Genomic DNA, 1,153,433 nt, shown 5'->3' with positions numbered 1-1,153,433 from the left:
AATTAGATTGTTTCTATGTTAATCAGAGATTTGGAAGTCAAAGTATGTCCCTTGGACTCTGCGGGAGGTAGGAGAAAAAGGAGAGTCTGTGAGATATGTAGGGAAAACACCACTGCAGAAAAAAAATATGAGGGGGAGCACGCGGGAGGAAAATACCTACTGAGCTTGAAGCAGTGAGAGAAAGTGGCATGTACAGGGAACAGAAGGGAGAGAAGACAAATCATGAAAAATAACTGGAAATGGATACAGAGGGCAAGTGTATGAATCAGGCAGAGATGCAGAAAAAAATGCTTGAGATATGAGCAGAGAGAGAGAATTTTATTTTACATGTTCATCCATGTGCAATGGATGGGAGGTGAGTTATTTTATTAAAAATTCGAAGAGGAAGCGAAGGAAAAAGTTTTATTTTTGTTTGAAACCTAGGTCTTGGACTAGTAGTGATGAATTTGAACACTTGGGTTTGGAAATAGAAAGCCATAGCAGAGTTTTAAAAAAAAACATTTATTCACCATAATTAAAATGTATTTAAACTTCAATCTTGTTCTTACAATGGTTGCCTGTAATTTCTGGGTATGATGAACATCTGATATCAGCCCAGATGTTGCCTTCCTGATTCAGTACAGGTGCAGCGTCCAAAATGTGGAGTTCTGGAATATTCCGGACGGTTTGTGGAAGGCTCGTCCGGAATCGGTAAAATGTTCTGGAATCTGGACCCTGGCGACCTCGAGGTACCGCCATGGCCCGATCTCGGGCCTCACCTCGCTGCTGCTGCCCAACCTCGGGTCCTCCTCACTGGCCCGCCCGACCAGCTCTTCTTCGGTGAGGCCCTGCCCGACCAGCTCTTCGGCAAGCACCACCACCCCCCCCCCACCTTTCTGACGTTCCGAAATCGGGAAATACCCGAACCTGGGCCTCGGGTGCTTCCGGATTCGTGACGTCAGAGACGTTCCAAAGTCCGACAAAATGCCTCGGTCCTGAGGGTTCTGGCTGCACCTGTATCACATTTCCTGCCTCTCTTTTCTCCCACTTCCCCTTTCCGACCTCCACTTCCATTACAAGAGAATCTGACTCTTCTATATTTTGAGATATGCTTGATGACAATTGGGCATTGAGAGTACTGGGCTTATTGCATAAGCAAATGTGAAATTTCATTAGTTTAAAGTGCCTTTCAGCCCTGAATTTAGCTTATTCTAGCTTGCTCTCTTCATCAATAATATACATGGTCTTATACATTGATTTGGTAAGCAACATATTTGCACTGTCAGGACTTAACTGCTTTGCTAGGGCAAGATGCCTTTCCCAACAGAGTGTCTGTCAATTCTATAAGCTTCTGTCATCTTCAGCAGGGCAGCTATAGATTCTTACTTTGTACATCTTTTTTGTCAGACTGTCTGTTGTCTTGTGTAGTTTTAGTATTTATAGTTTTGTTTGTTGCTGAGTAGGATTTATTTGTGATGTGAACCATCATTAAAGGTACTTTGGCAGATTTTAGTGTCTTGCTTCTTTAGTTAATTAGCTCATCAATTTTCTCTATCTTAAAGTTGCACTTGGTGCTCGAGATTTCTGCTTCAAAGAAAACAAATTCAACCTCAACTATTCCTAGAAATTGCCTAATTCTTAAGAGATCATAACATTTCTTTTTAAGGAGGTTGTGATTCAGTTGGTCGGTTGCTCTGAGGAAATAATATTTACTGACAGTGGATGGATGGCTGAAATGTCACTTGAGATACCCATTGCCACCATGCCGTATAACCTAGACATCGCATCTGCCAGATGTTGGGAAAAGCTTGTTTTAATCTTGGGATGCCATCTTCCAGTGCACGCACAGTGAGTTATTCTATTTCTCATGTCAACCATTCTTATCTGAGCAAGAAAAAGAAAATAATTTTTAACAACAGGTTCATAGATGGACACTAGGCACTTGCCATCTCACGATCATTTAAACCTATCTCCCTCCAGAAACAGCCCACTTATATTGTTCACTTCAACGGAGTTCCCTGGTCGTCGTCGTCATAGGCAGTCCCTCAAAATCAAGGAAGACCTAAGTGAGTTCCCAGGTGACTGTACAGTCCAATACAGTCACAGGTGGGACAGACAGACAGTTGTTGGAGGAAAGGGTGGGTGGGGAGTCTGGTTTGCTGCATGCTTCTTCTGATGCCTGTGCTTGCTTTCTGCATGCTCTTGGCGACGAGACTCGAGGTGCTCCGCGTCCTTCCGGATGTTCTTCCTCCACTTAGGGCAGTCTTGGGCCAGGGATTCCCAGGTGCCGGTGGGGATGTTGCACCTTATCAAGGAAGCTTTGAGGATGTCCTTGAAACGTTTCCTCTGCCCATCTGGGGCTTGCTTGCCGTATAGGAGTTCAAAGTAGAGCACTTGCTTTGGGAGTCTTGTGTGGGGCTTATGGACAATGTGGTCCGCCCAACGGAGCTGGTCAAGTGTGGTCAGTGCTTCGATGCTGGGGATGTTGGCTTGATCGAGAACACTGACGTTGGTGCGTCTATCCTCCTAGTGAATTTGCAGGATCTTGCAGAGGTAGCGCTGGTGGTATTTCTCTAGTGCTTTGAGGTGTCTACTGTATATGGTCCATATCTCTGAGCCATATAGGAGGGCAGGTATCACTACTGCCCTGTAGATCATAAGCTTGGTGCCAGATTTGAGGTCCTGGTCTTCAAAACACTCTTCCTCAGGTGACCGAAGGCTGTGCTGGCACACTGGAGGTGGTGTTGGACCTCATCGTCGATGTCTGCCATTCCCTGGTAATTTATTCCACAGTCCTAAAAGTCCCTTCTTTCTCCTAACTTGCCAACCTGTTTTAAAACTTGTGGAACTGTTCAATAGGGCTCTCTGGTTTGATTAACATGTTGAGATTTGGGACTTGATCATGTTGCATTTTCTCTGATGATTCCAGACATTCCTAGAGATATGGAGGACCGGGGAATCTTTACCAGAGACTGATGTGCCTCTCCGATTATCAGTGCCTTGAGATAGAGATTGCAGCAATGTGCGCTATTGTAGTGAATGTGTTTGCTGGCTGTCTTCAGTTTCTTTTTCATGATGACAGAACATTTCCAGAGCTGTCATCACTTCCCTTTGGAAAGGGAGACAGATGTAACCATTAAAATCATTTAAATTGTTGCAACTCCTGTAGATTGATATCAGATCCCCTCTCCACCCCACACCCCTCTACATCCCTGCCTTTTCACAGGGCATGCATACATCCATGAAACTTTAGAATGCTCTGAAGACTCACTGTCAGTTAAATCAAATGAGCATGTTGACAAAATTTCCTCACGTTATCTTGATGTAAATTATTTCCAGATCTCCTTGTATTCAATATTTTGTCTATATTGCCTACTATTTGTGAATGAAACTATTAAACAGTTTGAACATGTTAGATAATACATGACAGTTTTCATATCATTTGAAATTTCACAAGATTTGATGAAACGTGACATCCTGTCCAGTGGTGACACTCCCAACAAAAGGAAGGATTGTCTTCTGGCCAACAAACCTCACCAAAAAAGCAGATTATCAGGTCATTATCTCATTGCTGTTTGTGAGCTTTGCTGTGTGCAAATTAGCTGCTGCAGTTCCGACATTGCAACTGTGACTACATTTTAAAAGTACATTGGCTGTGAAGCATTGGGATGTCATGTAGGTGCTATATAAATGCAAATTCTTTCTAAAAATTATTGTCCTGCAATGTGCAGTGTTCCACATGATGAAGTTTTACATCATGGGGTGGGGGCTGCCTAGTTCTGCAAGAAAGACAAGTCATAATGCATTGATTATTCAAAAAAAAAATTCCATGGAATTTGTGTTGCATACCTGTACATGCTTGACACTATCATGATTATTGAAATGTTCAGATATAATAATTTCAGCTATATGTAATTAATGCTAAGCATATAGAATTAAAAATGCAGTTATGTCTCGAAAGTAAGAAGGATCTCATCATTTTCTGATGGTGAATTGAATTCAGTTTCAACAGGATGCACAAGCATCGTCAGTTTGACAAAGAGCAGTGCATGGCTATTAGACTGCATACAGCTTAAACACTGCACATTTCATAGGAGTTTTTGATAATTGTCAAAAGTGAGGAGGGCTTTTGCAACAGCTCTGAGAATAGTGGTGTGGTTGAACATCAATTGAAGGTAAACTTGGTTAATCCAGAGTGTCCTGTTCCTTGAAGAAAGTAAATGGCATTGAGTACTCTGAGCTATCAGTGTTTCTGAAATATTTAGTGAAGTTTATTATCGAAAGGACAGAGACTGATCCCAAATCACTTCAAACCCATGAAGTGTTGTTTCAAAGTGAAATACAAGAAAAGTCTACACCATTTTTTCCCACCAATTTTCTCCTCTTAGAATCCAAGGGCCCGAATTCGGTTGAAGCCAAGGACCGCCGAGAGACTGGGCGGTACTTTGCCTGGAAGATTCCTCTAAAAGAGGTGGCAGTACCGTCCGGCAGCCAAACAACGGCTTATGCTGTCAATCTGGGCAGCAGCGGGCAGGAGCTCTCCATGTCGGTGGCAAATGTGTTTGCCGCCCAGTGCCGTCGAGGATGGAGTCGGGCCCAGGGAGGGTTGAAGAACTGCAAATAAAAAAACACCGCAACACCTTCAGGGTCCCCATCCAGGTAAGTCGGTGTAAAAAAAATATGTATTTTTAATTATGTTCACTAACCTTTTTTTCCGTTCTTTTACTTACCATCCGGGTTAGACCTGTCTCCACGCAATGGTCCTTCCCCCTGCCGGCACCGACTCCCGCCTACACCAATCTGGCAGCTCGGTGGGCGGGAGACCACTTATGCTGTTTGGCCGCCGGAGGTAGTCAGCGGGCGGTTCCCGGCGGTACTGCCCTCCCGCCCACTCCAGCCCAAATGGAAAATGGCAAAGAGGGGAGACCAGCAGTAAAATTTGACAACAGCTGGCGACAGCAGGCAGCAATGGGTGGTTAGGCCACCAATATCGGGGCCATAGAATCATACAGCACAGAAGGAGGTAACTTGTGCTGGTGGCGGCATTTTGAAAGAGCTGTCCCAATTATTCCCATTCCTTTGATCTTTCCTCATAGCCCTGCACTGTTTCAGCAGTGCATTCTAACATTCTTGAAGACAGTAACCCCGTCCTAGGACATATGTGTTCAATAAGTGCTGGGCATTGTTGCTTAGCTCAGTCTTCAACCCAACTGACATCCCAATATAACACGGGATGCTGGATCACAATGGTGGATGAGACCCTGGCCTCTTTTCCTTATCTCTGACCAAGGGGCAGTGACAGCAATTTTAGGCTCCAATGCTGCCCCAGCTGAGATCCGTTAATTCAGTATACTCTGGGGAGTGAACCTGATACTCTGGTTTACTTGCTTCAGTTACTTCATGGGTAAACTCCAGAGACACTGGATAAGCTCATTGTCACATTTATAAACCAGGATGAGGGACTTCAGTTATGTGGAAAGACTGGAGAAGCTGGGATTGTTCTCCTTGGAGCAGAGAAGGCTAAGAAGAGATTTGATTTAGATGTGTTCAAAATTCTTCATGATTTTGAACACAAGTAAATGGGGAGAAACTGTTTCCAGTGGCAGAAGGGTCAGTAACCAGAGGGCACAGATTTCAGGTGATTGGCAAAAGAACCAGAAACGACATGAGGAAACTTTTTTTTTTAAATACAGTGAGTTGTTGTGAACTGGATGGTGGAAGCAGATTCGATGGTAGCTTTCTAAAGAGAATTGGACAAATACTTGAAGGAAAATAAATTACAGGGAAGTGGGATTAATTAGATAGCTGTGGCTCAGTAGGTAGCACGCTCGCCTGAGTCAGAAGATTGTGAGTTCAAGTTCCATTCCAGGGACTTGTGCACACAAATCTAGGCTGACATTCCAGTGCAGTACTGAGGGAGTGCTGCACTGTCTTTCGGATGAGGCGTTAAACCAAGGCCTCGTCTGCTCTCTCAGATGCACGTAAAAGATCCCATGGCAGTATTTTGAAGAAGAGCTGGGGTATTATCCCCGGTGCTCTCACCAATATTTAAATAAGTTGCACACTGCTGTTCTTGCCAACTATAAATAACTCTCCTTTTGATGCTGACAGCTCCGCTACCTAGGCTCTTGACGTGATATTTCCTAAGGCACGTGTGCTTCAACTTTCTTGATTGTGTTTCAAATCCCCCAAAGTATTCCTTTTTCACAGTTGATTTGCATGTTCAAATCCTGGAATGGCTAAGCTCCACAAGCGGCAGAACTACATCTTCAACCTCACTAACCACCATTATTACCTAATGAATGCTTGTGGGGTAACACAAGTCTGAACTATTGTGAAAGTGTTTTATAGACCTTGCAAATTTACTGATTTTTGTCTCAAAAGGATTGTGTCCACAGTTCTGACTGAAGTTGTCGTCGTCGTCATCATCATAGGCAGTCCCTCGGCATCGAGGAAGACTTGCTTTCACTCTTGGCATGAGTTCTTAGCTGGCTGTACAGTCCAATACGAGAACCACAGTCTCTGTCGCAGGTGGGATAGAGTCGTTGAGGGAAAGGGTGGGCAAGGAGCCTAGTTTGCCGCACACTCCTTCCGCTGCCTGCGATTTCTTCATGCTCTCGGCGACGATACTCGAGGAGCTTTGCGCACTCCCGAATGCATTTCCTCCACTTAGGGCGGTCTATGGCCAGGGACTCCAGGTGTCAGTGGGGATGTTGCACTTTATCAGGGAGGTTTTGAGGGTGTCCTTGTAATGTTCCCTCTGCCCACCTTTGGCTCGTTTGCCATGGATGAGTTCCGAGTAGAGCGCTTGTTTTGGGAGTCTCGTGTCTGGCATGCAAACTGAAGTACTGAGGTCTGGACTGACCAAACAGATCCTTATTTAAGCTAGTTTTGCTGGCCCAGGTGCATCTGCCTGCCATGAACCAAATTGAAATAATGTTTTATTTGGAAATAATTGGTTTTAGTCTCTGTCTCTTTTTTGGCTTTTGTTTTATCTTGTTGCATGTTAATGAAGTTAATCATCCTTGAACTACAATGTGTTTCCGTGGGAAAAATCATTTGCACTTCAACATGGTCTGCTTCTTTCAACTTAAACAATGTCTGGACTTGGGTTTGAGGGAGAAACTTATTGCAGTGAGAACTTATGAATAACGAAACATAACTATTCCCTGTTGGCCACAATTTTTGTTATCTACAGAACTTGATTATCGCAGAATGTGTCACATATTTAACTACTGGGTAAGCTGGGCAAATGAGTCGTTTCCTGTTGTGGTGCTCGGATGAAAGGGAGGAATGTGGGATGCGGAATGCAGCTGCAAGATATCGGGTGTTGAGTGCTGCAACACTGAGGAGTGTTTAGTCGTAAAAGGTTGGAACTATTTGATCTTCTGAATTTGTGCTTCAAACCATTGCAGGGCTGTGCTCAAAAAGGCCATTTTAGCTGAGATTATCTTTTAGTTCAGTCTTGAGCTTTACCTGAGCCCCTTGCCCCCACCAAAAAAAAAATGCTGATAGCTAAAAAGCAACCCTGAATGCAAGCCTTTGATGAAGAGCTAAAGTGAGCATGCAGTGGGGAACGGATTTGACATCACTTAAGCTACAAATGCACCCAACATTAAATAATTTCTATTGTAGAGAGGGGAAGATGGTAAAGTGTGAAGTGTATGGAAGTGTAAATTATAGGAGTGTTGAAATTATTAATTACTAATAGAATGCAGTGCTAGACATGATTTATTTTGTGTGGTCATGAGGGCACACATCTATTAACACTGAACATAAATATATTTTAATTGAGCGTTCTCTGGCATGTTGGAGCTCACTATAATCTCGCTTTTCAAGCCAAAAATATGTTCTCCTCTAAGTTTTTTTTAAATAAAGAAAAGAGTAGTTGTACTTTAACCAGGTCTAGTTCCTTTCACTGGAAATCGAATGTCTGATAAATCATATTAACTTGTTAATCCACACCTGCAATAATCTTAACCTGCAATTGCAGCTCACTATCACTTCTATTGCTATCCTGGACTCATTGCAGCCAAAAGGCAGGTTGGAGATTACCTGCATTGAGGGTGTGCTGATTTAACTAATGCAATATTTCAAAAGTAGTTTCAAGAGGGGTGAAAATATCATGCAAACTAAACCTTAAAAACTAAGTTTCGATGAAGGCTTACAACATGGATTTTTGTTTAATCTGTTGTGCATTTAAAACATTTTCCGTTTTCGAAACTTTGAGTTAAGTTATAATAGCTAGTGAGTGATTGATTAACATTTTCATGTGAATTATTCCTCTTTCTGTATTGAGCAAAAGTGTCGACCATTTAACTCTTCCCTTTAAAATCACTGACTAAGCAATGTCAAAGATGAGGAGAAACAACTTCACCCAGAGAGTGGTGAACCTGTGGAATTCTTTACCACAGAAAGTTGTTGAGGCCAATTCACTAAATATATTCAAAAAGGAGTTAGATGTAGTCCTTACTACTCGGGGGATCAAGGGGTATGGCGAGAAAGCAGGAATAATGGTGGTGCAGGCTCGAAGGGTCGAATGGCCTACTCCTGCAGCTATTTTCTATGTTTCGATGTTTCTATGTTAAGCACACTGTCCCCAGCAATAAAGCCTGTAGTTTATTTTCTTATGCTGCAAATAAAAATCACTGCGCATACTATAATTTTAACAAAAAAAAACACAAGGCAGGAAAATAGGATTTCGAGAAATGGGCACACCTGACTGACTCCAGTTTGTGCTTTGCAATCCAGCATTGTCTTCCTGATTTGTCATTCCTCACATTTCTCCATAGATGTTGCCTGCTCTAATAGGCACTCTTCCCAGTCATCATCATAGGCAGTCCCTCGGAATCGAGGAAAACTTGCTTCCACTCTTAACATGAGTTCTTAGGTGGTTGTACAGTCCAATACGAGAACCTCAGTCTCTGTCACAGGTGGGACAGATAGTTGTTGAGGGAAGGGGTGGGTGGGACTGGTTTGTCGCTTGATTTCTGCATGCTCTCAGCGTTGAAACTCGAGGTGCTCTGAGCCTTCCCGGATGCACTTCCTCCACTTAGGGTGGTCTTTGGCCAGGGACTCCCAGGTGTCAATGGGGATGTTGCACTTTATCAGAGAGGCTTTGAGGGTGTCCTTTGTAACGTTTCCGCTGCCCACCTTTGGTTCGTTTGCTGTGAAGGAGTTCCGAGTAGAGCGCTTGCTTTGGGAGACTCGTGTCTGGCATGCGAACGATGTGGCCTGCTGATCACGTGGTCAAGTGCTTCAATGCTGGGGATGTTGGCCTGGACGAGGACGTTAACGTCGGTGTGTCTGTCCTAGGGCATTTGTAGGATCTTGCGGAGACATTGGTGGTATTTCTCCAGCGATTTGAGGTGTCAACTGTACATGGTACAGTAACTGCATAGTAACAGTGGGATCATCATTACAAATGTGTAAACAAATTGAGAACAGCTTTCAAAGTTACACAACATAACTGGGTACTGCATTCATCTATAAAAAGGACCAGTAATGTGCATCAGACATCCCAGGATTGTTCTGAAGTAAAATCCTAAATATAGGACTCTTAACTAAAACTCACCTTCAATCCAATTCCATTCTCTTTATTTCCAAGCCAACAATTTCACAAGTGGAACATTGAAGCTAAGTCAATTAATAAACGGCACCAGGAAACCTCCTGTATCAAAAAAAAGTCGCTGCAACTATCCTTTAAGGAAATTTTCAGGAAAATGGGAAGCTGTATTTTAGCAGCTTACTTGCTATATATAACTTGTTTCGAGACAAATTTACCATATGATTTATAATCACAAACAGTCAGTTTATCTTAACTGACTCTTGCCTCACATTTATGGTCAATCCATGTGATTGGTTCAGACAGTCTACCTTCTCGGCCCCAAACTCTGGAATTCCCTCCCTAAACACCTCTGCCTCTCGATCCTCCTTCATGACGCTATTTAAAACCTGCCTCTTTCCTGTCATAATGTCTCCTCCTTTGTCTTAGTGGCAATTGTTGTCTGATAGCGCTCCTGTGAAGCATCTTGGGACGTTTTACTTCATTAAAAGTGGTCTATAAATAAATGCAAGTTGTTCATCTAATGTGCCGGGTTGATCCTGATCTTCACTCTCAGTGGCTGGAAAAGACTGATGTAGCTTGTGAAATGCTAACAAGCTGATGCATGGTTTCCATATACATATTTTTATGAAAGATGATTAGTTTCAAAGTTCACGTCTTGTCTTATCAAAGCATGTCTGTTCTTAATGCCATGCTTTAAAGATCTACCAGAATTTTCTGTGTACAGGTTTCTCCTTGTGTGATTTGGTATATTCATTATATTGAGCTCTACGTTTACTTGAATTTACAGAATCTCTGAAGTGAAAGCGACAGTTTCTTACACAACTATTCAAATTCTGGCACAATTGCACTGCATTTTTTGTCTGAGGATTTTTTTTTTGTTCATGCTCCATTCCCACTGATGTAATTTCTCATTTCAAGATACCTGCTCAGGCTGAACAAAAGCTTACACAACTAACAGTGTCGTATTTGATCCTGAGCTGAGTTTAAAAAAAATTATTTTTGGGATGTGGGCGATGCTGGAAAGGTCACATTTTCTGCCCATCCCTAGCTGGCCTGAAAAGGTGATGGTGGGTCTTTTCCTTGAACCACTGCAGTCTATGTGGTGGTCCCACACTGGTGTTAGATAGCAGTTGGATTAAAATCCTAGAACTCTCTATGAAAGAACAGTGATGTATGTTCAAATCAGAATGGTGTGAAACTTTGTGGATTATGCATAAAATATTACAGCACCAAATTGGCCTATTTGATCTGTGCTAGCTATCTTAGTGCCATTCCCTTGCACCTTGCCCATAGCTTTCCTTTTTCCTTTATATATTTGTTCACTGCCCATTTTAAAAAGCTAGTATAGATTCCGTGATTCTATTTACGCAGTGAGTTATGATGATCTGGAATGCACTGCCCGAAGGGGTGGTGCAGGCAGATTCAGTAATAACATTCAAAAGAGAATTGGATAAACACTTGAAAAGGAAACATTTGCTTGCAGGGCTCTGGGGAAAGAGCAGAGGAGCTAAACTATCATCTTTGAGGTCCAGTCTACCTTTAAGAAGAAAAGCAATTGCAAATTAAGGGGCAATTTCAGCCAAGGTTCCGAGAGAGAGAGAACTCTAATCCACTATCTTTACTCGAAGAACATATTTCATCTACACTTCACTATATGTTCATCTTCCTTCTCCCATCTGTGTTGAAATGAACACTTATTTCGCTGTCTCCTATGTTAATTCCTTTTTTCCCCAAGACCTCAAAACTGAAACAGTTCTGACCTACTTCCATCTAACCCCACCTAAAATCTTGAGTTTAGAGTCACGTATTCATTGCTTCTGGAGTTATCTTGTTTTCATTCCAGACAGTGTTCCACACCTTGGGCTTTTCACCTGGCACTTTCTCACCCCGCCCCAAAGAAGTCTACACTTTAAAACTAGCTTCCATGTTTCAGGCATATCCCATGCCATGCGCAGATTTTCCTTTTCAATAGCCTTGTTCTACCTCAGTGGCTGCTGCTGATCGAAATTTGTGTCTAACTGCAATCGTTTTTATTGTTGAAGCTTGAGACTTTAGTCGGTTTTTGTGTGCTGTTGCAATGAAAGCTGGTTAAATAATTACAGTAGTAAGAGACTGATGAGTGTGCTTTGAGATTGAGCATTTTAATTAAACCCCTGCTATTTTGCATCTGTTCCAATTTTACTGCTGGTAATTCCCCTCCCCCCCCAGTAGTGTAGGACAATGTGTGTGTGGGACAGATTAAAGTATTGGCAGTCTAATAAGATGGTTTTGCCACATAAAATTGAGAGGAAAATACATTAATGCTGCTAGTGAGGTAGTGGATGAGTGTTGCTTTTCATTATTTATTGCCTGAATATTTCTTTATATTCTGTCTTAATTATTAAAATTAGATTTCCATTTAAAATGTTTTACTGCATTTTTTGTGTGTAACTTTTATAAGCCTCAAGTTCAATAGAAAACAAAACCTGCACAGTTCCATTTTGCAGTGCATTCACTACCACTGTTGGGTTGATGTGAAGCAGTTTTGCTTTGCATCGATGCCGCAATTCGGTGCCAATCTGAGGGTCCTTGGGAAAAATTACTTCAAGCCTTCACACCCAAGTTTAGCATCCATGCAAAGCGGTATTGGTACACATTGTTAATTGTGGCTGAAATACAAAGCTGTATCTGCAAAGATAAGTTAGCCAGTTGGATTTGAAAAATCTTCACACAATTGATGTAACTCATGTCCCATTGAAGTTCTGATAAATGCTGCTATTTCCTCCCTGCCCTAAAGGTGTTGACTCTTGCTGTGCCACAATTCTGTGGGTGACTGCAGTTTTCTAGTGTGTCACCAAATGGCACCGCTTCATGTGTCAATCTAAATAGTGACTGTCAGCAGGATTTTTCCCTGTAGGTGTTGCAACAGCTGTGGATGCTGATGTTTATGGGGCATGGGAGGAGATTTCTTGTGTTCCAGACTTTAGTTCTTTGAACTAACTGGAGTTATCCTGTGCAATACCTGTGTCACTATGGTTGGCTACAGGAACAGATGCAATTTTTTTTTTCAAATATTGGCTGAGCAGCTCGGGGGGAATGGGGTAAATTCATTTGAGTGGGAGTGGTGGGTGGTGGGGGTGCTGGTATCTGAAGTATCTGCTCAAAGGTTTTGGCTCACCTTGTGGTTTTGCATTCCTCTTGTCTTTCTAAATATTGTTGTTTCCTATAATTAGAGTATCTGTGGTGTAGACATGTTTACTCTGACTGCATTTGTTAATGCTTTTCTTCTTGTATTGTAATTCTGTTATTGGGTGACTGGCCTCTGACAGCAGCCTGTTCACAATCGGAGATTAAAAACTATTTACTGCTTGTTGAATCAACAAAAAGCAAATGGAAGTTGCCGACCTTTTGTTCGCCCTTTCAAACCAATCTAGTTACTACTGTGCAAACTGGGTACAGCTAGGGCAATCTGAGGTAATGGCCCAAATCTAATATCAAAAACCAGTTCAAGTGTTCAGACAGGTGTATCAATCAATAGAATGGCAAATTTATTTACCAAGGTGAATGTTAACTGAATATTCCAAAATGTGCCCGCTGATATTTTTCTCCATTTTTTTTTTTTTGTGCCTTAGTCAGTTAAAAAGGGACAAGTTTTCTACTGAACGGGCACATTTATTTTGTAACCATATGTGCCCCAGAAGAGGAGTTTCACCTGTTGATGATGATGCCAAAATGCAATACAGAGAGAACCTGCACAGTTACTGGCATCTTTGTCACCTCTTGCTTTTTAATCCCACTTGAGGATTTAGAATGAAGAGACTGCCTGGCAGATGATATTTTGTGCAGAAGTCCCTGTACTGTGACATGAGTTCAGTTCCAGTGACATAATTGGATTGGCAGCTGCACTCTTTGGCCCCAAGTTTCCACATGATTTACTCCTGATTTTTAGGAGCAACTGGTGTAGAACGGAGTATCTTAGAAATCGGAATTCTCCCCATTTAGTTTGCTCCAGTTCGAGTCAAGTAGAACAGTTTCACTTTGGAACAGAATTTTTTTTTCAAAAGGGGGCGTGTCCGGCCACTTATGCCTGATTTCAAAGTTTCGTGAGTGAAAACTTACTCCACACTAACTTCGAATGGAGTAAGTGAAGATTTTTGTACGCTCGAAAAAACCTTGTCTACACTTTAGAAAATCAGGCGTAGGTTACAAATTAGGTGTAGGGAACGAGGGGGGGTGAAGGGATGTCATTAAATTCTACAATCAATCCTTAGTTATACTTATACAAATATTATACAAATAAATCCAACCTGAATAAAAATTTATAAGCAAAGAAAAGATTAAATAAACCATGTTCCTACCTGTGTGAAAGTGCTTCAGGCAGGCCTTTCATGTTGGAGACAGGCAGCGGTGTGGCGTCAGTGTCTCGATGGCAGCGGCAGCAAGCTTCGAGCTGAGCTGCAGTGCTTGAGGCAGGCCTTCATTCTCTTCGTGGCTGGCCGCGAAGAAGCAGCACCAGACGGACCCGAGGCAATTCGGCCATGAGAAATCAGCAGCGTCAGTGGCTGGCCGGCAGCCGAAGAATCAGCAGCGGACCGACGTGAGGCCATTCGTCCATAGGATATCAGCGGCGTCAGTGGCTGGCCGGCAGCCGAAGAATCAGCAGCGGACCGATGTGAGGCCATTCGACCATGAGATATCAGCGGCGTCAGTGGCTGGCCGGCAGCCGAAGAATCAACGCAGGACTCACGCAGCTCATTAAGGTTCTTGAGGCCATTCGGCCACGCTTTAGGGGTGGCGTCAGTGGCTGGCCGGCAGCCAAAGAATCAGCAGCGGACGGACGTGAGGCCATTCGGCCATAGGATATCAGCGGCGTCAGTGGCTGGCCGGCAGCCAAAGATACAGCAGCAGCCTTCGAGCTGTGAGGGGGACTGAGGTCATTTGGACAGAGAGAGGCAGCCACATCGACAGTTTTATATTTAAATTTGCAGAATGGGTGCTGCATTGTCAACACCACGTATTATTGCAAAGTTGAATTGGCACTCTTATTTCTCCAAACACACAGTCCTTAATTTGCATGCACCAATGCAGCACCGGTTCTGCAAGTTTAGCAGTGAAAAGCTGAACTCACTGATTTCAGCAGGTGATTTATTCAGCAGTGCTGCTAAAAGCACTCCCTCACACACAGAAATATCAAAAAAAATTAAATTACAAGCCTTTGCAGGGGTCCAAGAAACAAATCTTCACTTTTTCTGCAGTATTTTTAAAAATGGCCAAGTGCCAATGTTTGTGTGAGACTGCGCGCACGCTCCAACACGCACGCGCAGGGTTGCCGGCACCACGAAGGCTAATTTAAATTGTACCTGCCCCCTGCTACTTAGAAAATCGGCACGAGTGTTAGGCTCCGCCCCCTGCTGCGAAGAGAGCGCCGCGCCAAGCAGGCATCGAGCTCCAAGGACCTCGAGAATATCGGACTTTTTTTTTAGGCGCAGTTTTCGGCGCGAAAAACAGGCGCCCAGCTCGGAGGTGCGCCGTTTTCGCCGCGGGACGAAACTTGGGGCCTATATATTCAAAATATCTCATGCCAGGCTGTCTGTAACCACTTTAAAACATAAGCAAAATGTGCAAATATGAAGTGACTTAAACGCCAGTCAGTGCACAGATTTATCAATCAAGTCGATGGTACTTTCTCTATAAAAAGCTGCAGTTTCCCAAAAGGATATGTTCTCATTTTTCTGGTTGCTGTACTTGTGATTGCCTCTTGTACAATTTTCTGGGCATTATGTCACTGAATTTGTAATGCTTATACAAAAGAAGACTTTCCTGAAAACAAAATGGGGGGGGGGGAAAGAAGAGGAGGAGGAGGAGGGAAAAGCAGCAGCATCTATCCCTTGGTGTTTGACAGCCATGCTGATGGAAGTGATTGCAATTGTTTTGTTTAATTGTAGAGGCTCTTGACAACAAGCTGAGCTTTGAATTCTGCCAGTGTTTAACTTGAGCAAATATTTTACTATTGGAGATGTTGGTGATGCTGAGAGTGTAAGAATGAAGCCTGTTTTATATTCTGAGCTAACTCAAAGTTGTGAAGAAGATTCACAATTCAGGATTGTTGCCTCCAATTGGAAAATCATGATCTCTACCTGAAAGGAGCAAAGTAAAAACCCAATTGAGGTGGAAGTTCTTGCAATGTATTACAGCACATAAATTTGAGATAAAAACACAAAATGCTAGAAATACTCAGCAGACCAGGCAGCATCTGTGGAGTGAGAAACAGAGTTAATGTTTCAGGTCAATGACCTTTCATCAGAATTTGAGTCTGTGTTACCAGAGCTAGTTGGGATAAATGCAACTATACAAGTTGACATTAGCAAATGAAGACCAGGGAACAAGGCTTGCTGAAGTTGCTTTATGAAACACTAGCACTGTTCTTTTTGGATGAGGTAAACAGAGAGGGTGAATGAGGGCAATGCAGTTGATGTGTATATAGACTTTCAAAAGGCATTTGATAAAGTATCACATAATACAATTGCTGGCAAAATTGAAATATGGATACAAAATTGGCTAAGGGATAGGAAACAGATATATGGTGAATGGCTGTTTTTTGGATTTGGAAATGTAGCAGTAAACAGTGAGGAAGATACTAACAGACTTCAAGAGGACATAGACAGGCTGGTAGAATGGGTGGACACGTGCAATTCAACGCAGAGAAGTGTGACGTGATGCATTTTGGTAGGAAGAATGAGGAGAGACCATACATACTAAGTGGTACAATTTTAAAGGGGGTGCAAGAGCAGAGGGACCTTGGGGTGTTTCTGCACACATCTTTGAAGGTGGCATGATAGTTTAACAAAGCAGTTAATAAAGCATATGGCATCCTGGGCTTTATAAATAGAGGCATAAAGTATGTATGTTAAAACTATTTTTTTTTAAACTAGTATGGACCCAGCTTGTGTATTGTGTCCAATTCTGGGCACCACACTTTTTAGGAAGGATGTGATGGCTTTGGAGAGGGTACAGAAGAGATTTACTGGAATGGTTCCAGGGATGAGGGGTGACAGTTGCGTGGATGGACTGGAGAAGCTGGGGTTGTTCTCCTTGGAGCATAGAAGGCTAAGTGGAGATTTGGTTGAGGTATTTAAAACTATGAAGGGTTTAGATAGAGTAAATAAAGAGAAATTGTTTCCAATGTCTGAAAGGTAGATAATGAAGGCACAGATTTAAGGTGATTGGCAAATGCACCAGAAGCGACATGAGGAAAAACCTTTTAAAGCAATGAGTGGTTAAGATCTGGAATGCATTGCCTGATGGGCTGGTGGACACAGATTCAATAGAAGCCTTCAAAACGGAATTAGATAAATACTTGAAGGAGAGAAAACTGCAGGGCAGTGGGAAAAGAGCGGGGGAATAGGATTAACTGGATTGCTCTTCGAAAGAGCCGGTGCAGACTCAATGGGCTGAATAGCCTCCTTCGGTGCAATAATAGTCTATGCTATAATTCTATATCCATCTTGGGGTTATGGAGGTTGGGTGTAACTTATTAGCAATGCTACATTTGGTGGCTTAATTGGTGGACGTGTCAACCGATGTGGTCCCTGCTGAAAGAACCTGGAGATGGCTGTTGGGTGACAGTTTGAGGCTTATCCATGATGGTCCATATTGCTAAATAGGTATTTGGGTCAAAAATTAAGAGTGGTCCTCTGGTTGAGATACTGGATAGTGCCATACCCAATGTGATTAGGTACTTTCAGGACAAGGGGAGGGGAAAAAATACTACATTTGTAGGTCATATTGTTGTAATGATAGACCATGAGCCCTTGAAGTACTTCTCGGTTTATTTGGCCATTGGTGCCAATTGTTTTTCAAAAGCTGCAAATTTGCCTTTTTTATTTGAATCAATAAATAACTTCAAATGGTGAGCATGGACAAGGAGTGGTAGAAATGAGCTTGATGTAGAGCAATTACTGAATTCTGCTCTGTGAAGGGAGCATGCTCAACAGGAGCGGTCAAAGTTGAAGCATCTGAGTAGTTGATTCTGCTCTGTTCACATTAGCTCCTTCACTATCGCATGGAGTTTCCACTTGGTGCGCAATCGGCAAATTACATCCAGAATGCGCTCGACACTACACTAATTTTTACGCAATAAACTTATGACCAAGTTTCTGTGAAAACCCATTAGCAAAAGCCCGAACGTTAAATTTTCCCATGAATCAGCGCAATTGAGCAACATAATCAAAAATAATTGATTTGTGACTGGAACAGTGCCAATTGGGCCTCAAGGTGCTAGGGTGGGATGGTATAAAAGGTTAGAGAAAAAAATCCCTTCAGATTGAGGCTGGAGACCACCAGGTAAACAGCACTTCTCTGTCTTGATGATTTCTTCAACAGGGCAGAGCTATGGCTTCAATTTACTGCTCTTGTCTTCAACTTTGTAAATAAATTGATATTTCTGCAGCAGCAAAGCAGAACTATCACTTCAATTGACTGCAGGTCAGGTGATTGATGCTAGTTGAATGTGACTGGGAGATCCCGTCCGAACTGACTCCCGTCCGGACGGAATTCCTCATTGGCACCAAGCCCCGAAACCTCCCTCGGGAGCCGGCGCCTCACAACTTGAGTCTCCTTGGGGAAGTCCCCTCGGTGCCTTTCAGTTCTGCGCGGAGAGGTTTCCTGTATGGGCTGCTCCTGTACACTCCACTCTGCCATCCGGACACGCCATGGCGCACCATCTTGCCATCCGGAGGAGGCGGGGGTCCCCAATGGAGTGCACTCTACATGGGAGTCCTCCCTCTATTTATTGGGGACTTGGCCTGGAGGGTGGTGCACGGAGCAGTCCTGTACAATAAGTTTTTAAGTCGGTTTACGGGCTCCCAGGCCGCCTGCAATTTCTGCAGTCTGGAAGAGACCGTTTTCCATGTTTTTATCGAATGTGCAAGGTTGCAGCCCCTGTTTCCTTTCTTTGAAGGGGCTGCTCCTGAAATTCTGGTTGCACTTCAGTCCCACACTCCTGATCTTTGGGCACCCTGTGCGGAAGGGAGCGGGCAGGTCGGAAGGCCTCCTTGTCGGACTGCTCCTGGGCAAGGCCAAGAGGGCCATCAGCTGGTCCAGGCAGCGGGCGGTCGAGGGGGTCGTTCAGCCCGACTGCCTTCCTCTCTTCTGCGGTTACATCCGAGCCAGGGTGTCCCTGGAGATGGAGCATGTGGTGTTCACCGGTACGCTCGCGGTCTTCCGTGAGCGGTGGGCGCCGGCGGGACTGGCGTGCATCATCACCCCCGGCAACCAAATTTTAATTTGATAATTTAAGTTTAAATTTAATTTGTTTAATTTGCAGGTTTTAGTGCTCCCCACCTCCCCTTTTTAGCCAGGGTGCACTTGTATAATTTGTGTGTTGGTGCCCTCAAAAAAAAAAAAAATCCCAAAAAAGGGACACTGCAAAAAAAAAAATGTATTTTGGAATGTGACCTCCCTTGCAGGGGGCATTTGTTTAAAGTGCACAACTAAAATAATTGAATGTGACTGTGATGCCTGTGAGCCTGAGAATCTGGGTGTAATGTGATGTGCCCCACCCCACCAACGGTGGTGTGGCTGGGGTCTGGTTTGGATGAAGGGACTGTTGAACTCACATGAAAGATTGCGGATACTTGAGTATAAAGTAGTTATGTGCGCAACTTACTTGTGCTTAAAATTCCGAAATCTTTTGAGCTATTTGATTTTATTCCAACCAGTTTAATCTGTTATCTGGACCCAAATCATGTGGAAAATCCAGGAATACATTTTAGTTAAATGGGTAGATTACAAGAATGCTGCTGTTGCCTTTGGTTCCTGACTCTCCCAGTCATTTTCTGCCTGTATTCATATTTTATTTGATTTCTACTTGAACACATTCATGAGATTGCTAAAACGGTTTTGTTTTTCTGTTGAACTTCAAAGATATCTGAATTATTTCTAAGATGAACACATATACTGAAGCACAGAGGGGTATATTATGGACACCAGGGAGATGTGATAAATATCTTCACAGGCAAGGCTGACTGAATAACTTGTGGATGAAGTCTCATGTGAGTTATATTCAATATCAAAAGTGGTGATATCTTATCTTGCTGCTGACAATGACTCATTGTGTTCCTAGACAGAGAATGCTTTTACTGTAGTTTCATTTTATTTTTGGTGTTTGTTTTAAGGTGGACTGATGAGGTTGGGGACCTGTTTGGTTGATGTTGTGTATTGGGTGAGTTGCTGTTCACACCTCTCCAGAGATACATGACTATCAATATTAAAAGTGCATTTAAATGGATGTGGAAGCTAACCGGTCCAAAAAAAGTGTACAGTCTGCTGATATATATATATCAAGTTGCCTTTTTGCATTAAAAACATTGAATTATTCAGTAACTTGAATTCAGCAGCAAGTGGGGAATGTAGTACTTAAAAAGAATGAATCATCAGATAATTTGAATTAAGTGACTTTTTGCATTTAAAGGAATCGGACTATTATGTGGCCAGGGACTTATCTAAATTTCTAGCTTGTTGGCTTGCAACACATAAATATTTAGCAGAACTAGTAGTCCTTCATGGTGTAGTGCTCAGTAAGTTGAAGGACATGTTATACGAGCAGGAACATTTTACTATGTAATAATCTGCTGCTTAAATGCAGCTGTTTGTAACCTGGCCTATTCCTTTAAAGCCACATGATCTAATTGCTGTAACTGGGTCAATCAAAGGTGAGGACTAGCTGAGGTTAATGAAGAGAATAATTGTTTTTATCCCTAAACTGGCAATTTTCTTTGTTATTTTTGTGTATTTTTATATAAAAGTGTGACACAGAAATTTGCATGGTTCACGAAGCACGATGCCTGAAGAGTGAAACGAGCATTTCAAGACTATGTAAACACATGGGGCTGAATTGCTCCTATTTTTTTGGAGCATCTTAGAAATTGCAATTCTCAGCATTCAGTTTGCTCCAGTTCTAGTGAGTTAGAATAGTTTCATTTTAGAACAGATTTTTTTTTTCAAAAGGGGGCATGTCCCAGCCACTTGCGCATGTTTTGCAAGTTTAGGCAGTGAAAACTTACTCCAAACTAACTTAGAATGGAGTAAGTGTAGATTTTTGTACGCTCAGAAAAACCTTGTCTACATTTATAAATCAGGCGCAGGGAATGAGAGATTGGGGGGGGGGGGCGCTTTACAAACATTAAACACTTCACTTTTACAAATAAAGAGCCATCATCAATAATAAGTGAGAAATAGATCAATAAATCAACCAATAAATCAATCAAAAAATAAAAAATAATAAAAAAGCAATCCATAAATAAAAAAATTAAGTTTCTACTCACCTACTGCAGCACTGGGAGCCTTCCAACAGCCTGCTGGGACGGGGCCCCCTCAGTGTTTCTCTCTCTGCCTCTCTGTGTGTCTCTCTCTCTGCCACGACGATGTGGAGGGAGGGGGGAGGAGGGGAATGGCTGAATGGGAGAGGGAGGCTGAACGGGGGAGGGGGGGGAGCGGGAGTTGAGCGGGAGGGAGGCCCGAATTTCGATCATCGCCTGGGGAGCCCATTCGGCCACGGTTAGGGCCGGCGTGCTTCGGGCCCCTCCCACGCAGCCTCGGGGCGAGGAGCTACTGCACATGCGCGCACACTCTAGCGAGCATGTGCAGAGGTCCCGGCACTGTTTTCAGCGCCGGGACCTGGCTCCGCCCCCGACCCCTTGTGCTGCGCCACGCCGAGCACGAAGACGTCTTGAGGGACTCGCAGAATCACAAGGTAAGTTTTCGCCGCCCTTTTTATTCCAGAAATTCGGCGCACCTTATGGAGGTGCGCTGTTTTTACAGAGGGCAGAAACTTAGGCCCATAGGGGTTGGGCTCAAGCTTCGGCTCGAGTTGCTCCTATTTTTTTTGGAGCAACTAGTTTAGTATGGAGTATCTTAGAAATCGCATTTCTCGGCATTTAGTTTGCTCCTGTTCTAGTTAGTTAGAATAGTTTCATTTTAGTAGTTTTTTTTTCAAAAGAGGGCGTTACCAGCCACTTAGGCTTTTTTGCAAGTTTAGGCAGCGAAAACTTACTCCAAACTAACTTAGATCGGAATAAGTGTAGACTTTTGTACACTCAGAAAAACCTTGCCTACACTTTATAAATTAAGCGCAGGTAGTGAGAGATGGGGGGGAGGGGGGGGGGCGGAAAGGGAAGTTATGGAATTTTACAAAGCGTTAAACACTTCACTTTTACCAATAAAGAGCCATCATCAATAATAAATGATAAATAAATCAATAAATCAATCGATAAATAAAAAATTAAAAGTTTCTACTCAACTACCGCAGCGCCGCGAGCCCTCCAACAGCCTGCTGAAGAGCTCGGGCGGGCCCTGCTGCTGACTAGATGCTCGGGTAGGGCCCGCTGTCGATGAGGTGCTGCTCGGGCGGGGCCCACCACCAAGGAGTTCGGGCGGGGCCGCCACCGAAGAGCTGCTGGTCAGGCAGGCCCTGCCGCCGAGGAGGTAAGGGCAGGCAGGCCACTCGGCCCGGGATAGGGGCGATGTCCCTTTGGCCAGGGATAGGGTCGCCCGGAGAGAGGACGTGCTGGGTGGGCCAGGAGCTACTGCGCACGCGCGCAGTCTCCAATGTGCACTCGCACAGCTGCTGACACTCTTTTTGGTGCAGAGCTGTAGTTCCGCCCCCAGCAGCTCCTGCTGCGCCATGCTGAGCTGCAAACAGGCCGAAAGATATCGGAGAATCGTGAGGTAAGTATTTGACGCTTTTTCAGTTCTAGAAGTTAGGTGAGCCTCTCTGAGGTGCGCCGTTCAACTGGGGATCCGAAACTTGGGCCCAAAGTGACAGAGCAATGCCACAGTACTGCCTGTTGCTGTTTCCTATTCAGCAGCTCTGGGAGATCTGTGAGCCAAGCATATATGCAATTGTTTGTACTAGCATATCGCTCATGGCATTGCTCATGGTAAGTCAGTTTTGCTGTTGCGAGGCGGGAGAGGGCTGCACATCTTAAGTGAGATCTCAGACAGTGCAATCAGCGTTTGGTTGCTGAAAAATAATGCTTTCCGTACTAATTGCAAGAAGGTATATCAATAAATACCACAATTACTTAAAGAAATGTATGCAGTTCTTTACCTTTTGCTGCCTGTCCTGTTTAGGATGGGTTTTTCTAGCAAAAGTTAAATATATACAACTTAAAGGAGTGAACCTATTTGCATTTCTCCTTTACCAAACAACTCTCTAACTTGTATTGCTAAAAGATTTTACTTAAGTATGCATGTTTAAATCAGGACTTGTATCCAGAACCTACCTTTTGGCCACCTGTTCTAATATCTCCTTATTTGGCTCAGAGTCACATTCTCTATTAATGAACCTGAGAAGCGCCTTGTGATGTTTTATTGTTTTAAAAGTGCTAGATAAGTGCAAGTTGGTGGTGCAGCACCTTCACCACGTGGGCTGCAAGAAGGTCCACCACCACCTTGGTAAATGCCAGCCCTGTCCCACCCCAGCTGTAACCTTGTTGGCCCTACCTCCAGATCTGTGCCCTTCAAATTCTGGCCTTGTGTCCTTCCACTGCTCCTGTGTTGGAGACAGTGCTATCAGTTATTCTGTGTATTAAAAGGTAACCATTTGTAAATACTGTTACTATCCTCTTTGGGATTCCCATCCTCCACTTTTTCTGCTCTCAGAAACAACAACCACCACAACATTGGAGGGAGCAGCGAGATCTTGGAAGGTTGTAGGGCTGGAGGAGGTTACAAAGATAGGGAGGGATGGAGATCATGGAAGGAACTAAACAGGAGAATGAGAATTTTAAATTTGAGGCATTGCTGGATCGGGAGCTGACTGAACACAGGAGTGATGGATGATTGGGACTTGGTGCGAGTTAGGATACGGGCAGTAGAGTTTTGAATAAGCTGAAGTTTACGGAGGCTGCAAGGAGGGAGGCCGGCAAAGAGAGCATTGGAATAGTCGAGTCTAAAGGTAAGACATGGACGAAGGTTTCTGCAGCAGATGAGCTGAGGCAGGGACAGAAATGGATCTGTATCTTAACTCTATCTGCTTGCCATGGTTCTGTAACCTTTAATACCCTTGCATATCAAATTCCTAACAAATCTATCCATCTCTGTTTTGAAATTTTCATTTGCCCCCAGCCTCAACAGCTTTTTTGGGGAAAAGAGTTCCAGATTTGTGTGAAGAAGAGTTTCCTGGCATCACCCTTGAACTGCCTAGTTCTAATTTTAAGGTTGTACTCTTTTGCTCTGGACTCCTCACCAGAGGAAATAGTTGCTCTCTATCTACTGCAGCAACTCCTTTTATTCATCTTACACACCTCACTTAGATCACCCTTCAGCTTTCTATAATCGAGGGAATATGTGTAGTTTATGCAACCTGTCTTCATAATTTAGCCCCTTTTTCCATCCAACTCCCTTTCTCATTTCATTCTTCTCTATCTCTTTGTCCCTTTCATTATGTTAAGTAAGTAACCATTTGGAAATTGTTTTATTGGGGTAAAACAAAATTGGCTCAAGGAGTTCCATGCTTTACCTTGTTTTGAAGTCTTTTTAAAACAAATATTGTTGCAGCTTGTTTATACGCTTTGTGTACTGCAGAAAATAATGATTTGTAGCGCTTTAATTTTTGGTTGTTTTCATTCCTGCTTGCTATTTGTTTGGCTGATTCACTTGCACTGTTCACTTGCAATTTTGTTGCTAATGTTTAAATATGAAATTTAAGCAACTTTGACATGAAAATTTGCATGCAAGAAAGTGCTTTGTGGCAAGCTCAAATTTTGAGAAAGAAGTTAGATAATGCTATAGAACATAGAAATTTACAGCGCAGAAGGAGGCCATTTCAGCCCATCGTGTTAGCACCGGCCGACAAAGGGCCACACAACTCTCTGTCAGCAGCCCTGAAGGTTACATATAAACCAATGAACAATGGCAGAAAGGTAAAGAGCACCCAGTACCAACCAGTCCGCCCCACACAACTGCGACACCTCTTACACTGAAATATTCTACACTTTATGGTTGACTGTACAGATCTGGAGCAGAAAGTGCTATTCATTTATATTTCTATTGCTCATTCTTGGGAATGTAGGCATCGCAGGCAAGGCCAGCATTTATTGGCTGTCCCTAGTGCAATAGGCCCAATTTTGGCCAACCCGTTTTTTTTGGCGTACTTACCCTTTATGTGCTGTTTTTGTGTGCTGCAAATGGCGCCGGAAAAAAAACAGCCCCATCTTGGCCGTTCTGAAGAGTCTGCAGTACCCTGGCGTGGCACAGATTAAACAGTGGGGGGGCGGAGCTACAGCCCTGCGCCGAAATCAGTGCCGGCAGTGTCGTGCATGCGCAGTGGCGTCAGGTCTGGTGTTCGCGCATGCGTAGTAGCACCGAAACTTGCAGCAGTGTCCTGTCTGTGTTACTGTTTGTATGCAAATTAAGATGCTGCGTTAGGTCATCCCCCCCTCTTTCTCCCCCCCCCCCCCCCGCCGGATATGAAGGCCAGCCAGTGGCTCGCTCTCTCGCTCTTTTTTTTTCTCTCTTTTTTTTCTCTCTTTCTTTTTTTCTCTTTCTTTTTTCTCTTTTTTTTCTCTCTTTCTCCCTCCCCACCCACCCATGCCGCGATCGGTCGCTGTGGTTCCCGCCCCCCCCAGCCCTGGCCGAAGGACTTGCCGGTGTGTGCTGAGCCCAGGCGCTCTGCCCCCTCCCTTCCTTCAGCCTCCCGATGCATCTTTGCCGGCCACCACTTTCCTAGGCCAAAAGGCCCACTGCCTGCCCCGGCCAAGTTCAAGTCAAGGTAGGATTTACTACAATTCTTTCTTTCTTCAATTATTTACCTGAGTTCTTTATTTATGATGAGTTATTTAAACTTTTATTTGCAATGTTTGGTACTTACCTGCGCCGATTTCTTAATTGCCCGTTCAGTTTAAGGTAGGATTTGTTGCAATACTTTTATTCGTTACTTTAATTATTTACTTCACTTTTATTTTTTATTGAATTGTTATTACTGCTTATGCTTTGTTTGGTGCTTGAAATGTTGTTTAGGTGCAGAGTTCCTTCTGGTTTTTTTTATTGATTGATTGCTTATTACTTTGGTCTTGTTGCTTTAGGTGCAGGGTTGTTTCTATTTTATTAGTTAATTAATTGCTTATTCATTTTTGTGTTGTGTTTGGTGGTACTTGCGCCGATTCCTTAACTGTAAGTAAGGTCGTTCTGTGCGGACAAAAGTGGACATATACGCTGCCCTAAGTTAGTTTAGTACAATGTTTTTCTGGCCAAATTGGTGTAAGTGGTTCGGAACACCCCTTTTGGGGAAAAAAAACTGACCTAAACAAAAAACCTAACTAACTCATTTGCACTGGCACGAAATTAAATGGCCATATTTGCAACTTTTATGATGCACCAGAAAAATCAATTTACACTTTTAAAAAAAAACGGTGCAACTCATGGGGAATTTTGGGCCCAATAAGTGGCTTGCTAGGCCACTTCAAAGGGAAATTAAGTGTCAACCACGTGGCGTGGGACTGCCACATATAGGCCACACCAGGCAAGGACAGCAAGTTTCCTTCCTTAAGTGCATTGTCAAAGCAGTTGGGTTTCCACAGAAGTCAACAGCTTCATGGTCTCTTTCTGCAAAAGGACATAGACAGGCTAAGTGAGTGGGCAAAAATTTGGCAGATGGAGTATAATGTTGGAAAGTGTGAGGTCATGCACTTTGGCAGAAAAAAAAATCAAAGAGCAAGTTGTTATTTTAAATGGCGAGAGATTGCAAAGTGCTGCAGAACAGTGGGACCTGGGGGTACTTGTGTATGAAACACAAAAGGATAGTATGCAGGTGCAGCAAGTGATCAGGAAGGCCAATGGAATCTTGGCCTTTATTGCAAAGGGAATGGAGTATAAAAGAAGGGAAGTCTTGCTACAGCTATACCAGGGTATTGGTGAGGCCACACCTGGAATACTGCATGCAGTTTTGGTTTCCATATTTATGAAAAAAAATATACTTGCTTTGGAGGCAGTTCAGAGAAGGTTCACTAGGTTGATTCTGGAGATGAGGGGGGTTGATTTATGAGGAAAGGTTGAGTAGGTTGGGCCTCTACTCATTGGAATTCAGAAGAATGAGAGATGATATCAAAACGTATAAGATTATGAGGGGGCTTGACAAGATGGATGCAGAGAGGATGTTTCCACCGATGGAGGAGACTAGAATAAGGGGTCGCCCATTTAAAACTGAGATGAGAAATTTCTTTGCTGAGGGTTGTAAATCTATGAAATTCGCTGCCTCAGAGTTGTGGAAGCTGGGACATTGAATAAATTTAAGACAGAAATAGACAGTTTCTTAAACGATAAGGGTTATGGGGAGTGGGCAGGGAAGTGGAGCTGAGTCCATGATCTTATTGAATGGCAGAGCGGGCCCAAGAGGCCATATGGTCTACTCCTGTTATGTTCTTGTGTTCTTATGTACTGATACCAGCTTTTTAATCCCAATTTATTTATTTTATTTTGGTAACTCAATTTAAATTCTCAAATTGTAATGATGGGATTTGAACTTGTGTTCTCTGGATCATTATCCCAGGCCTCTGGATTACTAGTCCAGTAACTGAGGCTAAATCCTGCTCTACTCACCTGCCCTATTGATGGCGCCTCGAAGTTGGATTAACCTTACAGTAAATTACGGCATATGATTGATTGGGGCGGGAAGCAAAGGCCCAGATAATGGCATCTGTTGCCAAACACGGTGTTGCAGAATATCCTGAGCACTTGCAACACTCAAGTCCTTTGTCTTTTTGAAAGTGTATTGCTTTGATTTTAGATTATTGTACTGTATCTGCAATTTAAAGTTTAGCAAATGTTTCAATATTTGGGGAGTGAGAGGGTTTTCATAAACCATTACAAATGATGCAACAGTAGCATTTTGTTTGTAAAAAAAATTACTTTTGGGAGCCTTCAAATTGGAATAGCAAGTTTCTTGAAGTGAGTTGCTGAGTAATATGGACCAGATCGGTACCAGGTTCTGTCATTCCAATAGCTGATCTCAACTGGGATGGTGGTTGTGCTGCATAAGATTTGCATCAGTTCCTCTGTTAGCGAGGATAACAGTTAAGCAAGGTTCCTGCTTCTACTCTACCCCTTTTGAAGGGTATGTACGTCAGTATTTGCTTAGGATGGATTGGGTGGTTTTGTGATGCACCCAATAACCAATTAACATGCCAATACTTGCCGTCGGGCCTTTGCAAGAATAATGGCCATTTTGGCAATTTCTAAAGAGCACTCAGCACTTGAACCATATGCCAGCAAGGATTCCCTGACCGGGAGAGGATGGCAAGATGAAGACTTGATGAGATTTTTTTTTAAGTTACGATAAATACATAGGGTGTTTCTTTAAGAAAGAGGGTATTCATGGATTCCTTGTCGTTCATTCAATGTGTTGCTGAATTTTTGCCTGGGAGTCATCATCATAGGCAGTCCCTCGAACGAGAATGACTTGCTTCCACACCTAAAGGGTGGAGTTCACACATGTTTCAATGAAGGACCCGATATTCCAGTCCTGTACTCCAGCCTTGCTGCCCCTAGTCCCTCTGCTCTTCTGGGCCCGTACCCTCATTTGCCGCTCCTCCACCACGATCTCTCATCACTCCTCCACCACGATCTCTCATCACTCCTCCACCACGATCTCTCATCACTCCTCCACCACGATCTCTCACCGCACCTCGGAGTGCAGTCCTTTTAAAACCATTTTGCATTGTTCAGCCTCAGGTTTAAAAGCATGGGACTATGGGACTTTAGCAACTGATGTCCAGCAGTGTACATTCCCATGGTTCCCAGAATTTGGAGCAGATAGTTTTGAAAATACTTGCACCCAAAACTTTCAGTGCAACTTTCTCGTGTGGTCGATGAAACTGGCTCGATTGGCTGTAACACTTGTACATTGTGCCGTGGGGTTGCGTCTTTGGGTCTTTCCTACCCCATTACTCTGGATTTTTTGACACATCTTTGAGATAATTTTATCTTCTAGGCCTTTGCGACTGTCTTCACTGGTCTTACTGTCAGGTAAAATGTTCAGTAGTCAGGACAACAACTGTCTGGTTTGTCTTTTATTTGTAATCTACAGGCATTAGCCTGTACCTTCACAGGACAAAACAAGAGCTCACCATCTATACACTAAACTGTCCCTTTTTAATATAGAGCTTTTCTATACATGGCCAACAGAATCTATCAAAATCTATTTGTTTCTTTGTTCATTTCTGCCCTGCGCAGAGGGTTGTGCTCAGTTTGCTCCTTTTCATAGCTCTCCATTTGTTGCCAAGGCTTGATTCAAAATTCTTAACCGTCCACCTCCTGCAAAAAAATAAATAGGCTTTCATATTCACAACTGAACTAATCACGAACACTGTACATATCTGACAGTCATGTATTCGACTCTTTCCTAAGCCTGTTACCAGAGAGACCGTAACAAATAAATTGTGCCGCATATGTGATGATATCAGCTGGGGCAGCACAGATGTTAAGTTGTCAGTTACAGTGCTTGATTCGACGGGATAGCTACCAGACCAAAACAAGACCGAACTCCTTGATTATCACAAGGGAAACTCCTCAAACTAAACACTAATTTGAGGGATATGTTTGAATGCATTCAATGGTTTTCTATTAATTTCAGATAAGAAAAATTGTCGTTTTGGAGTAATGCGTGGGCAAGGGAATTTGTTACATGCAATTTAACCTGAAATTGTGACTTTGGGGTTATTGAACTGATCAGTCAGCATATCTGTTGCTGGAAATTGATTTTTCCACAGTTCAACTCAATAATCTGATCATCAAGATATTTCAATATAGACGACCTCTGCTTATTTGAATTACAGCTGATTTTATTGCTTTTGTTTGAACTGCCAAGATTGACTACATTTTCTCAGTTGGTGTGAAATTTGGAAACATTATCTGTGAAGTGTTTTAATCGGTACATCCAGAATGCTAAAATTCTCACGTATAACAGGGAGCCTGGATAATTGAATTTCCAATCTAGTACTATTAGCAATGAGGCTCTGAAAGGTGTAAATGTGTGATCATCTGGTTTGTACCGTCATACATTTTATGATTTAGATTCGATGTGACCATAATGTACAAGTGGATAATGCTGCATCTGTGAACATGAGATCCAAACGGATGTGTCCTTACACACTGTGCATAAGTGTTTTGTAGTATATGTGATGAGAACTCTGTACATATTGTGAGTGTTCTTTCACACTCGAGGTCCATCTGCTCTTGTAACAGAGCTTGGAGAGCTAAGAGGTCCACAAGAACACTGACAGATGCTGCACACACATTTGTCTTAAGCATGGATTAGATGCAGACACTTTGCAACAAATGTATAGTGATATGGGTTGTGATGTGCAGAAGGTTCGCTGCAGGGCACAGGTCTGATATGTTGACGTGGTCTCCTGAGTACTCGTGGGATCCATATCCGAGTGGGCTTGCCTTCTAATATTTGATATTTCAACATGCGGACTGCATGGATTGGTATTTGGCATCCTGTTCTTGGCAATGGGAAGAATGGATAAATGGCTCTCTGCACTGCAGACCAGTGGTGACTACAGAGATGCAGGGTATACCCACAACAGCAAGAGCGCCTCTCATAGAACATTTGCACGTTGGGGGCACAGAATGCAATAAGCAGTCAGGAATGCTTCAACAGTCTTGCAGAACTCTAGGAGTCAACAATTGGGAAGCAAATGGATGCCCACAGTTCTGCACTTGGGCAGCTCAGTGGGTATGACCAGGAGGAATGATCAGGAGGTCCAAGAGCTAATGGATTGCAAGCGCAGGCCATTTCTGAGCCTAAAAAACAACAACCCAACTCGGGAGCACCAAAGCAGATGGCTCAAGGCTGAGGTCCAACAAAAAACCCGGGATCTAAAGAACAAGTGGTGGATGGAGAAAGCACAGGAGATATAGCAGCTGGCTGACTGCCATGATGTGCGAGGATTCTTCATCGCAGTCAAGGCCACCTACAGTCCAAACACCGAATGCCCCACCCACTGCTGGTCAAGCATGGGGAAACACTCATCAAGGACACCGAGGCAGTCAGGGCCCGCTGGAAGGAGCACTTAGAAGATCTCCTCAATCGAGACTCTGCCTTTGACTTGCGTGTTCTCGACTCCATCCCGCAGCGTGCTACCCGCCACCACCTCAGTAAAACCCCAGCACCGCACGAGGTAGAAAATGCCATAAGTCAGCTTAAGAACAACAAGGCTACGGGAGTGGATGGAATCCCCGCTGAGGCACTGAAGTATGGCAGAGAGGCACTGTTGGCATGAAGACATGACATCATCTCTCTCATCTGGAGGGAGGAGAGCATGCCGGGAGATCTTAGCGAGGCAGTGATCATGAACAGCTTTAAAAAGGGGACAAGTCTGACTGCGGCAACTACAGAGGAATCTCCCGGTTATCAGCCACTGGGGAAAGTTGTCGCTAGAGCCCTCCTCTCTGTGACTGAGGAGCTCCTCCCAGAGTCACAGTGCAGATTTTATCCCCTACGGGGCACAACGGGCATGATTTTTGCAGTGCGACAGCTGCAGGAAAAATGCAGGGAACATCACCAGCCCTTATACATGGCCTTCGACCGTACAAAGGCCTTTGACACTATCAAGCGCGAGGGTATATGGAGTGTCGTCCTCCGTTTCGGATGCCTCCAAAAGTTCATCACCATCCTCCGCCTGCTCCATGACGACATGCAGGCTGTGATCCTTACCAACGGATCCATTACAGACCCAATCCACGTCTGGATCGGGGTCAAACAGGGCTGCATCATCGCCACAACCCTCTTCTCAATCTTCCTCGCTGCCATGCTCCATCTCAGTCAACAAGCTCCCCACTAGAGTGGAACTAAACTACAGAACCAGTGGGAACCTGTCCAAACTTCGTCGTCTCCAGGCCAGGTCCAAGACCACCCCAGTCTCGGTCGTCGAGCTACAGTACACGGACGATGCCTGCATCTGCGCACACAGGCTGAACTCCAGGACATAGTTGACGTATTTACTGAGGCATACAAAAGAATGGGCCTTACGTTAAACATCCGTAAGACAAAGGTCCTCCACCAGCCTGCCCTCGCTGCACAGCACTACACCCCCAGTCATCAAGATCTGCGGTAAGGCCCTGGACAAAGTGGACCATTTCCCATACCTCGGGAGCCTCTTATCAACAAGAGCAGCCATTGACGACGAGATTCAACACCGCCTCCAGTGCGCCAGTGCGGCCTTCGGCCTCCTGAGGAAAAGTGTGTTTGAATACCAGGGTCTCAAATCTGCCACCAAGCTCATGGTCTACAGGGCTGTAGTAATACCCGCCATCCTGTAAGGCTCAGAGACATGGACCATATACAGTAGACACCTCAAGTCGCCGGCGAAATACCATCAACGATGTCTCCAAGATCCTACAAATCCCCTGGGAAGACAGACACACCAACATTAACGTCCTCAACCAGGCCAACGTCCCCAGCATTGAAGCACTGACCACACTCGATCAGCTCTGCTGGGCAGGCCACATTGTTCGCATGCCAGACACGAGACTTCCTAAGCAAGTGCTCTACTCTGAATTCCTTCACGGCAAATGAGCCAAAGGTTGGCAGAGGAAACATTACAAGGGCACCCTCAAAACCTCCCGGTTAAAGTGCAACATTCCCATTGACACCTGGGAGCCCCTGGCCAAAGTCCGCCCTAAATAGAGGACGTGCATCTGGGAGGGTGCTGAGCACCTCGAGTCTCATTGCTGAGAGCATGCAGAAATCAAGCGCAGGCAGCGGAAAGAGCGTGCGGCAAACCAGTCCCACCCTCCCTTACCCTCGACGACTATCTGTCCCACCTGTGACTGGGATTGTGGTTCTCGTATTGGACTGTTCAGCCACCTAAGGACTCATTTTAAGAGTTAGAAGCGAGTCTTCCGCGATTCCTAGGGACTGCCTATGATGATGATGGACTCCAGCAATGCTATTCATGGGGCAGCACACACATTGCTGGATGACAGTCTTGTCAGTGGAGAATTCTCTGCTACCAGGTAGCCCAGTGCTCGTTGGTTGAAGACACTGCCTCAGAAAGCAATCTTCAGCAAGAGATACTCTTGACACTGATGCTGGTACATCATAGGCCAGCCTCAGGCAGCTCGACATCCTGTATCAGTCAGCTCACCAAGTTGGCTCGAGCTGCTCCATCCATCATTTCTACTCCCACAGCTGGGAAAGCACTTCGAATTAGAGCACAGACACCGTACTTGTATAGCATTTTACAAATCATCATTATACAACATATCCAAGTCTTGTATTGCATGTTCTAAAACACCACATGAACTCTGTCCTTTTTAATATATTTTCTCTCATGCATTTATTGTGCAAGCAGTAAACCTTATTGGGCCAGATCATGTGGAGCGGCCATTTCGTGGTGTACACTCTTAGTTAGACTTTTTCCTGCACCCTTCACCTCTTGTGTCCCTACTGAGGCACTGAACCTCTGTTGCACTAATTTCACTGTGTTTGTGGCGGTGAATACATTTTTGGGATATATGTGAATTGTGCACCTGCCATGCATTCCTAGGCCTCCAACTCTTCGAGCACTCTGACAATCTGGAATTGCTGCTGCACACTCACTGTAGAGTTCACGGACGTTCTCTCTCTGCTGTTGTGATGTTTTGAAACCTTGTTCTTTGCTGCTGTTAAATTCCAGGTCTCAAATGGAATTTAGCCTTGTCTATTTTGTATCCCCCACCTATCTGCTTAATTCTGCATACAAAGTCCTAACAGCCCTTTAACAAAAAAAATCTACCGATAATTCCTTCTGATGCATTTTTGGCTAGAAGCAATGCTCAGTAGCAGTAGAAACTGTTGCAAGCTCTGTTGCTATTCTCCTGTTTATTTGGGTCTGTTTCTGATTTAAATTTAATGCGGAGATGAAAATATGCCCCCCTTTGAACAACTGAAGATCTAATTTATTAAAAAGCAACCACACGGATAAGTAGGGAGCGAGTTTGGGGCATGTTATGTATTTGCAAACGACAGCTTGCATTTATAAAGCATCCTAAACATAGAAACACATCCCCAGGCACTTCATAGAGGGGTAAGGATGATATGGGTGTCCAGCCAAAGAAAGAGACTGACCAAGCTTTTCAACACCTCCCATACAGGTTGGTTTTAAGGAGGGATATAAAGGAGCAGAGTGGAGGGGTTGAGGGAATTCCAGAGCCTTGGGCTTTGGTGGCTGAAGGCACAGCTACCGATGGTGGAGGGGAGGTGCATTGTGGCTGGAGTGAGGAACAGAGAGTTTGGGGGTAGTTGTCGTGCTGGAGCTGGAGAGAATAGGGAGGGATGAGGCCATGAAGGGGCTTAAATACAAGGTTGCGAATCTTGAATTTTAGGCATTGAGGCACTGGAAGCCCATGCTGATCAGCAAGGACAGGAGAGAGAGTGGTCAGAGAAAGGAAACAGAGTTTTGGAAGAACTGAAGTTGCAGAGGTTGAGGGATTGTGACACATTGAAAGATTTGTTTCCTGTAGCCTGCTTGTGTCACTAGCTTGGATCCTGTGCTCAACTTCTCTTCCAATTCTGCTCCATAATGAGAAATTGAAGTCATGGGAAAAATGCCCAGTGTTAAATTTGCTTTTCATGGAATATTGTACATATCATATTCCAGTTCAAAAAATAAAACTGGGACCGCAGAAGTTTTGGAGTAACTTCTACCCTTGTTTTCAACTGTAATTGTTTTATTAAAAAAAAATTAGCAGTGCTGGCTATATTTAAATATATATGAAGACTATTCTTCTTAAGGTAACTAAGGATGAGTTTAAAATTAATTACTCTTATTTTTATCCAGCTGGTGTCAAAGTACATGTTCCCAGAGTCTGCATGGTTAATGGGCAACAGGCCATGCAGCTGCAAAGTCCACACAGCTGGAGCTGTGCAGAGGGTGAGACCTGCAGTGAGAAGCCTGCCTCCATTAAAGTTGCTGTGACAGTATGATGAAGTTTGGCATCAAGTTAGATTACATAAAACTCTGCTTCTTCCGCTCCAACACCAATCATTGGCTGTTGCACAAGCTGCTCTTTTTTTTAAAGTGAAGACTGCACAGGATGAAGTCTTTGGGGAACATTGAGTGAATTTAAAAATGCAAAGGAAGAGTACATTTGTTTTCACTTTTATTTTTGTAGAAATACTAAATTAGCTCAGTGATATTTTCTCAAGTCATGGAGAACCTGTTGGGAAATGTACTCTTCTATGCAACTGAGTGTTCTTTGATTTGAAGGAAGTAATGTTGACTTCATTGTGATGGTGCAGTGTATTTTCATGTATTTCTGTTATACTTCACTCTGTGCTACAATTTCTTTTCCTTTTTCAAACACAGTTTTTGAAAATTGCAAAGGGTAATGCAATTTAACTCAGCTGGCCTCTATCCCTTAATACTGGCTCTGGGGTAGCTCCAGTTGAGTGATATTATAGACCTATTGAGGCTGTCCCTGTGCAGCATGCTCTCCTCTCTAACACACTGCTTGTAGTGCTGTGGAATCGGTGTACTTTGCATTTTCCAGCAGTCTTCACTGCATGCATGACAGCAGTCATATGACTGTCCCCATGCACACTTGTTTAACGTGGTTTACGACTTGCACTTCTGATTGTATTTGTTCCTCGGTAGCTGGGAAAGTCTCTGCAGGCCAGCATGTGGAAAAAAATATTTCTCGACCTACATGCAGGTGTTCCACAGGGTGTTTATATTTACTGCCACTTCTATGGGAGCCAAGGGAAACGACCTGTTGAGGAAGTTCTCAGCTCTCCACAGAGTGCAGCTCAGCATAATTTATATAAATTGTAATGTAAATGGGCCATCAGTTTGACCACATGAAAAATTGTGTCTCTGGTAGATCAGGAAGGGTGTTCCATTGTGTTTTGGACATATTTTTGATGTACATTTTGGTACTCATCAGACAAGAAGTGCTGGTGCTACAGATTGGCAACATTTCGGACACCCAGTAGCAGCAGCATGTACTCCTAGGTTAAGTATAGCATAGCCAGATGCAATGTAAAGCTCGCTTTACTTTGCCCCCACAACCTCTGCTTCAACCTCCAAAGATCACTCCCAACTGAATCAGCACAACATTCTTTTTCATTTTCCATCCTGTGGCTTCTGAGCCAGATTTCTACTTCGTCCTGAATTCGGGACTCTTCTCTAATGTATGCCAAGTCCACAAGGAACTGGACTGAGGCTCGCAAACTTACTTCATGTAAAACTCTCGTAGCCACAGAGGGAGAGGAGTGAATCATTCCATTTGACTCGGCTGGATTTGCACCCAGGTCGGAAATGTCTTGCCCATCACGCCAAATTCCCAGTTCCTCTATCTATCTTTTTACTTTCGATCAGATCTCCAATATGATCCTACCACAGGCACATATGCCAAGTGTACCTCTTCTTGCTATCTGTATTGGTAATGGAAACAGTGAATTTGATAAACTGTTTTTCCAATAAATAACAGCAAGGATTTAGTATGTCGATCAGTACTAATGTTGAACGTGGAGCATTAGTTGTTGCTGTGGTTTGACTCTGCTGGAGTTCCTTTCTGCCAGTATGGGCTGAAAGTACTTGATTATCATTTCCCACATGTTTTTTAAAAATCTTTCTCTGAACCGGCTATGTGCTATGTGCATAGGTCCTTTTATACGTGAAGCACATTGCCTATTGGAATCACATTCACTTGGAAGGTTGACATTTATACTGGACAGAATTAATTCTTAATTTAAGTTGCATGCTGGTCGAGTCTTTGATTTGCTATATTCGCTGTGTTTTGCAACTTGAATACATGATTCATTTATGGTGCATTTATTTTTTTTTAAAGGTAGAAGGACCATTCTGAGGATTCAAAGGAAGAGTGTTTTCCAACTGAATTAGTCTAAGCTCTTGCCCACTGACTGAGATTAATGTCATTAAGGAGAAGTGTTTGATCTGCTGTTTGTACTGTAGAAGGACTGTGGCAATGATACTCCCCGGAATCCTTATTGCGTATATCACACAAGGACGGGGGGCAGCTTCCTTGTCACAGCGCACAGCTGCTTCACTACTTCCTCTGGTGCATTTCATTTTTTTTTCAAACCCTTCAGCAGAGATAGTTAGAGATGAAGGTCCTGACATTCCTCAGGGGTTCTGCAGGCCTCCTGCCGTCAAACCTACGGAACTCTCCAGAAAACGCCACAGGCATGTTGCGCTGGGTCTCTGCTGTTTCCAGAAGTTTCTTGTTGGCTATGTAAAGGTCAAAATCTCCATCTACCCGTGTCAAGGCAAATGATGGCAAGTTAACCAGGCTAGTAATAAGGAGTTCCACAGGACTGGCACAGTCCTGAGGCTCAATTTTGTTTGTGTGGAGGCTGGTCTGCTGATTTGAGGTGGTGTACTGGTCTCCACAAGGGTGGATGTGGGCCCCACCAGTGGCGTCCAGGCCAAGCGAGTGGTGTGGACCCCTGAAGAGGTTTTTTTAAAAAAAAAATAACTTTGACAGATTCTTTGCCAAAGGAACCAAGAGGACCATGGCTGGTGACGGGGGAGCGGTGTCCTGGGCAGCCCCAATCCCACAGGTGCAGAGACGCTGGTGGTGTTTCTGGCAGGTATTGAAGATTCAAGTAAAGTGGTGCTTATGTCCACCTGTCCTATGGCAATAGGATGCTCTCCCACTGACCCTGCAAACTCTGGTGGCACCACTGCTCGCAGCCAAAGGCTGGCGGAATCATGGCCGAGGCACCAGAGTCGTGACTCGCTGGATTTTTGGCCCTGTGATTTTTCTTCACCTCATACCTTCACAAATTGTATTGATCTGAGAGCCTATTTCAGATGGTTAATGTTGCACAAGTTTAAAATTGTAGCATTGTTCAGATCATTTGTGATTTTTTTTTTAATGATGTTTAAACATGTATGTTTAATTCTCTGAGTGAATTTTGTTTTCACTGGTCACAAATAATAGTGCTGAAGTATTTTAGCCCCTGTTTTGATTCCCCAGTTGGAGAGAGCAAAGCCAGATATAGGGCCCAAGTTTCCACATGATTTGCGCCTGATTTTTAGGAGCAACTGGTGGAGAACGGACTATCTTAGAAATCGCAATTCTCCACTTTTTTTTCTGCCGTTCTAGTCAGGTAGAACAGTTCCACTTTGGAACAGAATTTTTTCTTCAAAAGGGGGCGTGTCCGGCCACTGACGCCTGATTTCAAAGTTTCCATAGTGAAAACGTACTCCAAACTAACTTAGAATGGAGCAAGTGAAGATTTTTGTAGAACTGAAAAAACCTGTTCTACACATTAAAAAAAATCAGGTGCAGGTTACAAATTAGGCGCCCAGAACGAGGTGGGGGTGGGGGGGGGGGGAGGGAAGTCATTAAATTCTATAATAAATTCTTATTTATGCTTATACAAATATTATACAAATAAATCCAACCTGAATAAACATTTATAAGCAAAGAAAAGATTAAATAAACCATCTTCCTACCTGTGTGAAAGTGCTTCAGGCAGGCCTTTCGGGACCGAAGGCTGAACGGGCCGGCCCGAGACTTCGGGCAGGGCCCGTCCCCAGCACCAGATTTACAGGTAGGTGGCGTTGGGTCGGGTCGGGGAGGGGAGGTTCGGGTCGGGAGAGAGAGAGAGAGAGAGAGAGAGAGAGGAAGAGAGAGGGAGAGAGGAAGATCGGTCGGATCCAGTCCGGGAGCGGAGTGGGAGTCGGGTCAGGTCCAGTCGGGGGAGGGGCGGGTCGGGTCCAGTCGGGGGGGCGGGGGGCGGAGCGGGGGTCGGATCGGGTCCAGTCGCGGGGCGGGGGGGGGGGAAGCGGGAGCAGGAGCGCGGGTTGAGGAGGGGGGGGAGGGAAGAGAGTGGGAGTCAGGTCGGGTCCGGTCCGGGGGGAGGGGAGGTGGAATCGGGTCGGGTGGGGGAGCGGGAGCGGGGGTCGGGTCCAGGAGGTGCGGGGGGGGGGGGTGAGGAGCGGGAGTCGGGTCGGGTCCGCGGGGTGGGGGGGGGGAGCGGGAATCGGGTCAGGTCCATTCCGGGGGGGGTGGGAGCTGGAGCGGGTGTCGGGTCCGGTCCGGAAGCAGGGGGGGGGAAGCGGGTGTCGGGTCTGGTCGGGGAGGAAGCAGGAGCTGGACGTGGGAGGAGCCTTATTCACACAGCCCCAGTGAGGCCATTCGGCCAGGGCTAGGGGCTGCGTGCTTTGGGCCCCTCCCACACAGTTTCGGGTGCCTGGAGCTACTGCATTTGCGTGCCCACTGTAGCGCGCATGTGCAGAGGTCCCGGCACTGTTTTCAGCACAGGGACCTGGCTCCGCCCCCCCACAGCTCGTGCTGCGCTGCGCCGAGGGCCAGAGGACCTGCAGGGAGGTGGAGAATACGGAGGATTTTTTTAGGCGCACTTTGTGGCGCGAAAAACGGGTGTCCAGGTCGGGACTGCGCCGTTCTAGGCGCGTGTGGAAACTTGGGTCCATAATGTGGATCATTGTATGCCAACTATGTGCCTGAACCCATGTGTATGGCTTTTTTCTTCTATGGACTAAGCTATCCTTATTGGCCACTGAGTTCAGAAGTGAGTTCCGAACATCACCCTCCGACCTCAGTCCACATAAGACTCTGGTCCCAGAGTTGATGGCCTTGTGTCTAATCCTTTACACCATTCAGATTTACCCCTTCATGTCACCGTTTTAAAAGTATTACAACTTGTGAATTAATTTGTTATAAATGTTACATTTAATGGTGTCAGGAAATCTTACTAGTCACATGACATGTTCTGGTACAGATGAATGTAAATCTGTGATCTAGGTTTGGTAAAGCTGCTGCTTGGGTAGATTGTACTTTTTCATTTTTGTAGGAACTTTTAGCATAAGCAGTTATCCTAATTGGGAAAACTTACTTCCAGCATCAATCTATAAGTTGTATTATGCAGTCCAATTCATTTTATGAATGCGGCAATGTAATATTTGCTTAATTAAAAATCGGTTGTGGCAACAGGATCCGGCTTTAGTTCCTTAGCCACAGAGGAGCATAGGAATTACCAAACAAAAAAAGACCTAGGTCCATTTAGTTTGCCTTCTACCACCCTGGTTGTGGCGTGATGCAACGATAATTGTTGATGATCAATCCCTCTCAATTAGTCTGCAACAGATCCAGACATGAAGTGAAGAAAACTCTACTCGTGGAAAGCTATGGGAACCATAGGTCCACATTCCTCCCAAGCCTGCTACACTTGCCATAATTCTCAATTTCTGTGCTGCTATCAAGGGCCAGGTGCTTACGCTCGAAGAAACCAGTGAGAGAATCATTGCCAGGGCACACATTCAGTTGGTGGTACCTATATCTTTAGTGATGTTAGTGGACACCGGGAAAAAAGTCACTTGACTGCAGCTACTGTGGCTGAGGAATAGGGAGTGGACACAAGTCATTTGCCCATGGATGACTGAAGGTTACCATTAAGCATTAAGATTTTAATTAATCAGTGCTTTATTTAATCAGTGCTCCCCTCACCGTGATCTTTCTGCTTGTGTGTCAGTAATTCCTGTCTACATATCTGATGCTAAGAGAAATGCAGACACAATAAAGCTGGTTTCACACTCCGTGCTCATTCATGGGCAAACAGGAATATTTTTAATCTAAGGGTATAATATATTTATAACCTGTTGTTTATTCATGACCTCTGGGCTACTCCTTGCTAGTTGCCTTTTTTTGCTGTTTTGCCCACTCTTTTTCCACAGCAAGTGGAGGCTGGGATATGTCTGCCTTCCATTCTAGATGCATTCTTTTAATTGACCACCTTCCCTGTTTTGTGAACATAGGATCAAACTTACTTAAATACAGGAGGTCTCCAAGGGACAGGAGCAGTATTATAAGAGGCTTTCATTTATATTATGTATCGCAGTGCCATCAATCCAAGTAAGCAGTAATAAATGGCTTCAGTTGTTCCACTGATTAATGGCAAAAATATTGGAGTGGAACCTGTAACCACACACTCTTCTCTCCAACTCAGAATTGTGTGGCTGTAGTCATGGAATTTACTGCAAAACTTAGCACAGGATTTGATCTTTTCTGAATTGAAGATTGAAAATGTGTTCTATCATGGTTTATGCAAGGAGATCTGTTGTTCACCAGACATGGTCCTTCTCTTTTTTGTGTGGTCTGGACAGTGTGTACATAAAAAAATGTAATAGTCTCATATTAATCTCACTGGAAAAGTTTGTAGTAAGGAGTAAAGTCTGAGATTAAATAAATCAGTTTATTGTTTTGTTCTGCAGATAGTCTGCTGTATATTTTACATTAATGGGCCCAAGTTTCCGCCCTCTGTAAAAACGGCACACCTCCATAAGGTGCGCCAACTTTCTGGAATAAAAAGGGCGCCGAAAACTTACCTTGTAATTCTGCAAGCTCCTCAGGATGTCGGGGGCAGAGCTCGGACCCAGCGCTGAAAACAGTGCTGGGACCGCTGCACATGCGCGCTAGAGTGTGCGCGCATGTGCAGTAGCTACTCGCAGCCCGAATCTGTGCAGGCTGCGTGGGAGGGGCCCGAAGAACGCCGTCCCTAGCCCTGGCCGAATAGGCTCCCCGGGCATTGAAGATCGGGACTCTGGCTTCCTTCCCGTTCAGCTCGCTTCCCCCCCCTCTTTCCCCCACCCCCACCTCCTCCTCTCTCCCCCACCCCTCCTCTTTTTCTCTTTTTCTCTTTCTCTTTTTCTCTTTCTCTTTCTCTTTTCCTCTTTCTCCTTCTTCTCCTTCTCCTTCTCCTTCTTCTCCTTCTCCTTCTCCTTCTCCTCCTTCTCCTTCTCCTTCTTCTCCTTCTCCTTCTCCTTCTCTCACTCCTTCTCTCACTCCTTCTCTCACTCCTTCTCTCACTCCTTCTCTCACTCCTTCTCTCACTCCTTCTCTCACTCCTTCTCTCACTCCTTCTCTCACTCCTTCTCTCACTCCTTCTCTCACTCCTTCTCTCACTCCTTCTCTCACTCCTTCTCTCACTCCTTCTCTCACTCCTTCTCTCACTCCTTCTCTCACTCCTTCTCTCACTCCTTCTCTCACTCCTTCTCTCATTCCTTCTCTCACTCCTTCTCCCCCCCACCCCCCCCCCCTCTCTCTTCCTGCACCTAAACTGCAGTGTAAATATTATTTGTAGCAGCCACTATTTCTGAGGCTGAGGACCGTACAGGCCAACCATTGAGTTCCTCACTTGGTAACGAGACATGACTTCAGGACACTTGTGCATGTGCAAGCCTTTGCTATTGGGCTGTCCAGTAGGCTAAAGCTGTTAGCACCAGGAGCCAAGCTGAGGTGGTTATGTAAGATCCACACACAAGGGGATGAAGGAGGAAAGGAACATCGTTCAACAGGAATTACGTGAGAACAAGGCTCATGAACTAAGCTTGTGAGACTCCGATCCTAATCAGAGAACTTTTATGTAGTTTCTAATTGGGTTCAGTTCCTAGTCTATCTGACTAGACACTGAATTAGCCTTTCCTTTTAATCAATCTTAGTAAACTGTAAACGGGCCTACTGCCAGGTCCCTGTTTGAAGTGCATCTGTGCAGGTTGAACTTTCCACATGCCCAGGAGCACACAACTCAGCAAATAAGCATGCGTGTCTATGCAAAATCTCCTGATGAGCGACCGTTGGTGAAAATCTGGGAGAAATCTGTATGTAGGGAATGGTGTACTTATTGGAGACCCACCTGACAGGGGAAATGTCTAATTTGTATTCCTTTTTCCCTCCATTAACTTCCCTTGGACTACCATCTTGTATATGCAATTGAAATCTTGGAAAAGGAGTCATGTTAGTAAGCTGATGTCTGCCTGTGTTTCTTGTTCATTTTCCAGTCCACTGATGAAACCGCTTTAGAAGTGACTTCGATGAACTCTCTCTCTCTCTCTCTCTCTCTCTCTCTCTTCTCTCTCTCCTCTCTCTTAGTTCAGTGCTCATGTGAGTTGTCTCCTCAGAGTATCTTAGGAGCATGAATCTTCACGTTCTATGTCAAATAGTTTTGTCATTCGAAAATCAATAGAAGAAAAAATAATTGCTTTCGGCCCAAAAAGAAAGGTCACTCCAGTAAATGCTTGCTATCTATCCCAATAAATTAAACACATGTTTTTGTGCTATGACCAATTCAGTTCGTGGTTGATTTAAAAAAAAATATATATGTATGTTCTGGCCCGCCCTGGGTGGTTGATTGTTAATTAACAACAACTTGGGGAACCAACTGTCATTTACAATGCAGTGCACGAAGAAGATCCTTGACTTGCAGGTGATTTGACTTATTGGCCATGTGCTACAGACTGGAATACTACAGGGGTAAATGTATGACCCATTTCAGGTAAAGATGATCAGATCGGAGGAATGTTCATGGCAGGAGAATGGATTATGCATGGTTCTTGCACACCGCCTCTCAGTAACTGTTCTGACACCGTGGAATGATTGGTTGGAGTTAGGTGAATGAGACCTAACTGAGAGAACAATTATTGCACGTGTGTGTGTGTGTGTGTGTGTGTGTGTGTGTATCCCCTGTTTACATACTTTCTTAAACTTCTGCATGATATGATTCTCGTTCTCTCTCATCTACCATCATTTTATTTGACAACCCTGTCTCTCACTCTTCTGCCTGCTACCATTTGTTCCTTAATGTCCGTTCCCTACTCGTCTGTTCTCTCCAATCAATGTTTGCTGACTTTCCAAAGCTCCCTGCTGCACACTACTTCAAGCGGGCACGCCCAGGGACCATTGCGTGCACTCCTGTGCACTCTGGCTTCAAACCAAGACCTGCTCTCAAAATGTCCCCACCCCCAAAAATGAAATGATTTGCTTCAGATTTCTCAAATGAATTTTCAGTTCAGGTTGAACCTCCCTTATCAGGAACCCTCGGGACCTGGTCTGATCTGGATAAAGGATTTTTCTGGACAAGGGGCGGTCATGTTAAATTGGATGGTACAGGTACTGAGCAAGGGGACATCAGGGCAGGCTGGCTTGGGTTGGGAATGCGGCAGAGAGATCATGGGTGGGGCGGGGGGGTAGTAGATCATGGGGTCAGGTCAGCGATTGCGGGAGTCAGCAACGAGGAAGGACTTCAATTTGATCATGTTAGAGTTCTGTGCATGCACCACTCGATGGCCGGGAATGGTTCCGGACGAGAGGTGGTTCTGGATAAGGGAGTTCTGGATAAGGGATGTTCAACCTGTACCACATAGATGTGGTATGAACAGAATGTAGACCAGGAGTGGTCCTGCTGGCCCTGTGGACTCTACAATCACATGGCGGTTCATTTTTCATTAAGCACAGCCCCATCATGCATCCTGCGTTTCTTCATCATAGGCAGTCCTTTAAATTGAGGAAGACTTGCTTCCACTCTAAAAGCGAGTTCTCGAGTGACTGTACAGTCCAATACGGGAATTTCAGTTTCTAACAGGTGGGCCAGGCAGTCGTTGAAGGAAAGGGTTGGTGGGACTGGTTTGCTGCCTGCTTTTGTCTTCTGCATGCTCTCAGCGAGGCGACGAGACTCTAGGTGCTCAGCACCCTCCCGGAAGCTCTTCCTCCACTGAGGGTGGTCTTTGGCCAGGGGCTCCCAAGTGTAGGTGGGGATGTTGCACTTTATCAAGGAGGCTTTGAGGGTATCCTTGAAACGTTTCCTCTGCCCATCTGGGGATCGCCTGCCATGTAGGAGTTCGGAGTAGAGCACTTACTTTGGGAGTCTTGTGTCGGGCATGCGGACAATGTGACCCGCCCAACGGAGCTGGTCAAGTGTGGTCAGTGCTTTGATGCTGAGGATGTTGGCTTGATCGAGAACACTGACTTTGGTGTGTCTATCCTCCCATGCCTCCTGTAAGGCTCAGAGATGTGGACCATATACAATAGACACCTCAAATCGCTGGAGAACTACCACCAATGATGTCTCCTCTGCAAGATCCTGCATTTATAGTAACATCGGGCAGCAGATTGTGCAGAAATACCAATTGTTTCTGACACTGCTGTATCGGATAAACCACATTGTAACATGCTTAATTGTGTAAAGAAGCATCTACTTTTATAACTCCTGGTTCTCGTGTTTGAATTGCAGTATGCAGTTTTCCTAGGTGGTTTTCATCTGATGTAAGTTTCAACAAAACATTTTTTGTTCTGGCAGATTTTAATTTAAAAAAAAAGTGATATACAGCTAGCTAGAATGAAGGCTAGCCATGCAGAAAATTACAGAGCCATCTCTGGGCAGCAGCATAAATCTGAAGCTGTGTACAGGAATTCTCCAGAGTACTTTGCTGATGCAATATTGGTGATTAAATTGTGCTTGAATAAGTATGTGATGAGATGGAAAAAGCTTCATCTAAAACACAGATTTAATTGCGGATAAAACCTTCGAATAGTATATTGGTGACCAGCATTGAAGCATTGATGAGCAATGAATTGCTGACAGGAAACAGACAATTTCCCTCCTTTGCCATTCTGGCTCCATTCAATATTGCGACGGTCCAGTCAGCACTGTGTCCAATGTTGCCAAAAAGATCCCAAATTTTATTTCCTTTTATATCCTTTTTAAAGAGGCAACTTTGCATTTTAACTGTGTGGTTTCGATTGTTAAATATGTGAAAATTTAGCTGAAGTCACCTTCAGGAGTGTAAACCATTTAGCACCTGATCCCAGATTTTCCTCTTTGGGAAGGGGCTGGGCGACCACGCTCTAATTTCATCCAGATTTCATTGTTTTACCTTCACATCTCCAAGTGTATTCTCTCTTCAACCTGCATGCATGTGCTTTTAGAGTACAATGTCTGCTGTTTTACCCAATCTTGGTCACTACAGCTAGCATTGCTGAGGATCGCGGGCTTTTTGCAAGCCAAATATTAAGCACCATCAGTGGCCAGTTCAAAGGAATTGATGCTAATGTAACTGTTCGGTACCTATCCCGATAACCTTTCTTCCCAAGCAAATATCAACATTTGATCCGCCGCCTTTTCGAAGGAGTTAATCAGTCATGTTTCAGCAGCTTTAGGCAATCTGTTCCATAGATCCACTGTTCTCAAAGGGGTTCCTGTGAAAAGTTTGCTGCTGTTGTTGTACTGTCTGTTCTCCTACGTTTTGTGTGGATCTGCAATTGAAAAGAATTTGGTCATTATGCCCTGATGAATTTCCCCCCAAATCTTGCGATCTAGTTATTTTTTCTGTATATGATTTACATATCTTGCGCTCACACTTCAGCTGTCCTAGCACACTTGCACCTGATTTGGCTGAAAATTCATTGAAACGGCATAAATTGCAACCGAACAGGAAAGGAAATTGCCAATTAGAAGCAAGTGCACAAGCTTCCAATGGAAACCTACTAATGACGTATGAAATCAACCAGGAGAAATTAGTAAAAGCTATCAATTAAAAAGGATAATAAATTGAAATCGATATGTTTTGAAAATGATTTTGGCTGCCATGTTGAACTGTCACCAGCCAAGAAGCTTGGCACTGGAAATAAGATTTGTAGCAGGCTGGACATAGATTTACAGTTTTATCTTAAAAATTTTAACTTTATTGAAACTATACCTCTTTTGATATTTTAAAATCTGTAACAATGTGTTTTTTATGCATGTTTGAGAAGCCATGGTCTCAAATTCATGGATTTCTCCGTGCCAACTAAAGGCAGCAGGTTACAACTTCCAAAAATGTTTCATGATGGACACCAAGATTGCCCATTCAGAGTGTTCCAGTTCCAGCTGTCTAAGCCTCACTTGCCTTCTCTGCCCTGTGTATTAATGTAAAGTATAGAAATGTCCCATTGTAGGAGTAGTAAAATTAACCATAATTTAAAAAAATAAGATAAAGCATGAGGTTATTTCCATCTCTGGAACATCGCCTGTCTCCGCCCTTGCTTCCACTCATCTGCTGCTGAAACCCTCATCCATGCCTTTGTTATCTCTAGACTTAACTATTACAACACACTTCTGGCCAGCCACCCACATTCTACCTTTTGTAAACTTGAGGTCATCCAAAAGTGCCCGTGACCTAACTCGCACCAAGTCCTGTTCACTCATCACTCCTGTGCTCGCTGACCTACATTTGCTCCTGGTTAAGCAACGTCTCGATTTTAAAATTCTCCTCCTTGTTTTCAAATTGCTCCATGCCCTTGCCCCTCTTTATCTCTGTAATCTCTTCCTGCCCCACAACCCTCCGAGATCTCTGTGCTTCTCGAATTCCTTGATCTTGGCATTGCTTAATCTTTATATTTTGTAACTTCTTCTGAATGATTGCACCAGCTACAATTCTATTTAAGAACTCCAAAGCAAAATTATTAAACAGTGGATATTCTTGAAAGACTGCATCATTATTCAAGTTTGTAGGGAGGTCCTAAATAAATGTCCTGATTTTTTTTTTAAACATTTACTCAAGTGGAATTTTGGGAGACCACTTGGTGCCCCTTGCTTTACAAACTCGTACTTTAAACAGCAAAGATCTGTGTTCCGTAAAGGGATTGATGCATTTTATATTTCTGTTGTTCGTTTGTGTTCTCACTTATTTGTCTCCTGGGTTTGGAAAGCACTTTATTTACCAGGAGCTAATCAAATTGCACTGTCCCTGAGGAGAGGAGATTATTTAGAAACTAAAAAATTTTTCCAGCAAAGTTGACCCTGTTGGTTTCTTCTCAACTCCACACAATTTGCATAAGAGCAATTATCTTCTAATTGACTTGAGGAAGGCACAGCAATTATACCCTTAAAGGGATGCAACAGGTTACATTGTGCTGCAGCGGAACACTATAATGACCATCAAATGGTATAATGCTCCTCTCCTTGTACATTGAACAATGCCATAGGTGATCAGCTAGTTTATTACAATTCTGTCACTCTGGTCATCAGGACTGCTGTTAAATCAAATCACAAAAGAATTTGGATTTTTTTTCAACCAACTTGTCGATGACCTCCATCAGGGGAAACTGGCTTGAAGTTAATGAGCATGACTCAGAAGAGAGCTGAATTAATATTGATAGAGTCATTAACCCAGGATGATTGAGATTCAAGTGCATGTTCTTCATCCTCACACGATCAGACCGAGATACTGCTCCAAATCAATACCCCGCCTGTCATTACTGCTCGGTTTTAAACAAAAATATTCAGGAAAGAACAAAAGGATGTTGAAGTTAATCACAATTCTTAAGAATAATTTGATTTTCAAAAAAGGTCCTCTGCTTGAGAGACTGCATCTAAGTAACCATAGGTGTAGCTTGTATCTTATCAAATTCAGGAGCGGTTGGCTGACTGTGTGCTCTTGCTGCTTGATTCAATCACATTTTTCACAAGACTGCTGTTCATTTGATTCATTGCTATCTATAGCCTATGGTCAAATCTAGTGATATTTCACAACCATTCTGTCTTCATGGAATGTCCACTATTCTCCGGGTACTTTCTAGGCACTGATTATTCAGGGTTTGAGATGTAATTGAATTACATTCCTAAATGAACTAATCTGTGCCTGTTCAATCTGGTCCTTGAAAAAATATATACATTATTAAATTGGCCTTGAGATTAACATGGATCAATAAAAACACTCACAGGTTCAACACTGTGAAATTGCTGGTACACTCAGAATATAAACTGAACTATTCTGGGCTTCCCTGATTTATCCAGCATGTAATTGAGCCATGCAGATCAGAAAAGGCCTAGGTTTGATTCGCTGTGGATTTCAGCTCATTTACCAGTCGATATTGGATGCTGATTGTTATCCTGTAGAAATCCTCACTGGAAATGTCCACTTATGTATGTCAGTGAGAGGTTTTGGCTGGCTATTTAAACTTAAAGGGCATCACAACCAAATCTGATCTGGTCGTGATGCTGTGAGTTTGAATAGCTGGATGAAACTCAATGTCACGGCTCATGCATGATTAATATTGTACTAAAAGTGTCAGCTTAGATTTTGTGCTCCAGTCCTGCTATAAAACTTGAATCCACACTGTTCTGACTCAGTTGAGGCAAGCATGCCGCCACTGAGCCAAGGCTGATGGTGAACTTCAGGCAGGATGTTCCAGAGCCAGGCTTGCCACCCAAAACCAGTGAAAATTGACCTTTTGTGCATGGTACTTTCAAATGCTTGAGGTAAGATACAAAATGGAAATAAAAAAGTGAATTGCTATAAAGTTCCTAATATAAGGTGGCCACTTTCACCATTTAAGGCACAGATATAGACCACATACACAGAAACATGAGCAATAGATGGTAAATAGAGAAGTCTGGTTAACTCTTAGTCTGAAGCAATGCTCTGCTCAACTCTTTGCTGCTTCATTAACTGACATTTGCTTTGAAATCATTTTTGCATGTAGTGGTCTTTGTTCTCATTGGAAATAAACTTTCCCTCCTTTTGACACCCCTCTTAGCCTCCGGTTTGAATTTCTCTCATTAGTTCTAGTTCTGCCTTTAATCTGGTTGCTTTGTTCAGTGCCTGTCCAGTTATCCAGCTTGAAGGCTTGTCTTCACATGTTGCTCACGTCAACTATTTCTAAGAAATGAGCTCATGTTCAGCTTCTGTTACAAAATTGTTGGTCATTTTAGAATGAGCACGGCTTGCAAGCCAGTACTCTGAAAAATGGTGGGGCGGAGTGCAGATTCAAATATTGTTTGTTCTCGACAGCGGACTTGACTGTACGGCTGTATATTTGAAGTGCATGAATGCAGCACTCATCTGCTGGCAAGGGAAGAAAGCTGTATGACAGTATTTGACATTGCCATTTGCAGTACAGATACATCTTTTAACAATGTACCCTACATATACAGTTTAAATGACAAACCATTTTATCCAATTTGCACATTATTTTAATCTTGTGTGGTACTTGGCTGTATTTACTTTGAGACACTTGATTTATACTACCCTGAAGTGCTCAGTAGAGAGTGCAAAAAAAGCCCCCACAGTAATTGATTTGCCCTTCATTTATGAGCTCCCCAGATGAGTGCAGGGAGGTCTTACTGCAGTTGTACAGGACCTTGGTGAGGTCTCACCTGGAATATTGTGTTCAGTTTTGGTCTCCGAATCTGAGGAAGGACGTTCTTGCTATTGAGGGAGTGCAGCAAAGGTTCACTAGGCTGATTGATTCCCGGGATGGCATGACTGACATATGAGGAGAGACTGGATCGATTGGGCCTTTATACATTGGAGTTTAGAAGGATGAGAGGGGATCTCATAGAAACATATAAAATTCTGATGGTTTGGACAGGTTAGATGCAGGAAGAATGTTCCCGATGTTGGGGAAGTCCAGAACCAGGGGACACAGTCTAAGGATAAGGGGTAAGCCATTTAGGACTGAGATGAGGAGAAACTTCTTCACTCAGAGTTGTTAACCTGTGGAATTCCCGACCGCAGAGAGTTGTTGATGCCAGTTCATTGGATATATTCAAGAGGGAGTTGTATATGGCCCTTACGGCTAAAGGGATCAAGGGGTATGGAGAGAAAGCAGGAAAGGGGTACTGAGGTGAATGATCAGCCATGATCTTATTGAATGATGGTGCAGGCTCGAAGGGTCTATTTTCTATGTTTCTATGTTTAGCTGAGGTGGGGGAGTGAGTGATACTGATTTGTATGTGGTGCTGAAACGGGTGCAAATGCAATTTGCTAACTGTTTATAGGATGTTTCTCTTGCCCTCTGTTCTAAATAGCTTGCATTTAATCTTGTATATATGGCCCCTCATTCTGCACCCTTCAACTTCTGCTTCTATCAACTGTGTCCAATGCTTTCATAATTGAAACATTTCTATTATATCGTCCTGTAATCTGCATTGTCCTAACGAACAAAAGACCCAATTTTTCAAGTATCTCTTAGTATTTGTATTTCTTCATACCAGGGAACAATCCAGTGAATCTGTGTTGTACCTTGTATAAAGCTTCAATATCCTTCCTATATGCTGAGGCCAATATGTCTCGCTGTACTCCAATTGAGGCCTTAAGGTTTTATATAGACTCATTATTACCACTTGGCTTTTATATTATATATCTCGAGATAAAACCTAGAATTCCATTAGCTTTTTTGACAACCTTATGAACATAGTGTGTCACCTTTGCACAGGAACAGATGTAGGCCATCAAGTCTGTGGGGCCAAAATTGCCCTCCGCCACGTTTGGTGCGGATAATTTGAATTAACTGGTGGATTACCACCAGTACTGATGGGGCGGGTGTTAGAGGGAAATTGCCCACATTTGTCTTTAAAAATCAATGGGGTGATGGGGGTGGCGGCAGAGGGGCGGAAGTGAGTCAGGAGAGGGGCGGAAGGCGGACGGTGTTATCAGCGCAATGCTGATAGTACGACGTGGATATGCCACGTCGTGCTGACGCCCACTGGGTCACCAAGGCGCCAATGGTCCAAGAAGGGCAGCCCGGCCGAACCCGTGCCACCATTGTAGGGCCGACTGCAGAGTCAGCCGACAATTAAAATAAAATGGCGGCCGTGGCGGTACGCCCTCTCCTTTTTAAGGGCAGGCCAGCCGCCCAGCCACTGGCAGTTTCCACCCACGCAAGGCTGTTGGGGGCACTGACCGATGGAGGCCGCGCTCCCGCGGGGCAATTTCCCTCACGGGATGGAAAGGGGGTCGGCGCATGTCCGACAACTGGTCGGAGCACGGGTGGGGCGAAAATATGGGGCGTGGCAAAAACCCTTTTCCCCTGACCTGGGGGCAATTCCACATGGGTTGGATTATCCGCCTGCCCCCGGTGGGAAAGGCCTTACCGCCCCATACGTCACAGGCCTTGCAGAAGGGGACAATTTCCCTCCCTGTATCTCTACTTCAGTAACCCACCGTGGTTCCATATCACTTGACATCCTTAACTAATTAAATCTTTCGACCTCAGTCTTGAAAATTTCAATTGATCTAGCATTCATGGTCTTTTTTTGGTGTGGTGGGGGCGGGGGTTGGGGTTGGAGGGGAAGCAGAATTCCAGATTTCTACTCCCCTTCGTGTAAAAGTGATTCCTGATTTCACTCCTAAATGGCCTAGCTCAAATTTAAGTGTGCCCCCTTCTGGATTCCCCCACCAGAGGAAATCATTTCTCTGAATCAACTTTATTGAATCCCTTTCATTTAAACACCTCAATTTGATCACCCTCTCCACTTTCTAAATTTAAGAGAAAATAAGTTTATGCAACTTTTCTTTATAATTCAAACCTGGTATCATTCTGGTGAATCTGCGCTGTACCCCCGCCAAGGCCAATATAACCTCCGAGGTGCGGTGCCCAAAACTTAAAGCAGCACATCAAAGGGGGTCTGACTAAAGCTCCACATGAAGCATAACGTTGTCCCCTTGAGTTATAGATCAACATTAACCTTTTTGAAAACATTTGATACCTGTGCAAAGGACGCCTTGCCCGCACTTGCCGTGCCTTTTTTCGGATCCTGCGTTCCGACGCTCCTAAAAAAAACTACGGTCTGCGCGGCCGCCCTGGCCTGCGAGCACCATCAGAGCAGGCCGGGGAGCGGAAGGAGCAGTATGGCAGGCTATCACTCCAGGGAGCAGCACGTGCTGGAGCAGGAGAGCAAGAGCAGCGAAAAGGGACGTCATCAAGGTCCAGGTGGGTGATTGGAGCATGAGCAGGAACGGTGAGGCCGGGGCGAGAGACTGTAGAGGGACGTGATCGGGGCCCAGGAGAGGCGTGAGTTCGGGGCCCAGAAGAGGCGAGGGCCCAGGGGCAGCACAGGCCAGCCCACACTGCGATATGTGAGCGCGCTCGGTTTGTGCAGCAGAGCTGGTCTCCAGTCGTCTTGGTTAATCCTTGCTACTGGGCCAAGACCAAGCTCTGTCAAACCCGTGTGGTGGCTGGTGTGCAACGGTCACCACACGTTAAAAAAATCCAAGCATAGGCATCTTCCACCCTCCAAGATGTAGTTCAGATCTGGAATTTTAGGTTCTTCATTGAAACACCTGTGAACTTTTTGACGTGGAAGCAAGTCATCCTCGATTCGAGGGACTGCCGATGATGACTAGATTTAATGATTTGTGACATGGACATCGAAATTTCATTGCTCCCCCTCAGTTCCTAGTCTTTTGTCATATAGGAAATTGGATGACCTCAGACTGTACTTGGCTTTTGTCTGTTTCCCCTGTTTAATAATTTGTATCTAATATTTGATGGGTGAAAGGATAAATGTAAAATTGTTTAGGAAGTGGTTAAAACAGTGAAATTATTAAATGCAATTTGCATTGCTAGTATAAACGAAGCCATTCAGCCTATTCTTCCTGTACCCATTCAAATTATCATTGGAAGTATCTTTACATGATAAAGTAAAATGCAGATAAGAGAGCAGTCTGCTTTTGTTTGAGAAATCTGTTTTGCAGCTAATGTAGCAACAGGGCCAGGGGTGGATGGGAGCACACCTGTTATTCAAGTGTCTGTTTCTCTCTACACTATTTATTTATGAACTGGGTTAGCTGTCTAGTCTGTTGGAACTGGAACTAAGACCCATCAGCATTTCCACACATAAATAGAGACTTCTATGTATCGAGATTATGTGAACATAACTTGACGATTTGAAGAGATATCAAATTAAACTGATGGCAGTTGCTGAATAGTTATACAATTTGAATAGCTTTGAAGCCACAAGTAGGGATTATAACAATCTGATCAATATCTCGCCAACTGAAATTTACATTTGTGTGAATTTGTCATTCTAAAGCTTCATTACCTAAACAGAGTAATTAGATTGCCATGCTATTTTAAAATGTATATAGATCCAGGATAATGCCATATCAATTTTAAACTTTAGGTGGTTAAAAGGGGCATCTTTTCACCACGCGTACCCCTTTCAAATTAACCCCCGCGATCTCTTTAATGGGGGGAAAATTATGATTTAAAGATAAAAGCTCTGGTTTCAATTTGTGATGTCAAAGAGCTTTTGTTGAAGTGACAGTGCAGTGTGGAACTGATCAGGAAGGTATTTGGTTGTTCAGATCGCAGATGTTGTTCAGTGCTGTGGTTCAGGTACTTGGATTGACCCGGTTATCATTCATTGCTTTGTAAGTGTTGGTGGAGAATAGCAATAGTAAGTGTACATGCCAACCAAAGAGGTCAAAATGTAGTGCAAATTTCAAACTTCATTCCAACAAAGTGAGGGAGACCGAAGGGATATGAAAAGGAGGGTGTTGGCGGAGGAGTGACTGGAATCTGTATTGGCAGGGTGGAAAAGATAGCATAGCCACTGGGAGAGAAGAATTGATCCCTTTCTCTGTTGCCAGGGTGAGATTTATTTCGGGAAAACTGACTTGCATAGCTGAACTGTTCAAATGAATACGGCTATTTATTTTTTTTATACAGTAAAATGCACAAAGACTGCAGTTTATTACAATGAATAGTGACTGTCCGAGAAATTAAGTGAACCGTGATGGGCCTGTTATATCATAAAATAGACTTTTAAACGATGCCACAGTCAGGCACTTGTGTTCATTTTATTGTCAATGGCAGCTCATTTAAAGAGAAGCAAAACAGAATTGACTGGCAGATTAATGAGCAGCAGACCTATCCGAGATGTGGGATTGCTCATTACTCAAGCCCATATTCACAGTTTTATATAGATGCAGTTCTCTAGAAAAGTTCCGTGTGACCATTTGTTGGAACGCAGGAAATCTTGAAATTTCATTTTTTGCAGGTCTTTAGGAAGTTTCCGTGGCTCCCTGGTCAGTTCTGGCATAGCTTGCGCTGGCCAGATCTGGCTGTATGCCATTTTGTTTTTGTTTTCTCTCCATTCTCAATTGTTGCTGCTCAATGGGTTTGATGATCTTGCATTCAAACGAGAGGTTTTAAAAATGTGCCACATTTGAATGTAGAACAACAGAGCAGAATATAACCTTGCCTCATTTTGCTAGCTAATTCAGTGTCTACATTTCTGTCAGCAGTTTTGGGTGCTTTCTCTTCGATTTTGTCTGCAACAGATGGAGGTAATGTGAGAAGGACATTCAATACCCAATCTTTGCTAAATTAGTTGACATCAGCCAGGACAGTGATAGGGGTATTGCCCTCGGTTACCTTGGTGTAAGAAATGGAAAATCAGCCAGGGTTCCCATTCCTCATCCAGCAACCCCGATTAAAAATTGTGTATACGTGAATGTTGAAGAATGGCTGTGATACCTTCTGCAGTTAAGTAGCTTGTGTCCAGAATGGTGAAGCAATTAATGATGCTCTTGGAATGGTATTCCAGCATCAGTTGACCCTTTCAGGAAAGGAAGGAAAACAAACAAGTTAAAACTCAGTTGAAAAGCAACATTTTTGCCTTCCTATCAATTGACTGCAGTTAAGCTTATCCTTAGTGCAAAATGCACAGAAATGAAAATCATGAGAACTCGACTTTTCTCAGAGTTTAAATCAAAATCATACAATATGTGGACCATTGTTTTCACAGAATTGTAGAGATGGCTTGTCTTCCCACCCCGCACCTTTAACTGCCACATTCTCCAAGGATCTGTCCTTAGTCCCCTCCAGTCATTAGGGATTGTACAGCAGTCAAAGTGGAAAATCATGGCGTGATAACAGCTGCGCACACAAGCTTGTTTTTATGTTGCATTAGAAACCTCTTAGGCACATCTGCATAATTACCAGAGGCGGCGTTAGCTGCTTGTGAACTGTGTGCAGTGTGCTTGGGGACACCAGTGTAGTGTGTTTTGTGTTTTTGTGTCTCTCTTTTTGTCAACTTTTTCTATGTCAATTCTTATGTAAACATACCACTGTGTAACTGCAAAATGAGTTTTAACCAAACATTTTTAAAACTGACTTGTCTTTTAATGTCTTCATGAAGGTTTTTACTTGAAGGCCTCATCTTTCCCAAAAGTCTGGACTTGAAGTTGATAATTTTGAGTATTGAATTTTGAAAGCAAAAATACCTCCTGAAGGAATTGGATAAGAAGGAAAGGTGGGACGGGGACAGGGAAACTGGTTGAGGGTGAGAGGATCTCTGGTGTAGGGGAAGTGGATGGAGACTTGAGTGACAGTGGATCAAGGAGGAGGGAAGGGGAATTAAGAACATAAGTACATAAGAAATAGGAGCAGGAGTAGGCCATTTGGCCCCTCGAACCTGCTCCGCCATTTAATAAGATCATGGCTGATCTGATCATGGACTCGGCTCCACTTCCCTGCCTGCTCCCCATAACCCTTTACTCATCGCTCAAAAATCTGTCTATCTCTGCCTTAAATATATTCAATGATCCAACCTCCACAGCTCTCTGGGGCAGAAAATTCCATAGACTTACAACCCTCTGAGAAGAAATTCTTCCTCATTTCAGTTTTAACTGGGTGGCCCCTTATTCTGAGACCATCCTTTCTGCATCCACCTTGTCATGCCCGCTCATTTATCTTATGTTTCAATAAGATCACTTCTCATTCTTCTGAACTCCAATGATTAGAGGCTCAACCTATCTTCATAAGTCAACCCCCTCATCTTCGAAATCAACCTAGTGAACCTTCTCTGAACAGCCTCCCATGTGTATATCCTTCCTTAAATAAGGAGACCAAAACTGTACACAGTACTCCAGGTGTGGCCTCGCCAATACCCTATAGCAGGACTTCTTCTCTGCTTTTATACCCCACCCCTTTGCAATAAAGGCCAAGATTCCAATTGTCTTCCTGATGACTTGCAGTACCTGCATACTAACCTTTTGTGTTTCATGCACAAGTACCCCCAGGTCCCACTGTACTGCAGCACTTTGCAATCTTTCTCCATTTAAATAATATCTGCTCTTTGATTTTTTTCTGCCAAAGTGCATGAATTGTTCAATGCATAGCTTGAAGGGAAAGACTTGAGAGTAGAGATAGGAGTAAAGATGTAGTAGGAAGGGGAATGGGTAGTGGGAAGGTCAAGGGATAGGTTGGAGGGGATGCTTAAGTGATTGGGGAGAGTGTGGGCAAGTATCCCTTAGGGTTACCCTGCAACACCCAGCACAAATACAACCTACAGCGATAATTGGACAAAGGCATGCAGATGTAATTAATTCTCTGTTTTAAAGTGGTGAGAATAGGGCAGTGGCTGAAATGGCAGTACTGCCCCGTTTCTGGTAAGGCTGCCGCCATTTTCTGTCGCTCCTTTCACTGCCGCACCACGTCATGCCACCCACCATCTCCACCCCAAAACGATAGAAGAAAAAGAGAAGCAGATGGAAGTTAAAGGGAAAGACAGAGCCAGAGCAGATGAGACCAAGATAGGTACAGCAGCAAGACAACAGGAACCATCTGCTGTCTGCAGTGCCATGGGATTAATATAACCAACTCTTCAGTCAGTGTGCACTTGCTGACACTTTGGGATGACACACTCCCACCAGTGGTGATGCTGCAAGGTCTCCATTGGTGGAAGGGTCCAATCACAGAGGTGACGAGTTTATATTGACAATTTCAATTATAAATCTGGATATAGGAATTTAAAATAGAAATACAGGTACAGCGTCAAGAATCTGGAAATCTGGAATGTTCTGGAATCTGGACTCCGGGACGATCAGTGGCAGGGTCATCCAGCATCTGTAAAATGTTCTGGAATCTGGACCTGCCGACCTCTGGCCTCGCCACCGCTGCCTTTACCTCGGGACCTCCTCGCCGGCCCGCCCGACCACCTTCTCGGCGGGCCACCGACCACCTACTCAATGGGGCCGCCCAATGACTTTCTTGGCGGGGCCCAACCTGCCTGACGACCACCTCGGTGGGACCGGACGGCCCAAACAGCTCCTCTGTGAAGACCCCGCTGAGTAAGTGGTCGGGCGGCTCCGCCAAGTAGGTGGTAAAAAGAAAAGAAGATGGGATAGAAATGGTAGATTGTAGCGCATTATGGTGGTGGTCCAATTTCTTTTGCAGATCTCGATTGGTTTGAATGCTTTCCTCAAGCTGTTGCCATAGCAACTGAATGGCTGTCAGCTCCATCTGCAAGGTTTGGATGCTGCTGTACAGAAATATAGTAAAGAAGCAGCCTCATGGAAAACAAAATGAACGAGAACTAAACTGAGCTCCTCATACAGGTGCAGTGTGTCTCTTTCTCTCCCCTCCCCGACGTTCCAAAATCCAGAAATACCCGAACCTGGGCTCGGGTGTTTCCGAATTTGTGACATCAGAAAGCAAGTCGATTGTCCGGAACGGGCTCGGTCCCGAGGGTTTCAAATTTTGGGCGCTGCACCTGGGTCGATTTTCACCTGAGCAGTGCTTGCCTTGTGACCCAAGCTATTTTGACAGTCCGATCTCAGTTGGTTACTTTCAGTGGGCTGTGCGCATTGCTCTTCAGGGCTCGATAAATAGCACTTTTTTAAACAAAGATTTACCTGGGTTGTTTTCTGAGTGGCCTGCAGTGGTCCCTGTAAGGACTCACTTAGCATATTATAAATAAGCTCCTGGCAGAAACAGGTGGTCATCCAGGCCACCCTTGCGAAAGTTGCAATGAAAATGGTGGCAGCCATACTGGGGATGGGGCAGTAAGTGGCACAATGCTGACCGTCAATCTGAATGTAATATATTATGTTCAGTGTCTAAAGTTATTTAAGAATGTTGATTATCAATGAATTGAGTGAGTCATTCGATGTTCAAAGTAGTTAATTCCCAAAACTAATTCGGGGTAAAATTCTAAGCCCTGCTTTGAGAAGCACTTCCTGAAGCAGTTGTGGAAGATAAACCTAACGTAGATTTCTGTTCCCGCTTGGCCTAAAACTGAAAGTGACTTGGATCAGGGTCTACACTGGCACAGAGGCATTACTTTGATTACTTTTCAGTGGTTTGAAAGATTGCCTATTGTTTGCAAATATCGTGGAATTGCCCACCGCACGAAACAAGTTGCACCTACCGCTCTTGGTGCCCTGGCTGCCCCAATGCATGGGGTGGCCAAACTGGATAAATTCAGCATCTGGTGATGCTTTTTTTTGAAGTGGGGTGAAAGTGGGGACGGGGCGGAGTGGCTGATGTTGCAAGTCATTAGCGCTGCACTGATGACGTCATCACGCTGGCGCATCACAAGATCCCTGCCCATCAGTTAAAGGGAAGAGCCGCTGCGAACTCTGCAGCAACTTTAGTGGCAAACACGGGCCACCAGGGAGGGTTTCAGCCCAGGGGTGTCACGGCGGGAAAACGGGCGGAGCGTCCCCTGCACCGCTCCAAAACAGAAGAAGGGCAATTAAAAAAATGGCGGCCCCTCTGCGGAGACTCGACGGCTAGTCCGCACCGATCCGTGGCCATCATTTTCAGGCGGCCACGGGCCTTATAGAAAGGGGGAATTTCAGCCCCTTGAGGTATCCTGTAACTTCAACTTCTTTGTATAACATGCAGTGCTTCCTGGCTTTTGTGCTTTTCACCCATAGTAATTTTATTTCTGCAAAATGTTTCTCCACTTATTTTCTCAGCATCTGTCTTAGTGCTCTCATGTGGTTGACTGCTGCCTGTTTCAAGAGTACCGCCATTGTGTGAATTGAGCATGGTCTGTTGGACAAGGAATGCACAGCAGGTATTTCCACACATCCTGGCCCAGTTTGGTGTTTTTCTTTATGGTTATTGAGACCCCAGCTGCTTGGCAAAATGTGACAATGGCACTGATCCATATGCTTGAATCAGCTTGCAGTGCATGAAAGCTCTACATGAAATAAGCGGACAGTTAGAAACTCAGTGACAGCAATTGTGCCTTCAGATTGTAGCCATTCATCTGAAAGGTGCAATTCTGTTATAGTTTGAAATGCAGGTTGAGAGTTTGAGATATGCTGAGTAGAGTAGAGCCTAAGTAGAAGCTGTGCAAGGTGGGAAGGAGAGGAAATAAATAATTTTTTCTCCCCGGAGTACTATTTTTGCATTGGTAAATTGTTGCTGGTTGTAGCTCTAGATTGGAAAAGAAAGACTTGCATTTATATAGCATCTTTCATGACTTCAGAACGTCAGAAATAGCTTTACTGCCAATGAAGTACTTTGGAAATGTAGTCTCAACAGGTGACAATGATTGTGAGGTGATGCTTGTTGTGACTGAGAGAGAGTTCACCACTATAGGATGTGGTTTCAGTCTATCTGTAACCCCAAAGTAGCTTCCCTTTGGAGACGTGTGTGTTGTTTTACTTGGTGCTGGCAGACTGCATGGCAAAACGTTCAAACCTGCCCTCTTGTACAGACCAGCAAAGTCGTTGTGGCTGTTGTCCCACGTGTTTCTTTTCCATGGCCGTCGATGAACGAAGAGGTCCCTAGTCAACAATTGGGGGCTGAAATTGCACAGTTTTATCCGAGCTGTGACCGCCTCAATTAGATAGCCACGTGTTGGTAAGGACTCGCCACTCTGTCAGCGCGGAGAGGCCGTCATTTTGTAAATTGCCCTTCTTTTGTAGCGGTGTACAGGACCGCTCCGCCCGTTTTCCCGCCGTGTCGGGCAAGCGTGCTGACCCATTACTGACTGGTGGCGACCCGCTTTCTGACCATCTCTGGCTGGGCGATGCGTCCGTCCTTAAAATCGAGGTCGCGCTGCCGGAATTTTATTTTTTCTTGTCAGCCGACTGCCAGGTCGGGCCAATATTTATGCTCACAGGTTCAGCCGGGCCATCAGGCAGTCTGGCACCCCCTCTTGGCTGCCAGGCTACTGGGCCAGCCAAAACCCTCCCTGGTGGCCCAGTGTTTGCCACTAAAGTGGCTGCAGAGTTCACAGCGGCCCTCCCCTTTAACTGAAGGGAATGGACATTATGACGTCATCAGCACGGCACTGATGACTTGGAGCAACGGCCACTCCGATCCACCCCCACTTCGACCCCGCTGATGACTGCTGCTCTAACCCGCCAGCACTTCTGCCCCTCTCCCATGCATTGGGGTGGACGGAACACTTAAAAAATCGGTAGGTGTGCCCCGTTTCAGGCGAAGGGCAATTTTGGCCCCTTGATGTTTTGTAACTTTTTGAAGTGACTGTGCATGTGAACGTTGACGGATCTGATTGGTGCAGAATATAAATGGAGCTGTTTCTTTCAGGAATGGGAGCTGTAGCCAGGGAAGAACTGGTGATTAGTTGCTTCTGCAGTATAAACGCAGCAGAATTGGAGACTATCTTTTGAAAGGGATGTTGTGAAGTAGACCCACGTTAGCTACCTAATGTGCATGGTGTTTAGTACCCTTCCTTTTAAAAAGAATCCTGTTGATGTGGAAAATGGTATCAGTGGACTGATAAATTCCACTGTTTCTCATCTTCTGAGATTTTATGCCTGGCTATTGCTGAGGTCCACTGCTAGATAATGGAAGGGGATAATGCCTCCTTTCAGTTTGACATCTTTAATTTTATCAGTGGTTTTAAAAGAAGCTTGAGTAGCGAGAAAATGAAATACGGTGTAGCAGTGATGAGCAGGAAATGCTGCTGGCAGGTAACTCATTCATTACAATCCATCGGCCTTAGCAGAATGGTGCCAGTGCTGATATTGACCCCTGTGGCAAATTAAGCCTAGATTAACAAGTGTTGCGTGTGTACATTTAAGCTGTTCGACACCCTTCTGCGTGTGTGCCTTATTTCACAGAAGAAAGCACAACATGTTGAGATTAGGGGAATGATTTCATTTTGAAAGGATGGTCCTTTTTGTCAGATTTAGAACTTGGTAGTGACAAATGATCTGTTTTATATGTGTAAATGCATCAAAGATGATTATTTAAATAAATCCAAGATTCGCTTCAGAGAAATATCACAAAAACAGGAGTTTGGAAAAGTAACATTTCATAACAGCTGCCATAAGATTTTAATTGTATGATGAATACTGTGCTGATACGTTTTTTCTTCAGGATTTAAAAAAATTACCAGGTTAGGCCAATGCTGGAGTGAAGGAAAGTGCCGTCTCCTGAACTGGAACTCAATTTTGTGAAATTGATATTTTCAATTGAATTTAATAAACCACTGGAATGCAATTTGCACTTCTATTCAGATTGAGTGTTTTTTCAGGTTAGTCTTGCATGTAAATACCAATGCATCGTGAATGGAGGTTGCATTCATTCACTAATGTCCTTCCCCTTGTCTGGGCATTGAAAATATCATAAAATGCCATACAGTTGTGCACTTGGGAACTTATTAGCATTCAGATATTTACTGTACACACGTTTGGCCATAGAAAGTTGTATGAAACAGCAATCGTATTTTTGGAGGTGTATTCTTTAAGTTACTTAATGGCCAGTCAGCCCCTCGAGCCTGTTCTGCCATTCAATGAGATCATAGCTGATCTGTATCTTAATTCCATCTACCCGCCTTGGTTCCATCAATCTCTCTGTTTTGAAGTTTTCATTTGACCCCCCAGCCTCAACAGCTTTTCGAAGGAAGTGAGCTCCAGATTTCCACCACCCTTTGTGAAGAAGTGCTTTCTGGCATCACCCTTGAACGGTCTAGTTCTAGTTTTAAGGCTATGCCCCCTTGTTCTGGACTTCCCCACCAGAGGAAATAGTTTCTCTCTATCTACCCTATTAACTCCTTTGATCATCTTAAACACATCAATTAGTTTACACCTTAATCTTCTATATTCAAGGGAATACAAGTCTAGTCTGTGCAATATGTCCTCACAATCTAACCCTTTTAGCCCCAGTGTAATTCTGGTGATTCTGTATTGCATCCCCTACACAGAGGCTGAATAGACTGCCAAGTGTCACATTGAGCTGCACTGACCAGAAAAGTCCCAGATTTGATCCCCAGGTTGTGTTGAGTTAGTTGTTCTCAGTTGGGACAACAGTTGAGCAATACAATTAAACTTTATAGTTAGAGAGGAAAGTCAACCAGCATCCCCACAATCATCCAGCGAGCCCTGCTGTGAAAGGCCCACTGAGTGAGGACAGGATCATACTCTCCTGTCTTGATCTCACTGATTGAATAGTTTGCTGACATGGTTTAGGCTCACATGAGATAGCAGCTTTGCTGGCACTGTAGAACTGCAACCAACATAAGTCAACGTCTTCAAGGGAGTGCAGGAGAAAATTAGAGGTGAAACATAAAAATAACACTCTTGTAACTGCAACAATAATTCGGTTTATACGAGAATTCTTTCCATTTGAAAGTGCTTTTGGCCTGCAACTGTCCTTTGGTTTATCGAAAGATACGCTTGCATGTTTTCCTATTTGTACTTTAGTTGCGAGCCAGTAGAGCGCCAACTATACACCGACTCCCCGGGTTTATCTTGCTAAGTCATGTCGCTTATGTCGGTGGCCAAATCATAGACTCAAAAATATACAGTTGTGCTGTTGAGATAAAGGAGCCAGTTTTAATCAAGTAAACATAGGCATTGGTGCACAGATGTAACTTGTCTCATTCCCAAGCTACATAGACGGCAAATATAAAAGTGCCTTCAATGTGGCATCACTTCAGATTATTTTTATTACCTCAAAGGAACGTGTTGTGACTACCTTGATGCCAATATTTCTGTCTGTCTGAATACATGAAGCTGATTTTGTGTGCACAGTCGTTTCTGGCAATGTCACCATTCGTTGCACACATGACATTGGCAGATATAAAGTGCTGCTTTCTGAGCTGATGTCAACTGGGTGCTATGCAAATGTCTTGCCATGATTTGTGTGGATATGGATTCATTTAAATAAAGTTTGCAAAGTGAAAATTTCAGTTGTCTAAACATAGTTTATCAGTCATGGTCTGTAAAAAGTTATCAAAACATTACAGACCTCAGAGGTCAGAGCAAAGACATAATTTTTTTTTGTGGAATAAGAATTCTAGGCTTGTTAATCTTGTATGAGCAATTAATTTTAAAAGACTTTGAAGCAAGGTCAAAAACACAATGGAGAGAATGCAGTTTTGTGTCCAAAGCTGTGTTCATGCCTCTCCTTCTCCATAGTGAAGGGGATGGGAACTAGTAGGACCGCTGCTACGATGCCCCCCCAAGGTCAAGCAGCTTGCCAAGCTAATTCTAGAAATAAGCACAGATCTCTCCTAAGCTCTCAAAAAAAAAAGTAGACACTTGAGTGAGATACTGCTGCCTACTGCGTCATCGGCTTTAAGAATTGAGGCAAGAAAATTGAAGGGAGGAAATTAATATTTGAAGAAAAGTATTTTATTATTAACAATGAGTGGTTGAAAACATGGGTGTTCAGTGCATATTCTGAAGCAGCCCATTCTTACATTTAACTAATGTATTCAAAGAAATGATTGAATAGTATAATTTGGATAGTCTATGACTATCAGTGCTATGTTTTTATAGGCTCCCTATTTAGAGCATGTGATGCCACCTTAGTTAAGCGGAAAGCACAGATTGGCAAAACAGGATTGAAGGCAAGACAACGCGTGGAAATTGGTGAGTCGGGCATTTGTGGAGTTATGAAAGAAATCACAGAGCAACCACAAAGAATTTGCATGGGAGAAGGGGATTGTGAGGTAATTAGAGACTAATAGAGAAAACTGTGGATGGAAGGAGTAGTAGAGAGGTGGACAGGGGATATAGGAATAGGACGAGAGATGGGCAGACAGGTCTTGCTGACGCTTAGTTGTGCTCAATCTTACTAAATGTAGCTCCAAGCGAGAGCAATTGGTATTAGTGGAAGGACCTGTGGGAATTTTTTATTGTTTTACAAAGCTTTGTCTTTTTTGATTTTTGTACTGTAGGGCTGAGTATCTTTTCAGTTGATGCATCATAATATGTGGAGGAGCGCTCTGAGAACCAAACTTGTTGTTCTATACCACGACCATTTTGTGAAAGATCAAGTCGAGATACACGAGGAATTTTTCCATTTATTTGATCTGTTCTGAGAGTCTAGGGTTAATTTTTTACTTTCGGGAATAGTGTAAAGCAGCTGCAGTTGATTCAAGCTAAATGAATATTGGGAGAGAGGCATAATCGGCTGAATCGATATTGTCTGTTTCACACCATCACCTGAAGTCAAAATGATCCCCGTTGTGTACAGGTGGTATTCCATAGTTCTCTTGCGGAGGGTGGGGGCGGTTGTGGTGGATTCTTAGTAAACTTTCATTTTTCAGCCCTGTGCATCCCTTTTGGCTGTAATGTTGTATTTTGCCTTTCGAATACCTTGGGCTCCTGATGCTGAGGAATCTGATCTCTTTGCATTGCAGGCCACATACCATAGCATTGAAGCAAGGGATCGATGTCTGCAAATGTGTAATGGTGCAATTGTTTCAGTCACAATTGTTGACTTCATGTCTAGCTGCTGTTTTTTGTTCTCAATGGCCATGGAAGGTTTGTATCAGGGCAGTAACAGCAAAATGATATTCCTGGGGTACTGGTAGGGGCGGGGTGTATTATTTGAAACCAACATTTGTATTGCTTTGAGGCCTGCAAAAGCACCAGAGAACCCCACCTCTTCAGATCCACAGACAAATTTCACTGACTCCATATAAAGCAGACAACCTGGCACTAGTGCTGAGTGCCAGAAATGACACAGATAAATGGCTACAACTGATGACACTTGAGAGCTGGGCCTGAACTCTGGTCTTTGCAGGTCTTCTCTTTACGACCAGTTCATGATGGGATATCGGTCACAATTTCAGCTGATGAAGATGTTTTAAATCCTCCATGCTTGATTAGCTAGCATTGCAGTTCCTCCGTAGTTGACGCATTAATTTATGCTGTTATATTCGGCTTTGTATTTTTATTTGTACCTGTGCTGTTGCCTATTTATTTGCAGAGGCTCAGCTTTTGCCACTCGTGGCTTGACTTTGAAACTGTCCTTTGTGCTCCTTGAAGTGTTACTGGTAGAAGAAATAATTCACAGGCTGATGTGTTGAGGTAATGTGTGGATAGACAATGGCATTTTGCATGGAACATTTTGAGAGATATATATCTCTTTATTTTTGGATAACATACATGAAAACGATGCAGTGAAGCAGTGCAAGTGTCCCAGTGTCAGAGAAATGCTGAACAAAGATTTACGGACCCATAGAAAATGTATATTTTTTTGAAATTGCAAAATTATTTGATCTTGTGCTTAAGGACATGAAGGAGAAAGGGAACACAGTCGAAGACTGAGCTGCTGCAGTGTGTTTGTTTTTCCAAATGCTTTCTGACTCTTCTTGAATGACATTGATGATGCATTTGCACTCCAGGAAATCTGCCCTCGCTTGTCTGCCATTTTCCCCCTATTAATTTTAGGGGCAGGAAAAGTGTGGGCTGGCTAGTTTCACAATGGAAAACCCAGCCCACATGTTTGTTGTCTATGTGAAGCTGAAAACGCGGCTGTCATAATTTCAGTGTGCCTCCTCTCATGATACAAACATTTCACAAAGGTATGAGTTTTGGTTGTTTCAGCACGAATTGTAACATGTTAATATTGGAGACTTTTGTTGGAGGGAATGGCTGTGGAGCATAACGTTCAAATATTTATGCATCATAAATTCTGTATCCCATGTGTTGGGTCTTTATTTTTAGCTAAGTGTCAACATTTAGTTGAAGAAAAACAAATGCAAACAGAGGATATTGTAAAGTATTCGTGGCTGTGTGACTTCAGTTACTTAGAATCACATTCCTCAATAATACAAAGTTGATTTTGTGTTGTCAGACAAGTTTCTGTTATTTGAATAGTTTACTAACCCACAACTTGTGATCCAGTAGATGCAGGTTTGTGATGCAATAAAACTCTGTCTGGCAGTAACCAGAAGTATTTCGAAATGTGATGCATTGTCCTATTCCTATCTGAAATTCTGGTATTACTCTGAGGATTTGCCATTGTTAGAATGACGAGTGAGAATTGCATGGGCCAGTTAACCACTCACCAAGGATTTAGTCCCTCAGGCTGACCAATCCAATCGAGTCACGTGGAAATTCAAAGCTTTGGATTGTAATCCTTCAGAGGCTGAAAAAGCCAACAGTGACAAAGTGGCACTGATCTACAGTCTGCCTTTTGCTTTGTTGCGACTGGTCATGGGGAATCCAATTGATATTCGGCTTGACTTGATGCAAAAACTCACTTAGCTTTGCATTTTGCCATTCACGTCAGTGGGGTTTGTTCCAAATTCTGCTTGCCTTTGCAATCTCTTTACAAGACAGGCACACTGAGAGAAACGAATGGATTTTGCAGTGTAGTTAACACGTTTTTATTCTGCAGTCTTTAGATGGTGTCTTAAATACTAATTTGAGCTCTCTGGCTCATTGACTAAATGCAATCTAGGGACCAGGATGTTCCTGGTTTGATTCCAGTCTGCTGAGTTAGCTGATCTTGGCCAAGGTGACATTAGGGTCGCTGTAGTTTTGCCTCAGTGCTCCTCTGTTAGCAGAAAATCAGTTAATTTCTTCGAGACGACTTCATCTGAAAAAGCGTGCCTGAATGTCAGCCAAGCCCAAACCTGTCCTCGTCTATTACGTCCTTCTTGTTAAATAACCTGCCAACACTCAGTTTCTGCTCTCTTAATGAGAATGGGCAAAGAATTGGAGGGTTGCTGGCACCCAGTAAGAATTGGCACCTCCAGCAGAAAGGGAAGAAGTTAACAAAGCACAAGATTAATGGATAAATTATCTGTAACCTCCAAAAGCCTTGCTGCCCTTTGATCCTTTTGCTTTGGCATTTTGCACATTTGTCCTTTCCCTTTGCCCGACCAATGCTGGCCAAGTTTCCAGCTGCCTCATCCTTCCTTGGTTGGACTCCCTTCCTAACTCTGTCGCCTCTCCACCTACTCAAATATCACCTTTTCGACCGAGCTTTCCATCGTCCCTCCCAATCACTCCCTCCATGACTCAGCATCTGTTTCCCTATCTATCCAGAGAGTGGCTAGAATGTGGAACTTTCATGGAATAGTTGAGGCGAATAGCATTCAAGAGTATCTAGATAAGTACAGGAGGAAGAAAGGAATAGAAGGTTATGCTGCACTCGCCTGTTTCCATTCTTGTCTATCTACCTGAAGCCAGAGAATCATCTGCAACGACTTCTCTTCCCCTTCCCGCATCGTTACCTCTGGGGTGTCCCCCAAGGATCTATCCTTGGCCCCCTCCTATTTCTCATCCACATGCTGCCCCTTGACGGCGACATCAAAAATTTCAGTTTTCGCATGTACACTGATGATATGACGAAGGATGGGGCGACCTTGGATCTAGTCTGGAGGCGACATAGGTTCCCATTGGTTCTATAGGTTAGTTTCACTCCAGCGGGGAGCTTGTTGATGGTGAAATGGAGTATTGCATCAAGGAAGATCAAGAAGAGCAATGGTGCGATGACGCAGCCCTACTTGACCCCAGTCCGGATGTGGATTGGGTCTGTAGTGGATCCATTGGTCAGGATCATGGCTTGCATGTCGTCGTGGAGCAGGCGGAGGATGGTGACAAACTTTTGGGGGCAGCCGAAACGGAGGAAGCTGCTCCAATAGCCCCTCGCAACACGAGACTCCCGAAGCAAGTGCTCTACTCGGAACTCCTACACAGCAAGCGAGCCTCAGGCGGGCAGAGGAAACACTTCAAGGACCCCCTCAAAGCCTCTCTGATTGATTAAAGTGCAACATCCCCACTAGCACCTGGAATCTCTAGCTCAAGACCGCCCAAAGTGGAGGAAGAGCATCTGTGAGGGCACTGAGCAGCTCTAGTCTCGTCGCCGAGAGCATGCAAAAACCAAGCGAGACAGCGGAAGGAGCGTGCGGCAAACTAGGCTCCCCAACCACCCTTTCCTTGAACCACTGTCTGCCCCACCTGTTACAGGGACTGTAATTCCCACATTGGACTGTACAGCCACCTGAGAACTCACTTTTAGAGTGGAAGCAAGTCTTAATTTCGAGGGACTGCCCATGATGATGATGATACCCAGCTCTATCTCGCTTCCACCTCTCTCATCCCCTCCACTGTCGCTAATTTGTCATAGAAACATAGAAAATAGGTGCAAGAGTAGGCCATTCGGCCCTTCGAGCCTGCACCACCATTCAATAAGATCATGGCTGATCATTCACCTCAGTATCCCTTTCCTGCTTTCTCTCCATACCCCTTGATCTCTTTAGCCCTAAGGGCCATATCTAACTCTCTCTCGAATATATCCAATGAACTGGCATCAACAACTCTCTGCAGTAGAGAATTCCACAGGTTAACAACTCTGAGTGAAGAAGTTTCTCCTCATCTCGGTCCTAAAATGGTTTACCCCTTATCCTTAAACTATGACTCCTAGTTTTGGACTTCCTCAGTAACGGGAAAATTTTTTCTGCCTCAAACTGTCTGAATTTTATGTTTCTATGAGATCCCCTCTCATTCTTCTAAACTCCAGTGAATACAGGCCCAGTCAATCCAGTCTCTCCTCATATGTCAGTCCAGCCATCCCGGGAATCAGTCTGGTGAATCTTTGCTGCATTCCCTCATTAGCAAGAACGCCCTTCCTCAGATTAGGAGACCAGATCTGAACACAATATTCCAGGCGAGGCCTCACCAAGGCCCTGTACAACTGCAGTAAGACCTCCCTGCTCCTATACTCTAATCTCCTAGCGATAAAGGCCAATATGCCATTTGCCACCTTCACCGCCTGCTGTACTTGCATGCCAACTTTCAATGACTGATGTACCATGACACCCACGTCTCGTTGCATCTCCCCTTTTCCTAATATGCCGCCATTCAGATATTCTGCCTTCATGTTTTTGCCACCAAAGTGGATAACCTCACATTTATGCACATTATATTGCATCTGCCAAGCATTTGCCCACTCACCTAACCTGTCCAAGTCACCCTGCAGCCTCGTGCATCCTCCTCACAGCTCACACCGCCACCCAGCTTAGTGTCATCTGCAAACTTGTAGATATTACACTCAATTCCTTCATCTAAATCATTGATGCATATTGTAAATAGCTGGGGTCCCAGCATTGAGCCCTGCGGCACCCCACTAGTCACTGCCTGCCATTCTGAAAAGGATCCATTTATCCCAACTCTCTGCTTCCTGTCTGCCAACCAGTTCTCGCTCCACGCCAATACATTACCCCCAATACCATGTGCTTTAATTTTGCACATCAATCTCTTGTGTGGGACCTTGTCAAAAGCCTTTTGAAAGTCCAAATACATCACATTCACTGGTTCTCCCTTGTCCACTCTACTAGTTACGTCCTCAAAAAAAATTCCAGAAGATTTGTCGCGCATGATTTCCCTTTCACAAATCCATGCTGACTTGGACTGATCCGGTCACTGCTTTCCAAATGCGCTGCTATTTCATCTTTAATAATTGATTCCAACATTTTCCCCACTACCAATGGCAGGCTAACCGATCTATAATTACCCATTTACACTCTCCTTTTTTTTTAAAGTGGTGTTACATTAGCTACCCTCCAGTCCATAGGAACTGATCCAGAGTCGATAGTATTGAAAAATGATCACCAATGCATCCACTATTTCTAGGACCACTTCCGAGATTGTCAGATTGCTTGTCCGATACCCAGTACTGGATGAGCAGAAATTTCCTCCAACTAAATATTGGGAAGACCAAAGGTATTGTCTTGCTTCCCCACCACAAACTCAGTCCCTAGCTGCCGACTCCATTCCTCTCCCTGGCATCTGCCTGAGGCTGAACCAGACTGTTTGCAAGTGTTATATTTGACTCCGAAATGAGCATCTGACCACATATCCAAGCCGTAACTAAGACTGCCTATTTCCGCCTCTTTAACATCGTCATCAGCTCATCTGCTAAAACCCTCATCTGTGCCTTTGTTACCTCTAGACTTGACTATTCCAATGCATTCCTGGCTGGATCCCACATTCTACCCTACATAAACTTGAGGTGATCCAAAACTCAACTGCCCATGTCCTAACTCGCACCAAGTCCCATTAACTCATCGCCTCTGTGCTAACTGACCTACCTTGGCTCCCAGTTAAGCAATGCCTCAATTTTAAAATTCTCATGGTTGTTTTCAAAACCCTCCATGGTCTCACCCCTCCCTATCTCTGTAATCTCCTCAGTCCCACAACTCCCAAGATATCTGCGCTCCTCTAATTTGGGCTCTTAGTCATCTGCCTTAATCTCCTTGCATGGCTTGCGGTCAAGTTTCATTTTATAACACTCCTGTGAAGTACCTTGCAACGTTTTACTATGTTAAAGGCACTATATTAGTAGTAGTAGTATAGGGGGCTCTTGTGGAGCATAACACCGGCACAGTTGGACCGAATTACCTGTTTCTGTGTTATAAAATTTTATGTAATTGTGAAGCACCTTGGAATGTTTTTGATGTTTAAAAGTGCTATGTAATTTGTGTGGGACGCAGGAGAGGATTTAAAGCAGCTGTCAGCTGTGGCTCAGTGGGTAGCATTCTCACTTCTGAGTCAGAAGGTTCTGGGTTCAAGTCCCACTTGAGAATTGAGCACAAAATCTAGGCTGATGGTCTACTGCAGTACCGAGGGAGTGCTGCACTGTTGGAGGTGCCGTCTTTTGGATGCAACGTTAAATCGAGGCCCAGTCTGCTCTCAGTTGAATGTAAAAGATCCCACGGCACTATTTCGAAGAAGAGCAGGTGAGTTATCCCCTGGCCAATGTTTATCCTTCGGTCAACATCGGTAAAACAGATTATCTGGTCATTATCACATTGATGTTTGTGGGAGCTCGCTGTCTGCAAATTGGCTGCCGCATTTTCTATATTATAGTAGTGACTACACGTCAAAAGTATTGTCCGTAAAGCCTTTTGGGACATCTGGTGGTTGTGAAAGACGTTATAGAAATGCAAGTCTTTAAAATCATTAGTTGTAGCGTTTTCAGTTTTTGCAGACAAGTAATTTGTATGTTTGTCAATTCTGTAAAACTTTTACTGTAATGAAAATGACTGGACTGGTGTTTACTTGATGTGGTGTATGCTTGATGTAATGCCAGTGTATGTGTACACTGGAAGTAATGGAGTAAAACCGAAATAAATTTCTGGTTCAGCACTTCCACTGAATGAGAATTCGGTGTGTTCCAATTGTCCATTTATTCACTTGGTATGTTCAGTTGTGTTCTGGATCATCCTGACGTTGCAAACTGATGCTGTACGCACTTGTGGAGACAGTGATTTTACACTTGAAGGGAATCTGGAATTTGTACAATAGCGGGGGTTAAATTGGACAAAAATTCTCTTCATTTACTGTGATATTCGGCAAAATCAGTGATGTAGGTGACAGTTTATTTGGTAGTTTTGGTTAACATTTGAGTGGAGTTGTAAAACTTATCTGCAGCTTGCCTGGCATTGGCAGTTTTGGGGTAGTAGTGTAATGATTATGTTACTGAGCTATAATAACAACAACTTGTATTTATAGAGTACACTGATGTCCTTCAGGGAAGGAAACTTGCTGTCCTTATTCAATCTAGCCTATATGTGACTCTTAACTGCTAGAGGGTGAAAACAAAGAAATGTTGCTCTGAATAACTACAGTACTACATAACGCCACTGAAGGCAAACATTTAGCATGTTGCATGCCACATAGGTTGTGCAGCACCGTAGTGTGTACTGTAAATGGTGGAAACCGAGAGAATGAGTGTCACCTGTGTGGTTAAGGTGGGAATGGAGTACTTAACTCGTACTGTTACCCTCCTAATGGGAGAATGTGACGAGGGTCACTACAGCACTGAATTCCTGGATGGAGTGCACTGATTTATTTATTGCTATTTGGTAGCTGTTGAAAGATCACAGTTTGGACTTGCCATGGGAGCAGCTTTCAAATGAGTCGGATAACTAGCTTCTTTCAACTTGCAATTAGTCAGCTGATTGCGAGTGGGGTAAAATGCTGCAGTGCCTGGGAAATCTTTGAAAGGTTTCCTCTGACCCCATGGCTTGGGCACCAGAGCTGGGCCTGTATAACCATGATTGATACACTCGTTGAGTTAATGTGCTGCAAGACTTTAATGCTCGTCATTGTATCGTGAAGCATCATGTTCACTAGGGACGCTACATGCATTTGATAGAATCTTTCCAACTGCTTCGCTCGCTGATGGTAAACGGTCTGGTTTACCAGCCATGTAGAAATGTAGTGGTCACCACTGTGTTGTACACCCTGTAGCTGTGTGATCCACTGAATGTATAAATAGTAAACTAATAAAGCGGCACACATGTTGGCATGTGTGGTGTGAACTGAACTGAGCAGACTGGCTGTGAACGTGCCCTGCTGAGAGACAGCAATGGGGCAGCTCCACTCAAGTAGAGTCTCACGATATTGAAGCATTGGGGCTCTGAGCAACAGGCTGAATTTTGCTCTCTGATTCCCTGCTACCTTAATTAGAAAATTGGACTAGTGGCTTGCCGCAAATTTAGATTTCTTATTGTGCTACCTGTTTACATAGGTCATCAAAAAGGTGACTGCCTTCCTTTCTGTAAGAATATAATAGCTCCAATCTTCCTCCTCCTACATGTCTGATGTGGTGAACAATGCCCGCTGAAAGCCAGCCATGTTATGTGGAACAATTGCTATTGTTTACTTTGTGATGGTAATTTTGGTCATGTTGGGATCTGGACTATACAGCTGCATAGCTGGTTATTATTCTTTCATGGCAATGGATTGAAGGAGAGAGACGCTCTCTACAATTTTTGGAAACCAAACTGCTGCCTTTCTGAGAAGTAATTTGTTAAACATGACTTTTGAATGAATAAACAAAGGTTGTTTATTTCCCTATAGAACTGTTTCTACACCACCGCTAAACCAATTGATATTTGTTTTTCACACCTGTCTCCAGAATCTGCCTATGTATGTGTCTGTTTTTATTTGTTCTTGGCAATGTAAACAGGGAGTAAACTTATGTGCACAACATTGCACCTTTTCCGACAGGGCATTATATAACACAGCACAAGATAGTACAGCTCTAATAAACTTGTTAAAACTTCCTGCAATTGAGAATGGATGACTGATGAAATGCTGCATTTTTCTTGTGGCCAGATTTTCACATTCCCTGTTGGTGGTTTGCTTTTTGGTGTGGCCAAGTTAGCTGCAAATGGTAAACTGAATTGTGTTTGAGCTATGTTTGTCGCCTTGTTTTTGGTGTTGGAGCCACTGATTCAAAAAGTGGCCGTGTCCAAAATGAAGTTTTTTTTTGTCTAGTTTGAGTATAATTGTTGCCACCTTTTAAATCCAGTTATGGTACCAGAGTTGAAAACCAACTGCTTTCTTATAAATCTTCTCCTCCACCTAAATCCTCCATCATGTTATGTGGCACTACCACTGTGCTAAATGGGATAGATTCAGAATAGATCTAGCAGCTTAAAACGGGGCATCCATGAGGCACTGTGGGCCATCAGCAGCCGCAGAATTGTATTCCATCACAATCTGTGACCTCATGGCCCAGTACATCCCTCAATCTATCATTACCATCAAAACAGGGGACCAACCCTGATTCAATGAGGAGTGCAGAGGAGCATGCCAGGAGCAGCACCAGATGAGCCTAAAAATGAGGTGCCACCTAGGAAAGCTGCAACACAGACCGACATGCATGCTAAACAGTGGAAGCAACATGCTATAAACAGAGCTAAGTGATCCCACAATCAACGGATCCGAACAATTCTCTGCAGTCCTGCCAGATCCAGTCGTGAATGGTGGTGCACAATTAAATAACAAGTGAGAGACGGCGCTCCATGAATATCCCCATCCTCGATGACTGAGCCCAGCACGCAATTGCAAAAGACAAGCGTTTGCAAGCATCTTCAGCCAGAAGGGAAATCATGCTTGACAAATCTTCTGGAATTTTTTTGAGGATGTTTCCAGTAAAGTGGACAAGGGAGAACCAGTTGATGTGGTATATTTGGACTTTCAGAAGGCTTTCGACAAGGTCCAACACAAGAGATTAATGTGCAAAGTTAAAGCACATGGGATTGGGGGTAGTGTGCTGACGTGGATTGAGAACTGGTTGTCAGACAGGAAGCAAAGAGTAGGAGTAAATGCGTACTTTTCAGAATGGCAGGCAGTGACTAGTGGGGTACCGCAAGGTTCTGTGCTGGGGCCCCAGCTGTTTACATTGTACATTAATGATTTAGACGAGGGGATTAAATGTAGTATCTCCAAATTTGCGGATGACACTAAGTTGGGTGGCAGTGTGAGCTGCGAGAAGGATGCTATGAGGCTGGCGAGTGACTTGGATAGGTTAGGTGAGTGGGCAAATGCATGGCAGATGAAGTATAATGTGGATAAATGTGAGGTTATCCACTTTGGTGGTAAAAACAGAGAGACAGACTATTATCTGAATGGTGACAGATTAGGAAAAGGGAAGGTGCAACGAGACCTGGGTGTCATGGTACATCAGTCATTGAAGGTTGGCAGGTGGTTAAGAAAGCAAATGGCATGTTGGCCTTCATAGCGAGGGGATTTGAGTACAGGTGCAGGGAGGTGTTGCTACAGTTGTCCAGGGCCTTGGTGAGGCCACACCTGGAGTATTGTGTACAGTTTTGGTCTCCTAACTTGAGGAAGGACATTCTTGCTATTGAGGGAGTGCAGCGAAGATTCACCAGACTGATTCCCGGGATGGTGGGACTGACCTATCAAGAAAGACTGGATCAACTGGGCTTGTATTCACTGGAGTTCAGAAGAATGAGAGGGGACCTCATAGAAACGTTTAAAATTCTGACGGGTTTAGACAGGTTAGATGCAGGAAGAATGTTCCCGATGTTGGGGAAGTCCAGAACCAGGGGTCACAGTCTGAGGATAAGGGGTAAGCCATTTAGGACCGAGATGAGGAGAGACTTCTTCACCCAGAGAGTGGTGAACCTGTGGAATTCTCTACCACAGAGAGTAGTTGAGGCCAATTCACTAAATATATTCAAAAGGGAGTTAGATGAAGTCCTTACTACTAGGGGGATCAAGGGGTATGGCGAGAAAGCAGGAAGGGGGTACTGAAGTTTCATGTTCAGCCATGAACTCATTAAATGGCGGTGCAGGCTAGAAGGGCTGAATGGCTCCTGCACCTAGTTTCTATGTTTCTATGTTTCTAAGTGCCGAGTGGTTGATCCATATCGGCCTCCTCGTGATGTCTCCACCATCACAGAAGCCAGTCTCAAACCAATTCGATTCACTCCACATGATATTACGAAATGGCTGAGCGCATTGAATACAGCAAAGGCTATGGGCCCCGACAAAACCCCAGCTGTCATGCTGATGACGTGTTCCAGGACTAGCCACGCCTCTAACCAAGCTGTTCCAGTACAGCTACAACACTGGCATCTACCTGGCAATGTGGAAAACTGCCCAGGTATGTCCTGTCCACAAAGCAGGACAAATCTAATCTGGTTAATTATCGCCCCATCAGTCTACTCTCAATCATCAGTAAAGTGATGAACGGTGTCATCAAGCGACACTTACTCACCAATAACCTGCTCACCGATGCTCAGTTTGGGTTTCACCAGGACCACTCTGCTCCAGACCTCATTACAGCCTTGGTCCAAACATAGACAAAGAACTGAATTCCTGAGGCGAGGTGAGAGTGACCACCCTTGACAGCATTTGACTGAGGGTGGCATCAAGGAGCCCTAGTAAAATTGAAGTCAATGAGAATTGTGGGGGGTGGGGGGAGAAACTCTCCAGTGTGTGGAGTCATATCTAGCCCAAAGGAAAATGATTGACCTCCAACAATTACAATCACTTCAGCCCCAGGTTATTGCTGCAGGAGTTCTTCAGGCCTAACCATCTTCAGCTGCTTTATCAATGACCTTTCCTCCAGCATAAGTTCAGAAGTGGGGATGTTCGCTGATTGCAATGTTCAGTTCCATTCGCGACTCCTCAGATAATGAAGCAGTCCGTGCCCGCATACAACAAGAGCTGGATGATATTCAGGCTTGGGTTGACAGTGGCAAGTAACATTCATGCCACAGAAGTGCCGCAAGTGAGAGTCTAACCACTGTTTCTTGACATTCAACAGGATTACCATTGCCGAATCCCCCACCATCAACATCCTGGGGGTCACCATTGACCAGAAATTTAACTGGACCAGCTGCATAAATACTGTGCCAACAAGAGCAGGTCAGAGGCTGGGTATTATGAGGCGAGTGTCTCACCTCCTGACTCCCCAAAGCCTTTCCACCAAGTCAGGAGTGTAATGGAATACTCTCCATATGCCTGGATGAGTGCAGCTCCAACAACACTCTAGAAGCTCGACATCATCCAGGACAAAGCAGCCCGCTTGATTGGCACCTGATCTACCATCTTAAACATTCACTTGCTCCACCACCAGTGCACCATGTCTGCAGTGTGTACTATCTACAAGATGCACTGCAGCAACTCACCAAGGCTGCTTCAGCAGCACTTCAAAAACCCGTGACCTCCACCACCTAGAAGGTCAAGGGCAGCTGGCGCATGGGAACGCCACCACCTCCACACTCCCTTCAAAGTCACACACCATTCTGACTTGGAAATATATCAGGCGTTCCTTCATAGTTGCTGGGTCAAAATCCTGGAACTTCCACCCTAGCAACACTGTGGGAATACCTTCATCACACTGATTGTAGTGGTTCAATAAGGCGGCTCACCACCACCTTCTCCAAGGGCAATTGGGGATGGGCAATAAATATTGGCCTTGCCAGTGATGCCCAGATCCCATGAACTATTTAAAAAAAAATGCATATGAAGTTTGCAAGCACTACTTATCAATTATCTCCAGGCTGTTGAAGGGTAAGAGCCAAACCACAACATTCAAATGAAAGCAGAATGTGTAATTTGTTCAGTCATATGTCTGGCAGCTTTGCTGGCATTGGTTGATATTTAATCAAGCCTACAAATACCAGTCGTTGTTTTTGGAGTTTTCATATGAACTGGAGGAGGTTTAGATTTACCAGTTCAGAGCCTGGGATAAGTTGTCGCATTACCACCCCCTTTTGCCTTGCCCCATCATCCCTTTTGTCAGGATTGTGCCCTCCATCCTATCTTGGACCTAACCCCTTTGTTCTTTCCCCTCTCCTCTCTCTCTCTCTCTCCCCCCAGCCCCCACCTTTTGCCCTGGCATTCAGCTTGCTTAGATATGGTTAAATCTCTAATTTCGTCCAATTCTGATGAAAGGTTATCAACATGAAACATTAGCTCTGTTTCTCCCTCCACAGATGCTGCCTGACCTGCGTGTTTCTAGCATTTTCTGTTTTGATTTTAGAGAAACTCCTACACTATAACCAAATCTACTTCTCTGTTTCTCAAATTGCTGTAAGATTTCCTATTTAACTATAAAAATTCAAGATATTATATAAAAGTAAAGGCAGAATGGGGACTGAATCATAGTTGCATACCCTGATCCAATTATCCCCCACCTTGTACCCTGCTACACATGACTTAATTTGCTCCTGCCTCTGTGTTGATCAGTGGTAGATCGACTAGTTTGATATTAAAAAAAGATATGCCGTATGACATGTGCTTGCTGTCCACAAACCTTGCTTCCTATTGCCACAATTTTTTTTCAAACTGTGTTGACGTTTACCATTGTGAATTGTTAAGTTAACATTTTCCATTTATGCTTCTTATGTAAACTTTCAGTATGTAGTTCTAAACTCTGGCCACAATGTTGCTTTTTGGAGAGTTCTTGTAAAGATTTCCTCACGACTCTGTTGCCAGTTTTTTATAAATCCATGGTGACAGCATGAATAATTAGATATAAATAAGGACATTATGGCTCAGAATTTGCGGTCGGGATGATGGTGAGCTGGTAACGTTTGGCGTCATTCCGCCTTTTGACACTGACCACAACCTCAGGATTTGAGGCAAACGCGTGTGGAAATCCTGAAGTTGTGGTCAGTCATTGACAGCTCTGACACTGGCTGTGCTGTGCCCCCCACAGGAACCGGCAACCTGTGTAATCACCCAAATCAGAGAAACTGACGAAAACCTTGGCTCTTCTGCAGCAAGTATACTAGTAAATTCCCCATTAAAAGTTAGACCTGAAGGGATTAGGTGTCTGGGGTTTTGACGGTGTTGTTACTGTTAAACAAATGTTAAGGGCCTGGAAAACTAATTTAAAGTTTTTGTAATAGTCAACATATTTACTGAGGCATACGAAAGGATGGGCCTTACGCTAAACATCCGTAAGACAAAGGTCCTCCATCAGCCTGTCCTCACCACACAGCACTCCTCTCTTTCCCCCCCTACCCCCCAGTCATCAAGATCCATGGCTTGGCCCTGGACAATGTGGACTATTTCCCATACCTCAGGAGCCTCTTGTCAACAAGAGCAGACATTGACGACAAGATTCAACACCGCCTCCAGTGCGCCAGTGCAGCCTTTGGCCGCCTGAGGAAAAGAGTGTTTGAAGACCAGGCGCTCAAATCTGCCACCAAGTTCATGGTCTACAGGGCTGTACTAATACCCGCCCTCCTGTATGGCTCAGAGACATGGACCATGTACAGTAGACACCTTAAGTCGCTGGAGAAATACCACCAATGATGTTTCCGCAAGATCCTACTCATCTCCTGGGAGATGAGTTAGCGTCCTCGACCAGGTCAACATCCCCGGCATTGAAGCACTGACCACACTTGATCAGCTCCGCTGGGCAGGCCACATCGTTCGCATGCCAGACACCAGGCTCCCAAAGCCAGCGCTCTACTCGGAACTCCATCACGGCAAGCGAGCCAAAGGTGGGCGGAGAAAACATTACAAGGTCACCCTCAAAGCCTCTCTGATAAATTGTAACATTCCCACTGACACCTGGGAGTCACTGGCCAAAGGCCGCTCTAAGTGGAGGAAATGCATCCGGGAGGGCGCTGAGCACCTCGAGTCTCATCACCGAGAGCATGCAGAAATCAAGCGCAGGCAGCAGAAAGAGCATGCGGCAAACCAGTTCCACCCACCCGTTCCCTCGACGACTCTCTGTCCCATCTGTGACGGGGATTCTGGTTCTCGTATTGGACTGTTCAGCCACCTCAGGACTCATTTTTAGAGTGGAAGCAAGTCGTCCTCGATTCCGAGGGACTGCCAATGAGTGAGTACTGTTAAACAAATGTTAAGGGCCTGAAAAACTAATTTTAATTTTTTGTGTTGAAATTTGTCCATTTAATAAAAAATGAAATTAATAAACTTTTCAAAAAATATTTTATCCAATTTTTATTAAGTTTGCCCAGCTTAATTTTGGGTTTGCCTTTTCCCCATGTGCGTGCTCCAATCTTTCTTTTGCTCTCTAGCTATTTTAAGAAGATAGAATTCTAAGAGCTTACTCATTTCCTTGTTTGCTGTCTGAGAATTCTGCCTTTTGATTGGCTGCTAAGACAGCATGTTGACATCACAGCAGGTTGCACAAGAGGATCCCCACTTCATCCGTTGAATTGAACACAAGAACATAAGTATTGGGAGCAGGAGTAGGCCAAACGGCCCCTCGAGCCTGCTCCGCCATTTAATAAGATCATGGTTGATCTGATCATGGACTCAGCTCTACTTTCCTGCCCGCTCCCCATTATCCCTTGAAGGTCGGAAAACTCGAAGTTCTCAGCACTGGGACTGCAAGATCCTGGTGTGACCGCAAATTCCAGACCAAAGTATCACATGAAGCCTGATGAGCCCTACTCTCTAATTCCACTTCACATGAAGACTGTACTTGGTCTTGTCTTGCTCTCTCGCGCTCTCGTTTTCTCTGAATTCTCATGGTTTATTGATTAGTATATGATTTAGGTGCTTGTTTCTCCGTTGTGCAATTAATTAATTTGGCAGTTAAAACCGAAAACAAGTTCTGGTGTTGTGGTACTTCTCAAAGATGTGGGGAGGATGTTGTAGTGGTGCAGGATAGATCCACCAGCTAAAGTAACCCAAACCTCTGCTTATTATCCTGGGCACAGTATCAAAATTGTCCAGATGTTAGGGCGACTGCAACAACACTTGAAGAGATAGGGAGAGAGGCTCATTATGAGATCAGTACAAGATGGCAAAGGTCAAAAATAAATTGAATTAAATAAAATGTCAGGCACAAATGCAAAATGGTGCCCTTGTGCAGATCTGAGTGAAAACTCTTGCTGGCAAAACTTGAGCTCGAGTCCACTGACTATTGAGAATGTGAAAGCCAAGATTTAAGAAAAGGAAGGAATGCAAGCAACTGAAAAATTAGTACACTCTGCCTGACTGCAGATGGTAATTTGTCTGAGAGGTGAACTCATTGAGGACTCCCTGCTTCAGTTTGCTCAAAAATGCAACTGTGACAACATATTCTGTTCTAAGCATTGTGTTCTGCCTCACCCTTCTGCAATAAACTGCTGCAAGAACAAAAATATGAAAACAAATAATTGAGAAACCAAGGTAAAGGGTTGAATCCAATAGTGTAGGATACCACCAAGGTTCAAAAGGGCACAAGAGAAAACTTGATAAATTAGGAAATCGTATTTTTAGGAAGTGGTTGTAAGATACCGAGAAGGATTAAACGAACACAATCAGCTCTGACCGCCACCTCGGGGCATTGCATGTCTTTATGGGACAGGAGTGTCTGAGGGCCCAAGTTTCGGGCTATGCCTAGAATGGCGCAGCCCAGACCTGGACGCCCGTTCTTCGCGCCACAAAGTGCGCCTAAAAAAAACTCACCTATTCTCCGGCTCCCTGCAGGTTCTCGGGAGATGGGCGCGGCGCAGCATGAGCTGTGGGGGGCGGAGCCAGGTCCCTGCGCTGAAAACAGTGCCGGGACCTCTGCACATACGCCCTACAGTGGGCGCGCATGTGCAGTAGCTCCAGGCGCCCAAAACTGTGTGGGAGGGGCCCGAAGCACGCAGCCCCTAGCCCTGGCCGAATGGGCTCACTGGAGCTGTGTGGATAAGGCTCACCTCCCACGCCCAGCTCCAGCTCCAGCTTCCTCCCGACCCGACTTGACTGACTCCCGCCCCCCCCCCCGCCAAACCCCGGACCAGACCCCGCTCCCTTGGACCTGACCCGCCGCCCCGACCTCCGCTCGCCCCGCCCCGGCGACCCGACCTTCGCGACCCCCCCTCCCCGGACACCGCTCCCCCCTGGATCCGGGACCTGACGCCACCTACCTGTAAATCTGGTGCTGAAGTCTTGTCAATCCAGCCCAAAGTCTTGGGCCTGACCCGTTCAGCCTCCTTCTCCCTTCTCTCCCTCCCTCCCTCCCTCCCCTCTCCTTGTCCCTTCTCTCCTTCTCCCCCTCCCCTCGCTGTCAGAAACACAGACACTGACAGACAGAGAGTGAGAGACACACACAGACAGACAGAGAGATAGAGACACACTGGGGGGGCCGTCCCAGCACGCTGTTGGAGGGCTCCCGGTGCTGCAGTCGGTAAGTAGAAAATGTTTTATTTATTGATTTTTTAATTTTTTTTAATTAATTTTTTTTTGGATTGATTTATTGGTTGATTTATTGATGTATTTATCATTTATTATTGATGATGGCTCTTTATTTGTAAAACTGAAGTGTTTAATATTTGTAAACTTCCCTTTAAACCCCCCTGCACCCCCCCCATTCCCTGCGCCTGATTTGTAACCTACGCCTGATTTTCTAAGGTTAGACAAGGTTTTTCTGAGCGTACAAAAATCTACACTTACTCCATTCTAAATTAGTTTGGAGTATGTTTTCACTGCCCAAACTTTCAAAATGAGCGTAAGTGGCCGGACATGCCCCCTTTTATGAAAAAAAAATCTGTTCCAAACTGAAACTGTTCTAACTGACTAGAACTGGAGCAAACTAAATGCCGAGAATTGCAATTTCTAAGATACTCCATTCTAAACCAGTTGCTCCAAAAAAACAGGAGCAACTCAGGCTGAAACTTGGCCCCTCAGAGGTGTCGGTTGTTGTGGGAACATGTAAATAGCCAGTTCTCCAAGAAAAAGTTGAAAGAAGTGGCATGTTGGACTTGAGTGCAAAAATATAAGTATAGTACAGAAAAAAATTCTTCCATGTAGTTGAGTTTGCAAGGAATAATGGACGAAGATTTTTTTTAAAAAAAAGAGGTCTCTGTAGATTACTAGAAATCTGATTACAAAATACTTGCAGCTCTACAGAGCAGGAAAGGTTTTGCACTGTTTAAATCCGTTTTTTCACCAAGATGTTACTTGGTGGTTAATTTTCCAATGATGCTTCCTTTAGGATGCTGATGATCACATTCTGTGGCAGGATGGAGTTGAGTACTGTAAGTTTTATACTAAAAATAATGTCCTTTCTCCAGGGCTTATGTACAGTCCACATTTCACTTGAAAAAGTTATAATAAAAGCTCATAACTTCCATGTTGTCACCAAAAATGGCCACTGTAAATGTCACCTGTTTTTTTTTTTTACTTTGATTAAAAACATGAAACAAATAATTACTCTTGGAATGTGGGCGTTACTGGCAAAGCCAGCATTTATTGCTTTCTAGGTCACTTAAGAGCCAACCACACTGGTGTGGCGACTGGAATCGCATATAAGCGAGACTGGTAAGGACGGCAGGTCATTAGTGAACCATTTGGATTTTTAAAACTTCATGATCACTTTTATATCCAGAATTTTATAAACTGAATTCAAGTTCTCAAACTGCCATGGAGGGATTTGAACTCGCATTCTCTGTATTATCAATGCCGGCCTCAAGACCAGTAACATAACCACGACACTGCTGTACCTGCAATGTTTAGCATCCTGCATGAAGAACACATTGCCTGTTCAGTCCAAGGGTTCATGACTGTATAATGGAGAGTTTGCTTTCCTGTGCAGACAGATGATGTGTTTTACAGTTCTGTAATACTGGCTGCCAGTTTCAGAGCTGTTGTTCGATTTTTGCCCTGTTAATGCTGGTGAGATGGTTTCAATGGCACTTTAGAACTGCAGGTGACTGTTATAAAAGAATGTGGTCCTGCATTTCCAGAGGATGTTCTCAATTTTCTGCCATCACTTTGTGGGACATTGGTGGAACACTTGGAAAGAAACTGTAATGGCCAGTTACACCGATTCTCTGAAGGCCCCTCCCATCTCCCTCTGGACAAATCCTGTGGGAAATTCCAGGTGAATAGTTTCAACTATAAGTAGTGGCAGCAACTTCCCCAATCCCAGGGTTGAAAAAGGTCCGTGTAGGCCAGTGATTGCAAAAGCAGTTTGCTGGCCTTTTAAGAAGCATGTGTGATTGCATCAACTACTCGATGTGCTTTCAGTGAGCTGTTTCATGCTTGGGTTGCTGTCTTGAGAGTAGTGGCTTCTAAATGTGTGTAACAGCTGGGGAGATTCCACCCAATATACGCACCATCTCATGAAAATGAAGTGACAAGACCATATGATGAACATTAAAGTCCTGTAAAGCCTCATCAAAGCTGGCATCAAAGATACAATTCTATAGACATGGATTGGGAGAGGCATACACGCCTGCGTGTCAAATTAATGGCTTTCTAAAACCATATTTTACATGTAGCTGACCACAAGGATTGTAGTGTTGGTGTTCAGAGAAAATGGTTCACGCCTCAATAAATATGGCATTCCAACTGGAAACATGAAAAATTTATACCAATAGTGAAGTTGCGCACTTTAAAGTGAACAAATGTGAAGGTGATAAACAAATCATTGTTGCAGGAAAGTTGATCAGCAGCAATTTGCAAATACATGTGGAGATTGTCCCCCTCCTGACTCCTCCTTCTCCTCAGAGGTTGGTTGCCCAAAAGTTAAAATAGACTCCATTCTTTGGTTTTGACAGCTGTGGTATATTTCAAAACTGTGTTTGAAGCGGGCAATTAATGAGATGTTTGGTATTTAAAAAAAATGATTCTTGTTCCATAAAGAGATTCTTCCTATTTTTCCCACTCTCTTCCCAGCCCTCTCCCATCCCCCTACCCAAATCGAGCCAGCCAAGCCACACTCTGCTCTCTCTCCGTTTTTGCCCCACGTGCCAGGAAGCACGTTGCATTGACTTAGCAGACTCTCTCTGGTTTTGTCGGCCCCCACTGGCTGAGTTCCTCATCTCCATACATCACTGTAGGATATCACACCAATCTCTCCAAACTGGAACTATGAATTGGTGCTCAGATCCATTAAATCATCAGGCGACTCTGATTTTATAAGAAACTAATTGTGGTAATCGTTCACCTGAATCTGTACTCCTAAACTTATAAAGCTTCAATTGTCTGTTCGAGTTGGCCTCAGTGCTCCATTCCAGGGAATGGGATCCTGTGTTCTGGATTGATATTTAAGTGACACCCACTACAAAGTGCATTGTTGCTGGGTGAAGACAGGATCCGAACTGGCTGTCACGTTGCCTCTCTCAAGGAGTTGAATAACCTGCTATTTTGCCTCTAAAACTCCAAGTAGTGATTGGGATGTAACTGCCAAGGTTGCACCTGACCATATCATGTGGCACATACCCCACCGCAGTTTGCGGGGTCAGTGGGAGGGCACTTCATCATTATCATGCGATAGGTGCATCATTTATATATATTTTTTAAATTGCAGGTCTTTAGCGATGGGTACACATCCCTTCACTGCACTAGTCTCGACACAAACATCATCAGGTTGGGGAGCACAGCAGCAGCTCCTCGCTTGGGGAGCACCTCCCCCTGCAGACCCCTCTCCCACCCCCCCAGCTCACCATAAGGGTGGATTGAATAACATCCTTCTCTGCTATTTCTCTTGGGTGGATCACTTGTGTCTCACTAAAGGTGCAGTGTGCAGCTAGCAGAATCTCAGCAAAAGTTCAGCCCCTTTTTGTTTAGGTTGTCGCATGAAGAATGGTCACTTAGGCAAAGTACTGGATAACTGCTGGTGTCCGTGATTGAGTCACAACTTGCAGGAGAGGAAGGGAACAAATTGTTTCGGAGAAGTGAACTTTAATTGCCACCTATATCCTAAATGACGACTAAAGGGAAGGAATTGAAGTTGATGTATTATTGACTTGTTTGTCTTTGAGATTGGAGCTGTCGACAGTGGAAATGCAGGGCGTGTGCGAAACCTTCGCTTCAGAGGTCAAGTAACATCAGCATGCTGTTAAAAAGTAATGGCATTCCATTTATTTCATGTTATTTACTTAATTTATCTTGCTGACGTACAAGGTGGTAAACCTAATTGAATGGTTGATTGTTGCTTCTCTTTGACCTTGCATGTTAAAGACTTTGCTGCAGGAGTTGGTGTGTTGCCCCATAGTTGAAGGTGGGACATAAGAACATAAGAAATAGGAGTAGGCCATTTGGCCCCTCAAGCCTGCTCTGCCATTTAATCAGAACATGGCTGATCTGATCATGGACTCGGCTCCACTTCCCTGCCCACTCCCCATAACCCTTTATTCCCTTTTCGCTGAAAAATCTGTCTCCCTCCACCTTAAATATATTCAATGACCCAGCCTCCACAGCTCTCTGGGGCAGAGAAATCCACAGATTTACAACCCTCTGAGAGAAGAAATCCCTCCTCATAGTTTTAAAAGAGCAGCCCCTTATTCTGAGACTATGCCCCCTACTTTTAGTTTCCCCTATGAGTGGAACTATCCTCTCTGCATCCACCTTGTTGAGCTCCCTCATTATCTTGTATGTTTCGATAAGATCACCTCTCATTCTTCATATCCAATAAGTATAGGCACAACCGACTCAACTTATCTTCATGTCAACCCCCTCTTCTCTGGAATCAACCTAGTGAACCTTCTCTGAAGAGCCTCCAATGCAAGTATATCCTTCCTTAAATATGGAGACCAAAACTGTGTGCAGTACTCTAGGTGTGGCCTCACCAATACCCTGTACAGTTGTAGCAGGATTTCTCTGCTTTTATACTCTACCCCCCTTGCAATAAAGGCCAACATTCCATTTGCCTTCCTGATTACTTGCTGTACCTGCATATTAATTTTTTGTGTTTCATGCACAAGGAACCCCAGGTCTCTCTGTACTGCAACATTTGCAATTTCCTCCCCCCCGCCCTTCTCAGCTGGAAAATGGTGAACCCCAACACTGCTGCAAGAGATATATAAGCCCAAATCCAGCTACTGAGTAATAACTGCAGACACCACTTAAAAGAAGTACTGTAGTTTTGACACATGCTGCCTCATTTAGCATTCAGCTGCTACAGATGTTGTGAACGCCCAGATGCATCTTGCAAGATCAAGAGCTGAGATGAGGTCTGTTCACTGTTTGATCCAGACTTGATGCGTTTTGCAAAAGGAATCTTCAACAGTGTAATTTTTTTTTGTAAGAGATGGTTTTAAGGTATGTTTCACCAGAGCTGTGGGTACCCCTTCATATAATGGATTCCCTCACCTTTATTCTCCTTGTGTGGCAACGGTGCATTATTTAATGGCACCGTAGCTTAGTTTGAAATTTCTGCCTGCAACAAGATTTAGCAGTGCATCACCATATTGCACCAAAATAGAGGTTGGGGGGAGCAGGGGGGGTGGGGGACGGGAGAGAGGGAAAGAGAAAGAAACATGCTCACCATTTGTCAGTGTCACTCTTGCTGACCATGTTTGTTGCTGCTACTGTTTCGCCTTTCGTTGACAGTATGTGAGTGAGGAATGGCAGGTTTGCATCCATGGCCTATCATTCTCTGCTGCCTGTCGTTGAAATGAATTCACGTGACAGACTTCATTTCAGTCCAGCATGTTGCATCTCTGGCTTGAATAAGGAGTGTACCATTACTGTTAAAGAACATGCACGTCTGTCGAGGCAGATTACTGGTCTTATTTTTCATATGACCCAATTTCATGATAATTTGTGCTACCAACAGTGAGCCTCACCCACCAGCCATGCATATCGGAGAAATTAAAGCACGCTGTCCACAATTTCTTGATCGTACATGGCTGGTGGACAAGGCTTGCCCCCTGAGCAGGGCAAACTTGGAAAATTGGCCTTTATAACTTCGTGCCAGTATTTTTATTACAATTCTCTCATTTGCAAGTGAAGTGAAATGTTTAACACACTCTTTACAAATAAAAATGTTTGCCAAACATTTTAGAGATGGTGCTCATTTTAACACTGAGCAGGTACTGAGGCTGCCAATTGTGACCACATTTTCTGTAACTGATTTGGCACTCGCAAGCATGGAGAAAATAATCGCTTTTTCTGCACTCAGCTTATTAAAGTGGGTGTGTTTCAATCTCCCCATCAAAACAAATGGAGCTCAGCTTGTAAAATTGTCTTTTGGCTGAATGTTTCAAAAAGTAGCAACTCGAGTTGATGTCCTTTCTGTTGCGCAAGCCATGCAGAAAACTACTCCCCCCACCCCCCCAAAAAAAAGTATTACGTTTTTCTATCAGGAAACTGAGTGATCTGTTAACCCTTTGTGGATTTTGCTGCTGGACTTCAGTTCCATGTTTGCTGCAGATCTTTCTTTTGGATGTGGTACTTCATTGGGCCCCAGTTTGCTCCCAAGGTTAGAACAGCGCATCTCGGTGAGGTGCGCCGACTTTTTAGAACAGAAACATTGCCTATTATTTACCTTAGTATTCTCCCCTCCGTCCGGTCGATCCAGGCCCTTGGCGCAGCGCAGTCGAACACGTGGAGGGCGGAGCTGAAAACAGTGCCGGGACCTCTGCACATGCGTGCTAGTGTGCAGTAGCTCCTCGCCCCCGAGGCTGTGTGGAAGGAGCCCGAAGCACGCCGCCCCTAGCCCTGGCCGAATAGGCTCACCGGGTGAAGATTGGACGGGGGGCGGGCTCTCTCCTGTTCAGCTCCAGCCCCCACCCACTCTCTCCCCCCACGTCCTCGGCGGGGCCCGCCCGCTCGGCATCTTGCTGGGGGCGGGCTCCGCCCGAAGTCTAAGGCAGTGGCCCGGCTTCCTCTCTGTGGGGCCTGTTCAACCTCCCCCTCTCCTCTCCCCGCTCCTCTTCCTCCCCCCCCCCCCCTCTCCTCTTCCTCCCCCCCCTCTCCTCTTCCTCCCCCCCCTCTCCTCTTCCTCCCCCCCCTCTCCTCTTCCTCCCCCCCCTCTCCTCTTCCTCCCCCCCCTCTCCTCTTCCTCCCCCCCCTCTCCTCTTCCTCCCCCCTCTCCTCTTCTTCCTCCCCCTCTCCTCTTCTTCCTCTCCCCGCTTCTCTACCTCCCACTCCCCCTCCCCCACTCCTCTTCCTCCCCCTCTCCTCTTCCTCCCCCTCCCCCTCTCCTCTTCCTCCGCCTCCCTCCCACTCTCCTCTTCCTCCCTTCTCCTCTTCCGCCCCCTCTCCCTCTCCTCTTCCGCCCCCTCTCCCTCTCCTCTTCCGCCCCCTCCCCCTCTCCTCTTCCGCCCCCTCCCCCTCTCCTCTTCCGCCCCCTCCCCCTCTCCTCTTCCGCCCCCTCCCCCCTCCTCTTCCGCCCCCTCCCCCTCTCCTCTTCCGCCCCCTCCCCCTCCCCTCTTCCGCCCCCTCCCCCTCCCCTCTTCCGCCCCCTCCCCCTCCCCTCTTCCGCCCCCTCCCCCTCTCCTCTTCCGCCCCCTCCCCCTCCCCTCTTCCGCCCCCTCCCCCTCCCCTCTTCCGCCCCCTCCCCCTCTCCTCTTCCGCCCCCTCCCCCTCTCCTCTTCCGCCCCTCCCCCTCTCCTCTTCCGCCCCCTCCCCCTCTCCTCTTCCACCCCCTCCCCCTCTTCGCTTCCCCCCCCACTCCTCTCGTTTCCCCCCCACTCCTCTCGCTTCCCCCCCACTCCTCTCGCTTCCCCCCCACTCCTCTCGCTTCCCCCCCAACTCCTCTCGCTTCCCCCCCCACTCCTCTCGCTTCCCCCCCCACTCCTCTCGCTTCCCCCCCCACTCCTCTCGCTTCCCCCCCCACTCCTCTCGCTTCCCCCCCCACTCCTCTCGCTTCCCCCCCCACTCCTCTCGCTTCCCCCCCACTCCTCTCGCTTCCCCCCCCACTCCTCTCGCTTCCCCCCCACTCCTCTCGCTTCCCCCCCACTCCTCTCGCTTCCCCCCCACTCCTCTCGCTTCCCCCCCACTCCTCTCGCTTCCCCCCCACTCCTCTCGCTTCCCCCCCACTCCTCTCGCTTCCCCCCCACTCCTCTCGCTTCCCCCCCACTCCTCTCGCTTCCCCCCCACTCCTCTCGCTTCCCCCCACTCCTCTCGCTTCCCCCCCACTCCTCTCGCTTCCCCCCCACTCCTCTCGCTTCCCCCCCACTCCTCTCGCTTCCCCCCCACTCCTCTCGCTTCCCCCCCACTCCTCTCGCTTCCCCCCCACTCCTCTCGCTTCCCCCCCACTCCTCTCGCTTCCCCCCCACTCCTCTCGCTTCCCCCCCACTCCTCTCGCTTCCCCCCCACTCCTCTCGCTTCCCCCCCACTCCTCTCGCTTCCCCCCCACTCCTCTCGCTTCCCCCCCACTCCTCTCGCTTCCCCCCCACTCCTCTCGCTTCCCCCCCACTCCTCTCGCTCTCTCCCCCCCACTCCTCTCGCTCTCTCCCCCCCACTCCTCTCGCTCTCTCCCCCCCACTCCTCTCGCTCTCTCCCCCCCACTCCTCTCGCTCTCTCCCCCCCACCCCTCTTTCTCTCCCCACCCCTCTTTCTCTCCCCCCCACCCCTCTTTCTCTCCCCCCCCACCCCTCTTTCTCTCCCCCCCCACCCCTCTTTCTCTCCCCCCCACCCCTCTTTCTCTCCCCCCCCACCCCTCTTTCTCTCCCCCCCCCACCCCTCTTTCTCTCCCCCCACCCCTCTTTCTCTCCCCCCCCACCCCTCTTTCTCTCCCCCCCACCCCTCTTTCTCTCCCCCCCACCCCTCTTTCTCTCCCCCCCACCCCTCTTTCTCTCCCCCCCACCCCTCTTTCTCTCCCCCCCCACCCCTCTTTCTCTCCCCCCCACCCCTCTTTCTCTCCCCCCCACCCCTCTTTCTCTCCCCCCCACCCCTCTTTCTCTCCCCCCCCACCCCTCTTTCTCTCCCCCCCCACCCCTCTTTCTCTCCCCCCCCACCCCTCTCTCTCTCTTCCCCCGCCCCCCCCACCCCTCTCTCTCTCTTCCCCCCCCACCCCTCTCTCTCTCTTCCCCCCCCACCCCTCTCTCTCTCCTCCCCCTCTGCTCTCCTACCTCTTTTCCTCTCCCCCCCCCCCCCCCCCCCAGTCAGAGAGAGAGAGAGAGACAGAGACACTGGGGGGCGGCGTCCCAGCCCGAAGTTGGAGGGCTCCCGGTGCTACACTTAGTGAGTAGAAACTTAATGTTTTATTTATTGATTTTTTAAAATTTTTTAATTTTTTTTGGATTAATTTATTGATTGATTTTTTGATTTATCATTTATTATTGAAGATGGCTCTTGTAAAAATGAAGTGTTTAATGTTTGTAAACTTCCCTCTCCCTCCCTTCCATCTCTCATTCCCTACGCCTGATTTATAAGTGTGGGCAAGGTTTTGTTGAGCGTACAGAAATGTACACTTAGAATGGAGTAAGTGCCTAAACTTGCAAAACAGGCCTAAGTGGCTGGACATGCTCCCATTTGGGGGGGAAAAATATGTTCTAAAATGGAACTATTCTAACTCATTAGAATTGGAGCAAACTAATTGCTGAGAATTGCAATTTCTAAGATGCTCCATTCTAAACTAGTTGCTCAAAAAAAAATAGGAGCAACTTGGGCTGAAACTTGAGCCCATTGAAGGCACTGTATCCTGTGTACTTGCTACCTGATTCATCCACGGTAAAGACAGCATCAGTGCATTTGTAGCCCTGATTGAATGAACAATATTATTTTGCTTGTGAGGCAGCATCTGTGGAGAGAGAAGCAGTTAACATTTCAGGTTAATAGCCTTCCATCACATTTCCAGCATCCACAGTATTTTGCTTTTTTATATTTTGCCGTTTGTCTGTAAAATAGGCACTCATTCTCCTCTAGACACTGGTACAGGGTGAGGTTGTATTGTGTAAGTAGAGAGGAGATTCAGTAGTCAGCAACTTTAATGTAATGGGGATCAAACGGAGGCATTCAGACCGTCCTGATTTCGCTGAGTGCTTCAACTTTGATTTTAGCCCTTCGTTAAAATTAGGGAGGCAGCATTCATCTGGATAATGTGCTTGTATGCATCATTGTGCATGTTTGGTGCAGACATCAAAGCAAAGTACGACAGGCTTTCAAAGCCTATGTGCCTTGGACTAAAATCTGTCAAGGGAAGCGTATGCTTAACTTGGCAGTTGTGAAACACACACAAATCTTGTCTCTGACTAATTGGTTGAATACTGTAATCTAAGCTATCCCAGGATCGTTGCACAGCTTTGGTTGAGTTAAGTTGTTCAAGGCTACAATTCAAGCTAACAGGAGTTTCAGTCTAAATGAACTTTGTGCTTTCTCCACCCTTCAGTGACTGCTGTCTGTTAAAGCTGTAAACAAGTCTGTGTTTTACTAAGGTGCAGCCAACATTAATTAACTCATAATGTGTATTGGTAACCAACTACTCTAAAATGGCAGACAACATGACTAAACCGAGGAACATTAATCTGAATTAAAAACTGCACATCAAGAGAAAATAAGATTTACTCATTTATTTTCTGTGTTGGGGGTAGGGAGTGTTTGTTTGCATTTGAAGCAGCTTATGTTCCGATGCATTTTTTTGATTGAATGGGAGTTTAAATGTTGCCCCCATTTTATACTGACAGAAAAGTCAAAGTGAAAGCTTTCATGGAGAAATGCTTTTTTTCATAAATATCCTCAACTATTTTTTTCAGAATTTAATCAAGGCAATCTCTGCAAAAGAGCTTGTAATACAGAAGTAAATAGGTCACTTTTTAATTAGAAATAATGGCTGGCTCTGCTGCAGTGATGCATCATTTCATCAATATATTGATCTTTGGCTAAGTTAGAAAATGTTCTTAATACCCTCATGAAAGATAGTTATAATATGACACTTCATCTTTCAATAAGTCCAACAGTAGTTGTAGAAATTTCCCCCCAATGAATCTGTAGATGATGTTTGTAAAGAAATGGGCGATTAAAAGTTCAGAATTAAGGTGGCCTGATGTGCCATGGACAAAACCAATAAAATAAATATCTGGGAGCAGGGTATCCAGGCCCATGTTTGATACAGGTAGCTTGAAAGGTGATATTCCATTTCACACAAAAGACAGATGAGATGGCTGGTACAAACAATAAAACTCGCCCGATGACTCATTGGGCCTTCCTGGTCTGATGGCAATGATTAATTGCTGGTCTGAGTTCATGGATCTCCGACAAGATGGTGATGAGGAAATTGTATTTGGCCTTCGTGCCCTGGCCTAATGTTGGGTGAAGATGGGATTCAGGCATGATTCATTCCAAAGTACAGAAGCTCCACGAACTACACAGCTTGTTCCAAGAAGAATAGCAGCTTAGCCAAGATGTCAGGAAGGAAGGACATCTGCCAGTCTCAGTGTGATCATAAAACTTGTATAAAAGGGAGGGAGAAACTTAAAACAATCACTATCACAAAAGAAGTAGTACTCGGTAAAATAATGGGAATAAAGGCGAACAAGTCCCCTGGACCCGATGGCTTGCATTCTAGGATTTTAAAAGAAGTGGCTGCAGAGATGGTGGATACATTGGTTGTAATCTACCAAAATTTCCTGGATTCTGGGGAGGTCTCAGCGGATTGGAAAACCGCAAATGTAACACCCCTATTTTTAAAAAAAAGGAGGGAGACAGAAAGCAGGACCAGTTAGCCTAATGCCTGTCATTGGGAAAATGCTGGAGTCCATTATTAAGGAAGCAGTAGCAGGACATTTGGAAAAGCATAATTCAATCAAGCAGAGATGGTTTTATGAAAGGGAAATCGTGTTTGGCAAACTTGCTGGAGTTCTTTGAGGATGTAACGAGCAGGGTGGATAAGGGGGAACCAGTAGGTGTGTATTTAGATTTCCAGAAGGCATTTGATAACGTACCACATAAAAGATTACTGCACAAGTTAAAAGTTCATGGGGTTAGGGTAATATATTCACATGGATAGAGGATTGGCTAAGTAACAGAAAATAGAGAGTCAAGATAAATGGGATATTTTCCGGTTAGCAAACAGTAACTAGAGTCGTGCCGCAGGGCTCGGTGCTGGGGCCTCAACTATTTGCAATTTATATGCAAATGACTTGGATGAAGGGACCAAGTGTAATGTAGCCAAGTTTGCTGATGATACAAAGATGGGTGGGTGGGTAAATTGAGGAGTACACAAGAAATCTGCAAAGGGATATAGATGGGCTGAGTGGGTAAAAATTTAGCAGATTGCGTATAATGTGGGAAAATGTGAGGTTATCCACTTTGGCAGAAAAAATTGAAAAGCAAATTATAATTTAAATGGAGAAATATTGCAGAAGTACAGAGGGACCTGGGGGTCCTTGTGCATGAAACACACAGTTAGTATGCAGGTACAGCAAGTAATCAAGAAGGCAAATGGAATGTTGGCATTTATTGCAAGGGGGATGGAGTAAAAAGCCGAGAACTCCTACTACAACTGTACAGGGTATTGGTGAGGCCACACCTTGAGTACTGCGTACAGTTTGGGTCTTCGTATTTAAGGAAGGATATACTTGCATTGGAGGATGTTCAGAGAAGGTTCACTGGAGATGAGGGGGTTGCCTTATGAAAGGTTGAGTAGGTTGGGGCTATACTCATTGGAGTTCAGAAGTGTGAGGAGAGGTGATCTTATCGAAACATATAAGATAATGAGAGGGCTCGACAAGGTGGATGCAGAGAGGATATTTCCACTCATAGGGGAAACTAAAACTAAGGGGCATAGTCTCAGAATAAGGGGCTGCCTATTTAAAACTGAGATGAGGAGGAATTTCTTCTATCAGAGCATTGTAAATCTGTGTAATTCTCTACTCCACAGAGCTGTGGAGGCTGGGCAATTGAATATATTTAAGGCGGAGAGAGACAGAATTTTGAGCTATAAGGGAATAAAGGATTATGGGGAGCGGGCAGATAAGTGGAGCTGAGCCCGATTAGATCAGCCATGATCTTATTAAATGTCGGAGCAGGCTTGAGGGGCCAAAAGGCCTACTTCTGCTCCTATTTCTATGTTCTTATGTTTGAGGAGAATCAGAAAATGTTTCCCCTTTTTTTTAAGAAAACAGCAATATAATGTTGAGAGGTGCTGTCTTTCACTCTCTACTGATGATTTAGTTTGAACCCAGTCTGGGGGAGGCAAGGGTCATCATAGGCAGTCCCTCAAAATTGAGGAAGCCTTGCTTCCACTCTAAAAGCAAGTTCTCAGGTGGCTGTACAGTCTGGGGGAGGCAAGGGTAGGGGCGCGATGAAATCTGAGGATCAGATAGTTTCAGCAGCTGTAATCCAATCTGAAGTATGACATCCAACATGTAGATTGACTGCGTCAGAGTGCTGAGAAGATAAAAATATACTGTCGGGGAAATTAAGAGATTGGTGTCTAGAATAAGTAGGGTAGCCAGGGCACTAAGATTCTGGGCAGTATAGTTGACCCGTGCAGAACCTGAAGTTGAAATACTTCATCTCATTACAAATGCAAAGTGGATGCCGTTTAAGAAAATTCATGAATATACAAGTGTGTGATAACTGTAAAAACAGTTCACTGCAAGAGTGATTTGCAGTCTTTGGATGGACAGACTGTGAAGGAGATGCACAGTAGGCTTGTCGGCATCTGCTTTTAGTTCAGAGTTCTAACATTTGGGATGCATTCATATCTTAATCAGGTTAATGTTTGCACATAATATCTATGCAGTGACCTCATCCAGCCACCTGCATTGGTACCTGTTTGGTACAAAGTTTAATGTTGACAAGCGGTTGTTCTGTCAGAAAACCTCTCCTGTTAAGTTTTTTTAGTTTTAATCAATGACATTTTTGACCATTGAAATTTAGATATAACTTTGAAAGTGATGTGTGTTGGCAACATTTGAGTGAAAATCTAGCTAATTTGTTCCCTGTTCTGAAAGGAAATACGTGATTGGCCAAATGTTTTACCATAGCTCTAATACAATTAATTAATGAGATGCACATCGCACAATCCAACTTTTGAAGTGCTAGCTGTGATCCTGGATTGAAGTCGTCCTTTGATGAGGAGAGACAGAGATGTATGGAGACTCTTCAGAGGAGCTTAGTCAACAAATATTCTCTAATGTAGCAACATGAGCGCTGTTGATGCTGTTATAGTGGTTTAAAGAATCGTGAGCTGATGAAACCACATGAATTTCTCAAGTTGAAAACTTTCATCTGTCTCTCTGGGGGATCAATGAGAAAATTACTGGTTTCTATTGTCCCGCCTCCCCCACCCTTAAAACTAGAGGGGGATGAAAGTTGGCCAACTGAAGATACATAGAAACATAAAAAATAGGTGCAGGAGTCGGCCATTCGGCCCGTCAAGCCTGCACCACCATTCAATAAGATCATGATTGATCATTCCTTCAGTCCCCCTTTCCTGCTTTCTCTCCATACCTCTTGATCCATTTAGCCATAAGGGCCATATCTAACTCCCTCTTGAATATATCCAATGAACTGGCATCAACAACTCTCTGTGGCAGGGAATTCCACAAGTTAACAACTCTCTGAGTGAAGAAATTTCTCCTCATCTCAGTCCTAAATGGCCTACCTCTTATCCTAAGACTGTGTCCCCTGGTTTTGAACTTCCCCAACATCGGGAGCATTCTTCCCGCATCTAACCTGTCCAGTCCCATCAGAATTTTATGTTTCTATGAGATCCCCTCTCATCCTTCTAAACTCCAGTGTATAAAGGCCCAGTTGGTCCAGTCTCTCCTTAAGATGACTGGTTGCTATCTGTAGATCTCTGGCTTTCTGAAAGCTTTATCACAGTTTCTAAAGTTTGTGAAGATTTTAATTTATGTTCCACTCATATTTACTCTTATGGAGTGGAGAGATAGTAATGCAGCAAAATATTTTGCTTCTGAGGTGCCTTGTTTGCTTTGAGAAATTCATCTGAGAATCATTGAGCCCTTCCTTTGCAGCAGAAACGTTCCCCGGCTTTTGCACATCATCTGACAGTTGATGCATCTCGATAAGATTGTCCTAGCTTTTTGTCAGTGTTTTATCCCTCCAGCATGCTAAACCGCTTCTTTATTGCTCTCATTTCTCACTTAGCTTGGTTCTTTCACCATATACTGCTGAAGGCAGACACAAAGGTCTGTCATTATTTAATGGTTAACCATTCACACAATAGAAAATCATTTTAGTTGTACTTCGCTTTTTTAAAAAGTCTTATTTCAGTTGTTGAAATGAATATTTGTTTTTGCTCCAATCAACGAATGTGGAGAAAATAAGATGTTCTGCTAACCTTCTGCAAGCATTAATGGAATGCAAGCAGAATCCCACATTGAATCAGTTTTACTTCACTTTAAACAAAAGTGTTCTGATGTCTAGTGTTATGGAAATTCACGTCTTCATATTACATGTAGCTGCAAAGAATGATTGTGTTTAAATGCAGGCGTTGTGAAAAGACACTTAGGCCACCAACCTTCCCACTTATACCGACACAGATGCCCCCTTCAATTCTGGTGGACTACAGTATAGTTTGTGCTTTAATGTGATTATTTATTGAATGCATTTTTCTGTGTATTACCAGTTTAGAATTAATAGCCAGATGGTAATTTCTAAATCAAAAATTTGAATCACAGCTTCCAAATTCTCTTATTGGAGCTTTAAAAAAAAATGCTGTTTTTATGTCCTCCAATAAAAGGGTATTGGAATTTTACTGCTCGTGGAATTTACTTCAGTTACAAAAGTTCAGTGTACAGTAGCAACTCCTTGACGTTTTTTCAATATTTTAAGATCAAAATAGGCCACTTTCTAAATAAACTTTTACATTTCAAGCACATCTCATTACACACCAAAAATGTACTTGAGATAATTAAATTCTACACCTCCATGTTTTTCAGGCATTCTTCATTTGATCCCAGAACAATTTTGTTTCGTTTGCTAAGGAATTGATTTGGCGATTTGGTGATGACCTTTCTGCTTGGTCACTAGTTTCAATCAATCGAGATTGAGGTCAGTATTGCTTGTTTATATAATACACCAGAGGAATTGTTGAGTGCAGAAAACCCTTCTGAAATTGATGTTAGAAATAAGAAGGTCGATTGTTTTTAATATTGAATCGGGAAAAATAGAAATTGTGGCTGCAGGGATTCTGCAGATTTTAAACACCCCATAAACCCGTACATATAAATCAACCAAGCAAGGCTAATTGTAGTTGCTCTTTTTTTATGGTCGCGGGGCAGTTGGGAGAAGTTGTTTTCTGTTGTTCTCGCAGACTAATGCGTTGCTACATGGCACTAGAATTTGGTCTCTGCAAGTTGCAGGGGTTTTTCTTTGAGGTGCAAATGTTTAACCATTTTTATTTTGGTCTTTGTAAACTTAAATCCTTCATGCAAGCACTAACTTGTACAATTCCGATTTAGATAATGAGTTCACTGTTGAAATGCAGCTATCTTCCTACATTATTCTGCTGAATTTCTCATTCAAAGTTCACAGTTGAGATTCAACCTAGAACTGCAGGCAACTTTGCCAGCAGGAAACATTACATAATGGACAAAATGTGACAAGTAGAAACATACATAGAAACATAGAAAATAGGTACAGGAGTAGGCCATTCGGCCCTTCGAGCCTGCACCACCATTCAATAAGATAATGGCTAATCATTCACCTCAGTACCCCTTTCCTGCTTTCTCTCCATACCCCTTGATCCCTTTAGTCGTAAGGGCCATATCGAACTCCCTTTTGAATATATCCAATGAAATGGCATCAACAACTCTCTGTTGTAGAGAATTCCACAGGTTAACAACTCTGAGTGAAGAAGCTTCTCCTCATCTCAGTCCTAAATGGCTTACCCCTTATCCTTAGACTGTGTCCCCTGGTTCTGGACTTCCCCATTATCGGGAAAATATTTACCACATCTAACCTGTCCAGTCCTGTCAGAATCTTGCAAGTTTCTATAATACCCCCTCTCATCCTTCTAAACTCCAGTGTATAAAGGCCCAATTGATCCAGTCTCTCCTCATGTTAGTCCCGCCATCCCGGGAATCAGTCTGGTGAACCTTCGCTGCACTCCCTCAATAGCAAGAACGTTCTTCCTCAGATTAGGAGACTAAAACTAACACAATATTCCAGGTGAGGCCTCACTAAGGCCCTGTACAACTGCAGTAAGACGTCCCTGCTCCTGTACTCAAATCCCCGAGCTATGAAGGCCAACATACCATTGGCCGCCTTCACCGCCTGCTGTACCTGCATGCCAACTTTCAATGACTGATGAACCATGACACCCAGGTCTCATTGCACCTCCCCCTTTCCTAATCTGCCGCCTTTCAGATAATATTCTGCCTTTGTGATTTTGCCCCCAAAGTGGATAACCTCACATTTATGCACATTCTACTGCATTTGCCATGCATTTGCCCACTCACCTAACCTGTCCAAGTCACCCTGCAGCCTTTTAGCGTCCTCCTCACAGTTCACACCACCACCCAGTTTAGTGTCATCTGCAAACTTGGAGATATTACACTCAATTCCTTCATCTAAATCATTAATGTATATTGTAAAGAGCTGGGGTCCCAGCACTGAGCCCTGCGGTACTCCACTTGTCACTGCCTGTCATTCTGGAAAGGACCCGTTTATCGCGACTCTCTGCTTCTTGTCTGCTAACCAGTTTTCTATCCATGTCAGTATATTATCCCCAATACCATGTGCTTTGATTTTGCACATCAATCTCTCATGTGGGACCTTGTCAAAAGCCTTTTGAAAGTCAAAATACACTTCATTCACTGGTTCTCCCTTGTCCACTCCACTAGTTACATCCTCAAAAAATTCCAGAAGATTTGTCAAGCGTGATTGCCCCTTCATAAATCCATGCTGACTTGGACCGATCCTGTCACAGCTTTCCAAATGCGCTGCTATTTCATCTTTAATAATTGATTCCAACATTTTCCCCACTACTGATGTCAGGCTAACTGGTCTATAATTACATGTTTTCTCTCTCCCTCCTTTTTTAAACAGTGGTGTTATATTAGCTCCCTTCCAGTCTAAAGGAACTGATCCAGAGTCGATCGACTGTTGGAAAATGATCACCAATGCATTCACTATTTCTATGGCCACTTCCTTAAGTACTCTGGGATGCAGACTATCAGGGCCTGGGGATTTATCGGCCTTCAATCCCATCAATTTCCCTAACACAATTTCCCGCTTTATAAAGATATCCTTCAGTTCCTCCTTCTAACTAGACCCTCGGTCCCCTAGTATTTCCGGAAGGTTATTTGTGTCTTCCTTCGTGAAAACAGAACCAAAGTATTTGTTTAAATGGTCCACCATTTCTTTGTTCCCCATTATAAATTCACCTGAATCTGACTGCAAGGGATCTATGTTTGTTTTCACTAATCTTTTTCTCTTCACATATCTAGAAGCTTTTGCAGTCAATTTTTATGTTCTCAGCAAGCTTCCTCTCCTACTCTATTTTCCTCCTCCTAATTAAACCCTATGTCCTCCTCTGCTGTATTACAAAATTCTCCCAGTCCTCAGGTTTGCTGCTTTTTCTGGCCAATTTATATGCCTCTTCCTTGGATTTAAAGCTATCCTTAATTTCCCTTGTTAGCCACGGTTGAGCCACCTTCCCTGTTTTATTTTTACTCCAGACAGGGATGTACAATTGTTGAAGATCATCCATGTGATCTTTCAATGTTTGCCATTGCCTATCCACTGTCAATCCTTTAAGTATCACTCGCCAGTCTATTCTAGCCAGTTCACGTCTCATACCATCGAAGTTACCTTTCCCCAAGTTCAGGACCCTAGTCTCTGAATTAACTGTGTCACTCTCCATCTTAATAAAGAATTCTACCATATTATGGTCACTCATCCCCAAGGGGCCTCGCACAACGAGATTGTTAATTAGTCCTTTCTCATTACACATCATCCAGTCTAGGATGGCCAGCCCTCTAGTTGGTTCCTCGACATATTGGTCATTGGTCTAGAAAACCATCCCTAATACACTCCAGGAAATCCTCCTCCACCGCATTGCTACCAGTTTGGTTAGCCCAGTCAATATATAGATTAAAGTCACCCATGATAACTGCTGTACCTTTATTGCACGCATCCCTAATTTCTTGTTTGATGCTATCCCCATCCTCATTACTACTGTTTGGTAGTCTGTACACAACTCCCACTAGCGTTTTCTGCCCTTTGGTATTCCGTAGCTCCAGATTCCATATCATCCAAGCCAATGTCCTTCCTTACTATTGCATTAATTTCCTCTTCAATCAGCAACACCACTCCACCTCCTTTTCCTTTCTGTCTATCCTTTCTAAATGTTGAATACCCCTGGATGTTGAGTTCCAAGCCTTGGTCACCCTGGAGCCATGTCTCTGTGATGCCAATTACATCATATCCATTAACTGCTGTCTGCGCAGTTACTTCGTTCACCTTATTCCGAATACTCCTCGCATTGAGGAACAGAGCCTTCAGGTTTGTCTTTTTAACACCCTTTGCCCCTTCAGGATTTTGCTGTAATGTGGCCCTTTTTGCTTTTTGCCTAGTTGTTTATTAAAATCACTGAACAGGGGATCAATCACCACCCCCCCCCCCCCCCAAATATTGAAGAGTTGATTGAAGACTTGTTTTTCAGGAGAATGGGGGCAATATGTTGAATTGCCTTTCCTCCACTACCTTTCCAGTACTAATAGCATTAAGATGGCCAGCACTCGAACTGAGTGCACCCGTTATTGCTGGAATAGGATCTGGAATGTTCCAATATACATAGAGAAGGATAATATTTTATGCGGCTAATAAATGTTACATTTTCAGTAAAGCTTCTGCATTATAGATATTGCCCTATGTTCAGTTTTGAAGAATCAGTTGATGTGTAATAGTACAGAATCTACTGTTTCTTTTAGGGTCATTCTCCCATCCGGGTCGGAAGGAAGGAATATTCAAATCTTGATCTTTGTATGAACCTTCCACATATTTTGGCTTCTAAAACACTGATCTGACCTTTTTATGATGAGCTGCATCTGTTCCTCAGCAATTCTTTTGACCACAGAATGTAGCAACAATAAAGTAATTTGGTACATTTAACTTCTTTCTCCCAGATTTATCTGGACCATTTTCAGCTTCTTTCTTTGGTAGGGTGGGGTTAAAGATTTGTGTTCCTTTTTAAATTTTCAACAGGCCCAACCATTGCTTCTCTATTACTCCCGTCAAATTGTTTGGCTCTCAGATTTTACTGGATTCATCATTCAAGATGACAATGTATTGTGGCCAAATGGATATTAATTGTAGCTGAAATCCAAAAGCAGGGTGGGGCAAGGAGAGAAATATTAGTCCATTCAGATGAAATATTCCATCCGAAACATCAACCTGAATTTTTTTTGATGGGATGACTGACCTGATGTGTGTCTTCCCTGAGACTGCTGTCTTGATTAATTCTTGAATTCTGTTTATCAACATGTCATGGGGTCACCTATTTGACGCTTCATGTTTCACGTGTGATCACAGCAATGAAGATAAATTCTTGAGTGAGCATAATATGCAATGAAGATCCTTGCACTGAAGATTAGGATGTTTGTAAATTAGGCAATACTAGTAATTTCCTTCACCAAACAGTGAGCAATTGATCCCTTTCTAACTTTTATTTTCTTCCTTGTCCTCTTCGAGCTTATGTCTTGGTTTGGTTTTTTTTAACCACTAAGGCATTATTGTCTTCAGTGATTAATTCTGACCACTGGTTGCCAGTTTTTAATAGAAGTCATTGGAAATTCTATCCACAAATGCCCTCTTAGAATTCGTCTTCAAATTCCAATGGTTATGAAATACAGAGACTCTTTTTAATCTCTGTAGTTAATAAACATGGAGTTGACTGAGTGACCTTTTTGGTAAAGAAAAGAGTCTGAGAGAAGGCAAAGGTTCTATAACAATAGTATTGCTTATGAATATTATGGATGTGGTGAATACTTTATCCAAGAATGAGATCTATGGAATGTTAATTAATCTTTCATTTTGTAGCAAAATGAGATGTGGAGCAACATTTATGACAAGCTTAGTTTCTCCTTTTGCAAGCTGCTCATTGCAGCTGTTTTCCATTGGGCAGGGTGATGGGGGCTGCAGATTCTTCATGCTTGTGGTGGACAAGATTTAAGCAGTACAAATCAGTGCATTTGTCTGTGTTCTTCCCTAGCTAATACAGCTGTCCCAGATTTATTGGGATTCCTGTATTTAACAGAATCCTTAAATATGAAACGGCTGCTGGTAGAAGCATAGTAAATCTTACTCATCTACTGGTTAGCAGTTTCCCATCCTTTTTAAAACATCACTGAACTTCAAACTTAGTTTTATTTTCTTTTCCCCCTTTTCTCTTTGTCACAGCCACCTGCTTATTTCACATTAATACTGCCAGGGAGACAGGTTGTGCTTCTACAACCCATTAGCCTTACCAGGCTCACGCTCTCGCATAGTGACTGAGAAAATGGGATGCTGGATGCACTGATATGGGAGGTAGAGAGTCAAAAGTGTGCAGAACTTGAACAGGACAGGAAGGTATGAGAGTGGAACTGAGGACAGGGAGGGAATAGAGGAAGAATTGAGACCACAAATTTATTTCTTACATAGAAACACAGAAAATAGGTGTAGGAGTAGGCCATTCGATTCTTCGAGCCTGCACCAGCATTCAATAAGATCATGGCTGATCATTCACCTCAGTACCCATTTCCTGCTTTCTCTCCATACATCTTGATCCCTTTAGCCATGAGGACCACATCTAACTCCCTCTTTAATATATCCAACGAACTGGCATCAACAACTCTCTGCAGTAGAGAATTCTACAGGTTAACAACTCTGAGTGAAGAAGTTTCTCCTCATCTCAGTCCTAAATGGCTTACCCCTTATCCTTGGACTATGTCTCCTGGTTCTGGACATCCCCAACATCGGGAAAATTCTTCCTGCATCTAACCTGTCCAGTCCCGGCAGAATTTTATATGTTTCTATGAAATCCCCTCTCATCCTTCTAAACTCCAGTGAATACAGGCCCAGTTGATCCAATCTCTCCTCATGTCAGTCCAGCCATCCCGGGAATCAGTCTGGTGAACCTTTGCTGCACTCCCTCAATAGCAAGAACGTCCTTCCTCAGATTAGGAGACCAAAACTGAACACAATATTCCAGGTGATGCCTCACTAAGGCCCAGTATAACTGCAGTAGGACCTCCCTGCTCCTATACTCAAATTCCTGAGTTATGAAGGCCAACATACCATTTGCATGCTGTACCTGCATGCCAACTTTCAATGACTGATGTACCATGACACATAGGTCTCGTTGCCCCTCCCCTTTTCCTAATCTGCTGCCATTCAGATAATCTGCCTTCGTGTTTTTGCCACCAAAGTGGATAACCTCACATTTATCCACATTATACTGCATCTGCCATGCATTTGCCCACATGCTTAATCTGTCCAAATCACCCTGCAGCCTCTTAGCGTCCTCCTCACAGCTCACACCGCCACCCAGCTTAGTGTCATCTGCAAACTTGGAGATATTACACTCAATTCCTTCATCCAAATTATTCACGTAAATTGTAAATAACTGGGGTCCCAGCACTGAGCCCTGCGGCACCCCACTCGTCACTGCCTGCCATTCTGAAAAGGACCCATTTATCCCGACTCTCTGTTTCCTGTCTGCCAACCAGTTCTCTATCCACGTCAGTACATTACCCCAATACCACGTGCCTTAATTTTGCACATCAGTCTCTTGTGTGAGATCCTGTCAAAAGTCTTTTGAAAGTCCAAGTACACCAAATTCACTGGTTCTCCCTTGTCCAGTCTACTAGTTACATCCTCAAAGAATTCTAGAAGATATGTCAAGCATGATTTCTCTTTCATAAATCCATGCTGACTTGGACTGATCCTGTCACTGCTTTCCAAATGCGCTGCTATTTCATCTTTAATAATTGATTCCAACATTTTCCCCACTACTGATGTCAGGCTAACTGGTCTATAATTACCCATTTTCTCTCCTTCCTTTTTTAAAAAAGTGGTGTTACATTAGCTACCTTCCAATCTAAAGGAACTGATCCAGAGTCGATAGACTGTTGGAAAATGATCACCAATGCATCCATTATTTCTAGGGCCACTTCCTTAAGTACTCTGGGATGCACACAATCAGGCCCCGGGGATCAATCCCATCAATTTCCCTAACACAATTTCCCGCCTAATAAGAATTTCCTTCAGATCCTCCTTCTTGTCCCATTACCACTCCCTTTTGCTCGCATCATCATCCCTTTTGTCACTTAATCTCTCCTGCCTTCCATCTTATCACAGATCTTTACTTTCCCCTATCAGTGCCTCTCTACTTGCTTAAAACCTGTTGCATCTTCTAATGAAATTTCAAAGATCTGAAACATTAACTCTCTTTCTCTCTTGGAGGGTGAACTTGGTCTTTGATGATGGCACAAAATGAACAATCCGTTTTACACCCCGCCTGTTTTTCTTGCGTATGGAAGTCTGGAAAAGAAAATCGGGCAGTGTGTAAAATGGGCTACCAATTTTTTATCACCCATTTTGTACTATTGTCGACGGCCAATTTTACCCCTTCATTTCCTTTCTGATGTGTTGTTGATCTGAACAGCGTGTTTTGTAGTCTCATTTCCTCGCGCAGGAAGCAGTCAATAAGCTGCTAACTGCTGCTCTCGATTTTTCCTTCCTCCCTCCCCAACCCATACATAATAAATAGCCACTTGGATGAGTAGCAGAGGTCTGTGCACAAGTTGAAGCTTTACTCTATTGTGCCAGTGCCTTCAGGGGAGAAGGATGGAGAAGAAAAGTATTCTGGAGTTTTCCTTGATTACCTTTGTGGGCAGGGGAATATTTACACAGCACTTTCCCTCTTGAGATTAAATAGGTGGGATATCTAATAGGATTGATTGTGCATGGTCTGTGGCAGCAGTGAGCTTTTTTGGTGCCTTTTAACCTCCACCCCCTGCTCAAATATCCATATTAATGAATGCAAGTTAACAAGAAAAAATAAACAACTATACATGGGAAATCTGAAATAATGGCACAAAATGCTGCAATATGCAACAGATCTGTCCACATCTGACAATAGAAAAGATAAGTTAATGTTTTGGGTATAAATCCTTCTGTCAGAAATTGCTAAATAAACAAGCTCCTTTAGCAAATTGAAGAAAATGAGGGTGTGGAGGAAAGAAAGAACAACAGGTACAAGAGTTGAAGAGTGCAGACTTTACTCGGAGATGTTTCCTGGGATTGAATGCTTCCTCTCCTCGTTGGTGAGTTCTCTGAGAGGCTCACTTCTTCTTTCTGACCAAAGTTTTACAACATCATAATCTACATTTTCTCTGAAAGTTGATTGATGTGCGATATACTTGCAGCATTTCTGTTTTTGCTTTGAACGAACATAACTTTTTGATTTAGTTGTTTACTTTGCCGAGTCCTGTCACCAGCTACATCTTCTGTCCATTCTGCACAGCTGGAGTCAGAATGCAGGCTGGTGGTTTCCTGAGATCAGGAGGTACAATTAGAATTCTGTCTCGAGTAGTGAATGAGTAAACTTCAAAACAGCTGCGTGAGGTAATTGTACAAGCTGATTTTTCACTGGCAGTACCACAGCTTACCCGGATAAAGAACTGTAAAATGCATGTATTTTTTAAGAACTGCAGTACAATGTAGATCAAACAGCAGAGAATGGGTAATTTCAAATACTTAATTGTGCAGCACCATCTGCTGCCTCCAGGGAATACACAACATGTGACCGTAACCTGGCAGGTTCCATATTGAAGCTCGGGGATGTCGAGGGACGCCCTAGTAAAAGTCACTTTCACTGAAGTGAAACTGCAATGCAGATGTAACCTTAAAAGAAAACCCACTTCCCAGTTCAGGGTCACCAGCTTTGTGATTTGAGACAAGGAGGAGACTAACTGTCTGAAGCATGATTGTGAAATGGAAATGTATTGAGGCCCCCTCTGTTCATTGTTATTCACAATGAGAGTCTGTTGGCACGCTGACGATCTCCACTGTAAATTATGCACAATTTACATGGGAAGCTCATTAATTCCCTGACACCAGACTTAGTTGGTTTAATTTGTAATGGTGTCATGTGTTTTAGACCATTTTGAATGCATTTATTTCCTCTCTGTTTAGTTGCAGACACTGACATATTGAAAGAAAAATATGTAGGTGTCATTCTTTGTTACAGATTAACTCTTGGAGAAGGGGTAAGGTGACTGTTGTTTTGTACCTCAGATGCCTTTCATCTAATTACTTTTACGGGAAACTGCTTGAGGAAGGTGTTAGAAACATAGAAACATAGAAAATAGGTGCTGGAATAGGCCATTCGGCCCTTCTAGCCTGCACCGCCATTCAATGAGTTCATGGCTGAACATGCAACTTCAGTACCCCATTCCTGCTTTCTCACCATACCCCTTGATTCCCCTAGCAGTAAGGACTTCATCTAACTCCTTTTTGAATATATTCAGTGCACTGGCCTCAACAACTTTCTGTGGTAGAGAATTCCACAGGTTCACCACTCTCTGGGTGAAGAAATTCCTCCTCATCTCGGTCCTAAATGGCTTACCCCATATCCTTAGACTGTGTCCCCTGGTTCTGGACATCCCCAACATTGGGAACATTCTTCCTGCATCTAACCTGTCTAACCCCATCAGAATTTTAAACGTTTCTATGAGGTCCCCTCTCATTCTTCTGAACTCCAGTGAATACAAGCCCAGTTGATCCAGTCTTTCTTGATAGGTCAGTCCCGCCATCCCGGGAATCAGTCTGGTGAACCTTCGCTGCACTCCCTCAATAGCAAGAATGTCCTTCCTCAGGTTAGGAGACCAAAACTGTACACAATACTCCAGGTGTGGCCTCACCAAGGCCCTGGACAACTGTAGCAACACCTCCCTGCCCCTGTACTCAAATCCCCTCGCTATGAAGGCCAACATGCTATTTGCTTTCTTAACCGCCTGCTGTACCTGCATGCCAACCTTCAATGACTGATGTACCATAACACCCAGGTCTCTTTGCACCTCCCCTTTTCCTAATCTGTCACCATTCAGATAATAGTCTGTTTCTCTGTTTTTACCACCAAAGTGGATAACCTGACATTTATCCACATTATACTTCATCTGCCATGCATTTGCCCACTCACCTAACCTATCCAAGTCGCTCTGCAGCCTCATAGCATCCTCCTCGCAGCTCACACTGCCACCCAACTTAGTGTCATCCGCAAATTTGGAGATACTACATTTAATCCCCTCGTCTAAATCATTAATGTACAGTGTAAACAGCTGGGGCCCCAGCACAGAACCTTGCGGTACCCCACTAGTCACTGCCTGCCATTCTGAAAAGTCCCCATTTACTCCTACTCTTTGCTTCCTGTCTGACAACCAGTTCTCAATCCATGTCAGCACACTACCCCCAATCCCATGTGCTTTAACTTTGCACATTAATCTCTTGTGTTGGACCTTGTCGAAAGCCTTCTGAAAGTCCAAATATACCACATCAACTGGTTCTCCCTTGTCCACTCTACTGGAAACATCCTCAAAAAATTCCAGAAGATTTGTCAAGCATGATTTCCCTTTCACAAATCCATGCTGACTTGGACTTATCATATCACCTCTTTCCAAATGCACTGCTATGACATCCTTAAAAATTGATTCCATCATTTTACCCACTACCGATGTCAGGCTGACCGGTCTATAATTCCCTGTTTTCTCTCTCCCTCCTTTTTTAAAAAGTGGGGTTACATTGACTACCCTCCACTCCATAGGAACTGATCCAGAGTCAATGGAATGTTGGAAAATGACTGTCAATGCATTATTGATGGATTAAATGGCATTTTTGCTGCCCTGTGAACACAGGCTCATTATAAACTTAGTCTCCCTTCCACTCCAGATTACTCAACTACCTTTGGATTTGACCTTTCCCCAAGAGAATTGGCCAAGAGCCTGACCTTTAGTTTGGAAAATTTATAGATTGCTGAACTCAACGTCAGCTAGAGTGACTTTTCAATGAGCTCCCCACCTTTTCTCCCATCCTCTGCTGTTTGTTTGCAGCCTTGAATATATACTGAAGCCAATTCTTTTTCTGCACATCTATACTAGGGAGTAAATCATTTCAAATTGGATGTGTTTAGGGAGTGTTAGGTAGATTAGATTATTGTTTTGAGGTCATTTTCTCTGATTCTTCCAGTGTGGAACTGAGCTGATTTATGTTGAAGTGGAGGGTTTTCTAATTATGACACCTTTCCTAAGTTAAATATTATATGTTATACAAGCAGCAGGTGTTGTAATCATGTGGATGGAGATGTGTATACTCTTGCCTGACCCTTTTGCAATCTTGATCTGGCATCAGTGTTGTAAAACATTTCTTCTTCTCTGTATCAAACAGAAGTTCACACAAATGTGCAACAGCCATATGATGATTGGTTCATACCAGAAATGAGCGAGAACCCTGAAAGGAGGAAAACTTTGAAAAGATGGACTTTTTTGAGGTTTTGCTTATCCAGTTTGACATCATTCAGATATCGCAAGTGTTTCACTTGCCTGCTTCTCCAGTCCCCAGCACACCTCTCTTTATTCTGTACAATACATACTGTATTAAGGTTAATGGAACAGCGCAACAATGAGGGAAGAACTGAGCGAGCATTGTGTGAGCGCGCATGTGTGCTGACATACATAAAATTCTGCAATTGGGATCGTCGGGCAGTAATAATTATATGTGGCTTATTGGAGTTAGCTTGATGGATTAAATGGCATTTTTGCTGCCCTGTGAACACAGGCTCATTATAAACTTAGTCTCCTTTCCACTCCAGATTACTCAACTACCCTACCTGGCTACCATGGCAGCTTTCCTTTCCTCCTGCCCCATCCTGCTCCCTTTTAAAAGTGCTATTGCCTGTCGCCTACTCAAAAAAAAAGCCCACCATCAATCGAGCTGTTCTCTCTAGTTGTTGCCCTCACCTCTAATCTCCTTTTCCTCTAAAGTGCTCGAGTACTTTATCGTCTCTCAGCTCTGTACCCATCTCTCCTGCAATTTCCTGTTTGAATCTCCAGTCTGCCTTCAGTTCATTGCGTAGCTTCAAAACTGCCTTAGCCAAAGTCACGAATCGTCTGACTGTGACCATTGTGTGTCGTTGTCCTTCTCAACCTCTCCACACTGTTTTGACACTGTTGACCATGCTAATCTCCTTCACCGCCTCCCTCTCTGCGGCATCGCTTGTTGGATAGTGCTATGTCCCTCCAGCATTGTCTTCTGTTCCCTCACTGCACTGTCCTCTGCCCTCACAACACTGTCCCTGCCAGAATTCCCCCAAAGATTTATCATTGGTCCACTCCTTTTTCATAGCTGTATCCTGCTCTTTAGTGTCATCAATTGCGGGCACACACTCAATTCCCGTACATATGCTGATGGCCATCTCTGTGTCCACCATCTTTCTGGACCCCATGAGCACTTGCATGCTGGCAGACTGTCTCTCTGACAAAGCTCTGGGACAAAATACAACTGCCTTTTGCTGAACGGCGAGAAGACCAAAACCATTGTTTTCGGTGTCTACCATAAATTGTGTTGCCACTGAGTCTGTACCTGACCACTTGCTCAGGATGAACAAAAGCTTTGGCATTGCTTGCCCTGATCTGAATTTTGCAGTTGAAGAGGTTTTGTCGGGTCATTAGATGAGCCACTCATTGCAGGCTGTTGACGGTGGAGGAGTTGATGATGTAAGTGCTGTTGAAGGTCCACGGGGGTGGTTAAATCTTTTGGTCATTGCCAGCCACTTATGTGACACGAATGTTAGCAACCCAAGCTTGAATAAGGATTTCATCCTTCCTTCGACAGTGGCAGTCTTATTATCGGGGCGTTCTGAATGGAGCTGAACACCAGAATCATACACTAACACCCCAAATCCTCACCATACGATAAAATAAATGTCATTAATGAAGCCGCTGAAGATGGTTAGGTAGAAGACACTGCCGTGAGGAATTCCTGCAGTGATGTCTTAAGACTGTCGTGATTTGTAACTCATTCTCTCAAATTACTAAGGTTGTTTATTTTTACCGCAGTAACATTTCCTGCCTCTGGGCCTACCTCCACCCAGATGCCGTTTAATTATAAATCATTCCATAGCCTTCTCCCTGCCGCCCTCTGGTTTTAGCGCACAACAGTTGTGCTTTTGAATCTGGAGTACTGTACTACTTGCCCATCCAATGTCTCCACTGCATTATCATCATCCATCATCATCATCAACAGTCCAAGTCCTCTGCATTTTCCTTCATCCCACTTGTTTGATCTCATACTCCACTTTTTTTAAAGCATCCTCAAAACCTACCTCTTCAGCCATGCCTCTGGCCACCTCCCCTAATCTCCCCCCCCCCCCCCTCCCCGCCGTGTCTCAGTTGTCTTCTTTTATGACGTTCATAGTAAAACATCACAATGTTCAAAAAGGTTATACAAGTGCCTATTGTTTTTGTTGCAGGGTTGATACTCATGTGATCTTGTACATAATGTGTGTGTAATCTACTGTGTCTGAATGCACATGGCACCACCTATACATGCGTATGTTCTCCGATTGCACACTTGAATGTAGCTGATTTCCTTTGCCTCCAGCATGCTTGGAGCGTGGGTTTCAAGCAACAAGCAGGGCTGTTCCACCATCCACATACTCTCATTAGTCTCTTAGCCCTGTTGGTTAGCAACTGGTTTTCAAGTGTGAGGAAAATTAGAGAAGTTCTGCCGAGCAATAGTGTCATTTGCATGTTCTCCTCCCTTGCCTGCTTGGGGGAGGGGGAGAGCAGGAAGGTGAGCAATTTTACTGAAGGAAGTGGAAAAGATGGAGGTGTGGAAGACGGATGGAGAAAATGGGAAGGAAAGGCAAGAAAATATTACTTCTTGGGGGCATAGGTTAAAGTAATTGATGAACGATTAGAGGAGAGTTGAGCAGAACACTTTTCACCCATAAGGTGGTGGGAGTCTGGAATTCACTGCCTGATAGAGACAGAAACCCTCATTACATTTAAAAATGCTTGGATATGCACTTGAAGTTCTGTAATCTACAAGACTGCGGACCAAGAGCTGGAAAGTGGGATTAGGTTGGATAGCTCTTTTTGGCCGGTACAGACACAGAGGGCTGAATGGCCTCCTTCTGTGCTGTAAATGTCTGATTCTATGTGCTACATGGGGGATGGGTTATGCAGGCACTCACTAATGTTGATCTCATGAGTAAGTTTCCTGTTTCACTTTGCTTTTAACTACATGAACAAACATGAAGGTCTACTCCTTTTTATAAAGACATTGGAGAATGCTAATGTTGATAAGTGCGTATATGTGCATGATACTATCAGTAAAAGGCAGTCATTCTTCTGTTGGTGCAGCCCGCTCTGAAAATGTTAATTATTATATCTTTTTATCGATGGTAGCATGAAGCTTTCACTAACAGCTGCTAAATCAAATGCACAATATACGTTTACTTCCACAACCCATTTATGAAGTGCTGGTGACAAGAATTAATGAAAAAATGAGTGCAAGAAATTGAGGTAAACAACAAGCTTGGAAAGGGCACATATTTGGAGTAAGGATGCAGAAAGGATAACAAAAACATAAATGTTTTTTGAGTAGGGGCGGGGGGTGCAGATTATGAAGGCAAAATGTTTAAGGATTGAATTACAAAGGGCAAGGTGGCCAGTGACTGAATAATTGGCCTCTAATGAAGAAGTAGAACAATTAGGGAGTGAGCAGCATTCCCAAATAGTCGAAGTTGGACAAGGTTTCTCTGATTAGATGGCTGAGCCATAGAGAAATATAAAAAGACAATCTTAAAGTTGATTTGGGCCTTGGGGAATTACATAAAAATTACAGCATAGAAACATGGGCCATTAAGGCTATTCGGCCTGTGTTGGTATTTATCCTCCACAGGAGTAATAGTCCTCATTCCACATCCCTTTATTCCCCTTTCCCCATGAGGTGTGGGGTGGGTTTGATGGACCAGCTGGTCTTTTCCTACCCATCTCAGACCGACGTGGTGGCGGTGTGGCTCTCATCACCAAATCACACCTTGGTCCGCCCCCTACTCCTCCAGCACTTTCTCCTCCTTTGAGCATCTTGGCCTATTCCACACCTCTCGCCTCATTTAAAATTCTCCAACAATAAGTGTGAGGAGCTCATGGACTTCTTAGTCGCTAAGATTATGACTGTTATGTCTTTAGATGCTCTGATAATGACTCCACGAGGCAATGCGTTGTACTTGAACTGTAATGACCGTCGTCCTTTATTGATAACTCCAGAGTGAGGATCACACCTGGTGGCCTGCCTTTTATACTAGGCCTAGCACACCTGTACAGGTAACCAACAAATCTCCCACAGTGGTGCCCTCTGGTGGCACACCTTGTAATAGTACAAGCAGTAACCATGTAAGGTACATGGAGACCATCCGTTCGGCCGTCTCTGTCAGTTCCCTTCCTTCCCCGAGCCCACTAGGCAAAACTTCCTCTCAGTATCCCCCTACCCTAGCCCTGACCTCGCATCTTTCACCATTTAATATTTCGGCACTACTTTCCTCCCTCTGCTTCGAAACCGAACGGCTTCTCATCCTTGGTAATTTTAACCTCCATCTCCATTCATCTGCTCTCTCTCCTGAGTTCATTAGCCTCTTATCCTCTCTCATCTCTCCCTCCATGTAAACTCCCCAACCCATATTCACAGCCAGCCCCTCGACCTTGCCCATCTCTCGTGGCCTCGCTACTCCCATCGTGTCAATTGCAGACAAGGCCATCTGACCACTTCCTCGTATCACTCTTCACCGCCCCCCCTCCCCAACCCCAACCCTACCTCCTTCTGTGTCCATCCCTGGAAATAACTCTCCCGACTCTCTTACAACTGCCATTACGAACTCCCAACTGTCCAGTCTTTAACCCTCCATTAACCATGACATTTCTGCAGCTACCGATCTGCTCAATCACACTCTCACCACCACCTTTGTTGCTCTAGTCCCTGTCAAAACAATTACTCTCTCTCAAGGCCATTCCCCCTTGTACAGCCCTGATCTTCATTTCCTTAAGTCCAAGGGACGCAGACTTAAACGGATATGGCGGACAACTGGTTTAACCATTCACCGCCAGATCTTGCTGGATCTCACAAAGCACTATTGGATCCTACTCTTGTCTGCCAAAGTTGCTCACTTTTCCAGAAGCATTCTGGAATGTAAAGATAAATCTTGGCTTCTATTCTCCATTGCTAACCGTCTTTTTAAACTCCTCTCCCCTGTCTCCACCCTCATCTCCAACAATAAGTGTGAGGAGCTCATGGACTTCTTAGTCGCTAAGATTATGACTGTTATGTCTTTAGATGCTCTGATAATGACTCCACGAGGCAATGCGTTGTACTTGAACTGTAATAACCGCAGTCCTTTATTGATAACTCCAGAGTGAGGATCACACCTGGTGGCCTGCCTTTTATACTAGGCCTGGCACACCTGTACAGGTAACCAACAAATCTCCCACAGTGGTGCCCTCTGGTGGCACACCTTGTAATAGTACAAGCAGTAACCATGTAGGGTACATGGAGACCATCCGTTCGGCCGTCTCTGTCAGTTCCCTTCCTTCCCCGAGCCCACTAGGCAAAGCTTCCTCTCAGTATCCCCCTACCCTAGCCCTGACCTCGCATCTTTCACCATTTTCTCTCCGATCTCCCCCGATGACCTTTCCAACCTCATCCTGTCCATGAGACCCACTTCCTGTTCTCTTGACCCTATTCCCACCAAACATTTGGCTCCCATGTTAGCTGACATTGTTAACGGTTCGCTCTCCTCAGGTACTGTCCCCCTCTCCTCTTAAAAACCAACCCTTGACACCTCTGTCCTTGCAAACTACTGCCCCATCGCCACCCTCCCTTTCCTCTCAAGTCCTTGAACATGTTGTCGCCTCCCAAATCCGTGCCCATCTTTCCTGCAATTCCCTCCAATCCGGATTCTGCGCCTGTCACAGTACCAAAATGGCGCTCGTCAAAGTCACATGACATCCTTTGTGACTGTGACAAAGACAAACTATCACTCCTCGTCCTTCTTGACTTGTCTGCAGCCTTTGACATTGTTGACCACTCTATCCTTCTCCAACGCTTCTCCACCGATGTCCAACTGGGTGGGACTGCACTCACCTGGTTCCATTCTTATCTATCTCATCATAGGCAGAGGATCACCTGCAACAACTTCTCTTCCCACCCCTGAATCGTTATCTCTGTTGTCCTCCAAGGTTCTATCTTTGGCCCCCTCCTATTTCTCATTTATATGCTGCCCCTTGGCGACATCATCTGAAAACACAGCGTCAGTTTCCACATGTGCGCTGATGATAGCCAGCTCTACCTCACTATCACTTTTCTCGACTCGTCCATGGTCTCTAAATTGTCAAACTGCTTGTCCGACATCCAGTTCTGGATGATCAGAAACTTTCTTCAACTGATATTGGGAAGACTGAAGCCATTGTTTTCCGTCCCCACCACAAACTCTGTTCCCTAGCCTCTGACTCCATCCCCCTCTCCAACTTCTGTCTGAGGCTGAACCAGACTATTCGCAACCTTGGTGTCATATTTGACTCTGAAATGAGCGTTTGACCACATATCTGCAGCATAACTAAGACCGCCTATTTCCACCTCTCTAACATCGCATGTCTCTGCCCTTGCCTCAGCTCATCTGCTGCTGAAGCCCTCATCCATGCCTTTGTTACCTCTCGACTTGACTATTCCAACGCATCCCTGGCTGGTCTCCCGTATTCTACCCAACCTAAACTAGAAGTGATCCAAAACTCGGTTGCCCATGTCCAAGCTTGCACCAAGTCTCACTCAACTATCACCCCTGTGCTCGCTGACCTACATTGGCTTCCAGTTAAGTAACGCCTCAATTTCAAAATTCTCATTTTCAAATCCTTCCATGGCCTTGCCCCTCCCTATTTCTGTAATCTCCTCCAGCCCCACAACCGCTTAAGATGTCTGCGCTCCTCTAATTCTACCCTCTTGAGCATCCCTAATAATCTCTCAATCATTGGTGGCCATGCATCCTGTCGTCTAGGCCCTGCCTAAACTATTCTGCCCCTCTCTTCCTTCAAGACACTCCTTAAACCTACCTCCTTTTGACCAAGCTTTTGGTCATCTGCTCTAATTTCTACTTTTGCGGTTCGGTATCAATTTTTTAAATCTTGTAATACTCCTGTGAAGCACCTTGGGGCGTTTCACTACGTTAATAGCGCTATATAAATACAAGTTGTTGTTGTTTCCTTCAGCCGCCTATCTAACCTATTCTTAAATGTTCAATAGTCTCTGCTGCAATCACTGACTGCAGTAGTACAATCCGCAGTGCAGCAACCTTCTGGTGTATTAAAAAAATAAATTTCCTGTCCTCGGTCCTAAAATCTCTTGCACGTAATCGTATGGCAATATTCCCTTGTTCTAGATGCTTCACTCACTGGGATCAGTTTGTTTCTATCTAATCTTGCCTCTATCCTTTGTTGAAAGGGGGCTAGAAGCATCATGGGTGCAGCTGGGAGTTGAAATCGATGGTTTTGGTTTTGCCAGTGTTGCCTAAAAAGGCATTGTGACTTGTGGAGTCTGATAGCCAATTGGAAAATATTGCAACGATCTCTAGTTGGTTGTGGAGAGCTGGGTTTCATTGGTGCATGTCTGGAAGCGGATACTGTTTGTGGATGATGTTCCCTCGAACTAGCAGTTTTATGGTAGATTTAAAAGAAATCTTTGACAGTTTTGCATTTGCTTACTCCTTCTTGCAAACAGTTTAAAATGTTCTCTAATAGTTTCAGTGAGAGTACATCTTTAAAAATCCTTTCATTTCTTTAGATGTTGATATAGAAAGTTGTATTTACAGCAATCACTTTTTTGTATCAGCTCACATTCAGCCTGTCGGTTATATAGGGCCCAAGTTTGCCCCCACAGCCCCCCCCCCCCCCTCCGGGTTAAAACGGCGCATCTCCATGAGGTGCGGCGACTTTCTACACTAAAAACAGCGCTGAAAACTTACCTAGATATTCTCCCCGCTCTGCTGTGTGTCCCGGGTCCTGGCACTCCTCGTGGAGTGGGTGTGGAGCTACAACCCTGCGCCGAAAACACTGCCAGCAGCTGTGCATGTGCACAGTAGCTACACCCATGATTGTGATGATGATGCCTATAGAACGCGTCCCGCCTCGATCCCAGGCCGAATGGCCTGCCGCACAAGCCAGCCGCTGAGGGCTGCAAGAAACAGGTTGGTGCGGGAGACTGAGTTTTGATCGGGGTGGGGAGGAGTATTATGAATGGTAATTTTTATGTGTAGGAAGAGAAGGAGAAATCACATTAATTTCAAGTGATGAATCAGGAAATTTGAAGTTGCAAGCCTGTGTGTTCTTTTAATGACTATCATGTCAATATATGCTTGTATTTTAAAATAACTATTTTAATATTAAGGTAGTTAAAGCAGCTGTATATTAACACTTAAATAATTTGAACAACCTGTCGATTTCCCCCCCCCCCCCCCACTGCTTTTCTCCTTCACCGTCCGTCCCCCCCCCCTCCAAAGCGGGACACCTTCAACCGCAGGCCCGGTAAGGTGGCCGAATCCAACCTCATTGGACTTCCAGAAACCGGGATTTTTGATTCTCCCGGCTTCGGTCGGCCTCAACCTTCAGCCCTGGTCGCCTCTCTCTCTCCAGCGACTTCTGGCTAATGATTTATCCAGCCTGGCACTTAGTTTCTCCAGCGACCAAATCTCGACTTTTGGTTAATGATTTGACCCACCCCCAACCTCTCCCAGGGCTGAACTCTGGCATGTCGGCTGATCTCCGAAGATCTTTCGGGGCTAAATGGAGTTGTCTACGGTCCCACATGCAAGGGAGCCAAATCCCCGTTCCTCTGTCAGGTTTCAGGCTGCCATTTTTAAAGCCCGATCAAAAACTTGAAAAATGGGCAAAAAGGGAAAAGGCTCCCGCCCGAAAAGGGTTGAAAGTTGGTGGGGCGGCAACCCTGGTTGGTCTCTGCAGACCTTAGTTTCTGCTTCTCTTTCATAAGGAAAGAAGAGGGAACAATGTTTAAACTTATCGCTAACAAATTTCTCAGTTGGTGCTTTAGTTGCCGGGTTCCTTCTATTTTTTTATTAATTAATTGCTTATTACTTTTTGTGCTTTGTTTCGGGCTTTGTAAGTCTTGGTGCTTTCCTTGTATTTTTTATTTGTTATTGCATACTTATTTTTGTGCATTGTTTAGTGCTTGGTGCTTTAAATATACTTACCTGCGCTGATTTCTCAGCTCACCGCAAGCTTTTTCTGTGCGGCCACAAGTGGCCATATACGCTGGTCTAAGTTAGTTTGGAGTAACTTTTAGCTGTCTAAACTTGCTCAATGGCCAAAACAGGCATAAGTGGCTGTTAATGCCCCCTTTGGAAAAAAAAACTAAACTTTAAATAAAAAACCTAACTCACTTACACTGGATCAAATTAAATGGGCAGAATTGCGATTGTTAAGATACTCCAAAAAAAAGTCTAGTTGCTCCAAAAAAAACAGAGCAAGCTTGGGCCCATAGACCTGATGTTTTGACCCAGCATTTGAAAGTTGGATGGAGAATCAGAGGGCAAATTTAGCAAGGCTGAGCTCTCGGAACAGAACCTCACTAAAGTGGAATGCCGGCCTGAGATCCAGCTGTAAGACTATAGCCTCAATTCTCTGACCCAAGCTCCCATCTAGAAAGGTCCCATTCTGAGAGCCCAGCCTTGGTGAACATAGAAACATAGAAAATAGTGCAGGAGTAGGCCATTCGGCCCTTCGAGCCTGCACCACCATTCAGTAAGATCGTGGCTGATCATTCACCTCAGTACCCCTTTTCTGCTTTCTCTCCATACCCCTTGATCCCTTGAGCAGTAAGGGTCATATCTAACTCCCTCTTGAATATATCCAATGAACTGACATCAACAACTCTCTGCGGTAGGGAATTCAACAGGTTAACCACTCTCTGAGTGAAGAAGTTTCTCCTCATCTCAGTCCTAAATGTCTTGCCCCTTATCCTAAGACTGTGTCCCCTGGTTCTGGACTTCCCCAACATCAGGAACATTTTTCCTGCATCTAACCTGTCCAGTCCCGTCAGAATTTTAATTGTTTTTATGAGATCCCCTCTCATCCTTCTAAACTCCAGTGAATAAAGGCCCAGTCGATCCAATCTCTCCTCATATGTCAGTCCTGCCATCCCGGGAATCAGTCTGGTGAACCTTCGCTGCACTCCCTCAATAGCAAGAACATCCTTCCTCAGACTGGGAGACCAAAACTGAACACACTATTCCAGCGGAGGCCTCACCAAGAACCTGTACAACTGCAGTAAGACCTCCCTGCTCCTATACTCAAATCTCCTAGCAATGAAGGCCAACATACCATTTGATGCCTTCACCGCCTGTCATACCTGCATGCCAACTTTCAGTGACTGATGTACCATGACACCCAGGTCTTGTTGCACATCCCCTTTACCGAATCTACCGCCATTCAGATAATATTCTGCCTCCGTGTTTTTGCAACCAAAGTGGATAACCTCACATTTATCCACATTATACTGCATCTGCCATGCATTTGCCCTCTCACCTAACCTATCCAAGTCACCCTGCAGCCTCTTGGCATCCTCCTCACAGCTCTCACTGCCACCCAGCTTAGTGTCATCTGCAAACTTGGAGATATTACACTCAATTCCTTCATTCAAATCATTGATGTATATTGTAAATAGCTGGGGTCCCAGCACTGAGCCCTGCGGCACTCCACTAGTCACTGCCTGCCATTCTGAAAAGGACCTGTTTATCCCGACTCTCTGCTTCCTGTCTGCCAACCAGTTCTCTATCCACGTCAGTACATTACCCCCAATAGCATGTGCTTTAATTTTGCACAGTAATCTCTTGTGTGGGACCTTGTCAAAAGCCTTTTGAAAGTTCAAATACACCACATCCACTGGTTCTCCCTTGTCCACTCTACTAGTTACATCCTCAAAAAATTCTAGACAAATAGCACAAGTCATGATTGTAAGTTTATATGTTCCAAATTTCTTCTGTGATTGCTTTTGGGAGAGCTTTTGTGTGGAATAAACCAAAGTGCTATTGTAATCTTTTTCAAATGATTTCTTTCGCCTTGTGGAATATTGAATTGATGATTAAGTTGTGAAGTTTTTGAACATTTCCAAAGCTTTGAGGGATGCTGTGTGCTTCATTTGAATAAAAAGTGCCAGAAGCTATAACATAACTTGTAGAACAGTAACTAGAAAAATAAATCACTTGTAAAGGATTCTCTTCCTGCATTGCCTATGGATCAGTGATTGGAAAATTCCAAAATATAGCTTAAAAATTTAGCAGCAGCCTTTTTTTTTAAAGTCAATGCCACTGTTGTGTTTTGTATGATTGTTCCAAAGATTATGGATTATGTTGTAATTGGGAAAACAAAAGTGATTTAAAATGTGCTGTCATTTTAGATTATTTAGCTACAAACTCTGATGCTGGGAAAATTCAGAATGCAAACCATTATTTAAAAAAAAGAAATATGTGATGTTAAACACAAGCGAGATTCCAGGAATGTGAACGAGGACATAACTCATGACTGACTGACAGTAAATTATAGACATCTCTGAGAAGTGAGATGTTAGCTGTATTGTTTTCTTCTGTGGAATGATTCTTTGATTTATTTGGTGATTTCTTCAGTTGTCTTTCCCCCCAGCCCCAGCCACCCCCGATTGCAATATGAAGCTTCCAAATTCAGTGACTTTCACAAGCCCCTCCAGCATTGTGGGTGAGATTTTGGTATGGCACAATGGATTCTTGTGCTATGAACACCAGAAGTGTGAAGAGGAAAGAACCCAACTGCACAATTCTAGATTTAGTCTTCCTTACATTTTGATTGCCTGGAGAGTACTTTGACCCTTGAACTGCAAGTGCAGACTATTTATGGGTACCAAACTGTCGCTGGGGTTACCAACTCTGGTTGAACGTATTCCTGAAGGCTTCTTCACATGACCCAACATTTCCAGTATCACTGCCAAGTCAAACAGCCTTTTTTCCCCAACTCCAACATTTTTTATAACAAATTTAAGTGTTCAAGGAAAATGAAAAAGAAACCCTTTTTTTGTTACTGCCTCTGATCTTTCTCCTGGGCTGCTCACAGCAGTGTCCAGGAGATTAATCTTTAATTCCTGGAGACGCGAGGACAATCCTGGAGGTTTGATAACCCTATCTGTTGCAGGTAGAATCGTGGTTTAAATTTAGGTGGTGAATTAAGAATATGACAGAAACGTAAAGCATTTTGGCATCATATGGATTTCTGTTCCTTCTCTCTCTTTCCCTCCCCCAACCCCCATAAACCTATTGTTGCCAGCATGTTAAAATAGGCTGAGTGCCATGTTACAGAATTGGACAAAACTTTTGTATGGCTCTCCGCATTTAGACAATTAATTTAGTTGTAGTTTACAAATTGCTTCAAGGTTTTACACACCAGAATTGGTGAGTAATTCCACAAGGCTGAGAGTTCCAGGCCTCAAATCTGAGGTTACTGAAACTCGGTGGGCAGTTCAGTCGAAGCTTGCCAAGTCTGAGCTCTGGAAGGACGAAGGCCTGATTTATTATATTTTCTCCCCAGTGGAGACTTTGAGCTGAGCCACAGAACACAATATTCCAGGTGAGGCCTCACCAAGGCCCTGTACAACTGCAGTAAGACCTCCCTGCTCCTATACTCAAATCCCCTAGCTATGAAGGCCAACATACCATTTGCTGCCTTCACCGCCTGCTGTACCTGCATGCCCACTTTCAGTGACTGATGAACCATGACACCCAGGTCTTGTTGCACCTCCCCTTTTCCTAATCTACCGCCATCCAGATAATATTCGGCCTTTGTGTTTTTGGCCCCAAAATGGATAACCTCACATTTATCCACATTATAATGCATCTGCCATGCATTTGCCCACTCACCCTGCAGCCTCTTAGCGTCCTCCTCACAGCTCACACCGCCACCTAGTTTAGTGTCATCCGCAAACTTGGAGATATTACACTCAATTCCTTCATCCAAATTATTAATTTATATTGTAAATAGCTGGGGTCCCAGCACTGAGCCCTGCGGCACTCCACTCGTCACTGCCTGCCATTCTGAAAAGGACCCGTTAATCCCGACTCTCTGCTTCCTGTCTGCCAACCAGTTCTCTCTCCACGTCAGTACATTACCCCCAATACCATGCGCTTTGATTTTGCACACCAATCTCTTGTGCGGGACCTTGTCAAAAGCCTTTTGAAAGTCCAAATACACCACATCCACTGGTTCCCCTTGTCCACTCTGCTAGTTACATCCTCAAAAAATTCCAGAAGATTCGTCAAGCATGATTTCCCCTTCATAAATCCATGCTGACTTGGTCCAGTCCTGTCATGGCTTTCCAAATGCGCTGCTATTTCATCCTTAATTATTGATTCCAACATTTTCCCCACCGCTGATGTCAGACTAACCAGTCTATAATTAGCCGTTTTCTCTCTCCATCCATTTTTAAAAAGTGGTGTTACATTAGCTACCCTCCAGTCCATAGGAACTGATCCAGAGTCGATAGACTGTTGGAAAATGATCACCAATGCATCCACTATTTCTAGGGCCACTTCCTTAAGTACTCTGGGATGCAGACTATCAGGCCTCGGGGATTTATCGGCCTTCAACCCCATCAATTTCCCTAACACAATTTCCCGCCTGATAAGGCTATTCTTCAGTTCCTCCTTCTCACGAGACACTCAGTCCCCTAGTACATTCGGGAGGTTATTTGTGTCTTCCTTCGTGAAGTCAGAACCGGAGTATTTGTTCAATTGGTCTGCCATTTCTTTGTTCCCCATTATAAATTCACCTGAATCTGACAGTAAGGGACCTACGTTTGTCTTGACTAATCTTTTTATCTTCACATTTATAGAAGCTTTTGCAGTCAGTTTTTATGTTCCCTGCAAGCTTCCTTTCGTACTCTATTTACCCCCTCCTAATTAAACCCTTAATCTTCCTCTCTTGAATTCGAAATTTCTCCCAGTCCTCAGGTTTGTTTCTTTTTCTGGCCAAATTATATGCCTCTTCCTTGGCTTTAACACTATCCTTAATTTCCCTTGTTAGCCATGTTTGATCCACCTTCCCCGTTTTATTTTTACTCCAGACAGGGATGTACAATTGCTGAAGTTCATCCATGTGATCTTTAAATGTTTGCCATTGCTTATCCACCGTCAACCCTTTAAGTATACTTTGCCAGTCTATTCTAGCCAATTCATGCCTCATACCGTCGAAGTTACCTTTCGGGATCCTAGTTTCCGAATTAACTGTGTCACTCTCCATCTTGATAAACAATTCTACCATATTATGGTCACTCTTCCCCAAGGGGCTTCGCACAACAAGATTGCTAATTAGTCCCTTCTCATTACACATCACCCAGTCTAGGATGGCCAGCTCTCTACTTGGTTCCTCGACCTATTGATCTAGAAGACCATCCCTAATGCACTCCAGGAAATCCTCCTCCACCGCATTGCTACCAGTTTGGTTAGCCTAGTCAATATGTAGATTAAAGTCGCCCATGATAACTGCAGTACATTTTATTGCACACATCCCTTATTTCTTTTTTGATGCTGTCCCCAACCTCACTACTACTGTTTGGTCTGTACACAATTCCCACTAGCGTTCTCTGTCCTTTGGAATTCCGCAGCTCCACCCATACCGATTCCACATCATCCAGGCTAATGTCCCTCCTTACTATTGCATTAATTTCCTCTTTAACCAGCAACGCCACCCCACCTCCTTTTCCTTTATGTCTATCCTTCCTAAATACTGAATACCCTAGGATGTTGAGTTCCGAGCCTTGGTCACCCTGGAGCCATGTCTCTGTGATGCCAATTATATCACACCCGTTAACTGCTATCTGCGCACTTCATTCGTCCACCTTATTCCGAATACTCCTCACATTGAGGCACAGAGCCTTCAGGCTTGACTTTTTAACACACTTTGCCCCTTTAGAATTTTGCTATAATGTGGCCCTTTTTGTTTTTTGCCTTGGGTTTCTCTGCCCTCCACCTTTACTATTCTCCTTTCTATCTTTTGCTTCTGACTCCATTTTATTTCCCTCTGTCTCCCTGCATAGGTTCCCATCCCCCTGCCACATTAGTTTAACTCCTCCCCAATAGCACAAGCAAACACTCCCCCGAGGACATTAGTTCCGGTCCTGCCCAGGTGCAGACTGTCCGGTTTGTACTGGTCCCACCTCCCCCAGAACTGGTTCCAATGTCCCAGGAATTTGAATCCCTCCCTTCTGCACCACTGCTCAAGCCATGTATTCATCTGAGCTATCCTGCGATTCCTACTCTGACTACCACGTGGCACTGGTAGCAATCCTGAGATTACTACTTTTGAGGTCCTACTTTTTAATTTAAGTCCTAGCTCCCTAAATTCGACTCATAGGACCTCATCGTGTTTTTTTACCTATATCATTGGTACCTATATGCACCACGACAACTGGCTGTTCACCCTTCCTTTTCAGAATGCCCTGCACCCGCTCTGAGACATCCTTGACCCTTGCACCAGGGAGGTCACATACCATCCTGGAGTCTCGGTTGCGGCCGCAGAAACACCTATCTATTCCCCTTACAATTGAATCCCCTATCACTATCACTCTCCCACTCTTTTTCCTGCCCTTCTGTGCAGCAGAACCAGTCACGGTGCCATGAACTTGGCTGCTGCTGCTCCCCTCTCATGAGTCATCCCCCTCAACAGTACTCAAAGCGGTGTATCTATTTTGCAAGGGGATGACCACAGGGGATCCCTGCACTACCTTCCTTGCACGACTCTTCCTGTTGGTCTTCCATTCCCTATCTGGCTGTGGACCCTTTTCCTGCAGTAAGACCAACTCTCTAAACGTGCTATTCACATCATTCTCAGCATCGTGCATGCTCCAGAGTGAATCCACCCGTAGCTCCAGTTCCGCAATGCGGTCCGTCAGGAGCTGGAGGCAGATACACTTCCCCCACACGTAGTCATCAGGGACACCGGAGGCGTCCCTGACTTCCCACATAGTACAGGAGGAGCATAACACGTGACCGAGCTCTCCTGCCATGACTTAATCCTTAGATACACTTAAATTGGCAACAACAAGGCTAAATGTTACTTACTGATAAAGAAAAGAAAAAGAAAAACTACTTACCAATCACTTGCCCCTTTGGCTGTGATGTCACCTTTCGATTTCTTTCTACTTTTTTGCCTCGCTGCTGCAGCTGCACAAGTACGCCTCGCCACGGACTCCCTGCTGTGCCTTTTTGTCGGCCTCAGCAACGAACTCCCGACTGCCGCTCCGTCTACGACGAAATAAAACCAGACCATCAAGTGAACACCGAATAAATTATTAGAAATTAAAATCACATTCTTTCTTTTGTACCTACACCTGTCAGCCTTCATGATTTTGTTCGCTAACGCTCCTGTGAAGTGCTTTTGGGCGTTTTACTACATTAATGGTACTATATAGGCAAGTTGTTGTTGAATGGATAAATATACCCTGAATGTTCCTGTTGAGGGAATGTGATAGAAATGTATTAATTGAGCTGGTCTGGTATAGAATAAATGTAGAATTTAATAAGCAAAGCCACTGAAATTGGTAGTGTGGGAAGTGACTGGCATCTGAGCAAATTTCACTTTTGAATGAATGTCTCCAACAAAGCTATGGTGCCCGATGCATTTATTGACAGAAGTCATTTTTTTCTGTTTGCTTGTGCTATTGGCTCTGTGATGCTGCCTAAAATTGGCGGAAACATTACCTAGTAACCACTTGTCTGGGCATTCCGAATTTAATAGACCGTTTTTCTCCTCCTGTTGATGTGCCAAGATATAATGTTGAAGCCCTTATCTGCACAGCTTAACTGTACAGGTGGCAATTTTCTATTTGTTGTATATTCCGTGCTTGATATGAAGGAGCCACTTAAAAAATGCTTACTCCATAAATGATGAGTTATAATGTTTAATGCAAGTGGTGATGCTTGTCTATAAACTGAGCAGTTTCAAGATACCACAGTTGCATATCCATGAGATAAAGTTGTGTAAGTGCCCTCGGTGTTGGAGATCAAATGAAATTTAATATGCTTTTAAAAACCCTTTTTTCTCTAACAATAATACAAAAGCCAACTTAAACTGAACACTTGTGTAGTGCCCAGTTTTATTTTGGCAAGGATCAGCTGCCCAACTTGCTTTGAATAGGTTGTAATGGGTTTATCCTGTTGGGTAAAGGTGCAAACAAAAAACACTCTTTGAATGCTGGAAACTAGGAATAAAAAAGCAAAGTGCAGGAAATACACAGCTGGCTTGTCAACATTTGTAAAATGTCAGGCCTCCCCTTCACTGCCACCCAATTCCCCCTCTTTGCATAACTCTCCATTTCTCCCCATTCTATACTTGCCCATCCCCTTATCATGTATTCTTCCCCTTCCTTCTCTATATTCTCACCTCCATTTCTCCCTAACTACTCCTACACAGGTCTGATGACATACACTATACAGGCCCTACTCTCCCTCTTTGTGTGCTTTCAGTGCTGGTGACCTGGATTGACAGCTCTGTATATTGGAAAATGGACCTCCCTTTGTTCTGCGTATAGAGGTGACAATCTGGGCCATACCGCCCACCCATCAAGGCATCCAAATTTTACATGATTTCAGCGTTTTCATCTTTATCCTACGTGGAAATAGAATTCAATGGGGCCGAAATTCAGGTGCGCCATGATTTTTAGAGTGGTACTTACCGCTGGGAGCTCCGATGCGGTCGGAAAAGCCATTTTCAGGACTTTGAAATTTTTTCAAAGTCCCACAGGAAATGACTCACTGGGTGCAGGCCATAGACTTAAAGCCAGGCTGAGTGGCTGAAAATCGGTCGGAAAGGATCTCCGCCGCTGTCAATAAGCAGTGGAGTAGTGGTGACGTCACAGCATGTGTGCATCACCACGGGCTCTCCCCTCCGTTAAAGGGGAGACATTCTGTTGTTTTAAATTTTTGGCCACTGTGCCACCAGGGATGGTTTTGGCTGGACTAGCAGCCTGGCACCCAAGAGGGGGTGCCAGGCTGCCTGTTGGCGGCCCGGCCGAACCCGGGGACATGGGAGTGGTGCCATTATTTTGTCGACCGATCGGGAAGTTGGACGCCAAAAACGTTTACATTGTGGGCGTGGCAGTGGGCCCTCCCCTTTAAGGGCCGCTGTGCTGCTGGGCTGCACTCACTCTGCAGAGGGTGCACCGGCAGAAAAACCTGTCGGGGGCACTGCAGCGGGGGATCGATGGATGGAGCTAAATATCGGAAGGTAGATATTTTTGTGTAATAAAATTGGTGGTGCAACCCCTGATGACTCGCTTTCGTCAGTCATCAGAATTGGGCGGGATCGGGTCTGGGCTGAAAAATCCCTGACCTGAATTTAGGTCGGGTTGGCCAGTTGACCCTTAAGCAGCGGCCAATCGATTTTTAAGAATGGCCGCCGCAAATTAGCATTAACAGGTCTCTGAGAACCTGAATTTCAGCCCCAAGGTGTTGATCACTTTACAAAGAACTTGGTGACATCAGTCCTAAATTTGCCATTACCAGTCCCTGTAATTCACTTTCAGGAACAATGTTCTGTATCTTTTGTACTGGAGAGTACAAGTTCTTTGACTTGGGCATTGCACTCGACAGTGAAGTCTACAGAGTAATGCTGCCTTTATACTGCACCTTTTGACACCAGTGCACTCCTGCCATTTTAGTCTGCTGCTGCCCAAAAGGCAATATAAAGGTAACTGTGTAACCTGGTAACAGTGCAACGTGCAAAGTTCAGTTCCACTGTCTGTATGGAAGCCGGCTGGTAATCTGTACTTGGCAGAAGCATTTGGAGTGTGAGTGTGAGCACCTTTACCAATCTCTTGAGCTGTACAATGATGTGAGTAGACATTGCCCTCCCAGTCACGCTAAAGTTGAAGGGCTACTGACCGTCTGATGCTAGATTCAGCATGGGAACAAATTCACTTTTCTTTGGGATTTTTGCAAATAATTAAACATTTGTTTGAATCGTGTTTGATATTTTAATTGTCGCACGCTGTTGAGCTGTGTTCAATGGAACTACACTTATTTGTAATTGGGACAGATTGGTAATTTGAATCCATTAATTAATTTTACTCTGTATTTCTAAGTACAGTTTTTGTGTTACATGTAATTTTATTTTACCTTAATGCACTCTGAAGTAACCTTGATTAGCTAATCTTCAATTGTGTAGGCAGAATAGGGGGAAAAAAAAAACAGATTTAATTAGTTTTTTATGTGAGTCGCTGGTTTTCTGAAATGCTCTTAACGTAATTGAATCTTTTTAAGGTTATTCACTTGATGGGAATTGACCCATTTGAAGTGATCGCTCCACAGAATTGTGAATTGCCACTAGTCTGCAGTGGATACAAAGAAATGGAGAATGATCACCATTGTAGAGAATAACATTGGAAATTAACTTCCAATTCATATTGCATTGGTATCTACCTGAGGAGTATTTGTAATGTCATTTGTAACATCAGGAGACACAACAGTTAAGATGGTATGCAGCTTATTTGTGTACCAATGGAATATATGGCCTGGTACATTCACTAAGAGGCATAAGTATGGAGGAGGTTAATTCATAATAACAGTGTGACGATGATGGTAATTCATGTTTATTGTGAAGGTGATTGGAGGCTATAAATTCATTGTACCTCTACCAATTGTTTAAAATGACCATGTGGAACAGAGGCACCTTGATGATACAATGGTAACCAGCGCATGGAAACTTGTGCTGTATAGTGGGAGATTTTTTTTTGTTCATGGGAGATAATTAGCGACTTGAGTGTATTTAACAAACAAATGTTCCATGGAGGAAGGTAATTAAAGCTCCATGGACCAAGTGATGCTGCAGACAAAGGTTGCTTTTAGTAGGGACACATGGCTGCCTAATGTCATTTAGGGAAGTGTTATTTCAAGGGTATCTGTAGTGGTGGTGAATTATGTTGCTGCGTTCATGGTCCACTTATGCAATGGCACAAATCCTACATCTTTGTGATGGTTGATGTGGGCTTGATTAATATAAACCGCAGGTGTTCATGCTACAGTGTGACAATGACAGATTATTAAAGGAGATGTATGTTGGGATCAGAAGGTGGAATACTAACTGCCTGAGGGACTGAAACAACACCTCGGTTAATGGTTCTTTTGTAATCAGTACTTTTGATTACATGAATTAGTAACTCGTGAATATTTTGTGTCCATTTCTTTGCTTTTTGGAGGCATGCTTTGTGAACTCGCTCTTGCCATAAGGTGGTTCTCACACTGGAGATGATGGGGAGTGTGTGAAAATCATGCTGAATGGGTAAAGTAAGCTTTTGCTGTCCTTGTATTTTTCTCTCTCCAAATTTCCCCTCCTTAAACATTCAAGCTAAGGTATATAAACATGAATTAAATTAAGGCAAATTATATTCAATGGATTGTGGCAGTATGGATAGGAAACTGGGTAAAGGGAGGTTTATACAGATTGAAGAAAGGTAAGAAACAACCTAGATTAGAACATAAGAAATAGGAGCAGATGCAGGCGACACGGCCCTTCGAGCCAGCCTCGCCATTCAATAAGATTATGGCTGATCTTCAATCTTGACTCCACCTTCCTGTGCTATCCCCATATCCCTTGATTTCCACGGTATTCAAAAATCTATCAATCTCTGTCTTGAATATACTCATCCCAGGGATCAATCTAGTGAACCGTCGTTACATCGCCTGTATGTCCTTTCTCAGATAAGGAGACTAAAACTGTACATTACTCCAGGTGTGGTCTCACCAAGGCACTATATAATTGCAGAAAGATTATTTTACTCTTTTTTTTTTAATACTCTAAACCCTTTATAATAATGGCTAACATACCATTTGCTTTCCTAATTGTTCTCTGTATCTGCATGTTAACTTTGTGATTTGCGTGCAAGGACACCCAGGCCATATGTCACTATCAGGTGTGCAAGTAGACAAATCTTGCTTCTAGGCTTCTGTCATTGTTTCTACTAGGCGGCCACTATGAGGTCTGCAAGAGTGGCTTGCCATTTGATTGTTTTTCCCCTTTTTCTTTTGGATGAAGTGCCTGGCTGAGAATTGAGTGCAAATCTACTCCACTTAGCCACTTGACTCGGTTTGATTTTTTTAAATTAAGGTATATAATATTTCAATTGATGTTCAACAAAATCATATCATTACTGATGAAATAACCTGCAATGCCTGGATGTGATTAGTGTATTTCCATTGAATAGGTCTGGGATTTTTAAATTATGCGATTATAGCAGTAATATTTGAAGCTTTGTGACTGAGATAGTCATGTGAAAGTCTTTATCTTAAGAATGTCACTTTCCAAAGAGACTGTTGATGTAAAATAGATCGAATACCTTATTTTGACCTATGCCACAATAGCAGATGCTCGACATTTAGCAAGTTCTGTGTATTTTCTTCTCCATGGCTACTATAACTCCCACTATAATTACAGGAGGGCATTGGACTAATGTTCTCGTTCTGCTTTTAGAAGCAATGGGTGAGTGGTACCCGGTGACCAGGAAAGTTACAATCAGATTCAATCCTCTGAGGCGGTGAACCTTGCGGAAAAATATTAAGTGGCTTGAATCCAAGATATTTTTTAAAGAAATGTCATCGCCATATTGCTTTAACACACTGGCAGTCCAAAGATAAAGATGGCCCTTAAGAGATTGAGATATATATTTATGGCTGAGAAAGAAGCAGGTGCAAAAATGTTTTTGTATCCTAGCAGTGAGAGGAGGAAGAATGATTGGGAAGATCCAGTATCTCTCTGCTGGAGTGTTCACATAATGATTATAAAGAAGCAAGAATGTCATGTAAAATTAGCCTTACGAAGATTTAAAATGTATTTTGCAGAAGCCTCTTCACGCTTTAATATTTAAAAAATCGATAAAATGTAACCTAATCTCTTGACAGGAAGTCTCCTCAATAATATATTTGAAAAAAACCATAGAACTGAACAGAAGTATCCTCTTTTTCGCTGCATGTCTGATTAGTTCTTTTTCCTCAAAAATATCTATGTAAATAGCAATTAGTGATGACTTCATCAGAGAAACAAACCTGTGTGGATTATTGAACATGAATGTGTGACGGTGCTAGAGCTGAATTAACATTAATGGATTATCATTAACCCAAGATTCTAAAGAGCTACTGTCATTTCAACTTTGTAAGTTGATGTCGCTCCTTTCCACCTTGAGCAAGAGAACTCCCTTTGAGCCTGTTCGTCCAATGTTATAAGCAATCATTCGTAAAATATTTTTTTACCTTTTCAGAGCATTAAACAGCTAAAGGATGATTATTACCATTTGCAACTGTTTACTTTTGGAAAAAGTTGTTGGATTGATGAAATTATTAACACTCCAATATCCTTTGAGATGTTTGCAATTAAAACTACAGAACATTCAAATTTATAGCCAGATTTCCTCTTCATATGCTTTTAATCTTCCTGTTGCGCTGGCGACCTGATATAGCACGTTTCAACACTGCAAAAACTGATGGTGAGTTCCAAGCTTAGTGACCTGGGAGGAATTAAAGTTTGGCATCCATTTAAAAATAGAGTGGTGGAAGATTCCTTAAGCTATTGTTGTTGATAAAAAATCAAGAAACTTTAAATGTTTTTAAAACTGGAAACCGTTCTGCCAAGTTTGTAATCTTCCCTTTCGAAGCATGGCATTGTTGTAACTGTGCCACAGTGTTCAAAGATAGGTGTGCATATATTTCCCACAGGATAAGTTACTAACCCAATGGTACTACTGATTGAAAGGCCAGATTGAAGAGGGAGTTCCATTTGCAACATCTCCTAATTTCATTAGCGGATTACCTGACCTTTTAACAGAGATTCTTTTGACATTGGAGACCATGCAAGAACAAGGGAGGGGACATCCTACATGTTAATTTATGGGACAAAATGGCTCGGAATTTGCAGTCGGCGGTGAAGCAAAGGCATTCACCGTTGTCCCCGCAGGAAGTTGTCCACAGAGATCTTGTGATCTCTGGTGAGAAGTTTGCCTTTTTTGATGTGCAAATTATTTCAGTGCAATATAATGGGGATCTCCTGGAGTGACCTCCTGTGACATCAACAAGCTGTCTGAGCAGCCAACCACATTGCAGAATTCTCAGACAAGGAACCAGGAAATAAGAACCTGCTTTTATCCGGACTTTAAAAAAATGTTAGAGCAAAACAAAGATTTGGGCTCTCGCATGTAGATAAGGTAGAACCTGAAATAAATATGAATAAACTTTAAAAAAAAATTAGGTTTCTTGAGTGGAATATTTAAACATAATGGGGAAATTTGACACTCCACAAAATAAAAATTAGTTTTTCATAACATTTGTTTAACAGTCAACACTTTGTTTAACAACCCCAATTACACCTAATCCAACAAGCCCTAGCTTTTAATAGGGTGTTTAACAGTGATATTACCGCAGATAAGCCCAAATTTTCATCCGATTCACTGATTGACGGATATGGGGGGGTTTCACAACGCATCCAGTGTCTGAGCAGTGAATGACTAACCGCAGCTTCAGGACTTCCGTGTTCAGATGCGTAAACGCTACATCCTGAAGTTGTGGTCCATTTCAAAGGGGTAATGACAGCGAACGCTTGTCTTGTGCAATAACAGAGAAGTGTGTTGTTTGGAAATAAGATGACTGATATGAGAAAATAAACTCTGGCTTAAAAGTATTGCAGTTGCATTTCACAATGATTGGTGAGGATATGTTCACCAGTGTACAGGCATTATGGTTGGTCCCATGGTCCCATCCCAAGTTGTGGAAGGAAACTTAACACACTCCAGAGTCACATCCATCAATCATCCAATGTGAATCTCGGAAGCCATAATGCTGTGAAATTCTCTGCCTGCCTTCCTCCCACACGCTTGTACAGTAATCCTTGACCTGACTGTCTCCCATGAAATCTACAGAACTTACTCAGAGTCTTGAAAGATAACTGCATTAGCAACAACACAAACCTTGCATTGAAATGCTTCCTTTAGTGGCCAACACTGCAAAGGTTAGTCCACAGACTGCAACATGAATTACCATTCCAGTCATTTCTAATGAAATGTGAAATAATTAAGCTTCGAGTGTTTCAGTCTAGTTTAAATTGGTGGCTTAAATTAATGGCAAAACTATTTGGCACTTCAATACCCGGTTTCCATAATGGCTAGCAAATAAGTCAACTTTGGTTTTGGAAGTAGCCATGGTGTTTAATTTCTTCGCAGTAATATCTAAGTTATTCGAGCAAACCATTCTCTTCTTGGCTTCTTCATGTCAGCTATAAACCGGATTAGCTCAATATTTTGAATTTTGTTGAGGCAAGTTGACCTGAAACACTAATTTGTAGAATCTTGTGGTATTTATAAACCTGCCTGGGGGCTCTGCCACGCGCATCTTCTCATTCCATATATCTTGCATTTTTCAGGAAATAGAAACCTCCTGTTAAGAATTACTTGCCCAACAAGGGTCACAGAGAAGCGATTGATAGCACTGGGGAGATAGTAACTGTTAGTTTCCAGTTTTAAGTGAGGAGAGGGAGGGGAGAAGGAACGGAATAGAAATAAGAATTGATATCATCCAATGAAGGAGAAAGAAATCATCAGCAACATTGTCTTAAAATTTCAAGTCAGATTGGTTGGATGGAACAAGTGATAGACATCTGATTTTTTTTTTGTGGACTCTCATAGGCAGTCCCTCGAAATTGAGGAAAACTTGCTTCCACTCTAAAAGTGAGTTCTTACGTGACTGAACAGTCCAATATGAGAATTACAGTCTCTGTCACAAGTGGGGACAGACAGTTGTTGAAGGAGAGGGTGGGTAGGGAGTCTGGATTGACGCACGCTCCTTCTGTTGCCTGCGCTTGTTTTCTGCTTGCTCTCGGCGATGAGACTGGAGGTGCTCAGCGCCCTCCTGGAAGAACTTCCTCCACTTGGGGCAGTCTTTGTCTAGGGACTCCCAGGTGTCAGTGGGGATGTTGCATTTTATCAAGGAGGCTTTGAGGGTGTCCCTGAAACGTTTCTTCTGCCCACCTTGGGCTTGCCTGCTGTGTAGGAGCTCTGAGTAGGGCACTTGCTCTGGGTGTCTGTTTGCATGCCTGCCACAAATGTGACTCATGTACAGCGCTATGATTAAATAGTCAACACGTCCCTAAATTACCACCATTTCTCCATCTGCTCACAAACTCTCTAGCTCGTACAACCGCATGTGTGAGTTAGCAGGACGACTTGTCTGCTATCGACCTACAAAACTCCAGTTTTAGGAGCAGGAGTCAAGCAATGAAAAATTACAATCACCAACGCCTGCAGGGATGTGATTTTTATTTTTTACTTGCTTGGGGATTTCACTTTGAAAGGAGAGGCGTTGATGACCATGTGAGAATCTCTAATTGCTAAACATCTTTTTGGAGGAGTTATTTTTATCCTAGAAGTGGAGGAATAATGACCTGAAAGTTGCAGCCTCTTTGTCTTCAAATAATATAAAGAAACCAGGTATTTTATGAAGATTTTTAATTTGTTGTAACCTCCATTCAGTCTTGAAGACATGTTTGGAGTGATACCCATGCACCATCGCCTCCAGAGTCCCCCCTCCCCCAGAATCCATCCTTAGCCTCCCAGCTCCTCTTCATTCAAGTGCTACCTCTCAGTGACTCCATCCGCACGCATGGAGTCAGCTTCCATCTGAATGTTGATGGAGTGCAACTCTACCTCTTGTTCCTAGGACTACCTCTGTGCTGTCATGCTGCTTATTCAGCATCATGCCATGATTGAGTTACAACTTCAACCAATTTCATAGATCAATGTCATCATTTCTATTTCCTACTATCTGCTCCCTTGCTAATGACTTCATTTCTCTCCCTGGCCATTTGCTCAGAATGAATCAGACAACATGAAAGTTTGGTGCACTGTTGGATCAAGAGTTGAGCTTCAACTACCACACCATGTCCCCTGACTTGCGTTCACCTCTATCGTTGAAACCCTCACCCTTGTTTTCATCACTTCTGAACTCAGTTGTTTCAGTGCCATTGTCTGCACTCCATAAAGTCTAACTAGTGAAAACTCAGCTGCCTGAATCCTGCCCTACACTTGACCATCACTCCAATCCTTGTCGATCTAAACTGGCTCAATACCTTAAATTCTCTTCACTATGGTCTCGCCCCATTCCATCTCTGCACCCACTTCTGGCCATGTACCTTTGGCAGCAGTGAAATTATGTAAACTTGGAGGTTGCTTAGCCAGCAAAAATACTGACCTAGTATTTATTGCAGTGAATCTGATCATGTTGGTATCAGTTGCCCTGAAAAATGTTTTAGAATTACTGGTATATTCCCGAGTTTGAATGCAAATTAACTGGTGGTCTACTTGCAAATAAAGATGAATAAAGGCGATCAGTATTTCTTGTCATTTTAAAACGAGTGATCTTTGAGCTTGCACTTCTGTTAGGGGGCTCTCTGTTAATGTTAATGTTGACGGTCATGACATAGAGACTATCCATCTTATAAGCACAACTGGTTGTGGAAAAAGTTCAAATGATCTATGTCAGTCAATCCAAGTACGTCATTCCAAAGCTAGTTAAAATTAACTATAACGTGGCCTCTTGGTAAATGTTACTAGAAACAGTACAATTAATTTTGTCTCCTATCCTTTGACTAGACAGGATGTCCTTTGTGAGGATGGTTTGCTGGCTCTTTGAGCTGTGAAAAATGCTGCTAAGGTTCAAAATGAGAACCAATCGTGTTACCTTTGCTGTCACAGGATAGGGGGTTAGAGATAGTTGCTGAGCAAAGGTCACGTCCTTCCTCAAGAATATGCTTAACAAATGTGTCAGTTGCCATAGAACAAGAGACATGTGTTGGCAAGTACTGAGAAACTAGCATTTTCACTGTCTCCAAAAGCTTCGAGCAATCGGACGGAGTGTGTGGGTATTCATATGCTGAGTGTAGAAATGTGTCAATCACATGTCCTGACCATAGTCCACACTTGTGGGCTTCTAACATTTGGTTGAACGATGAAATCAGTATGGAGACTTTGGAGTGGTTCTCCAAACTGTTGTTTTAGAAGAGTTCAGGGGGGGTTCAGTATGGAGATAAAAAAATGTTCAATAAAAGAAATGTAACAGGTGCATTAAGACTGATCATGTTATGTACTTCGGTTTTCAAAACTAGAAATGAATTCTGTAGTTTACACATCAGTTGATGAAACACATTTTTCCAGTTTATGCAGGTTGAATTAAAGCTATATTGAGCTACAGACCAAATGCTAATATTTTACATCTAATTCTAATAAAATCCTTATAAATTGTTATTTTGAAACGAGGATGCCCGCAGTTGGTACTGATGGAAAATATTCTTTCCCTGTCAGCTTGCTGAGGGCATTGTATGAGAACCCTTGCACTACCATTATTAAAAATGAAGGAAACATTAAATACCAAAGTTTTAGTAAAATCATAGGATTTTTGGTGCAGAATGGTTGAGTTTTAACCTGTCCGGAATACACAACTGATGAGGATAGCAGGAAAAAAATTGTCTGAGTAAATATAGACAATCCACAGAAGTACCCTTGCACTCTGTCTGAATACCACTTCACTTCAATATCTGCTAGCACACTAGAGTAGTCACCCGGCACATCCCAGCAAGAACATGGAGCCAATTTCACATTGGGGGAAAAAATGTTTGGTTATAAAATTATGCCAGCAGATGAGAGAATTTCTGTTCATTACACATGAGGTGTGAATTGAGGGGAGGATTACAGTCTGGTGTTCTAAATTAAAATGATTTTGATGATTTTTGTAAACTTTATATTACAGTGCCATTAAAGAAATGTTTCTGACTCCTCAGCATAAAGATGTTTATCCCTTGAGCTGGAGGAGAAATTTGTTGAACATTAGGAACACTTCAGGAATGAGTAATTCTGTTTTTTGTAAGCCCTAAAATCTAGCTGAATTTATGTATATAATAAATTCCTTCAAATGTTCAACCTTCTTGACCTTACCACTTGGGAGTTCTGTACATTCCTCATATGGCTTTAATCAGCTGTTTGATGTGTAATATATACATTCCAGTGGACTTTATTTCCACAATACTGTGGAGATTATTTAAAGTGAATTGGAAATCAAATTCATTATAGACTTGGACTCAGATTGCTTATAAGAGCTTACAACCTAATGTCCAGGCCTCCGCTCTGAACTGCTACAGATTCTGTAATGCTTGTCGTACTGTACTGTATATCTTTGGCTATGGAAAGAAAATTTTTTTGTGGCCCTGATGCACTGCGTTTTATTTTCCTTCACCCCTCCCAGCCGTCTACCGCAATTCAATCAGTCACTCAAAATAGTGCAGTTGTATCTTTACGCTGTGTTGCATGCTACTTTGGCATTTGAATAATTTGCTCCATGTAAAGTCCAACCCTCTGTGTATCGTCATGTTTGCTGATGTCTACTTCACTTGATACAGTTAAAGGTTTTGCCTTGCAGAAATGTGTGCATGTATTAACTGGCAAGAAAAATTTATATTGATCAGTTGTTTCATGGTACCTGAGAGAATGTATAGTTGATGTACATTAAGGAGCTTCAGCCATCTTCAGAAGTTGTGAGTAGATTTTCCTTTTTTTTGTGTTGCTCAAGGAGAAAGATTGCAAAGTGCTGCAGTACAGAGGGACCTGGGAGTACTTGTGCATGAAACACAAACTGTTAGTATGAAGGTACAGCAATTGATCAGGAAGGCCAATGGAATCTTGGCCTTTATTGCAAAGGGGATGAAGCATATCAGCAGGGAAATCTTGCTACAGTTATACAAGGTATTGGTGAGACCACACCTGGAATGCTGCGTGCAGTTTTGGTTTCCATGTTTATGAAAAGATATACTTGCTTTGGAGGCAGTTCAGAGAAGGTTCACTAGGTTGATTCCAGAGATGAGGGGGTTGAACAATGAGGAAAGCTTGAGTCGGTTGGGCCTCCACCTATTGGAATTCAGAAGATTGAGGGGTGATCGTATCGAAACGTATAAGATTATGAGGGGGCTTGACAAGGTGGATGCAGAGAGAATGTTTCCACTGATGGGGGAGATTAGAACTAGGGGGCATAATCTTAGAATAAGGGGCTGCCCATTTAAAACTGTGATGAGGAGGAATTTCTTCTGAGGGTTGTAAATCTGTGGAATTTGCTGCCTCAGAGCTGTGAAAGCTGGAACATTGAATAAATTTAAGACAGAGATGGACAGTTTCTTAACCGATAAGGGGTTATGGGGAGTGGGCAGGGAAGTGGACCTGAGTCCATGATCGGATCAGCCAAGATCATGTAAAATAGTGGAGCAGGCTCGAGGGGCTGTATGGCCTACTCCTGCTCCTATTTCTTATGTTCTTAGAAAAAGTGAAATTTTAAAAAGAACCTTCTTTACTTAATCAGAGATGGTGAAACTAATGAGATATTGTTGAGAGCGTCCATTTTCCCATAACTTTGAAAAAAACTGGTATGACACAGTCCCTTACAGTTCACAAACGACATGCTTTAAATTATCCAAACTTTTGGTCCTGTTTATAAAAAAAAAACTAAACTGGTTAAAATAATACTTTAAACATATGGCATAAAGAGGACATGTCATATGTTGTACCTTTTTTAAATAGTGAGACATCAGGTCAGCATTGCTTCTCGAGACGCTCACACTGCGGTTTATTGATAATAATGCATCCTCTGTTCTACCTAATGCATGAATATGGTTGGAGTGAGGCACAACTATTATCAGAAAATGCACTCTGGACTGTGAGCCATAGAATACTACAAATGATCAGTCAAATAGAGTGTTGGCTTGTTCTTAAATAGAAAGGTGAAGTTTCTCAATTGAGCTTAAATCTAAGAGTTTAACTTATGAACTGTAGCCTTAGAGTTGCAATTTATTATCTCCCTCACCACTCCCAATTCACAAGTTTCCAACCATACCCGAAGACTCTAACTTCATCCTTGAGAGTCAATTTTGCAGGGGATATTGCTTCTCCTGGGACATTGGAACCAGTTCTGGGGGAAGTGGGACCTGTACAAAAGGGACGGTCTGCACTTGGGCAGGACTGGAACTGATGTCTTACGGGTAACATTTGCGAATGCAGTTCGGGAGTGTTTAAACTAATATGGCAGGGTGATGGGAACCTATGCAGCGAGGTAGGGCGAAGTAATATGGAGTCAGAAACAGATGGTAGAAAGGTAAAAAGCAATAGTGGAAGGCCGAGTAAACAAAGGCAAGAAACAAAAAGGGCCATACTACTTCATAATTCTAAAAGGACAAAGGGTGTTAAAAAAACAAGCCTGAAGGCTTTGTGTCTTAATGCAAGGAGTATCTGTAATAAGGTGGATGAATTAACTGTGCAAATAGATGTTAACGGATATGATGTGATTGGGATTACGGAGACGTGGCTCCAGGATGATAAGGGTTGGGAACTCAACATCCATGGGTATTCAACATTCAGGAAGGAAAGAATAAAAGGAAAAGGAGGTGGGGTAGCATTGCTGGTTAAAGAGGAGATTAATGTAATAGTTAGGAAGAACATTAGCTTGGATGATGTGGAATCTACACGGGTAGAGCTGCAGAACACCAAAGGGCAAAAAACGTTAGTGGGAGTTGTGTACAGACCTCCAAACAGTAGTAGTGATGTTGGGGAGGGCATCAAACAGGAAATTAGGGGTGCATGCAATAAAGGTGCAGCAGTTATCATGGGTGACTTTAATATGCATACAGATTGGGCTAACCAAACTGGAAGCAATACAGTGGAGGAGGATTTCCTGGAGTGCATAAGGGATGGTTTTCTAGACCAATATAGAAACATAGAAACATAGAAAATAGGTGCAGGAGTAGGCCATTCGGCGCTTCAAGCCTGCACCGCCATTCAATGAGTTCATGGCTGAACATGCAACTTCAGTACCCCATTCCTGCTTTCTCACCATACCCCTTGATCCCCCTAGTAGTAAGGACTTCATCTAACTCCTTTTTGAATATATTTAGTGAATTGGCCTCAACAACTTTCTGTGGTAGAGAATTGCACAGGTTCACCACTCTCTGGGTGAAGAAGTTTCTCCTCATCTCGGTCCTAAATGGCTTACCCCTTATCCTTAGATTGTGTCCCCGGGTTCTGGACTTCCCCAACATTGGGAACGTTCTTCCTGCATCTAACCTGTCTAAACCCCATCAGAATTTTAAACGTTTCTATGAGATCCCCTCTCATTCTTCTGAACTCCAGTGAATACAAGCCCAGTTGATCCCGTCTTTCTTGATAGGTCAGTCCCGCCATCCCGGGAATCAGTCTGGTGAACCTTCGCTGCACTCCCTCAATAGCAAGAATGTCCTTCCTCAGGTTAGGAGACCAAAACTGTACACAATACTCCAGGTGTGGCCTCACCAAGGCCCTGTACAACTGCAGCAACACCTCCCTGCCCCTGTACTCAAATCCCCTCGCTATGAAGGCCAACATGCCATTTGCTTTCTTAACCGCCTGCTGTACCTGCATGCCAACCTTCAATGACTGATGTACCATGACACCCAGGTCTCTTTGCACCTCCCCTTTTCCTAATCTGTCACCATTCAGATAATAGTCTGTCTCTCTGTTTTTACCACCAAAGTGGATAACCTCACATTTATCCACATTATACTTCATCTGCCATGCATTTGCCCACTCACCTAACCTATCCAAGTCGCTCTGCAGCCTCATAGCATCCTCTTCGCAGCTCACACTGCCACCCAACTTAGTGTCATCCGCAAATTTGGAGATACTACATTTACTCCCCTCGTCTAAATCATTAATGTACAGTGTAAACAGCTGGGGCCCCAGCACAGAACCTTGCGGTACCCCACTAGTCACTGCCTGCCATTCTGAAAAGTCCCCATTTACTCCTACTCTTTGCTTCCTGTCTGACAACCAGTTCTCAATCCATATCAGCACACTAACCCCAATCCCATGTGCTTTAACTTTGCACATTAATCTCTTGTGTGGGACCTTGTCGAAAGCCTTCTGAAAGTCCAAATATACCACATCAACTGGTTCTCCCTTGTCCACTCTACTGGAAACATCCTCAAAAAATTCCAGAAGATTTGTCAAGCATGAGTTCCCTTTCACAAATCCATGCTGACTTGGACCTATCCTGTCACCTCTTTCCAAATGCACTGCTATGACATCCTTAATAATTGATTCCATCATTTTACCCACTACCGATGTCAGGCTGACCGGTCTATAATTCCCTGCTATCTCTCTCCCTCCCTTCTTAAAAAGTGGGGTTACATTGGCTACCCTCCACTCCAGAGGAACTGATCCAGAGTCAATGGAATGTTGGAAAATGACTTCAATGCATCCACTATTTCCAAGGCTACCTCCTTAAGTACTCTGGGATGCAGTCCATCAGGCCCTGGGGATTTATCGGCCTTCAATCCCATCAATTTCCCCAACACAATTTCCCGACTAATAAGGATTTCCCTCAGTTCCTCCTCCTTACTAGACCCTCCGACCCCTTTTATATCCGGAAGGTTGTTTGTGTCCTCCTTAGTGAATACCGAACCAAAGTACTTGTTCAATTGGTCCGCCATTTATTTGTTCCCCGTTATGACTTCCCCTGATTCTGACTGCAGGGGACCTACGTTTGTCTTTACTAACCTTTTTCTCTTTACATATCTATAGAAACTTTTGCAATCCGCCTTAATGTTCCCTGCAAGCTTCTTCTCGTACTCCATTTTCCCTGCCCTAATCAAACCCTTTGTCCTCCTCTGCTGAGTTCTAAATTTCTCCCAGTCCCCGGGTTCGCTGCTATTTCTGGCCAATTTGTATGCCACTTCCTTGGCTTTAATACGATCCCTGATTTCCCTTGATAGCCATGGTTGAGCCACCTTCGCTTTTTTACTTTTACGCCAGACAGGAATGTACAATTGTTGTAGTTCATCCATGAGGTCTCTAAATGTCTGCCATTGCCCATCCACAGTCAACCCCTTCAGTATCATTCGCCAATCTATCCTAGCCAATTCACGCCTCATACCTTCAAAGTTACCCTTCTTTAAGTTCTGGACCATGGTCTCTGAATTAACTGTTTCATTCTCCATCCTAATGCAGAATTCCACCATATTATGGTCACTCTTCCCCAAGGGGCCTCGCACAACGAGATTGCTAATTAATCCTCTCTCATTGCACAACACCCAGTCTAAGATGGCCTCCCCCCTAGTTGGTTCATCGACATATTGGTCTAAAAAACCATCCCTTATGCACTCCAGGAAATCCTCCTCCACTGTATTGCTTCCAGTTTGGTTAGCCCAATCTATGTGCATATTAAAGTCACCCATTCTAACTGCTGCACCTTTATTGCACGCACCCCTAATTTCATGTTTGATGCCCTCCCCAACATCACTACTACTGTTTGGAGGTCTGTACACAACTCCCACTAACGTTTTTTGCCCTTTGATGTTCTGCAGCTCTACCCATATAGATTCCACATCATCCAAGCTAATGTCCTTCTGAACTATTGCCTTAATTTCCTCTTTAACCAGCAATGCTACCCCACCTCCTTTTCCTTTTATTCTATCTTTCCTGAATGTTGAATACCCCTGGATGTTGAGTTCCCAGCCCTGATCATCCTGGAGCCACGTCTCCGTAATTCCAATCACATCATATTTGTTAACATCTATTTGCACAGTTAATTCATCCACCTTGTTGTCGAGGAACCAACTAGGGGGGAGGCCATCTTAGACTAGGTGTTGTGTAATGAGAGAGGATTAATTAGCGATCTCGTTGTGCGAGGCCCCTTGGGGAAGAGTGACCATAATATGGTGGAATTCTACATTAGGATGGAGAATGAAACAGTTAATTCAGAGACCATGGTCCAGAACTTAAAGGGTAACTTTGAAGGTATGAGGCGTGAATTGGCTAGGATAGATTGGCGAATGATACTTAAGGGGTTGACTGTGGATGGGCAATGGCAGACATTTAGAGACCGCATGAATGAACGATAACAATTGTACATCCCTGTCTGGCGTAACAATAAAAAAGGGAAGGTGGCTCAACCGTGGCTATCAAGGGAAATCAGGGATAGTATTAAAGCCAAGGAAGTGGCGTACAAATTGGCCAGAAATAGCAGTGAACCTGGGGACTGGGAGAAATGTAGAACTCAGCAGAGGAGGACAAAGGGTTTGATTAGGGCAGGGAAAATAGAGTACGAGAGGAAGCTTGCAGGGAACATTAAGACGGATAGCAAAAGTTTCGACAGATATGTAAAGAGAAAAAGGTTAGTAAAGACAAACGTAGGTCCCCTGCAGTCAGAATCAGGGGAAGTCATAATGGGGAACAAAGAAATGGCGGACCAATTGAACAATTACTTTGGTTCGCTATTCACTAAGGAGGACACAAACAACCTTCCGGATATAAAAGGGGTCAGATGGTCTCGTAAGAAGGAGGAACTGAGGGAAATCCTTATTAGTCGGGAAATTGTGTTGGGGAAATTAATGGGATTGAAGGCCAATAAATCCCCAGGACCTGATGGACTGCATCCCAGAGTACTTAAGGAGGTGGCCTTGGAAATAGCGGATGCATTGACAGTCATTTTCCAACATTCCATTGACTCTGGGTCAGTTCCTCTGGAGTGGAGGGTAGCCAATGTAACCCCACTTTTTTAAAAAGGAGGGAGAGAGAAAACACGGAATTATCGACCGGTCAGCCTGACATCAGTAGTGGGTAAAATGATGGAATCAATTATTAAGGATGTCATAGCAGCGCATTTGGAAAGAGGTGACATGATAGGTCCAAGTCAGCATGGATTTGTGAAAGGGAAATCATGCTTGACAAATCTTCTGAAATTTTTTGAGGATGTTTCCAGTAGAGTGGACAAGGGAGAACCAGTTGATGTGGTATATTTGGACTTTCAGAAGGCTTTCGACAAGGTCCCACACAAGAGATTAATGTGCAAAGTTAAAGCACATGGGATTGGGGTTAGTGTGCTGACATGGATTGAGAACTGGTTGTCAGACAGGAAGCAAAGAGTAGGAGTAAATGGGGACTTTTCAGAATGGCAGGCAGTGACTAGTGGGGTACCGCAAGGTTCTGTGCTGGGGCCCCAGCAGTTTACATTGTACATTAATGATTTGGACGAGGGGATTAAATGTAGTATCTCCAAATTTGCGGATGACACTAAGTTGGGTGGCAGTGTGAGCTGCGAGGAGGATGCTATGAGGCTGCAGAGTGACTTGGATAGGTTAGGTGAGTGGGCAAATGCATGGCAGATGAAGTATAATGTGGATAAATGTGAGGTTGTCCACTTTGGTGGTAAAAACAGAGAGACAGACTATTATCTGAATGGTGACAGATTAGGAAAAGGGGAGGTGCAAAGAGACCTGGGTGTCATGGTACATCAGTCATTGAAATTGGCATGCAGGTACAGCAGGCGGTTATGAAAGCAAATGGCATGTTGGCCTTCATAGCAAGGGGATTTGAGTACAGGGGCAGGGAGGTGTTGCTACAGTTGTCCAGGGCCTTGGTGAGGCCACACCTGGAGTATTATGTACAGTTTTGGTCTCCAAACTTGAGGAAGGACATTCTTGCTATTGAGGGAGTGCAGCGAAGGTTCACCAGTCTGATTCCCGGGATGGCAGGACTGACATATCAAGAAAGACTGGATCAACTGGGCTTGTATTCACTGGAGTTCAGAAGAATGAGAGGGGATCTCATAGAAATGTTTAAAATTCTGATGGGTTTAGATAGGTTAGATGCAGGAAGAATGTTCCCAATGTTGGGGAAGTCCAGAACCAGGGGTCAGAGTCTAAGGATAAGGGGTAAGCCATTTAGGACCGAGATGAGGAGAAACTTCTTCACCCAGAGAGTGGTGAACCTGTGGAATTCTCTACCACAGAAAGTTGTTGAGGCCAATTCACTAAATATATTCAAAAAGGAGTTAGATGTCGTCCTTACTACTCGGGGGATCAAGGGGTATGGCGAGAAAGCAGGAATGGGGTACTGAAATTGCATGTTCAGCCATGAACTCATTGAATGGCGGTGCAGGCTCGAAGGGCCGAATGTTCTACGCCTGCACCTATTTTCTATGTTTCTATGGCCCCAAGTTTCCACATGATTTGCTCCTGATTTTTAGGAGCAACTGGTGTAGAACGGAGTATCTTCGAAATCGGAATTCTCCACATTTAGTTTGCTCCAGTTCGAGTCAGGTAGAACAGTTTCACTTTGGAACAGAATTTTTTTTTCAAAAGGGTGCGTGTCCGGCCACTTACGCCTGATTTCAAAGTTTCGTCAGTGAAAACTTACTCCAAACTAACTTCGAATGGAGTAAGTGAAGATTTTTGTACGCTTGAAAAAACCTTGTCTACACTTTAGAAAATCAGGCGTAGGTTACAAATTAGGCATAGGGAACGAGGTAGGGGGGGAGCGGGGGAAGGGAAGTCATTAAATTCTACAATAAATCCTTAGTTATACTTATACAAATATTAAACAAATAAATCCAACCTGAATAAACATTTATAAGCAAAGAAAAGATTAAATAAACCATGTTCCTACCTGTGTGAAAGTGCTTCAGGCAGGCCTTTCATGTTGGAGACAGGCAGCGGTGTGGCGTCAGTGTCTCAACGGCAGCGGCAGCAAGCTTCGAGCTGAGCTGCAGTGCTTGAGGCAGGCCTTCATTCTCTTCGTGGCTGGCCGCGAAGAAGCAGCACCGGATGGACCCGAGGCCATTCGGCCTTGAGATATCAGTGGCGTCAGTGGCTGGCCGGCAGCCGAAGAATCAGCGGACCGATGTGAGGCCATTCGGCCATGAGATAGCAGCGGCGTCAGTGGCTGGCCGGCAGCCGAAGAATCAACGCAGGACACACGCAGCTCATTAAGGTTCTTGAGGCCATTCGGCCACGCTTTAGGGGCGGCGGCACTGGCTGGCCGGCAGCCAAAGATACAGCAGCAGCCTTTGAGCTGTGAGGGGGACTGAGGCCATTTGGACAGGGAGAGGCAGCCACATCGACAGTTTTATGTTTAAATTTGCAGAATGGGTACTGCATTGTCAACACCACATATTATGCAATGGTTTGCCATCAATTCACTGCATAGAAGAGAATTGATTGGAGCTCACCGCACTAGGAACGTCGTAGCCCGTAGGTTGATGGGCAGGAGACCTTACCCACGTCGACAATATCGAACCAGGCGCTCGTACCTGGACATGAGCGAGGCTGATTGTGTGAAAAGGCTGCGTTTTCGCAGAGAAGTTGTCACTGAGATCTGTGATATGGTGAGAGCAGATTTGCAGCCCAGAAGCAGAAGGACAACTGCCTTGTCTGTTGAAGTGAAGGTAACAGCTGCACTTTCTTTCTATGCCTCGGGATCGTTTCAGGCTACAACTGGAGATGTGTGTGCCATCTCGCAACGTGCAATACGTGCCTGCATTCACCAGGTCACGGCTGCACTTTATTCGCGAAGGAATGACTTCATCAATTTCCCAATGACGGCACAAGCGATGCATGAGAGGGCTGTGGGCTTCTTCAGGATTGCCGGCTTCCCAAAGGTACAGGGCTGCATTGATTGTACCCACAAAGCCTTGCAAGCACCTGTGGAGGAATCTGAGCAGTACTGAAATAGGAAAGGTTTCCACTCTATCAATGTGTGTGTGATGACAAGCAGCGCATCATGTCAGTCGATGCGAGTTACCCTGGCAGCACCCACGATGTGTTCATCCTGCGCGACAGCGTTATATCTGACATGTTTGAGCAGCAGCCAGAAGGGCAGAGCTGGCTACTGGGAGACAAAGGGTATGGCCTGACCACCTAGCTCATGACGCCCCTACGCGTAACACGGACAGAAACTGACCGTCAATACAACATGGCGCACATTGCGATGCGCAGCATCATTGAGAGGGCCATTGGCATATTGAAACAGCGATTCCGATGCCTGGACCATTCCGGAGGACAGTTGCAATACTCTCCTGAGATGGTCGGTCACTTCACTGTTGTGTGCTGCATGCTTCTTAACTTAGCCATCATGAGGCAGCAGGAGCTGGTAGTGGAACCCAAAAACCGACGTGAGGGTCCAGTGCATGATAGTATTACGGAAGACCAGGATGTGGATGATGACGACAATCAGGAAAGCATGCAAGTGCCTGATGCCGGAGCACGAGGTCGGAGGAGTGCCGTCCATCGTGCCCCTTTAACGATTGCTCGAGACTTGCTTTTGCAGCGCATCCGTGAACGCTTCAACTACTGATGCCTGAGGGCTCTGCGACCACTTTTGCGCATGGACATGTTTATTCTTTGCAGTTGTTCCTGCGTTGTATTGTGTTAATGGAACATGAAACAGTTTTAATGAAAAAATATTTTATTGAAAAGTTAACGTCACTCTAATAAAATATTTGTTGTATCAAACTATACTTTTTAATATGACTCTTGAAGATCACTTAAAAACTTCAAGATCACTTTTTAGATGCAAAATTAAATAATTTACAGAATGTGAGAGCATTTACACTATAAGATCACTTGAAAACCCTGAGATCACTTATATGTTGTAAAGTTACAAAACTTACAAAACAGTTTCAATTTGAAAAACACTACTACAGCTACATCAAGAACAAAAACAAAAGCAGCAAAGAAAGGCTGCAACCATGTCTCATCCATATCTCAGTGAATGTTCACTTCCTCATGGGGGTGTCATTTGATTGGCTGGGCTGTGTGCCCTTATTGCAGCAGCTACCTCAACCAGGCCCTCCCTGACGGCCTGTGCCGACACTTGCATGCTCTCCCTGACGGCCTGTGCCGTAATTTGCATGCCCTCCCTGATGGCCTGTGCCGTCGATTGCACTCCCTCGGACATTCTCTCCCGAAGTTCCCGTGTCATTACTGCTATTTCTCCCGTCCGGACTGTCAACTCTTCACCTACTGCATTGACGCCACCGACGAGTGATCGGGTAAGCTCATTGGTCTCCATAGCCAATGCCACAACCTGAGCCGCATCTGTTGCACGCTGCATCTCAGGAGAGCGTGTCTCCAATCTCCTTCTCCTCTGCCTGGGTCTGTCTCGTGGCACCACTACACTGGGATGCTCGGTGTTGCAAACGGCACCACTACACAGAGAGGCGCAGGCTGGGACTGTGGGACGCTCTGTGTTCCAGACGGCTGAACTGGAGGGAGAGGCTCGGGCTGGAATGGTGGGATGCTCTGTGTTGCAGATGGCAGAACTAGAGGGAGAGGCTCGGGCTGGAACGGTAGGACGCTCGGTGTTCCAGACGACAGCACTCGAGTGCGAGCCGTGGGCTGGGATGTTGGACGAATGGGTGTAAACTGCTCAATGATATCAGCAGCAGCACTGGGACCCGAAGTGTCGAAATCAAAACCATAGTAGGTGGAACCAGAACCGATGCGAGAGGGAGGCGTAGGCTGGGACGGTAGTGCACTGACTGTAGAATGCTGCATTATACCAGCAGCACCACTGGGACCTCATAGAAACGTTTAAAATTCTGATGGGTTTAGACAGGTTAGATGCAGGAAGAATGTTCCCGATGTTGGGGAAGTCCAGAACCAGGGGACACAGTCTAAGGATAAGGGGTAAGCCATTTAGGACCGAGATGGGGAGGAACTTCTTCACCCAGAGAGTGGTGAATCTGTAAAATTCTCTACCACAGAAAGTTGTTGAGGCCAATTCACTAAATATATTCAAAAAATAGTTGGATGTAGTCCTTACTACTAAGGGGATCAAGGGGTATGGTGAGAAAGCAGGAATGGGGTACTGAAGTTGCATGTTCAGCCATGAACTCATTGAATGGCGGTGCAGGCTAGAAGGGCCGAATGGCCTACTCCTGCACCTATTTTCTATGTATCTGACCCGCAACATTGGAAGCGGAACCATGGAAGGTGGAACCAAGACCTATGCTAGGGGTTGAAACTCTGATGCCCCTTGATGGGGGCTCATAAACATTAAATTGGAAGCTCTCCTCTGCAGACATTTCAGTCATCGCTGCCATCATCCAGTCTGGATCGTCCGCAGCTGGTTGTACTGGTTCTTGTTCTGTACCCTCAGGATCCTCAGGGTTGGCAGGAGCAGCATCGTCATCGTCATCATCATCATCATCATCATGTTCTGCAAAATACATCAGAACAGTCAAGTGCTTAACAGCAAGGGAGGGGGCCGGATGGGTGGCATGAGTACTCTCACACATAGCAGGCCAGGCAGCAGGTTGATTTAAAGGGCCATGATGCATTTTCAGGACTTACCCTCTTCCTCTCGTGCGGGCCCAGCTTGTGCTGTACCGATTGCTTTCCTCGATGTCCGACTCATCATAGCAGCTACCCTCTGTTCCAAGGGTGTCAGTGGATGCAGATTGGGCATGCCTCCTCCTGTCCGAGTTGCCTCCCTTTTGTTGTGGGCCAATTTCTTCTGCAAAGAGTAAAATATAACTTTTTACAGAGTGTGTCAGTCTGCAAGATGGGACATACAGATAGCCAGGTTACAATTACGATTAAATTAAAAATGGGAAATATTACTTACACCAACTACTTGACCAAGGTCGTGCCATTTCTTTTTACACTGATTTCCAGATCTCATGGTATGCACCACTGCGCAGTAATCTTCTGCAACTTGGTTCCAGCGTTTCTTCATTTCTTTTGGTGGCACTTTTATGCGACCTCTGTTGCTGGTATCTAGCTCTTGCCATCTCTGCTCAATTACGTTGACTAATATCTCCACTTCCTCATGCAAGAAATTCTTTGTTCTTGGTGGACGTTGATCCATTGCAAAGTTGAATTGGCACTCTTATTTCTCCAAACACACAGTCCTTAATTTGGATGCAAGTTTAGCAGTGAAAAGCTGAACTCACTGATTTCAGCAGGTGATTTATTCAGCAGTGCTGCTAAAAGCACTTCCTCACGCACAGAAATATCAAAAAAAATTAAATTACAAGCCTTTGCAGGGGTCCAAGAAACAAATCTTCACTTTTTCTGCAGTATTTTAAAAAATGGCCGAGTGCCAATGTTTGTGTGAGACTGCGCCTGCGCGCACGCTCCAACGTGCATGCGCAGGGTTGCCGGCACCACGAAGGCTAATTTAAATTGTACCCGACCCCTGCTGCTTAGAAAATCGGCGCGAGTGTTAGGCTCCGCCCCCTGCTGCGAAGAGCGCGCCGCGCCAAGCAGACATCGAGCTCCAAGGAGCTCGAGAATATCGGATTTTTTTTTAGGCGTAGTTTTCGGTGTGAAAAACAGGCGCCCAGCTCGGAGGTGTGCCGTTTTTGCCGCGGGACGAAACTTGGGGCCTATGTTTCTCCTCTGCAACCCTGAAAATACAGTGACAATTATTGCTCGACCACTCTATTTCTTTTCTTCCTTTTCCCGCCTCACCATCAAGGAAAATTTGAAGTTGAGTTTGACGTAGAAGTGGAAAATCTCCTTGTTCTGACAGTAGATTAACAGCATGGATTACAAGAGCTGTGGTGATTATTTTAAATTTTGTTTTGCTTTGAGGCGCCCATTATTGGCATGGCAGATGCTTGACTCAGTGTCTTAACTTGTTTGGCACAGTAGAGGCAGGCAGCGTAGTTACTATAGCAAATCCAAAAGCTTGAGGATGTTTCCCTGGCTGATAATACAAAATGGCTTCATAAATTTTTCGCTGTGCAAGCTGTGTGTCTGGCATATGTCAAATATATTCATATTGCACAATTTGTACATTTTCTTTGCAGAGTTGGGATCTTTGCCTTTATCTGTGCAGTTACCATGTCTATTAGGTTAAAAACTGAGCAAACTGACGTTTATTCAACATTGTTATTCCTTGATGTGTGGAATTAACTGGGTATTTTACTATGGCTTCCATCGTTTTTTTAAAATAAAATAATTGCTTCCAGCGCAGATACTAGTTATATGCCCCTCTCGGCAATTAAGAAATGGCGATAGTCTCAAAAGAAAAATGATGTGTAAATCCTTTTTGTTTTAAATAGAATACTATTTCTAAATTGATTTCAATGAAAATGGCAGTGCTGTGAACCAAGATTATCCATGGAGCATGTGCCCATAATGCAACCATCAGGAAAACATTGAACAGGTTATTTTCTCTGGAGAAGAGGAGACCTGATCATGGTCATCCAAATTAGGAAGTGGTTTTATGGAATGCATGTGGAGCAAGTGTTTCTACTTGTGGGTGAATCCAGAACAAGGGGACATAAATATAAGATAGCCACAAGTAGATGAAATAAAGAATTTAGGAGAATTATTATATATTTTTTTTTTGCAGAGAATGCTGAGAATGTGGAACTCACTATCATGTGAAGTGTTTGAAGCAGATAGCATACAGGCATTTAAGGGGGGACTGGATGGATATTTGAGGGAATAGTGGGGTGAAAAGAGGAAATCGGAGTGGGAGGAAGCTCTCGGAGTATAAACACCAGCATATACCAGGTGGGGTAAATGGCCAGTTTCTGTGTAATAATCTGGCTATATCGTCAAAAATAAAGCTTATTTTTATAATGTTGAACTTAACATTTAAAATCTGACTTGTAAGTAATATCTTAACAAGGAATATGCAGCTTTGACCTGGAGCTTATTGAAAAGACAGAATCCATCTGGATAAATATATACATATCTAAAAATATGTACATATCCATCAATGTTTCCATTAAGCTGCGCGGTCGCATAGGGGTCCCGCGCAGCTGGCTTTTAAATAGAAAAACTGCTTATGCGCGGTATTTTGAATGGGCTGCGCGGCCCGCCAAAGATTACAGGGAACATTGATCTCCATATATATGTGTTTTATATATTTTATTATCTATTTTGACATATTTAAGCAAGAAAGGAGAACCAACTTGCTTATGTTTATGTTGTAAGGATGTCCTAAAGCATTTCTTGTCCAATGGATGACTTTTGTCGATCAAGTCGGTCAATATCCCACAAGTATCAAAGGAGGTGAATGAAAAATTAATTTTTTTTTAGTGTTGATTGAAGGAGGAATGTTGGTCAGGGCACACACTCCTTCAAATAGTGCCATAGGGTGTACCACTGGAATAAATAGACAAGACCTTGGTTTAATGTATCATCCAAAAGATAGGTCATCCAGCAATGTAGCACTCAGTTCAGCAATGTGCTGAACTATCAGCCGAGATTATTTGCTTGGGTCGAAGAATGGGAACTAAATCAACATCCTTCTGACTCCAATATATGAGTGTTACCAACTGAGCCAAACTGGTGGTCAGTGATTCATTTTTACTCTCGGATTAACAATAGAAACACTGGCCCCAAGTTTCGACATGATTTGCTCCTGATTTTTAGGAGCAACTGGTGTAGAACGGAGTATCTTAGAAATCGGAATTCTCGCCATTTAGTTTGCTCCAGTTCTAGTCAGTTAGAACAGTTTCACTTTGGAACAGAATTTTTTTTTCAAAAGGGGGCGTGTCCGGCCACTTTCGCCTGTTTTCAAAGTTTCGTCAGTGAAAACTTACTCCAAACTAACTTAGAATGGAGTAAGTGAAGATTTTTGTGCGCTCGAAAAAATCTTGTCTACACTTTAGAAAATCAGGCGTAGGTTACAAATCAGGCGTAGGGAATGGGGGGTTTTAAAGGGAAGTTTACAAACATTAAACACCACAGTTTTACAAATAGAGCCATCATCAACAATAAATGATAAATAAATCAATAAATCAACCAATAAATCAATCAAAAAAAATTAGTAAGAAAAATTTTTTTTTTAAAGTCAATAAATAAAACATTTTCTACTTACCGATTGCAGCACCGGGAGCCCTCCAACAGCGTTCTGGGATGCCCCCCCCCCCCCCCCCCCAGTGTGTCTCTGTCAGTGTCTCTATCTCTCTATCTCTCTATCTCTCTCTCTGTCTCTCTGTCTCTCTGTCTGTGTGTGTCTCTCTTTCTCTGTCTGTCAGTGTCTGTGTTTCTGGGAGAGAGGGAGGGGAAGGGGGAGGGGGGGGCAAAAGGAGAAGGGGGAGGGAGGCTGAACGGGCCGGGCCCGAGACTTCGGGCAGGGCCCGTCCCCAGCACCAGATTTACAGGTAGGTGGCGTTGGGTTGGGTCGGGGGGAGCGGTGGTGGGAGGGAGGTCGGTTTGGTTCGGGTCAGGGGGAGAGAGGGAGGTCGGTTTGGTTCGGGTCGGGGGGAGAGAGGGAGGTCAGGTCGGGGGGAGGGAGGTCAGGTCGGGTCCAGTCGGGGTGGGGGGGGAGCGCGGGTCGGTGTCGGGTCCAGTCCGGAGGCGGGGGGGAAGTGGGAGTCTGGCCGGGTCCGGTCCGGGGGCGGGGCGGGGGGGGTGAAGCGGGAGTCGGGTCGGTGTCTGGTCCGGTCCGGGGGCGGGGGTGAAGCGGGAGTCGGGTCGGTGTCGGGTCCGGTCCGGAAGCGGGAATCGAGTCTGGTCGGGAGGAAGCAGGAGCTGGCCGTAGGAGGAGCCAGGGCTAGGGGCTGCGTGCTTCGGGCCCCTCCCACATAGTTTTGGGCGCCTGGAGCTACTGCACATGCGCGCCCACTGTAGCGCGCATGCCCAGCTGCAAACGACCTGCAGGGAGCTGGAGAATCTGGAAGTTTTTTTTAGGCGCACTTTGTGGCGCAAAAAATGGGCGTCCAGGTCGGGACTGCGCCGTTCTAGGCGCAGCTCGAAACTTGGGCCCACTGTTCCTAATGTAGGACAGTTGATTTATAGATGAGAAATGTACCACAAGTTCTGGAAATCTGAAATAACAGAAAAGACTGGAACTGCACAGGAGGTCAGTTAGCATCTGGAAAAAGGATGAGCAGCTCACGTTTCTGTTATGATTCTTCAGCGGAACTGTACCACCAAAATCAACAACACTTTGTATTTATATCGCACCTTTAACGTAGAAACATAAGGCGCTTCACAGGAGCGTTATCAAAAAAAATTTGACACCAAGCTCCATAGAGATATTAGGACAAAGGTAGGTTTTAAGGAGCGTCTTAAAGGAGGAAAAAGGGGTAAATAAAGCGGAGAGATTTGGGGAGGGAATTCCATAGCTTCGGAACTAGGCAGCTGAAGGTATGGCCGCCAATGGTGGAGCGATTAAAATCGAGGATGCTTAAGAGGCCAGAATTGCAGGAGTGCCGATATCTTGGCGGGTTATAGTAGGGCTGGAGGAGATTACAGATATAGAGAGGGGCAAAGCCATGGCGGGATTTGAAATCGAGGATGAGAATTTTAAAATCGTGTCATTGCTTAACCGGGATCAATGTCGATCAGTGAGCACAGGTGATGCGTGAATGGAACTTGGTGCAAGTTAGGGTGCGGGTAGCGGAGCTTTGGATGACAAGTTTACAGAGGGTAGAAAGTGGGAGGTTGACCAGGAGTGTGTTGGAATAGTTAAGACTAGCGATAACAAAGGAATAGGTTTCAGCAGCAGATGAGTTTAGGCAGGTCGGGAAATATTACGGAGGTGGAAATAGGCGGTCTTAGTAATAGTGCAAATATGTGGTTGGGAGCTCGTCTCGGGGTCAAAATTACAACAAGGTTGTCTAGTTCAGCGTCCGACTGTTGCCAGCGAGAGGGATGGAGTTGGTGGATGGGGAACGGAGTTTGTGGCGGGGACAAAACACAATGGCTTCGGTCTACCCAATATTTAGTTGGAGGAAATTCACTCATATTTATGCTGTTTATTGAAGCCTTTTCAGACTATATTGTTTGACCTGTGAATGTTCAGTGAAAACTTAGCTTTTGTGAATCAACAGCCCCATGTTGCATGCCGATGGTCCTGTTATGTATTTAACCCTTTGTAACCTGCATGACACCTGACCAGCAGAGGGCCCACCTGTTGGAGTCCCAAGGGATCCCAGCATCTCTTGGGAGCACAGTATATAAGCAGGTCACCCATGAGGTACCTGCACTCTGGAATCTTATTAAAGGAGCTAAGGTCACACTTGCTCATTACACACAGTACTCAGTTTCACCCTTTCTTATGAATGTATGAGGTCCGAGACCTCGAATCATTCAGTGAATCGCTGTGGCATCTGAAGGGTAATCCGATAATAAATTATCTTATTGTCGGCAGTGGCCTAAGATTAACGGAACCTACATTGGAGCTGAGGAAAAAAGTTGAAAAATGAGTGTAAATATCCAAGTAGATTGAGCGAGTGAATGATTGAACTAAGCAACTTGCCGGGCAGCAGCAGGACTGGGTTCGACATCAATTGTTACCAAAAGCTTCTGCTGCAAAATGTGAACGGGTGAAAGAAAAACCTGCAGAGAGTAGATGAGGCAGAAAATCAGCATCATTTATCATCGTCCATGTTTGTTGGCTGATGTCCAGACACCCAGAGGTCCAGATCCTGCAGAAATATTAGATGAACTTCTAATTGTGAAAAATACTTTTATGAGTGAACTGAAGGGTTGGAAATTTCAAGGTTAATTTGTTATTGTAGCTCATGCAAGATAATGTGCATTGCAATTCTCCGAATAAATGGTGCATCAGATAATTTAAAGTTCAAATAAGCTTTGTGATGGCCTCACCAGTCTGTGAAAATGAGTGTTTCATTTAAAAAGGATTTGAAATTCTCAACTACAAAGTAGAACATGTTAGCTACATAAACTGGAATTAGAAGGACAAATGGGCGTGGAAGCTGATGGTATTCTTGTTTCACAATGAATTACCACTCCTCGAGTTGTTTACTTTTCTTGGTTAGAATTCCGCCCCAAACATCCCCCCCTCATCACCACCTTTCAGTTATCTCTTGATCCATTGTTGACTGGGACATAAAGAGATAAACCATATATAAGCTCGAGCATTAAGCAAATACAATAAAATGAACAGCATCACATCAAGTCCAATATTATCCCTGCCTAATGTCTATGTGGACATGTTTTAAAGTTGATCATAACTGAAGTGATCGAGATGGGACCCCTGCCTGACTCTCTCTCAGGATGGTGTGTGATTTGCTGGGGAACTTGCAGGTGATGGTGCTCCCATTATATTGCTGCTCTTAGCCTTTTTTGGCAGTATCGGTCACTGGAGTTTAAGATCTTGGTCACTGGGTGTGATCTTAAGATCTTGCAACTGCCTCAGTCGCAGCTGGCCCAGGAGTTGCCATGCGGACTGTGAGTGGCTGGAGTTCTATTAAGAATCATGCACGATCAATAGATGCTGCTCGATTTGTAGCACTTTTTAATGACACTGAGAAATGTTGATGTGCAGATAACTTTATTTTAAATTCAGGTGCTGTATATTCCCTTGTCTTGTAGCTGAGGAAGGGCATGAGCTGAACCTTTAGCTGGCAGATACCTACACCTCTGATCTCACCACCATTTGCCCCTCATACAGTCCATCTTACTCAAATTACTTTCTAAATCCCCACAGTGGATATCACTTACTTTGGAAGGAGTGTGTGATGCAAGGTGCAATGTTTTGCTGAATTCATAAGCAACAATGAGATCTGTGGTTTAGTTCTTGGAGTTCACCTGTACAAAAGAAATAGGAGCATATGCTGGAATGCAATCTGCGATTCATCTTTTCAAATAGAGTTTGCAAATCTAGTTATGTGTGTCATGCTGGTTTGCTAGAATATGTTCATCTAAGTGAGTAAAATGGAAAAGTATAACAGAAATAGAGTGGCACTAACCTTAATTTGGGGACATCCAGTTTCAGTTTGGCCTACTCTCTCATTCTCAGGCTTCGGGACATTGAACATGGCCTCTTCAAATTGACTGGCCTGCAATTAGGGACCTATTCTCTGTATTCTTCCACCTGTCGTGTAGATACATTGGCCCTGAAATTCTGGCCTCCCCGGGTCCGTACGGAGTGTGTATGGACCCGGGAAGGCATCGGAAAAGCAGGTTTTCGGCGTGCAATGCGCATGCGCTGAAAACCGGCTTTTCCGATCTGTCAAGTTTTTGGCTGACAGATGGCCGCATCTCGGGAGCGAGGATATTCCGACGGCAGAGATTGGGCTAATTTGCCCATCTCTTGCCCAGCAAATGTCCTTAAAACTCTTGTGCCTGGTAAAAGCAGGCGCATAACCTACTTTTACCAGCATAAGAGTTTAAAAACATACCCCAAAATATATTAAAATTAAATTTTAAAATACATATTTGTTTAAAAAAAAAGCCCTGCACACTCAGGTAATTTTATTTAAAACCATCATTAAAACTTTTTTAAAAATCAGCAAATATTTTTTTTTTCAAAAACATTTTTATCAATTTTAATTTCTATAATATATTTATGTGAGGTGTTGTTTTATGTCGTGTTTAGGGGTGTTTCTCATTCATAGTAATAGGATTTCCGAAACCCCTATTACTAAGAATGAGAAAATACTTTACCGTGATTGGGTATCCAGGCCCACGTGATTCCTATGGAGGTCCCGATGTGTACACGCTCCATTGCGCAAGAAGAGGAGGCCTCGAGTCCGGGATCTCTGGCGAGCGTTCGACCAAAAGGTAAGTGCGCATCATTTCTCCTACTTTTAATTGAACGCCTTGCGGGAAAAATAAACCGGGATTACAGGGCCATTGTGTTGAAGTTTCTTTGTGGTCTTGTCTTTCCAAATGGTAGTGAGAACAATAATTTCAGCTTGAAGTGGTAGTACAGGGGCAACACCCCGAATCCAGAACTCCGAAAACCGGAATTGTCTGAAAACCGGACATTTTGCGCATGGAGTTGTCCTGAATCCGGAGTTATTGTCCAAAAACCGGACATTTTGAGGCAAAACCCAAAATCCAGCACGGATTCGGTCGAGGATTTCGGATTTCAGACAAGAAAATAAAGTCTGGAATCCTTAAGCGAAACTGCGCTGGATTTTGGGTTTTGCCGGATTTCAGACTTAGCTGCTCAAAACTCGGCACGGATGCATTCGAGGATTCCGGATTTCAGACTACTAATTTTCTTGTCTGAAATCTGGAAAAATTGGAACAGACTCAGTCCCAAGGAATCTGGATTTCGGACATTGCACCTGTAGTAACAAGAGAGAAAACAGGGAATTATAGATCGGTTAACCTGACATCGGTAGCGGGTAAAATGATGGAATCAATTATTAAGAATGTCATAGCAGAGCATTTGGAAAGAGGTGACATGATAGGTCCAAGTCAGCATGGATTTGTGAAAGGGAAATCATGCTTGACAAATCTTCTTGAATTTTTTGAGGATGTTTCCAGTAAAGTGGACAAGGGAGAACCAGTTGATGTTGTGTATTCGGACTTTCAGAAGGCTTTCGACAAGGTCCCACACAAGAGATTAATGCGCAAAATTAAAGCACATGGGATTGGGGGTAGTGTGCTGACGTGAATTGAGAACTGGTTGGCAGACAGGAAGCAAAGAGTAGGAGTAAATGGGTACTTTTCAGAATGGCAGGCAGTGACTAGTGGGGTACCGCAAGGTTCTGTGCTGGGGCCCCAGCTGTTTACATTGTACATTAATGATTTGGACGAGGGGATTAAATGTAGTATCTCCAAATTTGCGGATGACACTAAGTTGGGTGGCAGTGTGAGCTGCGAGGAGGATGCTATGAGGCTGCAGACTGAATTGGATAGGTTAGGTGAGTGGGCAAATGCATGGCAGATGAAGTATAATGTGGATAAATGTGAGGTTATCCACTTTGGTGGTAAAAACAGAGACAGACTATTATCTGAATGGTGACAGATTAGGAAAAGGGGAGGTGCAACGAGACCTGGGTGTCATGGTACATCAGTCATTGGGGGTTGGCATGCAGGTACATCAGGCGGTTAAGAAAGCAAATGGCATGTTGGCCTTCATAGCGAGGGGATTTGAGCACAGGGGCAGGGAGGTGTTACTACAGTTGTGAGGCCACACCTGGAGTATTGTGTACAGTTTTGGTCTCCTAACTTGAGGAAGGACATTCTTGCTATTGAGGGAGTGCAGCGAAGGTTCACCAGACTGATTCCCGGGATGACGGGACTGACATATCAAGAAAGACTGGATCAACTGGGCTTGTATTCACTGGAGTTCAGAAGAATGAGAGGGGATCTCATAGAAACATTTAAAATTCTGACGGGTTTAGAGAGGTTAGATGCAGGAAGAATGTTCCCAATGTTGGGGAAATCCAGAAACAGGGGTCAGAGTCTAAGGATAATGGGTAAGCCATTTAGGACCGAGATTGGAGAAACTTCTTCACCCAGAGAGTGGTGAACCTGTGGAATTCTCTACCACAGAAAGTCGTTGAGGCCAATTCACTAAATATATTCAAAAGGGAGTTAGATGTCGTCCTTACTACTAGGGGGATGAAGGGGTATGTCGAGAAAGCAGGAATGGGGTACTGAAGTTGCATGTTCAGCCATGAACTCATTGAATGGCGATGCAGGCTCGAAGGGCCGAATGGCCTACTCCTGCACCTATTTCCTATGTTTCTATGTATCTATGTTCCCTGCTACAGCTTGGGGATACAGGTACTTGTGAATCTTGGAAAGAGCTGTTTTCTGAGAGCTTGGTATGCATCCTCATTTGGGGTTTTAAAAGTGAGAGGAACGTGTACACAATTTGCCCATCTACTTGTCAAATGCTGGCTAGCTTTACTTTGCCAGACTTCCTGAATCTGTTAACCTTTTTTTATCATTTGTATCCAAATTCTTTGGCTATTTGATACAGCAGTTACTCCAGCTGCTACCTCCTGCCAGCAGAATGTGTACTTCTCCTTTGGGATTCTAGCGCTACCTTCTCAAAGAGCACAACCCTCCTTTGCTGCATATTTTAAGTATCACATTGACTCGGTTAGTAGCACAAACACTTTTGAATCCGAAGATTGTGGGTTCAAGTCCCGCTACGGGACTACGAGATGTTAAGCAACGGTCTTGCCTGTCTGCTCAGGCAGCTGTAAAAGATCCCATGGAATTGTATCGAAGAGCAGGGAGTTCTCTTTGTCCTGGCCAACATGAATTCATTTGTTGGTTGCACGACCTTGCTATGCACCAGTTGACTTCCATATTTATGCACATAACGGCAGTGGCACTTCAAAAAGCACTTTGGGACATCCCGAGGCACTGTAGAAAAATAGGCCCCAAGTTTCCACATGATTTGCTCCTGATTTTTAGGAGCAACTGGTGTAGAACGGAGTATCTTAGAAATCGGAATTCTCCACATTTAGTTTGCTCCAGTTCTAGTCAGGTAGAACAGTTTCACTTTGGAACAGAATTTTTTTTTCAAAAGGGGGCGTGTCCGGCCACTTACGCCTGATTTCAAAGTTTCGTGAGTGTAAACTTACTCCACACTAACTTCGAATGGAGTAAGTGAAGATTTTTGTGCGCTCAAAAAACCTTGTCTACACTTTAGAAAATCAGGCGTAGGTTACAAATTAGGCGTAGAGAATGAGGTGGGGGGGGAGGGTGGGAAGGGAAGTCATTAAATTCTACAATAAATCCTTAGTTATACTTATACAAATATTATACAAATAAATCCAACCTGAATAAACATTTATAAGCAAAGAAAAGATTAAATAAACCATGTTCCTACCTGTGTGAAAGTGCTTCAGGCAGGCCTTTCATGTTGGAGACAGGCAGCGGTGTGGCGTCAGTGTCTCGACAGCAGCGGCAGCAAGCTTCGAGCTGAGCTGCAGTGCTTGAGGCAGGCCTTCATTCTCTTCGTGGCTGGCCGCGAAGAAGCAGCACCGGATGGACCCGAGGCCATTCGGCCATGAGATATCAGTGGCATCAGTGGCTGGCCTGGCCGGCAGCCGAAGAATCAGCGGACCGATGTGAGGCCATTCGGCCATGAGATAGCAGCGGCGTCAGTGGCTGGCCGGCAGCCGAAGAATCAACGCAGGACACACGCAGCTCATTAAGGTTCTTGAGGCCATTCGGCCACGCTTTAGGGGCGGCGGCACTGGCTGGCCGGCAGCCAAAGAATCAGCAGCGGACGGACGTGAGGCCATTCGGCCATAGGATATCAGCGGCGACAGTGGCTGGCCGGCAGTCGAAGATACAGCAGCAGCCTTCGAGCTGTGAGGGGGACTGAGGCCATTTGGACAGAGAGAGGCAGCCACATAGACAGTTTTATATTTAAATTTGCATTGTCAACACCACGTATTATTGCAAAGTTGAATTGGCACTCTTATTTCTCCAAACACACAGTCTTTAATTTGCATGCACCAATGCAGCACCGGTTCTGCAAGTTTAGCAGTGAAAAGCTGAACTCACTGATTTCAGCAGGTGATTTATTCAGCAGTGCTGCTAAAAGCACTCCCTCACACACAGAAATATCAAAAAAAAAATTAAATTACAAGCCTTTGCAGGGGTCCAAGAAACAAATCTTCACTTTTTCTGCAGTATTTTAAAAAATGGCCGAGTGCCAATGTTTATGTGAGACTGCGCGCACGCTCCAACGCGCACGCGCAGGGATGCCAGCACGACGAAGGCTAATTTAAATTGTACTCGCCCCCTGCTACTTAGAAAATCGACGCGAGTGTTAGGCTCCGCCCCCTGCTGCGAAGAGCGCGCCGCGCCAAGCAGACAGAATATCGGATTTTCTTTCAGGCGCAGTTTTCGACGCGAAAAACAGGCGCCCAGCTCGGAGGTGCGCCGTTTTCGCCGCGGCACGAAACTTGGGGCCATAGTTTCTTTGTTTACTTTTCGTCTCTCTTAAATTCAAAAGCAGCATCTGAAAATGGAGGTACTTTGGCTAACAGCAGGTTTCTGCCCAGCAATGATGAAGCAGCCCCCTTAAGTAGGTATTGCAGTCTTTAAGAGCTGAGCACTAGGATGTTGGTTGGATGCAATCAATGGAAGCTGAGACATTGGCCTTCAGATGCTGCATCATGGTTGGCACCGCAGCATTGTTCCGATGAGCTGCGCGGTTGACTTTTTCAATGTTAAGTTTCGCGCATTCGTAGAACTGTGCATGGGCCGCCCAGCCCCTTAAAGGGGCCGCACAATCCCCCAAAATAAAAGGGAACATTGCTCTAGAGGTGTGTTGATGGAAGTGGCCACCTGTTCCATGTTGGAAAGGATGGGCTCCAAGCTCTCTGCAAAGCTGTGTGCCAAGTTGGTGCCGGACTCCTCCAAACACAGGTTTTCCAGTGCACCAAGCATATTTGGGTGTGTACACCCATCCACCGCCTTCTGCAACCTAACCCATCAAAGTCCTCATCGGAGTCCTCTGTAGCAAAACTAGTGTCGGGCCTTGCCTCTGGCGAGCTGGCACCTGTGCTCTCCTTTCCCCTGCCTGGCTGAAGCACACTTGTGCCCTGTGTCTCACCACATGCAGATCCCGCTTCTATCCTATACTCTCAATTACCCGCAGTGTCAGTATCTGAGCTGGTGGCTTCGACTCTGCAGTGGAGTGACAGTGCGTTGTCATCTTTGCTGTCTTCTTGCTCTTCCTTCACTGCCTGGGCAGGTTACAGTTCTTGGGTATCTGAAAGGAAAATGGGACAGGGTTAAGGTGAGGGGAGAGGAAAAGGTAAGAAGTGCACACTTGCACCATCAGCAGCTTCTCCGTCAGAACAGACTGACTGCAGTGATTCAAGAAGTCAGCTCACCACCACCTTCTTGAGGGCAATTACATGAGCAATAAATGCTGGCCTTGCCAGCGATGCCTACATCCCATGAACAAATTTTTAAAAAAGACTCTGGGAATAAGAGAAATGGTATGAGAGAAGGAGGATTAGGTGTGCGGATAACCCTCATCTTCAATAGCTTCAGCCCCACCAGTGGCCACAGCCTTGGCAATGGCCCTTCCTACAATGGCGAGCACTGTCCTCTCCCTGGGGGTTAGAACATGTAGGTGAGGCTTTCCATCTCTAGTTAGTTCCTGCTGCCTCTGGTTGTGTGTCACCTCCTGCGAGAGAGAGAGAGAGAGAGAGAGAGAGAAGAGTGTCAGTGAGTGTTGTACAATCTGTTTCGGTGATGTGGCTGTCATGGTTGAATATCTGCCAATATGTGCAAGCTGTGAGTGCTAAGTGTGTGAGGGTGAGGTGAAGCACATGAATGGTAGGGTTGAGTCCTGATTGATGGAAATTATTGTTTTGTGAGTGATGGGGGTATGGTGCATGGGGTGGTTGCTGAGGCTAGTAGTTGGTGGGATGTGGCATTTGAAGATGTATTCACTGACATTGACCGCTTATGTGAGGTCATTAATCTTCTCCCACACTGCATTCAGATCCCTGCGGCTGCACTCCTCGCATTGACTCCGCAGCTATCTGTTCCCACTCCCTTTTTCATCATGTCTCCCTCTGGGTACAGGACATCTCTTTCCTCCTTTTCACCATCTCCATCAAGACCTCCATTGCAGTGTCCATAAACCGGGGGGCCCGCTCTCTCCCATGGTCAGCCATTGATCTCTCTTTCCCAGGTCGGATTCAGTTGCAGAATGACTCCCAGTACCTGCTGCAGTCACAATGCCCGCTCCTTTTAAATAGTGCAGGCTAGCTTTAAGAGGTGCAAGTTACTGACTGTTAGTCCCCTGCTGATGTGTGCAGCCAACGAAATAGCGCAGGAAGTGCTGGCTGCATGCAGAAATCATGATAATTAGCTGGCAGCACAAAGCTGAGGTGCAGTCTGCACTCCACTCAACGGGGGGTTAATCACGCATCACGATACCTGCGCCCATTTACGGGGCTAACCATTTATAGCCATGTTCTTTTATGCATCGTCTGTTGCAGTAGTGTCGGTGGTGGTGGGGGTGGGCTGTAATTGTGTGCCACCCCTCGCCCGCCCAACTTCACTACTGAAGCTAGAGTTGATTTAAAACACAACCACCATTAGATAAACTATGATGACTTTGAATATGTGTCCTGAAACATCAATGGTTTAACATGACTGACTGAAGTATAATACACATTATCAAAATCCTGGAGAATGAGGTTGAAGAGGAGGCGGCTGAGCAACGTGATGTGCGGTAGAGAACTTCATTGTACAGCTGTCCCTCAATCCAATCAATGAGAATCATCTATCTAACTTTAAACAATGAAAGTTCTATATCCACACATAATAAAGTTGAACTGGACTTGATATTAAAACAAAAGCAAAATACTGCGGACGCTGGAATCGCGAATAAAAACAGAAAATGCTGGAAATCTCAGCAGGTCAGGCAGCAATGGTGGAGAGAAAGCAGAGTTAACATTTCGGGTCAATGACCCTTTGTCAGAACTGGAGAGTGTTCGGAAACAACAGATTCTTAACAAGCACTGAAAGGGGCAGGGGAAGAAAGAACAAAAGAGAAGGTCTGTGATAGGGTGGAAGACGAGAGATTAGAGAGACAAAAGGGACGATGGGCCAAATTGAAATGGTAATGGCAGGAGTTAGAAAAACATTAGTCAAGATAGGGTGTGAATGGCGGGATAATGACCGGCTGCCATTACAGACAAGGAGAAAAAAATAAATGGGCTCAGGAGGGGGAGGGAGCCAAAGATTGGCAACGCTTACGCTCTGAAATTGTTGAACTTGATGTTGAGTCACTTGCATTGAGCTTTGTTGGAACAGTGTAGGAGACTGAGGACTGAGAGGTCAGAGTAGGAATGGCGCTGAGAATTAAATTGACAGGCGACCAGAATCTCCGGGTCACACTAGCGCACTGAATAGAGGTGCTCCGCAAAGCGGTCACCCCAGTCTACGCTTGGTCTCCCCAATGTAGAGGAGACCACATCATGAGCAGCAAATACAGTATACTAAATTTAAAAAAACTACAAGTAAATCGCTGTTTCACTGGAAGGAATATTTGGGGCCCTGGATAGTGGGAAGGGAAGAGGTAAAAGGGCAAGTGTTGAATCTCCTGCGCTTGCACGCAAAGGTGCCATGTGCTGGGGGTGACTGCAGAATGGACCCAGGGTGTCGCAGAGAGAGTGGTCCCTTCGGAATGCTGAGAGGAGGAGAAGATGTGATTGGTGGTGGGATCATGCTGGAGGTGGTGGAAATGGCGGAGGATGATCCGTTGAACGTGGAGGTTGATGGGGTGAAAGGTGAGGACAAGGGGAACCCTGTTGTGGTTCTGAGAGGGAGGGGAAGGGGTGAGATCAGAGGTGCGGGAAATAGAATGGACACGGTTGAGGGCCATGTTAACCACGGCGGCGGGGAATCCTCTCTCGAGGAAAAAGGAAGACATGTCCGAGGCACTAGTGTGAAAGGTGGCGTCGTAAGAGCAGATGCGAGGGAGATGGGGAAACTGGGAGAATAGAGTGAAGTCCTTACAGGGTGCAGGGTGGGAGGAAGTGTAGTCCAGGTAGCTGTGGGAGTCAGTGGGCCTATAGCGGAATATTGATATTAAAAGCTCATTGGCTGGTAAATTTGACTTGCAAAGCAATTTTTTCACACAGTATCACAACCTCAACCATTAAGTGAAATGAATGTCCACTGTCTGCCTCGATGTTTGAAGGTCGAATGGTGGCTAGGATATGGAGAGAACTCCTGCTTTTTGGTGGCATACAATCTTTTACGCCAAGGCTGATGGGGTCTTGTTTTGACAGCTCAACTGAACGACAACACTTCTGAGCATGCAGCAAACCCTTAGTACTGCCCTAGTCAGCCTAGATTATGTAGTCCAACTGGAGTGGAGCTTGAACCCACATTCTTCCAAGTCAGAGGTGAGAGTGCGCTAAACTGAGCCAGGCTAACATACGCCAATAAGGAGAGACCAACCTGACTGGCTTAATTGCACCATATCATCACTGCTTCAGTCTGCTGCTAAAATGACTTTTGTTTGACGCCAATTTGCTACTGCAGAAAACAACCATATCAAAGTTTGTCACTAACGATGGAACACACAAGTATCTCCTTGGTGGCCAATGTGCTAGTGCTGTAGTGGAGAATTCAAGTTACTTTGTTTCTGTTCTTGGATACAAAGTACAACCGAGTTTTTCATGTCCTCTTCCTTTCTCCCTTCCACTGAGCTGGATTGAAATCTATTTTCTGCTATTCTGGGCTGAACCTGGTGCACATCCTTTTTTTTTGCACCCCATTAACCGTTGGAATTTATTGACGTGACAATTTTGCATGTATTGTAAGTGTAATACTAGCTGGCATATATTATTAAAAACTCGTATTTGTGTAGTGTATTGCTACATAAAAGGGTCTCACTTATCCAATAACATGCACATTAAAAGATCAGGTTTGTTGCTAATGGAGATGCTTTGTGGTCTTGAATCATTTGATTGCTCAGTTTAAGTGTTTGTACTGCAATACAATTTTTTTCAGATAGCTAAGGCTCATCATTGATTATCTAGATGAGAAACAGATTTATATTTGTTTGCATTTCATGTGAAGAAAGCAGAAGTTATGCAAAAACAATGAACAACCATGCTAGTTGTGGATGATGCACAGGTATTACTTTAAATGTGTGCATACTAATCGATGGGATCTTTTTCGGAGATGAGTCACAACTTCCTTCAATTGAACTTTGGGAGGACCGAAGCTATCGCTTTTGGCCCGCATCCTATATCCCACTCTCACTTCAAATCAACACTCTCATCATAGATTTGACCCCCCCTCCCTGGTCAGTCACTCGGGCTCGACCACACACCATTGCAAAACCGTGCTGTCCTGTTCGAATCCAAACTGAACTTCAAACCTTTGTATCCTCTCTATCACCAAGACCTCTTAATTTCACCTTCACAATATTGCTGGCCATCGTCCCTGCCTCAACCCCATCACAGCTGATGCCCTTATCTTTTTATCGATCCGAAACTGGATTACTCCAATGGCCTCTGATTGTTCATGATCCATAAACTCTAACTTGACCAAAACCCTGCCATTTTATTCTGTTCCACGCCAAGGCTCCAGCGAACCTTTTGCTGCTAAAAGCTCAGTCCAAAGATTCCCCAGTGTTGGGGCGTCGGCACCTACTACCAGCGCCAGAATGTTTGGTGCTGGTGTACCTTTAAAAGAAGGTTCTGCGCCAGTTCTTTACATAAGGCCAACTTTCCCCACCAACAAAATGTTTAAAACCGGCGCAGAGACCCTAGAAGCACCATAGGAAAAACCCTTACCTGCAGTTAGAGAATCTGTGCTGGCCCAGTCCTATCCCCGGCCAAAGGGGCTTCCATTTATTTTGCAATTAAACTTTAAGGTAATTTTAAAAACCATGCATGGGCACAATTTTGGCCATGACTTGCTCCAAATTTTTTGGAGTAAGTTAGTTTTTCTGGCGTAAGTTTAAAAAAAAAACACAATTTTCCCCAATAAACTTGCTCCAGAGTAACTCAGTTAGGTACGATTTTTTTTTGTTGAGTTTTTTTTTCAAAAGGGGATATTCCCAGCCATTTATGCTAGTTTTGGCCATTTATGCACTTTGGCCAGCTAACACTTTCTCCAAATTGACTTATGTCAGCGTATGTGGCCAGCTGTGGAAAACATTGCGGGCAGTTAAGAATTCGGCGCAGCTTAGTATATTTAAAGCACCACAGTTCCGAACTTCATACCATTTATTCTGATCTATCTTTCTTGGGTCCAAAGTGGATAATCTCAGCCAGGGGAAACGACCTTTCAACATCTATTTAATCAACTTAGCTTATAGTTTTTTAACTCATTACTTGATCTAGTTTAAGTTATAGGTAGATGATATGAAATATTTAAATATGTAACATGAGCCACTACAAGTGTTGAAGTCAAAAAACAGAACCTCCTTCCCCTCTCTCCACCAAATTCCCATTTACCAAATTCCCAACTTTTGCACTCCATTTCTGACAAATCTGAGCGACCCTGAATAAATACTTCAGGATATTCCTCACTCACCAGGCGCACATCGGGGCATCCCTTCGGCCGGGATAGGGTGCGGCGAACATCGGGGCTTCCCTTCGGCCAGGGATAGGGGCTGCGAGCATCGGGTCCTGCTCACAGCCTGCAGGACACGCTGGGAGGGCGAGAAGCATGCGCGCAGACTCCACTGCGTATGCGGACAGCTGCCGGCAGTGTTTTCTGCGCTGGGCTGTTGTTCCGCCCCCCACTTCACTATCTATGCTACGCTGGGACATGGGAGACTTGGCAGAGCGGGCAGGATGGGGCCACTTTTTTCTGGCGCCATTTCCAGCATGCAAAGTCGGCGCATTTAGAGTAAATGCGCTGAAAAAAGCGGTTGAAGAAAATTGGGCCCTATATTTTAACTATAAGCAGGTATAAAATAAAAAATAAATATAAACTTATCCGTACTGATGCTCCTTCGAAGAAAAAAGAATGATGGCAAAAAAATAAAAAATATTCATCTTTTTCCATCGATGTCCTCACGGCCCAAAATACTCCCAATAGTTCAGGGAAAACATTTTAAAGTTCCAAATATGAAGAATCAGCATACATTATTCTTCTGGCATCCAGTACAGCCTTCTCCCCCCCACTCCACGCCCAGGGCGAATGGAGCCGCTGCTAGCCCAGGCTGAAGGTCTGCACACAAGACAGTGCAAAACACTCCAGGCTCAAAGGGAAACAGCAGTCTCTAATAAAGATGGAACATTACATTGAAAAAAAATAATCCCACCACAAATCTTTTAGGTTTTTAATGGAGTATTGGTGTGTTGGAGAGCTTAGATGGACAATAAGACTAAGTTGTTCATGGATCCAGACTGGGTGAGGGTCACTGATATATGCAATAATCAGTGACCCAGAACAAGGCAGGATCCAGGAACACCTTCGTATTAGAACCTGCCCCTGCATCATTTAAACCAATAGGTTGCAAGGGGTGAGGCCATTTTACATGCTGAGTCCGCTTATCCTGTAGTACTTATTAGTGCAGCATTAAAAAATGAAGTGCAGGAGTCAGATTAAAAGTCCAAAATTAAAATGTTTATTAAACATTTGTACAGCATAGTTGTAATTAGCTTGATTATTTATGTTTAAACCTTCATAACTTTAAAAACCTTATTCAAAACTGTGACAAACTTTACAAAGAATAATCCACTAAAATAACCAAAAAACAAACAAGCCATCTATCCTCCTCCTTGGCACTGTGCGCCAATCCTGCCCCAGTAGATGCTGCTATCCCTGTGCGTGCCTGTATTTGCAGACTTCTGCTTCCTTGCCCCCCCGTACCCCCAGGTGGAATCCGTTTCTTTTCCGGCGCGGTGTTTCTTGATGTTGGGCTACAACAGGGACAGAGCCAACATTTGTCATAGTGGAATGCCCGGGTTCCTCTTCGTAGTCAACCTCATCCTCAGGATCAACTCTTGAATTTGGTGTAGAGTGGAAAGCGCTCCTCGCGTTAAGGACAGCCTGGGTGAGCCCCCCTATTGCCGACACTACCTCGTTCAACCATCCCGAAAGTCTTTCAACCTGTAATGACAGACCCCCAACTCTGCCCTCACCCCACCAAAGGCTTCCAAGAGCAATTGAGATTGTTGGTTGTTCTCCCCGCTCATCCCCACAAGATGTCCTATGCTCTGAGTCCAGTGTTTCTGATCAGGTCTGGAGTTTACCCTCCTACGACGTTTCGCAGGTGTGGCTTGCTGCGACACACTTGTACCCGCTGCCTCAGACGTTACACCAAGAAAAGTTCTCTTGCTTGATTCACTCATGAAAGGGCTTGGGATTCAGCACCTCCAAATCCAAAGTAACCATCTCATCATCTCTGACTTCTTGCTGCCCATCATTGTCCTTAGTTGGAATATCTGGCTTGGCGTTTTCTTGAACATTCATTCCTTCAACCTCAGGTGCACCTTCTGTCTCCTGATGCTCAACCTCTGTGAAACAAAAGATAGATGCTTGGTTAGCAGCATTGAGGAAGGAGAAGTGTAGGAAGCACACACCATGTAACATTTAGCCAATCCAGACTGCAATTTGCAGGGCTTGCCCTCTAATGGAAACTGGGTCCAGCTTCCGCATTGATTGTTGATCTTCTCCTGTGGCATTTAATCATTGACGCTATCCTCTGTTCCATGGCTGGCTGTTAATTGCAGCCTAATTGGCAGACCTCCTCCAGTTTGTGACCGTTCTCTGTTTATCTGTGACACCAACTTCTGCAAAGATGCAAATAGAACTTTTTAAAGAGAGGGTCCTTCTGGATGCGCGCACGTGCACACTGATTGCATTTACAGATGTTATTGCCGTGCATAAATATACATATATTTTAAATCCCAAATAAATATAAGTTTAACGTATTACTCACAGTCACTGCTTGTCCGAGATCCTGCCACTTTTTCAGCTGCGCACCGATTCTCGGGGTCATGGACATTCCATTAAACTCGACTGCGACCTGGCCCCAAACTTGCGAGTGCAGACGGTTTAAGCTTATTTTTACCGAAGCTCCCCTTATTCTCAAGAACTCCCCATCTACTCTTGATTAAGTCTACCAGGGGCTCAATTTCTTCCGCGCGAAATCTCTGCACCCTTAACGTTTCCCCTTCTCTGTCCCTGGCCCTTTCTCCTTCCCTGCGCCCTTCCATTGCAGCCATCTCGTGAACTAAGCTGTACTTCCTACCTGAAAATCTACCTCTGCCACCAATGTATGCTCAATACTCCACACAGTCCCCACACGTGCTGTTTTTTCAAATACTTTCCAATGTGCATGTGCAAATGGGTCTTTTTTTTTTTGTGTGCATATGCAATGCGCATTTGCAGTGGGATTACGAAAAAAAGTTTTTTTTTCATCACATGCTCTGCAGTATTAGCGCACTTTGGAGGCTCCGTCCTGTCGAGTTGGATCGGGTAGCGCCAGCGCCAGAAGGTGCGCATATGGTGAGGAAACTATCAATTTTTTTTTGGCTCTGTTAATGCCATTTTTCTTCTTTAGGGAAACTTGAGGCCTAAATCTCTCTTTCATCGTCCCCATTCTTGCTGGCCTCTACTAGCTCGCATACTCACAATGCATTAATTTAAAATCCTCACCTTAACACCCCTCGACAGCTGTGTTCCAAGTTATCTCATCAACCTCATGCACTCTTTGGTCCTTGGACTCTAGCCTTACATGCATCCTGCCCTTCAACCCACCATTGGTAACATAGCATTTAGCCGTCTCGATCACTGATGGCTCCTTGAACCTTTGCACTTATCTCTCCACCTTTTTCAAACCTCTTCTGAGCTCACATTTTTGATTTTAAGCATTCCCTCCATGCCTTGGTGTCCGTTTCCCGCATCTCCATTTGTAAAGCACCTTGAGCTGTTTCTTTACATTAAAGGTGCTATGTAAATGCTTAACCCATTATTTTCACGTGCTTTTCCTTCTCAATGTTTTAAGTTATTGCCCATCTTAATACTGCACCTAAAGTGATAAAGATTAAAGTCGTAAGGAGCCACTGTGACTGCTGAATGTGATATGAAATAAATGAGGCCTTTCTAATCTGGTTACATTCTTGGTTATGGTACAATCACCAAGTACTTTCCAAGCACATTACTTTGCTCTCTATTCCAGATCATTCAGACTGTCGAATGGTGATAATATTTGGATATTTAATATAGCAGAATCACTATAGGTCGGAATACCCATTACTAGCTCTCGGGCATTACTGCCACTTCGACTCATTAGAGATGGTAGTCATCACCTTGTGGCCCGATATGACCATAATGGCCAAACTAGATAATGAGCCAATTATCCATCCATCCATTTGACCTTTTTTTTATTATTCAAGACATGTGTGTGTATATATATTCTGAACTTGATTGTTGCTTTGTAACAATTTATAAAATGGTGTATGTGCTTTGATGCTATTGCCCAGAACTTCCTGCTGCTTTGCTGTTGAATTACCATCCCTTGTTGCAAATGCCCAGAATCTTGGCCTCCGTGATCTTTATTATCTCAGGACAGGAATCATTGTATGCGTGTGAGTATTTTTCTTAGTGTCATTTGAAAATGCTGTGGATTTGTTTGTGACAACATTCTTGCACTTCAGTCAGTTGAGAACTTGGTTTAAATATCTCAATTCACATGTTGCAAACTCCTATGCTCCCACCAGCTCTCTGCTTCTGAAATTGCCCCAAGTCTTGCAACATAACTATAAATAATGTAATGCCAGAGTAATATACAAACATGAAGAGAAATGTATGATTTAAACTGACAGTGCACGAATCCAATTTTCCTTCCGTCCCGAATCCAGCTTCACCTGAAGACTGTGGGTGATTTTGAAATCCATAAGCAATGCCACAGGAGATCAATTAGTATTAATCCGAATCTCGAGGGGAAATTTTAACTCCTGGACGGGACGTGCGGGCCACATATCATTGAGAGGCCAGATGTATTTTAACGAGCGGCCCTCGTGAATATATCGTTGGCCAGCTGCCTGCCAGAACCAGGTGTCCAGAGCCAGCTTGCTGGCTTTGGGCCTACGATGATTGGGAACCCTGGATGCTGTCAGTCTGAGTGTCAGCTTAGTTGCAGTGGGGTGGGTGAGGATGGTTTGCTGGTTGGAGGATGGGTGCTTGAGGCAGCAGTGGCCCAAACTTACTTTGTGAGGCCTTGAGCACTCCAATCTATGTGATAGGCCCCCATTTTACATATATTTGAGGCTCTCGCCTGAGTCAGGTGGATGGTTCAGCCACCTAAGAAAAGAGTTGCATTAAAATAGTCAGGTTACAGGAAATACGCGGTAAGTGTGCCACTTTATTTTTATCTCCCGTTGCACCTGGTTTCAGCTGCGCAAAGGGAGTTAACATTGTCCCTTAAAGGTCTGTGTGTGCTTATCCACAAACCTTACTTCCTGTTGGCTCTTTTTATATCGATATTTGACGTTGAAAATCCTTATGTCAACATTTATAATGGGAACGCCTTTAGATAAGGCTTTTCATGTTTCCTGTGCAATCACTGTCCATGAGCCAGTTAAATCACTCACAGTGCTTCTTTGTAAATAAAATTGGCTGTTGGAGAGCACTTTCTCCACAAGTACAGCATTAATCATGAAGGCAAATGGAATGTTGGCCTTTATTGCAAGGGGGATAGAGTATTTAAAAGCAGACAAGTCCTGCTACAACTGTACAAGGTATTGGTGAGGCCACACCTGGAGTAGTGTGTGCAGTTTTGGTCTCCGTATTTAAGGAAGGATATACTTGCATTGGGGGCTGTTCACAGAAGGTTCACGGGGCTGATTCCGGAGATATGTAAAGAGAAAAAGGTTAGTAAAGACAAACGTAGGTCCCCTGCAGTCAGAATCAGGGGAAGTCATAACGGGGAACAAAGAAATGGCGGACCAATTGAACAAGTACTTTGGTTCGGTATTCACGAAGGAGGACACGAACAACCTTCCGGTTATAAATGGGGTCGGGGGGTCTAGTAAGGAGGAGGAACTGAGGGAAATCCTTATTAGCCGGGAAATTGTGTTGGGGAAATTGATCGGATTGAAGGCCGATAAATCCCCAGGGCCTGATGGACTGCATCCCAGAGTACTTAAGGAGGTGGCCTTGGAAATAGTGGATGCGTTGACAGTCATTTTCCAACATTTCATTGACTCTGGATCAGTTCCTATCGAGTGGAGGGTAGCCAGTGTAACCCCACTTTTTAAAAAAGGAGGGAGAGAGAAAACAGGGAATTATAGACCGGTCAGCCTGACATCGGTAGTGGGTAAAATAATGGCATCAATTATTAAGGATGCCATAGCAGTGCATTTGGAAAGAGGTGACATGATAGGTCCAAGTCAGCATGGATTTGTGAAAGGGAAATCATGCTTGACAAATCTTCTGGAATTTTTTGAGGAAGTTTCCAGTAGAGTGGACAAGGGAGAACCAGTTGATGTGGTATATTTGGACTTTCAGAAGGCGTTCGACAAGGTCCCACACAAGAGATTGATGTGCAAAGTTAGAGCACATGGGATTGGGGGTAGTGTGCTGACATGGATTGAGAACTGGTTGTCAGACAGGAAGCAAAGAGTAGGAGTAAATGGGTACTTTTCAGAATGGCAGGCAGTGACTAGTGGGGTACCGCAAGGTTCTGTGCTGGGGCCCCAGCTGTTTACACTGTACATTAATGATTTAGACGAGGGGATTAAATGTAGTATCTCCAAATTTGCGGATGACACTAAGTTGGGTGGCAGTGTGAGCTGCGAGGAGGATGCTGTGAGGCTGCAGAGCGACTTGGATAGGTTAGGTGAGTGGGCAAATGCATGGCAGATGAAGTATAATGTGGATAAATGTGAGGTTATCCACTTTGGTGGTAAAAACAGAGACAGACTATTATCTGAATGGTGACAGATTAGGAAAAGGGGAGGTGCAAAGAGACCTGGGTGTCGTGGTACATCAGTCATTGAAGGTTGGCATGCAGGTGCAGCAGGCGATTAAGAAAGCAAATGGCATGTTGGCCTTCATAGCAAGGGGATTTGAGTACAGGGGCAGGGAGGTGTTGCTACAGTTGTACAGGGCATTGGTGAGGCCACACCTGGAGTATTGTGTACAGTTTTGGTCTCCTAACCTGAGGAAGGACATTCTTGCTATTGAGGGAGTGCAGCGAAGGTTCACCAGACTGATTCCCGGGATGGCGGGACTGACCTATCAAAAAAGACTGGATCAACTGGGCTTGTATTCACTGGAGTTCAGAAGAATGAGAGGGGACCTCATAGAAACATTTAAAATTCTGACGGGGTTAGACAGGTTAGATGCAGGAAGAATGTTCCCAATGTTGGGGAAGTCCAGAACCAGTGGTCACAGTCTAAGGATAAGGGGTAAGTCATTTAGGACCGAGATGCGGAGGAACTTCTTCACCCAGAGAGTGGTGAACCTGTGGAATTCTCTACCACAGAAAGTTGTTGAGGCCAATTCACTAAATATATTCAAAAAGGAGTTAGATGAGGTCCTTACTACTAGGGGGATCAAGGGGTATGGCAAGAAAGCAGGAATGGGGTACTGAAGTTGAATGTTCAGCCATGAACTCATTGAATGGTGGTGCAGGGTAGAAGGGCCGAATGGCCTACTCCTGCACCTATTTTCTATGTTTCTATGAGGGGGTTGACTTATGAAGGTAATTTGTGCCTATACTCATTGGAGTTCAGAATAATGAGATGTGATCTTATTGAAACATATCTAAGATAATGAGGGGGCTCGACAAGGTGGATACAGAGGAGATATTTCCACTCATAGGGGAAACTAAAACTAGGGGACCTGGTCTCAGAATAAGGGGCTGCTCACTTAAAATTGAGATGAGGAGGAATTTCTTCTGAGTGTTGTAAATCTATGGAATTCTCTGCCCCAGAGAGCTGTGGAGGCTTGGTCATTGAATATATTTACGGCAGAGTGTCATGTATGTAAATTCTGTTTGTAGCTACCAGATGGCGTCATTGTTGGAGGCCACTGAGCGGCACGCACATGGTGCTGCTCCGGTATAAAAGGCCAGCCATTTTGAGAGTCAGGCACTTTGTGTCAGAATAAAGCAGAGCCAAGGTTGTACCTTGCTTAGTTTAAAAAGTACTCAGTTTGAACCTTTATTGCATATGTAACATTTGGCGACGAGAATATACGAACCTTTGTTTGCAAAATGAGCACAATTGGATTTTTAGAGCAATTCATGTAGGGAGAAGCTTGGGCAGACTTTGTGAGCCATTTGAACCAGTATTTCGTGGTCAACAAAATGAAGGGGGTCGACGATGCAGATCGGTGCCAGGCCGTGATGCTCACTGTGTGTGGTTCAAAGATCTACGGTCTGATAAAGAATCTACTCATGCCTAGTGATCCAACAGAGAAAACGTACGAGGAGTTGTGTACATTGGTACGGGAGCACCTCAAGCCAGATGACAGCATCATCATCATCTCAAGGTACAGGTTTTATACACACGTTCGATCGGAGGGCCAGAGCGTGGTGGAATTCGTTGCCGACCTGAGACGTCAAGCGGGACCGTGCAAGTTCGGGACGGTGTTGGCCGACATGCTGCGGGACTTCTTTGTTATCTGTATCAACCACGAGGTGATCCTGCTCAAACTTCTGGCGGTGGAGGAGTTGGATTTAAAAAGGGCCATCCAGATTGCTCCATCATGTATGACAACGGACAGGAGTCTAAAACAAATAGCGGTGAAGAACCGAACCTCGGCAAGTACTGTAAATGCGATTGATTCGGCTTTCGGCAGAGCGGCACATGGCAGGGCCTATCCGGCTGCGTTCGCGAAACCTGTGGCTGCCCAAAGTCCGCCAGTGGGAATGTATCCGACTTCTCCGTGTTGGCGTTGAGGGAAATCATCGGCACCAGCAGTGCCGATTTAAGCAATATAGTTGCAAAGGCTGTCTGAGAGAGGGGCACCTCCAACGCAAGTGTCTGCTGATGAGCAGGCGAGCTGCGACACACCACATGGAGGATGAGAGTCAGACTAGCGCGGATCCGGAAACGCAATTCGAGATGCCAGAGGAGGAAGTGTATGGACTGTACTCCTTCATAGAAACATAGAAAATAGGTGCAAGAGTAGGCCATTCGGCCCTTCGAGCCTGCACCACTATTCAATATGATCATGGCTGATCATGCAACTTAAGTACCCCATTCCTGCTTTCTCTCCATACCTCTTGATCCCTTTAGCCATAACTGCCACATCTAACTCCCTTTTGAATATATCCAACGAACTGGCCTCAACAACTTTCTGTGGTAGAGAATTCCGCAGGTTCACAATTCTGAGTGAAGAAGTTTCTCCTCATATCGATCCTAAATGGCTTACCCCTTATCCTTTGACTGTGACCCCTGGTTCTGGACTTCCCCAACATCGGGAACATTCTTCCTGCATCTAACCTGTCCAATCCCGTCATAATTTTATGTTTCTATGAGATCCCCTCTCATTCATCTAAATTCCAGTGAATATAAGCCTAATCGATCCAGTCTTTCTTCATATGACAGTCCTGTCATCCCGGGAATCAGTCTGGTGAACCTTCCCTGCACTCCCTCAATAGCAAGAATGTCCTTCAGATTAGGAGACCAAAACTGTACACAATATTCAAGGTGTGGCCTCACCAAGTCCCTGTACAACTGCAGTAAGACCTCCCTGCTTCGATACTCAAATCCTCTTAATGTGAAGGCCAACATGCCATTTGCCGCCTTCACCGCCTGCTGTATCTGCATGACAACTTTCAATGACTGATGTACCATGACATCCAGGTCTCGTTGCACCTCCCCTTTTCCTAATCTGTCACCATTCAGATAATCTGCCTTCCTTTTTTTGCCACCAAAGTGGATAACCTCACATTTGTCTACATTATACTGCATCTGCCATGCATTTACCCACTCACCTAATCTGTCCAATTCAACCTGCAGCCTCTTGGCATCTTCCTCACAGCTCACACTGCCACCCAGGTTAGTGCCATCTGCAAACTTGGAGAGATTACATTCAATTCCTTCGTCTAAATCATTAATGTATATTGTAAATAGCTGGGGTCCCAGCACTGAACCTTGCGGTACCCCACTAGTCAATGCCTGTCATTATGCAAAGGACCCGTTTTTGCTTCCTGTCTGCCAAACAGTTCTCTATCCACATCAATACATTACCCCCAATACCATGTGCTTTAATTTTGCACACTGATCTCCTGTGTGGGACCTTGTCAAAAGCCTTTTGAAAGTCCAAATGCACCACAACCACTGGTTCTCCCTTGTCCACTCTACTAGTTACATCCTCAAAAAATTCTAGAGGATTTGTCAAGCATGATTTCCCTTTCAAAAATCCATGCTGACTTGGACCGATCCTTTCACTGCTTTCTAAATGCGCTGCTATTACATCTTTAATAATTGATTCCAACATTTTCCCCACTACCGATATCAGGCTAACCAGTCTATAATTCTCTGTTTTCTCTCTCCCTCCTTTTTTAAAAAGTGGGGTTACATTAGCTACCCTCCAGTCCATAGGAACTGATCCAGAGTCTATAGAATGTTGGAAAATGACCACCAATGCATCCACTATTTCTAGGGCCACTTACTTAACTACTCTGGGATGCAGACTATCAGGCCCTGGAGATCTATGGGCCTTCAATCCCATCAATTTCCCTAACACAATTTCCTGACTAAGGATTTCCTTCAGTTCCTCTTTCTCGCTAGACCCTCGGTCCCCTAGTATTTCTGGAAGGTTATTTGTGTCTTCCTTAGTGAAGACAGAACCAAAGTATTTATTCAATTGTTATGCCATTTTATAACGAAGAGTAAACCAATTTTGATTAACGTGAAGTTTAACGGGATACCGGTATCTATGTAACTGGACATGGGCGAGTCAATCGAGAGTGAACGAGACGGCATTTTATTAGCTGTGGGATACTAAGACTGTGAGGCCCAGACTGAATCCTGTTAACGCCAAGCTGCGCACATACACCAAAGAACTGACAAAGGTGATTGGCAGTGCACAAATTAACGTGTCATATAACGGTGCGGTTTGCGAGTTACCACTGTGGATTGTTCCAGGCAATGGCCCAATGCTGCTCGGAGAAAATCAGATGCGACTGGAACAACATGAAGGCATTGTCATCGGAGGAAGATGCATGTGCCCAAGTATTGAGCAAGTTTCCCTCGTTCGAACTGGGTATCGGCAACTTCATGGGAGCCAAGGTGCAGATCCACGTGGACTCAGATGCAAGGCCCATCCATCATAAAGCTCAGGCAGTGCCATATATGATGAGGGAGAAGGTCAAAATTGAACTGGACATACTCCAGTGAGAAGGGATCATATCACTGGTCGAATTTAATGAATGGGCCAGCCCCATTTTTCCTGTGCTGAAAAGTGATGGCACAGTCAGAATCTGTGGAGACTACAAGGCTACGATCAACAGGGTTTCGAAACAAGGTCGGTCAGTACACGTTACTGAAGGCTGATGATTTGTTTGATGCTAGCCGGAGGGAAGTCGTTCACAAAACTGGACTTGACGCGGCCTATATGACACAGGAGTTCGTCGAGATGTCGAAGAGACTTACGTGCATTAACACGCACAAAGGACTGTTTATTTACCACAGGTGCCCTTTTGGAATTTGCTCGGCTGCAGCAATATTCCAGAGGAATATGGAAAGTCTACTGAAGTCCGTTCCCAGAACCGTCGTGTTCCAACCGTCGTGTGTCATATAGGCCCACATCCTGATCACCGGTCGTGACTCCAAGGAACATCTGAACAACCTGCGTTTGGATAGAGTGGGACTCGGACTGAAACGCTCGAAGTGCGTCTTCATGGCACTGGAGGTCGAATTCCTCTGGAGGAAAATCGCCGCTGATGGCCTTGGTTTTCACGTCAGCAGGTCTGATGCCATCAAGAATGCACCCAAGCTGCAGAATGTGACAGCGCTGCGTTCGTTCCTGGATCTACTCAACTACTTTGGTAACTTCATACCTAAATTGAGCACCTTACTAGAACCACTGAGCATGCTATTGAGAAAAGGTGACAACTAGATGTGGGGCCATTGCAAGACAGAGCTTTCAAGAAAGCCACCAATCTGCTTTGCTCAAACAAGCTGCTGGTACATTATGACCCATGTAAATGTTTAGTTTTGGCCTGTGACGCATCATCATATGGAATTGATTGCGTACTCCAACAAGCCAATGAGTCGGGGAAACTTCAACCTGTCGCGTATGCATCCAAAAGTTTGTCTAAAGTGGGAAGGGCCTACAGTATGGCAGAAAAAGAAGCTTTAGCATGTGTGCATGGTGTTAAAAAGATGCATCAATACCTGTTCGGTCTGAAGTTTGAATTAGAGACTGATCACAAGCCGCTCATTTCATTGTTTTCCGAGAGCAAAGATATCAATACCAACGCTTCATCCCGCATCCAAAGGTGGGCGCTGACATTATCTGCCTATGATTGTCATTTGCCACAGACCTGGCACAGAGAATTGTGCTGATGCTTTGAGCCGGTTGCCGTTGCCCAACCGGAGGTGGAAACACCATAACCGGTGAATCTAATGTTAGTCATGGATGCTTTTGAAAGTGAAGGAACCCTTGTCACGGCTCAACAAGTTAAGACCTGCACCAGCCAGGACCCGATTTTATCAATGATAAAGGGTTGTATCCTCAAAGGGGATTGGTTTGCCACACCTAAGCAAATGTGCAAGGAGGCCAAACCGTACATTCGTCGCAAGGCTGAACTGTCTATTCAAGCAGATTGCATATTGTGAGGCAATCGAGTTGTAATACCGAAGAACGGGAGAGTGAAGTTTGTGCGTGAGTTACACAGCACACATCCTGGTATAGTGATGAAGGCGGCCATCGCCAGGTCCCATGTATGGTGGCCAGGAATTGATTCTGAGCTGGAAGCATGCGTGCATCAGTGCAACACTTTCTTGCAGCTCAGCAAAGCACCAGCGGAATCGCTGCTGAGTCTGTGGTCATGGCCATCCAAACCTTGGTCCAGGATCCATGTTGATTTTGCAGGTCCCTTCCTGGGCAAGATGTTTTTAGTGGTGGTGGAAGCTTATTCGAAGTGGACAGAATGCATAATCATGTCATCCAGCATGTCCACGGCAACCATAGAGAATCGCAGTGTCATGTTCGCGACACATGGTCTGCCTGACACAGTTTTGAGCGACAATGGGTCGTGCTTCACCAGTCAGTGAAATTCAATGACATAAGACATGTAAAGTCAGCACCGTTCAAGCCTGCATCCAACGGACAAGCAGAACGTGCAGTACAAATTATTAAGCAAAGCATGAGGAGAGTAACCCAAGAGTCACTGCAGACCCGCTTGTCCTGTATACTGCTGAGTTACAGTACAAGACCCCACACACTCTCGGACGTTTCGCCTGCTGAACTCATGAAGATGAGGTCTTTGAGACCAAGTTATCTCTTGTGCACCCGGATTGAAAAAATCATGTTGAATACAGAAGTCTAAGTCAACAAGGGTACCACGATCGCATAACTGTGTCATGCGAGATCTCTGTTAATGATCCTGTATATGTGTTGAACTATGGTCAGGGTCCCAAATGGATTGCCATGGCCAAGGAGGGCAACAGACTATTTGTTAAGCACAAGAATGGGCAAACTTGCAGAAAACACATGGATCAGACAAAGCTGAGGCACACAGACGAGCCAGAACAGTCGGACGAAGAAACCATCGACGACCAACCAACCTACCAGAAGTTTTCAGAGGACTCGAGGGTCATCAGTGAACCCGGAATTTCCATCATGGACCTGTTCAATAAAAATGGACTTGTAATTCCTACCATGGCCACTGCCACCCCCAACAAGTCAGTCATCCAGCCATCAGCCACAACAGACCCCGCACACTCACCCAAGGCTGGAATTGAACTGAGACGGTCAACCCGGGAGCGCAAAGCACCAGACCATCTCAACCTGTGAAAGCCTGTGATAAGATCTCAGAGGGGGGTATTGTAATGTATGTACATTTTGTTTGTAGCTACCAGATGGCGTCATTGTTGGAGGCCACTGAGCAGCACGCACTTGTTGCTCTGGTATAAAAGACCTGTCATTTTATGAGTCCGGCACTTTGGGCCTAAATAAAGTAGAGCCAAGGTTGTAGCTTGCTTAGCTAAACAGTACTCAGTTTGAACCTTTATTGCATACATAACACAGAGATAGACAGATTTTTGGGCAAGAAGGGAATAAAGGGTTATGGGGAGCAGGCAGGGAAGTGGAACTGAGTCCATGATCAGATCAGCCATGATCGTATTAAATGGCGGAACAGGCTCGAGGGGCCAAATGCCTCCTCCTGCTCCTATTTCTTGTGTTCAGCCACATTCTAAGCATATGCAGTTTTCAGAATTCCCATTTTCTCCATCTATATGAGGTTGAAGGGTGCAGCCACTTGTCCTGTAAGGGTCTGAGAGTTTCCCTTTTCCAAAAGATTTTTGAAAGGAACTGGTGATCGAATTCTCAAAGCTTTACTTCAGGCATTTATTGACGCTCATTAAGAAATTGTGTGTTCTTTGATTAACTTGCTCAGCCAGATATCTGTCCATTGCAAAACTTATGATCATTGTTCATTTGATGGTTGGGAAATAATGCAGATTGTTTGTAAGATAATGGATTGCTGTCTATTCCTGTTGAAAAATCTCAACTATTTTTGAGACATAACAAAGTTGTGTAATATATTTAAAAACTTGAAATTACACAAATGAACTTTTGAGGTAATTTTTGTTCATGGAAATTTATGTTAAACATTGAGTTGGCAATTTCACTAATAGTGCAGCAAAGGGCGAATTATTTAATCTTTGCTCTCCCAGTCCCTGACTTTCTATTGTACATTTTCTGCTTCCTAAAATTTATGTTTAAATTCCTTTTTAGGCAGGAACATAAACACTGTAGCTGGCTGCTGGGGAAAATAGTGGTGGGGTATCTGAGGGCACAAAAGGTGTGACAGGCTGGAAGATGAGATTGATTGAAGGGAACACTGTGGGGGCTTGGAGCAGGATGGTCCCAGAGAGTTTCTCCGTCTCAGGAGTTGCACCCTGCTCTGCCTGCCTCCAAAAAAAACCCCCACTAATACTGCAGGGTCTGCCACCCCTCTCCTCCAGTTGCTCCAAAGACCTTTCCCCAGTGCTGTTGGATCTTATATGCCCCTCCCATCCCTGGTAGACTTCCTCACTTTCAGATACTGCAACACCGTCTCTATGGTATCAAACTCCTCGACCATGTTCCTTGCACTCCCAGACTATCCCCTATTGCTGTTGGGCCCCAAGGCCTCCCTCCTTACTACTACAAAATCTCAGGACTGCTTCAATGCTGATTCATCAGTCTTCTGAGTAACACACCCCTGCCCTGATAAAGGGGTACAACGGACATGATTTTTACAGCGCGGCAGCTGAAAGAAAAATGCAGGGAGCAGCACCAGACCTTGTACATAGCCTTCTTTGATCTTATAAAGGCCTTTGACAGTGTCAATCGCGAGGGTGCATGGAGCGTCTCCCTCCATTTCGGCTGCCCCCAAAAGTTCGTCACCATCCTCTTCCTGCTCCACAACGACATGCAGGCATTGATCCTTACCAACGGATCCATTACAGACCCAATCCATGTCTGGAGCAGGGTCAAACAGGGCTGCGTCATCGCGCCAACCCTCTTCTCAATCTTCCTCGATGCCGTGCTCCACCTCACTCAACAAGCTTGCCGTTGGAGTAGAACTAAACTACAGAACGAGTGGGGACCTCTTCAACCTTCATTTCCAGGCCAGATTCAAGACCACCCCAACCTCTGTCATCGAGCTACAATATGCGGACGATGCCTGCATCTGCGCACATACAGAGCCTGAACTCGGTCACTGTCAACATATTCACTGAGGTGTCCGAAAGCATGGGCCTTACATTAAACATCCGTAAGACAAAGGTCCTCCACCAACCTGTCCCCGCCGCACAGCACTGTCCCCCAGTCATCAAGATCCACGGTGTGGCCTTTGACAACATGAACCATTTCCTATACCTCGGGAGCCTCTTATCAACACGGGAAGACATTGACGACGAGATTCAACACCGCCTCCAGTGCACCAATGCAGCCTTCGGCTGCCTGAGGAGAAGAGTGTTTGAAGACCAGGTCCTCAAATCTGCCACCAAGCTCATGGTTTACAGGGCTGTAGTAATACCCACCCTCCTGTATGGATCAGAGATGTAGACCATGTACAGCAGACATCTCAAATCGCTGGAGAAATACCACCAACGATGTTTCCGCAAGATCCTACAAATCTCCTGCGAGGACAGATGCACCAACATTAGTGTCCTCGACCAGGCCAACATCCCGAGCATTGAAGCACTGACCACACTCGATCAGCTCTGCTGGGCAGGCCACATTGTTCGCATGCCTGACACGAGACTCCCAAAACAAGCGCTCTACTCGGAACTCCTTCACGGCAAATGAGCCAAATGTGGGCAGAGTAAAAATTTCAAGGACACCCTCAAAGCCTCCCCACCGACACCTGGGAGACCCTGGCCAAAGACCGCCCTAAGTAGAGGAAGTGCATCCGGGAGGGCGCTGAGCACCTCGAGTCTCATCGCCAAGAGCATGCAGAAGCCAAGCGCAGGCAGCGGAAAGAGCGTGCGACAAACCAGTCCCACCCACCCTTTCCCTCAATGTCCCACCTGTAACAGGGACTGTGGTTCAGTCACCTAAGAACTCATTTTTGGAGTGGAAGCAAGTCTTCCTCAACTCCGAGTGACTGCCTATGATGATAATGCCTCCAGCTCATTTGAGGAATGTTGCAAGAGAATTGCTCTTATTTATAAAACCGACCCTACATTCTCCATTAAAGAGGATGTACAATTGCCTTGGTCTTAGTCAAGGTGGGATTGCTGGTGGGAAGATCATCATCGTGCCTCCTTGTGTAACGTTATGTGCACAAGTGCCCACCACATCCTCTCAGAATTTCTTGCTCATCTTTTTTAATGTCTTAACGAATAAACAGGAAAATGGTTTCAGAGAGAAAGCTGGGAAGAATCAACAAAAAAATTATGTACTTGTATCTTTAGCCAAGATTGTGAAAACCACTATGGGCGACAAAGCGAAAAAAATGTAAATATTTTAATGGTTTTGCAGACGAAACAACAAAATTACTCCGATCTTGCTTTGTAAATGGTTGGGGAAACACTCATAGCTAGGATGTCGATGAGGGCTGTATTCCATAAAGCAGGCCCAAGTGTTTCTGCTTCGGATGTAATCTGCAATCCAGGTGCAAATTGCACTCAAAGTTGCACTCGTTTTAAAAAATTTTTTTGCTTAAGTTTTCGTTCAATCTCATTTGCATATTGCTGAATGCAAAATCTTCCAGGAACCAGCGTAATCAGGCAGTGTTTTAGAATGTAGCCGTTAAAATATATTTGAGTTGTAACTGTATGCAATTTTATTAATACAGCTGAAAATAGGTTTAATCACAAAAATAAACATTTTTAATCAGTGTCTAGACCACCGCCTGTGAGCTACCTGATTTTAATCAACTGAAATGACTTTATAAAACAATTTACTAGTTACATTGGGGTCAAGTTTCGGCCTGAGTTGCTCCTATTTTTTTGGAGCAACTGGTTTAGAATGGAGTATCTTAGAAATTGCAATTCTCAGCATTTAGTTTGCTCCAGTTCTAGTCAGTTAGAACAGTTTCATTTTGGAACAGATTTTTTTTTCAAAACTGGGCGTGTCCGGCCACTTCCACCTGTTTTGAAAGTTTAGGCAGCGAAAACTTCCTCCAAACTAAATTAGAATGGAGTAAGTGCAGATTTTTGTACTCTCAGAAAAATCTTGCCTACACTTTACACATCAGGCGTTTTGGGTGGGGGGGTGGGGGGTGGCGGGGAAGGGAAGTAATTAAATTCTACAAGCATTCAAAAGTCTTCTTTATACAAATAAAGAGCCATCCTGAATAAAAAATTATAAACAAAGCAAAGACAAAATATTGAATATTCCTACCTGTGTGAAACAGCAACAGCCTTCGAGCTGCAGTGCTTCAGGCAGGCCTTCCTTCCATGGAGGAGACTGGGGCTGCGTCAGCGGCTCGACGGCAGCCCAACAACAACGGCAGCAAGCAGCCTTCGAGCTGCAGTGCTTCAGGCACGCCTTCCTTCCATGGAGGAGACGGGCGGCGTCAGTGGCTCGACGGCAGCCGAAAACACAGCAAGCAGCCTTCGAGCTGTGAGGGAGACGGAGGCCATTCGGACAGGGAGAGGCAGCCAGCTAGCCAGTTTGAAACTTAAATTTGCAGAATGGGTGCTGCATTGTCAACACCACGTATTATGTAATGGTTCGCCAGCAATTCACTGCATAGGAGAGAATTGATTAGAGCTCACCGCACCAGGACCGTCATAGCCCATAGGCTGATGGGCAGGAGACCTTACCCACATTGGCAATATCGAGGCAGGCGCTCGTACCTGGACATGAGCGAGGTTGATTGTGTCAAAAGGTTGCGTTTCCGCAGAGTAGTTGTCGCTGAGATCTGTGATCTGCTGAGAGCAGATTTACAGCCCAGAAGCAGAACGCCAAATGCCTTGTCTGTTGAAGTGAAGGTAACAGCTGCACTTGCCTTCTATGCCTCGGGATCGTTTCAGGCTACAAATGGAGATGTGTGCGCCATCTCTCTCCGTGCAATACATGCCTGCGTTTACCAGGTCACGGCTGCACTGTGTGCACGGAGGAATGATTATCAATTTCCCAATGACCGCACAAGCGATCCATGAGAGGGCTGTGGGCTTCTTCAGGATTGCCGGCTTCCCAAAGGTACAGGGCTGCATTGATTGTACCCACATTGCCTTGCGAGCACCTGTGGAGGATTCCGAGCAGTACAGGAATAGAAAAGGTTTCCACTCCATGAATGTGCAGCTCGTGTGTGACGACAAGTAGTGCATCATGTCAGTTGATGCGAGATACACTGGCAGCACCCATGATGCATTCATCCTACGCGACAGCATTATATCTGACATGTTTGAGCAGCAGCCAGAAGGGCAGAGCTGGCTACTGGAAGACAAAGGGTACGGCCTGACCACCTGGCTCATGACGCCCCTACACGTGACACGGACAGATCTGACCGTCAATACAACATGTCGCTCATTGCGACACGCAGCATCATTGAGAGGACCATTGGCATATTGAAACAGCGTTTCCGATGCCTGGACCATTCCGGAGGCCACTTGTAATACTCTCCTCAGATTGTCGGTCACTTCACTGTTGTGTGCTGCATGCTCCATAACTTAGCCATCATGAGGCAGCAGGAGCTGGTAGTGGAACTAGAAGACCCACGTGAGGGTCCAGTGCATGATGATAGTATTACGGAAGAGCAGGATGAGGATGATGACGATCAGGAAAGCATGCAAGTGACTGATGCCGGAGCACAAGGTCGGAGGAAGGTGGTCCATTGTGCTCCTTTAACGATTGCTCGAGCCCTGCGCCAGCAGCTCATCTGTGAACGCTTCAACTACTGATGCCTGAGGGCTCTGCGACCACTGTTGAGCATGGACATGTTTATTCTTTGCAGTTGTTCCTACGTTGTGTTGTGTTCATGGAAGATGAATCAGTTTTAATTAAAAATTATTTTATTGAAAAGTTAACGTCACTGTAGTAAAATATTTGTTGTATCAAACTTTACTTTTTAATATGACTCTTAAAGATCACTTAAAAACTTTAAGATCACTTTTATAAACTTGTAAATTTACAAAAGTTAGAAAAAAATTTCAAATTGAAAAATCTTACACTCGTAAGATCACTTAAACTTCAAGATCACTTTTTAGGTGCAAAATTAACTAAGATACAAAATGAGAGAGCATTTACACTATAAGATCACTTAAAAATCCTAAGATCACTTAAGTTGTAAACTTACAAAATAATTTCAATTTGAAAAACACTACTACAGCCACATCGAGAACAAGAACAAAAGCAGCAAAGAAAGGCTGCAACCATGTCTCATCCTCATCTCAGTGAATGTTCACTTCTTCATGGGGGTGTCATTTGATTGGCGGGGCTGTGTGCCCTTATCGCAGCAGCTACCTTCATGATGGCCTGTGCCGTCGGTTGCACTCCCTCTGACATTCCCTCCCTAAGTTCCCGTGTCCTTGCTGCTATTTCTCCCGTCAGGACCGTCAACTCTTCACCCACTGCACTGACGCCACCGACGAGTGATCGGGTAAGCTCAGTGGTCTCCATAGCCAATGCCACAACCTGAGCCGCATCTGTTGCACGCTGCATCTCAGGAGAGCGTGTCTCCAATCTCCTTCTCCTCTGCCTGGGTCTGCCTCGTGGCACCACTGCACTGGGAGGCACGGGCTGGGACGGTGGGACGCTCGGTGGTTCCAAACGGCAGTTCTAGAGAGAGAGGTGCGGGCTGGGACGGTGGGACGCTCTGTGTTGCTGACAACAGCACTCGAGTGCGAGCAGTGGGCTGGGATGGTGGGTGAATGGGTGTAAACTGCTCCATTATATCACCAGCACCACTGGGACCCGCAACATCGGGATCAAAACCATGGAAGGTGGAACCAGAACCTATGCAAGGGGTTGAAACTCTGATGCCCCTTAATGTGGGCTCATAAACATTACTTTGGAAGGTTCCCCTGTAAACATTTCAGTCATCGCCGCCATCATCCAGTCTGGATCATCCGCATCTGGTTGTATTGGTTCTTGTTCTGGATCTTCAGGATCCTCAGGGTTGGCAGCAGCAGCAGCATCATGTTCTGCAAAATACATCAGAACAGTCAATTATTTAACAGCAAGGGAGGGGGCAGGATGGGTGGCATGAGTACTCTCACACATAGCAGGTCAGGCAGCAGGTTGATTTGAAGGGCCACGATGCATTTTCAGGACTTGCCCTCTTCCTCGCATGTGCTGTACTTGTGCTGTACTGAATGCTTTTCTCCATGTACGACTCATCATAGCAGCTACCCTCTGTTCCAAGGGTGTCAGTGGATGCAGATTGGGCATGCCTCCTCCTGTTAGAGTTGCTTCCCTTTTGTTGTGGGCCAATTTCTTCAGCAAAGAGTAAAATATAACTGTTTACAGAGTGCATCTTTCTGTAGGGTGGGACATACAGATAGTCACATTACAATTCCGATTACATTAAAAATTGAAAATATTACTTACATTAACTATTTGACCAAGGTCGTGCCATTTCTTTTTGTACTGGCTTCCAGATCTCGTGGTATGCACCACTGCGCAGTAATCTTCTGCAATTTGGTTCCAGCGTTTCTTCTTTTCTTTAGGTGGCACTTTTATGCGATCTCTGTTGCTGGCATCTAGCTCCTGCCATCTCTGCTCAATTACTTTGACTAATATCTCTACGTCCTCATGCAAGAAATTCTTTGTTCTTGGACATTGTTCCATTGCTGTATTGAATTGACACTCTTATTTTTCAAAACACACAGTCCTTAATTTGCATGCACCTATGCAGCCCCGTTCTGGAAGTTTAGCAGTGAAACGCAGCACTCACTGATGTCAGCAGGTGATTTTTTTCAACAGTGCTGCTAAAAGCACTCCTTCAGACATACAAAAATCACCAAAATTCAATCCCAAGCCTTTCCAGAGGTCCACGAGACAAATCAGCACTTTTCTTTAAGTTCCTTTAAAAATGGCCAAGTGCCAATGTTTCTGGGCTACTGCGTGTGCTCACGCTCCAACGCGCACGCGCAGGGCTGCCGGCACAACGTTGTCTCATATAACTTAGCCTCCCCCCCCCCCTCCACTTGCAGAATCGGCGCGACTCTCTTGCTCCGCCCCCCGCTGCTGTGTGTGCGCCGCGCCGAGTTCCTAAGGACCAGCAAGGAGCCGGAGAATTAAGAGATATTTTTCTGTCGCACTTTTAGGCGTGAAAAACGGACGCCCAGGTCGGGGCTGCGCCGTTCTAGGCGCGGCCCGAAACTTGACCCCATTGATATGGTAATCAGTTTGTTATTAATTTAAAAAAATTTAAAGCTTTTGAAACCAGCACAAAAGTTTGTGGAAACTCGATTTGCACCTGAAATTCCTCGATCCCCTGCACTGGTTTGGCCGATTTCAGGCGAATTGTGCTGAACAAAATGGCGCAACCGAGCGGAAACTAAGGTGTCTAATGGATTCACGGCTCTTATCAGGTGACCCAATATTTGAAAATTTGCTGTGTCACAGGGATGAACAAAAGCAGCTCAATTAACATCGGCAAACAAACTCCAGTTCTCTGTTTACTTATGAGCAATGCCTTGGGAAATGTAAAAATATGTTTTAATATCTGAGGTTTTGAGGTATATCTTAGTTCAAAACCTGCGGACCATGAAAATATCAGATTCTCAACATTTCTGTGCCTCGCACCAACAGCCTGTGCACTAATTCCTGACTCATCCACTGTGATAAAGACCATTACAGTATTACAGGTGTTCCTTTTTGCCCTACCCACCCCCCACCTCCACTGTGCAAATAGTTTTCTTTTGGGATTTTGGCAGGTGCTGTCTTGTTAATTGGCTTTGTTTAAAATTAACGCGTAGAATTATTTCAATCCGAACAGGGTAACAAGGTGCAGTGCCTCCTCCATCTTTGAATCGACTCGGTCCATCCCTGACAGAAGCTTGTCCCATCTGCCTGTTTAGCCATTCAACTCACATTAAGGATCTTTTAGCATGAGTCAAAAATGATCGGGGAGTCTTGTGAATATTGGAGACCAAAAGCAGCTTAATTGATCATTCAAGCCATTGCTGTTTGTGAGACATGGCTGTGCACAAAATGCCTGCTGTGTTTGCCAAGATAGTATTCACTGCACTGAAGTAATACATTATATATGAAATGCTTGGTGTTTTTGAGAGACAAAGATGTCATGTAGATGCAGGTGTTACTTTAATAATGCTCTGTAACTGGCTGCTCGTCAGCATGTAAAAAGAAACTTGAAATTATTTATCAAGTGTGTCATGTCTCTTAGGAATCTCAAGGTGGGATTTTTCATTCCCACCTGAACCTCGGGCACAAAGATGTTGGTTTAGCATCTGAACAAAGGAAAGTACCTTTGACAATGCAGCGCTCCCTCGGTATTACACTGAAGTGTCAAACTCGTGCTGAAGTCAGATTTGAACCCAAACCCTTCTGTCTTAAGAGGCATGAGCCAAAGTGACACCTGATGAGCAGCATAAATGCATTCAGGTTCTCCAGCAGCAGTTTTGGGGAAAGCAAAATTGCTGCTCGTACATATTGCGCAGAGGCCCAGCTAAGATTAGAAATTTAGGGCCTGAGTTTGGTGAAAGCTAAGTTCCGCCCAAGTACCGTCCAAAGGACCGCTAAGATCCTGATGGTACTTTGGGCAGAAGTTTCATGAAAAAATGTGGGAAAGACCCCCCTGCGTCAAATGGGCCTTGCACGCCGATTCAGGTTGGCAAATGCGATCCTCGGCAAAGTACCGCCAAGGATAGAGTCAGGCCCAGGAAGTGGGGAACTGATAAAATAAAGTTTTCAAAACAATAAAAAAAAACACCAGAAATCCTTCAGGGGACCCCATCCATCTAAATCCCTGCAAAATAAAAGAAGTGCACTAACCTTTTTTTTTGCATATTTACTGTTCAGGTAATACCTGCCTCCACGTGGCGATCTTTTACCCTGCCGGAGTGGAGGACCGCCCGGAGCAAACTGGGAACACAGTGGATGGGAGAAATCTTGTGGGCGTTGCACGCTGGCGCACACCAGCGGACGATCCCCAGCGGTCTTCCCTCCCCGCCGGCGCGAGGACCTGACGAAACTCGCTTGGAGGGGAGAGCGCCCAAAAACCATCGAGACCGCTGATAAAACTCGGAAATTGTGATCTGAATCTGTGTTATGCGAGTCCTTGGTGGGGTACAGTGATGTAGCAATCTGTTTGGTCTTGAGTATGTTCAGGAGATCAAATATTTTCTCAAGCATTGCTAAGTGAGGTTTGTAGTTTGGGCAATTGAATTACAAGTGTCTTTTTTAATGATATATTTATTCTTGGGATGTGGGTGATGCTAGCAAAGCAGTATTTATTGCCATCCCGAGTTGCTTAGGAGTCCCAATCATGTTGAGTGGGTCTGGACTTGTATGCAGTCAACACTGGGCCGGGGTCACTGGTTCTCTTCCCTGAAGGATGTGTGTAAACCAGTTGGGTTTTTATGACCATCCAAAGTGTGTGGTTGTCTGTTGAATGTTTGCTGTGTACTGCAACATCATAGATGCCTTGTGGAATTGCTTGCAATTGTGGATTTGATATGAGGAAATCTAATATTGTGAAAGCAGCTGGAAGTTTCAGTCAAGCATTGAAAATAACAAAAATAGAGTTGTTTGAATGACTGGGTGGTGCACTTGTTTAGGACATTATTCTTTCACCTTGGGGATTTGTATTCGAATTTACCCAGACATTTTCTCTCTGCCAGCAATAAAGTTCTACGTGAAATAAGCTGGGAAGTTTCAAACCAGTTTGCAGAGAGCTTCAGTCTACAACAAAATTGTTCCATATTAGGTTCAAGGTTCCACTAAATTAAATTCTTAAACCCAAATATTGCTGGTGTGGGAAATGAAAAAAAAATTACACTGATATGGTGTAGAAATGAGGTTTAAGCACATTATTAGAGAGAATGGAGAGAATTTTATTCAACATCTGGGAGTGCTTGATACTGAGTGCCCAAATGGACATGTATCCCATTCTTTGGCACATCCTTGTGTACAAAATTCAACCCACACTTTGATAAAGTGCCACATAATAGGCTTGCCAGCAAAGTTGGAGCCCATGGAATAAAAGGGACAGTGGCAGAATGGGTACAAAATTGACAAAGTGACAGGAAACTGAGTAGTGGCGAACAGTTGTTTTTCGGATTGGAGGAAGGTATATAGTGGTGTTCCCCAGGGGTCGGTACTAGGACCACTGTTTTTCTTGATATATCTGATTGACTTGGACTTGGGTGTACAGGGCACAATTTCAAAATTTGCAGATGACAAAACTTGGAAGTATAGTGAACAGTGAGGAGGATAGTGATAGACTTCAAGAGGACATAGACAGGCTGGTGGAATGGGCGGACACGTGGCAGATGAAATTTAACGCAGAAAAGCGCAAAGTGATATATTTTGGTAGGAAGATGAGGGGAGGCAATATAAACTAAAGGGTACAATTCTAAAGGGGCTACATGAACAGAGAGATCTAGGGGTATATATGCACAAATAGTTGAAGGTGGCATGGCAGGTTGAGAAAGTGGTTAAAAGACCATATGGGATCCTGGGCTTCATAAATAGAGGGATAGAGTAAAAAAAGCAAAGAATGATGAACCTTTATAAAACACTGGTTCGGCCTCAACTGGAGTATTGTGTCCAATTGTAGACACTGCACTTTAGGAAGGACGTGAAGGCCTTAGAGAAGGTGCAGAAAAGATTTACAAGAATGGTTCCAGGGATGAGGGACTTCAGTCACATGGATAGGCTGGAGGAGTTGGGGTTTTTAACCTCGTAGCATAGAAGGTTGAGTGGAGATTTATTAGAGGTGTTCAAAATCATGAGCGGTCCAAACACAGTAGATAGAGAAACAGTTCCCATTGGCAGATGGGTCGATAACCAAAGAACACAGATTTGAGGTGATTGGGGGAAGAGCCAAAGGCGACACACACAACTTTTTTACGCAGCGAGTGTTTAGGTTCTGGAATGAACGGCCTGAGAGGGTGGTGGAGGCAGACTCAGTCGCGGCTTTAAAAAGGGAATTGGATAAGTACCTGAAGGGAAAAAAATTGCAAGGCTACAGGGAAAGGGCAAGAGAGTGGGCCTAGCTGACGTGTTCTTGCAGAGAACTGGCACTGCCTCGACGGGCCGAATAGCCTCCTTTTGTGCTGCAACCATCCTCTGATTCTATGATTCTAATGCTATGCTATAATTCTTTGCTGCACTTAACCATCATGAGGCAGCAGCAGCAGCTGGTAGTAGAAGACCAACCTGAGGTGAGAGTGGTTGATAATGATGAGGAAGGTGCAGATGACGAGGAGGAGGAGGAGGAGGAGGAAGCCTGACGTGAATGTTGTTACTTCTCCCGACAGTCCCGCGACCTCCACACCCATCCCACTGATGGTGTCCAGGAGTGATTGGGTAAGGTCAATGCTCTCTGCATTCATTGCCATCATGTGAACTACATCTGTTAGATCCTGCATCTCAGGATAGCGCTGTTGAGCTCTCCTTCCCCTGCTTACTCTGGGTATGGTTCGCTGCACCCCAGTGGGACCCACAGCATCAGACGGTGGCGGGGGGCCATGGGTGCACCTCGCTGCATCCCACTGGGACCCGCAGCCCGGGACAGTGGGGCCCTGGGTGTGGCTTGCTGCACTCCACTGGAATCCCCAGCCTCGGATGGTGGGAATCCATGGAATATCCCACCAACACTCAAACCACTACTCAGGGAAGGGGCTAGCACCTCAATAGGCAGCATCTGCATCTCCTCCAAAGTAAGTACAACAGTGGGGGCTTCATCCATCCCCTCCCCTTCACCCCATGCTCTTGGTCTGGAAGGTGGGATTGGAAGATGTTCTCCTCTTCAGGCTGGTCCACGTCTGAATCTTCTGCATTATCGGGGTTGGCCTCAAGTTCTGCAAAATATAACAGATCAGACAAATGGTTAGCTGCAGAGTAGGGGGCAGGTTGGGTGGTATGAGTAAGCTCACACAGCGCAGGTAGCAGGCTCATTTGAAGGACCACGATGAAAAGCGCATTGCATCAACCGAAGCGTAGCTGAGGGAGACATTCCCATGAACCGAAGCATGGCTAGCCCGTGCAGTACTTAACATTTAGGAAAGCCAGACTGTGGAATTTGCAGGACTTACTCTCTCCCTCGTGTGGCTCCAGCTTGTGCAGTACTGATTGCTTTTCTCTAGACAGGACCCATCAAAACACTCTCTTCCAAGTGTGTCAGTGGGTGCAGATTTGCCGGGCCTCTTCCTGTTCGAGTTCTTTCTCATTTGTTGCATGCCACGTTCCTCAGCAAAGATGAAAATATAACTTTTCGAGAGTGTGCCTTTCTGCTAGGTGGGACATATACAGCTGGTCACATTTATAATTGCAATTCCATTGAGAAATGAAAAGATTACTTACACTAACTATTTGGCCAAGGTCCTGCCACTTTTTGCACTGGCCTCCAGACCTCTGGGTGGTCACCATTGCACAGTAATCTTGTGCAAGTTGATTCCAGCGTTTCTTCATTTCTTTGGGTGGAATTTTTATGTGACCTCTGCTGGTGTACAGCTCGTGCCATCTGGTCTTAATTACAGTAACTATTGCCTCCACTTCATCCTGTAAGAAATATTTGGTCCTTGCGCCACGTTGCTTCTTGTTTTGCGGCTCCGATTTTTCTAATGATTAAAGTTCTCACACACAACTGGCTCTTTAAAAGTGGCCGATTTCAGACCGGGAGCTATACTGGGCATGCGCGCCTATAGCAATCACGTCAAAAAGTCCTTTTTCTTTGTGTGTGTGCGCAGAAGGGGGCGGCATCGTTTTTTCACCACAGACATTAGGCGAAAGGACAGGCTGCACGGCGCCAATTAAAAAAAATAGAACGGGGAAAATTGGCACATTTATTTAAAATATTTGTGGCCTAGAAAAATGGGCGTAACGCTGGCAATATGCTTTTTTAAAAAAAACTGCTTTGGGGAAAATTGAGCCCAATAAAAGTACCATACTTTGTTTAACATTTGTTTTTTGATTGTAATTTTTAAATTGATTGTGGAGTCAATCTCTTTGGAGCCTTTCTGGTGAACTTTTAGTCTCAAAGCTTAATTCAAGGGGACGCTATGAAATGGTGCAAGGAGAATGAGCTGTAAAGGACAGAGGGATTGCTATTTTGCGAATGTATTGCCTGTAATCTAAAAGAGAGAGCAATCCTCCTATGATAGTTTATTTATTTGCTTCACCTTTAGTAAATATGCACACTTGCACCAATACATTTTTTCTGTCGACATTAAGTTTTCAGTAGTGACTGTGATGTTGGTTTTATATTGATTTCATAAGTTTTTCTCAGTTACAATGGGCTCAATTTTAGCCATGACTTGCTCCAATTTTTTTGGAGTAAGTTGGTTTTTCTGACATAAGTTTAAAAACTGCCATTTTCCCCAATAAACTTGCTCCAGAGTAACTCATTTAGTGTCATGTATCTCACATTACTGTATATAACTATCTTACCATGCTATACATGACTATAACTGGATATGGCCTCAAACAATAAGCATATCTTACCACCAGGGGTGCACTTGCAGGAGACACTCCATACCTGTCCCACTGCGGTATATAAAGGGGGGTCTCGGGCAAGTGCACCACTGGAGAGCTGATATTAAAGGTGCAGGTCCTGAGTGACCTTGACTTCAGCATGTGTCTCGTGAAAGTCAGTACATTAGAGTCAGGACTTAACAGTGGCGACGAGTTACGGGATCACAGAATGGCTACCAACAGCTCAGATGAGAAATACAATGCTGGAGACAATTGGGATGACTTTATAGAAAGGCTCCAGCAAAGCTTTGTGACCAAAGACCGGCTGGGCGATGATAAAGCAGCCAAGAGAAGAGCCCATCTCTTGACCAGCTGTGGCTCGAAAACATACGCTTTAATGAAAAACCTGCTGGCACCCGAGAAATCAGCAAGCAAGTCGTTTGAGGAGTTGAGTACACTAGTGAGAGACCACCTGAAGCCAGCGAGCAGCCTACACATGGCCAGACACAGGTTCTACAACTACAGACGCTGTGTGGGCCAAAGCATACCCGACTTCGTGGCGGAACTTCGGAGGCTCGCTAGTTCATGTGAGTTCTCCGATGAACTAAGGAGAGAAGTACTGATAGACTTTTTTATTGAAGGCCACGCAGGCATATTCCAAAGCTTATAGAGACGAAGAACTTGACTCTAGAGGTAGCAGCACTGGTCGCACAGATGTTCTTCACAGGCGAAGAAGAAACGAGGCTGATCTATACTCCGGGTACGACAGCCAACGAGGCATCGGAACAAGGGGTTCACATTGTGAAACAAACCGTTACTCCCACACACAGTCAAAGGCAAGAGAACAGGCCTCCAATAGCAGACAGTGGCGCCAGAAGCCATCAAAATCAAGGGCCACGTGAACGGCCGATCACACCTCATCAACCCACAATGCGAGCAATCAACAACAGATTGAGAGAAGCTCAAGGGAGATCAGCCAGATGCAGCTCATCCTTCGGAAACAATGGAAACGGTCTGTGTTGGAGATGTGGGGGAAGGCACTCAACCAGGGTGTGTCGATTTCAGCATGCCGTTTGCAGACAGGGCATCTGGCTCGCATGTGCAGAAAAACAGCAGCTCGGCTGGTATACGAATCGGAAGGGTCGGAAAGCGGACCAGAAGACGGTTGGAACAGTGCACAGGACGCCGAGGTACAGCGGGTTAACACGATCAATGTCCACTGTTCTTACACCAAGACGCCTCCAATTATGATGAGGGTTCTACTCAATGGGATACCCGTCAACATGGAACTGGACACGAGGGCCAGTCAATCCCTCAGGAGCGTTCAACAATTTGAACAGCTGTGGCCGCACAAAAGCAACAGACCAAAACTCACAAAGATCGACACCAAACTAAGGACCTCTACTAAAGAAATCGTCCCAGTCCTTGGCAGCGCCATGCTCTCAGTCACACACAAAGGGAAAGGGATGGTGCACCGACTTTCCCTGTGGATTGTCCCCGGGGATCTCCCAGCCCTGTTGGGGAGAAGCTGGCTAGCAGAACCAAATTGGAAATGGGATGATGTTCACGCCATGTCGTCAGAGGAACGGTCCTCCTGCTCAACAGTTCTAAGTCGTTTTGAACATCTCTTTCATCCAGGTTGTGGGCACCTTCAAAGGGGCTAAAGTTAGAATCTACATCACACACAATGCCAGACCGGTCCATCACAAGTCCAGAGCTGTGCCTTATGTGATGAGGGAAAAGATTAAAAACGAACTGGACCGGCTTCTGCGGGGAGGCATAATTTCTCCCGTGGAATTCAGCGACTGGGCAAGCCCCATTGTCCCCGTCTTGAAGCCTGATGGATCCGTGCGAATCTGTGGAGATTACAAGTCTACCATAAACAGAGTCCCCCTACAGGACCAATACCCGCTGCCCAGAGCGGAGGACTTATTTGCCACGTTGGCTGGAGGGAAACTTTTCTCGAAACTTGACCTCACAGCTGCGTATATGATGCAAGAACTGACAGAGTCGAAGCTACTCACCACCATCAACACACATCGAGGCCTTTTGTGTACAATCGATGTCCATTCGGCATCAGGTTGGCAGCTGCTATATTCCAGCGCAACATGGAGAGTCTGCTCAAGTCCATCCTGGGGACGGTTGTGTTTCAAGATGACATACTCATACTCAACACGGGCAGGGACACCGACTCTCCTCTCCGCAATCTCGAGGAAATACTAAGTCGATTGAATCGGGTAGGCCTAAGAGTTAAGAAATCCAAATGTCTGTTTCTCACGCCTGAGGTTGAATTTTTGGGCAGAAGGATTGCCGCTGATGGAATCAGCCCAACCGAATCCAAAACCAAAGTGATTCACCTGGCACACAGGCCCTGGAATGTCTCGGAACTGCGCACCTTTCTCGGGCTACTCAGTTACTTTGGGAACTTTATGCAGAACTTGAGCACGCTGCTGGAGACTCTCCACGTGCTACTCAAAGGGGTGCGATTGGTTTTAGAGGGACGCCCAAGAACGCGCCTTCAATAAGGCACGCGACCTTCTATGTTCCAAGAGTGTTTCAGCCTTTTTTGACCCAGATAAAAAGTTAGTCCTTACGTGTGATGCGTCAGTGTACGGGGTCGGGTGCGTTTTACAGCACGTCAATGATGCGGGTAAATTGCAGCCCGTTACTTATATCTCCAGGTCACTTTCGCGGGCGGAGCGCGGGTACGGTATGGTTGAGAAGGAGGCGCTCGCGTACGTGTACGGTGTCAAAAAGATGCACCAATACCTTTTCGGGGCCAAGTTTGCGTTAGAAACTGACCACAAACCCCTCACGTCCCTACTATCCGAGTGCAAGGCAATCAACCCCAACGCCTCGGCGTGCATTCAGCGGTGGGTACTCATGCTGGCGGCTTACGACTACACGATAAGGCACAGACCAGGCACAGACAACTGTGCCGACGTGCTTAGCAGGCTACCCCTGGTGACCACAGAAGGGTCCGACGAACAGGACTGTGAGATAGTCATGGCAATCCATGCCTTTGAATCCACAGGTTCGCCCATGACGGCTCACCAAATCAGAGCCTGGACGACCAGCGACCCCACGTTATCTCTAGTTAAAAGATGCGTTTTAACCGGTGATTGGGCAGAGGCTCGCGATGCCTTCCCCGAGGAGGTCAAACCCTTCCATCGGCGCATGCATGAACTCTCACTACAGGCAGACTGCCTGATGTGGGGCAGCCGAGTAGTTATGCCCTTACGAGACAGGGAGGCGTTTGTCCAGGAGCTCCATCGCGAGCAGCCATGGATCGTCCTTATGAAGACCACAGCCAGATCTCATGTCTGGTGGCCTGGCATTGACGCGGACTTGAAGCTCTGCGTCCGTCGGTGCACCATTTGTGCCCAACTCAGTAATGACCCCAGGGAGGCCCCCCTAAGCCTCTGGCCCTGGCTCACCAAACCGTGGTCGCGGGTGCATATAGACTATGCGGGCCCATTCATGGGCAAAATGTTCCTTGTAGTCGTCGATGCATTTTAAAAGTGGATCGAATGCACCATTTTAAACTCGAGCACCACCTCCACCACTGTGGAGAGCCTTAGAACCATGTTTGCAACGCACGGCATTCCTGACACATTGGTCAGTGATAATGGTCCGTGCTTCACCAGCGCAGAATTTCACAATTTTATCGTTGACCACGGTATAAATCACGTTAAGATGGCACCTTTCAAGCCGGCCTTCAATGGCCAGGCGGAGTGAGCAATGCAGATCATTAAACAAGGCATGCTCAGAATCCAAGGTCCCACGCTGCAGAGCCGCCTGTTGCGACTGCTGCTGGCGTACAGATCTTGTTCGCATTCGTTGACTGGGGTTCCCCCCCCCCCCCCCGGCGCAACTATTGATGAAACGAACCTTAAAGACTAGGCTCTCGTTAATCCTCCCAGACATGCATGAAATTGTTGAGGCTAAGCGTCAAAAGCTAACTGAGTACCATGACCGAAATTCGAGGGGGAGGTGGAATGAGATAGGGGACAAAGTGTTTGTGCTAAACTATGGCCGGGTTCCCAAATGGCTTGCAGGGACAGTAACGGACAAAGAGGGAAACGGGCTACTGGTTGTACAAATGGACAATGGCTAAACCTGCCGGAGGCATGTAGACCAAGTAAAAAGTAGATTCACTGATAACACTGAAGAACCAGAGGCAGACTACAATGTGGAACTCTCACCACACCTGTTGGACAGACAGGTGGAACAACCTGAGGAAAGGGCAGTCTCAACAGACAGCCCAGGCGAGGTACCAGCAATCACACCGAACGAAAAACAGGCACCAAGGCAAACAACTGAACCACAACTAAGACGCTCCACGCGAGAGTGCAGACCACCTGAGAGACTGAATCTATAAAGACAATAAGACCTTGGGGGAGGGTGATGTCATGTATCTCACACTACTGTATATAACTATCTTACCATGCTATACATGACTAACTGGATATGACCTGTAACAATAAGCATAACTTACCACCAGGGGTGCACTTGCAGGAGACACTCCATACCTGTCCCACTGAGGTATAAAAGGGAGGTCTCAGGCAAGTGCAGCACTGGAGAGCTGGAATTAAAGGTGCAGGTCCTGAGTGACCTTGACTTCAGCATGTGTCTCGTGTAAGTCAGTACATTGGAGTCAGGACTTAACAGTTAGGTACGATTTTTTTGTCGTTGAGTTTTTTTTCCAAAAGGTGATGTTCCCAGCCACTTATACCAGTTTGGACCAGCTAAAACTTAGTCCAAATCGACTTAGGTCAGCATATGTGGCCAGCTATGAAAAACATTTTGGGCAGTTAAGAATTTGGCGCAGGTTAGTACATTTAAAGCACCAAGACTTACGAAGCACTAAACAAAGCACAAAAATAAGCATTCAATAACAAATAAAAAAAATACAAGGAAGCTGAGAGGACCTGCACCAAGACTTACTTTTTGGCCTTTGATTGCTTATTACAAAGCACTAAACAATCAGTAACAAATAAAAAAAAATAGAAGTCCTATCTTTATGCCAGAAACAAGTTTTTTTTGAAGTTTCCCCCCCACCCACCCATCAAAACACTTCCCCCCCCCCCGCCCCCCCCTTTCAAAACTCCCCTCCTTCCTTCTGAACCCCAGCCCCCGGCCAAATCAAAACTCTCCTCACTAAACAAAGCACAACCATCAATAAATAAAAAATAAAACTCAAATCCTACCTCGGCCCGGGAAGTCAGCGGGCCGGCCGGTGCGGGAGGCCACTCGGCCGGGGATAGGGTGAGGCGAACATCGGAGCGTCCCTTCGGCCAGGGATAGGGGCTGTGAGCATCGGGTCCTGCTCACAGCCTGCAGGACATGCTGGGATTGCGAGGAGCATGCACGCAGACTTCACTGTGCATGCGCGCTGCTGCTGGCAGTGTTTTCTGCGCTGGGCTGTTGCACCGCCCCCCACTTCACTGTCTACACCACGCTGGAACACCGGAGACTCAGCAGAGCGGGTAGGATGGGGCCACTTTTTTTCGCCGCCGTTTCCAGTGCGCAAAGTTGCCGCATTTAAGGTAAGTGCACCGGAAAAAGGGGTTGGGGAAAATTGGGCTCATTATCTTAATTTACTCATGCCAAAAAAAGCATATTGCGAGGGTAGATTACAGTTTTATGAAGTAAGCACCTGACACTAATTAACAAAATTACCCGTCCCAGCTTCATTTATTTTAATGGGCTCAGTTTGAGAGACCGAGAGAGCTAGAATCTGGCTTGGGGACCAAATTAGTCTGCTTGCAGCATGAGGAACAAAATGGTGATAAATTCCATTTAAAGAGCATCCTTTTGTCCTGTTGAACCTTGTTCCTCGAGTGGTTAACTCAAAGACTACCTTCCAGCTGTATTTTGAACCTCCTAATGTTTCCAACTCTACAGCCTTCTCTTGAAGATTATTCTAAAAGTTTACCTTGTTTTGTGTAAAGATTTTTTTTTTCAATTTGCTTTTTAAATTTACTTTTCACCCATTTAAATTTGTCTTCCAATCTGACTTACCTTGAGGTTATATTCAGGATTCACCTTCTTGTATCATGCTATTTTGTAAACCTTGTAGTCCTGCCTTAACCTTCTTTCTGGCTGTAGTGTTTGAGCTTCTCTAACCTACCTTCACCATTCCCCGTTTTACATTTAGAATCATTCACATTGCTGCTCTTGCACCCTGTCCAATGCACGAATGTCCCGTTTCGAATCCTGGTGATGGAATTACACAGAATTCTGAGTAAGATCTGACCAGTGTATTATAAAGCCTCGGCACAATCTCTGTAGACTTGGACTCTATTGTTCTGCCATGTATTCCAACATCCCAACACTTTTTTAAACTGCTTTGCTATACTGCCTCAATGTTAGTTTTCTTTCTAAGCCTCCTTATGCTGTTCATGTATCACGTATTGTGGCTCAGTGGATAGCACACTCGCCTCTTAGTCTGGTTGTGGGTTCAAGTCCCACTCCAGGAACATAAATCTAGGCTGACATTCCAGTGCAATGCCGAGGGAGTGCTGCACTGTCAGAGTTGCCATCTTTCAGATGGGACGTTAAACAGAGGACCTGGTTGACTTAGGTTAACATAAAAGGTCCCATGGCACAATTTCGAGGAAGAGTAGGGGAGGTATCGTGCTATCCTGGTTAATGTTAATCCCTCAAATCAACATAACTAAAACAGTTTATCTGGTCATTATCACATTGCTATTTGTGGGAACTTGCTGTATGCAAATTGGCTGCCATGTTTCCCCATTGCAACAGTGACTACACTTCAAAAATAAAGTCCTTCATTGGCTGTAAAGTAATTTGAGATGACTGGTGGTCATGAAAGGCGCTATATCAATGCAAGTCTTTCTAACACGTTTGCATTTGGATTGGCTTCGGCTACTGACAATGGGTCTTGGCTGCTCGAGGTGAAATTTCATTAGGTTAAAGTTTATGAAATAAAATTGAGCTGGTTAGCACCCAGAGCTAGTTAGGCGTTGTTTCGGCACAGGCAAGAAGGGAGGATAGGAAAGCAAGAAAACCAGGGAGCTTTTAGTTTATTTGTGTCACTCATGCCTCCGAGGAGCCTGTTATTGATTTACCTTGGTACTCTGAAGCAGGTTGCCTTGAATAATCTGTGAGGCATCAATGCAGAGATGTATTAAAACGAAGTATTATAGGCAATTTCATGGAATTTTAGCTCCTTCACATATAACTTTATCATAGCACTTTGAATTCTGTCTGCACTGCAAGTGTGGCCAAATGACTCCCTTAAGCATTGTTTACCTGCCAAGTAGTTCTGTGTGATGCGGAGGCTGCAGACACCACTGATAACATGAGAGAACTACCTTGGGCTGCTGTAATGTTTTAAATTTAGTTTTATCCCTTATTTACTGTAATAATTTTATTAAACCTTCTCCTGAGACCTAGCACCCCCTATTGGCTTAATTTTAAATGCGCCATCTCAAGATTTGACTGCTGACATAATCCCTGGTTACGAAGTAATAGAATGCAGTGCATTCTTGATAGTGAAATGTATTTTGTTGTTGGGAGTGTGTGCGTCTAGTGTATAGGGTTCAGGTGTTTTGGAAGATGCATCTTCCATCAGAAGCCATAGTTGGTTGGAGGAGGAAGATAACCTCTTTTTAAGATGGTGGTTGCATCGTCCCACTGAAGAGTTGATTCCTCATCCTCCTCTCTTCCTTACAGGGTAGATGCAGGATTGTGAGGGGAGTACGAAGTACTGCAATTGGGGAGCATGCTGCAGCGCACTGTGACACAGAACTGGTTGGGTGATGGAGCTGGAACATGGATATTGGAACAAAAGCTGGCCATAGACCTCTGGGAATGGGTTTCAGGTGCTGTAATTTAGATTTATTGTGCCTCGATGAATTGTATCAGCACATCCAATAATACTACAGCATGTCTGTTTCAATGTTCTGTTTGGACTGTGGTGCACAGATATCAGTCTTGGCTCAGTGGTAGCTCTTGCCCCTTAATTAGAAGCTTGTGGGTTCAAGTCCACTTCAGTGACTTGAACACACACAATTTTCTGGAGACTGGAATGTCTCATCTACAGGGTTGGTTTGCTTTCCAACACAAAACAATGAGGAAATTATGGCGTAAGTGAGTTTTACCACTATTCACGCTTACAGGTGCAGCGTCGAAAATTCGAATGTTCCGGAAGCCGGACTCTGGACCGATCGGTGACAGGGTCGTCCCAAATCCGGAACCTGCCGACCTCAGCGCCCCACCACTGCCCGACATCAGGCCTCGCCTCGCCGCCGCTGCCCTTACCTCGAGGCCTCCTCGCTGACTTGTCCAAACAGCTCCACCGCGGCGGGGCCATTGCCCGAACAGCTCCAACACGGCGGGGTCCGCCTGATGACTTCATCAACAAAGACAAGCCTGAAGGCTCTGTGCCTCAATGCGAGGAGTATTCGGAATAAGGTGGAAGAATTAACTGCGCAGATAGCAGTTAACGGGTATGATGTAATTGGCATCATGGAGACATTTAGGAAGGATAGACAGAAAGGAAAAGGAGGTGGGGTGGCTTTGCTGGTTAAAGAGGAAATTAATGCAATAATAAGGAAGGACATTAGCTTGGATGATGTGGAATCGGTATGGGTGGAGCTATGGAATACCAAAGGGCAGAAAACGCTAGTGAGAGTTATGTACAGACCACCAAACAGTAGTAGTTGGGGACAGCATCAAACAAGAAATTGGGGATGCGTGCAATAAAGGTACAGCAGTTATCATGGGTGACTTTAATCTACATATTGATTGGGCTAACTAAACTGGTAGCAATGCGGTGGTGGAGGATTTCCTGGAGTACATTAGGGATGGTTTTCTGGACCAATATATTGAGGAACCAACTAGAGGGCTGGCCATCCTAGATTGGATGATGTGTAATGAGAAAGGGCCAAGTAGCAATATTGTTGTGCGAGGTCCCTTGGGGATGAGTAATCATAATATGATAGAATTCTTTATTAAGATGGAGAGTGACACAGTTAATTCAGAGACTGGGTTCCTGAACTTAAGGAAAGGTAACTTCGATGATTTGAGACGTGAATTGGCTAGAATAGACTGGCGAGTGATACTTAAAGGGTTGACGGTGGATAGGCAATGGCAAACATTTAAAGATCACATGGATGAACTTCAACAATTGTACATCCCTGTCTGGAGTAAAAATAAAACGAGGAAGGATAGTGTGAAATCCAAGGAAGAGGCATATAAATTGGCCAGAAAAAGCAGTCAACCTGAGGACTGGGATAATTTTATAATACAGCAGAGGAGGACAAAGGGTTTAATTTGGAGGGGGGAAATAGAGTATGAGAGGAAGCTTGCTGGGAACATAAAAGCTGACTGCAAAAGCTTCTATAGATATGTGAAGATAAAAAGATTAGTGCAAACAAATATAGGTCCCTTGCAGTCAGATTCAGGTGAATTTATAATGAGGAACAAAAAAATGGCAGACCAGTTAAACAAATACTTTGGTTCTGTCTTCACGAAGGAAGACACAAATAACCTTCTGGAAATATTAGGGGACCGAGGGTCTAGTGAGAAGGAGGAACTGAAGGAAATCCTTATTCGGCGGGAAATTGTTTTAGGGAAATTAATGGAATGGAAGGCCGATAAATCCCCAGGGCCTGATGGTCTGCATTCCAGAGTACTTGAGGAAGTAGCCCTAGAAATAGTGGATGCATTGGTGATCATTTTCCAACACTATCGACTCTGGATCAGTTCTTATGGACTGGAGGGTAGCTTAATGTAACACCACTTTTTAAGAAAGGAGGGAGAGAGAAAATGGGTAATTATAGACCGGTTAGTCTGACATCGGTAGTGGGGAAAATGTTGGAATTAATTATTAAAGATGAAATAGCAGCACATTTGGAAAGCAGTGATGGGATCGGTCCAAGTCAGCGTGGATTTATGAAAGGGAAATCCTTCTAGAACTTTTTGAGGATGTAACTGGTAGAATGGACAAGGGAGAACCAGTGGATGTGTTGTATTTGGACTTTCAAAAGGCTTTTGACAAGGTCCCACACACTGGATTCGTGTGAAAAATTAAAACACATGCTATTGGGCATTGTGTACTGATCTGGATAGAGAACTGGTTGGCAGATGGGAAGCAGAGAAACGGGATAAATGGGTCCTTTTCAGCATGGCAGGCAGTGACAAGTGGAATGCCACATGGCTCAGCGCTGGGACCCCAGCTATTTACAATATACATTAATGATTTAGATGAAGGAATTGAGTGTAGTATCTCCAAGTTTGCAGATGACACTAAGCTGGGTGGCGGTGTGAGCTGTGAGGAGAATGCCACAAGACTTCAGGGTGAATTGGACAGGTTAGGTGAGTGGGCAAATGCGTGGCAGATGCAGTATAATGTGGATAAATGTGAGGTTATCCACTTTGGTAGCAAAAATGCGAAGGCAGAATATTGTCTGAATTGCAGCAGATTAGGAAAAGGGGCGGTGCAATGAGACCTGGGTGTCATGGTACATCAGTCATTGAAAGTTGGCATGCAGGTACAGCAGGTGGTGAGGAAGGCAAATGGTATGTTGGCCTTCATAGCTAGGGGATATGAGTTTAGGAGCAGGGAGGTTTTACTGCAGTTGTACAGGACCTTGGTGGAGCCTCACCTGAAATATTGTGTTCAGTTTTGGTCTCCTAATCTGAGGAAGGACGTTCTTGCTATTGAGGGAGTGCAGCGAAGGTTCACCAAATTGATTCCCGGGATGGCAGCACTGACATATGAGGAGAGACTGGATCGACTGGGCCTGTATTCACTGGAGTTTAGAAGGATGAGTGGGGATCTCATAGAGACATAAAATTCTGACGGGACTGGACAGGTTAGATGCAGGAAGAATGTTCCCGATGTTGGGGAAATCCAGAACCAGGGGACATAATCTAAGGATAAGGGGTAAGCCATTTAGGACTGAGATGAGCAGAAACTTCTTCACTCGGAGAGTTGTTAACCTGTGGAATTCCCTGCCGCAGAGAGTTGTTGCCAGTTCATTGGATATATTCAAGAGTGAGTTTGAAATGGCTCTTACGGCTAAAGGGATCAAGGGGTATGGAGAGAAAGCGGGAAAGGTGAGGTGAATGATCCGCCATGAATGGTGGTGCAGGCTCGAAGGGCCGAATGGCCTACTCCTGCACCTATTTTCTATTTTTCTATCGGGGCTAGTGGCCTGAACAGCTCCTTGGTGCCCCCCTTTTTAACATTCCGAAATCCGGAAATATCCAGACCTGGGCTTGATTCTTGACGCTGCACCTGTACTGTGTTTCTGGGGACTCTTGCACCACTCCATTAAAACTCTCGACGATATCTTTGTTGATCATCACAGCCATGCACCCGGCGTTGAGGTCGATGGTGATTTAAGCTTTCATGGCTATTTGCTCATTTTCTTGCCGCAGTCAATTGGACTTGAAAGTAATGGCTCTTGCATGACTCTCGGTGTGCGAGGCCTGTATGAGTCTTAGTGTGGGAGGTTCACAAGATCAGTGGAGCTTCATCTCTGCAGTTTGGAATCGTGTGAATAGAGTTTTATGTATATATAATAAAAATAAGCCTTGACATTTCACCATCAAAAATATGTTTTTATGAGCTGCAGAGCTAGTCAATGTAAAAACAGAAAATGTTGTAAATCTCAGCGGGTCAAGGAAAATCTGTGGAGAGAAACCTAATTGACGTTTCAGGTTGATTGGGTGACCGCTTTATGGAACACCTCCATTCAGTCTGTGAGTGTGACCCCAAGTTTCCGGTCGCCTGTCGCCTACTCCACTTCCACTCTGACCTCTCCGTCCTCTGCCTCCTTCACTGTTCCAATGAAGCTCAATGCAAGCTCGAGGAACAGTACCTTTTAGGCACTTTGCAGCCTTCTGTACTCAACATAGAGTTCAACAATTTCAGACCATAATCTCTCGCCATATTTTGCTCCCTTTCATGTTTTTTACAAATCCTCCACCCCCCATCTTATGTATTTTTCTTTCTTCTGTTTCCTATGGCAGCTGGTAATTATTCCACCATTCACACCTTATCTGGACTCCCCTTTCTCTAACTTCTGCCATTATCATCTCAAGTCGGCCCATCATCCCTTTTGTGTCTTAAATCTCTCCTGTCTTCACCCCAACACAGACCTTCCCTTTTGTTCTTTCCTACCCGCCCCCTTTCAGTGCCCCTTAAGAATTTTGTACATTTCGAACATTCACCAGTTCTGATGAAGGGCTATCGACCTGAAACATTAACTCTGTGTCTCTCCACAGATGCTGCCTGACTCAGAGATTGCCAGCATTTTCTGTTTTTATTTCAAATTCCAGCATCCACAGTATTTTGCTTTTGTATTCGAGATGGTGGATGCATTGGTTATTATGTATGCAATACCTTGTAAACCAGCATTCTACCGCCACCAGAGGGCGCATCTGTTGGAGTCTCAAGGGATCCCAGCATATAAGCAGGCCTCCCATGCTCTGGAGTCAGAATAAAGAGACGAAGGTCACACTTAGTCAAGTCTACGGTACTCAGTCATATTGCTTTATTTGAGATATAACAACTGGCGACGAATAATAGATAACGAACCATCACAAGAAAATGCAGAGAACTGTTGGTATCCTGGAGAAATTCTCAGAAGATGACAATTGGGAAGCCTTCGTGGAGCGACTCGACCAGTACCTCGTGGCCAACGAGCGAGAAGGGAATGAGAAAGCTGCCAAACTAAGGACGATCCTCCTCACCGTCTATGGGGCAACAACCTATGGCTTCATGAAGAATCTTCTTGCTCCGGTGAAACCAACAACCAAATCGTATGAAGAACTGTGTACGTTGGTCGAAGAGCATCTAAATCCGAAGGAGACCGTTCTGATGGCAAGGTATTGATATTATACATGCCAACGGTCTGAAGGCCAGGAAGTGGTGAGCTACCTCGCCGAACGAAGGCGCCTTGCAGGACATTGCGAATTTGTGGATTCCTGGAGTAAATGCTACGAGACATTTTTTGTGCTTGGCATTGGCCATGAGGTTATCCTTCGCAAACTATTGACTGTTGAAACACCGAACCTGAGCAAAGCCATAACGATAGTCCAGGCATTTATGTCCACCAGCGTTAAAACCAAACAAATTTTGCAGCACAAAGATGCATTGGTAAGTACTGTAGACAAAGTAATGTTGTTTTCAGGCAGGAATGCATATGGCAGAACGTACACGCCTGCAGTTGCACAACCTGAGATGACTCCGAGTCTGCCATCAAGAGTGAATGCAAGGCAATTAACACCTTGTTGGTGCTGCGGAGGTGATCATTGAGCCCATCAATGCCACTTCAAACACGATGCATGCAAAGGCTATGGAACAATAGGACACCTCCAGCGAATGTGCAGACAAGCTACAAACCACCATGTCGCAAAGGAAGACCAATCCATGGTGGATCAAATTGAACTAGAGACTCGAACCGAGGAGGCAGAAGTGTACGGGGTACACACCTTCACCACGAAATGTCCACCGATCATGTTAAAAGGTGAACTGAACAGAATTCCAGTATCCATGGAATTGGACATGTGTGCGAGTCAGTCTATCATGAGCAAAAAGGCCTTCGACAGGCTGTGGTGCAACAAGGCACAAAGGCCCAAGCTTGAGCCCTATTCATACCAAGCTGAGAACTTGCACTAAAGAGCTGATTCCTGTAATCGGCAGTGCAGCAGTAAAAGTCTCCTATGATGGAGCGGTGCACGAACTCCCACTATGGATTGTACCAGGAGATGGCCCCACACTGTTCGGCAGAAGCTGGCTGGGAAAAATCCGCTGGAACTGGGACGACATCCGAGAGCTTTCATCCGTCAACGACGCCTCATGTGCCCAGGTTTTGAGCAAGTTCCCATCGTTGTTTGAGCCAGGCATCGGAAAATTCTTCTGGGGTGAAGTTGCAGATCCACTTGGTTCCCGGTATACGACTCATCCACCACAAGGCATGTGCGGTGCCATACATGATGTGAGAGAAAATGGAGATTGAGCTGGACAGGCTGCAACGAGAGGGCATCATTGTGCCGGTTGAATTCAACGAGTGGGCCAGTCCGATTGTTCCGGTTCTGATTGGCAATGGCATGGTCAGAATTTGTGGGGACTATAAAGTAACGATTTTCGCTGCAGCACCAGAACCCACTACCCAAGGCGGACGACCTATTTGCGACCCTTGCAGGAGGAAAGGCATTCACCAAGTTGAATCTGACCTTGGCCTACATGATGCTGGAGCTGGCGGAATCTTCGAAAGGCCTCAGCTGCATCAACACGCAAAAAGACCTATTCTACAATAGATGCCCGTTTGGGATTCGATCGGCCATGGCTATTTTTCAAAGGAACCTGGAGATTCTGCTAAAGTCGGTTCCGCGCACTGTGGTTTTCCAGGACGACATACTGGTTACAGGTCGGGACACCATCAAACACTTGCAGAACCTAGAAGAGATTCTAATTCAGCTAGATCGTGTGGGACTCAGTTTGAAATGCTCGAAGTGTGTTTTCCTGGTGCCAGAGGTCGAGTTCTTGGGGAGAAGAATCGCGGCAGACGGCATCGGACCCACCGACGCCAAGACAGAGGTCATCAAGAACGTGCCGAGACCACAGAACGTGATAGAGCTGTGGTCGTTCCTGGGACTCCTCAATTATTTTGGTAATTTCCTAACTGGGTTAAGCACCTTGCTATAGAACCTCTACATATGTTGCTACGCAAGGGAGATAACTGGGTATGAGGGAAATCACGAGACTGCTTTTGAGAAAACCAGAAATCTATTATTTTCCAACAAACTGCTTATTCTGTATGACCCACTTAAACATTTAGTGCTAGCTTGTGATGCATCTTCGTACGGGGTCAGGTGCGTGTTACAACAAGGCAAACGAATCAGGAACATTGCAACCGGTCGCTTATGCGTCCAGGAGTTTGTCCAAAGCCGAAAGGGCCTGCAGCATGATTGAAAAAGAAGCTCTGGCATGTGTTTACGGGGTGAAAAAAATGCACCAGTATCTGGGCTTAAGTTCGAGTTAGAAACTGACCATAAGCTGCTCATATCGCTATTCTGAGAGCATAGGTATTAATACCAATGCCTCTGCTCGCATCCAAAGATGGGCGTTCACGCTGTCTGCCTATAACTATGTAATTCGCCACAGGCCAGGCACAGAGAACTGTGCTGATGCTCTGCCGGCTACCATTGCCCACCACCGGGGTGGGAATGGCACAGATTGCAGACTTGCTCTTCTTGGTGATGGATGCATTTGAAAACGAAATGTCACCCATTATGGCCTGCCAGATTAGGACCTGTACCAGCCAGGATCCATTACTGTCCATTGTAAAAATAAACTGTGTCCTCCATGGGAGCTGGTCCAGCGTCCCAGCAGAGATGCATGAAGAGATCAAGCCATTCCAGCGGCGCAAAGGCAAAATGTCCATACAGGCAGACTGTCTTTTGTGGGGTATTCACATGGTTTTGCCGAAGAAAGGCAGGGAAACGTTTATACGCGACCTACACAGTACCCACCCAGGCATAGTAATGATGAAAGCTTATAGCCAGATCCTATGTGTGATGGCCCGGCATCGACTCTGATTTGGAGTCTTGCGTGCACCAATGCAACACTTGCTCTCAACTGAGCAATGCCAGGGAGGCACCGCTAAGTTTGTGGTCATGGCCCTCCAAACCGTGGTCCAGGATCCACATTGACTTTGCTGGTCCGTTTCTAGGCAAAATGTTCTTGTTGTGGATGCTTAGTCAAAATGGATTGAGTGTGTAATAATGTCTGTAAGCACGTCCACTTCCACCGTCGAAAGCCTACGAGCCACGTTTGCCATGCACGGCCTGCCTAATGGGCCATGCTTCACCTGCGCTGAATTCAAGGAATTCATGACACGCAATAGGATCAAGCATGTCACATCTGCCCCTTTCAAGCCTACATCTAATGGCCAGGCAGAATGGGCAGTCCAAACCATCAAGCAAAGCTCGAAATGCATGTTAGAAGGCTCCCTGCAGACCCGCCTGTCCCGAGTCCTGCTCAGCTACCGCACAAAACCCCACTCGCTCATTGGGGTTCCCCCTGCTGAATTGCTCATGACAAGGCTCTCTCCAGTCCACCCTGATCTCCATGATCATGTCACGGGCAGGCGGCATCAACAAAGCATGATGGCGCAAATTTGTCATGCGATATTGAAGTCAATGACCCTGTAATGGTACTCAACTATGGACATGGTCCCAAATGGCTTGCTGGCACTGTCGTAGCCAAAGAAGGGAGTAGGATGTTTGAGGTCAAACTTGCAAATGGACTAACTTGCAGAAAGCATTTGGACCAAACCAAACTCCGATTCACACTCAGCCACGAGCAATCTGAAGAGGACACCACCAACTTCAACCTTCCTATACACACACAAGTGGCAACCGACATCACGGTCGACCACAAAGCTGAACTCATCGTCCCCAGCAGTCCAGCAAGACCAACCAGCTGTGCAGCATCCCAGCGAAGGCTCAACCATCTCACCTGCACCTGGGTTTGTACCGAGACGATCGACCAGGGAGCAGAAAGCCCCAGATCGTCTCGCCCTGTAAATAAGTATACTATTGACTTTGGTGGGGAGTGATGTTATGTTTGCAACACCTTGTAACCAGCCTTCTACCACCACCAGAGGGCGCATCTGTTGGAGTCCCAAGGGAGTTCAGTATCCCTTAGGAGCACTTTATATAAGCAGGCCTCCCATGCTGTGCTGTCACTCTGGAGTCAGAATAAAGAGACGAAGGTCACACTTAATCAAATCTACAGTACTCAGTCACATTGCTTAATTTGAGAATAATAGTTCTGATCTTTCAAAATTTCCTAGATTCTAGAGCGGTCCCAGTGGATTGGAAGGTAGCAAATGTAACCCCAGTATTTAAGAAAGGAGGGAGAGAGCAAACTGGGAACGAAAAATAAATCTGTAAATGAGCCTGTGATATTTTATTTTACTGCCTTCTCACCCTTCCTCAGCAGCTTTGAATGAAGCTGGCAGATGTTTCTTGAGTTTCAATGTGCCAAGCATGGTGATGTCATGCAACCTGCTCTCCTCCAGCTGCTGCCCTCTGAGTGGCAGTGATCAAGGAGTTATGTGAGCAGGCTGGAGTGGGAGGGGATCGTTTTCAATACAATTGCATTCACATCCTTGAGTCAGCTGGCCAACTCCTCAAAACTAAATCAGAACTTGTCTGTGTGGAAAGTTATTTCATTCTTTAAAAAAAATTATTGTAAATTCCAAATATTTTGCATACGATGGAACTCCTGAAGCAGAATCTAAAGGAACTGATGAATTCATCAGGGCGAAAAGAGAAGCTATTGCTTATGGAGTTTGATGATTAACAAGCATTCGGAAGAGTTTTTTTTAAATGTATGCCACAGAAAATGGATTGAGTTGTGAGCAGATCAGTGTTGGTGCTGATGGTGGTAATGTAGCCCAAAGGTCAAGAGAGACTTGACGTAAATTGATGTGATTTATGTTGTGGCTCAGAAATGCAGCCTCTAAAGGTCAATTATAACTTTTAATTTCCTCATATTGGCCATGCAACTAGTAGAGTGATGGATGGACTGTTTTAGTATTGAACGACTTGTAATAATGGCCTGTAATTTGCGGTCAGCGGCGGTGCGATAGCGATTGGCGCAGACCTCAAAAAAAGCTGCTCAGAGATGACCTCTGTGGCGAAAACTTTAGATTTCTTGGCGTGTAATTGATTGTAGCGCTGTGAATAAGGAATTCTTAGCGTAGTGCAACAGTGACGCCATCAAGCTGTTTAGGCAGCCAAACTCAATGATGTACATTGAAGAATTCTCAGACACCAAACCAGGAAATGAAAAGCACTGATTATCTGTACTTTTAAAAAATGTTCGAGAGTGAAATAAAGTTTGGAACATACACAGGGTTAAGGTATAAGCTGAAATATCACGAACAAACTTAAAACGTTTTTTCAACTAACTTTTATCATAATGGAGAAAATTGACATTGCACAAATATAAAAGTTAGTTTCTCAGGGCTAGCTTGGTTGTTTAGCAGTCAATACGCTGTTAAAATCCAGTGTCAGAGCAGTGAATGACTGACCACAACTCCACAATTTTCACATTTAGATATGCATGCACTAAATCCTGAGCTTATGGTCAGTTTCAGGGGAGTAATGACGACAACGCTAACAGTTTGCTGTCATTAACCCGGCAAAATCCAGGCCGTTGTTTCTTGTTTAGGAGGCGATGGTTTGTTTGAGATGCAAAGGCAGATTGTTTATTTTGAGTCAAGGGGAAAGTTAGAGCATCATACAATCTTACAGCATAGAAGGAGGCCATTCGGCCTGTCATGCCTGTGACAGCTCTTTGAAAAAGCTGTCCAAATTAATCCCTCACCCCAGCTTTTGCCCCATAACACTGCAAATTTCTGTTTCTGTTTCTTTGGCCCTTTATAGTTCAATTGGAAATGTAATGTTGCAGTGACAATGCTTGTATCTACATTATTAAAATGTACTAGATTTCAGGTTTCTATGTCGTGAGTATAATTGTAATTTATTACACCTTTTTGGACCAAATCAGTAAATCTAATTGGCTGAAGAGCTATTGCGGGTGACGAATTTAGTTTAGTTTTTGCCCAATAATGGGCCTTAGCTGGTAGTAGTGAGAGACATCGGCAGAGCTAGACTGTTGCCTACTCGTGACCAAGCTCTTGGCCTGCTCTATATGTTTCCTGCTCTTAAAATGTTTGGAGCTTAAGAGAGTAACAAAAGATGTACTGAGCATCCTTCCAATTACATAATTTATCCCATTTATATTTCAGACCAACGCATGGTAAATATGAGCTGGTTCCTAGGGTACTGAATATATGCTATTTTAAATTCATGGGACAGATTTGGCTACATCGTAGGAGTTGCACAAGGGGAAAAAGTCACTGGTGGGCGTAGTCTATTGGCCCCCTAACAGTAGCAACTCTGTTGGTTGGAGCATAAACCAGGAAATAGTAGGGGCTTATAAAAAGGGAACAGCAATAATCATGGGTGATTTTAACCTCCATATTGATTGGACAAAACAAATTGGCCAGGGTATCCTTGAGGACGAGTTCACTGGATATATTCAAGAAGGAGTTAGATGTGGCCTTTACGGCTAAAGGGATCAAGGGGTATGGAGAGAAAGCGGGAAAGGGGTACTGAGGTGAATGATCAGCCATGACCATATTGAATGGTGGTGCAGGCTTGAAGGGCTGAATGGCCTACTCCTGCACCTATTTTCTATGTTTCTATAAGGGACAGGTTCCTTGAGCAGTATGTAATGGAACCAACCAGGGGGCAGGCTATCTTAGATGTGGTCCTGCATAATGAGACAGGATTAATAAACACTCTCCAAGTAAAGGATCTCCTTGGAAAGAGTGATCATAGCATCATTGAATTTCAAACTCAGATGAAGGGTGAGAAAGTTTGATCTCTAACCAGTGTACTAAGGTTAAATAAAGGAGACTATGAAGGTATGAGGGCAGAGTTGGCTAAAGTGGACTGGGAAAATAGATTGAAGTGTAGGATGATTGATGAACAGTGGTGTACATTTAAGGAGATATTTCACAACTCTCAAGAAAAATATATTCCAGTGAGGAGGAAAGGGTGTAAGAGAAAAGATAGCCATCCGTGGCTAACTAAAGAAATAAAGGACGGTATCCAATTAAAAACAAGGGCATACAAAGTGGCCAAAACTAGTGGGAGGACAGAAGACTGGAAAGCTTTTAAAAGCCAGCAAAGAATGACTAAAAAAAATGATTAAGAAAGGGAAGATAGACTATGAAAGTAAACTAGCACAAAATATAGAACAGCAAGAGTTTCTATAGGTATATAAAAAGGAAAAGAGTGGCTAAAGTAAATGTTGGTCCCTTAGAGGACGAGACCAGGGAATTCGTAATGGGGAGCATGGAGATGTCAGAAACTCTGAACAATATTTTGTATCAGTCTTTACGGTAGAGGACACTAATAATATTCCAACAGTGGATAGTCAAGGGGGGGGGAGGAACGACAATCACAATCACTAAGGAGGTGGTACTCAGTAAAATAATGGGACAAAAGGCAGATAAATCCCCTGGACCTGATGGCTTGCATCCTCGGGTCTTAGAAGTAGCGGCAGGGATTGTGGATGCATTGGTTGTAATTTACCAAAATTCCCTGAATTCTGGGGAGGTCCCAGCAGATTGGAAAACTGCAAATGTAACGACCCTATTTTTTTTTTTAAAAAGGAGGCAGACAAAAAGCAGGAAACTGTAGACCAGTTAGCCGAACATCTGTGGTTGAGAAAATGTTGGAGTCCATTATTAAAGAAGCAGTAGCATTTGGAAAAGCAAAATTCAGTCAGGCAGAATCAGCAGGGATTTATGATGGGGAAGTCATGTTTGACAAATTTGCTGGAATTCTTTGAGGATATAACGAACAAGGTGGATAAAGGGGAACCAGTGGATGTGGTGTATTTGGACTTCCAGAAGGCATTTGACAAGGTGCCATATAAAAGGTTACTGCACAAGATAAAAGTTCACTGTTGGAGGTAATATATTAGCTTGGATAGAGGATTGGCTAACTAACACAAAACAGAGAGTTGGGATAAATGGTTCATTCTCTGGTTGGCAACCAGTAACTAGTGGGGTGCCGCAGGGATCAGTGCTGGGACTCCAACTATTTACTATCTGTATTAACGACTTGGAAGAAGGGACTGAGTGTAACATAGCCAACGCTGACGATACAAAGATGGGAGGAAAAGCAATGTGTGAGGAGGACACACAAAATCTGCAAAAGAACATAGACAGGCTAAGTGAGTGGGCAAAAATTTGGCAGTTGGAGTATAAATTTGGAAAGTGTGAGGTCATGCACTTTGGCAGAAAAAAAAATTAAAAAGCAAGTTATTATTTAAATGGAGAAAGATTGCAGTGTGCTGCAGTACAGTGTGACCTGGGGGTACTTGTGCATGAAACACAAAAAATTAGTGTGCAGGTACAGCAAGTGATCAGGAAGGCCAATGGAATCTTGGCCTTTATTGCAAAGCGGATGGAGTATAAAAGCAGGGAAGTCTTGTTACAGCTATACAGAGTATTGGTGAGGCCACACCTGGAATACTGCATGCAGTATTGGTTTCCATATTTATGAAAGGATATACTTGCTTTGGAGGCAGTTCAGAGAAGGTTCACTAGGTTGATTCCGGAGATGAGGGGTTTGACTTATGAGGAAAGGTTGAGGAGGTTGGGTCTCTTCTCATTGGAATTCAGAAGAATGAGAGGTGATCTTATCGAAATGTATAAAATTATGAGGGGGCTTGACCAGTTGGATGCAGAGAGGATGTTTCCACTGATGGGGGAGACTAGAACTAGAGGGCATAATCTTAGAATAAGGGGCCGCCCATTTAAAACTGAGATGAGGAGAAATTTCTTCAGAAATAGATAGTTTCTTAAACGATAAGGGGTTATGGGGAGCGGGCAGGGAAGTGGACCTGAGTCCATGATCAGATCAGCCACAATCTTATTGAATGGCGGAGCAGACTCGAGGGGCCGTATGGTCTACTCCTATTCCTATTTCTGATGCTCTTATGTTCCCCTTGTGAATATATCGCGAACAGCCTTTGATGTTGAGGAATAGGGATTTTAAATACTTTTTTCTTCAGTTATTTTTTTTTTTTAAAGTGAACTTGCTCAGGTTTAAAAAGTCACAGACTACAGCAGTGAGACTGCATTGGAGCTGTCTCACCGTGACTGGGGACAACAAATATTCACACCTGGCAGCATCTGTGGAGAGAAACAGAGTTAATATTTCAGGTTCGATGACCCTTTCTCAGAGTCATCGACCTGAAATATTAACTCTGTTTCTCTCCACAGATGCTGCCTGACCCGCTGAGATTGCCAGCATTTTCTGTTTTTATTTCAGATTCCAGCATCTGCAGTATATTCCTTTTGTATAACTACTTACGCCCATTGAGTTCACATGGGCACAGCATGGGAGGGGGTCGAGTGGGGGAGTCCATTTAGTTGACATGCCTGCTGGTGAATACCTTCAAGGGTATGATGTCAGAGACATTGGCCCTACTCTTCCTGGGGTCAGAATTGACATAAAGAAAGGGGGATAAAACTATTTTCACAGGCCAATCAGCAAGATTTAAAAACAAGGGACAGCAAGTTACAGACCTTGGGCCCGGAGCTGGAAGCTCAAATGTAGGTGGCTATTTTTTTGCTTTGAAGATGTTTAGAGAAAGAAAATTAACACTGTAAACAATTAAATCAGTCCACAAATGGGACAAGACATAGGATATACAGCACAGAAACAGGCCATTCAGCTCAACTAGTCCATGCTCTACTCGAGTTTCCTCATCTAACTATCAGCATAACCCTCTGTTCCCTTCTCCTTCATATGCTTATCTTGCCTCCCCTTAAATGCATCTATACTATTCACTTCAACCAATCCCTGTGGTAGTAAGTTCCACATTCTCACCATTCTCTGGGTAAAGAAGTTTCTAATGAATTCCCTATTTCTTGGTGACTATCTTATATCGATGTCCTCTAGTTTTGCTCTTCCCCACAAGTGGAAACACTCTTTATGCATCTACTCTATCAAAATGCTTTATAATTCACACATGATTTATAATTTTCTCAATTTTTTAAGGAGAGAAGAGAGATTGAGTGAAGTGGAATTTGCATGATTACTAGCTGTAAAATTAAGTAGCTTAACATTTGTAGCTGGCCATGTCTCCATCCGTCTCTTTAAAGATTGGAGAAGCACGTGAGCGCACGTGTGAAAGAAATGACATGCAGTTCATTTTCACAAGGGGCCTTCTGTTGGGCTCCTACGTAGAAATGCCAAAATGACCATTCTATTTGGCATTTTCGCTTGTGAGGCTCTAATGCAACGTCAAGTTTTATTTTTACCTCAATATAAAATTTAGTTGGAATCTTGTTCAAGTTCATCTCGTCACTTTTTTATAATAATAAAATTTTGTTCTTTCATTCCTGCAGCCAGTCAATGCAGATTCTAAATTGCTGGAAGAATGTCAACTGGGAGCAATTTCTGTGCCTCGCCTCAAAATATTTGTTTCACTTTTACAACCGGATTTCATACAATGACCATGTGGACCCCATGGTTCCTGACGATACTTGTCGGTACAGCGGCAGTAACTGGTAAGTTGTTAGATTACAAAAATAACACACACCTTTAGAGTTAAAATGAGATATTTTTGTAGTGTTTGTTTTGAAGTCAAGGCGAAAATGATACTGAATGTGATTCTGTACAGCAGGAGTGTCCAAGCTTTTTGTCTTTTTGGGCTACCTAGGATTTATGGGCTACCTAGGATTTAACCATCAATGGGGCAAGCAGCATGAAAAACGACCCTATTCAAATGTTCAGGCCCATGATATTCTAACACAACAAAACAGAGAAGAAATGTTAGCACAAATAAAAATTCAGTCTTCTGGGTTTTGAGGACTTGGTTGCCAGTGCTCAAGGACTTTGTACAACCCACGGGTCATTGTTTGGATACCTCTGTTCTTTACTGTGTATAATTTTCTAATGATGAATGACTGACTGACGAGTTTTTAGATAATGATTTGGTTGATAAAGGCAGTATTGGCTAAGTTCTACAGACCCGAGGGTGGCAGGTTTGATTCCCGGTTAATTTTGAGTTAGCTGAACTGGGGGGGTGGGGGGGGACACTTGGGAGTGCGACAGTGGGCTATGGAAGGGAATTTGCTTTGGTTCTTGCTCCTGAAGGCTGTCCAATTGACACCTTCTGGAAGTGTGCATGGATAGACATTGGGTGAATCTTGACTGTGATCACCCATTGGACTAAATAGCCTGCCAATACTCACTTTTTAGAATCATAGAAACATAGAAAATAGGTGCAGGAGTAGGCCATTAGGCCGTTCGAGCCTGCATCACCATTCAATAAGATCATGGCTGATCATTCACCTCAGTGCCCCTTTCCTGCTTTCTCTCCATACCTCTTGATCCCTTTAGCCGTAAGGGCCATATCTAATTCCCTCTTAAATATATCCAATGAACTGGCATCAACAACTCTCTGCGGTAGGGAATTCTACAGGTTAACAATTCTGAGTGAAGCAGTTTCTCCTCATCTCAGTCCTAAATGGCTTACCCCTTATCCTTAAGACTGTGTCCCCTGATTCTGGACTTCCCAACATCGGGAACATTCTTCCTGCATCTAACCTGTCCAGTCCCGTTAGAATTTTATATGTTTCTATGAGGTCCCCTCTCATCCTTCTAAACTCCAGTGAATAAAAGTCCAGTCGATCCAGTCTCACCTCGTATGTCAGTCCAGTTATCCCGGGAGTCAGTCTGGTGAACCTTCGTTGCACTCCCTCAATAGCAAGAATGTCCTTCTTCCTCAGATTAGGAGACCAAAACTGAACGCAATATTCCAGGTGAGGCCTCACCAAGGCCCTGTGCAACTGCAGTGAGACCTCCCTGCTCCTATACTCAAAACCCCTAGCAATGAAGGCCAACATACCATTTGCCACCTTCACCGCTTGCTGTACCTGCATGCCAACTTTCAATGACTGATGTACCATGACACCCAGATCTCCTTGCACCTCCCCCTTTCCAAATCTGCTGCCATTCAGATAATATTCTACCTTCGTGTTTTTGCCCCCAATTTGGATAACCTCACATTTATCCACATTATACTGCATCTGCCATGTATTTGCCCACTCACCTAACCTGTCCAAGTCACCCTGCAGCCTCTTTGTGTTCTCCTCACAGCTCTCACCGCCACCCAGTTTAGTGTCATCTGCAAACTTGGAGATATTACACTCAATTCCTTCATCCAAATCATTAATGTATATTGTAAATAGCTGGGGTCCCAGCACTGAACCCTGCGGCACCCTACTAGTCACTGCCTGCCATTCTGAAAAGGACCTGTTTATCCCAACTCTCTGCTTCCTGTCTGCCAACCAGTTCTCTATTCACGTCAGTACATTACCCCCAATACCATGTGCTTTAATTTTGCACATCAGTCTCTTGTGTGGGACCTTGTCAAAAGCCTTTTGAAAGTCCAAATACACCACATCCACTGGTTCTCCCTTGTCCACTCTACTCGTTACATCCTCAAAAAATTCCAGAAGATTTATCAAGCATGATTTCCCTTTCATAAATCCATGTTGACTTGGACCGATCCCGTCACTGCTTTCCAAATGCGTTGTTATTTCATCTTTAATAATTGATTCCAACATTTCCCCCACTACTGATGTCAGGCTAACTGGTCTATAAATTACATGTTTTCTCTCCCACCTTTTTTAAAAAGTAGTGTTACATTAGCTACCCTCCAGTCCATAGGAACCGATCCAGAATCGATAGACTGTTGGAAAATGATCCCCAATGCATCCACTATTTCTAGGGCCACTTCCTTAAGTACTCTGGATGCAGACTATCAGGCCCCAGGGATTCAGTCCCATCAATTTCCCGAACACAATTTCCTGCCTAATAAGGATATCCTTCAGTTCCTCCTTCTCACTAGACCCTCGGTCCCCTAGTATTTCCGGAAGGTTATTTGTGTCTTCCTTCGTGAAGACAGAACCAAAGTATTTGTTCAACTGGTCTGCCATTTCTTTGTTCCTCATTATAAATTCACCTGAATCTGACTGCAAGGAACCTACGTTTGTCTTCACTAATCTTTTCTTCACATATCTATAGAAGCTTTTGCAGTCAGTTTTTATCACACAAGAATGGCTAATTGGTAAGGTGTCTGAAGGCTGTGCCATGTGGGGTATAGCAGACAAGCTTCACACCACAGATGTTCACTCACTGAGGGTGAATTTCGACCCTCTATTGACTGACTTTTAACTTGATAAAATTTGTCTGTATGGCACAGTTTATTCGTCGAAAACAGTAGAGCTTGGATTGACCCTCGTTTTATATTGTATTCACATTCTGCAATATTTGAGGCCCATGCTCTTGGCTTCCTTTCCATGAGTGAAATTATTATAAACTTTCCTCTCTTGAATGCCTGCTATGATGAAACAGTTGTGTGGTTCAAAGTCAGCCTTGGAAAAATGAAAATTCCTTCCATCTGCATTCAAAAATTGAATATGAAACTTGTGACCTCGCAGTTGGAGATTTACAGTAGTTCTCTACTTGTAGATAATTACATGGATGTGTAAAGCCACCCCAGTAAATGATATTGCCAATGGCTCTCGAACTTTACAATAATGCACCACATAAAACTGTGGTGAAAGAACCCCCCTGATGCCATAAAGATTAAAGCTGAAGAGTCTTGCAGCAACATTTTATTTAAAAGGAGGCTATGATCAATTATTTGCATTCCTGGTGAAATTTGCTGCTACTAATGTGCACCTTGACTTTAATAAATAAGTAAATATGTTTTTTGCAGATATTCTTAGAACTGGGAGGATGTAATTAATGTCCTCAAGGATACCATACCTATTTATAACACCAAAAATAACTTGCATTTATATAGCGCCTTTAATTTCGTAAAACATCCCAAGGCGCGAGTGATACAAGACAAAGACCGAGACACACAAGCAGAAATGAGGTCAGATGACCAAAAGCTTGGTCAATGTGGTAGGTTTTAAGGAGCAACTTGAAGGAGGAGAGAGAGATGGGAGAGGTTGAGAGGGAATTCCAGAGCTTGAGGGCCTTGGCAGCTGAAGGCACAGCCGCCAATGGTGGAGTGATTAAAATCAGTGATGCCCAAGAGGCTAGAATTAGAGGAGCGCAGATATTGTTCGGGTTGGGGGGAGGGGCTGAAGGAGATTAGAGATAGGGAGGGGCAAGGCCATCGAGGGATTTGAAAACACGGATAATTTTAAAATCAAGACATTGCTTAACCGGGACCCAATGTAGGTCAGCGAGCACATGAGTGATGGGTGAACGGGACTTGGTGAGAATTAAGACACGGGCAGCTGAGTTTTTGATGACCAAATTTATGTAGGGCAGAATGTGGGAGATCAGCCAGGAGTGCGTTGGAATAGTCAAATTTAGAGGTAACAAAGGCATGGACGAGGGTCTCAACAGCAGATAAGCTGAGTCAAGGAGATGGGCGATGTTAGAGAGGTGGAAATGGGCGGACTTAGTTATGCCACGGATATGTGGTCAGAAGTTCATTTCAGGGTTAAATATGACACCAAGGTTGCGAACAGTCTAGTTCAGCCTCACAGATTTTAGGGAGAGGGATGGAGACTGTGGTTAGGGAATGGGGAACAAAGAAAATGGCTTTTGTCTTCCCAGTAGTTAATTAGAGAAAATGTCTGCTCATCCAGTACTAAGATGAGAAATCTGACAATTTAGGCTTCATAGAGGGGTGGAGAGAAGTGGTGGGGAGGTAGAGCTGGTTGTCATCAGCGTACATGTGGAAACTGATGCTGAGTTTTCAGATAATGTCGCCGAGGGACAGCATGCAGATGAGAAATAGGAGGGGACCACAGAGAGATCCTTGGGGAAAACCAGAGATAACGATGCGGAAGCAGGAAGAAAACCCAGTGCAGGTGATTCTCTGGCTACGATTAGATAAATAAGAATGGAACCAGGCGAGTGCAGTCCCACCCAGCTGGACAATGGTTGGAGGAGGATGGAGTGGTCAGCTGTGTCAAAGGCTGCAGACAGGTCAAGAAGGATGGGGAGGGATTGTGTCATCATCGGAATTGAGGAAGACTTGCTTCCACTCCGAAAGTGAGCCCTGTCGTGTATCCTACATGGCTACTATTGGTACTATCACAAGGTATGCCACCAGAGGCACATCGCAGTGGGAGACTCCTCGGTTACCTGTGTAGGTGTGCCTTGCCTAGTATAAAAGGCAGGCCACCAGGTGTGATCCTCACTCTGGAGTTAACTAATAAAGGACTCGGGTCACTACAGTTCAAGTACAACACATTGTCTCGTGGAATCATTACTAGAGCATCGATGGACACCAAGCCCTTTGGTGGCTGAACAGTCCAATACGAGAGCCACAAACCCTGTCACAGGTGGGACAGACATTCGTCGGGGGAAGGGGGGGTGGGACTGATTTGCCGCACACTCCTTCCACTGCCTGCGCCTGACCTCTTCACGCTCGCGGCGTTGAGATTCGAAGAGCTCAACGCACTCCCGGATACACTTTCTCCACCTCGGGTGGTCTTTTGCCAGGGACTCCCAGGTGTCAGTGGTGATGTCGCACTTTACCAAGGAGGCTTTGAGGGTGTGCTTGTAACTTTTCCGCTGCCCACCTTTGGCTCGTTTGCCGTGAAGGAGCTCCACATAGAGCAATTGCTTAAGGAATCTCTTGTCTGGCATGCAAACTGTGGCCTGCCCAGCGAAGCTGATTGAGTGTGGTGTAAGATTTCCATATGTCTCTGGGCTTACATTTGACAGTGAGGCGATTCTTTCAAAACAATTGGCACAGTTTATTAAAAACACACACATGCATTTAACAGCAGTCGTCAAATATCCGACAGATCTACCTGAGATACAATGAGGTTATAATAAAGAGTGCTATACGTTGCGTCCCTTTGGCTGGCTGGTTTGAACACATGGTTTGGCTGGTCTTCAACAGGAGGTCTTTTGCCGTGCGCCCAGCAGGGAGCGAAGAGAGGAAATAAAAGTTTCTGGCTTGCGTTTTTTATATTCCACAAGGCCATTGTCCTCAGAAAGCCTCCCGATTGGACTTTGGTTCCAGGGCAGCTTCTTATTGGCTCTCCTCACACATGTGGCTGTCTGGTCTGGCCCAGCCATCTCTGATTAGTTTAAATGGCTTTCCAATACACGAAAGCCTTGCGGCAGCTCTGGGGCTTTCATTTTGTTTCTTATAAAACTTAGCCCATGCTGGCAATCTGTGGGCTTCCATTTTACCTCAACACAAACAGGCCTTTCTGTATAATCTACACTTTTAACATTTATGCATACACAGAATCAATTAATAAACACTTTTATTCTTAGTGGTCAGTGCTTCAATGCTGGGGATGTTAGCCTGGGCGAGGACACTGATGTTGGTGCGCCTGTCCTCCCAGGGGATTTGCAGGATCTTGCGGAGACATCGTTGGTGATACACCTCCAGCGACTTAAGGTGCCTTCTATACATCGTCCATTCCTCTGATCCATACAGGAGGGCGGGTATTACTACAGCCCTGTAGACCATGAGCTTTGTGGTAGATTTGAGGGCCTGGTCTTCGAACACACTTTTCCTCAGGCGGCTAAAGGCTGCACTGGCACACTGGAGGTAATGTTGAATCTCCACATCAATGTCTGCCTTTGTTGATAAAAGGCTCCCGAGGTATGGGAAGTGGTTCACATTGTCGAGCGCCACGCCGTGAATTTTGATGACTGAGGGAGCAGTGCTGTGCGGCGAGGACAGACTGGTGGAGAACCTTTGTCTTACGGATGTTAAGCGTAAGGCCCATGCTTTCATATTCCTCGGTGAATACATTGACTATATCCTGGAGGTCAGCCTCAGAATGTGCGCAGACGCAGACGTCGTCCGCGTACTGCAGCTCAACGACAGAGTTTGGGTTGATCTTGGACCTGGCCTGGGGGCGGCGAAGGTTAAACAGCTTCCCACTGGTTCTGTAGTTTAGTTCCACTCCAGCGGGGAGCTTGTTGACTGTGAGGTGGAGCATGGCAGCGAGGAAGATTGAGAAGAGGGTTGGGAGCAGCCTTGTTTGATCCCAGTCCGGACGTGGATTCGGTCTGTAATGGAACCACAGGATAACGATCATGGCCTGCATGTCGTCATGAAGCAGGTAAAGGATGTTGCCAAACTTTTGGGGGCATCCAAAACGGAGGAGGATGCTCCATAAGCCCACACAGTTGACTGACAAAGGCCTTTGTAAGATCGAAAAAGGCCATGTATAAGAGCTGTCGCGCTGCAAAGATCATGTCCGTTGTGCCCCGTAGGGGACAAAATCCGCATTGTGACTCCGGGAGGAGCTCCTCGGCCACAGGGAGAAGACGGTTGAGGAGAACTCCAGCGACAACCTTCAGTGGCTGATAGCAAGGAGATTCCCCTGTAGTTGCTGCAGTCGGACTTGTCCCCCTTTTTAAAGATGGTCATGATCACTGCATCTCTGAGATCTCCCAGCATGCTCTCCTCCCTCCAAATGAGAAAGTTGAGGTCATGTATCCGCGCCAACAGCACATCTCCGCCATACTTTAGCACCTCAATAGGAATTCCATCCGCACCCATGGCCTTATTGTTCTTGAGCTGTTTTATGGCTTTTCCTACCTCGTGCAGCGTTGGGGTTTCACTGAGGTGGTGGTGGGTCGCATGCTGCGGGATGGAGTTGAGAACACTCGAGTCAAAGGCAGAGTCTCGATTGAGATCTTCAAAGTGCTCCTTCCAGCGGGCCCTGACGGCCTCGGTGTCTTTGATGAGTGTTTTCCCGTTCTTGGCCAGGATTGGGGTGGGGCCTTGGAAGTTTGGACCGTAGGTGGCCTTGATTGCAGTGAAGAATCCTCGCATATCATGGCTGTCGGCCAGTTGTTGTATCTCCTGTGCTTTCTCCATCCACCACCTGTTCTTTAGATCCCAGGCCTTTTGTTGGACCTCAGCCTTGAGCTGTCTGTGACGCTGCTTTGCAGCTCCCGAGTTGGGTTGTTGCTTGAGGCTCAGAAATGCTCTGCGCTTATGATCTATTAGTTCTTGGATCTCCTGATCATTTTCATCAAACCAGTCCTGGTGTGTTCTGGTTGAGTGACCAAGTGTGTCTTCACAGACACTGGTTATGGAGACCTGGAGGGCAGACCAAGCGCTGTGGGCATTCAACATATCAGGGTCATCAAGGCACGCCAGATTAGCTGTGAGCTGGCTGTATAGGGCTCTCTTAGCTGGGTCTTGAAGTGCCCCGGCATTAACTTTTTTGCGGCACTGATTCTGCTGTCCCCTCTGCTTTGGGGCTATGTTTATATTGATGATGGATTGGATTAGGCGGTGGTCTGTCCTGCAGTCGTCAGCTCCTGTCATGGCATGGGTGATGCGCACATCCTTGCGATCCCTGGCTCGGATGATGACATAATCGAGCAGGTGCCAGTGTTTGGAGCGAGGGTGTTGCCATGATGCCTTGTATTTGTCCCTCTGGCGGAACGGTGTTGGTGATGAGGAGTTCATGTTCTAGACATTTTGTCAGCCGTAGGGTAACGCTGGAATTGGCTTTCCCTACCCCCTCTCTGCTAATCGCACCTCCCCAGAGGGCTTTGTCTTTGCCGATCCTGGCATTAAAGTCACCGAGGAGGATCAATTTGTCGCCCATGGGGATGCGGGACAGGGATGTCTCGAGGTTGGAATAAAAGCCCTCTTTAGCCTCATCTGTTGCATCGAGTGTTGGGGCGTACGCACTGATGACTGTGGCACATTGGTTCTGGGATAGGGTAAGGCGAAGACTCATGAGGCGTTCGTTAACCCCGCAGGGGGAGTCTTTGAGGCAGTCGACCAGTTCATTTTTGACGGTGAAGCTGACTCCATGAAGGTGGTGTTCTTCCTCTGGTTTTCTTTTCCAAAATAAGGTATAACCTCCACTATGTTCCTTGAGCTGGCCTTCCCCTGCCCACCGGGTCTCGCATAGGGCGGCGATGTCGATGTCTAAACGTCTAAGGTCCCGGGCAACTATGGCGGTGTCGACCTGTTGTTGTTGGAATTGTCTGAGGGTCCTGACGTTCCAGGTCCCGAACTTCATATTAGCAAAGTGGAAGATGCCTGTGCGTGAGTTCTTTTAACGTGGGGTGGCCACTGCACACCGGCAACCACACGGGCTTAGCTGAGTAAGGTCTTGGTCCAGTGGCAAGGGGGTCCAAGACGACTGGAGACCAGGCACAGCTGTATAAGTCTAATTGCCTACGGCGAGGTGTTGGCCGCAAGTTCGGCACCGATTAGCGCCATTGATGGTAGGCGGCCCGAGGTGGTTGGGGGGAGGCATTGGGAAGGTCAGCTGTCCACTCGAGTTCCGAGGGATGTTTTGGAAAGTTTCTTCCAAGGTTAAAAATTTCCCCAGAGGTTTCCAAGTTGTTTTAAAAGTTTGAGTTGAAAAGTATTTCCAAATTATTTTTTTAAAGTTATACAGGTTGATTGAAGGTTTAATAAATAGATTAAGAGTTGGTTAAAAGTTGATGAAGTCTAAAATGTAAATCAAGTTGTTTAGAAGTTAGTGTTCACCGCGAGCGACCGAAGGCAGGTACAGCCGTCGTTGGAGTGTCAGGCTGGTTGGCCGAAGGGACCCGGAGTGCGTCGTTGGGCCGGGATGGCTGGCCGAAGGGACCCGGAGTGTGTCGTTGGGCGGGCCAGCCAGCTGGCCAAAGGGACCCGGAGTGCTGAATATACTCCCATGATGTACAAAGCCCTGGCTAGACCACACCTGGAGCACTGCGGGGAAGTAGAGGCCCAGTCGTCTGCGAAGGGGGTTCAAACGCCTGGTCGCCGCCGGAGAGAGGTCTGGACGCTGCCAGGGGCCCGAAAACCTTGGCCCGCTGCAATCCCGGGCCGAATGGCTTCCCCGCACCTGGCCTGCTGCAGAAATAGGAGGGGGACCACCGATATATCCTCGGGGGGACACCAGAGATAACGATGCGGAAGTAGGAAGAAAACCCATTGCAGTGATTCTCTGGCTACGATTAGAGAGATAAGAATGGAACCAGGCGAGTCCAGTCCCACCCAGCTGGACGACGGTTGGAGGAGGATAGAGTGGTCAGCTGTGTCAAAGGCTGCAGACATGTTCAGAAGGATGAGCAGGGATTGTGTACCTTTGTCACAGTCACAAAGGATGTCATTTGTGACTTTGAGAACCGTTTTGGTACTGTGACGGGGCGGAAACCTGATCGAAGGGATTCAAACATGGAGTTCTGGGAAAGGAGGCACGGATTTGGGAGGCAACAGCATGTTCAAGGATATTGAAGAGCAAAGGGAGGTTGGAGTTGGGGGCATAGCTTGCAAGGACGGAGGAGTCGAGGTTCTTTTGAGGAGAGGGGGATGACTGCAGATTTGAAAAAGAGGGGACAGTACCTGAGGAGCGAGAACCATTAACCATGTCGAATAACATGTATCCAAAAAAGGAAGTTGAGTATTCAGCAGTTTAGTGGGAATAGGGTTGAGGGAGCAGGAAGTGGGTCTCATCGACAAGGTGAGCACGGAGATGGCATGAGGGGAAATCGGAGAGAAACTGGAGAAAGATGAGAGTTCAGGGCTAGGACAGGGGAAACCTTGGAGAAAGTTTGGCCTGGTGGGCAAGGGGAAGGAAGGGAAGTGGCAGAGGCAGCTGATCGGATGGTCTCAATCTTGGAGACAAACGTCCATGAGCTCCTCGCACTTGTTGTTGGAGGCAAGGTTGCAGGGGACAGTGGAGAGTGGTTTAAGAAGATGGTTAGCAGTTGAGAATAGAAGCCAGGGGTTATCTTTGCATTCCAGAATGATCCTGGAATGGTGGGTAGTTTTGGCAGATGAGAGCAGGACCCGATAATGCTTTGTGGTCAGCCAGATCTGACGTTGAATGGCTAAATCAGTTGCCCACCCTATCCATTCAATGCTGTGTCCCTGGGAATTAAGGAAACAAAGATGAAAGCTTTACCAGGGGGAACTACCATTGTGAGCGAGAATAATGGTTTTAATAGCGACTAGGGCATCAAAGGCAGTGGTGATGGTGAGGGTGTGATTCAGCAGATAGGTAACTGCAGAAATGTCAGTGAATGGAGGGCCAAAGGCTGGGCAGTTGGGATTTCGCAAATACAGTTGACTTTTTTTCCAGAGGCGGACACAGAAGAAAGTAGGGTTGGAGGAGGAGGGGCGAGGGGTGGAGGGGGCAGGCAATGGGAGGAGGATGTGGGTGGAGAGAGTTACAGCGAAGTGGTCAGAGATGGCCTTATCTGCGATTGATGTGATGGGAGTGGCGAGGCCATAAGAGGTGGTAAGATCGAAGGATGGCCGTGAATATGGGTTGGGGGGTTCACATGGAGGAAGAGATTAAGGGAGTAGAGGAGGGTGTCATGAACTCAAGGCGAGAGAGCATGAGGAATTTAGATTGAGGTTGAAATCAGCGAGGATGAGAAGTCGCTCGATGCAGAGGCTGAGAGGAAAGCAGGGAAGATGATATGGTATTTTTATGGCACTTGGGTGGGCGGTAGAGAACGATAATTTTAAATGAGAGGTGAGAGGGGTGGAACAAGGTGAGATGGTCAAAGAAGGAGAGTGTGCCAGAGGAGTAGGGGGCAGACCAAGGTTCCATCAGAGGCAGGATGTCGATGCAATTATCTACAATAAGCTCATGGATGGCAAGGGCCTTGTTCACAAGTGAACAGACATTCTGGTGGGAGATGCCGAATGTTTATTATATCTGGGTTTGGGCATAGAGGCACAATATCAAAATTCAGTGACTATCAAATCCCTCCATGGCCTCGCCCCTCCCTATCTCTGCAACTCGCTCCAGCCCTACATCCCTCTGATATATCTGCGCTCCTCCAATTCTGATCTCTTGAACATCCCTGATTTTAATAGCTCCACCATTGGCGAGCATGCCTTCAGCCTCCAAGCCCTAAGTTCTGGAATTCTTTCCCTAAACCTCTCCGCCTCTCTTTCCTCCCTTCAGACGCTCCTTAAAACCAACTCTTTCACCAAGCTTTTGATCATCTGCCCTAATATCCTTATGTGGCTTAGTGTCAAATTTTGTCTGATAACACTCCTATGAAGCACGTTGGGACATTTTACTGCATTAAAGTTGCTATATAAATACAAGCTGTTAGAGTGTGCTTAACTGAAGAAAACTGTAAGTGACTTCAGGAGAAGATAGACTCATCAGATTAGGTAAATATTAGGTGAAATCTAATGCGGAGAAATGCATGTTGATACATTTTTAGTCAAAGAATAAGGAGAGGCCATATAATGGTAAAACTTGAAAAGGACTGGAGGAGCAAAGATAATTCATGGTTCAGATACACAAATCTCGCCAAGTGACAAGTTAACGAAGCTGTGGAAGGAAAAGCACGTAGCATGCTAGGTGTTCTAAATACACGTGTGGAGTACACACGTGTGGAGTACAATACCAAAGTGGTAATGCTAAACTGGACAAATCACTGGTTAGGCTGCAGTTAGAATATTGTGCCCACATTTGGTCACCTTGCTTGAAAAATGTCAAGCCTGCTGAGATTCGGTAAGATGCGGGCATAATTAAGAAGTTTGCAGATGATACAAAAATTGGCCTTGTGGTTGATGGTGACGAAGAAAGCTGTAGTCTGCAGGAAGGTATCAATGGACTGGTCAAGTGGGTAGAAAAGTGGCACATGGAATTCAATCGAGAAATATGAGGTGAGCATTTGGGGAGGGTTAACAAGGCAAGGGAATACAAAATTAATGGTAGGATAATGAGAAGTGCAGAGGGACCTTGGAGCGCATGGCCATAGATAACTGAAGGAAAGATAGATAAGGTGATTAAGAAGGCTTTCTGTTGTGTATCTGTAAAGCATGCACACTCATGTTCCGCCACCAGGAAGCGCATCCCCTTAAGTACCAAGGGATCCCAGTATCCCTTGGGAGCACTGTATATAAGCCGGCCCCAAAGGCCTGTTCCTCACTCTGGAGTGTCTTATTAAAGACTGAGGTCACTGTTACTTTAACCTCCCTGTGTGCAGTCTCATCTGTGTTAGGAACACAATAACTGGCAACGAGTATACGAATCCAACGCAAAGATGCAGCAAACTGTGGGCATCCTGGAGAAGTTCTCGGAGGGTGAGGACTGGGAAGCCTATGTCGAATGGCTAGACCAGTACTTTGTAGCCAACGAGCTGGACGGAGAAGGAAGCGCTGCAAAAAGGAGAGCGGTCCTCCTCACGGTCTGCGGGGCACCGACCTACAGCCTCATGAAGAATCTTCTGGCTCCGGTGAAACCCATAGATAAGTCGTATGAGGAGCTGTGTACACTGGTTCAGGAGCATCTTAATCCGAGGGAGAGCGTGCTGATGGCGAGGTGTCGGTTCTACACGTGCCAGCGATCTGAAGGTCAGGAAGTGGCGAGCTACGTCGCCGAGCTAAGGTGACTTGCAGGACAATGTGAGTTTGATGGCTACCTGGAGCAGATACTCAGAGACTTTTTGTACTGGGCATTGGCCACGAGACCATCCTATGAAAATTTTTGACTGCAGAGACACCGACCCTCAGTAAGGTCATTGCGATAGCACAGGCGTTTATGTCCACCAGTGATAACACCAAACAAATCTCTCGGCACACAAGTGCTAGCAATGTTCATAAAATAACCGGAACTGTGTTTGCGAGCAGAAAAGTACAGGGCAGAAACCACGAGTTTGCAACTGCCAGCAGGCCTCAGGTGACCCAGATGACTGAGTCCCCAACAAAAGATGAATGCAAGGCAATTCACACCTTGTTGGCGTTGTGGAGGCTTCCATTCAGCCTATTCATGCCGCTTCAAAGAGTATGTTTGCAAGAGCTGTGGAACAATGGGGCACCTCCAACGAGCTTGCAGACAAGCTGCAAGCTCTGCAAAACCTGCTAACCACCACATGGCAGAGGAAGATCGGTCCATGGTGGATCAAAGCAATTTCGAGCCTCAGAGAGGAGGCAGATGGTGAAGTACACTGGGTGCACACATTTTCGACGAAATCGCCACCTATAATGTTAAATGTAAAATTGAATGGCTTACCCATAGCCATGGAACTGGACACTGGTGCTAGCCAATCCATCATGAGTAAAAAGATGTTTGAGAGACTGTGGTGCAACAAGGCACTCAGCCCCAGCCATACGAAACTGAGAACGTACACCAAAGAGCTCACCACTGCCCTGGGCAGCGCCATGGTCAAGGTCATCTACGAGGGCACGGTGCACGAACTGCCACTCTGGATTGTCCCGGGTGATGGCCCCACACTGCTTGGAAGGAGCTGGCTGGGCAAAATCCGCTGGAACTGGGATGAAATCCGAGCGCTATCACATGTCGATGAGGCCTCATATACCCAGGTTCTTATTAAATTTCCTTCCCTTTTTGAGCCAGGCATTGGAAACTTTTCCGGGGCGAAGGTGCGGATCCACTTGGTCCCAGAGGCACGACCCATTCAGCACAAGGCGCGAGCGGTACCTCACATGATGAGGGAGAGAGTGGAAATCGAGCTGGACAGGCTGCAACGTGAGGGAATCATCTCCACAGTGGAATTCAGCACGTATGCCAGCCCGATTGTTCCAGTACTCAAAAGTGATGGCACGGTCAGGATTTGCAGCGATTATAAAGTAACTATTAATCGTTGCTTGCTACAGGACCAATACCCGCTACCTATGGCAGACGACCTATTTGCAACACTGGCAGGAGGCAAGACGTTCACCAAGCTCGACCTGACTTCGGCCTACATGATGCAGGAGCTGGAGGAGTCTTCGAAGGGCCTCAACTGCATCAAGACGCACAAGAAACTGTTCATCTACAACAGATGCCCATTTGGAATTCCGTCGGCTGCTGCGATCTCCCAGAGAAACATGGAGAGCCTACTCAAGTTGGTACCACGCACGGTGGTTTTTCAGGACGACATATTGGTCATGGGTTGGGACACTGTCGAACACCGACAAAACCTGGAGGAGGTCCTCCAGCGACTGGATCACGTTGTGCTGCAGCTGAAGAGGTCGAAATGCGTCATCATGGCAACAGAAGTGGAGTTTTTGGGGAGAAAGATCATGGCGGACGACATTCGGCCCACAGACACCAAGCCAGAGGCTATCAGGAACGCGTCCAGGCCACAGGACGTCATGGAGCTGGGACTCCAACTATTTTGGTAACTTCCAACCAGGGTTAACACCCTCTTAGAGCCCCTACATGTGTTATTGCGTAAAGATGAGAACTGGGTATGGGGAAAAAAATCAAGTAATTGCTTTTGAGAAAGCCAGAAACATTTTATGCTCCAACAAGCTGCTTGTATTGTAAAAGACTTGTGTTAGCATGTGATGTGTCGTCGTACGGAGTCCGGTGTGTATTTCAACAAGCTAACATTGCGGGGATGTTGTAACCTGTCGCCTGTGCCTCCAGGAGCTTGTCTAAGGCCGAGAGGGCCTACAGCATGATTGAGAAAGAGACATTAGCGTGTGTGTTCGGGGTAAAGCAGATGCATCAGTACCTGTTTGGCCTCAAATTTGAGCTGGACACTGATCACAAGCCACTCATATCCCTGTTCGCTGAAAACAAGGGGATAAATACTAATGCCTCAGCCTGTATACAAAGGTGGGCACTCGCGCTATCAGCGTATAACTATACTATCCGCCACAGGCCAGGCACCGAGAACTGTGCGGATGCTCTCAGTCGGCTACCATTGCCTACCACGGGGGTGGAAATGGCGCAAACTTGTTGATGGTGGCGCAGCCCGCAGACTTGTTGATGGTCATGGAAGCGTTTGAAAATGATAACTCACCTGTCACGGCCCGTCAGATTAGGACATGGACCAGCCAAGATCCTCTGCTGTCCCTCGTAAAAAAAACTGTGTACTGCATGGGAGCTGGGCCAGCATCCCCATTGAAATGCAAGAGCTAATCAAGCCGTTCCAGCGGTGAAAGGACGAGCTGTCCATTCAGGCAGACTGCCTGTTGTGGGGTAACCGCGTAGTGCTACCCAAAAAGGGCAGGGAGATGTTCATCTCGAATCTCCACAGCACACACCCGGGTATAGTAATGATGAAAGCGATAGCCAGATCCCATGTGTGGTGGCCCGGTAATGACTCTGACTTAGAGTCCTGTGTATGGCAATGCCGCGTGTGTGCTCAGTTGAGCAATGTGCCCAGAGAGGCACCACTAAGTTTGTGGCCCTGGCCCTCCAGACCATGGTCGAGGATCCATGTCGACTATGCGGGCCCGTTTCTCAGTAAAATGTTCCTGGTGGTGGTGGATGCTTTTTCAAAATGGATTGAATGTGAAATAATGTCGGGAAGCACCGCCGCCACCACCATTGAAAGCCTGAGGGCCATGTTTGCCACCCACGGCCTGCCTGACATACTGGTCAGTGACAACGGGCCATGTTTCACCAGTGCCGAATTTAAAGAATTCATGACCCGCAATGGGATCAAACATGTCACCTCAGCCCCATTTAAACCAGCCTCCAATGGGCAGGCAGAGCGGGCAGTAGAAACAATCAAGTCACAGAAGGCTCACTCCAAACCCGCCTGTCCCGAGTACTGCTCAGCTACCGCACAAAACCCCACTCGCTCACAGGGGTGTCCCCGGCTGAGCTACTCATGAAAAGGACACTTAAAACCAGACTCTTGCTGGTCCACACCAACCTGCATGATCAGGTAGAGAGCAGGCAACAGCAACAAAATGTAAACAATGGTCGCGCCACTGTGTCATGAAAAATTGATCTGAATGACCCTGTTTGTGCTAAACTATGGACATGGTCCCAAGTGGATCGCGGGCACGGTGATAGCTAAAGAAGGGAGTAGGGTGTTTGTAGTCAAACTAGACAATGGACAAATTTGCAGTAAGCACCTGGACCAAACGAGGCTGCGGTTCACAGACTGCCCTGAACAACCCACAGCAGACACCACCTTTTTCGAGCCCACAACACACACCCAAAGGATCAACGACACCATCCCGGACCAGAAATTGAACCCATCATGCCCAATAGCCCAGCAAGGCCAGGCTCACCCAGCAGCCCTGCTGGGCCAACAACACGCCAGCCCAGCGAGGGCACAGCCAACACACCAGAACAGACATTTGTACCGAGGTGGTCCACCAGGGAAAGAAAGGCTCCCGACTGCCTCACCTTGTAAATAGTTTTCACTTTGACTTTGGGGGGGGGGGGAGTGATGTTGTGGATCTGTAAAGCATGCACTGCCATATTCCGCCACCAGGGAGCTCACCCCCTGAAGTCCCAAGAGATCCCAGCATCCCTTGGGAGCACAGTATATAAGCCGGCCCCTAAGGCCTGTTCCTCACTCTGGAGTGTCTTAATAAAGACTGAGGTCACTGTTACTTTAACCTCCCTGTGTGCAGTCTCATCTGTGTTAGGAACACATTACTTTCCTTTATTAGCTAAGGCTTTATTAGATGAGGCATAGAATACAAGAGCAAGGAGGTGATGCTTGAATTGTGTAAAACATTGTTTGACCACAGCTAGAGTACTGGTTACAGTCTCTGGTCACCACATTACAGGAAAGTTGTGAATGCCCTAGAGAGGGTGCAGAGGAGATTTACAAGGATGTTGCCAGGCCTGGTGAATTTTAGCTATGAGGCAAGATTGAATAGGCTGGGGGATGTTTTCTTTTAAACAGAGGAGAATGAGGGGAGACTTGTGCATAAAATTGAGGGGCCTAGATAGAGTGAACAGGAAGGACCTACTTCCCTTAGCTGAGAGGTCAATATCCAGGAACATAGATTTCAACTAATTGGTAGAAGGATTAGAGGAGAGTTGAGGAGAACTTTTTTCACCCAGAGGGTGGTTGGGGTCTGGAACTCACTGCCAGAAAGGGTGATAGAGGCAGAGACCCACATGACATTAAAAGAGTACTTGGATATGCACTTAACATGCCGTAACCTCATCATCATCATCGGCAGACACTTGGAGTCGAGGATGACTTGCTTCCACTCTACGGGCCCAAGTTTCCACACGTGCCGAGAACGGCACAGTCCCGACCTAGACGTCCGTTTTTCACGCCACAAAGTGCGCCTAAAAAAATCCTCTGTATTCTCCACCTCCCTGCAGGTCCTCTGGCCCTCGGCGCAGCGCAGCACGAGCTGTGGGGGGGGCGGAGCCAGATCCCTGCGCTGAAAACAGTGCCGGGACCTCTGCACATGCGCGCTACAGTGGGCACGCAAGTGCAGTAGCTCCAGGCGCCCGAAACTGTGTGGGAGGGGCCCAAAGCACGCAGCACCTAGCCCTGGCCCAATGGCCTCACTGGGGCTGCGTGCATAAGGCTCCTCCCACGGCCAGCTCCTGCTCCCCCCCCACCCCGACCAGACCTGACACCCGCTCCCCCCCCCCCCCCCCGGACTGGACCAGACCCGATTCCCGCTCCCGCTCCCCCGGACCCGACCCGACTCCCGCTCCCGCTCCCGCTCCGCCCCCCCCCCCCCCCCAACTGGACCCGACCCGACCCGCGCTCCTGCCTCCCCCCCCCCCCCCCCCCCCCCGACTACTCCCGCTCCCCACCCCCGGACTGGATCCGACCTGACCTCCCCCTCCCCGACCTGACCTCCCCCTCTCTCCCTCTCTCTCCCTCCCCCCCCCCCAATCCCTCTCTCCCTCTCTTCTCTCCCCCCCTCTCTCCCTCTCTCTCCCTCTCTCCCTCCCCCCCTCTCTCTCCCTCCCCCCTCTCTCTCTCTCCCTCCCCCCTCTCTCTCCCTCCCCCCCTCTCTCTCTCTCTCTCTCCCCCCTCTCTCTCTCTCTCCCCCCCTCTCTCTCCCTCCCTCCCCCCGACCCGAACCGACGCCACCTACCTGTAAATCTGGTGCTGGGGATGGGCCCTGCCCGAAGTCTCGGGCCGGCCCATTCAGCCTTCGGTCCCGAAAGGCCTGCCTGAAGCACTTTCACACAGGTAGGAAGATGGTTTATTTAATCTTTTCTTTGCTTATAAATGTTTATTCAGGTTAGATTTATTTGTATAATATTTGTATAAATAAGGATTTATTATAGAATTTAATGACTTCCCTTCCCCCCCCCCACCTCGTTCTGGACGCCTAATTTGTAACCTGCGCCTGATTTTTTTCATGTGTAGAACAGGTTTTTTCAGTTCTACAAAAATCTTCACTTGCTCCATTCTACTTTAGTTTGGAGTACGTTTTCACTGTGGAAACTTTGAAAACAGGCGTCAGTGGCCGGACACGCCCCCTTTTGAAGAAAAAATTCTGTTCCAAAGTGGAACTGTTCTACCTGACAAGAACTGCAGAAAAAAAAGTGGAGAATTGCGATTTCTAAGATAGTCCGTTCTCCACCAGTTGCTCCTAAATAATCAGGTGCAAATCATGTGGAAACTTGAGCCCTACAAGTGAGTTCTCAGATGACTGAGGAGTCCAATGCGAGACTTACAGTCCCTGTCGCAGGTGGGGCAGACAGTGGTTGAAGCAAAGGATGGGTGGGGAGCCTGGGTTTACGCACGCGCCTTCCACTCTCTACGCTTGGTTTTTACTTGCTCTCGGTGATGGGACTCGAGGTGCTCAGCGCCCTCCCGGGTGCTCTTCCTCCACTTTGGGTGGCCGTGGGCCAGGGATTCCCAGGTGTCGGTGGGGATGTTGCACTTTCTCAAGGAGGCTTTTCCTCTGCCCACCTGGGGCTCGCTTGCCGTGTCGAAGCTCCGCGTAGAGCGCCTGCTTTGGGAATCTCGTGTCGGGCATGCGGACGACATGGCCCGCCCAACGGAGCTGATCGAGCATGGTCAATACTTTGATGCTGGGGATGTTGGCCTGAGCGAGAACACTGACTTTAGTGCGTCTGACCTGCCAATAGATTTGGAGGATCTTGCGGAGGCAGCGCTGGTGATACTTCTCCAGCGTTTTGAGGTGTCTGCTGTATATAGTCCACATCTCTGAGCCATATAGGAGGGCTTCAGATCAAGTGCTAGAAAGTGGGATTAGGCTGGATAGCTCTTTTTCAGCCGGCACTGACACAATGGCCTCCTGTGCCGTAAATTTCTCTGATTCTATGAAACCAGGGATGATAATGTTAAAAGGAGAGACTAAAGACAGTGGGGTGCTTTTCAATAGGGGATGTGATCAAACATTTCAAAATTATCAAGGTTTTTCTATGAGGTAAATCGGGACAAATTACTTCCACTGCCTGGTGTATTGGTAACTAGCTTAACCTTAAGACCATCATTAAAAGAATGAATGGAGAGATAAGCAAGAGCTTTTTTTTACGCAGAGGGTTGTTAGGATATGGAATGTCCTAACAGAAACAGCGGTGAACAAAGAATCCATAATAGCTTTTAAAAGGAAATGAATACATGTAAAAGGCTGTGGGAGAAGGGCAGGGGAATGGGACTGTGATAGCTCTGTCAGAGAGCGAGCAGACATGCAATGGTATAGATGGCTTCCTTCTGTATTGTAAAATTATGATTTTATGTCGCATCTAAACCAGTGTAATTTAATCTAATCTAATCTAATGCAGGAATCACTGTGGCGCAAAGGTGCTGTGATGGCTGCTGTAGCAAATGTATTTTTTGGAGCAGGCATTTGGAGGAAAGGAGCCTACATAAAAAACCGTCATGAGCCAAAAACACAAGAATTGAAATCCACTGCTAACGCCAGAGTTAATTGGTAACTGAATCAAGTGGGATACAAAACTGTGTTAAGGGGATGTGAACCAATTTAATTGAATTCCAGTATATGACAGTACCTCAAAACAGTGTTTGAGAATGCAGCAGTATTATTGGCTAAATATTGCATGTTGAAACCTAATTAAAGATCCCCATAAAAGATACCCTGACACATCGTCGGTTAATGGGCAATCACTGTCTTCTGTGTCGGTGGCAGTGCAGAGTTCTGTCCTCATGTTTCAGGCACAGTCAGCAGCTTTATTGATTTGATTGATCTGAAAGCTGCAAAGCACCAGAAAAACCAAGTAACTGAATCTGTGGCTCGATGGTAATAATAGGCTCTGCTCGTGGTGTCCCAGGGAATTGAGGATAGCGGGCTGAGTTGAAGGACGTGACCAGCAGTCTGTCTCATCTTTCAGATCAACCTGTCTGTCTCGGTGTTCAAGTGTCGTGCAGGCAGTCAGTCGTCTATTGCCACGTCACTGTAGGGATTTGAGGTCCTGATAGCCGAAGCATTACAAGGCATCAGGATAATAATTAAGGAAGTTGCCACAAAGAAAGAACGTAGATGATTTACTTTCAATGGCACTTGATAACAGAGGAGTATGACGTTCAATAGTGAGGAGTGAATGGAAGGACTATTATAGCCACTTCCTCCAGATGTTTATAACCTTTGTCGATCATTATTCTAAACAAAACATATATTAACATCACTTTGGAGAATATTTGGATCGGTTTAGTTCTTGAAAATTAAAAGGCAAGGAATAGCCTTTGAAAATATAAATATGACTCTGCCATCTTGGTTTCTATGGAATCGTACTCATGCAATAGAGTTAACACGTGCTACAATTCATATTGCTGACTTTATTTTCGATAACTATATTTTATGTCATGATCCACTTCTGTATTTACTAACCTACTAGATAACCTTACAGGGTACTTTTCCCCCTGACCGTGCCCTTTACTACACAAGTGCCACATCAATGGCTTTAACCGATTCCTTCCAGCAGAGGAGGCATTTCACAGAATCGTACTATACAGGATCCATTTTTAAAATTATCTTTCTAATGTCATCCAGCAAACAGTAAAAAAGCCTTTATTGACTGTGTCTGTAGTATTGGCAATATGCTATTCAGGAAATTGTTGGATTCCAAATGTTGACAAGAATGCATTGTTACACAGTTGGGAGATTATTCGGAGAAAGGAGCACTTGGATGGCTTTGTTTTTAGATAACCTAGCAGACCTTTCCCCAATACATTTTGTTTTTATTGCTCTATCCTTCAATAGCAATCGCTTTTATGTTACCTTCTTAAGAGTAAAATTTTGCCCTTAGGAAATATTACAAATGCTGGCAATCCAAAGTAAAAATCAGAACAAAATACAGTAGGTCAAATGCTATTGACCAGTTGTTTGAGGGAAATGTAGCATGCAGTACTGCATTGATTTATATCGACAACAAAAGGTCCGAGATTGATTGTCTGGTCTCTAACTCAGCTGGTCCTAATTGGGTCAGTGGTGGTAGAAGTACCACTTTTAGCATTTCTGGATGAGTTCGGGCAAAACAATGCAAATTGATGGCTTTCTCCTTTCAAATGTCTGTTTAGGGTCTGTACATTATCTTGAATGAACATTCTGTCTAATCTTTCAGAAAGATTTTTACACTTAATGGCGGTGTATTGATCGATCAAGCTGTATTGGACATATTGGGGTAGAAATCCGCCGGAAACAGGGTGCACCTACCGCAGCCTATCTGGCGAAATTTAGCTCCTCTGGGTTTTTTTTCCAGCGGGGTGGAAGTAGATCATCATGGGGGTGGAAGTGGGAGCGCTCCGCAGTGGTCGTCACTCGCGAGGGGTGGAGTGTCCGCCGCTGTCAGTCATCAGCGCCGGTCTAGTGACGTCATTGCGCTGGCGCGTCACAATGTGTCTCCCCTTCAGTTAAAGGGGAGAGCCGTTGCGAACTCTGCAGATATATTAGTTGGGTCCACTGGTCACCAGGGAAGGTTTTGGTTGGGCCAGCGGCCGGGTACCCAAGAGGGTGTGCCCAGGCTGCTTGTTGGCAGCCTGGCCGAACCTGCGAGCATAATTGTCGGGTCGACCTGACAGTCGGCCGACAAAAATAAATAACATGGCTTCCGCGGCAGTGTGCCCTCCCCTTTGAGTGCGGCCGTGCCGCCATTTCCTAGAGTGCAAAAGTTGTCGGGGCACCGGTGGGACCTCTCCCGTGGGACAGTTTTGGTTAAGGGGCAAGTTCGAGTAAGGGACAATTCCGCGAGGGGGTCCCCGCCAGTCGGTAAGGGGTCGGCGCTTGCATGCCGCGGCGGGAAAACTAGCAGAGCGGTCCCGGACATCGCACCGCTCCTGAGGTAGTGCAATTTATAAAATGGCGACTCCTCCATGGAGTGTCGGCAGCCATTCCGCGCCGCCCCATGGCCTCCACTTTCTGGCAGCCAGTGGCTTTATTGGGAGGGACAATTTCAGCCCCATTATTTTTAAAGGTATATAAAACTGGGCTTCCTGATGCCTCTATTTGGCACGTTCATCCCTTCAATGGAACAATTAAGATTGGAAAGGTATAGTGGCCGCCTGCCCCACCATATATATCATCTTTCAAATGTGCAGTTTTATTTCAGTCAGCCCTTAGTAAAATACTCGGCAGTTCATGAGAGAAGTGGATAGAAAAGTCAATATTAATCCCTTCACAATGGGTGGGGAAGGTCAAAAATAGAAAAATTGGGCAACGTGCCGTCAACCCGCCGCATACGAGCCTGCTGCAATTTTTACGGTGGCAGGTTGTGAGGTGTGCGTGTGTTTTGTCTCGGAAAGGTGGAACATTGTATTAACATATTTAAATCCGTATCAGTGCTGGCTGGATTTCTGAGGGCTTGGAGGCAAGAACTGCCGGCTCCAGTGGGTAAGTCCTTTCTATAGCACTCCTTGTAGGCCAGGATTTGCTGGAATGTCCCCACAGGCCTCTCAAGAAAGCCTTTGGCCCCTCCTCGCTGCTGCAATCACCGATCCTACTTTCTTTTCCCCCGGCCCCAACAAGGTCCTCATTCCCTCCGTCGCCGTTGCTGGGCTCTTAGGCTGGCTGCTGTCCTGGAAGCAGAAGGAAGATTATTATAATGAGGTCCAGCTGTTAAATTCGGCGGGACCTCCGTACCCCCAGCCTCTCCAGTTTCTCCACCGTTCCCGCACTTTCCCCACATTCTGCTCGCCTCCCCATTATTATTCGGGCCAGTGTTTTTTAAATGGTAATGCAAATATTATCAAGATATTTGATGGGCAATTGTTCAACGACCTGAAGGAATTAAAACATACAAAATGTGGCGAGATATAACCGAGTTCCTCCTTTTACCTGAGTCCTCTCTCTCAGCCTTGGAGCTTTGGGCGAAGCTCAATGAGTTTGGCAAGAATAAGATGATGTAGCAAAGGTGACACTTGGAAGGGAGGGGAGGGAAGGGAAGGGAAGAGACTTGTTGGGCAAAGGAGAAAGTAGAACAAATTTAAGAGCTATTGGAAGAGACAAAGTGGCACAGTCAAGCTCATTGTGACTGGGTGAAGATAGATTGAGTAATTGAGGAAGGGGTGGTGGCAGAGAAGAGCAAAGATATCAGAGACCTTTAAATGGAAATTAAATGTTGATATCTGAAAGTTAGACACTTCACAAAGGATTTGGAGATTTTTTGAAAACCCTTTTTGTCATTTGGAACACCAAATTGTGAAATTGTGGAAGAACGTGTGAAAATCAAAATGGTCACAAAAGAATCGCAACAGTTGGAAAGTGCGTCTCTGTGGTAACCTTTCTTCCTTCCATTATCTGTTTTGTTGATTTTTAAACCTTATTCAAACCAGATTGTGATATAAAAGATGAGGGATTTATTTTTGTAAATTCCTTCGAGTCCAACATATATATGACGTTCACACAGTCACTGTTTGCTGCAGTTGTACTGGAAGGAGAATGCTATAATTTTATTTAATCAAGTTCATGGATGGGCAGATCACAGTAAGTGAGTTCAATTGCATGATTTTGGTTACAGGGGCCAATGTGCAGCACATTTTCACACCGTATAGTTCGATCATCATACAATTGGAGCTCTATTTTATTGCACTTTAGAGCTATAGTGTAGGTGTTTGTGTTGGACTCAACAGCATGAGGTGTGAGACAGGGAAACCTGTATTCACTACTTCATTGAAGAAAATTGTAACTCTTAACATTGCATGTTCTACATTTTAGAGCCAATTTCATGAACACATGTAACTGGTGGGGAGCCTCATCTCTGGCAGCGACATCGGGAAATAGTGCGTGTGGCAACGCTGATTATCCATTCGAGCGGCTAAAGGAGGAGGAGAAAGCTCCCTTCCAGTAGCAAGCATTTGTAAAGTAGACCTCATTGCGCGAGGTCTCACGAAGGTCAGCTGCTGTGCTGGGGAGGCATGAGTCCGTCAAAGGGATGACTGTACTTTTGTTCTTGAGGAAGACCAGTTCAATTCTTGCTTCTATGCATACACCTCAGCACAGTATCAGTGTCTGTTTGGCAAAGCTTTTGATCATTTAGAATTTCTGTTAATGAATTTGCCAATGGGGGTCTACATAAAGCAGCCTGTACCCACAATCCCAGACCTGGTAAAATAGCTCTAAGCCGAAGGATTTTTGTGCACTGCTCTTTGACCTATATATAAATCCATCCCATGTTGACTGGATGGAAATGCTCTGTTTTGTGGTATGTTAGGATCCTACATGAAATGAGCTTGGGTAACCTCAATCCAATTCCAAGTGATTATGTTCCCACAACACACAGCTACATGGAATGTAACACCAATTGGCATTAAATGGGTAATCTCAGCTGGACCATAAAGCCAGCTGGTGTGTAAAGTGGAAAAGTTCACATTGATGCTCTTGAGCTTGGAATTAAGACCCACTGGTGCAAGATTGCCTCAGTTTACAATGTGTAATGAATTCATGAATAAGTTCTTACAACAATAACAGCTTGTATTCATATAGCACCTTTAAAGTAGTAAAATATCCCAAGGCTCCTCCCTCTCCGCCCTCCCCGCTCCCCGCCGTCCTCTCTCTTCACCCCCCCCGCCCCTTTATCTGACCTGTGTTTGCTTGATTTTAACAGCGGATAAGAACACTGGGAAACGTGTTCAATTCCCCAATACTAACACACAATAGCTTGAGCGCTTTAATGAAACTGAGCAAAAAAAAGTGAGAGAGAGGTGGAATAGCATCGCCATGTAACACAACAGCAAAAGTGGCGTTAATGTTGATTTTTAAAAAAAACTCACTTGCCAACTTTGGACTATTCTGCTCACGGGCTGCAGTGGTTTTAGTGAATAACTGTGAAATGTGGAGAACTTGATCAAAGAGGACTCTGCAGCATTGTTGTTGGCAGCAACCTGAGCTGCTCACAGAATTGGCTCCTTCATTCCCATGCCCAGTGAGGTGGTACAGGCTTTTATTTTTGATCAATCCATAGGTGCGGCATTGCAATTATCTTTTCCAATTTAGTGCGGTCAGTTCAGAATCCCATGAGGCTGCTGTTTCAGGTATGAAGTGTATGGATACCAGATGTTCACTTCAGTTTGCACATGGCTTTTTTATTTTAAAATAATTAAATAAAATGTGTTCCACATGAAGTGAAAAATGCAAAATTGTATGGATTGTTTATTTTTGAATTCCGATATTTGTGTTTATGGCCTGAATACTAATTTCTTTGACTGGTTTCATGTATGGCTCCTTCACAGTGTGTACTGCCTCAGTTCATGTACTGCTGAAACGCTCATCCATGTCTTTGTTACCTTTTAGACTCAACCAATTCAATGCACTCTTGGTTGGACTCCCATCTTCCACTCTACATAAACTTGAGCTCATCATAATGGCCCGTATCCTAACTCTCACCAAGTCCCATTCACTCATCAACCCATGCTTACTGACCTACAATTGCTCCTGATCTGGCAACGCCTGGATTCTAAAATTCTCTTGCATGTTTTCAAATCTCTCCATGGTCTCGCCCCTCCCTGTCTCTATAACCTCCTCCAGCGCAACAACCCTGTACGATCTCTGCGCTCCTTCAATTCTGGCCTCTTCTGCAACCCCGATTTTAATCGCTCCACTATTGGCGGCTGTGCCTTCAGCTGCTTTGGCTGTAATTCCCTCCTTAAAGTTCTTTAAAACCTATCCATTTGACCCTGTCCTTTGAGCCTGTCCTAATACGTCTGAGGCTCGGTGTCAAATTTTGTTTGATAACACTCCTGCAAAGCACCTTGGGACTTTTTTACTACGTTAAAGGCACTATATAAATGCAATAATTTGTTGTTTATGGTAAATATCCCAGGAAAGCAGATTGGCCTAATTTACATTCTGCTAGATCGTTTTTCAATGTGTATTTCATAGATTTTAAACTGCTGGTATTTAACGCATTAAGTGGCATAAAGGGTGCAGCTGAAAGTAACTCTAAGAGGAACGGATGCCCCAGGAAATTGAACCGTATGCTGCTGACTGCTGAAAGAATTTGAGATGCTGTACTGGGATGCCAAAAAGTCACTGGCTCCCCAATCTCCCAGTTTGCAAAGTTATCGAAACCTTTATCACACTGCAGTGCTGTACCACATCCCTAAGCTGCCTTTTATTGGTTAAGGGCTGAGATCCGAATTTCCTGCTGTAAAAAGAACACTGGCTTTAAAAATGGGTTAATATGCTGTATAAAACTGACCTCCTGTTGCTCGACTGCCATTTGCTCAGACAGAGACATTTTTCAGCTGCGAATTCTGCTTGTGGCTCAGTTTTATTGGGTCAAAACACTGACATTCCTAGTTATTGTTATGAGGATAAATGACCTTGTGTTTTGAAGGGACTATGGGCCCAAGTTTCGGGCCGCACCTAAAATGGACGCCCGTTTTTCGCGCCACAAATTGCGCCTAAAAACAACTCACCTATTCTCCGGCTCCCTGCAGGTCCTCTGGAGCTGGGCGCGGCGCAGCATGAGCTGTGGGAGGCAGAGCCAGGTCCCTGCGCTGAAAACAGTGCTGGGACCTCTGCACAGGCACGCTACAGTGCAGTAGCTCCGGGCGCCCAAAACTGTGGGAGGGGCCCGAAGCACGCAGCCCCTAGCCCTGGCCGAATGGCCTCACTGGGGCTGCATGTATAAGGCCCACCTCCCACCTGACTTGACTCCCGCTCCCCGGACCGGAACCCAGACTCCACCCCCCCCCACCCCCCCCGACCTCCGCAACTCCCCCACTGACCTCCGCGACTCCCCCTCGACGACCCCCCCCCCGCCCCTTCCCAGGACCCGAAACCCGACGCCACCTACCTGTAAATCCAGCCCGAAGTGTCGGGCCTGGCATTTTAGCCTCCTTCTCTCCCTATCTCTCCTTCCCCTCTCCTCTCCTTCCCCTCTCCTCTCCTTCCCCTCTCCTCTTCTTTCCTCCTTCCCTCCTCGCCTCCTTCCCTCCTTCCTTCCTCCCCTCCTCTCCTTCACTCCCCTCTCCTTCACTCCTTCCCTCCTCCCTTCTCCTCCCCTTCCTCCTCTCCCCTTCCCCCCCCCCTTCCCCTCCCTTCCCCTCCCTTCCCCTCCCTTCCCCCCCCCCACCCCCCTCTACCTCCCTCCTCCTCCCTCCCCTTCTCCTCTCCCACCCCCCTCCCCTCGCTGTCAGAAACACTGACACTGACAGACAAGAGAGTGAGAGACACACACAGACACACTGGGAGGGGCCGTCCCAGCACGCTGTTGGAGGACTCCCGGTGCTGCAGTCGGTAAGTCGAAAATGTTTTATTTATAGATTTTTTTTTAATTTTTTTAATTTTTTATTACACTTTTTAGATTGATTTATTGGTTGATTTATTGATGTATTTATCATTTATTATTGATGATGACTCTTTATTTGTAAAACTTAAGTGTTTAGTGTTTGTAAACTTCCCTTTAAACCCCCCCCCCCCACATTCCCTATGCCTGATTTGTAACCTACGCCTGACAAGGTTTTTCTGAGCATACAAAAATCTACACTTACTCCATTCTAAGTTAGTTTGGAGTATGTTTTCACTGCCTAAACTTTCAAAACGGGCGTAAGTGGCCGAACACGCCCCCTTTTTGAAAAATAAAATCTGTTCCAAACTGAAACATTTCTAACTGACTAGAACTGGAGCAAACTAAATGCCGAGAATTGCAATTTCTAAGATACTCCATTCTAAACCAGTTGCTCCAAGAAAACAGGAGCAACTCAGGCCGAAACTTGGCCCCTATACGCTGGCAAAATTGTGTTTCTTCCCCCCCCCAGTATTTTGCAGTTAAAGGTTCCCTCTCGGGGCCATGCAGACAGCACTTGGCTATTCAGATGTATAACTGGTTGCGATGAGTGAACTTTTCTGCTGGGAGAGGAGAGGAGACGAGGAGTTACTGTTGACGAATAGGAAGTGTTGAGAGAATCAGTCATGGCTACCTGTGATCACATACATTATTAGCCCACACGTAGGTGCACAGGTTGTGTCTGCAACAACTCCAGTCACTCCATTTAGTGAAAATTAGCAAATTACAGGCAAGACTTTGAACTGCAGAGGCTGGATCAAGGGTTGTTATGAATGTTGGAAATGTTATGTTGGGGGCTGAAGAGAGGTGGACCAGAGTCCTATTATCTCTGAAAATAACTACGAAAATGTTATGGAGCCAAAATTGAGCCCCACCCCAAATGGAGCGCACTTACCATTTTTAGAAGACTCCGCCGCAGTTCAATACTTTGGATTTTTTTTTGGATGGGACGGAAGAGCCCTTGCAGCGGGTCGGCCGTCCCAACCTGTCATCGGTGCCGCTGATGTGTCACAACATCCCTCCCTTTCTGTTAAAGGGGAAGGCCGCAATGAACTCTGCAAAGTTTTTACTTGGGTCCACTGGGCCACCAGGAGGGTTTCGGCCAGGCCAGCGGCCTGGCACCCAAGAGAGGCTACCAGGCTGCCTGTTGGTGCCCTGGCTGAACCCTTGGGCATAATTGTTGGCCCGACCTGGCAGTTGGCCGAAAATAAAAAATAATATAGTTGTCTGGGGTATGACCTCCCATTTAAGGGTGGATGTGCTGCCCAGCCCCACACAGCTTCCTGCTAGGGAAAGCTGTCAGTGGCACCGACTGGCGACGGCACATGGGATTCGAAAAGGGGGTCGCCATTGGTCGGAAAGGGGTTGGCGCGTGCCCGACGCGGCGGGAAAATAGGCGAGGCGGAAACCCATTCCCGTTGCTGCCGGCTGAGGGGCAACTTTGGACGGGTCAGCCCATCCGTCTGTTCCCTGTCAGTAACACCTCTCTGCTCCATTCATGCCTCTTAGAGGTGGTAATGGAGCTTATAGAGGGGAGCAATTTTGGCCTTATCCATGAAGAAAAACGTTTTTGATACTGTAAATAATCACTTGTATATTTGACCTTGATTACCTAAGTGCTTTAGCTGCAATTTAAACCCCATTATCACTGGCTGCACGTTGAATCTCATAAATGGGATACTTACACTGCAACAAAAATGTCTAGGAAAAAGTAATTTATTGCAGGGTTAAGTAATGTGCATAACATTGAGGAGCGCATTTCTACAATAAGTGAATTGATGGAGAATTAATTATCGTGTTACTTTTTAAAGAGCTTAGTTTGCTTTTCAAACAGGTTGATAGTACCAGAACAATTTGAACAGTCGTGCTGTTTGTTCCCCCTTAGTTACAGGCAAGATTTTCAAACCGAGATAATTCTTGACATGAGAAATATTACTATTTAGACTATTTAGTATTGATCCAAAATACTTTATTAAACCTTATTCCTGAAATATAAGCCACGGCATAAAATATAGGCGCTGCTAGTTCTGAAGCAGAAGTCTTCAGCACGACAGCCGGGATGTTGTCTGGGCCCATTGCCTTTGCTGTACCCAGTGTGCTCAGCCGTTTCTTGATATCACGTGGAGTGAATTGAATTGGCTGAAGACTGGCTTCTGTGATGGTGGGGACCTCAGGAGGAGCTGAGATTGCGCAAACTTGGTTTGTATTTGAGTTTAAATTGTTGTGGTGTGATCTAATCAAGATCTTTAAAGTGTTGACAGATTCAATAGGGTAGATGCAGAGAAACTATTTCATGTGGTGGGGAATCCAGAACAACAGAGCAAGAGCTTAAAATTAGAGCCATTTTAGGAATGATATCAAGCAGCACTTAAAAGAACAACTTGCATTTTTTAGCACCTTTCAGGACTTCCGAACACTCCAACTCAATGAAGTACTTTTGAAGTGCAGTCGCTGTTGTAATATAGGATGCAAGGATGGTAGAAATCTGGAGCGCTCTTCTCTTTCCCCTCCCCCACCCCCCGGCAGAAGGTTATTCATGCTGGGTCAGTTGACATTTTCAAGGTCGATAGATTTTGGTTCGACAAGGATATTAAAGGAAAGGGAACCAAGTCGGGCATGAACTGATGGAATGGCAGAACAAGTTCGAGGGGCTGAATGGCCTACTCCTGTTCCTATGTTGTGATTGATGTAACTATTTACCCACAGTGAAACGTCCAAGAACATAAAGCTCTATGAAATTTCTCCCTGACCCTCGAAGAGATTTGAGCTAAATTTCAAGATGGCAATTTAATATCACAGCCAATGTTTTTCAGCCCTCGTTAACTGCAGTTGACAGAGAATTTTTCTTTGGTTGTAATAGCACAGGAGCTGCCACTTTCTGCATTTGATCATCTAGATTTAAATTTATCCCTGTAACCTTCAGACTGTTCTTAGCCAGACATTTATTCAGTTTTTTTTTAAAGTATCTAGAGTTAGTCAAACTAGCCGTAAATGCTTCTGGCAGGAGTCTCTTCCACCTGGAGAGAGGTGGGAGATTGCTTTAGGCTGATTAATTTGTGGCATCCTTTTGATCAAGTTCGCGCCAGGATAACACCATGGCATTAAAGATTTAGAGCTAGTCAGCCCTCCGTTGCATACTTGGTAATCTGATGAGTCTGCACCACTCACAATGCTTGACCAGCTAGCCTGGCTCATTAATTGGACTTTGGAGGTGTAGACCTGTTACTTGAGGAGTGGGGTGGAGTCTGGAATTCTTCCCTCTTCTGTCCAGATAATCCTGTAAACCAATTCCCTGAATGGTAATTACCTTGGATGGACATGCAACAGGAAGCTTGCCAGTGCTCTGTGATGGTAAATACGTGGTTGTAGCTGGTTCATCTCCAGCAGTACTGCTGCACACACTGATGAGATCCTTAATCCTTAGCTCTTGCTAAGTTAGTTTTAAACTTGGGCAAATGGAATGCTTCGCTGTGGGGAGAGGGTGCGTATTGCACAGGGAGAGGGTGCTTGTGTAACTGTGTAGCAACATTGTATATGTATTCAAAAAGAATATGAATCATCACGTGTAGCGACTTTTCCCATCATTTGGAACAAACAGAAACTCCACCTATGTGGATTTTGCAGTTTGAGTTTGGGGACACTTACGCGTGGTGAACAGTTTCCACCTGTGTCTGAAAAACATTCACCCCAAAAATAGAACTGCTCAATTTCTGAGATCCAAGTTAAATCATTTGTATCCTTCGACACAATCCTTGCCCCTCAACGTTTCAATCACATTCCCCCGTTGACCTCCTTTCTCCAGTGAAAGCAAGTTTTGTTTTCAAGTGTACCTCTTCCTAACCTAAATGCAAGAATCATCTCTCTCAAAAGTTATCAAACCTCTTGAATGTTAGAAACACAAAATTGCACAGAAAGTATACTAAATGTAGCCGCAATAATAAGTTAAATGGCTTTTAATAACCTGTATTCTTTGTTCCAGTTCTACACAGGTCCCCTCCCTCATCTCTCTTTTCAGTACATTGATGACTGTATCAGTGCCACTTCCTGCTCTCGCTCTGAGCTGTAAATGTCATCAACTTTGCATCCGATTTCCATCCCTTCCTTGCCTTCATATGGTCCATCTCCGACTCTTCCCATTTCCGCCACCTCCAGCACGATGCCAGTCCCAAAACACAGCTTCCCCTCCCCTCCCTTTTCAACATCGCGATGCCCTGGTCCACTCTTCCAACAGTCCCTCCCCTTCCCATGCAAGCACAGGAAATGCAACACCTGACCTTTCACCACCTCCCTTCTCACTGTACAGGGCTTCAAACACTCCTTTCAGGTGAAACAGCGATTTGCTTGTACCACCTTCAATTTAATATACTATATTTGCTGCTCACGACCTGGTCTCTTCTACATTGGAGGATTATTTTGCTGAAAACCTCCGTTCAGTCCGTTAACGTGACTCTGAGCTTCTGGTTCTTGTTACTTTAATTCTCTGCCTCATTCCCACTCTGACCTCTTTGTTCTCAGTATGCTACACCGTTCCAGCGAAGCTCGAGGAACAGCACCTCATCTTTTGACTCGCACTTTACAATCTTCTGGACTCAACATTGAGTCAACAATTTCAGATCATAAACCATTGCATTCATTTTTTTCGTACAGCAGTTTCTGGTAATGTTTTTGCTGTTGTCATTTACTGTTCCTCTAGACCCATATTTTCTTAAATTATCTCATTACCACCCTTTTTTGCCTTGCACCACCATCCCATTTGTCATTTAATCTCTCCTGCCTTCCAGCGCATCACAGACTTTTGTTCCTTCCTCCCCAACCCCTCTTTCCCTGACTCTTTACTTGCTTAAAAAGGGTTACACCTCTCTCTTCTACCAGTTCTGATGAAAGGTCATTGACCTGAAATGTTAAAGCTGTTTCTCTCCACAGATGCTGCCTGATCTGCCGTGTATTTCCAGCATGTTCTGTTTTTATTTCAGATTTCCAGCATCTGCAGTACTTTGCTTTTGTTCTGTTTGTATAACCTTGGTGAAAGATCTCAAGTCACCTCTCCCAGGGCAAATGAACGTGGAGCAGTCGTAGGAGATGGATGAAATGAAAATGGCTGAGGGTGGGGTACACCAGGTTTTGAAGAGGTTTTTCAAGATGGGAATAGAACTGCACATGGTGAAATTTAAGGAGAGAATTCCAAATCAGAGTTCCACAAATTGTGCCTGTAGCAACTCCACCACCAAAAGTGTTAGGAATTGTACCAACTTTCCACTATTTAATTGTCTTACAAAGAACTGAGACTTTTCTGCTTCTCTCCCATTGCTAAAGTCACGAGAATGAGTCCCACCACAGCCAGTAATGTTTTTTTTCTACTGTACACTGGCTACGTCATTTGGTTCAACCAGACACAGGTCTGACCTGCTTTCGTTTAGATATCCAACTTTCTTTTTCAATCATATTTTGCGGCTGTTGAAGCAGGGCCTCTGCTCCTAGTAATGTGGTTTGGAGTTAGATAAATATATTCATGACCTATTTCTTTGTTTGAGCGTTATATAAATTGAACTGATATCCTGTTCACCTGAGCTGTTTTGAAGGGAATGGCTATTGCCGTGCAGAAAGTCTACTCAACACCCATGAGCGTCATCACGGAAAACTGTGATGGAATGTTACAAGTGGTGAAATACAAATATAGGTCCACAACCAACAAGTTCTGATTCGTATGGAGCGCAAAGTATTTTAGCAATTGGAATAAAACTCTGCGTAAGGTAGCAGAGGCAAAAATCTTGGAGTCTGTTAAGAAACAGTTGGTGGTTGTCATGGGGGAGGTACTTCTTCTGGATTGGATGATTTAGCATGTGCTAAATGGTCATCTTCATCCACATCTGCCCTGTTATTTTTAATTACTGAGGGGGAAAATGTTAATTTTGGATGGAAGCTGATATACAGCCACAAAAATGAGCATAAATCCACTGGCGCCAATATATTTGGTGTAGTATAAATCTGATGCTGAATTAATTCCATTTCTGATGCAGATTTGGCAACAACTTCATAATAATTCATTGCGCAACATAGTTAAATCTAAAATGAGTACACCAAGGCTGCCATGATGTGCATAGAAATTGATCTAACGATTGATGGAGTGGGCCCAGCTAAATCTCTCTCCCTTCTTTTTCCCCTGCCCACTAAGATATACTGCATTAATCAGATTAAATGCATGTGCAGCCAGGTTGAATCTGAGTTTTCCAATGTTCAGCGTACAACTGTGCATGAGTATTAAACAAGATAAAGAAATATTGCTTAGGTAGGGCTAAGCCTGAGTTTGTAGAAGGGAAGGGGTTCTGAGAGAAGTAACAATTTCCACAGTCCGTTAAAGGTATACAAGTTCTCCTTGGAAAAGTTTATAATACTGTAGGTAACTTCAGAGAAACTCCTCTCCAGAGCTCTCTGATTAATTACTTAGCCAGTACTTCAGTTTCATTGCGCATGGAGTCTTGTAACTATTACTATTGAGATGAAGCAAACTCCTTCTGAATTAACATTACATGTAAAATAATTGATTTTTGAGCAGGAAACTGCAAGTTTATAATTTAGTTCGGAGGTTCTCACGATGTCCTAAAAAGTTAGAATGGTACATGGATGTCGGTTGAGTCCCAACTGAGTTTGTACTTCGATTTTTCGTCCCTGAATTTGTTCTTTATTATATTTGGAACTACATAATAGGTTGTTCTTATTTCAGAATTGGGGTAAATTGCTGATTTGGGGTGTTATAGATTAAGTTCGCAATGATCAAACACTGTGCTTAGTCATCTTGTAGGATTGCTCAAAGGGCATAATTTGGATGTGCTCTGTGTTAGTTTGATGTACTGTATGCCACAGAATGTAGGGCTCAATTTTGGCCGAGCCCATTTTTCAGCGTACTTGCCTGAGTTGCGCCGCTTACGTACGTTCGGAGATGCGCCGGGAATTTTTTTTGCAACTTTGACCGTTGTCTGGCTTCTTCACTGCAGCCGCGCAGCGTGGCCAGTCAACTCTGGGGGTGGGGGTGGAGCCTGCGTTCTGTGCTGGAAAATATGCCGGGATTTTTGCACATGCGCAGTGGAGAATGTTGATGTCCGCTCATGCGCAGTAGTGCTGCGAGTTGGCAATCGGCCATTACAGATTGCGCACTGTTCAGAAAACAATAGCCAGTTTCTCCCATGAGGAAGGTGACTGAGGCACAGCACTGAACAGAAACAGATAAAGACTTTTTAATAAGGAGAGGTCGGATGAAATGAGTTTTGTCTTTCCGCAGCAATTCTTCCGCTGCCAAATGATATAAAGATAAAATACATTATACAGCGTTGTCAATAGGAACCTCTAAGTTTTACCTGACATTTTATTACTAAGAAATAAATTATTTTCTGGAACTAAAACCTTTTATTCTAAAAGTAAGATGACGGGGATCTTGGGAGATTTGAAATTCAAATGCAATCTCGGAGTAATTACAAGTCAGGCCCAATGGAGTGGGTTTAAGTGCTTCCTATTTGTACTTCCAATCGCTCCCACCCCTAGCCCAGTTCGAGTGGCCTCCCTGTTCGTTCTCCTGCCCCTAGCCCAGGTCGAGTAGCCTCCCGGTGCGATCTGAGTTCTCCTGCCTGCCGGTGAGCTCTGAGAGTTCTGCATGCGTTCTGAGAGTCCCGGGCTGAGTACAGAAAGGTGAATTGCAGTTTGACGCTGAAGGTAGGACTTTCATTTTTTATTTCTTATTTTAATTGTAAGGATGGTTTTGCAATCTGTTCCCTAAGGCTTGATTGGTTCAGGTCCAAGTCCTCTCCGCTTCCCGCCCCTATCCCAGGCCGAATGGCCTCCGATGTACTTACCTGCGCCGGTTTCTTTAACTCTCTGCAAGGGTTTTCTCAAGTGGCCACATACGCTGGCCTAAGTAGAAATGGAGTAACTATTAGCTGGCCAAAGTTGCCTAAATGGCCAGAACTGGCGTAGGTGGCTGGTAACGCCCCCTATTGAGAAAAAAGACGAACCTTAAAAAAAAAAACATAACAAGTGATTTACGCTGGTGCAACTTGATTGGGGAAACTGGGGATTTTTAAGTTAGGCCAGAAAAAACAGCCTGCTGCAAAGAAAACGGAGCAACTCCTGGGGAAAATTGAGGCCAAAATGTGGATAGCATAAAATAGTGTCGAGTGGTTCAAGGAAGCATGGCACAGCCAGCATAAAGGTAAGCAGGAGCATTTACCTCTGTCAAATGTGCACTTGTGTGTCTAGGTTTTCCAGTTTGTCTGGAGAGGTGTAAATCCTCTTGAGCCTCTCAGGGATGCCTTTGGGGAAAAGTCAGGGATTGAAATGTTGCACAACATGCAGTTGCCTTGGAGAAGCAGTAGCTTTGTAGTCTATAATGTTTCTTAAAACAAATTAAATTTTATTATGATGGCTTGCAAAAAGTGGTTATTTTATGGAATATTCTTCAGTGAGACGGAAGCAAATTATGGGGAATGTAGCTTTAATTGTCTGTAAAATAGCAAATATTGTGCTGATTATGATACAACGGATCAGAACATATTGCTGTGCTCTTCAACAAATACCCTGTGATTAGAAGGTACCTTCTGGTGGTCATTATATTGACTAGCTCTTGCGGATTTGAACTGAAAGCCAATTAGATTTATGAGCGTACTAAAACATCCATCTGCAACGTAATAAAATGCTTCTGCTATAATTTGTGATCTCTGTAATAACACATACCACCCAATTAGTATTTACTGATCCATGCACCATGTTGTAAACTGTTTATTTAGTAAACTATGTGCAATTGTCTGCCTTTTGAGATCAGCTGATTGACTGCACACGGTCATTGTGTTGTCACTTGCACTCCCACATCCACTGGGCCCAGCTGCAGTAATGTTGCTGTCTGACATTTTCCCTGAACTGTGGACTGCAGTGGGAATGATGCCAGTTTGTTTTTAATAAAGGATTAGTTAATAAATCTGAGCCAGCTGTTCCATAATTGTTGACATTTTAATGTTTGCCTTTTGTATAGTTCTCAGCAAGATGGTGTCATGAGGATAATTTTGTTCCTTTGGGTTCATACTGATCAAATATCCTTCACAGCCCCATCTCCTGAAAGTACTTTATACTTGTAAGGGTCTTTCATTCACAAAATTGTCAGTGTATATTGTTCCGAGAGTGATCCACAGTTAAATAGGCATCTATAAACTAATCTGGAACTCCTGGGGCTGGGCGATACAGCGAGTTAGCACAGTGCTTTTTCGCCTCTAAGGATGGAGTATCAATCCAGCCGAGACGGACGCTTGACAATCTCCTCATTCCTAACATGATTTTCTGATGTGTGCCACCCACTTCCAAATAGGTGGCCATTTACATCCCAAGTCTTGCACTAATTGACACTAAATTGGCAATCTCTTTTCTGAGGAGCAGCCCTCCCCCTTCCACCCAACTACACCTGGGACAATAATGTCTGACTGGTGCAGTAGAAACTGCTCTTTGGAAGTTGAGGTTGAAATAGATTATTGAAGGAGACTTTTCTTAAACTGACTTTACTGGATTTAAGAATCCTTCATACCAATATTTGGTACATGCTGAAAAATGCAAACAGCATATTAAAAGAAACACCTCCAACCTTTAATTTTATATTTTTTTAACTTAAAAATCGACTTGACTATCAGCCATTCTAAAACGTGTTCCTGTATTGGTAGAAACTCATTAAAAAAACGTGGAATATATTCTTTCTCCATCCCTTACAATGCTCCTTAATGCATGGATTTTGGAAAGTGTGCTGTCAATGCTGCGAGCATGTGCTGTGTAGCTGTGCTCTACTTGCACTGCATCATTACATTTTATAGCACAAGAGGGGAGGCCATTAGGCCTGTCGTGGTTGTGCTGGCACTTTGAAAGAGTTATCAACTTATTCCTTTTCCCCCCCTGCCGACATGGACTGGTTGGGCCAAATGGCCTGTTTGAGCCATATATCCTATGCCCTTTAAATTTTTTACCCCCAAATAATTACTTCTGTTTTAAACGCTATTTTGAATTCTGCTTGCAGCACTGTTTCTGGTAGGGCATTCCATGCCTTTACAATCCTTGGTATAAAACTAAATTATAGAATCCAGCGCTTCAAGGAAGAGCATGTTCTCCCAGAGATACAAATTCAGAAGAATCATAGATCGTGATTTTCGACAGCATAGCATCACGTACTTCAGCACAGTTGCCGGATTGTTTTGTGACTAAATTGTGAAAAAGTCCGATTGGATGGAGAACTGAGAGACCAGGAAGCTATTGGGTTCTCTGTTCTGAGTTAACTGATTGTGTCTGTTTTAGGTGGTGAGCTAGCTGTGATGGCTCACAGTTAAGTAGCCCACTGACACTCAACTGCCCAAGATCATTCATGGAAAATGTCCTCTGAGGGGATATACCAAGAGTCTACTGCCACTCACAGCGCAGTATTAGCCATTAGGAAAGGTTCTTCTGTACCCGGAGGCAAGTGCACTGGTGTGGCAAATGTGAGTGATTTAGGCCGGTTGTGTGCACGCCTATAAAGTAACTGCCTGATTTTCTGATGTATGCCATCCAGTGATCCCATGGCGCAAACGCAAGAGGATCTGCCCTACTCTGTTTGTGAGATGAGGTAGCAGGGGGAAACATTGGAAAAACCAAAACATTGTTTGGGGGGGCAGTGGTAGGAATTAATTTGGGTCGATTACCATTTTCAGAAGGGTAAAAGCCTAGAAAAATCCAAGTAATGCCTTGTTTTGCAACACAAATTATATTGTAGATGTTTAAAAAGAAGACGAGCTTTTCAACAGCTTTAGAGTTGATGATAGCCCTTCAATAGATTTTTATTTGTGTGGAGCCATTCAGATGTCAATTTTTAAAAATTGGTTCTGTTTTGTCTTCTAGTTAAACTGCTCCTTTATATTGCAGTAGTTCAACATTGAAAGTCAAACTTTTACAGTTAAACCGTATAACTAATGAAGGTATCTTATTATTTATATTTAAATCATGTTTGAAAGCCATCAACTGGGACAGTTAAAAGTGCCTGATGAATAGCATCCAGTACAGTTAAATCTGGGCAGAGTTGCAGTTAGGATGTCTAGAGTCAGGGCCATTAGTAAGCCATTTCTTCAAGTGCCAAACTTATATTAACAGGTTGATATTAACACCAAACTTTGTGAATCTCCTGTTACCATCTTACTGTCAGGAAAGCTAGATGGATGAGAGTGCTCTAAACACAAGCTGAGTTTGCTTGCACTTTCAGCCCTGTAAAGTAGATTTTTAAAGGTTTGCTCAGGGCCAGCAATAAATTAAAGACTCATATTTTAGTGTCTACATATTTTGCTATTGCATAGAGAGTTTTTTCCCCCACAGTGATGGTAGGGAGGTGAAGATTTACAAGGATTTTTCTTTAGTTTGAATGCTAATGGAATGTGATTGAATGTTGATTTGGATCCGATTGAATTTAAAACCTGCCATTAGAAAAAAGATTGGCAATCTCAAAAGCAATTTCTGAGTGAATCAAACTAATGTGCGTGCAATGTTTGAAACGCAAGCAATGTTCATCCTTTTCCTAGCTGCAGAAGCATAATGAGACGGAATAAGCTTTCATAAATGAAGGTGAAGGTCCTTTAGTCAACATGATCAGCCGCCATCCTTGGTTTTAGCAGTTCTGTGCTCTGGCCTGTGTCTCTCAATTAGCTATTCAGCACTGCAACCTTCCACGGCGTCACATCACAGTGTGTCCTCACTTTTCACACCTACTGAAAACTATTCTCTATATCTTGAACCTCTAGGTCTTTATTCTTTGTCTCTAACTGACATTTTTTATACTGCTGCCCATACAGAAAATTGAGAATGTCGTACCCAGATGGAGATGCCTGCTAGAGCTGAGAGACTAATAATTTTTAAAAAATTCCTGGAGGCTTTTACAGGTAGAAAACTATTTTGACAGGAGAGTTACTGCACACTTGTTTCTTTGTCCTAATTTTCTTCCCCTACCTTATCGTCATACACACATGCTGACCTAGAAAACATGCAGAAGCTGATGAACAACTTCAAAAGATGCTGACAAGTCACAAAATAGTGCTTTTGGTGACCTCCTTTGATGCTCAAATAAGTTAAATTCTGTTTTTATTGCTGAAGATTTCTACCAGTGTATTTGGGGGTCACTTTTCACAGCCTGTTTCCTGTGAAATCCAAAATTGACTTCCCTATGACATGTGAAAACAAATAGTTATACCCAAAGTGGGATGTGGGCTTTTTAAAGTTAAGCTGCAGGAGTATCCAATAATGCATCTATTGTACTGAGAAAACTGAAGTGCAAAAGAGTGCAGTTTTGCAGTTGCAAAGTTAGAAATCTTCAAAGGAAGATGTGAACACTGAATACAAAAGCTTTGCATTTTCCAGCAATCAATTAAAGTTTCACCTTTGAAGCCAAAACTAACTTTTCTGGAAGGGTCACAAATACTTTAAATATTAACATCAAGTAGTTTTTACAGGTAACCAGTCACTCTTGGTTTTTGTACCATCAGTAGGAAAAAAGAAAGTCTTGCATTTATACAAGAGGTCCCAAAGCACTTTACAGCCAATGAAGTAGTTTTGAAGCGTAGTCACTGTTGTAATGTCGGAAGCATGTCAGTATGTGCACAGCAAGCTCCCACACACACAAATGTACTAATGACCAATTAATCTGTTTTTAGTGATGTTTGTTGAGGAACAAATATTGTCCAGGACACCGGGGAGAACTCCCCTGCTCTTCAAAATAGTCCCACGGGATCTTTTGCATCCACCTGAGGGGGCAAATGGTGCCTCGGATCCATGTATCATTCAAAAGACAGCATCTCCACCTGTGTCAGCTGAGATTATGTGGTCAAGTCCCTAGAGTGGGACTTGAACCCTCGACCTACTGATTCACCGGCAAATGCTATCTACGAAGCCAAGGCTGACGCATCGAAAGTAACATATAATAACTGTCAAACAGCATCTCCCTGAGCATTTTATGACCATTGAACTTGATTTTGGAATATAGTTACTGTTATGTATGCAAATATGGCAGCCAATCTGCACACAGCAAGATCCCACAAATATCAAAACAATTACGAGTTTTAATCCTGGTATGTATGTGAACAAGTGTTTTAGGTTTTTGTTGTGTATAGAAGAACTACACGAGGCTGAGTACTGTGAGCTAAACTTAGTGTGACCTTAGTCTTTATTACAACTCCAGAGTGCCCAAACAACATGGCAACCAACCTTTTATACTGGCCCCGCAGGTGTGTGCAAGTGACCATTAGGATTCCAACAGTTACTCCCTCTAGTGGCAAGCATTACAGTTACATACATAATATCAGTCTCCACCCCTCTCTCTCTTTCCCCCCACCCCCGCCAAAGCCTTCGCTCCCTGGTTGATCGTCTAAGTTCAAAACTTGGCGTGTGAGAGTTGGTCGGACCATTGCTGCACTACACCACGGTTGGTCTGACAGGAATGTCAGGAACGGTGGGTTCATCCTCGTGATTGGCAGCGAGGTCGATTGTTGCTGGATCGTCGATGGTGATGTTCTCCAAGTCGTTCCTGGTTGTCAGTAAATCGCAATTTTGTCTGATCTAAATGCTTTCTGCATGTTTGGCCATTTAACAGTTTGATTATAAACACCCTATTCCCTTCCTTGGCCAAAACAGTGCCAGCAACCCACATGGGACCATGTCCGTAATTCAGGACAAGCACAGGGTCGTTAACATCAATGTCATGTGAAACAGCCGCCGATCGTGGTACATGTTCTGCCGGTACAGCTGGGTATCTGGGTGGACTAGGGAGAGCCCGGTTTTGAGGGCTCTCAACAATTTGGCCGGGGGAACCCCGGTGAGCGAGTGGGTTCACGTTCGCTAACTGAGCAGAATGCGAGACAAACGGGTCTGCAGGGAGCCGTCCATCTCGCATTTCATGCTCTGCTTGATTGTTGAGACTGCCTGCTCCACTTGACCGTTAGACGCGGGCTTAAATGGAGCAGACCTGACATGCTTGATGCCATTGCGGGTCATAAACTCGTTGAATTTCGAGCTGGTGAAACATTGTCCATTGTTGCTGACAAGGATGTCGGGCAAGCCATGGGTGGCGAACATGGCCCGGAGGCTTTCAATGGTGGCTATGGACGTGCTGGATGACATGATTATGCATTCAATCCGTTTGGAGTAAGCATCCACAACTACTAAAAACATCTTTCCTAGAAAGGGGCCGGCAAAATCTACTTGGATCCTGGACCATGGTTTGGAGGACCATGAACACAGACTCAGTGGAGCCACCCTAGGTGCATTGCTCAGTTGTGAGCAAGTGTTGCACTGATGCACGCATGACTCCAAGTCCGCGTCAATGCCTGGCCACCAAACATGCGACTTGGCAATTGCCTTCATCTTGACAATGCCTGAGTGGGTAACTTGTACCCCATAACGGCTGACCAGTTCCCATTTAGGATGCAACTCTTTACTAATGATTGCACAGGATCCTGGCTGGTCCACGTCCTGATCTGGCGAGCTGTGACGGGTGACCCCTCGCTCTCAAAAGCATCCATGACCAGTAGCAAGTCTGCGGGCTGCGCCATTTAAACCCCGGTGGTGGGTAATGATAGCCGGCTGAGACCATCGGCGCAGTTTTCAGTGCCTGGTCTGTGGCAGATAACATAGTCATAAGCGGATAATATTAGTGCCCATCTTTGGATGCAGTACGAAGCATTGATAGTTAAACCTTTGCTCTCTGAAAACAGCGAAATGAGCGGCTTGTGGTCAGTTTCAAGCTCAAGCCGGAGTCCAAATAGGTATTGGTGCATTTTCTTAACCCCATATACACATGCTAACGCCTTTTTCTCAACCATACTTCTAAACGCGTATGCAACCGGTTGGAGGTTGCCCGATACATTGGCTTGCTGTAACACACAGCCGACCCCATACGATGAGGCGTCAGAAGCTAGCACTAAACGTTTACATGAGTCATAGTGTACAAGTAATATAGAAAATAGGTGCAGGAGTAGGGCATTTGGCCCTTCGAGCCTGCACCGCCATTCAATAAGATCATGGCTGATCATTCGCTCAGTACCCCTTTCCTGCTTTCTCTCCATACCCCTTAATCCCTTTAGCCATAAGGGCCATATCTAACTCCCTCTTGAATATATCCAATGAACTGGCATCAACAACTCTCTGCGGCAGGGAATTCCACAGGTTAACAACTCTCTGAGTGAAGAAGTTTCTCCTCATCTCAGTCCTAAATGGCCTACCCCTTATCCTAAGACTGTGTCTCCTGGTTCTAGACTTCCCCAACATCGGGAACATTCTTCCTGCATCTAACCTGTCCCGTCCCGTCAGAATCTTATATGTTTCTATGAGATCCCCTCTCATTTTTCTAAACTCCAATGTATAAAGGCCCAGTTGATCCAGTCTCTCCTCATGTCAGTCCAGCCATCCCAGGAATCAGTCTGGTGAACCTTTGCTGCACTCCCTCAATAGCAAGAACGTCCTTTCTCAGATTAGGAGACCAAAACTGAACACAATATTCCAGGTGAGGCCTCACCAAGGCTCTGTACAACTGCAGTAAGACCTCCCTGCTCCTATACTCAAATCCCCTAGCTATGAAGGCCAACATACCATTTGCCGCCTTCACCACCTGCTGTACCTGTATGCCAACTTTCAATGACTGATGAACCATGACACCGAGGTCTCGTTGCATCTCCCCTTTTCCTAATCTGCCACCATTCAGATAATATTCTGTCTTCGCAAGTTTGTCCCCAAAGTGGATAACCTCACATTTATCCACATTATACGGCATCTGCCATGCATTTGCCCACTCACCTAACCTGTCCAAGTCACCCTGCAGCCGCTAAGCGTCCCCCTCACAGTTCACACCGCCACCCAGTTTAGTGTTATCTGCAAACTTGGAGATATTGCACTCAATTCCTTCATCTAAATCATTGATGTATATTCTATTCTAGCCAATTCACGCTTCAAACCATCGAAGTTACTTACACAACCTGGAAGAGGTTCTAAGTTGCCAAGACAGAGTGGGACTCGGGCTGAAGCGCTCCAGGTGTTTTCTCCTGGCGCCAGAAGTCAAATATTGGGGGAGGAAGATTGCAGCAGACGGCATCAGGCCCACGGACTCGAAGTCAAAGGCGATCAAGAATACACCCAGACCACAAAATGTGGCCTCCGCTGATCCCCGGACTCCCCGCTGCTTATGTAGCAACATATGCAAAGGCTCTAACAACGTGCTCAACCCGGGTAGAAAGTTACCAAAATAGTTGAGGAGTCCCAGGAACGAACGCAACTCTGTCATATTCTGTGGTCTGCATGTATTCTTGATGGCCTTTGTCTTTGAGTCTGTGGGCCTGATGCCATCCGCTGCAATCTTTCTCCCCCAGAATTTGACTTCTGGTGCCAGGAGAAAACACTTGGAGTGTTTCAGCCCGAGTCCCACTCTGTCTAGGCAACTTCGAATCTCTTCCAGGTTGTGTAGATGTTCGATGGTGTCACGACCAGTGAGTAGGATGTTGTCTTGAAACACAACAGTGCGCGGAACAGCTTTCAGCAAACTCCATATTTCTCTGGAAAATGGCTGCAGCCGAGTGAATCCCGAAAGGGCACATGTGGTATATAAACAGCCCTTTTTCTGTGTTGATGCACGTCAGTCTTTTCGAAGATTCAGCCAGCGCCTGTGTCATGTAGGCGGAGGTTAGGTCCAACTTGGTGAACAACTCCCCCCCCCCCCCCCCCCCCGCTAATGTTGCAAACAGGTCATCCATCTTGGGCAGCGGGTACTAGTCCTGTAGTTAGACTCGGTTAATCGTTAGCTTGTAGTCTCCGCAGATTCGGACCATGCCATCACTTTTCAACACCGGAACAATTGGACTGGCCCACTCGTTGAACTCGACTGGCGATATGATTCCTTCGCATTGGAATCTGTCCAGTTCGATCTCGACTTTCTCCCTCATCATGTACGGAACCACCCGAGCCTTGTGATCGATGGGCCGTGCATCGGGGCCTAGGTGGATCTGTTCCTTGGCGCCTGTGAAGTGGCCGATGCCTGGTTCGAATAGTGAGGGAAAATTGCTCAACACTTGAGCACACGAGGCGTCATCCACTGAGGATAGTGCTTGGATGTCGTTCCAATTCCATCTAATCTTTTCTAGCCAGCTTTTGCCAGCGTTGGGCCATTGCTTGGAACAATCCACAGTGATAGGTCATGCACAGCTCCATCATACGATACCTTCACTGCCGCACTTCCAATGACTGGTATGAGCTCTTTGGTGTAGGTATGCAGCTTTGCATTAATCGGGCTCAGTTTGGGACTTTGTGCTTTATTGCCCCACAGTTCCTCGAAAGCCTTCTGGCTCATTATTGACTGACTCGCACCCGTGTCCAACTCCATGGATACTGGAACTCCATTTAATTTTACTTTCAGCATTACAGGAGGGCTCTTGGTGGTGAAGGTATGTACCCCATTCACTTTGGGTTGAGTTGCTTGTGCTGCGTGATCCGCGCCGGATCGATCATCCTCTGCCACGTGATATGTCGCATCACGTTTACACATTCGCTGGAGGTGCCCCATTGTTGCGCAGCCTTTGCACACGTAGTGCTTGAATCGACATTGATGGGCCCGATGATTACCTCTGCAGCGCCAACATTATGATAATGGATTCACATTCCCCCCCGATGGCGGACTCTGAGTCATCGCAGGTCTTGCAGCCGCTGACGTGTAGGCCCTGCCATATGCAGTTCGGCCTGCTAGCAACGTCATTTTATGCACCGTACTTGCCGGTGAGCTTCAATGTTGAGAAGATATCTGTTTGGTGTTATAATCCGTGGCCAAGAATGCCTGGGCGATCGCGATGGCCCTGCTCAGGTCTAGGGTTTCGGCAGCCAGCAGCTGTCAAAGAATGACCTCATGGCTGATGCCCAGCACAAAAAAGTACCACAGCATTTGCCACAATTCAGTTCCAAAATCGCAAGGTCCCGCGAGGCGTCTCAGGTCGGCGACATAATCCGCCACATCCTGGCCCCCGGAGCGATGATGCATGTAAAAACGATATCTGGCCATGAGAATACTCTCCTTCGGCTTGAGGTGGTCCCGACTGCACAACTCTGTATATTACTTCTCCGTTGGTTTTGTCGGTGCGAGCAGATTCTTGATGAGGCCATATATTTTAGGCCCACAGACGGTGAGGAGAAACGCCCTGCGCTTGGCCGCGTTAATGTCTCCTTCCAGTTTGTTGGCCACGCAGTACTAGTCGAGATGCTCGACAAAGGCTTCCCAATCATCACCTACTATGAATCTCTCTAATATTCCAATAGAAGCCATGGTTGCGTGAAGGTTCGTATTCTGTTACTCATCGCCAATTGTGGCATATAGAAGAACTCCACGAGGCTGAGTACTGTGAGCTAAACTTAGTGTGACCTTAGTCTTTATTACAACTCCAGAGTGCCCAAACAACATGGCAGCCAACCTTTTATACTGGCCCTGCACGTGTGTGCAGATGATCATTCGGACTCCAACAGTCGCACCCTCTGGTGGCAAGTATTACCAAAACTGTTATGTATGTAACAGCCCCCAGGTCCCAGTCAAAACCAGCATGGGGGACACATAATTACACGTGCATAATCTCCTCGCTGCAGAAGAGAATTACGAGGGATTCTGGGGTGCGAAGTGCTGATTTTTGTCAGTGAACATGGGCACAACTCTGCCAACACTGTCATCTGCTTGAAATGTGCGCAGTCGGCATGTTTGCTGTCCTGAAAGTAGTGATGAATGATGAGTCCGACAGTGACTATATCAGGCTGGGGATGTGGGAGAAGAATTACAGCTGGGCTTGATGCTCTCCTCAATATGTACATGCACATGCATGGATACTAATTAAGTGGGGTAGGGTGGGGCGGGGGGGGGCGGGATGGTGGATCCATTTTATTCCCTCTCTTCCTATTCTGTGGAAACTAAGCTTCTGCCACCATTTTAGCTGAGGTAGCTAACTTAGCACAGGCCAAAGATTGAACCAAGGAACCTCCTGGTCTGTTTGGCGCTGTGGTGTGCTCGCTGAAGCACAAAAGAAAGATAATTTGGATTTTTAATTGTAAAGAGGGATGGATTTCATGTTCTGTTTCACAGAACTCATTGCCAGCACTCTTGCCTCTGAGCCACAGGTTGTCAGTTCAAGCCCCGCTCCAGAGACTTGAGCACATAACCTTGGCTGGCACTCCAGTGCAGCACTGAGTCAACCAATCTCACTAAAACAGATTATCTGTTCATTTATCTCATTGCGCTTAGTGGGACTTGACGTTCCGCAAATTGGCTGCAGTTTTTCTCTGTATTACAACAGTGACTACACTTTAAAAATTACCACATTTGCTATGAAGAGCTTTGGAATGTCCTGAAAGCGTGAAAGGTGCTATATAGATGCAAGTTATAATTTGTCTGTATTTCTTGGAATTATGATGTTAAAAAGGGAACAGTCCAGATCTTCAAAACCTGTTCTTCATAGTTAAGGACAGCGATGGAATTTACACATGCTGTTAATTAACGTTAACATTCATAGAATTAGGATATGTTTTATGTTCATATATTGGAGCCAATTTTTTAAAAACTGCTTTGCTGCAAAATTGTACATCGCTCTACTCAGTAAAAATGTAGCTCAAACACATCAGTGGTTGGCTGTAGAACAGGGATAGCAGCTTTAGCGTACTTCCGCAAACATTTATAGCCAAGGAACGCAAGCCGGAGGGTTTGGGGAGATGTCCAGTTCTACAATTGCCAAAAACTATTCTCCATTTTTCAATTATAAACAAACTGCCAAGCTGTTCAGCGCAGATATTGCAGGAATGTCAGAATCTTGGCGCTTTGTGTTTTCCTTTAAATCTGTGTTCATAATGGAAATCTGTATCTTTTGTTGTTTTTCATATCTTGGGATTATTGCCACTACTTAAGCTTAACTGAAGCAGCCACATAAATACTGTGGCTACAAGAGCAGGTCAGAGGCTGGGTATTCTGCGGTGAGTGTTTCACCTCCTGACTCCCCAAAGCCTGTCCACTATCCACAAGGCACAAATCAGGAGTGTAATGGAATACTCTTTGCTTGCCTGGATGAGTGCCGCTCCAACAACACTTAAGAAACTCAGCACCATCCAGGACAAAGCAGCCTGCTTGATTGACACCCCATCCACCACCTTAAACATTCACTTCCTCCACCACTAGCGCACCGTGGCTGCATTATGTATCATCTAAAAGATGCACTGCAAGAACTCACCAAGGTTTCTTCGACAGCATCTCCCAAATCTGCCATCTCTACCACCTAGAAGGATGAGGGCAACACCACCACCTCCACGTTCCCCTCCAAGTCACACACCATCCTGACTGAAATATATCACCGTTCCTTCATCGTTGCTGGATCAAAATCCTAGAACTCCCTCCCAAACAGCACTGTGAGCGTGCCTTCACCTCATGGACTGCAGCGGTTCAAGAAGATGGCTCACCACCTTCTCAAGGGCAATTACGGATGGGCAATAAATGCTGGCCTTGCCAACGATGCCCATATCCCAGGAATGAATACAATAAAACTACTGTTGGTTACCCTAGGATCCAGGAAGAAGCCATGATGGTAATTGAGGCTGAAAATGGTCTTCATCCCAAGTCATGTTAGAAAATATTATTTGCTCAATTGGTTCATGTGAAACTTTATTTATCGCTATAAGAATTATTTTTTTTAAATGAAGGCATAGCTTTTGTTTGTGATGAAGTTTTGTTTATTCTTTGTATACCTGTGAATGGAGTGAAAATGCAATGCTGGATAGGGTCAGATGTGAACTAATTGTCTGTGGTAACTGTAGCCATTAATGGAAGCATCATACGAAAACAAAATTCCAATACACCTTTTGTTTCCAGTGCGAACTACTAAACAACTCATGAGATACCTTCCACTACCCATCTGTCTGGGTGTTAGAAATAATGACTATTGATTCAAAAGCAAAATACTGCAGATGCTGGAAATCTGAAATAAAAACAGCAACTGCTGTACATATTCAGCAGATCAGGCAGCCTCTGTGGAGAGAGAAACAGAGTTAATGTTTTAGGTCAGTGACCATTCATCAGAATATTGATTGCTTAGTGATTTGGAATTTCCTCCTGAGACATTTATCAAGTGAAAGATCTGCTTTTGATCTGAGGTTTCAGAAGCAGCCTAAACCAATATCTGGGGCTTAATCATTGAACAGGACCTACTTCAAGTTGTGATGTCATTGGCTAATTTTGTCCAGATCAAGATACCATTCAAGGGGTCTCAGCCTTCACTTGTGGGATTGTTTGCATTCATCATAAGCTGCATTGTGCAGAGTGCTGAAGATTACTCAAAACTAGAGGTCCAACCCTGGAAGGTATAACAGACTATCCATTGCTCTCTTCATTGGTGACTGTATTATGTTAGTTGTAGTACAGTACCTCTGTCAACGGTATTTTAGGCTTCATTTCCATGGTGTACGAATTACGGACATCGGAATGAGGTTGTGAAATGTACACTTAATCGATTATGTTAACAGCTTGACACCCGCTTCTGCTTTCCAATTGTATTGCTCAGTGTCACTGTAAAAGCTCAGTCTACCACCTTCAACAGGGCAGCTGTAAATTGTCTCCGCAAAATGCTGGCCTCGAGACAAAGAGCGGCTGCCGAGTTAATGTTTGACAGCTGCTGTGCTTTGAGCGATCAGACCAACGCACTGAACCACCAGAGGGATATTGGTGACCACAAACGTGCAGAGAAGGTTTTGGCTTCTTATCAGGTTGCAGAAACCCATGTACGCTGCTCTAGTTGAATTGTTTTCATAAAATTTTTGTCTATCCACTTGTGGCTCTCATGATGAAGCTGGAAGTGGTGGAGTGGGGTGTAGGTTATTGTCTGTCAGGTGCCCAGCTGACCAATAAATGTCCTATCTACTCTCATCTTTTGTTGATTTCATGTAACTAGATTTGTCTCACAGCAGTGAGACCGAAATCTGTGGGTTCGGAAGTTTGCCCTGTGTAAAAGATCATGAAAGGACTCTACTTAGGAGTTCTGAAAAGGAACTTGTATGATTCTAGAGAGCTTGGTTATCTTCCAAGTCAAGAAATCAATAGTGCAAGGCTATCGTTGGCCTGCTGTAATGATTAACTTGAGATTCTTGTTGTCCTTTCCAATTTCTTGAAGCGGAAGACTTCTGCAGCTATTTTATGCCTTCAACCCAGAAAAATCTGGGGGCATCCCAGGCAGACTGGCTGTGGCCTGCTCTGCTTTACAGGGCAGGTGCCACTGAAGCTGCCTTGCAAGTATTGGCACCCACACCAATCATGTAAATGACCTTATTTCTGTGATTTGGGACAGAGTTGATGGCCAAGCATGTGGCCGGATGGGAATTCTGCTTCGTTGGTCTTGTGCAGTGCAGGGGTCCCAATGGAGGTTCTGGGTTTTTGTGCAGGTAACTCTACATAGCTAGCACATCTCCTACAGTGCCTGCACATTCATCTCTGTAAAACCCAATGTTCAGATCCTTATTTATTATCTATAAGCATAAATATTCTGTAAGCTTCCATCTGCATTTCCTCTCTACCACCATCGTTGATCCATCAACTTGTTTTGTGCTGCTCAATTGCTTGTCTTAGATGAGCCAGCATTTTCTTGGTTTACTATTGAGAGGCCTGAAGCCAACTCTAATTTCCTCATCCAGATATCTGGCAATAATATTTCTCAAAAGTTCCCCCTGCCTAGTTGCTTGCTCAAATTGAGCCCGATGACGTACATTTTCAGTGTTCTCTTTGATCCCGAGCTGAACTTCAACCCCTATACCTTACCATTGCCAAAACCATCTATTTCCACCTCACATTTCTCACCTCCATCCCCGCCTCACCCCAACCGCAGCTGAAACTTTCATCCATGCCTTTCTTCAGTGCTCTCCTAACAAATCCCACCGCGCACAATTTCTCAGCTGATCTAAACTTTCACCACCTACAATTAGTGCCCCATACTAAATACCACTCTGTTTTGTCCCAACCAGCCTCTATTGGCTTCCCCCCTCCACCCCCTACCCCCTTCCCACAGTATGTGGAATCTGAAATCCTGATCCTCATTTAGAAATTACTCCATGACTTTTCCTCCAACTAGTGCTTCTCTCTGGTTTGTGTCCTCTGCTTTTCCAACTCTTAACTTGCTGTCCTTCTTCCTCACTGGCAGAGCCGTTGTCCATCATGGCCTTGAGTCAGAATTCCTTTCTTAAACCCTTCTACCTTGCTAAATCTCTCCCCATCTTCTGAGATCCCCTCAAAACCTCTCTGAGGAAACCATTCATTATATCTTCTAACTCCTGAGTGTCAATTTCCCCATCACCATTATAAGGTACTGTTGACTGTCTTATTATGTTAAAAGCTCCAGATAAGTAGAAACTGGTGTTGCTATAGTGCTTCTCCATTTTTCTAATCTCACTATCTTGCTGTTTATTTCATAACTGTTTAATTCTATCCATTTTTGTCTTGCTTTTTAGTACAATGTTCTACAGGGCCCCATCAATGCACATGCAGCATTTGATGAGCATGTGAATGAAAAGCAGATGAAACCAGCTTAAAATTGCAGTTGCCATCTATTTTGTTTTGGGTTTTTAGACCCTCTGGTCCAATCAGGAAATGTCAAAATGTAAACTAGGTATCCGAAGGCTGTTTCTCAGAAAATGAGTATGAGAAGTCTGTGTCTCATCAGGCAAAGGCAATAATTAACATGGTGATTCCATGCTGATCCTCTGTCTTGTGTCCTTGACACATGATCTCTGCTGGAGACCAGGAATAGTAGCCATTTTGTTGCTATGGCTGGTCTAGTTAAGCTTCTAGTCATTGGTAACACCCCCCCCCCCCCCCCCCCCCGGGCAGGTGTTGGTGCAGGAAGTCCATGATATCGATGCTGTTGAAGGTCAGGAGGTGATTTGGGAGGGGTGGGGGGCTTTTCTTGTTGGAGATGGTGATTGCCTTGTACTTGGCGTGTTCCCTGCCACATGCCAGCCAAAGCTAAGATGTTCTTTAGGTCCTGCTGGTGGTTGACATGGGTTGCTTCTTTATTGGAAGAGTTGTGATTGGGGCTGAACATTATATAATTGTCGACAAACCGTCCCACTTAGGATTTTCTGACTGTGGGAATGAGTTGCTGAGGCGCTGCCATGAAGAACTCCTCCAGGGATGTAATGGTTGGCATCCAGTAACCTCAACAACAACAACTTGTACTTATACAGCTCCATTAATATAGTGAAATGTCCCAAGGCGTTTCAGAGGAGTATGAAGATAAAAAATTTGAAATTGAGCTGCATAAGTAGAAATTAATGCAGGTGACCAAAAGCTTTTCAAAGATATTGGTTTTAAGGAGCGTCTTGAAGGAGGAAAGAGAGGCAGAGAGGTTTAGATAGGGAGTTCGAGAGCTTGGGGCCTCGGCAAAAGAAGGCACTACCACCAGTGGTTGAACGATTATAATCAGGGATGCTCGAGGGAAGAATTAGAGGAGCGCAGATATCTCCGGGAGTTGTAGAGGGGGGTGAGGCCATGGAGGGATTTGAAAATAAGGATGAGAATTTTAAAATCAAGTCATTGCTTAACCGGAAGCCAAAGTAGATCAGTGAGCACAGTTATGATGGGTGAGCAGGACTTGTTTCGCGTTAGGACGCGGGCAGCTGAGTTTTGGATCACCTCTAATTTATGTAGGGTAGAATGTGGGAGGCCAGCCACTACTGCATTTTAATAATCAAGTCTCGAGGTAACAAATGAGGGCTTCAGCAGCGGATGAGCTGAGGCAGCGATGGAGACAGGCGATGTTAGAGTTGAAAATAGGCGGTCTTAGTTATGCTGTGGATATGTGGTCAAAAGCTCATTTCCGGGTCAAATATGACACCAAGGTTGCGAACAATCAGGTTCACCCTCAGACAGAAGTTGGGGAGAGGGATGGAGTCAGTGTCTAGGGACCGAAAACAATGGCTTCGGTATTAAATATTCAATTGGAGAAAATTTCTGCTCATCCAGAACTGGATGTCGGACAAACAGTCTGACAATTTAGCGACTGTGGAGGGGTCGAGAGAAGTTGTAGTGAGGTAGAGCTGGGTGTCATCGGCGTACATATGGAAACTGGTGCTGTGTTTTTGGATGATGTCGCCAAGGGACAGCATGTAGATGAGAAATAGGAGGGGACCAAGCATAGATCCTTGGGGAACACCAGATGTAACGATGCGGGGGCAACCTCGATCATTTTCCTTTTGTGTCCGATATGTTTCCAGTCGCTGGACAGATGTTTCCATTGGCCCGCATTGATTTGAGGTTTGTTCATGCTCTTTGATGTCATATGTGGTCAAATGATTCATTGGTGTGGTGCATTTACTCTATCCTCTCTTCTGACATTGAGCTCATGTGTCCATGTCGGGATGTTGTCAGGGTGTTTGCTTGTCAAATTTACTTAGTTGCTGCTTAATGTCATGTGGAGTGAATCAAATTGCCTGGACGCTTCCATCTATGTTGGCGGTTACTTTGAGATGGGGCTGAGGGAGACTGTCCATTTGATACTTTGGCTGAACACTTGAAGACACTTTAGCCTTGTCTCTTGAAATCACATGTGGCCTATACTAGTTACAGAATCGCATAAGAAGTGGGAAGCGGTCAATACTGTGCTCTCGAGTGAGGAATGCTTCATGTTGGGAGGGACTTAAGGAGAAAAGGAACTTTAACTATTTAAAAAAAAAAACTTAATTCAATCTAAATTACTAGTTGAGCAGACTGATGTATGCTTTGTAAATGTGTATTTTCTTTTCTCATTCCCTCTCTTCCCCTTCATTTTGTTTTGCCTGTGCAAGTCAGCTGAAGCAACATTCCATTACACTGACAGCTTTTTAAAGTTGCTGAGATGGTGCCTGTAAGTTTTAAGCAATGAATGGACAGTAAATAAGAGGGACACTGTTTATATGTTTGGAATTCTCACCTTTCTCCAAAGGAAAACAAAACAATCACTGTGTGTATGGCAGAACAAACGACCCTGGCTGAAAAAAATACTATCCTTTGGGCACTGGTTTGAGTCTGTTATTCAGCCATGATTTCACACAGAAAATGCAACCTGAGAAGCTAACCAGAAAGGCAAGTTTGCCACTATTTGTAACTTCCCTATCTCTTTCTTTAGTCCTTCCTATATAGGCTCAAGTTTCGGCCTGAGTTGCTCCTATTTTTTTGGAGCAACTAGTTTAGAATGGAGCATCTTAGAAATTGTAATTCCCAGCATTTAGTTTGCTCCAGTTCTAGTTAGTTAGAATAGTTTCATTTTAGAACAGTTTTTTTTTAAAGGGGCATGTCCAGCCACTTGCGCCTATTTTGCAAGTTTAGGCAGCGAAAACTTACTCCAAAGTAACTTAGAATGGAGTAAGTGTAGATTTTTGCACGCTCAGAAAAACCTTGCCTACACTTTAGAAATTAGGTGCAGGGAACGAGAGATGGGGTTGTGGGTGGTGGAGGGAAGTTTACAAGCATTAAACTCTTCACTTTTACAAATAAAGAGCTATCATCAATCATAAATGATCAATCAATCAACCAATAAATCAATCACTAATGTTTTGAAAATGATTACACCATTCCACACCATAACTATTTTTTGACGTAGTCAATTTGCTAATTAACTGTTGACATGCCGAATCACAACCGACTATCTCAGCCAGTTCCTCCGAACGTACGTCTTGGATTACAAGCTTACTGCTTCATGCATTGCTAAATCAGACGTACTTCAGAACCGCCCCTCCTTTACCATATTGATTGCTTTTACAGAATCCGAAGTAAACTGACACAAATCTACACACAACAGGTAGGTGGAGATAAAAGCTGCATCAAGTACTTTAAAACATCCAGTAACACAGGATCTTTACACCAAGTAATTTTTGTATAGTTTATCAAATTATTTGAAGCTGTCTGCACAACAATACATTTTTAGCTTTGTCATTGTAAACCCCCAAATGGCTGAGCCACTGTGAGAAAGCTCATTGTAATTGCTTCTTCAGAAATTAATGCAAAAACACACAACTCCATGGGGTGGGGGTGAACAGACACATGTTTAGGAACAAGCCCATCCCTTTTTAAATAATCTCAACCCCAGAAACCCAGCTTTTCCCCATACCCTTCACTCATTTTCTCTCCAGAAACTTACCTTAAACTCATTTATATTATTACTCTCTCTCTCTCTCTCTCTCTCTCTCTCGAGCAATTTCTTCCACAATGTCATTATTCTTTTTGTGTAAATAAATGCTCACTGACTTTCCTCCATGTTCCATGATACAATAATAGGTATGGATTCGGGATGGTGCAGGCTTGATGATTCAAATGGCCCTTTCTCATTCCAGACTTTATGTTCTTTATAGTGCAGCAGGCACTGTTCCCGCAGGTTGCGGCGGGGAGCCCATTCAGCCAGGGCTAGGGACGGCGTGCTTTGGGCCCCTCCCACACAGCCTGCACAGATTCGGGTGCGAGGAGCTACTGCACATGCACGCACATGCACGCACATTCTAGCGCGCATGTGCAGAGATCCCGGCACTGTTTTCAGCGCCGGGACCTGGCTCCGCCCCCGCCCCTTGTGCTGCGCTACGCTGAGGGCCTTCATCGTTCCAGCTGCGGGGAGAATAACAAGGTAACTTTTAGGCGCGGTTTCTGAGATGCGCCATTCTAAGCGTGGAGGCAAACTTGGAACCTTTGAAACTTGAATGCAGAGAGGTAGCTTTCGGTGTTTAACAGGCATTTGTGATTTTTTTTGTTAACGTAAAGCACAATTTATGTTGGAACATTGCTTTTTTCAGCTGTTTCTTCCCCCTGCACCTCCCCATTCAAGTATATCCCTCTCTTGAAGGGATGACTCAGGGATGTACACGGTCTCTTTTCAGGGGCACTGCTGTAATGTAAATGAAGCAGCATCGACGTCGCCCCAATGCAGTGAACAGTATCTTTGAGAGGTGGTTCTGTTTCTTGGCCTCTGGGGGCAACATTTTGGCAGCCACACTCATGGCCAGGGCTGCTCTTTTGTTCTAGATGGGGAAAGATCTGCATGAAGAACAGGAATGTCAGATTTTGTAATTTTTTTTAAACCGCAGTATGTGCAAATCATGTACATGTGTAACTTGTTTCTACAATGCTTCTGGCCTTTGAGTCCCTCCGGCAATATAAATGGGAAAATTTGAAGAATTGTTGCTGAACTTGGGCTATAAAAATATTGAGTACCTTTTTGTAAAGTGGGCGAAGTACTTGTTGGTAGGGACCTTGTTGTCCCATCAGAAAAATAGTCACATGTGCTGTACCTCTGGTAGTAATCTGAATTTTCTTTGTGTGGCTTTTTGCCAGAGAGGAATCCTGGTGTGCAGGAAAGGCAAACTGCACAATTATATATGATTGGCTGAGTGCAAGTGCAGTGATGTATTAAATTGTACACTTCATAAGAAATGTTTTTTTTCTCCTAAAACTGTCATTAGATTCTTCGAGGTACTATAAATGCTGCATTGACGTAAGCAAAAGTCTAAACTAGACATAATGCACAAATATTTAACCACCAATTAACATTATACTTCCAAGTTTATTGTCGCTTCTTTACATTCCGTCCTTCATTCAGTCATTAAAGGTGCAATCCTTAAAATTAACACTACTAAGCTTCTGTCCAATTATATGAAAATATTCTATTGCCCTAAGAGTAGTGGAAATCTAGACTTTGTTGGTGGTATCCGCAAGATCCTACAAATCCCCTGGGAGGGCAGACGCACCAATGTTAGCATCCTCGACCAGGTCAACATCCCCAGCATTGAAGTACTGACCACACTTGATCAGCTCTGCTGGGCAGGCCACATAGTTCGCATGCGAGACACGAGACTCCCAAAGCAAGCGCTCTATTCGGAACTCTTTCACGGCAAACGAGCCAAAGGTGGGCAGCGGAAACGTTACAAGGACAGCCTCAAATCCTCTCTGATAAAGTGCAACATCCCCACTGACACCTGGGAGTCCCTGGCTAAAGACCGCCCTAAGTCGAGGAAGTGCATCCAGAAGTATATTCACCATTTTAATAAATTCTCTTGATTCCATTTGTTGTTGCCACGGAATGCAAGTTGGTTCTCAGTCCGAAAGGGAGTTGTCTGTTTCAGACTTCCCTTGTAAGACAAGGCATTAAGTTCCTGTTACTATTGACCCCGAGGATATATGTCACTTGGATCAGATTTAATTTCTGTTGTTAAATGCCTTATGCCTGTAAGGCAGAGCATATTCAATAGCAATATTAATTTGTATTTTGACAGAAATAGTCTTTAAGGTGGTTTGTTGGGAAAAGGGTCTTCCTTTGTTTGATAGCTACTGGCTCCAAAGTCCACAGTAGTACTTAGAATCTGTCTACTGGGAAGTTTGAGAGAGGTTTGAGGATCATTATTCCTTCTTTTTGAGGAGACCCCCAGCCTCCTTGTCATCCCTATCCACGGCCATCACCAGTCTGGTGCAGTCCTTTGATACTCTTAACACAGTGTGCTACTTACTGCACTGCCTCTTCCAAACATTTTTTTAAAATCCAGGAACACCTGCAATTGAGGAGATGGGCAGTTTATTATGAAAATATGTGCATGTGTGTTTTTGTGTCTTTGTTGTAAGGAATTTATGAGAAGCCACAGTAAAACCATTGGTATTTCGCAACACTCTCGTATCAGATAGATTACCTTGGGGATCAGAGAGTTTACAACATTGCAGTAAAAGAACACCACTTGGTCTTCGGTGACCTAATCAAACGTCCATTAGAAGGCAAATCACAACGGAGAAGCTGGGTCATGTTACAGGATGTTTTTAAAGGTTAATATAGTAAGAAAGCAAGACCCGAGGGCCATAATGACAGCAGTTAGTTTTACTTCACCCTTTGACTTGTGGTTTTCACCCATCCTTTTGTCCAACTGACAGGCTCAGTCTCTGACCCATCCAACAGCAAATTATTTAATTTAAATGATCTTGTAGCAATTTTTAGTGAAAGAGGCGCTCGTGATTTTTGGCTAAGCGTAGAAGTATTTTGTTTTAGATGGGTGAAGTATCCCAAAGGTGTTCATGCCCCTATAATGAGATTGCAAGGGGTTGGGTGGGTGGGGGAAGAAATGTTCAGCTCCTGGAATAGTCGGAGACACTCAGCTTCAAAAACCTAGCTGCAGATGCCACTGTGCTCAACATGGTGTCAATTCTGCTCTGGTGAAAACTCTCCATTTGAAGTGCAAACTTTAGTGCTTTGAAGGCAATTTATTTTCCAACAAAGATGAAAATGAAGAGTGGCAGATATGATTGCATCACTGCATTGCTGATGGTGCTAGTGTTGCGGCTTCTTGACAATGTCCCTTAAAAGACAACGCACACAGTGCACTTTCCACACAAATATAATTCTGGGGCCAGGGGAGTTCAAGCTAGTTGGGGGCATTTTGGCAAAATGTACTTCACTATAAATCAGTAATCATGAAAGAGAGATTGTTTATGACCTAAAATACTGTCTCTTAGCACATCCAATAGGAAACAATCGGCGCAGAGGAACAACAAAATAATGCAACTGTTATAACGCATCCAGCATTGTCTCCATTTTTAGAGAAAGTCAATTCCTCTGATGGAATGCAGCAGAATTACGGCAATGAATTATTCTCCACGTCTGATGAGACTAGTTTATATAGTGTAGTGTAGTATAGATTAATTGTCCAAAATCATTAATGGACAGGTTACAAAGGTGACAACATATTACTTCTTTTAAATGTTTTCCTGCTATCAATTCTCTGGATCTGGATGGAGACAGTCTCTCAATAACAATAAAACAGTTCAGATTTAACACATTAATGTAAAAAACTTCAGGTCATGATACATTCATGTTTTGAATGCAAAAGAAAAAACCCACTATCATCCTTATATATCTAGTACTGCTACTTGTCTATATACACACCAAAATGCCTAATTTGTCTTGAAATAAGACAAAATACACCAAATGTATCATTTTTATCTTACTTATGTCACTTGGCCTCAAACTAACTTTATTTTGTCAGTGATGGTAAACAAATTAGAGAGAAGATGCAATGTGGAATAGGATATGGAATATAGAAAGCTTATTGCTTTCTATATTCCATATCCTATTCCACATTGCATCTTTTCTCTAATTTGTTTACCATCACTGACAAAATAAAGTTAGTTTGAGGCCAAGTGACATAATGCAGAACATAAATTACAAAATCAAATCAAGGAGATTGAGCATTGCAGATATATTAATAGATACACATGGTGGTTAAAAAAAGGCTATAGAGACCTCCGGTGGGGTGGAAGTCCACAACTGATGTAGACATGCATAGATTTTGGGAAAAGTGGCTGAATTCTGTCTGAAAAGGAAGTGATCTCATAGGGGTATATAAAATATGACATAGTATGGAAAAAGTAAATCCAAAATATTACTTTGAATTCAATTGTGCAAGTAGGATAAGAGGACACGGGTTCAATCCAGTAAAATGTAACTTTAGAACTGATATCAGGAGGTGATAATCTATGCAGAGAATGATCAACACCGGGGTGGACTTTGAGGCATGGTGATGCAGGCCAAAACCCTGGATGCATTTAAGAAGCAAATGAATGCTCAAATGGAGGCCGCCTACTGACCTGCTGCAGCAGTTCAAGGAGATGAACAGCAAATTGAGTACTCAAATTAGAGTGCTGATTGCTGCTCTGAATTTCGAAAGCACTGCCCAATCCCACTCCTCGAACTCAAACTTTTTCAGCAGTACTCTACTATGTTCGTCTGCTCTTGCAGGCAAAATTGACCAGCACTGGAGCATCTGATCTGCTATCACAAAGGTCCCTCGTACAACTAGCTGCCCTATTTGCCTTGCACCTAAAGGAGATGACAGAGAAGCTCTTCTGATATTGACCACAGCGTCCTCAATCTGTTGAGATCCTTAATGTCGAGCAATCTCAGTCGGCAGCCTCCGCTGTATCTTAACCCACTTGCTCATCACCCCAGCTTTTGGGGATGTACATTAACTCTCGGCCCCAAAGTGCCTCAAATTTTACATTTTTTAATTCTTGTGTTTAATCCTTTCCACGGGCCTCTTATCCCTCTCGCTGTAACCTTCTCCAGTGCTTCAACCTCCCTCCATGTTCATCTTACTACGGCCTCTTGTGCATCTTCCCTTCCCTTTGTCCTCTATTGGCGACTGTGTCTGAAGCCACATTGGCCTCATCTTCTGGAATTTCTTCCTGAAACGCCTCAAACTCTCCACTTGCCCTCCTCCTTTTAGACTTTCCTTAAAAGCTATCATTTTAAACAAGCTTTTGTCCATCCCTCCTAATATCTGCTCCTTTGGCGTGTTGCCTATTTTTCCTTGCACCTCTGAATTCCGTTTGGACATTTTTTTTTAAAGGCAGTTGTAATCTTAGCATGTGTACTTGAGATCCCAAGATATTTGCTTGATCTAGAATATTTTAGGGATAGCCTTAAAAGCTGTATGTATAGCATCAGCCAACTCTGAGGATGCGTCTCGGCATACAGTGCACGGCGGAAGCAGTAAAAGGGGTGAAATTCCTCCTGGAGATTAATTAAAGCAAAAAACAAGATTTCCCATTCCTGCTAGTTTTTTTTTAAATAACAAAGATTTGCATTTATATAGCCTTGCATTCATCACCCTTTGAAGGTGGACTCTGAGACATCTGTGGAAGTGGAGCTGCAGGTATGTGTGACCTGCCCTGTACGATTCGAAAACATCACTTTGTTCACAGCACTTGTAGCAGTACTTGTGTGCTGAGAGATTTGCTTAGTATTGTCACTGGTGGCAATGAACGCCTGGGCCATCAGCTATGGCCTTCCTCAAGGTTGGGGTCCCTACAGTCAAAAGTTTGCGAAGTATGATTTTGTGGCCAATGCCAAGTACGAAAAAATCTCTGAGCATGTGCTCCAAATGTCCTTCAAATTCACAAGGCGTCTTAGCTCAGTGACATAAATCGCCATTTCCTGGCCTTAAGACATTTTGTAGGTGTAGAACCGGTACTTCGCCATCAGAACGCTTTCCTTCGGGTTCAAATGCTCTTGGACCAGTGTGCACAAATCATCGTATGATTTCTCCGTGGGTTTCGCTGGAGTGAGCAGATTCATTTTGAGGCCCCACAGTGAGTGAGGAGGATCGCCCTTCGTTTGACAGCGTTCTCTTCCCCATCTAGCTCGTTGACCACGAAGTATTGGTCGAGTCGCTCCACAAAAGTTTCCCAATCATCTCCCTCCGAGAATGTCTCCAGGATGCCCACTGTTCTCTGCATCTTTGGGTTCGGTATCTATCTCGTCGCCAGTTGTGTGTGGCGAAAGGGTCAGACTGTGCTCAGTGAAGTGTGACCGTAGTCTTTTATTGCAGGTCTCCAGAGTGCCTCTCCAACCTGTGAAGCCTCCTTAAATACCTGTGCTCCTAAGGGATTATGGGATCGCTTGGGACTCAGGGGGATGAGCACTCTGGTGGCTGTACAGAGTAAATACAAGTATACATAACAATAATGATCAAGCAATCTGTTTTTGTTATATTGATTAAAGGATAAATATTGGCCGGGACACCCGGGATAAAGCTCATGATCCTCTTCAAAATAGTACCATGCAATCTTTTACGTCCACTTTAGAGAGCAGATAGTGCCATGATTTAACGCCTTATCCGAAAGACGGCACATCTGACAGTGCAGTACTCCGTCAGACCTGCACTGGATTGTCGGCCTAGATTTATATGCTCAAGTCCCTGGAGTGGAACTTGTACCCACAACCTTCTCTCATCAAACTCACAAGTGACATCCTTTGTTACTGTGACAAAGGTAAACTATCCCTCCTCATCCTTCTCGATCTGTGTGCAGCCTTTGACCAGGTTGACCACTCCATCCTCTTCCAACGCCTCACCACCTTCGTGCAGATGGGTGGGACTGCACTTGCCTGGTTCCATTGTTATCTGTCTAATTGTAGCCAGAAAATCACCTGCAATGGCTTCTCTTCCCACTCCTGCATTGTTACCTCTGGTGTTCCTCAAGGATCTACCCTTGGCTCCCTCCTATTTCTCATCTGTATGCTGCCCCGTAGCAACATCATCCGAAAACACGGCATCAGTTTCCACATGTACACTGACGATACCCTGCACTACACCATTACAACTTCTCCCGACCTCCCCACGGACTCTAAATTTTCAGATTGTTTGTACGACATCCAATTCTGGATGAGCAGAAATTTTCTCCAATTAGATATTAGGAAGACCGAAGCCATTGTCTTTGGTCCCTGCCACATACTCCGTTCGCTAGCCACCGACTCCATCCCACTTCCGAACTTCTCTTTGAGGCTGAACTAGACTGTTCGCAACCTTAGTGTCACATTTATCCCTGCAATGAGCTTCTGGCCACATATCCGCAACATAACTAAAACCGCATATTTCCACATCTGTAATATTGCCCATCTTCGCCCCTGCCTCAGCTCATCTGCTGAAAACCTCATCCATGTCTTGACTACACCAACACACTCCTGGCTAGCCTCCTACATTCTACCCTATGTAAACTTGAGGTCATTCAAAACTCAACTGCCCGTGTCCTAACTCACATCCAGTCCCGTTCACTCATCATCCCGTGTTCTTTGATCTACATTGGCTTCCGGTTAAGCAACACCTCGATTTGAAAATTCTCATCCTTGTTTACAAATCCCTCCATGGCCTTGCCTCTCCCTATCTCTGTAATCTCCTTCAGCCTCACAAGCAGCCACCCCGTTCCCCCCCCCCCCACCCCCGAAGGTATCTGCACTCCTCAAATTCTGCCCTCTTGAGCATCTCTGATTATAATTGCTCAACCATTGGCGGCTGTGCCTTCAGCTGCCTCGGCCATAAACTCCAGAACTTCCTCCCTAAACCTCTCCGCCTCTCTACCTCTCATTCCTCCTCTAAGATCTGCCATAACTTTTTTTTCTTGTGTGGCTCGGTGTCAAATTTTTGTCTTACAACACTCCTGTGATGCGCCTTGGGACGTTTTATTACATTAAAGGCGCTATATAAATAAAAGTTGTTGCTACCCACTGAGCCACAGCTGACACAAATTACCTTCTCGTAGTTTTATCTCCACTGCTAAAAGTTGCTTTTCTCCACAAAATAGAGCCTTTGACTGAAGTTTGTGAGATGTCTGAGAAAAATGGGTAGAATTCAGTTTTAATTGCAGGGATGAAACCAACCAAGGGGAATGACTCAAATTGTTGGCAAACACAGTTCTACAGTTCAGGGATATCATCGTGCAGAAACTTGATTCGCGAAATGGAGCACATCTGAGATGTTTCACTGTCTTAGTTACACAGATTCATTAATTATCAGCATTTGTGGAAACGATCTGTGCTTTATAAAGGTTCGCATCATCATCCACTTACACGGACTGCAAAAATTATGGCCAGAGAGATTGAGAGAGAGGTGATTTAGTATTAGAAGCTGGATTTTCTTTTCTTAAAAATTGAAAAGGTTGAGTATAGTGAGGTAAAAGGAGAAGGTTCACTCCCAAACCTACACATTGATGCATCGAAGGCTTGTAACTCAAGCACTCTTATCTTCATTGGAGCCCTGCTATAGCATTTCGCACAATTGTGCCTAACTCCCAGCGTGCAATATATTTATCCAAAAACAGGAACTTGAGTAATGAGATGAGGTTAATTTGTTTAAAAAAAGTATGTAAACAGACACAAGATGGTCTTGTGCCAGTTGGTACAACATGCCTCTGCAGGCCCCATTTTCTTTCCATCTGTCATTTTCTATAGCCTTTTACATCTGCCCTATGTTTGCAGTTTCTCTCTCGATCTCATCATTTTTGCAACGCTATAGAGTGTCTGCAATAATAAATAGAACAGAGAGAATAAATCCAGAACACAACTTCAAGTTAAATTATGCCAGTAAGGCAAGCAGGTATAGGTTGAAACCAGTAAAAGGCAATTTGAGGGTTGATGCCTGGATGTACTTCACGGAGAGCGATCAATGGGATAGCGGAGGCAGAAGTCTAGAAATCATTTAAGAAGCTGAGCTGTTGGATGCTGTGATGGGGAAGTGAGGTTATTTGTGGATGGATGAGCTAAGATGGGCCCAATTTCTCATCTGTATCTATATCTGATGTACCAGCTATCTTTGTTTCTATTGCACACTACCAGAGTGGGTAGTAGCTGTTAGTAAGGCTGGTGAATGGACCTTTAACATAAATAAGAAAATGCTGATGCTCAATTGTAATGCATATATCTGGATAGCTTCAAATATACCCATCTGTTCCCCAACCCCGCAAACTTTTATCTTGTGCAGTAACCTTTTATATGGTACCTGGAAATCCAAATACACCACTTCCACTGGTTTCCCCCATATCCACCCTACTCGTTACATCCTCAAAGAACTCCAGCAAATTTGGCAAATCTGATTTCCCTTTCATAAAACCATGCTGACTCTGCTTGATTGAATTATGCTTTTCCAAATGTCCTGCTACTGCTTCCTTAATAATGGACTCCAGCATTTTCCCAACGTCAGATGTTAGGCTAACTGATCTATAGTTTCCTGCTTTCTGTCTGCCTCCGTTTTTAAATATAGGTGTTATATTTGTGGTTTTCCAATCCGCTGGAACCTCCCCAGAATCACTGGAATTTTGGTAGATTACAAACCAATACATCCACTATCTCTGCAGCCAATTCTTTTAAGACCCTAGGATGTAAGCCATCACCTCCAGGGGACTTGTCCGCCTTTAGTCCCATTGTTTTACTGAGTATTACTTCTTTAGTGATTGTATTAAGTTCCTCCCTCCCTCTAGCCCCTTGATTATCCACTATTAAGATGTTTTTAGTACCTTCTACTGTGAAGACCGAAACAAAATATTTGTTCAATGTCTCTGCCATTTCCCTGTTCCCCATTATTAATTCCCCAGTCACATCCTCTAATGGACCAACGTTTACTTCAGCCAATCTTTTTCTTTTTATATACCTGTAGAAACTCTTACTATCTGTTTTTATATTTCGTGCTAGTTTATTTTCATAATCGATTTTTCCTGTCTTTACTATTTTTTTAGTCATTCTTTGCTGGCTTTAAGAACATAAGAATTAGGAACAGGAGTAGGCCATCTAGCCCCTCGAGCCTGCTCCGCCATTCAACAAGATCATGGCTGATCTGGCCGTGGACTCAGCTCCACTTACCCGCCCGCTCCCCGTAACCCTTAATTCCCTTATTGGTTAAAAATCTATCTATCTGTGATTTGAATACATTCAATGAGCTAGCCTCAACTGCTTCCTTGGGCAGAGAATTCTACAGATTCACAACCCTCTGGGAGAAGAAATTCCTTCTCAACTCGGTTTTAAATTGGCTCCCCCATATTTTGAGGCTGTGCCCCCCCCCTAGTTCTAGTCTCCCTGACCAGTGGAAACAACCTCTCTGCCTCTATCTTGTCTATCCCTTTCATTATTTTAAATGTTTCTATAAGATCACCCCTCATCCTTCTGAACTCCAGCGAGTAAAGACCCATTCTACTCAATCTATCATCATAAGGTAACCCCCTCATCTCCGGAATCAGCCCAGTGAATCGTCTCTGTACCCCCTCCAAAGCTAGTATATCCTTCCTTAAGTAAGGTGACCAAAACTGCACGCAGTACTCCACGTGCGGCCTCACCAATACCCTATACAGTTGCAGCACGGACCTCCCTGCTTTTGTACTCCATCCCTCTTGCAATAAAGGCCAACATTCCATTCGCCTTCCTGATTACCTGCTGCATCTGTAAACTAACTTTTTGCGATTCATGCACAAGGACCCCCAGGTCCCTCTGCACCGCAGCATGTTGTAATTTCTCCCCATTCACATAATATTCCCTTTTACGTTTTTTTTTTCCCCAAGGTGGATGACCTCACATTTTAAAAGTTTCCCAATCCTCTAGCCTCCCACTAGACTTGGCCACATTGTATATCTTTGTATTCAATTTGGTACCATCCCTTATTTCCTTAGTTAGCCATGGATTGTTATCCCTTTTCTTAACGTCTTTCCTCTCATTGGGATATATTTTTGTTGCGAGTTATGAAGTATCGCCTTAAATGTCTTCCACTGCTCATCAACCATCCCATACTTTAATCTCGTTTCTCAGTCCACTTTAGCCAACTCTGCCTTCATTCCTTTTGTAGTCTCCTTTATTTAAGCTTAGGATAAGCTTACTGTTTTGAGATCCAACTCTTCCCCCCCCCCCCCCCCCCAGCTGAATTTGAAATTCCACCATGTTATGGTCACTCATTCCTAGAGCAATCAGTCAGCACACCAGGGACCTCATTCAACTACTCTACCATTTCTCTAGATACAACTTGCCTGCCCCTTCAAGAAAAGCATTAAATCGCTGTGAACAAATTAATGGCCAATATGAAAATATTAATGGCCACACTTTTGTTGATTGAAAATTCCCTTTGCAGTAATTTAATCCAGTCCACATCTCAAGCTCTTCAAAAATTGGCTTTGCAAAAACAGGTGGAAAATATTAGACCGTAAAACCAGTCAATCGCAACCCAATGGCAGATGCAGCATAATGTGGATAAATGTGAAGTTATCCACTTTGGTAGGAAAAACATAAGGATCAAGTATTATTTATTAAATGGTGATGGCTTGGGAAGTGTCGATGTACAGAGGGACCTGCGTGCAGCAAGCAGTTAGGAAGGCAAATGGTACGTTGGCTTCATTGCAAGAGGATTTGAGTACAGGAGCAAGGCTTCCATAGATATGCAAAAGCTTTGATAGAAATGTGAAGAGAAAAAGATTAGTGAAGACAAACGTAGGTCCCTTGCAGTCAGAATCAAGTGAATTTATAATGGGGAACAAAGAAATGGCAGACCAATTGAACAAATACTTCGGTTCTGTCTTCACGAAGGAAGACACAAATAACCTTGCGGAAATACTAGGGGATACAGGGTCTAGTGAGAAGGAGGAACTGAAGGAAATCCTTATTAGTCAGGAAATTGTGTTAGGGAAATTGATGGGATTGAAGGCCGATAAATCCCCAGGGCCTGATAGTCTGCATCCCAGAGTACTTAAGGAAGTGGCCCTAGAAATAGTGGATGCATTGGTGATCATTTTCCAACAGTCTATCGACTCTGGATCAGTTCCGATGGACTGGAGGGTAGCTAATGTAACACCACTTTTTAAAAAAGGAGGGAGAGAGAAAACGGGTAATTATAGACCGGTTAGCCTGACATCAGTCGTGGGGAAAATGTTGGAATCAATTAAAGATGAAATAGCAGTGCATTTGGAAAGCAGTGACAGGATCAGTCCAAGTCAGCATGGATCTTTGAAAGGGAAATCATGCTTGACAAATCTTCTAGAATTTTTTAAGGATGTAATTAGTAGAGTGGACAGGGGAGAACCAGTGGATTTGAACTTTCAAAAGGCTTTTGACAAGGTCCCACACAAGAGATTGGTGTGCAAAATTAAAGCACATGGTATTGGGGGCGATGTATTGAATTGGATAGAGAACTGGTTGGCAGACAGGAAGCAGAGAGTCGGGATAAACGGGTTCTTTTTAGAATGGCAGGCAGTGACTAGTGGAGTGCCGCAGGGCTCAGTGCTGGGACCCCAGCTATTTAAAATGAAGGAATTGAGTAATATCTCCAAGTTTGCAGATGACACTCAGCTGGGTGGCGGTGTGAGCTGCGAGGTGGATGCTAAGAGGCTGCAGGGTGACTTGCACAGGTTAGGTGAGTGGGCAAATGCATGGCAGATGCAGTATAATGTGGATAAATGTGAGGTTATCCACTTTGGTGGCAAAAACACGAGGGCAGAATATTATCTGAATGGTGGCAGATTAGGAAAAGGGGAGGTGCAATGAGACCTGGGTGTCATGGTACATCAGTCATTGAAAGTTAGCATGCAGGTACAGCAGGCGGTGAAGAAGGCAAATGGCCTTCATAGCTCGTAGATTTGTGTAAAGGAGCAGGGAGGTCTTACTGCAGTTGTACAGGGCCTTGGTGAGGCCTCACCTGGAATATTGTGTTCAGTTTTGGTCTCCATTCTGAGGAAGGACGTTCTTGCTTATTGAGGGAATGCAGCGAAGGTTCACCAGACTGATTCCTGGGATGGCAGGACTGACATATGACGTGAGACTGGATCGACTGGGCCTGTATTCACTGGAGTTTAGAAGAATGAGAGGGGATCTCATAGAAACAGATAAAATTCTGACGGGACTGGACAGGTTAGATGCAGGAAGAATGTTCCCGATGTTGGAGAAGTCCAGAACCAGGGGACACAGTCTAAGGATAAGGGGTAAGCCATTTAAGACCGAGATGAAGAGAAACTTCTTCACTCAGAGAATTGTTAACTGTGGAATTCTCTACTGCAAAGAGTTGTTGATGCCAGTTCATTGGATATATTCAAGAGGGAGTTAGATATGGCCCTTATGGCTAAAGGGATCATGGGGTATGGAGAGAAAGCAGTAAAGGGATACTGAGGTGATGATCAGCCATGATCTTATTGAATGGTTATGCAGGCTCGAAAGGCCGAATGGCCTATTCCTGCAACTATTTTCAATGTTTCTGTGTTTCTGTGTATTGCTACAGTTATACAGGGCCTTGGTGAGACCGCACCTGGAGTATTGTGTGCAGTTTTGTTCTCCTTGCCTAAGAAAGGATATACTTGCCATAGAGGGAGTGCAGCGAAGGTTCACCAGACTGATTCCTGGGATTGCAGGACTGTTGCATAAGGAGAGATTGGGTCGACTAGGCCTATATTCATTAGAGTTTAGAAGAATGAGAGGGGATCTCATTGAAACTTATAAAATTCTGACTGGGTTGGATAGACTGGATGCAGGGAGGATGTTTCCCCTGGCTGGGAAATCTAGAAAAAGGGGTCACAGTCTCAGAATACGGGGTAGGAAATTTAGGACCGAGATGAGGAGAAATTTTTCCACTCAGGGTGGTGAACCTGTGGAATTCACTAGCACAGATGCTGTGGAGGCCAAGTCACTGAATATATTTAAGAGGGAGATAGATAGATTTCTCGAAACAATAGTCATCAAGGGGTATGGGGAAAAAGCAGGAATATGGTATTGAGATAGAGGATCAGCCAAGATCATATTGAATGGCCGTGCAGACTCGAAGGGCCGAATGTCCTATGACTGCTCCTATTTTCTATGTTTCTAAAGCTCACCATTGTAAAATTAAACCATCTTGTAGCAGCAGCGTAGATGGAGCTACTAGTTGTTTGCATGGGGGATGTCCTCTATTTTCAGGGCTCAAGCCCCTGTGTGATTGGACCAGGCAAATCAATACACGTTTCTCTGTCACCAGTGCTGATTGCCCTGATTTAGCATGTCACCTCAGTTAGATCTGTTGGTAGCATTGCAATACTGTTATGGAATTCTGCCAAAGAAAAATATATCTGATTATTTTTTAAAAGAAAGCATAATACTATTGCTGCTACCTCAGTAGGATTGTCACTTTTCCACCCAGCTGCAGGCTGCCTTTTCCCTGGCAGCAGGATAAGAACATAAGAAATAGGAACAGGAGTAGGCCATAAAGCCCCCTTGAGCCTGCTCCACCTATTAATACGATCATGGCTGATCTGATCATGGACTCAGTTCCACTTTCCTGCCGCTCCCCATAACCCTTTATTCCCTTATCGTTTAACAAACTGTCTTTCTCTGTTTTAAATTTATTCAATGACCCAGCTTCCACAGCTCTCTGAGACAGCAAATTCCATAGATTTACAACCCTCTGAGAGAAGAAATTCCTCCTCATCTCAGTTTTAAATGGGTGGCCTCTTATTCTAAGATTATGCCCTCTAGTTCTAGTCTTCCCTATCAGTGGAAACATCCTCTCTGCATCTACCTCATCAAGCCCCCTCATAATCTTATACGTTTCGATAAGATTACCTCTCATTCTTCTGAATTCCAATGAGTAGAGGCCCAACCTACTCAACTTTTCCTCATAAGTCAACCCCCTCATCTCTGGAATCAACCTCTTGAACATTCTCTGAACTGCCTCCAAAGCAAGTATATCCTTTCTTAAATATGGAAACCAAAACTGCACGCAGTATTCCAGATGTGGCCTCACTAATATCCTGTATAACTGTAGCAAGACTTCTTTGCTTTTATACTCCATCCCCTTTGCAATAAAGGCCAAAATTCCATTGGTCTTGCTGATCACTTGCTGTAACTGCATAATAACCTTTTGTGTTTCATGCATGAGTACCCCCAGGTCCTGCTGTACTGCAGCACTTTGCAGTTTTTCTCCATTTAAATAGTAACTTGTTCTTCGATTTTTTTTTTTCTGCCAAAGTGCATAACCTCTCACTTTCCAACATTCTGCTCCATCTGCCAAATTTTTGCCCACTCACTTAGCCTGTCTATGTCTTTTTGCAGATTTTGTGTGTCCTCCTCACACATTGCTTTTCCTCCCATCTTTATATCATTAGAATACTTGGCTACGTTACACTCAGTCCCTTCTTCTAAGTCATTAATATAGATTGTAAATAGTTTGGATTCCAGCACTGATCTCTGTGGCACCCCACTAGTTACTGATTGCCAACCCGAGAATGAACCATTTATCTCATCTCTGTTTTCTGTTAGTCAATCCTCTATCTATGCTAATATATTACCCCCAACCCCATGAACTTTTATCTTGTGCAGTAACCTTTTATGTGGCACCTTGTCAAATGCCTTCTGGCAGTCCAAGTACACCACATCCATTGGTTCCCCTTTATCGACCCTGTTCATCACATTCTCAACAATTCCAACAAATTTGTCAAACATGACTTCCCTTTCATAAATCCACGCTGACTCTGCCTAACCGAATTTTGCTTTTCTAAATGTCCTTCTTTAATAATGGACTCCAACATTTTCCCAACCATAGATGTTAGGCTAACTGGTCTATAGTTTCCTGCTTTCTGTCTGCCTCTTTTTTTAAATAGGGGCGTTACATTTGCAGTTTTCCAATCTGCTGGGACCTCCCAGAATCCAGGGAATTTTGGTAAATTACAACCAATGCATCCAGTATCCCTGCAGCTACTTCTCTTAAGCCCTAGGGTGGGTATCAACTGTAAAAATATGTTTATTTTAAAAAATATCAAAGCAATAATTCTCACGCAGTACCATCTGGAGGTACAATGGCACGTTTTATTCATTTTAACCAATTTTAATGAAGGAAGACGTGGACATTTCTTTTTAAAGATAGTTTCTCACTGTTAACCTACATGTATGTTTCTTACCTTTACACAGTCAGGTTTTGAAGGTGTTTTATGTCTCGCTTTTTATCTTAACTATTTCTATGGGCTCTCATTCTATCTGAGGCTATTTTTTGTAGGAAATTTTATACAGTTTGATTCACTGACCCCAATGAGTTCTGATGTTTCTGTCCCTGTGTCATGCAATGCCAAGTGCTGAAAAGGAACTGAGTATCTTTCTATGAGCTGTCGGCTCCCATGGCATCAAGCTGAACATATAACTGCTGGGGCACTGTGACTAGCAACTGGAAGAGCTGCTTAGGGCAGATTCACATGGATGTTGCCAGTGGGTGCATGAGACCCACACTTCTAGAAGCAGTGATGCAAAAGAAGTGCTGACACCAGTATAATGGTATTTAATCTGCTTGTTTCATAGACATGCTAAATGGTAGCCTAATAGGATAAGAGGAGGCCGATACAGTGCTTGAAATTATATTTTAAAAAAACTATATGAAATATGTTCTTGCATTTGGATCTAGTATCCCATTTTTGGAGGAATTCATTACTTGCTGAATCATTCCTTCCAAGTGCCGACACTGGAAATGATCTACTGTCAGTCCTTCATTGTCAGAATGACTGAATTACAGAATCATTATTATCTTAGTCATTACATTTATCTAAGGGATTTGGGAACAGGCTTTATTCCAGTCACAGAATGCAAGATTCTTTGACTGCTAGTTTAAGTCTGCTCTCGAGCCCAAAGCAATACTAGTCAATCGCATCCTCTCCAGCAACACAACTGTTAACCCTCGTCTCTGCATTAGGTCTTTCTGTTGGGCAGGAAAGTGTTCAGAATTTAGCTTGTAAAATAACAATGTAACTATTTGTACTGCACTTTTTTTGACAAACAGGCATCTGTCCAGCCCTGCACCTCCCCCCCCCCCCTTTGTACTGCACTTGAGAGAGAGAGAGAACTCGGGGAAGACGGATTACATTCTTCCAACCCCCTACAAGGGACACATCGTAGGAGTGGATGAGATCCAGAAGTCACGACACTGTCACTATTCACTTCCTACCCAATAAACCTATTAACAATCCATACACAATGCCCCATCTATGGTGGTGTGATGGTTGTGGGGGCGGGGGGGAGGGTTGCGGGGAAAGGGGATATACTTGCATTGGGGTAAGGCAGTTTGGCCGTTGGAGGCATGCACTTGGACTGGAGTAAGGTACTTCGGCTGGGGGAGGGATATACTTGGACTGGGGTAAGGGTCTTTGGCTGCCCCTTGCTGTCTTCTGGGGTGCTCTGTCCTCTGTCACTTCAGGAAGTCAAAGTGGATCGAGTTACAATTTGCAAAGTCAGTGAGATCTTGGGATGGTCAGTTCCATGACCCATTCCTATGAAACTTCAGGGTGTGGCTTATCCTCCAAGTGGACCAATCAGAAACAAAGGGTGGATCATGGTGGCCATTTTGACAGCACAAATAAACGCATCTGTAAAATAAAGACAAGGTCATCGACCACTCTCTTACATCAGATTAACAGTGGACTAAAAAGTATGTTCAGGTTTTGTATTAATTTTACTTGTACTAAGTTAGCCAAATGTGTGTTTCTCACTAACAAACTGCCTCCTAAATTTCCACCCTTATCTTGATGGTAAACCTGTTAAGTGAATTAGTTCGTCCAAGCTGTTGGGAGAATGGATTTCTCAATTCAACTTGGTCACTCTAGAACATTGAATTATGTAAGAAACCTTCTATGAACAATATCTTTTGACTATTCATGCGAAAGCTATTTGAGGAGCCAAGGCCCATAATGTAGAAGACACCCAGGGTTGAAAAGAGTAGGCAAAGAATGAATTATAGGAGATTGTGGGAAGAGTCTTGATGTCAACATTCCAACTAATTATTTGCACCCTTCTGATCCTACTTTTTCAGCTCAAGTATTCCTTGCATGTCCCCTCGAACTAGTTCTACCTGTTTTCATTTGCTCAAAAAACACTTGGCTTTGGCTGATTTATTCTTTAAAAATGAAACTGGAAGGTTCGCCATGATTCTCTATGTACATGGGGCTGGATTTTCGGGTTTTGGGGATTTTGGGTGAAAACTTAAGCGATACGTGAAAATTACCGTAACTGATTTTAGGATGAACTTTTAGCTTTTAGGTTCTGCGCTAGTTGCAAAGGGAGGCATTGCACAATTATTCGCAGCGCAAAACGCAATCCTTGCCAACTTTAGTGCAGGGCCGGGATCACTGCAAGAGAGGCCTTGGAAGGGGGAAAACAAAATTCAAAAAAACATTCAAAAAACATTACCAAGACCCTTGGCTAACAAATCGCAGCAAAAAAATACAAAAAATAAAAACTTAACCTTACCTTTATTGAAGGTTTTCCCAACTTATCGCTGCTGGCAGGGCCGCACTTAGCACGGCATACGGGTCGGTTGAGTGCCAAACCTCGGACGGTAACGCAATCCGCATCGTTACACGTCCACCGCTCCTTTCCCCGGCGGGTACTTCCCATTGTCGCCACAAACAAGGAACTGAGGATCACGCCTGGGCTTTGCGATGGGGTTTTTGCTGCGGAGAGCCAAAACACGGTGAAAACCCGGTCGCAAATCACCCGAATACCCAGCCCATCGTACTATCTTACACCAAATGCCCAAACTGAACGTGCTTCTTCAAATTTGAGTTTTCTTCTTCACCAAGCTTACACTGCAGAACGTTGAGAGATGAGGTCTCCTAGTATACAGTACATCAGTAAATGTAAATTTGTAGTGGGGCTTTCATGGTATAAACATCCACTATCTGTCATTTCCTTGATTACTGATACTAGTGTGTGGCTAAAATTGCTGTTTCAGCAAATTGCAAAGTGCTGTCAGATGAATAGTTGAACAGGTATTTTCTGATACAATTTCGACAGCAGTATTAGCACTTTGAGAAACTTGACACTACTGATCATATATTAGAATAATTTTAATGCAACGTTTGTATTGGTGCACTATTAACCATATGAATTATGATATTTGGTACCATCAGCTTTCAATTAGGTACACCAGAACCTCAAACATCCTTTTTTTAAATTCATTCATGGGACGTGGGTGTCACTTGCAAAGCCAGCTTTTATTGCCCATCCCTAATTGCCCTTGAGAAGGTGGTGGTGAGCCGTCGCCTTGAACCGCTGCAGTCAGTGCTGTTGGGGAGGGAGTTCCAGGATTTCGACCCAGCAACGATGAAGGAACGGCGATATGCTTCCAAATCAGGATGGCGTGTGACTTGGAGGGGAACTGTTTGATTTGTTTTTTTTTCCATTCTTTTTTTTTCTTGGGAAGTTTGCAAGTTGAGTCTTGGATATTTGTTTCCTTATACTGCAATTAGATAGAACCAGTGAGACCACACCTGGAGTACTGTGTACAGTTTTGGTCTCCTTACCTAAGGAAGGATATACTTGCCTTGGAAGAAATGCAACAAAGGTTCACTGGACCGATTCCTGGGTTGAGGCCATTGTCCTATGAGGAGAGATTGAGTAGTCCAGGCTTATCCTCTAGAGTTTTAGAAGAATGAGAGGCGATCTCATTGAAACATATAAAATTCTTAAGGGGCGTGACGGGGTAAATGCTGGGAGGAGGTTTCCCCTGCATGGGTGGTGTGGAACTAAGGGCTACAGTTTCAGAATAGGAGTTGGCCATTTTGGACTGAGACGAGAAATTTCTTCACTCAAAGGGTTATGAATCTTTGGAATTCTCTACCCCAGATGACAGCGGATGTTCAATCGTTGAGTATGTTCAAGACCGAGATAGATAGATTTATGGATACTAAAGAAATCGAGGGATATGGGCATTGGGCAGGAAAGTGGAGTTAAGATTGAAGATCAGCCATGATCTTATTGAATGGCGGAGTAAGTTCGAAGGGCCGCATGGCCTACTCCTGCTCCTATTTCTTGTGTTCTTGTGTTCTGCCTTGCCCATAGTAACATGGTTGAGCACTGAACATAATATGTGTGTGTATGGGATGGGCAAGGGGCCATCGGTAGAAACGTGTCTGTCACATAATAGCGTAGCTACCCGATGCTCCATCATTCAGTGCCACCATCTGACATACCTTGCACTGTATTTAACTTGAGTGCTTTCACATTTTAATTATTGTACAGTAATTTTAAATGTTGTCGAATGCAGCCATATCCTCAGTATTTTCTATTTGGTGAACTTTGTACTCCATTAGTGTAAAAATTGCCAGTAGGCGGATGGAGCAGCTTTCCATGTTGGATTTTCAGTGTAAATGTCAAGTGTAATACATGTTCAATGCACAATGAAGCTCCCTCCACTCAGCCAACTATTTAATGTAGCCCTGTAGATTTCCTTTTTAAAATTTTGCGAAATCAAAGTGAGAAACCATACAGGACATTGCTGAGGTTGGAAAGGGTGTAGGGAAGATTGTAAATCAGGAAGTGCTGCTTAGGTGCCATCAAGTTTCTGGTTTAATAGATTGTAGGAGGAAGAAAAGACTAAAGGAGATAGAGTTGCAGAGCTTTGATAACCTCAGAAAGATTGAGTTAAAGACTTGAAAATTATGAAGGGGTTCGATAGTATTGATTTGGAGAAGATGTTTCCACTTGTATGAGTCCAAAATAAGGGGCCATAAATGTAAGATAGTCACCAAAAAATCCAATAAGGGATTCAGGAGAAACTTCTTTATTCAGGATGGTGACAATATTGAACTTGCTACCACATGGAATAGTTGAAGTGAATAGAATAGATGCATTTAAAGGGAAGTGAGTTAAATTCATGAGGGAGAAAGGAATAGAAGGATACATTGATAGTATGAGATGAGGTAAGGTGGGAGGAACTTTGTGTAGGGCATAAACACCGGCACAGAACCGTTGAGCCGAATGACCTGTTTCTGTGCTGTAAAATTCTATGTAAGACTGCATGATGATTCTTGATGGCGAATACATGACGTCATCGCTCTCATCTGGAAGGAGGAGAGCATGCCGGGAGATCTCAGAGATGCAGTGGCGTGACCATCTTTAAAAAAGGGGACAAGTCCGATTCTGGCAACTACAGAGGAATCTCCCTGCTATCAGCCACTTGGAAAGTCGTCGCTAGAATCCTCCTCAACCGTCTTCCCCCTGTGGCTGAGGAGCTCCTCCCGGAGCCACAGTGCGGATTTCGTCCCCTATGGGGCACAACAGACATGATTTTTATAGCACGACAGCTGCAGGAAAAATGCAGGAAACAGCGCCAGCCCTTATACATGGCCGCCTTCGACCTTACAAAGGACTTTGACGCTGTCAACCACGAGGGTCTATGGCGTGTCCTCCTCCATTTCGGATGCCCCCAAAAATTCGTCACTATCCTCCGCCTGCTCCACGATGACATGCAGGTCGTGATCCTTACCAACGGATCCATTACAGACCCAATCCACATCCAGACTGGGGTCAAGCAGGACTCAGTCATCACCCCAACCCTCTTCTCAATCTTCCTAGCTGCCATGCTCCACCTCACAGTCAACAAGCTCCCTGATAGAGTGGAATTGAACGACAGAACAAGTGGGAACATGTTCAACCTTCGCCATCTCCAGGCCATGCCCAATACCACCCCAGCCTTTGTCGTCAACTATACGCGGATGACGCGCGGCTGTGCACATACAGAGGCTGAACTCCAGGATATAGTCGTCGTATTTACTGAGGCGTACGAAAGCATGGGCCTTACATTAAACATCCGTAAGACACCAGTCTGTCCTCGCCGCACAGCGCTGCCACGCCAGTCATCAAGATCCACAGCGCGGTTGTGGAAAGTGTGGACCATTTCCCATACCTCGGGAGCCTCTTATCAATAAGAGCAGACATTGACGACGAGATTCAACACTTCCTCCAGTGCGCCAGCGCAGCCTTCAGCCTCCTGAGGAAAAGAGAGTTTGAAAACCAGGCCATCAACTGCCACCAAACACATGGTCTACAGGGCTGTAGTAATAACCACCCTCCTGTATGGCTCAGAGACATGGACAGTAGACATCTTAAGTCGCTGGAGAAATACCACCGGCGATGTCTCCGCAAGATCCTCCAAATCCCCTGGAAGGACAGACACACCAACATTAGTGTCCTCGACCAGGTTAACATCCCCAGCATTGAAGCACTGACCACACTTGATCAGCTCCGCTGGGCAGGTCGCATTGTTCGCATGCCAGACACAAGACTCCCAAAGCAAGCACTCTATTCGGAACTCCTTCACGGCAAACGAGCCAAAGGTGGGCAGAGGAAACGTTACAAGGCCACCCTCAAAGGCTCCCTGATAAAGTGCAACATCCCCACTGACTCCTGGGAGTCCCTGGCCAAAGACTGCCCTAAGTGGAGGAAGTGCATCCGGAGGGCACTGAGCACCTCGAGTCTCATCGCTGAGATCATGCAGAAGTTAAGCGTAGGCAGCGGAAAGAGGGTGCAGCAAACCAATCCCACCCACCCTTTCCTTCAATGACTATCTGTCCCACCTGTGGCAGGGACTGTGGTTCACGTATTCGACTGTTCAGCCACCTAAGAATTCATTTCAAGGGCAGAAAAATTGGCTAAAACTAGTGGGAGAACAGAAGACTGGGAAGCTTTTAAAAGCCAGAAAAGAACGACTAAAAAAAATGATTATAAAAAGGGAAGATAGACTCTGAACGTAAACTAGCACAAAATATAAAAATAGATAGCAAGAGTTTCTATCGGTATATAAAAAGGAAAAGTGTGGCTAAAGTAAATATTGGTCCCTTAGAACACGAGACCAGGGAATTAGTAATGGGGAACATGGCGATGGCAGAAACTCTGAACAAATATTTTGCATCAGTCTTTACGGTAGAGGACACTAACAATATTCCGACAGTGGATAGTCAAGGGGCTAAAGGGAGGGAGGAACTTAACACAATCACAATCACGAAGGAGGTGGTACTAAGTAAGATGATGGGACTGAAGGCAGATAAATCCCCTGCACCTGATGGCTTGCATCTTAGGCTCTTAAGAGAAGTAGCGGCAGGGACTGTGGATGCATTGGTTGTAATTTACCAAAATTCCCTGGATTCTGGGGAGGTCCCAGCAGATTGGAAAACTGCAAATGTAACGGCCCTGTTTTTAAAAAAAAATAGGAGGCAGACAAAAAGCAGGAAACTATAGACCAGTTAGCCTTACATCTGTGGTTGGGAAAATGTTGGAGTCCATTATTAAAGAAGCAGTAGCAGAACATTTGGAAAAGCAAAATTCGGTCAGGCAGAGTCAGCATGGATTTATGAAGGGGAAGTCATGTTTGACAAATTTGCTGGAATTCTTTGAGGATGTAACGAACAGGGTGGATAAAGGGGAACTAGTGGATGTGGTGTATTTGGACTTCCAGAAGGCATTTAACAAGGTGCCACATTATGGGCCCAAGTTTCCACATGATAAAAAACGGGCGCCCCTCTGAGCTGGGCGCCCGTTTTTCGCGCCTAAAACGGCGCCTAAAAAAAACCACTCGATTCTGGAGCGTTCTGCTCCAGGGGGGCGGAGCCTACACTTGCGCCGATTTTGTAAGTGGGAAGGGGCGGGTACTATTTAAATTATTTTTTTTCCTGCCGGCAACGCTGCGTGTGCGCGTTGGAGCGTTCGCGCATGCTCAGTGTGAAAAAAACATTGGCACTCGGCCATTTTTGTAGTACTTTGTAGCTGTTTAATTTTTGAACATTTTTTTAATAAAAGCACATTAGCACTTGCAGCCTTCTCACTGTCTCCTCCCCCCTCCCCGGGAAAGAACGGGCGCCTCCTCTCTCTCCCCCCGCCCGCCCCCCACCCCCCCCCCAGCGGGAGGAACGGGCGCCTCAGGTTGACTGCAGCATTCTCCGTGCCTGAAGCACTTTCACACAGTTGGAAGATGGTTTATTTCATCTTTTCTTTGCTTATAAATGTTTATTCAGGTTGGATTTATTTGTATAATATTTGTAGAAGTATAAATAAGGATTTATTGTAGAATTTAATGACTTCCCTCCCCCCCCCCACCTCGTTCTGGACGCCTAATTTGTAACCTGCGCCTGATTTTTTAATGTGTAGAACAGGTTTTTTCAGTTCGACAAAAATCTTCACTTGCCCTATTCTAAGTTAGTTTGGAGTATGTTTTCATTGTGGAAACTTTCAAATCAGGTGTCAGTGGCCGGACACACCCCCTTTTGAAGAAAAAATTCTGTTCCAAAGTAGAACTGTTCTACCTGACGAGAACTGCAGAAAAAAAAATGTGGAGAATTGCAATTTCTAAGATAGTCCGTTCTCCACCAGTTGCTCCTAAAAATCAGGCGCAAATCATGTGGAAACTTGGGCCCAAAAGGTTACTGCATAAGATAAAAGTTCATGGGGTTGGGGGTAATATATTAGCATGGATAGAGGATTTGCTCACGAACAGAAAACAGAGAGTAGTGATAAATGGTTCATTCTCTGGTTGACAACCAGTAACTAGTGGGGTGCCACAAGGATCAATTATTTACAATCTATATTAATGATTTGGAAGTATGGACTGAGTGTAATGTAGATAAGTTTGCTGATGATACAAAGATGGGGGGAAAGGCAATGTGTGAGGAGGACACACAAAATCTGCAAAAGGACAGAGACAGGCTAAGTGAGTTGGCAAAAATTTGGCAGATGCAGTATAATATTGGAAAATGTGAGGTCATGCACTTTGGCAGAAAAAAATCGAAGAACAAGTTATTATTTAAATGGAGAAAAACTGCAAAGTACCACAGTACAGCGGGACCTGGGGGTACTTGTGCATGAAACACAAAAGGATAGTGTTATATATGAATAAAGAGTCTGACTGGACACTGTGATCTCAAAGTAAATTGTGACCATAGTCTTTTATTGCAGGTCTCCAGAGTGCCTCTCCAGCCTGTGAGACCTCCTTAAGTACCTATGCTCCCAAGGGATTCTACAATCCAGGGAATGAGCCCTCTGGTGGCTGTACAAGGTATATACAAGTTCACATACATAACACCGCCCCCCGTCGCCCCCCCCCCCTCCCCCCCATCCACCAAAAGTCAACAGTGCCACTATTTACAATGTGAGTAGATCTGGGGCCTTTCTTTCCCTGGTTGATCATCATCTCGGTGCAAATGCTGGTTTTGGTTGAATTGTTTGTTGGGTCCTCGCTGGGCTGCTGTGCAGCTGGCCTTGCTGAGCTGCCTGGTGTGGTAAGTCCTGCTGGGCTGCTGCGGGTGATGGATTCTGCTTCATGGCCAACCACGGTGTCAGTTGCTAATGGTATGTATGTTGGGGGGGTCAAAGAAGGTTGGGTCCAAATTTGATTGCTCAGGATAGTCCATGAATCTGAGTTTGATTTGGTTCAAGTGTTTCCGGTGAATGAGTCCATTTGAAAGTTTGACCCGAAACACCCTGCTCCCCTCTTTGGCCACAATAGTGCCGGGAAGCCACTTGGGACCTTGTCTATAATTCAATACAAATACAGGATCATTGATTTCAATTTCGCGTGACACATTAGCGCTATCATGATATGTACTTTGTTGAAGCCGCCTGCTCTCTATCTGTTCATGTAGATCAGGGTGAACTAACGAGACCCTTGTCTTAAGTGCCCTTTTCATGAGCAGTTCAGCAGGTGGAATCCCAGTGAGCGAGTGAGGTCTCGTGCGGTAGCTAAACAGAACTCGGGGATAGGCTAGTTTGAACAGGGCAGACGTAACGTGTTTGATCCTATTACAGGTCATGAACTCTTTGAACTCTGCACTGGTAAAACATGGCCCGTTGTCGCTCACAAGGACATCAGGTAGTCCGTGCGTGCAAACATGGCCCGCATGCTTTGTGGTGGCAGCGGACGTGCTAGCCGACATGATCTCACATTCAATCCATTTGGAGTACGCATCTACAACCACAAGGAACATTTTTTCCCAAAAACGGGCCTGCATAGTCGACATGGACCCTGGACCACGGTTTGAAGGGCCAAGACCATAAACTTAGTGGCGCCTCCCTAGGTGCATTGCTTAACTGCGAGCATCTGTGCAGGACTCGATAAGTCCACATTGATACCGGGCCACCACACGTGGGATCTGGCTATCGCTTTCATCATTACGATGCAAGGGTGGGTACTGTGTAGGTCACTGATGAAAGTGTCTCTGTCCTTCTTGGGGATCACTACCCGATTGCCCCACAGAAGGCAGTCTGCCTGTACAGACATTTCAACTTTGCGCCGCTGGTACGACTTTATCTCTTTCTGCATTTCCACTGGGACACTGGACCAGCTCCCATGAAGCGCACAATTTTTTACGAGGGACAGTAAGGGGTCCTGGCTTGTTCAGGTTCTAATCTGTCGGGCTGTGTCGGGTGATTGCTCACTCTCGAATGCTTCCATAACCATAACTAAATCTGCGGGCTGCGCCATTTCCACCCCCGTGGTGGGCAATGGCAGCCTACTGAGAGCATCGGCACAGTTTTCTGTGCTTGGCCTGTGGCGGATGGCGTAATTGTATACGGACAACGTGAGCGCCCATCTCTGGATGCGGGCCGATGCATTCGGATTTATCACTTTACTCTCGGAAAACAGGGGTGTTAGTGGCTTATGGTCCGTTTCCAATTCAAATTTTAGCCCAGATATTGATGCATTTTCTTTACCCCATAGACACATGCTAACGCTTCTTTTTCAATCATGCTGTAGGCTCCTCTCAGCCTTAGACAGACACCTGGAAAAAGGGTTGTGTCGAGGACACAGAGAGGCTGCAAAGAGATTTAGATAGGTTAAGCGAATGGGCTAAGGTGTGGCAGATGGAATACAATGTTGGAAAATGTGAGGTCATCCACCTTGGGGGGGAAAAAAAAACAGTAAAAGGGAATATTATTTCAATGGGGAGAAATTACAACATGCAGCGGTGCAGAGGGACCTGGGGGTCCTGGTGCATGAAACTCTTTTTGGGAGTCAACGAAAAACATTAAACCGTGCCCTCCCGATCTGGGGGAAACACCAAATATTTACAGGCCCTTTTATTTTTTTTTTGTGGTATTTTTGGGGGGTTTTTTTTGGGCACAAAAACATATATATATATTTTTTTTTCCAAGTGCCCCCTATAAAAGGGGAGGTCCTTTTGCATGAAACTCTTTTCGGAGTTAACAGAAAAACATTAAACTGTGCCCCCCGATCTGGGGGAAACACCAACATTTGCAATGCCATTTTTTTTTTTTGGCACTAATATCACATTTTTTTTTGGCCTTGATTGTGAGAGGAATGGAGTACAAAAGCAGGGAGGTCCTGCTGCAACTGTACAGGGTATTGGTGAGGCCACACCTGGAGTACTGCGTGCAGTTTTGGTCACATTTAAGGAAGAATATACTAGCCTTGGAGGGGGTACAGAGACGATTCACTAGGCTGATTCCGGAGATGAGGGGATTACCTTATGATGATAGATAGAGTAGACTGGGTCTTTACTCGTTGGAGTTCAGAAGGATGAGGGGTGATCTTATAGAAACATTTAAAATAATGAAAGGGATAGACAAGATAGAGGCAGAGAGGTTGTTTCCACTGGTCGGGGAGACTAGAACTAGGGACACAGCTTCAAAATACGGGGGAGCCAATTTAAAACCGAGTTGAGAAGGAATTTCTTCTCCCAGAGGGTTGTGAATCTGTGGAATTTTCTGACCAAGGAAGCAGTTGAGGCTAGCTCATTGAATGTATTCAAATCACAGATAGATAGATTTTTAACCAATAAGGGAATTAAGGGTTATGGGGAGCGGGCGGGTAAGTGGAGCTGAGTCCACGGCCAGATCAGCCATGATCTTTTTGAATGGCGGAGCAGGCTCGAGGGGCTAGATGGTCTGCTCCTGTTCCTAGTTCTTATGTTCTTATGGATGCATAGGCAACCGGTTGCAATTTCCCAGATTCATTAGCTTGTTGCAAAACACACCCAACGCCATATGACGACGCATCACATGCTCGTACCAAATGCTTACATGGATCATACAACACAAGTACTTTGTTTGAGCATAACAACTTTCTCACTTTTACAAAGGCACTTTCTTGGCTTTTGCCCCATAACCATTCATCTCCTTTACGCAGTAAGGCATGCAGTGGTTCTAACAGTGTGCTGAGACCCGGTCAGAAGTTACTAAAGTAGTTCAGGAATCCTAGAAACGACCACAGCTCCATCATGTTTTGTAGCCTCGGTGCGTTCTCGATTGCCTCCGTCTTCGAATTGGTGGGCCTGATGTCGTCCGCCGCAATTCTTCTCCCCAGGAACTCCCCTTCAGGCACCAGGAAAACGCACTTCGAGCGTTATAACCTGAGCCCCACGCGGTTGAGTCGACTAAAAACCTCCTCCAGGTTCTGCAGGTGCTTGACTCTGTTCCGACCTGTGACCAAGATGTCGTCCTGGAAGACCACGGTGTGCGGGACCGACTTCAGTAAGCTTTCTATGTTTCTCTGGAATATCGCCGCCACTGATCGAATTCCAAACGGGCATCTGTTGTAAATAAAGAGACCTTTGTACGTGTTGATACAGGTGAGGCCCTTCGATGTTTCCTCCAGTTCCTGTGTCATGTAGGCCGAGGTCAAGTTCAGCTTCGTGAACGTGTTTCCTCCCATCAGCGTCGTAAAAGATCATCAGCCTTTGGTAGTGGGTATTGATCCTGCAGGGAGAAATGATTGATAGTTACTTTATAATCACCACAGATTCTGATGGTGCCGTCTCCTTTGAGGATGGGAACAATCGGACTGGCCCAGTCGTTGAATTTAATCGGTGAAATTATGCCCTTTCGTTGCAGCCGGCCCAGCTCGATCTCTATCCTTTCTCTCATCATGTACAGTCCTGCTCTCACCTGTGATGGATGTGTCGCGCCCCTGGAATTAGGTGGATCTGTACTTTTGCTCCTTGGAACTTCCCAATGCCTGGTTCGAACAGCGAGGGGAACTTGTTTAAGACCTGGGCACATGAAGTGTCATCAGCGGGCGAGAGTGCTCCGACGTTGTCCCAGTTCCAGCGTATCTTTCCTAGCCAGCTCCTGCTGTGCAGCGTGGGACCATCGCCGAGTACCACCCAGAGTGGTAGCTTGTGCACCGCTCCATCGTAGGAGACCTTGACAGTAGCACTGCTGATTACGGGAATCAGTTCCTTTGTGTAAGTTCTCAGTTTCGTGCGAATGGGATTCAAGACTGGCCTTGAGCCCTTGCTGCACCACAATTTTTTGAAAGTCTTTTTGCTCATAATGGACTGGCTCGCGCCCGTGTCCAGCTCCATTGACACCGGGAGTCCATTTAATTTAACCTTCAGCATTATCTGGGGACACTGTGGTAAATGTGTGCACTCCATATACCTCTGCCTCCTCGGTCTGAGGCTCTGGTTCGTCGTGATCCGCCGTGGGTCTGTCCTCCTGCAACAAGGTGGTTTGCAGGATTAACAGGATTTGCAGCTCGCCTGCACTTATGTTGGAGGTGTCCCATTGTTCCACATCCCTTGCAAATGTAACCTTCGAAGCGGCATGAATGGAAATGATGATCACCCCGCAGCGCCAACAAGGTGTTATTGGCCTTGAGACATCTGCAGGCAAATGGGGCCTACCCTGTACGTTGCGATTTGAAAATAACATCACTTTGTTCACAGTATTTGTGTGCTGAGAGATTTGCTTAGTATTGTCACTGGTGGCAATGAACACCTGGGGTATCGCTATGGCCTTACTCAAGGTTGGGGTCTCTACAGTCAAAAGTTTGCGAAGTATCACTTCATGGCCAATGCCAAGTGCGAAAAAGTCTCTGAGCATGTGCTCCAAATATCCTTCAAATTTGCAATGTCCTGCAAGGCGTCTTAGCTTGGCGACATAACTCACCACTTCCTGTCCTTCAGATCTTTTGTAGGTGTAGAACCGGTACTTCGCCATCTGAACACTTTCCTTCGGGTTCAGATGCTCCCTGACCAGTGTGCACAAATCATTGTATGATTTCTCTGTGGGTTTCATTGAAGCAAGCAGATTTTTCATGAGGCCATACATTGGTGCCCCGCAGACAGTGAGGAGAATCGCCCTTCGTTTGGCAGTGTTTGCTTCTCCTTCCAGATCGTTGGCCACGAAGTCTTGGTCGAGTCGCTCCACGAGGGTTTCCCAATCATCTCCCTCCGAGAATTTCTCCAGGATGCCCACTGTTCTCTGCATTGTTGGGTTCGCCATCTGTACCTCGTCGCCAGTTGTTATGTGAGAATAAAGAGTCTGACTGGATACTGTGAGCTCAAAGTAAAGTGTGTCCTTAGTCTTTTATTGCAGGTCTCCAGAGTGCCTCCAGCCTGTGAGGCCTCCTTAAGTACCTGTGCTCCCAAGGGATTGTGGGATCCCTTGGGACACCAGGGGATGAGCCCTCTGGTGGCTGTACAAGGTATATACAAGTTCACATACATAACATAGTATGCAGGTACAGCTAGTGATCAGGAAGGCCAATGGAATCTTGACCTTTATTGCAAAGGGGATGGAATATAAAAGCAGGGAAGTCTTGCTACAACTATATAAGGTATTGGTGAGGCCATACCTGGAATACTGCGTGCTGTTTTCGTTTCCATATTTACGAAAGGATATTCTTGCTTTGGAGGCAGTTCAGAGAAGGTTCACTAGGTTGATTCCGGGGATGAGGGGGTCGACTTATGAGGAAAGGTTGAGTAGGTTGGGCCTCTACTTATTGGAATTCAGAAGAATGGAATTCAGAAGAATGAGAGGTGATCTTATCGAAATATATAAGATTATGAGGAGGCTTGACAAAGTAGATGCAGAGAGGATGTTTCCACTGATGGGGGAGCCTAGAACTAGAGGGCATGATCTTAGAATTCGAGGCTGCCCATTTAAAACTGAGATGAGGAGAAATTTCTTCTGAGGTTTGTAAATCTGTGGAATTTGCTGCCTCAGAGAGCTGTGGAAGCTGGGACATTGAATAATTTTAAGACCGAAATCAACAGTTTCTTAAACGATAAGGGGTTATGGGGAACGGGCGGGGAAGTGGACCCGAGCCCAAGATGAGATCAGCCATGATATTGAATGGCGGAGTAGGCTCGAGGGGCCTTATGGCCTACTCCTGCTCCTATTTCTTATGTTCTTATGTTAAGAATGAAAGCAAGTCTTCCTTGATTCCGAGGGACTGCCTATGTTGATGGATGATTCTTAATTTCAATGCAGCAAGGACGAAGCCCATTTTGTATGGTGTATTCTATGTTTAAGAGGAGGAAGAATGTTCAGAGCAGCACTAACTATAGTATTAATGGGGGGAACATTGAGACAAAGGAAGATGTGGGACGGGGACCACTGCGCAAAGTCTTTTCTTGCAATCTGTCCAGGATGGTGAGGGAGGATTTCTGAAGAGCCTCCTCAGATGTGAGAGCAGTATTAAAGTCTTGAGACCTCAGCCACTCTCACATGCAACCTGATGGCATTGTCAGAATCCTGGTAATAGCATATTCCCTAACCTGCTGCTGCTTGCTTATTTAATTAAGGTTATACATCCTACAAGTGCAATGTGCCAATAGCGGGTCCACTGATTATTGAATTATTTGCACTATAATACAGGGAGAAGAAAATCATTTAAAACAATCCAAGTATGCTACAATTTCCCCAATGTTTGAATCTTGTAAATTATACTTGCTTATGACTGACTTTGGAATCAAATGTATTTACATAGAATATACAGCACAGAAACAGGCCATTCGGCCCAACCATTCCATGCAGGCATTTATGCTCCACTCAAGCCTACTCCCATCTTTCAGTATTTAAATCTAATCCTCTGTTAACTTCTCCCTCATATTCTTATCTAGTCTCCCCTTAAATGCATCGATGCTATTTGGATCAATCACTCCCTGTGATAACGCATTCCACACCACTCTCAGAGTAAAGATATTTTTTCTGAATTCCCAGGTTAATTTCTTAGGGACTATCTTATATTGATGGCCTCTAGTTTTGCTCTTCCACACAAGTGGAAGCATCCTTTCTGTGTCTAATCTAAGAAAACCTTTCATAATTCTAAAGCCCTCTATTGGGTCACTCCCTAAGCCTTTTTTTTCCAAGAGAAAAGAGACCCAGCCTTTTCATCCTTTCCTAATGGGTATAACCTTGCAGTTCTACTATCTCCTTGTAAATTTTTTTTGCACGCTCTCCAGTGCCTCCTATCATTTTTATAATATGGTAACCAAAACTGTACACAGTACTCCAACTGCGGTCTAACCAGGGTTCGATACAAGTTTAGCGTAACTTCTCTACTTTTCAATTCTATCCCTCCAGAAAGAAACCCTAGTGCTTGATTTGCTTTTGTTATGACCCTATTGACCTGCATCGCAACTTTCAGTGATTTGTGTCTTTGTACTCCGAGATTCCTTTGCTCCCCTACTCCATTTAGATTATTATTTTTCAAGCAATATGTGACCACCTCATTTTTCTTATCAAAATGTAATACCTCATATTTAACTATGTTGATAATGAAGGATGGGAGTAGGCTTGAGTGGAGCATAAATACCTGCATGGAATGGTTGGGCCGAATGGCCTGATTCTGTGCTGTATATTCTATGTAAATACATTTGATTCCAAAGTCAGTCGTGAGCAAGTATAATTTACAAGATTCAAACATTGGGGAAATTGTAGCATACTTGGACTGTTTTAAAAGATTTTCCTCTCCCTGTATTGTAGTGCAAATAATTCCATAATTATTGTTGTGAATTAGATGCCCATTCTGCAAGTTTATTCATGTCTTTTTGTAATTTGTTATTCCTCCCCGGTATTAACTCGCTCCCAATTTGGTGTCGTCCACAAATTTAGAAAATGTTTTTGATTACAGAGTCTAAATCGTTAATATAAATTGTGAACAACAGTCATACCAGCACTGATCCTTGTGGGACCCCATTCCCTACTCTCTGCTTTCTGTCTTGCAGTCAGCTAGCTATCCATTCTGCTAATTGTTCCACATGCTCTGAACATATTCGTTAGTCTATTATGTGGAACCTTATCGAAGGACTTTTGGAAATCTAGTTATATTACATCTACTGCATTACCCTTGTCTACTATCTGTTATTTCTTCAAAGATTTCAATGATGTTGGTCAAGCAAGACTTTCCCTTTTGCAATCCATGTTGACTATCCATTTATACATTTTTTTGGTTTCGAGCTGATTTTCTATTTTCTCCTTTTATAAGGGATTCAATTACTTTTCTTACTGCCGATCTATAGTTCCCGAGACATGTTCTATCTCCCTTAAATAAAATCAGGAATAAAAAGCTAGTATCAGTAATGGTGACCATAAAACTACTGGATTACTGGATTGTCATTAAAAACCCATCTGATTCACTAATGTCTTTTAGAGAAGGAAATCTGCCTTCCTTACCCAGTCTGGCCTATACATGACTCCAGACCCACAGCAATATTGTTGACTCTTAACTGCCCTCTGAAATGGCCTAGCAAGCCACTCAGTTATATTCAAGAAGGCGGCTCACCACCACCATCTTGAGGGCAATTAGAGATGAGCAATAAATACTGGTTTTGCTGGTGACGTCCATCGTGAATGAATAAAAAAGTCATCCACCTCCCTTTCACTATTAGGTGGTCTATGAGTGTGATTGATCCTTTTTAAAAAAATATCTTTTAACTCCACCCATATGGATTCTATTTCTGTCTTGCTGATGACTGTTACTGCCATTAAGTTATCACTAATAAGTACAGCATTTCCACCTCCCCTTTCTCCGGGCTCAACTTTCGGCCTGAAGGAGCAACTAGTTTAGAATGGAGCATCTTAGAAATTGCAATTCTCGGCATTTAGATTGCTCCAGTTCTAGTGAGTTGGAATAGTTTCATTTTAGAACAGTTTTTTTCCCCCAAAGGGGGCGTGTCCAGCCACTTACGCCTGTTTTGCAAGTCTAGGCAGCGAAAACTTACTCCAAACTAACTTAGAATGGAGTAAGTGTAGATTTTTGTCTGCTCAGAAAAACCATGCCTACACTTTAGAAATTAGGCGCAGGGAACGAGAGATGGGGATGGGGGGGAAGGGAAGTTAGGGAATTTTACAAGCATTTAACACTTCACTTCCACAAATAAAGAGCCATCATGAATAATAAATGATAAATAAAGCAAATAAAAAATACATTTAATTTTCCTCCCTCTCTGAAGCAGCAGCAGCAGCAGGCACTGAGCTGTTTGAGTTAGGCCGTTCAGCCAGGGGATAGGGGCGGCATCAGGCCATAGCGACGGCAGTAGAATCCGGCAGCAGCAGGCTCCGAGCTGCGGAGACTTAGGCCGTTCAGCCAGGGGACAGGAGAGACGTACAAAGCACCGGGAGGGAGAGCCAGTCAGCCAGCCAACAAGTTTAAAAGTTTAATTTGTATTTCAAGTATGGGTGCTGCATTATCAACACCACGGATTATGCAATGGTTCGCCATCAATTCACTGCATAGGAGAAAATTGATTAGAGCTCACCGCACCAGGAATGTCAGAACCCGTAGGCTGATGGGCAGGAGACCTTACCCACGTCGGCAATATTGAGCCAGGCGCTCGTACCTGGACATGAGCGAGGCTGATTGTGTCAAAGGCTGCGTTTCCGCAGAGAAATTGTCGCTGAGATCTGTGATCTGTTGAGAGCAGATTTACAGCCCAGAAGCAGAATGCCGACTGCCTTGTCTGTTGAAGTGAAGGTTACAGCTGCACTTTTCTTCTATGCCTCGGAATCGGTTCAAGCTACAACTGGAGATGTGTGCGCCATCTCTCAACGTGCAATACATGCCTGCGTTTACCAGGTCACGGCTGCACTGTATGCGTGGAGGAATGACTTCAAGTTCCCAATGACCGGCCAAGCAATGCATGACAGGGCTGTGGGCTTCTCCAGGATTGCTGACTTTCCAAAGGTACAGGGCTGCATTGATTGTACCCACATCACCTTGCGAGCACCTGTGGAGGATGCCGAGCAGTACAGGAATAGAAAAGGTTTCCATGCCATTAATGTGCAGCTTGTATGTGACGACAAGCAGCGCATCATGTCAATCGATGCGAGATACCCTGGCAGCACCCATGATGCATTCATCCTACGCGACAGCGTTATATCTGACATGTTTGAGCAGCAGCCAGAAGGGCAGAGCTGGCTACTGGGAGACAAAGGGTACGGCCTGGCCATCTGGCTCATGATGCCCCTATGCGTAACACAGACGGAAGCTGACCATCAGTAAAACATGTCGCACATTGCGACGCGCAGCATCATAGAGAGGACCATTGGCATCTTGAAACAGCGTTTCCGATGCCTGAACCATTCCGGAGGCCACTTGTAATACTCTCCTCAGATTGTCAGTCACTTCACTGTTGTGTGCTGCATGCTCCATAACTTAGCCATCATGAGGCAGCAGGAGCTGGTAGTGGAACCAGAAGAGCCACATGAGGGGCCAGTGCCTGATAATAGTAATTTGGAACAGCAGGATGAGGATGATGGTGATCAGGAAAGCATGCTAGTGACTGATATTGGAGCACGGGGTCGGAGGAGGGCGGTCCATCGTGCTCCTTTAACGATTGCTCAAGCCCTGCGCCAGCAGCGCATCCGTGAACGCTTCAACTACTGACGCCTGAGGGCTCTGCGACCACTGTTGAGTATGGACATGTTTATTTTTTTTTTAAAGAGTTGTTCCTATGTTGTGTTGTGTTAATGGAACATGATTCAGTTTTAATGAAAAAATATTTTATTGAAAAGTTAATGTTGGTGTAATAAAATATTTGTTAAATCAAACTTTATGTTTTAATATGACTCTTATAAACTTGTAAAGTTACAAAACAATTTTAATGTGAAAAAATCTCTCACTCAATCACTTAAACATCAAGAACACTTTTTAGGTGCAAAATTAAATAAATTACTAAATGTGAGAACATTTACACTAAGATCACTTAAAAACCCTAAGATTACTTATAAGTTGCAAAGTTACAAAACTTACAATTTGGAAAAATTTACTACAGTTACGTCAAGAACAAGAACAAAAGCAGCAAAGAAAGGCTGCAACCATCTCTCATCCACATCTCGGTGAATGTTCACTTCTTCATGGAGGTGTCATTTGATTGGCGGGGCTGTGTGCCCTTATTGCAGCAGCTACCTCCATGATGGCCTGTGCCGTCACTTGCATGCCCCCCCTGATGGCCTGTGCTGTCACTTGCATGCCCCCCTGATGGCCTGTGCCGTCACTTACATGCCCCCCCTGATGGCCTGTGCTGTCACTTGCATGCCCCCCCTGATGGCCTGTGCCGTCACTTGCATGCCCCCCCTGATGGCCTGTGCCGTCACTTGCATGCCCCCCCTGATGGCCTGTGCTGTCACTTGCATGCCCCCCCTGATGGCCTGTGCTGTCACTTGCATGCCCTCCCTTACGGCCTGTGCCATCGATTGCACTCCCTCGGACATTCCCCCCCTCATTTCCCATGTCATTACTGCTATTTCTCCCGTCAGTACCGTTGCCTCTTCACCCACTGCACTGACGCTGCCCACGAGTGATCGGGTAAGCGCATTGGTCTCCACACCTAATGCCACAACCTGAGCCACATCTGTTGCACGCTGCATCTCAGGAGAGCGTGTTTCCAATCTCCTCCTCTGCCTGGGTATGCCTCACGGCACCACTCCACTGGGAGCCATGGGCTGGGATGGTGGGGCCCTGGGTCTTGCATGCGGCACCACTCCAGTGGGAGCCGTGGGCTGGGATGGTGGGTCAGTGGGTGTAAACTGCTGCATTACATCAGCAGCACCACTGGGACCCACAATGTCGGAATCTGTGAAACCATGGAAGGTGGAACCAGAACCGATGCAAGGGTTTGAAACACTGATGTTCGCTAATGTGGGCTCATAAATATTAAGTTCGAAGGTCTCCCCTGAAGACATTTCAGTCAACGCCTGCAGCCACCCTTGGTCTGGGTCGTCCGCATCTGGTTCTTCTGGTTGTTCTTCTGGGTCTTCAGGATTGGTATCATCATCATCTGCAAAATATATCAGAACAGTCAAATGTTTAACAGCAGAGGAGGGGGCAGGATGGGTGGCATGAGTACTCTCACACATAGCAGGCCAGGCAGCAGGTTGATGTGAAGGGCAACGTTGCATTTTCAGGACTTACCCTCTCCCTCGCGTGTGGGCCCAGCTTGTGCTGTACTGATTGCTTTTCTCTCTGTACAACTCATCATAGCAGCTACCCTCTGTTCCAAGGGTGTCTGGGGATGCAGATTTGGCGTGCCTCTCCTGTTCGAGTTCTTTCCCTTTTGTTGTGGGCAATTTCTTCTGCAAAGTTTAAAATATAACTTTTTACAGAGTGCGTCTTTCTGCAGGGTGGGACATATACTGATAGTCACATTTACAATTAAGATTCCATTGAAAAATGAAAATATTACTTACACTAACTTCTTGACCAAAGTCGTGCCATTTCTTTTTACATTGGCTTCCAGATCTCATGGTATGCACCACTGCACAGTAATCTTCTGCAACTTGGTTCCAGCGTTTCTTCATTTCTTTGGGTGGCACTTTTGTGCGACCTATGTTGCTGGTATCTAGCTCCTGCCATCTCTGCTCAATTACGTTAACTAATGTCTCCCTTCCTCATACAAGAAATTCTTTGTTCTTGGTGGACGTTGTTCCATTGCAGTATTGAATTGACACTCTGATTTTTTTTAAAACATAGTCCTTATTTTTCATGCACCTATGCAGTACTTGTTCTGGAAGTTTAGCAGCAACAAGCAGCACTTACTAATTTCAGCAGGTGATTTCTTCAATAGTGCTGCTAAAAGCACTCCTTCAGGCACAAAAAAAATCACCAAAATTTGCTCTCAAGCCTTTCCACAGCTGCACAAAACAAAATCGCTCTTTTCCTCATTTATCTTTAAAAATGGCCGAGTCCCAATGTTTGTCTCCCACTGCGCATGCGCGCACGCTCCAGCGCGCATGCGCAGGGCTGCCGGCACTAAATGTGCTGCTGTGAGGTAGCCCCGCCCCCCCCGTCGGCAGATCTACGGTGCCACGCTTTGGCCCCACCTCCCACAGCTGCTGGTACGCCGCGCCGATCTGGAACGGGCCCGAGAAGGATCACAGAATACCGACATAGGCTTTAGGTGCACTTTTTGTTCCAACAAACAGGCGTGCTTCTCGAAGGTGCGCCGTTCTAAAGGAGGGCTGAAACTTGCCCCCATCCCCTTCTATCTTTTCTAAATATGTTATACCCTGAAATGTTTAGTTCCCAGTCCTGATTTTTCTGTAGATTTTTCAAAGTTGACCATTTTCCATTGTTGCTCAACAGATTTTTATGTCCATTTTTTTGCACTAATTTTTCTTTGGCAGTACAATATGCTGCTACATGACATACCAGTTACCTTGTTTAATAATTCAGTTGGAAGTAATGTATCCAAACGAGTTACTCAGGAACATGATACTCTGTTAAATATTTAGACAAAAGAGATGCCATAGTTTTTTTTGAGATGTGCATGTTATTGAAGACCCATACCCTAAGTATCGGGTTGCTGAAGACAGCTGGAATACAATCAGCATCTTCTGTTTCTATAGTGTATCGGAAATAAGCATGTTACGGAGTCTCGATCCTTCTGGTAAAACTCACACTTGCCATTTTCACTGCTTGTCAGAGATTGGAGATTGCTTTCAAGTGACGATCAAACACATTTGTTGTTTCTGAACCAGTTTGTTGCTATGATGTGATTGCGGAGTTTAACAGAGTTGATGTTTACTATAGAATGCTTGTCATTCTTCAAATGTGACTGTGGCATGAGAACTAAACTTTTGAACATCCTCACATTATGGCAGCTGGCAAAAAGCAGATTAATTAAAATATGTATTAATACAAGGTGTTTGGATTTGGGTTCTGACTTGGATTGACAGTAGAAAGGATTTGTAGTAGTTCATTTTCAGTGGTAGAGAGGTTGATTGGCAGTAACTAACAATTATCACGTCAATAAAGGGGTACTTACACTTGTAATGATGAGACTTCACTTTCTGTGGCAAGTTTCTACCATGCAAATTCAGCAACTTCATGACATTCAATATGTGTCAGTGGTGAGGCAGAGAGCGAAATGCCATTTTTGCGAAGCTAATTGCGGAGCTGCACAACACAGACAGCAACACTTAGATATTCGCATTTAACCATGCATCTGCTCCTCTCCTGAAGCTGCTCTACCATTTACACACAAATAATGGTGAGCAACATCATCCTCACCATTGCTTTGACAGCAAAACCTGGCACATATTGTTTGTTAATGAATGAAGCAATATTCCTGCCCACTCCATGGTGTCAATTCCAGGAATTAAAACACAAATTGTGAACTGAACTCAGCACTCGGGCACTGGACGAAAGATATTGAGGAAAGTCTGGAATATATATTCCAGACTTTTGAATCGAGCTGTAAATCATGTTCAAAGACAAATTGATATATCAATTGAATTACTTGATGAGCAGTGGTTCACACCTTGATCAGGCCTGGCTCACAAGTTTGATCAGATCAACACCAAGGACAAAGCTTCCTCATTGCAGTTTATCCATATTTGGAAAAGCCACCTGCATTCTTGCAGTTAACTGCTGTGCTTCAGACTCCAAGACAGCTTCCATCTTGACACTTTTTCTAAAACCACAATTACCTTGCGTATAAGAACATAAGAAATAGGAACAGGAGTAGGCTATACGGCCCCTCGAGCCTGCTCTGCCATTCAATAAGATCATGACTGATCTGATCATGGACTCAGCTCCTCTTCCCCACCCGCTCCCCATAACCCCTTATCCTCTTATCGTTTAAGAAACGGTCTCTTTCTGTCTTAAATTTATTCAATGTCCCAGCTTCCACAGCTCTCTCAGGCAGCAAATTCCACAAATTTACAACCCTCAGAGAAGAAATTCCTCCTCAACTCTGCTTTAAATGGGCGGCCCCTTATTCTAAGATCTAGTATCCCCTATCAGTGGAAACATCCTCTCTGCATCCACCTTGTCAAGTCCCCTCATAATCTTATACGTTTTGATAAGATCACCTCTCATTCTTCTGAATTCCAATGAGTAGAGGCCCAAACTACTCAACCTTTCCTCATAAGTCAACCCCCTCATCCCCGGAATCAATCAGTATCAATACGTCATATAATTAAAAAGAGATTTTCTCTCTTTGGTGCAGCATGAAGTGTTTGCTTTTGTGTCACAAGCTATAGCCCATAAATTTTAGGAAATCAAGTGACTTCTGCCACTTTTAGTAATCTGGATTAATGTAGGATTACAATCAGTAAAATATTGATTATCATATGAACTGGATAAAAATAGATTTAAACAGAGATGTGTATTTAAATTGAAACAGTTGCAATGACAAACTGTTGAATTTAACAATTGCTCAAATATTAGGTATAATGAAGAGCCTCTAATGCTGGGTTTACCAAAAGAAACAACTTTGCATTGAGGCAATATGGCCATCTACTAGTTGGTGTGATATCTACTATTTGTATCCTTCAAAATATTTTATATGCTGCAACACTGATGAATGCTTCTAGTTTGCAAATCCATTTCCCAATTATTCTCTTGTTTCAGGATCTCTAACACTAGTCCATTGAAAATAGCTATGTTAAGACTATTTGATACTGTACACGAGTGAATCAAGAGCAATTTGATGCTGTTAATACCAGGAATGTGGTCAGTTAGGAGCACTTTACTGCTTTTTGTTATGGAAATTATGCTGATGACTGTTAAAACTCTGTGATTAAACCATTGGAGCATTCCCCTCCGTTAACATGTTGCAACTTGAGAGTTCTTCATTTACCTGGATGGTACTTTCATTCCAGTGCTGGCATTTAAATTGATAAATCCAATTGATTTTTACACGAATATTAAAGTGGATTGTGCAACTGGCAGTTCAGCAATATCACAGACTCATTAATAGGTCCTCAAATAGTGAATGCGTTGAATTTCGATTTTAATAAATAACTGCGTTTTTATGACTCTATCATGGGAATTATGTTGCTATTTACTTCTGTGTGATGTGTGCCTTTACTGTAGTAGTTTTGGGTGCTTGAGGCAAAACATAGAGGGTAATCTTATTCCCCACCCAACATGTTCGGGGTTAAGTGAGTTCAACTTGAGGACCTGTTTTTTTACCCCGCGGGATTTGCTCTCCATTAAAGTCAATATAGAGTAAAATCGAGCTGGGTTTAGAATGGGCATTGGGCTCAAAATCACGTGTTTCTTGCCCAGGATGTTAAAATTACCCTGTGAACTTGTTAATCATTTGCTCTCCTATTTTATTATAATGAACATGCAGTCATGTGTTATGTGTTTTTTGTCTCGGAAACTTGGGCAAATGCCAAGGACTACAGTGCATGCGACCATTAATGTTGCAAAGAGATGTTGTAAACCGATTAAGTAATGATAAGGTAATACCAAGCTTGCATTTAAAAAATCTGAAGACAAGGAGAGATAGAAGACCGCGGCAGAATATGATTTCTGCAATTTTAAGGGAACAAAATAATTCAAGTAGGAGATGCTGTGATGAGCCCTGATTTAAACACATTGGGATCAAGGGAGGAGGAAGAGTCTGCAGGAAAGGGTATTTGAAGCTAGGGAGGAATGAAAGAGGAAAGTTCAGAGCAGCACTGGCCTAGCCGTACTGATAAAACAGAGCAAAGTAAGATTGTGACAAGGTCAACAAGATTTGTGTGCTGGAGGTGAGATAAGTAAGAGATTGCTGTTTGCTCTTTTTTAAGGAAAAATTTGAAGCATTAAAAATGCACCATAATTCACATTTTTGTCTGGTTCATCTTGCAGCCTTTAGCCGAGCTCCAGTTCCGATGGCTGTGGTTAGAAGGGAACTGTCCTGTGAAAGTTATCCAATTGAACTCCGCTGTCCTGGAACTGATGTCATTATGATTGAAAGTGCCAATTATGGAAGGACTGATGACAAAATCTGCGATGCTGACCAAGCCCAGATGGAGAATATTCGGTGTTTCCTACCAGATGCCTATAAGATAATGTCACAAAGGTACGTTCTCAGAAAACTTAACTCACAATGTCCGTACATGATGTACATGGCTGGTTTTTTTTACAACTGAGCTGATTCTCAGTATGGTTTTTGTTTCCTTTCTCTAGAGCACAGTGAGTGTGCGAGACAACAGATAGCATGTTATCTATACAATCTTGGAGCTGGCACAGATCTTAAACTGTGTAACTAAAACATTGTACAGACATAGCATGCCTGTCAACTCAGCTTGATACATAACTGGGTATTCTAATTTATTTATTTAGTAGCAAATTTGTGAAGCACATTATAGCACTTTAGTGTTGCAGGCACAGCACATTACAGTTGTTCTGTGCCTTGGGCTGAATGATTCTCTCCATTCAAAAGTCAAACCGTCTCTTCTAACTAGTTTGTGGGCTGAATTTTCCCCAAAGCTTTTTTTGACGTACTTGAAGAGTTACGCCCGATTTCTTTTGGGGCCCAAGTACGCCAAAAAAAAAAGTGGATCTCTTCATTTTGGCGCGGCCTAATCTGATCTTTAGTTTTGGGGGTGGAGCCTTGATCTGCGCCAAAAAGATCGGGCTGCCATAGTAACCAGGGACACAATGTGAGCTGAGGCTGCAAAGTGAAGCATACAGCCAGCTCCCAACACTGTCTCTGTCTCTGTCTCTCTCTCTCTCTCTTTCTCTCTGTCTCTTTCTCTCTGTCTCGCTCGCTCTCTGTCCCTGGCTCGCTCGCTCTCTGTCCCTGGCTCGCTCGCTCTCTGTCCCTGGCTCGCTCGCTCTCTGTCCCTGGCTCGCTCGCTCTCTGTCTCCTGTGTGTGTGAACCGGGGACCGAGAATCGGACCGGACAGCCTTCAGGTGGGGTTGGAGGCAAGTTGCTGCTATGTGTTTTTCAATTCTTTGTGTGTCTGGTCATCTGCTGCGCCGCTTTCCTTAACTCTCGGGAAGGTTTTTCAGGACAGGCCACATACGCTGGCGTAATCAGAACTGAAATAACTCTCAGCTAGCCAAACTTCCCTAAATGGCCAGAAGTGGTGTAGGTGGCTGAAAAAAAAACGGACTTAAAAATTCGTAACTAAGTGAGTTACGCTGATGCAAATTGATTGGGGAAACTGGGGATTTTTAAGTTAGGCCAGAAAAAGTAGCCTGCTCCAAAAAGAATGCGCAAATACTGGGGAAAATTGAGCCCATTATCTGAGGCCAAAGCACAGTTCACGACAAACAAAAGAAAGAGGGAAAGAAGCCAGTACTCTGATAATTAGAGCTACAGAATATAATCGTTTTGATAGCGCCACACCAGAGAGACACTATTTTATCATTCCCTTTCTTTTTCTACATGTGTTTTTAGTTGACTGATGGTAATTCAATCTGGCGGGATTGATAGTTTCTATCGGCCAACATTCTACAATATTTGACTTGTTTAATCTGGAAATGAAATGATAATCCTATAATTTTTTTTAAACTTAACATAATAAGTAAGGCGTGTATTCCAACAATTGCAGCCTTGAGGGGAAACAAATTGAACAACATGCAAGAATGGACATTTGGAAGAATTTTGAGGTTTTGTGGGGTCCCCTCAGTTCAAAAAAACAGGCTGATGGCAAGGAAAGTCCTCCTTTGGCCTACAATGGGTATAAAATACATTCCTGCTGTCAAGGAGTGTATTTATCAATTTGTGCACTCTTTTTTTTCATTGTTTTCTTTTCTTCCCTACCTTCCCTCACCACCCTTCCTGTTCTCAGAAGGTCATACATCTCTTGTAGTGAGTAGTGTAGTTGAGTAAGCTGCTCCCAGACCTGCACTCGCATGGCTGTTGAACAGAGTTGTGCGGAAATGATGACTAGGTTTCTTACCTGTTGTGATATTTTAACAGAGCACAAGCACACACATCTTTTAACATGGCAGGCAGCTCTCTCGGAAGCCTCCAGAAATCTGCTTGGTTCTGTTTATTATTAACCCTGCACTTGCAGTACACAATACGTCCACATCCACAGTGTGGAGCTACAAACATTACAAGCTTACAGACATTACTCTTCTCCCTCCTTAATGAAGAAGTTATTATAACAAACATCATACATAACTTTCATGTTTATACATAACACAGGATATAAACTTATTTTTTTCCATATTTACAAATTTAACTTTACCACTTGTTTTCTGTTTCGAAGAGGATATCTTCGCTCTCGAACAGAACCTTCCAAACATGGTGCCGATTTCACACTCATTTGAGGCTCATCCTGAGGAATATTTTCCTCCATGGAATTTCCTTGATTTTCATTTGAACTCACTCTAACTTCAGACTCTTTGTGTTCCTGACTCGGACTCAGACTTTCATTCTGATTGTCTCCTGGATTTGTATTCAGTACATTGGATTTAGGATTTGCTACTGGTGTATCAAAACTATCTGATGAGTCAGAAATAATTGAATCATTCCCACCTTCAACTATTTCCATGTCTGTAGGTAAAATATGATCAATATGAACAAACCTAACCTGTCCATTATCAAACATCTTTACCAAATAATGTGCGAGGACCATATATCTTCACCACTCTTCCTAGTAACGACTTTAACCATTTATGGTGATGGTTCTTCACTCTCACCTTCTGGTTTAATTTCACACTTCTCTCTTTTACTCTACCTCTATCATGATTCTCTTTCTGTCTTAATTGTGTCTCTTCTACGGACTGTGCCAAATTTGGCTTTAACAACGAGAATCTGGTTCGTGGCTGTCGTTTGAGAAACAACTCTGCTGGAGTAGTACCAGTAGTTGTATGAAGAGTATTTCGATATGTAATCAAAAAATTAGCCAATTTGTGATCCAATGACAACTGTCGTTTCCTTGGATTTGGATCTAACATTTGTTTTATGAGGGCACGTTTTACAATTTGTACAGTGTGCTCTGCTGCACCATTCGAAGCAAGATGGTATGGTGGAACCTTGGTATGTTTCACACCATTTTTGCTCGTGAATTGTGCAAATTCTTCTGAACGAAATTGTGTTCCATTATCCAAAACAATTTCTTCAGGGAGGCTAAATGAAGAAAATAAATTTCGTAAAATGTCCAATGTTTTACTTGTTGTTATTTTCCACATTGGAAACACCTCAACCCACTTCGAATGGCTATCAATCACAATGAACAATTGTTGTCCTTCTAACTCAGCAAAATCAATATGTAGCCTTTGCCACACCCTGGGAAGCCATTTCCATGGCTGTAATGGTACTGGTGGTGGTTGCTTACTGTCATCAGCTGATCGTCTGTATTCAATATCATATGTATATGCTGACAAAATCAAAGTCCATCTCTGCATTTGGGCTGCAGCTAATGTTGGAAATGGGGACTTTAGATGGAGGATTGCTGTTAGGGGCTTATGGTCCGTAACGATGGTAAACTTACAACCATACAAGTATTTGTGAAACTTCTTGACCCCAAAAATTAATGCCAAAACTTCCCTTTCAATTTGCGCATAATTACTCTCACTGGCACTGAGAGTGTGTGAAGCAAAAGCAATTGATCTCTCCTCCCCACTACGTGATACATGAGAGATTCCGACCCAACTCCATACGGAGAGACATCACATGCTAGCTTAATCTCCTTAGATATGTCATAGTGAACTAACATGGTGCTCTCTACCAATTTGCTTTTACATTCCTTGAATGCTGTATCGCATTCTTTTGACCGCTTCCAATGGACCTGTTGTTTCAAAAGTTCATTCAGTGGATGTAATACTGCAGCCAAATTTGGTAGGAACTTCCCATAATAGTTCAAAAGACCCAAGAATGAATGAAGTTCAGTGACATTCCTGGGAGTGGGTGCATTTCTAATTGCATCCAAGTTTTCCATGGTTGGATGTAAACCATCTTTGTCTACTCTGTACCCTAAGTACTCCACTGAGTTTTTAAATAACTCACACTTACAAGCAGACACTCGTACTCTGTGCTTCTCTAGCCGTTTGAGGACTTCATTCAATATGTTATTATGAATTTGCCTATTTGGTGCTGAAATTAGTATGTCATCCAAATAACATACTACCCCTTCAATACCTTGCAAAATCTGGTTCGTCACCCCTTGGAATATGGCAGGGGCAGAAGACACTCCAAACGGTAGCCTATTAAATTGATATAGGCCTAGGTGAGTATTTATAGTCAAACATGACTTGGACTCCTCATCTAGTTCAAGCTGTAAGTCGGCATTCATAAGAGCCAGTTTTGAGAAGATCTGACCACCTGGCAGTGTTGTGAACAAATCTTCTATATTCGGCAATGTATTGGGGACATTACCCTCTAAAACTCGGTTTACAGTTACTTTATAATCACCACACAACCTTACCTTACCATCGGACTTAGGTACAACAATGGGTGTAGCCCAATTACACTGATCTGTCTTACAAATAATGTTCTCAGTCTCTCGTCTTTTGATTTCTTGCTCAACTTCCTCCTTGAGTGCACATGGTACAGAACGTGGCTTGTAGTAAACGATCTGGCATCCGTCTGTACCCTGACACTCGCCTTGAAGCCTTGGATCGGACTGCCCGATTCGCAGAATACCTTCGGATACTTCTTGATAACCTCATCCGTTGATGAAAATCTCTCTTCCACACAGAAAATCTTACTCCAATCCAGCTTCAGTGAGCTCAACCAATTTCTTCCTAGTAAGGTAGGCTTGTCTCCTTTCACTACTATTAGAGGCAAGTTCTGAAATTGATCTTTATATTTCAACGGTACGGTGATACGACCTACCACAAGAATTTTCTCTCCTGAGTATTCTCGCAGATCTATCTTGGTATTCTCCAGTTGAAAATCATGCAATTTGTCGAGGTACAGTGACTCCGGTACTACACTCATGGATGCACCCATTAATATCTTGAATCCCGCAACAACTATGTGGATTTTGATGCTTTCCGAATCGCTGTCCGTTAACCTTGTGCTCCTGATGACGTGTAACTCTAACATCTCCTCGTCCTGTTGGTGTTCTTCCATGCTATGTAGTCTCTTGGGATTTCTACTCATAGCTTTGAACGCTGGACTCATAGCTTTGAAAGCTGATTTACCTTTCAGTCGGCATGCCTTTGCAATATGCCCAGTCTTTCTGCAGAAGAAACACTCTACCTTCATGTATGGACAATGTGAGCAATGTGTTGTCCCAGGCACCTATAGAATGACTTTGACGCTCTGTTAGAATTTCCCGTTTCTGAGACTTTGGGCCCCCACCATCTTTTACTTTAAACCTGCAGGTGATTTACCTCGGTTGACTGACGACCGTAATTATTATTTAATTCTCGGGAACATTGTTCGGCCATGCCCATCAACCTCGCTGTCTGACATCTCAAAAGTGAAGTCATCTGTCGTCAATAACTTCCTTCTGATCGCATCACTTTTCTCCCCACAAACAAAACAATCCCGTAATGCTAGGTTTTGAAAGTTTCCAAAATGACAGTGCATCAATATCTTTTTTAATGCTACAATGTAATCACTGATAATTTCATCAGCCTTTTGATTCCGAATCCTGAAATGATAGCTTTCAGCAATTTCTAATGGTTTGGGGTTATAGTGCTGCTCCAGCTTCGTTAAAATCTCTTTAAGCGTTGTGTCCTTTGGCTCGTCAGGCACAATCAGATTTACAAGAGTGTCATATAATGCCGGACCCGCCACCGATAGGATCGCTTTCTTATGTTCCAACACAACTCGGTTATGGACTGCATTGTCTGGAACTTCGATTATGTTATTTGCAGTGAAATACATTTCTAGCTGATCCACATATGCTTTAAAATGTTCTCGTTCGTGTCTATATTCCCCCAAATGTCCGATTACACCTGCCATTTTAATCTCTATCTGTTCACACTGTGTGCTGTATTTTACCTCGGATTTTGTAGCTTTTTCCAAAGACAGAAACTTCCAAAGTCTGTCTGTCGGCTGGCTGAATCCTTCACCAACAAAATTTAAGCTTTAAATCATCCGAAAAAAATTCCATCTCGCTGCCAAATGTGATGTATTCACAGAGCACAAGCACACACTGCTTCTAACATGGCAGGCAGCTCTCTCGGAAGCCTCCGGAAATCTGCCTGGTTCTGTTTATTATTAACCCTGCACTTGCAGTACACAAATCCACAGTGTGGAGCTACAAACATTACAAGCTTACAGACATTACACCTGTGCATACCTCCCTGGAGCAGCACAGCTGAGGTGTCTCAGCTAAATATGGGAGGAAACCTATACTCCGTTCCCTTCTGGATTGGCTAAAATGCACTTACTGGCCCGAGCTTGATGAATGTAGTTGCAAATCATACATTGCCCGTGCACAAAAGAGCCAAATGCCCAATTGTCCATGGATATTGAATCCTTTTATTTTTGAAGGACAAGTGCAGATTTGCCTGTGATGATACACTTTTCTAGCAAAACCTTGGACTAATTTAGAACTGGTTTGCATTTAATGCTAGTCCTTTAATCCACACTCATAAACCTGTTTAAATCAGTTAGGACTTTGCTTTTACTGTGTTGGCTAACCTTACACTTTATAAATGGATTAAACGTCAGCCCGCCTTGCTCGCTCTCTCTTTTGCTCTCTGCTTGTGCTCTCTGGCTTTCTTTCTCACTCTGCCTCTCCTGTCTGTGTCTCGCTGTCTGTCTCTGGGTGTGTCTCTGTCTTTCTTTGTGTGTCTCTGTGTGTCTGTCTGTCTCTCTCTCTGGCTCTAGCTCTCTCGCTCTCTCACTCTTGCACTCGCTCTCTCTCGCTCGCAGTGTATCTCTGTGTGTCTCTCTGTCTCGCTCTGCATCTCTTTGTCTCTCTTTCTGTATGTGTGTTTGTCTCTCTGTCTGAGTGTGTGTGTGTGTGAGTTGCTCTCTGTCGCTCTGTGTGTGTGTGTCTTCATCTGTGTGTGTGTGTGTGTCTCTTGTCTGTCTCTGTCTGTCTCGGTTTGCTTGTCTGTCGCCTGTCTCTCTGTCTGGCTCGCTCGCATGCTTTCTGGCTCGCTCGCTCTCTGTCTGTCTCTGTCTGTCTCGCTCGCTGTCTCTGTCTGGCTCGCTCGCTCGCTCTCTGTCTCGCTCACCCGCGCTCTCACGCCCGCCCCCCTCGCTCTCTCGCCCGCGCATCCTCTCTCTCGCCCTCCCCCCCCCCCCCCCTCCTCTGTGTGTGTGTGTGTGTGTGTGTGTGTGTGTGTGTGTGTGCCTCTTGTTCTCTCTGTCTGTTGTCAGAAAAGTACTGCAATAATCATGGGCGATTTTATTCATCATATAGATTGGACAAATCAAATTGGCTAAGGTAGCGTTGGACGAGTTCATAGAGTGTATTCAGGATCGTTTCCTAGAACAATAGCCTGCTCCCTGGTTGGTAGAACCAACCAGGGAGCAGGCTATTTCAGATCTGGTAATGTGTAATGGGATATGATTGATTAATCTCACAGTAAAGGATCCTCCAGGGAAGAGTGATCATAGCATGTTAGAATTTCTAATTCAGTTTGAGGGTGGGAAACATGGGTCTCAAACTAATGTCCTGAATTTAAATAAAGGCAATTACAAAGGTATGAAGACAGAGTTGGCTAAAGTGGACTGGGACAATAGATTAAAGGGTAAGATGGTAAATAAGCAGTGGCAGACATTTAAGGATATATTTCATGACTCTCAGGAACGTTTCCAGTGTATATATTCCAATGAGAAATAAAAACTCCACGAGAAGTTAAGGATGGTTTCAAATTGAAAACAAAGACATACAATGTTGCGAAGGTGAGTGGTAGGTCAGAGGATTGGGAAATTTTTAGAAACCAGCAAAGGATAACTAAAAAAATAATAGAGGGAGTAGGTAGATTTGAGAGTAAACTGGCAAGAAATATAAAAACAGACAGTAAGAGCTTCATCAAGTATATAAAAAGAGATTGGTTCCTGAGAGGATGAGACTGGGGAATTAATAATGGGAAATGGCAGAGACTTTGAACAAATATTGTATATCAGTCTTCTTGGAAGAAGACACTAAAAACATCCCAATAATAATAGATAATCAAGGGGCTATATGGAAAGAGGAACTTAAAATGATCACTATCACTAGAGAAAAAGTACCAGGCAAACTAACGGGACTAAAGATGGGCAAGTCCCCTGGACCTAATGACCTGCATCCTCGGGTCCTAAAAGAAGTGTTGCAGAGATCGTGATTACATTGATTGTAATCTACCAACATTCCCTGGATTCTGGCAATGTCCTAGTGGATTGAAAAACCGCAAATGTAATGCCCCTCTTCAAGAAGGGAGGGAGACAGCAAGCAGGAAACTATAGACCGGTTCACCTAACATCTGTCATTGGGAAAATGCTGGAGTCCATTATTAAGGAAGCAGTAGCAAGACATTTAGAAAATCATAATGCAATCAAGCAGAGTCAGTATGATTTTATGAAAGGGAAATCACGTTTGACAAATTTGCTCGAGTTCTTTTGAGGATGTAATGAGCAGAGTGGATAAAGGGGAACCAATGGATGTGGTGTATTTGGATTTCATGAAGTCATTCGTTAAGGCGCCACAAAAAAGGTTACTGCTTAAGATAAGAGCTCACAGGGTTGGGGGTAATATATTAGCATGGATAGAGGATTGGCTAACTAACAGAAAACAGAGAGTTGGGATAAATGGGTAATTTTCGGGTTGGTAACCTGTAACTAGTGGGGTGCCACAGGGATCAATGTTGGGGCCTCAACTATTTACAATCTACATGAATGACTTGGATGAAGGGATGGAATGTGCTGTAGCCAAATTTGCTGATGATACAAAGATAGGTGGAAAAGCAAGTTGTGAGGAGGACGCAAAGAATCTACAAAGGAATATAGATTGGTTACGTGAGTGGGCAAAAATTTGGCAGATGGAGTAATGGGCTCAAGTTTCGGACCCCTGCGAGAACAGCGCACATCGGAGAGGCCCGCCTAATTTGTGGAACAGAAATTGCGCCGAATACTTACCTCGTGATTCTCTGATATATGTCTGCCCGTTTCCAGTGCGGTGTAGCAGGAGCTGCTGGGGGCGGAGCTAAAGCCCTGCACCAAAAAGAGTGCTGGCAGCTGTGCACGTGCACAGTAACTCCGGGCCCTCCCAGCGCATCTTGTCTCTGGGCGATGACCCCATCCCTGGCCGAAGGGACGTCGCCGCTATCCCGGGCCAAGTGGCCTGACTGCCCTTGCCTTTTCTGCGGCGGGCCCGCCCGGCATCTCCTCGGGAGCAGGCCCTGCCCGAGCAGCTCTTTAGCAGGCTGTTGGAGGGCTTCTGGTGCTGCAGTAGGTGAGTAGAAACTTTTAATTTTTTTGTTGATTGATTTGTTGGTTGATTTATTGATTTATTTATAATTTCTTATTAATGATGGCTCATTATTGGTATAAGTGAAGTGTTTAATGCTTGTAAAATCCTCTAACCTCTCTTTCTCCTCCCTCCCCACTTCCCCACCCCCCCCCCCCGAATCTCTCGTTCCCTGCGCCTAATTCCTAAAATGTAGGCAAGATTTTTCTGAGCATACAAAAATCTACACTTACTCCAAACTAACTTAGAATGGAGTAAGTTTTCGCTGCCTAAACTTGCAAAACAAAACAAAGTGGCTGGTAACGCCCCCTTTTTGAGAAAAAAAACGTTCTAAAATGAAACTATTCTGACTAACTAGAATTGGAGCAAACTAAATGCCAAGAATTGCAATTTCTAAGATACTCCATATTAAACTAGTTGCTCCAAAAAAATAGGAGCAACTCGAACTGAAACTGGAGTCCTATCATGTGGGGAAACTGAGGTTATCCACTTTGATAGGAAAAATAAAAGAAAAAATTATTATTTAAATGGGGGAGAGATTACAAAATGCTGTGGTACAGAGGGATCTGTGGATGCTTGTGCATAAACACAAAAAGTTAGTATGCAGGTACAGCAAGTAATTAGGAAGGCAAATGGAATGTTGGCCTTTATTGCAAAGGAGGATGGAGTATAAAAGAAGGGTAGTCTTGCTACAACTGTACAGGGTGTTGGAGAGACAACCCTGGGGTACTAGGTACAATTTTGGGTCTTATTTAAGGAGGGTTAAACTTGCATTGGAGGTTGTTCAGAGAAGGTTCACTAGGTTGGTTCCTGAGATGAAGGGGTTATCTTATGAAGAAAGGTTGAGCAGGTTGGGCCATTACTCATTGGAGTTTAGAAGAATGAGAGGTGATCTTATTGAAACATATAAGATTCTGAGGGGTCTTGACAGGGTAGATACAGAGAGGATGCTTCCCCTCGTGGGGAATGTAGAACTAGGGACATAGTTTCTAAATAAGGGGTCACCCATTTAAAACCGATGAAGAGGAATTTCTTCTTTTAGAGGGTCGTGAATCTTTGGAATTCTCTACCCCAGAGAGCTGTGGAGGCTGGGTCATTGAATATATTTATGGTGGAGATAGACAGATTTTTGAACTATAGGGGAGTCGAGGGTTATGGGGAGCGGGCAGGGAAGTGGAGCGGAGTCCATGATCAGATCAGCCATGATCTTATTCAATGGCAGAGCAGGCTCGAGGGACAAAATGCCCTACTTCTGCTTTTATTTCTTTTGATCTTATGTTTCTTCTATTCTGTCGTCTGTCTGGGTTCTCTGTCTGTCGTGTGTCTCGGTTCTCTGCTGCTGTGCATCTCTCTCTGACTGCTGGAGTTTCAGTATCCTTTGAGAACAGATAATTTAAATACAATAACCTACATTGTGGATCATTAGTTGAATTTCTATTTGGTTAAACTAGCCTAAATCCACATGTTTTGAGACAGTATTACTTTGTTTTATTTGAAAGCTGGAATGGCAGAAGAAAAGCTTTGGGGCTCACAGCAATCTGACTAACCTTTTAACCAAGCTGCCTAAACCATTGCTTATACAATGACCAAGAGTGAAGAGTGACTACTTCAGGACTTGCAGCTTTTGTCTTCCAGCATAGCCATCAATTCCGTAATTAGGACCAAGCTAGTGGCTGGACAGAATTGCTCACCGAGTGACCTAATGCCCAGCCAGTGTAGAAAATGAGACATTGCAGCAACAAACAAAAAATAACTCCATCAGATAGAGATGGGAGCCATAATTAATGAGTCTTTTGGCATTTGGATATCTTTTAAGAACTGTCAGAGTGGATGGCCAGTTCACAGGCCCTGCCAAGGCCACTCCACAACCAGCTGCTAGAAAACATGTGCATTCTGTGGTAACCTGACCACCGGGCATTTGTCCTGCAGCACGGCTGGGATTTGGACCATGATGGTCACTGCCATTTCCACGGATTGAGATAGCCAGAATGTCAAGTTCCCTGAAAGTCTATGGCCATCAAGACATGCAGAGAACTTCAAAAGCCCTTCTGGCACGAGACCTGAGCTTGCTGCTCAACAACTGAAAATAGAGGGCATGTTTACTGTTTTGAATAACAACATTTTAAAGACATTTACAGCTTCAGTAATCTGTATTTCAGCTTAAAATTGATGTCACGCCGCTATTTAATTGCAAAATCCGTAGAACTGTTTTACTGGAAAAATTCAACTTAAATGTTTGTGTGTTGTGAGCATTTTTACTGCCCTTTAAGCAGCCCTTATGAAGGCTTCATGTGTCAGAAATAAAGTATGGTCTACTTGGCAGATGACTACCTAAATGGTCCATGTTGTTAACTCTACATGCTTTGCATTATACAATACTAAATGCAAAGAATGGGATATACATTTTCGACACTTATTTACCATCTGAATATAAACAGCATATTTGAAGTTCTTTACCATTCTTAATCCCAGAGTATCCGTCTCAGTATGTTCCAGTGGTGCCTTCTATTCTTCCAAGCTTTGAATCTCAAACATAGGTTCCAACAAGCAAAAGTACTTCTTGTGTGCAATGACAGAATTTACTGAATTACTTGATTTCCTTTAAAAGTTCCAGATTTTTTTAAAGGCACATGTTTTTATTGTTATTACTCCAACCTAAAGGATTGGCTTTCTGATTTGAAATAAAATTTCAGATCAGACAGACTTGCATTCACAGAAGGACCTTTTGTCTGGTTTCAGATTAGCAATGAATCTTAGCTGGATGCCACTGTATAATTATTTGTATTGTCAATTGACTGAAATGACAGTAATTTCACTCTGAATGTATTGCATACTACAGCCGATATTGTGTGTTGCTATGGCATAACAAAATGCTGCATTGTTAAACCATGAGAAATCTGTATTTTATTATCTGGGGCTTTTATTTTAGCATTATTTTGAATGAGCAATTGCATTGTGCAATTGTTCAATTATTTTTTTTATCCACTTTCTCCACAACTGGACCTGCTGTTCAGCATACTCTTTGTGTCGATTAGACAGTTCTGTTCTGGACACAGAAGCTTTTTTATTTTTCATGGTCAGTGCATGACTTCACTGCACATCTATTATTTGTGCTCACTCCCATGTCACTTCACCTATTTTCCAGTTGATAACCCTCTACATATCCACTTAAGTGATTAGTCGCTGTAAATTCAGTGACAAGAGGCAACATTAAATTTTCAGAACAAAGGCTGGCTTAAAAGGAAGCCACTTGACTGTTGTAAACAGCATTCAGTTCATACTTGAGGGAAATGTGTTAGCTGGGGCTATGGCATAATGAGGAAGATTTAAGTTTTGATGAGCCTAGTAGCTATAGTGACAATGTGGAATTAGGCTGGCTCTGTGCTCTTTACAGCAGACAGGTTTGTCAAACCCCTCCTGCTGAGCAAATGTCAGCAAGAGTGGAATTTGTTAATTGATATTAATAAGGCCATGTGATTAGCTGTCCTCCTTTCATTTCCTTTTAATTTTCACTTTTTCTTGTCCTTTTGATGTGTTTACACAGAACTGGCTCCGTATCTTTTCTCCTTGAAGCGGGCTTCATTGTAATAAATGTATAATTGAATTGATTCAGAAGGGGAAAAAATGGCAGGCACCTATTGTGATGGCTGCTTTTTTTGGATTTGCGCACAGCAAGGAAGGAGTCTGTCAAGGAAGGAGAGGGTGGAATGTCTTTCATAATCAAACATTCCAGCAAGGTTGCTTTTTTGTCAAGTGTTTCAATATGTAGCATCACTTGGATCTGTAACAATGCATTCCAATTTTAATCTCCACATGGTGGGAGTAATGGAGCTTACTACACATTGGAGTGATATTGAATGCAGGCCTCTGTGATCAGGAGGCAGTGCAATAAGACATCATTCCACTTAAAGAAACATTGCATTGCTTCCAGATAGAAGGAACTGCATGTTAGGAATTTTGAACTAAAACTCTAGCGTAACTCACCTTTCCAGTATGGGAAATGTTGCATTCATAAAAATATTTCAGCAGAAATCTCCCCTAATGCCTTAGAGAGAGAATTCAATACCCTGAGTATAACAGTAGGGGGGGGAATGAGCTGCTTGCACTATACCCATTACATCCCTTCCAGATTGTATTGTAAGACAGCAGGTGTAGCAAATAAAAGATTTGTGAATTAATGCTTTTATATTTATGTACATTAATTCAGTGAATTTAACTTTTCATGAAGAGAGTGGCAAAAGAAGACCTGTATATTTTTCATAAATGTTGTAAGTAACATATATTAATGAAGGGAAATATTTGCTTCATTAGTGGTAATGTAATTGGAGTAAGTTATGTTTTTAAATGAGTTAACGCTGTAAAAGAAAAAAAATGTTTCCTCGTGTCACCTCTTGATCTTTAGCCAATCACCTTAAATCTGTGTCCTCTGGTTACCAACCCTTCTGCCAATGGAAACAATTCTCCTTATTTACTCTAGCAAAACCATTCATGATTTTGAACGCCTCAATCAAATCTCCTTTTAGCATTCTCTGCTCGAAGAAGAACAATCTCAACTTCTCTAGTCTCCCCACATAACGGAAGTCCTTCATCCCCGATACCATTCTGGTAAATCTCCTCTGCACCCACTTCATAGCCTTGACATCCTTCCTAAAATGTGTTGCCTAGAAATGGACACAATATTCAGCTATGGCCTAACCAGTGGTTTATAAAAGGTTTAACATAACTTCCTTGCTTTTTTACTCTCTCCCTCTATTAATAAATCCAAGGATCCTACATGTTTTTTTTTATAAACAGCCTTTTCAACGTATCCTGCCACATTCAAAGACTTGGAACATAAACCCCCAGGTCTTTCTGTTCCTGCACCCCCTTTAAAATTGTACCATTTCATTCATATTGCCTCTCCTCATTCTTCCTCTTTATTCACACCTCTCTGATAAATTTCACTTGCCATGTGTCTGCCCATTTCTTCAGTCTGACTATGTCTTCCTGAAGTCTGTTACTCTCCTTCTCATAGTTTAATACAGTTCTGAATTTCCTATCATGTCATAAGCCTTTTTCCGTCTCACTTTTACATCTTTAGTCATCCAGGAACTCTAGATTTGGATGCTCTCCCCTTCCCCCTCATGGGAATGTGTCTACTCTGTACCCAAACCATCTCTTCAAAGGCCTCCCATTGATCAATTACTGTTTTGCATACCAATTATTGATTCCAATCCTCTTGGGCCAGATTCCTTTTCAATTCACTGAAGTTAGCCCTCCTCCAGTTAAGTATTTTTGTGTTTGATTGTTCATTGTCCTCGTCTAAAACTGATGATATGACGATGCCTATTCCCAAAATGTTCTTCCACTGCAACATGCTCCACTTGTCGCACTTCATTCCCAGAACTAGATCCAGCACTGCCGCCTTCCTCATTGAGCTGGAAACACACTGACCAATAATGTTCACTTGTACACATTTCAGGATTTCCTTGCTATCTTTGCCCTTTACACTGTTACTATCCCAGTCTATGGACTCAATTTTCCCCAAAGCTTTTTTTTGACGTATTTGAAGAGTTACGCCCGATTTTTTTTTTTTGTGGCTCAAGTACGCCCCAAAAAAATGTTGTAAGTTTCCTCTTAGGATCTCTTCATTTTGCCGTGGCCTAATCCGAGGGGGGAGGAGCCTTGATCTGTGCCAAAAAGATCGGGCTGCCATGGTAACCAGGGACAAAAGTGTACAGCCACCTTGCAACACATTAAAAGAATTGAAAAACATATAGCAACTTACCTCCAACCCTGCCAGAAGGGCTTGCTGGTCCAGTCCTATTCTCGGTCCCCACCAGTTCGATTCTCCTGCTGGTGCATTCTCCTGCCCCAAGCCCTGGCTGAAGGGCTTGCTGGTGCGTTCTCCTGCCGGTGTGTTCTCTGAGCTCTCCTGCCTGCCGGTGCGATCTAAGTGTTCTCCTGCCTGTCGGTGAGTTCTCCCACCCCTAGCCCAGGCCGAGTGGTCTACTCTCTCCCGGTCATAGGCTTCTCTCCACCCCCTCTCCCTCCCCCCACCTCTCTCTTCCTCCCCCATCTCTCTCTCCCCCTCTCTCTTACCTTTCCTGCTGCTGCTGTCCGGGCACCTGCTGCACTTACCTGCGCCGATTTCTTTAACTCTCCACAAGGGTTTTCTCAAGTGGCCACATATGCTGGCTTAAGTAGAAATGGAATATCTATTAGCTGGCCAAAGTTGCCTAAATGGCCAGAACTGGCGTAGGTGGCTGGTAACACCCGCTTTTGAGAAAAAAAAACTAACCTGAAAAAAACTTAACTAAGTGAGTTACGCTGGTGCAAATTGATTGGGGAAACTGGGGATTTTTAAGTTAGGCCAGAAAAAGCAGCCTACTCCAAAAAAAAAGGAGCAACTCCTGGGGAAAATTGTTCCGATAATTGAAGTATCCCATTATCACTACTCTATTCTTACATCTTTCTATAATTTGCCTGCAAATTTTCTCCCCTATCTGCTTCCCATTATTTGTTGGCCTATAGTATACACTATGTAGCGTAATAGCTCATCTCTTGTTCCTTAATTCTAAGCAAATAGAGTTCTTTGACTCCTCACATTCTTCAACCCTTGCCAGTGCTCTAACAGTTTCTTTGGTCAATACTGCCACTCCTCTCCTTTTTTTTCCTTCCCTATCTTCCCTAAATATCTTGAAGCCAGGATTATTGGGCCAAGAATTGCGGTCTATACGGGGGCATACAATGTGTGCACGTTCCCGTAGAACATGAAGAGGCCAAGCGCAGGCAGCGGAAGAAGCGCACTGCAAACCAGCCCCACCGACCCCTTCCCTCGACAAATGTCTGTCCCACCTGTAACAGGGTCTGTGGCTCTCGTATCGGACTGTTCAGCCATCAAAGAACTCACTTTGGCAGTGGAAGCAAGTCCTCCTCGATTTCAAGGGACTGCCTATGATGACTCCCGTAGAGGCCCCGCAAGTGCTGGTTCTCAGTGCATGATGCACAAGCGCCGAAATCCGGCACTTGCGAACTGTCAAAATTTCTGTTGACATTCCAACACGTCCCCGGGAGAAGGGCCTTCGCGGGTGGAGATTTGGGCTATTTGTGCAACTCTTGCTCAGCGAGTGTCCTTCAAACTCTTATGCCTGGCAAAAGCATGCCCTTTTCTGGTTTTTTACCAGTGTAAGTTTTAAATGACAGGAAAATAATACTTTCATTAATTTTTATATTAAAATCCCTGTCCATTAAGGTAAGTTTTATTTTTACCCCTATTAAAACATATTAAAAAAAATAAGGTGTCCAAAACATTTAATTAAATTCTATTTCAGTTAATTTTAAATATGTGAAGTGTTTTGCTTACTTTAAAATGTTTGTGTTTTTGGGTGTATCCCCATTCTTAGAAATGGTGATCTCCATACAGATGGAACTCATCATTCATGTGAATGGGGATAGGCCATTTTCATTGGTCCAGCTCATGTGATCCCAGGCTGCACATACATTCCTGGAATAGGTGAGCCCCTACGTTGGACTGCAGCTAGGCCTCGGAGCGCAAGTCTACATTCCTCTGGGACCGCCAGGCACTTTCGTTAAAATGTTTTCAGTCGGAGGCATCCAACCATCGGGAAGCCTCCGACCGCAATTTTGGGCCCATTAAGTTCGCAATCCTCCTTCTTTGAGCCAGGTCTTTGTTGTTGCCACTATATGGTAGTCCCATGTAGCGACTTGTGCTTGCAGATTACCAAGCTTATTTACAGCGCTCCATGGATTTAGGTACATACACTCCAAACCCTTCTTAGACTGCTTTGCTTTTGCCACCTGTCTGATCCCTCCTACTTCTGAACTATTCTTTACTCTCGTGCTAGAGTCCTCTGTGTGCCTTGTTTCTCTGCTCTAAAGTTTCATCCGGTGCGCATCCCACTGCCAAATTAGTTTAAAACCTCCCCCACAGTAATAAGTAACCTTCCCACAAGGACATTGGTCCCAGCTCTGTTGAGGTACAACCTGCCCACCTTGAACAGGTCTCTCCTACTTCAGAACTGGTCCCATTTCCTCACGAATCTGAAGCTCTTCCTTTTGCACTATTTCTTCAGCCACTCACTTACCTGGTTTATCCTACTATTACTATACTCTTTGGGAGTAATCCAAAGGACCTTTGGAGGTCCTGTTTTTAAACTTCCTCCCTAACTCCTGAAACTCTAACTACAAAACCTCTACCCATTTCCTTCCTATGTCAATGGCTCCCATTGGTTCTGGCTGTTTCACATAACCCTCCAAATAAAATGTCCTTTACACTGGCACCAAGGAGGCAACACACCATGCAAGACTCACATCGGCGGTTGCAGAAACGCCTGTCTATCCCCCTGAATATTGAATCCACTTTGCTATGCCCCCATTTGCAGTTATTTGCCTCACAGTGTCTTGGATGTGTTCTAGACTGCATTCCTCCAAGGAGTTGTCAAACTCACTGGTATTAAGTAGTGAAAATCTGTTTGAGTGTGCCACACTCCTTGAGGATTCCTGCACTGCCTGCCTCTTCCTATCCTGTTGGATGGCTACCCACTTACTATGCTCCTGAACACTCTGTATCTGTGGGGTGACCACCTTCCTGAGTTCGGGCAACTGGAGCTACTTCCTGAACCCATGGTTAGCCAGGACACATGAAACGTCTTGGAGTTCTAACATGGCACAGGAATTGCTGGTAACTAGTCTCAACTGTCCCATCATTTTGCTTCAAAAAATCTCTTTAGATTTTATTATTTACTCTAATTATTTATATACTTACTGTTGGCCTTTTGTTTAAAGCACTTAGCACATACCTCCCTCTCGGCACCAAATTCCCACTTTCACCAAATTCCTGTTGCCACTCTGTTGAGCAAGCCAGCCACTCCATTTAGTAGATTCTCCCAGTTCTGTTTAGATTTCTTTTTGGTTTATAAATTGCATTTGCATTGCTCCCCTATAAAGGCTGAATTTAATTTGGCAAGTGTTGGAGCAATACCAACCAATAGTAACTCTTTGGGCTGTGTCCAGCTTATAATATAAGGGTCAAAGGGATATATCTGTTTCAGAGCAACTAATCGTTTTGGTAAATGTGTTTATATAATGACAGGTAATGGCAGACATACAACACTCCACCTTGGAGACTGATAAATTCCAATACGTATTTTTTTAAAAGTAACATTTTAATCAGACATTGGACTGGGATGCACAGCGGTTTAGATCACAAAACTTTCAGCTCTCTGACCTCAGCTCAGCTACAACCCTAACTAATGGGGTGGCATTATCTGTTTTTTGTGAGCAATAAAAATCCAAAGTGGAGCAGTCTCCACCCATGTCTTAATGGGTGCAGTTGAACACCACTAAACTTTGACTGATTCCTCTGTATCACCGCAGAGAATATCATAGCTGACCTGGAAAGTAGAAATCTTATCTTCATATGTATGGGATTCAGGCACATTGATGGAATAATTTAAAGGGACCTTCAGTCCCATTGTGCTTTGAATTTTATACTGGATTTACATCTGTACCAGTCTAATTTTGACCTGAAAATATTGGAGCTGAAATTTGATCCACTTTGACTGTTGCCTACGCCAAACTGGTTTAATCCTGTGCACAAACGTTAGTGTGTCTCATTTTCATCCTATCAAGGTTAGTGTTAGATTTTTAGATTTCTTAATTTTTTTCCTAGATACTTTTGGTGTCTGAATTTGGTGAGTGTTGTAGTTGAGTCCTTTTGGCCCTCCAAATTCAAAGAGTTGCCCCGATGTCCAGGAGAAAGTTATAGCATGCCCAGGAAATGAAAGAGGGACTGTTTTTAAAAAGATTAATAATTTCAGCTACTGGTTCTATCCTTTGCCTCCCTGGGATCCTACTTGGTAGCAGAATAATTCTACACTATACCTTATTTTGAGTTTTAATTTCCAAGCTAATCTATTAAGAAATCGAACTTGGCAAATAGCAGGGGTAAGATAACATTGTTAATGTTTTTGGATCTTTGTAAAAGAAGATAAATAACTCAACTTTTTTCTAAGCTATATGCTGTTGATCCTTTGCCCCTGTTGTTTCACCAACATTAGAAGTATCTGGCATACTGACATTCTTCAGACTGATTCACTTCAAACATTATCGAGAGACTGGTCTCTTGGAAAGCCGAGATAAACTCCCTAGTTTGAAAAGGGCATGCTGATAAATACCTTTGAAAATGGTAATTGGCATGACACAGAATTTAAATAACTGTTTGGTCAAATCAAACAGCTGCTAATTAGATGCACATTTAGGCAAATAGCACAGCAAATTTGAATTGAGTGGCAATGCTCCTCCTTCAAGCAGCAGCCCAAACCGACTAATCAGCGCAACTGCATTGATTTCAACTGAGATGTGATTTGTGTGACTGTGGCTGTTTTTTTTTTAACTACTTAAGGGTACGGTAGCATAGTGATTATATTACTGGATCAGTAATCCAGAGGCTTGGACAAATAATCCAGGGACACGAGTTCAAATCCCACGATGGCAGCTGGGGAATTTAAATTATGTGAATTAAATATATCTGAATTAAAAAGCTAGTGTCAGTAATGGAGATCATGAAACTACTGAATTGTTGTGAAACTGATTTGGTTCACTAATGTCCTTTAGGGAAGGAAATTTGCCATCCTACCCTCGTCTGGCCTATATGTGACTTCAGACCCACAGCAATTTGGTTGACTCTTAACTGCTCTCCGAAATGGCCTAGCAAGCCACCTATGATAAAGTTGTACCAAGTCCCTATGACAAAGTCAGCACTGTGGGAGTACCTTCACACATGGACTGCAGAAGGTGGCTCACCAACACATTCTCAAGGTCAATTAGCGATGGGCAATAAATGCTGGCCTTGCCAGCGATGCCAACATCCCATGAACGAATAAATAAAAAAATATATGAAGAGGAAGAATTACTGAAGCCAGTATCAAGATAAGTTTTAGACAAAAATGCTTCCTTTTTGTTGCAGTTTGTATAGCAGGGGCTTCATCCTGTACCTAACCTATGATATGTTTCATGCGCAACCCAGGGATGTCCCTCTTGTTGATGATCATGAAATTCATCCAAACAATAACCATGGAGATAATACATGAGCAAGAGTTGCTTTCTCCTTTCAGGGAATTTTCAGCACCTTGACCTTTACCTTCGAGAATATTGAATAGTAGTAATATTGCGCATAGCCGCTATGGAACTCTAGATAATCTACAGTGAAATATTTGATCTAAATTTGCATAATTCTTTCCTGATTGCAATAGACTGTGAGCTGCATGATGAATTTGTGATCCTATTTTCTTCACAAATAAATTAATGGATCACTCTTGTAAAATGCATTGTTTTACATGAGCAGCTGACAAAGGCATTTCTTTGTAAGAACAGGAGTAGGCTATTTAGCCCTTCAAGCATGTGTTGACATTTGGTTAGATCATGGCTGATCTGTAACTCAACTCTTATTTACCTGTATTTGTTCCATATCCCTTGATACCCTTACCTATTAATCTTAGTCTTGAGAATTTCAATTGGCCCAGTTTTGGGGAACGAGTTCCACATTTCTACTGTCTTTTGTCTGAAAAGGTGCTTCCGGATTTTATTCCTAAATGGTCCAGCTGCCTTCTTGTTATGGATTCCCCCACCAGAGGAAATAGTTTCTCTACATCTACCCTATCGATCCCTTTGTCATTTTAAAGACCTCGATTAGAACACCACTCGGCCTTCTCAACACAAGGGAATACAAGTCAAGTTTATGCAAACTGTCATCATAATTGAACCTTTTAAGCCCTGGTATCATTCTGGTGAATTTGCATTGTATTCCTTGTTCCTTGTGCCAATATATCTTTCTTGAGGTGCCCAAAACTGAACATAGTACTCCAGATAGGGACTGACCAAGGTTCTGTACAACTGAAGCATTACTTCCACTCCCTTGAGATGAAGGCCAACATTCCATTAGCCTTTTTGATTACATGTAATATCTCGGCACTAGCTTTTGGTGATTTTTATACATTGATACCTAAATCCCTTTGCTCCTCACAGCACTTAGTCTCTCACTATTATGTTGATGGAAGAGCTTTTGACTTTTGGTCGATTCCAGAATAATGTCTGATGAGCAAAAGGGGTCTGAAGATTTTTATTAGATTCTGCAGGATTATTTGGGCAAATCCAATCAAGTCTGAAGACTCAATTAATTTAGGACTGGACAATTACCTGAGTTGACATGGTCATAGAATGATACAGCACAGAAGGAGGCCATTCGGCCTGTACCGGATGTTCAACTCAATGTTTATATTTTGGGTGTCCAGGCCAAAATTCTCAAGAGGATTTGTGTAACTATATATAGTTATATAAAGAAATGTTAATACATATGTGGAGCCATAATTAAGCTCCAATTGGTATGCCAAGAAGAGCTGTTCATTAACACCTTGGCAACAGCACGAAAGAATGGTGCCCTCAAAAGAAAATTTGGATTTGTAAGGCACCTGATCACATCTCTGGGTGCTTCACAATCAATTTTTTTTTTTAAGTGCAGTCACTGTTGTGTTCGCAAATGCAGCATCCAATTATGTGTCGCAAGGTCCCATCAACAGCAAATTAAATAAGTATTCGGTTATTCTTTTTTGGTGGCGTTAAGAGGGGAATATAAGGCAGGAAACGAGAAGCACTCGCAGCTCTTCTTGGAATAGCACCATGGAATCTTTTACATCCATCTGACCAGGAAGACCAAGCCTAGGTTTAACATCTTATGCAAAAGCTGATGCCGCCAGCTCCTTCAGTACTGCACTGAAGTGTCAGCCTGGAGTATTTGCTGAAGTGCTGAACCAGGGCTGGGGTCTGAATCCTGCAACCTTCTGATTCAGGCAAGAGCGCTGGAATGACAAGAGTGACATAAATAATATCTGGGAGTAACAAGATGGTATTGTGCACTCAGTAAACAAAAAGAAAAAGCTCACCCCATTCATTTGAAGAAATATTCCCAGTTTGGGCAGGGTGCAGAAAGTTAATTGATCCACCTCAAGCCTTACCATGCTCTGAATGATCGCATGATGTACAGCATTGTGTTGTCCTGTTAAGTGTTTTCCACAAACTTCATGGTCCTGAATTCGCAGCCCCTACGGGGGCCCTGTCGGGGCCGTGCAAGTTCCGGATTTAGGTATGCGAAGTGTGTGTGCCTAAACCTGGAATTGGCGATCTGTCACTCTCTTGACAGATCGCACGAACCTCTGGGAGAAGGGCCTCTGCAAGCGGAGTGTTGGAGTATTTGCCCAGTTCCTGCCCAGCGAATGTCCTTCAAATTCTTACGCCTGGTAAAAGCAGGTGGAAGGTCTGCTTGTACCAGCATAAGAGTTTTTAAAAAAAATTGAAAAATAAAATGTTATCATTCATTTATATATATTAAAAACCCTGTCCATTAAGGTAAGTTTATTTTTAGCTGTGAAAAATCATATTTAAAAAAATAAATGTTTGTATAAAATATTTGATTAAATTACATTTTAATTAATTATAATAATGTAACGTGTTTTTTTATTTAATGTGTTTCTGTATTTGTTGTTGGTGTTCCCTTCATATAGATCAGCCATGATCTTGTTGAATGGCAGAGCAGGCTCGAGGGGCTAGATGGCCTACTCCTGTTCCTAATTCTTATGTTCTTATGGCAGCTCCTTAGAAACAGAACTCACCATAAATATGTATGGGAATAACTCCATTTTGATAAGTTGGGCCAGCCCACATGATCCCAGTGATGCATATGAAGTGCATACAACAACAACAACAACTTTTATTTATATAGCACCTTTTAATACAGTAAAACATCCCAAGGCGCTTCACAGCAGTGTTATAAGACAAAACAAATAAATTTGACACCGAGCCACATAAGAAGAAATTACGGCAGATGATCAAAAGTTTGTCAAAGAGGTAGATTTTAAGGAACATCTTATAAGAGGAAAGAGAGGTGGAGAGGTGAAGGGAGGGAGTTCCAGAGCTTAGGGCCCAGGCAGCTAAAGGCACGGCCACCGATGGTTGGGCAGTTATATTCAGGGATGCTCAAGAGGGCAGAATTTGAGGAGTGCAAACATCTCGGGGGTTGTGAGGCTGAAAGAGATAGGGAGGGCCAAGGCCATGGAGGGATTTGTAAACCAGGATGAAAATTTTGAAATCGAGGTGCTTTTAATCAGGAGCCAATGTAGTTCAGCAAGCACAGGAATGATGGATGATCCGGAATTGGTGTGAGTTAGGACACAGGCTGCTGAGTTTTGGATGACCTCAAGTTTACGTAGGGTAGAATGTGGGAGGCCAGCCAGGAGTGCTGCTGGGATACGTGGGCCTCTGCGCAGGTTTTCGCGTAGAAGCCCAGGATCAGAAGTCTCCGTACCTCCAGGACCACTTTTGTAGAAATTTTTGTGGCCGGAGGCATTCGCCCACAGGGAAGTCTCTGACTGCAAATTCTGGGCCCATTTATCTGAGCAAAGATCATCAGTAGTTATGATGAAATAAGTCTTGTGATTTGATTCTTATGTGCAAATGTTCCCATTGATTTTTGTAACTGTAAGATTGTGACCAGTTCTGAAGATGTATGGATAATAAATCATATAATGACTGTCTATTGAAAGAGTGTTTGTAGATTTAATTTGATAAATTTACAAAAAAGTGAAACAGCCCATTGCTGTTTTTAATATATAGCTATAAAAAAATCATTTAAAGGAAATTTATGTGACAGTTTTATATTGTACAGGGGCTGGGTGTGCCTCTGAAGTGGCCATTTACAGTAATAGCTAAAAATTATGTTCTGATTGTTTTTATCGCAGGGACCAAGTTCTCTGTTTTCTGAGCCATAGCATGTTGTAGCAGACTACGGTAACCTTGCATACACTACCTTCTGGTGTAAGTTGACTGGATTTCAAACTTTCAAACACTGATATATTCAAGTCTTGGGTAATATTGCAATCTTAACTAATTGTATTAAACTGCTGAATCTCCCATAGCCTTGCCTACTGTTAGAAGAAAATAATTTTTAGTTGTGTTTGTTGCAACAGGCTGAGAAGTTATAGTACCCATTCTTAGTAAGTAAGAATAACATCTATTACTGTTCGTGTTACCCTTTGATTTCAATGTACTGGCAATATTGGAGCATTATCAATTCAAGAATTTGATATAATTCATCGATACATACATAAGGATGTTTTAGTTTATTAAAAATTATTTCAGAGTGGGAGTGATGGATTGTAAGTGAAATATTATATCAAATTATAATTGCACTTTCTAATTTATTTCTAGTGCTGTATTGCCAGGATTAATCAAACCACGACTATCAGCTGATTTTTGCTCAACAGAATTGTCATATCTGTGACACTGTCAGACAACTCCATCCAAGCTGTGAATCACCCTAATAATGATCCAAGTTATGTAATAAAAATGCATGGTCTGTTCGAAACCAGTACAAAAAATTACCCATGCCACCCACCCCACTGGCATGATTATACCCACGGACTTCCTCCAGTAACGTCCTCCCTCAACAGTTGCAGGGTTTTGTATACTTTGGGGTTTCAGCACTATGTTACTTTGTGCTTTCTCCGTTGTCTACTTAAAAGCAATTGGTTGAGGCTCAGTTTGGCCCTCTGTACTTGAAGCTGAACCAATTAAGAGTACCTGATGACTGATTTCAATTACCAGTTTAATTGAGAAAAAAAAAATTGTTTTTCTTGCTTTTCTTCCAAAATATTGATATCAGAAGCAGAATAACTGACTAGAAATGATGTAAAGTAAAGAAGCAGGTAGGTAAAGCACACTCTTTCTGTGGGGAGAATGTGGGGTCAGAGGCTCAGCTGGGGTCAAATAGCATGCCAAAATTGTGAATAGTCTGATTCCGCCTGAGACAGTGACCAGAAATGGGGGCTGGAGTTAGTGGTGAGGGTACAGAGATTATTCCGGGGGCCAAAAATGACAGCTTCAGTCTTCCGATTTTTTTAGTTGGACGAAATTTCTGCTCATCCACAATTGGATTTTGGATAAGCTGTCTGACAGTACAGAAACGGTGATAGGGTCAAGCAAGATGGAGAACTCATGTCATTGGCATACATGTGGAAGCTGACACCATGTTTGCGGATGATTTTGCCAAGGGGGAGCATGTAGAAGAGGAGTGGGCCTTCGGTAGGGGGGGGGGGGTGGTTCTCCTGAAGTGATAGTATGGAGATGGAAAGAGATGCCATTGGTAGAGATAACCATAAGGTAACAATCCAATGGATGAGAGGAACCAAGCGAGGGCAGTCCACCAAGCTGTATAATGGAGGAGGATGGTGTGGCCAACTGTGTCAAAGCTGTAGAGATGTTGAAGAGGACAAGGAAGGATACAGTCAAAGTGACAGAGAATGTTTCCTGCGACTTCGTTTTGGGTCTTTTTGGTGCTATGGGAACAGTGCCAACCTGATTGGAGGGATTTTAGAAAGACGGGTTGTTCAGAAAAGTTCACTAGACCAAGCAAATTTAACTAGAATCATAGAAATTAACAGCACGGGTCCTTGTCAGAATGGCGGGCAGTGACTAGTGGGGTGCCGCAGGGTTCAGTGCTGGGACCCCAGCTATTTACAATATACATTAATGATTTGAATGAAGGAATTGAGTATAATATCTCCAAGTTTGCAGATGACACAAAGCTGGGTGGCGGTGTGAGCTGTGAGGAGGACACTAAGAGGCTGCAGGGTGACTTGGACAAGTTTGGTGAGTGGGCAAATGCATGGCAGATGCAGTATAATGTAGATAAATGTGAGGTTATCCACTTTGGTGGCAAAAACATGAAGGCAGAATATTATCTGAATGGCAGAAGATTAGGAAAAGGGGAGGTGCAACGAGATGTGGGTGTCATGGTACATCAGTCATTGAAAGTTGGCATGCAGGTACAGCAGGCGGTGAAGAAGGCAAATGGAATGTTGGCCTTCATAGCTAGGGGTTTTGAGTATATGAGCAGGGAGGTCTTACTGCAATTGCACAGGGCCTTAGTGAGGCCTCACCTGGAATATTGTGTTTAGTTTTTGTCTCCTAATCTGAGGGAGGACGTTCTTGCTATTGAGGGAGTGCAGCAAAGATTCACCAGACTGATTCCTGGGATGGCAGTACTGCCATATGAGGAGACACTGGATCGAGTGGGCCTTTATTCACTGGAGTTTAGAAGGATGAGAGGGGATCTCATAGAAACATATAAAATTCTGACGGGACTGGACAGGTTAGATGCAGGAAGAATGTTCCCGATGTTGGGGAAGTCCAGAACCAGGGGACACAGTCTAAGGATAAGAGGTAAGCCATTTAGGACTGAGATGAGGAGAAACTTCTTCACTCAGAGAATTGTTAACCTGTGGAATTCCCTACCGTAGAGAGTTGTTGATGCCAGTTCGTTGGATATATTGAAGAGTGAGTTAGATATGTCCCTTGCGGCTAAAGAGATCAAGGGGTATGGAGAGAAAGCAGGAAAGGGGTACTGAGGTGAATGATCAGGCATGATCTTATTGAATGGTGGTGCAGGCTCGAAGGGCCGAATGGCCTACTCCTGCACCAATTGTCTATGTTTCGTAAATCCATGCTGACTTGGACCGATCCTGTCTTTAATAATTGATTCCAACATTTTCCCCACTACTGATGTCAGGCTAACCAGTTTATAATTCCCCGTTTTCTCTCTCCCTCCTTCTTTTAAAAAGTGGTGTTACATTAGCTACCCTCCAGTCCATAGGAACTGATCCAGAATCGATAGACTGTTGGAAAATGATCGCCAATGCATCCACTATTTCGAGGGCCACTTCCTCGAGCACTCTGGGATGCAGACTATCAAGCCCTGGGGATATATCGGCCTTCAGTCCCATCAATTTCCCTAACCCAATTCCCTGATGAATAAGGATTTCCTTCAGTTCCTCCTCCTCGCTAGACCCTGGGTCCCCTAGTATTTTTGGAAGGTTATATGTGTCTTCCTTTGTGAAGACAGAACCAAAGTATTTGTTCAATTGGTCTACCATTTCTTTGTTCCCTATTATAAATTCACTGCAAGGGACCTATGTTTGTCTTCACTAATCTTTTTCTCTTCACATATCTATAGAAGCTTTTGCAGTCAGTTTTTATGTTTCCAGCAAGCTTCCCCCTCCTATTTTCCCCCTCCTAATTAAACCCTTTGCCCTCCTCTGCTGAATTCTAAATTTCTCCCACTCCTCAGGTTTGCTGCTTTTTCTGGCCAATTTATATGCCTCTTCCTTGGATTTAATACTATCCCTAATTTCCCTTGTTAGCCACGGTTGAGCTATGTTCCCCATTTTATTTTTACTCCAGACAGGGATGTCCTTTGCTTTTATATTTCATGCCTCTGTTTATAAACCCAAGTAACCCATATACTTTCTTAACCACCTTCTCAACTTGCCCTGCCACCTTTCAGGATTTGTGTATATGGACACCAAGGTGTCTCTGTTCATCTGCACATATCAAAATCGCACCATTTATATTGTACTATCTTTCCATATTAGTCCTCCCAAAGTGCATTACTTCACACTTCTCCACATTGAACTACATCTGCCTATTTACACCATCTTGTCTATGTCATACTGAAGCCTGTAAATATCCTCATCAGCATCTGCTACATTGCCAAGTTTCATATCATCTGCAAACTTTATAATGCTGCTCCGTACACCCGAGTCTAGGTCATTTTTAAAAAATGGACCTAAAACTGCTCCTTAGGGAACAGCCCTGCAAACTACCTTCCAGTCTGAAAAGCATCCATCCAGCACCACCCTTTACTTCCATATAATCTTATATCCATACCACCACTTTCCCCTGAATTTAATGGGATTTCATCATCTTAATATACCTCCTGTGTGGCACATTGTCAAATGCCTTCCGAAAATCCATATATACAACATCTACTACCTTGATCAACCTTCTCTGTTACCTCATCAAATAATTCAATCAAGTTAGTCAGACACGATTCACCTTTAACAAATTGGCTCTCCTTGATTAAACCATGCCTGTCCGAATGAAAGTTTTATTTTGTCCCTGATGATGGTTTCCAATAACTTTCCTGCCACCGATGTTCGGCTGACTGGCCTGTAGTTTCCTAGTTTATCCCCCTCCCTTTTCTCGAATAACATCATCAGTCCTCCAGCACGACTGCTGTATCCAATGAGGATTGAAGGATTATAACCAATGCCTCTGCTATTTGTACCTTTTGCTTCTTTCCGCAACCTTGGATGTATTCCATCTGGACCAGATGACTTGCCAACTTGCAGTAATGCTAATCTTTTTAGTAATAGCTTAAATTAAAAAAGAAACATTTCATCGAATATATGTTGGAACAAATTCCAGCAGAAGTTTGCATTTGAATCAAGTTGCTTGGCTCTGCCCACATAAATCAGTTGCACCGAAACCAAGTAAAAAAATATTTAACCAGTATTTAAGTTGAAGTATGTTTTCTATGATTGAAGCTGGCTCTTAACCCCTGATGTAGTTTAGCATATTTAATGAAGCTAATGCCTTGCTCATATTTTTAATTAAAAATACTTTTGTCATACAGCCTTCCTGTCTGAGTGCCAGCGTACAACAACTTGCATTTATAAAGACAATCAATGAACGCTGCAGTGCTATGCCAATTCGCTCGTTACTAACGGGATGTTAAATGTTGCTTCAGTAAGGTTGTGATGGCACCTAATTCATAACTGTAGTCAATTTAAGATTTTTCCATAGACTATATTGCAGTTCAGTTTCTGGGAAAATATGTAAATATATTGGAAGTGTTTTGTAATGCATTTTATCGTTTTGGTTTGCGTCCAGTGTTTTGGAGTGAAATATTTCCACGTAGGTATAACCCATTAAATAATCTTCTGAAGCAGTAGATTTGGAGGACGGTTTGATCGGTCACCATGGACTTTTGTACATTATCTGAAATTATTTATTTCCCTTTAATGCCGAGTTAACCAACCCTGTTTTTTTTTACAAAGAGCAGCTTAATGAATATTTAAATAAAACAATGTTGGGCAATCCTGCTGTGAGAATCAACCAAAATCCTGCCCGAGGAGGAAAGCAAGCATTAACCATGTGTAAAACAAAAGCAAAATACTGCGATGGTGGAAATCTGAAATAAAAACAGAAAATGCTGGGAACGCTCAGCAGGTCAGGCAGCATCTGTGGAGAGAGAAACAGAGTTAACATTTCAGGTCAATGACCTTTCATGAAAACCATGTGGCAATCATTAGCCATGTATATTTTATTTGAATTTGGCAACAAAATGCCAGCACAAAAAGAGTCGGATCTTTGCCTAACACATATCACTTTGAATAACTCAACCAGTGTGCACCCACCCTTTGAAAAAGGCACAGGCACCTCCGAAACTCAAAGATGCTGCAGTAATAGGAATTGCCAAGAATGTAAGACTGTCACAAGTGCCGCTTATATGAGCTACAGTGCCAGGAACTAAGGAAGGCTGCCAAATCTCTTATAGCTACATTAATAAACTCTCTCTTCTTTCAATTCCCAGCTGAACTAGAATAACTCAAATCAGTATTCAGTCGTCCAGTTCGATGTAAAGTAAAGGCTTGGCTTAGCTACAAACTTACACCCTCTGAAAAGTAAATCCCTGACCTATCAAAGCCTTTATTTACAAAAGCATCTGTTTGGATAGGCTCCAATGTCAACTACAGATTATGGCCATCCCTCTTCCAGGGTGATTATTTTCTCTCCCCACCCCAAGTGCCTCATGATTTAAACTTTTGAAATTGTACGTTGATTGAACTGAAATCCCATCGTCATTTCGTCTACAGCAATGATTTGATTCAATTAACTTCATAACTACCTGCGGGTTATCAATACAACATTTCATTACTTGATCTTCCGTGGTCATGAATCTAGCTGTAATCAGTTGTGATCATAAGACTCTGTGATGACATCAAGATTCGAAGGTTCCGGACAAATTAGGTGACTGGGGCCAATGAATGGAAGACGGCTTTAAATGTGGAGAAACATTCTGATGTGCTGTGCCTTACAAGAAATGATGTGCATTCAATGAATGGGTATCCATTTGCAAAGGTTGCAACCAGGACAAGGATATGGGTTTAATCAGTAACCATTTACAGAAGATACTCAGTTACTCTGAAGCTGTTCTCCAATAAAATATAATCAATGCTGGGCATGCCCAATAGAGCATGTTCTTCAGGTGAACTGTTCAATTTAATCTATATAATATAATATTAATGCCACATTTGAAGTATTTCATACAATTTTGAGCAATTTAACTTCAAAAGGACACTAATGCTTTGGTGAGAGTAGAATAGGAAATGACAAGCATGACTCCTGAACTTTGCTGGGGGTGGAATCTAAATTAAATGATGAAGAAGGTGATTATAGAACTGAGCTGCTTTTCACTGAAGAAAATAAGCTTGACAGAAGATATAATTCAGTTCATTGAGATGCTGAAGAATGAAGATGTTGGGCCCAAAATTCAGTATAACTGGAAAGCTGTTGCACTCCCCCCCCCCCCACACACACATACCCACACCCCCACACACCCCCACACACCTTTTAGTGGCCATTAGTGGCAACATTTTTTCGTGGTAAGGCCACCCCATATTGAGCTCCAAAAGTGAACAAATGGGTTCCAACGCTAATGAACCCTTCCAAATTAGATTTTTCAGCGGTGTGGCTGTCTTAATTTGAGCGTTATCACCACTGAGAAATTCAGCATGCAGGTAAGGGTTTCGAATGAGCCAGCTGCTAAAAAGGCCAGGGTTTGCAGGAAGGCCCTGAGGGGAGAGGGGGGGGTGGGGGGAAGGGGGAAGGAGTTTGGAAGGATGACTGGTGTAAGAGGTGCAAGGAGAGCCAACAGGTTCACGAATATGGAGCTGGAGACACTGATGGACAGTATGGAGGACAGAAGAATAATACTGTTTCCTGACGTGGGGAGACCTGGCAGACCGCTAGTACATAATGCATGGAGGGAGATTGCATGGGAGGTGTCAGGCACCTCCATATATGTGTGGGCACACCCTCCCAGGAGGATGCTGGCCAGTCTGCGCCCACCCCTTCCAGGGTTGCGATAGGTCGACGCCTCCTAGCTCTGGGGCGACGGGGATCTTCCTCGTCCTCGTCGTCGTCCTCCTATACTGCTGGTACGACCTCCAGCAGCTGACCCCTCATGATGGCCAGGTTGTGCAGCATGCAGCAGACCACGACGATTATGGAGACCCGTTGAGGAGAGTACTGCAAGGTGCCACCAGAGCGGTTCAGGCACCGGAACCTCTGATTAAGGATGCCTATGCACTGCTCGATGATGCACTGCTCGATGATGCACCTGGTGGCACAATGAGCGTCATTGTATGCATGCTCTGGCACTGTCCTGGGGTTCCACAGAGTAGTGAGCATCCAAGTGGACAGGGGTTGTCCTTTGTCCCCAAGCATCCAATCGCAATCCTGATTTGGGCCAGTGAAGACGGCGGGCACACTGGTCTGGCGCAGAATGAACGAATCATGGCTGCTGCCTCCCTTGCCCACTGCCTGTCTGCACGGTGCTGACGGCGATGCCTTCTCTGTGCCGCCTTGCTTCTGACCAGGTGTACCAGGTGTAGCCCTCCCAACACTCCTCCCAACCTCAGGGTGAACCCTGCCAAGCAGGTCTCTGCAGCCCACTAAAGAGTCAGACCTGAAAGTTATACAAAAGTACAGGGGTATGTGCAAACTTCTGAGCAGCACTCAGCAGGTTTAATGGAGCCAAAACAATTAATAAAACTATATGAAAAGATAAATAATGTGCATGCTGGAAAATGAAATAAAAACAATAATAAAACTATATCAAAAGGTAAATACAGCGGATGCATGCTGGAAAATGAAATAAACAATAATAAGTAATCAAACTTTTTACCTACCAAAGGGCCCTAGGGGTGTCTTGTTCGAGCACCGCATCGAAAATCTCGCGGGAGCACTGCCGGGAAAAGTCCCACCTTTTTCTCGGTGAAGTTCGTTGTTGTAGTTCCTTTCAGCAGCCCGCAAGCTGCAAAGCTCACCGCTGGAAACCTTCCTTCACTGCGGCTTTACCGCACCGTTTCCGGCAGAAGTGAACACCGCTGAAATTCGAGCTGAATATGGCTCGGAGAGGGAAAAGTAACCGACCGCGGCGACCGATCGATTTTTTCCGATTGACCGCCCAAACTCTGTGGTAGCCGTCCCTTCGGGGACAGTGAATTTCCGGCCCATAATGTTTTTTTAAGTAAACCCAGATCAAGGCTTATCTCTGTTAAAGAGTAGTGCGTTGAACAAAACCCTCTTTGCTGCAAGTTATTTTTTTATGCTTTCAGTAGTTTTCAATAGCTGTCTAGATGTGTGACGCAAAGCTTCACACTCTTCACAATTATGTTGGGTTGTAATGGAAGAAAACTGATGAGTCAATCGGTGCAAATCAACAAAAACAAGAATGGAGATGGAAGTCCAGTGCGGAAAACACCGAAGCTTTTTAAAAGCCAAGGACGTGCTTCATAAGGAGAAATGACGTGACACTAATTGCCTTGGAAGGAGACTGCTTCCAAAACTTTAAGATAAACCAGCAAATCCCATAAATAGAAAGGGAAACAACAAGGTTCTCCATGGAAGAAAAATAGCCAAGGATTGGTCTGTTGAAGTAGCCTATATAGAAATAGGAACATTTATGACTTGTAAGATTGCAGTCCAAAGCTCAAATGCACAAGTAGTGAAGGTCACTGAAGGTGCTGTTGATAGCACCACTCTCGTGTTGATTTAGGGAAACCTTGACCTGAAACCACAGTGCTGCCTCAGCGTAACATTTCATTCTTCTGTACGCACTATTGTTGTAGCCTCTCATGAGTGAGATTGCCAATTTATTGCGCAGTGATGGGGAATTTGAAGCTGTTGACTTGCTTTGATAAGCCTCATTGAGACGATATGAGCTTGCTTACATCCATCATGTGATAAGAGCCACTGCCACAACTTGCTCATCATTGTGACTTTTAAATGAATTGTCTATGCTTTCTTATCAACTGTGGTTTATTTCATTATGTTGCCATTCATTGTAACTTAGATTTGTTAATCGCAACTCTTTTTTAATTGCTTTCCTGGCTGAGACGTCTCATTTTATTTTACAGAAAATAAAATGGAATATCAGAACTGAGAATTTAAACATGCTATTTTAAAATTGAATTTTTAGTGATCATTTGTAAAAAGGAAAATGTTATTTGCTCTGCCTTTTATCCTGTGGGGAGTCGGTGGGGGACTGATTATCTTCTCGAGGTGAGAGCTTCTCGTGATGACATGTTCCTTGTATAAATCTGCTGCTGCTTCCTTTTGAGAAAAACAGTTGAATCTTGCTCTCACATCACAATTATAAATGCAAGTACAGGCAACTCTCGATTATCCGCGTCCCTCAGGGATCGGGCCATTCCGGGTAAATGATTTTGCCGCTAGGGTGATAGCACGTCTCAGAGCTGAAATTTGACGTTGATAAAACCAACCACGAAGACTTAGTTCGTGTTATCATGGTGTGAAGTTAATGACAATGGATTCATTTCATCTCAAAATTATTTTATTATGTTAAGAGTTAAAAATGCTTAAAACTTAGCTTGGTTTTTAAAAAAGCGATCTTATATCTGCTTGTTTAAATGAATTCATTTTCTTCTTTATTAAAGTGTTGTGAATGATATGAGCTTCAGAACCTAGTGAGAAGTGAAATGAGAATTCTCCTCAAAGAAACCCTCTTCAGCATGTGCCCAAGTTTTCCTTTCTTTTACTTGAATCTCAGTGTCTGAATTGCTTATCTCCATCAGATTTGTCTTTATTGGTGACTATGCCGAGCTGCTCGTCGGTATAAGATTGTGCTACAGCTGTGTCGATGTCAACATGTATCCACTCAGAAATCTCATCCTCTGCTAAAGATTTAAGTGCGTTTGTATCGTGAGCACTGTTGACAATCTCCACGATTTCTTTGACAGCCTCTTCTGTATCAGCCCCAGCATAAAGACCTTCGAATTCTTCGTCTTCAGAAGCACTGTCTTCAATTATGACATTGGGCCACAACTTGCGCCAACACCTCATCAGTGTAACGTTTTTTACTTCTCTCCTTGCCAGAGAGCATGCATAGATGGCATCTTTAGTAGTGTATGCTCTCTGGAATTCAATGATCGATAGATCGCTATTAATCAATCTACACATGAAGTTGTTCCTATAGTGGCACTTGAAATTTTGTATGACCCCCTGATCCATAGGTTGAATGAGCGAGGTCACATTGGGGGGCAGATAGCATGCGAAGATGTTGCCACAACTGGACAATAATTTTAATTTTGACTCATATGGGTATGCTCTGCAATTGTCCAGAAGCAGGACACACTTCCCATTAGGTTTGCCTATTTTCTTCTTGTTTTCTCGAGCTTGGGGGACGAATTCTGTTGAGAACCATTCCATGAATATGTCCTTGTCCATCTAGCACTTCTCTGAGCCTTATAGCTGACTGGTAAATGAGCAATTCCCTTTAAAGCATGTGGTCGTCTTGATTTGCCAATCACTAACAGTGGAAGTCGGTATTCACCAGAGGCATTGCCACAATTTAAGATTTGTTAACCTGTCCTTATTCATCTTAAAGCCTGCAGCTTCCTTCTCCCCTGCTGCAGCCAACGTAGCAGTCGGCAAACACCTCCACAGTAAGCCAGTCTCATCGGCGTTGTACAGTTGATCTGTGGTCAATTTCATTTCCTATACCATTCCAGCAAATGTTTTTGCATAATTCTGAGCGGCCTCATAGTCTGCCGATCTTTGCTCGCCCGACACATCCAGCTGCCAAATGCCATGGCGCTGCTTAAATCGTGTGGGCCACCCCTCTGAGAAAATGCACTCTTCATCTGGATTCATTCTCACCTTGAAGTCCTTGGCCTTTGCTATAATCATTGGCCCTGAAATTGCCACACCTTCAGACCGCTTCAAAGCAAACCATTCATAAAGCACCTGGTCAAGTTTGTCAAGCTTCGGTTTTCGCAAATTCTTGCGGGCCATTACCTTCATGGGCGATTCAGAAGCATCGGTGAATCTTTCAAGATCTTTCTTTTGTTTCTTGATATCTTAAATTGTTGATGATCCAACTTCATATTCCTCCATCAAGTTACGCATACTTCTGCCAGCTTCATACTTCTTTATAATTTCTAACTTCTGCTGGATGCACAATACCTTTCGTTTTCTTTTAGTGCCTCCACAAGCTATTTTAAATTGTGCACCCGACTGCTTGAACTGCTCTCAATGTGTGTGGCAGTTGCAAAGTGAGAAAGAAGTCCATGCCTGCTTCAATTTATGTGTGCTTGCTAGTTGAAGTGATCGAGATTTTCACACGTGAAACAATTATTTAATACCTGTGTTAGTTGCGAAGTGAGAAAGGAGTGCATGCCTGAGTCTAATTGACACTTGAGCTGATCGAGATATTCACATGTACGACAGTTTTCAGAAGTGCCATTGCAGCGGGTTCTCTGTATACGGATAATCGAGAGTTGCCTGTAGTACTATTTTATCCCATATCACCTTAATAACAGACTGTTCACTTAGTTTGATTGGTAATCCATTTTCCAAGGACTTGCTGACGGACTTGAGCACAAAATCTCAGTGGACACTCGAGTGCAGTATTGAAGGAGTGCCACATTGTCTTTCAGATGAGACTTTAAAACTGTGGTTCCAAACGGCTGTTGTGGTCCAGGTAAAAGATCCTGGGATTGATTTTAACTGTTCCCGTCGGGCGGGAAACAGGTGCAGCAGAGCAGTCACCCGTTTTAGACGCAACCCGACTTTCTTTTCCATTGTCTTCAATAGAAAGGAGAATCAGGCGGGGTGTAAATCGTGTAACCACCCTGCTGCAACAAGTTTCCCGTCCAGTGGGAATAGTTAAAATTGAATCATTCCCACCCCATGACACTATTCAAAAAAGATCAGTGTTCTCCGGATGTCTTGGCTAAAATAGTTGCCTCCTTTACCTCCGTAATAATCGTGACTGTCCAGCAAAGTAAGTAATTTTGTGCGAAAAGTTTTGGGATGTTTGAGAGACTTTGTAAGGTGCTATATCAATGCAAATTGTTTTAGGATCTTTATAACTAACATTTGTCACAATTTTATCTTATTCCCATGATGTAGATAGTGCAGATAACTGATTATTCTTATACCGAAAGAACGTCTTATTCAGTAAAATATTTCTTCCTGTTGATTACTATGAAAAGTGTGATTTCTGTTGTCTTTCTTTCTTTCAAGCAGTCACAGAACACAACCAGGAATGGCCGCTATTGCACACAACACGACGAGAGAGATTTTGGCCTCCTGTAACAATATTACTGACATTACATCAGGCATTCAACCAGCAATTGTTCCGATACACCTACAAGTCAAAAAGAAAAGTGCTGCATACTGTTATCATGCCTAAATGGGATTTATTTCATATACATGAGGTAACAATCTGACTCAAACTTGAATAAAGAACATAAGAAATAGAAGGAGGCATAGGCCATTCGGCCCTTTGACCCTGCTCTACCATTTGGTAAGATCATGGCTGATCTTCCACCTCAACTCCACCTTCCTGCACTATCACCATATCCCTGATTCCCTTAATATTCAAAAAATCTATAGATCTCTGCCCGAGTATACTCAACGACTGAGCATCCACAGCAGTCTGTGGTAGAGAATTCAAAAGATTCACCACCCTCTGCGTGAAGAAAGTTCTCCTCATCTCACTCCTAAATTGCTGACCCCTTATTCTGAGACAGTGACCCCTGGTTCTAGACTCCCCAGCCATGGGAAACAGACTCCCTGCATTCACAATAAGAGTTTTGTGCACACAATGGGCATTAAGACATAGAGGGCAGCTGGTCCTCGCGTATGTGTGGATGGAACATCCTGAGGGGCACACTGCCTTCTGTGCCCAAATTCTGGACGGGTATTGTCTGTGAAGAGCTTCCTGTGCTGAGAATGCAAATTGACCCTTCAATTTCCTTGATCCACTGGCTGGTATGTGTTTATAGAAATCATTTTAAAATCAGTTCTAACCATGATGTTTGTCCTCTACTAATGGCCATTAAGCGATTTGGGATGTCAACAAAAAATCCAATTGTTTCACACAGCAGGCCCACAACAAACTTACACGACTAATCCATCAAATTAATTGTACAGTACTAAACACATTTCTCAACAAGGCCTTATTCTAATAAAACAAACTCATTGCATTTTCTTCAACAAAATGCCAAATGGTAACATTACATGTTATATGGTGTTAACTGCTGAGTTCAAGGGTCCAAAGCTCATCTCATTATGTCCATATTTCTTTATAATTTCTAGATTTACCAAATATAAAAGACATTGTAAAGAAAGGATACTGCATACCAATTCATTGAATAAGATAAAGACCAGTATCATTTTTTATATTCATAGAATAAAAGCTACATTCAGCAACTGTGCACGGGCATGTATATTTTGTAGATTTTATAGTAGCCGCCATGCCTCATATGCCAGCTGTGTGACAGCTGTGAAAAGTTGGTCTCTTTAACCGAACTTCTGCATATGACCTTTCAATCCAAGGATAATAGAGTTGTGTAATATGTTACCAGAGAAGGCAGTCGAGGTGAATAGTAGGAGTGGGTTCCATGTGTTTTCGGAGAAAGAAGGGATTAAGCGATATGGTGGGAAGATGGATTGATTTGTAGGAAAGGAAGAGACCCGATGGCCTTTTGCTGGCCCTACAAATTCTTGTGCTTCTTGTGAACACACAACATATGTAAAATGTGTGTTTGGCAGATGGTGCTGTCACCGTTGCACATTCCTTTTGGTTTAACATTGTCTGCTCACAATAGGTTAGAAATGAGAACTGGTGATACAGTACTATAATAATATTTAATGCACTCATGCCATATTCAGCAAATTAACCCATTTATTTTGAATGGGTTCTCTACCTGTGAGATGAATTTGCTGGGTATGTTAAAAATTTGTATAACACCTACAGTAGTTTGCTAGCTAATGTTGCAAGCTTCGATCCAATGTTCTAGTTATATTTTGGCCCTGAATTTGCTGCAGCAGGGCATCTTGTGGCATGCCCCATTAGATAGACGTTTTCCCTCGCACTTCAGCTCAAATCGTTTTTGCCATGTAACTTGTTGCAATTGCCCACTGAAGAGCTATGATCTTATTGAATGGCGGAGCAGGCTCGAGGGGCCAAATGGCCTACTCCTCTTATTTCTTATGTTCTTATAATGCAGGGGCAGCAGGACATCTGGGACTTTGGTGAACGACAGGACCGACAGTCTATCTCCTTTAACCAATGAGATTTAAGCATTGAGAAAAAAAACACAGAGGAACGACAGAAGGAGGGTGAATTAGAGTCAAGTTAGGTGCAGATGAGAAATAGAGAGGGAAAGAAAGGTTGGATTAAGAGAAAAAAAGAACAAGTAAGAATTTGTTTCTACATTTAAATTTTACATTTTTAAAATCTTACACAATTAACCACCTGTAGGAATGAGATTCCACAGTTTAACTTAGTCCCTTTTTGGGGTGGAGATGTTGATTAGCATTGCAGGAACATAAATCTTGTAATTTGAAATGTACTTGCCCTGTTCAGTACTAGCCCAAACTTTCTGCAACAAATTTAATGGGCATCAATGCACAAATGCCACAATTGCCTGGAATTCATGGGGAAGGTGAGATTACGAATTTGTGAGGCTGACGGCGGAGCAGCACAAATCCTGCAGCAACTTGTAGCGATTTGCAATTCACGAGGTATCTCTTCCTTGTCACAATTTGTGGGCCGATTTGCATATTAATAACTGTGTACAGATTAAACCCGCCATTATTTAGGCAGCAAATACCATTAAAAAGATATTGCAGAAAATTCTGCAGTGCATATGCATGAATGTCTTAGCTTACTGACTTCCAAAACCACCTTCATTGAAGTACAAAAGCATCCTCTCCAGCTAAATAATTTTGAAACATGAGCACCTCATTTATCTGAGAGAGTCATCATTTTTGGGAACGCAAATATTTTTGAAAATAAATCCATTGATAATTAATTCAAATATCTTGAGTTCTGTTATTTGACCTTTTAGCTCAATCCTTGTAGTTGTCATTTAAAGCTACTATCAACAGATATCCATCAGTCAATGCGTTATGTTAAGGGAGAGTAACAGACCAAGACTCATTCCAGGTCACGTAAGTATTATATGCTTTAATCAAGCCAAAGGTTTCATTCATTGTCTCCATCTTGTCGATCAGAAATCAGAATGTATGTTCAGGTGTAATTAGATTGGTTGCTTTTTAAAGTCTCTATACAAATAAGTTTGTTGAATGTGGGTTCTATTGGTTTAATATGAGTCTGTTGTGTAAAGAATTGCAACTCAGTCCAAATATCGTGCGAATGTTATGACCAATTTATGCTGGACTTTCTAACTCTCCCAATTAGCAAGAGATTAATGGGATATTGTTCGGTTTCTGGACATAACAAATCAGCAAAGTATACTGTGTTTGAAAGGGGTTGTATTCTTTACACTGAGCAAACAATTATTAAACAAAATTAAATACAGGAATAAGTGACGAGCTCTGGACTGATTGTTGGCATGTAATACATTTTAAATTTGATCAGTTAAAATATACCCCTGGACTACAAAAGGGGACCTGCCTCTTGCTGGCAGATAATAGATACTGGCAGATAATTGCACATCTCCAGTACCACTCCTACCCCCAAGGTTAAGTGGCACTGGATAACACAATCTATTAATTGATCTTCCAGCTGAACACTGACGCATGCACCTGCCTCCCAGTCTAGGGAACAAAATGATACAGTGCGCAGATTAATTTCACCTTTAGGATCTGGGTTCTATCCCAGTCCCGAATGATGAGAAACAGTGATGGAATGAAAGTCCACACAATTTGAAGCAGATGAAAATACAGGACTGTGAGAAGAGGGTGGGGCATTAGGATTAGTTTTGATGGTTCCAGCAAAGAATACAATAGAATCCTACAGCACAGAAGGAGGCCATTCAGCCCATTATGCCTGTGCCGGTTCTTTAAAAGAACTATCTAATTAGTCCCAATTCCCAACTCTTCCCGCATAACCCTATCCCATACCCTCTGTCCCTTATCCATACCCTCTATACAGTATCCTATATGCCGTCTCATCACAGAATTACTGCACTGAAGGAGGACATTAGGCCCGTCATGCCTGTTGTTTTTTTGAAAGAGCTATCCAATTGTTCCCGCTCCCCTGCTCTTTCCCCAAAGTGACATGATGGGCCAAAAGAGCTCCTTTTGTGTTGTAAATTTCTATGATTCCAGCTGTCAGGCCTAATATAGCTGGCCAAAAATAATTTTGTAATGCCAATTATATGATGCGTCACAACGTCCCTCCCCTTCAGTTAAAGGGGAGGGTTGCTGTGAGCTCTGTAGTAAGTTTAGGTGGGCCCATTGGGCCATCAGGGAGGGTTTTGGCCAGGCCAGCGGTCTGGTACCCAAGAGGCGGGTACCGGGCTGCCTGTTGGCGGCTCAGCCGAACCTGTGGCCACCACTGTTGGGCCGCCCTCGGAGTTGACCGACAATTGAAATAAAATGGAGGCGCCGGCAGTAAGTTCTCCCCTTTACAGGTGGACACGACGCCCAGCCGCAAGCAGCTTCCCACCGGGAAGGAAGGGGGTTGGTGCGTGCCCGACAGGTGGCAGCACGGGTTGTGCAGAAACCCTTTCCCGCTGCTCCCGGCCCGTGGGCAATTTAGGACGGGTTGGCCCATCCATCGGCACCTGGTCGCTGAGGCCTATCCACACCTTTACTAATGGGCCTTAAAGAGGGGAGTAATTTCGGCCCTTTTGTTGAATGTAACTTAATCGGATATCAGCTGTTACTTGTGGCTGCAAATGCAGGTTTGACTTTATACAGGAAAAACATAAGAGCTGTGTGAGTTTAAAAAAAAATCTGATCAGGATATGTAAGCACTGACAAATTGGGAAGCTTGAGCCGATCTAGATTGGAAACATTGTTGAACTCATTTATAATTAAGTGATAAAATTCAGGATGTTGTGATTGGAGCCAATTTCAATGCTTTGTGCATCAGCCAACTAATAGCAAAACAGCAGATGTGTGACTGGTATGGACCTAGTAATACGATTGCAGCATGGAGGATATCAGGCAGACACACACAAATAATTCCATATGGTTTGAGATGCTGACTCCATCACCTCAGACCCAGACTGGAACTTCTGTGCACCCAAAGCACAGTAGGAAACAATTTAATCCATGTAAGCCTCTGGGCTGAGATTACACGCTGACTAAATGAGCTTCAAGCAAATGGTCCAATTTCTGCAGTTGCTTCACTATCACCATTCCGATGATTTCATCGTCCACATCTGCTGTCTGGGCTAATGGAGCACTCATTCTGCCACTGGGTTTGATTTATCTTGGAATCCATTTCAGGATGATTGAAGGCAACCGAATCACTGCATTTGAAATTAAAGGGAAAAATCTTTTGATTGCTGCTCACTCCCCAGCGTTTATAATGATACTGAAATGAAAATGGGCTGGGGTGAATTAAGTACTTCTGCAAGAGAATGGAACTTGTTTTGACATGTGATTTCACCTTTGTCATCCAGTATCCTTATTGAGCACTTCTGGGCCAAATACAGAATAAAATTCCCTGTTGTCTGTCCCATCTATTTCCTTTGTTTCCACTGCACCTGAGTGATACTTCTCTCTATGTTTATAGGCACTTTGGGCCAATTTCAGTGAGGTTGCCAATTTGTGCCAAGAAGTTGGTTATATTTTGCTGTTGACAAGATTTAAATTGTGCCACTTTACAATGTGTGTGTTTGGCAGTAGGCAATGGAAAGACCAAAGTTTTCTCTTTTCAAAACAGCAGTGTGAGCAATTGATGTCGCTCAATGATGTCAGTCACAGAGCAATTGAACACAAAATGGCAACTGCCAGTGTGGAGCATGGGCTTGCTCATAGTGTAAGAGTTTTTCCATATGAAACACTTGTTCTTTTATTTTACACTCCAGCTCATTGGCTTTCTATTTGCTCAAATATTGAAAGGAACAGGGAAGTATCGGCAATATACAAAGGAAAAAACAATGCTATCATTGCAGCAAACATTGTTACCACAATACAAGAGAAATAACTTCCTAGTAAGTCAATAGATATGGAATAATTCTAAAATGTGATGACAGGAGTGACAGAAATCAGATGACCTTTCTGATACCCATGGATTTCCTTGTATGTTCCCCTGAGGATCTGGGAACTCCAATTTTAAAACCATCATGCTTGGGAAGTATTCTGGATTATGATTTTTTTTGAGAAATAGCCTGTCACTTGCAATAATGCGGATCATTCACAGAAAAAAGAAACTAGTGGACAAAAATTAAATCTTAGACACATGTATATATTCCTCAGGGTGACCGATAACATTTCCGGTTAAATACTAACAAAATGCTGCACTTTCTGTTGCTTAGCTCCTTGATGCAAGTGTTGGTGCTGGGCACAGATGGTATTTTGAAGATAAGCTAATGTATTGACTGTGATAAAGTACAATCTTTGTCCCAGTCTCATTTGAATTCGCAGAAGGAACATATGACAGAACAGCTTCATTTTTAAAATCATGGGCACAGATGTGTATTTTATTCAATAAAATGTTTTTAATCCACTGCACTAATGCCAGTTTTCATTATGTTACACTATAATTTGCTTTTTGTTCCTTTGCATTTGAGAAAAAAGTATAAAGACCAGGATGAAGCGGAACAACCACCCTCCCCCCCCCTCCACACACACACACACCCCCATCTTTCTCAACATTCTTTCACATAGTACATTGGCTTCCCAATGTTAGAAAATGTAAGTGGCACAAAAATCGAGATTGCATTTCAAAAGTAATCCATTAATTGTAAAAGACTTTGAGATGTACTCAGGGTAATATGGTGCTATATCCATCTTTTTTCTTTTTCCCTTTCCCTTTCCTCTTTTTGAGTTGTGCTGATGGAAGGCAGTCCAGATTGATGGATTGGACAATTAGATTGAACAACGTTTATTGTCTTCTTACGTGGGAGATTATGGTAACAACTATGCAGATCTCACTATGAATTGTGCCGTTACTTTCAAAAGCATATCCCAAATCTAAAATCTGCACAAACATAAAATACATGTGTCCCCTTAATCCGGTGGTTGAGAGAGGGTTGGGAATAACTTAGAAATAGTTGGATGTTGAAGCTAAACTCCATTTAGTGCTGCAGAGTAAACTTAAAAAAAATACATTCATGGGATGTGGGCATCGCTGGCAAGACCAGCTTTTATTGCCCATCCCTAATTGCCCTTAAAAAGGTGGTGGTGAGCTGCCTTTTTGAATCACTGCAGTCCGCGTGGTGAAGTTACTCCCACAATGCTGTTCGGGAGGGAGTTTAAAGATTTTGACCCAGCGATGATGAAGGAATGGTGCTATACTTCCAAGTCAGGATAGTGTGTGACTTGGAGGGGAATTTGGAGGTGATGATGTTCTCAAGCACCTGCTGCCCTTGTCCTTCCAGGTGGTAGAGGTCGTGAATTTGGGTGGTGCTTCAAAGTAACCTTGGCGAGTTGCTGCAGTGCGTCATTTAGATGGTACCCACTGCAGCCACGGTACACTAGTGGTGGAGAGAGTGAATATTTAAGGGCGCGAAGCAAGCGGGCTGCTTTGTCCTGAATGGTGTCAAGCATCGTTGCCAAATTAAGTAATTTAAGGGTAAAGCTATGGCAGGAGAGCCCAGACCCGTGTCATGCTCCTCCTGTGCTATGTGGGAAGTCAGGGACGCTGCCAGTGTCCCTGATGACTACATGTGCAGGAAGTGTATCAGCTGCAGCTCCTGACAGACCACATTGCAGCACTGGAGCTGCGTATGGATTCACTCTGGAGCATCCGCGAGGCTGAGAATGTCGTGAATAGCATGTTTAGTGAGTTGGTCACACTGCAGGTAAAGGTTATGCAGGCAGATAGGGAATGGGTGACCATCAGGAAGAGCAGTGGAAGGAAGGTAGTGCAGTGGTCCCCTGTGGGCATCTACCTCCAAAACAGATACACCACCTTGGGTACTGTTGGGGGAGATGACTGATCAGGGGAAGGCAACAGCAGCCAAGTCCATGGCACCAGAGGTGGCTCTGCTGCACAGGAGGGCAGGAGAAAGAGTGGGAGAGCTATGGTGATAGGGGATTCTATTGTAAGGGGAATAGATAGGCATTTCTGCTGCCGCAAACGAGACTCCAGGATGGTATGTTGCCTCCCTGGTGCAAGGGTCCAGGATGTCTTGGAGCGGCTGCAACACATTCTGGAGGGGGAGGGTGAACAGCCAGCTGTCGTGGTACATATAGGTACCAACAATATAGGTAAAAAACGGGATGAGGTCATACAAGCTGAATTTAGGGAGCTAGAAGTTAAATTAAAAAGTAGGACCTCAAAGGTAGTAATCTCAGGATTGCTACCAGTGCCACGTACTGGTCAGAGTAGGAATTGCAGGATTGCTCAGCTAAATATGTGGCTTGAGGAATGGTGAAGGAGGAGGGATTCAAATTCCCGGGAAATTGGAACTGCTTCTAGGGGAGCTGGGATCAGTATAAACCGAACGGTCTGCACCTGGGCAGGACCGGAACCAATGTCCTCGGCAGAGTATTTGCTAGTGCTGTTGGAGAGGAGTTAAACTAACAAGGCAGGGGGATGGGAATCTATGCAAGGAGGCAAAGAGAAGTAAAAAGGGACAGAAGCAAAAGAAAGGAAGGAGAAAAGCAAGAGTGGAGGGCAGAGAAATCAGGGGCAAAAATCAAGGCTCAACTGTGGCTAACAAGGGAAATTAGGGAAATCCAAGAAAGAGGCATATAAATTGGCCAGAAAAAGCAGCAAACCTGAGGACTGGGAGAAATTTAGAATTCAACAGAGGAGGACTAAGGGTTTAATTAGGAGGAGAAAATAGCGTATGAGAGTAAGCTTGCAGGGAACATAAAAACTTCTAAAGATATGTGAAGAGAAAAAGATCACTGAAGACGAATGAAGGTCCCTTGCAGTCAGAATCAGAGGAATTCATAATGGGGAACAAGGAAATGGCAGACAATTGAACAAATACTTTGGTTCTGTCTTCACTAAGGAAGACATGAATAACCTCCCAAAAATACTAGGGGACCGAGAGTCTGGCGAGAAGGGAGAACTGAGGGAAATCCTTATTAGTCAGGAAATGGTGTTAGGAAAACTGAATGCCGATAAATCCCCAGCGCCTGATAGTCTGCATCCCAGAGTACTTAAGGAAGTGGACCTCGAAATAGTGGATGCATTGGTAGTCATTTTCCAACATTCTATAGACTCTGATTCAGTTCCTATGGAGGGTAGCTAATGTAACCCCACTTCTTTTTAAACAAAAAGGGAGAGAGAGAGAAAACAGGGAATTATAGACCGGTTAGCCTGACATCAGTAGTGGGGAAAATGTTGGAATCAATTATTAAAGATGAAATAGCAGTGCATTTGGAAAGCAGTGACAGGATTGGTCCAATTCAGCATAGATTTATGAAGAGGAAATCCTGCTTGACAAAACTTCTAGAATTTTTTGAGGATGTAACTAGTAGAGTGGACAAGGGAGGAACCAGTGGATGTGGTGTATTTGGTCTTTCAAAAAGCTTTTGACAAGGTCCCACACAAGAGAATAGTATGCAAAATTAAAGCACATGGTATTGGGGGTGATGTATTGATATGGATAGAGAACTGGTTGGCAGACAGGAAGCAGAGAGTCGGGATAAACGTTTCCTTTTCAGAATGGCAGGCAGTGACTAGTGGGGTGCCGCAGGGCTCAGTACTGGGACCCCAGCTATTTACAATGTACATTAATGATTTAGATGAAGGAATTCAATGTAATATCTCCAAGTTTACAGATGACACTAAGCTGGGTGACTGCGAGCTGCGAGGAGGATGCTAGGAGGCTGCAGGGGGACTTGGACAGGTTAGGTGAGTGGGCAAATGCATGGCCGATGCAGTATAATGTGGATAAGTGTGAGGTTATCCACTTTGGTTGCAAAAGCAGGAAGGCAGATTATTATCTTAAGCGTGACAGATTAGTAAAAGAGGAGGTGCAATGAGACCTGGGTGTCATAGTACATCAGTCATTGAAGGTAGGCATGCAGGTACAGCAGGCAACTGGCATGCTGGCCTTCACAGTGAGGGGATTTGAGTATGGGAGCAGGGAGGTCTTACTGCAGTTGTACAGGGCTTTGGTGAGACCTCACCTTGAGTATTGTGTGCAGATTTGGTCTCCTAATCTGAGGAAGGACATTCTTGCTATAGAGGGAGTGCAGCGAAGATTCACCAGACTGATTCCCGGGATGGCAGGACTGACATATGAAGAAAGATTGGATCGACTAGGCTTATATTCACTGGAATTTAGAAGAATCAGAGGGGATCGCATAGAAACATACAAAAGTCTGACGGGATTGGACAGGTTAGATGCAGGAAGAATGTTCCCGATGTTGGGAAAGTCCAGAACCAGGGGTCACAGTCTAAGGATAAGGGGTAAGCCATTTAGGACTGAGATAAGGAGAAACTTCTTCACTCAAAGAATTGTGAACCTGTGGAATTCTCTACCACAGAAAGTTGTTGAGGCCAGTTCGTTGGATAAATTCAAAAGAGAGTTAGATGTGGCCCTGATGGCTAAAGGGATCAAGGGGTATGGAGAGAAAGCAGGAAAGGGGTACTGAAGTTGCATGATCAGGTGGTGCAGGGCTGAATGGGCTAATCCTGCACTCATCCAAGCAAGTGGAGAATATTCCATCACACTCCTGACGTGTGCCTTGTAGATGGTGGAACGGTTTTGAGGAGTCGGGAGGTGAGTCACTTGCCACAGAATATCCAGCCTCTGATCTGCTCTTGTAGCCACAGTATTTATGTGGCTGGTCCAGTTGAGTTTCTGGTCAATGGTGATCCCCAGATTGTTGGTGGGGGATTCGATGATGGTAATGGCGATGAATGTTAAGGGGCGGGTGGCTAGACTTTCTTTTGTTGGAGATAGTCATTGCCTGCTACTTGTGTGGCATGAATATTATTTGCCACTTACCAGTCCAAGCCTGAATGTCGTCCAGGTCTTGCTGCTTGCAGGCACGGACTGGTTCATTATCTGAGGAGTTGTGAATGGAACTGAACATTGCTCATTCATCAGTAAACATCCCCACTTCTGACCTCATGATGAAGGAAGATCATTGATGAAGCAGCTGAAGATGGTTGGGCTTAGAACACTGCCCTGAGGAACTCCTGCAGCGATGTTTTGGGGCTGGGATGAGTCACCTCCAAGAACCACAACCATCTTTCTTTGTGCTAGGTATGACTCCAGCCAGTGGAGCGATTTCCCCCTGATTTCCATTGACTTCAATTTTACTAGGGCTCCTTGATGCCACACTTCGTCAAATGCTGCCTTGATGTCAAGGGCAGTCACTCTCACCTCACCTTTGGAGTTCAACTCTTTTGTCCACTTTTGAACCAAGGCTATAATGAGGCCTGGAGCTAAGTGGTCCTGGCTGAACCCAAACTGAGCATTGGTGAGCAGGTTATTGATGAGTAAGTGCCACTTGATTGCACAGTCAATGACACGTTCTGTCACTTTCCTGACGATTGAGAGCAGACTGATGACACGGTAATTGGCCGGATTTAATTTGTCCTGCTTTTTGTGGACCGGACATATCTGTGCAATTTTCCATTTTGTTGAGTAGATGCCAGTGTTACAGTCGTACTGGAGCAGCTTGGCTAGAGGCGAGGCTAGTTCTGGAGCACAAGTCTTCAGCACGACAGCCGGGATGTTGTCGGGGCCCATAGCCTTTGTTGTATCTAGAGTGTTCAGTAATTTCTTGATATCATGTGGAGTGAATTGAATAGGTTCAAGACTGGGTTTGGTGACCTGGGGAGGAGGCTGAGATGGATCATCAACTCAGCACTTCTGGCTGAAGATGGCTCAAACTGCATTTTTCAGCACCATAGCACTAACTCACAGGACAAATTAAATTTGGAGCGTCATCAGACAGTTTTGAATGTCATGAAGATGATCTCAAAGGGTGCAGAATAGATTTACTAGAATAGTACCAGGGATGAGGGACTTTGGCTATGTGGAGAGACTGGAGAAGCTGGAGTTGTTCTCCTTAGCACAGAGAAAGTTAAGAGGAGATTTGATAATGGTGTTCAAAATCATGAATGGTTTTGACAGAGGATATAAGGAGAAACTGTTTCCAATGGCAGAAGGTTGGAAGTAACCATAGGACACAGATTTACGGTGATTTGGCAAAAGAACCTGAGGCAACATGAGGAAACACTTTTACACAGCGAGGTATGATCTGAAATACACTGCTTGAATGAGTGGTGGAAGCAGAAGCAACAGTAACATTCGAATACCAAGAGGCAGAAAACGCTCGTGGGAGTTGTGTCCAGACTACCAAACAGTAGTAGTAAGGTTGGGGACAGCATCAAACAAGAAATTAGGGATGCATACAATAAAGGGTACAGCAGTTATATGGGCGACTTTAATCTACATATTGATTGGGCTAATCAAACTGGTAGCAATGCAGTGGAGGAGGATTTCCTGGAGTGTATTAGGGATGGTTTTCAAGACCAATATGTTGAGGATCCAACTAGGGAGCTGGCCATCCTAGACTGGGTGATGTGTAATGAGAAAGGACTAATTAACAATCTTGTTGTGCAAAGCCCCTTGGGGAAGAGTGACCATAACGTGGTAGAATTCTTTATTAAGATGGAGAGTGACAGTTAATTCAGAGACGAGGTTGCTGAACTTAAGGAAAGGTAACTTCGATGGTATGAGGCGTGAATTGGCTAGAATAGACTGGCAAATGATACTTAAAGGGTTGACGGTGAATAGGCAATGGCAAACATTTAAAGATCACATGGGTGAACTTCAGCAATTGTACATCCCTGTCTGGAGTAAAAATAAAGCTGGGAAGGTGGCTCAACCATGGCTAACAAGGGAAATTAAGGATAGTGTTAAATCCAAAGAAGAGGCATATAAATTGGCCAGAAAAAGCAACAAACCTGAGGACTGGGAGAAATTTAGAATTCAAAAGAAGAGGACAAAAGGTTTAATTAAGAGGGGAAAAATAGAGTACGAGAAGCAGCTTGCCGGGAACATAAAAACTGACTGCAAAAGCTTCTATAGGTATGTGAAGAGAAAAAGATTAGTGAAGACAAACGTAGGTCCCTTGCAGTCAGATTTAGGTGAATTTATAATGGGGAACAAAGAAATGGCAGACCAATTGAATAAATACTTTGGTTCTGTCTTCACGAAGGAAGACACAAATAACCTTCCGGAAGTACTTAGGGGACCAAGGGTCGAGTGAGAAGGAGGAATTGAAGGATATCCTTATTAGGCGGGAAATTGTATTTGGAAAACTGATGGGATTGAAGGCCGATAAATCCCCAGGGCCTGATAGTCTGCATCCCAGAGTACTTAAGGAAGTGGCCCTAGAAATAGTGGATGCATTGGTGATCATTTTTCAACAGACTATCGACTCTGGATCAGTTCCTATGGACTGGAGTGTAGATAATGTAACACCACTTTTTAAAAAGGGAGGGAGAGAGAACGCTGGTAATTATAGACCGGTTAGCCTGACATCAGTAGTGAAGAAAATGTTGGAATCAATTATTAAGGATGAAATAGCAGTGCATTTGGAAAGCAGTGACAGGATCGGTCCAAGTCAGCATGGATTTATGAAGGGGAAATCATGCTTGACAAATCTTCTGGGATTTTTTGAGGATGTAACTCGTAGAGTGGACAAGGGAGAACCAGTGGATGTGGTGTATTTGGACTTACAAAAGGCTTTTGACAAGGTCCCACATGAGATTGGTGTGCAAAATCAAAGCAGATGATATTGGGGGTAGTATACATTCATGGATAGAGAACTGGTTGGCAGACAGGAAGCAGAGAGTCGGGATGAACGGGTCCTTTTCAGAATGGCAGGCAGTGACTAGTGGAGTGCCGCCAGGGCTCAGTGCTGGGACCCCAGCTCTTTACAATATACATCAGTAATTTGGATGAAGGAATTGAGTCTAATATCTCCATGTTTGCAGATGACACTAAGCTGGGTGGTGGTGTGAGCTGTGAGGAGGATGCTAAGAGGCTGCAGGGTGATTTGGACAGGTTAGGTTAGTGGTCAAATGCATGGCAGATGCAGTATAATGTGGATAAATGTGAGGTTATCCACTTTGGGGGCAAAAACACGAAGGCAGAATATTATCTGAATGGCGGCAGATTAGGAAAAGGGGAGGTGCAACGAGACATGGGTGCTATGATTCATCAGTCATTGAAAGTTGGCATAAACGTACAGCAGGCGGTGAAGAAGGCAAATGGTATGTTGGCCTTCATAGCTAGGGGATTTGAGTATAGGAACAGAGAGGTCTTACTGCAATTGTATAGGGCCTTGGTGAGGCCTCATCTGCACTTGGATTTAACACGATCATATGGTCATAGAGTAGAAGATTCAAGAAGTGATGATGAACTTATACAAAACATTGGTCTCCAATGAAACCTTCACCCCCTCCCATCCTGTATTCCCCCACATATCGTCCCTATCTTCATAGAAATACTTGGAAGTTACAATGTGGAAGCAGGCCATGTGGCCCACTCAGTCTATATTGGCATTTATCCTTCACGTGAGAAAATAGTCCTATTTACATTCACTCATCCTTCATCCCCTTTTCTTTCGTCCATCTATCCAGTCTAGTCTTGAATGTTGAGAGAGTTTTACCTTCCACCTCTAACCCTGGAAGTGAATTCCACTGTCTCAAAATTCTTTGTGCAAAGAATGTTCTCTTGCTCTGTGTTCAAAATCTCTTGCATTTAATCTTGTATTTATGACCCCCCAATTTAGACCCTTCAACTATTAGAAAACTGCCTGCTTCTAATTACTTTGTACCATCACTTCCTAATTTTCTGCACTTCTATTATATTGCCCAGTAATCTATATTGTTCTGAAGAAGAAAGCCTGAAGTTTCAAGTCCTCCTTCCTGTTTGTATTTCTTTGTACCATGCTGCTCCACAGTGCGCAAACTTGAATGTGTCTGGCACACAGCATACTTAGCTATCTATCTATCACCAAATCTGCTCAACCACATTATGTGCTATCGGGCCTCAGTCTTCTCTGCTAAATCCATCCACTACTCCAGAATCACCCTGGAGAGCAAAGATAATCCTTGGCCCCTTTTCTTCACTTTCAGTTGTTTTCTTAAACCCTTCTCCCCTACCCCCACCACCCTAACCTCCAACAAGTGTGAGGCTTCTCTATAACTAAGATTGTGGCAATCCATTCAACTTTCTTTGTTGCTTCCCTCTGGCCAATTGCTCACCAAACCAAACCTGCCCCCACACTCATCCTGCTCCAGCCCTGATCCTGGACCTTTCACTAGTTTTTCCTGTCTTCCCTCATGCTCTCTCCAAAATCATTTTGTCCCTGAGACCCACCACCTGTTCCATTATCCCCATTTCTACTCAACTACTGACCACCCAACGTCTCCTCCCGGACCCCATGTTGGCTGACATTGCAAATGCCTCTCTCTTCTCAGGAATTATTCCTCTTCCTTTCAAAACCTTCATCACATCACTCTTAAGATTTAAAAAAAAATGTTGACCCCTAAGGCCTTGCAGATTACCACCCCATCATCAACCTCCCTTTTCTCTCGACTGTGTTGTCACTTCCCAGATCTGTGCCTATCTTTACTACAAACCCCTGTTTGAATCTCTCCAATCAGGTTGCCCCCTCCAGCACAACACTGAAACAGCCCTAACTAAAGTCACAAATGACATCCACTGTAACTGTGACCATGGTACATTATCCCACCTAATTGTCCTCTGCCTCTGTAAAGCCTTCGACACAGTCAGCCATATCCCCCTGTTCCAGCTCCTCATCTTAGTTGAACAATGCAACTTACGTAAAAAAAAATTCCTAAAAGCCGCCAAGGTGATGCATGGTTAGACAGGAGGTTTGTGCTTCATTGTGGGAAAATATGAGATAATGCACTTTTGCAGAAATAATAGAAAAGCAAATTATCATTTAAATGGAGAAAAATTGAAAAGTGCTGCAGTACAGAGAGACCTGGGGGTTCTTGTGCATGAAACACAAAGTTAGTATGCAGGTACAGCACGTAATCAGGAAGGCAAATGGAATGTTGGCCTTTATTGCAAGGAGGATAGAATATAAAAGCAGAGACGTTCTGCTACAACTGTACAGGGTATTGGTGAGGCCACACCTGGAGTATTGCGTACAGTTTTGGTCTCCATATTTGAGGAAGGATATACTTGCATTGGAGCCTATTCAGAGAAGGTTCACCAGGTTGATTCCAGAGATGAGGGGGTTGACTTATGAAGATAGTTTGAGTCGGTTGTGCATATACACATTGGAGAAAAATGAGAATCTTATTAAAACATATAAGATCATGAGGGGGCTCTTTAAGGTGGATGCAGAGAGGATATTACCACTCATAGGAGAAACTAAAACTAGGGGACAGTCTCAATAAGGGGCTGCCCTTTTAAAACTAAGATGAGGAGACATTTTTTCTTCTCAGGGTTGTAAATCTATGGAATTCTCTGCCCCAGAGAGCTGTGGAGTATGGTTCATTGAATATATTTAAGGTGGAGATAGACAGATTTTTGAGTAATAAGGGAGTTGAAGGGTTATGGGGAGCGGGCAGGGAAGTGGAGCTGAGTCCATGATCAGATCAGCCATGATCTTATTGAATGGCGGAGCAGGCTCTAGGGGCCAAATGGCCTACTCCTGCTCCTATTTCTTATGTTCATTCTGTGCCACGCATAAGAATACAGCTTCATGCCCAGACACTGTTCTCTCTCCTGTAACTCAGCCCCAGTGTGGATGGTACATATAAAGCTGAACTCTGGCTCTGGCCTCTAGGAGCTTCATTTCCTGACCCTGCATCATTACCTCTGGGATCGGTCCTTGGCCGCAATGACTTCATCATCTTCAGGCCAACCCTTGACAACATCACTAGACATGCTTCCACATCTATTCTAATGACACCTAGCTCTACTTCCACCACCTCCCTTGACCCCCTCCACTGCACCTGTGTTGCTAAACTGCTTGTCCAGGTGAGCCAGAAGTTCCTCCAGTTAAACACTGGGAAGGCCGAAGACGGCGTCTTTGGCCCCCTTCCACAAATTCCATCCCCTGCCTTGGCCAGTGTCTAAGGTTAACCAGCCTCAACTCAACATCAGCATCCTATCCTTCCAATCCTATATTCTCTGCATCACAAACATTGTCTACTTCAATCTATAACATCACCCACCTCCACTCTTGCCTCAGTCCATCTGCTGCTCAAAGCATCATTTCTGCTTTGTCACCTCCAGGCTCAATTTAATCCAGTGTTCACCTGGCCAGCCTTTCGTCCTCCACCCTCCAGAATCCTCAGCTCATCTAAAACTCTGTTGCCTGTATTTTATCCCACCTCAAATTCTGTTCATCCATCACCCCTGTCCCTGCTGACCTACACTGGCTCCTGGTCCTGCAATGCAATATACAGCACATCAGTCAGCAGCTGTAAAGATAAAAGAAAAGTTACTGATTCTGTGTAATCCTTCATTAGATGTTCTCCTTGAATCCTACACACCTGAAACTGCAATATCTACCTTTTTTCTTAATTACTTTATTGACTTGCTGTGCACTTCCAGCCTTTTCTGTTTCTATTTCAGATTTTCAAAATGCTTATTTTACAAAAAAAATTATTGAAGGAAGACCTCTTGTTTCAGATGTGTCAGCTTTGGCTCAGTGATCGAACTTTCATCTCTGTGTCAGAGATCACAAGTTTGAGATTTGTATCACTGCATCAGCTCACCCTAAGTGCAAATAGAAAACAAAAAGATGATATTGCTGTCTAGGTTAAATGTGTCCCACATATGGTGGGATGTGGGTGGAGGGGAGTTGGAACCGGTGCTCGGGTGAAATGTTGAATGCTTTGATTTATGTACGAATGAAGTCTGTTTAATTGTCCAATCTATATCCTGTTAGTTGTTCTTTGCTAACCAGCATGCAATAGATTTTGTTAAATAAATTACCTTACACTGAACACTGACCCTGAATTACCTAGGTCTTATCACATCTCACTTTATTTCAAGGGTGTGGCATGTGTTCTATTCAGCTTTGATGTGTACAGTGTTTTTAATGGGCTTGTTTTAATATTTGATGGCAAAATACCATAGCACTCCAGAAAATCTGTTTAGAAGACGTGTGATAGGCTTGTTGTATGATGCCCTCAATTCATCACCTGCAATTTCTTCCACCCTTGACAACTCATAATGCTCTCTCCAGACACAGCCAAGTTTGGGCGTACGAAGTCTATAATTGTACTGCTGGAATATACATTTTTTTAAACTGTTCAGTAGACGTGGTACGAAAACTAAACGCATTCAGTATTGTGCTTCATTGAAAGCTTCATGACTCCATTAATTTTATTGTGCAACTGGTTGTTCCTAGAGAATGTTTGAAAAAAATGTGTTTAATTTTTGTTTATAAAATATTTTCCTTTCTACATCTGAAAATGTAATAAATGCTGCATGGTGAAAGTATGGAACCCATTATGGAGAAGGGGTACATTTAGATTGGGGGAGGGAGCAGTCATGTTTTACCAACAAAAAATGGAGTGTGCAGCAACTTGATCATGGAATGTCACTTTAATATTCTTCACAGTTACTATAAATCACACAATATAATTGCTCCTCTGCTGGCTTTAGAACAGATTTTGTCAGCCTTTAATGGAAAAACGTGATAGATAGTGGCTAATACAGAGTCAGCAGTGTAATCTCGCATGCCTCAGAGCAGTTTGTCTCCTGAGTTGAACAAAATGCCTATTACATTGTCTTATTATGTGCTGCTCTTTTTATTATAGTGTGTGTGTGTGTGTGTGTGTGTGTGTGACTTTGTTTCCCCTCAACAAAAGGAAGCTGTTTTGATTCCTGATGAAAGTCAGTAAATGTGCCGAAATGCAGCACCTGTTTTGCTCGTTGCCTGTCGGGTACCAGTAATATCAATCCACATTAGGGCAGAGCTTCATTGCTAAGCCTGGCACCTTTTATCACCACATTCAGTAAAGGCAGTGATGCATTGCTATAGCTTGCTTTCACACTTAGTCTTTGTCAGAGTCATTACTGTATAGTTTATCAATGAAAAATATCAGCTTGCCATCTAATTGAAATAACTATACAATTATAGCTCTGACATCTTACTCCACTTTGAGGAACATTTTTTTTACCCTGGCAGAATGGTCTGGTGACTACAATGAGAATGGTCTGGTTAATGATTTATTATGATTGATCCTTTCTCAGCAGTCATGCAGATGTAGTACTTCATTTACCAAACGGGATGGGAATTAATGACTTCCTCAAGTACGCCATTGATGGAACTGAACTGAATCTATTTTACAATCTAAGGGAGATATTGATATGACTCGTTACTATGTGCTTTCCAGATTTCTGATGTCCTTCTTCGTGTCCACTCTACCATGCAGTACTATACAGTAAATGTTGTTCCATAATAGGTTGAAGACTCTAATATGTGGAATGGAGAAAATGTGCTCTATCTAGAGAATTTTCTGGACACATTTTTGGGTGCAGGAGGTGTTCAGGAAGGAGAGAATGTCAAGATCATCATCAGTGCTAGCAATACTTAGAAGGATCAGGTCAAGGCAACATGGAGGGAGACGAGGCATTTGGATGCAGCTACGTGTGACTGGCTGGAACACGCATTCCCTGCACTGACGTATGCCAGCTGCATCATCTGTCTTTTACTCCCACTGTGCAGCAGTTTAAATATTGTACACCTAGCCCTCTGTCCCATGTGAGTTTCTTCAATCTGCTGAAGAGATGATAGAGAAGGAGGCATTCCAGTGTATCTTACATGGCACAGTTCCAAAAACAAGGCAATTTTGGATCGGGGTGATATTTTGGATCAGATTTTTAGTGGGGAGGGGAGCAGATGAACAAATTTGTCCATTTGAACTCCGAATTAATTTGGATTGGAGAACTGGTGAGCTCCCTTGGTTTAGTAGAATTCTCTACAGTCTGAGGTCCCATTGCAAGAACTGCCACTGCCTGCCCTCCTGACTGTCCTTCTGACTGGAGCTTGGAAGGTGTACCAAACTTTGCAGAGTATAACTGTAAAAGGAAGCTGGAAAAAAAACACTGGACAGAGGTCACCACACAGGAAAGCTGGCAAGAAGTATTAACAATTAATTAAAACATCTGAGTTGGAGCAGTTGATTTGGCCACTGGGGAGCAAGAAGCGAGAGTTCAGTTGGAGGGACTTGGCAGCAGGAAGGTCGATCTGGAAGGTAAGTCGTGATCAGGCCAACATCCCCAGCATCGAAACACTGACCACACTCGACCAGCTCTGTTGGGTGGGCCACATTATCCACATGACCGACACAAAATTCCCAAAGCAAGTGCTCTACTCGGAACTCCTACACGGCAGGCGATCCCCAAGTGGGCAGAGGAAATGTTTCAAAGACACCCTCTCAAAGCCTCCTTTGTTATGTATGCAACCTGCAGACAACTGTAACCTTCATGTAACTGTAACCTTCATGCAACCACACTGTACACTGTCTATATGTCTTGGAAATCCACACCTTGACCACAGGGGGTGAACTTGTGGGAGACACTCCTCACCTGGGCACTCAGGTATTTAAAGGGAGGTCCCACACAGGGTCATCACTCCTTGGTCCTGGGAATAAAGGAAGGTCACACAGTGACCGCGTCTGCAATACATGCCTCGTGTGATTCAGTAGCAAGGTGCAGGAACACCACATCCTTGTTAAAGTGCAACATCCCTACTGACACCTGGGAGTCCTTGGCCAAAGACCGGCCTAATTGGAGGAAGAGCATCCGGGAGGGCGCTGAGCATCTCGAGTCTCGTCAATGAAATCAAATGCAGGCAGCGGAAGGAGCATGCGGCAAACCAACCCCACCCACCCTTACCTTCAACGACTGTCTGTCCCACCTGTGACAGAGACTGTAATTCCCGTATTGGACTGTTCGATCACCTGAGAACTCACTTTTTAGAGTGGAAGCAAGTCTTCCTCGATTTCGAGGGACTGCCTATGATGATGATGATGATATTTAAAACATTTGCATTTTCAAAACTGTACCTTCAAAAGCTGCAGCAGGATTGGCCATATTCAGTGAAACGTGTTTGGTGGGGGGGTATTCGGTTTGGCTACGTCATTGCTTATATTAACTTTTCTCTTGCATTGGTAAAATGTCCTCCCTCCCTCCCTTCCTCCTTCCCTCCCTTCCTCCTTCCCTCCCTCTCTCTTCCATCCTCCCGCTCTCTCTCCCGCCCTCTCTCTCCCCCTTCCCCCCTCTCTCTCCCCCTTCCCCCCTCTCTCTCCCCCTTCCCCCTCCCTCTCCCCCCCCTTCCCCCCTCTCTCTCCCCCCTTCCCCTCTCTCTCTCTCCCCCCCTTCCCCTCTCTCTCCCCTTCCCCCTTCCCCTCTCTCTCCCCCTTCCCCCTCCCTCTCCCCCCCTTCCCCTCCCTCCCCCCCTTCCCCTCCCTCCCCTTCCCCTCCCTCCCCTTCCCCTCCCTCTCCCCCCCTTCCACTCTCTCTCCCCCTTCCCCCTCTCTCTCCCCCTTCCCCCTCTTTCTCCCCCCTTCCCCCCTCTCTCTCCCCCCCTTCCCCTCACTCTCCCCCCTTTCCTCTCTCTTCCCTCCTCCCTCGCCTTTCCCTCCTCCCTCGCCTTTCCCTCCTCCCTCGCCTTTCCCTCCTCCCTCGCCTTTTCCTCCTCCCTCCCTCTCGCCCTTCCCTCCTCCCTCCCTCTCGCCCTTCCCTCCTCCCTCACTCTTGCCCTTCCCTCCTCCCTCACTCTTGCCCTTCCCTCCTCCCCCTCCTCTCGCCCTTCCCTCCTCCCTCCTCCCCCTCCTCTCCCCTTCCCCTCCTCTCCCCTTCCCTCCTCCCTCCTTCCCCCCCTTGCCCTTCCCTCCTCCCTCCTTCCCAATCTCGCCCTTCCCTCCTCCCTCCTCTCTCTCTCTCTCTCTCTCTCTCTCACTCTCTCTCTCTCCCCGTCTCTCTCTCTCTCTCTCTCTCTCTCTCTCTCTCTCTCCCCGTCTCTCTCGCTCTCTCTCTCTCCCCCCGTCTCTCGCTCTCTCTCGCTCTCTCTCCCCGTCTCTCTCGCTCTCTCTCCCCGTCTCTCTCGCTCTCTCTCCCCGTCTCTCTCCCCGTCTCTCTCGCTCTCTCTCTCGCTCTCTCTCTCTCTCTCTCGCTCTCTCTCCCCGTCTCTCTCGCTCTCTCTCCCCGTCTCTCTCGCTCTCTCTCCCCGTCTCTCTCGCTCTCTCTCCCCGTCTCTCTCGCTCTCTCTCCCCGTCTCTCGCGCTCTCTCTCCCCGTCTCTCGCGCTCTCTCTCCCCGTCTCTCGCGCTCTCTCTCCCCGTCTCTCGCGCTCTCTCTCCCCGTCTCTCGCGCTCTCTCTCCCCGTCTCTCGCGCTCTCTCTCCCCGTCTCTCTCGCTCTCTCTCCCCGTCTCTCTCGCTCTCTCTCCCCGTCTCTCTCCCCGTCTCTCTCGCTCTCTCTCTCTCTCTCTCGCTCTCTCTCCCCGTCTCTCTCGCTCTCTCTCCCCGTCTCTCTCGCTCTCTCTCCCCGTCTCTCTCGCTCTCTCTCCCCGTCTCTCTCGCTCTCTCTCCCCGTCTCTCTCGCTCTCTCTCCCCGTCTCTCTCGCTCTCTCTCCCCGTCTCTCGCGCTCTCTCTCCCCGTCTCTCGCGCTCTCTCTCCCCGTCTCTTGCGCTCTCTCTCCCCGTCTCTCGCGCTCTCTCTCCCCGTCTCTCGCGCTCTCTCTCCCCGTCTCTCGCGCTCTCTCTCCCCGTCTCTCGCGCTCTCTCCCCGACTCTCGCGCTCTCTCCCCGTCTCTCTCGCGCTCTCTCCCCGTCTCTCTCGCGCTCTCTCCCCGTCTCTCTCGCGCTCTCTCCCCGTCTCTCTCGCGCTCTCTCTCGCTCTCCCCGTCTCTCTCTCTCTCTCTCTCCCCCTATTCCGTCCTCTCTCTCTCTCTCTCCGTCTCGCTGGCTCTCCGTCTCTCGCTCGCTGGCTCTCCGTCTCTCGCTTGCTCTCCGTCTCTCGCTCGCCCGCCGTCTCTCGCTCTCTCTCCCCGTCTCTCTCGCTCTCTCTCCCCGTCTCTCTCGCGCTCTCTCCCTGTCTCTCTCGCGCTCTCTCCCTGTCTCTCTCGCTCTCTCTCGCTCTCTCTCTCGCTCTCCCCGTCTCTCTCGCTCTGGCTCTCTCGCTCTCCCCGTCTCTCTCTCTCTCTCTCCCCCCATTCCGTCCTCTCTCTCTCTCTCCGTCTCGCTGGCTCTCCGTCTCTCGCTTGCTCTCCGTCTATCGCTCTCTCCGTCTCTCGCTCGCACTCTCGCTCGCGCTCTCCGTCGCTCGCTCTCCCTCTCCCTCTCCGTCGCTCGATCTCCCTCTCCCTCTCCGTCGCTCGATCTCCCTCTCCCTCTCCCTCTCCGTCGCTCGATCTCCCTCTCCCTCTCCGTCGCTCGCTCTCCCTCTCCCTCTCCGTCGCTCGCTCTCCCTCTCCCTCTCCCTCTCCGTCGTTCGCTCTCCCTCTCCCTCTCCGTCGCTCGCTCTCCCTCTCCCTCTCCGTCGCTCGCTCTCCCTCTCCGTCGCTCGCTCTCCCTCTCCCTCTCCGTCGCTCGCTCTCCCTCTCCCTCTCCGTCGCTCGCTCTCCCTCTCCCTCTCCGTCGTCGCTCTCCCTCTCCGTCGCTCGCTCTCCCTCTCCCTCTCCGTCGCTCGCTCTCCCTCTCCCTCTCCGTTGCTCGCTCTCCCTCTCCGTCGCTCGCTCTCCTTCCCTCTCCCTCTCCGTCGCTCGCTCTCCCTCCCTCTCCCTCTCCGTCGCTCGCTTTCCCTCTCCCTCTCCCTCTCCATCGCTCGCTTTCCCTCTCCCTCTCCGTCGCTCGCTTTCCCTCTCCCTCTCCGTCGCTCGCTTTCCCTCTCCCTCTCCGTCGCTCGCTTTCCCTCTCCCTCTCCGTCGCTCGCTTTCCCTCTCCCTCTCCGTCGCTCGCTCTCCCTCTCTGTCTCTCCCTCTCCGTCTCTCCCTCTCCGTCTCTCCCTCTCCGTCTCTCCCTCTCCGTCTCTCCCTCTCCGTCGCTCCCTCTCCGTCGCTCCCTCTCCCTCTCCGTCGCTCCCTCTCCCTCTCCGTCGCTCCCTCTCCCTCTCCCTCTCCGTCGCTCGCTCTCCCTCTCCGTCGCTCGCTTTCCCTCTCCCTCTCCCTCTCCGTCGCTCGCTTTCCCTCTCCCTCTCCCTCTCCGTCGCTCGCTTTCCCTCTCCCTCTCCCTCTCCGTCGCTCACTTTCCCTCTCCCTCTCCGTCGCTCGCTTTCCCTCTCCCTCTCCGTCGCTCGCTCTCCCTCTCCCTCTCCCTCTCCGTCGCTCACTCCCTCTCTCTCTCCATCTCTCGCTCGCTCGCTCCCTCTCTCCATCTCTCTCTCTCTCTCCGTCTTTCGCGCTCTCTTTCCCCCTCCCAGGGATGGTTTTAGGAGGGTGGGGTGGGGGGAATGGGGTGGAACAGATTGGGTCCGGTCGCCCGGAGCGCAAGCCTCGAGTGGGGCACAAACAGGGTCGGATTAACGGTAAGGATAAACAGTATTGACCTAAGTGACATAGCAAGAGCGGAGCGAAGTCACGAGCTCAGGCACAATTTATTCTCGACTTGATGTAAACAGACTCTAGATGTCCTTTTTCTAAAGATGCATTCTACACACACATCAGAAGCAAAAAAAAAGGAAAGAGCACCAGCTATGCGAGGAGCAAATGAGACGAGAAGTAGCTAAGCTGCTTAAACTTGGTCATTTATTTCAACTAAAACCTGAAGATCATGAAGATGAAGGCCAAGACGACGCTATGCACTCAACTTCAACAACGAAACCACTAGTGGCATCGGACCCAGAGTTGGCTGAGTTGGAGCTCCAAGTCCAAAAAGTTAAAGGTGAAAACCAACTGGCACATACTGAGCTGAAAGAGATGCAACTTACGAGTGACATTTGGCTTTGGGGAGACAATATCTCACAATACATGCAAAGCCATTGGATTGCAAAAGGTAGTGAGGACTGCCGAGACTGTGATAAAGACTTCCAAACCTCCGGCGTGATTCATGCCAAGAAATGATGTCACCGATACTGCTCGAAGTCTTTCTTCACACGTGTGCACCCGCTGACAGGGGAATGTGTGGCGCGCACGTGGCTTTGTTATTCAACTTCAAACGGAAGAATGTACTGCTTTGCTTGCAAGGTCACAGCACAAACAAGTAACCACTTTACTCATGGGTTTAATGACTGGAAGCATGGAGATGAGAGGCTTTCACCTGAGCGTTGTGGAGCTGTGGAATTTGCTGCCTCAGAGAGCTGTGGAAGCTGGGACATTGAATAAATTTAAGACAGAAATAGACAGTTTCTTAACCAATAAGGGGTTATAGAGAGCGGGCAGGGAAGTGTACCTGAGACCATGATTGGATCAGCCATGATGGTATTAAATGGCAGAGCAGGCTCGAGGGACTGTATTGGCCTACTCCTGCTCCTCTTATAAATATCAGCTGACCTGAGTGTGTGACATCTGGTGTTGAATCAACAGATATTGAATAGAACTTCACTGATTTCAATTCCTGGATAATTGTCTCAAGTACTTTGCCACCCATCAGACTAATCAGTTCTTCACAAGTGGTGGAAAACAAGTATGAAGTGTGCCCCTTGCCTTTGTTGGTGAACTGCTTGATGTGTTCAGCAAGAAATGCATTGTAATTTGCGAGAACCTCCAACACACCCAGATAATTACCATTACTTGGAGACCCAACGATTTTGTCTCTGCCTCGCAATGAAAGACCTCGTTCACAGAGAAACGTTATCACACTTGCACCTTGCGCCAATACTGCTGCTCATTTTCAAACTGGAAGACAATATGACCATCCACACAACCAGTGCCTGCTTGTCTAGTGCACATTACTACCATGGCTTTTCGATGCTGGTGGCTGTTCTCCTCATCTCAATTTTAAATGGGTGGCCCCTTATTCTAAGATTATGCCCTCTAGTTCTAGTCTTCCCCATCAGTGGAAACATCCTCTCCGCATCCAACTTGTCAAGCGTCCTCATAATCTTATACGTTTCGATAAGATCACACCTCATTCTCCTGAATTCCAATGAGTGGAGGCCCAATCTCCTCAACCTTTCCTCATAAGTCAACCCCCGTTATGTTCGTTATGTTCTACCGACTGGTCCTGAGGAAAGGTTCCAAAAGTTCTTTCCGATAATCGGTCAAACTGGACAAGAAATAGCAGAAATATTATTGGCCTTTCTAGATGAGAATGGGATTTACATTCAAAATTGTCCTGCACAATCTTATAATGCTTCAGATATGATTATAAATACATTGGTGTCCAAACTATCATCAAAGAGCAATGCTCATATGCAATGTTTATACTATGCGCAAGGCACTCACTCAACCTTGTGGGGAAAAATAGTGGCGAATGCAGCCCAGTGATAGTCAGATTTTTTGACATTGTACAAAGGTTGTGCACTTTTCTCTCTAACGATGTATCATTGACGACTGCTTTATGGAAAAACTAAAGCCTTTAGAGCTTTTTGCTACTCAGTGGTCAGCAAGGTATGAAGCAGTGTCAGACTTCTCAAAGGCTACACGCCCATATGCGAAGTGTTGGAATCCCTGGCAACCGACATGGAACAGAAAGCTGAATGCCAAAATGAAGCTTAGTTGATCCTTGACAAACTGCGTGAACTGGATTCAGCTATTCTCATTGTTATTTGGAACACAGTCCCTGAAGTGCTTTCACCTGACCAATCTCTCGCACAAGAGATCGGCTTGAATCTGAATGTCATGATGTTCTTACTGGAGTCCCTTGTCGATTTTGTCAAGACCCACCGGATGGAGTTTGAGGACTTTGAAGACCTAGGGATTAAACTGTGTGGCCACAACGAGTACAATTCTGCTCAGGCGCGTCCGGGTATGCAACCGCCGCTATGACGATGGAGATGCTGAAAACACTGCTGTCACCCAAGGAGAAATTAAAAACTGAAGTATTCCTTGTCATCATTGATCAACTAATCAATACCTTGAAACACCACCTTGAAGCATACAAGGAAATCAACTGTAAGTTTGGATTTCTGTCCAAGCTAGCCGCTCTCTCGACTCAAGATCAAGCAAGACGCAGCAAATCTTGCCCGCTCCTATCCAAAGATCTGGAAACTATGATTGAGAGTGAATCCATCCAGTTTTCTAGCTTGGTGGCATCCTTAACAAAGCTTCAAACCTCAATTTATGTCAGACAAACTAAGTCAGCAGAGCTGAGAATGTACCAATTCCTCCATACACACGCCCACAGCCAAACCTTTTCCAACATTGAAATAGCTCTTTGGATATATCTGTTGATGTATCAAATTGCAGTGGTGAGTGGTCCTTCTCGAAACTAAGATGAGGTCAGGAACTGAATGAGACAAGATCGACTTAATAGTCTTTCAATCGTGAGCATCGAGAGCAAAGTACTGAGAGGACTTGACTTCTAGAAAATCATTGACGAGTTTAGCCAAAAAAAACTTGGAAAAGACCAATGTAATGTTATACTTGTAGTTGCCTCTGGAGAAAATGGAATTCAAATGATAAATATGGTCTTCCAAAAAAATTGCACTATCTTGCTCTAACTTATTGTCATTGTCAATTTAGTTTCAAAATGTAAGGATTTTAAAAAAAATAAAGTGTTGTTTACTGATTGTACAGGGTTTCATCAAGGTATCAGTTTGATTGTTAGAACCATAATAAAATATTAAATGTGTTGTCATAGTATCAATGAGAACATAACCTGAGATCTAGACCTGACATGACCTTAACCTGATGCATACTCAGTATATTGCCCTATGACTCAGCTCACTAATGTAACTTACTGCAGGGTATGAATGGGAGTAGGGGCCCATGGCCGTGATACTGCCCAGGGCCCAAGGTACCCTCAATCCATCCCTGTGCCTTCCCTTCCTCCCTCTCTCTTTTCCTTCCTCCCTCTCTTCCTTTCCTTTTTTCCTAGCCGCCCGCCGCCCCCCCCCCCCCCACTGGAAGTATAAATATTGGTGTCTCACCTTAAGAGAGAAGCCTTAACATGTTTATACACTTGCTTTGTACAGCAACAACATGCATTTTAATAGCACCATTACCATAGCACAGGTGCAACGCCCCGAATCATGAACGCCAAAAAACGGAATTCTCCAAAAACCAGACATTTTGCGCATAGCTGATGGAGTCATCCGGAATTGTTGTTCGAAAACCGGCCATTTTTGAGGCAAAACCCAAAATTCGGTCAAGAATTCCGGATTTCAGACAAGAAAATCAAGTCTGAAATTCGGAATCCTCGACCGAATCCATGCCGGATTTCGGACCTTGCCGCTCAAATCCCAGCACAGATTAAGTTGAGGATTCCGGATTTCAGACTTTTGATTTTCTTGTCTGAAATCCAGAAAACCCCCTAAATTGGAACGGACTCAGTCCCAAGGATTCTGGATTTCGGACGTTGTATCTGTATAATGTCCCAAGACACAGGAGTGTATTCAGACAAAAATTAACACGGAGTCATTAGGACAGACGACCAAAAGCTTGGTCAAAGAGCTAGGTTTAAAAGGCAAGTCTTAAAGGAGGAAAGGGAGGCAGCGAGATTTAGGGAGGGAATTTCGGGCCTAGACAGCTGAAGGGACAGCTGCAAGTGGTGGAGTGGAGGATAGACAAGAGGCTAGAGTTGGAGGAACACTTGAGCTGGAGGAGGCTACAGAGATAAGTTGCATAAAGGTGGTCTTGGAAGATTCCTGATCTCTTCCCCGCCCACCCCCATCCCCCATTCTATACTTGTAATTCCAAGTATCACTTGTTGGACGTCAGTACAGTGATCTTAGAAGGATACAACTGGCAGGTCTTGATGAACTAAAGCAAAACCAGTTTGTAAGTTTGGAAAAAAATTAGAGTAAGAATTTTCGAAATTTAGATGTGACAAAAGTTGGCAACTGTTTGTTAATGCCTTGGAGAAATGTGGTTTGGCGAACCGACATGTTTACTAAAGAGGGAATTATACTGTAAGAATTGTGTGTGGTTCTTGTACGACAGCCTGCTGCTCTGTAAAGATTTCCATTTTCTCATGTATTATTACCAACAGTTCAAGGGATCGTTCTCTTTCATTTTACACCCATCTCTTGTTTTATCTCTTGAATCTTTCATTTTGTGTCTCTCACTTTCTTTTTAAGGGCCCAAGTTTCCACATGATTTGCGCCTGATTTTTAGGAGCAACTGGTGGAGAACGGACTATCTTAGAAATCGCACTTCTCCACATTTTTTTTTCTGCATTTCCAGTCAGTTCGAACAGTTTCACTTTGGAACAGAATTTTTTCTTCAAAAGGGGGCGTGTCTGGCCACTGACGCCTGATTTCAAAGTTTCCACAGTGAAAACGTACTCCAAACTAACTTAGAATGGATTTTTGCAGAACTGAAAAAACCTTGTCTACACATTAAAAAATCAGGCGCAGGTTACAAATTAGGTGTCCAGAACGAGGTGGGGGGGGGGGGGGGAGAGGGGGGAAGGGAAGTCATTAAATTCTATAATAAATCCTTATTTATACTTATACAAATATTATACAAATAAATCCAACCTGAATAAACATTGAGAAGCAAAGAAAAGATGAAATAAACCATCTTCCGACCTGTGTGAAAGTGCTTCAGGCAGGGAGAATGCTGCAGGAAGCCTCACAAGTTGAGGCAGCCGTTCGTTCCCGCGGGGTGGAGGGGGGGAGGAGGCAGCCGTTCCCGATGGCGGGCGGAGGGGGGAAGGAGACAGTGAGAAGGCTGCAGGAAGCCTCACAAGTTCAGCAGCCATTTCCCGATGGCGGGGGGGGGGAGGCCGTCGGGAAACGGCTGCCTCAACTTTCTGAGGCTTCCTGCAGCCTTCTCACTGCTGCAAGAAGCCTCAGTGCTGATGTGCTGATGGCAATGTGCTTTTATTAAAAAATGTTCAAAAATTAAACAGCTACAAAGAACTACAAAAATGGCCGAGTGCCAATGTTTCCTTCACACTGCGCGTGCGCGAACGCTCCAACGCGCACGCGCAGGGTTGCCGGCAGGAAAAAAACTAATTTAAATGGTACCTGCCCCCTCCCACTTACAAAATTGGCACGAGTGGTAGACTCCGCCCCCCCCTGGGCGCCGCGCCAAGCAGACATGGAACTGAAGGGCGCTCCAGAATCACGCGGTTTTTTTCCGGCGCCATTTTCGGAGCGAAAAACGGGCGCCCAGCTCGGAGGGGCGCCCGTTTTTTATCGTGTGGAAACTTGGGGCCTAAATGTCTTGTTTTATCTCTCGCTTGCTGCCTGTGTGTCTCTTTCTGTCTCCTGCTCTTTCTCATTTGCCCTCTCTGAACAGCTATCTGTATATTACAGTAGTATGAAGTGAACTGTTTGATTAAGACATTAAACTTGGATTTTGCACTCTATAATACTAGATTTTACTATAATAATGGACTTAAGCATAATGACTAATTTACATAAGCACTTTTTGGGGAGAGGTGATGTCAGAACACCCTTCCATCTGTATAGTGAACAAATGTGTGTTGCACTTAGTGCGGCCTCCTGCAGGGAATGGTATACAAAGGAGAATGTACCAGTGTATTAAAAATTGTTGCCAAATATACAAAGTTGCTCTGCATTCATTATATTTGCCAGGCCTCCTTTGTTTGAGGATAAGTGGTGATTACATTTCCTGCTTACAAGTGTCCCCTTCAATTCACTACTTCCCATTCTGTCAGCTTTTTGCCACGTGATAATCTGTCTGCATGACAAATGACAAATGAGAGAGCTTAGACAGTGAAACCAAATTGAAAAATTATGAGGAAGTCTCAGCTTGGAATGAGCCTCATTGAATATTAAAATCCTAATGGTTTGACATTTGACAGAGACAGCCGATAAAATTAATATTGGGTTTTAACATTTTTATTGCCTTTACATTGAGTTGTGTTGAAAGTCTTAACGTTCCCTTTCTTTAGCACAGTAAAAGTAAAATAAGGGCTCATATTTTAAGAATGTATTTTCCTGCTCCCTGTGGAGCTGCTTCGAGGGTGTGCTCCTGGAAGATGATGTCATTCAGTTTGGGTGGTGATGGCTGCTTTGTGATTTGAGAGTTCATTGCAAGTTGTGTGGCTTAGCCTGAAGACAAGCCTTAAAAAGATTCCCTTATAATTTTTGAGTGTTTCATGCACAATAATGGTATGCTTGGTGCACCTCACAAAAAGAGTTAATAAAACATTAGAAGTGGGTGTTGGTTGTATTGAGATAGAAATAATTAAGTGCTTGAAATATGTAGCTATTTTACAAGGTGAATCTGTTTACCGTGGTCCAATATTTGATTGTTACAGGTGAAAGTTGTATTTTTAGATCGCAACTAAAAATTATATTTTAGTAGCAGTCATTTTTTGGGGGGGGATGTGTTTGGTAGACTGCTTTCTGGTCAATAAAAAATACTAAGTATCATGGAGTCTGGGGGGCTCAACAATTGGGCCTCCAGATTTGAAATTCAATCTGTTTTTTAAAAAAAAACTTGCTTTTCTTTCATTCCAGATTAAAAAAAAATAAACCTTGGGTGTTTTTTACATCAGGGAGCAGACTTGGCATTCGTGTGAAGGAACCGAATTAACAGGCACACAGTTGAAACATCTCGTTCTCTGAAATATCCTGGGTTATTTATCTATTTTAAGTATCAGCTCAGTTATAGCACTCTTGCCTTTTGAGTGTTAAGGCTGTAACTAGTGGGGTGCCGCAAAAATAAGTGCTTGCACCTCAGCTATTTACATTCCATATCAATGACTTAGATGAGGGGACCTAATGTGATGAATCCAAGTTTGCTGAGATACAAAGCTAGGTGAGAATGTGATTTGTGAGGAGGACGCAAAGAGGCTTCAAGGGGATATAGACAGGTTACGTGGGTGGGCAAGAACATGGCAGAGGAGGTGTGAAGTTATCCACTTTGGTGGGAAAAATAGAAAAACAGAATATTTTTTAAATGGTGAGAGATTGGGAAATGTTGGTATTAAAAGGGATCTAGGTGTCCTTGTACATGAATCATAAAGTTAACTTGGAGATGCAGCAAGAATTAAGACAGTAAACGGTATGTTATCTTTTATTACAAAAGGATTGGAGTTTAAGAGTGACGAAGTCTTACTGCAATTATATAGGGTCTTTGTGAGACCACACCTGGAGTACTGAATACAGTCTCGGTCTCCTTACCTAAGGAAGGATATACTTGCTCTCGAGGGAGTGCAATGAAGGTTCTATCGACTGATTCCTAGGGTGGGGTTTGTGGGCGTGGGGGATTGTCCTCTGAAGAGAGATTAAGAAGGCTAGGCTTATATTACCTAGAGTTTAGAAGAATGAGAGGTGATCTCATTGAAACGTATAAAATTCTTAAGGAGCTTAACAGAGTTGATTCTGGGAGGATGTTTCCCCTGGCTGAGGAGTCCAGAACCAGGGATCACAATCTCAATAGGGGGTCAGCTATTTAGGACAGAGAAGAAATTTCTTCACTGAGGGTTGTAAATCTTTGGAACTTCTCTACCCCAGAGGATGTGGATGCTCAGTCGTTGAATATACAGAGGTTGATAGAATTTTGGATACTAAGGGAACCAAGGGATATGCGGATAATGCAGGAAGGTGGAGTTGAGGTAGAAGATGATCTTATTAAATGAAGGAACAGACTTGAAGGGCCGAATGGCCTATTCCTGCTCCAATTTCTTATGTTCTTATGTTATGGATTCTTCTTTCCTAATATCGCCTCCTTTGGCTCAATGCAGCTGAAAGAGGAGTTCTGATGGAATTGGAATATTTCTCCCAATATAGTGAAGCTAAGGAATATTTTTTATTTGCATTATACAACACAAATGGTCTTCTCACATCTGCAAGAAGGATTTTGTAACAACACAAAGGATTCATTTTCTTAGAGCCTGTCATTGTGTCTTTGAAATGATCGAAGAATGCTTGCATTGTTTTTGAAAGAAATGCCTTTAAATGGTTGTGTGCGAGAACAGTTTGTGGCCTTTGCTGTCGTCCGTGTCCCAAAACCAAGACACATTGCTGAACTACTCAGGAGGGTAATGGGAAGTGGTTTAAAGGGGCAATGCCACTAATAGTATATCTTGTTACAAAAAAACTCTGCTTTATTCACAGAATGTTACAGCACTAGAGGAAGTCATTCGGCCTATCGTGGCTGTGCCGACTCTTTGAAAGAGCTAGCCACTTAGTCCTATTCCCCTGCCCTTTCTCCATACCCTTTTAAATATTTATCTTTTAACTACTTATTCACTTCCCTTATAGATGAGCTGTTACAGATTTAGTTTTTACCATTCTTTCTGTTGTGGTATTCCATGTTCTGAATACCATCTGCATAAATAAAAATCTCTTAACCACTCCCTTTGTTCTTTGGTGAATATCAAACTTATGCTCTTGGGTATGGAACAACAAATGGGAGTTGCTACCTAGATGGGGAAATGTCCTACCATGGCTTAATTTTGAATCCTCCTATTAATTTAAATGGAAAATTGTACTTGGAAAGTTTGCACTATAGACGGTCAAATGAGGATTCAAAACCAAGTTATAGCTGATGTCATTGGCGATATGCTGATGTTGCATTGCCAGTTGTCCCCTTCTGCTGATATGATAATATGTCTTACAGAACACTGCAACAGCATGATTGTGTTATTTTAAGTTTCAGTATCTGAGATTTAACTTGGAAAAACCAGCAGTCATGAATTTAGGTTCTGCCACAAGGTAAACTTACAGCTCTGTGCACTTCTATCTTTGATTTCCAAATCCTCCATCTTTATATTAGGTATGGAATTGTAAGCACTAATTAGTAATATATTTTAGAAAAATTCACAGCAATGGGTATGTGTGAAGTGAACAGTATTTAAGTTACAGTAATGAGGCACCTTATATTGGAAAGTATAATGTAGGTAATCCCTGTGCTAAGATTTGAAGTGTCCAAAAATGACTTATGTTTGGCCTTGCAAATGTATGTACAAATGGAGATGTGACTCTATTCATTATGTGAATGAATTGCATTACAATGTTTCTTCATCTTGTAAATCAAGCCATCACCTGATTGTCATGTTTTCTGTTCGTACTGCAGATTGACTTTAGTATGCATTCTTTTTATTTAAAAAAAAATCAGCTCTATATGGTTTTAACTAAACATTGCACATGAGAAGTCCAGGTCAAATGTAGTCTTAAGGATAAGTGGAGTTAGGAAGCAAGGGATAATTGAGCCAGAGTGTAAAAGCATAATTAGATCCCCATTTTGAAGTCATATATTCTGGTCTCCTTTTAATTTAATATTGCTACTTATTTATAAATAAATGGCAAAAAGTTTGGGAAGCAGGGAAGTAGACTTGGTTGAAAAGTAACAGTTTTTCTGCCAAACAGGCTGAGTAGCTGGAAGACATACACCTAAGCACTACATTTTTTTTATTAGTTTATGGGATGTGGGTGCCGCTGGCAAGGCTAGCGTTTGTTGCTCATCCTTTATTGCCCTTGAGAAGGTGGTGGTGAGCCGCCACCTTAAACCGCTGCAATCTGAGTGGTGAAGGTGCTCTCTGTGCTATTTGGGAGAGAGTTCCAGGATTTTGACCCGGTGACGATGAAGGCATGGCGATATATTTCCAAGTCAGGATGGTATGTGACTTGGAGGAGAACTTGGAGGTGATGGTGTTCCCATGCGCCTGCTGCCCTTGTCCTTCGGTTGAGCTCGCGGGTTTGGGAGGTGCTGTCAAAGAAGCCTTATCGAGTTGGTGCAGTGCATCTTGTAGATGGTACAAACTGCAGCCACGGTATGTCGGTGGTGGAGGGAGTAAATGTTTAAAGTGGTGGATGGGTGCCAATCAAGTGGGCTGCCTTGTTCTGGATGGTGTTGAGCTTCGTGAGTGTTGTTGGAGCTGCACGCATTCAGGCAAGTGGAGTGTATTCCATCACACTCCTGACTTATGCCTTGTAGATGGTGGAAAGGCTTTGGGAGTCAGCAGGTGAGTCACTAGTCACATGAGGATGTAATTTTAGTGTGTTACATTTATATAAGCAGGTTTCATTATAAATATGGACCGAGGAATTTATAATGGAAAAAGTTGATGAGAATAATTAAGGTTTTGTAGAGAGCGTGCATATATATTGGGAAGGGCGTACTGCTTTATGTGGGTGTGTAAATGGTTATTGTTTATGGTGCTTGGGAGAGGGCTGAATGCTGTCAGCCTTGGCTCATTGTTAGCACTCTCCTCTGAGTCAGAAGGTATTGGGCTTAAGCATCACTGCAGAGACTTAGACACATGATCTAGGCTGACACTCCAGTGCAGCACTGAAGGAATGCTGCACTGTCAGAAGTGCCACCATTTGGATGAAATGTTAATTGGAAGCCCATCTGCCCCCTCAGATGAACATTAAAGATCCCATGGCACTATTTGAAGAAGAGCAATAGAATTTTCCCAATGTTCTGACCAACATTTAGAACTGAGATGAGGAGAAACGTCTTCACTCAGAGAATTGTTAACCTGTGAAATCCTCTACCGCAGAGAGTTGTTGATGCCAGTTCATTGGATATATTCAAGATGGAGTTAGATATGGCCCTTACGGCTAAAGGGATCAAGGGGTATGGAGAGAAAGCAGGAAAGGGGTACTGAGGTGAATGATCAGCCAAGATCTTATTGAATGGTGGTGCAGGCTCGAAGGGCCGAATGGCCTACTCCTGCATCTATTTTCTATGTTTTTATCTATGTTTCTAATCTTTAACTCTCAACCAACAGCAGAAATTACAAATTATCTGGTCATTTATGTCATTGTCATTTCTAAGACCTCGTTGTGCGCAAATTGGCTGGCCGACAATTCAAAAGTACTTAATTGGCTGTGAAGCGCATTGAGAGGTCTTGAGATCATGAGATGATAGTTTTCTCTCTCTTCAGGAGGTAGATGAGAACAAGGAATGTCTTTTATTATTGGAATAACTGATGCAGGGCTGAATGAGTATTGACTATTGTGTTGGATGAATGTGAGCTTGCAGCAGTCTGGTTCTGTTTTTCTCTTTTGTTCTGCAGAAGCTGAAAACATAAAAGTTTGACAGCTTGATATGAAGCCCATCCATGTTTTAATACATCTAAACATTAAGTTTTATTTCATCACCAATAACTCCTGACCAATTGTGCAAATCTTGCTGCTTATCTAGCCATGATATATTTTATTTACCAGCATTTATGGCTATTTTTAAATTGAATTTTTTTTTTAAACTTTTAAGGAATAGTCCCTTCGATGTTTCTTACTGTGCCACGTAGAGGGTGCTCACAATGTCTGCAGAGGTGGATGGCTGCCATCTTGAAAATCCTTTTAGTTGGGACCTCAACTACAAATTATTGGGCCTAACATGCCTCAAGCATGATACTTCTACCTTTTTGGATATTGATTTCATCTACATTGCTTCTTGCCGATGAAATATCAAAATATTGCAATTCCATGAAGGCACTTGTGAGTGGAGTATAATGTGTCTGTAACTCATTGGGCTCAATTTTCCCCAGTAATTTGCACCGTTTTTTTGGAGCAAGCTACTCTTTTTGGCCTAAGTTGAAATACCAGTTTCCCCAATCAATTTATACCAGCGTAACTCAGTTAATTACAATTTTTTTAGGTCAGTTTTTTCAGCCAAAGGGGGCGTAACCAGCCACCTACACCAATTCTGGCCATTTAGGGAAGTTTGGCCAGCTGAGAGTTACTTCAGTTGTGCTTAGGCCATTGTTTTAATTAACTTAATTAAAATTCTTTTAATGTGTTGGGAGCTGGCTGTATGCTTCACTTTGCAGCCTCAGCTCGCATTGTGTCCCTGGTTATCATGGCAGCCCGATCTCTTTGATGCAGATCAAGACTCCGCCCCCAAAACTACAGGTCGGATTAGGCCACACCAAAATGAAGAAATCCAACGGGGATATTTAGAATTTTTTTTTTGCCGTATTTAAGCCCCAAAAAATCAGGCGTAACTCTTCAAGTATGCCAAAAAAATGCTTTGGGGAAAATTGAGCCCATCGTAGGGCCACTTCTGTATAATGAAAGCCATGCCTTTAGGTGTTAATGGTAGCACACCCACCTCTGAGTCAGAAGGTTGTAGGTTCAAGCCTCACTCTAGGCGATTAACCCATAATCTAGGCTGACACTTCAGTGCAGTCCTTAGTGAGTGCTGCCCTGCTAGAGGAGACGTCTTTCAGATGAGAAGTTAAGTCTGCTCTCTCAGGTATAAAAGACCCCATAGTACTATTTCAAAAAGAACAGGGGAGTTCTTCCAGTTTCCTTGCCAGCATTACCATGGACAAATTATCTGATCATTTAGCTCACTGATGTTATGGGATTGTGCTGTGTGCAAATTGTTGGCATGTTAACATTATAACAATGGCTATGCTTCCAAAATACCTCATTGGCTGGGAAGTGTTTTTGAGACAGACTGAGTTCATGAATGGCGCTACATAAATACAAGTTATTTATTTCCTTTATTAAGCGTCTGACTTTGATTTGGAGTAGGAATGCAGTGAAGAGCATGAAAATCAAGCTAGCTACTTGCATTTTATGTTTGCTAATATTTTTGTTTTACTGAGCAAAATGATCTCAGTTTTTCTATCACTTTACAATGATCCATTTTGGTGCATGTATTGCTAGTTTTGTGTTGTGGGATTGCACCCTCTAAGAATTGGATGGTGACTGTTCAAACCCATTTCTTGCATGGATACATTCAGCAAGGCTTGTTTTTAGAGCAGAGCCTCGGTATACGGGAGCATGAGTCAGAAATGGGGCCCGTAACTGTAGCCCTGATTCTCCAACTTCAGGAGTGCAGCTTTGTTGAATTTGCCCAGTGCTTTGCCTACAGACAGAGAGACAGAGAAAGAAAATAGCCTTTCACCTCATCATTCTGTGTTGGTTCTGATCCCAAGCCCCGAAAGTGAAAGGAGAGTCTTAAATATTTAGTTTTGGAAATAACTAAAGCTAGTTCAAGTTCAAACTACGTTCTTAATAATCTTTTTATTGATGGAATAAAAGCTCGTAGTTGTTAAGGGTAAAAGCATTACTGGTCCCTGCAGCTGAAACGTCACACTCAGAAATTATAAGTCTCGGGTTATTGGTCACAGCTGTGATATTAAATGGCTTTATTTATAGTGCAGTTTTAATTCCCAGCCAGTATTTATTGACAGTATAATTGGTAAGAAGGTGATACTGTGGTGTTTTCACTTGTTGCTTCTGTAAGTTTTTTTGAAATACAGTAAAGGTTAAAGAGCTCGTAATTTAAAGCAGGACAGGCAAATAAAAGTTGCAGTGTAACATCTAAACAGTCTTTAATGCCCAGAAAGTAGATCTTCAAGATGACAGACAGTTGCCTCTGAGTGATGAAGCCAGTCTTGTGACTTGGCCAAGCTAATTTGTATCCTTCAGGTGCAAGCAGGGTGGCATGTTGGACGAATCCATGCCCAGCTGTCTGTCAGCAAGGAAATGTGCTGCAGCGGAGAATTCTGAATAAAACAACAACGGACAACTCTGGGATGTTGGGAACAGGAGTAGACCATTCAGCCCCTTGAACCTGCTCCACCATTCAATTAGATTATGGCTGATCTATGCCTAAACTCCATTTTACCCGCCTTAGCTCTATATCCCTTGATACCCTTCTATAACAAAAATCATTCGCTCTCTGTCATGAAAGCAGCATTGTCCCAGCATTCACAGCCTTTTGGGGAACCAAATTCCAGATTTCTTCTACGCTTTGTGTGGAAAAACTGCTTCCAGATTTCCATCCTAACTGCCTAGCTCCAATTTAAATTCTTGATTCTCCCACCAGAGGAAATTGTTTCTCTGCATCGACACTATTGAATCCTTTTAACATTTTAAGCACCTCGATCAGATCACCATTCGATCGTCTGTACTCAAGTGAATACAAGCCCAGTTTATGCAACCTGCCCTTAATACTTAACCCTCTTAGCCCGGTATAATTCTGGCAAATCTGTGCTGCATGCCCTCGAAGGCTAATCATTCCTTCCTAAGGTGCAGTGCCCGAAACTGAAAGCAGCGCTTCAGATGGGGTCCAACCAAGGCTGTATGCAACCGTAGCATTACTTCCTCCCCTTTATATTCCAGGCAGCTCGAGATAAAGGCCAACATTCCATTAGTGTTTTTGATTGATTTTTGTACCTGGGAATTCAACTTTGCAGCTGTCTCCTGCTACTATTTCTGTAGACCTGCAGGCCCTCATTCTAATCATTTGAGTATTTGACATGTCTGGAAACAAATCCCCCTGGTCAAGAATCTACAAACCAAGGTACTGAGAAATCCACATGGATTGAGCTTCCATTTGGCTGATGATCGAATGTGTGCTCCTTCTCCGTAGGGACATGTACACATAAACCTTCAACCAGACAGCTTGGGTGGAGGGTGGAGGATCCTACACTCGGATCTCCCCAAGTGAGTGCAAGCGTCCTATGGTAGTTGAACTGACTAAAACGGTGAACCTTCGCAACACAGAGCAGTGATCAGTTTCCCACTGCTTATCCATTAGGTTATTGGCTTGCAGGATTATCTGGGGCTAACTGAGGTGGCCCAGCTCTCAATGTTTCCCCCTTCAGGTTTCATTTTTGAGCCAGATTGGCAGGTTAGTCTTCAACAGTGCTCTGATCTTTTTAAAGAAACACAAAAAGATTTGGGCTGGAATATTCCCTGAAAGAAACGGGTGGGTTTGGAGCGTGGAGGCAGTTGAAGTGTTAGAAATGGGATTCCCGACCTCATCCCGCCTCCAACCTGCCCACTTTCAGTTTTGCTGGAAGCGGGGCAGGGGGCAGTTGACAAACCCGTTCAATTACCTCAATTTAAAGATTTGAATGAGGCTGGATGCCTCTTTTTTTTCTCTCCTCCATTTTGTATTTAACTGCCTGTGTAGGGTTTCACACAATTTGTGAAATCTGGCAGTTAAAGAGAGGCGGGGACTGCTGCATCCAGGAAGTAAATGGCTTTATACCTACCTCCCGGGTCCAGGGGCCCTGCCTAATGCACCGCCGCAATCGGAGATCCCCCACCCCACCCAGCACGAGGCTTCCGATCACCCCTGCCCACCTACACCCAGGCCTTCTCCTTTCTTCCCCTTTCCCCCCCTCTCCCCACCTCCTCAAACAGTGATGATGAGGCTGGCCAGGATCCTCTCTTACACGCCCCCCCCCCCACCCGCCAATCCCTCCTCCGGACCAGCCCCTCACTTCTGAGTCGTAACTGCCTGCAGCCAGATAGCCTCTCAATCTAAAGTTGCAGGGCTTGCGGGAGACCTGGACTCCTGTTTGTATGGGCCCGATGTTTTTTTTTAAAACTCCTTTTTCAATGTGCTTTGATCGCCCTTTTGGGTGCCCCATTCATTGGGCCCAAGTTTCCACATGATTCGCGCCTGATTTTTAGGAGCAACTGGTGGAGAACGGACTATTTTAGAAATCGCAATTCTCCACATTTTTTTTTCTGCAGTTCTAGTCAGGTAGAACAGTTCTAGTTTAGAACAGAATTTTTTCTTCAAAAGGGGCGTGTCCGGCCACTGACGCCTGATTTGAAAGTTTCCACAGTGAAAATGTACTCCAAACTAAAGTAGAATGGAGCCAGTGAAGATTTTTGTAGAACTGAAAAAACCTGTTCTACACATTAAAAAATCAGGCGCAGGTTACAAATTAGGCGTCCAGAACGAGGTGGGGGGAAGGGAACTCATTAAATTCGACAATAAATCCTTATTTATACTTCTACAAATAAATCCAACCTGAATAAACTTTTATAAGCCAAGAAAAGATTAAATAAACCATCTTCCTACCTGTGTGAAAGTGCTTCAGCCAGGGAGAATTGAGAGAGGGGCGGGAGGGGAGAGAGGGGGGGGAGAGGGGAGAGAGAGAGAGAGAGAGAGGGGGGGGAGGGGAGAGAGAGAGAGAGAGAGAGGGGAGAGAAGAAAGAGAGGGGGGGGGAGGGGAGAGAGAGAGGGGGGGGAGGAGAGAGAGGGGGGGGAGGGGAGAGAGAGAGAGAGAGAGGGAGGGGGAGAGGGGGGGGGAGGAGAGAGGGGGGGAGGGGAGAGAGAGGGAGGGGGGGGAGGGGAGAGAGAGGGAGGGGGGGGAGGGGAGAGAGAGGGAGGGGGGGAGGGGAGAGAGAGGGTGGGAGGGGAGAGAGAGAGGGAGGGAGGGGAGGGAGGGAGGGGAGAGAGAGGGAGGGAGGGGAGAGAGAGGGAGGGGGGGAGAGGGAGGAGGGGGAGAGGGGGAGAGAGGGAGGGAGGGGGGGGTCGGGGAACAGGAGCGGGTGTCGGGTGGGGGGGAGCGGGCCTCGGGTCGGGGCGGGGAGCGGGTTGGGGGGGTGGGGAGCGGGCCTCAGGTCGGGGTGGGGAGCGGGTCTCGGGTTGGGGCGGGGGGGGGGGAGAGCGGGTGTCGGGGCGGGAGGGGGGGGAGAGCGGGTCTCGGTCGGGGCGGGGGGGAGCGGGTGTCGGCTCGGGTGGGGGAGATCGGGTCTCATGTGTCGGGCCTCGGTCGGGGCGGGGGGGGAGCGGGTGTTGGGTCTCGGGGGGGGGGGGGGGGGGGAAGCGGGTGTCGGGTCGGGTCTGGTCGGCGGGGGGGGGGGTGGGGAGGGGGGGAGCGAGTGTCGGGTCTGGTCGGGCGGGGAGCAGGAGCTGGCCGTGGGAGGAGCCTCATTCACGCAGCCCCAGTGAGGCCATTGGGCCAGGGCTAGGGGCTGCGTGCTTCGGGCCCCTCCCACACAGTTCGGTGCCTGGAGCTACTGCACTTGCGTGCTGACTGTAGCGCGCATGTGCAGAGGTCCCGGCACTGTTTTCAGCGCAGGGACCTGGCTCCGCACCCCCCCACAGCTCGTGCTGGCTGCGCCGAGTGCCACAGGACCTGTAAGTCGGTGGAGAATACCGAGGATTTTTTTAGGCGCCGTTTTAGGCGCGAAAAACGGGCGCCCAGCTTGGAGGGGCGCCCGTTTTTTTTCTTGTGGAAACTTGGGCCCATAGTTTTGAGTGCACTGAAGTGATTTGCTTGCATATTGGTCTTTCCCAATTCCTACCTTCAGCTGACAGTTTGAACTCAAGGAGTAGAAGAGAAATGCTAACTGTAATTTGGGCAATCTGTGTGTTTTTCTGTTTTGCCCTCCCTTCCTGTGGAGAAGCGGCTATCCCGTGTATCATGTCTTAATGGTACAGCCAAACTTATACCATTACAAAACCTGTTTGCTACTTCTCTACAGCAGAGTGTGTCGAAGTGCCAACACATTACATCACCCAGCCACCTTGTTTTGAATATTGTTCCTCCCTTTGTTCTCTTTCTCTCTCTCTCTGCCATTCCACAACATTGTAAGAATGCTGCATGTCCAATCAACTGAATCTGCTTGTGGCAAACATAATTATCTTATTAAATGGTTACTGTAGTGATTCTGTTTTTGCAGCTTGCTCTTCGTCATGCTACTTTATCAAAACCGTATACAGTATCTAGCAGCTGACAATGGCACGGAGAAACGGTTCACAACTTGTTTTTTTTTTAAAGCTTCATAGGTTTAATTAGGTGAAATTTCAAGTTAAACTTTGGGGACAGTTGGGATTGTTTGTTTCGTGGGAGGGATAGTTCTTTTCCCAAAGCTTCTTCTGCTCCATGAAGTTTTGGCAACAAATTCAGTACAAGCTGAGCTCAGAAGAATCCTGGCCAAAGGTTATAGCTCTAATTTACTTCTGCAAGATGAAAGAAGACACTTGCCGACGGTGAATGTCTCTCAACATAAATCTCAACAAAAAAATACTTTTTGACCCAGGATTAATTGTCATCCAGATAAATCAGATGACTAGTTTGGATCAGATCGGATCAGAATAATCTTCTAGTAAAATTACAAGGCCAAAAAATAAACCTTCCCTTAGGCAGTTGCTAATGAATCGGTATTAATTTATGGGTGAAAATGAAAATCCTCATTATATCTGACAAACCATAGCCCTAGGTAAACATCAAACCTCTCCAGCATGACCTGAATAAGTTCCATTTTCCACTGGATGTTCTGTCAGGAGGAGAAAAAGCCAAAGGTCAGCTGCTTGTACAAGTGCACAGCAATAGCTTGGAGAAAGCCACTGTGTATATGTAGCCAAATGAATTGAAGCTGAAGTAATTAAATACAGACAAACTCATTAGTACATACTCAGTAAGACCAGTCAGAAATGACTTATCAGAGGAAGAACAGCCTCTTTTATGAATAGATTTATTTTGTGCTGCTTCCATGCAGGGGTGATTTTATGGTCTTCTGAGGACAAGGGAGGGTGAAGCCACACTTGAAAATGAGCACTGAAATAAAAATGATAATGATCAAACCATAGAATAGAACACAAGATTGCTGGTAATTAGAGGCTGCCAAGGTTGGACATTTTAATATGGTTTCTGCTGGTAGCAGTGTGGTAGCACTCCTGTCTGAGTCACAAGGTTGAAGGTTCAAGCCCCATTCCAGAGACTTGAGCAAATAATTTAAGTTGACACTCCAGTGCAGTTTTGAGGAAGTGTTGCAGTGTGGAAGGTGCTACCATCCAGATGATATGTAAAATGAGGCCCGTTTGCCCTGTAAATGATCTCATGGCAGTATTCGAAGAAGAGCAGGGAAGTTTTCTGTGTCCTGGCCAACATTAATCCCTTAGCCAATACTACGAAAACAGATTATCCTATTACTTATTTCATAACTGTTTGTGGGACCTTGCTGTGTGAAAATGAGTATTTCTCTACATTATAAGTGGCTATACTACATTGGCTGTTGGGACATCCTGAATCCATGAAAGGTGTCATATAAATGCAAGTTTTCTTTCTTCACTGGGCGATTATTGTAATAAATGTTCCAAAATGCAGTTCTTAAAATTGTACTGAATGTAATATTTCATAAGGTGAAGTTGTCAGATAGTGCTCGTAATTAGATGGTGAAAAAGTTGTCATCCCCTCATATCAGACCTTCAGCCAGCCTCCAGCACAAGAGCTGGTCATGATGATTTTTTAGCCATCTCAGATTGTGATGGTGTCAGTTGTTGGCTCCCTCAGACAAGCTCACTTCCTGGCACTATGAACATTGAAGTGAAGTATTCTCTGCTTCCAATGGGCTAGTAAACCAATCCAAGATTAGTGTCTGTATTTGTTAGTGAACAGATTACAACTCAAATCAAAGAAAAGACTGCATTTAGACAGTGTCTTTCACGACCTCAGGAAGTCCCAAAGCACTTTACAGCCAATTAAGTACTTTTGATGTGTAGTGATTGTTGTAATATAGAAAACGTGGCAGCCATTTTGCGCACCTCAAGCTCCAACAAACCTCAACGTGATAATGACCAGATAATCTGTTTTAGTGATGTTGATTGAGGGATAAATATTGGCCAGGTTCCGACATTACAGCACTCCCTCAGCACTGCACTGGAGTCGAGTCCAAAACATAAACTTGAACAAATACGTAAACCTCACAGGTTCACAACTTTTTCTAGGGAAACATATGTGCCTGTCTGTGCAGATGTCTTCAACTGGACTAGTGCCAGAATGTTAGGACGTGTTATCATGTTTTAACAAAACTAAAATAATCCTAAACAGACTGTTGCCCAATTTTGCATCTGTGTGTAGTATTGAATGGACTGTGAATTAAGATGCATCTCAGCAATAACTAGGGAGGACGCTAACAGCATTAAAATGAAAAGGAAAACAAAACCTGCTCCTGTAAGCAAGGAAGAGGAATGGTTATTGTAGGAGCAGAAGAATGCAGCTCACAGTCAGCTAAGAGCTTGAAATGGAAAAAGCTCAGTTGCTTTAGGTATAGTCATTTGAGATGGGAAGCAGTAGACTTGGAACTAAATGCCTCAAAAGTGGTTCCACAATATGAAAAAAAAAGAAAATAAGAGTGTGAGCTGTCATGTTGAAAAAATGACAAAGCTAATGACACTCATTTGAAGTTTTGCAGAGAAAAAAATTGTTACCGATGTGGATGTGCAGAGAAGGAGCAGAAGAGAGAGAGAGAGAGAGATGTGTGCTTGTATGTAAGTATGTATAAAATATGTGTACATGTATAGATAGAGATATTATTAACAAAAAATAGAGAATTCAGGGGAGGTTTGTGGTGCTGGAAGTAGGGTGAAGAATTTAAAATCTTGGATGCCAATTTTAAATTTAAGGCCTTAGATGACCATAGAAACAGAGAAATTAGGTGCAGGAGCAGGCCATTTGGCCCATCGAGCCTGCACCACCATTCAATAAGATCTTGGCTGATCATTCACCTCAGTACCCCTTTCCTGCTTTCTCTCTACCCCTTGATCCCTTTGGCCGTAATGGCCATATCTGACTCCCTTTTGAATATATCTAATGAACTGGCCTCAACAACTTTCTGCGGTAGAGAATTCCACAGGTTGATGTCTCTGAGTGAAGAAGTTTCTCCTCATCTTGGTCCTAAATGGCTTACCCCTTATTCTTAGACTGTGACCACTGGTTCTGGAACTCCCCAGCAATGGGAACATTCTTCCTGCCTCTAACCTGTCCAATCCCGTCAGAATTTTATTTATTTCTATGAGATCCCCTCTCATTCTTCTAAACTCCAGTGGATACAAGCCCAGTCGATCCAGTTTCTCCTCATATGTCAGTCCTGTCATCCCGGGAATCAGTCTGGTGAACCTTCGCTGTCCTCCCTCAATAGCAAGAACGTCCTTCCTCAGATTAGGAGACCAAAACTGAACACAATATTCTAGATGTGGCCTCACCAAGGCCATGTACAACAGTAGTAAGACCTCCCTGTTCCTATACTCAAATCCTCTAGCTAAGAATGCCAACATGCCATTTGCCACCTTCACCGCTTGCTTTACCTGCATGCCAAACTTCAGTGACTGATGTACTATGACACCCAGGTCTCGTTGCACCTCCCCTTTTCCTAATCTGTCACCATTCAGATAATAATCTGTCTTCCTGTTTTTGCCACCAAAGTGGATAACCTCACATTTATCCACATTATACTGCACCTGCCATGCATTTTCCCACTTACCTAACAGTCCAAGCTACCCTGCAGCCTCTTAGCATCCTCCTCTCAGCTCACACCACCACCCAGCTTAGTGTCATCTGCAAACTTGGCGATATTACATTCAATTCCTCCTTCTAAATCATTGATGTATATTGTAAATAGCTGGGGTCCCAGCACTGAACCCTGCGGCACCCCACTGGTCACTGCCTGCCATTCTGAAAAGGACCCGTTTATCCCGACTCTCTGCTTCCTGTCTGCCAACCAGTTCTCTATCCATGTTAGTATTACTCCCAATACCATGTGCTTTAATTTTGCCCACCGATATCTTGTGTGGGACCTTGTCAAAAGCCTTTTGAAAGTCCAAATACACCACATCCACTGGTTCTCCCTTGTCCACTCTACTAGTTACATCCTCAAAAAATTCTGGAAGATTTGTCAAGCGTGATTTCCCTTTCATAAATCCATGCAGATTTGGACCGATCCAGAAACCAATATCGGTCAGTGGGGCCGAGGTGGTAGGCAGGGGAGGGGGCCTTGGTGTAGGATAGGATTCGGGCTGCAGAATTTTAGATGAGCTGACGTTTAAGAGAATGGAGGATGAGAGACTGACCAGGAGAGCACAGGAGTAATCAAGTCTGAAGATGACAAACACATGGATGAGGGTTTCAGGGCATATGAGCAGAGGCATAAACCTGTAGAAACATGGAAAACGTGCACTGTAGAATCACTCAGATGTTACCATGGAGGGTTACAAGTCTGAAGGGAGATGTATGAGGTTAAAGCTTTTTTGAATGGAGTTGTGGAGTAAGTGGATAGAGGCCTTCAAGATTATGAAGGATTATCATAAGATAAAAGAATTGAAGGGGAGGTTAGAATACATTTCTTTATATCGCAGGCAGCTAGAATGCATTACTCTCTGCCTCAAACCACTGCTGAAATAAGAGTTCATAAATTCCTTTTGCTTGTAAACATGGAATATTAAATGGTATGGGGATTGAGCAAGAGAATACGATTAGACTCTTGATAGAGAAAAAAAATGCTGAACATTTTGCAGCGTGAAATTTTTTTTTTTAAACTGCAATAATAATGCTACAGACCAGTTCTAAAAGATCCTCCATATTTTGACTGTGGCTTCCCTTGAAAAGCTGCTATCAATCTGCAATGACGTATCCTGTAGATAGTGAAATGTCCATATGGTATAGCACCATGTCCTGGGACTTTGTTTTCAAAGTTATTGTTGATGTTTTATTAAAATCAAAAACAGGATGGTTACAGATGTAAAAAGCACAAGTCATAGATATTTAAGGCCGAACATTTTTGTGGTGCCCAGAGGTATAAAATTATTGAACTGCATTTTTAGCAAATTTCTGGGTCTTGCACTTAGAAGATCAATCTTTCTAAGGCTTCTTTCTATTCAGGGAGCGGTCTTCCCTACTTTAGACTGCTCCTCCACTGAACAATCTGAATGATAAATGAATTGCTTTAAAATGCACAAAGTTATGAAGGTTGAAGAAGAAGGATGGCAGTGAGTCAACATTCCAGACCCTTTTATTTATGTATTATATAAATAAATATAATATACTGTTTATATATTTTCTTTTATTCTTCTCATGAGCCAGAGGACTCTTCTTGTCAGTTTGCATTATCCACAAATACCAGCCCGAGTAGTTATCCTTTAGATGCTTTTACATTGGTTTTATTCCATGTAAGTGCCACCAGCTCCTGGTGCTCTGGTCTTGTCCGGCTGCTGGGGTGGGGTTTCTAGATTGATGCTGGTGCTAGGAAGATCCACTGAGCTTTACGGATTCATTAAGTTTACCTTGGGATTGCCGTCAGCTGCACACAACCTGCACATCAGGAGCCACCAGTGTTAGCATGGCAGAAAATGTGATTGGCAAAGTTAGCACAGGCCAGTGATTGAACCAGGGAATGTCTTAGTCTTTTTTAGCTAAAAGGAGAAGGTCCATTTAATGACCTTTCATATTGGACTTTTTCAAGTTGGATTACAGGAGCCATTAATGCTGTGATAGATTGTTTCTGCAGATCGGCGGCAGTTTGACCTTTTGTCTACAAGTCTGCTGCTATTCTACAGAAGCCAGAAATAGGACCATCAATGCTGGAAGCTGATTCCTGAAATTGGCCTTAAAGGGCAACCAATATAAAAGCAGTTTTACTCACTGTCCCATTGGAGGAGCGTGTTTGCATGTTTTTAGTGTGTTCTGAAATTCAAAGAAAATTAGATTTTTTCAATTGACAATAGTGATCTTGTATTTTCCATTATTTCCTTTCCTCTTTCATTGGCTGCTCTTATATTGGGGGTTTATAGACCTTCCACTGTGGTAACGGGACTGGAGTTAGCATCATAACTAGTAGGAGCTGGCTTATGAATGCTTTAGTTTAACGGCGACAAAAGAAAAGCAGATAATCACGAGCAGCATTGTTCAGGAATGCAGGGGTAGTGTGCATTGTAAACCTTTCTTGCTGCACCACTGATCTTCAAGTTACATCTAATACCGCCATTTAACACATTTGCTTCCTTGTCATTTTAGGTGTGGACAGTTCAGAGATTAGCAGTGTCAGGATTTCACACTTTTAATTGTAATGGTACTTTTGGGATTCTTACACCTTATTGATTGTTTTGAAACCAACACAAAGCCTGTGAAATGGTCAATGCTTTGTAGATCAGATCTATGAAGAAATGCCTGAGGCACAGGTGACACTTTCCCTGGTGCCTGCACCATTTAAAATTGGCACCTGATCTTTATAAGTAACATGCATGATCAGCACAAACTTATGTATGTGCATCATACCAGGACCATTAACTCTGCAGGTCAAGGGGAAGAAAATTCAAAGGAGGTGTCGAAGAAAATGGTAACTTCAAATTCCCTATCAACATGGCAACCCTTTGAGGAAGAGGCTGTCCCAACTAGGGCACTGTGATGACATCAGTTACAGAATGTGAACTCCATAGGGTGGCTCCATAGCCAAGGTTGGGTGTTCTGACTTCAAATCGATTTAAGTGCCACTGGAATTATCTGGTCCCACATACATGCTGCTGGCTGGGAAACCAAATAATATCTACTTCCCTCATTCTAACTTATAAGGCTACATATTACCTAGGATTACATAGGATATACAGCACAGAAACGGGCCTTTCGGCCCAGCAAGTCCATGCCGGATTTTATGCTCCACTTGAACCTCCTCCAGTCTGTCCTCATCTAACTTTATTAGCATAATCCTCTATTCCCCTCTCCCTCATATGCTTGTCTAGCCTCCCCTTAAATGCATCTATACTATTCACTTCAACCACTCCCGAAAGTTCCATATATTTGCCACTCTTTGGGTAAAGAAGCTTCTTCTGAATTCCCTATTGGGTTTCTTGGTGACTATTGTATATTGATGGCTTCTAGTTATGCTCCTCCCCACAAGTGGAAACATTCTCTCTCTATCCACTCTATCAAAACCTCTCATAATTTTAAAGACCCCTGTTGGGTCACCCCTCAACCTTTTCTCAAGAGAAAAGAGACTCGGCCTGTTCACCCTTTCCTGATAGGTATACCCTTGCATTTCTGGTATAATCCTTGTAAATCTTCTCTGCACCCTCTCGCGTGCCTCTCTATCCTTTTTATAAAACGGTGATCAGAACTGTACGCAGTACTACAAGTGTGGTCTAACCAGGGTTCGATACAGGTTTAGCATAACTTCCCTAATTTTCAATTCTATACATCTAGAAATAAACCTTAGTGCTTGGTTTGCTTTTTTTTATAGCCTTGCTAACCTGTGTCGCAACTTTGTGATTTGTGTACTCCGAGATCCCTTTGTTTCTCTACCCCACCCAGACTCACGTCTTCCAAGTAATCTATTCTTCCTACCAAAACGTAATACCTCACATTTATCTTTGTTGAACTTTATTTGCCAATTATATGCCCATTCTGTAAGTTTATTAATGTCCTCCGGTAATTTGTTGCAGTTCTCCTCAGTATTGACTATTGCCTCCAATTTGGTCTCATGCACAAATCTAGAAATTGTGTTTCTGATTCCAAAGTCTAAATTGCTAATATAAATTGTGAACAACAGTGGTCCCAGCACTGATCCTTGTGGAACACCACTACCCACCTTCTGTGAATAGCTACCTTTTACCCCTATTCTCTGCTTTCTGTCTTGAAGCCAGCTAGCTAGGAGAGCCAATATAGATTTGTTAAAGGCAAATTGTGTTTAACTAACTTGATTGCATTTTTTAATGAGGTAACCGGTTTGATGGGGGCAATGCGGTTGATGTGGTGTACATGGACTTCCAAAAGGCACTTGATAAAATGCCAGCAAAGAAGTCCATAGAATAAAAGGAACAGTGTCAGCATGGATACGAAACTGGCTAAATGACAGGAAACAGAGAAATTGTGAAGTGATACATTTTGGTAGGAAGAATGAGGAAAGTCAATTTAAACTAAAAGGTACAATTTTATAAAGGGGGTGCAGGTACAGAGAGACCTGGGAGTATGTGTGCACAAAAATTATTGAAGGTGGCAGGACAGGTTGAGAATACGGTTTAAAAAAGCATATGGGATCCTGGGCTTTATAAATAGAGGCATAGAGTACAAAAGCAAGGAAGTTATGATGAATCTTTATAAAACACTGCTTTGGTCACAACGGGAATTGTGTCCAATTCTGGGCACCACACTGTAGGAAGGATGTGGAGGCCTTAGAGAGGGTGTAGAAAAGATTTAGAAGAATGGTTCCAGTGTTGAGGGACTTCAGTTATGTGGATAGACTGGCGAAGCTGGGGTTGTTCTCCTTAGAGCAGAGAAGATTGAAAGGAGATTTAATAGAGGTGTTCAAAATCATGAGGGGTCTGGACAGAGTAGATAGAGAGAAACTGTTCCCATTGGCGGAAGGGTCGAGAACCAGAGGCCACAGATTTAAGGTGATTGGCAAAAGAACCAAAGGCAACATGAGGAAATTTACGCAGTGAGTGGTCTGGAATCCACTGCCTGAAACGGTGGTGGAGGCAGATTCAATTGTGGCTTTCAAAAGGGAATTAGATAAGTACCTGAAGGAAAAAGATTTGCAGGGCTACAGAGAAAGGGCGGGGGAGTGGAACTAGCTGAAATGTTCTTGCAGAGAGCCAGCACAGGCTCAACAGGCCGAATGGCCGCCTACTGTGCTGTAATCATTCTATGATTCTGGAGTCCGCTTCTCTAGCCAGTGCTGACTTGACTCGGTTGGTAGCACTCACCACCTGAGTTGTGAATTTTTTGATTTAAACTCACCAATGCAAATTTCTAGACTGACACTTCAGTGCAGTACTGAGGGAGAACTGCTTTGTTGGAGATGCCGTCTTTTGGAAGAAACATTACACTGAGGCCCTATTTGCCGGCTTAGCTGGACATAAGAGATCCTATAACAGTATTCAAACAAGAGTCAGAAGTTTTCCTGGTGTCCCAGCCAACTTCATTCATTGACAAATACCACCAAAAAGCTTGCCTGTTCATTCATTCTTTGGTCTTGAGGCCTTGCTTTGCTCGTATTGGTTGCTGCATTTGCCTGCAGAGCAGTGACTGCACTTCAAAGTCCATTGGTTACAAAGCTCCTTAAGACGTGTTGAGATATATATGTGAACTCATTACCACAGGGAGTGGTTGAAACGAATAGTATAGATGCATTTAAAGGGAGGCTAGACAAGCATAAGAGAGAGAAGGGAATAGAGGGTTTATGTTGATAGATTTGGATGAGGAAAGACAGGAGGAGGCTCAAGTGTAGCATAAATGCTGGCATAGACTGGTTGGGCTGAGTGGCCTGTTTCTGTGCCGTGTATCCTAAGTAATCCTATGAAATGCACATCTGTTCCTTATTTAACCACTAGTCCCTAATACAGATACTCAGTTAATATTGATGGTCAAGTTCAGGTACTCTTTTACCTTTGCACGAAGGGTAGTTTGCATGTCAAAGAAATATAGCATACAATTGTGAAATGTGTTATTTCCACACAAACATACTAACATTCAGTGCAAATGAGGAATAATTTCATCCACGTATATATTGGCTGGTAACATATTAATATAGCTGGGAGCTATACAACTATGCAATGACTCCACAAAGCATTTAATAATTAAACAAAGCTATAAATGAAGCAAACTACGTCAAGTTAGTGAAATGAATCTCCATGCTTGCAATTATGTCTGTTTATATCACTTCAGTGGTTTCTTAAGGGCCTGCAGCTCTTGTTTTTCATTTTAGTTGGTTTATGATGAAAAGCTGACTAAATCTTTGTTTTCCATTCCTGCTGACTCTTAGGGTTAACCTGTCTCGTCACAGACCAAAGTACAAAAGTGAAACCAAGTTCACTATAATCCTAGAGGGAGGCTTCCTAAAAATCGCAGCAGTGTGACAAAGTGTAATTACAATTAACAGGAAAATGCCTAATTACAGCACCAAATTTTATCAGCCATCATCTCTCTTTATTGCAAGTGTTTGGAATCCGTGAACTACAGCAGGCAGTTGTAATGAAGTGCTGTACTTGTCAGACGTTTAGTGAAGCACAAAATGAACGAGAAGTTGCAGATTTATTGTGGTTTTTAAATATTCCTCTGTCTATTCTGCAAGAAGATAAATGTGATCTTCATTTGCCCTTAGAGATGCAATGTTGCCATCATTTAAAAAAAAATCAGTATGTTGCGGATGGAGGCAGAAAGGTTTTACGGCCATTTGATTTTTTTCCACCTCCTTTTAAATGGTGAATTCTGCTAACTGTTTTGAGAGAGAAGGTATCAGAGGTAGTTGTAAATCTAGGATACTTCAAGAAGCTTGTTGAGCTCCATCAAACTGTCAAATAGGAATCCATTAACATTTGTTGTTTAATCCAAAATAAGATGTTAAATCTTTTGAACTTTTTTTTCCCTGAAAGGAATACCAATGGCAAAAGATTTTTAAACTTTTTTCAAATCTGAACCTTGTTTTGTTCCTAATTAAAGAAGCCTGATGGCTGCTTCTGAACCTAGATCAGTTTAGTTCACTGGCATAAATTGTGAATGGTTGCCTTAATGTAAATTGCAAGTGTTTCTGTAATCAACCAATTGCTTCTTTATTTTGAATTTCTTGTTAAATGGCCCCTAGAAACTTGTTCCTGTGGTTTGGATTTTTGCAAAACCAAATGTATATTCTATTTTTTTGGGTCATGGGATCCTGTGGTACTCCACAATTGTATAATGTGATTTTATTTTGTACATTATAGGATAATGTTGGATATAATTTTATCTGATAACCTCACTTCAAAGGAATTAATAGGTTGAAAGAAGGCGTTTGTTTCCATTTTAGTACCATTTGAGTTCTTATATGTGGTGACATGGAATACTCCATTTCATTCCTGCATGACAGTTGCACCACATACATCATATATCATTTCAAAACTTTATGGGAATGAAAATGGGCACAATTTCCCATTCGGAAACAAAACTTTTTTCTGACAAGGATCAGAGCACTCGTATTTGCATGTGGAGTTGGTCATTCAAAGAGTAATGGACCTTTTTATAAAGAGTGTTTTGTTAAATTTATTTTACCTTGTTCTTTGTAGTATTTGCATGTTTTTACTTAATATTTCCAATGAATTGTGAATATATGTTCTTTTAGCCTGTAAAATCTGAATTGAGTTCAATGTGTGTGGGACTGTGTTTAATCAAGTAAAAACAAATTATTGCAAATTGGACAGTTGCTAACCATCAGTCGATAAAATCCTGAAAGGGCACATTACTGAAAAGGTACAGTTTCCAGACCTTTGGGTATAAGGACCAGTTACAGGAATTCCTGTTGAGGTTTTGAGAAAACAAACAGTTCTAATATAGTTCTGTTTAAATTTAAACAAATTACAATGGGTAATTGATCTCCTTCATTTTGATATTTCCATTCTCAAGTCCTTGTATGTTTGGCCTGGTATCTGCAGCAGATATGGCGGGCACACAGCTTATTCCCAAGTAACCGCCGGTGTCTCCTGAAGCCAATCTCAGGAGGCACCAGAGACCCTACCTCTAATTTTCGCTCTACCTGCCCCGACTGACACCTCTGCTTGACATGTCTCTGCTCAGTGTCAATGTCATCCGATCTGAACTGAGTGGACCACCAAAACAGATTAACCAGTCATTTATCTCTATTGCTGTTTATGGATGGCTACTGTTTTTCGTTCCGTAACAGTGGCTACACTACACTTCAAAAGTGCTTTTTATATGCAAATACAAATTTATATCTCATCACAGGCTCACCAAAACCACTATTTCAGGTGTGGAGAGTTTTGTTTATTATGAATTAAAATGCAGGGGAAAGCTCACTTCTCTATCCTAATAAAAAGCATAAGTCCAAATCTCACAAGGACAAATTCCAAGAAATAGAATTATTTTCGATGGTAATCCTTTTGAAATTTGAGCATTTGCTCTTTATTGGGATAGAGCTAAGCAAGCTTTAGACTGCATTTATTTAATTCTACACCTGACATAGGACTGCTTCAGTATTGGCAAAACTTCACATATTTCTTCTGTGTGTGGAACTCTCCCATGCATCATTGTTGTTTTGTAAACTGCTCTGACAGGATTTTGAACACATAGTTAAATACCACTTTCCCTGAGAATGCAATAATTTGTTGGAAAGTCCTTACTTGCCAGTTGGTACCTCAGTTCAGCTGTTCAATAGTTCAGGTGTTTTCAGCAACTACCTACTTTGAGACAAATATTCTCGATATGATGGTCTTTGGTTGCACACTACAAAAGAACACCACAACATGAGAGGCAAAAAATGAACAAGTATTCAACTCCCCAATACTGCAGCATTTATAGAAATAAAACTAGATCCTGGGGAAGCATTATTTATCCCCACAGATACTCAAGGCCAAGACCATTGTAGACCCTTATTCAGGAGCATTTTGTCTTTGATCTGCCTTTTGTGAATTCTTTTGTCCCTTGCGGGAAGAGATGGGAATGTTGTACTACAAGGAGGTCTTGGAAGTATAGTTTACCTTATCAGTTAAGTAGTTACACCATCAATACTATTTGAGATGGGATTATTCTTGGCTTTACTTTCAATTTAACATTACTTTTGGAGAAATAACCAAAGTGGAGTTAGAATGTAGCTGCATTAGCTGGAGTGACCTACATTTATTTTACATATGAATAGCAGCATAGATCTTTTTTTAAAAAAACCCAGCTGCTCCATTAATCTCCTCTCCAGTGTTATCTAAATACCCTATGTATTGAAAATATGTCCGTGCGGTTATATGAATCCAGTTTACCTTGAAATCCAGAACAGAGAAACCTGAACTGGTTAGGAAACTAGGTAGTCCAGGAGCATTCCTGGAAATTCAAAGGTGATGGGATCTCGACAGTAGCATGTTTGACAATTCTACCTGTGTGGGAAAAAAATTCCCCAAAAGACAGCTTTTCACAACAAATGAGGGCACCCTGATGGTACTTTCATTGAACCATTTTCTCCACAGCTCTAACCATAGCATTTTACATTGAGTTCCTATCAAAAAGGGACCGACGGTAACATTCTACAAGAAACTGATGAAACTAACCAGTGAAGGAAGGGAAGAAATATTTCATGGGTGCATTGATATCTGCAAGGCGCTGAACAGGAAAGTGCAATAAATTTCGCCTGGAAATGTTATGAACATTATAAACACTTGGAAAGTAATAAACCTGTCCAAATGTTGAGGTAGAAGCATGAGTTACAGAGCTGTTACTTTTGTTGTACAAGTATTATTGGGCACAGGGTTACTGGAGCCAGACTTGCCCATTGTTAACAGGCTCCACTTTACAGTGAGGCTTTGAACACAACTATGCATTTGTTTTGAAGAATGTGATCCCCACAGTGAACGGCCCACTTTACTAACCGCACACACAGTAACCTACATTACCTCCAAAGGCATTAATGGTGCTTGATTGACACCAGTAAGTAGTCGGTCCAGTTTCTATTTGCCTTGCGATGTTGTGATATCAAGCTAAGCTTCAGCTTTTGAGTTGTTTTATCTTTGGCTTTTACAATTGAATTAACGCAGTGGGAGCAAGGTTATCCCTTCCAAGGTTTTCAGTGCTTAAAATCAAAAAGTCAACAGAAATGAAAAAAGTTCCTTGCAACAAACTATTTTATCTGGTGCATAATCCTTTTCACTTGTAAACTCCATTACACAGTTTTACTAGAAAGATATCAAGATCAGAACCCCTTGGTTGGTTAAACCTGCACTGAGGCAAATTTTAGCATCCTCACTGGCTGCGCAGGAAATTGAGCATTTAATCTGGGATGTTTCTTGGCCCGTACAGCTCGGTAGCTGCACAATTCCATTACCCAGTTAGCTATTGGTGGAATGGAGTATCATTCTTAAATTAAAAGGGCCAAGCTTGCTAGCTTAATTTTCAGAGTAAACCAGAAAGAACCCGAAGACCTGCATCCCAAGATCTTGAGTCATGTCCAAACCTGATATCAGTCAAGATAACATTGAATTGTGAATGTCAGAGCCCTCTATTAGCAGGCTTAACGCATGGGTTGACTAACAACTAAGGACAGCTGAGCCGCTTTGTTGAAAGATTGGTTTTGAAATTTGGTTCAGGCTGGGAAAGGGCTGGAGACACATAGAGTATGATCTGGGATGCGTGTCATACTAGATTAAAATTTCTACATTTTCCAAGAGTAAATGGGCCAAAACCCGAGAGCTTCAGCACTCCCAAGTTTCAGATAGAGAAGCCAACGTAACAGCTGCTGGGGTTTTATCAGGCTCGCAACACAGCATATGCACTCTTTCAAATTTAGATGAAAGATAAGTCAATGCTGCCCAGGTGCATGCTGCATGTAGAGTAATCTCTGATGCTTCTTTTGTGCATTTTCCTGTATCACTGTCATTTTGTTCCATTTAAAAAAAAATGCATCTGCTCATTTTTCTGCAACCTGATGCAATGGGAACAATTTTTTTTAAAAAGAGAGTGAGGCAAGTAGAAAACAAAGCAGCACTTATCTGTATATTAATACAGATAGTTAATCTGTTTGACATTTCTACATATCTTGGAACTATGCCACTTCTGCTCATGTAAGCAGAAATGAAGTGTGGATTGCAGCTTCCTCTATCATTAACCCCAGATGTCCAGAATGCTCTCTGCACCAATAACTTGTCAGTTTTCTGAAACACAGTTTTTTGTTGTGCTGTCCCAGCAAAATAATATTTGGCGCAGCTCAATTCTAAACATTCCCTGGAATTATTTTTACACTATCTGTTACACCAATCCGAGGTTAAGCATCACCCGTCTCTCCTATAAATGGCTGAGAAATTGCGAGAGCAATGCATCTTGTGGAGAGTGCTGTGAATTTGATTTGAATTTACCTCACCCTTCAGATTGTATTATTTTTACACCGTAAATTGTTGGAAATGTGAATTGATAACAGCGCAACAATGTCAACGGGGCATCTGAGATCTCGTGAATGTCTGGTCCAATGTTCTATCTCCTTACCGAATGTGAGGATATAGAAAGAAACCGAGCAGGAAATAGGGTGAAATCAGTCAAATTAGATACAGAAATAGAGAGGGAAAAAGAAGAAAACAGGGACAGAAAGGAAAAGTAAAAGAAAAAATTACAACATTTTAAAATTTAAAAATCCTTTAAGAACAATTTACTACTTGCAGGAGTGAGAACACCATAATTTAATTTATTCCCTTTCTTGTCCTCCAAAGCTGAGTTTCATGTTAGGACCATAAATCATGCCATTAAGAGGGTCATTCTAACATGAAACACCAGCCCTAAATGTACACAGCAAGATTCATTCGTGTTTATGGCATAAATCCAGCAATGTCATGGCACTCATGGGAAATTGATGGCGAGCTCCTGTTTTTTCATGGCTAACTGTGGAGTAGTGCAAATCGTCCCGCAATTTGTGGCAATTCGCAACTAATGGTATGTCTCTTCCTCGCCAGAAATTGCTGAGTTTTTTTATGCACGAATAATGGCGACGGCATGAACTCGCCATTATTTTTCCAGCAATTTCTGGGCCAACTCTTCTTGTAACATAGAAAATACCTCCCCTGTTATCGCGCTAAGTCCACGAACTTCGTCAGCACTAATCTTAGGAAGTACATTTTCTCTCTTTGTCTCTTCTACTCCAAGTCTCTGCAAACTGTGTTTCTGCCCAGCTAGAGAAGTAGCCAAAAGTTGACCTCTGACCTTCCAGTTCCCCATGTCTGGGCTTGGCCATGTTGAGCTGCCATTCAAGCATGCTACTGCCCAATTAGATGTGGGTCCCCTGGCAGCTACCAACCCCATCAGCACCTCTCTCAAAGAAATGAAGCCACTGCAACATATTAGGTGGGAATGCCGTAAGAATGTCTTGACATACCCCATTGCCTCAAGTTGACGTGGTATGCAAGAAACACCGTTTTGGGCAGAAGTTTCATCTGGATCTAATTTGAGTTCCAAAAAGCATGTGTATTGTGTGCATTTGACCCCTTATCAGCTGCATTTTAACTTAACAGCATCATAATAGAAATCAATCCAAAAGTCGTCCCAGGCCAATTCCAAAAAGTTATAGATGTTCATCTGCTGCAGAGTGAGAGTGAACATTAGTCCCCAATTTGAAAAATCAAATACTAATACATGAATTCTGATTATTTCAGAAGAGAACAATGCTGACATAGGGAGGAGCTAGCTCAGAGGTGTAATGGAACTCTAAATCTGCAGAGCTACTTATCTAAGTAATTAAGATCAGCACAGACCCGGAGTTAAACAGACTTTTTATTTTATGTAACACAAAAACAGAAACTGCTGGAAACACTCAGCAGATCAGGCAGCATCTGTGGAGAGAGTAAGAAACGGAGTTACCGTTTCAGGTCAATAACCTGTCGACAGAATGTCATCGGCCTGAAATGTTAACTCTGTTTCTCTCTCTCCACAGATGCTGCCTGATCTGAGTATTTCCACCAGTTTCTGCTTTTATTTAAAATTTCCAGAATCCGCAGTATTTTGCTTTTGTATTAGACTTTCCGTTTGAGTTAGTTTTGTTCATTTATACCGTAACCACCAATCTGAGACCTGTATCTGTTGGCTTGGTTCCAGTCAGGCAGCACCCCATTTATCCTGTTTGACTGGAACTGTAATTTTCATGCACACTCTCAGACCTTTGCTAACAGCTCAAAGCAATTGCCAAGCTCCTCATCCATCTAACATGTAAAGGTTTAGAAAGCACACTTGGGATGCAACATTTAGCACACTTAAGGACCCTCTCGAATGCTCTCTAATGAAGCTGGACTCCATACAGTTTCAAACCTCAAGTGGAGTGAGACTACCGGTTGAGCGTCCGAAATCCGGAGTTCCGCAATTCGGAATGTTCCGGAATCCGGACATCAGGCCGATCTGAGGCGGGGTCGTCCGGAAACTGGAAAATGTTCTGAAATCTGGACGACCACGTCTTGGTGGCTCGACCCTCGCCCCGGCTCTTGGTGGCCCAACCTCGCCCCAGTCCGACCGCACCCCGACCCGACCGCGCCCCGGCCTGACCTCACCCCAGCCCGACCTCGCCCCCTTACCTCGCCCTCACCCCAGCCGGACCTTGTCCCCTTACCTCACCCAACCCGACCTCACCTCCCTACCTCACCACAGCCTGATCTCGCCCTCTGACCTCGCCCCAGCCCGACCTCGCCTCCTTTCCTCACCTCGCTCCGGCCTCACCTCACCCCGGCCTGATCTAGGCCGCACGATACCCCCCCTGACCCCATTTACTTCGGCCCAGGCAAAGACGTTCCGAAATCCGGAAATACATGGAATCCGGAACAGCCTCAGTCCAGATTTCGGATGTCGCACTGTATCTCCTTTCAGGGGTCCTGTGACACTTCTCTCCAGAGTCACATTGGACCCTGACTCTGGATTTACACAGCATTATTTGGGTAGTTGAGAAGTGGAAATTGCTTTATAGCGATACAAACTTTGCAGTATAAGTGGGCCCTTAAACCACTTACTCTGCTGGGCTCAGTTTTCCAGTGACATTAGTACTGCTGATTTGAGCAGAAATTCAAGTTCTATTTCTGTTGTCTCTTTTGAATTGTGTTAATGGTAACCGTGCCCTCTCTGGCTGATTTTAAAAGATATTCTGAAGGCAAGCCTCCTACTCAATTATAACCTGTTTGCTCACCTGCATAAGTTGATTTGCTGTGAAGCAATATATCTTTGAAGAAAGCTGATGAAGCAGTAGAATTATTTTTGAAATACAAAAGATTGAGATTGGATGGCTGAGGTGCACCCAGCCCCTCACTGGATAGGTGCCTATGCTTCTTGGTGGCGCCAGTCTCAAATTCACGTGCAGATCACAATACACTTTTTTGGAATGCATTTATGATCGTCTATTACTCAGCATACCTTTCCAATGCTGTCTTCAAATCGGTAACACAACAGTATTTAAGTGGCTTACACTTGTTTGGGGCCAAATATTTTCTGTCATGAATGGAGAATACTACTTGTTTCTTGTATTTGTAACTGGGGCTTGAGATTGAAGAATATGCTGCAATCTAGGAATTATTTGACTGCATAGCCAATAATGGATTCTTTCTATCTTCTTTTCCAGGTGTAATAACCGTACCCAATGCGCAGTTGTAGCCGGACCTGACGTGTTTCCAGATCCTTGCCCAGGAACCTACAAGTATCTGGAAGTTCAGTATGAATGTGTTCCTTACAGTAAGTGTGCTCCTGTGTTTGGCACGTTCTCTAATTGAACGTTCTGCTTTGTCTTTTTCCAAAAATATTACCACATATTGTTGTTTAGAGTTGTATACTTTCCTTGGAACATATTTGAAATATAATATAGTGCTGTAGCACTATATGTCGCACAGTGCAATGACAATGCAGATTTAGGCACCTGCCTTTTGTAAATTGGCTTCTCAACTTTGCTGCCATTTTTCATAAAGTTTAAAAACATTGTAAAGGAGGGAGGCGTGCCCTTCAAGTACACATCTGCATTCTGGTGATGTGCACTTCTGATTTTTTTAACTGGTCCAAATGACCTGTTTTTCCCTTGCATCTCCGCATAAAGGATATTTAGTGACATTTGAGAACTCTGCAGCAGTGCCTCATTTACTGGGCAGTACAACTCTGCAAAGGATTAAAAAACTTAATACAATGAGCTTGCTGCACTGTACTCCGAGCCACTACACCATTCTGTTTTTTTAAAAAAGTGTGCACTTGTTAACCAATCTAATCAGGATTCTCATATTCTGAGATACCATTTAAAAAAAAAATCAATTTATTCTGCAGTGCTAATCATTGCATTAGAATTTACTATATGGATGAGTTAGCCTGGAGACCAGCCATTGAATAAAAAGTGTTACTTGTTGTCTTGGACAAATTGAAACTAAATGTATCAGGAAAGTAATGATGAATAATGTGCTAAGTTTTTTCTCAGCCAGTATAAATACTTGTCTGTTTCATTCATCTGTAAATTGGCTTTCCCAGCAACTGAAATATCTCCTTGTTTCATTCTATCGCTATGAGTTGCAGCTTCCCAATAATCGTTGTCCGATTTGGACATCTCTGCTGTTTGTTTGTGTGTGTGTATGTATATTTATTTTTGAGAAATCAATTGTGATTTGATGCAATGATGATTCGATCTGCCACCTCCTGTTGTGATGGCTGACTAAAGCCAGGTTCCTGACATGATTGCTAACAGCACATGCTGAACAGGAATCCTGATGTACAAGTGGAAGATGTGACAGTAATTACTTTAAGATGGCTCCATAAATGATTAATACTACTTCTAAAAAAAAATACCTGTTTGATCAATTTATAGTGACCTTGGGAAATTAGTTTTATATCCATAAAATAGAACACGTACATATTCTGAGATCTTTAATGAATATTTATTGCACTGTGAAGGACAGTAGTGGTTTAACAATATGAGGTAGAGTGACCTAGTTAACCAGTAGATTGTGACTTCAAGGAGCAGGGGGTATTTGAATAATAATTTATGTGGTTTGCAAAGAAGAACAGAACAGGATGTAATGTGTCTGAGGATGTGTTAGAACATTGCTATGTGATGTACCTAGGGCGAGAAGGATTATCAAGCTGTTGCATGCCTGTCCCAATTTTTCTGTTGGATTTCATGCCCATGGACTGAGTCCTCCCTCCCTTTCCCTTCAAGGAGACCTGCAGTCACTTTAGGCGACTTCTGCCAAGAATTCCTCTCTGACCCCTCATAGACTATCCGGCAAGCCCTGAGAGGCCTCAAATCCATTTGATATATTCTGGAATAATTCAGCTTATTTTCCATGTGATGTGATCATCTCGTTTTACAAAAATCCATTTAACACCTTCTTAAAAGGATGGTTGAGTCATTCTTCAATACTACCTCTTGAACCCTTTCCCACAGGTCAACTGCCCTTTAAGAAAATGTACAACCACAGATACTGACTTCCACCTTCATCTCCTGCTTTCTCAATATGTGGGGGACCCCTAGTTCTAGCCTACCCCATCACCTAAAACAATCTGTCGACTTGCATTTCCTCAACACCTGCAATAATTTAACTACCTGAATCGGATTCCATGCAAGGCTACATCTTGCTTTGTATTGATATTTTTAAAAACTCAATAGTAAGATGCCGCCGCAACCAGAAATCATTTTAAGAAATGTGGCCTCGACTGCCAACAGCATCTCCATTTGAAGCAATTTTTACAAGAATATTGCAATGAATGAAGAGAATTAATGAATAACTTATCATCCACTTGGTAGTTGCTCTTCCCAGTTTTGAAACTGAGCCATAGAGAGCTGGATGATCACAGGTTCAGTCTCTGCTATAGTAGCTGATCTTAATAACTGTAGGGGTGCTACAATTTGCATCAATAGCCCTGGACTAAAGTGGGGGAAAACAACCCAAGGTTTCTGCTCCAGCTATCCAGTGACCCCTGCTGGGAAGTCAGTATGTGTAGATATTGGATTAGGAGAAGCCTGTCTGATGTGCCCTCTCCCTTACGGACAAGCACCATCTTGATGCTCACTGAAAAAAATAATAATGTAAAATAAATGATATAGACTTAGGAGTTTAGGGAACAATATTGAAATTTGCTGATGGGACCAGATTTTGGGATGGTGATATGATATTGCGATGAGGACTATAAAAGACTGCAGGTGGACATAGATAGGTTTGAAAGATGACAGACTGGTAGCAATTGCAGATCCATGTAGAGGAACGTAAAGTAATACATTTTTAAGCTAAGAATAGTGGCATCACCAGCACCACAAGAACTGCAGCAGTTTATAAAAGTGGCAAACTACCAGTAGCTTCAGGCAGCTAGGGATGGGCAATAAATATCACCTTACAGTTTCACCTACACTTTTGAACAATAAAATGGAAAGGAAATACACTGTAAATTGTTAGATTTTAATTGGAATAGAGGAGTAGAAGGACCTTGATGTGCAAATACAAAGTGTCAGGGCAAGTAGATAAGACTGTAAAAAAGGCAAAGAAAATTCTTGGTTTTGGATCCAGAGACATAGATAACACAAACAAAGAAGTAATGTTGAACTTGGCTGCATTTGGCATATTGTTTTTGACGCATCATTTTAGGAAGGACATAAAACCAATGGAAAAGGTGCACATGGATTGACTCTGATGTTAGGAGGGATGAGAGGTTAAAGTTGTGAAGAAAATCTTGAGAAGTTGTATTTTTTTTCTCTGGAGCTGAGAACGGTGAAGAGTAACTATTGATAAAGGCCCTCGAGATTATGAAGGGTTATAACAGTAAATAGTGATGAATTGTTTTCACTCGTTGATAAGATGGTATCAAAAGGGCACAAATAGAGTAAGTATTAAAGGGGAGATTAAAAAAAAGTCTTGACACGGTGGCTCGAATGTTGAATTCTCTGCCACAAACAATTGTTGAAGCAGAATAGATAGGTACTTAAAAAAAAAATGAATTCGGTATTTGCTTGAAACAGAGAAGCATTGAAGGTTATCAGGAGCAAGCAGGAGAGTCATACAGAAATACACTGGTGCAGACGCGATGGGTTTAATGGTCTGTTGCTGTGCTGTGTACAATTCCATGATTCTATGAATGGCCACAGAGTGATTTATTGGATAACTGCCATGCTTAATCAGTGTGGGAAGATGGGAAAATAGGGGTTGGGGAGAGTAAAATTTTAAATCCAGATTTTAAAAAAAATCTGGTTAACCCCACACACAGTGTAATGCTGCTGTTGGAACCATACCTGGCATATTCTAGGAAGGTTTGTGATGACGACAGGCATTAATAAACTATGTGTTGCACTCTAATCAAACCCATAATGACATCATATGGGAGCAACTAATTATTGTTTTAAGTACTAATTATTTTTCTGCAACTTGATATTCAGCAAAATGAAAGCACTGACTATGTAGACTAATACATTTGGAAGAAGCTGAGGCCTTGTGTGTGGTCTAAGATGTAAATTTCTTTATAGGTGTGTCTTAAAGAAAGGCGAGGGTTGGTTCTTATAGAAACATAGAAAATAGGTGCAGGAGTAGGCCATTCGGCGTTTTGAGCCTGCACCACCATTCAATAAAATCATGGCTGATCATTCACCTCAGTACTCCTTTCCTGCTTTCTCTTCATACCCCTTGATACCTTTAGCAGTAAGGGCCATATCTAACTCCCTCTTGAATATATCCAACGAACTGGACTCAACAACTTTCTGTGGTAGAGAATTCCATAGGTTCACAATTCTCTGGGTGAAAAAGTTTCTCCTCATCTCAGTCCTAGATGGCTTACCCCTTATCCTTAAACTGTGACCCCTTGTTCTGGACTTCCCCAACTTCAGGAACATTCTTCCTGCATCTAACCTGTCCAATCCCGTCAGAATTTTATATGCTTCTGTGAGATCCCCCTCATTCTTCTAAATTCCACTGAATATAAGCCTAGTCGATCCAATCTTTCTTCATATGTCAGTCCTGCCATCCCGGGAATCAGTCTGCTGAACCTTCGCTGCACTCCCTCAATAGCAAGAACATCCTTCCTCAGATTAGGAGACCAAAACTGAACACAATATTCCAGGTGAGGCTTCACTAAGGCCCTGTACAACTGCAGTAAGACCTCCCTGCTCCTATACTCAAATCCTCTCACTATGAAGGCCAACATGCCATTTGCTTTCTTTACTGCCTGCCGTACCTGCATGCCTACTTTCAATTACTGATTTCCATGATACCCAGGTCTCGTTGCACCTCCCCTTTTACTAATCTGCCACCATTCACATAATCTGCCTTCCTTTTTTTGCCACCAAAATGGATAATCTTACATTTATCCACATTATACTGCATCTGCTATGCATTCGCTCACTCACCTAACCTGTCCAAGTCAAGCTGCAGCCTCTTAGCATCCTCCTCACAGCTCACACCGCCACCCAGCTTAGTGTCATCTGCAAACCTGGAGAGATTACATTCAATTCCTTCGTCTAAATCATTAATGTATATTGTAAATAGCTGGGGTCCCAGCACTGAACCTTGAGGTACCCCATTAGTCACTGACTGCCATTCCTACTCTTTGCTTCCTGTCTGCCAACCAGTTCTCTATCCACGTCAATACATTATCCCTAATACCATGTGCTTTAATTTTGCACACTAATCTCTTGTGTTGGACCTTGTCAAAAGTCTTTTGAAAGTCCAAATACACCACATCCACTGGTTCTCCCTTATCCACTCTACTAGTTATATCCTCAAAAGATTCTAGAAGATTTGTCAAGCATGATTTCCCTTTCATAAATCCATGCTGACTTGGACCGATCCATCACTGCTTTCCAAATGTGCTGCTGTTACATCTTTAATAATTGATTCCAGCATTTTCCTCACTACCGATGTCGGGCTAACTGATCTATAATTCCCTGTTTTCTCTCCCTCCTTTTTTAAAAAGTGGGGTTACATTAGCTACCCTCCAATCCATAGGAACTGATCCAGAGTCCATGCAATGTTGGAAAATGACCACCAACGCATCTACTATTTCTAAGGCCACTTCCTTAAGTACTACTAGTAACTAGTACATTTGGATGCTTTTCCATTCATCATTCCCTGACCCTCTGCCTCGACCTTCCCTGGACTAGCTCTGCGAGCTTCAAAGTGACCCATTGCATGTGTCTATTCAAGCTGTCATTGACCTGCGTCAGCCCAAAGATTTCAAGGTGTAAATATGCAGCAGCAAAGACCACAGCAGAGGTGGATTGACTCAATTATGATTTTACATTTCATATGTCAGCAATATCTATTCCTTTTAATTTCTCCAACTGTACAATTGGCAGAAGCATAATCAACATAGATTGGCATGCAAGCAACCAGCTTGTGATGCTGCAGCGACAGCTCTCCCTTTCACTGCAGGCTCCTGATCTATACAGGAAAGTATTGTTCAGAAGTTTTGTACATTGCACTGATCCAATATTGTTACGCACGCAGGTATAATCATGTAGTGCGCTAACAGAAAATTGTTTTCCCACTTGTTGACTTATTAAGCAACACTCAAAGGCTAACCTAAAAATTTGCTTGTACTACCCTTCAAGCACATGTTGCGGTAATGATGGCAACTTATAAAGGTGCAGTTAAGGCAGGTAAGAGAGTGGGCAGAGAAGGAGATACAGAAATGAGCAACTCGCCAAGTTTTGCTTCACACAGCAGTATTGGTGCACCTGAGTCTCACTGTGCTAGGTATGTTGCATACACGCCAATCTAGAAAACTAACATAAGCTGGTCAATAACTTTAAAAAGGCAAGCTGACACAGACCTCTAAAAAGCTAGCACCTGAAGAATGGCTCTGATTACAAGCTTATGACGGAGTTACACAACCTTTGTAACTTAAGCAATAGGTACACAACATGAAAGCCTGAAGGAACAAACCAAATGTTCAAGGTATAAAATTAATTGTACGGTGTTAGAATGAGCTCAGGGACATGCTGCTCTGGAAAATTTTTGATTCATTTTTGCATTCAAAATGATGCATTCTGGTTATGTTCTAAGCACTTTTGTACTTCACAATGAATAAATATTTAATCTAAAATAACAAATATTCAGCAAACAAATCAGATCATCAGATACTCAAAGGTTACTTCAACAATCACTCTCCTACATCCAAGCACCTCCTCCTGCCCCAGTTCAGCAAAGAGACAGATCTCATGGACATGGTACCCCAACCAACACCACCCTTTCAGAGACATTATCTACTCTTCCAACCCTCCCACTTCATACTGGTAATGCTCTTCTCCTTCCTTCATTGAATAAATATTTTTTCCCTTTCCCCTTGATCTGGCAAACCAGTTTAATCTGATTGAAATATTTCACCCCCCCCACCCCCCCACACACACACATACACACACACATCTAGTCTCTCCCTACTTTTCCTTAGTTAATGCTGGCATTATTTTTCTTCCCCCACCCCAAAGCACTGCTCTGATCTTCTGCCCTCTTCCCTCTCTCATTACCATCCATTCCCTCTTCATTGCCAAGCTCTTTGTTTAATTTCTTTCATTGGCATCTATTCATGCCCACTGCCATGCATTCCCTCCCTTGAGTGTCATCTCCGATTGCCATCCATTCTCTCCCTCCACATACCTACTTGACTGGAGCTGCTAACAGCTAATTGGTTAGGACTCCCCTCTGCTCAGTGCCAGATTGTAATAGCAGTGATCGCAGTCACTCTGTACAATATTGGGATGTACTATTCTCGCTTCATTGTAAAGGGTTTGTTCAGGGACATAAGGTTTTTGCAGCAGTCTTGTGCACTGGGTTTTGAGTGGCAGTTCATATATCTGAGGAGCCAACCATGCGATTGGTATCACCCAAAGGTACAAGAAAAACCCATGATTCCCTTAAGATATGTGTGTTATGGGCACTCTGGGAACTGTGCACTTAAATGCATAATTCCTAGTTAATAATCACACATCATTTGGGCGCTCATACAGTGGTCTTTTCTGTTGCTGAACATCATGGCATGTTGCTTAACTGCTTCAACAGCCACGTGGGTGCACTCTACTCCTGAAACATGAAAAACCCTGTCAGCCTTTCCTACTGTGAATATTGCATCTGGCATTGAATTTAAGGTATCATGTCTAAACAGGACATCCATAACATCACTACTACTGCGGTGAACTGCAAATTGACGATCATTGCCGAGTCTTCTGCCATTCCCTGGAAGGAACGTCCGAGAAAAAAGTTTGTGTGTCATCATCACTTAACTTCACATCGGTTAAATGTCAGGTTCAAGTAGTTTTCTTAGTGACATGCGTCCCTTCACACATTGCTGTTTAGCGAGGCCAGGGCAGCTGTTTCACCAACGGTAGGAAAATTGCTGGGATAATGGTAGACCCTGGTGGACCTCCTCCTATTGCCTGGCTCGCACTTGCACTGGGTAAATCAGTATCATCTTCAGGAAGGAGGGCACGAGTTTGTGCTTTGCTGTGAGACTCTCGCTGAATGCAGGACAGTTGGCCAGTTGGCTTATACTCTAACTTGTGTGGCAAAAATAAATATTTTTGTCTTTGTACCATGTTATTAGCTTCTTTCTTTCTGTTATGGTATGAAGTTTAAAGCCAGGCACATTCTCAAAACCTGCCCCAGCTTGCTTGTTATGTCTGGGTAGATTTTCCTCTGGGGCCCTCCTGCTGGGTGCAGTATACCTGAGAATCCTGCACCAGCACCCCATGTTGCTGGCATTCGGAACTTCTACAAGAAAGACTTGCATTTATACAGCGCCTTTCACAACCTCATTACTTCCCAAAGTATTTACAGCCAATGAAATACATTTTGGCATGCAGTGATTGATGAAATGTGGGAAAGACGGCAGCCAATGATCATATCTGTCGTTTTAGTGCTGTTGATTGAGGGATAAATATTGCCCAGGAGACCGGGGATAACTCCCCTGCTCTTCTTCAAAATAATGCCATGGGATCTTTTACATCTACCTGAGAGGGCAGACAGTTTAACATTTCATCTGAAAGAAGGCACCTACGGCAGCCTAGATTTTTGTGCTCAAGTTTCTGGAGTGGGACTTGAACCCACAACCTTCTAGCTCATCGGCAAGGGTGCTACCAACTGAGCCATGGCTAACACTGCTGTTGCTGGATAGCCCCAAGGCCTTTGGATGATCGAGGGAGGGAGTTAACTCCAAAGATTTGAGAACATAACCTCGGCTGGCAATTCAGTGCACTACTGAGGGAGTGCTTCACGGTCACTGGTACCGTCTTTCAGATAAAATGTTAAACAAAAGCCCGTCTGCCCCCTCAGGTAGATGTAAAAGATGACTTGGTACTATTCAAAGAAGAGCAGCAGATTTCTATTGGTGTCCTGACCAACACATATCTCTCAATCAGCACCTAATAAATATGTATTTCATTGCTGTTTGTAGGACTTTTCTGTATGCAAGTTGGTTGCCGCGTTTCTTACATTAAAATAGTGACTACACTTCAAAAATAAAATTACTTAATTGGCTGTAAAGCACATTGGGATGTTCTAATGCACTATATAAATGCAACTCTTTGTTTTAAAATGAGAAATTACATTTGCCTGTTTAATCTTGCAGTTGTCCCTGTGATTCCTGCAGATCCTCTGATCCATGGAGTTCCAGCAAAAGCCCTAACACTCAACATTTGAGCTATGAGCAACACAATGGGAGTGCAGACCTGATGTAATGTGTTTCCACTCTTTTTTTTCGTTTTATTGGATCTGAGAGCTAAATGTTCCCCAGCCCCAGGGACGTGTTGAGCCAATAATTCCAATTCAAGCATCTTGCAGGTTTTGTTTGCGAACATATTTAATTGGTAACTCATTTTTATTTTGAGGCACACAATTGCATTTTCTTTTGTCCCAGTTATTGTTTTGGGAATTAAAAAAAGATACTTCTCAACTGAGCTTGCAATATTGGGTAGTCCATCTGAAGTCATCAGAGAGGAAAAGATTGGCCAAAGACACACCATGGGCAGCTAGCACATAAAAGGTTAATATTCAGTTACCCTGTACCTTGTGTCCGGTTCAGTTTAAATTGCCATTTATCACAGCAGGCATCATTCTTACTTTTCTGTCGAGTCCAAGGAGGGATAGTTAAGCTTATAACAACTATAAATTCACAGTGTTGCTTTGCTTTTATTCAGAAATTCATTAACTACTCAATGAATGTGTGAAAGTTTATATCCTCGGCCATAATGTATTTGTTTTCTATCGTCTTCCGAGACCAAGAAAGATCACACGAGGACATATGATATAACCGTGAGAGTGATAGCAGCAAGAATGTATAATAGTGAATATTAGGTCTCCCTGGTTAAGCATGCTCTGGTCTTGTCTGACACTGCCGAAGCATTGACCCATGTTTTGCAATGAGATGAGAAGATGAGTCTTCCTCCTCAGCTCACCAGGCAGATTCACAATTTTTACAGCTAAGTTTTTAAAGCTTGTCATCCATGGCACTCTTTTGCTTTTCATTCTATTGATATACTGCCTTTTGCCAGCAAAGTATTTCTTGCCAAAAATAACCTTTAGTAAACTTGAAAAGTTTCCTTTTTTCAGTATTGGCTGAATTTCAAATTAAAAAAAAAAACGATGTACAAGGCATCCTGTGTAGTTTATCTTGGCATCGTCACAGACGATCTGTAAGAGTATTAGTGTTTGGGAAGTTTGTCTGTGGTGTTTTGATAATTAAGTAGAACCTATATGTTATAAATTGACTTAGGCTGTGGTATGGTTTCAGTGTACTGAAGGATCAAGCTAGTTATTGTGAATTCTAGCCAGGAGAAGACTTCAGCTGTTTCACTTTGTGCTGCTGAAACTGGAAGCACAGCAGTGAGCAATGAGCAGGTGTTCAGCTGGCCAGATATTTTGCTCCAAATAGTCGTGTACCAGTGTGCTAGCCACAGAGTGTTATTTGTAATCTCGAATCCCAATGCAAGGAGAATCGGTTTCAGTAAAACAGAGTTAAACGTAATTTTAAATGTACTTTCAAGTCAGGAAATATGTCTGCGCAAACGTGTTTAATTTGTGCAGTTTTTGTTGGACCAGCCTTCTCTATAGTATAATTTAATTTATCTTTTTTGTTTTTATAAGCCTCTGTTCAAGCAGCAGTAAGGTGGGCTGTGTTCTGTAAAGCTTAATTAAGCTTATTTATGTAACTGCTTCATACACCCTCTGAACTCCAATGGGGAAAGCTGCCATTTAAGTCCAGTCATGACAAGGAGTTAAATTAACATTACATTCTTGAAATGTCCATTTCACTAAAACACCCAGGTTACTGATGCTGCTCCCCTGCCGAGGATTGTGTCAGACTTCACTGTTTACATTCTCTCCATAACACAGTGACTGAAAAATTTGCCTTTTAATTAAAAAAAACTTTAAAAAAAGGAACCTTGATGGTGAAAGTGAACTGAAAAACTGGCAAGCATGAAAAGTTATACACATCTATACTGGTGATTCTTTGTCAGTTAATGAGCCATTTCTGTATAGGACTGAAGAAATGGAGGGGGAAGCAACATTAAATAAAACTGGCTTTATATGAGTTCTGGCTTTGTGCTCGGTGCATGGCGCCAGGAAAAGTGCACTAAATAGATTTGAATGTAAATAATAGACCAGTAAACTCAGCCATTTTTAAATGGATTAAGAATGTTTCTGGCTGGCTGGAATGAAATGCTACATATTTGAAAATTACAGATATGTAAAGGTCTGTTGCTTTTATTTCAATAGATGGCAGAAGAAATGAAAAATAAATACGTATAGGAAATGAAATGAGGAAAGCAAATGGAAATAAATAAATTACCATTTGGAAGGCTCTCCGTAACTGAGTTGTTTTATTAAATGAGAAAGAGAGAAAAGAAAGACTTGGATTTATAAAGCACCTTTCATGACCACCAGACATCTCACTGCTTTACAGCCAATGAATTACTTTTGAAATGTAGTCTCTGTTGTAATGTGGGAAACGCGGCAGCCAATTTGCGCACAAGCAAGCTCCCACAAACCGCATTGTGATAATGAACAGATAATCTGTTTTTTTTGTTATGTTGATTGATTGATAAATATTGGCCAAGACACTGGGGATAACTTCCCTGCTCTTCTTCAAAATAGTGCTATGGGATCTTTTACATCCACCTGAGAGCGCAGACTGGGCCTCCGTTTAACGTCTCATCTGAAAGACAGCACCCCTGACCGTGCAGCACTCCCTCAGCACTGCACTGATGTTTCCGCCTTGATTTTTGTGCTCATGTCTTTGCAGTGGGCCTTCAACCCAGAGCCTTCTGACTCAGGGGCGAGAGTGCTACCCACTGAGCCACAGCTTTACTGTCATTTAATAAACAAAAAAAAATGATAGTGTCTTCAGTGAATTGGGTCTGGATACACAATTAATTGCACATAATCTGAACGCTTCTGCCAAACTTTCATGTGACGATTAAAAAGAAATCCGAAGCAATGTGATAATGGCGAGCAAACCACTTGACACAAAACAAAGCTTTGCTAGCTGGGCAAAGGCCTTTTCGAAAGCTCACCCTTCAGAAATTGCTCTAGTTGTTTCTGACTGAAAGATCGAGTCAGGTTAAAAGACCAATGTGCATTCTTTTAGTTTTATAAATGCTCTCTGAAGTGAAATTGCTGTTTAATTAAATTTGTGAACCAAAAACAAGGATGAGATACTGGTTTAAGCCATTGTGTGTGGCACTTACTGCATTACACTGTTCAAGATTTTGGAGGTCTAATTGGCTTGGAGCTGAGCCTAAGGTAAAGCTGTTAACTCTCTCATTAAGAATATTGTTAGAGGCATTTAGATCAGTAGATCTGGAGCTATATTGCCATCAGCATTTCCTGACCAGATTAAATTGTGCATAGCATCAAATAAAGCCACTGTTGGGATGGGACCTGTCTTTGCACAGGCACTACACAGTCGCTGTAACGACAGTTCTCACTGCTTACAGCAGGCAGATTGGTCTTAACGTGATTTGCCCGTATACTCAGTGGACGATAAAGTTATAATCAACATTTTTTTTTAAAAAGGAAATCTCGCTGAGGAACTGCTTCTCCTAATTGTTAGCAATTGCATCTAGAATCTCATCACTAAATTAATTGCACTTTAACCAGTTGTAAACAGCTGATTAAATGCTTGAAGATCCGACTTTGGCCAAAATCAGCAGAGCCTTTTAAATGGGTAAATGTAAAGCAAGCATGTATTGAACTGCTTGGAATAGTCGGCACGCTAAATATGTTCTAAGCAGCGCCTTTGTGATTGACACCTATGGAAATGGGCAGTAGTTTTTTTATATTCGTTCCTGTGATGTGGGAATCACTTGCAAGGCCAGCATTTATTGCCCATCCCAAATTGCCTTTGAGAAGGTGGTCATGAGCTGCCATCTTGAACCACTGCAGTCCTTGTAATGAAGGTACTCCAACAGTGCTGTTAGGGAGGGAGTTCCAGGATTTTCACCCAGCAGTGATGAAGGAACAACAATATTTTTCAAAGTCAGGATACTATGTGAGTTAGCACTATTTGACCAATATAGATAGCTACCCCTGTTAAATGTGGATAGGATAGTTCTTTCTCAATATTTTCTCAAATATCTGTTCTTACCTTTCCATTCCTGACGTCTTTTACTGCTCACTGAGATGCTGTTCCTTGGGCATGGATGACTCTGGTATTGGAAGGTAGCAAATGTAACCCCACTAATTAATAAAGAAAAGAGGGAGAAAAAAACCCGGGAACTACAGACCAGTTAGCCTGACAGCAGTCGTAGGGAAAATGCTAGAATCTATTATTAAGGATGTGGAAAAAGGGCACTTTGAGACTAATAATAGGATTGGGCAGCGTCAACACAGATTTCTGAAAGGGAAATCATGTTTGACAAATCTGTTAGAGTTTCTTGAGGTTGTAACTAGTAGAATAAATAAGGGGGAATCAGTTGATGTGGACTCTTTGGATTTTCAGAAGGCATTTGATAAGGTGCCACACAAGAGTTTATTAAACAAAATTAGTGCGCGTGGGGTTGGGAGTAATATACTAGCATGGATTGAGGATTGGTTAACGGACAGAAAAAGAGTAGGGGGCCGATTTTCAGCAGCCTGCCGCCGAAGTTCCTTTGGAAATGGCCATTTTATGGGCGATTTCTCTGGAACAGCCCATCTCCCGACAGGATCCACCTGGCGGAAGATTGGTGCGGAAGGGTTCTGCCCATGTCGCAGTGTCCTGCCCGCCCATGCCAGAATTCAGATAATTGCCATTTTGATCACTTTTGCTGCACTCCCGCTGACCTGTCGCCCAGCAGAAGGGACTGCTCTAGCAAAGCAGGTCTGAGCTGGCAGGCAGTGCGTCAGCAATTGCATATCGGACGGGAGGCAGCAGTCTGAGTGGCTTCAATCGGGAGATCGGGAAGAAAGCAACACCATTTCGGCATCAATCAGGAGTGTGGGAAGGAGGGAGGCGGGATCAGTGTGAGCGGCATCAATCGGGAGGGAGGCAGCAGTGTGAGCAGGCAGTAATCGCACATCGGGTGGGTGGGATAGAGGGAGGGAGAGATGGAATGCATTGGGGCAGCTCTGGCATATCGGCTGGGAGGGAGTGCTGGTGGCCATCACATCATGGCAGCCAGTCTGATTCTGCACCATATCAGTGGGACTGCTGGAACGAACATAAGAATTAGGAACAGGAGCAGGCCATCTAGCCCCTCGAGCCTGCTCCGCCATTCAATAAGATCATCGCTGATCTGGCCGTGGACTCAGCTCCACTTACCCACCCTCTCCCCGTAACCCTTAATTCCCTTATTGGTTAAAAATCTATCTATCTGTGACTTGAATACATTCAATGAGCTAGCTTCAACTGCTTCCTTGGGCAGAGAATTCCACAGATTCACAACCCTCCGGGAGAAGAAATTCCTTCTCAACTCGGTTTTAAATTGGCTCCCCCGTATTTTGAGGCTGTGCCCCCTAGTTCTAGTCTCCCCGACCAGTGGAAACAACCTCTCCACCTCTATCTTGTCTATCCCTTTCATTATTTTAAATGTTTCTATAAGATCACCCCTCATCCTTCTGAACTCCGAGTAAAGACCAGTCTACTCAATCTATCATCATAAGGTAACCCCCTCATCTCCGGAATCAGCCTAGTGAATCGTCTCTGTACCCCCTCCAAAGCCAGTATATCCTTCCTTAAGTAAGGTGACCAAAACTCCACACAGTACTCCAGGTGCGGCCTTACCAATACCCTATACAGTTGCAGCAGGACCTCCCTGCTTTTGTACTCTATCCCTCTCGCAATGAAGGCCAACATTCCATTTGCCTTCCTGATTACCTGTTAGGTCAATGTTGTATTACTTTCTTGCTGATGGTGATGTTTAAATTGGATGTGAAAAAACCAACTGTGTAAACCACCATTCAATAATATCATGGCTGATCTTTCCCTCAGTACCCCTTTCCCGCTTTCTCTCCATACCCCTTGATCCCTTTAGCCGTAAGGGCCATATCTAACTCCCTCTTGAACATATCCAGTGAACTGGCATCAGCAACTCTCTGCGGTAGGGAATTCCACAGGTTAACAACTCTCTGAGTGAAGAAGTTTCTCCTCATCTCAGTCCTAAATGGCTTACCCCTTATCCTTGGATTATGTCCCCTGGTTCTGGACTTCCCCAACATTGGGAACATTCTTCCTGCATCTAACCTTTCCAGTCCTGTCAGAATTTTATATGTTTCTATGAGATCGCCTCTCATCCTTCTAAACTCCAGTGAATACAGGCCCAGTCGATCTAGTCTCTCCTCATATGTCAGTCCTGCCATCCCGGGAATCAGTCTGGTGAACCTTCGCTGCACTCCCTTAATAGCAAGAACATCCTTCCTCAGATTAGGAGACCAAAACTGAACACAATATTCCAGGTGAGGCCTCACGAAGGCCCTGTACAACTGCAGTAAGACCTCCCTGCTCCTATACTCAAATTCCCGAGCTATGAAGGCCAACATACCATTTGCCGCCTTCACTGCCTGCTGTACCTGCATGCCAACTTTCAATGACTGATGTACTATGACACTCAGGTCTCGTTGCACCTCCCCTTTTCCTAAGTAGCCGCCATTCAGATAATATTTTGCCTTCGTGTTTTTGCCACCAAAGTGGATAACCTCACATTTATCCACATTATACTGCATCTGCCATGCATTTGCCCACTCACCTAACCTGTCCAAGTCACCCTGCAGCCTCTTAGCATCCTCCTCACACTGCCACTGCCACCCATACTTCCGAACAAAGCTAATGGCCTGAATTGCTGTTGGAGGCTTCCTATGAGCGAACGTCTCCGACCAAATGTTTTTTTCTGAAAGTACTTGGTGGTCCCAGAGGAACGTGTACTTCCAGCCTGAGGCCTAGATGCGCAATCCAGCGAATGTGCTCACGCATCCCAAGAACATAAGCTCAACCTGGGATCAGGTGGGCCTGGACCACCAATCACAATGTAATATTCTCATTGGTAGTAATGGGAGCCTGTACAAAAGGACCAAAAAAACATGAAACACAATAAAATAAATGTTTTTTAAAAAAAACACCTCACATATTTAAAATTAATTAAATGTTTTAGAAAAAAAATATTTTTCTCAATTTATTTAAAAAAATGTTTTAATAGGGTTAAAAATAAACTTACCTTAATGGATAGGGTTTTTAATATAAAAATTAGTGATAATTTAATGTTTCTATGTTTTAAAACACTTACTTATGCTAGTAAAAGTAAGCTATGTGCCGCCTTTTACCAGGCGTAAGAATTCGCTGGACAAGAATTCGCAAATAGCCTAAATCTCCGCCCGCGAATGTCCTTCTCCCAAGGATGCGTGCACTCTGTCGAGACATTTTGACAGATCGCAAATGCCGGTCTTGGCGCATGCAGATTGCGTGCCGAGAACCGGCACTTGCGTGGCCTCTTCGGGTGTGCGCGCACATCATAAGCGTCCAGACAGGCCGCAATTTTCAGGCCATTGTGTGACCTTTTTTCCTAAAGCAGGATTTTAACTTAAACTTGGATTTTGTGCGCATCAAAAGTGAATTCCTTACCTCGGCACCAGCCTCAGTGAGATGGAAACTGCACCATTTTGTGGAGCTCTGCCAATTTAGATTGTTCATTTATATGGAGTTCCTTTGTCTTAATATGCTTTTAAATAAAAAGATTTCTGATGATGGGGAAGGGGAACTGATTGGGAGGAATTATTGAACATGGCCATGTAATAGAGCTGCATTAACACAATCCACAATCCAGCAGGAGTTCAATTTTCTGGTTTAGTCGGGCTAGGCAACTGTTCCAAGCCCGTACCCTGAGTCTTAAAAAAAGAACAGATTACAACATTTGGCTCTGTAAGCACAATCCAGGGTGCTTACATAAAATAAGTACTTTATTTCTTAAATAAGAATTTTTCAAACCGAAACCAGGGAGGGGAACTGGGTGAGGTTGGATTAAGGCAGATTGTTGGCGCAGATTAGAGGAGTGTCAAAATGAGTGATTCTTTGTAACTCTGGTCCAGATGCTGACAGCTCTTTAATTTGGGAGACTCCCTAAGGATTCAAAAGATGGAGGAGCTTGCTAACTGTTAACTTTGATTTGCAGTGTGGCATTTAGTTCTCTACCATGCAATTTACAGATCTCCTGACTCTTAATTGTAGTGTCGCTTTGAATAGTGATGCTGCCCTATATGTTCAGAATGTTTTGTCCTGAATTGTGGTGTTCTGCAATTTCCAAATATGTGTGCACTGGGTTGTCTACATTAGTGGCGGTTATTTTCAGCCCTGTTAAGCTGATGAATAAACAAGACTGTAAATGCTGCTATACTCGTATCGTCATTCATCATCGACCATTTCAGTCCTGATTTGAGGGAGCCAAAACATGGCTTCATCTATCCGACCACCTTTCCATTGATCCATTCTTCACCCATTTTAGTCCTGATTTAGGGAATGAAGATTACTTTCTGCAAAACAACTCCAGCTATCTATCCAGCCGCCACAATCTACCAACCCAACCATCCAGAAAACAATCCTTGAACATTGAGTGGGTTGGCTTCTCTTCCAGTAATTTATCATCAGAAAATTGAAATATAATAGTGTCTAAAATCAATGAAGTTACTTTAGAAGCAGCTTTGTAGATGAGATGAGAATAGTAATATTGATCAGAGATTGTAGCATTCTTGAATTACAGTTGGTATTTAAGGGCAAAAGGGGGAGGGGGGGATGCGGAATAAAAGATTCTGTCCCATAGCCAGTAAACTGCACAACCATCTTCAGAGATGGCCAGTTGTTGCTGACATTCAAAACGAGTGCCTTCCTTACAATGAATTTGACAACAGAGCCTTTGGTCAATCACATTAACTTGAAACTTTAATGCATTAGTTTTCATCTCATTTTATCTGATCGATGAGTAGATATTGGGTAAGGTGATATCAGGACTGTGTAAGCAGGAGCTTTTTATGCCTTCATCTATTAAGCCATCATTAATGGCTGTTAAGTTTTCTATTGCCTTCAAAAGCATTGATGTCAGTGTTACTTGTATTTGACATCTGTCATTTTATATTTCTCTCCAGAATCCTATTGCATATCCAGGGTGAACTGCAATCAATTGTTTGTGTGTGTATGGTGCACTCAATGTAAAAGCAAGTTGAGGTCAAAGGGTTGTAGAATATATGTTTGGCACTGATGTCAAAGCTGGTTAATATCTCGCTTACTGTATATCACTAATATGCTAAAGAATTAGAAATGCACGCAGCAGGAAATACAAAGGTAATTTCCGTTTTTAGTACGTCTTTGAAGAAAACATTTACATTTTGTAAGTTAATGGAGCATTGTTTGCCTGCACACGACTTTGGACAATGCTAGTTAAGTGCTGCATCTCAACGCAATCCAGAGTGCTCACAAAAAATAGTGGCAACTACAGATTTAGGAGTTGATGGTTTCTTTCCCTTCCTCCTTTCCTGGTGGTTGATTTCTTTCGTAGAAATGTTTCATCAAACGTATATCCATCATATATCTGCTAAAATAAAAGGCTAAAGGTTTACCATCTCTTCAGTCAAACAACAGTTCCCATATGAAACTACAATACCTTGAAGATCATATTTATTAAATTGCTTGTGAGGAATATTTCTAGTTAATGGTCAATCTCTTGTAGCATTGCACATGGGGAATCAAAGGGTTAAAGGGTGGAGTTAATTCAACCTAAGCAGATGAAATTGAGTCCCCATTTTAAAGCCACATATTCTGTTCTTTTTTTCATGTAATGTTTGGTGTGGTATTAAATATAATATATAAAAAATCTTGTGTTAGCATGCACTTCCTGTTGATTTTTTTTCTGTTTTCAATTCCTGTATCTTGATGGAGTCTTTGTTGAATCGACTGATGAGTCACAGCTGTTATGATTTGGGCTGATGGGAAAAGAGTCCAATCCTCGGCACGCACATATGGTCACATTGAAAGCTGGATGAGGTGGATCGATGAGTTGTTCGGTGTGTCAGGCGCTTGGCAGCATGTGCCAAGGTGTCCACATTTATCATGGAAACTGCCCATAGAAATTTGTGTCACTGTAATTACACACTCCTGCCAGTTGAGGTGCTGCTAGTTCTGGAACAGGATTGATGGGTTGTGCATTAATTTTTATCATTCCATTGCTCAATCCCAGTGACAGTAACTGATCGTTTTTGATTTATTGGGTCAGCAAAGTTGAGAGTTTTAAATTGTGATCTGAACATCTTCGTAGTCTTGTATTTAACATGTTGTGCAATTTTTATTCTGAGTTAAAGCCATTTCTGAATTTTGTGTTAAATTTGATTTTTTGAAGCGCTTTTGGCTTTTTTAACCTTATTTGTATTCATCCCTATCTTTGTAAACACATCTCCATCTATTCAGAGACGTTTGTCATCTGTCTTGATCTTTATGCTCATTTGTGAAATTACAGCAAAGTGGCAGTGCGAGTGACTGCACTGCTGGTGATTTGTGATATTCTATTGTGGATGTGTCGCGATAGACTTCACTTGCCTGTTTTACTCCTGGTTTTGTTGCATTTGGCTTTTATTTTTTTTTAATCAGTGCAACCTATTAGGGATGCTGATGAATAGCAACCGAATACCCAAGGAATCTGATCACTTAGCAGATGGTGGTGTGTCTCCCAAATTCACTGGCATTTCAGAACTCACCCTGGTGTGAGTTCACACCTTGGCACATGCTAGCTCAGGGTACTAAATTGGACACAGCTGATGTGCTAGGATGAACCACAAAAGTGCTGAAATGGTAGGGGACAGGGAGAGAAAATAACCTTCGGTTAAGGTTGAAAACTGAAGCCTGATACTTCAGGAGAAGCTGAAGGGAAGCAGTCTGGTGAATGTTCAAATCTTGGCAGGTCTGGACATCTCCTGTGTGTTTGGTTCAGCGAAAAAGAGCTGATAGCAGCTACATGGTCATAGTTTTCAAACCCATGTCTATGTCCTCCCCCCCCAGAATAAACAGCATATCTGATTGTATTAGCTCTCATTGTGCCCAAATGCTTGAATGTAATCAGAAACTGTGTGAGGTAATCAGCATCGCCAACAATGTTTCTTTTTATAGTATGTCCTCCTCCACTCTTTTGAAGACGGTGAGTCACACTGAGGTACAATTCCACAGTTGCTGACTTCGCTCAATTGTCCTTGCCCATCAATATTGGCAGGCTCATCGATCATAAGATATCACAACCAAGCCAGCTCCTGCTTTCGCCCAGTGTTCACATGCGGTACTCCCAGTTCAGGAGTTATTGGATGTGAATCAGGGCCTTGACAAATATTTTTCCCTGCCTATTATCACTTTCTGTTGCTGAGATCAGATGAGAGCACTGATCAGCAATGGAAACCGAGATCTAGCTGATCATTCTGGCTCGCCTCCATACTGGGTAGTGTATTTACCAACTGAAACACATGATTTCCTTTAGAAATGGCAGGGTAGATATAAAGAATCAGCAGCATGTGCAGTACTCCAAGGATGCAAAAGGAATGGTATATCGACCACACTTCTCCATTTCCTTTCCTTTGCACATCAACTGTGACTCCAATTTCTGTGTGCCATGTAAAAACAAGTAAAGACAGCCATTTGGACTGTATAGAGGAACTCGCCCACGGCACCTTACCAGTTACACTCCAAAAAAGTGAACAAAAAACAGGTTTTTGACCTGCAACCTGTGCAATTGAACTCGAACCTCACCCAGTGTTTGCCTAACAGCAATTAGATTTTGAAAGCGATACAGATTTAATGGAACAAAATGATAAATGATAAAATGCTAAATTGGGCAGTACATGGTATTTTACTAAGCAGCATATTATCTGATTTACCATAAGCAAAATGGGGAGTGGGACTAGCCGAAGTGCTCTTGCAGAGAGCCGGCACGGGTGTGACAGGCTGAATGAATCTCCCTCTGTACTGCAACCATTCTATGATTCGATGATAAAATCACAGGATATCTGCAGCAATACCATGGCACAGTAATGAAAGCAGCAAAGAAAAGCTTATTCACGTGCTGTGCTTGTTACCGAACTCTACAGGGCAAGCTTCGCAAAGGATAAGACTCTTCCTTTTGAGTTTGGATGTAGACGGTCGCAACTGGGATTTGCGGGTATTGCAGACTGTTGATCATTGCAGCTGTGCTTTGTTGAAAAAATTAAAGGCTGACGAACTTATCTGATCCAATGTCTCTGTTACAAAAGCTGGGGCATTCTAAGCTTGTTGCATTCATGAAATATGGGGGCTCAATCTGATGTACAGAAATGAGGGCTAACATGACATCTTACTGCTTCACCAAATTAATTGAGTCGACTAGGAATACCACAAGTATTGAAATTTTCAGTAAACTTGTCATTTATTTTTTCCAGAATAACTGAACCATCAGATTTTACATAAGCTGCCATCATAAACATCCTGCAGTCATTACATTATGCTTATGTGAGTGAAGACCATATGTGCAATCCAGTGGTGTAGCAATATTAGAAAGTCTCAGCTGTAATCTGTCAAAAGTCTGGCAAACTTCCCACCCTCTAAATCAGTGAAGTGGTAACATCTTGCCAAAATCACATCAGTTTTAAACTTGCTTTTCTTCATATATATTTTCAGTTATAGCTGATCTTCTTAGTTCACAGTTAAAATGCTTGAATTATTTTGAGTACTGAATATTCTTAATGGGTTTTAAAATGCTCACTTCCCTAAATCATAGTACCTATTTAAATCACTGTGTTGCATCAGGAATGGAGAATGAGAAGCTGGGTTTAAATTTAGTCCAAACTGATGAGATCCCCTCATCCTTGCCCTAGCCACTCTTTTCAATGGCCCCAAGTTTCCACATGATTTGCTCCTGATTTTTAGGAGCAACTGGTGGAGAACGGAGTATCTTAGAAATCGGAATTCTCCACATTTAAGTTTTCTGCAGTTCTAGTCAGGTAGAACAGTTTCACTTTTGAACAGAATTTTTTTTTCAAAAGGGGGCGTGTCCGGCCATTGACGCCTGATTTGAAAGTTTCCACAGTGAAAACGTACTCCAAACTAACTTAGAATGGAGCAAGTGAAGATTTTTGTAGGCTTGAAAAAACCTTGTCTACACATTAAAAAATCAGGCGCAGGTTACAAAGTAGGCGTCGGGAACGAGGTGCGGGGGGGGAGGGGGGGAAGAGAAGTCATTACATTCTACAATAAATCCTTAGTTATACTTATACAAATATTATACAAATAAATCCAACCTGAATAAAAATTTATAAGCAAAGAAAAGATTAAATAAACCATGTTCCTACCTGTGTGAAAGTGCTTCAGGCAGGCCTTTGAGGCAGCGGTTTGCCGTCGGGACCGATGGACGGCAGGGGGAGAAAGCTGCAAGAAGCCTCAGTGCTGATCATGGAAGGGCAATGTGGTTTTATTAAAAAATGTTAAAAATTGAACAGCTACAAAGAATTTGAATAGTCTCAAACAAGTGCATGTGTCCCATTTATCACAGTCTATCTTTAATTACAGAATGCACTCCCTCACCCTCACACACAGAAATATCAAGAAAATTAAAATACAAGCCTTTGCAAGGGTTCAATAAACAAATTTTCACTTTTTCTGCAGCACTTTTTAAAATGGCCGAGTGCCAATGTTTCCTTCAGACTGCGCGTGCGCGAACGCTCCAACGCTCACGCGCAGGGTTGCCGGCACGAAAAAAACTCATTTAAATTGTACCCGCCCCCTCCTACTTACAAAATCGGCGCGAGTGGTAGGCTCCGCCCCCTGGGCGCCACGCCAAGCAGACATCGAGCTGCAAAGCGCTCGAGAATAGCGCGTTTTTTTTCAGGCGCCGTTTTCGGCGCGAAAAACGGGCGCCCAGCTCGGAGGGGCACCTGTTTTGCCGCGTGTGGAAACTTGGGGCCTATATATCTACTCTCTGTCATCAGCAAAGTAAAGGAAAGTCGACAGTGCTATCAAGTGGCAGTTACCCACCAATAACCTGCTCAGCGATGCCCAGTTTGGGTTCTGCAAGAACCACTCTGTTCCAGACCTCATTGCAGCCTTGATCCAAACATGGACAATACAGCTGAATTCCAGAGGTGAGGTGAGAGTGACTGCCCTCGAATTCAAGGTATCATTTGACTGAGTGTGGCATCAAGGAGCCATAGTAACATTGAAGTCAGTGGGAATCAGGGGGGAAACCCTACACTGGCTGGAGTCATACCGAGCACAAAGGAAGATGATTGTGGTTGTTGGAGGCCAATTATCCCAGCCCCAGGCCATTGCTGCAGGAGTTCCTCAGGGCAGTGTCCTAGGCCCAACCATCTTCAGCTGCTTCATCAATGACCTTCCCTCCATCATAAGGTCAGAAGTGGGGATGTTCGCTGATGATTGCACAGTGTTCAGTTCCATTCGCAACTCCTCAGAAAATGAAACTCTCCATGCCCGCATGCAGCAAGACCTGGATGACATTCAGCCTTGGGTTGCTAAGTGGCAAGTAACATTCGCGCCACACAAGTGCCAGGCAATGACCATCTCCAACAAGCGAGAGTCTAACCACCTCCCGTTGATATTCAGTGGTATTACCAGTGCCGAAACGCCCACCATCATCATCCTGGGGGTCACCATCGACCAGAAACTTAGCTGGACCAACCACATAAATACCGTGGCAACAAGAGCAGGGCAGAGGTTAGATATTCTGTAGCAAGTGTCTCCTGACTCTCCAAAGCTTTTTCACTGTCTACAAGGCACACGTCAGGAGTAAGAACATAAATAGGATCAGGAGTAGGCTACATAGCCCCTTGATCATGGCTGATCCGATCATGGACTCGGGTCCACTTCCCTGCCCGCTCCCCTTAATCCCTTAACGGTTAAGAAACTGTCCATCTCTGTCTTAAATTTATTCAATGTCCCAGCTTCCACAGCTCTCTGAGGCAGCAAATTCCACAGATTTACAACCCTCCAAGAAGAAATTTCTCCTCATCTCAGTTTTAAATGGACAGCCCCTTATTCTAAGATTATGCCCACTAGTTCTAGCCTCCCCTATCAATGGAAACATCCTCTCTGCATCCACCTTGTCAAGCCCCCTCATAATCTTATACGTTTCGATAAGATCACCTCTCATTTTTCTGAATTCCAATGAGTAGAGGCCCAACCTACTCAACATTTCCTCATAAGTCAACCCCCTCATCTCCGAAATCAACCAAGTGAATCTTCTCTGAATTGCCTCCAAAGTAAGTACATCCTTTTGTAAATATGGAAACCAAAACTGTACGCAGTATTCCAGGTGTGGCCTCACCAATACCCTGTATAACTGTAGCAAGACTTCCCTGCTTTTATACTCTATCCCCTTTGCAATAAAGGCCAAGATTCCATTGGCCTTCCTGATCACTTGCTGTACCTGCATACTAACCTTTTGTGTTTCATACACAAGTACCTCCAGGTCCTGCTGTACTGCAGCACTTTGCAATTTTTCTCCATTTAAATAACAACTTGCTCTTTGATTTTTTTTCTGCCAAAGTGCATGACCTCGCACTTTCCAACATTATACTCCATCTGCCAAATTTTTGCCCACTCACTTAGCCTGTCTATGTTGTTTTGCAGATTTTTTGTGTCCTCCTCATACATTGCTTTTCCTCCCATCTTTATATCGTCAGCAAACTTGGCTACATTACACTCTGTCCTTCCTTCCAAGTCATTAATATAGATTGTAAATAGTTGGGGTCCCAGCACTGATTCCTGCGGCACCACACTAGTTACTGATTGCCAACCCGAGAATGAACCATTTACCCCAACTTTCTGTTTTCAGTTAGTTAGCCAATCCTCTATCCATGCTAATATATTACCCCCAACCCCGGGAACTTTTATCTTGTGCAGTAACCTTTTATGTGGCACCTTGTCAAATGCCTTCTGGAATTCCAAATACACCACATCCACTGGTTCCCCTTTATCCACCCTTTTCGTTACATCCTCAAAGAATTCTAGCAAATTTGTCAAATATGACTTCCCTTTCATAAATCCATGCTGACTCTGTCTGACCGAATTATGCTTTTCCAAATGTCCTGCTACTGCTTCTTTAATAATGGAATATTCTCCACTTGCCTGGATGAGTGCAGCTCCAACAACACTCAAGAAGCTCAACACCATCCAGGACAAAGCAGCCCACTTGATTGGCATCCGATCCACTACCTTCAACATTCATCACCTTCAACATTCACTCCCTCCACCACCAGTGCCCTGTGGCTGCAATGTGTACCATCTACAAGATGCACTGCAGCAACTCGCCAAGGCTTCTTCAGCAGCACGTCCCAAATCTGCGATCTCTACCACCTAGAAGGACAAGGGCCGCAGGCACATTGGAGCACCATCACCTCCAAGTTCCCTCCACGTGGCAAACCATTCTGACTTGGAAATATATCACCGTTCCTTCATCGTCGCTGGGTCAAAATCCTGGAACTCCCTCCCTAATGGCACTGTGGGAGTTCCTTCACCACAGGGACTGCAGCAGTTCAAGAAGGCGGCTCATCGCCACCTTCTCGAGGGCAATTAGGGATGGGCAATAAATGCTGGCCTTGCCAGCGATGCCCACAACCCAGAATGAATTTTTTAAAATCTGTGTCTCTTCTGTTTTTTTTCTCCCTCAGTATATTTTGAATACTTTGGAGCCTTTTCTAGTGACACTGGGCCCAAGTTTCGAGCCGCGCCTAGAACGGCGCAGTCCCGACCTGGACGCCCGTTTTTCGCGCCACAAAGTGCACCTAAAAAAACCCTCCGTATTCCCTGCAGGTCCTCTGGCCCTCGGCGCAGCGCAGCAGGAGCTGTAGGGGGCGGAGCCAGGTCCCTGCGCTGAAAACAGTGCCCGGACCTCTGCACATGCGCGCTACAGTGGGCACGCAAGTGCAGTAGCTCCAGGTGCCGGAAGCACGCAGCCCCTAGCCCTGGCCAAATGGCCTCACTGGGGCTGCGTGAATAAGGCTCCTCCCACGGCCAGCTCCTGCTTCCTCCCGACTCGACTCCCGCATCCAGAACCGACCCGACCCGACTCCCGCTCCCCCCCCCCCCCGACCCGACCCGACTCCCGGTTCCCCCCCTCCCGGATCCGACCTGACTCCCGCTCTCGTCCCCCCACCCGGGACCCGACCCGACTCCCGGTCCCCGTCCCCCCCGACTGGACCCGACCTGACTCCCGCTCCCCCCCGCCCCCGGACTGGATCCAACCTGACCTCCCTCTCCCCGACCTGATCTCCCTCTCCCTTCCCCCCGACCCGAACTGAACCGACCTCCCTTCCACCACCCCCCCGACCCGACCCAACGCCACCTACCTGTAAATCTGGTGCTGGGGACGGGCCCTGCCCGAAGTCTCGGGCCAGGCCCGTTCAGCCTTCCTCCCCCTTCTCCTTTCCCCTCCCCCCCCCCCACAATCTCCTCCCCCCCCCCACAATCTCCTCCCCCCCCCCATCTCCTTTCTCCCCCCCCATCTCTTTCCCCCCCATCTCTTTCCCCCCCATCTCTTTCCCCCCCCATCTCTTTCCCCCCCCCATCTCTTCCCCCCCCCATCTCTCCCCCCCCCCATCTCTTTCCCCCCCCCATCTCTTTCCCCCCCCCATCTCTTCCCCCCCCCATCTCTTCCCCCCCCCATCTCTTCCCCCCCCCATCTCTTCCCCCCCCCCATCTCTTTCCCCCCCCCATCTCTTTCCCCCCCCATCTCTTTCCCCCCCCATCTCTTTCCCCCCCCATCTCTTTCCCCCCCCATCTCTTCCCCCCCCATCTCTTTCCCCCCCCATCTCTTTCCCCCCCCCCATCTCTTCCCCCCCCCCATCGCTTCCCCCCCCCATCGCTTCCCCCCCCATCGCTTCCCCCCCCCCATCTCTTTCCCCCCCCATCTCTTTCCCCCCCCATCTCTTTCCCCCCCCATCTCTTTCCCCCCCATCTCTTTCCCCCCCATCTCTTTCCCCCCCATCTCTTTCCCCCCCCATCTCTTCCCCCCCATCTCTTCCCCCCCATCTCTTCCCCCCCCATCTCTTTCCCCCCCATCTCTTTCCCCCCCCATCTCTTCCCCCCCCCATCTCTTCCCCCCCCCATCTCTTCCCCCCCCCATCTCTTCCCCCCCCCATCTCTTTCCCCCCCCCATCTCTTCCCCCCCCCATCTCTTTTCCCCCCCCATCTCTTTCCCCCCCATCTCTTTCCCCCCCCATCTCTTTTCCCCCCCCATCTCTTTTTTCCCCCCATCTCTTTTTTCCCCCCATCTCTTTTTTCCCCCCATCTCTTTTTTCCCCCCCATCTCTTTTTTCCCCCCCATCTCCTTCCCCCCCCATCTCCTTTCCCCCATCTCCTTTCTCCCCCTTCTCCCATTTATCCCCTTCTCCCCCATCCCTCTCCCTTCCCTCTCCCTTCCCTCCCCCTGCTGCCCCCCTCTCTCCCTCTACCCCCCTCCTCCCCCTCACCTCGTTGTCAGAAACACAGACACTGACAGACAGAGAATGAGAGACACACACACAGAGAGATAGAGACACTGACAGAGACACACTGGGGGGGGGGGGGGGCATCCCAGCACGCTGTTGGAGGGCTCCCGGTGCTGCAGTCGGTAAGTAGAAAATGTTTTATTTATTGATTTAAAAAAAACATTATTTCTTATTAATTTTTTTTGATTGATTTATTGGTTGATTTATTGATGTATTTATCATTTATTATTGATGATGGCTCTTTATTTGTAAAACTGAAGTGTTTAATGTTTGTAAACTTCCCTTTAAACCCCCCCCCAACCATTCCCTGCGCCTGATTTGTAACCTACGCCTGATTTTCTAAAGTGTAGACAAGGTTTTTTCGAGCGTACAAAAATCTTCACTTACTCCATTCTAAGTTAGTTTGGAGTAAGTTTTCACTGACGAAACTTTGAAAACAGGCGTAAGTGGCCGGACACGCCCCCTTTTGGGAAAAAAAAATTCTATTCCAAAATGAAACTGTTCTAACTGACTAGAACTGGAGCACTAAATGACGAGAATTCCGATTGCTGAGATACTCCGTTCTACACCAGTTGCTCCTAAATATCAGGAGCAAATCATGTGGAAACTTGGGGCCACTAATCTGCAACACACAACTGTTTGAAAATTACTGCTAGATTAGAATTAGGAGAATGAGAGGTGGTCGAATTGAAACACATCAAATTCTTAAGGGGCTTGACAGAGTTAATGCTGAGAAGATGTTTCCCCGGCTGGGGAATCTAGTAGAACACGGAGTCGCAGTCTTGAGATCCGCAGCCAATGAATCCTTTCTGATGAGCAGTCACAGTTATGTAGGCAAATTTGATAGCTAATTTGCACACAGCAAAAGCTCATGAACAGCAAATCATTGAATGAAGGTCTGTTTTTGGTGGTGTTGGTTGAGGAAGGAATATTCGACAGGATACCAGAATAATTTGCTGCCGCTCTTCACATAAGTGCTATGGGATCTTTTTATCTGCCTAAATAGACAGATTAGGGCCTTGATTTAATGTTTCGTCTCCGATGGCTCCCTAGCAATGTAGCACTCCCTTTACTGCGCTAGAATGTTCGACTAGATTACGTGTTCAGGCCCAGGAGTGGAGCTTAAGCTCTCAAACTGACACTGACATAGAAAGTTCTAACCAAAGAAAGAAAAGAAAAATAAAACTTGCATTTATATAACATCTTACATGACTGCAGGATATCCTAAAGTGCTTTACAACCAATGAAGTACTTTTGAAGTGCGATCACTGTTATAATATAGGAAACGTGGCAGATGATTTGAGCACAGCAAGATGTCACAAACAGCAATGAAATAAATGACCAGTTCATCTGTTTTAGTTGTTAGTTGAGGAATAACTATTTGCCAGGAGTTTCCTGCTCCTCGAGTAGTGCCATGGGATCTTTTACATTCACCCGTGAGTGCAGATGGGGACATCTCGTCTGAAAGGTGGCAGCTCTCAGATTATATGCTCCAGTCTCTGGAGTGAGGTTTGCACCCAAGACCTGACTAAGATGAGGCTGACGCAAAAATGAGCACATAAATTTACTCCAGCTCCAAGAAATATTGCAGATATCCTGATCCTGCTACAATACTGCATCATAAAATGTGCTGACAGTTCTGAAGTAGCCTCAGTCACTTAGGTCTTCAAGTTATGCCGCATCAGTATCTAAATATAAATGCGTTTATATGAAATTTCTATTTCCATTATTTTAAAGGATGCATTAAGCATTGATATGATAAAATCACGGGTTAAAATATTGGATGAAATCAATTCATATTGACATCTTAAGCTTTCGTGTGCTAATACTGTCAGGCATGACTTCCAAACCTCTTCACTATGTGAAGTTGTTTTGAGAGCTACAGTAGTACCGTGTAGGTTTGATGCACGCTCTGATGATTGGTTTCAGGATGTCTGTTAAACAGAGGTCCTTTGAACGTATCTGGAAATGATTTTAAGATGTGTTGAATTACATTTTAAAATACCTCAGACGTATTTTAAACCATATTAAAATATTTCAAGATGTCTTAAATTAAATAGCTATGGCTGTAGCAGGGCTGCAGCTTACAAGATTATCAATAATCTTGGGAGTGGAAGAGAGAAATGAGTTACATAAATAAAGATATTTGCTACAGTGCATTGTATTTCACTAAAAAGTAAAAAGGTGTCCTTTAGAGTTGCCTCTCAGTTTTGAACGATGGGAGTTTTTTTTGATAACCCAAGAATGCCAGAAGACCTAATTTCAGCTCTTGGGGTGAGGCTGTCTTTGTCATTTGAAAGGCTCCTGAAGGCAAGCAGTCCTGTAGTAGTGACTGGAAGATTAATTTCCATTGCTGTTTCCAACTTGCTATTTTATTTCTGTAACAATGAACTTGATGCAGCTCAGTTAATTCAAACAACTGCCCCTTTTTAAAGGACTTCATGTTTTGTTTCTGAGCTAAATTTTTAATGAGACAAAGCATTCATTGTTTTATATATATATATATATATATTTCAAGAGCACCTTGTGTTTACTGCAGGGTAGTTTTCAAGCTCCTGTTCGATCAACAAACTGGTAGTCACAGACTGATTTTTCAGATATTAATGATGGAAAGGATACATGTGTTTTTAAAATCCACAATTGCCTTCTGTGCTGTCAGTGGACCCTAATAAAGGGGAAGGGTCAATGACATTTTTGTACTACATCCAACTGGAAACACCCAGCAGGAGAACTCAGATTTTATCTTTCTAAATTTGTCTTGTGTCTGGAGAGAGCATTTTGAGCTACACAACACTCGGAGGAAATAGTGGTGGAAAGAAATTGAGGTGGTGTGATAGGGGGATCACACCAGAAGTGTATTGCACGAAAATAATTTTGGCTTAAGTATACTTTATTTTTCTTGTTGCAGTGTGCCAATACCAATATGTAAAATAAGGCAACAATGGTTTTAGTACTGAGGGAGAGATGAAAAACTCTTAAATGATTTGTGGTCCAATATCAGAAAAATATGAAGACTGCTTCATCAGCTTTCTTAAGTCTGAACAATGATTTCAAAAAATGATGTACACGTGAATGAAATTCTCTCGTTCTGTTCATAACTTCAGTCGTTTAGGCTATGCTTTGCTATTACAGATGAATAATGAGCTGCTCAGAAAGAACTCCGTGTGGCAGACAGATCAATTTTTTTATTTCCTAAACCTAGCACGATAATATGGAATTTTATTGACATGCTGTACATGGCTAGCAGCATGATACATAACAACTGTGTCAAAGAAAAGTTTTATTTCCGTCAGCACAAGACTCAGAGGGCTAGAATTTACACTTTTGTGCTTAACACGCAAAAATGGGCAGTTAAAATGGGTTTTCAGATCGCCGGCTTGTCGCCCGTTCTCAAAGCACCTAGTCTCCATTTTTTAAATCGGGCGTTACCGCGAGCGATATGAAATGGGCAGTAGCGTTGAATCTCGCTGATCTTCTGCCATAAAGTGTCGCCGTCCTTATGTAAGGCATGACGACGCTCAATTCCTGCGATTTAGGAGGTCAAGGGTCATCATGACGTGCAGAAGAGGAGACAGAGAGAGGGAGCTGAGAGGGACTGAAGGCATGTGTGACTGTGTGCTTATTTGGCTGTTGTGGGAGGCACGAGAGAGATTCACTAGTGGCAAAAAGCCGACTAAGCATCAAGATCATAGTTGCCACCGAATTTTTGTCCAACAAATAATATATAACATAGAAGGGATGGTGGAGGCCCTGGAACTATTAGCCAGGAACACTGGTGGCAGAGAGCTCCCAGTGCTCCCGGAGCACGGCACTGCAGCCCAAGGTTCCGCACCCCCATTGCTAATGACACATCAGAGCCAGCAGCCACATCTTGCTTCTGGCTCGGAGCACGTTCCCACCTCAGGACCGTCCTCTCCCGTATCCATCCAAGCAGCGTTTCTGCCGTCAACCCCCCCCCCCTCCCCGCCCCCGCCGAAGGAAGCATCGTCTGAGGAGCTTCTCGGCCTGGCGGCTTGGAGTCAGAAGGGAAAGGGGTAGAGGGGGCGGCGGGGGGGGGGGGGGGTTTACAGAAATACTTATGATTTCAGACAACTGTTTGGTTTAAATGTTATTTATTTAACAAAACCTTGTTGCGCATTGGCTCAGATAGCTGCACCGTTAGACGCTGGTGATTCCTTAACATCAATGGGTATAATTACACTTAACTTCAATCAAAGTAAACTTTAACTGTCACCAAGGTGATGCTCACCATTGATGTATGGCCTGCACACCCAGCAGTGTGTCAGCTTTGTAAATACCACAAAGTTCTTGGAGGCAAAGCGTTCATTGATGAGCTCCTGACGTAAGGCTCTTACAGCTATCATGCCACCACGGGCCCTTTCATGTGGTTTACGGGGGGTGGGGAGGGAACTATGGCTTCAGCTTCAGCCTGATTGTGTGGGCCAATGTCAACGTCTGCCTCCTCATCATCCTCTTCTTCTCTCTGGTGAGATGGACTCTCAGACTCATCAGGCAATTTATGGAACACACCATCACGAATTGAGCTACCTGCTCAGGGTGGTATTGGAGGTCGCCTCCTGAGTGGTCCAGGCATCTAAAGTGCTGCTTAAGCACTCCAATGGTTTTCTCCACGATATTGAGAGTGGCTCTGTGGCTCTCGTTGTATCGCCTCTCAGCTTTGGTGTGTGTGTCACACTGCGGGGTCATCAACCAGGTGGCGAGGCCATATCCTTTGTCACCAAGCACCCAGCATTGACCTTGTGGCTGATAAACAAGTCAGTTACAGTGCTCTCAAGCAGGAAGTGAGCATCATGGATGCTGCCCAGAAATTTAGCAATTACTGCCATTATAATTTGCTGGTGGTCGACAATGAGTTGGACATTCAGGGAGTGGAATCCCTTGTGGCTTCTGAAAACCTCTGCATCCTGAAAAGGTGCTCGCATCGTGATGTGCATACAGTCTATTGCTCCTTGCACCTTGGGGAAGTTTGCAATTCTGGAGAATCCGAGAGCCCTCTCACTCTGTGCCTCCCTGGTCATAGGGAAGCTGATCAAGTCCCTCCTGCGTACAGGGCTTCAGTGACCTGTCTAATGCAGCAATGTGTGGCATGCTGAGAAAGTCCGCAAATGTCGTCAGCTGAGGACTGGAAAAAGCCCGACGAGTAGAGCGACAGTGCCATGGTGACTTTGCCCTCGACGGACAGTGCAGATCTCCCTTTATGAGCTGGCATACCTCAGTGATAACCTCTTTGTGGAAGCGCAGTCTCCGAAGGCAGGTGGTGTCTACTTACACCCTCCGCAAGTCGAGGTAAGAATGTTTCTCCCTGTACTTGCGGGCGGTGTAACGTCTGGTCCTCCTCATCAGTCTGGCACGTCTTACATTGGGCACATAATGCTGTGGAGCGTACCTTTGGCCATCTCGAGTCTGCAGCATGTAATTGGTCATCAAGAGAGGGTGAGAAAGGACAGGCCCCATTGCAATAGCTCTCTGTTTTCCACCGATTGGTCACCAAGAATGAATGTCACGACGAAGACACCTATTAAATTCCAGTCGGTCACAGTATGGTCAAGATGTTTGTGCAGATGTTCACATCAACTCCGACGACCTCTGGAGTACATCCGAACTCCCCCGAGATTGAAGCACAGCAGCCTTTTAAAGGATACAACATGTGATGTAGAACATGGCGTCCATAGCACTTTGATTAGTTCCGGTTAGTTCCACTTTTTCTGGGCGTTTTTTTGAGCAAACGATATTGTGGGTGATATGTGTGCAAGGTAGTGAAAGTGACGCTGGGCGATCTCATGGCCGCTAGTTTCGGCAAATGTGATCTTTACGACAAAAAAAAGTGGGTGGGCGGTATTATTGAATCTCGCCGTTATGGAAATTAACGCTGGGCGATATTATGGACGTTGATTTCGCTCATTCTGATGATTCCGCCCCAAAAAAGTAGGCGGGCGGTATTTTTTCCCGGCGTTACGCACATGGGGAAAGTAATGCTCAGCGATAAGTTTCCGAAAAATGCCTGTCAGTTTCCATTTTGTTGCTAAATGGGCGATATGTGGTAAAATGGACGTTAAGTTGGTATTAAGCATGCAAAAAATGAGGAAATTATAGCCCAAATTTTTGTTTAGTCTGCTGTTTTAATATCCCCACTCCACTATTCTTCTGAAGGTATGGACTTGTGCTAGGTTTAACTCACCAGCTTCGAGCAGCCCTCCATTACAAGTGATCACTGGTGTGACGTTCGACATGGAAGCCCACGATTTTTCCCTTCAGAGATTCACGTGACGCACCCATACCCCTTCGCCCATTAAGATTAACAAATGGAAAATTGTGATCTGTTTATCCCTGTATTTGCAATAGGCACTCACTTGCACAACTCTTGCATTTGGGAACTGAAGAGGAAAATCTGGGTCTGTGTGTTGGCAATTCAGTCACGGCCATAACAGCTGAGCCTAATCCAGAGCTTGTTCAGTAACCGCATACGTGTACTTTGCAACTAAAGTCACTAGCAAGCTCTGGCTAGATTCTTTATTTGTCACCACCCTGAGTACAGAGAGGCCAACCATAGTCCCATTGTCATCCTGCAGATAGGGCTTTAAACTATATCGTGGGGGGAGGGATCCGGTGAGCAGAAATTTAAAAAGTCAAAGAGACAGGAGAAGGCACAAGTGCAGGGTAGCGATGGGGGTAACCAGAGTATGACAAGTAGGGACAGAGCGTATACACAAGACAAAATTAAAAGCACAATACCTGAACACACGAAGCATTCGTAACAAGATAGATGAGTTGATGCAAATAGAAATAAATGGGTATGATCTGATTGCCATTACAGAGACATGGTTGCAAGGTGACCAAGGCTGGGAACTAAATATTCAGGGGTATTTGCCATTTCGTAAGGATTGGCAGAAAGGAAAAGGAGGTGGGGTAGCTCTGTTAATAAGGGATGAGATCAGTGCAGTAGTGAGAAATGATATTGGCTCAAAAGATCAAGATGCAGAATCAGTTTGGGTGGAGATAAGAAATAATAAGGGAAAGAAGTTACTGGTGGGAGTGGTCTACAGGCCCCCAAACAATAGCCACTCAGTAGCAGAGTATAAATCAAGAAATAATGGAGGCTTGTAAGAAAGGTACGACAATAATCATGGGTGATTTTAATCTGCATATTGATTGGACAAATCAAATTGGCAAAGGTAGCCTTGAGGAACCATTCCTAGAGTGCATGCGAGATGGTTTCTTAGAACAATAAGTTGTGGAATCAACCAAGGAGCAGAATGTTTTAGATCTGGTAAAGTGTAATGAGTCTAGATTAATTAATGATCATGTAGTGAAGGATCCTCTTAGAACGAGTGATCAGTTTGAGGGTGAGAAAGCTAGGTCTCAAACTCGTGTCCTGAACTTAAAGGTAATTACAAAGGTATGAAGGCAGAGTTGGTTAAAGTGGACTGGGAAAATATATTAAAGGCTAAGACTGTAGAAAAGCAGTGGCAAACATTTAAGGAGATATTTCATAACTCTCAGCAATGATTTATTCCAGTGAGGAAAAAAGATGCTAAGAGAAGGAAGAACCATCCGTGGCTAACTAAGGAAGTAAAGGATAGTATCAAAATTGAAAACAATGTTGCGAAGGACAGTGGAAGGCCAGAGGATTGGGCAATTTGCTGATGCAAAGATAGGTGGAAAAGCAAGTTGTGAGGACGACGCAAAGAATCTACCAAGGGATATAGATAGGCTCAGTGAGTGGACAAAAATTTGGCAGATGGACTATAATGCGGGAAAATGTGAGGTTACCCACTTTGGTGCGAAAATACAAAAGCAAATTATTATTTTAATAGGGGAGCGATTACAAAATTTTGTAGTACAGAGGGATCTGGGGGTTCTTGTACATGAAACACAAAAGGTTAGCATGCAGGTACAGCAAGTAATCAGGTAGACAAATGAATGTTGGCCCTTATTGCAAGGGGGATGGAGTATAAAAGTAGGTAAGTCCTGTTCCAACTATACAGGGCTTTGGTAAGACCATACCTGGAGTCGTGCATACAGTTTTCAGCTCCTTATTTAAGGAAGGAGATGCTTGCATTGGAGGCAGTTCAGAGCAGGTTCACAAGGTTGATTCCTGGGATGAAGGGGTTGTCATATGAAGAAAGATTGAGCAGGCTGGGCATGTACTCATTGGAGTTTAGAAGAATGAGAGGTGATCTTATTAAAGCATATAAGATTCTGAGGGGGCTTGACAGGGTAGGTGCAGAGAGGATGATTTGCCTCATGGGGAATCTAGAACTAGGGAGCATAGTTTCAGAATAAGGGGTCGCCCATTTAAGACAAATGAGGAGGAATTTCTTAGGGTTGTGAATCTTTGAAATTCTCTACCCCAGAGAGCTGTGAAGGCTGGTTCTTTGAATATATTTAAAGTGGAGATAGACATATTTTTGAATGATAAGGGAGTCGAAGGTTAGGGGAGCGGGCAGGGAAGTGGAGTTGAGGCCAGGATCAAATCAGCCATGATCTTATCGAATGGTGGAGCAGGCTCGAGGGGCCAAATGGCCTACTCCTGTTCCTATTTCTTATGTTCTGTCTGAGATCCATAACTCAATACAAGGCCCAGGAGGATAGATACCAGGACCTTCCTGGTGTCATTGGCTTGTTGCCACATCACATGGTGCATATATTTGCTTTTTTTTTAACGTGTCAATAGAAACAGTTTTTTTGTAATACCTTGAAACATTTTCTGTAAATTGCTCTGCGATGAAAGTTCCCAGAAGTAAGGACTGGGAATATTTTCCCCTTTTCCATATTGCTGTTTTTGTTGAATTTTATCTTTTTGAAGTAATGGCAGCCTGCAGTTTTTGGATTGTGCACAGATGCATATGTGGTAATGAGATTGGCTAATAATACAGGAAAGACTTGATTGTACTGTTTTAAGATTATACACTAAACAAGATAATTAAATATAATGGAGCAAAGTATCTATTTGAGGTATTATCAATCTGCATTATTTATTATAATTGCCATTTTAGAGTTAATCATTGTTGTGCATGATTAGATGTTAACCACTTTCTTTTGTGATGGGAAGATTAAGAGTTTCTGGAGTAAACTTTGAGATTAGATGTTTTATTACAATGACTGTCTGAATATATAATCTTTTTGCACAAGTATGTAGAGGATATGTTTGATCTGATTTGTTCTAATTATTACCAGCGTCTTTTAACTTTTTGCAAGATCTCTAATTAACAACGATGAACGAAACACACAAGGATGAATTTGAATTCGGATGACTTGGGTAGTTTTAGGAAAACCTTAAATCCTTTAAAGAAAGTGGTAATAAGGTGCAACTGTAAACAATTGGGTTTGATCACTCTTTGTTTATCCTTGTTAATGTTTAGGGGAGGGCGAATGGTCCATGATGGACATTTTGATCCTTGTATTCCGATGGGGGGCAGGGGAAGTGAGGGTATGCCTTTAATCCCATCACATGCAGTTTCGTAAGAAAGGGGAAAGAAAGACTTAACTTGCACTTATAAAGGATGTCCCCAAGCACTTCACAGTCGATCAATTCCTTTTGAAGTGCAGCTGCCGTCATTATGTAGGCAAACGCGGCAGCTAAATTATGCACAGCAAGGTCACACAAACAACAAATGAGTCCAGTTACCTGGTAATCTATTTTGGCGTGGTGGTTGAGGGTAGAATGTTGGCCAGGATATCCAGGGAACTCAGCTTTTGGATAGTGACATGGGATCTTTTGCATTCCCCTGACAACACATGGCCCTGAGTTTAAGGAAAGTCAACAGCTTTAACAATGCCCTACTTTCTCAGTCCAGAACTGGAGTGTTGGCTTCGATTTTAAGTGCGAGAGTTCTGGATATTTAACAAAATTCCTTCTCGAGATGTGGATGTTACAGGCAAGGCCAGCAAGTATTGCTCATCTCTAGTTGCTCTGAGAAGGTGATCATCGGCTATCTTCTTGAACCAGTGCAGTTAGTGTGGTGAAGCTGCTTCCACATTGCTGGGAGTTCAAGTAACAACCTTGCGACTCGAGTTGAAAGTTGCGCCAAACAAACACTTACACAAATACAAGGCAGAATACTGCGGATGCTGGAAATCTGAAATATAAGCAAAAAGTGCTGGAAATACTCAGCAGGTCAGGCAGCATCTGGAGAGAGAAACCGAGTTAACGTTTCAGGTCAGTGCTCTTTTGTCAGAACGGTATTCTGAACACAGTATTGGGTACAGTCCATCATTCTATCATTGTAATTGAAGTAGCTATCCCGGAGTAGTCAGAAATGCCCAATCTGCAAATCCAGCTGCAAGATTTTTTTTTTGAGTGTCTTTGATCCACTTCTGATCTAGCTTAATATAGTGGTTTTACCAATACTAAAGGCACATAGCTAAAAATTAAACCCATGCTGACTTGCATACCAACTTCATGACAAAGTCCCAGGGAAGTTGTGCACAGCAACTTATAAATATGGTTTTAAAAGATTGATTTTAGTTTTGAATGACCTGAATTGAGGCTGGCATAGTCAATGTTCCTCAACACTCATCCCTCCTAACTACACATTTCCTGACACAATGGCTTTGATATCAATACATTTTTTTTAGCTCAGAAACCAGTTGTGGGTGGGCAGTTAAAATATAATGGGGAGGCTCACCCATTCCTTTCCTGCTTCGATCTGACCACCTGAAATTTAAAATCCACTGGTAATCTCTCCACCCTGCCCCCGCCTGCCTATCCACTACCTTAGTGCAGGAACTATTCCTTATGGATCCCAGCAACCGACTTCATCATTGACTATTTTAACAGCCGGGCAGCTGAGACTTGGCAACTTACCTGTCGTATTGGTCGGGAAGGTGGCAAGTGGCATCTTAATGAGGCCCGACAGTTAAAATGGGTGAGCATGCCTGCTGCTGCTCCCGGATGGACACACAGCTCACTTTGCTGCTCGAGAGTAGAATTGAGGCCAATGTCTCGCAATGTAGTAATAAGAGCCATTATATATGGTGTCCGCAGTAAATATTTGAGTCTATATCGACAGTGGAACTATTTTGAAAGCAAACACAACCAAATATCATAAGACCAAAAAATGTCATTGCTCCAGTCTCTGGAGAAAGTTGTTTCAGAGCTGGGAAGGTATGAATTTATATATACTAACATATATATATGAAAACGTGGGTGTGATTTTTGAATTTCTACAGTATAAAATTTAGCGTTGTCCTCATGGGATGTAATCCATCACATTTTTCCGTTTTTCAGCCTAGGTTCGGTGATTGCACTTTTGCCTCTGAAATCAGAAGGTTGTGGGTTCAAGTCCCACTCCTGAGACTTGAGGACAGAGGGAATGTTACAATGTCTTTTGGATGAGACATTACACCCGACCATCAGCTGTCCCCTTGGATGAATGTAAAAAAAGATGTAAAAGATCCCATGGCACTAGTTGAAGAGGAGCAATATAAATGGAAATACTTTCTCGAATGCAATGTCTTCTGATGAAATCGGCTTATTTGATATTTAACAAAGAAGCTAGGAGTAGGAGGATATTGCGGGAATGGTAGCATCGTGGCTATGCTACTGGACAGTAATCCAGAGGCCTGGACTAATAATGATCCAGAGACATGAGTTCAAATCCCACCACGGCAGCTGGGGAATTTAAATTCAGTTAAATAAATAAATCTGGAATAAAAAGCTAGTACCATATCAGTAATGGTGACGATGAAACTGCTGGATTGTCATTACAAACCCATCTGGTTCACTAGTGTCCTTTTTAGGGAAGGAAATCTGCTATCCTTACCTGGTTTGGCCTGTATGTGACTCCAGACGCACATCATCATCATCATAGGCAATCCCTCAAAATCGAGGAAGACTTGCTTCCACTCTAAAAGTGAGTTCTCCGGTGGTTGTATAGTCCAATACGGGAATTACAGTCTCTGTCACAGATGGGACAGACAGTGGTTGAAGGAAAGAGTGGGTGGGGAGTTTGGTTTGCCGCACGCTCCTTTGCTGCCTGCGCTTGATTTTTGCAAGCTCTTGGTGACGAGACTCGAAGTGCTCTTCCTCCACTTTGGGAGGTCTTGGGCCAGGGATTCCCAGGTGCCGGTGGGGATGTTATACTTTATCAAGGAGGCTTTGAGGGTGTCCTTGAAACGTTTGCTCTGCCCACCTTGGGCTCACTTGCCTCCGTTTCGGCTGCCCCCAAAAGTTTGTCATCATCCTCCCCCTGCTCCATGACGACATGCAAACAGTGATCCTGACCAACGGATCCACTACAGACCCAATCCACGTCCGGACTGGGGTCAAGCAGGGCTGCATCATCGCGCTGACCCTCTTCTCGATTTTCCCCACTGCAATGCTCCATCTCATGCTTAACAAGCTCCCTGCTGGAGTGGAACTAAACTATAGAACCAAAGGTAACCTGTTCAACCTTTGTCCCCTCCAGGCTAGATTCAAAGTCATCCCAACCGCTGTCATTGAATTACAGTACGCAGATGACACTTGTGTCTGTGCACACTGAAGCCGAACCCCAAGCCATCGTTCAGACCCACAGCAATGTGGTTGACTTTTAACTGCCCTCTGAAATGGCCTCGGTGATGGCAACCGACCATCAACGCAGAGAGCCGCTACCACGTGTAGTGTTGCCGGGGGGAGGCTGGGCACTCCGGAATTGGGAGAAGTTTGCATTGGGAGAGGGGTCTCAGGAATTGCGGGGTCGGGGTCTAAAATGGGATCCTCGCTTTCCCTTCTCCCGTGCACTCGCCCTCATCCCCTCTTCCCCCCCCCCCCCCACCCAACCCCCGCCCTCGCCTCCCCCTCTGCCCCCGTCTCGCCCTGCTCACAGGTGGCCTCCTGGTTCTTGAAACTTGTCGCACAACAGCTGCTGGCATGAAACCATGGGAAAAGATGGTAAACTATGGGGGCAGAAATTCCTCTTGAGGACTTCCCGCGGGCAAATCAATAAAGAATAGAAATAAAATGCACACTGACCTGAAGCTGCTGCGCCCGCTGGAACTCACGATCCACAGGCCTCCTCTCCCTGCGACGCGCAGCGCGTGCACATCGGGACGTCCATAGGAGTCACGTGAGCCTGGACACCCAATCACAGGTAAGTATTTTCTCATTCATTGTAATAGGAGTTTCGTAAGTTACGAAACTCCGATCACAATGAATGAGAAAAACCCCAAAACACTCAAAAAAAAATACATAAAACATTTACAAAAAAAAAACCTCACACAGTAAACTAATAGAAATTAAAAATATTACACGTTTTTTAAAGAAAAAAAATTGCCGATTTTGGAAAAAAGTTCGAGTTAGGGTTTAAAATAACATTAACTGAGTGGGCAGGGTTTTAACACAAATGTTTAAAACATTTTTATTTAAATATTTTTTCTGTTTTTAAACTCTTACGCATGTAAAAGTAGGCTGTGCAACTGCTTTTTCAGGCTCAAGAGTTTTGAGTACATTTGCTGTGCAAGATATGGGTAAATAGCCCAAACTTCCATGTACAAATGTCCTCGCTCCTGATCTGTGGATGATCTAGCAAGCTACAGCTTGACAGATCGGAAAAGTCGGTTTTCAGCGCATGCGCATTGTGCGCTGAAAACCGGCTTTCCGATGCCTTCCCGGGTCCGTAGAAACTTCGTACGAACCCGGGACGTCGGAAATTCTGACCCTATGTCTTTATAAGGTTAATGTAGCAAAATTTGTACAAGTCGTGGTCAAGCTGTAACGTGGTCAGACTGTCACGTGATCAAACTTTTAGGAATGTCTCAAACCGCAGTTGCCAACTTCAGCATATTATGCTGTTGCTTCCACGTCGTTTAAGTGCATCACCAGTGCTGGGAAAAGCAGGATATCTTTGATAGATTGAGCAAACAGCCAAAAGCAGTCATATGAATTGCCGTATTTGGCACGTGAATAATGAGCGACTTTCAAGGAGAATGATTTTCTGGTAGCCTTTAGGTGGAATAAGCAGCCTTTGACAGCAGACCTGATTAATGAAGAGGAGCTATGCCATCAGCAGTAATAGGCACAATATCTTTGGGTGTATAATGTGACTCCGTTGTGCTATAGTTAAAAGATTTATATTCTATTTCTTCTGTGGCTAGATAAATTTGAGTGACAGGCCAAAATAGATTCCCTTCCGTTCCCAACACGTCCACAATCTGAGCTCTGCAACTCCCTCAGCAGATTTTGGCCAGTTTCAGGGAACTTGCATTCCTTTTGTCTCATTCTGTAGAAGAACGAACTGTCCAGCAAAGCATATATATAACAAATTGCATTGATATAGCACTTTAACATTGTAAAATATCCCAAGGCGCTTCACAGGAGCGTCAGTGAAACAAAATTTGACACCGAGCTGCATAAGGAGATATTTGGAGAGGTGACTAAAAGCTTGGTCAAAGAGGTAGATTTTAAGGAGGAGAGAGGCGGAGAGGATTAAGGAGGGAATTCCAGAGCAAGTAGAACAGTTAGGAGAAACTCATGAAGAATTGATTTGTCTTTTATGAGAATGACAATACTGTGCTTTTGGTTGGCTAATGAAAATAAAGGGGAAAGATCAAACATTTTTCAGGTATCTTAGTCATCTTCACTAAGTATAGCTGCTTTTGCTATGAAAATACTTAACAAGTTTGCTCGTGTGTAAAGAACGTCTTTTCATTGCTGTATCATCGTTGCTGAGGACTTGAAGTTAATTGAGGTTTAACAGTACACTGAATTCAACACTTGGGGTTGCTGAATTTCTTATGGTGGCCGACTTTCCATCCCATCTGGCACTAGTCAGGTTGGGAAAAGTAATGGAGATAATTATCATGTCTTAAATCAAATGGATTTTAGTATTACTTAACTAGAAATTCATTTACTTTGAGCAAATATTTTCGTTGTATTGTATGCTCGTGGTCGGTTTGCATGGAAATGAAAAATCAATCCACTGTACGGACTATAAATCACATTGTAAAATAACGACTTAGTCTCTCGGCTTGTCATTAGTTTAAGTGCACATTTTTAATCAAGGTTTCTTGTTCAAAGCCCTTTGTGCTGCCCTCAAAGTATTAATATTTAATGGTCTGTTGTCGCATTCCTCAATCAGTAAATAAGATTACACTTAATGTTTTTGATTTTAATCTTTGCAAATTGTATTTCATTTTGTGGTTCTCTGCATTACTATAATTGTATTTAGAAACCTTTTTTGCAACTCATTTTCTTAAATATTTTTCTCATCTCTTCAGTTTCTTAGGGCTAGAAATTCAGTTTTTGGCTATCATTTTTTTTCTGTTATTTTATGGGAAAAATACCATTAAAAATGTCGCCATTTTTTAAGGGGGTAAAATTGGCAAAAAAATGTGCACAACAGTAAAAATTGGCGTTGCACGAGGATTCGCGAGGGAAAACGCGGTCCTCGACAACTTTAGCCCAAGGCCCATCACCGCCAAAAATACAGGCCCTGGGAGGGGAGAAAACACACACAAAATAATTGCAAAAATAAAAAAAATCAGAAAACATTCACCATACACTTAACTAATGAATCGCTGAAAAAGAATTAAAAAATATAAACTTCAACTTACCTTTTTTGTAGGTATTCTTTGAGGGTTTCAACGCAGGCTTTTCTCGGGCAGTGTTTTTTCACCCCGAGTACAGGTTCGCTGAATGGCCAATTTTAAGCGGTAAGTTTTTTTTTTTGGCGTTGCACGTCATCGATCCGCTTTTTGGCGATATTTCAAAACCGCCATTCGTTAACTTTGTCCAAATGAGGTAAGTACCTTTTACTGGCAAAAAAGGCGAAATATCGCCGAAAAAACGTGCACAAGGCTGGCCAATTTCTCCCCCTTGGTCTTTTAGCCCTTTTCTCCAATCACAATGTCATGCTCTATTCTTTAGCCATGCTTCCAGGCCTGTGCCATGCTTAAGACAGCCCTTGGGAGCATGGTGGCTTATTGTTCAATTTTCTTTTGTCTGTCTTTTGCTGTGCTCCCCCTTAATCGCAGGTGAAGCCAGGGAATTTGATGCATGTGGGAATGAAAGTGCAAACCTGTGTTTATTCCATTCCATGCAAAAGGCACTTGGGAGCTCCGAGGTACTGCAGTGTCCTCCTAAACCCCACATAAACATTTTGCAAAAAAGGTTTTCAGTCATGCATGTAATTTTAAACTTCAGCTTTCAGTTAACAGTTGCATTTTGTGCTCACTGAAAATACTTTTGGGGCAGTAGTCTTCAAACCAGCAATGAAATATTTGTCAGTGTGCGAGCTCTGCGAGATGCTGGCAATTACCACTTCTATTTAACTATTCTGGCAGTGAACTTTGTGGTTAGTTTTATTGATGCTCAGTGGATTAGGCACCAATTATTTCCTTCCATCATGAGTCTGCTAAAGAGCTGGATAGAACCTGATCCCTCATGGTATATACAGTTGTTAGTCGGTTTTGAACCAGGTCTCCAAAAATAATGGCCTGGAATTTCCTTATAATTTTCTGCACATGATAATTGGTCTGACTGTAATTGGCCGGATTGGATTTGTCCTTTTTGTGGTCAGGACATATTTGGGCAATTTTCCACTTTGTCGGTAGATGTCCGTCTAATTTGGCTAGAGACACGGCTAGTTTTGGAGCACAAGTCTTCAGCATGACAGCCAGAATGTATTCAGGGTCCATAGCCTTTGCTGTATCCAATGCACGCGGCCATTTCTTGATATCACTTGGCTTCTGTGATGGTGGAGACCTCGGGAGGAGGCTGAGATGGATCACCCACTCGACACTTCTGGTTGAAGCTGCTTACAAACGCTTCAGACTTGTCTTTTGCACTCACATGCTGAGCTCTGCCAATATTGGGGATGTTCATGGAGCCTCCTCCTCCCGTTAGTTGTTTAATTGCTCACCACCATTCATAACTGGATGGGGCACTTAGCCCTATCTATAGCATGCTGCTCAGTATGCCTATAATCCTGTGTTGTAACTTCACCAGGCTGGCACCTCATTTTTAAGTATGCTTGGTACTGCTCCTGGCATGCTCTTCTACACTCATTGAACCAGTTTTGTCCCCTGGCTTGGTAGTAATGGTAGAGTGAGGGATATGCCGGGCCATGAGATTACACATTGTGGCGGAATACAATTCTGCTGCTGCTGATGGGCCACAGCGCCCCATGGATGCCACATTTTCAGCTGCTGGATCTGTTCTGAAACTATCCCATTTAGCACGTTGGTAGTGCCACTCAACACAATGGTGGGTGTCCTCAGTGTGAAGATGGAATTTTGCTGCACAAGCACTGTGCAGTGGTCACTCTCTTGATGGTCAATATTGTCATGGACAGATGCATCTGGCAAAGGTAGATAAGTGAGGATGATGTCAAAAAGGTCTTTCCCTCACGTTGGTTCTCTCTCCATCTGCTGCAGGCCCAGTCTAGCAGCTATTTCCTTCAGGACTCAGCCAGCTCGGTCAGTAGTGATACTACCGAACCGCTCTTGGTGATGGACATTGAAGTCCCCCACCCAGAGTACATTCTGTGTCCTTGCGACACTCGATGCTTCTTCCATGTGGTGTTCAATATGGAGGAGTACTGATTCATCAGCTGAGGGAGGGCGGGAGGTGGTAAGCAGGAGGTTTCCTTGCCAATGCTTGACCTGATGCCATGAGACTTCATGGAGTCCAGATTCAATGTTGAGGGCTCCAACTCCTTCCCGACTGTATATCACTGTACCACCATCTCTGGTGGGTCTGCCCTGCCAGTGGGACAGTGCATACCCAGGGATAGTGATGGAGAAGTCTGGGACATTGGTATGAAAGGTATGATTCTGTGAGTATGACTATATCAGGCTGTTGCTTGACTAGTCTGTGGGACAGCTCTCCCACTTTTGGCACAAATCCCCAAATGTTAGTGAGGAGGACTTTGCAGCGTCGATTGGGCTGGGTGTGCATTTGCTGTGTCCGAGTCCAATGCCTAGATCGATGCCAGGTGGTCCATCGGTTTTATTCTTATTGTTTTTTCTAGTAGTTTGGTACAACTGAGTGGCTTGCAAGGCCATTTCAGAGGGCAGTTAAGAGAGAACCGCATTGCTGTGGGTCTGGAGTCACATATAGGCCAGACTGGGCAAGGAAGTCATATTTCCTTCCCAAAAGGACATAAGTGAACATTTGCAATTTAACATCTGTAATTATATAACTTCTCATCAGAAACCTCTGTGCTGCACAGAATGAACAGCTTTTTAAGTTATGTTGGCAAAAGTAGCTGCCAATCTGCACCAGCAATATCTCCCACATCGGTAATTACATAGGGCTAGAGTTTCTCTAACCTGTTTTTCTGGCGCCCTCACCTGAGGTGCGCTGTTTTTGTCCGTCTCCAAGCACACCGAAAAAAGACATCGGTATTCTGGCCGCTCCTCAGCTTCTCTTCGGTTGCAGCACAGCGTGGCCCAATGGATTGGTGGCTGAAAACAGTGCCGGGACCTTTGCAAATGCGCGCTAGAGTCTGCGCGCATGTGCAGTAGCTCCTGGCAGGCCGAATCTGAGTATGTGTGCTGCAGGCTGTGTGGGAGGGGCTGAAGCACGCCACCCCAGCACTGGCTGTATGGGCTCCCTCATCGGCGACCAGAGTGTGCTCTGCAGGCTGTGTCAACTCTGACCTGATTGTAAATCTGGGGATCTGGGTTTGTAACTCTCAACAAGATAAATCGGGGATTCATGTGGGTGTTTGATGCCATAGAAACATAGAAAATATATGCAGGAGTAGGACATTCGGCCCTTCGAGCCTACACCACCATTCAATAAGATCATGGCTGATCATTCACCTCAGTGCCCCTTTCCCGCTTTCTCTCCATACCCCTTGATCCCTTTCGCCATAAGGGCCATATCTAACTCCCTCTTGAAATATATCTAACGACTGGCATCAACAACTCTCTGCGGTAGCAAATTCCACAGGTTCACAACTCTCTGAGTGAAGAGGTTTCTCCTCATCTCGGTCCTAAATGGCTTACCCCTTATCCTTAGACTGTGACACCTGGTTCTGGACTTCCCCAACATCGGGAACATTCTTCCTGCATCTAACCTTTCCAGTCCCATCAGAATTTTATATGGCTCTATGAGATTCCCTCTCATTCTTCTAAATTCCAGTGAATACAGGCCCAGTCGATCCAGTCTCTCCTCATATGTCAGTCCTGCCATCCCGGGAATCAGTCTGGTGAATCTTCGCTGCACTCCCTCAATAGCAAGAACATCCTTCCTCAGATTAGGAAATCAAAACTGAACACAATATTCCAGGTGATGCCTCACCAAGGTCCTGTACAACTGCAGTAAACCTCAAATCCACGAGCTATGAAGGTCAACATGCCATTTTCCTCCTTCACCGCCTGCTGTACCTGCATGCCAACTTTCAGTGACTGATGTATCATGACAGCCAGATCTCGTTGCACCTCCCCGTTTCCTAATCTGCCGCCATTCAGATAATATTCTGTCTTCATGTTTTTGCCACCAAAGTGGATAACCTCACATTTATCCACATTATACTGCATCTGCCATGCATTTGCCCATTCACCTAACCTGTCCAAGTCACCCTGCAGCCTCTTAGCATCCTCCTCACAGGTCACACTGCCACCCAACTTAGTGTTGTCTGCAACTTGGAAATATTACACTCAATTCCTTCATCTAAATTATTGATGTATATTGTAAATAGCTGGGGTCCCAGCACTGAGCCCTGCGGCACCCCACTAGTCACTGCCTGCCATTCTGAAAAGGACCCGTTTATCCCGACTCTCTGCTTCCTGTCTGCAAACCAGTTCTCTATCCATGTCAATACATTGCCTCCATTACCACGTGCTTTAATTTTGCACAACAATCTCTTGTGTGGGACCTTGTCAAAAGCCTTTTGAAAGTCCAAATACACCACATCCACTGGTTCTCCCTTGTCCACTCTACTAGTTACATCCTCAAAAAAAAATTCTAGAAGATTTGTCATGCATGATTTCCCTTTCACAAATCCATGCTGACTTGGACGGATCCTGTCACTGCTTTCCAAATGTGCTGCTATTTCATCTTTAATAATTGATTCCAACATTTTCCCTTATACTGATGTCAGGCTAACTGGTCTATAATTACCCGTTTTCTCTCTCCCTCCTTTTTTAAACAGTGGTGTTACATTAGCTACCTTCCAGTCCATAGGAACTGATCCAGAGATGATAGACTGTTGGAAAATTATCACCAATGCACTCACTATTTCTAGGGCCACTTCCTTAAGTACTCTGAGATGAAGACTATCAGGCCCTGGGGATTTATCGGCCTTCAATCCTATCAATTACCCAGCACAATTTCCTGACTAGTAAGGATTTCCTTCAGTTCCTCCTTCTCGCTAGATCCTCTGTCTCCTAGTTTTTCTGGAAGGTTATTCGTGTCTTCCTTCCTGAAGACAGAACCAAAGTATTTGTTCAATTGGTCTGCCATTTCTCTGTTCCCCATTATAAATTCTCCTGATTCAGACTGCAAGGGACCTACATTTGTCTTCACTAATCTCTTTCTCTTCACATATCTATAGAAGCTTTTGCAGTCAGTTTTTATGTTCCCAGCAACTTCTTCTCATACTCTGTTTTCCCCCTCCTAATAAAACACTTTGTTCTCCTCTGCTGGATTCTAAATTTCTCCCAGTCCTTGGGTTTGCTGCTTTTTCTGGCCAATTTATATGCCTCTTCCTTGGATTTAACACTATCCCTAATTTCCCTTGTTAGCCACGGTTGAGCCACCTTCCCCGTTTTATTTTTACTCCAGTCAGGGATGTACAATTGTTGAAGCTCATCCATGTGACATTTAAATGTCTGCCATTGCCTATCCACCGTCAACCCTTTAAGTATCATTCGCCAGTCTATTCTAGCCAATTCACGTCTCATACTATCGAAGTTACCTTTCCTTAAGTTCAGGACCCTAGTCTCTGAATTAACTGTGTCACGCTCCATCTTAATAACGAATTCTACCATATTATGCTTACTCTACCCCAAGGGGCCTCGCAGAACAAGATTGTTAATTAGTCCTCTCTCATTATACATCATCCAGTCTAGGATGGCCAGCTCTCTAGTTGGTTACTTGACATATTGGTCTAGAAAACCATCCCTAATACACTCCAGGAAATCCTCCTCCACCGTATTGCTACCAGTTTGGTTAGCCCAATCAATATGTAGATTAAAGTCGCCCATGATAACTGCTGTACCTTTATTGCATGCATCCCTAATTTCTTGTTTGATGCTGTCCCCAATCTCACTACTACTGTTTGGTCTGTACACAACTCCCACTATCGTTTTCTGCCCTTTGATATTCTGCAGCTTTACCCATACAGATTCCACATCATCCAAGCTAATGTTCTTCTTTACGATTGCATTAATTTCCCCTTTAACCAGCAACGCTACCCCACCTCCTTTTCCTTTCTGTCTATCCTTCCTGATTGTTGAATACCCCTTGATGTTGAGTTCCCAGCCTTGGTCACCCTGGAGCCATGTCTCCATAATCCCATGCCGGACATCAGTCTAGACGTGCCAAACTCTTATAGGACTCTGAAAGGGTTTGTGGACCATTGTCATCAGCAAGCGGTCATCGCCAAAGCCCTCCAAGATCAGTGCCCAAAACGTGAAGCCAGGCCCTCTGTGAGCGAGGACGAGAGTAACTGCGTCATGCAGGCAGCCCAGTAAGAAGCCCCGACAGCTGGAACAGATGCGCCTGAGCGGAGGTAACGTCCTCCATATCTCGGACAAACAAAATCCTTAGGATACCTAAGTCCAAGGGGCTGGCTCTAGACCTTCCAGAGGATTTGTACCATTTCATCAAGAGGTTACTTCCACCTCCTCTCCCCCCCCCCCCCCCCCCCCCCCTGCCCTCCAACCAGCCCTGGCCGAATGGTTTCCCTCATCGGCGGCCTGCTGCCTTCCCGGGCCATGTTTTGGTCAGACTTCTATTGTTTATTTGTTATTGATTGATTGCTTATTACTTTGTTCTTGGTGCTTTAGGTGCAGGGTTCCTTCTATTTTTTTTGTGTTAATTAATTGCTTATTACTTTTTGTGCTTTGTTTGGTGCTTGGCGGTGCTTTAACTGTAAGTAAGGTTTTTCTGTGCGGACAGAAATGACAACATACGCTGGCCTAAGTTAGTTTGGAGCAACTATTTGCTGGCCAAACACCTAAAACTGGGGAAGTGGCAGGGAACGCCCCCTTTTGGGAAAAAAAAACTGAACTTAAAAAAAAAAGCTAACTAACTCACTTACACTGGTACAAATTAAATGGCCAGAATTGCAACTAAAAAGATAGTCCAGAAAAATCAAGTTGCTCCAAAAAAAAGGAGCAACTCCTGGGGAAACTTCAGCCCATAGAATTTACAGCTCAGAAACAGGCCATTCAGCCCAACTGGTCTATGCCAGTGTTTATGTTCCACACAAGCCTCCTCCCACTCCTCTACATCTCACCCTATCAGCACAGCCTTCAATTATTTTCTCCCTAATGTTCTTATCTAGCTTCCCCTGAAAATTAAATCAATGAGCATCGAATCTCGTTTTGTTTTTGGTATCGGTTTGAGAAAAGAATGTTGGCTATGACTGTACAGTGCACAACCAACCAGGATTGACTAACCTGGTTTTATCCAGCACTTCAGGGCAAACTCCCTGCTCTTTAGCAAGTACTATAAGGTCTTGAATGTGTCACAGTTACTAGAAAAGGCAGATGGAGCCTCAATTCAATCTTTTATGTGAAGAACAGCAAACCTGGCAATGCAGAATTCCCTCAGCACGACAATGGAGTATTAAGCTGAATTATATGCTCACATCCTGGAATAGACCTTGAACCCACAAACCACCTATCCACAGCTGAGGGTGTAACCAACTAAACAAAGCTCACACACCAATCCTGTAACAACAATTAAATGTTCTTAAGTTAAGAATTTCCTCATTGTAACTCGTCCATCTTAAAAGGTCCTACAGTCCTCTGTCACAGTATCCCACAAATAATTACTAGGGTTGTTACCTCCATTATTCCACATCAAACTCTATTCCACGCATTGCTCAGTCTTTGGGGTGCTACCTTCCCGGGAAGAGGCCAACCGCCTCTTCTAGGCAGGCACGTCGGCCGCTCAGCAGTAGGCCTCTGTGAAAGTTGCGGTGGGATGATTGCCGATGTTAAAGGGGTGGTACGGGCCTAAAATAAAGGTCGGTATCCTTACCGGATGGCCGAAGCACCTACCTGAACGATGCGGCCGGCCTCTTTCCCATGCAAATCGGGGTCTTAATTTTTTTTTTCTTTGTTCATGGGATGTTGGTGTCACTGGCAATGCCAGCATGTATTGCCCTTGAGAAGGTTGAACGGTTGCAATTTGGTACAACTGAAGTAAATCAAGAAGACTTGCTGGGCCATTTCAGAGTGGAAGTTAAGAGTCAACCACATTGTGGTGGATCTGGAGTCACATGTACAGACCAGGTAAGCACAGCAGATTTCCTTCCCTAAAGGACATTCGTGAACTAGATGGGTTTTTCCAACAATCCGGTAGTTTCATGATCACCATTACTGATAATTTGCTTTTTCAGAAGTGATACCCATCCTCCTATATGGCTCAGACATGGACTATGTATAGCAGGCACCTCAAGACACTAGAGAAGTACCATCAATGTTGCTTCCGCAAGATCCTGCAAATCCACTGGTAGGATAGGCATATCAACATCGGTGTTCTCGCTCAGGCCAACATCCCCACCATCGAAGCATTGACCACGCTCGATCAGCTCTGCTGGGCGAGCCATATTATTCGCATGCCTGACACGAGGCTCCCAAACCAAGCGCTCTACTCAGAGCTCTGACACGGTAGGCGAGTCCCAGGTGGGCAGAGGAAATGCTTCAAGGACACCCTTAAAGCCTCCCTGAAAAAGTGCAACATCCCCACCAGCACCTGGGAATCCCTGGCCCAAGTCCGCCCAAAGTGGAGGAAAAGCATCCAGGAAGGCGATGAACACCTCCAGTCTCTTCGCTGAGAGCAATCTGAAGCCAAGCGACTTCAGCGGAAGGAGCACATGCCAACCTCCCGTTCCTCCAACCACCGTCTGCCCCACCTGTGACACAAACTGTAGGACTGCATTGGACTCTTCAGTCACATAAGAGAACTCATTTTTAGTGTGGAAGCAAGTCATCCTCGACTCTGATGGACTGCCTAAGAAGACGACTTGCTTTATTCTAAATTTATTTAATTAACTGAATTTAAATTCCCAGCTGCTTTTGGAATTTGAACTTGAATCTCCGGATTATTAGTCCAGGCCGCTCCTGGACTATGCTACCATACCCTTAATAGTGTAATTGTGTTATAACTGCTCCGCCCATGCGTACTGGCATTCAGATCAGAAAATGGACACAGTGGTTTTTCAGATAACTTTTTTCTTGTGAAGCCGAAAGTAGCAGGAGTGTTCCTCCTGGCTCAACAAAAATACTGCGGGTAACCCGGGCTCGGCATTGTGTTTCCCTCCGAGCCTTTGATGGCATCACAGCCGGCCAACGTTCCTCATGCCGAAGATTTTGCCGTCTGCAGCTCGCTTGCCAAATTCATTCGAGGCTGGAGCTTCAAAATGGCCAACCTTTTGCCTCTGGAAGAGACGATGGCCAGCACACTCCGCCAGTCAGTCGTCCAAATGGCCTCTGCGTGAAAACCACTTCAGACATCAGTCCTAAATTTGTCTTGATTGGCTCGGAAAAGGGAATTGCAGTTAATGTCATGGAAAATGTATTCGATAAGGGGCTCACAAATAGCTTCTTGCCCAAATTCAGGCTTCTGATATGAGAGGGAATGTAGCAGCATGGTTAGAAAATGCTAGGTCCACTTTGCCACAGGATGTCATTGAAGCAGAGACCATTGCATCTTTTAGGCGATGATTGGATCAATATTTGAAGCAGTGGAAGTTATAGAACTAAGGGGAAAGAGAAGGGTAGTGTGTTTAGGTTTCGATTGTGCTGGCAAAAAGCCAACACAGATGTGATGAGTTGAATGGTCTCATTCTGTTCTATAAACGCACATGATTTTTTGACTCGTCCCCTTGTCCTGCTGTCCTGGTTTGATTTAAACAGTTTCAGATCAATATTTTCCATCGTGTATTTTTTTTTAATTGTCAAAATGCCCAAGTTTCTCCATTATCTGACATGAAGGATTAGTCTCGTGGCTCTTGTCTGAAACATCACCAGTGCCATAATGTCTCCATTGTATCTCGGTGACTGTAGTTGGACCCAGTACTCGAGATGTGGCCTAACCATTGCGCTCAGATTGTGTGTGAGAAGCTCTGACTTGTTCCCTCCTATTTTGCCTTTGTAGTGCAGTATTCAGTTCGCTTCCTTGATTGTTGCCTTGCCATGATTGGACATGTGAGTCTACTAAAACCCTAGATAACTTTTGGTTTCATCCTTCGCTATTTTAATAAGCATTCATGGAGTGCTTGCCATAATATAGTGGCATATTCTGTTGTTTTCCTGTGTGTGAGAAACTCCTGTGAGTTAAATAGGTTTTTCATGCAATTGAAAATCATAGCATTCAGTGATCTCACATGAGTTGTTCTGTTGATTAGATTTGATAGGCTTTCCTCAATAGGCATGGGTATTGGGTTTAGTGCTGGTAGTCAGCACAAGTAATTGAAAAGCGTTACTTCGTCTGAGTGAATTATTATTTTCTGCTTCCACTCACATGAAATAACACTTTGTTCAGGCAGCAAAATTATCGCCCATGCCCACAGAACAAGTAACATTTTCCCACAGCACCTCATAAAAGCAGCTGTTAATAAAATAATGTGGTGCAGTTGTGGAGCTTTAGGAGTCTGCAGTCAGCATTAATGACATGACACTTTCATGCTTCTGAGTACTGTAAAAAGCAAATAATCTCTTCATCATAGGTTTATCTAAAGGATTCATCAATAAAATATATTCTTTTCCTGCACATGTGGCCCATAATCCTCCCTTCATAAATATACTAAACCTCGTCGGAGCTGCCGGGGAGATAGAGCCATTTTGGCAACAAGGCAGTGTCTTGTGAAAATGAGCTGCTGAAAGTTCAGTTGCTCGTCTCCTAGCTCCCAAATAGCACAATGGCATGCGAACAGCTTCTGATTTTGCTTTTATCTCTCTTTGAGTGGCTGTGCACTCAGTGTGCTAGGACGTTTAATGCCATTCTACTGATTGTACCAAACAATGGGAACCAATGGAAACTGAGGTTGTGACAGAAATTAAAATGATTTTATTCTTGTTAGGTTTTTTTTTCCTCAGTAAGCACTGAGTGTTTTACTGGATTAAAAAAAACAAGCCAAAAAAGAGGGTTCATTAAAGAGCAGCGTAATAATATTCTTCGGCAGTTCATAGGAGAATTTTAATGGTGTATGTAAGATTGACAACCACTTGAGTTGAATTTGTGGTTAAACACTAATCCTCGTTTTGTTTGTTCTAACAAACGAGTGAGGTAGAAGAGATTGCCTCGCAAATATTGGCAGAAACATCATAATTGTATGTATAAGAAAAAGATAACTATTTACGAACATACAAAATTGACGCGCTAGAAAATATTAGTTGGTCCAGCAAGCCTGCCCCACACCATGCTGACTGAGCACTTCTGCTTTTCCATCGCCCACCCCGCAACCCCACAGCCATGTACTCTCCTGGGAGAGGTAAAGCAACACGGGGGGAAAAAACGGGCCAATAAGGGAAAATTCCTCTCCACCCCCGTCAAGCAATCAAAACCAATCCAGAAGATCACATGGACCAAGTGTTATCTTTAAAGACATAAATCTGATATGATCTCTGCCCCAGTTAAGAACTGGTCCAGCTCCCTCTTGAAGGCATACAGAGAGTCAGCATCCACCACACCAGCCAGCAATCTCATTACCACCAGTGAACAGAGGGGACCTCCTTCACCTCCATCATACAAGCTGTATTCTTTTGAGCAATTGAATCTTATTGTCACCTTTATCTTTAATAATATTTCTATTTCTTAATGTGTTTTGTTTATTTACATTATCTTCATCTTTGAAAGGACTACTGCAATATGAATGTGTAATGATCTTGTCTCTGAGTTTTGCTAACCAAGCCTTTTTTATTGCTTGCATGCTTTCCAAGTGGAGAATAATGAATGTCTAGGAGTCTAGTAAGATAGTAATTTCACTCCATAGTGCGTGAGAGTGAGCTCAGTACCTCAATTCACTTGCACCTATTCTTTTTAGCCTTGTTTAATTTGGTGTTTTTGTTGCTCCCAGTTGCCACCATGGCAGACAGTCACTGGATATGTGGTGGAGTTGATGCATTTCAACATCCCCACCTAAAAATTAATGTTTATCCCTCAAAATGTTAATGATTGCATCTCAATTAGTTAATTTCTGGGAAATAGCTTGTTCAGGAAGATGATTACTTTTTTTTGAAGTTTCTGATTGGAGTTTTCTTCAGTTTTTGACCTGGTGCCGCGGGGCAATGAGAAGTGATGTTTCAGAGTAGCCCAACATTCAACCACTGATGCACATTGACAGCACTGAAAGCAGTTTTTCAGGCTTAAGGGTCGAGCTTAATCTTCTGGTAAATTTCAAGATGGGGAATCCTATTGCTCACACCAACAACTGCACTCCACTGTTAGGGTGGGAAACATTGAGAGCATGTCAGGAATTACGGTAAGGAAGTCAGCGCACTCAAGTGACAGCCTCCATCCACTAATTTCCATGGACAGAAGATGGCGTGAGGAACAGATTAGGTGCTAAACATTTACCTCACCATGCCTCAGCACCACATTCTAGCTAATAGCTGGGAACCAAGAGAAAATGGGAGCAACAATCTGAAGACTTTCCTTGGGAAAGTGATTTTTTAAATAGTGCACAAGGCAAATCATTAAACAATGTGATTACTGAGAAAGCTCTAGGATCATGACACACTACCCTTGAAATTTCCCCTCTCCCATTTTGGCTTCAGACTGGAGTAGAACATGTTCCTGTTATTTGTACCTGGAGTCAATGGAGGTAGGTTTTTCTCTTTACTGCCCAGGCATTCAGCAGAGCCCAGAAAAAAAATCTGTATTGCAGATTGCAGGCCTTTTACAGATCCCACCCAATAAGGGGCGTGTGAGCTTCCTGTCAGATTTACATATCTGTGTTCCACCAGGCAGTGAAGAAGGAAATCTACCCCAGCTTGATTCACTTACGCACGCTTGCTCCCACGCACAACAAGAAGCATATGTGGCACAGCGCTCCCTCTCACTCTAAGCAAAATTTGCTGTCAAAATTCTTGGTTTATTTGCTGCAAATAGTTTTTTAAATTAATAATCTTGGGAGGGGAGGGATAGGCAATAGCTCAGGGATAAATGCAACAATGATTGTATTAACTGGGGTGAGGGAAGCTTGTAGAAAGCAACAGATTAATTTTGTGGAACAACAAACAAATAGCGTAGTTTGAATGGCTAAGACCCTTAAATTCACCCCACTCGTGTGCATCTCCTTGGGGCTGATTAGATAGTATAGATAATGGCCCTAGAGAAGGTTGCAATCCTGACGTACCTTAGCACTTCAACTGCACTAATGGGTTGTATAGAGGTAAGAGGTTACAGATAGAAAGTGAACACATTTTATAATTTCCAACAAGGAAATTTAGTTGGACAAAATACATTTACTACTAATGTCAAATGTTTTGTGTCCTTACTTCATTTTGCTGTCAAAGAAAGGAAATATGCAGCATTTAAGTTTCTTCCATTGTAATTGTTAGATTTAAAAGTCAGGGGTTAGAATATTTAGAAAAAAATGTGAATGAATACAACTGAAACATGCATGAATCTTTTGTGAGGGAGCAGTGTGGGGCTTGAGGAATGAAATTAAAGCCTGTCTGAATGCATTTTTTGGAAAAGATTTGTTTCTTTATCTGAACACCCGACACTGCAAATTCATTGGCAACAGAAATTTTAAAACTGCTTTGTACAAAGCTGCTGTATTACAAGATAGGCCAGGAGCACACTCATTCTCCGAAGCACAGTGATTGCTTGGATACAGTTTAGAAACCATAGCTCAGAACACCAATGCTGAGGCTAATCCTTACACTGCTGAAATAGAGGATTATAGCCGTATGTGCTGAAAAGAAACCTCATCCTGTCAGAACCTTTTCTGCCCAATAAACCGTATTTTTAATGACTGCCTTATCAGTCCAACCCTGAAGCTCTTTCATTCATGTGTGGTAAGTTGTACACATAATGATCGATTGAACACCTTGTATTTCTACAACAATCTCTGCACACCACCACCGCCCCCTCCCCATTTTGCCTTCAACCCATGTTAAAAATAAAACACAAACAAATGGATTTGTGTCAGAAACCTGACATAACCCCATACATTTTAAAGCTTTGATTAATTGGTTTGCAACCCGGACTTCTCGGGTCAAATGGCCGCTGAACATTTAGCCAGCTGTTTCAGTAATCTACAAGGTTAGTCTGCACTCCTTGGAATTTTAACTCACTGCTGATGGGCAGAGGTCCACAACAGACAAACCATTTATGTGTTGCTTTCAGGTCTCAGATCTTCTGTGGACTTGAGTCCATTTACCTGGGCTAAAATGGTTAAAACTGATGTGCAGCAACTATAAACTAGCCAAATAAAGATGATTCAAGACTTGCACTTCACTGGATCAGAAGTGTCAGTTGAGTTAAAATGGTGTTGGAATGTCAGACATTGCCTGGGATTGTACAAATGCTGTGTTGATTATCCAACTGATGTCATTAACCTGTCCTGTCACCTTTTTAAAACAAAACTATCTTGCTTTGAGTATTTTGTTGTTTCTCACCAGGTTTTACCAAATAATTATATCTAACTGTTCTAGTAATGATGAATAGTTTCCCCAAACTTCCTGCTTCCTCTTGCCTTTAATGTGTTTTTACAGTAATGCAAATGCTGGTGAAGACCATTAATCTGTTCTCTTTTCTCCTTCATTTCTTTCTTCCCTCTCCCAATGCCTATGTAGAAGTGGAACAGAAAGGTAATAAAATACCTTAGAAATTACACATTTACAATCACTGTTACGCACTTACCTTATTAACATTTTGTATGCAAATACTTTTGCTCTTGTTTTGTTGTGTAGTTGTTTGTTTAATAATGTTTAGGTGCACCATGCTCCATTCTGCTGCTTGCTAACAGGACATGCATATTTTGTTTCACAACGTACACATTCTCTGCTTCATTAGAAAAGATCAGATCATAGAAGACTCCAATGGTTCCCTGCTTTTCCTCCTGCCCAAAAATAACCATCCCATATCATGCCTCCTTCATTTTGTTTTTATTCTTAGCATCCATTTAGTGAAAGCTGCTATTTATTTTTTTTTGTTATTAAACTATAAGTTTTATTTCACAGCAAATCAATAGATATTTATAATGAACTGACAATTAAAAGCAGTGAAAATCCCAAATCATTATTATTTAAATCAAAATTCAGTTTCTAGATATCAAAAACAATGTATTCAGTGTTCTGGAAATTCTCATCGGTATTTTACGGATTTCAAATCTTTAATGTATTATGTATGTGTATATGTGTGTGTGTTATATATTATATATATATATATATAGTTCTGTAACTTTGAGCTAAGAACATCTCTAAATTTAAATTTGAAGGATTCTCAGGAAAAATTGAGAACATAAATCCATTGATTGTACCAAACTGAGCTAACTGACTTATGGGATTTTAAAGTGTCTATCTTATCTTCTGTTTCCACAGTTTTCTTATGCCCTGGAACACTTAAAGCAGTTTATCAAATGGACCACTTGTTTGAGTCTGATCACCAGTCAGGAGCCTGGTGCAAAGACCCACTTCAAGCTTCAGACAAAGTCTACTATATGCCTTGGACCCCATACAGAACGGATACATTGACTGAATACTCTTCAATGGGGGATTTTATTGCAGGACGACCAACCATCACCTACAAGCTTCCTCATAGAGTGGATGGAACGGGGTTCGTAGTGTATGACGGAGCATTGTTCTTTAATAAAGAACGTACAAGAAATATTGTGAAGTTTGATCTCAGAACTAGGATCAAGAGCGGTGAGGCCATCATAGCCAATGCCAATTACCATGACACGTCACCATACCGGTGGGGAGGGAAGTCGGATATTGACCTTGCAGTGGATGAAAATGGTTTGTGGGTCATCTATGCAACAGAACAGAACAATGGCAAAATAGTAATTAGCCAGTTAAATCCTTATACATTGAGAATTGAAGGTACTTGGAATACTGCTTATGACAAGAGGTCAGCTTCAAATGCTTTTATGATTTGTGGGATTCTGTATGTGGTGAAATCAGTGTATGAAGATGATGACAATGAAGCCACTGGGAATAAGATAGACTATATCTACAACACTGAGCTGAGCATGGATGGAAATGCTGAAGTCTCATTTCCCAACTCCTACCAGTACATTGCAGCCGTGGATTACAACCCCAGAGACCATAAACTGTACGTGTGGAACAATTACCATGTTCTGAAGTATTCACTAGAGTTTGGTCCACTCAACGAAAAAGGTATGTGGTGTTCGTCTGATCATGCTTGATTCTCAATGTTCTCCAGTATGTGGGACAGAAATAACTTTTTTTACACAAAAGCTTCTCAAGTTTCTCTGGCTGGGTACACTGAACACTTAAAATCCACGCTCCCCTCACTGAGTTTGAAAAGTTAATGCAATTAAAATACAGAATTTTAGCATGGTCTGCTGCGCTGTTCGGAGTTAGATCCCTTTCTAAAAACTTTAAACTTTTGAATGTTGACTTCCTGTTCCTTGAGAAATGTGTTAGCTCAGACATTAATTGTTTCATTATTTTATTCGCAAATCTTTAGGAGACCCATTAGCCAGAACTTGCACTTTCTCAGGGTGTGCGAAGTACACTATAACCAATAGATTACTATAAGTTATAGTAACTTATATACACAATTCGAGCAGCCAATTCAAACCAGGTCCAACAAATTGCAAATCCACAAATGACCAGTTAATCTATGCTTGTTTGCTTGCTAATGAAAAATATTGGCTGGGACTCTAGGTGAACTCCGTGCTCTTTTTTGAAAGGTGCCATGGGATGAAAGGTGGCACCTTCAACAATTCAGCACTCCTTCAGTACTATACTGAAGTGTCAGCCAAGATTAGGTGCTCAGGTTCAAGTACTGCTCCAGGAACTATCAGCTGTGGTTCAGTGGTAGCCCCTTGCTGAGTCAAAAGGTTCTAGCTTCAAGTCTCACTCTAGAGACTTGAGCACATAATCTAAGCAGACACAACAGTGCAGTACTGAGGGAATACTGCACTGTTGGAATTGCCGTCTTTTTGACGAAACATTAAACTGAGACTACGTATGCCCTCTCAAGAGGATGTAAAAGATCTGCTGGCACTATTTTGAAGAAGAGCAGAGGAGTTCTCCCAGTGTCCTGGCTAATATTTATCCCTTAACAAACATGACTAACAACAGATTATCTGTTCAATATCACCTTTCTGTTTGTGGGACCTCGCTATGCATATATTAGCTGCTGCATTTCCTACATTACAACTGTGACTACACTACAAAAGTACTTCACTGGCATTTTGGGACATCCTGAGGTCATGAAAGGTGCTATGTAAATAAAAATCCTTTTCCGACGCAGGCAAGAACAAAGCTGCTGGTTGAAGTGGTGCATTACTAATGTTAAACGTTGACTGTAAATTGACTCTAACCAAAGGGAATGGGTTAAAAATGCAAAAGAAATATGCTTATTTTATCACAAAAGTAATTCACGAAAAAACATTTAGTTTCACTCTCTTTATTTTTGAAAACTCCTTGAATCAATTTGCACCTGGAGATAAAATCCAACAAGGGCTTTAATTGCATTCAAATCTTTTTTCACCGTTTCCCTGTGGATGAACATTTTTGTTGTAACCTAGTAGACTGTGAATTATAATAGTAACCCATAAAGTGTAAAAGAATCAATGGCGTTCTTTGAATAGAGTAATTGCATTGCTTTTTCAATCCTCGTGCACCCTGAGACTTCATAGCTCTAAGTGATTGTACTGCACATAGTTTTCAGTTGGTCATAATTGGTATAAATTGTTTGGTGCAGGTGAATTGTAAAACGGTAGACAACTTGTATTTCTTCACACAATACCTTGCCAGAAGTATTTCTCAGGACATTATCTCAGAAGTCAGCTGTAATGAAGTCCATACCAGTAGACATGCAGCTTGCTCATCAGCTTGCTCTATGCCTGTCTTGAGATGAAAGACAAAATGAACACTGTGCGTGACATTAATCAACCTGCTGAATTTGATCTTCTCTTTAGTGATTTTTTAAAAAATATAATTGGGGGGGAAAAGCAGTCACTTTGTGCACCTCGTTTGGATCCCAAATTCACAGTTCCTTCTGTCCATTTAAGTTAAATTGAGAAGGAGTTATCCTTCAAGGAGTTATCCTGCCTTAGCGCTGGTGGTATAAACTGACAGGGCATGGTTCTGCTAGAACTGTTTTCTCTCGGGTAGACGCCACTTTTGGGGAGCATCGCTGCACAATTTTGGCATCCCTCCACTGCTTTTATGTTTAAATGAGCATAATATTCCTGACGTTACACAAGTTGATAAGAGGCCAGCAAAACTCCAATAACACAATAAAAGGAAGAACTGTGAATGCTGGAAATCTGAAATAAAAACAAATGCTGGAAATACTAAGCAGGTCAGGCAGCATCTGTGAAGTGAGAAACAGAGTTAATGTTTCAGGTCGATGATCTTTCATCAGAATTTATGTGGTTAACACTTGATACCCTCAGAGCAATTAGGGATAGCATTATTTTGTCTTGCCAATGTCACCCACATGCTACAAACACATGAAAAGAGAACAGCGCCTGTTTGTATGCTGGATTGCAAATGTTAAGTGCCTCAGGGCTTGGACACTTTACTGGGAAAACATATTGTTTACAGCAAAGTTTCAGCTGCACAGTTCCCTCCCTTGCCCCTCCCGTCTCATTCATCATTTGGGGATTTTAAGGAAACAGAACTTTGATACAGTGACGCCAACACACTCCAGGCATTATGATGATGGATGCGAGAAGCAAAGCTTAGTGGAATTTGCATTGCAAGTAAAAAAGCTCCAACAGAGACTTGAGCACATAATCCAGGGAGTACTGCAATGTCGGAAAGTGCCATCTTTCAGATGAGACGTTAAATGGAGGACCCATCTGCCCCCTCAAGTGGACGTAAAAGATCCTGTCAATATTTTGAAGAAGAGCAAGGCTGTTCTCCCTGGTGTCTTGGCCAATATTTATCCCTCACAACATCACTAAAATAGATTATCTAGTCATTATTTCATTGATGTTTGTGGGACCCGGCTATGTGCAAATTGGCTGCTACATTTCTTACATTAGACGAGTGATTACACGCTAAAATTATTCAATTGGCTGCAAAGCATTTGGGACGTCCTGAGGTTCTGACAGGCGCTATATAAATGCTTGTCTTTTTTAATGCTATGATTGGAGTCCAAATGCCTTTTCTCCCATCCCTACATTTAAAGGGACAATGCTCATAACAGTAACATGCTATTCATTGATACAGATAAGCCTTGGCATCATCAATCGATAACTTTGTCGGCAATAATAAAACTTCAAAACATAAAAGCAACCCCATCTAAAACTTCTCGCCATATTACTAAAAAGATTCAAGTTGCAGCTAATATACTGCAAACTTTCTCCGCGAAGTAATTCTGGAAGTTAATTTTTAGATCAAACTCTCCCAGGAAATGAAGTTGCAAACAAAGTCCTTTTTAATAATCACAGACCAATTCACCTGAATGAAATCTAATGAAAAATAAAGGCGATGTAAAAAAAAATATCCAAACACCCATTGAATTATTGAGTTACTGAATCGTCCTGTTTGTTACCTTGGGCCCAAATTTCCCTAACCCCTTTTTTCGGCACACTCTCCCGAGATGCACAGACTTTGTGTGCTGGAAACGGCGCCGAAAAACGTACTCACGATTCTGGCCACTCTGCTGTGTGTCCCAGGTCCTGGCGCGGCGCTCCTCGTGGAGTGGGGGGCGGAGCTACAGCCCTGCGCCGAAATCCGTGCCAGCAGCTGCATGCATGCGCAGTAGAGCGGTCGCACATGCGCAGTAGCTCTGTCCCATCATTGTGATGATGATGCCTGCAGAACATGTCCAGCCCCTATCCCAGGCCGAATGGCCTGCCGCACAGACCAGCCGCTGAGGGCTGCAAGAAACAGGTTGGTGCGACTGAGTTTTGATCGGGGCGAGAGAGAGGAGCTAGAGGTTGGTCGTCTTTGGCTGCAGTCTAGTGGTTTGGACCGAGGATAACTTGTCGTGTAGCGACGTCGCTTGCCATGCTGGGCTGGCTTTGCGTTCGTTTGGTTGGGTGGCAGTCTTGTCATGTTAAAGAAGGACATATACAGTGACAGCCATGTGCTTAACCTACATCCCATCCTGTGTATCAATAAATAACCAGCAACATGCAGTTTGGTTGTATTGCAAATAATTTATGTGTGAAGCTCTTTGAAGATGTCAGTGTGCAAAGATGCTTAGAATTATAGTGCCGTGTGTTGCGCTGGACCTCGGTGTCCTTCCACATGTGGCCCGCCTGGCTCTCGCACACTTGCCAACCGTTGAGCATGCGCCCAAGTCCTTTCGGAGATCGGACTGACTTGGGCGCATGCTCAACAGTAAATGGAGTCATCTGCGGGGTCTCGCGCGAGGGAGCTGAAGCCCCATGCCTCTGCCAGGTTTCAGGCTACCATTTTTAAAGCCTGACCAAAAACCCGAAAAATGGGCAAATAGGGAAAAAATTCCTGCCTGAAAAAGGTTCAAAGTCGGTTGGGCGACAGCCGCATTCTCCCTCTCCTATCCCAGGCCGAAGGGACTCCCGCACGGCCAGCCGCTGCCAAGTTGAGTTGAAGGTAGGATTTACTTCAGCTCTTTATTTGTTAATTTAATTATTTACTTCAGTTCTTTCGTTTTTATTGAATGGTTATTACTGCTTGTGCTTTGTTTGGTGCTTGAAATGTTGTTACTTGCGCCGATTCCTTAACTGTAAGTAAGGTCTTTCTGTGCGGACCAAAGTGGACATATACGCTGCCCTAAGTTAGTTTAGTACAACTTTTATCTGGCCAAATTGGCATAAATGGTGTAAGTGGTTGGGAACGACCACTTTTGGGGAAAAAAAAATTGACCTAAAAAAAAACCTAACTAACTCATTTATACTGGCGCAAATTAAATGGCCATATTTGCAACTAAAAAGATACACCAGAAAAATCAAGTTACACCAAAAAATACGGTGCAACTCCTGGGGAAATTTGGGCCCATTGACTCCAATGTGATCAACAACTTGAGGCAAGCCTCAACCAATCAATTATGATGAGACACCGAAGGCTGTCATCAGTTTGGGGCTTGGTTGAAAGATGTGCTGCTTGCAGCGTTAACGGTTAGTTTGTGAGGGAAATTGGGCATTGCTGCACACATTGCAGAAAAGAACCATGACGAGTTCAAATCAAGTATGATCGGAAGAATAGGACTAAGTGCTGAAAACATTGTGTGTTAGAAATGGAGAGTTGCCAAACTCAACTGAGAAGGAGTGGGTGAAAGGCTTTGCTTATTGTTTTTATTTAAGCAATCTGAACCCAGTTCCTAATGCACATAAGCTCACAGCACAGAACTGCAGAGGTAGTGGATGCTTTGGTTGTAATCTACCAAAATTCCCTGGATTCTGGGGCAGTCCCAGTGGATTGACAAATGTAACGCCCCTATTTAAAAAAGGAGGCAGACACAAAAGCAGGAAACTATATATCAGTTAGCCTAACATTTGTCATTGAGAAAATGCTGAAGTCCATTTTTAAGGAAGCAGTAGCGGGACATTTGGAAAAGCAAAATTCAATCAAGCAGAGTCAGCATGGTTTTATGAAAGGGAAATCATGTTTGACAAATTTGCTGGAGTTCTTTGTGTAATGTCCTTGCACACTACTATAAATTCACACGAAGCACATTCTGCAGACAAGGTCACCCAAACCTTTATTTACAGGACCAAGAAGTGATGACCCTGCGTGGGACCTCCCTTTATATACCTGGATGACCAGGTGAGGAGTTTCTCCCACAAGTTCACCCCCTGTGGTCAAGGTGTGCATTTCTTAGGTGTATACAGTATGCAGTGTTGTTACATGAAGGTTACAGTTACATGAAGGTTACATACATGACATCACCTCCCCCCCCAACGTCGTATGGGGTCAAAGATTAAGTCTTTCAGGCGGTCGCGCTCTCTCGTGGAGCGCCGCAGTTGGGGCTCTGGTTGTTGACCCTTGGCATGCGTCTCTGTCACCTGTGGTGATTCCGACTTGTCCAGGCTGGCCGCAGGGACTGTGCATGCTGCTGAAAGTTCTTGTTGCTCGTTCACTAGTGGTGGTGTGGGCAGCATCTCATGATCTTCCTCAAGTTCCTCAGTGTCCATGCTGAACCTTTTTTTTTACTTGGTCCAGCTGCTTGTGGCATATCTGTCCATTGTTAAGTCTGACCACGATGACCCTATTCCCCTCTTTGTCTATTACAGTACCCTCAAGCCACTTGGGCCCGAGAGCATGATTAAGAACAAATACAGGGTCATCGATTTCTATTCATCTCCCTTTTGAGTTACGGTCATGGCGCTCATTTTGGGACTGGCGCTTGCCCTCAACAATGTCTGACAAGACTGGATGAATGAGGGACAGCCGAGTTTTATGTGTACGTTTCATGTGAGTAGTTCCGCGGGTGGGACTCCCGTGAGCGAATTCGGTCGGGACCTATAGGCCAGCAGGAGGCGTGATAGGCGGCATTGAATGGAGGGTCCTTGAATCCGGAGCATGCCCTGTTTTATGATTTTGACTGCACATTCCGCCTGGCCATTGGAAGCCGGCTTGAATGGTGCCGTCCTGACATGTTTGATGCCATTACCCGACATGAACTCCCGGAATTCATAGCTAGTGAAACACGGGCCGTTGTCGCTAACCAGGATGTTCGGCAAGCCGTGGGTCGCAAAGACCACACGCAGACTCTCCACAGTGGTGGATGTCGTGCACAAATTCAATATGATGCACTCGATCCATTTCGAGTACACATCAACAACAATGAGGTACATTTTTCCCATGAACGGGCCTGTGTAGTCTACGTGAATACGTGACCATGGCCTGGTGGGCCAGGGCCATGGGCTGAGTGGGGCCTCCCTGGGGGTATTTCCCAGCTGGGCACACGTCATGCGCCTGCGAACACAGTGTTCCAGGTCTGAGTTAATTCTCGGCTACCATACATATGACCAGGCAATGACCTTCATTAGCACGATGCCTGGGTGCTCGCTGTGGAGTTCCCTGATGAATGCTTCCCTTCCGTTCTGGAGCATTACTACGCGGCTGCCCCATAGTAGGCAGTCGGCTTGGATGGAGAGCTCATCCATCCGTCTGTGAAACAGTCTGACCTCCTCGGGGCATGCTCCGTGTGCGGGCGCCCAATCCCCAGTCAGGACTCATTTCTTAATCAAGGACAGGAGGGTATCTCTGTTGGTCCAGATTTTGATCTGGCGGGCTGTGATGGGGGAGTCTGCGCTGTAAAAGGCATCAACGGCCATGACCATCTCAGCGCTTTGCTCCGCTGCCCCCTCAGTGGTGGCCAGTGGAAGCCTGCTGAGCGCATCAGCGCAATTTTCGGTGCCTGGCTGGTGCCATATGGTGTAGTCATACGCAGCAAGCGTGAGAGCCCATCGCTGTATGCGAGCTGATGCATTGGCATTGACAGCTTTGCTGTCTGACAACAGGGATGTTAACGGCTTGTGGTCCATTTCTAACTCGAACCTTCTGCCAAAAAGGTACTGGTGCATCTTTTTCACCCCGTAGACACATGCGAGTGCTTCCTTTTCAACCATCCCATATCCCCGTTCTGCTTGGGAGAGCGACCTGGAGGCATAAGCCACAGGTTGGAGTTGGCCCTCATCATTACTCTGCTGCAACACGCACCCAACCCCATAGGATGATGCATCACATGTCAAAACCAATTTCTTACAAGGGTTGTACAGGGTCAACAGCTTATTAGAACAAAGCAAGTTCTGCGCCCGATTGAAAGCCCGTTCCTGATGGTCCCCCCAAAACCAATCGCAACTCTTACGCAGGAGCACGTGTAGCGGCTCCAACAATGTGTTTAAGTTCGGCAGAAAGTTCCCGAAATAGTTCAATTGTCCCAGAAATGAACGCAACTCCGATGTGTTGACGGGCCTGGGCGCACGACGAATCGCCTCCATTTTGGTTTCAGTAGGCCGGATCCCGTCTGCGGCAACCCTCCTGCCCAAAAACTCGACCTCTGGGGCCAAAAGCACACTTGGACTTCTTTAGTCGCAGGCCTACACGGTCCAGTCGGCGTAGCAGCACCTCCAGGTTGTGGAGGTGTTCCTCGGTGTCTCGATCTGTGATAAGGATGTCGTCCTGAAATACGATTGTTCCAGGTGATGGATTTGAGGGGGTGGGGGTGAGGTGGGGGGTGGGGGTGAGGTGGGTTGGGGGTTGGAGGGGTGGGGGTGAGGTGGGTTGGGGAGGTGGGTTGGGGGGGTTGGGGGGGGTGAGGTGGGTTGGTGGGGGTGGGGGTGAGGTGGGTTTGGGGGGGTGGGGGTGGGGTGGGGGGGAGGTGGGTTGGGGGGGGTGGGGGTGAGGTGGGTTGGGGGGGGTGGGGGTGAGGTGGGTTGGGGGGGTGGGGGTGAGGTGGGTTGGGGGGGTGGGGGTGAGGTGGGTTGGGGGGGTGAGGTGGGTTGTGGGGGGGTGGGGGTGAGGTGGGTTGGGGGGGTGGGTTAGGTGGGTGTGGGGGTGTGGTGGGGTGGGGGTGAGGTGGGTTGGGGGGGGTGGGGGTGAGGTGGGTTGGGGGGGTGGTGGGGGGTGAGGTGGGTTGGGCGGGTGGTGGGGGGGTGAGGTGGGTGAGGTGGGTTTGGGGGTGAGGTCGGTTTGGGGGGGGTGGGAGTGAGGTGGGTTGGGGGGTGGGGGTGAGGTGGGTTAGGGGGGTGGGGGTGAGGTTGAGGTGGGGTGGGGGTGAAGGTGGGTTGGGGGGGCGGGGGTGAGGTGGGTTTGGGGGGGCTGGGGTGGGGGGGTGCGGTGCCAGAAAAAACAACTTACTCCAAAAAAATGGATGCAAGCCACGGCCCAAATTGGGCCCATAGTCTCAGAATAAGGGACCAACCATTTAAAACTGTGATGAGGAGGAATTTCTTCTCTGAGGGTGGGTCATTGAATATATTTAAGGCGGAGATAGATAGATTTTTGAGCGATAAGGGAATCATCATCATAGGCGGTCCCTCGAACGAGGATGACGGGCTTCCAGTTCACAGTGAGTTCACAGATGTTTCAATGAACGACCTGATATTCCAGTCCTGAACTCCAGTTGAGGGGGTGAAAGATGCCTGTGCGTGGATTTTTTAATGTGTGGTGACCGTTGCACATCAGCCACCACACAGGCTTGACAGAGCTAGGCCTTTATCCAGTGGCAAGGGATAACCAGGATGACTGGGGACCTGCTCCGCTGCACGGACCTACTGCGTACACATATCGCAGTGTAGGCTGGCCCGTGCTGCCCCTGGGCCCTGTACCCTCATTTGCCGCACCTCCGCCATGATCTCTCGCCGCTTTTCCACCACAAAACACTTGCCGCACCTTGGGCAGGGAAGTGGAGCTGAGTCAATGATCAGATCAGCCATGATCTTATTAAATGATGGAGCAGGCTCGAGGAGCCAGGTGGCCTACTCCTGCTCCTATTTCTTATGTTCTTAGTTCAACATCCGTCATCATGAATGCCCGCTTTATAGCACTGGCTGCCTGTGATGGCCAGAGAACCATCACAATTGTGCATTCTCAATAAACTGGCATTCTTGCTGTAGGATGCAGCAACTCCCTTCCGGAAAGGGAATTTTTACTTGTGGTCTCCAACCAAAACTTCAGCTGGCAAAACAAACAGCGCTGCCTGTCAGCGTGTTGGTTGGTCCCACCATTTTGGGGTCTGGCTCGTATGGATATTTGCCCAATTTGCAGAGCGAGCTTCAGCTATATACCTGGCCAGGGAATGACAGAAATGGAAAAAGTACACTATCCTCCAGCTCTGAAGTGTCAAATTGATCAGATAGAATAGAAACATAGAAAATAGGTGCAGGAGTAGGCCATTTGGCCCTTCGAGCCTGCACCGCCATTCAATGAGTTCATGGCTGAACATGCAACTTCAGTAACCCATTCCTGATTTCTCACCATACCCCTTGATCCCCCTAGTAGTAAGGACTTCATCTAACTCCTTTTTGAATATATTTAGTGAATTGGCCTCAACAACTTTCTGTGGTAGAGAATTCCACAGGTTCACCACTCTCTGGGTGAAGAAGTTCCTTCTCATCTCAGTTCTAAATGGCTTACCCCTTATCCTTAGACTGTGACCCCTGGTTCTGGACTTCCCCAACATTGGGAACATTCTTCCTGCATCTAACCTGTCTGAACCCATCAGAATTTTAAACGTTTCTATGAGGTCCCCTCTCATTCTTCTGAACTCCAGTGAATACAAGCCCAGTTGATCCAGTCTTTCTTGATAGGTCAGTCCCGCCATCCCGGGAATCAGTCTGGTGAACCTTCGCTGCACTCCCTCAATAGCAAGAATGTCCTTCCTCAAGTTAGGAGACCAAAACTGTACACAATACGCCAGGTGTGGCCTCACCAAGGCCCTGTACAACTGGAGCAACACCTCCCTGCCCCTGTACTCAAATCCCCTTGCTATGAAGGCCAACATGCCATTTGCTTTCTTAACCACCTGCTGTACCTGCATGCCAACCTTCAATGACTGATGTACCATAACACCCGGGTCTCGTTGCACCTCCTCTTTTCCAAATCTGTCACCATTCAGATAATAGTCTGTCTCTCTGTTTTTACCACCAAAGTGGATAACCTCACATTTATCCACATTATACTTCATCTGCCATGCATTTGCCCACTCACCTAACCTATCCAAGTCACTCTGCAGCCTTATAGCATCCTCCTCGCAGCTCACACTGCCACCCAACTTAGTGTCATCCGCAAATGTGGAGATACTACATTTAATCCCCTCATCTAAATCATTAATGTACAGTGTAAACAGCTGTGGCCCCAGCACAGAACCTTGCGGTACCCCACTAGTCACTGCCTGCCATTCTGAAAAGTACCCATTTACTCCTACTCTTTGCTTCCTGTCTGACAACCAGTTCTCAATCCATGTCAGCACACTACCCCCAATCCCATGTGCTTTAGCTTTGCACATTAATCTCTTGTGTGAGACCTTGTCGAAAGCCTTCTGAAAGTCCAAATACACCACATCAACTGGTTCTCCCTTGTCCACTCTACTGGAAACATCCTCAAAGAAATTCAAGAAGATTTGTCAAGCATGATTTCCCTTTCACAAATCCATGCTGACTTGGACCTATCATGTCACCTCTTTCCAAATGCGCTGCTATGACATCCTTAATAATTGATTCCATCATTTTACCCACTACTGAGGTCAGGCTGACCAGTCTATAATTCCCTGTTTTCTCTCTCCCTCCTTTTTTAAAAAGTGGGGTTACATCGGCTACCCTCCACTCGATAGGAACTGATCCAGAGTCAATGGAATGTTGGAAAATGACTGTCAATGCATCTGCTATTTCCAAGGCCACCTCCTTAATTACTCTGGGATGCAGTCCATCAGGCCCTGGGGATTTATCGGCCTTCAATCCCATCAATTTCCCCAACACAATTTCCCGACTAATAAGGATTTTCCTCAGTTCCTCCTCCTTACTAGACCCTCTGACCCCTTTTATATCCGGAAGGTTGTTTGTGTCCTCCTTAGTGAATACCAAACCAAAGTACTTGTTCAATTGGTCTGCCATTTCTTTGTTCCCTGTTTTGACTTCCTCTGATTCTGACTGCAGGGGACCTACGTTTGTCTTTACTAACCTTTTTCTCTTTACATATCTATAGAAACTTTTGCTATCCGTCTTAATATTCCCTGCAAGCTTCTTCTCATACTCCATTTTCCCTGCCCTAATCAAACCCTTTGTCCTCCTCTGCTGAGTTCTAAATTTCTCCCAGTCCCCGGGTTCGCTGCTATTTCTGGCCAATTTGTATGCCACTTCCTTGGCTTTAATACTATCCCTGATTTCCCTTGATAGCCACGGTTGAGCCACCTTCCCTTTTTTATTTTTACGCCAGACAGGAATGTACAATTGTTGCAGTTCATCCATGCGGTCTCTAAATGTCTGCCATTGCCCATCCACAGTCAACCCCTTAAGTATCATTCTTCAATCTATCCTAGCCAATTCGTGCCTCATACCTTCAAAGTTACCCTTCTTTAAGTTCTGGACCATGGTCTCTGAATTAACTGTTTCATTCTCCATCCTAATGCAGAATTCCACCATATTATGGTCACTCTTCCCCAAGGGGCCACGCACAACGAGATTGCTAATTAATCCCCTCTCATTACACAACACCTAGTCTAAGATGGCCTCCCCCCTAGTTGGTTCCTCGACATATTGGTCTGGAAAACCATCCCTTATGCACTCCAGGAAATCCTCCTCCACCGTATTGCTTCCAGTTTGGTTAGCCCAATCTATGTGCCTATTAAAGTCACCCATTGTAACTGCTGCACCTTTATTGCATGCAACCCTAATTTCCTGTTTGATGCCCTCCCCAACATCACTACTACTGTTTGGAGGTCTGTACACAACTCCCACTAATGTTTTTTGCCCTTTGGAGTTCTGCAGCTCTACCCATATAGATTCCACATCATCCAAGCTAATGTCTTTCCTAACTATTGCATTAATCTCCTCTTTAACCAGCAAAGCTACCCCACTTCCTTTTCCTTTTGTTCTATCCTTCCTGAATGTTGAATACCCCTGGATGTTGAGTTCCCAGCCCTGATCATCCTAGAGCCACGTCTCTGTAATCCCAATCACATCATATTTGATACTTTTTCGAAACAAAAGGAGTTTAAAATATGGATTGAAATGTAATATCCATCCCTCTATCTCAAACATGTAGAAGTACCTGTTGTTTTGCCAGTTAAGACGTAGCAATTTGATATGCTGTCTTTCCAGCACATTTAATTTGCTTTCCCCGCCTCCCTCCCATTCCCAACTGGGCAGTCATTGACTGCAGAACCCAGTTTACTTCAATCTAACTTGTGTAAGCATTGCTATGCCATAGTGAACACAAGAAATACATACTGATGTATTAATAAAATACTTCAACCAATTTCAAAAACTCCAAATTAAAATAAAGTTTGCAAAGAGATTGCACATCTACAAGACAGTCGTGACAAATGGGTCATTTTCACCATCAGCATCGATTGTACACCCTCACCTGATATTTCTATTCTGTTGATTTCAATGGGCTAAAAATTGAGTGGGTTGTACAACTGATGGGCAATGTACACTGCCAGATTACCACCCAGGCAGTGAAGGCAAAAATTACTCGTGTGAAATGAGCTGCTTCTGTTTGTTGGATTAACCCAGTAGCCAAGGGGAGTGGATGGGTTTCCTGGTTATAGTACTGTTTCTTGTGCTGTCTGCTTCTACTTATTTTCTGGCAGTTTGCGGTGTCTGCGAAAGTGCTGAGAGCCATACTTCCGCACCTCACACTCCATCAGCAAGTCTGACAGTGCGTTGAAAACCTGCTCAACTCTATATGGCCTTGAAATGGCATGACATATGGCTCCTATTTCAAGCAGGAAGAAAACTTGCTCAAAATTAGCATCTGTGTGATTTAGTCATGACAAATTATACTTCTTCAGGAGTGATTTTGCTGTCAGTAGTACTTGGAAGAGGTTCTACTTAACTGGCAGCAGGTTTCTGATTGTCCCAAATAATGATGCTGAGGAACTACTGTAACTGAGCAGCAACTTTAAGGAAGAGGTCATCCAACTGATATGATGAAGTTGAAGAACTATGGACAGTTAATCACATTAGCAGCTGCTTATTTTAATATAACTATAGGCAGAATAGTCTCGGATAACATTTATCACTGACAGAAACTTCAGGATTTCCACTTTTGAATGGCACATGTGCAGACTCCAGAAGTTGCTGTCAGTTTTACAGAATAATGATGGCGACGCCGACAGTTTTGCCGTCATCACATCTACAAATTCCAGGCCACTGTGTTGCTGGGGCCATGTAGGAGTAGCCTGTGAAGTCCAGACACAGTCTAAGGATAAGGGGTAAGCCATTTAGGACTGAGATGAGAAGAAACTTCTTCACTCAGAGAGTTGTTAACCTGTGTAATTCTCTACCGCAGACAGTTGTTGATGCCAGTTCATTGGATATATTCAAGAGGGAGTTCGATATGGCACTTATGGCTAAAGGGATCAAGGGGTATAGAGAGAAAGCAGGAAAGGGGTACTGAGGTGAATGATCAGCCATGATCTTATTGAATGGTGGTGCAGGCTCGAAGGGCCGAATGGCATACTCCTGCACCTATTTTCTATGATTCTATGAATTGCAGCAGTCCAAGTTTGGCTGCAAGATTGGATTAATATTGCACAATTACCATTTGGGGATAAGGGAGGAGTTTCACGGGGTAGAAATTGTCCGCCCCCCCACCTGAAACAACCGTTTCGATGGTTTTTATCGCAGCTGCGGTTCAAGCCATTTCTTTCGTGAAATTCCATTCTTTGGGGTTTTTTGGATTTGATCCGAAAGTCGGTGTAAATGGGGGCGGTGACAACATGAGGGGCAAAGACGCGACGGTGACAGCAACTAAGGGGCAGAAGTTGGCGGTGCAGAGTTACTGATGCGCTGACGTCACCACAGCTGTCCCCATCACTTAAAGGGGAGCGCTTTTGCGCTTTTTAAACTTTGGTCCACTGGGCCACCAGAGAGGGTTTCGGCCAGGTCAGTGGCCAAGCGACAGTATGCCCACCCCTTTAAGAGAAGCCACATCGCCGCTGCAGAAAGCCACAGCTTCACTGGACCACCAGGAAAAATCAGATTTTGGCACCGCCGGGCAGGCTGAAGATTTTCCGAGAGGATGTTGCCATCGGTGGGGTAGATTGGCGATGTGCACGGTGATGACTTGCTTCACACCGATCGGCAGCAGCGGAGCGGTAAGGGGGGGGGACCGGGACACCGCGGGAAAACTCGGGAGGGCAATTGGGCTATCGCGGCCATTCCACCAAAAGTCAGCAGCCACTCCACAGCATGGCCGCCGATTTATGGTGGTAACAGGCCTAAAGGAAAGGGGCAATTTTCGGCCCCTTAATGTCCTGCCTGCTGTCGGCTGCCTCACTCGGGAGAATGAACTGGTTTGGAAGAATCCACAATACTCCAAAATGCACAAGGTCTATGGAGGGAACAGACTTGATGGGTTGAATGGCTTCCTCTTGTTTTATACTTCACATTACCATAGAATCTTATAGCACAGAAGGAGGCATTACAGACCATTGTGCCTGTGCCGGCTCTTTGAAAGAGCTATCCAATTAGTCCCACTCCACAGGGGTGATGGGTGAGTGGGATTTGGTGCGAGTTAGGACACGGTCTGCCGAGTTTTGGATCACCTCAAGTTTATGTAGGATAGAATGTGGAAAGCTAGCCAGGAGTGCATTGGAATAGTCAAGTCTAGAGATAACAGGCATAGATGAGAGTTTCAGCAGTAGATGAGCTGAGTCAGGGGCGGAGACGGGCAATGTTACGGAGGTGGAAATAGGCGGTGAGGGGTTTAGGTAGAGTAAATATAGAGAAACTGTTTTCAATGGCTGAAGGGGCGATAACCAGAGGGCATTTTCCTTTTTGTTTTTGGAGTCACATAGGGATGATTGGCAAATAAACCAGAGGCAACATGAGGAAATCTTTTTTACACAGAGTGGTTTGGATTTAGAATTCACTGCCTGATGGGGTGGTGGATACAGAATCAATAGTCGCCTTCAAAAGGGCTATGGGGAAAGAGCGGGGGAATGGGATGAATTGGATTGCCCTTCGTAGGAGCTGGCGTAGACATGATATGCCAAGTGGCCTCCTTCTGTGCTGTACTAGTCTGATTCTGAGAATCACAGGCTCAGGTTTTACCGGAATCCAAATTAAAACAATACATAAGCAGCTGAACACACTTCCAAGAGTTTATTTTCTTAATTAATTTTAACATCAGTGATGCTATCAATTTATTTTTTAAGAATATCTTTGCATTATTAGTTGATTAAAACATATGGATTAGAGATGCTTCACAAAGCAAGAGGCTAAAGCTGTACTTACCTTGCCATTCTGCCACTGCATAAGGTATTTGAGTCAGCATGACTACCACTGCAGGAACTTCGTGATGTGCAGTTCATGTGAAGACAGCAGCATCAACGTGAATAGCCACATTCTGTTCAGCCCTCCCAAACAGGCCAGCAATGTAGTTTTCTGACCAATACAGGCCTACCTGTCGGGTAGGTCTGGAAGCCAAGATTAAATGCCATGATTGGGACTTGTTCTAATGTTTATTCCCCAAGTTCTGTGGAGTTTGCCTTGCAATTGAAAAGGGCAAATTCCATAGTTCTTGGAGATCCACTTTGAAAGGTTTTTTTTAGTATAAAAATGTCATTTGGTATGCTTGCGTTGAAGTATAATCAGCAAAATTGTGTCTTCGCTTTAAGTCCGTTCATACTTTTCCCCTCTCTGATCTCAAGCTTTATGTCACAGCTTGCACTCTCCAGACTCCAACACGAGCCTACTTCTCATTTTATGCTCTCTCCACCCCATCTTTGGTCGCTGCTCCTTTAGCTACCTTACTACTTCTGGAACTCCATCCTTGAACATCTCTCCCCTTGTCAGCTTCCTCCCTATCTTCAAAAACATCTTTATGACCCTCCCATTGACTCTGCTTTTACCCTTCTGTCGCTTTCTCCCTATTCCTCCATCCTCCACTCCCTATCTACTTTCTATCTGCCATGCAATTAAGTACTGTGATTTCTGTGATATGTAGTGAACCCCATTTAAAAACAATTGTTTCATTAGAGTCATGCTTTTTACAAGGCAATAATGAATTTACATTGGCAGTGAAGGAAGCAAGAATTCCAATATTTACTTCACCGGATAAATAAACATTAAAGCCAATGAACTAAAATGTGTATAATCCCTAATTGATATTTCTTAGCTTTTAGGGTTCTTGTAGTTCTTCGTTTTGACATTGTTTCAAATAATACCACCTTAAATGTTCCTTTACATGCTGTTGAGCCTCGGCAGCAAGAAAGTCCAAGGAAAAGTGTATGCTAAATATTTATTTCTACACGACTTCAAATGCGGTGCTTAATGATTCACACTCATAAGAACATAAGAATTAGGAACAGGAGTAGGCCATCTAGCCCCTCGAGCCTGCTCCGCCATTCAAAAAGATCATGGCTGATCTGGCCGTGGACTCAACTCCACTTACCCGCCCGCTCCCCATAACCCTTAATTCCCTTGTTGGTTAAAATAATTCCCTTATTGGTTACATGGCCAACTACAGAGGCATGTAGACTAATGAGAGAGATAGTCCCATTTGATTGTCTTAACTAAAGTCATTAACTGTGTAAGTCTATGCTGAAACCATCTCTCTGTTGCTTAACTAAATGCAGTCCTCTTGTGCTGGAGCCCTTCAGCACACTGACATGAATAGTAAAACATAATGGCCTTGAATTTGCTGTCAGCGGTGAAGGAATGGCGCTCGCTGACAGCTGCCCACAGACTTTTTGCAGGCTTTTGAAAGGCAACTTGTGGTATTTGGAGGTCATTTTCAGCGTGGGACCCTCTACAGGGGGTCTGTGCCATATATGAGCAGGAAAGCAAAAGCGTGGCTTTTCAACTAATCAGTTGAAGAATTCTCACTGAGCCACACAGGATCTAAACCAGGAGATATTAATTAGATTTAATTTATTGTAAAATCATTTACAGAAAGCGAAGTGAAGAGAAGGAAAGAATGATGGGATTAAGAAAGAGAGATAAAAGATACAAGTTTTTTTAAATGTTTAAATCTCCAACGCTAAATAAATTTTGAAAGAATAAGACTCCACACATGTAACATTGAATATTCAGTGCCAGAGAGGTTGTTTGACAGTGATTATGATTTATCACAGTTAAAAATTCACTTGCACCTGAATGCACCAGGCCTAACTATTTCTGGTGTGTTTAGTGGGTATCTATCTCGCAAGTACAATAATGTGGCTAAGTAACAAGAAAAAGAGTGGTGAACGGTTGCTTTTCATACTGGAGGAAGTTGCACAGTGGTGCTCCCCAGGGGTCGGTTCGAGGACCACAGCTTTTCTTGATATATGTTAATGACTTAGACATGGGTGTACAGGGAACAACTTCAAAATTTGCAGATGAGACATAACTTGGAAGTATAGTGAACAGTGAGGAGGATAGTGATAGGCATCAAGAGGATATAGACAGGCTTATGGAATGGGTGACAGATGAAATTTAACGCAGAAAAGTGCAAAATGATACATTTTAATAGGATAAATGAGGAGAGGCAATATAAACTAAATTGTACAATTCTAACTGGAGTTCATGAACAGAGAGACCTGGGAGTATGGGCCCAAGTTTCCATATGATTTGCGCCTGATTTTTAGGAGCAACTGGTGGAGAACGGACTATCATAGAAATCGCAATTCTCCACATATTTTTTTCTGCAGTTCTAGTCAGGTAGAACAGTTCTACTTTGGAACAGAATTTTTTCTTCAAAATGGGGCGTGTCCGGCCACTGACGCCTGATTTGAAAGTTTCCACAGTGAAAATGTACTCCAAACTAAAGTAGAATGGAGCAAGTGAAGATTTTTGTAGAACTGAAAAAACCTGTTCTACACATTAAAAAAATCAGGCGCAGGTTACAAATCAAGCGTCCAGAACGAGGGGGGGGGGGGGGGGAAGTCATTAAATTCTACAATCAATCCTTATTTATACTTATACAAATATTATACAAATAAATCCAACCTGAATAAACATTTATAAGCAAAGAAAAGATGAAATAAACCATCTTCCTACCTGTGTGAAAGTGCTTCAGCCAGGAAGAATGGTGCAGCAAGCCTCACAAAACGAGGGAGCCGACCGAACGCGGGCGGGGGGGAGGAGGGAGCCGACCGAACGCGGGGGCGGGGAGGGAGCCGACCGAACGTGGGGTGGGGGGAGGGAGGGAGCCGACCGAACGCGGGGTGGGGGGAGGGAGGGAGCCGACCGAACGCGGGGGCGGGGGGGGGAGCCGACCGAACGCGGGGGCGGGGGGGGGAGCCGACCGAACGTGGGGTGGGGGGAGGGAGGGAGCCGACCGAACGCGGGGGCGGGGGGGGGAGCCGACCGAACGCGGGGTGGGGGGAGGGAGGGAGCCGACCGAACGCGGGGGCGGGGGGGGGAGCCGACCGAACGCGGGGGCGGGGGGGGGAGGGAGCCGACCGAACGTGGGGGCGGGGGAGGGGGGGAGCCGACCGAACGTGGGGGCGGGGGGGGGAGCCGACCGAACGTGGGGGCGGGGGAGGGAGCCGACCGAACGTGGGGGCGGAGGGGGGAGCCGACCGAACGCGGGGTGGGGGGAGGGAGGGAGCCGACCGAACGCGGGGTGGGGGGAGGGAGGGAGCCGACCGAACGCGGGGTGGGGGGAGGGAGGGAGCCGACCGAACGCGGGGTGGGGGGAGGGAGGGAGCCGACCGAACGTGGGGGCGGAGGGGGGAGCCGACCGAACGCGGGGGGGGGGGAGGGAGGGAGCCGACCGAACGCGGGGTGGGGGGAGGGAGGGAGCCGACCGAACGTGGGGGCGGAGGGGGGAGCCGACCGAACGCGGGGTGGGGGGAGGGAGGGAGCCGACCGAACGCGGGGGCGGGGGGGGGAGCCGACCGAACGCGGGGTGGGGGGAGGGAGGGAGCCGACCGAACGCGGGGGCGGGGGGGGGAGCCGACCGAACGCGGGGGCGGGGGGGGGAGCCGACCGAACGCGGGGGGGGCGGGTGGGAGGGAAGGGAGCCGACCGAACGCGGGGGCGGGGAGGGAGCCGACCGAACGCGGGGGGGGGGGGGGAACCGATCGCGGGCGGGAGGGAGGGAGCCGACCGAACGCGGGGGGGGCGGGTGGGAGGGAAGGGAGCCGACCGAACGCGGGGGGGTGGGGGGGAGGGAGCCGACCGAACGCGGGAGGGAGAGGGAGCCGACCGAACACGGGGGGGCGGGGGGGAGGGAGGGAGCCGACCGAACGCAGGGGGGTGGGGGGGAGGGAGCCGACCGAACGCGGGAGGGAGAGGGAGCCGACCGAACACGGGGGGGCGGGGGGGAGGGAGGGAGCCGACCGAACGCAGGGGGGGGGAGGGAATGGAACCGTTCCAGACGGCTGGCGGGAAAGAGAGAAGGCTGCAGGAAGCCTCAGAAATTGAGGAGCCATTTCCCGACGGCAAAAGGGGGAGGTCGTCGGGAAACGGCTGCCTCAACTTTCTGAGGCTTCCTGCACCCTTCTCACTGCTACAAGAAGCCTCAGTGCTGATGGCAATGTACTTTTATTAAAAAATGTTCAAAAACTAAACAGCTACAAAGAACTACAAAAATGGCCGAGTGCCAATGTTTTTTTCACACTGAGCATGCGCGAACGCTCCAACGCGCACGTGCAGCGTTGCCGGCAGGAAAAAAACTAATTTAAATAGTACCCACCCCCTCCCAATTTACAAAATCAGCGCGAGTGTAGGCTCCGCCTCCCTGGGCGCCGCACCAAGCAGACAAGGAGCTGCAAAGCGCTCCAGAATCGCTCGGTTTTTTTCCGGCGCCGTTTTAGGCGCGAAAAACGGGCGCCCAGCTCGTGGAAACTTGGGCCCTATGATCCTAACTTCACGCCCTTGCATTGATTCCAATGCAGAATCTCTTAACAAGGTACTGTTATAGCACAGCCTGTGGAGGAGCAGAGTAACTCGGACAGCAACTTCAGTTTTTCCGTGTTCTGGTAGTTGCTTTCCAATAATAATGGTGAGTGCTGTTGGCCTTGTCATTATTCTCAACGCAAAATAAAATAATTTTTAGTTTTGTGCTTAATTGCTTTCTTAAATTTAAAAGTCAGAAAGAACCGGTACTTCCAAGCATCGGATAATAGCAAATCGTCCCCAGTTGTAAACAGCACAATTTTGTTGAGGTCCCTGAACTAGCCACAAAAAGCTTGCTTTTTTGTTTAAAATGCAAGGAGCATTTGCATCCCTAACAGCTTTACTCAGCTAAATAAAGTATAATGTGCACGTCTTTGCAGTTCTCCATGAAAAAAACCCAACTGAGCTGATGTAGACACCATACTAGGACCAATGTTTTATTTTGGTTTTGGAAGAGTAAAATGCAGATTATTCTGCCCTTGAAGTGGTAGCAATCTCCACAATTGTGTATTTTATTTAATGAAATGCTACTGTGGGGAATGACCCTCGGGCCTAACCAGTTCTATGTGCAGTAATTCTACAGCACAGTTCAAAATGGTTGGTGATCCAGCACAGAGCAGCTTGTATTTAGATCTCATTAGCATGCAATGCTAGTGACGATCTGTCCAAATGAAATATAGCCTTTTATACTTGGACATAAATTCACAACATTATATCTAATTTAATAATGCTGTTTTATTCAATATCCTGCTTCAAGTAGCTTGAAAAGAGATAGATACACTCTACCTTTTTGTATGGTGAACCTTTTGATAAGGTCGACTGAGCAATGCTAAATGAAAAACATGACATTTAAAATAAAAGGCTTGTTAGAGAAGAAAACCCAGTAAAATAATCAAACTCATTGGACTGCAAGGGAACTTGGAACATGCATGTATTACCATGGGCAACCAGAAACCATGAACAGAAGAAGACTCGGACAGTGAGCTTGGACTACAGAGAAGAAAATTATGTCCTTTTGGATTGTGGAAAACGTGGGTCAACAACCATACAAACTATTGTATTCATGGTCACAATCACAAAACTAGTATTCTAAAAACACATGGAATACTGCTGATGGCAAATTCCATGCATGTTATGGATACACAGATCATAAAGGGCATCCAAACTGTTGAATGTTTCACAAATGCTCTAGGGCATTGTTTGTATGTGTGTCATAATTTCTTTTTGCACCAAGATATCAGTGCACTATTTCTGTGTGCAGTAAAATGATGCACAGCCTTCCTCTCTCTCAACAAAATGACAATAACTACTTGAACAAAATCATAAGCGAGGCCCAACTCAGTTTTTTTTTTAAGTTGAAGTTTGCTGGAATGTTTGCTTGATGATTTCCAGCATCAGTATCTATTTCTACACTAATTTTATAAATCTTAATTTTTTACCAAAAATAAAACAAATATAGGCGTAAAATACTGTGGTGAAGTGCAACCTGTGTAGTAGAATAGCCCAGTTGCATGTAGTCCCCATTTTAAAGTGGCAATCCCAGCCACATTACAGTACATAAACTAGTATAATAAAAAAAAGCAACACTCTCCCAACTGTTCCAGGTCGGATGGTAATGAGTCATGCAGAAGAACACAAGGGCCAGATTTGATTCCAGGTCCATGCTAACTTTGTATTCTCAAACACTGGCAGTAGCAGAGTGCCTACAATCAACTGTAGCATTCTAGGTTAAAAAATGGGAGGTATGAAAGGTGGTGGATGTGGGGAGGGGGTGGGGTGCGCCCTTATCCAGTGACCTTTGCTTCAAAGTGTATATGGATTCAGGTTGGCGGAGGATAGGATTGTTGAGATTGGTTGTGGAGCTCTCTTTTCCCCCACCACCCCCCACTCCCCGGTCGAATAGTCTGCTGACAATCACTGCTGAGGCTCACATTATATAATTTCTACTTTGAGATGCAAAGATTGTTCAGAGAAAGTTTAATGGTTTGTAAATTGTATTAAATCTCAAGACCGAATAGACCAAAATTTCAAGGCTCTGAATTGTAGCCAAATTTGTGTATCTGCAAATTCAGTGAAAATTTGGTTTGTCGCTCATTCCTGTTCAGTCTTTTAAGTACAGATGAACCCTGAACCAAATTGCACAAATTTTGATTCATGGACAAATGTCATCAAAAATGTATGTGGCAAATGCATTTTGAGCTGTTTTCTGACTTCCTGCCCCATCACCTCCGGAGACTTGAGCTTGAATCCAATCCAGGGAGAAAGGAGGGAGCTCTCTGACCTCTAATGAATGTGAAGGGCTGAAAGTAAATTTCAAATTCTGGCAATCTCTGGTCTTTCTCCCCAGTGAACATGAGCGCCTTGTGTAAACCTGAACAGAATTTGACACTTCATTTAGCAATTTGAATTGTAACCAGCCTGAGAATGCGGAGAGCTGAATTGTCAAGATGGTGCAGCTCCGCTGTTCCAGGGGTCTGAGCTCAAGCTCATTCTTGGGATAAGTGACCTCTGCCACTTCTGACCCAAGGGTACTTAGCACATTCAATAGATGTACTATTCTTCGTCAGTGACATTTCTCACTTTCATGTGCTCCATGGAAACGCAAACAATACTGGTGCATTGTATGTGTAAAAGCTGCTGAATGGACATCCCTGTGGTAAATGTTGAAGTTCTCCCGATCTATTGTGTGTGGATAGCAGCATATATATATATATGTTCATTCTAAAAGTACCCTATATTCTGTAATGTCCCACTCAGTTCACATCACCACCCAACAACGATAGAAGTAAAGCACCATTATTGTCAAAAGGTGATGCTCATTCCCAGGGTTCAAGTGACTTGAGGTTCATATTTGCAGTGTAATATCATTTAAATCCTTTACCTTATTAATGCTTTATAATTTATTTGCATCAATGAATGCCTTGTAATACATTCCTACCCATCTGATGATAGAGGTACAGCATCTTTTCTAGAATGATTTCTATCCTTTACCCTAGAGTATTCTCTCTTTAAGGACGTGAAATTTTGCAGTAAAAACATTTCACACATCAATGCTTAACACATTCGTATTAAAATTCTTTGTCCTCCATTTTAATGGGAATGTTATTCTGCTGATTTTAAGCACCTTACAATTGAGGGGGTGAGCCAAGGAATTTTGTATAAATAAGTTGAGCGTCTTAAAGCTAATTTTGATGGAGCATAATTTCAAAGATAACGTTTCTAAAGAAGCAATTTTTTTTAAGCGATTAAGAATAATTTATGTTTCTTGGCTAAAGCATCTGGGAAATTGTCTCATCAATAGTTTGGTTGTTTAACTGCTTGGCAGGATAATTTTAATTGTTTGAATATTTTAAAAATATTAGTAGATCTCCTACGATGTTGAACATGGGGAGTTAACTGATAGCAATACTGTGGAGGAGGATTTCCTGGAGTGTATAGGGGTGGTTTTCTAGACCAGTATGTCGAGGAACCAATTAGAGAGCAGGCCATCCTCGACTGGGTCTTGTGCAACGCGAGAGGATTAATTAGCAATCTGGTCGTGCGGGGCCCCTTGGGGAAGAGTGACCATAATATAGTAGAATTCTTCATTAAGATGGAGAGTGACACAGTTAATTCAGATACTAGGGTCCTGAACTTAAAGGAAGGAAACTTCGACGGTATGAGATGTGAATTGGCTAGGATAGACTGGAGAATGATACTTAAAATGTTGACGGTGGATAGGCAATGGCAGACATTTAAAGATCACATGGATGAACTGCCACAATTGTACATCCCTGTGTGGCGTAAGAATAAAAAAGGGAAGGTGGCTTAATTGTGGCTAACAAAGGAAATTAGGGAAAGTGTTAAATCCAAGGAAGAGGCATATAAATTGACCAGAAAAAGCAGCAAACCTGAGGATTAGGAGAAATTTAGAATTCAGCAGAGGAGGACTAAGTGTTTAATTAGGAGGGGGAAAATGGAGTATGAGAGTAAACTTGCAGGGAACATAAAAACTGACTGCAAAAGCTTCTATAGATATGTGAAGAGAAAAAGATTAGTGAAGACTAATGTAGGTCCCTTGCAGTCAGAATCAGGGGAATTCATAATGGGGAACAAGGAAATGGCAGACCAATTGAACAAATACTTTGGTTCTGTCTTCAATAAGGAAGACACGAATAACCTCCCGAGAAGACTAGAGGACCGAGGGTCTAGCGAGAAGGGGGAACGGAGGGAAATCTTTATTAGTCAGGAAATGATGTTGGAGAAATTGAAGGGACTGAAGGCCGATAAATCCCCAGGGCCTGATAATCTGCATCCCAGAGTATTTAAGGAAGAGTTGTCCTAGAAATAGTAGATGAATTGGTGGTCATTTTCCAACATTCCATGGATTCTGGTTTAGTTCCTATGGATTGGAGGGTAGCTAATGTAACCCCACTTTTTAAAAAAGGAGGGAGAGAAAAAACAGGGAATTATAGACTGGTTAGCCTGACATCGGTGCTGGGTAAATTCTGGAATCAATTTTTAAAGATGTAATAGCAGCACATTTAGAAAGCAGTGACAGGATTAGTCCAAGTCAGCATGGATTTATGAAAGAGAAATCATGCTTGACAAATCTTCTAGAGTTTTTTGAGGATGTAACTAGTAGAGTGGACAAGGGAGAACCAGTGGATGTGGTGTATTTGGACTTTCAAAAGGCTTTTGACAAGGTCCCACACAAGAGATTAGTGTGCAAAATTTAGGCACATGGTATTGGGGGTAATGTATTGACATGGCTAGAGAACTGGTTGGCAGACAGGAAGAAAAGAGTGAGAATAAACGGGTCCTTTTCAGAATGGCAGACAGTGACTAGTGGGGTGCCGCAGGGTTCAGTGCTGGGACCCCAGCTATTTACAATATACATTAATGATTTAGACAAAGGAATTGAATGTGATATCTCCAAGTTTGCAAATGACACTAAGCTGGGTGGCAGTGCGAGCTGTGAGGAGGATGCTAGGAGGCTGCAGGGGGACTTGGACAGGCTAGGCGAATGGGCAAATGCATGGCAGATGCAGTATAATGTGAATAAGTGAGAGGTTATCCACTTTGGTGGCAAAAACAGGAAGGCAGATTATTATCTGAATGGTGACAGATTAGTAAAAGCGGAGGTCCAACGAGACCTGGATGTCATGGGACATCAGGCATTGAAGGTAGGCATGCAGGTACAGCAGGCAGCAAAGAAGGCAAATTCTATGCTGGCCTTCATAGCTAGGAGATTTGAGTATAGGAGCAGGGAGGTCTTACTGCAGTTGTACAGGGCCTTGGTGAGGCCACACCTTGAGTATTGTGTGCAGTTTTGGTCTCCTAATCTGAGGAAGGACATTCTTGCTATTGAGGGAGTGCAGCGAAGGTTCACCAGACTGATTCCCGGGATGGCAGGACTGACATATGAAGAAAGACTATCGACTAAGCTTATATTCAGTGGAATTTAGAAGAATGAGAAAGGATCTCATAGAAACATATAAAATTCTGATGAGATTGGAAAGGTTCGATGCAGGAAGAATGTTCCCGATGTTGGGGAAGTCCAGAACCAGGGGTCACAGTCTAGGGATAAGGGGTAGGCCATTTAGGACCGAGATGAGGAGAAAATTCTTCACTCAGAGAATTGTGAACCTGTGGAATTCCCGACTACAGAAATTTGTTGAGGCCAGTTCATTAGATATATTCAAAAGAGAGTTAGATGTGGCCCTTACGGCTAAAGGGATCAAGGTGTATGGAGAGAAAGCAGGAATGGGGTACTGAAGTTGCATGATCAGCCATGATCATATTGAATGGTGGTGCAGGCTCGAAGGACCGAATGTCCTACTCCTGCATCTACTTTCTATGTTGAACACCAAGTGTAGTTTGTGAGGTTAAGTGATGTTGGAGAGCCGGGGATAATTGGACTAAGGCAGAATTAATTTTTTATTCATTCATGTATGGGGCGCCGCTGGCAAGGTCGGTGTTTATTGCCCATCCCTAATTGCCCTTGAGAATATGGTGGTGAGCAGCCTTCTCGAACCGCTACAGTCCCTGTGGTAAAAGTATTTTATTTAATTCAGTTGCCATTTTCAAATCATACATTCGGTCCATATTTTTATATAATACTTGGATGTTATTATAAAGGAGACTTGACTGGAGCAGAGAACATTCTCTGCAGTGCTAGCTAACGGGCTGGGAGATGCAGAGGTGAGTCAGCGTTTGTTGAAGGTTGTGATTTACAGCACGATAAGTTAATGTCGGTAATTTCCACTGTAAATATGGACTTAGGAATTTATAAGGGACAAAGGAGTCCATGTGTGCCTTTCATTTCCCTTCTTCCCTTCCAAAGCGAAGCGACTGAGCATGCTTTCTTGTTGCACCAGCTCTAATGTAATCGCAGAAGCAAGATCCTGTGAATGGAGTACGATCAACCATGTTACTGGCTTGCATCCAATCACACCCTGGGCCAGCAGACTGGTGGTAATTGAGCCCAAACCTCTGAACTAGCATTGTTTTAATGTTGTTTCATTCATCTACAGTCACTATCCATACATAATGTTTGTACTGTAACAGGGCTCCCACAACTCCTCTATGTAGAAGACAATCCAAATTACAAATAGCCCTTCAGAAGGATAATCATTCCACTGTCTGTCTGGGTCAGATTTGGCAGCAAAAGGCTATATAGTCTTGGATATAGAAGTTATCTTCGAGGATCGGAGTGTTGCCAACGTAACACCTCTATTCAAGATGGAAGATAAGGATAAACCAGCGAAATGTAGACCAATCACCTAATAACAATAATAATGGATAAGCTTCTCGAAAGCACAACACAGGATAAAATTGATATTCACTTACAAAGACATGAATTAAGAAACACAAGCACAGATTTGTTAAAACAAGTTGTGCATGACAATTTGAGGAAATAATGTATTGATGAAGGAAATGCAGTGGATTTGGATATGAATTTTTAAAAGTTGTTTGATACGATGCTGAATACGAGCTTTGTTAAGGTAAAATGATTTTAAAAGGACTGTGACAACATGAATAAGAAGTTGGCTAAACAGTGAGTCATGGTCAAAAATTGTTTTTCAGACTTCAAGTCCCCCAGGGCTCAATGTTAGAACCATTGTTTTTCTCAGTATATAAAATAATAATCTAGATTTGGGTACAAGGGGCACAAAATCAACATTTTAGGAAAAATGGACAGATTAGTAGGCTGATGGATGTCAAGACCATGTGAAGGGTAAGGAAAAGATTTGATAAGTTTATACCAGTGATGAGAGGCTTCAGTTATCAGGAGAAACTGGGGCTCTTTTCACTCAGGCTGAGATCTAAAAGAGGTGTTCAAAATGATGAGATTTCGATGTCAGCCTTGACTTACATCTCTGAGTTAAAAGGTTGTAGGTTCAAGCGTCACTCCAGAGACATGAGCACGTAATCTAAGTTGACACTTCAGTGCAGGACTGAGGTGAACACAAAATATATTTTAAATGTAAGTTCTTTCATAATATAAGTGTATGTTTGTGAGTCAGTAAACAGAGCATGAATTTCAGATAATCCATAGAGTGAAGGAAGAGGATAAAGATTTTATTTTAATAAATGTTGAGGACTGTTAAGATATGTAATGCCCTTCCAGAAGCAGTGGAAGCAGCTTGAACAATATATTTTTAAATAGGAAGTGATTTCATGTATTATCTTTCAAATATTTAAAGTCTCGGAGGGGTGGGTGGGCAAAGGCAAGGGAATGGGACTAAATCAATAGCCTTTTAAAGAGCTGGCACAGCTGTGATGGGTCGCCTTTCGCTTTTGACACAATGAAGAATCACTTTGGTAAATTACTGAGCTGGGATCCTTTCTGTGATTTGTCCCTTCCACCCTCACTAAATTTGAAAAGATGAAATGTGTTGGAAGTGGCTTGCAGCACTTCAGTTCGATGTTTAAATTTAGACACATAGCTCACCAAACTGTTCAAAATAAATGCACCAACTTCTTCCAGATGTGTGCTCCAGGCTCAGCTGTTTGTCAAGTTTCATTAATTCAATCATTTGGTTCCATCAAATTCAAGAAACGTCCATCTTGATCTTGTTCCTGTCCACATGGTTTTATGTAAAAACAAATCCTGACCTGGAGGATTCCATCAGGCTAGCTAATGTTCCAGTGCTGAAACACACTTACTGAAGTGTTTGTGGGGGTCCTGTAAAACTGTTACAAATTAACTTTTTTTCTTTTGTGTTTCAGTTCTCATATGTTCATAACTTGATTATTTTTATTTGGTGTGCTTTTGTGATTATGTTAAGGAAGCTCAGAACCAGCAATGGTATTTCTGTGGTTGCTTCACTTTTGTTCTTTGCCTCCTACAGCAGAGATTTGCATATTGCAGAAAAATATTTCACGTTATCCCCCCCAAAAAACCCAGATAAACTCTTAATTTCAGAACATTGGGAAGCTGACCTCTCTACTTCACCTCCCAGTGACACGAGTCAGCCCTATCACCGTTTGTTGTATTCGGCAATGAACTCTTCCTGTGACTCTCCCAACTGTAAGGTCTTGAGATCTTTCACCCTAAACTGCACTGGACTATAATTCGCAGGCCCACTAGGGTTGCCAACCATCCTGCATTGTCTGGGAGTCTCCCAGGATGAGGCATGAATTTCCAGGGCATTGTTGCTAGCCGAGTAAGCTTCATAAATGTTTTCCAAGTTGCTTGAGCCTACAGAACACTCAGTAATTCCCTACATAACACCATTCATAGAATGGTCTTCGTCCATGTTGTAACCATTCGGCCCATCGAGCCCATTCTGTTGTGGGAGTAACATTACCACAAGAACCATAATGCTTCAAGGAGAAGGTCCAGCACCACCACTTCAAGGCAACCAGGGATGTGGCCTTGCCAGCATTGTCCACAAACCAAGAATACATTTATTTTAAAGAACCGTTCTTTTCCAGCTCCCCTGGTTTATCTTGATTGTGTTACTTGTGGCTCAGTGGTAGCACTCTAAACTCTGACTCAGAAGGTTATTCATTCAAGTCCCACCCCAAGGACCTGAGCACAAAATTGAGGCTGACACCCCAGTGCAGTACTGAAGGAACCACCAACTCTACCTCTGCAAAATCCTGCAAATCCATTGGTAGGATAGATGCAACAATGTCAGCGTTCTCTCTCAGACCAACATCCCCAGCATCGAGACATTGACCATGCTCGACCAGCTCCAGTGGGTGGGCCACATTGTCTGCATGCCCGATGCTAGTCTCCCGAAACAAGCACTTTATGAGCTACGTCATGACAGGCGAGCCCCAGGAGGACAGAGAAAATGTTTCAAGGACACCCTCAAAGCCTCGTTGAAAAAATGCAACAACCCCACCGACTCTTGGGAATCCCTGGCCCAAGACCGCTCAGTGTGGAGGAGGAGCATCTGCGAAAGCACTGAATACTTCGAGTCTCTTCACCGGGAGCACGTGGAAGCTAAGCACAAATAGCGGAAGTAGCGTACGAGAAATCAAACACCCCATCCACCCGTCCCTCCAACCACTGTCTGCCCCACCTGTGACAGAGACTTTAGATCCTGCATTGGTCTCATCAGTCACCTTCGAACTCATCTGAACATGGAAGCTGTGATATCTTTACAGAGCACACACACACACAGCTCTTAAGATGGCAGGCTCTCTGTCCGGAAGCTGCCTGTCTGTTTATTATAACTCTGCAGCTGCAGTACACAATACATCCACATTCACAATGTGGAGCTACAAGCCTTACAAGCTTACAACACTTACAGACATCACACTTCTTCCTTAATGAAAAAACCATCATAACAAACATCATAAATAACTTCATTTTTATACATATTTACACATTTAACATTACGACTTGTTTTCTGTTTCAAAGAGGATACCTTCGCTCTCGAACAGAACCTTCCAAACATGGTGTTGATTTCACACCATTTGAGGCTCATCCTGAGGAACATTTTCCACTATGGATTTTCCTTGATTTTCATTTGCACTCACTCTAACTTCAGGCTCTTTGTTTCCCTGACTTGGACTCGGACTTTCATTCTGATTCTCTCCTGGATTTGTTTCCAGTACATTGGATTTAGGATTTGCTACTGGTATATCAAAACTATCTGATGAGTCAGAAATAATTGAATCATTCCCACCTTCAACTCCTTCTATGTCTGTAGGTAAAATATGATCAATATGGACAGACCGAACCTGTCCATTATCCAACATCTTTACCAAATATGTGCGAGGACCACATATCTTCACCACTCTTCCGGGTAACCACTTTAACCATTTATGGTGTTGGTTCTTCACTCTCATCTTCTGGTTTAATTTCACTCTTCTCTCTTTTAGTCTCCCTTTAATCATGATTCTCTTTTTGACTAATTTGTGTCTCTTCTACATACTGTGCCAAATTTGGCTTTAACAATGAGAATCTGGTTTGTGGCTGTCGTTTGAGAAACAACTCCACTGGCGTTCTACCAGTAGTTGTATGAGGAGTATTTCGATATGTAATCAAAAAATTAGCCAATTTGTGATCCAATGACAACTGTCGTTTCCTTGGATTAGGTTCTAACATTTGTTTTATGAGGGCATGTTTGACAATTTGTACAGTGCGCTCTGCTGCACCATTCGAAGCAGGATGGTATGGTGGAACCTTGATGTGTTTCACACCATTTTTGCTCGTAAATTGTGCAAATTCTTCTGAACGAAATTGTGGTCCATTATCCGAAACAATTTCTTCAGGGAGGCCAAATGCAGAAAATAATTTTTGTAAAATATCCAATGTTTTACTACTTGTTATTTTCCACATTGAAAACACCTCAACCCACTTTGAATGGCTATCAATTACAATGAACAATTGTTGTCCATCTAACTCAGCAAAATCAATATGTAGCCTTTGCCACACCATGGGAGGCCATTTCCACGGCTGTAATGGTATTGGTGGTGGTTGCTTGCTTACCGATTGACATGTCGTACACTGACTCACGATGTACTCTATATCTTTATCAAGACCTGGCCACCATAAATAACTGCGTGCAAAACACTTGGGGGTCAAGTACATTCCCAGGTGCTGGTCATGGAGATCTCCTAATAATTTGGACCTGAATTTATTTGGTATAACCACTCTTGCACCCCACATGATACAATCTTTATCTACTGATAATTCATTCCTACGAAAGAAGAATGGATGTGTATCTTTATCTGTTACATGGTTTGGCCATCCAGTTGCAATATACTCATACACCTTTGACATCACGGGGTCACGTTTGGTTGCTCTACCAACCTCTTCAGCTGTGACTGGTAGTTCATCAATGTATGAAAAATAAAACACTTCTTCCCTATCGGGTGTATCCTGTGATGGGAAAGGCAATCTAGACATTGCATCAGCATTACTGTGATCAGCTGATCATCTGTATTCAATATCATATGTATATGCTGACAAAATCAAAGCCCATCTCTACATTCGGGCTGCAGCTAATGTTGGAACTGGGGACTTTGGATGGAGGATTGCTGTTAGGGGCTTATGGTCTGTAACGATGGTAAATTTATGACGATACAAGTATTTGTGAAACTTCTTCACCCCAAAAATTAATGCCAAAGCTTCCCTTTCAATTTGCGCATAATTTCTCTCACTAACACTGAGAGTGCGTGAAGCAAAAGCAATTGGTCTCTTCTCCCCACTACTTAATACATGAGAGATTACTGCCCTAACTCCATATGGAGAGGCATCCCATGCTAGTTTAATCATCTTAGATATGTCATAGTGAACTAACATGGTGCTCTCTACCAATTTGTTTTTATGGCCCCAAGTTTCCACATGATTTGCGCCTGATTTTTAGGAGCAACTGGTGGAGAACGGACTATCTTAGAAATCGCAATTCTCCACATTTTTCTTTCTGCAGTTCTAGTCAGTTAGAACAGTTTCACTTTGGAACAGAATTTTTTCTTCAAAAGGGGGCGTGTCCGGCCACTGACGCCTGATTTCAAAGTTTCCACAGTGAAAACGTACTCCAAACTAACTTAGAATGGAGCAAGTGAAGATTTTTGTAGAACTGAAAAAACCTGTTCTACACATTAAAAAATCAGGCGCAGGTTACAAATTAGGCGTCCAGAACGAGGTGGGGGGGGAAGGGAACTCATTAAATTCTACAATAAATCCTTATTTATACTTATACAAATATTATACAAATAAATCCAACCTGAATAAACATTTATAAGCAAAGAAAAGATTAAATAAACCATCTTCCAACCTGTTGAAAGTGCTTCACCCAGGGAGAATTCTGCAGGAAGCCTCACAAGTTGAGGCAGCCGTTCGTTCCCGACGGCGGGCGGGGGGTGGGTAGAGGGAGGGAATGCAGGCCCGACCGACCTCAGCGGGGGGGGGGGAGGAAGTCGTTCCAGACGGCAGGTGGGAGGGAGTGCGGGACCGACCGACCGCAGCGGGGGGGGGGGGGCGGGGGGGAAGGAGACAGTGAGAAGGCTGCAGGAAGCCTCACAATTTGAGCAGCCATTCCTGATGGCAGGGGGGGAGGCCGTCGGGGAAACGGCTGCCTCAACTTTCTGAGGCTTCCTGCAGCCTTCTCACTGCTGCAAGAAGCCTCAGTGCTGATCATGGAAGGGCAATGTGCTTTTATTAAAAAATGTTCAAAAATTAAACAGCTACAAAGAACTACAAAAATGGCCGAGTGCCAATGTTTCCTTCACACTGCGCATGCGCGAACGCTCCAACGCGCACGCGCAGGGTTGCCGGCAGGAAAAAAACTAATTTAAATGGTACCCGCCCCCTCCCACTTACAAAATCAGCGCGAGTGATAGGCTCCGCCCCCCCCTGGGCGCCGCGCCAAGCAGACATGGAGCTGCAGGGCGCTCCGGAATCGCACTTTTTTTTTCCGGCGCCGTTTTCGGCGTGAAAAGCGGGCGCCCAGCTCGGAGGGGCACCCGTTTTGTAGCGTGTGGAAACTTGGGGCCTATAAGCCTTGAATGCTGTTTCGTATTCTTTTGACCACTTCCACTGGACCTGTTTTTTAAAAAATTTATTTAGTGGATGTAATACTGTAGCCAAATTTGGTAGGAACTTCCCATAATAGTTCAAAAGACCCAAGAATGAACGAAGTTCAGTGACATTCCTGTGAGTGGGTGCATTTTGAATTGCATCCAATTTTTCCTTGGTCGGATGTAAACTATCTTTGTCTACTCTGTACCCTAAGTACTCCACTGAGTTTTTAAATAACTCACACTTGCAAGTGGACACTCGTACTCTGTGCTTCTCTAGCCAGTTGAGGACTTCATTCAGTATTTTATTATGAATTTGCCTATTTGGTGCTGAAATTAGTATGCCATCCAAATAACATACTACCCCTTCAATACCTTGCAAAATCTGGTTCATCACCTCTTGGAATATGGCAGGGGCGGAAGACACTCCAAACGGTAGCCTATTAAATTGAGATAGGCCTAGATGAGTGTTTATAGTCAAACATGACTTGGACTCCTCATCTAGTTCAAGCTGTAAATAAGCATTCGTAAGATCCAGTTTTGAGAAGATCTGACCACCTGTCAGTGTTGTGAACAAATCTTCTATATTCGGCAATGTATTTGGTACATTACCCTCCAGAACCTGGTTTACGGTTGCCTTATAATCACCACACAATCTTACTTTACCATCAGACTTGGGTACAACAACAATGGGTGTAGCCCAATTACATCGATCGATCTTACAAATAATGTTCTCAGTCTCTCGTCTTTTGAGTTCTTGCTCAACTTTCTCCTCGAGTGCATATGGTACAGAACGTGGCTTGTAGTAAACTGATCTAGCGTCCTTCTGTATCCTGACACTCGCTTTGAAGCCTTGGATCGGAATGCCCATTTCGCAGAACACCTTTGGATACTGTTTGATAACCTCATCCATTGATGAAAATCTCGCTTCCACAGAGAAAAAATTCTTACTCCAATCCAGCTTCAGTGAGCTCAACCAATTTCTTCCTAGTAAGGCAGACTTGTTTCCTTTCACTATTATTAGAGGCAAGTTCTGAAATTGATCTTTATATATCACCTACGGTGATACGGCCTACTGCAAGAATTTTCTCTCCCAAGTAGCCTCGCAGCTCTATCTTGGATTTCTCCAGTTGGAAATGACACAATTTGTCGCGGTATAGTGACTCCGGTATTGCACTCACGGAGGCACCCGTGTCAATTTCCATTGGTATCTTGAATCCCGCGACATCTATGTGGATTTTGGTGCTTTCCGAATCGCTGTCCGTTAACCTCGTGCTCCGGATGACGTGTAATTCTAACATCTCCTCGTCCTGTTGTTGTTGTTCCATGCTGTGTAGTCCCTTTGGATTACTACTCATAGCTTTGAATGCTGGACTCATAGCTTTAAAAGCTGGTTTATCCTTCAGTTGGCATGCCTCGCAAGATGCCCAGTCTTTCTGCAGAAGAAACACTCTGACTTCGTGTATGGACAACTTTTAGCAATGTGTTATCCCAGGCACCTATAGCATGACTTTGACGTTCTGGTAGAATTTCCAGTTTCTGAGACTTTCGCCCATGTCCGTCTTTTACTTTGAACCTACAGGGATTTACCTCGGTTGACTGACGACCGTAATCATTATTTAATTCTCGGGAATATTGTTCGGTCATGCTCATCGACCTCGCTGTCTGCCGAATCCCGAAACGATAGCTTTCAGCAATTTCTAACGGTTTGGGGATATAGTGCTGCTCCAGCTTCATTAAAATCTCTTTAAGCGTTGTGTCCTTTGGCTCGTCAGGCACAAGCAGATTTACAAGGGTTTCGTATAATGCCGGACCTGCCACCAATAAGAAAATCGCTTTCTTCCGTTCCAACACAGCCTGGTTTTGGACTGCATTGTCTGGAACTTCAATTATGTTATTTGCAGTGAAATACATTTCTGGCCGATCCACATACGCTCCTGGTCGTGTCTATATTCACCCAAATATCCGATTACACCTGCCATGTTTAATTTCTAGCTGTTCTCACCGTGTGCTGTAGTTTACCTCGGATTTTGTAGCTTTTTTTTCAAAGATAGAAACTTCCACATCCACAGTATCGAGCTGCAAGCATTACAAGCTTTACAGCACTTACAGACATCACAGAAGCAAGTCATCCTCGACTGCCGAAAAGAGAGAGGGGACTGAAGGAATGCTACACTCAGAGGGAACCGTCTTTCAGATGAGACATTAAACTGAGGCCCCGCATGCCCTCACAGGTGGATGTAAATGATCCCAAAGCATTATTTTGAAGAAGAGCAAGAGAGTTCTCCTTGGTGTCCTGGACAATATTTATCCCTCAACCAACAGCTAAAATCACATTATCTGCTTTTGTGGGTCAGATTGCAGTTTGTGGAATCTTGCTGTGTGCGAATTGGCTCGTGCGTGTCCTACATTACACCGGTGACTACACTTCAAAAAGTGCTTGATTGGTTGTAAAACACTTTGGGACTTCCTGAGATTGTGCAAGGTGTTATATAAATGCAATGCTTTCTTTCTGTCCTGCTATTATAACTATTATCTCATGTGTCTGGAAACTTTCAGCCACACTGTATTTGAAGCTCTAAGTTTATCTTTGTTGCTGCTGTAGCTGATGAGAGCTAAAGACACTCATGGGTTTGATGGGGCAAGAAGCTTAATGACTGCACTTGCAGGCCATGGGTGGCATAGTCTGGTGTAAAGCAAAGTGGAGAAGGGTGGGCTACTTTAAAGGCACTAGATTAGTAGTAGTAGTATAGGGGACTTGTGTGGAGCACAACACCTGCACAGTTGGGCCGAATTGCCTGTTTTAATGCTGTAAAATTCTATGTAATTGTGAAGCACCTTGGAATGTTTTTGATGTTTAAAAGTGCTATGTAATTTGTGCGAGATGCAGGAGAGGATTTAAAACAGCTGTCAGCTGTGGCTCAGTAGGTACCAGTAAAGCAGGAATGGTGTTGTCGGCAATCTTTTGGGGGGTCAGCGGGGTGGGGTGGTGGATGCGTACCCATTGCCCCTCTCCCTTGTTTGTTACCTGTTGACCCTTAGCTGTTGCAATTTAAAAATAAAATGTTTGTATTTTCTGGATGGTAACAAATAAAGGAAAGGATAAGTCATTAAATTGGAGCTGATTTTGTCCACAGGGAATAAACTGATTGATATGGCCTTGTATTGCAATCAGACTCTCTCACTGAGATCCCCCATGTGGCTCATGGATCTGCAGCCTGAAGTCAGACATTTGAGCCCCTAATTATGTTCCTCAAGCTCTCAAAAACGTGCTTGGTTGCAATCTCCTGTTCTTGAGTTTTAATTTTCAGGGTGAAGTGTTTATAGTTTTGCAGGAAGAATAATCTAAACATTGCAATTGATTGTGCTGTGTATAATTATGGTCCTTGTGGCATTTATTTTGCTGGAATCCCAGTCTTAATGCGTTAAGTACCTGTAGATTTCCCAAGCCTTCAATATTCTTTAAATTGCCGCTATTAAAATTGGTTCTGAAGCAGGCTTGGGAAAGATATTGTCACGTGATTTAGAACAGGCCTCACACTGGAATTTGTAGACCTGCCAAATATTCTTGAATTACTGGGAATTCGATCTTTATGTATAATAATTGAGACCCCACTTGCTGTAGATATATGGAGCCATGTCCATTTATGAAGAAATGAGACACACACAAACAAATTCAAGTTTTTGAAACCAAAATGAGCCACTCTTGCTGGGAATGAGAGAGAGCTGACGGCCTCAATTGGGCTGGTTTTATATACTGAGTGCATTGATACAGGCCCCTTATTGGCCACACACACACATTGAGCTTCAGCTTTCATTTTTTTTAAATTCATTCACGTGATGAGGACGTCGCTGGCAAGACCAGCATTGATTGCCCTTGAGAAGGTGGTGGTGAGCCACCGCCTTGAACCGCTGCAGTCCGTGTGGTGAAGGTACTCCCACAGTGCTGTTTGGGATTTTGACCCAGTGACAATGAAGGAATGGCGATATATTTCCAAGTCAGGATGGTGTGTGACTTGGAAGTGATGGTGTTTCTATGCACCTGTTGCCCTCATCCTTCTAAGTGGTATTGGTTACGGTTTTAAGAAATGCTGTCAAAGAGGCTTTGGCAAGTTGCTGGAGTGCATCTTGTCGATGGCACACACTGCAACCACTGTGCGCCGGTAGTGGAGGGTGTCAATGTTTAAGGTGGTGGATGGGGTGTTGATCAAGTGGGCTGCTTTATCCTGGATGGTGTTTAATTTCTTGTGTGTTGTTGGAGCTGCGCTCATCGGGCTAAGTGGAGAGTATTCCATCACAATCCTGACTTATGCCTTGTAGATGGTGGAAAGGCTTTCATGAGTCAGGAGGTGAGTCGCTCGCCACAGAAATACCCAGCCTCTGACCTGATCAAAACTGCATTTATATATACATTCTAATAAGATAAACCGAGAAGGGAAATTATGTTTTGAAAGTGGACATGCAGATAATTGAGAACAAAATTAATCTTCCAACTGTTTCAGTATATCTGTACTTTAACTTGATTTTTGATCTGCACCATGACCCAGCTCTCAGAAGTTGCAGTTTGGTTGCGACCAATTTTATTCTCCCTTTTCCCTTCATTCCTCCCTTTTCTTTATTTGGGGCTAATTTAATCTGGAGTACAGACTGGTCCTCTGCTACAACATCTGAAAGACAGATCACTGTCTCGGCTGACATGATTGGGATCGTTTGTTGGGGTCGCTAGCGGGCACTTTTCACCTGGACGCGGCGCAATTTCCACGTGAGTTTCGCGGTGGCGGTAACCAGTAGCGCCCCGCTCCGCTGCGCCGGCGTTGACAACATTATCACCGTGCACAGTGACCTATATTTGCACTGGTGCGAAAATTCGGGAGCACCCCCATGAAGCTGCGCCGGGCGATGCCAGCGACAATTTCGGGGGGCACTTACTGGGCTGTAGGCCACTCGCAGGGCGCTACTTAAAGGAGAAATGGCGCATTCACTAAAATAAAATTGGCCGACTTACCGGTCGCGGCCCGTTGAATGATAGATCGTGGAGTCCATACCGCGATCTTACAGCCCAGAACTCCACTTGAATACTGGGCTGATCGCACAGCACCACGCTCCCCAATGGCCCAGGTAGGCACCCGCAGAGTCGGCAGCTTGGCCCTCCCCTTTAATGAAAGGGAGGGGCCCTTCTATGTGGTAGTGCTATGCATCCCAGCACATAGCGCTGCGCCCCTCTCATTTCATTTCGCTTCCGACCTGCTCGCGCCCCACAGAGCAAGTGGAGCGCATTACTTGGCGCTCCATTTGCTCTCGGGGACGGTAACCCCAATATCGCGAGTGGGGCAGGACTATTGTGCCTGGCGCATGAACTCCCGTCACGTGGCTCTTACCGCCCCCAAACGGGACACTACGCAATCTTCCCTCCCCCCTCCCCCCCCCCTTGTATTTTTCACAGCCTTTACCGAAATAAGAACATAAGAAATTGGAGCTGGAGTAGGTCATTTAGCCCTTCGATACTGCTCCGCCAATAAACAAGATCATGGGTGATCATCTACCTCAGTTCCATCTTCCCCCACTATCCTCATATCCCTTCGTTCCCAGAAATGCAGGTTTTGTGTATACCTGATGGCTGGAACATAAAGTTCAGCTCCAGTAAATGGAAGATCGGGATGTGAGCACCATTTTCCATTATGTCCCAAGGGTTGTGGAAATTTCTCTACAAAATGTCCGCTTGTAGACTGACTTCGAGCATTTCTAAAACTAGAAACATAATTTTTTTTTAAAGTGACTTTAAGAGCCACGAGTAAGTGAACAGAAAGCTGTCTTTATACCCAAAAGGATTATAGGACAATTAAGTTAACAATGCTTCCTCTTTAAGGGCTCAATATTCCCCAGTGATTTGCGCCTTTTTTTTGAGCAGGCTGCTTTTTCTGGCCTTACTTAAAAATCCACAGTTTCCCCAATCAATTTGCACCAGTGTAACTCATTTAGTTACGTTTTTTTTAGGTAAGTTTTTTTCATACAAAGTGGGTGTAACCAGCCACCTACGCCAATTCTGGCCATTTAGTGAACTTTGGCCAGCTGATAGTTACTCCATTTCTGCTCAGGCCAGCGTATGTGGCCTCTCGAGAAAACCCTTGTGGAGAGTTAAAGAAATCGGCACCGATAAGTAAATCTGAGGCCATTCGGCATGGGCTAGGGGCAGGAAGTGAACCGGATTGGGAACGGCACTCACTCAGAGCCACAGCGGACCAGGAAGGCACGCACTCGGGCCACAGCGGACCGGATTGGGACCGGCACGCACTCGGGCCACAGCGGACCGGATTGGGACCGGCACGCACTCGGGCCACAGCGGACCGGATTGGGACCGGCACGCACTCCGGCCACAGCGGACCGGATTGGGACCGGCACGCACTCAGGGCCACAGCGGACCGGGAAGGCACGCACTCGGGCCACAGCGGACCGGATTGGGACCGGCACGCACTCGGGCCACAGCGGACCAGATTAGGACCGTCACGCACTCCGGCCACAGCGGACCGGATTGGGACCGGCATGCACTCAGGGCCACAGCGGACCGGGAAGGCACGCACTCAGGGCCACAGCAGACCGGGAAGGCATGCACCCGGGGACCAGAGAGGGTCGGAGACAGCTGATCTGAAGGCTTGGTGCCCGGGGAGGGGGAGGGAGAGCACGGTCACAATACTCGGGAGGGGGGGAGGAGAGTGGGGCGGGGGGCGGGGGAGAGAGAGAGGAGAGGACTCCACTGCGCATACGTGGCCATTTCAGCGACATCAAGAAAGTGAGTTTTCTTTCCCCGCGCATTCACAGAAGGCCCGGCTGCGTTTTTTGGCGCAGACCGCAGGCTCCACCCCCCGAGGTGACTGGCCATGCTGCTTGCGTCCCGATTACAGCAGAAACGTCGGGGAAAGTTTGGACCCTGGCAATACACCAGAAAACGGGCTTGGGGAAAATTGAGCCCATTATAACCACAGCTTTAATTTGAGTTGATGGGTAATATTTTTGAACTAGTGCATGCAACTCAATTCATGCTCAAAATGGCCTGATGCATTGACCAAGCATTGAGCTCATTAACATATTTTCTGCTGACTCCTTTTAGTAAGCTACCACATCAGTGATCAGAGAGATCCAACACATATTTATAGTAGCTGGTTAAGAATTTCTGCATCATAAATCTCAACCATATTCATTTAAGGTGACTTATGTGAGGAAGGGAACTGTTCCAACCACAGAACAATATACTGTCACTTATTTAATTTGTGCCTTGAGCCTTCACTTGACGAGACCTGAGGCAAAGCACTCCATGTCCTCTTTTTGATTCCTGCTTTCAGTTAACATGAAAGGGTGCCAGGTCTCCTTTAAGCACGTTGGTGATCATTTACCCAACATTCTATACATTTCTGCAAGCACAGTTGTGTTGTCAGAGCAACTGGAAAAATAATGCCTGCATTCCATAACGATTCAGATTTTCTAGCTATTGTCTCTGTCTTAGAATGAGGGGTGCCAAAATTCAGGGTCTGGATAAGGCCTGTTAGCACCGTTTTGTGGCAGCCATGCGGCGGAATCGAGTGGCCGCCACGATCCAAATTGAGCTCAGGGATTTTTCGGCCTGTCCTCACTTCTGCCCTGCTGCTGCCGACCATCCCAAGCGTGTCATTAAAGCACGCATCACCACTCTCCCGCACCTCCATCCCACTCCGCGTGAAATTTACCTCATAAAATCATTGATCCACCGCGCGGTGGCCCTTCAAAGGGAGGGCGCACTGCCGGGGCCACCACTGTTCTTTGTTGCCGGCCAAATTCCCGATTGATCGGACAATTATCACCGCGGGTTTGGCCGGGCCGTCAACAGGCAGCCTGGCACCCCCTCTTGGGTGCGAGGCTGCTGACTCGGCCAAAACCCTCACTGGTGGCCCAGTGCCCGAACCTAAAAACTCACTGCTTCTCTCCCCTTTAAATGAGGGGAGAGACATGGTGATGCACACGTGCACTGATATCACCACAGTGGCGGAGGCTCCATCCTGCCACCACTTCCACCCCTCACTCGCACTTACCGCCGCACTTCCGACCCCATTATGACCGGCTTCTGGCCCGATGCGAAAAAAACTTCAAAGAGGAGAAAATCAATAGGAAGGCCACCTCATCGCACCCGCCGGTAAAAACAGCATAAAAAAAAGGTAGTTGCGGCAGCTTTCTGGCGGGCCTGAATTTCGGCCCCTGGATGTCGTAAAACCGAAAAAATTGTTTAAAAATAAAATATCCTTGCAGATCTATCAGTAAATTTCTTTACTCCATCAACCAGACTGGTTACACTTCAACAACGCCATGACCAATATCCTTGCGGGGAGCTTTGCTAGTGCTGTTGGGGAAAGTTTAAACTAGTTTGGCAGGGCAGCTGAAAACAAATTCAATAGGGAAGGAAGTAAAGCTGAAATTGGAAAGCAAGAATGTAGAAAGTGAATCTGTAAGTCACAGAAAACAAGGATTAGTAAATAGTAATCAAGGAGGTTTTCCTGTGCTAAATGGTATATACTTTAATGCAAGGTGCATAGCGAATAAGGTCGATGAGCTGAGAGCAGAAGTAGACACTTGGGAGTATGAAATTATAGCCATTATAGAGACATGGCTGAAAGAGGGGCAGGTTTGGCAGCTAAATATTCCTGGTTACAGGATTTTTAGACAAGACAGGGGAGGGGGGGGGGTAAAAAGGGAGGGGGGGTTGCGGTATTGATTAAAGAAACTATCACAGCTGTGAGGAGGGATGATATAAGAACATAAGAAATAGGAACAGGAATAGGCCATACAGCCCCTCGCGCCTACTCCCGGCATTCAATAAAATCATGGCTGATCTCGTCATGGACTCAGCTCCACTTCCCTGCCCGATCCTCATAACCCCTTATCGTTTAAGAAACTGTCTATTTCTATCTTAAATTTATTCAATGTCCCAGCTTCCACAGCTCTCTGAGGCGGCGAATTCCACAGTTACAATCCTCAGAGAGAAGAAATTTCTCCTCATCTCAGTTTTAAATGGGCGGGCCCTTATTCTAAGATCATGCCATCTAGTTCTAATCTCCCCTATCAGTGGAAACACCCTCTCTGCAGCCACCTTGTCAAGCCCCCTCATAATCTTATACGTTTTGATAAGATCACCCCTCATTCTTCTGAATTCCAATGAGTAGAGGCCTAACTTAATTAACCGTTCCTCATAAGTCAACCCCCTCATCTCCGGAATCAACCGTGTGAACCTTCTCTGAACTGCCTCCAACGCAAGTATATCCTTTCGTGCATATGGAAACCATATGGGTCAAACTGAAAAATAAAAAGGAGCGATCACACTGCTGGGCGTGTATTATAGACCCCCAAACAGTGGGAGGGAGATAGAAGAGCAATTATGTAGGTAAATATCAAGTCCAAAAACCAAAGGGCAGTACAGGTGCAATGTCCAAATTCCGGAGTTCCGGACTCCGGACCGATTGGTGGCAGGGTTGTCCGGAATCCGTAAAATATTCCAGAATCCGGACCCTGCCGAGCTCGAGGAGCTGTCGCTGCCCGATCTCTGGTCTCGTCACACTAACCCTCGCCGCTGCCCGACCTCAAGCCTCATCTCGCTGCCCGACCTCGGGCCTCGCCCCTCGACCTCACCGCACCGCCTCTCGCCGTTGCCCAACCTCGGACCTCACCTCACTGCCCCTCACCTGACCTCGTACCTCACCTCGCCGGCCCACCCAAACACCACCTCCACGATCGGGCCGTGCTTGAACATCATCTCGCCACGAGGCCCCGACCGGCGACCCAAACAGCTCATCGACGAGCACCGCACCCCCGAGCCCTGCCCTTTCTGACGTTCCGAAATCTGGAAGTACCCAAACCTGGGCTCAGGTGTTTCGGATTCGTGACGTCAGAAAGACGTTCCAAAATCCGGCAATATCCGGAAGGGCCTCGATCCCGAGGGTTCCGGATTCGGGACGCTGCACCTGTAATAGTAGGGGATTTCAACTATCCTAATATTGATTGGGACAAATATAGTGTGAAGGGTATAGAGGGTGCGGACTTCTTAAAATACATTCAAGAGAACTTTTTTAGTCAGTATGTAACAAGCCCAACACTGGAGGGGGTGGTTTTGGATTTCGTTTTGGGGAAATGAAGCTCGGCAGGTAGAAGGGGTATCAGTGGAGAGCACTTGGGTGCCAGTGACCATAATTCAAGTCAGATTCAAGGTATTTATGGATAAGGACAAGGATAGACCAGGAATAAAAGTCCCAAATTTGGGGAAAAGCTAACTTTGCTAAGTTGAGAAGTGATTTGGCACAGTGGACCAGAAACAGCTACTTGTAGGTAAATCATTGTCGGAACAGTAGGAGGCATTCAAGGAGGAGATCCAGAGGGCTCAGGTCACACATGTGCCCTTAAAGAAAAAGGGTGGGAATAACAATTCTAGAGCTCTCTGGATGTCTAGGGACTTGCAGGGGAGGATAAAGATAAAAAAGAGAAGCATGTGTCATATACCGACGGCTAATTACTGTAGAATCTCTGAAGGAATATAGGAAGTTGAGAGATAAAATTAAGAAGGATATTAGGAATGCCAAGAGAGGGCAAGTAAAATTAAGGAAAATCCCAAAGATGTTCTATAAATATATTGAGAATAAGAGGATAACTAAAGAAAGGGTAGGGACTATTAGAGACCATGAGGGTAATCTCTGTGTGGAGACGGAAGATTTGGTTCTTAATGAATACTTTGCGTCTGTTTTCACAAAGGAAAGGGATAATTCAGATACTGCTATCAAGGAGGAGTGTGAAATTCTGGATGAAATGAACATAGTGAGAGAGGAGGTATTAAGGGGTTTGGCAGCTTTGAAAGTGGATAAGTCCCCAGGCGCAGATGAAATGCATCCCAAGCTTTTGAGTGAAGCAGAAGAGGAAATAGCAGAGGCCTTGACCATTATTTTCCAGTCCTCTTCAGATTCAGGCATAGTCCCGGAGGACTGCTAATGCGGTATCCTTGTTTAAGAAGGGAGAAAGTGATAGGCCAAGTAAATACAGGCCTGTCAGCATAACCTCAGTGGTGGGAAAATTATTGTAAAAAAATCCTGAAGGACAAGATAAATCTACATTTACAAAAAAGAATTAATCAGGGACAGTCAGCACGGATTTGTTAAGGGAAGAATGTGTTTGACTAACCTGATTGAATTTTTCGAGGAGGTAACCAGGAGGAGCGAAGAGCGTAGTGCCTACAATGTAGTGTATATGGCCTTTAGCAAAACTTTTGATAAGGTCCCACATGGCAGACTGGTCACGAAGGTGAAAGCCCATGGGATCCAGGGCAAAGTGGCAAGTTGGATCCAAAATTGGCTTAGAGGTAGGAAGCAAGGGGTAATGGTCATTGGATATTTTTGTGACTGGAAGAGTATTTCCAGTGGTTCTGCAGGGCTCAGTACTGGGTCCCTTGCTTTTTGTGGGATACATCAATGATCTAGATTTGAATATGGGGGTATAATTAAGAAATTTACAGATGACACTAAAATTGGCTGTGTGGTTGATAATGAAAAGGCAAGTCATGGACTGCAGGAGGATATGAATCTACTGGTGAGGTGGGCAGAGAGCATTGGCAAATGGGATTTAATTCTGAGAAGTATGAGATAATGTACTTTGGGAGAAACATAGAAAATAGGTACAGGAGTAGGCCATTCGGCCCTTCGAGCACCGTCATTCAATAAGATCATTCCCTCAATACCCCTTTCCTGCTTTCTCTCCATACCCTTGATCCCTTTAGCCGTAAGGGCCATATCTAACTCCCTCTTGAATATATCCAATGAACTGGCATCAACAACTCTCTGCGGCAGGGAATTCCACAGGTTAACAACTCTGAGTGAAGAAGTTTCTCCTCATCAGTCCTAAATGGCCTACCCCTTATCCTAAGACTCTGTCCCCTGGTTCTGGACTTCCCCAAAATTTCTTCTGCATCTAACCTGTCCAGTCCTGTCAGAATCTTAAACGTTTCTATGAGATTCCCTCTCATCCTTCTAAACTCCAGTGAATAAAGGCCCAGTTGATCCAGTCTCTCCTCATATGACAGTCCAGCCATCCCTGGAATCAGTCTGGTGAACCTTCGCTGCACTCCCTCAATAGCAAGTCCTTCCTCAGATTAGGAGACCAAAACTGAACACAATATTCCACGTGAGGCCTCAAGAAGGCCCTGTACAACTGCAGTAAGACCTCTCTGCTCCTATACTCAAATCCCCTAGCTTAGAAGGCCAACATATCATTTGCCTTCTTCACCGCCTGCTGTACCTGCATGCCAACTTTCAATGACTGATATACCATGACACCCAGGTCTCGTTGCACCTCCTTTTCCTAATCTGCCACCATTCAGATAATATTCTGCCTTCGTGTTTTTGCCCCCAAAATGGATAACCTCACATTTATCCACATTGTACTGCATCTGCCATGCATTTGCCCACTCACCTAACCTGTCCAAGTCATCCCGCAGCCTCTTAGCGTCGTCCTCACAGCTCTCACCACCACCCAGTTTAGTGCCATCTGCAAACTTGGAGATATTACACTCAATTCCTTCATCTAAATCGTTAATGTATATTGTAAAGAGCTGGGGTCCCAGCACTGAGTCCTGCGGCACTCCACTAGTCACTGCCTGCCATTCTGAAAAGGACCCGTTTATCCCGACTCTCTGCTTCCTGTCTGCCGACCAGTTCTCTATCCACGTCAGTACATTACCCCCAATACCATGCGCTTTGATTTTGCACACCAATCTCTTGTGCGGGACCTTGTCAAAGGCCTTTTGAAAGTCCAAAATATACCACATCCACTGGTTCTCCCTTGTCCACTCTGTTAGTTACATCTTCAAAAAATGCCAGAAGATTCGTCAAGCATGATTTCCCTTTCATAAATCCATGCTGACTTGGACCGATCCTGTCACTGCTTTCCAAATGCACTGCTATTTCATCCTTAATGATTTATTCCAACATTTTCTCCACTACTGATGTCAGGCTAACCGGTCTATATTTACCTGTTTTCACTCTTCCCTCCTTTTTTAAAAAGTGGTGTTACATTAGCTACCCTCCAGTCCATAGGAACTGATCCAGAGTCAATAGACTATTGGAAAATGATCACCAATCCACTATTTCTAGGGTCACTTCCTTAAGTACTCTGGGATGCAGACTATCAGGCCCCAGGGATTTATCGGCCTTCAATCCCATCAATTTCCCTAACACAATTTCCCACCTAATAAGGATTTCCTTCACTTCCTTCAGGGAGGGCTAATAAGGAAAGGGTATACACATTAAGCAGTAGGCCACTTAATCGTGTAGATGAAAAAAGGGACTTTGGCGTGCTTGTCCACAGGTCCCTGAAAGTAGCAGTAGTGGGTAAGAAGGCATATGGAATGCTTGCCTTTATTGCCGAGGCATAGAATACAAGAGTAGGGAGGTTATGCTTAAATTGTATAATACTCTGGTTAAGCCACAGCTGGAATACTGCATGCAATTCTGATCGCCGTATTATGGGAAGGATGTGATTGCACTGGAGAGTGTGCAGAGGAGATTTATGAGGATGCTGCCTGGAATGGAGAATCTTAGCTCTGAGGACAGATTGGATAGGCTCGGTTTGTTCTCCTTGGAATAGACGAGGCTGAGAGAAGATGTAATTGAGTGTATAAAATTATGAGGGGCCTGGATATAGTGGATAACAAAGGCCTATTTCCCTTAGTGGAGGGGTCAATTACGAGGGGACATAGTTTTAAAGTGGTTGGTAGAAGGTTTAGAGGTGATTTGAGGGGAAGCTTCTTCATGCAGAGGGTTGTGGAGGTCTGGAACTCACTATCTGAAACAGTGGTAGAGGCAGAAATGCTCACCACATTTAAAAGGTGCTTGGATAAGCACTTGAAGTGCCGTAACCTGCAAGGTTACGGACCAAGAGCCAGTAACAGGTAACATAAACATAGAAAATAGGTGCAGGAGAAGGCTATTCAGCTCTCTGAGCCTGCACCACCATTCCATATGATCATGGCTGATCATGCAACTTCCGTACCCCACTCCTGCCTTCTCTCCATACCCCCTGCTCCCTTAAGCAGTAAGGGCCACATCTAACTCACTTTTGAATATATCCAACGAACTGGACTCAACAACTTTCTGTGGTAGAGAATTGCATAGGTTCACATTTGTCTGGGTGAAGCAGTTTCTCATCTTGGTCGTAGATGGCTTACCTCTTATCCTTAGACTGTGACCCCTGGTTCTGGACTTCCCCAACATTGGGAACATTCTTCCTGCTTCTAACCTGTCCCATCCCGTCAGAATTTTATATGTTTCTATGAGATCCCCTCTCATTCTTCTGTCACTGAATATAAGCCTAGTCGATTCAGTCTTTCTTTATATGTCAGTCCTGCCATCCCGGGAATCAGTCTGGTGAACCTTCGCTGTACTCCCTCAATAGCAAGAATGTCCTTCCTCAGATTAGGAGACCAAAACTGCACACAATTCTCAAGATGTGGTCTCACGAAGGCCCTGTACAACTGCAGCAAGACCTCCCTGCTCCTATACTCAAATCCTCTAGCTTTGAAGGGATGGCTGGACTGACATATGAGGAGAGACTGGATCAATTGGGCCTTTATACACTGGAGTTTAGAAGGATGAGAGGGGATCTCATAGAAACGTATAAGATTCTGACGGGACGGGACAGGTTAGATCCGGGAAGAATGTTCCCGATGTTGGGGAAGTCCAGAACCACGGGACGCAGTCTTAGGATAAGGGGTAGGCCATTTAGGACTGAGATGAGGAGAAACATCTTCACTCAGAGTTGTTAACCAGTGGAATTCCCTGCCGCAGAGAGTTGTTGATGCCAGTTCATTGGATATATTCAAGAGGGAGTTCGATATGGCCCTTACGGCTAAAGGGATCAAGGGGTATGGAGAGAAAGCAGGAAAGGGATACTGGGAGAATGATCAGCCATGATCTTATTAAATAGTGGTGCAGGGCCGAATGGCCTACTCCTGCACCTATTTTCTATGTTTCTATCAGCCCCCTCAAGTGGACCTAAACGTTCTCATGGCACTTTTCGAAGAAGAGCAGCGGAGTTGCTTCCCATTGTCCTGGCTAATATTTATCCCTCAACCAACATCAGTAAATAGATGATCTGGTCATTTTCTCATTGCTGTTTGTGGGACATTGCTGTGTGCAAATTGGCTGTTGCATTTTCTACATTACAAAATTAACTACACTCCACATCAATTGGCTGTAAAGCACTTTGGGATGTCTTTGAGGTTGAAAAAGGCGCTATATAAATGCAAGTTCTTTTTTTTCTTCTTTAAAAAATAATGGTGATTGGTTTATCCTCACACATGGTCACATTGAGTGGTTTTCTCTCAAGGGTAGAGGAACACCATCTGAAGAATCACACCAACTGTGTTCATCCTTCATTCTTGGGTTGCCAGGACTTCATTTTGTATATCTCCCATGGTTGAGTGAGTGAGTGACCGACACTTCGAGTTACTAACCAAAATGTAGCATGAGCAGGATATCAGGAGCATCCAAGTGCAAGAGCAGCATCTGGGTGAAGGGACAGAAGCAGAATGGTACAAAAACGCTCGCAATTCAAAAGGTAGAAGTGTGCCCGAGTTCAAAAATATCTGAGCAGCTGACTGGGGCCTGGGACGGAGAAGGGTCGAAAACAAGAGAATCGTTCAGAGAAAAATGCAAAAAGTAAAAGGGAACAGCTGTACTGGAATAACTCCAGGAGAGAAAATAACAAAAGAACAAAACAGTTATTGAACGTGAAGACGAACAAAGCAGTAACTGAATTTTGAGCAGAGGCAAAAGCACCATTGCCAGAGATTCAGTTAATAATAAAATAGTCAACTGTAAAGAGAGCCCATTCCTAAAATCCAAGGGAATCTTGGTTAAATGGAGAGGGGAATTGAGGTGAAAACCCCAGACTGTACAATTACTAACGGCCTGCGGCGATGGGGTGAACAATACACAAGAAGCAAAATCAGACTGATATAGTTGAAACCTTCAAATGTTGTTGCTTGAGCCTCTAAAGTAACTAAAAGTTTTTTTGGCATGGGGAGAGAGATGGAGCCTGGAGCGAGGAGAGGCAATAAGCTCGGAACAGATTGTTACTTTATGCCATGTAAGACGAGACATCCTGACATGGAATAGCTCACTTTCTTTTAATCTGCTTTTGAAAAGAACTTGTAATAATGAATAGTATCATAGGAGCTGAAAGTATCTTAACACAAGTAATCCCATACCCTTCTTTCAGGCAGAGCGGGAAGCATATTTCATTACCAAGGGAATGGGATTGTGGGCTGGAGTGAGATAGACCACTTAAGCTTTCAAATGCATCAAATATTTTTCACTCCTTGATAGGACAGGGGTAAGACCAGAGAGTTTCATTTCAGTGAAGAAGTGGGGTCAAATAGAGTGTCGCTGAGTGCAGTTTAATTCACTTATTGTCATGAAAAACGGGAAACCACTAAAGAATAGCTGGGCATCTCTTGTGTTGAATTCACAAAGTATGTATGACATCCAGCTGATTCCTACATGTGTCCGAAGTTCAAGATAATTGAAAAATTCATAATACAAATCCTGGGGGAAATTTTCTATGCTAAGGAATTGTGGGCATTTAATACAGTACCTTTGTGGCCATACTTCATAATAAGGTAGAGGACAAGAGTGGCTGAGAGGTAGGGGCAGGGGAAGGGATATGTGCAGATTGTAGTCACAAGTAGCGTGTAAAGCTGCACAATTATTTCACCTTTACAGTTATAAAATCTTGGCCAACATTGTGTTTGATTAGCAGGGACTATTGCAGGTGACTACGAAATCTCACAGCACTTAAAATATTTTGGTAGCCATCTGAAGAGAGATCAGTAACGGTTGTGGGAGATTGTAGCATTGGATATGTGGACAAGATAAGCAGACGTGACCATGAGAACTAGGTGGTGTGTTGGTCACAAGAGTGATAGATCTCAGCTCACCTCCATCCTCCAGGTGGACGATGAATTAAAGAGTTGCAGAGAAAAATCCTGTCATTATGGTCCAAATAAGTAGGAAGGTATCATCCAGCTCTCCAAAGTAATTTCAAGGAGCTAGGGAGAAAGCACAAGTGAAGGACCAACATGGTAGCACTCCCTGAAACACTTGTTGACACGTTCATGAGCAGGGAGCAACCTGGAGACAGGTATCAATACATGGCTAACACATTGGGCTGGATTTTTGGCTTTGCTCATTTTGGAGTGGTAATGGCGGTGGGGCGGTAAAGTTTGCACCTCAATCAGCAATATTCGGCAGTTGGGCCCTGAGTGTGGGGCAGAGCGCTAAGGGAGGCATTGCACACCTCTCTTGGGGCACTAGGCCGGCTAAGCACGTAAAAATCTCGAGTTAAATAGCTGGCCTCCGAGTGCTCTGAGAGGCCTGGGGAGATTAAAAAAACCTGGAAAAAAACCACCAAAAACATTCCCAATAAATAACTCGTGCCACCACAACATAAATTGCAAAAAAAAAAAATTAAAACACAATCACACTTACCTGAGGTCGACATTACTTGCCTCGCTGCAGCTGTCCAGGTCGGACCGCCCGCTTTCACAAGCGTTCCCAGCAGGGCGCCCTGTGCAGCGCTACGTTTCGGGTGGGCGCCAAAAAGTGGGCCTGTGTCCCAACCAAGGGCATTGCACACCTGCTCGCCTCTTCCAGGCAGCATTACCCCATCAATACTGGCTCCAAAAACTCCAGTGGGGTGCTGGAAGCTGGCCGCCCATCCAGAAGAGCTCACCGCTGCCATTGCTACCCCTCCTCGGTGAAAACAGAGGCGGCAACAAGCCGAAAATCCAGCCTGTGCTGTGATGTAGGGCACAAGGTTCTAGGTTCGTAGGAAACTCGGGTATCTTCTGTGAAAGAGGAAGCTTGTACTGACCTGGGGGCTTTTCTTGAACAGAAGAGGATAGTGCCTGAAAGGACAGATAGATAGACTGATGCTTTGGTATTTACTTGAGGAATTTAGGAGGCAGATATATAGGGCAACCAGGAAGAATCCAGTAGGAGGCCACAAAATTATATGTATATCATAGTACAGGATGACTTTGCTGAATCTAGGGAAATGAGCGATAAGGCAAGTTATGAGCAGTGAGGAAAGAGAAACACAAATGGGCACAGCTGCAAGGATGGAAATCACAGAAACATAGCTGGCAAAAATGACTGAATTTAGAAGGATTTGTGCACATTAGGATATGTGAACATCATGATGTGACGACAACCTGTGGGGAGCAAAAATGGGAGATGTACTGTTCAGAAGGGATAAATGTAGAGACAAAGAGGTGAAAGAGTCATTTTTTATATAAAGGGTGACAGAAAATTGCAAGGAAGGCAGGACTTCAAAAGTATATGGGAGAGATTGAATTTCTCTGGGTAGAGCTGAATGATGGAAACCATCTCATTTGCTGCAGATCACCAGACCAAACAGCTAACATTGAGTTATTTTGCAGGAGAGCAAGGAATGCATCTGGGGCGATATTAGTAATGGGTGATTTTAACTACCCAGAAAACAAGTGGAGTTTGTACAGTGCTAGAAGTGAAAGGAATCAGGAATGCCTGGGTGTGATAAGGGACTGCTACACATAACAACATATTGGAGGGAGATATAAATTAGTCTGTACCTGACCTAATGCTCAAAAGTAGCCCTGAATATAGGCCTTATGACTGCAAGTGCTGTGGGGCATGTGTTGGTGATAACTTCAGCTGCAGCTATACTGAATGTCACTTTTATTTTAAAGGAAAAATCTTAAAGCATGTAAATTCACATTCATTAAAATAATGAATAAAGAGTTATCAAATGAACATGTTAAATGTTTCTCTGCTGTTATCAGCAGCAGTAATTTGCAATCTAGAACCTGTCAAAAAGTTTGATTATTACCAGAATGAAAATGATCATATATTGTAATCATTAAAAGAAAATAACGTGCACCATCATGTGGCTTTCAGGAACAGATAGGCAAGCTAAGCTTTGCTCACCTGTCTGAATGCCTCCAGTCTCGGAGTTGCCATCATTGTTCACATTTTCCCATGGATGGTTTGGGCATCTTCCACAGTAACACAAGTGATCTCAACTATGTGTTTGTAGAGGGTCCCATCACACAGCACAGCAGTACACTGTAGTAATCCCTAAAGCTAGGAATCTCTGTAATTTGTTTAAATCCAGCAAACTTCTGTTTCATCAGTTTGGTGAATAGAAGGCTCAATAAAGCCAGTTAATGCATCATGCCAGAGATTTTATGATCTCAAAAAAATCAACTGCACTTTACTTTGAAGAACCTTCACATCAGACAACAGTTCTTTGAGGAAAATTAAAAGTTTTTAAAAGCTTGATTTTAGCAGCTAATTTGTAAAATACAGAATTCTCAATAACCATGTGCATGTTACTTCCATTATATCAAGTCTTTTCGGACTCAAATTTCTGCACATGTAACGGCGGCAGATGTGATCTGATTGGTTGTGATGCCTCCAGTTGTGCATTCCTGTAATCTGATTGACAACCTCTAATCCCAGTCGAAAATGGTTGATGTTTTTTAGAAACGCTGATGAGCTGACACGTGGGTTGAAAAACTGATGATTGGCATGTGGGCAGTTATCAGTGATAAATTGAATATTGAATTCAATCCCCTGAACACCAGTAAAAATATAGGAGTATAATAAAAACTGAAATAGCATAAACCAATGGGTTTTATTACAAGATGGCAGAATACAGTTCCCGATCTTCAAATACTGATAGAATCCTGTGTTTGCCTGTTTGGAAAATTCTTTCCCTCTGCACTCCCCAATTTCACCTTCTGAGTGAAATATCGTTTATACCACCTCTGACATGAAGTAAGGCTGTCGAACTTTGAAGGCTGTTTGGAGGTGGTCAGAGTGCAAGACTGTTGTGAGGGGCGATTGTCGTTCCCGCTGACTAAAGTGTGTGGCTGCTTTGCATTTCCTGCCTGAGCACTTAACCTGAGAGCCATCTTTACAGCAGCAGATGGTTATCTGCACAGCGGCAAACTCCTAATGTACAGAGCATGTGTGGTAGTTTGAGTAAAGGAGAGTTGTTGGCACATCATCCAAATGATTTGTATGTCCTATCATCTGTGCACCTGGCACTGAGAAAATAAATGGGCAGTTAATAACCCAACAATGTGCACGTTCCTTCCATTATAACTTAATTATGTAAGATATTATTGTCCATTACTGAGTCTCTGTTGCATAATTTATGACGGCCTCGCTTGGGAGAGTCGTCCCCCAGCAAATCAGCACTAGATCAACTCTGCAGTGGATGCTTTAACATAAACGTCGCCTCAACCGAGCATGTTGACTTTGCTTATGAAGACGATGAGATTTGATTTGGTTTGCGGATCATACTTGAAATAATGAAAGCTCTTTATGTGCTATGGCTTTTGTGTGTACAACGGTATTGTACCACAGGCTATCAATTTGCTGTTCCCCAACATGAGACGCGTGGTTTCTCACTTGTAGTTCAGATGCTGTTGTTGCATTCGTTAATATGATGGGGAAGTCAGGTCCTGATTAAGCTAGCATTGCTTAAAGAAGAACATTAAGTACAATAGTCTGTTCAGTGAATGATAGGAGTCTTAGAAACAGGTTTTCGACAGTCTGCAATGGTGTTTTCCCCAAATGAGCCACCTACTAATCCCACTTTCTTAATTCCCATATGCTTTGATTAGTTTATTTTTCAAGCAAAATTCGAATTCCTATTTAGAACAATTTATCCACTCTATTTGAACAACAATTTGAAGCAGAGAATTCAACATTCTAATCACCCACCCTCTGTGTAAATATTTATTTTTCTAACCTTCCCTTGAATTCTTCATATGATTATCTTAAAATTGCTGTTCTTCCAGTTTGATACCAGTTAAAACCCTTCAATTTGTTTGTCAGACAACAAACTCCTCAAGCATCTGTTATTGTCTATGTCGAATTGATACGTTTATGTCCTGGGATCAAACAGTGTTTGAATTGACTTTCATGTAAAATGGCTACATTTTACTTTTTAGATTAACAAAGCGCTTAAAGATATTTTTTCAGTTGCAATATTAAATACTGCTTTTTGTCAACAAGCTCAAATTGAGGAAAATCACATCTAATGAGTCTCCTCATTAAGCTGCTGTTCTTGTCTGGTTCATTTAGTTCAGATAACTTTCAATTATTGGAGTGCCACAGGGCAATTGAGAGACTGCAACAAAACATGAAGGAATTACTATGTACTTTTTTCAATAATGGATAAAAATGTGGGGGTGAATTTCCTCAGATCTCCTCCGTTGTAACTTCAACAAGTTTGCCGAAAGTTCCCTTTACGCTGATTAACTGGGTTACCGCCGAAGTTACAGCAATAGAGTGGGAAATTCTTTGAGGACCTTCACCCCCATTGTTTAGAAAGTATCTCTCGAATGTGAGTGACTGACTGCAGGTGCTTTTCTACAAAGAAAAGTCATTACTCCATTTTAAGAATAATTAGAATCTAAGAACAGATTTGAAATCCAGCTGCTTGTAAAAAAATTGAAAATTAGCGTGTCTCCCCACAGAAATATTTGTAAACTCAGAATGGTGTTCTATGCCCCATAGTGTCAGTAAGTCCTGGATCTTTCATGACTGCAAGAACCCTAAGGGAAAAGGGAAGCAGCCAGGCTGAATGATTTAATAACACTAGTGTATGTATGGGTACACTGCTATGGTTTAAAATAGGCAGTTTCCTTATAGGGAGATCTCTGTTTGAAGGAGAATTCCTGCAAAAGCAAACGGTAACTTGGCAGAGCTGTTAGGAGAGTTCAGAAATCTGTGCCAAATACTTATTTCTTACCAAAGTAATACATTGCTGGCATATGTTAAATAAAGTGTTTTCAATAAAGCTGAATGGCAAAGCCTAATACTTAATTTCCTGACTATGAAATGCTTCACCATGTAATCCTGTCGTGTCTGGCTGCAATTTATTTTTATAAATATATAGTAACGGTGCAAAATCACTTTAGAGATGCCAAGGTATTTGCTCACAAAGATGGAAGGTGTTTCTGCTTGAAGATAAGGGATAGAATGCTGCAGATTTAGCAGAGGATGTATGGTGTAATGGAAAAACTGGATGTTTTTCTTGGCCTTTTCTTGTCCCTCCTCACCTGAAGTTGTTAATTTACTCTGACATCTTGTCCAAGCGACCATTCTTCAAGTGTGAGCCTGGACAATAATTGCCTTTAGGCCATTTGATCATGAGAGAGAGAAATCACCATCAGCCTTGATTCCATCCTTGAGTCAAAATTCCCAGGCATCCATTTTACAAGAAGGGTCAATTGGTTTGTAACCTGCAGTCCTAACTAATTCTCCCTTTTTAAGAGGTGCTGAGGCCTACTGTAGCACAGCAGCTATTGCCCTGACTGAGATCTACCACCCGGCTCAGACGGGAATGTCGAACTTGGAACCTAGTCTGTATATTTTAGCTATATACCAGCTGGTTCACAGGCAGAGCTGTATGCTTTGGAGGAGCAATATCTTATTGATTGATGTGATTGACAATAGAATTATCAATATTGGAATTGTAACAAAATACAGACTACAGGTCAATCTTTAAACCATAAGCATCACTGTGCTCCTACTGTCCTTAAACTGCTGCTGTTTTTCAATGTAGTTTGTCTGATGCATCTACACTTCGCACCAGCCTGCATGTTGAGCCTGACTTGGCTTCCCAGGGATCATGCAGTGCAGCGACAGCTGATTTCCTTTCGGAGTCTGTTCAATTAGCCACTGAAGTAAAACATCATCATGGGGAGACACAAAATTTTAAAATAGTTTTAAAAAAAAAAACTAGAAAATGTTGGAAATACACGGTTGGTCAGTCAGCCTCTGACGAGAAAGGCAAGTTCTTGACATTTCAGTGTGTACCCTTCATTGGATCTGAAGACAGTTTCAGTCTTCGTTTCTCATGAAGGGTATGCACCCAAAACATCGTAGCCTGTCTTTACTCTTTATAGATGCCTTGGAAATGGTCTTATGGAAATGAAAGGCTGCAAGTCCCAGTCAGTTCTTTTTAAATGTTCCATGCAAGTTGACCATTGAACATCCTGTATCAAATCTACATGGGATGCTTTTAACTTTAAGCTTAAACAGGAATGATAACTAAATATTGCATATCATAGCACCTGATGTTCATCAGTTATGTCCTGCAGGGCTGTTTAGTAAAATTTTTGTATTTAAAAAAAATTATCAAATCCTTTGAGAAGACCATTCTAAATTTAACGTGGATTTTGGATCATTTTTAAACCAGAATGTTTGTACATGCTGATGAAGATCCTGTTTCTTCAATATTGAAGAGTTACTAAGACCAGAATTCTCCGTAGAGTTCGGGCTCAGGTGGTGCAGTGGCTTGGCTTTTAGTGCTGTGACCCGAGTCTGAATCACTCGGGCCCAATGTGCTGAAGGCCAGCTGTCGGCTGTTAAATAATCCCCGGTGAAATGAGTTTACAACTTGACTTTGCAGCAGATGGTAGTTTGGGAGTGACCACCACTCGTGTAGCCTATCACTGGTGAAAGATAACAAGAAGCAGCTTCACCCAGTATCCTAAATGGACAAAGCATGTTCTTCTTGGTGATTTATAAGGTAGACGTGAACAGTAGACGATCCATGTACATGCAGTGCACTCTTATACGAGTTGCAAATTGCCACTTTGTCTCTTGTATTTATTTATGGTATTCAAAAACACTGAATGGCCTTGGTAAGGACAAATTGCCACACATCTTAACAGGTCACACAAAAAACACTTGGTTTCAGGAACTTCAGTATAAATATTTTGAGAAAGCACTGGCACTTAAAATAGCACCCAGTGACCCTGGGGCCACTTATTCACCTTCACACCTCAACCTTTTATTTCTCTTGACCTTTGCTCATGGTTTGGTTGGCTGAACCTGGGAATTGGGGCTGCTCCCTCGCCACTTGTTGTTCAGTGACTTAAAACCGGAAACTGCCTCTAGACTATCCCTATGTCCAATAGCACAGGCATCTTGGAAACTCCATGCTGCCACACAGTTCAAATCGAGACCCTTCTGTGTGAGGAATCGCTGATACAGAGCTGTGTTGTATCACTCGGCCATACACATGTCAGAGTGTTGGACCTTAAGCAAGATATTGCTGGGGATTCTGATCCTTGGGAGAAAAAAAACGAAAGGCAGATTAACAAATCCAGAGCAAATCTAGGGACATACAGGGCAGGATAAACAAAAAAAGGGAGGCTTATGACAGACACTGCAGGCTCAAATTTGGAGAAACTCTAGAAGAGTATAGAAAGTGCAAGGATGCAATTAAAAAGGATATTAGGAAAGTAAAGAGAGCATGAAAAAATGTTGGCAAGTAAAATCAAGAAAACCCAAAGATGTTTTATAAATACATTAAGAACAAAAGGATAACTAAAGAAAGAGTGGGCCAATTAGAGACCATAAAGATAATCTGTGTGGTGAGGCAGAAGACGCGGGTACGGTTCTTAATGAATACTTCGTGTCTGTTTTCAAAAAGGAGTGGGACAATGCAGACACTGCTATCGAGGAGGAGGGGTGTGAAATAGTAGATGAAATAAACATAGTGAGAAAGGAAGTATTAAGGGGCTTAGCAGCTTTGAAAGTGGATAAATCCCCAGGCCTGGATGCAATGTATCCCATGCTGTTAACTGAAGCAAAAGAGGAAATAGCAGAGGCTCTGACCATCATTTTTCCAGTCCTCTCTGGTGCCAGAGGACTGGAGGACTGCTTATGTTGTACCTTTGTTTAAAAAGGGAGAAAGGGACAGACCAAGTAATTACAGGCCAGTCAGCCTAACCTCGGTGGTGGGAAAATTATTGGAGAAAATTCTGAGGGACAGGATAAATCTTCATTTAGAAAGACACAGATTAATCAAGGGCAGTCAGCATGGATTTGTTAAGGGAAGGTCATGTCTGACTAACTTCCTTGAATTTTTGAGGAGCTAACCAGGACGGTCAATGAGGGTAGTGCATTTGATGTAGTGTATATGGATTTTAGCAAGGCATTTGATAAGGTCCCACATGGCAGACTTGTCACGAAAGTAAAATTCCATGGGATCCAAAGCAAAGTGGCAAGTTGGATCCAAAATTGGCTCAGAGGCAGGAAGCAAAGGGTAATGGTTAATGGGTGTTTTTGAGACTGGAAGGCTGTTTCCAGTGGGGTTCTGCAGGGCTCAGTATTAGGTCCCTTGATTTTTGTGTTATATATATTAATGATTTAGACTTCAATGTAGGGGGTATGATTAAGAAGTTTGCAGATGATACGAAAATCGGCTGTGTGGTTGATAATGAAGAACAAAGCTGTAGATTGAAGGAAGATATCAATTAACTGGGCAGAACAGTGGCAAATGGAATTCAATCTGGAGAAGCGTGTGGTAATGTATTTGGGGAGGCTAATGAGGCAAGGGAATAAACATTAAATGGTAAGATACTGAAAAGTGTAGAGGAACAAAGGGACCCTGGAGTGCAGGTCCACAGATCCCTGAAGGTAGCAGGCTAGGTAGATAAGGTGGTTAAGAAGGCATACGGAATAATGCCTTTATAAGCCGAGGCATAGAATACATGAGCAGGGAGGTTATGCTTAAATTGTACAAAACACTAGTTAGGCCACAGCTAGAGTACTGTGTACAGGAAAGATGTGATTGCACTAGAGAGGGGACAGAGGAGATTTATGAGGATGTTGCCTGGACAGAAGAATTTTAGCTATGAGGAAATATTGGATAAGCTAGCTTTGTTTTCTGAGGCCATGGGAGACCTTATTGAGGTGTATAAAATTGTGAGGAGCCTAGATAGAGTGGATAGGAAGGACCTATTTCCCTTAGCAGAGGTATCAACAACTAGGGGGCCTAGATTTAAAGTAATTAATATGCAGTTTAGAGGAGATATGATGGAAAATGTCTTCACCCAGAGGGTGGTGGGGGTCTAGAACTCACTGCCTGAAAGGGTGGTAGAGGCAGAAACCCTCACCACATTGAAAAAGTACTTGAATGTGCACTTGAAGTGCCGTAACCTACAGAGCTACGAACCAAGAGCTGGAAAGTGGGATTAGGTTGGATAGCTCTTTGTTAACTAGCGCAGACACGATGGGTCGAAATGGTTTCCTTCCGTGCTGTAAATTTCTATAATCCTAGATTATTTTATTTTGGGTATAGAACCCTTAAGGATTCACAACCCAAAGCACCAAAAACATTTTTTTCTCTTGACAAATGTTGACTGACATGCTGTCTATTTCCAGCATAAATAAGTTTGCCCAAAATAAATAGCACCATGTCTTGACTTCTACAGGTAAATCTCACACACTCAAATGAATGAACTTACAGCTAACAAGATAATTACTCTTCATATGGAAGGGCTAAACATCTTTGAATCGAAAATCATAGTATCATACAGCACAGAAGGAGGCCATTCGTCCCATCTTGCCTGTGCTGGCTCTTTGAAAGAGTTATTCAATTAGTTCCACTCCCCTGTTCTTTCCCCGTGGCCTTGCAATTTTTTCCTTTTCATGTTGATATCCAACTCCCTTTTGAAAGGTACTAATGAATCAGCTTCCACCACTTTTTCAGTAGTGCATTCCAGATCTTACTCATTGTGTAAAAAAAATTCTTCATTTCCCCTGTGCTGCTTTTTGTCAATGATCTTAAAAATATGAATGAAATAAGTAGTTAAGTTGTGTGAAGTGGTTAAATTTACAGCCTTGTATTACTTACAGCCAGATATTAATGACGTACCCTTGTTGATGCCCTTATGTTGGCAATGATAGTTGCGACAATGTTTCCCAATGAAAACAGTGAAATAAAATTGAGCAATCTTTATTTTTTTTAGAATTAATTAAAAAACCAAAATGAAGGATCGTAGTGTAGAACAACCACCAAAGCTGAAAAGCGTTTTAAAAAAATAATAGTTTAATAGCTTGGACTATATCTACTTCAAATGCATAATCTGTTAAACCATTTCTTATTTGTGAATCAAATTTTTGGAGTCAATAGGTTCAGTTTTCCCCAGTGATTTGTGCCGTTTTTTTGGCCTAAATTTTAAAAATCCAAGTTTCCCCAAAGATTGTGTGCCAGCGTAACTCAGTTATGATTTTTTGGGGTTAGTTTTTTTTGCATCATTGTAACCTGATGTCTGCGCCAGTTTTTCATATTTATGCAAGTTTAGCCAACTTACATTTCTCCTAGGACGGCGTATGTGACCACTCCCAAAAAACCTTCTGGGCACTTAAGAAAAACCAGCGCACATTAAAAAATCGGCGCAGAAAGACACCATTGTTTTGGAGGGAGTCAAGAGCACATTAAATATGCATCATGAAGCTATATATTCTCAAACTTAAAATGCAGAAAATGGAAGTTGAATGCAATTCCTTAATTTTGGATTTTTTTCAAAGTGCCGCGCCACCACCAAACGTCTCCAAACTGGGCTCGAGGGTCGGAGCGTCAGCCGGCAGAATCAATCCCTCACCCGGACACGGGATCAGTTTCAAAAGAAGCCCAGGGGGCAGTGGGAGTGTGTGGAAGCCGAACTGAAGGGATGAGAACGCTTAAATTATGCAGCGGGGTGGGGGGCGTGGTTGGTTTCCCAATCGAAGCAAGCCTATTGCGCATGCCAAAACCTGGGTGTGGTCCATACTAGGGCGTCAACCTTGGGGAGAGAGACCACCAAGAAGCTTGTCCTCCTGTTTTGAGCTTCTTGCAAAGGTACAATTCAATCAGAGGGGCAATACCGACAATGCCATACCTCGTACAAGCCTTCTGCATGATGGTGCTGCATGATTGCTTCGACGTCATCGCATGAGGAATCGCAGAGCAAGTAGGATGATGGGCAGGAAGCCTTACCCACATCGGGTATATCGAGACAGGTGTTCTTGCTTGCACCCGAGTGATGCAGACTGTGAGAAGGCTGCGTTTCCACAAATAAGTTGTGACCGAGATCTGTGAGTTAGTAAAAGCAGACCTGCAACCTAGAAGCGTCAGGAGGACTGCTTTGTCAGTTGAAGTGAAGGTTACAGCTGCACTTTCATTCTATGCAACTGGATCGTTCCAGGCCACAACTGGGGATGTATGTGCCATTTCTCAACATGCAACACATATCTGCATTCGGCAGGTGACTGCTGCACTATATGCCCGGAGGAATGACTACATGAAATTCCCCATGACCGCCCAGGCAATGTGTGAAAGGGCTGTGAGCTTCTCCAGGAATGCTTGCTTCCCAAAGGTACAGGGCTACATTGATTGTACCCACATCGCCTTGTGAGCACCTTTTGAAGGACTCCGAGATATACAGGAACAGAAAAGGCATCCACTCCGTTAATGTGCAGCTCGTATGTGACGACATGCATCGCATCAAGTCAATTGATGCAAGATACCCTGGGAGCATCCATGATGTGTTCATCCTATGCGAGAACGTTATAGTTGCCATGTTTCAGCAGCAGCCAGAAGGGCAGAGCTGGCTGCTGGGCGACAAAGGGTACAGCCTCGCCACCTGACTCATGATGCCCCGACGCGTAACTCGGATGGAAGTCGACGAGGAATACAACTTGTCGTACATTGCGACGCGCAGCATAATACAGAGGACCATTGGCATCTTGAAATAGTGTTTCCGATGCCTGGATCATTCCGGAGGCTACTTGCAATACTCTCCTGAGATTGTCGGTCAGTTCACTGTTGTATGCTGCATACTGAATAACTTAGCCATCATGAGGCAGCAGCAGCTGGTAGTAGAAGACACACCTGAGGTGATAGAGGCTGACGAGGATGAAGATGCAGCTGACAAGGACGAGGGGGACAGGGAAGCCATGCAACTACCTGAACCCTGAGCACGACGGCGGAAGAGGCCGGGCCGTCGCTCTGCTTTCACGATTGCTTATCTGTGAACGCTTTGCTGCCTGAAGGCTCAATGGCAACATTCCAAATGAACCATGTTTACTGTTTGGACCTGTTCCGTACTGTTGTGTTGTGTTAATGGAACAAATAATGGAAATAATTCAGTTATAATTTAAAATATATTTTATTCAAAAAAGTTTAACAAACATTTGTTTGTATGTAACTTTAACTTTAATAAAAATATTCTTGTATCAAACTTTAAAGTTTTCAGTTAAGATCACTTACAAACTTTAAAATTTGTAAATTTACATAACTTACAAAATACTTTTAAGTTGAGAACAGTAACAACAATAATAATAACAGCAGCAAAGAAAGGCTGCACCCATCTCTCCTCCACCTTATTCTAAGCCCGCCCGTTTGGTCTTGGTGACTCCACCCCTGCCTGCAGGCGGTTGCGCAGTGTTTCTCGGGTTGGTACCAAGCTTATTCTTTCGAACATCTCTGGTAACGTGCACTGCTTGATGAGGGTGGGGGGTTGCAGGCGGTAATGTGGAAGGCCCAGCTTGGGCCTCTTCAGAGGCTGGTCTGGGGATTTGAGTGTGAGTGGCAGAGAGTCAATCGTCATGGGCTCTGGGCATGTTACCTTATTGCAGCAGCTAACTCCGACATTCCCTCCCTCATGTGCCCTGATAGTGGCTCAACTACTTCCAACATTCCTTCACTCATGTTCACTGACAGTGTATTAGCTACCTGTGACATTCCCTCCCTCATGTTCATCAACACTGTCAACTACCTGCAACATTCCCTCCCTCATGTTCACTGACAGCGTATCGGCTACCTGCGACATTTCCTCCCTCATGTACACTGACATTGCATCAGCTGCCTGAGACATTCCTTCCCTCATGTTCCCGGACAGCGTTCCCATTTCTCAGAGTGTTATTACTTCTCCCGACAGTTCCGATACCTCATCACCCACCCCACTGATGGTGTGCAGGAGTGATCATGTAAGGTCAATGCTCTCCGCATTCATTGCCATCATCTGAACCACATCTTTTAGATCCTGCACCTCAGGAGAGCGCTATCGAGTCTCCTTCCCCTCTTCACCCTGGGTGTGGCTCACTGCATCCCACTGGGACCCGCAGCCTCGGACGGTGAGGCCCTGGGTGTGCCTCGCTGCACCCCACCGTAATCCTCAGCCTTGGACTCTGGGAAACCACGAAATGTCCCACCAATACTTGTACCTCTCAGGAAAGGGGCTGGCATATCAATGGGCAGCACCTGCACCTCCTCCAGAGTGAATACAACAGTGGGAGCTTCATCCATCACTCGCCCCTCACCCCCATGCTCTTGGTCTGGAAGGTGGGATTGGAAGATGTTTTCCTCTTCAGGCTCGTCCGCTTCTGAATCTCCTTCTGCATCGGCTTCAGCCTCGTCAGGATTGGCCTCAAATTCTGCAAGATATAACAGAACAGACAAATGGTTCGCAGCAGAGGAGGGGGCAGGGTGGGTGGCATGAGTCGGCTCACACAGTGCAGGCAGCAGGCTCATTTGAAGGACCATGATGAATGATGGCACGTTGCATCAACCGAAGCGTAGCTGACAGAGATATCCCCATTATCGAAGCATGGCTAGCCCGCGCAGTACTTAACATTTAGCAAAGCCAGATTGTGAAATTTGCAGGACTTACCCTCACCCTCGAGTGTGTGCCCAGCTTGTGTAGGGTTGGTTGCTTTTCTCCAGGCAGGCCCCATCAAAGCAGCGACCCTCTCTTCCAAGGGTGTCAGTGGGTGCAGATTTGCCTGGATGCCTCCTGTTCGAGTTCTTTCCTTTTTGTTGTGTGCCACCTTCCTCTACAAAGATGAAAATGTAACTTTTTAGAGAGGGTGTCTTTCTGCTGGGTGGGACATACAGATGGTCACATTTACAATTGCAATTCCAGTGAATAAATGAAAATATTACTTATACTAACTACTTGCCCAAGGTCCTGCCACTTTTTGCACTGGCCTGCAGATCTCTGGGTGGTCACCATTGCACAGTAATCTTCTGCAAGTTGGTTCCAGCGTTTCTTCTTTTCTTTTGGTGAAACTTTTAATGTGACCTCTGCTGGTGTCCAGCTCTTGCCATCTGGCCTCAATTACAGTAACTAGTGCCTTCACTTCATCCTGCAAGAAATTCTTGGTCCTTGAGCCGCGTTGCATCTTGTATTGCAGCTCCAAATATTCCAATGAGAATTAAAGTTCTCTCATACAACTGGCTTTTTAAAAATGGCCGACTGCAAACTGGGAGTTGTACTGGGCATATACGCCCATAGCAATCACGTCAAAAATGTCTTTTTTTGCGCATGCGCAGAAGGGGGGACATTGTTTTTTCAGCGCAGACATTAGGTTTCACGCCCCGTAGCTAAAGGATGGGCTGTGCAGTGCCAAATTCAAAAAAATAGAACGGGGAAACTTGCTAATTATTTTTTTGGAGTAGTTGGGGCCCAAAAAAATGGACATAACTCTTGCAATATGCCAAAAAATAGCATTGGGGAAAATTGAGCCCATAGTTTCCATTGTCAAAGATTTTTATTTTTGATCATTAATTAGGACCGACTATTGGAAAAAAAAAGGTGGAGAGCGTCGTAGCTTTGTCTTTTTTATTAGTACCTCAGGGTTTAAAGCATGAAGTGTCATGGTGTGCAGGGCCACAGTGGGTTATCAGATTATCCTTTTGTTTCTGGAACCTATCCACATTGATGAGATGAAAGTTATTTCTGCCTGCTGTGAAAAGGGTATCCAATTTGTAGTAGTTGCAAGTTCACATGAAAAAAAATGATCATAATTCAGCATTAATTGGCACTCAGCTGGCAATCTTGTTGAGAGATCAATTTGGTACCATGGCTGCTCTTTTATGTATAGGTCTATTTTAGACTCTGCTTTACTCTGTATCATGGTCCATGGCAAACCCAACCAAGGGAAATATTTCTGCTGACACTGAGCACCCAAAGTGTTCGGTGCCTTAAAAAAAATTGCCCCCAAAAATTATATTTCAAAATTATGGAAGGTATCATTTTTATATGAATGGGCAAAAATTCCCCCTGACCTCTGCTCAAATTTCAGATGTATGTTCTCGGTGTCAAAACGCCACATTCGGAGTGCAGATTGATCAAATCGAGCTCAAATTGTCAACTTATTACCCATTCCAGATCACTTGCACCCATTTTGTTTCCCCCCCTTGTGAATTAGTTGTTTTGTATAAAATGATGGTGTGTTATCATGTATGAGCATTGGACTGCTCTGGACTGCATCTACCAATACAGCCATCCGCCAGACATCTAGGAATCAGATACAAACCCCAAACCCTGTCAAATTTTTTTTTTAAAATTTGAATGTGATTCTCCACCTCCAATTCAGCATGTCACAACTATCTTTGATTGCAAATTTCAGCTGAAAATAGATCACCTTATCAAAAGTTTCACACACCTCTCCATGGCAAACCTTCAGCAAATTACATCTTGTAATGCAGTTTGAGTTTGTATCGAACAATTCAGTGGTCAATGGTGTAAGACACAAAATACAGCTTATTTCTCTTTGGCAGTTCAAAATACAGTTTCCACAAGCTAATCCTTTTTTCTAGAAATGTGGGTAAGGGATATGGGCAAGAACATTACTTGTCAAAGAGCTCGGAAAGAAAAACAAGAATGTTTTGAAAAAGTAATTGGAAACAAACAAAATTGAAAAATACATAAAATAAAAAGCTACGGTAACACTATGGCAGCAGGTTTAAATTTTTTCACAAACTTTTTACTGAATGAAATGTTGGTGATGTTCCCCATCTCTGCAGTTAGTAAAAGGGGAAAACTTCAGAGTTCAACAAAATAGAAATTTATAATGAAATAGTCACTGAATTGCAATACTTGAAAATTCATAAAGAGCAGGGGTCAAGTGAACTAGATCAAAGAGGATTTAAAGAAATTAACAGTATAGGTAGGTGTGTTGTTTTGGCAGCTCATTGATCATAAAGTGGTTACAGGGAGATGGGGTAAGTGCTAACCCTGTTCAAAATTTCAAAAGTATGACCCTGGCAATTATAAATCTATTTACTTGACATCTTCAGTGGGACAATGTTGCAGTCTAGTAGAAAGGAAATAATTCAAGTGCATTTAACTGAAGTAAAGGAGTAATTCTAACCAGCAAAGATTTATAAAATACAGATTATGCCGAATAGATTTATTGGAATTCTATTCTATTTCATCTTTACTTTCGGAAAGCATTTCTAATTACCAGAGGCTTTGACTAAATGTTGAACTTTATTTCAAGGGGGGTGGAATACATAGAGGTAGAAGTTATGTTAGTTATATGGGGCTCAAGTTTCGGCCTGAATTGCTCCTATTTTTTTTGAGCAACTAATTTAGAATGGAGCATCTGAGAAATTGCAATTCTCGGCATTTAGTTTGTTCTATTGAGTTAGAACAGTTTCATTGTAGAACAGATTTTTTTTTCAAAAGGGGCATGTCCAGCCACTTACGCCTGTTTTGCAAGTTTAGGCAGTAAAAACTTACTCCAAACTAACTTAAAATGCAGTAAGTGTAGATTTTTGTAATCTCAGAAAAACCTTGCCTACACTTACCAATCAGGCGTAGGTTACAAATCAGGCATAGGGAACGAGAGATTGGGGGTGGGTGGGGCGGGCGGAGGGAGGGAAGGGAAGTAATTAAATTTTACAAGCATTTAACAGTCTCACTTCTACAAATAAAGAGCAATCCTGAATAATTAATGATAAATAAAGCAAATAATAAAAAAAAATAATTTTCCTACCTGTCTGAAGCAACAGCAGCCACCCGCGCTGCGAAGTTATATTTATCAGACCATTCGGCCAGGAGACGGGTGGGACATGGTTCGGGCCACACCGGCAGCACAGCAGCCTCCCGAGCTGCGCAGTTATTTTAATAGGCTGCAGGCTGTTCGGCCAGGAGACAGGGGAGGCGTACAAAGCACCGGGAGGGAAAGCCAGCCAACTAGCCAGCAAGTTTAAAAGTTAAATTTGTAATTCACGTATGGGTGCTGCATTATCAACACCACGTATTATGCAATGGTTCGCCATCAATTCACTGCATAGGAGAGAATTGATTAGAGCTCACCGCACCAGGAATGTCATAGCCAGCAGGTTGATGGGCAGGAGACCTTACCCACGTCGGCAATATCGAGCCAGGTGCTCGTACCTGGACATGAGCGAGGCTGATTGTGTCAAAAGGCTGCGTTTCCGCAGAGAAGTTGTCACTGAGATCTGTGATATGCTGAGAGCAGATTTGCAGCCCAGAAGCAGAACGCCGACTGCCTTGTCTGTTGAAATGAAGGTAACAGCTGCACTTGCCTTCTATTCCTCGGGATCATTTCAAGCTACAACTGGAGATGTGCGCGCCATCTCTCAACGTGCAATACATGCCTGCGTTTACCAGGTCACGGCTGTACTGTATGCGCGGAGGAATGACTTCATCAAGTTCCCAATGACAGCACAAGCAATGCATGACAGGGCTGTGGGCTTATCCAGGGTTACTGGCTTCCCAAAGGTACAGGGCTGCATTGATTGTACCCACATCACCTTGTGAGCACCTGTGGAGGATTCCAAGCAGTACAGGAATAGGAAAGGTTTCCACTCCATTAATGTACAGCTCGGGTGTGACGGCAAGCAGCACATCATGTCAGTCGATGCGAGATACCCTGGCAGCACCCATGATGTGTTCACCCTATGTGACAGTGTTATATCTGACATGTTTGAGCAGCAGCCAGAAGGGCAGAGCTGGCTACTGGGAGACAAAAGGGTATGGCCTGGCCACCTGGCTCATGACGCCCCGACGCGTAACACGGACAGAAGCACATGGCGCACATTGCGATGCGCAGCATCATAGAGAGGACCATTGGCATCTTGAAACAGCGTTTCTGATGCTTGGACCATTCCAGAGGCCACTTGCAATACTCAACTCAGATTGCCAGTCACTTCACTGTTGTGTGCTGCATGCTGCATAACTTAGCCATCATGAGGCAGCAGGAGCTGGTAGTGGAACCAGAAGACCCACATGAGGGGCCAGTGCATGATGATAGTAATTTGGATGAGGAGGATGACGACGATCAGCAAGTGCCTGATGCCGGAGCACGAGGTCGGAGGAGGGCGGTCCATCATGCTCCTATAACGACTGCTCAAGCCCTGCACCAGCAGCTCATCGTGAACGCTTCAATTACTGATGCCTAAGGGCTCTGCAACAACTGTTGCGCATGGATATGTTTATTCTTTGGAGTTGTTCCTGTGTTGTGGTTAATGGAACATGATTCAGTTTCAATGAAAAAATATTTTATTGAAAAGTTAACGTTAGTGTAATAAAATATTTGTATCAAACTACTTTTTAATATGATTCTAAGATCACTTTTATAAACTTGTAAAGTTACAAAAGTCACAAAACAATTTCAATGTGAAAAACGTTACTATAGTTATAACAAGAACAAAAGCATCAAAGAAAGGCTGCAACACATCTCATCCACATCTCAGTGAATGTTCACTTCTTGGGGGTGTCATTTGATTGGCGGGGCTGTGTGTCCTTATTGCAGCAGCTATCTCCATGAGGGCCTGTCCTGTCACTTGCATGCCCTCCCTGACGGACTGTGCCGTCGCTTGCACTCCGTCAGACATTCCCTCTCTCATTTCCCGTGTCATTACTGCTATTTCTCCCGTCAGTAACGTTACCTCTTCACCCACTGCACTGACGCTGCCCACGAGTGATCGGGTAAGTTCATTGGTCTCCACACCCAATGCCACAACCTGAGCTGCATCTGTTGCACGCTGCATCTCAGGAGAGCGTGTCTCCAATCTCCTCCTCCTCTGCCTGGGTATGCCTCACGGCACCACTACACTGGGAGCCGCAGGCTGGGACGGTGGAACGCTCGGTGTTCCAAACGGCATCACTGCTCCATTATATCAGCAGCACCACTGGAACCCGCAACATCTGAATCAAAACCATGGAAGGTGGAACCACAATCTATGCAAGGGGTTGAAACTCTGATGCCTACTAGTGGGGGCTCATGAATATTAATTTGGAAGGTCTCCCCTGAAGACATTTCAGTCATCGCCGCCTGCAGCCAGTCTGGATCGTCCGCATTTGGTTCTTGTTCAGGATCTTCAAGGTTGGCATCATCATCATCATCATCTGCAAAATATATCAGAACAGTGAAATGTTTAACAGTAATGGAGGGGGCCGGATGGGTGGCATGAGTATTCTCACACATCGCAGGCAGGCAGCAGGTTGATTTGAAGGGCCACAATGCCTTTTCAGGACTTAGCCTCTTCCTTGCATGCCGGCCCAGCTTGTGCTGTACTGATTGCTTTTCTCCATGTACGACTCATCATAGCAGCTTACCCTCTGTTCCAAGGGTGTCTGGGGATGCAGATTTGGCGTGCCTCCTCCTGTTCGAGTTCTTTCCCTTTTGTTGTGGGCCAATTTCTTCTGCAAAGATTAAAATATAACTTTTTACAGAGTGCGTCTTTCTGCAGGGTGGGACATATGCAGATAGTCACATTTACAATTACGATTCCATTAAAAAATGAAAATATTACTTACACTAACTACTTGACCAAGGTCGTGTCATTTCTTTTTACACTGGCTTCCAGATCTCATGGTATGCACCACTGCGCAGTAATCTTCTGCAACTTGGTTCCAGTGTTTCTTCATTTCTTTGGGTGGCACTTTTATGCGACCTCTGTTGCTGGTATCTAGCTCCTGCCATCTCTGCTCAATGATGTTTACTAATATCTACACTTCCTCATACAAGAAATTCTTTGTTCTTGGTGGATGTTGTTCCATTGCTGTATTGAATTGACACTTTGATTCTTCAAAACACACAGTCCTTATTTTGCATGCAGCTATGCAGCACTTGTTCTGGAAGTTTAGCAGCAAAAAGCAGCACTCACTGAATTCAGCAGGTGATTTCTTCAACAGTGCTGCTAAAAGCACTCCTTCAGGCACAAAAAATCACCAAAATTCACTCACAAGCCTTTCCACAACTCCACAAAACAAATCAGCACATTTCCTCATTTACCTTTAAAAATGGCCGAGTGCCAATGTTTGTCTCTCACTGCGCATGCGCGCATGCTCCAGTGCGCATTCGCAGGGCTGCCGGCATGGCGTATTCTTCGACCTTGGCAAACCCCCCCCCCCCCTGCAGTCTCAGAATCGGCGCCACGCTTTGGCTCCGCCCTCCGCAGATCTCTACACGCCGAGCTGGAAGGAAGCTGCTGCGAATCGGAGAATTGCTCCATAGGTTTTTGACCCGCTTTTGAGTGCGGAAAACAGGCATAGCTCTGCGCGGCCTGAAACTTGAGCCCGTTGGGCTAGCGTTTCCCTAACCTGTTTTTCTGGCGTACTCACCCGAGGTGCACCATTTTTGTCTGCCTCCAAGCGCGCCGAAAAAAGACGTTGGTATTCTGACCGCTCCCCAGCCTCTCTTCGGTCATGGTGCAGCGTGGCCCAATGGATTGGAGGCGGAGCCAGGTCCCGGCGCTGAAAACAGTGCCGGGACCTCTGCACATGTGCGCTAGAGTGTCTGCGCATGTGCAGTAGCTCCTGACAGGCCGAATCTGTGAGTGCGCGCTGCAGGCTGTATGGGAGGGGCCCGAAGCACGCCGTCCCTAGCCCTGGCCAAATGGGCTCCCTCATCGTCGGCTCGCTGCGTTCTCTAAGGTAGGATTTCTATTTTTTATTTGTTATTTATTGATTGCTTATTACTTTGATCTTGGTGCTTTAGATGCAAAGTTCCTTCTATATTATTTGTTAATTAATTGCTTATTACTTTTTGTGTTCTTTTGGTGCTTTAAATGTAGTTACTTGCTCTGATTTCTTAACTCTAGGTAAGGTTTTTCTGTGCGGACAAAAGTGGCAACATTGCTGGCCTAAGTTAGTTTGGAGCAACTATTTGCTGGCCAATTGCCTAAAACGGGTGTAAGTGGCTGGGAACGCCCCCTTTTGGGGAAAAAACCTGAACTAAAAAAAAACCTAACTAACTCACTTACACTGGAGCAAATTAAATGGCCAGAATTGCAACTAAAAAGATAGTCCAGAAAAATCAAGTTGCTCCAAAAAAAAAAAGGAGCAACTCCTCGGGGAACTTGGGCCCATATATAAGCTCTACTTAGACACTATTTAAAGTACTGTGTTCACTTCTGGGCAGCGGATCTCAGGAAGGATATATTGGCCTTGGAAGAAGTACAGTGCAGATTCACTAGAATGATACCTGGGCCAGAAGGATTAAATTATGAAGACATGTTGGGTAGACTAGGCTTGCATTCCCTGGAGTATAGAAGATTAAGCAGTGGTCTAATTGAGGTGTTTAAAATGACTAAAGGAGTTGATAAGCTAGATCGAGATAAACTATTTCCTCTGGTAGGGGAGTCGAGAACAAGGAACATAACCTTAAAATTAGAGCTAGGCTGTTCAAGGGTGATGTCGGGAAGCATTTGTTCACAAAGGGTGCTGGAAATCTGGAACACTCTCAAAAAGCTGTTGCGTATCAGTCAATTTAAAATTTCAAAACTGAGATTGATAGATTTTTGATAGGCAAAATATTAGACAACAAAGACAGGTCGTTGGATTAAGATACAGATCAAGCATGAACTTAGTGAATGGCGGAACAGACTCGAGGGGCTGAATGGCTTCCTGTTCCTATGTTCCTCGTAGCTCTGCGGATGAAGGTTGAAACTGTAAATGGGATAATAAATGTGACAAACAATAATAGGAAACAAAAAGGACTGATTAATGGTGGTTCTAATTTAATTAGTCTTTAGTTTCTAATGCTTCAATATTTATCATAAGCATTTGAAAAATCAAGTATCTTTTTCATGAAGGTGCTCGGTTAATTGATACCTAGCTGTTGAACGCATGACCTTCAGAAGAAAGGGAAATTTAAATGCTGATGGCAAGTACTTGAATAAATAACTTCAACTTGATACTGATGGTAAATGTAACAAATATTATTGCAAAGTGCAGGTAATGAAGAGAGTGCATGAGGGAATTGATTGCATCCAATGCTTGCAATTAATCAACTCCAGTGAAAATAGTAGTAAATAGAGTTAGGGACTTGGTAGCAGATCAGGGAAAAGCAGTTAACGAATTCATGAAAGTTTTCCAAGTTTGCTGACTCCAAGAATCAAACCATAAAGGACTGATTTACAGCACAAAATATTCTACAAGCGGTGTATATGATATGGTGACCAGAAAAGCCCAGTGATGAGAAAACCAATACAGTGCAAGAGGACTAGATTGAGCCCAAATTTCCCCATGAGTTGCACCGTTTTTTTTGGTGCAACTTGATTTTTCTGGTGTATCTTTTTAGTTGCAAATATTGCCATTTAATTTGCGTCAGTGTAAGTGAGTTAGTTAGGATTTTTGTTCGGTCAGTTTTATTTTCCAGAAGGGAACGTTCCTAGCCACTTACACCATTTATGCCAATTTGGCCAGAAAAAAGTTGTACTAAACTAACTTAGGGCAGCGCCTGTGTCCACTTTTGTCCGCACAGAAAGACCTTACTTACAGTTAAGGAATCGGTGCAAGTAACTACATTTAAAGCACCACCAAGCACCAAACAAAGCACAAAAAGTAATAAGCAATTGATTAACAAATTAAATAGGAGGAACCCTGCTCCTAAGCACCAAGACCAAAGTAATAAGCAACCAATCAATAAAAAATAGAAGGAACCCTGCACCTAAAGCACCAAAATCAATCAGTAAGTAACAAATAAAAAATAGAAGTCCTATCTTAGGGAACGCAGCGGGCCGACGATGAGGGAGGCCCATTCGACCAGGGCTAAGGACGGCGTGCTTTGGGCCCCTCCCACATAGCCTGCAGTACGCGTTTGCAGAAAAGGCCTGCCAGGAGCTACTGCAGATGCGCACAGACTCTAGCGCACATGTGCAGAGGTCCCGGCACAGTTTTCAGCGCCGGGACCTGGCTCCACCCCCAATTCATTGGGCCAAGCTGCGCCCCGACCGAAGAGAGGCTGGGGAACGGCCAGAATACTGACATCTTTTGTCGGCGCACTTGGAGGCGGACAAAAACGGCGCATCTCGGGTGAGGGCGCCAGAAAAACAGGTTAGGGAAAGTCGAGCCCAAGAAAACAACCAAGGCAATTCATTGAACCACAAGACCTATCAAGGTCATTCAGATGGTTTACCTGGTCAGTAGAAGAGAAGTAGAGCTATTGCTGATAGTGAACATTGAACTTGCCAAGCACATGGAGTTCTGGAGTTCAGCTGCAGGGAAATAAAAGCTAGTAGATTTGATATCACTTGATACACAATTTGAACAGTTCTGGAAAATTATCAGGTTAGGAAAGTGATAGAGACAGCAGATAGATTTAGTAAGCTGAGGCAAAGATGTTTCTAGCCACATCAGACCCAAGCCTGGTAATTTAAGCATTTACCGCAAACAGGAAGGCTGTTGGAACATAAGCACACATCCTTCATTTGGATTGCAAATTGTAATAGAAAGAGTAAGAGGCAAAGAAGAACAACTGGAAAGAGAAGGAACTTGAATTTCACCCAGAAAGAATTGACGAGGGAAATGTGCAGAATTGAGATTCGAGGAATTAGAAAGAGGACAAACTTGGGTTTCAGGCAGAAACAATAGATAAGGGCTGGATGACAGGAATTGTGCTCAGAAATTCGAGAAGATGCCACAGCTGTTGCAGGATAGATAGATAGATAGAGAGAGAGGGCATTCTTCTGAGAAGCCTATACAAGAATTGTAAGGGGAATAGATAGACGTTTCTATGGCCGCAATCTAGACTCTAGCATGGTATGTTGCCTCCCTGGTGCAAGGGTCAAGGATTTCTCTGAGCGGTTGCAGGACATTTTGGAGGGAGAGGGTGAACAGCCAGTTGTTGTGGTGCATATAGGTGCCAAAGGTATAGGTAAAAAAACAGGATGAAGTCCTACAAGCTGAATTTAGGGAGCTAGGAGCTAAACTTAAAAGCAGGACCTCAAAGGTAGTAATCTCAGGGTTGCTAACAGTGCCATGTGCTAGTCAGAGTAGAAATAGCAGGATAGCTAAGATGAATACGTGGCTTGAGGAGTGGGGCAGAAGGGAGGGATTCAAATTCCTGGGACATTGGAATCGGTTCTGCGGGAGGTGGGACCAGTACAAACCGGACGGTCTGCACCTGGGCAGGACCGGAACCAAAGTCCTAGGGGGGAGTGTTTGCTAGTGCTGTTGCGGAGGGGTTAAACTAATATGGCAGGGGGATGGGAACCTATGCAGGGAGACAGAGGAAAGCAAAATGGGGGCAGAAGCAAAAGATAGAAAGAAGAAAAGTAAAAGTGGAGGGCAGAGAAACCCAAGGCAAAAAGCAAAAAGGGCCACAATGCAGCAAAATTCTAAAGGGAAAAAGTGTGTTAAAAAGACAAATCTGAAGGCTCAGTGCCTCAATGCGAGGAGTATTCGTAATAAGGTGGATGAATTAACTGGGCAGGCAGCTATTAACGGATATGATATAATTGGGATTACAGACACATGGCTCCAGGGTGACCAAGGCTGGGAACACAACATCCAGGGGCATTCAACATTCAGGAAGGATAGGGAGAAAGGAAAAGGAGGTGGGGTAACGTTGCTTGTTAAAGAGGAAATTAACGCAATAGTAAGGAAGGACATTAGCTTGGATGATGTGGAATCTGTATGGGTAGAGCTGCGGAATACCAAAGGGCAAAAAAAGCTAGTGGGAGTTGTGTACAGACCGCCAAACAGTAGTAGTGAGGTTGGGGACAGCATCAAACAAGAAATTAGGGATATGTGCAATAAAGGTACAGCAGTTGTCATGGGCAACTTCAATCTACATATAGATTGGGCTAACCAAACTGGTAGCAATAAGTTGGAGGAGGATTTCCTGGAGTGGCTCGGAGGGCTCGGGAGTTCGTCGTCTGAGTCGGAGCGGGGAGTTCGTCGGGAGGCCTACAAGAGGCCCAATGTCGGAGAGGCTCGGGAGTTTGTCGTCGGAGGCGGAGCGGGTTCGTCGGGAGGCCTACAAGAGGCCAGCTGGTGCAGCTGCAGCAGGGTGAGAAGGCTAAAAAAAGAAGCAGAAAGAAATCGAAAGGTGACATCACAGCCAAGGGGGTAAGTGATTGGCTGGTGATTGGTAAGTAGTTTTTCTTCTTTATCAGTAAGTAACCTTTTTGCATTATTGTTGCCAAATTAAGTTTATCTAAGGGTTAAGTCATGGCAGGAGAGCTCGGACACGTGTTACAATCCTCCTGTACTATGTGGGAAGTCATGGACGCTTCCGCTGTCCCTGACAACTCTGTGCGGGAAGTGCATCCATCTGCAGCTCCTGACGGACCGCATTGCAGCACTGGAGCTGTGGGTGGATTTACTCTGGAGCATCCACGATGCTGAGAATAGCACAGGTAGTGAGTTGGTCTTGTCGCAGGTAAGGGGTACACAGCCAGATAGGGAATGAGTGACCAACATGAAGAGCAGTGCAAGGAAGGTAGTGCAGGGGTCCCCTGCGGTCATCCCCCTGTAAAACAGATACACCGCTTTGGGTACTGTTGGGGCGGATGACTCATCAGGAGAGGGCAGCAGCAGCCAAGTTCATGGCACCGTGGGTGGCTATGCTGCACAGGAGGGCAGGAAAAAGAGTGGGAGACCGATAGTGATAGGGGATTCAATTGTAAGGGAATAGATAGAGGTTTCTGCGGCCGCAACCGAGACTCCAGGATGGTATGTTGCCTCCCTGGTGCAAGGGTCAAGGATGTCTCTGAGCGGGTGCAGGGCATTCTGAAAAGGGAGGGTGAACAGCCAGTTGTCGTGGTGCATATAGGAACCAACGATATAGGTAAAAAACGGGATGAGGTCCTAAAAGATGAATTTAGAGAGCTAGGAGCTAAATTAAAAATAGAACCTCAAAAGTAGTAATCACAGGATTGCTACCAGTGCCACGTGCTAGTCAGAGTAGGAATTGCAGGATAGCTCAGATGAATACATGGCTTGAGGCGTGGTGCAGAAGGGAGGGATTCAAATTCCTGGGACATTGGAACTGGTTCTGGGGGAGGTGGGACCATTACAAACCAGATAGTCTGCACCTGGGCAGGACCAGAACCAATGTCCGAGGGGGTGTGTTTGCTCGTGCTGTTGGGGAGGAGTGAAACTAATATGGCAGGGGGATGGGAACCTATGCAGGGAGATGGAGGGAAGAATGGGGGCAGAAGCAAAAGATAGAAAGAAGAAAAGTAAAAGTGGAGGGCAGAGAAACCCAAGGCAAAAAGCAAAAAGGGCCACATTACAGCAAAATTCTAAAAGGGCAAAGTGTGTTAAAAAGACAAGCCTGAAGGCTCTGTGCCTCAATGCGAGGAGTATTCGGAATAAGGTCGACGAATTAACTGCACAGATAGCAGTTAACGGGTATAATGTAATTGGCATCACGGAGACGTGGCTCCAGGGTGACTAAGGCTGAGAACTCAACATCCAGGGGTATTCAACATTTAGGAAGGATAGATAGAAAGGAAAAGGAAAAGGCGACGAGGTGGCATTGTTGGTTAAAGAGGAAATTAATGCAATAGTAAGAAAGGACATTAGCTTGGATGATGTGGAATCGCTATGGGTGGAGCTACGGAATACCAAAGGGCAGAAAACGCTAGTGGGCGTTGTGTACAGACTACCAAACAGTAGTAGTGAGATTGGGGACAGCATCAAACAAGAAATTAGGGATGCATGCAATAAAGGTACAGCAGTTATCATGGGTGACTTCAATCTAATATTGATTGGGCTAACCAAACTGGTAGCAATGCGGTGGAGGAGGATTTGCTGGAGTGTATTAGGGATGGTTTTCTAGACCAATATGTCGAGGAACCAACTCGGTAGCTGGCCATCCTAGACTGGGTGATGTGTAATGAGAAAGGACTAATTAGCAATCTTGTTGTGCGAGGCCCCTTGGGGAAAAGTGACCATAACATGGTAGAATTCTTTATTAGGATGGAGAGTGACACAGTTAATTCAGAAACTAGGGTCCTGAACTTAAGGAAAGGTAACTTCGACGGTTTGAGGCGTGAATTGGCTAGAATAGACTGGCAAATGATACTTAAAGGGTTGATGGCGGATAGGCAGTGGTAAACATTTAAAGATCACATGGATGAACTTCAGCAATTGTACATCTCTGTCTGGAGTAAAAATAAAACTGGGAAGGTGGCTCAACCGTGGCTAACAAGGGAAATTAAGGATAGTATTAAATCCAAGGAAGAGGCATATAAATTGGCCAGAAAAAGCAGCAAACCAGGGGACTAGGAGAAATTTAGAATTCAGCAGAAGAGGACAAAGTGTTTCATTAAGAGGAGGAAAATAGAGTACGAGAAGAAGCTTGCCGGGAACATAAAAACTGACTGCAAAAGCTTCTACAGATATGTGAAGAAAAAAAGATTAGTAAAGACAAACGTAGGTACCTTGCAATCAGATTCAGGTGAATTTATGATGGGGGACAAAGAAATGGCAGACCAATTGAACAAATACTTTGGTTCTTTCTTCACGAAGAAAGACACAAATAACCTTCCGGAAATACTCGGGGACTGAGGAACTGAAGGATAGTATTATTAGTCAGGAAATTGTGTTAGGGAAATTGATGGGATTGAAGGTTGATAAATCCCCAGGGTCTGATGATCTGCATCCCAGAGTACTTAAGGAAGTGGCCCTAGAAGTAGTGGACGCATTGGTGATCGTTTTCCAACAGTCTATCGACTCTGAATCAGTTCCTATGGACTGGAGGGTAGCTAATGCAACACCACTTTTTTTTTAAATGCGGGAGAGAGAAAATGGGTAATTATAGACTGGTTAGCCTGACATCAGTGGTGGGGAAAATGTTGGAATCAATCATTAAGGATGAAATAGCAGCACATTTGGAAAGCAGTGACGGGATCGGTCCAAGTCAGCATGGATTTATGAAAGGGAAATCATGCTTGACAAATCTTCTAGAATTATTTGAGGATGTAACTAGTAGAGTGAACAAGGGAGAACCAGTGGATGTGGTGTATTTGGACTTTCAAAAAGCTTTTGACAAGATCCCACACAAGAGATTAGTGTGCAAAATTAAAACACATGGTATTGGGGGTAATGTACTGACGTGGATAGAGAACTGGTTGGCAGACAGGAAACAGAGAGTCCGGCTAAACGGGTCCTTTTCAGAATGACAGGCAGTGACTAGTGGGGTGCCGCAGGGCTCAGTGCTGGGATCCCAGCTATTTACGATTTGGATGAAGAAATTGAGAGTAATATCTCCAAGTTTGCAGTTGACACTAAGCTGAGTGGCGGTCTGAGCTGTGAGGAGGATGCTAAGAGGCTGCAGGGGGACTTGGACAGGTTAGGTGAGTGGGCAAATGCATGGCAGATGCAGTATAATGTGTATAAATGTGAGGTTATCCACTTTGGTGGAAAAAAACATGAAGGCAGAATATTATCTGAATGGCGGCAGATTAGGAAAAGGGGAGGCGCAATGAGACCTGAGTGCCATGGTGTACATCAGTCATTGAAAGTTGGCATGCAGGTGCAGCAGGCTTTGAAGAAGGCAAATGGCATGTTGGCCTTCATAGCTAGGGGATTTGAGAATAGGAGCAGGGAGGTCTTACTGCAGCTGTACAGGGCCTTGGTGAGGCCTCACCTGGAATATTGTGTTTCGTTTTGGTCTCCTAATCTGAGGAAGGACGTTCTTGCTATTGAGGGAGTACAGCGAAGGTTCACCAGACTGATTCCCAGGATGGCTGGACTGACATATGAGGAGAGACTAGATCGACTGGGCCTGTATTCACTGGAGTTTTGAGGAATGAAAGGGGATCTCATAGAAACATATAAAATTCTGACGGGACTGGACAGGTTAAATGCAGGAAGAATGTTCCTGTTGTTGGGGAAGTCCAGAACCAGGGATCACAGTCTAAGGATAAGGGGTAAGCCATTTAGGACCGAGATGAGAAGAAACTTCTTCAGTCAGAGAGTTGTTAACTTGTGGAATTCTCTACTGCAGAGAGTTGTTGATGCCAGTTCATTAGATATATTCAAGAGGGAGTTAGATATGGCCTTGCGGCTGAAGGGATCAAGGGGTATGGAGGGAAAGCAGGAAAAGAGTACTGAGGTGAATGATCAGCTATGATCATATTGAATGATGGTGCAGGCTCGAAGGGCTGAATGGCATACTCCTGCACCTATTTTCTGTGTTTCTATGTTAACTCTGTACAAAGTGGGGATCGAAACTGGGACTGCCTGGTCTGTACAGCTGAGTTCCACACCGGACAGTGAATTTTCCAATGGAGCCTTTGAAAGGAGCCTCTCCATGAAATGTGAACACAGCAACCCTGCATGATGTGTCTTTTGGTACCTCTTGCACTTTCTGGAAATCATGCTCTGTTATCAGCAACCACCAAAGAGGTATTCCTAAGAGCTCTGTTCGTTACAGAGGTACATTTGCATAGTATTAGGCCATCCAACATGGGTAAATAACAATATATCATACTGGTTGTGAAGGCAAAGAGAATGCTGTGATTCAGAGGATAAGTCAAGTGGAGATATATTGACCCCCTACGAAACATCGCTGAGACCACTTAGAGTTTTTTGCTTTTGCTTTTGTATGAGAGTTTTGTGTCTAGTTGTAGTCATTTTACTTGAATTATGAGGCGGTGAAAAGGATTTAGAGAAAAATGATGGTAGCTTTGAAATCATTGAGTTATGAAGAGATATGAGGAAACGAAATCTATTCCTATTGGAAAAAAGATTAAAAAGGAATATGGTCTCAGTTTTAAAAATAATGAAGCGACTGTGTTACAAATGTCAAGATACAAAATCTGCAGCACACTGCAGAAACCACTCGCTGAAGCTAATGTTACAGCAATATATTCCATGGAAGGCAAAACAAAGTCTCATTTATGCAAATGAAAGCTGTCACTATAGGTTTCTTATGTAAATCTGGTTGACATTTACCTATCTATTAAATTAGTGTTTTTAATTTCCCGAGTGGCTGTTCTGAGTATGCAGAACGGCTGGCATTTGATGTCTTCACAGCCCTGTTCATGTACTATCCTGATTCATTGATGCCGGTTGACGTAATTCTGAGACCCCCAAACCTTTGACTGGACAGCGACTTCATTAAAATAAGATCTAATGTTCAGAATTTCTTGACTTCCCAGCTGACAGGCTAGTCTGCCATTCATCTTGTGATGCATCATGCAGATTTGCAGCAGGGATCCTGCACATCACAAGTTATCAATGTCTGCTGAGACCTCGAGTCTTTCTTCCCTGGACAAAAGAAGTGCCCCTCAGCACAGTTGCACCTCACCACCTGGTAACTGGTTTCAGAGATGTATTGAGCTAGGCCTAGCAGCAGAGCTGGTCAGCAGGATATGGTGCAGGAAAACCCAGGAGACTGCAAAGGGAAGAAAATACCTTGAAGAGGAATGCTCCTCTGAAGAAAATGTGTATTTTTAACCAGGCTTTTCTGGGCTGGGATTTAATTGTCCCAATAGCTCATGATTGACATTCAGGACTGATCTGCAGATTTCTTAAGGAGTTGGTAATGCTGTTTGATGATTTCAGTGGATTGGTTCCCAACTTTGACTGGGGACGTGAAATTAATGGTCATCTTAGGGGAAATTAAGGAAAACAATTACAAATATTTCCTCTCTGGGTACTTTTATAAATAGTTTTATAGAACATTTAGCTTAGGAGAGCAATTTTAGATTCATGTTTTCTTCCCCCCGCCAACGCTCCCCCCCCCCCCCTCCCGAAATTATATTTCTCATAAGTTTTACCTTCCTAAAAAAGGATAAGCATTTTGGATTGGCTGCTCATGAACCTAGATAATAGTGTGCTGATAGTAATCCTGTCAGATCCTCTTCAGACATCTCTCCACAGTGAAATTCAAATGTTGAAGTGCTGGCAATATGAAATAAAATGGCAACAGACAACAGATTGATGGAAATCTGCTTGAATTGCAGCAAACACTTGGAAAATGCCCTTTATTTTGCATCGATTTACTGCATTGGCACATTCAAACTTTTAGGGTTGAAACTTTTTAGTCTTAGTTTGTGTTAATGTAAACATATTAACAAGAAAGCTTGATTATTTTTTGCAACTTATTGATTGCAAATATACAATATTGGAGAGACATGATACATCCATGCTGTGTACACATGGCAGTACATGACTGACAAATGGCACAATGCTGTGTGTTGCTTTGTACAAGCCTGTAAGCTTCCATTTATGTGTTTTGTGGGGGTGAAGAGTGGCAAATTTCAAGGTTTCTGTGCAGATTGCATAGTTCTTTAAAGCCACTGTTGACTCTCATCAGTTAATCTAATACAGATGAATATTTGTGTTTAGTATCTTATAGAGCCACCTACTATGGGTGGTTAGTGTTTTCTTTTTCTCTCCCAGCATTATTGTTTTAATTCCATGTCCACAGTATCTCAAAATACAAGTGTAGTAGAGTGTCTCTTTACAGCACCTTTGTTTCATCCTTCAAAAGCCTCCTTAAAATCTACCTGCTCAACTCTGTCTTTGGCCACTTCTCCTAATTCCTCTGCTTCTCCAACTTGGATCCGATCTCAAACAGCGAAACACTTTGGAACGTCCGGTTACATTACGGGTGCTACATAAATGCCAGTTGTTGTTTCTGCCATCCAAAAAGTTTATAAATCAGTGGCTCGATGCCTGTGGAGGTTCCTTGATAGCTTTAATGTTTAACTCATGGCACTTATTGCATACCTCTGCTATCAGCTATATTTACGTTGCCTGCAAAATTCTCTCCTTCGGCACCTATTCTGCTCATCACAACTATCACAACTTCATCAACCAACCTTTTCCTCAGCCGCAGTAGACAGTAAACTTGTTCTGGTTGATTCTGAGGGACTGCCTATGATGATGATGATGATGATTATGTCTGTGTTAAACAGTGAAGCTCAAACCTTGGTGAATTTGGTGAAAAATAGTCTTTTTGATTCCTACCAGTTTGTAATAATGAACTTTGACTGTGTGTGGTGGGGAGGCACACAAAGGGGCAGCTTAACACCAGCTGTAGCCACTGCACTATACCCGAATCACAGTGACTCATCAGGTTTTTTTGTGTGTAGTACTTGGTTCTATTTTTGACTACTTTTATTTTTCCATCTCACTTAACTCGCACCTTCTAGCTCGAGGTGGTTATGATCTATTTCCCTACGGACAGATTTTTCAAAGGCCGATGTTTGATGGAACACAGCTGTACAGGCCCTGATTCAGACAAATCAGGTGGCAAACAGCTGGATTGATTGACCAATTAAAAATCAACCTTTTATTTCATTAAGATATAATTTTGCAGTACAAACTTAATGTTCCACCTTAAGCATCAGTAACCACAGTGCACCCTGTGCAGAACATACTTGGATCTGGGTTCAAGACCAGCAGATGGATTGCAAAAACTTCAATAGCTGTCAACATTCCTTAAAATTAATGGCTGAGCAATTGGCCTTCCTAGCGCCTCCTGTTATCACCGCCGGGGGGGGCGGCGTGGATAATGGGGCGCTAACCAGGTTCCGACCAAGCGCAGTGATAACATCGACTCCCGTCATATTTGGCGGGAGATTTGTGGCAGTGGTACAGAGCTGTGCCCCGATCTCCTTCACCCGGAGATTGCGATATCATTGCCGTGCGCATTGGTCCAGTAGTGCCCCGGACCCGAACTTGCATTCTGCCCCCTGCAGCATTGCCGGGCGAAAACACCGGCAGCTGCATGAGGCGTCCATCGGGAGGCTGGGCACTTTGGAGGCGATGATTAAAGGCGCGGTGGCTGAGGTACGTACAAAAGTTTTTTATCTTCTCTCTCGCAGGTTTTTGGCCGTTCGTCTTTGCCCGCGATCGATCAGCCTGGCACTCTACTTCGGTGCATCGGGCTGATTGGATGGGATCGCGGCTGCCGTTGGGGATAAGATAATTTTTCTTTGCAGGATCTGCAACGATGGCCCTTCCGTTTAAGGGAGAGAAAAGGAGCCTTTCAACACAGCAGTGCTACACGGCCCAGTTTGCAGCGCTGCTCCACTTACCGCCCTGTCTGCTGCCGATTGCGCTCCAGGAAGAAAGTGGAGCACCTGATTTGCTCCACTTCCTTCCTGGAGCGCTACCCCTCAATTTTTTTTAAAGTAGAAAAAGATTAGCGCCTGTCAAGCACACGGCTAATTGATTACAGGTCTTACTGCAGAATATTGTGTGGGCACAGAGTTTTGGATGAGTTGCAGTATGTAGAAAGCTAGATTTCCTGCTATGGATCAATTTGTATATCCTTGTCCTCGTCTACAAATCACCCTCTGGGTTAGTACTTCCCTAGGTATATAGGCGAAGGAATTTAATGTACTATCTCTACGTTTGCAGATGACACTAAGCTGGGTGGCAGTGTGAGCTGTGACGAGGATGCTAAGAGGCTTCAGGGTGATTTGGATAGGTTAGCTGAGTGGGCAAATGCATGGCAGATGCAGTATAATGTGGATAAAAGTGAGGTTATCACTTTGGTGGAAAAAACAGATAGGCAGAATGTTATCTGAATGGTAACAGACTAGGAAAAGGGGAGGTGCAACGAGACCTGGGTGTCATGGTACATCAGTCATTGAAAGTTGGCAAGCAGGTACAGCAGGCGGTGAAGAAGGCAAACAGCATGTTGGCCTTCATAGCGAGAGGATTTGAGTAGGTCTTACTGCAGTTGTATAGGGCCTTGGTGAGGCCACACTTTGAATATTGTGTACAGTTTTGGTCTAATCTGAGGAAGGACATACTTGCTATTGAGGGAGTGCAGCGAAGGTTCACCAGACTGATTCCTGGGATGGCAGGACTGACATATGAAGAAAAACTGGATCGACTAGGCTTATTTATACTCACTGGAATTTAGAAGAATGAGAGGGGATCTCATAGAAACTTATAAAATTCTGACGTGATGAGACAGGTTAGATGCAGGAAGAATGTTCCCAATGTTGGGGAAGTCCAGAACCAGGGTTCACAGTCTAAGGATAAGGGGTAAGCCATTTAGGACCAAGATGAGGAGAAACCTTTTCACTCAGAGAGTGGTGAACCTGTGGAATTCTCTACCACAGAAAGTTGTTGAGGCCAGTTCGTTAGATATATTCAAAAGGGAGTTAGATGCGGCTCTTACGGCTAAAGGGATCAAGGATATGGAGAGAAAGCAGGAATGGGGTACTGAAATTGCATGATCAGCCATGATCATATTGAATGATGGTGCAGGCTCGAAAGGCCAAATGGCCTAATCCTGCACCTATTTTCTATGTTTCTAAATTCATTCCATCCGGTGCTCCTGTACATATACTCAGCTCTTCCATTTAGAAACATAGAAAATAGGAGCAGTAATAGGCCATTCGGCCCTTCAAGTCTGCACCACCATTCAATATGATCATGGCTGATACTCTATCCCAACACCATATTTCTGCTTTTTCCCCATACCCCTTGATGTCTTTTGTGTCTAGAAATCTATCTATCTCCCTCTTAAACATATTCAGTGACTTGGCCTCCCACAGCCTTCTGTGGTATAGGATTCCACAGATTCACCACCCTCTGAGTGAAAAAATTTCTCCTCCTCTCAGTCCTAAATTTCCTACTTCGTATCCTGAGACAGTGACCCGTTGTTCTAGACTTCCCAGCCAGGGGAAATATCTTCCCCGCATCCAGTCTATCCAACCCAGTCAGAATTTTATACGTTTCAATGAGATCCCCTCTCATTTTTCTAAACTCTAGTGCATACAGGCCTAGTCGACCCAATCTCTCCTCATACGACAGTCCTGCCATCCCAGGAATCACTCTGGTGAACCTTCACTGCACTCCCTATATGGCAAGTATATCCTTTCTTAGGTAAGGAGATCTAAACTGCACACAATATTTCAGGTGTGGTCTCACCAAGGTCCTGTATAACTGTAATAAGACATCCTTGCTCCTGTACTCAAATCCTCTTACAATGAAGGCCAACATACCATTTGCCTTCCTAACTGCTTGCTGCACCTGCATGTTTACTTTCAATGACTGGTGTACAAGGACACTCAGGTCCCTCTATACATCGACACTTCCCAAACCATCGCCATTTAAATGATACTTTGTCCTTATGTTTTTCCGACAAAAGTGGATAACTTCACATTTATCCACATTATACTGCATCTGCCATGTGTTTGTCCACTCACTCAACCTATCTAAATCACCTTGCAGTGTTTTTGCATCCTCCTCACAACTCACAATCCCACCTAGTTTTGTGTCGTCAGCAAGCTTGGAAATATTATATTTGACTTCCTCATCCAAATAATTTATATATATATATTGTGAATAGCTGGGGCCCAAGCATTGATCCCTGTGGTACCCCACTACTCACTGCCCGCCACCGCGAAAAAGACCCATTTATTCCTACTCTCTGTTTCCTGTCAGTTAACTAATTTTCAATCCATGCCAGTACATTACCCCCAATCCTATGTGCTTTAATTTTGCACACAAACCTCTCATGTGGGACTTTATCAAAGGCCTTCTGAAAATCCAAATATGCTACATCCACTGGTTCTCTCTTATCTATTCTATCAGTTACATCCTCAAAAAACTCCAGTAGGTTTGTCAAAAGTGATTTTCCTTTCATAAATCCATGTTGACTTTGTCTAATCCCATTGATATTATCACATCCTTTACAATAGACTCCAGCATTTTCCCTGCTACTGATGTTAGGCTAACCGGTCTGTAATTCCCTGTTTTCTCTCTCTCTCTCTTTTTAAATAGTGGGTTACATTTGCCACTCTCCAAACTGCAGGAACTGTTCCATACTCTATAAAAATTTTGGAAGATGACAACCAATGCATCAACTATTTCCATGGCTACTTCTTTTAGTACTCTGGGATGCCGATCATCAGGTCCTGGGGATTTAGTGCCTTCAGTCCCATTAGTTTTTCCAGCACTATTTTCTTACTAATAATCATTTCCTTTAATTCCTCTTGCTCACTAGACCCTTAGTTCCCTAGCATTTCTGGAAAGTTATTTGTGTCCTCTTCCATGAAGACAGAACCGAAGTATTTATTTAATTATTCTGCCATTTCCTTGTTCCCCATTATAAATATTCCCGTTTCTGTCTGTAAAGGACCTACATTTGTCTTCACTAATCTTTTTCTTTTTACGTACTTATAGAAACTTTTGCAGTCGGTTTTTATGTTCCTTGCAAGTTTACTCTCATACTCTATTTTTTCTCTCTTAATCAATCTCTTGGTCCTTTTTTGCTGAATTCTCAACTGCTCCCAATCCTCAGGCTTGCTACTTTTTTCTGGCAACTTTGTATAACTCTTCTTTGGATCTAATAGTATCCTTAATTTCTTTTGTTAGCCATGGTTAGGCCATTATTCCTTTTATGTTTTTACGCCAGAAAGGAATGTATAACTGTTGTAATTCATGCATTTGTTCCTTAAATGTTAGTAATTGCCTATCCACTGTCATGCCTTTTAATGAATCTTCCCAATCTATCATAGCCAATTCATTCCTCATACTTTCGTAGTTTCCTTTGTTTAGATTTAGGACCCTAGATTCAGATTGAACTACTTCACTTTCCATCTTAATAAAGAATTCAATCACGTTATGGTCACTCTTCCCTAAAGGATCCCACACAATAAGACTGTTAATTAACCATTTCTCATTACACAATACCCAATCTAGGATAGCCTGTTCCCGAGTCGGCTCCTCAACATATTGGTCTAAAAAACCATCTCGTACACACTCCAGGAATTCATCTGCCACAGTATTATTACTAATTTGATTTGGCCAGTCTATGTGTAGATTAAAGTCACCTACGACTACTGTAGTATCCTTGTTACATGCATCTCTAATTTCCTGTTTGATGCCATCCCCAACATTACCATTACTGTTTGGAGGCCTATAGACAACTCCCACCAATGTTTTCTGCCCCTTGGTGCTCCTTTGCTCCTCTCAGACTGATTCTGCATCCTTGATTTTCTGAGCCAGTATCCTTTCTCACAATTGCTCTGATTTCATCCTTTACTAAACGCCACCTCACCCACTCTTCCTTTTTGCCTGTCCTTCCTAAATATCGAATATCCTTGGATATTCAGTTCCCAACCCTCGTCACACTGCAACCATGTCTCCGTAATTGCAACTATATCGAATCCGTTTACATCTATTTGCGCTGTTAATTCATCTACCTTCTTACAGATGCTTCATGCATTCAGATACAGTGCTTTTAGATTTGTCTTTTAAACATTATTGGACATCTTAACATTATTTTGTACTATAGCCCTATTTGTCTTATCGCTATTTTTTCTTACCTGGACCCTATTTATTAGTGCATTCTTTTGTTTGTATGCTCTGTCCCTTCCTGATATAATCTGGTTATCCTTACCACAATCACTTTCCTGCATTGCTTCCTTTTCTTTTCTTTAGCATTCTAGATTTCTCTCCTCTGTGACTGTCCTCGCCCTGCCCTCCCCCCCCCCCCCCCCACTTATTTAGTTTAAAGCTCTGTCAACCTCCCTAGTTATTCAGTTTGCTAGAACTCTGGTCCCAGCATAGTTCAGGTGTAGTCCGTCCCCACGGAACAGCTCTCTTTCCTGAGTATTGGTGCCAGTCCCCAACGAATCGAAACCCACTTCTCCCACACCAACCCCTGAGCCACGCATTAATCTCCCTGATTCTATTGACCCTATGCCAATTTGCTCGTGGCTCGGGTAATAATGCAGAGATTATTACCATTGTGGTTCTGCTTTTCAATTTAGTCTCTAGCTGTTCAAACTCTCTCAGTAGAACCTCTTTCTTAGTCCTACCTATGTCATTGGTACCTACATGTACCATGACAACAGGATCCTCCCAAGTTATTCTCCAGCCCGGAGGAGATGTCCTTTTCCCTGGCACCGGGTAAGCAACACAGCCTTCGGGACGCATGCTCTCGGCTGCAGAGAACCCCCTAACTGTACTGTCCCCTACTACAACCACCTGCCTCTTTACTCCCCCCACTTGAATGGCTTTCAGCACCACGGTGCCTTGATCAATCTGTTCATCCACCCCGCAGTCTGCACACGTGTCCACAAGGGTTGCAAGAACTGCAAATCTATTGGACAAGTGCAGGGACTGAGGCTCCTGCATTACTACCTCCTGGATCCCCTTACCTGCTTCACTCGCAGTCACACCCTCCTGTCCCTGACCACGTGTCAATTCTAAAGTATTTAATCTAGAGGGTGTGGCTGCCTACTGGAGCAAAAGGTCCAGGTAACTTTCTCCCTCCCTGATGTCTCGCAATGTCTGTAGCTTGGACCCCAGCTCCTCAACTGTGAGCCGAAGTTCATCGAGCCGCAAACACTTAGTGCAGATATAGTCGTCCTGGACCAAAACATCCAGAAGCTCCCACATATTGCAGCAGCAACACATCTCCTGTTTTCCCAATATTTAATTTAATTAATTAGTTTAGTGTTAGTCAAGTATTTACCCTATATTGTTTATTAAATTAGTTAAACAAATAAAGGTTAATTTTTAAAAATTAATTGCAAGCTATATGTTAATTTAAAATAAAAACTTAGCCCACAATCACTACCAATCACTTACCTGCCTTACCTGTGATGTCACACAGCAGAGTTCTCCTCACCTGGAGCTGTGCGATCTCCTGGGAGAGGCAAAAAAACAGATTAAAAACCCAGGCCAATTGGGGAAAAAATCTGGGAAAATTCCTCTCCGACCCAACCAGCCGATCAAAACTAGTCCAGGAGATCACACTGGCTGTATGCTGTGTTCTGCTGTGGTTTTTATCCCCACTCATGGAACATAGTCTGCTCCCGCTCAGGTACGCCGTCGCTCTGTGAAAAAAGTTAGGTAAAACAAGGCAAAGCAACAGCTCCTGTCCCCACTTCACCAAACTCTCCCATTTACCAAACTCTGTTTTCCCACTGAGCTCCTGTTTCCCTATCTCATTGCCCCCCTCTTTGCTCCACTAATGGCTGTAGAGCCTTTCACGCTTGGAATTATACTCAAGCTCCTTCACCTTGCTATCTCTCCCCTCCTTCAAAATCTTCCTGAAGAATTAAGGGTATGGTAGTATAGTGCTTATGTTACTGGACTAGTAATTCAGAGGATGAATGATCCGGAGGCGTGAGTTCAAATCCCACCACGGCAGCTGGGAAATTTACATTAAGTTAATGAAATAAATCTGGAATTTAAAAAAACTAGTGTCAGTAATGATGACCATGAAACTGCCGCACTGTCATAAAAACTCATCTGACTCACTCATGTTCTTTAGGAAAGGAAATCTGCTGTCCTTACCTGGTCTAGTCTATATGTGGTCCAGACCTATAGAAATGTGGTTGACACTTAACTGCCCTCTGAGGTGGCCTAACAAGCCGCTACAAAGAAACACAGACTGCAGCAGTTCAGGGTAGTGGCTCACCACCACCTTCTTGAGGGCAATTAGTGATGGGCAATAAATGCTGGCCTTTCCTGCGGTGCCCACATCCCATGAATGAATAAAAGAAAAACAACTTCTTCAGTCTTGCTTTTACTCACTACCCCTTTATCCTTCACCCATCACTTCTCTGGCTTTGGTTGTTTTCCATCTTATCTGTGGGAACTAACTTTTGTATTGGACATGAAATAAAAGTATCTGGAGAAGCTTGAAACATATCACAAATATTGGAATAATTACAGCAGGTGCATCTGATACGACTAAAAGTCATTGGAACCATGGGTGAAAATAACCCTGATTGTATTGGGCTGAATGAATGGGCCCCGAAGAATTAATCAGATAAAAACAAATATCTATATTTTTTTACCATGTAGGAGCAAGAATAAAATGAGTGAAAATCTGAAAGAGCAGAGGATGCTGAAAATCACAGCAGGTCTATCGGTATTTGAGCTATTTTCAGGCTATAAGAAACGTCACGTTCCAGAACTGTGATCAACCAGCATGAAGGGATGTTCCTCCCTGAAACCTACCTCCCCTCACTCCCATTCCCCACTCCACTTCTCTGTGGATGATGGAAGTTGGCAAATAGTCAAGTGTTCCAAAGTTTAGTGTGGCATACATGGTGCATGCATACCCAAGGCACGTGAATGAATGCGATTATATGTAACAAGAAGAAACATTGGGGGAGAAATTCGCATGGCTTGCGCCTCCGAGGCGCAAATGATTTCTCCCCAGTGGGTGGGTGGGGTAGGGTGTACACTACTGGCTCCCGCGAAATTGCGCGGGCGTTAGTGGAGGCGCAAACCGGCAGCAGGCCACTCCCGCTGATAGTGCCCTGAGCCACAGCGCCAGCAATGATCAAGTCATCGGCATGCGCAGCAACCCATTTTTGACCCGTGGCAGAAATTGGGTAGTGCCCTGTGAAGTCGCCGCGGGCAATGTCAGCACCAGCTTCGCAGGTCGCGAACTGGGTCGCACTCCACTCGTGAGGCAAAAAGTAAAGGGGAGGTGCTCGGCGCCATTTATTTTGCACAGCCAACTTACCAGTGCGGCCTTTCGGTGCCCATTTCCCAGGATATGTGCCACGATGGTGCAGCTCGGCACTCCGATTCTGTGATGGGCTGCGCCCGCATCTCCTGTGGATGATTGGAGGCCCCTCACCCCACTGCAGCGTGCCTGCCCCTTTAATGGAAGGGGGGGAGGGTCATATGCTCGCGCTACGCGGAGAGACTGCATAGCGCTGTAAGATTTGTGTGCTTACTGCCCTGGTCCGGCCCCCCAAGAGGAAATGGAGCACCCAACATTGCACACCACTTCCTCTTGGGGGCGGTAACCCCAATTTTGCAGCCAGGGCAGAACTTCCGTGCCTCGGTTACCGTCCCCAAATGGGGCGATGCAGAATTGCACTCCCCATTATGTTTAATTCACTTAATAAAGAAGCTGAAATATAAATAACATAAGTAGTTGTGCAATAAGGCAGTATCTTCTAGCAAGGATTTATTCTGTGAAAATCCTGGCTCTAAATCGGGAAGTTTGGTACTAGATGTGCTAAATAGCGGTTTCCCTGTAAAGCTTCATGTTGTGGGCTCTCACTCGTGTACTCTCTTTTTCTCTCTTGATGTTCTTTGCATCCAGCCATGCATTTTATTTCTGGTGCAATTCACCCTCCATTTTATATGAAATACTGAAAACTGACAATGAAGATGTTCAAATTACTTGAAATCCTTCCAATCGCCTCCATAAATATTTTTCTGTCATTAAGTAGTGATTGCAAGAATATTGAGCATTGATGGTGGACAGTGATAACTGAATTGAATTAGAATGCAATAAATAGGTTTCTTTATGATTAAGTTAATTTAGTCATTTTCTGGAGAGAAAAACATCAAAGAACAGATGATGTGTTGTAGGCATGCATTGTTGAAAGTCTGCTTGTGAGGAGGAATCGGTATCTACTGATCCCTCCCCCCAAAGTTACCCCTGGCTCTCATGAAAGCAGAGATTTTTTCTGAGGTACAGTACCACAGGTGCCCACAGCTCTCTGGTACTTTGGTTGAATGGCATTCTTCCTCTGAGAGACGCGCAGATGCACATGAATATGGAGACTAATTGTAATACCCCCACATTGCTTCAACGAAGACTTGCACGCACGAGTAATCAAATGTGATTCATTCTATGCTGCATCTCTCACCGTCAATTAAATGACTCTTTTTCATTAAAAATATTATTTGATTTGCACAAAGTAACATAGGTAGAGCTGAAGCGAGAATAAAATTAGCAAATGATAACCATCATGGTGGAATCAGTAATAAATGCCAAATTCATTATTCTTGATCCACTACATATATCAATACTGAACTGTGTCTATTATTTCTAATTGTAATGGACTGAGAGTTTATTGCTAAGATTCACAGTCAGACACTCAAGTGATTTTTGAACAGGCTAATGGTGCAAAATGGTGCTCTGCATTCGACCTTTTTGTCTTGAAATATTGAAGAAAGTTAGGAGGAGTACTTGGGGACATGGTGGTTCTGTATATTGGAGGTCAGACATGTAATGTCACCATGTGGCAAGATGTAGGTCAGTGTCCAGGGCTAGGCACCCCCCTGCTGAAATGAGGCAAATAAAAATGGGAGGGATAGTAGGCATGGGACTGCTTTTGTACAGCTCTTGTTGGTTAGCTGAAAATTGGCATCGGTGGGGCCAAGGAGAGCAGCTTACAGATGAAGTGGAGTGCAATGAGGCTGGTGACACTATAAAGAAAAACGCAGGATGTGAACTCTCGAAAGAATGTTGGGTGGGTGAAGGAGAGGAGATAAAAGCACTTTGAACGTGTTTCGTGCTCCTGATTATTTAAAAGTATTATGGGGCAAAGCTGTAAAGCCTCCATAGTTGAAATAGCCAATTAATGCTTGCTGTCCCAGCTCGTGAATAAACAATGGCTCCTTGGGAAGATATGGACTATCCGCACTTGTGAAATCATATCTTGGCCAAGGGTCACTGCTTTCAGGAGAGGTGAGAGGCGAAAATATTTTGAGGGCGATAAGTTGTATTACCTGTTAAGATGCAGACTTTTGCTGGGCTGATATTTTGATGCTGTACTGAGGGCAGTTCACTTTTGATATGTTTTTTGCTGTTTTCGTGAATAAATGGATAAAATCATTGATTTTTCTGAGATTATATTCTGTCATAAGATTATACAGGTTGAGCGTCCGAAATCCGGAGTTGCAAAATTCGGAATGTTCCGGAATCCGGACACCGGGCTGATCCATGGCGTGGTCGTCAGGAAACCGGAAAATGTTCCGAAATCCAAAATCTCAGCAGCCCTATCTCGCCCCAGCCCGACCTCACCCTCTTACCTCGGCAGCCTGGGCCCCAGCGGCCCGACATCGCCTCTTTCCCTGCCGCCCCCCCCCCGCTTCCCTTGGCCGCATAACCTGACCCCATCTGCCCGGCCCAAGCAAAGACATTTTGAAATCCTGAAATACACAGAATCCGGAATGGCCTCCGTCCTGAGGTTTCCAGATTTCGGATGTCTCACTCTATAGTGAAATTAAATGTAATGTATTCCATCACTGTAAGCGTGTAACTATAAATGGATGGAATCACATACTCCTGATATGAATGCCAGAATGTCAGAACCCCATGTAATGAAATGATGTAACTTGTCTTATTTAGTCACCATAAAATCAGTGTTCCTGGAAATAAGTGCTATAATGTTGATTCTTGGATGGGTAACCATAATCTTGGATCCTTGTTTCAGAATCAACATCTTCATCATTTGTCATGGAAGCTACAAAAAGCTCCAATGTTGAGATGACCACTACCACAGCCGCAACGACAATGGCTTCAGGAAGGAGAGTCAAGACCACAACAACCCCAGCACCGGAGAAACCTCTGTTAATTCATGGGACCACTGCAAAGGCACCAATAGCATCACAGCTCCCTGCTGAAGGAGCAGAGTGCTGTGAAGCCATGGACAAACGTGACATATCTTGGCCCAGAACTCAACCAGGCGAGATGGCTAAAATGCCGTGTCCACTGGGAACAATAGGTAAGTAGTCATCTTATGTAAAGTTTGCTCCTAAAATTTTAAATTGATCTATGGTTTTATTTTCTTAGTTAAAACTTTAAAATTATGATTTACTTTTGAACGATTGACTTTGTAAGATTTAATTTGCATTATTTGGAATCAAAGAAATGAGATAGGGTTTTAAAAGTAGTAAACGGTGATTTAGGCACTTTGAATGACTTTGGCCAGTAGTTTGAGCGATTCCACAACCTGTACACTCTCGGGGCTCAATTTTCCCCAGTATTTGTGCCGTTTTTTTTGAGTAGGCTGCTTTTTCTGGCCTAACTTAAAAATCCCCAGTTTCCCAATCAATTTGCACCAGCTCATTTAGTTACGTTTTTTTAGGTATGTTTTTTTTTCTCAAAAAGGAGCATTACCAGCCACCTACACCAATTCTGGCTATTTAGGCAACTTTGGCCAGCTGATAGTTACTCCATTTCTACTTAGGCCAGCGTATGTGGCCTCTTCAGAAAACCCTCGGAGAGTTAAAAAAATCGGCGCAGGTAAGTACATCAGAGGCCATTCGGCCTAGGCTAGGGGTGGGAAGTGGAGCGGACTGGTACTGGCACTCACTCAGGGACCGGAGAGGCTCGGCGGGGGAGGGAGCAATCTGACCGGTAGGCACACACTCAGAGGCCACAGACCGGGAAGGCACTGCACTGGATACCGGAGAGGCTCGGCTGGGGGGGGAGGGAGGGAACAATCTGACCAGCAGGAATGCAGTCGGGGGCCACAGACCAGACCAGAAAGGTACTCACCACAGTGGACCAGAAAGGCACCACACTCGGGGATCGGAGAAGGTCGCAGACAGCCGACCTGAAGGCTTGGTGCCCGAGAAGGGGGAGGGAGAGAGAGGTCACAAGACTCAAGGGGGAGAGAGAGAGGTCACAAGACTCGAGGGGGGAAGAGAGGAGAGGACAAAAGACCTTTGAGTGTGGTCCATCCATACAGACCTTGGGGGGGAGAGAGAACTGCGAACTTGTGCTGCCTGCTTTCCTGCCATTTTGAGCTTCTTTGAAAGTTTAACTAAGTATGGGGGCAATACTGACACTGCCATATCTTGTGCGAGTGTTCTGCATCATGCTACATAGGAGACAATTGATGAGAGCTAATCACATCAGGAACATCAGAGCCCGTAGGGTGCTGGGCAGGAGGCTTTACCCACCTCGGGAATATCGAGTCAGGCATTCGTACCTGCACCTGAGTGATGCAGACTGTGTCAGAAGGCTGCGTTTCCACAGAGAAGTTGTCTCTGAGATCTGTTGAGTTGCTGAGACCAGACCTGCAGCCGAGAAGCATCAGGTGGACTGCTTTGTCCGTTGAAGTGAAGGTTACAGCTGCACTTTCGTTCTATGCCTCCGGATCGTTTCAAGCTACAACTGGAGATGTGTGCGCCATCTCTCAACATGCAATACATGTCTCCATTCGCCAGGTGACAGCTGCACTGTATGCGTGGAGGAATGACTTCATCAAGTTCCCAATGACTATCCAAGCTATCCATGACAGGACTGTGGGGTTCTCAAGGATTGCTGGCTTCCCAAAGGTACAGAGCTGCATTGATTGTACCCACATCGCCTTGCGAGCACCTTTGGAGGATTCCGAGATGTTAAGGAATAGAAAAGGCTTCCACTCCATGAATGTGAATCTCGTGTGATGACATGCATCGCATCATGTCAGTCGATGCAAGATACCCTGGCAGCACCCATGATGTGTTCATCCTATGTGACAGCATTATATCTGCCATGTTTGAGCAGCAACCAGAAGGGCAGAGCTGGCTACTGGGAAACAAAGGTTACAGCCTCGCCACCTGGCTCATGACGCTCCTACACATAACCCGGACGGAAGCTGACCGTCAATACAACATGTCGCACATTGTGACACACAGCATCATAGAGAGCACCATTGGCATCTTGAAACAGCGTTTCCAATGCCTGGATATTCCAGAGTCTGCTTGCAATACTCCCCTGAGATTGTCGGTCAGTTCACTGTTATGTGCTGCATGCTGCATAACTTAGCCATCATGAGGCAGTAGCAAATGGTAGTGGAAGACCCACCTGCGGTGAGAGTGGCTGATAATGATGTGGAAGATGCAGGTGACGAGCAGGAGGAGGAGGAGGAGGAGTAGGATGATGATGAGGATGAGAAACCATGCAAGTGCCTGAGGCCAGAGCATGACGACAGAGGAGGGCGGGTCATCGTCCGCCTTTAACGATTGCTGGAGCCTTGCGCCAGCAGCTCATCCATGAACACTTTACTGATGCCTGAGGGCTCAGCAACAACTATTCCACATGGACATGTTTATTGTTTGGAGCTATTCCGTAATGTGTTGTGTTAATGGAACATGATTCAATTTTAATGTAAAATATATTTTATTCAAACGTTTACAATGTACTTAACTTTACTGTGATAAAATTATTCTTGTATCAATCTTTAATATGACTCTTTAAGAACACTTAAAAACTTTAAAATCACTTATAAACTTGTAAATGTACATAACTTACAAAAAACTTTTAATGTGAGAACATTTACAACAGTAACAACATCAACAACAGCAGCAAAGAAAGGCTACACCCATCTCTCATCCCCCTTAGTCTACGACCGCCCGCTGCGCTTGGTCTTGGACTCTCCACCACACCTGCCCGCAGGCGGTGGCGCAGTGATTTTGGGCTTGGTACCAAGCTTATTCCTTCTAACATCTTGGGTAATGCGCACTTCTTGATGGGGTTGGGAGGAGGGGGGGGGGGGGAAAGGGCGTAGGTGATAATGTGGAGGGCCCAGCTTGGGGCTCTTCGGAGGCTGGTGTGGGGATTGGAGTAGGAGTGACAGTTGATTCTGTCAATGGGCGCGGGGTCTGGGAGTGTTCCCTTATTGCAACAGCTAACTCACACGTGCCGTCCCTCATGCACCCTGATAGTGTCTCAGCAGACTGAAACATTCTCTCCCTGATGGCCTGTACTACCCCTGACATTCCCTCATTCATTGCCAGTGTTGTGCTTTGCACTACCTCTGACACTCCCTCCCTCATGGCCATTGACATGGTTTGCACTACCTCTGACATTCCCTCCCTCATGAACACCATTCCCTCACTGATGGTCCCAGCGAGTGTTGTTACTTCTCCCAAGAGTCCTGCTACCTCATCACGCACCATGGTGTCCAGGAATGATCGTTTAAGGTCAATGCTCTCTGCAATCAATGACATCATCTGAATCACATCTGTTACATCCTGCATCTCAGGAGAGCATGGTCGAGTTCCCCTCACCTTGGGTGTGGCTTGCTGCATCCCACTGGGACCTGCAGCCTCGGACGGTGGGGCCCTGAGTGTGACTTGCTGCACCCCACTGCTGGGACCCGCAACCTCGGAAGGTGGGAAACCATGGAATGTTCCACCCACACTCAAACCACTTGTCACGGAAGGGGCTGTGAGCAGCACTTCCTCAAGAGTCAGTACAACAGTGTGGCCTTCATCCATCTCCATCCCTTCCCCCTCAACCCCATGTTGGTTTGGAGGGTTGGATTGGAAGATGTTCTCCTTCAGGCTCGTCTACCTCTGAATCTTCTGCATCTTCAGGATTGGCCTCAGATTCTGCAAAATATGACAGGACAGTCAAGTGGTTAACAGCAGAGGAGGGGGCAGGATGGGTGGCATAGCAGGCCAGGCAGCAGTTTGATTTGAAGGGCTACGATGAATTTTCAGGACTTACCCTCTCCCTTGTGTATGGGTCCAACTTGTGCAGTACTGATTATTTTTCTCCAAGTAGGACCCATCAAAGCAGTGACCCTCTCTTCCAAGGGTGTCAGTGGATGCAGATTTGGCGGGCCTCCTCCTGTTCGAGTTCTTTCCCTTTTGTTGTGGGCCAATTTCCTCTGCAAAGATGAAAATTTAACTTTTTAGAGAGGGTGTCTTTCTGCTGGGTGGGACATATACAGCTGGTCACAATTACAATTGCATTGAATAAAAGAAAATATTACTTGCACGAACGACTTGACCAATGTCCTGCCATTTCTTTTTACACTGGCTTCCAGATCTCGTGGTGTTCACCACTGCGCAGTAATCTTCTGCAACTTGGTTCCAGTGATTATTCTTTTATTTTGGTGGCACTTTTATGTGACCTCTGCTGGTGTCCAGCTCCTGCCATCTGTTCTCGATCAGTAACTAGTGTCTCCACTTCTTCCATCGAGAAATTCTTTGTCCTTGGTCCGTGTTGCTGTGTTGCTGCAGCTGCTCTCAGACACACAAAGCACTTTTTCAATGCTCTCAGACACACAGCACTGCTTCTGCATGCAGCTGCAATTTTTCTAAATGCAGCACTCCTTCTGGCACACACAAGTTGCTCTTTAAAAATGGCCGATTGCCAACTCTGAGCTCTACTGCGCACGCGTGGCCATTTCAGCAACGTCAAAGACATCCGTTTTTTCCCCCCGCGCATGCGCAGAAGGCCCGGCTCCACCCCCGACCCCCCCCCCCCCCCCCGAGGCAACTGGCCACACTGCGCGGCTGCAGATTACAAGCCAAACATCGGGGAAACTTCGGAGATTTTTTTCTGCCGCATTTATTAAACGAATTAAGCGGTGCAACTCTGGCAATATGCCAGAAAACAGGCTCGGGGAAAGTTGAGCCCTCAGAAATGCCTACGCTCCAAAAGGTTACTTTAATGTGGGTTATTTATTTGAAATCCCAGTCCGACAGTCCGAATGTTAGTATCGAAGGAGGACAATCAGCCTCTTTTGTCTTTCTCTGTATCAGCTCCACATCAGATCTATATAGTGTCATTGCATTTCCCTACTCTTTCCTTATAGCCTATAATATTTGAAAGCAAACATCATAAAGACCAAATATTGAGGAATATACTCTGACATGCAGTAATGCATCTATAAATTGCTAATTTTCGTCAGCCAATTAGGTCGGGTGGGGGGGAATCATTTTCAACTGTTCCACTTGGGCCGTAATCCTTTGATATCAAGAACTGTTATAATAAGCCATATAAATACTGCACTGCTCTTGGATATCGAGCTTTTTAAGGTTAGTGATCAGAGTAACCCAGCAGATGGTGTCTGCTCCAGTGAAACTTTCCTGTGCTCTTGAGGTAACTTTTCCCAGTTCTCTGTGTATAAAAAAAAAACACACACAAGGGGCCTGAGAGGGAAAGGCAGAAGGGAAGCAACATCTAAATCACTTGCATGTTCTTCAGTAACTGGTTTATAGAGACCAAATGACTGCCTGTCTGCCTGCTTACTCCTCTTCGATGAGTTGGAATAGTTTATGACGAACGAAGCACCTGAAAATTTGGGGAGGGGAAGCGGGATGATTGTTGTACCTATTTACAATTGCACACTTGACATTTTCTCAATATCTACAGGTGTTGCCATCTATATATGCATGTCACCTGATGGATTCTGGGATCCACTGGGCCCAGATCTGAGTAACTGCAGCTCTCCATGGATAAACCTACTGACTCAGAAAGTAAGTCTCCCTATTTAAGCTGAAAATATCTATGTTTATATTTATGCAGAATCTACACTGTCATTCTGAATTTGCCTTGTCATCTTTGCAACTGAGTTCAAGCTTGGTGGAGTCATACAGCAGGAATCATGGCCTTTCTCTGGGGGGAAAAAAAACAAGAGAAAGCATTGAAAGAGAAATATGGTCTGGGTAAGGAGCAGAATGGTGGCAAATTGCTCCATCAGACTCCCATGCTCTGATTGAAGCATGTAAGACAAAAACTACGAACATTGCTACCTAAGTAGTTTACCCTTCATTTTTCAAAATTACAACAGTACAATTCCATTTTTTGCACAGTTCTAAAGGCTTACATAACTGTATAGAGATACAGGTTTTTTTTTAATGTTAATCAAATTGATTCCAGAGTGTATAACAGAGAGTTATAATTGTGCACCATTTGCCTAGTCAAAATGCACAGCCCCTTTAAGTATGAGTTCAACAATCTCAGAGCACCAATGAAGCTCAACGCAAGCTCAAGGAACAGCACCTCACCTTTCGTTTAGACACTTTACAGCCTTCTGCACTCAACATAGAGTTCAACAATTTCAGAGCATAACCTCGGCCCATCTTTGGCTCCCTTCCCCACCCCCCGAGCTTTCGTTTTTTTTCTCTCTGTCTGCAATGGCAGCTGGTCATTATTCCGCCATTCACACCCTATCGAGACTAACTTTTTCTAACTCTGGCCATTACCATTTCAATTCGGCCCATCATCCCTTTTGTCTCTCTAATCTCTCCTGACTTCCACCCTATCACAGACCTTCCCTTTTATTCTTCCTTCCCCTCCCCCTTTCACTGCTTAAGAATGTGTTCTTTTCGAACATTCGCCAGTTCTGACGAAGGGTCATCAACCTAAAACGTTAACTCTTGTTTTTCTCTCCACAGATGCTGCCTGACCCGATGAGATTTCTAACATTTTCTGTTTTTATTTCAGATTCCAGCATCTGCAGTATTTTGCTTTTGTGTCCCTTTAAGTACTTGTCATGGTTAGCTGCAGTCTGTAGAAATGTAATGAGTGGCACCATAAGCACTTCATTTTGTGGAGATCTGAATGCATTCAGTTCCTCTTCAGCTGTTTTTAAAAATGTTAATGTGTCATAAACATTCATCAGCGTTAAAAAGGCATTAAAATGTGGAATACAGTTTTTACAGATAAAAATGAGCTGAAATTAAAGTATATGTTGTGTCTTGAATCCACATTAGTAATGTGCAGTGGTGCTGTAAATTGATTTTTATTAGAAAATGAAGACCAGATGGGACTTTCCACTATGAAGTTTTCAGTTTAGATTTTTCTTTGCATGCATGCTTTTGTGAAAATGTACAATTTGTGTCAGTTCAGTTTGTTTTCTCATTAGACCAATATGACTAAGGATTCCCTGAAAGTTGGATAAATGAATCAGGCTGCTGCCAATCTGACTGAGTTTAAATTCTGTTTGCAATGTTCGTGTTAAAGCTGCGATAATGGATAATATTTCTGCTCCAGTGTGTCCGTTCTTTTGAGGGGAATGGTCCACTGCTGCTCTTACAAATTGAGTAATTTCAGCTCAGTTACTCCTGAGTAGCTTCTAATATTTGGTAACTCAAATTTCCAAGATTTTTCTATCTGTGATTGCTGGAGCTTGTTTATATTATTATGATAAAGAATGCAACTTGAAAAACTAAATTTTTTATATATTTTGACTCTGTGCAAGAAGTAGCATGTGCGATTCTTAATTTTTTTTTAATTCTTGAGATTCAGACATGGGAACAATTTGTGCATCAGTTAAGTGTCAGTCTCAGCTCAGTGGTAGAACACTTGCCTCTGAGTCAGAAAGTTGTGGGTTCAACCCCACTCCAGAGACTTGAGCATATTATGTAGGCTGACACTGCACTGCAGAGGGAGTGTTGTCCTTTCAAGTCGATGTAAATGATTCCGCAGTACTCGCTGAAGAAAAGCAGGGGAAGGTGTCCTGACCAACCTTTATCCCTTCAACCAACATCATTAAAACAGATGATCTGGTTAGTTATCTGATTGCAGTTTGTGGGCTCTAGCTGAGTGCAAATTGGCCACCTGATTTCCCTACATCAGCAGTGACGACACCGCACAGGTATTTAATTGGCTATGAAGCACCTTGGGACGTTCTGTGGTCAAGAAGGATGCTATATGATTGCAACCTTTTTTTTAATTGAAACTAAACCCAGACAGCATTTAAGTGTTCTAAATAATTCAGAATTTTCTGTTTTCATGGGCTCCTTTAACCAGACAAAAGCAGAATATTTTGTACAATTCAAGTTTTATCTCTTTCCAGAAAGCTATATAAAACTCATCTCCATTTCCTCAAACTGACGCTTTATGCAAGTGTGCATAATTTTGTTCGGACAAGAATCAAATGATGCATATGTAAATTTAAAAGAAAACAAACAAATCAAGCAGCTACAGGCATCACGTACATATGAGCATGAAGTGTAAACATGTAATAACAAAAACGTCATTGCACACTCAAACAAGGGGGATGCTTTTAGAAGTCACCTGTCTTACCTCACCTATCTTGAAAAGCTGCAGTCTCCCAATCACTGAATTCAGCTGTCTGTTATATGACTCCTAGGGCTAGAAATTGACCTGCCTTGCACCCGTTTTTTCGCCGATATTTCACCTTTTTTGACAGAAAAAGGTACTCTCCTAAATTGGCCAAAGTTGTGCACCGGTGGTTTTGAAATACTGCTGAAAAGCAGACCGCCGGCGTGCAACACCAACAAAAATGCGACCACTTAAAATTGCCGTTCGGCGCAAGCGTCGTTCGGAAGAAAAAAAACACCCGAGAAAACTCTGCGTTGCAGCCCCAGAAACAGCGGTAAGTATGAAGATCTGCAAAAAAAGTAAGTTAAAGTTTTTATTTTTTAATTCTTTTTCAGCAATGCACTAGTTAAGTGTCTTGTGAATGTTTTGTGATTTTTTTTTTTGTTTAATACAAATTTTTTTTGTGTTTTTCCTCCTCCCAGGACCTGTCTTTATAGCGGTAATCGGCCTCCGGCTAAAGTTGGCGAGGACTGCGGTTTCTACCGTGAATCATCGTGTAACGCTGGCCGATTTTTACCGTCAGGCCCATTTTTTTGCCAATTTTATGCCTTTAAAAAGTAGCGGAATTTTTAATGGTATTTTTGTTGAAAAATGCCAAAAGAAAACTGCTATCACTAAAAGACCAATTTCTAGCTCCTAAGGTTTTACCATCATTAACATATCTGAGAGTCCATTCCATGTGTTGATTGTTCTTCAGGTGAAGAACTACTTTCTGACATCAATATTAACCTTGCCTTTCACCAGTTTGAACTAGTAGTGCTTCAGATTTGTATGGCTCATCATGTTGTATAGCTTTATAAGGTCCCAAGGATGAAGAGCCCAACATTCTCCAGTATTTCCTTGTAATTCAGGCCTTTGACACCAGAATTAGCTATGTGCCTCTTTGCATCCCCTGCAGAGCCTGAATGTCTCTTGTGTACACCCAATGAAGTACTTTTAAAGTGTAGCCTCTTGCGTACCTCATGATCAGACATGAGTGCCTCTCCGTTCTTGGCCAGCAGTGGGGTGCGGCCTTGGGTTAGGGGCCGTAGGTAGTCTTGACTGCACTGAAGAATCCTCGCACGTCACGGTTGTCGGCCAGCTGCTGGATCGCCTGTGCTTTCTCCACCCACCATCTATTCTTTAGGTCGCGGATTTTTTGATGGACCTCGGCCTTCAGCCGCCTGTAGAGCTGCTTTGCTGCTCCCGAGTTGGTTGCTGCTTTAAGTTCAGAAACGCCTTGCACTTGCAGCTTATTAGCTCCCGGATCTCCATTTCGTTCTCGTCAAACCATTCTTGGTGTTTCCTGGTTGAGTGACCGAGCGTCTCTTCGCAGGCACTGGTTATGGAGGCCTTGAGGGCAGACCAGGCGCTGTGGGCACTCTGCTTTTCGGGGTCATCGAGGGTCGCCAGTTTGGCAGTGAGATGCTGGCTGTACAGGGCTTTCTTAACTGGGTCTTTGAGTGCCCCGGCGTTGATTTTTCTGTGGCATTGTTTCTGTTGCCGTTGCTGCTTTGGGGCTATATTGATAATGACGGAGCGTATTAGGCAGTAGTGCGTCCAGCAGTCGTCAGCTCCTGTCATGGGGTGGGTGATGCACACGTCCTTGCGGTCCGTCGATCGGATGATGACGTAGTCGAGCAGATGCCAGATGCTGATGGAACAAGGTGTTGGTGATGACGAGGTCATGTTCTAAGCATTTTGTCAGGAGCAGGGTACCACTTGATTTGGTTTTCCCACCCCCGCTCCGTCGATCACACGTTCCCAGAGGATAGACGCACCAATGTCAGTGTTCTCGCTCAGGCTAACATCCCCAGCATCGAAGCACTGACCATACTTGACCAGCTCTGTTGGGCGGGCCACATCGTCTGCATGCCCGACACAAGACTCCCTAAGCAAGTGCTCTACTCGGAACTCCTAAACGGCAAGCAAGCCCCAGGTGGGCAGAGGAAACGCTTCAAGGACACCCTCAAAGCATCCTTGATAAAGTGTAACATCCCCACTGATATCTGGGAATCCCTGGCCCAAGGCCGCCCAAAGTGGAGGAAAAACATCCAGGAGGGCGCTGAGCACCTGTATTCTTGTCTCCGAGAGCATGCAGAAACCAAGCGCAGACAGCGGAAAGAGCGTTTGGCAAACCAGGCTCCCCACCCACCCTTTCCTTCAACCACTGTCCGCCCCACTTGTTCGAGACTGTAATTCCCGCATTGGACTGTATAGCCACCTGAGAACTCACTTTTAGAGTGGAAGCAAGTCTTCCTCGATTTTGAAGGACAGCCTATGATGATGATCATGACCAGACATGAGCACATTTTACATGGTTAAGTCTGACTAGAGCATTGCTGAGTTTCACCATTAAGTCCTATAACTTGTACTTTACTGATTTAGTAATGTAACTCAGCATTCTTTCTTTTTTGTTTATTGTTGCTCCATATTGACCGGGCATGATAAATGCTCAGTCTATTACCAAAGATTATTTTTTTTAATCTCAAGTCTTTGCTATTTTTCAGCACTTCATAAGAATCATGTCACCCATTTTTATTTTCAGTGAGCAATGTGTTATTCTTATTGATGTGAGTTTAATTTTAACTGTTTTGCCTACATGGATTTTATCTAACTCACTTGTGAATCCATGGCTCCCTGATTAGACTTGACTGTCCCTTTTCCATGCTGACATAGGCTGTAAATTTAGCTACTTTTCAGGGCATTTCTGAATCCAAATTGTTGCTGCAGATCAGTAGCACCACAAAGTCGGTACCTGTATATAGAAAGAAAAAAAGAACTCGCATTTATATAGAGCCTTTCAGAATCTCAGGGCATCCCAAAGCAATTTACAGCCAATAAAGTACTTTTGATATGTAGTCGCTGTTGTAATGCAGAAAATGCGGCAGTTGATTTGCGCACAGCAAACTCCTACAGCAATGATATAATGACCAGATAATCTGTTTCGGTGATTCTAATTAAGGGATAAATATTGGCCAGGACACTGGGGAGAATTCACTTGTTCCTCTTCGAATAGTGTCATGGGATCTTTTAAATCCACCAGAGAGGGCAGAACAGGCCTCGGTTTAGTGAAAGACGGCAACTTTTGAGAGTGTAGCACTCTCTCCGTACTGCACTGAAATGTCTGCAAATCTCTTTGCTCAAGTCTCTGAAGTGTGACTGTAAATCACTTTGAGACATCTGGTGGTCGTGAAAGTCTTTCTTTCATGTTCTGAATCATAATTCCATCATTTCTAATACTGTTGTCTGCCATTCTTTAATGTGCAAAATAGAAAGTGTCACTTGTCCAAAAATAAATAGGAGTAGGTGCAGTTCTTAACAAAAGCTGAATTGGTAAAATAACTAGTAGATTTTAAGTAGAAAATAATGGTGACCAGACGAAGCCTCCTGAAAGAAATTGGCAATGAGATCCTCAGGCACCTCTCTTCCTGGCTGCAGTAATTGGTCTCCCTCCTTCAGACAGGTCGAAGCGTCTGAAACATTGCTTTTCGCACCTAACGTATCTGCTCTCTGTTGGGTGCAGCTCATGCAGAGGTGGCATCACCCATGGTTGAATTGCAGAGTTATGACTGAGGAGCCAACTGTCCATCCTTTATCCATGATCCAGAACCTAGGTTCTGACGAAGGGTCATCTGCCTGACCTGCTGAGATTTCCAGCAGTTTCTGTTTTTGTTTCAGATTCCAGCCTCCGCAGTATTTTGCTTTTGCTTTATCCATGATGTTTGGTGCCTTGACTGCAAATATAATTTGTATTCCTGGAAAAAGGCATTAATTTAATCATTTTCTGGTGGGATTGCGTGCCAATTGCACATAGATGGAGTAGTAGCTGTTCCTAATTGGATTGTTACCAATGCATTGTTGGTAGGTGCATAGATAGCTCTATGCAGACATTAGGGCAAGTTTATAGTGTACTAAAACTATAGCTGCCTCTATTGATGAATGGATGAAACGGGACTTCTCTGGAGCAGTGGATGCAAAGTGGTTGACTCTTCTGTCCCATACGGATGACTTTTGTGGCATAAAGCTTGACCTGCACGAATTTCTTCTGGTTGGCCTTTTAACAAGCTTTTACCAATTCTCACTAATTTAACTCGTTTTAGTTCATTATGGCTTTCTGCTAGTTATTCCCTATTTACCCTTTCATTAAAATTAGCATTCAAAATAAAACATAGCCTGCAGTGTCCTAGTTGCCCTTATTCAAATAATATAAACCTTTACATAACCACGGCTCTATCTTATACTGTTGGGCAGAATTCTACTGCACTAATAAGAGTTTCGGGTGTGAATTTTGTTGTTGCTGCTTCATGTTTAAAAAAAAAAATTGAAAAATATATATATATATGCTTGCTTGACTGCTTTTACATTATTGGGTTACTTCTTTCCCAACTCCAACAAAAAAAAGTGTAGTTTCCCATTTGGTTATTCTGGGACATTTACATTGTGTGTGTGTGTGGAGAGACTTTACCTCTCTCATTGCCGAACACCCTCCTCCTCCAAATGGTGGTAGCTTCCCTCACCGAGAAAAAAGCCACAGATAACATCAGAGGACAATGGCACTCTTGTATGTAAGGACTAGCTACATGTTACTGACAGAATCTTCTTAAAAGGCCTGTTCCTTATTTTGTCTTATCCAATGCTACTGGAAAATACTTGGGTGAAGTAGGCCTTATTCGTCAAAGACAATTTACCTTTTTAAAAATAAAAATTGCATTTATTTTTTAAATCACAGGTTCGTTCTGGTGAGACTGCTGCCAATATTGCTCGAGAGCTTGCAGAGCAGACAAAAAGTCTAATTCATGCTGGCGATATTTTGTTCTCCGTAAAGCTCATGGAACAGTTAGTGGATTTGTTAAATGTGCAACTCCGCAACCTTACTCCAGGTGGAAAAGACAGTGCAGCTCGGAGCCTGAACAAGGTAGGAAATCTGTGCCTTTGCTTTGTGTTTTATTCATTTCTCCCTTCCTTTCCCTTTCTGTGATTCACACTGAATTGGATGGGGCCATTTGTATAAGGCATGGGGTTGGGGGGGGGGGGGGGTGGCGCTTTGTGATTAGGGAAGCATGGTCACTTCACATTCCATATTTTAAGTGTCATTTTATCGGATAACTGACTGAAAAATATTTCCAAACGGTGTTTAAATAAATCCTGAAGTATTACTTGAGACATAATTTCTGTATTTTGTAATTTTTGGATGGGTTCAAAATTCCATGGGATTTTTGTCAAGTAGTACATTTTGCAGGCTCTTGCATTTTAGACTGATTCCCAGCTCATCCTTTTAAAACTCAGTTTTAATCTCCAGTTAACACTCACCTAAAATCATTCCTTTTTATAGCCAAGCTGTTTCTGACTCTCATAAATCAACTAATTGCACTGCCCACTTGGAGGACTTTTATACAACAGACATATATTCGAATTGGGCTTTAATCTCTCTGATTTAGGATAACTACTCAGGACTTAATTTCCTGTGACAGTTACTGCTTAATACATTCATGTAAAATTCTTTTGTTCACTCTCTAAATGGGCTAACAATTGTATAAAAATAGCACATTAAGAATCTTTGCACAAACTTGTTTAGTGCAGTGCCAGAGGAAATTAAACCCCTGGGAGCTCAATTTCTATTTTCTATTTTCGTTTTAATAATAAGTTGATAGCTTCACATCACTTCTACAAAAGTACAGTTGAATTCAAAGTGAGACGTCTGGGACTCATCCGTGTAAGGTTGGAAGAGATTTGAGTAGCCACAGTGAGCTGACAGTAGGGTTTGCTTAGTTCAGAGAGCAGGAGAGCGATGTTGGTTTGCTGATTCCCTGGCTGGAATTTTAATTTGGAGCAGGTGTGAGGGAGCTGGAAAGTGGTCAGAAAACCTGGGAGAACAGATTTCCCTCGGGGCCCTGCTGATTTTAATGACAGGGCCTGATTAGCATTTTGATTCTATTTCCCGCCCACAGCCAGCTAGATAGAGAAGCTGGCTGGCTGTCAAGCGGGTAGGCCTGGGGCAACAGGTCACAGAGGGGACGGGGGGTGGGGGAGGATAGCTGGGATCATTGTCTAGGTCGGGGGGGTGTCGGATCTTTGGAGGCGAGGTCAGGGGTCGAATTGTTGGAGACGAGGCCGGAAGGGTCGGATCATTGGAGACAAGGTCGGGGAGGTCGGATCGATGGAGGGGAGCTTGAGGGGCCAGATCGTTGGAGGTGGGGTCGGATCGTTGGAGGGGAGGTCAGGATTGGCTCCTTGGAGGCAAGGTCAGGGGTCGGATTGTTGGAGGAGTGGTCAGGCTTCAGATCCTTGGAGGGGAGGTCGGGGGTTGGATCTTTGGAGGCGAGGTCAGGGGCCAGATCGTTGGCAGGGGAGGGCGAATCGTTGGCGAGTTCGGGGATTGAGGGATGGGAGGGGCAGAGGGAGGAGGTGGGGGGGGAGGGCGGGAGATGGTTCAGAAGGCCAGAGGGGAGATCAGAGGCCTTGTGGGATGGGAGACGGCGGTTGTTGGAGGCCTCAGGGTGGATCGGAGACCTTGCGAGGAGAAGGGAGGCCTCGTGAGGGGGTGGGTGCGGCAGAAATGCTGGATCCAGCAGATAAGTGGAAAGGCACTTATCTGCTGGATCCAGCAGTCCTCTCCTTCCTTTAGCTGGCAGGTTCCCCGAAGCCCAGGAAACCCGGCCAACCAGAGTTAAATGAGGCACGGAGCCTCATTATATTAAAAATGCCAACTTGCCTCCTATGAGCGGTTTGGCTGCCTTCTCCCATCCCACCTCAAAAACCGGAAGGAGACGGGTTGTGGTCGGGATTCAGTTATTTAAGTCTTTAACCTTCCACCCAGCCCCAACCCACCTGTTTTTTGGGGTTAAAATCACTTTCCCTCTTCCGCCCCCGCCCCCCCCCCCATCCCCCACCACCACCCCAAGTGTCGTTGAGATAAAGAAACCAGTTAAGTAGTGCAAACATGGGAGCTGCTACACTTCCCATCCTCCCCTGATCTAAGATAAGGAAGTGCCTCTATCAAAGCACCTTTTTCTGTCCCGGGGAGTTTTACGGGGAAATAACTTCGTGGCAGAAGAGTTGCGCACCAATGTAAAATTAGCTCATTTATTCCAAGCCAAAATGATATTCTCCTCCATGTGCTAACCATACTTTTTACCAAAACCATGGACTATAATTTTATTCTTGGGGTGCAGCTAAGTAAGGTGATCTGTTAAACCAGCAATGTTTAGCTGTGTGCAAACCAAGTGGGATTGTTGAATTCTGCATTCATTAATAATAGTGTGTGTAGTTACACAGTTCTGTGCTGTGGTAGAGGTGGAACAAGGATACATTTCCAAGCATCTGGCATTTCAAAACCAACCAATATACTGAATGCCTTCTGGGCAATGTGCAGGCCTCTGCCCAGAAGCACTGACCTCTTCTAGTGAAAGAACGGTTTTCTCAAAATGTTAAATGATCTCGAAACAAAACTTGCAGGGCCAGAAATTCAACTATCTTGCTACCATGTGGATTTTAAAAAGTTGTTATGTGTTTCCTTGCTGTCTTTCATTTTCATGCTTCTGTATTTTGGGTGGGGGGAGATGGGCCCTTAAACTCTTGGTGACCTGGTGAGAAACTTGATTTTAAATAGACTGGTTAAGTTATGGCTGACTTACAACAGTGCATATCCAATCCACACCACTGAATGAAATTAATTTTCACTGATCAGGTGCAACAAATTGCCCTTAATGTCAGCATTTATGTTTATAAAATCTTAAGTGCGTATTAAAACAAACTCCAGTTCAGTAGTCAACAGCAAACCAGTGCTCTGCTTAATGATGTAGACTTAAAGCTTAAAAAAATATTTTAAATCAAGAAGCAATAAAATTATTCAGTATAAATGGCTATGGTTAGATCAGAATTCAGTTTAACAACATCCGAGGCTGATATACAATGAGCCAAATGATCAGCGAGAGTGACACTTTAAATAAAGAGGTCAATATTAACCCACCATGCCCGGTGGGATCGAAGGAACCATTAAAATTGATTGATTTAACTTAAAGTCCTGTTCCTGCTGTCTTCGTGCTGGCCGCCACTTTATCTGGCCAGGTGGTGGTGTGTATACTCCTAGAAACCTTACCTTGCCCTCGGTGTCTCTAAGCCAAGAGTCACTGTCTTGGATATCTCTGAGGAGCAGTCCATGAGGAGGCTGTGCTACACCAGGTAGGCTGCTGTTGATCAATACAGCCTCCTGCAACACAGCCAGCTGCCTGCTGGGCCAGGTGACCATGCCCTGGCAGTGGCTGTCCAACCTTTTCACCTAGTCCTCCTCCACTCGCTCCTCCCAGCCACACTGCATGGCTGTATCAAGGAGGTCACCAATGCCCTATTTACCAGGGCCAACCAATATATCACCTCTCCCATAGACGCCAATATGCAAAATGATAGAGTTCTGGGATTTGCAGCAGTGGCTGGCTTCCCTTTTATCCAGGGCAGTATAGACTGCACTGATGTAGCCATCAGGGCAAAAGAAGATGAGCCAGAAGCAGGAGAGGCTATCACTCAATTACTGTTCAGTTAGTGTGCGATCACCACAAAAGTATCAGAAGTCTGCACCAGTTTTCTGGCAGATGTCACAATGCCTTTATTCCGTGATACTCATCTGTCCCCCCCCACTATTCTGCCTTCCACAAATGTAAAAGAATGGCTACTTGGAGATGAGGATTACCCCCTGCACTTGTGACTGATGACACCCTTCTGCATCCCCACCACTCCTGAAAGCTCAGGTATAATCATAGAATGACAGCCCAAGGAGGAGACCAATCGGCCCAAAATCACAGTCATGGGCAATTAAAGGTTCAGGTACCAGGAGAGGTCTAGGGGCTCCCTACAATATGCCCTACACAAAGTCTGTCGCATCATTGCAGCGTGCAGCATGTTGCACGACATGGCAATTCAGAGATTATTGTAGCTAGACGAGGCAGAGCAACAGCAACTGTCATTATTTGATGAGAAATAATTGGTTGAAGGTGAGAGAGAAGCAGAAGAAGAAGGAGGGCAAGCAGAGCGCACTGCAGCCAGGGAGGCCAGAGATCAGTTGATAGAACAGCACTTTCGGTGACCTACTCAGTCCTCTCCCCTGCTTCTCTGCATTAACAGTCCCCATTACCCCCTTCACCGCTCCCGTAATCCTGGAAACCTTTCAGCCAACCTTAAAAGAAAGAGATCAAAACCTTAAATGAATGATATACTGACAGTGCAAACTCAGAAGCTGCTAAGAAAACACAGTGCAGACCAAAGCTCCAAATATGATAACTGTGATTAATTTAATACCAAACACAATAATTGTCATGTATCTCACATTACTGTATAGAACTGTATCTTACCATGCTATACATGACTCTAACTGGATGTGACCTGTAACAATAAGCATATCTTACCACCAGAGGTGCACTTGCAGGAGACACTCCATACCTGTCCCACTGTGGTATATAAAGGGAGGTCCCAGGCAAGTGCAGCACTGGAGAGCTGGAATTAAAGGTGCAGGTCTTGAGTGACCTTGACTTCAGCATGCGTCTCGTGTAAGTCAGGACTTAACAGTGGCGACGAGTTACGGGATCACAGAATCCACAGAATGGCTACCAACAGCTCAGATGAGAAATACAATGCTGGAGACAATTGGGATGACTTTATAGAAAGGCTCCAGCAAAGCTTTGTGACCAAAGACTGGCTGGGCGATGATAAGGCAGACAAGAGAAGAGCCCATCTGTTGATTGGTGTGGCTCGAAAACATATGCTTTAATGAAAAACCTGCTGGCACCCGAGAAACCAGCAAGCAAGTCATTTGAGGAGTTGAGCACACTGGTGAGAGACCAGCTGAAGCCAGCGAGCAGCCTACACATGGCCAGACACAGATTCTACAACTACAGACGCTGTGTGGGCCAAAGCATACCCGACTTCGTGGCGGAACATCGGAGGCTGGCTAGTTCATGTGAGTTCCCTGATGAACTAAGGAGAGAAGTTCTGAGAGACTTTTTTATTGAAGGAATAGACCACGCAGGCATATTCCGAAAGATTATCGAGACTAAGACTCTAGAGGTAGCAGCACTGGTCACACAGATGTTCTTGGCAGGCGAAGAAGAAACGAGGCTGATCTATACTCTGGGTATGACAACCAACGAGGCATCGGAACAAGGGGTTAACATTGTGAAACAAACCGCTACCCCCACACACAGACAAAGGCAGGAGAGCAGGCCTTCAACAGCAGACAGTGGCGCCAGAAGCTATCAAAATCAAGGGCCATATGAACGGCCGATCACACCTCATCAACCCACAATGCGAGCAATCAACAACAGATTGAGAGAAGCTCAAGGGAGATCAGCCAGATGTAGCTCATCCTTCGGAAACAATGGAAACGGTCTGTGTTGGAGATGTGGGGGAAGGCACTCAACCAGGTTGTGTCGATTTCAGCATGCCGTTTGCAGAAACTGCAACTACACAGGGCATCTGGCTTGCATGTGCAGAAAAACAGCAGCTCGGCTGGTATACGAATCGGAAGGTCGGAAAGCGGATCAGAAGATGGTTGGAACAGTGCACGGGACGCCGAGGTACAGCGGGTTAACACGATCAATGTCCACTGTTCTTACACCAAGACGCGTCCAATTATGATGAGGGTTCTACTCAACGGGATACCCATCAACATGGAACTAGACACGGGGGCCAGTCAATCCCTCATGAGCGTTCAACAATTTGAACAGCTGTGGCCGCACAAAAGCAACAGACCAAAACTCATAAGATCGACACCAAACTAAGGACCTATACTAAAGAAATCGTCCCAGTCCTTGGCAGCGCCATGCTCTCAGTCACACACAAAGGGATGGTGCACCGACTTTTCCTGTGGATTGTCCCCGGGGATCTCCCAGCCCTGTTGGGGAGAAGCTGGCCAGCAGAACTTAATTTGAAATGGGATGATGTTCACGCCATGTCGTCAGAGGAACGGACCTCCTGCTCAACAGTTCTAAGCCGTTTTGAACATCTCTTTCAGCCAGGTGTGGGCACCTTCAAAGGGGCTAAAGTTAGAATCTACATCACACAGAATGCCAGACTGGTCCATCACAAGGCTAGAGCTGTGCCTTATGTGATGAGGGAAAAGATTGAAAACGAACTGGACCGGCTTCTGCAGGAAGGCATAATTTCTCCCGTGGAATTCAGCGACTGGGCAAGCCCTATTGTCCCCGTCATGAAGCCTGATGGATCCGTGCGAATCTGTGGGGATTACAAGTCTACCATAAACAGAGTCTCCCGACAGGACCAATACCCGCTGCCCAGAGCGGAGGACCTATTTGCCACGTTGGCTGGAGGAAAACTTTTCTCGAAACTTGACCTCACATCTGCGTATGACACAAGAACTGACCGAAGAGTCTAAGCTACTCACCACCATCAACACACATTGAGGCCTTTTTGTGTACAATCGATGCCCATTCGGCATCCGGTCAGCAGCTGCTATATTCCAGCGCAACATGGAAAGTCTGCTCAAGTCCATCCCGGGGATGGTTGTGTTTCAAGATGATATACTCATCACTGGCAGGGACACCGACTCTCATCTCTGCAATCTTGAGGAAGTACTAAGTCGATTGGATCGGATAGGCCTAAGAGTTAAGAAATCCAAATGTCTGTTTCTCACGCCTGAGGTTGAATTTTTGGGCAGAAGGATTGCTGCTGATGGAATCTGCCCAACCGAATCCAAAACCGAAGTGATTCGCCTGACACCCAGGCCCCGGAATATCTCGGAACTGCGCGCCTTTCTCGGGCTACTCAATTACTTTGGGAACTTTATGCAGAACTTGAGCATGTTGCTGGAGCCCTCACCATGTGCTACTCAGAAAGGGGTGCGATTGGTTTTGGGGGGACGCCCAAGAACGCGCCTTCAATAAGGCATGCAACCTTCTATGTTCCAACAGTGTTTTAGCCTTTTTTGACCCAGGTAAAAAGTTAGTCCTTACGTGTGATGCGTCAGCGTATGGGGTCGGGTGCGTTTTACAGCACGTCAGTGATGCGGGTAAATTGCAGCCCGTTGCTTATGCCTCCAGGTCACTTTTGCGGGTTCTCAACGGTATGGTTGAGAAGGAGGCGCTCGCGTGCGTGTACGGTGTCAAAAAGATGCACCAATACCTTTTCGGGGCCAAGTTTGCATTAGAAACCGACCACAAACACCTCGCGTCCCTACTATCCGAGTGCAAGGTAATCAACGCCAACGCCTCGACGCGCATTCAGCGGTGGGCACTGATGCTGGCGGCTTACAACTACACGATAAGGCACCGACCGGGCACACATAACTGTGCCAACACGCTTAGCAGGCTACCCCTGGTGACCAAAGAAGGGTCCGACGAACAGGACTATATGATGATTATGGCAATCAATGCCTTTGAATCCACAGGTTCGCCCATGACGGCTTGCCAAATCAGAGCCTGGACGAACAGCGACCCTACGTTATCTCTAGTTAAAAGATGCGTTTTAACCGGTGACTGGGCAGAGGCTAGCAATGCCTGCCCTGAGGAGGTCAAACCCTTCCATAGGCGTATGCATGAACTCTCACTACAGGCAGTCTGCCTGATGTGGGGCAGCCGAGTAGTTATGCCCTTACGAGACAGGGAGGCGTTTGTCCGGGAGCTCCATCGCGAGCACTGGGGGATCGTCCTTATGAAGACCACAGCCAGATCTCTTGTCTGGTGGCCTGGCATTGACGCGGACTTGGAGCTCTGCTCCGTCGGTGCACCATTTGTGCGAAACTCAGTAATGCCCCCCAGGGAGGCCCCCGTGGTCGCGGGTGCATGTAGACTATGCGGGCCCATTCATGAGCAAAATGTTCCTCGTAGTCGTTGATGCATTTTCAAAATGAATCGAGTGCACCATTTTAAACTCGAGCACCACCTCCACCACTGTGGAGAGCCATAGAACCATGTTTGCAATGCACGGCATTCCTGACATACTGGTCAGTGATAATGGTCCGTGCTTCACCAGCGCAGAATTTCATGATTTTATAGTTGACCATGGTATAAATCACGTTAAGGTGGCACCTTTCAAGCCGACCTCCAATGGCCAGGCGGAGCGAGCAGTGCAGATCATTAAACAAGGCATGCTCAGAATCCAAGGTCCCACGCTGCAGAGCCGCCTGTCACGACTGCTGCTGGCATACAGATCTTGTTCGCATTCGTTGACTGGGGTTCCCCCCACGCAACTATTGATGAAACGAACCTTAAAGACCAGGCTCTCGTTAATCCTCCCAGACATGCATGAAATTGTTGAGGCTAAGCGTCAAAAGCTAACTGAATACCATGACCGTAATTCGAGGGGGAGGTGGAATGAGATAGGGGACAAAGTGTTTGTGCTAAACCATGGCCGAGGTCCCAAATGGCGTACAGGGACAGTAACAGACAAAGAGGGAAACAGGCTACTGGTTGTACAAATGGACAATGGCCAAACCTGCCGGAGGCATGTTGACCAAGTAAAAAGTAGATTCACTGATCAGACTGAAGAACCGGAGGCAGACTACAATGTAGAACTCAAACCACACCTGGTGGAAGACAGAGGGAACAACCTGAGGAAAGGGCAATCTCAACAGTCAGCCCAGGCAAGATACCAGCAATCACACCGAATGTAAAATAGGCACCAAGGCAAACAACTGAACCACAACTAAGACACTCTACGCGAGAGCGCAGACCACCTGAGAGATTGAATCGATAAAGGCAATAAGATCTTGGGGGAGGGTGATGTCATGTATCTCCCATTACTGTATATAACTGTATCTTACCATGCTATACATGACTGTAACTGGATATGACCTGTAATAATAAGCATACCTTACCACCAGGGGTGCACTTGCAGGAGACACTCCATACCTGTCCCACTGTGGTATATAAAGGGAGGTCTCAGACAAGTGCAGCACTGGAGAGTTGGAATTAAAGGTGCAGGTCCTGAGTGACCTTGACTTCAGCATGTGTCTCGTGTAAGTCAGTACATTAGAGTCAGGACTTAATAATTACCTTGAATCCATTGCTCACCCAAGTGTCAGCCCACTGTCCCTTACTTAGCAGAAGATTTACTAACTCCATTACTCCTTCAAGGTGCTCCCTCAGTGGCTTCATGAGAATTAGTGGAAGGCTACTGTTGTTCATGTTGTGACCCTTGAGATGCTCGTGGCTAGCGATTTCTGGGTGCTCGAACCTGTAAGGGCATGGCTCCAGACCATAGCACTTTGGCTGGCTCAGCCGCCACCTATTGGATATTGAATGGTGGGTTGGCGAGGGAACAGATGTGTTGACATCCTGCCATTGGTGAGAAGGAGAACTTCTCTCCTCATCCTCAGCTTTTTGACCAGGACCTCCAGGGAGGCCTCAAAGAAACTGGAATCTTGCTTCTGACTCATCGGTGCAGAAAATGTTCTTGCAGCAATCTCAGAACAATCTGCTGGAAGGGAATGCAACCCGCATTTCTACTTTACGAAGATCTCGGGAGGACAGCTAGAAATTACATGCTGAAATTACGCGCTTCCTGATCCAAACGCGATCAGGTGGAATGCCTGCCAGTTACATTTAAATGAAGTTCAGGAGTTGAAGTATATCAGGAGTGTGTTTGCCTTCACCTTGCCCCCTCCCCACCCCCACCCGAAAGTCGCTCTGGGCCATGTTGGGACTGTTTTAACAACAGAGTGTCTGTTGTGTCAGCGAGGTAGCAGGTTACAAATGATCTTTATTGGTTTGCCAGTATGCTGGAACACAAAACAGCAGGATATGGCTTTTCGGCAATGATTTTCCGCAACGCAAATTCCTGGGTTGTCTGCATAGGGAAACCTTCCCACAGTTGGGGAAGCAGAGTTGGATAATGAGGATAACTTCATTTATTTTACTGTACTTGCAAACAATGGTGATAGGGCATAGGTAGAGGGCTAAGAACAGGTTGCCTCTTTGTCCTTTTGATTAGTGATAACGCATGACATTTGTAGAGCAAAAAGGTGATATGAATTATTAAATGTAAGGTTTCATAAAAGTGATTGAACATTCATTATAAAGTGATATATGTAAGATGGAAGTTTTCTCTATAATTATTTAGTAAGTGTTAACCAAGGCTACTTATTCGCAGTTTTCATGGAAAAACAGACTGAATCTGAAAATACAACCCCCAAGAACACTGGTTAAAAATTACAGAAAACTGTAATTCCATCTAATAAAAATGGAATTTGACTTATTTCGGCAGTGCAGTTGCCCTAATAATAACACTTGAGTGTTTGGTTGCCATATCAAAAGCGTGACTGTCTCAGTGATCACTTGTTTTACTGTCATATCAGTTGAGCAAGAACAATAAATACTCCCTCAAACTGATTGATAGACCGGTGTCTGGCATGAGACTTGTGTGAATGGCATGATGTCACCCACTTAGTCCAGAGGTTGAAGTAAAATTGTATCCCATCCAGCTACATGTGAGATTCTTCATAATCTTCTTGCATAGGGGGATTTATAACCAATCTGTTCAGTCTCCTGCAACTGTTAAGCCCATTCAACCGGATTAAAAAATGGTTCATTGATGTGAGAAAAGGGTTAAATGGCTCAAGTGTTTATATGTACACAAACTTGAAGTAAACTGTGCAAAAGCTACACTGTTGATGTATGGGAGATGGCCTCACTGAGTTGAACCTTAACAAGATGATCAAACTGATGTATATGTAATTCAGTTTGAGTCCATCTTATTAAACCAATTCCAGCTCCTTTTGGTATCCCCAGTGCCTTCTGCACACCTTGGGTCGAACATATTTTCAAAAACCCTTGTGCTTCTGGCCACACATGCACAATGTTCCAGTTCATTGCATGATTTGATTTGACATACCTCTGGACAACCTCCTACATATATCAGTTTCTGCTCCAAGGATACAGTCGATACTAATCAATATGAACTAACAGAATTTGTAGTGTGTACAAAGCCATGGGAAACCGATCTGAATCATTGTGCCAAATGACAAACTCAGTCATTTTCTTGCAGTCTTTTGTGCTCAATTCGTGAGAGAAGTGGCTGCTTTCCATTTGGAATTAAAGTTTCTTAACAATGTGGTGTACAAAATGTAGCAAAGAGCAACATTATGGGGTGACTTGGATTATTTTCCACTTTAGTAGTGACAACTGCTGCAGAGAAGTGAAAACAAAAAGCCAAGATTCTTCATTTTCTTCCTGAGTATTGCAACCTATTTTGGTTGATGCATTGAACTATGTTTGCGGCTATTTCTTGTTTTGAACCTTTTGGCTCTCAAGGCAAGCTTGAGTGCCCAATAGCTAAAATGTCCCATTGTGCACAAGAAATATTAGGTCTGTGAATTTCAAGAGCCGTCTTCGAGTTGCTTGAGTTTTGAATCTGGCTAATTTGACATTTGTCCAGGTCAGATAGCAGGAGTGGGGAGGGGTATGTGAATTAATTGTTACATTCTGAAATTAATCGACAATTTTGTTCAAAGATTCCAAGATGTATCAAAAACGTTATTGATTTACTAAAGCATAAAAGGTTAACAATAAACCTGTTTAAAAATGTTGAATTATTTGTATTGCATGTGAAATATTCGTATGAAAGAATTAGAACAAAAAATGCCAGCTTCTATTTTTGCAAAATGCTTGATGTCCAGACCAGACGTAATCGTGCTAAAGGTGAATCTGTGACAACCCTGGGCTGTACCACAAAATGTGACATCTGCTAATTACCATAGAAATGTTGAGTGTTGATGATTAGGAATGTTACATTTTAAACATGCTAAAATCTTATTCAATTTAGTGGTCCCACCTCTAAATGCATGAACATCACTGGCATTTGATTACCTTCACCTTAACTGGCCTAGAGTGTTCATACCTTGGTCTCGCTAATATAGCATTGTAATGGCACAATGTAAATGTGTTGTAAAAAATCTTGTGGCAACATGCAATGGGCATTTTATGCAAAATGCCTGATACTCTAAGAATTGGTGTCATAGTTCATTATTTCAAATTAGCTATTTTCAGAATGTAGAGTTTATTAGTGAATCCTTCAGGGCCATTTGTCTGAGGCTTTCTGCTTCTTTTACCAGTAACTGACCAATCAGTCAAATTCAAGTAATTCGTCAATACAGGCTGATACATCTCCGTGCAGTTTGAATCAGCTCTGTATAATGGGCCATAGAAACTACAATAAAACATTTACGGGATCATTATAGTGGGAAGAAATTAAGTACAGAAATTCAAACTGGGGTAATCTCGTTTTGTCATGTGACTTAAGTATAGGACTGGACAGGTGATTTGAATGTTCAATATTTGTCATTAACCTGAATGCTAACTGGGGTAACTTAGCATGTAAAGAAACACAATGGAAAATCTCTGCTTTGATAATCTACTCTTTAATGCTGGATGTATCTTCCTGTTGTGTGCTCAAAAGATGAAACTGCAGTGTTTTTTTTAATTTTCCTATCATGTCCTCCTACTGTCATTAACTTTCGAATATTCTGTGTTTCATTGATAATGCTGGCTCTGTGGATTCAGCTTCAGAAAAGAGAGCACTCTTGCAGGGCCTACGTTCAGGTAACTTAGCCACGGCTTTATTTTACTATGTCTTTTCACCATTTAAAACCCCCCTTTGTGCGATGGCATTTCTCCTGTGCTCTGTGTCTGCCTGAGGCTTACTGTCTGCTTAAATTATCTGTCTTAATTTATTGCTCTGTAGGTTGGCTCATGGAATTAGACATAAGGTGTTTGTTTTCCCTTCCTCTAAGCAGGCCATTCTTTGCATGCTGGTGCCCTTGGTAAGGCTGCAGTCCTGTAAAATGAAGTATTACAGCAGCAAAAAATCACTCGTACTATTCACAACAGCCCACCTACCACTGCTTACAGTTAAGGTGGCTTGACATTACAATGCAGTCTCGTGAAGCATGAATATTTTTATACGTGAAAATCAGTGCAAAAATCAGAAACATGAAATCTTTATGGTGTAATACCTGTAGGGAAATTACCTTCCATCCTTTATTTGCAAACTAATTGGTTGTAATTGCTTTAATATTAGAAGGTTAACTGCACTGAATCTTTTTGGATAAGCACTCCAAGCACTACACAAATACTAGTCATGGTTTCAGCTATGCTGATTGCACCAAATATAGCATAGGATGACAGCGTGCAGCTCTTTTACACTCTGACAGATATTGCTGAGCATGATCAGCGGGCCAGGATCAATTGATGGAAGGGAAGGTGATTCCATAAGGCAATGATTTGGCCAAGTTTCTGTGATGATTTAATTTAGGTGTTACAATTAACCTCCGTGCACCCGGGATAGGGAGGGGAACATTAAATCAAGAGGGTTCCTGCTCTTGGTCACTTCCCAGTCGGCCTCTGCCCTGCTAGAAAAGTGTATGTTGTGGACATGAGGTGAAGGACAGGTTATACTTCAGCTGTAATGATGCCCATAACCATGGTCTAGGCTTACATGCAAGAACAGCCTCTTTGACAAGGTACCAGAGGGTGACCAGTGAACAGTATCCCAGTAGGCAGAGGATAGAAAAGGAGAGAAATTTGGGAAGAAAAAAATTGAAAAAATCTTTCAGGAGAGCACCGAGGCGGTACCCTGACTTTGCACACTCTTCAGCATGCCCAAATCTTAAAGGTGCTCCTACACGCTATGGAGTGTTCTGCCGACACAGTGCGTGACTTGAACCCCTCGCTTGCTGCCTGTGGGCTTTCAATGTGAATTTCAGATCATCAGCAGGCTCAAGGTTCAGGCATGTACTCGGTGCTTATTTGCAGAAACCTTGTGTCTGTTCTTTTGAGCTAACCAGCAGTGCCAGCGTGCAGAACTACATTTTGATAAGCTGTGCTTTGTTTGAGCCTATGCTGTCATTTTGCCATGTAACCTTTTTAGAAAATGTCATTTAACAAACAGTTAAAATCTTGAATGGGAGGAGGTGGAGTCAATCAAACTGGCATTAGCTTATAGCTTTTCCTCTGTACATTAAAATGAAAGTCTATGTAGAGGAAAGTGTGTCACCAAACAACCTGTTACTCAGAATAAAACTGAATTGTCAGCACTTGAACTGAATTTTCTTTCTTTTTGAATGAAGCTGATCGCTTTTATGTTACAACCTCTCCTTCACCCCCACCCCCCCTCCGACCCCCTCAAAATTATTCAATTTGGGTAACATCTGAGCCCGCTAAACCCAAAGTATGTTGGGAATTCTGAAGGTTATTAATTGGGGCCTGTCAAAGTGTAGTATGCAGTGGGACAAGTTGTTGTGCTGACACACACATTACATCCATTTTATACTCTGCCTCTGCCTTGACTGACGCGACTGAACCAAGATCATTATAATGCCAAATGAAAGGCGAATTAATGAGGACGCTGTTTCCCTTGTTTGACCACTGAATTGGCTGTTTGTCGAGGAGTTCTGTGGTGCGTGACAAACAACTTTCTGAATCTTCTCATTAACTTTGCCTTTTTGACTTCTGATATCATCCTGTGAGGGCCCATTTGGCTTGACATCCTTTTTAAACTGATTGGAATAAATTGGCAAGCTGCATCGTAGCATGCTGGGTACTGAAATAACTGGAATGGCGGCGAAGAATGGGACAGAATGACAATAATTTGATTAATTACAGAAATAATAGTTGTGCATTAAAATCAAATATAAAATAACATTTCCAGATTTCTTCTTCAATTACGGAGCCTATTATGCATAATATCACATTGTACCAAATGTCAAGTGATTTGATTATCTTCCTGATGTTAGTATTGTAAAGGAAGAGCTGAGGTGAGCTCAAGGAATAAAAGCTGTGGTGCTGTTTTCTGAAATTGTGTGTTGATGCTGGTTCATTTCCATGTCTAATCTATTGAGGAAATGTGTTTTAAGTAATAATGGATGATACTAATAACTGCACCAGTTTAACTAAATGAATTCGAATAGCCAGGTCAGTTCTTTCCAATGGACTGTTTTCTTCAGATTGCCAGTTTATGTTGCAGTTTGAGCTACTGTCTTGTTTTCTTTTTTTCCCTCTAGTCCTTTGTAGCTTTTGAAAATCTCTGTTATCACTTAAATGGTAAAAGAGAAATCACTCTCCTTAGCTGCTGGCAATCAACTGTTTTTTTTTTGGATTGCTTCCTGAGGGTGTCTTACATTGGGCCTGACTGTCCTCCATTTGTTAATGTAGTATTCAACCAATCAGAATGTAATGCTTTTAAATAATGATCAAAAAGATAACAGTGCGCAAGAATATGCTGTAATACATAGACGCGTGTGTGTGTAGATACATGCACTTATGTGTGCATTGGGGGAAAAATGTTTAAACATATCCGGGGGTGTTCAATAGAGGACTGAGGGAAGTACTATTCCAATTGCTGCTGGATAGACCCTGGGGAGTGAATATTTAACACGAGTAATTATTTTTAGGAGTTAACAGGTTTGTTCTTTCATCAACACTAGTGGATTTCCAATGACCTTGCTCAGGGTGAGTTTGAGATTATGCCATTTTATAATAGGGATATTGTTCTATCTAGCCCATACTGTATTATAACATAGTTGATTGCCTTTGACATTGTTCACAGAAACAGAAAATCTTTCTCTCAAATTAACACAATTTTTTTCTCATTTTGGCATCTGTATCATGTTTTTTGACTTTCTATCTTTTTTGTAAATCTCTCCACCCTTTTGTACTTCTCTTTTTTCTGTCTGTCACACTCGTTACTTTACTGACACATTCAACATCTATCTCGTCTGCTTTTGAGAGAGATGATAAGGTGACTGTCCAGCTAGAAAGGCCTTGGGTTGGGAGCGATAACCAGGAGGAAGCAAAATGTCAAAATACAAGAGGGAGTGGGGGTTTGGGCCACTGTATTCGGAGAACAATCAGAAATAGGGTTGCAGATACTATGGAGCTGGGTGCACTGGTGGCTGGCTGGAGTGTAGAAGCCCTGGATTATGGAGTCTGGAAGCACTGATGGATATATGCTCTTGAGCGGTTCTGGCTTGTTGACTCACTGAGGAGATAGTAGGGGCGAGACTGAAAGCACTACGAGAAGCTGGGGACTGGACGCACTGAGGGAATGTCAGAACACTGAGTGCGGAAAAGTACATTTTGGGAGTACAGAAAGTGAGCTTGGAGCACAGAGAGCAGACATAAGGACTGGAAGCACTGAAAAGTCTAATGGCACTGATGAGGGAAACCAGATTCTGAGAGCACTAGGAAGGGAGCTAAAAACACCCAAAGAGAAGATGGAAACTGGAAGGCGGGAGCTGCTTAAAAAGAATTAAGGGGGAAAGATGGGGGTTGGATGCACACTGAAATGTTGTGCCAGAATCAGCAGCAGTGGCGATGGGATAGATTGGGATGGCTGGCAACAACTGCGGGTGGGTCACCGTTGCTGAGAATGACTGGGGCAAAATTAGCCTAGCTTGTTGAAGGGAGCTAAGGGAGTGGTTTGGTTGAGGGAATTTGAGCAGAGGCAGTGGGTGGAGCCAATACATGGAGGAGGAACTTGCTGTGATTGACGTAGAATGCTGCCAATTCGTGAAAATCAGTGCACAAGATACAGGCAACAAACTTCAACCCAAAATTAAGCGCCAGCCAAATATTCCATATTAAACTCTAGAATTCCAACCTAAGAGTCAGCCTTCCCAAGAAATTGTTAATCAGGTATTTACATTACGATATAGGCACCTTGAGGAATAATTTATTTTGAATTGTTCAATTTTTATTGGGGATTTTTGTTGTAATTGTTAGTTACACAGGCAAATTTTCAACAGGTGAAATATTTCAAAATAGCTGAAGCCTAATCAAGACTTTTGGAACGAGTTAGAAACATAGAAACATAGAAAATAGGTGCAGGAGTAGGCCATTTGGCCCTTAGAGCCTGCACCATCATTCAATACAATCATGGCTGATCATTCACCTCAGTACCCCATTCCTGCTTTCTCTCCATACCCCTTGATTGCTTTAACCGTAAGGGCCACATCTAACTCCCTTTTCAATATATCTAACGAACTGGCCTCAACAACTTTCTGTGGTAGAGAATTCCACAAGTTCACAATTCTCTGAGTGAAGAAGTTTCTCCTCATCTCAGTCCTAAATGGCTTACTCCTTATCCTTAGACTGTGACCCCTGGTTCTGGACTTCCCCAACATCGGGAACATTCTTCCTGCATCTAACCTGTCCAGTCCCGTCAGAGTTGATTCATAGTTTCCTGTTGCTATTTGGGTTGGGGGTGGGTGGAATTAAGCAATTTTCTAATTTTCCCCTACTTTCCCATTTCTTATTGGCCATTGACATCTTGATTAATTTACCTTTAATCAATCAGATATCAGATTGAGTTGACTTAGGGAAATCTCTCATTTTTGTCCTGCATACGTGTGGCACTTTGAAGTCTGATGCGATGGATCCGCACGCTAAAATTGGTGGTTATGTAGACGGTTATATAGATCAGCGATTCTCCCCTGGCGCTGCTCAAGATAAGGCAGAGGATTCACTGTTTTGAGGCTAAGAACATTATACCATGTAAGGTTACCTGTCCTAATGTTTAGATGTCAGCTGTGGCTCAGTGGTTTCCCACTGGCTTCTGAGTAAGAAGATTGAGGGTTCAAATCCCACTCCAGAGCTGCGGGCACTAAAACCAGGCTGACTGCAGGTGCCATCTTTCGGTTGAGATGTCGTTAAACCGAGGTCCCGTCTGGCCTCTCGGATAAATGTAAAAGGTCCCAGGGCACTATTTAGAAAAAGAGCAGGGGAGTTTTCCTCAGTGTCCTGGCCAATATTTATCCCTCAACTCATCACTAAAAATGATTGTCATTTCACGTTGCTGTTTGTGGAACCTGGTTATGCGCAAATTGACTGCCACATTTCCTACAATACAACAATGACTACAACTGAACTTCCGATCCCCTATCTGCACCATCACCATTACTTCTACCTCCGTAATAGCGCCTATCTCCGCGCTTTCCTCAGCCTATATGCTGCTGAAATCGTCATTCACCCTAATGTAACCTCCAGATTCTACTATTCCAATGCTCTCCTGGCCAGCCTTCCATCTTCCACCCTCCATAAACTTGAGCTCATCCAAAACTCTGCTCGTATCCTAACTTGCACCAAGTCCTGTTCACCCATCACTCTTAAGCTTGCTGACTTACATTGGCTCCTGTTCCACCAATGACTTGATGTTAAAATTCTTATCCTTGTGTTCAAATCACTCCATGGCCTCGCCCCTGACCATCTCCGCCATTTCCTCCAGTCCTACAATCCTCTGAGAACTCTGCGTAACTCCAGCTCTGACCTCTTGTACATCATCCACTTCCTTCGCCCATCATTAGCAGCCATGAATTCAGCCGTCTTGGCCCTATGCTCTGGAATTCTAAACCTAAACCTCCCCATCATCCTCCTCCATTAAGACAGTCCTTAAAACCTGTTTGACCAAGATTTTGGTCACCTGTTCTAATGGCCTGGTGTCATTTTTGTCTGCTTATGCTCCTATGAAGCACCTTGAGACGTTTCACCATGTTAAAGGTATTATATAAATGCAAGTTATTGTTTAAAAAAAAAATATTGATTATCCAATTTGATTTGCTTGTTCATTTCTCTTCTAAACAATAGCCTGGATTTTGCACACCCGATGACAGTGTACACTCCAGGTATGCCGTCGTAAGCCTTCAGAAAAGCCCTGCAAGTTCTGCGATTCCAAATGTGCCGCGCATGTGTGAAAACCCAGAACTTGAGATCTGTCAAGGCAGATCATCTGCACCAATTCAAAAATCACTTTCACTGGTGCAGAGTTGGGCTGCCAACTACTGCCCAGCAAATGCTCATGAAACCCTTAGGCTTGCTTTCACCAGCATAAGGGTTAATATAAATTTTAGCTTAAAAATGTAAAAATAAAAAATCATGCACAAACATTTAAAATTTCTTTATGTAAATTTTTGTTAAATGTTTAAAATTATTTTTTTTATTACATTTTTATTTTATATGCTTTATTGAAAGGACTTTTAATTAAATTTGAAAATGGGAACATTTATTCCAGTTTATAAATTATTTAATTATTTGGGGATTCCTCTTTTGCTTATAGGGGATTTCATTTGTAAATGGAATCCCCATAAGCATATTAGGAATCCTCCTTTCTAATTGGAGGACCTGGCCCACGTGATCCCAGGGATGCTTCCGAACCTAGTAGCCTGAAGGTAGGTGTGGATTATTTTATCGGGTAGGAGATGGACTCCGGATGTACACCTCAGACTTCAAATTCCGGCCCATTGAGTCTCTGTGGTGAGGAGGCTTGTATCTTAAACATTTCAGTGTTTCTTGCTCATTAACTACTGTTCATTTTACATCAGTAAGCCACTGGCATCTGTGACTCCACCTGTTAAGCTGCTAAGGCAATTGGACCACTTTACACGTATAATGTTGGCATGAAGCATCGTTATTATCACAGAAAGTGAAAGGGGCAGAAGGAGGGTGTTCAAATCAGGTGGGAATGAATAAATTAATGAATCTTGGCATCTGAAGTAACATGATGCACGCGGGGTGTGAGGACATGCCTGCCTCCATACATGAATATAATGGGCATAGAGACACTGCTTGTCTATTTGTGAGAACTGACTGATAAGAAAATTGCACCATTTCTGCTTATTAACTATTGCAACTGATATTTTCTTTTCTGTTTGCACCATATTCTTGTCTTGCATTTGATATGTTTTTGCCTAAAGAAAAATGAAATTGTATTAAAATGCTGAAAATGTATCTCGGTCACTCGCGTGCTCAGAATGAAATAGCACTATTTATTGGAAAAGTCAAATTGTTCCACAGTGAGTACCAGCAAACAGTAGTTCAGCCATCCTGTCTGCATGATAATAACTGGATCTATAGCAGTGGCTTCTTACCTTGGGCAAAAAAACAATATTCTTTTTTTACCAGTCTGCTCGAGCTAACTCAGATTAAAAGGTGGCTAAGGTTATCCTAAATGTTCAATGCAAGAAGATTGTTTTCAGTACATCGATACTTATTGACTGTAAATAAATCAGAACTGTACTTGTGGATTAGTTCTTCTACACATGTCTAATTTGAACCTGCATAAAGAGAACATCGTTTCTTACAGTAAAGCAGTGAATTGTTCTGAAACTCAGCATTGCTTTACTGCTGTGCATTGTGAACTTGAGAGGCTTGGAAGATTGGCTGAGATTGCCCTCCCTTCCTCATAGGGATCTCTTCGCTTCCACTCCGTGCCTCCCCATGGTGGTATTGCTGAGATGACGTGGGTGGTTGTGGCATGAACCCATGGCTGTCCTCACTAGGCAAAGTTACAATCCCATGTCATTGTTTTCCCTGAACTGCAGGCCATGGTGGAGACAGTTAACAACCTCTTGCAGCCTCAAGCCCTGGACGCATGGAAAGACCTGATGACAAATGATCAGCTGCGAGCAGCCACTATGTTACTTGATACAGTGGAGCAGGGCGCCTTCGTCCTTGCTGATAATCTGCTCAAGACGGACATAGTCCGAGAAAACACAGAAAACATACGTGAGTCCAGTCATTTTGAAAACTAGACAACAGTTAAAACTGTTAAGAAATCTCTTTTTAGCAGTAAGCACTGTTTGATAGTATCAGAGACATTTATTTGGTGTTCCATGAGTGAACAGACGATTCCTAATTTGCTAAGAATTGATTTTTCTCAAAGACTAAATTACAGGAGCTGCAGAAAATATCGACACAATTACCACAAAGGCTTTAACTGAAATACGCTGAATGAATTTGAACCTTGCAGGTCAAAAATGTCAGATACTTGTGTGGTACTTTTTCCTCCATGTGGCTTTATGTTTTGAGCAAACTTATTATAAAATAGTGGAACATGTGGAGCCTGAAATTTACACATTACACCATTTTATATTGAATTTGCTTAAAAAAGGCCTTTCAAGAGACGGTTCAATCGAATTGGCAGAAATTTTCTAGTTGCTGCACATTGCCTGGTATGATTTATGAAAGAAGCTCAATCAGCAGAAGGCTGCTTCTGCAGAGCCACTATGGTTACACTCTGGTGCTACCCATAGGCCATCACAGGTGAAACCAAGTAGAAGAAAAACATCTTGGTCCAACTTTTAAAATTGCACCCCACATGAACAGTGAGGGTAAAAACTACAGGTTGGACTTTACATCTTCCACAATAACAGAGAAGACAGTAGTTGAGGTAAATAGTCGAGATGCATTTAAGGAGAAGCCAGATAAGCAGATGAAGGAGAAGGCAATAGATGTTTTTCTGATGGAGTTAGATGAGGAAGGATGGGAGGAGGCTCGAGTTGAGCATAATTGAAAGCATGGACTGTTTTGGGCCGAATGGCCTGTTTCTGTGCTGTATATTCTATGTAAGGCACATCAAAATACAGTCAGAATTAGAGAACGTCCCTTTTTATCAAGATTGCTAAATTTTGGTTCGACACTTAACATCCCATTGAGAATATATTTTGACTCATAAGATGCCCCAATATGGAACAGCAGACTACTAGATCTTGAGTGTGTTGTAGTTGATGTTGAAAATGTCTGGTTGCCAAAAGACTAATTGCTGTTTTGTGCTTTCTTGGGGATAACAGTGTTGGAGGTTGCCCGCTTGAGCACAGATGGAACATTGGAGGATCTGCAATTTCCACAAAATGGAATAAACGGGAACTCCATCCAGCTTTCAGCAAGTACTCTGAAGAAGAATGGCCGTAATGGTAAGTTTTAATTGAAATTGTTAACTTGAAATGCGAGGTGTGACAGAAATAAGATATGGGTTTGTGACTCTTGATTATCCATATTCCTCAATAGGGGCTTGAAGGAGGTAATGAGCAGAGAGGGAGCGATGTCCTCACCTCTCTAAATCTGCAGCTTGCTTGTCAGAGTGTGGACATTGGGCTGTAGTAAAAGATCATGCACATAATGGAAAGACCATGCCATCAGAGATGCCATGCTGTCATCCCATGTAGCAGCTTTGCTGCAGGTGTTGGCACAGGTGCTCTTTAATTTAGAACACACATATTATTTTTTAGCAAATCACAGATTCACTTTGAATTGAGGCACCATTCCCTCAGTACATGCTCAAAAGCCAAATGAGGGGAAAACAAAAAAATGAGATTTTTAACCAATTTATTCAAGACATGCTACACTTATAATTCCTCAATTTTCTCAATAAACCTTGTAGCATATATTTCTTTTACTTCATGAAAATAATATAAGTTCCCTAATGCTGTAAAGGTTGTATTATGGCCTCCTAACATGCTTGGCATAGCTTAAAATGTGTTCTTTATTTATAAGAAATAATGTTTTTGAAATGTTCTGAAATTCTATCACATTTGCTATAATCAGAACATTACTGAATCGTATCACAGCATCTTATCCTTAGTCTGATATGCTGATGCAATTGATTCATTTCTATATTTCCTTCAAACTATAATTGAAGTTTGTGTGCTGAACTCACAAAAGCTGCAAATTCAGCTTAATAAAATACTGATATCTGAATTACCTGTAGCATTGTTGTGCTTTTATTGGACAGTTTGATATATCTATTATTTTAAACAGTGTTAGCTGCACAGATGCTCTACAAAGTTATCCTTCATTCACAGAACTAACTCTTAAGTCTGAATATGAGTCCATAATTCAATTTCTATGTGAATCCCCTGAGCAAATCAGCATGAGTTGCTCATGATTGGTCTTTAACAAGGATTTAACGAGCTTTTTTGTGGTTAATTTTCATTAACACATTTTAGCACAGGACCAAGACTCCTGGGGCAGATCTTTGTCTTCACTTACTGATCGGTAATCTGGTAGCTGTTACAGAACCTGCCTGATTTTTAGTGGAATGAAAATCAGGGGGCTTCTACAAAGTGCAGGCAATCCTCCCAGATGGCGATGGTGAAGATCTACCCCATAGAAAAGTTTATTATTGCTCTCCATTCATTTTGCCTCCAAAAAGAAATGGCCCCATAATACCAACACAGGCAATGGAGTATTTCCAAATAAAAATGAAGCCTAAATATTGGTGCTTCAACATTGATTTCATTTTTGAGTCCATTTGGTCTTGTTGAAAAGTCTATGGAACAATTTATTTTAAATGTCTACAGATTGTCAAATAGAATATAAGGAACAGTACGTGTGGTGGAGGCCTCACAGTATTTTTGTTCAGTGCTTTCTCAATGAATTGAAAGATTGCAATTACGTAGTTTTATTTAATGTCAAAATTGTCCTGTGGTTCTCAAAGAATGGCTGTTGATGTGTTGCCATTGAAAATGATACATAGACGCAGCAAAAGTCAAATATTGCAGCTGTATTGGCCAAATGAGTGTATAACAGAAATCTGGTTCCAGCAATTTTCTCATCATGCTTGGAAGCTCCTTCTTAGTGCACTGCAACACGGACTTTACGGAGCTTTTTGGGTTCTGAAAATCCAATTAATCTACCACTGCAACTATGCGACATTTTATATGGACTAAGAGAAAAGTCAGCTCTCCTGAACTTTTGGGTTATGAGAGGCTAAGACTGCACTGCACTCAGTTTTTCAGGAAGGCACAATTACTTTCTTAATCTCTACCTTTAAATAATCACTGCATTTCAGTTATTCAAAATGTCAGTAAAGGTAATATGCCTTATCCCTTCTTTGCAGGTGAGATAAGAGTGGCATTCGTCCTCTACAATAATCTGGGAAGCTATCTTTCTACAGAGAATGCCAGCTTCAAGCTAGGAAGTGAGGCGATGTCAACCAATCACACTGTTATAGTCAACTCACAGGTCATCTCTGCGGCAATAAACAAAGAAAGTAACCGAATCTACCTGGCAGCTCCTGTGGTTTTTACCTTAAAACATATTGATGTGAGTGAGGATATTGACTCATTGGTCTGTTTGTTTTCTACTTTGTGTGTGTGTGTGTGTTTCTCCCTCTACCACCCTAGTTCATAAGAAATAAGAACATAAGAAATAGGAGCAGGAATAGGCTATTTGGCCCCTCGAGCCTACTCCACCATTCAATATCATGGCTGATCTGATCATGGACTCAGCTCCACTTCCCTGCCCGTTTCCCATAACCCTTTATTCTCTTATCGCTCAAAAATCTGTCTATCTCCGCCTTAAGTATATTCAATGACCCAGCTTCCACAGCTCTCTGGGGCAGAGAATTCCACAGATTTACAACCCTCTGAGAGAAGACATTTCTCCTCATCTCAGCTTTAAATTGACGGTCCCTTATTCTAAGACTATGTCCCCTAGTTTTAGTTTCCCCTATGAGTGGAAATATCCTCACTGCATCCACCTTATTGAGCCCCCTCATTATTTTATAAGTTTCAATAAGATCACCTCTCATTCTTCTGAACTCCAGTGAGTATAGGCCCAAACTACTCAACCTATCTTCGTAAGTCACCCCCCTCATCTCCGGAATCAACCTAGTGAACCTTCTCTGAACAGCCTCCAATGCAAGTATATCCTTCCTTAAATTTGGAGACCAAAACTGTATGAAGTACTTCAGGTGTGGCCCCACCAATACCCTGTACAGTTGTAGCAGGATGTCTCTGCTTTTATACTCTATCCCCCTTGCAATAAAGGCCAACATCCCATTTCTCTTCTGATTACTTGCTGTACCTGCATACTAACTTTTTGTGTTTCATGCACAAGGACCCCAACCCACTGTAGTCTAAGTTCTTTGCATCTCTCATTTGCAGATTAAATCGGTCAACTATTTACACTTGGTAGAACATTTTGCAAGATGGTTGAGTAATGGGAGCTTTCTGTATGGTGAGGAATAAGGGTCTGTAGATTGTCATCAGAGTGTTTTTAATTTCACCTTATACAGAGCTGATTTCAATATATTCATGGTATATTGGCTATCATGTTGAGGTACTATGGATCTGTCAAAATTTGTTCACAAAGGTGAAAGGGACTAGAAAGGTACTGTGGCAAAATATGTGAAGATGTGTTGTGCCTTGTTTTTTTTCCCAGAAACACATGAAACTGTAAAATACCTCCAAAAACTATCCTGGCCTCTGTGTCCGTTCAGTGACTCCAGGATGTTCTGTTGACTGCAATAGGAAACCACCTGACTAGTGAAGGAGAGATGCTGTCTCAGTGCCCCAGACATTGGGTGTCAAAGGCAAAGTGTTGTCCAATTGGCCGGCCGGCCATCTCAGATTGCAGTCCAGTTCCATCAATTATTCTAACAAAAGAGATGTTTAAAGCATAATCAGGTTCTGAAGCATCCATGTATTGATTTTCTTCAGTAAAGTTTGCTTGAAAGTTGATGAGATTTTACAAATCTCTCCAGTGCCTTTAGCATTGCTTCCCTTCTATACAACCAGATTTGACAGGAGCAATGAGATATTGTCAACTTTGTCATGTCAAACAGATCTGTTGACAGTTTGCAAATAACCCATTAGGTGATGAAGTTGAGGTAAACTGTCCTTTTGTGCTGGAATGCTCAATGATAGTTTAAAAAAATGTGACTTTGATAGACAACTGACTTAGTGTCCTGACCCAGTGAGGTCAATTTTAACCACCCTAGCTGTGTGGGAGCAGTGCATTGGGAGGGGAAAAATGAGGTGGCGGGCACGGGGCAGTAAATTCTTCCATTTATTTTTTTTCAAGGCTTTGTTTCTGCCGGACAGGAGGCCTAAGATTCTGCCGTCTTGATCTGCAAACTAAACTAAATTTCCAAGCTCCGCTGTTCTATTCCCTTGAGGGCTATAATTAACTTGCTATTTGAATTTTTAATATAAATTACTTCAAGATCCTTCCATGGAGGCATTGTCAGAAATCTCAACATGTGACAATTATACTCTACTACTTTGGCTACAATAATATAAGCATTATATCAGCTTTATTAATTACTTTTCCACATCACCTAGATAATGAAAATCTATTGTTACGCCAAGCCATTTCTAAGGGGGAAGATTGCTGCTGTTTGCTGATGATACTAAAATTGTGAATGCACGAATATAAAAACACATTTAACAGTTTGCTATTAGTCACAAACAGTGGAAATCTTCCATCTAATAGTCCCTGTGCTAATTATTTTCATTTATTGTATATTTGTGTCACTTTTTTGTTATTAACTTTGATTTGTCTGCCCAATTGTAAACCCCCTTCAAGCATTAATTATGTCCTCTGTCCCCATGGCTCTCCCCATTCTCCTGTTGTCTGTAGATTTGACAGGCTTACCAATGGTTCGAGCATTCAGGCTCTTTGTGCAGATAAGAAACAAGGAGGGTACTCGCAATGATCCCTGTGGAACTCCGCTCAGTACCATCCCCCGACTCTGCCATGACTCTCTCCAGTGTTGTCGGTCTCCTTTCTATTACCATTCCCATGTTTTACTCTCAATTTGTGACACTTAGTTTAATTAGAAGTTACTTTTTTTGTTAAATGTAGAAATTTGCCAGAAGTTTTCTGAAATTCTGAATAATCCATATCATAGCAAGCTCCACTCTATCTGTAATGCCTTCAAAGAAGTTGGAGGTTTGCAAGGCAGTATTTTCTTGTAATTCCAGGCAAGCTGTTTATTTATTATTTCTTATAAAAATGTTACTGGTAAACAACTAAGTAGTGTGTTCTCCAAAATCGAGATCTGATGGTCGAGATACTGACTTACAATTCTCCCTCAATGTTCAGCGGACATTGCCATTTTAACAGTCAAATGGGTTCACTGTTATGCACGATTGGCAGGAACTGTTAAATTGCCTGATCTGAATTGCAAATGAAGCAGATGGTTGTTATAGAGTTGATTTTAGTTGTGGGTTCAAATTCATCAAAACTAAAGAGCTAATTTGGTAATAGTGAAGTGCTTGGTAGCAATCTGAATTTTATAGCTTCTACATGGAAGATATGACATGTAACAGATTGCTTCTTGATTAAGGGAATGGATATATTGAAGAACTAACTGACACAGGGAGAGATGGTTCTTGTCACAGTTTGAAAAGTTTTATAATTTTTTTTGTTTCAGCTCCAAAATAATTTTAACCCAAATTGTTCGTTCTGGAGCTACTCGAAGCGCACAATGACCGGGTATTGGTCTACACAGGGCTGCAGAATGCTGGGGTCAAACAGGACACATACCACATGCTCCTGCAATCATCTGACAAACTTTGCAGTCCTCATGGCACACAAAGACGTCAAGGTAAGGAGTTGCAGGACATAATGTCTTAATCTCCAAGCACATGAAACTTGCCTACTATGGAAGTCAAATAGATCTCTATTATTACAGAGGAGCTCAATACAATTGGTTCCAGGTGCCTGATATTGATAGACCAGTGAAAATCAATTAATTTAACAAGACTATTATTAAATATTTGACAGTGCATCTTTTGAATGTACTGTCTCCCCAAGTGAAGGATATTGAATAACATGAGGGAAGTATTTCAACATGTGCTGGGCCTTTTCATAGTCACACATAAGGAACTGAGGAAGGCACAGCACAGAATGTAGAATGCACATTCTCTCCCTGATACATATAGCTCGACCTGATTCATTAAATCCCTTTTTGATTTCTACAGTACACAGTTTGAACCTGAGCCACATTAAGGTCTTCATCTTGTTCCTCTGACCCTTCGCTTCAATAGTTTTACATGCTAAAATCTGTTAGAATTTTAATTTGGATTTTGAGCCACTTTATTGGGTAGTACTCTAACACCAGCAACATCTGATTTCTGAACTTTTTTTTTTAAGAGGAGGAGGGAAAGAACATCTAACAATCTGGAAAATTTCTCTCTCTCCCATACTAAATCACAATTGTGTTTTGTGTGAAATTCTGTAACTCCCACGGGCTGAAGTGTATGTGTCATTGTTGATACTGTACATGCCGAGAAAGAGAGATGCGCCTACAAATATTTCAATTTGTAAGTAAAACTTCAAGTAGACTTTAATCTTCAAAACTTGTATAATTTTTGTTTTATTTTATTATTTCACTCATTCTCTATACTCTCCCAAATGTGGAAAAGTCACAGGGCATTGGGCTCAATTTTCCCCGTCATTTGCGCCGTTTTTTTTTGGCGTACTCTGTATTTATTTTTTTCCAAGTTTCCACCTCCGATCTGCGCCGGCGTAACTGACTTAGTTACAATTTTTCTATGCCAGTTTTGTTTGATGTCATAGGGGCGTTCCCTCATGTCTGCGCCGGTTTTTTCAATTGTCCGCAGTTTGGCCAACATTTTTTCTTCTTGGGTCGGCGTATCTGGCCACTCCCGAAAAAGCTTCTGGTGAGTTAAGAAAATCAGCGCACATTCACAAATCTGCGCTGAAAGACACCATTGTTTTTAAATCGAAGATTTTAGAGGGAATCAAGAACACTATCAAAATCAATAATAAAGTTCAACTTTTTTTAACCTGTAAAATGTAGAAGTGTAAATTTGTTGGATTTCAGAAGTTCTCTCTTTTTTTTTATAAAAACCCACACACAAGCCACCACCGAACATCTTGAAGCAGGGCTGGAGGGTTGTAGCTTTGGCCGGCAGAATTGGGGGGGGGGGAAGGAGGGAGAGGAGGAGGGGGGGGAAGGAGGGAGAGGAGGAGGAGGAGGAGGAGGAGGAGGAGGGGGAGGGGGAGGAGGAGGAGGAGGAGGAATGGGGAGATGTCACAGGACTTCAATTAGTTACGAGAGGGGGGGGAGAGAGAGAGGATAAATCACAAGACCTTTGGGTGTGGTCCATCCATACAGACCGTGGGGAGAGAGAGAACTGCGATTCTGTCCTGCCTGCCTGCTTTTCTGCCGTTTTGAGCTTCTTTCAAAGGTTAAATTTATGTATGGGGGCAATACTGTCAATGCCATACCTTGTGCGAGCCTTCTGCATCATGGTGCTACCTGGGAGACAATTGATTCGACTTCATCGCATCAGCATCGTCAGAGCCCATAGGGTGCTGGGCACGAGGCCTTACCCACCTCGGATATTTCGAGACAGGCGTTCGTACCTCCACCTGAGTGAGGCAGACTACGTGAGAAGACTACGTTTCCACAAAGAAGTTGTAACTGAGATCTGTGAGTTGGTCAAAGCAGACCTGCAACCGAGAAGCATCAGGGGGACTGCTTTGTCAGTTGAAATGAAGGTTACAGCTGCACTTTCATTCTATGCCTCTGGATCGTTTCAAGCTACAACTGGGGATGTGTGCGTCATCTCTCAACATGCAACACATGTCTCCATTAGCCAGGTCACAGCTGCATGTAGGAATGCGTGTAGGAATGACTTCATAAAGTTCCCCATGACCACCCAAGCAATCCATGACAGGGCTGTGGACTCCAGGATTGCTGGCTTCCCAAAGGTACAGGGCTGCATTGATTGTACCCATATCACCTTTGGAGGATTCCGAGATGTACAGGAATTGAAAAGTCTTCTACTCCATTAATGTGCAGCTCGTGTGTGACGACATGCATCATATCATGTAAGTCGATGTAAGATACCCTGACAGCGCCCATGATGCGTTCATACTATGCGACAGTGTTATATCTGCCATGTTTCAGTAGCAGCAGCAGCCAGAAGGGCAGAGCTGGCTACTGGGAGACAAAGGGTACAGCCTCGCCACCTGGTTCATGACGCCCCTAAGTGTAACCCGGACCGAAGCTGACCATCGATACAACATGTCGCACATTGCGACGCGCAGCATCATAGAGAGGACCATTGGCATATTGAAACAGCATTCCCGAGCCTGGACCATTCCATGGCTACTTGCTGTACTCCCCAGAGATTATCGGTCAGTTCACTGTTATATGCTGCATGCTGCATAACTTAGCCATCATGAGGCAGCAGCACCTGATCGTGGAAAACCCACCTGCGGTGAGAGTGGCTGATAATGATGTGGAAGATGCAGGTGACGAGCAGGAGGAGGAGGAAGAGGAAGACGATGAGGATGAGGAAACCATGCAAGTGCCTGAGGCCGGAGCAGGATGGCGGAGGAGGGCGGGTCATCGTGTCCCTTTAATGATTGCTCGAGCCTTGCACCAGCAGCTCATCCGTGAGCACTTTACTGATGCCTGAGGGCTCAGCGACAACTATTCCACATGGACATGTTTACTGTTTGAAGCTGTTCCGTCATGTTGTGTTGTGTTAATGGAACATAAATCAGTTTTCATGTAAAATATATTTTATTCAAAAGTTTACAATGTACTTAACTGTAATAAAATTATTCTTGTATCAAACTTTACTTTAAGATCACTCAGATCACTTAAAAACTTGTAAATTTACATAACTTACAAAAAACTCTTAATTTGAGAACAGTTACAACAGTAACTAATAATAATAACAACAGCAGCAGGAGCAAAGGAAAGCTGCACCCACCTCTCCTCCACCTTATTCGAAGACCGCCCGCTGCGCTCGGTCTTGGACACTCCTGGTGGCGCAGTGTTTCTGGGCTTGGTACCAAATCTATTCTTTCTAACATCTCGGGTAGTGCGCACCTCTTTGGGCGGGGGGGGGGGGGGGGAGGGGGTGCACGTCGACGTCAGGCAGCAAGTTGGAGGGTCCGGCTTTGGGCTCTTCGGATGCTGGTGTGGGAATTGGAGTGGGAGTGACAGTTGATTCTGTCAATGGGCGTGGGATCTGGCCGTGTTCCCTTATTGCAGCAGATAACTTCAACATTCCCTCCCTCATGCGATCTGTCAGTGTCTCAACGACCTGCAACATTCTCTCTCTCATGTTGAGGAAAACTGTCTGAACTACCTGCAACATTCCCTCGCTCATGGTCAGTGATGTGGTTTGCACTACCTCTGACATTCCCTCCCTCATGTCCACTATTCCTTCACTGATGGTCCCGGATATCGTTCCCATTTCTTGTGTCTTTGCTGTTACTTCTCCCGACAGTCCTGCAACCTCATCACTCAACCCACTGATGGCGTCCAGGAGTGATTGGGTAAGATCAATGCTCTCCGCACTCAATAACATAATTTGAAACACCTCAGGAGAGCGCGGTCAAGTTTTCCTTCCCCTCCTCTCCACTGGTGTGGCTCGCACCCCAACACTGGGACCCGCAGACTGGGACTGTGGGGCCCTGGGTGTGCCTCGCTGCACCACACCACTGGGACCTGCAACCTCGGAAGGTGTGAAACTATGGAATGTCCCATCAATACCCAAACCACTAGTCACGGAAGGGGCTGTCACCTCCATGAACGGCACCTCCTCCAAAGTCAGTACAACAATGGGAGCTTCATCCAACTCCATCCCCTCCCCCTCACCCCCATGCTCTTGGTCTGGAGGGTTAGATTGGAAGATGTTTTCAGGCTCATCTGAATCATCATCTGCATCATCAGGGTTGACTTCAAGTTCTGCAAAAGATAACAGAACAGACAAATGGTTAGCAGCAGAGGAGAGGGCAAGGTGGGTGGTATGAGTAGGCTCACACATCGCAGGCCAGGCGGCAGGCTGATTTGAAGGACCATGATGAATTTGCAGGACTTACGCTCTCCCTCGAGTGTGGGCCCAGCTTGTGCAGTGGTGGTTGCTTTTTTCCAGGCAAGACCCATCAAAGCAGCGACCCTCTCTTCCAAGTGGGTGCAGATTTGCCGGGCCTTCTCCTGTTCAAGTTCATTCCCTTCTATTATGTGCCACCTTCCTCTGCAAATATGAAAATGCAACTCTTTAGAGAGGGTGTCTTTCTGCTGGGTGGGACATACAGGTGGTCACATTTACAATTGTAATTCCATTGAATAAATGAAAATATTACTTACACTAACTACTTGATCAAGGTCCTGCCATTTCTTTTTACACTGGCCTCCAGATCTTGTGGTGGTCACCATTACACAGTAATCTTCTGCAACTTGGTTCCAGCGTTTCTTCTTTTCTTTGGGTGGAAACGTTTATGTGACCTCTGCTGGTGTCCAGCTTCTTCCTGTAAGAAATTCTTGGTCCTTGCACCGCATTGCATCTTGTATTGCTCCAGCTGAGATTTTCCAATGCTCTCACACACACAACTGGCTCTTTAAGAATGGCCGATTGCCAAATCCAAGCTGTACTGAGCTTGTGCGTCCATTGGAACGACGTCAAAAACGTAACTTTTTTTTCCACACATGCACAGAAGGTGTGGCTTCATTTTTTGGCACAGCCAGCAGGCTCCACCCCACGAGGCGACTGGACACGCTGCGGGGCGTGAAATTCAAATTCTACATCGGGGAAACTTTGGCAAATTATTTCTGGCCTAGAAAAATGGCCGTAACTCTGGCAGTACACCAGAAAACGGGCTTGGGGAAAATTGAGCTCATTATCTCAAGATTTATATGTTCCTTTCAGTGTTCTCTCAATCATGTTCTGGATTCCCATGCCACCTCTATTTTTCTCTGTCACTAACTGCACTTTCTTATTGATGCTCCAAAAAAGGAACAGAGACTCTTTAATTGGCATTAATTGATCCTTTCTTTTGATTCAATCGCTTTTTTTAAAATTCACAAACATTCCCATATATTTGAGTTAATTCTACATTTTCATTGCACAGTGCTTGCAGGTTGAAGAATCCAGATTTATAGACCGTACTGGTGCTTGCACTGGAAGCAATATGGTCAGGGATTTGAGACAACCTGTTTGATCTTTGTTGTTGACAATTAGTAGGGCCTAGGTTTTAATCAGTTCAGATGTTGTACTGTCAAGTTCTTAAAACTTTTAATTGGTTTTTTTTAACCTTTTTTGTACCATTTCTGTTCTAGTTCTTGGCAATGGCATTTTATTCTCCATTGTGTATATGCATACCTTATAGGCTTCCACTTGGCTGAAATGGACCTCAAACTTTTTGTTAATTTGATTTAACATTTTGATAGCTTTATTACAAACAATACCATCTGTCAAGAGTTCTCAAGTGTATAGCTGTGTGGAGCTTGTAACGTTGCATTTAGTTGGAAGAGAGAACTAAATACCGTCTCTGCTTCATTCTACTGATGTCAACTTCACAGAGTATTCACACAATATATATGACTGCGTGATAATTGGCTGCTAACCAGAATGCACTGATATCCCCAAATATAAGGCGGAGTTCTCCACAAGCGTGCAGCACCTGATGCAGAGCACTGTGTTCTCCTTGTGATGAGATCACTGAAGTGTATGTGTTTAAAAGCTATTGAGTTTCCTCTTTAATAATTAAATTGGCCGCGCATGTCGTGCTTCAGTCTATTTCGTCCAGCTTTGAAGATTTGTCGTTTGCTAATGTTGCTACCACTTCTTGTCTCTGGAGAGCTAGGTTAAAGTCCAGTCAAATGACAGCCTACTAGAATTTGTGGAGGCTAAAAGACTTTGGGGTGAATCACAGGTGACATGTTGGTAGACACAGTCTTGGTCGCAACCTCTCCACTATCTCGGTGGCCCAGTGTCCACGGCACAACACCGACAATAGTCGGGCAGTTACTGTGAGCTGAAAGCAGTCGAGTCATGAGGATAAGATTGATAACAGCTGGAGTCTATTCTAGATAAACCTGAATCTTCAGGAAAGTTAGTGGCACTCTTTCCCTCTCTGCCCCAATAGATGTGGGTACAAGACATGGCGAGATCAGTACCCAATCAAAGTGACACTAACCACCAAATGACTGTGCTTAAGGAATCCACTGCAGCAAACCGAACTTCGAGTTTAATAACACTTGTCTAACTGCAGCTTTAATATTATGCAGTTCAGTCCTGCTCAGCAAATTTGCAGCTGCAGCACTGATCACTTATTGACTGCAGCTGTTGCAGTGTAGCCTCCTTACTAACTTTGGTATGTGCAATATCTTGCCAGAACCCTATCACTGTGATTGAACTCCTAGCCAGGCAGAATGCATCTTGCCGTCAATGTGACCATTTTGTTGAGGTTATGGGGTTTGCAGCAAATTGAGCTTTTTTGGTCTTGTTTTTTTTTGTTGCATTGCTGTGATTGAGTACGAGTGCTGAGGCTGGCAACTCCCATCGTACACTATTATGGGTATACGCACTGATTTGTTGATAATCTAAACCACCAGCTCACAGTGAAGCTGGTGGACTACAGCTTTGAACTGGAGTTCTGAACGTTCCGCTAATTACAGGAGTTTTGCTGATCTGCCTATGATACATTATAATTTAAAAAAACATCTGCTGATGTAGCTCCATACACTGCCTATTTAATGCAAAACAACTGAACACATTTGATTACAGATGGTTGGAAATGGCTGGACGGTTGAAGTTTACTTCAGAGTTTCATAGCCACAAGAGCAAAACCTGGAAAGGTTTATGGACACCTAGGAACCTAGCTTTATTCTTTATACTTCCTCGCACTTGCTCTCTGCCATGTGTTACTGTTTTATGTCTTAATAAAATGAAAACCATGTCAATTGACATTTAAAAGTGGGTGCAGTAAATTATATTGATTGAGGACTTTCAGAGAGGTTATTGGAATATCATTAGTGCAGAATAATCCCACGTGGTTTACGTAAGAATATCATTGGACAATTTTACAATTCTAAAGCAGCTAGAGAGAGTCTAGTGTATGCAGTGAGGCACAATCGGATGATCAGGCCTGATCTGTGCAGTAGATTGGTGTTGCAAATAACTGTGAACTGGTGCTCTCTATCATTGAAAACCACAATCCAAATCAATTGTCCTACAGTGCTAAATTCTGACCATTCATAATCGATAGGTTCTTTAATCTCTTAATATTTGGAATCTTTCTGTTCTGAAATCAATCCCTGCTTTTACTTACTGCTAGCTACTGACGAGACAAGTCGAGAGGCACTGGGCAATGTGCACTTCAGTACTGTATCCAAGTGATTCACATCTAATTAATTACTTTTGTAGTCACTGTTGTAATGTATGGAAACACTGCAGCCAATATGCGTACAGCAAGATCCCACAAACAGCAATGCTCATGCTCATATAATCTGTTTTCGCAGTGTTGGTCGAGGGATGAATGTTGGCCAGGGCACTGGGAGAACGCCCTCCTGTTCTTCGAATAGTGTCATGGGACCTTTTATGTCCACCTGAGAGAGCAGATGGGGCCTTGGTTTAATCCTGAAGATGTGGACACAGAACTGTGGTTCCAGCTTAGATAATGTGCTCAAGTCTCTGGAAAAAGAAAGAAAAAAGACAGACAGACTTGCATTTATAAGAGTGGGTCTTTCACAACCTCAGACGTCCAAAAACGCTTTACAGCCGGTGAAGTACTTTTGAAGTGTAGTCACTGTTGTAAAGTAGGAAATGCTGCAACCAATTTGTGCACAGCATGCTCCAACAAACAACAGTGTGATAACGAGGAAACAATCTTTTTTTTTGTGATATTGATTGATGAAGTAGGAATTGAACCCACAGTCTTTTGGCTTAGAGCCTGGGGTGCTATCACTGAGCCAAGTCTGATGCAGATGAGTATAAAAGATCCCGTGGCACTATTTGAAGAGAGCAGGAAGTTTTCCTGCGTCTTGACCAACCTTGCTCATTCTACCAAATCCGCCAGAAAAATAGATTGCTGTTTGTTATTTTGTAAGCATAAGTGAAAGTACCGCAATGAACGCATTTTAAAAGCAATTCATTGGCGGTAAAAATGTTTTGGGACATTATGAGGGAATAAAAAGGCGCTATGAAAATGCAAGTTCCTTCTTTGGAACAGAAGTTGAAATCTTCAAAAATTTAAATTGGCAATTATAACTCGTTGGTGGCCTTTTTTAGGTGTAAATTGCAACCTTGTCATTATCATCTGACCATTGCAGTCTGTGCTGCACATATACAATGATGTATTTCAATAAAGAAAGCATGTTAAAGGATATGTGCCTTGTGTTAAAAATGATTTTCTGCAATCGAAGCTAACCGTAATGGTTTGAGATTGATTATTTATTCTGCCAGGCTGCAGTAGGAATAGGCTGATGTGCTGTATAGATAAACTAACACTTGTCTACTGACAATTTTCTTATTGTGTTCCCAGTTTAGTGACCCTGTCCATGAACTGCTGCTGGAGGTTATTACCTGGGTCGGTATCCTGATCTCACTTGTCTGTCTGCTGATCTGCATCTTCACTTTTTGTTTCTTTCACGGACTTCAGAGTGATCGAAACACCATTCACAAAAACCTCTGCATCAGCCTTTTTGTAGCCGAGTTACTTTTCCTAATTGGAATCAATCGTACAGATCAACCGGTGAGCATGTTTAGTTTCCATGTGTGATCCACTTAAATTAACAATCCTGTGAGACATTTCATTTAAAAAAAATTCTTATTCAGTACAATTTCCATTGTCTCACATAGTTGAGGACAAATTCAGTTCCCCAAATGGTGAGGCCCACTTGTACCTCATCCAAATTGTCATTCTTCACATGTGAACTTTGAGAATGAGGGCTGAATATTAACGCAGGGGGAGGGGGGTGGTTGGATTGAGGTTCGGAAATCAAGAAAAACAGGGTTCCCTCAGGCCCTGCCGATTTTAATGGCAGGACCTGATTAACATTTATTGTCTCTGGTTGTGGTTGGGAAATGGTCAGATTGAGAGGCTGGCTGGCTGTGTCAGGTGGCTCAGCCTTCGGCACCAGGCCATAGCCAGAGAGGAGGGAGAGATTATGGAGGACGGAACAGGTGGGGAAGATCGGGTGTCGTGATCTGGGAGCAGGGGGAGGAAGATTGGGAGTTGTGAGCCTGGGGAGATTAGAGGCGGAGGAAGATCGGGACGTGAGCTGGGCAACATCAGGGGGATCGGACGTGGGACTAATGGCAGTCGGGAGGTCTCCAACTTCAGGAAGATTGGAGGCCAAAGCAGGAGGGAGATCAGAAGGATCAGAGGGCGAGATTGGAGGCCTTGTGGAGGAGATTGAAGGGTTGTGGATGGCGTCTGAGGTGTTTTAGAGGCAGCAACGCTGGATCCAGCAGCTAAGTGGAAAGACACTTGCCTCCTGGATCTATCAGTCCTCACTTTCCTTTAGCCGCCGGGTTTCCCGAGGCCTGGGAAACCCAGCCGGGCAAAGTTAAATTTAAAATGGTGATTAAATGTAAGGCTCCCAGCCTCATTATAATATTTAAATTACCAACGTGCCTCCTGTGTGTGGATTGGTTGCCCGTCCTGCTTCCGTTAAAACTGGAAGTGGGCAGGTTCGGGTCAGGATTCAGATTTTTACATTTTAACATCCCACCTATCCCCAACTTTGTCATTTTTTGGGGATAAAATTCCCCCACCCCGATGGGATGCAAGCTATTCTCACCATGAAGATTATCGCAGCTGAGGCTGTTCTTGTCTTCGCCTGACCTGCTAATTTTCAGTAGTTATCACTGAAGACTGAAAACGAGCAAGAACTCTGATCAATTACTCTCCTCTCTAACCCACTGAGGTCAATCGCAATGGCCCTACTACCAACCTGACCAAGATTAACAAACTCGCAACAAACCTAGGATTGAACCCTAAGAAAATATTTGCCTAGCATGTCAAATCTTACAGTCAAAGTTCTCTGGGGCATTATATGAAGAATGCAAAACCACTTTACATAGAAACATAGAAAATAGGTGCAGGAGTAGGCCATTCAGCCCTTCGAGCCTGCACCACCATTCAATAAGATCATGGCTGATCATTCACCTCAGTACCTCATTCCTGCTTGATCCCTTTAGCCATAAGGCCATATCTAACTCCCTCTTGAATATATCCAATGAACTGGCATCAACAACTCTCTGCGAAGGAAATTCCACAGATTAACAGCTCTGAGTGAAGAAGTTTCTCCTCATCTCAGTGCTAAATAGCCTACCCCTTATCCTTAGACTGTGTCTACTGGTTCTGGACTTCCCCAACATCGGGAACATTCTTCCAGCATCTAACCTGTCCAAACTGTCAGAATTTTATATGTTTCTATGAGATTCACACTCATCCTTCTAAACTCCAGTGAATACAGGCACAGTCGAACCAGTCTCTCCTCATATGTCAGTCCTGCCATCCCGGGAATCAATCTGGTGAACCTTCGCTGCACTCCTCAATAGCAAGAATGTCCTTCCTCAGATTAGGAGACCAAAATTGAACACACTATTCCAGATGAGACCTCACCAAAGCCCTGCACAACTGCAGTAAGAGCTCCCTGCTCCTATACTCAAATCCCCTAGCTATGAAGGCCAACATACCATTTGCCGCCTTCATCGCCTGCTGTACATGCATGCCAACCTTCAATGACTGATGTACCATGACACCCAGGTCTCGTTGCACCTCCCCTTTTCCTAATCTGCTGCCATTCAGATAATATTCTGCCTTCGTGTTTTTGCCACCAAAGTAGATACCCTCACATTTATCCACATTATACTGCATCTGCCATGCATTTGCCCACTCACCTGACCTGTCCAAGTCACCCTGCAGCCTTTTAGCATCCTCCTCACAGCTCACACCGCCACCCAGCTAAGTATCATCCGCAAACTTGGAGATATTACACTCAATTCCTTCATCTAAATCATTAATATATATTGTAAATAGCTGGGGTCCTAGCACTGAGCCCTGCAGCACCCCACTAGTCACTACCTGCCATTCTGAAAAGGACCCATTTATCGCAACTCTTTGTTATGTAGAGGACCAAACTTTACAGAAATGTTGGTATCTACTTAGATCTTCATCCACATACAACTCATTGGAAACCCTATGAATGTTAGGCCTCTGCCCTGTATCAGCTGTCCCCACACCAAACACCACCACTCTTAACTTTCACACAGGAATTCACCACTCTTGGGACAGGGCCAATGAAAGAGATATGGGCACTTCACCAATTGTCCTTGATAGAAGGGCTGTGTGTAGGCAAATTTAAAGGATTGTTACAAGTTTAGGGTCTTGCCTTAGTTGAAACTGGACTGAAATTCGGTGAGACAAAGCCATATATGAATTGTGGAGTTGCTTTATTTCAGAGAGCAAGAGATCATTCAGGGTAACAGTCAAAGTGAGTAACACTTGGCTCAGTCTTGCTTCTCTCCTCAAAAATGAGAAAAATAATAATATCTTTACGTGGGCTAACCTGTTTTTGGCATTACATTTCTTTCGGGCGGCTTATAACAGCAAAAACTGACATTCTGCATTTTAGCTTTTAGCTCCAAGACCAGGACTGTGTCTTTCAGTCTTCATTTCATAACCTGTCTGCCCAGTATGGGGCTTTGTTTCTATATTGTCAGCCAGAGTGATGGTGAAGGTGCTGATTTTCTCCCTGTCATGATTTACCGGTAGGCCTGTAAATAAAACCACATTCCCCTCAGAATGTGAGTTTAAAGAGAATATCTCCTGCAGGACCACGTCAACTCTGCTAGTCCTAATTTTTCTCAGTCAAACCTACTCTAGAATCATCCACTAACAGCCATATCCTTAAACCCCTCTCCCTTGCCCCCTCCGACTTCACCTCTTTTTCTAAAAAAAAAAATGCGAGAGGAGCTCATGGAATTCTTTGTCACCAAGATAAAGGGCATCCATTCAACTGTCTGCTGCTTCCCCTCCTTCCCTTTGCTTTCCAAGCCAAATCCCCCACAGGCTGCTCCCTGCCCTAGCCCTGAACCCCGTCTATGTCTAGTTTCTCTACTATCTCCCCTCAATGACATCTCCGCATCTCCGAGCTCATCACATCCATGACACCCACCTCCTGCTGTCTTGACCCGATTACCACGATTCTGACTACTCCACTTTTCTACCTGACCCTCATGCTAGCTGACATTGTAAATCGTACCCTCACATCAGACACTCCCTTTCAAAACAGCTGACATCGCCCCCACCTCAAAAAAACCACTCTTGTTTCCTCTGTCCTTACAAACTGATGCCCTATCTCCAACCTCCCTTTCCTCCCTAAAATGTGGTCGCCTCCCAAATCTGTGCCCATCTTTCCCGCAATTCCCGTTTTGAATCTTTCCAGTTGGATTTCCGCCCCACCTAGAGCACCACAAGGGCCCTAACTGAATCTGCAAACTACATACTCTTGACTGTGATGTTGGTGCATTAACCCTCATCATCCATCTCTTCTTCTCTAGCCTTTGACATGGACAACAGCACCGTCCTCGAGATCTTTGCTGCTTTTTCCAGCTTGGTTGGACTGCCATAGTTTGACAGTCCAAGAAAACAGGCAGTAGTAGACTTTCCAATGTCCAGTGAAATTTTTGCATCAAATTCCAAGAGACAGCCATGGTCAACTATAACACTCTTCAAAAAAATGTTTATATTTAGTTATGAAAATTGGGAGGAGTATTTCCAGCGATGTTCTGGCCCAACTTTCCACTTTTGAGTCAAAATGGGCGAAAGCAGGCTGTTTTGGGCGATATATGGGCACTAGGCCAGCGATGTGAAGTGGAAAGTCTAGCCCATTGGAACTGGTTAAAGTTCACAAACAAAAAATGATGTTGCATGTCAAAGTTGAAAACTTGCTGAAATTTCTGGGATAAGCGTGGGTTATGAATTCTAAAAGTTGTGGATAATCGGAAAGCATTGATTACTACTGATGTTTTCTTACTATGACCAGAGATTGCCTGGCAAATAGCAATAGTGTATGTGGAAGAGGAGTTGAACGTTCAAGAGCATACAGAGCTCACCAAGCACTATACTTATATTTAGCATTACAGGTCATAATATTGCCCATGCAGATCAGGGGGACCTGTGGTGATGCCCACCACCAATTGCATGTATGGAGTTGCACAGGGGCAGTTGACTCACCCACGTGGTAGCAGCAGTTTAGTGCCGTCATTTAACCCTAGTGACGGAAGGTGCTACCTCTGAAAATAGAGTTCAAATCATCAGAAATACCTGGCAGTAATCCAGTTCCTTTGGGGTTAGATACTGGCATAGGTAGCAGGCCTTCTGCATCCTTCATACTTCATAGTTAGGAATAGGGCCATCTGCCACTGCTGCTCATTCAACTATGGGGGCATGGGGTTTCTGCATATCCATACTCGGCGCGAAGAAATTCCCAACATAGAAAGAACAAGCGCAACAGCAATACATAGATACTATCAGCACCATATTTCTCAATAAAGTGATTTCACTGTCACTATTATCATGCAGTCCTTTTTTGTGCAGAAAATAAAGCTTTAAGTCGAAAAGATAAAGTGGCAAAACATACAGGGGGTCATTTTCAACTTCACCACCTGGGAAGTAACCTGGTGGGACTGATTCCCTGCTTGTTGTAGGACCCACTTGATTTCAATGGGATACTAATTGTAACCAGGTTAATGCCTGGGTAGAGAGGTTGAAAATGACCCCATACAATAAGCATAAAAAAGTAAATTAACATGATAAATAGCCATTCTATGAAGGGTATATTTTTGATTGGGGCGGAGGAGCAGTGAGAGATCGGGGCCCAGGAGCATCGTGATCGGGGCCCAAGAGAGGCGAGGGTTCGGGTCCCAGAAGAGCCGAGGGCCCAGGAGCAGCACGGGCCAGCCCATACTGCGATATGGATAGTAGGAGCATGTGTGCGCAGTAGGTCCGTGCAGCAGAGCTTGGTCTCCAGTCGTTTTGGTTAACCCTTGCCACTGGAGCAAGACCTAGCTCTATCAAGCCCGTGTGGTGGCTGGTGTGCAACGGCCACCCCACGTTAAAGTAATCCACGCACAGGCATCTTCCATGCTTCATGATGTAGTTCGGGATCTAGAATGTCAGGTCCCTCATTGAAACACCTGTGAACTCATCCCTTTTTGGTGTAGAAGCGGGTCATCTTCAATAGGAGGGACTGCCTAATACTACTAATATATAGAAGTGTGGCAAAGTCGTTTTGAGCCAGTCCTACATTCTTCATTTCACTCTCCTCCACATTCACTGCTACCGTATTTCAGGCAACAGTGATATGTGTGCGCACTAGGTCTCTGCAGCAGAGCTGGTCTCCAGTTGTCTTGGGTAATCCTTGCCACAGGACCAAGACCGAGCTCTGTCAAGCCCGTGTGGTGGCTGGTGTGCAACGGCCACCACACATTAAAAAAATCCACGCACAGGCATCTTCCACCCTTGAGGATGTAGTTCGGGTCCTTCATTGAAACACCTGTGAACTCGTCCCTTTTTGGCGTGGAAGCAAGTCATCCTCGATAAAGGGACCGCCTATGATGATTTCAGGCAATCAGTGGTCATAGTCACGGTCAGGAACGATCAGTAATAATCACTGCTTGTGTGCAATTTGCAAATCTTTGCATCTCATAATCCTCACTTCTTCAAAAATATTTGTCAATTACTACATTTCGGTTGAACTGCAAATTGCAAGTTCATGCACTTTAACTATATCTTAACCAGTTAAAAGATTATTTTTTTCCAATTTCGCACAAGCATTTCTATCTTGTTTTTGAGGGATAGGAATGCTTAAAATCAGTTGTTTCCTACCATCATCCCACAACTCTTCAAGCATGACTACTTTTTTGTAAAGCATTGTGAACACAGGATTTTTCCCCATAATTCTTCAGCATTTTTTAACGATCTACTTAGCAGTCAAATTGGTGTTTAAATAAATGATGGTTTATTTACTGCAATACCTGTAATGCATCCTGTTGTTTTTTTTGGTTGACTATGTGTTGTAGTATTTAAGTGTTTTAAGTCAAAACAACGAAAGACTATAAAGTTTCATGATTCCCGGCATGACTGATGGTTTACAAAAAGCCGGCTGTGGAATGGGTCAAGTCTCACTGAGACATCTTTATAGTGGCAGTTGAGGGTCACCTGAGTTGAATTGTGATGGTTTTGTTTATTCCATAAGCACAGTATTTCCCTGTCTAAAACTAGTCACTGAACTTTGAGGTTGCTACATCAGAAGGAGATTTTCAAATTCACGGAGGATACTCTGCACTGTTGGATTAAAGGAAAATAATGGCTGACCTTAAATGAATGAGGCCCCTATCTCCTGATGCTTTCTCTCAGACTCAGCTGCCAGATTGCTGCATTTCACAAAGGGTTTGCTGCTACCTTCTGTGACACCATTTCACCTTCCTTCCTCTCGCATCGCTGTCACTCTCAGACACGGAAACAATCATGTAATTTAACAAAATAGTCAGAGCAGTGGCTTGCTGCAGAACTCATGGTGATTTTTGAGGTGTTTAAAAAGCAAGAAAGGCTTACATATATATAGCACACTTCACGACCACTGGACGCCTCAAAGCGCTTTACAGCCAATGAAGTATTTTTTGGAGTGTAGTCACTGTTGTAATGTGGGAAATGTTGCAGCCAAGTTGCACACAGCAAACTCCCACAAACAGCAGTGTGATAATGACCAGATAATCTGTTTATGTTGATTGAGGGATAAATATTGGCCAGGACACTGGGGATAATTCCCCTGCCCTTCTTTGAAATAGTGCCATGGGATCTTTTACGTCCACCTGAGAGAGAAGACGGCGCCTCGGTTTAACGTCTCATCCGAAAGGCAGCACCTCCGACAGTGCAGCACTCCATCAGCAATGCACTGTAGTGTCAGCCTAGATTTTTATGAGCTCAGGTCCTTGGAGTGAGCTGCCCAATAACTGAGATAAATGAAATGTTTCCACTAAACCTCTGGCCCATTGAATGTGCAAACTTGCTGTCTTATGCATCAGATTGTAAGAGGAAAGCTTTGCACTTCTGCTGACCCTTATCAAATGTAACCTCAACTCGTCATTTAGTAGAAATTGGAATATTTGTTATACACTGGCGTAAATGTGCATTGTAAAGGTTAAGAAGTGAGAGAGTAACTCTTGCTAATCTGTCAGTTTGTTTTCTTGCAGATTGCTTGTGCAGTATTTGCTGCTTTGCTTCACTTCTTCTTCCTGGCTGCTTTCACATGGATGTTCCTGGAGGGTGTTCAGCTCTACATTATGTTGGTGGAAGTCTTTGAAAGCGAGCACTCCCGCAGAAAGTACTTCTATCTAGTTGGATATGGAGTACCTGCACTTATTGTCGCTGTTTCAGCTGCCGTGGACTACCGAAGTTATGGAACAACAACGGCGTGAGTTTGCTGTTTTCCTTTGAAAATCCCCGACCAGGAGCACTGATTACTTCTGTCTGATGAATTCATAAACACAGGGGTTCAAAGCAATTTATTTTGAATAATTTAACTACCTTTTATCACACTACGACTACAGCTTGGCATGAGGAATACAGATGGAGGCGAGTACATACCGAGATAGGTCATTTTGCTGAACACTAGCTGTGTTAAAGTAAAAGCAGCTGGTTGAAAATTCTGTTTCATAATGGGAGTTACTATACAAGCCATTAAACATCTGTACTATAATTACAATCGTATTCACTAGATAGGAAATATGTTTTTGCGGAGGAAAACTGAGGAAATTGATGGAATTGTTTGTAAAAGAAAATCTTCAGATGGAGAACGTGGTCTTTAGTGCGAGCGGTAAGGAGTTTCAGTGCCTGAGATTGCTTGTAGAAAAGCGTTTCACTGATGTTCTCTGGGAAATAAATAAGAATTGTTTATAGATTTGATACTTCAGGATTGGTTAACGTGAGCGAGCCGTCTGAAAGTGGAACTGCTAAATGGTGCAAAATTTTTATGCAAATGATTACAGAAATAACATATTTCCCAGCTGTACAAACTGCCCTCTGATGCAGTGCTTTTTGAAACTCTGTATAATGAGCGACTTGCCTGCTCTGTGGTTATTATAGTGCTATCGACGCCCAACAGAAATAGCCTGTTAAGGAATTTTTATGTGCCTTAGTGTACTCATGTGACCCATAATATCATCCCTTCGCATTTTAAATCCATGTGCCAGGACCTTGGCATAATTTTTTTCAAGTATATCGTTCTATTCAAATGTCAGATTCATTCTGTCCATCTGTCACGTAAATGAAACTGGAAAAAGAGGGTAATTTTCAAGGCGACCTACAATTTGATCCTGTTGAATGTAACGGAAATTACGTGATAATTTAGTTGAAGGCCATAAATTTGTCTGAACACTCTGCAATGTTTTCAAGCCAGGAATTATTCCTGATAATGGGATATAGTTTTAACAACCTGAAAGGTTGATCACCTCAGCTCATCAAAGTTCAAACTTTTTTTTAATACTTTGGATAAGGCTTTGCTTTGATCTGCACTAAAGCCAAAAGCTAGCTCTGTTAGATAAATGATTGACAGGTTATAGTCAGTCAGTCGGGAGGAGAGGAAGCTTAGAGCTGGAAGCTGTAATGGCTGTGTTAAGTTTTTATTTCCCTGTGATGATTGTCTGACAGCTGAGGAAGATGCTGGCACACAAGTGCTGTCAACAGGCCTTGTGCCATTTTTCTGCTTTCTTGTCCAAGAGTTAATTATCTTCCTCCATCAATGGTGCTGTCAGAAATTGGGCCTATAATTCAGCATTTAAATGAACAACGGTGTAATAATTCCTGGCTCTCAGTGGCCTGTTTTGCAGAGTGCATTCCTCTCTGTCAGTCCACTGTTGTTGATGTATGTCCTGCACTCAGTCCTTGAATGCTGTTGTCCCCTGCGTTTCATTACAGATGTTGGTTGAGGCTCGACACCTACTTCATTTGGAGCTTTATAGGCCCTGCAACCTTGATTATTATGGTAAGTACTGCTAATTAACACACCACCTCCAAGGCATAAAACAGGACTTTCACTGGACCTTCGCTGTACACCCTTAATTTATAGGCATTTATTTTAAAATGGAATGTTCCTCCCTGACCCACTTATAAATCACAAGCAATTATAGGCCTTCAGTGTGCAAAAGGAATATGAAGGTGATTTCTGTATTAGTGGATTCAAAAAGAATAACTACAATTACTAATCAATTAAGAATTGTAAAGTATAGATGTCTTAATATTTGGTACCTTAAATCTATGAAAATACATAATAGTGTAGCTCATTGTAATCTGTGCCAGATCCATTTAAAGCCATTTTTTTGCTCCTAATTACAGCCGTGTAAATTTTTAACAACAAACCCAATTCTGAGGCGTTCTAGAGTTCTAATTATTATACATCTGAAGCAGTAAGTGAGCCGTGACTCGGATGGGCTGATGGCGCTGAATACTAGTATAACCGTGCTCTAGGAACATAGGAACTGTGTAGGTCATTAAGCTTGTCAATGCACTGTGGATCAATAGTGTGCAGTTTCTTTCCTGCAGTTCCCCACGTGGTAAGCACGTGATCTCAGACTCGGGGGGGGGGGGGGGAGGAAAGGGAGGAGTAAAGGGGATAGGAATGGTGCTGAACAGAAGTTTCTCACTTGCTCACTAAGGAAAGTCACCTAGCCATGGTGCTCTCAACTCTCCAGATGTCTGGGTAAAAACTCTCTGGGCTAGATGTTCTATTATTTTTGCATGCACACTGCCCACTTAACGTCTATCTTAACGTTGAAATGAGATATAACGCCATTTAGCTACAAAATGGAAACTAACAACCATTTCTCAGTCACTTATCGGCGAGCGTTACTTTGGGCATGAACATAACACAGATAAGAAATAATACCGCCCGCCCACCTTTTTTGGGCGGAAAGATCAGAATGAGCGAAACCAACGCCCGTAATATTGCCCAGCTTTACTTTCGGCACGTAACTAACGCTGAGATTTAATAATACTGCCCGACCACTTTCTTTTGTCGTAAAGATCACATTTGCTGAAACTGACGCCGAGAAAATCACCCCGTGTTACTTTCGCCACCTCGCATGCATCTCGCCGACAATATCGCTTGCCGAAAAAAACGCTGTGAAAATGTTGCTCTCTCCTGAACTAATCACAGCGGTATGGACACCATGTTCTAAGTCACAGGTCGCATCATTTAAAAGGCTGCTTCAACTTCGGGGGAGTTTGGATGTACTCTGGAGTTCTTTTAAGGCGATGTGAACATCTGACCAAACATCTTATCACACTATGGACAATTGGAATTTACTTTAGGTGTCTTAGTGGGGACATTTATTGTTTGTGAACAATCGGTGTAATAATGATAGTTATTGGAATGGGGTCTGTCATTTCTCAGCCTGTCTTGATGACCACACACATGCTGCAGACTAGAGATGGCAGAAGATATATTCGACAGAATTATGTGCCCAATCTAAGACGTATCAGACTGATGAGGAGGACCAGACCTTACATTCCCTGCACTTACAGGGAGAAGCAGTCTTACCTCAACTTGTCCGATAAAACCTGCCTTAGGAGACTGTGCTTCCACAAGGAGGTTATCAGTGAGATATGTCAGCTCATCAGGGGAGATCTGCAGCCTGCCAGCACCATCAGGACCGCACTGTCCGTCAAGGTCACCGTGACACTTTTGTTCTATGTGTCGGGTTCCTTTCAGGCCTCACCTGGCGATATTTGTGGTATATCTCAGCATGCCACACATTGCTGCATTAGACAGGTCACTGAAAAAGCCCTTTACGCACGCAGGATGGACTTTATCAGCTTCCCTATGACCAAGGAGGCTCAGACTGAAGTGGAGTTTATGATTCTACCGAATTGCTAACATCTCCAAGGTGCAAGGAGCAATAGACTATATGCACGTCGCGATGCGGGCACCTTTTCAGGATGCAGAGGTTTTTAGGAATCTCAAGGGATTCCACTCCCTGAATGTGTCGACCACCAGCAAATAATTATGGCAGTGAATGCCAAATTTCCAGGCAGCATCTATGATGCTCACAGCCTGCGTGAGAGCACTGTATCTGACATGTTTACCAGTCAACCACAAGGTCAATGCTGGATGCTTGGTGAAAAAGGATATGGCCTTGCCCACCTAGCTGATGACCCCCCCACCTACGTGACACCCAAACCGAAGCCAAGAAGCAATACAACGATAGCCACAGAGCCACTCACAGTATTGTTGAGAAAACCATTGGAGTGCTTAAGCAGTGCTTTAGATGCATGGACCACTCGGGAGGAGAGCTCCAATACCACCCTGAGCAGGTAGCTCAATTTGTGGTGGTGTGCTCAATGCTATCAGGAGGGGACAAGAATTGCCAGAAAGAACTGATGGTCCACCTCAGGAGAGAGAGAAGATGAGGAGGTGGACGCTGACCTCAGGCCAGACAATCAGGCTGATGCTGAAACCCAGGCCCCCACCCCCCTCTAGACCGCAGGAAAGGGCCCGTGGTGGCTACATAGCTGCAAGACTCTTACGTCAGCAGCTCATAAATGAACGCTTTGTTTGAAAGAACGTTGTTATTTACAAAGCAGCAACACTGCTGGGTGTGCAGGTCATACATCAATGGTGTGCATCACCTTGGTGAAGGTTAAAGTTTAAGTTGATTCAAGTTAAGTGTAACTATACCCTTTCATGTTAAGGAATCACCAGTGTGTAACGGTGCAGCTATCTGAGACAATGCGCAACAAGGTTATGTTAAATAAAAAACATTTAATCTGACCATTTGTGTGAACTCATAATTATAACTGTAAAAAAAATCCCGCCCCACCCCACAACAAATTTATCACATTTACATAATTCGATTGGTCACCCTTTCCAGCAACACAGAACACAAATGCAAACCAGCAAGGTAACCCCCTCGCCCGTTCCCCTGACCCTCCCACCAAAATAGCATCAACAACATAAAAATATGCCCAAGACAACATCTGCAGCCATGCACCTCACTTTCCTTTCCCCCCTGCTTCTCCTCCCCACCTCTATCCCTTCCCCTTCCCCTCCTGACTCCAAGCCGGCTGGCTGAGGAGCTCCTCAGGCGCTGCTTCATTTGGGGGGGGAGGGTGACGACAGAACCGCTACTTGGAAGGATACGGGAGAGGACGGTCCCGAGGTGGGAACGTCCTCTGGGCCAGAAACAAGATCTTTCTCCTGGATCTTGTGTCGTTGGCAGTAGGGGTGCGGCACCTTGGCGTGCAGTGCCATGCTCCGGGATCACTGGGAGGCCTCTGCTATCATTGTTCCAGGCTATCAGCTCCAGGGCCTCCGCCATCCGCGGCATGTGCTCCGTCATGGTGGCGGACATGCTGGCCAACTGGAGAGATATGCCCCCATTGTCTGTTGGATCTGCTGACATATGTCAACACTCCTCCTGGACAAGTCTACCTGTCCCCGCTCAGATCTGCCACTCGTGGAACAGACCTGCCGCGTCGAACCAACCTCCGCTTGGCCAGCACCATCCTGGAGATATCTGAGGTGCCCTGTGGCAAGGTGCTTGGGCATGGTACCTCCATGGTGGAGGTGGAAATGGCTGCAGGAGCACTAGATGTCATCAATGTCGAATGGATCATGGAAGTTGGGGATGCAGGCTCCTCGAAGTCAGCACTATCATCCGTTGAGAAGGGACCCAGCAGATCCACGGCCGAGAATCGGTGCTCATCAGCACCAGATGGAGGAGATTCTGGTGAGTCCATCCCACGCCCTCACCTTCTGGCCTCTCTGGTCTTGCATGGGGCCGTGCTGCTGGCTGAGCTGCAAAACATAAATGAGGTTATTAGAGGAGAAGGAGGTGCTAGTTTCACAAGGTGAGTCCAGCGCTATACACAGAATATGCATGATCAAAGCACCACTGCTATCAAGATCATCACAGACATCACATTTCATAACCATCACCAAATTCTGCATTGCAATGATTCTCATGAGGACATCATTATTTAGCGAAGAATTTTATGATTCATTTATCGTATAATATTGGTCAGATATGAAAGGGTGTGGCATCGATTGACTTTACATCACGCAATGGTGTATACTTTACTCACGTGGCATCACATCAGGTTCTGCTGCTGCTTGCGGGGCCGACCCGGGGGTGGCTCCCCACTAGTGCCAGCACCTGCTTCTCGATGTCGGTGAGGTCGATGATGACTGGTGGCCCCCCCACCCGTTCGCCTCTGCTTGGCCCTATTTCTCGAATGCTTCTTCTGTAAAAAGTAACAACAGCATGACATGGCATGAGATCATTGTGTGATATCATTGCTCGGTACTGTCACAGAGACTGATACAACACATAACCGACCGACAGATGTAATCATGATTATAATGAAAATTATCATTATTTACCTAAAGATGTACACCGTGACCGCAGGCTTTGAGTACAATCTTCCTGGTATAAGTGCAAGACATCACACCTAATTTTAATCACTCATTACACTTGCAATTCCAATTATATAAATATATAAGTACATGTAAATAAATGTTAAACTTACTCTGGTGGATCCAACAAGGTCGTTCCATCGCTTGCGGCATTGGTTGCCCCCATGCACCTCGTTGGTCGCCGACGAAACCACCTCGGCTATCTCGGCCCATATCTTCTGGTACGCCTTTGGGGTGGGCTTCCTATGCCCTCCCTCGATCAATTGACCCCAGCTTGACTCGACCTCCTGCATGAGGGAGGCATTTGCCTCGTCTGAGAACCTTCTCGCTCTTTTGCATCCTCCCAATTGTTCTTCTCCCAGCTCACTGCTTTCGCCAGCGTCCTCAGTCTCCACAGCATGCTGGGTCGCCTCCTCCATCCCTTCCATGTTAAATATTATTTTTTCCACAACAACTTGGTGCCAACTACCTTCTTTGTGCTTAGTAGGCTTTTTGCTGCTGGTGAATCTCCCTCGTGACTCCCACAACAGCCAAAGAAGCACACACCATACCTACACATGCTTTCAGTCCCTCTCTGTCATCTCTTATATGCATGTAATGATGACCCCTGACATCCTGAAATGCGGGAAACGAGCGTTGCCATGCTGTTGCTATGGTCGGCGACACTTTACGGCAGAAGGTCAAAAAAATTTAACGCTAATGCCCATTTCAGATCGCTCGCTGTAATGCCCATTTTCAATAATGGAAAGTTAGGGTTTTGAAAATGGCCGATAATCCGCCGATCTCGAAACCCATTTTTACTGCCCACGCTGGAAATAACGCCCATTTTTGGGCAATCCGCACAAAAGTGGAAAGTCTAGCCCTCTGTCTATGTGAGGAATAGTGTGTGGAATGGGAAGGACCCTAAAAGAGGGGACATTTTAAAATTTAAATAAAGAAACAATTTAATTTTCTTTTCTTAATCTTGCAGTTAAATGTGATATTTCTTGGGATTGCCCTTTACAAGATGTTCCATCATACAACTGTGTTGAAGCCAGAATCCAGCTGTTTGGACAACATCAAGTAAGTTTCTGCTGTCAGCATCTATGAGCATTTTCTTCTTTGAGGAACCTGTTGTTAATTTGAGATATAAAAATGGGATAGTTCCCAGATTTTCACCTGTTTTGCATTGCTTAATAGTTGAACACTGCATTATCTTTTGAACTTCGTTTACTAGCCAGAAAGGATCGTAGATGTAACTTGCAACTGTTTAACCAGATTGGATCTCCCTTTGAGATTTTATCAACTCACACACACTTCCTTAAATAGATAATGGTATTTCTGAAATAGCCAGAATAATTTTCAAACTCCAATAATATATTATAAAACAGTGGACCAGCTGTCTATTCTTCAGCTGCAACATCACCATGGATCACATTTTCAGGTAGGGTCGTAAATGGAATGGTCTGAGTTTTGCTTGCTCTTAAGAAGTCCGCATCTCTTTTCTATCTCATCGAAGACTCTCTTCCTTCTCTTTTCTCCCCCCACCCTGCCCAGCCCCTCCATTAAAACAAGTTGTAAATTTTTTTTTAATCCTTCCATGATTCCCTTACCACATGCATAAACTGTGAAGAAGATTGGCTGCTGTGCTTCAGGTCTCTACCTACATTGCTGTTTAAGGAGCTGCTTGGCAGTCCAGTGAGATGGAGCTTCAACCCACTGATCCAGCAGGCAATCAGCTCTAATTATATTAAAGGGACTAAATGCTGTAAATGTAAATCTGTGGCTTTTTTGCAACAAGTTTTTATGCAGATAGCAAACTAGCAAGCTATTGTCTGATATTTAACCACTGCTCCAGGACAGGTTAACAGGACCACACTGCAAGTAGGGAGTGCTGTTTGCATGGTGGTCGGGTGCAGTTTTTCTTTTAATTTTGAGACATCCTGTGGTCTTAATTGTTTCAACACGTGTGGCTCTAAACAGCCAAATCCAATATCAAATCCATCAGTGTTTTTTTTTTTACAAAAGCCCAGCATGATTTTTCCATTGCTTAATGTTTTGAAGAATAGCCACCAATTCCCTGGATAGCTCAGCTGGTTAGGGCTGTGCACAGCTGAGCCTAAAGATAGGAAATGAGAATTTGGGCCATTGCAGTTAATCTCTCCAGTGCATCAACTCTCCCATCATTGCATTTGGAGCAACTAATTTTGTTTTGTCTCTATTATGTTGATTGGCAGATCATTGCAAACAAGGAGTCCAAAAATATTTCCCAAAGCTTCCCTAAATTTATTTTTCACTATTTTTACTCATGCCTTCTGATCCAATTTTTCTGACTTACCCTTTCAAATAATAAGCTGGGTTTGCCTTATCTATACCATCTAATATATACTTTGATGAGGTTTTCAACCTTCCTAAGCTCCTGTATTAGATGAGAAAGCCCAACGGTAGCTAATAGACCATATATAGGGAATAATAATCAGCAGAAGTAAAACTGTCAGCCTGATTTCATGAGTGACTATTTAGATTAATAATGAATACATTTGTTCAATCTTCATTTGCAGACCCTTTTAATCTTCCTTTCCCCCACCACTATTTCCAACATTTTGCATTATGAGGTTATTATTAAATTAAGTATTAAGTTAAATTCAAAACTAATCTGAAGAAACATTATTTGAGTAAGCGAACGATCACTCTATGGAACAGCCTCCCTAAGGAGATGGTGGGAGCAAATAGTATTGATTCATTCAAATGCACATTCGATAGCTTTCTTTCAGAAAATATTATTTTGGGATTCAACATATGAATAATCTGGGATATGACGTGGTAAGTGTAGCATATTGGGAGGAACATATGACTGGTTCCCAAAGTATTTATCGCCTCATGTCTGGGTCTGTTGTAGACTAATTGATAGAGATTAATTGATTGCTATAATTATTTAATAACCTCATTATAATTGTATCGTGTGGCTACCAGGAAGTTGGAAGGTGAGCGTGATGAACTTTGGTCTTTTTTCATCTTGCAATTCCTGTGTTCCTTCCTGTGAAGAGAATTGCTCCAAAATACTAAGCTATATTTGGGGCTATGCTGGGAAACCTTCTGGGGCCCCTCACGCTCTGTTGCCATAACTTCACAGAAATGGCATTTATGCCTGTAAACAGAGCTTCCGCCAATTTATTCTGAAGGTGAGCAAAAACAATCTCGTCAAAATATACGGATGATGCTGACTACGTCTCAGTGAATTGCAAAACAATAGGCCAGTCAGTTTTAGATCACTTGACAAGCTATAAAGATGGAGTTTGAAATAGTGTGTAATAGAAACATAGAAACATAGAAAATAGGTGCAGGAGTAGGCCATTCGGCCCTTCTAGCCTGCACCGCCATTCAATGAGTTCATGGCTGAACATTCAACTTCAGTACCCCATTCCTGCTTTCTCGCCTTACCCCTTGATCCCCCTAGTAGTAAGGACCTCATCTAACTCCTTTTTGAATATATTTAGTGAATTGGCCTCAACAACTTTCTGTGGTAGAGAATTCCACAGGTTCACCACTCTCTGGGTGAAGAAGTTCCTCCGCATCTCGGTCCTAAATGGCTTACCCCTTATCCTTAGACTGTGACCTCTGGTTCTGGACTTCCCCAACATTGGGAACATTCTTCCTGCATCTAACCTGTCTAACCCCGTCAGAATTTTAAATGCTTCTATGAGGTCCCCTCTCATTCATCTGAACTCCAGTGAATACAAGCCCAGTTGATCCAGTCTTTCTTGATAGATCAGTCCCGCCATCCCGGGAATCAGTCTGGTGAACCTTCGCTGCACTCCCTCAATAGCAAGAATGTCCTTCCTCAGGTTAGGAGACCAAAACTGTACACAATACTCCAGGTGTGGCCTCACCAATGCCCTGTACAACTGTAGCAACACCTCCCTGCCCCTGTACTCAAATCCCCTCGCTATGAAGGCCAACATGCCATTTGCTTTCTTAACCGCCTGCTGCACCTGCATGCCAACCTTCAATGACTGATGTACCACGACACCCAGGTCTCTTTGCACCTCCCCTTTTCCTAATCTGTCACCATTCAGATAATAGTCTGTCTCTCTGTTTTTACCACCAAAGTGGATAACCTCACATTTATCCACATTATACTTCATTTGCCATGCATTTGCCCACTCACCTAACCTATCCAAGTCGCTCTGCAGCCTCACAGCATCCTCCTCGCAGCTCACACTGCCACCCAACTTAGTGTCATCCGCAAATTTGGAGATACTACATTTAATCCCCTCATCTAAATCATTAATGTACAGTGTAAACAGCTGGGGTCCCAGCACAGAACCTTGCGGTACCCCACTAGTCACTGCCTGCCATTCTGAAAAGTACCCATTTACTCCTACTCTTTGCTTCCTGTCTGACAACCAGTTCTCAATCCATGTCAGCACACTATCCCCAATCCCATGTGCTCTAACTTTGCACATCAATCTCTTGTGTGGGACCTTGTCGAACGCCTTCTGAAATATACCACATCAACTGGTTCTCCCTTGTCCACTCTACTGGAAACATCCTCAAAAAATTCCAGAAGATTTGTCAAGCATGATTTCCCTTTCACAAATCCATGCTGACTTGGACCTATCATGTCACCTCTTGGGAGTTGCATCATCATACCCTTGATAGGCCACATGGCATCAGGTGACATGGTTTTGTTCTACCATTTTACAGAAGTATTTATTGTCTTGTGAATATTTTTGTGAATTATTGCGGTATTTTACAATCGGCATAAGCCACATTGATCTTAATCAAGTCCTACAGAAACTCCCATATCAGTAGGACTGTGTAACTGAAACTTGATTTACTGCAATAGGTAGTATTTTACTATTCTATTCAATTATCATGAAATCTGAATGTGTCAAAAAAAATTTAAGTAATTAATTTTTGAGTCCATATTTCTTCAGAATGTTGAACATCCTTCCATGCCCTGATCTTATTCTCCTGTAAAATTAAATTAATGCCTGATGCCTCTGAGAATCAAATTAACATCCAGCTCTTGTATGGTGCACGATAGTCTGTGATGCGTGATCTGTGTTCTCTATCAAACAAACTGCAGCGTTGTATGCTGAATATGCCTGCAGTTGTGTGGTAAACATACTGAATGCGGTTATTCAGTATACATCGGCAATTTTGTTCCCTTTAATGCATCAATTTTTGGTTGATAAATTTTGTTTTAATCAGCGAGATATGCATAGTTTCCCATTTGCAACTTCCTGTCAGTGTCATTACATAGAATTATATAGAAATTGCAACATGGAAACAGTCCATTCATCGCCCACGGTCCGTGTTGGTGTTTCTCCTCCGAGTGAGCAGTAATGGTAATCCCATGTAGCTATTCTGTTCCTTATTCCTTCTTCCCTTTTCCATTAGCAGCTATCTAATCTATTCTTAAATGTTGACAAGGTTTCTGCTTCAATCACTAACTCAAGTAACGCATTCCACAGCCTCTGAGTTCTCCAGCTCTCTACTCTAAATCTCTGACATTTAATCTTGTCCCCTTGTTCTAGATTCCTCAATCACTGGTCAAGTATAGAACAGCCAACTACAGAGCCAAGAAGCCTTCCTTCTAACGGCTAGATTCTAGGCCAACAATATGCTTTAATCTCTATCTCTGAAAAGTGCCCTCCCTGCACCAGTATGATAGTTTCCATTTCCCATGCTAGCTATCCTGTGGCCTGTTTGAATTCAATTGATAATTAAGTGGTGTTTTGCACTGTGAGCTATGTGGCTATGAGACACTGGGTTCCTATTGTCCAAGCTCATTTCACAGAGGACCCTTAAAGTCAATAGAATAAGTTCTCTCCATCTATCAGTTCAGCCTGGATTCAAGCCCCAGAGCTGAAAGGCCAGTATCTAATCCACATGTGCCTGCACCAATACAGTTACAAAACTAGAGTGAGGTGCTTCTAAGTAGCTTATAATAAAAGCTGTCAGAAATGTTTCAAATGGTTTATAATAGCAGTATAAAAAGAAAACACATTATGCAAGGTGCTAGGTTGAGAAATATTGCAAGCGTGTGAGCGAGCACATGCGCATGTTCCTTCTACATTTTTGTATTTCATTTAAAACACCAATAAAATCTGAATGGTGGAGCAAATTTCTTTCAGGCCTGTAGTTAGTCTTGCCTTCTAATACAAATGGAGGATCAGATAGGATTCTTGACATGTAATTTGGAGCATTTAATCATCTCTTAGCATTCTGGAAATTGCCAAAAGGAGACCATTTTTCAGCTGTTCAGAAAAATACAGTGCTTGACTCCAGTATTAAAATTGACAGCTTTTATGTTTAAATTGTTTTCACTTCAATCCCCAGGACCCATCCAGGATAAGTAATAAAATACTTTTCTAGTGTAGTTTATAAAGGGTCACTACAGGGATGGCGAAACACAATTAAATGATTTTGGCCTGTTTGCTTTGTCAACCAATAATTTCGAAAAACAAATAAAGGTGGGGAAGAGGTTTTTGTTTTATTGGTTTGTCTGACCCACACTGAAACCCTTTGAATTAACACATGCTCTCTGATTCCTTCAGTGGGGATCCTAATGATTGACATTAATAGTGATGTATCTGTCTTTCAAGTCTCATTTTTCTTTCCTTTTCTTAATTTAATTGGTTATAGAACAGAAACATAGAACTTTCAAATGTAATAAAATATTTATGACATAAGAAAGAACAAGTCATTCGAACTATTGAGCTGCTCCTTCCACAGATAATGTATAATTTGACTGGCTGCTATAAGTGGCAGTTTACTATTCTGTTGTACCCCACCGATTTTAAACTTTTGAGGGAAGGTTTTGTGCAAGTACGCTCGGAACCGCAAAACTATCAGAATTCGTCTCTTAAGTTACAGGGAAACTAACTGGCTGTTTACTGGTAACAAATTTCCTGAACCATCTAGAAAATGGGTCACCTTCAAGAATGAAATGATGGAAAAAAAACATTGTATGCACATGTGTGCACATGGCTCATTTTTCTGATTGCAGAATGTTCCTTGTTGAACACAGCCTCTTGAGGCTTTCCATTTTAAGCATTTAGCCCTTTGTGGTAGTCATAGATCTGTGACACTAGGATCACGCATCCGTGTGCTGCTAAATGATGTAATCATTGTCCCTGTTTTTTTGTTCTGATCTTATTGGTAGTAATATTGATTTGATTAAATGTGTCCTCTGAGAGTCCATGTATTTGAATCATTACTGTAACTGGAAGGTAACCGATTGAGTATGGATGCCTGGGGCAGGGGGTTGAAAATTATTCTTTGATTAATAATTGGCCAAGGTCTGTAATCCATTTGAGAGAATAGAAAGCAGTCTGCTTTAATGCAATTGGACATAACCACATTGACAATTGCACTGAGATGCCTCAGGAATGCAGGCTGTGTTTTCTTTGTTCGGCATTATTCCTTATGTTCTTTCAAATATATCCAATTTATGGTCACACACCAGCTGGACGTTGAGAGAGTGGAATCCCTTTCGGTTCTGCTATAGGGCAGAGTTGACCTGTGGTGGCCCCAAAGCGATATGCATGAGGTCACTAGCACCCTGCACCTTGGGGATGCCTGCAATCCATGTGCTAGCTCCGCCTGCATGTCTCTGGCAAGAAGGAAGGCAATGTAGTCAGCTCTCTTCAAATAGAGAACCTCGGTGATCTCTCTTGCGCAACAGTGGATGGCAAACTGCGAGATGTTGCAAATATCTCTAGCTCCAGCCTGGAAGGGGTCAGACACACAAAAGTTCATTGCCACAGTTACCTTCATAGCCACTGGCAATGCGGTCTTCACCCTGCACTGAGATTGCAGCTGTGGCTGCAGCAGGTGGCAGATTTCAGTGAGGAGGTGCTTACTGAAGCTCAGACATCTCGCACAATGGCCCGGAGTTTGCAGTTAGCAGCGAAGTGAAGGCATTCGCTGCTAGCTCCAAAGTATGTTTCGCACAAGACTCTCACAATCCCCATGTCGAGAACTTCAGGTCTTCAAACCTTCAGTTCAAGTCAATGAAGTATAGTGGGGATCCCCCAGTGCGAACTCCTGTGTCATCAAGAGGCTGTCTAAGCAGCCAATCAAAATGCAGAATTCTCAGACAGCAAAAAAGGAAGTGAGTAAGCTCATAAAATTTTAACTTTTTTAAAAACGTTAGAGCAAAACAAAGATTGGGGCTCTCGCATAGGGAAAAGGCAAACCTGAAATAAGATGGACAAACTTTTTAAAAAATTCTAAATTAAAAACATTTTTTTTATTTCAATTTTAATTAAAATGGACAAATTTCACAGTGCACAAATTTTCCAGCCCCTTTACATTTGATAAGCTGAAATAACGCTGTTGAAACCGAAATTACGCCTCGTCCCTTTGGGTCTAACTTTTAGTGGGGAGTTTAACAGCATACTTAGTGGGGAATTTAACAGCATACTTAGTGAGGAATTTAACAAGATACTTACTGTGGAAGAGTCAAAGTTTTCGGCAGTTTCCCTGATTTGGCTGATTACACAGATTGCCGGTGGTGTGGGTGTGAGTGAGGGTGGGGCAGGGGGAGGGTTAGCACAACCTGTTTTGTAGCTGTCAATGACAATTCGATACTTCAGGATCCCGAAGTTGCAGTCAGTTTCAAATAATAACAACTTGTATTTATCTAGTGCCTTTAATGCAGTAAAACGTTCCAACATGCTTCACAGGAGTATTATAAACCAAAAAATGTGATACTGAGCCACATGAGGAGAAATTAGGGCAGGTGACCAAAAGCTTCGTCCAAGAGGTAGATTCTAAGGAGCGTCTTAAAGGAGGAAAGAGAGGTGGAAAGATTTAGATGGACAAATTCCAGAGCTTAGGGCCTAGGCAGCTGAAGGCACCACCAGTTGTTGAACAGTTATAATCAGGGATGCTCAAGATTTCAGGTCAAAATTAGACTGGTACAGATGTAAATCCAGTACAAGATTCAAAGCACAATGGGCTTGAAGATCCCTTTAAATTATTCCATCAATATGCCTGAATCCCATACTGAGGAAAATAAATTTTCTACTTTCCAGATCAGCTATCCTGATGTTCTCTGGGGTGAGACAGAGGAATCAGTCCCAAATTTATAGAGTTGTTCATCTGCACTCACTAAGACAGTGGTCTGTTTACTGCAGCTGTAGCTGACTGAAACATGGGCTCCCTGTAGCATTACTGTGACTTCCTTTTTAGCCCTACAAGTGGTGGTAGGAAGAATGGAATGTTGGCCCTTTCCATAGTGACAGATGTGTAGAACTACCACTGGAACTTGGAAAAGAGGAACATGGGTAGTGATTCTATGGCATATAGTTTTTGGCCACAATGCGGCATTACACACTATTTGCATATCACCAGCACGCTCTGTGATCCTAGATAGTAAATTTGGGTGACTTTGCTCAAAATGGCAACGTTTTATACTGCCAATCTTGTTTGAATTTCCATATTTTTAATGGTGTGCATCAATATATTATCTTCCATTTTGTTGATGCCTTTAAATGTTAATCGGTGCAGATTGACACAAAATGTCTTGACTGAGTTGATAAATTTTGTTTCATATTTGCAGCTTTCAATCCAACTTCTTGTCACTGTGCAGGCTCTTCAAGTCCAAGGAATTCCATTGTTCTATTTGGAAATTACTATCTTAGCTCCATTTTTATTTAGTTGTCTATAACTAACAGATGTAGTTTTGATTTGGATTTTTTCAAATCCACAAAATGAATAACCTCACAGACGTAAAGGGCTTTGAAAAGAATTAAAACATAAAATCAGTCACTGTTTCTCCAAGTTGCCCTTGTTTAACCTTTTCTCTTTTTCCCCCGATGGTTCAGTTTTTTGTTCCATTTAAATTTTACACTGTCTGGTAATGGGCAACAATTCACTAGGAATCAATGTGAACAAATCTGTTCTATTTTGTGTTTTTTTTTGCTTGTTTCAGCTATCGATTTTACGATGGCTGCTTTAATGTGGAATGGCGAGGGTAAGAGCTGGTATCCTGTTGAAGAGGGTTGAAATGACAATCATCAGTATTTAAATAATCATTGATTTGTGATTACTGACTATATTGGTTCTCTAAGAGCTTGCAGAGATACTATTTAGAGAGATTAATGATTGCTCTAGCACCATTAACAATAGCCTTAAGCATCTGCTCAGCAAGTCACCTTGCAGTCCCCTGCTAGAAGTAGCCAAATCCTAATCAACTCATTACACTATCTGAAGACAATGAATAAAAATGGCTAACGTCTTTATATTGTAATTTAAAAAAAAATAGTTTATCACAAGATCTTCCCCGGGGAGGGATCGAGCAGCTATTGGCAATCCTGCTCTCACACCAGCAGTTAGCAGGGCACACAAGTTGGAAATCCTTGGCAGAGTCACCGCTTTCCTGTTCTGGATGTGCTGTGCCACAGCACACCTTTGGGAAAAAATACTGCTTGCTGCATTTGGAATGCATGTACGAAGCTTCAAATCCTTTATTGAATTGATCGATATCCCTGGACTCTTTCAACATGTTTCTGATGAGGAATGCATCATAATACAGTGCCAGGAAAAGCTGAGGATTTACAATATTGATGTGAACCTAACTAATAGGACTGTAATAGACTGCGAGAGTGTGTCTGTAGTATCGGGCACTTTATAAATCCAAATGCTTTTATCTATACACAGTGCCACTGTACTGCTTTACCCTCTACTAGCTGATTGGCCAATTGTCACTGAAATTTAGTTACAGAAAGGCACATAATGCATATTATGACTAGTCATTATTTTATGAACGTATTGTAAAAGGACATTCTTCCAAATCACTGAACAAAGAAGGGGATTAATCTTTCAATTCCTCGTAACAGTGGTCGGTATGTTCAAAGTAACTGCTGGTGTTTAAAAGATGTCATTCCAACCCTAGTTCAGAGTTTATAGTTAGTGTGCTGTTCATTTTGTCAATGTAGCAGAATTTCTTTAGTTCTGTCGCAAATTGGCTTTCTTCCTCACAGCTAGAGTGTACAACTGCATATTGATGCTGTTTGATTCATTCCTTCCTTTCACCCTCTCCAAGACAGTTGAAAGGCAATTACTGCTCAGCATCAACTAATACCCCTTTTGTTAACCTTCTTGGGGTAGTTTAACTCTATGAAAAGACCTATCTAAAAGAGGAAAATTGTTTTGCAGATGCTGTCTAAAACCATTAGTTGGCTGGCAAAATCACTAATGATGTACGTGGCAACACTTCTGTTCACAAATGATTGACTAAAAATATAAAGACAATCTAATGCGTACTTTTTAAATGTACCTTATTCTCTTGATCTTTCCCCCACTCCACCATAAAGTGCGCTACTTTGCCATGGGAGGTGGAGCAGTTAGAGCAACACATTCTCACCCAACTGGGTGCACTGGTGTATTTCTCTCAATACCTTGCCTGCAGTGACTGTGAAGCACCCTTACAGTGTTGTTACAAGGCCAACATATTGTTTTGGTGCTACTATGGGGAAAAAACTAAAGTGTTTATGATGCCATTAATTCAACACAGCAAATTGCTTATTCATCATAACCAGAGTGACACCTTTGTGTTGGCTCAACGTGCTCTCCAGGCAACAGCTTAACTTTGGAAGGATAGAAGCTGTATTTATGCTGGTTGGTGCTTTTCACCGTTCAAGTCACCACAGTATAAAAATTTGACATACTGATCATTATGCCCTACTGAAACCCTAATCAGCAACAGTGGCCTGGATTATGTGCACTGAGAATGATCTTAAAAGATCTTCTTCAGCGTAATAACAGTAAAGGGAATACTTTAATTTTTATAAACATTGCTTCTGCACCACCTCTAAATCAGTCAAATGTGTAATTGGATAATGTTATTCCTTCTAATTTTATCCCCAAATTGCATAAGGTTTATTTGCAGCAGCCCTGTTTAGTTATTTTGTCACACATGTCAAAGTCCCCTATAATTTAAAACAAGATGAAAGTACAGTTGAAGCTGCAGAAATTCGATTTACTTCAAGGGTTCCATGAAATATTTCCTGACCAGAAATTTGTCAGTCAAGTTTGACTGTTTTATGTGTGACTTGTTGAAGATGAGTTGTGAAGTGTTGGAAACGCTTTATTCTGTCCCTTTGTAGCATGTCATGTGCCTATCACTGACTCTGCTCCTGTCTTCCAGAGATTGCTGCCTGCGGTGCTCAGCGCACAATCAACTTGGGAATATTTTTTTAACAGTTCACAATCCATTAACCCTTTACTGCAAACTACTGCTTCTGGCCAATGTCACAGTGGGCCTAGACAGCTCTAAGTGCCAGTTTGACATTCTGCTGATTTGGGGAGTGAGTCAATTGACTTCATAGAGAACATGGTTTCCTAAATCTGATTTTGTTCAGTTTAGTTTGATGAATTATGGGACTGAGCTTGAAAAAACAGTAACATTTATACCACTTTTTATTAAAATGAAAAGTAAGTCTATGATTTTTCCCATTAACAAAAACATTACTGATCCTTTCAACATTACTGATGCTAGAGTAATAATGGGGAAATACTTGTACTGTACTTGGGAACTGATGGCGGGCAGGCTGAATTCCACCTATGTATATTCTCCCCCATAATTCCTTTGCTGGCCACAGTTTCTTGTGGGATGTGGGCATCGCGGGCAAGGCCAGCATTTATTGTCCATCCCTAGTTTCCCTGAGAAGGTATTGGCCAGCTGCCGCCTTGAAGTGATTTGATGCAACTGCGTGACTTGATGAGCCACTTTGGAGGGCAGTTAAGAGTCGACCATATTTGGTGTGTGACTGGAGTCACTTGTAGGCCAGACTGGGTAAGGATGGCAGGTTTCCTTCCTTCGAAGGACATTAATGAACCAGTTGTTTTTATGACAGTCTGCAAGCTTTGTGATCATTTAAGTCTACCAGCTTTTTTTTTTACTGCAAGTGACTGTTTTGCTGTCAATGATGCACATAGCTTTTCATAGAGAACCTTCCATTGCTGCTGATAACATGCTGAAGAGAGAATTTGACATTGCCCAGCTATGTGTTGGAGCATTGTGGCCAATTGGAACAGTTAATTTTGATCAAAGCTCAGGTAATGTTGAAGACGGTCCAAGATGCAATTAGTTGAAATAAAAGAAATTGCTCGATGAAGTTCAATTGCACCATGCTACAGTTGTTGTTGTATCTTCACACACTTCCCTTGAGAATAGTGTGAACTAATGGAAGTTGATTAACAGTCCGATCGACCATAACATGAACGTCCTTCGTTCTTTCTATCATGCATGTACATTCTGTTTGTAGCCACCAGATGGCGTCATTGTTGGAGGCCACTGAGCAGCACGCACATGGTGCTGTTCAGGTATAAAAGGCCAGCCATTTTGAGAGTCAGGCACTTTGGGCCAAAATAAAGCAGAGCCAAGGTTGTACCTTGCTTAGTTAAACAGTACTCAGCATGAACCTTTATTGCATACGTAACATTTGCCGACGAGAATACAAGAAGCTTTGTTTGCAAAATGAGCACAGTTGGATTTTTAGAACGATTCGTGGAGGGAGAAGATTGAGCAGACTTTGTGAGCTGTTTGAATCAGTACTTCGTGGTCAAGAAAATGAAGGGGGTCGACGATGCATATCGGTGCCGGGCCTTGTTCCTCACTGTGTGCAGTTCAAAGATCTACGGTCTGATAAAGAATCTACTCATGCCTAGTGATCCAACAGAGAAAACGTACGAGGAGTTGTGTACATTGGTACGGGAGCACCTCAAGCCAGATGACGGCATCATCATCTCGAGATACAGGTTTAATACACACGTTCGATCGGAGGGCCAGAGCCCGGTGGAATTCGTTGCCGACCTGAGACGTCTAGCGGGACTGTGCAAGTTCAGGATGGTGTTGGCAGACATGCTGCGGGACTTCTTTGTTATCGGCATCAACCATGAGGTGACCTTCACAAACTTCTGGTGGTGAAGGAGTTGGATTTAAAAAGGGCCATCCAGATCGCTCAATCATGTATGACGACGGACAGGAGTCTAAAACAAATAGCAGTGAAGAACCCAACCTCGGCAAGTACTGTAAATGCGATTGGTTCGGCAGAGTGGCACATGGCAGGGCCTATCCGGCTGCATTCGCGAAACCTGTGGCTGCCCAAAGTCCGCCAGCGGGACTGTATCCGACTTCTCCATGTCGGCGTTGTGGGGGAAATCATCGGCACCAGCAGTGCCGATTTAAGCAATATAGTTGCAAAGGCTGTCTGAGAGTAGGGCACCTCCAGCGCAAGTGTCCGCAGATGAGCAAGCGAGTTGCGACACACCACGTGGAGGATGAGAATCAGACTAGCGCGGATCCGGATACGCAATCTGACTCACCAGAGGAGCAAGTGTATGGATTGTACTCCTTCATAACCAAGAGTAAATCAATTTTGATTAACGTGAAGTTTAAAGGGATACCGGTATTGATGGAACTGGACACGGGGGCGGGTCAATCGATCATGAACGAGAGGGCATTTAATAAGCTGTGGGATACTTAGACTGTGAGGCCCAGGCTGAGCCCTGTTAACGCCAAGCTGCGCACGTGCACCAAAGAACTCATAATGGTGATTGGCAGTGCACAAATTAATGTGTCATATAAAGGTGCGGTTCACGAGTTACCGCTGTGGATTGTTCCAGGCAATGGCCCAATGCTGCTCGTCAGGAGTTGTTTGGAGAAAATCAGATGCGACTGGAACAACATAAAGGCGTTGTCATCGGAGGAAGATACATATGACCAAGTATTGAACAAGTTCCCCTTGCTGTTCGAACCGGGTATTGGCAAAGTCACGGGAGCCAAGGTGCAGATCCACGTGGACTCCGATGTAAGACCCGTCCATCATAAAGCTCGGGCAGTGTCGTATATGCTGAGGGATAAGGTTGAAATTGAACTGGACATACTCCAGCTTGAAGGGATCATATCACCGGTCGAATTTAATGAATGGGCCAGCCTCATTTGTTCCTCTGCTGAAAAGTGATGGCACAGTCAGAATCTGTGGAGACGACAAGGGTTTTGCAACAAGATCAGTATCCGTTACCGAAGGCTGATGACTTGTTTGCGATGCTAGCCGGAGGGAAGTCGTTCACAAAACTGGACTTGACGTCGGCCTATATGAGAAAGGAGTTGGTCGAGATGTCGAAGAGACTTACATGCATTAACACGCACAAAGGACTGTTTGTTTACCTTTCGGTGCTCTTTCGGAATTCGCTCGGCTGCAGCAATATTCCAGAGGAAAATGGAAGGTCTACTGAAGTCCGTTCCCAGAACTGTCGTGTTCCAAGATGACATCCTGATCACCGGTTGTGACTCCAAGGAACATCTGAATAACCCAGAAGAGGTTCTACTGCATTTGGATAGAGTGGGATTCGAACTGAAACACTCGAAGTGCGTCTTCATGGCACCGGAGATCGAATTCCTCGGGAGGAAAATCGCTGCTGATGGCATCAGACCTACTGACGTGAAAACCAAGGCCATCAAGAATGCACCCAAGCCGCAGAATGTGAGGGAGCTGCATTCGTTCCTGGGTCTACTCAACTACTTTTGTAAATTCTTATCTAAATTGAGCACCTTACTAGAACTACTGCACATGCTATTGAGAAAAGGCGACAACTGGGCGTGGGGCGCATCGCAAGACAGAGCTTTCGAGAAAACCACCGATCTGCTTTGCTCGAATAAGCTGCTGGTACACTATGACCCATGTAAATGTTTAGTTTTGGCCTGTGATGTATCGTCATGTGGAATTGGTTGCGTACTCCAACAAGCCAATGAGTCGGGTAAACTTCAACTTGTTGCGTATGCATCCAAAAGTTTGTCTAAAGCAGAAAGAGCCTACAGTATGGTAGAAAAAGAAGCTTTAGCGTGTGTGTATGGTGTTAAAAAGATGCATCAATACCTGTTCGTTCTGAGGTTCGAATTAGAGACTTATCACAAGCCGCTCATTTCATTGTTTTCCGAGAGCAAAGGTATCAATACCAACGCTTCATCCCACATCTAAAGGTGGGCGCTGACATTATCTGCCTATGATTGTCAGTCGCCACAGATCTGGCACAGAGAATTGTGCTGATGCTTTGAGCCAGTTGCCGTTGCCCACACCGGAGGTGGAAACGCCACAACTGGTGAATAATGTTAATCATGGATGCTTTTGAAAGTGAAGGAACCCCTGTCACGGCTCAACAAGTTAAAACCTGGACCAGCCAGGACCCGATTATATCGGTGGTAAAGGGTTGCATCCTCAAAGGGGATTGGTTTGCCATACCTAAGCAAATGTGCGAGGAGGCCAAACCGTACATTCATCGCAAGGACGAACTGTCTATTCAAGCAGATTGCATATTGTGGGGCAATTGCGTTGTAATGCCCAAGAAAGGGAGAGAGAAGTTCATGCGTGAGTAACACAGCACACATCCTGGTATAGCGATGATGAAGGCCATCGCCAGGTCCCACGTATGGTGGCCAGGAATTGATTCTGAGCTTAGAAGCATGCGTGCATCAATGCAACACTTGCATGCAGCTCAGCAAAGCACCAGCGGAATTGCCACTGAGTCTGTGGTCGTGGCCATCCAAACCTTGGTCCAGGATCTATGTTGATTTTGCAGGTCCCTTCCTGGGCAAGATGTTTTTAGTGGTGGTGGACACTTGTTCGAAATGGATAGAATGCATAATCATGTCATCCAGCACGTCCACGGCAACCATAGAGAATCTCAATGTCATGTTCATGACACATGGTCTGCCTGACATAGTGGTGAGCGACAATGGGTCGTGCTTCACCAGTCAGGAGTTTCAGGACTTGTGAAACTTAATGGCATAAAACATGTAAGGTCAACACCATTCTAGCCTGCGTCCAATGGGCAAGCAGAACGTGCAGTACAAATTATCAAGCAAAGCATGAGGAGAGTAACCCAAGGGTGACTGCAGACCCGCTTGTCCTGCATACTGCTGAGTTACAGGACCCCACACACTCTCAGGGGTCTCGCCTGCTGAACTCATAGAAACATAGAAATTAGGTGCAGGAGTAGGCCATTCCATCCTTCGAACCTGCACCACCATTCAATAAGATCATGGCTGAACGTTCAACCTTAGTACCCCTTTCCTGCTTTCTCTCCCTACCCCTTGATCCCTATAGCCGTAAGGGCCATATCTAACTCCCTTTTGAATATATCTAACGAACTGGCCTCAACAACTTTCTGCAGTAGAGAATTCCACAGGTTAACAACTCTCTTGAGTGAAGAAGTTTCTCCTCATCTCGGTCCTAAATGGCTTACCACTTATCCTTATACTGTGACCCTTGGTTCTGGACTTCCCCAGCATCGGGAACATTCTTCATGATGAAAAGAGGTCTTAAGACCAAGCTATCTCTGGTACACCTGGATTTAAATAATCATGTTGAGTACAGAAGACAAAGTCAACAAGGGTACCATGATCGCACAATGGTGTCACGTGAGATTTCTGTTAATGATCCTGTATATGTGTTGAACTATGGTCAGTGTCCCAAATGGTTTGCTGGTACGGTTATGGCCAAGGAGGGCAACAGAGTATTCGTTATTAAGCTCAAGAATGGGCAAACTTGCTGGAAATACATGGATCAGATAAAGCCGAGGCACACAGATGAGCCAGAACAATCGGACAAAGAAACCATTGACGACCAACCAACCTACCAGCAGTCTTCAGTGGACTCGAGGGTCATCAGTGAACCCGGAATTTCCATCTTGGACCTGTTCAATAAAAATGGACTTGCAATTCCTGACATGGCCACTGCCACCCCCAACAAGTCAGTGATCCAGCCATCAGCCACAACAGACCCCGCACACTCACCCAAGGCTGTAATTAAACTGAGACGGTCAACCCTGGAGCGCTAAGCACCGGACCGTCTCAACCTATGAAAGACTGTGATAAGATCTCAGAGAGGGGTATCGTCATGTATGTATACTTTGTTGTAACCACCAGATGGCGTCATTGTTGGAGGCCACTGAGCAGCACGCACATGGTGCTGCTCAGGTATAAAAGGCCAGCCATTTTGAGAGCCAGGCACTTTGGGCCTAAATAAAGCAGAGCCAAGTTTGTACCTTGCTTAAATAAGCAGTACTCAGTTTGAACCTTTAATGCATACATAACACTTTCCATGGCTGTAACCATCTTTTATACCAGCCAACAGAATGGTTAATCCTATATGCAGGAGAGTTTTTTGGGCTCCCACAACCCATCTGATGAAGGGAGCTTTCCACACCCACCAGACGCGAATCTGCCAACCCAGAATTTAGAGTTCCACTCACTGGGACTCTCTGGAGCGGGGTTCGAACCCTGCACCTTCTGACTCAGGCAAGACTTCCAAGACTAAAGCAAAATCATTAACTGGCAGTAGTTGAACCATGTGAATACCAAAGCTGAAAGAGATTGAATGAGTTTGCTTGCTGGAATCAGATAATTAAATGCCATTGCTTGAAATACTTTGAAACAGCTCAGTCTCATAATCCATTTTACAAGCCTGCCCACAATATTTTGCCTGTGGAGAAGCGGATGGGAAACTCAGTAATGTGCTGGTGATTGTATTCCTCACTAATAGTGAAGAGGAATTACTTTCTGAAACTGTGTGCCAATTTGCTTTGGGTGGTGCAGAGCAGTTGGAAAGAGTTTTATTCTGGTGGTTTAATTTCCATTTATTTTTTATTGTTTTATTATTTGCAGCTGAAACCATTGTTTTCTAATGTTGGTGTTTTTGTCTTTGCATCCATGCATTCTTTAGCTATGAGGATAACAGACCCTTCATCAAGTAAGAATGATCTGAATGGCTTACAAACGTCATGTTGTGTGGCCTTTTGAGATGTACTGAAAGCTGGCCCCATCCATAATATTTTCTTCAATGTAGCTTCCGTCATTTGCATAGAGACGGAAGAGCAAACTGTGTAGAGAACCAGCAAATTTATTGAAGTATTCACATTTGCTGAGCTGCTTAGTAACCCAAGGTTGATTCAGCAGAGTTGCTTTCCAACATATTCATACAAGATCTATTGCTTTTCTCAAGAAAATGAGTGTTAAGGATGTACTGTAAATGGCATCAGGGAATCACATCCAAATACCTTCAGAGATCCATTGATAATGTCTGCATTTCAATGGGGGAAGAAGAGATTGACAACTTAGGGTTTCCTACCTCTTGCTACCTTTTGATATCTCCTAATGTAGACCGAGTTATGGTGTCATTATAAAACCAGTAAAGCGTTTTGAGCTGCTTGTAATTACTATCGAGCATGATGCTAAACAACAAATTACTTAAAATCTTTGTGAAAGTGCTATGTTTTGTTTGGGTGCAGCTCAGAAACATGCATTTTGCTGTGCTTAGTTACATTGCATAATTGAATCACAACGAAGAAGATGCATTTAAAGTAAGCGGGTACTTTTTTGAACAGTAATTAAATGTGAAAAATTGAAGGATTACAAAATCAGTGACTGCGTTTGCAATTTTTTCAATCAACATCGAGACACTAGATCAATGACATGCTCAAAGCAAGTGGCTAGTTTCCTCAAAGTGAGCAGCTTGTGGAAGAAGCAGCAATGTTCCAGAGAATGTTGACTGGATTAATTATTTCAGTTTGTTCTTCTGGTGAAGAGTCTTCTCCGTTGACTGTTGTTATCCCCATCCCACAGCAGGAATGATCCTTATTCGCTGTGTTGCTGTGACATTTTTGCTTTTACTGTTGACAATAGGCTAACTTGCTTATTTATTTTTTCTTATGTTGTTTCTCTGGCCCTTTTAGTTTTGTTGTGTTTTTTCTGTCTTGTATTTCTGGGGGTGGGGGGGAGGGTGGTAGGAAGAAGAGAGCCTGTAGAATGTGTCTCCTGATGGCATTGTTGCAACTTACAAACCCTGATCTAAATTCATGGAACCATGTTCAACTGATGATTTCATTACCTTGAAAGCTACTCTTAAAAGGTGATTCATCTGCCACAAAAGACGTTACTACTTATTACTGTGCTGCCTGAATTTATTGGTGCCATTTTGTTTTAGACCTGTAACATCCAAAATCGAAGTCGTTTATACTTCAGTTCTTTAAGTCTTATACAATTGTGTATGGAAATAATCGATTCTGGGTCAGTAAATACAAATCTGAGTCATGGTTAAATGATCTACCTACAATTAAACAAAAACATTCAGAAGAATGTATATATACCAGACTATGAAATGTAATTTGAAAACTTCCTATTTAATTGGGAGGTCGAAAGAATAAAATAACCAAACTTGATGAGAGTAGCCATTTCTTAGAAAGGAAAAATGTGCAACCATGTTGAATGACTTGTTTTTTTTCCATTCTTTGCAGATCATGGGTCATAGGGGCCATAGCTCTCCTTTGCCTCCTTGGACTAACTTGGGCTTTTGGACTTATGTTCATTAATGAAAGCACTGTTATTATGGCATATCTCTTCACCATTTTCAACTCACTGCAGGGAATGTTTATATTCATTTTCCACTGTGTCCTACAGAAGAAGGTTAGTTTTGTATGTCAAAGGAACATGTTTCTAACTCTTGTGTATTGAGGCAGGGGAATGCGACATCTGGTCACTTCCCTTGATCTTTGCAGTAATGGTACTACTGATATGTGCGCGCTCTAGGTGCAGCAGAGCAGGTCTCCAGTTGTCTTGGGTAATCCTTGCCACTGGACCAAGACCTAGCTCTGTCAGGCCCGTGTGGTGGCTGGTGTGAAACGGCCACCACACATTAAAAAAATCCACGCACAGGCATCTTCCTTGAGGATGTACTTCGGGTTCTTCATTTGAAACACCTGTGAACTCATCCTTTTTTTGGCATGAAAGCAAGTCATCCTCGTTTCGAGGGACCGCTGACGATGATGATGACTACTATGTTATCATAATATGCAAAGTCAATTACTTTATTGCTCAGCAAGGAAACCAGAAAAGGCTTGTCAGAGTTCATTCATTTTTCTGTAGGCATTAACCTTTACCATTTTTTATCTATCCTTAATTGAGTTTTCAGATTTGAGTGTTTATTGTTTAAACTCTGACCTTCCAAAATCAGGAAATAGTAATTTCAGAGTAATCAATTTTCTATTAATGGTTTAATATGTATGCATCAGCAAAAAGAATGTCTGCTCCGAAATATTTTGTAATCTATAATGAGATCATTAAGATGAGAGGTTGTTGTCATCGAGCATTGTTTTTTTTGCAAAGATAGTATGAGGAGGTGGGAATTCGAAATTAAACTGAGCTTAGAAGATTCCTTTCTACACCAATAGACCTGAGAAATCTAGGACATTTTATGTTTTTGGATATTGAATCTATCTTCTATATGATACACTAAAATCTTTGTTTGATATCAAATGCATCCAATACTTTAAAATCAATGGATACTATGGTAACAATAATTCTTGTTGAATTTATTTGCTCCAGAGGTGGTGCTGTAACCTCTCTTAATGTGTTGTAACAAACACCGCTAAAAGACGTAGGGGCCAGGAGTTTCCACTGGGGATGGAATAGATAAAATGCAGCTGGAATGTGCTGGCCACTGTGCCAGTTTTGCAGAGGTAGAAATGCACCCAAGTGTCCACTCAAACTCATGAGCATAAGCCCAGACATAAAATCTCCCATGAATCAGCGCAATCAAGCTGAGTTATCGATCGTCATCGATCATTGACTGGAACATGACCAAAGGGGCCTCAAGAGCTACTGAATTTAAAGTAATTTAAACTGAAAATTTGTTCAAATAATTGCTGCAGCTGGAGAAACAGGCCAATCAATGGTTTCAATTGGCTGCTGGTCATAGGTCTTATGTACCAAGGGCAGATCAATTGACTGAATTTGAACTTAATTTAAACTGAATTTAAAATAATGTAAAGTAATTGTAGCATCAGTATAAGCAACAGAACTGAGTAAGGCCTCATTAACATTGGATGAATGTGACCATGGGTACCTGTGCACCCGAGAATCTGGGTGCAATGTGATAAACACCCCTGAACGGGCGCAATTGGCAGAAACTTCCCATTCAGCCCAGGATTGTGGCTAGCTTTGTGAGCAGGGATTGCTTCGGGCGAATGGACCTTTGAACCAGCATAAACGAGTACAGAAAGTCAAAGTGGTTATGGGCGTAACTCACTAACACTTAAAATTCTATGATCTTTTGCTCTACGTCATTTAATTCCACCCAGATTACACTGTTACCTGGGTGCAAATCATGCAGAAACTCTGGGCCACCCTTTCCTCAGCTGAACTGAGCGGCACCACAGATGGTTCACTAATAATATATTCCTTATAGCGCACACTTTCTGTGAGTGTCATACTTCCTATCACATTTTAGCATATCCTCCTACTACTCTTGCATGTACTACAGGAGATTTTCTAGTAATCTTTAAATCTGTACTGTTAATTGGCAGGTGTAATGATTTCTTTATTAAAGAGAACACATCGCCCCCATATGATACATGCTATTTACATTTATGCAAAAAAAAAATTACCCACAGGTCTATAACACCTGTTTTTAAAAAAAAAAGTGCCCCTTGGGAAAGAAATAGCCATTTTAATGCAAATTATGTTCAAATTCTTCTTGCTCACCGCTAAAAATAAATTGCTCTTAAAATTCCCTTTAGGAGAAATGGATGTACGGCACATGCCCAAAACAACAAACGGTCATTTCTCCTATGCACAGTCCAGTGCTGGCACGACTGCGCATTACTCAATTCAAGTAATAATTATGCTTTGTGTTCTAATTGTTGTTTATGAAAATAAACCACTCATATATTTTAATATTTAAAAATACTTGACAGGTTTCTCAATGGTGAATCATTTAGAATATCATAAGTTTCACCTGTCATAATCTGATCAATAATTGGATAACTTCTCATGACAATAGAAATGCGCCCATGTATTATTTGAAAGGTTAGCGAATGTAACTATCCTGTCTGCCTCAGTTGATTTCATTTCAACTCAACAGAGCATCCTTGGCTATGTAACCCATTATTTACATAAACATTAAGGCAATCAAATGAAATGAAACAAAATGGGGAAGAAATAACAGTATATTTCAAAAAGAAGCTAGATGCTGCCTTTTTCATCTACAAGCTAAAAGATAATCACACATTTGCCCCCATGTATGCAACTTGAACCTTTTGCAAGTATTCTACAAATGTTGGACGATTTCTTATTATGATAGTCATTCTTCAATGAGGACCTATTCAACGTACTGGGCTTTCAGTTCTTGGACTACAGGAGGTATGATATAATAATCAGAATCCAGTTCATTCCCCGTATTCTTCTAAACATAAAACTGCCCTGGGAATTGTCACAGTTTATATTGTGTTCACCTTGTTTTCTCTCCATCTCCTGAAGGCACTGAGTCAAGTAGGAGTATGGTTTCATGGGTCGTATCTTGCACAAGAGGTCATTTTTCATTTGTAAATAGGAAGCATTAGCAGCCTCCAGTCCCCTCACCAGTCAACTCCCCAGTCCATACACAAGAACAATGCTAATGGCAATCGAGCTTGAATAACTGTCTTGGGTCCATTGAGCCCAGTGGCTCCAAAGTGGGCTGCAAGGTCTTCAGCAACAAGAACTGACCACTGGGAGGTAACCAATGGTTTAATTAAAGGTCAAATGTGTCAGAATATTAGGAGACAAACAGAGTGTGGAGTCAGTAGCTTTATTTGGCATATTCATACTAAAGTACTTCATTTTCTGCCTCAATATGCTCCCTGTGTGATACTTTTAAGTTATCACTTCAAATTGCTCTCACTAAAGTAGTAGACTTTTAAGTGACAGTGCTTTACCCTGATATATATAGCTGAAAATGCTTTTGTTTAGACACGACCCAAGTTTGGAAAGATCAAATCTATAATGCAGTTGCACTGTTGAATGTTTTACACCGTTAAGGTGAAAATAGTATGGAGATTTCCTACATTCATCAATTTGCTTTGCTAAGACCTATTGACCAGCAGAAAGTAGAATTAGCATTTGCATGTAGCTACACTGAGCTTGGCTTCAGATTTAGATTCGGGAAGTTTCAGCACTGAAGCAGTACTTTCATTAGTTTTACACAAGATTGGGGACAACCTTTATCCTTGTAACAAAGTTAAATATTTTCCATTTGTACTAATGCGTTTGAGTGGTAGGCTAAAAAACATGAATGTGTAAAGTGTGAGGCAAAGATTAAGAGATATAAGCAGGATCTCACTTCCAGTGGATTTGTAACTATATAAATGAAAGGAAAGGAAAACAGTTCTCATCAGGTTAAACTTCTAATCTGAAAAAGTTTCAGATGAGACCAAGGAAAAAGTTTGTAATAATGAGAGGATTTGCATTGATAAATTTTGTTGTCATACTTGGCGAAAACAGTTTAATTCCATTTCTCAGTCCTTTCCCCACATTGTTTTTTGAATAATTATCATCTTCAATTTTTTAAGTGATATAGCAATTTATAAACCATTCCATATTCCAGTAATACTCAGTGTGTAAATACTTCTGATCTTTCAGAGCACCAGTATCCACGTCAAGGCTTTGCAAGTTCAAGGCACTAACTCTAGTACTGTCCTAATAATCTATAATCGTTGATCTGTGTTCACAGATCTCTGCTGGGGTACGAGTAGAGATAGTATGGGGAAAGGAGTCACCTGCATAACACCCTCCCTAGCCTTGCACATGAAGAATGGCCACTTGAGTGAGGTACAGTCCTGCACCCATAACTCTACCCCAACATGAGGAGAAACCTAGAGAGCATGTGAATGCAAAAATGATTTGATTACATTAAATCAGAAGTTACTCTTATAGTGGCTTCATCATTTAAATCATGAAAACTGGAACATAGTTTTCTCAGTGCTAAGTGATTGGAACTCTGTATTGAATATACCAATGAAGCTCACTCCAGTAGGCATGTTGCAGGCAGTGTTTAAATCTGGCAATCACTGGGCTTTCTGTTATTTTGATGTCAGCTATGAAATAACTAACCTGGGAGAAAATGTTGAGACGATATTTCAATTGTAGGATCAGGTGCTGTCACTTTCACACTTTGTAAATGTCCTCTGAGATTCAATTGTAACCTTTAACCAACACCCAGTTGTTGTTCATTTGTATAAGAAGTAGTTGGTAATTCAAAAGAAAATCCTGCAATTTGGTTGGATTCATTTACTTTAGGAAGAAAAGTTGTGATGGGTTTGACATAGACCTAAGGTTATTCCTTATTATAATATACCCAAATTATAACATTGCTGAACAGGTACTGTAATAATTGATCATTTCCACAGTGGTTTACAATGTGCATCGTAGCCTGGAATTCTGAGTAAACATTTGAAAATCACATCTTCGTAATCCTGCATCACTGATGCCACAGTCGTGTGTAAGCATCATTGTGTTTTCAGGGTGTGGAGCACACTGGTCATTGATCACTAACGCTGGCACAAGAACTGACATGAACACAAAATTGAAATGAAACAATAGAATTATAAGAAGCTAACTGTGAGTGAACTCAAGCCTGTAATCTTGGAATTCAGATAATGATGAACTGGGACAACCAATTTCAGAAAAATCCTTCAGTTAGACTGCTGTCTCAGAACAACCAACGGTTGGTTTAAATATTGTACGTAAGGCAATAGGGGTGTGTGTTTTAATGACACAAGAGGAAATTCATCATAAAGTGTGTGTCACACAGCACCTTCAAACCAATGTAGCTCCACAAAGATGAGGAAATAATTGTAAGGAAAGTTCAGTACTATGTACATATTAAGTAATGTCTAAAACTCAGGGTTTCGATAATCAATATAAATTCCTTATGATGATTTATGTTATAACTGGGACAAATTATGGGACAGTTAAGTTATAACTGTTGCTTAATATGTGTGTATTTTTTTCGACTCTTGACCCAACAGCAACTGTTCCCTTCAGATAGTTCTTTTTTTGGTAAAGGACAAAGAAACACTGTTTAAATTCAAGACAAGTAGTAATGAATAATAATATGAAGGAAACTGTTGATGGATTAAATAGTCCTGCAAAACTTGGTGAGCTGTTTGAGAGATGAGACTGCCTTTTATGTAAGTTACTATTTCATTGCCTAGGTGAGGAAAGAATATGGCAAATGCTTCCGTACCCATTGCTGCAGTAGAAGGAGCACAGACAGCTCCCTTGGTTCAGCAAAGACATCTGGTGCTCGAACTCCTGGGCGATATTCTACAGGCTCTCAAGTAAGCGATTAACTTGTAAAACAGGAGTTTTTTTCATTTGGGATTTCTTGAAATGTAGTAACTGCTGAACAATATCCAGCTAGGATCTTCTGTTATTGCCCAAAGCTGTTCTCCCTTCATATTTTCTGGAAAGTATACCCTGTTTAACATTTGTCGGAAAGAAAAGTTACAATTCCTCCAGCATTTGATATATATTCACCAGTTCACATGATGCCCTGTAGGTGTTAATCTCTTGTTGCCTTCACCTGTGCCAAATCGTCATGTTTCCCAGAGAAAATAAGTGAGGATCGGGGAGAAGGGTGAAAGTGTGTATATTCTACAAATGGGCAGCAGAGGAACTGGATGGTTACAGAAAGGGTGTGGATCATTAGCATTTTTGGCCTGTTGATGCTTTGTCAAAATCTACTGAAAACTGCAGGTGTCCCTGTAATTGACCCCTGACTATCTTAATATTCTGTTTATTTATATTGACCAATGAAGTGTTCAGCTGTGCCATACTTTCCTTTCATTTCTCCAGCCCACCCAGCACGTGTTATCCCCGAGTCAGAGAGCCAAAGGGGTGATCTGTTGGGCGATAATGATGTCCAGATGAGTGCTGGAAGTCCCTGCAGTAGGCTAGAAATGATCACCCAGAAACATTTCTCAGGATTCAATGCCGGTTGTTTTGCTCATTTCCGTGTGGATGGTTAAAGAATAACCGAGGCTTGGGAGCAGCTCATCCTAGGCTAAGGATTCATGTGTGACTTGTGTATTGAGATGAGGGTTGGGAAATGAAAGTAGAAATATAACAGCTTAACATCTCATTGGTTTACATAATGTTAAGAAATGAATGCCAGGCACATATGCAGTTCTGAATTAATTTTGCCAACTTGTGCACAGAGGACCCCTAACAAGAGATTCCCTCTCCCTCCATACTTGAAGAAATCCTCTGCTGTTTATCTGTTATTTTGCACAAGACAGTTTATCTCTCTAACTTGTTGAGAATTGGCTACACACAGTCACTGTGGATAATAAAATATGTATATGATACCATGGAGCCCGATGAACAATGGATCTTTTTGATTTCTGGACTTAGTTTCAAGCACTGTAGTAATGCTGATTACAGCAAAAGATGGCCATGATGATAATTAATTTTCTCAATGTAATTCTAATTGGCATTTAGTTATTCTTTAATGGCATTCTTTTGCTGAATATCATATTCACCTTCATATTGCAAGCTAAACAGAAGTATTGAATCGTTAATGTAGATTGAAACTTTAATGTCATCCTACTCCAAGATGGATGGAACACCCTTTCTGTGCTGGGCTGCATGTTCTCAGCAGCATTAGTCTGCTCTGATTATGCAACAAAACAGCCTTAATAATCATCTGCCTGTGATCAATCTGATAATGCTCTCCATGGGCCTGCCACAATTAGACTAATGTGTGCTGTCCCTTTGGTAACTGATCTGCATTGATGGTCATAGTTAAAGCCCAATTAAGCTGGCAGGGCAAACTTAAGCTTCTAAAATCCAGCAGTCTCAATCTTAATGTTAGCTGTCTCACAACACAATCTGCAGCTTAAAAATTAATTTAAAATCCAAGTCAGCGTGCAGAATTTAAATGAAGAAAAGTCATTAAAAAAAAAAATCAATACCTGTAAATTGTCCTGGCAACCTAATATTGCTTCAACTTCAGCTTCACTGCAAAGTACAAAACATTTGTATACATGCACAGACCGCTGTTTATTTCTCCCAAATTTTGTTTTATAAGACCTTAAATTTATCTATCAGGCACTATGAGGAAAAAAAAACCAAAAGGAAAGGTTCATGGGGCAATGTAAAACCATTATATTTCCTCGTTGATTTGACCTTGTGTAATCAAAACAAAGCAGCACTGTTCTGCCACATCTCCACCTGCATAAAGGGAAGAGTTGGGAGCAGTTTGAGATTTATCCTGGGGAGTAAATACTAGTTCACGTCCTCTCTCTAATTGAAAGTAAAATCCAAACATGATATGTCACATTCTTATGTTCTGGTTGAAACTTTCCTCCCATGCTGAAAATTACTACCTCCAGAGAGAAGCACCATGGTTTAGCAACAAACTGTTGCAAAGTACTATGTTGACCATTTAACTTCACAGTGAGTGCCTGATCTCAACCTGACTGTTAGGGCCCTGTTTGGTTCTGATGTGGTTTTCCCTGCATGGCTCCTGCTATGGATTGGTATATAGTGACCTGTGCTGGGATGTGCACTTGTGGACATGGGCAGAGGATAGCATCAGGTTCAGCTGTAATAGCCTACAGATACTCACCAGTGGGAGTCACATCTGAAAGAAGGCCCCTTGGGCGAGATAGCAGCGGGTTACCACCACCCTTGGAACCAAACCATAAAACATGAATCAGTGACTTCAGGAAAGGAAGAGGTGTGTGTGTGGGGGTGAAGGGTATTGTGGCTGGGGAGAGGAGGAAAAACACCTATGGAAAGAAAGCTCTTGGAAATTTCTCTGAAAATTAAAGGATATTAATCTGACATTACAGTGCTTTACAACTCTGACATTTTTTTGTATCTGCTTGGACAGCTGCCTGGCTGATGAAAGGATCAGTTTTTTAATTAGTTCATTGTGCTTGTGCTATCTGAAGGGATGTTAACACTCCTGTTTAAAAGTGGTTTCATTTTATTGCTTGTAGGATAATTTTTTTTTTAAATGCTTCCGTTTTATTTGTGTTTTCAAAACTTCAGGGAAGAGGGAGTTAGCAGCACCATAATGTGAGATGGCATGGTGTCTCTGAGCTCTTGTGTTTGAGTGATATGTGTGGCGGTATATGGAGGACTTTGGAATTGCTTTGTTTTGTGCAATGTCTGTGCTGGACTGTAATCATTAACTCATTTGCCATTGCGTTGTGGTTTCTTCCAGAGCCGAATTCGAAGGATGTGGAATGACACAGTTCGAAAACAGTCTGAGTCTTCCTTTATCACGGGAGATATCAACAGTTCAGCGTCACTGAACAGAGGTTAGTCAAAACAAGGAAACCTTTCAGTTGTTTTTGCATCAGTCGGTAATAACTTTGCTGATGTCCAAATGATTTGTAGCCATTTAGTGACTTCAGCACATCCTTGTAAAGGGCAAGGATACTATCTGAACAGTTACTTAGACTTGCATGAAATCATTGAACCATGATTGTTGTGATAAAATGTGACAGAATATCATTGCATGCTTATATGATTAAAAATGTTTATTTCAAGAACTGTAATGAAATTCAGTGATTAAAGGATAAGTTCAGAAATTTTAAAAATGAAATATCTAATTAGTTCATCAACCAGAGGTTATACTAATCCCCAGTAAGCAGACATATGCATCTTGTTCTAAATTTATTCAGGGCTTAAGTTTCCACTGGCTTGCCTCCATCTCTGCCTTTTTTTCATAATGTGTTTACGTTCTGCAGAGCATCCAATGTTGCCCGATTAGTTGTCTATATGAATTAGTAAAAATAAGTATTATCATCAATCAACCACACTAGATATATTTAAAACTAGTCTGTATATCCAACATTATGTAATTAAAAAAAAAAAGAGCTGCTTCTTTCTTATTTATTGAATATAATACAATCTCTTATAATAAATAAATAGGCTATCAGCTGAACCAAAGACCAGTGTGGGACATTGTCCATTTAACAGCTAGGTGCAGTATTGACTGTTTTTTGAAAATCCTTTAGCATAAAAAATCTTATTGTGCTATATCTTGCTATATACCTTCTTTCGTTTTCTCCTTTCATCAACATTAAATCATTTGTTTTGTCAAAAAATTGTAAAGTTCATACTCTGATTACTTTCTGCGCATTTCGGCATGCATTTTGGTCCTTTTTTTGGTCAAAGTTTTGCTGATTTTTTGACTTCGCAACTCATCATCAACCAGTCTCAAGTTTTGCTGTTTTCATATTTTGGTTGATTGAAGGAAGCCTTATCAAATAACATTCCCTTGATCTATATATGTGCACATGAATCACCTGCCTTGTTTCAAGATATGTCCATCTTGCCATAGATCTTTCCAACTGACCCAAACACACACTATTTGTATTTGTGCTGGTTCCTCTTATCACTCAACTTTCGGAGGTGCACAGTCTGTTCCAGATCAATCAACAGGATTCATCAAGACATGTAGTTCACTGGAAGAAGATCTTTTGAGATAGGGTCACTTGCCCCTATAGCTCCATGATGAAAATAAACCTCAGGTTCCACAAAAAATGTACAACTGAAGGACAGACTGTCAATGAAGAGTTGGTTGGAGCTGCTCCTGGAAATGGTCTTGCATAATGGCACTGACTGAATTGCATTTTATGTAATCTGAGAAGATTGTGGAGGTGTTGAGGTCTGCCAGGGCTCACGCAACATCTTCCAGCATAACCTGTAAAGTTTTGTAGTCCACTGGCTTTGTAGACACTTCAGTAAACCTGGCACTGGAAAGAGAAGACACAAGTGAATATTGCATCAATGTTGATCTAGTCTTCTGTTTCAGGAACATCAGCTGATGGCCTGAGGTGAACCTTGACAGCTGTACTGGTTATGAGCAATAACACACCAGCCAATGCTGTACAGCTTTGGAGAGTATACCAACACCAATGAATAGCCAAATGTGCTCTTTGTAGCAACAAGCAGGAAATTCTACTGACTCCAGTTCCCACTGATGCCACTCTCAAAAACGAAAGCTGTGAGAGATGAATTTGATCACTGAGATGAATATGAATTCTAAGTCATAGAAAGAAACACAGAAATCAGGTTTTTACATCCATGAGAACCTTCATTTAAACCATAACTCTTCTGAATCCAATATATTTACCAATTTTACATTTTTCAGATTTTTCTCCTCAAAACCATTATCAGCACCGACCAAATATGTTTTGGAAAAATCTAGGCAGGCCTGACAAATTATATTTGGGCTCCCAGCTATGTAAGAAGCCTTTGTGATTCCACCTGTGGCTGATCCAGTAGTTATAGTCCATGAACAAATGTATTATACTTGGGATACAGATTATTGCAGCTTAAGGCATGACACCACCAGAAGCAATTCTACTGCACAAACCCACTTGGTTGGGAAATGTCTATGGAGAGAAGGTAAGGGAAGGAGTGATGCTGAAGAGTTTTGAGAAACACAAACAGAGCCTCAATCAATCCCCTGCACAGTACTAACTTAGCGGGACACACAACTTTTAGAGGAAAGGCAGATTTTTTTTCAGTCCATTCGAAAGAGCCAAAAAGGGAGCCCAGAAATAAAGTTCTCTCCCATCATACTCCAAAAGTGATTCAATGTTACTACTTCTCCTTGTACTGCCAGTAGTTGATTGACTGAGTGAAAGCGAGTGACGGGGAAAGCTGCATCCAAGAGTTGCCGTGGGTTTCCTTGATCTTGTACATTTTTCTTGCAACAGGCAGAAAGCTATCCTACTAAGGAATCAGTTGACACAATAGATACCCATGTGACCTTAGCTGAGAAAAAGATGAGGATTTGCTCTGCCTATTTTTTTTTATCTGCAAATGGATGAAGTTATCAACTATTTCTGTATTTCAAGGTATTCATTTTCATTCTGAAGGAAACATTCCAGATGGTTATGTTTATGCAGATAATTTAAGTAATGCATCCAGGTAACTGATGGATAAAAACTCCATATGCACATTCACAACGGTATAGTATAATCTGACAAAAAGTGGTCAAGTCTCTTAAGTCTTTTTAAGTGACCTTATGATACTGGCTTTCAAAACTGTTATGCTGCTCACTTAAACCACAGTGCATAATTTTGGCAAGCTTCATGTTCTAGTGCAGGATCCAGATGGTACTTTCTGGCATTCAGATAAGGCACTCCCAAGACCACAGGTGAACTTTAAACCCAACAATCTTGAGTTTCATTTCTCTCAGTATGATCTTCTCAGAGTTTACCAATCAATACATGTCTACTCATTCAGGAAAGTAATGCCATTTTGTTGGTGGTTTCTCAGCTTTAGTTTTTTCATGGCTAAAAACAAGTACTTTTGATCTACGCAGGTAACTTTGTAAATCTATCACGAAATAGTATCTAGCTATCTAGAATGGATTGGACTATGCCGTTTTTGAGCCAATTGTTAGGAAACTTGAAAAGCTTATTCTCTCATAGGGCCCAAGTTTCCACATGATTTGCGCCTGATTTTTAGGAGCAACTGGTGGAGAACGGACTATCTTAGAAATCGCAATTCTCCACATTTTTTTTTCTGCAGTTCTAGTCAGGTAGAACAGTTCTACTTTGGAACAGAATTTTTTCTTCAAAAGGGGGCATGTCCGGCCACTGACGCCTGATTTGAAAGTTTCCACAGTGAAAACGTACTCCAAACTCAAGTAGAATGAAGCAAGTGAAGATTTTTGTAGAACTGAAAAAACCTGTTCTACACATTAAAAAAATCAGACGCAGGTTACAAATTAGGCGTCCAGAACGAGGGTGGGGGGAGGGGGGGGGAAGTCATTAAATTCTATAATAAATCCTTATTTATACTTATACAAATATTATACAAATAAATCCAACCTGAATAAACATTTATAAGCAAAGAAAAGATTAATTAAACCATCTTTCTACCTGTGTGAAAGTGCTTCAGGCAGGACTTTTGGGACCGAAGGCTGAATGGGCCGGCCCAAGACTTCAGGCAGGGCCCGTCCCCAGCACCAGATTTACAGGTAGGTGGCGTTGGGTTGGGGATGGTCGAGGGGGTGGGGGAGAGAAAGGGGGGGGGAGGGGGGGAGGTCAGGTCGGATCCAGTCCGGGAGTCGGGTCGGGAGGCGGGAGCGCGGGTCGGGTCCAGTCGGGGGGGCAGGGAGCGGGAACAGGAGCACGGGTCAGGTCCAGTCGGGGGGTCGGGGAGCGGGAACAGGAGCGCGGGTCGGGTCCAGTCGGGGAGGCGGGGAGCGGGAACAGGAGTGCGGGTCGGGTCCAGTCGGGGAGGCGGGGAGAGGGAACAGGAGTGCGGGTCGGGTCCAGTCGGGGGGGGGGGGGAGCGGGAGCGGGAACAGGAGTGCGGGTCGGGTCGGGTCCAGGCGGGGAGCAGGAACAGGAGCGCGGGTCGGGTCGGGTCCAGTCGGGGAGGCGGGGAGCGGGAACAGGAGTGCGGGTCGGGTCCAGTCGGGGGGGGGGGGGGGGAGCGGGAACAGGAGTGCGGGTCGGGTCGGGTCCAGGCGGGGAGCGGGAACAGGAGCGCGGGTCGGGTCGGGTCCAGTCGGGGAGGCGGGGAGCGGGAACAGGAGTGCGGGTCGGGTCCAGTCGGGGAGGGGGGGGAGGCGGAGCAGGAATAGGAGCGCGGGTCGGGTCGGCTCCAGTCGGGGAGGCGGGGAGCGGGAACAGGAGTGCGGGTTGGGTCGGGTCCAGGCAGGGAGCGGGAACAGGAGCGCGGGTCGGGTCCAGTCGGGGAGGCGGGGAGAGGGAACAGGAGTGCGGGTCGGGTCCAGTCGGGGGGGGGGGGGGAGCGGGAGCGGGAACAGGAGTGCGGGTCGGGTCGGGTCCAGGCGGGGAGCAGGAACAGGAGCGCGGGTCGGGTCGGGTCCAGTCGGGGAGGCGGGGAGCGGGAACAGGAGTGCGGGTCGGGTCCAGTCGGGGGGGGGGGGGGGGAGCGGGAACAGGAGTGCGGGTCGGGTCGGGTCCAGGCGGGGAGCGGGAACAGGAGCGCGGGTCGGGTCGGGTCCAGTCGGGGAGGCGGGGAGCGGGAACAGGAGTGCGGGTCGGGTCCAGTCGGGGAGGGGGGGGAGGCGGAGCAGGAATAGGAGCGCGGGTCGGGTCGGCTCCAGTCGGGGAGGCGGGGAGCGGGAACAGGAGTGCGGGTCGGGTCGGGTCCAGGCAGGGAGCGGGAACAGGAGCGCGGGTCGGGTCAGGTCCAGGCGGGGAGCGGGAACAGGAGCACGGGTCGGGTCCAGTCGGGGAGGCGGGGAGCGGGAACAGGAGTGCGGGTCGGGTCCAGTCGGGGATGGGGGGGAGGCGGAGCAGGAACAGGAGCGCGGGTCGGGTCGGCTCCAGTCGGGGAGGCGGGGAGCGGGAACAGGAGTGCGGGTTGGGTCCAGTCGGGGGGGGGGGGAGCGGGAACAGGAGTGCGGGTCGGGTCCAGGCGGGGAGCGGGAACAGGAGCGCGGGTCGGGTCCAGTCGGGGTTGGGGGAGCGGGAACAGGAGTGCGGGTCGGGTCGGGTCCAGGCAGGGAGCGGGAACAGGAACGCGGGTCGGGTTGGGTCCAGTCGGGGAGGCGGGGAGCGGGAACAGGAGTGCGGGTCGGGTCCAGTCGGGGAGGGGGGGGAGGCGGAGCAGGAACAGGAGCACGGGTCGGGTCCAGTCGGGGAGGCGGGGAGCGGGAACAGGAGTGCGGGTCGGGTCCAGTCGGGGTGGGGGGAGCGGGAACAGGAGTGCGGGTCGGGTCGGGTCCAGGCGGGGAGCGGGAACAGGAGCGCGGGTCGGGTCGTGTCCAGTCGGGGAGGCGGGGAGCGGGAACAGGAGTGCGGGTCGGGTCTAGTCGGGGAGGGGGGGGAGGCGGAGCGGGAACAGGAGCGCGGGTCCAGTCGGGGAGGCGGGGAGCGGGAACATGAGTGCGGGTCGGGTCCAGTCGGGGTGGGGGGGGGGGGGGAGGGGAGGCGGAGCGGGAACAGGAGCGCGGGTCGGGTCCAGTTGGGGAGGCGGGAACAGGAGCGCGGGTCGGAGGGGGGGGGGAGCGGGTGTCGGGTCTGGTCCGGAGGCGGAGGGGGGGGGGAAGCAGGAGCTGGCCGTGGGAGGAGCCTTATTCACGCAGCCCCAGTGAGGCCATTGGGCCAGGGCTAGGGGCTGCGTGCTTCGGGCCCCTCCCACACAGTTCGGCGCCTGGAGCTACTGCACTTGCGTGCCCACTGTAGCGCGCATGTGCAGAGGTCCCGGCACTGTTTGCAGCGCAGGGACCTGGCTCCACCCCCACACAGCTCGTGCTAGCTGCGCTGAGGGCCAGAGGACCTGCAGGGAGATGGAGAATACGGAGGATTTTTTTAGGCGCACTTTGTGGCGCGAAAAACGGGCGTCCAGGTCGGGACTGTGCCGTTCTAGGCGCGTGTGGAAACTTGGGCCCATAGTGTGCAGATCACATGCCAATATTGAAATGTTTTCTGTTGCTAACTATGTTATATATGTATACTTGTATTTACTCTGTACAGCCACCAGAGGGCTCACCTCCTGGAGTCCCAAGGGATCTCATAATCCCTTGGGAGCACAGGTATTTAAGGAGGCTTCACAGGTTGGAGAGGCACTCTGGAGACCTGCAATAAAACACTACGGTCACATTTTACTTTGAGCTCACAGTGTTCAGTCTGACTCTTTCTTCATACACAACAACTGGCGATGAGATACAGATAGCGAACCCAAAGATGCAGAGAACAGTGGGCATCCTGGAGAAATTCTCAGAGGGAGATGTTTGGGAAACTTTTGTGGAGCAACTTGACCAATACTTCGTGGCCAACGAGCTAGATGAGAAAGAGAGCACTGCCAAACGAAGGGCGATCCTCCTCACCGTCTATGGGGCACCAATGTATGGCCTCATGAAAAATCTGCTCACTCCAGCGAAACCCATGGAGAAATCGTACGACGATTTATGCACACTGGTCCGAGAGCATTTGAACCTGAAGGAAAGCGTTCTGATGGTGACGTACCAGTTCTACACCTACAAAAGGTCTGAAGGCCAGGAAGTGGCGAGTTATGTCGCCGAGCTAAGGCGCCTTGCAGGACATTGCGAATTTCAAGGACATTTGGAGCACATGCTCAGAGACTTTTTCGTACTTTGCATTGGCCACAAAACCATACTTCGCAAAATTTTGATTGTAGAGACTCCAACTTTGAGTAAGGCCACAGCGATAGCCCAGGCGTTCATTGCCACCAGTGACAATACGAGGCAAATCTCTCAGCACACAAGTGCTGCTACAAGTACTGTGAACAAAATGATGTTTTTGAATCGTAACGTACAGGGCAGGACACGCATACCTGCAGCTACACGTCCGCAGATGTCTGAGAGTCCACCATCACGGGTGATGAATGCAAGGCCGTTAACACTTTGTTGGCGCTGCGGGGGTGATCATCGGTTCCATTCATGCCGATTCAAAGAGTACGTTTGCAAGGGCTGTGGAACAATGGGACACCTCCGAGTGTGCAGGCGAGCTGCAAGCCTGTTAAACCTGCAAACAATCATGTTGCAGAAGAGGACAGATCCACGGAGGATCACGATGAGCCAGAGCCTCAGATCGAGGAGGCAGAGGTAAATGGGGTGCACACATTCACCACAAATTGTCCCCCGATAATGCTGAATGTTGAACTAAATGGACTCCTGGTGTCAATGGAGCTGGACACAGGCACGAGCCAGTCTATCATGGGCAAAAAGACTTTCGAAAGGTTGTGGTGCAACAAGGCCTCAAGGCCAGTCTTTACTCCAGTTCGCAGAAAACTAAGAACTTACACAAAAGAACTGACTCCTGTAATCAGCAGTGCTACCATAAAGGTCTCCTACGATGGAAGCGGTGCACAAGCTACCACTCTGGGTGGTACCGGGTGATAGTCCCATGCTGCTCAGCAGGAGCTGGCTGGGAAAGATACGCTGGAACTGGGACGATGTCCGAGCGCTATCACCCGCTGATGACACTTTGTGTGCCCAGGTCTTAACCAAATTTCCTTTGCTGTTCGAACCACGCATCGGGAAATTCTAAGGAGCAAAAGTGCAGATCCACCTAATTCCGGGGGCGCGACCCATCCATCACAAGGTGAGATCAGTACCGTACATGATGAGAGAAAGGGTAGAGATCGAGCTAGACCGGCGGCAAAAAGAGTGCATCATTTCACCGATCGAGTTCAACGAGTGGGCCAGACCGATCGTTCCTGTCTTCAAGGGAGATGGCACCGTCAGAATCTGTGGCGATTACAAAGTAACTGTCAATCATTTCTCCCTGCAGGAACAATATCCACTACCAAAGGCCGACGAGCTCTTTGCAGCACTGGCAGGAGGAAAGACGTTCACGTAGCTGGATCTGACTTCAGCCTACATGACACAGGAACTGGAGGAATCATTGAAGGCCCTCACCTGCAGCAACACACACAAAGGTCTTTTTGTTTATAACAGATGCATGTTTGGAATCCGATCAGTGGCGGCGGTATTCCAGAGAAACATGGAAAGCTTACTGAAGTCAGTCCCGCACACCGTGGTCTTCCAGGACGACATCTTGGTCACAGGTCAGAACACAGTCGAGCATCTGCAGCACCTGAAGGAGGTTTTTAATCGACTCAACCGCATAGGGTTCAGGTTAAAATGCTCGGAGTGCATTTTCCTGACGCCTGCAGTGGAGTTCTTGGAAAGGAGGATTGCGGTGGATGGCATCAGGCCCATCAACGCAAAGACAGAGGCAACCGGGAACGCACCGAGGCCACAAGTGTGCAGACGTTTCTGGGACTCCTGAACTACTTTGGTAACTTCTTACCGGGTCTTAGCTCACTGTTAGAATCACTGCATGTGTTACTACAAAAAGGGGACGAAAGGGTTTGGGGCAAAAGCCAAGAAAATGTCTTTGTAAAGGCGAGAAAATTGTTATGCTCAAACATATTGCTTGTGTTGTATGATCCATGTAAGCGTTTGGCACTAGCATGTGATACGTCGTCATATGGCGTCGGATGTATTGCAACAAGCTAATGATTCTGGGAAACAGCAACCGGTTGCTTATGCATCCAGGAGTCTGTCTAAGGCTGAGAGAGCCTATGGCATGATTGAGAAAGAAGCGTTAGCTTCTATGGGGTAAAGAAAATGCATCACTACCTGTTTGGGCTAAAATTCAAATTGGAAACTGACCATAAGCCACTCATATCCCTGTTTTCTGAGAGTAAAGGGATAAATACCAATGCATCGGCTCGCATCCAGAGATGGGCGCTCGCGTTGTCCACATACAACTACGCCATCCGCCGCAGGCCAGGCATAGAAAACTGCGACGATGCTCTCAGTAGGTTGCCATTACCCACCATGGAGGTGAAAATGGCACAGCCCGCAGATCTAGCCATGGTTAACGAAGCATTTGAGAGTGAACAATCACCTGTCACTGCCCGGCAGATCAAAACCTGGACAAGCCAGGACCCCTTATTATCTCCAGTCAAAAGCTTTGTGCTTCATGGGAGCTGGTCCAGTGTCCCAGTGGAAATGCAGGAAGAGATAAAGCCGTTCCAGTGGCGCAATGATGAAATGTCTATACAGGCAGACTGCCTTCTGTGGGGCAATCGAATAGTGGTCCCCAAGAAGGGCAGAGACGTCTTCATCAATGACCTCCACAGTACCCGCACAAGCACCGTAATGATGAAAGCGATAGCCATATCCCACGTGTGGTGGCCGGGTCTCGATGCGGACTTAGAGTCCTGCGTTCACAGATGTAATACATGCTCGCAGTTAAGCAATGTACCCAGGGATGCGCCGCTAAGCTTATGGTCTTGGCCCTCCAAACCGTGGTCTCGGGTACATGTCGACTATGCAGGCCTTTTCTTGGGTAAAATTTTCCTTGTGATTGTAGACGCATATTCCAAGTGGATTGAATGTGAGATAATGTCGGCTAGCACGTCCGCTGCCACGACTGAAAGTCTGCGGGCCATGTTTGCCACACACGGCCTACCCGATGTCCTGGTGAGCAACGACGGACCATGTTTTACCAGTGCTGAGTTCAAAGAATTCAAGACCAGTAACGGGATCAAACATGTCACATCTGCCCCGTTTAAACCAGCGTCCAATGGTCAGGCAGAGAGAGCAGTGCAAGCCATCAAGCAAGGCTTGAAGAGGGTATGAAGGCTCACTCAGACCCGCCGAGTCCTGCTTAGCTACCGCACGAGACCCCACTCACTCATTGGGATCCCAGCTGCTGAACTGCTCATGAAATGAGCACTTAAGACAAGGCTCTCATTAATTCACCCTGATCTACATGAACAGGTAGCGAGCAGGCCACTTCAACAAAGTGCATACAATGATAGTGCAAATGTGTCACGTGAGATTGAAATCAATGATCCTGTATTTGTATTAAATTATGGACAAGGTCCCAAGTGGCTTCCCAGCACTGTCTTGGCCAAAGAAGGGAGCAGGTTGTTTTGGGTCAAACTTTCAAATGGACTCATTCACCGGAAACACTTGGAAATCAAACTCAGATTCACGGATTATCCTGAGCAACTTACCTTGGACCCTATCTTTTTTGATCCCCAAACATACACACCAGTGGTAACCGGCACCACGGTTGACCACGAAGCAGAACCCATCAGCCACAACAGCCCAGCAGGGCAAAACACACCAGGCAGCCCAGCAAGGCCAGCTGCACAGCAGCCCAGCGAGGGCCCAACAAATGATTCGGCCACACCAGCTTTCACACCGAGGCGATCAACCAGGACAAGAAGGGCCCCAGATCAACTTTATTGTAAATAGTTACACTATTGACTTTGGGGGGGTGGGGGGGCCGTGGTGGGCAGGGGAAGGAAGAGAGAGTTGTTCTATATGTAAACTTGTATTTACTCTGTACAGCCACCAGAGGGCTCACCCCCTGGAGTCCCAAGGGATCCCATAATCCCTTGGGAGCACAGGTATTTAAGGGGGCTTCACAAGTTGGAGAGGCACTCTGGAGACCTGCAGTAAAAGACTACGGTCACACTTTACTTTGAGCTCACCGTGTTCAATCTGACTCTTTCTCCATATGCAACACTAACCATACCGCAACTTGATGGAGTAATTTAGATACAAATTGGATCTCCCTTATCCAGGACTCCTTTATTCAGCACCACCCCTCGTTCGGCGGCTGGGGGTGCATGTGCAGAATGCGGCCGACCTCCACCCCGACTTTGGGGCCGCGCCTACACTTCAGGCCCACCTGGGGTGCCAACCTCCAGCCCCAACCCCCCTCCCCGACTGCAGTTTAGGCTAACGAGCACTTGGATACGGAATATCGATTCACAAAGCTTTCCACCACTACGCTCTTTACTAATTTGGAATCGTGCATTTCTGTATGGCGATTGAACAAATGATGAATCATGTTAGGTTACCTACCCTACAAATGATCTTCCTCATTCTTGGAACATAATTCAACTTCTACACACACATCTTCCAACCTGTGACTCAATTCTCTTTGTGACCAGCTGCACTTGCATTTTGCTACTTAGACATGAAGGGGGGGGATTTTAACCCCCCAAAAATGGGTGCGTTGGGGTCGGATGGGAGGTTAAAGTGTTAAGCTGAATTCTGACCCCAAACCGCCTCCAAACCTCACCCACATCCAGTTTTAACTGAGGCGCGACAGGGGGGCGGGCAGCCATCCCGTTCCCAGGAAGTGGGTCACCCATAAATATTATAATCAGGCTGGGGTACCTCAGATTTAAACAGCATTACAAATTCCATGTCCCCTCCGGCCCTGATGCTTCCATCCCCCTCGATCCTCTGATGCTCCGGCCCCCGAGCCTACAATGCACCCCCGATCTCCTCCCCGATCATCTGCTACTTCTCTCCCCTTCCCCACCTGATGCTCTGGCCATCATCCTCTGATGCTAATCTCCCTCCCCTCCCCCCGATCCTTCAACCCCGACCCTTCCCTTCCCTGCCCCCCCCCACCCCGGATGTTTCCGGCCCCGATCCTCCTCCGATCTTCGGCCCCCACCCGATCCCTCCCTCCCTTATCTCTGTTGCCTAATGCTGCAGGCTTACCTGCCCGCAGCCAGCCAGCCTCTCTGATTCGGTAAATTTGGCAACGCTTGTGGGAATTTCATTCCCCCAGGTTTCCCGGCTGCTTCTTAACTCCCCGCTCGCAGCCCACCTCCCAATTAAAATTCTGGTTGGAATTCTTTCTTTTATCAACTCTGCTTGTTGCAACTGCCTCCTTTCAAAATAACTGAGATACCATGATATCCTACATACAATTGTTGGGGCTAGAGGAATTATGTTAAACAAGACAGCCCAAATTCTTATAGGGCCAGTGTCCTGATTGCATACTCAATTGTACTCTGGGGTAATTATTTGTAATAGGGGCTGAACTAATTTCCCTTAATTAGGAAAAGGGGAGGTGCAAAGAGTCCTGGGTGCCATGGTACATCAGTCATTGAAGGTTGGCATGCAGGTGCAGCAGGCAGTTAAGAAAGCAAATGGCATGTTGGCCTTCATAGCGAGGGGATTTGAGTATAGGGGCAGGGAGGTGTTGCTACAGTTGTACAGGTCATTGGTGAGGCCACACCTGGAGTATTGTATACAGTTTTGGTCTCCTAACCTGAGGAAGGACATTCTTGCTATTGAGGGAGTGCAGCGAAGGTTCACCAGACTGATTCCCGGGATGGTGGGACTGACCTATCAAGAAAGACTGGATCAACTGGGCTTGTATTCACTGGAGTTCAGAAGAATGAGAGGGGACCTCATAGAAACATTTAAAATTCTGACGGGGTTAGACAGGTTAGATGCAGAAAGAATGTTCCCAATGTTGGGGAAGTCCAGAACCAGAGGTCACAGTCTAAGGATAAGGGGTAAGCCATTTAGGACCGAGATGCGGAGGAACTTCTTCACCCAGAGAGTGGTGAACCTGTGGAATTCTCTACCACAGAAAGTTGTTGAGGCCAATTCACTAAATATATTCAAAAAGGAGTTAGATGAGGTCCTTACTACTAGGGGGATCAAGGGGTATGGCGAGAAAGCAGGAATGGGGTACTGAAGTTGAATGTTCAGCCATGAACTCATTGAATGGCGGTGCAGGCTAGAAGGGCCGAATGGCCTACTCCTGCACCTATTTTCTATGTTTCTATGTTAATTAGGGAGACTATATATGCATTAGATAATCAACATTAAACCATAGAAGAAACTTTACAGCAGTGAAGACGACCAGTTGGCTCATCATATCTGAGATGGCTCTTTGATAGAGCAATGCAAGACGAACCGCCCTGCCCTTCTCTCTTCTCATAGCCCTGTTCATCAACACCCCTCATTGCTGTCCCATCGAGTGTGTATCCTCTCATTACTTGCATACATTTTTTTTCTCTTGTCGTTCTCCTCACTGTTTGCCAAACCTCCAACTTTTATGTTGTCAGCAAAATTGGAGATAATGACCTGGAGTTTCCACTCAGTTATGCTTTTTTTTTTTCAGTGGGATGTGCCAAAATCGGCGTAACCGGCACAAATGATCGTGAAATTTTAAGCGCAAATTGCATTCAGTACAAATCAAGTTTCTGCTGTCTTTTGTGCTAGTTTTAAAAACATTGCGTTGGAAGCTGTCCCCATCCACAAAACTGGGCACACCTCCATTGGGAGTTTCCGTTTTGCGGGTCTTCAAGGAAGCTCCAAAAATTAAGCTGGAACCTTTGGGCACAAGGAAACTAGTAGTTTTAAAAACTTTGAATTTTTTTTAAATGCCATTTTCAGTCATTTTACAATCAGGTTACTCACAGGTGGTAGGTTGACACTGTGCTTAAAATGCTTACTTTTTGTGATATCATCATAGGCAGTCCCTCGAAGCGAGGATGACTTGCTTCTACCCCAAAAAGGGATGAGTTCACAGGTGTTTCGATGAAGGACCTAATATTCCAGATCCCGAACTACATCTTGGAGGGTGGAAGATGACTGTGCTTGGATTTTTTTAATGTGTGGTGGCCGTTGCACGGTGGCCATTACACACCAGCCACCACACGGGCTTGACAGAGCTAGGTCTTGGTTCAGTGGCAAGGATTACCCAATACTAACTGGAGACCAGCTCTGCTGCACAGACTGAGCGCGCACACTAATCGCAGTGTGGGCTGGCCCGTGCTGCCCCTAGGCCCTCGCCTCTCCTGGGCCCCGGTCTCTTCCTTCTACTAACTCTTGCTGCTCCTTCACCCCTCCTGCTGTGCCTGCCCGCACTGCAATCAGCGACCTGGCTTTGCAGCCGTCGCTCTCCTGCAGCAGTATGCGCTGCTCCCTGCAGTGATATGCTGCCGCACGCTGCTCCTTCCAATGGCCCCGGCCTGCTGATGGTCTTGCAGGCCGGGACCGCGCCGATTTCCGGGCCGGGCCGCCGCATGCTGCTCCCATTTGTGATAAACCCATTTTCAGCTGTCTTATTCAAACTTCACCAAATTAATGCATTTAAATATATCAAGCAATACATTTTGAAGCAATTTTTTAAAAATTAGATTTTGAAATGCTGCCCGATTGCGCTGCTTCGTGGCACATTTTGCGTTCGGCAATATGCAAATGAGTTTGAGCGGAAACTTGGTGAGGAGGGGTGGAAAACACTTTTCAAAATGGGCGCAAATGCACCCAAAGCGTAAACTCTGCCCAAATGTTCCTTATACCAAATGTCAAATTGTCCAAAGTACATTTACATCTGACTTCACCAGCGTAGAATATCATTAAGTCATTGCAGTTAGCAATAAGAAGTGTTCAACTGATATCGCCTTAATTCTATTACATGATCCTTCTCATGTCAAATTCCAAACAAAGAGGGAATCGGCAGAAAATCCCATCTGTGGTTAATGGTGGACCATACCTGTTGGCCTGATGTGATACAAAAATGAATTTTAGGTTAGGTGCTTAGACTAGAGCAGAATCATTAACTGCTTAAATAGAGTGATGATTCATTACATAAATTAAAACAAACAAGCAGAGTCTGGTTTAAAAATAATCTCTGCAGATTTTGGAGAAGAAACCCAGTGGTAAGCAAAGCATGAGATTATATTTTAGGAAAATAGTGTGCAAGCTGTGTGCAAAAGCTCAAATATTTCAAGGTTTCTGTTTCTAATCATTTGCTTTGAAGGTGCTGTTTTCGTTCAGTAACTTCCACCAATAGATTTTTGGGTAAACTTGGACATTAATTTCACTTTCCCATCAAGAGCTTGAACAACTGTTGCTTGAACTAAATGCAGCTTATTTTTATTTATTCTAAATTTATAAATCATTTGCATCTGTTTCTGTGAACCCACCAAAGTTATACAACCTGTTTTTTCATTTTTCAAAGTAGAGGAAAATGTGTGTAGATTTTTCTCAAAGCGTAGAAGAAACCTGATCTGGATTTAGTAATATAGTCAGGTAAAAGAAATCTTCGCTGATAGTAACTTTGTTCCGTGGTTTGTCAATTTTATAACTAAGTTTTTGCTAATTGTGCTCATCTGTAGGCCTTCGAGGAGGCTTTTAAAATTTAGCTGTTTATTTTAGGCATGAGGACACTAATGGATACCTTAGTAAATAAAATATATTTTTTTAATATTTAAAAAGAAACTTGACTAGTGTACATTAATGAAACTAGTAAATGGTTCAGTATAGTTTTTTTTAAGTCATTTTCAGATATTTAAAATCAGGTTACTCACAGGTGTTGAATAGTCACATTAAAATGTGTATTTTTAGTATTAATAAAGCTACACCAGGTTACCACTCTTAAATACGTCGAGGACTATTTTCAGAGCAAGAATAATAGAACAATTATGTTCGAAAACGCTGCCCGATTGCATTTGGTTATAGTTTGAGTGGAAATCTGAGCAACACATTCAATTTGGAAAACTACCACAATTTGCTCTCGGATTGCCGATTGAGCGCGGAGAGGAAACTTTACCCCTCTAACTGAAATAGAGAAATATAATAAATCTTTTTGAATCAGTTAACAATGGGAGGGTGTTGATCTGGAAAGGAACATATTAAACTGATAGCTACAGGTTGAACCTCCCTTATCCGGAACTCCCTTATCCGGAACCACCTCTCATCCGGAACCATTCTCAGCCATCAGGTGGCACATGTACAGAACCCCAACATGAACAAATTGAAGTCCTTCCTTGCTGCCGACTCCCGCACTCGCTGGCCTGATCCCGCGATCCACTACCCCACCCCCCACAATGATATCTCTGCCGCACTCCCAGCCCCAAGCCAGCCAGCCCCGATAGTCTGTTGCTCAGGAACTGTACCATCCAATTTAACGTGAACACCCCTAGTCCGGAAAAATCCCTTATTCAGAACAGGCCAGGACCCGAGGGTTCCGGATAACAGAGGTTCAACCTCTACTACTAAATCTGTTTAGGTACTAAAACATATTGAACCAAAAAGCAGAAAATGTCATTTGGGGGGGGGGGTCACAGAAATGTGTATTTTGTTTTGGCAGTTTAGCTATTTTCAAAATGACAAATATAAAACTCAGGTAGTTTTATTTTTTTAAAGAAAACTTCTATAGACTTGCCAATTGGATTGAAGGACACCATTCTTTCCACATTCACAGTGATTCACAAATCCTTGTTCGTTTGTAATCTTCACTTTAGTGTAAGAGATGGCTTTCTATTTACAATGGAGGTTGTTGGTTTGTTTGTATGTTCAGAGAAAAAAGTTAAATACCACAGCACTGGTGGTGGAGCAGCAGATCAGACTGAAATGTATGTCTTATTTGACCATGCCGAAGTTGATCCGTTATAAATAGAAGAAAAAAATGTGACTTCATTGGATTAAATCATAAATGACATTACTTAAGTTAACAAACCCATGTTAGAAAGATTGTTGTTTTTTAAGGGAACAAGAAAGAGGAATAGCACGTGTGCAATTGGTGTCACTGTCTGCCCTCCCTGGAGTAACTAGACCAGACAGGTTAATGAAACGTGCATGATAGTGAGAAACTGAAATTCTCACTTTGAGATAAGGTGTCACATCACATTTTTATTAAATTGAAGCTGTTTTCTCGCAAAATCTAGATGGTGTTGGGACAGGGTAGGGGTGGGATAACGATTCCAAGAAATACAACTTTTTTAATAAACAGGGAATGTTCTCATGAATATATCCTTGGAAAAACAAGAATTGCTTTGTTCAGTCCTTCTCATCAGATTTGCTTTGTTATATCATAGCTTCTTGGCAGTTGTTGGCTCCTAGTTTGTTGTAGCCTTTATCCATTTGAGAATTCCTGTTGATTAGGAGTAATATAATTTTAATTGCATTTATATTTAAGACCCATTATCACTCCCCAGGGGCGGTGCCTCAGCATTCCTAGCAATTTGTTGGAGCACAAATTGCTGGCCTGCTGCGACACCCTGCAAGCCCCGGTCAACAGTGGTGAGCCCAGCCACGATGGCAACAGTCTGAGCTTGGGTGGCAGCAAGCTAAGACTTTGAGAGCTGTCTGCGCTTCCGCTGCAGCACTAAGACATTGGATCGCTTCCTCCTGTGCTGCAACGACCACCGCAACATAGCTCATCCCACGCAGCATCGTGCCTCGGTTGGCATGGTCGCTTCAGGATTTTTCCATTCCTGGAAATCCTGGACTCCAAGCTCTACGCAGAGCCCTTTACGTTGCCAAGAGGCTCTCTGGCAGGCTTGCCATTGCATCTAGAAATTCGGTGTGCCTGCCCATCACCCTTCTTCCGAAGGCCGACCCATTGAGGTCCTTATTTGAATTCTGTGCAACAACAGTCATATGCGAGCTGGCCACTGAATGACCCTTTCCCCTTGGCCTTGCTGCAGCCCACTCGTGCCTGGTGGCTCACCCTGTGCAGATCCCACTTCTACACTAGCCTCTAAATTAAACACAGTGCCAGTTTCTGAGCTGGTGCCTGTGAGTGACAGATGCAATGAAGATGTGTCGTCTTCTCCTCCTCCCCCCCTCACTCCACCATTTTAAACCAGCAAAGGACGACTAGAAAAATAATAGAGAAGATGGATTATGAGAGTAAACAAACAAGAAGTATAAAAACAGATACTAAGAGCTTCTACAGGTATATAAAAAGGAAGAGAGTAGCTAAAGTAAACATTGGTCCCTTAGAGGATGAGACTGGGGAATTAATGGGGAACAGGGAAATGGCAGAGACTTTGAACAAATATTTTGCATCGGTCTTCATGGTAGAAGATACTAAAAAACATCCCAATAATAGATAATCAAGGGTCTATAGGGAGAGGAGTATTTAAAACAATCATTATCACTAAAGAAAGAGAAAAATGAAATAATGGGACTAAAGGTGGACAAGTCCCCTGGACCTGATGGCCTGCATCCTAGAGTCTTAAAGAAGTGGCTGCAGAGACAGTGGATGCATTGGTTACAACCTACCAAAATTCCCTGGGTTTTGGAGAGGTCCCAGCAGATTGGAAAACCGCAAATGTAATGCCCCTATTTAAAAAAGGAGGGAAAGCAGGAAATTATAGACCAGTTAGCCTAACATCTGTCATTGGGAAAATGCTGGAGTTCATCATTAAGGAAGCAGTAGCAGGCTTTCTGGAATAGAATAATACAGTCAAGCAGAGTCAGCATGGTTTTATGAAAGGAAATCCTGTTTGACAAATTTGCTGGAATTCTTTGAGGATGTAACGAGTAGGGTGGATAAGGGGGACCCAGTGGATGTGGTGTATTTGGATTTCCAGAAAGCATTCGATAAGGTGCCACATAAAAGGTTACTGCACAAGATAAGAGCTTACGGGATTGGGGGTAATATATTAGCATAGATAGAGGATTGGCCAACTAACAGAAAACGGAGAGTCGGAATAAATGAGTAATTTTCCAGTTGGCAAACAGTAATTAGTGGGGTGCTACAGGGATCGTTGCTTGGACCTCAACTATTTACAATCTATATTAATGACTTGGATGAAGGGACCGAATGTAATGTAGCCAAGTTTGCTGATGATACAAAGATGGGTGGGGAAGCAAGGTGTGAGGAGGACACACAGAATCTGTAAAGGGATAGAGACAGGCTAAGCGAGTGGACAAAAATTTGGTAGATTGAGTATAATGTGGGAAAATGTGAGGTTATCCACTTTGGCAGGAAAAATAAAAAAGCAAATTATTATTTAAATGGGGAGAGATTATAAAATGTTGCAGTACAGACGGATCTATGCGTCCTTGTGCATGAAACACAAAATTAATTATGTGGGTACAGCAAGTGATCAGGAACGCAAATGGAATGTTGGCCTTTATTGCAAGGGGATTAGCGTATAAAAGCAGCGAAGTCCTGCTACAACTATATAGGATATTGGTGAGATCACTCCTAGAATTGGTGAAATCACTCCTAGACCACTCCCATAATTTTGGTCTCCTCATTTAAGGAGGGATATACTTGCATTGGAGGCAGTTTACTCGGTTGATTTCTGAGATGAGAGGGTTGACTTATGAAGAGAGGTTGGGCCTCTACTCATTGGAGTTTAGAAGAATGAAAGGTGATCTTATTGAAACATCTAATATACTGAGGAGGCTTGACAAGGTAGATGCAGAGAGGATGTTTCCACTTGTGGGGGAATTTAGAACTAGGGGGCATAGTTAAAGAATAAGGGATTGCCCATTTGGAACGGAGATGAGGAGGAATTTATTTCCTGAGGGTCGTAAATCTGTAGAATTCTCTGCTGCAGAGAGCTGTGGAGGCTGGGTCATTGAATATATTTAAGCTGGAGATCGACAGATTTTTGAACGAAAAGTGAGTGAAGGTTTATGAATAGCGGGCAGGTAAGTGGAGTTGAGCCCAAGATCAGATCAGCCATAATCTTAAATGGTGGAGCAGGCTCGAGGGGCCAAATGGCCTACTCTTGCTCTTATTTCTTATATTTATGTTCTTGTGTTGTTAGGATATGGAATGTCCTTCCAGAAACAGTGATGGAATCAAAATCGAATGTAGCTTTGAATAGGATAGTAGATAAATATTTTAAAATAAAAATTGAGGAAGATGGGGAAAAGGGCAAAAAAAAGTGGATAAGTGGTAAATTCTTTGTGTTGGAAATTGGTGATGGCTCGTTTTTGGGTCCACATAGCATGCACCCCAACCAGGGGACGTGAGCCAACCTAAGATTGGTCCTTGGGCCTCATTAGCATGTTTTGCTTGCGTGTACGCAGGCACAGGTTGGGCACAGGACATTGTATCCTGAAATTGCTCCATTTTGCCCCACCCCCGTTTTCTGCCTGGAAAACGGACACAACAAAGACCATGGGGCCGAAATTGCCCCTTTTCTTAAGGCTTCTTAACACACCGGAAGGCGGCAGCATGCTGCGGAGTGCAATGGCCACTGACTTTTCGTGTAATGGTTGCCATTATCAAAATTCCGCTATTGTGTTATCGCGGTGGTAACCCGCCCGCTGTTGCCGATCCGTGTTAAGTGTGCCTTCACAGTGCGCACTGCCGATCTACCCTCCCGACGGTGAAATTCTGCTGTGAAAATCTTTGGCCCACCTGGCGGTGCCAAAACAAGCTTTTTTGCAATGGTCCAGTGAGGCTGAGGCCTTCTGCAATGGGGGTGCAGCTCCCTTTAAAGGGGAGGACACACTGCCGCTGCCGTCATGTTTTTTTTTTCGACTGACTGCCTTGTCGGCCTGACGATTATGACCCCAGGTTCAGCCTGGGCACCCCCTCTTGGGTACCAGGATGCTGGCCCAGCCAAAACCCTCCCTGGTGGCCCAGTGGACCGAAGTTTAAAGATCATGCAGATTCTCGCCTTTAATGAAGGGGAAAGCCATGGTGGCGCAGCGCCATGATGACATCATCGCAGCGGCCACTCCGCATCCCCCCCACCTAACTCTGCCCTTCTAGTGTTGCCACGTCTGCATAACCGACCCCATTAAGAACTAATTCTGGATCCGATTTGAAAAAAAACAAAGAGCGGAATGTCACTCAAGAGCCGACCTCAACCACCGTGGTGGTAAAAACAGTCAAACTGGATTGCACGTGACCCATTTCGGGTGGAGTGCAATTTCGGCTTCTAAATTTCTACCCTTCCAAAGAGCTGGGACAGGCATGATGGGCGCTGAGTGGCCCCCTTTTTCTGCTGATAAATTCTATGAATCTAAGAGAACAAATCAATCGATTCAGAAATACAAAGAAACAGAAAGCCATTGTTGTTAATACAGTGTAACATTTTGGTGCATGGAAAACGCAGGTTGGTTGGGATAGAGGCAGAGTTTAAGGGGAAATCTTGTTTGACAAATTTGCTGGAATTATTTGAGGATGTAACGAACCGGGTGAATAAAGGGGAACCAGTGGATGTGGTGTATTTGGGACTTCCAGAAGGCATTTGACAATGTGCCACATAAAAGGTTACTGCACAAGATAAAAGTTCACGGGTTTGGATATATTAGCATGGATAGAGGATTGGCTAACGAACAGAAAACAGAGTTGGGATAAATGATTCATTATCTGGCTGGCAATCAGTAACTACTGGGGTGCCGCAGGGTCAGTGCTGGGACCCCAACTATTTGCAATCTATAGTAACGACTTGGAAGAAGGGACTGAGTGTAACGTAGCCAAGTTTGCTTTTCTTCCCATCTTTGTATCGTCAGCAATGTGTGAAAAGGACACAAAAAAATCTGCAAAAAGACATAGGCAGGCCAAGTGAGTGGGGAAAAAATTTGGCAGATGGAGTACAATGTTGGAAAGAGTGAGGTCATGCACTTTGGCAGAAAAAATCCAAAAGCAAGTTATTATTTAAATGGAGAAAGATTGCAAAGTGCTGCAGTACAGCGGGATCTGGGGATATGTAGAAACATAGAAAATAGGTGCAGGAGTAGGCCATTTGGCCTTTCGACCCTGCACCACCATTCAATATAATCATGGCTGGTCATGCAACTTCAGTACCCCATTCCTGCTTTCTCTCCATACCCCTTGAGACGTAAGGGCCACATCTAACTCCCTTTTGAATATATCTAATGAATTGGCCTCAACAACTTTCTATGATAGAATTCCACAGGTTCACAATTCTCTGAGTGAAGAAGTTTCTCCTCATCTCGGTCCTAAATGGCTTACCCATTATCCTTAGTCTGTGACTCCTGGTTCTGGTCTTCCCCAACATCGGAACATTCTTCCTGCATTGAACCTGTCCAGTCCCGTCAGAATTTTATATATTTCTATGAGATCCCCTCTCATTCTTCTAAATTCCAGTGAATATAAGTCTAGTCGATCCCGTCTTTCTTCATATGTCAGTCCTGCAATCCCGGGAATCAGTCTGATGAACCTTTGCTGCACTCTCTCAATAGCAAGAATGTCCTTCCTCAGGTTAGGAGACCAAAACTGTACACAATATTCAAGGTGTGGCCTCACTAAGGCCCTGTACAACTGCAGTAAAACCTCCCTGCTCCTATACTCAAATCCTCTCACTATGAAGGCCAACATGCCATTTGCCGCCTTCACCACCTGCTGTACCTGCATGCCAACTTTCAATGACTGATGTACCATGACACCCAGGTCTCATTGTAACTCTCCTTTTCCTAATCTGTCACCATTCCAAAAATCTGCCTTCCTGTTTTTGCCACCAAAGTGGATAATCTCACATTTATCTACATTGCACTGCATCTGCCATGCACTTGCCCACTCACCTAACCTGTCCAAGTCACTCTGCAGCCTCTTAGCCTCCTCCTCACAGTTTACACTGCCACCCAGCTTCATGTCATCTGCAAACTTGGAGATATTACATTCAATTCCTTTGTCTAAATCATTAATGTATATTGTATATAGGTGTGGTCTCAGCACTGAACCTTGCGGTAGACACTAGTCACTGCCTGCCATTCTGAAAAGGACCCATTTATTCCTACTCTTTGCTTCCTGTCTGCCAACCAGTTCTCTATCCCAGTTCTCTATCCACATCAATACATTATCCCCAATACCATGTGCTTTAATTTTGCACACTAATCTCTTTTGTGTGGGACCTTGTCAAAAGCCTTTTGAAAGTCCAAATACGCCACATCCACTGGTTCTCCCTTGTCCACTCTACTAGTTATATCCTCAAAAAATTCTAGAAGATTTGTCAAGCATAATTTTCCTTTCATAAATCCAAGCTGACTTGGAGCAATCCTGTCACTGCTTTCCAAATGCGCTGCTATTAAATCTTTAATAATTGATTCCAACATATTCCCCACTACTGATGTCAGGCTAACCGGTCTATAATTCAATGTTTTCTCTCTCCCTCCTTTTTTAAAAAGTGGTGTTACATTATCTGCCCTCCAATCCATAGGAACTGATCCAGAGTCTGTAGAACGTTGGAAAATGATCACCAATGCATCCACTATTTCTAGGGCCACATCCTTAAGTACTCTGGGATGCAGACTATCAGGCCCTGGGGATTTATCGGCCTTCAATCCCATCAATTTCCCTGAAACAATTTTGTGACTAATAAGGATTTCCTTATTAATGTCTTTCCTTACTATTGCATTAGTATCCTCTTTAACCAGCAACGCTACCCCACCTCCTTTTCCTTTGTCTATCCTTCCTGAATATTGAACACCCCCGGATGTTGAGTTCGCAGCCTTGGTCACCCTGGAATCATGTTTCCGTGATGCCAATTACATCATATCCGTTAACAGCTATCTGTGCAGTAAATTCATCCACCTTATTACGAATGCTCCTCGCATTGAGACACAGACCCTTCGGGTTTGTTTTTTTTAACACTTTGTCCTGTTAGAATTATGTTGTAATGTGGCCCTTTTTGATTTTTGCCTTTGATTTCTCTGCCTTCCACTTTTCCTTATCTCCTTTCTACCTTTTGCTTCAGCCCCCATTTTACTTCCCTCTGTCTCCCTGCATAGATTCCCATCCCTCTGCCATATTAGTTTAAACCCTCCCCAACAGCACTAGCAAACACTCCCCCTATGACATCGGTTCCGGTCCTGTCCAAGTCCGATTTACTAGTCCCACCTCCCCCAGAACCAGTTCCAATGTCCCAGGAATATGAATCCCTCCCTCTTGCACCATTCCTCAAGCCACATATTCATCTTAACTATCCTGCTATTTCTACTCTGACGAGCATGTGGCACTTGTGCATGCAACACAATAGGATAGTATGCAGGTACAGCAAGTGATCAGGAAGGCCAATGGAACCTTGGCCTTTATTGCAAAGGGGATGGAGTGTAAAAGCAGGGAAGTCTTACTACAGCTATACAGGATATTGGTGAGGTCACATCTGGAATACTGCGTGCAGTTTTGGTTTCCATATTTACGAAAGGATATACTTGCTTTGGAGGCAGTTCAGAGAAGGTTCACTAGGTTGATTCCGGGGATGAGGGGGTTGACTTATGAGGAAAGGTTGAGTAGGTTGGGCCTCTACTCATTGGAATTCAGAAGAGTGAGAGGTGATCACATTGAAACGTATAAGATTATGAGGGGGCTTGACAAGGTGGATGCAGAGAGGATGTTTCCACTGATAGGGGAGACCAGAACTAGAGGGCATGATTTTAGTATAAGGGGCCGCCCATTTAAAACTGAGATGAGGAGAAATTTCTTCTTTCAGAGGGTTGTAAATCTGTGGAATTCGCTGCCTCAGAGAGCTGTGGAAGCTGGGACATTGCCTATTTCTGTTTTAAATTTATTCAGTTTCTTAAACGATAAGGGGTTATGGGGAGCGGGCAGGGAAGTGGAGCTAAGTCCATGATCGGATCAGCCATGATCTTATTGAATGGCGGAGCAGGCTCAAAGGGCCGTATGGCCTACTCCTGTTCCTATTTCTTATGTTTTCATGTTCTTATTAATTGTAGCACAGGGAATTTGCAATCTAGTCCAATGTTGCCTGCACCACCAGAAGCTGAGGTGAGCCAGTTTCCCCAGAGAGAAAGAAACCCCCGGAGAGAAAGAAACACATTTGGCGGTCTTGGTCAACCCTTGGTCAGCAAGCAAGTTAATGTAATTCGTAAGGCTTAGGGAAGGAACAGGTTGTGAATTTCCCTGTTGGTGGAGGTGGTACTTGATGCAGAACACTGGATGGGAAGAAAATATTAAATTTTTATTAATTTTTTTTAATTTTACCATCTGAATAGTAAGTTCTATAAACTGTCTGTTTCTCATTTCTTGTGTATATAAAGATTTGTGTGTATCTAGAATATGTTAAAATTCTTAGGTCTGCATGCACTTCCTTTTTACAAAACCTTACTTCCTGCTGTCTCATTATAAATTCCTGTGTCCACATTTATAAGGGAAACCATCTGTGTAAATGTTTCATGCTGTAATTACAGCACTGCCACATTTAGGCTTTAGCAGGACCACAGTAAATCTCCAGAACCATGCTGTAGGTTGCTTGCTCGGCTACCAGTGAGTAGCGTTAAGGAAAACTTGCTGGTATTGAAGTCGTTATCTGTTTAGCAATGTGGGGATCTTATGTATTTTTGAACACTGGAAAGGGTTGAAAGTCTTGCTACTCCTTAATATATCTGCTATCAGCTGCACAGTTTAATAATTAAAGCACGATGATTTATCGATATCATTCCTTCAGGCTACATTCTTTTTGTTGAAAATCCATTTTTATTTGACAAATGAAAGTATTGATAGGAGTATAATGTAAAAAGAGTGGATTTTACTGGGTAAATGGAGCCCCATGTCACTTAACCTTTATTGCATGGAATGTTACAACAAGCTTAAGATAAATGCAAAAATGATGGGTGGTTTTCAAGTTTGACCATTTTGAAACCCAGTTAATCTGGGAAATGGCTGTCAGTCGAAATTTAAAATGTGCTTGGTGGGCAGAAGTGATTTTTTTTTAAAACTGACATAAGGAACTTCAGATTAGTCAAATAGAATTAAATTCCTTCAGGAATTGTGGATCTGACCTTCGTGCACGTGGCACCATTTTTCTTTTTCTCAGTCAAGTTACATTTATTTGAGGAGAATATTTCCTAAATACTTACAGCCTCTATTCCCAGGATTCAGTTGTAATTAGCAAATGTTTGCATATGTGTGATACTCACTATAAATCATCCATGACACAGATGTAATGTACTCTAAACAACCAGAGCTTCAAACATTAAAGACACGAGAACAGCACAATTCTGATGTGCAGGTATCAATCTTCCGAAGTTTAAAATAAAAAATCAGCAATTTCCTATTTTTTCTTTTTCCTACAGAGACTTCATTCGTTGCTGCTGCTTTTGAATTGTTATTTTAAGACTTTTGTCAAATAGCGGAGCAGCAGAAATGCAAATTGATAAACTGTATGTCGCATGGTAAATAAATAATTCATGTTTCTTTTAAAATGGCTGAGAAAATGTAAAACAAATGCAGGCTAAGTGATGTTGTATAGGGAATAATAGATGGATAGGAATGTGTTACAAGGCTGTAACACAGTAAAAGGCTTCTGACGACCTCGATCACAAGGAAACAGAAATGCATTGCTTAGTCCTTGTATATTTATAGCTGATGACAGACTAAACTTTTTTGAAGAATTGCAAAGTTATCCATTTTTTTGCTGACCTTTTCTGTTTGATTGGCTTACTATTTGAGTTCATATCTTGTATCCCTTCAAGCAAAGTTTCTATCAATTCCCCAAACGTAGTCTTTGTACTAGCCAATATTTGCCCTGCATTGTAGAACAGCAAGAAGCTGTAAAGATAAATAATATATGTGGCCTCTGCAGGTGTCAGTTTTAACCACAAATACAGTTTATAATTCCAAACTATTTCTTTCAGAATTTTCAATGAAAATAGATAGATGTTTGCAGACTGGGAGATGGTTTGCAGTGGTGTTCCCCAAGGGTCAGCTTTTGGTCTTTTCAATTTTTATTAACGACCTAGACTCGGATGTAGAGAGCAGCAATATAAAGTTTTCAGATGATACGAAACTCGATAACATAGTCGATACTGATGAGAATAGTTATAGACTTCAGGATGACGAAATAGACAGAAGCATGGCAGATGGAGTTCAATGTGGAGAAGTGTGAAGTGATGCACTTTGGGAGAACTAATATGAAAGACAGTATACTATAAATGTCACGATTTTGAAAAGTGTAGATGAGCAGAGAGACCTTGGTGTCCATATACACAAATCCTTAAAGCTGGCAGGGCAAGTGATAAGGTGGTTAAAAAAGCATATGGTTTACTTAACATAAGAAATAGGAGCAGGAGTAGGCCATATGGCCCCTCGAGCCTGCTCCGCCATTTAATGCGATCATGGCTGATCTGATCATGGACTCAGGTCCACTTCCCTGCCCGCTCCCCATAACCCCTTATTTCCTTATCGGTTATGAAACTGTCTGTCTCTGTCTTAAATCTATTCAATGTCCCAGCTTCCACAGCTCTCTGAGGCAGCGAATTCCACAGATTTACAACCCTCTGAGAGAAGAAATTCCTCCTCATCTCAGTTTTAAATTCTAAGATTATACCCCCTAGTTCTAGTCTCCACTATCAGTGGAAACATCCTCTCTGCATCCACCTTGTCGAGCCCCCTCATACGTTTCGATAAGATCACCTCTCATTCTTCTGAACTCCAATGAGTAGAGGCCCAACCTACTCAACCTTTCCTCATAAGTCAACCCCCTCATCTCCGGAATCAACCTAGTGAACTTTCTCTGAACTGCCTCCAAAGCTAGTATATCCTTTCGTAAATATGGAAACCAAAACTGCACGCAGTATTCCAGGTGTGGCCTCACCAATACCCTGTATAGCTGTACTTGGGTTTTTAAACAGAGCAATCGAATATAAAAGCAAAGAGATCATGCTAGAATCTTATAAATCACTGGTTAGTCCTCAGCTGGAATATTGTGAAAAATATAGGGGACCACACTTCAGGAAAGATGTAAAGGTCTTAGAAAGAGTACAGCGGAGATTTACCAGGATGTTACCAAAGATGAGGGACTTAAGTTATGCCAAGAGGATGGAAAAGTTCGGACTGTTCTCCTTGGAACAGAGAAGGTTAAGAGGTGACCTAATAGAGCTTTTCAAGATGATGGGTTTTGATAGAGAAAAATTATTCCCTCTGGTTAGTGGGTCAATAACTAGAGGTCATAGATCCCAAATCATTGACAAAAGATCTCGAGGGGAGATCAGGAGAATTGTTTTCACTGAGTTGTCAGGATCTGGAACGCTCTACCTGAAAAGGTGGTGGAAGCTGATTCCATAAATAACTTGGACAAGCACTTCAGCATGAGGAAATTACAGTGTTATGGACAAAAAGCGGAGATGTGGCACGAATGCTCTTTCAAAGAGCCAGCACAGGCATAGCGGGATGAATGGCCGCCGTCTGTGATTCTATATCCAAGGTATAACTTAGGAGGGAACAAATTAGCATGTTATGTGAAGAAATATAAAGAATCATGAATTGCACTATACAAGCCATGAGTAAGAGCATTCTATTGCATAGCTATGGGCAGTGGATGCATGATGTAGGAGTACAACCATGGTAATAATTACCATGCAGTTCTAACTCACTCACTCAATTCACATGTTTATTCCTTTCCACCAGGAGTGAGCCTGTAGAAGTTGATTGGGATCAGCAAGTGGCGTAAAATGAGAAAACAAATAGACTGAGGCAGGCCATTTGTTGGGGACAAAAAGAGTCAAAGGGATCGCCCCATCTATTAAAAAAGGTGCAGAGATGGTTCCCTCACCCCCCCACCCTCCCATCCCCCCTCCCATGCCCTATCCATGTGCAACTTGCAAGGAAGTGGTACTTGGCGAACATTTTTGGCACAGGGTGTTATTCAACTCTCTGTGCACTGTGCTCAATGAATGGAGACCATAGCTGACCAAACTTGACCTGATTTAACCGAGAGTATACATTGTTCTCTGGGCTATTTTCCAGAGCATCTGGATCCAGGCAGACGTGTTGGCAGCACCACTGGCATCACAAGCCTGGAGTACATACATTGCAACTTCACGAACAAGATCAAATAAGGTGACCCATGCCATGTTGAAATAAATCTCCATGGGAAATCCTAGAAGATAGCAATAGGTATGTCCATCATGGACTTGACCTTCAGTATCATAGCCCATCACGGTGGGACTTACAGATGGCCCATCAGTATATGTAAAAGGCCTCCCCCGTAATTCCATCAACATTTAACCCCCATTGATTGGTGGGTTTGTACTGCTACATGATTCGTTCAGGACAGGGTTTTAATTGCCCTTCTCACAAACTGGTACTTATATTTTGTGTAGCAGGGCAATGTAGTGGTGTGGGATAGCAGCATTGTAAATAACAGGTGAACTGATAGACCAGTCTCAATATGGAGGGGTAAAATAAATATTTCTCCAACTGCCAACTATTGCATGAAAATCCATTCAATCGGGAAATGTGATATTTAAAATGAAAATTAAAGGTTGGATGTCGGGATTGTTGAGCAGCATTGCAGTTCCTTTGTCATCCAGATTGGACTAACGCTCCATGCAACATAGCCTAACCAATACAGATTAGTAGTATAGTAGTGAAGCATTCCCAGGGACTTAAACACACCAACATTTCAAATGTTGAGTCACTACATGTTCAACACAAAGTGGTATCCTGTACTGTGTTAATTAAGTTCTTTGAAGGTGGCCTTCAGAATGTGCATTGGGAGCATTTGACCATAGCATAATACAAGAATGTAGTTAACATGAATAACTTTGACATGGAAAGCAAAAATATGCTAGTTTGTGGATTGTACTAAAATAGTCAGAGCAAATGAAGAAAAGCACAAGCAGTTTCAGAATAATATAGATCTCTTTTGAGACTGAGCCAATAGGTAGCAGGTGCAATTGATGTGCAATGATTAGCATGGGGACAAGGAACCAAAATAGAGATATGTGTTAAATGGAAAAGTGTTGCAGTGTTCTGATAAGCAACAGACCTTTGGGTTAGAGTCGCCAAATCCATTAAGTGTCAGCACAGTGGTTAGCTTCAACAAAAAAAAATGAAGTGAGACTGGGAGCAGAAGAACAGAGTACAAACCTAAAGAGTAGCATCATTGCATAAGTTAATATGAATCTGGAGTACTGTATGTAGTTCTTTTCTCCTAATTATCAGCAGAATAGTATTTGTCTCAATGGCATACAGGTTGAGTCAAGAAGATTACTATGTGTATCAGGAATTCAAGTTATCTAGAAAGATTGAAGAAATGAGGCTCATTTCCTTTGAAAAGAGACCATTTGAACGAAGACCTAAGTTTTCAAGGTTATGAAAGGAATTGATAAAACTGTTTTAGGCAAATTGTTCACTGTGGTAAATGGTTCAAATATCAGGAGAACATAGATTTAGGATGGAAGGAGTACAAATGGAATGCTTTCATTCAAAGAATACGATAGATGTTCCTCTCCATGTTACACATCCTGACTTGGAAACATATTGCCGTTCCTTCATTGTCGCTGGATTAAAATCCTGGAACATAGAAACATAGAAAATAGGTGCAGGAGTAGGCCATTTGGCCCTTCGAGCCTGCACCGCCATTCAATAAGATCATGGCTGATCATTCACCTCAGTAGCCCTTTCCTGCTTTCTCTCCATACCCCTTGATCCCTTTAGCCGTAAGGGCCCTTGAATATGGCATCAACAACTCTCTGCGGTAGGGAATTCCACAAGTCAACAACTCTCTGAGTGAAGACGTTTCTCCTCATCCCAGTCCTAAATGGATTACCCCTTATCCTTTGACTATGTCCCCTGGTTCTGGACTTCCCCAACATCGGGAACATTCTTCCTGCATCTAACCTGTCCAGTCCCATGAGAATTTTATATGTTTCTATGAGATCCCCTCTCATCCTTCGAAACTCCAGTGAATACAGGCCCAGTCGATCCAGCCTCTCCTGATATGTCAGTCCTGCCATCCCAGGAATCAGTCTGGTGAACCTTCACTGCACTCTCTCAATAGCAAGAATGTCCTTCCTCAGATTAGGAGACCAAAACTGAACACAATATTCCAGGTGAGGCCACACTAAGGACCGATACAACTGCAGTAAGACCTCTCTGCTCCTATACTCAAATCCCCTAGCTATGAAGGCCAACATACCATTTGCCTTCTTCACTGCCTGCTGAATCTGCATGCCAGCTTTCAATGACTGATTTACCATGACACCCACGTCTCGTTGCACCTCCCCTTTTCCTAATCTGCCGCCATTCAGATAATATTCTGTCTTTGTGTTTTTGCCACCAAAGTGGATAACCTCACATTTATCCACATTATACTGCATCTGCCACGCGTTTGCCCACTCACCTAACCTGTTCAAGTTACCCTGCAGCCTTTTAGCGTCCTCCTTACAGCTCACACTGCCACCCAGCTTAGTGTCATCTGCAAACTTGGAGATATTACACTCAATTCCCTCATCCAAATCATTAATGTATATTGTAAATAGGTAGAGTAACAGCACTGAGCCCACTAGTCACTGCCTGCCATTCTGAAAAGGACCCGTTTATCCCGACTCTCTGCTTCCTGTCTGACAACCAGTTCTCTATCCACGTCAGTACATTACCCCCAATACCATGTGCTTTAATTTTGCACACCAATCTCATTTCTGGGATCTTGTCAAAAACCTTTTGAAAGTCCAAATACACCTCATCCACTGGTTCTCTCTTGTCCACTCTACAAGTTGCATCCTCAAAAAATTCTAGAAGATTTGTCAAACAGGATTTCCCTTTCATAAATCCATGCTGACTTGGGCCGATCCCGTTGCTGCTTTCCAAATGTGCTGCTATTTCAGCTTTAAAATTAATTCCAACATTTTCCCCACTACTGATGCCAGGCTAACCGGTCTGTAATTATCTGTTTTCTCTCTCGTTCCTTTCTTAAAAAGTGGTGTTACATTAGCTACCCTCCAGTCTATAGGAACTGATGCAGAGTCAATAGACTGTTGGAAAATGATCACCAATGCATCCACTATTTCTCGGGCCACTTCCTTAAGTACTCTGGAATGCAGACTATCAGGCCCTGGGGATTAATTGGCCTTCAATCCCATTAATTTCCCTGACACCATTTCCCGTCTAATAAGGATTTCCTTCAGTTCTTCCTTCTCACTAGACCTTCGGTCCCCTGGTATTTCCAGAAGATTATTTGTGTCTACCTTCGTGAAGACAGAACCAAAGTACTTTTTTAACTGGTCCGCCATTTCTTTGTTCCCCATTATAAATTCACCTGAATCTGACTGCAAGGGACCTACTATGTTTGTTTTCACTCATCTTTTACTTTTCACATATCTTTAGAAGCTTTTGCAGTCAGTTTTTATGTTCCCAGCAAGCTTACTCTCATACTCTATTTTCCCCCTCCTAATTAAACCCTTTGATCTCCTCTGCTGTATTACAAAATTCTCCCAGTCCTCAGGTTTGCTGTTTTTTCTGACCAATTTATATGCCTCTTCCTTGGATTTAATACTATCCTTAATTTCCCTTGTTAGCTACGGTTGAGCCACCTTCCCCGTTTTATTTTTACTCCAGACAGGGATATGCAATTGTTGAAGTTCATCCATGTGATCTTTAAATGTTTGCCATTGCCTATCCACCGTCAACCCTTTAAGTATCATTCGCCAGTCTATTCTAGCCAATTCACGTCTCATACCATCGAAGTTACCTTTCCTTAAGTTCAAGACCCTTGTCTCTGAATTAACTATGTCACTCTTCATCTTAATAAAGAATTCTACCCTATTATGGTCACTCTTCCCCAAGGGGCCTCGCACAACAAGATTGCTAATTAGTCCTTTCTCATTGCACATCACCCAGTCTAGGATGGCCAACCTTCTAGTTGGTTCCTCGACATATTGGTCTGGAAAACCATCCCTAATACACTCCAGGAAATCCTCCTCCACCGCATTGCTACCAGTTTGGTTAGCCCAATCAATATGTAGATTAAATTCACCCATGATAACTGCTGTACCTTTATTGTACACATCTCTAATTTCTTGTTTGATGCTGTCCCCAACCTCATTACTACTGTTTGGTGGTCTGTACACAACTCCCACTAGCGTTTTCTGCCCTTTGGTATTCCGTAGCTCCACTCATACCGATTCCACATCATCCAAACTAATGTCCTTCCTTACTGTTGCATTAATTTCCTCTTTAACGAGCAACGCCACACCACCTCTTTTTCCTTTCTGTCTATCCTTCCTAAATGTTGAATACCCCTGGATGTTGAGTTCCCAACCTTGGTCAGCGTGGAGCCATGTCTCTGTGATGCCAATTACATCAGCACTCCCTAACAGCACTGTGGGAGTACCTTCACCACAAGGAAAACAGTAGTTCAAGAAGACGGTTCACCACCACCTTGTCAAGGGCAATTAGGGATGGGCAATAAATGATGGCCTTGCCATCGCTTCTCGGCCTTTTGGCTAAGATCATGCGTAACTGACCTGACAGGGGAGTAACCATGACCCCAACGTGGTTCTCCCTGGATCAGGAAGGTGATTCTCCTTTGCTTTTTGGAAATAGGAGGTGGGTGGGGTGGTTTGACCCATCCACCTCCACGGAGGTGTGTGGGGGGCCTGACCCATCCACCTCCATGGCACGAACCTGGTATTGCAGTACTTCCAGGAACGGTGCAGTGGCTCTAGGCCTTTTGGCTAAGAGCATTGGTGCAGAGTGATCCTTTATGTGTGCAAGGTGACCTCTGGCGTTTGTGATTTGACAAAGAATTGGAAAGATTGGCAACGAATTTTAAAAAAAATGATGGCCTTGCCAGTGGCACCCACATCCCAAGAACAAATTTTAAAAAAAATTAAACTTACAGTACAAGCGTATTCAAATCAATCAATTAGAGATATTTTGTAGAGAGAGCAGAGATTGAGGAATATGCTGAGCAGTTGAGTAGGTGGATTTGATCTGTAGAAAAATAAGTAATGGGTTTCCTTGGTCCTCTTGAGCTTTTATTCCCTATGTTCATATGAACAAAGATGTTAATTTGAAGAATGTTAGGGCTGATTTCCCCAATCAGGTGCTCACAGGAATTCAGGTGACGAAATGATGGGCCCACAGCCCTGATTTTCTGTCTGTTAAGTTATTTTTATTCATTCATGGGATGTGCAGCTGAAGATGGTTAGGCCTAGAACACTGCCCTGAGAAAATTCTGCAATGATGTCCTGGGGCTTTATGATTGGCCTCCACCAACCACAACCATCTTCCTTTGTGATAGATATAACTCCAGGCAGTGAAAAGTTTACCCCCGATTCCAATTGACTTTAATTTTACTCGGGCTTCTTGATGTCACATGATCGGGCAGATGCCAATGTTGTTGCTTTACTGGAACAGCTTGGCTAGAGGCACGGCTAGCTCTGGAGCACAAGTCTTCAGCACTACACATAGGATATTGTCGGGGCCCATAGCCTTTGCTGCATCCAGTGTACTCAGTCGTTTCTTGATATCACGTAGAGTAAATTGAATTGGCTGACGACTGGCTTCTGTGATGATGGGGATGTCAGGAACATGCCGAGATGGATCATCCACTCGGCACTTCTGGTTGAAGATGGTTGCAAACGTTTTAGTTTTGTCATTTGCACTCGTGCTGGGCTCTGCCATCATTGACGTTGGGGGATGTTCATGGAGCCTCCTCCTCCTGTTAGTTGCTTAATTGTTCACCATTATTCATGACTGGTTGTGGCAGGACTGCAAATCTTTGATTTGACCCGTTGGTTGTGGGATCACTTAGCCCTGTCTATAACATGCTGCTTCCGCTGTTTAGCATGCATGTCGTCCTGTGTTTTAGCTTCACCAGATTGGCACCTCATTTTAGGTACGGCTGTTGATGCTCCTGGCATGCTCTTCTACACTCCTCATTGAACCAGGGTTGGTCCCCTAGTTTGATGGTAATGGTAAGTGAGGAATATGCTGGGCCATGAGGTTATAGATTGTGCTGGAATACAAATATGCTGCTGTGATAGCCCACAGTGCCTCATGGATGCCTTGTTTTGAGCTGCTAGATCTGTTCTGAATCTATCCCATTTAGCACAGTGGTAGTGCTACACAACACAATGGAGGGGTTTCTCAGTGTGAAGATGGGACTTTGTCTCCTACCAATGCCATCATGGATAGGTGCATCTGTGAAAGATAGATTGGTGAAGATGATGTCAAGTAAATTTTTCCTTCGTGTTGGTTCTCTCACTACCTGCTGCAGGCCCAATCTGGCAGCTATGTCCTTAAGGACTCGGCCAGCTCAGTCAGTCGTGGTGTTACCAAGCCACTCTTGGTGATGGACATTGAAGTCTCCCTCAGGGTACATTCTGTGCACTTGCTACCCTCAGTGCTTCTTCCAAGTGGTGTTCATCAGCTGAGGGAGGGTGGTAGGTGGTAATCAGCAGGAGGTTTCCTTGCCCATGTTCGACCTGATTCATGGGGTGCGGAATCAATGTTGAGGATTCCCACGGCCATTCCCTCCTGACTGTATACCACTGTGCCACCACCACTAGTGGGTCTGTCCTGCCGGTGGGACAGAACATAGCCTGGGATGGTGATGGGACAGTCCGGGACATTGGCTGAAAGGTATGATTCTGTGAGTATGTTTAAAATCATGATTGGGTTTCAATAGAGTAAATAAAGCAAACTGTTTTCAATGGCTGATGGTTCGATAAGCAGAGTGCACAGATTTAAGGTGATTGGCAAAAGGATTAGAGGCAACATGAAACATTTTCTCCACAGCACATTTTTATGATCTGGAATGGACTGCCTGAAAGAATGGTGGAAGCAGATTCAGTAGTAACATTCAAAAGAAAATTGGATTTGGAATGCCTGATAGGGCAGATTGAATTGCAGCTTTGAAAAGGGAATTGGATAACTAGTTTCTGGAATATGGGGAAAGAGCTGGGGAGTGGGACTAACTGGATTACTCTACGAAAGAGCCGGCTCAGCCTCGATGGACTGAATAGTCTCTACTGTTCTATGAATCTATGTCAGGCTGTTGCTTAAGTAGTCTGTGGGACAGCTCTCCTAATTTTGGCGCAATTCCCCAGATGTTAGTGAGGAGGACTTTGCAGGGTCGACTGGGCTGGGAGTGCCTTTGTCGTGCCCGAATCCGGTGCTTAGGTCGATGCTGGATATTCCATCCGGTTTTATTTTCATTATTCTTTTTAGCAGCGGTTTGATGCAACTTGCTAGGCCATTTCAGAGGGCAGTTAGAATCAATCACATTACATATGGAGCCATATGCCCAGACCTGGTAAGGACAGCAGATTTCCTCCCCTAAAAGACATTGGTGAACCAGATGGGTTTTTATGACAATCTGGTAGTGTCATGGTTACCATTACTGATACTAGCTTTTTATTCCATATTTTTAACTGAATTAAATTAATTGTACTTAATTTCCCCAGCTGCTGTGGTCAGATTTGAACTCTGGATCATTGGTCTCGGCCTCTGGATTACTGTCCAGTAACATAACCACTATGCTGCCATCCCCGATAATTTAAATAAATTTAAAATCAGTGGCCATGAGCCTGAAAATTCCCAACCAGCATTCCATGTGCACCATTCCTTATTAGGAGCAGCCAATTGGGAATTAGTTGAATTGATTGTCCACAACAAGTATGGCAAAACTAAGTTCGCATGGATGTTTTTTCTTGAATTGCAAATTGAATGGGAGAAAAATTGGCTTTATGCAGGAGATGCAGGAACAGCAATCTGCAGCCAAGCATTTGAATACAAATTCTGTCCATCTGAATGGAAAGCATGATTTAATACCCAGAGGCAGTAGGTGATAGTTATAATTGATCTTGTCCCCTGACACAGTAAAAATTTTAAAACTGGCTACAGTGGGATTATTTTAGTGAAAGGGTGAAAACAGGCACTAAATGACGCCGGTTTGAAAGTCTGGTTTTAGCACACAATCTTTGTCCTAATTGCTGATTGCCATAATTTGAATTTTACTCCCAATCAGCTGGTCGCTGTTGGCATTAGCTGAAGAGCTCTCCATCGAATGCCGTGCAACCTTGCTAATGATTCTCCGGCTGGCCATTCCAAGCACAAGCTTCAACTCCTTTACCAAAATGCTGTCTTGCACTAAACCCAGGCTAAACCGGCCTTGTAACTCAAAACCCCATCTTGTTCACCTCAGAGGTTCTTTAGCGCCTGAAGGAGCAGTTGAAAAATACCCCCTCAATCTCGTAATCTAGTGGGTAAGAAATATAAAACACCGTGTAGAGGAAAATTTTACATTCCTGGGCAGCTGATGAAGGTTCTTTTGTCAAGAAATATTATGGTGGCAGTTTTTGAAAAGAATTTGTTGTTTGGATGTGGGCGATGCTGGTAGTAGCTGTGTTTATTGCCAATCCTTAATTTCCCTGACATAGAGGTGGTGGGCTACCCTCTTGTACCCCTGCAGTCCTGATAGTGATGGTATTCCCAGTGGGCAATATGATATCATCCTTTTTATTAAATTAATAGCTAGGAAAGATCAGGGGTCGCAGTAAAGGTAACAAAACCATTGGATCAAGGTATCATCGAAATTACACTAATTTCTTCCTCCAATTTTCTTCACCTTGTGCTGCGCAGGGGTACAGTTCCACAGTGCCTCAGCAGGTTGCCATCTTCATTTGGATAAAGCTCTCGCAAGCTATTTAAAGTTGGGCCAACATCGCCATTTCTAACTGCCAATGTCCTCTCGCGACACTCAAACCTGGGCTTTAGTAGTAACGAGTGCTGGATGGAAGTTAGGAGTCGGAGCCCTTGCTCATGCTATTCCCCACTCACCGCCACCCCCCCCCCCCCCCCCCCAATCATGTCACATGCACTACGCTGGCTGAAATCCACTGATTTGAGTTCAATCCAGGGATCAAATCTGGGGCCAAATCCTGGTGGTCTTGGCTCAATGCCACACCATGTTGTGCATTTAATCACTAAGGCGCATTGAGAGTGCTGTTTCCATATTTTGCCAAAAGAATTCTACATTCTGTTTATATTCATGAGGTAATAATGGCTTAAGATGACATTATAAACACAAAAATGAAGCTGGAATGGATTCTTCCAACAATCTAAACCTGTGAATGCATTGTAGCTTTGAATTTCTTCTTTCTGTAGTTAATCCCTTACCAATATGTTTCATACCATGACCTCTAATACAACCTATGAAATCTTTCAACACTTACTCATATAGAACATAGAAGCACCATCCTTTATAGTACCTCCCCAAACAACGTAGATTTTTGGAGACTTCCAAGAGCCACAGTGCTACAGAATGGTTCTACTCTATTTGTTGATAGATACACATTACAAGCTTTGTTTTTGACATTTTTAAAATAGTGGCTCACCTTTCCTGACTGTGTGTCCACAAGTGTTTAATGTAATGAGTGATAGCACAGCAAATGTCAAGCAAATACGTTGTCTTGTGATGCGTTAGAAGTCTGTTGTGCGATATTAGGCTTGTGTAAGGTTCAAAGTTTATTGCGAGTTTATTTATCTGATTTTGGCAATCTCTATAAAAGAGAACCAAACTGCAAGAAAACATGTCAAGAAAATGTGAAAATTAAATGCAAGCGTTCTTTTATTGGATGTGGATTTTCTATTAAATATGGCCAGTTGGCACAAAACCCATGCCAGAAAATGAATGTTTCAAAACATGTCGTGGAATTTACATTTTGCAGGTGATCTCTCTTTGTATGAGTGAAGTATTTGTAAATGTAGAGCTGCCAAACTAAGGTACAATCATCCACCCAATTTACTAATGATGTATGGGTATTTGTGACTGTGTTAAAGTGTGTGATGAAGTTGAGAGCACAATAGATGGAATATTCTTCCACCATTTTGAATACTGAGAGATAGATGGCTGATGGTTTTTGGTCTGCCAAACACTTTGAACTTAAGCTGTTAAGTTTAAAAAGATAAATTTGTAGATTTTGAATACCACTTATCAAAGTATTTAGGCAACAATATAGTTTGTCAAAAATCTGTTCACCATTTGGTGACACATAAATATCATTGTACATATTAAAAATATTACCGACAGGATCAGCTAATCTCAACGAAAAGGATACAATTTCCTGAAAATTTTTGGAAAACGATTTTTTCATTTGTTTGCCAATGTAAGTCCTTTGGCATTTGTGCCTGATATTGTGAGTTCTCTCCCACATAATTTTTTCATGAAGTAGTGCCCTTTTAATGTCAGCCGCCTTCAACATTGGGTCTTTGCTGCAGGGACTGGGTTATCTGATGCAGTGCACCATGGAACTGGTCAGCAGATTAATAAAATGATTCTGCTTTAAAGATACCAGCTACCTATTTAAGTATCATCCTATTTTTAGTTTGAATAAATATTTATTAGTGATTGCTGACATTTACCTCTTGTATGCTGCTCCGAATGCTGAAAAATAAAAGCCATGGCCATTAAATCACCCTGGTTTAAATGTTAAATGGCAAAGTTGTTAGACATAACTAAAAGCCAGGTTGAAAATTTTTGAAGCTTTTTCAGTACCTATATTGGCCTAATGCTACACCCTATCCCTTTTAGCTTGCTGCTGCTGAGTACATAGGGAATTGGGTAATTCGATTTACAGTTGGGCACATGGGCTCTTGGTACAGAGCTCAGGCACTTTGGCATGTATCAATGATATAAATGAACATCAAGAAGGGATGTAAGGCATTATAGGGCACCTAACCTTGTTTGGACTTGGCTCATTTTTATTGAGTTGAGCCGGATCCCAACAGGTTTTGAATTCAGAGCCAATCCTGTACTGCAGAGGACATGTTCTACTTATTAAATTTCAGCTGTATTCTGCATTCAGTTTCTATCAGATCTTCAGAGTGAACTCAAAATTAACAGCCTCCACAGAAATTGGTTTTCAGGGGCAGTACTGTGAAAGCATCCAGTATTACCAACCCAGCCCTGCAGAAACGCATAAATCCTATACTCTGAAATACTGCTAATCTCGGCATAAGCACTTATCTCTTTAATCTGAACATGACAAATACAAAGTACTATCTGCAAAAGTGCATTTTTTGACCGTGATGCTTGCATAAGGATGATGTTGATTCATGTTTTTAACTTTTGTGGAGTCCATATCCGGTACTGCTTCCCTTGTCTTCTGTTTATTCTCTGTAAATCCATATTTCTCTGGTAATGTCACTGCGGTATTTCTCAGCTGTGTTTTGGTCTTGGGAAAATTGAAGCAATAAACTATGAAACCCTTTAAGCTGTTGCTGCAAATTGGGACGGAAATAATTAAAATTAGCAGAAAAAATCAATTGGATTGCAAGTTTTTTTTTACTGAGGGGCTTGATATCACAATGTACGTGAGGGTGAATCTAAGAAATCAAGTAAATAACTCTCGTTGAATATGTTAGTTTTATATAGAATAGGTTATGAAGGAAACAGCATTTATCACGTTAGTTCATTTGCAGATGCATTTACATTGTCTAAAGCATTTATTAATTTTTTTTGTAAACCTCAACATTTCAGGTCTGACTGTATTCAGCTTGTTTAATAATGTGACTTCAAGTTTTACCATTAAGAATATTTTATTTTTCTACATTTGCCTGATTGATCTTTTTCTTTGTTTGTCTTTCTCCGTCTGGCTGCTCCAGGGGCTATGGCTAACCATCTAATAACCAATGCTCTTCTTCGTCCTCATGGCACTAACAATCCCTATAACACATTGCTTGGGGATTCCGCAGTCTATAACAACCCCTCTGTCAGCATGTACAACACACAAGGTGTGCTACTCTGAATGTTTCGCTAAGCTATAGTGGCAATACCCCATCTCTGTGGTCTGTGGAGGCTGTATTCCAAAAATTGAGATTGATGAAAAATAAATCACAACAAAGTACTTGAACGTTTCAATTTAATCATTCTCTTTCACAGTGGCCGAAGATGATCATCGGTTGCTGGGAGTATTAATTTTTCATCAATTTTTGATCCATCTGCTTTGGGTGGGAAAGATTAATTTGCTTCTTGCTTTGAAGTTTAAAATGCTGTCTCTCACCAGTTTACCAATATACAGTCAAACCTCATTATAAGACACTTTTGTCTCATATTTATCTTTTGCTAAGAAATGCTTTGCCAGCTCCTGATTGAAGCTGTGACGTAGCCCTCAATATCAAGAGTTTTAGAACCTTCTGCCAGTTTGTAGTAACGAGGCTTGACTGTGAATATATTGTTACACATTTAACTTTTTCTTTCTATGTGTGTCTTTTGCACTTCTGGCCAAATTAGTTTTGGATGAAAGCAGAGGAAGCCAGTGGAAATTGTGCCCTTTTGCAAAGTTGCTGCCATTCTGATCATTTGGCTAGAACATATGTGGAGGAGTAGTCCTCAAAACGAACAAAATGTCTAACAATATGTATGGTTGCATTGGTGTGATGGGACTGAAATAATAGATTTCAGATAGCAATAAATTTAGATAGTTATTCAGTACAGCCTCTGTAGGCCAACCAAAGGGGTCTTATATTTTACAACCCTTTCACCAGCACAGATATCAATTTAAACATCGACTTCAGTCCACCTTTCCAATATGTTGCAATGTTTGACAGACATATCAACAAAACTAATTCGAGCAAAGCTATGTCAAAACTGCATTTGATCACTGACTTGATTACAATGAGCCGGTGAAAGGGTATATCTTTGAAACGGTTATTCAAAATATGTATGGGTGGTTCTGCAATGAGCAGTACAAACACAGCTGTTGTCATTTAAATTGTGCGATTGTTTGTTTCCTGCTTAAAAGCATTTAAATTAACCATTTATTATGTGTAGTGAAGATGGGATTTGTTAGATATTTTCTGCATACCATCAATCTATTTGCTTTTATTCATGTTTCTTCTACTGTCGCTGTATGCTTACTTGTGTTTTTTCTTTCCTTTTCTTCATGCTGTCCTTTAGAGCCCTACAGAGAGACAAGTATGGGAGTAAAACTAAACATTGCATATCAAATGTAATTTTTTTAGTTACCATTCTCTTCCAGCCAAACCTAGGTGATAACTGTGGTATAACACTAGTTGACCAAATAGATTTTTTTTAAACTAAAGGAATGTTTATTTTAGATAGCTTTCCCATGAAGCTTTGTATCCAAACCTATTCAGTTGAATTCCAGTAAGTTTGAATAAGTCTGATTAGGAAGCTTCAGTAGGAGGATACTCTAGTTCACAATTTTGTTTGCCCCTTTACCCCCTCAAATCTCTGTTAATTATTGGTGGGGTGCAAGTAGTCCGGCTTCCATTCTCAATGGATTGTTTCATGACCATAAAAGGTACTTTCTGCAAAGTGCATATAAAGACTGGTTGAGCTGCCTGGGAGTTTAAATGACTTTGTGAATTAAAGCAATTTGAATTACTTTACCCACTTTGTGCAAGTTTTCTTGCATTAACCTTTGATATTGTGAGTGGGAACCTGTACAGGAATATCCACAGTGTGCTCAGGCACATCCTTATTTAAGACTAAGATATGCTACACATATGGTAAGCAAAGTAATGTTGAGGATTACAGAGCATCAGCTTCGAATATTCAAAGACGCCACACCACATTTTTTCCTGAGAAATGTGGGCATTGTACTTGAGGCTTGGGTGGACCCAAGTTTAAATTTAAACATCAGGGTGTTGAAGTGAGAAATTGCACAACTGCCCATCTATCCATGATGAGTACGTGCTGGGGTGCCCTGTGTGTAGTGCACATGTTACTTTATTTTTTAATTCATCACGTTAAATTCTGTGCTTGTTACTCATGGGTTGGGGGTGGCCTATCGAGGTGGTTGATTAAGCCCTCAAATATATACACGTGGGACTAAAGGGAGAGGAGAAGGATTTGGCTTTTCAAATTGCGTGAAAGTACCTGTATACTGGATAGATAAATATTTTCATCTCGGAATCTAACCAGGTAATATTTATCTACCCAGATTAATGAATACTTTATCATTGATCAAAGGTGTGAAATGCATTTGGAAGGAGTCCCACTGCAACCCTTTACCGTCTAATGATAGCAGTAATCTTGAGCAGAAACTGCTTTCATTGATCATAAATGCTTTTTTTTCCTTTTTTTTTTGAATTTGAAAAAACCTTTCCTTCCATTGAACTAACTGCAACTATTTTGTGCACATTACTTTCACACTTTCAAACGGATGGTCTTGCTGTTGTCGTTGAGTGAGGATTTCATCTTTGTCAGTCAGCTCTGTTTGTAATTATATATATATATATATGCACCATTGTGCTTTTTAATTTGTCTGTGGTTTGTGTGTCCAGTTAGATATGCAACAATTCTTTGAAATCTAAGTAATCAATGCAAACGCTTTCATAATTCCTGATTTCCAACTTATTGCATTAAAAAAGAACGCTTTATTTTGCAAAGCTCATGCCTTACATATTCTTTTATACTGATTACCATTTCTAATTACAGTGAAGTGCGTAGCAAATACAATTTGAGTTTCTCTATAAATACATAATTCAATAGAATATTAATGTCCATCTTGCATCTTTTGTCCTTTTTGCTCTGCATTAATGTCAAAGATCACCCCTTGTGGAGGAGGCCTTCAATTGATCTTTGGCTTCAATTAACTCAACCTTTTGATAGTGTTTTGAAAAAGTCATGACAAATCAAATTCTCCAATTTATTCAAATACTGCGGCACATAACGCCTTACAGTTTGATCCCATTATAATTCATCTCTTAACTGTGCCACCCATGATTTCAGGGGATGAATACTGCAGCTCATCGAGGAAGACTGTGATAAAGTAGAAGAATATGGAATCATTAGCGGGGCTTATCTCAGAGGCCCAGGTTGATTGTGTGACGTCGTTCCCTCAATACCTCAAACAACCCTGTGGCAAAGACATATATGTTATGTCACTAAATTTGCTTGTTAGATTCTGTGACGAAGATCACCCCTTGTTGGTTACCAAAAGTATTTTAGGAACATAGGAACAGGAATAGGCCATTCAACCCCTTGAGCCTGTTCTGCCATTCATGGCTGATCTGTACCTCAACTCCATTTACCCGCCTTAGCTCCATATCCTTTGATACCCTTACCGAACAAAACTCAGTCTTGAAAGCTCCAATTCACCCAGCACCCTCAACCTTTTAGGAGAACAAATTCAAAATGTCTACTACCTTTTCCCTCCTAAATGGCCTTGCTCAAATTTTAAGATTATGCTCCCTTGTTATTTGTCCCCTGCCCCCACCCCTAGAGAAAATAGTTTCTCTGTATCTAGTCTACTTTCCCAGGGTATTCCTATATTCCTCAATGTGTCATGGAGGTCTTCTTTCCTGAACACCATAAATGATGCTGTGAAGAAGGTATATAATATTTTTATAATGCACTTTGTGACCATACATACTTAGTGAGTTTATTAGAGATGATATTGATTACTGAAGCATTTGAAATAATTGTTGCACTATTGTTACTCCACTTTGAGCATACCTAGTCTGTTACCTGAGATGCTGCGATCTCCCTTCCATCCCCAGAAGAAGCCAAAAGCTACGGTTAATGTGAATCTTTGTCTTATCTTTCAGAGGTGTTGCTGAACAATGCCAGGGATACAAGTGTCATGGATACTCTACCACTGAATGGTAACCATGGCAACAGCTACAGTATTGCCAGTGGAGAATACCTGAGTGATTGTGTGCAAATTATCGACCGTGGGTACAACCACAATGAAACGGCTTTAGAGAAAAAGATCCTGAAAGAACTCACTTCCAACTACATCCCTTCCTACCTGAACAACCACGAGCGCTCCAACGAACAAAACAGGAACCTCATGAACAAGCTAGTGAACAACATTGGGAACAGCAGTGAGGACGACGCGATCGTTCTCGACGATGCGACTTCATTTAACCATGATGAAAGCCTCGGACTGGAACTCATTAGAGAGGAGTCGGATGCCCCTTTGTTGCCACAAAGGGCGCATTCAGTAGAGAACCATCAGGCCCATCACTATCCCAGCAGGAGACGGATCCCTCAAGATCACAGTGAAAGTTTTTTTCCTTTGCTAACCAATGAGCACACAGAAGAACTTCAGTCACCCAACAGGGATTCTCTGTATACCAGCATGCCCGCTTTGGCAGGTGTGCCCATGACCGATGGTAGTGCTCCTCAGACCCAAAGCGCTCCACCACCAACTAAAAATAGTGACGGTGATGATGTATATTATAAAAGTATGCCGAATCTGGGCTCCAGGAACCATGAACAGCAACTTCACACTTACTACCAGCTAGGACGTGGAAGCAGTGATGGATTTATAGTTCCTCCCAATAAAGAAGGCTCCTCACTTGAAGGGAATTCAAAAGGACCATCACATTTGGTCACGAGTCTATAGGGACAAAGACGAACCCTGGATGCCTTGTTCTGGTTTCCCAGAAGCAAGTGAAAAGATGTGTGTATGCTTGAATCTAAATGCTGTTCATAAAACTGCTGAACTACTTTGAGAAGTTTTTATTCAGACCAACCTAGCAAGGCACTGCGTGGGAAGCAGCTGATAAGGAAATAGTCTGTTTTAAGGCAAAAAAAAATAAAATATTATTGAACTGATTGAGAGGGTTGGACATGTATATTGAAATGGCGTTAAGTTTTGCTTCCTTCAATAATGCTAAATTTTTAGCCTTTTTTCTCTGGTGTCTATTTTCTCAAGGACTTCTAACTGAGGCTTGGTGTAGGTTAGTGCCAGCTGTACTGGTGCAAGGGTATGGATTGCTATTTTTCTTTATTTTGTTTTTATTATCACTGTATATCAGTCGTGGCTCTCACAACTTAGATAAGTTGCAGTTTATCCAGCTGCAGAATTCCTTCAGTCTAAAGGAAACCTGTCCAATCTCCAAGAAAGGGAACTATTTCAAATTATATGCTCGACAAATTTTATGTTTTGCTGTAATAATTCTGATTATTCAAACTAATGACAAGAGAATTTTGAACAATTTCTATGTACAGATACTCGGCATTGCACATATATTGTAGTATGCTTTTTTCCTCCAAACTTATGTCTCTGTTGATGTAGTGAACAAGACAGTTTTTGTTGTGCTGGTCTTGCAAGTTTTGTCTTGCCAGTAGGAGCAGTGTTTTTTCATAAGTCTTTCTGTTGGGCTTTTTTTCCCTGACAGTTCCTCTGAAGACCACAGTTTATAAAGCTCATTTTATAGTGAGGCGATCATAACTACTAAGAAAAAAAACAATTTAAAAACTGTTTTAGGTTTTTCTCACTGTGTATTTTGAAGTGAAGTCATGTTTTTGCCAACAAAAAAAAATTAAAAAAATTAGGATTTACAGCAGGTACATCTTTGTTTACAATGCACTATGTTATTCATAAATGTGTTCAGCAATGAAAGTCCACAAAGGGAGCTAGGCACTCTTCTAGACACCAAGAAATCTTGGTAGAAAATAGTGGAACTCATGCATGTGGAGAAATAAAAAGTAGAAACATTTTTGTGTTAAATCTAGTCGAAGCACTAGGCACTTGTACCGTGGTGGTAAAAATATTGACTTATTAAAATGAAAATTATTTTGAAGTGAAAAAAGATGAACTCTCTATCTTTTTTTCTTTCCTTCCCTCACAGGAAATTTATTTATTTGACATTAATTAGTTGACGTAGTCATCCCTTTAGTAATGATCATAGCAGCACAATTTGTCGTTACTTTTTTTAATTTATGATCCATTTTGTATGGTTTCCAAGTTGAATGACCTCATTACTAATATTTGTTGTAAAAGTGAATCTTGTTTGCCAACAAATAAATGACTGATTACAGATTTACAAAATCTGAGTTGGCTTAAGATGATTTTTGTTTCCTCCTGTGAGCTTTGCTGTGTGTGTGCTCAACTAGCCCGTTGTCATTTATAAGACTATCCACAATCAAAAATAAGTTCTAATGAATTGTATGGGGACCACAGTGTATTTCCATTTGCACTTGTGAAAGGAAAGTAGCCAATTTTACAAGTTTATCCAGCATTGCTATCTAATTGACATGCTTGCTTAAAATGCTTTCTCCTGCTTTCCTGTGACAGTTCTTTATCTATATTAAACCATAACTAGCTCCGTAGACATCTCTGTTGCTAACTTTTTGTTTAAATAACTTTCCATATTTACAAGGTGCATGGGCTAATTTCATAATTTTTTTAAGACCCCACGGGCTGGATTTTCGCCGTTTTGCTGCCTCTGCGCCCCAGAGAGGGGTGTAATGGCAGCGGAATTCACTTCTGGGCAGGCGGCCAGCTACCAGCACCCTGCCGGGATTGCGGGGGAGCGGAGTAGTACCGCCCGGGAGAGGCTAACCGGTGAGCAATTCCCCTGGTTGTGACATCGTTTCGAGATTTGTTTTCTGCACGATCCGTAGCTCGCCCTAGTGGGACTGCCTGGGAAAGCTGGCGGTCCGAGCTGTACCGGCCGCAGTGAGGGAAGGAATGTCTACCTGAGGTAAGCCTGATTGTTTCTTCTTTTTTTTTTATTTTTGTGATTTATGTTGATGTGGCATTAGTAAGGTATTGGGAATGTTTTTGGTCTTTTTTTGCCGATTTATTTTCTTTTTCACAGGGAAGCCTCTCGGCGCTCCGAGGCCGGCTGTTTAGTTCGGGATTTTCAGTTGCTTACCCGGTCTAGCGCCCTAAAAGAGGTGTGGAACGCCTCCCTTTGCACACTGCTCCCCAATCAGAGCCCAGCTGGTCAATTTTGCGGCCGCAGACGCAAACCATTTCCCGACACAAATTTTACTGCTCCACCTGGATTAACGCAGCAACAGAGGCGCGACCGAATTTCCACCCTCGTGTTTTCCAGTCTTTCTTTCCCTGTCCTCTACAAACAGCAATTCCAGCATCAAGCCCAATTTGAGGTTTGATGACAATTGGCTTCTTTCATAGAATTACATAGAATAATATACAGCGGCAAAAAAGGCCATTCAGCCTAACTGGAGCAATCCAATGTTTATTCTCCATATGAGCCTCCTCACATCCTACACACATCAAACCCTTAATGCAGATGTAGCACTGCATGGCTAGTTACCTCTTAATTCTGCTTTTAACAATCTGCAGATCTGTGTATCTGTGCCAGCTGCAGCAGTGAGATTAAAAGAAAAGATTTGCATTTATAGCGCATCTTTCACGACCTCAGCACGTCCCAAAGCACATTTAAGACAATTAAGTACTTTTGAATTGTAGTCACTGCAGCAAACGCAACAGTCATTTTGTGCATAGCAAGGTCCCAAAAACAGCAATTTGATAATAACCAGATAATCTGTTTTAGTGATGCTGGTTCAAGGATAAATATTGTCCAGGACATGAGGAAAAGCTCCCCTGCTCTTCTTCAAAATAGTGCCCTGGGACTTTTTATGTTTACCTGCGAGGACAGACAGGGTCTCGGTTTAACGTTTCAGCAGAAATATGGCACCTCCAACAGCACAGTATTTCCTCAGTACTGCACTTGACTGTCAGCCTGGACCCAGGTATTACTCTGCTTTTTATATTGATTTTTTATTTACATATTCAATATACACATGCCTTTTAGAATTTTACAGCCTTGTTAGTAATGTTTGCACTGCCCCTGGTTTTCCACAACAAAGGAGCCACTCGATGAACAACCAACACTGCAAAACCAGAAAGATGAAGTGAAGATCGAAAGACAAAGACAAACTATCCACAGACTGGTTAAGACCTTTACTTGTCAATCCTGGGATGACCAAATATGATATTCCTAATTTTATTAGACAAAGGTTCAAACTCTCATCCCAAAATACTCTTGAACTAACTGTAAATAGCGCTTGAGATCTTTATGTTGAATTCTATGTTTGGTTCTATTTGTATGTTCTCTTTTTAAAAGTTTATTCTCAATTCCCCTTATGTCTCTTTAAGTGTCACATTGCGTTTTATTTTTCTGTTCTTTGTCACCTTTCCCTTTTATGTCATTCCATTTTTTTTATTCCTATTTGTAATTCTGTATTTTATTCCCTTTTTCTGTCTCGTGTTTAGAAATAAACAAAAGGCCAAATTTTCCTTTCCTGTGCAATTAGATTTAAACATCACTTTCTTTTATTTTCTCTCCTGTACACAGCCACCGCCACTCCTGATATCCTTCAGCAGTCCCTTGAACTCATGATTTTCTGCAGGAAGTTGTACATGCATGCAAGCTGTTCTTCTTTGTGTGGAGGGTAGATTTGTTTGACTATCTAACGGTTTATTTTTCTTGGCCTGAATAATCTACATGTTTGATTTGTGGTACTGCTGCCCTTGTGTTAATTAAGACCAATTGCTACATACATTTATTGGTTTCGGACTTGGTTTGGGAGAATAATCAATTTGGAAATTGACTGAAATTTAAGAGCCCCAAACATGTCTTCCAATACAGCCTAAACGTACCCTTCCATCTTCACCCTTGGCACTTCGCTGAGTACTGACAAAAGACTTTTCAAATTAAGTCATTTCACATTTCAACAATCCATCTTTAAGAGTTAGGTGTCAGAGTAAGAAAGATTAATCTCCAGCGATTCATAAGTCAAGCACTGCCCAAACAGTAACCGAAAGCTGCTTCTCTTCCGATGGATTATTTGTGAGAAGACATCCAGCAGATTTCTTAATGTTATTACTATCGAAGCTTATTTCCAAAGGTTTACAGAAATGTGTCCAGGTTTTGACTTCTGAAAAACCTTAGTTCAGTATTCTGCAAAAAGTAGAAACATGTATTCAATGTTTTTATAATGTAATCCATTGCAATACATGCTTTTCAGCAAGATAATGAGGCTGCAGAGTGCTGTGCACATCTGTAGTCCGATGAGGTAACCTTAGGAATTAAAGTGGTGTCAGCTCATTTAAATACATTGTCGGCAGTACTGGTGCAAAGTGCATCATGCACTGAAAGAGCACTGGTCGGGAGAAGCCTATCTGATGCAGCAGCTCTAAAAGGGCTGTTGTACGCCATGAAAGCAAGCAGCCTTGAAAGTGCTGCTGCCAGAGGTCCTGCCAAGATTGGTGATCTTTTTGGATCTAAGGAGTCACTCTCCATTGATAGTGACTGCTGAAGCAGTGTAGGTGGGGATAACCTAGAGGAAATTGTACTGGGGAGGAAAAAAATTGCAAGTCTTAGGAAGGTTACCAAAGCAAGTGTCCTCACAGAGAATAATAGAATGATACAGGACAGAAGGAGGCCTGTGCTGGCTCTTGGTAGAACCAATTAATCCCACCTGCCTGCCCTTTTCCCATAGCCCTGTAAATTATTTCCCTTTTAAATATTCATCCGATTTCCTTTTGAAAGTTACTATTGAATCTGCTTCCTCCAACCTTTCAGGCAGTGCATTCCAGATCACGTGTAAAAAAATGTTTCCTCATGTCACTTCTGGTTCTTTTGACAATCGCCTTGAATCTGTGTCCTCTGGTTACTGATCCCCTGCCACCGCATGAAAGAGTTTCTCATTTAATCTTCGAAAACCATTCAAGATTTTGAACATCTATCAAATCTCCGCTTAACATTCTCTGGTCTAAGAAGAACACTCCGGCTTCTCCAGTCTCTTCACATAACTGAGGTCCCTTATCCCTGGTACCATTCTAGTAAATCTCTTCTGCACCTTCTCTAAGGCCTTGACATCCTTCCCAAAGTGTGGTGCTCACACCTGAACAAAATACTCCAGCTGAGGTTGTTTTATAAAGGTTTTGCTTTTGTACTCTATGACTCTAATAATAAAGCTAAGGATCCCATATGTTTTTTTATTAGACCTCTCAATTTGTAATAGAACAGGTGTGGGCCATATAACCCCTCGAGCCTGTTCTGCTATTCAGTGATACCATGGCTGATCTGCGATCTAACTTCCGATATCCACCTTTGCCCAATATCCCTTAATACTTTTATAAAGTCATTACGGCACAGAAGGAGGCCATTCGGCCCATCGAGTCCATGCCTGCTCTCTGTAGAACAATCCAGTCAGTCCCATTCACCTGCTCTATCCCTGTAGCCCTCCAAGTCTATTTCCCTCAAGTGTCTATCCAATTATTTTTGAAATCATTGATCGTCTCCGCTTTCACTACCCTCATGGACAACGAGTTTCAGGTCATTACCCCTGGGGAACACCACTGACCACCATTCTCCAGTCTGAAAAACAACCATTCACCTGACTCACTGTTTTCTGTCCTTAAGCCAATTTCTTATCCAAGCTGACACTGACCCTCCTATGAGCCTCTATTTTATTAACCAGCCTTTTATGTGGCATACTGTCAAATGCCTTCCTAAAACCCATATAGACTATATCTACTGCATTCCCTTCATCAACCCTCTCTGTTATTTCATCAAAAAATTCAATTAGAATAGTCATTTTGGTTAACAAAAATCTTATCAATCTCAGCTTTAACATTAACAAATGATCTAACGTCAATTGCCATTTGCGGAAGTGTTCCGAACTTCTACCACCCTATGTAGAAATGTTTCCTAAATTTACTCCTGAAAGGTCTGGCTCTCATTTTTAGACCATGTCTGCTAGTCCTAGATTCCCCAACCAACAGAAATAGTTTCTCTCTATCTGCCCTATCTGTTCCCCTTAATATCTTGCAAACTTTGGTTAAATCACCTCTTAACCGTCTAAATTCTAGAGGCTACAACCCTAATTTGTGTAATCTTCTCGTAATTTGGAATCCGGGTATCATTCTGGCAAACCGCCAAGGTCTATACATCCTTTCTGAGGTGTGGTGCCCAGTACTCCAATTGTGGTCTAACCAGGGATTTGTATAGCTGCAGCATAACTTCTACTCCCTTGTATTCGAGCTATATAGGCCAGCATTCCATGAGCCTTTTAAATTATTTTCTGTACCTGTTCATGACATTTTAATGATCTATGTACCAAGAACCCCTAAGTCTCTTTGGATCTTCACTGTTTTTAGCTTTTCACCATTTAGAATGGACCCTATTCTATCCTTTTTAGGTCCAAAGTGGACAACCTCCCATTTGCCTACATTGAAATCCATTTGCCACAGTTTTGCCCATTTACTTAATCTATCAATATCCCTTTGTAATTTTATGCTTTCATCTACACTGCCTACAATTCCACCTATCTTTAAGTCATCGGCAAATTTGGATGTGATTTTCTATCCCGTCATCTAAGTTGTTAATAAATATGGTGAATAGTTGAGGCCCCAACACACATCCCTGTGGGACACCATCCTGCCAATTAGAGTACCTGCCCTATCCCTACTCTGTCTCCTGCCGCTCAGTCAATTTCCTAATCAGGTCAGTTATTTGCCTTCAATTCCATGAGCTTCAACTTTATTAGCTAACAGTCTCATTTGAGGGACTTTATCAAGTGCCTTCTGGGAGTCCATATAAATAACATCCATAGACATTCCCCTATCCACTACTTTAGTCACCTTTTCAAAAAAAATTCAATCAAGTTCATCAGGCATGACCTAACTTTTACAAATCCCTGCTGGCTCTCTTTAATCAGCTGGAACTTTTAAATGTGTTCAGTCATGCTATCCTTAATTATAGACTCCAGTAATTTCCTGACAACAGATGTTAGGCTAACTGGTTTATAATTCCCTGGTTTCCCTCTCCATTTTTAAGTAGTGGAGTGACATGCACAATTTTCTAATCTAAAGAAACAGTTCCTGAACCTAGAGAACTTTAGAAGATTATAGTTAAGACATCTGCAATGTTCTCACCTCCTTCCTTTAAAACCCTGGGATGAAAACCATATGGTCCTGAGGATTTGTCACTATTTAGTGCCATTATTTTGTTAATTAGTTATTTTGCTCACGTTAATTTTGTTGAGTCCCTGTTCCTGATTCAATATTACTTTGTTTGGAGTTTCTGGCATGCTATCCTCTTCCTCTACTAAAAATACTGATGCAAAGTAAGTATTTAAATGATTTGTGTTACCTACACCTCACTGAATCCCTCATCATCAACATCCTGTGGGCTACCATTAACCAGAAACTTAATTGGACCTGCCACACAAATACTGTGGATGCAAGAGCAGATCAGAGGCTGGGTATTCTGGGGCGAGTGTCTCGCCTCCTGACTCCCCAGAGCCTTTCCACCATCTACAAGGCACAAGTCAGAAGTATGATGGAATACTCGCTACTTGCCTGGATGAGTGTAGCCATCCAGGACACCCCATCCACCAACTTAAGCATTCACTCCCTCCACCACTGGCAGATTGTGTCTGCAGTGTGTGCCATCTACTGACGGCATCTCCCAAACCCACACCCTCTACCATCTAGGACAAGGGCAGCAGGCACATGGGAACACCATCACCACCTAGTTCCCCTCCTGGCACACCACCCTGATTTGGAAATATATCGCCATTCTGTCATCGTCATTGGGTCAAAATCTTGGAACCCCCTCGCTAACGGCGCTGTGGGAGTACCTTCACCCCCACGGACTGCAGCGCTTCAAGGCGGAGGCTCACCCCACCTTCTCAAGGGCAGTTAGGGATGGGTAATAAATTCTGGCCTTGCTAGTGACGCCAGCATTCCAGGAACGAATAAAAAAAATTGCCCCTCCTCATTCTTACCAAATGTATTACTTCATACTTCTCTGCTTTAAATTTAATCTGCCCATTTCACCAATCTTTCATGTGCTCCTGACTCGTTATACAGAGGCCTCTGGAGAATCTGGCTATGGATGCATTTCAGAGAATGGGGCTGAAGCTGGAAGCCATTCTACCTTGTATCATATAACCTGTCCCAGTTTAAACACACAGGAATGGAGGGGAGTCATCGAAGTCATGATCCTTGACTCATTATCAAAAGAAGCCCCTGGAGATTCTGTCTGTGGATTCGTTCGGAAAATGGAGGATGATGCTGGAGCCCATAATATCTTGCCATATAATCGGCATTGTAACATGTTCTTTTGATCCCAAAGGACCAATGTGAGTCCTGGCCTGAGCATTGCACATCACCTTCCATCACTGATTCCCACAATGGCACACCCCAACACAGATATGTCCACTCCATGGGGTTCAGTGAGTGAGTTGCAGGAGGGAGCAGCCACTGCTTCACTGAGCACAGGTGCAGATGGAATTGGAGAAAGCCCAATATGCTGACTTTCGGATGAACTTGAGCACTCCTTCAGCAGTTGAGCGTAGAAATTTGGACCCCTCTGCTTGCTTACAAATGCAGTTTGGCAGTTCATGCAGCCACTGGAGAGTGTGCCAAGCAACCTACACAACTTGGGGAATCTATGGAGGAATCGCCAACATACATCTGTGCTGTACTGCAAGAATGCCTGCTAATCTGCACACCACCAGGGAGAACGTGACCACTTAAAGCCTATCTGTACCGGAGCTCCCCTTAGTTGAGGAACTACATTCTGCATCACAAAAGCTTAACTGGGATTTTAGCGACCCTGGCTCCAATCTGCAGCATTGTCTTGGTTGGATTCCTTGTATTGGGCATCAGTTTGTGACTGCCATAATGTTGTACTATTGCTACTCAGAATCCTGTTCCAACACAGTATGGGGGGGGGAGTATCCTTATAAGGAACATTTTGAGAACTGGCTAGGATGGTGGAGCTGTCTCTCAGAGCAATGTTACAATCCTATCATTCAGCTATCTTCCTCATTTAACTACAGATACGTCTGATAGCATACAGGTTCTGGCAGCCGCCAAACCAGCTGCAATGCTCATAATTGCAGAGCACAAGATGGGATTGCACAGCTTCCTTCCCTGGAGATAGATATTAATGGGGGACATCTACCCAACATTACAGGCACTGATACAAAGGGAAGCACTGGGGTAAAGCTCATTTAAGTACACCTGCTCTGCACATTGTTAGGTCTAATAATATTTGCCTCAATTAAAATAGCAGGGTTCATTTGGTGAAAAATGCAAATTCATGCAGTTTGATAGGATGGTCAGGTAAAGCTGAAGGCAACGGAGTGGCAAGTATTTTTTTGTAAGAGTATCCAAGCCATGTTCTGCATGGGATAGGTTAGGGACTTAAGTGAAGGTACCTGCCTCGTGTCTTTTCCAGAGTGTGCAGACATTTCCAAGTTCCTGGTCAGGCTTCTATTCCACCATGCAGTAAGGCACAGTGATCTTGAAGACCTTGGGGTGAATAGGAGAACCCTCCCCCATATCTGCCAATACATTAGTATCTTTGCTTGAGTTTCCTGATTAAATGTGCCATCAAAACCCCAGGGGCTTTGTGGAACTCATTAAATCTCTAACCAGGTCTTGTACATTAATTTCTCAAAGTTATGAATTGGGGAAGCAGTGAATAGCCTTGGATCTCCCGTCCATTCAGTCTTCCTGTCTGTTCAAATAATGGTGGTGCCATCAATTCCACAAAGAAAATGAATCGTGAGAGCTGCCAAGAGAAGCGAGCAATAATGTGGATGGTTTTCTTGCTGTGCTCACACACCAGCTGCACATTGGGATAAAAGGCCTGAATAGCCACATGAGTGTCACTAATAATTCCCTACACTTTGTCCAATACAGCCAGCTGCTAAAAATGAAGGAAACCTTCTTGCTGCTCGCTATTTTCTGTTTCGAAATTGGCAAAGCCATTTGCCTAAGAAAGCAAGACATATGTTGTCTCCTTGATGAACCAGTGAATTGCAGTGAGAAATGCAATACTTGCACATTGTTGCTTGGAAGGATCCTGTGGAGAAAATATTCAAGGCAGCTGTCGTGTTGACAGCTACTGATGGGGGTGCCCAGGTCTGGCTGCAGCAAACATCAGAGTTCTGCCATAGCTTCCCTTTGCAAATTTAGTTAACTAGGGCACATCTCCTCAGACATAGCCAAAGAACTGCTCCGACAGCTAAACGAGATAAGTCCCCCTTCTTTTTCAAAAGGGATCCAACATGGCGAAAGGGGCTTACCAGGCAGGGCCTGTTTTAAGTGAGCACTCAGCAACTGTGGAATTGGTCAGTCACATAGAATGTATTATGGGAGCATGACTTTTATTTTTTTAATTTTAGCTTATTGCACTTGCATACAGTGCACAGCACCACCTCATTACACAGTTTGTGCAGTGGGCACACAGCAAGCCCTGGCACCTGACAATGTGGGCTGCCCAAGCCCAATGCACAGCAGAACTACACTGTTGGTGTATTTCAGGAATTAAGCTCGCCTACAATTAATTGTTTCCATTGTCAGACATTTATGATGTATTGTTACTGAGATATTTACATAACGATTATCTGTCCCATGTGGATGTGTGTTATTTCCTAGCAGAAAAGTTTTCCTTAAATCTCTCCCTCCCCTTTGCATTGTATTCATCAGTGTCATTCTACTGTAAGTTATTAAAATTGACCAATAAGCCTAGACTAGAAAATGGAATAAATAATCTAGCCTGATTGCTTTAAAAAGTTAAAGTAATTGCTGAGTAGCCTTTGTTTGATTAAAACAAAGGAATATTATGCAGAAATCCAGATTTGTTACCCATATAAATGCTCAACCGTGTATTTGCTATGTATGTGCCTTGTGAAAGTTGTAAGCGGTTTCCCTTAAGTATTTTCAACGCATCCCCACGTTACAATCGTTCTAGACCTGGAAGTGATTACTGTACTCAACAGATGAATGAGTCATGGACAAATACCTTTGTCTCAACCATCAATGCTTTATTAAAGCTACCTCAACACAGCAAAACTACAAGTAAACACAGTGACGATGTAGTACAATCCAATACCCTGGCATTTCTAAACCACCCCTATCATGTAGTACCCAACGTCTAAAACCTCTGCTCAGATCCACAGTGTACCCCCGAATCTGAACCGACTGGCTGGGCGTATCCCTGTGGTCCTCACAGCAAAACCTCCCCACTAAAACCCTTCGAAGGCTTGGTTGGGAGAACACACGATACCTCCTCATGCAGTGGCTGTGATCTTAAAGATGCATGGGCAGGAATGATGCTCACTGATTCGTTGGTTTACTCGTTGCTTCTGGTGAAAACGCATCTCTTCTGGTTCCGTACTGTCTATGGTTTCTTCTCTCCATCCCAGATGGAGTGCTCAGTCCTTGTAGAGGTGAAGCAAGCGAGAGCAAAAGAGAGTGACTTATGGCCATGCGGCCACCTTTTATATCCAAAGTCTGCTGCCTTTTCTGGCCCAATAAAGTTTTCCTTGTTTCGAGGCTTCTGTCTGTGTGGCCCATGTGTATTCCAGTGATGGCTGGTGATGGGGCATCACTTGCAACCGGTCTGGGGCTTAATGGCTTTCTATTATTCTGGTTTCCCGCCTCTCGGGGGTTATCTCATTCCAGGTAATGGCTTGATCATTGACCAATTCACATTGCTTATCAATGGACCCTCCATCTTTGGCATTACCTGTGATGAGTTGCCTTCTCCTGGCCATTGTAACTTCCCAGACTACCCCTGCCCATCAGATGTGGATTTCGAGGACAACATGGAAAAGTACCTGGGCCTCTCCCACAACAGGCTGCCAGCCTTTTCTGCAGTGAGAAATATTAAAACGGAATGTCCAGATATCCAACAATTTTTGGGGAGCCGATGCTTACAAAGTACTCAATAAAACACTTCAAACAAAGAGCTTTTAAATGTAATCCAGCCATATGGTTACTGTAGTGTATGGAGAAAGAGTCCGATTGAACACTGAGCTCAAAGTAAAGTGTGACCTTAGTCTTTCATTACAGGTCTCCAGAGTGCCTCTCCAACCTGTGAAACCACCTTAAATACCTGTGCTCCCAAGGTATTATGGCATCCCTTGGGACTCTGGGGAATGAGCATTCTGGTGGCTGTACAGAGTAAATACAAGTCCACATATATAACAACATTCCCCCCCCCAAAGTCAATAGGGTAATTATTTATAATACAAGTCGGTCTGGGGCCCTTCTTGCCCTGGTTGATTGTCTCAGTGTGAAAGCTGATGTTGAATCATTTGAGCCCTCGCTGGGCTGTTGTGCATCTGGCCTTGCTGGGCTGCCTGGTGTGTTGGGCACTGCAGAGCTGCTGTGGATAATGGGTTCTGCTTAGTGGTCAACCATGGTGCCGGTTGCCACTGGTGTGTATGTTAGGGGATCAGAAAAGGTAGGGTCCAAGGTGGGTTGCTCAGGGTAGTCCGTGAATCTGAGTTTGATTTGGTCCAAGTGTTTCCGTGAATGAGTACATTTGAAAGTTTGACCCGAAACACCCTGCTCCACTCTTTGGCCACGACAGTGTCGGGAAGCCACTTGGGACCTTGTCCATAATTTAATACAAATACAGGATCATTGACTTCAATCTCGCGTGACACATTTGCGCTATCATGGTATGTATTTTGTTAAAGCCGCCTGCTCTCTACCTGTTCATGTAGATCAGGGTGAACTAACGAGAGCCTTGTCTTGAGTGCTCTTTTCATGAGCAGTTCAGCAGGTGGGATCCCAGTGAGTGAGTGGGGTCTCGTGCAGTAGCTGAGCAGGACTCGGGATAGGCGAGTCTGCAGTGAGCCTTCAGTTAGCTCTTCAAGCCTTGCTTGATGGTTTGCACTGCTCTCTCTGCCTGACCATTGGACGCTGGTTTAAACGGGGCAGATGTGATATGTTTGATCCCGTTACGGCACATGAATTCATTGAACTTAGCACTGGTAAAACATGGCCCGTTGTCGCTCATCAGGACATCGGGTAAGCCATATGTGGCAAACATGGCCTGCAGGCTTTCAGTGGTGGCAGCGGACGTGCTAGTTGACATTATCTCACATTCAATCCACTTGGAGTATGCGTCTACAACCACAGGGAACATTTTACCCAAGAACAGGCCTGCACAGTCGATGTGTACACTAGACCACGGTTTGGAGGGCCAAGACCATAAACTTAGCGGCGCCTCCCTGGGTACATTGCTTAAATGCGAGCATGTATTACATCTGTGAACGCAAGACTCTAAGTCCGCATCGATACCGGGCCACCACACGTGGGATCTGGCTATCACTTTCATCATTATGAGGCCTGGGTGGGTACTGTGGAGATAATTGATGAAGGTGTCTCTGCCCTTCTTTGGGACCACTACTCGATTGCCCCACAGAAGCCAGTCTGCCTGTATGGACATTTCATCTTTGCACCGCTGGAACGGCTTTATCTCTTCCTGAATTTCCTCTGGGACACTGGACCAGCTCCCGTGAAGCACACAGTTTTGACTAGATATAATAAGGGGTCCAGGCTTGTCCAGGTTTTGACCTGTCGGGCAGTGATGGGTGATTGCTCACTCTCAAATGATTCCATAACCATGGCTAGATCGGCGGGCTGCGCAATTTCCACCCCCGTGGTGGGCAATGGCAGCCTACTGAGAGCATCGTCGCAGTTTTCTGTGCCTGGCCTGTGGCGGATGGCGTAGTTGTATGCGGACAACGTGAGCGCCCATACTCTCAGAGAACAGGGATATTAGTGGCTTATGGTCAGTTTCTAATTCGAATTTTAGCCCAAACAGGTATTGATGCATTTTCTTTACCCCATATACCCACGCTATCGCTTCTTTTTCAATCATGCTGTAAGCTCTCTCGGCCTTAGACAGACTCCTGGATGCATAAGCAACCGGTTAGTTTCCCGAAATCATTAGCTTGTTGCAATACACACCCAACGCCATATGACGATGCATCATATGCTGGTACCAAACACTGACATGGATCAGACAACACAAGCAATTTATTTGAGCATAATAATTTTCTAGCTTTTACAAAGGCATTTTCTTGGCTTTTGCCCCAAACCCATTCGCTCCCTTTTCGTAGTAACACATGTAGTGTTTCTAGCAGGGTGCTGAGACCCGGTAAGAAGTTACCAAAGTAGTTCAAGAATCCCAGAAACGACAGCAGCTCCATCACATTTTGTGGTCTCTCTGCATTCTCGATTGCCTCCGTCTTCGCGTTGGTGGGCCTGATGCCGTCCGCCGCATTCCTCGTTCCCAGGAACTCCACTTCAGGCGCCAGGAAAACGTACTTCAAGCATTTTAAACTGAGCCCACGCAGTTGAGTCGACTAAGAACCTCCTCCAGGGTCTGCAGGTGTTCGACTGTGTTCCGACCTGTGACCAAGATGTCGTCCTGGAAGACCACAGTGTGCGGGACCGACTTCAGTAAGCTTTCCATGTTTCTCTGGAATATCGCCGCCACTGATCGGATTCCAAATGGACATCTGTTATAAACAAAAAGACCTTTGTGCGTGTTGATGCAGGTGAGGGCCTTCGATGATTCCTCCAGTTCCTGCGTCATGTAGGCTGAAATCAGATCCACTTTGTGAACGTCTTTCCTCCCGCCAGCATTGCAAAGAGGTTGTCGGCTTTCGGTAGTGGGTAATGGTCCTGCAGGGAGAAACGATTGATAGTTACTTTGTAATCGCCACAGATTCTGACAGTACCATCTCCCTTGAGTACTGGGATGATAGGACTGGCCCACTCGTTGAACTCAATCGGTGAAATGATGCCCTCTCTTTGCAGCCGGTCTAGCTCAATCTCTACCCTTTCTCTCATCATGTACGGTACTGCTCTCGCCTTGTGATGGATGGGTCGCACCCCCGGAATTAGGTGGATCTGCACTTTTGCTCCTTGGAATTTCTCGATGCCTGGTTCGAACAGCAAAGGAAATTTGTTTAAGACCTGAGCACACGAAGTGCCGTCAGCGGGCGATAGCGCTCGGATGTTGTCCCAGTTCCAGCATATCTTTCCCAGCCAGCTCCTGCTGAGCAGCGTGGGACCATCGCCCGGTACCACCCAGAGTGATAGCTTGTGCACCACTCCATTGTAGGAGACCTTTACGGAGCACTGCCGATTACAGGAATCAGTTCTTTTGTGAAAGTTCTTGGTTTCATGCGAATTGGAGTTAAGACTGGCCTTAAGGCCTTGTTGCAACACAACCTTTCGAAAGTCTTTTTACCCATGATGGACAGGTTTGCACCTGTATCCAGCTCCATTGACACCAGGAATCCATTTAGTTCAACATTCAGCATTATTGGAGGACAATTCGTGGTGAATGTGCGTACCCCATGTACCTCTGCCTCCTCTATCTGAGGCTCTGTTTCGTCATGATCCTCCTCTGCAACCTGGTGGTGTGCAGATTTAACAGACTTAGCAGCTTGCCTGCACACTCGTTGGAGATGTCCCATTGTTCTACAGCCCTTGCAAACGTATCCTTTGAATCGGCATGAATGGAAATGATGATCACCCCCGCAGCGCCAACAAGTTGTTAATGGCCTTCCATTCATCACCCTTGATGGTGGACTCTGAGACATCTGCGCACGTGTAGCTGCAGGTATGTGTGACCTGCTCTGTACGTTACGATTTGAAAACAACATCATTTGTTCACAGTACTTGAAGCAGCACTTGTGTGCTGAGAGATTTGCTTAGTATTGTCACTGGTGGCAATGAATGCCTGGGCTATCGCTATTGCCTTATTCAAGGTTGGGGTCTCTATAGTCAAAAGCTTGTGAAGTATGGTTTCGTGGCCAAAGCCAAGTACAAAAAAGTCTCTGAGCATATGCTTCAAATGTGCTTCAAATTCGCAATGTCCTGCAAGGCGTCTTCGCTCGGTGACATAACTTGCCACTTCCTGGTCTTCAGATCTTTTGTAGGTGTAGAACCGGTACCTTGCCATCGGAACGCTTTCCCTCGGGTTCAAATGCTCTCGGACCAGTGTGCACGAATCGTCGTACGATTTCTCCGTAGGTTTCGCTGGAGTGAGCAGATTCTTCATGAGGCCATACGTTGGTGCCCCACAGACGGTGAGGAGGATCGCCCTTCATTTGGCAGCACTCGCTTCCCTATCTAGCATGTTGGCCATGAAGTATTGGTCGAGTCGCTCCACAAAAGTTTCCCAATCATCTCCCTCTGAAAATTTCTCCAGGATGTCCACTGTTCTCTGCATCTTTGGGTTCGCTATCTGTATCTCGTCGCCAATTGTAGTGTATGGAGAAAGAGTCAGAGTGAACACTGTGAGCTCAAAGTAAAGTGTGACCTTAGTCTTTTATTGCAGGTCTCCAGAGTGCCTCTCCAACCTGTGAAGCCTTCTTAAATACCTGTGCTCCCAAGGTATTATGGGATCCCTTGGGACTCCAGGAAATGAGCTCTCTGGTGGCTGTACAGATTAAATACAAGTCCACATATATAACAGTTACCTGGCTTAGTTTGTACGGTTAGAAATTTGGGCTGGGAATATTCTTGGAAAGGATCTGCTCTGCCGCCATAACTTCGCCTTGAAATGGCATTTGCGCCTTACTTCCGAGCTGCTCTGTGGAAATTCCAGGCCGTCATTTACATCTTTACAATGGTATGCTTGAATTTATGAATAAGTCTTTTCAGTGTAATTGGACAGGATCATAAAACAAAGAGACACTTAAAGCCGAAGGTCTTACTCTGTATATCTAACTCTACATGTGACACATTGATTGTAGGGATTGTCGGGATTACAGCAATTAAGCCATTATTACAGAAATAAAACATTGTTGATCCTAGCAAAGAGGTAGGTGTAAGAATTTGACCACAAGAGACCAGATGGAATTTTGCCCATGAGGAACTTCTAAACATTTCAAACAGCCCCCTGAATGCTTAAATTCAACCATTTAAAATAGTACAAACACTGTAGAAGTCAAACTGAATATGTTTGATTCCTTGGCAAGCACTTGACCTGAGATAAGCAAGTATCAAGATATCTGCCTGAAAACCCCACAGATTTAGTTCGAGAACATCAGTGCGTAAGTCTCAAAGAGCTTTTTATCATTAGACAGGGCTCCCTAACTCCACACTCTTCAGGATGAGGTGGAGAACACTGGGGGTCATTTTCAATTTCACGTCCTGGGCAGCAATATGGCAGAATGGATTGGCCACTCTTTGTAACTCCCGTCTGAATTGCATCCCCTTGATTTCAATAGAATGAAAATCGGGCAAGTTCTACAATGGGCGAGCGATTCACTCCTCCAGGTACAGGTGAGGTGGCAAAGTTGAAAATTAACCCAATGTTACACCAATCCATCACCAGTTGGCCTGATACTATGAGTAAGGTACCACAGGGTATTTTTTGGTCTGTACCACCCAAACATATTGGGGGGGCAAAATTGCGGTCAGAGGCTTCCTTCCTACAAACACCTCTGACCCGGAAAAAATCTACGAAAGTACCAGGTGGTCCCAGAGGAACGTAAGATCCCGGTTGAAGGCCTAGATTCGCTGCGCAGCGTATGGGAAGATGGCTTTCAGGTACGTTCGTACAAGCTGGAGTCATGTGGGCCTGGACCACCAATCATTGTGTAGTATTCTCATTGATGAAAATGGGAACTCCGTTTGTGCGAACTCCCATTACTATCAATGAGAAAACCCCCTAAAACACCAGAACACAGCATTATAAATAAATAAAATACCTCACATATTTAAAATTAGTTGAAATTAAATATTTTAGAAAAAATATATATTTTTTGAATTTTATTTCAAGTGTTTTAATAGTGTTAAAAATAAACTTAACTGAATAGACAGGGTTTTTAATCTAAAAATGAGTGTTTAAATTGAATTTTTACATGCTTTAAAACTCTTGTGCTGGCAAAAAGTAAGTTATGCGCCTGCTTTTACCAGGTGTAAAAGTTTGAAGGACATTCGCTGGGCATGAGTTGGGTAAATAGTCTTGCTACAGCTATACAGGTTATTGGTGAGGCCACACCTGGTATACTGCGTGCAGTTTTGGTTTCCATATTTTCGAAAGGATATACTTGCTTTGGAGGCAGTTCAGAGAAGGTTCACTCGGTTGATTCTGGAGATGAGGGGGTTGACTTATGGGAAAGGTATTGGAATTCAGAAGAATGACAGGTGATCTTATCAAAACATGTAAGATTATGAGGGGGCTTGACATGGTGGATGCAGAGAGAATGTTTTCACTGATTAGGGAGACTAGAACTAGAAGGCATGATTTTAGAATAAGGCGCTGCCCATTTAAAACTGAGATGAGGAGAAATTTCTTCTGAGGGTTGTAAATCTGTGAAATTCGCTGCCTCAGATAGCTGTGGAAGCTGGGACATTAAATAAATTTAAGACCGAAATAGACAGTTTATTAAACGATAAGGGGTTATGGGGAGCGGGCCGGGAAGTAGAGCTGAGTCCATGATCAGATCAGTCACGATCTTATTGAATGGCGGAACGGGCTCAAGGGGCCATGTGGCCTACTCCTGCTCCTATTTCTTATGTTCTTAAATAGTCCAATCTCTGCCCGCGAATGTCCTTCTCTCGTGGATGCTGAGGATCTGTCTTTAGAAATCTTGACAGATCGGAAAGCCGTTTTTTTGGAGTATGTGCATCACGTCCCGAAAATCGACTTTGCGAGGCCTCACTGGGTCCATGCGCACTTCGTACGGACATGGCGAAGCAGGAATTTTAGGCCCATTGTATTGCCTGGGTGTATATTACGGAAATTGAATGGGGAGGAACGTACACTCAAAACGAAGTCTCCCTCCTAGGATTTTCGTTCCTTTTAATTTAATGGAAAATAAATTGAGCAGGCTTTGTTACAAATATGCAATTGCCCCTGCCTGCTTTTTATCGCTGCACTCCCTCCTAGGAAATACGTTGTGCCCAGGTGCTGCAAACCAAAATCCTACCCCTATTTCTTGCACAATATGTGAGTAAGTTGTTAGAAAATAAGAGATCTGAAAATCTGGTATGTCATAGCTTCTTCTATGGTCTACAAAGCTGGATATCTAAATACCTTGAGGCTGATAAGCTGCCAAATGGATTTTGCATTGGCCTCACAGGTTTGGTAAGAAATATCTGTCCCATTCCCCAAAAGCAGCAGGGTGCAAGCTCAGTAAAGTCTACTTTATCTGCACCAATAATCATTGATATAGACCTTTCAATACAAATAAAATGAGGCTCAAGGCCTCTGTCTTAGAGGCAAATCTTTCCATAAGTATTTGGAATAGAAGGAACATGCAAGCGAAGTTCTGAGACAGTCCTGACCATTGGCCAGTTATTCAAGATTTCAAGAGTCTTGAATTTATAGCTTGGAGAACCTCAGCCAGGCAGATTGGAAGCAGGTAGGACAAGGGATATGCAGGCGATTAAGATTTGAGGCCCTGAAACCCACTGCAGGATGATCAAGACAACTTAGTCTGCAAGGGAAGGTGAGTAATCAGTGAGCGGACTCCACATACCACATACTTAGGACACAGTGGAGAAGTTAAGGATAAGCTCAAAGGACTCGATGTAATTTTCAAGATTTTTTTGATTGTTGATGAGATCATAATAGTGTAGATAGTGAGAAATATCTGAACACTCCATAGAGCTCGACTGACCTGGAAGGGTCAAGATGATGATGTTGACATTGAAATCTGAAGACTGAGCTCTATGCTAATTGTTAGACTTCCTAAAATTTCTGAGAGTGGGTCCTTTAATAAAATTAATTGCATGCTGTAAAACCTTGTAAGTCCTACAAACTTACCACTAAGGATTTCAGGGCGATTGGCTTGGACAGTGAGGTCTACTTAGTATGCAGATCAAATTCAATAGAAGACGACCAAACTAAGAGCTTGTAAGGAACTTCCATATATAATTTTGTTAGGATTAATTGGTTAATCGCCTGGTACAAAGTAAACACACGTGCGAGAGCATTTGCAGGCAAGAACATTGTGAAAGATTTCAAATTGGTGGTTTGAGAAATTGAGTACCGTCCAATCCTTGTATGAAATGTTGTTTTGTTTGTGCTACTAAAACATTAAAATTATCCAATAGTTTGAATTAAGCACCTTCAAATTGAGATAAGACAAATGAAAAGCAATCCACAGGACCTTGACATTTGTTGGTGAGATTTGGAGGCCCAGTGACAGTGCTACCACATATATGGACATTGGACTTTGCAACACAGTGGGGTGAAAATGGGTTTGTAGATAAACTGTTTGCCTCAAATGCAGTCCTCAATCACTTCAAAAATCACTTTCCGGACCTTGTTGAGCTGGTCACCAGACTAAGTCACTTTGCCCATGTTTAAGACTCCTGGGCGCATTTGAGACTTGGAAATATGTCTGACATATGTACTTGATGGCCATTTTATAAAGTGTACTTTGCATTCTTTCAAGCTTAATTTGAAATGCTTTATCCGAGAAGTTCGACTGCGACACGAAAGTTGCTAGTGTCATCATGGCAAAGGTTAATGGCTGATGAAAATGGTGGCATGGTAGGGGTGAAAAATTTGCGCTGGGGACTAAAAATTATTAGCCAAGTGCTAAACTGACCATGTAACATCCTCCTGGTGGTGTTAGTCCCAGCAACAGTCCTGAACGTTGCATCTTCCAACAGCCTTTGGAAACGAGGCTATAATTTTGCTAGGCATTGTGGGATATATAAAGGGCAATGCATTGCTGTTGCTTAAAAAGGCAATATCTTTTTAACTGATAAAAATTAAAATGAAGTAAAAAAAAATGCAGTTTTCAGCCTTACAGCGCTACTGACTCAAAAAAAAATGCACATTTGAAAAATAATTCCCAAATGGCAGTCTTCAGCGCTTAAAGCTGAATTCCTTTCCATACCTCAAAAAAATGGGAAAAGTGCTTCAGCTAACACACATGGGTTCACAAGCCAGGGAAGGTACAACCATGGTCTTGCATGCAGCACTCAAACATGGTCCAGGAGGTCAACACTGCAAGAGAGACCCTCTACCTACAGAGGCCAGGGGGCCTCCAGAAAGAAAGATGTGGGACCACGGAAGGCTGTCAATGACAGCAGTGCCACTCCCACCACCTGGCTCCAGTGCCCAGAGAAGTTTTATGACCTCAGACCACTGGTCAAGGTCAGTGAATGCATCTTCAAAAACCATCTCCTCCCAACTGCGCCACTAGCCTCAAACACTGCTCAATACGTGACTCCCCACCCCCCCTCTTCACTCACCTACCAACAATCTGATCCAATCATGAAGAACACCTCCCATTCCTATCTTCACCTCACCCCCATGCAGGAGACAGTGCAGGCCATTCTTGGCAGGGGCAATGGCTGAGTCCTTGGCCAGCGGCGGGCCTGAAAGGACACAAGATGCTGGTTTCCGCATACGGTATTATTCTTCTTGCCTGCACCTCTTGCTTTCCCACCCTTTACTCACCACAACTTTACCCTTGTGCCTTCCTCATTTCACACACCACAGAAATGCAACCACCCCAGCCAGTGGTTGACCAAGAAAAGGAGAGTGAAGATGAAACACCGTCACTCAATTTCATACTCCTAGCTACCAGGTCGACCAGCAAGGCTATTTACAGTGTCCCTCACTGAAAGTCAGCAACCTTCCACCAGCCATGCTGCATTAAGTTGGTGTTGCATGCTGACTGATGTCATCCTCTCCCTAATTTAAATTTCCACAGCCATCGTTTTTACTGGCAGTGTTGCAGGCCCTCAGAAAATGGAAGACGCCGCAGGACCCGCCACCAGCTGGTGAAAGCGCAGCGGTCACTGTGTTTTTGCTAAATTTTGCCACTAACGGGTGGTTTTTAAGACCTTTGTTTATAAGGCCAGTTTTAATCTCTCACTTTTTGAGTGTAAACTCCCATATACAGTTTATGAAGTTACTGCATGATGGCTGTGGGTGGAGAAAAAGAACATGTATGTCGCATCTTTCATGACGGTCCAACATGTTTTGCAGCCAATGAAATACTTTTTGAAATGTAGTCACTGCTGTAATGTAGGAAACACAGCAAGCTCTCACAAACATTAATGTGATGATCAGATAATCTGTTTGTGTTATGTTGATTGAGGGATAAATATTGGCCAGGACACGGTGAATAATTCCCCTTCTTCAAATTGGTGATCTTTCATGTTCAGCTGAGAGAGCAGTCAGGGCTTCGGTTTAAGGTTTCATCCGAAGACAGCACCTTCGACAATGCAGCACTCCCTCAGTACTGTACTGGAGTGTCAGGCTAGATTCTTGTGCTGAAGTCTCTGGAGTGGGACTTGAACCCACAAACCTTCTAACTCAGAGGTGAGAGTGCTACCAACTGAGCCATGGCTGACACTCAATGCATCAGGCATTTTCCACTAGACAGTTAGATTGTGCCCAGCATTTGAGATTAGTTAGGGTTAGGAGACATTGGGAGGGGGCTTGCTTATTGGCTGGGATTAGTGCCCCTTATGGTCAGTGTGTGGGTTGCTGCATTGAGTGGGGTAGTTTGTTTGAGTGAGTGTACCAAAATGGGTGACTAACTGCCTGATACTTTCCCAGTTTCAGACTGAGACCAAACATCACTCATTTTGATTTGCAGATGTGCTGCAGCCATGTTTTTTTGTGGGATGGAGGGCTGCACTCAGCCATGGACAGGGGTGCATGTGCAGCTAGTAATTGGAGTTGTAATAGCTTGTTTGTTGTGAGGAGTCCTTTCTCTCTAGTGGGCAGGCCCACTAAGCATCAAGCTGTGTTCTCCAGGATAATGTGACTGACCATGTGCACGTTCTCATAAAATGAATGTGATTGTGCATATAAATATGCAATGACCTTATAAAAGTTCAATGTGAATTTGCTTTTAATTGTGCATGGCTCCATAAAATATGCACAAAGGTGCACCTTTCTATATAATAGCTTCATAAAATATATGTATATATGCATGTGAAATTTTAAAAATCCTTATTTTCTTGTTTCAAAAGCTTGGCCTTTTTAAACCGGCCTCCCTTTCCCTTTTGTCTTTATTATATGTTGTTTTCATACTCTCTTTGTTTGTTACAGTTCACAGGACGGGCATTAGGACCCTTTGGGAGCTATTCACAGTTGCTGTACTCATGCTAGTTCATGCCAGTTGAGGGCTCCATTTTTGGGTTGTATAAAAGCACAGTTAAGTTGTTATTTTTCTCCTGGCTCCGTATGTCAGTTATTTACACGTACGCAACAGTATTTGGCGACGGGGATGATTCAAATTAACCTCCCTAACCCCCCGCCTTTCATTTTCACACCTGGGGACTGTCCAATTCTGTGGCCGAGATGGATAAAAAGTTTTTCTACATACTTCATGGCGAGTGGGTTAGACGGCGACAATGTAATAAATCAAAGACACGGAATCCTACAACAAAACGGTAAGTGCCCTAGAGAACTATTTTGGGCCAAAGAAAAGTATCATGATGGAGAGATACCAATTTCATAAAAGGAGGCAAGAGAACAGTGAACCAATCAAATAGTACATCATTTAATTAACTGAACTGGCTGCTACGTGTAATTTTGGAGCACTCACAAAGGAAATGATCAGCGATCAAATTATTGAGAAAACAACGATCCCCACATTCTGGAACGCTTGCTAATGGAGGATGACAAAAGGACATTGGACAAAACAACTAATTTGGCCATCCAAATCGAGTCAGCGCTTTCTGATTCAAAAGCGATCAGATCCCCTGCTCTCCCTGTGCAGCAGACTTCAGCTACAGCCCATGTGTAAGGCGTTCGTCCAAAGCGGAAATCACAGCAGAGACCCAGGGCTAATAAGTAATAAGCTACCCACTATGGATCGCGGGCTTAACTGTGGGGACAAATCACACTCAGCAAGAGTTCTAACTGCCCTGTACGTGGGAAGTAATGCTCTGCATGTGGTAAAATGAACCATTTTGCTCGTGTCTGTTGCTCATCGCAGCATATTCGACATGTGGACAACCCCGATAGTGATCAACCCGCGATGGTTTACACCGTTAATGACATTGTGCACATCGGTTTGGGCCAATTCAAATTCAAGCATGCCCTGCTGCCTCCTCATTGACCTTGGAGCCAAAGTCTCTATTTTGAGCGAGGCTACGTACAAAACCCACTTCATGCATTGTCAACTGCAGCCTGCAACTTCCATTCCACGTGCGTACTCCGATTCCAAAATTGAGGTAGATCATAAGAATATAAGAAATAGGAACAGGAGTAGGCCATACGGCCCTCGAGTCTGCTCCGCCATTCAATAAGATCATGGCTGATCTGATCATGGCGCAGCTTCACTTCACCGCCCGCTCCTCATAACCCCTTATCCCCTTATCATTTGAATACATTTAAGACAGACAGTTTCTTAATGTCCCAGCTTCCACAGCTCCCTGAGGCAGCGAATTCCACAGATTTACAATCCTCAGAGAAGAAATTTCTCGTCATCTCTCTTTTAAATGGGCGGCCCCTTATTCTAAGATTATGCCCTCTAGTTCTAGTCTCCCCCATCAGTGGAAACATCCTCTCTGCATCCACCTTGTCAAGCCCCCTCATAATCTTATACGTTTCGATAAGATCACCTCTCATTCTTCTGAATTCCAATGAGTAGAGGCCCAACCTACACAACCTTTCCTCATAAGTCAACCCCCTCATCCCCGGAATCAACCTAGTGAACCTTCTCTGAACTGCCTCCAAAGCAAGTATAACCTTTCGTAAATATGGAAACCAAAAACTGCACGCAGTATACCAGGTGTGGCCTCACGAATAACTTATATAGCTGTAGCAAGACTTCCCTGCTTTTATACTCCATCCCCTTTGCAATAAAGACCAAGATACCATTGGCCTTCCTGATCATTTACTGTATCTGCATACTATCCTATTGTGTTTCATGCACAAGTACCCCCAGATCCCGCTGTACTGCGGCACTTTTCAATCTTTCTCCATTTAAATAATAACTTGCTCTTTGATCTTTGTCTGCCAAAGTGCTTGACCTCACACTTTCCAACATTATACTCCATCTGCCAAATTTTTGCCCACTCACTTAGCCTGTCTATGTCCTTTTGCAGATTTTTTGTGTCCTCCTCACAAGTTGCTTTTCCTCCCATCTTTGTATCGTCAGCAAACTTGGCTACGTTACATTCAGTCCCTTCTTCCAAGTCGTTAATATAGATTGTAAATAGTCAGGGTCCCAGCACTGATCCCTGTGGTAGCCCACTAGTTACTGGTTGCCAACCAGAGGATGAACCATTTATCCTGACTCACTGTTCTCTGTCAGTTAGTCAATCCTCTATACATGTTAATATACTTGGGGTCATATTTGTCCCGATACACTGCAAGGACATAACAATGGAGAACTTTTCCTTTTATGTCACGAAGGGACAAAGCCTCATGGGTGTTTTTGACAAGCTTGGGTTCAAATTTTATGACCCAACTGGCACACCTGTGTACACGGTGGACTTTGACAAGCAGTATCCCTCAATTTTCACAGGGATTGGAGTGACAATGAAATTCTGCCATTGTCCCCGTGTTGACCCTTCCGTCAAACCTGTTACGCAGTGACTGCGCCATCTCCCATTCGCCATTAGCGACCAAGTATCAGAATTAACACGACTTGAATCTCAGGGAATCATTGAGAGCATCGACTCCTCACCCTTCATCTCGAACTTAGTCATTGCTTGGTGTAAAAATGGGGAGATCCACCTATGCATCGACCTAAAAGAGGTCAACAAGGTCATCATCCTCGACAAGTACCCACTTCCTATCATCGACGAACTGTCTTCAGAAATCCATGGCTCAGCAGTTATCTGCAAATACCCCGAGTTGAGGAGAGCAAACCACTCGCGGCATTCACGACACATGATGGTCTGTATCAGTATTGACGCATGCCCTACGTACTATCTTCTGCACAAAGTGCATTTCAGAAGATTGTCACTGCTATGCTGGCAGGCATAGCGGGACCCCTCAATCAGCTTGATGATATCGTCGTCCATGGACAATGGAAGAACATGACCAGCGACTTCACACAGTTATGGCTAGACTTGCTACACATAACATTACACTTAATGCCAATAAATGTACATTTGATGCTGGAGAAATAAACTTTCTGGGCTACAAAGTCACAGCCAAAGTTTGACAACATTGATGTGATCCAGCGAATGCAGGAGGCTGCCAATGTCAAAGAACTTTCATCATTCCTCGGCACTTGCAACTTCTATCTGAAGTTCGTCCCGCACGATGCGCACATTGCTGAACCTCTTCGCAAGTTGATGCGCAAGGACGTCCCTTGGGAATGGACAGATTCCCAGGCTCAGGCATTCACCACGCTTAAGGAGAAAATCACATCCCCTGCTATCCTCGCGCACTTTGATCCGAATGCCACTACATATGTCACCATGGATGCATCAGGCACTGCCATGGGTGCTGTGCTCTCGCAATGGATTGACGGCCTGGAACGCCCCAGTCGCCTTCGACTCTGGCACGCTGTCGTCTGCAGAACGTAAATACTCTACAGAGGAATGCAAAGCACTCGCTTGCATCTACCTCTATGGCAGGAAATTTACCCTCCCTACGGATCACCAAGCACTAACTACACTACTCACGACAACTGGATCTGGGCATAGACCACTACGAATCAGCCGATGGTCAGATCGCCTTCATCAGTATAACAATGATGTACAGTACATCGCTGGCAGTCGCAACCACGTAGCTGACATGCTCAGTCGCTCGACACCTGTTTCGGACTCTGATGCTGATTGTTCGCAAATGGCGATACATATTTCACGTCGATCATCACTCAGTCTATGAGAAACCTTGTCTCCTGTGACAAACTCAAAACAGAATCTCAGTGATGCTACACTCCAGCATGTGTGCCACTTCCTTCAGACGGAGTGGCCTAAGCAAATTCCGGAAGGGTTGAAAACATTCCACAGACTTTGCGATGAATTTTCCGTTTGGAACGATGGCTGCCTAGCTTTTGCTGATAGAGCAGTAATTCCCAAGTTGCTTCAACAGCGCGTTCTCTCATTAGCATTGTTTGCATGAAGCAGAGATGTCGTGATTCAGTTTGGTGGCCTGGGATTGACACTTACTTCGAGGAGTTTGTCTCTCACTGCAAAGCATACAGTCAGGGCGAAAAGGCCACAAACATCTGACCAGCGCCAATGAAGCCCATTCCATGGCCACAAAGACCATGGCAACAACTTCAGTTGGATATCTTCAGTACAGTTGAAGCAGCTCCACAGCACCAGCGTTTTCTTGTTGTAGTACATGACCTGCTTTCCGAATGGCCAGAGATCGCTACAACAAGTTCAGTCAACGATCGTCACGATTCTGCAGAGTATGTTCACAAAGTGGGGCCATAATCACTGACAATGGACCACAGTTTGTGTCCAACCAGTTTGCGGATTTCCTCACTCATCATGCTATCGAGCATTGCCTTCCTGCTCGGTACAATCCTCAAAGCAACAGAGATGTTGAGCGATTTAACCGCGTCATCAAAGAGTATTTGAAAGCCAACCTCGCCGCGGTTCAAACCATTCTCCGCACATACCGTTCGACAAAGCACTCGCTAACGGGGAAGACACCCACTGAGCTCATGATTGGGTGGAATCTCCGCTGGCGACTGGACATTCTCAAACCCCCAGCCAAATCTAGCGCAAACACTAGCATCCCAGATTTCGGAACACAACGAAAGGCGAAGTCGTACACTGACATAAAACGACACGCTCAAAAGCCCCAACTAAAAAACGGAGATTGGGTCAGAGTTTAAGTGCCCAAACCATAGTTATTATGTATGCATCACTATGTAAACAGCATTCTACCGCCACCAGAGGGCGTATCTGTTGGAGTTCCAAGGGAGCACTATATATAAGCAGGCCTCCCATGCTGTACCAGTACTCTGGAGTTAGAATAAAAAGACTAAGGTCACACTTACTCACGTCTACATTAGTTAAATCAGTCACATTGCTTTATTAGAGACATAACAACTGGCGATGAGATAACGAACCATCACGCAAAAATGCAGAGAACAGTTGGTATCCTGGAAAAATTCTCAGAAGGGGATGATTGGGAGGCCTTCGTGGAGTGAATTGACCAATACCTCATGGCCAATGAGCTGGAAGGGAGTGTGAACGCTGCCAAACGAAGGGTGATCCTCCTCATCGTCTGCGGGGCAACAACCTATGGCGTCATGAAGAATCTTCTTGCTCCGGTGAAACCAACAATCAAATCGTATGAAACATAGAAAATAGGTGCAGGAGTAGGCCATTCGGCCCTTCGAGCCTGCACCGCCATTCAATGAGTTCATGGCTGAACATGCAACTTCAGTACCCCATTCCTGCTTTCTCGCCATACCCCTTGATCCTCCTAGTAGTAAGGACTACATCTAACTCCTTTTTGAAAATATTTAGTGAATTGGCCTCAACAACTTTCTGTGGTAGAGAATTCCACAGGTTCACCACTCTCTGGGTGAAGAAGTTTCTCCTCATCTCGGTCCTAAATGGCTTACCCCATATCCTTGGACTGTGACCCCTGGTTCTGGACTTCCCCAACATTGGGAACATTCTTCCTGCATCTAATCTGTCTAAACCCGTCAGAATTTTAAACATTTCGATGAGATCCCCTCTCATTCTTCTGAACTCCAGTGAATATAAGCCCAGTTGATCCAGTCTTTCTTGATATGTCAGTCCCGCCATCCCGGGAATCAGTCTGGTGAACCTTAGCTGTACTCCCTCAATAGCAAGAATGTCCTTCCTCAAGTTAGGAGACCAAAACTGTACACAATACTCCAGGTGTGGCCTCACCAACGCCATGTACAACTGTAGCAACACCTCCCTGCCCCTATACTCAAATCCCCTCGCTATGAAGGCCAACATGTCATTTGCTTTCTTAACCGCCTGCTGTACCTGCATGCCAACCTTCAATGACTGATGTACCATGACACCCAGGTCTCGTTGCACCTCCCCTTTTCCTAATCTGTCACCATTCAGATAATAGTCTGTCTCTCTGTTTTTACCACCAAAGTGGATAACCTCACATTTATCCACATTATATTTCATCTGCCATGCATTTGCCCACTCACCTAACCTATCCAAGTCACTCTGCAGCCTCATAGCATCCTCCTCGCAGCTCACACTGCCACCCAACTTAGTGTCATCCGCAAATTTGGAGATACTACATTTAATCCCCTCGTCCAAATCATTAATGTACAATGTAAACAGCTGGGGCCCCAGCACAGAACATTGCGGTATGCCACTATTCACTGCCTGCCATTCTGAAAAGTACCCACTACTGAGGTCAGGCTGACCGGTCTATAATTCCCTGTTTTCTCTCTCCCTCCTTTTTTAAAAAGTGGGGTTACATTGGCTACCCTCCACTCCATAGGAACTGATCTAGAGTCTATGGAATGTTGGAAAATGACTGTCAAATCATCCGCTATTTCCAAGGCCATCTCCTTAAGTACTCTGGGATGCAGTCCATCAGGCCCTAGGGATTTATCAGCCTTCAATCCCATCAATTTTCCCAACACAATTTCCCGACTAATAAGCATTTCCCTCAGTTCCTCCTTCTTACTAGACCTTCTGACCCCTTTTATATCCTGAAAGTTGTTTGTGTCCTCCTTAGTGAATACCGAACCAAAGTACTTGTTCAATTGGTCTGCCATTTCTTTGTTCCCCATTATGACTTCCCCTGATTCTGACTGCAGGGGACCTACAGTCCTATGTACGCTGGTCTGTGTACGCTGGTCCGGGAGCACTTAAATCCGAAGGAGAGCGTTCTGATGGCAAGGTATCGATTTTATACATGTCAACGGTCTGAAGGCCAGGAAGTGGCGAGCCATGTTGCCGCACTAAGGTGTCTTGCAGGACATTGCGAATTCAGTGGATTCCTGGAGCAAATGCTAAAAGACTTTTTTGTGATTGGCATTGACCATGAGATTATCTTTTGCAAACTTATTGACTGTTGAAACACCAAACCTGAGCAAACCCATAACGATAGCCCAGGCATTTATGTCCACCAGCGATAACAGCAAACAAATTTTGCAGCATAAAAATGTTTTGGCAAGTATTGTACACAAAGTAATGTTGTTTTCAGGCAAGAATGCATATGACAGAATGTACACGCCTGCAGCTGCATGACCTCAGATGACTCTGCGTCCGCCATCAAGTGTGAATGCAAGGCAATTGACACCTTATTGGCGCTGCGGAGGTGATCATCGAGCCCATCAATGCAGTTTCAAACACTATGCGTGTAAAGGCTGTGGAACAATGGGACACCTACAGCGAATGTGCAGACGAGCTGCAAACCCTGCAAACCACCACGTTGCAGAGGAAGACTGATCCATGGCGGATCAAACTGAACTAGAGACTCAAACCGAGGAGGCAAAAGTGTACGGGGTACACACCTTCACCACGAAATGTCCACCGATCATGTTAACAGTGGAACTAAACGGAATTCCAGTATCCATGGAATTGAACACAGGCGCGAGTCAGTCCATCATGAGCAAAAAGGCCTTTGACAGGCTGTGGTGCAACAAGGCACACAGGCCCAAGCTGAGCCCCATTCATACCAAGCTGAGAACTTAAACTAAAGAGCTGATCCCTATAATTGGCAGCGCAGCAATAAAAGGCTCCTATGATGGAGCAGTGCTCAAACTACCACTATGGATTGTACCAGGAGATGGCCTCACACTGTTCGGCAGAAGCTGGTTGGGAAAAATCCACTGGAACTGGGACGACATCCGAGCACTTTCGTCCGTCGATGACACCTTGTGCCCAAGTTCTGAGCAAGTTTCCGTCGTTGTTTGAGCCAGGCATCGGAAATTTATCTGGAGCAAAGTTGCAGATCCATTTGGTTCCCGGTACACGTCCCATCCACCACAAGGCACGGGCGGTGCCATACATGATGCGAGAGAAAGTGGAGATCGAGCTGGACAGGCTGCAACGAGAGGGCATCATCGCACCGGTCGAGTGGGCCAGTCCGATTGTTCCGGTTCTCGAGGGCGATGGCACGGTCAGAATTTGTGGGGACTATAAAGTAACGATTAACTGTTTTTCGCTGCAGGACCAGTACCCGCTACCCAAGGCAGACGACCTATTTGCGACGCTGGCAGGAGGAAAGACATTCACCAAGTTGGACCTGACCTCGGCCTACATGACGCAGGAGCTGGCGGAATCTTCGAAAGGCCTCACCTGCATCAACACACACAAAGGTCTGTTCATCTACAATAGATGCCCGTTGGGATTCGATCGGCCGCAGCTATTTTTCAAAGAAACATGGAGAGTCTGCTAAAGTTGGTTCCCCGCACCATGATTATCCAGGACTAAATATGGATCACAGGTCAGGACACCATCGAACACTTGCAGAACCTGGAAGAGGTTCTAAGTCAGCTAGATTGTGTGGGACTCGGGTTGAAATGCTCGAAGTGTGCTTTCCTGGCACCAGAGTTCTTAGGGAGAAGAATCGCGGCAGACAGCATCAGACCCACCGACGCCAAGACGGAGGCCATCAAGAACACTCCAAGACCACAGAACGTGACGGAGCTGCGGTCGTTCCTGGGACTCCTCAATTATTTTGGTAATTTCCTACCTTGCTAGAACCTCTACACGTGTTGCTACACAAGGGAGATGACTGGGTATGGGGGAAATCACAAGAGACTGCTTTTGAGAAATCCAGAAATCTGTTATGTTCCAACAAACTGCTTGTTCTGTATGATCCATGTAAATGTTTAGTGCTAGCATGCGATGCATCTTCGTACAGGGTCCGGTGTGTGTTACAACAAGCAAACGAATCGGGAACATTACAACCAGTCACTTGTGCGTCCAGGAGCTTGTCCAAGGCTGAAAGGGCCTACAGCATGATTGAAAAAGAAGCTCTGGCATACGGGATAAAAAAAATGCACCAGTATCTGTTTGGGCTTACATTCGAGTTAGAAACTGAAAATAAGCTGCTCATATCACTGTTCTCCGAGAGCAAAGGTATTAATACCAATGCCTCTGCTCGCATCCAAAGATGGGCGTTCACGCTGTCTGCATATAACTATGTAATTCACCACAGGCCAGGCACACAGAACTGCGCTGATGCTCTCAGTCTGCTACCATTGCTCACCACCGGGGTGGAAATGGCACAGCCTGCAGACTTGCTCTTGATGATGGATGCATTTGAAAATGAAAAGTCACCCGTTACGGCCCGCCAGATAAGGACCTTTACTCTCCCTTGCAAAAAAACTGTGTCCTCCATGGAAGGTGGTCCAGCATCCCAGCGGAGATGCATGAAGAGATCAAGCCGTTCCAGCGGTGCAAAGACGAAATGTCCATACAGGCGGTCTCTCTTTTGTGGGGTAATCGTGTGGTTTTGCCCAAGCAAGGCAGGGAAACATTCATACGCGACCTACACGATACCCACCCAGGCACAGTAATGATGAAAGCTATAGCTAGATCCCATGTGTGGTGGCCCGGCATCAACTCAGATTTGGAGTCTTGCGTGCGCCAATGTAACACTTGCTCTCAACTGAGCAATGCAGCCAGGGAGGCACCGCTAAGTTTGTGGTCATGGCCCTCCAAACCGTGGTCTAGGATCCATGTTGGCTTCGCTGGCCTGTTTCTAGGCAAAATGTTCTTGGTTGTTGTGGATGCTTATTCAAAATGGATTGTGTAATAATGTCTGTAAGCACGTCCACGGCCGCCATCAAAAGCCTACGAGCCATGTTTGCCACGCACGGCCTGCCTGATGTCCTTGTCAGCGACAATGGGCCGTGCTTCACCAGCACTGAATTCAAGGAATTCATGACCCGCAATGAGATCAAGTACATCACATCTGCCCCGTTCAAGCCCGCATCCAATGGCCAGGCAGAACAGGCAGTCCAAACCATCAAGCAAAGCACGAAATGCGTGTCGGAAGGCTCCCTGCAGACCCACCAGTCCCAAGTCCTGCTCAGCTACTGCACTCGACCCCACTTGCTCACCGGGGTTCCCCCAGCCGAGCTGCTTATGAAAAGAGCGCTCAAAACAAGGGTCTCTCTAGTTCACCCTGATCTCCATGATCATGTCGAGGGCAGGCGGCATCAACAAAGCACGTACCATGATCGCGCAAATTTGTCTCACGATATTGAAGTCAATGACCCTGTATTTGTACTCAACTATGGACATGGTCCCAAATGCCTTTCTGGCAACGTCATAGTCAAAGAAGGGAGTCGGGTGTTTCAGGTCAAACTCGCAAATGGACTAACTTGCAGAAAGCATTTGGACCAAACCAAATTGCGATTCACAGACAGCCACGAGCAACCTGAAGAGGACACCACCAACTTCGACCCTCTGACACACACACAAGTGGCAACCGACATCACGGATGACCACAAAGCTGAACTCATCATCCCCAGCAGCCCAGCAAGGCCAGCTGCGCAGCAGCCCAGCGGAAGCCCAACCAACTCACCCACCCCTGTGTTTGTACCAAGACGATCGACTAGGGAGCGGAAAGCCCCAGATCGCCTCACCCTGTAAATAAGAGTACTATTGACTTTTGTGGGGAGTGATGTTATGTATGCAACACTATATAACCAGCATTCTACCGCCACCAGAGGGCATAGCTATTAGAGTGTCAAGGGATCCCAGCATCTTTTGGGAGCACTGCATATAAGCAGGCCTCCCATGCTGTACCAGTACTCTGGAGTTAGAATAAAGAGACTAAGATCACACTTACTCACGTCTACAGTACTCAGCAACATTGCTTTATTAGAGTCATAAGCTCGCATGTTCACTTTCGCCTCCAAAACAGATTGGGCCAAAAGTTCAGCCCTCACACCTACGAGCTCAATGATGGAACTCAATGGAATGCTCGTAGACTGATTCCAACTCTCAAGCCAACAGACCAGCAGGATGGAACAGAGACACTGTTCCGTTTCCCAACCAAAAAACTCGATCAAACACCTCAAGCTCCATGCCGGTCTCAGCATATCAGAACACGGCCTGGCTATCACAATGAATTTGTCTGTACATAGACTGTGGTTTTAAAAAGGGAGAAAATATATTGTGTTCATACTCTTTGTTTGTTACAGCTCACAGGATGGACAATGGGACCCTGTGGGAGCTATGAGCTGTACTCATACTGGTTCATGCCGGTTGGGGAACTCCATTTTGGGTTGTATAAAAGTTAAGTTACTTTTCTCCTGGCTCAGTTTGTCAGTTATTTATGCGTACACAACAGTATTTTCCCTTAACAGACTTCAGTGAACTGCAGCAGGATTGTTTTTCGCCAAACCTGTCTATTAAAAACAGTGACCTAAAGCAGAACACATTCCGAATTCTACACGGATGCATGAGATAACGTTCTGTCTCTCTCCTGATCTGTGCGACATTTCTGATGAAATGGTCACTGACCTGAATCTTTGGGTTCAATTTTCCCCAGTGCAGTTTTTTGATGTATTTGAAGAGTTACACCCATTTTTTGGGGGACCGACCAAGCCCCCGGCAAAAAGTTGAAAGTTTCCCCGTAGTAATTTTTAAATTTGGCGCGCGCATCCATGTCCTTGGGGGTGGATCCTCAGGTCTGCGCCAAAAAAAGGAACACCCCCATTCTGCACATGAAGGGAAAAAATGACGTTTTCTACGTGACTGGTATGGCCACGCATGCCCAGTACACCACCTGGTCTGCATTCAGCCATTTTTAAAGAGGCAGTTGTGTGTGAGAACTTTTCTTCTGAGTGGACAAAATCGGAACTGCAATATGCAATGCTGCTCAAGGACCAAGAGTTTCTCACAGAATGAAGTGGAGGCACTGGTTACTGTAACTGAGGCCAGATGGCACGAGCTGGACACCAGCAGAGGTCAAATAAAATTTCACCAAAAGAAATTGTTATATCTTGAATAAAGAATCTAACCAGATACTGTAAGCTCAAAGTAATTTATGACTGTAGTCCATTATTATAGGTCTCCAGAGTGCCTCTCCAGTCTGTGAGGCCTCCTTATGTTCAAGTGCTCTCAAGGGATTGTGGGATCCCTTGGGACTCCAGGGGATGATCCCTCTGGCGCGTAAACATGGTATTTACAGGTTTACATATGTAACAACACCCTCTTCCCCCCCCGCCTCCCCCCACAAAGTCAATAGTGTAACTATTTACAATATGAGTCGATCTGGGGTATTCCTTTCCCTGGTTGATCGTCTCGGTGCAAATGCTGGTTTTGGTGAGTTGTTTGTTGGGCCCTCGCTGGGCTGCTGTGCAGCTGGCACTGCTGGGCGTGGTGATCCTGCTGGGCTGCTGCGGGTGATGGGTTCTGCTTTGTGGTCAACCGCTGGGTCGGTTGCCACTTGTGTGTGTGTTGGAGGGTCGATAAAGGTAGACTCTATTGTGGGTTGTTCTGGATAGTCCGTGAATCTGAGTTTGGTTTGGTCCAAGTGTTTCCTGCAGGTGAGTCCATTTGAAAGTTTGACCTGAAACACCCTACTCCCCTCTTTGGCCACGACAGTGCCAGGAAGCCACTTGGGACCTTGTCCACAGTTCAACATAAATACAGGATCATTAATCTCAATTTGGCGTGATACATTTGCGCGATAATGATATGTATTCTGTTGAAGCCGCTTGCTCTCTACCTGTTCATGTAGATCAAGGTGAACTAATGAGAGCCTTGTCTTAAGTGCCCTTTTCATGAGCAGTTCAGCAGGGGGGAACCCCAGTGAGCGCGTAGGGTCTTGTGCAGTAACTAAGAAGGGCTCGGGATAGGTGAGTCTGCAGTGAGCCTTCAGTTCCCTTCTTAAAGCTCTGCTTGATTGTCTGCACTGCTCGCTCTGCCTGACCGTTGGACGCTGGTTTAAACGAGGCAGATGTGACATGTTTGATCCCATTGCGGGTCATGAACTCTTTGAACTCGGCACTGGTGAAGCATGGCCCATTGTCACTCACAAGGACGTCAGGCAGGCCGTGCGTGACAAACATGGCCCGCAGGCTTTCAATATTGGCAGCGGACGTGCTTGCCAAGATTATTACATATTCAATCCATTTGGAATATGCATATACAACCACTTGGAACATTTTCTCCTAAGAATGGGCCTGCGTAGTCGACATGGACCCTGGACCATGGTTTGGAGGGCCAGGATCATAAACTTAGTGGCGCCTCCCTGGGTGCATTGCTTAACTGCGAACATATATTACATTTGTGCACGCAGGCCTCTTAGTCTGCATCGATACCGGGCCACCACACGTGGGATCTGGCTATCGCTTTCATCATTTAGATGCCTGGGTGGGTGCTGTGGAGATCACTGATGAAGGTGTCCCAGCCCTTTTTTGGCACCACGACCCGATTCCCCATAGAAGACAGTCTGCCTATATAAGCATTTTATCTCTGCGCTGCTGGTTCGGCTTTATTTCTTCCTGCATCTCTAACGGGACACTAGACCAACTCCTGTGGAGCACACAGTTTTTTTACTAAAGACAGTGAGGGGTCCTGGCTCATCAAGGTTCTAATCTGTCGGGTGGTAACAGGTGATTGCTCACTCTCGAATGCTTCCATTACCATAACTAAATCTGCAGGCTGTGCCATCTCCATCCCTGTGGTGGGCAATGGCAGCCTACTGAGAGCATCGGCACAGTTTTCTGTGTCTGGCCTGTGGCGGATGGCGTAGTTGTATGCGGGCAACGTGAGCGCCCATCTCTGGAAGCGGGCTGATGCATTCGTATTTATCCCCTTACTTTCAGAAAAGAGGAATATAAGTGGCTTATGGTCGGTTTCCAATTCAAATTTGAGCCCAAACAAATATTGATGCATTTTCTTTACCCCATAAACACACGCCAACACTTCTTTTTCAATCAACCAGTTGCAATTTCCCAAATTCATTAGCTTGTTGCAATACACACCTGACGCCATATGACGACGCATCACATGCTAATACCAAACGCTTACATCGATCGTACAGCACAAGCAATTTGTTTGAGCATAACAGCTTCCTAGCTTTCTCAAAGGCATTTTCTTGGCTTTTACCCCATACCCATTCATCTCCTTTATGCAGTAAAGAGTGCAGTCATTCTAACAATGTGCTAAGACCCGGTAAGAAGTTACCAAAGTAGTTCAGGAGTCCTAGAAACGATCGTAGCTCCATCACGTTCTGTGATCTCGGTGCGTTTTTGATTGCCTCCATCTTTGATTGTCCGCCGCGATTCTTCTCCCCAGGAACTCCACATCAGGCACCAGGTAAACACACTTTGAGCGTTTTAACTTGAGCCCCACACGATTAAGCTGACTAAGAATCTCCTCCAGGTTCTGCAGGTGCTCGACGGTGTCCCGACCTGTAACCGAGATGTCATCCTGGAAGACCATGGTGTGCGGGACCGACTTCATCAAGTTTTCCACATTCCTCTGGCATATCCCCGCGGCTGATCGAATCCCAAACGGGCATCAGTTGTAAATGAAGAGACCTTTGTGCGTGTTGATGCAGGTGAGGCCCTTCGCTGACTCCTTCAGCTCCTGCGTCATGTAGGCCGAGGTCAAGTCCAGCTTCATGAAGGTTTTTCCTCCTACCAGCATCGCAAATATGTTGTCTGTCTTTGGTAGCGGGTATTGATCCTGCAGGGAGAAACGATTGGTAGTTACTTTGTAATCACCACAGATTCTGATGGTGCCGTCTTCCTTGAGGATTGGAACAATCGGACTGGCCCACTCGTTGAATCCGATCGGCAAAATGATGCCCTCTCGTTGCAGCAGGTCAAGCTTGATCTCCACCCTCTCTCTCATCGTATCCGGTACAGCTCTTGCCTTGTGATGGATGGGTCGTGCTCCCGGAATCAAGTGGATGTGCACTTTTGCTCCTTGGAACTTCCCGATGCCCGGTTCAAACAGAGAGGGGAACTTGTTTAGGACCTGGGCACGTAAAGTGTCATTGATGGACAAGAGCACCCGGACGTCGTCACAGTTCCAGCGTATCTTTCCCAGCCAGCTCCTGCCGAACAGCATGGGGCCATCACCCGATACCACCCAGAGTGGTAAATTGTGCACTGCTCCATCGTAGGAAACCTTTACGGTAGCGCTGCCGATTACGGGAATCAGTTCCTTTGTGTACATTCTCAATTTAGTATGAATGGGAGTCAGGACTGGCCTTGAGGCCTTGCTGCACCACAATTTATCGAAAGTCTTTTTGTTCATTATGGACTGGTTCGCACCCGTGTCCAGCTCCATGGACACTGGGAGTCCATTTAATTCAACCTTCAGCATTATCGGGGGACACTTTGTACCTCTGCCTCCTCAGTCTGAGGCTCTGGTTCATCGTGATCCACCGTGGATCTGTCCTCTTCTGCAACATGGTGGTTTGCAGGATTATCAGGGTTTGCAGCTCGCCTGCACATATGTTGGAGGTGTCCCATTGTTCCACAGCCCTTGCAAACGTATCCTTTGAAGCGATGATCATCTCCGCAGCGTCAACAAGGTGTTAATGGCCTTGCATTCACCACCCTTGATGGTGGACTCTGAGACATCTGCGGATGTGCAGCTGCAGGCATGTGAATCCTGCCTTGTACGTTATGATTCGAAATCAACATTACTTTGTTCACAGTACTTGCAGCAGCACTCGTGTGCTGAGAGATTTGTTTGGTATTGTCACTGGTGGCGATGAACACCTGGGCCATCACTATAGTTTTACTCAAGGTTGGGGTCTCTACAGTCAAAAGTTTGCTAAGTATTACTTCATGGCCAATGCCAAGTACAAAAAAGTCCCTGAGCATGTGCTCCAAGTGTCCTTCAAATTCACAATGTCCTGCAAAGGCGCCTTAGGTCGGCGACATAGCTCGCCACTCCCTGACCTTCAGACCTCTTGTACGTGTAGAACTGGTACCTCGCCATCAGAATGCTTTCCTTCGGGTTTAGATGCTCCTGGACCAGTGTGCACAAATCATCGTACGACTTTTCTGTGGATTTCGCTGGAGCGAGCAGATTTTTCATGAGGTCATATGTTGGTGCCCTGCAAACGGTGAGGAGGATCGCCCTTCGTTTGGCACTGTTCGCTTCGCCTTCCAGCTCATTGGCCACGAAGTATTGGTCGAGTTGCTCCACGAAGGTTTCCCAATCATCTCCCTCTGAAAATTTCTCCAGGATGCCCACTGTTCTCTGCATTGTTGTGGTGGGGTTCATCATCTGTATCTCATCGCCAGTTATGTCTTGAATAAAGAATCTGACCAGATACTGTAAGCTCAAAGTAATGTGTGACCGTAGTCCTTTATTACAGGTCTCCAGAGTGCCTCTCCAGCCTGTGAGACCTCCTTATGTACAGGTGCTCCCAAGGAATTGTGGGATCCCTTGGGACTCCAGGAGATGAGCCCTCTGGTTGTAAAACATGCTATTTACATATATAACATAAATGAAGAAATGCTGCAACCAACTTTCACAACTTGTGCAACGGTGACCACCCCGAGGTCCAGAGGCCCGTGCAAAAAGAAGTGGCAGGACCTTGGTCAACCAGAAATTAAATAATATTTTCATTTATTCACTAGAATTGCAATTGTAAATGTGATCATCTGTATGTCCCACCCAGCAGAAAGACACACTCTTAAAAAGTTATATTTTCATCTTTGCAGAGGAAGGTGGCCCACAACAAAAGAGAGAGAACTCTAACAGGAGCAGGCCAGCAAAATCTGCACTCACTGATACCCTTGGAAGACAGGATCGCTGCTTTGATGGGTCCTGTCTGGAGAAAAGCAACCACTACTGCACAAGCTGGGCCCACACTCGAGGGAGAGGGTAAGCTTTGCTAACTGTTAAGTACTGCATGGGCTAGCCATCCTTCAGTTCATGGGAATGTCTCAATCAGCTATGCTTCGGTTGATGCAATGTGCTATCAATCATCATGGTCCTTTAAATGAGTCTGCTGCCTGCGCTGTGTGAGCCTACTCATGTCACCCTGTCTCCTCCTCTGCTGCTAACCATTTGTCTATTCCGTTATATTTTGCAGAACTTGAGGTCAATCCTGACGAGACTGAAGCCGATACAGAAAAAGATTCAGACATGGACAAGCCTGAGGAGGAGAACATCTTCCAATCCCACTTTTCAGACGAGGCGCATGGGAGTGAGGGGAAGGTTGAAGCCCCCACTGTTGTTCTCGCTATGGAGGAGTTGCTGTTGCCAGCCATTACCACGCCAGCTCCTTTCCTGAGTGGAGAGAGTGTTGGAACATTTCCTGGTTTCACAATGTCTGAGGCTGGGGATTCCAGTGGGCTGCAGCGAGGCACACCCAGGGTGAGGAGGGGAAGGAGAGCTTGACCGTGCTCTCCTGAGCTGCAGGATCTAACAGATATGGTTCAGATGATGGCAATGAGTGCAGAGAGCATTGACCTTACACGACCACTCCTGGACACCATCAATGGGGTGGGTGATGAGATATCTGGACTGTCGGGAGAAGTAACAACACTCGAAGGAGAAATGGAAACACTGTCCGGGAAGATGAGGAAGGGATTGTTAAAGGCAGCTGATACGATTTTGGTGCACATGAGGGAGGGAATGTCGCAGGTAGCTGCTGCAATAAGGGAACACGCCCAGTCCCTGCGGCGATTGACGGAATCAACTGCCACTCCCACTCCAATCCCCTGACTAGCTCCAAAAGAGGCCCAAGCCGGGCCTTCCACATTACCCATGCCACCCAACAAGAAGTGCGCATTACCCGAAATGCTCGAAAGAAGAAGCTTGGTACCAACCCGAGAAACTCTGTGCCACCACCTGCGGGTAGGGATGGAGTCACCAAGACGAAGCTCAGCGGGCGGTCTTAAGAATAAGGTAGAGGAGAGATGGGTGCAGCCTTTCTTTGCTGTTGTTATTATTATTGTTGTTACTGTTATGTAATTATTTAACTGTTCTCAAATTAAAAGTTTTTGTAAGTGATGTAAATTTACAAGTTTAAAAGTTTGTAAGTGATAAAGTTTGTAAATGATCTTAACTGAATAGTTTAAAGTTTGATGCAAGAATATTTTTTATTAAAGTTAAGCACAGAAAATGTGTTTAAAAAATTTTGAATAAAATATATATATTTCAAATTTTAACTGAATCATTTACATTATTTGTTCCGTAATGTTGTGTTTTGTTAATAATGGAACAGGCCCAAACAGCAAACATGGTCCATGTGGAATAGTTGCCGCTGAGCCTTGAGGCAGCAAAGCGTTCACGGATGAGCTGCTGGCGCAAAGCTCGAGCAATCGTTAAACGGGCATGATGGCCTGCCCTCCTCCACCGTTATGCTCTGGATTCAGGTAGTTGCATGGCTTCCTCATCCTCCTTGTCATCTGCATCTTTCTCCTTATCATCAGCCACTCTCCCCTCCGGTGTGTCTTCTACTACCAGCTGCTCCTGCCTCATGATGACTAAGTTATGCAGCATGTAGCACACAACAGTGAACTGACCGACAATCTCAGGGGAGTATAGCAAGTAGCATCTGGAATGGTCCAGGCATCGGAAATGCTGCTTCAAGATGCCAATTGTCCTCTCTATTTGCTGCGTGTCGCAATGTGCAACATGTTTTATTCCTGCTCAGCTTCCGTCCGGGTTACATGTAGGGGCGTCATGAGCCAGGTGGCGAGGCCGTATCCTTTGGCCCCAGCAGCCAGCTCTGCCCTGCTGGCTGCTGCTGAAACATGGCAGATATAGTGCTCTCACATATGATGAATGCATCATGGATGCTTGCAGGGTATCTTGCATCAACTAACATGATGCGATGCATATCGTCACAGACGATCTGCACGTTCATCGAGTGGAAGCCTTTTCTGTTCCTGTACGTCTCGGAATCCTCCAAAAGTGCTCGCAAGGCGAAGTGGGTACAATCAATGCAGCCTTGTACCTTGGGGAAGCTAGCAATCCTGGAGAAGCCCACAGCCCTGTCACGCATTGCCCGGACAGTCATGGGGAACTTTATGTAGTCATTCCTCTGAGTATATAGTGCAGCAGTCACCTGCCAAATGCAGATATGTGTTGCATGTTGAGAAATGGCTCACACATCCCCAGTTGTGACTTGGAATGATCCAGATGCATAAAATGAAAGTGCAGCAGTAACCTTTACTTCAAATGACAAAGCACTCCTCCTGACATTTCTAGGGTGCAGGGCAGCTTTTATTAACTCACTGATCTCGGTTATAACGTCTTTGCGGAAACGCAGCTTTCTCACACAGTCTGCCTCATTCATGTGCAGGTATGGATGCCTGTCTTTGTTATGTAGGCAACCTGTATCACACCGCCACCAAAGGGCATACCTGTTGGAGTCCCAAGGGAGCCCAGCATCCCTTGGGAGCATTGTATATAAGTAGGCCTCCCATGCTGTACCAAGACTCTGGAGTCTGAATAAAGGAGCTAAGGTCACACTTATTCATTGTCTACAGCACTCAGTTACATTACTTTATTATGAGCATAACAACTGGTGACGAGATAATGAACAATCACACGAAAATGCAGAGAACTGTTGGTATCCTGGAGAAATTCTCAGAAGGGGATGATTGGGAGGCCTTCGTGGAGCAATACTCGACCAGTACTTCATGGCCAATGAGCTGGAAGGGGACGAGAATACTGCCAAATGAAGGGGATAATCCTCACCGTCTGTGGGGCAACAACGTATGGCCTCATGAAGAATCTTCTAGCTCTGGTGAAACCAACAACCAAATCGTATGAATAACTGTGTACGTTGGTCCGGGAGCACCTAAATCCGAAGGAAAGCGTTCTGATGGCAAGGTATCAATTCTACATGTGTCAATGGTCGGAAGGCCAGGAAGTGGCGAGCTATGTCTCCGAACTAAGGCGCCTTGTGGGACATTGCGAATTCGATGGATTCCTTGAGCAAATGCTAAGAAACTTCTTTCTGCTTGGCATTGGCCATGAGGCTATCCTTTGCAAACTATTGACTGTTGAAACACCGAACCTGAGCAAAGCCATAACGATAGCCCAGGTATTTATGTCCACCAGCAATAACACCAAACAAATTTTGCAGCACAAAGAGGTTTCGGCAACTACTGAACACAAAGTAACGTTGTTTTCAGGCAGGAATGCATATGGCAGAACGTATACGCCTGCAGCTGCACGACCTCAGATGACCCAGAGACTGTCATTAAATGTTAATGTGAGGCAGCTAACATCTTGTTGGTGCTGCGGAGGTGATCATCAAGCCCATCAATGCCGCTTCAAACACTGTGTACAAAGGCTGTGGAACAATGGGACACCTCCAGCGAATGTGCAGACGAGCTGCAAACTACCACGTTGCAGAGGAGGATCGATCCATGGCAGATCAGGCTGAACTAGAGACTCGAACTGAGGAGGCAGAAGTGTACGGGGTACACAACTTCACCACTAAATTTCCACAGATCATGCTAAAAGTCAAACTGGACGGAATTCCAGTATCCTGGTTGAAATGCTCGAAGTGTATTTTCCTGGCACCAGAGGTCGAGTTCTTCGGGAGAAGTATCGCGACAGATGGCATTAGACCCACCGACACCAAGACAGAGGCCATCAAGAATGCGCCAAGACCACAGAACGTGATGGAGCTGTGGTCGTTATGGGACTCCTCAACTATTTTGGTCATTTTCTACCTGGGTTAAGCACCTTGCTAGAACCCTGACATGTGCTGCTATGCAAGGGAGATGACTGGGTATGGGGGAAGTCACAAGAGCTTTTGAGAAAGCCAGAAATCCGTTATATTCTAACAAACTGCTTGTTCTGTATAACCCATGTAAATGTTTAGTGCTAGCTTGTGACGTATCTTCGTACGGGGTCGGGTGTGTGTTACAACAAGCAAACGAATCGGGAACATTGCAGCCGGTTGCCTTTGCGTCCAGGAGTTTGTCCAAGGCCGAAAGGGCCTACAGCATGATTGAAGCTCTGGCATGTGGATACAGGGTGAAAAGAAATGCACTGATATTTGTTTGGTCTCATGTTTGAGTTAGAAACTGACCATAAGCCGCTCATATTGCTATTCTCAGAGAGCAAAGGGATTAATACCAATGCCTCTGCCCACACCCAAAGATGGGCGCCCACGTTGTCTGCATATAACTTGGTAATCCGCCACAGACCAGGCACAGAGCACTGCAGACTTGCTTTTGGTGATGGATGCATTTGAAAATGAAATGTTACCCGTTATGGCCCACAAGATCAGGACCTGGACCAGCCAGGATCCTTTACTGTCCCTTGTAAAAAAAACTGTGTCCCCTCTATGGGAGCTGGTCCAGCATCCCAGCGGAGATGCATGAAGAGATCAAGCAGTTCCAGTGGCGCAAAGATGAAATGTCCATACAGGCGAACTGTCTTTTGTGGGGCAATCACATGGTTTTGCCTAAGAAAGGCAAGTAAACATTCATACGTGAACTACACATACCCACCCAGGCCAAGTAATGATGAAAGCGATGGCCCGACATCGACTCAGATTTGGAGTCATGCGTGTGCCAATGCAACACTTGCTCTCAATTGCACAATACACCCAGAGAGGCACTGCTAGATTTGTGGTCATGGCCCTTCAAACCGTGGTCTAGGATCCACGTTGACTTTGCGGGCCTGTTTCTATGCAAAATGTTTTTGGTTGTTGTGGATGCTTATTCAAAATGGATTGAGTGTGTAATAATGTCTGTAAGCACGTCCACTGCCACCATCGAAAGCCTACGAGCCATGTTTGTCACGCACGGGCCTGCCTGATGTCCTAGTCAGCGACAATGTGCAAGGAATTCATGACCTGCAATGGGATTAAGCATGTCACATCTGCCCCGTTCAAGCCTGCATCAATGGCCAGGCAAAACGGGCAGTCCAAACTGTTATGTATTTAACCTGCATTACACCTGACCACCAGAGGGCCCACCTGTTGGAGTCCCAAGGGATCCCAACATCCCTTAGGAGTACAGTATATAAACAGGCCACCCACGAGGTACCTGCACTCACGAATCTTATTAAAGGAGTTAAGGTCACACTTGCTCATTACACACAGTACTCAGCCTCACCATTTATTATGAGTGTAACAATTGGCGACGAGGTAATGAACAACCGTGCGAAAATACAAAGAACAGTCTGCATCCTGGAGAAGTTCTCAGAAGGGGACGATTGGGATGCCTTCGTGGAGAGACTCAACGAATACTTTGTGATCAATGAACTGGAAGGGGACGAGAACGCTACCAAACGAAGGACGATCTTCCTAACTGTCTGTGGCGCAACAACCTATGGCCTCATGAAGAATCTCCTGGCTCCGGCAAAACCAACAGAGAAATCCTACGAAGAATTGTGTACGCTGGTCCGGGAGCTCCTAAATCCTAAGGAAAGCATTTTGATGGTGAGCTATCGGTTCTACTCAACGATCGGAGGGCCAGGAAGTGGCGAGATACGTTGCCGAACTAAGGCGCCTCGCAGGACATTGTGAGTTTGAGGGATTCCTAGAACAAATGCTCAGAGACTTTTTTGTACTGGACATTGGCCATGAGGTAATCCTTCGCAAACTGTTGACTGTAGAAACTCCGAATCTAAGTAAAGCCATAACGATAGCCCAGGCATTTATGTCCACCAGCGACAACACCAAGCAGATTTTGCAGAACAAAGACATTTCGGCCAGTACTGTGTGTAAAGTAACTTCGGTTTTGAGCAGAAGTGTACATAGCAGAACGTACACACTGGCTTCTGTGGCCCGACCTCAATTGACCTAGAGTCCGCCATCAACTGTTAATGCAAGGCAGTTAACACCCTGTTGGCGCTGCGTAGGTGATCATCGGCCCCATCAATGCTGCTTTAAGCACGATGCGTGCAATGGTTGCAGAACAATGGGACACCTCCAACGAATGTGCAGGCGAGCTGCAAACCCTGCTAACCACCACATTGCAGAGGAAGATCAATCTACAGTGGATCAGGCTGAACTGGAGACTCGTATCAAGGAGGTAGAAGTGTACGGGATACACACGTTCATGATGAAATGCCCACCAATAATGTTGAAAGTTATACTGAATGGCATTCCAGTATCTATGGAGCTGGACACGAGGGCAAGTCAGTCCAAAATGAGTAAAAAGGCCTTCGACAGGCTGTGGGGCAAAAAGTCACACACGCCCAAGTTCAGCCCCATTCTCACCAAACTAAGTACTTACACCAAGGAACTAATCCCTGTAGTTGGCAGTGCAGAAGTCAAAGTCGGAGCAGTGCATGAACCCCCGCTGTGGATTGTACCAAGGGATGGCCCCACATTGTTTGGCAGAAGCTGGCTGGGAAAAATCAGCTGGAACTGGGACGACATCTGAGCGCTCTTGTCCGTTGATGATGCCTCATGTACCCATGTTCTGAGCAAGTTCCCATCGTTATTCGAGCCAGGCATTGGAAGCTTCTTGGGGGCGAAAGTGCAGATCCATTTTGTTCCCGGTACGCGAACCATCCACCACAAGGCTCGGGCGGTACGGTACATGAAAAAGTGGAAATTGAACTGGACAGGCTGCAGCGAGAAGGCATCATCGTGCCAGTGGAATTCAACGACTGGGCCAGTTCGATTGTCCTGGTACTCAAGGCGGACGGCATGGTTAGAATTTGCGGGGACTATAAAGTAACGATTAACCGTTTTTCGCTGCAGGGCCAGTACCCGCTACCCAAGGCAGACGACCTATTTGCTACCCTGGCTGGAGGGAAGATGTTCACCAAGCTGGACCTGACCTCGGCCTACATGACGCAGGAGCTGGAGGATTCTTCGAAAGGCTGCATCAACATGCACAAGGTCTGTTTATCTACAATCGGTGCCCGTTCAGGATTCAGTCGGCCGCGACGATCTTCCAGCGGAACATGGAGAGCCTGCTAAAGTCGGTTCCTTGTACAGTGGTCTTCCAGGACAACATATTGGTTACAGGTCGGGACACCATGGAGCACTTGAAGAATCTGGAGGAGGTACTTAGTCGGTTGGATTGCGTGGTGCTCAGGTTGAAATGCTCAAAGTGTGTTTTCCTGGCACAAGACGTCGAATTCTTAGGAAGGAGAATCGCAGCAGACGGCATCAGACCCACCGACGCCAAGACGGAGGCCATCAAGAATGCACCGCGACCACAAAACGTGACGGAGCTGCGGTCGTTCCTGGGGCTCTAACTATTTTGGTAATTTCCTACCTGGGTTAAGCACCCTGCTAGAACCCCTGCATGCGCTACTGCGCAAGGGAGATGACTGGGTATGGGGGAATTGACAAGAGGCTGCCTTTAAGAAAGCCAGAAATCTGATGTGTTCTAACAAACTGTTTGTCCTGTATAACCCTTGTTAACGATTAGTGCTAGCTTACGATGCGTCGTCATACGGTGTCAGGTGTGTGTTACAACAGGCTAAGGAATCAAGGATTTTGCAATCGGTCGATTATGCGTCCAGGAGTTTGTCCAAAGCCAAAAAGGCCTACAGCATGGTTGAAAAAAAGGCTCTGGCATGCGTTTACGGGGTAAAGAAAATACACCAATACTTATTTGGCCTCAAGTTTGAGCTTGAAACTGACCACAAGTCGCTCATATCGCTGTTCTCTGAGAGCAAAGGGATTAATACCAATGCCTCTGCCCGCATCCAAAGATGGGAGCTGACGCTGACGGCATTCAACTCTGTAATCCACCACAGACCGGGCACAGAGAATGGCGCAGATGCTCTCAGTCGGCTACCATTGCCCACTACCGGGGTGAAAATGGCACAGCCAGCGGACTTGCTCATGGTCATGGAGGTATTTGAGAACGAGAAGTCCCCCATTACGGCCCGCCAGATCAGGACCTGGACCAGCCAGGATCCTTTACTGTCTTTGGTAAAAAACTGTCCTCCATGGGAGCTGGTCCAGTGTCCCAGTGGAGATGTAGGAGGCGATTAAGCTGTTCCACAGATGCAAAGACGATTTGTCCCTGCAGATGGACTGTCTTTTCTGGGGAAATCGCATGGTCTTGCCCAAGAAAGGCAGAGACGCATTCATATGTGAAATGTGAACTGCACAGCACCCACCCGGGCATTGTAATGATGAAAGCCACAGCCAGATCCCACGTGTGATGGCCTGGCATCGACTCAGATTTAGATTCATGCGTGCGCCAGTGCAACATTTGCTCTCAGTTGAGCAATGCACACAGAGAGGCACCGCTAAGTTTGTGGTCGTGGCCATCCAAACAGTGGTCGAGGATCCATGTAGACGATGCAGGCCCATTCCTAGGCAAAATGTTTTTGGTTGTCGTGGACACTTACTCAAAATGGATTGACCATGCAATAATGTCTGTAAGCACATCCATGGCCACCATTGACAGCTTACGAGCCATGTTTGCCACGCACGCCTTGCCTGATGTCCTTGTCAGTGACAATGGGCCGTGCTTCACCAGTGCTGAATTCAAGGAATTCATGACCCGCAATGGGATCAAACATGTCACATCTGCCCCGTTCAAGCCCACATCCAACGGCCAGGCAGAACGGGCAGTCCAAACTGTTATGTATTTAACCCTTTGTAACCTGCATTACACCTGACCACCAGAGGGCCCATCTGTTGGAGTCCCAAGTGATCCTGGCATCCCTTGGGAGTACAGTATATAAGCAGGCCACCCACGAGGTACCTGCACTCTGGAATCTTATTAAAGAAGCTAAGGTCACACTTGCTCATTACACACAGTACTCAGCCTCACCTTTTATTATGAGTGTAACACAAACCATCAAGCAAAGCTTGAAACATGTGTCGGAAGAACTCCCTGCAGACCCGTCTGTCCTGAGTCCTGCTCAGCTACTGCACTAGACCCCACTCACTCACGGGGATCCCCCAGCCAAGCTGCTCATGAAAAGGGCGATCAAAACAAGGCTCTCTCTTATCCATCCTGATCTCCATGATCACGTCGAGGGCAGGCGGCATCAACAAAGCATGTACCATGATCGCGCAAACTTGTCACGCGATATTAAAATTAATGATCCTGTATTTGTACTCAACTATGGACATGGTCCCAAATGGCTTGCTGGCACTGTCATAGCCAAAGAAGGGAGTAGGGTGTTTTCAGGTCAAACTTGCTAATGGACTAACTTGCAGAAGGCAATTTGGACCAAACCAAACTGCGATTCAGAAACAGCCACAAGCAACCCAAAGAGGACACCACCAACTTCGACTCTCCAACACACACAAGTGGCAACCGACATCACGGTTGACCACGAAGCTGAACTCACCATCTCAGCTGCCCAGCAGCCCAGCGAAGAACCAACCAACTCACTCACACCTGCATTTGTACCGAGCCGATCGACAAGGGATGCAGACTCCTCAAAGTCGGCGCTCTCATCCTTGGAAAACAGACCCAGCTGATTGATGGATGAGAATCGGAGCTCCTCAGCACCAGATGTAGCATTGTCCGGCAAGTCCGGCCCCGCGCCCCCACCTTCTGGCCTCTGTGGTCTTGCCTGGGGCTACGTTGCTGGCTGAGCTGCAAAACACAGATGAGGTTATTAGAGGAGAAGGGGGCACTAGGGTCACAAGGTGATTCTAGCACTAAACACAGCATATGCACGACAAAAGCACCACTGCTATCAACATCATCACAGACATCACATTTCATGACCATCAACACATTCTGCATTGCAATGATTCTCATGAGGCCAGCATTATTTAAAGGACACTTTTAGAAATCATCTATCATATATTATTGTTCAGATATGAGTGGGTGTGGCATCTATTGAATTTACATCACGCAATGGTGTATACTTTACTCACGTGGCATCACTTCAGGGTCTGCAGCTGCCTGTTGGCCATCCGGGGGTTGCTCCCCATGAGTACGAGCACGTGTTCCTCAATGTCAGTGATGTCGCTGGTGACTGGTGGCCCCCCACCCATTCGCCTCTGCTCGGACCTATTCGTCGCGAGCTTCTGTAAAAGGTAACAGGACGACATAGCATGAGATCATTGTTTGATATCATTGCTAGGTACTGTCACAGAGACTGATACAACACATAACCGACAGGTAATTATCATAATAATCATGATTACATCATTCTTTACCTAAAGACGTGCACTGTGAACGCAGGCTTTGAGTACAACATTCCCAGTAAAAGTGAAAGATCTCTCATCTGATGATGGTCACTCATGACTGTTACAAATCAAATTACATAAGTACATGTAAATAAATGTAATACTTACTCTTGCGGATCCGACAGGGTCGTTCCATCGTTTGCGGCATTGGCTGCCCTCACGCATCTCGGTCGCCGACGAGACCATCTCGGCCCATATCTTCTGGTAGGCCTTCGGGGTGGGCTTCCCACACCCTCCCTGTGTTAAATCACCCCAACGTGACTGGACCTCCTGCATGAGGGAGGCATTAGCCTCGTCCGAGAACCTCCTGCCGCTTTTGCGTACTCCAATGTGCTCCTCTCCCAGCTCACTGCTCTCGCCAGCGTCAGTCTCCACAGCGTGCTGTGTCACCACTTCCTCTCCCTCCATTATAGGCACCAAATTCGGGAAAATATCTGGCTGGTAACAGCTCATTTTTTTGGCACAATTTGCTATAAAACTCAAAACTCTCCCTCCTTCCTCCCAAAGCAGCCGCACCACACCCACACACGCCTTCACTCCCTCTCAGCTCCCTTTCTCTCTGTCTCCTCTTATGCGCATGTCATGATGACTCTTGACCTCCTGAATCATGGGAAATGAGCGTTGCCATGCCGTTGGAAAGGACAGTGACACTTTATGGCAGAGGGTCAGAGAGATTTAATGCTAACGCCCATTTCAGATCGCTCGTGGTCACACCCAATTTTTAAAATGGAGACTAGGGGTTTTGAAAATGGGTGACAAGCCAGTGATCTGAAAACCCATTTTTACCGCCCACGCCGAAAATAATGCCCATTTTTGGGCGATAAGTACAAAAGTCTAAAATCTAGCCCATGGCCTTGCCAGCTGGCTCATGACCCCCCTGCGTAAGCCCCAGATGGAAGCCGAGAAGTGCTACAATGAAAGCCATATAGCTACACGCAATGTCGTCAAAAAGACACTTGGAGTGCCTAACCAGCGCTGCAGATGTTTGCACCATTCATGAGTCAACCTACAATACCACCCTGAGCAGGTCGCTGAGTTCATTGTGGTGTGCTGCATGTTGCATAACCTAGCTATGAGGAGAGGACAACAATTGCCAGATGGGACTGCTGGTCCACCTCAAGAGAGAGTGGGGTCGGAAGAGGAGGAGGAGGACGAGGACCTCGGGGAAGACGATCAGCCTGGCGGTGAATCCATGCCCCCACGCCCCCACGCCCCCACCCCCCTCCGCAACACTGGAAAAGCCCTGTGGTAGTTACGCAGCTGCAAAACTCTTGCGTCAGCAGTTCATAAATGAAGGCTTTGTGTGAACTTACATTGGTGACAGTTACAGTTGCATTACGTTTTATCCTTGCCTGGCCTCGCCTTGGCCATTGTTTCCAACCATTGTATTGAAGTTTTATGTTATGTTATTAGAAGACACTCGAGGACAATTGTAAAGTTAAATAAAAATGTTGAATAATTAAAGACAAATTTGAAATTTTTTAGAACAAACATATATAACAAACCACCCCCCAACCCCGAACAGTCAACAACATTTGTAACACAACAATAACATAACACCATCCCCAACAGTGAACATTTAACAAAAACGTATTTTTAACAAGAACTAAGAACTAGATACAGCATCTACCCCCTTCCCTACCTGCGGCCAACTCTTGCACCATTACTCCCCTTGTATAAACCCCCCGTTTAGCTCCCCAAGTAATGGGACCAAGATGTCTTGCAGCAGGGGACCTCAAGGCATGCTGCTGTGGTGGGGAGAGTGGGATGACATCAGCAGAATCTCCTCAGTTTCCAAAGAAACGTCTTCTGAGTCAGAAGGAAGTTCTTCCTCCTGACTCGCATCTGTCCTGGTGCTTGGTGGGACGGCACCTTCGGGTGCAGTGCCGTCTCCCGACACTATTGCAAGCCGAAAGACATGGATAGAGTCGATCGTTTGCCCCATTGCTACAGCTATCCGATCCATGCCCTCCGTTATTCGTGCAGACATTGTGGCAATGTTTACGGTCAACCCATCAAGCGCCTGGAGGAGCTATCGACCTATGTCAACACTCGCCCTTGACAGTGAGACCATGTCCTCGTTTGGATCGCCCGTCACAGTGCGTACCTACCTCACCAACTCGACCTCCATGGGGTCGGCATGGGCACTGGATGCCTTGGAGTGGCCTGCTGCAAGCCGCTTGGCCCCGCTACTTCATCTGTCGATGAAGATGTGGCCGCAGGTACCAGAGATGACGTGTTCATCTTCCTCCTCAGTTGTTTCCTCTTCTGCACCCGTGGTGATGACCACCTGCAGCAGCAAAAGGGTTCGTGCAGGGTCCTTCCTTTGCACCTCGGGAGTCTTGGTAACTGCAAACCATAATTGAGGTTATTAGAAGAGAAGGGTAGACATGAGAATGCTTGCGCTGCGTTGGCATATGTACGAGGAGCAACACTAACGCAATAAATGTGAATGAGAGACGTTACATATGATTAAATCATATGGTTGTACATCTATGGAATTCTCTGCCACTGGGCATTGTAGAGGCTGGGTTATTGAATATATTTAAGGCAGAGATAGACAGATGTTTGAGCGATAAGGGAGTAAAGGGTTATGGGGAGCGGGCAGGGAAGTGGAGCTGAGTCCATGACTGTATCAGCTATGATCTTATTGGAATGGTGGAGCAGGCTCGAGGGGCCAAATGACCTACTCCTGCTCCTATTTCTTATGTTCTTATGTTCTTAACTTGAGAGTAGTACAGAAGCTACATGCATAACATGACACCATTCATATTATAACGAAATGCTGTTATATTACTTTAAATTACCACTGGTTTACCACTGCTTTACACATTACTCACTTGGCGTAACAATGGGATTTGCACCACCACGGGTGGCAGAACGACTGTGGCTGCCCACTAGTGCTGCAGCACATTCCTCCAAGTTGGTGAGCAGTTGTAGTTCACCAGGGCCTCCTCCGGTGCACCTCTGCTCCACCCGATTCTTAGATATCATCCTTGCAAACGTGACAAGAGCATGGCATAAGCTAATTGACTAGGTACTATTATGGAAAGACATCAGATTCTAACGTTATATGCTAATACGGTTTGTATCCACAATGGATGCATGGTTATAACATCTACGTTCAGAGAAAATATTTAATAATATCGTGTTTAGGAACTAATGCTTGACACCAAACATCTCGCGTACAATTTCCAGGAAGGGCTCCATCCACGGGCCATACCATTCGGCGCCTGAGGGGAGGTAGGTGATTTATTTGACTCGATGGAGGTCCCCCAGGGTGGGAATCAGGACCGCTGGTGAGCTCGGCAATGACAGGAGTGTAATGGAAAGGGACACCGTGTCCATGGACTGTGCTCGGAGATCTCCGTGTGGTCGGAGCTAATGTCCGAAATTGTCCCAGGGCAGACAGTAAGCCAGGGCAGCTCTCCCCCAGTCCAGGCTGGGTCACTCTGTGTGTGACAGCAGCAGGAGAGACTCACACAGTCTGGGTAAAGGTGACCGGTCCCCTCAATGCTCAGTCATGCCCCATCCACCAATGTAACCAAAAAGGAGATGGTGCCCAAAATAGACTTAAAGGGCGCAGGTTCCAACCCCAGTCCAAATCTTAGCACGGAAGCTATGCAAGATTATCCAGCTTAATTACAATCCGGCAGATTTATATTCTAATTAATTCAGTGGATCATTACAATTTAAAATTTCATAATTTAATACTTACTCTTGCCGAACCAAGTAAGCTGTTCCACCTCTTGCGGCACTGGTCTGACTCACGCCTATCATGGGACAGTGAGGAAACAATATCAGCAATCTCACCCTGATAGAGAATTCAAACAGGCTGCATTTAGACAGGCTGTGAAAATTCACAGACAACAAGTCAGGGATGCTATGTGAGTGATAGCATGTTGCATTAAGTCATCAATCAACTTGACATTTTAGGACCCTTGGGTAGCGAGCCAATTAAAAGGTTAAAAGACTATTAATTGAGCCAATAAGATCAAAGAAGGCGAGTTCTTTTCTGTAAATTGATCCAGGTATAAGTACAGCCATTTTGACCATGTGGTCTCAGAAGGACAAAGACCTGGCTTAAAGTCAGAAGCTTGTTGCTGCCTGCCAGAAATAAAGTTACATTAAAACTACAATCGGAGTTTGTATTTCATAGGAAATTAAGAGATCTAACAATTTTGGCGTCACGAACACGATCGGTGAAGAAAGAAACTGAATTTTGGACATCGGACCTACATACTGAGATAAGGACTACACTTTATAAAAGTCCTCGGTCAAAAGTCTAAATTAGCCTCTCCTTCTACGCGATTCCGAAAGCCTCCGGTTTGCGAATCCTCTGGTTGGTAGTCGGCTCGAGGTCCCATAGATGTCTAAACTTTGGCGGTGTGTTAGTTAATTAATCACCGACCTGTTGATCGGCTGGAAAGCCTACGACTCGAGACCCCAGTAAAGAAATCAGTATTATGGCAGCAGGAAATAAGAGCAAAGAATTGCCTACAACTGTTAAAGGTGGGCAGGCACCACCTGGAGTTTCGCTAGATTTAATTCTCGAACAGTTGAAAGAATACATAGAGCAACAATTCAATTTATCTAAAACCTATATTAAGATCGAATAAAAGTACGGAACCTCCAAAGGACAATGGTCCTTGGACGAGATTAAAAAGGTCTGGGGAAAAACGACCCGTATGAAAAATAAAGAGTGAACTAGATGGTCCCTAGCGGTTATGGGAAAGATCCGAAACCGGAATGAAATTATAATGTGTTCCCAACATGATCGAGAACTGACCAGTACAAAGGACCAATTGCAAGCTGTTTGTACACAGCTGCGATAGAAAAGACTTGAACTTGAAAAGTCGGAAGCGGAAGTTAAAGATCTTAAAGGTGAAATTAAAGAATGGAAAAAATCATTAGGTCAAGAGACAGGAATAGGAAAAGGAAAATGTATCGGTCAATTCCCAGGGTATCCATGTTTGGATAAATTAAAAGCGCAAACCCGAAGACACGACCGTGGAATAAATACGGATTCTGAATCCTCTGACGATACAGGGTCGGAGGATGAAGAATTAGGGGTGCGCTTTGCCCCGTTTAAAAAAAGACGAGTTGTAGTCAAATCAGAAGAGACTGCGGATGAGGGCGGAACCAAAAAAACGAGGAAAAGGGTGTATGCAGAATACTTAGTTCATGATCCGGCAGACCCAGAGAAAATTGATAAATGGTCCAAGGAATTGCCCAATCCAAAGAAAGGGGGAGTAAAAACGTGGGACCAATTGGACCGCTTAAGAAATATATATCAACTTCATCCCTGGGACGGAGTGCAAAGTTTGACCATAATGGTGCCAAAAACACAGGGAAGAAAATTGCACGACAAGGTAGAAGAAGCTTTGGGGCAGGATGAGCAAGAAAAAAACGCAGGATGGGAGGCGATTAAACACTGGCTGCAAGCCTTCAGTCCAGCTAAGACAGACTGGGGAAAAATTGCAGCCTGCCAACAGAAAGGAACAGAGGAGGTCCTGGAGTATGACGAGCGGTTTAGATGCACGTGGCTCGAACATTCGGGTATGAATAATGCGGATGAGGAAATGGATGAACAAGTGTTTGGACCCCTGAAAGCAGCTTTCGTGGCAGGTCTAAAGCCAGAACTGTCCAAAATGCTTAAGGTAGTGTTACCGGACTGGGAAGGTAGAGGAACTACCTTTGCAGCATTGGTGGATCGATGTAACCAATTAGATCGGGATATGGGATCAAAAGTCCGAGCTGTACAGGCTACGGGATGGAAATCCCAGGATTCCGATAAACAGTAATTCAGAAAATTACCCGGAAAATGTCATTATTGTGGGAAAGAAGGTCACTGGGCCAAGACGTGCAGGGCAAAACAGAAAGGTCGTGGCCGGGGAAGAGGACGCAGCCAGGTATACAATTCAGCCAACAAACCAGGCTTGTCACAAGATAACGACCTCATAGAAGCATTTAAGCGACTGACAATACAACAACAGAAGGAGTTACTTGGGATAGCATAAAACGGTTTGAGCCCACCCTGGCCCCCCTCCTCACACTAATACAATAGAGGGGAGATGGGCTACATATAACTGTGAGGGTGGGCGATAAGGATGTGGAATGTCTTTTAGACACAGAGGCGGAATTAACATGCTTACCCTTACAATATGGAGACTTTTTGCCGTTGGATGGTAGGGCACGTACAGCCTATGGAGTTGGGGGCCATAAAATGGAAATTAAAAGGACAACACCGGTACTTATAGGGCTGGGTCCACATGAACTAACCACGCCGGTCTGGATAGGCCCAGTAGATCAACCCCTTTTGGGAATGGACATTCTAATCCAAGTAGATTTATCGTTGCATTTCGAGAATGGTCGGGTGACATGGTCAATTAGAACTTTGAAGAAAGAAGAATTGAAGGAACACCCGATATGGGCTAAAGATAAGAACGATTGTGGCCTACTCCAGATGGAGCCTGCGTCATTTACCGGGACCAAGCCGCCATGCACTAAACAGTATCCCATCAGTCCAACTGCCATCGCGGGAATCTTACCGGTTATTCAGCAATTGGAGAAACAAGGGGTGCTTATTAAAATGCATAGCTCCTCCAATAGCCCCGTGTGGCCGGTACAGAAATCTAATGAGACTTGGCGTTTGACTGTCGATTATAGGAAAGCTAACCAGTGTATTGCTCAAAAAGCTCCTTTGGTCGCAGATCCCTCCACCATTTTTAATGCCCTCAAACCGGAACATAAATATTTCTCGGTTATAGATATGGCCAACGGATTTTGGTCGGTGCCTCTGGCACCGGAGGTTCGACAGTGGTTTGCTTTCACTGTCCAAGGACAACAGTATACTTGGACCCGGTTACCGCAGGGTTTCCACAACAGCCCTATGGTATTCCACATGGCTTTACAAAGCCATTTGCGAGAATTACCTCCCCTGTCATCCACAGTCATCCAATATGTCGACGATATCCTGCTAGCTTCAAACACGGAGAACAGCATGAACAAGATTTACGAGCTTTGCTGGACCACCTTCGGCTGAAAGGACATAAAGCCAGCATCGACAAAGCACAAATATCCCAAGAAGAGGTTGTATACCTGGGACAAAAGATTTCACAAGAAAAGAGAGAACTTACCCAGGATAGAACTGCAGCCATTCGGGCTGCTAAAAAACCCACCACTATTCAGGAACTAAGGTCTTTTTTGGGATTGTGTAACTTTAACAGAAATTGGATTGACTCCTTCACACAGTTTGCTCAGCCACTGAATGATATTTTAAAGGAGAAACGTGCCTCTAAAGCAAGCCATCACCCTCACTAAAGAACAGCAAGAGGCCTTCCTGAGTTTGAAAAAGGCTTTGTGTTCGGCACCGGCTCTAGGAATCCCCGACAGTGGTAAGCCATTTACCCTGTTTGTCCATGAGAAAGAAGGATATATGATAGCTATACTGACACAAGAACATGGGGATCGGCAAAGACCTATTGGCTATTATTCGGCAAAACTGGATGCGGTAGCCCTCGGATGGGGAAGTTGCCTAAGGGCCATGGAAGCTACATGTCGAGCGGTAATGATCACTGCGGGTCTAGTCCTCGACCAAAAGCTGATTGTCAAGTGTCCCCACACCGTACATGCTTTGCTGTCTATGACTAGAATGTCTCAGGTGACGGCAGCTAGATGGACCCGCTGGACAGCAGTTTTGGAAGCTCCTAATCTCCATATCGTCCGGGCCAGCCCGGTTAATCCCGCAACTATGCTCCCGATGTCAGGATCGAGGGAGCAAGAGGGGGGAGAATGTGAAGAGCATGACTGCGTGGAGATTTTAAAAGAAACAGAAGAAGCAGCCTTAGCAGCAGAGGAGCCTCTGCACAACCCAGACCTCATCCTGTTTACAGATGGTTCCCCCTTTGTTGACAATGGTACCAGAAAAGCAGGATGGGCAGTTACAACCTTATATGAGGTAGTGGCAAAAGAATGTTTACTCTCAGGAATGTCAGCACAACAGGCCGAGTTGCGGGCCCTGTCAGAAGCATGTCGAATAGCAGAAGGACAGACAGCTAACGTCTACACAGATTCGCGTTATGCTTTTGGAGTCGCTCACGACTTTGGTCTGTTATGGCGTAAAAGAGGATTCCTCACTGCTGCTGGTACACCTATCCAAAATGGAAAAGAAGTCCGAGACTTACTAGAGGCCATACAATTACTTCAGGAAGTATCCATCCTGAAGTGTAAGGCCCATACCAAGGAAAATACCACAGAAGCACAGGGAAATGCCCTAGCCGACCAGACAGCTAAAGATGCCACCTCACAGGGAGTTCCCCCAGAAGAACCAACACAGATTTGCAGATTGAAAGCACTCAGGACTCTGACACGAGACCTTCAAACAATGCAAGGCGAGTGCTCCCGAGAGGAAAAATGGACATGGATTGAGGCAGGAATTAAGCTATGTGAAGATGGTGTCTGGAGACAAAGAGTTACCGACAAGCCAGTTACGCCACAAGCGCTTATGCCTTTTTTAGCCCAACAGATCCACTCGTGGGGACACTTGGCCTCACAACAGATGACAGCACGGTTCCAGAAAAGCTGGTGGGGTCGGGGATTTAAAAAACATGCCCAGCTGGTAACAGACCGCTGTGTGGTCTGCCAGAAAAATAATTCTGGACCCATCACGGTAATGCCCCAACTGAGGCCCCCTACCCCTGTCGGACCATTCCAGCATCTGCAGGTTGATTATATATCTCTTCCTTCATGCCAAGGATACACTAACATTCTTGTCATGGTCGACAGATTCTCTAGATGGGTAGAAGCTGTCCCAACTAAAAGAGCCACAGCCAATCACACTGCAAAGGTCTTGTGTAAGGATTACATTCCCCGATGGGGAGTCCCGAGTAGCATTGATTCAGATCAGGGAACACACTTCACAGGTGCTGTCTGCCAAGAAGTCTGTAGGTTACTGAACATTACGAGGGATTTACACTGTCCTTATCATCCGCAATCATCAGGACAAGTAGAGCGAATGAATCGAACTCTGAAACAACAGCTTGCCAAATATCACCAAGAAGGAACACCATGGCCCCAGGCACTACCAATAGTGCTATGTAGCATTAGGGCAACCCCGAACAGAACTACAGGTCTAAGCCCATTTGAAATTATAACAGGAAGACCCATGTCGCTGCCAGGAACTATCGATTTATGGAAAGCTGATGTTCACTTAATGAGTGACACTTTGTTATCATACTGTCAGAACCTAACCAATGCTATTAGTTCTGTTTCCCGACAGGTATCGGCAGCTTGGGGTAATCCACCCGAAGGAGGACACGACATCATGCCGGGAGTCTGGGTGTATGTGAAAAAGTTGCATAAAGAACCTTTGGGTGCCAAGTGGGAGAGACCTTATCAAGTGTTATTGACTACCCAGGCAGCTGTTAAAGTCCAAGGAAAGAAAGCCTGGATCCACGCTTCACACGTTAAATGAGCACCCGTAACTGAAGCTGAAATCTAATAAGGACAATTACTTTTTGCCAAAATGTATAAATTTACTGTATTACTGATTGTAGGTATTCTAGGCATAGGCCTACTTCTTACTAGCCGACCCTCTGCACCAAAGGGAAATAGTAGGGTAGCAAGGGAATTACATGTAAATACCTTTTTATATATGTCATACATTTATGCTAAACAAGGTAACATTTCTAGTTGTTGGGCGTGTGCGCATATTCCTATTCACTCAAAGGGAGGGATTCCCTTGAGGCCAGTTCCCTTGAATATCTCGGAAATGGCTAAGTGGATAATTAATCAAAACAAAACAGGCAATGCGTTTCAGGATACGGAAAACTGGGCACGTAAATGGAAGTCAGCAGGTTATAATCTGACTACGTTTGAAGGGGGATACCAATCGTGCTACAATAATTCCAAACGGCCCCCATTTTTCGTTATCAATAATATAACGGGAATAGGAAGACCAGAGGAATCGGTCTGTCTGATTAGAAACATTAAATGAGGCCAAAATATGGGGTATAGTAACTGCTCCCGGAATTATAATATACTCAAGCCACGGAACCGTCCAAACTGGGCCGATGTGGGAATTTTTAACGTAACGGGGATTCTGAATAAAACAGATGGAAAAGCCTGGACAGGCCCCGGAGTGTTGCTGACAAAGAAACAGCTAACATTCATTGCCTATAATGGCACCTATTGGGTGTGTGGCCACAAGGCCTACCCTTGGCTGCCCCAGAATTGGACGGGATCCTGCTATTTAGCCTACATTGTGCCTTATATGTATCATATAAAGTCACTATCGGAACATTTACACCATCCTAAGAGAGCTATCACAGAACAGAGAGGTTCTTTGCCATTCTGATCCCCAGGTATGGGACCACCAGACTGGCAAGGGAATCCATTAATATGGCATCCATTGTGGAATGGGTAGCCAATGATACCTCAGAGGCCCTAGTTAAAAACAATGCAGAAATGGTAGCAATCCGCACAGTAGCCCTACAGAATAGACTGGCCCTTGATTACATCCTGGCTGAAAAGGGAGGTACTTGCACCCTACTCGGAACTGAGTGTTGCACATATATCCCAGATAGCTCCGAAGAAATTACCCACTTAGCGGAGCATATCCAAAAGGAGGTAGAAAAACTTAAGCAACCCTCATCATTCACTTTGTCGAGTGGAGCCACTGAATGGCTAGGTTCAATAGGAACTTCTTTGGTGGAACGTTTAATTCTATTTGTTGTATTTGTTTTACTTTTATATTGTTTGTTTATGTTGATTAAATGTTGTTGTGACCAGGTGGCTGTAGCTGCTGTCCCGCAGGTGAGACACCTTGCAAGTCCCAGCAGACCGTCTGTACGTGGCACAGGGGTATGTTAAGCTTAAGGGAAGGTTGTTTATTGGTTGAACTAAGATATTGATTTGGATTAAATTGGAATAAGGTTAATTAACCTACTAAAACCAGACTTCCATTGTGGCCACGATGGAACTCAGGTTGGTGTAAATTTGTGTGGAAGCTACTAGTCCGGACATGTGGCGAAACACATCAACAAATTTTAGAAGGAAACTCTATTAACATGTATGAAATTATTTTGTAGAATGTTTAACCAGTGATACCTGATGTTTTATGATTCAATTTGTGAAAGAATCAAAGGGGAGTTTGATAGAGAATTCAAACAGGCTGCATTTAGACAGGCTGTGAAAATTCACAGACAACAAGTCAGAGATGCTACGTGAGTAGTAGCATGTTGCATTAAGTCATCAAGCAACTTGACATTTTAGGACCCTTGGGTAGCGAGCCAATTAAAAGGTTAAACGACTATTAATTGAGCCAATAAGGTCAAAGAAGGCGAGTTCTTTTCTGTAAATTGATCCAGGTATAAGTACAGCCATTTTGACCATGTGGTCTCAGAAGGACAAAGATCTGGCTTAAAGCCAGAAGCTTGTTGCTGCCTGCCAGAAATAAAGTTACATTAAAACTACAATCTGAGTTCGTATTTCATTGGAAATTAAGAGATCTAACACACCCCATATTTTTTGATAGATGCAGGGGGGAGGTTTCCCACGCCCACCCTGGGTTAATTGTCCTCACTGACTTTCCACCTCATTTACTAGGGTCTCATTTGCTTCGACAAAGAAAAGACTTTCACCCTCCTTCTCCCTGACAGCTCCTCCTGCTGCACACTTGTATCGCTGGACATTTTGGATCAACACCTCCAAGATTTAAGACTCAAGTTTAAAGAACAGAGACAATGCTCAAATTACAACTAACTCAGATCACTGCTTCTTTCTCACTCCTTCTTTCTCTCTCATTCTCCTTGACTCTTCTGAGCATGCGCAGATGACCCCTGAACTCCCGAATCGCGGGAAAACTTCTTTGCTAAAAAAAATGCGCATGCACAGAACGGCAGTTGCTATGGACGCCAGCCTTGCACGACTGAATACATTGCTCAGGCTATCGCCCAAAATAAAAAGCCGAAACTAGCGGTCCTTAAAATGGGCGATATTCCAATGATCCTGAAAAATAAAAAAACACTAAGGCCGGAAATATTGCCCAAAGATCAAAGTGGAAAGTCTAGCCCTAGGACAATGCGCTCACACCTCTTCTTCCTTCTCTCTCTCTCCAAGGTGGATGCCATAGTATGGACCACATCCTGCTCTGCGCATGCACAACAGGCTTGCTTACAACGGGGAGCAAGGCATTCAATGAAGATATTTGGGGCAACAAAGTGTAATGCAATTCTTGAATTTTTGATTTTTTTTCGAAGTACCACCCCACCACTCAACGCCTCCTCACCCGGTTCGAGGCCGGCAGAATCCCTCCCTCGCCTGGACACAGGGGCTTGGGGCTCGGCTTCCGCCTCCCCCCTACGCCCCCGGACTTCTTTTGAAGCCGAGCTCCGAGGTCCTGTGTCCGGTGAGGGAAGGATTCTGCCGGCCGACGCGTCGACCCTCAAGTCCGGTGAGGAGAGGTTCGATGGTGGGGTAGTACTTAAAAAAAAAAAATCAAAAATTCAAGAATTGCATTACACTTCCATTTTCTCCCTTTTGACTTTCAGAAAATTAAGATTTCTGATGCATATTCTCTGCCTTCTTCACTCCCTCCAAAACTTCGGCTAAAAACAATGGCGTCTTTCTGCACCGATTTTGTAATATGCGCTAATTTTTGTTAAGTGCCCAGAGAATTTTTTGGGATTGGTCACATACGCTGTTGTAGAAAAAATGTAAGTTGGCCAACTTACTTAAATGTCAAAAACTGGTGCAGACATCAGATTACGCCCCCTATGACGCAAAACAATCAGTGCCTATAAAAATCGTACCTAAGTGCAATGTGCTGGAGCAGAAATTTGGGGGAAACTTGGAGATTTTTATTTACTCAAAAAAAAAACTGTACGCTCCAAAAAAATGGCGCAGCTAATTGGGGAAAATTGAGCCCTATAGACTCTGTTTCCCTCCCCACAGATGCTGCCTGACCTACTGAGTGCTCCCAGCATTTTCTGTTTTAATTTCCTATAGACATTTCTGTGTTGTGTTCTGTCTTCTACTTGTAGAACAACGCTTCATTTTAAACCATTGCTCATTAGTATGGAATCTTTGCAGGATGGTTTGGGTTATATTTTCTTCTTTTCTATTGAGAGCTAAGACTGATCACAGTTTATGGTATCAGTTTCCTGCCATTCAAACAGTTGCCTGACCAGACTCCCTGGCATTCATTAGCACTGTCTGCTTGTTAATGTCTGTTTTCGTCGTGTGTGTGTATGTATATTGCAATTTGTATTTTCTGCCCTGTGGGTATTCAGCCACTATCACGTGAACCTACATTTTGAATGCAGCCAACCTTCATTTTGATATGAGCTGGATGGTCCATGTATTCCAACATCCAATTGCATCTGCCAGCAGATTTTCGTTTGTAGGTGGATGCCTTCGGTCTTCCAAATTCCTCAGATCTTCCCCAGGAAGGCATGCATCTTTAGTTTGATCTCTGCTAAAGTAAAACTTTTTAGATTCTACCAAATGCTTCTGCTAGAGTGCATTTCTATGAAAATGGAGTAATTAATATGAAGGCTGAGTGGCACATTGAATTGGAATACTGTCCTTTCAACATTTTAAGTGACAGAATGAACCTCTCCCTGCTGACTGCTAGTGCGGCAAATGGAAATTTCACATTGCTCGACTCAAACCCATTGTTTCCTAAAAATAAAAATAGAAACATAGAAAATAGGTGCAGGAGTAGGCCATTCGGCCCTTTGAGCCTGCACCACCATTCAATAAGGTCATGGCTGATCATTCACCTCAGTACCCCTTTCCTGCTTTCTCTCCAAACCTCTTGATCCCTTTAGCCATAAGGGCCATATCCAACTCCCTCTTGAATATATCTAACGAACTGGCCTCAACAACTTTGTGGTAGAGAATTCCACAGGTTAACAACTCTGAGTGAAGACGTTTCTCCTCATCTCAGTCCTAAATGGCTTACCCCTTATCCTTAGACTGTGACCCCTGGTTCTGGACTTCCCCAACATTGGGAACATTCTTCCTGCATCTAACCTGTCTGAACTCATCAGAATTTTAAACGTTTCTATGAGATCCCCTCTCATTCTTCTGAACTCCAGTGAATACAAGCCCAGTTGATCCAGTCTTTCTTGATAGGTCAGTCCTGCCACCCCGGGAATCAGTCTGGTGAACCTTCGCTACACTCCCTCAATAGCAAGAATGTCCTTCCTCAAGTTAGGAGACCAAAACTGTACATAATACTCCAGGTGTGGCCTCACCAACGCCATGTACAACTGTAGCAACACCTCCCTGCCCCTGTACTCAAATCCCCTCACTATGAAGGCCAACATGCCATTTGCTTTCTTAACTGCCTGCTGTACCTGCATGCCAACCTTCAATGACTGATGTACCATGACACCCAGGTCTCGTTGCACCTCCCCTTTTCCTAATCTGTCACCATTCAGACAATAGTCTGTCTCTCTGCTTTTACCACCAAAGTGGATAACCTCACATTTATCCACATTATACTTCATCTGCCATGCATTTGCCCACTCACCTAACCTATCCAAGTCGCTCTGCAGCCTCATAGCATTCTTCTCGCAGCTCACAATGCCACCCAACTTAGTGTCATTCGCAAATTTGGAGATACTACATTTAATCCCCTCGTCTAAATCATTAATGTACAGTGTAAACAGCTGGGGCCCCAGCACAGAACATTGCGGTACCCCATTAGTCACTGCCTGCCATTCTGAAAAGTACACATTTACTCCTACTCTTTGCTTCCTGTCTGACAACCAGTTCTCAATCCATGTCAGCACACTACCATCAATCCCATGTGCTTTAACTTTGCACATTAATCTCTTGTGTGGGACCTTGTTGAAAGCCTTCTGAAAGTCCAAATATACCACATCAACTGGTTCTCCCTTGTCCACTCTACTAGAAACATCCTCAAAAAATTCCAAAAGATTTGTCAAGCATGATTTCCCTTTCACAAATCCATGCTGACTTGGACCTATCATGTCACCATTTTCCAAATGCGCTGCTATGACATCCTTAATAATTGATTCCATCATTTTACCCACTACTGATGTTAGGCTGACCGGTCTATAATTCCCTGTTTTCTCTCTCCCTCCTTTTTAAAAAAGTGGGGTTACATTGGCTACCCTCCACTCCATAGGAACTGATCCAGAGTCAATGAAATGTTAGAAAATTGACTGTCAGTGCATCCGCTATTTGCAAGACCACCTCCTTAAGTACTCTGGGATGCAGTCCATCAGGCCCTGGGGATTTATCGGCCTTCAATCCCATCAATTTCTCCAACACAATTTCCTGACTAATAAGGATTTCCCTCAGTTCCTCCTCCTTACTAGACCCTCTGACCCTTTTTATATCCGGAAGGTTGTTTGTGTCCTCCTTAGTGAATACCGAACCAAAGTACTTGTTCAATTGGTCCGTCATTTCTTTGTTCCCCGTTATGACTTCCCCTGATTCTGACTGCAGGGGACCTACGTTTGTCTTTACTAACCTTTTTCTCTTTACATATCTATAGAAACTTTTGCAATCCGTCTTAATATTCCCTGCAAGCTTCTTCTCGTACTCCATTTTCCCTGCCCTAATCAAACCCTTTGTCCTCCTCTGCTGAGTTCTAAATTTCTCCCAGTCCCCGGGTTCGCTGCTATTTCTGGCCAATTTGTATGTCACTTCCTTGGCTTTAATACTATCCCTGATTTCCCTTGATAGCCACGGTTGAGCCACCTTCCCTTTTTTATTTTTACGCCAGACAGGAATGTACAATTGTTGTAGTTCATCCATGTGGTCTCTAAATGTCTGCCATTGCCCATCCACAGTCAACCCCTTAAGTATCATTCGCCAATCTATCCTAGCCAATTCACGCCTCATACCTTCAAAGTTAGCCTTCTTTATGTTCTGGACCATGGTCTCTGAATTAACTGTTTCATTCTCCATCCTAATGCAGAATTCCACCATATTGGAAAGGAGGGATTTTGAGGATCACGATGATGAAATGAAACACAAGAATGAAGGAGAGTTAAAATTACCATAGACAGTTGATCTTGAACCACTTTCTTGGGGCAGCAAAGAGTGAATGTCTCTGTTGTTTTGGACTGGATTGCATAACGTGTACACTTGGATGAGAAATTTGGGACCGCCCTGTTTGGGGAGCTAACTTTTGAAAGCTGGGAATCATTAGCCCAGTTTTTAAAAAATTCTGTGTTTGCATGTTAACTATGAGGAAAGATTGGATAGGCTGGAACAGAGGAGGCTGAGGGGAGACCTTACTGAGGTGCATAAAATTATGAGGAGCCTAGATAGAATGGATAGGAAGGACCTATTTCCCTTAGCAGAGAGATCAACAACCAGGGGGCATAGATTTTATGTAATTGTTAGGAAGTTTAGTGGGGATTTGAGGGGAAATGTTTTCACCCAGAGGGTGGTGGGGGTCTGGAACTCACTGCCTGAAAGGGTGGTAGAGGCAGAAACCCTCAGAACATTTAAAATGTGCTTAGATGTGCACTTGAAGTGTCATAACCTACAAGGATACGGACCAAGAGCTAGAAACTAAGATTAGGATGGATAGCTCTTTGACGGCCGGAGCAGACATGATGAGTAGAAATGACCTCCTTCCGTGCTGTAAATTTCTATGATTCTATTCCAATTCCTTCCTGGAACATTAAAGGCCGTAGGCGGGGCGGTAGTGGTGCAACGCTGCACAATTGGCCAATCAGTGCTGCCGTGTTCTGAGGCTCCTCCCCTCCCTTAAAGGGAAGGGCCATTGCTGCAGGCTGTGCATTGGGACCAGTTGGCTGGTACCCCGACGGCAGCCACAATCCAGCCCGATCAGCTTGATGCACTGCAGCAGAATGTTGGGCTGATCCATCATGACTGGAAAAAATTGAAAAAGGCCATTGCAGAAATTTCTGTACTTACCTCAGCCACCTTCCCTTTAACTTTCGCCCCCGAAACGCCCAGTCTCCCGATCAACACGTCCTGAAGCTGTCGGTGTTTTTGCCTGGCGATGATGTTGCAGGGGTGGAACCAAAGTTCAGGTCCATGGCGCTAGCAGGCCATGGCAATAAAGTAATGATCTCCGGGCACAGGAGATCGGGGCGCAACGTCTTATTGCCGCCGCAAACCTCCCGCCGAAGTTAGCGGGAGTTGTTCATCTCACCGCACCCGGTCGGTAAGTGGTTAGCGCCCCGTTATCGCCCCCCCACCCCCGGAGGTGATAACGGGAGGCACTTCGGAGGACAATTTCTAGGCCAGGTACACAAAGTAGAAATGTTTTCTGTTCCTCAGTGCTGATGTTCCGCAACTGAATGAGCATGAACATTTACCTGGAATTTGACTTTTAAAGAATGAAATTTTAAGTTCTCTTTGCTCAGTAAGTATGTAACTGAGCAAAACAGATCTGGCATTTCTGTGAGCCAATATTAGGAGCATTAGCATCCCAAGGTCTCACTGACTTTGCAAATGCCCCTGGGATAGGGAGAGAAAAACTGGGTGAGCTTTTTGCAATCCAAATCAGTAGAACTTCTGCTAGAAAGTATGCATGTATGTGAGATGAAGACATGTTTGAGCTTGCCCACACATTGTCTCATTTCATACATAAGGAATGGCATCTTAAGTGTGGTAGTTGAAGTCTGTTAACACCTGTGGAACTATAGCCCAGCATAAATCAGTGTCTTCAAAAAAAGAGAGGGAAATAAAGTGGAAATGTAGGAATGCACCAATATGGAGTACTGGATATTTCCCAAGTATATGGTAAGTTAGAATAGTCAATGAGGTCGAAAGCTGGCGCAGCTATGATTTTTAGAGTGGTACTTACTGCTGGAATCCTTGGTATAGTAGGTAGAGCCATTTTCAGGACATTACCATTTTATGAAAGTCCCACAGGAAAAGACTCATAATGGGGGCGGGCCTTAGATTGAAAGCCAGGTTGACTGGCTGAAAATGGGTCAGATGGGGCCTCCACCGCTGTCAATCAGTAGTGAAGTCGTGGTGACGTCACAGTGCGTGTGTGTCACCAAGCTCTCTCCCCTCCTTTAAAGGGGAGAGATTCTATCATTTTTTTTATGGATGTGCTTATTTGTACTTCAAAAATGGCCACCATGCTCCACCCTTTGTTTCAGATTGGTCCCCTTGGAAGATAAGCCACACCCTGAAGTTTCACAGGAACCGCCCATCCCACGGTCTCACTGACTTTACAAATTGTAACTCGATCCACTTTGCCTTCCTGGAGCGACAGAGGACAAAGCTCCCCAGAAGACAGCAAGGGCCAGCCAAAGTGCCTTACCCTAGTCCAAGTACATCCCTTCCCCAGCCAAAGTGCCTTACTCCAGTCCAAGTACATCCCACCCCAGTCAAAGTACGTTATCCTAGCGCAAGTGCGCCCCCCCACCCCCACCACAGATGGGGCTGGCATTATGTACAGATTGTTAACAGGTTTATTGGCTATGTAGTGAATAGTGACAGGGTTGTGACTTTTGAATATTATCTAGTCCAATGATGTCCCTGTAGGGGATTGGAAGAACATGATCCATCTTCTCCCACCCGTATTGCTCTCTCTCTCTCCCCCCAGTCTCTTCACCCCAGCCTCTCTCTCTCCCCAGCCTCTCTCTCTCTCTCCCCAGCCTTTCTCTCTCTCTCTCTCTCTCTCTCCCCACAGCCCCTCGTTCTCTCCCCCAGCCTCTCTCTCTCTCTCCCCCCAGCCTCACTCGCTCTCTCCCTGCCAGCCTCATTCTCTCTTCCCCCCAACCTCACTCTCTCTCTCCCCCTAGCCTCACTCTCTCTCTCCCCCCAGCCTCACTCGCGCTCTCTCCCCAGCCTCTTTCTCTCTCTCCCCAGCCTCTCTCTCTCTCTCCCCCAGCGTCTCTCTCTCTCTCTCTCCCCAGCCTCTCTCTCTCTCTCTCTCTCTCTCTCTCTCTCTCTCTCTCTCTCTCTCCCAGCCTCTCTCTCTCTCTCTCCCCAGTCTCTCTCTCTCTCTCTCCCCCCAGCCTCTCTCTCTCTCTCTCTCTCCCTCCCTAGCCTCTCACTCCTCCCCAACACCCCCAGACTCTCTCTCCCCCACCCCCCCAGCCTCTCATTCTTCCCCCCCCCCCAAGCCTCTCTCTTGCTATTGGGCCCACGCTGGCCACTCTCAGGCCCAGGCCGGCTGGGGGGGGCGGAGAGAGTCGGTGCCTCTGGTCCTGCTTCTCGGCACAACGTGCATGGAATGATTTGGGTTGGGAAGGGGAGGGGCTTGTTGCATATCTGTCAAAAAAGTGCAGTATGGGTATGGGGGCCGGGGCTTGACAGATGCTTGTTTGTGCAGTACAAATAGTTACATCATTTTTTTATCATTGTCTGAATCTGGTACTGTGTAATGAGACAGGATTAATAAACAATCTCCTAGTAAAGGATCCTCTCGGAATGAGTGATGTAAGTGGTTTTGCCCTTGGTGGTTTCGAGTCACCCCCCTTACAACAGTTTTAGACCTGGGAATTATAGTGGTGAACAGAATTCACAGTTATAGACAGATCTTTCAGTCTCAACCGTCACAATGCTTTTATTCAAGTTAAAGCACACACCTGCATCCAGCAAAACACACCTGATGGTGTGAAACAAAAACCCCACAGTATAACGCACAACACTGGCCAGTCCGAACAGGCCCTTATCGCAAAGTACCCATGAATAAAACACCCCTGCTTGGCTCAATAGTGCACCACCGAATCTGTCCAACAGACTGTGCGTATGCCTATGATCTGCGCAGAGCCTCCCCACTAAACCCCTAAGGCTTGGTTGGGACACATGACACCCTTTCACACTCTGCGGTGGTCTTAAGGATGCGTGGGCTGGGTTAATGCTCACCAGTTGCTCGCCGCTTCTCCTAATGAACGAGGCTCTCTTTCCTCGTAGATGGTGGTTTCTTCGCTCCGTCCCAGATAGAGTGCTCGGTTTTTGAGTGCATTGAACGAAGCAAGCAAGCGTAGAAGAGGAGAGAGAGAGAAACAGATGGCTACAACTGCCGTTCTCTTATACCTGAAAAATGCTTCTGCATTCTCGCATCAAGAAGCAGTCCTTTGCCTGAGGCAGTTCAACTAAAGAGTAATGACTCACATCTTCGGCCTGTGCCTTTGTTACTGGGCTGTTCCTGGGCAGAAAGGCTCCAACGAATCTGGGTGGCCAAATGGCTTCCTTTGTCCTGAAGTTCCCAATCTCCAGGGTGCTCAGTCATTTCAATGGCTTGAGCACTGATCAATTTACTTGATCTCTTATTGATGAGTTCCCATTACATGACAAAGGGTCCTCCATCAACCATCTTCCTGCGATTTCAGCCATTGACCCATCCCCGCTCACCTGATGTGTATTCCTGTGGAACATGTCTGCGCCCGTCCCAAGTCATGCTGTCTGCTCTTCTGCAGCAACAGAAAATATCGAAAAGCAATCCAAACTTAAAGTTCAAAATGTTTACGCTGATGCTGTCGATGTATCCGCCGACTCTTCCAGCGACCATAGCATGGTTGAATTTCAAAGACAGTTGGAGGGTGAGAAATTTGGATCTCATACCAGTGTCCTAAGCTTAAATAAAGGAGACTACAAAGGTATGAAGGCAGAGCTGGCTAAAATGGACTGGGAAAATAGAGATAAAAATGTGAAACGGTTGATGAGCACTCGCAAACATTCAACAAAATATAACTCTCAACAAAAATATATTCCAATGAGAAGGAAAGACTCGAAGAGAAGAGAATCTGTGGCTAACTAAGGAACTAAACGATGGTATCAACTTGAAAACAAGGGCATACCAAGTGGGAGGCCAGAGGATTGAGAAACTTTAAAAAGCCAGCAAAGAATGACTAAAAATATAAAAAAGAAGTGGAAGACATATTATGAAAGTAAACTAGCACGAAATATAAAAACATGATAGTACGAGTTTCTACAGGTACATAAAAAGGACAAAAGTGGCTAAAGTAAATGTTGGTCCCTCAGAAGATGAGACTGGGGATTAATAACGGGTAACAGGGAAATGGCAAAGACTTTGAACAAATATTTTGTATCGATCTTCATGGTAGAAGACACTAAAAACATTACAATAGTGGATAGTCAAAGGGCTATAGGGAGGGAGGAACTTAATACAATCACTATCACTAAAGAAGTAGTACTCAGTAAAATAATGGAACTAAAAGTGGACAAGTCCCCTGGACCTGATGGCTTGCATCCTAGGGTCTTAAAAGAAGTGGCTGCAGAGATAGTGGATGCTTGGTTGTAATCTACCAAAATTCCCTGGATTCTGGGGAGGTACCAGCAGATTGGAAAACCACAAATGTAATGATCTTATTTAAAAAAGGAGGCAGACAGAATGCAGGAAACTATAGAACAGTTATCCTAACATCTGTCATTGGGAAAATGCTGGAGTCCATTATTAAGGAAGCACTAGCAGGACATTTCAAAAAGCATAATTCAGTCAAACAGAGTCAGCATGGTTTTATGAAAGGGAAATAATGTTTGACAAATTTGCTGGCGTTCTTTGAGGATGTAACGAGCAGGGTGGATAAGGGGGAACCAGTGGAGGTGGTATATTTGAATTACCAGAAGGCATTCAATATAGTTCCACATAAAAGGTTACTGCACAAGATAAAAGTTCACGAGGTTGGGGATAATATATTGGCATGGAAATCGGATTGGCTAACTAACAGAAAACAGAGAGTCGGGATAAATGGGTCACTTTCCGGTTGGCAAACAGTAACTAATGGGGTGCCGCAGGGATTGGTGCTGGGTCCTCAACTATTTACAATCTATATTAACGACTTGGATGAAGGGACTGAGTATAATGTAGCCAAGTTTTCTGATGATACAAAGATGGGTAGAAGAGCAAATCGTGAGGAGGACACAAGAAATTTGCAAAGGGATATAGACAGGCTAAGTGAGTGGGCAAAATTTGGCAAATGGAGTATAATGTGAGAAAATGGGCCCAAGTTTCCACATGATTTGCGCCTGATTTTTAGGAGCAACTGGTGGAGAACGGACTATCTTAGAAATCGCAATTCTCCACATTTTTTTTTCTGCAGTTCTAGTCAGGTAGAATAGTTCTACTTTGGAACAGAATTTTTTCTTCAAAAGGGGGCGTGTCCGGCCAATGATGCCTGATTTCAAAGTTTCCACAGTGAAAACGTACTCCAAACTAAGTTAGAATGGAGCAAGTGAAGATTTTTGTAGAACTGAAAAAACCTGTTCTACACTTTAAAAAATCAGGCGCAGGTTGCAAATTAGGCGTCCAGAACGAGGTGGGGGGGAAGGGAACTCATTAAATTCTACAATAAATCCTTATTTATACTTCTACAAATATTATACAAATAAATCCAACCTGAATAAACATTTATAAGCAAAGAAAAGATTAAATAAACCATCTTCTTACCTGTGTGAAAGTGCTTCAGGCAGGGAGAATGCTGCAGTCAGCCTGAAGCACCCGTTCTTCCTGCAGGGGGGAGGAGGGGAGTGGAGGCGTCCGTTCTTTCCCGCGGGGGGGGGGAGGCGCCTGTTCTTCCCACGGGGGGGGGTAGGAGGCGCCCGTTCTTCCCGCGGGGGGGGGGGGGGAGGAGACAGTGAGAAGGCTGCAAGTGCTGATGTGCTAATGGCAATGTGCTTTTATTTTAAAAAATTTCAAAAATTAAACAGCTACAAAAAACGACAAAAATGGCCGAGTGCCAATGTTTTTTTCACACTGAGCATGCGCGAATGCTCCAACGTGCATGCGCAGCGTTGCCGGCAGGAAAAAAACTAATTTAAATAGTACCCGCCCCCTCCCACTTACAAAATCGGCGTGAGTGTAGGCTCCGCCCTTCTGGCCGCTGCGCCAGGCAGACAAAGAGCTGCAGAACGCTCCAGAATCGCGATTTTTTTTTAGGCGCGTAAAACGGGCGCCCAGCTCGGAGGGGCGCCCGTTTTTTAACGTGTGGAAACTTGGCACCAAAGTGAGGTTTCCACTTTGGCAGAAAAAATAGAAAAGCAAATTATAATTTAAATGGAGAAAAATTGCAAAGTGCTGCTGGACAGAGGGACCTGAATGAAACACAAAAAGTTAGTATGCAAGTAATCAGAAATGCAAATGGAATGTTGGCCTTTATTGCAAGGGGGATAGAGTATACAAGCAGAGAAGTTCTGCTACAACTATACAGTGTATTGGTGTGGCCACACCTGGTATTCTGCGTACAGTTTTGGTCTCCGTATTTATGAGACAAAAAATTTGACACCAAGCCACATAAGGAGGAATTAGAACAGGCGACCAAAAGCTTGGTCAAAGAGGTAGGTTATAAGGAGCGTCTTAAAGGAGGAAAAAGGCGGAGCGATTTAGGCAGAGCTTCAGAGCTTAGGGCTCAGGCAACAGAAGACACGGCTACCAATGGTTGGGCAATTATAATCAGGGATTAGAGGAGCGCAGATATCTCGGGGCAGTGGTGGCGCTGAAGGAGATTACAGAGATAGGAAGGGGTGAGGCCATGGATGGATTTGAAAACAAAGATGAGAATTTTGAAATGGAGGAATTGCTTAACTGGGAGGTCAGCGGGCACAGGGGGGATGGGCGAGCAGGACTCGATACGAGTTAGGACATGGACAGCCGAGTTTTGGATGACCTCAAGTTTACATAGGTTAGAATGTGGGAGGCCAGCTGGGAGTGCATTGGAATAGTCAGTATAGAGGTAACAAAGGCATGGATGAGGGTTTCAATAGTGGATGAGCTGATGCAAGAGCAGAGACAAGCGATGTTACGGCGGTGGAAATAGACGGTCTTAGTTATGCTGTGGATATGTGGTCAAAAGCTGATTTCAGGGTCAAATATTACACCAAGGTTGCGAACAATCTGGTTCAGCCTCAGACAGAAATTGGGAGAGGGATGGAGTCGATGGATGGGGAACGGAGTTTGTGGCGGGGACCAAAACCAATGGGTTCGCTCTTCCCAATAGTTAGAGAAAATTTCTGCTCATCCAGAATTGGATGTCAGACAAGTAGTCTGACAATTTAGAGACCATGGAGCGGTCAAGCGCAGGAAGTGGTAGTGAGGTCAAGTTTCATGTCATCAGCATACATGTGGAAACTGATGCTGTGTTTTCGGATGATGTCGCCAAGAGACAACATGTAGATGAGAAATATGAGTGGGCCAAGGATAGATCTTTGGGGGACACCAGAGATAATGTTGCGGGGGAGGGAAGAGAAGCCTTCGCAGGTGATTCTCCGGCTACGATTAGATAGCTAAGAGTGAAATCAGGCGAGTGCAATCCCACCCAGCTGGACGACGGTGGAGAGGCGTTGGAGAAGGATAGAGTGGTCAAACGTGTCGGAGGCTACAGACAGGTCCAGAAGGATGGGGAGTGATAGTTTGCCTTTGTCATAGTCACAAAAGATGTCATTTGTGACTTTGGTGAGAGCTGTTTCGGTACTGTGGCAGGCGCGGAAATCTGATTGGAGTGATTCAAACATGGAGATGCGGGACAGATGGGCACGGATTTGCGAGGCGATAACACGTTCAAGAACTTTGGAGAGGAAAGGGAGTTTGGAGATGAGGTGGTAGTTTGCAAGGACGGAGGGGGTCAAGGGTTTTTTTTGAGGAGAGGGGTAATGACGGCAGATTTGAGGGAGAGGGGATCAGAACCCGAGGAGAGAATATTGTTAACAATGTCAGCTAACATGGGAGCCAAAAAAGGAAGTTGGGTGGTCAAGGGAGCAGGAAGTGGGTCTCATGGACAAGATGAACTCAGAGAGGTCACGATGGGAGATCGGTGAGAAACTGGAGAAATATGTGAGATCAGGGCTAGGGCAAGGGTATCTTTCGAGGAAGTTTGGCACAGTGAGCTAGGGGAAGGCAGGGTAGAGGCAGAGGTGGCTGAACGGCTGGTCTCAATCTTAGAGACAGAGAAGTCCATGAGCTCCTCACATTATTGGAGGTGAGAGACTGGGGAGAGGGGTTTAAGAAGACAATTAGCAGTGGAGAATAGAAGCCAGGGTTTATCTTTGTATTCTAGAATGACTCTGGATAGTGAGCAGTTTTAGCAGATGTGAACAGGACCCGATAATGCTTTATGTGGTCCAGCCAGATCTGGCAGTAAATGGTTAAACCAGTTGTTCGCCATATCCATTCAAGTCTACGTCCCATGGAATTAAGGGAGCAAAGACGAAGGCTGTACCAGGCAGAGCCGACAGTTTCATTTTGGTACCTTGCAGTCCAGGGGTTGGCATGATAAACTGTCCAATGCACATTATCTTTGTTATTCAAATTCACTGCATCAAGAAATAGAACTGAATCTGTTGACAAACACAAATGACAGAAATTCTGTTTTGAGCTCTCGCAAACATACTTTAATTTTAAAAACATAGCATCTATAATCATTTAAAAATCTTTCCAGATATTACTAAAATTAAACAATGTAGTGCAGTAGATGTTGTATATATGGACTTTCAAAAGGCATTTGATAAAGTACCACAAAATAAACTTATTCGGAAAACAAAAGCACATGGGATTAAAGGGCCGGTGGTAACTTGGGTGCATAATTGGCTAAGGGATAAGAGGCAGAGTGTAGTGGTTGAACGGATGTGCAGTGGGGTACCCCAGGGATCAATATTAGCAACATTGCTTTTCTTGTTATATATAAATGATGCAGTGAATTTGAATAACAAAGATAATGTGCATTGGACAGTTTATCATACCAACCCCTGGACTGCAAGGTACCAAAATGAAACTGTCGGCTCTGCCTGGTACAGCCTTCGTCTTCGCACCCTTAATTCCATGGGACGTAGACTTGAATGGATATGGCGGACAACTGGTTTAACCATTTACTGCCAGATCTGGCTGGACCACATAAAGCATTATCGGGTCCTGTTCACATCTGCTAAAACTGCTCACTATCCAGAGTCATTCTAGAATACAAAGATAAATCCTGACTTCTATTCTCCACTGCTAATGATCTTCTTAAACCCCTCTCCCCTGTCTCTCACCTCCAATAATGTGAGGAGCTCATGGACTTCTCAGTCTCTAAGATTAGTAAGCATGTTTGGGAGGCAGAGGAAACAAAGGCTAGAAAATAGACAAGAAGGCTGCTTGGCAGTACTTAATAGTATATACTTCAATGCAAGGAGTCTAGTGAATTTTACAGTTTGCTGATGCTACAAAACTTGGCAACATAGCAAATAGTGAGGCGGTTAGTAGCAGACTTCAGGAGGACATAGACAGACTGGTGAAATGGGCAAACAATTAATACGAATAAGTGTGAAGTGGCACACTTTGGGAGAAACAACATGGAGGGGTAATATTATCTAAATGGTATAATTTTGCGAGGGGAGGGGGGCGGTGGTGCAGGGTGCAAGAGCAGTGGGACCTAGAGGTGCATATTCACAAATCTTTGAAGGTAGCAGACCAAGTTGATAAGGCGGTTAAGAAAATGTATGGAATATTTGGCTTTGCAAATTGGGTTATTGAGTACCTGAGCAAGAATAGTCATGGTAAACCTATACAAATCTGTACAGAAATAGAAGGATACTGCAGATGATTGTGTGGCTGGAGAGATGGTGCAGGGGGAGGGTTTTCGATGCCTGAGGCATTGGACTAGTTGTGGGGAAGTGGGACCTATACAAATTGGATGGGTTGCATCTCAGCAGGGCCTGGACCAATATGCTTGTGGGGTGGGGGTGGGGTTCTAGTGCTGTTGAGGAGGGTTTAAACTATCTTGGCAGGGTGTTGGGAACCTGAGCATAGATTCAGAAAGGAGAGAAGCAAAGTTGGAAATAGAAGGCAGAAAATTAGTAAGCATGTTTGGGAGGCAGAGGAAACAAAGGCTAGAAAATAGACAACAAGGCTGTTTGGCAGTACTTAATGGTATATACTTCAATGCAATGAGTCTAGTGAATAAGGCAGATGAGCAGGGGGCACAGATAGACACGTGGAAGTATGATATCATAGCGATGACTGAAAAATGTCTTAAAGGAAGGAAGGATGGCAGCTCAATATTCCTGGTTACAGGGTTTTCAGACAAGATAGCGATGGGAATAAAAAAGGAGGGGTCATAATATTGCTTAAAGAAACAATTACAGCTGTACGGTGGGATATGTTAGAAGGATCATCAAGTGAGGCCATATGGGTTGAACTGAAGAACAAAAAAGGGGCAATCACACTGATGGGTGTGTACTATAGACCCTCAAATAGTCAGAGGGAGATAGAAGAGCAACTTTATAGGCACATTTCTAAGAAGTGCAAAGAAAATAGGGCAGTAATTGTAGGGGATTCCAACTACCCTAATATTAACTGGCATAGAATCAGTGTAAAAGGTATAGAGGACGCAGAATTCTTAAAATGCACTCAGAAGAACTTTTTTTAGGCAGTATGTAGCAATTTCAACAGGAGAGGAGACAGTTCTGGACCTAGTTTTAGGCAATGAAGCTGGGCAGGTAGGGTATCAGGAGAGCGGCGAGTGGCAATCTGGGAGCAGTGTGGTGGCCCTGATCTGCGAGGGAACATTTGCGGCAGGTCGGGGCCTTAAAAGGAGTGGTGAGCAGCGGCCTGGGAGCAGTGTGGCAGCCCGACCTGCGAGGGAACATCTGCGGCAGGTTGGGGTCTTAAAAGGAGCATACCACTCCAGGGAGCAGCGTGAGCTGGCGCAGGAGGGCAACGAGAGTGAAGAGGGCGACTGGATTGGACGTCACCATAACCCAGCGAGGTGATTGGAGCGTGGGCAGGTACAGCAGGAATGGCGAGATCGGGGCAAGGGAGCAGCGAGAGATTGCAGATTGATGTGATCGGGGCACAGGAGAGGCGTGAGTTCAGGACCCAGAAGAGGCATGGGCCCAGGGGCAGCACGGGCCAGCCCACACTGTGATATGTGTGTGCACTAGGTCCGTGCAGCAGAGCTGGTCTCCAGTCTTGGTTAATCCTTGCCACTGTCAAGCCCGTGTGGTGTCTGGTGTGCAACGGCCACCACACGTTAAAAAAATCCACGCACAGGCACCTTCCACCCTTTCACCAGTTAGGGACCTGGAATATTAGGTCCTACATTGAAACACCTGTGAACTCATCGAACTCATCCGTTTTTGGCATGGAAGCAAGTCATCCTCAATTCGAGGGACCGCATAAGATGAATTAGAAGATTTTAGTGGTAGTGATCATAATTCAGTTAGATTTAGCTTAGTTATAGAAAAGATAGACCAGGAGTAAAAGCTCTCAATTGATGAAAGGCTAATTTTACGAAGGAGAGATGTGATTTTGTAAAAGTGGACTGGAAACAGCTACTTGAAGGTAAATCAGTAAAAGAGCAGAGGGAGGCATTCAAGGAGGATGTTATAGAGAATCCACCTAGTGGACTATTGATGTCATGCAACTACTCATGTAATAATAAAAGGTCATGCGATAAAGTTAAGGAGCCATCTTGTATAGTGTGTTTGTGTTAGTGTTAGTGATTTATAAAATTATCACAGATGGTGATGAGGATAGGATTTTTGGATTTCCTAGCTGATATTTTTGTTGGTGGATAATCCTGCCAACCAACGGAGAGACTTTGAGATGTTCTTTGTTTTGCGGTTTTGCAAGATATATTTCAAGCACACTTGGCTGAGCTGTTGACGTTGCCAGAATCCAAATGGCCACGCCTATGGGAATGATAGGACATTTGTGTGAGTTTCATCCCGACCGAGAGACTTTCGGAGCATATGTGGAGCGACTAGAAATGTTTTTCACCATGAATAGTATCATTGAAGTCCCTGATGATATAAACCATAACCGGGTGGTTTTATAAAGGAAACAGGTTAGTTTTTTTGACTGAAGCAGGCACCGAGGTGTACGAAACCCTGAAAAATGTGCTTGTTCCCGTCAAGCCAAATAACACACCGCTGATGGAGATTATAACCAAGTTAGAACAACACTACAGTACTGAGCCTCTGGAGATTGCTGAAAGTTATCATTTTGGACATGGAATCAATTATATGACAAGGGTATCAGTGAGTACATTGTAGCTTTAAAAACACTATCCATTCAATGTAACTTTGGAAACTTTTAGGACCGAGCATTACGTGACCGCTTTGTTTGTAGGTTGAAAAATGAAGCAATCAGAAAGAAATTGTTGACAACCCCTTGACTTTTGATTTAGCTTGTCAGACAGCTATGTTGATGAATATGGCCGACCAATACTCCCGAGAATTTCGCACCAGTTCCAGTCGTCAGATAACCGAGGTGGTTCGCCTGCAGGCTAAAAATAAAAGATAGTTTGGCCCCAAGGCCTCAGCAACTGGCCAAGGTAACAGTGAATTGAAGTTGTGCTATCAGTGCCTGAGAAAACACATTGCTCAAAGCTGTCAATATGTGAAGGCAGAATGTTTCTGCTGCAAAAAATAGGGCATCTTGCAAGGACATGCCGACTGAAGAGTAAACCGATGTTCAAAGCTAGAAGTAGCCATCGCCAGAGACTACATAGCATTGAAGAGAAGCAACAGAACAAGGGGTTTCTAGAGACACGTCATCAGGAGCATGAGAGTATCTAACAATGAATCACAAAGTATGGTCATCTAAGTACACATTGCAGGAACCAGGATACCCATGGAAATCGATACTGGTGCATCTGTGAGCGTAGTACAGGAATCGCTTTATATCTCGACAAGTTGCATAATTTTCGACTGGAGAAATTGAAGATAGAGCTGCGAGGCTACTCAGGAGAGCAAATCCTTGTGCTAGGAAGTATCACCATACCATGAAATACAAGGGTCGGTTTCAGAGCTTTCCTCTCATAGTAGTGGCAGGAGACAAACCTGCATGATAGCTAGACGTTGGTTGGGATCATTGAAGCTGGATTGGAATGAGATTTTTCGCGTGTAAACGAAATTTGCATCGAAAGATGACATCATCAAGCAATTTCCTAAGGTGTTAACAGGCAGCCCGATCCAAGACTTCAAGGTGAGTGTCAGAGTGCAGAAAAACAGTTTGCTGCAAGTCATGTCCCATACCATACGCACTAAAGAAGAAAGTTGAACAAGAACTCAAAAGACTAGAATCTGAGATCATTATCTCTTTAGTAAATCGAAGTAATTGTGCTACACCCATTGTTGTTGTACCTAAGTCAGATGGTAAGGTAAGGTTGTGTGATGATTATAAAGTAACCATAAACCAAGTTCTAGAGGGTAAGCTACCCTATACATTGCCAAATGTAGAAGATTTGTTCACAACATTGACAGGTGGCCAGATCTTAAAGTTAGATCTGACAAATGCCTACTTACAGCTTGAGCTAGTTGAGGAGTCCAAGTCATGCTTGACGACAAATTCTCATCGAGGCCTATATCAGTTTAATAGGCTACCATTTGGTGTATCTTCTGCCCCCGCCATATTCTAAGGGGTGATGAATCAGATTCTGCAAGGCATTGAAGGGGTAGTATGTTATTTAGCTGACATACTCATTTCAGCACCAGGAAAATCCATAATAACATATTGAATGAAATGCTCAAATGGCTAGAGAAGCACAGAGTACGAATGACTGCTCAAAAGTGTGAGTTATTTGAAAATTCAGTGGAGTACTTAGGGCACAGAGTAGACAAAGATAGTTTACATCCAACCAAGGAAAAGCTGGATGCAATCAGAAATGCACCCACTTCCAAGCATATCACTGAACTTTGATCATTTTTGGGTCTTTTGAATTATTATGGGAAGTTCCTACCAAATTTGGCTACAGTGTTACATCCACTGAATGAACTGTTGAAAAACAGGTCCATTGGAAGTGGTCAGAAGAATGTGACAGAGCATTCAGAGTGTAAAAGCCAGTTGGTAGAGAGTACCATAATAGTTCACTATGATGTATCTAAGGAGATCAAGCTAGCATGTGATGCCTCTCCATATGGAGTTGGGGCAGTGATCTCTCATATGCTAGATAGTGGGGATGAGAGACCAATTGCTTTTGCTTCACGCACTCTCCATGCCAGTGAGCGAAATTATGCGCAGATCGAAAGGGAAACTTTGATATTAATTTTGGGGGTCAAGACGTTCCACAAATACTTGTATGGTTGTAAGTTTACCATCATTACGGACCATAAGCCCTTGACAGCAATCCTCCATCCAAAGTCCCCAGTTCCAACCTTAGCTGCAGCCCGAATGCAGAGATTTTTTCAGCATATGCGTATGACATTGAGTACAGATGATCAGCAGATTACAGTAATGCTGATGCTATGTCCAGGTTGCCATCCCATCACAAGTTATACGCAATATGGAAGAAGTGTTCAATTTTTCATACTTTGATGAGTCACAGCTGAAGAGATTGGTAGAGCAACCAAACGTGACCCAGTTACATCAAAGGCATATGATTGCATCGCAAATGGATGGCCAAACCAAATATCAGAGGAAGGTATTCATCCATACTTTGTTCGTAGGAATAAATTGCCAGTGGATAAAGATTGTATCATGTGAGGTGTAAGAGTGGTCTTCCCAAATAAGTTCAGGTCCAAATAATTAGGAGATCGCATGACCAGCACCTGGGAAGGTACTTGACCAAGAGTATTGCAAGCAGTTAGTTATGGTGGCTAGGTTTAGATGAAGAGATAGAGTACATTGTCAGTCAGTGTACAACATGTCAATCGGTAAGCAAGAAACCACCATCAGTACCATTACAACCTTGGAAATGGCCTCCCAGAGACTGTCAAAGGTTACATGTAGATTTTGCTGAGCTAGAAGGACAGCAATTGTTCATTGTGATTGATAGTCATTCAAAGAGGGTAGAGGTGTTTCTGATGCATAAAATAACAACAAGTAAAACACTAGACAATTTGTGAAGATTGTTTTCTTCATATGGCCGCCCAGAAGAAATTGTGTCTGATAATGAGCTGCAATTTTGTTCAGAAGAATTTCCACAGTTCATGAGCAGAATCAGTGTAAAACATACCAAATTGCACCATACCACCCTGATTCAAATAGTGCAGCAGAGCACATAGTACAAATTGTAAAACGTCCCCTAATCAAGCAAATTTTGTATCCAAATCATTTACAATTGTCAATGGACCACAAACTGGCAAATGTTCTGATTAATTATCATAGTACTCCTCATGTAACTACTGGTAGAACACCAGCAGAGTTGTTTCTCAAATGACAGCCACGAACCAGGTTTTCGTTGTTAAAGCCAAACAATTAAGGCAGAAAAGTCCTGATAGAGGTAGACAAATTGAATCAGAAGGTTAGAGTGAAGAAACATCACCATAAATGGTTAAAGTGGTTACCAGGAAGTGTAGTGAAGATATGTGGCCCTCACACATATTTGGTCAGGATGTTTGATCATGGAAAGGTTAGGTTTATTCATATTGATCATATTTTACCTACAGATGTGGACGGATTTGAAAGTTGGAATGATTTGATTATTTCTGATGAGTCAGATAGTCTTGTTACAAGTAGATTACCAGTAGCAAAACCTACATCAGATGTACTAGAAACAAATCCAAGAGAAAGTCAGAGTTTAAGTCTGAGTCCGAGTCAGGCAGACAAACAGTCTGAAGTTGTAGAGACTCCAAATATAGATCAAGGGTTGCCCTTGGAGATAAATTCTCCTCAGGCTCAGTCTAGAATGAATCTAAGTACTAAAACAAAATTGAAACATTCTGTTCAAGAAGGAAGGTGTCCTCTTTGAAGCAGAAAACCAGTGGTTAAGTTTGATTTGTAAACATAGAAAAATAAGTCCATATATTTTGTTGTGTATACCAATCAAGTTATGTATAATGATTGTTTTGTTGTGATTACTTCTTCAATAATGAGGGAGAAGTGTTATAGAGCTCCACCTAGTGGACTACTGATGTAATGCAACTACTCATGTAATAATAAATGGTCATGTGGAAAGTCATGTGACAAAGATCATGTGGCAAGGTCATGTGACACAGTCTTGTTAAGGAGCTATCTTGTGCAGTGTATGTTTGTGTTAGTGATGTATAAATATATCACAGAGGAGACAGTGAGGGTCAGAGAAAATATGTTCCCACAAAGAAAAAGAGTGGGACTCCCAAATCTAGAGCCTCCTGGATGTCAAGGTGCATACAGGGTAGGATGAGACAAAAAAGCGAAGCTTGTGTCAGACAGCGAAAACTCAATACTGCAAAAAGTCAAGAGGAGTATAAAAAGTGCAGGGGTGAAATTAAAAAGGAAATCAGGAAAGCAAAGGGCGAGCATGAAAAAATAAAAATCAAGGAAAATCCAGAGATATTTTATAAATACATAAAGAGCAAGAGGATAATTAAGAAAAGAGTCGGGCCTGTTGCAGAACAAATAGATAATCTGTGTGTAGAAACTGAAGATGTGTGTATGGTTCTTGATTAATACTTTGTGTCTCTCTTCATAAAAAAGAGGAATGATGCAGACATTGTAGTTAAGGAGGAGGAGTGTGAAATATTACCTGAGATAAACATAGTGAGAGAGGAAATATTAAAGTGTTTAGCATCTTTGAAAATGGATAAATCACCAAACCTGAATGAAATGTATCCCACGCTGCTAAGAGAAGCAAGGGAGGAAATAGCAGAGGCTCTGACCATCATTTTCCAATTCTCTCTGGCCACAGGCATGGTGCTGGAGTATTGGAGGACTGCTAACATTGTACCATTGTTTAAAAAGGGAGAAAGGGATAGACCAAGTAAGGCCAGTCAGCCTAAGCTCGGTGGTGGACAAATTATTGGAAAAAATTCTGAAGGACTGTATTAAACATCATAAGGCACAGATTAATCAAGGATAGTTAGGAGAAGGTTGTGTTTAACTAACTTAATTGAGTTTTTGAAGAGTTAACAAGGAGTGATGATGGTTGCACATTTGATGTAGTCTACATCGATTTTAGCAAGGCTTTTGACAAAGTCCACTATGGCAGACTGGACACGAAAGTAAAAGCCCATGGGATCCAAGGGAAAGTGGCACATTGGATCCAAAAGGGCAGGAAGCAAAGGGTAATGGTCAATGGGTGTTTTTGTGACTGGAAGGCTGTTTCTAGTGGGGTTACATCGGGCTCAGTACTAGGTCCCTGCTTTTTCTGGTATATATCAACGATTTAGATTTCAATGTAGGGGGTATGATTAAGAAATTTGCAGATGATACAAAAATTGGTCATGTAGTTGATAATGAGTAAGAAAGCTGTAGATGGCAGGAAGATATCAATGGACTGGTCAGGCGGGCAGAATTCAATCCGGAGAAGTGTGAAGTAATCACTTGGGGAAGGTTAACAAGGCAAATGAATACACAATAATTGGTAGGATACTAAGAAGTACAGAGGGACCTTGGAATGCATGTCCACAGATCCTTGAAGGTAGCAGGACAGGTGTATAAACGTACGGAATGCTTTCCTTTATTAGCCGAGGCACAGAATTTAAGAGCAGGGAGATTATGCTAGAACTGTTTAAAATACTAATTATGCCACAGCTAAAGTACTGCATACAGTTCTGGTCACCACATTACAGGAAAGATGTGATTGCACTAGAGAGTGCACAGACAAGATTTAAGAGGATGTTGCTAGTACTGGGGAATTTTTGCTATGAGGAAAGATTGGATAGGCTGGGATAGTTTTCTTTGGAACAGAGGAGTTTGAGGGGAGATTTAATTGAGGTGTATAAAATAATGAGGAGCATAGATAGAGTGGATAGGAAGGACCTACTTCCCTTAGCTGAAAGATCAATAACCAGGGCGCACAGATTTAAAGTAATTATTCGAATGATTGGAGGGGAGTTGAGGAGAAATTATTTCATTCAGAGGGTGGTGGGGGTATGGAACTCACTACCCGAAAGGGTGGTAGAGGCATAAATCATCATCGCCTTTAAAAAGTAATTGGATATGCACCTGAAGTGCCATAACCTACAAGCATACGGACCAAGAGCTGGAAAGTGGGATTAGGCTGGACTGCTCTCTCTCAGCTGGCGCAAACATGATGGGCCAAATGATTTTTCTATGTACAATTCTGGGCACCACACTTTAGGAAGGATGTCAAGGCCTTGGAGAGAGTACAGCGGAGAGTTACCAGGATGATGCCAGGGATGAGGGACTTCAATTACGTGGAGAGATTGGTAAAGCTGGGATCATTCTCCTTAGAGCAGAGAAGATTAAGGGGAGACCTAATAGAGATATTCAAAATTATGTGGGGTTTTGACAGAGCAAGTAGGGAGCTATTGTTTCCTCTGGCAAGTGGATTGGTAACTAGAGGTCATAGATTTAAATTAACTGGCAAAGATCTACAAGGGAAAGATCTGGAATGCAGTGCTTGGAAGAGTAGTGGAAGCAGATTCCATAGGAACTTTCAAAAGACAATTAGACATGTAATGAGGAGGACTAATTTGCAGGGTATGGTGAAAGAGCTGGGATGTGGGATTAAAGTAGATAGCTCTTTCAAGGAGCTGGCACAGGCATGATGGGCCAAACGGCCACCTTCTGTATGGAAAGACTTTATGATTCTTTTCTATGAATGCCACATTTCCAAGTGCAATGTTAAATTTGTCACAATCTAACATGTTGGGTCAAAATATTCTGGCAAAATTAGTAAAACTCCAGCAATCACAACAACATTTCTGGACAATTTGATACACCCACCTATTAGCCATGCAAAAACATGAGCTTGCTATCAACCTGCTCATGCATTTCAAGGAATTGGGCATTTGTGCTGTAAATATGAATTAAGATCACTACAGGTAGCTCGGGCTGCTATTTAACCATGTAAGGTCCATGTTAACGGGATCATTTATGTTTCCCATGGCCTTCCACTTTGAAACCAGTTAGCATTGAAATAATAATTGTTCTGGACATGCCTCATTAAACACACAACCAGGATTCAAGTTAAAATTATTTGTTTAACTGATTAAATTGATTTGTTAAATTGATTTGTTGTGGATACTGGCCGAGAGTAAAGTCAATACTAAATTAATTTGAGCTAGTCAGGATTTAGAGTTAACCACACCCCCCTACCCCTCAATGTATGTGGGTCCAATAATTTGTAAGTAACCAACAATTACTGGGCTGATTCCACAAGTAACAAGCTTTGAACTGCTCTAAAATATACAGCATTCGCATGTCAGCAGCAGCTGACTTTTAGTTCCTGAAATTCATAACTTAAAAAAACCCAATCTGAACCCTGGGAAGGAGGTTGTCTTATTCATGTTTATATGTGTCATATTTCATAGGCAAAAAAAACTTAGAACTGTTTATTTTCCTGCATGTAATTTGGTCATAAAATTTGTTTAAATATCAGGGGGCTGAAATTCAAGTCCCCAAAAAGACCACTTACCGCCAGAAAGCAGCGGCCAGGCGGCGGAGTCGAGCGGCTGCCCACTTCCGCCCCGCTGCTGCCAACCGTCCGAAGTGTGTTATCAAAGGGCGTACTGCCGATCTCCACCACACCTCCCGCGAAATTTAGTTTGAAAAATCTTAAATCCGCCGCGCGGTGCCCCCGACAGCTTTTTCTATCCGTGCACCTTGCTTTTACTCTGTGAGCCATGGCAGCGCGGCACACTCCAAGGGGAGGGTGCACTGCCACGACCGCCATGTTTTTTTTGCCGGCTGACTTCCAGATTGGCCGGCCAAATAGGCCCTCAAGTTCGGCCGGGCCGCCAACAGGCAGCTTGGCACGCCCTCTTGGGTGCCAGACCGCTGGCTCGGTCAAAACCCTCCCTGGTGGTCCAGTGGAGTGATGTTTCACAATGCCGAAGGTCCCCTTTAAGTGAAGAGGAGAACGTGGTGACACACATGCGTCGTGCGTCATCTCCGCTCTTCTGCTGACTGACAGTGGCGGAGACTTCGTCCCGCCTCCACCTCCACCTCTCTGTGGCACTTATAGCTTCACTTCCGCCCCCAATATGACCGACTTCCGGTCCACACAAAAAAAACGCCAAAGACCCGAATTTCGCGAAAGAGTCGACCTCTTTCCAAGCGGTGGAAAAAACACATCAGGCGCACAAAGTGCGACCCGTTTCGGGCAAAGGTAAATTTCGGCCCCCAGATGCCCAAATTGCCATTTGCGAGCTTTGCTAACCATTAAATTTCTTAAATTTCATTGGTTAAAGAGATAGCCTATTGGTCCTGTCATTCACCAAGGTCAGAGTGCTCACAATGAGAATGCCCCGATCCAGCAAATTCTGGGTCATTGTATTTGCCACATGAACAACTCCTTGAAGATATTAACATATTTTTGTTGAGCAAATTTATTTCAGAAAAAGTTGGTGTTCATCCTTGTTATGATGTTTTGCACACACAGAACAAATTATGGGAAGTTTCACTGCTCTCTGGGATTTATCATTCGTAATTTTCCATCAATTCACAGGAGTGGATGGGGGAGGCTTACCAATAGCGCATCCTGGCACACTCTGTGAATGGCAGTCTTACTGTTAATCATGAAAAAAAATTCTTGGAGTTGTGGGCATTGATATTCTCTGTCTGCTGAAGTCTCACCAGCTAATAGTGTTAGCTTTGCGAGACAAGTAGGGTACAGGCTTACAAAGGAAACTCTTTATTGGGTCATTTCAAACCCAGAGAGTGCCATTGTAAAGGCAAGGTGAAGCTCTTATATATTTTGGCATTTTGGTTTGGAACTTTATTTCCTTTAATAAGTAATAAATTTAGTCAGAGTTCCATGTATTGGATAAAAGGATGTTTTTAAAAAAAATACATAATTATTCACATTAACTTGCCTTTTTTTATTGTCCCATGTAGTTTTTCATTAGAAGTTAATAGTAATGGGCTAGAAATTCCGTTCTCAGCGATAATGTTATTTTTTCACCAAAATTACCATTAACGCTTCGCTATCGCTATCAGGCCTGAAATTCAAGCTTGAATTTGTGCAACGGTAAAAATCAGCATTGCACCAGGATTCACGGCGCAAACCACGATCCTTGCCAACTTTAGTCTGAGGCTGATACCGTTGCGAACTGGGCCTTGGGAAGGCGGAAAAACACCCCAAAAAATAAATTGGAAAAAACAAACAAAAAAAATTCACGAACATTTATGACACTTATCGATCGAATCGCTGCAAAAGAATTAAAAAATAAAAACTTTAACTTACCTTTTTTGCAGGTCTTTATACTTACCGTTGCTTCAAAGGCTGCAGTGAAGCTTTTTACATGTCAGTATTTTTAGCGCACAGAGCCAAATTTTTGGCGAAAAAGCTATTTCGGGTCTTGCATGGCGGCACTCCTCTCTCCAGCATATTTGAAAACCGCCGCTGCAAAAAGAAAATGTGAAATAGCACCAAAAACCTGGTCCTAATTTCCAGCCCAATGTGTCTGCTTGGTCTGGTTATGATTTAGGTGTTTCCTACCTATTCAATTGTGATTCATCTCTCTTTCATGAATTTAAAGTTAAAACCAATTGCAAGTATGATGGAGAAGCTGTAGAGAAAAGTGTGATGGGTAAAATCTGCACCACATGAAAGAGTCTGATTTAACATTGGTTACAAATGTAGCTTGTACAGGACCATTCCTACTTGTAAACTCTGTCCTATTTCTCATGCCTCTTCTTACCCCATCCTCCAGCAAGAACAATAGGGTAATCTTGTCCTCACTTTCCATCTCACCAGCCCTCAAATTTGCCTGAGCATCCTCCACCATTTCTGTAACCTACAACATGATCCCACCACCATGCACATGTAGCCTTGCCTTCTTCTCTCCCCTTTACATTTCCAAGTCCAGAGGGACCATTCCCTCATGTTACTTTTGCTCACCCTTCCGTCACCACCCCAGCTTTCCACTGCCCTTCCCCTGCGATGTTCCTGTGAAGCCATGTAAAATGCAACATCTCCTCCTTCAGCACTGTCCAGGGGCCCACATTTTCCTTACATGTGAGATACCTATTGATATGTACTTCATCCAGTCTAGTATACTGTATTTGCTTTCCGTGCTGCAACCTCTACACTGTGGAGACAGAAGGCAGGTTACGGAATTGCTTTGCCATCTGCACCTGTGACCCTGTGATTTGCAATTTCTCACGCTTTCCTGCTCTAACTTTTCTGTCTTTGTGCACTTCTGTGGACAAGTTCAAAGCCAGCTTCGAGAGCAGTAACTTTTTCCTGGGCCACTACAATTCTTTTTTTTAATAATGTAGAGAGATTTGGTGAAATGAACTTCACTTTTAAGTATTTTTTAATACTTTTTTATGCTGTAATTCATGTGCAAAGCTTGATGGTGAATGTCGGCAGACTTTTTGGCTGTGAGGGCCTGATCCTCTTCCCACTCAATATCCTGTCCCTTTTTTTCTTCCTCCTCTATTTCATATACTGGAAAGGAACCTGCTGCATGTTGCCCACTGTTCAGCTTTTAATCCTTCTGGAATTTTTTTATCATGTTATGAGGCCATTGGTAAGCTCTGGGCTCTGCTTTTACTCATACATTCATGAAGAAGGTCATTTATCTTGTCTGTTGAAACATAAACATTACTTTTCCAAACAAATAACAAAAGTTACATCCACTCATGGGGCTCAATTTTCTCCAATTGTCTGCACCGTTTTTTTGGCATGTGCCGTTTTTTTTGGAGTAAATTAAAATCTCCAACATCGTTGAAAAATTGTCCCCCCAACTTTCGGCTCACATCGCTGAGGTGATCGCCTGCACATCGCCCAATGCAACTTTCGGCACTTCGCCGGGCTGATCGCTCGCTGAGAACATTGCTGGAGAAAAGTTGCTTTTCCCTGGCCTCCCTCATAGAGCTGGACACTACAGATGCCATTTTGAATGTTGGAGGAAGAGAGGAGGCTGCTTAAACAAGGGGCTTATAATTTGTGAGTTATTACGGGCCTTACTGATAGATCCACTCACATTTATACTTATATTTATATTTATATGTATATTTATTTATTTTTTTTCGTAGCAAGGGCATTTATAACAACAGTGATAGTGATAGTGATAATAGTGATAGTGATGGGGCCTGTAGGTTCTCTACCATTACTTTTAACTGCTCACATGCTGGCATCTGAAGTTGAGTTAAGTGAAGGGGCTGATCGAAGAGGTGGCAGACTAATGCGGAGGCGGAGAGCATGCAGCCGACGAACGTACAGGGAAAAGCAATCTTACCTCAATTTGTCTGATAACACGTGCCTTAGAAGGCTGCGCTTCCGGAAGGAGGTCATTGATGAGATATGCCAGCTCATCAAGGGGGATCTGCAGCCTACCAGCACCATCAGGATTGCACTGCCCGTTGAGGTAAAGGTTACTGTAGCAATATCCTTCGACACATCTGGCTCCTTTCAGGCTTCAGCTGGCGACATCTGTGGTATCTCTCAGCACGCCACACACTGCTCCATTCGACAGGTGACTGAAGCCCTTTACATTCACAGGATGGACTTTATAAGCTTCCCTCTGACTAGGGAGGCACAAACGGGGAGGACTTTGGTTTCTCGCAAATAGAAAACTTCCCCAATGTGCAGGAAGCAATAGACTGTATGCATATTGCCCTGTAATCCCCTTTACAGAACGCAGAGGTGTTTTGTAACTGAAAGGGATTCCACTCCCTGAATGTGCAGCTCATTGCCAACCACAACCAAATAATATGGCAGTAAATGCTATATTTACAGGCATCATCCATGATGCGCACATCCTGCGTGAGAGCGCTGTCTCTGACCTGTTTGACAGTCAGCCACAAGGTCATGGTTGGATGCTGGGGGATAAAGGATAAGGCCTTGCCAGTTGGCTCATGACTCCCCTGCGTAATCCCCAGATGAAGCCGAGAAGCGTTACAACAAAAGTCACATAGCTACACGCAATATCGTCGAAAAGACAATTGGGGTGCTGAAGCAGTGCTTCAGGTGCCTGGACCACTCTGGAAGCAGCCTACAGTACCACCCTGACCAAGTCGCTGAGTTTATTGTGGTGTGCTGCATGTTGTACAACCTAGCTATAAGGAGAGGACAACAATTGCCAAATGGAGCTGCTGGTCCACCTCAGGAAGGAATGGAGGCGGAAGAGGCAGAGGAGGAGGAGGAGGCTCATGAGGATCTTGGGGGAGACAATCAGCCTGGCGATGAACCCATGCCCCCATGTCCCCCTGCAAGACTGAAAAAACCCCATGGGAATTACGCAGCTGCAAAACTGTTGCGCCAGCAGCTCATAAATGAAAGCTTTGCTTGAACTTACATTGGGGATAGTCACAGTTACGGTTAGACAACAGTTGTATTGTGTTAAGTTACATTTTAGCCTTGCCTGCTCTGACCTGGCCATAGTTGTACAACAGTTGCGTTAATATTTTAACTTAACTTACATTATTACAAGACAATGCATAACAATTGTAAAATTCAATAAAAATTTTTATTAATGTAAAACTTTATTTATCCCTTCCCCCTCCCCCACCCATCTACCCCTAACTTTAAACCAACAATGAATTTAAAAACGGGAACAACAATAAGATAAAAAAACACAACAATAACAATAACAACAATAACACCCCCCTCCCTACCTGCGGCCACGTTTCCCTCCAGATCCTGGACCACCCTGTTTTCTAGCCCCACCCGCCCATTTTGGTCCCCAGGTACTGAGACGATGCTGGCATGTAGCGGGCAGCGGAAAGACTTCCTGTCGTGGGGGGGGGGATGGTAGCGTGATCGGCTGTTGGGGGGTGTTGGAGGGGAAGACGAAACTGGGGCATCGTCTTCCGAGTCAGAAGGAAGTGCTTCCTCCTGACTCGCTTGTGTGCTTGAGCTTGTGATCACGGCACCTTGGGGTGCAGCGCTGTGCTCAGCCAACAACACATGCCGCAAGTCATTGGTGGCGGTGGTCTGTGCACGCATCTCCACAAGCGTCTGCTGCATTGCCTCCGCTTGGACAGCAGACACCCGGGAGAAATCCCGCATGAACTCCACAAACGCCTGGAGATGTTCGCGACTAATCGCGACCGTCTCCTGGCACAGGGAGATCAAGCTCTCTCTCCGATTGTCCATTGGAAGCGAGTGCTGAACTCGCTGACCCTGTGGGGTCGGCATGCGCACTATAAAGTGCCTTGGCGTTGCCGGCTGCACGCCGCTTGGTCCCGGTACCTCTTCAGTCACATTAGCGATCGCCAAAGTGGCTGCATGTTCATCCTCCTCTTTGCCGTCAATAACTACTTCTTCCTCCTCTGGTTCTATGGTAGTATCATAAGAACATAACAGGCCCCTCGAGCCTGCTCCGCCATTTAGTACGATCATGGCTGATCCAATCATGGATTCAATATCCTCCTCGTGTTCCTCACCACTCATGGTGAATGACACCTGCATGGGTGCAGGTGCAGGTGCAGGTGCGGCCTCCACTTGCGCCTCTGGTTGACTTTCAAAGCACAATTGAGCTTATTGAGCTTATTAGAACAGAAGGGTACACATTACCGAGAGACATTACATGTTAATGCATCATGTGGATTTCACTGCCCCAGAAAGCTGTCGTGGCTGCGTCAGTCGCAGATGGACAGAATAAGGGAGTGAGGGTTTATGGGGAGCACACAGAGAAGGGGACAGATGGCCAGATGACCTTCCCCTGCTTTTATTGCTTATGATCTTATGTTCTCAACCTGAGAGTAGCACAAAGGTTGCATGCATGATATGACATCCTTCGTATATTACATTATAATTAAATGATGTTAAATTACTTTAAAACCGTTTGACACATTACTCACGTGACGCATAGCGGGGTTCCGCAACACCACGGGTGGTGGCCGAGCGACTCTGCGTTCCCACAAGTACAGCGGCTCTTTCCTCAAGATCAGAGAGTGGCTGTACCTGAGCAGTGCCCCCTCCGGTTCATCTCTGCTCGCTGCGGTTGTAAGATATCTTCTTCTGCAAATGTGAAAAGAGCATGGCATAAGCTAGTTTATTAGGTAGTATCCTGGAAACACAACAGTATCAAATGTTAAATGCAAATAGGATCCACAATTGATGCACAGTTATAACAAAGATCAGCATGTTTAGGAGCTACAGCTTAATACATACATCTTTCTATAATACAATCGCCATTGAACTCGGCAATGGCAGGAGCTAATGTACAAAAGTGTCTCAGGGCAGACAGTGAGCAAAGGCAGCTCTCCCACAGTCCATGCTGGGTCCCTGTGTAAGTGACAGCAGCCAGAGAGACTTAAAAAGTGCACAGGTTGATAGCCCTGTCCAGAACTTAGCAGGGAATATATATATGTATGTATGTATGTAAGTAAGAATTTACAAAATTTAATTCAATCCAGGAGATTTACTATTATAATTACAATTACAATCTTCATCAATACAATATAAAATCTGTACGTACTCTTGCTGATGCCACAAGGCTGTTCCAGAGCTTCCGGCACAGGTTGGGCCCCCTCTCCTCATGGGACCCTGAGGAGACGATGTCGGTGATCTCACCCCAAATTTTCCTGTACCCAGGGTGGAAGTTTCTCATGATCATCCCGGGTTAATTCGGCCCACCGGGAGTGCATCTCCTGGATGTTGGCCTCGTTGGAATATGGCTTTGCCCTCTTCCTATCTGCCTCCACACTATCTGATGACATTTTTTATAATCTCTTCGCTTTTTATATCTCTCTTCTTTTTCTCTTTTTTTCTTTAACTCTTTGGCCAGAAATAGCAGCGAACGTGGGGACTGGGAGAAATTTAGAACTCAGCAAAGGAGGACAAAGGGTTTGATTAGGGCAGGAAAAATAGAATATGAGAGGAAGCTTGCAGGGAACATTAAAATGGACTGCAAAAGCTTCTATAGATATGTAAAGAGAAAAAGGTTAGTAAAGACAAATGTAGGGCCCCTGCAGTCAGAATCAGGGGAAGTCATAACTGGGAACAAAGAAATGGCAGACCAATTGAACAAGTACTTTGGTTCGGTTCTCACCAAGGAGGACACAAACAACCTTCCGGATATAAAAGGGGTCAGAGGGTCTAGTAAGAAGGAGGAACTGAGGGAAATCCTTATTAGTCGGGAAATTGTGTTGGGGAAATTGATGGGATTGAAGGCCGATAAATTCCCAGGGCCTGATGGTCTGCATCCCAGAGTATTAATGAGATGGCCTTGGAAATAGCGGATGCATTGACAGTCATTTTCCAACATTCCATTGACTCTGGATCAGTTCCTATGGAGTGGAGGGTAGCCAATGTAACCCCACTTTTTAAAAAAGGAGGGAGAGAGAAAACAGGGAATTATAGACCGGTCAGCCTGACATCAGTAGTGGGGAAATTGAAGGAATCAATTATTAAAGATGTCATAGCGCATTTGGAAAGAGGTGACATGATAGGTCCAAGTCAGCATGAATTTGTGAAAGGGAAATCCTGTTTGACAAATCTTCTGGAATTTTTTGAGGATGTTTCCAGTAGAGTGGACAAGGGAGAACCAGTTGATGTCATGTGTTTGGACTTTCAGAAGTCTTTCGACAAAGTCCCACACAAGAGATTAGTGTGCAAAGTTAAAGCATATGGGATTGGGGGTAGTGTGCTGATGTGGATTGAAAACTGGTTGTCAGACAGGAAGCAAAGAGTAGGAGTAAATGGGTGCTTTTCAGAATGGCAGGCAGTGACTGGTGGGGTACCGCAAGGTTCTGTGCTGGGGCCCCAGCTGTTTACATTGTACATTAATGATTTAGACGAGGGGATTAAATGTAGTATCTCCAAATTTGCAGATGACACTAAGTTGGGTGGCAGTGTGAGCTGCGAGGAGGATGCTATGAGGCTGCAGAGTGACTTGGATAGGTTAGGTGAGTGGGCAAATGCATGGCAGATGAAGTATAATGTGGATAAATGTGAGGTTATCCACTTTGGTGGTAAAAACAGAGAGACAGACTATTATCTGAATGGTGACAGATTAGGAAAAGGGGAGGTGCAACAAGATCTGGGTGTCATGGTACATCAGTCATTGAAGGTTGGCATGCAGGTACAGCAGGCGGTTAAGAAAGCAAATGGCATGTTGGCCTTCATAGCGAGGGGATTTGAGTACAGGGGCAGGAAGGTGTTACTACAGTTGTACAGGGCCTTGGTGAGGCCACACCTGGAGTATTGTGTACAGTTTTGGTCTCCTAACTTGAGGAAGGACATTCTTGCTATTGAGAAGGTGCAACGAAGGTTCACCAGACTGATTCCCGGGATGGCGGGACTGATATATCAAGAAAGACTGGATCAACTGGGCTTGTATTCACTGGAGTTCAGAAGAATGAGAGGGGATCTCACAGAAACGTTTAAAATTCTGATGGGTTTAGAAAGGTTAGATGCAGAAAGAATGTTCCCAATGTTGGGGAAGTCCAGAACCAGGGGTCACTGTCTAAGGATAAGGGGTAAGCCATTTAGGACCGAGATGAGGAGAAACTTCTTCACCCAGAGAGTGGTGAACCTGTGGAATTCTCTACCACAGAAAGTTGTTGAGGCCAATTCACTAAATATATTCAAAAATGAGTTAGATGTAGTCCTTACTACTAGGGGGATCAAGGGGTATGGCGAGAAAGCAGGAATGGGGTACTGAAGTTGCATTTTCAGCCATGAACTCATTGAATGGCGGTGCAGGCTCAAATGGCCGAATGGCCTACTCCTTCATCTATTTTCTATGTTTCTATGTTTCTATGTGTAGACGACTCCTGACCTCACGAAACACGGGAAAAGCTGCCCAGCAAAAATAAACGCATGCACAGAAGGCCATTGCGAGAGAAGCTTTGCCTTCCACATTGCTTCTTGGGCTTCGCTGGCTTATCGCGGGGCCCATCTCACTTTGCTGGGCTATCGCTGAACCAAAAGTCGCGATCCAAAAAATGGGCGATGTTCCAGCGAACATGAAGGCTGACACATCACCAATGCTGGAATATCGAATTGCCGAACTGAACTGCCAGTTACTTATAAAAGAGATGAGAACCCAGAGGCTGTACAGCAGCTTCAAAAGAAGTCCGGGGGTTAAAGCCGAGCCCCTGTGTCCAGGCAAGGGAGCAATTCTGCTGGCCGATGCTCCGACCCTCGAACCCGATGAGGATATATTCAGTGGGATGGTACTTTGAAAACATCAAAATTAAATGATTGCATTAGACTTTGTTTCTTCATTGAATGCCTGGCTTCCCGTTCTAACCAAGCCTATTGCACATACGCAGACCAGGCTGTGGTCCATACTAGGGCGTCCATCTTGGGGAGCTAGAAAGGAAAGAAGGAGTGATTTGTCCCGCTGTTGTGAGCTTCTTGCAAAGCTACAATTAAATTATGGGGGCAATATCGACTGCCATACCTCGTGCAAGCCTTCTGCATGACTGTGCTGCAGAGGAGAAGATTGATTCGACATCATCACATGAGGAACCTCAAAGCACGTAGGATGATGGGCAGGAGGCCTTATCCACATCGGATATATCGAGACAAGCATTCATACCTGCACCTGAGTGATGCAGACTGTGTGAGAAGGCTGTGTTTCAGCAAAGAAGTTGTAACTGAGATTTGTGAGTTAATAAAAGCAGACCTGCACCCTAGAAACATCAGGAGGACTGCATTGTCAGTTGAAGTAAAGGATCCAGCTGCACTTTCATTTTATGCATCTGGATTATTCCAGGCCACAACTGGGGATGTGTGAGCCATTTCTCAGCATGCAACACATATCTGCATTCGTCAGGTGACTGCTGCACTATATGCCCGGAGGAATGACGACATAAAGTTCCCCATGACCACCCAGGAAATGTGTGACAGGGCTGTGGGCTTCTCCAGGATTGCTGGCTTCCCAAAGGTACAGGTGTGTATTGATTGTACCCTCATCGCCTCGCGAGCACCTTTGGATGATTCCGAGATGTACAAGAACAGAACAGGCTTTCACTCCGTGAATTTGCAGCTTGTCTGTGATGGCATGCATCGCATCATGGCAGTTGATGCGAGATACCCTGGGAGCAACTATAATGCTTTCATCCTATGTGAGAGCACCATATCTGCCATTTTTCAGCAGCAGCCAGAAGGACAGAGCTGGTTGCTGGGTGACAAAGGGTACGGCCTCGCCACTTGGCTCATGATGCTGAGGAAGATGCAGATGATGAGAAGGAGGATGAGGAAACAATGCAACTACCTGAACCTGGAGCATGCCGGCGGAGGAGGGCGGGCCGTCATGCCCCTTTAATGATTGCTTGAGCCTTGCGCCAAGCTTTGCTGCCTGAAGGCTCAGTGCCAACTATTCTAAATGGACCATGTTTACTGTTTGGACCTGTTCCGTAATGTTGTATAATATATAAGCAAAATACTGCGGATGCTGGAATCTGGAATTAGAATAGGAAATACTGGAAATCCCAGCAGGTCATACAGCATCTGTGGAGAGGAAGCAGAGTTAACATTTCTGGTCGCTGTCCCTTCGTCCGTAATGTTGTGTTGTGTTAATGGAACAAATAATGGAAATGATTCTTCTTTAATTCAAAAAGTTGTGTTAAGAATGGAACAAATGATGTAAATGATTCAGTTATAATTTAAAATATATTTTATTCAAAAGTTTAACACTTGTTTGTACTTAACTTAACTTGAAAAAAAAATGATTGTATCAAACTTTAAAGTTTTCAGTTAAGATCACTCATAAACTTTAAGATCACTTACAAACTTTTAAACTTGTAAATTTACATAGCTTACAAAAAAGTTTTTATTTGAGAACAGTAACAACAATAACAACAACACCAGCAGCAAAGAAAGGCTGTACCCATCTCTCCTCCACCTTACTCTAAGACTGCCCGCTCTGTTTGGTCTTGGTGACATCACCCTGCCTGCAGGCGGTGGCGCAGCATTTCTTGGGTTGGTATCATGCTTATTCTTGATTGTGGGGGTGGGCAGGGGGGTGTGGATGGGGGGGCGGGGCGTTAGGCAGTAATGTGGAAGGCCCGGCTTGTGCCTCTTCAGAGGCTGATCTGGGGATTGGAGTGGGAATGGCAGTTGATTTTGTCAATGGGCGCAGGGTCTGGGCGTGTTCCCTTATTGTAGCAGCTAACTCCATCATTCCCTCCATGTGCCCTGACAGTTTCTCAACTACCTCCAACATTCCCTCCCTCATGTTCACTGACAGCGCATCAGCTACCTGAGATAGTCCCTCCCTCATGTGCACCAACATTGTATCAGCTGCCTGCGACATTCCCTCCCTCGTGTTCCCATTTCTCCTGAGAGTGTTGTTAATTCTAATGACAGTCTCGATACCTCATCACCCACCCCACTGATGGTGTCCAGGAGTGATCATGTAAGGCCAATGCTCTCTGCACTCATTGCCATCATCTGAACCATATCTGTTAGATTCTGCACCTCAAGAGATTGTTGTCAAGCTCTCCTTCCCCTCCTCACTCCAGGTGTAGCTAACTGCATTCCACTGGGACCCGCAGCCTCTGAAGGGGGGCCCTGGGTGTGACTTGTTGCAACCCATTGGAACCTGCAGCTTTGGACTGTGTGAAACCAGGAAATGTCCCAAACACTCGGGCCACTCAGGAAAGAGGCTGGCGCCTCAATGAGCGGCACCAGCACCTCCTCCAGCGTGAGTACAACAGTAGGGACTTCATCCTCACCCTCTCTCTGCCTCTCCCCCTCACCCCCATGCTCTTGGTCTGGAAGGTGGAATTGGAAGAAGTTCTCCGCTTCAGGCTTGTCCACGTCTACACCGGCTTCAGCCTGGTCACGTTTGGCCTCAAGTTCTGCAAAATATAACAGAACAGACAAATGGTTAGCAGCAGAGGAAGGGGCAAGGTGGCATGTGTAGGCTCACACAGTGCAGGCAGCAGGCTCATTTGAAGGACCACGATGAATGATAGCACATTGCATGAACCGAAGCGTAACTGACGGAGACATCGCCATGAACTGAACCATGGCTAGCCTGCGCAGTACTTAATATTTAGCAAAGCCAGACTGTGGAATTTGCAGGACTTGCCCTCTCTGTCGAGTGTGAGCCCAGCTTGTGCAGTGGTAGTTGCTTTTCTCCAGGCAGGACCCATCAAAGCAACAAGCTTGTCTTCCAAGGGCATCAGTGGGTGCAGATTTGCCGGACCTCCTCCTGTTAGAGTTCTCTCTCTCTTGTTATGGGCCACCTTACTCTGCAAAGATGAAAAAAAACATTTTAGAGAGGATGTCTTTCTGCTGGGTGGGACATACAGATGGTCACATTTACAATTGCAATTCCAGTGAATAAATGAAAATATTATTTACTCTAACTACTTGACCAAGGGCCTGCCACATTTTGCACTGGCCTCCAGACCTCGGGGTGATCACCATTGCACAGTAATCTTCTGCAAGTTGTTTCCAGCGTTTCTTCATTTCTTTTGGAGAAAATTTTATTTGACCTCTGCTGGTGTCCAACTCGTGCCATCTGGCCTCAATTACAGTAACTAGTGCCTCCGCTTCATCTTGTGAGAAATTCTTCGTCTTTGAGCCGTGTTGTGTATTGCAGGGTTGATTTTTTTCCACTGAGATTTAAAGTTCTCACACAGCACTCAAAGTTCTCACACACAACTGGCTCTTTAAAAATGGTTGAATGCAGACCATACCAGTCACGTAAAAAACATCATTTTTTTTCCGGGCATGCGTCGAAGCGGGAGCATCCTTTTTTCGGCACAGACATTAGGCTCCACCCCACCTCCCCTCCCCCCAAAGCTAAAGAACAGGCTGTGCAGTGCCAATTTCAAAAATTAGAATGAGGAAACATTCAAGTTATTTTTTTGGAGTAGTCGGGGCCGAAAGAAACAGGCGTATTTCTTGAAATACACCAAAAAACGGCATTGTGGAAAATTGAACACATGATATGTAATTTAAAGTTAATAGGTCTGTTACAAACACTGTTATATGAGGGAATATTTTTTGCATTGCTATGATTTAAACGTCCATTTACATTGCAAATTCCATCATAATTTTTTTGTTAATTCATCATACTGGTTTAGGATTGTGGCCATAAATAAAATCTGTTTGGATTCCAATTTAGGGCAATGGTAGCATAAGGTTTTAAAATATTGGAAAATATAAACCAAATGTAATGTATCCCTCCGCCAAGAATAGGCACAATTACCATCAGCTGACCAGCTTGGATCATTTACTTTCGCTTTAAACCCATATCAAAAAATGTGGATTAGCAGTAATAGTATTAAAAATATCCTCACTGCCTGAAGGGTTATTTTTTGATGGAGGTTAATCGGGCAATAAAATTGCCCAGCTTGAAAATTCTCTCCATACTTTTTCAATGGAAAAATAACAGGCTAATTTTGGCCTATAAATTTTTATGCCCGCTTATCACAATGTGTAAAATAGCATCCCAGCTGTTAAGACTATTTGGAATATATTAATATTCAGTGTTGGTTTAACATGACAGTAAATGTTCTACAGAGGAGATTTTAAAAAGTGATTGAGCCCCATTATTAGGGGGGTTCCAATTAACTGAAGTCACCCTCTTTGAGCAACATTTAATAATGCTAGAAATCTAGGTGGTTGAGGAAACCAAGCATAGCGTTTTTGCCACCAACTGCAACAATAGTGCTGTTGGACAAGAGCATGAAGAAAGCGAGATACAGCCATACTAGAGAAGTGCAATGAGGTAAACACTTAATTTTAGATAGAATGACTTAGCCTTTATAGAAACATAGGTGCAGGAGTAGGCCATTCGGCCATTCGAGCCTGCATCACCATTCAATGAGTTCATGGCTGAACATGCAACTTCAGTACCCTATTCCTGCTTTCTCGCCATACCTCTTGATCCCCCTAGTAGTAAGGACTTCATCTAACTCCTTTTTGAATATATTTAGTGAATTGGCCTCAACAACTTTCTGTGGTAGAGAATTCCACAGGTTCACCACTCTCTGGGTGAAGAAGTTTCTCCTCATCTCGGTCCTAAGTGGCTTACCCCTTATCCTTAGACTGTGACCCCTGGTTCTGGACTTCCCCAACATCGGGAACATTCTTGCTGCATCTAACCTGTCTAAACCCGTCAGAATTTTAAACGTTTCTATGAGATCCCCTCTCATTATGAGAAGCAGTGAATGGAGATGAAACATATCTATGGAGGTATTATCTTGGCTATGTGTGTCATTAACTTAAAGGGACCATAAAGAACACCAATTGCTCCATTTTAGCTGTGAAAGTAACAGCATCCATTTATTTGCTTGTCTCCAGGTATCAGGGGATAAATTTGTGTATGGGACAAAACACAGTTGTATTCAAATGGTGCCTTGTTCTTAGAGCTAGGCTTTTTAGCAGTGAAATCAGGAGCTATGGAGTTGAGGTACAGATTAGCCATGATCTAACAGAAGAGTGGAATAGGATCGAAGGGCTGAAAGGGTACAGTAGCATAGTAGTTATGTTACTGGACGAGTAATCCAGCGGCCTGGACTAATGATCCAGAGATGTGAGTTCAAATCCTACCACGGCAGCTGGGGAATTTAAATTCAGTTAATTAAATAAATCTGGAATAAAAAGTTAGTATCAGCAATGCTGACCATGAAACTATCTAATTGTCGTAATGACCCATCTGGTTCACTAATATCCTATAGGGAAGGTGTTAGGGTTAACTTCAAACCACCACTCAGAGTCCGTTAGCCTTAAAGTAAATGCAGTTTTTATTAATAAAAGATACAAGCCAGCAGGAGAGCTATCCTTGAAGGAATCCTCAAAGAACTGCCAGAGTCATCTTATTTTATACATTTTCAGATTAAAGCATTACATAATTACGCAAGTTACAACTAATACGTGCTGATTGATTAATACATGATTGATTGTTAGGGTGCTTCCTCCAATCTGGCTTCTATATGCCTTAATTGGCAATTCTGGATACATGTTGTTATGATTCTTTTTATTTAACTCTTATCTTGTTATACAATTCAAATTCTATGTTATCTGTGTCTGTGCCCAGCTCCCAAGGCCTTTGGTCTATGAATTGGAACATGTGCTCCTCTGTGGAAGGCATCCCACACATGCTTCCCACAGTCTGAAAAACTGGCTGTGGGATCCATTTTAAAAACCTGTTAACTCCATTTTAAAACATCCCAGTTATTATTATTATTAATAATTGTAATTACGATTTGTAATCTGCCCTTTCTGTCTCTTCTGTTGGTTCCTGATTATTTCTAAATAATCAGCTGACCACATATATGTTCTGAGCTGTCTGCTGGAAATGGTGATATCAAGTCCATATCCTTGGGATCGCTCGTAGTTCCGTCTTTTGCGGAGTCTTTACATACTACCCCTGACAATTTCCCTGGAATATTGGCACGCCACTTATATTTGTTTTTTGTACATACAGAGCATAAGATCGGGAGTCTTAGTTGTTTCCCGAACATGTTACAAAGTCATTCGCCTCCCTATCATGCCTACATTACATAGTTAACAAGGCTGTTTGCTGTTCGGCTGTATATCCCTTTGATCTTACACCTCAGATATAGTTGGATCACGATACATATCCCTACCACTACCATTATTACCACAATTGGATGCCACATCAATTTGAGGACCGCGTAGGCTTTAGGTGACCAACCCTTAAAAATGAACCACCATGAACAACAATTTTCCTTTCCCTGTCTTATCCTGTCTTGATTCATGTGTCTCCCGCCTTGGTTTCGTTGATCAGGTGATAAGATTGGGACACTCACGACTCATATCAGGTATTTATGCCGTTTTTGTGTTTGATTACCCCTCTTTGGACCTAGCAAAGGCTTTCTGCGTTCTTGGTTATGGGCCTTGGCCAACTTCTTCATTCTGCGTCTCTTGTATCTGCCTGCACATTCTCCCAGGAGCATCAGAACCACAATCAGCTGCACTAGGACTAACACATGGGATATAAGTCCAATCCCTATCTTGTAACTTTACTCGGATATGCCTCGCCTGTCTTTGCACTTGTTACATAACATCACCAACCAACTCAAGGCTATTACTATCTGTACTGCCACTAGGGTATGTGAAAGGATCCTTATCCATGGATGTATAATCTCAAGTACCAAGACGGATTTTTTCAGGTTATCCTTTATTTCACTGTCTAGTTCTTTTGCTTTATCCTTTAGCTCATAACATCTTTTAATATTATTTCTTAATGGTCCTTTGAGCTCAGTTAAATCTTCAAGTAACAGGGGAATTGGTGGTGCTTGTTCTTCCATGTAAACATCAATATCTTGCTTAATCTCATCGCTTATATTTAATGTCATTGTCTTCCTGGCGTGTATATACATCATGCGGCTCTTCCCACTGCCATCGACACTCTGGGAGTAAAGCAAAAGTTAGGCATTGTAATGTTACAAGTCAAGCCTCTGTAATCGTAAGTTCCCAGGCTAGTTACCACACAATATTCTCCTTGCCCTTGATAGGCGTAATGTGTGTGTTCGGTTCGGGCAGGGCTTATTCCAATGACACATCCTTCCGTAGTATTGTCAAACCCGCAGCTATCCTTGCTCCCCTCTCCCATGGGTGAGGTCATTATAGTTAGGCTTCCTTCTCTCCGCTAGCCGGATAAAGATATATAGCCCCTTATATTTCCATTCTTTTTGATCACATACTGGTCCATCGCAGATGTACTCTTCCCCTAGTTTTATGTTTGTTTCCCCTCACATCTTCCTGTAACCACATACATCCTAGTCATTCCTTTCAGGGTGCCCAGTGTGCTGTGCCATTTCTTTCAACTGGGTGCTATTTATTCGTTCTGAAACTCGCCTGGTTTGTATCTGATCCATATTGTGTCTCACCTGACCGATTAGCCATCTCCCATAGGCATGACATGTGTCTCTTTTCCTGTCCTCGACATCGTCCTCTCATTCCTGCTTATTTAGGAGTTAGATGAGATCCTTACTACTAGGGGGATCAAGGGGTATGGCGAGAAAGCAGGAATGGGGTACTGAAGTTGAATGTTCAGCCATGAACTCATTGAATGGCGGTGCAGGCTAGAAGGGCCGAATGGCCTACTCCTGCACCTATTTTCTATGTTTCTATGTTTCTTAATTGTTTGTGCATGGCCTTCCAATATGGATATATGCCTCTAGCAGTTTTGTTGGGTGTTTTAGATCCTAACTCTGAAGATTCTATCCCTATCCTGGCCTGTTTCCTCATTAGTACCTCCATCGTTCCCCTCAAACTATCTACACCTGCCTGGATCACATGTATATCTAGTGCATCTACTAGAGAGGTCCCTATATGGTTAATACGTCATTCCCTATAGATCTCCTCTGTCTTCCTCCTTCGTGTCTTAGCTGCTTGTTTTACTCCCTTGCTGCTGATGCGTCACTAGCTATTCTCAGGATTGTGTTTAGCAATCGTGTATACAATGCTTTAGTCTGAGGGCTAAACTTTTCTGGCAGGTATAGGGCTGATAAATTTATGCCCACAGGTAACATTTCATGCTGCACATTGTCAAATAACAACACTACTTCTGTTCCAGGTTTAACCACGCGCTTTCCTATGTTAATTCCCCTGGTTTACAATATTTAGGTAACATTTTGTGACCCATTTATCTTGTGGCTTCAAGATAAACACTTCTGACACTCAGATGCCGCCCCCTAGGGCTTGCTTTCCATAGTTGTTGTACCCTCTGGTGTAGGTAAATGCTTCTGGGCCACCTAGGAGCAGCCTTGTAGCTTGTCCTTGTAGAATCGGAAGGGAGGTGGTGATCACATTTATATTCTGTTGATAAAACAGATCCTGGATATTCCAGGTTTTTAGTTAGAGTCTGATCATTTCTATTTCAACCGGATTGTTTGCACCGTTTCTCCGATTGTTTGTACCGTTTCTCCGGGCATGTGCCCTTTTCCAGATCCATTTTATTATAGCCAGTACCCCTAATATTGCAAATATCCTTCCTAATTCTCTAAAAAGTCCATCTGTCATACCTTTATACTCTTTCAGCTGGAACCAGTGCTTCCACCGGCCCCTACCTTTCATATTCATGCAAGCACACATATCTCTACTAATTAATACCTCATATGGTCTGCTCCACCTAGGTGCGAACCCTGCTTTCTCTGCCACCTCTTTAATCATTACCTTCGCCCCCACCTCGGGGATTATAACCGAGGCGGTTATCACACCACCTTCGTCCGCCTCCAGTAACTATTCCTTCTGGTATCCGCATTGCCTCATTCAAGGTGGTTTTAAGGGTCCAATTCATTCTTTCTATCATCCCTGAACTTTAGAGGGTGATATGGGATGTGAAACTTCTGCTTAATGCCAAATATTCTACAAGTTTCTTTCATCACTTGATCCGTGAAATGAGTCCCTTGATCTGAGTCAATCATGTGGTAATAGGACTGCCTCCCATTAAGCATTTCCACCAGTGTGTGCTTTGTGTGCAGTATTATTTCTCCTGTCATTATGACAGGCTCGCTAATTTGGATTGCCCAAGTGGCACAATCCCGTGCGGCCATGCATCTGGACAGACCGGCAGCCACTGGTGCTTGCTGTGTCGAGTAGTAAGCTATCCTATCCCCATGCATTTGTGTCACCACAGCTCCATAGAATCCTCCCTGGTTCTCAAAATATACATGGAATGGGAGATCCTTGTCCGGGAGTCCCAGCCCTGGAGCTGACATTAGGGCTTCCTTCAGATTACTGTATGCTGCTTTTTGTTCAGGGCCCCACTCTATAGTTTCTAAGGATGGTCTTCCCCCTTTCACTAGCCGCTGTATTGGTTCTCCAATTGCCGCGGTTAGGTACAAAATTCCTGCAATAGTTAAAGAACCCCAGTACCTTACACACCCCTCGGATTGTTTTTGGTTGGGGCATAATCCTAATGGCCTCCTTCCTGTCATTGGACATGGTCCTAGTTCCTTGGGCTGTTTCGTGTCCCAGGTACTGTACCACAGCTTGTCCGATTTGTGCCTTTTTGGGATTTACTTTAAATCCTGCTTTCCGTTATCTCAAATGTCTTTTCCATAACTAGAACAGAGTCTAGCACGTAGACTTTGAAAGCTGCTTTCCGTTATCTCAAATGTTCCAGTTTCAAGGCCATTACATCTCACCTTCTGTGGTTCTTCAACCACTGTATCTGAAGTCACAAGTTCAACTTATATTGTCCTTTGTTCTAAACTGCTAAAGCCTGCCATTTTAACATTTTAATTTTTCCAAGTCCCTTTTACACTTTCGCAGATAGCTTCCCACTTGCCCAGGAGTTTGACCTGACCCCTGAATGTATTTCTAGATTGTTTCCAAACCTTTTAGTTTTATTTCTTTTTTTTTAAGAGATCAGATTTAACTTTTTATTTTAAATGTATCTCATTTTGTTGTGCCTTTTCTTAACCAGTGCTACTTGAAACCTTCACAACAAAATTAACTCTTCACTGTTCCCATCCTAATTTCTGCTCCCCTTTTGTAGTATTTGTAGTTATTGTTGGTTTACAAAATGTCAAATATGGTAATACTGTTTTTTTTTAATCGGACTTCTCATTTATGCTTAAAGTGATTCACAGATTACAGAATGCAAAGTACTTGTTTTATAATTGTGTGCCCAACTTCTGTTTTAGAAGCTGAACATCAAAAACTCTAATCTTTTGCTCTGTAACTTCAATTTTATGATACAGTATCCCATAAATTACATCTTTAAGTTAAATCTTTTTAAGCTTCAGCTTCTGACGCAGTAGTTGTGTAATTTTTTTAAAAAGGCTTCCAAACCCAAGATTTTCCAATACAACCAAAATGTTTATCGAGAATCACCTGAAATATCTAAAAATGCCAATTCAAATATTGTACTGCTAATCTTTTATTTAAAACTCTTTTTACTGAGCTAGAAGCTTTTGCGTCAAGGTTTTATACAAAGTAAAATGGAGGCGTACTTCCCCAGAACACAGCCTCGAGAGACCCATGCAGGCTTTTTTTTTAAGGCATCACAATTTCCCTTCTCTGTTCTTTATCCCATTCCTAGACTAAACTTATTGTCTTTCAACCCAATGTAATCAATGATTACGTGTTTTCTTTTGACAAGTGAGCGTGTTGAAATTTTTTTTTAAAACCAATGGGACCACACATTTTTTATCTTTTGTTCAACAAACCTATCCTTTGTGCATTTCCTAGCTCCATAACTTATCATCCGAAAAAAATCCACACCTGCGTTTCTAACTTAAAATGTAATTCAATTCCAGGTTCACACTTTCTTAAAACTTCCCACATACAGGACAACACTACAAAGGGCTAAAATAAAAACTTTCACTCTGTCTGAAAAAGTGGGTGGAGCTAGACAGCTCCATCATTTTTTCAAACAGGCTTTCAGACACATGAAACATTCATTAATTCCCACCTCAAATATTATGCTGTCAAAAATGACACAAGCACTCTTATTCAAAGACAGACATTCACAAAAGTCTCTCTTCATTCAACAAAGCTTATTGTTTGGCCGGCTCTATTTTTGGATCCATACGTCACTTAAGATAGTCACTATCAGGTTTTTTTATGGTCGTCTGAAAAATATCTACTAAGTGAGCCGTCCGGCCCCCAATCAATTCTTTAGTTTCCTTGGGTCCTAATCCTAACCGTGTTAGTGGGGGATACAAATTTGGGCCAAATTCCTCTCGCCATTCCCTTTTGTCATCTATATCTATTTTTATACATACAGCCTCTTGCCTTTTGTCACTTTCTCTGTCCATCTCACCTTTGGGTATCTTTCTATTCGTCTGTACGGCTGCTAAAATTATCTTTTTCCCTTCATCGTATCCTGCCTTAATTATCTTCTTAACCTTTTCAAATTTATCTCTCAGAAATTCTTCTGGTAGTTTATACCTCACCCCTCCAAGGGCCTTGGCAGTTACCTTTTCCATTTCTTACACCGGGGCTTTTTCCCCAGTTCTTGTTTTTCCGCCTTTACTTATGCGGAGCTTTTTTACACCGGGGCTTTTTCCCCAGTTTCCGTTTTCCGCCTTTACTTATGCGGAGCTTTTTACACCAAGGCTTTTTCCCCAGTTCTGTTTTTCTGCCTTTACTTATGCGGAACCTTTCTTATACCGAGGCTTTTCCCCTGATATCCCATATACGTACTTATTCTCCCGACACATGTATTTACTTACAGTGTCCTGACATGCCCCTCAACTGGATTTACCGGCTGCACGGACTCCGCTTCAGATTCGTTGGATCTCTGGCCGGGACTTTGGGAGGAGAATTTCTCAAGATAATTCTCTACTCACTCGGTTTTAGGTTGGTTCGGCTTTTTGAGTCGAATCTGCCTGTCCAGTAGATCCTGCCCGACTACGCCAAGTTGTTAGAGTTAACTTCAAACCACCATTCGGAGTCTGTTAGCCTTAAAGTAAATGCAGTTTTTATTAATAAAAGATATAAGCCGGCAGGGGAGCTATCCTTGAAGGAATGCTCAAATAAACTGCCAGAGACATCTTATTTTATACAGTTTCAGATTATAGCATTACCTAATTACGCAAGTTACAATTGATACGTGCTGATTGATTAATACATGATTGATTGTTCGGGTGCTTCCTCCAGTCTGGCTTCTATATGCCTTAATTGGCAATTCCGGATACATGTTGTTATGATTCTTTTTATTTAACTCTTATCTTGTTATACAATTCAAATTCTATGTTATCTGAATCTGTGCCCAGCTCCCAAGGCCTTTGGTCTATGAATTGGAACATGTGCTCCTCTGTGGAAGGCATCCCACACATGCTCCCCACAGTCTGAAAAACAGGCCATGGGACCCATTTTAAAAACCTGTTAACTCCATTTTAAAACATCCCAGTTATTATTATTAATTGTAATTATGATTTGTAATCTGCCCTTTCAGAAGGAAATCTGCCATCTTGGCCTATATCTGACTCCAGACCCACAGCAATGCAGTTGACTCTTAACTTCCCACTTACTCAAGATGGTGGCATACCACTATCTTCTCAAGGGCAATTAAGGATGGGTAATAAATGCTGGCCTTGCCAGCAACACCCACATCCCATGAATTAGTTAAAAAAAAATAACCTACTCCTGTTTCTGTGTTCCACACGGCTTACTGATTTGTTCCTTTCTATAGTAGTGCAGAGAAAGAGTTTAACAATCTTATACCATCATTGGCCGCCTTCGTGTGCTGAGTGTGGCTAACTGGGTGAAGGTGGAGACATGGGGTCAGTGTTAATGGAATGATACATGTTAATCATAGGCTTCTGGTCCCTCAGTAGGCAGGTGATCTGCCATGACTGTAAAAAGCTTGTCAAGGTGTGAAAATAATGGTGTTTAACCTAATGGATAAGGCGTCTGACTTTGGGGCCAGTTGGGATGCTATCAGACAATTGCTGATTTATGTCCTTTTGGGGTCATTTTACACACTTGGCAAAAACTTGCCCAACACTTTACAAAACTGTTTCAGAGCCTCCAATTTATAGCAGTTCCTGACATGATGGGCACAGTAGTGCAGTAGTTATGTTACTGGACTAATAATCCAGAAACTTTGACTAATACTCCAGAAAATGTGAGTTCAAGTCCTACCATGGCCACTTCAGAATTTGAATTCAGTTTTTTTTTAAGCTGGAAATAAATAAAAATATATCTTTGTTGGAAAAATCCAACTGGTCTACGATTGTTCTGTAGAAAAGCTACTCTTACTAGGTCTGGCTTAAACAATCCCATTCCACAACACATTTATTCTCCAGTATCCCTTTATGGAGTGACACACTGAAATATTGCCTCAGGCTCTTAATTCTCATGCATCGTGGAGCCTGGCAGGGCACAGTGATTGGAGCAAACCCTGCTGGAGGTCCTCTGCTGTACTGACTCATTCCTTTGCTTTGTAACGGAGTGTGATGTGAGGCCAGTATGGTCTGCAAAAATACAAGTGTGCTTTGGGTCATCTGCGTTCTGCATCAAGCTGTACCAGTTATTGTTTACTGGAGTCAAAACCTTTTGGCTTACATAAGAACATAAGAAATAGGACCAGGAGTAGGCCATTTGGCCCCTCAAGCCTGCTCTGCCATTCAATAAGATCATGGCTGATCTGTTGTATAGCGAAGAGTAACTAAAAATGCCTTGATGGCACTACATGGTTTGCTCACGATTCAGCTTGACTCCATTAGCCACCCCTGAGTCAGCTTGTTCAAGCCCCACTCTAGGATTCAAGCACATAGGCTGACACTTGTGCAGCACTCTCCTAGTACTGCGTTATTCAGTGGTGCTGTCTTTCACATGAGGCTTCAAACCTACTAGCTATTCATCTACAAGATTCTCAAGGTGATTGACAGGATCGATGTTGAAAGGTTGTTTCCCCTGGCTGGAGTGTCTAGAACTAGGGGGCATAGTCTGAGGATAAGGGGTCAGTAATTTAAGACTGAGATGAGAATTTTTTTCACTCAGAGGGTTATGAACTTTTGGAATTCTCTGTCAAGAGGGCTGTGGATGCTGAGTCTTTGAGTTGGATAGATTTTTGGACTCTAGGGGAATCAAGAGGTATGGAGACCGGGCTGGAAAGTGGAATTGAGATTGATGATCAGCCATGATCTTATTGAATGGTGGAGCAGGCTCGATGGACCGTATGGCCTACTCCAGCTCCTATTTCTTATGTTCTTATGTTCTTAAATGTGACCCCAGTCCCACAACAACATTGTTGAATCTTAATTGCCCTCTGAAGTGATCTAGCTATTCACATAGTTCAAGGCATCTAGCAATGGACAATAAATGCCGGCGTTGCCAGTGACATAAAATCCCAAGAATTCTTTTTTTTTTTTAAACATGGCTAAACAAACTCTTTATTCATCGTTGGCTAGTGCTCTTGGTTTGTTTGAAAAGGATAACTGTACCAGGCCAGCTTTTAGAACAATGGACTGAAAACACGCCACCATTGCCAGCAGAACAACCCGGCACAATCGATAATGAAGCACTTATTTGGCATCCTCAAACGATTTAAGTATCTAGCTTGTTCAGAAGCTGTTTTTTATTATAAGCTGTTCAAAGTGTGTAGATCCTTTTTGATGTAATCAGAAGGACAACTATGAGGAATATCAATGAAGATACCATACCTACGGTTGAAGAAGGATTCCAGGACATGATAAAGGCTTGATTGCATCAATTTTACTTGGAGGATCTTCTCATTAAAGAGCTGAAGGAAATCACCCAGATGTCTTACTCATTCCTTGACCTGAACTCACCAATCACAAGGTGGGCATTTTTGTCTCCATCTAAATGGGTCACATGTTTTCTGGAATCCCTCCTATTAACGTCTCTTACCAGTTCCACATATGGATGACCACACAATCTGTATGACTTCTAGTGGCTCATCTGGTTAAGGCCTTGAGTAGCTGAGCAAAGCAGACCAGAAAGGTTTACGATTCAACCACAGGACTGCACTGAGTTTGCTGATCTCAACCAGGGTAGGGATTGGGGCCCCACAGTTGGCTTCAGTCCCTTTAGGTTAGGGAGGCTAAGATAAGCCATAGATCTAGCTTCCTGGTTATTATTTAGTGAATCCCATTGGAAGTTTGTGAGGTGAGAATAGGATTGAATTTACTCGTGATATCTCTGGTTGTTGATTAGCTTGGTAACACTGACTGTCTCGGCTCACACAATGGCCACTTGTCCCAGGTCCTCATGGAACTCTACTGAAGCAAGAAGGCAATGTCTTGAGGGAAGGAGAGGAAAGTTAGTGGAATAGATAGCTAGAAACAACATGATTACACCAACAATTGACTGAACATTTATCAATAAATGGGGAGAAAATAACTGGTGAAAGCTCTCATGGTGATTGTTATAAATGTTAGCCAGGAGTAGAATCATAGGCCTTGGGCGGGAGCTCTGGAAATAAGCTCAACAGTGTAAAGTTTCCACTTTAGGCACCATCGGCAATCCGGGCGCAAACTTATGGTTCAAGTTTCCACTCAAAGTCATTTACATATCGTTGAATATAAAATCTTCCGTGAACCAGTGCAATCGGGCAGCATAATAGAATGTAATTGTTTATTTTCTTTCCTTGCATTAAAACATATTCCTTGATATATTTAAGTGTGGTAACCTGGTCCAGCTTTATAAATAAAGCTGAAAATAGGTTTATTACAATTTCTTTTAATAAGAGTGTTTAGTCCACCAGCTGTGACTAACCTGATTTTAATTCACTGAAATGACTTTTAAAAACTACACAGAACCATTTACCAGTTTCATTGGTGCACACTACTCAGTTTCTTAATAAATTAAATATTTTTTAACATTTAAAATCTTTTAAAACGTACTTACTTGTGCCATTGCTCCTAAAAAGTTTAATTTGAAACGTCTCCTTGAAGGGCCACAAACTGGCGCCATGAGCTGAAATGTGCCATGCTCACTAATTCGATCTGGGGCATGGTCCGTTTTGTGGGCGGGACCTACTTCTAGTGTGATTATTTTTAACCCAGCTTTAAAGAAACTCCATTTACGCTGGATGTAACTTGTGCTTAAAATTCCATGATCTTTCATGTTAGTTTGGTCGATTTCCGGCGAACTGCACTGGTAAAACTGGTACTAAGTAGCAGAAATTCAAGGCTAACACTCCTTTATATTATCTGAAATGGCCAGAATCGTGACTGGTGCTTTACTTATCACTGAACTTGTGCACATGCAGAGTCATAAAATGTTGATTGGAGAGAAGGCATTTCCATTTTCCTACTGTAAGCCCAGGTGCTTTGCCGAGCACACATTCTGTTCAGTGGCTTTTCTTTATTCATTATTTTAGCACACGGTATCCCCTTTGCTCTTTTTCCACTCTCTCTTTCTCTATTTGTTTATGCCTTTTCTCTCAATCTGACTTCGAAGATACTGAGGCTGCCATTTCCCCTACCCCAGTAGAATCTTGTACGGGCGGGGTTGGTGGCGGGTATCGGCCTTATTGCCGGCTCCAGCCCACTGTGTAGAAATGATTTTCCATTAATGGGGCTTGTTAAGCCCGCCCAGCGCATTACCTGGCCAATTGAAGGAAATGGATCTGATGACATCATTTGATGACGTGTCATCAGCCAGTTTCCTTAAAGGGACCACGGCAAAATTTATTTTGACAGTTATGCTGTCAATGTTCTACAGCATTGAGGTGCTACAAACACTTACAAGCACAGCACAAAGATGCACGGCTGCACCCAAGTTCTCCCATGGCTCCTTCTGTATGCTTATGGGGGGAGCCACAGCACACAGGATGGCTCTCTTCCCTTCCAATGGGTGGAAGAGACCTTCCCAGTAGACCAGAAGAGCCTGGTTGCACATTACACAGGAGGACACAAGCAGGAATGTAGTCAGGAGGATCAGGTTGCAGTGGCACAAACCTCTCAATGATCTCAGTGGGTCATGAAACATTACTGCAAAGCCACACTCAACCTCACCCTGCTGTGCCACTCATCACATCCCCATCGCTCTGCCATCCCTACGCTACTCCTGCACATCCTTACACCAACTTACCTTGCACCTCCACCCATACCTGTCTATCTACTTTCTATTATTACTTCCCCATCTCACTAGCCACCCTTCACACCCACCCTTGTCCAATCATACCAACTAACAACACGCAAGGATAGGCACTTGGGTGTTTTAGCCAATGTTCGTGTGAAGTTTCTGTTAACGTGGTATCAAATATTGAAATCTTTGTTTTCAACACTTTGCGTTCTTGGACAGATTTGTGAGAACATTTGGAAGTGGTTTAGTGAGTTGCAGTGAATGCTGAGACATAACAGTATCCCCGCAATGTTGATGAGTGTGAAAGTAATAGTTTGTGCATTGTAGGGATGCTTTATGATGATGGTGTGGGGTGGTGCTAAGCTGGCGCATTATGTGGCAGTACAGCATCAAGTGAAGTAAATCTGGCTATGGTGAGGCCATTCCTGGCATCCTGGGCAGCAATGTGGTTGGATGCTAATGCCCTGTGCAGCATCAGTTGATTGCAGAGAAAGATGGTGTTGTTGTTGGTGCTGCTGGAGTGCCTGGTTCTGCTGGTGTTGGGGATGATTTTGGTGGGATTCTGAGGACCAAGGTGGGATAGTTTCAAGGGCACCGATGCTAATGTTATAGATGGCAAGTGAAATAAAGATGACAGAAGCGATCTGTCAATGGTAAGAGAGGTAGTTCCAATGAGGTGACACTGGATGGAGAGTTACTCCAAACACTTGCAATCTGCATAAAGCTCAATTTGCCTTCCAAATGGAGTAAGTAACAGCTTTTGATCTTCTAAAGTGAACAACTATGAGATGGGAGCTTTTATAGCACAATTGCAGCTGTCAATGTAAAGAAATGAATTCATAGTCACACAACTCCCTTTGACCTTACCTGATATGATCCCCAAGCAGCGTAAACCTCATGGAAAACCTGGTAAAATGGTAAGTTCAGCTCAAAATTCTTTTTAATAGGTTCTTAACAAGGTCATTATGATCTAAATTGCCTCCCCCGCTGCTGTATGTCGGTTTGTTCAACTTTAGACCCGACATCTGGGAAAGTAATGCGGGGCAGCTTGACAGCGGGGTCCCAATCCATTGGCAATCATTTTAAATTTAACAGCTGACCCATCATCCATCCCATGCACTGAGTGCCGTCAAAATTCCGGCCTAAGTGTGGTTAAAATTATTGCATTACTCAGAAATTCAGGCAATAGTGATTAGTGGAGTTCCTCAGAAATCAGTTCCTGGAACTCTGAATTTTGGATTTTCATCAACAACCTGTAGTAAAGATTTATGGGCAACTTTCTAGTTGTGCATTTACGTTATATGTATAACATTGGTGCAAAGTGGTTGTGTTTGTGTTTACCCTGCTGTTAGTGTAAATACAGCTGAATCAGCCTGATCTGACACCTGAGCTAAGTGGATTGAGACACATTGGAGAAGAGAGTCTCATTCTACTTCACTTCAGAGTTTGAACCTTCACATCCAATTTACAGTACATAAATTTAACATTGGTGTGAAGCTGAAAGCACTTCACACTGATGCTAATTATGCAGTGCAAATGCACCCAACCTTGCTGATCACGGAATTGTGCAAGATGGTTTTCTGTGTCAGTATGTTGACAGTTAGGAAAATGTCAACACATGAGCCTATTGGCAAATTGAATTCCACAAAGATAAATGTAACTAAGGCATATTGAAACTGTGATGTATGTAGCACTCAAATCACTGACTCCACACAGTCTGGTGTTGTAGTAACTACTGTGACCTTGGTCCTTTATTGTGTAACTCCAGAGTGCTCTTCAGGTGTGGTGGGCAGCCTTTTATACTCTGTCTCGCAGGTACTTTCGGGTCTCCCACCACAGTGCCGCTTGTGGTGCACCATTGTAACTATACATTTAATGTACATGGACAATACATAACATCTCACTCCCACCCCCCCAGTTCCAAAGCAAATTGCCGGTAACCTCGGCCTTGTTCGTCCTGGTTGATTTGTGAGTGTGAGTCCATGATCATCCACTTCCCTCTTCCCCCCCATGTAGAGATTATGCTTGTGATCCGGTGCAAGCATGTGGTATTAGCAGTCCTTATATGGGTGATACAAGTACACAAACATAATCTCCAGTAGAAAGCAGGTACACATAGACAGTACATTTATATGATACATATAGATGTGTTGAAGAGTTATATCAAAAGGCTGCAGGTACACTGAACAGTTATTAAATCCCAGCTCCACTGGGTGAGGTTTGGTGGCGGCACACTGCCCCTTTTTGCCCGAGGTAATGGGCTGCGCTGAGACAGGGCATTGCAACTAGTGCGTTGCCTCGGTTCTCAGAAAATAGTTGCCTTTGCGGCTTGTCTGCAGCCACTGAACAATTGCATAAATCACATAAAATCAGAAATCGCATTAATCCATTAGTCATGTTAGTCACAGATCCATTAATCCTTTTAACTGTGCATTGAGATATTAACTCTTTTCACCAATCATTTCAATCATTTTAATCACAGTAATCATTTTAGCATCAAAATGTTAACTCTTGTTATAAATCACATCACCATACAAATCACAGTAATCATTTTGACTCACTCTTGCCCTTACAAAAGTCTCTTTGTGGGGACTGCCAATGGTGTAAGGCCCCTTTAAGACTCCCCGGCACATTTCCCTTTTAAGACGCCATTTTGTTTTTCCCACGAGGTTTCTACTGGGCGCCGCCATTTTAGGTGCTCTGCTGGTGCCTGCCTGTCTCTCTCTGCAAAACTCTGCTGCCACGAGGCTCGCCGCCATCTTGAACTCGCTGTGCTGCTGCCTGCTCTCCCTCTCTCTCTCTCTCTCTCGAGCCACCATACTCTGAACGCACCCGGGAGCCGCAACGCACCAGCCCCCGCACCTCCGCATCCTCCGGAGCACCCCACGCAGCTGACCTTTTTGCCTGGGAGCCGCCACACACACACACATCCTCCGGAGCTGACCTCCTCACTGCCACAGCCGATCCTAGATGATCCCCGCTCCTCGGAGCACCGGCCCTCACGACGTCGCCGAGCGAGTCCTGCTCCCGAAACGGTCGATTCACCGCTCCTCCCGCTGCAAGCCCCGCGAACGGCCTCTGTCTGCGGGCCGACGGTGCCTGCTGGAGCAGCCCGTCGAAGCCCTTCTCTCTTCTCCAGCTCGGTCGGCGCTGCTGCTGGTTCCAGCGCCTCTTTCTCACTCTCAGACTTTGCAGGGGAGAGTCGACGGCCGCCGCTGCTCTGCCCAACCCCACACACGCTTCCTTCGCTGCCATCCGATCCGAAGGTGGAGGCCTGCTCTGCCTGTGAACACGGGGGACAGCGGTCTGTGGAGGAATGAAGTCTTCCCAGCTCCCACGGACCTTCCCCATCCATCTCCTGCCGAGTAGCATCGGCCCATCGCCTGCAATGATCCACAAAGGTAAACCGTGCGTCTCGCCACCGTGAGGTACCTGCACATCCGCTCTGCCAAGAACAGGTATCAGTTCCTTGGTGTAGGTGAGCAGCTTCACCGTGACCGGGACCAGCTTGGGTCGTGCAGCTGGGTTGATCCACAGTTTATCAAAAGTTTCCTGACTCATCAGCGACTGACCCGACCCCGTGTCCACTTCCATACTCACTGGGACTCCGTTAATCTTGACTTCCATAATCACTGGGGCCGAATCGTCGGGACACGTTTACAGTCCAAACGCATCATCTTCTTCTACCTGGGGCTGGGATGCCCATCGAGCCAAACCACAATGCTCCTCGCTGGATAGCAGATCATTTACCATCTCCTCAGCCACACGGTGAGTCGTGTTTCTTTTGCACATACGCTGAAGGTGGCCTTTCGTGTGGCAGGTATTGCACGTATACTCCACAAACCTGCACTGGTGAGCCCCATGGCTTCCTCCGCAGCGCCAGCATGGTGCTACTCGATTAGCCCCCCTCGGCGGACTCTGAGTTCCAGGACCCTGAGGTCCGTGCTCTCTGCCCTGGGCAGAGCCACGTTCTGCAGTTTTGTCCGTGACGGGCGCTATCCTGTGAATAGTACCTGCCGGGTTCGAGACCGTGTGGATCATCTGCTTGGTGCTGCAAGTCGAGGTCATAAATGCACGGCTGATGTTGATGGCCTGCTGCAGGCTGACTGTAGGTTCAGTAGATAGCAGCTTGTGAAGGAGGCCCTCATGACCAATCCCCATAAAAAAGACATCTCGCAACGCCTCGTTAAGGTGTGTGCCAAAATCGCACGGCGCCGCAAATCTCCTGATGTCTGCAGCATATTTGGTGACATCCTGGCCCTCAGGCTGCAGTGGTGGTAGAATTTGTGCCTGGCCGTGAGGATGCCCTCCTTTGGTTTCAGTTGGTTATGAATGAGTTCAATCAGCTGCTCATATGACTTGTCCTTGGCATTCGCGGGTGCCAGCAAATCCCTGACGAGACGGTAAACCTCATCGCCACAACTGGACAGCAATATCGCCTTACGCTTCTCTATCAGTGCGGTTGTGTTCCCTGTCAGTTCGTTTGCTATAAAATAGTACTTGAGCCTTTCCGTAAAGGCATCCCAGTCATTATCCTCTGTGAAATCCTTTAGCGTGCCCAAAGTAACCATGGTTGCGTGAAGAGCTCGTACGTGTCCTCGTCGCCAATTTGTGATGTATGTAGCACTCAAATCACAGACTCCACACAGTCTGGTGTTGTAGTAACTGCTGTGACCTTGGTCCTTTATTATGTAACTCCAGAGTGCCCCTCAGGTGTGGTGGGCAGCCTTTTATACTCTCGCAGGTACTTTCGGGTCTCCCACCACAGTGCCCCTTGTGGCGCACCATTGTAACTATACATTTAATGTACATGGACAATACCTAACATAAACATCGAAAATGCAATGCCCCAACTACATCCTTCACTGCTTAGAAGCAGGTATAGATCTTAGTATGAGCACTGGACAGATTTTGAAATGCACTTCTGTCCCATAAGGAATTGACTATCCACATAAAGCTCCCAAATAAACTTTTTGTCAGCTTTCCCTAAACTATTTCTTTAAGGTTGCATTGTATGATTGTAGTTTCTTCACATACTCCTTCCAATAGGTGACATTCCTCCAATGCATGTTTTGAGAACTTGCCTTCATAGAATGCCTTTTGTGTGGAAAAAGAAAGACTTGCATTTATATAGCACCTTTCACGACCATCAGATGTCCCAAAGCACTTCACAGCTAATGAAGACCAGTCACTGTTGTAGTGTATGAAACACAGCTGCCACAAAATCCAATGTGATAATGACTAGATAATCTTTTTTAGATGTTAATTGAGGGATACATATTGGTCAGGACACCAGGGATAACGCCCCTGCTCTTCTTTGAAATAGTGCCATAGGATCTTTTACGTCCACCTGAGAGAGCAGAAGGAGCCTCGTGTTAACATCTCATCTGAAACACTCCCTTGCAGAGGGAGAGAAGAACGCAAAGAGGATGGAGAAGATCAGGAACTTGGGTGTGGTGGGGAAAGTCAGGAATGCGGAGAGAGAAGGTCAGGAACTTGGTGGGGAAGCATGGTAAGAACAGTGGGGAGTGGGGAAGAATGTGATCCGGGTCTAAAGCAGGGGGAGTGGAGGGGAATGAGAGCAAGAATATGATCCAGATGGGAAGATAGATCATGTTCTCCTGTCCTCTATTAGGCCTGGATCACATTCTTAAATGTCAGCTGTGGCTCAGTGGGTAGCACACTCGCCTCTGAGTCAGAAGGTTGTGGATTCAAGTTCCACTCCAGGGATTTCCTACATTACAACCGTAATTGCACTCCAAATCATCATCATCATAGGCTGTCCCTTGAATCGAGGATGACTTGCTTCCAAGTCAAAAAGTGTTTCAATGAAGGAGCTAAAATTCCAGGTCTCGAACTAAATCTTGAAGGGTGGACGATGTCTGTGCGTGGATTCTTTTAGCGTGTGGTGGCAGTTGCACACCAGCCACTACACGGGCTTGACAGAGCTCGGTCTTGGTCCAGTGGCAAGGATTAACCAAGACGACTGAAGACCAGCTCTGCTGCACGGACCTAATGCGCACACATATCACAGTGTGCGCTGGCCCGTGCTGCCCCTGGGCCCTCGCCTCTTCTGGGCCCCGAACTCGCACCTCTCCTGGGCCCCGATCACATCGCTCCATGCTCACTCGCCGCTTCTTCGCCCTGACCTCGCCGCTCCTGCTGTACCTGCCCACGCTCCAATCACCGATCTGGATCTTGGTGACGTCCCTCTTCACTGCCGTTACTCTTCTGCTCCAGCACCTGCTGCTCCCTGCAGTGGTATGCCACCATGCTGCTCCTTCCGCTCCCTGGAAAGTACTTCATTAACTGTAAAGTGCTTTGAGATGTCCAGTGGTCGAGAACATCACCATATATAAGTGTAAGGGGTAGAAATTGGCATCCTTTGCGCCTCCCATTCGCACTTCTGGGGGTGACAACAGGACGTGACCGGCTCTGAGACCGGGCGCGGCGTGAGTACCATGGCCCATGATCTTATCTTGCAGGTCAGCAATGGCGGTAAATCCGAATGGCACGGTCTCCCACGCCCCAGAGATCCTGACGTCATCCAGTGTGCAGCGCCCCGGTACCACCCCGGATGCAAACTTTGGTTCTGCCTCCTGCAGCATCGCTGGGCGTCAACATCGACAGTTGCAGGAGGCATTGTAATGTAGGCCAGCCGCTTGGGGAGCGCTAGTTAAAGGGGTTTCCGGTGAGGGAGGTGAAAATCTTTCATGGCCCTTCTGTGCATTTATTTTACCTTTTCTTCGACTGCGATTGAGTGCTTGGGGCTGATCGTCGTGGATTGCGGGTGCCGTTGGTGTGCAGGGGATTCGATTTCTTGCAGAGCCTGCAGCAATTGGCCCTTGCCTTTAAGGAAGGGAAGGAGCCACTGATCCCGACATCGCTGCACTGGACATTATGCAGTGCTCTGCCGCTAGTGCCCCTCTTGCCTGGGTCAGTACTCCACGGGAAGTGTAGCACTTGATTTAGTGCACCACTTTCCTACTAGAGTGCTAAACTGGAAGTCAGCTAGAATTGGGTAGCGCCCGGCGACACTTTTGCACTCCCACAAAAGTTATCGCCCCAACCAGTGCGCTATGCAATTTATAGCCCGAAGTCTCTTGTTCTTTATTCTTTCCACCCCTCCCCCTTTGCACCTGCACCATGATCTCCCTCTTCGCCCCACTCCCAAACTGCAGCAGTTCAAGAAGGCAACTCACTACTACCCTCTCAAGGACAATTAGGGACGGGCAATAAATAAATGAATTAAAAAAAAAATTTGAAAATATTCTGTTTTGGTTATACAACAGGCATAACATTACATCGACTTATTCCAATGTTCGCCTGGCCATCCTTCCAACTTCCACCCTCAATGAATTTGAACTCATCCAAAACTCTGCTGCCCGTATCGTAACACACAGCAAATCCCATTCACCCATCATCTCTGTGCTCATTGATCTACATTGGCTCATGATCCACCAACAACGTTTCTGCTAAGCCTGGTGGCGCGCAGCTATCTGGAGGTCTTGGGCAGGCCGCTTACCGGCTTTTAAATGTGAGATTTTGCATGTGCACAAAACTTTGGGCAACACAGCCCATTAAAAAATTAGGGGAACATTGTCCGCCAACACCTTGATTTAAAAATTTTCATCCTCATGTTAAAATCTCTCCATGGCCTTACTCCTTCGAACTGAACTCTGCAGTGTGAATGTTCCTAACCCGGGAGGGTGAGCCCTGTCTTTTCTCTGAAACTAGCAGTGTTAGCACTGTGATCCCTGGAACCTGGCTGTCACAATGAATGGATCAAATTACACATTGCAAAGATCTTGATTACTCTCCAGCAGACAAGATCAAATTACACATTCCAGCTAAACTGTTGAGTTTGATTTGCCCTCCAAGGGAACCAATCAGAAAGATGGGTTGCAAATAGACACGATCCTAATTGCCCTTGAGAAGGTGGTGGTGAGACGCCTTCTTGAATTGCTGTAGTCTATGACCTGAAGGTACTCCCACAGTGCTGTTAGGGAGGGAGTTCCAGGATTTTGACCTCGTGACAATGAAGGAATGGCGATATATTTCCAAGTCAGAATGTGACTTGGAAGGAACATGGAGGTGGTGGTGTTCCCTGGCTGCTCTTGTCCTTCTAGCTGGTGGAAGCCATGGTTTTGGGAGGTGATGTGGAAGAAGCCTTGGCGTGTTGCTGCAGTGCACCTTATAGATGGTACACACTGCCACCATGGTGTGTCGGTGGTTGAGGGATTGAATGTTTAAGGTGGTGGAGGATGGGGTGGCAATCAAGCGGCTGCTTTGTCCTGTATGGCATCGAGCTCCTTGAGTGTTGTTGGAGCTGTACTCATCCAGGCAAGTGGAGAGTATTCCATAACATTCCTGACGTGACTTGTAGATAGTGGAAATGTTTGGGAAGTCAGGAGGTGAGTCACTCAATGCAGAATATTCAGCCTCTGACCTGCTCTTGGAACCACAGTATTTATGCGGTTAGTCCTGTTGAGCTTCTGGTCAATGATAACCCCTAGGATGTTGATGGTTGGTGATTGTGCAATGATAATCCCTTTGAATGTTAAGGGGCACTGGTTGGACACTCTTTTTAGAGATGGCCATTGCCCGGCACTTGTGTGGTGCGAATGTTACTTGCCACTTATCAACCCAAGCCTGAATATTGTCCATGTCTTGCTGCATGTGGGTAGGCACTACATCATTACCTGAGGAGTAGTGAATGGGACTGTGTGCTGTGCAACCATCAGCAAACATCCCCATTTCTGACCTAATGATGGAGTGAAAGTCATTGGTGAAGCAACTGAAGATAGTTGAGCCTTGGAGGATTGCCAATGCAGAATATTGGACAAGACTGCCCTAAGGACCGCCTGCAGAATGTCCTGGGGCTGATATAATTGGCCTCCAACAACCACAACCATCTTCCTTTGTGCTCGGTACGATTTTAGCGAGTGGTGAGTTTTTACCTGATTCCCATTGACTTCAATTTTACTAGGGTTCCTTTATGCTACACATGGTCAAATGTCTTGATGTCAAGGGCAGCCATTCTCACCTCACCTTCAGCTCTTTTGTTCATAAGAACATCAGAAATAGGAGTAGGCCATTCGATCCCTCGAGCCTGCTCTGTCATTTAATATCATGGCTGATCTGATCTTGGCCTCAACTCCACTTCCCTGCCTGTTCCCCATAACCCTTGACTCCCTTATTGCTCAAAAATCTGTATATTTACACCTTAAATATATTCAATGACCCACCCTCCACAGCTCTCTTGGGTAGAAGATTCCACAGATTCGTCACTCTATGAATGAAGAAAATCCTCCTCATCTCCGGTTTAAATGGGCGACCCCTTAATCTGAAACCATGCCCCCGAGTTCTTGTTTCCCCCATGAGGGGTAACATCCTCTCTGCATCTGACAAGACCCCTCATAATCTTATATATTTCAATGATCACCTCTCATTCTTCGAAACTCCAACGAGTATAGACCCAACCTGCTCAACCTTTCTTCATAAGACAACCCCTTCATCTCAGGAATCAACTTAGTGAACCTTCTCTGAACTACCTCCAATGCAAATATATCCCTCTTTAAATAAGGAGACCAAAACTGTATGCAGTACTCCAGGGTGGTCTCACCAATGCCCCATACAGTTGTAGTAAGACTTCTCTACTTTTATACTCTATTCCCCTTGCAATAAAGGCCAACATTCCATTTGCTTTCCTAATTACTTACTGTTCCTGCATGCTAACTTTTTGTGTTTCATGCACAAGGACCCCCAGATCCCTCTGTACCACAGAATTTTGTAATCTCTCTCCATTTAAATAATAATTTGCTTTTTTATTTTTCCTACCAAAGTGGATAACCTCACATTTTCTCACATTATGCTCCATCTGCCAAATTTTTGTTCACACACTTAGCCTGTAGTGTCCTTACACCTTACGATAGAATCACACAAGGCATGTACTGCAGACAAGGTCACTACGTGGCCTGAATCTTTATTCCCAGGACCAAGAAGTCCTGACCCTGAGTGGGACCGCCCTTTATATACCTGGATGACCAGGTGAGGAGTGTCTCCCACAAGTTCACCCCCTGTGGTCAAGGTGTGCATTACTCAGGTGTATACAGTGTACAGTGTTGTTACATAAAGGTTACAGTTATGTGAAGGTTACAAACATGACATCACCTCCCCCCCAATGTCTTTGGGTCAAAGATTGAGTCTTTCAGGCGGTTGACGCTCTCTCGTGGAGCGTCGCAGTTGGGGCTCTGGTGGTTGGGACTTGTCATGTGTCTCTGTCGCCTGAGGTGATTCCGACCTGTCCGGGCTGGCCGCAGGGACCGTGCATGCTGGTGAATGTTCTTGTTGCTAATACACTGGCAGTGTTGTGGGTGACATCTCATGATCTTCCTCAGGTTCCTCAGTGTTCATGCTGAACCTTTTCTTTACTTGGGCCAGATGTTTGCGGCATATCTGCCCATTGTTAAATCTGACCACTATGATCCTATTCCCCTCTTTGCCAATTACAATACCCTCAAGCCACTTGAGTCCCAAAGCATGATTGAGAACAAATACAGGGTCATCAATTTCTATGCATCTCCCCACTGAGTTGCGATCATGGCACTTGATTTGGGACTGGCGCTTGCCCTCAACAATGTCTGACAGGTCTGGGTGAATGAGGGACAGCCGCGTTTTAAATGTGCATTTCATGAGTAGTTCCGCGGGCGGGACTCCCGTGAGCGAATGCGGGCGGGACCTATAGGCCAGCAGGAGGCGCGATAGGCGGTACTGAAGGGAGGGTACTTGAATCCGGAGCATGCCCTGTTTTATGATTTGAACCGTACGTTCCGCCTGCCCATTGGAAGCCGGCTTGAACGGTGCTGTCCTGATGTGTTTGATACCATTACATGACATAAACTCCTGGAATTCATAGCTAGTGAAACGCAGGCCATTATCGCTAACCAGGATGTCCGGCAAGCCGTGGGTCGCAAAGACCGTACGCAGACTTTACACGGTGGTGGATGTCATGCACGAATTCAATATGATGCACTCGATCCATTTTGAGTATGCATCGACAACAATCAGGAAAATTTTTCCCATGAACGGGCCCGGGTAGTCTACGTGAATACGTGACCATGGCCTGGTGGGCCAGGGCCATGGGCTGAGTGGGGCCTCCCTTGGGGCATTTCCGAGCTGAGAACACGTCGTGCACCTGCGAACCCAGTGTTCCAGGTCTGAGTCAATTCCCGGCCACCATAATGTGACCGGGCAATGGCCTTCATTAGCACGATGCCTGGGTGTTCACTGTGGAGTTCCCTGATGAATGCTTCCCTTCCTTTCTGGGGCATGACTACCCAGCTGCCCCATAGCAGGCAGTCAGCTTGGATGGAGAGCTCATCCATCCGTCTGTGAAACGGCCTGACCTCCTTGGGACACGCTCCGTGTGCGGGCGCCCAATCCCCAGTCAGGACACATTTCTTTATCAGGGATAGGAGGGGATCTCTGTTGGTCCAGATTTTGATCTGCCGGGCTGTGATGGGGGAGCCTGTGGTGTTGAAAGCCTCAACTGCCATGACCATCTCCGCGCTTTGTCCCTCGGTGGTCGCCAGTGTGAGCCTGCTGAGCGCGTTAGCGTAATTTTTGGTGCCTGGCCGATGCCGTATGGTGTAGTCATACGCAGCCAGCTTGAGGGCCCATCACTGTATGTGACCTGACGCATTGGCATTGACAGCCTTGTTGTCGGAAAACAGGGATGTTAATGGTTTATGGTCCGTTTCTGCCGAACCTTCTGCCGAAAATGTACTGGTGCATTTTTTTCACCCCGTAGACACATGCGAGTGCTTCCTTTTCAACCATCCCATATCCCCGTTCTGCCTAGGAGAGCAACCTGGAGGCATAAGCCACAGGTTGGAGTTCGCCCTCATCATTACTCTGCTGCAACACGCACCCAACCCCATAGGATGATGCATCACACATTAAAACCAGTTTCTTACAGGGGTTGTACAAGGTCAACAGCTTGTTAGAACAAAGCAGATTCCACGCCCGATTGAAAGCTCGTTCTTGACAGTCCCCCCAAAACCATTCACAACCCTCACGCAGGAGCACATGCAGTGACTCCAACAATGTGCTTAAGTTCGGCAGAAAGTTCCCGAAGTAGTTCAATAGTCCCAGAAATGACCGCAACTCCGATGTGTTGCCGGGCCTGGACGCACGACGGATCGCCTCTATTTTGGATTCGGTAAGCCGGATCCCGTCTGCGGCAACCCTCCTGCCCAAAAACTCGACCGCTGGGGCCAATAACACACACTTGTACTTCTTTAGTCGCAAGCCTACCCGGTCCAGTCGGCGTAATACCTCCTCCACGTTGTGGAGGTGTTCCTCGGTGTCTCGACCCATGATAAGGATGTCATCTTGGAATACGATTGTTCCAGGGATGGATTTAAGCAAGCTTTCCATGTTCCTCTGGAAGACAGCGGCCGCTGAACGAATGCCAAAAGGACACCTGTTGTAAACGAATAGCCCCTTGAGCGTAGTGATGGTGGTTAATCTAAGGGTTAAGTCATGGCAGGAGAGCTCGGACACGTGTTATGCTCCTCCTGTACTATATGAGAAATGAGGGACGCCTCTGGTGTCCCTGACGACTACATGTGCGGGAAGTGTATCCGCCTCCAGCACCTGACGGACCGCGTTGCGGAATTGGAGCTGAAGGTGGATTCACTCTGGAGCATCCACGATGCTGAGAATGACGTGAATAGCACGTTTAGTGAGTTGGTCTAACTGCAGGTAAAGGGTCCACAATCAGATAGGGAATGGAAGGCGAACAGGAAGAGCAGTGCAAGGAAGGTAGTGCAGGGATCCCCTGCGGTCATCCCCCTGCAAAACAGGTACACCGCTTTGAGTACTGTTGAGGGGGATGACTCATCAGAGGGGAGCAGCAGCCAAGTTCATGGCACCGTGGCTGGCTCTGCTGCACAGGAGGGCAGGAAAAAGAGTGGGAGAGTGATAGTGATAGGGGATTCAATTGTAAGGAGAATAGATAGTCGTTTCTGCGGCCGCAACCGAGACTCCAGGATGGTATGTTGACTCCCTGGTGCAAGGGTCAAGGATGTCTCAGAGCGGGTGCAGGATATTCTGAAAAGGGAGGATGAACAGCCAGTTGTCGTGGTGCACATTGGTACCAACAATATACGTAAAAAATGGGATGAGGTCCTGACGTATTTAAGGAGCTCGGAGCTCAATTAAAAAGAAGGACCTCAAAAATAGTAATCTTGGGATTGCTACCAGTGCCACATGCTAGTCAGAGTAGGAATCGCAAGATAGCTCAGATGAATACTTGGCTTGAGCAATGGTGCAGCAGGGAGGGATTCAAATTCCTGGGGCATTGGAACCGGTTCTGGGGGAGGTGGGACCAGTACAAACCGGACGGTCTGCAGCTAGGCAGGACCGGAACCAATGTCCTCGGAGGATTCTTTGCTGGTGCTGTTGGGGAGGAGTTAAACTAATATGGCAGGGAGATGGGAACCAATGCAGGGAGACAGAGGGAAAAAAAATGGAGACAGAAGCAAAAGACAGAAAGGAGATGATTAAAGTGGAGGGCAGAGAAACCCAAGGCAAAAAACAAAAATGGCCACTTTGCAGCAAAAGTCTAAAGGCTCTAAGTGCGTTAAAAAGGTAAGCCTGAAGGCTCTGTGCCTCAATGTGAGGAGTATTCGGAATAAGGTGGATGAATTAACTATGCAGATAGCAGTTAACGGATACGATGTGGTTGGCATCACGGAGACATGGCTCCAGGGTGACCAAGGCTGGGAACTCAACATCCAAGGGTATTCAACATTCAGGAAGGATAGACAGAAAGGAAAAGGAGGCAAGGTGGCGTTGCTGGTTAAAGAGGAAATTAATGCAATTGTAAGGAACGACATTAGCTTGGATGATGTGGAATCGGTATGGGTGGAGCTACGGAATACCAAGGGGCAGAAAACGGTAGTGGGAGTTGTGTACAGACCTCGAAACAGTAGTAGTGATGTTGGGGAGGGCATCAAACAGGAAATTAGGGGTGCATGCAATAAAGGTGCAGCAGTTATCATGGGTGACTTTAACATGCATATAGATTGGGCTAACCAAACTGGAAACAATACGGTGGAGGAGGATTTCCTGGAGTGCATAAGGGATAGTTTTCTCGACCAATATGTCAAGGAACCAACTAGGGGGGAGGCCATCTTAGACTGGGTGTTGTGTAATGAGAGAGAATTAATTAGCAATCTCGTTGTGCGAGGCCCCTTGGGGAAGAGTGACCATAATATGGTGGAATTCTACATTAGGATGGAGAATGAAACAGTTAATCCAGAGACCATGGTCCAGAACTTAAAGAAGGGTAACTTTGAAGGTATGAGGCATGAATTGGCTAGGATAGATTGGCGAATGATACTTAAGGGGTTGACAGTGGATGGGCAATGGCAGACATTTAGAGACCGCATGGATGAACTACAACAATTGTACATCCCTTTCAGGTGTAAAAATGAAAAAGGGAAGGTGGCTCAACCGTGGCTATCAAGGGAAATCAGGTATAGTATTAAAGCCAAGGAAGTGGCATACAAATTGGCCAGAAATAGCAGCGAACGTGGGGACTGGGAGAAATCTAGAACTCAGCAGAAGAGGACAAAGGGTTTGATTAGGGCAGGGAAAATAGGGTACGAGAGGAAGCTTGCAGGGAACATTAAAATGGACTGCAAAAGCTTCTATCGATATGTAAAGAGAAAAAGGTTAGTAAAGACAAACATAGGTCCCCTGCAGTCAGAATCAGGGGCAGTCATAACTGGAAGTGCAGACCAATTGAACAAGTACTTTGGTTCGGTATTCACTAAGGAGGACACAAACAACCTTCCGGATATAAAAGGGGTCAGAGGGTCCAGTAAGAAGGAGGAACTGAGGGAAATCCTTACTAGACGGGAAATTGTGTTGGGGAAAATGATGGGATTGAAGGCCGATAAATCCCCAGGGCCTGATGGTCTGCATCCCAGAGTACTTAAGGAGGTGGGCTTGGAAATAGCGGATGCATTGACAGTCATTTTCCAACATTGCATAGACTCTGGATCAGTTCCTATGGAGTGGAGGGTAGCCAATGTAACCCCACTTTTTAAAAAAGGAGGGAGAGAGAAAACAGGGACTTATAGACCGGTCAGCCTGACATCGGTAGTGGGTAAAATGATGGAATCAATTATTAAGTGTGTCATAACAGCACATTTGGAAAGAGGTGACATGATAGTTCCAAGTCAGCATGGATTTGTGAAAGGGAAATCATGCTTGACAAATCTTCTGGAATTTTTTGAGGATGTTTCCAGTAGAGTGGACAAGGGAGAACCAGTTGATGTGGTGTATTTGGACTTTCAGAAGGCTTTCGACAAGGTCCCACACAAGAGATTAATGTGCAAAGTTAAAGCACATGGAATTGGGGGTAGTGTGCTGACGTGGATTGAGAACTGGTTGGCAGACAGGAAGTAAAGAGTAGGAGTAAATGGGTACTTTTCAGAATGGCAGGCAGTGACTAGTGGGGTACCGCAAGGTTCTGTGCTGGGGCCCCAGCTGCTTACATTGTACATTCATGATTTAGTATCTCCAAATTTGCGGATGACACTAAGCTGGGTGGCAATGTGAGCTGCGAGAAGGATGCTATGAGGCTGCAGAGTGACTTGGATAGGTTAGGTGAGTGGGCAAATGCATGGCAGATGTAGTATAATGTGGATAAATGTGAGGTTATCCACTTTGGTGGTAAAAACAGAGAGACAGACTATTATCTGAATGGTGACAGATTAGGAAAAGGGGAGGTGCAACGAGACCTGGGTGTCATGGTACATCAGTCATTGAAGATTGGCATGCAGGTACAGCAGGCGGTTAAGAAAGCAAATGGCATGTTGGCCTTCATAGTGAGGGGATTTGAGTACAGGGGCAGGGAGGTGTTGCTGCAGTTGTACAGGGCCTTGGTGAGGCCACACCTGGAGTATTGTGTACAGTTTTGGTCTCCTAACTTGAAGAAGGACATTCTTGCTATTGAAGGAGTGCAGCGAAGGTTCACCAGACTGATTCCCGGGATGGCGGGCCTGACCTATCAAGAAAGACTGGATCAACTGGACTTGTATTCACTGGAGTTCAGAAGAATGAGAGGGGATCTCATAGAAACGTGTAAAATTCTGACGGGTTTAGACAGGTTAGATGCAGGAAGAATGTTCCCAATGTTGGGGAAGTCCAGAACCAGGGGTCATAGTCTTAGGATAAGGGGTAAGCCATTTAGGACCGAGATGTGGAGAAACTTCTTCACCCAGAGAGTGGTGAACCTGTGGAATTCTCTACCACAGAAAGTTGTTGAGGCCAATTCACTAAATATATTCAAAAAGGAGTTAGATGTAGTTCTTACTACTAGGGGGATCAAGGGGTATGGTGAGAAAGCAGGAATGGGGTACTGAAGTTGCATGTTCAGCCATGAACTCATTGAATGGCGGTGCAGGCTCAAAGGGCCGAATGGCCTACTCCTGCACCTATTTTCTACGTTTCTATGTTTCTATGTTTCTAAGTCCTGGGGGGGGGAAGAGCGGGGGTGAGAGTCGGACACGGTGAGTCCTGGAGCGAGTTCCGAACTTTGATGCGGTGCTCCAAATAGAGGTGTTAGGCATCAGGAAGCAAGCAGCCACAGCACTAGTGAGTAGCTATACATATTTTATTCATTAATGTGTTTTGACATTACGTGGGCTGTTGACGTGAATTTAGCTACCGTTTTTATACAGCTGATGTTGGGTAAATTAATACCGTATTACAGTAAACTCTTGTTTAGCCGGAATGTTTGGGGATTCGGGAACTCCGGTAAACAAATTTTCAGATAGGGCGAATTTTGCGATAGGGCGAATTTACTAACTGCAGCAATGGATCAGAAAGTTTAATTGAACTGTTCGGGCTGTGCATTCAGTTATTATTTGTCTGTGACTCTTCCTCCAAGCATTGAGTATCCGTTCCAGTTTTTGTGACGGGAAGGATGTTTCCAGGGGGTTCCGCAGGGCTCAGTACTGGGACCCTTGCTTTTTGTGGTATATATCAACAATTTAGATTTGAATATAGGGAGTATGATTAAGAAGTTTGCAGACAACACTAAAATTGGCTGTGTGGTTGATAATGAAGAGGAAAGTCATGGGCTGCAGGAGGATATCAATCTACTGGTCAGGTGGACAGAGCAGTGCCAAATGGAATTTAATTCAGAGAAGTGTGAGGTGATGCACTTTGGGAGGGCTAATAAGGAAAGGGTATACACATTAAGCATTAGGCCACTTAATAGTGTAGATGAACAAAGGGACCTTGGAGTGCTTGTCCACAGATCCCTGAAAGTAGCAGGCCAGGTGATTAAGAAGGCATATGGAATGCTTGCCTTTATTGGCCGAGGTATAGAATATAAGAGCAGGGAGGTTATGCTTAAATTGTATAATACTTTAGTTCGGCCACAGCTGGAGTACTGCGTGCAGTACTGCGTGCAGTTCTGGTCGCCGTATTATAGGAAGGACGTGATTGCACTAGAGAGGGTGCAGAGGAGATTTACTAGGATGCTGCCTGAAATGGAGAATCTTAATTATGAGGACAGATTGGATAGTCTGGGTTTGTTCTCATTGGAACGGAGGAGGTTGAGAGGAGACCTCATTGAGGTGTACAAAATATTGAGGGGCCTGGACATAGTGGCTAGCAAGGGTCTATTTCCATTGTTGGAGGGGCCTATTACGAGGGGGCATAGTTTTAAGGTGGTTGGTGGAAGTATTTGAGGGAGGGGCTTCTTTACGCAGAGGGTTGTGGGGATCTGGAACTCGCTGCCTGGAAGAGTGGTGGATGCAGAAATCCTCATCACTTTTAAGAGATGGTTAGATGGGCATTAAAGTGCAGTAGCCTGCAGGGTTACGGACCTAGAGCTGGTAATTGGGATTAGACTGGATGACCTTTTATTGGATGGAGCACATATAATGGTAAGTACTGCAGGGAATAGAATACGGCCAGGGTGATCCCCTGGACTAGTTTCGATCACCTAGATCACGGAGAGGAATTTTCCCAGATTTTTTCTCCCTAAATTGGCCTGGGTTTTTATCTGCCAAGAGATCACGTGGCTCCGGTTGGGGTGGAGTGTAGAATGTTTCAGTATAAGGGCTGTTGCAGTTGTGGTGGGGCGGACTGGTTGGGCTGGGTGCTCTTTGCCTTTCAGTCATTGCTCATAGGTTTATATGTAACCTTTAGGGCTGCTGACCAAGTGCCGTGTGGCTCTTTGTCGGCCGACGCGGACACAATGGGCCGAAATGGCGGCCTCCTACGCTGTAAATTTTTATGTTTCTATGTCAGAAGCTTGGATTCTTCAGCCAGTTCCTGAGTCATGTAGGCTGAAGTGAGGTCCAACTTGGTGAACAGCTTGCCGCCTTCCAGCTAGGCAAAAAGATCCTCTGCTCTCGGAAGCGGCTATTGGTCCTGTAGTGACACTCGGTTGATGGTGGCCTTGTAGTCGCCACAAATCCTGACCGAGCCATCTGCTTTAAGGACAGGAACGATGGGGCTTGCCCAGTCAATGAATTCAACAGGCGAAATTATGCCCTCTCTTAGCAGCCTGTCCAACTCACTCTGAATTCTCTCACGCATCACATATGGCACGGATCTGGCTTTGTGGTGCACTGGTCTGGCGTCCGGGGTGATGCGTATCACTACTTTGGTGCCCTTAAAGGTCCTGACAGCTGGTTGAAAAAGTGGCTCGAATTTCTGTAGGACCTGTGAGCATGAACTTCGCTCAACAGATGAAATGGCGTGCACATCCCCCCATTTCCAGTTCATCTCGGCTAGCCAGATCCCTCCCAAGAGCGCGGGACCATTCCCCGGGACAATCTAAGATGGCAGCCGGTTCTCCGATCCATTGTGTGTGACCACCAAGTTTGCACTGCCTAGTACTGGGATGATCTCTCTGGTGTACGTCTGTAGCTGCGTGTCATTGCATTCCAGTTTGGGCCTGTTAGCTTTGAGTGACCATAGTTTTTCAAATTGTTGGGCACTCATAAGTGACTGGCTGGCTCCTGTGTCCAGCTCCATGCGTACCGGGATGCCATTTAATAGAACTTTCATCATCATAGGTGGTGTTTTGGTGTACGAGCTGTGGACGTCTGCCACATGAACTCGCTGGACATCAGCGTCCATAGCTTTGCCCCAAGCATCACCCTGCCTTGCAGATCCCTCGTCTGGTTCCTCTGCCTTGTAATCTAGCCTCTCTACGGGCTTTCTGCACATTCTGGCCAGATGTCCACTGAAGTTACAGTTTCTACAGATAAATTGTTGAAACCTACAGGTTTTCGCAGCATGTCTGCCCCCGCACCTCCAGCATGAGCTGAGATTGTTGTGAACAAAGGAACTGTTAACAGACATTCCTCTCTGATTGTCTCTTTGGTTACTCCTGAGCACTCTGTTGCTGAGAGTCAATGGTCCCATCCCAGGATGCATTGTCCCTTGTGATGGCGTGAATTGCCGATCCTCCTGCCATTGTCTCTGTTGCTGGCCCATCCGAGAGCCTGTTGCTGCCTGGGCGGTGTCGAATTTCCCTTGCCTGTCTGCGGGGTTCTGCATCTTATTTACAATGTTAACTCCCTGGTCCATCGCCACGTTGGAACCAGGGCTGCGCGCGTAAATTATCTTGGTCTCCTCTTCCCCTGCCATGAAAGTCTGAGCTATCAGCGTTGCCTTTCCAAAGTTAATTCCTTGGTCTCAATAAGCTTCCTGAAAATCCCAGCATGACCAATGCCCTCAATGAAGAAATCCCTTAACGTCTCCCCCCTACAGGCGCCTGTGAATTTACAGAGGCTGGCCAAACGCCGAAGGTCCGCAACGAAGTCCGATATGCTTTGTCCCACCTGACGCCGGTGTGTATCGAACCGGTGCCGGGCCATGTTTATACTACTCGCCGGTTTGAGGTGCTCACTGATCAGAGTGCTGAGCTCTTCAAAGGACTTGGCCGCCGGCTTTTCGGGTGCAAGCAGGTCTTTCATCAGCGCATACGTCTTGGATCCACAGCTGGTCAGTAGATGCGGCGTCCCTCTCCCAGCCAATCCTTTGTGACAAAGCTCTGCTGGAGCCTCTCAACACAATCATCCCAGTCCTCACCAACACAATACCGTTCCTCTGTGCTACCAGTGGCCATCCTCGTGGGTCGTTGATTCCCGTTTCTCGTCGCCAAATATAGTGTCCTTACACCTTACTATAGAATCACACGAGGCATGTACTGCAGACTATGTGACCTGAACCTTTATTCCCAGGTCCAAGAAGTTCTGACCCTGCGTGGGACCTCCCTTTATATACCTGGATGACCAGGTGAGGAGTGTCTCCCACAAGTTCACCCCCGATGGTCAAGGTGTGCATTACTCAGGTGTATACAGTGTACAGTGTTGTTACAGTTATGTGAAGGTTACAAACATGACATAGCCTATCGATATCCCTTTGCAGATTTTTGTGTCCTCCTCACAACTATCTTTGTATCATCAGCAAACTTGGCTATATTACACGCGGTCCCTTCATCCAAGTCATTAATATAGATTGTAAATAGTTGAGTCCTCAGCACTGATCCCTGTCGCACCCCACTAGTTACAGTTTGCGAACCGGAAAATTACCCATTTATCCCGACTCTGTTTTCTGTTATTAGTCAATCCTCTATCCATGCTAATGTTCATATTTGGACCGAGGCTGTCATGAGGTCTGGAGCCGAGTGGTCCTGGCGGAACCCAAGCTGAGCATTTTGGTGAGCAGGCCATTGGTGAGTAAGTGCTGCTTAACAGCACAGTTGATGACATCTTTCATCACTTCGCTGATGATTGATGGTAGGCTGATGGCGCGGTAATTGGCTGGATTGGATTTGTCCTGCATTTTGTGGACAGAACATGCCTGGGCAATGTTCCACTTTGTCGGGTAGATGCCTGTGTTGTAGCTGTACTGGAACAGCTTGTCTAGAGGTGCAGCTAGTTCTGGAGCACATGCCTTCAGCATGATAACCAGGATGTTGGTGGGGCCCAAAGCCTTTGCTGTATGCATTGTGTTCAGCCATTTCTTGCTATCACGTGGAGTGAATAAATTGGCTGAAGACTGACTTCTGTGATGGTGGGATCTGAGGAGGAGGCTGATATGGATCAACCACTCGGCACTTCTAGCTGAAGATGGTTGCAAAGGCTTTAGCCTTGTCTTTTGCTCTCACGTGCTGGGTTCTGTCATCATTGAGAATGGTGATGTTAATGGAGCCTCTTCTTCCCATTAGTTATTTAATTGTCCACTAACATTCATGACTGGACGTTACAGGACTGCAGAGCTTTGATTTAATCCGTTGGTTGTGCAATTGCTTAACCCTGTCTATAGCATGCTGCTTCTGCTGTTTAACATGCAAGTGTTGTAGCTTCACCAGATTGGTACCTCCTTTTTAGGTCTGCCTGGTGCTGCTCCTGGCATGCTCTTGGACACTCCTGATTGAACCAGGGTTGGTCCCGTGATTTGATGGTAATGGCAGAGTGAGGGATATGCCAGGCATTGAGGTCACAGATTGTGATGGTAGATAATTCTGCTGTTGCTGCTGGCCCACAGTGCCTCATGGATGCCCAGTTTTGAGCTGCTAGATCTGTTCAGAATCTAGCCCATTTTTTACGCTGGTGGTACCACACAACTCAATGAAATGTGTCTTCAGTTTGAAGATGGGACTTTTTCTCCACAAGGATTGTAAAGTTGTCTCTCCGACAAGTACTGTCATGGACAGATGCATCTGCAACAGTTAGATTGGTGAGGACGAGGCTTAGTAGGTTTCTGACTCCTGTTGGTTCTTTCATCATCTGCCGCAGGCCCAATCTGGCAGCTATATCCTTCAGGAATCGGTCAGCTCGATGAGTAGTGGTGCTACAGTGTCACTCTTGGTGATGGACATTGAAGTCCCCTATCCAGAGTACATTCTGTGCCCTTGCTGCCCTCAATGCTTCTGCCAAGTGGTTGTGTTCAACATGGAAGAGTATTAATTTATCAGCTGGGGAAGGGCGATAGGTGGTAATCAACAGGATGCTTCCTTGCCCATGTTTGACCAGAAGCTATGAGACTTCATGGGGTCAGGAGTCAATGTTGAAGATTCCGAGGGCCACTCCCTCCCGACTGTGTACCTCTGTACCGCCACCTCGGGTGGGTCTGTCCTGCCGGTGGGACAGGACATATCCAGGGATGGTGATGGAGGAGTCTGGGACATTGGCTGAAAGGTGTGCTTCTGTGAGTATGACTATGTCAGGCTGTTGCTTGACTAGTCAGTAGGACAGCTCTCCCAATTTTGGCACAAGTCTCCAGATGTTAGCAAGGAGAACTTTGCAGGATCGACTGGGCTGGGTGTGCCTTTGTTATCTCCGGTGCCTAGTTTGATGCCATGTAGTCCATTCTCTTACACAAAAGCAAAATACTATGGATGCTGGAAATCTGAATTAAAAACAGAAAATGCTGGAAATACTCAGTGGGTCAGGCAGCATCTGTGGGGAGAGACATAGAGTTAACGTTTTAGGTCGATGACCTTTCGTCAGACATGTAGGCAAATAAGATTTACTTCCATTTTGGGTAAACTTCTAGACTCTGTTACATATGTTAAAATTAGTGAACATTTAGAAAGATACTGCCCAATAAGTGGATTTGTTGAAAAGGAGATTGTGCATAATAAATTACATTGAATTTTTTTGAGAAAATTAGATTAAGGAAATATAGCAGACTTTCAGATGGCATTTGATAAGATGCCACACATGAAGTTTGTTTAAGAAAAATAAGGCACATGAAGAATATGTAACTATGTGGATAGAAAGATAAGTGAGTAACAGGGAGTAAAGATTTAGGGCCCGATCTTGGTGGCCTTACTGCCCACTGCCGCCAGCTGCCGCCGAGTTTTTGGGGCAGTCTCCCCCGATGCCATTTTCGTGGAGGTCACCGCCGGCGGGAGGAGAGTACCGCTGGGAACTGCCCACTGATGGCCGCTGGCGTGCAAGTCACGTAAGTGACCTCCTGCCCACCGAGCTGCCAGATTCCTCTGGGCGGGAGTTGGCGGCAGCAGGTAGAAGGACCGCTGCGTGGAGGCAGGTCTAACCCCAACGATAAGTAAGAAGATCTGCAAAAAAAAGGTTAGTGAACTTCTTTTTAATTATTTTTTTTTCAGCGACTTATGTGTATGGGGTCCCCAGAAGGTGTTCCAGAGGTTTATGTTTTGGTGAAAATTTTTATTTTTATGTTTTCCCCCCTCCCTGGGCACGACTCAATCCTCGGCGGCAATTTAGCGAAGATCGCATTTGCCGCTGATATTGAGAGCTCCTGCCCACTGCTGCCCAGATTCACGTTGTAAACTGTTGTTTTTTGCCACCGGGTGGTCTTTCAAGGACTTTTTCATGGAACTCCCGCCCAAAGTACCATCCGGTATCTCGGTGATCCTTTGGGCGGCACTTAGAGTAAATTAAGGTTTTTCAGAGTGATGGGATCTCAGAATTGATGCATTCCAGGAATCTATCCTGGAGCCTCTTTTTCCACATGTATAAACAATTTGGAATTGGGCACAAGAGGAATGATGTTGATATTTGTTGATACTAAGGTCATGGCAAACTATGTAGAAGAATGCTGTAGATTCTTAGAGCACATCAACAGGTTAGTGGACTTACAGAAACATAGACATAGAAACATAGAAATTAGGTGCAGGAGCAGGCCATTCAGCCCTTCCAGCCTGCACCACCATTCAATAAGATCATGGCTGATCATTCAACCTCAATACCCCTTTCCTGCTTTCTCTCCATACCCTTTGATCCCTTTGACCGTAAGAGCCATATCTAACTCCCTTTTGAATATATCTAACGAACTGGCCTAAACAACTTTCTGCGGTAGAGAATTCCACAGGTTAACCACTCTCTGAGTGAAGAAGTTTCTCCTTATCTCGGTCCTAAATGGCTTACCTCTTATTCTTAGACTGTGACCCCTGATTCTGGAACTCCCCAGCAACGGGAACATTCTTCCTGCCTCAACCTGTCCAGTCCCGTCAGAATTTTATATATTTCTATGAGATCTCCTCTCATTCTTCTAAACTCCAGTGGATACAAGCTCAGTTGATCCAGTCTCTGCTCATATGTCAGTCCTGCCATCCCGGGAATCAATCTGGTGAATCTTCGCTGCACTCCCTCAATAGCAAGAACATCCTTCCTCAGATTAGGAGACCAAAACTGAATACAATATTCTAGGTCTTACTGCAGTTGTACAACTGCAGTAAGACCTCCCTGCTCCTATACTCAAATCCCCTAGCTATGAAGGCCAACATGCCATTTGCCGTCTTCACCACCTGCTGCACCTGCATTCCAACCGTCAATGACTAATGTACCATGACACCCAGGTCTCGTTGCACCTTCCCTTTTCCTAATCTGTCACCATTCAGATAATATTCTGTCTTGCTGTTTTTGCTACCAAAGTGGATAACCTCACATTTATCCACATTATACGGCATCTGCCATGCATTTGCCCACTCACCTAACCTGTCCAAGTCACCCTGCAGCCTCTTAGAGTCCTCCTCACAGCTCACACTGCCACCCAGCTTAGTATCATCTGCAAACTTGGAGATATTACACTCAGTTCCTTCTTCTAAATCATTGATGTATATTGTAAATAACTGGGGTCCCAGCACTGAACCCTGCGGCACCCCACTGGTCACTGCCTGCCATTCTGAAAAGGACCCATTTATTCCGACTCTCTGGTTCCTGTCTGCCAATCAGTTCTCTATCCACATCAATACATTACCCCCAATACCATGTGCTTTGATTTTGCACACCAATCTCTTGTGTGGGACCTGGTCAAAAGCCTTTTGAAAGTCCAAATACACCACATCCACTGGTTCTCCCTTGTCCGCTCTGCTAGTTAAATCCTCAAAAAATTCTAGAAGATTTGTCAAGCATGATTTCCATTTCATGCTAACTTGGACCGATCCTGTCACTGCTTTCCAAGATATTTGGAAAATAAATTTCAATGAAGAGAAATGTGGAACAGTACGTTTTTTGAAACAAGAACAATGAAAGGAAGTAAATCCGAAATGATCAGATCCTTAGCAGAGTGGAGGAACAAACAGAAGGGGTGCAGATGCAGAGATCTTTAAAGGTGGAATAAGCAAATGGATTTTTGGGTTTTATACCCAGGGATAATGACTTAAAAATCCGATTGTGTCTAAGCCAGATGTACAGGACGCGAGGCGCAGACTTTTACACTATCAGTGCTGTCTGCTAATTACAATGAGTTGTGTGTGCAGCCAGCGCTACCCAGGTTTTCATTGGCTGCATAAATATTAGGGGTGGGGTGATATCAGGAGTCCAAGACAATATTTAGAGGCAGTCAGCCTCTTAAAGGGGAGGTACATTCAGGCTGCAGAGACTGTGGAAAAAATTGAGGAAGATATGATAGAAGAAGGGAACAAGCCAGCATCAAAGTTCTCCACTGCTATGCTGGAGGCCTTGGTGCTGGCAGTTGGGAGAAGGAGAGACATCCTTCTTTCCCCCAAGGACCAGATGCCCTACAGTCATCTACAGATCAGGCAGTTACAAGAAGTTTCTGAATACGTCAATGCCAGGAGCATTGCACCAAGAACAGACTGCAATACAGGAAAAAATTCAATGATTAACTTGAGCTGGTGAGGTAAGTAATCTGCTAAAATACTTGCTGATCACAGTTACACCATTTACAGTCTCATTACTCCCAACACTGTCCTCCCACACTGCCTTGCACTGTCCTGCAATCAGTGCACCAAACCGAACAATATCCTTCTCATGCTCACACACTCACCACTATTACAGCCATCACTTACTCAAAGCACTCATACACAGACTGTAGCTATTTCACTATAACAGCCACTTTCTCCAAACACCTCACAAGACTCTGCCATCTTGGCTTTGAGGACCACTGTTGAGTGGGGCTTTTGGGGCATTACATCACTCCTGCATTCTGTTACATAAAAAATAGGAGCAGGACTAGGCCATCTAGCCACTTGAGCCTGCTGGGCCAGTAGAGCCCTCAAAGTGCTGAGGTGCTGCCCAGGCGAGTGGCTTTGTCTCCATGGCAGAGGTATCTGCTGTCTACGTCGACGTCCGGACTGGGGTCAAACAGGGCTGCATCATCGCCCCAACCCTCTTCTCAATCTTCCTCACTGCCATGCTCCACCTCACAGTCAACAAGCTCCCTGCTGGAGTGGAACTAAACTACAGAACCAGTGGGAACCTGTTCAACCTGTGCCATCTCCAGGCCAGGTCCAAGACCACGCCAACCTCTGTTGTCAAGCTACAGTAAGCCTGCATCTGCGCACATACAGAGGCTGAACTCCAGGACATAGTCGACGTATTTACTGAGGCGTACGAAAGCATAGGCCTTACGCTAAACCTCCATAAGACAAAGGTCCTCCACCAGCCTGTCCTCGCCGCACAGCACTGCCCTCCAGTCAACAAGATCCACGGCGCAGCCCTGGACAATGTGGACCATTTCCTATACCTTGGGAGCCTCTTATCAACATTGATGATGAGATTCAACACCGCCTCCAGTGTGCCAGTGCAGCCTTCGGCCGCCTGAGGAAAAGTGTGTTTGAAGGCCAGGCCCTCAAATCTATCACCAAGCTCATGGTCTACAAGGTAGTAGTAATACCCGCCCTCCTGTATGGCTCAGAGACATGGACCATGTTCAGTAGACACCTCAAGTCTCTGGAGAAATACCACCAACAATGTTTTCGCAAGATCCTACAAATCCCCTGGGAGGACAGACACACCAACATTAGCGTCCTCGACCAGGCCAACGTTCCCAACATTGAGGCACTGACCACACTTGATCAGCTCCACTGAGCAGGCCACATTGTCCGCATGCCAGACACGATACTTCCAAAGCAAGTGCTCTACTCGGAACTCCTTCACGGCAAACGAGCCAAAGGTGGGCAGAGGAAATGTTACAAGGACACCCTTAAAGCCTCCCTGATAAAGTGCAACATCCCCACCGACACCTGGGAGTCCCCGGCCAAAGACCGCCCTAAGTGGAGGAAGTGCATCTGGGAGGGCGCTGAGCACCTCGAGTCTCATCGCTGAGAGCATACAGAAATCAAGCGCAGGTAGTGGAAAAAGCATCCGGCAAATCTGTCCCACCCTCCCTTACCCTCAATGACTATCTGTCCCACCTGTGACAGGGACTGTGGTTCTTGTATTGGACTGTTCGGCCACCTAAGGACTCATTTTAAGAGTGGAAGCAAGTCTTCCTTGATTCCGAGGGACTGCCTATGATGATGGCCTGATGTCCCCTCTCAGGATGAGAGTATTTCTACTCCTTGCCAGACATCACCCTTTCTGGTGCCAATCAGATAGCTGGACCAAACTGCCCTGGGCCAGACTGAGATGTTGCAGTCTGCAGTTGGGCCGTCAAGGCCCAGAGTTGCTCGAGGTCATCCTTGAAGACTATCTGAAGTGCGTTCAATGGAAACTCAGCATCCTTCAACCTCCCATGCTGTATCCACTGAGGAAGCACCTCGTAAGAGCAGCAAGATAGGAAAATGAGCACATAAGACTAAGGGATTGCACAAGAGTGATTCATTAATGTTTCAGTCAATGCTGACATGATTTATTTGATCAATTTATTTTTGTTATGGATTTGTAATGAAGTGAGGACGAGACCCACACTTTTGGGGTGAAGGAAGGCAATTGGTTGGTGGCTGCAAGAAGATCTTGTAAGCATTGTGGAAATGTTGGTAAATGGGGAATGGGAGGGCTGAATTAGTTGAAGTGCTCCTGGATGAGCTTTCACTGAGAACTCAGGCATCGCTACAGGAGTTCCTCAGGGCAGTGTCCTAGGCCAAATCAACTTAGCTGCTTCATCAGTGATCTGCCCTCCATCATAAGGCCAGAAGTAGGGCTGCTCACTGATGATTGCACAGTGTTCAGTTCCATTCGCAATTCCTCAGATAATGAAGCAATCTATGCCCTTATGCAGCATTACCTGGACAACATTCAGGCATGGGCTGATAAGTGGCAAGTAACATTCGTGTCAGGCAATGGCCATCTCCAACAAGAGAGAGTCTAACCACCTCCCCTTAACATTCAATGGCATTACCATCATCGAATCCCCCATCATCGACATTCTGGGGGTCACCATTGACCATAAACTTAAGTGAATCAGCCACATAAATACTGTGGCTACAAGAGCAGATCAGAAGCTGAGTATTCTGTGGTGAGTGACTCACCTCCTGGCTCCCCAAAGCCTTTCACCATTTACAAGGCACAAGTCAGGCGTGTGATGGAATACTCTTCGCTTGTTTGAGTGCAACTTCAACAACACTCAAGAAGCTTAACATCATTCAGGATGAAACAACCACCATGATTGGCACCCCAAACTCCACCACCTTAAACTTTCATGCCCTCCACCACAGGCACACATGTGCAGTGTGTACTATCCACAAGATGCACTGCAGCAATTCGTCAAAGTTTCTTCAACAGCATCTCCCACACTTCTATCACCTAAAAGGACAAGGGCAGTCGATACATGGGAATGCCACCCTCTGCAAGTTCCCCTCCAAGTCACACACCATCCTGACTTGGAAATATATGTCCATTCCTTCATCGTCGCTGGGTCAAAATTCTGGAACTCCCTCCCTAACATCACTGTGCCTAAATGTTCCCTCTTCTTCATGCGTAGTCCCTTAAACTGGCTGCCTGACTCATTCAATTCTGCATACATATGCAATTTCTTCTTTATAAAAGCCGATGAGTGGCCTGCGCGGGACCTACAGACTGCTGAGCGGCTGCATGGCTGCACAGCTTCGCGGGAACGTTGTTGGTGGGAGTACCTTCACCGCACTGACTGTAATGGTTCAAGAATGCGGCTCACCACCACCTACTCAAGGGCAATTGGAGATGGGCACTAAATACTGGAATTGCCAGCAATGCCCACATCCTGTGATTCTTCTCCTTCTCTTCCTCCTCCTCTGAAGCAATCCAAAATGGAAAACGGGTCCTGCGCTTCTTGCATACAATATGCAGAGATTAGAATGTTGCAGCAGGTGCTCCAGTGGGTGAGCTAGCTTTTAAATTGAAATTCCGCGCAAGTACAGAAAGTGAATTACAGGGAACATTGCCTGCCAGCAGATGCAACATGCTATACGAATATGGTGGGCAGCACATGCCGGGCTGGAAGTAAGTGAACCCTGCCTACCCATCATGTTCTGGGCATAGTACACTGATTCACACCCGAAAAATGAGCGCTGCTTGGCTGAATTTCTAGACCAGTGAATATAAAAGTAAAGACGTGATGTTGAGGTAAACCTTTGTCTTTAGCTTTGGATGTTTGAATTATTTTCAATTTATTAGGGCAACTGGGCTGGGATGAATAATGAAGTATATAAAGTTAGGTAGATATCCTGTTGCTTCACGGAATTTACTATTGGAGAGCAGGGAGAAAAGTTTCCTCAATTAAATTATTTAATTAAAAAAAAGACTTGCATTTATATAGCGCCTTTCATGACTTCATGACACTTTACAGCCAATGAAGTATTTTTGAAGCATAATCACTGTTGTAATGTAGGAAACACAGCAGCCAATTTGCACACAGCAAGGTTCCACAAACAGCAATAGGATAATGACCAGATAATCTGCATTTATGATATTGATTGAGGGATAAATGTTGGCCAGGGACACTGGGGAAAACTCCTCTGCTTTTCTTTGAAATAGTGCCATGGGATCTTTTACATCCACGTGAGAGAGCAGACAGGGCCTCAGTTTAACATCTCATCCGAAAGACAGCACCTCTGACAGCACAGCAGTACTTCAGCACTGCACTGAAGTGTCAGCCTAGATTTTTGTGCTTACGTGTCTGGAGTGGAACTTGAACCCACAATTTTCTGATTCAGAGGCAAGTGTGCTACCATCTGTGCCACAGCAGACACTGAGTAGAATTAATATCAGGCCATCTTGAACATGTTCTACGGAAGGAATGGGTTTAGATGGGCTTTGCTCATTCTACTCATGATTTGTTATAGTTGGAACCAGACAGGCATATCCATCAACAAAGCTGCCATCAGACAACATGGCTTTAAAAAATGAAAACAATTCGACTAATTTTCCTGCAATTAAATTACTCCTATCTCAACTAAATCACTAGCTGCCAGGTATAAATATTCTTAAGTTGTCACAGATGGTATGGAAACCTGTGAAGGAAAAAATAATGGGCAGAACCATGGTTTGTTTAAAAAAAAATAGGTCAGCTGGATGGCCTTGCAGCCATGTGGCACAATGGCGCTCCCACATGCTGTGACACAGAGTGACAGGCTGTGACTTTCTGGTTGTCATTGTCCACAAATTGAATTCAAATGTTTGCCATGCTATTGTGGACATGGACTGAGCAGAATCACCGTCCCTGGTCACACACCAGCAATGTGGAAGGTTTAAGGACAGTTCTTTGCATACTCTTTTGAACAGAGTGGATGGAACAGGGGATGCAATAATGAATCACAGAAGAAAATTAATTGTGACTTCATAGGCCATCAATAACTTCCTGCTGCGCGCCGTTGCTTCTCGAAGCACATTGATGATGTTCGTAAGTCATGATGCAGCTCCCGCTTCTCCACCTTCCCTCAGGTTCAGTCGTGGCCAGTGTCGTCCCGACAATCATAAGGATCCGTATCATGGTGTGTGGGAAACAAGATCAGTGTAGTATTTACTCTTTGGCAGTTTTTAAACTGATTAATGTGAAACCATTTCTTGTACTTAACACCCTTTTTCCTCGCGGGGTTCAATCGGTCTATAATCTTATGTGGTCCCCACCACCTGGGCTCAAAGGCATGCTTCTTTTTCTCATAATTTGGAATCATTACTGAGTTTCCCACCTCATATTCAAAGGGACGTATTTTCTTGTCAAAGAACCTTTTAATTTGTCTTTTTGACTTCCCCAATTTGGTGGTCACAAATTAATTCATCTGATCGGTGTGATCTATCACTTGTTCCAGCCACTTGGAACTACATGTTTTCATTGTCAGGGGACTCATCCATGTTAGTGTTAGCTGGCCTGCCATTCTCATGAATCTTCCTGTCATGGCCTGACTTGGGGAGACCCCTGTTGTTTTATGAAGTGTTGGCCTCATTGCCATTAAGCACATTGGCAGCATGTTAGCCCATTGAGTGGGGTGGTCCACGCACAATTTTTTTAACATTAACTTGAGGGTCATGTTCCCCCTTTCGACCCTTCTGGATGACTGGGGGTGGTGAGCAATATGTAATTGTGTTTTATCCCCAATATTTTCTGCATGTGGTACCGTTAAAGTGTGAACCTTGATCGCTGTCCACTTGTACTAGTACTCCCCACAACAAAACACATGATTTAATAGTGTTTTGGCTGCCGTGAATGCGGTGTTTCTGTAATCAATAGTCAGTCGCCAGCTGCTATCAGGCAGGGAAATGCTTCGATCCATTTAGTGAATTGATCCATCACCACTAGTGCATGCTGAAAATTGCCTTGTGCCTGTGGAAGTGGCCCAATGAAGTCTATCTGGAGGTAAGTCCATGGCCCTTGAGGTGGGGGCGCACTTTAAAGCAAGGCTCGGTTAGTGCATGCGGGAGGATTGTGCCGTAGGCATGGTAGGCGTCATGCCACATATTGTTTGGTTGTTTCCCTCATGGAAGGCCACCAAGCTGTGGATGCTACCTTATAGAAGATTACCAGGACCAAATAGTGCCTTGCTGTGGGGTGGGAATGAAAGAGGAAGAGCAGTTTCTGACCCACCTCTGGTGGAACACACACCACCGGGCAGACATTTGGCTTTCTTTTGAACATCAGCAACTGCTCATCTGAGTCAGGGGCAGTGTCTAGTATGGTGTTGGGAGCCCAGGATGTCGGTTGAGGAAGGGGTCTATCTTCCTCATGCCAGGCGCTTACAACAGCATATGACCAGTATTGCTGCAGCAGGGATTTTAAATCTAGGTGATCTGTTGGGGAGGCCTTGCTAACAGCATTGCAGGGCTCAACAACTATATCCTTTATCTCCCCATCAATCGCAATGTCCTTGGCTGCTCTGTCTGCTCTGGAATTTCCCTGACTATGTGGACCCCCTTTTCTATGGGCTACTACCTTTCCTATGAAGCAGGGCTGGGATCGCTGTTTAAGGTACAACCAGAGCAGGCGTAACCCGAGCCCATGGACCAGGGCCTTACTGTCAATCATACAGTAGTCATTTTTGTGGTATAGGGGCAGGGAGAGCATGGTATTTATAGCATATGCACTATATGACCAAATATTCACGGGTCAATCTGAGGTTTCCTTCGCTGCGGTTAGAAGTGCGACGATTTCTGCATATTGTGAAGACTGTCTGTTGCATCTTCACTGGATGGTTCTTTCTGGCAATACCACAGCATACCCAGTGTGAGGGAATCCTTCAATGTGATATGAGGACCCATCAATGTCAAAATCTGGGGCACTCTGTATGGGCACAGGGTAGGTCTCAAAGTTAATCAGGGGCAGCGGACATTCATGCGGGTCCCCCTCATAGCTTATAAATTGTGGCAGCTGTGTAGTGGGTTTGGAAATGGTATGCATGTCTTTTTCCATAAATTCCAATGCCCATTTGCTGAGGTGCGAGGAAACTAGCGAATCTCCAGGTTTCATCAGTAGTTTCAGAGGTGTGTGCCCGCTGTGCAGTATTGTAGCCTGTAATCCAGTAATAAAGGTTAAAGTGATGTACCGACCAGAAGACGGCCAGTAGGTGTCGCTCGCATGCGATATGTTTTTTCTGCCCCCTGCAGGATTCAAGACGCACATGAAATTGGCTGTAGTTGATCAGCTCGCGTTTGGCACAGAACTGCAGTAAGGCTTTGTTCTGTGGCCCTGACCTCTAAATGAAAGGGCTGCATGGGATGGGGAGGGATCAGACATGCGGCCCGTATCACTGCAGTTTTTAATTTAGCCACGGACTGGGTGTGAACATCAGTCCATGCCGGGCGTATGTTATCACCTGCAGTTTTATCAAATCATACAGGGGCTTTGCGCTCTCTGCAAAGCCTGGGATAAAGTTCCTTTGGTACCCCATCAAACCCAGTAATGATCGTAGGGCTGTTTTGCAAGTGGTTAATGGCAGTCGCTGTATTATCTCCACCGTGTGAGAGTCGGGGAACGATCCCGCTGGAGAAATGGACACTCCTAGAAAGGTGACCCGTTCTTTTACTAATTGAGCCTTACGGGGATTCACCTTTAGTCTCACCTGAACCAACAATGTCAAAAGTTTGTGCAAAAGGAACAGATGCTCCTCCCTGCTCTTGGTTGCCAGCAGTAGGTCATCTACGTACTGCAGCAAGCAGGTAGGACGGGAAAAGTCTTTTAAAATTACAGCCATTCTTTTGTGAAAAATCTGCAGGGCAGTGTGGAACCTCTGAGGCAGGCATGTCCAGGTGTAGCATGTTCAGGTGAACACGAATTTGTACTGGTCTTCCCTTTTCACAGGAATACTCCAGAATCCATTGTCGATGTCGAGGGTCGAGAAGTACTTGGAACCAGCAGAAATTTGAGATAATATGGTGGAAGTTTCTCTTACTACCAGTGAGCAGGCTGGTGTTACAGAATTTTACTTTCTGTAATCAATTGTCAGTCGCCAGCTGCTATCAGGCTTTTTAACCAGCTATGTGGGTGAATTCGCCATGAAAGTGCCTATCCTAAGAAGTGCCTGCTCGACTAGGGATTTTATGGTGTCTCGGATGTAAGGGTGATTCTCCTTTAGGATGGGGTACTGTTTAGTGAATGAGTGGGGGAGGTCCCTCAATAGACACTCCGCCTGCCATTTTTCCACAGTCATGCTTGCATGTGGCGAACACCGCTAGGTTTTCCTGAATTAGTTTTGCCACAGCTTTATTTTCGCTTAGATGGCTTTTTAACTGAGTGAGCATCTGAAATTTCTATCACTCTCGCATTATCTCTCAATCCCATCCAAACACAGTCCTGATTGTAATCTATCACCACGCCATACTGATCCAACACATCAGTCCCGATGATTCCCCTTCCGTCAGGTTGGTCATCAGCATTGGTGCTGGGACCTTACAGGTGAGGCCTCCCAACTGAAGTTCAGTGGCCTTCCCTGAATATGCGGTGGTTGTACCACCATTAAACCGTTTAAGGGTCATACGACCCTTGCCCGCCTCTGCATGGCGTTCAGGGTATGGGGTGTGGATGATGGTAATGGCTGAGCCAGTATCGATAAGCATAATCTGCTGCCAGCCCCCTTGCAAGACAACAAGGACTATTGGTCTCCTGCTACCATCACGTCGGAACCCCACTTCCGACCAATCTTTGGGGGCCGAACCCCGTCATAGGGTCAATCCTTGAAGGTGCCTCTCTAATGAGTGTGCATCGGCGACTGCGTGCACCGGTAAATTATTTTACCTCCTCCCCGTGACAATTTGGGCTTTCATGAGGGTTATCAACTGGTCCAATCGTTGATCCGACCTAGAGGGTTTGGATTTGTCCCTTGGGAGGTATCTATGCTTTGCACCATGGTCCGGTGCCTGTCTGGGTCTGCTGCAGTCTTTTGCTAGGTGGCCTACCTTCTTACCCCTTTAAGGGGCAGTGCTTTAATTGTAACACCTAGATCCCTCCACCATTGACACTGGTTTATTTGTGGTGGGTGGTGACTTCACCTTTAACTGTTCTTTTACTACCTCCCAGGCTATTTGAGTGTGGGTCTCTATATCTGTCCACTGATTGGTGGGCCTCATGGCTATGCCCAGGGTGGTTTTAACTAAAGGGTGGAGTTGGATCAGGAACATCGATTTAAATTGTTCCTAATTCTTTCCTACTGCTGCATTTGTGGGTGCCTGGTTTTGGGTATGTTGATAGATATCGTACAGGCGATTACTGAAGGCTCTAGGGGTCTCTTCTGGGTGCTGCTTGGTCTGATTAAGCAGAGCCACTAAGTTTAAGTTTTGGATCCCTAAATGTTTAGGATCTCGGTCATGACTGCATCGGCCGCTGTGCCAGGCTGGAGGACTGCGTCTGGCAGATTATCTTTTAGAGAAGTGGAACAGGCCAAGAGGAGGACTCATGTTAAGTCTCTCTCTTCTAACTCGGGGTGACTTCTCCTGAAATTTGCCCACCTCCTGTTAACTCCCAGTGGGTCTTCCCCATCATTAATGGGCTCCAGCTCGTGGCTACCCGCCGTGGCGTCTGCACCAGATATGGGCCGTGAGTCAGTATGGTTACTGGTGATGTGACCATGCGCATTACGTCGTAAAGAAGTGGTTACTACTGCTACGGTTGTCCCTCGTGTCTCCAAGGTATCTCATCCTTCACCACCCTCCTGGAGATTATACTGACTGCCTTCCTCTTCTCAATCTGTCTCCCCCTTGTCCCCTTCTGCTGTCTCTGTTATGGCTCCCCATGTTATTGCATATACCAGGGCCCACTGCTCCCCTAACTTACTTTTTAGCCTCGCTATTTCTAGTTGGCATTGGGAGTGATCTGCCTCCCTATGTGGCTTCTTAATTACTTCCCTTAATTTCCCCCTAACATCTTCTACCTCTTGCTGGAGCCCCAAGTTGTCCAATTTATTTTTTTTTAACTCTAATTTGGCTTCATTCGTTTCAACGACAGCTGCTGTGGCATTTAAATTTGAAAGGCTTTGTTGCTGTAGCAATGACGCTGCCTGTTTGGCCATGCTTTCTAATTGCCTAATATTGTGGTTTAATTCCTTTAGCTATTTTATATTTTGAATCTCTTTTTCGTTTAGTCCAATCTCTTTTACTTGCAATTCTTTTAAATCTTGTATCTCTTTTGTCCTTTGGTCTTTTAAATCTTATATCACTTTCCTTGAATTTTGATCGTCTTTTACATCCTGCGCCATTAATTCATCATCTCTCTGAGCGCTGTAATGAGCGCAGAATGCCAAGAGATTCCGTTTTGGCCTTATTTCTCCTTGATTTACTTTCTCCTGGATAAATGCCACGAGCTCCCCAAAGGACGCATGTTGGCCCTTACGAGAGTATGTTAACTCTTGTATGTCCTTTATGAATACCTTTTCGTATACTTTCTCCTGATAGACTATCTCTATATCTTTTGATGGTGTTCTGTACATGACCGATCCCTTCGTCCTGTGTCTTTTGAATTTAACTACTGGTGGGTCCCCACTTAAACAGTTCCAACTATCAAGACTACTGCTCCTTAAGACGCAACTTTTCCTGATCCAATTAAAGGTTTATAGTTTACACTTCGCAACACAGGTTAGAATCGCAACTCCTGAGATTTCCAATTGTTCAAAAGAATGATCAAAAGCTGTCTCGCCAGATCCCGGGTGAGCCCCCAATTTTGTAAGATTTCTAAATCTCTGGCATTAAATTGGCAGCAAGACTGATTATTTTAAAACAATTTGGAGTAGTTTATTAAACACACACACATGCACATTGATCAGAGAAACAGCAGTCCTCAGCTATCCTATGGATCTACTTAGTTACAACAGATACAATGATGTTACAATAAAAAAGGTATAAAAAAGGTATACTTTACTTCCCTCTGGCAAAGTTCATGACCTGCTCCTTTGTAAAACGAGGTCCTGCTTTTTGTCGTGTGCTTAAGATAAAAGAGAGCCAAAATCTTTGCTTGGCTTATTATACTCCTTATGTCCATTGTTTCTCAGAAAGCCTCAGGATTGGGTATTATTTCCAGGGCCATTCCTGATTGGCTTCTCCTCATACATGTGTCTGTCTGGAGGACTGGTGCCATTCCCTGATTAGGTTAATGGCTTTCCAATTAACATCTTTTCTAGTTTGGTGAGTTTCAAAGCCATGCTGACATGAACTTGGGGAAGTCATCCATTTTGTTTCTTTTAACACTGCAGCCTTTCCATATAATTTACACTTTTAACATTTGTATATATACAGAATCAATTTTATAATTAGTAAACACTTTTATTCTTACACAGCGCCGTAGGAATTGAGTGTTACCGACACCTTTATTCCCACTGACGAGCCCATGTGGGAGGTAGACAGCGACCTCAGCTCTCTCTCCAGTGTTATGTATGCATGTTAATGATGTACTGTAACACTCGACCTGAATGTACCTTCACACTGTATATACCATACTTGTACACCAGAGGGTGCTGCTGCTGGAGACCTAAGGGTCACCTGTACACTGCAGGTAACCAAGTATAAAAGGGAGCTCACCTCTTGGTGCCCTCACTCTAGGAGCTGCAATAAAGGACTACAGTCTGTACAGTTCAAGTGCCATGCCCCTGCCTCGTGGAGTCATTAAGAGTGTGCTTGCATACACAATAACTGGCGACGAGGTTACAAATTTCCACGCAAAACATTTCTAATCTAAGCAACTTCCAACAATTCGCTGATGAGGAAGATTGGGATGCCTTTGTGGAAAGGTTAGAACACTTTTTCATCGTGAACGACCTGGCTTGAGACTCACCGATCTTGCTGGTGAACAAGCGCAGGGCTATCCTGCTCAGCAGTTGTGGGCCCACTATCCATGGCCTCATCAGGGACCTGCTAGCCCCAGTGAAGATGACAACCAAGACCTATGCGGAGCTTGTAATTTAATACAAGAACAACTTAAACCCAAAGAGAGCATCTTCACAGCCAGGCACCGGTTTTACACTCACCAGCGGCCCGAAGGCCAAGAAAGTGCTAAATATGCTGCAGATCTAAGAAGGTTAGCTGCACCGTGTGATTTTGGCAACCACCTCACCGAAGCACTAAGGGACATCTTCGTTATTGGAATCGACCACGAGGGCCTCCTCCATAAACTGCTCTCTGCGAACACTATGGTCACTCAACAGAAGGCAATCAAAGTGAGCCAGGTCTTCATGATTTCAGTCTGCGACTCCAAATGGATGATGACCCACACCCAGGACTCTAACCCGACGAGCACAGTGAACAAAATGGTGACTTTCAGAGGCAAGAATGCTGCCCCAAGTCCCGCAACCCTGAGTCCGCCACATGGGGACAACCGGCTAGCCCTTTGCTGGCCCTGTGGAGCAAACCACAGGGCCCACCAGTGCCGATACAAAGACTATACTGCAAAGGTTGCAACAATAAAGGTCATCTTCAGCGAATGTGTAGAAAAAGTTTTACTCACCGTGTCGCTGAAGAGTTGGATGATCACCTGGGCTCCGACACTGATGAAGCTGCTCAGCCTCTGGAAGAAGAGTACGGAATACATACCTGATTCACCGAGAATTCCCCGTGGAAAATGGAAGTGGAAATCAACGGGGTTTCAGTCTCGATGGAGATTGACACAGGGACGAACCAGTCGTTGATGAATCAGATGGCTTTTGAGAAATTCTGGTACAATCCCGCCGAATGACCAAAACTGTCCCCAATCCAGGCAAATCTGCTCACCTATACAAAAGGCGCGATGTACAAGCTCCCCTTGTGGATTGTTGCCGGTGATGGTCCAACGCTGCTGGGAAGGAGTTGGATGAAACAAGTCCAAATCGGTCAGAGCAACGATGGTCTCTGGGCCCCGGCGATCAACATCCCACGCGGCCCCAAATTTGGATCCATCGCAGCACCTAGAAATCCTACCGTCCAGCTCGACTGCGTGGCGACAACACAGACTGCATAACACCGCAGCGAGATGATCCAACCCGAACGACCAAACCTCACCTTTCGGGCCGTGACAGGACTCTGAGGGAAGAAGATCGGTGTAGAAGGTAGATTCCCGGCATCCCTGGTAGAACCTGAGGAGAAAAGGATCACCGCAGCCTACCTCATGGAGAGAGAAGATGGCGCCCGCACCATGAGGCGAAGAACCTGGAATCAAGATGGCCGTGATCAGACCACGAGGGACAGCGTTGAAGGAGCAACATGTGGTACCAAGCAGCAAACCGGATTGGGGTAAAGATTGCAAGGCCCTCTTAAAGGAGATCGGCAACCCAAGACAATTAAAGGGACAGTTCCATTCTAGGCACAGCGATGCCAGTGATATTAAAGTTAAAAGTGCAGTAAATGAATGCAGATATACAAATGTAATGTTAAATGGTGATGCCGGAAAAGCTAATGGGAAAAATGTAATGAATGCTTCTAAAAGTGATGCAAGTAACAAGTTTGTACCGTTGAATAGTGATGCCAGAAATGCTAATGTGATAAATGTAACCCGGTATAGAGATACCGATACACTAAGTGTTGTAAGTGAAAAATGTGAAAATGTGAAGAGAGATAACAATGTCGAGTTGACTAGTTGCAATCGGAGCCAGTGTGTCATGTATGCTAAAGGTAGAATGATAAATGACACCGGGTTCTACAGGTATAATGTCAATGCCAGAGCAAACCCCCCCGTGGGAGACACCCATGTCCAGCGGGCTACCCGACCATGTAGCCTGCGCTTTCAGGACCAATGTGATGCACCAGGAAGGGCTCACACACACCCAGTGGGAGCAGATCCACTGCAGGGACAGCGGTCAATGGGCAGCACAGCCACCACCATTGGCAACCTGCCCTAGATTGGCCCTTGCCACCCAGGGACAGCACCGGGAACGAGAGGCCAGTACCCTCCAGCTTTCCCAGCGGAACCTGTGATGACCAGACTTCCACCACTAATGGAGGACAAGGAGCCCACACCACCCTGTGGTTCTGCCCACCACCAAACGCCACCACCTACCCATTCTACAATTTATGTACCTTACCCATTGCACTGGCTCCACCACTGCGGAATCCTCCAACAGTGACACCCACATGGTCTTTGTGTTAAGGGGGGGAAAATGGATGAGTGCAGCCATGAGCACAGGGATCACACCTGGCACCCACACAACCCTCACCACAACCTCCCACAGTCCACTACTGATGTCATGTCATGGCAATAAGGACTTGGGAATGGCTTGGGGGGGGGAGTGTTGTTATGTATGCATGTTAATGATGTACTGTAACATTAGACTTGAATGTACCATCACCCTGTATATACCATACCTGTACACCAGCAGGTGCTGCTGCTGGAGACCTAAGGGTTACCTGTACACTGCAGGTAACCAAATATAAAAGGGAGCTCACCTCTTGGTGTCCTCACTCTAGGAGCTGCAATAAAGTCTGTACAGTTCAAGTGCCATACCCCTGCCTCATGGAATCATTAAGAAAGTGCATGCATACACAATATCCAGCATTTCGCAGAGGTGGCCAATTGCTTCCTTGGTAAAGGGCAGTCTGCGTACGCACAGCATCTCCAATAGTGTCTTATATAACATTCGCTTCCAATACATTCTCTTGGGGTGTAGTAGTGAGTTTGTTGCAGGCTCCAGCTATGGTGCCTCACGTGACATGCCTCCATTCTCTACTCCTACTTCAGATTCTCCATGATAATCAAGAACAGGGGAATTCTTATTGTAATACTGTTACCTACTTAATATGTAGAGGATTGGGATTCTTGAAAATAATTGTCTTCAGACACTCACAGGATTCTAGATGGAAAAACTGGCAAGAAAAGACTGCTGAGACCTAGAGAATTAGAAAAAAATCTCTTGAGAACAATTTCCAGACTGCAGGAATGAGGCTTCACAGTTTTAATGGTCCCTTTGTTGTTCTCTCAGGCCAAGAGTCACGTGAGAGTCATAAATCACATCAATAGTAGGTAGCACACATTATTGTTTTTCAATTTAAGTGGCTGCAGTGATAAAACGGGCATAAATCCAGAAAATTTGCGATGGCCATTTCTAGGCAGGGCTATGATAATGAACCTTTCTTGGTTTCGATGAGGGAAGACTAGCATCAAAGCCCCAGAAATTCACGGCACATTGTAAATAACGGCATAATTGGCTTATGCAATTATTTCCTGGAAATGCTATATTGGATTAATGGTGCGCTTGGTTGATGCTATGGTGCAAATTTCCAGGAGATTCTGTGCCACGATATTTTAAGTTAACTTAAGCATGATTCTCCATCCACAGATTTTTAAAATTCAATCATGGGATGTGGGCATCACTGGCAAGGCCAGCATTTAATACCCATTTAATGCTTTCTTGAACCACTGCATTCCATGTGATGAAGGCACTCCCACAGAGCTGTTAACTAGGGAATTCCAGGATTTTGACCCAGTGACGATGAAGGATTATATATTTCCAAGTCAGGATGGTGTGTGACAGAGGGGAACTTGCATGTGATGGTGTTCCCATAAACCTGCTGCCCTTGTCCTCTGGCTGGTAGAGGTCGCGGGCTTGGGAGATGCTGCTGAGAAGACTTGACGAGTTGATGCAGTGAATCTTGTGGATGGTACACACTGCAGCCATGATGTGCTATGGTGGAGGGAGTGAATGTTTAAGATGGTGGAGGATGTGGTGCCAATCACGGCAGTTGCGTTGTCTTGGATGGTGTCAATCTTCTTGAGTGTAGTTGGAGCTGCACTCTTCCAAGCAAGTGGAGAGCATGCCATCACACTCCTGCCTTGTGCCTTGTAGATTGTGGAAAGGCTTTGGGGAGTCAGGAGGTGAGTCACTCACTGCAGAATACCCAGCCTCTGATCTGCTCTTGTAGCCACAGTATTTATGTGGCTGGTCCAGCTGAGTTTCTGGTCAACGGTGACTCAAAGGATGTTGATGGTGCGGATTTGAGATGGTAATGCCATTGAATGTCAAGGGGCTGTGGTTCGACTCACTCTTGTTGGAAATGGTCATTGCTTGGCACGGCACTTTTGTGTTGCGAATGTTACTTGCCACTTATCAGCCCAATGTTGTCCAGGACTTGCCTAATGCGGGCACAGATTGCTTTATTATCTGAGGAGTTGCGAACGGCTATCATCAGCGAACATCCCTACTTCTGACCTTATGATGGAGGGAATGTCATCATGAAGCAGCTGAAGATGATTGGGCCTAGGACACCATCCTGAGGAACTCCTGCAGCGATGACCTGGGGCTGAGATAATTGGCCTCCAAACACAACCATCTTCCTTTATGATAGTTATGACTTCAGCCAGTGGAAAGTTTTCCCCCTGATTCCCACTGACTTCAATTTTACTAGGGCTCCTTGATGCCACACTCGGTTAAATGCTGCCTTGATGTCAAGGGCAGTCACTCTCATCCTCACCTCTGGAACAAGGTTATAATGAGATCTGCAGCTGAGTGATCCTGGCAGAACACAAATTGAGCACTGGTGAGCAGGTTATTGGTGGGTAAGTGCCACTTGATAGCACTGTCGACGACACCTTCCATCATTTTGCTGATGGTTAAGATTAGATGATGGGGTGGTAATTAGCCGGATTTGATTTGTCCTGCTTTTTGTGGACAGAACATACCTGGGCAATTTTTCACTTTGTTGGGTAGATGCCAGTGTTGTAGCTGTATTGAAACAGTTTGGTTAGAGGCATCGCTAGTTCTAGAGCATAAGTCTTCAGCACTTCAGCTGTAGCCTTTGCTGTATCCAATGCGCTCAGCCGTTTCTTGATATCACATGGAGTGAATTGAATTAGTTGAAGATGATGGGGACCTCAGGAAGAGGCTGAGATAAATCATCAGATGGGATCACATTCAACATTTCTTTTCCCAACGGAAGTGAACCAAAGTGAAACTGTCTGTGGGAAGCAGCTGTTTTTAATTCTCAACTTTATAGTACTTTTTAAGTACATTTTTTGTATGTTTGTAGCACCAGGGCAGGAAAATAAGCTGGAATATTTTAACTGCACCCTCCCAGCTCTGACCCCCGCCCCCACCCCACCTGGTTTCTGCCATACAGGTCGGGCAAAAATCGCCCACTTGATCTTGATATGATTTGACTGGTGGAATAACTGCAAACTTATAGACACTACTATTTTCTTGTCTATTAACTCTTATTTTGTAACTCTGCAATAAAAAAATCTAGACACAGCCCAAAAATCTGCACATTTAATATGACAGTTTAACAATAACATTGGGATATAAAACACACATATATATATATATATATAAAATATATGTTACCTTCAGCTTCGCATTAGTTCAGAAATGTAAATTGTTTATGTTCTAGGTTTTTTTTTAAGTTGTTTATCGAGCAAAATGCATCCGCATTATAAGCACTGCCACCATGAAAAGGTTGTGGAAGGAAACATGCTGCTTTAAGTGTAAGTATAAGCTACATTTGCTGGTATTGCTCTTTTCATATCTCCGTGTCGACAGATTGGAAGCCAACTGAGAATAGACTTTGTACACAGTTCCGTGATGTTTGTCAGTTGTCAGTTTGTTGAATTTTGAAGGGTGGGGGCGGGGTGCGGGTTGATTTACTGTTGTAGATCTGAATAGCTTTATTTTAGGTGCCCAGGGGATAGAGTGCCATGTTTCTCATACTCTAGGACTTATTATTCAGGCTCGTAATACTCCCGTGGGTCTGTTGTCATGTGTTGTAAGAAGATCTCTGCTGTGATATTGCTGCTGCAATGTTCACAGTAAAGTTAGTAGATTGTGCATTGTTTATTTGCTAAATACCAACATTGCATTCATTAGTTGATATGATTCTTAGTCTATTTTATTATCCATACAGGCCCATCTGTTAAAGTGCTGTTTGATGTTTGGAAAGAGACTGTTTATTTGCACTGAGTTGCTTCACTTGGTGTTGAGATCCTAAGCGTTATTGTATTTAAACTGCAGCAATGATGTTCAGAATGGATTTATGTGACCCAGTTTTTCAGAACATGAAACCAACATCAAGAATCAACAGTCAAAAATAAATCCCTACAGGTACCTTCTACCAATGAGATTTTTAATGCTTCAGTGAATCATCTGTTGCCCTCTAGATGAATACTATTTTGCTTTAAATCAGGATTCAATCTGGCTTCACTCCAGGATAACAAAGGTCCATTCTGGTGAGTGCAAAAGCAAAAAATTATGTGATGCCAACACAGTTTCCAAAGTATATGAATAAAATAGTAACAGCACTATACCTGATAATGGAGATCTTTAGTCAGCTTATAGAATTAGAGTGACCCTTTGCTGTGACCACAGCTCACAAATATGGTATGCCTTAAAGGAAAAATAGACAGGTGAGTGAAGCTGTCATCTCAATTATTTAAATAGAAGGGCTTGTAATGTGAATAAATGAGCACAGAAGCTGTGTCGCACAAATGCAAGAATATAATGTAGTGGAAATTGTGTAAGGGCTGTTCTTCTTTGTAACACTATATCACCAATGGGAATTTTAAATAACTAAATGAAACTTTGTAAGAAGTTGCAAAACAGTAAGGGGGAGAAATTCAGTCGCGCCCCATTTGGGGCGTTAACTTTTAAAATTTTGAAAATTTAATGGCAGGTACTAAGGATTCTGAACTTCTACTAAATTAGGCTTTAGCACCACAGGAAAGAAGGGGGCGCTAAATCAAGCGCTAATGACATCAGTGGGGTGCTACAGGGGTGTTACCACCAGAGCAGTACCGAATTTCAGGTGCATTGCATTCAGCATTCATCCTTCATACTTTACATTGGCTCATTGCAGCTCTTAAAGGGGTGGTTATATCAATGTGCAGCTGCTCATTTTTTAGCATTCTTGGAACTGAAGGTGACTTGCGACCAAGTAAAACACTTTATGGCTATGGCTGTTCCCAATCCCAATTCCAGGGAGAGAGCTCCTCATTTTACAGATGTTACATTGGAGGCATTGGTGGCTGCAGTGGAGCAAAGGAGAGAAGTGCTGTTCCTGGCCAGTAGAAGGAGGCCATTGACGCAGGTCTTCAGGGCAATGTGGAGGGAAGTGGCAGAGAAGTTCTTGGCCAATAGTGTCATGCCTGACACAGTGTCGTAAAAATTTCAACGACCTCATTTGGGTGGTCAAGGTGAGTATACGCTTCAACAAGCCCTACCAGCATCTGAATCTCTGTCTCTGCACAAAGCACCACACCCCGCAACACTCACCCACCAAACATCTGCAACTACTCAAGCTCACATCAGCATCTCACGCCTTGCCTACATTCACAGCTATCCAATGACAGCAGGCATGTCTTCTAGACACATTGTTGGACTCTGACTCACACACATTTATTTCTTTTGCAAGCCAAGATTTCTCACAATAGGGGGGAGCAGCAGAGAAAGGCGAGGGTGAACCTCAGCTCCAGCAGCTCTCAGACCTGGATGAGCGACTGCTGTAACTGATTGGGCAGTAAGTAGTGGGGGCCATGGTTGTCGGTGACGTTGGGGGAAATTATGATATCTTCATCCCCTCTCCTTTTCTTATCCCACTTCCCCCTCACATCAGAAGACTTTATCACTTTCCAGCTCCTGATACTGTCTGCATTCCTTGCTCCATTCCTGCCCCCCTGCCCTCACCTTAGCATGAGACTTGTGCCTTTATGCGTTCAGATAATCAGCAACCAGATGAGTAGCCTATCCCTGAACAATCAATCAGAGTGAGGAAGGAGAAGAGGAGAAGGACCAAAGCACCGTGTCACTGCATCTCCAACCTGCAGGCACCACCTCAGAGACTGACATTATGCGATAATTAGAGGCAAGCTTAGTAGAGGGGTCTGCACTAGGTGATGCACCGGGGGTGAGCGGGTTGTAGCAAGGTCAAGGAAACCTTGGGAGCCAACTCGGCAAGGCGAATTTGTGCGCAAGTTCTGCTGCACAGGACTCAGATGAGGACCTTGATGGGGAAGTTTTCACAAGAAGGTGATGGCCATGCACGCCATGGAACTCATCATTTCCACTCTGCAGACGATGTTGGACCCAGGCCTCATGACGCATGTCATGGGCGATGGTTCCATTGTAGTACACGCAATATCTTCGTGCTGTAATGCAGAGAATGGTTTGTGGCATGAGAGTTCAGACTGCACTCATGCAGTTTCAGCTGGAGGCCATGCAAGCTCTGACTGCTGCCATCGTCTCTAGTGCCACCACAGTCCTCCGGTGTATATATGTTGTTAATGATTTTGGATACATTTTTTATTGGAATGTTACATATTTGGTGCTGTCTCTCATTTCAGTTTTGGGGCGTGGTATGGGATAAGAAATTAATGTAATGATGGGGATGTGCAGAGCAACCGGGAAGTGGCCTAGAATTCATTGGAACTGAAGTCTGATGAGGCAGTCGCCAAGTTGTGCAGCATGCAGCAGACAATGATGAAAAGGGACACCCACTCAGATGAGTACTAGAGGACTCCTCCCGAGCAGTCAAGGCAGCAGAACCGTTGCTTGAGCACTCCGATGGTCTGCTCAATGATGTTCCTGGTGGCAGCATGGCTCTCATTGTATGAGTGCTTGGCACGAGTGTTGGGGTTGTGAAGTGAAGGCATGAGCCAGGTAGAGAGCGGATGGCCTTGTCTCTGAGCAGCCAGCAGTGAGCTTGATATGGTGGTTGAAAGAGAGTTGGCGCAGGATGATTGCATCATGGCTGTTACCAGGATAGCGGACATTGATGGTGAGGAACTGGCATGTGCGGTCGCACACCAACTGCGCATTCAGTGAGTGGTAGCCTTTTCGGTAATGGAATACCTCAGGATTGTGATGCGGTGCCCACAAAGTGACGTGGGTGCAGTCAATGGCGGCCTGCACCATGGGGAAGCCCGCTATCCTGGCAAAGCCACATGCATGCTTGAGCTGCTTCTCTATGGTTATAGGGAAATAAATGTAGTCCCTTCTCCTTCTGTACAGAGCATCTGTGACCTCGCGGATGCAGCAATGGATGGCAAACTGGGAGATGTTGGAGACGGTTCCTGTTGCGCACTGGTGAAGAAATTGAGTGCAATGGTGATCTTGACTGCCACTGAGAGAGACGTCCTCACCCTGGTCTGAAGCTCGAGGTCTAGTTTCAGGAGGTGGCAGAGCTCTGTGACCACATCCTTGTTGAAGCACAGCCTTTGAACACACTGTTCCTCAGTGAAATTGGTGTAGGAGAACTGTTGCCGGAATACCCTGGCCAGTAGGGCCTGTTGCTCCTTCTACCTCTGACCACATTTTGCAGTCTTTCTCAATGCCTCAGTTGCCTCTGACGGTGATGTGGAAGGGTGAGATGCAGTGCCAGCACAGCCCCCAAGAAACGATCTAAATGTTAGACTTTCAAATCTGCTCTCAATGAAACTCATGAATCTTTATGAGCCAAAGCACTGCTTCAACTGCAAATTGCTCTAATTGGTCAAAAGGCCTGTCTGCCTATGCGAAACTAACAAGTAACCATTATTGGCCAAATAAAAGTAAACCAGATGCTAATGCCTTTAAATAGCTCTCCTCCAACTGACATCGGACTGAAACTCAACTGCTCAAGCTGTTGTGGTTAACCAGTGGTCATAAGAACATAAGAACATAAGAAATAGGAGCAGGCCATTTGGCCCCTCGAGCCTGCTCCGCCATTCAATAAGATCATGGCTGATCCGATCCTGGCCTCAACTCCACTTCCGCGCCCGCTCCCCATAATCCTTGACTCCCTTATCGTTCAAAAATCTGTCTATCTCCACCTTAAATACATTAAATGACCCAACCCCCACTGCTCTCTGAGGTAGAGAATTCCAAAGATTCATGACCCACTGAGAGAAGAAATACCTCCTCATTTCCTTTTTAAATGGGCGACCCCTTATTCTGAAACTATGCCCGCTAGTTCTAGATTCCCCCACTAAGGGAATCATCCTCTCTGCATCTACCCTAAGCATTTTATACGTTTCAATAAGATCACCTCTCAGTCTTCTAAACTCTAATGATTATAGGCCCAACCTGCTCAACCTTACTTTATATGACAACCCCTTCATCTCAGGAATCAACCTCATTAACCTTCTCTGAACTGCCTCCAATGCAAGTATATCCTTCCTTAAATAAGACTAAAACTGTATGCAGTACTCCAGGTGTGGTCTTACCAATGCCCTGTACAGTTGTAGCAGAACATCCCTCCTTTTATACTCCATATCCCTTGCAATAAAAGCCAATATTCCATTTGCCTTCCTAATTACTTGCTGTATCTGTATGCTAACTTTTTGTGTTTCACGTACAAGGACCCCCAAATCCCTCTGTACCACCGCATTTTGTAATCTCTCCCTATTTAAATAATAGCTTTTTCTTTTTACTACCAAAGTGGATAACCTCACATTTTCCCACATTATACTCCATCTGCCAATTTTTTGCCCACTCAAAAATAATATCAAGACCTGCAAGAAAAGGTTAGTGCACTTGTTTTCTTAATTACTTTTGCAACGATTTTGTGGGATAGGGTCCTCTAGTTTTTCTTTCATTTGTTGAAATGTTTTTTTTCCCGTTTTCCCCCTCCTCCCTGGGCCCAACTCTATTCTCAACGTTACTTTGTCGAGGATTGCATTTGCCGCCCAAAATCCGATCTGCCGCCCAGAATCGGCATGTAAGGCCCATTTTTTCTGCTGGCCGTTTTTTCCCCCATTTCTTCACCAAACTTCTGTCCAAAGTACCGTCAGGATCTTAGTGCTCCTTTCGACGGTATATGGGCAGAACTTAGGTTTGACCAAACTCGGGCCCTTATAATAGTGCATAAAGCTGTTTGTGGAGATTCATGCGGCAAACTCCATATCTTGCTATGCTAAGGATGTGCACCCTCTGTGTAGATCTGTTGGAACAGAGGATTCTGGAACTTGTGGGTACTAACTGTCTAATGTATACCTCGGTATTATGGAGGAGAACCTGACCTAAATCTCCACCATTATGGGCCATGCTGGCTTGCACAATGGAGTAGGGGTTCTTATAGAATCATGCTGATATCGTGTAAGTTGTGTCCTCGCTTTTAGAGAATTTCAGTAAGCTTAGCATTCGTTTGCTCAGCTCCTTTAGATAAAGGGCTAGAAATTGGCCAGGTTTGCGCCCATTTCACCGCCATTTTTTCGCAGTAAAAGTATGTGTTTTGGTGCTAAAAAAAGAAACCCTACTCCATTGTGCATGCCAGCATATAGATTGGGCTAACTAAACTGGTAGCAATGCGGTGGAGGAGGATTTCCTGGAGTGTATTAGGGATGGTTTTCTGGACCAATATATCGAGGAGCCAACTAGGGAGCTGACCATCCTAGACTGGGTGATGTGTAATGAGACAGGACTAATTAGCAATCTGGTTGTGCGAGACCCGTTGGGGAAGAGTGACCATAACATGGTAGAATTCTTTATTAGGATGGAGAGTGACACAGTTAATTCAGAAACTAGGGTCCTGAACTTAAGTAAAGCTAACTTCGATGATTTGAGGCGTGAATTGGTTAGAATAGACTGGCAAATGATTCTTAAAGGGTTGACGGTGGATAGGCAATGGCAAACATTTAAAGATCACATGGATGAACTTCAGCAATTGTACATCCCTGTTTGGAGTAAAAATAAAATGGGGAAGGTGGCTCAACCGTGGCTAACAAGGGAAATTAAGGATAGTGTTAAATCCAAGGAAGAGGCATATAAATTGGCCAGAAAAAGCAGCAAACCTGTGGACTGGGAGAAATTTAGAATGTGAAGAGAAAAAGATTAGTGAAGACAAATGTAGGTCCCTTGCAGTCAGATTTAGGTGAATTTATAATGGGGAACAAAGAAATGGCAGACCAATTGAACAAATACTTTGGTTCTGTCTTCACAAAGGAAGACACAAATAACCTTCTGGAAGTACTAGGGGACCGAGGGCCTAGTGAGAACGAGGAACTGAAGGATATCCTTATTAGGCGGGAAATTGTGTTAGGGAAATTGATGGGATTGAAGGCCGATAAATCCCTGGGGCCTGATTGTCTGCATCCCAGAGTACTTAAGGAAGTGACCCTAGAAATAGTGGATGCATTGGTGATCATTTTCCAACAGGCTATCGACTCTGGATCAGTTCCTATGGACTGGAGGGTAGCTAATGTAATACCATTTTTTAAGAAAGGAGGGACAGAGAAAGCGGGTAATTATAGACTGGTTAGCCTGACATCAGTAGTGAGGAAAATGTTGGAATCAATTATTAAGGATGAAATAGCGCATTTGGAAAGCAGTGATAGGATCGGTCCAAGTCAGCATGAATTTATGAAGGGGAAATAAAGCTTGACAAATCTGGAATTTTTTGAGGATGTAACTAGTAGAGTGAACAAGGGAGAACCAGTGGATGTGGTGTATTTGGACTTTCAAAAGGCTTTTGACAAGGTCCCACACAAGAGATTGGTGTGCAAAATTAAAGCACATATTATTGGGGATAATATACTGACATGGATAGAGAACTGTTGGCAGACAGGAAGCAGAGAGTCGGGATAAACGGGTCCTTTTCAGAATGGCAGGCAGTGACTAGTGGAGTGCCGCAGGGCTCAGTGCTGGGACCCCAACTCTTCACACTATACATCAATGATTTAGATGAAGGAATTGAGTGTAATATCTCCAAGTTTGCAGATGACACTAAACTGGGTGGCGGTGTGAGCTGTGAGGAGGATGTTAAGAGGCTGCAGGGTGACTTAGACAGGTTAGGTGAGTAGGCAAATGCATGGCAGATGCAGTATAATGTGGATAAATGTGAGGTTATCCACTTGGGGGCAAAAACGCGAAGACAGAATATTATCTGAATGGTGGCAGATTAGCAAAAGGGGAGGTGCAACAAGACCTGGGTGTCATGGTTCATCAGTCATTGAAAGTTGGCATGCAGGTATAACAGGCGGTGAAGAAGGCAAATGGCATGTTGACCTTCATAGCTAGGGGATTTGAGTATAGGAGCAGGGACGTCTTACTGCAGTTGTACAGGGTCTTGATGAGGCCTCACCTGGAATATCGTGTTCAGTTTTGTCTCCGAATGTGAGGAAGGACGTTCTTGCTATTGAGGGAGTGCAGCGAAGGTTCACCAGACTGATTCCCGGGATGGCTGGACTGACATATGAGGAGAGACTGCATCAACTGGGCCTTTATACATTGGAGTTTAGAAGGATGAGAGGGGATCTCATAGAAACATACAAGATTCTGACGGGACGGGACAGGTTAGATGTGGGTAAATTGTTCCCGATGTTGGGGAAGTCCAGAACCAGGGGACACAGTTTTAGGATAAGGGGTAGGCCATTTAGGACTGAGATGAGGAGAAACTTCTTCACTCAGAGAGTTGTTAATCTGTGGAATTCGCTGCCGCAGAGAGTTGTTGATGCCAGTTCATTGGATATATTCAAGAGGGAGTTAGATATGGCCCTTACGGCTAAGGGGATCAAGGGTATGGAGTGAAAGCAGGAAAGGGATACTGAGGGAATGATCAGCCATGATCTTATTGAATGGTGGTGCAGGCTTGAAGGGCTGAATGGCCTACTCTTGCACCTATTTTCTATGTTTCTATTTTTACTAGTGTTTAAGACTTGGCACCTGTTGGAGACCCAAGGGTCACCTGCACACCCCGGGCAGTCTACCATGTTGCTTCCTCACTCTGGAGTTACATTAAAGAGACCAAATCACAACAGTTTGAGCTTACAGTATACAGTCTTGTGGAGTTATTCTGAACAAAACACCATCCGTCCCTTCAACCACCATCTGCCGCACCTGTGACAGAGACTGTAGATCCTGCATTGGCCTCATCAATCACCTGAAATCTCATATTAGCGAGGAAGCAAGACATACTCGACTCCAAGGGACTGCCTAAGAAGAAGGATTTCCAGCATTTTCTGCTTTTATTTCAGATTTACAGCATCTAATTGTGGAGGGAAGAGGAAGAACTAGAAGAAGAGGAACCAGAATGAAGGATGCAACCCAGTCAGTCCCTTTCTGGCCGGGATATCCAGGATGGAATCATCCTCTTTCTGTAACAGTTACCACAATCTAAATTTCTCATTTAACATTTGTCCCACAACTTCCCTTCCCTCTGCCACTGACCATCACAGCGTCCTCTTGGCCATGATGCTGCAATAAAAGCCACCACAAAGCAAACTACCCAATCCAACTTTATACATCTATCCATCCAACATTACAGCAAGAAATCAACTAATTATCCTTATACATTCAATTAGTGAATGTCTTGTGTGTGCCTTTGCTTATCCTAGTGATGTCACCCAGTGGCTGCAGCATGGTTGGTGGAAGGTTGCTGACGTTCAGTGGGGAAGACATCAGTTGGCCTTGCAGATTGACCTGTAGGAGCTTGGAGTCTTCTTCATCTTCTCCTCCTCCATCTGCTTTTCCCTCTCCCTTTCCCTTTCCCTCTCCTCCTCTTCCTCTTCCTCATCCTCTTCTTCCACCTCCTCTTCCTCCTCCTCTTCTTCCACCTCCTCTTCCTCCTCCTCCTCCTCTTTATCCTCCTCCCCTTTATCCTCCTCCTTCCTCCTTCTTTTCTTCCTCCTCCTCTTCTTCCTCCTCCTCCTCTTCTTCCTCCTCCTCCTCCTCTGAAATGAGGAAGTCACAACGGTGGAGTTGTGGTGAGGGGCGGGCAGGAAAGCAAGAGGTGCATTTGAGAAGGAGGCTAATGTTTGAGAATACCAGCATCTTGTATCCTTTCAGCCCCACCGCTGACCAAGGGCTCAGTCATGCCCTTGCCAAGAATGGCCAGCATCGTCTCCTCCAAGCAGGTGAGGATGTGAAGCTAGGAATGGGAGGTGTGCCTCGTGTTTGGTACAGATCATTAGTAGGTGAGTGATTGGTGAGGGGTGTGGTGGAGGTGGGAGTCATGCAGTGAGAATTATGTGAGGCTGGTGGTGCAGTTGGTAGGTGACGGCTTTTGAAGATGCATTCACTGGCATTGACCACTGCCAGTTCGCTGTCATTGGGACTGCAAATTCTGGGCCAATATATATAATGTAGAATCAATGGGGCCGAAATTCACTTGCGCAAGAAAGCTGGCGCACCTATGAGTTTTTACCTGCTTTTATTGCAGGAATCCATGATGTGGCCATATGAGCGATTTTCAGGACTTTGTAATTATTCATTTTTCATCAGTTTTCATCTTAGGCCACTGGGCCACCAGGGAGGGTTTCGGCCAGACCAGCGGCCTGGCACCCAAGTTGGTGGCCCGGCTTAACCCGTGGGCACTATCTTGCCTGCTAATCGGGAAGTTGGCCGGCAAAAATTAATAAATGACGGCTGCGGCAGTGGCCCCTCCCCTTGAAGGACCACCGCGCTGTCGGGCCGCACTCGCTGGGGATAAAGTGCACCGACAAAGAAAGCTGTCGGGGGCACCACGTTGTGGAGGATTGATTTTTTGACTGAGGCCTATAAAAGGCTGTGAGGTCGGGCGGTGCGTCGCTGAGTCAGGAGCAGCGTCGGAGGTGCGTGGAGAGGCGAGAGGCTTGTGCAGCTACAGGGAGAAGGCAAAAAAGAAGCAGAAAGAAATAGAAAGGTGACGTCAAAGCCAAGGGGGTAAGTGATTGGCTGGTGATTGGTGAGTAGTTTTTCTTTTTTCTCTTCGAGAACAGTGAGTATATTTTAGCATTGTTGTGGCCAATTTAAGTGTATCGAAGGGTTAAGTCATGGCAGGAGAGCTCGGTCACGTGATATGCTCCTCCTGTACCATGTGGGAACTCAGGGACACTTTCGGTGTCCCTGACGACTACGTGTGCGGGAAGTGTATCCGCCTCCAGCTCCTGACGGACCACGTTGCGGAATTGGAGCTGAGGGTGGATTCACTCTGGAGCATCCACGATGCTGAGAATGACGTGAGTCGCACGTGTAGTGAGTTGGTCTTACTGCAGGTGAAGGGTCCACAGCCAGCTAGGGAATGGAAGACCAGCAGGAAGAGCAGTGCAAGGAAGGTAGTGCAGGGGTCCCCTGCGGTCATCCCCTTGCAAAACAGATACACCGTTTTGAGTACTGTTGAGGGGGATGACTCATCAGGGGAGGACAGCAGCAGCCAAGTTCATGGCACCATGGCTGGCTCTGCTGTACAGGAGGGCAGGAAAAAGAGTGGGAGAGCAATAGTGATAGGGGATTCGATTCTAAGGGGAATAGATAGGCGTTTCTGCAGCCGCAACCGAGACTCCAGGATGGTATGTTGCCTCCCTGGTGCAAGGGTCAAGGATGTCTCGGAGCAGGTGCAGGACATTCTGAAAAGGGAGGGTGAACAGCCAGTTGTCGTGGTGCTCATTGGTACCAACGATATAGGTAAAAAAAGTGATGAAGTCCTATGAGACGAATTTAAGGAGCTCGGAGCTAAATTAAAGCGTAGGACCACAAAAGTAGTAATCTCAGGATTGCTATCAGTGCCACGAGCTAGTCAGAGTAGGAATCACAGGATAGCTCAGATGAATACGTGGCTTGAGCAGTGGTGCAGCAGGGAGGGATTCAAATTCCAGGGACATTGGAACCGGTTCTGGGGGAGGTGGAACCATTACAAACCGGACGGTCTGCACCTAGGCAGGATGAGAACCAATGTCCGAGGGGGAGTGTTTGCTAGTGCTGCTGGGGAGGAGTTAAACTAATATGGCAGGGGGATGGGAACCAATGCAGGGAGACAGAGGGAAACAAAAAGGAGACAAAAACAAAAGACAGAAAGGAGATGAGTAAAAGTGGAGGGCAGAGAAACCCAAGGCAAAAAACAAAAAGGGCCACTGAATATATAGGGGCTGTAGGAGGGGTCAAAACTAAAAATCATGGTTTAAAAACGAGTATTAAAACACTCTACCTAAACGCACGCAGCATTTGAAATAAAGTAAATGAGTTGACGGCACAAATCATTACAAATGGGTATGATTTGGTGACCATTACAGAAACGTGGTTGCAGGGTGGCCAAGACTGGGAATTAAACATACAGGGGTATCTGACAATTCGGAAAGATAGACAAGAAGGGAAAGGAGGTGGGGTAGCTCTGTTAATAAAGGATGATATCAGGGCAGTTGTGAAAGACGATATTGGCTCTAATGAACAAAATGTTGAATCATTGTGGGTGGAGATTAGAGATAGTAAGGGGAAAAAGTCACTGGTGGGCGTAGTTTATAGGCCCCCAAATAATAATTTCACGATGGAGCGGACAATAATCAAGGGAATAATGGAGGCATGTGAAAAAGGAACGGCAGTAATCATGGGGGATTTTAACCTACATATCGATTGGTCAAATCAAATCGCACGGGGTAGCCTTGAGGAGGAATTCATAGAATGCATTCTGGATTGTTTCTTAGAACAGTATGTTACAGAACCTACAAGGGAGCAAGCTATCTTAGATCTGGTCCTGTGTAATGAGACAGGAATAATAAACAATCTCCTCGTAAAAGATCCTCTCGGAATGAGTGATCACAGTATGGTTGAATTTGTAATACAGATTGAGGGTGAGGAAGTAGTGTCTCAAATGAGCGTACTATGCTTAAACAAAGGGGACTACAGTGGGATGAGGGCAGAGTTGGCTAAAGTAAACTGGGAACACAGACTAAACAGTGGCACAATTGCAGAACAGTGGAGGACTTTTAAGGAGCTCTTTCATAGTGCTCAACAAAAATATATTCCAGTGAAAAAGAAGGGCGGTAAGAGAAGGGATAACCAGCCGTGGATAACCAAGGAAATAAAGGAGAGTATCAAATTAAAAACCAATGCGTATAAGGTGGCCAAGGTTAGTGGGAAACTAGAAGATTGGGAAAATTTTAAATGACAGCAAAGAATTACTAAGAAAGCAATAAAGCAAGGAAAGATAGATTTCGAAAGTAAACTTGCGCAAAACATAAAAACAGATTGTAAAAGCTTTTCCAGATATATAAAACGGAAAAGAGTGACTAAAGTAAATGTTGGTCCCTTCGAAGATGAGAAGGGGGATTTAATAATGGGAAATGTGGAAATGGCTGAGACCTTAAATAATTATTTTGCTTCGGTCTTCACAGTGGAAGACACAAAAACCATGCCAAAAATTGCTGGTCACGAGAATGTGGGAAGTGAGGACCTTGAGACAATCACTATCACTAGGGGGGTAGTGCTGAACAGGCTAATGGGACTCAAGGTAGACAAGTCCCCTGGTCCTGATGAAATGCATCCCAGGGTATTAAAAGAGATGGCGGAAGTTATAACAGATGCATTCGTTATAATCTACCAAAATTCTCTGGACTCTGGGGAGGTACCAGCAGATTGGAAAGCAGCTAATGTAACTCCTCTGATTAAAAAGGGGGCAGACAAAAGGCAGGTAACTATAGGCCGGTTAGTTTAACATCTGTAGTGCGGAAAATGCTTGAAGCTATCATGAAGGAAGAAATAGCAGGACACCTAGATAGGAATAGTGCAATCAAGTAGATGCACCATGGATTCATGAAGGGGAAATCATGTTTAACTAATTTACTAGAATTCTTTGAGGATATAACGAGCATGGTGGATAGAGGTGTACCGATGGATGTGGTGTGTTTAGATTTCCAAAAGACATTCAATAAGGTGCCACACAAAAGGTTACTGCAGAAGATAAAGATACGTGGAGTCAGAGGAAATGTATTAGCATGGATCGAGAATTGGCTGGCTAACAGAAAGCAGAGAGTCGGGATAACTGGGTCCTTTTCGAGTTGGAAATTGGTGGTTAGTGGTGTGCCACAGGGATCGGTGCTGGGACCACAACTGTTTACAATATACATAGATGACGTGGAAGAGGGGACAGAGTGTAGTGTAACAAAATTTGCAGATGACACAAAGATTAGTGAGAAAGCGGGTTCTGTAGAGGACACAGAGAGGCTGCAAAGAGATTTAGATAGGTTAAGCGAATGGGCTAACGTCTGGCAGATGGAATACAATGTCGGAAAATGTGAGGTCATCCACCTTGGAAAAAAAAACAGTAAAAGGGAATATTATTTGAATGGGGAGAAATTACAACATGCTGCAGTGCAGAGGGACCTGGGGGTCCTTGTGCATGAATCCCAAAAAGTTAGTTTGCAGGTGCAGCAGGCAATCAGGAAGGCGAATGGAATGTTGGCCTTCATTGCGAGAGGGATGGAGTACAGAAGCAGGGAGGTCCTGCTGCAACTGTACAGGGTATTGGTGAGGCCGCACCTGGAATACTGCGTGCAGTTTTGGTCACCTTACTTAAGGAAGGATATACTGGCTTTGGAGGGGATACAGAGACAATGCACTAGGCTGATTCCGGAGATGAGGGGGTTACCTTCTGATGATAGATTGAGTAGACTGGGTCTTTACTCGTTGGAGTTCAGAAGGATGAGGGGTGATCTTATTGAAACATTTTAAAATACTGAAAGGGATAGACAAGATAGAGGCAGAGAGGTTGTTTCCACTGGTCGGGAAGACTGGAACTAGGGGGCACAGCTTCAAAATACGAGGGAGCCAATTTAAAACCGAGTTGAGAAGGAATTTCTTCTCCCAGAGGGTTGTGAATCTGTGTAATTCTCTGCCCAAGGAAGCAGTTGAGGCTAGCTCATTGAATATATTCAAATCACAGATAGATGGATTTTTAACCAATAAGGGAATTAAGGGTTATGGGGAGCGGGCGGGTCAGTGGAGCTGAGTCCATGGCCAGATCAGCCATGATCTTGTTGAGTGACGGAGCAGGCTCAAGGGGCTAGATGGCCTACTCCTGTTCCTAATTCTTATGTTCTTTTGTTCTTATGTTCTTAACTCCAGTTCGCACGAAACTAAGAACTTACACAAAAGAACTAATTCCTGTAATCGGCTGTGGTACCGTAAAGGTCTCCTATGATGGAGCAGTGCACAAGCTACCACTCTGGATGGTACCGGGGGTGGTACCAGGGATGGTCCCACTCTGCTCGGCAGGATCGATCTGGCTGGGAATGATATGCTGGAACTGGGACGATGTCCGAGCGCTATCGCCCGCTGACGACACTTCGTGTGCCCAGGTCTTAAACAAATTTCCTTCACAGTTTGAACCAGGCATCGGGAAATTCCAAGGAACAAAAGAGCAGATCCACCTAATTCCGGGGGCGCGACCCATCCATCACAAGGCGAGAGCAGTACTGTACATGATGAGAGAAAGGGTAGAGATCGAGCTAGACCGGCTGCAAAGAGAGGGTATCATCTCACCGATCGAGTTCAATGAGTGAGCCAGACCGATCGTTCCTGTCCTCAAGGGAGACGGCACCATCAGAATCTGTGGTGATTACAAAGTAACTGTCAATCGTTTCTCACTGCAGGGCCAATATTCACTACCAAAGGCCGACGAGCTCTTTGCAATGCTGGTGGGAGGAAAGATTTTCATGAAGTTGGATCTGACTTCAGCCTACATGGCGCAGGAACTGGGGGAATCATCAAAGGCCCTCACCTGCATCAACACGCACAAAGGTCTTTTTATTTATAACAGATGCTCATTTGGTATCTGTTCAGCGGTGGCGATATTCCAGAAAAACATGGAAAGCTTACTGAAGTCGGTCCCTCACACCGTGGTCTTCCAGGACGACATCTTGGTCACAGGTCGGAACACAGTCAAGCATCTGCAGAACCTGGAGGAGGTTCTTAGTCAACTCAACTGCATGGGGCTCAGGTTAAAATGCTCGGTGTGTTTTCCTGGCACCTGAAGTGGAGTTCTCGGGAAGGAGGATTGCGGCGGATGGCATCAGGCCCACCAACGTGAAGATGGAGGCAATCGAGAACGCACCGAGGCCACAGAACGTGACGGAGCTGCGGTCGTTTCTGCGACTCCTGACCCACTTTGGTAAATTTTTACCAGGTCTTAGCACATTGTTAGAACCACTGCATGTGTTACTACAAAAAGGGGACGCAAGGGTTTGGGGCAAAAGCCAAGAAAATGCCTTTGTAAAGGCGAGAAAATTGTTATGCTCAAACAAATCGCTTGTGTTGTATGATCCATGTAAGCGTTTGGTACTAGCATGTGTTGCATCGTCATATGGCGTCGGGTGTGTATTGCAACAAGCTAATGATTCTGGGAAACAGCAACTGGTTGCTTATGCTTCAAGGAGACTGTCTTAAGGCTGAGAGAGCCTACAGCATGATTGAGAAAGAAGCGTTAGCGTGTGTCTATGTGGTAAAGAAAATTAATCAATACCGGTTTGGGCTAAAATTCGAATTGGAAACTGACCATAAACCACTCAAATCCCTGTTTTCCGAGAGTAAAGGGATAAATACCAATGCATCGGCCCGCATCCAGAGATGGGCGCTCACGTTGTCCGCATACAACTACACCATCTGCCACAGGCCAGGCACAGAAAACTGCGTCAATGCTGTCTGTAGGCTGCCATTGTCCACCACGGGGGTGGAAATAGCGCAGCCTGCAGATCTAGCCATGATTATGGAAGCACTTGAGAGTGAACAATCACCCGTCATTGCCCGGCAGATCAAAACCTGGACAAGGCAGGACCCCGATATTCTCTTGTCAAAAGCTGTGTGCTTCACGAGAGCTGGTCCAGTGTCCCAGTGGAAATGCAGGAAGAGATTAAGCCGTTCCAGCGGCGCATAGATGAATTGTCTATACAAGCAGACTGCCTTTTGTGGGACAATTGAGTAGTGGTCCCCAAGAAGGGCAGAGACACTTTCATCAATGACCTCCACAGTACCCACCCAGGCATCGTAATGATGAAAACGATAGCCAAATCCCACGTGTGGTGGCCCGGTATCGATGCGGACTTAGAATCCTGCATTCACAGATGTAATACATGCTCGCAGTTAACCAATGTACCCAGGGAGGCACCACTAAGTTTATGGTCTTGGCCCTCCAAACCATGGTCCAGATTGAACATCGACTATGCAGGCCCGTTCTTGGGTAAAATGTTCCTTGTGATTTTACATGTGTACTCCAAGTGGATTGAATGTGAGATAATGTCGGCTAGCACGTCCGCTGCCACTACTGAAAGCCCGCGGGCCATGTTTGCCATTCACGGCTTACCCGATATCCTGGTGAGCGACAACGAGCCATGTTTTACCAGTGCTAAGTTCAAAGAATTCATGACCCGTAACGGGATCAAACATGTCACATCTGCCCTGTTTAAACCAGCACCCAATGGTCAGGCAGAGTGAGCAGTGCAAACCATCAAGCAAGGCTTGAAGAGGGTAACTGAAGGCTCACTGCAGACTCGCCTATCCCGAGTCCTGCTTAGCTACCGCACGAGACCCCACTCGCTCACTGGGATCCCATCTGCTGAACTGCTCATGAAAAGAGCACTTAAGACAAGGCTCTCGTTAGTTCACCCTGATCTACATGAACAGGTAGAGAGCAGGCAGCTTCAACAAAGTACATACCATGATAGCGCAAATGTGTCACACGAGATTGAAATCAATGATCCTGTATTTGTATTAAATTATGGACAAGGTCCCAAGTGGCTTCCCAGCACTGTCGTGGTCAAAGACGGGAGCAGGGTGTTTCGGGTCAAACTTTAAAATGGACTCATTCACCGGAAACACTTGGAACAAATCAAACTCAGATTCATGGACTATCCTGAGCAACCCACCTTGGACCCTACTTTTTTGATCCCCCAACATACACACCAGTGGCAAGCAGCATCACGGTTGACCACGAAGCAGAACCCATCATCTACAGCAGCCTAGCAGGACCCAACACACCAGGCAGCCCAGCAACGCCAGCTGCACAGCAGCCTAGCGAGGGCTCAACAAATAATTCAACAACACTAGCTTTCACGTCGAGGTGATCAACCAGGGCAAGAAGGGCCCCAGACTGACTCACATTGTAAATAGTTACATGATTGACATTGGCAGGGGTGGGTGTTGTTATATATGTGAACTTGTATTTACTCTGTACAGCCACCAGAGGGCTCATCCCCCGGAGTCCCAAGGGATCCCATCATCCCTTGGGAGCACAGGTATTTAAGGAGGCCTCACAGGTTGGAGAGGCACTCTGGAGACCTGCAATAAAAGACTACGGTCACACTTTACTTTGAGCTCACAGTGTTCAGTCTGACTCTTTCTCCATACATAACACTAAAATCTCATTGCTGATGTCACTAAGCTGGGTGGCAGTGCGAGGAGGATGTTAGTATGCTGCAGGGGGACTTGGAATGGTTAGGTGAATGGTCAAATGCATGGCAGATGCAATATAATGTGGATAAATGTGAGGTTATCCACTTTGGTTGCAAAAACAGGAAGGTAGATTATTATCTGAATGGTGATAGATTAGTAAAAGGGGAGGTGCAATGAGACCTGGGTGTCATTGTTCATCTGTCATTGAAGGTAGGCATGTAGGTACAGCAGGCAGTAAAGAAGGCAAATGGTATACTGGCCTTCATAGCGAGGGGATTTGAGTATAGGAGCAGGGAAGTCTTACTGCAGTTTTACAGGGCCTTGGTGAGACCACAGCTTGAGTATTGTGTGCAGTTTTGTTCTACTAATCTGAGCAATTCTTGCTATTGAGAGAGTGCAGCGAAGGTTCACCAGACTGATTCCCGGGATGACAGGACTGACATATGATGAAAAACGGGATCGACTAGGCTTATATTCAGTGGAATTTAGAAGAATGAGAGGGATCTCATAGAAACATATAAAATTCTGATTGGATTGGATAGGTTAGATGCAGGAAGAATGTTCCCGATGTTTGGGAAGTCCAGAACCAGGGGACATAGACTTAGGATAAGGGGTAAGCCATTTAGGACCGAGATGAGGAGAAACTTCTTCACTCAGAGAGTTGTTAACCTGTGGAATTCTCTACCACAGAAAGTTGTTGAGGCCAGTTCGTTAGATATATTGAAAAGGGAGTTAGATGTGGCCCTTAGGGCGAAAGGAATCAAGGGGTATGGAGAAAAAGCAGGAATGGGGTACTGAAGTTGCATGATCAGCCATGATCATATTGAATGGTGGTGCAGGCTCGAAGGGCCGAAAGGCCTACTCCTGCACCTACTTTCTATGTTTCTATGTAACTCTTCAGCGACTCGGTGAGTAAAATTTCTTTTACACATTCACTGTATATGGCCTTTAATGTTACAGCCCTTGCAAGTATAGTCCCTGTATCTGCATTGGTGGGCTCTGATTTCCTCCACAGCACCAGCATGGGGCTGGCCGGTTGGCCCCCTGTAGCAGACTCAGGCTTGCCGGGCTTGGGGTCGCAGCCTTGCCTCTGAAAGGTGCCATTCGGTTCACTGTACTTGCCATGTTGGAGTCCTGGGGTTGAGTCATTATCCTTCTGGAATCGCAGACCGAGGTCACGAACGCTTGGCTCACACTAATTGCTTTCTGCAGAGTGACGGTGGTGTCCGCAGAGAGCAGCCTGTGGAGGAGGCCTTCATGACCGAATCCAATAACAAAGATGTCCCTCAGTGCGTCGGTGAGGTGGTCGCCAAAATCACACGGTGCAGCCAATCGCCTCAGGTCTGTAGAATATTTTGCGATTTCTTGGCCTTCGGGCCGCCGGTGTTTGTAGAACCGGTGTCTGGCTCTCTTTTGGTTTAAGCTGTTCCTGTATCAGGCTTAGAGCTCCGCGAACATTTTCATTGTCGTCTTCTCTGGGGCTAGCAAGTCCCTGACAAGGCCATGAACGGTGGGCCCACAACTGCTGAGCAGGACGGCTCTGTGCTTATCAGCCAATGAGGTTGGTGTGTTTCCAGACAGGTCGTTCACGATGAAACAGTGTTCTAGCCTTTCCACAAAAGCATCCCAATCTTCTCCATCAGCGAATTGTTGAAAGTTGCTAAGGTTAGCCAATTTTCACGTGGAATTCGTATTCTCATCACCAATTATAGTGTTTACAGGCACTTTAGTAATGACTCCATGAGGTAAGGTATTGCACTTGAACTGTTGTGACCTTAGTCCATTTATTGCAGCTCCTGAATGAGTTTACAGTAAGGTGAGCTCCCTTTTATACCTGGTTACCTGTGGTGTACAGGTGACCACTAGGTCTCCTCTGTTGCACCCTCTGGTGGTACAGGCAAATTGTATACAGTGTAAAGATACATTCATTGGTCTTATGTAACTGTACATTGTGTGTACAGGGTATATAATTACACAACAGCGTCTGTGGGCGAGGTGAGCTCATTTTGCTCGAGTTGCCAGAGCTCAGGGCTTTTACCTTTGCTCATAGTGTTGGACAGGCCCAAAGACAGCTGATGTGTCTGTGACCTCCCTTTTCTTTTCATTTGAACAGTGTCGCTGCTGCTCCCTGGGAAGCGGTCTGAGCGAGTGAGCGTTTCATCTGAGCGACGGTGGGACTGCCTCGTCTTGTCTAGCAGTTCACAGGGGATTGCTGACTCACTTTCCTTGAGGGCACCGTGTAAGCACTCTCTAGTTTGGGATCCTGGCTTGTCCAGGTCCCGTTCGGAGGAGCCGTTGTAGGTGACCCTTCGCTCTTGGGCATTGCCGTGGTGGCGAGTGGGTTTGTGGGCTGCGCCTTTTCCACCCGGCTGGTGGCCGACGGTAGCCGACTGTGAGCATAGGCGCAGTTTACTGTTTCTGGCCCGTGGCGGTTCATGCCATCGAGTGTCTGCAATGTTAAACCGATCTGAGGCAGGGTATCGCTATCGCTGCCTCTGCTCTCCGGGGATCGTTTACTTTGTGGCTTGTCTACTTCTGTCAGCTATGGGTACACTTTATGATACATCGTTCTGGTCCCGGGGACGCAGGCTACAGCATTGGGTAGCCCGCTGGATCTGTATACGACCGTTAGGTGTTCGACTGCTACATTGGCTGATTGCAATTTGCACCCGACATCGATCAACAACATTTTGCTCGTTACAGCTGGACTTTTACATTGGTTACCAATTTCAAGCAGTTCATTCAAAAATGGTGGGTTGCTGGCCTCCTTTAAAACGGCCTTACTACTTTTACCCCTTGCGTGGAACCACGTGTCATTGCTCCATTAGCGCTGCACCTCGTGGTTTGGAAGCCATCTTTTCCATGTCCATGATGTCGGCTGCTGCGATCTTCTTTCCCGGGGATTCTGCCACTGAAGCTGGGAAGGCGCTCTCGGAACCAATCTCCCCCCGCCCCGCCCCCCCCAGGAGTCCTGCCACTGAAACCGGGAAGATGCGTTTGGGTCGTCTCGGCCGGATTATTGCCACACAGTCGTGATGAGTGGTCTGTGCCTCGGGGGCTGCGCGGATCTGCTCTCCGGTGCCGGGTCCAACTGAAGGCCGGGGCTTGCTCTGCCTCTGAGCACGGGGGCATCGATCGCTGAAGGGATTAAGTCTTCCCAGTTCCAATGAATCTTCCCCATCCATCTTCTTCCAAATAGCATTGGTCCATCACCTGAAACAATCCACAATGGTAAGTTGTGCACCACGCCATCATGGGATACATTTACATCCACACTACCAACAACTGATATCAGTTCCTTGGTTTAGGTGCGCAGCTTTGCCTGAACTGGGACCAGCTTGGGTCTTTCAGCTTGATCGTTCCATAGCCTCTCAAAGGCATCCTGGCTCATTACTGACTGACTCGCCCCCTGGGTCCACTTCCATGAAGACTGGAACGCCATTTATCTCGACTTCCATTTTCACTGGAGGACAATCTGTGGTGCAGGTATATACTCCATACACTTCGTCCTGCAACTGAGCTGCTCCTCTAGCCACCTCCTTGTAATCTGCGCTGGATTCACAGCCATCTGCTGTCTCCTCTTCCACGTGGTGAGTCACAGCTCTTTTGTACTTTCACTGGAGGTGGCCCTTTGTGCTGCAGCCTTTGCACACATAGTCTCTGAACTGACACTGATGAGCCCTGTGATTACCTCCGCAACGCCAGCATGGTGCTACTCGACTTATGTTTGCACCCCTTGCGGTCTCTGAGTTTAAAGATTCTTGGGCCTGTACGCTCTGCCCTGGGCAGATTCACGTTCAACAGTTCTGCCTGTGAAAGACACCATTCTGTTTACAGTACTTGCCGGGTTTGAATCCTGAGCGTGAGTCATCATCTGCTTGGAGCTGCAGCTTTATAGGTCATGAACGGCTGGCTGATGCTGATGGCCTTCTGCAGAGTGACGGTGGTTTCGGCAGACAGTAACCTGTGAAGAAGGGCCTCATGATCGATGCCAATTACGAAGACGTCCCGCAACGCATCAGCGAGGGATGCGCCGAATTCACACGGTCCTGCCAGCCTCCTGAGGTCGGCAGCGTACTTCCTGGCCCTCGGGTCGGTGGTGTCTATAAAATCGATGCCTGGCCGTGAGGATGCTCTCCTTCGGTTTGAGTTGGTCTCGAATTAGCACTTACAGCTCCTCGTATGACTTGGTCATTGTTTACTCTGGTGCAAGCAAGTCCCTGACGAGGACGTAGACTGCGGGCCCACAACTGGTCAACAGGATAGCTCTGCGCTTATCTGCCAGCGTGGCCGGATCATCGCCAACCAGGTCATTTGCTACGAAATATTGGTCGAACCGCTCCGTAAAGGCTTCCCAATCTTCCAACCTCTGAGGACTTTTCTAATGCACCAACGTTAGTCATTTTTGCATGAAAGTTCGTAATCTAGTCACCAGTTGTTATGACTTTAATACTCTTATGAATGACTCCACAAGATCTAGTATTGTACTTGAGCTATTGTGACCTTAGTCCCATTTATTGTAACTCTAGAGTGAGGCACAAGCTTGGTGGGCGGCCTTTTATACTGTGCCCTGCACACCTATACAGGTGACCCTCAGGTCTCCCACTGCAATGCCCTCTGGTGGCACACCTTATGTGACTATACAGTTAATATACATAGTCTACATACATGACAATTACCTTCCTCTCTGCCGACGGATCGTTGCTTTGATTTCGCAGGCAGTCATTGTGGGTGCACTTCCGAGTGGATGGTTCGGGCATAACTCAAAACTCGTGCCGGTGCCGCAACCAAGGGCGTTGCACACCTAGTGCAGCTCTTCACGGCGGTGCTGCACACTGGAGGATCGCGGCGGGACGCTGGAGAATTCACCGCCGCCTTTCACGCTGCTTTGGGGCAAAACCCGGAGCACAAAGGACCAGAAAATCCAGCCCATAGAGTCGTAGACATTTATGGTAGAGAAGGATGCCATTTGGCTCATCATATCTAAGCTGGCTGAAAAAGAGCTATCCCGCCTAAACTCATTTTCCAGCTCTTGGTCCGTAGCCTTGTAGGTTATGGCACTTCAATTGCATACCCAAGTACTTTTTAAATGCATTGAGGGTTTCTGCCTCTACCAACCTTTCAGGCAGTGAGTTCCAGATCCCCACCACCCTCTGGTGAAAAAACTCTCTCCTCAACACCCCTCTAATCCTTCTACCAATTACGTTAAATCTATGCCCGCTGGTTATTGACCTCTCTGCTCAGGGAACTATCAACTTATCTAGGCCCTCATAATTTTATACACCTCAATTAAATCTTCCCTTGGCCTCCACTAATCCAAAGAAAACAACCCCAGCCTATCCAATCTTTCATCATAGCTAACGTTCTCCAATCCTGGCAATATCCTCAGTATATATCCTCCATACTCTCTCTAGTGCAATCACATCTTTCTTGTAATGTGACCAGAACTGTACTCTAGCTGTGACCGAACTAGTGTTTTATACAGTTCAAGCATAATCGCCTTGCCCTTATATTCTATGCCTCAGCTAATAACGTAAAATATCCCGTATGCCTTCTTAACCATCTTATTACCTGCCCTGCTACCTTCAGGGATCTGTGGACATGCACTCCAAGGTCCCTCTGTTCCTCTAATTAGCAATCTCGTTGTGCGAGGCCCCTTGGGGAAGAGTGACCATAATATGGTAGAATTCTACATTAGGATGGAGAATGAAACAGTTAATCCAGAGACCATGGTCCAGAACTTAAAGAAGGGTAACTTTGAAGGTATGAGGCGTGAATTGGCTCGGATAGTTTGGCGAATGATACTTAAGGGGTTGACAGTGGATGGGCAATGGCAGACATTTAGAGACCGCATGGATGAACAACAACAATTGTACATCCTTGTCTGGCGTAAAAATAAAAAAGGGAAGGTGGCTCAACCGTGGCTATCAAGGGAAATCAGGGATAGCATTAAAGCCAAGGAAGTGGCATACAAATTGGCCAGAAATAGCAGCGAACCCAGGGACTGGGAGAAATTTAGAACTCAGCAGAGGAGGACAAAGGGTTTGATTAGGGCAGGGAAAATAGAGTACGAGAGGAAGCTTGCAGGGAACATTAAGACGGACTGCAAAAGCTTCTATAGATATGTAAAGAGAAAAAGGTTAGTAAAGACAAACGTAGGTCCCCTGCAGTCAGAATCAGGGGAAGTCATAACAAAGAAATGGCAGACCAATTGAACAAGTACTTTGGTTTGGTATTCACTAAGCAGGACACAAACAACCTTTCGGATATAAAAGGGGTCAGAGGGTCTAGTAAGAAGGAGGAACTGAGGGAAATCCTTACTAGTCGGGAAATTGTGTTGGGGAAATTGATGGGATTGAAGGCCGATAAATCCCCAGGGCCTGATGGACTGCATCCCAGAGTACTTAAGTAGGTGGCCTTGGAAATAACGGATGCATTGACAGTCATTTTCCAACATTCCATAGACTCTGGATCAGTTCCTATGGAGTGGAGGGTAGCCAATGTAACCGCACTTTTTAAAAATGGAGAGAGAAAACAGGGAATTATAGACCGGTCAGCCTGACATCGGTAGTGGGTAAAATGATGGAATCAATTATTAAGGATGTCATAGCAGCGCATTTGGAAAGAGGTGACATGATAGGTCCAAGTCAGCATGGATTTGTGAAAGGGAAATCATGCTTGACAAATCTTCTGGAATTTTTTCAGGATGTTTCCAGTAGAGTGGACAAGGGAGAACCAGTTGATGTGGTGTATTTGAACTTTCAGAAGGCTTTCGACAAGGTCTCACACAAGAGATTAATGTTCAAAGTTAAAGCACATGGGATTGGGGGTAGTGTGCTGATGTGGATTGAGAACTGGTTGTCAGACAGGAAGCAAAGAGTAGGAGTAAATGGGTACTTTTCAGAATGGCAGGCAGTGACTAATGGGGTACCGCAAGGTTTAATGCTGGGGCCCCAGCTGTTTACATTGTACATTAATGATTTAGACGAGGGGATTAAATGTAGTATCTCCAAATTTGCAGATGACACTATGTTAGGTGGCAGTGTGAGCTGCAAGGAGGATGCTATGAGGCTGCAGAGTGACTTGGATAGGTTAGGTGAGTGGGCAAATGCATGAAGTATAATGTGGATAAATGTGAGGTTATCCACTTTGGTGGTAAAAACAGAGAGACAGACTATTCTCTGAATGGTGACAGATTAGGAAAAGGGGAGGTGCAACGAGACCTGGGTGTCATGGTACATCAGTCATTGAAGGTTGGCATGCAGGTACAGCAGGCGGTTAAGAAAGCAAATGGCATGTTGGCCTTCATAGCGAGGGGATTTGAGTACAAGGGCAGGGAGGTGTTGCTACAGTTGTACAGGGCCTTGGTGAGGCCACACCTGGAGTATTGTGTACAGTTTTGGTCTCCTAACTTGAGGAAGGATATTCTTGCTATTGAGGGAGTGCAGCGAAGGTTCACCAGACTGATTCCTGGGATGGTGGGACTGACATATCAAGAAAGACTGGATCAACTGGGCTTGTATTCACTGGAGTTCAGAAGAATGAGAGGTGATCTCATAGAAACGTTTAAAATTCTGACAGGTTTAGACAGGTTAGATGCAGGAAGAATGTTCCCAATGTTGGGGAAGTCCAGAACCAGGGGTCACAGTCTAAGGATAAGAGGTAAGCCATTTAGGACCGAGATGAGGAGAAACTTCTTCACCCAGAGAGTGGTGAACCTGTGGAATTCTCTACCACAGAAAGCTGTTGAGGCCAATTCACTAAATATATTCAAAAATAAGTTAGATGTAGTCCTTACTACTCGCGGGATCAAGGGGTATGGCGAGAAAGCTGGAATGGGGTACTGAAGTTGCATGTTCAGCCATGAACTCATTGAATGGCGGTGCAGGCTCGAAGGGCTGAATGGCCTACTTCTGCACCTATTTTCTATGTTTCTATGTTTCTATGTTTCTATACACTTCAGTATCCTATAATTTATTGTATATTCCTATGCCTTGTTAGCCCTCGCCAAATGCTTCTCCAGATTGAATTCCCGTTCTGCCCACCTGGCCCGTCCATTGATATCTTCCTTCACTCTACAGCTTTCTTCCTTACTCTCAACCACACAACCAATAGGGATCTAGTACTGAGCCCCGCAGAACCCTACTGGAAGCAGCCTTAAAATCAGGATTTCTGTGCCTTTAGCTCTCTTTGGAAATCAGCTGAACCAGTAGCTTTTGTGATTGAGACTTTTATACCGTAATTTATTAAGGAGCATTTAACAACATTGGCTATGAACAAATATCATAAAATAGCTAACTTTTGACTGTTGGTAATCCACAGAGACTTCACCCTTAATGTATGGACAGCCTCACAACTGTAAGTAAGCTTGTTGTCAGTGTGGTTCATTGGTAGGACTCTTGTCTTTGTGTCAGCAGGTTGTGGGTTCAAGTCGCCACGTGAACACAAACTAGGCTGACAATACTGCATATTACTGGGTGAGTGCTGTGCTGTTGTTAGCCAATTTTAGTGAACATTAAGAGCCAACCACATTCTCATCTCTGAGTCTGAAGGATTCAATAGGGTAGATACACCACAGAGAAACTTTCCTTTGATGGGGGAATCAAGAACAAGGGGATGTAATCTTAATATTAGAGCTAAGCCATTTAGGAGGGAAATCAAGAAGCACTTTTTCATACAAAACAAAGTCGAAATCTGGAATTCTCTCCCCCAAAAGGCTGTGGATAGCGGGATAACTGTAGCTTTCAAGACTGAGGTTGATAGATCTTTGTTCGGTAAGGGAATCAAGGGATGTGGAGCCAAGGCAGGTAAATGGAGCTGAAGCAAACAAGCTGTCGAGTTGCTGTCATCCATTTTGTTACAGCCTAATACAAATTTTAGCCTTCCTGTCTTCATGCTGTTTCAATGAAGTTGGACATTAAAGTTTCCGTGATGCTATTTACTGAAGAACAGGACATTTTCCTTGGCCAGCATTGATCCCTTGATTAACACTGGCTGCTTGTGGGATCTAGCTGTCTGCAAAATTGTCGCTGTGTTTGATTACATAACACCAATCACTAACCTCCAAAGTTAATCCATTGCATGTGATAAGCCATTATGCAAACCTATGTCTGGGGCTGAAATTGCTCCTTTCTGAAAAGTCCGTTAGCGCCTCCAGGAGGAACTAACTGACTAATCCTGGAGGCGCTAGTGGGGCGATAAGGACGTTTTGTCTGGGGGCAGGCGGCGGAAGTGACCCACCCATAATTGCTCCTGGAATAGCGGCGGGAGAAAGGCTTTCACAGCGATGATGAAATCGCCAACAGGCTGCCACCGCTGGGTACCGGACCACTGGGTATCGGACCGCTGGCCCAGCTGAAACCCTCCCTGGTAGCACGGTGGGCACCACAGAAGCAGCTGTAGAGTTCACAATGGCCCTCCCTTTTAAAAGAAGGAGAGGGACATTGTGAAACGTCAGCGCGACGTGGCACGTCCGCGTCATGCTGATGCCATCAGCGCGGCACTAAGTGATGTTGGCGCGCTTCCACCCCTCTTTCACCCCGCTAGCACCACGGATGCTACCCAGGTGTTTTTCATGCACCAAGAGAGGAGAAGGGGAAGAGGGGGAGGAGGAGAAGGGGAAGGGGGGAGGAGGGGAAGGGCGGGAGGAGAAGGGGAAGGGGAGGAGGAGAAGGGGAAGGGGAGAGGAGAAGGGGGGAAAGGAGAAGGGGGGGAAAGGAGGAGAAGGGGGAAAGGAGAAGGGGGGAAAGGAGAAGGGGGAAGGAGAAGAGGGGGGGGAAAGAAGAAGAGGTTGGGGGGGGGGTGAGGCTGAATGGGCCGGGCCCAAGACTTCGGGCAGGGTCCGTCCCCAGCACCAGATTTACAGGTAGGTGGCGTTGGGTTGGGTTGGGTCCGGGGTCCAGGGTTGGGAGCGCGGGACGTGTCGGGGGGAGCGCGGGTTGGGGTTGGGAGCGCGGGTCGGGTCGGGGGGGCGGAGGGAGGTCGGTTCGGTTCGGGTCAGAGGGAGGGAGGGAGAGGGAGGTCAAGTCGGGTGGCGGGGGAGGGGGGGAGAGCGGGTTGGGTCGGGTCGGGTTGGGTCTGGTCCGGGTGGGGGTGGGGGTTCGGGAGCGCGGGTCGGGTCGGGGGGGTGGGGGCGGTGGTGGGAGGAAGGTCGTTTCGGTTTGGGTCGGGGGTGGGGGAGGGAGGGAGGGAGGGAGAGGGAGGTCAGGTCGAGTGAGGGGGATGGGGGAGTCCGGGTCGGGTCGGGTTGGGTCGGGTCCGGGGGTTGCGGGGAAGCAGGAGTCGAGACGGGTCGGGAGGAAGCAGGAGCTGGGCGTGGGAGGCAGCCTTATGCACGCAGCCCCAGTGAGGCCATTCGGCCAGGGCTAGGAGCTGCGTACTTCGGGCCCCTCCCACACAGTTTTGGGCACCTGGAGCTACTGCACATGCGCGCCCAATGTAGCGCGTATGTGCAGAAGTCCCGGCACTGTTTTCAGCGCAGGGACCTAGTTCCGCCCCCCACAGCTCGTGCTGCGCCATGCCTGACTCAAGAGGACCAGCAAGGAGCCGGAGAATCTGTAAGTTTTTTTTAGGCGCACTTTGTGGCACGAAAAACGGGCGTCCAGGTACGGCGTGGCCCGAAACTTGGGCCCTATGGGTCAATTGGCCTACTCCGGCATCTATTTCTTATGGTCTTATGTTGTAACTGCAATATCGCAAGATAAACAAATCCTGCAGCATTCACAAAGATTTGGGAATTGTATTTTATAGCTGTAACCGTATAGATTTTTGTATGAAACTGTATAGATGGAAACAGGACAATAAATTGTTTTAGATGTGTGATAGCAAGCTGCAAGTGAATGTACTTCTTTTGGTCATTGAATTTGTGATGGAAATGCTTGGTCAAAACTAAAAAGGGACTAATCTCATCAATAAAGCAGCAATGTTTATTTTGTTTACCCTTATGTAGTGAACATTGATAAACACATTGAACAGGGAGTATTTTGCACCTGTTGATGTTTTCTAACAATATAATCAGCATGGAATCCCAATTTTACAGGAATCTGATACTCCACCAGGTACACTTGTTAACCAAGTCATCTGTGTAATTTCTATTCAATTGGTAGGAATGTTCACCATATAGGAAGCTACAAAGAAAGAACTATGAAATTGACCTATTTTATCCAACAATTTTTTTCATATATATTGGGCTGAGAATTCGTCACCATGAATTACATAATACAGACAACCATTGAAATAGTCTGGTTAATAGCCATTGAACAAATTAATCCTAGCACCTACATAGTGAAGAATAGATTTATAAATATGTGAGGTAAAATAATCAGTAACTTTCTTATTTTAAAAGGTTATGTAAAAACCTTATAAATTACACTGATTAGGAGTCACATCCTCATATTTAAGACCTGGAAACTTTCAGTGCTTACATATCAGATTTTACAGTGATCTTGAGCAAAGGACTTTCAAGGTTGCAGTCATCAATTTGATCTTGAAGATGGTAATCAGTAATCTCTGGTAAAATGTGATAAACAATTTATAAGATGATTTGGAAGGAATGAGGTATCCTTGGTGATGGCAATAATACACATTAAATACTTGCAAAACTGAAATAATTATATTTTAACACTAAATAATTTCTCGTTTATTGTATTAATAGAATATAGAGTAAAAAAACAGTTGAAGATCCTATTTGACTACATGATGTCCTTAAATCACAAATTCATTATCTGTAAATGATCTTATTCTTTTATTATTTAAAATAAACTTGATATTTTGGTATAAAAAAATCGGAAATAGGAGCAGAAGTAGGCCACCTAACCCCTCGAGCCTGCTCCGCCATTTAATAAGAACATGGCTGATCTGATCATGGACTCAGCTCCACTTCCCTGCCCGATCCCCATAACCCTTTATTCCCTTATCGCTCAAAAATCTGTCTATCTCCACCTTAAATATATTCAATGAACCAGCCTCCACAGTTCTTTGGGGCAGAGAATTCCATAAATTTACAACCCTTAGAGAGAAGAAATTCTTCCTCATCTCAGTTTTAAATTGGCAGCTCCTTATGCTGAGATTATGTCCCCTAGTTTTAGTTTCCCCTATGAGTGGAAATATCCTTTCTGCATCCACCTTGTCGAGCCCCTGCATTATCTTACATGTTTCGATAAGATCACCTCTCATTCTTCTGAACTCCAATGTATATAGGCCCAACCTACTCAACCTATCTTCATAAGTCAACCCTCTCATAGAAACATAGAAACATAGAAAATAGGCACAGGAGTAGGCCATTCGGCCCTTCGAGCCTGCACCACCATTCAATAAGATCATGGCTGATCATTCCCTCAGTACCCCTTTCCTGCTTTCTCTCCACACCCCTTGATCCCCTGAGCCGTAAGGGCCATATCTAACCCCCACTTGAATATATCCAGTGAACTGGCATCAACAACTCTCTGCGGCAGGGAATTCCACAGGTTAACAACTCTCTGAGTGAAGAAGTTTCTCCTCATCTCAGTCCTAAATGGCCTACCCCTTATCCTAAGACTGTGTCCCCTGGTTCTAGACTTCCCCAACATGAGGAACATTCTGCCCGCATCTAACCTGTCCTGTTCCGTCACAATTTTATATGTTTCTAAGAGATCACCTCTCATCCTTCTAAACTCTAAAGTATAAAGACCCAGTTGATCCACTCCCTCCTCATATGTCAGTCCAGCCATCCCGAGAATCAGTCTGATGAACCTTCGCTACACTCCCTCAATAGCAAGAACGTCCTTCCTCAGATTAGGAGACCAAAACTGAACACAATATTCCAGGTGAGGCCTCACCAAGGCCCTGTACAACTGCAGTAAGACCTCCCTGCTCCTGTACTCAAATCTCCTAGCTATTAAGGCCAACATACCATTTGCCTTCTTCACCGCCTGCTGTACCTGCATACCAACTTTCAATGACTGATGAACCATGACACCCAGGTCTCGTTGCACCTCGCTATTTCCTAATCTGCCGCCATTCAGATAATATTCTGTCTTTGCGTTTTTGCCCCCAAAGTGGATAACCTCACATTTATCCACATCATACTTCAGCTGCCATGCATTTGCCCACTCACCTAACCTGTCCAAGTCACCCTGCAGCCTCTTAGCGTCCCCCTCACAGCTCACATCACCACCTAGTTTAGTGTCATCTGCAAACTTGGAGATATTACACTCAATTCCTTCATCAAAATCATTGATGTATAATGTAAAGAGTTGGGGTCCCAGCACTGAGCCCTGCGACATTCCATTAGTCACTGCCTGCCATTCTGAAAAGGATCTGTTTATCCTGACTCTCTGCTTCCTGTCTGCTAACCAGTTCTCTATCCACACCATGTGCTTTGATTTTGCACACAAATCTCTTGTGTGGGACCTTGTCAAAAGCCTTTTGAAAGTCCAAATACACCACATCCACTGGTTCTCCCTTGTCTACTCCACTAGTTACATCCTCAAAAAATTCCAGAAGATTTGTCAAGCATGATTTCCCCTTCATAAATCTATGCTGACTTGAACCGATCCTGTCACCAAATGCGCTGCAATTTCATCCTTAATAATTGATTCCGAAATTTTCCCCACTAATGTCAGGCTAACCGGTCATAATTACCCGGTTTCTCTCTCCCTCCCTTTTTAAAAAATGGTGTTACATTAGCTACCCTCCAGTACATAGGAACTGATCCACAGTCGATAGACTGTTGGAAAATGATCACTAATGCATCCAATATTTCTAGGGCCACTTCCTTAAGCACTCTGGGATGCAGACTATCAGGCCCCGGGGATTTATCAGCCTTCAATCCCATCAATTTCCCCAACACAATTTCCTGCCTAATAAGGATATCTTTTAGTTCCTACTTCTCACTAGATCCTCGGTCCCCTAGTACTTCCGGAAGGTTATTTGTGTCTTCCTTCGTGAAGACAGAACCGAAGTATTTGTTCAATTGGTCTGCCATTTCTTTGTTCCCCTTTATAAATTCACCTGAATTCGACTATCTTCACTAATCTTTTTCTCTTCACATATCTATAGAAACTTTTGCAGTCAGTTTTTATATTCCCAGCAAGCTTCTTCTTGTGCTCTATTTTCCCCCTCTTAATCAAACCCTTTGTCCTCCTCTGCTATATTCTAAATTTCTCCCAGTCTTGATGGTTTGCTGCTTTTTCTGGCCAATTTATATGCCTCTTCCTTGGATTTAACACTTTCCTTAATTTCCCTTGTTAGCCACGGTTGAGCCACCTCCCCTGTTTTATTTTTACACCAGACAGGGATGTACAATTGTTGAAGTTCATCCATGTGATCTTTAAATGTTTGCCATTGCCTATCCACCGTCAACCCTTTAAGTATCATTTGCCAGTCTATTCTAGCCAATTCATGCCTCAAACCATCGAAGTTACCTTTCCTTAAGTTCAGGAGCCTAGTTTCTGAATTAACTGTGTCACTCTCCATCTTAATAAAGAATTCTACCATGTTATGGTCACTCTTCCCCAAGGGGCCTCACACAACAAGATTGTTAATTAGTCCTTTCTCATTACACATCATCCAGTCTAGGATGGCCAGCTCCCTAGTTGGTTCCTCGACATATTGGTCTAGAAAACCATCCCTAATACACTCCAGGAAATCCTCCTCCAACGTATTGCTACCAGTTTGGTTACCCAATCAATATGTAGATTAAAGCCACCCATGATAACTGCTGTACCTTTATTGCACGCATCCCTAATTTCTTCTTTGATGCAGATCTCCAGAATCAACCTAGTGAACCTTCTCTGAACAGCCTCCAATGCAAGTATATCCTTATTTTAAATATGGAGACCAAAACTGTACACAGTACTCTAGGTGTACAGTTGTAGCAGGACTTCTCTGCTTTTAAACTCTATCTCCCTTGCAATAAAGGCCAACATTCCATTTGCCTTCCTGATTACTTGCTGTACCTGCATCCTAACCTTTTGTGTTTCATGCACAAGGACCCCCAGGTCCGTCTCTACTGCAGCACTTTGCAATTTTTCTCCATTTAAATTATAATTTGCTTTTCTATTTTTTCTGCCAAAGTGGATAAACTCATATTTTCCCACATTATACTCCATCTGCCAAATTTTTGCCCACTCAATTAGCCTGTCTATATCCCTTTGCAGATTTTTTGTGTCCTCCTCACAATTTGCTTTCCCACCCATCTTTGTATCATCAGCAAACTTGGCTACATTACATTCGGTCCCTTCATCCAAGTCATTAATATAGATTGTAAATAGTTGAGGCCCCAACACCGATCCCTGTGGTACTTCATTAGTCACTGTTTGCCAACCGGAAAATGACCCATTTATCCCGACTCTCTGTTTTCTGTTAGTTAGCTAATTCTCTTTCCATGCTAATATATTACCCCAACCCCGTGAACTTTTATCTTGTGCAGTAACCTTTTAAATGGCACCTTATCAAATGCATTCTGGAAATCCAAATACACCACATCCATTGGTTCCCCCTTATCCACCCTGCTCATTCATCCTCAAAGAACTCCAGCAAATTTGTCAAACATGAGTTCCCTTTTATAAAACCATGCTGACTCTGCTTGATTGAATTATGCTTTTCCAAATGTCCTGCTACTGCTTCCTTAATAATGGACTCCAGCATTTTCCCAATGTCAGATGTTAGGCTAACTGATCTATAGTTTCCTGCTTACTGTCTGCCTCCTTTTTTAAATAGGGGCATTATGTTTGCGGTTTTCCACTCCGCTGGGACTGCCCCAGAATCCAGGGAATTTTGGTAGAATACAACCAATGCATTCACTATCTCTGCAGCCACTTCTTTTAAGACCTTAGCATGTAAGCCATCAGGTCCAGGGGACTTGTCCGCCTTTAGTCCCATTATTTTACCGAGTACTACATTATTAGTGATAGTGATTGTATTAAGTTCCTCCCTCCCTATAGCCCTTTGATTATCCACTATTGGGATGTTTTTAGTGTCTTCTACCTTGAAGACCAATACAAAATATTTGTTTACGTCTCTGCCATTTCCCTGTTCTCCATTATTAATTTCCCAGTATCATCCTCTAGGGTACCAACATTTACTTTAGCCACTGTTTTCTTTTTATGTACCTTTAGAAAATCTTATTATCTTTTTTTATAATTCATGCTACTTTACTTTCATAACTATCTTCCCCCTCTTTATCATTTTTTTAGTCATTCTTTGCTGGCTTTTAAAAGTTTCCCAATCCTCTGGCCTCCCACTAGACTTGGCCACATTGTCTGCCCTTGTTTTCAATTTGATACCATCCCTTATTTCCTTAGTTAGCCACGAATGGTTAGCCCTTCTCTTACAGTCGTTCCTTCTCATTGCGATTTATTTTTGTTGCGAGTTATGAAATATCTTCTTAAATGTCTGCCACTGCTCATCAACTATCCCATTCTTTATTTTCCCAGTCCATTTTAGCCAACTCTGTCCTCATATCTTTATTTAAGCTTTGGAACTGGTTTGAGAACCAACTTTCCCACCCTCCAACTGAATTTGAAATTCAACCATGTTATGGTCACTCATTCCTCGAGGATCCTTTGCTACGAGATCATTTATTAATCCTGTCTCATTACACAGTACAATATCTAAGATAGCCTGCTCCCTGGTTGGTTCAAGGAAACTATCCCAGATGAACTCTTTCTCAAGGCTACCTTGGCCAATCTGCTTTGTCCAATCAATATGAAGGTTAAAATCGCCCATGATTATTACCATTCCTTTATTACAAGCCTCCATTATTTCTTGATTTATACTCCATCCAACAGTGTAACTAATGTTAGGGGGCTATAGACTACACCCACCAGTACTTTCCCCCCTCATTATTCCTTATCTCCACCCAAACTGATTCAACATCTTGATCATTTGAGCCAATATCATTTCTCACTAATGCACTGTTCTCATCCTTTATTAACAGTGCTACCACACCTCCTTTTCCTTTCTGTCTGTCCTTCCGAATTGTCAAATATCCCTGAATATTTTGTCACAGTCCTGGTCACCTTGCAACCACGTCTCTGAAATAGCTATCAGATCATTCCCATTTGTAGCTATTTGTGCCGTCAACTCATCTATTTTGTTATGAATGCTATGTTCATTCAGATAAAGAGCATTTAAATTTGTTTCTTTAACATTTTTTCCTGCTTTGACCCATTTTCTGATTCAACTTTATGTTTATACATTCTGTCCCTTCCATTGCATATCCTCCAAGTGCAACACAGGTTACAAACTTTTTGAAGTGGGGTTCAACCCTACAGACTTTTATTTCAAAAATTATTTACCACGGTAAAGATAGAAATTGTCACATAGCAGAATATAACTAAAAAATGTGACAGAAGAATGGATCTGGTCACGGTATAGAAAGAATGAATAAATTTGCACTTATATAGCATCTTTCATCTTTTCAATGCCCCAAAGCCATTCACTGCCAATAAAGTAATTCTGATGCAGTAATTTTGTAGGAAATGCAGCAGAAAAGTTGCACAGTAAGGTTGCCTAAACAACAAATCAGGTAAGTGACCTGTTAATTTGATTTGTTGATGTTGAGGGATGAATGTTGGTTCGGACACGAGGAGAATGCTCCACTCTTTTTCAAATAGTGTCATACATCCACCTGAACAGGCAGACAGGGCTTGGCTTAATGTTTCATTGAAAACATGACACCTCTGACAATGCAGCAGTCCTTCAGTATTGTGCTTCGGTGTCAGCTTAGATTAAATGCTAAAGCCCAACAGCAGGGCTTGAACTGACAATCTTCTGACTCCCAGGCAAAAGTAATATCAATTGAGCTGAGATGATACTTAATATGTAGCAGTATTGGAAGTGCATTCAAAAACAACTAGTTAATAATTTTGCTGCAGTCTGTGCTGAGTTAGCTGACTTTTCCATTCACTGTGCTTGGCACGGAGACCAATTGCAGTGCCCCTACCACTGTTGCATCTGAGATGAAGTGATTGAACCTGGTGCCTTTCTGACCGATATGACTCAGAACAACTGAGTATTGCACTGATATTTTTTCCTCAAAATATTTATGAGATGATAAAATTACAAAATAGGATGACATCATGATTAAATCCTACCTTGGACAAAAATAACAAGTGTATGATTGATATGAATGAAAAATGATTTCTGCTGACAATTGACTATCCCATGCCAGGTATAAATATTCAGCAACAATACAAATTTGTGTCCCATGATTTTTATTTTGTCAATTAATCTGCACAATCAAGAAACATCACCAATAAAGTATTGCCATCAGTGCTCCCCTATTCTTTGTTTCAGATTAATCTCCCACTGGGAGGTTATTGCTTTTGCCGGAATACTTTCTTTGTCATTATACACTATTTAATGTTTCCTACTGTCATGTATGTAACCACAACCTATATACTCTCAACCTAGATGCACACATTGAGCACAAGGGGTGAACTTGTGGGAGACACTTCTTACCTGATCAAAAGGGAGGTCCCATGCAGGGTCATCGTCTTTGGAGTCCTGTGAATAAAGAGTTAAGGTCACAGAGTGACCTTGTCCCCAGAATGTGCCTCGTGTGGTTTCATGCTGTCGAGTAAGGATTTTACATTGGCGACAAGAAATGGGAATTCACGGCCCAACCGTAGTACAGAAGAACAGTACCGTGTTGGGGAAGACTGGGATGATTTTGTCGAGAGGCTTCAGCAAAGCTTCATTACAATTGAATGGCTGGGGGTTGCAGCGGCCGACAAGCGAAGGACTCATCTTTTGACCAGCTGCGGACTAAAGACTACGCGCTCATGAAGGACTTACTAGCACCCGAAAAGCCGGCGGACAAAACCTTTGAAGAACTTAGCAAATTGATCGGGGAGCACCTCAAATCGGCGAGTAGCATACATATGCCCTAAACACAGATTCTACACCCACCGACATCGTGAAGGACAGAGCATACCGGACTTTGTAGCGGACCTCCTGCGTTTGGCCAGCCTCTAAGTTCACAGACGCCTGCAGGGGGGAGATGCTAAGGGACTTCTTATTCGAGGGCATCGGTCATGCGGGAATTTTCTGCAAATTAATTGAGACCAAAGATTTGACCTTGGAAGCGGCGACGTTGATGGCTCAAACTTTCATGGCAGGGGAGGAAGAGATGAAAATAATATACGCGTGCAATTCTGCCTCTAACGCGGCGATGGAGCAGGGAGTCAACATCATCAATGCAACTCAGAGCCCCGCAGGCAGGCAGGGGCAGTCCTACATGCCCCAGGCAGTAATAGACCCCAGAGTAGGACTTCAACAGAGGCAATGGCAGGCTGAACGGACATTCACGCCATCACAGTGGACAATGCGGCCCGGGATGGAGCCATTGACACCCACTAATAGGGTACTTAAGAGCAGTCAAAGGGACGGTCAACGTGGAATGCCTGGCCATAGTCCCTTTGTTCCCAACAATGGAAACTTTAACTCATGCTGGAGGTGTGGGGGAAAACACTCAGCTAGATCTTGCAGATTTCAACAGTTTGTCTGCAGGTACTGCAAACTCAGTGGCCACTTAGCTCGAATGTGCAGGAAGTCTGCTACCAGACTAATATATGAGGCGGATGGACCAGAAGAGGGTTCTTTGAGGCAGGATGACTTTTGGGGCAAATCGATGGACGCCGAGGTTCAGCTGGTCCATGTGGCAAATATTCACAGTTCATACACCAGAACGCCACCAATGATGATGAGGGTTTTATTAAACGATATCCCTGTACGCATGGAGCTGGACACTGGGACCAGCCAGTCACTCATGGACGTTCAGCAATTTGAGAAGCTATGGCCACTTAAAGCCAGTCGACCCAAATTAGCACGTGTTGAGACACAATTACGAACTTACACTAAAGAAATCATTCCGATGCTAGGCAGTGCAATGTTGGCTGTCACACACAATGGGTTAGTGAATCGGCTGCCACTCTGCATTGTACCGGGCAATGGTCCCGCACTGTTGGGGAGGAGCTGGTTAGCCAAGATGAACTGGAAATGGGGGGGATGTTCACGCAATGTCATCTGTGGAGCGAAGTTCGTGCTCACAAGTCCTACAACAATTCGATTCACTATTCCGACCTGGCGTCGGGACATTCAAAGGGCACTAAAGTAGTGATATACATCACCCCGGACGCCAGGCTAGTGCACCACAAAGCCAGAGCGGTGCCATATGTGATGCGGGAAAAGATCGAGAGCGAATTGGACCGGCTGATGAGAGAGGGCATCATCTCGTCTGTTGAATTCAGCGACTGGGCGAGCCCCATCGCTCGGTCAGGATCTGTGGCGACTACAGGGCCACCATCAATTAGGTGTCCCTACAAGATCAATACCCGCTCCGGAGAGCGGAGGACCACTTCGCCACGCTGGCAGTCGACAAGCTGTTCACCAAGTTGGACCTCACTTCAGCCTATATGACCCAGGAACTGGCCGACGAATCTAAACTACTGACCATCATCACCACTCACAAGGGACTGTTCGTTTATAACAGGTGCCCGTTTGGCATTCTATCAGTGGCCGTGATTTTTCAATGTAACATGGAAGGCCTGCTTAAATCCATTCCTGGAATGATTGTATTCCAGGACGACATCCTCATTACGGGTCGAGACACCGAGGAACACCTCCACAACCTGGAGGAGGTGCTATGCCGACTGGAACGGGTAGTCCTGCGACTCAAGAAGTCTAAATGTGTGTCTTAGCTCCTGAGGTTGAGTTTCTGGGCAGGTGGGTTGCTGCAGATGGGATTCGGCCCACCGAACCCAAAACAGAGGCGATTCGATGAGCACCCAGGCCCTGCAACATATCGGAGTTGCGTTCATTCCTGGGACTGTTGAACTATTTCGGGAACTTTCTGCTGAACTTGAGCACGTTGTTGGAGCCGCTACACGTGCTCCTGCGTAAGGGTTGTGATTGGTTTTGGGAGGACTGTCAGGAATTGGCTTTTGATCAGGCGCGAAACCTACTTTGTTCAAACAAGTTGTTGACCCTGTATGACCCCTGTAAAAAATTGGTTCTGACATGTGATGCATCGTCCTATGGGGTTGGGTGCGTGTTGCAGCAGGGCAATGCTGAGAGTCAACTACAACCTGTGGCTTATGCCTCCAGGTCGCTCTCTCAAGCAGAACAGGGATATGGGATGATCGAGAAGGAAGCGCTTGCATGTGTCTATGGTGTAAAAAAATGCATCAGTACCTCTTTGGTAGGAAGTTTGAATTAGAGACGGACCATAAGCCATTAACATCCCTATTGTCAGACAGCAAGGCTATCAATGCCAACGCATCAGCTCGCATACCGCAATTGGCTCTCACGCTGGCTGCTTATGACTACTCCATCCGGCACCGGCCCGGCACTGAAAGTGCGCTGATGCACTCAGCAGGCTTCCACTGGCCACCACTGAGGGGGCAGCGAAGCAAAGCGCCGAGATGGTCATGGCTGTCGATGCCTTTGACAGCACAGGCTCCTCCATCACAGCCTGCCAGATCAAAATCTGGACAAACAGAGATCCCTCCTATGCCTGATTAAGAAATGTGTCCTTACTGGGGATTGGGCGCCCGCACACGGAGCATGCCTTGAGGAGATCAGACTGTTCCACAAACGGATGGATGAGCTCTCCATCCAAGCCGACTGCCTACTATGGGGCAGCCGGGTAGTTATGCCCCAGAAGGGCAAGGTGGCATTCATCAGGGTACTCCACAGCGAGCACCCTGGCATCGTGCTAATTAAGGCCATTGCCCGGTCACACGTTTGGTGGCCTGGAATTGATTCAGACCTGGAACACTGTGTTCGCAGGTGCATGACGTGTGCCCAGCTGGGTAATGCCTCCAGGGAGGCCCCGCTCAGCCCGCGGCCCTGGCCCACCAGGCCATGGTCACGCATTCATGTTGACTACGCAGGCCCGTTTATGGGTAAGATTTACCTTATTGTGGTAGATGCGTACTCGAAATGGATCGAGTGCATCATTCTGAATTCATGCACGTCATCCACCACCGTGGAAAGCCTACGTGCGATCTTTGCAACCCATGGCTTGTCGGACATCCTGGTTAGTGATAATGGCCCATGTTTCACAAGCTACGAATTCCGAGAGTTTATGTCGGGCAATGGCATCAATCACGTCAGGACTGCGCCGTTCAAGCCGGCCCCCAATGGTCAGGCGGAATGTGTGGTCCAAATCATTAAGCAAGGTATGCTCAGGATTCAAGAACCCTCCCTACAATGCCGCCTATCGCGTCTCCTGCTGGCCTATAGATCCCGCCCGCACTCGCTCACGGGAGTCCCGCCCGCAGAGCTACTAATGAAATGGATACTCAAAACTCGGTTGTCCCTCATTCACCCAGTCCTGACCGACATAGTTGAGGGCAAGCGCAAGTCACAAAACGAGTACCATGACTGTAATTCAAGGGGGAGATGTATAGAAATAAATGATCCTGTATTCGTCTTCAATCACGCTATGGGGCCCAAATGGCTTGAGGGCACTGTAATTGACAAAGAGGGGAATAGGATCATCGTGGTAAAACTCAACAATGGTCAGATATGCCGTAAGCATCTGGACCAAGTAAAAAAAAGGTTCAGCATCGGCCCGGAGGAACCCGAAGAAGATCATGAGATGGAGCTCACAACACCGCCAGTGAATGAGCAACAAGAGCAATCAGAAGAATGCACAGTCCCTGCAGTCAGCCCAGACAGGCCGGAATCACCACAGGTGACAGACACTCACGTCAGTGTCCAACAACCAGACCCCCAACTGCGGCGCTCCACGAGGGAGCGTAGACCACCTGAAAGACAACCTATAATCCCAAAAGACTTTGGGGGGTGGGGGGAGGTGATGTCATGTATGTAATCACAATGTAACACCACTGTATTACTGTATACTCTCAACCTAGATGCACACCTTGACCACAAGGGGTGAACTTGTGGGAGACACTCCTTACCTGATCACACAGGTATAAAAAGGGAGGTCCCACGCAGGATCATCGTCTGTGGAGTCCTGTGAATAAAGAGTTAAGGTCACAGAGTGACCTTGTCCCCAGAATGTGCCTCATGTGGTTTCATGCTGTAGAGTAAGGACTTTACACCTACTTTGTAGGTGAAAATTTAGGTTGCAGGATCTGCTGCCTGTAAGGCTAAAGACGAATCAATTACATCTTGAGCAAATACGATTCCAGTGATAACAATTTTATATCTGAAAAAAACACCCATTGGCAACAGTGGGTCATTTCTGATTATGCCTCCAGCAGTCATGGGAGAGGAGCCTGTCACAGAACAATGTAACGATTATTTAGAAAAGCAATTCTTTAGGTATGTCATTAATCATATTTGTTCTTATTATTCTTGTGCCACCTTTTTCCATTCCATTTCTGAATTATTTTCATAGTGACTACTGTGCTTTCGACACATTCTCTGTGACAATACTGGTTGCAATGAGTAATGTTTTGCTAAGTCCCAGTGATCGCATATGTGGTTTCCTGTGTGCAGTATAACTAATGGGGGTCCTCTGTTCAGGGCAGGCTATGCTTTGAGATTTCAAAAATAGTCAACTGTTTCTTGGAAAGTTGTGGAGCTAAGATATTGTTCAGTAGATAGGTTAAAGATTTGGGGTTTTAAAAATCAGTACTTTGCTGGTCTTAAATAACTACATCTCATAAATGTTATCGTTAGAATTTTGGCCTTAGAATTCTGAATCTGCTTTTCTTATGATCCTCTAAGAAGCACTTATCCTCCTATTAAAACAACATGGAAATTAGTTGCTGCCAAGTAAAACAAACAAAAAATGTCACTTATTAAAAACAAACCCTCAAGAATTATGGGCTCAATATTGCCAAAGCCCATTTTCTGGCATATTGCCAGAGTTATGCCCATTTTTCTAGGCCAGAAATGAACTAGAAATATTTTTCCAAAGTTTCCCCGATGTATAATTTAAATTTGGTGCATCGCAGCGGGTCCAATCGCCTCGGAGGGTGGCACTTGCTGTCTGCATTGAAAAAACAATGCCGCACCTTCTGCACATGTGCAGGAAAAAAAGTAACTTTTTTGATGTTATTTCAATGGACACGTATGCGCAGTACTGCTCCGGCTTGGCAATGGCCATTTTTAAAGAGCCAGTTGTGTATGTGACAACGTTGAGTGCTGTGTGAGAGCATTGGAAAACTCAGAGATGCAACAATACAAGATGCAATGAGGCGCAAGGACCAAGAATTTCTAGCAGGATGAAGTGGAGGCACTAGTTACTGTGATTGAGAACAGTTAGACACCAGCAGAGGTCACATAAAAGGTTCACCAAAAGAAATGAAACGCTTGAAACAACTTGCAGAAGATTACTGTGCAATGGTGACCACCACGAGATCTGGAGGCCAGTGTAAAAAGAAGTGACAGGACCTTGGTCAAGTAGTTAGTATAAGTAATATTTTCATTTATTCAATGGAATTGCAATTGTAGATGTTCCACCCAGCAGAAAAACACCCTCTCTAAAAAGTTGCATTTTCATCTTTGCAGAGAAAGGTGGCACATAATAAAAGGGAAAGAACTCGAAGAGGAGGAGGCCTGGCAAATCTGAAGCCGCTGACACCCTTGGAAGAGAGGATTGCTGCTTTGATGGGTCCTGCCTGGAGAAAAGCAACCAACTCTGCACAAGCTGGGCACACACTCGAGGGAGATGGTATGTCCTGCCAATTCCTCAGTCTAGCTTTGCTAAATGTTAAGTACTGCACGGGCTAGCCATGCTTCGGTTCATGGGGATGTCGCCATCAGCTACGCTTCGGTTGATGCAATGTGCTATCATTCATCGTGGTCCTTCAAATCAGCCTGTTGCCTGTGCTGTATGAGCTTACTCGTGCCACCCGGCCTGCCCGCTTCTCTGCTGCTATATTTTGCAGCACTTGAGGCCAACCCTGACGATGCAGAAGAAGGTCCAGACGAGGACGAGCCTGAAGAAGAGAAAATCTTCCAATCCCACATTCCAGACCAAGAGCATTGGGGTGAGGGAGAAGGGGAGGGGGAGGGGATGGATGAAGCTACATCTCTTGTACTCACTTTGGAGGAAGTACAGGTGCCACCCATTGAGATGCTAGCCCCTTCCCTCACAAGTGGATTGAGTATTGATGGGATATTCCATGGTTTCCCACAGTCCAAGGCTAGGGATTCCAGTGGGGTGCAGCAAGGCACACCCAGGGCCCCACCTTCCGAGGCTGTGGGTCACAGTGGTGGGGTGCGAGCCACACCCGTGAGGAGGAGGGGAAGGAGAGCTTGACCGCGCTCTCCTGAGGTGCATGATCTCACAGATGTGGTTCACATGATGGCAATGAGTGGGGAGAGCACGGACCTTACCCAATCACTCCTGGACACCATCAGTGGGGTGAGTAATGAGGTACCGGGACTGTCGGGAGAAGTAACAGCAATGACACGAGAAATGGGAACGATGTCCGGGACCATGCGTAAGGGAATATCTCAGTCAGCTGAAAACATGTCACTGGTAGCTGATGCGCTGTCAGTGAACATCAGGGAGGGAATGACAGAGATGGTGCAAACACCATCACTGAACATGAGAAAGGGAATGTCACAGGTAATTGAGACAATTTTGCTCAACATGAGGGAGGGAATGTTGCAGGTCATTGAGACACTGTCAGGATGCATGAGGGATGGCATATTGGAGTTAGCTGCTGCAATAAGGGAACACGCCCAGACCCCGCGCCCATTGACAGAATCAACTGTCACTCCCACTCCCATCCCCATATCAGCCTCTGAAGACCCCAAGCTGGGCCCTCCACATTGCCGCCTGGGCCCTCCACATTGTCGCCTGCCTCCCTCGCCGCCCCCCCCTCAACAGGTGCGCACTACCCACGATCTTAGAAAGAATAAGCTTGGTACCAACCCCAGAAATACTGCACCACCGCCTGCGGGCAGAGGTGATGGAGTCACCAAGAACAAGCATGGCGGGCGGTCTTAGAATAAGGTGGAGGAGAGTTGGGTGCAGCCTTTCTCTGCTGCTGCCGCTGCTGTTGTTGTTATTGTTATTGTTGTAACAGTTCTCAAATTAAAAGATTTTTGTAAGTTATGTAAATTTACAAGTTAGAAAGTTAGTAAGTGACCTTAAAGTTTTTAAGTGATCTTAGAGTTTGTAAATGATCGTAACTGAATACTTTAAAGTTTGATACAAGAATAATTTTAAGTTAAGTACAAAGAACTGTTTGTTAAACTTTTGAATAAATTATATTTTACATTAAAACTGAATCAGTTACATTATTTGTTCGATTATTAACACAACTTTTGAAGTAAATAAGAATCATTTCCGCCATTTGTTCCATTAACACAACACAACATTATGGAACAGGTACAAACAATATACATGGCCCATGTGGAATAGTTGTCACTGAGCCTTCAAGCAGCAAAGCATTCATGGATGAGCTGCTGGCGCAAGGCTCGAGCAATCGTAAAGGGGTATGACGGACCACCCTCCACCGTCGTCGTGCTCCGGGTTCAGGTATTTGCATGGCTTCCTAGTCCTCATCCTCTTGCTCGTCATCTGCATCTTCCTCATCATTATCAATAGCCACTCTCACCGCATGTGGGTCTTCTCCTATCAGCTGGTGCTGCCTCATGATGGCTAAGTTATGCAGCATGCAGCACACAACAGTGAACTGACTGACAATCTCAGGGGAATATAGTAAGTAGCCTCCGGAATGGTCCAGCCATCGGAAACACTGTTTCAAGATGCCAACGGTCCTCTCTATGAGGTTGTGCTTTGAAATATGTGACATGTTGTATTCCCAGTCAGCTTCCACCCAGGTTACGCGTAGGGGTGTCATGAGCCAGTTGGCGAGGCTATGCCCTTTGTCTCCCAATAGCCAGCTCTGTCTTTCTGTCTGCTGCTGAAACATGGCAGATATAACGCTCTCACGTAGGATGAACGCATCATGGGTGCTCTCAGGGTATCTTGTATCGACTGACATGATGCGATGCATGTCATCACACACAAGCTGTACATTAATGGATTGGAAGCCTTTTCTGTTCCTGTGTATCTCGGCATCGTCCAAAGGTGCTCACTAGGCGATGTGGGTACAATCAATGCAACCCTGTACCTTTGGAAAGCCAGCAATCCTGGAGAAGCCCACAGCCCTGTCATGTATTGCCTGTGTGGTCATGGGGAACTTGATGCAGTCATTCCTCTGGGCATATAGTGCAGCTGTCACCTGCCGAATGCAGACATGTGTTGCATGTTGAGAAATGGCGCACACATTCCTAGTTGTTGCTTGAAACGTTATCGGAGGCATAGAATGAAAGTAAACTTCACTTCAACTGACAAAGCAGTCCTCCTGATGCTTCTAGGTTGCAAGTCTGCTTTCACCAACTCACAGATCTCAATTACAAGTTCTTTGCGGAAACGGAGCCTTCTGACACAGTCTGCAAAACTCGGATGCAGGTACGAACGCCTGTCTCGGTATACCCGAGATGAGTAAGGCCTCCTGCCCAGAACCCTACGGGCTCTGATGTTCCTCATGCGATGACGTTGAATCAATTGTCTCCCTTGTAGCACCATGATGCAGAAGGCTTGCGCAAGGTATGGCATTGTCAGGATTTCCCCCATACTTAAATTGTACCTTTGCAAGAAGCTCAAAACTACAGGAAGGAAGGCAGGACAGGTTCTTTGTTCTCCTCCCCAAGGTCTGTATGGATGGACCACACTCAGGGCTTGTGACTTCTCCTCCCATCACCCCCTCCCCCTTCCCAACTCATTGCAGTCTTGTGACTTCTCCCTTTCTCTCCACACCCCCCCCCCCCCGACCCCCCCACCAAACTCATTGCAGTCTTTTGCCAAGTGCATCAGCCTTCTGATCGCCACCTCCCTCCCCGGGCTCAGTGTAGCAGCCTTTCAATCGCCACCTACCTCACCGGGCCCACTGCAGAAGCCTTCCAATCGCCACCTCCCCCACCTCCCCCCCGCACCGCCCCCTCCCCCAGCTTGTTTTCCAGCCGAACCCCGAACCCCTGTGTCCAGGCGTGGGGCCGATTCTGACGGCCGACGCTACGACACCCCTCCAGCCCTACTTGACAATATTCAGTGGTGGCGTTTGACTAAAATAAAAATGAAAGCTTCGGAAATCCAAGAAAACTTCTATGTACTCCGTTGAAAGGTAAAAAAAGTTGAGCTTTATTATGGGTATTTTAAAGTGTTCCTGACTCCCTCCAAAAACTTCGATGAAAAACAATGGCGTCTTCTCAGTGGGCGCTGCTTTCTGTTAACGCACCAGAAGGTTTTTTGGGAGTGGCCGGATATGCCGACCTAGGATTAAACATTTTTGGGCAAACTGCGAAAAATGATGAAAACTGGTGCAGACATGGGGGATTGCATGACGTAAAAAAAAACTAACCTGGAAAAATAGTAACTAAAACAGTTACGCTGTCGCCAATTCTAGGGGCAACTTTAAATTAAATAATTGCGGCAGAAAAAAAGGTGTGCGCCAAATAAACGACGCAAATGACCTAGGAAACTTGATCCGTGTATCTTATCCAACAAGGAAAGTCTCAAAAAACAACAAAAAAGGACAGCCGAATGCTGGGTCACCTACAAAGTTGACCCAGTTTTAGTTCCAAAATGCTCTTCAAATTGCCTTCTCATTCAATCCATTCATATTTGATATGAATTTGTAACTGATATTTACGTTTAGTTTAGTAGTATGCTATTCATAGGCAGGTAAATGTAGCTGATATTGTAGATACAATTATCGTCTGATTAGAGAGGCTAGTGGTGTTTTTTCTTCCTTCGGGGGCACCTTCACGTTCAGTGCCTTGTCTGTCATCAGGCATGGCTAGCAGCAATGTTGCAACAAGGTCATCCACTGCTGACAGGTCCAGTGCAGGTGAGCAGAGCGTGTCAGAAAGTCTTTTTGTTTCCATTGCCAAATGTTTAAATGTATCCACGCTCACAACGAGAGACAAATCGATCAGAGATAAGAGGGTTTGTGCTTCAGCTGAGTGGATTCTTGTCTCTTTCCTACAGTTTCTCTGCAACAATAGCAAGTGCAATGATTATTTTATAAGTTTAATCGCAGCATCATATCTAATCTGCTTTTTATTCCTGACCAGTTTCCTCTTCTATCTTTTCCTGAAGGTGTTGGGTATGGTTGCATGATTTCTGATCGTCATGAGGTACTTTAATCAGTTTTGAGCCTTGACAATCAGTGTTAGCAGCCAAGCCTGATCCTGTCCCTGTCTGTTGTTCATCGACACATACATATACATACATACACACACACATACACATACACATACACATACATACACACACACACATACACATACACACACATACACATACATACATACACACATACACATACATATGTACACACACATACACATACACACAGATACACACATACACACATATACATAGATACACATACACATACATACACACACACATATACATACATACACACACACCCATTCACATGCACATACATATACACATACACATACAAACACAAACTCACTTGTACAAACACACACTCTTCGTGCAGCCATGATACTTAGCTATCAGGTGTGGGAACACTGGTCTATTTTCCCCTCGCTAACCCGTGGTATTGGAGCCAGTTGATAGCTTGATAGCTTGTGCAAAACCGTCCCAACCATTGTCATCGGCTACAGTACGTGGATGATGCCTGCGTCTGCATATATTCAGACACTGAACTCCAAGTCATAGTCAACATCTTCACTGAGGCGTTCAAAAGCATGGGCCTTACACTAAACATCTGTAAGACAAAGGTCCTCCATCATCCTGTCCCCGCCACACTACACTGCCCCCCACTGCCCATCAAGATCCACGGCGCGGCCCTGGTCAATGTGGACCACTTTCCATATCTCTGGATCTTATTATCGGCAAGGGCAGACATCGACAACAAGATTCAACACCGTCTCCAGTGCGCCAGCGCAGCCTTCTGCTGCCTGAGGAAAAGAGTGTTCAAAGATCAGGACGTCAAATCTGCCACCAAACTCATGGTCTACAGGGCTGTAGTGATACCCGCCCTCCTGTATGGTTCAGAGACGTGGACCATATACAGCAGACAAATTGCTGGAGAAATACCACCAACAATGTCTCCACAAGATCCTGCAAATCCCCTGGATCCTTGATTAGCATCCTTGACCAGGCCAACATTTCCAGCATCGAGGCACTGACCACACTCGACCAGCTCCGTTGGGCAGGCCACATTGTTCGCATGCTTGACACCAGACTCCCAAAGCAAGCGCTCTATTTGGAACTCCTACACAACAGGCAGGCCCAAGGTGGGTAGAGGAAACATTTCAAGGACACCCTCAAAGCCTCCTTAAAGTGCAACATCCCCACTGACACCTGGGAGTCCCTGGCCAAAGACCGCCCTAGGTGGAGGAAGTGCACCCGTGAGGGCACTGAGCACCTCGAGTCTCATCGCCGAGAGCATGCAGAAATCAAGCGCAGGCAGCGGAAGGAGCATGAGGCAAACCAGTCCCAACCACCCTTTCCTTCAACAACTTTCTGTTCCACCTGTGACAGAGACTGTAATTCCAGTATTGGACTGTTCAACCATCTAAGGACTCATTTTTGGAGCGGAGGCAAGTCTTCCTCGATTTCGAGGGACAGCCTATGATGATGGTGATGGTTCAACCACTTGATGGGTGTGCATGTTGAGCCATTTGGGCGCCTTCTATACTGTGTTAATTCAGTAAATTACCCTTTCAGTATAAGTTTAGTGTGATTTACTTATCAAACATTAATGTGACATGATCCTGCAACCCCAACATTAAACAGGGAAATATTGCCGCACGCTCTTTCCGCTACCTGCGCTTGATTTCTGCATGCTCTCGACGACGAGATTCGAGGTGCTCAACGCCCTCCCAGATGCATTTACTCCACTTAGCGCGGTCTTTGGCCAGAAACTCCCAGGTGTCAGTGGGGATGTTGCACTTTATCAGGGAGGCTTTGAGGGTGTCCTTGTAACGTTTCCACTGCCCTCCTTTGGCTCATTTGGCTCGTTTGCCGTTAAGGAGTTCCGAGTAGAGCGCTTGCTTTGGGAGTCTCGTATCTGGCATGCGAACTATGTGGCCTGCCCAGCGGAGCTGATCAAATGTGGTCAGTACTTCAATGCTGGGGATGTTGGTCTGCACGAGGATGCTAACATTGGTGCGTCTGTCCTCCCAGTGGATTTGTAGGATCTTGCGGAGACATCATTGGTGATATTTCTCCAGCAACTTGAGGTGTCTACTGTACATGGTCCATGTTTCTGAGCCATACAGGAGGCCGGGTATTACTACAGCCCTGTAGACCATGAGCTTGGTAGCAGTTTTGAGGGCCTGGTCTTCAAATACTCTTTTCTTCAGGCTGCCGATGGCTGCACTGGCACACTGGAGGCGGTGTTGAATCTCGTCGTCAATGGCTGCTCTTGTTGATAGGAGATTCCTGAGATGAGGGAAGTGGTCCACGTTGTCCAGAGCCGTACCGTGGATCTTGATGACTGGGAGGCAGTGCTGTGTGGCAAGGACAGGCTGGTGGATATCCTTTGTCTTCCTGGTGTTTAGCATAAGGCACATGCTTTCGTGCGCCTCAGTAGGTACGTCGACCATGTCCTGGAGAACAGCCTCAGTACATGTGCAGATGCAGGCGTTGTCCGCTTACTGTAGCTCGATGACAGAGGTTGGGGTGGTCTTGGACCTGGCCTGGAGATGGCGAAGGGTGAACAGGTTCTGTAGTCTAGTTCCACTCCAGCGGGGAGCTTGTCGACTATGAGGTAGAGCATGGAAATGAGGAAGATTGAGAAGAGGGTTGGGGCGATGACGCAGCCCTGCTTGACCCCGGTCCGGACGTGGATTGGGTCTGTGATGGATCTGATAGTAAGGATCAAGGTCTGCATGTCATCAAGAATGTTATATATTTCAATTAGATCACCTCTCATTCTTCTAATTTCTAGGGAATATAGGCCTAGTCTACTCAATCTCTCCTCATAGGGCAATCCCCTCATCTCAGGAACTAGTCTACTGAGCCTTCGTTGAACTCCCTCCAAGGCAAGTATGTCATTCCTTAGGTAAGGTGACTAGAACTGGACACAGTACTCCAAGTGTAGCCTCATCCACGCACCCTGTTTAATTGGAGTAAGATTTATTTACTCTTATACTCGAATCTCTTTGTAACAAAAGCTAACATTCCATTTGCTTTCCTAATTGCTTGCTGTACCTGCATGTTAACATTCTGTGATTCATGTACAAGGACACCCAAGTCCCTCTGAATGCAAACAATTCCCAGTCTCTTGCCATTCAAAAATATTCTGGTGTTTTGTTTTGCCTACTGGATAACACACTTCCCCACGTTGTATTCCATTTGCCATATTCTTGCCGACTCAATCTGTTATGTATTTAACCCTTGGTAACCTGTATCACACCACCATCAATAGGCCTACCTGTTGGAGTCCCAAGGGATCCCAGCATCCCTTGGGAGCACTGTATATAAGCTGACAACCCACGAGGTACCTGCACTCTGGAGTCTTATTAATGGAGCTAAGGTCATACTTACTCATTGCTCACAGTGCTCAGTTTCATCTTTTACAATCTGTCCATATCACTCTGCAGCCTCTTTGCATCCTCCTCACAGCTTACTTTCCCACCTATCTTTGTATCGTCAGCAAACTTACACTAAGTCTTTAATATAGATTGTAAGTAGCTGAGGTCCAAGGACCAATCCTTGCAGCACCCCATTATTTACAGCCTGCCAACCCGAAAAAGTCCCGTTTATTCCTTCTCTATGTTTTCTGTCCATTAACCAATCCTCAACCTGTGCCAATATATTACCCCCAATCGCATGAGTCCTAATTTTGTGTAATAATCTTTTATGTGGCATCTTATCAAATACTTTTTGAAAATCCAAATACATTACATCCACTGGTTCCCCCTTATCCATCCTACTAGTTACATCTTCAAACACAATCTCTCTTTCATAAAACCATGTTGGCTCTACCTTATCATAATACAATTTTGTAAGTCCCCTGTTAACACACCCCAAATAAGAGATTCTAGCATTTTGCCTACAACTGATGTCAGGATAACTGGCCAATAGTTCCCGTTTTTTCTCTTCCTCCTTTCTTAAACAGTGGAGTTATGTTTGCTACCTTCCAATCCTTGGGGACTATTCTAGAATCTAAGGATATCTGGAAGATTAATACTAGTGCATCGACTATCTCTGCAGCTATCTCTTTTAAAACTTTAGGATGCAAGTCATCAGGTCCAGAGGAATTGTCGCCACTTATTCCCATTAATTTCTTCGGTACAATGCGCTGGATTTTTAGTCTTCTGCTGCCCCGTTAATAATATGTCCTTACTATACAGTACCAATGCACACGAAGCCCATACTGGAGAGAAGGTCACTCTGTGACCAGTAACCTTTATTAGCCAGCACTGAAGTGCCGAAGATGGGTGGAGCTTCCCCTTTTATACCTGAAAGTCCAGGTTAGGAGTGTCTCCCACAAGTTCACCACTTAGTGGTCAGTGTTCTCACGTTGTACAACTTAGGTCAGTTTATACATGGATTACAATAACAGTAGAATACATGACATCACCTCCCCGCCAAAGTCTTATTGGGATCACAGGTTAAGTCTCTCTGGTGGTTTACGCTCCCTTGTAAGTTCCAGGTATGCGTCTAGCCCTGGCCACCAAACGTGTGACCTGGCAATTGCCTTCACCATGACAATGCCCGGGTGCTCATTGTGGAGTTCTCGGATGAATGCCTCTCTGCCCATCTGGGGCATGACTACTCGGTTACCCCATAGTAGGCAATCGGCCTGAATCGAGAGTTCATCCTTGCGCCTGTGAAATGGTTTAAATTCCTCAGGGCATGCCCCGTACGTGGCTGCCTAGTCCTCATTAAGGACACATTTCTTGACTAAGGACAGTAGTGGGTCTCTATTTGTCCAGACTTTGATCTGACGGGCTGCCACGGGTGAGCCTTTGCTTTCAAAAGCTTCAACAGCCATGACCATCTCAGCAGCATGCTCGGTTGCCCCCTCGGTGGTGGCTAGTGGGCGCCTGCTGAATGCATCAGCGCAGTTTTCGGTGCCCGGTCTGTGCCAAATTGTATAGTCATCGGTGGCTAACGTGAGTGCCCACCTCTGTATGCGGGCCGACGCATTTGCATTTATGGCCTTATTGTCGGCCAAAAGGGACGTTAGGGGTTTGTGATCTGTCTCCAGCTCAACTTTCCTGCCAAACAGGTACTGGTGCATTTTTTTTTACTGCATATACACATGCAAGCGCTTCCTTTTCTACCATCCTGCAGCCCCTTTCTGCCTGGGACAGACTTCTGGAGGCATAAGCTACCGGCTGTAACTGACTCTTGGCATTAACATGCTGCAACACACACACCCGACCCGATAGGACGACGCATCGCACGTTAAAACAAGTTTCTTACATAGGTCATATAGCGTTAACAGATTGTTGGAGCATAACAAATTGCGTGCTCTATCAAAAGCCCTTTCCTGGCTGTCCCCTCAGACCCATTCGCGACCTTTGCATAGGAGCACGTGCAGTGGCTCTAACAGCGTGCTCAATTTGGGAAGAAAGTTACCAAAATAGTTCAGGAGCCCCAGGAACGAACGCAGCTCCATCGTATTACAGGATTTGGGTGCTCTCTGGATCGCTTCCGTTTTGCATGCAGTAGGTCTGATCCCGTCTGCTGCTACCCTCATCCTCAGGAATTCTACCTCTTAGGCTAGGAAGATGCACTTCTCCTTTTTCAGTCGCAGCCCTACCCGGTCCAGTCTGCGTAGCACCTCCTCCAGGTTGTGGAGGTGTTCTTCAGTATCGCAACCCATGATGAGGATGTCCGCTTGAAAGACCACCATCCTTGGAATCGACTTGAGGAGACTTTCCATGTTTCGTTGAAAGATCGCGGTGGCCGAGCGAATCCCAAACGGTCATCTGTTGCACTCAAACAACCCCTTGTGTGTTGTGATGGTGGTCAGCTTCTTCGACTCACTCGCCAGCTCCTGGGTCATGTAAGCTGAGGTCAGGTCCAATTTTGAAAAAAGTTTCCCACCGGATAGCGTCGCAAACAGATCCTCCGCTCTCGGTAGCGGGTATTGGTCTTGGAGTGACACCCGATTGATGGTGGCCTTGTTATCACCACATATCCTGACCGACCCATCCGCCTTGAGCACCGGCACAATCGGGCTCGCCCAGTCACTGAATTCGACTGGCGTGATGATGTCTTCCCTCAGCAGGCGGTCCAATTAGCCTTCTATCTTTTCCCGCATCATGTACGGCACCGTTCTGGCCTTGTGGTGTACTGGCCTGGCGTCTAGGTTTATGTGAATCACTCCCTTGGTCCCCATGAAAGTGCCAAGGCCGGGTTGAAATAGTGAGTCAAATGTGTCCAGGACCTGTGAGCATGATATTCGCTCCACAGAAGAAATTGCATTGACAGCGCCCCATTTCCAGTTCATGACAGCAAGCCAACTCCTCCCCAGCAGTGCGGGACCATCTCCTGGGACAATCCAGAGTGGCAACCTGTTCTCCGAATCTTTGTGGGTCACGACTACCGTGGCGCTGCCGAGCACCGGAATCTTTGTATATGTCCGTAGCTGTGCGTCTATCGGCAATAATTTTGGCCTCCTGGCCTTGGACGCCCACAACTTTTCGAACTGTTTGATGCTCATCAGGGACTGGCTGGCCCCTGTGTCTAGCTCCATTGATACTGGGATGCCATTGAGGAGCACTTTCATCATTATTGGTGGCGTCCTGGTGTATGAACTGTATATGTGCTCCACATGAACTCGCTGAACTTCAGCTTCCAGTGATTTCCCCCAGTGTCCATTTGGCCTCATAGGGCTTACATCAGACTCGTCCTCCTCGTACATCAACCTGGCTGCAGGCTTCCTGCACATACGCGCCAAGTGACCGCTGATGTTACAGTTTCTGCAGGTATATTGCTGATACCTGCAAGCTGTGGCTGTGTGTTTTTCTCGACACCTCCAACATGAGCCGTTGTTGTAAACAAAAGGTCCATTACCAGTCAATCGTCTCTGACTGTCTCTGTAACTGTCCTTAAACACACCATTGACAGGTGTTGATGGCTCCATTACTGGCCGCATTGTCCCTTGCGTGAATCGCCGTTCAACTCGCCATTGTCTCTGTTGAATTCCCCCTTTGGGTTCGACTACATGCTCGGGCATGTCCTATTGCCCCTGTCTGCCTGGAGAACTGTGTGCTGCGTTAACAATGTTGACTCCCTGTCGATTTGTTGCATTTAAACCAAGATTTTTGTCAACCATCATTTTGGTCTCTTCCTCCCCTGAGATAAATGTCTGGGCCATCAAAGCCGCCATTTCCAGGGTCAAGTCTTTGGTCTCAATCAGTTTCCTGAAAACCCCAGCGTGCCCGATGCCCTCAATAAAAAAATCTCGCAGCATCTCCGCTCTGCATGCATCTGGGAACTTACATAGGTTCGGCAGTTGCCGGAGGTCTGCCACAAAGTCTGGAACGCTTTGCCCTTCTCGCCGCTGGTGCGTGTAAAACCGGTGTCTCGTCATGTGCATGCTGCTCACCGGTTTAAGGTGTTCCCCAATCAACTTACTGAGCTCTTCAAAGTCTTGTCCGCCGGCTTCTCTGGCGCTAGAAGATCCTTCATCAAGGAGTACGTCCTGGATCCACAAACCGTCAGGAAATGAGCCCTGCGTTTATCGGCCGAATCCTGTCCAAGCCATTCCTTAGTGTGAATCTTTGCTCTAGTCTCGCAATAAAATCATCCCAATCATCATCAACACAGTACCTCTCGTCTGTGCTGCTAGTGGCCATGCTCGCGTGGTTTGACTCCCAGTTTCTTGTCGCCAATAATATGTCCTTACTATACAGTAAAAATGGGCCTCGAGGCCCATACTAGAGAGAAGATCACTCTTTGACCAGTAACCTTTGTTAGCCAGCAGTGCCGAAGATGGGTGGAGATTCCTCTTTTGTACTTGAAAGTCCAGGTTAGGAGTGTCTCCCACAAGTTCACCACCTAGTGGTCAGTGTTCTCACAGTGTTGAACTTAGATCAGTTTATACATGGATTACAATGACAGTAGAATACATGACAGTTAGCACCCTGGAGGGGCGGCAATGACGGCGGTAAGCACTTCCGGGCGGCCAGCCAGCTTCCAGCGCCCTGCCGAGACATTCGGTGCCGGTTTCGAGCGGGCACAGTGCTTTCGCGCTCGTAAGTGGCAAGCCGGTGTGCAATGCCCTTGGTTGCGACACCGGTTCGATATTTGGATTGGGCCTGACACGCAGCACTCCATCGAGCGCCCTGATGGGATCGCCTGTGGAAGCTGGCATTCCAAGCTATAGCGACCGTAGTGAGGTAAGTAATGTTGACCTGGAGTGAGTGTGATTGATTTTTTTGGGGTGATTTATATTGTGGTGGCATGTGTTATTTATTGGGAATGTTTTTGGTGGATTTCTTTCAGATTTTTTAGATTGCTTCAAGGCTGGCTGTTTAGCTCGGGATTTTCACTTGCTTAGCCTGTCTAGCACCCTAAAAGAGGTGTACAACGCCTCCCTTAGCGCTATGCTGCAAACTCGGGGCTTAGCTAATGAATTGTGCGGCAGCAGACGCAAACCATTTACCGCCGCAAAATTTACCACTCCACCTGGATTAACACCGCAACAGAGGCGGGACCAAATTTCCATTTTACATATGCTGATTTCTTTAAGTTCCTCATCCCTTGGTTCCCCATTGTTTTCATAATGATTTTTGGGTCTTCAACCATGAAGACAGATACAAAATATTTGTTTAATTTCACTGCCATTTCTTATTGCCCATTATAATTTCTCCTGTCTCTGCCACTAATAGGCCCACGTTTACTTTCACTAATCTTTTGCCGTTTTCAGGGTGAAAATGGAGGCGGGGCGGGACAGTTACCGGCTGGGAATAGGTTGCGCTCGCATAAGAAATTTTTGCCATCTGGGCCATGTGCCAGGGTGTGAAGCGCGAAGGGAGCCTTTGCACTACTTTCGCGGCACAAAAATAAGAACTAACTAAAGTGCCGGGCCGGGAGCGCTCGGAGAGAGGTCTTGAGAGGCGGTCGGGGGGGACACAAAAACATTACCAAAACATTGCTCACGCTACCACAAATCGCTACAAAAATTAAAAGAATAAACACTCCCACTTAACTTTGCTGCACTTTACCTACCTCACCAGCGCCAGCATGGCTGTATTGCTCTGGTTTCTCTGGCGGTCATCGCGGGACTCGCTTCGGATGCAGTCAAAACTGGTGCCGGTGTCGCAACAAGAGGTGCTTCTAAGTTCCGCCGCAAAGCCTGACCCGGAGCTCCTAACCGGACGCAGAAGACCTTGCCTGCCCCATTTCATGCCGCTCCGGGACGAGACCCGGAACACAAAGGAATCGAAAATCCAGCCCCATAAGCCTGTTCCTTTGATCTAATATTATCTTTAACTTCTCTTGTTAGCCACGGTTGGACCATTTTTTCAGTGGGGTTTTTGTGCCTTAAAAGAATGTATATTTGTTGTAAATTATGTATTAATTCTTTAAATGCTAGCCATTGCTTGTCATACCTTTTAAGAACATAAGAACATAAGAAATAGGAGCAGGAGTAGGTCATACAGCTCCTCGAGCCTGCTCCGTGCTCCGCCATTTAATAAGATCATGGCTGATCCGATCATGGACTCAGCTCCATTTCCCCGCCCGCTCCCCATAACCCCTTATTCCTTTATTGTTTAAGAAACTGTCTATTTCTGTCTTAAATTTATTTAATGTCCCGCTTCCACAGCTCTCTGAAGCAGCGAATTCCACAGATTTACAAACCTCTGAGAGAAGAAATTCCTCCTCATCTCAGTTTTAAATGGGCGGCCCCTTATTCTAAGATCATGCCCTCTAGTTCTCGTCTTCCCTATCAGTGGAAACATCCTCTCTGCATCCACCTCATCAAGCCCCCTCATAATCTTATACGTCTTGATAAGATCACCTCTCATTCTTCTGAATTCCAATGAGCAAAAACCCAACCTACTCAACCTTTCCTCATATGTCAACCCCCTCATATCCGGAATCAGCCTAATGAACCTTCTCTGAACTGCCTCCAAAGGAAGTATATCCTTTCGTAAATATGGGAACCAAAACTGAACGCAATATTCCAGTGTGGCTTCACCAATACTCTGTATAACTGTAACAAGACTTCCCTGCTTTTATACTCCATCCCCTTTGCAATAAAGGCCAAGATTCCATTGGCCTTCCTGATCACTTGCTGTACCTGCATACTATCCTTTTGTGTTTCATGCACAAGTACCCCCAGATCCCGCTGTACTGTGGCACTTTGCAATCTTTCTTCATTTAAATAATAACTTGCTCTTTGATTTTTTTCTGCATGACCTCACACTTTCCAACATTATACTCCATCTGGCAAATTTTTGCCCACTCACTTAGCCTGTCTATATCCTTTTGCAGATTTTTTGTGTCCTCCTCACACATTGCTTTTCCTCCCATCTTTGTATCGTCAACAAACTTGGCTACATTACATTCGGTCCCTTCTTCCAAATTGTTAATATAGATTGTAAATAGTTGGGGTCCCAGCACTGATCCCTGCAGCACCCCACTATTTACTGATTGCCAACCTGAGAATGAACCATTTATCCCGACTCTCTGTTTTCTGTTAGTTAGCCAATCCTCTATCCATGCTAATATATTACCCCCAACCCTGTGAACTTTTATCTTGTGCAGTCACCTGTTATGTGGCACCTTGTAAAATGCCTTCTGGAAGTCCAAATACACCACATACACTAATTCCCCTTTATCGACCCTGTTCATTACATTCTCAAAGAATTCCATCAAATTTGTCAAACATGACTCCCCTTCATAAATCCATGCTGACTCTGCCTGACCGAATTTTGCTTTTCCAAATGTCCTGCTACTGCTTCTTTAATAAATGACTCCAGCATTTTTCCAAAACAGATGTTAGGCTAACTGGTCTATAGTTTCCTGCTTTTTGTCTGTCTGTTTAATGTAGTTTCCCAATCTACTTTAGCCCCTTATACCTATGTGGTTTGCTTTGTTTAGGTTTAAAACCCTAGTTTCAGACTTAACTAAATCGCTATCAAACTCAACGTAAAATGGTATCATATTATGTTCGCTCTTCCCTAAAGGTCCCTTTACTACCTGTGCTGCAAGGTTCTCAATTAATCCTTTCTCATTGCACAATACTAAATCTAAAATAGCCTGTTCCCCAGTTGGTTCTTCAACATACTGATCGAGAAAACTATCTTGTCTACATTCCATGAACCCGTCTTCCACACTATGGCTGGAATCTTCCCAGCCCTGTGAGTGCGGGTTTCGAGACGGGCCTGCTGACAAAATGGCCCTGATTGACAGCGGGCCTGGATCCGCTCTGAACATGCCTCCATGTGAGTTTCTTAGCAGATGTGCGTTTGGATAGCAGACTCGACAACAAGTGGCGGGACAGGTAATTAACATTGTTAAAAGGTACTTAAATACTAGTTAAGAGGCTTAAAAGCAGGCATTGCAATTTTACCTAACTTTTGATGGGTAGGTTGTGCCTTGGGTTTCACGCCAGGTAAATGTGTCGGGTTCTCAGTGACTCTCTATTGCTTTGGTTAATTGACAGCTGCAAAAGTGGTATAAAAGCTACCATTTCACAGCTGTTCATTTTCCAATGTCAGAAGCTGAAGCCTTCAGGTTTTGAAAAAGTCTTTGAACTGCATGCACTTTGGAAGTGTTTGCAGTGAACCCTTTAATCACTGTCGCCTCCTTGGAGCAACCTCTCTCACCATTGACAGGGCGCTTCTGTCATCTCAGCATTACCTACCATCTATTCCAGCAGCATCAGTGCCTTTCTCACCTTTGTCCTTAGAATTCCACCATGATCAGCCCCAACACCAATATCACTAAACACACCAGCATCACCACCAACAACACCAATCTTCTCCTCAATCACCTAATGCTGCACAGTGCACAGGCATCAGCACCCGACCACATTGCCCAGGAGGCCAGTGATGGCCTCACCATGGCCACATTTACTTCACTTCACACTTTACACCCTGACTGCCACATGATGTGCCAGGTTGGCACCACCACACACCAGCTCCATAAAGCATGTCTACAATGTCCAACCTATTCCTTTCACACTTGTGACCCTTGTGTCTCATCACTAAAACTCACTAAGCCACTTCCAAAGGTGCCCACAAATCTGTCCAAGAACACAAAGTCCTGAAAATAAAGATTTCTATGTTTGACAATGCATCAACACATACATAAACATTGGCTAAAGGACCCAAGTACATACCCTTGTGTGTTATTGGTTGGTTTGATTGGACAAGGATGAGGGTGAGTGTGAGGGGTGGCTAGTAAAATGGGGATGTGATAATGTAGGTAGAGAGAGAGAGAGAGAGAGAGAGAGGGATGGGTGGAGGTGCAAGGTAAGTTGTTGTGAGTAATGATGTGCAGGTGTAGAGTAGGGAAGGCAGAGTGATGGGGATGTGATGAGTGGCACAGCAGGATGAGGTTGAGTGTGGCTTTGCAGTAATGTTTCATGATCTACTGAGATCATCGAAAGGTTTGTGCCACTGCAGCCAACTCCTCCAGACGACATCGCTGCTTGTGCCCACTTGTGCAATGTGCAACCAGGCTGTGTTGGTCTCCTGGAGAGGTCTCTTCCGTCCATTGGAAGGGAAGAGAACCTCCCTGCTTCCTGTGACTCCATCCATAACCATTTGGAGGGATTCATGGAAGAGCCTGGGTGCGGCCATGCGCCTTTGTGCAGTGTTTGTCAGTGTTTGCAGTATCTCAATGCTGCAAAAGACTGACAGAAGAATTGTCAAAAAAAATTGGGTATGGTCTCTTTAAGGAAACCGGCTGATGACGCATCATCAGATGATGTCATGAGACCAGCTTCCAGTTAGTTGACCAGGAAATCCACAGCACGGCCCCAGCCATGGAAGATTGAAGGGAGAGAGCAGACTGCTCTTCGGAGCGGGTTTCCCACGCTGCACCAATGCCGCCCGCATCAAACTTGCCTCTGTTGGCGAAATCTTGGCCGATTATTGCAACTTTGGTTTGCCCAGTCTATATGTAGATTAACGTCGCCCATGATTACTGTATTACTCTTCTTACAGGCCTGATTTCCTGATTTATACTCTGCTCTACATTACAACTACTGTTTGGGGCTTATAAAACTGCTCCAATGTTTTCTGCCTCTTGCTGTTTTTTAGCTCCACCCAAACTGATCCTACTTCTTGATTTTCCGAGCTAAGATCCATTCTTTCTACTGTCTTTATCCCATCCTTTATTATCAGGGCTATCCCTCTTGCCTTTCCATTTTCCCTATCTCTTCTAAAAGTTAAGTATCCTGGAATATTTAGTTCCCAAACTTGGCCACTTCGCAACCACGTCTCCGTAATGGCTGTTAGATCTAACTAATTCATTTCTATCTGAACTATTAATTCAACTATTTTGTTGTGAATGCTTCACCCATTCAGATATAGTGTCTTTAGCTTTGACTTTTTTCTATTCTTCCCTAATGTCACCTTAGTCACGGATGCCCTATTACCTTTGTGACTCTTGCTGTCCCTTCCTGACCCATTCTGCTTATTTTTACCTGAAACTCTGTTCTGCTCCAGAGTCTTGACATTTCTCTTGCTGCTTTTAACTTTACTCTATCCTGAATGCTCCAACCCTGCATCCTCCCTTCATTAGGTTAAAGCACTCTGTACTGCCCCAGTTATTCAATTTGCCAGGACACTGATTCCAGTGCGGTTTAAGTGGAGCCCGTCCCAATGGAACAGCTCCCTCTTTCCCCAGTACTGTTGCCAGGGACCCTTGAAACAAAGTGTCTGCCTCTCACACCATTTGAGTCACACATTTAACCTTCTAATCTGCTTATCCCTATGCCAATTAGCACATGGTTCAGGTAAAACTCATTGGGCTGGATTTTTGATCTGTTGCCGTCGCAGTTCACGCCTTGGAGGTGCAGTAATGGCCGTGGAAATGATTTCTGGCCAGGCAGGCAGCTTCCAATGCCTCGCCGGGACATTTGGTGCCGGTTTTGCGGGGGCATGGAGCATTACCGCCTGGGAGAGTCGACCGATGATCAATGTCCCCGGTTGCGACACCGTTCTGAAATTTGTCTGCAAGAGGACCTGCAACACCCCGTAACATGCCCTAGTGGGACCGCCTGAGAAAGCAGGCCTTCTGAGCTGTTCCAGTGGCGAAGGGGGAAGGAATGAATACATCAGGTAAGTACCATTGTTCTTACTTTTTTTTATTTTTGCGATTTATGTTTGTGTGGTGAGCAAGGTATTGGGAATGTTTTTTGTGGATGTTGTGGAGATTTTTTTTCCCAGGGTGCTCCGAGGCCAGTTCTTTAGCTTGGGATTTTCAGGTGGTCATTCTAACTCCCTAAGAGAGGTGTGGAATGCCTCCCTTAGTGCTCCGCTCCAAACTCAGGGCCCAGCTTCTGACTTTTGTGACTGCAGACGCAAACCATTTCCCGGTGCTAAACTTATCGCCCCACCGCCATTAGCACTCTAGTTAGCCTCAAACAGAATTTCCACCCCCATATATTTATCAGGTGACTGCATAAAAATCAGTGAGGGACATTTTCAGATCAGGAAAAAGAAAATTGAGCTATTTTATAATGTAAAGGTGAGCGTGGCCATGAATCTTTATGCGTCGGACTCCTTCCAGGTTGGATCAGGCAATATTTCCAACATCCTCCAGTTTGCTGTAAACTGCTGCATAAGAGAGGTCACTGAGGCTCAGTCTGCAAAGGGAAGTGAATACATCTCTCTTGCCAGAGAGGAGCAGGCGGCGAGAGAATGTGGCTTCACCAGGATAGAAAGTCCCCTGCCACCAGGTATATGACGAAGAGCTGAGGAGGAGAAGGAGAGGGAAGAGGAGGAAGAGGAAGGGAGGAAGCAACCAATACAGCTCATTTATGGTTGCGCTGTCCGTGAGTGACTCATTTGACTGCGGTACCATTGAACGCAACCCCAATTCCCCATTCACCATCAGTCCACACCCTCCCTCGGTTACTCACTATCACAGTGTCTGATTGGCCACAATGCAAAAATAAAAGCCAATACAAAACAAACATTCCAAACCAAATTTATAAATCAAACCTTCCGATATTACACACCAAAATCAACTAATCACTCTTGTGCATTCCATTAGTACCTGTCTTCCGTGTGCCTTTGCCTGTCCTAGTGCTTCAACGCAGCGCTACCCCAGTGGCTCCTGCATGATTGGTGGAAGGCTACTGACATTCAGTGGAGTTGACTGCAGATGGCCTTGGAGAACAACAGTGAGCTTCTCTCGGCCTAGAAGGCCCAGCTTTGGATGGCACCATCTCACTCTGGCTGACAGTAGTCTAGGCTGGCTGGCTGACAGGAAACAGCAAGGGGACTGGTGGGATGGCAGTGGTGGGAGGATGAATGCTGCCGCCCTGAGAGAGGACAGCAATTTTGTGCTCCACGGAGCCACTGCCATTCCCCTGGGGCAGTCCCTTCTGCAATCCTAGTAATCTGTTGGCGGACAGATTGCTTGACTGCTGCGACACCCTGCAAGCCCCTTTCAACATTGGTACCCGCAGCAATGAAGACAGCAGTCTGTGCTTGCATGGCAGCAAACTGAGCTTGCACGACTACAGTCTGAGCTACCACTGTACCATTCACGTGTTGGGTGGCTTCTGCATGTGCTGCAATGGAAGCTGAGGCATCATCCATCAGATGCTGCATCATGGTTAGGTCCACATGTGCGCTAATGGAGTTGGCCACCACCTCCAAGCTTGAAAGGATGGGCTCCAAGCTCTGAGTAATGCCCTGCGAAAAGTTGGTGTTGAGGGCCTCCAGCTTGTAAATCAGAAAAGATTGTGGAATGAGGGGGAAGTGGGATGTGAGAATGAGGATTAAGTATGAGGATACCATCAACTTGGATTGTTTCAGCCCTGCCGCTGACCACAGGCTCAGCGATTGCTGCTCCAACAATCTCCAGCATCATCTCCTCCATCCATGTCCCCCTGCGGGTAGTCCCTGCTGCCTTTCGTTATGACCCACCTTGTCCTGCAAGAAAGAGGGAAGTGTGCCAGTGAGTGCGGTGCAAAGTGTTTGGCTGATGTGGCTGTCATGGTTGACTAGCTGATATTGTTTGTAAGCTGTGAGGTATGGGAGTGAGGCTTGCAGCAGTGTTAAGCCTGTGAGGGTGAGGTGAACCTATGAATGTAAAGTGTAAGTCGTGATTGATAGAGATTGTTGGTCAGTGAGTGAAGAGGATAGTGAATTGAGCAGTGTGTGAGCTAGTGGTTCAGTTGTAAGGATATGGCATTTGAAGATGAATTCACTGACCTTGACCACTCGTGTCAGGTCATTAAAGTTCTTCCAGCACTGCATCCTGGTCCTCAGGGCTACACTCCTGCATTGACTGCGATGGCTAACTGTTCTCATTGACTTCTTAGAGTTTGTCTGGAGGGCCTCTTGGTCCCCTGTGGATACATGACCTCTCTCCTCCTGTCCACCTCCTGTACCAAGGCCTCCAGTGCTGCATCAGAGAATCGTGAAGCACACTCTCAGCCCTGTTGCGCCATTACTCATTGTTGTACCTCTGTTCTCCAGCCACTTCCAGCACCTTCTGCAACCAGAATGCAACTCCCATTTAGGAGGTGTAGGCTGCCTTTAAGTAGTGCAGGCTAGCCTCGCACGAACTTGGGCACCCTGCTGAGGCATGCAGCCACTCAGTGTTGTGTTCAGCACTGGGCTGTATGCTACTATTATTTAAATTAGCAGGAGCATGAAGTTTGCGTGCTGCCTGCATCGGAAGCATCGTCCGTGGGTTGATCGCATATCGCGATCTTGTTGGCAGTATCTAGTTTTTTCCATTTTATATGATTGAAAGCGAGCCTGACCAATACCTTATTTGTCTCCGTCTCTGGCTTCTTGCTGCCGTACAAAGAGTATTTTTTTCTCTTTGCCAATTTTGCAGGTATTCCAACTGCTAAAGTTTCAACCGCTGTGACCTTTGTTTTGTTTTCTGATATGGTCAGCTGCTAAAGCAGACAAAGTCCATATGTTAATATGTTCATTCATTGTGGTTGAACTGTTGACTCAGCTGGATCCTACACCTGTTCTAGCAGGTAAATCCCACACTTAGATCTTGGTGGTCTTATGCCCTGGAAGTCTGAAGGGTGTCCTGCTTTAAACTCAGCCTACCCCCTCTGTGCTGCGATCCATTTGTTTCACCCCCTAAGGTGCGTTTCAGTGAGGTGGCTGTTTCAACTGCACCTGCAACTCTAATGGCTTGCATTAAATACTTTTGTTGTCAATTAGATTTTATTAAAGAGGAACTAAAACCATGCAGTGAAGTAATTCCTGTCATCACACTGCTCTCTGTACTATGCATTTAATTACTGTACAAAATTCTTCAGGACCGAAATTGCCCCTTCCGATAAGGGACCACCTGAAAGCGGCGGCCACAGGATGGCGCGGAATGGCTGCCGACTCTCCATGGAAGGGCCGCCATATTGTAAATTGCCCTTCCTCAGAAGTGGCAGATAATTATGGCTGTGGGTTCGGCCGGGCCGCCAACAGGCAGCCTGGTATCCCCGCTTGGGTGCCAGGCCATTGGCCCGGCTGAAACCCTCACTGGTGGCCCAGTGGACCTAACTAAAATGAATGCAGACTTCGGAGTGGCTCTCCCCTTTAACTGAAGGGGAGAGATGTTGTGACGGGCCAGCGTGATGACATCATCAGCATGGCGCTGATGAATGGCAGTGGCGGACACTCCATCCCGCCCCCACTTCTGCCACTCTAGTGACGGCCACTCTGCGCTGCCCCCACTTCCGCCCCGCTGGAAAAAAACCCACGAAGAGCTGAATTTCAATGAATCATCCATTGCGGTGGCTAGAACACTTCAAAAGCTGTACGTACGGCCCATTTCGGGCGGAGGTGAATTTCTACCTGTCAGCCTCTTATATATCGGCCTGCTGAAACCTATGTAAAGTCATGGATTTGGGGCTATCTTGATCCCAATAACATTTTCTGTCTACAAAAGATCATGGGTAACATATGTCACTGAGGACTCACTGATGCACCGTGATTTGTTGTCATCTCCATCATAGCATCAATTTAATTAACAAGAGTGATGCAATCGGTCAGGCTGGGTTTTCTTTTAAATTATATTACAGGCTATCTTTGCTTCTTGCATCTGTACTATTGTAAAACTCTAATTAAGAGAGCTTTATATTAATTTCAGTGAAATTGCAGTTACAGGGATAAAATTAAGATTTCAACCCGTATTGTATTAGAACAGGACCTGAAGTCGATGCAAGAAAATAGAGAAATGAAAATATATTTTTTAATGAAATCTCATTTACTGCTGTTGAAAATGCACTGGTGTGTGATTCGTGCCTACAGTTATCCCCAACAACACAAGATTTGACCTTTTTAGTTATATAAAGCTGGTAGTAGCTGGAAAACTTCAGCCCATAGTGTTCAATACTCATTAGGAATAGGCTTTAAGATTGATTTTTTGTGTATTATAGAGATATAGGAACATAGAAAATAGGTGCAGGAGTAGGCCATACTCTACTTTGAGCCTGCTCCACCATTGAATAAGATCATGGCTGATCTTTGACAGTACCACTTTTCTAGCCGACCGCCATATCCCTTGATTCCCCTAGAATCCAAAAATCGATCGATCAAAGCCTTGAATCTACCCAACGACTCAGCTTCCACAGTCCTTTGGGCTAGAGAATTCCAAAGATTCACAACCCTCTGAGAGAAAAAATTCCTCCTCATCTCAATCATAAATGGCCGACCCCTTATCCTGAGACTATGCTTCCTAGTTCTAGACTCTCCAACCAGGAGAAACAATCTCTCGGCATCTACCTGTCAGTGATGGTTATATAGGCAAATGTGGCAGTCATTCTGTGGCACTGATGTCCCGTAAATAGCAATTAGATGAATAACCAAATAATGTGGATTTTGATGGTCTTGATTAAAGGAGGGATGTTGACCAGAGGAACTCCGTGCTCTTAAAAAAAAAACTTGGCTACAGGAATTGCTGAATCTGTCATCTCTAAAATATTGTAGAGCACACTGCATTGTAAAGCACATTGATCGAAGGAGGATGGGGCAGTGTATGACAGATTACAAGGCCTGGTTCATTTTTCAGATTTGCTGAACTTGCCTTGGTTTTCACTTAAAAAAAACACCTTTAAAGTGAAGTAAATCTCGCATGGTTTATACATGCATATCAAATATTTATAACTTGTTCTGGTATGAATCAAAAGAAGGTGCAGGACCTGAACTCTTAGAGAATTATAGGTGATTTGTAGTGTGCAACAAGGCAGTGGCAAGATCAAACAGTTCAGGTGGCATCAGAATCCCAAGAGTGAAAGTTGAGTGCTCTTGTGTCAATGATAGTACAGGTATTATCATTTTGTAATACATAATGCAAGCCACCTATTCGAAATAAAATATGTAATTTGCTTCATGTGGGACAAAAAATAAGTCAATGATTTTACGTGTAACGTGGATGGTTCTGTCACTTAGAGTGATATCACTTGACAAGAAGATATTTATTTTCCACATGTTGCCATGGAATTCTATGCATTAGCTTATATTATAGTCTACTATTTGCACTGCTAATTCTGCTTGCAGCTTATACTGCTGGTTACACATACTAGAGGAATTTGAAACCAAAAGAAAGAAAAATTTGGGCCAGAATTTACTGGAGCATAGCATCTCTTTAATTAGTTAGACTTTTTCCTGCACCCTTCAGCTCAACTCTTCTTTGCCCTGTAAGTTACTGGAAGTGCGAGCTGATAAAGGCGCAGTGAGGGCAACGAGGATATTGGTGAATGACCGGACCAACACTCGATCTCCTTAACCAATGAGATTTAAGGATTGAGAAATAAAGAGAGGAAGGTCTAAGAAAGAGGGTGAATTAGAGTGAATGAATTTAATGTCAAATCAGGTACAGAAAGAGAAAAAAATGAGAAGAAAAGAAAAAGTAAGAAAACAATTAGCAAATTTAAAATTTGACATCAAATCTCCAACAACAATTCCAACCTGAAGGAATGAGACTCCAAACTTTTAATTATTCATGATCAGGGCCAGAGAGGTTGATTTGTAGTCATTAACAATTATCACGTTGTTAAAAGGATACTAAATTTAATTTTCTGTGGTTTGTTTAATGTGCAATTATTGTGCAAATGCAGCAACTTTATGAAAATCACAAGGAGTTTAATCACAGAGCTTCCCTTTTGTTCGTTCTTCCCCTCCACCCTTTCCCTGCCCCTGCACTTGCTTAAAAACCTGTGTAAGGGCTGGTTTTCAGGGAGTCAGCTTTCCCTTCTGACCTTATATGAGTGGTTCCGAATCGCTCCCACACCCTTGGTTCTAGACACTGGAATTATGAAGGGACTGTGACAGACTTGGACAGACAATCGGTTTCAAGGTAGGAAGCAGGAATGGATTTATTGTGTCTAAAAATGAAGTAAAAGGCACACCTTTAATAACACACACAAAATAGTAATACCAATACACATTGAATAAAATGTCAAAATACAGCCTGTGGGGAAAAGAATACAGCTCAAACTCTAAACGGGGTAAAGAAGAGAATGCAGATACATTTGCACAAGTTATCCCAGCCTCCCCCTCCCAATTCCCCTAACTAACTAAGTTTTAGATCTAGGAGTTCAGGGGCTATGCTCACCAATCCCTTTAGACAGTTGCCGGTGAATCGCAGTTTTGGGGTTTGCTGCACTTGGCCTTCTAGGCGAGCCGAACCTCAGACGGAGGAGAGGACTTCGGACTGCGTAGTCTTTGGCTGGGTGCGTCCGTTGATGCGGTAAGTTGCGTTTTGGATGTATGGGGTAAGTACCCACTTTCTTTGGTTAGGAATAGTTTTAGTTAGTCCTTTTTGGTAATTTCTCACCTGTTGGGTCATTCAGAAGTAAATTGTAGAGTGGTTGTCAATTTGGTTGCTGACAACCTTCCGTTTCGTGGGCCTCGTGCTCGGTCGGTCCTTGACGATTTCTTGTAGTTTCCTTCACTACTCCATTTCTTCACTCTCCAGCTCCGGCTGCTGGTGTCTGTCTGTGTTCGAGTCTGTGTGTATTTTCCTGGTAAAACTGGGAATTGATATACCCCAAAAAGGCTTCCTTATCTCCCACCAAATCTAGCCCAGCTCTTTGTTTCGATTTTGCAGCCCAGCTAACTGAAACTTGATTAAGTGGTTTTAATCTGGCGTTAATAGGCTTTTTAAAGTTGATGAGCTCTCATCCATTGTGCTAGTCTGGCCTGAGCCAGATATTTCTATGCCTGTTGAAAAGGTGTTGGAATATGTATGTGACATTTAGGTTCTTTGGGTGGGGTGATAATATTTCTTCCATGGTTGATTGTTTGAATGCTAATGTTTTCTAGGGGCAAGTTTCGAGGGTAAGCAGTTCCCAGACAATTTGATTAGCTCCAATGTCCAAATTGGCCCTTTAGAGATTGACCCCACCCCTTTTCTTGCAGACCCAACATTCACCTTTTAAAAATCCCAAATTCGATTAAAGTTCGTAGTTTCTTCCATGTGCACTTTAGGATTTCAAACTTTCTGGTAGATAGTTGCAAATTTAATTCCCTTTCCTATGAATCCAAACACTGGGGGGGGCATCTTCATGAATGCATCCCCTTTTATCCCCTGCAGGCATCGTCTGCCCCTTTAAACTCGTTTGTGTCCTGAAGTTTTTCCTTCCATTTTTAAAAGTCCAGAAAGGGATTCTTCTCCTCTGCAGGGGAAAGGTACCAGGAATCTTTGCGAAATATTGATAAATTCTACACCTGTTACATCTCTAACTTTTTCCAATTCTGACGAACGTCCATCGACCTGAAATATTATGGCTGGTTTTTGGGATGGTGGGGCGGTAAAGTTTGCACCCGGGAACAGTTTGTGCCTCAGTAAGTAACATTAGGAAGCTGGGCCCTGAGTCACGGGGCACAGCGCTAAGGGAGGTGTAGCATGGGAAAATCCTGAGCTAAAGAGCTGGGTACCGGGAGCACTCCGAGAGACTCCTTGGGGTGTGCAAAAATAAAACGGGAAAAAAAGCCATAAAAACATTCTCAAAACATTGTCCACACCACCGTAACACAAATTGCAAAAAAAAAACATTAAAAGAAAAAACAATCAGACTTACATTAGGAGTCCATTACTTACTTCTCCGCTGTCGGTATTGCTGGACCACCTGATTTCCCAGGCATTCACTGCGGGGCGCGCTTCGGGGCATACGGGTCGGGCAAGAGTCAAAACTCGCGCCAGTGTTGCAACCAGGGTCTGCGTAGTTCTTCCGGTCGGTGCTGCTCCGCACCGCTGCAAAACTGGATGCAATGATCTCTGCGGGGCACTGGAGGATGACTGCCCGGCCAGAAGGCCTCACCGCCGCCACTGTCGCCGATCCGGGGCAAAAAACGGAGCAGAGAGGATCCAAAAATCCACTCCTAAAACTGTCTGTTCCTCTCGTCACAGATGCAGCCTGACCTGCTAAATATTTCCAGAATTTTCTGACCGTAAGTTAATTGCTCAATTAGAGTGATAGTTAAATACACACTTGAATTTAGCGTCGTGTCCACAGCAACATACCCTGTAATTTCTTTGGCCCCTTTAAAAGCTATCTCACTGGCTGAACGGGACTCTTGGAGTACTGCGCGGCTGCGGGGCTTAAAGGAGACATTGGTGCTTGGGTTTCCCGGGTTTCCAGAAACACGCCAATGAAAGCAAGGCAAGTACACAGTGGCAAATGGAGAGGCAGAATCAATCTGAGGCAAACATGCCAATAAGCACTCAGTACTCATAACGGCTTTCTTACTTGCTAGTGGGAAAGATTTTGATCACAGTACTTTTGCTGAGAGATTATTTTACACACTAGAAATTCGGTAGGTTTGCACCTCCTATTAGTGCATGAGGGTGGGGGGTGGGGGGGCGCTAACGGGGTACTAAGGGGTTAATGACCGGGCAGTGAGAATGCAGCGACGCCCGTGAATGTCAGTGCCGGTTTAGCGCTGGCGTAACTTGGGCCTCTAGCACCCCGTTATCGCCCCAGATGTAAAATTGATTCATGCTCCCGCGCCAACAATGCCAGCAAGAGGAGGCGTGTGAATTCGACTGGCCGCGTGGGAGCTGTAATTAAAGGGAATGGTTTTCAGCGAGTACAAACTTTATTATATGCACCAGTCGGTGCCTGCTTGAAGCTTTTCTTGTTTCACTTGTGCAAGATGTCCCAGCCCTCCACTTTGTGAGAGTGTTTGGGGCTGTAAAGGCAGTCGCACAGGTCGTCTTGCAACACAGAACTGCTGACAACGAGCTTGTGCAGCATCATTGGCCTTTCCCTTTTAGCCAGGGAAGCAGTCTCTTATGCTGTTACCAATGCGCTCGAAATTGTTTAGCGCTCTGCCGCTATTGCCCCACTCTCGGACTTTAGCACGCTAAGAGAATTAGTTACCACTTGATTTAGCACGCCACTTCCCTCTTGGAGTACTAAAACTGAATTTCGCAGAAGGAGAGAATGATTAGCACCTGGCACTACATTTTCAACTTTTCAAAATTTGGGGCGTTATCGAATTTCTCGCCCTTTCTCACTTTGGAGGAAACTTTCTCAAAGTAGGTCACAGACCACTTTATAGTTAACGGTTGACTAACCAGTTGAAACTCATTTTTGTCTGAAAAGTATGCAATGAGAAGTTTTTGCGAGAGTTCCAGTTTGAACAGTGAGATTAAGGACTTCTGAAAGAGAAATTTGTTGAGAGTGGGAATTCAATGAAGAGATAGATAGAAGAAAGTGCTGAGTAGATGAGCTGATATTAAAATTAAATAACATAAACTTTAAAGTCAAAAAATGAATTAAACATAAAATGGCAGGACAGGTAAGGAAAGTGATAAGCCATTCCTGCAAGATGTGGGTGTTTCAAGTACCAGGGGGTCAAAATTGCCCTGTTTTGTAACTCCCATTAGCTTCTCCGGGGGGCAGTAATGGGGCACAAAATAGTTTTTGCCTGGGGTGGGGCTGGAGTTAGCAGAGGGCCTGCCATGGTAGCGCCCCGGGCTACCACACGACCGCTGATGACGTCATCGCCATCCACGGCGACACCTTAGCATGCGGGCCTACCCCCTTCCGCCCCGCAGCAGAAATTGGCCAGCGTCCCACGAGGCTGCCGCGAGCGGTGCCAGCACCATCCTCACAGGTCACGAACCGGGCCGACATCCGCTCATGGGGCAGAAGATAAAAGGGAGGACAATAGTGCCGCGCGCCACCATTTTATTGGTCAGCCCCTCCTGTGCTTCTTTGGTGTGGTCCGGGCAACCATTGTGCAGCCCGGCACTCCGTTTGTGTGGAGGCACTCAGAGGCCCTGTAGAGTGCACAGAGGCCCTCCCCTTTAACCGAAGGGGAGGGGCGTTGAAAAGCATCTGGGATGAACGCGCCAGAGTAGCGCCCGGGAACCCGCCCCAACAGGAAGTGGAGCATGCAAGATTGTGTTCCTCTTCCTGTGCGAGGCAGTAACTGCAATTTTGCATCCCGAGTCGTTTACTGCCCCCAATCAGGACGCTTGGGAATCTTGCCCCCGCAGTTGTTGATTCGGGAATACAGCAACAATGCAGTACTGATAAGGGATTCAATAGCTAGAGGGGCTGATTTGCATTCCAGATTGATGGGGGGAATTTTAACCACAAAAAATGGGTGGGTTGGGTTGGGTGGGAGGTTAAGCTTTTAAAAAACTGAATCCTGACCCCAACCCGCCTACTTCCGGTTTTAACGGAGACGGGACAGGGGGCTGGCAGCCAACCCGGTCACAGGAGGCGGATCGTCCAGTTAAATATTACAATGAGGCTGGCGTGCCACAGATTTAACCACCATTTCAAATTGAACTCTGGCTGATCAGGTTTCACAGGCCTCGGGGAACCCACCAGCTAAAGTAAAGCAAGAGAATTGGCTGACTAACAGAAAGCAGAGAGCTGGGATAAATGGATCCTTTTCAGGTTGGAAATCGGTGGTTAGTGGTGTTCCACAGGGATCGGTGCTGGGACCACAACTGTTTACAATATACATAAATGACCTGGAAGAGGAGACAGAGTGTAGTGTAACAAAATTTGCAGATGACACAAAGATTAGTGGGGGAGCGGGTTGTGTTGAGGACACAGAGAGGCTGCAAAGAGATTTAGATAGGTTAAGCGAATGGGCTAAGGTTTGGCAGATGGAATACAATGTCGGAAAATGTGAGGTCATCCACCTTGGAAAAAAAAACAGTAAAAGGAAATATTATTTGAATGGGGAGAAATTACAACATGCTGCGGTGCAGAGGGACCTGGGGGTCCTTGTGCATGAATCCCAAAAAGTTAGTTTGCAGGTACAGCAGGTAATCAGGAAGGTGAATGGAATGTTGGCCTTCATTGCAAGAGGGATGGAATACAAAAGCAGGGAGGTCCTGCTGCAACTGTACAGGGTATTGGTGAGGCCGCACCTGGAGTACTGCGTGCAGTTTTGGTCACCTTACTTAAGGAAGGATATACTGGCTTTGGAGGGGGTACAGAGACGATTCACTGGGCTGATTCCGGAGATGAGGGGGTTACCTTATGATGATAGATTGAGTAGACTGGGTCTTTACTCTTGGAGTTCAGAAGGATGAGGGGTGATCTTATAGAAACATTTAAAATAATGAAAGGGATAGACAAGATAGAGGCAGAGAGGTTGTTTCCACTAGTCGGGGAAACTAGAACTAGGGGGCACAGCCTCAAAATACGGGGAAGCCAATTTAAAACCGAGTTGAGAAGGAATTTCTTCTCCCAGAGGGTTGTGAATCTCTGGAATTCTCTGCCCAGGGAAGCAGTTGAGTCTAGCTCATTGAATGTATTCAAATCACAGATCGATAGATTTTTAACCAATAAGGGAATTAAGGGGTATGGGGAGCAGGGGGGTAAGTGGAGCTGATTCCACGGCCAGATCAGCCATGATCTTTTTGAATGGCGAAGCAGGCTCGAGGGGCCAGATGGCCTACTCCTGTTGCTAATTCTTATGTTCTTATGTTCTTATGTTCAAGGACTGCTCGATCCTGGAGGTAAGTGCCTTTCCATTTACCTGCTGGATCCAGCTTCCCTGCCTCATCCACCCCTCCCCTCCCACCCCCACCACACCCCTGCAATTGGAGACCCCACATGAGACCTCTGATCCATCCCCACAAGGCCTCCAATCACCTTGCTGGACTCCTCCCTCCAGCCCTGATGCTCATCTGTCCCCGATACTTCCCCTTGCACCCCCCCGCCCCTCCCGATGCTCCTCTGGCCCTAATGCTCTGGACCTGATACTTACCACCATCCTCCCCCCCACCACTCTGAACCTCCCCCACCCCCCTGGCCATCCCACCAGCACCCACCCAATCCCACCCTCCCTTCTCACTGTGGCCTTGTGCCGCAAGCCTATCTGCCCGCAGCCAGCCAGCCTCTCCATTTGGCTGGCAGCGGGCGGGTTGCTGACCTTTGAAATGCTAATCAGGCTCTACCATTAAATTCAGCAGATGCTGTGGGCAACCTCTTCTCCCGCACCCCCACATCCGCAGCTCCCAACCCACCTACTGATTAAAATTCAGGCCATTGTCTGGGATGCTTTGGTGCTTCCCAGGTGCTAGGGTAAAAGATAGGACATATAGACTGGAAAATATTTTGCAAAAAGGAGGGTGAGCCACCAATCATAATATATTTAGGAGGGATAGTAAATAAAAACATCTGAAAAAGAACATAAGAATATAGAAATAGGAGCAGGAGTAGGCTATCTGGCCCCTCAAGCCTGCTCCGCCACTTAATAAAATCATGGCTGATCTGATCACGGATTCAGCGCCACTTCCCTGCCCACTCCCCATAACCCTTTATTCCCTTATCGTTCAAAAATGTCTATCTCCGCCTTAAATATATTCAATGACCCAGTCTCCACAGCTCTCTGGGGCAGAGAATTCCACAGATTTACAATCCTCTGAGAGAAGAAATTTCTCCTCATCTCAGTTTTAAATGGGCGGCCCCTTATTATGAGACTATGTCCCCTAGTTTTAATTTCCCCTAAAAGTGGAAATATCCTCTCTGCATCCACCTTGTTGAGTCCCCTCATTATCTTATATGTTTCGATAAGATCACCTCTCATTCTTCTGAACTCCAATGAGTATAGGTCCAACCTACTCAACCTATCTTCATATGTCAACCCCCTCATCTCCGGAATCAATCTAGTGAACCTTCTCTGAACAGCCTCCAATGCAACTATATCCTTCCTTAAATACGGAGACCAAAACTGTACGCAGTACTCCAGGTGTGACCTCACCAATATCCTGTACCATTGTAGCAGGACTTCTCTGCTTTTATACTCCATCTCCCTTGCAATAAAGGCCAACATTCCATTTGCCTTCCTGATTACTTGCTGTACCTACATACTAACTTTTTGTGTTTCTTGCACAAGGACCCCAGGTCCGTCTGTACTGCAACACTGTGCAATTTTTCTCCATTTAAATTATAATTTGCTTTTCTATTTTCACTGCCGAAGTGGATAACCTCACATTCTCCCACATCTATCTATGGCCTCTATTTTCCCCAAAGAAGATTTATGGCATTCACTTACCACCAATAACGCAGAAAATAAAACGTTAGTTTACCCGAAACGAACGCTAATTGTAGCACTGTGCTACATGAATCCATTTCGAGGTTGGAGTTAACAATGTGTGCCTAAAATTCACTCGCATGCATTTTTTTTTAAAACAACCACTCAGTACGCATGCGCAGAGAAAAAAATTAAAAAATCTGGAGGACCTTTGGCCTGGGATAGCAGCGTGTCGAGTCGGCTGTGTTGAAGAGTAGGAAAAGACTGCCCTGGGTGTTTGCTCTAGTTCTGCCCCATCTTGCTGTGGTGATTTTGGAGTTTCTTTAGCAATTTGTATCCAGTTGGAGCTTCGATGGAAAAGGCGAGTGGGGAAGATTTGTGTTTAATTTGCTTGCAGGTTTCTCAACCAAGGAGGAGCCTTAAAAGTGAGTTTTATTTCAGTTACATTAATTTTAAACTGCAGATAGAAAAAGGCATGGAGGACCTTCGACCAGGGATAGGAGTGGGACAGTGCCGATTTTGTTAAGTGTAGGTATGCTTTTTTCAAACGGTATTCAATGTGTGTGTGCGTGGTTTAAAAAAAAACATTGTTGGGGAAAGTGGCCTTAATGGCCAGAAGCGGCGCGTAAACAGCTTTTTACAGTACACCAGCGCCAGATTATATGGCGCCAAAAATTCTGGCACTGTTAGTCGGTGCTGGTGCCCAAACATTGGGTAAACTTTGAAATATCCATCCACACCAGAAAAATAACTGGGTGTCAAAAAATCACTGCCCAATACTGGGGAAAATAGGGGTCAAAATCCCTTAGATTTTTTGTCCTCACAATTTGCTTTCCCACCCATCTTTGTATCATCAGCAAACTTGGCTACATTACACTCGGTCCCTTCATCCATGTAATTAATATAGATTGTAAATAGTTGAGTACCCAGCACCGATCCCTGCATCATCCCAATAGTTACTGTTTGCCAACCAGAAAATGACCCATTTATCCCGACTCTCTGTTTTCTGTTAGTTAGCCAATTCTCTATCCATGCTAATATATTACCCCGTGAACTTTTAACTTGTTCCTTTTATGTGGCACCTTATCGAATGCCTTCTGGAAATCCAAATACACCACATTCACCGGTTCCTCCTTGTCCACCCTACTTGTTACTTCCTCAAAGAACTCCAGCAAATTTGTCAAACATGATTTCCCTTTCACATAACCATGCTGACTCTCCCTGATTGAATTATGCTTTTCCAAATGTTCTGTTACTGTTTCCTTAATAATGGACTCCAACATTTTCCCAATGATAGATGTTAGGCTAACTGGTCTATAGTTTACTGCTTTTGTCTGGCTCCTTTTTTAAATAGGGGCATTACATTTGCGGTTTTCCAATCCGCTGGGACCGCCCCAGCATCCAGGAAATTTTGCTAGATTATAACCAATGCATCCACTATTTCTGCAGCCACTTCTTTTAAGACCCTAGGATGTAAGCCATCAGGTCCAGGGACTTGTCCGCCTTTAGTCCCATTATTTTACCGAGTACTACTTCATTAGTGATAGTGATTTTATTAAGTCCCTCCCTCCCTATAGCCCCTTGATTATCCACTATTGGGATTTTTTTAGTGTCTTCTACCATGAAGACCGATACGAAATATTTGTTCAATGTCTGCCATTTCCCTGTTCTCCATTATTAATTCCCCAGTCTCATCGTCTAGGGGACCAACATTTACTTTAGCCACTCTTTTCCTTTTTATGTACCTGTAGAAACGCTTATTATCTGTTTTTCTATTTCATACTAGTTTACTTTCATAATCTATCTTCCCTCTCTTTATCATTTTTTTAGTCGTTCTTTGCTGGCTTTTAAAAGTTTCCCAATCCTCTGGCCTCCCACTAGTCTTGGCCACATTGTATGCCCTTGTTTTCAATTTGACGCCATCCCTTATTTCCTTAGTTAGCCACGGATGGTTATCCCTTCTCTTACAGTCTTTCCTTTTCATTGGGATATATTTTTGTTGCGAGTTATGAAATATCACCTTAAATGTTTGCCACTGCTCATCAACCATCCCACACTTCAATCTATTTTCCCAGACCACTTTAGTCATCTCTGGCCTCATAACTTTGTAGTCTCCTTTATTTAAGCTTATATAAGAAAGAAGGCAGAGTGGCAGCATTGGTAAATGATGGAATACAGGCTGTAGAGAGGGTTGATGTTGACAAGGGGTGGGTAACGGCTAAGACAATATGATTGGAGCTCAAAGATGAAAAACGGGCTTGTTACATTAGTAGGAGTGTAGTGCAGACCTCCAAATTGTGGAAGAGGAAATCAGAGAGTAAGAATAACAAAATTATTATTTTGGGAGATTTTAATTATCCATTAATTGATTAGGATAGTGAGAGAGTAAATGGAGAAAAGGGAATGGAATTTGTAAAATGTGTAGAGGACTTCTTCCTCGAGAACTATGATTGTCATCCTTTCAGGACAGAGGGATTGCTAGATCTGGTTAGGAATAATGAAATAAATCAGGTAGAGACCACAATGTGGTAAAGTTTACGATTCAGCAAGAAATGGAAAAAGTCAATGCAAAAACTAGAACATCAGCTTGAATAACTGAAATTACAGAGGCCCCTAGGAATTATGGCCTCGCCACGGGGAGGGGAGTCCTTGTTTCCCTGAACGCTGTGGTGTGTGGAATTTTAACTCCACAGTGTGCATGTTTTTTTAACAGGTTCCCTGCCCGGAAGCCAGCCTGATTGACAGTTTTGGCTCTCTGTCGGGCGCGGAATGCTGCAGAAGATGCCACAACCCAGTTTTTGTGCTGCTCACAGTAGCGATTGTGGTTGCAGCGTGGTTTGGAGGGTTAGAGGTTGAACCCGGGGTTGTCAAAGAGAGATCGTGGGACTGTTGGTGATCATGTCGGTTATTGCGCAGGATGGGCGGGGGGGCGGGTGTCCAATCACTGGGGTGGTTTACAGGCTTACTTGGTGGGCCTGGGGGGGGAAGGAGCACTCCTGCTCATCCTGACCCACAAGCAGAGCTGGAAAAGGATTTACATGTCCAATGCAGTAGCCTTTAGCTGTGCCAGGATTCCGGAGGCCCAGGAAACACGATTGGCTAGTGTTAAGCATGAAATATTGATAAAGTCATCGGCATACAACCTCATTAAAATATTTAACTGAGTGATCCGCCTCCTCGGAGCCTGTTGTTCTTCCACCATCCCGCCCATGCCACCCCCATCCCTGTCCTGCCTCCGTTAAAATCGTAAGTGGGCAGGTTTGAGGTGCGTTGAGTTCGGGATTAAGATGTTTTCCATTTTAACTTCCCACCCGACTCAAATACACCAGTTTTTGGGGGTTAAAATTACCCCCTATATTTCAGGGCTCTAGTGATTGTGGATATGTGCTGGAGATTGGCTAATGCACCACCCTTTTTAAAAAAGAGAGACAGAGCTAATTAATGTAATCATGGGGCTATCAGTTTAACATCTCTGGCAAGGAAAATTTTCGAATCTTTCATTAAGGATGATTAGGTAATCCAGTGGTAAACAAGAGACATGCAGTGAATGTAGTGCACATGGACATTAGTAAGGATTACATGGGAGATTATTCAAGAAGATTAAGGGGTCTGGAATTAGGAGTATATATAGAATCATAGAATCATGGAATGACACAGCACTGAAGGAGGCCATTTGACCCATCGTGCCTGTCCCTCTTTGGTAGAGCTTTCCAATTAATCACTTGCTCTTTCCCCATAGCCCTGTAAATTTTTCCCTTCAAGTATTTATCTAATTCTCTTTTGAATGTTACTATTGTATCTGGTTCCACCACTCTTTCAGGCAGTACATTCCAGATTACAACAAATCACTTTGTAAAAAATTATTTCCTCATATCGCCTCTATTCTTTTGCTAATCACATTAACTCAGTATTGTAAGATTCGGCAAAAACTCAACAGCAAAAACTTAAACTTTTGGGCATTGCTTGGACACCTTTTCTGTTACTGCAGAGAGCAGCCAGCACTGACCTGGGGCAGATCCAGATATATTTAACTTGAATACACATCAGCTGGGCGGGAATGAGAATGGCTGAAAGCAGTAACATCATGGTTGGTGGGCACCTTTTGTCATGGAATGGGAACCCATAAGTGAGACATTAAGTAAAGTGGCTGGGGTTTCAGGCCATCGAAAGACAAAGGGAAGATATTCGACCACAGACTCATCGGAGCCACACATCGAGGTACAGCCCAGTTGACAAAAGAGGCACAGACTTGAGTTTGTTTTTCAGTCGGACAGCCTCAGGGGAAGTACAGTTGGATTTTTGGCGTGAGAAGACACATTTTTGCAAGTATAAGAGAGGCAGTTTTGGCTGCCATCGCTCTCTCCCTCCCCTCTTCTATGCCTGCTTGCAACGTACAAGGACTGAGAACTCCGTCTGGGACGGAGAGAAGAAACACGAGAGAGCCTTGCTACTTTGACTAGGAGCTGACCTTGAGACTGGACTTGAAGACCCAGGAGATGTGCCTCATTGGGAGAAGCAGCGAGTAAGCCAAAGGGGTAATTGTTGAGCATTTATCCCAGCCCATGCATCTTTAAGACCACTGCATATTGTGAAAGGATGTTGTGTATCCCAACCAAGCCTTAGGGGTTTAGTGGGGAGGTTTTTGCAAGGATCATAAGCGTACGCACAATCTATTGGACAGATCCAGTGGTGCAATTTTGAATTCGAGCAAGTGTGCTTTAGACGTGGGTACTTTGCCTTAGGGGCCTGTTTAGACATGCCAGACTGTGTGTTGTACTGTGTTTGTTTGTATTAGATTACCAGGGTGTGTTTTTCCTGGGTGCAGGTGCGTTTTAACTTGAATAAAAGCATTGTGACAGTGGAGACAAAAAGATCTGCCTATAACTGTATATTACTGTTCACGACTATAATTCCGATGTCTAGAACTATTGTAAGAGGGGTGATTCGAAACCACCAGGGGCATAACCACTTAGAGTATCCTCTGGTTAACAACCCTTCTACCACTGGAAGGAGTTTCTCATTATTTACTCCATCAAAACCTTACATGATTTTAAACAATTCTATCAAATCTTCTCTTAACCGTATCTCCTTTAAGGAGAACAACCCCAGCTTCTCCAGTGTCTCCACAAAGGAGAACAACCCCAGCTTCTCCAGTGTCTCCACATAACTGAAGTCCCTTGGTACCATTCTAGTAAATCTCCTCTGCACCCTCTCAAATATCTTGACATCCTTCCTAAAATATCTAATTTTATCCTATCCAATATCGCTACTGCCTTCTCCTTTACTGCAACATTGGCAGCATCCTCTTTAGTGAAGGCAGATGCAAAGTACTCATTTAGTACCTCAGCCATGCCCTTTACCTCCAAAGAAGATTTACTTTTTGGTCCCTAATCGGCCCCACCCTTCCTTTAACTGCCCTTTTACTATTTATGTGTTTATAAAAGTATTTTGGGTTCCCTTTTATGTTCGCTGATAAACTATTCTCATCTCTCTCTTTGCCCCTCTTGTACCTTTTTTTAGATCTCCTCTGTACTATGATTCCTCTGTACTTTCTATATTCAGCATGGTTCTCCACTGTATTATGAACTGTACAATTGACATAAGTCTTTTTCTGTCTCATTTTAACCTCTATTTCTTCAGTCAGCCACAGAACCCTAGCTTTGGATGCCCTTCCTTTCCCCCTCATAGGAATGTGTCTACTCTGTACCTGAACCATCTCCTCTTCGAAGGCCTCTCATTTTTCATTTACTGTTTTGGCTACTAATTTTTGATTCCAATCCCCGAGACCAGACCCTTTTTCAACTCCCTGAAGTTAGCACTCTTTCAGTTAAGTATTTTTGTGCTTAATTGTACTTTGTCCTCTTGCATAACTATACTAAACTTGATGATATTATGATGACCGTTCCCCAAATGTTCCCCCACTGAAGCATGCTCCACTTGCCCCACTTCATTCCCCATAACTTCTTCCAGCCGTATTTCATTGATCATTGGGCTGGAACCATGTTGATCATTCTCTTGTACACATTTCAGGAATTCCTCCTCCTCTTTGCCTTTGCACTGTTACTATCACTTTGAACGTTTTAACCTGAGCCCCACGCGGTTGAGTCGACTAAGAACCTCCTCCAGGTTCTGCAGGTGCTCGACTGTGTTCCGACCTGTGACCAAGATGTTGTCCTGGAAGACCACGGTGTGCGGAACTGACTTCATTAAACTTTCCATGTTTCTCTGGAATATCGCAGCCACTGATCGGATTCCAAATGGGCATCTTTTATAAACATAAAGACCTTTGTGCGTGTTGATGCACCTTCGCTGATTCTTCCAGTTCCTGCGTCATGTAGGCTGAAGTCAGATCCAGCTTCGTGAACGTCTTTCCTCCCGCCAGTGTTGCAAAGAGTTCGTCGGCCTTTGATAGTAGGTATTGGTCCTGCAGGGAGAAATGATTGATAGTTACTTTGTAATTGCCACAGATTCTGATGGTGCTGTCTCCCTTGAGGACTGGGAAAATAGGATTGGCCCACTCGCTGAACTCGATCGGTGAAATGATGCCCTTTCTTTGCAGCCGGTCGAGCTCGATCTCTACCCTTTCTCTCATCATTACGGTACTGCTCTCACATTGTGATGGATGGGCTGCGCCCCCGGAATTAGGTGGATCTGCACTGTTGCTCCTTGGAATTTCCTGATGCCTGGTTCAAACAGCGAAGGCAATTTGTTTAAAACCTGGGCACACGAAGTGTTGTCAGCGGACGATAGCGCTCAGACGTCGTCCAAGTTCCAGCGTTTCTTTCCCAGCCAGCTCCTGCCAAGCAGAGTGGGACCATCGCCCGGTACCACACAGAGTGGTAACTTGTGCACCGCTCCATCGTAGGAGACCTTTACGGTAGCACTGCCGATTACGGGAATCAGTTGTTTTCTATAAGTTCTTAGTTTCGTGCGAACTGGAGTTAAGACTGGCCTTGAGGCCTTGTTGCACCACAACCTTTCGAAAGTCTTTTTGCCCATGATGGACTGGCTCGCGCCCGTGTCCAACTCCCTTGACACTGGGAGTCCATTTAGTTTAACATTCAGCATTATCGGGGGACAATTCGTGGTTCTTGGCCCCCTCTTATTTCTCATCTATATGCTGCCCCTTGGCAATATCATCCAAAAATACGGAGTCAGTTTCCACATGTATGCAGATGACACCCAGCTCTACCTCTCCACCACTTCTGTCGACCCCTGCTTGGTATCTAAGTTGACAGATTGCTTGTCCGACATCCAGTACTAGATGAGCAGAAATTTTCTCCAATTAAATATTGGGAAGACTGAAGCCATTATCTTCCGTCCCCACCATGACCTCCATTCCCTAACCATTGACTCCATCCCTCTCTTCCCAATATTTATGGTATATGGTCAAAATCTTTTCTTCAGAATGCAGAACTTTCTGTCAATAAAAGTACATCAAGAAAATAAAGTTTTGAAGGACAAAAATATTTCCAAAATAATGGGAACGGGATGATTTAAATGAACCTCACTTGTACAAATCAATATTCCAGTCCAAGGCAACTTAATTTGGAATCTAACACCTGTTGTGAAGATTTATTTAATATGTTGGGAAATTGCACACCAACTGGAGGCAAGCTAAACTGTGAGAAATATACTTACATTTTTAAGTACAATGTTTTAAAGCTGTACAAAATTCATATCCTTATTTAGCTTTAAGTCACTTTGTGGGACATTTCTTCCCCAAACTAGTTATGTATTTGGAACCTTGATGTTTTCTATAAATTGGTTTTCAAAGGGGAAAGGTGGAAAGTACCTTAACCCGTAGCGCCCCGCTCTGCTTCGCCGCTGATGATGACCTCATCACCATGTGCAATGCCTCTTTAGCACACCAGACCCTAAATTGGGTATCGCCCCCTGAAGCTGCACCAGACAATGACAGTGACAGCTTCTGGGGATGTAAACTGGGTGACCAGCTGTTCACAGGGCGCAACTTAGAGGGGAGGTGTGATGCATTTAGAAAAATATTATGCCACTTTTTCCTGTGCACTGTTGATGCTTTGAATGCGGGATCCATGCTGAGATCGATCAGCCCGGCACTCTGCTTGAGTGCCAGGCTGATCACGCGGCACCCCACCTCCCCAGTGGCCCAGGTAGGACCCTTTCATTACTGTAGAGTTTTGAGCTTGCCCCTTCCCTTTAATGAAGGGAAGAGCTCCTCCTACATGGCAGCGCCCCGTTCCCAAAGTTTCCGCCCCAATTCCGCCCCAGAAAGGAAGTGGAGCGCATTATTTTGTAACCTCAATTTCTCGCATGAGGCAAGGCTGTGTGCTTCTCCAGGATTGCTGGCTTCCCAAAGGTACAGGGCTGCATTGATTGTACCCACATCGCCTTGCGAGCACCTTTGGAGGATTCCGAGATGTCCAGGAATAGAAAAGGCTTCCACTCCATTAATGTGCAGCTCGTGTGTGACGACAAGCATCGCATCATGTCAGTCGATGCAAGATACCCTGGCAGCACCCATGATGCGTTCATCCTATGTGACAGCGTTATATCTACCATGTTTGAGCAGCAGCCAGAAGGGCAGAGCTGGCTACTGGGAGACAAAGAGTACGGCCTCGCCACCTGGCTCATGATGCCCCGACGCGTAACCCGGATGGAAGCTGACCGCCAATACAACATGTCACACATTGCGACACGCAGCATCATAGAGAGGACCATTGACATCTTGAACCAACGTTTCCAATGCCTAGACCATTCTGGAGGCTACTTGCAATACTCCCCTGAGATTGTCGGTCAGTTCACTGTTGTGTGCTACATGCTTATAACTTAGCCATCATGAGGCAGCAGAAGCTGGTAGTGGAAGAAGACCCACCTGCGGTGAGAGTGGCTGATGATAATGATGTGGAAGATGCAGGTGACGAGCAGTAGGAGGAGGAGGATGATGACGAGGATGAGGAAACCATGCAAGTGCCTGAGGCCGGAGCACGACGGCGGAGGAGGGCGGGTCATCGTGCCCCTTTAACGATTGCTCGAGCCTTGCGCCAGCAGCTCATCCGTGAGCGCTTTACTGATGCCTGAGGGCTCAGCAACACAACTATTCCATATGGACATGTTTATTTTTTTGAGCTGTTCCGTAATGTTGTGTTGTGTTAATGGAACATGATTCAGTTTTAATGTAAAATATATTTTATTCAAAAGTTTACAATCTACTTAACTACTTTACTAAAATTATTCTTGTATTAAACTTCACTTTAATATGACTCTTTAAGATCACTTAAAAACTTTAAGATCACATAAACTTGTAAATTTACATAACTTACAAAAAACTTTTAATGTGAAAACATTTACACTCTGAGATCACTTAAAAACTTTATGATCATTTATAAAGTTGTAAATTTACATAACTTACAAAAAACTTTTAATTTGAGAACAGCTACAACAGTAACATCAACAACAACAGCAAACAGCAGCAAAGAAAGGCTGCACCCATCTCTCAACCCCCTTAGTCTAACACCACCCGCTGCGCTCGGTCTTGGACTCTCACCACCCGCAGGCAGTGGGACAGTGATTTTGGGCTTGGTACTAAGCTTATTCCTTCTAACATCTCAGGTAATGTGAACTTCTTCATGGGGGTGGGTCAGGTGGTAATGTGGAGGGCCCGGCTTGGGGCTCTTCAGAGGCTGGTGTGGGGATTGCAGTGGGAGTGGCAGTTGATTCTGTCACTGGGCACGTGGTCCAGATGTGTACCCTTATTTCAGCAGCTAACTCACAAATACCCTCCCTCATGCACCCTGACAGTGTCTCAGCGGACTGAAACATTCTATCACTAATGGCCTGTGTCATTGCCAGTGTCGTGCTTTTCACTACCTCTGACATTTCCTCCCTCATGGACACTGCTGTGCTTTGCATTACCTCTGACATTCCCTCTCTTATTAACATTATTCACTCACTGATGATCCTGGACATCATTCCCATTTCCTGTGTCATTGCTGTTACTTCTCCCGACAGTCCAGCTATCTCATCACTCACCCCACTGATGGTGTCCAGGAGTGATCGGGTAAGGTCAATGCTCTCCACACTCAATGACATCATCTGAACCACATCTGTGGCATCCTGCATCTCAGGAGAGTGTGGTCGATATCTCCTTCCCCTTACCCTGGGTGTGCTTCGTTGCATCCCACTGGGACCCGCAGCCTCGGACGGTGGGGTTCTGGGTGTTACATGCTGCACACCACTACTGGGACGCGCAAACTCGGAAGATGTGAAACCATGGAATGTCCCACCAGTGCTCAAACCACTAGTCACGGAAGGGGCCGGCACCTCCATGAGCTGCACCTGCTCCATATTCATACAAAAGTGGCAGCTTCATCCAGCTCAGGCCACTCCCTCTCCCCCCCATGTTCTTGGTCTGGAGGGTTGGATTGTAAGATGTTCTCTTCAGGCTCATCCGTGTCTGAATCTTCTTCTACAGGATTGGCCGCAAGTTCTGCAAAGTATAACAGAACAGTCAAATGGTTAGCAGCAGAGAAGGGGCAGGATGGGTGACATGAGTAGGATCAAACATAGCAGGCCAGGCAGCTGGTTGATTTGAAGGGCCACGATGAATTTTCAGGACTTACCCTTTCACTCGAGTGTGGGCCCAGCTTGTGCAGTACTGATTGTTTTTCCCCAGGCAGGACCCATCAAAGCAGCAACCCTCACTTCCAAGGGTGTCAGTGCGTGCACATTTTTTGTGCCTCCTCCTGTTTGAGTTCTTTCCCTTTTGTTGTGGGCCAATTTCTTCTGCAAAGATGAAGATGCAACTTTTTAGAAAGTGTCTTTCTGCTGGGTGGGACATATACAGCTGGTCACATTTACAATTGCAATTGCATTGAATAAATTAAAATATTACTTACACTAACTACTTGACCAAGGTCCTGCCATTTCTTTTAACACAGGCTTCCAGATCTCTTGGTGTTCACCAATGCGCAGAAATCTTCTGCAATTTGGTTCCAGCGTTTCTTCATTTCTTTTGGTGGCACTTTTATGTGACCTCTGCTGGTATCCATTTCCTGCCATCTGTTCTCAATGACAGTAACTAGTGTCTCCACTTCTTGCAGCAAGAAATTCTTTGAGCTTGGTCCACGTTGCTGCATTGCTGTATTGTTACAGCTGCTTTGAGACATTCACAGCGCTTTTCCAATGCTCTTAGTCACACAGTACTTATTTTGCATGCAGCAGTGATTTTTCCAAACACAGCACTCCTTCTGGCATTCAGCAGTGATTTTCCTAACACAGCACTCAGTCTGGCACGAAGACACAAGTAACTCTTTAAAAATGGTCGATTGCCAACTCGGAGCGCTACTGCGCATGCGCGGCCATTATTATTCTCCACTGCGCATGTGCAGACGTCCCGGCACATTTTCCAGCGCAGAACGTAGGCTCCACCCCCTGAGGAAACTGGCCACGCTGCGTGGCTGCAGTGAAGAGGCCAGACAGCAGCCAAAGTTGGAACATTTTTTTCTGGAGCATCTGCGGACATACTTAAACGGCGCAACTCGGGTAAGTACGTTAAAAAACGGGATCGGCGAAAATTGAGCACTTTTTCTCAAAGTATTATTTTTTTAAAGAAATCTATCTAATTCGCATTTTATTGAATCTTATAGGCTGGAATCTTACCGGCACTGCGAGTCTGAATTTGGAGGCGTGCCTCCTATCAACATGGCCCTGATTGACAGTGGGGCAGAAGTTCGCTAGAACCCGCCTCCATGTTAATTTCCCCATGTGCTGGCTCTGCCTGCAGTTTGGAGACCCAGGACTAAGCTGCTTTTCAGGCAATTGTGATACTTAAGAAACTGGTTAAAGGTATTTAAGCAACATTTTACTAGGTCCTAACGATTTTTCCAAGTTTTTTTACGAGGTTCCTGGCGCTCAAGGATCAAGTCAGGTAAGTGTGTTGGGTTTTCAATGACTCTTTATTGCTGTGAATAGTTGACAGCTGCAGAGGTGGCATAAAAGCTACCATTTCACAGCTGTTTAATTTCCAATCAAAGAAGCTGGAGCCTTCAGAATTTGGAATACACTTTTCAGCTTTATGGAGGTTTGAAGTGTTTGCAATGAACTCTCTATCTAGTGTCACCCCTTGGAGTCACCTCTCTCATCATTGACAGATTGCTTCTGTCATCTCAAATTAGCTGCCATCTATTTCAGCAGCATCGGTACCCTTGAAAAAAACTGATCTTATTTCTCAGAGTCCCACCACGATCAGGCCCAATACCAATATCACCAGGCACACCAACATCACCAGGCGCACTAGCTGCACCAACAACAGCACCAACCTTCTCCGTATTCACCCGGTGTAGCACAGGATAGAGGGCATCATCACCTGACCACATTGCTGCCTGGGAGGCCAGGTATGGCATCACCATTTGCCAGATTTACTTCACTTGATGCTGTACACCCTGGCTGCCACATGCTGTGCAAAGTTGGTACCACCCCTCACCAACACCATAAGGCATCCTTACAATCCCCAAGCCATACCTTTCACACTCATCACCATTATCACGGGTTACCGTTATGTCTCACCATTCACTGCAACTCACTAAGCCACTTCCAAAGGTGCACACAAATCTGTCCAAGAAGGCAAGTTGTTGAAAATAAAGATTTCAATGTTTAACAACATATTAGCAGAAATATTGGCGATAACACCCAAATGCCTACCCTTGTGTTTTGTTAGTGTGAGGGGTGGCTAGTGAGATGTGGATGTAATAATGTAGATAGAGAGGGATGGGTGGAGGTACAAGGTAAGTGGGTGTGAATGAGGATGTGTAGGGTAGGGAAGGCAGAGTGATGGTGATGTGATGAGTGGCACAGCAGGATGAGGTTGAGTGTGGCTTTGCAGTAACATTTTGAAATCCACTGAGATCATTGAAAGATTTGCGTCACTGCAGCCTGGTCCTGCTGACCACATCCCTGCTTGTGCCCTCCTGTACAATGAACAACCAGGTGTCCTGGGGAGGTCTCTTCCACCTATTGGAAGGGAAGAGGACCTCTCTGCATGTTGTGACTCCCTCCATAAGCATTTGGAGGGAGACATGGGAGAGTCTGGGTCAGCCATGTACCTTTGTGCAGTGCTTGTCAGTGTTTGCAGCAGCTCAATGTTGCAGAACACTGACAGCACAACTGTCAAAATGAATATGGCCATGGCCCCTTTAAGGAAATCGGCTGATGACGCATCATCAAATAATGTCATCAGACCTGCTTTGTTTTAATTGGCCGGGAACCTCGCAGGGCAAGTCCCATCAACATTAAATTACCGGGACAGAGGCGGATGAAGAAGGGAACGGGGTTCCAGTGCGCGCCCAAAGTCGCCCGCCTAACTCCCAACCCGTACAAAAACTCGGGGCCAAAGTATCTGCTTCCACTGTCTCCTGAGGGAACCTGACCCATATCATCATCATCATCATCATCATAGGAGTCCCTCGAAACAAGGATAACTTACTTCCACTCCAAAAAGGGATGAGTTCACAGGTGTTTCAATGAAGGACCTAATATTCCAGGTCCTGAACTACATGTTTAATGGTGGAAGATGCCTGTGCGTGGATTCTATTAACGTGTGGTGGCCATTGCGCATCAACCACCACATGGACTTGACAGAGCTAGGTCTTGATCCAGTGGCAAGGATTAACCAAGATGACTGGAGACCTGCTCTGCTGCATGGACCTAGTGCGCACACATATCGCAGTGTGGGCTGGCCCGTGCTGCCCTTGGGCCCTCGCCTCTTCTGGCCCCGGACTCACGCCTCTCCTGGGCCCCGATCACATCCCTCTACATTCTCTCACCGCTTCTTCACCCTGACCTCGCTGCTCCTGCTTTATCTGCCCACGCTCCAATCACCGACCTGGACCTTGCTGACATCACTCTTTGCTGCCGTCTCCCTCCTGCACCATAGATTGATTACTCGCTCACTGAAATAATGAGGAGAATTTTAAGCTAAAATAACTGGTGGGTTTGGAGCATGGGGTGAGTTAAATTGTTAAAAATGGGATTCCTGACCTGATCCTGCCTCCAGCCCTTCCACTTCCAGTTTTAACAGAGGTGGCGCGGGGGGGGGGGGGGGGGGGGGGGGTGGGTGAGGGGCAGGGGGCAAGCGACAAACCCATTCCCAGGGGGCAGAATGTCAATTTAAATATTATAATAAGGCAGGAAGCTTATTTTTAAATTTGCATTCTAATTTAACTGCATGTTTCACATAATTTGTGAAACCCGGCAGTTAAAGTATGGCAGGGACTGCTGTATCCAGGAGGAAAGTGGCTTTATACCTACCTCCTGGATCCAGGGTCCCTACTTAATAGGAGACCTCTCACGGGGCCGCCGCTTGGCTCCCCAGGCTTCTCCCCCACACACCAGACCTCCGCCCCCCGCCCCCCCCAACATTGATGCTCTCTCTCCCCCCCACCCCCCACCATCTCTGCCCAACCTTCCCCCCAATGGTTTCCCTGGCCCTATACCCAATCCTGTCTTCATCCCCATCTCTGCCCAACCTCCCCCCCCCCGATCCTTTTCCCTGCCCTGAACGCCGGTCCTGTCTCCCTTTCTGATCCATTGCTAGTTCCCCGATCCTCGGTCCTCTCTCCATCCGCACCCACCCCCGATCCTATTGCCAGCCCTGATCCCCGGTCCTCTCTCCCTCTTTGATCTATTGCCGGTTCTCCGATCCTCAGTCCTCTCTTCCATCCCCTGCCAAATGACTGCACTGCCCAACCCCGATCCTCTCTCACCCCGATCCATTGCCCAGGCCCCGGTACTCACGGTGAACCCTCCCTGCTCTGTGCAGCCGCAGTCCTACCTGCCCACAGCCAGCCAGCCTCTCAATTTGGCTGGCGGCAGGTGGGAAACTGAGGCCTCACATACAATGTTGACAGGCTTGTGGGCCTCCCGGGTTTCCCGATCGCATCAGAGCCCCCCAACCTGCCTTCCTCCAGAAAATTTTGGCCAATATTTTTGCAGATTAGGTTTGAATTAACTCCCTTAAAGCACAGGTCATTTCCTCTGCTTCAATCATTACGGACAAGTTGGAATAGCTTGTCATGGCCGACATTATCTAGTCCCTTTTAAAATCTTAAAAACAGCAATCATACCCCTGCTCAACCTTCTCTTTTTCAGTGTGAGCTGGCCCAAATTATATAATCGCTCCTCATAATCCAAATTCTCCATCCCGTCAATCATTCTGCTTGCTCTCACAGTAATGATTTATAAATTGGCAGGATTATCTCACTACTACTGCTAAATATTGAACTTTTAAAACTTCCCAGCACCTAAATTGCTTCACTTACTGACACTGAGCATTGGTGTAAAACTTCAATTTGTTGTCAATCATGGCCGTCAGATCTTTTTCATTTTCCATACACATTGACCCTGAAATTGCGGTGTTTTCGATGGTGTATGCTCGGCTAACTTCATTGTAATCCATCTGAAAGGCCTCACAGCCTCCGGGTTTCCAGGAGTGCGAAACCAAGAACTTTGGATCTGTCAAGGTACGCCTTGACCGATCATACGAACCGAAAATAAAATCAGTATCGCTGGCGCAGATTTGGGCTATTTGCCCAACACCTGCCCAGCAATTGTCTATGAAACTCTTACAGATGGTAAAAGCAGGCTTTAGGCCTGCTTTCATCACCATAAGCGTTATTATAAATTTTAAATGAAACATTTAAAAATAAAATCTGATGCACAAATTCTTGGGCCACGATCTCGCCAACCGTGGTGAGTCCGGGGATATGGGGTTGGTGGCAGATGGCAAAGCCACACCTGGCTCCAGCTTGCACTGTATGAAGAATCTTCCCCCCCACCCCTTTTAGCCAGGGGGCACTTGTATAATTTCTGTTTTTAGTGACCTAAACCCCACCCCCCCAAAAAAAGGGGCACTGGAAAAACATTTATTTTGGAGTGTGACCCCCCCCACCGCCTGCATTTGTTTAAAGTGCACAACTAAAATAGTTGAAGAATCTTCCGTTAATGGGGCTTGTTAAGCCTGCCCTGCAAGTTCCCGGCCAATTGAAGGAAGTGGGTCTGATGATGTCATTTGATGGCACTTCATCAGCTGGTTTCCTTAAAAGGATTATGGCCGCATTCATTTTGCCAGTTGTTCAGTCAGCATTCTGCAGCATTGAGGTGCTGCAAACACTGACAAGCACTGCACAGAGGTGCATGGCTGCACCCAGGCTCACCCATGATGTCATGCATATGCTTATGGAGGGGGTCACAGCATGCAGGGAGGTTCTCTTCCCTTCCAATGGGAAGAAGGGACCTCCCCAGGACACCAATGCAGCCTGGTTGCACATTGCACAGGAGGGCACAATCAGGGATGTCGTCAGGAGGACCTGGCTGCAGTAGCACAAACCTTTCAATGATCTCAGTAGATCATGAAATATTACTGCAAAGCCACATTCAACCTCACCCTGCTGTGCCATTCATCACATCCCCATCACTCTGCATTCCTACTCTACCCCTGCACATCCTTACTCACACCAACTTACCTTGCACCTCCACCCATCCCTCCCTCTCTATCTACAATATCACATCCCCATTTCACTATCTACACCTCACACTCACCATCTTCCTTGTCCAATTATACCAACAAACAACACGCAAAGATAGGCATTTTGGGTCTTTTAGGCAATGTTGATGTAGGGTTTCTGTTAATGTGATGTCAAACAATGAATTCTTTATTTTGAACACTTTGGGGCCAATTTTCATCAAGGCCTCCGCCCGCTCAAGTGCCGTCCACAGTGCCGCCGATGGCCAGCGAGGTACAGGACGGTACTTTGGGCAGGATATTCATCATTGAAGTCCCTCGAAGGTTGGCTGGCGGCAAATGGACGATGTACACCGCCAATCTGGGTGGCAACAGGAGGGATGTGTCATTCTCGGCAGCAGAGGCGCTTGCCGTCCAAGTGAAGCCGAGGGTGAAGTCGGGCCCATGGAGGTTCGTAGACCCGAAAAAAGAAATCAACAGTAAAAAAGAAAAAAAATTTCGAAGACCTTCAGGGGACCCCATCCAGGTAAGTTGCTGTAGAAATTTGAAAAAAATTTTCACTTACCTTTTTTTCAGATTCTTCGTACTTACTGTCAGGAACAGACCAGTCTCCTCGCAGCGGTCCACCCCCGTTCTGCCGCCAACTCCCGCCCGCAAGAATATGGGAGCTCGGCGGACAGGAGGTCAGTTGCGCTCCTCGGCTGTCCGCTGACGTCAGCGGGCAGATCCCGGCAGCTCTCTCATCCCGCTCGCTCCAGACCACCTCCAAAGTGACACTGGGCGGATCTTCACAAGGAATTTCGGCAGCAATGGGCGGTGGGCTGATGAATTTTGGCCTCTTTGTGTTCTTGGACAGATTTGTATGTACCTTTTGAAGAGGCTTAGTGAGTTGTCGTGAATGGTGAGACTTAAGGGTACCCCCAACAATGGTGATGAGTGTGAAAGGAATGGCTTGGGCATTGCAGGGATACTTAATGGTCTTGGTGTGGGGCGGTGCCAACCTGGCAAATCATGTGGCAGCCAGGGTGTGTAGTGTCAAGTGAAGTAAGTGTGGCCATGGTGAGGCCAGCCCTGGTGTCCCGGACAGCAGTGTGGTCGGGTGAGGATGCCCTGTGCCCTGTGCAGCATCAGGTGATTGCAGAGAAGTTTGGTGTTGTTGGTGGTGATGCTGGTGTGTTTAGTGATATTGGTATTGGGGCTGATTGTGGTGGGTTTCTGAGGACCAAGGTGAGATTTATTTAAGGGCACCGATGCTGATTGAATAAATGGCAGCTGATGTTGAGATGACAGAAGCGATCTGTCAATGGTGAGAGAGGTTGCTGCAAGGAGGTGACTGTGGTTAGAGAGTTCACTGCAAACACTTCCAAACTGCATACAGCTCTAAAGTGTCATCCAAAATCCTGAAGGCTTCAGCTTCTGAGATTGGAAAGTAAATAGCTGTGAAATGGTAGCTTTTATTCCACTTCTGCAGCTGTCAACCAATCAAAGCAATGGAGAGTCATTGAGAACCTAATATACTTGCCTGACATGAAGTCCAAGCAATGGGACGCTTGTTAAAAAGTTGGTAAAATCATTTGGAGCTGGTAAAATGCTGCTTAAATAGGTTTAAGCAGCTTGTTAACTATGACAATTGCCTGACATGCCACTTAGTGCCGAGTCTGCAATCTACAGCAGGACCCGGCACTTTGGAAACTTAAAAGGTGGCGTGTTCAGAGCGGACTTCTGCCCACTGTCAATCACGGCTATAATGCATTTGCTTCATAGGTTCTTTGCTTAAGAATTCATAGCAACACATTTCTATTAAGAACTAGTTGGTTTATTAACAAATGTTTAACAATCACACTACACATTACCAGTTCAACCACTAGGCTCACAACTGTATACGTCATCATGGATAACCTAGACCCAACTGACTTGGGTTTTATTGAGTCTTGTGACCATCACGTGACTGGATAAGCCACTCACAATGCAACAGCTCTCCAACTATTTTGTTGCAAACTTTAAGACAAGTGCCCCTGATTAAAACCGACAGACTTAAACAAATTGAACTTTAGACAGTAAACTTAAATCAAACTTAGGCCAATAAAGGGAGGACTCCCACGGAGAGAACACTCCATTGGGGACCCCCGCCTCCTCCGGACAGCAAGTTGGTGCGCCATGGCATGTTCGGACGGCTGATGAGGATGGTAATGTGGAGAGTGTGCAAGAGCAGCCCGTACAGGAATCCCCTCCACGCAGAACTGAAAGGCACGGAGGGGATTAACCAGAGGATGCTCAAGTTGTGAGGCGGCAGCTCCTGAGGGAGGTTTCGCGGCTTGGCGCCGATGAGGAATTCCATCCCGATGGGGGTCAGTTTGGAAGGGATCGCCCTACGTGCTTGAGCATCCTCGCCACACCTAAAGGAGTCAGCGCCCAGTGCGGTTTTTAGCGACTCGATGGCATTGATCGCGGGCCAGATGTCGACCCAGGAAAGGCTCCATGCCAGCTCCTCTGGCGCCATCCAGCCCACTCCTCCACCATCGAACAGGTCCCTAACCCTGGTCACCTTGCTAAACACAGCCCTCTCATCCGCCTGCCACCCAAAACCACGGTCGTGGAGGTACGGATTCCTGAGCAGTGGCTCCCGAAGGACAGCCGCCACCCCAGATCGGGGAGAACTGCACTCGGTGGCGACTCTGTTCTAGACCCGAATGAGTTCCTGGTAAAAGATAGGCAGCCCCCACATGGCGGTTCTGTTGACTATTTCGCTAAATGTTGGACTGGTTCGAACAAGTAGGTTTGCAACTATCTTATAAGGTCACGGATTGGTCAGAACAAAGGCACAAATGACTGCAATTTAAAGCAAACTAGTTTATTATCACTACCTTAAGGTTACACACACAGAAACATAGAAACATAGAAAATAGTTGCAGGAGTAGGCCATTTGGCCCTTTGAGCCTGCACTACCATTCTATATGATCATGGCTGATCATGCAACTTCAGTACCCCATTCCTGCTTTCTCTCCATACCCCTTGATCCCTTTAGATGCAAGGGCCACATCTAACTCCCTTTTGAATATATCTAATGAACTGGCCTCAACAACTTAATGTGGTAGAGAATTCCACAAGTTCACAATTCCCTGAGTGAAGAAGTTTCTCCTCATCTCGGTCTTAAATGGCTTACCCCTTATCCTTAGACTGTGACTCCTGGTTCTGGACTTCCCCAACATCGGGAACATTCTTCCTGCATCTAACCTGTACAAACCCGTCAGAATGTTATATGATTTTATGAGATCCCCTCTCATTCTTCTAAATTTCAGTATAAGCCTAGTCGATCCAGTCTTTCTTCATATGCCAGTCCTGCCATCCCGGGAATCAATCTGGTGAACCTTCACGGCACTCTCTCAATAGCAAGAATGTCCTTCCTCAGATTAGGAGATCAAACTGTACACAATATTCCAGATGAGGCCTCACAAAGGCCCTGTACAACTGCAGTAAGACCTCTCTGCTCCGATACACAAATCTTCTTGCTATGAATTCCAACTTGCCATTTGCTTTCTTCATCGCCTGCTGTACCAGCATGCCAACTTTCAATGACCAATGTACCATGACATCCAGGTCTTGTTGCAAGCCCCTTTTCCTAATCTGTCACCATTCAGATAATATTCTGCCTTCCTGTTTTTGCCACCAAAGTGGATAACCTCACATTTATCTACATTACACTGTATCTGCCATGCATTTGCCCACTCAGCTAACCTGTCCAAGTCACCCTGCAGCCTCTTAGCATCCTCCACACAGCTCACACTGCCATCCAGCTTAGTGTCAGCTGTAAACTTGGAGATATTACCTTCAATTCCTTTGTTTAAATCATTAATGTATAATGTAAATAGCTGGGGTCCCAGCACTGAACCTAGCTGTACCCCACTAGTCACTGCCTGCCATTCTGAAAAGGACCCGTTGAATCCTACTCTTTGCTTCCTGTCTGCCAACCAGTTCTCTATCCACATCAATACATTGCCCCCCATACCATGTGCTTTAATTTTGCACACTAATCTCTTGTTTGGGACCTTGTCAAAAGCCTTTTGAAAGTCCAAATATACCACATGCACTGGTTCTCCCTTGTCCACTCTACTAGTTACATCCTCAAAAACTTTAGACGATTTGTCAAGCATGATTTCCCTTTCATAAATCCATGTTGCCTTGGACCGATCCTGTCACTGCTTTCCAAATTGCGCTGCTATTACATCTTTAATAATTGATTCCAACATTTTCCCCACTACTGATGTCAGGCTAACCGGTCTATAATTTCCTATTTCTCTCTCCCTCCCTTTTTAAAATGTGGGTTTACAGTAGCTATCCTCCAGTCCATAGGAACTGATCCAGAATCTATAGAATGTTGGAAAATGACCACCAATGCATCCACTATTTCTAGGGCCACTTTCTTAAGTATTCTGGGATGCAGACTATCAGGCCCTGGAGATTTATCGGCCTTCAATCCCATCAATTTCCCTAACACAATTTCCTCTCTAATAAGGATTTCCTTCAGTTCCTCCTTCTCACTACACCCTCGGTCCCCTAGTATTTCCGGAAGGTTATTTGTGTCTTCCTTAGTGAAGACAGAACCAAAGTATTTGTTCAATTGGTCTGCCATTTCTTTGTTCCCCATTATAAAGGGACCTACATTTGTCTTCACTAATCTTTTTCTCTTCACTTATCTTTAAAAGCTTTTGCAGTCAGTTTTTATGTTCCCTGCAAGCTTTCTCTCATACTCTATTTTCCTCTCCTAATTAAACCCTTAGTCCTCCTCTGCTGAATTCTAAATTTCTCCCAGTCCTCAGGTTTGCTGCTTTTTCTGGCCAATTTATATGCCTCTTCCTTGGATTTAACACTATCCCTAATTTCCCTTGTTAGCCACAGTTCAGCCATCTTCCCCGTTTTATTTTTACACCAGGCAGGGATGTACAATTGTTGAAGTTCATCCATGTGATCTTTAAATGTCTGCCATTGCCTATCCACCGTCAACCCTTTAAGTATCATTCGCCAGTCTATCCTAGCCAATTCACATCTCATACCATCGAAGTTACCTTTCATTAAATTCAGGACCCTAGTCTCTGAATTAACGATGTCACTCTCCATCTTAATGAAAAATTCTACCATATTATGGTCACTCTTCCCCAAGGGGCCTCGTACAATAAGACTGCTAATTAATTCTCTCTCATTACACAACACCCAGTCTAGGATGGCCAGCCATCTAGTTGGTTCCTCGACATATTGGTCTAGAAAACCATCCCTTATACACTCCAGGAAATCTTCCTCCACCATATTGCTATCAGTTTGGTTAGCCCAATCTATATGTAGATTAAAGTCACCATGATAACTGCTGTACCCTTATTGCACCAATCCCTAATTTACTGTTTGATGCCATCCCCAACCTCACTACTACTGTTTGGTGATCTGTACACAACTCCCACTCGCGTTTTCTGCCCTTTGGTGTTCCGAAGCTCTACCCATACAGATTCCACATTATCCAAGCTAATGTCCTTCCTTACTATTGCGTTAATCTCCTCTTTAACCAGCAACGCTACCCCACCTCCTTTTCCTTTCTGTCTGTCCTTCCTGAATATTGAATACCCCTGGATGTTGAGTTTCCAGCCTTGGTCACCCTGGAGCCATGTCACCGTAATCCCATTTATATCATATCTGTTAACAGCTATCTGCGCAGTTAATTCATCCACCTTATTACGAATGCTCCTCGCATTGAGACACAGAGCCTTCAGGCTTGTTTTTTTGACATTCTTTGTCCTTTTAGAATTATGTTGTAATTTGGGCATTTTTGATTTTTGCCTTTGATTTCTCTGCCCTCCACTTTTCCTTATCTCCTTTCTACCTTTTGCTTCTGCCCCCATTTTACTTCCCTCTGTCTCCCTGCATAGATTCCCATCCCCCTGCCATATTAGTTTAAACCCTCTCCAACAGCACTAACAAACACTCCCCCTAGGACATCGGTTCCGGTCCTGCCCAGGTGAAGACTATCCGGATTGTACTGGTCCCACCTCCCCCAGAACTGGTTCCAATATCCCAGGAATTTGAATCCCTCCCTCTTGCACCATTCCTCAAGCCACGTATTCATCTTAACTATCCTGCTATTTCTACTCTGACTAGCACGTGGCACTGGTAGCAATCCTGAGATTACTACATTTGAGGTCCTGCTTTTTAAATTTACTCCTTGCTCCCTAAATTCAGCTTGTAGGACCTCATCCCGTTTTTTTACCTATATCATTGGTACCTATATGCATCACAACAACTGGCCAATCACCCTCCCCCTCCAGAGTCCCCTACAGATGCTCCGAGACATCCTTGACCCTTGCACCAGGGAGGCAACATACCATCCTGGAGTCTCGATTGCGGCCGCAGAAATGCCTATCTATTCCCCTTCCAATAGAATCCCCTACCACTATAGCTCTCCCACTCTTTTTCCTGCCCTCCTGTGCAGCAGAGCCACCCATGGTGCCATGAAATTGGCTGCTGCTGCCTTCCCCTGATGGGCCATTTCCCCCAACAGTACCCAAAACCGTACATCATGTGATGCAATAGCTGTATTTCTACAGAGTATTATATTACCCGCTCCCAGGAGTTGATCAGACTCCACTCCGGTTACTAGCTTTGGTCTCCTAACCCGAGGTCCCTCTGTCGGATGTTGGTCCTAGGTCTCCGCTAACTCTGTCTGTGGGGGTCCTATCCTTATACCCCATAATTCTGGTGCCTACATGCAGGAGCTCACACAATCTATCTATTTCCCCTCTTGCCTTGTAGGTTTTTACAGCCTTGGTGTCTAATTTATCTCTATTTAACAGCGGTTCTCACCTCCCTGTCATAGGTCTGGTTTGTGTCAATGGTCTCAGAATGCTCAGAATCAGCACAGTGGTGGTCTTGCTTCCCCTCCTCATGTCTCTTTTACAAGAACATGTTGTTTAGACACACAGGCTTTAACTCTTGAAACACACCTCCTGGTACTGTGTGATAACATTTAATTGCCTAGGTGGCAGTTGCTTAGCTTATTTCCACAATTCTGACCGCCCCCCAGGTTCACAAACAGGAGCTGCATGTCATAATTGAGGCAGCTTTGTTGGCGGAAGAAATACGTCGCCAGGGCACACCAGCTAGGAGGGCGCTCGACGTACAGGCATCTCTGCAGGGTCTAAAGACGGAAAGTCGCAGCCTGGGTGCTAACGCACACCAATGCCTGACTGCCCTCCCCAAGCGGGAGACTCAGAACTGTAGCAGAAACCCAGTGCTTCCTGTTGTTCCAGAGCAACTAGTTGTATCCGTAATCAAGTGCCCCCTGATTAAAGGGGGGGGGTAGGAGGGTGGGCACACTCCAAAGACTTTTCAAGTGCCCCCTTGTTTTTTTTGAGGGCACTAGAAACATAAATTATACAAGTGCCCCCTGGCTAAAAGGGTGCCGGGGGGGTGGGGGTGGGGGGTGTGTGGCAGGGGCCACTAAAACCGACAACTTAAACAAATTAAACTTTAGGCATTAAATCAAATCAAAATGTTGTTGCCGGTGTTGATGATGCATTCCAGTTCCTCCGGCGCCCACCTTTCGCGGAAGGCCGCGAGCGTACAGGTGGACACCGCGTGCTCCATCTCCAGGGACACCCTGGCCCGGATGTAATCGCAGAAGAGAGGCAGGCAGTCGGGCTGCAACAGCTCTACAACTCTTTTGGCTGTAAAACAATAAATCAATTAAATCAAGTGCCCCCTGGATAAAGGGGGGGGGGAGGGGGGGGAACACTCCAAACAGTTTTCAAGTGCCCTTTTTTGTTTTTTTTTGTGGGGTTTTTTGGGGCACTAAAACCACAAATTATACAAGTGCCCCCTGGCTAAAAGGGAGGGGGACACTAAAACCCAGCACAATAAAACAAATTAAACTTTAAAACATATAAAATCAAATTAAAATTTGGTTGCCAGGCAGTTGGGCTGCAACAGTTCTACAAACCTGTGAGCATACTCACAGTTGTATATATTACAATGGCATTTTGACAGCGGGCCTACCTCGAAATCTGCACTTGCAGCTGTAAATGTTTAAATTAGTTCATTGGATGTTTAAAATTAATTTTCAAAAAATTACATTTTTATTTTATTTGGTGTAATGAAGGGAATTGAAATTCAGAGCATTTAAACTTTTTAGAATTGTGTAAATTGTTTAATTATTTGGGGATTCAAATGCATGTCATTAGGGGATTCCATTTGGAAATGACTGCAATGGAATCCTCTGTGATTGGAGCACCTGACACACATGATCCCAGTGACATTTCCGAACTGTCTAGCTCATTATTTTCTTTCCATTTAAATAATAATCCCTTCCTGGACTTTTGTTCTTCATGAGGAGCTCTTTGCATTTCTCTACATTGAATTTCATCTGACACCTGACTGCCCAATTCCCAAGTATATTCAAATCCTCCTGTAGCTTTTTCTGCTCACCTTTGGAGTCTATCAACTTCATTAGCTTTGTATCATCTGTAAATGTAACCATTGTGTTTGTGACCCCTAATTCCAAATCACTTATGATAATATTTAACAAACGAGGTCCCAAAACAATTTTCAGTGGGACCCCACTGGGAACATCCTCCCAGACTGATGACAATCCATGAATCACCACCCTCTGGGTTTTTTCGGACAAATAAATACGTATCCATTGTAAAATATTTCCACTGATCCTCACTTTGTTTATTTTGAGTACCAGCCTTTCTAGAAGAACTGTATCAAAAGTCTTGCTGAAATCTAAGTACACAGCATCCACTGCATTAACCCTATCGAACTCCTTTGTCACACCCACAAAGGAAACGAGCAGGTTAGATTGACAAGGCCTTCTCTTCATGAAGCCATACTGGCCATCTTTTATGATGTTATTTTTATCCAGATGCTCCATGACTTTATCTTTAATAAGAGTTTTCATAACTGTACCCACAATAGATGTCAAACTCACTGGTCTGTAATTTCCTGGGTCACTTCTGGTGCCTTTTTTTTGAATAGGAGTAACATCTGCCTTTCCCCAGTCCCCAGGCACCTTTTCAGTATTCAGTGATTTCTCATGGATTTGTGCAAGACTATCCTCCTTTATTTCGTTAAAGATCCTCGGATGCATTTTTTCTGACCCTCAGATCTATTTGCCGTAAGCTGTTCTGCCACCATAGTGGTAGCAATGTGAAATGTTACAATTTGCTGCTATAATACCCTCAAGTTTCCTTTCCTGATCAAATATGTTACCTGTCTCCTCCTTGGTAAAGACTGAGGCCAAAAATGTATTTAAAGCTTTTGCAGCTGTCATGCCCCCACCTGATCCCACTTACAGTGGCTCCACTCCATCACTTGTTTGCCACTTCTAGCACTCCTTTTGGTATGTAAACTATCTTAATTCTGTGCTCTTTTCTTTCATGGCCTTAAAGTTTTTTCTTCTTTATGAGTTGTTTGGAGTTCAACGAGCCAGGAGTGCCTTTAAGCTTGATACGTTTGCTTTGCATGGGTGCACATTGCATTCAGAATCATCTCCACAGTTGCTCCATGCCTCTAGCTGCTTTCAAACTGTGACAACACTTCTCAAATGCTTTAAGTTGGTCCTCTTAAACAACATGGCAGTTTGGTTTGGGCTTTAGTAACCTTTCCAATTCTTGTTATGTCAAATGTGATCACAGTATGATCACTGGTACTTAAAACTGCACCCACTTTTTTGATGGCGATTTGGTCGTCCTTATCACTCATATTCAAATCCAGATGTATTCTTGCTTTGTTGGCTCTTTTACAAACTGAGTCATAAAATAATGCTCCATTACCTTCAGGAATCCCTTCTCTGACTTCAGTAGAGACATTGGCTTAGAAATTCGTGACCGCCACAAAAACAGTGGTCGGGTATTAACGGCTGCCAAAAATGATGGCACTGGCAGGACCCAAAAATTGGCACTGGTGATTAATTATCATTAGCCCAGCGCTTCACTCACCGTGGAACGCTGTCCTGGTGGCTTTGGTCCCGGCAAGAGGCTCCAATGTAGTATGGCCAAAGCGTTGTTGCAACTAGAACAGCCTCTCTGAAAGCAAGACTATGATTTCAGAATGCATTGTCGTATTCCAAAAGGGGCAATGCCTTCTGAAATAGAAAAAATAAAGATGCTGCAAAACTATGCAGTTTTTAAGCCCTTACAGCTCAACTGCCCTTTGAAAAAAAATTAATCTTGAAAAGAAGTCTCATATGGGAGTCTTCAGCTCTTAAAGCTGAATTCTTTTCTGCACCTAAAAAAAAATAGGAGAAGTGCTTCAGCACGAACACAAATGGCTCAACAAGCCAGGGAAGGAGCGCCCAGGGTCTCGCACACTGCACTCCAGCTTTCTGCAGGGAGTCAATACTGCAAGAGTGGTCCTCTATCCACAGAGGTCTGGAAGCCCTCCAGAAAGAATGATGTGGGATCAGATCATCAAGGCCGTCACTGCCAGTGTCGCCCCACAACCTGGCTCCACTGCCCAAAGAGGCTTCAGGACCTCAGACTACTGGTCAAGGTCAGTGAATGCATCTTCAAAAGCTGTCACCTACCAAATGGACCACTAGCCTCACAAACTTCTCAATGCACGCCTTCCACTGCAGCCCCCCACCCCCATCTAATCACTCACCTACCAACAATCTGTACCAAACACGAGGAACACCTCACAATCTTAGCTTCACCTCGCCCTCTTTGAGGAGACATTGCAGGCCATGCTTGGCAGGGTCATGGCTGAGCCATTGGCCAGCGGCGGGGCTGAAAGGATACAAGATACTGGTATCCTCAAATGTTATCCGCCTTCTCGCATGCGCCTCTTGCTTTCCTGCTCGGCCCTCACCGCAACTCCACCCTTGTGCCTTCATTTCACACATCCAAGAAATGCAGCCTCATCAGCCAGTGGTTGACCAAGAAGAGGGAGAGAAGAGAGAAGAAGGAGAAGAAGAACTGTCACCAGCTTTCACACTCCGAGTCACCATCTCCTCAATGTCGACCAGCAAGGCCACTAAAAGTCAGCAGCCTTCCACCAGCCATGCTGCAGCCATTGTGGTAGCACTGCATGACATCAGTAGGATAGCCAAAGGCACACACAAGACGGTCACTAAGAGAATGCATAAGGGTGATGAGTTGATTTCTTTATGTCATATTTGATGGATAGATATATAAAGTTGGATTGGAAAGTTTGCTTTGCGCTAGCTTTTATTTCAACATTGTGGTCAAGAGGACGTGCGATGGTCAGTAACAGAAGGACGGTAAGGTTGAAAGGGGAATTTGGGCTGTGGTCACTGCAGGCAGATATTCTGGCCAGAAAGGAGCTGTCTGGGTTGCATCCTTCCTTCTGCTTCTTCCTCTTCTGCGTCTTCCTCTTCTGCTTCCTCCTCTTCTGCTTCCTCCTCTTCTGCTTCCTCCTCTTCTGCACACTGACTGACGACACCATCTTTTCATTTACATTTCCAGGGCCAGTGCTGCTATCAGAAGCTCTAAGGGTTAGGGTTAGGGTGGCTGTTGGAGTTCCATGCCAAAGAAGGGCGCGAGAGTAGTGGCTGCCATTGTTTGACCAGATTGCGGCGGTAACTTGTGGTGGTAAGTGGCCCAATTTCTAGTCCATTATTGTCCCAGTCTGTTAAGTTCAAATCTTCGACTATAATTTGTCTATTTCTAGTCGCTTTTCTTACCTCATCCCACAGTTGCAGATTAAAGGTTTCACCCTGGTCTGGGGGTCTACAGCATAACCCTGGTAATAGTTTAATTCTGTTACCATCTATTAATTCTACCCAAAGTGATTCTGTGTCTGCCTTATGTTTTTATATCCTCTCACTTGTGCCTCAATACTGCCACACCACTTCCCTTTCTGCTGATACGGTCTCTTCTAAACAATTTATATCCTTCCAGATATGCATCGCATTGATTGGAAGTATTCCACCTTGTCTCTGTGATACTAATGTTCAATCTATCACCCCACAAGACCTTCCAGATCTTGCATTTTATTTCTCATTGCCTTAATGCAAGCACAGCTCCAATACTTTTTACCTTTCTCATTTACTTTATTAACAATGGGCCTGAAATCCCACGGGTGCTCGCCTCAAAATAGGAAAAAAGTTCCGCACCTACCTTTTGCACTTGCACCCTCCAGCAATCCCGGTCTGAGGCCTTCTCTTCCTGCGCATCGGAGCACGTTCACGTTTTGGAGATGCGGAGGAAGAAGCTGTAGTCACGTGATATCGATTAGTCAAATCAAATTGCACGGGGTAGCCTTGAGGAGAAATTTATAGAATGCATACGTGATTGTTTCTTACAACGGTATGTTACAGAACCTACAAGGGAGCAAGCTATCTTAGATCTGGTCCTGTGGTAATGAGACAGGAATAATAAATGATCTCCTAGTAAAAGATCCTCTCGGAATGAGTGATCACAGTGTGGTTGAATTTGTAATACAGATTGAGGGTGAGGAAGTAGTGTCTCAAACGAGCATACTATGCTTAAACAAAGGGGACTACAGTGCGATGAGGGCAGAGTTGGCTAAAGTAGACTGGGAACACAGACTAAACGGTGGCACAATTGAGGAACAGTGGAGGACTTTTAAGGAGCTCTTTCATAGTGCTCAACAAAAATATATTCCAGTGAAAAAGGGCAGTAAGAGAAGGGATAATCAGCCGTGGATAACCATGAAAGTAAAGGAGAGTATCAAATTAAAAACCAATGCGTATAAGGTGGCCAAGGTTAGTGGGAAACTAGAAGATTGGGAAAATTTTAAAAGGCAGGTAACTATAGATCGGTTAGTTTAACATCTGTAGTGGGGAAAATGCTTGAAGCTATCATTAAGGAAGAAATAGCATTAAGGAAGACATCTGGATAGGAATAGTGCAATCAAGCAGACGCAACATGGATTCATGAAGGAGAAATCATGTGTAACTAATTTACTGAAATTCTTTGAGGATATAACAAGCATGGTGGATAGAGGTGTACCGATGGATGTGGTGTATTTGGATTTCCAAAAGGCATTCGATAAGGTGCCACACAAATGTTACTGTAGAAGATAAAGGTACGCGGAGTCAGAGGAAATGTATTAGCATGGATAGAGAATTGGCTGGCTGGCAGAAAGCAGAGAGTCGGGATAAATGGGTCCTTTTCGGGTTGGAAATCGGTGGTTAGTGGTGTGCTGCAGGGATCGGTGCTGGGACCACAACTGTTTACAATATACATAGATGACCTGGAAGAGGGGAAAGAGTGTAGTGTAACAAAATTTGCAGATGACACAAAGATTAGTGGGAAAGCGGGTTGTGTGGAGGACACAGAGAGGCTGCAAAGAGATTTAGATAGGTTAATCGAATGTGCTAAGGTTTGGCAGATGGAATACAATGTCGGAAAGTGTGAGGTCATCCACCTTGCGAAAAAAAAACAGTAAAAGGGAATATTATTTGAATGGGGAGAAATTACAACATGCTGCGGTGCAGAGGGACCTGGGGGTCCTTGTGCATGAAACCCAAAAAGTTAGTTTGCAGGTGCAGCAGGTAATCAGGAAGGCGAATGGAATGTTGGCCTTCATTGCGAGAGGGATGGAGTACAAAAGCAAGGAGGTCCTGCTGCAACTGTACAGTGTATTGGTGAGGCCACACCTGGAGTACTGCGTGCAGTTTTGGTCACCTTACTTAAGGAAGGATAAACTAGCTTTGGAGGGGGTACAGAGACGATTCACTAGGCTGATTCCGGAGATAAGGGGGTTATCTTATGATGATAGATTGAGTGGACTGGGTCTTTACTCGTTGGAGTTCAGAAGGATGAGGGGTGATCTTATAGAAACATTTAAAATAATGAAAGGGATGGACAGGATAGAGGCAGAGAGGTTGTTTCCACTGGTCGGGGAGACTAGAACTGGGGGACACAGCCTCAAAATACGGGGGAGCCAATTTGAAGCCGAGTTGAGAGGAAATTTCTTCTCCCAGAGGGTTGTGAATCTGTGGAATTCTCTGCCCAGGGAAGCGGTTGAGGCTGGCTCATTGAATATATTCAAATCAAAGATAGATAGATTTTTAACCAATGGGGGAATTGGGGGTTGTGGGGAGCGGGCGGGTGAGTGGAGCTGGGTCCACGGCCAGATCGGCCATGATCTTGTTGGGTGGCGGAGTGGGCTCGAGGGGCTGGATGGCCTACTCCTGTTCCTAATTCTTATGTTCTTATGGTCTTATTAATGTTGGGGAAGTCCAGAACCAGAGGTCACAGTCCAGCGATAGGGGGTGGGCCATTTGGGACCGTGATGAGGGGAAACTTCTTCACCCAGAGAGTGGTGAACCTGTGGAATTCTCTACCACAGAAAGTTGTTGAGGCCAATTCACTAAATATATTCAAGGAGGAGTTAGATGTATTCCTTACTACTCGGGGGATCAAGGGGAATGGCGAGAAAGCAGAAATTGGGTACTGAAGTTGCATGTTCAGCCATGAACTCATTGAATGGCGGTGCAGGCTCGAAGGGCCGAATGGCCTACTCCTGCACCTATTTTCTATGTTTCTATGTTTCTGTGACACTGGACAGCTAATGAAGGTACAGTATTCTCATTCATAATAATGGGAACTCCGTAAGTAGGAGTTCTCATTATTATGAATGAGAAACCCCCCAACCCCCAAACACCCAAACACAAATAAATAAAAAAATTCACATATTTAACATTAATTTAAATTGAAGTTCATAAATGTGTTAGAAAAAAATATATATTTTTCAGGTTTTTTTTAAGTTTTGTAATTAGGGTTTAAAATAAATTTACCTTGGTGGACAGGATTTTGAACATAAAAATGTGTTTTTAAATTTTAATTTTATAGGTTTTTTATATGTTTTAAAACTCTTACATTGGTAAAAGTAAGCTATGCACCTGCATTTACCAGGTGCAAGAGTTTTAAGGACATTCGCTGGGCAAGAGATGAGCAAATAACACAATCTCACCCATGCGAATGCCCTTCTCTCGAGTCTGCATTGGATCTGTCATGTGTCTGCCCATTCTACCAGCATGTCTATTTCCTTTTGAAGTCTATTACTACCTTCCTCACGGTTTACTACATGTTTAAGTTTTCTGTCATCTGCAAATTTTGAAATTGTGCCCTATACCCCACGTCTAAGACATTGGCCCACAAATTCCTGCCTCCCAAGTCTGTACGGAGTGTGTACAGACCCGGTAAGGGATCACAAAAGCCGTTTTTTAGCGCACAATGCGCATGCGCTGAAAACCGTTTTTTCCGATCTGTCAAGTTTCTGGCTTGACAGATCCTCCGCATCTCGGGAGTGAGGACATTTGCAAGGGCAAGATTGGGGTATTTACCCATATCTTGCCCAGCAAATGTCCTGAACACTCTGATGCCTGATAAAAGCAGGCGCATAGCCTACTTTTACAGGCACAAGAGTTTTAAAATACACAAACACATTTTAAAATAAAATTATAAAAACATATTTTATTGTTAACAACCCTTCCCACTACGATAAGTTTATTTTAAACCATAATTTTAAAAACTTTTTTAAATATTGGAAAAATATATATTTTTACTAATACATAAATAACTTTAATTTAAATTAATAAAACTGTGTGCTGTATTTTTTCTATTTTTTATTAGTGTTTTGGATGTTTTGCGGGGGGTTCTCATTCATAATAATGGGAACTCCAACTTACGAAGTTCTCATTATTATGACTGAGTATATACTTTACCTTGATTGGCTGCCCAGAGCCATGTGACTACAGTTCCAGCCCTGCGCACGTCCTAACATGCACGCACTGTGGTGCACAGTAAGTGGAGACCTCAGGACCAGGAACTTACGTGGACGCAGCAGCTTCAGGTAGGTCCACAGCGTTTTTAAGTTTTTCCCTCGATCGCCCGCGGGAAGCAGCTGACCGGGATTTCTGGGCCATTAACGCATATCAAAAACAGCAGTGTTCCTAATACTGAATCTTGGGGAACGCCACTCTAAACCTCCCTCTATTGTGTGAAATAATAATTCACCACAATTCTCTGTTTTCTGTCCCTTAGCCAATTTTTTATTCATGAAGGAAGATACAAATAAGCTTCCTAAGGTACGAAGGGACAGTGGGTCTAGTGAGAAGGAGGAACTGAAGGATATCCTTATTGGGCGGGAAATTGTGTCAGGGAAATTGATGGGATTGAAGGCTGATAAATCCCCGGGGCCTGATAGTCTGCATCCCAGAGTACTTAAGGAAGTGGCCCTAGAAACAGTGGATGCATTTTACAACAGTCTATCGACTCTGGATTAGTTCCCATGGACTGGAGGGTAGCTAATGTAACACCACTTTTTAAAAAAGGAGGGAGAGAGAAAACGGGTAATTATAGACCTGTTAGCTTGACATCAGTAGTGGGGAAAATCTTGGAATCGATCATGAAGGTCGAAATAGCAGCACATTTGGAAAGCGGTGACAGGATCGGATCAAGTCAGCATGGATTTATGAAAGGAAATCATGCTTGACGAAACTTCTGGAATTTTTTGAGGATGTAACTAGCAGAGTGGACAAGGGAGAACCAGTGGATGTGGTGTATTTGGACTTTCAGAAGGCTTTTGACAAGGTATCGCACAAGAGATTGTTGTGCAAAGTCAAAGTACATGGTATTGGGGGTAATATACTGATGTGGATAGGGAACTGGTTGGCAGACAGGAAGCAGAGAGTCAGGATAAGCGGGTCCTTTTCAGAATGGCATACGGTGACTAGTGGAGTGCCGCAGGGCTCAGTGCTGGGACCCCAGCACTTTACAATATACATTAACGATTTGGATGCAGGAATAGAGTGTAATATCTCCAATTTTGCAGATGACACTAAACTGGGTGGCGGTGTGAGCTGTGAAGAGGACGCTAAGAGGCTGCAAGGTGACTTGGACAGGTTAGGTGAATGGGCAAATGCATGGCAGATGCAGTATAATGTGGATAAATGTGAGGTTATCCACTTTGGGAGCAAAATCATGAAGGCAGAATATTATCTGAATGGCGGCAGACTAGGAAAAGGGGAGGTGCAATGAGACCTGGGTATCATGGTTCATCAGTCACTGAAAGCGGGCACGCAGGTACAGCAGATGGTGAAGAAGGAAAATGGTATGTTGGCCTTCATAGCTAGGGGATTTGAATATAGAAGTCTTACTGCATTTGTACAGGGCCTTAGTGAGGCCTCACCTGGAACATTGTGTTCAATTTTGGTCTCCTAGTCTGAGGAAGGACGTTCTTGCTATTGAGGGAGTGCAGCGAAGGTTCACCCGACTGATTCCAGGGATGGCTGGGCTGTCATATGAGGAGAGACTGGATCAACTGGGCCTTTATTCACTGGAGTTTAGAAGGATAAGAGGGGATCTCATAGAAACATAATATTCTGATGGGACAGGACAGGTTAGATGCGGGAAGAATGTTCCCGATGTTGGGAAGTCCAGAACCAGGGGACATAGTCTTAGGATAAGGGGTAGGCCATTTAGGACTGAGATGAGTAGAAACTTCTTCACTCAGAGAGTTGTTAACCTGTGGAATTCCCTGCTGCAAAGAGTTGTTGATGCCAGTTCACTGGATATATTCAAGAGGAAGTTAGATATGGCTCTTACGGTTAAGGGGATCAAGGGATATGGAGAGAAAGCAGGAAAGGGGTACTGAAGGAATGATCAACCATGATCTTATTGAATGGCGGTGCAGGCTCGAAGGGCCGAATGGCCTGCTCCAGCACCTATTTTTCTCTGTTTCTATGTTTCATATTGCCCCTTTTATCCCATGGGGTTCAATTTTGCAAACAAGCCTAATGTGTGGTACTTTATCAAATGCCTTTTGAAAGTCTATATGCACAACATCTATTGCACTGCCCTCATTCACTCTCTCTGTTACCTCATCATATAACTCAATCAAATTAGTAAATTCTCAAACTGCTTTGGTGAAACTCATTGAACTCAGGTTCTCTGGATTATTAAACCAGGCCTCTGGATTTATAGTTCACTAACACAACCACTACGCTCTCATATCTCTATCCCTTCTTACCTCACTTTGCATGAAAAAGTGTTTCCTAACTTTTCTCCTGAATGGCCTGGTTCTGATTTTAAGGTTATCTCCCCTTCTGTCCTACACTCCCCCAACCAGTGGAAAATGTTACTCTCTATCTACCTTATCAATTCCTTTCAGAATCCTAAAAACCTCAATCAAATCACCTTCTATATTTTAGGGAACATAAGCCTAGTTTATGTAATCTCTCCTCATAATCTAACCATTGGAGCCCTGGTAACATACTGGTGAATCTGCGCTGTGCTCCTTCCAAGGCCAATATATCCTTTCTCAGGTGTGGTGCCCAGAACTGTACACAGTACTCCAGATGTGGTCTAACCAGGGCTTTGTATATCAGTAGCAAAACTTCCTCCTTTATATTCTAGCACTCTAATGATCAATGTGAACATTGCTGTAGTCTTTTTGATTATTTTTTATACCTGACTACTACATTTTAATGATCTGTGCACATGGACCCATAAATCCATTTTTTTCCCAAAATGTATGACCTTACATTGAAATCCATCTTCCACAGTTTCGCCCACTCACTTAATCTATCAATGTTTCTTTGTAATTTTATGCTTGCATCTACACTACTTACCACATCGCCAACCTTTATGTCAGCAGTAAACGTGGATATATGGCTCTTTATTTTTTATCTAAATCATTAATAAATATAGTGAATTGAGGCCGCAGCACAGATCCTTGTGTGACACCACTAGTTCAAATGCCAGTACATACTCATTATCCCTACTCTCTGTTTTCTACTGCCTAACCAATCTCCTAACCAAATCAATAATTTATCTTCAATTCCATGAGCTTTAATTTTACCAAACTGTCTCTTATATGGATCGTTATCGAATGTCTCCTGGAAATCCGTGTAAACTACATTCCCCTGTCAACTACTTTAGTTACTTAATCAAAAAATTCAATTAGGTTTGTTAGATGTAACCTATCTGTTACATCATCATCATAGGCAGTCCCTCAAAATCGAGGAAGACTTGGGGCTAGACTTTCAATCGGGTTTGCCCAGTTACCGCCCATTTAACTGCTGAGATTGAGTTTAACGCCCATATTTGATTAAAAATGGAAACTAACGTCCAATTATCGCCCATTTATCGCTGGCGTAACTTTTAGCATACAGTTAACACCGGGAATTAGCTGAACTGCCCGCCCATATTTTTTTTAAATAAAATCTGACGTCATCACTTGTGCACTACCCAGAAGACTGTTTATAATGGAAATGCTCAAAAAAAGCTGCACTCACCTGACCTCAACCCAACAGTATGGATGCCATTTTTTAATTCATAAGAGTTTTCATAAAAGGCTGCTTCAAGCTCATGGGAGCTTTGAAGTAATTTGTGAATGCTTTTAAGGTGGTTTTAAAATCTCTTCACAACCATCTAATCATATTGTGGTGAATTTTGATTTTTTTTATGGCATTCTTATAGGACAATTTAATAATTTTGAATACATATAAATAGGCCGTTTAGTAATAGTAATTGGGCCTGTAATTTCTCAGCTAGAGTATTGATGACTACTCACATGCTGCAGACTAGAGATGGGAGAAGGTTTATTGAAGAGCATTATGTGCCCAATCAAAGAGGTGGCAGACTGCTGAGGAGGAGTAGACCTTACACCCAAGCACTTATAGGGATAAGCGGTCATACCTGGACGAAACTGAGAACATACACAAAGGAACTGATTCTCGTAATCGGCAGTGCTACAGTAAAGGTCTTCTACGATGGAGCGGTGCACAAGGTACCACTCTGGGTGGTACCGGGCGATGGTCCCATGCTGCTCGGCAGGAGCTGGCAGGGAAAGATACGTTGGAACTGGGACAATGTCCAAGCGCTCTCGTCTGCTGATAACACTTTGTGTGCCCAGGTCTTAAACAAGTTCCTTTCGCTGTTCGAACCGGGCATCGGGAAGGAGCAAAAGTGCATATCCATCTAATTTCGGGGGTGCGACCCATCTATCACAAGGGAAGAACAGTACTGTACATGATGAGAGAAAGGGTAGAGATTTTGCTAGACCGGCTGTAAAGAGACAACATCATTTCGCCGATCGAATTCAATGAGTGCGCCAGTCCGATTGTTCCAGTCCTCAAGGGAGACGGCACCATCAGAATCTGTGGTAATTACAAAGTAACTATCAATCGTTTCTTCCTGCAGGATCAATACTCACTACCAAAGGCTGACAACCTTTTTGCTATGCTGGCGGGAGGAAAAACGTTCACGAAGCTGGACTTGACCTCGGCCTACATGATTTAGGAGCTGGAGGAATCATCGAAGGGCCTCACCTGCATCAACACTCACAAAGGTCTCTTCATTTCTAACAGATGCCCGTTTGGGATTCAATCAGCCATGGCGATATTCCACAGAAACATGGAAAGTTTACTGAAGTCGGTCCCGCACACGGTGGTCTTCCAGGTCGACATTTTGGTTAAAGGTCGGGACACAGTCGAGCATCTGCAGAACCTGGAGGAGGTTCTTAGTCGACTCAACCACGTGGAGCTCAGGTTAAAACATTCGAAGTGCATTTTCCTGGCAGTTCCTGGGCAGAAGAATCGTGGCGGACGGCATCAGGCCCACCAATTTGAAGACAGTGGCAATCGAGAACATACCGAGGCCACAGAACGTGTTGGAGCTGCGGTCGTTTCTAGGACTCCTGAACTACTTTGGCAACTTCTTACCGGGTCTGAGCACACTGTTAGAACCACTGCACGCCTTACTGTGTAAAGGAGACGAATGGGTATGGGGTAAAAGCCAAGAAAATGCCTTTGTAAAAGCTAGCAAATTGTTATGCTCAAACAAATTGCTTGTGTTGTATGATCCATGTAAGCGTTTGGTATTAGCATGTGATGCGTCGTCATATGGCGTCGGGCGTGTATTGCAACAAGCTAATGAATCTGGGAAATTGCAATCGGTTGCTTATGCATCCAGAAGTCTGTCTAAGGCTGAGAGAGCCTACAGCATGATTGAAAAAGAAGTGTTAGCGTGTGTCTATGGGGTAAAGAAAATGCATCAATATCGGTTTGGGCTAAAATTTGAATTGGAAATGGACCATAAGTCACTTATATCCCTGTTTTCTGAGAGTAACGGGATAAATACTAACGCATCAGCCAGCATCCAGAGATGGGCGCTCACGTTGTCCGCATACAACTACGCCGTCCGCCACAGGCCAGGCAGAGAATATTGTGCCGATGCTCTCAGTAGGCTGCCATTGCCCACCACTGGGGGTGGAAATGGCGCAGCCTGCAGATTTAGTCATGGTTATGGAAGCATTCGAGAGTGAGCAATCACCCCTCACAGCCCGACAGATTAGAAGCTGGATGAGCCAGGACCCCTTACTGTCCCTAGTAAAAAATTGTGTGCTTCATGGGAGCTGGTCCAGTGTCCCAGTGGAAATGCAGGAAGAGATAAAGCCGTCCCAGTGGCGCAAAGATGAAATGTCTATACAGGCAGACTGCCTTCTGTGGGGCAATTGAGTAGTGGTCCCCAAAAAGGGCAGAGACACTTTCATCAGTAACCTCCACAGTACCCAACCAGGCATCGTAATGATGAAAGCGATAGCCTGATCCCACATGTGGTGGTCCGGTATCGATGCGGACTTAGAGTCTTGCGTGCACAGATGTAACACATGCTAGCAGTTAAGCAATGCACCCAAGGAGATGCCACTAAGTTTATGGTCTTGGCTCTCCAAACTGTGGTCCAGGGTCCATGTCGACTATGCTGGCCCGTTTTTGGGAAAAATGTTCCTTGTAGTTGTAGATGCGTACTCCAAATGGATTGAATGAGACATAATGTCCGCAAGCACATCCGCTGCCACCACTGAAAGCCTGCGGGCCATGTTTGCCACGTACGGACTACCTGATGTCCTGGTGAGCGACAACAGGCCATGTTTTACCAGTGCTGAGTTCAAAGAGTTCATGACCTGTAACGGGATTAAATATGTTACATCTGCCCCATTCAAACCAGCATCCAATGGTCAGGCAGAGAGAGCAGTGCAAACCATCAAGCAGGGCTTGAAGAGGGTAACTGAAGGCTCACTGCAGACTCGCCTATCCCGCGTCCTGCTTAGCTACCGCACGAGACCCCACTCGCTCACTGGGATCCCACCTGCTGAACTGCTCATGAAAAGAGCACTTAAGACAAGACTCTCGTTAGTTCACCCTGATCTACTTGAACAGGTAGAGAGCAGGCGGCTTCAACAAAGTGCATATCATGATAGCGCAAATGTGCCACGCGAAATTTAAATCAATGATCCTGTATTTGCATTGAATTATGGACAAGGTCCCATGTGGCTTCCCAGCACCATTATGGCCAAAGAGGAGAGCAGGGTGTTTCGGGTCAAACTTTCAAATGGACTCATTCACCGGAAACACTTGGACCAAATCAAACTCAGATTCACAGACTACCCTGAGCAATGCATTTTGGACCCTACCTTCTTTGACCCCCCAACATACACACCAGTGGCAACCGACACCGTGGTTGGTCATTAAGCTGAACCTATCACCCGCAGCAGCCCAGCAGGACTCACCACACCAGGCAGCCCAGCAAGGCCAGCTGCACAGCAGCCCAGCGAGGGCCCAACAAACATTTCACCAAAACCAGCATTTGCATTGAGACAATCCCACAATCCCTTGGGAGCACATGTACTTAAGGAGGCCTCACAGGCTGGAGAGGCACTCTGGAGACCTGCAATAAAGGTCACACTTTACTTTGAGCTTACAGTATCCAGTCAGACTCTTTATTCATACATAGCATTTTCAATCTATATTAACGACTTGGAAGAAGGGACTGAGTGTAATGTACCCAAATTTGCTGATGATGCAAAGGCGGGAGGAAAAGCAATGTGTGAGGAGGACACAAAAAATCTGCAAAAGGACATAGCCAGGTGAAGTGAGTGGGCAAAAATTTGGCAGATAGAGTATAATGTCGGAAAGTGTGAGGTCAAGCACTTTGGCAGAAAAAAATCAAAGAGCAAGTTATTATTTAAATGGAGAAAGATTGCAAAGTGCCACAGTACAGTGCATAAAACACAAAAGGATAGTATGCAGATACAGCAAGTGATCAGGAAAGCCAATGGTATCTTGGCTTTTATTGCAAAGGGGCTGGAGTATAAAAGCAGGGAAGTCTTGCTACAGCTATATAAGGTATTGGTGAGGCCACACCTGGAATACTGCGTGCAGTTTTGGTTTCGATATTTACGAAAGGATATACTTGTTTTGGAGACAGTTCAGAGAAGGTTTACTAGGTTGATTCCGGGGATGAGGGGGTTGACTTATGAGTAAAGGTTGAGTAGGTTGGGCTTCTACTCATTGGCATTCAGAAGAATGAAAGGTGATCTTATCGAAACGTATAAGATTATTTGGGGGCTTGACAAGGTAGATGCAGAGAGGATGTTTCCACTGATGGGGGAGACTAGAACTAGAGGGCATGATCTTAGAATAAGGGGCCGCACATTTAAAACAGAGATGAGGAGAAATTTCTTCTTTCAGAGGGTTGTAAATCTGTGGAATTCACTGCCTCAGAGAGCTGTGGAAGCTGGGACATTGAATAAATTTAAGGCGGAAATAGACAGTTTCTTAAATGATAAGGGATAAGGGATTATGGGGAACTGGCAGGGAATTGGAACTGAGTCCATGATCAGATCAGCCACGATCTTGTTGAATGGCGGAGCAGGCTCGAGGGGCCATATGGCCTTCTCCTGTTCCTATTTCTTATGTTCTTATGTTCTTATGTTCTTATAAAGGATATGGCTTTGCCAGCTGGCTAATGACCCCCCCCCCTGCGTAAGACCCAGACATAAGCTGAGAAGCGCTACAATGATAGCCACATGCAATATCATCGAAAAGACAATTGGAGTGCTTAAGCAGCGCTTCAGATGCCTGGACCACTCAGGAGGTGACTTACAATACCACCCTGAGCAGGTCGCTCAGTTCATTGTGGTGTGCTGCATGTTGCATAACTTAGCTATCAGGTGGGGACCAGAATTGCCGGATGGGACTGCCGGTCCACCACAGAGAGAGGAGAGGCGAAAGAGGAGGATGAGGCGGTGGACGAGGTCCTCAGGGAGACCAATCAGGCTGCCGTTGAAACCATGCCCCCACCCGACCCTAGACCGCAGGAAAAGCCCCATGGTAGTTACGCAGTTGCAAGACTGTTGTGTCCACAGCTCATAAATGAATGCTTTATGAACGATTTGCGTGAAGTTATGTTGGTGACAGTTACATTGCGTTACTTTACATTTTATTGTTGCTTGGTCTGGCCTTGCCATTGTTTGCCAACTTTGTATTGATGTTTAACGTTTCTGTTATTGGAAAACATTGCACAACAATGTTAAGTTAAATAAAAAATATTTAATGATTACAAAAGATTTAAATCATTTTTTTTAACAGTAAACACCCATCTACCCCCCCACCCCAACATTGAAAATGTTTTAAATAACAATAACAACATTAACAGCAGCATAATATATAAATGTATAACAATAACAACAAGAACAAACTTTCAAAAACAATTATAAATATAACAAACACCCACCTCCATCCAACAGTCAACAAATTTATCAATAACAAGAATACAAAAATATAAAAAAATACACTCCCCCCCCTCCCCCCCCCCACGCCCTACTTGTGGCCACACCTTGTCTTTACCTCCCTGGTCTGAACCCCACCTCTCCCCCTTGTACTCACATCAAGCCGCCTTGTAGCAGGGCACCTCGAGCGATGCTGCTCTTTGGGGCTGACGGTGGCAGAGTCAAAGATGAGGCTGGAGAAGCTGGAGAGGATGTTTGCAAAGAATCGTCCTCTGAGCCAGAACCAACTGCTTCCTCCTGACTCGCATGCGTCGGTGGCAAAGGTGGTACGGCACCTTGGGGTGCAGTGCCGTATCCCGAGACCACAGGCTGCCCTCTGGCATCCATGGACTTGGCTATTCTCTCCATTACCGCAACCATCCACGGCATTTCCTCCCCTACGATCACGGTCAGAGCGGCAACGTGTCCAGTTAACTCGCCCATTGCCTGGAGGAGCTCTCGACCAATGTCGATGCTCATCCGAGACAGTTGCAGCATGTCCAGGTTGACTTCTGCCGGTCTTGGAGCAATCCGAACTTGACGAACTAACCTCCACAGGGGCGGCGCAGGCATTGAACCACTCGGGGTGCCCTGCTACAAGGAGCTTGGCCCCGCTGCTTCCTCAGTGGGCGAGGGCGTGGCCACAGGAACATTTGAAGAACCTGTTGCAGGCTCTTCTTCCACCTCCTCACTGTCTTCAGTGGACAAGAGGACTTGCACAAGTAGTGGAGAGGCTCTTTCCTCCTCGCCTCCAGATACAGCCTACGTAGGCTTGAGAGCCTGGGGAGCCTGCAAAGCCTGCGGAACCTGGGGAGCCTGGAGAAGCCTGGTGACCTAGAAAACATAAATGAGATTCGTAGAAGTGAAGGGGATGCCTGGGTGACATGAGAATGCTTACGCTACGCAGGCATATGTACGAGGAGCAACACTACTACTATAAATATCACTGACAGACGTCACATATAATTAACATCATGATAGTACAGATCCCATCATTAATTACATAATATTAGATAACATTACATCAATCATATGTTGTATTGAAATGGCATTAAATTACTTTAAATCACCAATGGTTTATACGTTACTCACGTGACACAAAAACAGGTTCAGCACCACCATGGGTGGCCGACCGATTGTGGACCCCTACTAACGCCAATGTTCGCTCCTCGATGTCGGTGAGTTGGCATAGGTCTTCCAATCCTCCTCCAGTCGGCCTCTGCTCGGCCCAGTTTTTAGACCGTTTCCTCTGCAAAGGTGACAAGAGCATGGCATAAGCTCATTGCCTAGGTACTGTTACAGATATTACAGATATTAATACATACGATTACTATTACACAACACACAAAACACAACACACAGAACACACAGATAATCCACAATTAGTCATCGCCCATGCTATTCATCGTTAACGTTATATGCTCATACGCTTTGTTTGCAATTGAATGCATGGTTATATCTACGGTCTGAGAATAAATTTAATAAGATCAAGGTGAGGAACTAACGGAAGACACCAATTTACCAGCCTAATTACAATCCAGCAGATCTACATTTTAATTAATGAGTCATTGCAACATTGCAATTTATAAATTTAATATTTACTCTTCCGGAACCAACAAGGTCGTTCCAGTGCTTGCGGCATTGGTTCAGCTCATGGACCTCATGTGTCACCGGCGAGACCACCTCAGTGATCTCCTGCCCATATACATTGCTAAACTCTGAGGGTTGGTTTCCCACGACCACCCCAGGGCAATTGGGCCCTACAATTTTCGACCTCCGCAACGAGAGCAGCATTGACCTCCTCGGAAAAGCGCTTTGCACGCCTTCTAACGCCCATCTCCTCTCCCACCTCATCGAGATCAATAATTCAATAATCCAGCCACGAATCCAATAATCCACACCAGCTTCCTCACAACAACTCTTCTCTCTCTCTCTCTACCCTCTCTCTCTCTCTTGTGTGCATGGGCAGATGACCCCTGACCTCCCAAATCGCGGGAAAAGTTAATCACAAAAAACCCCCCACATGTGCAGAATGGCCGTTGCTATGGACGCCGGCCTTGCACGATGGAATAAGTCGCTAATACCCATTTTTGGGCGATCTGAACAACGATGCAAAGTCTAGCCCTTGCTTCCACTCTAAAAGTAAGTTCTCAGGTGACTCTACAGTCCAATACGGGAATTACAACCTCTGTCAAAGGTGGGACAGACAGTCGTTGAAGGAAAGGGTGGGTGGGGAGTCTGGTTTGCCGCACGCTCCTTCCGCTGCCTGCGCTTGTTTTCTGCATGCTCTTGGCGATGAGACTTGAGATGCTCAGTGCCCTCCCGATGCTCTTCCTCCACTTAGGGCGGTCTTGGGCCAGGGATTCCCAGGTGCCGGTAGGAATATTGTACTTTATCAAGGAGGCTTTGAGGGTGTCCTTGAAATGTTTCCTCTGCCCACCTGGGGCTCGCTTGCCGTGTAGGAGTTCCGAATAGAGCACTTGCTTTGGGAGTCTCGTGTCGGGAATGCGGACGATGTGGCCTGCCCAACGGAGCTGGTCGAGTGTGATCAGTGCTTCAATTCTGGGGATGTTGGCCTGATCGAGAATACTGATGTTGGTGTGTCTATCCTCCCAGTGGATTTACAGGATCTTGCGGAGGCAGCACCGGTGGTATTGCTCCGGCGCTTTGAGGTGTCTACTGTATATGGTCCACGTCTCTGAGCCTTATAGGAGGGCTGGTATCACTACAGCCCTGTAGACCATACCTGTTACAAATCCTTGTTGGCACTCTTAACTTAGCTCAAATTTCTTTTAGTGCTCAATCACGCTGTCCTTCGGGCAGGGGAACAAGTTCAGGAGGAGCTCATTTTACAATTATTCCACTTAACTTCTTCAATTGGCATTATGGCACAATCAGAGAATGTTGCAGCTCAGAAACAAACCATTTGTCCCATCAAGTCCGCATCGGTGTTTTTCTCAACATGAGTCATACACACCCCTGCTCCAATCTCCTGCTTAACCCCTGTACCCTTTAGTATTCCTCTTTTTCAAACAACTACCTATGATGGAATAGTCATCGCCAACCAGGATGGGTGCAGCAGCAATAACACTCATGATGCTTGACCTCATTGAGGACAGAGCAGTTTGTTTGATCGGTGGCCCTACCACTGGACTAAATATGCATTTCCTTCACCACCAGAACAGTGTAGCTACTGGATTCACTGCAGCTTATTGCTAAGCTTATTTAAATAGCAACTCCTACCCTAGACTCATGACATCTACCATCAAAAAGAATAACAGAAGCAAGGTCATGACAATACCTCCAAGTCATATTTCATCGTGCTGTGGACATACATAACTGTTCCTTCATCTTCAGTGGATCAACTCCTGGAATTCCTTAAGGAATGCAATTGTGGTAGTAACATCAGAACATGGATTGCAATGCTTCAAGTAGAAGGCACACAACCATCATCTGGAGGCAATTAAAGGCAGACGATAACTGCAGCCTAGCCAACATTGCCCCCATCCTGAGAACAAAAAAAATATTTAAGAAGTAGTTATCAACATTGGTTCAACAATAGGGAGGCCTACATTATGATCAATCTCTGTATAAATACATTTTCTCTCTTCATTGTTTTATAAGAACATAAGAACATATGAATTAGGAACAGGGGTAGGCCATCTAGCCCCTCGAGCCTGCTCCGCCATTCAGCAAGATCATGGATGATCTGGCCGAGGACTCAGCTCCACTTACCCGCCCGCTCCCCATAACCCTTAATTCCCTTATTGGTTAAAAATCTATCTATCTGTGATTTGAATACGTTCAATGAGCTAGCCTCAACTGCTTCCCTGGGCAGAGAATTCCACAGATTCACAACCCTCCGGGAGAAGAAATTCCTTCTCAACTCGGTTTTAAATTGGCTCCCCCGTATTTTGGGGCTGTGCCCCCTAGTTCTAGTCTCCCCGACCAGTGGAAACAACCTCTCTGCCTCTATCTTGTCTATCCCTTTCATTATTTTAAATGTTTCTATAAGATCATCCCTCATCCTTCTGAACTCCAACGAGTAAAGACCCAGTCTACTCAATCTATCATCATAAGGTAACCCCCTCATCTCCGGAATCAGCCTAGTGAATCGTCTCTGTACCCCCTCCAAAGCTAGTATATCCTTCCTTAAGTAAGGTGACCAAAATTGCACGCAGTACTCCAGGTGCGGTCTCACCAATACCCTGTACAGTTGCAGCAGGACCTCCCTGCTTTTGTACTCCATCCCTCTCGCAATGAATGCCAACATTTCATTTGCCTTCCTGATTACCTGCTGCACCTGCAAACTAACTTTTTAGGATTCATGTACAAGGACCCCCAGGTCCCTCTGCATCGCAGCATGTTGAAATTTCTCTCCATTCAAATAATATTCCCTTTTACTTTTTTTTTTCCAAGGTGGATGACCTCACATTTTCCGACATTGTATTCCATCTGCTAAACCTTAGCCCATTCGCTTAACCTATCTAAATCTCTTTGCAGCCTCTCTGTATCCTCTACACAACCCATTTTCCCACTAATCTTTGTGTCATCTGCAATTTTTGTTACACTACACTCTGTACCCTCTTCCAGGTCACCTATGTATATTGTAAACAGTTGTGGTCCCAGCACCGATCCCTGTGGCACACCACTAACCACCGATTTCCAACCCAAAAAGGACCCATTTATCCCGATTCTCTGCTTTCTGTTAGTCAGCCAATTCTCTATCCATGCTAATACATTTCCTCTGACTCCACGTACCTTTATCTTCTGCAGTAACCTTTTGTGTGGCACCTTATCGAATGCCTTTTGGAAATCTAAATATACCACATCCATCGGTAAACCTCTGTCCACATGCTCGTTATATCCTCAAAGAATTCTAGTAAATTAGTTAAACATGATTTCCCCTTCATGAATCCCTTGATTATCTTAAATTTGTATTCTCTGATTACCATCTCACTGTCAATAGAGGTGATCTATCACTACTTCTCTTATCATAACTCTTCATAATCTCGTAGACCAGTATCAGGTTACTCTTCAACCTCCTCAGCTCCCGTAACAAAAGCTGTAACTTTTCAAGTATCTCATTATAACAATGTTCTCATCCCTAGTAACATTCAAGTTAATCTATGCTGCTTTTCCATCTTTTTTATACCCTTCCTATAAAGGGGGTGACCAAATCTACACACAATACTGCAACTGTAGTCTGACTATGGTCTCGTACAAGCTCCAAGTTGCCTCCATTAGGCCTCTGATTCTCTTCCTCCCTCCCTCATAGTTGTCTGTAACCCTTCACCAAGCATATTGAAGCCAAACAAACCCGCTTTTTGGATTTTGGATCCAAAACCACTATGGTATCAATGGGAGTAACCTTCAGAAATGATTCTACCTAATCCATGGCCTTCCTTTCTGAGGATGCCACACTGGAAATGAAAATCAGGCAGTGGTCGATCTACTAATATGCCTGGGCAGCTAGTAGAATATCTACCCCAGTATGTCCACAAATACCATTTGGATGCTGTGACCATGAAGCGTAAGCACTTAAGACTCAGTGTAGAAATTCACCTCTGTCCGAAACAGGGCGCATCTACCATCTCTGAAGTGATCTGGCTGCCGCAATGGATGTGGCGGCCTTTCTGTCGAATTTCAGCTCTTCGTGGGTTTTTTCCCAGTGGGGTGGAGATGGTGGTGGAGCAGAGTGGCAGTCACTAGCGGGACGGAGTGTCCACCGCTGTCGGTCATCAGCGCCGTGCTGATGACGTCATCATGCTGGCACATCACAACGTCTCTTCCCTTTAGTTAAAGGGGAGAGCCGCTGCGAGCTCTGCATTCATTTTAGTTATGTCCACCAGAGAGGGTTTCAGTCGGGCCACCAACAGGCAGCCTGGCACCCTGCCATGCTGCCTGTTGGTGGCCCGGCTGAACCCGTGGCCATAATTGTTGGCCCGAGGTAGCAGTCGGCCGACGAAAGTAAAACAAGTCGTTGACGGTAGCACCACCTCCACTTTAAGGGTAGCCATGCCGCCATTTCAGAGCGTGTGCACCAACTGCAGAAGCTGTCAGGGGCACCGGCCTGTGGTGGCACTGCTCTGGCGGGGCAATTTCAGGTAAGGGACAATTTTGGTAGGGCAATTTCACGAGGGAGTCCCCGCCAGACAGTAAGCAGTCGGCCCGTGCACGCCGCGGTGGGAAAACGGGCGGAGCAGTCCCGGGCACCACTCTGCTCCTGAGGAAGGGCAATTTACAAAATAGCGGCCCCTCCATGGAGAGTTGGCAGCCATTCCGCGCCGCCCTGTGGCTGCCACTTTCAGGCAGACAGAGATCTTATCGGAAGGGGCAATTTTGGCCCTGAGAAATGGAAATGGAAATGACTTACTGCTACCAAAGGATGTTAAGATTCTTCTGGATGGATGAAGTAATATGGGCCTGAATGGCCCTCCTCATCCATAATTATCTTGTGATGAACCACGTCATGCATTATAATAGATTAAACTTAATGCTAAATTAAACTAAAATAATGAAAGGATCTTCTTAAATGCACGTTTGCAGTTAGCCATTCCAATGAGCAGCATCCTTCACATCCAGGTCAGGTTCTTAATCATACATTATTTATTTTGGCCGCTGACATTGTACTGCCAAGCCTGCCCATCAATAAACTACTGAACCAGTGTCCTCATTCTCATTAGTGTCAAGGAGATCGAGTAGTCAGCCAGAGTTCTGCAGATTCTGCTCCTATTTATATCCTTAAATAGCAGAAATACTGGGACACTTTCCGTGGCAACGCAGCTCATAAACTATCATAGTCTCATTGGTACTGTGGTGTGAACTATGGTTCACTTTATGTATGTTTGATTGCCAGTTAAAACCACAAAGCGTATCTTCATGTTTTTCCTCTTCATTGCCTTGTGTTGCTACTGTTGCGCTAAGTTCTGGTTGCCAAGTCAGGAAAAGGAATGGTGTTTCTCTGTGTAACCTGCAATTCAAAACCATTTAAAATTTAGGCTTTTCAACTTTTTCCAGTTCATCATGAATAAGGAAAGGAAGGACTTTCTCCCTCATATATTATGTAGTTTATTTAAAGGTATAAAACAATTAGTACCAGAGTAGGGGAATTCAAAGTCCCGCTCATTTAGTTGTTCTTAGTTGTGCTATTGTGAAGAACTGCCATGAAATGACAGACAGCTCCCCACAGGGAGAAAAATTAATGGATGCCTCCTAGTGGCCAGCCAAGGGTGCCATTAGCAATAGGCTGAGAACAGGTTACGCCTCATAGACTTGGGGAAGACTGAAAATAGAAGAAAACCAGGAAAGAAGCAAATGGTATTCAGGGCTATTAGTTATAGAAGTATAGATAGGAACCCTGATGAGTGAATTGGAGGGGCAGGCTAGGTGGACCAGTAGTCTGCTCCTGCCCAAACAGAACTTTACTCACTGTGTGGTCTGATCAGAGAATTGTGCAGTTGTAATATGACATTATTTGAAATGCACTTTGTTGATTTAACACTATTGTTCCGTATGCTATCTGTTTTGTAAATTGTTGCTCCACAGCAATTGGATAAATTAAGCACCGATTTTTACACCTTTGGGGGTCGAAATTCAAGGTCCGTATAAGGCCTGTTTTTGATGTTTTGAGGCGGCCATGTGGCGGAATCGAGTGGCCGCCACAATGCAGTCCATTAGCCGCACTGACTCAAATTTAGCTCAGGGATTTTTCGGCCTGTCCCCACTTCTGCCCTGCTGCTGCCGACTGCCGTAAGCGTGTCATCAAAATGCGCACTGCCGCTATCCCGCAGCTACATTTAAATCCGCCACAAATTTAGTTTAAAAAATCCACGAGCTGCAGGATGGTGCTTTATCTGTCGGTGTATCTGTCGGTGTACCTTCTCCTGCCTGAGTGCGACCCAACAGCACGGTGGCCCTTCAAGGGGAGGGCCCACTGCCACAGCTGCCATGTTATAATTTTTGCCGGCCGACTTTCTGATCGGCCGGCAAATTATTGCCCTCGGATTTGGCAGCCTGGCCCCCCCTCTTGGGTGCCAGACCACTGGCATGGCCAAAACCCTCCCTCGTGGCCCCTTTAACGAAGGGGAGAGAGTGTGGTGACGCACACACGCTCTGATGTCACCACTGCACTACCGCTGAGTGGCGGAGACTCGATCCTGCCCCAACTTCCGCCCCTCAGCATGACTTACTCAGCACTTCTGCCCCCACTATGACCGACTTCTGGTCTGACGTCCAAATAAGTACAAAGTCCCGAAAATCGATCCAAAGGCTGCCTCATCACTCCCGGCAGAAAAAACAGGTAGGAAATCGTGTGTGCGCCAGCTTCCTAGCATGCCTAAATTTCGGCCCCCTGATGTCTTGCTACTGTTTTGATTATTTTTTACTTGCAAGACATAAAATAGGTTTCCGTCTTGGCACAGACACATACATTAACCAACGGCTGCAATTGGATCCCATATACAACTGTGCTGGTTATATGACAAAAAACCAGTGTACTAACTACAGTCAGTGAAGGGACAGAATCAATATCTGTGCCAGTTATAGAATTAATGATCCTTTGTTTCCCAATTAGCTTACGTCATCGTAATATATATCACATCAGCTGGGATACCAGACCACATACGTTATTGACAACTGTTTATTTTTTTAAAAATGGGAGTTTGTAACTGTAATACTAAAATTACACACTATAGTATTGTGTTTGTTCTTGTGACTGGACACTAGAATATTGGGTTGATATCCAATGGGTATTTGTGTCCGGATAGAGTGGCTCAGTGTTAATAATCCTGCATCTGAGTCAGAAGGGTTGGGTTTGGGCCCCACTCCAGTGTGCTGGTTCTTCATGTTGAATTGATGTCCTGTGGGGATTATTGCATCCAATGAGTGTGGGGCCCCTCGCCGGCCTTGTTGTAAAGGGTAGGTGGGGCTCCCAGTTCATTAAGGGAAGGTACACTGATGATAAAAAACGTATGAAAGTTAACAGAGTTGTGTTTCATATATCAGTGATAAAGTATTACCAGCGAGACCCCTTCTTCCCCCCTCCCCCACCCACTCTCTGCCATTTCCATTCTCAGGTACTGTGTCAGTCTCTCAACAAATAATTTTACCCCACCCTGCCTGATAGCAACGGGGTGGGCGGATTCAAATCGCTGTAGACGATTTATCACTGTACTTCCAACATGATGTTGCTTGCCGCAATTTCAACCACATAGCTTTTGTAGTCAGTTGAAGTGCCTACCGGGGTCATATGATCTTATTAGGATCCAACACCATTTAAACTTGAAATCACGGTAGTTGTGCCCAGTGCCCAACCTATCAGTAGAATTTAGCAGGATTGGCCTCTCCAATGCAGTGGAAGCACTATTTAAAAGGATACTTACTGCAGGTAAGTGGATCATTGGTGTGTGCTGTTTGGGTTGCTAGGACAGTATCCTGCTTCCAGATTGCTGTTCCTAACATGGTTTGTATTACTTACTCTCACTAAGCTCTAACTGCTTATTATGGGCACTATTATTGCTTTGGATGGCGTAATGTCTGTAAGCGTGTAATGTTTGTAGCTCCACACTGTGGATGTGGATGTATAGTGTACTGCAACTACAGAATTAATCATAAAACAGAAGCAGCAAGTTCCAGAGACTTCTGAGAGCTGCCTGCCATGTTAGAAAGCTGTGTGTGTGTTATGTTCTGTGAATATATCACATTTGGCGGCGAGATGGGATTTTTTGGATGATTTAAAGCTGAAATTTTGTTGGCGAAGGATTCAGCCAACCGATAGAGAGACTTTGGAAGTTTCTCTGTCTTTGGAAAAAGCTACAAAATCCGAGGTAAAAAATGAGCACACCAGATACTGCAGAGTTTAAAATGGTGGTACCCGTAGCAGTAATGGGACGTTTGGGTGAATATAGACATGACCGGGAATGTTTTAAAGCGTATGTGGACTGGCTAGAAATGTATTTCACTGCAAATAACATAATCGAAGTTCCAGAAAATGCAGATCAGAACAGGGCGGTGTTGGAACGGAAGCGAGCTATCTTTTTATCAGAGGCGGGGTCTGACATTGTATGAAACGCTGATAAGTCTGCTTGTGCCTGACGAGCCAAAGGACACAACGCTTAAAGAGATTTTAACGAAGCTGGAGCAGCACTATAACCCCAAACCGTTAGAAATTTCTGAAAGCTATCATTTCAGTATAAAAAAGTCAAAAGACTGATGAAAGTATCAATGATTATATTGTAGCATTAAAAAAGCTATCTATTCACTGTAATTTCGGAAACTTACAAAACTGAGCATTGCGGGACTGTTATGTTTATGGGGTGAAAAATTATGCGATCAGAAGAAAGTTATTGATGACAGATGACTTGACTTTTGAGATTGCTTGTCAAACAGTGAGGTCGATGGGCATGGTTGATCAATATTCCCGAGAATTTCATAACAATTACGGTCGTCAGTCAACCGAGGTGAATTGCTGCAGATTGAAAGTAAAAGGCAGTGAGGGCCCAAAGTCTTAGAAACTGGAAATGCTAACAGAACATCGAAGTCGTGCTATAGGTGCCTGGGACAACACATTGCTTAAAGTTGTCCATATGTGAAGGTAGAATGTTTCTTCTGCAGAAAGACTGGGCATCTTGCGAAGGCATGCCGACTGAAGGGTAAATCGGCTTTCAAAGCGATGAGTCCAGCGTTCAAAGTAATGAATAGAAATCCCCAGAGACTACATAGCATGGAAGAACAACAACAGAACGAGGAGATGTTAGAGTTACACGTCATCAGGAGCACGAGGTGAATGGACAGCGATTCGGAAAGTATCAAAATCCACATAGATGTTGCGGGATTCAAGATATCAATGAAAATTGACACGGGTGCATCCGTGAGTGTAGTACCGGAGTCGCTATACCTCGACAAATTGCGTGATTTCCCATTGGAGAAATCCAAGATAAAGCTGCGAGGCTACTCAGGACAGAACATTCCTGTGGTAGGTCGTAACACCGTACTGGTGAAATACAAGGATCAATTTCAGAACTTGCCTCTAATAGTAGTGAAAGGAGACAAGCCTGCCTTACCAGGAAGAAATTGGTTGAGCTCACTGAAGCTGGATTGGAGTGAGATTTTCCGTGTGGAAGCGAGATTTGCATCAACGGATGATGTTATCAAGAAGTATCCGAAGTTGTTCTGTGAAACGAGCATTCCGATCCAAGGCTTCAAGGCGAGTGTCAGGGTACAGAAGGACGCTAGACCAGTTTACTACAAGCCACGTTCCGTACCATATGCACCCAAGGAGAAAGTTGAGCAAGAACTCAAAAGACTAGAGACTGAGAACATTATTTCTAAGATAGATCAATGTAATTGGGCTACACCCATTGTTGTTGTACCGAAGTCCGATGGTAAGGTAAGTTTGTGTGGTGATTATAATGTAATCGTAAACCAGGTTCTAGAGAGTAATGTTCCAATACATTATAGAATATAGAAGATTTGTTCACAACACTGACAGGTGGTCAGATCTTCTCAAAACTGGATCTTACGAATGCCTACTTACAGCTTGAACTAGATGAGGAGTCCAAGTCATGTTTCACTATAAATACTCATCTAGGCCTATATCAATTTAATAGGCTACCGTTTGGAGTGTCTTCTGCCCCTGCCATATTCCAAGGGGTGATGAACCAGATTTTGCAAGGTATTGAAGGGGTAGTATGTTATTTGGATGACATACTAATTTCAGCACCAAATAGGCAAATTCAAAATAACATATTGAATGAAGTCCTCAAAAGGTGAGACAAGCACAGATTACGGGTGTCTCCTTGTAAGTGTGAGTCATTTAAAAACTCAGTGGAGTACTTAGGGTACAGAGTAGACAAAGATGGTTTACATCCAACCATGGGAAAGCTGGATGCAATCAGAAATGCACCCACTCCCAGGAATGTCACTGAACTTCGTTCATTCTTGGGTCTTTTGAACTATTATGGGAAGTTCCTACCAAATTTGGCTGCAGTATTACATCCATTGAACGAACTATTGAAAAAACAGGTCCATTGGAAGTGGTCAAAACAAATGCGATACAGCATTCAAGGAGTGTAAAAGCAAATTGGTAGAGAGCACCATGTTAGTTCACTATGACATATCTAAGGAGATTAAGCTCGCATGTGATGCCTCTCTGCATGGAGTTGGGGCAGTAGTCTCTCATGTATCACGTAGTGGGGAGGAGAGATCAATTGCTTTTGCTTCACACACTCTCAGTGCCAGTGAGAGTAATTATGCGCTAATTGAAAGGGAAGCTTTGGCATTAATTTTTGGTGTCAAGAAGTTTCACAAATACTTGTATGGTCATAAGTTTATCATCGTTATGGACCATAAGCCCCTAACAGCAATCCTCCATCCAAAGTCCCCAGTTCCAACATTAGCTGCAGCCCGAATGCAGAGATGGGCTTTGATTTGTCAGCATATACATATGATATTGAATACAGATGATCAGCTGATCACAGTAATGCTGATGCTATGCCTAGATTGCCTTCCCCATCACAAGTTACACCCAATAGGGAAGAAGTGTTTTATTTTTCATACATTGATGAACTGCCAGTCATAGCTGAAGAGATTTGTAGAGCAACCAAACATGACTCAGTGATGTCAAAGGTGTATGATTATATTGCAAATCGATAGCCAAACCATGTAACAGACGAAGATTTTCATCCAGTCTTCATTCGAAAGAATGAATTATCAGTCGATAAAGATTGTATCATGTGGGGTGCAAGAGTGGTTATACCAAATAAATTCAGGTCCAAATTATTAGGAGACCTCCATGACCAGCACCTGGGAATGTGCTTGACCAAGAGTTTTGCACGCAGTTATTTATGGTGCTCAGGTCTTGATAAAGATATAGAGTACATCGTGAGTCAGTGTAAGACATGTCAATCGGTAAGCAAGCAACCACCACCAGTACCATTACAGCCATGGAAATGGCCTCCCAGGATGTTGTAAAGGCGACATATTGATTTTGCTGAGCTAGAAGGACAACAATTGTTCATTGTGATTGATAGCCATTCAAAGTGGGATGAGGTGTTTCCAATGTGGAAAATAACAAGTAAAACATTAGACATTTTGCGAAGTTTATTTTCTTTATTTGACCTCCCAGAAGAAATTGTTTCGGATAATGGACCACAATTTCATTCTGAAGAATTTGCACAATTCACGAGCAAAAATGGTGTGAAACATACCAAGGTTTCACCATACCATCCTGCTTTGAATGGTGCAGCAGAGCGCACTGTACAAATTGTAAAACCTACCCTCATAAAACAAATGTTAGATCCAAACCCAAAGTAACAACAGTTATCATCGGATCACAAATTGGCTAATTTTTTGATTACATATCGTAATACTCCTCACACAACTACTGGTAGAACACCAGCAGAATTGTTTCTCAAACGACAGCCACGAACCAGATTCTTGTTGTTAAAACCAAATTTGGCACAGTCCGTAGAAGAGCCCCAATTAAGACAGAAAGAGAATCATGATAGAGGTGGGGTAAAAGAGAGAAGTATGAAATTAAACCAGAAGGTGAGAGTGAAGAACCATCGCCATAAATGGTTAAAGTGGTTACTCGGAAGAGTGGTGAAGATATGTGGTCCTCGCACATATTTGGTCAAGATGTTTGATAATGGACAGGTTAAGTTTGTTCACATTGATCATATTTTACCTACAGACATGGAAGGAGTTGAAGGTGGGAAAGATTCAATTATTTCTGACTCATCAGATAGTTTTGATATACCAGTAGCATATCCTACATCTAGTGTACTGGAAACAAATCCAAGAGAAAATCAGAATGTACGTCTGAGTCCGAATCAGGAAAACAAATAGCCTGAAGTTAGAGTGAGTTCAAATGAAAATCAAGAAATTCTGTGGAGTAAAATGTTCCTCAGGATGCAACTCGAAGGAGTTTAGATTCAACACCATGTTTGGAAGATTCTGTTCGAGAGCGAAGGTATCCTCTTCGAAACAGAAAACAAGCGGTTAAGTTAAATTTGTAAATATGGAAAAATTAAGTCTATATCTTGTGTTATGTATAAACATGAAAGTTATGTATGATGTTTGTTATGATGGCTTCTTCATTAAGGAGGGAGAAGTGTAATGTCTGTAAGCTTGTAATGTTTGTAGCTCCACACTGTGGATGTGGACGTATTGTGTACTGCAACTACAGAGTTAATAATTCAACAGAAGCAGCAAGTTCCGGAGACTTCCGAGAGCTGCCTGCCATGTTGGAAAGCTGTGTCTGTACTGTGCTCTGTGAATATATCACAGACGGAGGAAATGGTGGAGCAGCAGCAACTGCCTCAGCAACCAACATGAGCAACTGTGGTCGTCCTATTAGAAGACACAGAAGAAGGGGGCTGCTTGTTGGAGGCCGACCCAGCACACATGGTATAGGCTAAGAGTTAGTTTGTTGTACCTATCTGAAGAGTAGTGTATCAGGAGGCCACACTTCTCTAGGTAGGCTGACTGATGGACTAGGAGGCCATGCTTTGTCAGTGGCTGTAAAAGCCACTATAGCCCTTGACCTTTTTGCCACTGGCTCTTTCCAGTCTGCTAGAGGGGACATCTCCTGCATATCCATGTCTGCAACGGTCAGCTGCAATAAGGAAGTCACCGATGCCCTGTTCACCAGGGCTAATCAGTTCATCACTCTTCCCATTGACATCAACAGTCAACAGCAGAGAGCACAGGGGCTAGATTTGCCATTATTTTTGCATGCATAACGCCCACTTAACATCCATTTTAACACTGAAATGAGGTATAGCGCCCAGATAGCACCCATTCAGCCACAAAATGGAAACTGATCCATTTTTCGAACAATTATCGGCAAGCATTACTTTCGGCATGTACGTAACGCTAGGAAAAAATAATACCGTCCACCCACTTTTTTTGGGCAGAATCATCAGAATGGGCGAAACCAACGCCCATAATATCACCCACCGTTACTTTCCGCACGTAATTAATGCCAAGATTCAATGATACCGACCGCCTACTTTTTCAGTCGTAAAGATCACATTTGCCAAAACTAGCGCCCAGTATATCGCCCAGCATCACTTTCAGCACATCGCACACATCTCGCCCACAATATCACTCGCCGAAAACACCACTCTGAAAAAGTTGAACTCTTCTGAACTAATCACAGCAGTGTGGACGCCATTTTTCAAATCGCAGGTTGTTTCATTGAAAAGGCTGCTTCAACTTTGGGGGAGTTTGGATTGACTCTGGACTTCTTCTCAGATGAAGTAACCATCTGAACAGACATCTTTTCATACTGTGGATGATTGGGTTTCACTGTAGGTGTCTTTTAGAGTGGAAATTTATTGCTTGTGAACAATTGGTATTATACTTTTATTGCAATGGGATCAGCCATTTCTTAGCCTGCATCGATTACTACGTAGATGCTGCAGAGTGCAAATGGCACAACGTCTAATGCACATCATTACATGCCCAATCTAAGACGTGCCAGACTGAGGAGGTGGTCCAGACCATACACACCCCGCACTTACAGGGAGAAGCGGTCTTACCTCGACTTATCCGAGAACACCTGCCTCGAGAGACTGCGCTTCCACAAAATAGTTATCGGTGAGATATGCCAGCTCATCAGAAAAGATCTGCAACCTGCCAGCACCTTCAGGACATCACTGGCCGTCAAGGTCAAGGTCACCGTGCCACAGGAGTTCTACGCGTCTGGTTCCTTTCAGGTCTCTACGATCGACATTTCATCTCTGTCTCAGCATGCCACACATTGCTGCATTAGACAGGTCATGGAGGCCCTGTATGCATGTAGGATGGACTTTATCAGCTTCCTTATGACCATGGAGGCTGAGACTGACAGGGCTGGAGCATTCTACCATATTGTTAAGTTCCCCAAGGTGCAGGGAGCAATACAGTGCACTCACATCGCTATGCAAAAGGATTTCACTCCCTGAAGGTCCAACTAGTTGTCGACCACAACCAGATAATAATGGCAGTGAATGCCAAATATCCAGGCAGCTTCAATGAGGCTCACATCCTGCATGAGAGAGCTGTATCTGACATGTTTACCAGTCAGCCCAAAGAACAATGCTGAATGCTTGGTGACAAACGATATGTCCTAGCCACCTGGCTGACGACCCCGCTGCGTGACACCCACACCAAGGCCGAGAAGCGATACAATAAGAGCCACAGAGCCACATTCAGTGTGGTCCAGAAAACAATTAGTGTGCTTAAGCAGCTCTTTAGATGCCTGGAGCACTGAGGAGGGGAGCTACAATATAACCCTGATCAGGTAGCTCAATTTGTGGTCGTGTGCTCCATGCTGCACAACCTGGCTATCAGGAGGGGACAAAAATTGCCAGAAGGGACTGATGGTCCACTTCAGGAGAGAGAGGAAGAGGCGGACAAGGGGCTGAACGCTGACCTCAGGCCAGACAATCAGGCTGACTATGCAACCATGCCCACGCCCCCCTCCAAACCGCAGGAAAGGGCCCGTGGTGGCTACATAGCTGCAAGACTCTTATGTCAGGAGCTCATAAATTAGCAATTTGCCTGAAAGAACAGTGCTGTTATTGACAAAGCTGACACACTGCTGTGTGTATGCAGCTCAGACATCAATGGTGGGCTTCACCTTGGTGTCAGTTAAAGTTTAATTTGCTTCAAGTTAAGTGTAATTATATACTTTCATGTTAAGGAATCACCAATGTGTAACGGTCCAGCTATCTGAGACAATGCGCAACAAGGTTATGTTGAATAAAAAACATTTAATACGACCATTGGTCTGAAATCATAAGTATCACACGCAAAAACACCCCACCCCCACCCAACTTTTTCAAACATTGACAATCAAATGGTCAACATGTCCAGCAACACAGAACACAAATGCAAACAAACAAGGTGGCTCCTCCCCCCATACATTACAACAAATTGCATACACCCAGATGGAGATATAACACAGACATCACCTGCAGACATGCACCTCACTTTCCTTCCCCCTCCCCTTCTTCTCCCCACCTCTACCCCTTCCCTTCCTCGCTCCACACCACTTGGCTGAAGAGCTCCTCAGGCGGTGTCTCATTGCGGGGGATGAAGGCAGAGCCGGTGATTGCACAGATACGGGAACGGGGGATACTGAGGTGGGAACATTCTTGGATCCAGAAGCAGGATCTTGCTCCTGCCACTCATGTGTCATTGGCACTGGGAGTACGGAACCTAGGGGTGAACAACTGTACCATCTCTCCGCCGTGGCACTCGTGAGTAGACCTGCTGTGGGGACGGCGCCGTCCTGGGGACACCTGGGGTGTCCTGTGGCGAGGTGCTTGGGTCCGGTACCTCCAGAGTGGAGGTGGGAATGACCGGAGCCACATTAGATGGCATTGAGGTGGAATGGCTTCTGGAGCGTGGTGATACAGGTTCCTTGAAGTCCGCGCTCTCATCCATGGAGAACAGACCCAGCTGATTGACGGGCGAGAATCGGAGCTCCTCAACACCAGATGTAGGATCGTCCAGTGAGTCCGGCCCCATGCCCCCACCTTCTGGCCTCTGTGGTCTTGCCTTGGGACATGCTGCTGGTTGAGCTGCAAAACACAAATTAGGTTATTAGAGGAGAAGGGGGTGTTAGGGTCACAAAGTGAGTCCAGCGCTACACACAGCATATGAACGACAAAAGCACCACCGCTATCAAAATCATCACAGACATCACATTTCATGACCATCAACACATTCTGCATTGCAATGATTCTCATGAGGCCAGCATTATTTATAGGACAGTTTTAGAAATCATCTATCATATATTATTCTTCGGATATGAGTGGGTGTGGCATCTATTGACTTTACATTACGAAATATACATTTAACTCGCGTGGCATCACTTCAGGGTCTGCAACTTCCTGCGTGGCCATCCGGGGATTGCTCCCCATGAGTGCGAGCACCCACTCCTCAATGTCACTGAGGTCGCTGGTGACAGGTGGCCCCCCACCCGTTCACCTCTGCTTGGTCCTATTCGTCGAGACCTTCTTCTGTAAAAGATAACAGGACGACATGGCATGAGATCATTGTGTGATATCATTGCTAGGTACTGTCACAGAGACTAAAACAACACATAACCGACAGATGTAATCATAATTATTAGGATAATTATCATTCTTTACCTAAAGACGTGCACCGTTACCGCAGGCTTTGAATAAAACATTTCAGGTAAAATGAAATACCTCACATCTGCTGATAGTCACTCATGACTCTTACATTTAAATTATATAAATACATAAGTACATGTAAATCAATGTAAGACTTACTCTTGTGGATCCGACAAGGTAATTCCATCACTTGCGGCATTGGTTGTCCTCACAGACCCCTGTCGCTGACGAGACCACCTCTGCTATCTCAGCCCATATCTTCTGCTGGCCTTTGGGGTGGGCTTCCCATGCTGGGGTGATTTGACACAGGATCACCCCAGCGAGACTGGATCTCCTGCATGACGGAGGCATTAGCTTCATCCGAGAATCTCCTCGCTCTTTTGCGTCCTCTTATGTGCTCCTCTCCCAGCTCACTGCTCTCGCCAGCGTCAGTCTCCACAGCGTGCTGTGTGGCCTCCTCCTCTCTCTCCATTATGGGCACCAAATTCGGGAAAATATCTGGCTGGTAACAGCTAATTTTTTTGGCACAATTTGCTATAAAGCTCAAAACTCTCCCTCTTTCCTCCCAGAGCAGCCACACCACACCCAGGCACGCCTTCACTCCCTCTCAGCTCCCTCTCTCTGTCTCCTCTTATGCGCATGTAATGATGACCCTTGACCTCCTGAATCGCGGGATTCGAGCGTTGCCATGCCATTGCTAAGGACAGTGACATTTTATGGCAGAAGGTCAGAGAGATTTAGCGCTACCGCCCATTTCAGATCGGTTGAGGTAATGCCCAATTTTTAAAATGGAGACGAGGGGCTTTGAAAATGGGTGACAAGCCGGTGATCTGAAAACCCATTTTTACCGCCAACGCTCGAAATAACTTCCATTTTTGGGCAATCTGCACAAAAGTGAAAAATCTAGTCCCAGGACTTTACAGCACTGGTCAGTTTCACTCATGTCCAGGGTATCATTTACTGCACACCTGTTCTCGCCAGGGCACCAGAACACAAGTCAATAGGCTTCAGGAAACTGAAGGGCTACCACTAAATAAATGCCCAGTCCAATCTCCAATATCCAATCACAGAAACAAGATAATGCAATTGTGTGCATTATACCCTTTTTTTAACCACCCATGCTGGAAATAACGGCCATTTTTGGGCGATAAGCACAAAAGTGGAACAGCTAGCCCATAGTTACTCACACTGGGGTATAGTTACTCACACTGAGGAATAGTTACTCACACTGGGTTATAGTTACATTGAGGAATAGTTACTCACACTGAGGAATAGTTACTCACACTGGGTTATAGTTACATTGAGGAATAGTTACTCACACTGGGGTATAGTTACTCACACTGGAGTCCAGTTACACATATTGAGGATTAGTTACTCACTCTCGGGAATAGGTATTCACACTGGAGTATAGTTACTCACACTGGCATAGAGTTACTCACATTGGGTATAGTTACTCACACTGGGGAATAGTTACTCACACTGGATTATAGTTACTCATGTTGGGTTCTAGTTACTCACACTGTGGAATAGTTACTCTGGTGTATAGTTACTCACACTGGGGAATAGTTACTCACACTGGGGAATAGTTACTCTTACTGGGGTATAGTAACTCCCACTGGAGCATAGTTACTCAGACTGGGGAATAGTTAGTTACACTGGGGAATGGTTACTCACACAGGTTTATAGTTACTCACACTGGAGTAGAGTTACTCATGCTGGGGAATAGTTACTCATAATGGGGTATGGTTACTCACACTGGATTATAGTTACTCACATTGGGGTATAGTCACTCAAAGTGGAATATAGTAACTCCCACTGGAGCATAGTTACTCAGACTGGGGAATAGTTAGTTACACTGGGGAATGGTTACTCACACAGGGTTATAGTTACTCACACTGGGGTATGGTTACTCACACTGGATTATAGTTACTCACATTGGGGTATAGTTACTCAAAGTGGAATATAGTTACTCACACTGGAGTATAGTTACTCACACTGGGTTATAATTACTCACACTGGAGTATGATTACTCACACTGGGGAATAGTTACTCAAACTGTGGTATAGTTACTCACACTGGGGTATTGTTACCCCCACTGGATTAAAGTTACTCACACTGGGAATACTTACTCATACTAGGGTATAGTTACTCACACTGGGGAATAGATACTCACACTGGGATATAGTTACTCACACTGGGGAAAGGTTACTTACACTGGGGAATATTTACTCACACTGGGGAATATTTACTCACACTGGCGTATAGTTACTTAAACTGGGAATAGTTACTCACACTGGGAATAGTTACTCACACTGGGGAAAGGTTACTCACACTGGGGAATATTTACTCACACTGGCGTATAGTTACTCTCACTGGGGTATATTTACTTACACTGGAGTAAAATTACTCAGACTGGGTTCTAGTTACTCACACTGCGGAATAGTTCCTTTGGTGTATAGTTACTCACACTGGGGTACAGTTGCTCACACTGGTGTATAGGAACTTACACTGGGGAATAATTACTCTCACTGGCAAATAGTTACTCACATTGTGGTATAGTTACTCAATCTGGAATAATAGTTACTCACACTGGGGAATAGTTACTTACACTGAAGAATGGTTACTCACACTGGAGAATAGTGACTCACATGGGTATTGTTACTCACATTTGCATATAGTTACTCACAATGGAATATTGTTACTTACACTGGGGAATAGTTACTCACACTGGGGAATAGTTACTTACACTGGAGAATAGTTACTCAAAATGGGGTATAGTTATTCACACTGGGATATAGTTACTCACACTGGGAATAGTTACTTACACTGGGGAATAGTGACTCACACTGGGAATAGTTACTCACACTGGGGTATAGTTATCCACACTGGAGTATAGTTACTCACACTGGGGTATAGTTACCCACATTGGGGTATAGTTACTCACACTAGCGTTTATTTGCCCACACTGGGGTATGGTTACTCACACTGGGGTATGATGGCTCACACTGGGGTACAGTTATTTAGACTGCAGTATGCTCACTCACAATGGTGCATGCTTATTGATGCTGGGGTAGGATTGCTCATTCTTTGCTTAACATGTTCAGAGTTGTAGTCTGATATGCTTGTCAATCATATTCTGTGAATAAAACTTCTCAAATTGCAAGCATCAAAATCTGATTTTTAATATAAAATTTAGTAATAGCTCCACATGCCTTGTTACTTGACCAACTAAGTCTCCTAAACAATCTAATTTGGGACAGAAACCTTTCAGGAATATTATTCCTGAATAATATAGTTACCCACATTGGGGTATAGTTACTCACACTGGGGAATAGTTACTCAGACTGGGGTTTAGTTACCCACACTGGGGTATGGTTACTCACACTGGGGTATAGTTATTCAAAATATGATGTTAATTTCCCACTGAAGATGAGAGATCAGAATCACAAATTACATCCTCTGTGTCACTGACCATGGTGCATTATCGCTTCTCTTCCTTCTCGACCTCAAAACCAGAAAATGAACCCTTTATTTTCTTGTGATTCAGCTGATTGACTTCAGTACATGACCTCACATTTCAGACAATTTTCAAGAAAAATTGGGTTCAGCAACACTTTTCCACAGAGCTGTGACATGCGAATTTGACCCTGTAGGGAGTCTCTGAAGAGGAGCTAATGTTAGCTGCAGAGCTGACTGTTCTGCCCCTCTTCGGAATATGTTTGAGAATTTAAAAAAAAGTAATATCTTGTATAACAGAGTACAGCGAGAGACACCTTTATGAGAGAGACCGATACCTCATAAAATGAACCTAAGAGCATGGGAATACTTGGAAAAATTTCTATTAGTTTAAGAAGGGACAACAGATTTATTTTACTGCTGTAGCAATCCTAGCTCAGCAAATGGTCATTAACTCTGGATTCTTCTATCAAGAAAGTGAGTTCAAGATTTGACACCATCGTACAAGCAATGCCACAGGGAGGAAGAGGTTTGCTGTATTTTAGTGGATGATATGACATCACATTCTGTTGACCATTTCTTTTCAGAATATTCACTGTATCTTCATTTTAATGATATCACATAACATAGCTTATTAACATGCAGACTGCACCAGCTGCACTGACACCAAATCATAAAGGAATATAATGCCACATTAAATCTATATTTTTAAAAATAATTTTACCTAATTCATTGCCTCATTAATTTTTAACATTTTGTATAAACAGAATAGCTAATGAGAACCGAAGGGCTGTGAATTATATTCTTTTGTGATGCTGACTATAAGTAACAAATGGCTTCATCTCATCCTTGGGATGTCCCAAAATGCTTTACAATCAATGACTTACTTTTTAAGTGCAGTAACTGGTTATATAGGCAAACATGCCAACCAAGTTGTGGTAAGCTCAGTCCCACAAACAGCAAATAATGCTTTTTTGGTGGTCTTGGTGGAAGAGGAATATTGGCCAGCATACCAGATGAACAACCTACTCTTCTTTATAAAGTCATGGGACTTTTTAGGTTCACCTGAGTCTTGGTTTCATATCTCAATGAAAAGTCGGCACCTCTGACAATGCAACATTCCCTCAGTTCTGCATTAAGTGTCAGCCTATATTAGGTGCTTTTTCTCCACCACCTTCTGACTTCGCAGAAGGTCAGAGTTCTACCAACTGAACCAAGCTGATACTTCAGTAAATCACTTCCCATGGTCCTCGTAACATATCCTCTAATTAAATGTTCTAATTTTGAGATAATAACTTACCTCAAGTACATTACTTGTTTATAATTGTAATATAGAGCTCCATCGAGTGGATACTCTGGTAATGCATCTGCTGCTGTAAATAAAATAAAAGTCACGATGTATTGGAGCCATCTCATAAAGTGTGTTTGTTATTGATGTCGTAAGAATATATCACATTTGGCAAAATAGGATGGGATTTCTGGATTCTTTAGCTGAAATTTTTGTTGGGAATAATCCTGCCAATGAACAGAGTGACTTTGAGAGGTCCTTTGTTTTGCAGCGTAGCTAAAAATCCAAGATAAATTGAAAGAACACATAGCTGAATTGTCAGAGTCCAGATGACCACACCTATGTGAATAATAAGGCGCTTGGGTGAGTTCCATCATGACCGAGAGACTTTCGGAGCATATGTGGAGCGGCTAGAAATGTTCTTCACCATGAATAGTATTGTTGAAGTCCCCGATGATGAAAACCGTAACCGGGTGATATGAGAAAGAAAATGAGCTATTTTCCTCACTGAAGCAGGCCCCGAGGTATATGAAACCCTGAAAAATGTGCTTGTTCCCATCAAGCCGAAGGACAAACCACTGACGGAGATTCTTAGCAAGTTAGAACTGCACTACAGTCCTGAGCCCCTGGAAATTGCTGAAAGTTAGCATTTTGGAACACAAAATCAGTTGAATGAAGAGCGTATCAGTGAGCACATTGCAGCATTAAAAAAGCTATCTATTCAGTGTCATTTTGGAAATGTTTAGTACTGAATGTTGCATTACCATTTTGTTTGTGGGATGAAAAATTAAGCAATCAGAAGAAAATGGTTGCCAACCCCTAACTTGACTTTTGATTTAACTTATCAGACAGCTATGTCGATGGATGTGGCCGAACAATACTCCCGAGAATTTCTTGCCATTTTGAGTCATCAGACAACTGAGATGAATCGCCTGCAGGTTAAAAGTAAAAGGCAGTTGGGCCCCAAGGCTTCAGCAACTGTCCAAGGTAACAGTGCATTGAAGTCATGCTATTGGTGTCTGGGACAATACATTGCTCAAAGTTGTTCATATTTGAAGGCAGAGTGTTTCTTTTGCAAGAAAACTTGGATTCTTGTGAAGGCATGCTGACTGAAGTGTAAACGAATGTTCAATGCTATAAGCAGAAATCGGCAGAGACTATATAGTACTGAAGAGAAGCAACAGGATGAGAAGGTTCTGGAGATACGCGTCTTCAGGAGCATGAACTATCTAAAAGCAATTTGCGAAGTATCATCATCTAAGTAGATGTTGTAGGAACCAGGATACCCATGGAAATCGACACTTGTGTATCCATGAGCATAGTACCGAAATCGCTATATCTCAAAAAGTTGAGCGATTATCCGATGGAGAAGTTGAAGATAGAGCTGTGAGGCTACTCAGGAGAGCAAAACCCTGTGGTAGGATGTATCATCATACTGGTGTAAAACAAGGATCAGATTCAGAGCTTGCCTCTCTTAGTAGTGGCAGGAGACAAGCCTGCCTTAATAGGTAGAAATTGGCTGGAATCACTGAAGCTGGATTGGGATGAGCTTTTTCGTGTTGAAATGAGATTTGCATCGAAGGATGATGTCATCAAGCAATATCCGAAGGTGTTCCTTGGAACAGGCATTCCAATCCAAGGCTTCAAGCCTAGCATCAGGGTTAAGAAGGATGCTAGACCAGTTTACTGCAAGTCACGTCCCGTACAATATGCACTCAAGGCAAAAGTTGAGCAAGAACTCAAAAGACTAGAAACTGAGAACATAAACTCTAAGATAGTTCTAATTAATTGGGCTACACCCATTGTTATTGCACCTAAGTCAGATGGTAAGGTAAGGTTGTGTGGTGATTATAAAGTAACCGTAAACCAGGTTCTAGAGGGTAATCTACCCAATACATTGCCAAATGTAGAAGATTTGTTCACAACACTGACAGGTGGCCAGATCTTCTCAAAGTTAGATCTGACAAATGCCTACTTACAACTTGAACTGGATGAGGAGTCCAAATCATGCTTGACTATAAATACTCATCAAGGCCTATATCAATTTAATAGGCAACCATTTGGAGTGTCTTCCACCCCTGCCATATTCCAAAGGGTGATGAACCAGATTTTGCAAGGCATTGAAGGGATACTATGTTATCTAGATGACATACTCATTTCAGCACCGAACAAGAAAATCCATAATAGCATGTTGAATGAAGTGCTGAAATGGCTAGAGAAGCACAGAGTACGAGTGACTGCTCGCAACTGTGAGATATTTCAAAACTCAGTGGAGTACTTAGGGCACAGAGTAGACAAAAATGGTGTACATCCAACCAAGGGAAAGCTGGATATAATCAGAAATGCACCCACTCCCAAGAATGTAACTCAGCTTCGATCCTTTTTAGGTCTTTATACTATTATGTTAAGTACTTACCGAATTTGGCTACAGTATTACATCCACTGATTGAGCCGTTGAAAAAACAGGTCCATTGGAAGTGGTCAGAAGAATGTGACACGGCATTCAAACAGTGTAAAAGCCAGTTGGTAGAGAGTACATGTTAGTTCACTATGGCGTATCTAAGGAGATCAAGCTAGCATGTGATGCCTGTCCATATGGAGTTGGGGCAGTGATCTCTCATGTACTACATAGTGGAGAGGAGAGACCAATTGCTTTTGCTTCACTCCACTCTCAGTGCCATTGAGCGTAATTATGCACAAATCGGAAGATGAGCTGTGGCATTAATTTTTGAGGGCAAAAAGTTCCATAAATACTTGTATAGTCATAAGTTTACCATAGTTATTGACCATAAATCCTTGACAGCAATCCTCCATCCAAAGTCCCCAATTCCAAGCTTGGCTGTGGCCCAAATGCAGAGATGGGCTTTGACATTGTCTGCATATACATATGGCATTGAATACAGATGATCAGCTCATCACAGTAATGCTGATGTATGTCCAGGTCACCATCCCCATCACAAGTTATACCAATATGGAAGAAGTGTAAATGGTTTTGCCCTTGGTGGTTTCGAATCATCCCCCTTTCAACAGTTCTACACACCGGAATTACAGTAGTGAACAAAAACACACAGTTATAGCCAGATCACAATGCTTTTATTCAAGTTAAAGTACACACCTTCACCCAGTAAAACACACCCTGGTGATGTAAAACAAACAGACACAGCACAATGCACAACCCTGGCCCGTCTGAACAGGCCGCTAACGTGAAGTACCCACAATTAAAACACCCTTGCTTGGTTCGATTGGGCACCACCGAATCTGTTCAACAGGATGTGCGTTACGGGCAGTGGGCGGGTAAATGAAGCTGAGTCCACGGCCAGATCAGCCATGATCTTATTGAATGGCGGAGCAGGCTCGAGGGGCTAGATGGCCTACTCCTGTTCCTAATTCTTATGTGCTATGATCCATGCAGAAAACCTCCCCAATAAACCCCTAAGGCTTGTTTGGGACACACGACACCCCTTCACACTATGCGGTGGTTTTAAAAATGTGTGGGCTGGGATAAATGTTCACCAATTACCCCTCTGGCTTACTCGCTGCTTCTCCAGATGAGCGAGGTTCTCTTTGCTCGTAGATGGTGTTTCTTCTCTCCATCCCAGACGGAGTGCCCAGTGTTTGAGTGCGTTGAACAAAGCAAGCAAGCCTGCAGAGAGAGAGAGAGAGAGATGGCAGCCAAAACTACTTCTCTTATACCAGCAACAATGCTTCTTCTCGCGCCAAAAGTTAGTCCTTCGCCTGAGGCAGATCAACTGAAAAACAAAATCAAAACACCTCTTAGGCCGGTATCTTTTTCAACTGTCCTGTTCCTGGGGACAAGGCTCCAACAAGTCTGGGTGGTCGAAAAGCTTTCTTTGTGTCTTGAGCAAAAATCTAAAAGGGCCATATTACAGCGTAATTCTAAAGGGACAAAGAGGGTTATAAAGACAAGCAGCGGTAAGCATGCAAAAAACGTGGAAAATCTAGCTCCAAGAGTTGTGCACGCAGTTACTTATGGTGTCCAGGTTTAGATAAAGATATAGGGTTAGAACTGCCATGTTTTTTGCATGCTTAAAGCCCACTTAATGCCCATTTTACCGCTGAAATTACGTATAACGCCCATATATCGCCCAGTTTGGCATAAAATGGAAACTGGCGGGCATTTTTCAGAAACTTATCAGCGAGCGTTACTTTCCCCATGTGCTTAATGCAGGGAAAAAATATTACTGCCTGCCCACTTTTTGGGGGCGTAATCAGCAGAATGGACAAATTCAATGCACATAATATCGCCCAGCGTTAATTTCCGCATGGATTTAACGCCAAGATTCAATATTAACGCCCGTCCACTTTTTTTCATCGTAAAGAGCATCGTAAAGAGTAAACTAGCAGAATGAGATTGCCCTGGGTCAATTTCACCCCCTTGCAAACATATCGGCCACAATATCTCTCGCTCAAAAAACTGCCCAGAAAAAGTGGAATTAACCGGAACGAATCACAACGTTATGGATGCCATGCTGTAGATCACATGTCGCGTCCTTTAAAAGGCTGCTGTGCTTCAACCTCGGCGGAGTTCGGATGTACTCTGCAGGTCATTGGAGTTGATGTGAACATCTGTAAAAACATCTTGGCCATACTGTGACCGATTGGATTTGACGAGGTGTCTTCATCGGGGCATTTCTTGTTTGAGTCCAATTGGTGGAAAACAGAGAGCTACTGCAATGGGGCCTGTCCTTTCTCACCCTCTCTTGGTGACCAATTACATGCAGCAGAGTTGACATCACCGAAGGTACACTCCACTGCATTATGTGCTCAATGTAAGACGTGACAGACAGATGAGGAGGACCACACATTACACCCATCACAAGTACAAGGCGAAGCATTCTTACCTCAAATTGCCCGATACCACCTGCCTTCGGAGACTGCGCTTCCACAAAGAGATTATCACTGAGGTATGCCAGCTGATAAGGGCAGATCTGCAGCCTGCCTGCACCATCAGTACTGCACTGTCTGTTGAGGTCAAAGTCACCGCGGCACTGTCGTTCCACGCCTCGGGTTCTTTTCAGGCCACAGCTGGAGACATTTGTGGACTTTCTCAGCATGCCACACATCGCTGCTTTAGACAGGTCACTGAAGCCCTGTACACATGCAGGAGGGACTTGATCAGCTTCCCTATGACCAGGGAGGTACAGAGTGAGAGGGCTCGAGGTTTCTCCAAAATTGCAAACTTCCCCAAGGTGCAGGGAGCAATAGACTGTATGCACATCGCGATGTAGGCACCTTTTCAGGATGCAGAGGTTTTCAGGAACCACAAGGGATTCCACTCCCTGAATATCCAGCTGGTTATCGACCACCAGTAAATTATACTGGCAGTGAATGCTCAATATCCGGGCAGCATCCATGATGCACACATCCTGCGTGAGAGCACTGTATCTGACTTGTTTAACAATCAGCCACAAGGTCAATGCTGGATGCTTGGTGACAAACGATATGACATCGCCACCTGGCTGATGACACCCCTGTATGACACCCACACTGAAACTGAGAGGCGATACAAGGAGAGCCACAGAGCAACTCGCAATATCGTGGAAAAAAACATTGAAGTGCTGAAGCAGGGCTTTTTATGCCTGGACAACTCAGGAGGCAAGCTCCAATACCACCCTGAGAAGGTAGCTCAATTCGTGGTGGTGTGCTCCATGCTGCACAAATTGGCTATTAGGAGGGACAAGAATTGCCTGATGAGTCTTACAGTCCACCTCACCAGAGAGAGGAAGAGGAGGACGAGGAAGCGGACGCTGACATCGGCTCAGACAATCAGGCTGATGCTGAAGCCATGTTCCCACCTCCCTGTAGACTGTATGAAAGGGCCCATGGTGGCATGATAGCTGCAAGAGCCTTACATCAGGACCTCATCAATGATCGCTTTGCCTGAAAGACTGTTGGTGTTATTTGCAAGACTGACACACTGCTGGGTGTGCAGGTCATACATCAATGGTGGGAATCACCTTGGTGACAGTTAAAGTTTAAGTTGATTGAAGTTAAGTGTGATTATATGCTTTGATGTAAAGGAATCACCAGCGTGTAATGGTGGAGAGTTGTAAATCTGTGGATTTCACTGCCTCAGAGAGCTGTGGAAGCTGGGACATTGAATAAATTTAAAACAGAAATAGTCAGTTTCTTAAACGATAAGGGAATAAGGGGTTATGGGGAGCGGGCGGGGAAGTGGAGCTGAGTCCATGATCAGATCAGCCATGGTCTTATTGAATGGTGGAGCAGGCTCGAGGGGCCGTATGGCCTACTCCTGTTCCTATTTCTCATGTTCTTATGATGACCCTTGACCTCCTGAATCGCGGGAAACGAGCGTTGCCATGCCATTGTTAAGGACGACCACACAGAAGGTCCAAAAAATTTAATGCTGCCGCCCATTTGTTATCGCTCGCAGTAACACCCATTTTCAAAAACGGAAACTAGGTGTTTTGAGAATGGTGAGAAACCGACGATCTGAAAATCCCTTTTTAACACCCACACTGGAAATAATGCCCATTTTTGGACGATAAGCACAAAAGTGGAGGTTCTAGCCCATAGAGTACAACCTTAGTCAGTGAACAACATGTCAATCAGTAAGCAAGAAACCACCATCAGTACAATTACTACCATGAAAATGGCCTCCCAGGGTGTGGTGAAGGTTACATATAGATTTTGCTGAGCTAGAAGGATAACAATTGTTCATTGTGATTGATAGCCATTCATAGTGGGCAGAGGTGTTTCTCATGTAGAAAATAACAACAATTAAAACAATAGACAATTTGCGAAGATTGTTTTCTTCATATGGCCTACCAGAATAAATTGTGTCTGATAATGGGCCGCATTTTTGTTCAGAAGAATTTGCACAGTTCATGAGCATAAATGGTGTGAAACATACCAAAAGTTCACTGTACCACCCTGCTTCAAATGGTGCAGCAGAGCGCACAGTACATATTGTAAAACGTGCCCTAATCAAGCAAAAGTTGGATCCAAATCCAAAGAAATGGCAATTGTCGTTGGATCAAAAATTGCCAAATGTTCGAATTACTTATTGTAATACTCCTCATACAACTACTGATAGAACACCAGCAGAGTTGTTTCTCAAATGACAGCCATGAACTAGGTTCTCATCGTTTAAGCAGAACTTGGAACAGTCAGTTGAAGAGAAACAATTAAGACAGAAACAGATTCATGATAGTGGTAGAGTAAGAGAGACAAGTGTGAAATTGAATCAGAAGGTGAGAATGAAGAACCATTACCATAAATGGTTAATATGGTTACCAGGAAGAGTTATGAAGATATGTGTTTCTCACACAGATTTGTTCAAGATGTTTGATCATGGACAGGTTAGGTTTGTTCACATTGATCATAGTTTACCTACAGATGTGGAATAAGTTCAAAGTAGGGATGATTCAATTATTTCTGATGAGTCAGATAGTCTTGTTCCTAGTAGAGCACCAATAGCAAATCCTACATCAAATTTACTAGAAACAAATCCAAGAGAAAGTCAGAATTTAAGTTTGAGTCCGAGTCAGGCAGACAAATAGTCTGAAGTTGTAGAGAGTTCAAACGTAGATCAAGGGTTGCTCTTGGAGAAAAACTCTCCTCAGGCTCAGCCTAGAATGAGTCTAAGTTTGACATCAAGTTTTGAAAGTTCTGTTCAAAAGCGAAGGCATCCTCTTCGAAACAGCAGCAAGTGGTTAAGTTTGATTTGTAAATAAGACAAAATAAGGTCCACGGGCTAGATTTTACACTTTTGTGCAGATCGCCCAAAAATGGGCGTTATTTCCAGCGTGGGCGGTAAATATGGGTTTTCAGATTGCCGGCTTGTCGCCCACTTTCAAACTTCATTGTTTCCATTTGATAAAATGGGCATTACCGCGAGCGATCTGAAATGGGCGTTAGCGTTAAATCTCTCTGATGTTCTGCCGTAAAATGTAGCCATCCTTAGCAATGGCATGACAATGCTCGATTCCCGTGATTCAAGAGGTCAAGGGTCATCATGACATGCGCAGAAGAGAAGACAGACAGAGAGGGAGCTGAGAGGGAGTGAAGGCGTGTGTGGGTGTGGTGTGTCTGCTTTGGGAGGAAGGAGGGAGAGTTTCGAGCTTTGTAGCAAATTGTGCCAAAAAACTTAGCTGTTACCATCCAGATATTTTCCCGAATTTGGTGCCTATAATCGAAGGAGTGGAGAAGGCAACACAGCACGCTGTGGAGACTGACGCTGGCGAGAGCAGCGAGCTGGGAGAGGAGTACATTGAAGAACGCAAAAGAGTGAGGAGGTTCTCGGGCGAGGCTAATGCCTCCCTCATGCAGGAGGTCGAGTCACGCTGGGGTGATTTAACACAGGGAGGGTGTAGGAAGCCCACCCCAAAGACCTACCAGAGGATATGGGCTGAGATAGCAGAGGTGGTCTCATCGGCGACCATCGAGGTCCGTGAGGGCAACCAATGTCGAAAGCAATGGAACGATCTTGTCGGATCTGCAAGAGTAAGTATTACATTTATTTACATGTACTAATGTATTTATATAATTTGATTTGTAAAAGTCATGAGTGACTATCATCAGATGTCAGATCTTTCACTTTTACCGGGTATGTTGTACTCAAAGCCTGCAGTATGTGTCTGCGGCTCGACGAACTTCGGCTCAGAGTTGAGGAGCTAGAGTCCGAGCTACAGACATTGCAAGACATCAGGGAGGCAGAAAGTTACCTGGACCTTTTGCTCCAGTAGGCAGCCACACCCTCTATATTAAATACTTTAGAATTGACACGTGGTCAGGGACAGGAGGGTGTGACTGCGAGTGAAGCAGGTAAGGGGATCCAGGAGGTAGTATTGCAGGAGCCTCAGTCCCTACACTTGACCAATAGATTTGAAGTTCTTGCAACCTTTGAGGACAAGTGTGCAGACTGCGGGGTGCATGAGCAGATTGACCAAGGCATCGTGGTGCAGAAAGCCATTCAAGTGGGTGGAGTAAAGAGGCAGGTGGTTGTAGTAGGGGACAGTACAGTTTGGGGGATAGATAGGGTTCTCTGCAGCTGAGAGCGTGCGTCCCGAAGGCTGTGTTGCCAACCCGGTGCCAGGGTAAAGGACATCTCCTCCAGGCTGGAGAAGAACTTGGAGTGGGAGGGGGAGGATCCAGTTGTCGTGGTACATGTAGGTACCAATGACATAGGTAGTACTAAGAAAGAGGTTCTGCTGAAAGAGTTTGAACAGCTAGGGACTAAATTGAATAGCAAAACCACAATGGTAATAATCTTTGCATTATTACCTGAACCACGAGCAACTTGGCATAGGGTCAATAGAATCAGGGAGATGAATGCGTGGCTCAGGGGTTGGTGTGGGAGAAGTGGGTTTCGATTCATGGGGCACTGGCACCTTACTCGGGAAAGAGAGAGCTGTTCCGTGGGGACGGACTACACCTGATCTATGCTGGGACTGGAGTTTGAGCGAATCGAATAACTAGGGAGGTAGATAGGGCTTTATAAATAAGGGAGTGGGGGAGGGGGGGCGGGGGTTTGGGGGTGCGGTGGAGGATGGTCGCAATAGAGAGCAATATAAAATGCTAAAGAGAAAAGAAAAGGAAGCAATGCAGGAAAGTGATTGTGGTAAGGATAACCAGATTATGTCAGGAAGGGACAGAGCGTACAAGCAAAAGAATGCACTAACAAATAGGGTCCAGGTAAGAAAAAATAGCGATAAGACAAATAGGGCTTTAGTACAAAATAATGTTAAGATGTTAATGTAAGCATTGTATCTGAATGCACGAAGCATCTGTAATAAGGTAGATGAATTAACAGCGCAAATAGATGTAAACGGATACGATATAGTTGCAATTACGGAGACATGGTTGCAGGGTGACCAGGGTTGGGAACTGAATATCTAAGGATATTCGATATTTAAGAAGGACAGGCAAAAAGGAAGAGATGGGTGGTGTGGCATTGTTAGTAAAGGATGAAATCAGAGCAATAGTGAGAAAGGATATTGGCTCAGAAAATCAAGATGTAGAATCAGTCTGGGTGGAGCTCAGAAGCACCATAGGGCAGAAAACATTGGTGCGAGTTGTCTATTGGGCTCCAAACAGTAGTGGTAGTGTAGGGGATGGCATCAAACAGGAAATTAGAGATGCACGTAGCAAGAATACTACAGTAATCGTAGGTGATTTTAAACTACATAAAAACTGGCCAAACCAAATTAGTAATAATACTGTGGCAGATGAATTCCTGGAGTGTGTATGAGATGTTTTTTTTAGACCAGTATGTTGAGGAGCCTGCTAGGGAACAACCTATCCTAGATTGGGTATTGTATTGGGTAATGAGAAGGGATTAATTAACAGTCTTGTTATGAAGGGTCCTTTAGAGAAGAGTGACCATAACATGATTGAATTCTTTATTAAGATGGAAAGTGAAGTCGTCCAATCCAAAAAGTGAAGTAAGGTCCTAAATCAAAACAAAAGGAAACTACAAAGGTATGAGGGATGAATTGGCTATGATAGATTGGAAAGATTCATTAAAAGGCATGACAGTGGATAGGCAATGGCTAATATTTAAGAAACGAATGCATGAATTGTGTTAGCGTTAGTGTTTTCTCAGAAGAATCACTCAACACTCAGAGTCGGTTCCAACGCCTGGCGGCCTTTATTACGCTCAGCGGGGAGGAAAAACTCAGGACCGTATCCAGGTTTCTCTCCACAGAACAAAGGGTTACATGCACCTTTATATGTTTCACAACAGTTACAAACAGTTTACTACAGCTACACAGCCCATCACGGCTGGACACAAGCCAATCACAACGATTATATATTATATATAGGTTCTTTTAACCCAATAGAATTCCCCTAGTATCCCGGGAACCATATGTTCGGTTATTGTCAGCTTGGGCTGATCGATGACTTTATAGGTTCTCTCCCTAGTTCTTTCATCTGGGAGAAATAATTGGTTTATAACCTTGTTTACAGGAGATGGTTTCCCTCTTATCTTCCTTCCTGGGGAATTAATTGGTTTATGACCTTGTTCACAGGAGATGGTTTCCTTCTTATCTCTGTCTTCCCGCATCCCAGGCATTCCTATAGTGGGCCTCACAGGGTTATTGCTTGTTCATTGAACGTTCAACAGTTCACAGCTTGACTACCTGATTTCCCATCATGCCTGGGCAGCCATTTTATGTGTGTGTCCATTTTAAGCTTATGTGAGTTTTAAATGTCCAGCAGGTGCCTAATGCCTAGTTATATATGGGTTTCTACTCTCTGCAACAAATTGCAACAGTTATACATTCCTTTTCTGGCGTAAAAACACAAATGGAAAAGTGGCCCAACCATGGCTAACAAAAGAAATTAAGGATAGTATTAGATCCAAAGAGGAGTTATACAAGATTGCCAGAAAAAGTAGCAAGCCTGAGGATTGGGAGCAGTTTAGATTTCAGCAAAAAAGGACCAAAAGATTGATTAAGCGGGGAAAAATAGAGTAGGAGAGTAAACTTGCAAGGAACATAAAAACTGACTGCAAAGTTTCTACAAGTACTTAAAAAGAAAAAGATTAGTGAAGACAAATATAGGTCCTTTACAGACAGAAACAGGAGAATTTGTAATGGGGAACAAGGAAATGGCAGAACAATTAAATAAATACTTCAGTTCTATCTTCACGGATGAGGACACAAATAACGTACCAGAAATGCAAGGGAACCAAGGGTCTAGTGAGCAAGAGGAATTAAAGGAAATAATTATTAGTAAGAAAATAGTGCTGGAGAAACTAATGGGACTGAAGGCAGATAAATGCCCAGGGCCTGATGATCTGCATCCCAGAGTATTAAAAGAGGTTGCCATGGAAATAGTAGATGCATTGGTTGTCACCTTCCAAAATTCTATAGATTATGGAACAGTTCCTGCAGATTGGAGGGTGGCAAATGTATCCCACTATTTAAAAAAGGAGCGAGAGAGAAAACGGGGAACTACAGGCTGGTTAGCCTGACATCAGTAGTGGGGAAAATGCTGGAGTCTATTATAAAGAATGTGATAACGACACACTTAGATAATATCAACGGGATTAAACAAAGTCAACATGGATTTATGAAAGGAAAATCACGTTTGACAAACCTACTGGAATTTCTTTGAGGATGTAACTGATAGAATAGATACGGGAGAACCAGTGGATGTATTTGGATTTTCAGAAGGCCTTTGATAAAGTCTCACATAAGAGGTTTGTGTGCAAAATTAAAGCACATAGGATTGGGGTAATGTATTGGCATTGATTGAAAATTGGTTAACTGACAGGAAACAGAGAGTAGGAATAAATTGGTCTTTTTCAGGGTGGCGGGCAGTGAGTAGTGGGGTACCACAGGGATCAATGCTTGAGCCCCAGCTATTCACAATATATATAAATGATTTGGATGAGGGAACCAAATGTAATATTTCCATGTTTGCTGATGACACAAAACTAGGTGGGATTGTGAGTTGTGAGGAGGATGCAAAGACGTTGCAAGGCGATTTAGACAGGTTGAGTAAGTGGGCAAACACATGGCAGATGCAGTATAACATGGATAAATGTGAAGTTATCCACTTTAGTAGGAAAAACAAAAGGACAAAGTATAATTTAAATGGTGATGGCTTGAGAAGTGTCAATGTACAGAGGGACCTGGGTGTCTTTGTACACCAGTCATTGAAAGCAAACATGCAGGTGCAGCAAGCAGTTAAGAAGGCAAATGGTATGTTGGCTTTCATTGCAAGAGGATTTGAGTACAGGAGCAAGGATGTCTTACTACAGTTAAACAGAGCCTTAGTGAGACCGCACCTGGAGTATTGTGTGCAGTTTTGGTCTCCTTACCTAAGAAAGGATATACTTGCCATAGAGGGAGTGCAGCGAAGGTGCACCAGACTGATTCCTGGAATGGCAGGACTGTGGAATGAGGAGAGATTGGGTTGACTAGGCCTGTATTCATTAGAGTTTAGAAGAATGAGAGGGGAACGCATTGAAACATATAAAATTCTGACTGGGTTGGATAGACTGGATGCGAGGAGGATGTTTCCCCTGGCTAGAAATCTAGAACAAGGTGTCACAGTCTCAGGATACGGGGTAGGAAATTTAGGACCGAGATGAGGAGAAATGTTTTCACTCAGAGGGTGGTGAACCTGTGGAATTCTCTACCACATAAGGCTGCGGAGGCCAAGTCACTGAATATATTTAAGAGGGAGATAGATAGATTTCTAGAAACAGAAGGCATCATGGGCTATGGAGAAAAAACGGGAATATGGTGTTGAGATAGAGGATCAGCCATGATCATGTTGAATGGCAGTGTAGACTCGAAGGGCCGAATGGCCTACTACGGCTCCTATTTTCTATGTTTCTATGTTTTGATGTCACGGTGCACGTCTTTAGGTAAAGAATGATAATTATCATCATAATCATGATTACATCTGTCGGTTATGTGTTGTATCAGTCTCTGTGACAGTACCTAGCAATATTATCATGCAATTATCTCATGCTATGTTGTCCTGTTACCTTTTACAGAAGAAGCTATCGAGAAATAGGTCCGAGCAGAAGCGAACGGGAGTGGGACCATCAGTCACCAGCGATATCACTGACATTGAGGAGCGGGTGCTCGCACTAGTGGGGAGAAACCCCCGGACGGCCACATAGGCAACTGCAGACCTTGAAATGAAACCATGTGAGTAGAGTGTACATCATTGCGTGATGCAAAATCAATAGTTTCCACATCCACTCATATCCGAACAATAATATATGATAGATGATTTTAAAAGTGTCCTATAAATAATGCTGGCCTCATGAGAATCATTGCAATGCAGAATGTGTTGATGGACATGAAATGTGATGTCTGTAATGATGTTGATAGTGGTGGTGCTTTTGTCGTGCAAATGCTATGTGTAGTGCTGGACTCACCTTGTGACCCGAGCACGCCCTTCTCCTCTAATCACCTCATTTGTGCTTTGCAGCTCAGCCAGCAGCACGTCCCCAGGCAAGACCACAGAGACCAGAAGGTGGGGGCACGGGGCTGGACTCACCGGACGATCCTACATCTGGTGTTGAGGAGTTCCGATTCTCGCTCGTCAATCAGCTGGGTCCGTTCTGCACGGATGAGAGCGCCGACTTTGAGGAGCCTGCATCACCAGGCTCCAAAAGGCTTCCACCCCAAGGCCATCTAGTGCTCCTCTGGCCATTCACAACTTCACTCTGGAGGTAGCAGGCCCAAGCACCTCGCCACAGGGCACCCCAGATGTCCCCAGGGCAGCATCGACCCCGCGGAGGTTTCGTGGACATGGCAGGTCAGCTCCACGAGCGCCAGATGAGAGCGGAGAGCAGTTGTCCAGAAGGACTGTAGACATAGGTGACCAGATCCTACATACATTGGGGGCATATCCCAACAGCTGGCCAGCATCTCCGACACCATGACGGAGTACGTTCCGTGGATGGCGGCGGTCCTGTGGATGATAATGAGGAACACTCGTGGCACAGGCCTCCCAATGGTCTCGGAGTGTGGTGCTCCACCCCTCGGTTCTGCATTCCCAGTGCCAACGACACATGAGAGGCAGGAGCAATATCCTGCTTCTGCATCCGATAATGTTGTCACCTCATTAACCCGCACTCCCGGATAGGTACGACCTACGACTCTGCCTTCATCCCCCCCAATGAGACACCACCTGAGGAGCTTCTTGGCCAGGCGATGTGGAGCGAGAAGGGGAAGGCGTAGAGGTGGGGAGAAGAAGGGGAGTGGGCAAGGAAAGTGAGGTGCATGTCCGCAAGTGATGGCTTTGTTATATCTCCATATTGGTGTAAGCAATTTGTTATAATGTATGGAGTGAGGGGACCATCCTGTTGGTTTACATTTGTATTCTGTGTTGCTGGACATGTTGACCATTTGATTGATGTCAATGTTCGAAAAAGTGGGGTGGGGGTGGGGTGTTTTTGCCTGTGATTCTTATGATTTCAGACCAATGGTCGTATTAAATGTTTTTTATTCAACATAACCTTGTTACGCATTGTCTCAGATAGCTGGACCATTACACACTCGTGATTCCTTAACATGAAAGGGTATAATTACACTTTACTTGCATCAAATTAAACTTTAACTGGCACCAATGTGATGCCTACCTTTATGATCAAAGGGCTTAGGAAATGTTTCTTAGTTCCATAGGGGAGATCAGGAATAACCTAATGTATATTTTCAACTAAAAAAATAAGGCTAAAAAAATTCTAATACATTTTATTCAGTCAAATGATTAAATGTTAAATATATTCTAAGAATTCCATCTTGCCAACTGAAGACTCAGTGTGCTGCTCTGCAAGGAGCACGCAATTTAGGTAAGTGCCGGTACTAACCAAAGAATGCAATGCAGTCCATAATACCCCTGCTGACTCAATGACAGGAAGTAGGCTTCTTTAAGATTGATGAATTTATAGTACATACCTGATAATGTGCCTCAATAAAAAGTCAGCAGCATTCCATATTCCATTCCTGTCTCACTCATCTGCATGGAAATCAGACCGATTTGTAGGCATGATCATTATTCATTCACTTTCACAATTCACATATCTGAGCCTGTTAATTCCATCTATACTCTCCCTTAATTTCCTTGCACTGAACTTTGAATACCCTCTGTAATGAAATGTATGAACAATTAAATCGTAATTGACAGAGCTATATTAGCCACTGGAGTGCTCCGATAACAGTTTCACACTACAGTTAATAATGATTTATTAAGTTTCAGGTTTTTCACAACAAAGAGTAATATTTATAGACATTCCGGCATGAATATTGTGTTCCCCCCATTCTCACCTCCCACATCTGCCTGAAACTAATACAAATGTGGTAGGCATGGGCAAAAACAAAATTAGGATGGCTTTGTCTGCCAGTTTTACCACCTTCGCCCATCCCCGATGGTATGAAACATTCCTGAGGCCAACCAGACCTGTAGTGGGTGGATGTAAATGAGGGTGGGATGACGGGGTGACATCATCCATGAAAGTTCCTGTCATCCTGTCATAAATGTCATGCAGGGTGTGCTGGTATGAAACAGCTGGACCCAGCTCTTGGGATGTCAATTTCAGCAAAGACTGTTGGCAGACACCAATATTAAGCTTCCGTTTCAGATTTGGATGTTTGGAAAAAGCGCATTTATGTCAGGAACAAATTTATTGCTGCTATCAATTTAAAGCCAGGAGCCTGCATCAAAAACAAGGTTACACATGAACTTTTCAACTTTTTCTGAGGGAGCTATTAAATGCAAATAGATGTATACAGTCGGTTAGTTCACCTCTCCAAAATACAGTGGGGAAATATAGTAAAAGCCACCAAACATACACAGCTGAAGAGGAAACCAAAGTGTGGCAATGTAGAAGGTAGTTATATTTTCTAATGTATTTCATATGATTACAGCCGTTGTTTTTTTTAAATTTGGTTACGCTCAGGACTCAAAACATTCGTTGCTCATCCACAGCAACAAAGTCTTGATATACTGTACCGGGATTCAAGTTTGGAGTGAGGTTCTGAATAAAAGTTAAATTTCAATAATAGTTATTAAAAGTCCTAATTTTGACAAATCTTTTCATCAGTTTTATATATTTCTTTGTGTTTGCTCTTAACACCATGTGCTAAATAGATAGACGTTAAAAGTAAATATCTGTCTCTGTACATTACAGGTAGACCTCTATTATTTATTTGTGTACTGACAATGCATAATGAAAGCATAATTGATCTTATTTTCCAAGAATCAATTATTAAATACTGATCTGTTTTGATGCAAAAGTGGTAAAGTTCTAGCATGGAGTGTTTGTGCTTGGATTGTAAGTAAACTATGGCAAAGTTTCTCCTCTTCTAAAATATGAGTAGAGTTGGCAGAAGACACGCCATTTCGCAAAGTGGTGCAGGCTCGCAAATGTCTGGATACCGAGAGACAAAGGGGGAATTTGAACCCCCAAGAATGAGTGGGTTAGGAGCAGGTGGGAGGTAAGACCGGAAGCACAAACCAGCTCCAACATGGCCAATTCCAGGTTTAATGGAGGCACGTTTGGATGCCAGTGATAAACCTTCTCACCGAAGTTGTGGATTTCCTCATTAGATGTGGCGAATACTTATTGCCGCAATTAATGTCCTTAGGAGAAGTTAATGAGGTATTTTTAACTTGGCTCCAAATTTTAATGGAGCTGCACTGGTTTCCTGGGGATCGGGAAACTGCTCAGGGAAATGGAGACGAGTTTGAGCAGCAGCTCATGTGGGTATTTAAACTTGTCATCGTCCCATCTGAATAAAAGCTCATTTATTGCAGCTGATGTCTCAGTTCCCTCTGGAAAATGTTTGGTAGAGAGTGCTTGAGTAGATATAGCTATTTTCAACTTTTATCAAGGATATCAATTTGATTAGATCAGGATGGGAGGCATGTTGGATGTGTTTGACAGCACATCAGAAGAGGAAGACCATCACCATTCATGGCCACATGACATGCTGTTGTGGGATCCACACGTGCACAGGAGGGAGGTGCACAGGAGAGAGACGGATCAGCTAGACCAGCTCAGTTAAGTAAGAATATACGGGGAAATGTCACACATTCTGCTGAAGGCTGATAAGAAAACCGAAGCTCCGTGTTGGGCAGCTTCAGGGAAATTGGTGGTCAGAAACAATGGGGCCTTTATTGTGCCCCGTTTGCACCAACGGTGGCGTTAATGGGGCGCAATTACCTTTTTGCCTGGTACCAACCACAGCGATTGTGCTTGGGGCAAAATTATCCCGGAGATATTGGGGGTGATTTGAAGTTAGCGCCACGCCCCATGATTTGTTCTCTGGGCCGGCGCGCACCTGACGATGATGCGATTGCCATCCCACAATGACCAGTGCTGACCCCTTTGCATCCCACGGCGGAAGTTGACACACGGGATGCGAGGCTGGAGTGGGCCGATAGCCGCACCCGCTTCACTGGGAGCAGACATCTGCGCATGGCACCCCTTAAAGGGGAGGCCATGAGCGCCATTGGCCGCTATCTTTTTTTTTGTTGGACGACTCTTCTGTGAGCCCACCAATGGCAGCCCTTGTCTCGACCGGGCCCCCATCGTGCAGCCTGGCACTCTACTTTGGGTGCCGGGCTGCTGGCCCGGTCGAAATTGTCCCTGGTGGTCCAGAAGTGGCTACCAAAGAGCCTGCAGAGGCCGCTGTGGTCATCCCCTTTAACTGAAGGGGAGCAGTGTTGTGGCGCGTCAGTGCTATGCAGAGCTTCTACGTTGCACGCTGTTGATTTCAGTGCCACGCTCGCGCCTCGGGAGCTCTGCCTGGTTTGAAGGGCATAAAGGGCAATTCCACGCCAGGCCAGATGATAACTGTCCTGGGCCTGGAAGGTTACCCGGAGGGGGCGTGGAACAATTTCGGCCCCAATGGATTTAGCCTCTAACATGTCTAGTGTATTGTGCTTTGTTATGTTCTATGTTACAAAATAGATTGAGTCATTTCAAATATTACTCTGTTTATTTACAAATTATTTGTAAAGTAAATCCACCTGTTGATTTATAAATGGTTTTGTCTCGTTAAAATGTTCATTAGTGCACCATCATGAAAAAACACACGGAGGTATGTGTGAGATTACAACATCCAAATGAATTTTAACATAGATTAATGAGAGGTGATGCACATTGGTCGGGAAAATACAAACATCACCTGCACCGTAAAAATTCAAAATCTGAATGGGGTAAATTGGGCTAGAAATTCATTATAGTCAAGGAATGGGCGGTGTCAGTAGAAAAGTTGGAGGGGGTGAAATGGCCCCTCGTGAGTGTTCCGGGGTGGTAACCTTCTTGCACCCAGGTCAGAAGTACTACCCCTTGCGCTGAATTGGCCTCTCTGAGGCATTCCGCCTCATTTCCGAGGTGCTCTTGGGGCGGTAGCAGGGTGCTCTTTTCAGCTCCATGCTGGAGACGTCAATGCGGCACCAATGACGTTGGCGCTAAGCAGCCACTCCAAGTAGCGCTGATGTGCCATAACACCCCTCTCCCTCTTTTAAAGCAGAGGGCCGCTGCAAACTCTGCGTTGGCTTTGGTAACCAGCATTTTTTTCGGTCTGGCCAGCGACCCGGCACCCAAGAGCAGGCTGCATGATGGTGGTCCGGCCAAACCAACGGCCTCCATTGTCGGGCCAACAACCCCTGTATGGCAGCTTCGTGGGGTGATAGGGGGTCGGCATGCATGGTGATGACGTCATCGCCTTGTGTGTCCCGATCCGAGGCACTAGTCATGAAGTGCAGCACAAAGCTATTATCAGCCCCACAATGATGGGCAATTGCCGGGGAGGCGATTCTGCCACCCAACCCTGGGCAAAAGGGGATTTGTACCCCATTAGGGCCTTGCGGAGGCGCTAACGGATCTTTTTGAAAGGTGCAATTTCGCCTCTGGAGAATCTAATGCTTTAGACTGCACGCATAACTCATGCTTACTGCTCAAAACAATGATTGGAGTCCTAAATCAAGCTCAAGCTCATTGGTGTTGCACTCAAAGGGTGGACCAATATCAGGCGCAGTCTAATCTTGATTGCCAGAGGCTTATTTCACGACTTAAAGGGGAGGTTCATTGATGCGGCAGAACCTCATTCTCAGCATTGCTGGCTGTGCAGCTGCCTCAGCAAGCAAAAGCAGAACAAGGAGAAGGAACCAGAGGACTGAACCAGATTGGCTCATGGCAGATCCATGTCCCAGGGAGAGAGCCTGCAGATTCTGAATGAAGCATTGGAGGCATTGGAGAGATGGAGAGCGGTGCACTACCCAGCAATTGGTAGGAGGCCTTCGCCATAACTCTTCCGCTCCACGTGGAGGGAGGTAGCGCAGCACATCTCAGGCAGCACTGTGGTCCTCAGGACCCATACACAGTGCAGGAAGAAATGTAGTGACCTCACTTGGGTGAGCAAATGGTTCAACAAATGCTACATACCACCATCTGTACTACAAGCTTCACACACTGCCCAAAGCACCCCCCACCCCAGCACTCAACCACCAACAATCTCTACCCACCAACACTCACACCCACATCTCACACCTTGCACACAATGACAGCTATTCATCTATGGGAGGCACATCACCCAAACACATTGCTCCACACTCACTCACACATTTTCCTTTCTTTTGTAGGCCAAGGTGGCTCACAACAGGAGGGAGAGGAGCTCATGTGCGGGACAAGTCAACACCCAACCACTGCATTCTCCTCTGCACTGGAGAATCGAGTGCTGCAGATTATTGGGTGCCAGGTGGTGGGCGCTGTGGCCATTGGTGATGTTGACCCCCTGGGGGAAAACAACGGTTTGTTCAACCCCTACTCCTTCTTCTCACATCTCACTTCCCCCCTCACCCCACAAGTGTTTCGCAATTTCCAGCTAATCATGTTGTATGCATGTCTTTCTCCCTTCCTGCTCCCCTCTCTACACCTTAAACTGACTCTTGTGCCTTTACGCTGTCAGATAATCAGCAAGCACCTGAGCAGATTGTCCATGAGGGCACGGTATAGAGTGAGCTGGGAAAAGAGGAGGAAGAAGAACACAACGTGTCACTGTGTCTCTCACCCGCAGGCACCAGCTCAGATACTGGCACTATGTGTTCTTTAGAGGCTAGTATGGTAGTGGGATCTGCACAGGGGGAGACACGAGTGGGCTGCGTAAAGGCCGAAGGAAAGAGTTGATCTGAGGCCAACTCCCTGGAGGACGAGTTCAGCTGCACAGGACTTAGATGAGAACCTTGATGGGGAGGCAGTGAGAAGAAGGGTAATGGGCAGGTACACGGAGATGATGGGTGTAATAGCAAGCCTGCCAGAGAGCCTTTTGGCAATGATAAGGAGTGTGGAGGAGTCTTCCCCCAACATTGCACAAGGCTCTGCTCACACCATGGAGTCCATCATTTCCAGTTTGCAATGGATGGTAGACTCTGAGAGAGACCGTGGCAACCCAAGCCTTAAGCCGTGTGTGATGGGCGATCTGGCAGCTTCCATTGCAGCACAAGAGAAAGAGACACAAAGTCTTCATGCTGTATTGCAGCCTATACTTGGTGGCATCCAATCTCAGACTGCTCTCATGTCGGCTCAGCTTGATGCCATATTAGCTCTGACTGCTGCCATCATGGCATCAACAGATTGGTGGGGATGCCGAGGTGCTGCCCCAGGGGAGTGGCACTGGGTTAGTGGAGCAGAAATCTGCTGTCCTCTCTTGAGATGACAGCATTCCTGCTCCCACCACTGCCACTCCGCCATTGCCCCTGTCGCTGCCTGTCATCCAACCTGCCCATACTGCTGCCGCACATGCTGAACTGGTGCAGTCTACAGCTGGGCCTTCCAGCTCCAGAGCTGGTCGAGACCGTCCAGGAAAGCCATCTGAAGTCTCCCGCATGGACACTAAGCAGCCTTCCACCAGCCGTGCTGCAGCCACTGGGCCAACACTTTGCAGGAGCATGAGCATAGACAAAGGCACAGTAATGACAGGCACAAGCGTGAATACTTAATATTTTTGGTGTAAGTATGTGTTCATTGATTTTTGAGAAATGTATTAATTAACTTTGGATTCTTTTGTGATGGAAAGGACTGGGCCCTAACAGTGGCCAAGTTGTGGAGCATGCAGCAGACCACCACGAAATGGAACACCTGCTCATCTGTGTACTGTAGGGCTCCTCCTGAGCGGTCAAGGCAGCAGAACTGATGGTTTGCTCGATTATGTTCCTGTTGGCAGCACGGCTCTCATTTTATGAGTGCTGGGCAGAAGTGTTGGGGTTGCAGAGGGGAGTCATGAATCAGATGGAGAGCGGATAGCCCTTGTCTCCGATCAGCCAGCTGCGAGCTTGACATAGTGGGTGGAAGATTGCTGGCACACCGGTCTGGTGCAGGATGAAGACACTGTTGCTGCTGCGAGGATAGCGGACATTGCCTGTGAGGATTTGCTGTGTGTGGTTGCACACCAATTGTAGTGCTGCCGTTGCCTGGGCTTGCTCCAGATATGGAAATGAGGCTGATCGTGATGTCAATGTGCAATGCAGATTTGACGCACGACTTGCCATTTTGGACGTTGCCACTACATTAAATGCCCTCTCCAAATCACAAACCACTGAACATGCGTTCAGCAACAGGAATGACCCCACACCAGTGCTATTTAAAGGGATCAGCAACAACTTACAGCTGACGTGCTTTTTCATTTCTTCTCGCTCTGTAAGTTTGTGCAACTGTTTGGAGCTTTCTAGGGTTGTTTAAAGTTGGGGAGGTGACAGGGAGTGGTGCTGCATGTGGAGAATGCCATTTTCTCACGGTCATGGGGCTCCACCTACAATCCCCCTCAAACGCTCATGTATGACAAGACGACCTCGAGCAGCTCTGGGCCTCGAAGGCCCGGCTGAAGACTGCACCATCTCAGAATGGGTGGCAGCAGTCTGGGCTGGCTGGATGACAGGCAGCAGCAAGGGCATTGGTGGAGTGGCAGTGATGGGAGAACTAATGCTGTCATCCTGAGACAGGACAGCAGGTTCGTGCTCCACGGAGCCACTGCCACTCCCCCGGGCCGGCTCTTCAGATTTCATAGCCATCTGTTGGAGGACAGATTGCTGGGCTACTGTGACACCCTGCAAGCCCCTTTTCATACATGTAAACCCAACCACGATGGCAGGAGAGCAGTCTGAGCTTCCACTGCAGCACTGAGATGTTGGATCCCTTCCGCCTGAGCTGCAATGGAAGCTGTGAGATCACCCATCACACCCAGCATCATGGTTGGGTCCACAAATTCTCTAATGGAGGTGCCCATCATTTCTACCCTGGAAATCATGGGCTCCAAACTCTGCACTAAGCCCTGTGCAACATTGAGGCCGGACTCCTCCATGCTCCTTGACACTGACAAGAGACTCTCTGGCAGGCTTGGCATTGCACCAAGCATTTCTGTGTGAATCCCCATCAACCTTCTTCTGAAGGCCGTCCCATTGAGGTCATCATCGGAGTCCTGTGCAGCAGAACGCATGTGCAAACGCGCTGCTTCCTCCAGCTCTGTGAGGTTCTGCAGTAGGGCTTCCCCTCCGCCCATGTGCTGCTGCTCCCGATGGTTATGAGCCACCTTTGGCTGTAAGAGAAAGGGAACTGTGTCAGTGAGTGAGATACAATGTGTTTTGGTGATGTGCCTAACATGGTTGAATAGATGACAGTCTGTGTAAGGTGTGAGATGTGGCGTGAATCATGCAGGCTGAGGGTGAGGTGAAGCTATAATTGTGAGGTATGAGTGACGATTGCTAGAGGTTGTTGGTAGATGAGTGATGGATGTGTGGTGCATTGAGCAGTGTGTGAGGCTAGTGGTGCAGATGGTGGGATATGGCATTTGAAGATGAATTCACTCGCCTTGACCACTCGTGTGAGGTTATTAAACTTTGTGCGGCACTGGATCCAGGTCTTGGGGACAACACTCGTCGCACAGACAGCTTGAGCTATCTCCTCCCACATCCTTCTGGTGTTCTGCCTGGAAGAGCTCCTGCTTCCTGGGGTAGAGAACTTGATGGTGTCTTTGAACCCCCAGGACCAAGGCCTCCGGTGCCGAATCCGAAAACCTCCTCGCCCTATCTCTTATCTGTTTGACCATAGCTTTATCCACACTGATAATGAGGTGCTTCTGCAACAAGGCACCTCCCCTTTAAGTAGTGCAGATAGCCTCGGCTAAACTTTATTAACCAGTAGACTGCACCCGCTATTGGCCCCGCCTATTCAGCGCTAAGCCAATCAGCAGCATGCTTATTGCTGAAATCAGCGCTCCAATCCTTATAATGAGCAGGCAGCAAGAATTTTATGTGCTGCCTGCACCATAGCTGCCCGCACCTGTTTTTGGTCCTTATCTAATTTCTAGGCTATTATATTTACAAATTGAATTGAAAACATTATCCCAGAGGCTTTTGGGGGGAAGGAACTGAGCAACAATTCTATAATACCACGATACTGGTTTACCTTCCATCTGTGTTAACTGAATACGTTTGGAGTGCTGGAAAGCTATTTGTCCTCTAGAAGATACACTATCTAAAGCATATTTACTTAATCAATAATGTTTGTGTGCATGTATCACAGTGGAGAATTTGAGAATTGGCTGCCACATTCAAGGACGGGGCTGTCAGGTTGAATCCTTCAGTCTAGCAATTACCTGTTCTCGGTTCTTCAGATTATGGCTTGTGCATCTGTGGCTCTTTAATCAAATTTCTCTGGCATTTGTGAAATTATCAGGAAATATGTACCCAATTTCTGGGGGCTATTGCTAAGACAGTATTAGTTCTGGGATTACTGTGCACTGATAAATACCAATGACTGCAGAATGTTAGGCACAGGCTGGTTGTCAGAACATTTCACTCCTGAGAAAACTAAACATGATACTGAAATAAATACAACAGGAAAGGATATTTTCTGAATAAGGTTTCCCATTTTGTCCAAATTGGATCAATTGTAGTTGGTGACAGGTTGCTGCTCATCTGCTCCAGGGCCATTTTATCCTTTGTCTGTTATGTGCAGATATCAGTGCTGTTTTGTTAGAACTGTGCCCAAGCTTTTTATCCCTCTGTGCTTTGCGGGTTTCTCATGGGAATGACTTACAGGTAGTTCTTTCTCTAGAATGTTCCCACTTTCGTTTTACATTTTCTGTTCATGGGGTCGATCTGACCGGCCCATTCCTTTTGGTGGTTTGTTGGGTCTAATTTTATTGGCAGTGGGGTCCATTGCCATGGTTGTCTGGTTGAGAGCCATCCATGTCATCGGTTTCCCTAAATGGTTGGAGTGTCTATTTATATGCCGACTCTTGGAAGCCGTTCTCATGAATCTTATGTAGCATTTTATTCTGGACTTGGAATTCAGACAGTCCATATTTCAGGTAGTCCAAGGTATGAAGCCTTATCCCTGTGGAATATTGCTCAGATCTCAGGAGACCAACCATTTTAGAAAAATGGATGCATTTCATGCAAAACCGAAGGAGCGTAGCATTGCCTTCTTTCAGATGAGACATTGAACCAAGGCCCCATCTGCCTTTTCAGGTGGATGTAAAAGATCCGCTGACAGAGAGATCTCCCAGTGTACTGGCCAACATTTATTCTGGAACCAACATCACTGAAAATAATTATTAGCTATACCTATATCTCACCGGAGGTTGGAGCGGAGCAGGTCGGGAGCAGCGAGGCCCATAAAAGGGGCTCAGCAGTCGGAAGGAGGCACAGAGGTTGGAGCGAAGCAGGTCGGGAGCAGCGAGGCTCATAAAAGGGGCCCAGAAGTCGGGAGGAGCCAGCTGTAGCAGGGGCAGAAGGTAAAAAAAAGAAGTAAAAAGAAATCGAAGTGTGACGTCACAGCCAAGAGGGTAAGTGATTGGCTGGTGGATTGGTGAGGATTTAATCTTTTTCTTTTTCTTTTCTTCAGAAGCTAATTTAAGGGTTAATCATGGCAGGAGAGTCCAGACCCATGTCATGCTCCTCCTGTGCTATGTGGGAAGTCATGGACGCTTTCAGTGTGCAGGAAGTGTATCCAGCTGCAGCTCCTGACAGACCGCATTGCGGCACTGGAGCTGCATATGGATTTACTCTGGAGCATCCGCGATGTTGAGGATGTCGTGAATAATACGTTTAGTGTGTTGGTCACACCGCTGGTAAAGGTCACACAGGCAGAAAGAGAATGGGTGACCTGCAGGAAGAGCAGTGGCGAGAAGGTAGTGCATGGGTCCTCTGCAGTCATCTCCCTCCAAAATAGATATACCATTTTGGGTACTAGAAACATAGAAACATAGAAAATAGGTGCAGGAGTAGGCCATTCGGCCCTTCGAGCCTGCACCGCCATTCAATGAGTTCATGGCTTAACATGCAACCTCAGTACCCCATTCCTGCTTTCTCGCCATACCCCTTGATCCCCCTAGTAGTAAGGACCATCTAACTCCTTTTTGAATATATTTAGTGAATTGGCCTCAACAACTTTCTGTGGTAGAGAATTCCACAGGTTCACCACTCTCTGGGTGAAGAAGTTTCTCCTCATCTCGGTCCTAAATGGCTTACCCCTTATCCTTAGACTGTGAACACTGGTTCTGGACTTCCCCAACATTGGGAACAGTCTTCCTGCATCTAACCTGTCTAAACCCGTCAGAATGTTAAACGTTTCTATGAGATCCCCTCTCATTCTTCTGAACTCCAGTGAATACAAGCCCAGTTGATCCAGTCTTTCTTGATAGGTCAGTCCCGCCATCCCGGGAATCAGTCTGGTGAACCTTTGCTGCATTCCCTCAATAGCAAGAATGTCCTTCCTCAAGTTAGGAGACCAAAACTGTACACAATACTCCAAGTGTGGCCTCACCAAGGCCCTGTACAACTGTAGCAACACCTCCCTGCCCCTGTACTCAAATCCCCTCGCTATGAAGGCCAACATGCCATTTGCTTTCTTAACCGCCTGCTGTACCTGCATGCCAACCTTCAATGACTGATGTACTATGACACCCAGGTCTCATTGCATCTCCCCTTTTCCTAATCTGTCAACTTTCAGATAATAGTCTGTCTCTCTGTTTTTACCACCAAAGTGGATAACCTCACATTTATCCACATTATACTTCATCTGCCATGCATTTGCCCACTCACCTAACCTATCCAAGTCACTCTGCAGCCTCATAGCATCCTCCTCACAGCTCACACTGCCACCCAACTTAGTGTCATCCGCAAATTTGGAGATACTACATTTAATCCCCTCGTCCAAATCATTAATGTACAATGTAAACAGCTGGGGCCCCAGCACAGAACCTTGCGGTACCCCACTAGTCACTGCCTGCCATTCTGAAAAGTCCCCATTTACTCCTACTCTTTTCTTCCTGTCTGCCAACCAGTTCTCAATCCATGTCAGCATACTACCCCCAATCCCATGTGCTTTAACTTTGCACATTAATCTCTTGTGTGGGACCTTGTCGAAAGCCTTCTGAAAGTCCAAATACACCACATCAACTGGTTCTCCCTTGTCCACTCTACTGGAAACATCCTCAAAAAATTCCAGAAGATTTGTCAAGCATGATTTCCCTTTCACAAATCCATGCTGACTTCGACCTATCATGTCACCTCTTTCCAAATGCGCTGCTATGACATCCTTAATAATTGATTCCATCATTTTACCCACTACTGATGTCAGGCTGACCGGTCTATAATTCCCTGTTTTCTCTCTCCCTCCTTTTTTAAAAAGTGGGGTTACATTGGCTACCCTCCACTCGATAGGAACTGATCCAGAGTCTATGGAATGTTGGAAAATGACTGTCAATGCATCCGCTATTTCCAAGGCCACCTCCTTAAATACTCTGGGATGCAGTCCATCAGGCCCTGGGGATTTATCGGCCTTCAATCCCATCAATTTCCCCAACACAATTTCCTGACTAATAAGGATTTCCCTCAGTTCCTCCTTCTTACTAGACCATCTGACTCCTTTTATATCTGGAAGGTTGTTTGTGTCCTCCTTAGTGAATACCGAAGCAAAGTACTTGTTCAATTGGTCTGCCATTTCTTTGTTCCCCATTATGACTTCCCCTGATTTTGACTGCAGGGGACCTATGTTTGCCTTTACTAACATTTTTCTCTTTACATATCTATAGAAACTTTTGCAGTCTGTCTTAATGTTCCCTGCAAGTTTCCTCACGTACTCGATTTTCCCTGCCCTAATCAAACCCTTTGTCCTCCTCTGCTGAGTTCGAAATTTCTCCCAGTCCCCAGGTTCACTGCTATTTCTGGCCAATTTGTATGCCACTTCCTTGGCTTTAATACTATCCCTGATTCCCCTTGATAGCCACGATTGAGCCACCTTCCCTTTTTTATTTTTACGCCAGATAGGGATGTACAATTGTTGTAGTTCATCCATGCGGTCTCTAAATGTCTGCCATTGCCCATCCACTGTCAACCCCTTAAGTATCATTCGCCAATCTATCCTAGCCAATTCACGATCATACCTTCAAAGTTACCCTTCTTTAATTCTGGACCATGGTACTGTTGGGGGAGATAGCTCATCAGGGGAAGTTCATGGCACCATGGATGGCTCTGCTGCACAGGAGGGCAGGAAAAAGAGTGGGAGAGCTATAGTGGTAGGGGATTTTATTGTAAGGGGAATAGATAGGCATTTCTGCGGCCGCAATCGAGGCTCCAGGAGGGTATGTTGCCTCCCTGGTGCAAGGGTCAAGGATGTCTCGGAGCAGCTACAGTGCATTTTGGAGGGGGAGGGTGAACAGCCAGTTGTCATGGTGCATATAGGTACCAAAGTTATAGGTAAAAAATGGGATGAGATCTTACAAGCTGAATTTAGGGAGCTAGGAGTTAAATTAAAAAGTAGGACCTCAAAGGTAGTAAAGGATTACTACCAGTGCCACGTGCTAGTCAGAGTAAAAATAGCAGGATAGTTAAAATGAATACGTGGTTTGAGGAATGGTGCAAGAGGGAGGGATACAAATTCCTGGGACATTGGAACCATTGCAGGGGTAGGTGGGACCAGTACAAACTGGACAGTCTGCACCTGTGCAGGACCGGACCAATGTCTTAGGGGGAGTGTTTGCTCGTGCTGTTGGGGAGGATTTAAAATAATATGGCAGGGGGGGTGGGAATCTATGCAGGGAGACAGAAGGAAGTAAAATGGGGGCAGAAGCAAAAGGTAGAAAGGAGATAAGGAAAAGTGGGGGGGCAGAGAAATCAAAGGAAAAAATCAAAAAGGGCCACAATACAACATAATTCTAAAAGGACTAAGAGTGTTAAAAAAAATGGCCTGAAGGCTCTATGTGTCAATGCGAGGAGCATTCGAAATAGGTGGATGAATTAACTGCGCAGATAGCTGTTAATGGATATGATGTAATTGGGATTAAGGAGACATGGCTCCAGGATTACCAAGGCTGGGAACTCAACATCCAGGGGTATTCAATATTCAGGAAGGATAGACAGAAAGGAAAAGCAGGTGGAGTATAGCGTTGCTGGTTAAAGAGGAGATTAACGCAATAGTAAGGAAGGACATTAGCTTGGATGATGTGGAATCTGTATGGGTAGAGCTGTGGAACATCAAAGGCAGAAAACTCTAGTGGGAGTTGTGTACAGATGACCAAACAGTAGTAGTGAGGTTGTGGATGGCATCGAACAGGAAATTAGGGATGCGTGCAATAAAGGTACAGCAGTTATCATGGGTGACTTTAATCTACATATAGATTGGGCTAACCAAACTGGTAGCAATACGGTGGAGGAGGATTTCCTGGAGTGTATTCGGGATGGTTTTCTAGACCAATATGTCGAGGAACCAACTAGAGAACAGGCCATCCTAGACTGGGTCTTGTGTAACGAGAGAGGATTAATTAGCAATCTTGTTGTACGAGGCCCCTTGGGGAAGAGTGACCATAATATGGTAGAATTCTTCATTAAGATGGAGATTGACACAGTTAATTCAGAGACTAGGATCCTGAAGTTAAAGAAAGGTAACTTTGATGGTTTGAGATGTGAATTGGCTAGGATAGACTGGCAAATGATACTTAAAGGGTTGACGGTGGATAGGCAATGGCAACAATTGTACATCCCTGTCTGGCGTAAAAATAAAATGGGGACGGTGTCTCAACTGTGGCTAACAAGGGAAATTAGGGATATTTTTAAATCCAAGGAAGAGGCATATAAATTGTCCAGAAAAAGTGGCAAACCTAAGGACTGGGAGAAATTTAGAATTCAGCAGAGGTGGACAAAGGGTTTAATTAGAAGGGGGAAAATAGAATATGAGAGTAAGCTTGCAGAGAACATAAAAACTGACTGCAAAAGCTTCTATAGATATGTGAAGAGAAAAAGATTAGTGAAGACAAATGTCGGTCCTTGCAATCAGAATCAGGTGAATTTATAATGGGGAATGAAGAAATGGCAGACCAATTTAACAAATACTTTGGTTCACTAAGGAAGACACAAATAACCTTCTGGAAATACTAGGGGACTGAGAGTCTAGCGAGAAGGAGGAACTGAAGGAAATCCTTATTAGTCAGGAAATTGTGTCAAGGAAGTTGAAGGCTGATAAATCTCCAGGGCTTGATAAAAGTCTGTATCCCAGAGTACTTAAGGAAGTGGCCCTGGAAATAGTGGATGTATTGGTGGTCATTTTCCAACATTCTATAGGATCAGTTCCTATGGAATGGAGGGTAGCTCATGTAACCCCACTTTTTAAAAAAGGAGGGAGATAGAAAGCAACGAATTATAGACCGGTTAGCCTGACATCGGTAGTGGAGAAAATGTTGGAATCAATTATTAAAGATGTAACAGCATCGGATTTGGAAAGCAGTGACAGGATCGGTCCAAGTCAGCATGAATTTATGAAAGGGAAATCATGCCTGACAAATCTACTAGAATTTTTTGAGGATGAAACTAGTAGAGTGGACAAGGGAGAACCAATGGATGTGATGTATTTGGACTTTCAAAAGGCTTTTGACTAGGTCCCACACATAAGAACATAAGAACATAACATTAGAGATTAGTATGCAAAATTAAAGCATATGGTATTGGGGGTAATGTATTGACATGGATAGAGAATGGTTGGCAGACAAGAAGTAAAGTAGGAATAAATGGGTCCTTTTCAGAATGGCAGGCAGTGACTCGTGGGGTACCGCAAGATTTAGTGCTGAGAACCCAGCTATTTACAATATACATTAATGAGTTAGACAAAGGAATTGAATGTAATATCTCCTAAGTTTGCAGATGACACTAAGGTGGGTGGCAGTGTGAGCTGTGAGGAGGATGCTTAGAGGCTGCAGGGTGACTTGGACAGGTTAGGTGAGTGGCCAAATGCATGGCAGATGCAGTATAATGTAGATAAATGTGAGGTTATCCACTTTGGTGCAAAAGCAGGAAGGCAGAATATTATCTGAATGGTGACAGATTAGGAAAAGGGGAGGTGCAACGAGACCTGAGTGTCATGGTACATCAGTCATTGAAAGTTGGCATGCAGATGCAGCAGGCGGTGAAGAAGGCAAATGGCATGTTGGCCTTCATAGCAAGAGGATTTGAGTATAGGAGCAGGGAGGGCTTACTGCAGTTGTACAGGGCCTTGGTGAGGCCACACCTTGAATATTGTGTACAGTTTTTGTCTCCTAATCTGAGGAAGGACATTCTTGCTATTGAGGGAGTGCAGCAAAGGTTCACCAGACTGATTCCCGGGATGGCAGGACTGACATATGAAGAAAGACTGGATCAGCTAGGCTTATATTCACTGAAATTTAGAAGAGTGAGAGGGGTTCTCATAGAAACATATAAAATTCTGACGGGATTGGACAAGAATGTTCCCGATGTTGGGGAAGTTCAGAACCAGGGGTCACAGTCTAAGGATAAGGTGTAAGCCATTTAGGACCGAGATGAGGAGAAACTTCTTCACTCAGAGAATTGTGAACCTGTGGAATTCTCTATCACTGAAAGTTGTTGAGGCCAGTTTGTTAAATATATTCAAAAGGGAATTAGATGTGGCCTTTACGGCTAAATGCTTCAAGCGGTATGGAGAGAAAGCAGGAATGGAGTACTAAAGTTGCATGATCAGCTATGATCATATTGAATGGTGGTGCAGGCTCGAAGGGCCGAATGGCCTCCTCCGACACCTATTTTCCATGTTTCTATGTTTCACCGCTGTTTGTGGGAATTGGCTTGCCGAGTTTCATTACACCGTTTCAAAAGCTTTTCATTGAATGTGAAGCGCTTTGAGACATTCCTGAGTTTGTGAAATGCGCTCCAAAAATAAATGTTCTTTCTCTTTTTCTTTTCTCTGAGCCCGGGGTTTAAATTGAATTTGCAAAAGTTCTTACTTGAAACATGCTGAGTATAAATGAACTGGTTTAGGTAAATGTTTCCTTTCTAGATGTTTTTTGAGGGAAGAGAATGAGTTTTATAACCATCTGACCTGGTTTAAAATACTTTGATCAGAAAGTTTGATTGGATTTTAGAGGCATGTATAGTTTCTGATGAGAACAGTTTTGTTTGAATATGCTGGTTTCAGAGAAAATGAGTTTCTTTAGTTCATAAATGTACAGGTATTTTGCTTCACAGAAATATAACAGCTTTTATATATAAGCTATTAAGTTATATTGATTTGTTTTAGGAAAAATGGATTAAGTGGCAAACTATATTCAAGACTTAAATGTTTCTGAATATAATTTCAACTTTCTTTGTGAATCTTTGGATTCAGGTACAAATGTCAGTTTAAATAGAAATGTTAGTGTTCTTGTAGTGGGGAGAAAATGCACACTGCAATTGTTATCCAGTGATGAGACCATTCATGCACAGGAAGATCAACTATATATTATCCACTTGAATTTTAAGATAAATCCATATTATCATGGAGGTTGAGTCTGGTATCGGCAGCTAAGTTTAAATAGTGAAAGGTAGGTTACGTTTCCACTGATATTATAAAACTATTTTGATACTTTGATACAACTATCAGGAAAAACTGAACAGGCTGGGGCTCTTTTCTCTGGAAAAGACAAGACTGAGAGTTGGCCTGATAGAGGTCTTTATAATTATCAAAGAGTTTGAAAGGTAGAAGTAGAAAAGATAATCTCCATTTTTGGGGAGTCCAAAACAAAGGGTCATCGACCCAAAACATTAACTCTCTCTCCACAAATGCTGCCTGACCTGCTGAGATCTGCAGGATTCTGTTTTTATTTCAGATTCCAGCATCCGCAGTATTTTGCTTCTGTGTTGTGGCCATAAATATAAGATAGTCACAAATAAATCCAACAAAGAATTCAGGAGAAACTTCTTTACTCAGGGAGTGGTTAGAATGTGTAACTCACTGCCACATGGAATAGTTGAGGTGAATAGCATAGGTGCATTTAAAGGGAAGTGAAATAAGTACATGAGGGAGAAAGTAATATAAGGTTATGTTGATAGGGTGAGAGGGAGTAAGGTAGGAGGAGACTTGTGTGGAGCATAGGCCTGCTGGGCCAAATTGCCTGTTTCTGTGCTGTAAAATTGTATGTAATTCTATGTAAGTTGTTCATGCATGGTGTTGGATACCTTGTGGCTGAATATGCTTAATTATGATGGTCTACTCAAGAGGAAATAATTACACAGTGCTTTGTGATGAGAATGGCATCATTCTGTGCTGTACATTTCTATGATTCTATGAGATGTTCCTAATATATATAGGATGCATTGACATTCAATCGCATTACCATCCTTGATACCCCACTATCAACAATCTGGGGGTCACCATTGAACAGAAACTTAACTGGATCAGCCACATAAATACTGCCACTACAAGAGCAGGTCAGAGGCTGGGTACTCTGCGGCGAGTGGCTCTCCTCCTGACTCCGCAAACCCTTTCCACCATCTACAAGGCACAAGTCAGGAGTGTGATGGAATACTCTTCACTTGCCTGGATGAGTGCAGCTCCAACTATACTCAAGAAGCCAGACACCATCCAGGACAAAATAGCCCATTTGATTGGCACCCCATCTACCACCTTAAACATCCACTCCCTCCACCACTGGCACATCTTGACTGAACTGCGCACCATCTACAAGATGCACTGCAGCAAGTCGCCAAGGCTTCTTCGACAGCACATCCTAAACCTGCAATCGAGCTCCCCCTAGTGGGCTACTGCAGTAATGCAACTACTGATATAAATACAATAAAAGGGTCATGTGATAAAGTCACATGATGATAGTTCTGTTGCAGCCATCTTGTAGAACGTGTTTGTTAGTGATGTCATAAGAATATATCCCAAAACCCGGAAAAAGCATAATTCAATCAAACAGAGTCAGCATGGTTTTATGAAAGGGAAATCATGTTTGACAAATTTGCTGGAGTTCTTTGAGGATGTAACAAGCAGGGTGGATAATAGGGAACCAGTGGATGTGGTGTATTTGTATTTCAGAAGGCATTCGATAATGTTACTGCACAAGATAAAAGTTCACGGGATTGGGGGTAATATATTAGCATGGATAGAGGATTGGTTAACTAACAGAAAACAGAGAGTCGGGGTAAATGGGTAATTTTCCGGTTGGTAAAGAGTAACTAGTGAAGTGCTGCAGGGATCGGTGTTGGGGCCTCAACTATTTACAATCTATATTAATGACTTGGATGAAGGGACCGAGTGTAATGTAGCCAAGTTTGCTGATGATACAAAAGCAAATTGTGAGGAGAGTACAAAAAATCTGCAAAGGGACATAGACAGGCTAAGTGAGTGGGCAAAAGTTTGGCAGATGGAGTATAATATGGGGAAATGTGAGGTTATCCACTTTGGCAGAAATAATAGAAAAGCAAATTATAATTTAAATGGAGAAAAATTGCAAAGTGCTGCAGTACAGAGGGACCTGGGGGTCCTTGTGCATGAAACACAAAAAGTTAGGATGCAGGTGCAGCAAGTAATCAGGAAGGCAAATGGAATGTTGGCCTTTATTGCAAGGGGGATAGAGTATAAAAGCAGAGAGGTCCTGCTACAACTGTACAGGGTATTGGTAAGGCCACAACTGGAGTACTGCATACAGTTATGGTCTCCGTATTTAAGAAGGATATACTTGCATTGGAGGCTGTTCAGAGAAGGTTCACTAGGTTGATTCCGGAGATGAGGGGGTTGACTTACGAAGATAGGTTGAGTAGTTTGGGCCCATACTCATTGGAGTTCAGAAGAATGAGAGGTGATCTTATTGAAACATATAAGATAATGAGGGGGCTCAATAAGGTGGATGCAGAGAGGATATTTCCACTCATAGGGGAAACTAAAACTAGAGCACTTAGGGCTCGGACCCCCACTTTTTTTGCATGCTTAACACCCACTTAACACCCATTTTATCGCTGAAATGACGTATAACGCCCATATATCGCCCATTTTGGCACAACATGGAAACTGACGGGCATTTTTAGGAAATTTATCACCGAGCGTTACTTTGCCCATGTGCTTAACGCCGGGAAAAAATATTACTGCCCGCCCACTTTTTTTAGGCGGAATCAGCAGAATGGGCAAAATCAATGCCCATAATATCGCCCAGCATTACTTTCCGTATGGAATTAACGCCGAGATTCAACAGCAACGCCTGCCCACTGTTTTTTGTAAAGAGTATATTTACCCAAACTAGTGGCCATGAGATCGCCCAGCATCAATTTCACCATCTCGCAGACATATCGGCCACAATATCGCTCGCCCGAAAAAACACCCACAAAAATGGAACGAAGCGGTGTGGCTGGCATTTGTTAAATCCCTCTCTGACATAAAGAGCTGATATCTGAACGATTTGCCTGAAAGAGTGCTGATGTGAGTGACAAGGCTGACACACTGCTGAAAGTGTGCAGCTCAGACATCAATGGTGCCCATCACCTTGGTGCCAGTTAAAGTTTACGTTGATTGATGTTAAGTTAACCCTTTCATGGTAAGGAATCACCTGTGTGTAAAGGTCCAGCTATCTGAGACAATGCGCAACAAGGTTATGTTCAATAACAAAAATTTAATACCAACATTGGAATTACATCCACACCCCACTTTTTCCACCATTGACATGAATCACATGTTCAATATGTCCACCAACACAAAATACAAAGGCAAAGCAGGAGCATGGTCCCCAGTCCCCGTACATTGCAACAAATTGCATCCACCCAGATGGAGATATAACACAGTCATCACCTACGCACATGCACCTCACTATCCTTTCCCCGTCTCTTTCTTCTCCCACCTTTTCCCCTTCCCCTCCTCACTCCATGGGGCCTGGCCGAGGAGCTCCTCAGGCGGTGCCTCATTGCGGGGGATAAAGGCAGATGTGGTGGTTGCACAGGTACGGGAGCGGGGTGTGCCGAGGGGGCAACATTCTCTGATGCAGAAGCAGGATCTTGGTCCTTGCTCTCATCTGTCGTTCATAAGAACATAAGAACATAAGAATTAGGAACAGGAGTAGGCCATCTAGCCCCTCGAGCCTGCTCCACCATTCAACAAGATCATGGCTGATCTGGCCATGGACTCAGCTCCACTTACCCGCCCGCTCCCCATAACCCTTAATTCCCTTATTGGTTAAAAATCTATCTATCTGTGACTTGAATACATTCAATGAGCTAGCCTCACCTGCTTCCTTGGGCAGATAATTCCACAGATTCACAACCCTCTGGGAGAAGAAATTCCTTCTCAACTCGGTTTTAAATTGGCTCCCCCATTTTCTGAGGCTGTGCCCCCTAGTACTAGTCTCCCCGATCAGTGGAAACAACCTGTCTGCCTCTATCTTGTCTATCCCTTTCATTATTTTAAATGTTTCTACAAGATCACCCCTCATCCTTCTGAACTCCAATGAGTAAAGACCCAATCTACTCAATCTATAATCATAAGGTAACCCCTTCATCTCCGGAATCAGCCCAGTGAATCGTCTCTGTACCCCCTCTAAAGCTAGTATATCCTTCCTTAAGAGATTGATGTGCAAAGTTAGAGCACATGGGATTGGGGGTAGTGTACTGACATGGATTGAGAACTGGTTGTCAGACAGGAAGCAAAGAGTAGGAGTAAATGGGTACTTTTCAGAATGGCAGGCAGTGACTAGTGGGGTACCGCAAGGTTCTGTGCTGGGGCCCCAGCTGTTTACACTGTACATTAATGATTTAGATGAGGGGATTAAATGTAGTATCTCCAAATTTGCGGATGACACTAAGTTGGGTGGCAGTGTGAGCTGCGAGGAGGATGCTGTGAGGCTGCAGAGCGACTTGGATAGGTTAGGTGAGTGGGCAAATGCATGGCAGATGAAGTATAATGTGGATAAATGTGAGGTTATCCACTTTGGTGGTAAAAACAGAGAGACAGACTATTATCTGAATGGTGACAGATTAGGAAAAGGGGAGGTGCAAAGAGACCTGGGTGTCATGGTACATCAGTCATTGAAGGTTGGCATGCAGGTGCAGCAGGCGGTTAAGAAAGCAAATGGCATGTTGGCCTTCATAGCAAGGGGATTTGAGTACAGGGGCAGGGAGGTGTTGCTACAGTTGTACAGGGCATTGGTGAGGCCACACCTGGAGTATTGTGTACAGTTTTGGTCTCCTAACCTGAGGAAGGACATTCTTGCTATTGAGGGAGTGCAGCGAAGGTTCACCAGACTGATTCCCGGGATGGCGGGACTGACCTATCAAGAAAGACTGGATCAACTGGGCTTGTATTCACTGGAGTTCAGAAGAATGAGAGGGGACCTCATAGAAACATATAAAATTCTGACGGGGTTAGACAGGTTAGATGCAGGAAGAATGTTCCCAATGTTGGGGAAGTCCAGAACCAGGGGTCACAGTCTAAGGATAAGGGGTAAGCCATTTAGGACCGAGATGCGGAGGAACTTCTTCACCCAGAGAGTGGTGAACCTGTGGAATTCTCTACCACAGAAAGTTGTTGAGGCCAATTCACTAAATATATTCAAAAAGGAGTTAGATGAGGTCCTTACTGCTAGGGGGATCAAGGGGTATGGCGAGAAAGCAGGAATGGGGTACTGAAGTTGAATGTTCAGCCATGAACTCATTGAATGGCGGTGCAGGCTAGAAGGGCCGAATGGCCTACTCCTGCACCTATTTTCTATGTTTCTATGTTTCTATGTTAAGTAAGGTGACCAGAACTGCACGCAGTACTCCAGGTGCGGCCTCACCAATACCCTATACAGTTGCAGCAGGACCTCCCTGCATTTGTACTCCATCCCTCTCGCAATGAAGGCCAACATTCCAGTCACCTTCCTGATTACCTGCTGCACCTGCAAACTACCTTTTTGGGATTCATGCACAAGGACTCCCAGGTCCCTCTGCACTGCAGCATGTTGTCATTTCTCCCCATTCAAATAATATTCCCTTTTACTGTTTTTTTTCCAAGGTGGATGACCTCACACTTTCCGACATTGTATTCCATCTGCCAAACCTTAGCCCATTCGCTTAATCTATCTAAATCTCTTTGCAGCCTCTCTGTGTCCTCTACACAACCCGCTTTCCCACTAATCTTTGTGTCATCTGCAAATTTTGTTACACTACACTGTGTCCCCTCTTCCAGGTCATCTATGTATATTGTAAACAGTTGTGGTCCCAGCACCAATCCCTGTGGCACACCACTAACCACCGATTTCCAACCCGAAAAGGACTCATTTATCCCGACTCTCTGCTTTCTGTTAGCCAGCCAATTCTCTATCCATGCTAATACATTTCCTCTGACTCTGCGTACCTCTATCTTCTGCAGTAACCTTTTGTGTGGCACCTTATCGAATACCTTTTGGAAATTTAAATACACAACATCCATCGGTACACCTCCATCCACCATGCTCGTTATATCCTCAAAGAATTCCAGTAAATTGGTTAAACATGATTTCCCCTTCATGAATCCATGTTGTGTCTGCTTGATTGCACTATTCCTATCTAGATGTCCTGCTATTTCTTCCTTAATGATAGTTTCAAGCATTTTCCCCACTACAGATGTTAAACTAACCAGCCTATAGTTACCTGCCTTTTGTCTGCCCCCTTTTTTAAACAGGGGCGTTACATTAGCTGCTTTCCAATCCACTGGTACCTCCCCAGAGTCCAGAGAATTTTGGTAGATTATAACAAATGCATCTGCTATAACTTCCGCCATCTCTTTTAATACCCTGGGCTGCATTGCATCAGGACCAGGGGACTTGTCTACCTTGAGTCCCATTAGCCTGTCCAGCACTACCCACCTAGTGATAGTGATTGTCTCAAGGTCCTCCCTTCCCACATTCCTGTGACCAGCAATTTTTGGCATGGTTTTTGTGTCTTCCACTGTGAAGGCCGAAACAAAATAATTATTTAAGGTCTCAGCCACTTCCAAATTTCCCATTATTATATCCCCCTTCTCATCTTCAAAGGGACCAACATTTACTTTAGTCACTCTTTTCCGTTTTATATATCTGTAAAAGCTTTTACTATCTGTTTTTATGTTATGCGCAAGTTTACCCTCGCATTTGATCTTTCCTTTCTTTATTGCTTTCTTAGTCATTCTTTGCTGTCGTTTAAAATGTTCACAATCTTCTAGTTTCCCACTAACCTTGGCCACCTTATATGCATTGGTTTTTAATTTGATACTCTCCTTTATTTCCTTGGTTATCCACGGCTGGTTATCCCTTCTCTTACCACCCTTCTTTTTCACTGGAATATCTTTTTGTTGAGCACTATGAAAGAGCTCCTTAAAAGTCCTCCACTGTTCCTCAATTGTGCCACCGTTTAGTCTGTGTTTCCAGTCTACTTTAGCCAACTCTGCTCTCATCCCACTGTAGTCCTCTTTGTTTAAGCATAGTACTCTTGTTTGAGACACTATTTCCTCACTCTCAATCTGTATTACAAATTCAACCATACTGTGATCGCTCATTCCGAGAGGATCTTTTACTCGGAGATCGTTTATTATTCCTGTCTCATTATACAGGACCAGATCTAAAATAGCTTGCTCCCTTGTAGGTTCTGTAACATACTGTTCTAAGAAACAATCCCGTATGCATTCTATGAATTCCTCCTCCAAGCTACCCCCTGCGATTTGATTTGACCAATCGATATGCAGGTTCAAATCCTCCATGATTACTGCCATTCCTTTTTCACAAGCCTCCATTATTCCCTTGATTATTGCCCGCCCCACCGTGAAGTTATTATTTGGGGGCCTATAAACTACGCCCACCAGTGACTTTTTCCCCTTACTATCTCTAATCTCTACCCACAATGATTCAACATTTTGTTCATTAGAGCCAATATCGTCTCTCACAACAGCCCTGATATCATCCTTTATTAACAGAGCTACCCCACCTCCTTTCTCTTCTTGTCTATCTTTCCGAATCGTCAGATACCCCTGTATGTTTAATTCCCAGTTTTGGCCACCCTGCAACCACGTTTCTGTAATGGCCACCAAATCATACCCATTTGTAATGATTTGTGCTGTCAACTCATTTACTTTATTTCGAATGCTGTGTGCGTTTAGGTAGAGTGTTTTAATACTAGTTTTTAAACCATGATTTTTAGTTTTGATCCCTCCTGCAGCCCCTTTATACTCATATATAATATTGTCCCTTCCTATCACCTTGTGGTTTACACTTACCCCAGTGCTACTCTGCTCTGTTGCCTCCTGCCTTTTGCATTCTTTCTTGGGGTCCTGTTCATCTGAGCTCTCACCCACTCTAACTAGCTCAGAGCCCTCTCCTGGGTTCCGAATACTCCTCGCATTGAGGCACCGAGCTTTCATGCTTGCCTTTTTATTACACTTTGATCCTTTAGAATTTTGCTGTACAGTGGCCCTTTTTTTTTTGCCTTGGGTTTCTCTACCCTCCACTTTTACTCATCTCCTTTCTGTCTTTTGCTTCTGTCTCCATTTTGTTTTCCTGTCTCCCTGCATTGGTTCCCATCCCCCTGCCTTATTAGTTTAACTCCTCTCCAACAGCACTAGCAAACACTCCCCCTAGGACATTGGCTCCAGTCCTGCCCAGGTGCAGACCGTCCGGTTTGTACTGGTCCCACCTCCCCCAGAACCGGTTCCAATGCCCCAGGAATTTGAATCCCTCCCTGCTGCACCACTGCTCAAGCCACGTATTCATCTGAGCTATCCTGCGATTCCTACTCTGACTAGCACGTGGCACTGATCGCAATCCCGAGATTACTACTTTTGAGGTCCTACTTTTAATTTAGCTCCTAGCTCCTTAACTTCTTCTCGTAGGACCTCATCCTTTTTTTACCTCTATCGTTGGTACCAATGTGCACCACGACAACTGGCTATTCACCCTCCCTTTTCAGAATGTCCTGCACCCGCTCCGAGACATCCTTGACCCTTGCACCATGGAGGCAACATACCATCCTGGAGTCTCGGTTGCGGCCGCAGAAACGCTTATCTATTCCCCTTACAATTGAATCCCCTATCACTATCGCTCTCCCACTCTTTTTTCTGCCCTCCTGTGCAGCAGAGCCAGCCACGGTGCCATGAACTTGGCTGCTGTTGCCCTCCCCTGATGAGTCATCCCCCTCAACAGTACTCAAAGTGGTGTATCTGTTTTGCAGGGGGATGACCGCAGGGGACCCCTGCACTACCTTCCTTGCACTGCTCTTCCTGCTGGCCTTCCATTCCCTATCTGGCTGTGGACCTTTCACCTGCAGTAAGACCAACTCGCTACACGTACTACTCACGTCATTCTCAGCATCGTGGATGCTCCAGAGTGAATCCACCCTCAGCTCCAATTCTGCAACGCGGACCGTCAGGAGCTGGAGGCGGATACACTTCCCGCACACGTAGTCTTCAGGGACACCGGAAGTGTCCCTGAGTTCCCACATGGTACAGGAGGAGCATATCACGTGACCGAGCTCTCCTGCCATGACTTAACCCTTAGATACACTTAAATTGGCAACAACAATGTTAAAGTTTACTCGCTGTTATAAAAGAGAAAAAAGAAAAACTACTCACCAATCACCAGCCAATCACTTACCCCCTTGGCTGTGACGTCACCTTTCTGTTTCTTTCTACTTCTTTTTTGCCTGCTCCCTGTAGCTGCACAAGTATTGCTCTCCATGCCCCTCCGACGCTGCTCCCGACCCAGCGACGCACCGCCCGATCGCACGGCCTTTTATAGGCCTCTCCACGCACCTCCGACGCTGCTCCCGACTCAGCATGACATGAGTTCGGGTGAGGTGGGGGTCGCTATGGGACACGACGTTGGAGGTGATGAAAAACATACCTACAAAGATACCGCGGCTGCTCCCACGTCCTCGTAATACCCACACACCACCACCCCTTTTCGGTACGCGCCCGCTGGTTGGGGCTTAATAGGGGGCGCGCAAATAATTCCGTAAGTACACTTATCAGGTCCCCAGGCTTCTCCCCTTCTGATGCAGTTGACCCTTGTATCAGTGGAGCAGTGTATGCATACCGTATTCTTGCTTGAGTGTACCTGCAGCCAAGCATTAAAATAAGTTCTGTCTTTGCTCCAGTCTTTGGCTGCTGGGATGCATATCCCGCCAATTAAATTAAACAAGATCCCATAGTTCAGGTAAGTGTCTTGTGTTTGTTGTATATCTCGTAGTCCACTTGAACTATCTGACGTTTGTACAAATATGGAGATCCCTAGTATCATGCTGCAGAGCTGAAGTGGCCACTGTAATTCCATCTCGGTGGGTGTTTTATCTGAAAACTTTAAACAGAATGCCTGGTTGTCACCAGGTATTAGGTACTGATTTGTTCGCACCGACGTTGTTCTGTAAGATTAGAGGCAAAGATTAGGTTATCCACGTGTTTATAGCCGTGCCATCTCTATCCCTACCTGTCCTGGTCTGTATAGTCAACGGTTCTGGACTACTATGGGCCGAGCTCCGGCTTGTTCGGTAACCCATTTAAATATTATCCATACTCCTACCAATATTAGGGCCATCAAATGGGTATGATTTGGTGGCCATTACAGAAACATGGTTGCAAGGTGGCCAAGACTGGGAATTAAACATACAGGGGTATCTGACGATTCAGAAAGACAGGCAAGAAGGGAAAGGAGGTGGGGTGGCTCTGTTAATAAAGGATGATATCAGGGCAGTTGTGAGGGTTGATATTGACTCCAATGATCAAAATGTTGAATCATTGTGGGTGGAGATTAGAGATAGTAAAGGGAAAAAGTCACTGGTCGGCGTAGTTTCTCGGCCCCCAAATAATAACTTCATGGTGGGGTGGGCAATAATCAAGGGAATAATGGAAGCATGTGAAAAAGGAACGGCAGTAGTTATGGGGGATTTTAACCTACATATCGATTGGTCAAATAAAATCGCAGGGGGTAGCCTGGAGGAGGAATTCATAGAATGCATACGGGATTGTTTCTTAGAACAGTATGTAACAGAGCCTACAAGGGAGCAAGCCATTTTGGATCTGGTCCTGTGTAACGAGAGAGGAAAAATAAACGATCTCCTCATAAAAGATCCTCTCGGAATGAGTGATCACAATATGGTTAAATTTGTAACACAGATTGAGGATGAGGACGTTGTGTCAGAAACGAGCGTACTATGCTTAAACAAAGGGGACTACAGTGGGATGAGGGTAGAGTTGGCTAAAGTGGACTGGAAACAAGGACTAAACGGTGGCACAATTGAGGAACAGTAGAGGACTTTTAAGGAGCTCTTTCATAATGCGCAACAAAAATATATTCCAGTGAAAAAGAAGGGCGGCAAGAGAAGAAATAACCAGCCGTGGATAACCAAGGAAATAAAGGAAAGTATCAAATCAAAGACCAATGCATATAAGGTGGCCAAGGTTAGTGGGAAACTAGAGGATTGGAAAAATTTTAAGCAACAGCAAAGAATGACTAAAAAAGCAATAAAGAAAGGGAAGATAGATTACGAAGGTAAACTTGTGCAAAACATAAAAAGAGATAGTAAAAGCTTTTACAGATATATAAAACGGAAAAGAGTGACTAAAGTAAATGTTGGTCCCTTAGAAGATGAAAAGGGGGATTTAATAATGGGAAATGTGGAAATGGCTGAGACCTTAAATAATTATTTTGCTTCCGTCTTCACTGTGGAAGACACAAAAACCATGCCAAAAATTGCTAGTCATAGGAATGTGGGAAGGGAGGACCTTGAGATGATCACTATCACTAAGGAGGTAGTGCTGGACAGACTAATGGGACTGAAGGTAGGCAAGTCCCCTGGTCCTGATGAAATGCATCCCAGGGTATTAAAAGAGATGGCAGAAGTTATAGCAGATGCATTTGTTATAATCTACCAAAATTCTCTGGACTCTGGGGAGGTACCAGCGGATTGGAGAGCAGCTAATGTAACGCCTCTGTTTAAAAAAGGGGGCAAGCAAAAGGCAGGTAACTATAGGCTGGTTAGTTTAACATCTGTAGTGGGGAAAATGCTTGAAACTATCATTAAGGAGGAAATAGCGGGACATCTGGATAGGAATAGTGCAATCAAGCAGACGCAGCATGGATTCATGAAAGGGAAATCATGTTTAACTAACTTACTGGAATTCTTTGAGGATATAACGAGCATGGTGGATAGAGGTGTATCGATGGATGTGGTGTATTTAGATTTCCAAAAGGCATTCGATAAGGTGCCACACAAAAGGTTACTGCAGAAGATAAAGGTACGCGGAGTCAGAGGAAATGTATTAGCATGGATAGAGAATTGGCTGGCTAACAGAAAGCAGAGAGTAGGAATAAATGGGTCCTTTTCCGTTTGGAAATCAGTGATTAGTGGTGTGCCACAGGGATCAGTACTGGGACCACAACTGTTTACAATATACATAGATGACCTAGAAGAGGGGACAGAGTGTAGTGCAACAAAATTTGCAGATGACACTAAGATTAGTGGGAAAGCGGGTTGTGTAGAGGACTCAGAGAGGCTGAAAGGAGATTTGGATAGGTTAAGCGAATGGGCTAAGGTTTGGCAGATGGAATACAATGTCGGAAAGTGTGAGATCATCCACCTTGGGAAAAAAAACAGTAAAAGGGAATATTATTTGAATGGGGAGAAATTACAACATGCTGTGGTGCAGAGGGACCTGGGGGTCCTTGTGCATGAATCCCAAAAGGTTAGTTTGCAGGTGCAGCAGGTAATCAGGAAGGCAAATGGAATGTTGGCCTTCATTGCGAAAGGGATGGTGTAAAAAAGCAGGGAGGTGTTGCTGCAACTGTATAATGTATTGGTAAGGCCGCACCTGGAGTACTGCGTGCAGTTTTGGTCACCTTACTTAAGGAAGGATATACTAGCTTTGGAAGGGGTACAGAGACGATTCACTAGGCTGATTCGAGAAATTAGGGGGTTACCTTATGATGATAGATTGAGTAGACTGGGTCTTTACTCCTTGGAGTTCAGAAGGATGAGGGGTGATCTTATAGAAACATTTAAAATAATGAAAGGGATAGACAAGATAAAGGCGGAGAGGTTGTTTCCACTGGTCGGGGAGACTAGAACTAGGGGGCACAGCCTCAAAATATGGAGGAGCCAATTTAAAACCGAGTTGAGAAAGAATTTCTTCTCCCAGAGGGTTGTGAATCTGTGGAATTCTCTGCCCAAGGAAGCAGTTGAGGCTAGCTCATTGAATGTTTTCAAGTCAAAGATTGATAGATTTTTAAGCAATAAGGGAATTAAGGGTTACGGGGAGAGGGCGGGTAAATGGAGCTGAGTCCATGACCAGATCAGACATGATCTTATTGAATGGCGGAGCAGGCTCGAGGGGCTAGATGACCTACTCCTGTTCCTAATTCTTATGTTCCTATTATGTTCTTATGCCTGCAAACATTCCGTCCTTTAAGATGTTTTGCCACTCCTGGTAACTAATGGCATATCATGCGGTCTCCTTGAAAGGTACTATCTCGGGGTCCGACATGATCTTAGTTATATCTTTTTAACTGGGACCAGTGCTTCCACCGGCCCTTCCCTTTCATATCAATACATGCACATGTGTCACTTGTTAAAATTATATCATAAGGTCCTATCCACCTTGGGACAAATCCTGTGTGCTCAGGGATGACTTGTACCAGGACTTTATCCCCTACCTGTGGCAAGTGAGGTTCGGTCGTGTCCTGGTCTTGTCTCTCTAAGTCTCGTATCGCCTGCTGGTCCCTCACTTCCTGTCGCAATTCTTTTAACTGTAAATCTAATTATTTAACATATTGTTTAATACGATCCCATAAGGGCCCCATTTCTTCCCCTCCCACTATTACATTCTCGGGGAGTTTCATGGCTCTACCGGTCATTAGCTCGAAAGGGATCAGACCCGTGGTTCGATTCGGGGTGGCCCTAAGCCTCATCAATATACAGGGTAAAACGTCCACCCATCCTTTTCCTGCCTCAGCTATTGCCTTCGCAATTGCCATTTTAAGGGTACGATTCATATGTTCCACAATTCCCGAACTCTGGGGGTGATCTGGAATGTGGAACCGTTGCCGGATTCCTGATAATCCGCAGGCCCGCTGCATGGCCTGTCCTGTGAAATGCGTGCCTTAGTCGGAATCAATCTGAAGGGGTACCCCCCAACGTGGGATGATATCGAAGATGAGGATATGGGCCACAGTAGTGGCCCCACAGTCTCGAGTGGGGAATGCCACCACCCATCTGGTGAACTGATCTATGATCACCAAACAATATATCTTCCCTCTACTGTTGGGTAATGGTCCGGTGAAATCGATCTGTAAATTTTCCCACGGTCCTTTAGTGCGCGGTTGATGTCCCAATTTAACCCTTATAGGTTTTCCGGGGCTATGTTGCGCGCATATCAGGCATCGCTGACAATGTTTTGCGACATCTCGTCCTATTCTCGCCCACCACCAGTCCTTTATTAGTCCACTTAATGTCCCATCCTTCCCGGCGTGGTCCGGTTCATGATGTAATTTCAGTCGTTCGGTTTGGATAGATGATGGGGCCATTACCTGTCTTCCCTTTTTCCACACACCGTTCCCCCCCCTTTTACCGCCCCCTTTTGCTCCCATGCGGACTGTTCTTCCGGGCTACTTTCCTCCTGTATCTTTTGTATGTTTAATTCCTCCGGCCCTATCATGGCTACCGGGCTAATATCTTCTGCAGCGCTTCGGGCTGCTTGGTCTGCTAACATGTTTCCCCGTTGCTCTTTGCTCTTGATCTTCTGGTGGGCCTTAACCTTTATTATGGCTGCTGCGAGAGGATATTTGATGGCTTTTATTAATTCTCGGACTACATTCTCGTTTTTAATATGTTCCCCTCCCGACGTTATATATCCCCGTCTATTCCAAGCTGTCATATAATCGTGAACCACCCCAAACGCGTATTGACTATTCGTAAAGATGTTTACGCGTTTTCCCTCTGCTAATCTCAAGGCTTCTGTTAATGCCACCAGTTCGGCTACTTGAGCCAATACTGTCCCTTCCAACCCTCCTCGCAGGAGTGTGGTCCCATCTTGATCTACCACAGCCCATCCAGTCTGAAACCGCCCGTTGATGTACCGACAGGATCCGTCGACATAAAGGGTCAGATCGGAGTCGGTCAGGTGTTCGTCGGCTATTTCTCCCTCCTCTCCCTGATCTATCGCTACCTGACACTGGTGGGGCTCGCCCTCAGTCACCATTCCTTCGGCTGGTTTAAACTCTACATCTCTTATTATCTGTACTGACTGGTTTTTGGGTATCAATACCACTTCCCACATCGCCCGTCGGGCATCTGACACCGTTTTTAACCTTCCAGTGTTCAACAATTCCACTATAGTGTGCTTAGTGTGTATAACCAACTGTCTGGACATTATCACAGGCTCACATACTCTCACAGCCCAGGCTGCACAATCGAGGGCCGCTATGCATCGATGGAGCCCCTTTACTATCGGGGATTCCTGTGTGGAGTAATACGCTACAGGTCTCATTGCACCCCCCTTCTCTTGGGTCACTACTGCGCTGTAAAAGCCCCCTTCCAGGTTGTAATACACGTGGAATGGTTTGGACATGTCTGGTAATTTTAGAGCAAGGACTGACAGCAGCACAGCTTTCAATCTTTCATAGGCTTCCTCCTGTTCCACTCTCCATTCTACTTGCTCTGTTCCGGGTTTTCCGCCCTTTACTAAGCGCTGAATGGGCTCTGCGATCTTTGTGAACTGGGAAATGAAATTCCTACAGTAGTTAAACAATCCCATTACCCACCGTACGCCCCGCATTGTGGTGGGTCGCAGCATGTTGGCGATCGCTGCTTTCCGGTCTGTCGGGAGAGTTTTGGTTCCCTGACTAATGTCATGACCCAGGTATCATACTCTAGCCTGTCCTATTTGTACTTTCCTTGGGTTTATTTTAAACCTTGCTTTTCCTAACATTCTCAATACTACAGTTAGGGCGCCTGAATGCTCTCGGTCGTTGGGTGAGGCTATTAGAATGTCATCCACGTATTGTAATATCGTGCTGTTGTACGGGGTTAGGTCGCATTCTTCCAGGGCCCTACTCATAACTCGATGAAAAATGTTTGGGCTATTATGGAACCCTTGGGGGAGCCGGGTCCACGTATACTGCTTGCCCTGGGAAGTGAAAGCGAACTTTTCCTGGGACTCAGGATCCAATGGGATCGATCACAATCCATTAGCGATGTCCAGTACGGTGAACACCTTGTGTTCCGGACTCAGGCTGTTAAAGATCGTGGCAGGACTGGCTATGATTGGGTGTTCATTGGGGGTTACTTTATTCAGGGCAGTATAATCTATGGTTAATCGGTAGCTATCATCGGGCTTTTTCACCGGCCACATTGGAGAGTTCGTGACTGATACTGTTTGTCTTAATAAACCTTGTTCTATCAAGGCTCTTATAATCGACTCCGTGGCTCGTATGGCATCAGGTTTAATCGGGTACTGCTTGTGGGGAGGGTGAATGGGCCCTATGATCTTTTCTGGTAATATATTAATAAGTCCGCAGTCCTGTTTGTCTTTTGCCCAGATATCAGGCAGGACTTGACATATTAGTCCCAACATCCAATCTTTAGTCCAGTCCCTGGTTAACGTGGCCGCATTACCCACGGTGGCTACATTCTTCACTGGGATCCATTTTCCGGTGATTTTATTTTTATGTCCCTTTCTCGTCATCCAGATCACTTGTTTATTTTGGGCGTCTATTATCATTCCTAACTCATTCAACAAATCTATTCCTAGTATCGTACCCTCTGTGTTAGAACACACCCAGAATTGTACCAGTAGCATAATGCCACCTACTTCTAACAATTCATATTCACTCTGATAAGCAACGGTTTGGTTTTTTCCTCCTCCCTGTACAATAATTGATCGTCGGGTTGTGGGCAAGTCAAGGTTGGTCAGGGACACTGATGCACCTGTATCCATTAGCATTTCGCACCGCCGGCCCCCTAACGATGCGTTGACCCACATACGAGGGTCACGTCCCTGACCGGGGGCCGATGCGATTCAAAGGGGCTGTTTCTGTTGCCGGGTTAGCTGCTGGATAATGTCCAAAAGCTGCTGGTTCCCCAGTTTACTGGCGTCTACTGTTATCTCATTAGATCCATGTTTCTTTCTTCGTACCGAGGAAGGTCCCTGACCCTCCTGTCCACCTCCCCTTGACCAACAATCCTTCAGTTCATGTCCCAATCTACCACAGTTCTGACACTTTTCGGGAGACTCCTGCGGTGGGGTTGTATCTTCTCTACGGCACTCCGCTTGGCGGTGTCCTGGTTCTTTACATTTAAAACACACTTCAGGTGTCGTTGTAGCAGCTGCTGCATGGATTTCCGTAGTGTCGGCTGCAGCTTTGGATCTCTGCTGATTATCTACCACAGTGGCCCAGTTTTCCAGATCGTCATAATTATTAAATACCACTAGCCCTGTTTTCAGTATAGTTTGGTGTGTGGGGCTTAACCCATCTTTATACAGCTGTATGAAAGCCAGGTTCTGCCTATCTACGTTTGGTACTCCACTATGTGCCAAGAAGACTTCAAATTTCCCAGTTCCATATACCTGTGTTCCTTTGCCTTCCTTTTGGGTCACACCTACTATCGAATTCCAGTTCACGGGGACCTGTGCTCGAGCTGTTGTAACTTCTATCTTAGATGTTGTTATGTCTGCTCCCTGCTGTTGCTGGTCAGTGGACAGGTCCTCACACCAAGCCCTGTCTCTATAAGCTGCGGGTAGCCGTGCCCAGTAATTTTCGGGCATCTTAGTTCTAACTAATCCCGCTACGTCCCGACTGTGAAGTTGGTGGCAAATGCACATTTCCTTAATTTTTTGCCAAAAAGCCGCATTGCTACTTCGGGGTACCAGGACGGGTAATTTATCTAGCAGTTGCATCGTATCTCCGGGAAATAGGGAGATGGATGTCATTTTTACTTGCGGGGGTCAAGCGGCCTGTCCCGGTGCTCCTTGTCCAGGGCGCCGTGCTGGGATTCCAGGTATGTATTCTAGTTTTATCGGGGCTGCTTTAGCCAAGTATGTCAGGGCATATGGATGGGGTAGGGCATCTCCCTCGCCCCTATCATACTCATTCATCCCTTCATCTGGGAATCCCCAGTCAATGTCCTCCTCGCTAGGTGGTGCGCCCGCGCCTTTGGTCAGGGTGGGCATAATGGTCCGTTCGGACATGACCTTCCCTTTCTCCCTTTTATGTCTTATATATTGGTTCACTTTTTCTGTTAATATTACATGTGCCCAGAGGATCAGGACCAAGGCTTTTTCATCTTTATCTTTCATTTCCTGTTTCCAACACTCTCGCTGACCCTCCGGCGAGTCGTGGGGTTTCCAACCTGATGTCATCATTTGACTGATCAACTTTTTCTGTTTCTCCGCCAAGTGGCGGGTAAGGGATCCTTCGGGTCCCCACTCGAGTTCTGTTGTTATATTGGACATGTTCAATACTTAGTGGAGTTAGATGTCTTTAACTCTCAGCAGTCCATCTGCGCACAGCATGACTTGTAGTAGACCACCTTGCTCTCAGAGGTCCGCCTCCCCCGACACAACTTGTAGCAGGCTGTTTCTAACTAATAAATTTAGTTGGGTAGCTCGTTAAAGATTGGGAATAATTAGAGATCTAACTCTTAGCGGTCCGCCTACACCACCATGACTTGTAGTAGTCCGCCTCCGACGCCATTGATAGCGCGAATGTACCTTCCAAGAATCACTCGTCACTCAGGGTCGGTCCATACATCAAAATGGTTTATTACGCCGGTGGGGAGATGAAGCAACTAATGGGTCTAGGTACCTCTCTTCGTCGAACAAAGGGTTTCATGGATTTTTATATGTTTTACAACAGTTTACTACAGTTACATCAGCCCATTTCGTCCGGACACTATCCAATCATATTGATTATAGGTTACATATAGATTCAAATAGACCAATAGAAGTAGTCTCTAACCATTATGTGACTGCGTGGTTGTCTCATGTGTTACTAAGGGATATTCATGGTCTTGTGACATGGTCTGGGCCCCCCCCTTTTCTTACTGTCCTTGGGTGCTGTCTTTGGGCAGTCTCCTTATCTTAGTCTTGTTACAGAGTCGTATTGTTCTAACATGAACCAGGACGTCTTGTCTAAGTCCTGTTAGCCCGCTGATTGGGAACATCTGCGAAGTTCATGTCTCTCCCTACGTGAGAAACACAGCAGTTATCAGCACCTAAGAATGCAGTCTCTTTTCTGCTGGCTGAAATCCCTTAGGGTTTTGCTAAACCACGAGCAGCCATCTTTATACATTTTATTCACGCATTTAATACTACAGTTACATATTTAGTTCTAACATTATGCTACAGGTGCCGTTGCCCTAGGGGAAAATCTTTTCACTATAACACACACCATCCTGACTTGAAAATATATCACTGTTCCTTCATCGTCACTGGGTCAAAATCCTGGAACCCCCTACCTAACAGTACTGTGGGAGTGCCTTCATCGCATGGACTGCAGTCGTTCAAGAAGTCAGCTCAACATTAACTTCTCAAGGGCGATTAACGGTGGGCAATAAATGCTGCCCTTGCCAGAGATGCCTATATCCAATGAATAAATAAATAAAATAAAGAGTTGCTCTCAATTTGTTCCTTGACTGTCTGATCTCATGGCTCAGGTCTCCTACAGAGGGTAAATGAAGCTAAAACTGCGAGATTTTTTTAGACCGCCAGGTGCTAAAACCCAGGGAAATACAGGTCTTCCTTCCTGTCGGCTCATTCGAGCCACATGCCATTGTGCCCTGTCTCATGTATATTTTGCTCATCATGCTGCCACTAGTAAATGACATCCTGAAGCTATTCCATTTCATGTGTCTCATGTGAAATTTTTCACAGCCACTCTGCGCATGCATTTCTCCTCTGCTGCCAGTTCACAAGGAGACTGGCGATGTGATTTGAATGTATGCTCGACATCATTGATAGTTTGCTCTCTTCTGACTTGGCCTGTGTGTGGGGAGGGTTAGCAAAGGGAACAGGAAGGGAGAATATAATGGAAAGATTTGGTGCTTCAGTGCTCTCAGTGTAGAAGTGTACTTGCTGGGAGTTCGTATCAAGATATTGTGCACCCCCAGCCTATGATTTTTCAATGGATGATAAACAAGGGCAGGGAGTGAGGAGAGCATTGCAGAATTTCCCAATATATCCACTGAAGCAGAAAATGCTCCCTCTTGTATATTCTCTATTGGACAGGTTGGGTCTGATTCCTAAAATCTGATGCATCTAGGCCTGCCCTGGACCTTTGCCTCTGACCATGCTAATTTAAAAAAAATGTCCACATCTTTTGGGGTCCAGATCTTGATCCCAGACTGGACTCCCAGGTGGGCCCCTCAACCCCAGGTTGGTCAAATGGTTTGCCTGATCTGACCAGGCATGCCTACACCAACTACACATAAGGACACAGGAAGAAGAAAAGGCCATTCAGCCCCTCTAGCTTGTTCCACCATTTTATTAGAGCGTGGCTGATCATTGCCTAAACTACATTTACTCACCATTGTTACATATCCCTTGAAATTGTTACCCACAAAAATCTATCGATCTTAGTCTGGAAAATTTTAATTGACTCACAGCATCCACAGACTTTGGAGGGAGCATGTTCCGAATTTCTACTACCTTTTGTGTGAAAAATTGCCTTTTGATTTCACTCCGAAATGGCCGAGTTCTAATTTTAAGATTATGTTCCCTTGTTCTGGATTCCTCCACCAGAGGAAATGAGTTGAAGGGAGGTTGTAATAGTGCTTCCTGGTGGCTCACTGGTGATTGCATGTTCCAGCATTCATGATTGAAGGATTTAGCGTATTGCTTTTGGTGTGCAGGAGTGGGAGTGGTACTTTCTCAAGCTGAAATCCCATGAATATTCACCCTTAATACAGAGTTCAGATCAAACATGTACTGAGCAAGAATGAACTTGATGAAAATCTGCCAATTATAATTAAAACATATTATGCTTTTTGTGTTTTCCATGCAATTTTCTAACGTTCTACTGTTCTGCCAGCTACAATTGTACTGAGGCAGAGCATTGGTTTCATTGTAATTTTGCTACCTTTGTGGATATCAAGCTATTTTAGTGCTTCATCTTAGAAGAGGCTCCCTGCTAGCCCCACTGTCATTAAATTATTGAGCTGCTTGTATTCAGGTTTAACAGGTTGCCAAACCGCCTTTGAAGTATGCATGTTTAACAAGTTGCCAAACCGCCTTTGAAGCAATGAAATGAAGCCATGTTTTGTGCAAATCAAAAGCACATTATTTTTTTTTTACATAACTGATCCCAATTCTGACAAAGCAACATCAGTTGCACTGCTAAATAAAATATAGCTACAAACATCAGTCAGACTTGCCTCAGATTTATAACTGATCCATCACCGAATACAAAAGCACCACTTACATTCTACATTCATTATGCCAAATGCCATTTTTTATTTGTTTTCCATTTATTTCTACATGCCAGGCTGCAGTCGGAAAATGTCACTGATTCTACACAGTGATGATAATTTTACACAGTTGGTTTAAGATCAAAAGACACGCCACCGTCTATTCCAGTGTGCCTTGAGGCATATTTATGTATTGAGCTCTTCTGAGATCACAAACTACCCCCAATTTTTTCCGGTCTTCTCCAGAATTCTTGTTGGCAATGCACTTGGAGAGGGAGAATAATGGAAGAGAAGAAACAAAATAAATGGTTAATGATTGGCTGTCCAAGTAGTTCAGTATTGTGAAGCAGACAGGCCATAACGGGATCCTTAGGACTGACATCGCCGCACTAATATCCACAAAGGTAGCAACATGGATATTTGTAATCAGAAGTCTTAAAGCAAAATTAAAGCATAAAGGATGCTTATCCTTGAGTTACCACCTTCTTTAAATAAAGCATTGACATAAACATAATTAGGTTTTCCAGCTCAAACTGACAATAACAGCTTACATTCTTATGGTACCTGAGCAAGATGCCTCAAAATGCTTCACCATTTGATCTCAAATCCGAGCAGGCACAGGAGTAGGTGTTCGCTGTGGCTCAGTGGTAGAACTCTGGCCTCTGAGTCAGAAGGTTGTGGAGTCAAGTTGCACTCGAGAGACTTTAGCACAAATCTAGGATAATACTTCAGTGCAATACTGAGTGAGTGCTGCACTGTCAGAGGTGAGTCTTTCAGATGAGACATTAAACCAAGGCCCTGTCTGCACTCTCAGGTGGACGCAAAAGATCCCATTGCACTATTTAGAAGAAGAGCTGAGAAGTTCTTCCCGGTGTCCTGGCCAATATTTATCCCTCAATGAACATCACTAAACAGATGATCTGGTCATTATCATATTTGTGACCTTGCTGTGTGCAAATGGGTTGCTGCATTCCCTACATTACAGAGTGACTGCACTTCAAAAGTACTTCATTGGCTGTAAAGCATTTGGAATGTCCTGAGGCCATGAAAGATGCTATTTAACTGTAAGTTCGTTCTTTCTTTTTTCATTTAGAGGTAGTTCACAGAATTGCAAACTTCTACTTTGCACAATCCTGAGATTTTACATCAAATGTTTTTTCTCTGTTGGTAATCTGTAGCCAAGACTTCAGGACATGCTGATTGAGGGATGCTGTGAGTCAGCATCAAATAATTTGGCCTTATGTTGCATCACCTCAGTGACCAAATCTTTCAGATCATTTGTTTTCCCCTATGTGGAAAGCTGCTTGATTCTTCAGTCATGATGCATTTAAAAAAAAATAACAGGCTGGAGCCTCAGGGCAGACTGTTTATAGTTTTGTGTGGAAATAAGCATTATAATGTGATTTACAACCCACTTAAATCTCACGTGTGATTAATCAATGCAAGAAAGGTAAAAATTGCATTGACCTGGAGAATGCAATATCAAAGCTGCATCATAATGCAGGTAGAAAATGCATAAATGCAAATTGTGCAGTGTGTGTTACTGACATGATGAGCAATAAAAATCAATCTGATTTGTTTTGTTTCTTTTCATTGTTTTTTATATCCCAGCAGCTATTTAAATTTAGGTTTTTAATTTGAACAAATTGTAAAAACAGACATTCGATAGAAGTACCAGCAGAATACTCAGAAAAATGATTTGATGGAAAGTTACAAATAAGGCGCCCAAAGACACCGTTAGAGCAGTGCTGCCTCTTTGAGTTGCAATATTCGAGCTGTGAACCCCACAGGTGGATCTGGATACCCTTACTCACATAACAGATCAATTTTATTTTAGGAGGCAGATCAAGGGCAGAAAAGTAACCAACCCTCTGCCAGCTTTTTGTGTTTCATTCATTTGAGACTATTTTAGCAGGCTTCCTATGCCACTGCTCATTGGCACCTTGAGGTTACACTTTTGTAAGAAGGGTGGGGTGGGTTGTGGTGTGGAGGTGGAGGAAGGCTCTGCACCTTCATTGAAAGGAGTTGGAAAGAAGTATGCAAGAGATCTATCCAGAGATAAGTAGAAATAAGTATTTTCGTATTTTTTTTTCTAAAAAATAAATAATAGTTCCTTACCCTTTGCAGATAAATTTGTTCCTCTTACATGCCACATTTAAATAAATAAATCTCTGAATTTCATAGGGGCAAGCAGTTCTTTAACTTTACTGTTTAGCTTTTTAGGATATGTTTTTCTTCATTGGACAAGAAATATGTGAAAAATTAAATTTGCATCTTGCTTTCTTTACCAAGTGGGGGACACTGCAAATGACCTTGCTGGTTGGACTTGAGGAGCCCGGGGCTGGGAGTGTGAAATCAATCATTTTCTTCTCCTTGTTCTTCACTCTCCTCTCCCTCTGCTTGTCACCCACTGTGTGAAATGAGGAAGGCACAAGGATGGAGTTGTGGTGATGGGAGGGTTGGAAAGCATGAGGTGCATGCCAGAAAAAGGATGCTGTATGAGGACATCAGCATCTTGTATCCTTTCAGACCCGCCGCTGGCCAAGGGCTTAACCATGACCCTGCCAAGAATGGCCAGCACCATCTCCTCAAAGGAGGTGAGGTGAGGTGAGGCTAGGAATAGGAGATGTGCCTTGTCATTGGTGCAGATTGTTGGTAGGTGGTCGTGCATTGAGCAGCGTGCAGTTAGGAGGAGACGGCTTTTGAAGATACCTTCACTGACCTTGACTGGTGGTCTGAGGTCATGAAGCTTCTTTGGGCACTGGAGCCATGTGGTAATGGCAAAACTGCTGGCAGTGATGGCCTTGGTGATGTACTCTCACATCATTCTTTCATTCTTTCTGGAAGGCCTCCTGGCCCCTTTGGGTAGAGGGCCTCTCTTGCAGTGCTGATCCCTTGCACAAAGCTGGACTGCTGTGTGTGAGACCCTGGGTGCTCCTTTCCTCACTTGCTGAGCCATTTGTGTAAGTGCTGAGAAATGTTTCTCATTATTTGAGGTTAGGAAGGGAATTCAGCTTTAAGAGCTGAATATTCACATTTGGAACTTTTTTTTAATGTTAACTATTTTTTTAAAAGGCGGAAAGGGCTGAAAACTGCATTGTTTCACTTCATTTTAAATTGTATTGCTTCAGTGTGCATGGCCCCTTTAATTCGCAGGCCTCTTCATAGGCCACAATTCCTTTCGAGTTCCTCAGCCTCACGTCCAGAGGCTGTGTGAGGCTTGAACCATGCACTTGCACACAAACTTCGGGTCAGTGTCTCCAGGACGATGTTGAATGGCACGTAAAGGCTGCACTGACAATCTCCCCCAGATAAATTTTGCTCCTTTAGTATTGTGGCCATTTTCAGCGGCCGTTATTCCAACTGCCAGTGACACCGACAACTTTATTGGCTAACATGAAGTTCTACCCCTATATTTCTTAGATAGAAAATCAGAGGTTGTGGGTGTGTAATTTCATGATATTTACTCCCAGTATGCATTAAGAATGCAGAAGTTTAGGAGAGAGGGTTTTTTAATTGAATTTTCAGCAGCAATAAGCAGTAATCCATTCACAATAAACAATTGCCCAGAATTTCCATGGGTGTTCTCCTTGTCCACTACTATAACCTCAATGGAACACAGTTGGAATCATGGAGACTTGGCTCAAAAGGCTAAAAACAGGCATTAACGCCATTTCTCCAGGGGTTCCACTAATCTTCTGCCAATGTTAAGGCAGTAGAGCAGGAGAACCCTATGGCATTTCGGAGCCAATTTCTTTGTTTTCTTTTCTGATCATCAACAAACAAACCACAATAACAGGTTTAGCTTGTGTTCACACTTTGTCTGTGAGGAATTCATCAGAGATAAGCACAATGGTTAGTTCATTTATATAAATGTCATCACTTGTTTGTAATAAAAGCTTTAAGAATTCAATCTCAAGTTTCAAACAAAGCCTTTTGGAAAAAAGCAAAAAAAACTCTCCCAGGGTAATGATGCATTGTTGTGCCCTTCAACTCCTGATGATGTACTGATGCATACTAAGTGACCAGAAGCTTGCCTTCCACCAAGTTACCAGTTTTTCGAGCTGAAGGGTGCAGGGAAAAGTCTAATTAATGGGGTAGGCAGCAAGATACCTCACCCCGGCAAGATTTGGCCCATTAAATGATTTTCTTCCAACAAACTGCAGATGCTCGGAATGTACAATTCTGATTGAAAATGTTATTCGGTAAAAATATCTCATTGAAGCCAAGGGTTTTTAAGACAGGCTGAGGCCAGGCAGTAATTATTTTTAATAAAAGCACTAAAAGACACAGAAAATAATTTAGTGGGCCAAATCTTGCCGGGGTGAGGTATCTTGCTGCCTACCCCATTCGTTAGACTTTTCCCTGCACCCTTCAGCTCAAAAAACTGGTAACTTGGTGGAAGGCAAGCTTCTGGTCACTTAGATCATGGTGGAACCTCTTTAACCAATGAGATTTAAGGATTTAAGAAAGAAATAGAGGAGCGACAGAGAAGGAGGTTGAATTAAAGTGAGTGAATTAGAGTCAAATCAGGTACAGAAAGACAAATAAAGAGAGGGAATGAAAGATTGGATTAAGAGAGAGGGAAAAAAAGTGACAGGAAGGAAAAGTAAGAAAGTATGTAAACATTTCCAATGTGAAATTTTAAAAATCACGAAGAAGAATTTATTACATGCAGGAATGAGACTGAACATTTTAAATTGTTCCCTTTCTAAAAGAAAGAAAAGAAAGACTTGGATTATACAGCACCTTTCACGACCAGCGGACGTCTCAAAACGCTTTACAGCCAATGAAGTACTTGTGGAATGTAGTCACTGTTGTAATGTAGGAATCGCGGCAGCCAATTTGCGCACAAGCAAGCTCCCACAAACAGCAATGTGATAATGACCAGATAATCTGTTTTTTGGTATGTTGTTTGAGGGATAAATATTGGCTGGGACACCAGGGATAACTCCCCTGCTCTTCTTCGAAATAATGCCATGGGATATTTTATGTCCTCGTGACAGAGCAGACGAGACCTCGGTTTAATGTCTCATCCGAAAGATGATTTCTAGGTCAGAGAGGCTGTTTGGCATTGTATGAACAATTATCACACATAAAAAAGCTACTTACGTTCCAGCACTAACTTTCTGTGACAAGTTTAATGAGCAATTCATGTGCAAATCCAGCAAGTTCTCAAAAATAACGGGGACGCTAAGGAGAGATGCCATTTGTACAAAGCAAACGGAGAAGTGATGTAAATAGACCAGCAAATTCTGGAGATTTGCAACTCCTGGTGTATCTCTTAAACCCCTGAATTTTCACATTAAGAACATAAGAACGCAAGAAATAGGAAGAGGAGTAGGTCCCTCGAGCCTGCTCCGCCATTCAATAAGATCATGGCTGATCTGGTCACGGACTCAGCTCCACTTCCCTGCACGCTCTCCATAATCCCTTATCCCCTTATCCCCTTATCGTTTAAGAAACTGTCTATTTCTGTCTTAAATATATTCAATGTCCCAGCCTCCACAGCTCTCTGGGGCAGCGAATTCCACAGATTTACAATCCTCTGAGAGAAGAAATTTCTCCTCATCTCTGTTTTTAATGGGCGGCCCCTTATTCTAGGATCGTGCCCTCTAGTTCTAGTCTCCCCCATCAGTGGAAACATCCTCTCTGCATCCACCTTGTCAAGCCCCCTCATAATCTTATACATTTCGATAAGATCACCACGCATTCTTCTGAATTCCAATGAGTAGAGGCCCAACCTACTCAACCTTTCCTCATAAGTCAACCCCGTCATGCCCGGAATCAACATAGTGAACCTTCTCTGAACTTCCTCCAAAGCAAGTATATCCTTTCGTAAATATGGAAACCAAAACTGCACACAGTATTCCAGGTGTGGCCTCACCAATACCTTGTATAGCTGTAGTAAGACTTCCCTGCTTTTATACTCCATCCCCTTTGCAATAAAGACCAAGATTCCATTGGCCTTCCTGATCACTTGCTGTACCTGCATACTATCCTTTTGTGTTTCATGCACTAGTACCCCCAGGTCCCGCTGTACTGCGGCACTTTGCAATCTTTCTCCATTTAAATAATAACTTGCTCTTTGATTTTTTTCTGCCAAAGTGCATGACCTCACACTTTCCAACATTATACTCCATCTGCCAAATTTTTTGCCCATTAATAATGATGCATGTCGTTAACACATCTTCAAGATTTGGCCCAATGTGTATATTTAATCATGTCCTGAAACTTGTAATTTTTCAGCTTTTTATTGTGTTTAAAACTTTATTTTGAATATCAAAAATGTAATTTAATGACAAAAAAATGACAACCAAAAACATTTTCAAAAGTAGTTTGCGTGCTTTCTTGGGATGAGATAATAAAGTGCCTGGTAATAGTGAGAGGTTGGTGCTGTCGAACATTGGAATTTCCTCGTCCTCGAATGCCTCCATGACATTCTGAAAAGGGAGGGTGAACAGCCAGTTGTCATGGTGCACATTGGTACCAACGACATAGGTAAAAAAAGGGATGAGGTCCTACGAGACGAAATTAAGGAGCTAGGAGCTAAATTAAAACGTAGGACCTCAAAATTAGTCATCTCGGGATTGCTACCAGTGCCACGTGCTAGTCAGAGTAGGAATCGCAGGACAGCTCAGATGAATACGTGGCTTGAGCAGTGGTGCAGCAGGGAGGGATTCAAATTCCTGGGGCATTGGAACCGGTTCTGGGGGAGGTGGGACCAGTACAAACCGGACGGTCTGCACCTGGGCAGGACCGGAACCAATGTCCAAGGGGGAGTGTTTGCTCGTTCTGTTGGGGAGGAGTTAAACTAATATGGCAGGGGGATGGGAACCAATGCAGGGAGACAGGGAAACAAAATGGAGACAAAAGCAAAAGACAGAAAGGAGATGAGTAAAAGTGGAGGGCAGAGAAACCCAAGGCAAAAAATAAAAAGGGCCATTGTACAGCAAAATTCTAAAGGGTCAAAGTGTAATAAAAAGGCAAGCATGAAAGCTCGGTGCCTCAATGCAAGGAGTATTTGGAACCCAGGAGAGGGCTCTGAGCTAGTTAGAGTGGGTGAGAGCTCAGATGAACAGGACCCCAAGAAAGAATGCAAAAGGCAGGAGGCAACAGAGCAGAGTAGCACTGGGCTAAGAGTAAACCACAAGGTGATAGGAAGGGATAATATGTATGAATATAAAGGGGCTGCAGGAGGGGTCAAAACTAAAAATCATGGTTTAAAAACTAGTATTAAAACACTCGACCTAAACGCACGCAGCATTCAAAATAAAGTAAATGAGTTGACGGCACAAATCATTACAAATGGGTATGATTTGGTGGCCATTACAGAAACGTGGTTGCAGGGTGGCCAAGACTGGGAATTAAACATACAGGGGTATCTTACAATTCGGAAAGATAGACAAGAAGGGAAAGGAGGTGGGGTAGCTCTGTTAATAAAGGATGATATCAGGGCAGTTGTGAGAGACAATATTGGCTCTAATGAACAAAATGTTGAATCATTGTGGGTGGAGATTAGAGATAGTAAGGGGAAAATGTCACTGGTGAGCATAGTTTATAGGCCCCCAAATAATAACTTCACGGTGGGGCGGGCAATAATCAAGGGAATAATGGAGGCATGTGAAAAAGGAACGGCAATAATCATGGGGGATTTTAACCTACATATCGATTGGTCAAATCAAATCGCACGGGGTAGCCTTGAGGAGGAATTCATAGAATGCATACGGGATTGTTTCTTAGAACAGTATGTTACAGAACCTACATGGGAGCAAGCTATCTTAGATCCGGTCCTGTGTAATGAGACAGGAATAATAAACGATCTCCTAGTAAAAGATCCTCTCGGAATGACTGATCACAGTATGGTTGAATTGAAAATACAGATTGAGGGTGAGGAAGTAGTGTCTCAAATGAGCGTACTATGCTTAAACAAAGGGGACTACAGTGGGATGAGGGCAGAGTTGGCTAAAGTAGACTGGAAACACAGACCAAATGGTGGCACAATTGAGGAACAATGGAGGACCTTTAAGGAGCTCTTTCATAGTGCTCAACAAAAAGATATTCCAGTGAAAAAGAAGGGCGGTAAAAGAATGGATAACCAGCCGTGGATAACCAAGGAAATAAAGGAGAGTATCAAATTAAAAACCAATGCGTATAAGGTGGCCAAGGTTAGTGGGAAACTAGCAGATTGGGAAAATTTTAAACGACAGCAAAGAATGACTAAGAAAGCAATAAAGAAAGGAAAGATAGATTACGAAAGTAAACTTGCGCAAAACATAAAAACAGATAGTAAAAGCTTTTACCGATATGTAAAACGGAAAAGAGTGACTAAAGTAAATGTTGGTCCCTTAGAAGATGAGAAGGGGGATTTAATAATGAGAAATGTGGAAATGGCTGAGACCTTAAACAATTATTTTGTTTCGGTCTTCACAGTGGAAGACACAAAAACCGTGCCAAAAATTGCTGGTCACGGGAATGTGGGAAGTGAGGACCTTGAGATAATCACTATCACTAGGGGGGTAGTGCTGGACAGGCTAATGGGACTCAAGGTAGACAAGTCCCCTGGTCCTGATGAAATGCATCGCAGGGTATTAAAAGAGATGGCAGAAGTTATAGCAGATGCATTCGTTATAATCTACCAAAATTCTCTGGATTCTGGGGAGGTACCAGTGGATTGGAAAGCAGTTAATGTAATGCCTCTGTTTAAAAAAGGGGGCAGACAAAAGGCATGTAACTATAGGCCGGTTAGTTTAACATCTGTAGTGGGGAAAATGCTTGAAGCTATCATTGAGGAAGAAATAGCGGGACATCTAGATAGGAATAGTGCAATCAAGCAGACGCAACATGGATTCATGAAGGGGAAATCATGTTTAACTAATTTACTGGAATTCTTTGAGGATATAACGAGCATGGTGGATAGAGGTGTACCGATGGATGTGGTGTATTTAGATTTCCAAAAGGCATTCGATAAGGTGCCGTACAAAAGGTTACTGCAGAAGATAAAGGTACGCGGAGTCAGAGGAAATGTATTAGCATGGATAGAGAATTGGCTAGCTAACAGAAAGCAGAGAGTCGGGATAAATGGGTCCTTTTCGGGTTGGAAATTGGTGGTTAGTGGTGTGCCACAGGGATCGGTGCTGGGACCACAACTGTTTACAATATACATAGATGACCTGGAAGAGGGAACAGAGTGTAGTGTAACAAAATTTGCAGATGACACAAAGATTAGTGGGAAAGCGGGTTGTGTAGAGGCCACAGAGAGGCTGCAAAGAGATTTAGATAGGTTAAGTGAATGGGCTAAGTTTTGACAGATGGAATATAATGTTGGAAAATGTGAGGTCATCCACCTTGGAAAAAAAAACAGTAAAAGGGAATATTATTTGAATGGGGAGAAATTACAACATGCTGCAGTGCAGAGGGACCTGGGGGTCCTTGTGCATGAATCCCAAAAAGTTAGTTTGCAGGTGCAGCAGGTAATCAGGAAGGCGAATGGAATGTTGGCCTTCATTGCGAGAGGGATGGAGTACAAAAGCAGGGAGGTCCTGCTGCAACTGTACAGGGTATTGGTGAGGCCGCACCTGGAGTACTGCGTGCAGTTTTGGTCACCTTTCTTAAGGAAGGATATACCAGCTTTGGAGGGGGTACAGAGACGATTCACTCGGCTGATTCCAGAGATGAGGGGGTTGCCTTATGATGATAGATTGAGTAGACTGGGTCTTTACTCGTTGGAGTTCAGAAGGATGAGGGTGATTTTATAGAAACATTTAAAATAATGAAAGGGATAGACAAGATAGAGGCAGAAAGGTTGTTTCCACTGGTCGGGGAGACTAGAACTAGGGGGCACAGTCTCAAAATACGGGGGAGCCAATTTAAAACCGTGTTGAGAAGGAATTTCTTCTCCCAGAGGGTTATGAATCTGTGGAATTCTCTGCCCAAGGAAGCAGTCGAGGCTAGCTCATTGAATGTATTCAAATCACAGATCGATAAATTTTTAACCAATAAGGGAATTAAAGGTTACGGGGAGCGAGCGGGTAAGTGGAGCTGAGTCCACGGCCAGATCAGCCATGATCTTGTTGAGTGGCGGAGCAGGCTCGAGTGGCTAGATGGCCTAATCCTGTTCCTAATTCTTATGTTCTTATGTTCTTATGTTGTTATGAGCAAGTCCGCTGGCTGTGCCATTTCCACCCCGGTGGTGGGCAATGTTAGACGACTGAGAGAATCAGCGCAGTTCTCTGTGCCGGTCTGTGGCGGATTACATGGTTGTATGCCGACAGCGTGAGCGCCCATCTTTGGATGCAGGCAGAGGCATTGGTGTTAATCCCTTTGCTCTCAGAGAACAGTGATATGAGTGGGTTGTGGCCAGTTTCAAGCTCAAACTTGAGGCCAAATAAGTACTGGTGCATTTTCTTTACCCCGTAAACGCAAGCCAGAGCCTCTTTTTCAACCATGCTGTAGGCCCTTTCGGCCTTGGACAAACTCCTTAATACATAAGCGACCGGTTGCAATATCCCTGAATCATTAGTCTGTTGTGACATACACTCGACCCCGTTATGACGATGCATCGCAAGCTAACATGAATCGTTTACATGGATTATACAGGTCAAGCAATTTATTAGAACACAATAAATTTCTGGCTTTCTTAAAGGCAGCCTCTTGTGAATTTCCCCATACCCAGTTGTCTCCCTTGCGCAGTAGCGCATGTAAAGGTTCTAGCAGGGTGCTTAACCCAGGTAGCAAATTACCAAAATATTTAAGGAGACCCAGGAATGACCGCAGTTCCGTCACATTCTGTGGTCACGGTGTGGTCTTGATGGCCTCCGTCTTGGCGTCGGTGGGTCTGATGCCATCTGCTGCGATTCTCCTACCTAAAAATTCGACGTCCTGTGCCAGGAAAACACACTTCGAGCGTTTCAACCTGAGCCCCACACGATCAAACTGACTAAGAACCTCCTCCAGACTCTTCAAGTGCTCCATGATGTCCCAACCTGTAACCAATATGTTGTCCTGGAAGACCACTGAGCACGGACCCGACTTTAACAGGCTCTCCATGTTCTGCTGGAAGATCGCTGAGGCCGACTGAATCCTGAACGGGCACCGATTGTAGATAAACAGACCTTTGTGCGTGTTGATGCAGGTGAGGCCTTTCGAAGACTCCTCCAGCTCCTGCATCATGTAGGCCGAGGTCAGGTCCAGCTTGGTGAAGATCTTCCCTCCAGCCAGGGTCATAAATAGGTCATCTGCCTTGGGTAACGGGTACTGGTCCTGCAGCGAAAAACAGTTAATCGTTACTTTTTAGTCCCCGCAAATTCTAACTATACCGTCCTCCTTGAGTACCGGGACAATCAGACTGGCCCAGTCTTTTAATTCCACTGGTGCGATGATCCCTTCACATTGCAGCCTGTCCAGCTCAATTTCCACTTTTTCACACTTCATGTACAGTACCGCCCGAGCCTTGTGGTGGATCGGTCTTGTACCGGGATTCAATTGGATCTGCACCTTCGCCCCGGAGAAGCTTCCAATGTCTGGCTCGAATAGCGTAGGGAACTTGCTTAAAACCTGGGTACATGACCCACAATGTCCTGCGATGCACCTTAGTTCGGCAACATAGCTTGCCACTTCCTTGCCCTCCAATCATTGACACGTGTAAAACCGATATCTTGCCATCAAAACGTTTTCCTTAGGATTTAGGTGCTCCCGGACCAGCGTACACAGTTCTTCGTAGGATTTCTCTGTTGGTTTTACTGGGGCCAGGAGATTCTTCATGAGGCCATAGGTTGTTGCCCCACAGACAGTTAGGAGGATCGCCCTTCGTTTGATGGTGTTCTCATCCCCTTCCAGCTTGTTGGCCACAAAGTATTGATCGAGTTTCTCCACGAAGGCCTCCCAATCATCCCCTTCTGAGAAATTCTCCAGGATGCCGACTGTTCTTTGCATTTTCACGCGGTTGTTCATTACCTCGTCGCCAATTGTTACACTCACAATAAATGGTGCGACTGAGTCCTGTGAGTAATGAACAAGTATGACCTTAGCACCGTTATTAAGGTTCCAGAGTGCAGGTACCTCATGGGTGGCCTGCTTATATACTGTGCTCCCAAGGGATGCTGGGATCCCTTGGGACTCCAACAGGTGGGTCCTCTGGTGGTCAGATGTAATGCAAGTTACAAAGGGTTAAATACATAACACATAACACTCGGTCTCGTCATCGAAGTCATTAATATAAATTGTAAATAGTTGAGGCCCCAGCATTGATCCCTGTGGTACCTACTAGTTACAATTTGGCTATCTGAAAATTACCCATTTATCCCGACTCTCTGTTTTCTATTAGTTAGGCAATCCTTTATCCATGCTAATATATTTCCCCTGACCCCGTGAGCTCCTCTCTTGTACAGTAACCTTTTATGTGGCACCTTATCGAATGCTTTCTGGAAATCCAAATACACGACATCTGCTGGTTCCCCTTTATGCATTCTTCTTGTTACTTCCTCAAAGAACCCCCGCAAATTTGTCAAACATGATTTCCCTTTCATAAAACCATGCTGACTCTGCTTGACTGCATTATGATTTTCTAAATGTCTTGCTATTACTTCCTTAATGATAGACTCCAGCATATTCCCAATGACAGATGTTAGGCGAATTGGTCTATCGTTTCCTACTTTCTGTATATAATAAATTTATATTTAACTATAATTAATTGAACTCTTTAGTCATACTGATTTACTTCAAGCCTAAAAACATATGTACTATCTCTTGTTGCAACATTTATTCAATATAAATCTTAGTGTAATAGCTACCCTTCCTAATAATACAATTTTGAATGTGAAAAAAGTCCTCAAAGCAGAACTAGAGGCAGGAATGGTGCAATATTTTCTCGCCCTCAATAGGTCTTGCGTGTCAGGAATGCTGATGCCAGCAGTAGGAGTGGTGGTAGCCTACAATCGCATTTGATCACAGTCATATAAAGTAAGAATGGGTAAGCAGTTCAGATCTCACTTTCTGCTTTAAAGGCCAGAATTTATTTTAACTTCCCACCAAAAAATTCTTGATGCAGTTGTTCAATGCCTGGACATTTAGGGGGTGATTTTCTCTGGATAGTTTAGATGCTAAAGAGGCTCCGAGGTGGTCAAGATGAGGTCTTAAGTTGGCCGCCGGTTTAGCCTGTATTTAGCGCAAGGTGCCAGCTTGGTAAAGGATTTGAAGCTTGAGCGAGGAACGACCACCCAGAGGATCTTTAAGGGGCTGATTGGCTGCTAGTGCTCAGTAAGAAAGCTACATGGCATTTGGTGGAAAGCATCTGACCTAACACCCTCTCCTTGCAGTAATCAACTGGTTGGGAGTAAACAAGTTGCAGAGGATTTTGAGTGCTACTCAAAGGTATATCACCTTTTACTGTGCACTTGCTGCAGGAGGTTTGAAGAGGACTTTTGAAACACATTGGGAGACTTTCTGGAAAACATTGTCAAGACTTCACCAACACGCTATCTGTCATGTATGTGTGCTTGGGATTACTAGCCACCAGGTGGCGTGACTATCGGAGGTAATTGGGCTGTAGGCACATGTGTGCAGACCAGGTATAAAAGGCAAGCCATCATGTAATGTACTCACTTTGGGCCCGAATATAGCAGAGCCAGGTTTGTACCTGTGTTGGTTTACAGTATTCAGTCTATCGAGTTATTACATACATAACATTTGGCGACGAGGTAACTTAAGAACCTTCGCATGCAAAAATGAGCACAATTGGAATTCTGGAGAGATTCGTGGAGGAGAGGACTGGGCAGATTTTGTAGCTCGCCTGGACCAGTACTTCGTGGCCAACAAAATGGAGGAACCCATTGACGCAGTTAGGCGCAGGCGGTCTTCCTCACGGTTTGTGGTCCGAAAATCTATGGGCGCATAAAGAATCTTCTCTCACCTGCAAGTCCAACGGACAAGGACTATGAGGAATTGTTTGCTTTGGTACTTGACCATCTCAAGCCAGAAGAAGGCATCATCATTTTACGATATTGATTCTACAAGCACATTCGATCTGAGGGCTAGGATGTGTCGGAATTAGTTGCCGACCTAAGACGTCTAGCTGGACCGTGTGATTTCGAAAACCCGTTGGCAGACATACTGCGGGACATCTTTGTAATCGGCATCAACCACGAGGTGATCCTGCATAAGCTACTGGTGGCGGAGACACTGGATTTGAGCAAGGCCATCACGATTGCCCAGACATGCATGATGACGGACAAAAACTTAAAGCAGATATCATCGAAAAATTGGAACTCGGCAACTAATGTAAACAAGATTGTATCGTCGTTTGGCAGAGCTGCATATGGCAGGGCCTACCCGACTGCATATGCAAAACCTGTGGCTGCCCAAAGTCTGCCAATGGGAATTAATCCGATTTCACTGTGTTGGCGTTGTGGGGGCAATCATCGGCCTCATCAGTGTCGGTCTAAACAGTACATTTGTAAAGGCTGTTCAAGACTTGGGCATCTCCAGCGCATGTGTCCGCAACTGAGCAAGCATGCTGCGACGCACCACGTGGAGGATGATGACCAGTATAGCGTGGATCCGGATATGAAATCCGAGATACCAGAGAAGGAAGTGTATGGATTGTATTTGTTCCTTACAAACAGCCAACTGATAATGATTAATGTGAAACTTAATGGTGTGCCGGTACCGATGGAATTGGACACGAGTGCAAGTCAATCAATAATGAGCTAGAGCTGCGGGATAAAAAAGCTATGAGGCCTAAGCTGAGTCCAGTCAATGCCAAGTTGCGTAAGTACACTAAAGAACTCATAACGGTGATTGGCAGTGCAGTAGTTAAGGTGTCGTATGATGGTGCGGTTCATGATTTACCATTATGGATTGTTCCAGGCAATGGTCCAATGCTGTTCGGCAGGAATTGGCTAGAAAAAATCAAATGGAATTAGAACAATATCAAAGCGTTGTCGTCGGAGGATGATACTCCATGTGCTCAAGTGCTGAGCAAGTTCCCCTCGCTGTTTAAACCAGGCATCGACAAATTCATGGGAGCCAAGGTGCAGATCCACGTGGACTCGAATGTAAGACCCATCCATCATAAAGTTCGCGTGGTTCAGTACATTATGAGCGAGAAGGTCGAAATCGAACTGGACAGACTCCAGCATGAAGGGGTCATATCACCAGTCGAATTTAACGAATGGGTCAGCCCCATTGTTGCTGTGTTGAAGAATGATGGCACTGTCAGGATTTGTGGAGACTACAAGGTTATGATCAACTGCATTTCAAAACAGGATTAATACCCATTACTGAAGGCTGATGACCTGTTTGCAATGCTAGCCGGGGGGAAGTCGTTCACTACACTGGATCTGACGTCGGCTTCCATGACACAGGAGCTGGTCGAGACGTCGAAGAAACTTACGTGCATCAACACTCATAAAGGACTGTTTATCGACAATAGGTGTCCTTCAGAATTCGCTTAGTTGCAGCCATATTTCAGAAGAACATGGAGAGTCTACTGAAGTCCGTCCCTAGAACTGTCGTGTTCCAAGATGACATCTTGGTCACAGGTCGTGACACCGCCGAACATCTGAACAACCTGGAAGAGGTTCTACATCGTCTGGACAAAGTGGGACTCAGACTGAAACGTTTGAAGTGCGTCTTCATGGCACTGGAAGTTGATTTCCTGGGGAGGAAAATTGCTGCTGACGGTATCAGGCCTATGGACTTGAAAACCAAGGCTATCAAAATTGCACCCAAGCCTCAGAATGTGACGGAGCTGCGTTCGTTCCTTGGTCTGCTCAACTACTTCGGTAATTTCGTGCCGAGATTGAGCACTTTATTAGAGCCACTGCACATGCTGCTAAGAAAAGGCGACAACTGGGTTTGGGGTGCACTTCAACTCAGAGCTTTTGAGAAAACTACTAATCTGCTTTGCTCTAACAAGCTGCTGGTACATTATGATCTGTGTAAGCGTCTAGTATTGGCCTGTGATGCTTCGTCATATGGAGTTGGTTGCATGCTCCAACAGGCTAATGAGTCTGTAAACTACAACCTGTTGCGTATGCTTCTAAAAGTTTATCAAAGGCGGAAAGAGCCTACAGCATGGTAGAAAAAGAAGCATTAGCCTGTGTGTATGGGGTTAAAAAGATGCATCAGTACCTGTTTGGTCTTCGGTTTGAACTGGAAATAGATCACAAGCCACTCATTTCATTGTTTTTGTAAAACAAAGATATCAATACCCATACATCATCCCGCATCCAGAGGTGGGCGCTGACATTATCTGCCTATGACTATGTCAGTCATCATAGACCTGGCACCGAAAATTGTGCCGATGCACTGAGCCATCTGCCATTGCCCACACTGGAGGTGGAGACGCCACAACCTGCAGACCTACTGTTAGTCATAGATGCTTTTGAAAGTGAAGGAACCCCTGTCACGGCTTAACACGTTAAGACTTGGATCAGCCAGGACCTGATATTATCGGTTGTGAAACGTTGTGCCCTTAGTGGTGATTGGTCTGCCATAGCCAAGCAAATGGGTAATGAGACCAAACCTTACAACCATCGCAAAGACAAACTATCCATTCAGTCAGATTGTTTACTATGGGGAATCGTGTTGTTATGCCGAAGAAAGGCAGAGAGAAATTTGTACATGATCTACATAGCACTCATCCCGGTATTGACATGATGAACGCCATTGCCAGGTCTCATGTATGGTGACTCAGATCTGGAATTATGTGTGCATCAGTGCAACACTTGCATGCAGCTAAGTAAAGTACCAGCGGAATCTCCGCTGGGTCTGTGGTCGTGGCCATCCAAACCATGGTCGAGGATCCACATCGACTTTGCAGGTCCCTTCCTGGGAAAGATGTTTTTAGTTGTGGTGGATGCATATTCCAAGTGGATTGAGTGTATAATCATGTCATCTAGTACATCCAGAGCTACCATTGAGTGCCTTCGTGTCATGTTTGCCACTCATGGTCTGCCCAACATCGTTGTAAGCGACAACGGACCTTGCTTCACTCGTCTGGAGTTTCAAGAGTTCATGAAACTCAATGATATCAAACATGTGAGGTCAGCACCATTCAAACCCACATCTAATGGTCAAGCAGAACGTGCTGTCCAAACCATCAAGCAGAGTATGAGACATGTAACTCAAGGTTCACTGCAGAGTTGCTTGTCACGCATATTGCTTAGTTACAGGACAAGACCCCACATGCTTACCGGGGTCCCCCCTGCTGAACTATTGATGAAGAGAGGTCTCAAGACCAGGCTCTCTCTTATCCACCCTGACTTGAATGATCATGTTGAATACAGATGTTAAAGTCAGCAGTGATATCATGATCGCGCTGCCGTGTCACACGACATTTCTGTTAACGATCCTGTGTATGTACTAAATTATGGTCAAGGTCCCAAGTGGATCGCCGGTACTGTTATGGCCAAGGAGGGTGTTTATCTTCAAGCTCAAGAATGGGCAAACATGCAGGAAAAATGTGAATGATAAAGCTGCGGCACACGGATGAACCGGAATAGTCTGAGGAAGACACAATCAGTGGCCAACCAACCTACCCTCAGTCATCAGAGGGCTCCACTGTCATCAATGAATCTGGACTTTCAATGCCTGACATGGTCATTGCCACTCCCATCAGACTGGCTACCCAGCCCCCAGTCATAACAGACTCAGAAGCCTCGCCCAAGGTTGGAGTTGAACTGAGATGATCAACTCGGGAGCGGAAAGCCCCGGACTGTCTCAATTTGTAAAAAGACTGTTACTAATATCTTAAAGGGGGATATTGTCATGTATGTATGCTTGGGGTTACTAGCCACCAGGTGGCGCGACTGTCGGAGGTCATTGGGCTGTACGCAAATGTGTGCTGGAGGTCTGCAGGAGGAATGGGAGGAGGACCTGAGGCCAGGAAGAGCAGGACCAGCTGCTGCAGAAAAGAGAGCGAGTAGGGCGAGGTGGACTTCTACCGTCCCTGCGGGTAGAGGATATCCCTTCTCCCCTGGACCTCCTCCACCTGAACCTCCAGTGTCCCGTCAGAGAACCTGTGCACCCTCTCTCAGTTCCTGAGCCATTCTGAAGCGTGCCGCTGTGTGTCAGCCAGCGCATTCCACACTGTCATAAGAACATAAGAACATAAGAAATAGGAGCAGGAGTAGGCCCCTCGAGCCTGCTCCCCCATTTAATACGATCATGGCTGATCCGATCAGGGACTCAGGTCCACTTCCCTGACCGCTCTCCATAATCCTTTATTCCCTTATCGGTTAAGAAACTGTCTATCTCTGTCTTAAATTTATTCAATGTCCCAGCTTCCACAGCTCTCTGAGGCAGCGAATTCCACAGATCCACAACCTTCTGAGAGAAGAACTTTCTCCTCATCTCAGTTTTAAATGGGCGGCCCCTTATTCTAAAATCATGCCCTCTAGTTCTAGTCGCCCCTATCAGTGGAAACATCCTCTCTGCATCCACCTTGTCAAGCCCCCTCATAATCTTATACATTTCGATAAGATCACCTCTCATTCTTCTGAATTCCAGTGAGTAGAGGCCCAACCTACTCAACCTTTCCTCATAAGTCAATCCCCTTATATCTGGAATCAACCTAGTAAACCTTCTCTGAACTGCCTCCAAAGCAAGTATAAACTGTTTTAAATATGGAAACAAAAACTGCACGCAGTATTCCAGGTGTGGTCTCACCAATACTCTGTACAACTGTAGCAAGACTTCCCTGCTTTTTTATTCCATCTCCTTTGCAATAAAGGCAAAGGTATGTACCTGCATACTAACCTTTTGTCTTTCATGCACAAGTACCCCCAGGTCCAGCTGTCACCCACTGTCAGTGGAAGCGGGTGAGAAGAGCCCACAGATACTGCTCCACAAAAATTGCGTCTATTCAACATGTGAGTACTGCACCTGCAGTTGTCTGGTTTAGCATCTCCAGGCAGTTCAAATTATGGTAATCAGCAATTAGGACCAAAATTGCATATTATACCCGGACTTTCAAACAACCTTGTTTTAGAAAAGAGGTGCAGGAGTAGGCCATTCAGCCCTTCGAGCCTGCACCACCATTCAATAAGATCATGGCTGATCCTTCACCTCAGTACCCCTTTCCGGCTTTCTCTCCATACCCCTTGATCCCTTTAGCCGTAAGGGCCATATCTAACTCCCTCTTGAATATATCCACTGAACTGGCATCAACAACTCTCTGCGGCAGGGAATGCCACAGGTTAACAATTCTCTGAGTGAAGAAGTTTCTCCTCATCTCAGTCCTAAATGGCCTACCCCTTATCCTAAGACTGTGTGCCCTGGTTCTGGACTTCCCCAACACCGGGAACATTCTTCCTGCACCTAACCTGTCCCATCCCATCAGAATCTGATATATTTCTATGAGATCCCCTCTCATCCTTCTAAACTCCAGTGTATAAAGTCCCAGTTGATACAGTCTCTCCTCAAATGTCAGTCTAGCCATCCCTGGAATCAGTCTGGTGAACCTTCGCTGCACTCCCTCAATAGCAAGAACGTCCTTCCTCAGATTAGGAAACCAAAACTGAGCACAATATTCCAGGTGAGGCCTCAACAAGGCCCTGTACAATTGCAGTAAGACCTCCCTGCTCCGATACTCAAATCCCCTAGCTATGAAGGCCAACATGCCATTTGCCTTCTTTACCGCCTGCTGTACCTGCAAGCCAACTTTCAATGACTGATGAACCATGACACCCAGGTCTCGTTGCACCTCCTCTTTTCCTAATCTGCCGCCATTCAGATAATATTCTGCCTTCGTGTTTTTGCCACCAAAGTGGATAACCTCACATTTATCCACATTATACTGCATTTACCATGCATTTGCCCACTCACCTAACCTGTCCAAGTCACCCTGCAGCCTCTTAGCATCCTCCTTACAGCTCACACCGCCACCCAGTTTGGTGTCATCTGCAAACTTGGAGATATTACACTCAATTCCTTCATCCAAATCATTGATGTATATTGTAAAGAGCTGGGGTCCCAGCACTGAGCCCTGCAGCACTCCACAGCCACTGCCTCCCAGTCCAAAAAGGACCTGTTTATCCCGACTCTCTGCTTCCTGTCTGTCAACCAATTCTCTATCCATGCCAGTACACTACCCCCAATACCATGTGCTTTGTTTTTGCACACCAATCTCTTATGTGGGACCTTGTCAAAGGCCTTTTGAAAGTCCAAATACACCACATCCACTGGTTCTCCCTTGTCCACTCTACTAGTTACATTCTCAAAAAATTCTAGAAGATTTGTCAAGCATGATTTCCCTTTCATAAATCCATGCTGACTTGGACTGATCCTGTCACTGCTTTCCAAATGTGCTGCTATATTTCATCGTTAATAATTGATTTCAACATTTTCCCCACTACTGATGTCAGGCTAACCAGTCTATATTACCCGTTTTCTCTCTCCCTCCCTTTTTAAAAAGTGGTGTTACATTAGCTACCCTCCAGTCCATAGGAACTCATCCAGAGTCGATAGACTGTTGGAAAATGATCACCGATGCATTCACTATTTCTAGGGCCACTTCCTTAAGTACTCTGGGATGCAGACAATCAGGCCCCGGGGATTTATCGGCCTTCAATCCCATCAATTTCCCCAACACAATTTCCCACCTAATTAGGATATCCTTCAATTCCTCCTTCTCACTAGACCCTCGGTCCTCCAGTACATCCGGAAGGTTATTTGTGTCTTCCTTCGTGAAGACAGAAACAAAGTATTTGTTCAATTGGTCTGCCATTTCTTTGTTCCCCAATTCACCCGAGTCTGACTGCAAGGGACCTACGTTTGTCTTCACTTCTCTTTTTCTCTTCACATATCTAAAGAAGCTATTGCAGTCAGTTTTTATGTTCCCGGCAAGCTTCCTCTCGTACTCTATTTTCCCCCTCCTAATTAAACCCTTTATCCTCCTCTGCTGAAATCTAAATTTCTCTCAGTCCTCTGGTTTGCTGCTTTTTCTGGCCAATTTATATGCCTCTTCCTTGGATCTAACACTATCCTTAATTTCCCTTGTTAGCCACGGTTGAGCCACCTTCCCCGTTTTATATTTATCACCCATTTAACACCTATTTTTACTTGTTCACCAAAAAAAAAACACATGCACTGTTTAAAGCACCTGCTTTTCCATGATAAAGATGGTAATGGACAGTTGGTCTTTGCTGAGAACTTGATAATGCACCTCTTCATCAGGATATGAAAAATCCAGGAAAAAATTCCCCAGCACCCCGATGGGGAATGGTACCCAGCATGGAAGTCCCGCCCCTGCCGCACAATTGCAGTTACTTCCCCTCAGAGGAGTGGAGTGCAATCTTGCGCGCTCCAATTCCTCTTGGGGCGGGTTCCGGGGCAATGCTGGGGCACGATCGGCAGTGCTATGCGGATGCTCCACATAGCACTGACGCAGTTCAGCGCCGCTCCACTTCGATTAAAGGGGAGGGCCCCTGCGCAATCTGCCAGGCCTCTGATGGCTTCCACTAGGCCACCAGGATGGTGTGGATGCCGAGGCCTCAGCCTGGCACCCAAAATGCAGTGCCAGGCTGCATGATGGCAGCCTGGAGCATGCAAGGGAGAAGAAGTCGAGCTGACAGTTGCGTAGGCAAATCTGGCAAGGTGACGGCGCGGGTCGCTCCTGACCTCCCCTTTAACTTTGGCCCCCCCCCAGCGGATGTTGGCCTGGTTTGTCACCCGCGAGGCTGGTGCTGACACCACTGGCAGCATCCTCGTCGGGGGCAGGGCAATATTACCTGTGGGGCGGATAGGGGTTGGCTCGCGGCGCTAAGGGGCGCGGTGCTACTGCGGCAGTGCTTCCTCTAACTTCCACGTAGCGCCCTAGTGCCTCCCCACCTGGTCTAAAACTAGAGACGCTAAAGGGCGTCGCAAAAAGGGGCAATATCAAACCCCCAGTATTTAGAGTCTCAAAATCACAATGGACCCAATAGCTTCAATATTAACCCCCCACTTCCATGGCGGGTGGGAGAGGGTCAGAGTTAAAGATTTAAATATGGGGAATGCACCCCGAACATGCTGTGCACACGCCCACTGCCTTTATGGTGACAGATATTGTGGTGGAGAGAGCCGGGATATTGCAAGTTGGGCTGCCACAGTGCAATTGGAAGCCCAATTTTGTATTTACTGCGTGGAAATACTCAGCATCTCAGGCAGCATCTGTGGAGAGAGAAGCAGAATTAATGTTTCAGGTCAAACCTTCTGGATGGCGTTACGGTGCATGACATGCTGAACAGACCTTAGCCTCAATAGCCCATAATGTGGGTGCTCGCACTGGATGTGGAGCTGCACCTTGGGTGTCGAACAATCCATTACTGTCCCCTATCATATGACTCATCAGGAGCAATGACAGGGAAAGTCTTTTAGTTTAAATGCAAAACGATTGCACCGTTTACATTATAGTGGCATTTGAACTACTGCCATTTGGGCTGCTAGGTTAGTATCATAACAAGGGCTACATTCCTCTGTGTTTGAGAGTGACAGGATATTTATATATTACTCTGCATAAATGTAACGTATCACACAGTGAAGCAAAATGTATTAATGTTTACCTCAGGAACAGTTGGGCTCAGCAACATTATTATTTAGCTTTGTCCTGCTTGAAAAGTTAAAATGGAACAGTGAAGCTTGAATTTTTGAGAATACCATAAATACACCTTGTAATCTGTGTTGCATGAATTTCTGCTATTTGTGTTATAGAAAAAAATCTATTTTATTATCAACCTAATTTGCATCTGCATGTGTAAGTGATGTTCAATTAATAGAATTAACATGTTCTCTCTCTTAGAGCAGCAAATATATTCTTCAATTTCCGTAAAGATAGGATTAGTTTAGCACACCATCCTTACACTTCTGGGACTAACTTATAAATCCAACAAAACCCGATAGCTGAATGGGTATTGTGTAAATTGAGCTTGGGCAAATTTATCCCAGTTCCTAGTGGGGTCAGACCCACAGCAGAAACTAGCAACAACATGGTAGGAGTTGGCAATAATTGCAATCTTATTTGTGAAGCTTTTGCATTACATTATTTTTCTTGTTGTAGTTTCAGGGGAGTGACCTCTGTGAGCTATCTGATTTTGTTGTCAGACTCATGACGGATAAAGAGAATATATCGAAGACTTAATTTTAGAGAAGTGGACTTTGTGGGCATAAGGAAGCAGCTGATGGAGCTGGACTGGAATATATTGTTAGAGGGACAAAACTTGGAGTAGTAGTAGTCCTGCTTTAAGCTGGCATGGGCTGCTTCATTATCTGAGGAGTTGTGAATAGAGCTGATGACTGTGGAATTACAAAGTCAATTTAAACCACTAAATAAGAAACACAATATTGATAGGAGGAAACCTATGTGGGCAATAAGGAACAACGGCAAAAGAAAAAGGCGTTCTTTCAAAAATAGATTTTCAATTCAGTGATAGACAGGCAGGACTGTAAGGATAGAGCGATGGTATTAAAAATCTGCCTGAACAGGCAAAAATAGGCAATGCGATTGGGAATGCACAAATATAAGGAACAACATAAATGTTTTTTTGTAAATACAATTGGAGTCAAAATAGTACCAGGACCTTTGGAAGGCATTGATGGGGATGTGATATTGGAGAACCAGGAAGTGGACGAATGACCAGTGATGCCAAGATGGGAGATTCAAATGTGCAAATAATACAGAGGGATCTAGATAGAGTCGGAGGTGGAGTTGAGAAATGACAAATTAAGTTCAAATGTTGACAAGTGCAAAGTGATGAATTAGAAAAAAAGAGTAAATATTGGAACTATAAATTAAATGATGTCAGGATACAGAATAGGAAAATGAATTTGGAATGTTGGTGAACAAATAACCATCTACATATTGTGTAACAGCAGTAAATAAGACACTGAGGGCTAGAAATTAAATTTTTGTTGTTATTTGGTTTGTAACATCATTTTAAGGAAAAAATAAGATTAAAAATGTCGTCGTTTTTAAGGGGGTAAAATTGACACAAAAATATGCCTGTTGATAAAAATTGGCATTGCAGGTGGATTCGTGGTGAAAAGCACGATCTTGCCAACTTTAGGCCGAGGACTATCAATGCCAAAATACAGGCCATGGGAGGGGAGAAAACACCAAAAAATAAATAGCAAAAATAAAAAAATTAAAAATCAGAAAACATTCACAGTACACTTAAGCAATGAATCGCTGAAAAAGAATTAAAAATAAAAAAATTAACTTACCTTTTTTGTAGGTCTTCCTACTTTCTGAGGCTACAATGCCTGCTTTTCTCATGCATTGTTTTTTCACCCGAGAACGGGTTCGCCGAACGGCCAAGTTTAGGCGGTGCGATTTTTTTTTGCATTGCACCTTGGCGATCCACTTTTCGGTGATATTTTGAAACTGCCATTCTTAACTTTGGGCAATTTTGTTAGGTTTCTTTTAACGACAAAAAAGCACTTTTAACGTGAAACGTGCATTAGGCTGGCTAATTTCCAGCCCACTGGATGTTGGGCTGTATAGTGCATGGAAAAAAACAGAAATAAAAGGACGATACTGAGGCGATACAGTATATATTGTTGCGTTCCAATCTTTATGCAATATTTATCCTTCAATCAACATAATAAAAAAACAGATGATTTGGTCATTATCGTATTGCTGTTTGTGGGTGTTTGCAGTGCGCAAATTGGCTGTTGCATTTCCTACATTACAACAGTGATTACACTTTGAAAACAACTTCATTAGCTGTAAAGCGCTTTGGGGTGTTCAGTGGTCTTGAAAGGCACTATATAAATGCAAGTCTTTCTTTTCTTTAATCTGAAATACTGTATGCAATTCTGGTCATCATACTATAGGAGGGATATCATGCATTACATTATTTCCCTGACCAACATATATCCCTCAACCAACATCACTAACAAAACAGATTATCTGTTCATTATCAGATTGTTGCTTGTGGGAGCCTGCTTTGCGCAAATTGACTGCCTCATTTCCTACATTACACTTCAAAAACTACTTCATTGGCTGCAACGTGCTTTGGGACGTCCGGCGGTCGCGAAACGCACTATATAAATGCAAGTCTTTTTCTTTATGCCTGGCATCAGATAACAGAAAGTGGTTAGAATGTGGAACTCATGGAGTGCTTGAGGTGAACAGCATAAATGCCTTTAAGGGAAAGCTAGGTAACTACACGAGGAAGAAAGGAATAGAAGGAATGTAGATTGGATTAGATAAAGTAAGGTGGGAAGAGGCTCATGATGAGTATAAACAGTCCAATTGGGCCGAATGGTCTGTTTCTGCGTTGTAAATTCTATGCAATTCTATGTAATACTTGAGAGACTGAAGAAGCTAGGTTTGTTTAAACTCGAGAAAACTGAACACAGATCTTATTGGGCTATTCAAGACCCCTTACTGTGCTCCATGAATAACAGTAAAGTGGCATGAGATTTCCGATTTCTACATTAAAAGTGCTATATAAATGCTATGTGGCTGTTGAGATGAAGAGGGAAAATGAATGGACATATTAGATACAACTGTTTCACACTGAGAGTGAAGTACTACCCAGGAAGGGTGATCAAGGTATTTGTTGAGACAATAAATCGAGAAATATAGGTAGTGAACTGTGTATTCTGTTTATGAATCTGGAGCCAGTTAAAAGGACTGAACTGATCTTTTCTAGTCATGTAGATTCCAATATCTCAATTCAAGTGTATTCTGTCAGTTTATTTTGAAGCCTCACAAGAGACTATTTGCGAGTGCAGGCCTGGGTAATACATTTTGATTTGGATATGCTACATCCTTATGAATTGTAAGAATTGTCTTTTTGCCCTGATACACAAAGAAGCAGTTCCAGGACGCGTCAGAGGGAAGCAGTGGGAATACTTAACAACATTCCATCCAGGATACTGCAGACCACGTAGTGAAGGCTTTAACCAAGCCTTGCAGGAGCAAACCTGATAATAATGCAAATGTTTGAGAATGGCTTCCCATGTTTACTCTGCTGAAACTGGCAAACTTACCTCAATAACAGATACATTGCTCCAAATCAGGCGAGCAGCTGATGGTCGGAGAACTGTACATCTGCAAACAGCTGAATCTCTACATGAATGAAAAACTGGCAATGTGAAGTAGGGACACACGTCCACTGGTGGAGCAGAGGATGTGTCAGATTTTGGCTTCTGCCTTATCTTATTAATTGATAGGTCCGACAGCAGCTTTAATACTTTATTTAGATATACAAGATTTAGGGCCCAGGTTTCGGGCCACGCCTAGAATGGCGCAGCCCGGACCTGGACGCCCGTTTTTCACGCCACAAAGTGCGCCTAAAAAAACCTCACCTATTCTCCGGCTCCCTGCAGGTCCTCTGGAGCTGGGTGCAGCGCAGCACAAGCTGTGGGGGGCAGAGCCAGGTCCCTGCGCTGAAAACAGTGCCGGGACCTCTGCACATGTGCGCTACAGTGGAGACCCGACCTCCGCGGCCTCTGTGACTCCACCCCCCGCCCCCCCCCACCCGGACCCGGGACCTGACGCCCAATGCCACCTACCTGTCAATCCAGCCCGAAGTCTTGGGCCCGGCCCGTTCAGCCTCCTTCTCCCTTTCTGCCTCCTCCCCTCTCCTTCCCTCCCTCCCTCCCTCTCCTCTCCTTCCCTCCCCCTCCTTCCCTCCCCTCCCTCCCCCCTTCTCTTCCCCCCCTCATCCTCACCCCCTTCTCCTCCTCCCCCCATCATCCTCACCCCCCTCCTCCTTCTTCTCCCCCCTCTCTCCCCTGCCCCCCTCCCCCCGTTCCCCCTCCTCCCCTCGCTGTCAGAAACACAGACACTGACAGGCAGAGAGTGAGAGACACACACACACATAGACAGAGGGATAGAGACACACTGGGGGGGCCTCCCAGCACACTGTTGGAGGACTCCCGGTGCTGCAGTCGGTAAGTAGAAAATGTTTTATTTATTGATTTTTAATTTTTTTAAATTTTTTATTAATTTTTTTTGATCGATTTATTGGTTGATTTATTGATGTATTTATCATTTATTATTGATGATGGCTCTTTATTTGTAAAACTGAAGTGTTTAATGTTTGTAAACTTCCCTTTAAACCCCCCCCCCCCCCATTCCCTACGCCTGATTTGTAACCTATGCCTGATTTTCTAAGTGTAGACAAGGTTTTTCTGAGCGTACAAAAATCTACACTTACTCCATTCTAATTTAGTTTGAAGTATGGTTTCACTGCCTAAACTTTCAAAATGTAAGTGGCCGGACATACCCCCTTTTGAAAAACAAAATCTGTTCCAAACTGAAACTGTTCTAACTGACTAGAACTGGAGCAAACTAAATGCCGAGAATTGCAATTTCTAAGATGCTCCATTCTAAACCAGTTGCTCCAAAAAAACAGGAGCATCTCAGGCCGAAACTTGGCCCCTTAGATTCTGCCTTATCTTATATTCACATATCAACCATGCAACTGCCACGCGTCCATGTTCCATTGCATGGAACCTTGAACGCCCTAAGGGTGATTTCCAGTGTCTTAAGTTCAAACTGTACCTGCGGGTTGCACCAGTATAATGTCACTTTTATACCCTATCTCCATCTATATCACATGACCCTTCTTTGTCGTCTTGCTTGCTTTAGGCATGAAACCAGGAAGGGCAGCTGGGACCTCTCTTATCTGTCATTTACAAAAACGCATTGCTTGTTACTTAGTAGCATTCAATTACTATTCTTCAGTAATTTCTTCATGATCCCTATACCAACTTGCCAACTGTTAATTATATTATTTCTCATAGATTCACATCAATAGGTATAAATATCACATGTTATAATCTAATCTGTTGGATTACTCACTCTTGTTAAATCTTACATTGTAGTTAATAAAAGACACACCCAAGTTCTTCCTCTTTAATCTTGCCTCAGTTCCAGCTAGCCAGGCCAAAGGTATGTCCTAATATTGTTTCCTTGGCGACATGTCTGCAGTAAAGTGTCTGTCTGCTTTGCAAAATTATATTTTAGACACATGCTGTACCTCAGTGGTTCTCAACCTTTTTGTGTTCGCGGCACACTTTTGAATACTAGGATTTTTGGCGGCACACTTGAAGAGATTAAAAGGTGAACACAGGTTAAAAAAAAAGCAAGTTTCAGAAAATGTAAAAAACATTTTATTAATCACAGTATATGAGGATATACAACATTGTACACATGTTTGCTATTAATTATTTTTTATTCTGAAAGTAACAATAAAATAATAAACTATAATAATAATTCCTCACATTAATTATAGATTAATTGGTATTTTAATGTGATACTTGAGCCTGATGTTTTTTAGTTATGTCACTAATATTGGGGCATATAACCGATAAGGCGACTCTCATTTCGTGTTCAAGTTCGCTAAGTTTTTCCTGTTTTTTGCATTTGATGTTCGTAAGAGTTGAGAATCCTAATTCGCAGAGATATGATGTTGAAAACTGCATCAGAATTATCAAGGCTTTTTTTGATATTGCAGGATATTCTTCTTTAATAGAAATCCAGAACGCATCAAAAGACATATCTGAATGTTTCATTTTAAGACCGCGGTCTGTAGAAATAGGTCAATTCTTCTTCTTGCAATGTAAAATCAAAATCTGACGTATTAATTGGAGAAAATGGATTTCTTACCCAATCATACTTCTCTACATCCAAAGATGGAAAATATTTTTTGATTTTGTCTTCCAGTGATGCCAAATGCTCTATCACGATAGGAGCAACCTTTTTAATACTGTGTTTTGGTATCAAAGGGAACATTTCAAGATTTTTTTCTGTTGCTCTCTTTTTCGAGATAGAATTTCTTTTCTGAAAAGCTAATAGCTTCTCTGCAGAGGTGAGAATGTTTTCATTTTGCCCTTGCCATGTATCTCACACTACTGTACATAACTGTATCTTACCATGCTATACATGACTGTAACCAGATATGACCTGTAACCACAAGCTTACCTTAACACAAGGAGTGCACTTGCAGGAAACACTGGATACACCTGTTCCACACAGGTATATAAAGACAGGTCTCAGGCAAGTGTGCCATTCGAGAGCTGTGTAATAAAGGTGCAGGTCCTGAGTGACCTTGACTTCAGCATGTGCCTTGTGTGAGTCTGCACTGCAGGGACAGGACTTTACAGTGGCGACGAGTTACGGAATTACAGAATCTACAGAATGACGACCAACGGCTTAGATGAAAAATACAATGCTGGAGATAATGAGGAGGACTTTATAGAAAGGCTCCAGCAAAGCTTTTAACCAAAGACTGGTTAGGTGATGATATGGCAGACAAGAGAAGAGCCCATCTCTTGACCAGCTGTGGCTTGAAAACATATGCCTTAATGAAGGACCTGCTGGCACCCGAGAAACCAGCAAGCAAGTCGTTTGAAGAGTTGAGCACACTGGTAAGAGACCACCTGAAGCCAGCGAGCAGCCTACACATGGCCAGACACAGGTTCTACAAATACAGACGCTGTGTGGGCCAGAGCATACCCGACTTTGTGGCGGAACTTCGGAGTTGGCTAGCTTATGTGAGTTCTCCGATGAACTAAGGAGAGAAGTACTGAGAGACTTTTTTATTGAAGGAATAGGCCATGCAGGCATATTCTGAAAGCTCATAGAAACCAAGAACTTGACCCTAGAGGCAGCAGCACTGGTTGCATAGACATTCTTGGCAGGAGAAGAAGAAACGAGGTTGATCTACACTGCGGGTAAGACAATCAACGAAACATCGGAACAAGGGGTTCACAGCGTGAAACAAGCTGCTACCCCTACACACAGACAAAAGCAGGAGAGCAGGCCCTCAATAGCAGGCAGTGGTGCCAGAAGCCATCAAGGGCCACATGAACGGCCGTTCACACCTCATCAAATCACAATGCGAGCAATCAACTACAAACTGAGAGAAGCTCAAGAGAGATCAGCCAGATGCAGCTCATCCTTTGGAAGCAATGGAAGTGGTCTGTGCTGGAGATGTGGGGGAAGGCACTCATCAAGGGGGTGTCGATTTCAGCATGCCGTTTGCAGAAACTGCAACTATACAGGACATCTGGCCCACATGTGCAGAAAAACGGCAGCTCGGCTGGTATACGAATCGGAGGGGTCGGAAAGCGGACCAGAAGATGGTGGGGACAGTACCCGGGACACCGAGGTACAGTGGATCAACACGATCAATGGCCACTGCTTCAATAATGCCTCCAATAATGATGAGGGTCCTACTCAACGGGATACCAGTCAACATGGAGCTGGATACGGGAGCGAGTCAATCCCTCATGAGCGCTCAACAATTTGAATAGTTGTGGCCGCACAAAAGCGACAGACCAAAACTCACAAGGGTTGACACCAAACTAAGGATCTATACCAAAGAAATCGTCCCAGACCTTGGCAGCGCCGTGCTCTCAGTCACACACAAAGGGACAGTGAACTGACTTTCCCTGTGGATTGTCCCCGGAGATCTCCCAGCACTGCTGGGGAGAAGCTGGTTGGCAAAACTAAATTGGAAATGGGATGATGTTCACGCCATGTTGTCAGAGGAACGGACTTCCTGCTCAACACTTCTAAGTCGATTTGAACATCTCTTTCAGCCAGGTGTGGGCAACTTCAAAGGGGCTAAAGTCAAAATCTACATCACACAGGATGCTAGACCGGTCCATCACAAGGCTAGAGCTGTGCCCTATGTGATGAGGGAAAAGATTGAACAAGAACTGGACAGGCTTCTGCGGGAAGGCATTATCTCACCCATGGAATTTAGCGACTGGGCAAGTCCCATTGTCCCAGTCACGAAGCCTGATGGATCCGTATGAATCTGTGGAGATTACAAATCTACCATAAACAGAGTCTCCCTACAGGACCAATACACGCTGCCCAGAGTGGAAGACCTATTTGCCACATTGGCTGGAGGAAAACTTTTCTCAAAACTAGATCTCACATCTGCGTATATGACGCAAGAACTGACCGAAGAGTCTAAGCTACTCACCACCATCAACACACATCGAGGCCTTTTCATGTACAATAGATGCCCATTCGGAATCAGGTCGACAGCTGCTATATTCCAGTGCAACATGGAGAGTCTGCTCAAGTCCATCCCGGGGACGGTTGTATTTCAAGACGACATACTTATCACGGGCAAGGACACCTACTCCCATCTCCGCAATTTGGAGGAAGTACTAAAGCGGTTGGATCCAGTAGGCCTATGAGTCAAGAAATCCAATTGCCTGTTTCTCGCACCCGAGGTTGAATTTTTGGGCAGAAGGATTGCCGCTGATGGAATCCGCCCAATAGAGTCCAAAACCGAAGCAATTTGCCTGGCACCCAGGCCCCGGAATGTCTCAGAACTGCGCGCCTTTCTCGGGCTACTCAATTACTTTGGGAACTTTATGCAGAACTTAAGCACGCTGCTGGAGCCTCTCCACATGCTACTCAGAAAGGGGTACGATTGGTTTTGGGGGGACGCCCAGGAACGTGCCTTCAATAAGGCATGCAACCTTCTGTGTTCCAACAGTGTTTTGGCTTTCTTTGATCCAGGTAAAAGGCTAGTTCTCACATGTGATGCGTCAGCGTATGGGATCAGGTGCATTTTACAACATGTCAATGCTGCGGGTAAATTACAACCCATAGCTTATGCCTCCAGGTCACTTTCGCGGGCGGAGCATGGGTACGGAATGGTAGAGAAGGAGGCGCTCGCGTGCGTGTACGGTGTCATAAAGATGCACCAATACCTTTTCGGGGCCAAGTTCGCATTAGAAACCGACCACAAGCCCCTCACGTCCCTCCTATCTGAGAGCAAGGCAATAAACGCCAGCGCCTCGGCGCACATTCAATGGTGGGCACTCATGCTGGCGTCCTACGACTATACCATAAGGCACAGACCAGGCACAGACCAGGCACAGACAACTGTGCCGACGCGCTTAGCAGGCTACCCCTGGCGACCATGGAAAGGTTTGATGAACAGGACTGTGAGATAGTCATGGCAATCAATGCCTTTGAGTCCACAGGTTCGCCCATGACAGCTCGCCAAATCAGAGCCTGGATGACCAGCAACCCCACGTTTTCCTTAGTAAAAAGATGTGTCTTAACTGGTGACTGGGCAGAAGCTCGCGATGCCTGCCCCGAGGAGATCAAAACTTTCCATAGCCGCATGCATGAGCTGTCCCTACAAGCAGACTGCCTGATGTGGGGCAGCCGAGTAGTTATGCCCCGGCGAGGCAGAGAGGCATTTGTCCGGGAGCTCCACCGCGAGCACCCGGGGATCGTTCTCATGAAGGCCATAGCCAGATCCCACGTCTGGTGGCCTGGCATTGACGCGGACTTGGAGCTTTGTGTCCGATGGTGCACCATTTGTGCCCAACTCAGTAATGTCCCCAGGGAGGCCCCCCTGAGCCCCTGGCCCTGGCCCACCAAACCGTGGTCGCGGGTGCACGTAGACTATGCGGGCCCATTCATGGGCAAAATGTTCCTCGTAGTTGTCGGTGCATTTTCAAAGTGGATCGAATGCACCATTTTAAACTCGAGCACCACCTCCACCACTGTGGCGAGCCTTAGAACAATGTTTGCAACGCACGGAATTCCTGACATATTGGTCAGTGATAATGGTCCGTGCTTCACCAGTGCAGAATTCCAAGATTTCATAAGTGACCATGGCATAAATCACGTTAAGACGGCACCATTCAAGCCGGCCTCCAATGGCCAGGCGGAGAGAGCAGTGCAAATCATTAAACAAGGCATGCTCAAAATCCAAGGTCCCACTGCTGCTGGCATACAGATCTCGTCCGCACTCACTGACTGGGATTCCCCCACGCAACAGTTGATGAAACGGACCATAAAGACAAGGCTCTCATTAATCCTCCCAGACATGCATGAAATCATTGAGGCAAAGCACCGTAAGCTAACTGAGTACCATGATACCGAAATTCGAGGGGGAGGTGGAATGAGATAGGGGACAAAGTGTTTGTGCTAAACTACGGCAGGGGTCCCAAATGGCTTGCAGGGACAGTAACAGGAAAGGAAGGAAACAGGCTACTGGTAGTACAAATGTCAATGGCCAAACCTGCCGGAGGCATGTAGACCAAGTCAAAAGTAGATTCACCAACAACACTGCGGAACCAGAGGCAGACTACAATGTGGAACTCACACCACACCTGGTGGACAGACGGAGGGAACAACTTGAGGAAAGTGCAATTCCAACAGATAGCCCAGGCGAGATACCAGCAACCACACCAAAAGAAAAACAGGCACCAAGGCAAACAACTGAACCACAACTAAGACGCTCCACGCAAGAGCATAGACCACCTGAGAGACTGAACCTATAAAGGCAATAAGATCTTGGGGGAGGGTGATGTCATGTATCTCACACTACTGTACAAAGCTGTATCTTACCATGCTATACATGACTGTAACCAGATATGACCTGTAACCACAAGCTTACCTTACCACCAGGGGTGCACTTGCAGGAGACACTGGATATACCTGTTCCACACAGGTATATAAAGACAGGTCTCAGGCAAGTGTGCCATTCGAGAGCTGTGTAATAAAGGTGCAGGTCCTGAGTGACCTTGACTTCAGCATGTGCCTCGTGTGAGTCTGTACTGCAGGGACAGGACTTTACAGCCCTTGCATACTGGTATTAACACAGTTAAGACAATTAAATATACCTGCCAAATATGCTAACTTAGCACACCACATTTCACTCTTAAGGTATTTGCAAAAGGTATCGTTTCCTTCTCTTTCAAAAAATACTGACAATTCTTCTTTAAGTTCAAATACACAGCACAAGACTTTTCCCCTTGAAAGCCATCTTACCTCTGTAAGCAAAAGTAAACATTCGTGCTGTGTATCCATAGCTTTGCAGAGCTGTTTAAACAAGCGAGTTTTTAAAGGTCTTGATTTTATATAATTTACAATATTAACAACTTGATCTAACACAGATTTTAATTCTAGCGGCAATGTCTTTGCAACAAGTGCTTCTCTATGCAAAAAGCAATGGGTGAATAATATATTTGGATTATGTTTTTTTGCGGGCGTAATGAATCCTTTGACACATCCCACCATAGATGGAGCACCGTCCATGCAGATTCCAACACATGAGTCCCATGAAATTTTCAAGTCTTTTAAATATGAATTCACAGAATCAACTTTGTCTTGACCTCACGTATTTTCTGGAAGTTCTCTACAGCACAGAAATTGATTCAATATCTCGTTTTCATGAATGAAGCGAACAAATGCTAATAATTGTACTTTACCACTAATGTCGGTGGACTCGTCGATTTGCAAAGCAAAATTCGAGTTTGTAAGTTTCTCGGCTACATTTTCTTCAATGTTAGATGACATATCATTTATCCTTCTCCGAATTGTATCGTCAGACAGCGGAATTTTTGCAATTTCTTGTTCCGCTTCATCACCAAGCATTATTTTGATAATTTTACGACATGCAGGCAAAATAAATGACTCAGCTATAGTATGAGGCTTCATTTTCTGTGCTATTAATTCAGCAACTTCATAAGAAGCAATTTGAACCTTATCTGACACCTTAACATTTTTTTCAAAATATTTCACTTGTTTTGATTGCGTTGCTATCAATCTCCTAAAATAACTCTGATCTTTTGTTGCAAGATGTGCATGTTTCGTAGTAAAATGTCGTTTCAATTTACTGGGAACCATTGCACTGTTCAACAGTTTTTCGCCGCACACAACACAGAGTGGAATGGGGCATTCTTCTTCTCCTGTCCATGAAAAACCGAACCTCAAATAATCCTCCATATATTGACGATGAATTTTGGATTTTTTAGGATTTGGTTCAGCACCGCTTGTACTGGCGTTGGTTGTAGGCCTACTAGTGCCACTTGTATACCTCCTTGCTCATTTTTACGTTTTCTTATGATGAATCTGTCCATTGAGGGGGACAAACTTTATTCGTCTGAGTGATCCAAACTCCAGACAGAAACGAACTGAGTCTTCCACTTTCCAAACTCCAGAGAGTCCAGACAGAAACGAACCTAGAGTTGAACAGGAAGTTTTGATTTTGACTATGGTCAAAATATGCTAAAAGCCAACTCTCAAAAATCAAAGGAACCGCTAGGACGGCTAGGCTAGGACAAATTGGATGCCGCATACATCAAAGGAGCCGCTAATTGGCGCTATATCAGGTCAAAGATGCCGCCAGTCCCGGCCACACATCAAGCTGCAGATCAATAAACAAAAATAACAAAATATAAATAAGAATGTGGTTAAATGTAATTAAATAGTTTTTACTGCATATGTGTTAGACTCGTCTTTCATTTCTTTCATCCAAATTAATAATCAAAATTTTAAGCTATTCACATGAACAATGTAATATTATTATTTTGGATTGGGGTTGGCCATGGCCGAAGTGCCCCCCCCCCCCCGGCTATGCCCTTGGTACAGACGCACATACACACACAAACGTAAATATACATGCACATGCTTATTCACACACACACACACACACACAGAGTCTCATTCGATGGTAGGCACTCGCACTTCTCTATCAGTAATGGGAGGGAGTAAGGGAGTGGGGGGTGGGGTGGGTGGGGGGTGGGTGTCGAGTACGCAAAGGAAACAAATTTTGCCAAAGGATTTTGTTCTGAGTATGGACATTTAAATTGTTTGTGTGTGTTGTCTCTTGTCATTATTACTTGTACAACTCTAGAACATAGTTTTTTTGATAATAGTAGAGATAAATAGATAGTTATTTGTCAATATTGGCAATGTTTACTACAGCAGTGGTTTCATACATATAGGTAGATGACATATGTTGTCTGTCTGTCTCTCGCTCTCTCCCCCTCCCCTTCTGTTTCAGAGTTAAATGGTTTGTGTTTCATTGTGAAATCAGCTAAAGTCCACCATACTTTTACACAATTTGGCAGCACACCTGTGAAGGGCTCACGGCACACCAATGTGCCGCGGAACACCGGTTGAGAACTACTGCTGTACCTTCTCACTCTCAGTCTAACACATTCTGTATGCTCTATACTAGTCGACCCATGATGCTTTCTGCTCATGTCTAGTTATCCTAACTTATTCATTTTCTACCCCTAAAACCTGGAGGATGCAGTACTGACGCTGGGCTTAGGCTACATTATTCATACACAGTGGAGACTGTGTTATTCTGCATCTGCCCCCTTTGAATGAAGTTACAAGTTTTGTGCCAGTTCTATGCTATGGTTTTATTCCTCCATCTCAATTCATAGGGCTAGACTTTCCACTATGATTGCTATCGCCCAAAAACGGGCAATATTTCCGGAGATAGTGCTTTTTTTATATTTCAGGATCGCTGGAATATTGCCCATTATAAAAACCAATAGTTTTGTCTTTTTAATTTGGGCGATAGCCTTAATGATGTGAAATAGGTGATAGCGATGTATTAAGTCGTGCAAAGTAGGTGTCCATCGCAATGGCTCTTTTGCGCATGCGCATTTTTTTTCAGGCAAATAACTTTTCCCGCGATTTGGGAGGTCAGGGCTCATCTGCGCATGCTCAGAAGGCAAAGGGAGTGAGAGAGAAAAGGAAGCTTTTGAACGAGGGTGGATTTTGATGCAGTGGTCAACGTAAGATGATGGAAATGTCCCAGGAGGATTCGGGAGAGAGTCTGCAGGAGGTATCGGGGAGAAGGAGGGTGAAAGCCTCTTCAGATGAGGCGAATGAGGCCTTAGTCACCAAGGTAGAGACTTGGTGGGGCCAATTAATCCGGGGTGGGCGTGGGAAATCTCCACCTCGGATTTATTAAAATATTTGGGTGGATATTGCCGCCCTCATTTCATCTGTGGCCCACGATAGGCCTGAGGCAGACCAGTGCCGCAAGTGCTGGAACAGTTTTGTCGCATCGGCAAGAGTAAGTATTAAATTATTAAATTTCAAATTGTAATGATGCACTGACTCATTAATTAGAATGTAAATCTGCCAGATTGTAATTAAGCTGCAAAATCTTAGGTAGCTTCCCTGGTAAGATTTGGACTGGAGTCGGAACCTGCGCCCTTTAACTCTAATGTTGCTGAGATGCCTTACATTTAATCAACAGTATTAATTATTATTTAAAGGCTTTGATCAAAAATTGTGGCCAAAGACTGGAAACACACAGACCGCAAACACTCGGCATTTCTATCACTTTAGTTTAGAAGGAGAATTATTAAATTATATTACTGCTTGTGTGCTGTGAGCAACTCTTTAACTTGGGCACCATCTCCTTTTTGGTTATGTTGGTGGATGGGGCAAGACTGAGCACTGAGGGGTCCGGTCTGCTTTACCCAGACTGTGTGAGTCTCTCCGGCTGCTGCCAGTCACACAGTGACCCAGCCTGGATCGGGGGAGAGCTGCCCTGGGACACTTTGGGACATTAGCTCTGGCCACACCGAGGTCTCCGAGCACAGCCTAGGGTTATGGTGCCCCCTCCCATTACTGTCCTGTCATTGCCGAGCTCACCTGCGGTCCTGATTTCTCCCCCTGGGGACCTCCATCGATTCAAATAAACTGCCTACCTTCCCTCAGGCACCGAATGGCATGGGCCGTGGATGGGGACTTTCCTGGAGATTGTTTGGTGTCAAGCATTAGTTCTTAAACACCATCTTATCAAATATTTTCTCTCATCGTAGATGTTATAACCATACATCCATTGGATACAAACTGTATTAGCAAATAACGTTAACGTTAATGATGAATAGCATGTGGGGTGACTAATTGTGGATCTGTTGTGTTTCCATAATAGAGCCTAGTCAATTAGCTTATGCCATGCTCTTGTCATGTTTGCAGAGGAAGATATCTAAGAATCAAGCGGAGCGGAGGTGGATAGGAGGAAGGTCTGCTGAGCTGCACCCTCTCACCAATCTGGAGGAACGTGCCGCAGCCTAAGTGGGCAGCCATAATCGTTCTGCCACCCGTGGTGGTGCAGATCCTGTTGTTGCGCCACATGAGTAATATGTAAAGCAATGGTAAACCAGTGGTAATTTAAAGTAATTTAATGGCATTTGTTTATGATATGAATGATATAATATGTTGCATGCAGCTTCTTTACTCTTCTGTACACTGAGGTTAATCATATATAATGTATCTCGTTCACATTTATTGCAGTAGTGTTGCTCTTCTTACATATGCCTGCACAGCGCAAGCATTCTCATGTCTTCCCTTCTCTTTTACTAACCACAATTGTGTTTTCCAGCTCCCCAGGCTCCCCAGGTGGCCAATGCAGCAACACCACTGCCGCTGCAAGTTGTCATCACCATAGGTGGCGTACAGCAAACCGAGGAGGAGGAGGAGGATTATGAGCCCGAACTGTCATCTGTGGTACCTGCGGCCATGTCATCCTCAACGGATGAAGTAGGGGGCCAAACAGCTTGCAGCAGGCCACTCCAAGGCATCCAGTGCCCACGCCGACCCTGTGGCGGTTGAGTCGGCGAGGTGGGCACGTGCTCCAACGGGCAGATGTCAATGAGGACATGAAGTCACTGTCGAAGGCGAGCATCAACATAGGTCGAGAGCTCCTCCAGGCTCTTGGTGGGTTGACCGGCAACATTGCCACACTGTCTGCCAGAATAACGGAGGGCATGTGGCAGATAGTTGCGGCAATGGAGCAAATGACTGACTCTGTCGATGCCTTGCAGCGTGCGATAGTTTCGGGATACGGCACCGCACCCCAAGGTGCCGTACCACCAACCAGCACGACAGATGTGAGACAGGAAGAAGAACTTCCTTCTGACTCGGAAGATGTTTCTTCGCAAACGTCTTCTCCTCAATCCACTAAGGTCATTCTGCCGACGTCAACCCCGCACATCAGCAACCCTTGAGGTGATCTGCTGCAAGACGTCTTGGTCCCGTTACTCGGGGATTACGTGGGAAACTGGGGGTTACAACTAGGCGTGGGTCAAGTTTGAGGAGGGAAGTGTGGCCACAGGTAGTGAGTGGAGGTGTATATTATAGTTCTGTTCATATTTTTAAAAAATTGTTGATTGTTGACTGTTGGGAATGATGGGAGGCTGTTCTTGCTATATTATTGTGTTAAAAATGTTGTTCACTGTTGGGGGTTGCGGGGGGAGGGATGTTATAGATGTTTGTTAAAATGTTTTTTAAAGCAGCTGTTAAATTATTAAAAATGTTTATTTAACTTTACAATTGTTGTGAAGTGTCTAATAATGTAAAGTAAAACATCAATACAAGGGTTGCAAACACTGGTCATGGCCAGGCAAGGATGAAACGTAACGCAACTGTAACTGTCACCAATGTAACTTCACGCAAAGCTTTCATTTATGAGCTGCTGCGCAAGAGTTTTGCTAACTGTAATTACCACGGGGCTTTTCCAGTGGTGTGGTGGGGGAGAGGGGGGGTGGGTGCATGGGTTCATCACCAGGCTGATTGTCCTCCCTGAGGTCCTCGTCCTCCTCCTAGTCCTCTTCTTCCACCTCCCCCTCTTCTGAGGTGGGCCGGCAGTCCCATCTGGCAATTGTTTCCTCTCCTGATAGCTTGGTTATGCAACATGCAGCACACCACAATGAACTCAGCGACCTGCTCAGGGTGGTATTGTAGGTTGTCTCCTAAGTGGTCCAGGCATCTGAAGCGCTGCTTCAGAACTCCAATTGTCTTTTCAACGATATTGCATGTGGCTATATGGCTTTCATTGTAGTGTTTCTCAGCTTCTGTCTGGGGCTTACGCAGACGGGTCATGAGCCAGCTGACAAGGCCATATACTATCCCCCAGCATCCAACCATAACCTTGTGGCTAACTTTTAAACAGGCCAGAGACAGTGCTCTCTCGCAAGATGTGCGCAGCATGGTTGCTCCCTGGAAATATGCATTTACTGCACATTCAGGGAGTGGAATCCCCTTTCGGTTCCGGAACACCTCTGCATCCTGTAAAGGTGCTTGCAGGGCGAAGTGTGTACAGTCTATTACTTCCTGCATATTGGGGAAGTTTGCTATTCTCAAGAACCTCATAGCCCTCTGAGCCTCCTGGTGATAGAGAAGCTTTTAAAAGCCAGCAAAGGATGACTAAAAAATGATTAAAAAAGGAAAGATAGACTATGAAAGTAAACTAGCAGGAAATTTAAAAACAGATAGCAGGAGTTTCTACCGGTATATAAAAAGGAAAAGAGTGGCTAAAGTAAATGTTGGTCCCTTAGAGGACGAGACCGGGGAATTAGTGATGGGGAACATGGAGATGGCAGAAACTCTGAACAAATATTTTGTATCAAATATCTTTACGGTAGAGGCACTAAAAATATTCCAACAGTCGATAGTCAAGGGGCTATAGCGGGTGAGGAACTTAACACAATCACAATCACTAAGAAGGTGGTACTTAGTAAGATAATGGGACTAAAGGCAGATAAATCCCTTGGACCTGATGGCTTGCATCCTAGGGTCTTAAGAGAAGTAGCGGCAGGGATAGTGGATACATTGGTTGTAATTTACCAAAATTCCGTGGATTCTGGGGAGGTCCCAGCAAATTGGATACCTGCAAATGTAATGTCCCTATTTAAAAAAGGAGGCAGACAAAAAGCAGGAAACTATAGACTAGTTAGCCTGACATCTGTGGTTGGGAAAATGTTGGAGTCCATTATTAAAGAAACAGCAGCAGGACATTTGGAAAAGCATAATTCGGTCAGGCAGAGTCAGTATGGATTTATGAAGGGGAAGTCATGTTTGACAAATTTGCTGGAATCCTTTGAGGATGTAACGCACAGGGTGGATAAAGGAGACTCAGTGGATGTGGTATATTTAGACTTCCAGAAGGCATTTGATTAGGTACCAAATAAAAGGTTATTGCACAAGATAAAAGTTCATGGGGTTGGCGGTAATATATTAGCATGGATAGAGGATTGGTTAACTAACAGAAAACAGAGAGTCAGGATAAATGATTCATTCTTGGGTTGGCAATCAGTAACTAGTGGGGTGCCGCAGGGATCAGTGCTGGGACCCCAACTATTTACAATATATATTAACGACTTGGATGAAGGGACCAAGTGTAATGTAGCCACGTTTGCTGATGACAGAAAGATAGAAGGAAAAGCAATGTGTCAGGAGGACACAAAAAACCCGCAAAAGGACATAGACAGGTTAAGTGAGTGGGCAAAAATTTGGCAGATGGAGTATAATGTTGGAAAGTGTGAGGTGATGTACTTTGGCAGAAAAAAATCGAAGAGCAAATTATTATTTAAATGGAGAAAAATTGCAAAGTGCTGCAGTACAGCGGGACCTGGGGTCCTAGTGCATGAAACACAAAAGGTTAGTATGCAGGTACAACAAGTGATCAGGAAGGCCAATGGAATCTTGGCCTTTATTGCAAAGGGGATGGAGCATAAAAGGAGGGAAGCCTTGCTCCAGTTATACAGTCTTGGTGAGGCCATACCTATAATACTGCACACAGTTTTGGTTTCCATAGATAAGAAAGGATATACTTGCTTTGAAGGCAGTTCAGAGAATGTTCACTACGTTGATTCCGGAGACGAGGGGGTTGACTTATGAGGAAAGTTTGAGTAGGTTGGGTATCTACTCATTAGAATTCAGAAGAATGAGAGGTGATCTTATCGAAAAGTATAAGATTATGAGGGGGCTTGACATGGTGGATGCAGAGAGGATGTTTCCACTGATAGGGGAGACTAGAATTAGGGGGCATAATCTTAGAATAAGTGGGCATCCATTTCTTCTCTGAGAGGGTTGTAAATCTGTGGAATTCGCTGCCTCAGAGAGCTGTGGAGAGCTGTGGGTCATTGAATAAATTTAAGACAGGGATAGACAGTTTCTTAACCGATAAGGGAATAAGGGGTTATGGGGAGCGGGCAGGGAAATGAACTTGAGTCCATGATCGGATCAGCCATGATCGTATTAAATGGCAAAGCAGGCCCGAGGGGCCATATGGACTACTCCTGCTCCTATTTCTTATGTTCTTATGATCTTATAAAGTCCATCCTGCGTGCGTAAAGGGCTTCAGTCACCTGTCGAATGCAGCAATGTGTGGCGTGCTGAGAGATACCGCAAATGTCACCAGCTGAGGCCACCTGAAAGGAGCCCGATGCGTAGAAGGAAAGTGCCACAGTAACCTTAACCTCAACGGGCAGTGCGGTCCGGATGGTGCTGGTCGGCTGTAGATCTCTCTTACTTAGCTGGCATATCTCACTGATGATCTCCTTTTAGAATCGCAGCCTTCTTACGTACATGTTATCGGACAACTCCAGGTATGATCACTTATCCCTGTAAATGCGTTGGGTGTAACGTCTCCTCCTTCTCAGCAGTCTGCCACCTCTTTGATTGGGCATATAATGCTCTTCACTGAACCTTCTCCCATCTCTATTCTGCAGCATGTGAATAGTCGTCAATACTGGTTGAGAAATTACAGGCCCCATCTCTATAAATCACTATAATTGCCCTAATCTGTCTTCTTAAATTGTCCTCAACAAATACAATATAAACTGCAAATTAACCACAATCTGATTAGATGATTAGCACGATTCAAAAACGCCATTAAAGTCACTCACAAATTGCTTCTCCTCCCAACCACTTCAAGCAGTTACAAAATGGCGTCCATAGTGCCGAGTTAAAGTCAGGTGAGTGCAGCTTTTCTTGAACGTCTTTTTGGGTGTGCTATCATTTGGGTGAATTATGGACGAAATGCCGAAAGTAGCGCTCTGCGATAATCTGGGCGATAATCGGGCACTAGTTTCCATTATAAACAATATTCTGGGCCTTGCACGAGGATGATATCATGTTTGAAAAAAAATAGGCTGGGCAATGCAGCTCATTCCTGTATTCCAAAAGTTGTGCCGGCGGTAAATGGGCTATAATCGGCCGCTGCTTTCCATATTTAATCAAAAATGGGCGATAGCCTGAATCTCAGCACTTATATGGGCACTAAATGGGCGATGATGTGCTGAAAATCTAGCCCATAATGCTTTCTCTCTTCTGAGCTCACTGCACTCCTACCCTCCCTTAATCTCTCCCTCCATATAAATTCCCCAACCCATATTTACAGCCATTCCCTTGACCTTGCCATCTCACATGGTCTAACTACTCCCATCATGTGAATCACAGATAAGGCCATCTTTGATCACTTCCTTGCATCCACATCCCCATTCCCCCTTCCAACCCTATTTTCTTTTTTGTCTGTCCCTGGAAAACAACTCTCTCCCAATTCACTTACAATTACACTTTCAAAATCCCAACAGTCTTGTCTGGCCCTCCAATCACCATGACATTTCTATAGTAACCAATCTACTCAACCACCCACCTCCACCTTTGATGCCCGAGTCCCCATTAAAACCATTACTCTCTCTAACACTGCCCATTCTCCCTGGCATGGTTCTTACCTCTGCTCTTTTAAGTGCAAGGGACACAGACATGAACAGATATGGTGGACAACTGATTTAGCCATTCACCGCCAGATCTGGCTGGAACACGTAAAGCAATAACGGGTTCTGCTCTGTTCTGCCAAAACTGCTCACTATTTCAGGATCATTCTAGAATGCAAAGATAATCCCTGGCTTCTATGTTCTACTGCAAACTGTCTTCCTAAAACCTCTCCCATGTCACCTTCACCCTTACCTCCAACAACAAGTGCGAGGAGCTCAAGGGCTTCTTTGTCTTTAAGATTGATAACATCTGTTCAGCTGCCACTTCCACTTCCACCACTTCCCCAAACCCATTGGGCCCATCTTCCTCTAAGTTTCTCCCCTGCCCACACCCTGAACTTTCTCTAGTTTCTTTCCAAACCCCCTCATGCCCTCTCAGTGCGCAATTTGTCAATGAGACATACTTCCTCTTCCCTCGACCCTATTCTCACTAAACTGCTGACCACTCAATTTCCCTTCCTGGCTGATACTGTTAACGGTTCCCTCTCAGGCACACTCATATTTCTCCCTGCCTTATTTTAACAGAGGCTAATGATAGCATTTTCCAGGCTTTAGGATCCTTTTAAGTGCAAAGAAGGGGTAAATTTGAACTAATTTATCTGGGCTGTACTCAAACTCAGGGCCTAGAGGTCAAAGGACAAAATGCCAATGCATTGCTACAGCTTATCTCTTTCTTCAATGTAATTAATATAATCTGGACATTGTCCTATACTGTGTAATTACTATTTACTGATTACTATTATTCCACTTTCATATAACATACTACCCCAACAAACATAGCAAAAATATTCTCCAAGCTTTCTGAAGACAGAAAAAATTATATATTTGAGCAATGAATGCAAATACATAAACCTTGGCTTTGTTCCACTTCTACTCCTGGACCTGCCCCTGTTAAAAAACAAAGGGATGTAAGGAATCAGCAGAAGTGATCCATAAATGAAAATGTGTTTGAAAGATGATTTCTTAATAGGGGTCATTGTCTTTAGAACTGAAAATGAAAATGGCATAATTTTCCTAAAAATATTTCAGTGCTTTGGGGCAATTCTGCAGAAACATTTCTGCATAAAAGGCCTTTGCTTTTTTTCTGATGAGATCATTTATCTGAGTTGCATGCACAACTCATTGAAGCATGTAATAATCGTCATGCTGATATCCCTGCGGCAATACTCAGTGAAGAGAGATCTGTGTGACTTGGGACTTCTATATCCTCAAATACGTGCATAAAATTGTTCCTTATATTTTAATTCACTGTGAAAAATGAGCAATGCAATCTAATGGGACAGACTGATTTCCATAGGCTTGTACTGAATTTTATTTACTAGCCTGCAAATACTAGTTCAAGAGTGTCAGACAAGGCGTGATCTAAACCAAACCAGCTCAGTGTGAAATATGGTACAATCCTCCATAGAAAACATACACTGGCCAACTTCTAGAAATATCTTATACATTGTCAGAGACAATCACTGATTTTGATGCAGCCTTTCAGTGAGCGGTATTATGATGACATCATGAAAGACAAGAGCAAAACTAAAGGCAGATTGTGAAATCTGAACCCTGACACTGAATTGCAGCTTTTAACTCATTCTCAGGGTCCTGCTGTTTCTTTTCCAGTTAATTAACAATACAACGGATGCCTCATGCCTTTTCCACCAATTAGAACAATAATTAATGGACTGTCCTGATGAAAATGAATCAAGCTGCCATTCTCTGCAAATGTTTTTCCACACTGTATATGCATCTCTGAAATAAGGTTTAATACCTCCCACTCTGTTGGACAAATGCTTGGTTACAAAGCTTAATGCAGTTTACTGCAAATAACAATGTTGTTTAATAGTGCTGCTGAATTAATTAACTGCCATGTGACAAGTTCCCTTCAAAAAACATAAAAATAAAGACATGGGGACCTATAGGCTAAAAGTATGATGTGTGCGCTGGAACACCCTAATTTCTGAATGGGCAGGACACAGAGCCACCTAAGAGCATTCATTCACCAAGTTTTTACTTTGAACAGCAGGTAGGAAAAAATTATTTGCATAGAGTTGTGAGGCTGGAGGTTAGATTTTGAAACCAGAGCTATGGGAACGTATCAGATTAGATTTTATAGGTGGATGAAGGAAAAGGGGTTCAAGGGATATGGGGCTAGAACCCCACATTTGTGCTTATCACCCAAAAATGGGCGTTATTTCCGGCGTGGGCGGTAAAAAATGGTTTTCAGATCACCGGCTTCTCGCCCATTCTCAAAACACCTAGTTTACATTTTTGAAAATGGGCGTTACCGCGAGCGATATCAAATGGGCGGTAGCGTTAAATTTTTCTGACCTTCTGCCGTAAAGTGTCGCCATCCTGAGCAATGGCATGGCAACGCTCGATTCCCATGATTCTGGAGGTCAAGGGTCATCATGACATGCGCAGAAGAGGAGACAGAGAGATAGAGGGAACTCAGAGGCACTGAAAGCATGTGTGGCTGTGGGGTGTGCTTGTTTGGCTGTTGTGGGAGGCACGACGGAGATTCACCAGCAGCAAAAAGCCCACTAAGCACCAATAACATAGTTGCCGCCGAGTTTTGTCCAAGAAATAACATATAAAATGGAAGGGATGGAGGAGGCCCTGGGGCTAGTAGCCAGGAACACTGGTGGCAGAGGGCTCCCAGTGGTCCCGGATCACCACAATGCACCCCAAGGTGGCGCACCCCCATTGCCAACCACACATGAGAGCAAGCAGCAACATCTTGCTTACGGCTCGGAACACGCTCCCACCTCGGGACTGTCCTCTCCCGTATCCGTCCAAGCAGCGCTTTGGCCGTCACACCCCCCCAGTGAAGCATCGCCTGAGGACTTCCTCAGCCAGGCAGCTTGGAGTCAGGAGGGGAAGGGGTAGAGGTGGGGAGGAGAAGGGGGGTGGGGGGAAGGGTTGGTTTATACAGAAATACTGATGATTTCAGACTAATGTTTGCTTCAAATGTTTTTTATTTAACAATACCTTGCAGCACATTGGCTCAGAGAGCTGCACCATTACACACTGGTGATTCCTTAACATCAAAAGGTATAATCACACTTAACTTCAATCAACGTAAATTAAAACTGTCACCAAGGTGATGCCCACCATTGATGTATGACCTGCACACCCAGCAGTGTGTTTGTCATGTAAATAACACCAACGTTCTTTCAGGAAAAACGATCATTGATGAGTTCCTGACGTAAGGCTCTTGCAGCTATCATGCCACCATGGGCCCTTTCATACGGTCTGCAGGGGGGCGGGGGCATGGCTTCAGCGTCAGTCTGATTGTCTGGGCTGATGTCAGCATCTGCCTCCTCGTCCTCCTCTTCCTCTCTCTGGTGAGGTGGACTGTCAGACTCAACGGGCAATTCTTGTCCCTTCCTGATAGCCAAGTTGTGTAGCGTCGAGTACAGCACCACGAATTGAGCTACCTGCTCAGGGTGGTATTGGAGCTTGCCTTCTGAGTTGCCCAGGCATCTGAAGTGCTGCTTCAGCACTCCAATGGTTTTCTCCACGATATTGCAAGTTGCTCTGTGGCTCTTGCTGTATCACCTCTCGACCTCGGTGTGGGTGTCACACAGGAGGGTCATCAGCCAGGTGGCGAGGCCATATCCTTTGTCCCCAAGCATCCAGCATAGACCTTGTGGCTCAATGTTAAACAAGTCAGATACAGTGCTCTCAGGCAGGATGTGCGCATCATGGATTCTTCCGGAAATTGAGCATTCACTGCCAGTATAATTTACTGGTGGTCGACAACCAGCTGGACATTCAGGGAGTGGAATCCCTTGCGGTTCCTGAAAACTTCAGCATCCTGAAAAGGTGCCCGCATTGCAATGTGAGTACAGTCTATTGCTCCCTGCACCTTGGGGAAGTTTGCATTTCTGGAGAAACCTAGGGCTCTCTCACTCTGTACCTCCCTCGTCATAGGGAAGCTGATCAAGTCCCTCCTGCGTGCGTACAGGGCTTCAGTGACCTGTCTAATGCAGTGATGTGTGGCATGCTGAGAAAGTCCGCAATGTCGCCAGCTGTGGCTTGAAAAGAACCTGAGGCATAGAACGACAGTGCCGCGGTGACTTTGACCTTGATGGACAGTACAGTTCTGATGGTGCTGGCAGGCTGTAGGTATGCCCTTATCAGCTGGCACATCTCTGTGAGAACCTCTTTGTGGAAGCACAGTCTCCGAAGGCAGGTGGTGTCAGGCAAGTCGAGGTAAGAATGCTTCTCCTTGTACTTGCAGCGGGTGTAACATCTCGTCCTCCTCATCTGTCTGTCACTTCGTACACTGGGCACATAATGCAGTGCAGCATTCCTTCGACGATTTCGACTCTGCTGCATGTAATTGGTCACCAAGCGAGGGTGAGAAAGGACAGGTCCCATTGTAGTAGCTCTCTGTTTGCCATCGATTGCACACAAACAAGGAATGTCCCGACGAGCACACCTCTTCAATTCCAATCGGTCACAGTGTGGTCAAGATGTTTTCAGAGATGTTCACATCAACTCCAACGACCTGCAGAGTACATCTGAACTCCGCCGAGGTTGAAGTACAGCAGCCTTTTACAACATGGCGTCCATAACGCTGTGATTTGTCCCGGTTAGTTCTACATTTTGTGGGTGGTTTTTTGAGCGAGCGATATTGTGGCCGATATGTGTGCGAGGTGGTGAAATTGATGATGGCTGATCTCCATGGCCGCTAGTTTGGGTAAAAATGCTTTTACGACAAAAAACTGTTGCCGGGCGTTAATATTGAATCTCGGCGTTATTTCCGCATGGAAAGTAACGCTGGCCGATACTATGGGCGTTGAGTTCGCCCAAAAAAAGTGGGCGAGCGGTAATATTTTTTCTCGCCGTTAAGCCCATTAGGAAAATAACACTCGGCGATAAGTCTCCTAAAAAAGCCCATCAGTTTCCATTTTGTGCCAAAATGGGCGATATTTGGGTGTTATACGTCATTTCAGCGGTAAAATGGGCGTCAGGTAGGCGTTAAGCAGGCAAAAAAAGTAGAGGTTCTAGCTCATGGGCACAAGGTTGGGAAATGTGATTCGGACGGTTTGCTCAATTGGAGGGTAAATGGCAACATGCATCATCATCATAGGCGGTCCCTCGAAATTGAGGAAGACTTGCTTCCACTCTGAAAGTGAGTTCTCAGGTGGCTGTACAGTGTAATGTGGGAATTACACTCTCTGTAACAAGTGGGACAGACAGTCATTGAAGGAAACGATGGCTGGTTTGCCGCATGCTTCTTCCGCTGTTTGCACTTGGTTTCTGCATGCTCTCGGCGATGAGACTCGAGGTGCTCAATGCCCTCCCGGATGCTCTTCCTCCACTTTGGGCAGTCTTGGGCCAGGGGTTCCCAGGTGCTGGTGGGAATGTTGCACTTTATCAAGGAGGTTTTGATGGTGTCCTTGAAACATTTCCTCTGCCCACCTGGGGCTTTCTTGCCGTGTAGGAGTTCTGAGTAGCGCGCCTGCTTAGGGCATCTCATGTCGAGCATGCGGACGATGCAGTCCGCCCAACGGATGAGTGTGGTTCGTGCTTCGATGCTGGGGATGTTGGCCAGAGCAAGAACACTGATGTTGGTGTGTCTATTCTCACAGTGCCTTTGCAGGATCTTGTGGAGGCAGCACTGGTGGTACTTTTCCAGCGCTTTGAGGCATCTCCCTATATACTCAACGTCTCTGAGCCATACAGGAGGGCGGGTATCACTACTGCCCAGTAAACCATAAGCTTGGTGCCAGATTTGAGGTCCTGGTCTTCAAACACTCTCTTCCTCAGGTGACCGAAGGCTGCACTGGCACACTGGCAGTGATGTTGGACCTCGTCATCGATGTCTGCCCTTGCTGATAGTAGGCTCCCGAGGTATGGAAAATGGTCCACGTTGTCCAAGGCCGAGCCATGGATTTTGATGACCGGGGGCAGTGCTGTGTGGTGGGGTCAGGTTGGTGGAGGACCTTTGTCTTACGGATGTTTATTGTAAGGCCCATGCTTTCGTACGCCTCGGTGAAGATGTTGATGATGACTTGTTGGAGTTCAGCCTCTGAATATGCGCAGATGCAAGCGTCATCACATACTGTAATTCGATGACAGAGAAAGTTACGACCTTGGATCTAGCCTGGAGGTACTGAAGGTTGAACAGGTTCCCATTGGTTCTATGGTTTAGCTGCACTCCAGTGGGGAGCTTGTTGAGAGTGAGATTGAGCATTGCAGCAAGGAAGATCGAGAAGAGTGTTGGTGCAATGATGCAGCCCTGCTTGACCCCGGTCTGGACATGGATTGGGTCTGTGGTGGATCCTTTGGTCAGGATCATGGCTTGCACGATGGTGACAAACTATTGCAGGCAGCCAAAACGGAGAAGGACACTCCATAGTCCCTCATGGTTGACAGTGTCAAAGGCCTTTGTGAGGTCAAAGAAGGCCATGTAGAAGGGTTGGTGCTGTTCCCTGAATTTCTCTTGTAGTTGTCGCACGGTGAAGATCATGTCTGTTGTACCCCTTAGTGAATGGAATCCGCATTGTGAATCTGGGAGGCGCTCTTCAGCCGCAGGGAGAAGACAGTTGAGGAGAATTGTTGTGATGACTTTCCCAATGGCCGACAGCAGGGAGACTCCTCTGTGGTTGCCACAGTTGAATTTGTCCCCTTTTTTGAAGATGATCATGATTGCATTTCTGAGATCTCCCGGCAAGCTCTCCACCTTCCAGATAAGAGAAATGAGGTCATGCATCCAGGCCAACAGTGCTTCTCCGCCATACTTTCATGCCTCAGCGGGGATTCCATCTTCTCTTGATGCCTTCTTGTTCTTGAGCTGACGGATGGCCTTTTCTACCTCGTGCAGGGCTGGGGTTTTGCTGAGATGGTGGCAGGTAGCATGCTGCGGGATGGAGTCAAGGACACTCCTGTCGAAGGCAGAGTCTCGGTTAAGGAGATCTTTGAAGTGCTCCTTCCAGCGGGCCCTGACTGCCTCGGTGTCCTTAATGAGTGCTTCTCTGTTCTTGGCCAGCAGTGGGGTGGGGCCTTGCGTTCTTGGGCCATAGGTGGACTTAGCTGCGGTGAAGAATCCTCGCACACCATGGCTGTCAGCCAGCTGCTGGATCTCCTGTGCTTTCGCCATCCACCATCTATTGTTTTGGTCGCGGGTTTTTTGTTGGTCCTCAAGCTTCAGCCACATGCAGAGCTGCTTTGCTGCTCTTGAATTGGGTTGCTGCTTTAAGTTCAGAAATGCCTTGCGCTTGCGGCTTATGAGCTCCTGGGTCTCCTGGCCGTTCTAGTCAAACCTGTCTTGGGGCTAGATTTTGCACTTTTGTGCAGATTGCCCAAAAATGGGCATTATTTCCGGTGTGGGCAGTAAAAATAGGGTTTCAGATCGCCGGCTTGTCACTCATTTTCAAAGCCCCTAGTCTCCATTTTAAAAATTGGCCGTTACTGCGAGCGATCTGAAATGGGCGTTAGCGTTAAATCTCTCTGACCTTCTGCTGTAAAGTGTCACCATCTTTAGCAATGGCAGGGCAATGCTCGTTTCCCGCGTCTCGTTTCAGGAGGTCAGGAGTCATCATGACATGCGCAGAAGAGGAGACAGAGAGAGAGGGATTGAAAGCATGTGTGGGTGTGGTGTGTGCTTGGTTGGTTGTTGTGGGAGGCACGAGGAAGATTCATCAGCAGCAAAAAGCCCACTAAGCATCAAGAACATAGTTGGCACCGAGTTTTTCTCCAACAAATATTAGGGATGGAGGAGGCCCTGGAGCTGTTAGCCAGGAACAGTGGTGGCAGAGGAACTGGCACTGCACCCCAAGGTGCCGCACGCCCGTTGCCAACGACACATGAGAGCCAGGAGGAACATCTTGATTCTGGCTCGGAGTATGTTCCCACCTCTCCCGTATCCATCCAAAGAATGGTTCTACTGGAAGAGGAAGGGGTAGAGGTGGGGAGGAGAGGCAGGGGAGGGGGAAGGAAAGTGAGGTGCATGGCTGCAGGTGTTGTCTGGGGCATATTTTTAGGTTGCTGCTGCTATTTTGGTGGGAGAGTCGGGGCAAGGGGCAAGGGGGCTACCTTGTTGTTTTGCATTTGTGTTCTGTTTTGCGGAAATGGGGACCATTGTAATGATGTAAATATGATAAATTTGTTGTGGGCTGGGGCGGGGGTGGGATGGGGTGTTTTTTTACAGATATACTTATGCTTTCAGACAAATAGTCGGATTAAATGTTTTTTATTTAATATAACCTTGTTGCGCATTGTCTCAGCTAGCTGCACCGTTATACACTGGTGATTCCTTAACATGAAAGGATGTTATTACAATTAACTTGAATCAACTTGAACTTTAACTGTCACCAAGGTGATGCACACCATTGATGTCTGAGCTGCACACCCAGCAATGTTGCAGCTTTGTAAATACCACCGACGTTCTTTCAAGCAAAGCGCTCATTTATGAGCTCCTAACGTAACAATCTTGCAGCTATGACGCCACCACGGGCCCTTTTCTGCGGTATAGAGGGGGGCGGGGCATGGTTTCAGTGTCAGCCTTATTGTCTGGCTCGATGTCAGTATCCACCTCCTCGTCCTCCTCTTCCTCTCTCTCCTGAGGTGGACCATCAGTCCCTTCTGGCAATTCTTGTCATCTTGTCCCCTCCTGATAGCCAAGTTGTGCAGCATGGAGCACACCACCATGAATTGAGCTAGCTGATCAGGGTGGTATTGGAGCTTGTCTCCTGAGTGGTCCAGGCATCTAAAGTGCTGCTTAAGCACTCCAATGGTTTTCTCGACGATATTGCGAATGGCTCTGTGGCTCTCGTTGTATCGCTTCTTGGCTTCGGTTTGGGTGTTACGCAGGGGGTTCATTAGCCAGGTGGCGAGACTATATTCTTTGTCCACAAGCATCCTGCATTGACCTTGTGGCTGATTGGTAAACATGTCGGATACAGTGCTCTCACGCAGGACATGAGCATCATGGATGCTGCGCGTAAATTTAGCACTTACTGCCATAATAATTTGCTGCTGGTCGACAACGAGTTGCACATTCAAGGAGTGGAATCCCTTGTGGTTCTTGAAAACCTCTGCATCCTGAAAAAGGTGCCTGCAGATGAAGTCCATCCTGCGTGTGTACAGGGCTTCAGTGACATGCTGAGATATAGCGTGAATGTCGCCAGCTGAGGCCTGAAAGGAACCCGACGGGTAAAACGACAGTGCCGCGGTGACTTTGACCTTGACGGAGAGTACGGTCCTGATAATGCTGGCAGACTACAGATCTCCCCTGATGAGCTGGCTTATCTCACTGATAAGCTCTTTGTGGAAGCACAGTCTCCGAAGGCAGGTGGTGTCACACAAGTTGAGGTAAGACCGCTTCTCCCTGTAATTGCCAGGGGTGTAACGTCTGGTTCTCTTCATCAGTCTGGCATGTCTTACATTGGGCACATAATGCTGTTGAATGTACCTTCTGCCATCTCTAGTCTGCAGCATGTGCGTGGTCATCAAGAGAGGGTGAGAAATGACAGGCCCCATTCCAATAGTCATCTGTTTTACGCCCATTGTTCACAAAAAATGAATGCTCCCACTAAGACAGCTAGTAAATTCCAAACATCCACAGTATGAAAAGATGTTTGTTCAGATGTTTACATCACCTGAAAACACCTCCAGAGTACATCTGAACTCCGCCGAAGTTGAAGCAGAGTAGCCTTTTAACTGATGCGACCTGCGATTTAGAACATGGCATCCATAACGCTGTGAGTAGTTCCGGTTCGTTCAACTTTTTCATAGCGTTTTTTTCTGCTAACGATATTGTCGGCGAGATGTGTGCAAGGTGCCGAAAGTAACGATGTGTGATATACTGGGCATTAGTTTCAGCAAATGTAACCTTTATGACAAAAAACAGTGGCCAGTTGGTATTATTAAATCTCGGCGTTAATTACGTGCCGAAAGTAACGCTGGGCAATATTATGGGCGTTAGGTTCACCCATTCTGATAATTCCGCCCCCAAAAAGTGGGTGAGCGGTATTATTTTTTCTCGGCATTATGCACATGCTGAAAGTAACGCTCAGCGAGAAGTGACCGAGAAATGGGCGTCAGTTTCCATTTTGTGCCTGAATGAGCGATATATGGGCGTTACACGTTAATTCAACATTAAAATGGACGTTAAGTGGGCGGTATGCATGCAAAAATAATGGAAAATCTAGTCCTTGGTGTTTCCTGGTTAAGTGACCGAGCATCTCTTTGCAGGCGCCGGTTAAGGTGGCCTTGAGAACAGACCAGGCACTGTGGGCACTCCGTGTTTTGGGCTCATCAAGGGTCGCCAGTTTGGCACTGAAGCGCTGGCTGTATAGGGCTTTCTTAACTGGGCCTTTGAGTGCCCCGACATTTGATTTTTCTGTGGAATTGTTTCTGTTGCCATTGCTGCTTTGGGGCTATATTGATAATGATGGAATGGATTAGACGATAGTCCGTCAGCTCCTGTCATGTCACGGTGATGTGCACGTCTTTGCGGTCCCTCGCTCAGATGATGACATAGTCGAGCAGGTGCCAGTGATTGGAGTGAGGGTATTGCCACGATGCCTTGTACTTGTCCCTCTGAAATGAACTGGTTGGGCGGATGGGCCTGTTTTTGTGTTGTAATTTCTATATATTTCTATCATTTTGAAACAGGAATTTGGGCTAGAATTTTCCAGGGGGTCCATGGCAGGATCGGTGGTGGATCACGTGGGAAAGTGTTTTATTTTTGAAAGAAGGTCAGGACCCCGCTGTCAACCTGCGGCAACACATCTTTTCCAATGTCGGGTCTATCAGCGCTGAGCAGATCCGACAGGCAGCGGCGGGGGACTCTTTTAATCTCATTAACATCTAGTTGACAGATCATTAACGGATTTTTTTAACTTAGCTTTTCACTTTAACTTCATGGTCACGGGAACCACGCTATTCAAGGACCACGCTATTCAGGGACTACAGCTGTCAACCTGAGGCGGGAATTCCGTGGCCATTGCGCCAGCTGATTACTTGACAGCTTCAAATGTAGAGTAAAAGCTCCCACCTGACAGAGCATAATTTGTTTCTTAGTCCATTTCCAGCAATGATTCTGCAGGCTTTCTCTATTTACTCTTACCTCATTGGAAGAACTCTCTCACCATTGACAGAATGGGCTTCTGTCAACGCTATTTCACCTGCCATCTATTCCATCAACATTGGTGCCCTTTATACTGTCTCAGCTTGGTCCTCAGAATCTGCCCACAATAAGCCCCAACACCAACAGCATCAAAACATAGAAAATAGGTGCCAGAGTAGGCCATTCGGCCCTTCGAGCCTGCACCACCATTCAATATGATCATGGCTGATCATGCAACTTCAGTACCCCATTCCTGCTTTCTCTCCATACCCCTTGATCCCTTTAGCTGTAAGGGTCACATCTAACTCCCTTTTGAATATATCTAACGAACTGGTCTCAACAACTTTCTGTGGTAGAGAATTCCACAGGTTCACAATTCTCTGAGTGAAGAAGTTTCGCCTCATCTCGGTCCTAAATGGCTTACCCCTTATCCTTGGACTGTGACCCCTGGTTCTGGACTTCCCCAACATCGGGAACATTCTTCCTGCATCTAACCTGTCCAATCCCTTCAGAAATGTATATGTTTCTATGAGATCCCCTCTCATTCTTCTAAATTCCAATGAATATAAGCCTAGTCGATCCAATCTTTCTTCATATGTCAGTCCTGCCAACCCGGGAATCAGTCTGGTGAAACTTCGCTGCACTCCCTCAATAGCAAGAATGTCCTTCCTCAGATTAGGAGACCAAAACTGTACACAATATTCAAGGTGTGGCCTCACTAAGGCCCTGTACAACTGCAGTAAGACCTCCCTGCTCCTATACTCAAATCCTCTCGCGATGAAGGCCAACATGCCATTTGCCTTCTTCATCACCTACTGTACCTGCATGCCAACGTTCAGCGACTGATGTACCATGACACCCAGGTCGACTTGCGCCTCCCCTTTTCCTAATCTGTCACCATTCAGATAATGTTCTGCCTTCCTGTTTTTTCTACCAAAGTGGATAACCTCACATTTATCTACATTATACTGCATCTGTCATGCATTTGCCCAGGTAACCCTGCAGCCTCTTAGCATCCTCTGCACAGCTCACACTGCCATCTAGCTTAGTGTCATCTGCAAACTTGGAGATATTACATTCAATTCCTTCATCTAAATCATTAATGTATATTATAAATAGCTGGGGTCCCAGCACTGAACCTTGCGGTACCCCACTAATCACTGCCTGCCATTCTGAAAAGGACCCATTTATTCCTACTCTTTGCTTCCTGTCTGCCAACCAGTTCTCTATCCACGTCAATACATTACGCCCAATATGATGTGCTTTAATTTTGCACACTAATCTCTTGTGTGGGACCTTGTCAAAAGCCTTTTGAAAGTCGAAATACAACACATCCACTGGTTCTCCCTTGTCCACTCTACGAGTTACCTTGGACTAACTCCTGGACGCATAAGCGACCGGTTGCAATGTTCCCGATTCGTTTGCTTGTTGCAACACACACCCGACCCCATACGAAGACACATCGCAAGCTAGCACTAAACGTTTACATGGGTCATACAGAACAAGCAGTTTGTTGGAACATAACAGATTTCTGGCTTTCGCAAAAGCAGTCTCTTGTGATTTCCCCCATACTCAGTCATCTCCCCTGTGTAGCAACACATGTAGAAGTTCTAGCAAGGTGTTAATTGAGGAGTCCCAGGAACGACCGTAGCTCCGTCACATTCTGTGGTCTCAGCGCGTTCTTGATGGCCTCCATCTTGGCGTCGGTGGGTCTGATGCCATCTGCTGCGATCCTTTTCCCCAAGAACTCGACCTCTGGTGCCAGGAAAACACACTTCGAGCGTTTCAACCTGAGTCCACACGATCGACTCGACTTAGAACCTCTTCCAGATTTTGCAAGTGTTCGATGGTATCCCGACCTGTGATCAATATGTCATCCTGAAAAACCACGGTGCGCGGAACCGACTTTAGTAGACTTTCCATGTTCCTTTGAAAAAAAACGCGGCCGATCGAAGCCCAAATGGGCATCTATTGTAGATGAACAGACCTTTGTGCGTATTGATGCAGGAGATACCTTTCGAAGATTCTGCCAGCTCCTGCGGCATGTAAGCTGAGGTCAGATCCAACTTGGTGAACATCTTCCCTCCTGTCAGCGCTGCAAATAGGTCGTCTGCCTTGGGTAGCGGGTACTGGTCCTGCAGTGAAAAGCGGTTAATCGTTACTTTGTATTCCCCACAAATTCTGACCGTGCCATTGTCATTGAGAACCGGAACAATCGTTGAACTCAACCGGTGCGATGATGCCCTCTTGTTGCAGCCTGTCCAGCTCGATCTCCACTTTCTCTCGCATCCTGTATGGCACCGCACGTGCCTTGTGGTGGATGGGTCATGTACTGGGAACCAAGTGGATCTGCACCTTCGCCCCAGAGAAATTTCGGATGCCTGGCTCAAACAATGACGGGAACTTGTTCAAAACCTGGGCACACGAGGCGTCGTCGATGGACGAAAGCGCTCGGATGTTGTCCCAGTTCCAGCAGATTTTTCCCAGCCAGCTTCTGCCGAACAATGTGGGGCCATCTCCTGGTACAATCCATAGTGGTGGTTCATGCACCGCTCCATCATAGGAGACTTTTACTGCTGCACTGCCAATTACAGGGATCAGCTCTTTAGTGTAAGTTCTGAGCATGGTATGAATAGGGCTCAGCTTGGGCCTGTGTGCCTTTTTGCTCCACAGTCTCTCAAAGGCCTTTTTGCTCATGATAGACTGACTCGCACCCATGTCCAATTCCATGGATGCTGGAATACTGTTCAGTTCAACTTTTAACATGATCGGTGGACATTTCGTGGTGAAGGTGTGTACCCTGTGCACTTCTGCCTTCTTGGTTCGAATCTCTAGTTCAGTTTGATCCGACATGGATCGGCCTTCCTCTGCAATGTGGTGGTTTGCAGGGTTTGCAGCTCGTCTGCACATTCACTGAAGGTGTTCCATTGTTCCACAGCCTTTGCACGCATAGTATTTGAAGCGGATTTGATGGGCTCGATGATCACCTCCGCAGCGCCAACAAGGTGCTAATTGCCTCGCATTCACACTTGATGATGGACTGTGAGTCATCTGAGGTCGTGCAGCTGCAGGCGTGTACATTCTGCCTGTACGTTATGCATTCCTGCCTGAAAACGACGTTACTTTTTGTACAGTACTTGCCGATGCATCTTTATGCTGCAACATTTGTTTGGTGTTATCGCTGGTGGACATAAATTCCTGGGCCATCGTTATGGTTTTGCTCAGTTTCTTCAGTGTTTCAACAGTCAATAGTTTGCGAAGGATAACCTCATGGCCAATGCCAAGCACAAAAATGTCTCTTAGCATTTGCTCCAGGAATCCACCAAATTCGCAATGTCCTGCAAGGCGCCTTAGTTCGGCGACTTAGCTCGTCACTTCCTGGCCTTCAGACCGTTGACATGTATAAAATCGATACCTTGCCATAAGAACGCTCTCCTTTAGATTTAGGCACTCCCGGATCAGTGTACACAGTTCTTCATATGATTTGATTGTTGGTTTCACTGGAGCAAGAAGATTCTTCATGAGGCCATAGGTTGTTGCCCCGCAGACGGTGAGGAGGATCGGCCTTCGTTTGGCAGCGTTCTCATTCCCTTCCAGCTCGTTGGCCACGATGTATTGGTCAAGTCGCTCCACGAAGGCTTCCCAATCATCACCTTCTGAGAATTGCTCCAGGATACCAACAGTTCTCTGCATTTTCGCGTGATGGTTCATTATCTATTACTCGGTGCCAGTTGTTATGTCTCAAATAAAGCAATGTGACTGAGTACTGTAGAGTTGAATAAGTGTGACCTTAGTCTCTTTATTCTGACTCCAGAATGCAGGCACAGCATAGGAGGCCTGCTTATATGCAGTGCTCCCAAGGGATGCTGTGATCCCTTGGGACTCCAACAGTTGTGACCTCTGGTGGCGGTAGAATGCTGGTTACAAGGTGTTGCATACATAACAGATACCACATCATCGAAGCTCATGTCCTTCGTTATTATTGTGTTAGGCACACCAGCAATATCAACAACAAAACCAACCTTCTCTGCAATCAACTGATGCTGCACTGGACAGAGAGCATCAGCACTTGAGCCTATTGATGCCCGGGACACCAGGGATGGCCTCACCATGGCCAGGTTTACTTCAGTTGACACTGTACACACTGCCTGCCACATGCTGCGCCAGGTTGGCACCATCCCACACCAGCACCATAATGTCCAAGCCATTTCTTTCAAACTTACCATCATTGCCGATGGTACCTTTAAGTCTCGCCATTCACTGCAACTCACTAAGCCACTTCCAAAGGTGCACACAAATCTGCCCAAAGTATTGAAAATAAAGGTTTCAATGATTGACAGTATATTAACAGAAACTTTATATGAACATTGGATTAAACATCAAGTGGCCAGCCTTGTGTTTTGTTAGTTGGTATGGTTTTGCTAGGACGAAGGTGAGTGTGATGGGTGGCTAGTGCAAATGGAGATGTAATAATGTAGATAGAGAGAGAGGGATGGGTGGAAGTGCAAGGTAAGTTGGTGTGAGTAAGGATGTGTAGGTGTAAAGTAGGGAAGGAAGATTGATGGGGATGTGATGAGTGGCATAGCAGCATTAGGTTGAGTGTGGTTTTGCAGAAACATTTTGTGATCGACTGAGATCATTGACAGGTTTGTGCTACTGCACCCAGGTCCTCCTGATGACATCCTGCTTGTCCCTCCTGTGCAATGTGCAACCAGGCTGCGTTGGTCTCCTGGGGAGGTCTCTTCTGCCCACTGGAAGGGACTAGGACCTCCCTGCGTGCTGTGACTCCTCCATAAGCATGTGGAGAGAGTCATGAAGAACCTGGGTGCAGCCATGCACCTCTGTGCAGTTATTGTCAGTGTTTGCAGCATCTCAATGCTGTAGACCACTGAGAGCACACGTGTCAAAAAGTTGGCCATGCTCTCTTTCAGGAAACCGGCTGATGATGCAACATGAAATGACTTCACCTATCCCGCGTCCTCTAATTGGACCGTCAAATGCGCTGGGCAGGCCAATCAGGGGAAAATCATTTTGGACAACGGGATGGAGCCAGCAGCAAGGTCGGGACCTGCCACTGATGTTGCTCGTCCTGGACCAGCGAGTTGAGCAAAATCCCAGCCATGATTTCTGGAATAGAATAAAATGGGACAACATAGAAATTATGAAAAAATACTTTTTACTTAATAAATTCTCAATAGAAGGGCAGACAATTTATATTGATACTTTACATTGTAAAATTGTCTTTAAATTCTGTTTTCTAAATGCAGCTTAAGTGTAAGTTTGGGAACAGGCATTAATATAATATATTCTACAGGGAACTACTCAGTTGTACCAAACTGCTATAAAGGAGTATACTAAGGATAAAACAGAATGGACCACCCTGCACCGACCTAGGCATCGGATTTGGACATGACAAATGCACACCCAGTCCACACAACTCTGCAACGTCCTCCTCACTGATACCTTGGTACTTGTATCAAAATTGGGACAGTTGCCCGACAGACTCGTCAAGCAACAGCCTAACATAGCCATACTTACAAAATCATATCTTTCACCCAATGTCCAAAACACCTCCATCCTCCCACCGACAGGACAGACCCACCAGAGGTGGTGGCACAGTGATATACAGTCGAGAGGGAGTGGCCATGGGAGTCCATATCATAGATTCTGGACTCCATGAGGTCTCATGGCATCAGATCAAGCATGGGCAAGGAAACCTTCTGCTGATTACTACTTACTGCTCTCCCTCAGCTGACAAATCAGTACTACTCCATGTTGAACACCACTTGGAAGAAGCACTGAGGGTAGCAAGGGCACAAAACGTACTCTGGGTAAAGGACTTCATCATTCATCACCAAGAGTGGCTTGCTAACACCACTACTGCCCAAACTGGCCGAGACCTGAAGGATATATCTGCCAGACTGGGCCTGCAGCAGGTGGTGAAAGAAACAACACGAGGAAAACCTACTTGACCTCGTCCAATCTACTTGTCACAGATACATCTTTCCATGACAGTATTGGTAGGAGTGACCACCGCACAGTCCTTGTGGACACAAAGTCCCGTCTTCACTCTGAGGATATGCTCCATCGTGTTGTGTGGTACTGCCACTTTGCTAAATGGGATGCATTCAGAACAGGTCTTACTGCTCAAAATTGGGCATCCATGAGGTGCTGTGGGATATCAACAGCAGCAAATTTGTTCTCCACCACAATCTATAACCTCATGGCTTGGCATATCCCTCACTCTACCATTACCATCAAACCAGGGGACCAACCCTGGTCAATGAGGATTGCAGAAGAGCATGTCAGGAGCAGCACAGGGCATGACTAAAAATGAAGTGCCAATCTGGTGAAGCTACAATTATAATTGTACACCAAAAAGCTAAGTATTTTGTATTGAAATGGGGCATATTATATCTCACTGTCTTTGCTTGTAAAATCTCAATTCTTTCTCATTAATTATTCTGAAAGTATTTGTGGCTATTGTATATGAATAGAATATGAACTGAAATAGGAGACAGATGATTAAAGTGTGAAGAGATAGCTGTGTGCTTCAATCAGATCATGTTCTGGAGAGCAGGTCCGATGAGAATATCAATTTTTAAAATGTTAATTTTGGGTATGCTTCACCAATAGACATCAGGAAAGCAGGTGCAGAGCCAGGAAGGGAGAGGTTAGGAGGTTGGACTGAAGGCCTGTTTTTTAAACGAGAAGGAGCTGGTAAGGTTTACGACGGGACTTGCAGAGAGTAGAACCCTAGCAATTAAAGGTTCTGGTGGGATAAAGAGAAAGGTACGCATAAAAGGCAAGAGTCAGACAAATAGAGTATTCGGAGGGTGGAGAGATATAGATTAGGAGAAAATTACAGAGATAAGGTGGGGTAAGGCCATGGAGAGATTCGAGGATGGGTATTTTAAATTAATGTGTTGGGGACAGGGAGCCAATGTGGATCAGTGAGGACAGGCGAATGGGAGAGTGGGACTTAGTATGTGACAAAATGCATGCAGAAATTTTCACAAGTTGGAGATTCGGAAGGGTAGAGAAAGGGAGGCCAACAAAGGGAGTGCTGGAGTAGTCAAGTCTGAAGGTGACAAAGGCATGTATGAGGGCTTTAGCAGCGAAAGGCAAAGATAAGTAGTCTTGTCTTGGAGAGGATATTAAAAACTGCAGCATCAAACAAAACAAAGTGACTAGAGCACTTCTTCCCCAATTACAATCATTTCTGCCACAGTAGCTGCTTCAGAATTTCACAGCAGCATCCTAACAACCGTTTTCAATGATGTTGTCCAAAACTATCTCAGCAAAACATAAAATGCATTCCAATACCTAGTTACAGAGCTAAGGGGAGGTTTATTAGCTCCACAGCCCATTTTTAACGGTCACAATTGGAGATTAGTCAATGTACAGTATTGAACAGCTAAAAGTAATTCGATGTCTCTAAAGGTATTTGGCATGGTTCTGTCTTTATACAGAATGATGAAGTAAAAACTTTTATATTTCTGACTCATGGGGGAAATTTTAACCCATGGGCTGGGGTTTGTGGGAGGTTAAAGACTTAAAACTCTGAATCCCAACCAGAACCCGCCTCCAATCCGCTGACTTCTGGTTTTAACAGAGGTGGGATGTGGGACGGGCAGTCAACCCGCTCCCAGGAGGTGGTTTGGTGGTTTGCCCATAATAGGACTGGCATGCCTCCGATTTAACCACCATTTAAAATTTAACAGTGTCTGGTCGGGCTTTGCAGGCCTTGTGTAGCCTGCCCGCTAATGGAAGGTGAGGACTGCTGGATGCAGGAGGTAAGTGCCTTTACACTAACCTCCAGGTTCCAGCACCACTACCTAACCCACCCCACATGATCGGAGATGCCTCCCCCCCAAGGCTTCTGATCCCTCCCCCAATGTTCCTCCGGCCCCCTGATGTTGTCTGCCTGCCCGCAATTCTCCTCTGGGCCACTGATGTCATCTACCTCATGACCCCCTCAAGCTGCACCGGCTCTCCGACGATGCTGCTGGCCCAACAATCATACCCCTTCTCCCCACCTAATCCCCGCTTCTCCGGCCCTCCAATGATGCTCCTGATCCTCAAATGTGCTCCTGGCCCCCTCCCACTCCTCAGGCCCTCATGATCAGCTGCTCTGGCCACCCTATCATGCTCATCCGCCGCCACCCCCGCCCCATGCTCCCCCATCCCCCTGATCATCCGCTCTGATCATCCAATGTACTTCCGTCCACACCCACGTGCTCCTCTCGTACCCTTGTGCTCTTATGCACCCCTCTCTACCCTGCACTCATCCGTCCCCGTCCCCCCCTCATGCTCCTCCGGCCCCCTCCTGGCCCCCACTTGATCTCTACCTCCCTCCCTCCTCTCTGCAGTCTAGAGTCGATAGAGAACTGGTTGGCAGACAGGAAGCAGAGAGTCGGGATAAACGGGTCCTTTTCAGACTGGCAGGCAGTGACTCGTGGAGTGTCGCAGGGCTCAGTGCTGGGACCCCAGCTATTTACAATATACATTAATGATTTAGATGAAGGAATTGAGTGTAATATCTCCAAGTTTGCAGATGACACTAAACTGGGTGGCGGTGTGAGCTGTGAGGAGGACGCTAAAAGGCTGCAGGGTGACTTGGACAGGTTAGGTGAGTGGGCAAATGCATGGCAGATGCAGTATAATGTGGATAAATGTGAGGTTATCCACTTTGGGGGCAAAAACACAAAGGCAGAATATTATCTGAATGGTGGCAGATTAGGAAAGGGGGAGGTGCAACAAGACCTGGGTGTCATGGTTCATCGGTCATTGAAAGTTGGCATGCAGGTACAGCAGGGGGTGAAGAAGGCAAATGGTATGTTCATAGCTAGGGGATTTGCATATAGGAGCAGGGAGGTCTTATTGCAGTTGTACAGGGCCTTGGTGAGGCCTCACCTGGAATATTGTGTTCAGTTTTGGTCTCCTAATCTGAGGAAGGACATTCTTGCTATTGAGTGAGTGCAGCGAAGGTTCAACAGACTGATTCACGGGATGGCGGGACTGACATATGAGAAGAGACTGGATCAACTAGGCCTTTATACACTGGAGTTTAGAAGGATGAGAGGGGATCTCGTAGAAACTTATAAGATTCTGACGGGACTGGACAGGTTAGATGCAAGAAGAATGTTCCCGATGATGGGGAAGTCCAGAACCAGGGGACACAGTCTTAGGATAAGGGTAGGCCCTTTAGGACTGAGATGAGGAGAAACTTCTTCACTCAGAGAGTTGTTAACCTGTGGAATTCCCTACCGCAGAGAGTTGTTGATGCCAGTTCACTGGATATATTCAAGATGGACTTAGATATGATCCTTACGACTAAGGGGATCAAAGGGTATGGAGAGAAAGCAGGAAAGGGGTACTGAGGGAATGATCAGCCATGGTCTTATTGAATAGTGGTGCAGGCTCGAAGGGCCGAATGGCCTACTCCTGCACCTATTTTCTATGTTTCTACCCATCCGCAGTCATCCAGACTCTCAATCTGGCTTGCTACCGGGTGGGAAACAGAGGTTAAATCTGGCAGGACCTATGGGAATCACATTCTCCAAGGTTTCTTTTTCGAAGGCTCGCCACCTGCTCCCAACTTGCCAAAGTAATTCAGGCCTGGTTCTTGAATCTTGCACTGACAACGCATAAGATTTTTCATCCTTACTAAGAGAAGTAGACAGCTCACATGACATGGAAGAGTATTAAACTCTAAAGTGTTGACAGTAGCCTCCATTAAATCAAAATTTAAGAAATAAAAGATTTCTAGTTTTATATAGTCAATTAATCATGTGTTGTACATTCCCAGTATTAAATAAAGACTAGTAGAATCCCTGTGTTTGGTTCAACACCTAACTACAACTAACCATTAAATGTACTGGAGGGAATAACCATTTGTTGTTGCTCGGTATAAATAGTGCTTTCGTGCACAACTGCAGCATTCTGAGAAAGAATTAGATATACTTCGACCACAATAAATGGCTGCAGAGAGTTCCAAGGTAGTAATTCAATTGAGTGGGTCTGATAACCTCATAAACTGGGAGTGTGAAGCTTGAGAGCTTTATAAATGTCAGTAGGACCAAATAATGAAATTACTGCCTTGTCATTCATTGTCAGAGCTTTATTCCTTGCTTTTAAAGGATAAAATCCTTGCCTTTGAGGCATTTTTTTTAACTCTTTGGCTCTGTGGTAATACTCTCTTGAGTAAGTCAGGGGTTCAAGCTCCACTCTTCGACTTAAGTATGTAATCAAGATGGTGCACTGCTGAGGGAGTGCTGCATTGTTGGAGGTTGTTCTCATCTTGTGCATGCTCAGTTGGGCTTGAAAGATCCCATAGCAATATTTAAGAAGAGCAGAAGACTTCTCCCTGTGTCTTGGCTGAAATTTATACCTCAAGTAAATTTATCCAGATTAGATTATTTGGTCATTTATCTCATTGCTGGTTGTGGGACCTTGTTGTGCATAACTGAGTTGCCGCATTTTAAACATTACAATAGTGATTGTAGTTCAAAAGTAATTTATAGGCTGTGAAGCCCTATTGTGGGGCATTTTGAGGATTCGAAAGGTGCTCTATAAATTAAATTAGTTTCTCCCATTAGAGGCATATATGATAGTAAATAATATTTAGATATTGTTAAGCACAGTGGAAGTGGTGCAAAATAGGTAAAAAGCTTATGGCCTAGAAATTAGTCTGTGCAGTGCCCATTTTTTGGGCACGACTCAGGCTACTAAGGCTCCAACATGGGTGGTTATGAAGTGTGCACCCATTTCTACCTGGAATTCCATATTTGTCACCATATTGGGTGAGGACAAATAAGAGGCATCCTTTACCCATGCCTGAAACAGGCGTTAATATATGCAAATAAGGGGCCTTACACCAGCTTACACCCTCTCAAACATTTGGTTTGCTCGTAAGCAACCAACATCATCATGGGCTGCACTCTATGGGCCCAAGTTTTGGCATCTGGTAAAAATGGTGCACCTCCGAGACTTATGTGACCTGCCTGGGCTCGAAGGTGCGCCGGAATATTCTGCAGCAATTCTCCGGTCCTCCTGGACCATGGCGTGGAGTGGCGTGGCGCAGCGTAGTCTCCCTGGGGAGGAGACTGCCTGCATGGGGGGGCGGGGCTAGGAATCATGCCTTCTTCTCAGAGCCGGCAGCTGGAGCGTGCGCGCCTGCACAATGGCTCGGGAGAGGGTGGATATCGGGAGGGGGGGGCGTGGGGCATGGATACCGTGGGAAGGGGGCGTGGATACCGGGGAAGTGGGGCGTGGATACCGGGGGAGGGGGGGGAGGGGGCGTGGATACCGGGGGAGGGGGGGAGGGGGGCGTGGATACCGGGGGAGGGGGCATGGATACCAGGGGAGGGGGGAGGGGGCGTGGATACCGGGGGGGGCGGAGTGGGGCGTGGGTACCGGGGGAGGGGGCGTGGATACCGGGGGGGCGGAGTGGGGCGTGGGTACCGGGGGAGGGGGCGTGGATACCGGGGGAGGGGGGAGAGGAGGGAGTGGGGCGTGGATACCGGGGGAGGGGGCGTGGATACCGGGGGAGGGGGGAGAGGAGGGAGTGGGGCGTGGATACCGGGGGGGGCGGAGTGGGGCGTGGGTACCGGGGGAGGGGGCGTGGATACCGGGGGAGGGGGGAGAGGAGGGAGTGGGGCGTGGATACCGGGGGAGGGGGGGGAGGGGGGCGTGGATACCGGGGGAGGGAGGGGGGGGACGTGGATACCGGGAGGGGGGACGTGGATACCGGGAGGGGGGGAGGGGGCGTGGATACCGGGGGAGAGGGGGGAGGGGGATGTGGGGCGTGGATACCGGGGGAGGGGGGGAGGGGGCCGTGGATACCGGGGGAGGGGGGGGAGTGGGACGTGGATACCGGGAGGGGGGACGTGGATACCGGGAGGGGGGGGCGGGAGCTGTGGATACCGGGACGGGGGACGTGGATACCGGGAGGGGGTGGGGTGTGGATACCGGGAGGGGGGTCGTGGATACCGGGAGGGGGTGGGGTGTGGATACCGGGAGGGGGGTTGTGGATACCGGGAGCGGGGACGTGGATACTGGAAGGGGGGGGTGTGGGTACCGGGAGGGGGGGAGACGTGGGTACCGGGAGTGGGTGGGGGGTGCGTGGCAACCGGGGGCGGGAGGGGGGGAGCGTGGCAAGGGATGGAGGGGCGTGGGTTGGGGGGCACTCAATGATCGAAGGGCTGGAGGAGAGAGCAGGGGTGCCTCCTTCCAGCCTCTCCTCCCCCACACACCCCCTCCCACCCACCCCCCCACACACACCCCCCACCCCCCCCCACACACACACCCCTCCCACCCCACCACACACACACCCCTCCCACCCCTCCACACACACAACCCCCTCCCATCCCCCCCCCCCCACACATCCCCAACACACACACACCCCCCACACACACACATAACCCCCCCCCACTCCCACACATACACACACACAGACACACACCACACACACACCGCGCACCCCCCCCCGTACCCCTCACTGTCAGATACAGAGAGAGAGACACTACAGAGAGAGACACTGACAGAGACACCTTCCCTTCACATAAAGGTAGGACTTCTATTCTTTATTGATTGATTACTTATTACTTTGGTCTTGATGCTTTAGGTGCAGGGTTCCTTCTATTTTTTATTAATTAATTGCTTATTACTTTTTGTGCTTCGTTTAGTGCTTGGTGCTTTAAATGTACTGCTTTGTTTAGTGCTTAGTGCTTTAAATGTACTTTGCTTCTTTAATGTTGTTGTGAAGGTGTTTATAGAAACTCCTCTAACTTCCCTTACCCCCCTGTTGTGATGTTGATGTGTCCTTTGTGTTTAATGCTTCCCACCCGCCGTCTCTGGCTGTACCTGCACTAAACTTAACTCCAGGTAAGGTTTTTCAGAACTTACAAAAGTGGACACTTACTCCATCCTCAGTTAGCTTGTAGTAAGTTTTCACTGCCGAAACTTGCAAAACAGGCCTGAGTGGCTGGACACACCCGCTTTTGAAAAAAAAGTACCTTACCTAAAGCCAACCTAAACGAACTCACTAGAACTGGAGCAAACTAATATCCGAGAATTGCAATTTCTAACATACTCCAAACTAAACTAGTTGCTCCAAAAAGCTAGGAGCAACTCCACCCGAAACTTGGGCCCAGAGAAACCAGAGCTAGGGATTGTCTGCAAAAATGAAAGTAAGTAACTTACCTGAATGTGCGGGTGGGAGGAACGAGAATGCTCCTCCTGACCCCACATTAAGAACATAAGAACAAGAACATACGAAACAGTAGCAGGAGTAATTCAGTTGGCCCTTCGAGCCTGCGCTGCCATTCAATAAGATCGTGGCTGATCTACCTCGACTCCACCTTCCTGCACAATTCCCATATCCCTTGGCATCCAAAAAATTATCTTTCTCTGTCTTGAATATACTCAATAACTGAGCTTCCACAGCCCCCTAGGGTAGAGAATTCCAAAAATTCACAATCCTTTGATTGGAGAAATTTCTCCTCATATCAGTCCTAAATGACTGGCCACTTATCTGTGACTGTGATTCCCAGTTCTAGACTCTCCAGCCAGGGGAAACATTCTCCCAGCATCTTCCCTGACAAGCCCCTTAAGAATTTTATACCTTTCGATGAGATTACTTCTCATTCTTCTAAACACTAGGAAATATAGGCCTAGTCTGCTCAGTCTCTCCTCATAGGCTAATCCCCCCCATCCCAGGACTCAGTCTAGTTAACCTTCATTCCACTCTCTCTAAGGTAAATATATCCTTCTTTAGGTAAGGAGACCAAAACTGTACATAGTATTCCAGGTGTGGTCTCACCCAGGCCCTCTATAATTGCAGTAAGACTTCTTGGGTTGGATTTTCATTTTTTAGAATTTCCAGCCACAATTTGCTGCGGGGCTCAAAAGTTAGTGCCGGGATAATGTTAGCGACAGAGCGAGGAACTTTCGCTGAAAGGAAGCTCTGGAAGAGTGTTCGCATTAAGTCCGGCGTTGTATCACAGACTGTCCGCGCTGGAGGCGAAACTTTCGGCGTTGATGGAGGCGTCCATTTTGCTCATATGCTTTTTTCCCCCTTCTACCTTCTGGTTAATGTTTCTGTCACAAATACTAATGCAGGGCGCGGCAAATTCCTGCGTGCTTGCACATTTAAACTGGCACACTTCAGCCATTTCAGAGAGATGGAGGAGAGGGAGGGAAGGCAGCATGCCAGGCGCTTCAGCCAGGAGGCCAATGAGTCGTTGGTGGGGGCGGTCGAGAGGAGGTGGGCGGAACTACATCTGCGAGGGGGATGCAGACCTCTGCCTGCTATATTCAAAAGAATCTCGAGGGAGATTGCAGATGAGGTCTCTGCCTCGGACACAGTGGCCAGGACTGGCACACAGTGCCGAATGAAGTTTGATGACCACACCAGAATCGCAAGAGTACCATTTTCATTCATGCACTCCTCCATTATTTCAAGGATAAATCTGAGACACTATGTGATTGTTCTCATGCTTTTAGTGCCTCTCAACGCTCTGTGGGTTGCCTCCCATAATGCATGACACAAAGGAAGGCTTAGTTCGACACCTTCTTTGTGATGAATGATCTATCCACATTATTAAGATCGCTCATCGCAATGCACTGACGCTGCTCCTATCGCTTTCTGAAAGATCTCATACACACCTCATCTTAGATGACTCCACACTTAGAATATCTCCTGGCGAACCATATGCAACATCCAAGGCCATTAAACAGAGGCCGCTAGTACATTCAGGCAGGGTGACATAAAGTGCTTTGGTGGCCATCTGTGCCACAAGGGCAGATGGATCCTCATGTAACCATTCCCATTTTCCTCTTTGCAATTAAAGAAGTCACACAATTGGCAGGAGCAGCTGTGGACAAGCGGGAGTCCATCTCAGACCCTGCCACTGATGGACGTGGAGGAGAGAGCGCCAGGCATCATCGGCGCCACAAGTCGGAAGTAGCTGGGGCGGTGCTGAGGCCCCTTCGGGTAGTGAAGATAAGTCAATGGATCGTGCCTCTCAAGACACTACATTCAGACATCTAACAGAATAGCGGCTGTCCTTCAAATGAGCCTGAACCATGTGACCTTCGTCATCTCATCCTGCCCCCTGCTGCTAACCACTCATCTGTTGCTTTCTACTTCCAGATGACCAGCCACAGGAGCTGCATCCCTCGAGGGAGCTCTCCACATCAGGCCATCGTCTGGAGGAGGAGGAAGAGGAGAAGATGGATGAGCAGTGACTCCAGCGAGCCCATCGTTGCTCACACTCAGAAGCTGGTGGCCTCCAATGGTGACAGTGAGGTTCCAGAGACTGTGGCGCTTGCCCTTGAGCACGTTGCAGACTCGGGCGCATCACAGCCACAAGTTCTGCTTCAGCTTGCGCAGGTGATACAGTCCATACTCACTGCATTCCCCACTGTCCCACAAGGAAATGACGGTCCTGAAGCAAGCCAGCAAGGTGGTCCTTTACATCGTGCTCTGGTTGCTAGGGACAAGCCCCGTCGGCGATTGAGTGGCTCCAAGGAGATGGGAGGTGGTGGCATTCCTCCGGATGACAGCATTCCGTCTCCCCCCACTCACACGCCAACGAAGCACCAACGATGGTTGACACCCAAACCACCTGTGTCTGCCAACACCAAGGAAGAGGCGAGACAGTTGGAAGCTGGGCCTTCCAGACCAGGAGCTGGTCCAGTGCATCCCCAGACGCCATCTCCATTGTCGGACCCCCCAAAGACAGCAGCCCTCTCACAGCCTTCCTACACACCCTAGTGTCACATTGAGGAGGGGCAGCAGACATGGGAGGGGGATGAACGGAAGGGGGGGCAAAAGACGATGGCCAACAGTAGTGGGGCAGGCAACAATTGATAGTGCAGGATGCACCATTTATTTTTGTATTACTGTCACGACAGGGTGCAGTTGTTCTATGGATCTTTATGTTACTGCAGGATGTAGATTTTCTGTGAAATGCCTGACTCGGTGAAATCATTGTGGGCTTTGTTGGCGGTGGGGAGGAGGGTTGGGGGGGGGCGCTGTGGGGGTGGTTAAGAATGTTACATTGTTCATTACATTCATTACATTTTTTGTTCACCTTATCCATTGCTGTGTAGTGTCTCAGTTGCAGAGTAAGTAGGGGAATAATCAGCATAGTGGAATAGAGTGGCAAGGTAACACTCAAACCTGCCATTCAACCTTCAAGCAAAGCATTCAATGATGAGCTGCCGACGTAAGGCTTTTGCAGTGGCCACATCTCCACCATTCCTCCCCTGTAGTTGTGGTGGTGGTGACATGGATTTCTCATCAGGCTCCTCTTCCTTGTCTTCCTCCTCCTACTGAGGTGGTCCTGCAATCCCCATTGGCAATGCCTGTACCCTCATGATGGCTACGTTGTGTAGCATGCAGCACACCACAATGAACTCAGAAACCTGCTGAGGGGAGTATTGTAGGCAGCCTCCAGAGTGGTCCAAGCATTGGAAGCGCTGCTTCAGCACGGCAATTGTCTGTTCAATGACGTTGCGGGTGGCTGCGTGGCTGACATTATAGCGCTGTTCGGCATTTATTGCAGGGTTCTGGAGGGGGAGGTCATGAGCCAGGTGGTGAGGCCATATCCTTTGTTCCTGATCAGCCAGCACTGACCTTGTGCTTGTCGCTGGAACATGCGTGAGAAACTGCTTTCACGCAAGATGAAAGCTCGTCATGCTATCAAGCATCGCTTTACTGCTCAATACAATCCTCAAAGCAAGGGAGCTGTTGAGCGATTTAACCGTGTCATCAAAGAAGGTTTGAAAGCCAACCTCGCAGCAGGCCAAACATTCGACGAAGCGGTTCAAACCATCCTCTGCACATACCGTTCGACAAAGCACACGCTAACGGGGAAGACATCCGCTGAGCTCATGACTGGGTGGAATCTTCGCTGGCTACTGGACATTCTCAAACCCCCAGCCAAACCTAGTGTGAAGATAACCACACTCGCATCCCAGATTTAAGAATGCCAATGAAAAGCGAAGTCATACACTGCCCCAAACGACGCGCTCAAAAGCCCCAACTGAAGAATGGAGATTGGGTCAGAGTTAAGCGCCCAAACCGGAGTCATAAGCTTGCATCTTCATTTTCACCTCCAAAACAGATCGGGTGAAAGTTCAGCCCTCACACCTATGAGCGCAATGATAGAACTCGATGGAATGCTCGTAGACTGATCCCAACTCACAGGCCAACAGACCAGCAGGATGGAACAGAGGCACCGTTCTTTTTCCCAACCGAAAACCAAACACCGCAAGCTCCACGCTGGTCTCAGCGTATCAGAACATGACCTGGCTATCTCAAGCACTTTGTCTGTTCCTACACTATGTTTTCAGAGGGGGGGAAATATGTTGTATTCATACTCTGTTTGTTTGTTGCACAAACTCTCACTGGACGGGCATTAGGACCCTGCGGATAGATTCACACACTTATGTAAACATGCTGGTTCATGCTGGTTTTGGGACACCATTTTGGGTGTTGCTATAAATTACACAGTTAAGTTATTTTACTCCTGGTTCAGTTAGTCTGTTTATTTATGTACACAGCAGAAAGCAACACAGAATGGACTCCCAGGTAAAGTAGTGGAGGCGAAACCCTGGAATCATATAACAACCAATTAGATTTCACGATGGGGAACTGGAGGGCCTTTCTGGATGGATGAATTAAGATGGCTCGAATGACACTTCTTGATCTGCATTTACCTTGTCAAAAAAAAAGTTCTGCTTGTGATTCAACACAAGAATAAACCTTTCTGAGTGTTATGTCCTAATCTGCCCTAAATTGATGTTGGGCTCATTGTAACAGAAAAGGAGGGAGGGTGAGTCACCATAGCTGTCTCCTTGCATCTCCTCTGGGAGATCGTTCCAATGTAGCATTGGGGAAGGCCTGAAAATAGGTTGCCTGTCTGCACACTTGTGGTTTTGTGGCACAGGACAGTCTAGAGAGGTGAAAGGAAGAAGATATCACGTAATAAGATAGTCAAGAACAAGGAAATGTTACTGTGCATCTCTGTCCCATCCCCATATTGTACTGATCTCTCTTTTTCAGTTATTTACTCATCTCCTGTCCTTTCGGTGTGATCTATCTATCAATTTCAGGTCAAGCGTTGAAGTGAACCTTATACAAGCTGGTGTACCAGGTCTGACTTAAAAGCAGGACTGTCACTGCAATAAAAACTTTGAAAAGAAAAATGAGAAGGAAATGCCATGGTGGTTTTGTTTTGTCAACCTATCTCCTGAGAGCTGTGCAGCCAGAGCTAATATTACTTGGAACCCTTACGTGCCATCACAGTGAAATGTCACACATGAAGGGCAGTATCTGAGACCACCCTCTTAGCATCCCTGAGACACCTACCTCTTCTCACTCTGTTCAGTCAATAATATGATATAAAAGTTCCAATGTGTTTTCTACATCACTGTCACCACCTTCTGTAAACTGTATTGATCAATGACTTGATAAAAGCAGCCACTTTAAAGGGTAGGTCCTGTAAATGTTAGCTTGAATTGAGAAACATCTAAACACTTACAATGATACTGTTGCCATGAAGGTCAGTCAGAAAATAAAAATTCAATTTTGTCCATGTGAAAATACTGTGTTGGCCCCAGCAGTTTACTGTGATTCTCATAATGTTTAAAAGAAATTACTTGAATGGTTCCTAAAATTACAGTTAAAATCCAATTACAAGTTGTTAAATAGCTGTTGGTATATTTTAATCATTTATGTTAATGAGACTGATTACAGTCATTTATATAATATCCTCTCAATGATTGTTTTAATCATACATGCATCCACATGTGCAGTCAACTTATTGCAAGAAAACAAATATTTTAGTATGGTAATGCCTTTTGGCTCTTTTTAAAATCTTGGGCCGAAGCATAATAACAAATGCAAAATTAGAAACGCCATGCACAAATAATTTTCTTTCATGTGGAAGAGGAAACTGGGTCAGTTTACTCTACAAAACCCACATACCAGCTTCCAAGGACCTTGTATTCATGGGGCAGCAGCATTCCAAGCTTAGTGTGTACCTTATTTTGTGCTTTCAAGGCCTGCTAATGCTTGCTCTACTTAACAATGAAAATGTAAATTTGTGCTCATATAAAATGATGGATATCAGTGCTGGGGAATTAAACATTTTTACGTTTAGCACCTTGTGTCGGAATCCTTCGCATGATCAACAGTAACAACAACTTGTGATTCCGTCACCAAACACATTATTGCTTCACTGTTTTCCCTGCTTTCCGAAGCGACCACTCCCTCTGTTGCATCCTGGTTCCCGCTTCCATCACCACTACCTCCTGCTATCCTTCCCATGTTAGTACAGGAGAAGCAAGACCTGCCCATTTGCCTCCTTCCATACCACTGTTCAAGGCACAAAACACTCTTCTTGGCTCAGCAGGGAGGGAGCCGAAGTTTGCGTCGCTCTTTTTCAAGGCAGTCTCCAGCCCGTAAAGCTAAGCTGCCTTCTGTCCAAAATGCCGGCCACTACGCTCTGCACCGGAAGCGGACAGAAGCGAGGTGGCCACCTTTTATTTTTGCAAAATCAGCCCTAACGGTTGCCTAAAGCTCCCAATTTCACGGCCCAGAACTTTCATTATGAGTTCTGATGAAAAATGATTGACCTGAAATGTTAAATCTGTTTCTCCATAGATCCTGCCAGATCTGCTGAGTGCTTCCAGCATGGTTTGTTTTTATTTCAGATTTCCAGCATCAGTAGTATTTTGTTTTCATCTTCTGATTTTTACTGTTCTGTTTGCATTGCAAACCTAATCTTGTGATCAAAAAAACAGTAACATGGTAGATTGTATTCTGGAGTGCTGAGATCAAATGGGCCAGAGAGGCTATCTAATCTAATGCATGAGTAGGAAGGAAGATAAAACATGACTGCAGGGGCAACAAGGTAGTCATAGAAACATAGCTATAGGAGTAGGCCATTCAGTCCCTCGAGCCTGTACCACCATTCAATTAGATCCTGGCTGGTCTGTATCTTAACTCCATCTACCTGTTTTGACTCCGTAACCCTTAATAAACTTACCTATCAAAAATCTCTTTTGAAATTTTCAATTGTCTTAGCTTCTTGGGGAAGCGAGTTCAAGATTTCATCGATCCTGTGTGAAGAAATGCTTCCTGACTTCATCTTTGAACAGCCTAGTTCTAATTTTAAGGTTATGTCCCCTTGTTCTGGACTTCCCCATCAGAAGAAATTGTTTCTCTCCATCTATCCTATAAACTCCTTATAATCATCTTAAACGCCTCAATTTGATCAACCTGTAATCTTCTATACTCTCGGGAATACAAGCCTAGTTTATGCAAGCTGTTCTCAGTATTTAACCCCTTTGGCCCCAGTAACATTCTGGTGAATCTGCTGCATGCCCTCCAAGATTAAATATAACCTTCTTGAGGTGCAATGCCTAGAACAGAATCACTACTCTAAATGGGATCTAACCAGAGCTTTATATAACTGTAACATCATTTCCGTTCCCTTGAGATAAAGGCCAACATTCCATTAGTCATTTAAATTATTTTAAATTATTATCAATTCCTGAATCAGGAGAGTTTTGAAAGATCATGATGAGAGCATAGACATCTCCTCACCAAATTCTTCTAATACCATGTGAAGGAATCCATCAGGTACTGGAGATTTGTCTATCTTTATTCTCATTATTATCTCCATTACCATCTTTTTACTTGCTTTAAGTCTAGTAAGTTCTTCTCCTTGATTAATTTTTTAATTTTCCTCGTATCACTAATACTTTATCCTCATCCTCTCTTGTGGAAACTGATACAAAGTCAATATTTAGCAAATCTGCCTTTTCCTGATATTTAATTACAATTAGCTGTGTCTTTCTTTAAAGGGCCCTCATTACTCTTAGACACCCTCTTTCTCTTAATGTGCTTGTAAAAACGTTCACTCTATTCTTGATATCCCTCACTAGTTGTTTCTCAGCACTAGTGAGGGATTTTTGCAGCACTTACTACATTCTTTGTAAACCTTTGTATTCTTTATATCTTGCCAAGTGCATGGGATCCACTGTACTTTGCATTCGCATAAGCCCTTTCTTTTAGTTTTATAGGGCCCAAGTTTCCACATGATTTGCGCCTGATTTTTAGGAGCAACTGGTGGAGAACGGACTATCTTAGAAATCGCAATTCTCCACATTTTTTTTTCTGCAGTTCTCGTCAGGTAGAACAGTTCTACTTTGGAACAGAATTTTTTCTTCAAAAGGGGGCGTGTCCGGCCACTGACGCCTGATTTCAGAGTTTCCACAGTGAAAACGTACTCCAAACTAACTTAGAATGGAGCAAGTGAAGATTTTTGTAGAACTGAAAAAACCTGTTCTACACATTAAAAAATCAGGCGCAGGTTACAAATTAGGCGCCCAGAACGAGATGGGGGGGAAGGGAAGTCATTAAATTCTACAATAAATCCTTATTTATACTTCTACAAATATTATACAAATAAATCCAACCTGAATAAACATTTATAAGCAAAGAAAAGATTAAATAAACCATCTTTCTACCTGTGTGAAAGTGCTTCAGGCACGGAGAATGCTGCAGTAAGCCTGAGGTGCCCGTTCTTTCCCGCGGGGGGGGGAGGAGGCGCCCGTTCTTTCCCGCGGAGGGGGGGGAGGGGAGAGGAGGCGCCCGTTCTTTCCCGCGGGGGGGGGGGGATGCGCCCGTTCTTCCCACGGGGGGGAGGAGGGGAGAGGAAGCGCCCGTTCTTTCCCGCCGAGGGGGAGGAGGCGCCCGTTCTTCCGGCTGGGGGGGGGAGGTGCCTGTTCTTCCCGCAGGGGTGGGGGGGGGAAGGAGACAGTGAGAAGGCTGCAAGTGCTGATGTGCTGATGCCAATGTGCTTTTATTAAAAAAATGTTCAAAAATTAAACAGCTACAAAGAACTACAAAAATGGCCGCGTGCCAATGTTTTTTTCACACTGAGCATGCGCGAACGCTCCAACGCGCACGCGCAGCGTTGCCGGCAGGAAAAAAAACTAATTTAAATAGTACCCGACCCCTCCCACTTACAAAATCGGCGCGAGTGTAGGCTCCGCCCCCCTGGGCGCCGCGCCAGGCAGACAAGGAGCTGCAGAACGCTCCAGAATCGCGCGGTTTTTTTTAGGCGCCGTTTTAGGCGCGAAAAACGGGCGCCCAGCTCGGAGGTGCGCCCGTTTTTTATCGTGTGGAAACTTGGGCCCATACTGTTGTTCACTTCTCTTGTTGACCAAGGTTGCTTAACTACACAAGTAGAGCCCTTGACCGTTAGGGTATGTACAGGTCTTGTATTCTACCAAATACTTCCCACTGTTCATCTGTAGTTTTATCCATACATTGTTCTGCACAGTCCACTGTGATCAATTACTGCCTCATGCCTCGAAAGACCACCTTACTTACAAAAAAACCTTAGTTTGTGACTCAGCCGTCTCTCTCTCAAACCTAATATTGAATTCAATCATGTTATCGTCACTGTTATCTAGGTCTTCCTGTACCATTAAATTGTTCATTAAATCAGGCTCATTATTCATCACTAAATCTAACATGTTCTGTTTTCAGATGCTGCCTGACCTGCTGAGTATTTGCAGCATTTTCTGTTTTTATTTCCAGCATCCACAGTATTTTGCTTTTGTATGGCCTGTTCAAGAACATATTGTACCAGAAAACTTAAATGCACTCAGGAGATTCTTTGCCTTTGGGACTCGAGCTGTTTTATTTATCCCAGTCTCTAAACATTGAAGACACTCCATTATAACCACTCTGTTTTTGCAACAAACTTCTCTGATCTCTGTGTTTATGTATCCCGCAACTTTAACATGACTATCAGGAGATCTGTAGACAACTTACACCAAAACCTTGCCTCTTTTTCTATTCCTCAATTCTACCCAGGGAGTTTCTAATGCCTACTAATGCTTTCTGATATCCTCTCTTTTTAATGCTGTAATAGCGTCATTCTTGTGGAGAGATCTTACTTTCTCCCGCGTGGACCTACTGAAATAGAAGATCAACGCCCGATTGATGACAGATTCCAGAGATAGGTTCTAAACGATCTTTATTCCAACATATGCCGGGGAAGCTCGCAGTCTCAGCAATCCAAGACTGAAACTTCCAAAAACACAAAGGTTTCACCCACAATTATACAGGTTTCGAGGCAAGCTGCCCTCATGAACACTAAACAATGACCACTAATTGGTCTACAACTATTTTAAGTTGCACCTGTAAATCAAGTAAATCAAGTGCCCCCTGGCTAAAGGGGGGAGGGGCACTAAAACCGACACAATTAAACAAATTAAACTTTGGACAGTCAACTGGATCAAATTAAAATTTGTTTGCCGGGGTGATGATACACTCCAGTGCCTTCGGTGCCCACCTCTCACGGAAGGCCTTCCACTGGACACTGCATGCTCCATCTCCAGGGACAACCTGGCTTGGATGTAACCGCGGAAGAGAGGCAGGCAGTCGGGCTGAACAACCCCCTCGACTGCCCGCTGCTTGGACTGGTTGATGGCCACCTTGGCTGTGCCCAAGAGCAGTCCTATGAGCAGGCCTTCCGACCTGCCCACTCCCCTCCGCACAGGGTCTAATTGGTTTACAACCCATCATTGGAGTGACATTGATTGGTTAACCCTTATCAGACTGGCTGCTGAGTGGTCTGCAATCTCCTGATCTTCTGGAGCATATGGAATCGAGCTCAGCCTTTTGGAATGTGTTAGCTCTACAGGTTTGACCTATCTCTGGCCTTTCCAGCCTGTTCTGCATTCTTTAAAAGATAAACACACACAAGCCTGTTCTATGCATTCCCTCAAAATCTAAAGTTTCCATGTTATACAGCCATTTTCTATCATTTCTAAGCGATTTTTACATACAATCTGTCTGTATTTTTCATCCCGTTACAACCCTCCCTATGGCCCTTGGCTATACACAAGCAGTCCATACGGTTGAGATTTGTTAAAGAATATCCTCCGATTTTCCTTGACCAGTGGCCATCTAGCCTGGAGTACCATCACATGTCTCTCCAAAACTCAAACAGTGCGCCTCTGCTCATAAAGATGTTCCTGCCCCGAGGTTGACCTAGCCTTATTCCCCTACTAGCAGTCAGGCCTTCCGTTTTCTTGCTGCAGCACATTGCAAACACAACAAATATAGCACAATCAGTAATTGAATCACGATAAGCACATGAGATATTATCCTTATCCAAGAATGAATTTGAATGTTCAGTCCCCAGTTTCATAGGTTATCCCATCAAGTGGTGACCTTAATGTCCTCGATATCCTTCTGAATGTCCTGATTGTACTGCCTGGGAGTGTAGTAGACTCTCTGACCCTTAGCAACTGTTTCTCGTAGTTTGATGAGGTGTTTTGGTAACGGGGGCACCTCATACCCAAACTTGTTCACGTACTTGGCAAGCTCCTCCTTTATGTCTCCTGACATCTGTATCGATGTATGTCTACCAATTCCTCCTTTCCGATTCTCACAGGTATTTCCGGAACACAGCAGAATGTAGCAGTGGGGATCTGGCATTCCTGCTGAATGTACTTAAAGGTTTTCTGATTAGTCGTTACACAGTATTCTCTGTTGCTTACATATACCACGTGTGTCTTTCCCCATTGTGCGCCCATGGTTTCCATGGTGCAATTTACCTGCGCACTAGTAATATTAAATCCGGAAGCCGCCTCAGGATCATAAATAATTTTATGAGGGCATATCGTGGTGCCCTAATAAGTAACACATCCTTCCAATTTTGTTCCTATGAAACTGTCTCCGTAAGTTACAGCACATGGTAGAATCTTGTGATAAGCTATAAACACACCTTCTCTAATAATCCCTATGTTTTGTAATTCCTTTGCATTATCTCCTTCCATAATTACGTGAATGGCCAGTACCAATCCTTACTAGTCCCCCTTTATCATTATTATATTCCACTTGTGTGGGATATACATGTATCATCCCCCTGGATTGGCATCTTTGTATTTCCTTTGAGTGCATGGTCAAATTGACCATTTGGTCATTGCTGATCCACAGGGGAACCTCCCCTCTGTGGATCTGTGCAAAATTTTCCCTTGTCTGTTCTACTGCCCAGGTCCCGATTGTACTGCAGACATCATTTTTAGCTGCTTGGTCAGAGGCTACATTTTTTTCCTTGATTAGCTTATTAATGGTCTGTTGAGGACCGTTGCTATGTCCTGTAATCTAATTGTCAGCACTTGGTCCTCTGTTAACTGTGAATCTTGATTCTGATTTTGTTCAAGCAAAATTTCTTTAATACGAGAAGCTAAATCTCTTACTATATTATCCAAAGTTGCCAAATCAATGGTGCTTGCCACCGAGGTTCCGTTATTAAAGACTGTAGCTGCATCATTTACCAGGCCTCGTTTATGTTGTCTATGAGAATGGGACCTAACTGGCCCCCCATTAGCATAGTTATTTTGTCTGAGGATTTGTTGTACCAATCTTCGGTACAACTGCTGCGTTCTTTTAGAACACCATTCAGGAAGTTCCAGATTAGTCAAATTTAACACAATGGGTACCAACTCATGGTATACATTATCATATAATATCGCTTCATGTTTTACTAACACTAATCCATTTTGTGGCCCAGATGTGTGGGCACTGATGGTGTATCTAGTTCAGCTACCTGTGACATGGTTGTTGGGGATGGGGTGGTCGGCTTGTCCCTTGTTACCACCGTTACACCTGGTGGTTGTGGGCACTGTTCCTGCTTTATGCACAGGACAATTCCCTCTTTCCCCTTTGTATGTACCCTTGTGATGTTCTTGACAGTATCATTCCGGTTATTTTAAACTTAGTCATTGTCTTAGTCGGGGGTTCTGCATTGTCTGGGCAATCAGATGTTTCTCGCTTTGGCGTTCCCGGGTCGCACACTCCCTGGCTTGTTCGTTGTTGCTGTTTGGTATCATATGCCTTTATGACTGGAACAGATGTCCCTGAGCATATTACACATTCCGTTGTCTTACTATTTCTCCACAATTCTATCCCAACACCTTGAGATGTTTCTTGGTATAGTTTCTTACGGCCGTTTCTTGCCGTTTTGTTTGGCTATTATATGTGTTAACGGGCGTATTATCATAATATATAGTTTCCCATGGCTCATTCACCCCTTGTGCCACCATCAATGCGTACTTCTCTTGTGGGTTAACACAGGACGAGGAGCCTGAAGCTGAATTCCTTTTACGCCGTCACATTGTGATCTTAGGCTCACATTTCACCCAGACCTGATGCCTCTGTGCTGTCTGCTGGTGACTACTACCCATCCTGCTGTAATCAATTGGCTGCCATCCTTGTGCTACCTCACCACAATGGATTCCCCATTGGTGTGGAGGAAGAGGCCGTGAGACCTATCTTTCCTTGAATATAGGCTTATTGGGCCATCACATGTCAGCTGAAGTCCAGTATCAGCTGGCATGGATATGGTAGTATCATTGATACAGCTCCCAACATCAGGGGTATAGTATGCCTTCAAACTGGTACACATGCTATCCCAGAGGATCCCAATCACCAATGTTATCATTAACTGTATTTTATACTCGCGCCAGCTCTAACTCCTGACGATGGTTGATGCCTCTCCACTGTCGTCTTTTTATCCATACTTTCCAAAACTGCACAATTGATACAGCTATCGTTATGATCACCATTTTTAACCATATAGTTCCGTCAATGAATTTATTTTCCCAGTCCCGGTGTCTTATATAGTACTCCTCAGTTTCGTCATATGGAGTGATAGCAGGATTGCCACTCATCTGTAAGAAAAGATAATCTGGTTATCACCGGTTAATTGTTTATATGGATTTAGTGGTGTCCAATGCTTCCATCTTCCCTTTCCTCTCATGTCTAAGCATGCGCAGATGTCACTGGTCATAAGCATCTCATATGGGCCCTGCCACTTTGGTGCAAATCCTGGGTTATCAGGGATTATCTTAACCATCACCTTCTCACCCACCTCAGTGGTGTTTCCCTGTTGCTTATCTGCATCTTGTGTAATATCCTTAATTATTTGTTGATCCCACGATTCTTGCTTTAAGATATCCAATTGCTCGCATAATTTTTTAAATAAACCTCCTGGCTCTATCCCTTGCCGGTCCTACATCCTCCCGTCCTGTCATTATTCCCTCGGGTAGTCTCATAACTCTACCCATCATCAATTCGAAGGGAGTCAGTCCTGTCGTTCTATTCGGGCTGGACCTAAGTCTCATGAGAATACCGGGGAGCAAACCTGTCCATCCCTTCCCGGTCTCCTCTATCGCTTTAGCTAAGGACAATTTAAGAGCTCGGTTCATTTTTTCCAACATCCCTGAGCTTTGCGGGTGGTATGGGATGTGGAATTGTTGCTTAATCCCTAGCAAGGCGCAAGTATGTTGGATTACCTTCCCGGTGAAGTATGTCCCCTGATCTGAGTCTAACTGGAGGGAAACACCCCAGCAAGGGATTATTTCTGCTGCAAATATTATTGCTATTGGGAGAGAGAAAACGGGTAATTATAGACCGGCTAGCCTGACATCAGTAGTGGGGAAAATGTTGGAATCAATTATTAAAGATGAAATAACAGCGCATTTGGAAAGCAGTGACAGGATCGGTCCAAGTCAACATGGATTTCTGAAAGGGAAATTATGCTTGACAAATCTTCTGGAATTTTTTGAGGATGTAACTATAAGAGTGGACAAGGGAGAACTAGTGGATGTGGTGTATTTGGAATTTAAAAATGCTTTTGACAAGGTACCATACAAGAGATTGGTGTGCAAAATTAAAGCACATGGTATTGGGGGTAATGTACTGGCGTGGATAGAGAACTGGTTGGCAGATAGAAAGTAGAGAGTCAGGCAGTGACTAGTGGAGTGCTGCAGGACTCAGTGCTGGGACCCCAGCTATTTACAATATACATTAACGTTTTGGATGAAGGAATTGAGTGCAATATCTCCAAGTTTGCAGATGACACTAAACTGGGTGGCGGTGTGAGCTGTGAGGAGGATGCTAAGAGGCTGCAGGGTGACTTGGACAGGTTAGGTGAGTGGGCAAATGCATGGCAAATGCAGTATAATGTGGATAAATGTGAGGTTATCCGATTTGGGGGCAAAAACACGAAGGCAGAATATTATGTGAATGGTGGCAGATTAGGAAAAGGGGAGGGGCAACAAGACCTGGGTGTCGTGGTACATCAGTCATTGAAAGTTGGCATGCAGGTACAGCAGGTGGTGAAGAAGACAAATGGTATGTTGGCCTTCATAGCTAGGGGTTTTGAGTATAGGAGCAGGGAGGTCTTACTGCAGTTATACAGGACCTTGGTGAGGCCTCACCTGGAATATTGTGTTCAGTTTTGGTCTCCTAATCTGAGGAAGGATGTTCTTGCTATTGAAGGAGTGCAGTGAAGGTTCACCAGACTGATTTCCGGGATGGCTGGACTGACATATGAGGAGAGACTGGATCGACTGGGCCTTTATTCACTGGAGTTTAGAAGGATGAGAGGGGATCTCACAGAAACATATAAAATTCTGACAGGGCTGGACAGGTTAGATGCAGGAAAAATGTTCCTGATGTTGGGAAAGTCCAGAACCAGGGGACAAAGTCTAAGGATAAGGGGTAAGCCATTTAGGACTGAGATGAGGAGAAATTTCTTCACTCAGAAAGTTGCTAACCTGTGGAATTACCCACCTCAGAGAGTTGTTGATGCCAGTTCATTGGATATATTCAAGAGGGAGTTAGATATGGCAGTTACGGCTAAAGGGATCAAGGGGTATGGCGAGAAAGCAGGAAAGGGGTACTGAGGTGAATGATCAGTCATGATCTTATTGAATGGTGGTGCAGGCTCGAAGGGCCGAATGGCCTGCTCCTGCACCTATTTTCTATGTTTCTATGTTTCTATGCTACGGTGGTGGCGGTGCAATCCCTTGTGGCAAAGGCTTCCACTCATCATGTAAATTTATCAATTACCACTGGACAATATGTTTTTCCCCTAGAATTCGGGAGGGGTCCAATAAAATCTATGTGTAGGTTTTCCCACAGTCCTGTGGATCTTAACTGGTGTCCCATTCGTATCTTTATGGGCTTTCCGTCATTATGCTGGGTACATATAACACATCTCTGGCAATGCTTGGCTACATCTTTCCCCATTCCTGGCCACCACCAGCATCTTCCCATATTCTCTATCATGTTGGATCGGCCAGTATGTACTCGGCCGTGATATATTCCTAGCATGCAGTTTTGTATAGATTTCGGGGCAGCCACCCGGTCTCCCCACTGCCAGAGATTGTCTGTTCCCTATGTTTCACCCTTATTTTCCCATTTCCTGTACTTCTTCCCTGGGTGTTTCTTTATGCAATTTTATTATATTTACTTCCTCCGGCCCAATAGCACAACTGGCAACGGGAACTGTTTCTTCTAACCCCTTTGATTCAGCTGCCAATTTGGCAGTTTCATCGGCTCTTTGATTCGCTACCTGTTCTGGGGATTCTACCTTGTATGCGCTTTTATTTTTATTACTGCAGCTTCTGTGGGGAGCCCTGCAGCCTCTACCAATCCCCTTTGCTTCCACCCCTCCTTTCCCTGTGGAGTGGCTTCTCCGTGTACCTTAAGCATGTTTACTTCCTCTCTCCATTGTTCATATCCCATTAAAGATAGAAAACATAGATCAAACATTCTACATTGGTCCCAGTCATTCCACTCCCACTTTAAAAAAAAATTCTTTATAACTGTAACTCTTTATTTTCCTTCTGGCATGTGGGAAAACATGCACTTCCAATTAAGAAACTTAAATTAATAATGTCCAATATTTAAAAAATTTCATGCAGTGATGCTGAAGTTGTTTGGTGAATTAAATAAAACAGCAATCAGCAGAAAGAGTTAACTCTTTTGCAGATTTGTAAGAAGGCATGACGTCATTATGTGCCTTTGCATTATTCTTTTTTATAAACCTTCCCTGATATGAGAGACAAGTGCTTGAAATTCATCTCGATCTCCCCACCTTGAGCATAACTGTCTCTCATCAGAGAATGCGACATTTCAGATTGCTTCTAAACTTTCTAGTATTATTTCCAAACTGTCCAGTATCATCTCTTCGAAAAAGCTTTCCAAACCTGAAATTTAACTTTCTTTTACTGAACTAGAAACTTTCCCGTAATTTAGAATAACATTTCCCAAACAGCCAAACGGCAACTTTTATTTTTCCTAGCAAAAATCATTATCAACATAGTGTGTCTTTTATCTCTTTTTTCAATGTGTTGAAAGTTTCATATCTGGAACTAGGGACATTCACACTTTGAAATAACAGATTTTCATCGCACCACAATGAAAGTCTGGTTTTCATTGGTTAATTAACCTTAATTAAAGTCAGACCCATATGTTTTTTTTTCCACAGCCAATATGTTAGTAACTAAACACAATATAAAGCAGATAAAATTTGACGTCAGTTTCCGTATTCTTCTTTCTTCTGCTGCCTTTCCAATGAACTGTAAAAATACTGAATTCGTTTTTGTATTTAGCAAACTTCACACATTTTACACAAAAGGGAAAAGAGGACAGAGCTTCCCTGAACTTGTAACTCCGAGAAATTTATGCAGGCTTTTTTTCAAAAGGGAACCAAAGAAAACGGTGCTTTTTAAACATTCAGATTGATTTGCTTGCAATAACCAAATTGAAAAGACAGTGCTTTGTTACGATTCAAATTGATTTAAAACAAGACCACACAACATTTTTTTTTTGTAATCCAATTAAAACGTTTAATTTGTTTTTCTTTTAGCAACTGTAACTTCAAGGCTGAAGTTTTATCTTTTTTAAACAGCCCATCTTTTGTGCGTTTCATGGCTCCGTAAATCCTAATCAAAATAAATTTGCCCCTGTGTTTCTAACTTAAAATCTAGTTCAATTCTAAGTACACAATTTTCCAGATCCAGTAAAACATTACAAAGGGTTAAAAATTCTTTCCGCTCCATATCCGAAAAGTAGGGGGGCTAAAACAAATATACAGATTCTTCTTTCTTTTTAAAAGCCAGGCTTTCAGAGAAATTAAAAATTCATTAGCTCCCACCCCAAACATTCCACAGTCAGGAAAACTTCCACACAAACACACACTTTCATATCTTTCTCTTTTTTCCTATCTCTTTCGGCTAAGAACTTAGTAATCGACTGCTCGGGTCTCCAATCCATGGTTGTTTCAACCATTCCTTTAAAATCATAAGCCTCGTGGGTTTCTCCCTACCACTGCTTTCTGGTGGTTCTTGCATGGCTTGTTTTTCTGCTCTTTAATAGATCTGACTATGTGGTTCGCTCTATAATTACGCAGCTTTACAAATACGTTCCGAACCGATCGTACCTTCTCCTGGATTTGTCTCAAATTTGTTCGGATACCTTGATCTTACCAGGCGATCAGCATCGGGTTGAACCCTAACTATTGGGTGGTAACCTAAAATACTCACCCCTTTTGGTTTGCCTCTGCTGGCCATACTTGGGTGCCGCTGGATCCTGCCAAGACTACGCCAATTGTTGTGGAGAAATCTACTTTTCTCCCAAGCGGATCCACTGAAATAGAGCATTAATGCCCGATTGATGACAGACTTCAGAGATGGGTTCGAAACGTTCTTTATTCCAACATATGCCAGGGAAGCTCTCAGTCTTAGCCGCCCAAGACAGGAACATCCAAAAACACAAAAGTTTCACCCACAATTACACAGGTTTCGAGGCATGCTGCCCTTGTGAACACTAAACAACGACCACTAATTGGTCTACAACCCATCAATAGAGTGACATTGATTGGTTAACCCTTATCAGACAGGCTGCTGAGTGGTCTGCAATCTCTTCATCTTCTGTAGCATATCGAATCGATCTCAGCTTTTTGAGATGTGTTAGCTCTACAGGTTTGACCTTACTCTGGTCTTTTCAGCCTGTTCTGCATTCTTTAAAAGATAAACACACACAAACCTGTTCTATGTATTCCCTCAAAACCTAAAGTTTCCATGTTACACGGCCATTTTCTATCATTTACAAGCGATTTTTACATACAATCTGTCTATATTTTTTACCCGGTTACAGTCATGTAGCAATGTTGCTGCTTTTTGAATTTTCCTGTTCTTTCTATAGACCTCAGCACCCAGTATATTTATTTCCCACTTATACCCAGTTTGTAGCCAGGCCTCAGTGATGGCCATTATGTCATATGCTATAAGCTGGATTTGCACTTCTAATTTGCTTGTTTTATTCCTTAAGCTATGTGCATTACTGTAGAGAACTCTTATTTACGCTTTTTGCCCTGATGCTGTTTTTAATCACGCATTTTAAGTTATCACATTGCTTATTTTGCAATACTCCTGTTGTATTTTTATTAGTTATTTTGTTATTATTTACTATTTTTTCTGAACCTGAAATATTTATATTACTTTAACACTATTGAGGATCTGAACTTCGCTTTCATAGAATCATGGGCAAGCCTTTCCACTTCACATCGCCCATATATCACCCATATATCACCCAAAACGGACTTTCATCGGCCATTTCGGCAAAAAAGTGGAAATTCAGGCTGGAGCATTGCCGAAAAATGATCCCCTTGACATTCGGCTCACATTGCCGAGCTGATCGCTGAGGTGATTGCCCGCACATCGCCCAGCCCAATTTTCGGCACATTACCGACACATCACTGGAGAATAGTTGCTTTTTCCTGGCCTTCCTCACAGAAATCAGCACTACGGACGCCATTTTGAACGTCGGAGGAAGGGAGAAGGCTGCTAAAACAAGGGGCTTTTAACATCCTTTTATTGATAGATCCACTCACCTTTATACTTATATTTATATTTAAATGTACAACAGTTGCATTAATGTTTTAACTTAACTTTACTCATGTTATTAAAAGACAATGCACAACAATTGTAAGATTCAACAAAACTTTATTATTAACAATTTCAATTTTAAACACCCCCCCCACACCTCCCCCCCCCAACAGCGACAGTAACAAGAAGAACAAGAAAAACATGAACAACAATAACACCCCCCTCCCTACCTGCGGCCACGTTTCCCTCCAGATCCTGGACCCCCCCCCCGTGTCCTAGCCCCACCCGCCCGTTTTGGTCCCCCACTACCGAGACGATGCTGGCGTGCAGCGGGCAACGGCAAGACTTCCTGCCATGGTGGGGGTGATGGTGGCACGATCATCTGTTGGGGGGTGTTGGAGTGGAAGACGAAGCGTGGGCAGGGGCATCGTCTTCCAGGTCAGAAGGAAGTGCTTCCTCCTGACTCGCTTGTGTGCTGGGGGTTGTGCTTCGATCGATCACGGCACCTTGGGGTGCAGTGCCAAGCTCAGCCAGCAATGCATACCACAAGGCATTGGTGGCAGTGGTCTGTGCATGCATCTCCTCCAGCGTCTGCTGTATTGCCTCCGCTTGGGCAGCAGACACCCGGGAAAATTCCCGCGCGAACCGCTGGAGATGCTCGCGATGTATCGGTCCCGGTGCCTCTTCAGTCGCAATAGCAACTTCCACATTGGCCGCAGTTTCATCTCCCTCTGTGGTTTCCTCCATTTCTTCCTCCTCCTCCTCCTCTGGCTCGGTTGTATCCTCTTCCTCCTCCCATGTGGCCTCCACTTGCGCCTCTGGTTGACCTTCAAAGTACAATTGAACCTATTGAGAGCTTATTAGAACAGAAAGGTACACATTACAGACAAGACTTTACATATTAATGTATCATGTGGATTTAACTGCCCCAGAAAACCTGCCGCGGCTGCATTAGTCGCAGATGGACACAGTGGTTTATGGGGAGCGCACAGAGAAGGGGACAGTTGGCCAGATGACCTTCCCCTGTTTTTATTGCTTATGTTCTTATGTTGTCTACCTGAGAGTAGTACAAAGGCTGCATTCATGACATGACATGACATGACATGACATTACATCATCCGTACATTGCATTTTAATTAACTGATGTTACATTACTTTAAAACTGATTCACACATTACTCACGTGACGCAACACCACGGGTAGTGGCCGAGCGACAGTTGATCCCCACCTTCACTGCTGCACATTCCTCCAGCTCACTTAAAGTCTGCATGTAAGCAGGGCCCCCTCTGGTGCACCTCCGCTGCGCCCTGTTGTTAGATATCTTCTTCTGCAAACGTGAAAATAACATGGCATAAGCTAATTGACTCGGTTGCTTCAGGGAAAGACAACAGCTTCAAAAGTTACACGCAAATGAGATCCACAATTGATGCGCGGTTACAACAAAGATCAGCGTGTTTTGGATCTACATATGTATATATGTGTATGTATGTAAGAATTTACAAAATATAATTCAATCCAGGAGATTTACTATTACAGTTTTACTTACAACCTTCATGAATACAGTATAAAATCTGTACTTACTCTAGCTTACACCACAAGACTGTTCCAGCGCTTCCGGCACTGGTCGGGCCTCCTCACCTCCTGGGACGTCGAGGAGACGACGTCCGTAATCACGGACCACAGCCTCCTGTATGCCCAGGGTGGAGGTTTTCCTTAGCACCCCAGGTAAGTTCTGCCCACCTGGAGTGAACCTTCTCGACGTTGGCTTTGCCCTTTTCCAACCCCCATCCACACTCTCAGATGATGATGACATCTCTACACTTTATCCAAATCTCCAACTCTCCAAAGGCAAAAAACAATTTATCCAAATCTCCAACGGCAAAAAACTCCACCAAACTCCACAAATCTCCTCCCTCCAACTCCAACAACTCTATCCATTATCTGTCCTCTTTCTCCCACCACAATCAGCCTTACTGCACATGTGTGGATGACTCCTGACCTCCCGAAATGCGCAAAATGCTTTCAATCGGAAAAATAAATGACATGCGCAGAAGCACGTTGCTGGGAAGCTTTTGCCTTCCACATTGCTGGCCGTTTGTTGGGCGTGCGTCACATCGCTGACCTTTTGCATTGCCCATTTGACATCACTGGCCTATCGCCGAGTTGAAAATCGCCATCCAAAAAATGGGTGATGAGCCAGCGATCGGTAAGGCTGGGACATCGAACATGGCTGGAACATCGCCCATTTTTTAGGTGATAGAGAGCAAAGTGGAAAATCTAGCCCATAGAATCATAGAAATTTACAGCATGGAAGAAGGCCATTTCGGCCCATCCTGTCTTCGCCAGCCGACAAAGAGCTATCCAACCTAATCCCACTTTCCAACTCTTGGTCTGTAGCCTTGTAGGTTACGGCACTTCAAGTGCATGTCCAAGTACTTTTTAAAAATGGTGAGGATTTCTGCCTCTACCACCCTTTCAGGCAGTGGGTTCTAGACCAACACCACCCTCTAGGTGGAAAATATTCCCCTCAATCCCCTCTAAACTTCCTAACAATTACTTTAAATTTATGCCCCATGGTAGTTGACTCCTCTGCCAAGGGAAACAGGTCCTTCCTATCCATTCTATTTAGGCTCCTCACAATTTTATACATCTCAATAACGTCTTCCCTCAGCCTCCTCTGTTTAAATGAAAACAACCTCAGCCTATCCAATCTTTCCTCATCGCTAACATTTTCCAGTCCAGGCAATATCCTCGTAAATATCCTCTGTACCCTCTCCAGTGCAATCACATCTTTCCTGTAAAATGGTGACCAGAATATTATTCTAGCAGTGGCCTAACTAGTGTTTTATAGCATAACTTCCCTGCTGTTGTATTCTATGCCTCAGCTAATAAAGGCAAGTATTCCGTATGCCTTCTTAACCAGCTTATCTACCTGGCATGCTACTTTCAGGGATCTGTGGACATGCACTCCCAGGTCACTTTGTTCCTTTACACTTTTCAGTGTCCTACCATTTAATGTGTTTTCCCTTGCCTTGTTCGCCCTCCCAAAATGTATTACCTCACACTTCTCTGGATTGAATTCCATTTTCCACTGTTCTGCCCACCTGACCAATTCATTGATATCTTCCTGCAGTCTACAGCTTTTTTCTTCATTATCAATCACACAATCAATTTTTGTATCATCCACAAATTTCTTAATCATACCCCCTACATTCAAGTCTAAGTTATTGATGTATACCACAAAAAACAAGCAACCTAGTACTGAATCCTGCGGAACCCCACTGGAAACAGCCTTCCAGTCATAAAAACACTTCTAATTTGCTTGCTTTATTCCTTAAGCTATGTTCATTACGGTGGAGAACTCTTATTTACACTTTTTGCCCTGATACTGTTTTTATCACCCATTTTAAATGATCACACTGCTTATTTTGCAATAATCTTGTTGTATTTTAATTAGTTATTTTGTTATTATTTACAATTTTTTCTGAACCTGAAATATTTATATTACTTTAACACTATTGCCCTTTGCTTCCTGCCTCCGAGTCAATTTTGGACCCAACTTGCCACTTTGCTTTGGATCCCATAGGCTTTTACTTTTGTGACCAGTCTGCCATGTAGAATCTTATCAAAAGCCTTGCTAAAATCTATAAACACTACATCGATCCTCCTTGTTACCTCCTCAAAAAATTCAATCAAGTTAGTCAGACAACACCTTTCCTTTACAAATCCATGCTGACACCTTGATTAATCTGTGTCTTTCTAAATACAGATTTATCCTGTCTCTCAGAATTTTTTGAATAATTTTCCCACCGCTGAGGTTAGGCTGACTGACCTGTAATTATTCGGTCTATCCCTTTCTCCCTTTTTAAACAATGATACAACATTAGCAGTCCTCAGTCCTCTGGAACCCCAATGTAGCCAGAGAGGATTGGAAAATGATGGTCAAAGCCTCTGCTATTTCCTCTTTTGTTTCTCTTAACAGCCTGGGATACATTTCACCCGCCTGGGAATTTTTCCACTATCAAAGCTGCTAAACCCTTTAAAACTTCCCTCTCACTATGTTTATTTCATGTAATATTTCACACTACTCCTTCCTGATTGCAATGTCTGCATCGCCTCACTCTTTTGTGAAAACAGACACAAATATTCAATAAGAACCATACCCATGACTTCTGTCTCCACACACAGATTACCTTTATGGTCTATAATAAGCCCTACTCTTTCCTTAGTTATCCTCTTGCTCTTAATGTATTTATAAAATATCTTTGGGTTTAACTTGATTTTACTTGCCAAAATTTTTTCATGCACTCTCTTTGCTTTCCTAATTTCCTTTTCTGTACTCCTCTAGAGTTTCTGCAGTATTGAGCCCTCGGTATCTGTCATAAGCCTCCCTTTTTTTATTTATCCTACCCTGTATGTCCCTTGACATCCAAGGGGCTCTAGATTTGTTATTTAATCTTCCAGACCTGACTGGCTCACTATCATTAAGCAAGTGACCTACTAAGCTATGTGGTATAACATTAGTAACAGCCTGAACTGACTTCACTAGATTAAAAGATGATGGGCCAGATTGTCCACTTTTTTTGCATGCTTAACGCTCACTTAATGCCTATTTTACCACTGAAATGACGTATAACGGCAATATATCGCCCATTTAGCCACAAAATGGAAACTGATGAGCATTTTTCGGAAACTTATCGTCGAGCACTGCTTTCCCCATGTGCTTAATGACGGTAAAAAATAATACCGCCCGCCCACTTTTTTTGGGCGGAATCATCAGAATGGGCAAAATCAACACCCATAATATCGCCCAGCGTTACTTTCCGCACGGAATTAACGGCGAGTTTCAATAATACCGACCGCCCACTTTATTTTGTCGTAAAGAGCACATTTGCCAAAACTAACACCCAGGACATCGGCCACCGTCACTTTCACCACCTTTCACACATATCGCCCACAATATCGCTCGTCCAAAAAAACACCCGGAAAACGTGGAACTGTTCTGAACTAAAGCCAGTGGTGTGGCTGCCATTTTTAAAATCTGAGGTCACTTCATTCAAAAGTCTGCTTCAACTTTGGGGGAGTTTGGATTGACTCTGGAGTTCTTCTCAAGTGAAGTGACCATCTCAAAAGAAATATTTTCAGACTCTGGACTATTGTATGTTTAATCTAGGTGTATTTTAGTGAGAAAATTATTGCTTCTGATCAATCGCTATTATACTTTCATTGCAATGGGGCCAGCCATTTCTCAGCCTGCATCGATTAATACGCAGATGCTGCAGAATGCAGATGGCTCAATGTGTGAAGCATATCATTATGTCCCCAATTTAAGATGTGCAAGAATGAGGAGGAGGGCCAGACCTTACACACCCCGCAAGTACAGAGAAAAGAGGTCTTACCTCGATGTCTCCGAGCACACCTGCCTTCGGAAACTGCGCTTCCACAAGATGAAGTATGTCAGCTCATCAGGCCACATATGCAGCTTGCCATCAGGACATCAGTGTCAGTCGAGGTCAAGGTCACCACGGCACTGTCTTTCTATGCGTCCGGTTCCATTCGGGCCTCAGCGGCCGAGATTTGCCCTCTGTCTCACCATGCCACCCATCGCTGCATTGGACAGGTCACGTAGGCCCTGTACGTGAGAAGGATGGACTTTATCAGCTTCCCCATGACCACAGGGGCTCAGACTGACAGGGCTGGAGCATTCTACCACATTGATTAGTTCTCCAGGGTGCAAGGAGCTATAAAGTGCACTCATATCGCCATGCGGGCACCTTCTCAGGACCCGGAGCATTTTCGTAACACAAAAGGATTTCACTCCCTGAAGGTCCAACTAGTTGTCGACCACAACCAGATCATAATGGCAGTGAATGCCAAATGTCCGGGCGCCTTCAATGAGGCTCACATCTTGCGTGAGAGAGCTGTCTCTGACATCTTTAAGAGTCAGCCACAAGGGCAATGCTGGATGGTCCAGCCACCTGGCTGATGACCCTCCTGCGTAACACCCACACCGAGGCCAAGTTGTGATACAACTGGAGCCACAGAGACACACGCAATGTGATGCAGAAAACAATAACTGTCCTTAAGCAGCGCTTCAGATGTCTGGACCACTCAGGAGAGGAGCTAAAATACAACCCTGAGCAAGTAGGTAAATTCGTGGTTGTGTGCTCGATGCTGCACAACCTGGCTATCAGGAGGGGCCAAGAATTGCCAGAAGGCACTAATGCTCCACCTCAGGAGAGAGAGGAAGAGGACGATAAGGGGCTGGACGCTGACCTAGAGCCAGACAATCAGGCTGGCTATGCAACTATGCCCACGCCTCCCTCCAGACCACAGGAAAGGGCCCATGGTGGCTACATAGCTGCAAGACTCTTACGTGAGGAGCTGATATCTGAACGATTTGCCTGAAAGAACATTGATGTGAGTGACAACGCTGACACACTGCTGTGTGTGTGCAGCTCAGACATCAATGGTGAGCATCACCTTGGTGCCAGTTAAAGTTTACGTTGATTGAAGTTAAGTTCTATTTAACCCTTTCATGTTAACAAATCAACAGTGTGTAACGGTCCAGCTATCTTGAGACAATACACAACAAGGTTATATTCAATAAAACATTTTTTATACCAACATTTGTCTGATATCATAAGTATCACGGGCAAAAACACCCAAACCCCGCCCACACCCCACTTTTTCGACCATTGACATCAATCAAATGTTCAACATGTCCAGCAACACACAATACAAAGGCAAAGCAGGAGGGTGGTCCCCAGTCTCCATACATTACAACAAATTGCATAAACCCAGATGGAGATATAACACAGCCATCACCTGCAGACATGAACCTCACTTTCCTTCCCTCCTCCCCTTCTTCTCCCCACCTCAACTCCTTCCCCTCCTCGCTCCATGGCGCCTGGCCAAGGAGCTCCTTAGGCGGTGCCTCATTGGGGAGGGATGAAGACAGATGCGGTGGTTGCATGGCTACTGGAGCGGGGGGGTGCCGAGGGGGCAACATTCTCTGATGCAGAAGCAGAATCTTGGTCCTTGCTCTCATCTGTCATTCACAGTGGTGGTGCGGAACCTAGGGGTGGAATGCCACGCTCGGGGGCCACTGGGAAGCCTGTGCCAGCAGTGTTCCTGGCTATTGCATCCAGGGCCTCCGCCATCCGTGGAATATACTTGGTCATGGTAGCCAGCTGTCGGGATATGCTGCTCAATGCTTCGATGAGCTGGTCACCAAGGTCTACAGTCCTCCTGGACAACTGTACCATCTCTCTGCTCTCATTTGGCACTTGTGGAACAGACCTGCCACGTCCAAGAGGCCTCCGAGGGGTCGGCTCCATCCTAGGGACAATTGGGGTTCCCCGTGGCAAGGCGCTTAGGGCTGCTACCTCCAGAGTGGAGGCAGGAATGACCGGAGGACCACTAGGTGGCCTTGGGGTGGAATGGCTTCTGGAGCGTGGCGATGCTGGTTCCTCGAAGTCTGCGCTCTCATCCGTGGAGAACAGACCCAGCGGATTGACGGGTGAGAATTGGAGCTCCTCAGCACCAGAAGTAGGATTGTCCGGAGGGTCGGGCCCCATTCCCCCACTTTCTGGCCTCTGTGGTCTTGCCTGGGGCCACGCTGCTGGCTGAGTTGCAAAACACAAATGAGGTTATTAGAGGAGAAGCGGGTGCTAGGGTCACAAGGTGAGTCCAGCGCTACACACAGCATATGCACGCCAAAAGCACCAATGCTCTCAAAATCATCACAGACATCACATTTCATGACCATCAACACATTTGCCTTGCAATGATTTTCATTAGGCCATCATTATTTCCATGAAAATTTTAGAAATCGTCTATCATATATTATTATTCGGATATGAGTGGGTGTGGCATCTACTGACTTCATATCACACAATGGTGTAACCTTTACTCAGGGTCTGCAGATGTGTCCATGGCTGTCCGGGGGCTGCTTCCCCACAAGTGCGAGCACCCGCTCCTCCATCTCAGTGATGTCGCTGGGGACTGGTGGCCCCCCACCCGTTCGCCTCTGCACCAACCTCATCATCGATAGCTTCTTCTGTAAAAGGTGACAGGAAGGCATGGCATGAGATCATTGCATAATATAATTGCTAGGTACTGTCACAGAGACTGATACAACTCATAACCGACAGATGTAATCATGATTATTATGAAAATGATCATTCTTTACCTAAAGACGTGCACCGTGACCGCAGGCTTTGAGTACAACATTCCCGGTAAAAGTGAAAGACCTCACATCTGCTGTTAGTCACTCATGACTGTTACAAATCAAATTATATAAATACATAAGTACATGTAAATCAATGTAATACTTATTCTTGCGGATCCGACAAGGTTGTCCCATCATTTGCGGCATTGGTTGCCCTCACACACCTCGTTGGTCACCAACGAGACCACCTCTGCTATCTTGGTCCATATCTTCTGGTAGGCCTTTGGGGTGGGCTTTCCACGCCCTCCCTGTGTCAAATCACCCCAACTTAACTCGACCTCCAGCAGGAGGGTTGCATTTGCCTCGTCCGAGAACCTCCTAGCTCTTTTGCGCCCTCCAATGTGCTCCTCTCCACCTCACTGCTCTCTCCAGGCTCAATCTCCACAGCATGCTGTGATGCCTCCTTCTCTCCCTCCATTATAGGCCAAATTCGGGCAAAGATGTGGCTGGTAACAGCTAATTTTTCTTTCCCTACTTGCTGTGAAGCTCTAAAGTGTCCCTCCTTCCTCCCAAAGTAGCCACACCTCCCCCAGACACGCCTTCAGTTCCTCCGAACACCCTCTCTCTCTGCCTCCTCTTCTGCGCATGTCATGACGACCTCCTGAATCGCGGGAATCGAGTGTTGCCATGCCGTTGCTAAGGACGGCAACACTTTACGGCAGAAGGTCAGCGAGATTTAACACTACCACCCACTTCATATCGCTTGTGGTAACCCCCATTTAAAAAAATGGAGACTAAGTGCTTTGGGAATGGACGAGAAGCCGTTGATCTGAAAACCCTTTTTTACCGCCCACGCCGGAAATAACGCCCATTTTTGGGCGATAAGCACAAATGTGGAAAATCTAGTCCCATATTCCAACCTATAACAGCAAACAGACAACTTTTTAAAGAAGGGATTCAGGTGAGAAGTGAACAATCCCCTTATGAGATTGAGCATACCATTTGCAACAAATGAATGCACATTCAACCTAGTAGTCGAAAACTGGTTAGTTTTTCAAGATGATAGCTCTGTGCAAAAAGAGAATTAAATCCATCAAGCATTGCAGTGTACCACCCTGCACTTTTTAAATCTACAATGTTTAATGTCAATCTTTCCAAAGCAATTTCAGATTAAAGAATTGCCCATTGCCAGTTATCATCCAAGTATAATGAGTTAAGATTGAGCCCTTCAGAGAATTGCAGTGTAAGCTATGTCTTTGGTTGTAACATGGCTCTCATTGATAGAGTGGCTAACATTAAATTGGCAGAATAGTTGAAAATGTAAATGAGAACTGGAAATTAATTTTTGTTATATATTTAGTGTGACCCTATCATTGGACAAAAGCTAGAAAATAACTGTCAGCAATAGCCATTGTGGTGGTTTAGAAGATGCTCGGCAGAATTTTTAAATAGCTTTTTTCTTTCGGCAATCTGTTTTTTCTTTGATCAATTTTATTTTACAAACTAATTACTTTGGTTCAGTATTTACCAGGGAGATAGAACAGGTGGAGATGACACCAGAAGGTGAGATTAACAATGAAATAAATGCATTTAAAATAAAAAGAGGAGGTATATCCCAAAAGGAGGTAAATAAACCAATCAAACTCAAAGAGAGAAAAAAAACCCTGGTCCAGACGAGTTATATCCACACATTTTAAAATAATCTAGGGAAGAGATAGCAGAGGCATTATTATACATATTTAATAATTCATTAAAACAAAAGGTGTAGTGCCAGAGGACTGGCAGATAGTTAACATAATACTTATATTTAAGAAGGGAGATAGAACATGTCCAGGGAACTATAGACCAGTCAGCTTAATAGCTGGCGGTAGGAAAAGCCAGTCGGTGGTAAGAAAAATAATGGAATCCCTACTGAAGAAGGAAACAGAAGAACATCTAGAAGCCAAAAATATAGTAATGAATAATCATCATGGATTTCAAAAGGGAAGGTCTTGCTTGACCAACCTCATTGAATTTTTTGAAAAGGTAACAGAGAGAGTAGACAAGAGCAATGCAGTAGATGTAATTTATCTGGATTTTCAAGGCCTTCGATAAGGTACCACATAATGGACTCAAAATTGGCCAGCCCCTTTTATTGGCGCATTCACCGGCGATGTGCCGCTTTTCTGCATTGAAAAGTGCTCCGAAAAAAATCGCTCCCCACTTTGGCCGCTGTCCGGCCTCTCCCGGGTCTTCGCACAGCATGGCCAGTTGGGTCGGGGGCGGAGCCAGCATCCCGTGCTGAAAACTGCTGGGATGTCTGCACATGTGCGTTGGAGTGTGCGCTCATGCGCAGTAGCTCCTCGCCCCCAGCCTCTCAGTGTGTTGCTGCAGTGTGGGACCAGATCATCATCATCATCATCATACCAGCTACTGATGCGTCCCACCCCTATCCAAGGCCGAGTGGCCTACTGCACAGGCCGGCCTGTTGCCTTCCCGGGCTGAAGATGAAGGTAGGGGAGGACTTACTTCTATTTTTTTTTTGGATATTTTGAAAAAATTATGTAAATATGTTTTGTCTCTTGTGAATAGTGGTGACCATTTGTCAAACCTATTCACCTGGTGCTATTGTGAAAGAAGAACATACGTGACGGAGGAACACTGAGAGAATGTCTTATTTATTGAGGTAGACTTTATTTAGATAATATGGGCTCAATTTTGGCCCAGTATAATCATTGTAAACAAATAGTTGTTTAAATTAGTTGTGAGATTAGGGCAATTTAATTCAACTATCTTTTACTTCTTTTATTTTTGTAGTTTAAGTTTCCATGAATGCTTCTGTTGTATAGTAAATTAACTTTGCGAAATTTGTCATATGATGTCCTGTACAGCTGTTTGATCCTGTTCACATTCTTTAGTCAAGTCATTAAGTTCTGCTGGCCTCCGATGTACCTACCTGCACTTATTTCTTAACTCTCTGCAAGGGTTTTCTGAAGTGGCCACATACGCTAGCCTAAGTAGATTTGGAGTAACTGTTAGCTGGCAAAAGTGGCCTAAATGGCCAAAACTGGTGTACGTGGCTAGTAATGCCCCCTTCTGAGAAAAACTAAACTAAACTAAAAAAATCATAACTAACTCACTTACACTGGCGCAAATTGAATGTGCAAAATGGGGATTTTTAAGATATTCCAGAAAAATCAAGTTGCTCCAAAAAAACGGAGCAACTCCTGGCCAATTTTGAGCCCATTCGACTAATGAATAAGGTCAGAGAATGTGGAGACAGGGGACAAGTAGAGGAATGGATTGCTAGCTACCTTCAAAACATAAAACAGAGAGTAGGGGTAAAAGGTAGCTATTCACAGTGGCAGAAGGTGTGTAGTGGTGTTCCACAAGGATCAGTGCTGGGACCACTGTTGTTCACAACGTATGTTAGTGATTTAGACTTTGGAATCAAAAACACAATTTCTAAATTTGTGGATGGCACTAAATTGGGGGGATAGTCAATACTGAGGAGGACTGCAACAAATTACAGGAGGTCATTAATAAACGTGCAGAATGGGCATATAATTGGCAAATGAATTTCAACACCGATAAATATGAGGTGTTACCTTTTGGTAGGAAGAATAGGGACGTCACTTATTATTTGGAGGGTGAGAGTCTGGGTGAGGTGGAGGAGCAAACAGATCTCGGAGTACAAATACACAAATCACTAAAAGTAGTGACACAGGTTAACATGGCCATAGAAATGCAAACAAATCATTAGGGTTTATTTCTAGAGGGATAGAATTGAAAGATAGTGAAGTTATGCTAAACTTGTATCGAACCTTGGTTAGACCACACTTGGAGTATTGCGTACAATTCTGGGTGTGGAGAAGATTTGCAAGGAGGATACTAGAAATACATGGGTATACCTTTTGGGAAAGGATGAACAAACTGGGTCTCTTTTCTCTTGAAAAGAATAAACTGAGAGGTGACCTAATTGAGGTCTTTAAAATTATGAAAGATTTTGATAGAGTAGATAAGGTGAGAGTGTTTCCACTAGAGGCCATCAATATAAGATACCACCAAGAAATCTAATAGGGAATGCAGAAGAGTCTCCTTCACCCAAAAAGTGGTGAGAATGTGGATCTCGCTACCACAGGGAGTTTTGAGGCAAGTAGATGGATTTAAGGGGAGGCTAGATAAGCATATGAGGGAGAAGGGAATAGAGAGTTATGCTGATAGATTTAAAGGAGGAAAAATTCGAGGAAGCTCGAGTGGAGCATTGACTGGTTGGGCCAAATGGCCTATTTCTGTGCCGTATATCCTATGTAATCCTATGTAATCCTATGTAAAAAAATATAGGGATTACATTTTAAATGTAATAATTTAAATGTTATTTCCCCTCTTTATCTTTGATGCTACTCTATTCAGTGTGGAATTATTCATTTAAAACAACACAAAAGGAATTATAAAACAAAGCATTTACTGGTGGATGAGGAAGATGAAACAATATTTAGATTTCATCGATACAGTAAATGCTTTGTTTCAGCCATGGGTCAATGGTAGCACTCTTAACTCTGAGTCAGAAGGTTGTGGATTCAGGTCCCACACCAGATATTTGAGCTCATAACCTCAGCTGAGACTTTAGTGCAGTATTGAGGGAGTACTGCACTGTTGGAGGTGCCATCGTTCAGATGAGACGTTAAATCAAGGCACAATCTGCCCTCTCAGGAGAACGTAAAAGATGACATGGCACTATTTTGAATAAGAGCAGAGAGGTTTATTTATTCCCCCAACCACTATCATTAAAACAGATTATCTGATCATTATCACATTGCTCTCTGTGGGGCCTGTCGGTGTCGAGATTGGCTGCTGCATTTTCTACATTCTAACAGCGACTACACTTCAAAAGTATTCCCGGACCCACCCAAAACCTTTTCACTATGGATGTCCAATCCCTCTCCACCTCCATCCCCCACCAGGATGACCTGAGGGTGCTCAGCTTATTCCATTGGACAGAGGCCCAACCAGCCCCCACGCCTTCCTCTACCTAGTCCATTCAATTTTGCGCACTTCTGCTCTTACCCCTCACCCTCCCTCCCAGAACCACAATAGGGTTCTCCTTGTCCAAACATTTCACCCCACCAGCCTTCACATTCAACATATCATGCTCCACCAATTCCGCCACTCTAGCGTGATCCCATCACCCAACACATCTTACCCTCCCCTCCCCTTTCGCATTCCGAAAGTACTGTTCCCTCTGCGACACCTCAACTTTTGACTAGGCACTTTACAGCCTTCTGGACCCAACATCGAGTTCAACAATTTCAAACCATAACCTCTGCCCCTATTTTTTTTCACATGGCAGCTGTTGATTATTCTGCCATTCCCATTTACACCCTATCAAGACTCATCTTTTCTTTCTTAACTTCTGCCATTACCATCTCCTTTTGCCTTGCACCATCATCCCTTTTGTCTTTTAATCTCTCCTGCCTTCCAGCCCACCATCGACCTTCCCTTTTGTTCTTTCCTCCCCTCCCCCCTCTTCCTGCTCCTACATTTGCCTAAAAATCTGTTCCAGTTCTGACGAAGGGTCATTGACCTGAAACATTAACTCTGTTTCTCTCCCCACAGATGCACCCTGACCTACTGAGCGTTTCCAGCATTTTCTGTTTTTATTTCAGATTTCCAGCATCTGCAGTATTTTATTTTTGGCTGCAAAAGTATTTTTAATTGGCTGTAAAGTAATTTGGGATGTCCTGAGGTCATGAAAAGTACTGTCAAAATGCAAGGCTTTCTTTCTTTTTCTTTTCTTTCAATCCTGATTAAGGCTGTAATGTTTAGCTGCTAATCTGGCCCTCAGTCTTTAAGGCCATTGTCCAGGTAGTCCCCATGAGGCAATGGTTTTAATATGTCCTGAGATCAATGGGAGCTTAATTGTTGTTTGGTTCCATTGCAAGTTTGGTTCCATTGCAAAGGTGCTTGTAATTTTCCAGCTTCAGGGTAGGGGAAGAAAACAAGTCTTTCCTTCTCTTTTTTTTAAATACCTTTTTGGCACTTTGAAGCATTACATATCAAACAGGATGTTGGCACACTCTGAAAACTTCTATTTATACAAAGTATATTTGTTTATTTTTGATGTATTTTGTGCTCATTAAGACGAGAGAAGCAGCTCTAGAAAATGGAGTCAGTCCCATTTCTCATTATCAGCATCAAGTACTCCCACCTCATTAGATGCAGAACAAAGCTACTTCTACTCAACCCAACGCTGTGTCATTATGCTAGCCACAGAAGAGTACACCTGCTGCTCCAGTGTAACATGTTACATTTTCCACACCAGTCATCCCATGAGTTAGTATGCCAGTTTAGTGTCAGTTATGTTGTGGGCTCAAACTCGTAAGGAATTCAGTTGATATTATTAAGTCATTTCATATACATGGAATAGCAGACTTCATCCTGTTCAATCTAGGCCGGATTTGAGGTCACATCTGGGAGTTGAAAGACCAGTTTCATATTTGTTAATAAACACAAGTGGCAGAGAGAAGCACCTTAAAAAGTGACCATGAAGCTGTTGTATTGTCATATAAACCCAGCTCGATTCATTAATTAATTAGGGAATTAAACCTGCCGTCCTTACCTGGTTTGGCCAAGCTGCGACTGCAGTCCCACCCCAACATGGCTGATTCTTAACTGCCCTCTGAAGTGGCCTAACAAGCCACTCAATTGTATTGAACCACTCATTTCACCACATGGGGGAGAAATTTGGGAGCTGCCCATTTAGAGCGCTAACTTTTAAAAGTTGAAAAAATTAGTGCCAGGCCCGACGTTTATCAACTTTAAAAAAATTTAAGGTTTGCGCTCCAGGAAGGAAGTGGAGTGCAAAATGAAGTGCTACACTTCCTTCCTGGAGAGCAAGAGGATGCAGGTGGGTTGGTAGTGATGCAGTACTGAACAATGGGTCACGTTCGGAGGCTACTTCCTTTCCTTAAAGGGAAAGGCCATCGCTGCCTGCTGTGCAATGGAAAGACTTACCTGGTCCCATAAGGAGCCGTGATCCAGTCCAATCAGCCCGATGCACTGCAGCAGAGTGCCAGGCTGATCGATCGCAGCCCAGGAGGAACCAAAAAAAAATGATAAAAACAATTTTGGAAATGTTTTCACCGACCTCGTTTCTCCCCTGAGCAATGCCTCCTGCAGCTGCCGATGTTTTTACCTGGCAATGCTGTAGGGGGTGGAACCGAAGTTCGGGTCCAGGGCCCGCCGCAAATCTTGCACTGAATTTAGCGTGAGTCGATCATCTCGCCGTGCGGTCGGTAAGTGGTTAGCACCCCATTATCGACCTTGGAGGCACTAAGGCGGCCAATTTCTAGGCCATGGACTGCAGCAGTTCAAGAAGAAGGCCCACTACCACCTTCTCAAGAGCAACCACAGATGGACAATAAATGCCGGCTTTGCCAGTATTGCCCACATTTCAAGAATAAATAATAAATGAATAGATATCTAAAATTTAGGTTCTATTTTATTAATTTCAACACATTGATGGATTTTAGCACAAAGCCTTAAATCGCATTCACTCTAATCTGGGCCACATGTAATTTTCCTATCAAATCAGTTCTGCTGTACTTAGTAATTTATTTATCTTTGGGTAGAAAGCCTGTAGTTTGAATCTGCTTATTTATTTTTTGGACACAGTCAAATCCTTTGAACAGACTTTCTCACTTCATAGTGTTGTATGTGGTGTTTCAAATTTTTCAAAGAGGTAATATATTATAATTTCACATTAATTTCCAGACGTCCTTGGGGGGAAAAAGTTTGAAAAAAAATAGGACTATCAACTTTAAGTTCAAATCTATGTGTGGAAGACTTAATTACGACTGCTAAGTGGAAATACAAAACTGACATATTAAAGGTGGAATTGTGTGATGAAGATGGCTATGTCATGCTGAGACGGCAACAGTTGATTGAGGAATTTGTGCTCTTTTCTATGGTTGTCTTTGAAATAAAATGGTAACATTAACATAAGTTATTCAATTAATTGCATAAATTAAATCCGTCCAGCTGACAGAAAATGGGCAATAAACACTCATGACATGAGATCTAGTTTGAAATCCAAGCTCAGTACTTTCTAATGAGTCAGAATAATCTGGAATGGATTGGAGTTCCATTGGAGTTGTATCACTCTGGTTTGAATCCAAATACAATTAGCTTCTGGCTACCTGACTCTCAAGTTGAATGTGAGGATGGGATTATCTCTTGCAGATATTCACAATTAAATGTCATCTAGTTATCGCACCCTTCTTTAAAGTGTGCTGTTGCTATGTTGTTCTTACAAGAATTTAATTTAGAAGAAATAAATCATTATGTCCATCAACCTTGAAGAGTTATCTAGTTTAAAAATCAAGCGCAATGTGCATGCTGACAGAACTCGGCAAGTCTGCCTGAGCAAATGTTCCCATGACTATGGACAGTCACTGAGACTAGGGAAATGAACTTGATTCTCCATTTACTATATGATATAATTACATGCGAACCACAAGACAGAATGTGGATTATGCAGGTGATGATTATTCTGTGAGAAGCTAGTCTCAAACAAATGTTTGAAGATTGACATTAGCTAATGTTCTTCTGAATTTGCATCGCTCGAATCTATAAAAACCTTGTGTTGTTTACGTAAATAAACAGACTAACTGAACCAGGAGTAAAGTAACTTAACTGTGTCCTTTATAGCAACAACCCAAAAATGGTGTCCCAAACCAGCATGAACCAGAATGTTTACAGCAACTATGAAAAGCTCCTGCACGGTCCTAATGCCTGTCGAGTGAGAGTTCGTGCAACAAGCAAACAAGTGTATGAACACTACATATTTCCCCCCTTCTGAAAACAGTCTATGAACAGACAAAGTGCTTGAGATAGCCAGGCCGTGTTCTGATACGCTGAGACAGGTGTGGAGCTTGCGGTGTTTGGTTTTCGGTTGGGAAACAGAACGATGCCTCTGTTCCATCCTGCTGGTCTGTTGGCCTGTGAGTTGGGATCAGTCTACGAGCATTCCATCGAGTTCCATCATTGAGCTCGTAGGTGTGAGGGCTGAACTTTTGCCCGATCTATTTTGGAGGCGAAATTGAAGATGCGAGCTTATGACTGGTTTGGGCGATTAACTCTGACCCAATCTCCATTCTTCAATTGGGGCTTTTGAACACGTCATTTTGTGTTGGTGTATGACTTCGCTTTTCGTTGGCGTTCCAAAATTTGGGATGCGAGTATGGTTATCTTCGCATCAGGTTTGGCTGGGGGTTTGAGAATGTCCAGTAGCCAGCAAAGATTCCGTCCAATCATGAACTCAGCAGGTGTCTTCCCCGTTAGCGAGTGCTTTGTCGAACGGTATGTGCAGAGAATGGTTTGAATCGCTTCGTTGAATGTTTGACCTGCTGCGAGGATGACTTTCAAACCCTCTTTGATGACGCGGTTAAATCGCTCAACACCTCCGTTGCTTTGAGGATTGTACCGAGCAGTAAGGAGATGCTCGATAGCATGACGAGTGAGGAAATCCGTGAACTGGGCGGACACAAACTGAAAACTGGTCCATTGTCAGTGATTATGACCTCTGGGAGGCCCCACTTCGTGAACATACACTGCAAAATAGTGCTGATCGTTGATGAGGTCACTGAACTTGTTCTAGCGATTTCAGGCCATTTGGAATGCAGGTCATGTACTACAACAAGGAAACGCTGGTGCTGTGGAGCTGCTTCAACTGGACCGAAGATATCCAACTTGAAGTTGTTGCCATGGTCTTTTTGGCCATGGAATGGGCTTCATTGGCGCTGGTTGGATGTTTGTGGCTGCTTCGCTCAGACTCCGTGCTTCGCAGTGTGAGACAAACTCCTCGATGCAAGTGTCAATCCCAGGCCATTGTACTGAATCGTGACATGTCTGCTTCATGTGGACAATGCCAGAATGTCCATCGTGTGCCAATGAGAGAACGCGCTGTTGAAGCAATTTGGGAATTACTGTCCTATCACCATGAGCCAGGCAGCCATTGTTCCAAATGGAAAATTCATCGTGAAGTCTGTGGAATGTTTTCAGCTCTTCCGGAACTTGCTTAGGTCATTCAGTCTGGAGGAAGTGGCAGACGAGCTGGAGTGTAGCAT

The 1,153,433-nt window shown here is 44.5% G+C and overlaps 1 protein-coding gene and 1 pseudogene across 1 annotated transcript; both read left to right on the top strand.

Annotated features, from left to right (window-relative positions):
* The first annotated feature begins 217,275 nt into the window (after nt 1–217,275).
* On the top strand, nt 217,276–701,643 carry LOC139268349 (adhesion G protein-coupled receptor L3-like). Its single transcript, XM_070886428.1, has 20 exons — nt 217,276–217,405; nt 314,153–314,366; nt 411,218–411,327; nt 469,191–469,988; nt 563,324–563,614; nt 568,990–569,093; nt 576,398–576,583; nt 589,173–589,211; nt 596,984–597,167; nt 598,232–598,354; nt 600,280–600,485; nt 603,601–603,774; nt 612,483–612,692; nt 620,207–620,427; nt 621,930–621,996; nt 627,395–627,486; nt 646,717–646,885; nt 652,450–652,575; nt 655,470–655,566; nt 699,550–701,643. Exons 1-20 carry the CDS (start codon nt 217,276–217,278, stop codon nt 700,350–700,352), a joined length of 4,344 nt encoding a protein of 1,447 aa, XP_070742529.1. The 3' UTR covers nt 700,353–701,643.
* On the top strand, nt 688,450–688,687 carry LOC139279052 (U2 spliceosomal RNA; annotated as a pseudogene).
* Nucleotides 701,644–1,153,433: the final 451,790 nt, after the last annotated feature.

This window comes from Pristiophorus japonicus, chromosome 1 (assembly GCF_044704955.1).
Source record: "Pristiophorus japonicus isolate sPriJap1 chromosome 1, sPriJap1.hap1, whole genome shotgun sequence".
NCBI classification, from domain to species: Eukaryota; Metazoa; Chordata; class Chondrichthyes; family Pristiophoridae; genus Pristiophorus; species Pristiophorus japonicus.
This window is presented reverse-complemented; position numbering and strand designations above follow the sequence as displayed.

Bases quoted from the DNA above. Each gene is read 5' to 3' on its own strand.
- LOC139268349 (XM_070886428.1), top strand. From the start codon at position 217,276: ATGTCAACTGGGAGCAATTTCTGTGCCTCGCCTCAAAATATTTGTTTC. The intron at 612,693-620,206 runs GTGAGCATGTTT...GTTTTCTTGCAG, and splicing joins TCAATCGTACAGATCAACCG to ATTGCTTGTGCAGTATTTGC. The intron at 621,997-627,394 runs GTAAGTACTGCT...TTAATCTTGCAG, and splicing joins CTGCAACCTTGATTATTATG to TTAAATGTGATATTTCTTGG.